The sequence below is a fragment of the Chiloscyllium plagiosum genome, unplaced genomic scaffold (assembly GCF_037043375.1).
Source record: "Chiloscyllium plagiosum isolate Xiang-an unplaced genomic scaffold, Cpla_swu_hap1 HiC_scaffold_14, whole genome shotgun sequence".
Lineage (NCBI taxonomy): Eukaryota > Metazoa > Chordata > Chondrichthyes > Orectolobiformes > Hemiscylliidae > Chiloscyllium > Chiloscyllium plagiosum.
Genome location: NW_028270152.1, coordinates 26,281,884 through 27,435,316, shown reverse-complemented (window position 1 = coordinate 27,435,316; position 1,153,433 = coordinate 26,281,884). Strand labels below are relative to the sequence as shown.

The following is a 1,153,433-nucleotide window of genomic DNA, read 5'->3' as shown; positions in this document are numbered from 1 at the left end:
GATCTTGTATTGGCTAATGAGCCTGGTCAGGTGACTGACCTTTCAGTGTTCACAACTCCTTCAGTTTTAAAATAGCTATGAATAAGGATAAGTTAGGAACTTGTGGTAAGGGACTAAATTGGGGGAGGGCAAATTATGTCAGTATTTTGCAGGAACTAGGGACTGTTAATTGGGAGGAGCTGTTATCAGGTAAGTCCACCTTTGACATATGGGAATTGTTTAAAGATCTGTTGATGAGAATTCAGGACCTGCATGTTCCAGTAAGGAGAAAGGACAAGGATGGCAAGGTAAGGGACCCTTGGATAACGAAGGAGGTTTGGAATTTAGTCAAAACGAAAAAAGAAACATATGTAAGGTTTAGGAAGCTAAATTCAGACAGGGCCCGTGAGAAATATAAAGAAAGTAGGAAAGAACAGGGAATTAGGAGAGCAAGGAGGGGCCATGAAATGACCTTGGCAAGTAGAATTAAAGAGCATTCTATACATACATTAAAAACTGGAGAAGAATATGGATGATTGTGAGATTTGTGTGGAGCTAATATGCCATGGCATTTTGAGACCAAGAAAGAAATGGTGTTAGGTCTCTTAAAGAGTATTAAGGTGGATAAGTCTTCAGGGCCCGATGGTATCTAGCCCAAGTTATTGAGAGAGGCAAGAGAGGAGATTGCTGGGGCCTTGACCAAGATCCTTTTACCCTCATTAGCCACTGGAGAGGTTCTGGAGGACTGGCGAGTAGCTAAGTTATTCCTCTGTTTAAAATAGGGACAATTCAGGAATATAGACTGGTGAGCCTATAGATGGTTGGGAACCTAGTGGAGAGAATTCTTCGATAGGATTTATGTGCATTTGGAAAAACATGACCTAATTAGGGACAATCAGCATGGCTTTGTGCAGGTCATGTTTTACTAATTATTTTGAATTTTTCGAGGTGATGGTGATCAATAAGGGCAGAACAGTGGATGTTGTCAACATGGATTTTAGTAAAGCTTTCGACAAGGTCCCTCATGGTAGGCTCATCCAAAAGATTAAGATGCATTGGAACCATGATAACGTGACCATGTGGATTTGGAACTGGCTTGCCCATAGAAGGCAGAGGGTAATGGTGGAAGGGTATTTTTCAGGCTGGAAGTCTGTGATTAATGGTGTCCTGTATGGATCCGTACTGGGACCTCTGTTGTTTGTGATATATACAAATGACTTGGAAGAAAATGTAGTTGGTTGGGTTAGTAAGTTTGCAGATGATATAAATAGGGAGTTATGGATGGTGTAGAAGGTTGTCAAAGGACACAGCAGGATATAAATCAGTTGCAGATATGGACGGAGAAATGGGAGATGGAGTTTAATCCATCTAAGTTAGAGGTGCTGCGGTTTGGGAGATCAAATGTTAAGGAAAAGTATACAGGACCCTGAACAGCAATGATGTACAGCGGAATCTTGGGGTTCAAGTCCACAGCTCCCTGAAAGTGCCCATGCAAGTAGATAGAATGGTAACGAAGGCATGCTTGCCTTTATTGGTTAAGGAACTGAGTACCAGAGTCAGGATTTCATGTTGCAACTTTATCAGACTTTGGTTAGTCCACATTTAGAATATAGTGTTCAATTCTGGTTGCCACATTACAGGAAGGAATTAGAAGCTTTGAAGAGGGTGCAGAAGAGGTTTACCAGGCTGCTGCCTGGATTGGAGGGTTTGAGCTATAAGGAGAGACTAGAAAAACTCGGGTTGTTTTCTCTAGAGCAGTGAATGCTGAAGGCAGACTTGATAGAAGTCTACAAGATTATGAGATGCATAGATAGGGTTGACAGTCAGAATCTTTCTCCCAGAGTTGAAATATCTAAGACTAGGGGCCATGCATTTAAGGTGAGAGGGAGAAAGTTCAAAGGAGATGTGAGGACAAGTTTTTTACATAGAGAGTAATAGAAGTCTGGAAGGCACTTCCAGGGTGGTGGTAGAGGCAGATACGATAGGGGTGTTTAAGAGACTTTTAGGTAAGCACATGAATATGAAAGAAATACAGGGATATGGACCAAGGGCAGGCAGAAAGGATTAATTTAATTTGGAATTATGTTCAGCCCAACATCGTTGGCTGAAGGGCCTGTTATTGCGCTGGACTGTTCTATGTTCTTGGTACTCAATAAAATACACGTTAAACTGAGCTACACGCTCAAGTAAAGTTTCTCTTACTGTAATTTCTGATTTGTGTTGGGAAAGAGGTCAAGAATCAATAATTCAATAATTCTTTGAAATACTATGTCCAATCATTTTCCGTTACTAAAATATAAACCTGAGCAACTCAGAGCTTGTACAGCTGAGAATTCGGCAATGTCATCTGGTTTGTATATGATTGGCCTCAATACTCAAATGTTTGGAACGGTTGAGGGAATGTACTCCAGAGCTACATTGTCCATTGAAAAATATTGTTTCTTTCACAATATTTTAAGATCATTTCTGTGTTTTTGAAAACATTCTAAACACTGTGATGTTTGTAAAACAGATATACAGCAATAATATATCCAAATTGTAATTGTTAATTCATGGTGCATTACAGTTTAACATCCAATAATTAATTACCCCAAAAGTGTAAACCAATGGATCATTGGGTAGCGGAGCTGAATATTCAATAATCACATAATTTGTGCAGAATTGAGTCTCTTTTTTTTAAAAAGAGGCAAGTATTTCTGTTTCAACAAATGTGCAATAATCAACAAAATAATGAGGATGTGGTTTAATTTTGGAAGCCTTCTACTTACATGCTATATTTAATACCACTGTTGTAGCAAAAAACTAAATTTAATGCAAAATAGTATTGAGGTTTTGTAATTATGTCCATACTCTGTAATATGGCAATTCAATTCTCCCAAGCACTAAATGAAACCTACATTATAAAAGCTTATCAATAGCAACCTTTAAAGACATTTCTTCATGTAATGAATAGAGTAAGTTTCTGTTTAAAAATGACCTGTGCCTTCAAATTGTAATGCCTATAGTCCAAGGCAATGCAGTACTCCAGAACATACACTTACAGCAATCTTCTTAATGAAGTCAAATTAGATTCCACTATCTTCAAAGAAGAATCAGTGAATTTCATATTCAAACCAGACCCTACTTCACAAGAAAATAAGTTTTGGATTTACGCACATGTAACTCCAATGTGCAAAAATGCCATCAGGTTCATGTAATTCTTCAAATCTCCAAAAGGATTACTTTCCTTAAAAAAGGAAATTTACAGCACAATAATCCCTACAGCATGGAGGCAAGCCACTGACCCTCCAAAGAACAAGCCTCCCAAATCCATTCCCCTATCTTATCCATGTAACCCTGCATTTCCCATGGCTAACCCATCTAGCCTACACATCTTTGGGTTGTGGGAGGAAACCCACACAGACACAGGGAGAATGTGCAAACTCCACACAGACAGTCATCAGAGGCTGGAATTGAACCTGGATTGCTTGTGCTGTGAGGCAGTGATGTTAATCACTGAGCCACTGTGCCGCCCTTTGTTATCTTTGTTATGGACATGGACATGGGCTGTGGAATCAATTTGTCATCCAGCTATTTCAGCACAAAAAAAAATTATAATTGTCCTCTTCGTATGATCTACTCCAGGACTTGAGCATATGATTTAAGACTGAAACTTTAGCATCGTAATGAGAAACTCAGAGCTGGGAGGAACTAGGAAATTAAACTAGTGAGTCGTGAGGAAGGGAAAGGGAAAACGAAAGGATGTATGATGGTAAATAAAAAGGTGAGCAGCAAGTTAGCATGTGTGCAGGTTTTAAGTTCAAGACAGACTATGAAGGGAGTAAAAAGGAAGAATAACTCAGGAGATATTATTAGAGATGTTGGAAATCATGAGGGTAAGAAAGCTAGCATAAAGGCACTTTACCTGAATGCTCGTAGCATTCGTAACAAGGTCGATGAGTTAATGGCACAAATCATCGTGAATGAATATGATTTAGTAGCCATTACAGAGACATAGTTACAGGATGGTCACGATTGGGAGTCAAATATCCAGGGGTATCAGACTATTCGGAAAGACAGGTAGGAGGGTAAGAAAGGTAGTGTAGCTCTGATAATCAAGGACAATATCAGGGCGGTGCTGAGAGATGATCTAGGTTCCATGGAGAATAAGGTTGAATCCATTTGTGTGGAAATTAGAAATTCTAAGAAGAAAATGTTACTGATAGGCATAGTTTATAGGCTACCAAATAATAACCGCATTAAGGTGGGCAATAAACAAAGAAATAACTAATGCCTGTGAAAATGGTACGGCAATTATCATAGGGGATTTTAATCTATATGTAGATTGGTCGAACCAGCTCGGTCGGGGTACCCTTGAGGAGGAGTTTGCTGAGTGTATCCGCGAAAGTTTTCTTGAACAGTATGTAATGGAAGCGACAAGGGAGCAAACTATCCAAGATCTGGTCCTGTGTAATGAGACAGGAATAATATGACCTCATAGTCAGGGATCCTCTTGGATGGAGTGATCACAGTATGGTGTGAATTTAAAATACAGACGCAGAGTGTGAAGATAAAATCCGATACCGGAGTCCTGTGTCTAAACAAGGGAGACAATGATAGAATGAAGGAGGACTTGGCTAATGTAGACTGGAAACAAAGATTTTATGGTTGACAGTTGATGAGCAGTGGAGGACATTCAAAGCAATTTTTCAAAGTGCTCAGCAAAAGTATATTCTAGTGAAAAGGAAGGACTGTAAAAAAAGGGGTAATCTGCTATGGGTGTCTTAGGAAATAAGGGAGGATATCAAATTGAAAGAGAAGGCATGCAAAGTGGCCAAAAACAGCATGAAACTAGAAGATTGGGAAAACTTTAAAGATCAACAGAAAGCCATAAAAAGAGCGAGAAAGAAAAATAAGATAGAACATGAGAAAAAAAACTAGCACAGAATACAAAGACAGATAGCAAAAGTTTCTATAAATATATAAAACGAAAAAGAGTGGCTAAAGATAACATTGGCCCTTTAGAGGATGAGAAGGGCATTTAGTTGTGGGATATGATGAAATGGCTGAGGGCACTGAACAGGTATTTTGTATCAATCTTCACAGTGGAGGACACAAATAACATGCCAGTAATTGACAAAGAGACAAAGGTAGGTGAGGACCTGGGAACAATTATTATTACAGAAGAGGTAGTGGTGGGCAAGATAATAGAGCTAAGGACAGCTAAGTCTCCTGGCCCTGATGGAATGCATCCCAGGGTACTAAAAGAGATGGCAGGAGAAATAGCAAGTGCACCAGCGTTCATTTTCCAAACTTCGCTGGACTCTGGGGCAGTCCCACCAGATTGGAAAACAGCAAATGTTGACGCCACTGTTTCAAAACGGAGGTAGACAAAGGATGGGAAATTATAGATTTAGCTTTATCTCTGTAGTGGGGAAGATGCTTGAATGTATTATCAAGGAATAAATGGCAGGGCATCTTGATAGAAATTGTCCCATTGTACAGACGCAGCATGGTTTCATGAAGGGCAGGTAATGCTTAATAAATCTTTTGGAATTCTATGAAGACATTACGAGCAAAGCAGACAATGGGGACCCAGTGGATGTGGTGTACCTAGATTTCCAAAAGGCCTTCGACAAGTTGCTGCACAAGAGACTTTTGCATAAGATAAGGATGCATGGTGTTATGGGTAAAGTATTAGCATGGACAGAGGATTGGTTGACTAACAGGAAGCAAAGAGTGGGGATAAATGACTGCTATTCCGGCTGGCAATCGGTGACTAGTGATGTGCCTCAGGAATCAGTGTTGCCACTGCAATTATTTACAATTTCTACAGATGATTTGGAGTTGGGAACCATGTGTAGAGCGTTGAAGTTTGCACATGACATTAAGATGAGTGGCAGAGCAAAGTGTGCAGAGGACTGTGAAACTTTGCAGAGGAACATGGATGCTTTGAGTGAGTGGGCAAAGGTCTGGCAGATGGAATACAAGGAAAACAATGTTAATAAATGTGAAGTCATCCATTTTGGTAGGAGTAACAGTAAAAAGGATTATTGCTTGAATGGTAAAAAGTTGCAGTGTGCTGATATGCAGAGGGACCAAGTGTCCTTGTGCATGAATCACATAAGGTTGGTCTACAGATACAAGAAGTAATTAGGAAAGCAAATGCAATTTTGTCCTTCATTGCTAAACGGATTGACTTTAAAAGCAGAGACTAGATTAGAGTGGTGCTAGAAAAGCAGAGCAGGTCAGGCAGCATCCGAGAAGCAGGAAAATTGATGTTTCGGGCAAAAGCCCTTCATCAGGAATGAAGGCAGGGAGCCTCCTGGGTGGAGAGATAAATGGGAGGGGGGTGGGACTGGGGAGAAGGCAGCAAAGCAGAGAGCTTATGTTATAACTGTACAAGGTGCTGGTGAGGCTACACCTGGAGTAGTGTGTGCAGTTTGGTCTCCTTACTTGAAAAAGAATGTACTGCACTGGAGGGGGTGCAGAGGAGGTTCATTGGATTAATTCTAGAGTTGAGGGGGTTGGCTTATGAGGAGAGACTGAGTAGACTGGGTTTATATTCATTGGAATTCAGAAGAATGAGGGGGGATCTTATAAAAACATATATAATTATAAAAGGAATAGATAAGATAGAAGTAGAGAGGATGTTTCCACTGGCAGGTGAAGCCAGGACAAGAGGGCATAGCCTCAAGATTAGAGGGAGCAGATTTAGGACTGAATTAAGAAGGAACTTCTTCACCCAAATGGTTGTTAATTTACGGAATTCTTTCTGATTCCTTCCTCATTCCTGAAGAAGGGCTTATGCCTGAAACGTCGATTCTCCTGCTCCTTGGATGATGCCTGACCTGCTGCGTTTTTCCAGCAACACATTTTTCAGCTCTGATCTCCAGCATCTGCAGTCCTCACTTTCTCCTATGGAATTCTTTGCCCAGTGAACAATAAAGGAATTAAGGGAAATGGTGAGAGTGCAGGGAAGTGGATGAGTCTTTTGATGTAAATGGTAGCATGATTTTAGTCTATCTACCCAGAACCAATATCCTGTATCTAATTAAATACAGGGATTAAAAGTATGATGGTAGAGTATTAGGAAGTTTGAGTTTGACTTTAACTAGTTAATTTGAAGTACACAACGTAATTAATGCTGATAAAAAGACATCTATTGTCAAAGCTACTCACCTTGCATGTATCAGGACAATTCCAAAAATACCAATTTAGATATTGTCATGGACAATGCACCAGTTAGTGATAATTGACAGTTAACTGTCAGACTTGTTTAAATTTTAAACCAGGCGCATTGTTTTGATTGGTCAGAGTATGGCTCTGAGAATTAAACATGTGGCTGTTACCTTTTTGTTTGAATTGAAATAAACATACTGTATTCTTTCTGTCTGCAAACAACAAGGCCCTGCATCTACATGCAAGTGCAGCACACGACAAAGTTGTCAGACAATCCTAAGTTCAGTGCCAACATAAATCTTTGACACTTGGGATTATCCAGCAAATGTTATCCAATTACTGAGTCACATCTAATGATGTTGTGTTTTCATTTTGTGAGTACTGGCTGGTTGAGGTACAGTTAGTAAGCTGGTTGATATTAACAGCCAAAGGGATATGATCTATCAGTCATTTGGACACACAGCCTTTATCTGGCATCATATCAGTGCTCAAATTCATGAATCATATTCCTTATATGTGTGGTAGGCAAAACATCTTTTGGACTGGCTGACAACATCCTGTTAGAGGCAAACACCACTTCTGTTACAACTGTATTGGTAAATTGGTATTCTTGAAAATTTTCCTGATGAGTCCAAGATGACAAACTTTGACAAAACGTCATTTTCAGCTATTTTAAAGTTGACATTAACATCATATAGGAATAAGATAAAATGAAATAGATTTAATTAAGTAGAAAAGAATTCTGAGTTTTGATGAATAATCTTTGATTGAAATGTTAACTCTTTTGATCTCTTTAAAAATGTTGCCTGATGTATTGAGTATTTCTATAATTTCCTATTTTTTCCACTATATACAGTATTTTGCTTTAGTAAATGAGGGTCAGATGTGATGTAATCATCTTTTAACAAGTACACTTTTTGTTCACAAGCTAAGCTAAAACACACGATTTGCAGTTAAAGTTGGAAAATACAGATCTCACAATCGCATGGTATATTGTCTGCCTGATGCCAAGGTGCAGGACATGTCTGGCCAGCTTGAAAGGATATTGGAGAGGGAGGGGGAGGATCCAGTTGTTGTGGTCCACATTGGGATAAACAACATAGACAAGGCTTGAAAAGAGGACCTGTTTAGTGATTATCAGGAACTAAGAATTAAGTTAAAGAATCGGTCCTCAAGGGTTATAATCTCTGGATTACTGCCCGAGCCATGTGCAAATTAGCATAGGGATGTGAGAAAAAGGGAAGTAAAAGAGTGGTGTGGGAAAGAGGGATTAGTTTTCATGGGGCACTGGCACCAGTATTGGAACATGAGGGATCTGTACCATTGGGACGGTCTCAACCTGAACTGAACTGGGACCAGTGTTCGAGCAAAGAAGGTAAATAGGGTGTTCAACAGAACTTTAAACTAGGAAGCTAGGGGAAGGGAAGGGTAAAACTCCAAGAAGCAGGATGACCAATTGGAAGCAACTAGGGATGGATTCAACTGCATGGAAAAATATGAAAAAAAATGAAAGAAAGGAGAACTCAGGAGAAGTTATTAAAGTCTCCAGCACACAAAATAGGACAGTGCTGGGAATCAAACTACAAACACACTGGTAAACAAGTGACAATGAGAACAGGGACAGTCAATATAGGACTGAAGGTGTTGTTTCTGAATGCGCGCAGTATACAAAATAAGGCAAACGAGATTGTGGTGCAGATCGAAATTGGCAGATATGATGTGGTGGACATCATGGAGGCATGGCTGCAAGGGAGTCAAGACCGGAAGCTAAATATCCAAGGATATATACATCCTAGCAAAAAGACAGGCAGGTGGGCAGAGCGGGTGGGGGGTTGCCTTGTTAGTAAGAAATGAAATTAAATCAAAAGCAATAAACAAAATAGACCCAGGTGATGCTGAATCTGTGTTGGTAGAGTTGAAGAACCTCAAAAGGTAAAAAAAATGGGAGTTATTTACAGGCCTCCAAACAGTAGTCAGAATTTGCATCACAAGATACACAGAAATAGAAAAGGCATGTAAAGAAAGGCAAGGTTCCAGTGATAATGAGGGATTTCAACATGGAGGTGGACTGGGAAAATCAGGTTGGAGAAAGGGAAGTCTGCAGATGCTGGAGATCAGAGTCGAAAGTGTGTTGCTGGAAAAGCACAGCAGATCAGACAGCGTCCGAGGAGCAGGAGAGTCGACATTTCAGGCCGGAGCCCTTCATCAGGAATCAGGTTGACAAGAAAAAGAAAAAGAAATGTCTACAAGATGGCTTTTTGGAGCAGGTTGTGGTGGAGCCCACTAGGGAACAGGCTATTCTGGATTTAGTGTTGTGCAATGAGGCAGACTTGGTAAGGGAGCTTAAAGTGAAGGAACCTTTAGGAGGCAGTGACCATAATATGATAGAATTTACTCTGCAAAATGAGAGGCAGAAAGTGGAATCAGACGTAACAGTATTACAGTTGAATAAAGGCAACTCCAGAGACGTGAGGGAAGAGCTGACCAGAACTGAGTGGGAGAGCAGCCTAACAGGAAAGACAGTCAAACAGCAATGGCAGGAGTTTCTAAGCGTAATTTTTGAGACACAGCAAAAATTCATCCTGAAGAAAAAGAAGCATGGTACAGGTAGGATGATCAGGAAAGTCCAGGAGAGCAAAAAAGCAAAAAAGAAAGCCTATAATGTTGTGAAAGGCAGTGGGAAACCGAGGATTTGGAAGCCTATGAAGGCCAACAGAGGACAACAAAGAAAGAACTAAGGAAGGAGAAGATTAAATATAAGGTTAAACTAGCCAATAATATTAAAGAAGATTGCAAGAGTTTTAGATATATAAAGGGCAAAAGCGAGGCAAAAGTGAACATTGGGTTGCTGGAAAATGACGCTGGAGAAGTAGTAATGGGGAACAAAGAAATGGCTGAGGAATTGAACAAGTACTAAACAAGTAGAAAACATGAGTAATATCTCAAAACTTCAAGAGAGTCGGGGTGGGTGGTGACAGAATGGAGTATGGTGGCCATCACTAAGGAAAACGGGCTAGAAAAACTGAAAGGGGATTAATCACCTGGATGAGATGATTTCTGAACTAGGATAGCTGAAGAGATAGTGGACACTTTAGGAGTGACCTTTCAGGAATACTGGAGTCAGTCAGGATTCCAGAGGACAGGAAAAGTAGAAGGGAGTAAGGAAAAAGACGGGAAATTATAGGCTGATTAGCCAGTCTGTAGTGAAGGAAGAGATCCCTGAATACTTGGAAATGTATGGCAAAAAAGAACAAAGTCACGTGATTTCATCTGTTAGAATTCTTTGAGGAAGTAACCCTATCCAGGTTAGACCATAGAGAGCCAATGGATGTTACCTATCAGGACTTTCAGAAGGCCTTTGATAAGGTGCCGCACAAGAGGCTACTGAGAAAGATAAGGGCCCATGGTATTAGAGGCAAGGTACTAGCATGGATAGAAGACTAGCTGTCTGGTAGAAGACAGAGGGTGGGGATCAAAGGGTCCATCTCCGGATGGAAGTCGGTGACTAGTGGTGTTCCACATGGGTTAGTGTTGGGACCACAACTTTTCATTTCATACACTAATGATCTGGATGAAGGAACTGAGTGCATTCTGGCTCAGTTTGCAGATGATACAAAGATAGGTGGAGGGTCAGATAGTATTGAGGATGTGCGGATACTGCAGGAAGACCTAGACAGGTTAGGAGAGTGAGCAAAGATATTTTCTTAGACTAGATTACTTAGATTACTTACAGTGTGGAAACAGGCCCTTTGGCCCAACAAGTCCACACCGACCCACCGAAGCGCAACCCACCCAGACCCATTCCCCTACAGTTACCCCTTTACCTAACACTACGGGCAATTTAGCATGGCCAACTCACCTAACCTGCACATTTTTGGACTGTGGGAGGAAACCGGAGCACCCGGAGGAAACCCACACAGACAAGGGGAAACGTGCAAACTCCACACAGTCAGTCACTTGAGATGGGAATTGAACCCGGGTCTCTGACGCTGCGAGGCAGCAGTGCTAACCACTGTGCCATCGTGCCACCCATATGGGAGATGAAATATAACATTGCAAAATGTTAGGTCGTGCACTTTGGGTAGGAATAATAGAGGCATGGACTATTTTCTAAATGGGGAGAAAATTCTTAAATCTGAAGTGCAAAAGGAGTCATAGTCCAGGTTTCTCTGAAGGTAAACTTTCAGGTTGAGTCAGTAGTTAGGAAGGAAAATACAATGCTGTTGTTCATCTCAAGAGGACTAGAATATAAAAAGCAGGGATGGACTTCTGAGGCTTTACAAATCTCTGTCGGACCACACTTAAGAGTATTGTGAGCAATTTTGGACTCTATACCTCAGGAAGGAAGTATTGGCCCTGGAGAGGAGGTTCACAAGAATAATCCCAGGAATAAAAGGCTTAACATATGAGGACTCTGGGATTATACTCGATGGAGGTTAGCAGGATTCTGACTGAAACTTACAGAGTACCGAACTGCCTGGGCAGAGTGGACATTGGGAAGATGTTTCCATTGGCAGGAGAAAGGAGGACCCGAGGGCACAGTCTTAGTCAAGGGAAGACCCTTTAGCACGGAGATGAGGAGAAACTGCTTTAGCCAGAGTGTGGTGAATTTGTAGAATTCATTTCCACAGAAGGCTGTGGAGGCCAGATCATTGAGTATATTTAAAACAGAGCTAGATGAGTTCTTGATTGCCAAGGGGATCAAAGATTACAGGGAGAAAGAGGGAAAATGGGATTGAAAAATCTACCAACCATGGTTGAATGGCAGAGCAAACTCAATGAGCCAAATGGCCTAATTTCTGCTCCTATGTCTTAAGGTCAAGTGGTTGTCAAATATCCCACATTTGGCCTTACTGAGCTCAACTGTTAGTAATAGTAACAGCTCAACTCAGTTTAGTATTAGTCAGCTACTATAAACTTTTGTTTGATCTCGATGCAATTCAATTTTTTCACTTTGGCCTCACACAAGTTGTTTCTTTAGATGTGGACATTCTAAATGAGGTTTTCTCAATGTTTTGATCTGAAATTGGGCAGAACAATACAATGGTGAGGCTCGCAGTTGTGAATACTTGTGCTCTACACTATTTAAAGTCATAATTTGGCCACGGGGAACAATTATCATCACCGTAAAATAATCACAAATAAATCCTCTAAGGAATTCAAAATAAAATTCTGTGCCTGAGAATGGTAAGAATATGGAACTTGCAAACAACTAATTACTTGAAATGCATAGTATAGATACATTTAAAGGCAAACTGGACAAACATATGAGGGAGAATGGAGTAGATGGTTATGTTGAAAGGATTAGATGAGAAAAAACGGTAAGTGACTTCAGTAGACCATAAATACCAGCGGGAACATTTTTAGGCTGAATGGCTGATTTCTGTCAGACACCCTATCCTCCATTTTAATGTGTCAGTCATTTGTGACAAGGAACACCTCATTATTCATGCGATAAGGCAGCCCACTTGATCCTACTTAAGGAAATCTTTGGGTGACTCTGTTGCACTCAAGATTTCTCTGTGGGGCCATGGCTGATGATAGATGTTTTCCAGAACGTTAGCTCAATAATCCTTTACCAAGATCCATTTTACCTTCAAAGCACAGTTGTAATATTAAAGGCTGCTTCAATTGTCCAAAATTGCATGGGGGTGGTAGTGGGTGGACTGGGGTGAGGATGGTTTGTTAGAGAATAGTACTCCACAATATTATCTCAGGCATCATGGTATCATCTTGCAGTTAGTTATATGTGGGCAGTGAAGGAGTGTGTGGGAGCTGTCTGATGAGTAACAACATCCTGAAACAACATCTGAAAGACAACCTGCTGCCAATGTCAATCTGATACAGGAAACCTTCTCTTGACTACCCTATTTGACCACTCATTAAGTCTTGTCTACATCTTTTCTTCCACCACAAAAATGTCTTCACATACAGACACTTTTCTGTGTGCAGCAGCTCACAATGTTCTCATTGATGCCATCTCATCAAAGACACATCCAAAACTTGCCAAACATAATGTCTGCATACACACCATTGCAAGCCATAAATTTAACGAAAACCCATTTAGCATTTGGGTCTAATGCCTCCTTCCACTGTGTTTACACTGAAATGTGTTAGAAATCAACTGAATTTTATGTCATACTTCATTAAGATACTGAGTAGTAGATGTGCATACAGTGGCTCTTCATATTCAAGATGAGCCCAATGCAATTGAGATGATAATTGTTTTATGGCTGTGTTGTGTTCAACCTTCTACAAGACCACAGGTCGTGTGCTGATTTATGAACAGCTTCAACCAGTCTCCTTTCTGTCATGCCTGGAAACCTCTGATTGCATTGTTTCCATGAACTGACTTTGTGTTGACACTGATTTCGAGGAAAGCCATTATAACAATCTGATCAGTCAAAGCTTAGAAGATATTCATCCAAGGTATCTTGAGGCAATTGTGCACATTAGACATATTGCATCAAATATAAGTTGCTAACTGCATTGCAGCCGCAGTCAGTTGGCTTGAAATAATGGAAAGTGCTGAGCGATCTCTGCGACCTGTTGTGCTTGTGCCGGCTCTTTAAAACAGCAATCCAATTAGACTCATTTCTCCCAACCCCCATAGCCCGACATCACTTTCTTTGCAGTCAATTTAAATTAAAATTACTATTGAATCTGATTCCATCCATCTTTCTGGCAGCAAATTGCAAATCATAACATGAGGGTGTATAGAAATGTCCTCTATTCACTGGGCAATTACTAAATGTGTTCTGAGTGGAACCTTAACTACTTCTTATGAAATCTCACAATTTTGAACATGTCTGCGTAACCCCTCCTTACTCTTCTCTGCTGTAAAGGACACAAACCTAGTGTTTCTGAATTTGCTGATAAATAATGCAGAATGCAGGAGCATGAGAATGGAGAAACCGGAAGTCAATGAATCTGATATTAGTATCTACTCTCCTGTTGATTGTTTCCGCAGTAGCCCCAGAAACCCCTTTAAGTCGACCATGAGAAGATTGATTTGTGGAGTGTATCATTCATGGCCAATCTGTTTCTTGTGTTATGGGCAGTATTGTTCTTTATGTAAGATGTAAGAAGTGAAAATACCTTCGAATGCCATGAGATGGAGTCCAACCTAGGTTTCACCAAGAACATCATGATACTGGAGATGACAAATGCATGAACCGAGCAATTACATGCCAGTTAAGGTTTTCAATGAAGGAATCTTAAAAATGTATGCTATGGAAGTAAAAGGCCCACATTCATTCTGAATATTAATTGTAAATATTTGATACATTTTAACACAATGAAAGATATTTTCAAGATGCAGACTTGCTTGCTGCAATGAATTCTTGTAAAACATTGTTCGCTCTTGAGAGTTTTGAAAAGATTTGTAGTTCAGGTTGAGGTTCTGGATGTAGGTTTGCTCACTGAGCTGGAAGGCTCATTTTCAGATGTTTCATCACCATATTAGGTAACATCTTCAGTGAGCCTCGGAATGAAGGACTGGTGGTGTAGCCCACTTTCTATTTATATGCTTGAGTTTCCTTGGGTTGGCGATGTCATTTCCTGTGGTGACATCATTTCCTATGGTGATGTCATTTCCTGTTCTTTTTCTCAGGGGGTGGTAAGTGAGATCCAAGTCAATGTGTTTGTTGATAGAGTTCCAGTTGGAATGCTGTGCTTCTCGGAATTCTCGCGTGTTTCTCTCTTTGGCTTGTCCAAGGATGGATGTGTTATCCCAGTCAAAATGGAGCCCTTCCTCGTCCGTATGTAAGGATACTAGAGAAAGTGGGTCGTGTCATTTTGTGGCTAGTTGATGTTCATGTATCCTGGTGGCTAGTTTTCTGCCTGTTTGTCCAATGTAGTGTTTGTTACAGTTCTTGCAAGGTATTTTCTGGATAACGTTAGTTTTGCTTGTTGTCTGTATAGCGTCTTTAAAACAACAGCTAATGAACTTGAGTGTGTTGGTGGGTTTGTGGGCAACCATGATGCCAAGGGTATCTACAGGGAAACAACACGTACAGACCAAATATTGAACTAGAGAAGCAATTATCCCAACAACCACAAACGAAGCTGCATGAGAACATTATTTCAACAAGCCACCACACACTGCAGCACAGAGGAACTATGCAGAGCAGAGGAAAATCGCCTATACAGTGTATTCAAAAAGAATGGGTACCCAATGAACACAGTCTGCCGATTTCTGAGCAACAAACCACGTCCTGAAACCCTAGCCACTCTATCCTACATCAAAGACATCTCAGAAATGACTGCCAGACTACTCAGACCCCTTGGCATCATGGTCAGCCACAAACCCACCAACACACTAAATCAGCAGCTAATGAACTTGAAAGACCCTACACAGACAACAAGCAACACTAATGTCATCTACAAAATACCGTGCAAGGACTGTAACAAACACTACATTGGACAAACAGGCAGAAAACTAGCCATCAGGATACATGAACATCAACTAGTCACAAAACGACATGACCAACTCTCACTAGTATCCTTACATACTGATGAGGAAGGACACCACTTTGATTGGGACAACACATCCATTCTAGGACAAGCCAACCAGAGATGCGCATGAGAATTCCGAGAAGCATGGCATTCCAACCGGAACTCTACCAACAAACACATTGACTTGGATCCCATTTACCACCTCCTGAGAAAAAGAACTGGAAATGATGTCACCACAGGAAATGACATCAGCAACCCAAGGACACTCAAACTATAAATAGAAAGTGGGCTACACCTCCAGTGCTTCATTCAGAGATTCACTGAACATGCTACCTAGTATGGTGACGAAACATCTGTAAACAAATCTTCCAGCTCAGCAAGCAAACCTACATCCAGGTTGTTAGTTCTAGTTATTTTGCATTATCTGCTAAAATCATCAAAATTTTAACAAATTTATTTGCATTTTCACTCGTATTGAACTCTCCTGACTTTTTACTTCCACTGGATCTGCATACATTTTTGTCTTGGGCCTTCTTTCTATGCTTTATTGGTCCCAAAATACCGTAGTGTTGTCTTTGAAATCTCTGTACCCTGCAGCATAACTGTACGATTAACTTAAAATTTACTTTAAAAAGAAACTTGTATATTTGGAGCTCTTTCTGGGGAAGATGGGACCTCTACAAACAGGATGCTCTTCACCTGCAGCAGGGGAATGGGAACCTGAATTGTAGTTCCACTGTACAGAAGGTTCAGGGGAGTAAAGTCAGGGATAAGTTTACAAGGTCGCAGGAGGGTACTGGCAATCAAGATGTTGGTTTGAAATGGGTTTGAAAGCTTCAATGCCAGGAGCATCCAGAATAAGGTGAACTTGCAGCATGGGTTGATACCTAGGATTTCGATGTTGTGGCCATTTCAAAGACATGGCTGGAGGGGGGGACAGGAATGGTTGTTGTAGATTCCCGGATTTAGATGTTTCAGCAAGAACAGAGAAGATGGTAAAAGAGGCCGGAGTGTGGCATTGTTAATCAAGGGTAGTATTACATCAGTTGAGATAACGTTTGAGGACTCATCCACTGAGGTAATTTGGGCTGAGGTGAGAAACAGGAAAGGTGAGGTCATCCTCTTGGGAGTTTTCTGTAGGTCTCCGAATTATTCCAGGGATGTAGAGGAAAGAATAGCAAAGATCATTCTCGATAGGAGCGAAAGTGACAGGGATAGTTGTTATGGGGGAACTTTAACCTCCCCAATATTGACTGGGAATACCATAGTTCAACTAGTTTAGATGGGTCAGTTTTTGTTCAATGTGTGCAGGAGGGTTTTCTGACACAGTATGTAGACAGGCCAACAAGTGGCGATGCCATATTGGATTTGGTATTGGTGAATGAACGTGGCCAGGTGTTAGATTCACCTAGCTGGAGGTAGGTGAACACTTTGGCAGTAGTGGCCAAATTCAGTTATGTTTACAATATCAATGGGCAGGAATAGGTATTTCCCGCAAGGAAAGATGTATAACTGGGGGAGAGACAATTATGATGCGTTTAGGCAACATTTAGGATGCATAAGATGGGGAAGGAAACTGCAGGGGATGTACACTCTTGAAATGTGGAGCTTATTCAGGGAACAGCTACTGCAGGTCCTTGATAAGTATATACCTATTAGGCAGGGAGGTAGTTCCCGAGAGAGGGAGCCATGGTTTACTAAAGAAGTTGAAGCCCTTGACAAGAGGAAGAGAAAGGATTATGTTAGGATGAGGCGTGAAGGCACAGTTATGGGGCTTGAGAGTTATAAGTTAGCCAGAAAAGATCTAAAGAGAGAGCTAAGACGACCCTGGAGGGGCATGAGAAGTTGTTGCGGATAGGATCAAGGTAAACCCTAAGCCTTCTATAGGTATATCAGGAATAAAAGAATGACTACAGTATGATTAGGGCCAATCAATGATAGTAGTTAAAAGTTGTGTGTAGAATCTGAGGACATAGGGGAAGCGTTTAATGGAAAAGGGTAATGTTAGTGAGAATATGGAGATTCAGGCTACAAGATTAGATGGGATTGAGGTTAACAAAGAGAAGGCTTTAGCAATTTTTGAAGATCTGAAAATAGATAAGACCCCAGGGCCAGATAGGATTTATCCTTGGATTCTCTGGTAAGCCAGGGAGGAAATTACAGAGCCTTTGGCTTTGATCTTTATGTTAATATTGTCAACAGGGGTAGTGCTAGAAGACTGGAGGATAGCAAATGTTGTTCCCTTGTTTAAGAAGGGGAGTCAGGACAACCCTGGTAATTATAGGCCAGTGAGCCTTACTTCAGTTGTGAGGAAGGTGTTGGAAAAGGTTATAAGAGATAGGATTTATAATCATCTGAAAAGGAATAACTTAATTACGGATAGTCAACATGGTTTTGTGAAAGGTAGGTCGTACCTCACAAACCTTATTGAGTTCTTTGAGAAGGTGACCAAACAGGTGGACCAAGTTAAGGCGGTTGATGTGGTGTACATGGACTTCAGTAAGGTGTTTGATAAGGTTCCACACGATAGGCTATTGCACAAAGTAAGGTGTTTTGGGATTGAAGGTGATTTTGCAGTTTGGATCAGACATTGACTAGCTGAAAGAAGACAGAGAGTGGTGGTTGATGGAAAACGTTCATCCTGGAGCTCGGTTACCAGTGGTGTGCCTCAAGGATCTGTTTTGGGATCACTGCTGTTTGTCATTTTTAGAAATGATCTGGAGGTGAGCGTAGAAGAATAGGTTAATAAATTTGCAGATGACACTAAGGAAAGCAGAGTTGTGGATAGTGCCGAACGATGTTGTGGGTTACAGAGGGACACAGATAAGTTGCAGAGCTGGGCTGAGAAGTGGCAAATGGAGTTTAATATGGAAAAGTGTGAGGTAGTTCACTTCGGAAGAAGTAACAGGAATGCAGAATACTGGGCTAATGGTAAAATTCTTGACAGTGTAGATGAACAGGTGCATAAATCCCTGAAAGTTGCCACCCAAGTTGATAGGGTTGTCAAGAAGGCACAAGGTGTGTTGGCGTTTATTGGTTGGGGGGGGATTAAGTTTCAGACCCACGAGGCATGCTTCAGCTGTACAAGACACTGGTAAGGCCGCACCTAGAGTATTGCATGCAATTATGGTCACCGCATTATAGGAAGGATGTGGAAGTTTTGATTAGATTAGATTACTTAGAGTGTGGAAACAGGCCCAACACGTCCACATTATTACCCTCCGAAGAGCAACCCACCCAGACCCATTCCCCTACATTTACCCCTTCACCTAACACGATAGGCAATTTAGCATAGCCAATTCACCTTACCTGCACATTCTTGGACTGTGGGAGGAAACCGCAGCACCCGGAGGAAACTCACGCAGACACAGGGAGAATGTGCAAACTCCACACAGACAGTTGCCTGACTGGAATTGAACCCAGGTCTCTGGTGTTGTGAGGCAGCAGTGCTAACCACTGTGCCACCGTACCGCCACCAAGAAGGCACAAGGTGTGTTGCTGTTTATTGTTTGGGGGTGGGGGGGGGAGATTGAGATTGGAAAGGGTTCAGAGGAGATTTATGAGGATGTTGCCTCGTATGGAAGGAAGGCCTTACGAGGAAAGGCGGAGGGAACTGAGGCTGTTTTCGTTGGAGAGAAGAAGGTTGAGAGGTGACTTAATCCGATAATCAGAAGGTTAGATAGGGTGGACAGTGAGAGGAATTTTTCCTCGGATGGTGAAGGCTAACACAAGGGAACATAGCTTTAAACTGAGGGATGATAGATTTAGGCCAGATATTAAGGGTAGTTTCTTCACTCAGTCTGTAGTAGGGGAGTGGAACAGCCTGCCCACAACAGTAGTAGCCTTGTCAACTTTAAGGGCATTTAAATGGGCATTGGACATATATATGAATAATAATGGAATGATGTAGGTTAGATCAAATTAATTTCGCAGGTCGGCGCAACATTGAGGGCCGAAGGACTTGTACTGCACAGTAACGTTCTATGTTAAACATTTGAGGTCCCCTAGGTGCTTAGCTGTTGAAATACTGTTAAATAGTGTAATAACCCACCATTTTCCACTCCAAAATGGACAAAGATCCAGATCTTCAAAACACCTAAAACATATTAAATAGGCTGACAATAGAATCCTCACTGGGTTAGCAGTAATGCAGCTCAACAGACAGGAGTTCTGTACATCACATTTCTGTAAGCAATTACATTAGAGAAAAATCAGGTTTTGTGAGAAGACAATTTACTGTTGTACTACATACAGCTTAAGTAATAATAATCTATTAAGTCCTGCAACTAAAATTCTATTGTTCTAATTTATCTTTTATCTGAAAAGAATGGGGAATCAATGTGAAAGTAGTCCTAAAAAAACTGTAGATCAATAATAATCCATTACAGATGGCTTTTTAAAGAACTATTCATATCAAAACCATTTAGCACATTCAAAGGTAGGCCAGGTACAGAGTCATTATATTTTACTGGAGCTATTTTCTTAATCTTAAAGTGCCTTTTACATTTACTGGCTAATCTGGATTTCTTGCTTTTGTTATGAAGGTAAAATTCAGTTTGGTGACAAAGAAGCAGATTTTCTTGGTGGGGATCTAGAGCTGGGAAGGACATGGAGAAGAGGTGTGGTGAAATCAGCCAGAGTTCTCAGTCCATGTGACTATTCAACAATACTGTCAGAAAGTATACTTGTCGAGAGCTTGTTGAGAACAGTTTAAGGCTCATTTCCAGAGTCTTGAACAGAAAGAATTTTGCAAAACTCCTGTGGTTATGGTATTTTTGTACTTATACTTTTATTAAGACTAGTCACAAAAGATTATTGGGAGAAGGCACAAAGTTCTGCTACTAAAGTTTCACAGTTAATTGTCTTCAACCCACGTTAGAACCCATGAGATCACCTCTGTCATTTAAAAAAGCCAAATTATTCGTTGTTATTTGAGCAAAGGCTTGCTGGAAATTTTAAGCTTGGGATAATGTGGTCGTATTTCTCACATCACATCATTAATAACAGCAAATGCTCTTTCTTACAACTACTATTACAAGTTTATAATTCAAGAGGAAACTGTTATATGTCATCCTCTTTTCCAAACCCAAACATTCACACTATTTGTTGGTTTCTGCCGAAGGAGCAAGCGTAGAAGTATGTTTACGTCTAAAGATGCAGGAAGTCATGGAAGGAAACAGAGTATGGTCTGAAAGACAGCAAATGTAATATGTTTATAGTGCACAAACTTCTGAAAACTATCCAAATTACTCATTATTTCTTTTTTGACACAGATTATTAATAGAGGAATGAAATGTACAGACATACCATCCAGTAATCACTTTTTTCTTTTCACTTGTTACAATGTATTTTGCTAATCAAGATGATTTTAACTGTGGGAGTTGAATCTCTTGTATGAAAATTGGAACAATACTGTCTGATTTCATCACAGCTGTGCTCTTGAGCATAAAAGCAATTGTATATCAGGACAATTACAGCTTTATATACCCTGTTAACTTGCAGTTACTTGAAACTGACAGCTCTTGTATCTGAATCATCAAATAGAGGACCAACAAAAATGACAAAATAACAAAAAAATTACTGAGGCATTTGTTGCAATCTTTGGAATCAAAAAGCAGAAGAATTCAGTTTTGTAAACATTTACATAATATTGAATTTTAACCCTGAATCTGACTGACCTAAGAATTTAAATGATTGATATACAGTCCATCACCTGAATTAAGTGATAGTTCATACGATATTAGCACTGTTTACAGCAGCAGTACACATTTGCTTGACAATCCACCAAAGCAAATATTTTGCAATTTTTTCAGCCATCACACAATTTGCCATAAAGAGTTAAATTGTAAGGCATGTGGTTTTTATGTGTTGAGTAAAATGCTACATGTGCACACCAAAATATTAATTTATCATTTAATGTGGAATTCTGTAAACAAAGAACAGTGATGAGAAAATAAACCATAACTAGCATGGCTTTTCAGACTTGCATCCAAATTTCACTTTCACTAAATTTGATTCACCAGGTATTTCCTGAAAGCATTTTCTTCAGATTCTCTTCTCCACTGCATACAGTGGAGGACTGAAAATGCTCTTAGGTGCAATTTACTCCTAAAAGTACCAATAAATCATGCAGTGCCTTTACTGTCTGGTCTAACATAGCAATTCCACAGCAAAATTGAATTTACATTCAGTGCCTTGTTTCATAAACTTATGAAATGCTTCATTTTGCTGATTTGTAACAATTACTTAGTATGGTACATTAGACACTGATCAGCAGTTGCACAGTTTTTGATTTTGACTTTTCACTGTCATGGATTGCTTTTCAATATAATAGTGATACTTTGCAAAATATTTACAAAATGTAACAAGAAATATTAGCTTTTGTTGGCATCATCACTAGATGATAAACAAATTGACACACCGGATTGCATTTTTTCTACAAACATTTTACAACAATTCGGTAACACTATGTGGTTGTAAAGACTCCCAGCCTGATTTTAAAATAAAATAATCAATGATATTTGTAAGATGAAATCACTGATTGATATTGTAACAAGAGATCAAGCTTTACTTTTTTTATCCTAAGATTCATGGTCCACAATTATTGTCTTTACTAAGTGATCCTCATTGGATATTATCTATATGGTAGCCAATCCCCTGTATAGAAATGTCCAAGATTTAATTCAGTGGATGTGTGAAGTAGATTGTAACACATTGGATATACAGTGAAGAGTTTTCATATCAAGTGAAGTTTTATTCCTCCACTTTTATATCTTCTAATGCTACATGAATAGGGTCACTAGCTTCCAGACTACACAAGTTAAAATTAATTCTAATATCATGTCTTGTGTCTCTTTTTTATAAAGCAGATTTGGTGGTATAAAAGTAGATGATACTGCATAATTAAAATAAAAAATCAGTAGCTTTATTATTTGATGTTTCTCTGCATGTCCTTTTATATCCTGACCATTTTTGAAAACACAGCTCGATGGTCGGCAAAATATACCAAGTCAGAGGTAGGTGTAGCAGTGAGGAGATATAATTTTAGAACCTTAAAATTGATGTTTGATGGAAATTTCCTGGACTTCATTTTGTAAATGCATTAATGCAGCACTTTTTTTTGAAAATACATAAATGACTGCAGCATTTGAACCTCCTTTGTAGAGGTTCTTACAGTACATTTTTACCATTGCAATTTAAATCTTTCCCAAGGAGTTATATATGTTGTGTCTGTGGTTTGCAGTAAATTTCAAATAAAAATTGTTTTCCTTCTTCTGATTAATTATCAAATTTCTCATAGATGAGCAGTGTAGGAGAAAAAGTTTCACACATGAAATATACATTTAACATCTTGGAATTCAGCCAAGATATATTACGCCAACAAAACTAGAACACATACAGGCACCCCAACATCATGTGGTGATAGAAATAGGATAAAGTCCCAGCATATGTTTACAGAATTACTTGTAGTATTTAGAAGTTTAGATCACCTATCCTTTTATCTCTTTCTTTCTTTCTTAAGATCCTAAATACTACCAACTGGACTAACAATTTGCTAATACTTCTTTCAATTTAGTATTCAGTATTTACCACAACTGATGCAGTCTCCTTTTCACTGGGATCCCTTTTGAGAAGCACCTCCATTCGACTTGCAAGCATGATGCCAAGCTTCCAATCACCTGTCATTTTAATTTTCGCACCATTCCCACTTTGAACTTCTATACTTTCCAACAAACCTTAAAGTAAACTTGGGGAACTGCACTTCATTTTTTAATTAGGCACTTAATAGTCTTTTGGACTCAACATTAGATTTTAGATGATAAGCTCTTCCCCTCCATTTTACCTTGAGGCTTTCTTTTGGAAGACAGCGGTTTGCAATGGTTAATTTCTATTAATAGCTCCTCAAAGCACATAACAAAACAAAGCATTGCAGATGTTAGAAATCAGAAACAAAAACAGAAGTTTCTGAAAAGCTCAGCAGGCCTGACAGCAATTATGGAGAGAAAGCACAGTTAATGTTTCAGGTCCAGTGACCCTTCTTCAGAACACATGTGAACTCAGCTTTCTTTCCATAAATGCTGCTAGACTTGCTGAGTTTTTCCAGCTGTTTATATTGTTGTTCCTCAAGGCACATCTTTTGTTTATTTATCCCTTTATCACCTCATTTTGCCTTACAAGCCCATTAATGTTTTTTCATTTAATTTTCCTTCTATCCTATCATAGCCCATTTTCTTGTGCCTTCCCTCTCTATATTTGTGCCTTTGTATTTGCTTTAAAACCCTCACACTCAACCTATTGCAGTTCTGGAAAATGGTGATTGATCTGAAACACCAGGCTAGATTTTCCTGCAAGCCGTGCCACTCAGGCAGTTGAGGTACTGTGAGGATGCCTCAACATGGAGTTGCCCTTGGAGACATTCACAAAAATTAGATGATTTTGTTAAGTGTGTACAAGAAAATGTTCTGATTCAGTATGTGGATGTACCTACTGCAAAACTTGGCCTACTCTTGGGAAATAAGGCAGGGCAAGTGACTGAGAATTCAGCGATCATAATTCTATTAGTTTTAAAATAGTGATGGAAAAGGATTAAATGGATCTATAGGTTGAAGTTCTAAATTGGAGGAAAGCTAACTTTGACAGTATTAGGCAGGAACTTTCAAAAGCTTGATTGGGAGCAGATGTTCACAGGTAAAGGGACGATTGGAAAATGGGAAGCCTTCAGAAATGAGATAACGGAAGTCTCGAGACAGTATATTCCTGTTAGGGTGAAAGGAAAGGTTGGTAGGTGTAGTGAAAGCTGGATGACGAGAAAATTTGAGGTTTTGGTTAAGAAAAAGAAGGAAGCATATGTCAGGTATAGACAGGATGGATATTTAGAAGAGTATAAAGGCAGCAGGATTAGACTTAAGAGGGAAATTAGGAGGGCAAAAAGGGGACATGAGATAGCTTTGGCAGCGGCATGGTGGCACAGTGGTTAGCACTGCTGCCTCACAGCGCCAGAGACCCGGGTTCAATTCCCGCCTCGGGCGACTGTCTGTATGGAGTTTGCACGTTCTCCCCGTGTCTGCGTGGGTTTCCTCTGGATGCTCCGGTTTCCTCCCACAATCCAAAGATGTGCAGGTAAGGTGAATTGGCCATGCTAAATTGCCTGTAGTGTTAGGTAAGGGGTAAATGTAGGGGTATGGGTGGGTTGCGCTTCGGAGGGTCGGTGTGGACTTGTTGGGCCGAAGGGCCTGTTTCCACACTGTAATCTAATCTAAAAAAAAATAGGGTTATGGAAAATCCAAAGGGATTTTATAAATACATTAGGGACAAAAGGGTGACTAGGGAGAGAATAGGACCAGTCAAAGATCAGGCAAGGCGGCCTTTGTGTGGAACCACAGGAGATGGGGGAAGATACTAAACGAGTATTTTACAACAGTATTTTGCATCAGTGTTAATACTGGAGCAAGACATGGAAGATATAGAATGTGATGAAATAGATGGTAACATCTTGAAAAATGTCCATATTACACATGGTACTGGATGTCTTGAAATGCATAAAAATGGATAAATCCCCAGGACCTGATCAGGAGTACACAAAAACTGTGTGAGAAGCTCGGGAAGTGATTGTTGGACCCGTTGCTGAGATATTTGCATCATCGATAGTCACAGGTGAGGTACCCTAGAACTCTGTGGGGAGCTAGGGAAGTGATTGTTGGGCCTCTTGCTGAGATATTTGTATCATCAATAGTCACAAGTGAGCTGCCAGAAGACTGATGGTTGGCTAATGTGCCACAATTTCAGAAAGGTGGTAAGGACAAGCCAGGGAACTATAGACTGGTGAGCCTGAGATCGGCAGTGGGCAAGTTGTTGGTGGGAATACTGAGGGACAGGATTTACATGTATTTGGAAAGGCAAGGACTAATTAGGGATAGTCAACATGGCTTTGTGCATAGGAAATCATGTCTCACGAACCCGATTTGAGTTTTCTGAAGAAGTAACAAAAAGGAATGATGAGTGGTAGACGTGATCTATATGGACTTCAGTAAGGCGTTCGACAAGGTTCCTCATGGGAAACTGGTGAGCAAGGTTAGGTCTCATGGAATCTAGGGAGAACTAGCCATTTGGATACAGAACTGGCTCAAAAGGTAGAAGAGAGAGGGTGATGGTGGAGGGTTGCATTTCAGACTGAAGGCTTGTGACCAGTGGAGTGCCACAAGAATCAGTGCTGGGTCCACTGTTTTTAGTTATTAATATAAATGATTTAGAGGTGACCATAAGAGGTACAGTTAGTAAGTTTGCAGATGACACTAAAATTGGATGTGTAGTGGACAGCGAAGGAGGTTACATCAGAGTACAATTGGATCTTGATCAGATGGGCCAATGGGCTGCAGAGTGGCAGATGGAGTATAATTTAGATAAATATGAAGTGCTGAGTTTGGAAAAATCAGAGCAGGACTTATACACTTAATGGTAAGGTCCTGGGGACTGTTGCTGAACAAAGAGAGCTTGCAGTGCAGGTTCATAGTCCCTTGAAAGTGGAGTCGCAGGTCGATAGGATATTGAAGAAGGCGTTTGGTATGCTTTGCTTTATTGGTCAGAGCATTGAGTACAGGAGTTAGGAGGTCATGTTGCGGCTGTACAGGACATTGGTTAGGCCACTGTTGGAATATTGCATGCAATTCTGGTCTCCTTCCTATTGGAAGGATGTTATGAAATGTGAAAGGGTTCGGAAAAGATTTACTAGAATGTTGCCAGGGTTGAAGGATTTGAGCTATAGGGAGAGGCTGAATAGGCTAGGGCTGTTTTCCCTGGAGCGTCGGAGGCTGAGGGGTGACCTTATAGAGGTTTATAATATCATGAAGGGCATTGGATAGTTCTTTTCCCTGGAATGGGGGAGTCCAGAACTAGAGGGCACAGGTTTAGGGTGAGGGCAAAGATATGAAAAGGGACCTAAGGGCTAACTTTTTCACACAAAAGGTGGTGCATGTATGGAATGAACTGCCAGAGGAGGAGGTGGAGGCTGGTACTATTACAGCATTTTAAAGCATCATCTGGATTGGTACATGAATAACAAGGGTTTAGAGGGACATGGGCCAAATCCTGGCAAATGGCTCTAGATTAAGTTGGGATATCTGGTCAGCATGGACGAGTTTGACTGAAGGGTCCGTTTCCATGCTGTACATCTCTATGACTCTATAAATTAGCAAGGGCTGAGGCACTGAGAAATCCCTCCAAAAGAAATATTTGGACTGCCAGGTAGGCCCTTTCTAGTTAGTGGTCCTGTTTTTGGGGAATGAAACCTCTGCTTCTGATGGCCAAATAGCCTGATGCCAGGAGGCTGCCTCCATTTGGTTGGTGATGGTAGAGTGGTGCTCTGACAACAAAAACAAGTGCTGGAAAACGTGCAGAAATCTTCCCGAATTAGGACCTTAACCACCTTAAATGGCCATCTGCTGTGATATAATGGACAGCCAAACCATTCCTAACCTGTTCCAAGGAAAATGGTTAGTGGCTACAAGAATGCTTTGAGCGGCATCCTGAGTATTTTCCTGGTCTCTCCACCTGTAATGCAAACAGGAAAATAATCTAGTCCATTAACTTACTCCACAGATGCTGCCACACCTGAGTAATTCCAGCATTTTGTTTTTATACAGAAGTTATATCTGCTTTTCTTTCTGCTTATAAATCCCCAGTAGCATTCATTGATCCTAGTGTATACAAGCTAACAGAAAAATATCCTAACGCATTGGGATATTATTATTGGAAGCTCTTGGAATCAGGATTTCACCTTTAAATGAGGAAACACCGAAGGCAATCCATTAGCTGCCTGGTTCCCATAGATTCCAGCTGAAAATGTGTTGCTGGAAAAGCGCAGCAGGACAGGCAGCATCCAAGGAGCAGGAGAATCGACGTTTCGGGCATGAGCCCTTCTTCAGGAAACGTCGGGCTCATGCCCGAAACGTCGATTCTCCTGCTCCTTGGATGCTGCCTGACCTGCTGCGCTTTTCCAGCAACGCATTTTCAGCTCTGATCTCCAGCATCTGCAGTCCTCACTTTCTCCTGCCATAGATTCCAGTTGGGGAATGCTCAAAATGACTGATGCTGATGCATTGCCTGGCTTTCTGGTCAGTAGTTAGGACCATTGCTCCCCCTACAAAGTTCAGCCCTTTATTTTCAACCATTGTAAACAATTAAACCACATCTGATGCAATTGACACATTTTAGTTACAAACTTCAATATCATAATTTTATTTCAATGTATAAAATATTAATACATATGGGTCTATTTCTGTATGAAATAAAACAATTTATTGCATTGGAGATACTCTCTCACAGAGGGCATGAGTACATAAAAAGTACAAAAACAATAGCATACACATCACTGCTGAAACAGTCAGGGCAGATATACTCAAGCAACATTAACGCAAGGAGGACCAACTAGTTAACAATGCTTTGATTTGTGACTTGTGTGAATTAATGCCTATTAAGCATATCTGTCAAAAAAGATGATTAATCTTTCAATTCCACTGGTGTTTCACTCCTGTTTTCAAACATTAGATCTTACTGTAATCATGACGTCTGTTGCTTGTCAAGATATTCCCGCAGCTTGTCTTCTGTTAATGTAAGTCGCTGTTCAAGAATCGTCACTGTCTGAAGAGTAAAATTAAAAAGTGCTGTTCATTGGAAATAAAGGGGAGTGCAACCTTTTTCACGTGACAGCATTAGGGCTTGTGATACTGGTTTTGTCATACATAAGCAGTGAGTTGAACAGCCCCAGACAAAAATGAAACAAAAGAACTTCCAGGACAAGAGAAATCACAAATAAAATTATACATGAATCTTATGGCCTCAGATAAGCATATCATCTTTCTTGTCACAATATGATTGATGTTGCATCAGTAACAGAATTTGTATGTTTAGCTTTTGTTCATACCATCCATACACAAGAAAGAAAGATGAAAAACTTCTCTGTACGTCCCACTTTCTTTTTGCTGTCGCCTCCAATATAACCATTGGCTAGGCTGACAATAGTTTTGCTGCTCTTTTACTGCTTGCAATTCAGATACACAACTCTAAACTTTAAAATCTGACATCTGTTATAGTGAGGTTCTACTAAATGGATCACAGTAAAGCAGTTTCCTTGATATTCCCTTGGGGTTGGGGCCCATATAGGACAAAAACATTCAGATCACAGTATATAACAGGCTTCAATTACCTCAAAACAATGTTGTAACCACGATTTCACACCACTAACTACAATAATATTCCAAGGATCAATTAATTTGCAAAAAACAAAGTCTTTGGAATTTTCATATTACAAATGTCATAAAATAAATGCTTCCATTGTTTAACTGATACATAATTAATTTAAATGATTAATTGAAGAAAAGTATAACGTTGGACCATTAATATCTAAACTAAAAGTGGTTCCACCTGAATCATACATCACAATGGTTTAAAATCCCTGCTTGGAAAAAGCAGGAACTTAAAGCAGAAGGAGACAAGGTGTTCAAAAGCCTTTGAAGAATACGATATGAACCTTTCAATGAGGTACAAAGGAAATTAAATTGAATAGAATCTCACACACCCAAATTCACTAATAAACATTTAAAATAACCCATTTCTTCAACTGAGCATTTAATTTTTCTCCCTTACTTTCTTTTTAGCAGAACAAGACAGAATGGAAGGTATACCAGTTGGCAATAGTTAGGTGGTCATCAGTAATTAATTTAAGGGCGGCACGGTGGCACAGTGGTTAGCACTGCTGCCTCACAGTGCCTGAGATCCGGGTTCAATTCCCGCCTCAGGCGACTGACTGTGTGGAGTTTGCACGTTCTCCCCGTGTCTGCGTGGGTTTCCTCCGGGTGCTCCGGTTTCCTCCCACAATCCAAAAGATGTGCAGGGTCAGGTGAATTGGCCATGCTAAATTGCCCGTAGTGTTAGGTAAGGGGTAAATGTAGGGGTATGGGTGGGTTTCGCTTCGGCGGGTCGGTATGGACTTATTGGGCCGAAGGGCCTGTTTCCACACTGTAATGTAATCTAATCTAATATTGGTTGAACAAGTAAATGCATTTTTGATCTGAAATTGCTGCAATGGATTTGATGTAAACAATGTTGGTTTGATCTTTATGCTCATCATTCACATTGCACAATATTTGTGCTGCAAATTACACTTGCCAAAAACATGTTATAGCACTGATATGCAAAAATAAAATTTCACACTTGGGGCAGACAAGATTATATTTAGAAAAGCCTCTGAGGAAGAGTCACTGGGCCTGAAACATAAACTTTGCTTTCTCTCCACAGATGCTGCCAGACTTGCTGAGTTTCTCCAGCAATTTCTTTTTGTTTAAGATTATATTGAACTGATAAATGCACAGCAATATATAAACTCTGAACAGCTAAGAGATTTTCAAAACTATGCTGGAAGATGATGGGAAGCAGATGAACTCTTATGAGTACATCCACTTGTTAGAATACCTTGTAGTTACATTGTTTGCAAAGCAATTAATGTACTTCTACTTTTAAGTCTATTACTAATTCATTCTCTGAGCAGAAACTAAACAGAAATCAGGACATCGTTTAAAACACTCTTCACAGGGAATATTAGCAGCTCCGATTTCAGAAACACAGCAATAAAATAAATGGAAGGAGTTACCGGCTTCTGAGCATCCAATACTTAAACATAAGACATTGTTTCTGCAGTTATGTTCAGAGGTAATGGCAGCTCAACAGAAATATTATTGCAAAGGATTCTGCTGTTGGAGGCACTGAGTCATTTTAATTATGTTGAGAGCCTAAGAACATAAGAAAGCAGGAAATGAAATAGGCCATCTAACATAGTGAGCAGGCTTCCACCTCAGCTCCATTTACTGGCCTTAACACCATATGCCGAAATTTTCTGAGTGTGCAAAAATAGTAACCAATCTATGCTTCAGTGCAGCACTGAAGAAGTACCATGTTTCCAGCAAACTATTTCATAAATGCAACATTAAACAAAGGCAAATACTGCACGGTATTATTTGAAGAATATTGCATTGATGATTTCAGAATCAGGAAAACAAGTAGTAATTATATTGTTGATAGCTTTCCATACACAAATTGGTCACCAAATTTCAGTGTGTAACAGAAGGGGACAGGGGTATAGCGGTAATATAACTGAACTTGTAACCTGGAGCCTCATGCTAACCTGCTGGGAACATGTGTTCAAACCTCACTGTTGCAAAAGAACACAGAACATAAAAAAGTACAGCACAATATAGGCCCTTTGGCCCATGATATTGTGCCGAGGGTTAATCCTATTCTAAAATAAAATAGCCTAACCTACACTCCCCTCCATGTGCATGTCCAGCAGTCGCTTAGATGCCCCTAGTGACTCTGCTTCCACTACTGCTGGCAACGCACTCACAACACTCACAACTTCCATGCACTCACAACTCTCTGTGTAAAGAACTTACCTCTGACATCTCCTCTATACCTTCCTCCCAACACCTTAAAACCAGTCAATCCTGCCCTGGGGAAAAGGATCTGACTATCGACTCTATCCATGCCTCTCATTACCTTGTACACCTTGATCAGATCACCTCTCTTCCTCCTTCTCTCCAGAGAGAAAAGTCTGAGCTCAGTCAACCTCTCCTCGTAAGACAAGTCCTCGTAAGACAAGCCCTCCAGTCCTGGCAGCAGCCTGGTAAACTTCCTCTGCACCCTCTCCAAAGCCTCGACATCTTTCCTAGAATAGAGCGACCAGAACGGCACACAGTATTCCAGGTGTGGTCTCACAAGGGACTTATAAAGTTGCAGCAAAGCCTCACAGCTCTTAAACTCGATCCCCCTGTTAATGAAAGCCAAAACACCATATGCTTTCTTAACAAACCTATCCACTTGGGTGGTGGCTTTGAGGGATCTATGCACTTGAACACCAAGATCTCGCTGCTCCTCCACATTGCCAAGAATCCTGTTTTTAATCCTATATTCAGTATTCAAGTTCAACCTTCCAAAATGCATCACTTTGCATTTATCCAGGTTGAACTCCATCTGCCATTTCTCAGCCCAGCTCTGCATACTGTCAATGTCGCGCTGCAGCCTGCAATTGCCCTTGAAATTAACAACAGCACCTTTGTTTGTTTCATTGGCAAACATACTAACCCATCCCTCAACCTCCTCATCCAAGTCATTTATAAAAACTACAAAAAGCAGAGGCCCAAGAACAGAGCCCTGCAGGATGCCACTCACCACTTTCCATCTACAACTACTCTCTGCCTTCGGTCAGCCAACCAATTCTGAATCCACACAGCCAAATCTCCCTGCATCCCATATCTCCTGGCTTCATGAATGGGCCTACCATGGGAAACCTTATCAAATGCCTTGCTGAAGTCTATGTACCCCACATCCACTGCTCAACCTTTGTCAAACTATCTCATCACCTCCTCAAAGAATGCAATAAGACTTGTGAGGCATGACCTGCCCCTCACAAAGCCATGCTGACTGCCTTTCATCACACTTTGCTTTTCTAAATAGTCATAACTCCTATCCCTCAGAATTCTTTCCAAAACCTTGCTGACCACAGGCATAAGACTGACTTGTCTGTAATTACCAGGGATTTCCCCATTCCCCTTCTTGAAAAGGGGAACAACATTAGCTTTCCTGTGATCCTCCGGTGTGACTCCCATGGAGAGTGAAAAAGCAAAGATCTTCGCCTGTGGCTTAGCAACCTCCTTTCTCTCTTCCCAGTGCAACCTAGGGTAAATCTGGTCTGGCCCTGGGGCCTTATCAATCTTAATATTTGCCAAAATTTCCAGTACATCAACTTCATCAAACTTGATGTGTTCAAGCTTGTTTCCCCATTCCTCAGTGTTCTCATTCACAACAAGGTCCCTTTCCTTAGTGAAAACCGAAGCAAAAAACTCAATTAATGCTTCCCCTATCTGCTCAGACTCCACACACAAGTTCCCTATGTTATCCCTGATCAGCCCGACCTTCTCCCTGATTATTCTCTTACTCCTCACGTACGAGTAAAATGCCTTTGGGTTCTCCCTAATCTTTCCTGGCAAACCCTTTTTGTGCCCTCTCCTGAGTCCATTTTTGAGCTCCTTCCTAGCAAGCCTGTAATCCCATAAAGCTGTGCTAGACCCTTGTTCCCTCTTCCTTTTGACGAGAAACTCCTTTATTCTCGTCATCCAAGGCTCTTAACTGTCTCAGAAGAACAAAGTTTTACATAATTTGCAACAACTGCTCCTTAAACTGTCTCCACATGTCTGCTGTGCCCTTTCTATGAAACAATTGCTCCCAATCTGTACATCCCAAATTCTTTTTCCCAATTAAATATTTTCCCATGGTAACTGCTCCTTTCCCTCTCCATGGCTACAATAAATGTGAGGCAGTTGTGGTCACTATCACCAAAGTGTTCTTCCACCGCGAGATCTGACACTTGTCCTGGCTCATTGCCGTACACCAAATCCAAAATGGCCTCTCCCCTTGTCGGCCTGTCTACACACGGAGTACGAAAATCCTCCTGAACACACCTGACAAAAATGGCTCCATCGAAACCAGCTGCACTAAGGAGGTTCTAATCAATATTGGGAAAGTTGAAGTCATCCATCGCAACAACCCTGCTACGTCTGCACTTTTCCAAAATCTGCTGGCCCATGAGTTCTTCGATCTCCCTACTGTATTAGAGGTTCTGTAGAAGACCCCCAGTGAGGTGACTGCTCTCTTGCTGTTCCTAACTTTCACCCTTAATGACTCAGTAGACAAACCTTCCTCGACAACCTTAATTTCTGTAGCTGTGATGCACTATCTGATTAGCAATGCTACACCCCCTCCTCTTTTCCCCCCTCCCTGTTCTTTTTAAATGTTGCAAACCCTGGAACATTTAGCAACCATTCCTGCCCTTGTGAAACCCACAACATCATAGTCCCAAGTACTGATCCATGCTCTAAGATTGTCACTCTTATTTCTGACACTCCTTGTGTTAAAGCAGACACAGTTTAACTAATCCCTTTGTTCTATTACACGATAAACCTTCCCGATAGATTCACTACATCCAATCTCTGCCTCATCTTCAACCAACCACCCACCACCACCTCCCCCCACTCCTCCATCAGATGTGTAGCTCTAGGTTCCCACCCCCCTGCCAAACCTCCTGAACCACTCAAGCAAATCTTGAGGACATTTGTACCCCTCCAGTTCTGGTGCAACCCATCCTTCATGTACAGGTCCCACCTTCCCCAGAAAGCATACCAATGGTCTAAATATCTGAAACCTTCCTTCCTGTACCAGCCGCATAGCCACATGTTCAGCTGCAGTCCCTGACTATTCCTCACTTCACTGTCTCATGGCACCGGTAGCAAACCTGAGATCACTACTCTACTCGTTCTGCTCTTCAGCTTCCATCCTAGCTCTCTGTAGTCATTTTTCAGATCTTCAATCCCTTTCCTGGCTATGTCGTTGGTGCCAATATGTACCAAAATTTCTGGCTGTTCACCCTTCCCCTTCAAAATATTGTAAACCTTGACACCTGGGAGGCAACATACCTTCTGGGAGTCCCATTCCTAACCACAAAATTAAGATCGCACCCACTTAAAAAACAATCACTTACCTTCCCAGCAGGCTCCACTTCTTCCACTCTCTGCCCCCATCGCCCAAAGGAATTGAAAAGCTGGCCTAATGGCATCCATGCAACCACTGTAAATTGTTCTAAAAGATTCTGTTTCATTAATGCCGATTAGGGAAGGAGATCCAGCATTCCTTCCTCATCTGGCCTAGATATGACTCCGAACCAATATGCCTTTGGGCAATAAAATGCTGACCTCAGCGGTGATAGCCCGATCCCATGAATGAATTTTAAAACAAAAATAAGCAATTTAGTTTTAAAAGTAATTATTTGTTAGAAACTGCTTTGGAAGGCTTGAAATAAGCTAATTCATTTTCTTTTATACACAGCAAAATAAATAGTTTAATGTTAGCTCCACTGTTAAAAGCCAACAGAACAGTTTTACACTCACTTTCCTATATGCATACTACTAGCCACTGGCAATTAGAAACAAAACTACCAATAACTTAAAGATTACCCTGGTTTTGCAGACATAGTTGTTTTAACTCAATTTAAGCAGAATTGTCTCCACATCACCAGGACTGTGAGGAACTATTATAAATAGTATTAACTGCACTGAAATAACTTGATAGAATTTAAGACTAATGTAATCTTAATTAAGGTATCTAAGTGAAAGATTGCAGACAGAATATTAAATATTATTTAGAGCATAGCCATTAAAGTAATTCCAGAGATGTATTTTCTGTACATACTGCACATAAAACTATATGCAAAAATTTAAATTGTTTTTAAAGTTCAAGATATTCTCCTGAACCCAATATATTCATCTTTTTAAAGTATTACCAATCAAGAAACCTTATATATCTGATCCAACCAGCTATGCCTTTTGGCTTATGGTCTTGCTGTTAATCACGAATGACCCAGATTAACCAGGGGAACTACTTTACAAATCTTTGAAAGTGTGACAGAAACCCAAGAGAACCAGACTGCTAGGTCAGAGGGCAATAGTCTAAAGCAAATGGTTGAGAGTATGGAATGTCAATAAATTGTCTAATATGCCTGGAAGCCCTCTTTTCTGTTAGACTTGCGCTATTTACCATATGCCACGAGAGAAACACGGCAGTTTACAAACCTACTTCCTCCAGCAATATAAACCATATGTCTTCTCTCTCAGGTAGACAAAATGGTAGCTTTCAAGTCAAATATTAGAAACACATGGCATTAAATGAATTCCTCAGAGTTTACAAAACATTTTGAAAAAGGATATGGATATTTGATTTCAGAAAGATTTTTCTTGTTTCAATCAGGAGAACAGCGTCTGAAAACAGATTCTGTATCAGGCAGGAGCACATTACTGCAGATGCTGGAATCTGTACTGAAAACAAATGCTGGCAATCACAATGGGTCAGGCAGCATCCATGGAGAAAGCAAGCTAATGTTCCGAGTATAGATGACTCTTCATCTGATGGACAGTCTCTAGAATCAAAACGTTAGCTTCCTCTCTCTCCATGGATGCTGTCTGACCTGGTATGACCTCCAGCATTTGTTGTTTTCTGTATCCAGACATCCTGTTTGACAGATACCTTTAAAGAGCTATAGATAACATTACGTGCTTTTTGAAAATATCACAAAAATATTTAAAGATTATAATATACAGATCGTTCTGCAATAACACATGTTCTGTTAACACAAATTCACTGTAACACAATTGATGAAATGGAGACATTTTCTAAAGCGCAAACTTTTAAAACATGTGTTCACTGTAATGCAATTGCAGTGCCAACACTTTAAGCACTTTGTAAAATGCAATTTTTCGACACTGTGGGATTGCACAAGATTGCAACCATTGCATTATAGAATAACTACCTGTACAATGAGAATAATCCCCTTCCATCCATGCATAAACGAATCATTCCCCTCCGTCCACACATCAACTAGTCACCCCCCCCGCCCACGCATCAATGAAGCCTTAACTTCACCCCACCTCCGACCACGCATCAACGAATTCAATACACATTGTGACGTTGAACATTTCTTCTGCTACCTCCGCCTCTGAGCTTACTTTTTGCATCAAGACTCCCGCCCACCCTCAGAGGACCCTTTCGCCCACCTTCAACACACCCCATCCACCTGGACACTAGGTGCCAGTCTATTACCTGCCCTTGACCTCTTTATTTCCAACTAGCACGGAGACACTGACCGCCTCAACCTGTCCACCTCCTCCCCCATTCCAACCCCTCTCCCTCGCAATATGCAGCCCTCGACTCCTGCCGCTCCAACCCCGACATCACCAACTCATTCTGCCCCGGCCTTAAATTCACTTGGACTATATCTGACACCTCCCTCCCCTTCCTGAACCTCTCCATCAACGATGACTGACTCAACATTGACATTTTTAACGAACCCACTGACTCCCACAGCTACCTTCTGCAAAAGCGCTATCTCATATTCCTAATTCCTTCACCTTCACCGTATCTGCACCCAGGAGGACCAGTTCCACCACAGAACACACCAGATGGCCTCCTTCTTTAAAGACCGTAATTTCCCCTCCCACATGGTTGAAGATGCCCTCCGATGCATCTCATCCACATCCTGCCCCTCCGCCCTCGAACCCCACCCCTAACGTAACAAACGTAACAAGGACAGACCCCCCCTGGTCCTCACATTCCATCCCACCAACCTCCACATAAATCGCATCATCTGCCGACGTTTCCACCACCTACAAATACCCCACCAGGGATATATTTCCCTCCCCGTCCTATCCATTTTCTACAAAGACCAGCCCCTCCGCGACTACTTGGTTAAGTCTACACCCCCCCAACAATTGCAAAACCTGCACCCACACCTCCCCCCTCACCTCTGTCCAAGGCCCCAAAAGGGTCTTCCATATCCATCACAGTTTCACCTGCACTTCCACACGTCATTTATTGTATCCGTTGCTCCCGATGCAGTCCCCTCTATACTGGGGACACCAGATGCCTACTTGCAGAGCACTTCAGAGAACATCTCCAGAACACCTGCACCAATCAACCCCGTCACCCCGCGGCCGAACATTTCAAATCCCCCTACAACTCTGCCGAGGACATGCAGGTAATGGGCCTCCTCCACCGCCACTCCCTTACCACCCTACACCTGGAGGAAGAATGCCTTATCTTCCGCCTAGGAACCCTTCAACCCCATGGCATCTACGTGGACTTCACCAGTTTCATTTCTCCTACCCCCACCTTACCCCAGTTCCAACCTTCCAGCTCAGCACCATCCCCATGACCTGTCCCACCTATCCGCTCCACCCTCCTCTCCAACCTATCACCTTTATTCCCTCCATCCACCTACTGCACTCTCAATTACCTTCTCCCCAGTCCCAGTCCCAACCCCTCCCATTCATCTCTCCACCCCCGAGGCTCCCAGCCTCATTCCTGAAATGTAGACATTCCTGCTCCTCAGATGCTGCCTGCCCTGCTGTTCTTTTACAGCACAATTCTAATCTTACCTGTACAATGGCCTAGATTTTCAAGATTGGACAAAAAAAAAGACACTTGCATCTACAGGAATCCTTTCTGCTTGCAGGCCAGCAGCCTTCTTACCCAAAGCACATCAAACTAATCCAGGAAGACAGGAGCAGAGAGGGTCAAGTGTGGAAACTACATGTTTTTTTCGAGTAATAAAGGCCACATTCTGTGATTTAAAGGTCCTGTCACCACTTTGAAAGCTATCGAGAGAGTAAGTGTGCAGTGCAGTGTAGGGATAGGGTGGCAGGTAGGACAAATCCAATTGGGATGGGTGGTGGAAGTTCTAACTTGAAGCAGGGGATGTTTGCGGAACATTCTAGACTCCTAAGGAAATTTCAACTTCTGGGCAATTCCTGCAGAGTCAGCTGCATTTGGTCTTCTGGAAAGGTCTGACATGCAACTTCCATCTGCACAGCTGCTCTGACTATCTTTCTATTAGAAACTTTTGGCCAATAGATTTTTGAAACTTTTGAGCTGAGTCAGAAATAATAAATTTTGACATGAATCATCAATCTCAGTAAGAGAATAAGACATTGGGATATTATACGTTACAGCAAAGTGTTTCTTTAAACTTCTGAATTGTATATATTCAGTAATTAGACTTAATTTAAAGCCAGTTCATTTATCAACTGTCTCTTTTTTTTCTAAAAAATAATAAGAGCAATTTAAATTATGGAAACCTGTGTAAAATCCTGAAATTCAGTACACTACTAGTGTGATTTTAAGTTTTAAAACATCCTGAACTGAGGACATTGCTGCTTAATTTGCAGTTGACACCAAGATAGATTGAGGGATAGGTAGTGTTGAAGAGCGAGGGAAGCTGCAGGAGAACTTGGACAAACTAGGATTGTGGGCAAAGAAGTGGAAGATGGAATACAATGTGGGAAAGTGCAAGGTTTTGCATTTTGATAGCAAGAATAGAGGCGTAGACTATTTTCTAAATGGGGAAAAGCTTCGTAAGTCTGACATACAAAGGGACTTAGGAGACCAAGTTCAGGATTTTCTTAAGGTTAGCATGCAGGTTTAGTTGGCAGTCGGGAGGATTAGAGCAGGGACGCATTGCTGAAGATGTAGAAGGTTTTGGGTCAGACTGTATTTGGAATAACGTGTGATTTTGGGCCCCCTACCTAAAGATGGATGTGCTGGCCTTGGAGGAGTTCAACAGGAGGCTTAAAACAATGATCCCGGGATGAAGGGACTATCATATGAGGAGCAGTTGAGGACTCTTGGTCTGTACTCGAAGGAGTTTATAAAGTTGAAGGGGGATCTAATTGTAACTTACTGAATACTGAGAAGGACTGCCTCAGAATGAAGGGTGACCCTTTCGAACTGAGGAGAAATTTCTTCAGCCAGAGAATGGTGAATCTGTGGAATTAATTGCTGCCGAAGACTGTGGAAGCCAAGTCATTGACTGTATTTAAGACACAGAAAAACTAAATTCTTGATTAGTAAGGGGTTCAAGGTTACCAGAAGGCAGGAGAGTGGGGTTGAGAAACATATCAGCCACAATTGAATGGTGGAGCAGACCCAATGGACCGAATGGCCTAAATCTGCTTCTATGTCTTATGGTCATTCATTGAAAATCAGGCAAAATTAATTCGTAACTACATAGCGAAATTTGTGGACATGTCCTTCACAACACACTTACTGTTTATTGTTAATGGAAAGAAGTTAGAGTCTAATATAAAGGATGAAATAGCAGAGCATTTAGAAATATCTAATATGATCAAGCAGAATCAGAAGTGGCTTCAAGAAAGGGAAATCATGCCTGACTAATTTATTAGAATGAGCTGCCAGAAAAGTGGTAGAGATTGGTACAATTACAACATTTAAAAGGCCTCTGGATGAGTTGATGAATACCAAATGTTTAAGAGGGATATGGGCAAAATGCTGGCAAACGTGACTAAATTAATTTAGGATATCTGGTGGGGATGGACGAGTTGGACCAAAAAGTCTGTTTCCCTGCTGTACCTCTCTATGACTCTAAGACAGAAACAGAAGAAAGGACTGCAGATGCTGGAGATCTGAAACAAAAACAGAAATCGAAGGCAAAATTCTGCAGGTCTGGCAGCATCTGTTCTGATGAAGAGTCACCAGACTCAAACTGTTAACTCTGCTTTCTTCCTACAGCTGTTAACAGACCTGCTGAGTTTCATGAACAATTTCTATTTCTGGAATAGACGAGACTTGTGATAAGGAGGACATGTTCAGATGGCAACCTGAACCTGGTGGTGTGCCAGTGTTGGAACCACAATTATTTACAATATATAATCGTGATGTGTATGAGGGAAGCGAATGTACTATTTCCAAGTTTGCAGACACAAAACTAAGATGGGAAGGCAAGTGGTGAAGAAGACACAGATAATCTGTCTATATCCGCATGCAGACTAAGTGAGAGCTGAAAAATGTGTTGCTGGAAAAGCGCGGCAGGTCAGGCAGCATCCAAGGAGCAGGAGAATCGATGTTTCGGGCATAAGTCCTTCTTCAGGAATGAGGAGGGTATGCCAAGCAGGCTAAGATAAAAGGTAGGGAGGAGGGACTTGGTGGAGGGGCATTGGGAATGCGATAGGTGGAAGGAGATTAAGGTGAGGGTGATAGGCCGGAAAGGGGGTGGGGGCAGAGAGGTCAGGAAGATGATTGCAGGTCAAGAAGGCTGTGCTGAGTCCGAGGGTTGGGACTGAGATAAGGTGGGGGGAGGGGAAATGAGGAAGCTGGAGAAATCTGCATTCATCCCTTGTGGTTGGAGGGCTCCTAGGTGGAAGATGAGGTGCTCTTCCTCCAGGCATCGTGTTGCCATGGTCTAGCCATGGAGGCAGCCAAGGACCTGCATGTCCTTGTCAGAGTGGGAGGGGGAGTTAAAGTGTTCAGCCACAGGACGGTTGGGTTGGTTGGTGCGGGTGTCCCAGAGGTGTTCTCTGAAACGTTCCGCAAGTAGGCGGCCTGTCTCCCCAATGTAGAGGAGGCAGTAAACGATGTGTGTGGAGGTGCAGGTGTGTGACGGATATGGAAGGATCCCTTGGGGCCTTGGAGGGAAGTGAGGGGGGAGGTATGGGCGCAAGTTTTGCATTTCTTGCGGTTGCAGGGGAAGGTGCCGGGAGTGGAGGTTGGGTTGGTGGGGGGTGTGAACCTGACGAGGGAGTCGCTGAGGGAGTGGTCTTTCTGGAACGCTGATAGGGGAGGGGAGGGAAATATATCCTTGGTGGTGGGGTCTGTTTGGAAGTGGTGGAAATGACGAAGGATGATACGATGTATCTAGAGGTTGGTGGGGTGGTAGGTGAGGATCAGTGGGGTTCTATCCTGGTGGTGATTGGAGGGGCGGGGTTCAAGGGCGGAGGAGCGGGAAGTGGAGGAGATGCGGTGGAGAGCATCGTCAACCACGTCTGAGGGGAAATTGCGGTCTTTGAAGAAGGAGGCCATCTTGGTTGTTCGGTATTGGAATTGGTCCTCCTGGGAGCAGATGCGGCGGAGGCGAAGGAATTGGGAATATGGGATGGCGTTTTTACAGAGGGCAGGGTGGGAGGAGGTGTAATCTAGGTAGCTGTGGGAGTTGGTCGGTTTATAGTAAATGTCTGTGTCGAGTCAGTTGCCCGAGATAGAAATGGAGAGGTCTAGGAAGGGGAGGGAGGAGTCTGAGACGGTCCAGGTAAATAGGTAACATCGAGTTCAGCAGGTAATAAGGAAAGCAAATGGAATGTTGACTTTTATTTCAAAGGGAATGGAATATAAAAGTAGGTGGTTTCACAAAAGCTACACAAGGCTCTAATTAATGTTTGGAATTCTTTGTTGCGAGAACTGTTATAATTGGGTTGTTAAGCATATTCAAGGCTGTCTCCAATTAAGTTCCTGTAAAACTCCTTGAAGAGCTTGTTAATGAACTGGGGAGATTAAGCAGGCAATTTTCAATCTGTAAATTTCCAAATGTGATCAACTAATTTAAAATACTTAGCTCAACTGGTAATGTCATATCTCCATCCAGAAGACCATCAGCTGTCATTTCCACCCTTCGCCACCACAAGACATATCTTCCCTTCCCTCCCTTGTCCACCTTCTGCAGGGACTGTTCTCTCCAGGACACCCTAGTCCACTCTTCCTTCACTCTCAACACTTCCCCACGGCACTTCCTCTGCAACCACCACAAGTGTAACACTTACCCATTTACGTCCTCCTTCCTCAATGTCCAAGGGCCCAAACATAGGTTCCAAGTTGAAGCAACATTTCTCACAATATAGTCTATTGCATTTACTGCTCACAGTATTATCTCTCTTACATTGAGAAAATGGTGGCTAGTGGTTAGCATTGCTGCCTTCCAGAACCATGGACCCAGATTCAATTCCAGCCTCGAGTGACTGTGTGGAGTTTGCATATTCTCCCAGTGTCTGCATGGGTTTCCTCCTAGTGCTCCGGTTTCCTCCGTCAATCCAAAGATGTGCAGGTCAGGTAAATTGGCCATGCTAAATTACCCATAGTGTTCAGGGATGTGGTGAGGTGCATTAGGTAGGGGTAAATGTAGGGTAATAGGATAGGGGAATGGGTTTGGGTGGATTACTCTTTGGAAGATCAGTGTGAACTTGTTGGGCCAAAGGGCCTGTTTCCACACTGTAGGGATCTTATGATTCTTTGAACTGAAGCATAGACTGGGTGACTGTTTTGCAGAATATCTATGTTCTGCCTGCAATAAAGGTCCTGAGCTTCCAGTTGCCTGCCACTTTAACACACAACACTGTTCCCTTACTTCAGTGCTCCAGTGAAGCTGGCAGGACAATACCTCACTTTGCAGTGGCGGTCCCTGCAGCCCTCCGGATTCAATATCCAGTTCAATCATTTTAAGCCTTGTTATCACACAGTCTGTCACTACACACTATCTACCCACTAACAGTGTTCACTAATAGCTATTCATCCTCCCAGCCATGACGTAATCGACTCCTTTGTCTGTCCAACTGTTCTTTTCTCTCTTTGGTCTACATCCCTACCTGTCACTTACTCCTTACCCCTTCCCCTGACCCTGTCTTCTGCATATAAAATGCCATTTTCCTAGCTACCATCAGTTCTGAGGAAGGGTCACCAGACCAGAAACGCTAACTTTGATTTCTCTTCACATGCTGCCAGACCTGCTGAGCTTTTCCAGCAACTTCTATTTCAGACCCCTATTGCTTTCTGCATGGCAACATCTCAGCTAATTAGAGCCAATTTGTCATCCACTCAGCATCCTTTCCTCCCACCGTATAAATTGTCCTAATTGGTTGAAATTCAGCATTCTTGCACGTTTTGCTGCTAAGAGCAAGACAAAGGCTTCTTCAACATGTCTTTCTTTGTTCTACTAAGCCAACATTTAACTTAACACTGCTCCTCCTTACCCCATTCAGTCTTTTCCACCTTCTGGTTATCAGTCGAAGTATACAATGGATTTTCCCTTCTCAAGTCTGTCCGAGAAGCCCTGGCAAAAAATTGTCTTTTCTTCCAGGTTTTAACCAGAACTGGTCAGAAGACCAACTCTCAATTCCAAGAGTTTTATGAGAAATCCAGGAGGGCTGAAAATCCAAGGAGAGGGAAAAACCCATTTGATGCTGGTGCACAGGATAGTTCCCTTGGTATAACCCAATTCTGAAGAGTGTATGCATATGTGCATTAATTTAAAATTTTGTTCTCATTAAGCTAGTTAATATTATTACTTGCATTAAAGTGGTAAAACAATTGCACCCTGAACTGAAGAGTAGCTGGTGCACTGCAATCCACAAACAATATAAGTGATCAATTAAATCAAATAAGTGATCTGACATTGCCTAAGTATTCTGAGTAATCAGAAAAGGATAGTAAGCTTGCCTGAGAATTTATTGGAACCGCCACTAATTTTATAAACCTGGTTAAAAGCATTGCATGTGAAATATGGTCCGTTAAAGAAAAAGAAACCATAGGATCAATTAATTGGAAAGCTCATAAAACTACTAAATGAAAAGTCAACCTTATTTTACTGACACTGAAAAGGATTTCAAGAATTGACTGACAAAAATAACTTAATCTTGCTAGGCTATAACACAGGAACTGCTCAAGTTTCAAATTTAATTCTCTATGGGGGAGGTCTGCTAACAGGGTAATGTGTTGATGAGTGTAACTTCGCATGCAATGGATTTCTATGTGTCAATGCTCTAAAGCTTATTCAAAAACATTATTGAACACATTCCTCAAAAAGAGTTTTGTTCGCCCAAATCAAACGTGGTAATTTAAATCAGCACTATTGAGCTATTAATTTGCATCAATAATTCTGTAAAAAGGGGGTATTGTTTGGTTTTCTATTTAGTTTTAGCTTATTTCTGCACACTTGCTTCAAGCGCACTGGCTTGGTTATCATTATGCAAATACATCTGCTGCTAAAATCAATGAAATCATGTTTCAGTGCATGACGTTACACTTACATTATATTGGAAAATGCTAAACTGATTTCATTATCAAATTGAAAACTAATGTACACTGAAGGCAAAAAATATAAATCATTGTGGAAGGCTAATTCATCTATTCCTAACCAAAGTCAAACTGTTGTCTGGATCAAGGAGCACGACTTTTGTACTAACTTTTGCAGTTCCAGATACAGTACATAACAAAACCAAAAAAAAGCTGAATTGTAGAGGTTTTTAGGTTTTCAATTGGATTGCTTGGAATCTCCCCCAACCAATCCATTTAATTTCCTGAGGAAAGCTTCTGCAATGTATTACAGTATCTGTAGGTAGTTTTCACTTGTGGGTGAACAGATATTTATATTATATGTGGCATTGACTAGCTAAGGAAGAGCTGGCAAACTAAGATCCAGCACAACCAAATATCAATTTAGAAAATGATCTGGTAATGAAAGACCTGGACTTATGTGGGAAGCATCAATATTGAAGCAACTAGGATGAAAACTGCTAAGAAAAGAACTTTGTATGGAAGGTTGTCCTTGGGTTAAAAAACCCAAATCTATATTATACTAAGCAGTATATATAAAGAATAAGCCCAGTTAAACATTGGTATGATCAAAATCATTTCAGCAGGCACCTTGTATCCTTACTCCTGATTCCATTTCTTTACCTGAGCACACTAATGCAAAATAAAGCTATTCATAAACAACCTGTCCCAATTAATTGAGCTGGATTTCAAACCATACATGAGATCTTTTACAAAGTTCACTTGATCACATTGCTTGAATGGCTCTTTAGTTGATTTAGGTAGCTCTATTCCCAAAAATAGCCCCAGTCTAAATCTTTACCTCGGCGCCACACCAGATAAGATCTCATTTTTCTTGAGATTTGTTTGTTTCTTTTGTTGAGGCTTTGTGACCTGCAGGCTGCAGTTTTCCAATGTCATCTTGATCAGCTTCCCAAATTCGACTGCAGAAGTTCCATCTGATTCAGACCAGTGGAACCCACCATCCCCCACGCCACCAAATCTCAGTCTAAGTTTGATTTCTAAGGCATGTCAGTCCGCAAATATTTCCATTACTCTAAAGGACACTTGGTTCTTTTTATCACTTATCTCTACCTCTGTAATTTCCTCCAGCAGGTGTATCAGAATTCTTCTGCATCAAAGTTGGTTATATCACTCCTCCATTGTATTAAAACAGAGGAACCTTGATTATCTGAACATCGGATTATCTGGCAAGATCGCAAGGTCCTGATGCTTGGCTAAACTATATTATCCAGCATTTGATTATCTGGAATTCAATTAACCAACCGAAATACTCCCCGCCTATGTCCTTTGAATAATCGAGGCTCATCCGTAATACACCATTAACCCTGGAATGATTCTTAAGTCTTAACTCTGGAATTCTCTTCCTATAGTGTTCTGCCTTGTTTCATGATCAGCACCTTCAGAAAGCCTTCTCAAAGTGAACCTTTGCCACTAAGTCTTTGGGTACTTCCCTTATTCTGTTTGGTGCCTGTTACTTACATATTTTCAAAACAACTTGGGATATTTAATTGTGTTGGAAACACAATAAATTAATACATTGCTGTTGTTATAGATGGGAATCATTGCTAAATATTTTAAAACTAAAGCGGTTTGCTGCAATGCATATTGTTATAATTTAAACATTTACAGTATTTACTCCTCCTGTAAACTATAAATACAATACTGTGGCACTACAGTTAAAGAGGTGCTAATACTGGATATCTCAGGTCTTAGACTTGCTTACTTTGATGACTGTTTTTTCAATGATCTTTATCAATTCCATCTTAATTTCGTAAATCTGTTTAAGAATTATGCACGAGTAGTTCTTGTGAATTGGCATAAATTCTATATCTTTAACACAGAAGATTTTCTGGGATACGAGCCCAAATGTACGGGATCATCTGGATACAGTGAACATTTGGAGGGTTGAAATGTACAGACATACACACACAGGAACATGCATACACACACAGGAACACTGCTTCAACTTGATCCAGATGGGAAATATTTCTCAATATTTCATTTGTGACAAAGTGCTGCTGCTGATGTTACTTACCTGAGTGAGAACATCCAGCTGTCCTACAATGTGCTCCAGAGTACTTGCAAGAGCTGAGGGGATACCATTCCCTTCTTGCTGATGAAACTGGCTTAAGTGAGGAATGGGTTTTTCATCTGATGCCAAAACGTTACTTGAATCGTTCTTTCGTTGATTTAGGTTAGTTGACCCAGTGTCAGAAACATTTGTCTCCAAAACAGTCTAAAACACAAACAGAAGATAGTTTAAAACTAGCATGTCGGTCAAGGGTAACTTTTGTCATAATGATTTTTTGCAGAATCGTCCAAGGTCATTAATAGTGACATATTGAGTTCCTACAATATTTCAATTTCTTTAGTAAGTTGTATGTTCACATAAGCGAGCAGCTGTATAATAAACTCTGCAGTTTATGATTAATACTCTGTTTGTTCCATACAAATATTAAATTAAAACTTCTCCATTTCGGAGATTACTACATATGTCTCCCACTAACAGTGTTTTCCTTTCTTGTACTGTTGCATGGAGATCTAAAAGGCTGGTTTTTACATGGAATAATTCTCAAAATATGAAATACTTGTTTTATTGGGCTAAGCAAGACTTCAGATAGGCCACACTGTTCAGTTCTAGCTTTGCAAGACAGACTCTCAAACCAATACTTCAAAAATTTCCTTCATACATTTCATCTGACATAGACTTGGATATTCTACTATACAGGGGGTTACGCTGAGGGGCCAATTTATTAGTATGGCAGCAAATAAAGACTTGTTTATTTAAAGTGGGAATGCTAGTTGGAAATTTTAATTGTAAAAACTCAATACATATTACTCATATTATAGTCCTGTGTGTGCTGTCTATCTTGTACTCAAACCGATTAGCATTAACATAAAACATACAAAGTAGTGTCCTGTATATCTGTATAATAAACTTCGCCATTTGGAATGTCTAGCCTTTTATTGTAACATTATATATTGGGCATTAATAATTTTTCATTTCATTCCTTCCAGTGTCTAATTATCCCAAACATTTCATTCAAAACTGTTAGAATTTATTTCAATTGATACATTTGTGTCAACTGATTTTTAAAATCAATCACGAAATTTGCTGCTCAACTTTCTTTCCTGAATGAATAATTCTTGAAGAACTGAGCTATTTTCAAAGTTTTGCCTAAAAATGAAAAGTGTGGCTCTTTTTCAGTGTCTGAACATATCCTTATAAACTCTTGGTGATGGTAAGTCATGCACTATGTGACACAAGGTGGGTAGTTTACATATTTTAAGATCATTTATTTCAGAGTTTGGATTTTAAACTACTGGCATATGAGTTTTGATTTGTGTGAATGGAGTGGGATGGAGAAGTTTAATGGTTATTGTGTCAGTATTTGCGGAGCCACAATTTTAAAAAAAACTACTATAATAAGACTTCATGAGGTTGATGATAGGAATTTGTTTGCATTGGGAGAGTTTAAGATCAGTAAGAGTAAATATCGAGGTGCTTTGCGTTTAGAAATAGCAGAATTGCTCTTTTCATTTCACGTGGAACATACAAACGTAGAAAATAAGAACAGAAGGCCATTCAGCGATTGAGCCTGCTTTGCCGTTCAATATGATCATGGTTGCTCAATCAACTCATTACTCTTACCTGCTTGCTCCCATACGCTTTGATCACTTTAGCCTTAAGAACGACATCTAACTCCTTTGTGGAAAACATTACATGTTCTGGCCTCAATCGCTTTCTATGGCAAATAATTTCACAGGCTCACCACTCTTCAGGGTGAAGAAATTTCACATCTCAGTCCTAAGTGGCCTTCCCCATCTGTGTCTTAAAAATGTTCAATGATTCGGCTTCCACTACCCACTGAGGTAGAGTTCCAAAGAGAAAATTCTTTGCATCTCTGCCCTGAAAGGGCAACTCTGATTTTAAAACAATGCCCCATTTTAACCCATAGGAGGAAACATCCTGTTCACGTCCACCTTGAACATTCAGAATCATATATTTTTAAATTGTGTCACTCATCACATTCTTCTGAACTCGAGTGGGAATAAACTGAGTCTCTCCAACTTATCCAGCTTATTCATTCCCAGTGTCAATTTAGTAAACCTTCTCTGAACTGCCTCCTATGCATTTACATCCTTCTTAAAATAAGGAGACCCACAATTGCACACAATATTTGAGATGTCATCTCACCAATGCCCTGTATAACTTAAGCATAGCTCTTATTTTATGTTTAGTTCCTCTCGTTATGAAGGATCAAATCCTATTAGCCTCTTGATTACATACTGTGCCTGTATGCTTGCATTTTGAGACTTACGGACATCCGTTCACATCTTGTGATTCTGCAGTCATTCTCTGCTTAAATAATACACTGTGTTTTAATTCTTCTTTTCCAAAATGAACAACTTCACATTTTCCTATGTTATACTTCATCTGTTAGATAATTTTCTCAACCTATTTGTATCTGTCTGCAATTTCCTTCTATGTTCTTAATACTTTCCTACCTATCTTCAGATTATCTGCAAATTTAACTGTCATTCCTTCATCCCCCACATTTATATCTCTGATGGAAATTCTAAATATTTGAGCTCATATCCCTGCAAGACTTCATTCATCACATTCTATTAAATTAGGCAGATAGTTTAACACACAGTTTTCTGTCAGCCAGCCAATATCCATGTCAAAATTTTAGCCATTACACCATGAGCTTTCAATATTCACAATTACCTTTTCAATTACCAAAATTCACCCTCTTTAGAAATCCAAATGTAGTATGTCTACAGGCTCTCCTTTATCCATAGTGTGAGCTACTTGTTCAACCTTCTCAAATGAATTGTTGAAATGCAATTTTCCTCTGTCAAAACCATCACGATTCTTCCTTGAAACATTGAGATTGTCTAACTAAGTTGCTTTAATCTCTTCTAAATTAAATGATTCAAGTGTATAAGATCTTATGGATTGATTAAAATTCTGAAATTTAGCAACTTGCCCCAACTAATGATATTTTTTTTCAATACCCTGCCAATTCACTTCTGTCTTTGGAAACAGACATTGAAACTGTCAACTTATATTCTCAACAAATGACTGTCAAACCAGTGTACTGTTTTGTCTAGATATTATTAAAATTGAATTTTATTTCCCTCCACAAAAAGTGAAATGCTGAACCTGAGTCCTAAGTATTGCTAATGATAAGAGATATCGGAGAAATCGATTTTGAAGTGCACCTTTGAAGCCTGTAAAAATCATTCCAAAAATGGGCATCGACGTATAAAATGTGAATCATCTGTATGAAATGTGGTTGGCTGCCATTTTGATATAGCAAATAAAGCATAACACAGGTAATTCACACTAAATTAACATAGCATGTTTTACTCAATTAATGGGGCAATTTAGCCATTTAAAGCCAAGTATCTCAATTTGTTTCTGCTAAGGAAAACCCTACAAACTATATCTCAATTTTAACAATGATTCCAATGAGAGTTAATATTTTCACTGAAAGTTTTTTCATATAAGTGGCAATTTGCAAGAATGCAACCCTGATTTTAATTAAGGACGCACGTTACATAATTTAATATTACAACTTGACTGCATCATCTGATAGCTGGAAAAGCACAGCTGGGAAGGTAGCATGCAAGGAGCAGGAGAGTCGACATTTTGAGCATAAGCTTTTCATCAGGAAGAATGTCGACTCCCGCTTCTCGGATGCTGCCTGACCTGCTGTGCTTTTTCAGTGCCACATTTTTGACTCTGATCTCCAGCATCTGCAGTCCTCGCTTCCTCCTGCATCACCTGATACAAGGGACGGAGCGAATGAAAAAGTAGCCCCTTAAAACCATGGAGCAGTCTCCCAAAATCAAAAAGCAGTCGTCAAGATGAGCCCTCAAAAAAGAAACCATTTTGTGCCCTAGTGTGGGTATGTCTTAAACTCCTGTGCATTTTTGTAGCACAGTCTGTATCACCAACTTGATCCATTGTGCCCAGTTGTAAGATCAGTAAAACATACCATTATGGGATAGAAAATTGGGGCTGACTACTATTGTGATTATGGAATGTCATGGCTGAAAACAGAGATTCACTTATTTGTTGGATATATGCAAAAGCATATGTCACAATCTGCAGATATACTCTAATTCCTTCTTTTCCAACAATTCTTTTCAGCAGCCAACAAACCACATAACCAACATCAAGGACAACTCAACTTTAAAATTTATTTAGATTAAACTACAAGACCATCACAAACCCTACTGCTTTCAATGATGTAAATTCCTGCTATTTCAAAGAGTGTCTGAAAAATATGGAAAGTAGACTAATTGGATATATATTTTAATCAATGAAACATTTATATATCAGAGGCACAAACATAATTATAATAAATTAATGCCACTGAAAGCTCTGAAGTGTGTTTTACAAGAAAAACACAAATATACGGATGACAGATCACAGTACACAATTCTATCGCAGGTTAGTCAGTTGTCATCAAGGATTTGCAGTACAAAATTCCTACCATTGCTGTATTGCCATATAGAAAGAAATTACCTATTTGGACACAGTTTAAAAAAATGAGTTTCTTTTCATTTGAGAATGCATGTGATAAACTGCAAAACTAAAATTCCCCATGAGACTATTCCCCCACCTTAATTAAAACTGCTAGTTGTTCTGCTCATTCTAAGTAAATGATCTTCACATCTGTTGACCAGCTGAGAGCTTAAGCACACGCAAGCAAGTCACATTCCAAGATGGAAATAATCAATATTTACAGAAAGCAGCAATACTGATATTTGTTTCAAATTTGAAACATTTAGTCACATTTTGGTTGATTCAGATATCTTGGTTGATTCAGGACATCTGAATCACCAATCATAGCCCATTCAAAAATCATTTCATTGCATTTCATATCATTCAATTTCTTCTTGTAGATCCTATATTAGTAAAAATCGCAGGATGACAGAGTTCAGTCAGGGCTTCAAATCAGTTTTCTAGCTTCAAACTAACCGTGTGCTTTTCACTGGATTGACCTCTGGTCTTTCCTGTCATGGTCTGTTCTGTTTGAAGATGCATTTTCTCCCCTGCCTTCACAAAAATATCTGGCATGTTAAACTATTTCAAAGCCTATGGAAAGGTAACAGGAAATAGTGTACATCTGCAACCTATAAATTATTCCATAGTGAATAAACCTATCTAATGGGTACCTGGAAGTTATCAAACAAACAAATATAAAACATGTGTTTATGCTAAGTTTCTGATATCAACTCAGAATGCCTTTTTAATGTATTGTGTCATTCGCAAATTCTGCCAGTACTTGGTTCGACAAAAATAACATTTGTATTTGTTAAAGTAAACTGAAATAAGTACTAAGAAACCAAATACAATTCATTTTTTAAAATTTCTTTGCTGCTGACAGCCCAACACACTATAAACTACAGACTGAATTTTACAAGGAGAGATCCTAGAAACGTCAGCACTGCACCAGCCAATGTTCAACAAGGTGGCGCTGGAGAGCGTTGAGGATGCATCAGACTTGTGCCTATTAATGGGAATAAGTTCTGCCCTCTTGTTAAGTCGCAGCTCTAGAAAGAGCTGTAACTGAGTAATGGACAATGTGAGCACAACAAAGAGCCTCTGGAAAGAAGACATTCATCAGGCTTGGACAAAGATAATTCTGGGATGTTGGACGAGGATGGATCGGGGAGCCTGGTGGGAGGGCTTTATGGCCAGGTGGACAACAACAAATGAAGATGGCCCAATATTTTGGGGGTAGTACCATCTTGCCATAACATACAGCACCTCCCCCTTACCTTTTACAAAGTAGTTAAAAAGACTTCTGCCTGATTAGCGAGTTTTGATTGCCCATGCCAACTACATAATAGTCAGGTTAGCATTTTATTTGCACCAGCATACTGTTGGCTTGCTAATAAACTCAACTGCTCATGATTACTTTTTAAAATGGCAGATGAATTTCCACTTTTGATACTCTCCCACGTACCATTGTATGAGGTCTGAATCAAGAATGGGTAGGAAAGAACTGGGTCCACCCTGACTGAAAATATGCCCAGCTTCTATGTCAGACCAAATTTAATGCTTCTTTTATTAAATCTGATATGTTGCTTCTGCATTTTCAATGAAACAATTTAAGAAGTTAATGAACGCAATAAGAGAGTTTTTCTGGAAGACATTGTTGTACAAAACACGTTTTTTCAAAATGCTTTTCAACTTATTAGTCTGTGATTCATTTGTCACAACTTAATTATGTATAATCAGATCAACGGTGTTGAATTTTGTTTTATATAAATAAAGTCAACATGCAATGTGTACGACACACATGTCTATTGTACGAAAATAAGGCAGTCAAAAAATAATACTGTTCTTAAATTGTGCGTTTATCAAGTCGAATGACCATGTTGTGGACTGGAACAGCATCTCCAAATTTGATAGCCAACGCCTATTGGCAGATACAAACTCATGTTCCTCCTACTTTGCAATATGTCTCACAAAAAACCTTAGATCTCTAAACATATTAATGTGAAGCTTTTCACTCTCCTCATGACATCAATAGCTTGCATTTATATATCATCTTTAAGACAGGATCTTAATTAGTCCACAAATTGATAAGGGAAAGGCAAAGCTACAATGTTTGATAGCTAAGTGCTTCATCAAGGTGAGAAAGATAAAAATGCATTTTGTCTCAAGGCGTAGCTTAAGTTGTTTCAAATACAATTACAGGAAGCAAAAACAATTCCCTAAAAAAGTAATTTCCACATTTATTTCTTGCTCCAAACCAACCCAGATAAATATTATTAACCACATAAATAGTGATATTTGAACCCATTTCTAAAACTATGTACTTTGTGTCCTGAAATAAAAAAGGTTTAGAGATGTCTTTCGACAAGTGAAATTCTTGATTATGTCATAGGTTAAGAAATTACTGTAAATAATAAATCACATAAAGGAACCAGACCAGTGTGACAATAATGTAGCTTTCAAGAGGTTATTTCATCCCAGTTTATTTTTGAAGAAAGGTGGTAAGGCAGAGATGACAAGCCACTTGCTGAGGACGATTTGAGTAAACAGCTTGACAGGCCGTTGCATTGTTCTTTTATAAAAAAGTTGGAACAATAGAAGCAGCCTGGGTGTGGCCAGCTCTGACAGACCAGCCTTTATAGTTTTTTTCCCCCCAGTTTTCAGGTTTAGCTTTAAGCAGAAGCTATTGGGGTCTCAAAAGAGTTGGAAGCTTCAGTGAATGTCTCCAGGCTGCTACTCTCTCTGAATTTTCGCTTGATGTTTTGTCCTCTTGGATTGGAGAACTGCATATGAAAATCTGTGTCTGACTTTTCCCTTTTGCCAAAGGGTGTTTTTATGGGATGTTAATATATTGGAACAGTTAATTAATGATAATTACTGTATCTATTATTCTGTTAAGTTTCCAATAGAGTTAAGTTATTCTAAATTCCTCTTTCTTCAGTTATATTTTAACCAGTGTTTAAATAAATTGTGTTTTGCTTAATGTCGAACAGTTTGACCAGTCGCATCGCATAGGGAACAGACACATTTGCCTTTAAAATTAAAAAAAAACTTAGGGTCTAGGCTACCTTCTTACAATACCTTGAGAAGTTCTGGTCTGATCCATAACACCAGGTTGACTGATTGAGCTACCCAAACATTAATCAGGCCACAAGGGCACTATTCTAGGTATTAGCAGGTCTGAAGATTAGGAGGCAAACTGCCCAATAACATTCTATGCAATATTTCCTTGTTATTATTCATCACGTCATGGCTGAGTAACAGATATCTCTCTGCAGACTTGAAGAACTAGAGCTCTTATTTTTGAAGTTTTTAAATTTGGCAGGATGTCCAAATTCTAAGGCTGAACTGGAATTTATATTGTGCCCATAGATTATAAGAGGCAGAATTTAATGTCACAAGTGGTGGGCCTGTCCACCAAATTGAGTCACAATGGTAACTCTATCCAAGGAGCAATTTTGGGATTAAAGTCCCAAGCTTCAGGAGGGAGACAATGGTTCACATTTTGACCAATGATGTCGGTAGAAAGGAGGATGAGGTCTCACAGCAGCAAAAATTTAGGGAAGGAGGCAAATTAAAAAGCAGAAGATTAAAAGTTTTCATCTCTGGATTACTCAATTACCCAAATATTAAATGGGATAGACAAACTGTAAAAGGCTTAGAGGGGGTGGAATTCTTCAACTGCGTCCAGAAGAGCTTTTTAAGTCAGCACATATAAAGTCCAACAAGGGTGGACCTAGGTTCAGGGAACAAAGTCAGACAACTTGTAGATAAGGCAGTAGGGGAACATTTTTGTGGTAGTGACAATAATTCAATAAGATTTCAGGCAATTCTGGATAAGGTCAAAAATGGACTGGAAATAATAAGTTCTGAATTCAGGGAAGATTGTTTTGATAAGAATGCAGTCAAAGTGAACTGGGAGCAGGTACTTGCAAGAAAATCCACATCAAAGCAGTGGGAGCAGTGAGAGTGCAAGGCTGACGTGTTCCAGTGAAGGTGAAGGATAGGCTAAACACATCCAGAGAACCTTGGACATCAATGGATGTACAAGATTGGATAAGGTAAGAAAAAGGAACTTAAGGCACACACTGAAGAATCAAAATAGTGGATGCCCTTGAGGAATACAGAAAGTATAAGAAGTTACTTATAAAAGAAATTAGGGGAGTAAAGAGCAGACCTTAACAGTGGCAAATGGAATTTAAGCCTGAAAGTGAGAGGTGATGCATTTTGGGAGAACAAACAAGGCAGGGAAATATATGCTAAATGTTTAGACCCTAAGTAAATAAAGAGGATCAGAGAGACCTTAGTGTGCATGTCCATGGATCCTGGATAAGGTAGCAAAACGATCTTCAATATCAATAAATGTGGGGTAACACAATGTGATAGAAAGAACAAGACCACATATTATATTAAAAAATAGAGGGAGATGTTCAAACCCCAAAATAGGTGAACTAGGCTGAATGGAATGTCAACATTTAAAAAATCTTAAACCTTATCCAAATCTGCCCACTATATGTGTTTTAACTGAGGTGGAATGGAAGAAGCAAGAGAGACAGACAACCAGCTTGCTCCCAGGAGCTGAGTAGATGATTTAAAGATGATCATGAGGGTGCGTGCCTCAAATTTAATCTCCATTTTAGAGTTAATATTGGCAAACAGGTCTTTTGAAGCCTCAGAACACTAAACCACAGTACAGGCCCTTTGGCTTCGATGTTGCGCCGACCTGTAAAACCAACCTAAAGCCAACCTAACCTACATTATTCCATTATCGTCCATATGTTTATCCAATCACCATTTAAATGCCCTTACTGCTGGCAAGTCCACTACTGTTGCAGGCAGGGCATTCTGTGCCCTTGCTCCTCTCCGAGTAAAGAAACTACCCCTGACAGCTGCCCTATATCCATCACCCCTCAATTTAAAGCTATGTCCCCTTATGCTAGCCATCACCATCCGAGGAAAAAGGCTATCACTGTCCACCCTATCTAAACCTCTAATCATCTTGTATGTCTCATTAAAGTCACCTCTTAACCTTCTTCTCGCTAACGAAAACAGTATCACGTCCCTAAGACTTTGCTCATAAGACATTCCCTCCATACCAGGCAACATCCTGGTAAATCTCCTTTGCACCCTTTCCAATGCTTCCACATCCTTCCTATAATGTGGTGACCAGAACTGTACGCAATATTCCAAGTGCGGCCACACCAGAGTTTTGTACAGCTGCAACAAGAACTCGGCTCCAACACTCTACCAATAAAAGCTAACACATCGTACGTCTTCTTTACAACCCTATCAATCTGGGTGGCAACTTTCAGGGATCTATGCACATGGACACAGAGATATCTTTGTTCGACCACACAACCAGGAATTTTACCATTAGCCCAGTACTCTGCATTCCTGTTACTCCTTCCAAAGTGAATCACCTCACACTTCCGCATTAAACTCCATTTGCTACCTCTTAGCCCAGCTCTGCAGCTTATCTATGTCCTTCTGTAAACTGCAACATCCTTCGGCACTGTCCACAACTCCACCGACTTTCGTGTCATCCACAAATTCTACACCCTCATCCATGTCACTTATAAAAATGACAAACAGCAGTGGCCCCAAAACAAATGCTTGCGGTACACCACCAGTAACTAAAGTCTATTCAGGTTTTTACTTCTCATATCTATTTTCACACTTTACAGAACAGCTAACACATCCTCCATATGAACCTCAATCCCATCTAGTCTAATAGCCTGTATCTCAGTATTCTCCTTGACAACATTGTCTTTTTCCTGTGTAAATACTGACGAAAAATATTCATTTGACACCTCTCATCTCCTCGGACTCCACGCACAACTTCCCACTACTGTCTTTGACTGGCCTGATTTTCCCCTCAGCATTCTTTTATTCTTGACATACCTGTAGAAAGCTTTACAGTATTCCTTGATCCTACCTGCTAAAGACTTCTCATGTCCCTTCCTGGCTCTTCTTAGCTCTCTTAAGGTCCTTCCTGGCTAACTTGTAACTCTCAAGCACCCTAACTAAACCCTTCACGTCTCATCTTTACACAAGCCTTCTTCTTCCTCTTGACAAGAGATCCAGCTTCTTTAGTAAACCATGGTGCCCTCGCTCGACCACTTCCTCCCTGCCTGACAGGTAAATACTTATCAAGGATACGCAATAGCTATTCCTTGAACAAGCTCCACATTTCAATTGTCCCCATCCCCTGCAGTTTCCTTCCCCATCCTATGTATCTAAAATCTCGCCTAATCACATCATAATTGCTTTTCCCCCAGCTATAACTCCTGCCCTGCGATATATACCTATCCCTTTCCACTGTTAAAGTAAACGTAACCAAACTCTGGTCACTATCACCCAAGTGCTCACCTATCCCCAAATCTAACACCTGGCCTGGTTCATTACCCAGTACCAAATCCAATGTGGCTTCGCCTCTTGTTGGCCTGTCTACATGCTGTGTCAGAAAATCCTCCTGCACATATTGGCCAAAAATTGACCCATGTAAAGTACACCAACTATAGCATTTCCAGTCAATTCTATCCAGAATCATCTTTGTAGTCCTTTCCTCTATATCTCTGAAACTTTTCGGAGGCCTATAGCAAACTCCCAATAGGGTGACTTCTCCTTTCCTGTTTCTGACTTCAGCCCTTACTACTTCAGTAAATGAGTCCTCATCAAACGTCCTTTCTGCCACCATAATACTGTCCTTGACTAACGATGCCACACCTCCGCCTCTTCTACCACCTTCCTTGATCTTACACTGAAAAATCTAAATCCCGGAACCTACAACATCAGTCCTGACCCTGCTCTATCAATGTCTCCAAAGTGGCCAAAACATCAAAGTCCAACTCATGCTGAAAGTTCAACCACCTTATTCTGGATGCTTCTGGCGCTGAAGTAGACACACTTCAAATCACCTGTCTGCTTGCTGGTACACTCCTGCAAACTTAAAACCTTATTCATGACCTCACTACTCTCAATCTCCTGTACACTGGAGCTACAATTCATGTTCCCATTGCCCTGCTGAATTAGTTTAAACCCTCCCGAAGAGGGACAGGTAACAAACCAGAGATAACAACTCTTTGTTCTATCTCTAAGCTTCCACCCTAGCTCCCTGAATTTCTGCCTTACATCCCCATTGCTTTACCTACCTATGTCAATGGTGTCTATATGGACCACGACTTGGGGTTGCTCCCTCCTGCCTTAAGAATCCCAAAAACATGATCCGAGACATCACAGACCCTGGCACCTGGGAGGTAACACACCAACCGTGAGTCTCTTTCGTTCCTCCTATATGTCCCCATAACTATGGAGTTCCCAATGACAAATGCTCTACTCCTCTCCCCCCTTCCCTTCTGAGCATCAGGGACAGACTTTGTGCCATAGATCTGTACGCAAGGCTTAACCCTTGGTGTGTCGTACCCCCCACAAACAGTATCCAAAATGGTATACTTGTTGTACAAGGGAATGGCCACAGGGGATCCTTGCACTGACTGCTTCTTATCCCTTTTAACAGTCACCCAAGTATCTTAATTTCTAGGAGTAACTACCTCCCTGTAACTTTTATCTATAACTGTCTCTGCCTCCCGAATGATCCTGACTTCATCCAGTTCCAGTTCCCTATTGGGTGCAATTCCTGTAGGTGTTCTCAGCTGGGACACGAATGGTGTCCCTCATCTCAAATATCCCACAGGAGGAACATTGCACTGCCATCCCTGCTAACTTCCTTTACGAAGAAACGAAAGAGAAAAAAAAAAAGCTTACCTGTTTTCCCTCTCATGGTGTAAGGTTAGAGGAGGTCCTACAGGTGTAGGGTCTTGGCTGTAGCAAACACTCAACTTATATACCTGTCGGGGAAAGAAGTCCCAGAAGCCTCTGCACGTTGGTAAGTTTTTAAATGGAGAATTTACCTTCCCAGAGAGACAGTTAACAGAAGGCAAGGACTGCTGTATTAGCTGGCTCATTTCCACTTGCTTGTCAGAACCAATTCTCTGGTTGACCTCTCCAACACCACCACCCCAATTCCAAGATGCAGTTTAACTCCCTAGTGATTACATTAATTTTCTATCTTTGCTCTCCTTCCTTCAAAGTTTATGATCTCCACAGCCCCATAGCTTTCATCCCTGCCACATCTCCCCAATGATTCCAATCACTACTCTGGTTGGCTACGGTTAGAAAATGAGGACGAATACTTGTGATCAGTTTCTCCTGTCAAATTCAGCAGGACCTGAGGGACGTTGATGTTTCTGAGTTTCCAGACCACAGAACACCTGCACCTTTATCCCTGAATCCTCTCCACTTCCAAACTGATATGAGAGCATACATTTAAGGAGGTAATTCATGACTCTCAGCAAAAATCCCAGTAAGAAGGAAAAATTCTGAGAGAGATAAACCAAACATGACTAACTAAGGAAGTTAAGGAGAGTATGAAGTTGAAAGATAGAGGTCATAAGGAGACAAAAATCAGTAACAACTGTACATCTCTATAACAGCCCCAAACACTGGGATAAATTCAGAATCCAGCAAAGGAGGACAAGAAAGATAATAAAGAGAGAGAAAATAAACTATGAGGGCAAACTCGCAAGGACTATAAAAATAGACAAGTGCTTCTTCAAATATATAAAAAAAAAGAAGAGGGGTCAAAGTGAACACCAGGTCCTTAGAAAATGAATCTGGGGAGACAGTTAAGGGGAACAAGGAAAAGGCAGAGGATTTAAAACACATATTTTACATCAATCTTTACAGTGGAAAATGCTGTGAACATCCAATTAATACTAAAGAAAAACGGGGGAGGAATTAAGTATCATCAGCATCATTAGAGAAATAGTATTAGAAAAATTAATGGGCTGAAGGCAGATACATCTTCGGGCACTGATGGCTTTCATCCCAGGATCCTAAAAAAGATAGCTTTAGAGATAGGGATGTAATGTTTGTACTTTTCCAAAATCTTGTATTCTGGAGAAGTACGAAAAGATTGGAAAACTACCAATGTGACTCCTCTGTTCAAAAAGGTAGGGGGGCAGAAAGTGGGCAATTATAGGTGAATTGGCCTAACATTCATTGTTGGAAATGTACTGGAATCAATTAAGGAAGCAATAGCAGAACATTTGGAAAATCATAATCTAATCACACAGAGTCAGCATGGCTTCTGGAAAGGGAAATCATGTCTGATTAATTTATTAGAGTTTTTTGAGGAAGTCTCAACCAGATGGGATAGAGCAGAACCAAAATTGCTCTCAGTACTCCAGATGTGGTCTCACCAGCACCTTGCACAGTTGAAGAAGATTTCGCCACTGAAGTCTTCCAGAAAGGGTTCTTCAAAGTACCACACAAAAGGTTAAATTGTAAGGTAAGGCAAGAGCACACAGTGCTCGACGTAGAATATTAGCATGGATACAGAAGTGGCTAATGGGCAGGAAACAGCGAGTGGAAATAAAGTTTTTTTTTTCAGTTTAGCAACCTATGACCAATGGGGTTCCACAGGGACTAGTGCTGGCAATGCAATCGTTTACAATATATATTAATGACCTGGAGGAAGGAAGCGAACGTACTGTAGCCAAATTTGCAAATGATAATAATAGTGGAAAGGCACATCGTGGGAGATAAACAAACAGTTGACAGAGATATTGTCATTGAGTCTTTGTGCATTTTTAAGGCTGAGATAGATAGAACCTTGATCAGTAGGAAAATTAAGGGTTATAGGAAAGAGCAGGAAAGTGGACATGAGGAATGTCAGATTAGTCACAATCCTACTGAGTGGTAGAGATGTCTGGAGGGGCAGAGCCGTCTGGAGGTGCTGGGACAGTCTGCTTCTGTTCCTACTTCTTATGTCGAAATGAGGATGAAGAGCAGAGGGAATTCTGAAGTCATATTGTACTTGAAGTGTTAACTCTATTTTGTTCTTTATAAATGTTGCCAGACCTGCTAAGTTTCTCCAGCATATTGCATTTTTATTTCAAATCTCTAACATCTGCAGTAATTTTCTTTTATAAAAGAACAGAACAATCTAGGGTTACAAATACACCAAGTAACAAGACATGTTAACAAAGTCCTTAGAATACAGCAGTTCATTTCTCGAGGCATAAAACTGAAAAGCAAGAAGTTACATTGAACCTGTATAGAATTTTGGTTAGACCTTAAAGTAGAGGCACCTTTAGACAACATAAAAAATAACATTTCAGGGATCAAGGGCAATAGCTCCACAGGACAAAGAGGAAGATCCTCCAGACAGTCTTTCCTGCCTGTGTCCTCTCACTGGGCCAGAGAGTCTCTGCCTTAGATTGCCCCAGACTGCAGCAGGAAGCTGATGCCTCCCCAAGGAATACGGGCCATTCTGCCATTGGCAAAATGCCAGCAACTCATAAATGGCTCCAAATTGGGTCTTAATTTTGCAAATTAGCAGCCTAACTTCTACCTACCACTGCAAAACCTCTTCATTGGGACAAAGATGGAGAGTCATCCTGACCCTGTTGCCATTCTTGCCAACCAGAGACCATAAAATCCATCACTCCATCATTGGGGTATCAATCTGACTTACGTGCTTAAATTGTAGATTGGGGCTTGAAGCCACAATCTTTATCTTCACAGATTACCAAGGAATATTTCATAGGAACTGAAAATGTGAATTGCATATATGATATGTAGTTCACTATAGAAAATGAAGTGATCCGAGAATTAGGACATATTACAAGGTGTTGTGCTAATTGCATGAACAGGATCCCAAACATGTGATTGGATCCTCTGACTTGGAGTTAAGTTTTGTAGGATTTGCTTCATTAGAATGGAACCATCTATTCCAGCAATTCAATTATAAACACCATGAATTACTTACAACAATACTTTAACACATGTCAAACTATATCTGCATAAAATTATTTGCTGGCACTTTCCAACAGTATATCATATGAATGTTATGTATCACTTGGCAGTATAAATGCTGCATCATTAATGCAGAACTTGGTCAAACAACACATTGATTTTAAAAATTCTCATCTTTGTTTTCAAATTTCTCGTGGCTTTAATCGGTCTATTGTTGTAAATTATTTCAAGCCAACAATCTTTGAGATGTTTGTATTATTTTGGCCTTTTCAGCATCCCCCAGTTTCATCCCAAATCACTCCAGCACTGCTAGTTGTACTTCAGCTGTGTGAGTGCTAAGATCTGGAACTCCTTCCATCAACTTATTTGTCTAGCTCTCTTTCAAGAAACCCCTACATACCTAGCTTATTGATAAAGCCTTTTGGTCATCTATCCTAAGATCTCTACATTTAGCTCTCCATGCCAAATTTTGTGTTAAAATACTCAAGTGCAGTGCCTTGGTGATTTCATTAATTAAAGGCATGACAAACATACAAGTTATTATGAGTGAAGGGGCAGACTTCAAAAATCATCAGATAAATTCCCAAACCTGAGCATTATAGTGAAATATTTGAAAATGGTTTTGTCAAACTTTTGTCATGCTTCCCTTAAGAGATCTTGTAAGATAACCTGGGGGTGCAGTTATTGGTCTCCAACAGCAAGATAAACTCTCCTGAGGGAAGCAATTTCAACCACAAACTTTATGCTCCTTGACACTAGTTTTGCTTGGGCTCCTTGATGACAGTCACTCAAAGGCTGCCTCAATGCCAAGCAGCATTATGTTCATCTTATCTCTAGCATTTACCTGAAATGAAATGAATAGTTTCCGCAAAAACATTTCAAACAAAAACTGAAAAATATATACTTTTTCTCTGATGTCCATGTGAAGTTGCGAAATGACTTCCATAAGCAAAATTGTTTATATGTTTGTAGCTTTTCTGTTCACAACAAGTTCAGCAATTCACAGGGACTCTAGAATCTAGGACAATTCAGCAAACCTACTATGTATCTTCTAGTTGATATAATTTAGCAAGTGTTATAGACCAGATCAGATCCCTCCACGCCCCCACCCCAAATTATATTTTAAAGATAGCCGAGACACTAACTTTTATATTTTGTAAAGACAAGTGTAAGGTAAGGCACTGTGTTCCAAATATGATTTGATTGGTCCACTATCAAGTTTTAATCAAAACAATTATTCTTTGAACACAGTTAAAATACAACAAGAGGAAGAATTGGCATAAAGTTACACCTTGAAAATACTTAACAAGATAATGAACTATTTAACTCCTAATCATCAACTGCGTCGACATAGGAGGCATCCCATAAAGACCCTTGGCAAAAGCAATTCAGCAACTACCCCACCACCCTGTGGCTGACACATCAAACCACCCCACTGTCCTGTGGCCGACGACATCAACTCCCACTCCTGGGGGAGCTGCAAGTCCTGGGCCTCCTCCACTGCCAAATCCAAGCCACCCGACAACTGGAGGAAGAATGCCTCATCTTCCACCTTGGCACCCTTCAACCACACAACATCAAAATCGACTTCACGAGTTTCCAAACCATTCCTCCCCCCACCTCATCCCAGATTCAACCCTCTAACTTGGCACTGCCCTCTTGATCTGTCCTACTTCCCACCTATCCACTCCACCCTACCCATCGACCTTTCACAATCACCCCCTAACTATCGCTTTCCAAGCTACCTTCCCCACAGTCCCATCTCCACCCCCAATTTATCTCAGCCCCCTTTCCCCCAACATTCCTGATGAAGGGTTTATGCCCGAAATATTGACTCTCCTGCTCCTCAGATGCTGCCTGACCTGCTGTGCTTTTCCAGCACCAGACTTTTCAACAAAGGCAATTCAGCAACACAGTTATAAATTAGTATTCTCAAGTGATGCCTCTCTCCACTCCAGAAGAATAAAGTTGCCTCTTTTGATCTTAGAGGAAGCACCGCTGTGTAAGACTTCACTCTAGCAGCAGAGAACTCAAGCTGGTTCCAGAAGCCAGCAAAAACTTTCCCAATCAACTGAAAGCAAAACTTAAAGCTTTCCTGGGTCTGTGTGAGCCTTGTCCCTGCCTTGAAGGCAGAAACTCTGGGTTCAAGTCCTTCTCCATGTCTTCATGCATGGAACACACATTCATAAAGTGGCCAAAGAGGTTGGTAATTGATCTGCTATCCTTCCAAAACACCCATGGCATGTAGTAAGGTTGTCAGAGTAAGTACTGACAACCAACCCTGCCAGTACTTCAGTGTACAACATAAACCCCTCTTGGAAAAACAAGTACGAAGACGGCAACATACGGCACAAAATGGTCACAGCAAAGAAACAGCAGCCTGGCACTGGGAAGATTCAACAGGTTTACAAAGAAACACAACTACTGTGCAATTTGTGCCTAAATAGAGGTAATGAAGACAAAAGTAGAAACAGGAACACTAATTCATCTATTTCAGGACATAATGCTCCAAATAAAACTTTCTTGATGCAATAATTAATGACATAGCACTACAAATAAAAAAAAAGAAAAGAGTATAAGTTATATATATAGTTTAAGATAAAGTACTAATATATCAGATAACTTTTGTGTCCCGTTAACTGTAATTTAAATGCCCAGCTTTTGCAAGCTACAACTTTCAAATCTTCTAAAACTTTATCTAAAGAGGATTTTTTGAAGGAAAATAACTTACTACGAAACATAATGAACTACCACAACTGATTTAGTATGGCATGGTGATGCAATACAATAATAGGCAACATCAAATGAATACTTTATTACAGCCAAAGCAAAATTGATTCCACAAGGCTAAAATTATAATAAAAAATTGCCTTTGCCAAATTGACATGAAGGTGGTTCCACTGCAATTTAATGAGTTTAATCATGTTATTAAAAAAACAACAGATCAGTTTTTTAAAAAATCTTTTGTTGTCATGTGCTATTTGTTGTTTCAGATTTGTATCTGGGGATACTAAAATGAAAACAGGATATTGTCAGTCATGAAGAAGCTTTCATTATGACACTGTCAAAAATTAATTCTGGGAAAGCATTATCAGTAACACTAAATTACTCACAACCGGATATTCATTCTTAACCAAACAAGCACATTGAAGAGCTAATCCTTCCATTTGAAACATAACAGATGGTTCAAGCACTTGCAGAGTGTGTTCCTATCACAAATCGAATGTAATAAAGCAACCTACTTTTACTATAGGAGATTGCCTTCAACAAAAAGACTGTGGGAGGGAGATAGCCTATTCAAGCCTGAGATAAGCTTTGTGATTGTGAAGTCAAATTCTATTGATAAACTTCTCCCTTTTCCTATTCCCACTTAAAATCCAATTAGTTTCAGATTACTTGATTTTGCATAAAGTACAGAAATTGTACTTCCTGAAAGCTAAATTTCCCACATCAATTCAAAACAAACATAAAACCTCCTAATGTATATGATCACAAATTCAGCATAGGAAGCTTCAACATTATTTTACAGAAGTTGTTCACAGAATTAAAATCCAAGAATGTACATCATTACAAAGCTAAACCTGCAAATGGTACAAGCTGAATTTTCCTAGTTTTTAGCAATAATTTCTTGAGGCACCCAGACTGCCATGGCCCATGGTGACTTTTCTCATGCAATTTTCCACTTTTGATCTCATTCAGCACCCATCTCATGGAATTACACGACAGAAGGAGTGGAAGTGCTTGCCACTGTCGGGACTTGGCGATGTTCATACTGATGTCACCATGCTTAATTCCCAGCTGTGCATCAACTCAGATGCTGTAAATCAGGAAATGCACTTCACACAGTGATATGGCAATGTTATCTCAAAGGAAATGACCCAGAAAAGCAGGTTAGATCACTGGTCTGCCAACTGGGGCCTCGAGTTGTCAGAGGACACGGTGGTGTAAAGAAGGACAGTGTCCTTTTCTGCTAACTGGCAAAAAAGACCACACCACCTAACTTACAGCAGTCTGGCTCAGTGCAGTACTCAGTGTAAAATCCCAGGTGAAAAGCAATGCACAGAACAGGAAAAAGGTTAATGAGCTTCTGTACTCCACAAGGGTGATGATCACCACCACCTTTGTGCGACCTTGCACTCACAGGGTCATCACTCACACTAACACTGCTATGGTACACATCTCACTAAGTCTCATGGACTACAAACTCATTATTGCAGGCACCATATCGTCCATTCAACTAGCTTCATCCACCCCATCCTTTCAAACTACTAACCCTGCCTGCCTCTTATGCTTCCTACTCATTCTATGAGGAAACCTCACCACATTGCTTCTGCATCATCACTCCTAGCTCTCCCACTTACTTCCATCATATTCAATCCCTCCTTTTGCCCCACTGCAGGAGAAAATGACTCACAACCCAGCTAAGAGAGCAGAGTCCAGCAAGAGTTGGTGGACATAAAGCTCCTTTTGCCAGGAAAAGGTTTTGGATTTGGCCAGAGATGAATGCCACTGCTCATGTGAAGAAATGAAGAACCCCATGGGCAACTAATCCAGTAACCTTCATTGTGCTGTGCTGCGCTGCTCTCTCATTATGACCAACGCTAACTTATTGTTAACCTGCATAAGTTTTTATCCCTCTTACATAGCTAATTTGCTCTGTTCTTTTATGCAGGGACAAGTGGCACCCAGTAAACCTTCACCCAAAAGTTGGCATCAGAGATCCTTGGCTCCACCTCCACAAAGGAAACAAGTCAACCTTCAGAGGTGCACCAGCAAGGCTTTCTGCTGCACCTTCCACCACCTTAATGACTTTCACTGGAGTAGACACACTTTCTCGACTAAATTTGGGAATACAATCTGGTGAACACATTACTGACAAGTCTCCACAGCTGGCCAAGGAAGAAATGCCTCAGATCTATGATACTCAGAGGACTGGCAGAGACCAGGCACCTGCTCAGTCCAAGTCAGCAGATGATCCTTTGGTCTTCGCCATTAATGGTTCTGTCAAAGTACACAGGCAGACACAGGAACAGCAGGCAGGTTTGTCAGAGGTAGCTTACCAACATTAACAGTACTTTGCTGGCTTTGGTGTGTATTCATCTAGCTTCCTTCATGGAGACCTATATGCAGCATATTCATTAACCTGCTAGCTAGTTATATGGATTGGCAAACCATCTCTGTGGCCATACATGATGAACATCAATTATAAGGGGAGAGGAAGGGTATGAGGGACCTTGACACTACATGAGTGCCCCCTTCTCTCAGGGAGACACAGTAGTTTCAGCATTTACCCATAGGGAGTAGGACACTCAGAAGTTTCTTCACAGGATACCCCAGATACGCCTGGACCCTTCACCTGCCCTCTGCCTATGATGTCAGAGTCTGTCAAAGTCCAAGTCAAACAGCCTGCATCTGAGCATGACCCTCTTAAGGAAAAGTGATAGACTAGTGGTATTATCGCTAGACTATTAATCCAATGACACAGGTAATGTTCTGGGGCCCTGGATTTGAATCCTGTTGTGGCATATGAGATGCTTTTCAGAGGGTCAGTGTGGACTCAATGGGCTGAATGGTCTGTTTCCACACTGTAGGAAGTCTATGGATTTCACGATTCTCTCTGGAGACATGGGCCTTCTAGGTCCAAATGGCCATAGAAACGGTAAATCTTCCAGGTCAACAGTCAACTACAAAGCAAGTTTCATCCACTCCAGCTGAAGATATTAGGACTCTATTTAAATGTAAGGCGGGAAAGGAAGAAAGAAACACTTACTGCGGGCTGTCAGGTAGCATGGGTGATTTGTCATAGTAAAATTTCTTCTACTTTACAACTATATATACATTTGCATTCTCAAAACATCTGCTCTAATATCTTTGTTGGATCTCGTAATGTCACATCCACTTGAGATATGAACAGCTACTTCAGACATTTGAAGGATGAAAGAAGTTATAATGGCCAAGTATTGCTCACTTCTCAAAATCTACTGACTCTTTGACAGTAAATAATATCAATTCTTGAACAGTGATGCTGATTAATGCACTTTAATGTGGAAATCACTGAGGTCATATGCAATGTTCAGGACTGAGGTCAGACCTGGCCTGCACACATTATCCACAATTAATCACAACGTGGGGAGGGGATGAGTATGAGTGCACAGAATCAGTGATCAATAGAGGCAAAGATTCATTCTATCCATCATCTGCTCAATGGGATGCACTGGCATTCAAGGTTGGAAGGTATCCAATGGGCAGATTAATTACTCACTCTCACTCATAACACAATAGTCTGCCAAGAGAAGCTGCACAAAGCATGAGCCCACCTCAGGTTAAATGCTGTCCCACAAGATGGTCAAGCATTTTAGGGCAATGTAACAGCCTATGTGAACTCTGAAACACAAAGCTAACTGATGACGGAAAAGCGAGAAAAAGGTGTCTCAGGATTCCTCCCAACCTGCTGCCTATCACAAGAGATTTCAAAACACAACATTTGGATATCACATGCTAACTGAAGCATTAAAAACTACTTAACATCAGTATGCAATGTCAATGCTCTGACTGCTACTTTCGACCTACAAGTAAGTAGGACCTGAGAAAGGGTATTACTTGAAAGTGGGATCACCTGAAGTTGCCAAAAATACTAATATTTGGCTGAGGAAACATAGATGCAGCTAATTTGTAGCATGATGAATGGCATCTATCGAATCAGTCACCAAATAGTTCAAAGAGTGCAAAAATAACAAGGATCACATGTACCTTGCACTAACCAGTGGCTGCTTGCCACATAACTGACAAAATTATACAATCGAAGGAAGTAAAACCCAGCTCACTCATCCTGGAAGTAGGTTTCAATTAGGTTCTCTGGTTTCTGTAGCTTGATGGTGCATTGTTCTTTCATTTTCTCGGATACCAAACTGCTCCCCCGGATGTTTCCTGGCACGGGATATTTCAGCTATGAAGCTGAATAAGTTTGGGATGTTTTCTTTGGAGGACAGAAGGACCTGATCGATTTGTAAAAGGTTCTGACACGCATGACAGGGTAAATAGAAATTAGTTATGCCCCTTAGTTGAAGGGTCAGTAGCAAGAGGGGATAAAAAGTGAAAGGCAGGAGGTTTAGAGGGGACAAAAATAAACTGATGGACAACTCTGAGGAAGGGCCCTTGATCTGAAAGGTTAACTCTGATTTTTCTCCACAGGTGCTGCCAGACCCACTGAGCTTTTCCACCAGTTTCTGTTTTTGTTCCTGACTTCCACCATCCATAGTTCTTTCAGTTTTTCTTTACGGTTAAACAGGATTTGATTCATAGAATCATAGTAACCCTACAGTGTGGAAACAGGCCCTTCGGCCCAACAAGTCCACACCAACCCTCCGAAATTTACACCACCCAGACCCATTCCCCTACTACTCTACATTTACCCCAGACTAATGCACCTACCCTTCAGATCCCTGAACACTGGGCAATTTAACATGGCCAATTCACCTACCCTGCATATCTTTGGATTGTGGAAGGAAACTGGAGCACCCGGAGGAAACTCACTCAGACACAGAGAAAATATGCAAACTCTCCACAGACAAGTGCCCAACGCAGGAATCAAACCTGAGTTCTTGGTGCTGTGAGGCAACAGTGCTAACCACTGAGCCTTAGGGTGGCTGGGGTCTGGAATGCACTCTCTGGGAGGGTAGTTGAGTTGGGAAACCTTACAACTTTTTAAAAGTACTCAAATGAACACTGAAGTGTCGTAACATTCAAAGATATGGTCCTAGTGCAGGAACTAGACAGTAGTACAAACTTAATAGACCAAAGGGCATTTTCTGTACTGTATGATTCTATCAATGTCAAAAGGAGCTCAAACAGTTCAAAGAAAAAAAGTTTCAATCAGTCTAGCAATATCATAGCGACTGATCTAAACTCTTAGCTATGCCACTCAAACAACTTAAAGACTAGAAAACTGAAAAGGAACAATTACAAATGACTTCTGAAATTCCTTTCCAGAGATAGCCAACATCTTCATTCAAAAGTGATAAATCAGTGGAGAAAAACGTTTCTTTTATATGAAAATATCCAGAGCTTCAAGATCACAGGAAACACTTCATTGAGAAAATGATACTGCGACAATTAATGAGTGATGGCCTTTTGTGTGCAAAAGAAACTCCAAAAAGGGAGAAAGAAAAAAAAGAGCTATTTTAAACTTACAAAAGAGAATCATGGAGAAGCAGGCCTTTGTTAATGATGGAGATCACCAGGAGAAGGAGGATGATCTTTCCAAGAGCAAGGTTAGAATGACATGACAAAGTAAACTAATTTGCCAACCAGCCTGCAGCACGGCAGAAAAACTTCTTTTGGATTTTGATCCAGAAGTCAATTTTCTTGTCAACAATAATGCAATTGTACTTTCTGATGGAGCTTTGGAACTGTTCTTGTTTGCAGTCAAGCTGCCATCCCACTATATATCTGCACTCACCTTCCTAGAAGGTAACATAGCACACATATCATCCAATAGAGCTGAGAACTCTACTGGAGATTCATGGCTCAAGTGAAACAGGCTTGTTGGGAGGGTCAGGTGGGGGAGGGAGGGAGAACAGAGTGGTCAAAGTTTGGAATTAAAATATTCATGGTTATATGATTTAAAGATTGATTTAGGGGATGCGTGAAATAAAGGATTTACTGTTCATTCAACCCCTCAATGTCCTACTCAGTCACTCATTTTACCCACCCCCTCACCCCAGTTATTCGTTTTTTTTTTTAAATTTAAGCCTTCCTTCTCCTTCGCCCTCTCCCCTACCTGGGGCTCTCTACCTTGCATGATATAAGAGAGCTTGAGTACAGAGAGGTGGCTGTTATGGTCCAAACCCCAAATTCCACCCTTAAAAGCATCGAGTTCTACTTTGTTGTTGTGCCTGCAGCTAGTGAAATGATAACTCTGGGAAAACACAAATCCATGTTCTACATTACTCAAAGGACATACCCACCCCACAACACATCCATTTCCCCAATAGAAAATATACCTGTACACAATTAAAATGCAGAATTACTTTATCAGCGCAAGTTTGAGCACTCAATTCACAAAACATACTTCCATTATGCTATTTTTAAGTTCAACTTCAAAATAGTGACCAAAAGAGTTTAACTATATTCACAATGATTTGGTTGACAGTATCTTATCCCTGAATGGAATTGATGCCTGAGTCTGTCAGGTCCCAAAAGATGTCCTCCATTAAAATCCTTTGCATTTAGTAATGTTTAATAAAGCCTTCTAATGTTTACTTACAAGACAATGTCAGTCTTATTTTACTGTAATGGCAACTAATGATGATGTTGGAATAGGGAGATAGGATTGCAAACATTATAGTCACATAATGTTAGTAGAATTCTACCCTAGTTACAAATCAATGAATCACCGCATCATGTAATTGTGTAATTAGAAGATCCACATACACTAACTTTATCTGTAAACATTAATTTCTGTCAAAATTAAGTAAACTGTTTAAGCCACCAGTAATCCTCTTTTATAGCAGTCAATTCAAATGTTACATCATTCCGCTTCGCTATGGTTACTCAATTGTATTGCCGGAAAAGTTTCTGCAGATGTGCAGACACTAGTCTACTACGTATACTTTCACAAAGGAAGCCAAAGACTGATTACAGGAAGACTCAGTTAAGATTTTAAGCAACCAAAGTTAGGCATGAGCACAGGAAATATGGACAATTCACATCCATGCTCTTTTTGTTTTTGAATACTGCAAAAGATTTCTTCCTTTAAAAGATCAGAAATAAGATGCTAAAGGTAAAGGTTATTTAAATGACATGATACTGTTCACAGATAGTGACTCTTCATATATTGAGATCTAAATTAAAATAAGCAAATTTGAGAGAAAAAAGTTGATGTTGTGCTCACACTGCTGGTTCAGAAGGGAGCCATCTTGTGGAATTCCTAAAAATGCTCTTGTGCTGCACCAGAGGTTGAGAGATTTTTATTGAAATGTGAGGGCAAATTAGTCAAATTTGTCATAATTCTTCTCTGAACGTCTCAAAAGTGGTTTTCAGATTACAACTGATATCTTACAGTTTATTCTTAAGGATTGCTGATCAAGAGACTGTTGTTCTGAAATTCCAGAGGTTCCACCAATCTTAGCAGTAGGATCACAGAACTGTTATGTGCAGAAGTCAGCCATTTCACCAATTGTTCCCCCACCAGCCCACTAAGCAAGCATTTAATCTAGTGCCAACATTCTATTGCTTCCCATACCGTTCCATATTATTTTATTCAAATAATCTCATGCCTTCTTGAATGTCTCAACTGAACCTGTCTCCATCACACTATTAAGCAGTGCATTCCATACACTAACTATTCACTCTGCGAAAAGCTTTTTCTTCTCACTTCATCCATGCCTCCTGTGCGTAACATTTAAAATCTATGCCCTCTAGTTCCTTTTAAGAATGGGGACAATTTCTATTCTATCTCCTCTATCCAGCACAATTATGATTTGCAAAACGACTTTCAGGTCTCCTCTCACCCTTCCTCTCTCCAAGGAGAACAGTTCCAACTTCTTCAATCTATTCTCTTAGCTGAAGTTCTTCATCCCTGGATCCATTCTTGCAAACTGTTTTGGCACTCTCTTCAATGCAAACACTCTTCTGTACAAAAAAGGTCCCAGAAAGAAAATACTGATGGTTTCCAATTCCTGTTATCTGATGACAAAGGGCATGAATTTCCCAAGCAGGAATGAAATTAAATCAAGTAACATGTATGATAACGGCAGAGACAGTACAAAGTATGTGGCATCCGTAATGAGAAATGAAGGGCTCCCTTAGCAGTGCCATGCTTGAACTGAAATTTTAAAACACTGCATAGCAACAAATTAGAGCAATTAGTTGGGTAAGAAAAGTGCTTGGGTGAACACCAAATTGTACTTGCATCCATAGGGGACACAGAGATGAAGTGCCCCCTTGCCAAGCCTCTTCAAATACCAGCATAGTCAGTTTAAGGGGTTAATGATGTGCAGTTTTAGGGTAATTGTTGGTACAATATTTGTCTAAACAGATCAGTATAATAGGTCTAATGTGAGTGATTAGAGTTAACATGGTTCCAGTTTTGTATTAATCTAATTCTCATTTTCAACCTACATACCTCTCCTTTTTGTGTTGTTTCTAGCTAGCTAACTGCTCAAGCCTCTCCTGTTAATACATAAACTCTCCAACAACAAGTTGCCTGCAGCACCTCCACATGAATTTACATGAAAATTGGATCTCTCATGGCTCCAGGCTAAGACTTGTCAGGAAATTGAAGGAGGTTTGGTTTTCAAACGTGCAGACCAGCAGTGTATGAATATACCCAGCACTCATGAAACAGAGTCCCAGCTGTGGGTGACTAACTCCACTGCCTTGTAGAAGAGTTATCGGTTGAAGATGGCAAAATACTCTGGAGTGGAGTCCAAAGGCAGTTTGATAACTAAATATGTCAACTCACCAGTAACTTCTTCAAGCTGGTGCCAAACATAGTGCTCCATATATCCTTCGAACACCCACCTAGGGAAGTCAAGCAACAGACTGACGTTTGGGCAGCCCGAGGTCTCTAGGCTTGTGTCCTGGAGAAGGCACTCTAGTTTCGACGAAGACTGTTAATATATTGTAGGAGACAGGAGTCACAACTGGTAAGCCCAACTTGATTGTCATAAGTAATATGTACTATGAATTGTGTGTAGTGGGAGGGATCATTGCATCACACTAATCAGCTCTCGCCAACCTTCAATTGGACAGTCGAGTACAAGATGCTGACCTACCATGGTCCAGCTGCTTTGACGGATGCTTGGAGCTGAGAATCTCTCAACAAGTGGACCAAATACATTGCACCAGGCAAACAACAGAAAAAGATGTTAACTCTTCAACAGGTAACCTGGAATGTCAGGACCATGTGCATTAGACTGGCAAATAAATTGTAGTTGGTCAGGAACATGCAGAAGACAGTTGTGATTGATATTGTTGACAATGCTGAAAAAGAGACAGGCCTGCCAAGAGAGGATCATTGAAAGAAGAACATTATTCAATAACTTGGCAGAAGAGGAGTTAACAGGACATGCACGAACCAATTGTAAGCACACTACCAGGAACTTGCTGCTCTTGATGATAGAATACCCACATCACTACCCGCACCCCCCCCCCCCCCCCAAAACAAATGGTTAAAAATGCTTTCTCTCTATTCAGCTCTCAACTAGTAATGCTAGTTAACCTCACAAAAAAAAATGTATGCTCCAATGCTGTGCTCGACGACAGAGAGAAAAGACCGGTTTCTACAAGGTATTTAATTAAGAGTTCCTAAGGCACAACATGTTTACCTACAGGGGGATCTCAATGCAAGAGGGTGCAGACCACGATTCAGAACAATGCTGCCTCACGCATCATGGAAAAATGAATGAAAATACTAGATAGGTTACTGATCTTTGCTGCTACCATAAACCATGTGTACATAATACTGTTTTAGAACAAATCATGCCATAAACTAATCTGTTCAGTAATATTATTATCCGCCTCTAGACCAGGTGGGTCTTAACCCTGGTACTCTTAGTCCAGAGGTAGGGTCACTACTACTGAGCTGCCAGAGCCCCCTGCCCCAAGGACATTCAAGATCACAATATTGGTAACAGCTGGGCTTGATCATCACCAGATGTGACTCCTCAATAGCACTCTCAACACACGCAAGTACCATAGCACTGACTGTATTGCAGACTATGCCCTGATGTGCATCATTGGTAGGATGCAAACTTTAAATTTTTTTTCATTCAAAACAGAAATGTCTTTCTAGTCATACCACCTATCCGGATGAGAATCAACAGCTCCTCAATTCAATTGAATTAAACTGATTCTCTCCAGTATTAGATTAGATTAGATTAGATTACTTACAGTGTGGAAACAGGCCCTTCGGCCCAACAAGTCCACACCGACCCGCCGAAGCGCAACCCACCCATACCCCTACCTTTACCCCTTTAACCTAACACTACGGGCAATTTAGCATGGCCAATTCACCTGACCCGCACATCTTTGGACTGTGGGAGGAAACCGGAGCACCCGGAGGAAACCCACGCAGACACGGGGAGAATGTGCAAACTCCACACAGTCAGTCGCCTGAGGCGGGAATTGAACCCGGGTCTACAGGCGCTGTGAGGCAGCAGTGCTAACCACTGGGCCACCATGCCGCCCACAGTATTCTCGAGTGCAGAAGAAAAAAACTTTGAGATACCATTTACAATACTGCACTCTCATGGGAACCAAAATTGGAAAAACACTGACTGCAATACATGACCACTGCTATATTAGAACTTGTCATTGAAGTCAAGTGATCTGTCCTCATTAACTACAGTGGAGTTCTGGACAAGACGACACTGAATGCATGAAGAGTTGCTCAAAGTAAAGTCCAACAGGCATATCGCCAATGACTACTGGCTCTAACTTTCCCAGAATATCCAGATGTTTTTCTATATATGGAACACTTGAAGTACATATGATGAAATCAAAAAAGACAACAACAAAGAAAACAACTCAACTGAAAACAAAGACAGAGGAGTGGGTCACTGACTGCAATAAACAGTTGGAACGATGGATGAAACACTAACTTTAGTTGTATTCCAGGGAGAACATGATCATAGGGACCATCATGGAAAAGTAGGATGTCAAAGCCCTGGTGTTCAAGCTTAACAAAGCGTCTGACTTGTTTGCCAACAACAAAGTTCCAGTTGATGGTGTTATACTAACTAAATTTATTGAACAATGGCAAACAGGTACACCTGCTGCATCCACACAAAGCTCTGACTCTGCTGCAGAGAGAGGGCAATGCCTAAAAATGTTTGTGAGGCAAAGGATGCGATCCTGTACAAGTGAACAAGTGCACATACACTGATTCTAACAAATATTGAAGAATCTTCCTGCTGAACTTGTGCAAAAGTATACTTAACCCTGTTCCCCTTGTCAGACAGCAAACCTTAGCTGAACACACCTATTACAAATCTCAAAGTGGTTCGAGAACTGGATGTTGGACAATAGTCATGATCTCAACATTGTGACATGGCACAAGAAATGCCATGAACATGGAAAATTACTATCTTGTGTCTTCAGTAACTTCAGCAAGGTATTCAACAATATGAAAAGTGCCAGTTTATTGAAGAAGAAGAAGATAACTGGCAACCCACCAAGTTGCTCAGACTGATCTCTTTTCTCACACAATACGTAAGATTAGCTATCACATGGTAACAAGGCATCCCTATGAAATTTGCAGTGGGGTTAAAGAGGGTTCTGTTCTAGCACTGACATTTCTTGTACAAGATAATGATTCGAAAACAGTTAAAATTGCATTAGCTTAACCCAACCTAATGATGTCTATGGTCTTTGGGAGAAAAAGTTAGTTTTGTGTGGCATCGCGATGGAGACAGATGCAATGTTCTTGGCTCCTGAAAATTGTAATAATGCCTAAGTAGTAAATATTAATTGCGGCTATAGACATCACACAATGAATTATACCTTGTTATGTAAGACAAGTGTCTTAGATTTCTAATGGTCTATTCTCGACTACTGATAATCAGACAGGATCTTACACAAAGTATAGAAAGGAGGATTGGGTCTTGTCATGCAGTGGTAATGTCCCTTTCCCCAGACAAGGAAGTCCAGGTTCAAGTTCAACCCAGGCAACAGTCACTGATGGTTGTGACCTCGGTAGACCGAATGTTTGAATAGTCACTGGAAGAGGCAAGCAAAAATGAAAAGCTCATTGGATGCGAAGAAAGCCAGGGGAGAAAAAAAAAAATCAGAGGTCAGCAAATCTTGTATCCTATCAGCTCAATGCCTTCATTTGCAGGAGAATTTACTGGTCTGAGTGGGACCCCTGAACCATGTTTAACAGTGATTACAATGCACAAAACATTGTTGAATAAAATGAAGGGTTTCAAAGCAACATAAGATGCAATCATAAAGTGAGAAATTTCTGGGCCATGTTATTATTTGCTACTACGTGCTGAATTCAATTTCTTACATTCAACAATCTCAAAATGAACCACATCTACTGTACTGAGTAGTTCTGGTGGAGCTCACCTCCAGAAAGCATGCTATTTGCCTGGAAGCCAGCATGCTTTTTGTCTGGAGTCAAGCTGAGTGGTAGGCAAGGAGACTGTATAATCAAGAAGCATTAACCCTAGATGGTGGGACTATCCTGAAGTAAGGTAGGGGTCATGCAAGCACTTGAAGCCTGGCTTACAAATAAACCTCTGAAGGCTGGGAAACCCAGCTGTCAACAGTTAAACCTGAGAAATAGGGTTAACCGAAGTCTTCAAAACTTATTATAATATTTAAAATGCCAATAAGCCTTCTGGGAGCAGGTTGGCTGCCTGTCACTTGTCTCACCTCACTAAAACCCAGTAAGTTAGTGGGCCACCACTGGTGTCTCAACACAAGTGGAATTTAAACTCATTTAACTACCCAACCTCCTGCACATGATAAAATAGTCCCCTCGATCTCATTGATTCAATAAACCTAGAAGTCATACCAGGTTTCCCAAAAGATTGCAGACGATGAAGTTGTGTCTTATAAAAGCTGACCTGACGTTGTTTGCTTGTCCAAACTTAAAAGTGAATGAATGGGCACCCATAAAGACGACAAACTATATACAATTTGTAATGAATAAGACACACTAAGTAAAACTCCATATTCTAACTGAATGATAAGTATTGAAAGCATTAAAGCAAAGAACAGTAATGATGTACAGATGAAAGCATTTAAACCAGTTCCAATAAAACAAAGAAATGTGACATGAACACAAAAAAATCTTCACATGCTGGTAACCCAAAATTCAAACAAAACTGCGCGAAAGTAATATAGCTACTTTTCTATTCCTCTTTTTGTATCTAAAATTCGTACGTAGTACTTTGTATCTAAAATGGTGCTTTAAGAGGCGACATCGTAAAACTTTTCACAGTACTCCTGTGCCTGACTATACATGATAATAAAGGATATTTTAATTAGAATAATAGAATCATACAGATATACAGCATGGACACAGATCCTTCGGTCCAACCTGTCCATGCCAACCAGATATCCAAACCCAATAGAGTCCCCCCCAACCAGCGCCCTGTCCATATCCCTCCAAACCCTTCCTATTCATATACCCATCCAGATGCCTTTTAAATGTTGCAATTGTACTAGCCTCCAACACTTCCTCTGGCAGCCCATTCCACACACACACCACCCTCTGAGTGTAACAGTTGTCCCTGAGGTCTCTTTTATATCTTTTCCCTTTCATGCTAAACCTATGTCCTCTAGTTCTGGACTCCCCAACTCCAGGGAAAAGACCTTGGCTATTTACCCTATCCATGCTCCTCATGATTTTATAAACCTCTATAAGGTCACCCCTCAGCCTCCGAAACTCCAGGGAAAACAGCCCTAGCCTGTTCAGCCTCTCCCTATAGCTCAAATCCTCTAACGTTGGCAACATCCTTATAAATCCTTTCTGAATCCTTTCAAGTTTCACAACACCTTTCCGATAGGAAGGAGACCAGGAATGCATGGCATATTCCAACAGTGGCCTGAGCAATGACCTGCACAGGTGCAACATGACCTCCCAACTCCTGTACTCAATACTCTGACCAATAAAGGAAAACATACCAAACGCCTTCTTCACTATCCTATCTACCTGCGACTCCATTTTCAAGGAGCTATGAACCTGCACTCCAAGTTCTCTTTGTTCAGCAACACTCCCTAGGACCTTACCATTAAGTGTATAGGTCCTGCTAAGATTTGCTTTCCCAAAATGCAGCACCTCGCATTTATCTAAATTAAACTCCATCTGCCCATTGGTCCATCTGATCAAGATCCCGTTGTAATCTAAGGTAACCTTCTTCACTGTTCACCACACCTCCAATTCTGGTGTCATCTGCAAACGTACTAACTATATCTCTTACGTTCATATCCAAATCAGTTATATAAATGATGAAAAGTACTGGACCCAGCACCAATCCTTGTGGCACTACACTGGTCACAGGCCTCCAGTCTGAGAAACACCCCTCCACCACCACCCTCTGACTTCTACCTTTTGAGCCAGTTCTGTATCCAAATGGCTAGTTCTCCCTGTATTTCATTAGATCCCCCATGGGGAACTTTGTTGAATGCCTTACTGAAGTCCATATAGATCACATCTACCTCTCTGCCCTCATCAATCTTCTTCATTACTCCTTCAAAAAACTTAATCAAGTTTGTAAGGCATGATTTCCCACGCACAAAGCCATGTTGACTATCCCCAATCAGTTCTTGTCTTTCCAAATACATGTACATCCGGTCCCTCAGGATTTCCTCCAACAACTTGCCTACCACCAACGTCAAGCTCACTGGTCTATAGTTCCCTGGCGTTTCCTTCCCATCCTTCTTAAAGTGTGGTACCACGTTAGCCAACCTCCAGTCTTCCGCCACCTCACCTGTGACCACCCATGATACAAATATCTCAGCAAAAGGCCCACCAATCACTTCCCTCGCTTCCCAAAGAGTTCCAGGGTACACCTGATCAGATCATGGGGATTTGTCCACTTTTATGCATTTCAAGAAATCTAGCACTTCCTTCTCTGTGATATGGACATTTTTCAAGATGTCACCATCTATTTCCCTACATTCCATATCTTCCATGTCCTTTTCCACTCTAGAAATACTCAGGGAATCAGGGAGAAAAACATCTTAAAACTGTGACAAAATTGCCAAATACCTCATGTTAAAATGGAGGAATGGTTATTGAAGATCACAAGAGCATTGCTGGGAATTCCTGCAGTAATGTTCTAAGCTGGAATTGTTGGTCTCTGACATCCAAAATCACATGTGAATCCAGGACTTTTCTTTCTTTTCTTCTCCTTGACATGAATAATGGCGATGCAATAATGCAAGATGCCACACTGGGACTTTCAGGAGCTTCCATGTTGTGTTGCAGTGAAGTACTCACCTTGCAATTCCTACCATACAGCCAGGGCAACCCCAAAGTGAATTTGTTGGATTTGCACCAAGTTTCTTAGTGCCTCGCTTTAGCACATTTTGCAAACTTGCTTTAGAATTGCTGCCAGATTACAAGATGGTGGTAGCAAGTGGTCCCTGTACCTCACTAAAGCCAACAAGTTAGACATAGTTCTTAAAACTAAAGGGATCAATGGACCTGTGTTGGGTGATCCGTCATGATCATGCTAAATGATGGAGCAGGTTCAAGGGGCTGAATAAATGACTCCTGCTCCTATTTTCTATGTTTCAATGTTTCATGTCAGTATATTTTCAAGTCAACGTTTGCATCTAAAATTAATACCTGTTTAGCTCAAAAGAATAGAAAAGCAAGCTTTTCAATAGTCAAATTTTTACATGGTGTTTTGTTAGGAAGGTATGAAGTACCATAAGAACAGTATCTACCTCTACAGCATGTGATTTTGTAGTATCATCTGGTAACCAAGAAGGACCATCACAATTCTTCAGCCTACAATTAACAGTCATTGGTTGGGATTGATTTTTCAACATTTCCCCATAATCTGCAGCATCAAAATTAGTCTTCCATACCATAACCTGAAACACATATTGAAGAAGTTGAGTAGTATGTTGTCACATACATAAAAATCAAGGACATAATTTTACATATTTAGTTATTACGAAAAACATTAATGCACAAGTTCATAAATGAAGCAGTTCCATTTAAAGCAAGTATATTTACTTTTCCAGTGAGCCAATAGGATTCAAAACTGAATGAGAAAGAAAGGAGCTTGTATTTATATTAAATTTTCATTGTATCAGGAAATTTCAATCTGCTTTCCAGTCAATGATATATATCTGAAGCAATGACACTCTTAGGCTCAGACTTACATTGAACTGCAGGAGGGCATTTGACTCATCATGCCCACATCAGTCAACAAAATCTGACTACAAGAATCCTGTTTTTCAGTTTTTGTCCACATCTCTGGAGGCTATAACAATTCACAAAAACATCTTAATATTGCTGAAATGTTATGAGAGCTTCTGACTCGACCAACCTTTCAGGTAGCGAGCTCCAGATTCCCATCCCTCAGTGAAAACATTTCTCCTTGCTCTCCTAACAGTCTACCTTTCACCTTCAACCTCTGGCCCCTGATATTGGTCTCTTTACGAATGGAAAATGTGCCTTCCGATCCATCTCATGTCCCTCATAATCGTATATACTTTGATCATGTCCATTCTCAACCTTCACTGCTCCAAGGAAAACAACACTAATCTATCTAATCCTTTCTCATAGTTCACACCCTCCACCCCAGGCAGCATTCTGACAAATTTCCTCTGTACCATCTCTTGTGAAATCACATCCTTCCCACAATATGGTGACCACACAGCATTCAGAACTCCAGTGGTGACTTAACCAACATTTTATACAGTTCCAGCACAGTCACCTTGCTCTTTTGTTCTATGCCTCAACTAATAAAAGCAAGTGTTCCCTATGCCTTCTAACCACATTATCTAGTTGCCTTTCTATTTTCATGGACCTGTAAATGTGCACACTAGAGGTCCCTCTGATCTTCAGTACTTTTCAGGATCCGACCATTCATCGTGTAATTCTTTCTCTTTTTAGCCCTCCCCAATGCATTCTCTCATTTTTCCAAGTTGAATTCCATTTGCTACTGCGCCACCCAGCTGACTTGTTTGCTAATATCCTCCTGCAGTTTATAACTATGTTCCTCAGTATTTACCACCCTACCAATTTTCATGCTGTATACCTTTTGGTCATGCCTCTTACATGTAAGTCCAAATCATTAATGGATATCACAAACAGTGAAGGTCCGTGCAGCTGTGATGATGTTGTCACTTTAAGAGATTATTTTGTCCTTTTTTTTAAAAGAATGTTGTAAGGCAGAGGTTCTGGACTAAGAAAGTAAACAATTTGTGAGGCCTTGGTTTTTTTTAAGTTGGAACAATGGAAGTAGTCTGGGTGTGGGCCACCTCTCATAGGCCAGGCTTTTTAGTTTTGATTTAGATTTTAGGTTTAGTTTTAAGCAGAAGCTACTGGGGTCTCAAAAGAATTGGAAGCTTTACTGAATGTCTTCTAGCTGCTACACTCTGAGTCTTCTCTATGTTTGTTCCTCCTGGATTGGAGAAGCGCATGAAAACTTGTGTCTGAACTTGCCTTTTTGCCAAGGGGTGTATTTTTGGGATATTACTACATTGGAACAGTTAATTAATAATAGTTACTGTATCTAGTATTTGGTTTTGTTTTTCAGCAGTTATTTTTGTTTACATTTTAACTATAGCGTTTAAATAAATTGTGGTTTGCTTAACTTTGAATAGTTTGATCAGCTGCATCACATCTGGAATACAGCACTTCATGTATACCTTTACAATAAGAAAGAGTTAGAGTCTCGGCTACCTTCTGAAAATATTTTGAGGTGGTCTGCTCTGGTCCATAACACACCGAGCACTACAGAATCCTACTGACTTGATTTCTAGTCACAAGAACACTCCCTTACCATAACTCTCTGCTTTCTGCCTTTTAGCCAATTTTGAATCCAATGTATCACCTTGCCTTGGACCCCACAAGCTCCTACCTTCTTGACCAGTCTGTCATTATAGACCTTATCAAAAGCCATGCTAAAGTCAATGTAAACTACATGAAATGCATTATCTTCATCAACACACCTGGTTACTTCCCCAAAAATTTGATCACATTTCACAGACAATGATTTTCCTTTAACAAATCAATGCTATCACTAATTACTCCATATCTCCAAGTGCAGATACATCTGTTCCTCAAATAATTTTTAATAACTTCCCCACCACTGAGGTTAGACTTACTAACCTACACTTTCTTGGTCCACCCGTTGCTCCATTTTTTAAAAATAAGGGGAACGTTAGCAGTTCTCCAGCGGCTCAACTGTGGCCAGGAGGGGCCTTGAACATGATTGCCAGGGAATTACTCTTGAAAAGTAGCAATCATTAAGGGTAGTATAGCAGAGCAATAACAAAGAACTAAACATACTAGGAAGGTGGGAACTAAAACAAACATCCTGACTTTGCCCAATCCATGCCCAACTGTTATGGAACTTGATTCCCCCAATCAGGTTTCTGCCATGTCACAGTACTGAAATAGCTTTTATAAAAGGTCACAAATATCATCTTACATTACTGTGACAAGAGTAAATTGTCCTGCCCTGTCATTTTCATTTTGTTTATAGCCTTTGACATGATTAACCTGCCATCATTTTCTTGCAAAGCCACATTACTCTAACCCAGCTGGGTGAGACGGGACTCACCTGATTCTATTATTATCCATCTAATTAAAGCCAGAGAGTCTGCAATAGTTTCTAACTACTGGCAAGAATAAGACTCCTTAGTCAAGTTAGAACTGCTACAATATTATCCCTGGTGTCCTTTAAGAATTCATCCTTGCTGCCATTCTATTTTTCACCTTTATGATATCCCCTCAATCAGATCATCTTGCCCTTCAAGGTAGCCTCTCTCAATAGGAACACTCTTTCCTCTAAATCGGAATATCTTTGATACAAGATGCTCACCAGATACTGAGGTAGATAATCTCACCCATCCTAAGAGAACTTTACATTCAGCTGTTATTTTTCAAGCAAGATGTTAAAATAAGGCCTTAACCTCCTTCGCCCCAATGCAACGATACTATAGCATTAAGAGATGCATTTTGTCCTAGTGTTTTTTTGAAGGGAGGTTCCAAGCTGTCTATTGATAGCCCCTAGAATAAACAGTTTGTGAGGAATTGGTGTTTTTTAAATATAAAACATTGGAACAATAGAAGCTGTCTGAACTTTGTTTGGGTGGGGGTGGGGGGGGGGGGGAATGGGTTGGTGGCAGTGGCGGTGGCGACAAGCTCCCACAGAAATAAGATGCTGGAGATCAGAGTCGAGAGTATGGTGCTGGAAAGGTACAGGTCAGGCCTGCTCCTCGGATGCTGCCTGACTTGCTGTGCTTTTCCAGCACCACACTCTCGACTGCTGAATACTGATCAAATTATTCACCATTTCAAAATCCACTTAAGTTGAAGACTGCACTTTGTCTTGTCTCACCTCACCATGGAAGACTGACCTTTCACCAAATAATTTTGCCAAAGTCTTGGAATTGTGAATGAGTCACACAATCTTAAAAGGATAGAATTCCACATTACAAAACTCTTTAAAATGAAGAAACTTACATTTATTAATAACAACACAAATTTTAAATGTGACACAGAATGTATGTTATGTTCAACTGCTAAACTCAAAATTCTTTCAGGGTGGGCTTTTTGAGCCGAAGCAAGCTTATTTACTGGAATACTGCTGCTTATTCACTGGAATACTGCTGCTTATTCATATTGGGCCAGTATACATGCAGTAAAAACAGCTGAGTAATTTCCAAAGAATGTTGGAATTATGGCTGAAAGAACATGATAAATAACTCGTTTTAGCAACAGATTGATTCTGGACCAAAAACTAATTGGTTGTAAATGTCAAATATTCCAGCTCACTTTTCCAGAAAAAAAACTTAATCTATTTTGAGTGCAATGTTATTCTAATCTTTCCTAAAGTTACTAACTTAGCATCTTTTCCACACTGGTAAAACTCCAATGAAAGAGAAAATGTATGATTTGTGAAAACATCAGTCTTTATAGGTTAGAATATGAGGTGTTAGAGAATTGTTTATGCATTTCAAAGAGAAAAATATTCAATAAGAGTTAAGCTACAAAATTCAAAACCAGGCTTGTGATAGTTCAGTGGATCTACATATAACATTATTGGAGATTGAGCACCATAGGCCAATAGCTAGATTATATGGAAATAAAATTAGGTTTACTATGCATGTATGTGAAAATCACAAATGTTACAGAGTAGGAGGAGACCATTTAGTACATCACATCTACACAAGCTCTCCAAATGAGCATTAGGGCTTACTGCTATTCTCCTGTCAGTAAGAGATTCAAGGGTTAAGCAGAAAAGACATAGAAAGTAGATGTAAGGAATGTCGGATTAGCCATTATCCTATTGAATGGCAGAGCAGGCTTGAATGATTACTCCTGTTTCTATTTTTTTCTGGTGTTACAATCTTTTCCTTGTTACCTTCATTCTATTCAAATAATATTCAATCACCCAATACCTTCTTAAATGCCTCCAGTACACTTCCAAGGAGTGGAACTTGTTGTAGGAAAAACCACCACATCATTGCTTCTGCATTTGCAAATCACTTCAAATCTGTGCTCTCTTACACCTCAATTATTTTTTTAAGTGGACATAGTCCTCATGCCTGGCCCATTTCTGTTAACCTCTTTGGCACTCTCTTCAATACATTCACATCTTTCTTATAGTGTGGCACTGAGAACTGCACACAATAATTCAGCTGACGTCTAATATGTGCCTTGTTCAGTACAACCTGTTTGCTCTCAGACTTTATGTCCCTATTAATAAAGCTTCAGACACTATGATTTATTAACTGCTCTCTCAACTGGTCCTGTCATCTTCAATGACCTATGCACATATGCACTCAGGTCGCCCTCCTCCTACCCCCATTTAAGAACTTAATTTTCTATTGGCTCTTCGTGTTCTTCCTACCATAATGCATCACTTCATTTTTTAAAATTCATTTACTGGATGTGGGTGCATCCTTAATTACCCATAGAGCAATTAGGACTCCAATTACCAGACCAAGTAAGGATGGCAGTTTTGTTCCCTAAAGGGCATTTAGATGACAACTATTTCATAGTCATCATTGGATCCTTAATTCCAGATCTTTTTACTGAATTCAAATTCCACCATGTGCCATAGTGGGATTCAAATCTGGGTCCCCAGAATATTCCCTGGGTGTCTGGATTAACAATCCAGTGATAATACCACTAGGCTATCATCTTAAACTTCATCTAATGTCTTTTTGGCACTGTAACATTTGTCTATCTTCTTTTGGAGTCCTACATTGTCCTCCTCACAGTTTACAATACTTTCAAGTTTACAATACTTTCATTTGCAACTTTGAAATTTCCCCCTGACACCAATGATCTAGATCATTAATGTATCAGCATGATTATCCAGAACACAATATGGCCCTTACACTTGCACAGCCAGCCAAAATGGCCCATGCTCAGATGCAAACTAATACAGGTTGCAGAAGCATATGCACATGTGCCACTAATGTTACTGTATATTGAACACAGTAACATCAGTGTTGCATACATGGGGTGGGTAAAGCGGGGGGCAAGGCAGAAGTGGATCACATCTATGTCACTGCACCACCTGAGAGGGGTGCTGCTCTGAACTTGGAGCCTGGATGATCAAGGAGGCCCAGGGAAAATTGCCTCCCAGTTTTCTTCGAGGGGTGAGGAAGGGCTGGGTTCTTGGTGGAGCACCAAACTGTCAGTACCACATGTTCCATATTAATATTCATATCAGGACACATATGGTAGGAGAATAGCACTTTGTGTTGGAATGTATATTCTGGCAATTTTAGCTCCTGGTGTGATGCAGCATAAATACCAGGGTGATTGCCTAGTGTTTCCATGTCTTGGACAACACGCAACCTTTGGTCAAAACACTTTTTATTCAGAATTTATAACACCACCACTTTGCAACTAGTTGATGCTTTTGGTTGCTTAAGAATGACAGAGTACCTCTTTGCTGAAAATGTGTTGCTGGAAAAGCGCAACAGGTCAGGCAGCATCCAAGGAACAGGAGAATCGACGTTTCGGGCATAAGCCCTTCTTCAGGCTTATGCCTGAAACGTCGATTCTCCTGTTCCTTGGATGCTGCCTGACCTGCTGCGCTTTTCCAGCAATACATTTTCAGCTCTGATCTCCAGCATCTGCAGCCCTCACTTTCTCTCAAAGAGTATCTCTTTGCATGTGCATGTTCTTTGTACCACATGGTGGTGGTATTTGAAGCATATGTAGCCTTCATATATATCAGGAAAAGCCTGGCTCCCAAAACCAATCCCTAGGGAACTTAATTAAAAACTTTCCACCAGCCTGGAAAACACACATTAACCTTTAATCGGTTTCTTATTACTCAGTCAATTTTGTACCCCTGTTGCCACTGTCTTTTCTACTCTATTACCTATAACTTTTCTCAAGTTTGTTGTGTGGCATCGAATCAAAGACTTTTGAAAGTCCAGGTTCACCACATTAACAGCATCATCTTAATCAACAATTTCAGTTACCTCTTCAAAAGATTTCCAGCAAGACAGTAAACACCACTTCCCCTTTCAAAAGTCATATAGGCTCTTTGAAAACTGGGGTTTTTCACCTAACTACTAATTCTATCCCACAGAAATATTTCTCGAAGCTTCCCTACCTCGGAGTTAAACTGATTAATCTGTAATGGCTGAGCTTATCCTTACAACCCTAACTGAACAAGGTCATAATTCTTACAATTCCTCAATACTTTGGTACCTCCTCCGAAGACTGAAAGATTATGATCAGTGCCCCTGCAATTTGCACTACCGGTTTTTCAACATTCTTGGATACATCTCAGCCAATCCTAACATCTTGTCAGTTTTTAAATTTAACAGTCTAAGCAACACTTACTTAATAAATTTTCAATGCCTCGAGTGACAGTTAATTTTTCTGTCAGAATGGTAAGCATCGCACAGAGGGATGCAAACTACTAATTTAGTACCTCAGCCAAACTTGCCACACCCCTAGTCAAACTGTTCCCATACAGCTGCAACACTGGCACCTTCCTGGTGATATAGACAATTGGAAAGAAAGAAAACAATGAAGTTAGCAATGACAATTCTGGGTGTATGCTAATAGGTCACCAACTAATGGGAAAGAAATAAGAAAAATAAGTCCATGAAGAAAGTTACAGAGGGGGTGCAAGAATGATAGAATAGTTAAAATGGGTGACTTAATAATCCTATCATTGACGAGAAAAGGAACAGGGTAACAAAGTGAGTATTCCTGATGAAATGTCGATTCTCTTGCTCATCAGATGCTGCCTGACCTGTTGTGCTTTTCCAGCACCACATTTTTCAACACTTAACAAAGTGAGCAGAATTCTGAGAGTGGGTTCAAGACAATATTCTACAACAGTGTTTCCAGTCCAACAAGGAGGCTTTAAAAAGGTCCAAGTTCTAGTTAGACAGAGTTTTGGTCCACAGAGAGTCAAAGCTAGCAAGGGGAGGGAAGCAAAGACCACAATTAGGTCAGTCAGGGTTCTTACTGAAAAATGTGGTAGGCTCAACCAGCCAAATGTGTCTACTTGCTCCAGCTTTCTGTATCATGGTGGAACTAGCATAGGTAAAATGGAATTCAAGAATGGCAGACAAAACTGCCCTAACTTTAAAATTTACATTTCCATGAAGAGCAAAGTAGGATATCAAGTCCAGAGCTCCCGAGATGATGAATGTGATCATAAGGTGATGCATTTAAAGGTTACACGAGAGATGACAGATTGATAAAACAAACGAAAATCAGACTGAATACAGAAAGCCCAGATTGGAAGTAAAAACATAAAATAAGAGCAGCAACGATAGGAGAAAAGGTGTTGGCAACCAACACAAAGGCTTATTATGGACCAAAATGGGAATTTATGCATAGAAAACAAAGGTCACGTTAAGGAACTAAAGCAATGTTTTGCATCTGTCTTTACCAAAGAATATGATATAGATCAGGTTATAGTGAAGCACCAGATAGCTGAGTCTCTGAATTGGCTAAAAGTTGATGAAAATAATGTATTAGAAATTTTGGCTGTAGTTAAAATTGCTAAGTTACCAGTACAGGGTCAAATGTATTCAAGGGTACTGACGGAAGAGTGGAAAGTGCAAAGCCACTGACCATAATCTTCCAACTCTCCCTATATCCAGAGTATAGAGAATTGCAACACTTATCAGGAAGATATAAGGGTAAACCAATAAATATAAGCTGCTCTGTTTCGCCTCCCTAATGGAAACGTTTTTAGAAATAATACACCAAGACAAAACTAACAATCAGTTGGACAAACATAGATTAATAAAGGGAAACAAGTATGGAATTCCCAGTTGTGAAGGGGGGGCACTAGACCTGAAATGTTAACTCTGTTTTTCTCTCTATAGGTGGTGTCAGACCTGCCTTGTTTCCCCAGCACATTCTGTTTCTAATTCAGATGTCCAGCATCTTTGTTTTTTAATTTTATTATATTAAATTGATTAAGCTTCTCAATGAAGCATCTGGACTGTAATTAAGGGTCATGCAGTTGGTGCACTTGGACTTCCAGAGGTGTTTGAAGAGTCACATAATAGGCTTGTCAGTATAGTTGAGGTCTGTGGGACCATGACTCTAAAGTTGGCTGAGGGGGTTCCTACAGTACAGTTGTAGTGCCCTAACCACTGAGCTAGAAGGCTTGCTCAGTCCCACCTGCTCTGGAGGGGTGTAATGACATCCCTTATCAGGTTGATTTGAAAACATCTAAAAAGTTGGCTGAGTGAAGTAAACAGTAGTGGTGAACAGTTTTTAAACTGGATGAAGGCACACTGCAGAGTTCCCCAAGAGTTGCTATTAAGATCATTACTTTTCTTAATCTATATTCATGATCTAGACTTGAATATGCAGGACACAATTTCAAAATCTGCACATGGCTCAAAACTTGGAAGCATTGGAAACTGAGAGGTGGACAGTGACAGACTTCAAGGAAACATGGAGTAGCTGATGGAATGTGCATGTGACAGATGGAATATAATGTAGAGAAATGAGACATTACACATTTTAATAGCTAGAACAAAGAAAGGCAACAGAAAATCAAGAAAAATCAATCCTAAAAACTGTGCAGATGAGGAGGAACTTGGGAGCCTAGATGAACAATCGATCAATGAAATGAGCACAGTAGTTGGGAAAATATTTAATAAAGCAGTATAGGATCCTGAGCTTTATAAGTAGAGTACAGATTAGGTGAACCATTATAAAATATTAGTTCTATCTCAATGGGAGTGTTCTGTAAAATCCTGGGCATTACACTTCAGGAAGAATCAAAAGGCATTGGAGAGGTGTCGCATTCATAGCAAGACATACAAATCATTTAAAGACATAAGGTACAGGAGCATGATTTAAGTGTCTTTACAGAAACATGGTTGCATGGTGAATAGGATTGGGAACTAAATATTCAAGGATATTTGATGTTTAGGAAGGACATAAAGGAAGGTGAAGTTGTCCTGATAATAAGTGATATGATCAGAACATCAGTAAAAGAAGATCTCAGATTAGAAGAACATTGTGTGGAATCTGTTTGGGCAAAACTAAGAAACAGTAAGGTGGCAGCAAACATTGATTGCAGTCATTTATAGACCACAAAGAGCTGTGGCAGTGAAGGACGTGGTATTTATTAAGAGATCAGAGATGCATATAATGCAGTCAACAGTTACCAAAGATGATTCAATCTGCATTTGGAATAGATAAACCAATTGAGCACTGAAGGCATGAAAGTTGAGTTTATTGAATGTGTTTGGGATGGCTTTTTATGTTGAGGTGCCAACTAGGCATCGCGATGTTAGATCTAGCATGAGACAACGAAAAAGACAAATTAACAATCTTTTTGTTTAAAAAAAACCTTCAGGGAGGAATGACCGCAACACAATCAAATTTTACATTATGCTGAAAGCAAGGTAGTTCATTTTGAAGCAAGAATTTTAAATTTAAATAATGGAAACTATGAAGGCATGACACGTAATTTGGCTGAAGTGATTGGGACAATGTATTCAACAATATTATGGTACAAAGGCAATTGATGATTTTGTGAGAACCGTTGTATGACTTATATCCTTCACAACATTCCTTCATTAGACAAAAACTGAAAAAAAAGGGTAATCAATTGTGGCTAACAAATGAAGTTCGAGATTGTTTTAGATTAAAAGTAAAGGCCTTTAAAGTTGCTAGAAACAGCAATAATTCTGAGGATTGAGAGGTTTATAGAATACAGTAAAGGAGGAGAAAACAATTGATACGGAAGAATAGAATATGAACACAATCTAGGAAAAGCTTCTAAAGGTACATAAAGGAAATGTTTGGTTAAAACAAACGGGATCCATTACAGACAGAATAAAGACAATTTGTAATAGAGAATACAGAATGGATTGGAAGGCGGTAGCAAAAATCACACATTATTTAAGCACGGAGTGAAAGAGAAAACAAAAAGCTACAGACCAATTAGTGTTGCATCAATTGTTGGGAAAACACAAAAGTCTATTATTAAAGATGGGACAAATAAGACACTTTGTTGATAACGAATGTCTTATTTGCCAATTCCTGAAGAAGGGCCTGTGCCCGAAACGTCGAACCTCCTGTTCCCTGGATGCTGCCTGACCTACTGTGCTGTTCCAGCAATAAAGTTTCAACTTTGATCTCCAGCATCTGCAGACCTCACTTTCTCCTTGATAACGAATGGCCAATAATAAGCAGGAAATAGTGCTTGACGAACCTTGGAGTTTTTTTTAAGATGTTACTGGCAAAGTTGATAAAGGAGGTAAACTGATTTTAAGTATACTTTTGATAAAGTCCCCCACGAGCCTGTTTAGAAAAGTTAAAGCACATGGGTTAGGAGGTAATGTACTGGCATGGATCAATGATTAGCTTACAGACAGAAAACAGTAGGAATAATTGTACCATTCTCTTGTTGATAAACGGTGACCAGAGGGACACCACAAAGGTCAGTCCTTGGACCCAGCTGTTCACAATATTTATCAATGATTTGGAATTTGTGATGAAATGTAAGGTTACCAAATTTGTGGATGATGCAAAGCTATGTGGGAATGTATATTGACAGAAATATGTAAAGCAGCTTCAGAAGGATCTGAACAGGCTTAGTGATTGGGCTAGATATGGCAGTTGGAATGGAAAAATGGAAAACATGAAGTTATCCATTTTGGTATGAGAAACAAAAGTGCAGAGTATTTTTTTAAAAATGGTAAGAGGTAGATGTACAAAGGGAGCTAGGTCAATAAGTCACTGAAGGTTAACATGCAGACGCAGCAAAGTATCAAAAGGCTGATGAAATGTTTGCCATTATTGTAAAAGAGAACAGGAATAGTGAAGCCTTTCTTAACTTGTCTAGGAATTTGGTTGGACCGCATCTGGACTGTGTTCAGTTCCAGTCTCCTTATCTCAGGAAAAATATTACGGCCAAGAGAGAGTGCAATGCTGTGGGATGTTGCAACTGTCCAAAGAGTTAAAAAGAGATTCCGTGAACTGGTGCAGTATTGTCTGGAGTTTTGAAGAAGGGGACGTAACCTCATTGAAACTTACAAAATACTCAAAGAGATAGACAGGGCAAATGTAAGTAAGATGTTTTAACAATGAGGATGACACAGAGGTCTAAGCTGAGGAGAATTTTCTTTTATTCAAGAAGGTTGTGAACCTTTTTTAAGGGCTGTTGAAGCTTAGTCTTTGAGCATATTCAAGGTAGAGACTGACAAATTTCTGATTACTAATGGCACATAGCACAATAGGAACACTACCACTATACCACAAGAGCTCTCTGTACATAAATTACAAAGAAATGTAAAGAATACCCACCTGTTCATCTGAGCCACCCGAAGCAAAGAAGTCTCCAGCACCAGAGAAAACCACACATGAAGCTGGACCCTATAAACAGAAGGCAAGAAACTAAACATGAGTTTTTTTTTTAAATTCATACTGCATTATGGAAAAATATATTTGACCAATGTGTTTATTTGGTAAACATTTAACACTGAAATAGCTTACATAATGCCCAACCTTGCTCCTAAACAGAATTAGAAACACGACTGTCACTCAAATGTATAATTTAGGTGCCCAAATTCAACTACAGGCAAACAGGGTGTTGTAATGAGAGTGTAAAATTCATCGACAGAAAATTTTGTACACAGTTTCCAGTTGCACAGGTGCGGTTATGAGATAAACTAGTTCTGTAAAAATTGGGTGCTAATGCTTTGCAATCTGCTGTTTTGGTGCTATCTTAAGGGAAAGGATGATATTAATGCTTAGAATAAGAAGTGGTTTTGCACTTATCTTTTACATAGAGATGGAGTTTAAATTCAGCACTTTACCAGTCTACCCAACTCTTTGAAATCTGGCTTATGGGAGATAAATGATAAATAACTACAATTTCTTGACTACTTTTGGACAAATTCATCTGGCCCTCTTCTGAGTCAAAAATAAAGCAAAATTTCTCTTCATCCGCCCATGCAACTACTTAATGCAAACATGTATTGGACAAATAGTTTCGGACGTAAACTTGTGTCCTCCTCCAATGACTTCACATTCATTCTCAACTTTCCTGTCCACCAAGAATGCCCAATACCACAACATTGCCAGTCTAAGAACTCCCCCCTAGATTCCTGAAGAAGGGCTTATGCCCGAAACGCCAATTCTCCTGCTCCTCGGATGCTGCCTGGCCTGCTGTGTTTTTCCAGGACCACATTTTTCACCTCTGGTCTCCAGCATCTGCAGTCCTCACTTTCTCCTAGTTGATCTCCCCCCTAGATAATCAATTAAGGAACTAATACTCCTGCATCATCCTAGCAAGAGCAAGTAACAGACAAACACATTAGCAAGGCATGTTGCCTTCATGTAAAGTGGTCATCATTTTTGCTTGGGTGAGGTTCGGATTTCAAGGCATCTGGACCAAGGTTACAGGTCAGTGCCATTCAGCCTCCCAAGACAATCTGGATCAGTGCAGGAATATAAAAAAATTGCTGTGCTCTAGAGTAAGTTGTGACATCTATTCTCTGCCAACTGTCACTCAATTTAAATATGCCAATGCATAGACAAGCTAGTCAGGAGAAACTGAAAGCTGTAATCTCAATTTTCCTGTCACACAGTATATATTGCTCTTGTAGTGTGAGGTATGAGTGAAATAACTCCTAAGTCTTATTAAAATGGCCATGAGGTTAGTTTTTGAATTTATGTTACTAGCACTGCACAACAGGAGATGTGCTCCCAGAACTACTTCATCCATTAAAATTAATGGCTGTAAAATCACTTCCATACATTTGGTTTTCCTGCAATTTTCATGCATGTGAAGCTGGAAGGCAACCCTATAAGTAAGCCTTAAACTTTATGTACACCACTGAAACTTTTCAGTAGACAAAACAGCATGATCTTATATCACAATACTCTGAACAGACCAGGTAAAGTAGGATTACATTGTTAGCATCTGTACAAACAAGGCAGTTATCATGTTGCTGGCAAAATTGAGAACTGCATCAATATTATAAATCATAGTAACTGTACAATAAAGCTTGAATTCATTGTCAAATGTCTTGATCAGTTAAACTTTCACTCGCTTGCTTTGACACCCATTAAGCTTTAGAACAGTTTCAAAATACGTCTGATGTGACAAATAGCAGTTTCTTTGCTCCAAGTGCGCTATATAAAATATTTCGGAATTACTTGACAGTAGCATGTGACAAATGTATCAAACAATTATAGCATTTGCCTTGCAACTATGTAATAACTATACTATGCTAAGGAGATCCATCTGGACAGTTAAATGAAAAAAAACTAAGAAGAGTAATAGAAACTAATAAGACTTAAATTGTAGATCAAAAGTGTGCCTGATTTATAATCAAAAACTTCATACAAGTGTTTTTAAGGACAGAGAACGAATACAAGAAAACAATGTCCCACCATCAAGAAAAACCAAGTGAATAAACAGTCTATCACATTGACGACGAAATTGTAAGAATTGTTTCATTCATCTTTTTTTTCTCTCTGAGGGTGAGTGACTTTGGATCACTGCCTCAGAAAGAGGTGAAAGCAAGGTCATTAAACGTATTTAAGGCAGAATTAGATAGATTATTTTTAGGCAAGGGAGTCAAATGTTATTGGGTGGAAAAGGATGTGGAATTTGAAACACAAACTGATCAGCCATGATCGTACTGAATGGGGGAGAAGGGCCGAATAGCCTACTTCTGCTCCACTTTCATAGTAAAAACAAACCTCTAAACAAATTCATACTTCTGTCAGCTCCTTTATGGATTAGTAATAGGAGCATCCAACTTATATATTAGATTGATAATAATGTTAATGCAGGTCACCAAATAGTTACTGAAATGAAACAAACTATGAACCAATAGTTTGAAGAAAAATTAAAAAGATTAAGTGTTAAATACAGATAAAACCTTAAAGTTTCTCTCACTGAATTAACCCATACAATCTTCATTCAAAAAGTACATATATGGAAAAGCAGCTGTAAAATGTCACCAGTGAGAAATTGAAAAGGTCTCACTTAACACCAAGCTTGGAAAGGAAGGGCAATCTAAGATATAATTATGTATAGGAATGTAAACTTGGCCCTGTTCCTTGGGTAAGCTAGCAATGATCAGCTGGTATCTTACATACCAGGCGCCTGAAACAGAGGTCTTATTACGTCAAAGCATATTTCTGGATCACCATCACTTCCCCTACTAATCTATCACTTCCTCAGTTCCCTCCCAGAATGCTAGCGAGTTGCCAGACAAAAACATATGTCAAATCTGGAACAGGCACATTCACCCACACAAATAAATACAGCTGGAAGATTTCTCAGAACAAGCTGTTCTGTAAGTACATAGAAAACTACTCTGAAACATTTCACGTTTCCCACTTTTGTTGCTGATCATTGTTCTATCCAATATGCTTTTTACTAACGTTTGTTATATCAATAGATATATAATTTTAAAAAAGGATGTAGACGCAGTATGATTATGAACAGCCACCTTTTTAAAGAAAATAAACTCTTATTTTGGACATTAAAATTAGGTTTAAAACTGTAACGTGCCCAAATTTTCTTTTTTCCCATGGGCTCCTTGGTTAACCTTTGTCATCTTCCATGCTGATAACAAATTATTAAAACTGATGTTTATCACTGCTTTAATTTTTAGAAAAGAAGAGTAAGTTCATCAGGTGATATTTCAAAGGATGCTGAAGGGACTTAAAGACTCAACAAAAAAACCCATAAAATATATGAAAAGCTTATATTTTTCTGGATACTATAGAAAAATGAGAAACTACATCTTTTAGGAGAGATTTGGGATGCTGTGCTATTTCTAGCCAAAAAGGTCAAAATATCAATAGAAATATTTATAATTCTCAAGCATTTTATTGGTGAATTAGAAAATACTACTTTGGCTGAAGAGTTAATAAGTAAAGATTGCCAATTTCTGGTTATTATTAACAATGTAAGGACAAGGTTTGAGAGAAATTTCTTTATGTATTGTATCTGAGGCATCCTTGAAGGGAAAAGTGCATAACAATTGTGATGGTGAATGATAAAATATTTTATGTGGAGGTCAAGGTAAGTTTGGATTGCTCTAGCAAACAGACAGCACAGACAGAAGGATTCAAATAGCCTTTTTCTGTGCTGTGAACTTCCTGTGCTGTGAACTTTTATAATTTTAGCTCATATGAAACTCCCTGTATGCGATTAAAAGCTATAAACACTAGGTGCAAGATTAACTCAGATTGTATTAGCACAAAAATGTCAAAGGCAGATGATCACCAAAGAAAGTGTTTAAATGCTATTCCCAGCTGATGGTCGGAAACCTGGGAGGCCAGAATTAAACACGATTTCCTGTGGGGAAGCAGCAGATTAATGACCAATTAAAATGTTAAATACTATTGCCAGCTGGAAACCTGTGGGCAAAGTCTGCTGACTGCAAATACTTTAAACAGCCTTCCAGACTGATGGCAGGAAACCGACATGCCAGGCTGGTTGACAACTAAATAAAATATTGATAATGCTTTATCTTTACAAATGCTAACATAAAAACCACAAGTTGAAAATCAGATAGTAAACCTGGCATGTATAGAAGGACACCTTAAATAATTATACTGATTACTTTAAATATTCAGTTGATACACAACCATGAAGGAATCTAAAATGAGAAACCTTATCCATTAGACCATTAACAGAAGAATGGAATTTCTATCCTTAAACCTAGGAATCTGGAATTAACAACTATAAAAAACAAAATTTATTTTTAAAAATTATTTTCTGCTAATATTCTTCCTTTATCAATAAATATAGATAGAAATGTTTCATAACAAATATAGAAATTACACAAGTCTGGAACAAGATATTAAAACAAATCCATTTGCCAGTATTGTGATAGTCTTCTGAAGGTTCAATACTTTTATTCATTGAGGTCAAAGTCTTAGGCTAGAATTCTGAATCAGGAAACTGCCTGCTCCAGCAGTTCTGGGATCTGACTCTACATTGACCCCAACACAATTTTCAAATGTAAATGAGCCAATAGGAATAAAACAGAAAATGGTTTCAGATTTCCGGCATCTGCAATCACAAAAAGTGCTGGAGAAACTCAGCAGATCTGGCAGCATCTGTCAAGAGAAAACATTCTGTGAAGGATCCAGTAATCCTTCTTGAAAACTAATATTTGAATTGACTTGTTATTGTCACATAAACCGGAGTACAGTGAAAAGCTTTGTTTTGCGAACAGTACAGGCAGATCAGAACATACAGGGACAGACAGTGGGTGATTAAGACAGAGCGAGGCATACAGAGTTATGGCTGCACAGGAAGTGCACAAAAGCAAGGTCACCATTACATTTGAAATTAGAGAGGTCCATTCAGCAGCCTAATAACAGCAGGGAAGAAGCTGTTCTTACACCTGTTGGTATGAGTGTTCAAGCTTCTGTATTTTCTGCCTGATTGAAGAGATTACTAACGAGGTGAGAGGGGTCTTTGATGATGTTGGCAGCCTTCCCGCTACAATGAGAAGTGTAGATGGAGTCCATGGTTGGCTTTTGTGATGGCCTGGGCTGCGTACACAACTTTCTGTAGTTTCTTCTGGTCCGAGGCACAGCCATTGCCGTACCAAGCTTTTATGCACCCAGATAGAATGCCATCTATGGTGCATTTATAAAAGTTGGTGAGGGTCCTTATGGATATGTCAAATTGCCTCAGCCTCCTAAGTTGTTGTTGTGCCTTTGTAACAGTTGCATTTATGCGCAAGGTCCAAGGCAGATTGTTGTTTACTGTCACGAGTAGCGAGGAAAAGGATTTCTGAAGAAGGGTCACTGGACTGGAAATGTCCTGAAATCTGTTTTCTCTCCACCAATCCTGCCAGAGTTTCTCCAGCACTTTCAGTGTTTGTAATAGGCTCTGGATTGAGTTTCATATCCAATCAGTAGCATTGTAAGGCCTCTAACTGTATACAGTAATATATAGTACACAAAAGCTTGGAAGGCCGTGTGCTCTTAGAAATCCCTTATGTTGTCAGACAAGTACCAAGTTGCATCACTGAACACAAAACAAGAAAAAATAGGAGGGTCAGATTACAACAGGATCTGGACCAGATGGGCCAATGGCCTGAGAAGTGGCAGATGGAGTTTAATTCAGATAAATGCGAGGTGCTGCATTTTGAGAAAGCAAATCTTAGCAGGACTTATACACTTAATGGTAAGGTCCGAGGGAGTGTTGCTGAACAAAGAGACCTTGGAGTGCAGGTTCATAGCTCCTTGAAAGTGGAGTCGCAGGTAGATAGGATAGTGTAAAAGGTTTTCCTTTATCGGTCAGAATATTGAGTACAGGATGTAGGAAGTCATGTTGCAGCTGTACAGGACATTGGTCAGGTCACTGTTGGAATATTGCATGCAATTCTGATCTTCCTTTCGGAAAGATGTTGTGAAACTTGAAAGGGTTCAGAAAAGACTTAGAAGGATGTTGTCAGGATTGGAGGATTTGAGCTACAGGGAGAGGCTGAACAGCCTGGGGCTGTTTTCCCTGGAGCGTCGGACGCCTCGGGGTGACCTTATACAGGTTTACAAAATTACGAGGGGCATGGATAGGATAAATAGGCAAAGTCTTTTCCCTGGGGGCGGGGAGTCCAGAACTAGAGGGCATAGGTATCGGGGGAGAGGGGAAAGATATAAAAGAGACCTAAGGGGCAACGTTTTCAAACAGAGGGTGGTATGTGTATGGAATGAGCTGCCAGAGGATGTGGAGGAGGCTGGTACAATTGCAACATTTAAGAGGTATTTGGATGGGTATATGAATAGGAAGGGTTTGGAGGGATATGGGCCGGGTGCTGGCAGGTGGGACTAGATTGGGTTGGGACAGCTGGTCGGCATGGACAGGTTGGACCAAAGGGTCTGTTTCCATGCTGTACATCTCTATAGCTCTATGAATGGGCATTTTGCTTCTTGAGGTTGCTTTGCCATTCAATAAGATCACAGCTGATCTGATTGGGGCGTCAGGTACAGTTTTCTGGCTGCCTCCCCTAAGCCACAACTGTCCTGTAGATTAAAAATCCAACAAACTATTAGTGGGCGGCACGGTGGCACAGTGGTTAGCACTGCTGCCTCACAGCGCCAGAGACCCGGGTTCAATTCCCGACTCAGGCGACTGACTGTGTGGAGTTTGCACATTCTCCCCGTGTCTGCGTGGGTTTCCTCCGGGTGCTCCGGTTTCCTCCCACAGTCCAAAGATGTGCGGGTCAGGTGAATTGGCCATGCTAAATTGCCCATAGTGTTAGGTTAAAGGGGTAAATGTAGGGGTATGGGTGGGTTGCGCTTCGGCGGGTCGGTGTGGACTTGTTGGGCCGAAGGGCCTGTTTCCACACTAAGTAATCTAATCTAATCAAACTCAACCTTGAATGTATCAAATAACACAGCTCCCATTTGTCTCTGGGGTCTAGAATTTCAACTTTGAGGCATTAATCATTATCATTTTAAGGTTGGAAATAATAAAGTGGCACCGTTAAGGAGGACAACAGGATTGAGGATGATGTCATGCTTTGAGAACTGAGAGAGGGCAGCCTACTCATGATTTATTTACTCTGCATTCTGCAGGATATATCTGACAATTTTTGGGAGATGTCATGCATCAGAGGTGGGGTGCCAAGTTTGCACCTACTCTAAACAAGCAAGGAGGTTGCTTTAACATCTGCCATGGCAAGACTAATCAGCCAGGAGAATAGGCTCAGGTGACTGCTCTATTTTCATATGAATGTCATTCAGCAGAGTCCTGCCAAATGTACTCAGTGGTTTGTTAATATGGACCATGTTGACCACTGTCATTTATAAAGTTGATTGTGATGGACCCCCCTGAGTTACCAATTCTCAACAATATCTTCTTCTTGTGTATCCTATGAGGATGGCAGCTGATAAAGTGGAACAGCACAAACATTGCCAAATTCCACAAAACCTGCAAAGTCATACCATACCTCCACACCATCCACCTTGGAGGGGCAAAAATCTAGCTTAGAACAGGGAGCACAAGGTAAGCTGCACATCAGCAGTGAGGAAAAAGCAAATTAAGCTGTGGACAATCACCTTTGGCGGACAGACATAACTGTATTCCACAGATTGAAGATAGTTCAATTGTCATGTAGAAGGACAGTCACGTAGCATCAAAGGCAAACATGATTCTTATTGACAGATTCCAGCTGAATTGCATAACAATAGGCAGTCAATAGAGCTGTGGATTTGATCTAAAACCCTAGCTCAACATACCTGAATATAACTTTAAGCCTATTAACTCAGTTTCTCCTTCCAAAAATGGCATTCAGAATTCCACCATTTTGTTTTTTCTAAATTTCAGATTTTCAACAGCTACAGTATTTTGCTTTTGTTCAGCCTCTTGCTCAACTTTAACATAGTTGTAGTAAAGACAACACAAGCTACTTGTTACAAGAGATTTTGCAGTAATAGAAAAGCACCTCACCCTTTATGAAGTTATGTTTAAACTACAAAAAAGGACAGCTGGTTATTTAAGACAAAATGCAATGGAAAACAACAGAAAATCAGGATTTTTCTATAATTGATAGATTCCACATTACCAAACATTTAGGTACAAATTTAAAAAGATCTTTCTGGAGTAGTTGATTGTAATTTAAGTTAACATTCAATGCTAATTATCACAATCAGGTTTTTTTGATATAGTTAGAAAATTTAGACAACAGTTTAAATATATATGCTCACCAATAATAGTGACAGTAAGCTTGACTCTGGTTCCAAAAAGAAACAAAACTAGGAGTCAAAATTTGGAAACATAAATGATGATCAATATTATGAACTGCAAGTTACCAACAGTGTTAAGATTTAAATACTGTATTTGGAATGGTGCTTGGAATCACACTTTATAACAAATAAGTTACTTAGTCTTCATCCAGACAATAACAACGTGATAGCTGGGGAAAACTGCAAGTCTGTAGATTGAACCCTTTCAACAACACGGGATCCTTGTGATTTAAGAGCAAGAGTAGGCCAATCAGCCAATCTAACCTGATCTGCAATTTAATAAACCTGATTGTGGCCTCAAATCCACATTACCACCTAACACATAACTACAGAGGTGTTTTTAAATAAAAGTACAGCTGATGCTGGACAGATGAAACAACACAGAACGTTGGAGAAGCTCAGCAGGTTGTTAGCATCTGTGAAGAGAGAGAGCATTAATAGTTTGAATCTTGTATGATTACTTCAGAACTCTTCTACAATGAGTTTATTTGTCTGGATACTGTCAGGCTGAACAACTCATCGGTAATCAGTCACATGTACTTATTCACACATCAGCCAGGATGATCAAAGCAGCCATAATCTCATGTGAATGGCAGAGCAGACTTGATGAGCCAAATGGCCTAACTCTGCTCCTATGTTTTGCAGTTTTAATTACCAATATTGTTGGTGAAGGGCCCGGATGCTAACAATGGAAAACCAAATTTCCTATCTAGTCCTAACAGAAGAAAGGAGGCTGGATCCAAGGCTCGGAGATTAATTCTTCTGTTTGTAAGAAGGTGCTCTGCTCTGAAGTGACTTGCTGCAAAGATGTAATTTTCAAAGATATCTTAAGATTAGTAGCCATGCACAACAAAGTGCTCTTTCCTGCATTCCAGCTAAGATTCTTTAATAATCAAAACAAACCAGTGAAATTTTTAATAAATGAATTGTTCACCTCAGTCTTAAAAGCCCTCATTATAAAATGCATATTTTTCACAGGATATGAAAAGCAGCCCAATTTGTAATTGAGTCATTGTGAAAAAAGTCTAAATATTTGTTGTATAGACAGTTACACAATGCCAAACATAAAAAGCCCTCATAGTCAAAATAAAAAGATTCTTACCAAAATAAAAAATCTCATTTCATCAGCTCACCTGATGGCCATGAAGTGTATAGAGTAATTTCCCTTCCAGTAAATCAAGTATCTTCAGTGTTGAATCATTAGAGGCAGTTATGAGATAGTTTCCATTTGGATGGAAAGAGAGGCTGTTTACCACAGCACTGTGCACTGCAAGAAAACAAAAATTTCCTTAGTAATGCTCTTCATTCTTTAAATTAAGTACCCCACAAACCAACATGTTGTCCAAATGGAAAAGCATTTTAGAATAATAACCTCAAATGACACCAAATTCCCCAATTCCTCCCCTAGAGTAAAGGAGAATTTTCTACCCCTTGAAATTTAGAATTTGGCACAATCCTACAAAAATAAAGCAAATGTCCATATACAATTTAAAATAACCTCAAAGAAGTTATGGGATTACAGATGTGAGCTTAATATGTGATTAATGCTTCCATCTCAATTAATGGAACAATTCTACAAGATGGATAATCTTCACTTGTTCAGATGCCATCCTTCACAATCACAAACACTAACAGAGGAGCAAAAACTGAATGAGCTGTGAAGAGCATAAGGTCTGGTGGATAGGGAGACTTTCAAAATAGATAACACCTTTGTAGTAATAATAACACATCACAAAGATATGCAAGTTACTTCAGTGTAATGTACTGCACCGTAAACATGTCTTAAATTAGTTCTAAGATCTTCACTAAACCCAAAGTTTCTGGACAACTAAGAGCTATCTACTTAGAATGCACAACAGCACTTTCACAAATTTTAATTTATATTAACAATCAATGACATTATTCCTTTGAATTGTAAGTTATCAAGAACTACAAGTGAAATCCAGTGCAGGAAAAATATCATTCTCATCCATTCTAATTTATTGTCTCCATAATTCTACCTCTTTCTTTTCAAAACCCCACCTTTCCTAGAAATGGACAACCATTTCTATTAGTAGCATGGAAGCTACTTTTCCAAGGCAGGTTAAAACTAAATTGCACAGTTGAAAAGGTTAAAAGGGAAATGTTAACAATCATGGACAAGTTCACTTATAAACTAATTGGCACTGTATGGGCATAGCACGCCATCTCTCTTGTGCAACAAAATGGCCAGCATGGGAGATGCCCACTGACACTATAGCTTAACAAAAGCTTTTCATTTTCAGAATGTTCACATTTCACATTAAAATGGCACTTCAAAACAAAAATAACCCACAGAACCTATTTTCAAATAACAGACAATAATTTTAATGGCAATTAATTACAATTATATTTAAAATGCATCTTAAAATAACTGCATCAGCCACTTTGATCAACACTTGGCATAAAAATTTCTTTATACAGCAGCTCTCGTATCTGCGCGCATGTGCACACACACAAACAAACAAACTGGGTTTGCACCAAAGACTCAATGCAATGTGCATGAAAACCTTTGACCAGAAGCAACAAAGGAAACAAAAATGTAATTTATTTAAATGATCTATGCAATTTGTAACTGCTTTTATGAATTTGCGAATGTAAGTTTTAGTTGCATCAATTGGAAATTGTTTGATTTTCATGTTCAAGGGTAAGAAGACATACCAGCCCTTGTGATCCGGCAACTCTTGACCTGGAAGCAATACCACCTTGAGGTAAGTTGAATAAGCAATGAGCTAGCAAACACAAACAAGAAATACAGATACAAAGGATAGCTATAAACAGAGAAGCTAGAGGGAGAAGGCAATAGCACAAAGTTGCAAACACAAATAAAAGCAGAAAGAGGAGCTCAGAATTCTCATGAAAACATGCAAATCACTCTCAAGAAGTTATCCATTTCCTTGTTGAACAGAAAAAGACACATGCATTCTTGGAAATACAGTGTGAACTCGCAAAAAAAAAAAAGCCTAAAACCTGGAAAGCTTTGCAAATAGCTCAGATATGCTAAAGAGCTGGATATTTTCAAAATATTGAACAAACCATGAATGGGATGTTACTGTTTGTCATTTGTGAAGGAAATCTGAAAAGACACTATCAAAACTGATATGACAAGTAGGAGTGCAATGATAAGTATGAAACCCAAAGTTGAAAGTAATCACATAGGCCTTCTGACTTAACATATCAAGTAAAAAGCAGCATTTTGTGGATATCTGTAGCTACATAATGTTGAGTAATGAGTGGCGTGAATGCTTGTGATATCAGAATTACATTGATTATCTGAAGTGCAATTTATCTTTTTTTGAAGTATCATTTGCTTATTAATATATGTCATTTGCATTTGTTCCAATTAGTGTATAAAGCTACAAAGTATAGAGTCTTGTCTGTATTCTCTTCATATGACGGTCTTCAGTAAACTTGTTCATTTTGATTTGCCACTCAGTTGTACCATTTTTTCCAAGAATCATTTGTCACAGTTCAATGTTTGATTTTGGACTTTCTCTCATTAGTGTGAAGAAGGTATACAGAGAAACGTCTATGGAAAAACCTCTGTTAGATATTCATAAAAGATAATCTGCAAGTACACAATACAACTATAAAATAACTTTCAACTCACAATTCCTCAGACTAATTAAAATACACAAGAACAGGTATCGAAAAATAATTTAAAGATGCCGTGTCTCATGGTTCAGTTAAATATCATAAACCTACTTAAGGTACTCATTATTTCAATTCCATTTGTCATGCATAACACAGAGAATATTATCTACTTACCTCGATAATGCTGAAGAAGCTTGTTTGTACGTATGTCCCAAAGCTTAACAGTGCTATCTGCTCCTGCTGCTGCAATACATGTTCCATTGGGATGAAAATCTACATAATTCACAAATCTTTTCGGAAGGAAAGAAAACGTATTTAGTCTATTTACTTCTCACATTGTAATCAAAAGGAAAGTGACTGGCTGATAGCAAATTTTATTTTAAGTGTACAGTGGGTAACTTAACAATTGAGCCAAACTGTAAAAACACTCATGGCAGCTGGCAGGAATTTGAGGAATTAGAGTTACATCAGTGTTTCTGTATGGTTTCCAAGCAATGGAGGTGGGTAGCTAATTGAAATAACTAATGCTTGGGGGAGACAGGCCTTCCTCACGTACAGGGGCCTCTCTACTGCAGGGTGGCTTTTTTGTTGCAGAAAAAAAAAAAGATGACTCCACAACCTCCCCATTGAGCCAGGTGAAGGTTATTTCTCCTCTAATCTAAGAAGCCGAACAACTTTGCCCACTCTGTATTTAATTTTATCACTTCGAGAATGCCTCTATTTATCTCACTCAGCAGCACCCAGCCCTCTAATTGGGTGTTCAGTTCCAGATGCTTGCCTGCCATCCTAAAGATGTCAATTTGGAAACTGCCACCACGAATTGCTGTGCTAACCTCTCTCCAGCAGTGTAGACTCATTTAGTACCAAAGTGATCACCCCAAACTCTGAGAAAATCCTGCACAATACGCTTTTACATTTAACACCTAATAATGAGATGATATTTCCTCTTTCCAATGTTTTCCAAATGAAACAAATTTAAGTTACCTTTATCAACATGTCAATAAAAGTTTATAGAACAAAACAATGTTGAATTTCATCACACACAAAGGCAATGAGGATGGTTGCTGGATAAAATTAAAAGAATCGCATAAGTGGAGCAAATAATGGGACAAAATTTAGTGTGAACATAATAAGGCTAACGATGGTCACTTTTTAAAAAAATATGCAAACAAGGCAGCAGCTACAGAGGAGTACCACTGTACAATTAAACACAAAAATCTAGATTCAAAAATCCACTGTCCCAAGGTGCCCTGTCCCTCCTCTGTAAGGAAATGGTTATCATCTCCTCTGTCAAATGCATTGAAAGGTGTGAATTTGCTGGATTTGTATTGTCAGCATGGGGTAAACTTAACAGAGTAGGTTAACTTTTGTCTAAATATCCTTGGGAATATGAATGTGTTGTATCTTAAATACATTCGCAAAATCACAGTCACAGAAGCATTACAGTATATGAGGTGGTCTTTTGGTCCATACTGGCTGCACCATCTCTCCAAATGAGCATTGGAGATTAGTGTCATTCCCCTGCCTTTTCCCCATAACACTGCACATTAAATAAAACAAATCAACAACTGCCCTCTTGAAATGCCTCAACTGAATCCAACTCCACCGCACCTCTAGGAAGTGCTTTTGTCATGACACAAAATTAATTCAGCTGTCTCCAAGTATTTTGCAAACCCTGATATTCTGTCCTGGTTTCCACACCCCTGTTAGTTTAATTTAAAGCTTCCTGAACAGCACTAGCCAAGTGCCCCAAAGGCATTCACTTTGAGTTCTATTTGGATGCAATCAGTCCTGTTTGTACAAACATCATCCCCTCCAAAACCAATCCTAGTGTCTCAGGAATTGAAAATCTTCCCTCTTGCATTCTTTCCAACCACTACTTTTGTACTCAGTTGGAAGTGACACAAGAAGTAATCCAGAGAATACTATTTTTGAGGCCTGACTTGTTAATTTTTTACCAAATTTCCCAAATTCTGACTGTAGGATCACATTCCACTCCATGCCCTTGTTGCTGGTACCAAATGCAGACCAATAGTAGTGAATTTCATAAGCTCACCACTCTCTGGGTGAAAAAATTTCTCCTCAGTCCTGAAAGGTCTATCCTTTATCCTTAAACAATGACCGCTTGTTCTGGGATCCCATGTTAGGGGAGCATCCTTCCTGCATCTACAACTTTGAACATAAAACAGTGCAGCACAGGAATGGGCTCTTCAGCCCATAACGCTGTACCAAACATGATGCCAAATTAAACTAAAAGTCCATTAAATGATCCTATCATACCTGCCTCCAGTACCACCTCTGGCAGTGCATTCCAGACTCCAATCACTCATTCTGTGTAAAAAAAACACTTGCCCCTCATGTTTCCTTTGAACTCCCCTCCTTACCTTAAATGCATATCCCCTAGTATTAGACATTTCAACTCTGGGAAAAAGATTCTGACAGTCAACCCTGCCATCTCAATTTTATAGACTTCTACCAAGTCACCCCCCTCAGCCTCCACAACTCCAGAGAAAACAACCCAAAGTTTTCTATCCCCTCCGTATAGCTCATACTCCCTAATCTAGATAGCATCCTGGTAAACATCTTCTGCACCCTCTCCAGAGCTTCCACACCATTCCTGTAACATGACAACCAGAATTAAACGCAATATTCTAAATGTGACCTAATCAAAGGCTTATAAAGTTGCAACATGTCCTGACTCCTGTACTCAATTCCCCGACTAATAAAGGCAAGTATGCCATATGCTTTTGTTGCCATTCTATCTACTTGAATGACCAATTTGTCTAGTCCTGTTAGAATTTTACAGGATTCTTTGAGATCCTCTCTCATTCTTCTAAACTCCAGTGAATATAATCCTAACCAAATCAATTTCTCCCTGCAAGACAACCCGTCATCCTAGGAATCTCTGCTGCACTCTGTCTATGTAACAAGAACATCCTTTGACTGGGACAATACATACATCCTAGTCAGGCTAAACAAAGACACACACGGGAATTCCTAGAGGCCTGGCATTCAAACCGGAACTCCATCATCAACATCGATTTGGACCCCATTTACCCACCTCTCAGTAAAAGAACCATAAGTGGTATCACCCATCACAACAAACTAAGACACATAAATAGAAAGCAGGACAGAACATCAGCACTTCAACCAAGGCTCAATGATGATGTTGCCTAGCATGGTGACAAATGTCTGAAAACAAATCTTCCAGTACAGCGAGCAAATTTACAACCTGAACATGCTTCTCTTGGATAAGGAGACCAAAACAGCGCACAATATCCCAAGTGTGGCCTCACCAAATGCCCTGTATAAATTCAGCAGGGCATTCTCATTCCTGTACTCAAATCCTCTCACTATGAATGTTAATACACAACTTGCCTTTTTATTGTCTGCTGTACCTACATGTCTATTTTCAGCAACTGGTGCACAATGACATTCAGGTCTCGTTGAACATTCCCCTCTCTCAATTTACAGCCAACCAAATAATAATCTCCCCTCCTATATTTGCTACTAAAGTGGACAACCTCACATTTACCCACAATGTTTTGCAACTGCAATGCATTGCCCACTCAACCTGCCCAAATCACACTGCAACATCTTTGCATCTTCCTCAGCTCATCCTTTAGCTTATAAAGTACACCAATGTATGATAACTTACCAAACACATTCTGAAAATCCAAATATATGGCATCACAACTTTACCCTTTATCTATCCTATGAAAAGTGACTGGATAAACGGGGCCTGTATTCTCTAGAGTCTTGAAGAATGAGGGGTAATGATTGAAACTTACAAAATACTTAAAGGAATAGACAAGGTAGATGCAGGTAAGATGTTTCCCTGGTTGGGGAGGCCAGAATTTTAAAAAACAGGGATGCCATTGAGGTCTGAGATGAGAACTTTTCTTACACATAAGTTGGCGAATATTTGAATTCTCTACTCCAACAGACTAGGGAAGTTCAGTCTTTCAGTATAATTGTCAATGGCATAAAGGATTAAGGGGAAAGCTTGGATAAAACGCATTGAAGTGTTTGATCAACTATTATTGATCAATTATTAATAGCAGTGCAGGTTTGATGGGCTGAATGGCCTATTCCTGTTCCTCCATTTCTCAAAGAAAATCTACATCTAATGTTAGTTTACCAGATATAGCATAAATCATTCTCCTTCAGTTTTATTTAAGACAGTAGTATTGTAAATTATAAATTAGGCAAATTCATTAACAAGGTTAGTAATATCATTAGAATTGGCTTTATTGTCACGTATAGTGACACGAATACAGTAAAAATTTTACAAGTCACCACTTATGGCGCTGTTTAGGTACAAATGTACCTAGGTACAGATTTTCAAGTATAAATTCTCAGGGAAAAGAAAGAAATAAGAAGTCCAGCATTACAGACCTTGTGCCATCTTAAGTACAAAAGTACAAAATCTTTGGAACAAATTAGAAAAATAAAGAAATAAAAAGTTCAGAATAACAGTCTTTCCCACACAGTCCATGCCCGCACCTAGCTTCACCTTGAGGCTCCCTAAGCTGAGAGTCCACTCTGCCAGGAGCCCACACTGTAGCCATAAGTCCATGATGACTTCATTCGAGGCGCAAGGATAGGAGGTAAGAAGAGAGGAGGAGAAAAAGCACGAAAAGAGAACAAAAGTAGAAAGAAAAAGACAGAGCATATGAATTCCAGCTGAGGTAATGAGGTGGAATCATTAATATAAAGGCAAAAACATAACTGTGGTTGAGTAAACATTATCTTTGCAAAATAAAGAAAATAAATATAATCTCCTGTCTAAACTGTGGTCAGCCAAAGGAAATCAAAAGTTAAATACAAATGGCAGTACACCATTAATAAAATTCAGACCTAAATTCACTTATCATCCAATTGCATAATTAATTTTAACAGACCATCTGCTAATTACATAGTAAATTTTAAATGATATCTATCCAAATGCTTTTGTAATGAACACTATCAGCACATACAATCTAAAATGTCACACCTGCTCATTTACCCCTAGCGGTGGTGTACTGAAACCCTCAATCTCTAGACTGGTTTATGTAAATCTTTAACTCCAGAAATTTGCAGCAAATTTGTTAAAATGTACAGAAAGTACCTTCATCCAGGTTATTCCGATCAAAAGAATACCGACAAATGACATCAAGAATTTGGCACACAGGAAAATCATCACTGCAATCTTATGCTATTACTCCACCACATATCTGCATTGCTTGCATCAATGCACTAACAACTATCAAATTATCAATACACTAAAAATTTATTTACAAACACACACAATTAAACACCTTACCCTCCATGTTCATAAAATGAATGAATACATTCTCTAGTAGCTTTATCCCAAATTTTAATCGTTTTATCATCACTGGCAGAAACAATGAGTCGCCCATCTGGTGAAAACCTAGAATTTAAAAACAAAAATTACAGAGAACTTATAAAATGAGGATAAAATTTTGAACTATACACATTATTTTAGATTTTGTTATCAATGCAACTTGTAATGCAAATACCAATAGAAATTCTGTTGGTAAGTCGAAGGATTATGGAATCATAGCAATGTTTCTTCTCTGGTAACTAAGAAAACTGTAATTAAATGTGCAAGATTTCTGTGATGTGAAAAATGTAGTAAATGACTTTTGAGTTAACTTTCAATTCTTCTGTAAGTTATTTTATCAACATGATCAGATTTGTAATCAAATTTACACTGTACAAAAGTATATCTTGTATAATATTTACAGAAGTTCAATTATTCTTTGTCCACATGCATATCTACTGACTTGGAGATCCCATAAAAATAGTCATTTGCAGGATTTAGTCTAATCTATTAATGAACCCAAACAACCCCAACTTAAAAAGAACAACCCAGAAAGAAAGAAAATAAACAATTCTACCAGTCAGAGAAAACAGAAATTCTCAACTGATTTTAAAAGTTATTTCTGATTGCACTTTCTAGTTTTCAGGAAGCTTAATTATGTGCATAAATAAAACAGGTATAGGACTCATCCAATATTACACAAAAGTAACCATACGGAACTGGAAAATAACTGCTTTGGTTTGGCATATTCTAAAAGCTTTCATCTTGCCCCATATTTAGTTTACGGTTACTAGCTAACAACTCCTCAGACAGTCAATGAAAATTCAAATGCCCAAGTAAGGAATGGCAACCAGAACTAATTACAAATGTACCAGTACATAATACGAGCAAGTGTATATATATATAAGCTAGCATACAATACTAACAATAGGATATTCCTAATTTAAATGAGAAAATTCATATCAATCCTCAGTAGCAGCAGACAAAAGCTGTCATTTTAATCAAAATGCTTCAAACACAAGTTTTAACATTATAGTTTCTTATATTCTTTTTAGTCCTAAAAAAGGCCAACTAATGCATCAAAATCTATCCTACTGGAAGGTTCGTGATATTTCACTGTTATTAGGAAACTTGGGTTCTAAAGTGAGTTTTACGAATCCTTTTATATATTTATAGCTTTAAGTTTAATTTGTTTTTCTCTTTTATTTAAGAGGGGAAGACAAAGATTTAGTCTCAATTGAGTTGCAAGAGATGCCAGATGCCTGAAAATTTAAATAAAAGTACTGCAGATGCTGGAGAGCTAAAATAAAAGCAATGTGCTGTTAAAAACTCAACAGGTCTGGCAGCATTGACAGAAGAAGAAAGTTAAAGTTGATTCTTCTTCAGAATTGAAAGGGGCTGGATAAATGATACTGCTATCAAAAGGAGAAGGGAAAGTGGGTGGAAGGTGAAGGTGCCCAGAGCGAACGACAAAGGAGCGCTGATGGAAGTATAGGAAACTTACAGATGCAAAATAAGTAGTAATATTAGAGATATATAGTAGAAATTAGATCAGCTTTGATGAGACGAAACCCATGTACAACATCCACTTGAGGAGCTGGATGTAATCCAAAGCAGGACACTATTCATGCTCTGAAGTTGCTGAAATCTATTAAGAGCCCTGAAGCTGTAAAGTGCCGAAATAGATAAGGAGGTGCTATTTTTTTAGCTTATATTGAGTTTTGCTGGTGGCCCAGGACAGAAATGTTATCAGGAGAGCAAGACGGTGTATTGAAACAGCAAGTAGCTCAAAGGGTGGGATCTTCCTAACGGACCAATCACTAAATAGAATCTACACAAACCCACTTTAAACAATAATGTTTTATAAAGTATGTGTAAATGTTAATAAGAGTATGAACATATCTGGAAAAGTATTTACATGCACTTAAACAAAGTTTTAAAACTTGAGAAAAACAATCCAGTGCCCACGGAAGAGAGAGAAGAAAATTGGGCTGATGTCTCCTACATGGTGTGCTAGGATACTGGGAGACACAGATAGAAACGGAAACAATCCTTTTAGACAGAGTTTAGGGGCAAGCGGTGCGCAGGTCTGTTTCAGTGTGCAGATCTGTTTGAGAGAGTGAAGCAGATCACTCAGAAATGGCTCGTACCAGCAGTGCAGGTTAGTAGTCTCTGGAACAGTTATGCAGAATATAAGTCATCCTGAATAGTTTAATGTCAATAACAGAAAAGCTCCAGTAACAGAAAGCTGTGAAAAATGAATTTAATGAACCTATGTCAAGAAATGAAAGGGGGAAAAAAAAGTTTTCTGACAGTCACAAGTACGTATTTACAGCAAGAAAACATGAACATGTTATGGTGTGATTAGATATTACAATCATGTGTACTCCTCTGGAATGTAAACTGTGGGAACACTGTTGTTTGGAGATATGGGTGAGTGAATGTGTAATCTTTTGATTGGAAACTTGTCATCAGCATAAACAGTGTAAAACCAATTGTTTTAGTAGCAAAGTTTAAGTTGTGTGCCATATTTGATGGGTCCACCTTCCATGCATACATGCATAAAAGTTTAAACAGAGAAACTGGCCTGATTTCATCTGAAAGAGGGATTAAATGGTTAAACCTCCTTTTTATGAAATAAAGTGAGTTCTGTCAGCATTTTGTTTGAGTATCTCTGGAAGAGACATGAGCTAAAGAAACAGAACTGCATGAATGGAGAACAATTAAAGCCCTGTCCACTGACAAGGAACTTTAAAGTGCATACAGGGTGACACTTCACCAAGGTTTGAGTATTTGTTAAGGTTGTTATCGAGGTGAAAAAAATTGAATCTTTGTGATATTTGTAATAGGACCATTTTAAATATTTCTAACATAGTTTATGCCTCTGTATTTCTTTTGATGTTCTTCTTGTGGTTATGTGAAGGAACTCACCATGGTAAATAAACTGCAAAAATAAAACTTACGTCTATCAAGCTTAGTTTCATACTGATGTCTGATTTGACTAATATCATCAGCTGGATTATAACACAGAACCATATAGCGGAATATGAAATTAATCATTTTCTGTTTCCTCGATAAAATATAACAACCACTGTTTAGCGACTTACTTTGCACAGCGAACCCAATTTATATGCTGGGTGAGAGAAAAAAGAAACTTCTGCCGATGAACTGTCCAAACTTTGATGGTTTTGTCATCCGAAGCTGTAACCAATGACTGTCCATCTCTGGAGAACTGAACACTTCGAATGGTTCCTGTGTGAGCCTTTAACACTGTTGATTCACCTTTTCTGTGGATAAATAGGAGAAAAAAAATCCAGTGAGCCCATGAAAACCAACATTATGCATTAAAAACCAAATGCTTCACTGATTAGTTGTTCAGCCATTGATTTGATCCATCTCTTTAAAGGCAGCTTTCCTTCCAACATCAATCAATGATGACTAGAACTTCCTAGTTGGCCCACACCCCCTTTTCCTTCCCACAACACAGACAGGGTCCCCCTTAATCTCACCTATTAACCCAATAGCATCCACATTCCAAGGATCATTCGCTGCCATTTCCACTACCTCCAGTGGGATGCTACCACCAGTGACATAATCCCCTCCACTCCCTTTTCAGCCTTTCACAGAGACCATTCACTCCAGTATACCTTGGTCCATTCGTCATCTACACCTCACATCTTCCCACACACATATGGACAGGGAGAGGAGGGAAGGGAAGGGAAGGGAAGTAAAAGGGAGTTGCATTGCTGGTCAGGGATGATATGACAGCTGTGCTAAAGGAGAACAATATGGAAGGCTTGGGTAATGAGACATTATGGTGGAGCTGAGAAATAAGAAGGGTGCATTACAGGCTGTATTACAGGGGCTGTATTACAGGCCTCCCAACAGTGAGCGTGAGGTAGAAGAACAAATAGGTAAACAGATTATGGAAAGAAGTAGAGGCAATAGAGTAGTGATGATGGGAGATTTTAATTTTCCCAACATTGACTGGGATACACATAGCATCAGAGGTCTGGATGGGGTAGAATTTGTAAGAAGCGTCCAGGAGAGTTTTCCAGAGCAGTATGTCAATAGTCCAACAATGGAAGGGGCCGTATTGGGGAATGTACCAGGACAGGTGGTACAAGTTGCAGTGGGGGATTTCTTTAGGAACAGTGACCACAATTCTGTAAGTTTTAGAATACTCGTAGACAAAGATGAGAGTGGTCCTAAAGGAAGAGTACTAAACTGGGCCAAGGCCAATTATATCAAAATTAGGCAGGAGATGGGAAATGTGGATTGGACACAGCTATTTGAAGGGAAGTCCACATTTGATATGTGGGAGGCTTTCAAAGATAGGTTAAAAATAGTCCAGGATAGGCATGTCCCATTGAAGGCAAAGGATAGGAAAAGCAAGATTCGTGAACCGTGGATGACAGGAGAAATCATTCGGCTAGCCAAGAGGAAAAGGGAAGCGTACATAATGTCCAGGCAGCTAAGAACAGAATGGGCCCTGGTTGAATAGCGGAAGAGCAGGACCAGTCTTAAACGAGGAATGAAGTGTGCTAAAAGGGGTCATGAAATAGTTTTAGCGAGCAGAATTAAGGAGAATCCCAAAGCATTTTGTGCTTATATAAGAAGCAAGTGGTTAACTAGAGAAAGGATTGGTCCTCTAAAGAATAATGAAGGAAGGTTGTGTGCCAAACCTGAGAGAATGAGTGAGATCCTGAGTGATTATTTAGCATCAGTGCTCACTGAGGAGAGGAACATGATGAATGTTGAGATTAGGGATAGAAGTTTGATTAGTCTGGATCACGTTGACATAAGTAGGGAAGACGTGTTGGGTACGCTAGAGGTTATTAAGGTGGACACATCCCCAGGACCAGATGGAATCTATTCCAGGTTGCTGGGGGAGGCGAGAGAGGAAATAGCTGGGGCCCTGACAGATATTTTTGTGGCATCCTTAAACACAAGTCGGGATAGTCAACATGGCTTTGTGCATGGGAAATCATGTCTCACAAACTTGATTGAGATTTTTGATGAAGTAACAAAAAGGATTGATGAGGGCAGAGCAGTAGATGTAATCTATATGGACTTCAGTAAGGCGTTCGACAAGGTTAGACTGATGGGAGACTGATTAGCAAGGTTAGATCTCATGGAATACAGGGAGAACTAGCCATTTGGATACAGAACCAGCTCAAAGGTAGAAGACAGAGGTTGGTGGTGGAGGGTTATTTTTCAGACTGGAGGCCTGTGACCAATGGAGTGCCACAAGGATCGGTGCTGGGTCCTCTACCTTTTGGTCATTTACATAAATGATTTGGATGCGAGCATAAGAGGTACAGTTAGCAAGTTTGCAGATGACACCAAAATTGGAGGTGTAATGGACAGCGAAGAGGGTTACCTCAGATTACAACAGGATCTGGACCAGATGGGCCAATGGCCTGAGAAGTGGCAGATGGAGTTTATTTCAGATAAATGCGAGGTGCTGCATTTTGGGAAAGCAAATCTTAGCAGGACTTATATACTTAATGGTAAGGTCCTAGGGAGTGTTGCTGAACAAAGAGACCTTGGAGTGCAGGTTCATAGCTCCTTGAAAGTGGAGTCGCAGGTAGATAGGATAGTGAAGGCGGTGTTTGGTATGCTTTCCTTTATTGGTCAGAGTATTGAGTACAGGAGTTGGGAGGTCATGTTGCGGCTGTACAGGACATTGGTTAGGCCACTGTTGGAATATTGTGTGCAATTCTGGTCTCCTTCCTTTGGGAAAGATGTTGTGAAACTTGAAAGGGTTCAGAAAAGATTTATAAGGATGTTGCCAGGATTGGAGGATCTGAGCTACAGGGAGAGGCTGAACAGACTGGGGCTGTTTTCCCTGGAGCGTCGGAGGCTGAGGGGTGACCTTATACAGGTTTACAAAATTATGAGGGGCATGGATAGGATAAATAGACAAAGTCTTTTCCCTGGGATCGGGGAGTCCAGAACTAGAGGGCATAGGTTTAGGGTGAGAGGGGAAAGATATAAAAGAGATCTAAGAGGCAACTTTTTCACGCAGAGGGTGGTACGTGTATGGAATGAGCTGCCAGAGGATGTGGTGGAGGCTGGTACAATTGCAACATTTAAGAGGCATTTGGATGGGCATATGAATAGGAAGGGTTTGGAGGGATATGGGCCGGGTGCTGGCAGGTGGGACCAGATTGGGTTGGGATATCTGGTTGGCATGGACGGGTTGGACCGAAGGGTCTGTTTCCATGCTGTACATCTCTATGACTCTATGACTGCAAGGTTGCTCATGTTGTCCCCCTATACAAGAAGGGTAGTAGGGATATTTTGGATATCTGCAGGCCAGTGAGCCTGACATCAGTGGTGGGAAAGTTGCTGGAGAAGATACGGAGGGATAGGATCTATTTATGTTAAGAAAATAACGGGCTTATCAGTGATAGGCAACATGGTTTTGTGCAGGGGAGATCGTGCCTTATCAACTTAATAGAGTTCTTTGAGGAAGTGACCAAGTTGATAGATGAAGGAAGGGCTGTAGATGTCATATACGTGGACTTTAGTAAGGCGTCTGACAAGGTTCCCTATGGTAAACTAGTAGAGAAAATGAAGTTGCATGGTGTGCAGGGTGTTCTAGCTAGGTGGATAAAGAACTGGTTGAGCAACAGGAGACAGAGAGTAGTAGTTGAAGGGAGTATCTCAAAATGGAGAACGGTGACCAGTGGTGTTCCACAGAGATCGGTGTTGGGGCCAGTGTTGTTTGTAATATACATAAATGATCCGGAAGAGGGCACTTTTGGTATGATCAGCAAGTTTGCAGATGACACTAAGATTGGTGGAGTAGCAGAAAGCATAAGGGACTGTCAAAGAATACAGGAGAATATAGATAGACTGGAGAGTTGGGCGGAAAAGTGGCAGATGGAGTTCAATCCAGACAAATGTGAGGTAATGCATTTAGGTAAATCTAATTCTGGAGTGAATTACACAATGAACGGAAGAGCGTTGGGAAAAGTTGATGAGCAAAGAGATCTAGGAGTGAAGGTCCATTGTACCCTGAAGGTTGCTGCACAGGTGGATTGAGTGGCCAAGAAGGCATATGGTATGCTTTCCTTCATTGGACAGAGTATAAGAGCTGGCACATCATGTTAAAATTGTACAGGACATTGGTTCGGCCGCACCTAGAATACTGTGTACAGTTCTGGTTCCAACATTACCAAAAGGACATGGACGGTTTGGAGAGGGTGCAGAGAAGGCTTACGAGGATGTTGCCTGGTGTGGAAGGTGCTAGCTATTAAGAGAGGTTGAGTAGGTTAGGTTTGTTTTTATTAGAAAAGAGATTAAGGAGGGATTTGATTGAGGTTTACAAAATCATGAAGGGTATAGACAGGGTAGATAGAGATAAGCTTTTTCCCAGGGTGAAGGATTCAATAAAGAGAGGTCACGCTTTCAAGTGAGAGTGGAAAGGTTTAAGGGGGATACACGCGGCAAGTACTTTACACAGAGGTTGGTAGGTGTCTGGAACGCGTTGCCAGCAGAGGTGGTAGAGGCAGGCAAGTTAGATTCATTTAAGATGCATCTGGATAGATGCATGAGTCGGTGGGGAGCAGAGGGATACAGATGCTTAGGAATTGGGCGACAGGTTTAGACAGTAGACTTGGATCGGCTCAGGCTTAGAGGGCTGAAGGGCCTGTTCCTGGACTGTAAAATTTCTTTGTTTTTTGTACATATGACACCTTTCCTGTTTGTTTACATCGTCCATGGTCACGATCCAAGGCCCCAGACATATCTGCCAGGTGATACAGAGATTTACTTGCACTTTACTCAAGCTAGTCTACTGTATTCACTGCTCACAATGTGGCCTCCTCCAACTGGGAAGACACAGGATAGACTGGGTGACCCCTTAGCAGAACACCTATGTTCTGTCCCCAAAAATGACCCTGAGCTTCTGGTTGCCTTCGAGTTCAACACACCACCGTGTTCCCTGGCCAACATCTCAGTCTCAGGCTTGCTACTGTGCTCCAGTGAAACCCAGTGCAAGTTGGAAGAACAGCACCTCATTTTTCACTTGGGAACATGCAATCTTCTGGACTCCATATCGAATTCAATAATTTAGGACCTGAGCACCTTCTCCAATGAAGGGTTAGTAGGCTTAAGTTTACTCCTTGAATCGAGTCTAAGGGATCAAATTTCAATTCAGAAACACTAATTTCACATTATTGGTCACTGAAATAATGGTTTATGCTTCATATTTCAAGTGTTTCATATAGGTTGGCACACTGAATAATTAAATGCCTGTAGTCAGAAAATCAGAATGAATCAGTCACTCAGTCAAAAAAGATACTTTACCACTTAGTTCTATAGTTCTTTAAAATCCCTCTTGTTGAATTATTTTTGTTACGTGCAGTAGATTTCAGCAGTGATTCAGGACATGGTCACCAAACACCTTTGTGGAATTTTAACAAGTGTGACGCAATTGCAAAGTATTTTTTCAGAACATGAAATATTTCTATAGATAACAACCTACATACTATGATTCAACATGATAAAAAGATTCATTATACAACTAAAAATGCAAATTAAATCCCGTAACCCACCGATCCAACCTTTAAACAGTGATGCAATGTATGCACATGCTATTTATATACTTGAAGGCAATACTTTCAATCCTATGGTGATGGATGAAGTAGCATGAAGGCAGACATATTGAAAATGATTTCTGTCAGTTTGTGAACACTTTAGTTTTTCTCACTGTCAACCGATTAGTATTTTTGCAGAGAAGTTTCCCATCACTGGTCAACTGGTTTTAAAACACTTGTTTAGAGGAAATCTCTAGGAAATCCCACAGCCCAGGAGAATTTTTTTTTTTTTACAAGAGTCAGTACTCCATTTCTATTCAACCTGAGCAGCAGACTGCCTCCTGCAACTGTGTGTCACCACAACAATGAACTGCACTCAAACCGCCATCCAATTAGGCTCCCTATCATTGATAGCACACCGCTGCTGCAAACTTGCACATACATAGTGTCACAGCCTGAATCTCAAGTATGCTACTCCCTGAGATGCTGTTAACATGCAGCAAATTAACACTGGGACAACAGTGGCAATCTGGCAATCACCATCTTAAAACACTGGTCACATTAGACTCACCATGGGGTTTGGGTGCACAAAATCCAGGAGCCTGGTTATACACCATTCATGAGCCAAATTCCTACATTTATTGAACTGCCAATTTCAAGTTGCGCCAGCTCACTGAATCTCTTCTGTAACTTGCGGCCACCTCCTCCTTTTGGTTGGAAATAGTACCTCATTCTGATCCTTGAACTGCAGCTATTCCTCGGTAGTTTCCCATGTTCAGCATACATTTCAATGGACCCAGTGTCTGCAGCCAGTTGTTAAATGGGTTCTGGATAGCAAGTTAAACAGGAACATTCTGCACCTTAACAGTGCAGCCAGATGACCTTGATATGATTCCATCAACAGACCAAAAAGCAATACTCTTCCTGTTGGATCTTTTCTGTCAGTGTTTGTATGCCATAAGAACTCAATGCATTTTTCTTTTAAAATATGCTCTCTGGATCTTTTTACTCACTCTTAAATCTGTGTCCTCTGGTTACTGACTACTGTACAACTGGAGGCAATCTCTCCTCATTTATATCATCAGAATGCTTTGTGATTTTGAAACGATTACATTTTCTCTTAATACTTTGTTTTAAGCAGAACAATCCCAATCCCTCCAGCTCTAATAAAAGATCACAAATCTGAAAGCTTTATACTTCCCAGCATTTTCACTTTTTATTTCAGATTTCCAACACCCACAGGTGTATTGATTTTGCTAATTTTTCTAGTCTCTATACATAACTGAAGTCCCTCATGCCTGGCACCACTCTGAAAAATCCCCTCTGCATTCGCTCAAAGCTATGCTCAACAGCCCTGCTATTCAAAATTACACAGGAGTAATGAATAAAGTCCTCTCTTAGAAATATAATGAAGACTATTGCTAACAGATCAGAAATGAGTTTTAATTTTCTGCAAAGGGCTAAGATTTACAGTTATTTGTACTGATCCTTGAATAAGATTCATGCTCAACAATTTATTCCATAATTTATGTTTAATTTTCTGGTTAGATTTCTACATTGACTTGTAACTTGAAGACTTTTTGATAATACTAGTTTCAAGAGAACTCTGACCATGAGTGTGGTGAGTTTACTTTCAAGTAATGCCATAGGAATTTTACCATTCACCTGAGCCACAGGAAATGCCTCAGCTCAATGGCTCTGCCTCAGCTCTGCAAATTAATTGTCATTGTACATTTTGCATCACAGAAAACGAGGTTGATATCTTGATCCATGATCAATGACACAAGCCATCTTTAATCATATGTTATTAAAAACAAATTCTGGGTTACAACAACCCTGCAGTAAAATAGCACAACTTACAACCAGTGAGCAATGCCACAACAAATCTGGTTTTCAATAGATTTCAGATTAATATACATTTAGTAAGAAAGATCTTGAGTACCACTGAAACTCCGAATTTTGTCACAAGTTGTTTATCGCACACTATCAGGATAATGCACAAATACCAATAAAGGGAAAACAATATTTATGAGATAAGAGGAGAGCCCTGATTCTGATTACAAAGGCATTGTTATTTTATGTGATCAACATTGCTGGTTAGTGTAATTCTTCACACACTCAGGATCATTTGGCAAATGTTGTCCAATTGCAGAAAGACATCTAATGGCGTGGAGTGTAGTGTGTTTTGGAAGCACAGGTTGGTTTCATATGGTCAATACCTTGCTTGTTGTGAACAGCCAAAGAGATATATTGTTTGACATAATCTACCAATCTTTTGAGTGTGCAGCCTACATACCTAGCATCATTCCAGCACTGATAAAAAACATCTAAATTACCTAATTGCTAGAAAGGCAAACAGTCTTTTTGGCTTGATGGCTGCACCTTGTTAGTGACAAATACTAGTCATGTTGTCACTATCACCTAATCCGCACTCTCTGCTCAAAAGTATAAATGATGCCTTTCCTTTACATTAGTATTTCTTGAAAATTGTACTGAATGCATAATGAAAGCTTCCACAAAATGTTTTTTTATCAGAACTCAAAAGCTCTATTTATAGTTGAAGAATTAGACAAATTATTCAAGAACACAACTATTTACTGAAATTGCATAGAACCCTAACAGACCTTTAATGCTTTTGTTCCATTTTTATATTCAACTAAGAACTCAGAATACAATGACATATTTTAAATCAGGACACACTTGAAGAATAAATACAAACCCACATTTTAATCAAGGAGCATTACCTCAAGACATGCATGTGAAAACAAACTGCTGCTAAGTCTACTCTGCTAAAAATAGTGACTACATCTCTTTATCACAGGCCATTAATGTTAAGTTTATTTTTGGAACATCAATTTGATTACTCTTATGTTGCCCAGCAACAATCTAGAAGTACTTTCAGACCTTTTATTCATCAGCTCTCACGGTTTTGAATTATTCTATATATGGATTAAGGTGCCTTCACCAGGATACAACACACCAACACCATTATACTACCTTCAGCACCTGCACAATATATCAATATAAACAAAATAGATCTTAAGAACAATTAAACTCTCTAAGCTGAGTGAGTGCGCAGCAAACAAACATCAATTTTTCATTTGCACTAAAGAGTCAAAACTATCAATAAATATTGTTTTGGATCAAAATATTGCTATACTTTTTCACAAACTACATTCACAATCATTTCTGCCAATCAAACAATTACAAAGGCAGATGGCTTCTCAAAATATGGCCTGCGCTCAAAGATATTTTTCAAACAGTCTGCCTGAGTAAGTTTGAAAGTGTGTTCATGTTTCAAATTAGAAAGCAATCCAATTAAAGTTGAATATCACAATTTCAACTATTCGACTCCACCATTATTTTGTACAAAGTTTCTGGTTTATAGTTCAAGACTACGGTTCAACAACACTTTTCCAAACGTACCTCATGAAAAGCAGTTAACATTGGTCTTACCAGTGACACCCACATCACATGAGGAAACATTAAAAATAACATTTCAAACATACAGCTACGAATAGCTTTTTGTCGATAAAGAGTGCAAGCCTGCTGTGCAGAAATGTCACATACCAAGCTAATTGCAAAGCTCCTAATATTGGTGAAGTTTTTCAGACCAAGATAATCTAGTGATGAAAGCTCAAAATCCAATCAACTCTCTGTTATATACCCACTGCGCTAAGAATTGCTCTCAATTCTGCCTGGAGAAATAAACCATCATTGGCAATGTTTTAAATCTATTTTTGGCGCCTTATTTGAAATGCGATCAGCACAAATGTCACACAGGCTTGCATAGCCATGGCAAACTTTCATGATTTAAACTGCATAAAATGGTTTCTCTCATTTCATTGCCTATTGCAATAGGCACAGTATATTGTGGCTTCAATGGAAAAAAAACAGATTCAAAACACCTAAAGTCCCAGAAAATATAATGCCCCTAAACAATTCCATCACAAAATGCTCTTCTCAATACACAGGACACAATTTTCCCCTCCGAGGTGGTGAGAATAATGGCGACTGTGATGACTTAAACCTATATACATGCATTTGTATCTCATTAATTACTCAACTTGCTGGATGGACTTCTCATTCCCAATTAACTTCTTCCCAATCAGGAGACTCAATATTTCAAACCATAATAAAAACTAAGCATGTCCATGTTGAGGTGGGTCCTCCGCCTTCAGTCTGGGCAAGTACCAGTTGCACCAGCCATCTTCCTTCTCTTCGCTTTGGATGAAACCACAACAACTGCCTCTGTCATCATTCCGCACAATGTCACTCTGGACCCTCCAAACGTCGAACTTTACAATGTAAATGCACCAAGCATCATAATATCAGCTTGCACATTTGCAGACGGGCTTTGGTAGCAGTTTTTCTTTCAGAGATAGCAGATAAGCATGTACAGGCAGCTGAAAGCTTTATCACAGAAGGTAAAGTAGACCAGCTTGAGAGAAAGGTTCCCTTTTAGTATAAAAGGAAAAGCAAGCAACGTATGTTTCGCAAACAATAAAGAATAAATGTAGAGATGGAGGTGAGGGATGAGGGGAGAAGGAGGCATGGTGGTACTTCCACATAGTGCTGCCTCAACTTCACAAACGTTGCGCATGCAGCTTACACGATTAACATTTCATCTTGAAGAGAATGGCAAAAGGGAAGTGTTTTTGTTTACAAGGGGTGAGAGGTGACTCCAGTCAGTCAGAAGGGACCACAGTCTTTGAGCAACCTTTGCCTATTCTGGGCTGGGGGCAGTCAGTCAGTCAGGCAACTGATTTCAAAGTCAGGAGATCTGCTCTGAGGCAGTCCAGGGATTTTTTTTTTTTTAAATTCATTTGTGGGAGACAGGTGTCATTGGCTGGCCTGCATTTATTGCTCCTCTTTAGTTGCTCTTGAGAAGGCAGTGGTGAGGTTGCCTTCTTAAACTGCTGCAATCCACGTGCTGTATTGGGCCACGGTCGGTCAAGTCAAACCAATGAGCTTTGCTGGTCATTCAATGGGGTGATTTTGCAAAATCAGTTCAGGGACTAGGCGGACAGCAGTCAGGACTGTCCTGCCAATATACCGAGAGATAGACCATAACCAGTTGAGAATGGGGAAGTGGAGAAAAACGAGGGCTGGGAGATGGCTTCCACATGATCCAAAGAAACTTGGGTAGATGGGGTGGCAAGGTGGCTTTTATAGTCATTCCATGTCAGTATCAAGAATGCAGGCAGTTCACATCTGAGTTTTGGCCTCATTGCATTGGGTGGCTAAGGGAATAGTTGCAGTGATGGGGAGCAATTGTAGACACCAGGATGGGACAGAGGGAGGGGCCGTACAGTCATGAAGGGTGGAGGTCAAGGCAAGGTGTAGTTACTCTGACCTCAATACAGAGGAACCTCAATTATATGACATTCGATTATCCAGCAAGATCACAAGGTCCCGATGCTCGACCAAACTATATTTTTCAGCATTTGATTAACTGAATGAACTACTGCCTGCCTGTGTCCTTCAGATAATCGAGGTTCCTTTGTATGGAGAGAATGCAGAGCAAGAATGGGCATGGGACCTCAAGAGTCAGTGACTCAGGGTAACGCTGGCACATCAGCAGTCACGTGAGGGGACTCAACCAGAACAGGGAAACGTGAAGATCATTAGGATCACAGGAACTGCAGAATGAAAAATGAGGAGCAAATTGTGGCTGCTACGCAAAGCCTGCAATTCAATGATACAAATGCAAACCTGAACCCTCACCATATTGATTCAAAAATCAATTCCATAGTAAGGCTTCAATGTTGATAATACAGCATCCAGTGAGAGAACTAAGTAACTTTTTTTGGAAGGGTGCAGCATTCAGCACTGGAATGTGAGGCCTTCTAAGGGGCTACTGCAGTAAACAGGAGTACAGTTTTGTTACATTGCTACTAAGTAGAATCTCAACATTCCTCACTGTATCCAATTCTGACCTACCATCATGAAAGAATCATTAAAAGTACATTGCGCCTTAATTGCGATCTTGTGGTGTCAGAGGTTAACAAGACTCAACTGGACCAGGACTTACGCATTCAGTATTTTGTCTACCCCGCTAGCCAAGGCACACAGCCTCAAAAAGTGCAAGCCAACATAATATAACATCGTTCTCACACACAAGACAAAACCTACTTGACAAAACAGCCGAATGAAGTACAGAAATTGCTGGAAAATCTCAGTATCTGTGGAGAGAAATCAAAGTTGATATTTGGGTCCAGTGGCCCTTCTTCAGAACAAAGCCTACTTGGACAGGGCTACTGAAATTCGGCTACAGAAGGGTCTTTCAGGTAGTTATTTCATGCTAAGGAAATACAGATACTTCACTGGACTCTTATATGAATTAGAGATGATTGAAGAGCAAAGAAGTGTTGTTGTCAGAGATTAGGAAACTTAGCAAGTGGTTAGCACTGCTGCCTCGCAGTGCCAGAGACCCGGGTTCAATTCCCGCCTCAGGCGACTGACTGTGTGGAGTTTGCACGTTCTCCCCGTGTCTGCGTGGGTTTCCTCCGGGTGCTCCGGTTTCCTCCCACAGTCCAAAGATGTGCAGGTCAGGTGAATTGGCCATGCTAAATTGTCTGTAGTGTTAGGTAAGGGGTAAATGTAGGGGTATGGGTGGTTTGCGCTTCAGCGGGGCGGTGTGGACTTGTTGGGCCGAAGGGTCTGTTTCCACACTGTGAAGTAATCTAATCTAAAAAAAAATGCGTCCAAGCTTTTGGAGGTTCATGACAAGAAGTTCTCCTTTATACGTAAGCAGCAGTGCTCACTTGGTAACAACACATTCTATTGATTTCCTGCATAGGTGAGATGCAACCTTGAAGTTTCATGAGGAAGCACACCAGGGCTGAAGCATCCTTTATCAAGACGGTGTCATTTTTCTTAATGCTCTCACAGATCTGCTGTAACGGTGGTTCAGTGGTTAGCACTGCTGCCTCACAGCACCAAGGTTCCAGGTTCGATTCCAACCTTGGGCGACTCTCTGTGTGGAATTTGCATGTTCTCCCCATGCCTGCGTGGGTTTCCTCCAGGTGCTCCGGTTTTCTCCCACAGGTCAGGTGAATTGGCTATGCTAAATTGCCCGTAGTGTTTGGTGCATTAGTCAGAGGGAAATGCAAACCTGAACCCTCACCATATTGATTCAAAAATCAATTCCATAGTAAGGCTTCAATGTTGATAATACAGCATCCAGTGAGAGAACTAAGTAACTTTTTTTGGAAGGGTGCAGCATTCAGCACTGGAATGTGAGGCCTTCTAAGGGGCTACTGCAGTAAACAGGAGTACAGTTTTGTTACATTGCTACTAAGTAGAATCTCAACATTCCTCACTGTATCCAATTCTGACCTACCATCATGAAAGAATCATTAAAAGTACATTGCGCCTTAATTGCGATCTTGTGATGTCAGAGGTTAACAAGACTCAACTGGACCAGGACTTACGCATTCAGTATTTTGTCTACCCCGCTAGCCAAGGCACACAGCCTCAAAAAGTGCAAGCCAACATAATATAACATCGTTCTCACACACAAGACAAAACCTACTTGACAAAACAGCCGAATGAAGTACAGAAATTGCTGGAAAATCTCAGTATCTGTGGAGAGAAATCAAAGTTGATATTTGGGTCCAGTGGCCCTTCTTCAGAACAAAGCCTACTTGGACAGGGCTACTGAAATTCGGCTACAGAAGGGTCTTTCAGGTAGTTATTTCATGCTAAGGAAATACAGATACTTCACTGGACTCTTATATGAATTAGAGATGATTGAAGAGCAAAGAAGTGTTGTTGTCAGAGATTAGGAAACTTAGCAAGTGGTTAGCACTGCTGCCTCGCAGTGCCAGAGACCCGGGTTCAATTCCCGCCTCAGGCGACTGACTGTGTGGAGTTTGCACGTTCTCCCCGTGTCTGCGTGGGTTTCCTCCGGGTGCTCCGGTTTCCTCCCACAGTCCAAAGATGTGCAGGTCAGGTGAATTGGCCATGCTAAATTGTCTGTAGTGTTAGGTAAGGGGTAAATGTAGGGGTATGGGTGGTTTGCGCTTCAGCGGGGCGGTGTGGACTTGTTGGGCCGAAGGGTCTGTTTCCACACTGTGAAGTAATCTAATCTAAAAAAAAATGCGTCCAAGCTTTTGGAGGTTCATGACAAGAAGTTCTCCTTTATACGTAAGCAGCAGTGCTCACTTGGTAACAACACATTCTATTGATTTCCTGCATAGGTGAGATGCAACCTTGAAGTTTCATGAGGAAGCACACCAGGGCTGAAGCATCCTTTATCAAGACGGTGTCATTTTTCTTAATGCTCTCACAGATCTGCTGTAACGGTGGTTCAGTGGTTAGCACTGCTGCCTCACAGCACCAAGGTTCCAGGTTCGATTCCAACCTTGGGCGACTCTCTGTGTGGAATTTGCATGTTCTCCCCATGCCTGCGTGGGTTTCCTCCAGGTGCTCCGGTTTTCTCCCACAGGTCAGGTGAATTGGCTATGCTAAATTGCCCGTAGTGTTTGGTGCATTAGTCAGAGGGAAATGGGTCTGGGTGGGTTACTCTTCGGAGGGTCGGTGTGGACATGTTGGGCCGAAGGGCCTGTTTCCACACTGTAGCAAATCTAATCTAATCTAAGCTAAAACTGAAAGCACAAAGGAGGACAATACAGCAGTTCTTTAATTTGATTTATTATGGTCTCATATGTCTTGTTACAAAAAGCAGTCAAAGATATTGTATAGTGTCACCACTGTTTGGCGCCATCTTAAAACACAGAAAAACAAACCAAACCAAAATAAAGAAAAACTTCATTTTACAGTCTTCTTGTTACCGCCGTGCCACCAACAGAATGAAAGTCACCACTCTTTGGCACTATCTCACCTCCACCAATGACCTCACCATTGAGTCCTCAGTGGACTTTGCCAATGCAGATGCCACCGGATACTGCACCAATCCTAACTTGACCCCATCGCCATGATTCCGCTTCAGGCCCACCTTACCAACACAGCTGCTGCCAATGGTGACAGGTCACATGCTGGGTTCAAATTTGCCTCCACCACTGCCTCCATGAATCTGTGCTGGACACAAGACGGCAGCAGAAATTGGCTGCAACAGCCACAAGTCGTCACTAGGACCACCTCAATGCAGAAGCCACCAGGAACCCAGACTCACCTCTGACGCCACCACTGGCCGCAATCGATGCCATCACTGCAACCAAGCTCTTCAACAAGTGGTAAGTAAAATAAAAAAGAAAAGAAAAATAAAGAGGAGAGAAAAAAGAAACAAAAAGAAAAGCGGATAGAGCTTTGACCGAAAATACTTCAGTGTTGTGTTGTGATTGCAAAGAAACTGGATAAGACAAAAGGTTCTACAGACCCAAGGTGAGAAACTGTTGCTAGCTGTTGTGCAGGTTCCAGAGGATGAAGCATCAGGACAAGATCCATCATGAAGGAAGAGAATTAAGGTGCAGAACCAAACCTGCAGACAAAGTTGCAGCTGTGTGCAAATATCTGAGACCAGTGCAGAAGATAACAGAATGCCCCATATCATGTAACACCAATGCCAGCTGCCAGATAAGGACTTGCAGTCACAAGGATTGGGTGGCAAATCACATCCTGTTACTCCTAAATGTTACAACTGCTCTTAATGATTTTGGAAATTAGTCACTTAACTAAGGAATTGGGACCTCTGGTGCATTTTATAATCCTCGAATTAGAAGCACATACACGAAGTTACTGATGCTTGCTTCATTGACAACACCTATTCATAGCAATCTTCTTGATATGGCTGTTCAAGCAGGTAGACGCATTCTCCACCACCACCAGCTTCCTATAGTGCAAGACGAATCATTTTCACCCATATAGCTCCGAGAGTACCCTAATCACAAACAGCAGTCTCAAACAACAGAAAAGGATTCCACTCCCTTAAAATTCAAATGGCTTATTTCCATGGCAGTCAGATATTGCAGGTCTGTGCTAAACATCCAGGGACCTGCCACGAGTCTCACATATTGGACACTCACAAATATGAGCAACTTTTAAAGGCCTTGAGTGACAAGAGGTAGCCCCTCTACATCTGGCTCATGACACATCTAAGAAATCCTCAGACCTTCAGAGATATGCAACAGTACCCACAATTCAACCAGGCCCATTGTTCAACAGACCATACAACTCCTGAAGACAATGTCTGGACAGGATAGGTAGTGTCTTGCAGTAAACTCAGATAGACTGTTCCACATCATAGCCTGTGCAATGTCAATTGCCAAAGGGATTAATGTGTTGGCTGAGAAAGAGATGCAGAAGCAAAAGGAAACCTCTGAGGAGGAAGACAAAGGTGAGGAATTCAAGATGGGCCAAAGGATCACAGAGAGGAAGACAGAGTAATGGTCTGCCAAACACATGAGGCCAGAGACAAACAACTAGTTACCCACTTCCAGGATAACTGAGCTGAACTGGCACTTTCAAATTGCAAATAATAATGTATCTGTCCAGCTTGGGGAAAGCCTTCTCTCTGCTGCTGCTGTACTCATTCTTCAGCAAGGAACTTGCTTCACTATTTGATTGATGAATACAATAAGGTGTTCAATTTTGGTTTCGATTATGCCGCTGATATCCTCAGAGCATTCCTAATACCTATCTTTCTTGGATAAAAGCGCTAAAATGGTCCTTGCTCCAGCGACATCAGGGAATCCATTCCCTAATAAAGTTGACTGTTGCCCCTCATCCTGAGAATATGCCTCAAGTGTCTACCCATCACGAATGCTACAGTGTTCCACAGTGCAAGAGGATTTCCTGCACCTGGGTAATGCCTGAGCACCTGCAATAACAACACTTCCACTACAATGGGCTCAATTTACTGCAATTGCTTCCTCTTTAGTGCTGTGCTATAATAGAAACTGAACATGCAAGTTGCCCATTGGCTTACACATTGCAGAATAAGAAAGAGCAACAGGAGTTGGCCATTTGGCTCTTCAAGCTTGCTCGACTTTTCAGTGGAATCATGGGTTCACCAACATTCATGCACCCTTTCCTACCCTTTCCCTTTAACCCTCGATTCCCCTAATAATGAAGAATCTATGTCAGCCTTAGATACACAAAGCCTCCATAGTTTCCTGTAGCTAGGAGTTTCAAAAAGACAACACGGAGAAGAAATTCCTGTTCATCTCAGCTTTAAATTGGTATCTCTTAATTCTGCGACTATGCCTGTGGTCCAAGATTCTCCTATTAGGAGAAACATCCTCTCAGCATTTACCCTGTTCATCCCCATAAGAACCCTATATATTTCAATCAGATCATCTCCATTCTTCTAAACTCCAGCAAGTACCATCCTAATCTGTTTAGCTTTTGCTCATAAGACAATCCCTTCATATGAGGGACCTTTCTAGTGAACCTTCTCTGAATTGCCTCCAATGGAATTATATCTTTTCTTAAACAAGGGGCCTGAAACTGCTCATAGTAGTCTAGATGTGGTCTTGCATCTTGTAAATTTGCAATAGGTGTTATGGACCAGACCAAACCCCCTCAAGATATTTCAAGGAGTTAGCCAAGACCCTAACTTTTCTCTTATGTACAATCAAGTGTAAGCTGATGCACTCCGGATGTGACGCAATTGGTCATACTACTAGCAAAACCCACTTAATTCTTAGACTGCAGTTAAAATATGAATAAAATTAAGAATAATTGGTCTAATTTTAACTCTATTGTAAAACTTACAAGGTTAATATATTAGTTAACTACTAAGCAGCAAATGTTCCAATCTCATAACATCTCACAAACAACTCTTGGTAAAGGCAAATTCAGCAAAATAAATTGTCTCACATGCGATGTTCCTCCAGTCCAGGAGAAAACAACACCAAGAGAAAATTCTAGCAGAGAGGGAATTCCATCTTTTTGTGTGGCCAAGAGAGATGTATGAAAGCTTCCAACACTAATTTCAAAACCCCAACTACTGAAAGCTAAACTAAAATCCTGGTTCTATAGGAGCCTGTCTCCACCCATTCATCTAATTTTAAAAAAAAAGATTAGGGCCTCACAAGCAGTTTGATTTATTGGCTTAGAAGATATAACTCTGCACCTCTGGCTGAAAATCTTCCTTCAACTAAAAACAGGACAAAATACAGCTCTTAAGCCATTGTATCATCACATAGGACTTTCCTACTCTTACACTCCAACACCCTTGAAATAAGGGCCAACATTGCATTAGCCTTCCTGATTACTTGTTGCACCTGTGTGCTAGCTTTCTGTGTTGCCTGCACAAATATTGTAAGAACCCCAGACAGGAGAAAACCTTTGTCTTCTGCAATGTGAAGCCATGACAGACATCACCATCTCTCCCAATAATGAGTGCACAACCCAGGCCTGGATTCTTCCCAAGACCTTATTATTAATCTCAGTGTCCCCATTTGTAGTATCTTGGCTATAATCTCCAATGTAAAGGTGTAAATGCTTCACGTTGAGTTAAGCTATCTGCATTCATTCACTTTATTGATTATGAGATAATACTAAGGTATGGCAATTGCAATGCAGCAACATGTCTTTGTTTAAAGTTATTTCACATCTTTCACATTATTTCACTTTGCTCACTAATACTGGCACACTACGCCTACAGCAGAAGCTATAAGAAAGCATCTGAATATATATTTAGAAAAGTACAAAATGTAATCATTGTTGAGAACCTATACTGATGTGCTGTCAAAATGATTTTTCATTTTTCTCCCTCCCACTATGTCTGGGCGCAGGGCTGACCTCCGTAGTTCAGGTGGAGGGAACCTGCTCTGACTTTGAAAACTTGGGTATGCATCTCAAACCTGCTGAAAGTTTCCTGCACAGGTGTAGACTCATCTCCAACAGCTCAAGGTGAGGATGATGTTGGAGTCACAGGCTAGGGTTGAGGTGAAGGGGCAGGACACCACTTCAGTGGATCAAGAAGTAGCATCCCAGTACCTGTCCACTATCTATCTACAAGACACAAGTCAGAAATCTGATGGAATATTCTCCACTTGCCTGGTTACGTTCAGCTGAAATAACATTCACGAAGCTTAACTCCATCCATGACAATTCAGTCCTCTTGATTTGCACCCCATTCAACAGTCATTCCCTTCATCAATGATGCACAATGACAGCAGTGTGTAATTTTTCCACGATGTATGGCCGCAATTCATTTAGGCTCTTCCTTCCAAATAATAACCTCTACCAAATGGGCAGCTGATGAATGGGAACACCACCGCCTGCAAGCTCCTCTCCAAACCACAAACTACTCTGACTTGGAAGTATATGACTATTCTTTTAATGTCTCTGGGTCAAAATCCTGGATCTCCCTTTCTAACAGCACTGTAGTTCTTCTACCTAAGGGACCAAGTGAGGTGACAATCTCTTTGCTGGTGGAAGGTCCAAGTGAACTGCTCATCAATGCATCCTCTAACATTTCTCAATCTTTATCTTCGGAGGTGGGGCCAACACAGCAGGGCTCAGGCTTGGACTCTTACTTGTAGAGATTGCAGATTACTGCTTGTGCTAGTGGGAGAGAAGAAAGAGTTATTTGCTGAAGATGTCGAGAAGCTCATGTAAATCCATGTGTTTGCACAAATGCTGATGTGAGAAGAGCAAAGTGCAATGTTGCTCACTGAGCTGCTGGCCCATTAGTATCTCACTGTCATCCCAAGAAGCAGAGCTTTTCCAACCAGTTTTTCCTCAAATGGAGTGAGGAACTTGATGTCCACCAGCCTTGGCTCTTGACTCAGTTATGAAATGGCTTTTCTTGCAAGGAGATAAAAATCAATGCAATGGGAATGAATGCAGTAGCAGCTTGCAAGCATGCATAATGTTTGAGATGGTGAACTGTCCCCAGTAAGTGAATAGGACATTCCGGAGGCAGAAAGGGTTGGTCGTTTGAGAGGTAGTGCAAGTACTTGATAGGAAAAGGTACATGTGATACTTAAATTTGCAGGCTATGAGGCACTGAGAGACGGGCTTGCTGTTTGTTCAAGTGGAAAGGTAGCTGAGAGAAGATGGCACTATTTATGTTTGCAGAATGAGGGGGGAGCTATCTGGTTTACATTTGGCACCAGACCCTTTTAAACTGGGAGGTTCTGCCAGTGGTGAGAACTTCCAGCTCACTCACCACACAATTCATCAACAAACTCGCGCGCAATATCTTGTTTGCATAGATTACAAGTTGAGAAAAACATGATCACGTGAGATAACCTATCCTAGGCACTGGTAGATATGATGACACCTGACATACTCGTTACAATACTTTAACTTCAAAAGGGAAGATTTCACTAAGTTGTACTTCCCTTCTAATTAGAAATTAGGGCTTGTAGTGGCCTTGGCTGGGAAACAGATCAAGTCAGAAGCCACATGACACCAGGCAGTAGTCCAACAGGTTTATTTGAAATCACAAGCTTTTGGAGCTGCTCCTTCTTCAGGTGAGGTGAAATTGACTTCACCTGATGAAGCAATGCTCTGAAAGCTTGAGATTTCAAATAAACCTGTTAGACTATAACTTGGTGTCATGTGACTTCTGACTTTGTCCACCCAAGTCCAACACTGGCACCTCAATATCATGGGAAAAAAGATATTCACTAAAGACACAAACAACTTCTACTGAGTACAATACATGTTTATGTTATTACAGCCTAGCAGTTGTTAGATGCAAACCAGATAAGAAATGAATGTCAAAATGACTTAATGAAGCTCTTTCAGCTTGTTGAAATACTTTCATCATACACTCGAAGGGATTGAGATGAAATGTTTTACACAAAGAAGATATACAGAGTAAGTGCCTCTTTGGTTATCATTTTAATATATTACATTGTGTATTATCTGATGAGTATCCTCCTGAGTACTACAGAACTACAAGAACTTTCACAGCCTCAGCAAAATTGTATTCGAAAAGTATCTTCGGTTTTCAAAGAACAATATCAATAGCACCACCTAGTGACCATTTAGAAATATGTCAGAACAGAAAAAGCTTCCTTTTATACAATCAAGCGATCACATTTTCAGTAGTGTCCTATCCTGCTTAACATCTAGGAAACTATTCTAAGATGTAGTGACTGTTTTTAAATATCAATTAAATTCATAATTAGTTAATGTGCTTTAACTAGTTAAATTAGATAAATCAATTTAATCATTTTGGTTGAGGGAAGAATTATGGAAAAGTCCTTGGTCATCTTCAAATAGTGCAATACAACCTATAATGTTCAAGTAAAAAGAAATTTAAATTGTTACTTAAAGAACAAGTTACCCATAAACCTATCCAACTAACAAAAAAAGCTATATACACACCATCACCAATGCATTCTGTTGTGCTCACATTTTAAGAGTGCTTTCCACTAAATTAATTTCAAAATAGATAACCATATTGCAGCTTTGATAAATGAATTACCACACATCCAAGCATATTAGAGATTACTCTTCTGAAATATTCTAACAATATTAGAATTAAAATGGAGTTCAATATCAATATTGAGTTATTTGGCATTAAACAGCCAAAATTAATATCTTAGTAATTTTTGGCTAATCAAATGTGTTCATCTGTTCAAGACAAAGCACTGAATTGTTATTAAGAACTTGCCATTTCAATGATCAGTGACAGTATCATGCCCTTTGTTAGATGCAAACCAGTTGAATGAAGACTGAAGCCCCCAATACTTTGCTCCAATCGTGCACCTTAGAAGACTGCCACCATAGGCATTTTTAAACTTCCCACTCCAACTAACCTGTGGGTTAAGTGAGCTTCTCACGGTACAAATTATATTTTTCCAGACAGTTTTCTGCTGTGGTCCCATGATTACGTGAAACTGGATAATGACTGCCCAATTTTATATAGGCCCAAGAAGGAAGCAGTTTTAATAATAGCAACAGACTTGTGAGGAAATTCTTGGTCATCGTATTAAAGGGACAGTAGCAATGTCGATACAATTTTGCCTGAGTGATAGGAAACAGACAGTAATGGTCGGTAGATATTTTTCAGGCTACAGAAAGGTTTGCAGTGAAATTTAACGATCTCAATCTTTGTGCACAGGGGACAATTTCAAAGTTTGCACATACATCAAACTTGGAAGAATTATAAGAATTGATAGTTTGGAACTCAAAAGGGCCACTTTTGGTGGAGTGTTTGGGTAAGTAGCAGATGACATTTAATGCAGAAAAATATGAGATGATGCACTATGACAGCAAAACATTGAAAGACAACAGACAATAGGGGGAACAATCCTAAAGGGGTGCACATCTGCACAGATCATTGATGATGACAGGACAGCCAGAGAGAGCAGTTAAAGCCTCCACTGTCCTCAGATTTATTAATCGTGGCAAAGAGTGTAAGAGGAAAGAGATGTTGAATTTGTACAAGACACTCACTATACCTCAGCTACAATGTATAGTGAATATATAGTGAGGGCTACATTATAGAAAAAAAATGAGAATGCATTGGATAGAGTGTAGAAACTTATGGTTTACAAGAATGGATCTACAAATGAAGAGTTTTCTTCCTAATTCTCATGGAATTAGTTTTGCAAGGGCTCCTTGATGCCACACTGAAAGGCAGCTTTAATGTCAAAGGCAATTGCACTCATCTCACCTCTGGAATTCAGTTCTTTTGTCCATGCTTGCACCGATTCTGTAATCGTATCAGGATCATAGAGGCCCTGGCAGAACCCAACTGAGTACCATTGTTGTTAACTGTGTGATAGCACTATTGATGACTGCTTCCATCATTTTACTGATAATCAAGAGTAGACAGATGAAGTGATAACTGAAGCAGCAATACTGAATATAGAGGTGGTTGTTCTATAACATGGTGGTTGCATTCTTGTGCAATCCCGCATTATAGAAAAATTACACTTTAGAAACAGCGCTTAAAGTGTTGGTAATGTAATCACATTACAGCCAACACACGTTTTAAAAGTTCACATTTTAGAAACAGTGTCCCCAATTTGCCAAGCACATTACAGCAAATTCGCGTTAACAAAATACGTGCAGAACAACCTGTATTTATGTAACTCTGGGTTGGATTAGATATTGTTTCAGTAGCTTCAATATGTTAGTGTTTGCTGCTACTGGACATTGAAGGTGCCAAGCAATTTTGTAAGTGCTTTGTGGTCTAATCCAAACGTTATGGTGGCTAAACCAATTTTACTCCCAAGGGTACATAACAATAAATCAAACTGTAATTCTGTTTTTGTAGAAGACACTAGTTTAACCTCAACTGGGGTAATTACATCCACTACTGGATGGCACACTTTAGGGGAGGATGTAGAGGCATTGGAGAGAGGGCTGAAGGAGATTAGGAGAATGAAATTCTTCCTTTGGTTCCTGTCATCCTTTTTTAACCATTTCCCTCCTGAACCTCATCAGCTAGCCATATATCACCACTTCATGCATCATTTCAACATAAAATGTTCTCTCTTTCATAAGCAAGATCAACAACATCCACAACCATAAGGTGTATGAATGGATTGGCATGCTAGAGCTGACAGAGATCTGACTTATGGATCAGAATTTTTCTTCATCATTTTGTGCTTTGATCTTTTCATTCCGGTCTCATTGATGTCCATTTACTTCCTCCTCCATTCTCAGAAATCATTTCCTCAACAAACCTTTTGAGTAACTGACTACAGAAATAGAGTACACTCTGCTTCTTTGCCTTTGCACCTTGGAAGACCACTGATACAGTGTGAATGGCTTTATAAAAAGTTTAGGGAGGCAGGCTGAAGTGAGAGTTACAGTATGCTTTGTGCCCTGTCCTGTTCAAAAAGGAGCAGTTAATGAAGGTTATCTTGTAGTTAGTTCATTTGGCCAAAATTAAAGTAAATGACTTTTTGACTGCCCTTAAGATGTCAAGGTCAAGGCTGTGAAGAGAATGTAACGGAGATTCAGTGAAATTTTACCAAGAATGTAAAGTTCAAGTCAAAAGGAAACTTTCAAGAAAATGGTACTATTAGAAGAAAGGTGGCAGCATTTGGTATGCTTTCCTTTATTGAGTTTAGGAGTTGGAAGGGCATGTTGCAGCTGTACAGGATGTTGGATAGGCCAATTTTGGAATATTTCATGCAATTCTGGTGTCCTTCCTATCGGAAGGATGTTGTCAAACTTGAAAGGGTTCAGAAAACATTTCCAAGGATGTTGCCAGGGTTGGATGATTTGAGCTGTAGTGAGAGGCTGAATAGGCTGGGGCTGTTTTTCCTGGAGCGTCAGAGGCTGAGGGGTGACCTATAGAGGCTTATAAAATCATGAGAGGAAAGGATAGACTTTTCCCTGGGGTGGGGGAGTCCAGAACTAAAGGGCATAGGTTTAGGTGAGAGGGGTAAGATATAAAAGGGACCATAGAGGCAACTTTTTCATGCAGAGAGTGGTGAATGTATGGAATGAACTGCCAGAGGAAGTGGTGGAGGCTGATGCAATTGCAATACTTAAGAGCATCTGGATGGGTTTTACGAATAGGAAGGGTTTGAAGGGATATGGGCCAACTGCTGGCAAATGGGACTAGATTAGGTTGGGATATCATGGACGAGTTGGACCAAAGTTTCTGTTTCTGTAGAGTACTCTACATCTTTGTGACTCTATGACTAAGAATCAAAAGACAGATGTTCAAAAAATTTCCACTTAAGAAAAACAAAGGGAGATGCTGTCAGAATCTTTCCTGCTTGATACCAAGAATATAAAAACTGACAGATACAATAAGAAAGGGAGACTAAGACAAATTAAAATCCACGGTTCTACTGCATATCAACATAGTCATGACCCATCTTACATCACAGGTACAAAAAAAAAAGTTCTTACACACTGGGAACCCAGAGGCGGACTGTTTTGTCTCGAGATGCAGAAGCCAGTAAGTGACCAGAAGGAGAGAACTGAACTGACAGGACTGCATCTTTGTGGCCTACAAATCGATATGCTCGCATCTGTGGTTTCAAATTCCAGATCATGACGCAGCAATCCATTGATCCAGTTGCTGTTAGAATAAAACGACATTTTAATGTTTGTTTCAAATTGGGATGCAACCTATAATTTCCACTTTGCCTTACTTACATTAGGGATTAAAAGCTGTTTCACTCAACTCCTATATTTATAAACTGTGTATGTAACTACCAAATTCCATAATCCTCCGTAGATTTAATTTCTATTATGCTGGAAAACTTTGCCTTATCAATCTGTCAATTTTGATCAGTGAAAGAAACAACAGTGAAACAGGAGTTGGTCTTACACCCAGATTTTGGGTCAGGATATCTTCACTCTGTTTAGTAATAGGACTGCCCAAAAGCCCCACAGTTGACAGAACTTGTCACTCTCCAACTTTCTTACCTCCTGAGCTTTCATAATTTTATATCATTGATTCATTTGAGATACTTCAAACATTACGAATGTATAAGCCTTATCAAACACTGTTAGCAAACTGTTTATTTGTGTAAGCATCACAGCCAAACCCAATTCACAAACAGTGACCCAACAAGAACCAAGGGAATCACTGGACACAGACTGGAGCAGGATTTCTTGTTGATTTTGTTCTATTTAATGGTGGAGGCTGAGACCAATTGCGCTTTCATCATAATCCTGACTGAGATTGGAGACCACTTTAGCTTTCCTGCATTATGATGCTCAATCTAGTCAATAGACCAGCTCAACTAGTAGATAAGCCAATGGGAATAACAATTGTTTGACCTTGGCTGAGAGGTCAAACTAAGACTCTGTCTGTCTCCCATAGTACAATTTCAGAGGAAGAGCAGGGAAGAAATTTCTAATATTTCTCCAAAACTATCAGTCAATGTCACCCCTCGTAGAACATCACAAAACCAGATTATCTGGACATTGCTGTTAGTGGGATTTGCTCTGCAAAGTTTGGTTGTGGTGCTATTTACATTATAGCGAATTCTCAACAAAAAAAATACTTCAATGGCTGTAAAACATTTTGGCACACATGGTGTTCAAAGACGCTAGATAAACACAAACAGCAATTGCTATAAAAAAATCTCAGCAGATCCTGGCAGCATCTATGGACAGAAAGCAGAATTAATGTTTCGGGTCCAGTGACCTTTCTTCAGAATTCTGAAGGCAGCATTCTGCAGAAGGGTCACTGGGCCCAAAATGTTAATCATTTCTCTCCATAGATGCTGCCAAACCTAAGTTTCTGATTTCCAGTATCTGCAGCGCTTTGGAATTTTTGCTATATAAACGCCACTCTTGCTTTTGCATTATTAGCATGAAAGAACACATTCAAAGTAGGATCATCCTATGATTTCAAGACACAAATAAACGGCACTGACAAATAGATGAGCAAGGTTTCGTTCTATTTTGCAAATATTTATTTATAAATTGCAATCCAAAGTTTTTTAAAAAATCAGACAAAATTACATTGGTTCCTTGATGGTCAACCTTTGTGCCGTGCAAACTTGAAGGATCTGTATAGAAACAACTCTTTTCAACAATTTTGTATTTAAGGTGCAAGTATTCATCAAAATAGTCAATGTCAAAAACTGCCAAACAACTACAGATGACACCAAAACTGGAGATGTAGTAGACAGCAGAAGGTTACCTCAGAGTACAACAGGATCTTGATCAGGTGGGCCAATGGGCTGAGGAGTGGCAGATGGAGTTCAATTTAGATAAATGCGAGGTGCTGCATTTTGGAAGGGCATATCAAGGACTTATACACTTAATGGTAAGGTCCTGGGGAGTGTTGCTGAACAAAGAGACCTTGGAGTGTAGGTTCATACTTCCTTGAAAGTAGAGACTCAGGTAGATAGGATAGTGAAGAAGGCATTTAGCATGCTTTCTTTTATTGGTCAGAGCATTGAGTATAGGACTTGGAAGGTCATGTTACAGCTGTACAGGACATTAGTTAGGTCACTTTTAGAATATTGCGTGAAATTTTGGTCTCCCTCCGATAGGAAGGATGTTGTGAAAGTTGAAAGGATTCACATTATATTTACAAGGATGTTGCCAGGGCTTCATCTATAAGAGGCTGAATAGGCTGGGGCTGTTTTCCCTGGAACATCGGAGGCTGAGGGCCAAGCTTAGAGGTTTACAGATCATGAGAGGCATGGATAGGGTAAATAGACAAGGTCTTTTCTCTGGGTTGACGGAGTCCAGAACTAGAGGGCATAGGTTTAGGATGAGAGGAGAAAAACTTAAAAGGGAACTAAGAGGCAACCTTTTCACGCAAATGAAATGAGCTGCCAGAGGAATTGGTGGAGGCTGGTACAATTGCAACATTTAAAGGGCATCTGGATGGATACATGAATAGGAAGGGTTTGGAAGGATATGAACCAATTGCTGACAAATGAGACTCAATTAATTTTACAGATTAAATGTTTGTAAAATAGAACTAAAGAACCTTGTTCATCTATTCGTCAGTGCCATTTATTTGTGTTTGAAGATTTCAACACTTTTTATGGGACTAAATATTAATTTAGGATATCTGGTCCTAGGATATCTGGCCCCTGCTGCGCTTTTCCAGCAACACATTTTCAGCAACACATTTTCACCTCCAGCATCTGCAGCCCTCACTTTCTCCCCTAGGATATCTGGTCAGCATGGATGAGTTGGTCCGAAGGGTCTGTTTCCATGCTGTACATCTCCATGACTCTAACTTAAAAGTATATTCCTTTTAATGAACAGAACTGCAATACTGAACTATATTTTCTCCCAACCAATATTGTTCGATTTATAGTCATTAGGAAAGATCATAGGTAAAGATAACTCCAGCGAGAAGGCGGCTAATTTCAGTGACCTCAAAAGTATCTAACCCAGATTGAACTGAAAATGATGACTGAGATTCACTGGAGCACTGCAGCATGTCAAAGACAGACAAGTCGGCATGCAAGCAGGACGTTGTGTTAAAATAACCAGCTACGGGAAGGTCGGGGTCATGGAGGTGTTCGGTATGGAGTCTGCAATGAATACAATACACAATATTGGAGGTGGTACAGGCGAAATGCTGCTTCACCTGGAGAGATTGTTTAGGCACTTTGACGGTGAACAGGCAGGAGGTAAAGAGGCAGGTATCACACCTTCTGCAGTTACATGGGAAGGTGCCATGGTGGGGGGGTGGGGGGGTGGGGGGGGGGGGGGGGGGTGAGGAGAAATGCTGTTAGTGATTGATGAATGGACTAGGATGTCCTAGAGGGGGATTGAAGGGAAGATATGTTTTGAGGTGGCATTCTTCTGGAGTTATCAGAAATGGCTGAGAATGATCCTTTGAATGCAGAGGCTGGTGGAATGAACAATGAGGACAAGGGGAACCCAGTCACCCTGTTGAGTGATGGGGAGGGCAAGGGCAGAAGTCGGATGCGGTTGAGGGCCCTGTCAACCACAGTGGGTGGGAAACCATGTTTATGGAAGAAGCAAGCCATGTCAGCAGCACTGTTTTGGAAGGTGGCATCATCTGATCAGAGGCGACATAGGCAAAGGAACTGGAATGGAATCGTTGCAGGATGGAACATGGGGTAGTGAAGGTAGCTATGGGAGTCTGTGGCTTTTTAGTGGATGGCGGACAGTTTATTCCCAGAATTGGAGGCTGCGAGGTCAAGGAAAGAAAAGCAACTGTTGGAAATGGACGATATGAAAGTTATAGATGGGTGGAAGCTGGAGTCAAAATAAACACATTTTTTCAAGGTCCTGACAGAAGCATGAAGTCGCAGTCGCTGATATACTGATAAGAGAGTTGTGGGAGGTGGCCAGTGTAGGACTGGAATAAGGATTGTTCCACATACCTCCAAAGGAAGCAGGTGTAACTGGGACCCACGAGAGAACAGTTTCAGCCAGACAGAGGAGATTGGTGGTGGGTGGGGAGTGTTCAGGCCTCTGGTTGAGGAAGAAGCCGAGAGCTCGCAGACCATCCTGGTGGGGAACAGAGGGATAGAAGGATTGGTCATCCATGGTGACCAGGGGGAAGTTAGGGACAAGGAATTGGAAATTGTCAATAAGGTGAAGAGGAATCATGGATGTAGGGGGCAAAGTGTGGACAAGTGGAGACAGGATGGAGTCAAGGTAGGAGGTAATGAGGTCAGTGGGGCAGGAACAGGCTGACACAATGTGCCTACTGGGGCAGTCTGGTTTGTGGCTTTTCGAAGGATGTAGAAGCGGGTTGGGAGGCAGTGGGTGGAAGGTCTCCAGAGGTAATGAAGTTAGTGACAGTCCTCGCAACAATGGCTTGATATTCAAAAGTGGTCATGGCCCAGGGGAAGATAGGAAAAAGTGTCCAAGAATTGGCATTGATCCTCTAAGGTAAAGATCAATGCGCCAGGCTACAACAGCACCACCTTTGTCAGCAGGTTAAGTAACAAAGTTAGGGTTGGACCTGAGAAAGTGAAGTGCAGCAAGTTCAGAAGGGGACAGGTTAGAGTAGGTGACATGAGCACAGAAACTGAGACAGGGGTTGGCAGGGTCAGTCATTGATAAATGTCAAGTTCAAAATACAGTAGGGAATCAGTCAGAATGCAGAAAATGCAGAGGAGAATTGAGACAAGAAATGAGGGGAGAAAATAGAGTGAAGAATTAAAACATAGCAAGCAACGTAAAAGGAATAACCACAGCTTTTGTGAACACTTAAAAAATGTTGATGAAAGGAAGGATAGAAACAATTCTGAAGCAAATCGAAATTCATCTTGGAGACAGAATGGCACATTGCAAAGACTGAAGAATAACAGAGGAACCTTGATTATCCAAATATCAATTATCCAAATATCGGATTATCCGAAGGAGATCTCGAGGTCCCGATAGAAACATTACATCAAAGAAGTGTTTCCAACCCTGATCGTGTCTTTTGTTTACAATGATTAAAACAAACTCGGCTTACTGAAATGCTGTCGAGAATAGTCCTGGACATCGATGGGAGCCCAGGCACTGACTCCAAATGACTGACTGCCCGACCTCCCTCTCTCTCCCCACACTTTCCCTGGAGTTCTACACAAGGGTATACCCTAAACCCCGCTTCCCCAGATAATCTCTCCAAAATTGCCCTGTACTGGGCAAAGGTGGAACTTAACAAAACGTTACAGTAAAACATTGTGTGTGTGCGCGTGCACACGCTCTATTTGGAGACCCACACCCCCCTCAAAGGCATCAGCAGTCTTACTGTTGGTATCCAGTCTGACTGCATCCTGGGTGGAGGGGGCAAGACAGGAGGCAGGGTTGGAGGTTGGAGCACACAGTGTGCTGTTGCCCAGTCTTCTGAACAGGGAGCAGACTTTAGCAACTGTCAATCCCATTTAACTGATGGTGGTGATTGGGGGGGTTGGGAAAGAGGCTTGAGCAATCCTGCAGATCCCTTATACAAGAGTGTGTCTGCTCAGAAACAAACCTTGACAGAGAGAGGGAGCGAGGAAAAAGGAAACGTCCGAAAACTCCAAGCCTCAGAAGACAGGCATTGAATCAATTAACCGAATAATCAATTACTAGAACGAAATACATCTCATTCAGTTAATCGAGGTATTTTGAATGTACCTTCACACAGGAAGGCTACGCCGCCATATCAGTACAGGAAGTAGAAACAACAGCAACATATTCTCTCATTCAATGTTACCATGTCCTACTCTCATACATCTGGGGACCTGTGCCAAATCGTAAAAGCTGTCCCCACAGATTAGCCAAGAAACAGCTTGACTTATTTTCCTCACCAAAGCATACATTAAAGCCAATTGCCTCCATCACCATCCCTGTATATGTTCTTGGGGCCACTGTACTTGTATGGCTAGTCCAGTTCAGTTTCTGGTCAATGGAAACCCTCAGAATATTGAGTGGAGAATTCAGCTAGGAGAAAGTGACGACTGCAGATGCCAGAGATCAGTGTTAAGAGTGTGATGCTGGAAAAGCACAGCAGGTCAGACAGCATCCGAGGAGCAGGAGAATTGACATTTCGGGCATAAGTCCTACATCAGAAATGAGGCTTGTGGACCAGGGGGCTGAGAGATAAATGGGAGGGGAGTGGGTTTGGGAGGAAGGTAGCTGAGAATGCAATAAGTAGATGAAGGTGGGGAAGAAGGTAATAGGTTGGAGAGGAGGTTGGAGTGGATAGATGGGAAAAGTGATGGACAGGTCAGGAGGGCAGTTGGACACTTGGGACTGGGATAATGTGGGGGAGGGGAAAATGAGGAAACTGGTGAAATCCAAATTGATCCTGTGTGGTTGCAGGGTCCCAAAGCTGAATATGAGGTGTTCTTCCTCCAGGTCTCAGTTGGTAAGGGTTTGATGATGATGGAGGCCTAAGACCTGAATATCCTTGGCAGAGTGGAAGGGGAAGTTTAAGTGTTAAGCCATGGGGCAGTGGAGTTGGTTGGCGTGGGTGTTCCAGAGATGTTCTGAGATGATCCGCAAGTTGGAGTCCTGTCTCCCCAGTGTAGAGGGGAATTCAGTCATGGTAAGGTTATTCAACATGAAGAAACAATAGTTAGATCCTCTCTTGTTGGAGATCATCGTCTAGAACTTGTGTGATGGAATGACAGTTACTACTTGTCAACCTACACCTGAATATTGTCCAGGTTTTGATGTATTTGGACATACACTGCTTCGGTATGAGGCGTCGTGAACAGTATTGAACTGTGGAGTCATCAGTGAACATCCCCATCTTTGACCTTATGTTGGATGGTACATCATTGATAAAGCAGCTGAAGATTATTTGGCTTACGACTCAACCTTAAAAAACTCTGCACAGGTGTCCTGCAACTGAGATGAACAATGTCCAACACCACAGCTGTCTTCCTTTCTGTCAGCTTTGACTCCAATCAGTCAAATGTTTTCACAATTCCCACTAGGGCTCCTTGATACCACATTCAGTCAAATGTGGCCTTGAACTCAAGGACAGTCACTCATCTAAGTTCATGAATTCAGCTCTTTTATTGAACCAAGACTGTAATTAGATCAGGAGCTGAGTGGAACTGGTGGAAACCATACCAGGCATCAGTGAACAGGTTATTGCTAAGTAAGCGTTGCTGAATGATACTGCTGATGACACCCTCCTGAAGAACAAGCATAGACTGAAGAGCAATGATTGGCTAGTTTTAAGTTGTCCCTTTTCTTTGTGTACAGGGTGTACCTGGGCAATTTTCCACATTGCTGCACTGGAACAGATTGGATTAGGGTGGAGCAAGACCCAGAGCACATGTTGTGGTAATCTGCAGGATATTTCCTTTCCCTTGTTTGATCTGATGCCTTGAGACTTCGTGGGATCCGCAGTTAATGTCAGGACTTCTACAGCAACTCCTTCCCAACTGTATACCGCTGAGCCACCATTTCTGCTGGGCCTGTCCTGCTGGTGAGACTGAACATGCTTGACAATGTCCTGGACAATGTCAGCCTGTATAATTCCACGTGTATGACTCCGACAGAATGTCACTTGACTAATCTGTCAGGCAGCTCTCTCAATTTGGTACTAACCCCCAGTACAGAGGACTTGGCAGAGATAATAAATCTGTACTTTGCTTCTGATGTGTAGCTCAATGTCGGGTAGTCTGTGCGGTTTAATTTTTTTTAAGACTATCTAACAACTGTTACAAGTGATTGCTAGGCCATTTCAACAGGCAAGTTGTTCCACCTCCTCTATATTAAACCAAAGTACTGAGGGCAGCAAAGGCACAGAATGTATTCACAGTGGACTCAGTAAAACTTGTCAGGTGAATGTAATTATTTTCTTGACTTCTTTCCCATCCTCTCAGTTCCTATTTACAACTATTCTGAGACGTTATTTTTATGCTCAATAGTGAAGATTTTGTTTGAACTCAGACCTGGTAAAAAGTATTATGTTATCGGATGCTGAAGTATTTTTCCTACAATGCAATCTGACACTTCAAAAGAATTTCACCAGCCAAGAAACACTTTGGACAGCCTAAGGTGATCAAAGGTACTACAGAATGTAAATCTTTTCTTCAAGGCAGCATGAGCTCTCAAACTACTCAATGCCTTCTCCACGGAGAGACAGTGTCACCTGTTTGGTCCCCTGACATTATGGATCTGCCAAAAGATTATAAATTGATATTTATTCAAGAAATGCAACCTACCTAACTGCTTCATGTTAGTATTGAAGTCAATACTTGTGACAGTGTCACGATGACCTTTAAAGTGCCGTTCTAATGTAGGATCTTCCTAAAAAATAAAAAAAGTGAAACATTAAGTATTTGCATAAACTGTGCCACAAACCTCAACTGCATGAGTCATTAATTCTTGCTATTGTAGTTTTTGAAATGATTATGAATTAAATCTGTGAAAAAGAAAACAGTTCCACACAAAAGAATTATACACAAATAAATTTCCCTACTCTCTCAAGTCTTACCTTTCAGCCAGTTTCGTGTAGATGGAAGGCCAATCAGGAGAACTATATCACTCTGCAGTATGCTCTGAACTTCCAGTCAATACTTTTCAATTTTAGGCAGAAAAAAAAGGCTCCAGAACTGTGCAAGTCTTGAGCAATGCGTACCCATTTTAATTAAGGATGGAACAACAGTAAAAAAAGGATACCTTTCCAGCCAGCATCTTTGCCAGTTTCACCACTGAGAAAAGAAACATCGAAACTCAACATGTGTTAAACACATGTTAATAATGACTCTGACTGACCATTAACTGTGCTATGATGGCTTCACTCATCCAAACTAAGCTGGTTAAATCTCAAGAAGTAAAGCCCCAACTGGGGGTGTACAATAGACGATGCTCGGAAAAAGGACTTTGAACTTGTACAAGTCACATGATGAAGCTATTTTGTTGCCTGCTTCTAAACCAAAAGCAAAAAAAACGTAATTCTGCAATAATGTTCCTTCAGAAAGCCACCAAATTAGCTGCAAATCACCGAAGCATCCAAAGTAATATATAATAACACGTCAAAAGGTGGAGGAGGACTCTCCTCAATCTTTCCAACTTTGAGTTTATCTAAGAACCAACTTCCTGGAAATTTGTCCAGAAGAAGCCATTCAGCCAATTGAAACAAAAAAAACTTTGTTTCCCATCTAAATCGGGCTTATCAAACTGTGGATCCCAAATGGGGAGGTTGTGAACTCGAAAGTGCAGTTGTAGAACTTAAACTGATTCCTGACCAGTCTGTGGCCCCTTTAAAAAGCTTGCTTTATTTCTACTGATAGTTGTAACCTAAACAATTGCTCACCAGGGTCTGACTCCTGCAGTGGCAGAGCCTTTGAAAATGCAGGACTTCATTTTGCCTCTCATTTTATCAAATGACACAGAAGGGAAATGTTAGGACGGGGGTAGGTGAAGGGAGGTGAAGATGGAGGGCATGCGCTTGCGAAGGGAAATGGCGATGGGGAGGGGATGTGTGAAGAGAGCTGGAGATGGGGGAGCAGGATAACTGTGAAAGGAGGTGGATAAGGAGGGGGGATGTGTATGAAGGAGCAAGAGATGGGAGAGGGTGGGGATGTGTATGAAGGAGGTTGAGATGTGTGGGGGGGACGTGCGTGGGGGGGGGACGTGCGTGGGGGGGGGGGACGTGCGTGGGGGGGGGACGTGCGTGGGGGGGGGGACGTGCGTGGGGGGGGGACGTGCGTGGGGGGGGGACGTGCGTGGGGGGGGGACGTGCGTGGGGGGGGGACGTGCGTGGGGGGGGGACGTGCGTGGGGGGGGGACGTGCGTGGGGGGGGGACGTGCGTGGGGGGGGACGTGCGTGGGGGGGGGACGTGCGTGGGGGGGGGACGTGCGTGGGGGGGGACGTGCGTGGGGGGGGACGTGCGTGGGGGGGGGACGTGCGTGGGGGGGGACGTGCGTGGGGGGGGGACGTGCGTGGGGGGGGGATATGTGTGGGGGGGGATATGTGTGGGGGGGGGATATGTGTGGGGGGGGGATATGTGTGGGGGGGGGATATGTGTGGGGGGGGGATATGTGTGGGGGGGGGATATGTGTGGGGGGGGAATATGTGTGGGTGGGGAATATGTGTGGGTGGGGAATATGTGTGGGTGGGGAATGTGTGGGTGGGGGATGTGCGGGGGCGGGGGAGGGATGTGCGGGGGGGGAGGGATGTGCGGGGGGGGAGGGATGTGCGGGGGGGGAGGGATGTGCGGGGGGGGAGGGATGTGCGGGGGGGGAGGGATGTGCGGGGGGGGAGGGATGTGCGGGGGGGGAGGGATGTGCGGGGGGAGGGATGTGCGGGGGGGAGGGATGTGCGGGGGGGAGGGATGTGCGGGGGGGAGGGATGTGCGGGGGGGAGGGATGTGCGGGGGGGAGGGATGTGCGGGGGGGAGGGATGTGCGGGGGGGAGGGATGTGCGGGGGGGAGGGATGTGCGGGGGGGGGGGATGTGCGGGGGGGGGGATGTGCGGGGGGAGGGATGTGCGGGGGGGGGGAGGGATGTGCGGGGGGGGGGGATGTGCGGGGGGGGAGGAGGGATGTGCGGGGGGGGGGAGGGATGTGCGGGGGGGGGAGGGATGTGCGGGGGGGGGGGGAGGGATGTGCGGGGGGGGGAGGGATGTGCGGGGGGGGGGGATGTGCGGGGGGGGGGGATGTGCGGGGGGGGGGATGTGCGGGGGGGGGGAGGGATGTGCGGGGGGGGGGGGGATGTGCGGGGGGGGGGGATGTGCGGGGGGGGGGGAGGGATGTGCGGGGGGGGGGAGGGATGTGCGGGGGGGGGGAGGGATGTGCGGGGGGGGGGGAGGGATGTGCGGGGGGGGGGGAGGGATGTGCGGGGGGGGGGGGGAGGGATGTGCGGGGGGGGGGGGGGAGGGATGTGCGGGGGGGGGGATGTGCAGGGGGGGGGAGGGATGTGCGGGGGGGGGGAGGGATGTGCGGGGGGGGGGGAGGGATGTGCGGGGGGGGGGGGAGGGATGTGCGGGGGGGGGGGGGGAGGGATGTGCGGGGGGGGGGGGAGGGATGTGCGGGGGGGGGGAGGGATGTGCGGGGGGGGGGGAGGGATGTGCGGGGGGGGGGAGGGATGTGCGGGGGGGGGAGGGATGTGCGGGGGGGGAGGGATGTGCGGGGGGGGAGGGATGTGCGGGGGGGAGGGATGTGCGGGGGGGGGAGGGATGTGCGGGGGGGGAGGGATGTGCGGGGGGGGAGGGATGTGCGGGGGGGGAGGGATGTGCGGGGGGGGAGGGATGTGCGGGGGGGGAGGGATGTGCGGGGGGGGAGGGATGTGCGGGGGGGAGGGATGTGCGGGGGGGGGAGGGATGTGCGGGGGGGGAGGGATGTGCGGGGGGGGGAGGGATGTGCGGGGGGAAGGGATGTGCGGGGGGGGGGAGATGTGCGGAGGGGATGGGCGGGGGGGAAAGTGCGGGGGGGAAAGTGCGGGGGGGAAAGTGCGGGGGGGAAAGTGCGGGGGGGAAAGTGCGGGGGGAAAGTGCGGGGGGGGGGGTGTGCGGGGGGGTGTGTGCGGGGGGGGGGATGTGCGGGGGGGGATGTGCGGGGGGGGTTCTGCGTGGGGGGAGATGCGTGGGGGGAGATGCGTGGGGGGAGATGCGTGGGGGGAGATGCGTGGGGGGAGATGCGTGGGGGGAGATGCGTGGGGGGAGATGTGTGGGGGGAGATGTGTGGGGGGAGATGTGTGGGGGGAGATGTGTGAGATGGGAGGTGGAGATAGTGGGGGATGTGTGGGAAGGGAGGTGGAGATAGTGGGGGATATGTGGGAAGGGAGGTGGAGATAGTGGGGGATATGTGGGAAGGGAGGTGGAGATAGTGGGGGATGTGTGGGAAGGGAGGTGGAGATAGCGGGGGATGTGTGGGAAGGGAGGTGGAGATAGTGGGGGATGTGTGGGAAGAGAGGTGGAGATAGTGGGGGATGTGTGGGAAGAGAGGTGGAGATAGTGGGGGATGTGTGGGAAGAGAGGTGGAGATAGTGGGGGATGTGTGGGAAGGGGGATGGGGTGGAATGTGTGTGAAGGGGGATGGGGTGGAATGTGTGTGAAGGGGGATGGGATGGGGTGGAATGCGTGTGAATGGGGATGGGATGGGGTGGAATGCGTGTGAAGGGGGATGGGATGGGGTGGAATGTGTGTGAAGGGGGATGGGATGGGATGGGGTGGAATGTGTGTGAAGGGGGATGGGATGGGGTGGAATGTGTGTGAAGGGTGGAATGTGTGTGAAGGGGGATGGGGTGGGGTGAGGTGGGGTGAGGTGGGGTGAGGTGGAATGTGTGTGAAGGGAGGTGGGATGCCTTTGATAAGGTGCCTCACAGAATGCTGTTGAGTCAGGTGAGGGCCCATGGTATTCGAAGTCAGCTACTTGCACATATTGAGGATTGGCTGCCTGTTTCCATTCGGCAGAGAGAGATTACGACCCGTGGGCACAGCCTTAGAATTAGAGGGGATAATGATAATGAGGTGACATTCCTTCAGCCAGAGAGTGGTGGGCCTGTGGAATTCATCGCCACGGAGTGCAGTGGAAGCTGGGACATTAAATTCCTTCAAGGCAGAGATTGATAAATTCTTGATCTCGCAAGGAATTAAGGGCTACGGGGAGATTGTGAGTAAGTGGAGTTGAAATGCCCATCAGCCATAATTAAATGGCAGAGTGGACTTGATGGGCCAAATGGCCTTCCTTCCACTCCTATACCTTATGGTCTAATGATGCAAAGAACTTGTAGCAGGACAGAAGAAAATGCTTTGATCTTGCCACCTCAAACTGCAGAAAATTGTGGTTCATCCAAAAGTGGATGTCAGATGTGTGGTCTGATAGCAGAGATAAAGGAAGTCATGATGAAGTAGTGCTGAGTATCATCAGTGTACTTGTGAGAACTGGTGTCACTACTTTGAATTATATCACCGAAGGACATCATGTAGATGAAAAACAGAAACGGCTCAAAGATAGAGTCTTCAGAAGTTTCAGACAAAACCATTGAATAAAGTTTCAAGATGACAACTGATTATGCTTAACAGCCTTTTGGACCTGGACAATGGAGAAGATGCCTTGTCAAAGGTGACTTGATCAACTGAGTCAAAGGCTGCAATAGGGAAGAGAAGAATGCATCACTTGTTACTTTGATTAAAGCATTTCCATTGTAAAAACAGTATCATTTTATTATACTTTATTGGTGAATGAAGTGAAATGCAAAAAAGACTGTTTTAGAACCAAGGACAGTGGAAGGAATTGTTGCTACTGGAAAAGCAAGCTACTGAAACACACTGTCTGTCGTCTTTACACGGCTGTTATACTCAATCAATGAGGGAATTCATTGTACACAAAATGGTTCCAAGGATGTAAGATCCAATCAGGTTGCTGATTCATTTGTGGAGTTGCAACCAGTTATGACCAAAGGCGAACAACAATTATCTAAATGCTTCCTCGGTAGCTGAACAGCTTTTGGGTTTAAACATTGGCAAAAGCCTGCAGACTCCTGGACAAGGTCTTTCTCTCTAACAAAAAAAAAGTTAAAAATCGCACAACACCAGATTATAGTCCAACAGGTTTATTTGGAAGTACAACCTTTCGGAGCGCTGCTCCTTCATCAGATAGGTAGTGGGGCAGGATCATAAGACAGAATTTATAGTAAAAGATCAAAGCATCATGTAATTTATGCGATGCATTGAACAAATCTAGATTGCTATTAAATCTTTAATCACTTCGAATGGGTTGCAGGTTTCGATTCATCAATACATAAATCCCAGAATTTCTTTCAAGTCACATTCCTGAGATAGCATATAAAAACAAGTGGCATCTCAGCTCAGACAATGCATTAAAGATGTGAGGTTAGAGTCTTTTTGTATTTCAACCATTGGTCTGAGCTGAGATGTCACTTTTTTTAAAATATAAAACCTTAAATTATCTCAGGAATGTGACTTGAAAGAAGTTATGGGATTTACATATTGATGAATCGAAATCTGCAACCCATTCAAAGTGATTAAAGATTTAACAGCAATCTAGGTTTGTTCAATGTATTGCATCAGTCGTATGACACTTTGATCTTTTACTATAAATTCTGTGTCGTATGATCCTGCCTCGGTAGCTGCCGGATGGAGGAGGAGCGGTCCGAAAGCTTGTACTTCCAAATTAAATTGTTGGACTATAAACCTGGTGCTGTGTGATTTTAACTTTGTCCACCCCAGTTCAACACTGACACCTCTACATTGTAATGAAAGTTTATTTCCCTCACCAGCTGCTGTAAGCTGTGAACTTTTACCAGTAAGAAAGAACTTTGCCTGTGCTTTCTGTGAGGGGGAGAAACTTCAAAAAACAAATAGTCTTTGTCAGCAAAACAATAATCTCAACAAAACCTGTGGACTACAAATATTGAACTGTTTTCCCAGATATTGTTTCTCTTCTATTCATACAACACCAGTGTTTTTTATTGCATGCCTGTATGTGTGTACAGTGGGTTTTAGAAGATGGTTAAAATTCTAACTAGTAAGTTATACTTACTGCAGTTCTTAATGGCTTATCTATGATTAGAACCTATTCACTTGCATAAATTCGTGGAGAATACTTCACTAAATTACAATGTGAAGGTGAGCAGAAGCAAACCAAAAGACTTTGTATTCCTGGCAACTCTGTTTTAGCAGAGGTCCACGTAAAGAATTAAAACCAAGAATGTAAACATCAGAACAGCAAGCACAGCACAGGAAGTCAATCCAACCAGCAACCTGCTCCCCACTGACAGCCACCCCTGCTCTCCAAGCCAACCCACCCCCCCACTCCTCTTTCCTCTCCACACCGCCCCCCATTCCCCGCCAACCAATCTTTCCGCTCCACACCGTCCTCCATCCCTCTTTCCGCTCCACACCGCCCCTCCATTCCCCCCCAACCCGTCTTTCCGCTCCACACCGCCCCTCCATTCCCCCCCAACCCGTCTTTCCGCTCCACACCATCCCCCATTCCCCCCACCCCTCTTTCCGCTCCACACTGCTCCCCCATTCCGCACCCACCCCTCTTTGCTCTCCACACCGCCCCCCCATACCCCCCACCCCTCTTTCCCCCCCACACCGCCCCCCCACCCCTCTTTCCCCCAACCCTCTTTCCTCTCCAAACCTCCCCCTCCCCATTCCCCCACTCCCTTTCCTCGCCACACCGCGCCCCCATTCCCCCCACCCCTCTTTCCTCTCCACCCCACCCCCCTTTCCTCTCCACACCGCGCCCCCATTCCCCACACACCCCTTTCCTCTCCACACGGCCCCCCCATTCCCCCGCACCCCTCTACCCTCCACACTCCCATTACTCCCCTACCTCTCGTCCCTCCACACCCCCATTATCCCCCACCCCTCTTCCCTCCACACCCCCATTACTCCCCTACCCCTCTTCCCTCCACACCCCCATTACTCCCCTACCCCTCTTCCCTCCACACCCCCATTACTCCCCTACCCCTCTTCCCTCCACACCCCCATTACTCCCCTACGCCACTTCCCTCCACACCCCCATTACTCCCCTATGCCACTTCCCTCCACACCTCCATTACTCCCCTACGCCACTTCCCTCCACACACCCATTACTCCCTTACGCCACTTCCCTCCACACCCATTATCCCCCATCCCTCCACACGCCCCACCCCTCTACCCTCCACACACCCCCACCCCTCTACCCTCCACACACACCCCCACCCCTCTACCCTCCACACACACCCCCACCCCTCTACCCTCCACACACACCCCCACCCCTCTACCCTCCACACACACCCCCACCCCTCTACCCTCCACACACACCCCCACCCCTCTACCCTCCACACACACCCCCACCCCTCTACCCTCCACACACCCCCACCCCTCTACCCTCCACACACCCCCACCCCTCTACCCTCCACACACCCCCACCCCTCTACCCTCCACAACCCCCCACACTCCCCCACCCCTCTTCCCTCCACACACTCCCCCGCCCCTCTTCCCTCCACACACTGGCCCGCCCCACTTCCCTCCACACACTCCCCCGCCCCACTTCCCTCCACACACTCCCCCGCCCCACTTCCCTCCACACACTCCCCCGCCCCACTTCCCTCCACACCCCCCCATTATCCCCCGCCCCACTTCCCTCCACACCCCCCCATTATCCCCCGCCCCTCTTCCCTCCACACCCCCCATTATCCCCCGCCCCTCTTCCCTCCACACCCCCCCATTATCCCCCGCCCCTCTTCCCTCCACACCCCCCCATTATCCCCCGCCCCTCTTCCCTCCACACCCCCCCATTATCCCCCGCCCCTCTTCCCTCCACACCCCCCCATTATCCCCCGCCCCTCTTCCCTCCACACCCCCCCATTATCCCCCGCCCCTCTTCCCTCCACACCCCCCCATTATCCCCCGCCCCTCTTCCCTCCACACCCCCCCATTATCCCCCGCCCCTCTTCCCTCCACACCCCCCCATTATCCCCCGCCCCTCTTCCCTCCACACCCCCCCATTATCCCCCGCCCCTCTTCCCTCCACACCCCCCCATTATCCCCCGCCCCTCTTCCCTCCACACCCCCCCATTATCCCCCGCCCCTCTTCCCTCCACACCCCCCCATTATCCCCCGCCCCTCTTCCCTCCACACCCCCCCATTATCCCCCGCCCCTCTTCCCTCCACACCCCCCCATTATCCCCCGCCCCTCTTCCCTCCACACCCCCCCATTATCCCCCGCCCCTCTTCCCTCCACACCCCCCCATTATCCCCCGCCCCTCTTCCCTCCACACCCCCCCATTATCCCCCGCCCCTCTTCCCTCCACACCCCCCCATTATCCCCCGCCCCTCTTCCCTCCACACCCCCCCATTATCCCCCGCCCCTCTTCCCTCCACACCCCCCCATTATCCCCCGCCCCTCTTCCCTCCACACCCCCCCATTATCCCCCGCCCCTCTTCCCTCCACACCCCCCCATTATCCCCCGCCCCTCTTCCCTCCACACCCCCCCATTATCCCCCGCCCCTCTTCCCTCCACACCCCCCCATTATCCCCCGCCCCTCTTCCCTCCACACCCCCCCATTATCCCCCGCCCCTCTTCCCTCCACACCCCCATTACTCCCCTACCCCTCTTCCCTCAACACCCCCATTACTCCCCTACCCCTCTTCCATCCACACCCCCATTACACCCCTACCCCTCTTCCCTCCACACCCCCATTACTCCCTACGCCTCTTCCCTCCACACCCCCATTACTCCCTACGCCTCTTCCCTCCACACCCCCATTACTCCCGACGCCTCTTCCCTCCACACCCCCATTACTCCCCTACCCCTCTTCCCTCCACACCCCCATTACACCCCTCCATTATCCCCCGCCCCTCTTCCCTCCACACCCCCCCATTATCCCCCGCCCCTCTTCCCTCCACACCCCCATTACTCCCCTACCCCTCTTCCCTCAACACCCCCATTACTCCCCTACCCCTCTTCCCTCAACACCCCCATTACTCCCCTACCCCTCTTCCATCCACACCCCCATTACACCCCTACCCCTCTTCCCTCCACACCCCCATTACTCCCTACGCCTCTTCCCTCCACACCCCCATTACTCCCTACGCCTCTTCCCTCCACACCCCCATTACTCCCTACGCCTCTACCCTCCACACCCCCATTACTCCCTACGCCTCTTCCCTCCACACCCCCATTACTCCCCTACCCCTCTTCCCTCCACACCCCCATTACACCCCTCCATTATCCCCCGCCCCTCTTCCCTCCACACCCCCCCATTATCCCCCGCCACTCTTCCCTCCACACCCCCATTACTCCCCTACCCCTCTTCCCTCCACACCCCCATTACTCCCCTACCGCTCTTCCCTCAACACCCCCATTACTCCCCTACACCTCTTCCATCCACACCCCCATTACACCCCTACCCCTCTTCCCTCCACACCCCCATTACTCCCTACGCCTCTTCCTTCCACACCCCCATTACTCCCTACGCCTCTTCCCTCCACACCCCCATTACTCCCTACGCCTCTTCCCTCCACACCCCCATTACTCCCCTACCCCTCTTCCCTCCACACCCCCATTACACCCCTCCATTATCCCCCGCCCCTCTTCCCTCCACACCCCTCCATTATCCCCTGCCCCTCTTCCCTCCACACCCCCATTACTCCCCTACCCCTCTTCCCTCCACACCCCCATTACTCCCCTACCCCTCTTCCCTCCACACCCCCATTACACCCCTCCATTATCCCCCGCCCCTCTTCCCTCCACACCCCTCCATTATCCCCCGCCCCTCTTCCCTCCACACCCCCATTACTCCCCTGCCCCTCTTCCCTCCACACCCCCATTACTCCCCTGCCCCTCTTCCCTCCACACCCCCATTACTCCCCTGCCCCTCTTCCCTCCACACCCCCATTACTCCCCTGCCCCTCTTCCCTCCACACCCCCATTACTCCCCTACCCCTCTTCCCTCCACACCCCCATTACTCCCCTACCCCTCTTCCCTCCACACCCCCATTACTCCCCTACCCCTCTTCCCTCCACACCCCCATTACTCCCCTACCCCTCTTCCCTCCACACCCCCATTACTCCCCTACCCCTCTTCCCTCCACACCCCCATTACTCCCCTACCCCTCTTCCCTCCACACCCCCATTACACCCCTACCCCTCTTCCCTCCACACCCCCATTACTCCCTACGCCTCTTCCTTCCACACCCCCATTACTCCCTACGCCTCTTCCCTCCACACCATTACTCCCTACGCCTCTTCCCTCCACACCCCCATTACTCCCCTACCCCTCTTCCCTCCACACCCCCATTACACCCCTCCATTATCCCCCTCCCCTCTTCCCTCCACACCCCTCCATTATCCCCTGCCCCTCTTCCCTCCACACCCCCATTACTCCCCTACCCCTCTTCCCTCCACACCCCCATTACTCCCCTACCCCTCTTCCCTCCACACCCCCATTACTCCCCTACCCCTCTTACCCTCCACACCCCCATTACACCCCTCCATTATCCCCGCCCCTCTTCCCTCCACACCCCTCCATTATCCCCTGCCCCTCTTCCCTCCACACCCCCATTACTCCCCTACCCCTCTTCCCTCCACACCCCCATTACTCCAATACCCCTCTTCCCTCCACACCCCCATTACTCCCCTACCCCTCTTCCCTCCACACCCCCATTACTCCCCTACCCCTCTTCCCTCCACACCCCCATTACTCCCCTACCCCTCTTCCCTCCACACCCCCATTACTCCCCTACCCCTCTTCCCTCCACACCCCCATTACACCCCTCCATTATCCCCCGCCCCTCTTCCCTCCACACACCCCCATTACACCCCTACCCCTCTTCCCTCCACACCCCCCCATTATCCCCCGCCCCTCTTCCCTCCACACCCCCCCATTATCCCCCGCCCCTCTTCCCTCCACACCCCCCCATTATCCCCCGCCCCTCTTCCCTCCACACCCCCCCATTATCCCCCGCCCCTCTTCCCTCCACACCCCCCCATTATCCCCCGCCCCTCTTCCCTCCACACCCCCCCATTATCCCCCGCCCCTCTTCCCTCCACACCCCCCCATTATCCCCCGCCCCTCTTCCCTCCACACCCCCCCATTATCCCCCGCCCCTCTTCCCTCCACACCCCCCCATTATCCCCCGCCCCTCTTCCCTCCACACCCCCCCATTATCCCCCGCCCCTCTTCCCTCCACACCCCCCCATTATCCCCCGCCCCTCTTCCCTCCACACCCCCCCATTATCCCCCGCCCCTCTTCCCTCCACACCCCCCCATTATCCCCCGCCCCTCTTCCCTCCACACCCCCCCATTATCCCCCGCCCCTCTTCCCTCCACACCCCCCCATTATCCCCCGCCCCTCTTCCCTCCACACCCCCCCATTACTCCCCCGCCCCTCTTCCCTCCACACCCCCCCATTACTCCCCCGCCCCTCTTCCCTCCACACCCCCATTACTCCCTACCCCTCTTCCCTCCACACCCTCATTACACCCCTCCATTATCCCCGCCCCTCTTCCCTCCACACCCTCATTACACCCCCCCATTATCCCCCGCCCCTCTTCCCTCCACACCCCCCCATTATCCCCCGCCCCTCTTCCCTCCACACCCCCCCATTATCCCCCGCCCCTCTTCCCTCCACACCCCCCCATTATCCCCCGCCCCTCTTCCCTCCACACCCCCCCATTATCCCCCGCCCCTCTTCCCTCCACACCCCCCCATTATCCCCCGCCCCTCTTCCCTCCACACCCCCCCATTATCCCCCGCCCCTCTTCCCTCCACACCCCCCCATTATCCCCCGCCCCTCTTCCCTCCACACTCCCCCGCCCCTCTTCCCTCCACACCCCCCCGCCCCTCTTCCCTCCACACCCCCCCGCCCCTCTTCCCTCCACACCCCCCCGCCCCTCTTCCCTCCACACCCCCCCGCCCCTCTTCCCTCCACACCCCCCCGCCCCTCTTCCCTCCACACGCCCCCGCCCCTCTTCCCTCCACACGCCCCCGCCCCTCTTCCCTCCACACGCCCCCGCCCCTCTTCCCTCCACACGCCCCCGCCCCTCTTCCCTCCACACGCCCCCGCCCCTCTTCCCTCCACACGCCCCCGCCCCTCTTCCCTCCACACGCCCCCGCCCCTCTTCCCTCCACACGCCCCCGCCCCTCTTCCCTCCACACGCCCCCGCCCCTCTTCCCTCCACACGCCCCCGCCCCTCTTCCCTCCACACGCCCCCGCCCCTCTTCCCTCCACACGCCCCCGCCCCTCTTCCCTCCACACGCCCCCGCCCCTCTTCCCTCCACACGCCCCCGCCCCTCTTCCCTCCACACGCCCCCGCCCCTCTTCCCTCCACACGCCCCCGCCCCTCTTCCCTCCACACGCCCCCGCCCCTCTTCCCTCCACACGCCCCCGCCCCTCTTCCCTCCACACGCCCCCGCCCCTCTTCCCTCCACACGCCCCCGCCCCTCTTCCCTCCACACGCCCCCGCCCCTCTTCCCTCCACACGCCCCCGCCCCTCTTCCCTCCACACACCCCCTCACCCCTCTCCCTCCACACCCCCCCACCCCTCTTCCCTCCACAACCCTCTTCCCTCCACACCCCCCATTATCCCCCACCCCTCTTCCCTCCACACCCCCCCATTATCCCCCACCCCTCTTCCCTCCACACCCCACCACCCCTCTTCCCTCCACAACCCTCTTCCCTCCACATCCCGCCACCCCTCTTCCCTCCATATCCCGCCACCCCTCCACACACCCCCATTATCCCCCGCCTCTCTTCCCTCCACACTCCCCCTTTATCCCCCGCCCCTCTTCCCTCCACAACCCCCATTATGCCCCGCCCCTCTTCCCTCCACACCCCCCCATTATCCCCCGCCCCTCTTCCCTCCACACCCCCCCATTATCCCTCGCCCCTCTTCCCTCCACACCCCCCCATTATCCCCCGCCCCTCTTCCCTCCACACACTGCTCCGCCCCACTTCCCTCCACACACTCCCCCGCCCCTCTTCCCTCCACACCCCCCCATTATCCCCCGCCCCTCTTCCCTCCACACCCCCCCATTATCCCCCGCCCCTCTTCCCTCCACACCCCCCCATTATCCCCCGCCCCTCTTCCCTCCACACCCCCCCATTATCCCCCGCCCCTCTTCCCTCCACACCCCCCCATTATCCCCCGCCCCTCTTCCCTCCACACCCCCCCATTATCCCCCGCCCCTCTTCCCTCCACACCCCCCCATTATCCCCCGCCCCTCTTCCCTCCACACCCCCCCATTATCCCCCGCCCCTCTTCCCTCCACACCCCCCCATTATCCCCCGCCCCTCTTCTCTCCACACCCCCCCATTATCCCCCGCCCCTCTTCCCTCCACACCCCCCCATTATCCCCCGCCCCTCTTCCCTCCACACCCCCATTACTCCGCTACCCCTCTTCCCACAACACCCCCATTACTCCCCTACCCCTCTTCCCTCCACACCCCCATTACACCCCTACCCCTCTTCCCTCCACACCCCCATTACTCCCTACGCCTCTTCCCTCCACACCCCCATTACTCCCTACGCCTCTTCCCTCCACACCCCCATTACTCCCTACGCCTCTTCCCTCCACACCCCCATTACTCCCTACGCCTCTTCCCTCCACACCCCCATTACTCCCCTACCCCTCTTCCCTCCACACCCCCATTACACCCCTCCATTATCCCCCGCCCCTCTTCCCTCCACACCCCCCCATTATCCCCGCCCCTCTTCCCTCCACACCCCCATTACTCCCCTACCCCTCTTCCCTCCACACCCCCATTACTCCCCTACCCCTCTTCCCTCAACACCCCCATTACTCCCCTACACCTCTTCCATCTACACCCCCATTACACCCCTACCCCTCTTCCCTCCACACCCCCATTACTCCCTACGCCTCTTCCCTCCACACCCCCATTACTCCCTACGCCTCTTCCCTCCACACCCCCATTACTCCCTACGCCTCTTCCCTCCACACCCCCATTACTCCCCTACCCCTCTTCCCTCCACACCCCCATTACACCCCTCCATTATCCCCCGCCCCTCTTCCCTCCACACCCCTCCATTATCCCCTGCCCCTCTTCCCTCCACACCCCCATTACTCCCCTACCCCTCTTCCCTCCACACCCCCATTACTCCCCTACCCCTCTTCCCTCCACACCCCCATTACTCCCCTACCCCTCTTCCCTCCACACCCCCATTACTCCCCTACCCCTCTTCCCTCCACACCCCCATTACTCCCCTACCCCTCTTCCCTCCACACCCCCATTACTCCCCTACCCCTCTTCCCTCCACACCCCCATTACTCCCCTACCCCTCTTCCCTCCACACCCCCATTACTCCCCTACCCCTCTTCCCTCCACACCCCCATTACTCCCCTACCCCTCTTCCCTCCACACCCCCATTACTCCCTACGCCTCTTCCCTCCACACCCCCATTACTCCCTACGCCTCATCCCTCCACACCCACATTACTCCCCTACCCCTCTTCCCTCCACACCCCCATTACACCCCTCCATTATCCCCCGCCCCTCTTCCCTCCACACCCCCCCATTATCCCCCGCCCCTCTTCCCTCCACACACCCCCCATTATCCCCCGACCCTCTTCCCTCCACACCCCCCCATTATCCCCCGCCCCTCTTCCCTCCACACCCCCATTACTCCCCTACCCCTCTTCCCTCAACACCCCCATTACTCCCCTACCCCTCTTCCATCCACACCCCCATTACACCCCTACCCCTCTTCCCTCCAGACCCCCATTACTCCCTACGCCTCTTCCCTCCACACCCCCATTACTCCCTACGCCTCTTCCCTCCACACCCCCATTACTCCCTACGCCTCTTCCCTCCACACCCCCATTACTCCCTACGCCTCTTCCCTCCACACCCCCATTACTCCCCAACCCCTCTTCCCTCCACACCCCCATTACACCCCTCCATTATCCCCCGCCCCTCTTCCCTCCACACCCCCCCATTATCCCCCGCCCTTCTTCCCTCCACACCCCCATTACTCCCCTACACCTCTTCCCTCCACACCCCCATTACTCCCCTACACCTCTTCCCTCCACACCCCCATTACTCCCCTACCCCTCTTCCATCCACACCCCCATTACACCCCTACCCCTCTTCCCTCCACACCCCCATTACTCCCTACGCCTCTTCCCTCCACACCCCCATTACTCCCCTACCCCTCTTCCCTCCACACCCCCATTACACCCCTCCATTACCCCCCGCCCCTCTTCCCTCCACACCCCTCCATTATCCCCCGCCCCTCTTCCCTCCACACCCCCCCATTATCCCCCGCCCCTCTTCCCTCCACACCCCCATTACTCCCCTACCCCTCTTCCCTCCACACCCCCATTACTCCCCTACCCCTCTTCCATCCACACCCCCATTACACCCCTACCCCTCTTCCCTCCACACCCCCATTACTCCCTACGCCTCTTCCCTCCACACCCCCATTACTCCCTACGCCTCTTCCCTCCACACCCCCATTACTCCCCTACCCCTCTTCCCTCCACACCCCCATTACACCCCTCCATTATCCTCCGCCCCTCTTCCCTCCACACCCCCATTACACCCCTCCATTATCCTCCGCCCCTCTTCCCTCCACACCCCCCATTATCCTCCGCCCCTCTTCCCTCCACACCCCCCATTATCCCCCGCCCCTCTTCCCTCCACACCCCCATTACACCCCTCCATTATCCTCCGCCCCTCTTCCCTCCACTCCCTCCACACGCCCCCGCCCCTCTTCCCTCCACACGCCCCCGCCCCTCTTCCCTCCACACACCCCCACCCCTCTTCCCTCCACACACCCCCTCACCCCTCTGCCTCCACACCCCCCCACCCCTCTTCCCTCCACACACTGCCCCGCCCCACTTCCCTCCACACACTCCCCCGCCCCTCTTCCCTCCACACCCCCCCATTATCCCCCACCCCTCTTCCCTCCACACCCCCCCATTATCCCCCACCCCTCTTCCCTCCACACCCCACCACCCCTCTTCCCTCCACAACCTCTTCCCTCCACATCCCGCCACCCCTCTTCCCTCCATATCCCGCCACCCCTCCACACACCCCCATTATCCCCCGCCTCTCTTCCCTCCACACCCCCCATTATCCCCCGCCCCTCTTCCCTCCACAACCCCCATTATGCCCCGCCCCTCTTCCCTCCACACCCCCCCATTATCCCCCGCCCCTCTTCCCTCCACACCCCCCCATTATCCCCTCTTCCCTCAACATCCCTCCACACCCCCCCATTATCCCCCGCCCCTCTTCCCTCCACACACTGCCCCGCCCCACTTCCCTCCACACACTCCCCCGCCCCTCTTCCCTCCACACCCCCCCATTATCCCTCGCCCCTCTTCCCTCCACACACCCCCATTATCCCCCGCCCCTCTTCCCTCCACACCCCTCCATTATCCCCTGCCCCTCTTCCCTCCACACCCCCATTACTCCCCTACCCCTCTTCCCTCCACACCCCCATTACTCCCCTACCCCTCTTCCCTCCACACCCCCTTTACTCCCCTACCCCTCTTCCCTCCACACCCCCATTACTCCCCTACCCCTCTTCCCTCCACACCCCCATTACTCCCCTACCCCTCTTCCCTCCACACCCCCATTACTCCCCTACCCCTCTTCCCTCCACACCCCCATTACTCCCCTACCCCTCTTCCCTCCACACCCCCATTACTCCCTACGCCTCTTCCCTCCACACCCCCATTACTCCCTACGCCTCATCCCTCCACACCCACATTACTCCCCTACCCCTCTTCCCTCCACACCCCCATTACACCCCTCCATTATCCCCCGCCCCTCTTCCCTCCACACCCCCCCATTATCCCCCGCCCCTCTTCCCTCCACACCCCCATTACTCCCCTACCCCTCTTCCCTCAACACCCCCATTACTCCCCTACCCCTCTTCCATCCACACCCCCATTACACCCCTACCCCTCTTCCCTCCAGACCCCCATTACTCCCTACGCCTCTTCCCTCCACACCCCCATTACTCCCTACGCCTCTTCCCTCCACACCCCCATTACTCCCTACGCCTCTTCCCTCCACACCCCCATTACTCCCTACGCCTCTTCCCTCCACACCCCCATTACTCCCCAACCCCTCTTCCCTCCACACCCCCATTACACCCCTCCATTATCCCCCGCCCCTCTTCCCTCCACACCCCCCCATTATCCCCCGCCCTTCTTCCCTCCACACCCCCATTACTCCCCTACACCTCTTCCCTCCACACCCCCATTACTCCCCTACACCTCTTCCCTCCACACCCCCATTACTCCCCTACCCCTCTTCCATCCACACCCCAATTACACCCCTACCCCTCTTCCCTCCACACCCCCATTACTCCCTACGCCTCTTCCCTCCACACCCCCATTACTCCCCTACCCCTCTTCCCTCCACACCCCCATTACACCCCTCCATTACCCCCCGCCCCTCTTCCCTCCACACCCCCCCATTATCCCCCGCCCCTCTTCCCTCCACACCCCCCCATTATCCCCCGCCCCTCTTCCCTCCACACCCCCATTACTCCCCTACCCCTCTTCCCTCCACACCCCCATTACTCCCCTACCCCTCTTCCATCCACACCCCCATTACACCCCTACCCCTCTTCCCTCCACACCCCCATTACTCCCTACGCCTCTTCCCTCCACACCCCCATTACTCCCTACGCCTCTTCCCTCCACACCTCCATTACTCCCCTACCCCTCTTCCCTCCACACCCCCATTACACCCCTCCATTATCCTCCGCCCCTCTTCCCTCCACACCCCCATTACACCCCTCCATTATCCTCCGCCCCTCTTCCCTCCACACCCCCCATTATCCTCCGCCCCTCTTCCCTCCACACCCCCCATTATCCCCCGCCCCTCTTCCCTCCACACCCCCATTACACCCCTCCATTATCCTCCGCCCCTCTTCCCTCCACTCCCTCCACACGCCCCCGCCCCTCTTCCCTCCACACGCCCCCGCCCCTCTTCCCTCCACACGCCCCCGCCCCTCTTCCCTCCACACGCCCCCGCCCCTCTTCCCTCCACACGCCCCCGCCCCTCTTCCCTCCACACACTGCCCCGCCCCACTTCCCTCCACACACTCCCCCGCCCCTCTTCCCTCCACACCCCCCCATTATCCCTCGCCCCTCTTCCCTCCACACACCCCCATTATCCCCCGCCCCTCTTCCCTCCACACCCCTCCATTATCCCCTGCCCCTCTTCCCTCCACACCCCCATTACTCCCCTACCCCTCTTCCCTCCACACCCCCATTACTCCCCTACCCCTCTTCCCTCCACACCCCCATTACTCCCCTACCCCTCTTCCCTCCACACCCCCATTACTCCCCTACCCCTCTTCCCTCCACACCCCCATTACTCCCCTACCCCTCTTCCCTCCACACCCCCATTACTCCCCTACCCCTCTTCCCTCCACACCCCCATTACTCCCCTACCCCTCTTCCCTCCACACCCCCATTACTCCCTACGCCTCTTCCCTCCACACCCCCATTACTCCCTACGCCTCATCCCTCCACACCCACATTACTCCCCTACCCCTCTTCCCTCCACACCCCCATTACACCCCTCCATTATCCCCCGCCCCTCTTCCCTCCACACCCCCCCATTATCCCCCGCCCCTCTTCCCTCCACACCCCCATTACTCCCCTACCCCTCTTCCCTCAACACCCCCATTACTCCCCTACCCCTCTTCCATCCACACCCCCATTACACCCCTACCCCTCTTCCCTCCAGACCCCCATTACTCCCTACGCCTCTTCCCTCCACACCCCCATTACTCCCTACGCCTCTTCCCTCCACACCCCCATTACTCCCTACGCCTCTTCCCTCCACACCCCCATTACTCCCTACGCCTCTTCCCTCCACACCCCCATTACTCCCCAACCCCTCTTCCCTCCACACCCCCATTACACCCCTCCATTATCCCCCGCCCCTCTTCCCTCCACACCCCCCCATTATCCCCCGCCCTTCTTCCCTCCACACCCCCATTACTCCCCTACACCTCTTCCCTCCACACCCCCATTACTCCCCTACACCTCTTCCCTCCACACCCCCATTACTCCCCTACCCCTCTTCCATCCACACCCCAATTACACCCCTACCCCTCTTCCCTCCACACCCCCATTACTCCCTACGCCTCTTCCCTCCACACCCCCATTACTCCCCTACCCCTCTTCCCTCCACACCCCCATTACACCCCTCCATTACCCCCCGCCCCTCTTCCCTCCACACCCCCCCATTATCCCCCGCCCCTCTTCCCTCCACACCCCCCCATTATCCCCCGCCCCTCTTTCCTCCACACCCCCATTACTCCCCTACCCCTCTTCCCTCCACACCCCCATTACTCCCCTACCCCTCTTCCATCCACACCCCCATTACACCCCTACCCCTCTTCCCTCCACACCCCCATTACTCCCTACGCCTCTTCCCTCCACACCCCCATTACTCCCTACGCCTCTTCCCTCCACACCTCCATTACTCCCCTACCCCTCTTCCCTCCACACCCCCATTACACCCCTCCATTATCCTCCGCCCCTCTTCCCTCCACACCCCCATTACACCCCTCCATTATCCTCCGCCCCTCTTCCCTCCACACCCCCCATTATCCTCCGCCCCTCTTCCCTCCACACCCCCCATTATCCCCCGCCCCTCTTCCCTCCACACCCCCATTACACCCCTCCATTATCCTCCGCCCCTCTTCCCTCCACTCCCTCCACACGCCCCCGCCCCTCTTCCCTCCACACGCCCCCGCCCCTCTTCCCTCCACACGCCCCCGCCCCTCTTCCCTCCACACGCCCCCGCCCCTCTTCCCTCCACACGCCCCCGCCCCTCTTCCCTCCACACACTGCCCCGCCCCACTTCCCTCCACACACTCCCCCGCCCCTCTTCCCTCCACACCCCCCCATTATCCCTCGCCCCTCTTCCCTCCACACACCCCCATTATCCCCCGCCCCTCTTCCCTCCACACCCCTCCATTATCCCCTGCCCCTCTTCCCTCCACACCCCCATTACTCCCCTACCCCTCTTCCCTCCACACCCCCATTACTCCCCTACCCCTCTTCCCTCCACACCCCCATTACTCCCCTACCCCTCTTCCCTCCACACCCCCATTACTCCCCTACCCCTCTTCCCTCCACACCCCCATTACTCCCCTACCCCTCTTCCCTCCACACCCCCATTACTCCCCTACCCCTCTTCCCTCCACACCCCCATTACTCCCCTACCCCTCTTCCCTCCACACCCCCATTACTCCCTACGCCTCTTCCCTCCACACCCCCATTACTCCCTACGCCTCATCCCTCCACACCCACATTACTCCCCTACCCCTCTTCCCTCCACACCCCCATTACACCCCTCCATTATCCCCCGCCCCTCTTCCCTCCACACCCCCCCATTATCCCCCGCCCCTCTTCCCTCCACACCCCCATTACTCCCCTACCCCTCTTCCCTCAACACCCCCATTACTCCCCTACCCCTCTTCCATCCACACCCCCATTACACCCCTACCCCTCTTCCCTCCAGACCCCCATTACTCCCTACGCCTCTTCCCTCCACACCCCCATTACTCCCTACGCCTCTTCCCTCCACACCCCCATTACTCCCTACGCCTCTTCCCTCCACACCCCCATTACTCCCTACGCCTCTTCCCTCCACACCCCCATTACTCCCCAACCCCTCTTCCCTCCACACCCCCATTACACCCCTCCATTATCCCCCGCCCCTCTTCCCTCCACACCCCCCCATTATCCCCCGCCCTTCTTCCCTCCACACCCCCATTACTCCCCTACACCTCTTCCCTCCACACCCCCATTACTCCCCTACACCTCTTCCCTCCACACCCCCATTACTCCCCTACCCCTCTTCCATCCACACCCCAATTACACCCCTACCCCTCTTCCCTCCACACCCCCATTACTCCCTACGCCTCTTCCCTCCACACCCCCATTACTCCCCTACCCCTCTTCCCTCCACACCCCCATTACACCCCTCCATTACCCCCCGCCCCTCTTCCCTCCACACCCCCCCATTATCCCCCGCCCCTCTTCCCTCCACACCCCCCCATTATCCCCCGCCCCTCTTCCCTCCACACCCCCATTACTCCCCTACCCCTCTTCCCTCCACACCCCCATTACTCCCCTACCCCTCTTCCATCCACACCCCCATTACACCCCTACCCCTCTTCCCTCCACACCCCCATTACTCCCTACGCCTCTTCCCTCCACACCCCCATTACTCCCTACGCCTCTTCCCTCCACACCTCCATTACTCCCCTACCCCTCTTCCCTCCACACCCCCATTACACCCCTCCATTATCCTCCGCCCCTCTTCCCTCCACACCCCCATTACACCCCTCCATTATCCTCCGCCCCTCTTCCCTCCACACCCCCCATTATCCCCCGCCCCTCTTCCCTCCACACCCCCATTACACCCCTCCATTATCCTCCGCCCCTCTTCCCTCCACTCCCTCCACACGCCCCCGCCCCTCTTCCCTCCACACGCCCCCGCCCCTCTTCCCTCCACACGCCCCCGCCCCTCTTCCCTCCACACGCCCCCGCCCCTCTTCCCTCCACATGCCCCCGCCCCTCTTCCCTCCACACGCCCCCGCCCCTCTTCCCTCCACACGCCCCCGCCCCTCTTCCCTCCACACGCCCCCGCCCCTCTTCCCTCCACACGCCCCCGCCCCTCTTCCCTCCACACGCCCCCGCCCCTCTTCCCTCCACACGCCCCCGCCCCTCTTCCCTCCACACGCCCCCGCCACTCTTCCCTCCACACGCCCCCGCCCCTCTTCCCTCCACACGCCCCCGCCCCTCTTCCCTCCACACGCCCCCGCCCCTCTTCCCTCCACACGCCCCCACCCCTCTTCCCTCCACACACCCCCTCACCCCTCTGCCTCCACACCCCCCCACCCCTCTTCCCTCCACACACTGCCCCGCCCCACTTCCCTCCACACACTCCCCCGCCCCTCTTCCCTCCACACCCCCCCATTATCCCCCACCCCTCTTCCCTCCACACCCCACCACCCCTCTTCCCTCCACAACCTCTTCCCTCCACATCCCGCCACCCCTCTTCCCTCCATATCCCGCCACCCCTCCACACACCCCCATTATCCCCCGCCTCTCTTCCCTCCACACCCCCCCATTATCCCCCGCCCCTCTTCCCTCCACAACCCCCATTATGCCCCGCCCCTCTTCCCTCCACACCCCCCCATTATCCCCCGCCCCTCTTCCCTCCACACCCCCCCATTATCCCCTCTTCCCTCAACATCCCTCCACACCCCCCCATTATCCCCCGCCCCTCTTCCCTCCACACACTGCCCCGCCCCACTTCCCTCCACACACTCCCCCGCCCCTCTTCCCTCCACACCCCCCCATTATCCCTCGCCCCTCTTCCCTCCACACACCCCCATTATCCCCCGCCCCTCTTCCCTCCACACCCCACCACCACTCTTCCCGCCACAACCCTCTAGCCTCCACACCCTCCCACCCCTCTTCCCTCAACATCCCGCCACCCCTCTTCCCTCCACAACCCACTTCCCTCCACATCCCGCCACCCCTCTTCCCTCCACAACCCACTTCCCTCCACATCCCGCCACCCCTCCACACACCCCCATTATCCCCTCTTCCCTCAACATCCCTCCACACCCCCCCATTATCCCCCGCCCCTCTTCCCTCCACACACTGCCCCGCCCCACTTCCCTCCACACACTCCCCCGCCCCTCTTCCCTCCACACCCCCCCATTATCCCCCGCCCCTCTTCCCTCCACACCCCCCCATTATCCCCCGCCCCTCTTCCCTCCACACCCCCCCATTATCCCCCGCCCCTTTCCCCTCCACACCCGTCCATTATCCCCCGCCCCTCTTCCCTCCACACCCCCCCATTATCCCCCGCCCCTCTTCCCTCCACACCCCCCCCATTATCCCCCGCCCCCTTCCCTCCACACCCCCCCAATATCCCCCGCCCCTCTTCCCTCCACACCCCCCCATTATCCCCCGCCCCTCTTCCCTCCACCCCCCCATTATCCCCCGCCCCTCTTCCCTCCACACCCCCCCATTATCACCCGCCCCTCTTCCCTCCACACCCCCCCATTATCCCCCGCCCCTCTTCCCTCCACACCCCCCCATTATCCCCCGCCCCTCTTCCCTCCACACCCCCCCATTATCCCCCGCCCCTCTTCCCTCCACACCCCCCCATTATCGCCCGCCCCTCTTCCCTCCACACCCCCCCATTATCCCCCGCCCCTCTTCCCTCCACACCCCCCATTATCCCCCGCCCCTCTTCACTCCACACCCCCCCATTATCCTCCGCCCCTCTTCCCTCCACACCCCCCCATTATCCCCCGCCCCTCTTCCCTCCACACCCCCCCATTATCCCCCGCCCCTCTTCCCTCCACACACTGCCCCGCCCCACTTCCCTCCACACACTCCCCCGCCCCTCTTCCCTCCACACCCCCCCATTATCCCCCGCCCCTCTTCCCTCCACACCCCCCCCATTATCCCCCGCCCCTCTTACCTCCACACCCCCCCATTATCCCCCGCCCCTCTTCCCTCCACACCCCCATTACTCCCCTACCCCTCTTCCATCCACACCCCCATTACACCCCTACCCCTCTTCCCTCCACACCCCCATTACTCCCTACGCCTCTTCCCTCCACACCCCCATTACTCCCTACGCCTCTTCCCTCCACAACCCCATTACTCCCTACGCCTCTTCCCTCCACACCCCCATTACTCCCTACGCCTCTTCCCTCCACACCCCCATTACTCCTTACGCCTCTTCCCTCCACACCCCCATTACTCCCCTACCCCTCTTCCCTCCACACCCCCATTACACCCCTCCATTATCCCCCGCCCCTCTTCCCTCCACACCCCTCCATTATCCCCTGCCCCTCTTCCCTCCTCACCCCCATTACTCCCCTACCCCTCTTCCCTCCACACCCCCATTACTCCCCTACCCCTCTTCCCTCCACACCCCCATTACTCCCCTACCCCTCTTCCCTCCACACCCCCATTACTCCCCTACCCCTCTTCCCTCCACACCCCCATTACTCCGCTACCCCTCTTCCCTCCACACCCCCATTACTCCCCTACCCCTCTTCCCTCCACACCCCCATTACTCCCTACGCCTCTTCCCTCCACACCCCCATTACTCCCTACGCCTCATCCCTCCACACCCCCATTACTCCCCTACCCCTCTTCCCTCCACACCCCCATTACAGCCCTCCATTATCCCCCGCCCCTCTTCCCTCCACACCCCCCCATTATCACCCGCCCCCTTCCCTCCACACACCCCCCATTATCCCCCGCCCCTCTTCCCTCCACACCCCCCCATTATCCCCCGCCCCTCTTCCCTCCACACCCCCATTACTCCCCTGCCCCTCTTCCCTCCACACCCCCATTACTCCCCTACCCCTCTTCCCTCCACACCCCCATTACTCCCCTACCCCTCTTCCCTCCACACCCCCATTACTCCCTACGCCTCTTCCCTCCACACCCCCATTACTCCCTACGCCTCTTCCCTCCACACCCCCATTACTCCCTACGCCTCATCCCTCCACACCCCCATTACTCCCCTACCCCTCTTCCCTCCACACCCCCATTACACCCCCCCATTATCCCCCACCCCTCTTCCCTCCACACCCCCCCATTATCCCCCGCCCCTCTTCCCTCCACACCCCTCCATTATCCCCCGCCCCTCTTCCCTCCACACCCCCCCATTATCCCCCGCCCCTCTTCCCTCCACACCCCCCCATTATCCCCTGCCCCCTTCCCTCCACACCCCCACATTATCCCCCGCCCCTCTTCCCTCCACACCCCCCCATTATCCCCCGCCCCTCTTCCCTCCACCCCCCCATTATCCCCCGCACCTCTTCCCTCCACACCCCCCCATTATCACCCGCCCCTCTTCCCTCCACACCCCCCCATTATCCCCCGCCCCTCTTCCCTCCACACCCCCCCATTATCCCCCGCCCCTCTTCCCTCCACACCCCCCCATTATCCCCCGCCCATCTTCCCTCCACACCCCCCCATTATCCCCCGCCCCTCTTCCCTCCACACACCCCCATTATCCTCCGCCCCTCTTCCCTCCACACCCCCCCATTATCCCCCGCCCCTCTTCCCTCCACACCCCCATTACTCCCCTACCCCTCTTCCCTCAACACCCCCATTACTCCCCTACCCCTCTTCCAACCACACCCCCATTACACCCCTACCCCTCTTCCCTCCACACCCCCATTACTCCCTACGCCTCTTCCCTCCACACCCCCATTACTCCCTACGCCTCTTCCCTCCACACCCCCATTACTCCCTACGTCTCTTCCCTCCACACCCCCATTACTCCCTACGCCTCTTCGCTCCACACCCCCATTACTCCCCTACCCCTCTTCCCTCCACACCCCCATTACACCCCTCCATTATCCCCCGCCCCTCTTCCCTCCACACCCCTCCATTATCCCCTGCCCCTCTTCCCTCCACACCCCTCCATTATCCCCTGCCCCTCTTCCCTCCACACCCCCATTACTCCCCTACCCCTCTTCCCTCCACACCCCCATTACTCCCCTACCCCTCTTCCCTCCACACCCCCATTACTCCCCTACCCCTCTTCCCTCCACACCCCCATTACTCCCCTACCCCTCTTCCCTCCACACCCCCATTACTCCCCTACCCCTCTTCCCTCCACACCCCCATTACTCCCCTACCCCTCTTCCCTCCACACCCCCATTACTCCCTACGCCTCTTCCCTCCACACCCCCATTACTCCCTACGCCTCTTCCCTCCACACCCCCATTACTCCCTACGCCTCATCCCTCCACACCCCCATTACTCCCCTACCCCTCTTCCCTCCACACCCCCATTACTCCCCTACCCCTCTTCCCTCCACACCCCCATTACTCCCTACGCCTCTTCCCTCCACACCCCCATTACTCCTTACGCCTCTTCCCTCCACACCACCATTACTCCCTACGCATCATCCCTCCACACCCCCATTACTCCCCTACCCCTCTTCCCTCCACACCCCCATTACAGCCCTCCATTATCCCCCGCCCCTCTTCCCTCCACACCCCCCCATTATCCCCCGCCCCTCTTCCCTCCACACCCCCCCCATTATCCCCCGCCCCTCTTCCCTCCACACCCCCCCATTATCCCCCGCCCCTCTTCCCTCCACACCCCCCCATTATCCCCCGCCCCTCTTCCCTCCACACCCCCATTACTCCCCTACCCCTCTTCCCTCCACACCCCCATTACTCCCCTACCCCTCTTCCCTCCACACCCCCATTACTCCCCTACCCCTCTTCCCTCCACACCCCCATTCCTCCCTACGCCTCATCCCTCCACACCCCCATTACTCCCCTACCCCTCTTCCCTCCACACCCCCATTACACCCCCCCATTATCCCCCACCCCTCTTCCCTCCACACCCCCCCATTATCCCCCGCCCCTCTTCCCTCCACACCCCTCCATTATCCCCCGCCCCTCTTCCCTCCACACCCCCCCTTTATCCCCCGCCCCTCTTCCCTCCACACCCCCCCATTATCCCCCGCCCCCTTCCCTCCACACCCCCACATTATCCCCCGCCCCTCTTCCCTCCACACCTCCCCATTATCCCCCGCCCCTCTTCCCTCCACCCCCCCCCATTATCCCCCGCCCCTCTTCCCTCCACACCCCCCCATTATCCCCCGCCCCTCTTCCCTCCACACCCCCCCATTATCCCCCGCCCCTCTTCCCTCCACACCCCCCCATTATCCCCCGCCCCTCTTCCCTCCACACCCCCCCATTATCCCCCGCCCCTCTTCCCTCCACACCCCCCCATTATCGCCCGCCCCTCTTCCCTCCACACCCCCCCATTATCCCCCGCCCCTCTTCCCTCCACACCCCCCCATTATCCTCCGCCCCTCTTCCCTCCACACCCCCCCATTATCCCCCGCCCCTCTTCCCTCCACACCCCCTCATTATCCCCCGCCCCTCTTCCCTCCACACCCCCCCCATTATCCCCCGCCCCTCTTCCCTCCACACCCCCCCATTATCCCCCGCCCCTCTTCCCTCCACACCCCCCCATTATCCCCCGCCCCTCTTCCCTCCACACCCCCCATTATCCCCCGCCCCTCTTCCCTCCACACCCCCCCATTATCCCCCGCCCCTCTTCCCTCCACACCCCCATTACTCCCCTACCCCTCTTCCCTCAACACCCCCATTACTCCCCTACCCCTCTTCCAACCACACCCCCATTACACCCCTACCCCTCTTCCCTCCACACCCCCATTACTCCCTACGCCTCTTCCCTCCACACCCCCATTACTCCCTACGCCTCTTCCCTCCACACGCCCATTACTCCCTACGCCTCTTCCCTCCACACCCCCATTACTCCCTACGCCTCTTCGCTCCACACCCCCATTACTCCCCTACCCCTCTTCCCTCCACACCCCCATTACACCCCTCCATTATCCCCCGCCCCTCTTCCCTCCACACCCCTCCATTATCCCCTGCCCCTCTTCCCTCCACACCCCCATTACTCCCCTACCCCTCTTCCCTCCACACCCCCATTACTCCCTACGCCTCTTCCCTCCACACCCCCATTACTCCCTACGCCTCTTCCCTCCACACCCCCATTACTCCCTACGCCTCTTCCCTCCACACCCCCATTACTCCCTACGCCTCTTCGCTCCACACCCCCATTACTCCCCTACCCCTCTTCCCTCCACACCCCCATTACACCCCTCCATTATCCCCCGCCCCTCTTCCCTCCACACCCCTCCATTATCCCCTGCCCCTCTTCCCTCCACACCCCCATTACTCCCCTACCCCTCTTCCCTCCACACCCCCATTACTCCCCTACCCCTCTTCCCTCCACACCCCCATTCCTCCCTACGCCTCATCCCTCCACACCCCCATTACTCCCCTACCCCTCTTCCCTCCACACCCCCATTACTCCCCTACCCCTCTTCCCTCCACACCCCCATTACTCCCTACGCCTCTTCCCTCCACACCCCCATTACTCCCTACGCCTCTTCCCTCCACACCCCCATTACTCCCTACGCCTCATCCCTCCACACCCCCATTACTCCCCTACCCCTCTTCCCTCCACACCCCCATTACACCCCTCCATTATCCCCCGCCCCTCTTCCCTCCACACCCCCCCATTATCCCCCGCCCCTCTTCCCTCCACACCCCCCCCATTATCCCCCGCCCCTCTTCCCTCCACACCCCCCCCATTATCCCCCGCCCCTCTTCCCTCCACACCCCCCCATTATCCCCCGCCCCTCTTCCCTCCACACCCCCATTACTCCCCTACCCCTCTTCCCTCCACACCTCCATTACTCCTCTACCCCTCTTCCATCCACACCCCCATTACACCCCTACCCCTCTTCCCTCCACACCCCCATTACATCCCTACCCCTCTTCCCTCCAGACCCCCATTACTCCCTACGCCTCTTCTTTCCACAACCCCATTACTCCCTACGCCTCTTCCCTCCACACCCCCATTACTCCCTACGCCTCTTCCCTCCACACCCCCATTACTCCCTACGCCTCTTCCCTCCACACCCCCATTACTCCCCTACCCCTCTTCCCTCCACACCCCCATTACTCCCCTACCCCTCTTCCCTCCACACCCCCATTACTCCCCTACCCCTCTTCCCTCAACACCCCCATTACTCCCCTACACCTCTTCCATCCACACCCCCATTACACCCCTACCCCTCTTCCCTCCACACCCCCATTACTCCCTACGCCTCTTCCCTCCACACCCCCATTACTCCCTACGCCTCTTCCCTCCACACCCCCATTACTCCCTACGCCTCTTCCCTCCACACCCCCATTACTCCCCTACCCCTCTTCCCTCCACACCCCCATTACACCCCTCCATTATCCCCCGCCCCTCTTCCCTCCACACCCCCCCATTATCCCCCACCCCTCTTCCCTCCACACCCCCATTACTCCCCTACCCCTCTTCCCTCCACACCCCCATTACTCCCCTACCCCTCTTCCCTCAACACCCCCATTACTCCCCTACACCTCTTCCATCCACACCCCCATTACACCCCTACCCCTCTTCCCTCCACACCCCCATTACTCCCTACGCCTCTTCCCTCCACACCCCCATTACTCCCTACGCCTCTTCCCTCCACACCCCCATTACTCCCCTACCCCCTTCCCTCCACACCCCCATTACACCCCTCCATTATCCCCCGCCCCTCTTCCCTCCACACCCCCCCATTATCCCCCGCCCCTCTTCCCTTCACACCCCCCCATTATCCCCCGCCCCTCTTCCCTCCACACCCCCCCATTATCCCCCGTCCCTCTTCCCACCACACCCCCATTACTCCCCTACCCCTCTTCCCTCCACACCCCCATTACTCCCCTACCCCTCTTCCATCCACACCCCCATTACACCCCTACCCCTCTTCCCTCCACACCCCCATTACTCCCTACGCCTCTTCCCTCCACACCCCCATTACTCCCTACGCCTCTTCCCTCCACACCCCCATTACTCCCTACCCCTCTTCCCTCCACACCCCCATTACTCCCTACCCCTCTTCCCTCCACACCCCCATTACTCCCCTACCCCTCTTCCCTCCACACCCCCATTACACCCCTCCATTATTCCCCGCCCCTCTTCCCTCCACACCCCCCCATTATCCCCCGCCCCTCTTCCCTCCACACCCCCATTACTCCCCTACCCCTCTTCCCTCCACACCCCCATTACTCCCCTACCCCTCTTCCCTGAACACCCCCATTACTCCCCTACACCTCTTCCATCCACACCCCCATTACACCCCTACCCCTCTTCCCTCCACACCCCCATTACTCCCTACGCCTCTTCCCTCCACACCCCCATTACTCCCTACGCCTCTTCCCTCCACACCCCCATTACTCCCTACCCCTCTTCCCTCCACATCCCCATTACTCCCCTACCCCTCTTCCCTCCACACCCCCATTACACCCCTCCATTATCCCCCGCCCCTCTTCCCTCCACACCCCTCCATTATCCCCTGCCCCTCTTCCCTCCACACCCCCCCATTATCCCCCGCCCCTCTTCCCTCCACACCCCCATTACTCCCCTACCCCTCTTCCCTCAACACCTCCATTACTCCCCTACCCCTCTTCCATCCACACCCCCATTACACCCCTACCCCTCTTCCCTCCACACCCCCATTACTCCCTACGCCTCTTCCCTCCACACCCCCATTACTCCCTACCCCTCTTCCCTCCACACCCCCATTACTCCCCTACCCCTCTTCCCTCCACACCCCCATTACTCCCCTACCCTTCTTCCCTCCACACCCCCATTACACCCCTCCATGATCCCCCGCCCCTCTTCCCTCCACACCCCCCCATTATCCCCCGCCCCTCTTCCCTCCACACCCCCATTACTCCCCTACCCCTCTTCCCTCCACACCCCCATTACTCCCCTACCCTTCTTCCCTCCACACCCCCATTACACCCCTCCATGATCCCCCGCCCTTCTTCCCTCCACACCCCCATTACTCACCTACCCCTCTTCCCTCCACACCCCCATTACTCACCTACCCCTCTTCCCTCCACACCCCCATTACTCACCTACCCCTCTTCCCTCCACACCCCCATTACTCACCTACCCCTCTTCCCTCCACACCCCCATTACTCACCTACCCCTCTTCCCTCCACACCCCCATTACTCACCCGCCCCTCTTCCCTCCACACCCCCATTACTCCCCTACCCCTCTTCCATCCACACCCCCATTACACCCCTACCCCTCTTCCCTCCACACCCCCATTACTCCCTACCCCTCTTCCCTCCACACCCCCATTACTCCCCTACCCCTCTTCCCTCCACACCCCCATTACTCCCCTACCCTTCTTCCCTCCACACCCCCATTACACCCCTCCATGATCCCCCGCCCTTCTTCCCTCCACACCCCCATTACTCACCTACCCCTCTTCCCTCCACACCCCCATTACTCACCTACCCCTCTTCCCTCCACACCCCCATTACTCACCTACCCCTCTTCCCTCCACACCCCCATTACTCACCTACCCCTCTTCCCTCCACACCCCCATTACTCACCTACCCCTCTTCCCTCCACACCCCCATTACTCACCTACCCCTCTTCCCTCCACTCCCCCATTACACCCCCACCCCTCTTCCCTCCACACACCCCCACCCCTCTTCCCTCCACACACCCCCACCCCTCTTCCCTCCACACACCCCCACCCCTCTTCCCTCCACACACCCCCACCCCTCTTCCCTCCACACACCCCCACCCCTCTTCCCTCCACACACCCCCACCCCTCTTCCCTCCACACACCCCCACCCCTCTTCCCTCCACACACCCCCACCCCTCTTCCCTCCACACACCCCCACCCCTCTTCCCTCCACACACCCCCACCCCTCTTCCCTCCACACACCCCCACCCCTCTTCCCTCCACACACCCCCACCCCTCTTCCCTCCACACACCCCCACCCCTCTTCCCTCCACACACCCCCACCCCTCTTCCCTCCACACACCCCCACCCCTCTTCCCTCCACACACCCCCACCCCTCTTCCCTCCACACACCCCCACCCCTCTTCCCTCCACACACCCCCACCCCTCTTCCCTCCACACACCCCCACCCCTCTTCCCTCCACACACCCCCACCCCTCTTCCCTCCACACACCCCCACCCCTCTTCCCTCCACACACCCCCACCCCTCTTCCCTCCACACACCCCCTCACCCCTCTTCCCTCCACACACCCCCACCCCTCTTCCCTCCACACACCCCCACCCCTCTTCCCTCCACACACCCCCTCACCCCTCTTCCCTCCACACACCCCCTCACCCCTCTCCCTCCACACCCCCCACCCCTCTTCCCTCCACAACCCTCTTCCCTCCACACCCCCCATTATCCCCCACCCCTCTTCCCTCCACACCCCCCCATTATCCCCCACCCCTCTTCCCTCCACACCCCACCACCCCTCTTCCCTCCACAACCCGCCACCCCTCTTCCCTCCATATCCCGCCACCCCTCCACACACCCCCATTATCCCCCGCCTCTCTTCCCTCCACACCCCCCCATTATCCCCCGCCCCTCTTCCCTCCACACCCCATTATCCCTCGCCCCTCTTCCCTCCACACCCCCCCATTATCCCCCGCCCCTCTTCCCTCCACACCCCACCACCACTCTTCCCTCCACAACCCTCTAGCCTCCACACCCTCCCACCCCTGTTCCCTCAACATCCCGCCACCCCTCTTCCCTCCACAACCCTCTTCCCTCCACATCCCGCCACCCCTCCACACCCCCCCATTATCCCCCGCCCCTCTTCCCTCCACACCCCCCCATTATCCCCCGCCCCTCTTCCCTCCACACCCCCCCATTATCCCCCGCCCCTCTTCCCTCCACACCCCCCCATTATCCCCCGCCCCTCTTCCCTCCACACCCCCCCATTATCCCCCGCCCCTCTTCCCTCCACAACCCCCCCATTATCCCCCGCCCCTCTTCCCTCCACACCCCCCCATTATCCCCCGCCCCTCTTCCCTCCACACCCCCCCATTATCCACCGCCCCTCTTCCCTCCACACCCCCCCCATTATCCCCCGCCCCTCTTCCCTCCACACCCCCCCATTATCCCTCGCCCCTCTTCCCTCCACACCCCCCCATTATCCCTCGCCCCTCTTCCCTCCACAACCCCATTATCCCCCGCCCCTCTTCCCTCCACACCCCACCACCACTCTTCCCTCCACAACCCTCTAGCCTCCACACCCTCCCACCCCTCTTCCCTCAACATCCCGCCACCCCTCTTCCCTCCACAACCCTCTTCCCTCCACATCCCGCCACCCCTCCACACACCCCCATTATCCCCCGCCCCTCTTCCCTCCACACCCCCCCCATTATCCCCCGCCCCTCTTCCCTCCACACCCCCCGATTATCCCCCGCCCCTCTTCCCTCCACACCCCCCCATTATCCCCCGCCCCTCTTCCCTCCACACCCCCCCATTATCCCTCGCCCCTCTTCCCTCCACACCCCCCCATTATCCCTCGCCCCTCTTCCCTCCACACCCCCCCATTATCCCCCGCCCCTCTTCCCTCCACACCCTCCCACCCCTCTTCCCTCCACAACCCTCGAGCCTCCACACCCTCCCACCCCTCTTCCCTCCACAACCCTCTAGCCTCCACACCCTCCCACCCCTCTTCCCTCCACAACCCTGTAGCCTCCACACCCTCCCACCCCTCTTCCCTCAACATCCCGCCACCCCTCTTCCCTCCACACCCTCCCACCCCTCTTCCCTCAACATCCCGCCACCCCTCTTCCCTCCACAACCCTCTTCCCTCCACAACCCTCTTCCCTCCACATCCCGCCACCCCTCTTCCCTCCACAACCCTCTTCCCTCCACATCCCGCCACCCCTCCACACACCCCCATTATCCCCCGCCCCTCTTCCCTCCACACCCCCCCATTATCCCCCGCCCCTCTTCCCTCCACACCCCCCCATTATCCCCCGCCCCTCTTCCCTCCACACACCCCCATTATCCCTCGCCCCTCTTCCCTCCACACCCCCCCATTATCCCTCGCCCCTCTTCCCTCCACACCCCCCCATTATCCCCCGCCCCTCTTCCCTCCACATCCCCCGCCCCTCTTCCCTCCACACCCCCCCGCCCCTCTTCCCTCCACACCCCCCCGCCCCTCTTCCCTCCACACCCCCCCGCCCCTCTTCCCTCCACACCCCCCCGCCCCTCTTCCCTCCACAACCCTCTAGCCTCCACACCCTCCCGCCCCTCTTCCCTCCACACCCTCCCGCCCCTCTTCCCTCCACACCCCCCCGCCCCTCTTCCCTCCACACCCCCCCGCCCCTCTTCCCTCCACACCCCCCCGCCCCTCTTCCCTCCACACCCCCCCGCCCCTCTTCCCTCCACACCCCCCCGCCCCTCTTCCCTCCACACCCCCCCGCCCCTCTTCCCTCCACACCCCCCCGCCCCTCTTCCCTCCACACCCCCCCGCCCCTCTTCCCTCCACAACCCTCTAGCCTCCACACCCTCCCACCCCTCTTCCCTCCACAACCCTCTAGCCTCCACACCCTCCCACCCCTCTTCCCTCTACATCCCGCCACCCCTCTTCCCTCCACACCCCCCCGCCCCTCTTCCCTCCACACCCCCCCGCCCCTCTTCCCTCCACACCCCCCCGCCCCTCTTCCCTCCACACCCCCCCGCCCCTCTTCCCTCCACACCCCCCCGCCCCTCTTCCCTCCACACCCCCCCGCCCCTCTTCCCTCCACACCCCCCCGCCCCTCTTCCCTCCACACCCCCCCGCCCCTCTTCCCTCCACAACCCTCCCGCCCCTCTTCCCTCCACAACCCTCTAGCCTCCACACCCCCCCGCCCCTCTTCCCTCCACACCCCCCCGCCCCTCTTCCCTCCACAACCCTCCCGCCCCTCTTCCCTCCACAACCCTCTAGCCTCCACACCCTCCCGCCCCTCTTCCCTCCACACCCCCCCGCCCCTCTTCCCTCCACACCCCCCCGCCCCTCTTCCCTCCACACCCCCCGCCCCTCTTCCCTCCACACCCCCCCGCCCCTCTTCCCTCCACACCCCCCCGCCCCTCTTCCCTCCACACCCCCCCGCCCCTCTTCCCTCCACACCCCCCCGCCCCTCTTCCCTCCACACCCCCCCGCCCCTCTTCCCTCCACACCCCCCCGCCCCTCTTCCCTCCACACCCCCCCGCCCCTCTTCCCTCCACACCCCCCCGCCCCTCTTCCCTCCACACCCCCCCGCCCCTCTTCCCTCCACACCCCCCCGCCCCTCTTCCCTCCACACCCCCCCGCCCCTCTTCCCTCCACACACCCCCGCCCCTCTTCCCTCCACACACCCCCGCCCCTCTTCCCTCCACACACCCCCGCCCCTCTTCCCTCCACACACCCCCGCCCCTCTTCCCTCCACACACCCCCGCCCCTCTTCCCTCCACACACCCCCACCCCTCTTCCCCCCCACACCCCCTCACCACTCTTCCCCCCCACACCCCCTCACCACTCTTCCCCCCCACACCCCCTCACCACTCTTCCCCCCACACCCCCTCACCACTCTTCCCCCACACCCCCTCACCACTCTTCCCCCCACACCCCCTCACCACTCTTCCCTCCACACACACCCACCCCTCTTCCCTCGACAACCCTCTTCCCTCCACACCCCCACCCCTCTTCCCTCCACACACCCCCACCCCTCTTCCCTCCACACACCCCCACCCCTCTTCCCTCCACACACCCCCACCCCTCTTCCCTCCACACACCCCCACCCCTCTTCCCTCCACACACCCCCATTATCCCCCACCCCTCTACCCTCCACACCCCCCATTATCCCCCACCCCTCTTCCCTCCACACCCCCCCATTATCCCCCACCCCTCTTCCCTCCACACCCCCCCATTATCCCCCGCCCCTCTTCCCTCCACACCCCCCATTACGCCCCTCCCCTCCACACCCCATTACCCCCCTCCCCTCCCCTCCACGCCCCCCCATTAGCCCCCTCCCCTCCACGCCCCTCCCCACCACGTGCCCCACCATCACGCCCTCCCCTCCACAGCCCCCTATTACCCCCCTCCCGTCCCCTCCACGCCCCACCCCCCGTTACCCCCACCCCTCCCCGCCCCGTTTCCCCTCTCCCCTCCACGCCCCCCCATTACCCCCCTCCCCTCCACGCCCCCCCCATTACCGCCCTCATTACCTCCCTCCCCTACACGCCCCCCCATCCCCTCCCCACCCCGCCACACTTCCCCATCCCCCTCCCCACGCCGCCACGCTCCCCCATCCCCTTCCCCACGCCGCCACGCCCCCCATGCCGCCACGCCCCCATCCCCCTCCCCACCCCGCCACGCTCCCCCATCCTCCTCCCCACCCCGCCACACACCCCCTCCCCCTCCCCAACCCGCCACGCCCCTGCATCCCCCCAACCACCACGCCCCTCCATCCCCCCCAACCACCACGCTACTCCATCCCCCCCCCCACCACCACGCCCCTCCACCCCACCCCCCCACCACCACGCCCCTCCATCCCCCCCCCACCACCACCACGCCCCTCCATCCCCCCCCACCACCACCACGCCCCTCCATCCCCCCCCCACCACCACCACGCCCCCCCATCCCCCCCCCACCACCACCACGCCCCCCCATCCCCCCCCCACCACCACCACGCCCCCGAATCCCCCCCCCACCACCACCACGCCCCCCCATCCCCCCCCCACCACCACGCCCCCCCATCCCCCCCCACCACCACCACGCCCCCGAATCCCCCCCCCACCACCACGCCCCCCCATCCCCCCCCACCACCACCACGCCCCCGAATCCCCCCCCCACCACCACCACGCCCCCCCATCCCCCCCCACCACCACCACGCCCCCCCATCCCCCCCCACCACCACCACGCCCCCCCATCCCCCCCCCACCACCACCACGCCCCCCCATCCCCCCCCCACCACCACCACGCCCCCCCATCCCCCCCCCACCACCACCACGCCCCCCCACCCCCCCCCCCACCACCACCACGCCCCCCCATCCCCACCACCACCACGCCACCCATTCCCCCCCACCCCGCCACGGCCCCCATCCCCCCCCCCCACAACCACCACGCCCCCCCATCCACCCACCCACCACCACCACGCCCTATATTCCCCTCCCCTCCCTATGCCCCTCCCTGCCACGCCCCCATCCCCCACCCCGCCATGCCCCTCCCCGCCACGTCCCCCCATCCCTCCCGCCCCCATCACCCTCCCCGCCACGTACCCCCATCCCCCTCCCCGCCACGCCCCCCCATCCCCCTCCCCGCCACGCCACGCCCCGCCCCACCATCCACAGCCCCACCCCCCCATCCCCGCCACACACCACCACCCCCCACACCGCCACACCCCCGCATTCCCCACCCCGCCACGCCCCCCCAACACCCCCATTCCCCACCCTGCCACCCCCATCCCCTCCCCACCACGCCCCCCCATTCCCCTCCCCTCCCCGCCACGCCCCCCATCCCCACCACCCACCCCCCTCCCCGCCACGCCCCCCACCCCCCCACCGCCACGCCCCCATCCCCCTCCCCGCCACGTCCCCCCATCCCCCTCCCCGCTCCCATCCCCCTCCCCGCCACGTCCCCCCATCCCCCGACCCGCCACGCCACCCCCCCCATCCCCCGCCCCACCCCGCCACGCCCCCCCGTCCCCGCCCCATCCCACCACGCCCCCCCATCCCCGCACCACCCGGCCACGCCCCCATCCCCCGCCACGCCCCCATCCCCCGCCACGCCCCCCCATCCCCCGCCACCCCCCCATCCCCCGCCACCCCCCCATCCCCCGCCACCCCCCCATCCCCCGTCACCCCCATCCCCCTCCCCGCCACACCACACCCCACCATCCCCCGCCCCACTCCGCCATGCCTCACCATCCCCCTCCCCACCCCCCCATCCACCTCCCCGCCCCCCATCCACCACCCCGCTACGCCCCCCCATCCCCCATCCCGCCACGCCCCCTATCCCACCACGCCCCCCCCCACCCCCTCCCTGCCATGCCCCCTTCCCCTCCCCGCCACGCCCGTCCAATCCACCCCCGCACCCCCATGCCCCCCACCACCATGCCCCTCCAACCCCCCACCACCACGTCGCCCCATCCCGCCACACCCCGCCACGTCGCCCCATTCCCCCCCACCCCGCCCCCCATCCCCCCACCACCACAACGCCCGCCCATCCACCCCACCACCACCCCGTCCCCCTCCCCACTGCGCCACACCCCCCGTCCACCCCCCCCACCACGCTGCCCCGTCACCCTCCCCACCCCACCCCACCAGCCTCCCCACCCCACCCCGTCACCCTCCCCACCCCACCCCACCATGCCCCCCGTCCCCCTCCACGCCACGCTCCCCCGTTCCCCCACAAACCGCCACGCCCCCCCGTTCCCCCCCCAAACCGACACGCCCCCCCGTCCCTCTCCCCGGAACGCCCCCCCGTCCCCCTCCCCGCCACGCTCCCCCGCCTCCTCCCCGCCCCGCTCCCCCGTCCCCGTCCCCCTCCCCATCCCGCCACGCCTCCCCCGTCCCGTCCCCACCCGCCACGCTGCCCCATCCCCCTCCCCACCCCGCCACGCCCCCCCGTCCCCCTCCCCGCTCCGTTCCCCCGTCCCCCTCCTGCCACGCCTCCCCGTCCCCGCCACGCTCCCCCGTCCCCCCCCACCCCGCCACGCCCCCCGTCCCCCTCCCCGCTCCCCCTTCCCCCCCGCCCTGCCACGCCCCCATTCCCCCCCCACCCCGCCACGCTCCACCGTCCCCCTCTCCGACCCGCTCCCCCGTCCCCCTCCCTGCCACGCTCCCCCGTCCCCCCACCACGCCACGCCCCCCCGTCCCCCCCACCCCGCCAGGCCACCGTCCCCCACGCCACGCTCCCCTGTCCCCGTCCCCCTCCCCGCTCTCCCGTCCCCCTCCCCGCCACGCCCTCCACACATCCCCCCCACTACCGCCCTCCCCTCCACACATCCCCCCCACTACCGCCCTCCCCTCCACTACCGCCCTCCCCTCCACCCCCCCATCCCCTCCACTACCGCCCTCCCCTCCACCCCCCCATCCCCTCCACTACCGCCCTCCCCTCCACCCCCCCATCCCCTCCACTACCGCCCTCCCCTCCACCCCCCCATCCCCTCCACTACCGCCCTCCCCTCCACCCCCCCATCCCCTCCACTACCGCCCTCCCCTCCACCCCCCCATCCCCTCCACTACCGCCCTCCCCTCCACCCCCCATCCCCTCCACTACCGCCCTCCACTCCACCCCCCCACTACCGCCCTCCCCTCCACCCCCCATCCACTCCACTACCGCCCTCCCCTCCACCCCCCCATCCCCTCCACTACCGCCCTCCCCTCCACCCCCCCATCCCCTCCACTACCGCCCTCCCCTCCACACCCCCATCCCCTCCACTACCGCCCTCCCCTCCACCCCCCCATCCCCTCCACTACCGCCCTCCCCTCCACCCCCCATCCCCTCCACCCCCGCCCTCACCTCCACCCCCACCCCCCCTCCCCTCCAACCCCCCATCCCCTCCACCCCCCCATCCCCTCCACTACCACCCTCCCCTCCACCCCCCCCATCCCCTCCACCCCCCCATCCCCTCCACTACCACCCTCCCCTCCACCCCACCACCACCCTCCCCTCCACCCCCCCATCCCCTCCACTACCACCCTCCCCTCCACCCCCCCATCCCCTCCACCCCCCCATCCCCTCAACCCCCCCATCCACTCCACTACCACCCTCCCCTCCACTCCCCCATCCCCTCCACCACCACCCTCCCCTCCACCACCACCCTCCCCTCCACCACCACCCTCCCCTCCACCACCACCCTCCCCTCCACCACCACCCTCCCCTCCAACCCCCATCCCCTCCACTACCGCCCTCCCCTCCACTACCGCCCTCCCCTCCACCCCCCATCCCCTCCAACCCCCCCATCCCCTCCACTACCACCCTCCCCTCCACCCCCCCATCCCCTCCACTACCGCCCTCCCCTCCACTACTGCCCTCCCCTGCACCCCCCCATCCCCTCCACCCCCCCATCCCCTCCACTACCGCCCTCCCCTCCACCCCCCCATCCCCTCCACTACCGCCCTCCACTCCACCCCACCCATCCCCTCCACTACCGCCCTCCACTCCACCCCCGCCCTCACCTCCACCCCCCCCTCCCCTCCACTTCCAACCTCCCCTCCACCCCCCCATCCCCTCCACTACCACCCTCCCCTCCACCCCCCATCCCCTCCACCACCGCCCTCCCCTCCACCCCCGCCCTCCCCTCCACCCCCCCATCCCCTCCACTACCAACCTCCCCTCCACCCCCCCATCCCCTCCACTACCACCCTCCCCTCCACCCCCCATCCCCTCCACTACCACCCTCCCCTCCACCCCCCCATCCCCTCCACTACCACCCTCCCCTCCACCCCCCATCCCCTCCACTACCACCCTCCCCTCCACCCCCCATCCCCTCCACTACCAACCTCCCCTCCACCCCCCCATCCCCTCCACTACCACCCTCCCCTCCACCCCCCATCCCCTCCACCACCGCCCTCCCCTCCACCACCGCCCTCCCCTCCACCCCCACCCTCCCCTCCACCCCCCATCCCCTCCACTACCACCCTCCCCTCCACCACCACCCTCCCCTCCACCACCACCCTCCCCTCCACCACCACCCTCCCCTCCACCACCACCCTCCCCTCCACCCCCCCATCCCCTCCACCCCCCCATCCCCTCCACCACCACCCTCCCCTCCACCCCCCCATCCCCTCCACCACCACCCTCCCCTCCACCACCACCCTCCCCTCCACCACCACCCCATCCCCTCCACTACCGCCCTCCCCTCCACCACCACCCTCCCCACCACACCCCATCCCCTCCACTACCGCCCTCCCCTCCACCCCCCCCATCCCCTCCACTACCGCCCTCCCCTTCACCCCCAATCCCCTCCACTACCGCCATCCCCTCCACCCCCATTCCCCTCCACTACCGCCCTCCCCTCCACCCCCATCCCCTCCACTACCGCCCTCCCCTCCACCCCCCCATCCCCTCCACCCCCCCATCCCCTCCACTACCGCCCTCCCCTCCACCCCCATCCCCTCCACTACCGCCCTCCCCTCCACCCCCCATCCCCTCCACTACCGCCCTCCCCTCCACTACCGCCCTCCCCTCCACCCCCATTCCACTCCACTACCGCCCTCCCCTCCACCCCCCATCCCCTCCACTACCGCCCTCCCCTCCACCCCCCATCCCCTCCACTACCGCCCTCCCCACCACCCCCCCATCCCCTCCACTACCGCCCTCCCCTCCACCCCCCCATCCCCTCCACTACCGCCCTCCCCTCCACCACCCCATCCCCTCCACTACCGCCCTCCCCTCCACCCCCCCATCCCCTCCACTACCGCCCTCCCCTCCACCCCCCCATCCCCTCCACTACCGCCCTCCCCTCCACCCCCCCATCCCCTCCACTACCGCCCTCCCCTCCACCCCCCCATCCCCTCCACTACCGCCCTCCCCTCCACCCCCCCATCCCCTCTACTACCGCCCTCCCCTCCACCCCCCCATCCCCTCCACTACCGCCCTCCCCTCCACCCCCCCATCCCCTCCACTACCGCCCTCCCCTCCACCCCCCCATCCCCTCCACTACCGCCCTCCCCTCCACCCCCCCATCCCCTCCACTACCGCCCTCCCCACCACCCCCCCATCCCCTCCACTACCGCCCGCCCCTCCACCCCCCATCCCCTCCACTACCGCCCTCCCCTCCACGCCCCCATCCCCTCCACTACCGCCCTCCCTCCACGCCCCCATCCCCTCCACTACCGCCCTCCCCTCCACCACCGCCCTCCCCTCCACCCCCCCATCCCCTCCACTACCGCCCTCCCCTCCACGCCCCCATCCCCTCCACTACCGCCCTCCCCTCCACGCCCCCATCCCCTCCACTACCGCCCTCCCCTCCACCACCGCCCTCCCCTCCACCCCCCCATCCCCTCCACTACCGCCCTCCCCTCTACCCCCCCATCCCCTCCACTACCGCCCTCCCCTCCACCCCCCCATCCCCTCCACTACCGCCCTCCCCTCCACCCCCCCATCCACCCCCCCATCCCCTCCACTACCGCCCTCCCCTCCACCCCCCCATCCCCTCCACTACCGCCCTCCCCTCCACCCCCCATCCCCTCCACTACCGCCCTCCCCTCCACCCCCCATCCCCTCCACTACCGCCCTCCCCTCCACCCCCCCATCCCCTCCACTACCGCCCTCCCCTCCACCCCCCCATCCCCTCCACTACCGCCCTCCCCTCCACCCCCCCATCCCCTCCACCCCCCCATCCCCTCCACTACCGCCCTCCCCTCCACCCCCCCATCCCCTCCACTACCGCTCTCCCCTCCACCCCCCCATCCCCTCCACTACCGCCCTCCCCTCCACTACTGCCCACCCCTCCACCCCCCCATCCCCTCCACTACCGCCCTCCCCTCCACTACTTCCCACACCTCCACCTCCCCATCCCCTCCACTACCGCCCTCCCCTCCACCCCCCCATCCCCTCCACTACCGCCCTCCCCTCCACCCCCCCATCCCCTCCACTACCGCCCTCCCCTCCACCCCCCCATCCCCTCCACTACCGCCCTCCCCTCCACCCCCCCATCCCCTCCACTACCGCCCTCCCCTCCACCCCCCCATCCCCTCCACTACCGCCCTCCCCTCCACCCCCCCATCCCCTCCACTACCGCCCTCCCCTCCACCCCCCCATCCCCTCCACTACCGCCCTCCCCTCCACCCCCCCATCCCCTCCACTACCGCCCTACCCTCCACCCCCCCATCCCCTCCACTACCGCCCTCCCCTCCACCCCCCCATCCCCTCCACTACCGCCCTCCCCTCCACCCCCCATCCCCTCCACTACCGCCCTCCCCTCCACCCCCCCATCCCCTCCACTACCGCCCTCCCCTCCACCCCCCCATCCCCTCCACTACCGCCCTCCCCTCCACCCCCCCATCCCCTCCACTACCGCCCTCCCCTCCACCCCCCCATCCCCTCCACTACCGCCCTCCCCTCCACTACCGCCCTCCCCTACACCCCCGCCATCCCCTCCACCACCACACTCCCCTCCACCACCACACTCCCCTCCACCACCACACTCCCCTCCACCACCACACTCCCCTCCACCACCACACTCCCCTCCACCACCACACTCCCCTCCACCACCACACTCCCCTCCACCACCACACTCCCCTCCACCACCACACTCCCCTCCACCACCACACTCCCCTCCACCACCACACTCCCCTCCACCACCACACTCCCCTCCACCACCACACTCCCTGCACCACCACCCTCCCCTCCACCACCACCCTCCCCTCAACCCCCCCATCCCCTCCACCCCCCCATCCCCTCCACCCCCCATCCCCTCCACTACCAACCTCCCCTCCACCCAACCATCCCCTCCACTACCACCCTCCCCTCCACTACCACCCTCCCCTCCACCACCACCCTCCCCTCCACTACCACCCTCCCCTCCACCCCCCCATCCCCTCCACCACCACCCTCCCCTCCACCCCCCCATCCCCTCCACCACCACCCTCCCCTCCACCACCACCCTCCCCTCCACCACCACCCTCCCCTCCACCACCACCCTCCCCTCCACCACCACCCTCCCCTCCACCACCACCCTCCCCTCCACCACCACCCTCCCCTCCACCCCCCCATCCCCTCCACCACCACCCTCCCCTCCACCACCACCCTCCCCTCCACCACCACCCTCCCCTCCACCACCACCCTCCCCTCCACCACCACCCTCCCCTCCACCACCACCCTCCCCTCCACCACCACCCTCCCCTCCACCACCACCCTCCCCTCCACCACCACCCTCCCCTCCACCACCACCCTCCCCTCCACCCCCCATCCCCTCCACTACCGCCCTCCCCTCCACCCCCCCATCCCCTCCCCTACTGCCCTCCCCTCCACCACCCCATCCCCTCCACCCCCGCCCTCCCCTACACCCCCGCCCTCCCCTACACACCCACATCCCCTCCACCACCACCCTCCCCTCCACCACCACCCTCCCCTCCACCACCACCCTCCCCTCCACCCCCCATCCCCTCCACTACCAACCTCCCCTCCACCCCCCATCCCCTCCACTACCAACCTCCCCTCCACCCCCATCCCCTCCACTACCACCCTCCCCTCCACCCCCCATCCCCTCCACCACCACCCTCCCCTCCACCACCACCCTCCCCTCCACCACCACCCTCCCCTCCACCACCACCCTCCCCTCCACCACCACCCTCCCCTCCACCACCACCCTCCCCTCCACCACCACCCTCCCCTCCACCACCACCCTCCCCTCCACTACCACCCTCCCCTCCACCCCCCCATCCCCTCCACCACCACCCTCCCCTCCACCACCACCCTCCCCTCCACCACCACCCTCCCCTCCACCACCACCCTCCCCTCCACCACCACCCTCCCCTCCACCACCACCCTCCCCTCCACCACCACCCTCCCCTCCACCACCACCCTCCCCTCCACCACCACCCTCCCCTCCACCACCACCCTCCCCTCTACCCCCCAACCCCTCCACCACCACCCTCCCCTCCACCACCACCCTCCTCTCCACCCCCCCATCCCCTCCACCACCACCCTCCCCTCCACCACCACCCTCCCCTCCACCCCCCCATCCCCTCCACCACCGCCCTCCTCTCCACCCCCCCATCCCCTCCACTACCGCCCTCCCCAACACCCCCCCATCCCCTCCACTACCGCCCTCCCCTCCACCCCCCCATCCTATCCACTACCGCTCTCCCCTCCACTACCGCCCTCCCCTCCACTACCGCCCTCCCCTCCACCCCCCCATCCCCTCCACCCCCCATCCCCTCCACTACCGCCCTCCCCTCCACCCCCCATCCCCTCCACTACCGCCCTCCCCGCCAGCCCCCCATCCCCTCCACTACCGCCCTCCCCTCCACCACCGCCCTCCCCTCCACCCCCCCATCCCCTCCACTACCGCCCTCCCCTCCACCCCCCCATCCCCTCCACTACCGCCCTCCCCTCCACCCCCCCATCCCCTCCACTACCGCCCTCCCCTCCACTCCCCCATCCCCTCCACTACCGCCCTCCCCTCCACTACCGCCCTCCCCTCCACCCCCCCATCCCCTCCAAAACCGCCCTCCCCTCCACCCCCCCATCCACTCCACGACCGCCCTCCCCTCCACCCCCCCATCCCCTCCACCACCACCCTCCCCTCCACCACCACCCTCCCCTCCACCACCACCCTCCCCTCCACCACCACCCTCCCCTCCACCACCACCCTCCCCTCCACCACCACCCTCCCCTCCACCACCACCCTCCCCTCCACCCCCCCATCCCCTCCACCACCACACTCCCCTCCACCACCACCCCATCCCCTCCACTACCGCCCTCCCCTCCACCACCACCCTCCCCACCACACCCCATCCCCTCCACTACCGCCCTCCCCTCCACCCCCCCCATCCCCTCCACTACCGCCCTCCCCTTCACCCCCAATCCCCTCCACTACCGCCATCCCCTCCACTACCGCCCTCCCCTCCACCCCCATTCCCCTCCACTACCGCCCTCCCCTCCACCCCCCATCCCCTCCCCTACCGCCCTCCCCTCCACCCCCCCCCTCCCCTCCACCCACGCCCTCCCCTACACCCCCGCCATCCCCTCCACCCCCGCCATCCCCTCCACCACCACACTCCCCTCCACCACCACACTCCCCTCCACCACCACACTCCCCTCCACCACCACACTCCCCTCCACCACCACACTCCCCTCCACCACCACACTCCCCTCCACCACCACACTCCCCTCCACCACCACACTCCCTCCACCACCACCCTCCCCTCCACCACCACCCTCCCCTCAACCCCCCCATCCCCTCCACCCCCCCATCCCCTCCACCACCACCCTCCCCTCCACCCCCCCATCCCCTCCACCACCACCCTCCCCTCCACCCCCCCATCCCCTCCACCACCACCCTCCCCTCCACCACCACCCTCCCCTCCACCACCACCCTCCCCTCCACCACCACCCTCCCCTCCACCACCACCCTCCCCTCCACCACCACCCTCCCCTCCACCACCACCCTCCCCTCCACCACCACCCTCCCCTCCACCACCACCCTCCCCTCCACCCCCCATCCCCTCCACTACCGCCCTCCCCTCCACCCCCCCATCCCCTCCCCTACCGCCCTCCCCTCCACCACCCCATCCCCTCCACCCCCGCCCTCCCCTACACCCCCGCCCTCCCCTACACACCCACATCCCCTCCACCACCACCCTCCCCTCCACCACCACCCTCCCCTCCACCACCACCCTCCCCTCCACCCCTCCATCCCCTCCACCCCCCATCCCCTCCACTACCAACCTCCCCTCCACCCCCCATCCCCTCCACTACCACCCTCCCCTCCACCCCCCATCCCCTCCACCACCACCCTCCCCTCCACCACCACCCTCCCCTCCACCCCCCCATCCCCTCCACTACCACCCTCCCCTCCACCCCCCCATCCCCTCCACTACCACCCTCCCCTCCACCCCCCCATCCCCTCCACCACCACCCTCCCCTCCACCACCACCCTCCCCTCCACCACCACCCTCCCCTCCACCACCACCCTCCCCTCCACCACCACCCTCCCCTCCACCACCACCCTCCCGTCCACCACCACCCTCCCCTCCACCACCACCCTCCCCTCTACCCCCCAACCCCTCCACCACCACCCTCCCCTCCACCACCACCCTCCTCTCCACCCCCCCATCCCCTCCACCACCACCCTCCCCTCCACCACCACCCTCCCCTCCACCCCCGCATCCCCTCCACCACCGCCCTCCTCTCCACCCCCCCATCCCCTCCACTACCGCCCTCCCCAACACCCCCCCATCCCCTCCACTACCGCTCTCCCCTCCACTACCGCCCTCCCCTCCACTACCGCCCTCCCCTCCACCCCCCCATCCCCTCCACCCCCCCATCCCCTCCACTACCGCCCTCCCCTCCACCCCCCATCCCCTCCACTACCGCCCTCCCCGCCAGCCCCCCATCCCCTCCACTACCGCCCTCCCCTCCACCACCGCCCTCCCCTCCACCCCCCATCCCCTCCACTACCGCCCTCCCCTCCACCCCCCCATCCCCTCCACTACCGCCCTCCCCTCCACCCCCGCATCCCCTCCACCACCGCCCTCCTCTCCACCCCCCCATCCCCTCCACCACCGCCCTCCCCTCCACCCCCCCATCCCCTCCACCACCGCCCTCCCCTCCACCCCCCCATCCCCTCCACTACCGCCCTCCGCTCCACCCCCCCATCCCCTCCACTACCGCCCTCCCCTCCACCCCCCCATCCCCTCCACTACCGCCCTCCCCTCCACCCCCCCATCCCCTCCACTACCGCCCTCCGCTCCACCCCCCCATCCCCTCCACTACCGCCCTCCCCTCCACCCCCCCATCCCCTCCACTACCGCCCTCCGCTCCACCCCCCCATCCCCTCCACTACCGCCCTCCCCTCCACCCCCCCATCCCCTCCACCCCCGCCCTCCCCTACACCCCCGCCCTCCCCTACACCCCCGCCCTCCCCTACACCACCACACTCCACCCCCGCCCTCCCCTCCACCCCCCCATTCTCTCCACCACCACCCTCCCCTCAACCCCCCCATCCCCTCAACCCCCCCATCCCCTCCACTACCGCCCTCCCCTCCACCCCCCCATCCCCTCCACTACCGCCCTCCCCTCCACCCCCGCATCCCCTCCCCTACCGCCCTCCCCTCCACCCCCCCATCCCCTCCACTACCGCCCTCCGCTCCACCCCCCCATCCCCTCCACTACCGCCCTCCCCTCCACCCCCCCATCCCCTCCACTACCGCCCTCCCCTCCACCCCCCCATCCCCTCCACTACCGCCCTCCCCTCCACCCCCCCATCCCCTCCACTACCGCCCTCCGCTCCACCCCCCCATCCCCTCCACTACCGCCCTCCCCTCCACCCCCCCATCCCCTCCACTACCGCCCTCCCCTCCACCCCCCCATCCCCTCCACTACCGCCCTCCCCTCCACCCCCCCATCCCCTCCACCCCCGCCCTCCCCTACACCCCCGCCCTCCCCTACACCCCCGCCCTCCCCTACACCACCACACTCCACCCCCGCCCTCCCCTCCACCCCCCCATTCTCTCCACCACCACCCTCCCCTCAACCCCCCCATCCCCTCCACCCCCCCATCCCCTCCACCCCCCCATCCCCTCCACTACCAAACTCCCCTCCACCCCCCCATCCCCTCCACTACCACCCTGCCCTCCACCACCACCCTCCCCTCCACCCCCCCATCCCCTCCACTACCACCCTCCCCTCCACCCCCCATCCCCTCCACCACCACCCTCCCCTCCACCCCCCCATCCCCTCCACCACCACCCTCCCCTCCACCACCACCCTCCCCTCCACCACCACCCTCCCCTCCACCACCACCCTCCCCTCCACCACCACCCTCCCCTCCACCACCACCCTCCCCTCCACCCCCCATCCCCTCCACTACCGCCCTCCCCTCCACCCCCCCATCCCCTCCCCTACCGCCCTCCCCTCCACCACCCCATCCCCTCCACCCCCTCCCTCCCCTACACCCCCGCCCTCCCCTACACACCCACATCCCCTCCACCACCACCCTCCCCTCCACCACCACCCTTCCCTCCACCACCACACCCCCCTCCACCCCCGCCCTCCCCTCCACCCCGCCATTCCCTCCACCACCACCCTCCCCTCCACCACCACCCTCCCCTCCACCCCCCCATCCCCTCCACCCCCCCATCCCCCCATCCCCTCCACTACCACCCTCCCCTCCACCCCCCATCCCCTCCACCACCACCCTCCCCTCCACCACCACCCTCCCCTCCACCACCACCCCATCCCCTCCACCACCACCCTCCCCTCCACCACCACCCTCCCCTCCACCACCACCCTCCCCTCCACCACCACCCTCCCCTCCACCACCACCCTCCCCTCCACCACCACCCTCCCCTCCACCACCACCCTCCCCTCCACCACCGCCCTCCCCTCCACCCCCCCATCCCGTCCACTACCGCCCTCCACTCCACCCCCCCATCCCCTCCACTACCGCCCTCCCCTCCACCCCCCCATCCCCTCCACCCCCCCATCCCCTCCACCACCGCCCTCCCCTCCACCACCGCCCTCCCCTCCACCACCGCCCTCCCCTCCACCACCGCCCTCCCCTCCACCACCGCCCTCCCCTCCACCACCGCCCTCCCCTCCACCACCGCCCTCCCCTCCACCACCGCCCTCCCCTCCACCACCGCCCTCCCCTCCACCACCCCCCATCCCCTCCACCACCACCCTCCCCTCCACTACCACCCTCCCCTCTACCCCCCATCCCCTCCACCACCACCCTCCCCTCCACCACCACCCTCCTCTCCACCCCCCCATCCCCTCCACCACCACCCTCCCCTCCACCACCACCCTCCCCTCCACCCCCCCATCCCCTCCACCACCGCCCTCCTCTCCACCCCCCCATCCCCTCCACTACCGCCCTCCCCAACACCCCCCCATCCCCTCCACTACCGCCCTCCCCTCCACTACCGCCCTCCCCTCCACCCCCCATCCCCTCCACCCCCCATCCCCTCCACTACCGCCCTCCCCTCCACCCCCCATCCCCTCCACTACCGCCCTCCCCGCCACCCCCCCATCCCCTCCACTACCGCCCTCCCCTCCACCACCGCCCTCCCCTCCACCCCCCCATCCCCTCCACTACCGCCCTCCCCTCCACCCCCCCATCCCCTCCACTACCGCCCTCCCCTCCACCCCCCCATCCCCTCCACTACCGCCCTCCCCTCCACCCCCCCATCCCCTCCACTACCGCCCTCCCCTCCACTACCGCCCTCCCCTCCACTACCGCCCTCCCCTCCACTACCGCCCTCCCCTCCACCCCCCCATCCCCTCCAAAACCGCCCTCCCCTCCACCCCCCCATCCCCACCACTACCGCCCTCCCCTCCACCCCCCCATCCCCTCCACCACCGCCCTCCCCTCCACCACCACCCTCCCCTCCACCCCCCCATCCCCTCCACCACCACCCTCCCCTCCACCCCCCCATCCCCCCCACTACCGCCCTCCTCTCCACCCCCCCATCCCCTCCACCACCGCCCTCCTCTCCACCCCCCCATCCCCTCCACCACCGCCCTCCCCTCCACCCCCCCATCCCCTCCACCACCGCCCTCCCCTCCACCCCCCCATCCCCTCCACTACCGCCCTCCCCTCCACCCCCCCATCCCCTCCACTACCGCCCTCCCCTCCACCCCCCCATCCCCTCCACCACCGCCCTCCCCTCCACCCCCCCATCCCCTCCACTACCGCCCTCCCCTCCACCCCCCCATCCCCTCCACTACCGCCCTCCCCTCCACCCCCCCATCCCCTCCACTACCGACCTCCCCTTCACCCCCCCATCCCCTCCACTACCGCCCTCCCCTCCACCCCCGCATCCCCTCCACTACCGCCCTACCCTCCACCCCCATCCCCTCCACTACCGCCCTCCCCTCCACCCCCCCATCCCCTCCACTACCGCCCTCCCCTCCACCCCCCCATCCCCTCCACTACCGCCCTCCGCTCCACCCCCCCATCCCCTTCCACTACCGCCCTCCGCTCCACCCCCCCATCCCCTTCCACTACCGCCCTCCGCTCCACCCCCCCATCCCCTTCCACTACCGCCCTCCCCTCCACCCCCCCATCCCCTCCACTACCGCCCTCCCCTCCACCCCCCATCCCCTCCACTACCGCCCTCCCCTCCACCCCCCCATTCCCTCCACTACCGCCCTCCCCTCCACCACCGCCCTCCCCTCCACCCCCCCATCCCCTCCACTACCGCCCTCCCCTCCACCCCCGCCCTCCCCTCCACCACCACACTCCCCTCCACCACCACACTCCCCTCCACCACCACACTCCCCTCCACCACCACACTCCCCCCCCGCCCTCCCCTCCACCCCCCCATCCCCTCCACCCCCCCATCCCCTCCACCCCCCCATCCCCTCCACTACCAACCTCCCCTCCACCCCCCATCCCCTCCACTACCACCCTGCCCTCCACCACCACCCTCCCCTCCACCCCCCCATCCCCTCCACCACCACCCTCCCCTCCACCCCCCCATCCCCTCCACCACCACCCTCCCCTCCACCCCCCCATCCCCTCCACCACCACCCTCCCCTCCACCCCCCCATCCCCTCCACCACCACCCTCCCCTCCACCCCCCCATCCCCTCCACCCCCCCATCCCCTCCACCACCACCCTCCCCTCCACCCCCCCATCCCCTCCACCACCACCCTCCCCTCCACCACCACCCTCCCCTCCACCCCCCCATCCCCTCCACCCCCCCATCCCCTCCACCACCGCCCTCCCCTCCACCACCGCCCTCCCCTCCACCACCGCCCTCCCCTACACCCCCGCCCTCCCCTACACCCCCGCCCTCCCCTACACCCCCGCCCTCCCCTACACCCCCGCCCTCCCCTACACCCCCGCCCTCCCCTACACCCCCGCCCTCCCCTACACACCCACCTCCCCTCCACCACCACCCTCCCCTCCACCACCACCCCCCCCCTCCACCACCACCCCCCCCCTCCACCACCACCCCCCCCCTCCACCACCACCCCCCCCCTCCACCCCCGCCCTCCACCCCCACCCTCCCCTCCACCACCACCCTCCCCTCCACCACCACCCTCCCCTCCACCCCCCCATCCCCTCCACCCCCCCATCCCCTCCACTACCAACCTCCCCTCCACCCCCCATCCCCTCCACCCCCCATCCCCTCCACTACCAACCTCCCCTCCACCCCCCATCCCCTCCACCACCCCCCATCCCCTCCACCACCCCCCATCCCCTCCACCACCACCCTCCCCTCCACCACCACCCTCCCCTCCACCACCACCCTCCCCTCCACCACCACCCTCCCCTCCACCACCACCCTCCCCTCCACCACCACCCTCCCCTCCACCACCACCCTCCCCTCCACCACCACCCTCCCCTCCACTACCACCCTCCCCTCCACTACCACCCTCCCCTCTACCCCCATCCCCTCCACCACCACCCTCCCCTCCACCACCACCCTCCCCCCCACCCCCCCATCCCCTCCACCACCACCCTCCCCTCCACCACCACCCTCCCCTCCACCACCACCCTCCCCTCCACCACCACCCTCCCCTCCACCCCCCCATCCCCTCCACTACCGCCCTCCCCAACACCCCCCCATCCCCTCCACTACCGCCCTCCCCTCCACCCCCCCATCCTATCCACTACCGCTCTCCCCTCCACTACCGCCCTCCCCTCCACTACCGCCCTCCCCTCCACCCCCCCATCCCCTCCACCCCCCCATCCCCTCCACTACCGCCCTCCCCTCCACCCCCCATCCCCTCCCCTCCACCCCCCCATCCCCTCCACCACCACCCTCCCCTCCACCACCACCCTCCCCTCCACCCCCCCAACCCCCCCATCCCCTCCACCACCCCATCCCCTCCACTACCACCCTCCCCTCCACCCACCCATCCCCTCCACCCACCCATCCCCTCCACTACCGCCCTCCCCTCCACCCCCATTCCCCTCCACTACCGCCCTCCCCTCCACCCCCCATCCCCTCCACTACCGCCCTCCCCTCCACCCCCCATCCCCTCCACTACCGCCCGCCCCTCCACCCCCCATCCCCTCCACTACCGCCCTCCCCTCCACCCCCCATCCCCTCCACTACCGCCCTCCCCTCCACCCCCCATCCCCTCCACTACCGCCCTCCCCTCCACCCCCCCATCCCCTCCACTACCGCCCTCCCCTCCACCCCCCATCCCCTCCACTACCGCCCTCCCCTCCACTACCGCCCTCCCCTCCACTACCGCCCTCCCCTCCACTACCACCCTCCGCTCCACCCCCCATCCCCTCCACTACCGCCCTCCCCTCCACCCCCCCATCCCCTCCACTACCGCCCTCCCCTCCACTACCGCCCTCCCCTCCACTACCGCCCTCCCCTCCACCCCCCCATCCCCTCCACTACCGCCCTCCCCTCCACCCCCCCATCCACTCCACTACCGCCCTCCCCTCCACCCCCCCGTCCCCTCCACTCCCGCCCTCCCCTCCACCCCCCGTCCCCTCCACTACCGCCCTCCCCTCCACCCCCCCGTCCCCTCCACTACCGCCCTCCCCTCCACCCCCCCATCCCCTCCACTACCGCCCTCCCCTCCACTACCGCCCTCCCCTCCACTACCACCCTCCCCTCCACCCCCCATCCCCTCCACTACCGCCCTCCCCTCCACCCCCCCATCCCCTCCACTACCGCCCTCCCCTCCACTACCGCCCTCCCCTCCACTACCGCCCTCCCCTCCACCCCCCCATCCCCTCCACTACCGCCCTCCCCTCCACCCCCCCATCCACTCCACTACCGCCCTCCCCTCCACCCCCCCGTCCCCTCCACTCCCGCCCTCCCCTCCACCCCCCGTCCCCTCCACTACCGCCCTCCCCTCCACCCCCCCGTCCCCTCCACCACCGCCCTCCCCTCCACCCCCCCGTCCCCTCCACTACCACCCTCCCCTCCACCCCCCCATCCCCTCCACCACCACCCTCCCCTCCACCACCACCCTCCCCTCCACCCCCCCATACCCTCCACCACCACCCTCCCCTCCACCCCCCCATCCCCTCCACTCGCCCATCCCCTCCACCCCCCCCATCCCCTCCACCCCCCCATCCCCTCCACCCCCCCCATCCCCTCCACTACCGCCCTCCCCTCCACCCCCCCATCCCCTCCACCCCCCCATCCCCTCCACCCCCCCATTCCCTCCACTACCGCCCTCCCCTCCACCCCCCATCCCCTCCACTACCGCCCTCCCCTCCACTACCGCACTCCCCTCCACCCCCCCATCCCCTCCACTATCGCCCGCCCCTCCACCCCCCCATCCCCTCCACTACCGCCCTCCCCTCCACCCCCCATCCCCTCCACTACCGCCCTCCCCTCCACCCCCCCATCCCCTCCACCACTGCCCTCCCCTCCACCCCCCCATCCCCTCCACTACCGCCCTCCCCTCCACCCCCCCATCCCCTCCACTACCGCCCTCCCCTCCACCACTGCTCTCCCCTCCACCCCCCAACCCCTCCACTACCGCCCTCCCCTCCACTACCGCCCTCCCCTCCACTACCGCCCTCCCCTCCACTACCGCCCTCCCCTCCACCCCCCCATCCCCTCCACTACCGCCCTCCCCTCCACCCCCCCATCCACTCCACTACCGCCCTCCCCTCCACTCCCCCGTCCCCTCCACTACCGCCCTCCCCTCCACCCCCCGTCCCCTCCACGACCGCCCTCCCCTCCACCCCCCCGTCCCCTCCACCACCGCCCTCCCCTCCACCCCCCCGTCCCCTCCACTACCGCCTTCCCCTCCACCCCCCCATCCCCTCCACCCCCCCATCCCCTCCACTGCCGCCCTCCTCTCCACCCCCCCATCCCGTCCACTACCGCCCTCCCCTCCACCCCCCCATCCCCTCCACTACCGCCCTCCCCTCCACCCCCCCATCCCCTCCACTACCGCCCTCCCCTCCACCCCCCCATCCCGTCCACTACCGCCCTCCACTCCACCCCCCCATCCCCTCCACTACCGCCCTCCCCTCCACCCCCCCATCCCGTCCACTACCGCCCTCCACTCCACCCCCCCATCCCCTCCACTACCGCCCTCCCCTCCACCCCCCCATCCCCTCCACCCCCCCATCCCCTCCACTGCCGCCCTCCTCTCCACCCCCCCATCCCGTCCACTACCGCCCTCCCCTCCACCCCCCCATCCCCTCCACTACCGCCCTCCCCTCCACCCCCCCATCCCCTCCACTACCGCCCTCCCCTCCACCCCCCCATCCCGTCCACTACCGCCCTCCACTCCACCCCCCCATCCCCTCCACTACCGCCCTCCCCTCCACCCCCCCATCCCGTCCACTACCGCCCTCCACTCCACCCCCCCATCCCCTCCACTACCGCCCTCCCCTCCACCCCCCCATCCCCTCCACCCCCCCATCCCCTCCACTACCGCCCTCCCCTCCACTACCGCCCTCCCCTCCACCCCCCCATCCCCTCCACCACCGCCCTCCCCTCCACCCCCCATTCCCCTCCACCACCGCCCTCCCCTCCACCCCCCCATCCCCTCCACCACCGCCCTCCCCTCCACCCCCCCATTCCCTCCACTACCGCCCTCCCCTCCACTACCGCCCTCCCCTCCACCCCCCCATCCCCTCCACTACCGCCCTCCCCTCCACCCCCCCATCCCCTCCACTACCGCCCTCCCCTCCACCCCCCCATCCCCTCCACTACCGCCCTCCCCTCCACCCCCCCATCCCCTCCACTACCGCCCTCCCCTCCACCCCCCCATCCCCTCCACTACCGCCCTCCCCTCCACTCCCCCATCCCCTCCACTACCGCCCTCCCCTCCACCCCCCCATCCCCTCCACTATCGCCCTCCCCTCCACCCCCCCATCCCCTCCACCCCCCCATCCCCTCCACTGCCGCCCTCCCCTCCACCCCCCCATCCCCTCCACCCCCCCATCCCCTCCACTGCCGCCCTCCTCTCCACCCCCCCATCCCGTCCACTACCGCCCTCCCCTCCACCCCCCCGTCCCCTCCACTAACGGCCTCCCCTCCACCCCCCCATCCCGTCCACTACCGCCCTCCACTCCACCCCCCCATCCCCTCCACTACCGCCCGCCCCTCCGCCCCCCCATCCCCTCCACCCCCCCATCCCCTCCACTACCGCCCTCCCCTCCACCCCCCCATCCCCTCCACTACCGCCCTCCCCTCCACCACCGCCCTCCCCTCCACCACCGCCCTCCCCTCCACCACCGCCCTCCCCTCCACCCCCCCATCCCCTCCACCACCGCCCTCCCCTCCACCCCCCCATCCCCTCCACCACCGCCCTCCCCTCCACCCCCCCATCCCCTCCACCACCGCCCTCCCCTCCACCCCCCCATCCCCTCCATCACCGCCCTCCCCTCCACCCCCCCATCCCCTCCACTACCGCCCTCCCCTCCACCCCCCATCCCCTCCACTACCGCCCTCCCCTCCACCCCCCCACCCCTCCACTACCGCCCTCCCCTCCACCCCCCCATCCCCTCCACTACCGCCCTCCCCTCCACCCCCCATCCCCTCCACTACCGCCCTCCCCTCCACCCCCCCATCCCCTCCACTACCGCCCTCCCCTCCACCCCCCCATCCCCTCCACTACCGCCCTCCCCTCCACCCCCCCATCCCCTCCACTACCGCCCTCCCCTCCACCCCCCCATCCCCTCCACTACCGCCCTCCCCTCCACCCCCCCATCCCCTCCACTACCGCCCTCCCCTCCACCCCCCCATCCCCTCCACTACCGCCCTCCCCTCCACCCCCCCATCCCCTCCACTACCGCCCTCCCCTCCACCCCCCCATCCCCTCCACTACCGCCCTCCCCTCCACCCCCCCATCCCCTCCACCACCGCCCTCCCCTCCACCCCCGCCGTCCCCTCCACCCCCGCCGTCCCCTCCACCCCCGCCCTCCCCTCCACCCCCCCATCCCCTCCACCACCACCCTCCCCTCCACCCCCCCATCCCCTCCACTACCACCCTCCCCTCCACCCCCCATCCCCTCCACTACCACCCTCCCCTCCACCCCCCATCCCCTCCACCACCACCCTCCCCTCCACCCCCCATCCCCTCCACCAGCACCCTCCCCTCCACCCCCCCATCCCCTCCACTACCACCCTCCCCTCCACCCCCCCATCCCCTCCACTACCACCCTCCCCTCCACCCCCCCATCCCCTCCACCACCACCCTCCCCTCCACCACCACCCTCCCCTCCACCACCACCCTCCCCTCCACCACCACCCTCCCCTCCACCACCACCTTCCCCTCCACCCCCCATCCCCTCCACTACAGCCCTCCCCTCCACCCCCCCATCCCCTCCACTACAGCCCTCCCCTCCACGCCCCCATCCCCTCCACTACCGCCCTCCCCTCCACCCCCCCATCCCCTCCACCCCCCATCCTCTCCACTACCGCCCTCCCCTCCACTACCGCCCTCCCCTCAACTACCGCCCTCCCCTCCACCACCATTCCCCTCCACTACCACCCTCCCCTCCACCCCCCCAACCCCTCCACTACCGCCCTCCCCTCCACTACCGCCCTCGCCTCCACCCCCCCATCCACTCCACCCCCCCATCCCCTCCACCACCACCCTCCCCTCCAACCCCCCATCCCCTCCACCCCCCCATCCCCTCCACCACCACCCTCCCCTCCACCCCCCCATCCCCTCCACCCCCCCATTCCCTCCACCACCACCCTCCCCTCCACCCCCACCTCCCCTCCACCACCACCCTCCCCTCCACCACCCCCATCCCCTCCACACCCCCATCCCCTCCACTACCGCCCTCCCCTCCACCCCCCATCCCCTCCACGCCCCCATCCCCTCCACTACCGCCCTCCCCTCCACCATTCCCCTCCACTACCGCCCTCCCCTCCACCCCCCCATCCCCTCCACTACCGCCCTCCCCTCCACTACCGCCCTCCCCTCCACCCCCCCGTCCCCTCCACTACCGCTCTCCCCTCCACCCCCCGTCCCCTCCACCCCCCCATCCCCTCCACTACCGCCCTCCCCTCCACCCCCCCGTCCACTCCACTACCGCCCTCCCGTCCACCCCCCCGTCCCCTCCACTACCGCCCTCCCCTCCACCCCCCCATCCCCTCCACTACCGCCCTCCCCTCCACTACCGCCCTCCCCTCCACCCCCGCGTCCCCTCCACTACCGCCCTCCCCTCCACCCCCCGTCCCCTCCACTACCGCCCTCCCCTCCACCCCCCCGTCCCCTCCACTACCGCCCTCCCCTCCACCCCCCCGTCCACTCCACTACCGCCCTCCCCTCCACCCCCCCGACCACCCCACTACCGCCCTCCCCTCCACCCCCCCGTCCACTCCACTACCGCCCTCCCCTCCACCCCCCGTCCCCTCCACCCGCCCATCCCCTCCACTACCGCCCTCCCCTCCACCACCATTCCCCTCCACTACCGCCCTCCCCTCCACCCCCCCGTCCCCTCCACTACCGCCCTCCCCTCCACCCCCCCGTCCCCTCCACTACCGCCCTCCTCTCCACCCCCCGTCCCCTCCACTACCGCCCTCCCCTCCACCCCCCCGTCCCCTCCACCACCGCCCTCCCCTCCACCCCCCCGTCCCCTCCACCACCGCCCTCCCCTCCACCCCCCCGTCCCCTCCACCACCGCCCTCCCCTCCACCCCCCCGTCCCCTCCACCACCGCCCTCCCCTCCACCCCCCCGTCCCCTCCACCACCGCCCTCCCCTCCACCCCCCCGTCCACTCCACCACCGCCCTCCCCTCCACCCCCCGTCCACTCCACTACCGCCCTCCCCTCCACCCCCCCCGACCACCCCACTACCGCCCTCCCCTCCACCCCCCCGTCCACTCCACTACCGCCCTCCCCTCCACCCCCCGTCCCCTCCACTACCGCCCTCCCCTCCACTCCCTCCGTCCCCTCCACCACCGCCCTCCCCTCCACCCCCTCCGTCCCCTCCACCACCGCCCTCCCCTCCACCCCCTCCGTCCCCTCCACCACCGCCCTCCCCTCCACCCCCCCGTCCCCTCCACCACCGCCCTCCCCTCCACCCCCCGTCCCCTCCACCACCGCCCTCCCCTCCACCCCCCCGTCCCCTCCACCACCGCCCTCCCCTCCACCCCCCCGTCCCCTCCACCACCGCCCTCCCCTCCACCCCCCCGTCCCCTCCACCACCGCCCTCCCCTCCACCCCCCCCGTCCCCTCCACCACCGCCCTCCCCTCCACCCCCCCGTCCCCTCCACCACCGCCCTCCCCTCCACCCCCCCGTCCCCTCCACCACCGCCCTCCCCTCCACCCCCCCGTCCCCTCCACCACCGCCCTCCCCTCCACCCCCCCGTCCCCTCCACCACCGCCCTCCCCTCCACCCCCCCGTCCCCTCCACCCCCCGTCCCCTCCACCCCCCCATCCCCTCCACCACCGCCCTCCCCTCCACCACCGCCCTCCCCTCCACCACCGCCCTCCCCTCCACCACCGCCCTCCCCTCCACCACCGCCCTCCCCTCCACCACCGCCCTCCCCTCCACCACCCCATCCCCTCCACTACCGCCCTCCCCTCCACCCCCCCATCCCCTCCACTACCGCCCTCCCCTCCACCCCCCCATCCCCTCCACTACCGCCCTCCCCTCCACCCCCCATCCCCTCCACCCCCCATCCCCTCCACCACCGCCCTCCCCTCTACCCCCCCATCCCCTCCACCACCGCCCTCCCCTCCACCCCCCCATTCCCCTCCACTACCGCCCTCCCCTGCACCCCCCCATCCCCTCCACTACCGCCCTCCCCTCCACTACCGCCCTCCCCTCCACCCCCCCGTCCCCTCCACTACCGCCCTCCCCTCCACCCCCCCGTCCCCTCCACCACCGCCCTCCCCTCCACTCCCCCATCCCCTCCACCACCGCCCTCCCGTCTACCCCCCCATCCCCTCCACCACCGCCCTCCCCTCCACCCCCCCATTCCCCTCCACTACCGCCCTCCCCTGCACCCCCCCATCCCCTCCACTACCGCCCTCCCCTCCACTACCGCCCTCCCCTCCACCCCCCGTCCCCTCCACTACCGCCCTCCCCTCCACCCCCCCGTCCCCTCCACCACCGCCCTCCCCTCCACCCCCCCGTCCCCTCCACCACCGCCCTCCCCTCCACCCCCCCGTCCCCTCCACCCCCCCGTCCCCTCCACCACCGCCCTCCCCTCCACCACCGCCCTCCCCTCCACCACCGCCCTCCCCTCCACCACCGCCCTCCCCTCCACCCCCCCATCCCCTCCACTACCGCCCTCCCCTCCACCCCCCATCCCCTCCACCCCCCATCCCCTCCACCACCGCCCTCCCCTCTACCCCCCCATCCCCTCCACCACCGCCCTCCCCTCCACCCCCCCATTCCCCTCCACTACCGCCCTCCCCTGCACCCCCCCATCCCCTCCACTACCGCCCTCCCCTCCACTACCGCCCTCCCCTCCACCCCCCCGTCCCCTCCACTACCGCCCTCCCCTCCACCCCCCCGTCCCCTCCACCACCGCCCTCCCCTCCACCCCCCCGTCCCCTCCACCACCGCCCTCCCCTCCACCCCCCCGTCCCCTCCACCACCGCCCTCCCCTCCACCCCCCCGTCCCCTCCACCACCGCCCTCCCCTCCACCCCCCAGTCCCCTCCACCCCCCCATCCCCTCCACCACCGCCCTCCCCTCCACCACCGCCCTCCCCTCCACCACCGCCCTCCCCTCCACCACCGCCCTCCCCTCCACTACCGCCCTCCCCTCCACTACCGCCCTCCCCTCCACCCCCCCATCCCCTCCACTACCGCCCTCCCCTCCACCCCCCCATCCCCTCCACTACCGCCCTCCCCTCCACCCCCCATCCCCTCCACCCCCCATCCCCTCCACCACCGCCCTCCCCTCTACCCCCCCATCCCCTCCACCACCGCCCTCCCCTCCACCCCCCCATTCCCCTCCACTACCGCCCTCCCCTGCACCCCCCCATCCCCTCCACTACCGCCCTCCCCTCCACTACCGCCCTCCCCTCCACCCCCCCGTCCCCTCCACTACCGCCCTCCCCTCCACCCCCCGTCCCCTCCACCCCCCCATCCCCTCCACTACCGCCCTCCCCTCCACCACCATTCCCCTCCACTACCGCCCTCCCCTCCACCCCCCCATCCCCTCCACTACCGCCCTCCCCTCCACTACCGCCCTCCCCTCCACCCCCCCGTCCCCTCCACTACCGCCCTCCCCTCCACCCCCCGTCCCCTCCACTACCGCCCTCCCCTCCACCCCCCCGTCCACTCCACTACCGCCCTCCCCTCCAACCCCCCGACCACCCCACTACCGCCCTCCCCTCCACCCCCCCGTCCACTCCACTACCGCCCTCCCCTCCACCACCGCCCTCCCCTCCACCACCGCCCTCCCCTCCACCCCCCCATCCCCTCCACTACCGCCCTCCCCTCCACCCCCCCATCCCCTCCACTACCGCCCTCCCCTCCACCCCCCATCCCCTCCACCCCCCATCCCCTCCACCACCGCCCTCCCCTCCACCCCCCCATCCCCTCCACCACCGCCCTCCCCTCCACCCCCCCATTCCCCTTCACTACCGCCCTCCCCTCCACCCCATCCCCTCCACTACCGCCCTCCCCTCCACTACCGCCCTCCCCTCCACCCCCCCGTCCCCTCCACTACCGCCCTCCCCTCCACCCCCCGTCCCCTCCACCCCCCCATCCCCTCCACTACCGCCCTCCCCTCCACCACCATTCCCCTCCACTACCGCCCTCCCCTCCACCCCCCCATCCCCTCCACTACCGCCCTCCCCTCCACTACCGCCCTCCCCTCCACCCCCCCGTCCCCTCCACTACCGCCCTCCCCTCCACCCCCCCGTCCACTCCACTACCGCCCTCCCCTCCACCCCCCCGTCCACTCCACTACCGCCCTCCCCTCCACCCCCCCCGACCACCCCACTACCGCCCTCCCCTCCACCCCCCCGTCCACTCCACTACCGCCCTCCCCTCCACCCCCCCGTCCCCTCCACCACCGCCCTCCCCTCCACCCCCCCGCTCCCCTCCACCCCCCCGTCCCCTCCACCACCGCCCTCCCCTCCACCCCCCGTCCCCTCCACCACCGCCCTCCCCTCCACCCCCCCGTCCCCTCCACCACCGCCCTCCCCTCCACCCCCCCGTCCCCTCCACCACCGCCCTCCCCTCCACCCCCCCGTCCCCTCCACCACCGCCCTCCCCTCCACCCCCCCGTCCCCTCCACCACCGCCCTCCCCTCCACCCCCCCGTCCCCTCCACCACCGCCCTCCCCTCCACCCCCCCGTCCCCTCCACCACCGCCCTCCCCTCCACCCCCCCGTCCCCTCCACCACCGCCCTCCCCTCCACCCCCCCGTCCCCTCCACCACCGCCCTCCCCTCCACCCCCCCGTCCCCTCCACCACCGCCCTCCCCTCCACCCCCCCGTCCCCTCCACCACCGCCCTCCCCTCCACCCCCCCGTCCCCTCCACCACCGCCCTCCCCTCCACCCCCCCGTCCCCTCCACCACCGCCCTCCCCTCCACCCCCCCGTCCCCTCCACCACCGCCCTCCCCTCCACCCCCCCGTCCCCTCCACCACCGCCCTCCCCTCCACCCCCCCGTCCCCTCCACCACCGCCCTCCCCTCCACCCCCCCGTCCCCTCCACCACCGCCCTCCCCTCCACCCCCCCGTCCCCTCCACCACCGCCCTCCCCTCCACCCCCCCGTCCCCTCCACCACCGCCCTCCCCTCCACCCCCCCGTCCCCTCCACCACCGCCCTCCCCTCCACCCCCCCGTCCCCTCCACCCCCCCATCCCCTCCACCACCGCCCTCCCCTCCACCACCGCCCTCCCCTCCACCACCGCCCTCCCCTCCACCACCGCCCTCCCCTCCACCACCGCCCTCCCCTCCACCCCCCCATCCCCTCCACTACCGCCCTCCCCTCCACCCCCCCATCCCCTCCACTACCGCCCTCCCCTCCACCCCCCATCTCCTCCACCCCCCCATCCCCTCCACTACCGCCCTCCCCTCCACCCCCCCATCCCCTCCACTACCGCCCTCCCCTCCACCCCCCATCCCCTCCACCCCCCATCCCCTCCACCACCGCCCTCCCCTCCACCCCCCCATCCCCTCCACCACCGCCCTCCCCTCCACCCCCCCATCCCCTCCACCCCCCCATCCCCTCCACCCCCCCATCCCCTCCACCACCTCCCTCCCCTCCACCACCTCCCTCCCCTCCACCACCTCCCTCCCCTCCACCCCCCCATCCCCTCCACCACCGCCCTCCCCTCCACCACCGCCCTCCCCTCCACCACCGCCCTCCCCTCCACTACCGCCATCCCCTCCACCCCCCCATCCCCTCCACTACCGCCCTCCCCTCCACCCCCCCATCCCCTCCACTACCGCCCTCCCCTCCACCCCCCATCCCCTCCACCCCCCATCCCCTCCACCACCGCCCTCCCCTCCACCCCCCCATCCCCTCCACCACCTCCCTCCCCTCCACCCCCCCATCCCCTCCACCACCGCCCTCCCCTCCACCACCGCCCTCCCCTCCACCACCGCCCTCCCCTCCACCACCGCCCTCCCCTCCACCACCGCCCTCCCCTCCACCACCGCCCTCCCCTCCACCCCCCCATCCCCTCCACTACCGCCCTCCCCTCCACCCCCCCATCCCCTCCACTACCGCCCTCCCCTCCACCCCCCCATCCCCTCCACTACCGCCCTCCCCTCCACCCCCCCATCCCCTCCACTACCGCCCTCCCCTCCACCCCCCATCCCCTCCACCCCCCGTCCCCTCCACCACCGCCCTCCCCTCCACCCCCCGTCCCCTCCACCACCGCCCTCCCCTCCACCCCCCCGTCCACTCCACCACCGCCCTGCCCTCCACCCCCCGTCCCCTCCACCACCGCCCTCCCCTCCACGCCCCCGTCCCCTCCACCACCGCCCTCCCCTCCACCCCCCCGTCCCCTCCACCCCCCCGTCCCCTCCACAACCGCCCTCCCCTCCACAAACGCCCTCCCCTCCACAACCGCCCTCCCCTCCACCCCCCATCCCCTCCACTACCGCCCTCCCCTCCACCCCCCCATCCCCTCCACTACCGCCCTCCCCTCCACCCCCCCATCCCCTCCACTACCGCCCTGCCCTCCACCCCCCCATCCCCTCCACCCCATCCCCTCCACCACCGCCCTCCCCTCCACCCCCCCATCCCCTCCACTACCGCCCTCCCCTCCACCCCCCCATCCCCTCCACCACCGCCCTCCCCTCCACCCCCCATCCCCTCCACCCCCCCATCCCCTCCACCCCCCCATCCCCTCCACCCCCCCATCCCCTCCACCCCCCCATCCCCTCCACCACCCCCCTCCCCTCCACCACCTCCCTCCCCTCCACCACCTCCCTCCCCTCCACCACCTCCCTCCCCTCCACCCCCCATCCCCTCCACCACCGCCCTCCCCTCCACCACCGCCCTCCCCTCCACCACCGCCCTCCCCTCCACCACCGCCCTCCCCTCCACCCCCCCATCCCCTCCACTACCGCCCTCCCCTCCACCCCCCCATCCCCTCCACTACCGCCCTCCCCTCCACCCCCCCATCCCCTCCACTACCGCCCTCCCCTCCACCCCCCATCCCCTCCACCCCCCATCCCCTCCACCACCGCCCTCCCCTCCACCCCCCCCGTCCCCTCCACCACCGCCCTCCCCGCCACCCCCACGTCCCCTCCACCACCGCCCTCCCCTCCACCACCGCCCTCCCCTCCACCACCGCCCTCCCCTCCACCCCCCCGTCCCCTCCACCACCGCCCTCCCCTCCACCCCCCCGTCCCCTCCACCACCGCCCTCCCCTCCACCCCCCGTCCCCTCCACCACCGCCGTCCCCTCCACCCCCCCGTCCCCTCCACCCCCCCATCCCCTCCACCACCGCCCTCCCCTCCACCACCGCCCTCCCCTCCACCCCCCCATCCCCTCCACCCCCTCCACTACCGCCCTCCCCTCCACCCCCCATCCCCTCCACTACCGCCCTCCCCTCCACCCCCCCATCCCCTCCACTACCGCCCTCCCCTCCACCCCCCCATCCCCTCCACTACCGCCCTACCCTCCACCCCCCATCCCCTCCACCCCCCATCCCCTCCACCACCGCCCTCCCCTCCACCCCCCCATCCCCTCCACCACCGCCCTCCCCTCCACCCCCCCATCCCCTCCACCCCCCCATCCCCTCCACCACCTCCCTCCCCTCCACCACCGCCCTCCCCTCCACCACCGCCCTCCCCTCCACCACCGCCCTCCCCTCCACCACCGCCCTCCCCTCCACCACCGCCCTCCCCTCCACCCCCCCATCCCCTCCACACCCCCATCCCCTCCACTACCGCCCTCCCCTCCACTACCGCCCTCCCCTCCACCACCCCCGTCCCCTCCACCACCGCCCTCCCCTCCACCCCCCCGTCCCCTCCACCACCGCCCTCCCCTCCACCCCCCCGTCCCCTCCACCACCGCCCTCCCCTCCACCCCCCCGTCCCCTCCACCACCGCCCTCCCCTCCACCCCCCCGTCCCCTCCACCACCGCCCTCCCCTCCACCCCCCCGTCCCCTCCACCACCGCCCTCCCCTCCACCCCCCCGTCCCCTCCACCACCGCCCTCCCCTCCACCCCCCCGTCCCCTCCACCACCGCCCTCCCGTCCACCCCCCCGTCCCCTCCACCACCGCCCTCCCCTCCACCCCCCCGTCCCCTCCACCACCGCCCTCCCCTCCACCCCCCCGTCCCCTCCACCCCCGCCCTCCCCTCCACCCCCGCCCTCCCCTCCACCCCCCCGTCCCCTCCACCACCGCCCTCCCCTCCACCCCCCCGTCCCCTCCACCACCGCCCTCCCCTCCACCCCCCCGTCCCCTCCACCACCGCCCTCCCCTCCACCCCCCCGTCCCCTCCACCACCGCCCTCCCCTCCACCACCGCCCTCCCCTCCACCACCGCCCTCCCCTCCACCACCGCCCTCCCCTCCACCCCCCATCCCCTCCACTACCGCCCTCCCCTCCACCCCCCCATCCCCACCACCCCCCCATCCCCTCCACTACCGCCCTCCCCTCCACCCCCCCATCCCCTCCACTACCGCCCTCCCCTCCACCCCCCATCCCCTCCACTACCGCCCTCCCCTCCACCCCCCATCCCCTCCACCCCCCATCCCCTCCACCACCGCCCTCCCCTCCACCCCCCCATCCCCTCCACCACCGCCCTCCCCTCCACCCCCCCATCCCCTCCACCACCGCCCTCCCCTCCACCCCCCCATCCCCTCCACCACCTCCCTCCCCTCCACCACCTCCCTCCCCTCCACCACCTCCCTCCCCTCCACCACCTCCCTCCCCTCCACCCCCCCATCCCCTCCACAACCACCCTCCCCTCCACAACCACCCTCCCCTCCACAACCACCCTCCCCTCCACAACCACCCGCCCCTCCACAACCACCCTCCCCTCCACAACCACCCTCCCCTCCACCCCCCCATCCCCTCCACTACCGCCCTCCCCTCCAACCCCCATCCCCTCCACTACCGCCCTCCCCTCCACCCCCCCATCCCCTCCACTACCGCCCTCCCCTCCACCCTCCATCCCCTCCACCCCCCCGTCCCCTCCACCACCGCCCTCCCCTCCACCCCCCCGTCCCCTCCACCACCGCCCTCCCCTCCACCCCCCCGTCCCCTCCACCACCGCCCTCCCCTCCACCCCCCCGTCCCCACCACCACCGCCCTCCCCTCCACCCCCCCGTCTCCTCCACCACCGCCCTCCCCTCCACCCCCCCGTCCCCTCCACCACCGCCCTCCCCTCCACCCCCGCGTCCCCTCCACCACCGCCCTCCCCTCCACCCCCCCGTCCCCTCCACCCCCCCATCCCCTCCACCACCGCCCTCCCCTCCACCACCGCCCTCCCCTCCACCACCGCCCTCCCCTCCACCACCGCCCTCCCCTCCACCCCCCATCCCCTCCACCACCGCCCTCCCCTCCACCCCCCCATCCCCTCCACCACCGCCCTCCCCTCCACCCCCCCATCCCCTCCACCACCTCCCTCCCCTCCACCTCCCTCCCCTCCACCACCTTCCTCCCCTCCACCCCCCCATCCCCTCCACCACCTCCCTCCCCTCCACCACCTTCCTCCCCTCCAGCCCCCCATCCCCTCCACCACCGCCCTCCCCTCCACCACCGCCCTCCCCTCCACCACCGCCCTCCCCTCCACCACCGCCCTCCCCTCCACCACCGCCCTCCCCTCCACCCCCCCGTCCCCTCCACCACCGCCCTCCCCTCCACCCCCCCGTCCCCTCCACCACCGCCCTCCCCTCCACCCCCCCGTCCCCACCACCACCGCCCTCCCCTCCACCCCCCCGTCCCCTCCACCCCACCGTACCCTCCACCACCGCCCTCCCCTCCACCCCCCCGTCCCCTCCACCACCGCCCTCCCCTCCACCACCGCCCTCCCCTCCACCACCGCCCTCCCCTCCACCACCGCCCTCCCCTCCACCCCCCCATCCCCTCCACCACCGCCCTCCCCTCCACCCCCCCATCCCCTCCACCACCTCCCTCCCCTCCACCACCTTCCTCCCCTCCACCCCCCCATCCCCTCCACCACCTCACCCCTCCACCACCGCCCTCCCCTCCACCCCCCCGTCCCCTCCACCCCACCGTACCCTCCACCACCGCCCTCCCCTCCACCCCCCCGTCCCCTCCACCACCGCCCTCCCCTCCACCACCGCCCTCCCCTCCACCACCGCCCTCCCCTCCACCACCGCCCTCCCCTCCACCCCCCCATCCCCTCCACCACCGCCCTCCCCTCCACCCCCCCATCCCCTCCACCACCGCCCTCCCCTCCACCCCCCCATCCCCTCCACCACCTCCCTCCCCTCCACCACCTTCCTCCCCTCCACCCCCCCATCCCCTCCACCACCTCACCCCTCCACCACCTTCCTCCCCTCCACCCCCCCATCCCCTCCACCCCCCCATCCCCTCCACCACCGCCCTCCCCTCCACCACCGCCCTCCCCTCCACCACCGCCCTCCCCTCCACCACCGCCCTCCCCTCCACCACCGCCCTCCCCTCCACCCCCCCATCCCCTCCACTGCCGCCCTCCCCTCCACCCCCCATCCCCTCCACTACCGCCCTCCCCTCCACCCCCCATCCCCTCCACTACCGCCCTCCCCTCCACCCCCCCATCCCCTCCACCCCCCATCCCCTCCTCCACCGCCCTCCCCTCCACCCCCCCATCCCCTCCACCACCTCCCTCCCCTCCACACCCCCATCCCCTCCACCACCTCCCTCCCCTCCACCCCCCCATCCCCTCCACCACCTCCCTCCCCTCCACCACCCCATCCCCTCCACCACCTCCCTCCCCTCCACCACCTCCCTCCCCTCCACCACCCCATCCCCTCCACCACCTCCCTCCCCTCCACCCCCCCATCCCCTCCACCACCACCCTCCCCTCCACCACCACCCTCCCCTCCACCACCACCCTCCCCTCCACCACCACCCTCCCCTCCACCACCACCCTCCCCTCCACCACCACCCTCCCCTCCACCACCACCACCCTCCCCTCCACCACCACCACCCTCCCCTCCACCACCACCACCCTCCCCTCCACCACCACCCTCCCCTCCACCACCACCCTCCCCTCCACCACCACCCTCCCCTCCACCACCACCCTCCCCTCCACCACCACCCTCCCCTCCACCACCACCCTCCCCTCCACCCCCCCGTCCCCTCCACCACCGCCCTCCCCTCCACCCCCCCGTCCCCTCCACCACCGCCCTCCCCTCCACCCCCCCGTCCCCTCCACTACCGCCCTCCCCTCCACCCCCCCGTCCCCTCCACTACCGCCCTCCCCTCCACCCCCCATCCCCTCCACCCCCCATCCCCTCCACCCCCCATCCCCTCCACCACCGCCCTCCCCTCCACCCCCCCGTCCCCTCCACCACCGCCCTCCCCTCCACCACCTCCCTCCCCTCCACCACCTCCCTCCCCTCCACCCCCCATCCCCTCCACCCCCCCATCCCCTCCACCACCGCCCTCCCCTCCACAACCACCCTCCCCTCCACAACCACCCTCCCCTCCACCACCGCCCTCCCCTCCACCCCCCCATCCTCTCCACTACCGCCCTCCCCTCCACCCCCCATCCCCTCCACTACCGCCCTCCCCTCCACCCCCCCATCCCCTCCACTACCGCCCTCCCCTCCACCCCCCATCCCCTCCACCCCCCCGTCCCCTCCACCACCGCCCTCCCCTCCACCCCCCCGTCCCCTCCACCACCGCCCTCCCCTCCACCCCCCCGTCCCCACCACCACCGCCCTCCCCTCCACCCCCCCGTCCCCTCCACCACCGCCCTCCCCTCCACCCCCCCGTCCCCTCCACCACCGCCCTCCCCTCCACCCCCCCCGTCCCCTCCACCCCCCCATCCCCTCCACAACCGCCCTCCCCTCCACAACCGCCCTCCCCTCCACAACCGCCCTCCCCTCCACCCCCCATCCCCTCCACCACCGCCCTCCCCTCCACCCCCCCATCCCCTCCACCACCTCCCTCCCCTCCACCACCTTCCTCCCCTCCACCCCCCCATCCCCTCCACCACCTCCCTCCCCTCCACCCCCCCATCCCCTCCACCACCTCCCTCCCCTCCACCACCTTCCTCCCCTCCACCACCTTCCTCCCCTCCACCCCCCCATCCCCTCCACCCCCCCATCCCCTCCACCACCGCCCTCCCCTCCACCACCGCCCTCCCCTCCACCACCGCCCTCCCCTCCACCCCCCCATCCCCTCCACTACCGCCCTCCCCTCCACCCCCCATCCCCTCCACCCCCCATCCCCTCCACCCCCCATCCCCTCCACCCCCCATCCCCTCCACCACCGCCCTCCCCTCCACCCCCCCGTCCCCTCCACCACCGCCCTCCCCTCCACCACCTCCCTCCCCTCCACCACCTCCCTCCCCTCCACCCCCCATCCCCTCCACCCCCCCATCCCCTCCACCACCGCCCTCCCCTCCACAACCACCCTCCCCTCCACAACCACCCTCCCCTCCACCACCGCCCTCCCCTCCACCCCCCCATCCTCTCCACTACCGCCCTCCCCTCCACCCCCCATCCCCTCCACTACCGCCCTCCCCTCCACCCCCCCATCCCCTCCACTACCGCCCTCCCCTCCACCCCCCATCCCCTCCACCCCCCCGTCCCCTCCACCACCGCCCTCCCCTCCACCCCCCCGTCCCCTCCACCACCGCCCTCCCCTCCACCCCCCCGTCCCCACCACCACCGCCCTCCCCTCCACCCCCCCGTCCCCTCCACCACCGCCCTCCCCTCCACCCCCCCGTCCCCTCCACCACCGCCCTCCCCTCCACCCCCCCGTCCCCTCCACCCCCCCATCCCCTCCACCACCGCCCTCCCCTCCACAACCGCCCTCCCCTCCACAACCGCCCTCCCCTCCACCCCCCATCCCCTCCACCACCGCCCTCCCCTCCACCCCCCCATCCCCTCCACCACCTCCCTCCCCTCCACCACCTTCCTCCCCTCCACCCCCCCATCCCCTCCACCACCTCCCTCCCCTCCACCACCTTCCTCCCCTCCACCCCCCCATCCCCTCCACCCCCCCATCCCCTCCACCACCGCCCTCCCCTCCACCACCGCCCTCCCCTCCACCACCGCCCTCCCCTCCACCACCGCCCTCCCCTCCACCCCCCCATCCCCTCCACTACCGCCCTCCCCTCCACCCCCCATCCCCTTCACCCCCCCGTCCCCTCCACCACCGCCCTCCCCTCCACCCCCCCGTCCCCTCCACCACCGCCCTCCCCTCCACCCCCCCCGTCCCCTCCACCACCGCCCTCCCCTCCACCCCCCCGTCCCCTCCACCACCGCCCTCCCCTCCACCCCCCCGTCCCCTCCACCACCGCCCTCCCCTCCACCCCCCCGTCCCCACCACCACCGCCCTCCCCTCCACCCCCCCGTCCCCTCCACCACCGCCGTCCCCTCCACCACCGCCCGTCCCCTCCACCCCCCCATCCCCTCCACCACCGCCCTCCCCTCCACCACCGCCCTCCCCTCCACAACCGCCCTCCCCTCCACAACCGCCCTCCCCTCCACCCCCCATCCCCTCCACCACCGCCCTCCCCTCCACCCCCCCATCCCCTCCACCACCGCCCTCCCCTCCACCCCCCCATCCCCTCCACCACCTCCCTCCCCTCCACCACCTTCCTCCCCTCCACCCCCCCATCCCCTCCACCCCCCCATCCCCTCCACCACCTCCCTCCCCTCCACCACCTCCCTCCCCTCCACCACCTCCCTCCCCTCCACCACCTTCCTCCCCTCCACCCCCCCATCCCCTCCACCCCCCCATCCCCTCCACCACCGCCCTCCCCTCCACCACCGCCCTCCCCTCCACCCCCCCATCCCCTCCACTACCGCCCTCCCCTCCACCCCCCCATCCCCTCCACTACCGCCCTCCCCTCCACCCCTCCCCTCCACTACCGCCCTCCCCTCCACCCCTCCCCTCCACTACCGCCCTCCCCTCCACCCCCCATCCCCTCCACCCCCCATCCCCTCCTCCACCGCCCTCCCCTCCACCCCCCCATCCCCTCCTCCACCGCCCTCCCCTCCACCACCTCCCTCCCCTCCACCCCCCCATCCCCTCCACCCCCCCATCCCCTCCACCACCTCCCTCCCCTCCACCCCCCATCCCCTCCACCACCTCCCTCCCCTCCACCCCCCCATCCCCTCCACCACCTCCCTCCCCTCCACCCCCCCATCCCCTCCACCACCTCCCTCCCCTCCACCCCCCCATCCCCTCCACCACCCCCCTCCCCTCCACCACCCCCATCCCCTCCACCACCCCCATCCCCTCCACCACCTCCCTCCCCTCCACCACCTCCCTCCCCTCCACCCCCCCATCCCCTCCACCACCTCCCTCCCCTCCACCCCCCCATCCCCTCCACCACCTCCCTCCCCTCCACCACCTCCCTCCCCTCCACCCCCCCCTCCCCTCCACCACCACCACCCTCCCCTCCACCACCACCACCCTCCCCTCCACCACCACCACCCTCCCCTCCACCACCACCACCCTCCCCTCCACCACCACCACCCTCCCCTCCACCACCACCACCCTCCCCTCCACCACCACCACCCTCCCCTCCACCCCCCCCCTCCCCTCCACCCCCCCATCCCCTCCACCCCCCCATCCCCTCCACTACCACCCTCCCCTCCACCACCTCCCTCCCCTCCACCCCCCCATCCCCTCCACTACCACCCTCCCCTCCACCCCCCCATCCCCTCCACTACCACCCTCCCCTCCACCCCCCCATCCCCTCCACTACCACCCTCCCCTCCACCACCTCCCTCCCCTCCACCCCCCCATCCCCTCCACTACCTCCCTCCCCTCCACCCCCCCATCCCCTACACTACCACCCTCCCCTCCACCCCCCCATCCCCTACACTACCACCCTCCCCTCCACCCCCCATCCCCTACACTACCACCCTCTCCTCCACCCCCCCATCCCCTACACTACCACCCTCCCCTCCACCCCCCCATCCCCTCCACTACCACCCTCCCCTCCACCCCCCCATCCCCTCCACTACCTCCCTCCCCTCCACCCCCCCATCCCCTCCACTACCACCCTCCCCTCCACCCCCCCATCCCCTCCACTACCACCCTCCCCTCCACCACCACCCTCCCCTCCACCCCCCCATCCCCTCCACTACCACCCTCCCCATCCCCATTACCCCCTCTTCCCTCCACAACGCCCCCCCACCCACCCCACATGGAAACAGACCCTTCGGTCCAACTCGTCCATGTTGACCAGATATCCCAACCCAGTCTGGTCCCACCTGCCAGCACCCGGCACATATCCCTCCAAACCCTTCCTATTCACAAACCCACCCAGACCCCGTATCCCTCTTCCCTCCACACCCACCTGTCACCTCCAGCCCTCTTCCCTCCATCTCCTTTCACTCCACTGCCCCATCTCTTCCGTCCATCCCTTATCCCTCCACCCCATCCCCCCTTACCCCTCTCCTCCAACCCGCCCCCTGTTCTCAGTTCTTTCCTCCCTCCCCGTTCTTTCTTAGCCCCAAATCCCTTCCTGCTAACCTCCCCCTCCCATCTGATCTGACCTGATCTGATCCTCTCCTCTGGCGACTGGCGACCCCCAGCCCCAGAGTTTGCCCTCGGCCTCCCCGGGCCCGCAACGGGCGATATAAAGGATGAATGTGGGTGGGGGGGAGCACGCGGGTCACCTACCGGTGAGGTGCTCATCCTGCCTGCTGGGCTCGAGCCCGTGCCGTTACCGCCTGGGCCCAGCGCTCCCGCCGTCTCCCTGGTTACCCCGCCGCCGCCGCTAAGCCACGCCCCTTCCTGCCTTAAAGGCACAGGCCACATTGCAGTCTGCCGACGTATATCAGTCATTCAACCTGCTCTTGTGGCACAATGATAGTGTCCCTTCTCCTGCACTGGGCCTCAACACCCACCTGCTCCACTGGAGTGTCATAACATCTCTGAACAGGTTGATTAGAAAATATCTAGAAGGCTTATGGCCAAGTGCTACAGAAAAGATGGATGTTTGATAACCAGTGTGGACATAAGGGGCTGAGGAGTCTGTTTCTGTGCTGGAAATTTTCTCAGCTGAAAGGGCCTCTTGCAGCACAGTATTTCTGTGAGCCAGGTAGTTCAGCTTCAAGTCCTCTCTTCCCTCCACCTCCACATCATCTCTAACCCTCTTCCCTGTATCCCCATCGCCCCTTAACCCTCTTCCCCCCACCATCCCTTTCAACTCTTCCCTCCATGCCCCATCACCCCCTACCCCACTTCCCTCCACTGCCCAACACCCCTACCCCTCTTCCCTCCACCCTATCACACCTACTCCGCTTCCCTCCACCCCATCACCCCCTACTACGCTTCCCTCCACCCCATCACCCCCTACTCCGCTTCCCTCCACCCCTACCCCTCTTCCCTCCACTCCCATCACCCCCACCCCTCTTCCTTCCACTGCCCATCACTCCTACCTCTCTTCTGTCCGCCCCTCTTCCTTCCACCCCATCACCCCCACCCCTCTTCCTTCCACTGCCCATCACTCCTACCCCTCTTCCCTCCACCCCATCAACCCCTACCCCTCTTCCCTCCACCACTCATCATCCCTACTCCATAGTGCATGTCATAACACGTCTGAGCAGCTCGCTACTTTGAAGTTACATTTTCCTCGAAGTTTTCTGACATAACAAGAAAATGTTTCTTGTTAGCATGTTCACAGCCAGAGGATGAAGTGGAACTGGGGAACTGTACTGCTCTGAGCCAGCATGAACAGTGCTGTTTGAGAGAGAGAGATTGAGAGTGTGCATATGGCAACACATGGTACTGAGTGTGGATCTCAGGATGTGGCTCTCTGTGGAACTTTGAACATCACGGATATACTTGTGAGCCTAGGTGTATTCAAAACACAAAGGATGACACTTGAACACTGTAAACGGGTTAGGATCTCAAAGGAGTGAGATCTAACACATGGTCCTTCTCAAAATTTCTGCTACATTGCCAATCATATCAATATACTGTAACCTGTAATTGATTGTTCACATGTAAAAACATGTCAGTAAATTCTTCGAGTTAAACCAGGAAGGAGTTTTGCTTTGCCATCCTAGACAAAGCAGGTCCTGGAGTTTTCTACACTAAAAGAGGATGGCGGCAGCAACCTTCATCATGAACAGCAGCTTAGCTTGTATAAAGAGCTGGCAAACCATACAATGGCTATCAGGCATGCTCTCTTTTTAGTTAATGCAATATGTGACTCGTTATGTCAAGTTTAAAAGAGAGAGAAAAGAAAATATACTTAATAGGAATGTAAATGGACAGGAAGAAAGTGATTTTTGCCAACCGAGAAAACTAGCAAAAGTTAACCAGCAATTTTTTTTTAAAAGCTTGATGAATCAGGGAACGGTCAGTACAAAAAGCTTTAGATAGGTGAAAATAAATCATAAAAGTAAAGGGAAATAGTGCCTGGGTGAGAGAACCCAACCCTTTAGAATGTTCCTCCCGAAATATGTGGGAAATCAGGGACACTGCCAGTATCCATGGTGACAACAGATGTAGGAAGTGTGTTCAGCTACAGCTTCTATTTGACTGCATGAAGCATCTGGTGCTGCAGAAGGACTCACTATGGAGCATCAATGAGGCTGAGAATATCATAGATAGCACATTTAGCAAGCTGGTCACACTAGCAGCAAGAGTACACAGACAGAAAAGAGTTGGGTGACTAGCAGGAAGACAAGACAGGGAGTGTAGGAGTCCCCCAGTGGCCATTCCCCTCTCATACAGATATGTCGTGTTGGATACTGGCGGGTAGGAATGGCCTTTCAGAGGAAAGCAACAGCAGCAGCCAGAGCAGTGCTACCATGACTGGCATTGGTGTAAGGCAGGAAGGGTTGAAGTGTAGACAAATGGTAGTGAGAGAGATTCTAAAGCCAGAGGCACAGAGTTTGTGTGGCCACAAGCGGGACTTCAGGATGGTGTATTGCTGCCCTGGTGCCAGGGTCAATTAGGTCTCTGAGCAGGAACGGGATATTCTGAAAGAGGAGGGTGAGTAGCCGAAGATCGTAGTGCATATTAGTACTCACGATATAGGCAGAAAGATAGGTCCTGCAAAGAGAATTTAGGATCTAAGGTAGGAAGTTTAAAATCAGCACCTCTGGCGATGCAATCATAGGAGTATTCTCTGTGCCACATGTTAGTGAGGCCAGAACTAGGAAGATAATACAGTTGAATGCATGGCTGAAGAGCTGGTGTAGGAGGGAGGGCTTCAGATATCTGGATCATTGGGATGTCTTCCAGGGAAGGAATGACCTGTACACAAAGGACAGGTTGCGCCCAAACTGAAGGGGGCACCAATATCCTTATGGGGAGATTTGCTCGTGCCACTGGGGACAGTTTAAACTAATGGGTGGGAACCAGAGCAGTAGGTCAGCATGTGGAGTGTTTGCAGAAAAGAGAGGGGCAAAATCAAATAAATCTAGGAGGAAGAACAGGCAGGGTCAGGTTAATGACTGCAACAAGACTAGCAGTGTATTTATTTTAATGCAACGAGTATAACAGGTAAGGCAGATGAGCTTAGAACCTGGATTAATACATGGGACAGCGATGTAGCCATTACAGAAACTTAGCTGAGAGAGGGACAGGACTGACAGTTCAGCATTCCAGGGTTTAGATGTTTCAGGTATGACAAAGAGGGATGTAAAAGGGGTGCGGGAGTTGCATTACTGATTGAGGAGAATGTCACAATTGTTCCAGGTGAGGACATCTTGGAGGGCTCATCCAATAAAGCAATATTGGTAAAACTTAGGAATAAGCAAGATGCAATGACCACCATGGAAGTATACTATAGCCCTCCCAATAGCCAGCAGGAAATAGAGGAACAGATATGTAGGTAGATCATAGGAAGATGTAGGGTTGTTGTTGTGGGTAATTTTATTTTTAGAGTCATGAAGTCATACAGCACTGAAACAGACCCTTCAGTCCAACCAGTCTGTGCCAACTATAATCCGAAACTAAACTTGTCCCACCTGCCTGCACTTGGCCCATATCCCTCCAAACATTTCTAATGCATGTACTTATTCATATGCCTACATGCAGCACTTCCTCTGGAAGCTCATTCCACACATGAACTACTCTCTGTGGAAAAAGAATTGTCCCTCATGTCTTTTTCAAATCTTTATCCTCTCACCTTAAAACTATGCCCCCTACTCTTGAAATCCTCCACCCTAGGGAAAAGACACCTGCTATTCACCTTATCTATGTCTCTCATGATCTTATCAACCTCTATAAGGTCATCTCTCAAACTCCAGTGAAAAAAACTCCCAGTGTATCCAGCCTCTCCTTATAACTCATGGAAACATCTTGGTAAATTTCATCTGAACCCTCTCCAGCTTAATAATATTATTCCAGCAAGAAAAATTGATCCTCTGGCTTGATGGTAATGGTAAAGTGGGACGTCGGCCAGGAGTTGAGCCTTGCCAATATTCACTGGGACTTTGTGCCAGGGGCGTGGATGGGGGAGAATTTGTTAGTCGCATTCAGGAGGGATTCTTAAAACAATATGTAGATAGTCCAACTAGAGAAGGGGCAATATTAGACCTAGTATTGTGGAATGAGCCTAACCAGGTTATTGAAGTTTCAGTGGGGGAGCATTTTGGGAATAATGACCATAAGGGAAAGGAAAGGTTCACCCAAGAACAAAGGAGGGAATTAATATGTAGAGCCATAGGAAGTGTGTGAGGTCCTTAATGAGTATCTCACAATGGTATTCACCAAAATTCAAGGCATGGATGATGGTAGATTTGAGAGGAGTTTCATGGTACTCTGAGGCATGTCGATATTAAGAAGGAGGAGGTGTCTTGAAAAACATTAAGGTAGACAAGCCCCTGAACCTGACAAAAGTTATTTTGGAATGCAAGGATGGAGATTGCTGGGGCCTTGACTGAGATCTTTGCATGGTCTTTAGCCATAGACAAGGTTCTACAATCCTGGAGAATGGCCAACATTGTTCCTTTTTTACGACGGATAACAAGAATAATCCAGGAAATTTAGGCCAGTGAGCATCACATTAGTGATAGGGAAATTAATGAAGAAAATTCTTAGGGACAGATTTTACCTGCATTTGGAGAAGAATGAACCTATTAGGAATAATCAGCATGGCTTTATGCAGCAGAGATCTTGTCTCTCAAACTTGATTGAGTTTTTTGAGAAAGTGACAAAAATGATTAATGACAACAAGCCAGTAAATGTTGTCAACTTGGACATTTTTAAAGCATTTGACAAGGTTCCTTTATGGTAGGCTGGTCCAGAAAATTGAATCACATGGAAGCCTTGGTGAGTTGGCACATTGGATGCAAAATTAGCTTGGCCATAGGAGGCAGAGAGTAGTTATAGAATCATAGGGATGTACAGCATGGGAATAGACCTTTCAGTCCAACTCATCTATGCCAACCAGATATCCCAAACTAATCTAGTCCCATTTGCCAACACTTGGCCCATATCCTTCTAAACGCTTCCTATTCATATACCCATCCAGATGCCTTTTAAATGTTGCAATTTCACCAGCTCCATCACTACCTCTGGCACCACCCTCTTCATGAAAAAGTTGCCACTTAGGTCCCTATTATATCTTTCCCCTCTCACCCTAAGCCTATGCCCCCTAGTTCTGGACTCCCCCACTCCATGGAAAACACTTTGTCTATTTATCCTATCCAGGCCCCTGATGATTTTATAAACCTCTATCAGGTAACCGCTGAGCCTCTGATGGTCCAGAGAAAACAGCCTCAGCCTATTCAGCTTCTCTCTATGGCTCAAATCCTCCAACCCTGGCAACATCCTTGTAAATCTTTTCTGAACCCTTTCAAGTTTCACAACATACCTTCCTATAGGAGGGAAATCTTTTCAAAACCCTTTCAAGTTTCACAGCATCCTTCCTATAGGAGGGAAATCTTTTCTGAACCTTTCAAGTTTCACAACATCCTACCTATAGGAGGGAAATCTTTTCAGAACCCTTTCAAGTTTCACAGCATCCTTCCTATAGGAGGGAAATCTTTTCTGAACCTTTCAAGTTTCACAACATCCTTCCTATAGGAGGGAGACCAGAATTGCACGCAATATTCCAAAAGTGGCCTAACCAACGTCCTGTACAGCTGCAACATGACCTCCCAAGTCCTATACTCAATGCTCTGACTAATAAAGGAAAACATACCAAACATCTTCTTCACTATCCTATTTACCTGTGACCCCACTTTCAAGGAGCTATGAATCTGCACTCCAAGGTCTCTTTGTTCAGCTACACACCCTTGGACCTTACCATTAACTGTATAAGTCCTGCGAAGATTTGCTTTCCCAAAATGCAGCACCTCGCATTTATCTAAATTAAACTCCATCTGCCACTCCTCAGCCGATTGGCCCATCAAGGTCCCGTCATAATCTGAGATGTTTTCTGACTGAGATGTGACTGATCAGCTGTGGTCTGAAAGGAACAGTGCTGAAACTTGTGTTGTTTGTAATATATATGAATGATTTGGATGAAAATGTTGGTGATCTGATTAGTAAGTTTGCAGGTGTCACAAACATTTGGAGACATTGTGTATAGTGAGGAGGGATTTCAAAGGATCAAGCAAGATATAGATCAGTTGGAAAGAGATAGACAAAAAAAAATCCATGTTCACTTTCAAATAGTGATTAGAGGAAATCTCTCCTAAGTTATTTGGAGAATCTCAGAAATAGCAATTTGTTGAAACCAGGAATTTCTACGTTTAAATTTGACCGAAATTAACACAACATTAAGCGCAGAAAATGTGTTATTTTCTACCAATAGTATCAAATTATATCCTAGAAACAGTTATTCCTGTTCACATATTGTATTTAATTGCTGCATAGCGAAATCTATGTGGTGAAATGGATGCTCAGGTTTATTTAACCATTCATTATTAATTTATGGAACATTACCCATGCTATCTAAGTCCAAAATCATTAATGCCACATGTACAAGTTATTATCCACTTAGCCACATACACAAGCAGAAAGAAATCAATATATAGTTGCATTCCCCATCCTCAGACAGAAGGTCATTATAGAGCAAAGGATAACTTCTGTTATTCACAGTCTCAAGAGGAAGACAGACACAGAAAAATCAATGCTGTTCTGATATTGCTGTCTCTCAAATCAGTCTCTCATAGGCTTAGGAGCAGTAGGCCATTTGGCCCATTCAGTGAGCCATTCGGTGAGATCACGGGTGATCTGATAATTCACAACTCTTTCAATCTGCCTTTTCCCTCTATTGCTTGATTCCTTTATTGATTAGAAATCTGTCTACCTCAGCCTCAAATATATTGAAATGCATGGCCTCAATAACCTTCTGCAGCAATGAAATCCACAAATTCATGACTCCCTCAGAAAAGGTAATCGTCCTCTGTTCTAACTGGGTGATCCCTTATTCTGAACTTATGCCCTCTGGTTCTAGCCTCTCTGACAATGGAAAACAACCTCTCCGTGTTGTAGGAATTCTGGTTTTCTGACAGTTAACTTCTGACTTAGAGTCATAGAGATGTACAGCATGGAAACAGACCCTTCGGTCCAACCCGTCCATGCCGACCAGACATCCCAACCCAATCTAGTCCCACCTGCCAGCACCCAGCCAATATCCCTCCAAACCCTTCCTATTCATATACCTATCCAAATGCCTCTTAAATGTTGCAATTGTACCAGCCTCCACCACATCCTCTGGCAGCTCATTCCATACACATACCACCCTCTGCATGATAAAGTTGCCCCTTTGGTCGCTTTTATATCTTTCCCCTCTCACCCTAAACCTATGCCCTCTAGTTCTGGACGCCCCGACCCCAGGGAAAAGACTGAGTCTATTTATCGTATCAATGTCCCCTCATAATTTTGTAAATCTCTATAAGGTCACCTCTCAGCCTCCAACGCTCTAAGGAAAACAGCCCCAGGCTGTTCAGCCTCTCCCTGTAGCTCAGATCCTCCAACCCTGGCAACATCCTTGTAAATCTTTTCTGAACCCTTTCAAGTTTCACAACATCTTTCCGATAGGAAGGAGACCAGAAATGCACGCAATATTCCAACAGTGGCCTAACCAATGTCCTGTACAGCCGCAACATGACCTCCCAATTCCTGTACTCAATACTCTGACCAATAAAGGAAAGCGTACCAAACGCCTTCTTCACTATCCTATCTACCTGCAACTCCACTTTCAAGGAGCTATGAACCTGCACTCCAAGGTCTCTTTGCTCATCAACACTCCCTAGGACATTACCATTAAGTGTATAAGTCCTGCTAAGATTTGCTTTCCCAAAATGCAGCACCTCGCATTTATCTGAATTAAACTCCATCTGTCACTTCTCAGCCCATTGGCCCATCTGGTCAAGATCCTGTTGTAATCTGAGGTAACCCTCTTCGCTGTCCAATACACCTCCAATTTTGGTGTAATCTGCAAACTTACTAACTACACCTCTTATGCTCGCATCCAAATCATTTATGATTTGGCCCAGCACCGATCCTTGTGGTACTCCACTGGTCACAGGCCTCCAGTCTGAAAAACAACCCTCCACCACCACCCTCTGTCTTCTACCTTTGAGCCAGTTCTAGAACATAGAACATAGAAGAATACAGCGCAGTACAGGCCCTTTGGCCCTCGATGTTGCGCCAATCCAAACCCACCTAACCTATACTAACCCACTATCCTCCATATACCTATCCAATGCCCGCTTAAATGCCCATAAAGAGGGAGAGTCCACCACTGCTACTGGCAGGGCATTCCATGAACTTACGACTCGCTGAGTGAAGAACCTACCCCTAACTTCAGTCCTATATCTACCCCCCCTTAATTTAAAGCTATGCCCCCTTGTAATACCCGACTCCATACGCGGGAAAAGGTTCACACTGTCAACCCTATCTAACCCCCTAATCATCTTGTACACCTCAATCAAGTCACCCCTAAACCTTCTTTTCTCTAATGAAAACAGCCCCAAGTGTCTCAGTCTTTCCTCATACGATCTTCCTTCCATACCAGGCAACATCCTGGTAAACCTCCTCTGCACCCGTTCCAGTGCCTCCACATCCTTCCTATAGTATGGCGACCAAAACTGCACACAATATTCCAGATGCGGCCGCACCAGAGTCTTATACAACTGCATCATGACCTCAGGACTCCGGAACTCAATTCCTCTACCAATAAAAGCCAGTACGCCATATGCCTTCCTCACCGCACTATTTACCTGGGTGGCAACTTTCAGAGATCTGTGTACATGGACACCAAGATCCCTCTGCTCATCCACACTACCAAGTATCCAACCATTAGCCCAGTACCCCATCTTTTTGTTATTCTTCCCAAAGTGAATCACCTCACACTTAGCTACATTGAATTCCATTTGCCACCTTTCTGCCCAGCTCTGCAGCTTCTCTATATCCTGCTGTAACCTGCCACATCCTTCCTCACTGTCAACAACTCCTCCGACTTTTGTATCATCCGCAAACTTGCTCACCCAACCTTCTAACCCCTCTTCCAGGTCATTTATAAAAATGACAAACAGCAATGGTCCCAAAACAGATCCTTGCGGAACACCGCTAGTGACGGCACTCCATGAAGAAACTTTGCCATCAACTACTACCCTCTGTCTTCTTCCATCCAGCCAATTCCTAATCCAAACCTCCAACTCACCCTCAATGCCATATCTCCGTATTTTCTGTATCCAAATGGCTCGTTCTCCCTGCTTTCCTTGAGATCTAACCTTGCTAATCAGTCTCCCATGGGGAACCTTGTTGAATGCCTTACTGAAGTCCATATAGATCACATCTACTACTCTGCCTTCATCAATCTTCTTTGTTACTTCTTCAAAAAACTCAATCAAGTTTGTGAGACATGATTTCCCACGCATAAAGCCATGTTGACTATCCCGAATCATTCCTTGCCTTTCCAAATACATGTACATCCTGTCCCTCAGGATTCCCTCCAACAACTTGCCCACCACTGAGGTCAGGCTCACTGGTCTATAGTTCCCTGACTTGTCTTTACTGCCCTTCTTAAACAGTGGCACCACGTTTGCCAACCTCCAGTCTTCCGACACCTCACCAGTGACTATCGATTATACAAATATCTCAGCAAGAGCCCCAGCAATCACTTCTCTAGCTTCCCACAGAGTTCTCAGGTACACCTGATCAGGTCCTGGGGATTTATCCACTTTTAACCGTTTCAAGACATCCAGCATTTCCTCCTCTGTAATCTGGACATTTTGCAAGATGTCACCATCTATTTCCCTACTGTCTATAACTTCCATATCCTTTTCCACAGTAAATACTGATGCAAAATATTCATTTAGTATTTTCCCCATTTTCTGTGGCTCCACATAAAGGCCGCCTTGCTGATATTTGGGGGGCCCTATTCTCTCCCTAGTTACCGTTATGTCCTTAATGTATTTGTAAAAACCCTTTGGATTCTCCTTAATTCTATTTGCTAAAGCAATCTCATGTCCCCGTTTTGCCCTTCTGTTTTCCCTCTTAAGTATACTCCTACTTTCTTTATACTCTTCTAAGGATTCACTCGATCTATCTTGTCTATACTTGACATATGCTTCCTTCTTTTTCTTAACCACACCCTCAAGTTCTTTAGTCATCCAGCATTACCTATACCCACCAGCCTTTCCTTTCACCCTAACAGGAATATACTTTCTCTGGATTCTCATTATCTCATTTCTGAAGGTTTCCCATTTTCCAGCCGTCCCTTTACCAGTGAACATCTGCCTCCAATCAGCTTTTGAAAGTTCTTGCCTAATACCGTCAAAATTGGCCTTTCTCCAATTTAGGACTTCAACTTTTAGATCTGGTCTATCCTTTTCCATCACTATTTTAAAACGAATAGAATTATGGTCGCTGGCCCCAAAGTGCTCCCCCACTGACACCTCAGTCACCTGCCCTGCCTTATTTCCCAAGAGTAGGTCAAGTTTTGCACCTTCTCTAGTAGGTACATCCACACACTGAATCAGAAAATTGTTTTGTACACACTTAAGAAATTCCTCTCCATCTAAACCTTTAACACTATGGCAGTCCCAGTCGATGCTTGAAAAGTTAAAATCCCCTACCATAACTACCCTATTATTCTTACAGATAGCTGAGATCTCCTTACAAGTTTGTTTCTCAATTTCCCGCTGACTATTGGGGGGTCTATAATACAATCCCAATAAGGTGATCATCCCTTTCTTATTTCTCAGTTCCACCCAAATAACGTCCCTGGATGTATTACTGGGAATATCCTCCCTCAGCACAGCTGTAATGCTATCCCTTATCAAAAATGCCACTTCCCCTCCTCTCTTGCCTCCCTTTCTATCCTTCCTGTAGCATTTGGATCCTGGAACATTAAGCTGCCTGTCCTGCCCATCCCTGAAGTTTAATTTATTAGTCCTACCTTGTCCCTGCCTGCCTTGACTGTTTGACTCACTTCTGTTCTCAGCTGTACCCGTCTCAGATCAATCTCTTTCCTTACTATCACCCTGGGTCCCACTCCCCCATCTTACTAGTTTAAATCCTCCCAAGCAGTTCTAGCAAATTTCCCTTCCAGTATATTAGTCCCCTTCCAATTTAGGTGCAATCTGTCCTTCTTGTACAGGTCACTTTTACCCCAAAAGAGATTCCAATGATCCAAAAATGTGAATCCTTCTCCCATACACCAGCTCCTCAGCCATGCAGTCATCTGCTCTACCCTCCTATTCCTGCCCTCACTAGCTCGTAGCACTGGGAGTAATCCAGATATTACTACCCTTGAGGATCTCCTTTTTAAATTTCTGCCTAACTCTCTGTAATCTCCCTTCAGAATCTCAACTTTTTCCCTTCCAATGTCATTGGTTCCAATGTGGACAATGACCTCCTGCTGGTCCCTCTCCCCCGTGAGAACATTCTGCACCCTCTCTGAGACATCCTTGATCCTGGCACCAGGGAAACAACACACCATTCTGCTTTTTCTCTGTTGGCCACAGAAACGTCTGTCTGTACCTCTGACTACAGAATCCCCAAACACAATTGAATTCTTGGAAGCTGACGTACCCCTTGTTGCATTAGAGTCAGTCTCAATGCCAGAAATTTGGCTGTTTGTGCTACGTTCCCCTGAGAATCCATCACCTCCTATATTTTCCAAAACAGCAGCCCTAGGTGCCGACCTCTCTCACCCTTCCTGGAGTTAACCCATCTATGTGACTGTATCTGAGACTTTCCCCCCTTCCTTTAACTGCCATCCATCACGACTTCTCAGCAGTTTGAATTGCTCCCAGCCTCTAGTTCTGGACACTGGACTTATTTACCAGGATGCAATAAATGGAAGCAGACAGACGTTTAAGGACAAAATAATCTCTGTTTTTATTGACATGAAAAAAAAGTAACACAGCAATATAAGAAAGGTAACAGAACAATACACTATTATGCAGAAGACCTTATTATTCAGACTTACACTGCACTGATACCACCCACCTCCCACTATTGGCTAAATTGGAACTTTGGGGTCTCGGGTTATGCTCCCCACTCATCGCCGTATCCCGAACATGGTAAGGGACTTCTTGCGGGGTAAGCACTCAGTTGACGCCGATAGGCGCATATTGGATGTATCAGTTGAGTACTTTGGTTTTCTTTAGTTCTGCTGGTTTGTCAAGTTTAGTCTTCACCTCAGTTGTGCCTGAGGACTTGTAGTGTCAGTCGGGTTAGTTGGTACTTCAAAATCTATCGGACTTAGTTTCTCCGTGGGCAGCCGCGATATTTGTCGAGGGTTGCTGTCCGTTTGCAAACACATTTCCTCAGTGTTTCTGTTTTCCGTTTCTGCCTGTTGGACTTTGAAATATGGTTGAATCACATTGTGCAATTGCTACATTCACTGCTGACACATGGTGCCGGTGTGAGAACAACAACATATCATGGTACCGTGCAGCAACATGACCATTTTGTTGACTGAGAACCGCTGACCACCATAACCAGCTGCCTGGCTCTTTGTCTACACTAAAAAGCAAGTCAAGACAGAAATGCTGTGAGTCAAGAGTGTGTTGCTGGAAAAGCACAGCAGGTCAGGCCCGAAAATCGACATTTCGGGCAAAATGAATTCCTGACAAAATGAATTCCTGACAAAATGAATTCCTGACCTGCTGTGCTTTTCCTGCGCCACACTCTCGACTCTCAGCATCTGCAGTCCTCACTTTCGCTTAGAAATACTGTGAGCTCTGCCTGAGGGGGAAAAGTGCAAAAGGCAAAGCAAGGCAGGAATGCTGTGAGCATCTAAGAAGGATACTAAGTTGGTGAGCACTAAGAAAGCAAACAAGCCACTCTGGCATGCAGCCTATACTAATCCTGGAACTCAGTGTCTTTCCCCTGTGGGGATTAAATGTCCTCTTAATGCCATTGCAACGGGAGATTGCAGTGCGTTCCAAAGTGAAGCATTGGAATGCAGAAGTGGAGATGTGTCATGATGGTGCAAAGAGGCTGGCATATGTAGAATGCTAATATCTGTTGATGTGGTCTGCATGCAGCAGCTGGACTGGAGTATGCCCTGTGATGGTGGTGCTGGGTGTCCAAGATGAAGATCCAGAGGAACAAGTGAGCTAGAGTCACCAAGTACTTGCGCTGAATTTTATGTTGGGAATTTTTGGTGCCTTGTTTCAATCCAGTGGATGGTAGGACAGGAACCTTCGTATTAAACAGATGAAATAAGGTCTAGGTAAGGCTGATAATAAGTGAAAATTCCAATTAATAGGCCATTCGCTGCTTACTGTTGAGAATCTCATCACTACATTTGGATATCTCATTGGAAAATGTGGCTTATTGCTCCTGATTTCAAGAAAGACCCTGTTCAACATCTCGCACAACTCTCCCAAATTTCTCGCCATAGCCCAGATCATGCTGGCCTGAGAAGATTCCACCCAACGTCTCCTTTTAACCTGCTAGTTTTTTTTGCCAGTTACCTAAGTTTTGTTTCTCTGGTGATTTGTCTGCCAGTAGAAACAATTTCTTCCAATTTATGCTATCAAGCCAATTCATGATTGTGAGTACATCTATACATTTTTTTCCTTAATGTTTTATATTCTAAGGACAGTGATCACAGTTCCTCAGTTGTCGCTAAAATTCTTCATTCTTGATAGCCATTCTCTTAAGGTACCTCCCCCCATTTCCAAGAATTTGACGTCCTTCCAAAATGTGGTATTTGTAAGTGCACATAATGTTGTAGGTGCAGTGAAACTAGTGATTTATCAAGATTATGGACTTTCTCTTTAACTCAATGCTTCTATTAAAAAAATCTAATAGCTATTTTAACAGGTTTGTTAATTTGTCTTGCAATAAAGGCTTTGTCTGTGAACTCTGCTCCCAAACCCACATTAAAATTATTATTTGTCAAATTATTATAGGGACTACATTTTTATTCTGGATCATAATGTTGCAAACCAGCATAAACAACTTTCAATGATTACAGTAAAATTAATCAAGCATGTTAAATTTATAATTTCAATTCCTTGTCATTTTTCAACTAGAAATGGTCCCTAAAGAAAACAATAGAAGAGTTAAGCGATGAGTCATACTAAATTTGAAAACTTAAGTCTGTTTCTTTGTCCACAGACATTGCCAGATCTGCTGAATTTCTCCAGCATTTCTGTCTGTTTTAGATTTCCAGTATTTAACGTATTTTATTCAGCATATGTGTTTCAATGATAGCTCTATTAGATTATTAGTAACCTCATTATTAATGTCAATTTCAAAGACAAGGTTTTTCAGACCTACTAATATTAAACACTGGAGGAATGGCCACAGAATGACTACAATGCAGAAAGAGGCTATTCAGCCCATCAAGTCTGCAGAGCATCCCATCCCAGGCCCATATCCCTACCCTATTTATGTAACCCCTCCCATTTTCCATGGCTAACCCATGTAAACTTACACATCCCTGGACACAATGGGGCAATTTAGTATGGCAAATCCACCTAACCTGCACACCTTTGGATTGGAGGAGGAAACCGGAGCATCATGAGGAAACTATACAGACATAGGGAGAACATGTAAACTCCTTACAGTCACCTGAGGCTACAATTGAACCCGGAGTCTCTGGCATTGTGAGGCAGCAGTGCTAACCACAGAGCCACCTACTTCCTCAGTCCTCCTCCCCTCACATTTTCCCTGTCCCAAGCCTCCAAATCGGCACCGCCCTTCAGACCTGTCCATCACTGCCCCCTCTGACCTATTACCTTCTCCCTCACCTTTATCCACCTATCGCTTTCCTAGCCCCACTCCCCCTCTCATTTATCTCTCAGCCCCGAGCCACAAGCCTCATTCCTGGTGAAGGGCTTATGCCAGAAACATCGACTGTCCTGCTCCTTGGATGCTACCTGATCGGCTGTGCTTTTCCAGCACAACACTCTTGACTCTGCCACCTGCTTAGGGACTATATGGGGGCATGAGGAATATGAAGAGTCAGGTGAGGGTATAGGGGGTATGATGAGTCATAGAAGGAGCATAGGCATGTGCAGGGCAATGAATCCATGAGGGGGCATGCAGTGGCTAGGGAATGGGTAGCAGACAAGGGGACATGGTGGGTGAGTGGGTTGAGGGAAGAGGGTTAGGAGGCATAAAAACTAATATTGGTGAGTTGCACTGATGCCCCAGTGAACAAGAGGGGCAAACCAACTCACCTCCACACCTGTATTTCTCTGAATTTGCCTCAGGGTTCAGAAAACCTTGCCAGTGTGGGTTTTCAGGAGCAACAGGCTCAGATTTCTGAAGTCAAGAAATGACCTAAACTCACATTCTGCTAGCTTAAAATGAAAATCCAGTCCATTTCCTCGACTGAATGTAAGTTTGCTCACTGAGCTGGAAGGTTCATTTTCAGACGTTTCGTCACCATGCTAGGTAACATCATCAGTGAGCCTCCAGTAAAGCACTGGTGTTATGTTCCACAAATAAACAATGTTTTTAAAATCTTTTTTGAGTCCTTTTGTGTTGTTCTTTCTTGTGTATTGAGTGTGGTTCCTTCCATTTTCCTGCTTAATGTTGGTACAACTGTCTGTCTAATGGTTTGCTGGGTTTCTTCTGTGAGTTTATTGTCTTTCAGTGTTGTTTCTAATGCTGCTAAGAAATCTTTCTTGTCCGCATCGTGGAAGTTGTAATTTAATCTTCTTACTAAGACAGCTTTTTCAGTGTCTGTCAAGGGTCGATCAGATGAGGTTTTTTAATCTATGCTTGTGCGTTGTCTGTCTTGTTATTTTTCGTGAGTTTGTCTAGTTTTTTCTGCAGGTCACACAAGATAAGTAGAGAACTAAATCCCAGCCCTACTCAAAAAACTTCAGAAATCTGGAGAATTAAACAAGACTAACTTCCAAAAATTGAAACCAGATGGATCCAACACACCACACTTCTACAAATTACCCAAAATACACAAACCAGCAGTTTTGCTCAGACCCATAGTCTCATTACCTGAAATAACAACATACAGATTAGCCAAGGAACTACACCAAAGACTAAAACATTTAATAGAAGACTCACACCACTCCATTCACTCTACCCAAGAATTCCTGAACACCATCAAAGATATGAATATAAAAGAGGATGAAATCATGATCTACTTTGACGTAACTTCCCTGTTCACATCTATCAACACCAACCTAGTGAAAGAAACACTGACTACATTATTAGAAGAACTAAAGACACATGCACCAAACACCACCAACTTCATTATCGAGGACAACATCATCAAGCCAGTCGACCTATGCCTTACCACCCAATTCACCTTCAACAACAAAATCTACAAACAAACCAACGGAACACCCATTGGATCTCTGATATCAGGGTTCTTAGCAGAGGCAGTAATGTAGAGACCCAAACAAACAGCTCTGCCAACCATCCAACCTAAACTTTTGGTCCGCTACGTGGATGACACCTTTGTCATCACTAAATGAAACAAATTAGAGGAAACCTTAAAGGCCATCAATAACATCCTTACTGGCATAAAATTCACTAAAGAGGAGGAAAACAACAACAAACTGCCATTCCTGGATGTCACAGTTGAGGGAACAGTCAATAGGGAACTTCAAACCAGCCCTACAGGAAAACAACACATATGGACTAACTACTTAACGACAGGTTCTGGATTAGTGGTGCTGGAAGAGCACAGCAGTTCAGGCAGCATCCAAGGAACTTCGAAATCAACGTTTCAGGCAAAAGCCCTTCATCAGGAATAAAGATTTCGAAGCTCCTTGGATGCTGCCTGAACTGCTGTGCTCTTCCAGCACCACTAATCCAGAATCTGGTTTCCAGCGTCTGCAGTCATTGTTTTTACCTACTTAACTACAGAAACAATCATTCCAACACCCACAAAAGAAGCTGCATTAGAACATTATTTCAATGAGCCACCATACACTGCAGCACAGAGGAACTATGAAGAGCAGAGGAAAATCACATATAGAGTGTATTCAAAAAGAACAGGTCGCCAATGAATGCAGTAGGCTGATTTCTCAGCAACAAACCCAAATAATCAGACAAAACACACCCAGAAATCTCAGCCAGTCTCCCCTACATCAAAGACATCTCAGAAATGACTTCCAGATTATTCTGACCTCTTGGCATCATGGTAGCCCACAAACCCACCAACACACTAAAATAGCAGCTAATGAACTTAAAAGACCCTATACAGACAAGCAAAACAAATGTCATTTACAAAATACCTTGCTCGAACTGTAACAAATACAACATTGGACAAACAGGCAGAAAACTAGCCACCAGGATACATGAACATCAACTAGTCACAAAAATACATTACTAGTATACTTACATACAGATGAGCAAGAACTTTGACTGGGATAACACATCTAACCTATAACAACCAAAGACATGCACGAGAATTCCTAGAAGCTTTGCATTCCATGAGTAACTCTACCAACAAACACATCGACCTGGACCCCATCTACCACCCTCTGAGAAAAAGAACAGGAAATTACATCACCAACTCAGGAAATGACATCACCAACCCAAGGAAACTAAACACATAAATAGACATAATAACAGTGCTTCACCGGAGGCTCACCAATAATGTTACCTAGTATGTTGATGACATGTCTGAAAACGAACCTCCCAGATCAGCGAGCAAACTTACATCCAGAACCTCAACCTGAGCTACAAATCTTCTCAAAATTTTCTATACTAATTAGAAGACAGAGGGTAAGTGTGGAGAGGTGTTTTTCTGACTAGGAGGTCTTTGACCAGTGACGTTTTCCTAGTAATCAGTCTCTACTATGCCAAGAGTGATAAAAATGTGTAAATCATCAATTGAATCTGTTAGATGGTTACTTTGCCATTTGTGTTCAATATATATTTTTGTTTAATCAATCTGTTCATGGATATAATTACAAATCTCTGGAGGAGATAGGACTTGATCCCAGCCATCTGGCTCAGTGATAGGAAGATTACCACTACACCACAAGAGCCCATACCCTGTCAGCATCAGCTAAGATAATGTAAATTCACACCGGGCTTCATCACTAATCAATAAACAAAATTTATTTATTGTTAAAAAATGTGTCCTTTAATGCATGGCAAAATTGATTATTCACTGCAACCATGCTACATGCATTCATTCACCAACAGGACAGATAATACAGACAGTAATGCAGAAATATCCTAGGTGATAAACCGAGACAAAAAGGGGCCAAATTTTGTGGTTCTACAGTTCAAATCACAAGGGTGGAACAAGATGAAATTTTTACAGTTCTTCTGGCTTTTGGTGATGTTATCACATTGTTGTCAACTGCAGGGAGATCCTCAATTTGATAATCCATCATGTAGGCCACAGTCTTTGCTTGAGTTAGAAGTTGTCCTTTGCAGAGTCTTTGAATGCATTTTTCTCACTCAAATGCTGAAGGAGATAGATCTGTCTTCTCTTCCAGGTTTTCTGGAGGTCTAAGTGTAATTGTCCTCATTTTTGTGACAAACATCAAGGCTGTGGCACAGCAGTTTTTTTTAACCCAAAGATATCTGGCTCATCTCACAAATGTATCAAATCCACCTTCTCTAAAAGTTACCTGACCTTGTATAACCAATAAGAGAACATGACTCAATTCCACTGCTGACTTTCAAACTGTATAAAAAAAGCAACTGATTCATTTTCTGCAGCAAAATAGTGTCCAAACTTCAATTTTCTCAACTTATGCTCTCAATAAAATATATGCAATCCTTGTAGGAGCGAGACCATTGATTCTATGTCTATACTAACAAGCTCTGTCATTACCTTAAAAACTTCTATGAGATCATAGCTCGGCCAAACATCTTCAAGAGATAGTAGCCCCGGCCTGTATAATATTTCCTTATATGTATAATCTTGCAACTCTGATATCCCCTTCTGAAGACTTTTGTTTTAACCTTCAGCTGAGCTAGATATACTAATTAGGGCAGTAATCCGACACTGTAAGTTAAATAGTAGCCAGAAAATTTATCCAAATCTACAGAGTTTTGTTTGCAAATGCTGTGAAGAAGCATTCACATAGCTATGTCTTGTTTGCTGGATTTATTAAGAAAAAACTAATTTGGTGTGGCCATCTTAACTTGATTTATTGTGGCTTCTCTTCTTTTGTTTTCAGAATTAGAAGTGGGTTCTCTACATTTCATGACTTTTCGTAAGCATTTTCCAGTATATAAAAAAAATCCTGCTGCGAAATCTTCTTCAAATTCCATGAGGGAAAGAAATTCACTCAAATACAATAAAGTGCATTGAGCAACTTGCTCCTAACCTGAGGCTGTTTCTTATTTGCAGCATCAACATAGGTTCTGTCATGGGCTCAAACTAGTCAGAAAAAAAGTATTTTGGTATTATTGAAATTGGAATCAGCCAGGCATCTGTAAAAAAAAGCAAACAAATTATCCTTCCTCCAAATTTGACCTTGATGACAGCAGGCCATTTTAATTTATAGAGTTGGGAGGTCATGTTGCGGCTGTACAGGACATTGGTTAGGCCACTGTTGGAATATTGCATGCAATTCTGGTCTCCTTCCTTTCGGAAAGATGTCGTGAAACTTGAAAGGGTTCAGAAAAGATTTAGAAGGATGTTGCCAGGGTTGGAGATTTGAGCTATTGGGAGAGGCTGAACAGGCTGGGACTGTTTTCCCTGGAGTGTCGGCGGCTGTGGGGTGACCTTATAGAGGTTTACAAAATTATGAGGGGCATGGATAGGATAAATAGACAAAGTGTTTTCCCTGGGGTGCGGGAGTCCAGAACTAGAGGACATAGGTTTAGGGTGAGAGGGGAAAGATATAAAAGAGACCTAAGGGCAACCTTTTCATACAGAGGATGGTATGTGTATGGAATGAGCTGCCAGAGGAAGTGGTGGAGGCTGGTACAATTGCAACATTTAAAAGGCATTTGGATGGGTATATGAATAGGAAGGGTTTGGAGGGATATGGGCCGGGTGCTGGCAGGTGGGACGAGATTGGGTTGGGATATCTGGTCGGCATAGACGGGTTGGACCAAAGGGTCTGTTTCCATGCTGTACATCCCAATGACTCTACTTCAGTAAATATTTTTTGCAAGGTTGAAAATTAGCCTGAAATGATAAATGTTAAAAGAAGGATCAAGAGACAAAATGTTTGTTTTGTTAAGGCCTGTAATTCTTAGGGTGCATATAGTGGGCAATGATGCAGTACAATATTAAATTATTCAGAGAGACTGAACAGTTAGGGTCAAAGGGTAGAGAAGTGACAGAGTTCCACACAAATGCATGTAAAGCAGTCAGATGGGATAAAAGGAATGAGAATACTGAGTGCATACTAAGTGGTAACATACTTGAGGTGACAAAGCAGGAGGCTTTGTGTTTAAAAGAAGCATGGAAAGTAAATACATCGTTGCAGTGCATGTTTAGGGTATGCGCGTAACTCAAAAGAGCTGCCTTTGAATTTATATCTGACTTAATGAAACTGCATCTTGAATATCCATTTAGGTTTGGTCATCATTGAGGTTAAAGGTGAAATAGCTCTGCAGAGGCCGGTATCCTGTCACCAAGTCACACTTTATTTACACGTGGAGAGTCCTTGACACTGATCCAGCTTCCTCAGAGTCAACTCTCAGAGTGAGCAGAACCTCTGACACTCCTGTTTATATTTCGCAGGCAGGGCTCCCTCATTGGACCAGATTAACAACCCCAATCAGAGAACTCACATTCTGGATGAAGAGCTTATACTCGAAATGTTGACTCTCATGCTGTATGGATACTGCCTGACTAGCTTTGCTTTTCCAGCGCCACACCTTTCGACTCTGATCTCCAACATCTGCAGTCCTCACTTTCTCCTCATATTCTGTGAGGCCAACCTGGCTGACTTTGTTACAATCACCACAAAAGGTCTTGACTTCAAGGCACATTTGTCCCAGTCTCTGCTGTTAAATTTGGACAAAACCAATATTATCCAGCACTGACCCCAAAATAAAACAAAGTCAGATCCTTTCCGATTTCACTGATTGGTCAATATTCCAATGTTTGTGTACCAAGTAATTAGTTCACGGGGGACCATATGTGGAAACATTTTTAAAATCACAGAAATGGCTGAAAATTGAGCAACAATGTCTTGTGATTATATGGTAACATTAACAAGAGTGTGCTGTCCCAACACAGTCCACAGGCAAATTCAACTTGGAGCCCCATAACAAGTTAATAGTACAGGACATGAGGTAGGTTTTCATGATTGACTTAAACATGGAGTTATCAAGAACTGGTTGGCACTACTGAGAGGCATGATCATTGGTAGGGAAGTGAATAAAACTGGGATACCAGAATTGGAGAAGCTCAGAGCTTTTAAATGGCTATTGTGCTCCTGAAGGTGACAGAGAGAGATAGGGTAAGACTGAATAATAGGGAATAATGTGTGACACAGTACGTAACTGTCTAGTATCTATAATAAATGTCTCTCTTAGCTCCAGGATTGCAGACCAGCGCTGTAAGAAGAACTCAACATTTAGCCTTAAAATTAATAGCAGCACAAGTAATCTATTAATTGCTCTGTGGTCAAAAGAGTTGTCAACTCAAGATCTTAAAAATACATTACCATCTACAACTGAACAGCAACAAATGGACTGCAGACCTGCTCTACCTTTCAAGGGGAAATCAATCAATCAATTACACCAGCTCTCTGATGTCACCTGAGAAATATCTTGCAAATGTTGTTCTTTAAATAATTCCCTCAATATTATTACATGGAAAGAAATGATTCACCATGTCTATCAGGCAGCCAGAAGCCCAAAAGAGATCTGACTCCTTTTAGAAGCAGATCATTGAATTCCTGGGAAACATGCTGCTTTATCCATGAGCGATGGCAAGATTAATAAAACAGAGCACATGGTAGGTAAAGGAATACGTGCTTAAATAGTCACCATGGCATCACAGTGAAGCTGCACATAGTCAGGATCTGTCATACATACAGACAATTGGTTTCTTCTATGTAAATTGGCTTAGCTGTGATTGAAGAATTTAGACCATTATTTGTAGAATGCAAACCTTTCTTACCTTCATTGACTATAATGCGATTTCAGCCCCATTAATTTAAGTGGTGGCTATTGCACAATTTTCCTAAAATGCGAGGTGGTACAAGAACAGAACTGTGACATTATATCAGAACCAACTTGTGGGCGGCACGGTGGCACAGTGGTTAGCACTGCTGCCTCGCAGCGCCAGAGACCCGGGTTCAATTCCCGACTCAGGCGACTGACTGTGTGGAGTTTGCACGTTCTCCCCGTGTCTGCGTGGGTTTCCTCCGGGTGCTCCGGTTTCCTCCCACAGTCCAAAGATGTGCAGGTTAGGTGAATTGGCCATACTAAATTACCCGTAGTGTTAGGTAAGGGGTAAATGTAGGGGTATGGGTGGGTTTCGCTTCGGCGGGTCGGTGTGGACTTGTTGGGCCGAAGGGCCTGTTTCCACACTGTAATCTAATCTACCATTATTTTCCTTATGTCCGTGGAATGTTTTCTCAATCATTTTTAGAGTCATAGAGTCACAGAAATATACAGCACAGAAACAGACCCTTCAGTCCAACCTGTCCATGCTGACCAACTATCCCAACCTAATCTAGTCCCATTTGCCAGCACTTGGTGCATATCCTGCTAAAGCCTTCCTATTCATATACCCATCCAGACGCCTTTTAAATATGCAATTGTACCAGCCTCCACCACTTCCTCTGGCAGCTAATTCCATACACGCACCATCCTCTGTGTGAAAAAGTTGCCCCTTAGCTCTCTTTTATATCGTACCCCTTTCACCCTAAACCTGTGCCTTCTAGTTCTAGACTCTCTGACCCCAGGGAAGAGACTTTGTCTATTTATCCTATCCAGGGCCCTCATGATTTTATAAACTTCTGAGGTCACCCCTCAGTCTTCAATGCTCCAGGGAAAACAGCCCCAGCCTTTTCAGCCTCTCCCTATAGCTCAAATCCTCCAACACTGGCAACATCCTTGTAAATCTTTTCTGAAACCTTCCAAGTTTCACAACATCGTTCTGATAGAAAGGAGACCAGAATTGCACGCAATATTCCAAAAGTGGCCTAAACAACATCCTGTACAGCTGCAACATGGCCTCCCAACTCCTGTACTCAATGCTCTGACCAATCAAGGAAAGCATACCAATGCCTTCTTCACTATCCTATCTACCTGTGACTCGACTTTCAAGGAGCTATGAACCTGCAATCCAAGGTCTCTTTGTTCAGCAAACTCCCTAGGACCTTAAGTGAATAAGTCCTGCTAAGATTTGCTTTCCCAAAATGCAGGACCTCACATTCATCTGAATTAATCTCCACCTACCACTGCTCAGCCCATTGTCCCATCTGATCAAGATCCCATTGTAAACTTAGGTAACTTTCTTCGCTGTCCACTACACCTCCAGTGTTGGTGTCATCTGCAAACTTACTAACCATACCTCCCACGTTTATATCCAAATCATTTATATTTTTAGCTTATACAATTCTTTCTCATGGATGCATTTGTAGAGCAAAGCTAAATGGGGGCAGATGATGAAGACGAGGATGATATTGGAAGGAGCAGGAAGAAGAAATGTTCTTGCTGGTACATTACAAAACGACAAAGAGATTTAGGAAGAGGACACTGAGAAGGTTCTGTCCCTTGTTACTCTGTACCAGACATCCCAATGTTGTAGAATTACATTGAACTATAGATTGGCTACTCCAGAATAAATTATCCATCTTCTTTCTCATTTACGCAAATGTATGCAGACTAGATTTTATGGAATCTGCTGGAGCAAGGTGACAAGCAGGCTCAGAGAATCAAGAAGGCCTTCATTAGAAATCCAGCAGCAGGAAATCGGTTCTGATTATGCCTGCAGCAGGATTGTAAGCAAGAAGAAAACTCATTCTTATCAGTGATGACCTTGTAAATATTCAAAATTAACCACTTACAATTTAAATGTAATTTGGCAGAAATTAACACAACCTCCTTAATTAAATGAAATGAGCGCCAACCTCTTGTGCCTTTAAGAACTAATCCACTGAATGCTGAGGGCTTAGGTCTGACATATCTGACTCACTGTGAGGGCTTTATTGACCTGCAGAAGTATGAGTCCTAGTGAGCTGCATTGTCTTTGAAGATTCCTTTCCTATATTTCAAATTGATAAACCTACATGTGAGGAGCAGTGTCTAGGGTCGGAAGTGACTGATGCTGGTTCCAAAAACTAAAAAGTGCATAGCCTGAGGTCAGAGAGGTCCACTCCTTAAAATGCCGGTACATGTCTGAGTCTCCTAGTGCAGAGCATCTAAGAGGCTGGCTTTGAAGAAAAGGGATAAGGTGTTGCACAATGTCTTGTACTCCATCATCCTCGGGAACTGGATTGGATCAGAACTGCAAAGGAGCACCTTGCTGGACAGGATGCAAAGCAGGCAGCTCTGATTAATTTGTTCATATTTTAACTTCTAATGTTTCTCTGTTGTTATCAGATGTCTGAATGGACATATCATACATTGGAGTTGATCTTTCTCTACACCTTCCCTGTAGCTGTAGCGCTATATTTTGCATTCTGTTCTGTTATCCTAATGTCTTACGTGAGGTATGATATGTCTGGTTAGCATGCAAAACAATATTTTTCACTGTGTGAAGGTATATATCCCAATCAATTCAAACCAAATCAAATATCAATTCCATTTCATCTGCTTTATCCTCTGAACTACTTGTCAGGATCCCATCCCCCTGCCAATCTAATTTCAATCTGTCCTAAAACATTAGCAAGCATCCTCGCAAGAATGTTGGTCCTGTTACAGTACCCCATCCAACATGTACAAGTCCAACCTCACCATAAATGCTCCGAAAGCCTGAGGAAGCCAAAGATCACACATTTGTCTGCTATCTCCATCTGTTCTTATACTCATTGCTGTGTGGCCCTGGAAACAGTTCAGCAATGACTAACTTTGAAGCCCTGCTTTACAATTCCCTACCCAACTCCTCAAAATCTGTTTGAAGGGCCTCATTTCTCTTTCTTCTGACATCATTCATCCCAACATGGACCACAATTTCTAGCTGCTTACCATCCCCTCCAGAATATTCTGAATACCATTTTGTTCTTGAATTTCTAAAAGCTCAGGACGGCCTAAGATCACTCAGAGTTGCATTGTGTTGCTAGTTAATATAGACGGGACTTGCAGCTCCATGAGATTAGAGGTTATTGGTGAATGATTTGACTAGGCAGATAGAGAGAAAATATTCCTTCTGGTGGATAAGACCAAGAACAAAGGGGCATAACCTTAAAAATAGAGCTTCACTGTTCGGGGGTGGTGGCAGGAAGCATTTCTTCACACAAAGAACAATAGAAATTTGGAACTCTCTTCCTCCCCAAAACAAAACCTGGCTTGATTGTAAATTCCAAAAAAGATTGTTCGTGGTTTGTTTACCTCCAAGCTGGGTAAATGACGTTGAGATTTACATTACATCTGAGATACGTAATTGTCTCTTGTGGGACATCAATTTAAAAGTACATTTTACTGTTAACTAGTGGACATCATACTAGGATAACTGGTATACTGCATCCATTAGCTTCTCCCAGGATCATTCATTTGCATCCTAATGGGTGGAGCTCATAACATGATATCAATTAATTCTTTCAGCTGCTGCTTTCGACAACCCTTTTTGCAGTGTACACCAGGGTCAGCTTAAAGTAACAGAATCTTCACATTCTGTCAAAATGAACAACAAAAAACTGATACAATGTGATGGGATTTAGACCATTATTTGTATATCACTTTAGTGTGCTTGTGAATCAATGTTTACAATTACTTTTCGTAACTTTCTGATAAAAATCCAAATATTCAGAACCCGAACTAGAGTATGTTTGAATGAAAAGCATGGTGGCTCAGTGGTTAGCGCCACTGCCTCACACCACTAGGGACCTGGGTTTAAATCCAGCCTCGAGGGACTGTATGGAGTTTGCACATTCTACCAGTGACTGCGTGGGTTTCCTCCAGGCGCTCCGGTTTCCTCCCATAATCCAAAGATGTGCAAGTAAGGTGGATTAGCTATGCTGAATTGTCCAGGGATGTAGCGGTTAGGTGAGTTAGCCATGGGAATGCAGGGTTATAGGGTAGGAGCCTAAGTCTGGGTGGGATGGTTTTTTTAGATTAGATTCCCTACAGTGTGGAAACAGGCCCTTCAGCCCAACCAGTCCACATAGACCCTCCGAAGAGTAACCCACCCAGACCCATTTCCCTCTGACTAATGCACCTAACACAATGGGCAATTTAGTATGGCCAATTCACTTGACCTGCACATCTTTGGACTGTGGGAGGAAACCAGAGCACCCGGAGGAAACCCACGCAGACATGGGGAGAATGTGCAGACTCCATACAGACATTCGCCTGAGGCTGGAATCGAATCTGGGACCCTGGTGCTGTGAGACAGCAGTGCTAACCACTGAGCCACCATGGATTTGTCAGGCTGAATGGCCTGTTACCACATTGTAGAGATTCTATGGAAATAAATTGACAGATAAATGTTGACCAAGGCATCAGAAATAACTCCTTTGCTTTGAAATAGTGCCCTGAGATCTTATGCATGCACCTGAGAAGGCAGATGTTGCATTAATTTAACCTGAAAGATAATGTTTCTGACAGTGCGGCACTTCCTCAGGACTACACTGGAGCATCAGCTTGAAGTTTTACATTCAAGTCCTGGAATATAACTTGAACTCTTATCTTCCTGACTTAGAGGCTGGTACAAGCTGGTTCCCACAATATGAATGCTCGTGTATATTGGAAAGAATATAACTTTTTCAGATTTTCATCGTGCTGTGCACAGATAAGTGCATCTGATGGCCCACAGCTGTAATAGTTAATAAGAACAGACCTTTACCTGCCAGAACTGTAGATAATTCCATCAGTTCCAGGCTAGATTCTTCAATTGTATTTCTTGCCTTCAAAATATCACAAAATATAAGACATTTAGAAAAATGTAAATAGCAGAATTAATCCACTGTTTTCAAAACTGGCTCAAATATTTGGGTAGCAGGATTGAATAGATCAATATTCATCTTTGTATTTGGATAGTGAAAAATATTAATCTTCCTCTATATGCTTTTAAGATAGGCTTTATGAATATTTACGTCATTCTTTGCTCTCCCAGAAGATATAAATAATGTATTAGGGAAAACCTATTTTTGAAGATTGCTAAGAGACAGTTACCATAGACATCCTGACTATCACAGCTTCCAAGCATTTCCAGGCAGGTGATTCAGTGTGCATTAAACATGATGTATTGTTTGTGGCATTATTTCTTGAGGGATCCTTCAAGTTATTTCAGATTCTGTTGAAAAACTCTTCTAATCTTACAGGAAAGTATCAGTGTTTTATGGTTTTTAAGATGGTGAACTGGCTATTTAATGGTTTGTTGATGAAGTCACAAACACGTAAATAGTAGTAAACTAGAGTCATATACCAAAGGTTTGGTTTGCAATCCCCCTACATAAGCTTCTAAATTAATGTAGGAAATGGAGAACAGAGGTTAAAGCATTTCCCACAGAGACAAATCGAAAATCAGACAATTGAATGTATCCTTTCCCCCCTTTGTTTCATGTAGGGGAGAATTACCGTAGGCCTGCAAGCAATGATCAGTTTAGTCCAACATATGAGGACCTTAAAGGTGAATTCACAAAGTACAATTGCTAACACATTTGCAGATATCAGCAAAACACCCAAAACAGAACTGGATCTTACTCAGTGATTGGATAGCACTTAGTTTTAATGTAACTTATTTTCTGGCAAATTATCACTTAGCATGCCTGGTCTTGCGACTCATGCCACAATTGTAAATACTTGGGAATGGCTTCATATGAAAACACAAACTAAAACCATTTGCTTTCTAAAGTAGAGGTGAATGAGTTTATTGTTTTTAGTTCTGTGAAGGGTGACTTGTATCTTTTAATGGTGTGCAAACTCATTTTTTTTTATCATTTGGTCAAAACTACATTTCCAAGAAATCGTGCAGCTTAAGCTAATTGAGTAGGTACAGTAATTGATGACATAATTGCTGAAATGGTTACTTTGGTTTATAATCCATGGAATGATGGGTGGAGAGGCCAGAAACCACAAGCAAGTTCAATAGAGAAGAAAAGATTCAGACAAGCTGACATATTGTTCAGCAATGTCAAAGTAGTCTGAGTACCTGGGAAGTGGAATTGAGGATTATCAGGTCAGCTATGATCTCACGGAGTGGTAGAACAGACTCAATGGACTGAATGGCTACTTCTGTTCCTTTTTCTTCTGGTCTTCAAAATTTCCAGTGTAAATTCCTTACAGATAGTCATGAGTTAGCTTGTGTGCGTGTCTCCCAGGGAGTGATATAGCGAATGACATATTAATGTGTAGGAAGTGCTGAGGGGAGATGCTTGTGACCTCATCAATTGAGTAAGAAATTAAAGAGCAAAGATGGGAGTTACATTTCACCTGGGTCAAGAGAACTGAAGGATATTACTAGTTAAAGGATTGAATTTTTAAAAATTTATTAAATATTTTCAAATTTTTAAAAAATAAATATTTTTATTGAAAAAGTTTTTAGGTTTTTTTACAAAATTACAAAACTAATACAAAATAGTGTAATCTCTGTACAGTAGTAACAATATCAGTATAAAAAAAGCTAACTACTAATCTATTCTACTGACTACCAAAATACAAAATAAGATGCAAAAAGAAAAACTCTATATATTAGCAAAAAAATGAAAAACTACAGTATAGTAAATAACTAACAACAAAAAAAGGAGAAAAATAAATAAATAAATAAGCATTCAAAGTAAAATTATGTCAAGTCATAACAAAAATTTGTATTTATGCTGGATTCTTCCTTCTAGGGGCCCACGAACCGACAGACGTCGTCCTCATGGCTAAACAAAGGCATTGGATAGTATGGTCAATACATCTGCATCGGTATAGTTCAGGAAGGGTCACCACGTTCTATAAAACAATTCTGTTTTTTGGTGCATCATATTTGTAAAGCAGTCTAAAGGGATATATTCCATGACTATCCTATGCCAGTTCAAAGGTCCAGGAAGCTTTTTGGATACCCAGCTTGCTAGTATGTTGTTCCTTGCACAAAAGGCAAGGATAGAAAACAATTTCTTCCCATATCTATCTCGAGAGGGAAGATTTGAAGAGCCCGAAAGGAGATACACCGGGTCTAACCCAGTCTCCGTTCCCAATATCTTTGCCAAGGCATTTGCTACACGTCCCAGTATTTACGAATCGTATGACATGTCCATAAACAATGAGTCAGAATACGAAGTCTATTTTACATTTAGGACACATTGGAGATGCTCCTGCCTTAAACTTTGCAAGTCGCTCTGGTGCTATATGGGCCCTATGAAGTATCTTCAGTTGAATGCTTGAGTCCTTTTACAGATGGATCTTCCTAGCATTTTCTCAGATGTCTTCCCACATCTCTAAGGGGATTTTCATCCCTAATTCTTGAGTTCAGGTTTTATATAGCCGTCCTATGTCCTTCGAAATATTATTATCTAGCAAGTGATAGAGAGTACTGACTGAGGGTGCGCCCATTGGCCGAAGCACTCTCCTTTCCATATCTGATTTGTAAGGATTGGTTATCAATGTCTTTTTTTGTATGAAATCTCGTATTTGAAAATATCGAAAGATATCCTTGCTAGATAACCCAAACTTCTGACGTAACTGTTCAAAGGACATCATGACCTCCCCATCAAATAAATCTCCCAAACAGGAGATTCTTCTTGACTCCCAAATTTTAAATCCAGCGTCTACCAGGCCTGGCTGAAATCCCAGCATTCCCACTATAGGAGTATAGGGGGAGGTATTTTGTAAATTACCCTCACCCTGTCGTATCATCCTCCAAGCTTTGATTGTACTTAGGACAATCGGGCTTTTACAATGATCCATGACAGTTCTCATCTTATCCATAAGCAATAGATTGATGACAGGGCATTTTGATGGGAAGTCTTAATATCTAGCCAAATTGATTGTGATTCGCAAGAGACCCAGTCAGCCACATATGATAGCAGAGAGCTCAGTTGGTACTTTCTAAAATCCAGACCTGCCCTTACTTGTGGGAGCTGTAATTTATCTAATTTAATAAGGGGCCGTCTATGATTCCAAACAAAGGAACAAGCCAACCATAAAGCTTGCGCAGCGCCTGTCTCGGCAACATCGGGGAAGCATTCTCTTGGGGTGTAATAAGCGTGGGATGGTATTCATCTAATCCAAAGCTATTCTTCCTAATCAGGATATCGGGAGATCTTCCCAATGCTGGAGGTCCTGCCTTATTTTCTCTAATAAATGAATGTAATTAGCTTTATATATCTGACCGAATACCGGGATAATAAAAATACTAAATAAAGGAAACCTCCCAGTGACCACCGAAAGGGGAAGTGAGATCCATCCACAAAGTTAGATATGCTGGTAAGACCCCCTACCGGCATGGCCTCTGATTTTGTGAAACTAATTTTGTATCCTGAAAACACACCAAATAAATTAACCACTTGAATTAAGCAGGGCACAGATGTCAATGGATCACTTAAGAAGAGAAGAACATCATCTGCATAAAGGTTAATTTTATGCTTACCTCCAGGGCCGTTATACTGGGGTCAGTTTGGATAGCTTCTGCCAGCAGTTTGATCATTAGTATAAATAGAAGTGGCAAAAGAGAGCCAGTCAGCCTTGACGGCAACCTCTGCCAACACTAAAACTGTCCAATTTTATGCCATTAGTAATCACTGCTGCTTTGTATAAAACTGTGACCCATTTAGTAAAAACCTCTCCAATACCAAACCGCTCCATAGTATAAAAAAGGTATGGCCATTCTACCTGATCAAATGCTTTCTCTGCATCCAGGGAGACAACTAATCCCAATATTGTTTTTTTGCTGGCAGACTTGTACCATATTTAACAGTCTTCTGATATTATTAGTAGATCTGCAATCCTTAACAAACCCCTTCTGATCCTCTTTTATAATAAATGGCAAAACCTTCTCCAGTCTTATTGCTAGCACTTTGGAGAGAATTTTAAAATCCACATACAGTAAGGATATAGGCCTGTATGAGGTACAATCATCTGGGACTTTCCCTTTCTTGAGGATGCGAGAGATATTTGCTTCTCTCAGAGAGGGCGGGAGACAACCCTGACCAAATGAGTAGTTGCACATGTCTGTAAGTGGTCTGGCCAACTCGTCTATAAACTCTTTGTAAAACTCAGCCTGAAATCCATCTGGTCCGGGCGCTTTGCCACTCTGGAGCTGCCTCACCGCCTCCTGCACCTCCTGAATTGTCGGGGGGCATTCAAAGAGGACACCTGCTCCGAGGTTATCCCCAAAAGATCCAGATTCTTAAAAAAGGACTCCATTCTCCTTGCTCTATCCGTGCAGCCCTCCAATTGGTACAACTCAAAATAAAACTTCCTAAAAGCTGAGTTGATCTTCTTAGGATCACAAGTCAAAATACCAGCACTACCTCTAATAGATGTAATGGATTGGGGCACTTTCTTCTTTCTGGCAAGGTATGCTAGATACCTGTCCCGCCTATCGCCGTACTCAAATAATCTCTGCTTCGTAAATAGTATCTCCCTCTTTGCTGTTTGAGTAAGAGTAGCATTCAAGGTAGCCCTGAGGGCTGTAATCCACAGTAATTTAATTATGGATGGCCAATCAGCATACACTGAGTCAGCTGCCTTCAGGCGAGGCTCGAGTAGATGCTGTTGTTCTCCCTTTTGTCTTTTCCGGGTCGCGTGCATATACCTTAGCATTCTCCCACATCACCGATGGGTTGCTGGCCGTACCTATGTTAATGTCCCAGAAAGCTTTAAACTCCTGCAAGAAGTATTCTCTGAACTTACTATCCTTCAATAGGCAAGGATCCATACGCCAGTGTCGGGAGTCTATCTTATCACCGCTAATCTTGACCTCCATCCAGACTGCTGCATGATCAGAAATAGCTATATTCCCTATTTTACATGAGAATATCGAATTCAGAAAGGTTGAGAGGACAAAAGAAAATTGATTCTGGTGTGGCACTTGTGGTGGTGAAAGTAAAAAGTAAAATCTCTACCCTCAGGTTGAAGACACCTCCACACATCTATCAGTCCCAGCTCCCTATTCAAATCAACCAGCTGCCTAGATCACAGAGATATGCCCGCAGAGCTCCCTAGGTATCCTGTCCACCTTGGGATCAATAATACAATTAAAATCTTCCCCTATACTTATGTGACGTACCCCAAGAGACATCAGCCTGGAGAATGCATCTGTTACAAATTTAAAAGGATGTGCTGGGGGGGGGGGGGGGCAGTATACATTCAAATCCCATACTCCTCTCCAAAAATTAGAGCTTTAAGTATTATAAACTATCCAGACTCATCTTTTATCTGGCCTAACATTTGGAATGGAAGATTTTTCCGAATAAGAATGACACTCCCTTACTTTTCAAGTTGAAGAATTAAAAGAACACCTGGCCAAATCCTCCCTGCTGTAGCTTCAAGTGCTCCTTATCAGTTAGGTGTGTCTCCTGTAAAAGGGCAACATCAACCTTCGCTTTTTTAAGACTTGATAATATTTTTTTCTTATTTATTGGCGAGTGGCTCCCTTTAAACATTCCAGGTGCACCATTTAAACAAATGATTAGCCATGATCGCTCAAGAAAGTCCGAGACCCCTTGGAGGAAGAACCCCACACAACAGACATTGAGTAAAAACAGAAAACAATTCACGTTAGTTTAAAAAAACTTTACAAAACTACTAAAAATCACTCTCAAAAAATAATAACATAAAACATCGATAAGAGGGGACTTTCCCCCTTGTACACAGGGAGCACTCCTACTGTCCAGTAATCCCACCATAACTGCTTCCAACTGGAGCTATGCCCTTGCCCCAGACATCACAAAATAAAATGAACAAATACCAATGTCTTATAACAAGGAAATTAAAAGTGGACATCCAGCCCATCCCCTCCATATTATTACCCTGGGCATTCTTAACAAAGCAGCATCATGAAAACATACATATAAAATTACAATTCCAAAAAATATTCAAGGAAAACTTGAAAGAAAATTCGAAGACACGCCCCACAGCAACCAGATAAGCCAAGCAAATTATAAATAAAAGTTAAAAGACAAGCCTCCCCAGGAAAAGATAAGAAGAAAAAAGGGGGAAGGAGGAGCCAAAAGAGGGGGGTAAAGAAGAATAATAATTATCCATATAATTCAAGTCCTTCAGTCTATTTAAGAGCGTCCAAAAGTTATTTTGCTTTTTCCAGTGAACCAAAGTTATACACAGACCATTCTTGACTGAGGCAAAGCGTTGCCGGGTATTTCAAGGAGTACTGAATATTTAAATCCTTCAAACGCTTCTTTACCTCGTCAAACACCTTTCTCTTAAGTATCACGACTGGAGAGAAGTCCTGGAACAGCATTATTTTGGATCCTTTATATATCGTAGCTTGGGGAAGGATCCTTCCCCAAAGCTCTGGAGGCCTCCAGCAGCATTTGCTTATCCCTGGACCGGGCGGGGGCGCAGGACTGGGCGGGGGCGCTGGTCCGACGCGGGCCTGTGAATAGCAACCCGGTGAGCCCACTCAACCCGCACCCAGCCCAGTTCCGACTCCAGTTTCAATAGCCTTGGGAGCCATTGCTCCAAAAAATCCACAAGCTGGCCTTCCTCCTCCTGTTTGGGAAGGCCCAGCAACTGAATATTCTTCCGATGATCTCAAAAATTGAGGTCATCAGTCTGTTCCTCCAAGGTCCAGACTCAGTGTTCCAGAGAGGATTCAGCAGCGGTCTCGGAGGCCACAGCCCATTACTCCACCCCTCCAACATGCTGCCCAAGTTTCTCGATCTCCCACCTGGACTGGGTTTCTTCCATTGAAGCATCAATCTTCACTTGAAGCTTGATAAACTCCGAGATCAGGCTCACCTATGCAGGTGAGTCCCCCAGGGAGGTTGTGGACGCATCTGTTGCTGCAGGGGGGAAGGTGGTCCCTGCTTGCTGTGAACTCCATGATCCTTTTCCTTTGGTCATTTAAAAATGTACCAAACTGCTGAAGCTTGGTGAACAATGGCCATAGGAACTGGGAAAAAGCTATTTTAAGTGATTTAAAACGTGAGAGGAGGGTGGGGACCCCACTTTGCCTGGGTCCTAGGCAGAGCTCAGCAAACTCGGACCTACTGGGTTGCCACCATCTTGAATCTCCCCAAATTGTTTTTTATATATTATCAGTATTTATAGCTTTTCTTGTTTTGTAAACTTCTGTTTCGCATATGATCACCAAAGGTAAGAAAACAGGGGGCAGCATAATGGCTCAGTGATTAGCACTGCTGCCTCACAGCGCCAGGAACCTGGGTTCAATTCCAGCAGTGGTTGGCTGTCTATGTGGAGTTTGCACATTCTCCCCGTGTATGTGAGGGTTTCTACCAAGAGCTCTGGTTTCCTCCCATAATCAATAGGTATGCAACTTAAGTGGATTGGTCATGCTAAATTGGCCATGATGCCCAGGGATGTGCATGCTAAGTGGATTAGCTATGAGAAATGCAGGATTATAGAGATGGGGAAGGGGTGAATCTGGGTGGAATGCTCTTTGGAGAATCAGTGTGGATTCAATGGGCTGAATGGCCTGCTTCCACACTATACGAATTCTATTCTAGCTGTCATGGTCTATCAAGGACAGGATCTGACTTGTCCTGTTTCAGCATCAGATAGGACAATAACAATTTCATTTTGTCTGCAATTTCCTTTTGAAAATAATTGTTGAATCTGCCTCCAGGTAGTGCATTCTCAATCACAAATCATTACATAATTGGATCTTTTGCCTGTGATCCTTTTCCATTTGTCTTAAACGTTGAATGTTACACTTTTATGCCAGTGTGTTTGAAGGCAAAAGGCTCACAAAATCTAGCATGGTATACAGTCATGGTGGTAATAGTGGTAGTGGTGGAGTCAGTTGGCCCAGTCATCAATTCAAGCCCTTAGACCGACAATAATGCTCACTATATACCTCATTCAGCCACCATCAGAATTTAATCACCAGTGGAAAAGTCAATGCCAAGTGCACTTCTGGCAGGTTCCCCAATGGCTCCCTGGTGTATATCAAGAATACCCTCTCTGGGCCTTCTGGAGGGCTCCTACCCAGGCCCCTCCCATTTTGGCCTGTCAAACCTCAATCCTGCACCCTGGGTCTGTCAGCTAGGCACAAGGCAAGACCCACAAACATTCATTACATGATTCAATGCAGGTTGGCTCATCAAACCTGAACTGCAGTAGGACCAGTGCAGTACTGGCAGTGACCACCTCAATGCAGTGGTGCTGTTAGTACAGGACAGCTTCTGACCTCTGTTTGCCCAACAGCTTTTCTGAGGCAGGAATTCCTTCACCTGCAAGTTGGCAATCCCACCTCAAATCTATTAATAGCCAATCAATCATTAATTAGCTAGAGAGAAGCTCATCTTTTCCTTGTCAGGCTACTCTCTGATGTAACATCCCAAAACTATGAGGAAAATCAGGGTCTAATGGGCAGGAGAAATTGTCAGAAATTAGTATTAGCATGGAAATAGTATTGAGGAAACAAAGAGGATTAAAGACAGATAAAACTATAAGGCCTAATAACCTTCATCTCCAAATACTTAGGAAGTCGTCCTAGAAATAGCAGATGTGCTAGAGGCCATCTTCCAAAATTCTACTGGAACAATTCCTATGGATTGGAGGGGAGCTAATGTAACCCCATTATTGAAGAAGAGAAACAGAGAAAAATCAGCAAATCATAGATCAGCTCGCCTAACATCATTAGTGAGAAACATTGAGTCCATTATAAAAGTTGTAATAACTGACAGGATCAGACAAAGCCAACATGGATTTACAAAGAAGAAGTTGTATTTGACAAATTTGCTGGAATTTTTTGAGGATGTAACTAATAGATTAGATAAGGGGAAGCCAGTGGATGCAGTTTACTCAAATTTTCAGGAGACTTTTGATAAGGTACAACATAAGAAATTAGTATCCAAAATTAAAGTGCTTGAGACTGGAGGTTATGTCCTGAAATGGAGTGAAAACTGGTTGGCAGATAGGAACAAAGAGAAGAATAAATGGGTCTTTTCCCGAGTCAATAGTAGGGTAGCACAAGGTTCCAGTGTTTGGATCCCGGCTATTCACAATATAAATAATTTTGATGAGGAATTTCATATCTCAAAGTTTGCAGATGACACAAATGTAGATGGGAGGAAGCTGCAGAAAAACTTCAGTATGGTTTGGACAAGTTAAGTGGGCAAACACATGAAAGATGGAAAATAATGTGAATAAATGTGAGTATCCACTTTGATCACAAAACAGGCAAGCGGATTATTATCTGACTGGCGGTAGATTGGGAAAGGGGGAAGTGCATTGAGACCTCGGTGTTGTTGGTACACCAGTCACTGAAAGTAAGCATGCAGGTGCAGAAGACAGTGAAGAATGCAAATAGTAAGTTAATATCTGTAGTGAGAGGATTTGAGTACAGAAGCAGGGATGTATTAATGTAACTGTGCAACTGTTATTGGTGAGACCACAGCTGTAGTATTGATCTGTACCACATTGGAACTAAAAACATAGGCAAGGCTAGAAAGGAGGACCTGTTTGGGGAGTATCAAGCACTGGGAAGGAAATTGAAGAACAGGTCCTTAAGGGCCATAATTTCTGGATTACTGCCCGAGCCGCGTGCTAATTGGCATAGGGATAAGAAAATTATGGAATTAAACATGTGCCGAAGAGATTGGTGTGGGAAAAAGATATTCCATTTCATGGGACATTGGCATCAATTTTGGAACCGGGGCGATCTGTACCAATGGGACGGTCTCCACCTGAACCGATCTGAAACCCGTGTTCTAATGAAAAGGATAAATAGGATGGTCACTAAGACTTTAAAATTGTGAGGCCGGGGGGAGGGAAAGGGAAAGCAACAGGGAGTATGGAGTCAAGTCGAAAGATAAGCAGCAGGTTAGCGTGTGTGCAGGGTTTAAGTTCAAGGCAGACTAGGAATAAAGCAAAAAGAAAGGATAACTTAGGACATATTACTAGAGACATTGGAAATCATGAGAATAAGAAAATTAGCATTAAGGTGCTTTACCTGAATGCTCGTAGTATTCATAACAAAATAGATGATTTAACGGCACAAATCATCGTGAATGATTATGATATGGTATGCATCATAGAGACATGGTTGCAGGGAATTCAGGACTTGCAGTTAAACATCCTAGGATTTACAACTCATCGAAGAAATAGGGAAGTGGGCAGAGGGGTGGGGTTGCCTTGTTAGTTAAGAATGAAATTAAATCTATGGTATCGAATGACATAGGGTCAGATGATGTGGAGTCCGTGTTGGTGGAATTGAGGAACCACAAAGGCAAAAAAACCATAATGGGAATTATATACAGACCTCAGTGGTCAGGACCAGGGATGCAAGATGTACCAGGAAATAGATAAGGCATGTCAGAAAGGCAGGGTCATGGTGATCATGGGAGACTTCAATATGCAAATAGACTGGGTGAATAATGTTGCCGGTGGATCCAAAGAAAGGGAATTCAAAGAATGCTTATAGAATGGCTTTTTGAAACAGCTTGTGATGGAGTCCACAAGGGAGCAGGCTATTCTGGACTTAGTGCTATGTAATGAGCCAGACTTTTTAAAAGATCTTGATGTAAGGTAACACTTAGGAGGCAGTGATCATAATATGGTAGAGTTCAGTCTGCAGCTTGAAAGAGAGTAGGCAAAATCAAATGTAATGGTGTGACAGTAAAATAAAGGTAATTACAGGGGCATGAGAGAACAGCTGACGAAAATCGACTGGAAGCAGAGCCTAGGGGGAAGACAGTAGAGCAACAGTGGCACGAGTTTCTGGGTGTAATTGAGGACACAGTACAGAGGTTCATCCCAAAGAAAAGAAAAATTACCTGGGGGTGGGGGGGAGATTAGACAGCCATGGCTGACAAAAGAAGTCAGGAAATGTGTCAAAGGTAAAGAGAGAGCCTATAAAGTGGCCAAGAGCACTGGGAAATCAGAAGTTTGGGAAGACAAAAAAACAAACAGAGGATAACAAAGAGAGAAATAAGGAAGGAGAGGATCAAATATGAAGGTAAGCCGGCCAGTAATATTAGAAATGATAATAAAAGTTTCTTTCAATACATAAGAAACAAACAAGAGGCAAAAGTAGACATTGGACTGCCCCAAATTGATGCAGGAAGGCTAATGGTGGGAGATAAGGTGAAGAACTTAATAAGTACTTTGCATCAGTCTTCACAGTGGAAGGCATGAGTAATATCCCAATAATTAAGGAGAGTCAGGGGGCAGAGTTGAGTATGGTAGCCATTACCAAAGAGAAAGTGCTGGAAAAGCTAAAAGTTCTAAAAATTGTTAGATCTCCTGGCCCTGATGGGCTACATCCTAGAGTTCTGAGGGAGATGGCTGAGGAAATAACGGTAGCGTTGGTTGTGATCTTTCAAAAATCACTGGAGTCAGGGCAAGTCCCAGATGATTGGAAGATCTATTGTAACCCCCTTGTTCAAGAAAGGATCATGCCAAAAGATGGAAAATTATAGGCTGATTAGCATAACCTCGATTAGAGGTAAAATTCTAGAATCCATCATTAAGGATGAGATTTCTAAGTTCTTAGAAGTACAGGGTCGGAATAGAACAAGTCAGCATGGATTTAGTAAGGGGAGATCGTGCCTGACAAACCTATTAGAATTCTTTGAAGAGGTAACAAGTAGGTGAGACCAGGGAAACTTGGTGGATGTTATGTATCCAGACTTCCAAAAGGCCTTTGAAAAAGTGCCTCACGGGAGGCTGCTGAGTAAGGTGAGGGCCCATGGTGTTCAAGGTGAGTTACTGGCAGGGATTGAGGATTGGCTGTCTGACAGAAGGCAAAGAGTTGGGATAAAAGGTTCCTTCTTGGAATGGCAGCTGGTGACATGTATCCTGCAGGGTTCAGTGTTGGGGCCGCAGCTGTTTTCTTTATATATTAATGATCTGGTAGAAAGGACTGGGGAATTCTGGCGATGTTCGCTGATCATACGAAGTTAGGCAGAAAAGCAGGTAGTACTGAGGAGGTGGGGAGGCTGCAGAAATATTTAGACAATTTAGGAGAGTGGTCCAGGAAATGGCTGATGAAATTCAACGAAATGTGAGGTCTTGCACTTTGGAAAAAAGAATATAGGCATGGATGATTTTCTAAACATGAGAAAATTCATAAAGCCAAAATACCATGGGATCTGGGAGTGCTAGTCCAGGATTCCCTAAAGGTTGACTTGCAGATTGAGTCCATGGTTAAGAAAGCAAATATAATGTTGTCATTTATCTCAAGAGGGTTGGAATATACAAGCAGTGATGTGCTTCTGAGACTTTATAAAGCTCTAGTTAGGCTCCATTTAGAATACTGTGTCCAATTTTGGGTCCCACACCTCAGGAAGGACATACTGGCACTGGAGCGTGTCCAGTGGAGATTCACATGGATGATCCCTGGAATGTTAGGCCTGGGATTGTATTCATTAGAGTTTAGAAGGTTGAGGGGAGATCTAATAGAAACTTACAAGATAATGCATGGCTTAGAAAGGGTGGATACTGGGAATTTGTTTCTGTTAGGCGGGGAGACTAGGACCCATGGGCACAGCCTTAGAATTAGAGGGGGTCAATTTAGAACGGAAATGAGGAGACATTTCCTCAGCCAGAGAGTGGTTGGCCTGTGGAATTCATTGCCATGGAGTGCAGTGGAGGCTGGGACGTTAAATGTCTTCAAGGCAGAGATTGATAAATTCTTGATCTCGCAAGGAATTAAGGGCTACGGGAAGAGAGGAGTTGAAATACCCATCAGCCATGATTAAATGGCGGAGTGGACTCGATGGACCAAATGGCCTTACTTCCACTCCTATGTCTTATGGTCTTATACTTTTGTGTTCAGTTTTGGTCTCCTTATCTGGGAAGGATATTCTGGCTATTGAGGGATTGCAAAGAAGTTTTAGCAGACTGATTCGTGGGATGGTGGAACTGATGTACAGAGAGAGACATTGGATTGGTTAGGGTTATATTCACAGCAGTTTAGAAGGATGAGGGAGTCCTATAGAAATCTATTAAATTCTAACTAGGATGCGAAAGGTAGATGCAAAGAAGATATTCTCACTGAGTGGGCAATCTATAACTAGGGGGTCACAGTGTAACAAAAAGGTGTAGATTTTAAGACAAAGATTAAGAGAAATTTCTTCAGCTGGAGAGTGGTCAGTCGATGGAATTCTCTGGCATGGGAAACCGCTGAGGCCAAAACTTTCAAGAAAGATGTAGATGTTCTTCAGATTAAAGGAATCAAAGAATATGGAAAGAAAGCGGGGATGGAGTACTGTGTTGGATGATCAGTAGGCTCAATGAAGCAGGCCAGAAGGGCCGAATAGGTCATGCTCCTATAATCCATGTTTCCCTGCTTCTAAAGCATTGTTTTACAAAGATTTTGCACAACCGCTTACTTTTGTACTCTCTACCTCTTTTTTTTTAGAAGACAACGATCCTTCCTATCTGTGAAAACAAAATATTGTGGATTCTGGAAAAGTAAAACAAAATAAAGGGAAAAACAGAATTTGTATAAAGTCTAATGATCCCTGTGAATAAGCTGGGAGGCAGAGGGCTCTCCTAATGGGTGGGGTGGGGTGGGGTCAGGGTTCAGGAAGGAAGGTTGAGCAGGAGGGACTGTCACCTTCCACAATTCCCTAGATTAAAACTTGAGTGGGAAGGATCACAGATTGTCTGTCTTCTCCAATGCCAGCGGAGGACTTTAAGTGGCCAATGAAATTTCTATCAGTGGCAGGAGGAGCTCTGCATGTGGGCAAGGTTTTAGCTAGAACTTGCAGCCCTGACTGTGGTCTACAGTTTAGAATTAGTCTCATTCTTGGACACATGCATCTCCATCAAGCACAGGCACCTCAGTACGTCACTCTATCACAAATCCATGGATAACCTCACGATGCAGCACTTCTCGAGCTTCCATACTAAACATATTAAAATAGCCATTCCCTATGGGCAAGCCCTGCACATACACAGGATCCATTCAGGTGAGGCAGAGCACGACGGACACCTGAAGTATGCCCTCATAAGAACAGGATATGATGCTGAACTCATCGATTGCCACTTCCAGTGTGCCACAGCGAGAAACTGTAATGACCTCCTCAGGAGACAAACACAGGCTATGACAGATAGGGTACCCTTCATTGTCCAGGACTTCCCGGGAGCGGAGAAACTACACCATGTTCTTCACAGCCTGCAACAAATTATCGACAAGGATGAGCACCTCACCAAGATCTTCCCAATGCCTCCACTTCTCGCCTTTAAACAGCTGCCAAACCTTAAACAAACCATTGTTTGTAGCAAATTGCCCATCGACCACAACACCATACAATCATGTCTTGATAGCCACTGCAAGATGTGTCCGAATGTCAGTATGGATACTACCCTTACATGTGGGGACACCACACATGATCTACACAATAGGTACTCATGTGACTCAGCCAATGTTGTCTCTCTCATACACTGCAGGCAAGGATGCCCCAAGGCATGCTATATTGGCAAGACCATGCAGACACTACAACAATGGATGAATGAACACTGTGCAACAATCGCCAGACAGGGATTTCCCTCCCAGTTGGGGAACACTTCAACAGTCAAGGACATTTGGACTCGGATCTTCGGGTGACAGTCCTCCAAAGCGGACTTCGAGATACGCAACAACGCAGAGTCGCTGAGCAGAGGCTGATAACTAACTCCAGTACCCATGAGGATAGCTTCAACCGGGAACTTGGGTTATGTCACACTACAGGTGGCCCCACTGCACTATACACACAAAATCTTACTCACGATCACATTCACACAGACCCTCTCTCATACACATGCTCTCTCAGACACTCTCTCACAGGCATACACTCCGTTACACTCACACACTGTCTCCCTCTCTCCCACACACACAGTGTCACTGTCTTTCTCCCTCACACACACGCACTCATGTAAAATTATGGGGTGAATTTGCATTTGTAGATACAATCTATTTTGTTGAAAAAGCACACAATCTGTCGGCAGTCAGTCCATGTGACATTTATGAATTCCTACTTTGGAAATAGAACTAGTCTGACTCAGGGTTGGAATACAGACAGACTCTAACCTCACACCTTTAATGCATTGTCTGAGCTGAGATGTCATCTTTTTTAATAAAACCTTAAGTTTTCTCGGGAATGTGACTTGAAAGAAATTCTGGGATTTACATATTGATGAATAAAAACCTGCATCCCCATTCTAAGTGATTAAAAACTTAACAGCAATCCAGGTTTGTTCAATACATTAGTTGTATGACACTTTGATCTTCTACTATAAATTCTGTGTCCTATGATCCTGCCCCACTAGCTACCTGACAAAGGAGCAGCGCTCCGAAGTACTTCCAAATAAACCTGTTGGACTATAACCTGGTGTTATGTGATTTAAGGAGAACTCACTACTCTTTAAACTAACATAACATCCCTGCACCTCATCTGGGCTTGTCTGACTGGCCCCAGTGAACTTCCCCACCTACCTGTTTTCCAAAACGCCAGGGCAGTTTGTTTTTGTGGAGTACAGGTAGTAGCCACTACTCCTGGTGGCACTGCTAGTCCTGAAAAGCTGCCAGCCTCTGACTGGCCAGTAACTCACAGAGGCAGCCAATCTGCCCTGTGGACCTGGAAACCCTGATCCTGGCCCTGGAGGTATCTGATTGGTTTTTAATTACATTAGGGTTTCTGGAAGATCCATAGTGGGGTTCCCAACAGCTCTTCAATGGAAGGGTCACCTGCCACAACCACTAAATTCATCGTAAAATGCTTCGGGTCTGTAACCTTTTATCACAGATTTGAAACGTTAACTCTGTTTCTATCTCCAAAGATTCTGAGTGTTCCAGCAACTTTCCAAAGTGACCTTTTTAAACCAGCTTCTCAAATTGCCTTGCCATCTTCCTGCATGGCACAGTCACAACCCCTGATTTCCTCCTTAAAAATTATAGTATTCTTTTAGATTTCCTGTTCACATTCTCTGACCAAAATTAATCATTTCACATTTCTTTGCAGTAAACCGAGTTTGCCATTTGTCTCCATTTCTTCAGTTTGCCTTTGTCCTCCTAAACTCTGTTTCCATTAAGTACTGAGTTCTGAGAAGGTCAGTATACCCTACCATGGGCATGAGGCACAACTCCAATGATGTGTGGTCATCTGTTATATGGTAATCAATGGAGAAGCCTTGACACAGGAATGCAAATAGTTTATTAAGCCTCCTCAGTCTCTTCCACCTTCCAATAAGGTTATGGTTGATCTGTAACCTGACACCATTAACCTGCCACCATAAACCTGCCTTTGCCCCATAACCCTTCTTAATTTATAATCCTGTATTTAAACTCAACAATTGTTCCAGCAGCAATTGCTAATTGTCTGTGTTTCAACATCATTTCACTGAAAATTTGGACCCTATTTTCAAACAATGCCTCGTTATCCTAGAGTATTGAATGAGAAGAAATACTTTTCTCAAGGCTTTGATTAAATCATCGCTTAACCCATATTCCCGCCAATACATAGGTTATGTAATCTTTCCTGATAAATTAACTCTAGTTCTCATAAATTATGCTGCAGCTACTTCTATACTTGCTGTGTCGTCCAAACAGGATTTTATAGTATTGGGAATGATCTGACAAATATAAGCAGATGATTTGCAGTGATCTCATGTGAGTTCATCCTGGTTCCTAATGCTGATGGCATTCGGTCCCTTGACCAAATTTCAGGGCTCCAAAGCCGATTTTGACTCTTCCAAAGTCAGTGCAGGTGAGTCTAGTTCTATAATAATGTAAGCTCAGAAATGCGACTGATGTTCAAAACACTGTTAATTATCCAACATAGAAAATCATCAGCATTCAATCTCTTAAGATTTAGAGTTGTAGTAAAATAAACTGAGTGTACTGAATCTGTGCTAAAGCTTCACTGCTCACTCACAGCAGATGCTCAATCAATATTGTGTCACTTCAAGAGACAAAATCAATTTGTAATTGTAAAATTGTTACACGGTGGGGGGGGGGGATGTTTTATAATTGCATGCATTCATGTTTAACATTTATATAATTTTTATAAAGTTACAATTTTAAAGTACAGAAAGCATTTGATTGATTCTGTGAATATTTTCTACCGCATTCTCAGCAACAATACAGAAAGCTATTAATATATAACTTCCCAGTTGGAGTTATTCTCAACTTATTCATTTGTAGAGACAGCGAGGAAAGAAGTGCAATTCATAAAGGGCTTTACATACAGTTATTTCTAAATTTAATAATTTGGTATTTTTATTTAATAGTATATATATTTTGTACCCTTAAAGAAGCATGTTTGTCAAAATATGTTAAAGGGCTTAAAAGCTATTCAGTGAAAACTGAATCTAAGATATTTAAAGAGAAAATATAGAATTTTATTGGCCTTGTAAATTATCAGATTGTCCCAAAGAGCTTTGTGGCATCAAAGCATGGTCACTGTTATTTATGAAGGTAACTAATTTGTACATATCAATGTCCAACAATCCACAATAAGATAAATGAGCAGATAATCTGTTTAGAAGGATAAAAGCTGATCAGAATAGAAAGAGAACTCCTCTGCTGTGCACATGATGCCAAAGAATCTTTATTTTCATTGAGACAACAATGTAGCACTCCCTCATTGTTGCATTGAAGGGTTAATCTAAATGGTAGACCTTGAAATAGGAATTTCAAAACCAGGCCATCTGACTTAGAAGTGAGAGTTCTGCTGCTCCCCAAATGCTTTCCAAAATAACTTCACTACAGTTTGTGTTCCATTTTAATTTTCATATTGGTGCTAAGCTGTTGAAGAAGCAAGCAGCTTGTGGCCTTCTTCATGATATTCAAAGTAATGTTGCTTTCCTGACACATGAGATCAGCATAGCTCTCGAGAGAGCTAACAAAAATCAGTACAAGTATGCTTTAATGGATTGTAGATAACCAATACTTGTTTTGGAACCTGAAAATACATCATCTGTAACATTCATTCTTCATGAACTGCCTAAAATGATGATGGTCAATGCATTTGCTACTATGGTAGAAATAGTCCTGTCTTGTTTGTAACATTGCATAGGTTGCTGTAAGTCTTGTTGGTCTCATGACAGTATCCTGCAAATGACTTCTGCTTGTGTCTTTATTCCTCAAACACAATGCAATTACTCAAGTGGAATAATTTGGTCCTTTTGCAAGCAGAACAAAATTATTGCAATCAAATATGTGAGAATAGTAATACTGTCGTGAACATACAAATTAGGAGCAGATGTAGGACACTCTGCCCTGCCCTGCATGGCTGTTCCACAGTACGAGACTGATTTAATTACCCCATCTTCCCAACCACTCCAGCAGCCTTTCACACTCTTACTTATCAAGAATTTGACTTAAAAAATATTGAAGAACTCTGCCTACACTGCCTTTTGAGGAAACAAATTCCGAAGTTCCTGAGCCTGTTTGAAAACTATGTGCTTCAGTCTTAAATGGATAACCCTTTATTTTTAAACGTAATCCCTAGTTCAAGAATATCCCACAAGAGGAAACACCCTTTCCAATTCTCCTCTCTGAAATCCCGTCAAGAACTTATATCTTTCACTCCAGGTCGTCTCTCCCTCTTCCAAATTCTAGTGGATATAAGCCGAATTTGTTGAACCTTTCCTCATAGGACAACCTACACCTTCTAGTTATTAAAGGTGTTTGCTTAAAGTTAAATATGGAACTATTTTTAAAAATTAAAACCAAAAGTTCATTTTCTTAACAGTAAATTCAGAATATAATAATTTTATTTTTAATTCTGAACAATTTCCATTCTAATTGTCTGTGAAGCTACAGGACCAATTATTTTCAAATAATTACTGACAGAACACTATATGAAGCAAAAGTCAATTTCCTGAATAGGTGAGAAGCTGAGATATATGGAATCCTCAAAATATTACCAGATCAATTCCTTTAGAGATAATATTGAAAAATTGAGGGTGTCTGCATTGCTGTGTTGTGATTGCAGGAGAATGATCAATAATACATACATGAGTTCGTTTAATCACAAATGCATGTCTTTCTACCTAAACTATAAGATCACTGCAACCAGTGGAAGTGAAAATGTTTCTTCCTTTATTGATAGTATGATTGAAAAAAAGATAACAGGTGTGGCCTCAGAACACTTAACCGAAGTTTGCACAGAATCGGAACTTTAAGTCAGTGGCCCATGGAAAATGTTGCTGACTGTCATGTCCCAAACACCACTTTGTCACCTGTAAATGGGCAGTAGCGAGTAGAAAATTGCAAGAAATAAAACATCAACTTATCACAGAAGGCCAAAGCTTTCTGGTTTTAGGCTGGATATCTAATTTAGGCAGCTAACCCTCCTACTAGTGAAAAGGCAAGTCTAATTTTGGTGGGAGTCAGATGATGTAGTTAAGACCTTAATGTGAGTTTCATGTTAATTAGTACAGCCATCATTACTTACTGAATGTGGTCACAAGTCAGGTGGAGGTGATTTCCAATGTTACTTCAAGGGATTATTAATTACAGTAACAGAAAGCTGGAGGAAGGTCCTCCTTCCACAAATTTTCTCTTCGTTGTTTTGGGGGTGTAAGCAGTAAAACTTCCTTAATTCCATTTCCTTGCTGCGGAATATGCATTTCAAGTTTCAACAGCTCTCAAGTAAGGTCTCTCTATTGACCAGCATCTTCCTGGTTCTTTTGAGCCCTCATCCTTAAGGTACACTTTACCAGATTTACCACCCTGCCAACCCGCAAGCAGCAGTTGGTACTGTTAGATCAGCTCTTCAACCATGGAGATGAATGAGCCTCATGTCAACATTGCTGAAAGGAAAAGCAGATGTTTACACTGAAAAAGAAAAATCAATCTACCAAAGTCATGCCTTTTTGAATAGTATCTTTTCAGCTGAAGCTGATCTGATAAGCTTTGGCAATCCCACAATTGAGTTATCAAAAATTGCTACACTGAATTACACCACCTGTGAAAAAGGGTTTTCATTGTTTACTAAAAATGAAGAATTTTAACTTCCAAAGATGAGTGGATTTTAGTCAGATAAAATTGAAAATTTTAAGTATCTCAAACTCAACTTCAGCTTGCCCACTCTCAGTTCTAAAAGGGGCTTAATTTAAGTGAGCACGCAAACTCGGTCTCGGGAAACTTCTTTCATAAAATATGTTAATCAGGCTATATACCTCAATCTATGTTTCAGATTGAAACCAGCATCTAAGAGAAGGCAAGGACAGTTTCATGGTAAAGGCCACTGCCTTTGCAGCACTGCTTGGGGGCCAGTCCATCAAGCCAACCTTCGCCAGCCGTCAGACCCATTCTTCCCAAATCTGACAGATGAGCTGCCCTACAATTTGGTCCAGCCTAAACACAATCTATTTATACCCTCTATGTGATAGCAACTATTTACTTTCTCAAGACCCAGACTCCCAACCCACTTGTTTCTGGTAACCTGGCTGAGGGTTTCCTATCAGCTCTGGATCCTGCAATCTCCTTCAGAATGTCCCCTGCCTGACAGTCTGTCAAGAACGTCAATCTTCCTAGTTTGCCGAAAAATGCTTTTCTATCCTCGCGCAGAATCTCTGTCCCAGCCAATACTCGGGCTAAACATTTTATTGTCAGTTGCCCCAAAACAAAGTAAGTGCTAGTGACTCAGCAGGAAGTCCAAGCTCTCAAAATTCTTCTTATTGTCTGCATTCACTGGTGAAACTCCTGCTATTTAACTGGTTTAAACCTGACAAACGCAGGATTCAAATATGAAGAAATTATAGTATGTCATTATGAAACTGCTTCTTCAACAAAACATATTCTGATATCATCTTAGATCTGAACAAATTTTACCTTCTCAGTATTTTCCATAAGGTACCTTTTATATGGATTCCTTTTATATATAAATGTCAATGGAGCTTCATAGTTTCTGATACTACCAAGCCATCTGAGGCATTTACCAGTAGCACTAGAACAGTTGATTCCCCAGTTAGGTTATTAAAGCCGGTCTTGATACTCACCCCATGCTTGAAGAGAAGACACAAAGCAAGGATGGTGACGTGAAGACATGTATGATTCATGCTGCTCTGTGAATTTATTAATTTTTTTTGTTTGTTTTCACTTGCGCTTCTGCCACGAGATAATCTAACCATTTGACAGTCAGCAGCAAGAGCCAGTTCATGGTTTTCAAACTATAAAATAATTTACATCACATGGTTTACTGACTTTTTAAACCACAAACATTCCAGCAACACATTTGTAAGAATATGAGAATAACAATCAGAAAGCATAACCTTTTTGCATAGTATTAAATGAACAGAGACATTTAGTTCTTTATTTACAATTATTGTCTGGGTAAAAAATTCATAAAAACAGATGGATGAACACATCATTGCCCAGACAGGGCCAATTGCCAAATATACTGCTGCAATTTATTATTACTATTATTTTCACAAAACTCATGCTGATAAATACATTATGTAGAAGCAAGCATATTTGCATTGCAGAATTACTTTAATAAATTTATCCTTTAAATTCCCTCATTTTAGGCTGTCCTGCACTAAACAGATGCCAAAAGAAACAAAAATCTTTGTAGCTCGTGAAGAAATGTGTGACATGTAGTTGTGACTGGTTGGAATCGCATCTAATTTTATTTTAAACAAACGCTACGTCACACATACATGCTCACAGAAGCCCAGATTTATCTTACTTTAAATGTATCTTACTTTATGCGAGTTAATCATATACACAGGATTTACTGGCAAATTCAGAGATGCCTGAACTCAGAACTACAGGCATGTTCCTATTTAGCAGGGCACAGACAGTTCTTAAAAGTTTCATCTTTCCAACTGGACCTTCAACAGGTCACAGAATCAAAATGAAAGTTTAAAAAAAATGTTTCTTCATTGTCCATGATGCAAAGATTGTTTCATGCTCACTGCTTCGTAGGCATTGCCCCAATACCCCAGATAAAAAAAATACATAGGGCTGGCACTGCCTTGAAGCACTTCTGTTTCATTCTTGTGATAAGCTTTTAATGGCTTCCCCTTAGGAAAGCACAGTAACTAGATTTAAAGAATACTGCTGAGATGCTGCAATGTATTAGTAGGTGTCTGCAGGAAGACAAGCTTGATAAAACCACACAAAGCATATCTAAATAGATCACAGAAAGTTCCATTTGTAGTTGGAGAGTGTGGAATATGAAGATTGTTTAAAACAAAAGAGAAACAAAGCAACCCAGATTGTTTTGTCATTTTTCCCCTAAAACGTGACAGCCTTCAAGCTGTGATTTTAAAAAAATCCAATAAGCCACTAAAGGAAAAAAAATCAACACAATATCACAAGATTTCAACACTACTTTGATTTTCTTTTCCCCATATAGACAAAGCCAAATATAACTTATTTTGCAATCAGCTCTAATAAACCCATCACAAGCTTGGATAGTTACAGTTATTTTGAAACATCTTAGTTTAACAAGCAGATGTTTATATATAGCAGACAGCTCAATCAAATTACATTTCAAATTGGCCTTTGCGAGTCTAAGAAAGACCAAAATAAAATTCAAGCATTTATTTAAAAAAGAAAAAAAAAATCCAGAGGACTTTAGTACCTAAAGGTATACTCTAGGAAATAAAGGAAGCCATGCTGCATTTTTGTCCACAATCAATTAACATTAGGATACCACTTAAACAATATTTCCCTGTTATATTTTGGCTTCTTTGTTTCTGCTAGCAATATCTACAATATTGAACAAAAAAGCAGGCAAATTCAGTACACAGTTGTAATGGAACATCTAGAATTTGATATTACAGAAGTACTCAATGAGAAGAGCTCCTTGCACTACATCAGCAGAACTTATACTCTACAAATAAACAAAGTTATCTACAGGTTTTGTAAACAAATTACATTCTCTTCAGGACATAAATAAGGTAAAGTCGTAAGAGCCATTAAGCAGAAACAAGGCAACATGCCAAGAAACAAAGAAGATAAACTTTGTAGGTATTTAATAAATGCTTATAAAGTTCCTCTGTTAAATTGGTGCAATTCTACTGTGCAAGTTGAGCATTGCAACTTCAATTTTTAAAGTTTTTTTGTCTTAATTTAAACTATACAATTAAGTCCATGCCGCACAAGCACTTCAAAAGTCACAGATCAGTGGATTGGATAAATTGCCTCAGATGTACTCAGTTGTGGTCCTTCCAGTGAAATTTGGGAAATGTACATTCATGCAGGATCTCTATCTTGAGGAGGGTCAGCCAAACAAGAAATCATCCTTCCAGCAGTTTCCCTTCTTGCTACAGAGCATAGAAGAGCACAATCAGAACAGTTTATCAGCCAGCAGTTTTTTTTTGTTCTGTTTTTTTTTCACAGAAATGGTCAGCTAGAGTGAAGTTTCCAGGCTATGTAGAGGGCTTCCTGGACTAGAAGAGGTAGCTGATTTACTTGTGTCAGTTGTAAGATTGATTCCACTATCAATAGCATTGTTGTTCTTGTTGGGGGATGAGGGAGGACTGGAGTTTTGCTTAAGGGCAGCATCTTCTTCTATGTCAGTGTCATCGATTAGGGGAATGTGTGGCTGTGAGTCATCTATCCTAAACTCGGGATGAGTCATGAAGTTGTGAATGGAGGATTTCGACTCTGGTTTCTCTAATCCTTCATAGAGAGAGCTACGGAATGCCTTCACGACGCGAATCTGAAATAAAAAAAGAAAGGTCAAAAGTAAAAAGTTGACTCCAGTGATGGCTACAGTACGGGATTTCTAAAAATAATGGAGAGGCAGAATTTGTTTAAGGCAGTGCGGTGAGCTGAAGTCCGCAGTCGCTAGGACTTTATAAGCATACACATGTGACTCAGTTTCGTGCATAGTGGGGTCGGTGAGAACTGCAATAAAACTGGAAGAAAGGCAACTGTAGAACTCATGGAAAGCACTGGTTAAATAAGCAAAGATCCAATGCTGTGTAACCTAATAAAAGCCATGTTATTTTGTTACTTAAAAAATTAATGCAATGTATATCCATGCATGGTGAAAAACGTCTTGCAGTAGGTAAGAAGGAGAAAAAGTGAAAAGTTGATTTATTTAGAACTCATTTTGAAGGTATATACATGTTTATATATTCAATATGATCAACATATAAATACATAGACTATATGGGTACCCAATCAAAGTAACAGCTCATTAGAAGATGAACACTGAACAGAATGAATGGAGCAGACAACAGGAAAATGGGAGGTGAAACCACATTTTGCTGATGTAGATGGTAGCAGCCAGGAAGCATGTCGCTAGACTCACCAGAAGATCATGCCGCGGAACAAGGACACATGTAGGTGGTAAAATCTGGCACATAGAGACAGCCATATTCAAAAGCCTGGTTAAATGTGAAACACTAACAAGCATAATCCATGCACAATGGGGTAAACATTCGAGTATAGGCCCAGTGTTCTATCTCAGATCTCCAGTAGGCCATTTTGGATTTTTGTTCATATTCGTGATGGTTCTTAAAACATTCTTTCTTTATCCCAGTCAATTCCAATACAATAAAGATTCTCTTGTAATGTGTCAATTTAGCAGTCTGGGGAAAAAAAAACCTACCTGACTGCAGAGTTGGATACTTCCAACTGAAGCATCAAAATAACTATAATTCTCTACAGATTTTCATTTAAAAATTCACTCAAATAATGTCCAACTAACATGTCACATGATAAAGGGTTTTTTTTTACTTTGGTGGGACGTGTGTGCGGAGAATTGTATAAATTAATGATTATGAAAGCTTCATGTCGTGTTTCTGTAGCTATTTGAAGTTACCGTGTATTGTGTTGATCAGGTTAATTTTGAATCTACAGTATTATTTAAAATATAAATACTTCCTACATTATTTAGAGAAAAAAATCTGCTTGATGAAAATGTGGCCCATAGTTTGCAACCTAATTTTTCTTGGTTTGTTATAAAACCTCAAGCATATTTAATAGTCTTTACATCAATCAGCTTTTAAAGAGTTATTGATAATATATCACTCATTGATAGGTTGTCAAAATGTCCATGGCATATGGAAGCATCCAATGTGCTTTGGAAGCTTGGGAAACCTACAACAGGTATCTCAAAACTCTGCAGAAGTACCACCATTAGTGTCTTTTCAAAGTCCTTCAAATCCATTTCCAAAAAGGCAGTCCAACAGCAATATCCTTTCTCAAGCTAATCACTCAGAAGCACTACACTGGGCAGGACATGTCATTTGCTTGCCTTACAAAAGACTCCTGAAGCAATTTGCTCTTTTTGGAACACATTGTGGCAGGAGACTCCATGGAGGACAGCAGAAGCATTTCAGGGATATCCTCCAAATATCCCTGCAGAGATCCAACATTCAGAAATTCCTGCTTTGTGACTGACCAAATTGAAGAAGGGCCATTCAGGAAGACAGCAAACACTTTGAGAGGCTACGGGTTGAGCTGTTGGACAGACCGCTCAATCCTCCCTATAAATATCTACCTCACTATCTGATCACCTCCTGCTAAATTGCATGTTGGACTAATCCACCTTCTTAAACCTCAATGAATAAAAACAGAAGCAAGATGTCCTCAATCCTGAGGGAATGTCTAAGAAGGCAATTATTCATCAGAAGCAGACTTACTGAATACAGCAAAAATATTCCCTTCAATCTTTCTCGGCAAATTTCCATTACAGTGTGTTCATTGTTGATCATTCTGTTAGGATTTCTCTTATATAGTCCCACCAGGTCAGCTTTGATCTTCTAAGAGGTCTTTTTGCAATTTACACAATTAACAAGTTTCAACAATGTGGTCAATTCTTTCATTTTAAGGAATACCTTTAATGCACTTAAAAATGTTTATCTTTATTATTTTACACATCTTGTTACTTCTAAAAGTGTGTTCCAATTTCTGTTTCTGCACTTTCTTAAGGATCTAGCATTTACAACCATAGAGAAGTCTACATTGTCAACTAACACTATTATATTTGTCCCTCTCCTTTATGCTGATCTCCATAAATATTGAAGCACTTTCAAGAACATTAAGCTTTACCTTCCCAGTAAGAAGCTCAATACTACTTTCACATCCTTAATATCAATGATCAAATTCGTCAATCTTCCTTTAGATTTCTTCAGTTCTCAATAAATGATGGAGACAACTTTCACCTTACAGCAAAGACATCAAGTTTCCATTTCTTTCCTTCAGCACTCATTTCTTTGGCTACCACAATGATAGCAGAAATGGCAAGGATAATAAATTCATTTGCATATTCCATGGCATCTAGAAGCAGCCTATGTGCTTTGGAGGCTTGGGAAACCTACAAGAGGCATCTCAAACCTTTTAGATCTACCTTTACATCGTCAGGCTCACTACCATTGCTGAATGCATCACCCAATTTCATAGAATCATAGAATCCCAACAGTGTGGAAGCAGAGCATTCAGCCCATTGAGTCCTCACTGACCCTTCAAAGAGCATCCCACCCAGACCCCTACTCTATTCCATAACCCCACATTAACCAAAGCTAATCCACTGACCTACACATCCCTGGACAACATCCCTTAAGAGCTATTCAGCCTGGCCAATCCACCTAACCTGCATATCTTTGGGATGTGGGAGGAAACCAGAGCACCTGGAGAAAACCCATGCAGACATAGAGGGAATGTGCAAACTCCACACAGACAGTCGCCCGAGGCTGGAATCAACCCTTGTGTCGTGAGAGAGCAATGCTAATCACTGTACCACCATGCCACACCAAATTTGGTCCATGATAACTTTAGATAAAATGGTTGGTAAAACACAGTATTTTTAGACTGGTGTCCTCACTTTACCGAATTGTATATTTTTCCTCCATCTTCAAAGAAAGGTTTCTTCCTTCTTTCATATGCTTTAATCATTTGGAATCCCTTTTTTACTTTTACTTGCTCTTAGTTACCACATCTCCTCCAAGTCACCTGATTATCTGGTATAAGACACATCTAAACATCTTTTAGATTTCCCTGGTTTTCAATTAATAGACTTTGTGTAAAGCTTATCCAGATCCTATTTGGACGATGCAGTGGCTTTCCTGCATTTTTCAATCTGGTATCACCTGAAATAACTCTTGCTCACATGCAGAAGAAGAATGATTCTGCAACACCTCTATACTTGAATCAAGACTGATTGTTTCTAGAAAAGAGGTATCTTCCCTGCTTTGAAGACTGAATGAAACAGTAAATCTCCTCCTGCATCCCTCTCATCTTTAAACACTTAAGCATGTGCATAATTGTGGCCTCTAGCTTCGGAATGATACAATTGACGAGAAACATTAGATTGGTTCCAGGATGGCTGAGTTTCCCTATCATTAAAGACTGGGTAAAAAGGGTGTTTACCGATTGGAGTTTGGAACAATGAGAGGTGATGTAGGATTCTGAGATGGTTTGACAGGGTCAGTGTTAGGAAGCTATATCGTGTCTGAAGAGTAGAATCATGGGGACATAGTCTGATGATAATGTAGTTGATAGCTAGGTCTGAGATGAGAAAAGATTTCTTCACTTACATAGGTTTAGGAATCTTAGTAATTCTCTATCCTAGAGGGCTATGGTTCTCATTCATTAAGATGTTCTAAGATGACATTATAGGTTTTTAGACTCTAAAAAAATCAAGGGAAATAATGATCAAGAGTGAAAGTGCAGTTAGGCTCAAAGATCAGCCATATTCATTTCACAGTGAAAAAGACTCGAGGAATCTATAACATACTCCTGTCCATTCTTTTTAATTCATTCTTATAGGGTTCAAGGTAATGACAGTAATTATGATTTGGGGTTTGTTAATTGTTAGAGTCAAAAAATGATTTTGCATTTAACATTTGTTTGAATTATTATGATAAATCATATCTTGGAACTGCTTGATTTTGAATCATATCTTGTAACTGATTTTGAATGCTGGCTTTGAAGATTTTTAAAATTTGCTGTAGAATAATTATAGCTAGTTCAAGATACTGTAGTTTTATTTCTATTGACAGCAACACAAGGTGAATTACAGTGGTACACATCAATATCAATCCAAAGACTGTGCAAATAGAAAAAGAATGGAATTATTTTGAATAAAATATTTACTCTACCTGTTTAGTTTTCAGTGTAATAACATTATCATTAAATAATCTAAATTGTTTTAGCATGTATAACAATTTGCCTGATAAAAATGTATGTGCCATTCATTAAATTAAGCTGAATAACAAATATATTTTCTATTCTAAAATAATGAAGAATTTATCAGATTCAGAATTACTGATGGAAAAAATAATTCACAGGCTGTCAAGAAAAATTCGATCTACTCTTGATAATTTTAAATTTTCACTGATTCCAATTTGACAACTCTATTTTTCCTACACTGGGAACAATAATAACTATTATAGCTAGAATGCAGCTTTGCCTTCTAACAACAACATAGATAGACATTTCCACTTTGGTCCATTTTCATTCTGAGTAATTATTTAGCTTGTGTTTTAGTACTGAGTTTGAACTTGGGATTCCAGACCATGTGTTCAACTTTGCCATCTACTGGCATAGAGATGTTACCAAACTTAACATCTCTTTTGATTAAACAATAAATATATTTATAGATTTTGAAGGAACTCTTGTCCCAGGCTATGAATATGAAACATGCAATACTACATCGCATGCATGCTTTTCTTTATCCCACTGGAACAGCCAAAAATATTTTAAATAAAATAATATTTAAAACTTGAGAATTGGTAATCAACCATTGCCACATAACGCCGAGTTAATCATTTTAAAATATTTCCAATATGTTAAACAATGACTGAAGGGGACCATGTGGAAGCAACTGCCTAGGCAGTCATGGCACATTACAAACTAGGCAATGTCCCTGAACGTAGAATATAAGAAAAAGGACTGACAATGCACAGGCAGGACAAAAAAAATGAGTAAAAAACTTTTTTTGTGGCAGAACAGAAAAACGAACAACAAGAAAATGTACTGTAATTTGACAAAAGACTTTGGGACAAGACTTCATGACATTCTCATGTGGTGGTTTTATTCTTCTCGTCTTCTGCTTCTCAGTACCCAGAAAGGAGGCGAGGTGAGGCTCAGGAATGTCCTTGTCAATGAATACCACATTGGCTTTGTCTAAGATTTCTCAAGGAAGGAAAAATAGTTTAAGTAAATCAAGTTTATCGTCATGCTGTTGGTTTGCCTGGTCTGAGTCGCCACATGAGAGGAGAGAAAAAGCAAGAGGCTGTGTATTGTTCAGATGAAACACTGTAAAATTAAAAAAAAGTGGGTTTTTTTGGCAGTCTGAGGGCTTATACTCGAAAGTTTACACACACTTTTAAAACCTAATGTCTAGACTCATATGCCCAAGCAGTTCACATTCATTGCAGGCTCAGGTCAGACTCACAACGTTCATTTCACTCCCTCCTGCTGGACCCTTTGCCTAGGGCTGTCTAGTCCTCTAGAGAAAACAAACACATTCACTTCAGACACATAACAGGTCGCCAAGGGGTAAATAATACTGAACTCTACAAAAAGACTGACAAGATGATTAGTATCAAATAGTTAAAAAGCAAAGAGGGGGGATGTGAAAGATCATCTTGTGCATTAAGAATACACACTCACGCCCAGCAGAAGCAGCAGAAGCGCTGGTAGGAGAGGAAAGAGCATTGGGAGTAGATAACGATACGTGAGTAGGGCTAGAAATATTGGTTACATCTTGATTTTGGCTGGTAACGGATGACTGCCGTCTTAGAGCCCCCTGAAAGGAAGTGCCACTCTTGAATGTATTCACTACTTCGATCTGTAATGAAGGAGAGAATGAGAAAGTTTGTTCAAGGTGGAGATACAAGATTAATGTGCCTGGGAACCTCTAATGCACAAATAGGACTCAATTAGCAAGAAAAAAACATGCAGGTCCCAATAATTTGGTAATACTGTAGCAAAATAATGGCAAATTTAAACAAATGCAATCTGACTAATCAACAAAACCCAAAATTAGCCAACATGGAAATGTCCTGCACCTTCTGGTTTTTCACCAGAATATAGATTGAATAAATTAACCGATGTGTTTAAAATTAGCCCATGTTCTCTTGTACAGTATTAAAGCAATATATATTTTCGGTTATGACATGAATTACTCAAAAACAGATGAGAATAATCCACATTATCACTTCCAACGCAATAATTCAAATCTAACAATTTAAAATTATTAAATATTATTAAAAGACAAATAATGTGAAAAAACTGTAATTCTCTATGAGCACAATTTGGTTGAATAAATTTCAGTATTGTGTCACTATTTATTCATTGCAGACTATGGAAACCAACAATTTTTCAACAATAACACCTCCTTCATTTTGTTTTTCTCAATAAAATGAAGCTGAAATTTGAATACACAGGGCATAAATAAACTTGTAATTTTATTAAGGCTAAATTTCCAATTTTGTACACTCTCATTTGCTAGCGGAGAAAGCTTTGAACGTGAGCAAATTATTGCAAGTATATATTGTGGAGAGCATGTCTCCTTATGGTTTCACATTTTTCTTAACAATTAATTATCAAAACATCAATTTTAAAATATACAGCAATTGATTCCTTCATTAACTCAGCTGGATCAAACAGTAGCCCAACCCATAAAGGCTTGACAGTGCCTCAGTATGTTTCTTCAAATTAATAAAAATAGACCTCGTTATTGTTGCAAATTCAGTTAACTAACCTCGGTTGGAAGGAATAGAGACTTTAGTATTACTAGATAGGAAGTTGAAGTAATTAATCTTCCCACTTCTGAGTAGAATGCATTATATCCTGCTGACATGAAGAGTTATATTCTCTGGTTTGAACTGCCCAGAGAATCCAGAATGAGTCACCAAATTAGGGAGGAGAGGAAATTGGAAACCATTTTGAAAAATTAGTAACTCTTCCAGAATAATATACACATTAGTTTGAAATTCTATTTTGTTTTGAATACATTAAAAACAGCAAGTAAATTATAACCTTCATGTTGACACACAAATATTACTGCAATCCTCAAAGGATTAAAGACCTTCTTGAACACAAGTGTCCACAACATCAATGGGGGTTCTCCAGTGGAGTTTCAGTGAAGCTTATGGAATAAGATCAGGAGAAACCCCTCAAAACCCACCTACAAGTACTTTTCGAATTTCAGAATAGGCAGTGAATCTGTTACTTTCACTATCTAATCTTCTTTGAAATGCAAACCTTCTACACAAAGTAATATTCTTGTGTTGGAAATTAAAAACTATGCTTCACAAATAGTTGAGCAAGTTTTTTTCTGAATTGGATCACTGCTTCCTATTTAGTGCTACACTGGTAAACTGCTTCTGTAAGGGTTGCAGAAGGGACTGAGGGAATATAGATAAACTGAAAGCTTCAACATGATGTTTAAAAACACTGGAAAGCAACATAATAGGAATTACTTGTGAAGCTTTGGAATAAATATGACAATAAATGAAACGTACTAGGAGAAAGTGAGGACTGCAGATGCTGGATATCAGAGTTGAAGAGTATGGTGCTTGAAAAGCACGGCAGGTCAGGCAGCATCCAAGGAGCAGGAGAATCGACATTTCGGGCATAAGCCCTTCGTCAGGAAAGGGGAGACTACAAACAGTATGAAATTTTTAAAAATCAAATCGAGAACTAAGTAATTAAAATCAAGATTCAGGGCCAAGTAATGTGTTGTAACTGTGCCAGATCAGGACGGGGGAGAGTTACTTGGACGCTGTGTTTCAGGAGGCAGTCACACCCCTTAAAATAACTACCTTGAATTCAGTGGTCAGGGACAGGCGGGTGTGACTACGAGGAAGCCAGGTAGAGGGATCCAAGAGGTAGTGCTGAAGGAGCATCTGCCTTTGAGCTTGTCCAACAGATTTGAGTCTCTTGCTCCCTGTGTGGATGAGGGTGGAGTTTGTAGAGTGGATGAACAAATTGACTATAGCACTGTCGTACAGGGAGCCAATCAAGAGGTGGGAGAAAAGAGAAATGTAATTGTAATCAGAGATTGTTGTATGAAGAACTGATGAAGGGCTCCAGCCTGAAACATCAATTTTCCTGCTCCTCCGATGCCGCCTGACCTGCTGTTCTTTTCCAGCAAGACATTCTCAACTCTGATCTCCAGCATCTGCAGACCTCATTGTCGCCTAGGCAGGGAAATAGAAATTGTTGTCTGTGCTAGGATCGAGAGTCCCAAAGGATGTGTTGCCTGCCTGGCATCAGGGTTCAGACTATCTGATCTGGGCTGCAGAGGAACTTGGAGTGGGAGGGGAAGGATCCAGTTGTCATGGTCCATTATGCAGCAATGATATAGTCACAAAGAAGAAGGAAGTGCAGCTGAGGCACTATAAGCAGTTAAGGGCTAATTTAGAACCAGAAAGGTAATAATCTTAGAATTACTACCTCAGCCATGAGCAAGTTGGCACAGGGTCAACAAAATTAAAGAAATAAATGCATGGTTCAAAGATTGGTGTGGGAGAAACTGGCTCAAATTCATGAGACATTGACATTAATATCAGGGAAGGAGGGAGCTCTTCTGATGGGACGGGCTCCACCTGAATCATGGGGGACTTCAACATGCACGTAGACTAGGAAAAGAAAATCGTGGAATGTCTACGAATTTTTAGCTTCTGGTAGGACCCACGAGGGAACAGTCAATTCCAGATTTGGCAATGAGCAATAAGGTAGACTTGATTAGGGAGCTTGCCGAGAAGAAACCTTAAGAAAGGCAGCAGTGACCATATGGTATGACACAATTTATTCTGCACTTTGAGAGGGAGAAACTGGAATCAAATTCAAAGGTATTACAATTGAGTAAAAATGGTTAATTTGTGGAACTCAATGTCACAGAAGACTGTGGAGGTCAAGACATTGAGGCTATTTAAGAGAGAGATAGGTCTTGATTGGTAAGGGGGTCAAGAGGAAAAGGCAGGAGAATGTGGGTTGAGAAATACATGAGCTATGATTGAATGGCTGAGCAGGCTCAGTGGGGCAAATGGTCTAATTCTGCTCTTACATTTGATATTTTATGGTTCTATGGTTCTGAACTCCTCTGCGAGACAGAGAAGACCTTATCCAGCCTCTGCATAACCCTGAGCACCAAAAACTCAGAGTTCCTGTCCTCAAGGTGAACGCCAATTTTCTTGTTTCTGACAGGTCATGAACCATGCAGAGTCTAGATTAGAGCAGGGCAACTCTGAACTCACAGGGCTTGCTCGGCTCCACAACGGGTTTTCAAAGATGGCCAGGGTATCGGGGTTGCCAATCAGTTCCACGATACCCAGCCAGTGGCAGGTGGTCAAATGGGACTAGAATGAGGCAAGCGGAGTGCCCTAGAGATGGGGTAGGTAGTTAATGGGTGAGTTTGTTAACATACTGCATGACATCTCGCCTGGCTTCACAGTGAGACACTCTCCACGAAATATGAGGCAACTGGCACTCAGCCAAAAAACTGCAAGGTTCAGCTCAAAGACTGAAAAAATATTTTTAGTATTTGTTTTCACAATCTAAGACACTCAAAACATCCTAATGAAATCAGGGGGCAAAAGAGGAAGAGCGTAACTGCCATATCATGCAGCTGCATGCTCTTTGTGCTGCCCAGCTACACCCACCCACCTTTCCCCGCACTGACAGCTGAACACCAAATGTCATCTCACTCAATCCTGCCCTCCCTCTCATGACAGCAGCAAATAGCCCACTATCTGGCTGATGGGGCTGAGTCCAACATTTGGCTCCTCAGCCTCTATGAGGACAGATTCTTAGTCTTTGGTTCTCACTTGGTTGCCAGCATTGTTCATTGTACTGCAATTCTCATATTAACCCCACTGTCAATGTATGTTCACCTGCCAGAAGTTTGAACCCTCAGTCTTGGTGCTTTCCTTCTTTTGTGTTTGGCAGGTACCAATGGGACATCCACCTGTCAAAAGAACCTCCCCACGAGGCATCTCTCCTCCACCTCTGAGGAAGACAGCAGATCCCTTAGACGAGCCACCAGCAAAGGCTGCCTCCTGCACCCTCCACCAACTCACATTCTGATACCTCACTGCCTACATCCTCTCAAAGTTTTTTTTGCTTTTACGTGGACATTGGAGACTTCTGGAACCCAGAATCAATGTATCCACACACCACTCACTGTATGCAGACCCTCCCTGTGGCTGTGCATTAGCTAAGTTTTGAGAGAACTTTGCTCTGTGGTTATTTTCTCGAGATATTTGCATCATCAACAGCCATGCATCAGGTCATAGAGTCATAGAGATGTACAGCAAGGAAACAGACCCTTCGGTCCAAACTATACATGCCGACCAGATATCCCAACCCAATCTAGTCCCACCTGCCAGCACCTGGCCCATATCCCTCCAAACCCTTCCTATTCATATACCCATCCAAATGCCTCTTAAATGTTGCAATTGTACCAGCCTCCACCACATCGTCTGGCAGCTCATTCCATACACGTACCACCCTCTGCGTGAAAAAGTTGCCTCTTAGGTCTCTTTTATATCTTTCCCCTCTCACCCTAAACCTATGCCCTCTAGTTCTGGACTCCCCGATCCCAGGGAAAATACTTTGTCTATTTATCCTATCCATGCCCCTCATAATTTTGTAAACTTCTATAAGGTCACCCCTCAGCCTCTGATGCTCCAGTGAAAACAGCCCCAGCCTGTTCAGCCTCTCCCTATAGCTCAAATCCTCCAACCCTGGCAACATCCTTCTAAATCTTTTCTGAACCCTTTCAAGTTTCACAACATCTTTCCAATAGGAAGGAGACCAGAATTGCATGCAATATTCCAACAGTGGCCTAACCAATGTCCTGTACAGCTGCAACATGACCTCCCAACTCCTGTACTCAACACTCTGACCAATAAAGGAAAGCATACCAAACGCCTTCTTAACTATACTATCTACCTGCAACTCCACTTTCAAGGAGCTATGAACCTGCACTCCAAGGTCTCTTTGTTCAGCAACACTCCCTAGGACCTTACCATTAAGTGTATAAGTCCTGCTAAGATTTGCTTTCCCAAAATGCAGCACCTCGCATTTATCTGAATTAAACTCCATCTGTCACTTCTCAGCCCATTGGCCTATCTGGTCAAGATCCTGTTGTAATCTGAAGTAACCCTCTTCGCTGTCCACAACACCACCAATTTTGGTGTAATCTGCAAACTTACTAAATGTACCTCTTATGCTCACATTCAAATCATTTATGTAAATGACAAAAAGTAGAGGGCCCAGCACCGATCCTTGTGGCACTCCACTGGTCACAGGTCTCCAGTTTGAAAAACAACCCTCCACCACCACCCTCTGTCTTCCATCTTTGAGCCAGTTCTGTATCCAAATGGCTAGTTTGAATTAGATTACCTGAATTTGAATTAGATTACCTACAGTGTGGAAACAGGCCCTTCGGCCCAACAAGTCCACACCGACCCGCCGAAGCGTAACTCCTACATTTACCCCTTACCTAACACTACGGGCAATTTAGCGTGGCCAATTCACCTAACCTGGGAGCACCCGAAGGAAACCCACGCAGTCACGGGGAGAATGTGCAAACTCCACACAGTCGCCTGAGGCGGGAATTGAACCCGGGTCTCTGGCGCTGTGAGGCTGCAGTGCTAACCACTGTGCCACTGTGCCACCGTGCCGCCCACAAAGTTCTGCCTTTATTCCATGAGATCTAACCTTGCTAATCAGTCTCCCATGGGGAACCTTGTTGAATGCCTTACTGAAGTCCATATAGATCACGTCTTCTGCTCTGCCCTCATCAATCTTCTTTGTTACTTCTTCAAAAAACTCAATCAAGTTTGTGAGACATAATTTCCCACGCATAAAGCCATGTTGACTATCCCAAATCAGTCCGTGTCTTTCCAAATACAAGTACATCCTGTCCCTCAGGATTCCCTCCAACAACATGCCCACCACTAAGGTCAGGCTCACCGGTCTATAGTTCCCTGGACCGTCTTTACCGCCCTTCTTAAACTTTGGCACCACGTTTGCCAACCTCCAGTCTTCCAGCATCTCACCTGTGACTATATCTCAGCAAGAGGTCCAGCAATCACTCCTCTAGCTTCCCACAGAGTTCTCGGGTACACCTGATCAGGTGCAGAAGACTGGAAATGTGGTGCCATTACTTAAGAATGGCTGCAAGGAAAAGCAAGGGAACTATAGACTGTTGAATCATAGAATCTCCACAGTATGGGAGTAGGCCATTTGTCCCATTGAGTCCACATTGTCCCTTTAAAGAGCATCCCGTTCAGACCCATCCCCCCACTCTAATTCTGTAACCGTGCATTTCCCATGGCTAATCCACCTAGCCTGCACCCTCCTGGACACTATGGGTACTTTGGCATGGCAAATCCACCTAACCTGCACCTCTTTAGACTGTGGGAGGAAACCTACACAGACACGGGGAGAATGTGCAAACTCCACACAGACAGGTGCCCAAAGCATGAATCGAAGCCAGACCCCTGGCACTGTGACACAGCAGTACCTTTTGTCAGTCGTGAGTAAATTGATGGAGGGGATCCTGAAGGTCTGATTAGGGATTTGTGCATGGGAAATCATATCTCACTGACTTAACTGAATTTTTTGAAGAGGGGACAAAAAGTTTGATGAAGGCAGAGCAGTAAACATTGTCAATGGACTTCAGCAAAGTGTTCAAAAAGGTTCTACATGGTTGACTAGTTAGTAAGATTAGATCACATGACATCCAGGGGAGTTAGCCAATTGGATATAAAATTAGCTTGAAGGTAAGAGGCTGAGGGCAGTGGTAGAGGGTTGCTTTTCAGACTGGAGGCTTGTGACCCAGCAAGATTAATGTTGGGTTGACTGCTTTTCATTGTTTATGTAAATTATTTTTAATGAATATAGGAGGTCTGATTAATAAGTTATTAGATGACACCAAAATAAGTGGTGGAGTGGACAGTGAAGAAAGATGATCTCAGAGCACAATAGGATCTTGATTAGATGGGCCAATCGGTTGAGGAGTAGCAGACGGAGTTTAATTTAGATAAATGTGAGATTGGCATTTTGATAAGGCAAACCAGGGCAGGACTTATACAGTTACTGGTCGGGCCCTGGGGAGTGTTGCCAAACAAAGGGACCTAGGGGTGCAGGAACATAGTTCCTTGAAATTGGAGTTGCAGTAGACAGGGTGGAGAAGAAGGTGTTTGGCGTGCTTGTCTTCATTGTTTAGTGCATAGAGTATAGGAGTTGGGGCCTCATGGTGTGGCTGGAAAGGACATTGGTGAGGCCACTTTTAAAATACTGTGTTCAATGCTGGTCACCCTTCTATAGGAAGGGTATTGTTAAACTTGAAAGAATGCACAAATATTTACCAGGACTGGAAAGTTTTGCGTTATAGGGAGAAGCTGAATAGACTGGGACCTTTTTCCCCTGGAGTGTCAGAAGCTGAGGGGTGACCATACAGAGGTTTATAAAATCATTAAGGGCATGGATATGGAGAATAGCCATGCTCTTTTTCCTCGGGTGGATGAGTCCAAAGTTAGAGGGCACAGTTTAAGGTGAAAGGGAAAAGATTTAAAAAGGCTCTGAGGGAATCTTTTTCAAGCAAAGAGTGGTGCATGTATGGAACTAGCTGCCAGAGAAGGTGGTGGTACAATTCCAACATTTAAAAGGCATCTGAATGGGTATATGAATAGGAAGGGTTTAGAAGGATATGGGCCAAATGCTGACACATGGGACTAGGTCAGATGGGTCTGTTTCCATGCTGTATGTTTCTATGGCTCTAAGGATTATTGGAGTACTTAATACTATAGTGGGGGATTTAGTAAGGGGGATTCAGTGTTATGGGGAGGTATAGTCGGGTAAGGAGATAGTGCTGTGATGGGACCTTCCTGTGGATCTTGCACAATGAGTTATGACGTTCTCCATCAATATGAAAATGTTGCTCAGCTTTACTATAAGATATAAAAGACAAGAATTTGAGCAATATATTCAACCCGTAAGAATCTTCTTGATGCAATTTTCAAATTTCTCTCTGTATTTTAATTCCTTCTGTTGGATCAGGACTTAGAGAGTCATGGAGATGTACAGCATGGAAACAGACCCTTCAGTCCAACCCGACCATGCCGACCAGATATCCCAACCCAATCTAGTCCCACCTGCCAACACCCGGCCCATATCCCTCCAAACCCTTCCTATTCATATACCCATCCAAATGCCACTTAAATGTTGCAATTGTACCAGCCTCCACCACATCCTCTGGCAGGTCATTCCATACACGTACCACCCTCTGCGTGAAAAAGTTGCCCCTTGGGTCTCTTTTATAACTTTCCCCTCTCACCCTAAACCTATGCCCTCTAGTTCTAGATCCCAGGGAAAAGACTTTGTCTATTTATCCTATACATGCCCCTCATAATTTTGTAAACCTCTATAAGGTCACCCCTCAGCCTCGGACGCTCCAGTGAAAACAGCCCCAGCCTGTTCAGCCTTTCCCTGTAGCTCAGATCCTCCAACCCTGGCAACATCCTTCTAAATCTTTTCTGAACCCTTTCAAGTTTCACAACATCTTTCCAGAATTGCACGTAATATTCCAACAATGGCCTAACCAATATCCTGTACAGCCACAACATGACCTCCCAACTCCTGTACTCAACACTCTGACCAATAAAGGAAAGCATTCCAAACGCCTTCTTAACTATACTATCTACCTGCAACTCCACTTTCAAGGAGCTATGAACCTGCACTCCAAGGTCTCTTTGTTCAGCAACACTCCCTAGGACCTTACCATTAAGTGTATAAGTCCTGCTAAGATTTGCTTTCCCAAAATGCAGCACCTCGCATTTATCTGAATTAAACTCCATCTGTCACTTCTCAGCTCATTGGCCCATCTGGTCAAGATCCTGTTGTAATCTGAGGTAACCCTCTTCGCTGTCCACTACACCACCAATTTTGGTGTAATCTGCAAACTTACTAAATGTACCTCTCATGCTCACATCCACATCATTTATGTAAATGACAAAAAGTAGAGGGCCCAGCACCGATCCTTGTGGCACTCCACTGGTCACAGGTCTCCAGTCTGAAAAACAACCCTCCACCACCACCCTCTGTCTTCTACCTTTGAGCCAGTTCTGTATCCAAATGGCTAGTTCTCCCTGTATTCCATGAGATCTAACCTTGCTAATCAGTCTCCCATGGGGAACCTTATTGAACGCCTTACTGAAGTCCAAATAGATCACATCTACTGCTCTGCCCTCATCAATCTTCTTTGTTACCTCATCAGAAAACTCAATCAAGTTTGTGAGACATGAATTCCCACGCACAAACCTATGTTGACTATCCCAAATCAGTGCTTGCCTTTCCAAATACATGTACATCCTGTCCCTCAGGATTCCCTCCAACAACTTGCCCACCACTGAGGTCAGGCTCACTGATCTATAGTTCCTGGCTTGTCCTTACCACCCTTCTTAAAACAGTGGCACCACGTTTGCCAAACTCCAGTCTTCCGGCACCTCACCTGTGACTATCGATGATACAAATATCTCAGCAAGAGTCCCAGCAATCACTTCTCTAGCTTCCCACAGAGTTCTCGGGTACACCTGATCAGGTCCTGGGGATTTATCCACCTTTAACCGTTTCAAGACATCCACCACTTCCTCTTCTGTAATCTGGACTTCAGCCAGTTTTGAATGTTTCCATCAGATGTGTATTCTCTGAATTGGTGGTTATGGATTCCTTATGTTCACAAGCCAGTGAATTAGGTAAAAGTCTATTTTATGTCTTAACAAGTCTTCAAACTGGACAATGGGGTCTATTCTCTGTTAACAACTCACTGAACCAGTTGGTACCAGTTTTAAATGTTAATAAATCACTCAAACAAATGAGCGTCTATTCCATATTTTGCTTTGCAATTAATTGAACGATCTGGTGGTTTATTCTCTACACCTACAAATTATTGATCCCAATTGTCATTGGTTTCAAATGTTTGCAAATGTGAGTCATTGTGCCTTTAGTTATATTTATTTTGAAGTTGGTTTCCAATGAAGCAATGCTCTGTTATTTATTTCTCATGGTCAACTCACAAATCACTCTAAATCCACGTCACTTATCCCTTTGTGATTTACAAATCTTTATTACTTCTTTTGCTTAACCTTAGGGAATCCATGAGAGGGCAGCCAACTGCTTCCCACTGGATAATCACAAGTTGAAACAACCAACCTATTCTTCCTACCTGCTGGAACAGCACTGCACAGACATTTCAAACAAAAACAGAAAGGGGAACATTAATTTGTTTTGTGCAATTCTGCCTCATTTAAAAAAAAAGAAAAAAGCTGCTATTTAACATATAGTAAATAAGATGGCTACTCAGCCCATCATGCCACCTGTCTGATATAACTTCCTATGTGATATATCACAATACCTGTTTATTGTAATATGAGGATGAATACAAGAGTGGATTTCTTTTGTGCTCCTAATAACAATGAGCATACCTGAGTTTGGATCCTGTTCAGACCTCTGAACCAAAGAATCTGCCCACGCCTCAGTTCTCTCTCTGCATGATCAATTTCTTCAGCATCTTCATTAAGTTCCTCTTCTGGGATGTCATCCTTCTGAGTTCCATGGCCTGCTTCCTTCAAAAATTTCAATCGATTGGTTGGAATGGAGGATATTACCTGAGAAAAGAGTGAATGAATATGCATCATTAAAATCTTTTTCTTCGTTGTGCTAGGATGAAAGTATAATGATTTGCACCATGACAAACAATCTAAAGGACTCATCTTTTCCCCCCTTTTTCATTGAGGGGACACCCAGTTCCCAAGTATGAAATGCAGGAAACAAGGGATAAGGCTTGTTAGACTGGGACCCACTCATTTTATCACCTAATTTCCTGATGGAGCAGAGCAGTCAAGCTCAAAGCAACTGAATACAAAAACTGTATGGACTAAAAAAGATTGTCTTCATTTCCTTTGACCACTTTATTACTTATAAATGTGTTACTGATATGGAATCCAGGTTGTTTAACTGGATAGGATTGTTGTAAGCAGTAGGTCTTCTGAGAAAACACTAGGCATATGACCAACCTGTGGTGGCAGCCATAACTCTAAGATCTGAAGAGGTAAGTGGCTTCCTTTTTTAAACTAGGTCCTCACAGAATAATGAGTCTTCAAGCTGCTGTATTTTACCTACCCAAAGAATATGTGTAAGACACATGACTTTGGAGTTGGGCAAAGACTTGATGAGTCTCTCAAAATTTGGCCAATGTCATTTCCTTATAATGTCACCACAATGGTTGCTCATTCTACTGGACAACTGACTCGCGTTTTTTCTAAAACAAACAAACAGAGAGCGCAATATCTGATTCCGTCAGGCAATAGTAAATTCTTATGTAATCAGGTACAGTAATTGAAAAAAGCTGTTGTTTAACATATACAGGTTTGATGTGTAATTCTCCATTGTAGAGATTAACTGGGTCTCAATATCACAAAACAATAATCCTCTGCAACTCTTCATTTATAGAATCAAAAGTTTGCAAAGTGATACAAATTTGAAGTGTTCTTGCCTGTGACCTGCAGTTCAACTAATCATTTTCAAGTGTGATTTGGCAGTAATATGCAAACAATGTGTAATTTAAGGATTCATAACTGTATACACTTCATACACAGGGCTTTGATGGCACATTATGAAAGCTATGTCCTCGAAACATTAGCATCAAGAACCCATCTTTTACAAAAAGGTTTTTTTGAATTCCAAGAAAAAAATGAAAAAAAAATTGCTGGGTTTCCAGTTTTTTGTTTCAAACAGGCATTTGTATATTTATACTAAAACAAACGATTTTTCGATCATTTTACAGCACTGTATCTTTTTACATGACACCACTTGCTCCAAAGTACGACAGAGATGATTAACTTCTGCTTATCGTGTACCAAAATAATTTCAAGGGACTGGCCAAATGCATAGCCCCCACTTTGAATTGATTTGGATGGTATTTAGAATTATGAAGTTGCATAAATGATGGACATGCTTTAAAATTGTCTTTTAAATTCAGAATAAATCATTACCTGTCCCCATAGCAACTCTCCCACTCCCAGCACGATGCACCACAACCACTGGTCTATTTGCAGAGGAATACAACTGAATGGTTTTCCACCAAACTGAATAATTAAAATCTGCAACAATGAAGGAAAAATAGAGAGAAAAATATTCAGAACCTTCCTTTTAAAATAGTATTGTTATAATTTTTGCTATTTGTTCTTATAATACTGTATATGTGAGTTGAATCCTATATGTTGAATCATAGAATATTTCAAGCACAGAGAGGGCTCATTTGGCCCAGCAAGTTTATGCTGTCTCTCTGCAAGAATAAATTTGTTTGTACTACTTCAGTGCCCTTTCCCATAGCCTTGCAAATTCTCCCTTTTCAGGTCTTTTCCCAGGACAGCCATGATCAAATCTCCTCCAGCACACTCTCAAGATATACAAAGCAAATCCCAACTACTTATTTCATAATCATGGCACCTTTGGTTCTTTTTAACTTAAACATTGTCCTTAAGTTCTCAAACTTTCTACCACAAGAACAGTTCCTCTCTCTTTCTCTCCACTGTAGCTATGCCACATGACTGAGTATCATTACCAGATCTCCTCTCAACCTACACTTCTCTAAGGAAAACAACACCAGCTTCTCCGCTGTCAGCCCAGAACTGCACTTATGTTTCATGGAATTTGGCCTGGACATAGCGGATTATGGGAAATTGGCACCTCACTTTGTGGATAGGACCTGGATGTCCTATTAGATGGGGTGGTGTAGAGGAGGTCTGTCCTCTCCCATCAGAACCGGCAGAAAAGGTCAGGTCCCTAGATCCTGCCTGCCTGCTCCAAGGTTGCCACTTGTATCAGTGAGGTGTCAGTTGTCCAGAGGGGTGTGTAGCAAAGCTGCAGGAAGATCAATAACAATCTCCAGTCTATTAGGATAAGTGCCACCATGTTCCTCAGTTACCTTACACTCCAGTATATCTCTTCCATTGCACCTACCTCCCAATTTCACTACCAAATGCAACATTTTCCCCCACTTTCACCCACTCATTTCCACATGACTAACACTGCATGACCTGTAACAAATGCATTTAGTATTTCTTTATTAATCTAAACTGTCTGATTGACCGCAGAAATAAAAACAAAAATTGCTGGGAAAACTCAATAGGTCAGGCAGCATCTGTGGAGAGGAAATAGAGTTAATGTTTTAGGTTCAGTGACCCATGTTAACTAAGATCTGTTGCATTTTTCCAGTAATTTCCATTTTTGTTTCTGATTTCCAGCATTCACAGTTCTTTGGGTTTTTTTGTCTGTCTGACTGTTTCTTTTGCCCTAGATTAACATTTCTAAAAACTCTCTCATTCCATCAAGTGAATTATCAACTTTAAGTATAATCAGCCTTCCTAATTCCTCTTCTTTATCAAATTGGAGCCTATTGAGTATCTCAATCGTCTGATCTTTTGCTATCACTCTGCTAGACTTTCTTTGGTAAAGACAAATACAATATATTCAATCTGTCAGCTTTGCCTTCTGCATCCTTGCATTGAAATTCTTTCAGATCCCAACTGTAACCCCTTCCCCACACCCCCCTCCCCACTTTCCTCCGTCATCCTTTTATTATTTATTAGAAGACTTTTTGCATTACATTTTATCTTAGCTGCCAGTCTCTTCTCATACACTCGCTTTTCATTTCTTTCCTTTTTTACATTCCCTCATAATATTCAATCTGCTTCTTGCTTTATCATGAACTTGGCATCTGTTCTACATATCTTGGACAAGAGGTTGATGACTCTTCCCAACCCATTCATGGGATGAAAAGCTAAAGAATCATAATTTCCCCATTATGAGAGATGTACCTTGGTTGGCATGTACACACACCCACTGCAGTTTTCCTAATGGTACAGGAAGCATTGAATGGTTTACTCACCTGTGCGCCTTCTAAGGCCCTTAAATGCCCAAACACCACATTCAAGAATATGGCACTTCTCAACAAAATAATGAAGTAAAACAATATTTGTGACTAATCTTGATTTATACCACTCAAAAGCATCACTATTAATAGGACTTAAGAATGGGAAGCTGGTGATTTATCACAACATTATTTTCTCTGATAAGTGGCAAATTTTGAGGTGGAATGTCAGCCAATACCCTGGCACGATGCTTTAATCCAAAATCTGTTAACTCAGAAATGAGAAGACCTAGTAATTCAGCATAACACATGTGATAAAGTCACTGGCATAATTGAAGAGCAGGATGATATAATTTTCGACAGGCTACAGGACAGAGGTTTACAGCATCTGCAGTCATTGTTTTTACCTACAGGACAGATCTGACAGGTAATCCACCTTCCTTATGGAAGAAATGTTTAAGCTACAACTTTCTGAATTTGTGGTATCAAATTTGAGGAGTAAAGCATGTCTCAGTGAAACACTAGAAGCAGAATGGTCTTTGTGACTAATCTTTTATCTGTGTATTTCTAAAGCATAAGCAATAATAGAACAAATGAAAGAAAAGCCCTAATTTATCAGAATATTCTTTTCCACAATACCTGAATTCCAAAAGTGCCGAATACAATACTGCAGAAGATGGGATTTCTGAAAATGCCATCAAACACATTTTTCTCCCCATGTATCTTGCGAGCATTGATTTCATTGAAGAGTTGCATCAACACAAAAGTGTTAAAGATGATAGTGTAGTGTTCAGACGGTGGGGCATGCAGTGGTGCATTTCTGCCACTGTCGATGTTAAAAATGGTCTCCCCTGAAAACAAACAGTAAATAGCATAATAGTCATGATACAACTTCCTGCTTTATATAAGTAAACGTGCATGATGCAGTGTTTTTAACGACTTCCACTAACATGTTCAGCATTCAATTTTGATTGATTGTGCTCCTGAGGAATGCTTTGGGAAATATTTAAAAGTTTGAGGCGCTACGTGAATAGAAGTTAGTGTTGCTGTTGTATACTAATCAGAGGTTGATGGCTCACATATTTCATATACTTCCCACCGTCTCAAGAATTAGCAGTCTTTTGCCATCCTGAAGACAAGTAAACCTTGCACAAAGTCTCCTGACGTCAAACTGTGCATTCTGAATGCACTATAAATGAATTTGTTTCTACACACTCCAGATGCTACCCAATCACATTTCTTCAGATAACTCTATAATGGATATATTTGGAATAAATCTTCCACAATGATGACTACTGCTAAAAGAAAACTATTTATACTGGAGAAAAAAATAGCAATCCTTTTCTTGGAATGAAAAGAAATCTCTCCATTCATTGTGATGGCTGATGTCCAAATTTAATAAGCTGGCTGGTCTTTGTTGGATTTTCAACAATAGTTTAAATAGTTAGATTTTCAATAATAGTGCACCCATCACCTTTCTCTACAAATCACGAAATACAGCACTATATTTTCAGAGTAATAGATGTAAATATTTTCACTTATTTACTTCATATTACTGACTAACAATGTCATTTTTATTTTCTCGGGATGAAATTAATGGTGTATAAAATAAAATAAATATAACACAAACATAGATTTATATTTTGTTTATATTGGCATAGGAAAACAAAAAGAAATGGGCACCTCCTGAGCAGATTTATGACATCAAAGTCAACTCCTTATTGCTTCACCTCAACAACAAATTTAGTTTACATTCTACCTTAATTCTTTAAAGCTTCCCGAGATGTTCCCAGAAATCATATCAAGCAAAATTTATCACTGATCCAGGCAACGTGAAATTGGGGGGATAGTCAAAGCTTGGAGCATCTTAAATGAGGGAAATTAAGTAGAGAGATAGAAAACAGGGAGGGAACTCCAGACCATAGCATTAAGGTACCTGAAGTCATGGAACCAATGTTGCAGTAACTAAATTCGAAGAGGCTCAAGAGGCCAGAATTAGTTGAGTCAAGCCACCACCAATGTTGTGGGATTGGAAGATATTGCATAGTTTGGGAGAGGACAAGTCTTGGGAGGATTTGCAAATAAGGATAAGAATTTTAACACTAATGAATGATGACAAGGCTAACTATACTGTGAGAACAGGCATTGAAAGGAGCGGTAAACCACACAACAACTTCTGACATTTGCAATGGGCAGTTAAGCATAGTGATGCAGTAGTTGCTGTCAGAGTTCCCTTGCTCCTTCACAGGATTGGTTCCTTGTTAATAGGTCAGACCACATTTACAGTATTGTGCGCAGTTTTGGGCCCCATATCTCAGGAAGGAGGCCCTGGTCCTGGAATGGGTTCAGAGGAGTTTCGCAAGAATGGTCACAGGAATGAAAAGCTTAACATATGAGGAATGTTCGAGGACTCTGGTTTTTACATAATTGGAGGGTCATTGAGCACAACAGGATGGGAAACAAGACTTGTTGAAATTAAAGACAATGACAGCGATATTTTGGATAATTTCAAGTTTACAATGGTTAGATTTTTCATACTTGCAGAAATTTCTCTTCCACTCTCAAGATAATTGAAAGCTACACTAATATACAATTACATTTGGGCATCCAGTACTAAAAACAGGAAGCAAAAAGAGGAGGAAATATAAATTAGATTTAAAATGTTAACATACTGCAAAATAAAGATTGGAAAATACAAAGGTGGGGAATGGGAGAGAGGAAAAGGCAGAAGAACTAAAAATAAAGTGTGTTTGAAAAAGTCTCAAAGCCACTTATCATCTGAGAGAATGGGATTCAACATAGCAACATTACTTTTTTCTGTTCTAGCTAGGTTCCTCCACAGTAATGATCACTTTTCATGCTATTAAAATCTCATTTATTCCTGAAAGTAAGAGCCCTAATGTTTTCAGCCAACTTTATTGGCAAACTACTAGCCAAGTCCCACAAATTCAGGAATTTCAGTGCCACACCTATAAGACTACAAGACACAGGATCAGAAATTAGGCCATTCAATCATGGTCAATAATTTTCTCAACCCCATTGTCCTGCTTTCTCCCTGTAACCCTTGATCCCCTTGACAATCAAGAACCTATCTATCTCCATCTTAAAAATACTCAATGACCTGGTCTCCCCAGCCTTCTGTAATAGTGAGTTCCATAGATTCCCCACTTTCTGGCTGAAGAAGTTTCTCCTTATCTCTGTTCTAAAAGGTCTTCCCTTTACACTAAGGCTGTGCCCTCGGGTCCTAGTCTCTCCTACCAATAGAAACATCTTCCCAACATCCACTCTGTCCAAGCCATTCAGTACGTTTCTATAAGATCCCTCTCATCCTTCTAAACTTCATTGAGTGTAGTCCCAGAATCCTCAAACATGCCTCATATGTTAAGCCTTTCACTCCTGGGACTATTTTTGTGAACCTCCTCTGAACACGTTCCAGGGCCAGTACATCCTTCCTGAGATATGGGGCCCAAAACTGTGCACAATACTGTAAATGTGGTCTGACCTATTAACAAGAAGCCAATCTTGTGAAGGAGCAAGGGAACTCTGACAGCAACTATATCACTATGCTTAACTGCCCATTACAAATGTCAGAAGTTGTTGTGTGATTTACCACTCCTCTCCCCGCCTGTTCCGACTGTGCAGTTAGTCTTAACATCATTCATTTTGCAAAATATAGCTTATTAAGTAGTGCTTGACCAATTAATAAGAAAGTTCACTCTGCTCAGTGGAAGAAATATTAAACTCAGCAAACGTATGTCATGGAAGTTTAGTGTGCAGTAGTAGCATCCGTACTTCTGAATCAGAACTTCCAGGTTCATATCACACTTCAGACCATGATGACCGAGGACAGCGTATTCATTGCATTGACAAACAGGTTGGACATCAACTTGTAATTCCTTCCAACATATGCCAATGCCAGATAGTAAGAGCAGGAGTGATTTCTGACCAGCCATGTACCATGCAATAGAATGACATTAGAGCCTCCACCACACTATCCATAGCTCATATGACATGGCTGTAAAATAATCTGTCCCCCAGCAACTCAGATTCATTGAGAGGCAGTTAGTCCAGTCAGCTGAACAGCCAATGTTGATCAGATTGGTGTTGACAGCATGGGGTTTCCTCCCCATTCCAGTTAGAGCGGTTTCGGGACCTGGCTGCTTGCCCAACACATGGTGAGTATTGCAATGCTCTGTGTCAGACTTGCTTCCGGACTGGGAAATAAAGAAACATGCATATTTGTCAGTGTGCACTGTTTCATCTGTGCACAATGGGCCATAATTTGCTGTTGTATGTAACATTGTCTCCTTTTAGATAATTTTGCATGTTTATGTATTTGTATTTTACAGGTAGCAATTTGCTGAAGGTGTCAGCTGATAATATCACAGTGAAAGCAACAGGGCATCTCCTTATATGAGATTGAAGATTGTAAAATTAGTAGCACAGGGACTGAGAAGGAATTGTAAATTACATTATGTGGATTCAATATCAAATCAGGGACAGAAAGTAAAATAAAACAAGGGTAAGATAGTATTGAGAGATAGAAAAGTAAGAGGCAGAATGGACTTTGCTCTAATTTTACATTGTTAAAATATTCAATAACAGTTAAAATCTGTGATGTGAAGATGCCCGTGTTAGACAAATTCAGAAGTCACATGAGACCAGGCTTCAGGAGCAGCACTCCAAATGCTTGTGCTTTAAAGTAAACCTGTTGAACTACAACGTGGTGCTGTGTGAGTTAAAATCTGATGGAATGAGATTCCATCTTGAGTCAGACAGTGCCAGATCATAGAGATTGCTTAGCAGGAATATTCAGTTAAAAGAGTGCTTAGGCTGAAATGGAAAAGTCTCAGCTTTCAGTGTCTAGTTTAGTTCATATCGACTCAGCAAATACAACAATTTCACACTCTTCAAAGCAGTAAGATTTCTTTTGCTAAAGAACTTGAACAGCTGCTTTTTGATTTTTGATTTTAACTGCACATCTGCCTCATCTGGAAATTTTAGTGCCATTCTAAAACAATTAAACAGTAAGCACCATTAATGGCTTCTCCATTATTTTAACAGAAAATCTAATAGCTATTCATTCCAAAAGAGTTTGTACATGGTATATCGAGTTAATCTTTCCTCAATGTGACAAACATGAATCAGGTCTCTTTTCCACTGAAAAAGGAATCTGCCAAATATCTTTTCTAATAAGTTAATATGTTCGGTTTCTTTCTTTAAAAGGTCCAATAATTTTCCAGCATAAGTATTATCACAGTCACCTGAAATGCAAATCGTGCTATTTTGACCGAGCAGAATGCAAGAAACATTTATAATAGAATGACACAAACATGACGAGAAACAGCTATTTTCAAATCCTGAATCTTTAAGGTATGTTGCCTCACAAATAGAGTCAGCAATTATTAACATCTCGCAAGCTTTGAACACTGCATTCCAGTTTGTGTTTTTTAAGTAATATATTTACACAAAATCATCCATAAAAGGAAAATGATATAAATGCATGAACAAGCGAATATTTCATGAGAACTCTGATAGACTGCATCAGGAAGATGTGCATTTGAGCAGAACTAATCAATTTTTCCAGAAAAATGAAAATAGGATTTTTAAAAAAATTTACTCGCTAGAAGCATAACATACCAGCAAAGAGTAAAGTGAAGATGACAGTAAGCTGGTAAATCCCATGACCCAGAATATTTTTCATCATGGTTCGTGAGATGAGGGGTTTGTCCCTGCCATATGGCTTCCTCATCAGAAGTGCTTCAGTAGGTGGCTCTGTGGCGAGGGCCAAAGAGGCAAAAGTATCCATAATGAGGTTCACCCACAACATCTGTACAGCCTTCAGAGGAGAATCCTGTAAAAAACATTGATCAAATTGCATTATAAATTCATTGCATTGCTCTCAAGACTGAAGTGGTAACATGAAATAACTATAAAATTATGACTTATATAATATGCCTTGAGGGAGGAAGTGAGGACTGCAGGTGCTGGAGATCAGAGCTGAAAATGTGTTGCTGGAAAAGCGCAGCAGGTCAGGCAGCATCCAAAAAGCAGGAGAATCGACGTTTCGGGCACGAGCCCTTCTTCAGGAATGGTAAATCCCATGCCTTGAAGCCTTGAATATGCCTTGAAGCAACATAACACTTCACAGAATGACACACAATCAAATACTACAACATAGTACAGTATATAATTATCTTAAAGTTCGTATGGAATTGGTGTGCACTCTGTATAGATTTGATTTTTGGGAGCTTGAAATATGTCTGGACAGAATTGGAGGCGATCGTATTATGGAAGAATTTAGATTCATCAAGCTCACTTCATGACCTTAGAACATCCTCAAGTGTTGCACAACCAATGAAGTAACTTTGAGTGCAATTATTGTTGTGAAATGGGGACACGTAACAACTCATTTCCACACAAATGGTACTGCGAAATGAGCAAAATGACTGAAAGATCTGCTTAAATGATATTCATGAGGAATAAAAGCTTGTCTGGTCACAAGGATGTACAGCCATACCTTCTTTAAGCAGTACCATGGGACCTTAGCATCCAGCGGACAGATGATGCCTTATTTTTACGAAAGAAATTTGTATCTCTTGTTAAGCAGAAGAAGGAGGCTTACGTGACATTGAAATGAGATGGTTCAGATGAGGTGATAGAGAAATACAGATTAGCTAGGAAGGATTTAAAGAGAGAGTTAAGAAGAACAAGGAGGAAACATGAGCAGTCTTTAGCAGGTAGAATAAAGGAGAACCCTAAAGCTTTCTATAGGGTATGTGAGGAATAAAAGGATGACTAGGGTAGGAATAGGGCCAGTCAAAGACAGAAGTTGAAGTTGTGTGTGAACCCTGTGGAGATTGGATAGGTGCTAAATGAATATTTTTCATCTGTTTTCACTCAGGAAAAGGGAATATTGTAGAATAGAAGACGGAGATGTGGACTATTAGACTAGAAAGGATTGATGTTAGTAAGGAGGAGATGTTATCAATTCTAGGAGGTGTGAAAACAGATAAGTCCCCTGGGCTGGATGGGATTTATCCGAGGATCCTCTGGGAAGCTAGGGATGAGATGGCAGAGCCTTTGGCCTTGATCTTTGAGTCGTCATGGTCTACAGGTTTCGTACCAGAGGACTGCAGGATTGCAAATGTGCCCTTGTTCAAAAATGGCAGTGGAGATGACCCAGGTAATTATAGACCAGTGAGCCTTACTTTGTTGTAGGAAAAGTTTTGGAAAGGCTTATATGAGGTAGGATTTATAATCATCTAGCAAGCAACAAACTTTATTGGAGATAGTCAACATGGTGTTGTCAAGGCCAGGTCGTGTCTCACAAAACTCATTGAGTTTTTTGAGAAGGTGACCAAGCATTTGGATGAGGGTAGGGCAGTTGACGTGATGTATGTGGTCTTTAGTAAAGCCTTTGATAAGGTTCCACATAGTAGGCTTTTGGAGAAAATGTGGAGGCATGGGATTGAAGGTGATTTAGCAGTTTTGAATAGAAACTGGCTTTCTGTAAGAAGGTAGCGAGTGGTAGTTGATGGAAAAAATTCAGTTCGAGTCCAGTTACTTGTGGTATGTCACAAGGATCTGTTTTGAGACCACTGCTGTTTGTCATTTTTATAAATGACTTGGACGCAGGCAAAGGTGGATGGGTTAGCAAGTTTGCAATTGACATTAAAGTTCTTGGAGTGATGGACAGTGTGGAAAAATGTTGCAGGTTGAAGGGGGACTTGGATAAACTGCAGAATTGGGCTGCGAGGTGGCAAATGGAGTTCCATGAAGATAAATGTGAAGTGATTCACTTTGGGAAGAATAATAGGAAGGCAGAATATTAGGTCAATGGAAAGATTCTTGGTGGTGTGGATGTGCAGAGGGATCTTGGTGTCCAGGTACATAGATCCTGAAAGTTGCCACCCAGGTTGGTAGTGCTGTTAAGTAGGCAGACGGTGTGCCACCTTTTATTGGTGGAGGGATTGAGTTGTGGAGCCGTGACGTCATGCTGCAATGTACAAAATGCTAGTGCGGCCATACTTGGAATATTGTGTACAGTTCTGGTCGCCCCATTGCAGGAAGGATGTGGAAGCACTGGAAAAGGTGCAGAGGAGATTTACCATGATGTTGCTGGTCTTATGAGGAAAGACTGAGAGACTTGGGTCTGTTCTCACTGGGGAGAAGAAGGCTAAGAGGGAATTTAATAGAGATGATCAGAGGATTAATTAGGGTGGACAGTGAGAATCTTTTTCCTAGGATGATGACGTCAGTTTGTATGAGGGGGGCATAGCTGCAAATTGAGGGGTGATAGAACTAAGACAGATGTCAGAGGCAGGATCTTTACTCAGAGAGTGGTAAGGGCGTGGAATGCCCTGCCAATTTAGTTAATCAGCCACATTAGCAGCATTTAAACAGTCCTTGGACGATGATGGACTTAGATTAGTTCACAGGTCGGCGCAACATCGAGGGCTGCAGGGCCTGTTATGCACTGTATTGTTCTATGTCCGATTTTAACATGACTTCTAAAACGTGTCAGCCTAAATTACATGGGTAAATTTCTGGAATGGGGCTTGAACCCATAGCCTTCTAATTGAAGAGGTGAGGCTGCTATCAGTGAACGAAAGCTGACAATAAGTGTCTCTAATAATGATGTCCCCCTTATGCGTTATAATGATAGCTTATGAAGCAAAAGTTCCTGTATCAACAAGACAAAGATTCTTTGCTAATCAACTTGACTCATGTACAAATCATAATGGTTATCATTACACTGTCATAATTAAATCAACACCTGCCATTTTGCACAGTAAAATAACTTTGGAAACAGATCATTTTAAATGTATACTGTGTTGCAAATATCTGTTGTATGATCTGTTTATGCTTTTTCATTGCTTTCTATTAGAAACACCTTTCAAAACATAATGGGGTTAGGTTTCAGGGACTGGAATTTATACTTTGTACATTTGATACAGTCTGGATTTGTAAGAAACACACATGGGTCCTGTGGGGGCACTGGTTGCTATGAGACTATTTCTCCCCCACTAAAAAAAGCTCTTCATTTTATTCAACAGACTTCCAAACATGTCTCTTTCATATGTTTTACTTAAATTTTTAGTAAGACTAATATGACTCTGCCTTCACTTTTTAAGATTTATTCTAACCTTGCTCACAATGTTAAATCTGTGATCTCTAGTAACTAACTCATCAGCAACTGGAAGCAGGTTTTCCTGATCATTCCTCTTTATCGGTGTGAAGCCCTGTATCAGATTTTCTCAAATCTCTTTGCTCTAATAAGCAGATTTCTTTGGTATTTCCTCTCTCATCTCTTGTAAGATCCTCATGAATATATTTTATACTTGCTCCATGGTTGATATTCTGTTTAAGGAAGCTTTCCAAGTCTAAACATAAGTTTAACAGTCGTCTAACCAATGATTTACATAATCTTAGTCTTTACCTTTCTACTTGGTGCACAATTTATACAACTTATGACTTTATATACAGTTTTACACCTTTGTAACTAATTTGTCCTCCCCTTTTTAAGATTCATCCATCTAAACACCTAAGGCTTTTTTTGTTTCCGGACATCTTTTGAAAGCTTTACCATTTAGTAATTATCTTCTATCCTTCCACTTCCTCCTAAAATATATCACCTCATATTTCTCTACATTAAGTTTCATCTGATATCTAAGGAATAAGGAAGCATCTAATTTCAGCAGAGCTTCTGAAATCATTTTATTGAATGGAGAGTCAAGTTATAAGATTCCTATCTTTTTAACAAATTCAGTAAAAATCATACCAGGCATTCTGCATAGTTCTTGGTTTTGTGCAAGATCATTATACTTCAAACAAAGTAATATCTGGCTCATAAAATATTCAACAGTGTCAGGAACTATGTTGAACAGTGGCAGAGATGTGCCATCAACTTAATTCTCAGTAACAGTCTATAAATGGTGGAAAGTCAATGCCGTTCCAGGAAGGGCTCTCTAAATATTCTGATTTCTAATTGGCAATCTTTAATTTTAGCTCCTGTGAATCATCTCCATGGTAAATTGATTGTCTTTACTCAGAAATCTTCTCTAATAATGAAACATTATCGGGTATACTTCAGTCTTCTTGCATTACTGTGATTGGAATGTTACTGTTTTTCAGAGGATGTATGGTGTCGAAGGAAGGCATATAGCCCAACCTTGCTGGCAGCTATGCTTGACTCAAGCCTCCTCCTGTAGCACCTACATTTAACCATCTATTCCTTGATTCCTCAAATGCTTGCCAATTTCCCCCAAACTGTGACTATATTATTCACTTCAACTGCCTGCTGGTTCAACAATATTAAACACAATTTAATTTCAATAGCCTGCTGAAGTGGAATTTTAATTGAAACCAGATAGCATTCTGGAGAACTATTAACTGCAGAGGAAAGTAAATCATTTCAGAAAGTTAGTACTTCCTTATCCCTCCACTCTAGTCTGATGACTTCAATAGGACATCAGTTGCAGTTTACATCAGAATTCAAACATTTTTGTGCCGTCAATTTTGTGTGGGGGAAGAGTAAAACTTGCAGTAATATCAAAGCTAATGGTATTGGTTTTTTTTAATAAGTATATGAACAGAAGTAGTAGCCATGGAGAATATGGCCCCAGATATCTGCCAGACTCCAGTAGATAATAAGGTGATTCCAATTTGTTAATTGTAACCAAGTTCAAGTAAATGGAGAGGACAAAATGCCACTGTACAAGGAACTTAATAATCAGTCAAGGATCCTCGTGATTTTAATAAGTACTAATGGTATTTGAGGTAATAATAGGACTTAAGATTGGGTGATCAACAGGACCTAACAGCTTCAATCCTCAACCATTCAAAGAAACAAGTTATCAAACCATCAGGTGAATTGTCATAACTTTCCAAGGTTTGTTGACTTTAAGACCATAAGACATGGGAGTGGAAGCAAGACTAGTCGGCCCATCAAGTTCACTCCGCCATTTAATCATGGCTGATGGGCATTTCAATTCCACTTACCCACAACTGAAATGCCCATCAGCCATGATTAAACGGCGGAGTGGACTCAATAGGTCAAATGGCCTTGCTTCCACTCCTATGTCTTATGGTCTTAAAAACAACAAGCATTGGAAAGTTATGACAAATGCACCTGAAGCTTTGGTAATTTGTTTCTTTTAATGGTTGAGGATGGAAGTTGTTAGGTCCTGTTGATCACCCAATCTTAAGTCCATTATTTTCTCAAATATCGTTAGTACTTATTAAAATCACTAGGATCCTTGACTGATTTTGTCAAATGATGACAAGTTGTAAATGTCTCTTCAATACTTGTGATGGTATGGACAGCAGGGGTGTTGAATGGAGGAAGGAGAAGCACATTAACTAAAGGCCTGTCAGGTATGGGAAAGTTACCAGAATCTACCATCAGGAACAGAGGTCCCGGTCTTAGCTTGGGGGTACAATATTTTGGCCAGGAAACCTCAAACATTAGGTTTCTTTCAAGGGTTTGTTGAATTTAATGGTCGAACTTCCTTACCATTTTATGACAACATATGCTGGTGGTGGCCTGAGCAGTTACCTACAAGGTAGGTTTCAAAGTCAGCCCGCAGGAGGAAACAAGACGAGGGAGGGATCCGAGAGGCTTATGGAGGTTGAGAAATAGAGCTAAAGATCAAAAGTTAAGGGCAGGTTGGAGTTTGGGGGAGATCAAGCTTTTGAATAGTTGGAGGCGAAATTAGAAGAATTGAGGATGGCGGTTTGGAGAAATTAATCTAATATGTAAGTGGAATAGCATCACTGATCCAGCAACTGTCACACCTCCCTTTCACTGTTCAGTCCCTCAGGCCCAGAAAATCTATCCAGCCTAGGATAGGATTAAATTGCTGCTTAAATCTGAGGTAAGCAATATCATTTTAATACATAAATGACCAACCTACTGCCGATGAACGGGTTGTTTGTTAACAGTCACTGGCCTGCCTTCATTAAAACTGAAAATCAGTTAGTTGGAATCAGATTCAGATTCTTAACTTTTTTTTAAGTGCCATTTGATTTAAATCTAGTTGTTTTGGAGAAGCAGGAGAAGGGGGAAAACACTCCCTCAGCAGCGATTAAGCAATTGAATGAGTAAGAGTTGATCAGAGAAACAGTTGGCCTGGATCATGAAGAATAGGGGTATCTGATGAACACAGGTGAATGTTTCGAAGCGGTCAAACAGCCATAACTTTGAGAAGAACTTGACAGTGACTGAAACAGTCCATATAAGACCCAGACAGCATAATAAGTGGCAAGTAACATGTGTGCCACACAAATGCCAGACAATGACTATCTCCAACAAGAGAGAATCTAGCCATCTCCCCTTGACATTTAATGGTATTGTCATTACTGAATCCCCAACTATCAACATCGTTGGAGTTATCTTTAACCAGAAACTGAACTAGACCAGCCATATATATTGTGGCTACAAACCAGGTCAGACACTAGGAATTCTGCAGTGAGTAGCTCACCTCCTTACACTCCAAAGACTAACCACAAACTCGGCACAAATTAATGGAATACTCACCCCCTTGCCTGGATGATTACAACTTCTATGACTCTCAAGATGCTTAATACCAATCAATTCAAAAGCAGCCCAATTCATTGTCATCTCATCCACTACCTTTCATATTCTCTCCCTCAACCACCAATACATGTGGCTGCAGCAATGTGTAACATATACAAGATGCACTGCAATGACTCAATAAGGATCATTCAATAATACGTTCCAACCTCTCAACCTTGACCATGTGGAAGGACAAGTGCATAGATGTATAGAAGCACCACCACTTGCTCGTTCTCCTCCAGACCACACAATATCCTGACTCGGAATTATATCATCGTTCCTTCACTGTCACTGGGTGAAAACCACGGAACATACTCCTTAACTTTAGGTATCTCAAACGCCAAGGACAGCAACGCCTCAAGAAGACAGTTCATCACCGCCATCCCATGAACACTCAGGGATGGATAATCAGTACATGCCTAGCCAGTGATGCTAACATCCCATGGACAAGTGAAATTAAAAGCATAAGAAAATTAGCAAAAATGGGAGACCATGAATTTAGAGACAACATATCCATGTTTATTGTCACATTTCATTAGTTTGGTTAATAAAATTCCACCCTCTTTCACTCAAGGTACATGGGAATTGGCTGACCCTCATGTTTGATCTGGTTAGCTAAGTGTGATGCTACATGCCAAAACAGAAAAACACAGATAGTTGATGTGACTGACAGAGGGGGAATAAAAAGAGGGGAACCATAATGCCCCCTCTCCTGGTTTGAACAAGATTTTATATATATACATATAAAAGATGTGTATAGAATTTGACACATCCTCTTGAGCTTAGCAGGTTGAGACTTTTACTGAAAGTTCCTGGGGTAATTTCAAAATAATGAAAAATTAATGAAAGTTTAAATTAAAAGTCTTATAACTGAAATTGAGCTTTTTCTAGCTACCTCACAGGCCAACTTAAAGCGCTGAATTGAGAAAAATCATCAGATTCTATCTAGAGACAAAGATATATATGCCATTAGCATCTTCTCCCAAAATACATTTAATTATTATTCCTATCTATTTTTGTATTAAATTAGAAAAAGAGATTGGCTGCTGTATTACTTGGTTTAACTTGACGACTGAGATCCAATGAAGCAGGTAACAATAGTGCTCACATTTCCAGATTGATGTATGCCATCTCCCAAATGGGACAACATCAAAACACAAAACCTTTTACTCAGGCAAAATTGGCCCCAAAGCCTTTGGAATGCCACCCATCCCACCCGGTTTAATTTACAGTTGGGCAAACCCAAACAACAGAGTGGCCAATTTATCAAATGTGGAATTGCAAGGAACAACATCACATTAAGGAACTGACTGCCATCACTCCACTTCTAACCACTTGCAATTTCCCAGGTCCTGGTTCGGACCCTTAATTCTCTCAAGCCTTCGCCATAGCTTGACAACCCTCTTCTAACTCTCCACTTGGCCTTTCTTATTTGTAAGCTTTGTACTTTTTTTCGGCTTCCTGCCTAAGTATACAATCATCCCTCCTCCCTACCTTTTATCTTAGCCTGCTGGACACACTTTCCTCATTCCTGAAGAAGGGCTCATGCCCGAAACGTCGATTCTCCTGTTCCTTGGACGCTGCCTGACCTGCTGCGCTTTTCCAGCAACACATTTTCAGCTCTGATCTCCAGCATCTGCAGTCCTCACTTTCTCCTCTAAGTATACAATCGTGTTTACTTCTTTCATTGCTCTACTCAAGTTCCACTTTTACAATCTAGAATAAAACGTAAGATCAAAAGAAACAGGAGCAGGGGTTGATACTTTCAGCTCTTGACCATTTAATAGGGCCGTGACTAATCTGATTATGACATTAACTATGGGTGGCACGGTGACTCAGTGGTTAGCACTGCTGTCTTACAGCACCTAGTTCGATTCAAGCTTTGGGCTTTGCATGTTCTCTCCACATCTGCATGGGTTTCTTCTGGGTGCTCTGGTTTTCTCCCACAGTCTAAAGACATGCAGGTTAGATGGATTGGCCAAGCTAAATTACCTATTGGGTTACCCAGGGGTCCAGGGGTGTGCAGGCTAGGTGGAGTAGCAATGGGAAATGCAGGAATACAGGGATGGGATGGGTCCTGGAGGGACCCTCTTCAGAGAACTGGTGTGGACTCAATGGGCTGAATGGCCTGCTTCCACACTGTAGAGATTCCACCTGTCCCCATATCCCTCGACTTGCTTATGGATCAAAACCTTATCCAACCTCAGCCTTGAATATATTCAGTGATCCAGCCTGCACTACTGTCTGGGAAAGGGATGGGGGTGTGGGATGTAATCCATATTTTTATGACCCTCTAAGAAAAGCAAATCCTCTTCATCTCCATCATGAATCCGGAGGATAGCTCTGAATTGGTCTTAACACCACTCATAATTCATTTCTTTACTCAGTTAACACCAGGGGTAGGGGGAATGTTTCGATTTTTCATCAATATTTCTGGATTTCTGATCACTCTTCCATAAAACATGATGTGTCAAAATACTTTTGTACAGGCATTAAAAATTTAAATATTGACACTGATGCAAAGTATTTGAACAAAGGCCTGGCTATTGGTGACAGGAAAACACATGGCCAAAAAGACTTGACAATATTCTGTGACTCAATAATTTAGGATGCATATAACAGACAGTAAACCCTCACCTGGGTGATACATGCTCCAGTAAATGCAACTATGACAGCAACTACATTCACTGTCAGCTGGAATTGTAGAAACTTGGAGATGCTGTCATAAACATTACGGCCCCACATGACAGCTTTCACGATGCTGCTGAAATTATCATCAGTCAAGATAATGTCGGAGGCTTCTTTTGCTACATCAGTGCCAGCAATGCCCTAAAATACAACAAAACACAGTTATCCAACTCCACTGGCATCAGGAAATCTCTGCATTTAACAGATTTGGGAGAGGAAAACAAAAACACGTACAATGAATACATTGAAATTATTGTTTAAAAACACTCAATTAAATTAACCAGAGTTATTATAATTAATAGTCATGAGTTGTTAAGTAAGTTATAATAACCAGTGCTGATTAGAACCATTAATTAGTTTATATTTATTAATAAGATCATCAATATTTAGGAATGGAACTCTTTTTCTCAGTAATCAGGTCAGAGAGATCAGATGTTAAAACGGTTTTGATGGGCACCTTGATTGCAAGAACAATGCGTCTTAATTCAAATATCAGGAAAAATATTTCCAACTGTGCTGGAATGATACTGAACATCCTGTATCAGGCAATCTTGTGACAGCACTGAATTGTAAAAATAAACAGGATCACAATGTGACAAATTACACCTATTTTAATGCTGTGCAGCCGAGAGGGATTTGGCTGAAGAATTTCTGGCTTACTAACTAGAACTTTGCATTTACAAAACATTGGTATTAAAAGTTAGCTATGATTGCGACAAATAAATTAAAGTTTAAAAGTGCTATTTGTACTTGAAGACTCAGTTTGCGGGGGGGGGGGGGCATCTTTAAATGAATATATTCCACTGTCTTTGCACAAAACGATTTCCATGGCAACAGTCTCATTATAAAGCTAAAATGAAGCATTCAAAACTCCATCTCCTTAAAACACATTATAGATAACACTTTTTTCCCATTGGTTAACAACTTAAGATATAAATATCACAACATGTCTGGTGCTGTAATGTAGCCAATATAAACTGGTGATATATGAACACAAACTGCTGTACATGAGAGAGATGCTAAATAATCCCAAACATTTAATGGTCGTGAACAACATAATTTACAGCTAAGCCACTGAAGATTCTGGTGGCATTTGGTTATAAAGCTAAATTAAAGCAATTCTTTAGATTTGTTCAGAGAAATCTGGGAGCATAAAATGCAGCGCACACACTTTTAACAAGTTCCCTGCAGGGTCAGAAATGGCGTCAACACCATAAGCATTTATGCACTATCACATCTGTTAGTTGTGTTAAACAGATTAACTTTTGCCCTTTTGATATCACACATTAGATTGGTACCAACTTGCATCTTCCTTAATTTCTCTCACATCAAATTAACTACTGCTGAGAATCTTCTCTCTTATACAAGTCTGAATTCCTATCTAATCAACCAGCAAATAACTGTCAAGTTTCTTCAACATGAAGCATTATTTCCTGCTCAGAATACAGGTTTTCTCTCAGATAGAACTCTACAGTGAAAAGAATCTGTACCATCCAAAAAAGGCTTTTCTCTCATCCTCATTTATAGTTCTACTGCATTAGAAAGAAAATACTCATCCAACAAACTCAATGCAATTAATGAGCTTAAATGCCAAAGATCTGACATAAGTATCAATGTGTGCACGGGCCCAATACAAAACTGTCAACAGAACCAAAATAGCTCTTACTGAAGTTAAAATTTGTGCACTCATTGTGCACTATTTCTATTCATTCTTCATAATCTGCCTGCAACCTTTGACATTGCTGAACATACCAGAATCCATTGTTGCCTCTCCTCTGCTGTTGAGCTGAGAGCAACTAGCATTACCTGATTTCATTGTTGTTTGTTCACTCATAGCCAGTCAAGATCCTACAATGGCTTTTCTTCACATTTGCTCACTATAATCTTCGGAGTTTGAGCGAGATTCTGTGCTTTCCCATTTTTAACTTTTACTGACAGATTGCTTCTTGATAACATCATAGAAAAACACTTAAGATTTCACGTATGGACAGCACTCTGGTCTACCTTAACGCCATCTTTCCTGAAATCTCCATTGTCTTTAATTTGTACCAAAGTTTGTCCCACACCCAGGAGTGAGTGGGCAGAAATTTCTGGAGTTAAAATATTGGTAAAACCAAAGCCATTCTTCTTGGCCTTTGCTACAAACTCCATTTTCTAGCTACTGATTCCATCACTCACCATGATCTGAGCTGAAATAGTTTGTTCACATCCTCGCATCCTTTCTAACAAGGAATTGAACCTCCTCTTCCAATATTATCTTCATGGCAACAGAACCTACTTTTACCTCCAAAGCTTCAACTCTCCCCATTACATTTACCTTAATCCAAATGGTGAAGTCAGTCCATAGACACCCTTTCCTTGATAGTGTGCTAATTTGCATTATGCTTCCTGGCCTTATACATATGATATTACCCAAAGTCTTAGCAGTTCCTATTAATTCTATTTTGAGTAAATCAAAAGAAAAGAACATTATTAAGAATTGATAGCCCTTTGAAGGAACACTATAACTAAGTCAAAAACTTCACTGAGAACATATCAAATTAAAATAAAATGTAATTCCCGGGGCTGCTAATTCAGCCTAGTCCTTCTGGCACTCTGGTTAATGAAGGCCTCAAGATATAGATATCAGACTGTATTTAATTCAGCATCAGAAACAAGATGGCCAAGTTTCTTAACTAATAACGACTAGCTCATTCCAACCAAAATTTACTGAAGCAAAGATTATTAACAATTTCTATGATGCAAATATAGAAATACCCTTTTTGAAAACTCACACGTAGATAAACATATATACACACACAGCTCCCAAGTCTGATAAAAACTACAACTCCACAGACTGCTATCTTAAGAGTACTTTGACAAATGACAGTTAAATCAGGAGAAATTGATTAACCATGAACTGATTGAAATTTTGATCTGTAGCCAAAATCAATTTGTACACAGAAGCTGATGGCACATAGGGTGTCTTTCAGGATCAGTTGTGGCGAACTGAATTGTTTTCTCTGAAGAGGTGAGGTAGATTCCAAAATGTTCTTCAGGGACTCTGCGTGAGTAATGGGGAGGCCACTTAGTGGGCTTTCAATTCATTGGAGGAGTTTTAGAGAAAGCGAGAGAGATAGCAAAGGGCTGTTGCTCCTTTGTTGCACATTTTTAGCCATGAGTTTGTGCAGATATTCATATTCTGATGACAAATTAGACAAAAGCTTCACTGTATAGTTCACAAATCCAACAAATCATTGCACTGCTTTCATATCTGTTGGTCACTGCATCTCTGTTACAGCTCTGTTACAGATGAAGGCTATCATAACATGATCTATGTACTTGGCCTTAAGCATCTTCAATTTTACACTTTTCTTATAATGCCTTTTCATCTGCTACTTTGTGATAGTTATCAGTTTGGCTTTCATTTGCTTATCATAGGAAATAGGGAAAAGAGAGGACTGCAGATGCTAGAGGGTCAAAGACAAAAAGCTTGGTGTTGGAAAAGCACAGCCAGTCAGGCAGCATCTGAGAAGCAGGAAAGTCGACATTTCAAGCATTAGCCCTTCATCAGCAATGTGGAGGAGAAAGGGGGTCAGGAGATAAATAGGAATCGGAACATGCTTATTTTTAATCTTTCTTTTCTTTACCCAATACCTCTTGGGTTGGTGGGGGCACCAGCTCCTCTATCATGACTTTCAGATTGAGCTTAAGCACAGCTAGAATTCTTCTCATACCCGTTTGGCAGTCAATGGCCTAGGGATCTACAAAATACTACAAATCTCTTCAGGCATGTGTACAGTTACCAATCCAAGCTTTAGATTTGTTTCACTTGAAATGAGTGGAATTTGCTTTCTGTCCAATATGTGGAACTCCAGATCTTCTTTTCTCTCACTGTATCAGGCCCTCACATTCATGACCTCTTGGGATGAGTATTGTTCCATCATACCTTCAATCTTACCTTTGATGCCTTCAGTTTGGCTCACCACCTTGTGCTACTTTGCACAGGTCTGTGAAGTTCATGATGTTACAAGAAGTATCAATATCTACCAGACATTTCACATTCACTTAATGGTCTCCTTCTGTAGCAATCATTCTAACAGTGACAAGCCTGCAGACCAGACAATGCCAGCTTTTGTATGGTGTAGAGTGATTCATCAGGTCATCAGCTGCCATTTTTCTTGCAGTGAATGTTATAGGCTTCCTTCACTTCTTTCCAGCTAAGCACTCGCATGCAAAGTGACTCAGCTACCTACAGTTAGCGTGGTGATTTCCCAACAATGGATGTGCTTTCTTTCCTTTATGTGTGATGTCCTTTGCAATATTTACATCCTGTGTTCCGGCTTTGACTTTTCCATTGGTGCTTCTGCAAATATATCTTCTTCATTTCCACTATGATGTTCTCTTCCAGCTCAGAATGCCTCCTAACACAGTGAGAGTGTTTTTTTTATTAATCTCTGATTGATAAGCTCTAGTTGTAGATTGACAACCTCAGAGTTAAAGAGACACAGAGCCCCTGACCAAGAAAACCCTAACTGGAAGCCTGATCACAACTAATCACCTGAACCGATATTGGAGGCCATACCATTAACTTACTGTCCTGAGACCCATTGACTGATAGTATGTACATGGTCTTCAGTGAGGACTATTCTCCAAAGCCTTTGAGATATGGCTGCTTGCTGACCGCATCTGCAGTGTGTTTGTTAAGTAGGGTATTGGCATAAGGTGTAGGTGTGAAATTAACATAGCACACTGCTGTACAGCAGGAGGTCTTGCCCCATTGACTGACAAGTGCTGACCAGCATGCAAACTGCCTGGTCATGTCACTGCGACAATCAGCATAGTACGGAAGAAAATGCAAGGCATGATTGTGAATGTACAGGTAGGCACTAAGTGAGCAAGTGCTGAGAGAGACAACGAGCCACTCTGAGATACAATCTAGTTCAATGCCTGAGCCAGGTCCTCATCTGTGTACACAAAGTATCCCTTCTTCAGTCCTTCAATGCTAGTTGCGGTGTGCCCTCCAATACAAGTCATGCTTTGGGAGCAGCCTACGAGTGCACTGGAAAGGTGCCGCGATGGTTGTGAGGAATTGAAAAATGCTGGATGCCAATATCTGTGTACATGGGGTGCCTACAGCTGGTGCCCGTTGATCATACTCTTAGATGTTGTTTGGTCATACGCCACAAGGGCGTCCTTTGGAGCAAGCAGTGAAGCGAGCTGGAATTGCATGGTACCTGCTCTGGTTTCTATGTTGAGATTTCACAAGGTTTAGCTTTTTCGGCATATTTTGTATGATCAAAAGCTGAATATTATTGAGGTGAGTTGGGCTGTTAACAAGATGTTTAATGAACAATGGTTCCTCTAGTTGGCAACTTATTGCTGCTCAGAATAGAAGTTGCCTTGCTGTTTGTCAAAGCATAAAAGGTGGAGCAAGGTGCTCCTGCTGCCAAGATACACCTCACCAGATTTCTCATTTGATTCTTCCACAAATCTCCTCATAGCCCGTGTTGCTCAGAACCTTATAAGGTTCTGTCCCTACTCTAACTTCTGGATAACTATCTATCCCGTCACCCATTTGGCACATTACTCCCCTTTGTTTTGTAACTTAATTTAAAACAATGCTCCTGTAAAGTGCCTTGGAACAGTTTACTGTGTTGAAGGTGCTATATAAATTAAAGCCACTTTCTTTTGTCATATGCAAAATTAAACTATTGTTATTGATTGTTATGAATAGGAGGCTTTAAAAATGTTATGTTCAAGTCATCTCCTTTAATTCAAAGTAAAGTGAATTGGATGAGAGGAACAAAGACTTCCGAGTGCAATCTGGGTTCCATGATGACTGGTCAAGGGCATATTGAAAGACAGGTACCAAGTGTAACACCTGGACACAAAGATAAAGGCAGCTGGTATTCCTGTTGCCAGACTTTGAGACTTTGACTATTGGAGGACGGAGAGAAATGAAGAGAGGCTGTATGTATACAGCAGGAAAACATTCAGCTGTGACACGGCATGCCTGTCAGAGTTGGTTTCCTATTCCTAAAATGTTGTGGAATATTCAACAACATGGCAGAAACTATCCAGGAGGGAACTGCATTTGAGCATACAAGCTACATTTCTCCTGTGAGCATGATGGAATGTGTATACGTTGGTATTTACAATTGTGTTAAGAAGTTATTAAAGAATACCTTCTGTAATGTTTATGCATTAGCTGCCTACAGATGTTCATTTTAGTGTTTGTTACAGTAACATCTTAAAATGGGAAATCTTGTCATGTGATCCTTTAAGTTGGTCACTAGGTACTCAAAATTCTGCTTTACAAGTTATCAATCTCTATCAGGTTTTTGGCATAGTTCAAAAGGGATATTCTTTAAAGACTAAAGGTAAGGTATATTGATGATGAGGTTCTCTAGAAACTTTACCTCATTGGCCTCGTACATTAGATGAAAGAGTAGCAAATGGAAAATGTCCTGCATTAGTATCACTTGATGGTCTGAATACAAAACAGGAAGCTTGAGTACAGTATTGTATAGAAGAGTTCCATTATGACTACACTGCAATCACTAGAGAGTGCTCAAATCTTATCAAGTGTTTGGCAGAGGAAGGTTGGAAGATTGCTCTTTTTGCAGTCACATGGTGACATTGCGCACAAATATTTTTTTTAAATGCCATCCTACTGGGGAGGATGTGAAGAGGAGTAATTATACTCAGTTAGAAATAGACAAAAACAGAAATTGCTGGAGAAACTCAACAGGGCTGGCAGTATCTTTGCAAGGAAAGCAAAGTTAATTGACGAGGAGTCACTGGACTCTGTTTTCTCCCCACATATGCTGACCTGCTGAGTTTCTCCAGCAATTTGTTTTTGTTTCGGATCTCCAGATCCACAGCTCTTTTTTTGATTTTGGAATTGAAAGTTGACTATGAATAGCTATAATAATAACTAATGAGGCCTTCTGCATCTTTTTCAACAGTGATATGTCTCAAGGCTATAACCAGCATGCCTTTCCTTAGAACATTCCAAATGATCACAGAATTTTTGAAATTCCATTGAACAATATATTATTGAAAAAGTGATGATGGACAGTTTGCCATGAATCTTGCTGACTGCACAGTTTATACCAAGCTTTTTTTCCCCCTTGCTTCAACTGATTGAAGAAGCTTTTCTGATGATGACAATAGTTTTGGAGAAATGATGTGCAAAGCAAAACTTTGAATACTGACATTAATTATTAAAGTTATATATAAAAAATGCGTATCTTAAGTCTTGTTGAGTGAAGTAATTTTAAATACAACAGCATTTTCACGACCATTTCTTAAGTCATAGAATCCCTACAGTGTGGAAGCAGGCCATTCAGCCCATCGAGTCCACACCAACCTGCCAACTTGGAGCATCTCACCCAATCCCATCCATACAACCTTGTACTTCTCCAGACACTGTGGCAATTTAGTATGGCTAATCCACCTAACCTGTACATCTTTGGACTGTAGGTGGAAACTGGAACACCTGGAGGGTGCTCATATAGACACTGGGAGAATGTCTATGTGGAGTTTGCACAGTTACCTGAGGCTGGAATTGAACCCAGGTCCCTGGCACTGTGAGGCAGCAGCGCTTTCCACTGAGCCACTATGCCACCCCTCCACTGAGCCACTGTGTCGCCCGTGTTACATGTCCTATGGATGTAACCAAGCCTTTAGGCCAATGCTGACAGAGTGCCTGTAATGTTCTCATTGCTTCAAATAAGAGGTAAAACCAATGCTGGAGAATAACTTTATTGGAGCAATATCCAGGCTTGGGTGTCAAATTGGCAAGTAGGGTTCATGCCACACAAATAACAGGCTACAACCATCTCCAATAAGAGACAATCCAACCACTGCCCTTTGATGTTCAATGGTGTTACAATTACCAAATCCCCCATTATCAACATCCTGAGGTTATCATTGACCGAAAACCCAACTGGACTTCCCGTATGAACACAATGCCTGCAAGAGCAGATCAGAGGTTAGAAATATTACAGCGAGTAACTCACTTCCTGACGCTCTAAAGACTGCCTCCCCAGTTGCCTGGATTAGTGCAGCTCCAACAACTCTCAAGAAACCTGACACCATCCAGGTCAAAGCAGCCTACTTGATTGGCACCACATTCAAAAACATCCACACCTTCCACCACTGATGCTCAGTAGAAGCAGTGCGTACTATTTACGAGATGCACTACGGAAATTCATTGAAAAACCTCTGAAGCACCTTCCAGACCTACGACCACTTCCATCTGGAAGGATAAGGCCAGCAGATATATGGGAATTCCTTAATTTGCAAATTCCCCTCCAAGCCACTCACCATCATGACTTGGAAGTATATCGTCATTCCTTCAGTGTTGCCAACTTATCAGAATGGTTTCTGCACACAGCCAACACTGAATGTATGGCTTATTTTCTGTAGGTCCAAAATTGTAACTTCCTCTCACCACTTAAAATTAGGCAAAAGTGAGGATTCAGATGCTGGAAACCAGAGTTTATATCAGAGTGGTGGTGGAATTGCACAGCAGATCAGGCAACATCCGAGGAGTAGGAAAATTGACATCTCGGGCAAAAGCCTGATTTTCCTGCTCCTCGGATGCTGCCTGACCTGCTGTGCTTTTCCACCACCACTCTGATCTAAACACTTAAAATTAGTGTGCACTGCTTAACGGAGATTACAAACAAAAACTGGCTGCAGGTCAGGCAGCATCTGTGGATAGAGAAGCAGAGCTAACTTTTCAGGTCTATGACATTGCATCAGGTTCTTTTAAACTATCGCTTGATTTCACAACCGCTGCTACCTGTTCAAATACGAATAGTGCACTTATCTTAAAGATGGATTAGAGGCAGGATTTGCACATTTCGAGCCATTGTGTATGAGTGTGCTGCAGCCTGCACAGGAGACAAGGCTAGTACAGATATCAACTTGCAATGGCTGCAGTCGTCACAGCTGAAACCTTAATGGGGCAGTCTAGAGAAGCACTCTGATTGGTACGGACAATGACATGTTTGTTGCATTGTATAAACTACCAGAAAACCTATGGTTGATGTTAAACAGTACAAAGCAGCCCAGCAGTAACTTGATACATGTCTTTTGCACTGAGCTTAGAGCCAATCCATGCCAGCCTGTGGGTGGTTACCAACCTGATTCACACATTTGAGCATAACCATGATGTAGCATCTGATGCCCAATGTTTCTGGGCAGCAAAACACATCACAGAATGACAGAATTGTGACAGACCAGAAGGAGGCCGTTCATCCCATCATGCCTGCACAGGTTCTATTAGCTGGTATCAATCTCCTTCCTTTTCCCCAGATCCCTATGTACCATTTCTACCCAATAATCATCCAACACCCCCTTGAATAACTCATTGAACCTGTCTCCAGCACATTTCCTTCGCTATTCGCTGTCACATCACCTTTACTTTGAGGGTACATCACTTTAAATCTATGCCATCTCATTCCTTACTAAATATAATTCTTTGAACAGGAACAGCTTCTCCCTAACTACTCTGCCCAACCCACTCATGATTTCGAAAGCCATCATCAAGTTTCCTCTGAGCCATCTTCTCTGTAAGGAGAACAGCCCCATGGCAGATGGTGAGGCTGAATTTTTTTAACAATTAAAGTCAAATGATTGTAAGGAAAATCTCATTAGTTTCACTAATGTCCTTTCGAGAAGGAAACTGCCATCCTCACTGGCTCTTGCCTATACATGACTCCAAACCACAGCAGTGTGGTTGACTCTCAACTGCCCTCTCGGTAAGTAAGGATGGGCAATAAGTGCCAGCCTCAACAATAAAACCTACATCCCATGAACAAATTGAAAAAGAATTGTACATAGTACTCCAGGTGAGCTCTCACAAATGTCTAATACAAGTTCAACATCATCTCCTTGCATAGCAATGAGGAGCTGCAATGCACGCTCACACTGAGGTCATACAAGGTCAGCTTGCTGCCTTCAAAGCTCAGCCTGCTGTCATCATAGCTGGAGATTATAGTGCTCAAAAAAAGCCTCACAGGGTCTCACAGCACAACGGCAATCTGTCCTCCAGTAGATTAGTACAATCACTGACAGGCTGGCCCAAGTTAACAGCAAGAACTCTGTGGGATCTGCTCTCCTCTGTCAGGATGACAGCACTCTGCCTCCCTGCTGTCACACTCTGCCGCTGCTCTCGCTATTGCCTGTCAGCCAGCCACGCTGCTGCTGCCAATGTTGAACGTCAGTCGGGTCTTCGAAGCCTTGAGCTATCTGCTTGTCCTTTGAAGACGGACTGCAGTGTCCTCCAGTGAAAGTCACCAGTCTTCTACCTGCCGTGCTGCAGCCATTGCAATAAAACTACACAGGAACACCAGGATTGGCAAAGGCACACAAAAAATTAACCTGACAGTATAAGGCAATGCTTATACCCTTAAGTTGTTTTGCTGCAAATTCATTTGCACGATCATACAATAAGATATGGTATTATTTTAAAATTTAGTTTAGTGTGTTAATTTTTTAGTCATTTCCATTTTTGCATTGTGCCCTCTGTGATGGTTAGTAGGAATGTGAACAGGAGGGATGGAAGACCTAGAAGAAGACTGGAACTTTCAATGACCAGGAAATTGGTTGTGGTTACATGGAATTGCAATCCAGTTAGTTCTTCATGGACAGGTCATGCAGAAAGTGGCTGTCTAGCTTACTTCATGTCTTCCCCTTCTTCTTTATCCTCGTCCTCATGCTCCTCAGCTTACCCTATATTTCAGGTAGTAAGGACTCTCCCCCCAGATGGTGAGGTTTGTGTGACGCAGACAGAAGACTATCACAAATGATGAAAAACAGCTTCAAACTGAAGGGCTCTTTCAAAGCAAAAATATTATTTCAAATGATGAATGCTACTGATTTTGTGTAGTGGGTGAGTCATGGGTTACACACCATCAATAGATAGCCCTCACCTTCCAGGAGCTATAGTTTGCTTTACCATACAATGCAGTGGGCTCAGTAAACTACCACAGAATGGAGACATCATTATTGTTGCCAGGATATTGTGAACTGACCTGCAAGATGCACTGCCTGTGGCCACACATCACGTGGACCTTGGAAAGTGGAATCCCTTCAGTTCCAGTACGTGACATGCAGCATCCACAAAGTGTTGGACATGCAGTCAATTACACTCTGCACTATGGGAAAGCCTGAAATGCAAAACTGTGTGTCTCTAGAACCAGGAAAAAATGAAAATTGGTGAGTTCTCTTTGAATACAGAGTCTCAGTTACCTCCCTTTGTCAGAACTGAAATAATGAAAAATGTCTCCAACTCCATTATGGAAGAATTCAACTAAAGTAAAGTTTAATGCCATGCTCAACTTCACAAACATTGACAATATAAGTGTTCCTTCTCCAGCTTTGCACTTGTGGTTCCTGCAAGTGGCAGACTTCAAACAAGACATTTTTACTGAGACCCTGACATCTCAAGTATTGCTGTTTACACTCCTAGCACAGACACAGCTTCCTACTGAGAATCCTTCTCCCAGTCCTCCTGCTACCTCTTTGAACAGGTCACCCTGCTCTGCATGGTCTCTGTTAATTCTCACAAATGTTTTATTCCAAGGGGATGTCTGTTAATGCATCTATAACTGGAGGCAACAGTTTGTGAAGAAGTCTTGAACATAGAACATAGAGCAGTACAGCACAGTTACAGGCCCTTCAGCCTACCATGTCTGCACTGACCATGATGCCACTCCAAACTAACCCCATCTGCCTGCACATGGTCTGTATCCCTTTATACCATGCTTGCCATATGTCTGTCTAAATAGCCTCTTTAACATTGTTTCAGCACCTACTCCACCCTCCATGTAAACTGTTAAATAACCATAGCAAACATCAAAAAAGAAATCAAACTGCAAGCAACCTGTTATTTAACGGATGGATACCTTTAAATATTGCCATGTCTGTGTGTCTTTGGGGCATCTGCCCTAATTCTTCATCCATGTTCAGCTGTGAAAGGCTAAGCAGGGCAATAGCTAGAGCAAAATGGCACTACTGGTGCCAAATCCGTGTGGTATGCTAATTGCCTGTGCAAATTTTGCATCATCCTTCTGGTGGACATTAGCTGTGCGTGCCATATCAATCTTAGCAAAATGGTGGCCAGTGCAATTCATGGCATAGCAGGTATAACAAGATATTATTTTGGTTTCTGAACAGCATCTGTAGCACCCATGCACCTGCCACGATCAATGCTGACTATTTGCAAAAAGCATGGGCTAGAAGAAGGGTCTTTACAGCCAAGCCTCATTCCATCACTCTAACATTGAAACATTCAAACATTTCCACTGGAACTCATTGGCTGATCTTCCTCCCCCTAGCCAAACCACATTTGTGGATTGTTAATGCCATTCCAGCTGAGATCAGTTACATGAGGAAAAGTCAGAAAGATTTGCAGGTTTGCACTTATCCAAAAAAGCAATGTTTTAATCTTAAATAATTTAAAATCTGCAATACATTTATAACACTGCCGACAAAAGTCCAAAATCATAGGAAGATATCAAATAGGAATGGTGCATTCAATCAACTAGTTTATTCGTGCACAATAAGTAGGAGTAATTAAGCTACCACAGTGATTTATCACTATTGTTTTACGCTTTTATAAATGAATCTTTAGTTTCTTTAAAACTTAACTTCTTCCTTTTCTTAAAGAGATCGACCCTTTGCAGGGACAGGAGTCCCCTGGGCATCAAGTAGCCCTCAAACACATTTCTCACAGGAGTCACTAAAAGTGGTTCAATTTTTCCTCAGGCCAATTTTTACGTTTAAACCAGTTGGGCCAGCTGTAGTCACTCTGCCATGGGCATAGCTCAGATCACTCTAGCTCAGCCTACAGACTGGAGACCAAGCTTGTGACTTCCAGGTCAACATGCTTCATCACGGTGAACTGATTGAACTGGGACAATGTAATGTATTCACATGCTAGTTTTCAGCTTCTACCACAGGAAAAACTGGTAACTTTCAAATGTAAAAGAGTAATCAACACAATATCCAGGAGCAAAATAAAAATCCGTTAACAATCAGTTTTCATTTTATAATATATTCTACAAAGAACATTACACTTCAAAAACATTTTTTTTTATATGGCAGATTAGTTACAGTGAGTATTTTTAAAATGGTTCGGCCAAATTGTTACACCTCTAATGTAATTCTAATAATCTCGTCATCTTCCAGATCAGATGGGACGAAAAGTTAGGATATTAAGACAGTTATCTCGTTAATATTTTGTAATAGGTCTCACGGATGCAGTATGTTCACCCACATGTAAAAGTCCACCTCTGGCAGAGTAACTGTGCTGCATTGCTGAAAACTATCACTTTAACAAACTAACAGCTCAGTAATGTACATATGCATCAAGCAAATCATGATATTAGAGATTCCACTTTGAGCAGCTGATGCAGGAATAATGCTGAACTAACAAAAGTTGTTGATTTAAATCTTAGGCAAAGTTCTAATTTAACATATTTGTCAATGCTTTGTCGCCTACCATGGCAAAACCAACATCCGCTTTCTTCAGCGCTGGCCCATCATTGGTTCCATCACCAGTTACTGCTACAACTTGTCTCCGTTCTCCATGCAGGCTGTCAATTATACCTGCAACAAACAAAGCCATCCCACTGGAGCTCATTAGGAAGAATAGGTTTGATGAAACGATGAGCTTCCCACACTTGTCATTAATAGGTATACTCCCTCCACCTTTCCAGCTCCAATTATAAAAGTCAGTTAAATTATGCTGGAAGTAAAAATTCAACAGAAAATAATGGCTTTTTTAAATCAATCAGCTATGTCCCTGAATACCTTCAAGCAACGACAACATTTCTTTTAAACAGCAAAACCAGTCTAATGACCAAAAAAACCTATGAAACAATAAGGGGAGGCAAAGGCAATTAAATATTAAATTAGGTGTCTGACCCTTTGGCAAAATAGTCTCAGAACTAATCATTGCTAAAAATGTGACATAATTAGTAAAAAAAAGTAAATAATTTGGCTCTCAGTAGAATAACTATGCTGTTACTGGCTAAGAACATAAATAATGTAACCATTAATAGTTTTGCATTACTCTGTAAACATCACGTTTGTTTTCCATATTATATTAAAATTCATTGTAATCCTCAGGGCACATTCCAAAACAATTAATGTTAAATATATGAAGAAACTCACATGGAAAATAATAAACTGGATTGCATTCAATCCGATTACGGTTAATGGCCTCCATACAGTTCAAATTTTGTCAAACAGAAACTTCCATTATATTCTTCCAATCAAATTTCAAACCTTTTGTGGATTAGTAGGAACCAAATTATCAAAGTGCAGACTTTAAATGATTTTCAAAACAATTGAAAATTACTTTTTGCAACACATGGTACACTGCACTTTATCCTGACAGAGAAGCCTTGCCTAACCCCAAATTTACTTTAGTGGTTATTTTCTGGTCATTGTGATGGACAAATACAATAATTCTCAAGTGATGAGGAGGTTATAATACTAGGAAAGATAAATAAAACATCAGGGAGTTAAACTGGCTGACCAACATTTCAATCACTGTTTAATCATATACATTATTTAGTTGAACTAGGCTGAACATATCTTAGCAAACCAGAAATATACACTGCAATTATTTTAATAATTAATCTCTGTTCCTTTTTCCAAATATTTTTGTACCTATTAATATTAAAGATGGTGACTGGATTGTCACATTTTATCTTGAGGTGATCTGGAAACCGAGTTTGAAAATCCGTATTCACTTTCACTTGTTATTCTGTTTGCAACTGATAGATAATTGTCACTTACAGGACAAATGCATATCGCAGTCATTTAAGAACATATGAGGAGTTAACACTGAATCTCTGCACAGACAAGCTGAAATTTAGATCATGATAGTTGGTGGTTTTAAGAACCCACATTTTGCCATAAGATTTCTGGGGAACTGTATTGTTGAATGCAGAAGTCTGATCTACAGGCCAAGTTCAATCGATTCCTCGCCAAAGCTTTAATTGTTTTGATTTCAATTCCACCCTTAAAATGCCAGCACATTGCTCCTTGTGACCAGAAAGCAATTTCCTACCACAAATTCCATCAGAACAAAAAGTGTTATCATTTTTCTGGTTAGCAAATGCTAATTAATCTTCCTGAAGTGATCAAATCCACCAAACAGAGAAACAGCATTTGGTTTCTGCCATGACAATGACAGTGGCTGACTAAGAAAAGGGTTCAGCATTGTTACACCTTCTTTTTGTCACCAATTAATGTCCTGAACCAATGCCAGCCCCTTTGCCTTCAAATTTTCAAAGGTGAGAGTGGAGCCTGTCTCCCATCTACCCACATGACCACCCTCTCGGCCACTCCCATTTAAGCAACTAAATAGGTCTGTGGGAATGTAGACAAAAAAAAAGCTCATCTGTCACACATAACAAATAAGTTGAGCCTGAGGGAAGTAATCCACTACTTAGCTTTACAGCCTTCAATACTGAGCATATAATTGGAGCCTGGGGAAATGAACACTCAATCATCGAACAGAGTTTGCTGCCTCCTGCCTTTCTCACTTAACCATCCACACCCTTCCTTCTGGTTCTCCCTGGACTGATCTTATTTTTATTGTCATTCTATCTCTCCGCCCCATTATCATTCCCATTCCTTGCAATGTTGATCACTTTTTTTTGCTCATCCTCCTCTCATCTTACTTCCTACCCTTTTGTCTTTCCACAGCAAAATGGCAGCAGCCTGCAGCCCAGTGAACTTGTTTCACCATTCAACTAGACATCTCAGATCTGTTCATTCCTAATAAATTGCCACCTGGATGAGGTACCAGAAGGGTACTCAGTATCTGTGCAAGAAAGCACCAGAAAAAAAATCAACACCTTGGGAAAGGGAAGAGAGAGTGACGAAGAAGTTGGAAGGTCAATAGTGTGATACTGCAAAGGTTACAGGATACTAACAATCAGTTGCTCCATTTTATTTCAATGTTGATGCTCCATTTGTGCACCAAGAGGCAAATAAGACTTTTATCAAGTTGAAAACATAGCTGAAGTATTACAATTAGATTTCACGTCTTTCTGTGGAATAAGTTACTGCCAAAGTCATTGTGGAGATAGTTGAGCCACTGGATGCACTCATACTTGATTAAGTGGAGTTTTAGAAAAGCAGGTTGCAGTTAAAGTTGGTAAGTCACCCAAGAACAGATGATATGCACCTGAGGATACTGATGGAAGAAAGTCTGGAAATTGCAGAAACACTGGCCAAAACCTTCCAGTGCTCCTTAGATACAGGGACAGTTCTAAAAGGCTACGGGGTTGAAAACATAACAATCCTTTTCAAAAAAAGAATAAACCCAACAGTTCAGTTTAAATTCACCCCCGGGAGGGGGGGGGGGGGGGGGGGGGAAGGGGAATACAACCAGAGATGCTAACCTGCTAACTCAGTTAGTTAAGATTTGTATTTGCTATTCCTTTTGAAATTTAAGGTTCATGTTTACTTTGCTCTTAACATATGTTGGCTTTGACTCTCCTTTAAGTAAAAGCTGAAAAATGTGTTGCTGGAAAAGCACAGTAGACCACGACGCCTGGAGGAAGAGCACCTCATCTTCCGCCTAGGAACCCTCCAACCACAAGGGATGAATGCAGATTTCTCCAGCTTCCTCATTTCCCCTCCCCCCCACCTTATCTCAGTCCCAACCCTCGGACTCAGGACCGCCTTCTTGACCTGCAATCTTCTTCCCGACCTCTCCACCCCCACCTCCTCTCCGGCCTATTACCCTCACCTTAACCTCCTTCCACATATCGCATTCCCAACGCCCCTCCCCCAAGTCCCTCCTCCCTACCTTTTATCTTAGCCTGCTTGGCACACCCTCCTCATTCCTGAAGAAGGGCTTATGCCTGAAACGTCGATTCTCCTGCTCCTTGGATGCTACCTGACCTGCTGCACTTTTCCAGCAACACATTTTTCAGCTCTGATCTCCAGCATCTGCAGTCCTCACTTTCTCCTTCAAGTAAAAGTCATGAAACCCTGTCTGGTCATTTCTTCACTTGAAGATCAGTGGGCAAGTTTGATTAGTTTGGTCCACAGATCCCCTCAGCAGACATAACACAATATATGTTAATTACCTAGACTTGGGTGTACAGTACATAATTTCAAAATCTTGGAAGTATTGTAAATTGTGAGAAAGATAATTAAGAGGACATGGAGAAGATAGTGGAGTGGGCAGACTTAATGCAGAGAGGTGTGAAGTGAAGCCATTTGGTTTGAAGAACAAGAAGATGCAATATAAAGGGTACAATTCTAAACAGGTCCAGGCACTGACGGACTTGAGAGTATAACTGTAAACATTGTTGAGAATGGGAGGGCAGGTTGAGTTGTTAACTGACAAGCACCCTGGTTCATGGACCAGTGTGCACAGAGACAGAGAGTATAAATCTCAGCAAGTTATAATGAACCATTATACATCATTGGATTGGTATCACTGAGAGTACTGTGTGCAATTTTGGGCAAAGCACATTAGGACAGATGTGCAAGTTTTAGAAAGGATGCAGAAAAGACTTACAAGAATGGTTCAAGATATGATGGCTTTCATTTAAATGGATGGACTGATGAAACCAGGGTTGGTCTTGAGAAACAGTTGAGAGGATTGTTAAAAGTCATGACTATTTGAGTTCCAGTTAGCAAAAAGGTTGGGAACCAGGGAACACTGATTTAGGTGAATAAGATTAGAATTAATGGCAATATAGGTGGCTGCTGCTGAGGGACCAGGGAGATGGAGAGTGCTACATAATGTTGCAGTGTTTTCAAAGGGGTAGGAAAGATTGTTCTTAATATGCCTTGGCCAGGTTAGCAGTTCAGATGATAGGAATGGCATTAGATCCTTGGGAGCCCAGAAATTATGTCCAATTGCTCCTCCTGCTGGATAGTCACTACAATGGTTTCACCACACGATAACCGAATGTTTTAATATCAATAAACCACTGGCCAGGGTAAATACCTTGCTGTCAATTGCCATGTTATAGAGTTAAATAGACACCTGTCTCGCTGCTGCCATTCCCACTCCTGCGGCAGTGGAAAGATGTCAGGTTTCCCTCCCCTTCTCTTCCACTGCCATGTACGCACCACCCTTTCTCTCAACCCATCCGCAAAGGGTGGTGATATATCATGCTGTGGTGCTATTACAAGTCTGAGTGCAATGTAACTCTGAAATTCAGGGCAAACCTATCACAGACAAAAAGCAAAATACTGCAGATGCCAGAGATCTGAAAGAGAAACTGAAAGTGCTGGAAAAGCTCAGCAGGTCTGTCAGCATCTGTGGAAAGGGAAACAGAGTTACTGTCTTGAGTCTGATATGACTCTTCTTTCGAACCCAGGGTTCAGAAAAAAAGCTAGGAGTTGATAAGTAGATTTATAGAAGACTCGAAACATTAACTCTGATTCTCTCTACATAGGTGTGGCCAGATCTGCTGAGTTTCTCCGGCACTTTCTGATTTTATTTATGGACAAGGATAATCCTGCTGATAGAAATGGAGGACACCATTAAATACTCCCTTTGTATATGAGCAGCATTGGGTACTGTGCAAAAGAATCTCAAAAAAACAAGTGGGTAACTTCTCCTTGCAAGCAAACCAAAGGACAGGCTAAAAGGTGCAAAATCCACTGGCTCCTGACTTCAGTGTTGGTATTTGCTGCAGCCACTGTTTATGCAGTGCTTGTTTCCATGACCCTGCAGATAAAGCAGGTCAATATGCTTTCCTGTAACAACGTGAGTCTATCTCCTAAGCTCTGCATTTCTGAACTTATACTTTAAAAAAAAAACTAACTCATAACATTCCCCCACAGAATTAATCTTGAAGGCAAACAGTAATATAGGAATCTTCAAATCATACTTAGTTGTTAATTATGATAGTCCAGAAAAAAACTGTTATAAAACAAGAGTTCGCCTGGAAATGCAATGAGATTAGCACCATCCCTTTGGGAAATACTAATTCTCTGAAAGGTTTTGGCAATCAATTTCCTGGCATTATAACAGCTTTGATCTTTGTTAACATTTATATAATGTTGCACACTTTCTGACCTTCATTCTATTCTGAAATATAAGGCGTTATTCATGTCATTTGGCCCCTTGATCTCTTATCTGCTGACAGTGCAATAAATAATCCTGTGTGCTTTTTATTGAAATGTTCCACATCAGATTAATCTGATAGGGGAATTGGAGGGAAGGCTGATTTTTCTTTAAGTGCGCATCTGCTCTTGATTTTCAAAGTGATCTTTCAGGGATAATGGTGATATCTTTCCTATCATTCATAATGCATATTGTTCATTATTTACCTGTTGACAATCTAGTCTAGAACAAGACATCTGTTGCTCACCAAATATGGATCTGAAAGGAAATACTATCTATCTGATACGAAGAATTGAGGATTACATTCAAAATGTGACCATTTACAGAACTCTTCAGTTTAATTACAATCACTAAAACTGTGATTGAATATAAATCACTCTTCAATTTACCTATGAGCATATGAAACAGGGGCAGAAGTAGAGCATTTGGCCTAAGTTTAAGTAATATTCTGCTTTTTCATTCTTCCTGCCAAAGTTAAAACCTTAACCTTTTACCAGATTATATCCTATCTGTCAGATTTTTGACAATTTACTCAACCTACCTATGCTTCCGCAAACTTCTAATGTTTCCTTCACAAAATAATTTCCTATTTATCTTTGTGTCATCTGCGATTTTAACTACCATGTCTTTGCTTCCATCAGCTATTACTGTAAATTACAAAAGGATGAGACTCCTGCCCAGACCCCTGTGGGATTCCATGTGTCACATCCTGCCAATCAGTCAAAGATCAATTTATGAACACTCTGTTTTCTGGTAGCCAGCCAGATTTTCTATTCATGCCCAGTGTGTTATCCATCACACCATAAGCTTCTATTTTCCATAATAACTTTTTATGTGGCACCTTACCAAATTCGTTCTGGAAATCCAAGTACAGTTATGTTCACTGACTCCCCATTTGCATGTGTTAGTTATTCAAAGAAAGCTAATAAATTGGTTAAACATGATTTCCACTTCAGGAAACTCTGCTTGCCCTTCCTGATTAGCTTGAGATTTTCTATGTGTTGAGCTGTAACTTCTTTATTGATTCATTCTAATACCATCCCCACAACAGACAACAAACAAATGAATATAAAGTTTCCTGTTTTCTGCATTCACCCCTTCTTGACTAGAGGAGTTACATTTTCTATTTTCCAGTCTGATAAAACCTGCCAGAGAATTTTGGAGAATTAACAGCAACACAATTACTATCTTATTCACCATTTCTATTAAGATTCTAAGGTGAAGTCCATCTACACCCAGAGACTTATCAGCCAAAAGTTTAGCACAACTTCCCTCATGATTGTTATTTCACTCAGCTCCTTACTCCCTTCCACTTCCTGATATACAGTTATGACTGGAATGTTTGTTATGTTTTATAAAGTGAAGACTGAAACAAAATACTTGTTCATTTCATCAACCACTTTGTCATTATTAACTCCACATTGTCACTATCTAAAGGATGAATAGTCACTTTACTTACTCTTTTTCATGTACCTGTAGAGACACTTGCTATTCATTTTTACATTCCTAGCTAGCTTCCTTTCATACTCTGATTTCTTCCTCCTGATTAATATTTTAGTCATCTTCTGCTGTTAATTATATTCTGACCAATTATCTGACCTGAACTCATGTTTGAGCAGTTGTATGCCTTTTTCTTAAGTTTGATGTTTTCTCTAACTCCTTCAGTTAACTGCAGATGATGAGTCCTTCTGCCAAAACTTTTCTTCAAAGGAGAAATATACTTATTTTGAGTGATCTGAAATATTCCCTTAAACATCTGCCACTGTGTCTCTATTGATCTAACCCCTTTTCCGGTTTGTCAGTTCACTTCAGCTAGCTCAGCTTTCAGGCCCACATAGTTGCCCTTATTTAAATTTAAAGTACTAGTCTTAGACCCAGTCCTTTCAAACTGGATGTAAAATTCAATGAAATGGTCACTGCTAGGTGTCACATTACACAATATCAAATCTAATATAACCTACACTCTGGTCAGTTCTAGAATGTGCTACTCTAACAAACCATTTTAAAAGCATTCTGTGTTTGCCCTTTTGAGGCTACCGTTGCCAATCTAATTTTTCAAGATTACACATAGATTCCATTGTAAGAATCTTAAATTAAAGTGCTGCAAGCAGGCAACCATCAATATAATGAATGGAACTCATTGAAAAAAAATGTTACAGATCTATTTGGACTTTGAACCATCAGGTTACTTTTTGACATATTCTGATATCAGTATCTTTATTGAAATTCATAGTGAATGTCTGACGGTTGAGGTGCATAAATTAGGAGTTAATTGATATACTTTGAGTGATTCCAATGATTAACAACAAATTCTTGTATTTATCCAACGCTATGGAAGATTACTTATAAAGCAAATAAATTGTTCGTGCTATTTTAACATTTCAAATTTGAAAATGGCTGTCAAAATGCCCTAATAGTCGCAAAAACTCATCTAGAATTTTGCTGTCTATACCCTCACACCAGATTTACAATTTAATAGATTTCCAGGATATCAGCTTTCGATGGTCAGGTAGCCATAAAATCGAGCGAAAACATACAGACCCATCACCTTACTAAGAGCCAGATCTATTTAAAATTTGCATAGTTGTCTTTGGATCCCTTAGTAGTTTCTCCTCTGTATCTCTGTAACCTCAGCTGACTTTTTAAATAGCTCTTTTGTAAAATCTCCAGCCACCTCTATCATTCAGTTAGCTGCTCTGCCCTCAGCAATCTCGACTCTATTTTCTGGAATTCCTTCTCCATGTGTCAACATCCTTCTCCTCTGTTAAGACCTTCCATGAACCTCGATTTCTGACTTTAGTCCTTCTTCCTAATGGCACCTTTTCAGGTTCAGTTACCATTTTTGTTTGATTGCAGTACTTATAAGTGAATTGGAACTTTCTTTAACAGTAAATATATTAATAATGCTTGGTAGTACAGAATTTAAACATTTGCTAAAAGGAGACAGACATGAAGTCGGAACTTTGAACCTTGCACTCAGCAGGACTGAATCACAAGAAAACCAATTTTAGAAAGGGAACAACAATCTATGTAACATGAGAAAGAGGTCCTGATTAATTTGACCACAGATAGCATGGTAAGTGTGAACTGTCTTTGTTAACTGATTAAATTCAAACAAGGCAGTTAACTCTGATTGGTTTGGATATTGCCATGGTGATGTAGCAGGGGTTGGATATCTCATTATTCCTTTATTCTTGACCAATCAGTACCCTTTTCTCATGCTGTACAAATTGTATTGATTGGTCACTGAGTGAAGGGAAACAATAGTGCAAGATGAAAAACTGCGATTTCATTTCTCTTTTTAGCAATAATTAAATATGTGTAGACATTTAATTTGTCTTTCTTAAAGTGCAAATCATTGTTCAAACCAGGGATCCAAACATGATCTCACTGCTTTAAAGAAAACTTTGCATGATGGACTTATGGCGGAACCATATGAAAATTGAATAAATGTGGAGTGCAAAGTCAAAACAAAGAGACTGGGAAATTACAGTCAAGGGAGTGAGAAAAATCTAAACCAAGAAAATTAGGAAAATATAATTCCCAGCACCCTTTTGTATTCTTTCCTATAATTTGTTGGCCATTTTCCTGCATATAACAACTTTGGATAAAACTAGCTACATTGATTAATTGTTTCCATCTTTTCCTCTGAATCATGTGCAATCAACATCCCAAACCGTAAGGAAATGCATGAAAATAATAGTTGTGCAAAATCTGCCTGAAATCACTACACTCCAAATTAGGTGCAGTGCAAATTAAGTCTGTCTGAACTTGCTCTAGTTTAAAAAGTGATGGATTTAATGTTGTGACTAATTTTATTTTTATGATAAAGCTATATTTATTAGCAATACTAAAATTATAATCAGACTCCCACTCTTAAACCAAAGGTGAGTTAGAGACATTTACAGCGCAAAAGGTTATTCAACCCATCAAGTTCATACTGGCCCTGGGAGAAGCTGTTCAATTAGTTCCACTTCCCTGTTCAATCTCCATAACCCATACATTCTTTTCTTTCAAGTGCACAATTCCCTTTTGAAATTATTGATTGTTTCCACTTCTACAACTTCTAAGCAGTGAGTTCTACAATTAATTTTTAAGGAAGAATTCGCAGCAAAACAATTCCTTGATTTACGTATTTGTGGTAGCCTAGGGGAGATTTACTAATATAGCTAAAAGCTGTTTACCATAAAAACGATTTCAATGGAACAATTCATCTACCGCTGTTTCAACGAGAGTAAAACATTGCTGAAAATTGAGCAAACATTTCATTTTAGAGAGCCCTTTCAATTTTGCACCCAAAAGGAAGCATTCCTGGCTTTATAAACTTCCAATACATTAACATAATATTATTTAAAGTATGACACAAATAAAACAAATAGAACATAACTTAAGAACTAAGAGCAGGAGTAGGTAATTCAGCCCCTCAACCCTGCTCCGCCATTCAATATAATCATCGCTGATCTCATCTCAGCCTCAACTCCATTTTTCTGCCTGCTCTCCATAACCTTCAATCCATTACTAATTAAAAATCTGTCTATCTCCTCCTTACATTTATTCAATGTCCCGACATCCACCATATTCTGTGGTAGTGAATTCTACAGACTCACGATCGTTTGAGAGAAGTCGTTTCTCCTCACCTCTGTTTTAAATCTGTTACTCCTTATTCAAAAACTATGTCTTCTCATTCTGTATTACCCCACCTGATTAAACATTCTCGCTATGTCTGCTTTGTCAATCTCCTTTAGCACCTTCTTTCCTAATTAGTGGCCATAAGACCAGTTTATATTTAACACACAATGCAATGGGTAGAAAATAAAATTTGGGAGTTCAGTATCGGCAAAGGTCTCATAACATCTCCGTTTTCAGTATCAAAATGAATTGTATACCTTTCACTAAGGTGTGTTTGTCAGTTGGAGATGATCGAGCAAGCACCCGGAGTTTTGGCCAGATCTTGTCGATACGTTCTTGTTCAACCTTAAAATTAAATAAACAATTATTTTAACAATTTTCCTCAAATGAGTCATTCAAACAATGTCTATGCAAATGTTATGAGGTTTTACCATAATCCGAAAGAAATTGTTACAAATTATAAAGGCTGTAAGTACCTTTGCTGTCCTTATGAAGAAAACAAATGTATAAAGGATGATACATACACACCAAACAATCCACTTCAGATAGGAGGTCTCTACATGGCATATATTTGCTGATGGCTGAAGAGACCAATCCTTGAGAAGCAATTTCTTCTTCAAGAGACACACGAAGCTTCCAAGTATGACTGCAGCTTGTTGTTTTCAGCATTGTTTTCAGCATTGGCGACTGTTGCCAAATATGCTGTATCCCCCAATCATTGTGATAGTACATGCCATTTTCCATTGTCATCTGGCAGTGACCACCCAGCAGCGATAGTCAATGTTTAGGAACTCCATTTCAAACCTGTGAACATCCTCAAAGCTGAGTTTTGCATATCCCACTGGTAGCCTGACTGCAGTACCACTTCATACAATCCCTTGAATACATGAGCATCACTCTGAGGATACGCTGAACTCATTTCTAGTAAAGTCCAGCTAGGAGGTCAAACGTAACTAAGGGGCAGGTGATGGTTATTTGTTAATTCAGGTTGTGTATATGGGGTGAGGGGGGTGTATGAAATCAGTGATCTTGGAGACTGAGGAGTGAAAGTGCAACTAAGCTAAGGCTGAACAGTACATATCTTGACCCCGTCGATCTAGCATTTCCTCTCTATATCTAGAAGAGGGTATTGAAATTTCAAGATTATTGCAACTGAAGAGTGATTTGGAGAAAACTTCAATCAGGTGGTTGAATCTAAATATAAAGTATTGTGGTATAATTACCTGCCCTTGTTTTCTGAATGCAAACCTATGAAGAATGAGGTAATTGTGTTGTTCCTTTACCAAAGAAGAAACAAGGAAATTATGAGAAAACACAGTTAATTAACATTTTTTGAATATTTCAGACATTTTCATTCAAAGATTTAAAGGGCAGGAATTTAAAATCTTTGACTGGTCCATTTTACAGTTTCTTTTGGCATGTCCTCTTGACAGGTGCTTGTGCTAATTTTGACATTTCCAATGAGCTTGCCAGTAATGGGTTCTTGGTACTTTCACAACCACACAAAAACAAGGTAAGTCACAAGGCTTTTTTTAAAATCAGAATTGGAGATTTCAAAATTTAGACTTAGAATGGTCAGATTACTCCCTTTCCTGAATACAATTTATCTGATTTTACCAGAGCGGCGAGGAGAGAATGAGTGGTGAAGCGAGGGCTGCCAGGAAGGGTGAGCTTTCCTGCATTAAAAGGGGCTTACATTGGGAGTTGGGCCTCCATTTGCCGAGAGGTGTGAGGGAGGAGCGAAGGACTTCTGGGAAGGCATATATTTGTGTGATTGTGTTACCCGAAACACTACTCGGGTAGTGTCTCCCACCCATCCTCCTCCTCTAACCAAAAAAAGGTTCTGTGCGCCAGATTGGTAAGGTAACGAGTTTATTTTTTATTCCTTATTTTTTCAACAGTCTCTTTGGGAATTTAGAATGGTGAGAATGGAGGTTAGGGCAGTTGAATGTTCCTCCTGCAGAATGTGGGAGGTAAGGGTCACCATTAGTGTCCCTGCTGACTACATCTGCGGGAAATGCACCCAACTACAGCTCCTCGAAAACCACATTAGGGAACTGGAGCTGGAGCTGGATGAAGTTCGGATCATTCGGGAGACAGAGGGAGTTATTGAGAGGAGTTACAGGGAAGTAGTCACTCCTAAGGTACAAGAAAAAGGCAGATGGGTTACAGTCAGGAGATGGAAAGGGAACTGGCTGGCAGTGCAAGGATCCCCTGTGGCCATTCACCTCAACAATAAGTATATCATTTTGGATACTGTTGGGGGGGATGACTTACCAGGGGAAAGCAATGAGGCACAGGGCTCTGGCACAGAGTCTGTCCCTGCTGCTCAGAAGGGAAGGGGGAAGAGGAGCAGAGCAGTAGTCACTGGGGACTCCATAGTTAGGAGGGCAGATAGGAGGTTCTGTGGGGACGAGAGAATCTCGTGGTTGTTGTGTTGCCTCCCAGGTGCCAGGGTTCATGATGTCTCTGATCGTGTTTTTGGGATCCTTAAGGGGGAAGGGGAGCAGCCCCAAGTCGTAGTCTACATAGGTACCAATGACATAGGTAGGAAGAGAGATGGGGACTTACGGCAGAAATTCAGAGAGCTAGAATGGAAGCTTTGAGCTAGGACGAACAGAGTTGTTGTCTCTGGTTTGTTGCCCGTGCCACGTGCAAGTGAGGCAAGGAATAGGGAGAGAGAGGAGTTGAACATGTGGCTACAGAGATGGTGCAGGAGGGAGTGTTTTGAATTCTTGGATAATTGGGGCTCTTTCTGGGATAGGTGGGACCTCTACAAGCAGGATGGTCTTCATCTGAACCAGAGGGGTACCAATATTTTGGGGGGGAAATTCGCGAAGGCTATTGGGGTGGGTTTAAACTAATCCAGCAGGGGGATGGGAACCAAAATTGTAGTTCAAGTACAGAAAAGGTTGAGAGTAGGGAGGTCCAAAATCAAGTTTCAGGGACGCAAGATGGCACCGGCAAGCAAGAGGTTGGTTTGAAGTGTGTCTACTTCAACGCCAGGACCATCCAGAATAAGGTGGGTGAACTTGCAGCTTGGGTTGGTACCTGGAACTTCGATGTTGTGGCCATTTCGGAGACATGGATAGAGCTGGGACAGGAACGGTTGTTGCAGCTTCCAGGATTTAGATGTTTCAGTAAGAACAGAGAAGATGGTAAAACAGAGTGGGGGTGGGGGGGGGATGGGTGGCATTGTTGGTCAAGGACAGTATTACAGTTGCAAAAAGGATGTTTGGGGACTCGTCAACTGAGGTAGTATGGGCTGAGGTTAGAAACAGGAAAGGAGAGGTCACCCTGTTGGGAGTTTTCTATAGGCCTCCGAACAGTTCCAGAGATGTAGAGGAAAAGATAGCAAAGATGATTCTCGATAGGAGTGAGAGAGACAGGGTAGTTGTCATGGGGGACTCCAACTTTCCAAATGTTGACTGGGAACTCTATAGTACGAGTACTATAGATGGGTCAGTTTTTGTCCAGTGTGTACAGGAGGGCTTCCTGACACAGTATGTAGACAGGCCAACAAGGGGTGAAGCCACATTAGATTTGGTACTGGGTAGTGAGCCCAGCCAGATGTTAGACTTGGAAGTAGGTGAGCACTTTGGTGATAGTGATCGCAATTCTGTTATGTTTACTTTAGTGATAGAAAGGGATAGGTGTATACCACTGGGCAAGAGTTACAGCTGGGGGAAAGGCAATTACGATGCGATTAGGCAAGATTTAGGAAGCATAGAATGGGGAAGGAAACTGCAGGGGTTGGGCACATTAGAAATGTGGAGCTTATTCAAGGAAAAGCTCCTGTATGTCCTAGATAAGTATGTACCTGTCAGGCAGTGAGGAAGCTGTAGAGCGCAGGAGCCGTGGTTTACGAAGGAAGTGGAATCTCTGGTCAAGAGGAAGAAGAAGGCTTATGTTAGGATGAGATGTGAAGGCTCAGTTAGGGTGCTTGAGGGTTACAAGGTAGCCAGGAAAGACCTAAAGAGAGAGCTCAGAAGAGCTAGGAGAGACATGAGAAGTTGTTGGCGGATAGGATCAGGGTAAACCCTAAGGCTTTCTATAGGTATTTAAGGAATAAAAGAATGACGAGAGTAAGATTAGGGCCAATCAAGGATAGTAGTGGGAAGTTGTGTGTGGAGTCAGAGGAGATAGGGGAAGCACTTAATGAATATTTTTCGACAGTATTCACTCTAGAAAATGACAATGTTGTCGAGGAGAATACTGAGATACAGGCTACTAGACTAGGTGGGATTGAGGTTCACAAGGAAGACGCATTAGGAATCCTGCAGAGTGTGAAAACAGATAAGTCCCCTGGGCCGGATGGGATTTATCCTAGGATCCTCTGGGAAGCCAGGGAGGAGATTGCCGAGCCTTTGGCATTGATCTTTAAATCGTCATTGCCTACAGGAATAATGCCAGAAGATTGGAGGATAGCAAATCTGGTTCCCCTGTTCAAGAAGGGGAATCGAGACAACCCTGGTAATTATAGACCAGTGAGCATTACTTCAGTTGTTGGTAAAGTTTTGGAAAAGGTTATAAGAGATAGGATTTATAGCCATCTAGAAAAGAATAATTTGATTAGGGATAGTCAGCACGGTTTTGTGAAGGGTAGGTCGTGCCTCACAAACCTTATTGAGCTCTTTGAGAAGGTGACCAAACAGGGAGATGAGAGTAAACTGGTTGATGTGGTGTATATGGATTTAAGCAAGGCGTTTGATAAGGTTCCCCACAGTAGGCTATTGTACAAAATGCAGAAAATGGGATTGTGGGAGATATAGCAGTTTGGATCAGTAATTGGCTTGCTGAAAGAAGACAGAGGGTGGTTGTTGATGGGAAATGTTCATCCTGGAGTCCAGTTACCAGTGGTGTACCACAAGGGTCAGTGCTGGGTCCACTGCTGTTCATCATTTTTATAAATGACCTGGATGAGGGTGTAGAAGGGTGGGTTAGTAAATTTGCAAACGACACTAAGGTCGGTGGAGTTGTGGATAGTGACAAAGGATGTTGTAGGTTAGAGAGAGACATAGATAAGCTGCAGAGCTGGGCTGAGAGGTGGCAAATGGAGTTTAATGCAGACAAGTGTGAGATGATTCACTTTGGTCAGAGTAACCGGAATGCAAAGTACTGGGCTAATGGTAAGATTCTTGGTAGCGTAGATGAGCAGAGAGATCTCGGTGTCCAGGTTCACAGATCCTTGAAAGTTGCCGCCCAGGTTGACAGGGTTGTTAAGAAGGCATACAGTGTTTTAGTTTTTATTAATAGAGGGATCGAGTTCTGGAACCATGAGGTTATGCTACAGCTGTACAAAACTCTAATGCGGCCGCACTTGGAGTATTGTGTACAGTTCTGGTCATCGCATTACAAGAAGGATGTGGAAGCTTTGGAAAGGGTGTAGAAGGGTGGGTTAGTAAATTTGCAGACGACACTAAGGTCGGTGGAGCTGTGGATAGTGACAAAGGATGTTGTAGGTTAGAGAGAGACATAGATAAGCTGCAGAGCTGGGCTGAGAGGTGGCAAATGGAGTTTAATGCAGACAAGTGTGAGATGATTCACTTTGGTCAGAGTAACCGGAATGCAAAGTACTGGGCTAATGGGAAATGTTCATCCTGGAGTCCAGTTACCAGTGGTGTACCACAAGGGTCAGTGCTGGGTCCACTGCTGTTCATCATTTTTATAAATGACCTGGATGAGGGTGTAGAAGGGTGGGTTAGTAAATTTGCAGACGACACTAAGGTCGGTGGAGCTGTGGATAGTGACAAAGGATGTTGTAGGTTAGAGAGAGACATAGATAAGCTGCAGAGCTGGGCTGCAGCTAGGAGATTTACTAGGATGTTGCCTGGTATGGAGGGAAGGTCTTACGAGGAAAGGCTGAGGGACTTGAGGCTGTTTTTGTTAGAGAGAAGAAGGTTGAGAGGTGACTTAATAGAGACATATAAGATAATCAGAGGGTTAGATAGGGTGGACAGGGAGAGCCTTTTTCCAAGTATGGTGACGGCAAGCATGAGGGGGCATAGCTTTAAATTGAGGGGTGATAGATATAGGACAGATGTCAGAGGTAGTTTCTTCACTCAGAGTAGTAAGGGTCTGGAATGCTTTGGCTGCAACGGTAGTAGATTCGCCAACTTTAAGTACATTTAAGTCATCATTGGACAAGCATATGGACGTACATGGAATAGCGTAGGTTAGATGGGCTTCAGATTGGTATGACAGGTCGGCGCAACATCAAGGGCGAAAAGGCCTGTACTGCGCTGTAATGTTCTATGTTCTAAAACAATGATTTAACAACTCTTTATAAGATGGAGTCAGATTTTGACAAATTCTGAAGGAGTGGAGGTAGTTCCACAAAGATTATATATGATGTGGAGGTGCCGGTGTTGGATTGGGATGGACAAAGTTAAAAATCACACAACACCAGGTTATAGTCTAACAGGTTTATTTGGAAGCACTAGCTTTCAAAGTGCTGCTCCTTCATCAGGTGGTTGTGATTATATAATGGAACTCAGCAAAAAGATAAGGTAAAGTCGTCATAGTCTTACCAAACCATAGGGCTGCACTCTCATTAGAGAGAGATGGCTGGTAGCAGTTTAACATGAGGATCACAATGCTCAGACAAAGGGAGATGTTGAGAAGGAGACTCCTTCAGAGAAACCTCAGCTGGTGCAGGAATTGAACCCACACTGTTGGTATCACTCTGCATTATAAATCAGCTGGAATATGTGTGCAAACTTACATATGACAGTTATGAAAAGATGGGACTTATGATGTCAAAGCCAAGCTCGTGTCATAAAGTTTTGGAAGAGGTTTAAGGTGAGAGGCGAAAGATTTAAAAGGGACCTGAGTAGCAACTTTTTCACGGAGAGGATGGAATGAGCTGCTACAGGAAATGGTGGAGGCTGGTACAATTCCACCATTTAAAAGGCTTCTGGCTGGGTACATTAAGAGGAAGGGATTAGAGGGATATGGGCCAAATGCTGGAAAAAATGGGACGAGATCAGTTTAAGATACCTGGGGTTGGCACAGATGAGTGTGTCTCTGTGCTCTATAACTATGACTATAAAAACTGGGATGCCAAGATATAAGAGGAGAGGGAACATTGTCTGACCAGTCCACAATTAATTATTTGTCTGTGTGTCTAATCGAAGATCTGTGATTTTTTTAAAGAAGTAGAGCTGAGTGCAGTGTTTGTTTCCATCATTGGTTTTGCTTCTCTTTCCTGCTGTTTGTTCCATTTTCTGCTGCTGTTTCCCTTATTTTTCATTGCTGTTGTTCCTTTTCTGGCTGCCTTCCATTTAAGAGTGTTGTTATGATAGCAAGTGTGATTATGAGATTGAAAGCCCTGACAATCAAGATTAAAGGTTATAATTACAGCTTTCAGCCACTAGATGGCGGTCATGCTGAATAAGGAATGACAAAACACAAAGATTCTACTTCGGCCGTCAAATTAGAAACAGAAAATGGTGGAACTAACCAACTTTTGCATAAGTACAGTCTTCAAAGCATGCAAAACCCTTTTAAAGTATATTTCCAGCTGTATTTTATTTTAGAAAAGCTTTATAGATGTAGGGAGCATCAAACTACATTTTTGAAAGAAAATTTAAACTACAAGCACTTGGTTCTTAGCTAAAGAGAGAAAAGGATCAAAGGAGATAGTGTTCACTTTCTCAGCACAAGACTGTAACCTTCAGCCTTGCTTGTACTTGCAACTTTGCTGTAAGCATCTTTTTATTGGAAAAGTTAGATTTCAATCAGAAAGAAATTAGATGTCTTCTGTACACATAAACCGAATACTGAATATCTGAATTCCTTGATGACCAGGTCTGCTGTCCAGCTGATCTTCAATTAGGTTTCCAAAATATCTGCCAACATGATTTTGGAATATTCTTTATAAGTGGATAATACGGTTAACCATGATGTATTTATCACCTGCAACTGGTTATATTTACCTGAAACATCAATGCTTATGCTGTTTTATATCACTGATTTTTTTGACTAAGTGCAAGTTGTATCAAGTCTTTTTGAAGGGATTTTGCAGCAAGGCCTAGTAAATTCTCTGTATATATCTTACTAAACTCACCTCATTAATTACCTATCCCATCCTTATGGTGTCCTTTTCATCTAATTCCATCTTCACCTTACCATGCACTATTTCTGAAGCAACTTACTATTCAACAGATATCCACAGAATGATCAGCATTACTTGTACCCACCATCTTTGCACTTGATCAAGTATTGGAAATCTGGAGTTCTGATGAAGTGTCATTAGACTTATTTTATTTACTCGTGGGACATGGGCATTGCTGGCTGGCCAGCATTAACTTGAAACATTAACTCGAAACATTAACACTGCTTTCTCTCCACAGATGCTGCCAGATCTGCTGAGTTTCTCCAGCAATTTCTCTTTTTGTTCCAGACCTCTAGCGCCTTCAGTTCTTTGTTTTATTTATTATTTTGGAAATCTAGATTTGCCCCCTCCCTGGTAACATAATGGCACACTAATCCATGCTGGTTACAGCACATTGTTGGCATAGTTGACATTCCCTCACATTTTCAACCCCTAGTCTCACCACAGTCCCTGTTTAACCAACCACTGAATGTAGCCATCCTTAACTACACACTGTCTAAAGAGAGTGGGAAGGGAGAGCAATCAGAAATTTGAAAGAAGACTGGAAAGGCTAGTGGAGATCAGACAAGTCTGTAGAAGATCAAGGCTCCAGTCTGGTAGCACAACTGAGAATGAGGGAGGCATCAGAAAAATCAGGTTGAGGACAAGTTGGGGATGGAAGTCATGCCTTGAACAAATATTGAGGTTTAGGTTAGGAGGAGATTTGCTCTTGGTAGAGGGTCTAAGTACAAGATTGGGATCTGATCATAGGGGTTGGTTAGGGGTGAGCAGCAGTAATGGTAAATCATAGGGGATAGAGGCAGAGTCACCCCGATGGAAAAGCCAGGAAAAAAAAAATTGCCAAAACTGTTACAAACAATATAGCGGGGCAAGCCAATCAGCTCCTGAAACCTGCTTTGCCTTTCTAGATGATAGCTGTTCACTAACATCAATGCCACCTTCCTGCACAATCCCCATATTCTTTGATGCCATGAGCATCTTGAAATTTATCAATCTCCATCTTAAACTTATTCACCAATGAAGCTTCCCAGCCTTCTGGGGTAGTCAACACAAAAGAATCACCAACCTCAGGTGAAGAAATTCTACTGTATCCCATTCCTAAAAGGCTTGCTCCTTATTCCAAATCCCCGGGTCCTAGACCCACCTCCCACTCACCAAGGACAAACTTCAACTTCTGTCTTGTCCAACTCTAAGAAGTTTGCAAGTTTCAATGAAATCACCTTCCGTTCTCCTGAACTCTAGGGAATGCAGGCCTATTCTCCTTAGTCTCGGTTACAGGGCAGTCCTGCTATTCCAGGAATTAGTCTGATGAACATCTGTTGCACTCCTTCTCTGGCAAATATATATTTTCTTTGATAAGTGGAAAGTTATACTTGCCATAAAGATAATTGAAAAGTCAAAATCCATGGTGAAGTAGAACAATTAAAAGGTTTAAATTACATTCAAGGGAAAAATAATCCAATTTCAGAAAGATTAGTGATTGTATTTTCCTCAGTATATTTGTCAATAGGTGATGTAATGCTATAGTCTGCTTTTTTTATTCATAATTTAAACCAGTTTGTTAAAACATGGTTGATTTTGCCATGACTGAAGACATCACAAAGATATATAAACATGACTAATGATACAAGACCAATTGCCTGACAAATCCTATCACTATCATTGCTGATCAGCACTTCTGCAAGTACTGAATACAATGAGTTAAGGGATTCAATTGCAAAGTTAAATGGAGTTATACAGTGTTGCGATTGTGCTTATTATGATTTATGTTTTCTATTATAAAAATTTTAAACACAGTAAGTTAAAAATTATTAACTTGAAAGCAAATTTCTACAGTTGCTGGAAATCGGAAACATACACAGAGAATGCTGGAGCAACTTAATAGGTCTGGCAGAATCTGTGGAGTGTGAAGCAGAGCTAATGTTTCAATTCCAATGTGACTCCTCTTTATAATTATGGAATTAGTTCAAAACTTCAGCATTATTAATATGAATGATTACAAAATGCTCGTTAGATTTGTTTTGTACATTAAAAACAAGAAAATCAAATTCTATGTATAATTTACTACAGACTAATAGTTTACATTATGTCCCTTTAATCGTTCAGTTGCCTAAAACAAAAAAATCTTCAAACTGCACAGGTCACAAAGATCTCAGGCTCATTGCTTCGTGGAGTCAGTTGATTTCAGCTGGTTAGAAATTGACCTGCACAGGGACTACTGGTTTTATCAGGGGGAAATCAGCCAGTGTTCTTGCTGTTTTTTACGTATTGTGTCATTATCAAATAAGTAAGGGGACAACAAGTGTTATGACGATTTTCAAAGGTGGCAACACTTGAGGTCTGAATTTCTCAAGTTGTTTTCCTGCTCATTTGTCATTGCCTGATGACAAATCAGTAAAAATTATTTGAAAAAAAAAACTGCTCTACACAGCACATTAATCTGACTGTAAGCATTAGGCCTTTCAAATGTACGTTCAAATTCGATAACAGTATCATCAGCAGCAATGTTACCTGATTGATTACATCAGCAGTAAGTGATGGAAATTGTAGTTGACTGATTTAATAAAGTTTATGATAAGATAGTCAAAATGATGGATGAGGGGAGAGCAGATGCTTCTGCAACATGTGAAAATTTGCCAGTATATCTCGGCTCAGCAAAGTTGTTGCCCAGTATTTTGAAGTAGAAGTAGCAGCATGTGAAGAAAATTAGCAAAATAGTAAACAGAGATCAGGATTTTCAGGGGCATCAGCAGCATAGCCCACTGGCCAGAAAGGCAGAATCAATCTTGACTTCCATGGCCCTGGAGCAACAGGTATATTTTAGGTACAGAAGACAGTGATTTACTTGGAGTCTTGACTTCATCTCTGAGCTAAAATGTCTGCCTCCAGGCGCTGTCAGCCAATCAGACAGGTTGACTACCCTTCGTTTCCAGCAGTACCATCCACAGTACTATCGCCAATCCAGAGGACAGATTGATGGGGTCAGTTCTCACCCAGGCTAATCAGTCAGACCTGACTGAGATGTGGAGGTGGTGGAGAATCTGAAGGCAGGATGGGGGTCTTCCCAAGGATTGGAGTGGCCTTGTCTATTCAACATGGATCACATGGTGTCCAATGAGGGGAGTTCTGCAGTCTCTCCATGTGACAAGATGCCTGCTTATAAAATACCAAGGTGGGGAGAAGAGCCCATTATTTAGCCCTTTATTTGGCCTAAGGGTTGGCTGACTCTACTGCAGTAAATGTAATAAGATCAGTTGACTAATAGAATATGAGTTCTCTGATTGGGGCTGTTAATCTCATCAAATCAGGGAGCCCTGGCTGACAAATAAAAATAATGTGTCAGAGATTTGGCACTCTGAGAGCTGACTCTTAAGAGGCAGTATGAGAGACAAGGACTCTTCACGTGACTAGATGATGGGATGCAGGCCTATGTGGAGTTTTTTTGCCTACTGCTGGTAAAATCTGCACTTTCCCATTAACCCACCCACTCTTAAACCACATGCTATCTATTCACCCAGTGCCATGAAAGGACACAGACTCCTAGGCAGAGAGTGTGATGGGTACTTTTGTTTCAGATTGAAGGAACCCCAGGGTTCAGTACCACTGCTTTTGATTTATAATAGGATTAAAGGGCACAATTTTTAAATTTGCAGATGAAGAAAAACTAAGAAATGTAGTAAACAGTGAGGATGATAGTGATGGATTTCAAGGGGACACAGGCTGGTGAAATGGACTGACGCATAAAGTCACTCAATACAGGAAACGGAGATGTGATGTGTTTTGGTGGGAAAGGGAATGTAGCTAAACATTGTAATTTTGAAGATAAAAAAAGATTTTATTATTTGTAAGTGGCAGGACAGGTTAATAGGGCAGCTAAGTAAAACAAATGAAAAATGAAATGAAGTGGAGGTTAAAAAGGTCAGGCAGTTATCCTAAGCCTCTACATTAAGTACAATTTTGGCCCCAGTTGGTGTTCAATTCTGGCCAACAACATTGGGAACGAAATGAGGAGAATGTACCAAAGAGACTTAATAAAATATTTCCAGGGCTGATGGATTACATATTCATCAATGGACTGGAAAAGCTGAGGAATTATTCTTCTAGAAGTAGAGAGGGCTTCGAGGAGATTTGATTGACATTTTCAAAATCATGAAGAATTTAGATGGAGCAAATAAGGAGAAATGTTTTTGAGTGGCTGAAGGATTGGTAACTAGAAGACAAATTTAAAATAAAGAGACAAGTACTGTAGATGTTGCTGATCAGAAATAAGAACAGAAAGTGCTGGAAATATTCCACAAATCTGGCAATATTTGTACAGAGAATATTAATGTTAACATTTGCTCAGTATTGCCACTGTTTTTGTTCCAGACTTGAGGCAATTGGTTTAAAATCCAGAAGGAATAGCTGAAAAAGATTGCTTTTAAGTGTAATGAGTGGTTAAATTTTTGAATGTATTGTCCAATTGGATACAGGATACAGATGCAGTCGTTATCGTTAAAAGGGAATTGGGTGAATGTCTGAAAGAGAAAAGCTTGCAAGGATGATGGAGAAGTAGAACTAATTGCAATGTTCTTAACATTGGGCTGGACGATCTGCTTTGATGCTGTACTTTCCTATGATTCTTTCACAATATACAAAAGAACAAAGAACAAAGAAAATTTACAGCCCAGGAATAGGGCCTTTGGCCCTCCAAGCCTGAGCCGACACAGTACAGTTTGTTTCAGTCCCTAATACCTCTCCCAATATATCCTAGTATTCCACCATACAGAGGTTATGAGAGAGGGTCTTGTGACACAGTGGGTAGTGTTCTTGTCTTTGAGACTAAAGCTTCAAATTCGAGTCCCACTCCAAGATATTTTGGCCATGGAAGATGTCGCCAAAACATGATCTAATGGGTTGATTCCAGTTTACAGAAATCACTGGCAGGTGGTAACAGAAGGAGTTTCCCTTGGTGATGCAAAGGGGCCTCCCTATAGCCACAGTCTCTGGTGAAAAGTGAGCAACCTGGTCCAGGGAAAATTGGCCACAGAAAGAGATGGAAGCATGAGATCTATCTTCCTTGTGTCATTAGATGCTGCAAAGGATGTTTGAAAATAAAGAATTATACGAATTCCATCGAGGAAGTGAATTTTTCATTTCAGCAGGCGTGCTAAACATATAGGGGTTTGGAAACCCAAAATATAGATTGACAACCACCAGTGCACATAGTCAGTGAAGAGGTTATCTGATTGCTGAGTTATTACAAGGGACTACCTATTCCTGCCCCAGAGTATTCATGGAGCATGCTTGGTAAAATGCAGCAGTCAGGCTCAGGGCTTTGTTCATGAGTGCAAAACCTGGAGACTAATGAAGACAAAGATGGCATTTCTGAAAGCTAGTGCCACTATTAACTTTTTTTTAATGCAGGGACGTGGCACCAGGAAGCAGGGCATTAGCTTTTAACCACAAACATATTTGGCCAATGCTTTACAGAAGCCAGTAGAATGAGTGGTAGATTCTACTACCTTCCCTTTATATGTTACAAAGGCCACAGGAGGTTGCAAAGCAGCTGAGGCCTGTTTAGTATCTGTTTAAGGTCTTCTGAAAAACTATAAACCTTCACTACACAGTAATCATAATCTAACACTATGTTTTGAGATTTTATCAGCACAATAGGATTGCACATGCAATGTTCAGAGATTCTACCAAGAATGCACAGTGTTAACCCAAAATTTACTCCACACTTCTCATGGGAATTCTAATGACTTAATCTGAACAATATGTTGACTTCTAATGCACAGTTCACGTTCTCATAATACAAAGATATTAATACCAATTTCTGTATTGTGAATCTACTCTTCTTATTACTTACAAACATGCAAGGAGCAGGAGTGGTCCTTACAGTCCCTTGAACCTGCTCTGCTACTTCATATAATCACGGCTGATCTGATTGTAACCTTAAGTTTACCGTCCCATCTACCCCAAATCACCTGTCAATCTTTGTTTAACAAGAATCTAATCATATCTTGCCTCAGAAACAGTCAGACTCTCTTTCCAGTGCCTTTTCAGGAGTAAAGTTCCAGATTTCTGACCCTCTTCAAGAAAAGAAAAATGCTTCATCTCTGTTTTCAATTTTTAAATAATGTTCTGGATTCTCCCATATGATTCAATTAAGTCTCTTCCTCTTTGACAACTCCACCAAATAGCCTAACCTATCTAACCTTGACACGTACACAACCCACTAAACCGCGGCATTAGTCTGGTAAGCCTTAACTGAACTTCCTCTACTGAAGTTACACCTTTCTTTTAATAAGGCGACCAATACTGAGCGCAGTACTCAAAATGTGCTCTAACCAGTTCCCAATATACCAAAGGATAATTGCCCACTTCTGTATGAAATTCCTCTCACAATGTTTCGTAACATTCTATATGTTCTCCTAGCTACTTGCTATACCTATTTTCCGGCCTTTTGTAATTTATGTGCTAGGACACCCAGATCCCCCTACAGCTCAGTACCCTCCAATGTCTCACCATACAGTTAATACAGTTTTTTCATTCTTCCTAGCAAAATGAACAATTCCATGTTTTCCCACATCATATTCCATTTGACAGATCATTTGACAGAAGTTATAAGTCATTTGGAACTTCTTGTAACCTCCTTAAGCCCTTGTCATATCACTCATTATCCTACAAATGGTGATACCAAAGCACATGTGCATAATATGATTGAACTGCAATGATTTTCTTCAATATATTAGATTCATCAAAAGGTCTCACCTCTCCTTTTTCATTCCGGATTCTTCTGTTGAAGTCTTTGCCCTCCAAGCAGATGAAGTCCTCACCCGGATTAATGATGCCACATTTGATGGCAATGGCACGAGCTGTATTGATGTTGTCTCCTGTAACCATACGTACAGTAATACCAGCTCGTTGGCACTTTCTAATGGCTTCTGGAACCTGCACAACAAAAAGAAAATCAGGGAGCCTGACTATTTAATAATTTTGTCTATTGTACAAGTAAGCAATGTATTATTTCAAATATAAATACACAATATGGTAAAATGAAATAACTTTGGAACAATAATGAAATTGCTCACATAGATCAAATGAAGGTGTTCTAGAACTTTTGCCTGATGATTGCTACCTTTTTATTACATATTTTTAGGTATTTTAATATAAAAGCAAAATGCTATGAATGTTAGAAATCTTAAATAAGAACAGAAAATACCAGAAACAGTCAGTAAGATCTGTGGAGAGAGGAATAATATTAAAGTTTCAGGTTGCTGACTTTTTATTGCATGTTTTAATTTATAGGAACAACTAAAGGTTCCTATCTCCCTTATCTCACTCCAGATAGTTGGGTAACAACTTTACTATTCAAGCAGGTTTACTGCTCAGCAAACTAAATGGTATGCAACTGCTGATTATATTCTTTTCTCTACACCTCATAATAATGAGGTATATCTGTGTAACCTTACATTGTTATCACATTAATGTCTTCAGTAACTTTGTGGAATTAAACTATAATATCTTACAGTTCTATGTTTTTTGTTATAATGTAGAATAAACATGTTCATAAAATGTTATACTTGTTAACAAAATACAAAATTAGCAAGCTATGTTTCATTGATAATACTGTGATCTATTTAATGTTGTAAATTCACATTTTGTCTCAAGAATGTATTATGCTGGATTATACGTTGAAGGCAGACTTATTCTCTGCACACAGTGTAACAGGTGAAACTACCTGTGGTTCCATGTTATGGGTGACTGCCCCAGTCTGAGATCTGAGTTTGTAATGGTGTCAAGAGAGGTGCCAGCCACCTGGAGCACAGGAAGTTCATCACACTTGCACGGCTAAGCAGGAGAGGTGACCACTCCCCTTAGAAGTCCAAGAAGGTAGCATTCACTTCTCCATTGTATCCCTGTTAACATGGCCAACCTCTTTTGTTCTCGTACTGTATGTATTGTTCTCACACCTTTTGAAATTAGCCTCTGAGTCAGAGATTGTGGGCTTAAGTACCACTTTAGAATATACTCAAGTCTGACATTTCACTGGAGTACTGAAGGACTGATGCACTGTCAGAGTGATTGTCTTTCAGATAAGGAAATTAAATCAAGGGCCCTACCTGCCTTTTCAGTTGAATACAAAAGATCCGATGGCATTGTTCAAGAAGAGCAGAGCTTTTCTCAGCGTTCTGGCCAATTTTTTGTTATTGCTCCACCAATACCTAAAACAGACAATCTGGTCAGCTTTCATAGATGGACTTGGATCCACTGGAGCTCAGAAGAGTGAGAGGGAACATGATTCAGGGAGATAAGATTCTGAGTGGATTTGACAAAAGTGGAGAAGGAATTGGTTCTTCCTCTTGTTGCTTAATCCAGAACTATGGGGCACTGTTTAAAACTTTGAAATTGCTCTTTGTCCAATAGCTATGGGGAGATTTTATTTCGCACGATGGTTGGACGATGGTGCCTTAGAGGAGGTGTGGTGCAGTCATTGGATGTTTTCAAGGCTGTGGTGATATATTTTCATTAGACAATAGAATCAAAGGTTTATCGGGGATGTGAATTTGAAACACAGGCAGGTTAGTCATGGTTTTATTGAATGGCACAACAGGTCCCAGGGGCTGAATGGCCTACTCCTACTCCTAATTCAGATATTTGTATGTTTACAGGAGCTTGCTGTTGGGTATTGACAGTTATGTACCTATTGGAGGCTTCATTGTTTATAACGTGATTCGAGATATTCTGAAGTGGTGATAGGTGCTACAGAATGCAAATCTTCTTTTCTCCTTTGTATAATTATCTCATTCCTAAATATTGTGCTCTTGACCTCCCCGCCATTGCAAATTTCCATTTTATCCCTGAATTGTGCTGAACATTAATACTCAATTAACAATTCACACACCTCCACCCAACTCTCACTTCCCTCCAATACAGTTAATAATTCGTATATGGTATAGAGGCCTATATTTACTGACTGTGGCATCAAGAAGTTCTAGTAAAATGGAAGCTAGTGGGAATCAGGCAGAAAATTCTTCATTGCATGGAGTTGTACATAACACAAAGCAAGATAGTTATGGTTGTTGGAGGCCCATCATCTCAGCCCAGGGGACATCAATGCAGGAGTTTGTCAGCGTCTTAGACCCAACTGCCTTCAGCTCTTTCATCAATGATCTTCCTGTCATCCAAAACTCTGAAGTAGACAAGTTCACAATGATTGCACAATGTCCAAGTTCTTTGATAATGAAACATTCCATTCCCACTGCCACATGCTGGATAAAGGTTAGATTTGCACCAACTGTCAAGTGACATTCACACATACAAGTGACAACAGTGACTGTCTCTTAAAAGAGAGAATGTAGCCATCTTCACTTGACATTTTATAGCATTATCATTGCTGAATCCCCTACCATCAATATCTTAGGGTAAGCACTGACCAGAACTGAACTGGATAAACCACATAAATATTGCAGCTACAAAATCAGATCTGAGGCTGAGATTCTATGATGGGTGATTTGTCTCCTGAAACCACAAAGCCTTTTCCAAGACATACAAAGCAAAAACCAGGAATACGATGGAATTCTATTCACTTCAGTCCCAACAATACTCAAGAAGCTAGACACCATCCAGTAATCCATCCACCATTTTGGTTGCAAAGTGTACTGCCGACAAGATTCAATTCAAAAGCTCAACAATACTTTCCATACCTGAAACATTGAGCACAGGGGTAGCAGATGCAATGGGAACACTTCCATGTCTGCTCCAAGTCACGAATCACCCAAAATTGAAAACAAATTACCATTCACTATTCTTCAGTCAAAATCCTAGAACTCTCTTATTTACTGGCACTGTACATGAACTGCAACTGGTTAAGAAATAGCTCACCGCTATCTTTTTCAAGGGAAATAAGGATGGGAAATAAATGCTGTCCTTAGCAGCAACATTCATGCCATAAATAAATGAATTAAACCCAAGTACTCAGATAAGGACTTTTGACATGTACATAGCTGCAATCTGTCCCCCTTTATCCAGACTTCTATCACCAAGACCATTGACCAGTTCATTTGCTTCTTTCTTCTTTCTTTCATAATTCATGTCCTTATCCCTGCTGTCTTGTAGTTTCTGTCCAATAGTTCCCAATTAATTTGAGTCATCCTTCAAGCAATGATGTGTTAGCATGTAATATAAAAGGGACATCAAATTATTTTAAAGTATATAAAAGGTAAAAGTAAAGATAAAAGGAATAGCAAATCTAATTAGGCACTAAAATGGAAATCTTGTGAAGACAGGTACATGCTGCATGGATACTTTGTGTCTGACTGTCTTCACAGGAGAAGTGGATGATATTATGTTATAATTAATGTTGATATCATAAAGAGAAAAAGGCTTGGATTTTTGGTGTGTAGCAATGATGCCAGACCCACTTAAAAATGTCAACCAGAATCTGAGTGTGGGATTTCTGCTCCCATTTCCAGCACCTCTAGTTTTCAATGGGATACAATAAGAATGCAGGAAGAGAGCCTTCACCTTACAGTCCAGACCATTGCTGGGGGAGACGTCTCTGAGACATTCACAATTTTTGTTGAGTCAAATCAGCTTCTCCACGACTCTTCTCCAAGTGAGCCATCATCAAAATCCACATGATCACTTTCACAGTCCTCCAGTGTCTCTTAATTTACCATCTTACTGAACAATGTACTTTTACCATGTGTCTCAGCCAGGACCATGCATCTTTCATATCATCCTAGCCATTGAGTGTCAAAAGTTCAATAACAATGCCTTTGCATTCAAGAATTCTCTGAGAAAACCATTTCGCTTCACTGTTTCTACTGCTTTGAGCCCTTTAAGCACTTCTCTTTAGTTATGTCTTTGGTCTTCAGTCTACATTTACCAGCTTTTGGCTCTTTGTCTCCTAGCTTTTTGAGAAGGGATTGCATTACAAGGAGAAGTTATGTAAACTAGATACGCTTCGCTGGAAAAGAAAAGATTGGGTAGTGAAATAATTGCTGTCCTTTGGATTCTAAACGGATTATGTCATGCAGACAGATTTTGGTCACTTTGGTTAGAACATAGAACTACAATTGGGATATATTCAAACTACTTTAGTTAAACTCCAATCATAGATTGAACAGCGTTCAACATATTTAGAGGAAGCAATGGCTGTGTGGTCTTATTGCTAGATTATTAATCTAGAGAATCAGGTAATGGTCTGGGGCCTTGGATTCGAATCAAACCATGGCACATGGACTTCAATAAAAATCTCGAGTACTGATGATGATAATGATGAAACCATTGTTAGAAAAACCCTCTGGAAACTGCCATCCTCACCTGGTCTGAACTACACATGACTGGAGCAATAAATACTTAACTAGCCAGTGAAGTCTACAAACTAGTGACATCTTTGTTTATATATCTGTAACGTACTAGGGATATAGAGTCATAGAGTCATGCAGCACGGAAACAGACCTGTTGGTCCAAACAATCTTTGCCGACCAAGTTCCCAAATTTAAATAGTCCCACCTGCCTCTCAGCCCATATCCCTCCAAACCTTTCCTATTCATGTACTCATCCAAATGTTTTTTACAAGCTGTAACTGTACCATCATCCACCACTTCCCCTGGCAGTTTAATGCACACACTAACCACTTGCTGCATCAAAACGTTGCTCTTGATGTCCTTTTTAAATCTTTCTCCTCTTGCCTTCCCCCACCTTAGGGAAAAGATCTTTGCTATTCACTTTATTTTTGCTCCTCATGATTTTATAAACTTCTGTAAGGTCACCCCTCAACCTCCTTCAAGGAAAAAAAGTCCCAGCCTATTTTTATAACTGAAACCTTCCTTTCCTGGTAACATTCTGGTAAATCTTTTCTGAACCCTCTCCAGTTTAATATCCTTCCTATAACAGGGGGTCATCAGAACTAAAGACAGCACTCTAGAAGAGGGCCTCACTAATGTCCAATACAACTGCAACATGACTTCCCAACACCTAGACTCAAAGAACTGAGCAGTCAAGGCAAGCGTGCTAAACATCTTCTTAACCATCTTGTCTACATGTGATGGAAATTTCAAACAATTATGTACTTGAACCCCTAGGTCTTTGCTCAGGGCCATACCATTAATTGTATAAGTCCTGCCATTGCTTGTTTTCCCAAAATGCAACACCTCGTATTTATCCAAATTAATTTCCATCTGCTACTCCCTAGCCCATTGACCCAATTGATCAAGATCTCTTTATATTCTTAGATAACCTTCTTCACTGTCCACTATACCATCAGTTCTGGTGTGATCCACAAACGTACTAACTATGCCTCCTATATTCTCATCCAAATCATTTATATAAATTATGATTAACAGTGGACCCAGTATGGATCCCTGTAGAACACTGCTGGTCACTGGCCTCCAGTCTGAAAAACAATCCTCCACCATCCTCTATCTCCTACGGCAAATCTCTTCAGAGTACAACATTTTGAAAAAAAAATCAAATATTTGATAAAAATTATTCAGATCCTGAAATATGCTCCAGAAGTCAGAATAATTCATGGAATGACATATTCAGGGCATGCCAGCCATGATGTGGGAATCTGCAGTACACATAGTCTGTGCTGAACTTGTTCATGTATTGGCACAGCCATAACTTTAAGCCATCCTCTGGTAAACCTTATGATGTCAAAAATGCAGCAGCAGAATCACAAGGGTTTTATATAGGCTTAGCTCCCAGCAGAATGCTATTACATATGATTGAGTCTGACAGCCTTACCTAATTTGATTCTCATTTGGCAGGCAGAATCCTAATGGTTAGATTTACTGATGTGATGATGATGATGGCTACAAATACAAAGTAAAGAGAAGTGTAAGATTGAAATGCAACTGGAACAAGATTGTGTCAAGGTCTGCTCAAGTGAATGTCATGAATAATTAATTAAGACAACATTGCTATGTGATTTTTGTTTTGATGGAGCAGCCATTTACTGCACGGACTCACATACAGCTGCAAATTAAAGTTTGCTTAAATCAAAAGTTATCCTTGCAAACATTTGACGTGCCTCAAGTTATGTAGCTTTAAGCTTCTAACTTGTTTTAGAGTTGGAGATTACGCTTCCAATGTACTTCATTATCTATAAAACCCTTTGGGTTAGAGCCATAGAGATGTACAGCATGGAAACAGATCCTTCAGTCCATTCTGTCCATGCTGACCAGATATCCCAACCCAATCTAGTCCATCCTTGTAAATCTTTTCTGAACCCTTTCAAGTTTAATGACATCTTTCCGATAGGAAGGAGATCAGAATGGCACACAATATTCCAACAGTGGCCTAACCAATGTCCTTACAGCCGCAACATGACCTCCCAACTCCTGTACTCAATACTCTGACCAATAAAGGTCATTGAAGTCTACAGCACAGAAAAAAGGAGAAAGCGAGGACTGCAGATGCTGGAGATTAGAGGGTCGAAAAGTGTGGCGCTGGAAAAGCATAGCAGGTCAGGCAACATCCGAGGAACAGGGGAGTCAACATTCATCAGGAATTCCTGATGAAGGGCTAATGCCTGAAACATCGACTCTCCTGCTCCTCGGATGCTGCTGCGCCTTCCAGCACCACACTTTTCACCTCGAGCACAGAAGAAGGCTCGTTGTATTTGCACTCATCAAAACCAGCCACTTGTCTATTCTAATCCCACTTTCCAGCATTTGGCTCATGGACATGTATGCCTTGGCATCGCAAGTGTACATATAAACGGTTTAGAAATGTTGAGGGTTTCTGTCTCTATCACCTGCACAATGAGTTCCACAGATTGACCACCCTCTGGCTCAAGAAATTCCCCCTCAACTCAGTTCTTCTCTGTCCACTCTATCCAGGCCTCTCAGAATTCCGTAAGTTTCAATCAGGTCCCTCTCATCCTTCTAAACTCAATTGAATACACATTCAGAGTCCTCAACCATTCCTCAATTGACAAGCCCTTCATCCCTGGCATCCTTCTTGTAAACCTTCTCTGGATCGTCTCCAATGCCAACACATCCTTCCTTAGATATCGGCCCCAAACTGCTGATAATATTCCAAATGCAGTCTGACCGGAACCTTACACAGCCTCAGCAGTATATCACAGCAGGTCAGGCAGTATCCGTGGAGAGAGTGCAAGCTAACTATTTGAGTCTAGATGACCCTTTATCAGCTGTCTATGGATGCTGCCTGACCCGCTGTGATCTCCAGCAACTGTTGTTTTCAGTTCAGATTCCAGCATCTGCAGTAATTTGCCCCTACTCAGCAGTACATTTCTGCTCTTTAGTCAAGCCCTCTTGAAATGAATGCTAAGGCTGTTTTTACCTTTCTCACTTCCAACTGAACCTGCATGTTAACTTTAGCAGAATCCTGAAATTGGACTCCCAAGTCCCTTTGTGCTTCAGATTTCCAAACCCTTCTCCCATTATATAATAGTCTATGCCTCTATTCTTCATTCCAAAGTGCATAATCTCACACTTTCCCACGTTGTATTCCATCTGCCACTTCTTTGCCCATTCTCCGAGCCTGTCCAAGTCCTTCTGCTTCCACAACACTAGCTTTCCATCCAACTGTAAACTTAGCAACAATGCCATCAGTTCCAGTGTTGTCAGTAACTCTCTAGAGCTTCTGTTATTTTCAGCCCTCAGTATCTGGTCTCACATCCTGAGATCATGAAAGGTATAATTTTAAATGCAAATCTTTTTCCCATGTTCACTTTTGGCAATGATGAAGAAACTAATGATTAATGCTTGAAGTTGATTTGGTGGTCCTTGGCTCTGCAGCTCTACTACCTGATCAGATTAATAGGTACTATATGATACATTTCATTGACTATCAAAGCTTATTAAGTGATTTATCTGAAAAATGGACAAGACATATTTTATATTTTCTAATCATCCTGGAGCAGGTAGGACCTGAACCCGTACCTTTTAGCTCAGAGATAGGGACACACAAGAGCTCCCACAAGTTATGAAACATAGAACATCGAACACAGGAATGGGCCCTTTGGCCCACAATGTTCTGTTGAACATGACGCCAAGTTAAACTAATCCCTGCCCTTGGTCCGTATCCCTCCATCCCTAGCATATTCCTGCCCTTATCCACAAGTCCCTTAAAATCCCCTGTCATATCTGCCTCCACCATCATCCCAGGCTCCTACCACACTCTCTGTAAAAAACCTGCCTCTCACAATTTCTTAGAAATTTCCCTCCTCTCACTTTAAATGCCCCCTTGTATTTGATATTTCAACTCTGGGAAAAAAGATTTTCACCATCAACCCAAACTATACACCTCATAATTTTATAGATTTCTATCAAGTCTCTCCTCAGTCTCAAACGCTCCAGAGAAAACAACCTAAGGTTTTCTAGCCTCTTCCAATAGCTCCTGCCCTCTAACCCAGGCAGCATCCTGGTAATTTTTTTTTAAGTTTAAACAATTATTCTAATCAAAGGGCTTTTGCCCGAAACGTCGATTTCGCTGCTCCTTGGATGCTGCCTGAACTGCTGTGCTCTTCCAGCACCACTAATCCAGAATCTGTTCAGAGATGTTCTTAAACACCTCTGGAGCAGGTGGGACTTGAATCCAGGCCTCCTTGTTCAAGGGTATGGACATTACCATAAAGAGGGCCCTCTATTTTGTTTTTCAAAATTATTTTTATTCGACCCTTTATTCTGATCAACCTGTTCAGAGATGTTATTCCACACCTCTGGAGCAGGTGGGTTTTGAACTCAGACACCTGGGTCCAGGGGTAGGGATGTTATCACTGTGTCATAAGAGTGCCACCTATTTTTAATGAAGCAGCCTTTAGCAGCTTTACCTGGTTTTAAACTAGAGTTGTGAAGTGGGTTACTGGATTGGACATGCAGATGGAGAAACTCAACAGATTTGGCTGGACCTACGGCAAGAGAAACAGAGTATGATTCTTTTTGAGAACTTTACAAAGAGTAATAACGACCTGAAAACATTCACTCTGTTTCTCTCTCCACAAAAGCTGCGTGACCTGCTGAATTTCTCCAGCATTCTTTTGTTTGGTTCAGATGTGCAGCCTCTCCAGTATTTTGCTTTTATTCAACTAGAAAGAGAAGCAGATCTGGTAAGATTCAGTGGGGTCAGCTCATCGATAGAACTTGACTATGTTTATTGAGTGCCCCTGTAGTGTCAGCAATCAGAAACAAAAACAATGAAATCTAGAAAAGACATTGTTTTGAAGAGCACTGAAGTATAATCATTGCATCAGCTAAAGTGTTCACAAACCCGACCTGTGGATTCAATAATTTGAATGTTTCATTATTTACACATCCTTACGTCACTTCTTTGAAGTTACTATTGACATGTGCAGGATGCAGTTAGTGGGTAGAGACAAGAGCTGGGCAATAGTTTTAAAATTCACTTATAAATATATCATGTCTTTTAGTCCTTTACGCAGCTTCAAAAGCTGACAGATGTAATATGATGGAACCCATGAGAGATAGATAAAAGAGAGACAGTTGAATAATGCAACACTGAAACTGATTCTTCACCCACCTCTGCATATCCTCCACAGATTTATAAAGAATTTGCTTCTTTTTTCCCCTGTCTGCACATTTACCCAAAAGGCACGAGTCAGCAATTTGATGAAACACTTTCATTCTCCTAGATTGATGTAACTACAGCAGCATCCAGAGGTTCAGTACCACTCGGAGAGAAGCTGCCCCTTTCATTGACATCCCTTCCACTCATTAACAGCATCTTTACTATCACTGGAATACTGTTCCTGCCGGTGTTCTATAAGATCAGGCACCTTGCAGCAATTCACCAGGATTTCTTTTGGTAGCATCTCCCAGATTTACAACTGCCACTACCCAGGAGGTCAAGGGCATCACTGGAGCACTTTCAACTCACCATCTCGATTTTGACACGAATCGGTGTTCCCTCGTTATGACTTCGCCAAATTTTCAGACTCTGATCTGACAACGCTCTGGGAATACCTTCACCTTAATGGACTGAAGGGGATTGAACACAATCTTCTCAAGGGTAATTTGACCAGCGATACCCAGATCCCAAAAATGAAAATTTGAAAACAGCAAGTATCCTATCAAGATTGAACTACTTAACTTAAAACCAAATGCTGGCCTTGCAAATTCTATCTGATTTGTCTAAAATGTTTTTCTCTTTAACACATTCAATTTTTGTTCTGACTTTTAAATGACATAGGTTTTAAAGGGGCACTCACTCATTCTTGAAAAAATGATTTTTATTTTCTGAGGGGGATCGGGTAAAGTCATATGTTCATGTATCGTGTTCAGTGCCATGCATGATAGCATCCATAAATATGACCAGGATAATTTATAATGGAGCCTCAGTCATTTCTTGCCCAGTTCTATTAAGTTGGCAGAAGAATTTAAAATTCTGTGGTTAATAATTCACACAGGGAATGGTTGGAGGATGTTGCCTTGTATGTTCTCTGCTTCAAACCGTGAGGCCAGAAATATTGACATTTCATACAAAGATGAGGAAACAGTTTTCCCCTCATAGGGCTTTGGGATTCCCCTTCTCAAAAGACAATGGATGCAGAAGTATAAATATTTTGAAGACATGGCAAATAGGTTCTGGATGATCAATGGGATGAAAGATATTCAGGGGTATGGATGAATACAGAGTTGAGGTTGAAAGTAGATCAGCCATGATCTTATTGAATTGCTGAGCAGGCTCAAATGGCCAAGTGGCTGACTGTTTTTCCTTGTTTATATGTTCAACATGGGATTTTACTTTCACTGCCAGGGTGAATCTCTAGAATTGTGCAGCAACTGCACGAGCTGGATTGTACAGCAGGCAGCAGCCAAAGCTACTCAAGTAGCAGGGATAGGCTAAAAGTCCAATTGTCTTGCAACTTGCTATTTTGCTGTCAGAGTTTGGAGGAGCTCACTCAGGCTGCACGGATAGTTGGGATCACACCTATGGAAGCATTGTGCCATCCATAAAGGGTTGCTCACATTCAGGCAGATGGAATCATCTACAGATGCAGCGTAGGCAGAGACCTGAAGATCATGTGGTTGAACGACTGGTCAGGCCACCCCTGGTTTAATGAGACGCCACTTCAGGTCCTCCTCAAAGTTTCTGTGGTTAAAGAGGAAAGTCCTTCCTCCACTGGAATGGTAAAACGATACCTACCCAACAATTGAAGCAATTGCCTGAATGAAGATCACTGGGAGAAGGCGAGCAGCTAGCAGCCTTCAAACCTGGTTTCTCTGCTACAACGTGGCTAAATGGCTCATACAATATGTCTAGATGACAGCATCACAAATTGCATGCCCAAACAACCTCACATGGGACTAGGCATGGGTTTGAGATCACTGAAAAGGGCAGAGCAATTCTGTCACTGGCAATAGCTAGAAACGTGGCAGCATCTGTGTGAAGGGTCCTGGGCTAACAGAATTGACTCCGGCACTGCTACATGCAAGAAATATTCCTGTGGTACTACCATAGACAGTTCAGCTGCCTCCAGGATAGGTATTGTGCTTGGATGGGTAACTAGTCATGAACAATCAGAGGCCTGACAGAAAGGGTTACACAAGCCAAAGGAAAGGGAAGAGAGCAGTGATGGCCTCTTTCCTAGTGATATGGAACCAATGGAGATTAAGATTCTGTTGGCCTTATTCTGGGCCTGTAGTAAACTGGATAAAGCAGCATACTCTATTGGTTTACAATTTGCCACCTTAAGCACTCATTCTCTCCTTCGCTGATGCACAGTAGCAGCATGTACCATTATAAAATGTACTGTGGTATGTTGCCAAGACTTCTATGACTATACTTTCCAAACCCCTGACCTGTACTGCCTAGAAGATCAAATGTAGCAGATACAAGTTTCACTCAAAGTCACACACCTGACTTTGGAACTATATCACTGTTTATTCACTGTCTCTGGATCCTGGAACTCCTTCCTTAACAGTGCTGTGTATATACCAAACCATATGTACTGTTATTACATTTACATTACATTACAGTGTGGAAACAGGCCCTTCGGCCCAACAAGTCCACACCGACCCGCTGAAGCGCAACCCACCCATGCCCTACATTTACCCCTTACCTAACACTGCGGGCAATTTAGCATGGCCAATTCACCTGACCTGCACATCTTTGGACTGTGGGAGGAAACCGGAGCACCCGGAGGAAACCCACGCCGACTTGGGGAGAACGTGCAAACTCCACACAGTCAGTCGCCTGAGGCGGGAATTGAACCCAGGTCTCAGGCGCTGTGAGGCAGCAGTGCTAACCACTGTGCCACCGTGCCGCCCACAAAAAGACCACCTTCTGAATGATAAATTGGCATAACTATCAAATTGGGTATTGTCATTGATGCTCCCATTCCAAGAATGATTTTTTTTATTTAAATCTCAGTCAGTGCTAAACTATGGGTATATTTGTCCTGTACATTCACATTTTTAAGGAAATATATTCAAACCATAGAAACTAAAACTTAGGAGGTTGTTTAGCAACCACTATGGACAGCAAAGATTTGCAAATGAAGTAAGTTTGAGTTGTAGAGTCATAGAGTCATACAGCACAGACACAGACTCTTCAGTCCAATTAATCTATGCCAAACATAATCCAAAACTAACTGGTTCCACCTGCCTGCTCCTGACCCATATCCCTCCAAACCTTTCCTATTCATGTACTTATCCAAATGTCTTTTAAACATTGTAATTGTACTCACATCCACCACATCCTCAGAAAGTTCATTCCACACGTGACCCACCCTCTGTGTAAAAACTTTGCCCCTCAGGTCTTTTTTTAAATCTTCCACCTGTCACCTTAAAAATGTACCCCCTGGTCTTGAAATCCCCCATCCTAGGGAAAAGAAAATTACAATCTACTCTATCTATCCCCCTCATTATTTTATAAACTTCGATAAACTTGCCTCTCAACCTCCTATGATCAAGTGAAAAAAGTTCCAACCTATCCAGCCTTTCTCTGTAACTCAAACCCGCCATACCCAGCAACATCCTAGTAAATCTCTTCTGAACTGTCTCCAGTTTACCAATTTCACCTATAACTGAGTGACCAGAACTGGACACAGTATTCTAGAAGAAGCCTCACCAATGTCCTGTGCAAACTCAACAACATTTCCAAACTCCTATACTCAAAGGTCTGAACATTGAAGGCGTGCCTTAACAACGTCTACAAGTCACGCAAACTTCAAAGAATTATGTAGCTGCACCCCTAGGTTCTTCTGTTCAAAGGCATTACCCGACATTCCTTCCATCTTCCTTGCTCTAAATAAAGAAATGCAGTTTATGTATTTTTCAACACTTTCTGGAGCCATCGCATCTTACTTTTGTGCATATTCTTTATTTCATAAATGTTTGCACCCAGTAATGGTTACTTTACCTGCTAAGACAACTGGCTGCCTACATTTTGTTCACACAGAATGATGCTTCCTGTAAAAGGAGCTGATTCAATTACAGGTCATTCTGCCATAGTGCAAGTTTCATTAACGTGAATTCACTATAATGTGACTGACAAATTAGGGACATTTTCTAAAGCGTGAATATTTCAAACATGTGTTGGCTGTTAAGCACTATTTCTAAAATGTGACTTTCCTATAATGCGGAGTTACACAAGAATGCAACCATTGTGTTACAGAAGAATGGTCTGTATAATACTGGGCTAATCTTTCTTTATATTGAAGGTAAATTTCCTCCCCACGTCTCGAACTCATTCACCATCTGATAGAAAGGACCTGACTTTTTTATTTGTTCTTGAAGAAGCACCTGGCTTGAGAATACAGTATTATTGGTGACTTAAACAATTTGTAGCACTTCCGTGGACACAATTTTTAACAATCACTTCTTTTGGTCACATGTCATTTTGCAAAGCTCAAGTGAATGGGCTCCAATCATCTTATTATTCTTACCTGGACAATTGCTTTGATCAGCAAGCTCTGCACTCCAAACAATTGGATGGAGTTAACTGGAAGTAAAGTTTCTACCACCACATTTAATCTACTTTTTTATATCCCTGAGTATAATATAACACTTGCACCCTATAATTAATAAATGGTAAGCAATGTGACACTTTATAATAATTTTCAATGAGTGTGCTACACAAGCATAAATCTAACTCAAGAAAGTGAGAATAGGTTTGTTTTCATGTTAATCCTTCATAAAACATTTCATATTTAATGGATTATCAGTTAAACGTTCTTCACTAAATATGAACCTCTTGAAACTAAAGAAGTACCATGTATGGACTATGTTTGTACACTCAAAATTTGTAGGAATACTTGCTGATCTGTTTTGAATAGCTGTAACAACTTTGACCCCAGAGCATTGATTGGTTAAAATGAAGATTTCCTTCATGTTTATTGAGGGAAAATTGAAAGATGAACTTAATTTGATACCAAACAGTTGAATGACAATGAGTTTGAAATTGTGTTGTTTGAATATCTCTCTCAGAAGAATTTCCTTGCTTGAAATAGTTCACTTGCCTGAAGGACTACCTAAAGTTTGAAAGATGTCATCTTCTATAACTGATGATACAAGCTTAATTAGAATCGACCACAACTTACTAAGTGTACCTTTCTGACTTGTGGCTCTACTAATTATGCCTGTTCTTTCCATGTAGGGAATGACTAGCCTGAAGTAACAATTGTGCTCTGATTTATAAATGTGTTCTGATGTTCAAAAAAAAAGCTTTAGACCAGAAAATGCCTTCTATGGAGAGAAATAAAAATCACATTTGGGATCAAATTGTAAGTTTTTTCTTCTGGTAATTCATGAATTTAACTGGCTCCCACAGAGTGAAATTCTAAGAATGCAATGACTCAATCATGAATTGCTGTTATTATTACATCGATGCAGTGTTAATGGTTTACCAATGGAAGTCTTTCACTGGCATTGTAAAGGTAAAGATTCCAAAGAAGGTTTTAAGATGACAATCTTTTGCTGATGTATAACTTATTAAATGTGTTATGCTATCCTGAAAGTTAGCATGAGTGCTTTGGCTAAATGATTATAGTTCTCTTTAGCTTCCAGGGAGGCCAGACTGAGTGGGGTTGATCATGTCAGTTGATATCAGCTCTAAATTCCCCCAACAATCCACCATTCATCAGTCAGCTTTCCATTGATACTTGTCAAAGCAATTATTCCTGGTCAGAATACCATGATAATGTTTACTTCCCTCAATCATAACGCAGGCATTTGCTAAATGGATAGCAACAGCTTTGAAACTAGTAGGTAAATAGCTAGCCACTGTGACATCTGAAGTAACAGCAGGCCATATGTTTTATTCTCATCTAAACACTTCCTTTTAATTTAAAATCACCTTCCAGCCTCAGGAAATGTGTTTGATGATAAATTAATGAGAGAATAAAAAAGACTATTCCAATATAGTTGGCTTAATACGTATCACCAAAAGGATTATAAACAAGACAGGTGTGTTGAATGTAATTCAATCAGTTTTTCCTGATAGTTACTTAATAATGGCAATTTAACACAATTATTGGTGTTTAAAAGAAAGCAATTACTTAATTTACTGTCCTTTTCCTATCCAATTTGACATTAATGCTCTCTATTTTCTTCCCTCTCATTTGGTCTATTTCTTCATCTTATTTCAGAATGCCAAATGTCATGAAAGTATGTGACTAGTCTTAAAGGTACAGGCCTATCTGATTTGGAATCTATGCTATGAAACAAAACCTTCTTCTCCCTTTAAAGGGTGGGAATCCCGTACTGATAACATTGCCAGGATACATATAGATATGCATATGTGGGTGATATGCCATCTGTTTCTTTGAATGTGGTATCATTTCACAAACCTGTGTATTTGTGTGAAATTCTCAAACCTGTACACATTGTCCTGTTTGATGTTGAGATAACCATCTGCGTGCTCATTGATTACGTTCCTGTTCAATTTTCTCCCTTATTTTTAACAATGCATGTGCAGTGAGACTGTGGGAGCAACAACTGTGTGGATCTGTCTCCAAACTTGGAGAGCTGCCATTGCTTATGGAGATTTACATAACTATCTAAAATATTTGGTAAGTTGCTTTACATTTAATGATCATAAATTTTATAGCACAAACAGTATGAGAACATTCAATTGAGGATAGTGCGCAGAATAGCTAATGTGTTGAATACTCCATTTCCTGCACATCTTGAAAGGTTCACAAATATATACCACAGACCACTGTCAGATGCAATTTACCATGGAGATTAATATGCCAAAAACCATGACACTAATTTGTCGCGCAAAAGGGAATTTAGTGAAATAGTCACCAGAATGTCATCATGTATTCAGACTGGAGGCCTGTGACCAGTGGAGTGCCACAAGGATCAGTGCTGGGTCCTCTACTTTTTGTCATTTACATAAATGATTTGGATGCGAGCATAAGAGGTACAGTTAGTAAGTTTGCAGATGACACCAAAATTGGAGGTGTAGTGGACAGCAAAGAGGGTTACCTCAGATCACAACAGGATCTGGACCAGATGGACCAATGGGCTGAGAAGTGGCAGATGAAGTTTAATTCAGATAAATGCGAGGTGCTGCATTTTGGGAAAGCAAATATTAGCAGGACTTATACACTTAATGGTAATGTCCTAAGGAGTGCTGCTGATCAAAGAGATCTTGGAGTGCAGGTTCATAGCTCCTTGAAAGTAGAGTTGCAGATAGATAGGATAGTGAGGAAGGCATTTGGTATGCTTTCCTATATTGGTTAGGAGTTGGGAGTTCAAGTTGTGGCTGTACAGGACATTGGTTAGGCCACTGTTGGAATATTGCAAGCAATTCTGGTCTCCTTCCTATCGGAAAGATGTTGTGAAACTTGAAAGGGTTCAGAAAAGATTTACAAGGATGTTGCCAGAGTTGGAGGATTTGAGCTATAGGGAGGGGCTGAACAGGCTGGGGTAGTTTTCCCTGGAGCGTCGGAGGCTGAGGGGTGAACTTATAGAAGTTTACAAAGTTATGAGGGGCATGGATAGGATAAATAGGCAAAGCATTTTCCATGGGGTCGGGGAGTCCAGAACTAGAGGGCATAGGTTTAGGATGAGAGGGGAAAGATATAAAAGAGACCTAAGAGGCAACTTTTTCACGCAGAGGGTGGTACGTGTATGGAATGAGCTGCCAGAGGAAGTGGTGGAGGCTGGTATAATTGCAACATTTAAGAGGCATTTGGATGGGTATATGAATAGGAAGGATTTGGAGGGATATGGGCCAGATGCTGGCAGGTGGGACTAGATTGGGTTGGGATATCTGGTCAGCATGGACGGGTTGGACTGAAGGGTCTGTTTCCATGCTGTACATCTCTATGACTCTATGAGTCTATGTCTGAGAACATAGAAATACCAGAGGCAATCTTGCACCATGACTTGAAAGGAATGTTCTTTGGATGGAAAGGTTCTTTTGGTTGTTCAGGTCTATGGAATGGACACATTTCTCACAATGCATTTAGTTCAGTGATGTCTTATCATAAGTGCCAAGTCAATGTATGGATTCTTAGTTTTATTCTGCACCCATGTGATCTATATATAATGTCATCTAGCATGTCTTGATACAGAACTCGTGGAATTACAACTTGTTTGTTTTGGATGATTCCATTCTTGGCGATTCTTTGTTCATCTGTGAAAGGCTGAAAAGAAAGTACTAGGTTGGATGGGTTCAGGCCACCCATTGATGATGAACGTTTTGAGCTGTTGCAGGTGGTTATTCTCTGAATCAGCTCTGCCTGATTATGATGAAAATGTTTGAGATTGATGATGCAGTCTGGAATCTTTGATGTTGCAGCTGACAGATTTTCCACCTCATGGATCATAGTCTAACTGTGCCTGCTGTTGGACCAATGATTTGTGGGAGGGGGAATCCATCTCTTCCTATGAAGTAAAAGATTTCAGATGTCCATTGTGAGGTGCTGTACTGATATTGGTAATAATTGTGAGTAAAGTCAAAAATCTTATAAAAAGTACTTGAATGAGCACTTGAAATGTCATAACTTTCAAGGCTATGGGTCATGTGCCAGGAAGTGGGACCAGTGTTAATTTTGAATAGTTTTTGGTGATGCAGATGCGATGGGCTAAAGGGCCTCTCGTGTATTGTATGATTCCGTGAATGGCAATGCATAGGATGTCAGAGCCAAAGTAAGCAATTAGCTTATCTTGTGGGGACTGCATCCCATTGCATCACTTTCCTGATTACATTTCTATAAGATGCATTTAGGGATGATAATTGCATTGTCACTGGTATTGATTTTGGTATATACATATTCCTTTTGGAGATATCGTTTCAAGGTAGATAAACTCTTCAGCTTTTCTCATGATGAATAAAGTGTACATATGTACTTTCTGACTGGGCTCTTCAAGCTGTAACATTGCAGATTCTTGTTAGACTTTGTCTACATGACATGGACAGAAGTTTGAAAACTTCTTTGGCATTGTGCCTTGGTTGACTCTTCCTCATGTACTGCTGTGGAGCATTGTGTTTCTCAGGGTGACTGCATTACTTACATATTTGAGCCTAATGACCTTTTCTGGAACCCAACTTATGCGTGTCACAAAGTGCTGGCCACCACCTTGGTGGGGGAGACAAGTTACATCTTGTACAAGATTTAGATGTTCCATAGAACCTGTTGACAGCTGGAATGGTTGTTTCAGAGACAAAACACCTTCAGATGCTGCTGTAATTGCAATGGACTTGCATTCTTCTTCCAGAACAGTGTCAATAGGACCTTCTTTGGGTTTGTCCAGAAGTGCTTTTCTGAAGGATATGATGGGTGCAGAGCAATGGCCAGCATCCTATTAAATTAATTTCAATTGACTCACATTCTATGCCTTTGTATCAACACTTGCCTGTGAATTTCTCAATCATTTCACCTGGCTATTGTCAGAATGGCAAGAACTCAAGCCGGATTGAACTGAAATTGACTCAAAATTTATAGATGTGGTTGAATATAATTCTGCTCCTGCTGATGGCCCACAGAGTCTCATAGGTGTCCAGCTTTGAGTTGCCATCTCTGTTCGAAGTCCTAGCGTGGTGATAGTGCCACACACTACAATGAAGAATATGCACAAGAGTTGTGCGGTGGTCAACTCTAATGGGACGGTAATGGCATCTGTGACAAGTAGATTGATGAGCTTTCCTTGTTGTTGGTTCTCTCATCACTTACTGTAGACTCAATTCAGTAGAAATGCCCTTCACTCAACAAGCTCAGTCAGTAGTAATGATACCAAGCCACAATCTCTATCTAGGGCACATTCTGTTCCCTTTCCACACTTAGTGTTTCATCTATATGGTGCTCAACGTGAAGGAGTCTTCAACCAAAGGGTAGGTCAGTGGTACAAAGCAAGAGATTTCCATACTCATATTTGACTTGATACCATGAGACTTCATGGGGTCTACAGTCAATATTGAGGACTCCCAAGGGAACAATGCCACCACCTCTACTGGGTCTGTCCAGATGGTGGCAGAAGGCAGATGCAGGGACTTTATCTGTAAAGTATGATTCTGTGAGAATGAATATGTCAGGCTTTTGCTTGACTAATCTTGCAATTTTCACACAAGCTCCCCGATATTGTTTAGCATCGTCACCTGGAGTGTGTTTGCTGTTGTTATTTCTAGTGCAATTTCAAGGTCAATACTGGGTGGTCTGTTTGGTTTCATTCCTTTGTTTAGACTTTTTCATTTTTTGACTTGCACGGACATTTTACAGAATAGTGAAGAGTCAGCCACATTGCAGTGGATCTAGAGTCACACACAGGCCAGACCAGATAAGGACAGCTGATTTCCTTCCCGAAAGGACATTGTTGAACTAGGTGGGTATTTACAGCAATCAACATAGGTTGCAATGGTCATTAAGCTATATTTTATTTCAGATATTTACTGAATTCAATTTTCACCACCTGCCATTGTCAGATTGAAACCCATTTCACCAGAACATTACCAATGGATTCTAGATTACTAGTCTAGCAACATCACCGGTATACAGGTAAGGCATTTTGGCATCAAAGACATTTTTTTCTGTTTATTTTACTTAGTTTTTTCTAGGATCACTTTTTTAGGTTGTGACTTCAGTACTTTTAAACTGTCTGTTCATTTAAGAATGACAGAGCACTCACTGTGCTTCAGCATGTTTGTAGCCTTTAGATTTACTCGTCATAACTGGAGTCACTTCAGTAAAGTTACAACTTTAGTTGTGGTCTGGGCTGCATTTATAACTTCAGCCCTGATCTCAGAATGTTGATGATGACTTTTTGGACAAAGACATTTCACAAAATGCCACTTTGCTAGCATCTTTTGAGTCTTCACATTCCACTTAATTCCAATGTCTAGTTGTCACAGCCAGCTTTTAGTGACACAGGCACTGTGATGTGTTTTATGGTTTTCTATATCTTAGCACATGTAAGGTATACCACAGAATTGGGTTCCTGTTGAGACAGATGTCTTGAAATTTATTAATAACACTAACTACTTTTATAGCTACCATATCACAGGTTAACACTTATAGTCTGGGAACTGTGCTTACTGATGTTATTGTACATTAGATGCACATAGCTCACTGACTGAACACACTACACTGACTCCTGACATCAAGAGAATGACTGAAGGCAAGCTAGATATCTTTATAGTGGAATGTCACATGTTATGATTTCATGTAACTGTCTGAAAGATACAGTCTTGTCTTGTCTAAAATCTATGCCATGATACAACAGCTTCCACCTGATATTTCTTGTTGAAATATGTGTACATTCCACTTCCAGTTATGTAGAATAAAGCTACATCTTATTGTTGCTTTTTCATAACCATTAATTAACTTTACATGTTGAAAGACAGCATATAAAAGTTCAAAGACTTTTGCTTTTTAGATATCCTTAACATTGTTAGATTTCAATTTCGCCATTAATTGACTTCAGCATAGAATTGCCTCAAATTATTAGCAACAAGTGAGATCATTGCACATCTTTCTCATGAATATCAACTGGCCAAGAAATAATGAAAGCCAAATCAAAGGTTAAGTTCTGTCACTTTACTTGTATAACTTATTCCCTATTTAAATAACAAAATGGACAGTCAAGCTATATTAATCATTACAAGGCTCAAAATCATAGATGCACTTGTGAGTAATTACTACAGGAAGATCCCTTGGGTTAGTCTAATGAAACGTAGAATAGCACAAAAGTATTTACTGAGAAAATATCTGAAATAATGAACAAAAAAATGACCTTAAACAATTATTTGATTTGGTTCTTTCCTGGATGAATCTTAATCAAGTGGTTTTATTAAGACCCTTTGGGTGTCATTTGATTGCCGATAGAGAATTTGAGGATTCCGTTTCACAGCCATAAGCTAACCTGTACCTCATGTTTTTATATAAACTGACCCAGAATTTGCATTGCAAATAACACTTACAGAGGAAGAAGTCTGATAGCAGCTTCTGGAGGAGACACAAACAGTTAAGGACAAAAATCCAGACGTCACTGTTAGAGATGACCTATTCCTCTGCAGTGTGTGAGAGGTGGTTGTCTTCAATAATAGATTTGAAATTGAACTGACTGTCACATATGAGAACTTGGAGTACTGTTCAACACTAGAAAAAAGGCTAAAAAGGTTAGGACTGATGCATTCAGCAAGAACTGATGTTTGATTTTTTTTGGCAAGTGTCTATTAGTACTGAACAGCCTCTATGACCCTGTAAAATTGAATTAACAAGCTCATTCCTTCAGAAGTATATCTGTGTTGGAGACTGACAAAAAAAAACAAAATGAAATTTCTTTTAACTTTTCCTCCCTATCCTTTAATTCAGTATGTATTTCTCAAGCTATTGTTTGCTTTCAGTGCAATATTTAAGACCAGCTTCTCGTTTAGTCATTGGAGGCTTCAATAATGGGAATTGCATTTCACACTGCTCCACAGCTGTGGCTTAGATGATCTGAGCAATCCCACTGACTTTTGGTGGCTGCACAGAGGCCTTAATTAATTGGAAATAGTTTAAAAAGAACCATTGTCACTGGGAGATCAAAGCTAGGAGTTTAGGGAGATGGGGGACAGGGAAGGGTGCAATATTCCTTAGGACTGCAAATCTGAGTAGATGGGTTAGTCAAAGAGCATCTGTGATTATACATATCATTGAGCTGATTGCATATTGGTCTGATTGATATCATACTAGGATGCAGTGTTTAGCACACAAATACATGATGGGAAGAGAGACCTGTTGGCCTGTCATCCCGATGAGCTACCAACCAGCTTAATGAGGATGTTTATGTGGATTTTATTCTTTTCCCTGCAATACTATTTAACTGTATTAATATTTTGATATGATTTTCTAACAGTCATAAAAGCACTATGTTCTTCACAATAATGTTACAGAATTATATTCTACATAGTTATCATTTTTTTAAAAAGACAGAGAAAACTAGTTTGATCTATTCTGCAGCAAAATTAAAAATGTTGCAGATGCTCAAAATCTGAAATAAAAGAAAAATCTGGAAATGCGCAGCAATTATAGGTCAAGAGTCCTCCTCGTTTTTGACTGGAAATATTAACTCAGTTCTTCTCCATAGGTGCTGTCAGACCTGTTGAGAATTTCCAACATTTTCTGGATCTATTATGTATTCATTCAAAAGGAAAAGAGTCTATGCAACAAATTCAGAAGACTGGAACTTCCATCTCAACACTGTCAAATCTGCTAAATAATCAAACTATTTCTGAGTTCCTGATGTCTTAAATTATATACAAACTGAATGACAGTTCTTCATTTGAATCTAACAGGAAAATGTCTTTCATTTACTGTAGACCTAATGAAAAAATAACAATTCAAATAACATTTCAGAACCCATTGCTTGGTACTGTGGAATTAATTAATTTTGTGCTCTGGCAAGAGATCAGCAACCTGAAACTTTAAATCTCTTTCTCTCCTCATGATGCTACTTGGCCCACTAAGTATTTACAACATTTTTGAGTTTTATTTTACCATGCTAGCATTGGCAACATTGTACTTTCTCATTTTCTGTTATTTTCTGTTGACTGCTTCTAAGGTGTAAATTGTAGGATATCAGGACACAAAAACTAGGCATTCATTCATGACGTACTTACCTCTGGTCTCACTGGGTCCTCAATGCCAACTACACCTATACAGGTCAAGTCCATTAAAATATCATTTTCGTTCTCCCAGTCAGGTTCTGGACTACCTGGAAAATCACGGAAGGCAATACAAATGGTCCTCAATCCATCACAAGCCATGGGTTCAATTACTTTCTTTACCATCTCGTCACGATCTCGAGGCCTGAAGACTCGTGCCTCTCCTGCAGCATTGAGGATGTTTGAGCATCTATAATAGAAAATAAAAGTGTTTCTGTGTTAATTATGCACAGCCATTTGAAAATACCAGAATTCTAAACAAGTCAATTTGAAGGAAATAGTCCCTGCTGGTAATTGAAACATACTACTCAAGAGGAGCGCAGTCAAGTTGTATTGGTGGACTTTGACCTCAATGCATTGAAAATAGAATCTCGATCGATCTGTGGCAGAATTTTAACACATGCTGACATGATGAAAGGACCTAGCTCTGAAAGCTTGTGCTAACAACCAATTATTGTATTTTTCTTTTACCGACATATTTGATCACAAAACAATCCAATTCTAATCTATTTTTAAATAATTTGCTATGGTACATTATAGAAACTGATTGTATTTACAGTACAGTTTTAGTATTAATGTAAAGCACCTTATCGAGTTGCATATTGCTGAAAACTGGCATTTTTTTTTCAATGATTTTTGTCTTGTATTCTTTAGAACAAATCACAAGTATACTAATTCAAGGGGAGAAACAACATTTATATTGCATAACAGGAAAAGAACTGAATGGCAATGCCTTTTCTAATCACAGTCCACTTGTCAACCAATCAGTACTCTTTTCCCATGCAGAATAAATGATTGTTTATTCTCCCCTTGAATTGGAGAATTGGCCTGATGAATTCTATATGAAAAGCTTCAGCAAAGTGTTCTTTACAACAATACTCATGTTCTGTACCACTAAATTACTATTTATAGAACTGTAGTATCAGGGCAGCCTTAATTATGACATTATACACAAAATATAATTTAAAACATGTATTTCATATTAAAGTGTACGTATTTGTATTATTTCAATATATTTACTTTTTCAAGACAATTTCTGAGGCTCCTTTGCTATACATCCGAAAGCTTCCATCTTGCATTTTGATCACAGTACTCATGGACTTTCTCTCAGAGTTGAAAGTATAGACTTTGTACAGCTTCTCTTCTGGAGTCTGATCTCGAACAGTTTGGTAATCTCGCTTCAAGTCCAAGACGAGTCCCAACAGTCCACACTCGGTCTTGTTCCCAACTTGACGGGGTAGAGCAACTTCCTTCTCTGGAGGCTGCAAGAGAGAAAGATTTATAAACTAACCATTAAATGTCAATAAACAGAAGTAGTACCTGGTTGAAGGAACAGTGTTTAACTTTTACTTCAGACAATTCAGGGCTGAATAGTGAGTTCAACATCTTGGACCACAATCACAACACTCAATTTGTCAGACAACTTCTAATGATCACAGTTCTCTTGCTGTAATTTATAACTCTGCATCTACCTTTTCTTTGTTTACTTGTCCCATTATCTTCCAAATGCGTCTTGCACCATTCTTCCTCTTATCCTTTAGACTCTCCTGCAACCCCTCCTCCCACCCTATCGCAGAGCTTCCCTTTCGTTTTCACCCGTACCTCTTTATTTCCTGAAAATCTCTTCAATTTCTAACTTGTGCCAATTCTAACAAAAGTTCATGATCTGAAAACGTTATGAGAGATCCAGTAGGGTAAAGAAAAGTCAGTGCACCAGTAATCCAGAGGCCCAGGTTAATGTTCCGAGTATATGGATTCAACTTACACTGTGGCAATTGGTGAAATTTGAATTCAAGTAATAAAGTCTGGAATATAAAGCTAGTCTCAGATATAGAGACCATGAAACAATCACTAATTTTCACAAGAGTCCATCTGCTTCACTGATATCCTTTAGGAAAGGAAATCTGCTATCTTTATCCAATCTGGCCTATATGTAGCTCCAGATCTATATCAATATCATTGACACCTAATTTCCCTCTAAATGAACTAGCAAGCCAATCCATTCAAGGGCAATTAAAGAGGTCTACATCCTGTGAAAGTACATGTTCTACAAACATGTTAATTCTGTTCTTGGCTTCACAGGTGCTGCCTGACTAGCTGAGTATTATCAGATTTTCTGGTTTCATTTCAGGTTTCCTGCACCTGTAGTATTTTGCTTTCATATTAATATTCAGTGTCACTCTCTTGACAATTTAAACAAGCAACTTGAAATTCAGCATTGTTATACATTATACATTAGAACAGCATCTGTATGCTGGGTAGCATAATTAAATTAATTGCACGAAATCTGACAGGAATGTCTCATTTCCAATACAATGCCATTGGCATTTCATTAATTCTTTTTGCATGTAATTGTGCATATCCAGAAAAGGCATATTCGGGAAGCAAAAGAACGTAATGTCTGGCTTTTTGTAACAATGTTGGAATAACTATAGCTGATAAGACTTCAAATGTATTACCCTAATTAATACTGCAAGTGAATAACTGAGTCCTAGACTTTTCTCCATGTACCATACCTTCGTGCTTTTTCTGTAATTATCACTTACAGGACGTCTGGCAGCATGCTGCCAGATTATAGACTGAACACTTAACACCTGGCCTTCCTGTGTGGTTGCACTTTCACCCACTTGTCTGTCTTCCATGGGGTGACATGGTGGCCCAGTGGTTAGCACTGCTGCCTCACAGCGCCAGAGACCTGAGTTCAATTCCAACCTCGGGTGACTGTGTGTGTGGAGTTTGCACATTCTCCCTGTGTTTGCGTGGGTTTCCTCCGGGAGCTTCGATTTCCTCCCACAGTCCAAAGATGTGCAGGTTAGGTGAATATGCCATGCTAAATTGCCCACAGTATTCAGGGATGTGTAGGTTAGGTGCATTGGTCGCGTTTAAATATCAGGTTGGGGAATGGGTTTGGGTGGGTTACTCTTTGGAGGATCGGTGTGGACTTGTTGGGCCTTAGGACCTGTTCCACACTGTAGGGATTCTGTGATAATCACAAAGGAATGTGGGCAGGTGAATGTGTCCCATGAAGTAGCTGATAGGGCTGTCCAATTACCTCCTGGATAATGTACAGACGTTTCATGCCCAATTCCGAGGTAAGGCTCACTCTTAACCCATTCTTGCTTGTGTGTTGTATAAGGAGATAATATCTGTTGAGCTACATCATTCTTAAATAACAGCTGACTCTCCTTCGCACCACTGTTCCTCCTCCTTTTCCCCTTTGACTGTACAAGGAAGTACCCATAGCGAGGGCCATCCTTCCTTTTGACTGAACTTCACAGTGCACACAGGAAAAGGAGGCTGGGGTGAGCCAATGGTCTAGCTCTTTTAATTGACAGGATGACGAAACATTTTCTTTAAAAAATAAAGACAACCAAAGACATTACCCCTAATAAACTCCAGGCTCAGGTGTTTCTGATTTCTGCAAAGCTGACAGACTGCACATAACTATCTAGAGATCACCAGGAGTATGACACAAGGAAGCCAGGAGCTGCTGCAACATTTGCTCTCCTTATAACAAGTGGAATCGATTGGGACTTGGAGGCCAGTCATATGAATTTGCATAAGGAAGAGCAAAGACACTTCCAAAGAAACATAATGCTAGAAATGGCATAAGCCTGACTTTCTTGAACACATGAGGCGCCACTAATCCACTGAAGTGGCAAGGACATTTATCCCATAGATTAAAGCTCTGGACATACTTTTAAATGAAATTTATTTGAGCTAGCATTCATAATATCAGCACTCAAAGTTTCAAAATGTCACTCTTGTACAAAGGCAATGCTGGATTGTCTGTGGTGTCATCCTTTCAAATTAAATGTTAAACCAATGTCCCATTTCTCTGAGCAGATGGATATTAAAGATTCCACAGCACAATTCAGAAAAGTGCAAATTGTTCTGGGCAATAATCCACTATTAACCAGGAACACAAAAACATAGAGATGAATATGACCCTATTGGTGATTATCAGATATTCTGCATGCATTCTGCTATCTTTTATGCAGCCACAGCACTCCAAATGCAATTCAGCATGTGAAAAACATTGTCATACCAAAGAATTCTTTGAAAAAGTGTTATATAAATGCAGGCATCTTTTTTCTTGAAAGCATTAGTAATCCCATACTAAATTCTATATTGGAGGTCAGGTCAATCTGCCGAGTGCCTGTTTAATGACATGGTTTCCCACAAGTTATGTTGTAATTTCTTTGCATCTTTAGTCTCTTTATTTCATAGTCCATTACCAACTGTGAGCGTAGGCAGGTAACCTGCTCTGGGCAACAATTCGTTGTAACTAGCTGTTGGAACAAGAACAAAAGTAGCCTCATGTGGTGAAGAGTGGAGGCAAGAGAGGGCATTCAAACTAACTGCCTTCAGACCAAGAGTCCCTGTGGGCTACCTATATAATTACTAAATTAGAAATGTCCTGCAAGGTTCCATTGACATGTCCAATGCAACCTTACTCTTGTGGAACCTTTAGGTAATGCTGGTCCATGACTTTTTAATGTTATGTGACAGTTCATGACACTTTCCATAAGACCATAAGATAAAGGGCCATTCAGCCCATCGAGTCTGCTGTGCCATTAGATCATGGCTTATATATTTCTCAACTTATTCTCCTGCATTCTCCCTGTAGCCCTTGATCACCTTACTAATAAATAACCTATCTGTCTCTTTCATAAATACACTCAATGACTATCTACGTCAATGAGTTCCTCAGATTAACCACTTTCTGGCTGAAGAAATTCCTCCTCATGTCAGTTCTAAAGGGTTGTCCCTTCACTTGGTGGCTGTGGTCTTGCGTCCTAGTCTCTCCTGCTAGTTAAAGCATCTCTGTGTATCTGTCCTATCCAAACCTCTCAGTATTCTATAAATTTCGATGAGATCGTCCCTCATCCTTCTAAACGCCATTGGTTATGGAAGTAGAGTCCTTAACCGCTCCTCATATGACAAGCCCTTCATCCCTGGGATTACTCTTGTAAATCCCTTCTGGATCCCTCCAACACCAGCACATCCTTCCTTAGATACTGGACCCAAAACCGCTCATAATATTCCAAATGCATTCTGACCAGAGCATTGTACAGCCTCAGCAGTATATCCCTGCTCTTGTATTCCAGTTCTTTTGAAATTAATTCTAATATTGCATATGCCTTCCTAACAGCCAACTGAACCTGCATGTTAACCTTAAGAAAATCCTGAATTAAGACTCTTTGCTTTTCACCATTTTGAAAATAGTCTTATGCCTATATTCTTCCTGTCAAAGTGCAATACCCCACACTTTCCGACATTGTATTTTATCTGCCACTTCTTTGCCTACTCGCCTACCCTGTCCAAGTCCTTCTGTAACCTCCCTGCTTCCTCAACCTTACCTGTCCCTCCACCTGTGTCATCTGCAAACGTAGCAACGTGCCCTCAGTTCCTTTTCCAGATCACTAATGCATATCATGAATAGTTGAGGTCCCAACACTGATCCATACAGTACTCCACTCATTATCATCCACAATCCCGAAAAAGACCCCTTTATCCCTACTCTTTGCTTTCTGCCAGTCAGCCAATCCTCTATCTGTGCCAATACGTTGCTCCTAACACCATGGACTCTTATCTTACTTGCAACTGCCTGTATGACACCTTGTCAAAGGCCTTCTGGAAATCCAATCAGATTATTTCCACTGGCTCTTCTTTGTATAACTTGCTTGTTACCTCCTCAAAGAATTCAAACATATTTGTCAGACATGACCTCCCCTTGATGAAGCCGTGCTGACTCAGCCCTATTTTAACACGTTCTTCCAAATATTCGGGAATCTCATCCTTAATAATGGACTCTAAAATCTTACCAATGATCAAGGTCAGGCTAACCGACCTACAGTTTTCTGACTCCTGCCTCCCTCTTTCCTGAAACAGGGGTGTTTCATTAGCCATTTTCCAGCCCCCTGGGACCCTCCCTGATTCCAGTGAATCCTCAAAGATCACCATTAATACCTCCACAATTTCCTCAGCTATCTCCTTCAGAATTCTGGGTTATTGTCCATATGGTCCAGGTGATTTATCAATCTTCAGACCTTTCGGCTACACCAGCACCTTCTCTTTAGACTACACTTACCTCTGCCCCTGACTCTCAAAGTTCTGGTACGCTGCTGCTGTCTTCCACCATGTAGACTGACAAAGTACCTATTCAGGTCCTCTGCCATTTCTTTGGTTCCCATTACTACTTCTTATTTCCTAGCAGTCGAACATTCACTCTTGCTTTCCATATAGATTTTTGTTATTTTAAAAAAAACTTGGAATCTTCTTTATACTACTGGTTAGCTTATCCTCATATTTCATCTTCTTCCCCTTTCTTGCTTTTTCAATTAACCACTGCTGGTTTAAAGGCTTTCTAGGCTTACCACTGTATGCTTTTTCTTTTGTTTATATGCTGTCCCTGACTTCCCTATCTTCCACTGAGTATGTTTCTTCTTCCTTGGGATGAATTTCCTCTCTGCCTCCCAAATTACCCCATGAAACTCTGGCTATTTTCCCTGCTAGGTTTCCCTTCCAATCAACTCTGGCCAACTCCTCCTTCATGTCTCTGTAGTTACCTTCATTCAATTATAATATCGTTATATCTGATTTCAGCATCTCCCACTCAAACTGCAGGGTGAAATCTATCATGTTATCGTCACCGCCCTCTATGAATTCCTTCAGCTTCCAGATCAAGTCGACCTCATTACATATCACCAAATCCAGGATTGCCTGTTCCCTCATGGGTTCTACCACAAGCTGCTCAAAAATCCATCTCGTAGACATTCCACAAATTCCTTTTCTTGGGATCTGCTACAAACTTAATTTTCCCAGTCCACCTGCATATTGAAATCCCCATGATTATTGTAATAGTGCCTTTCTTATATGCCTTTGCTATTTCCAGATTTATATTCTGCCCCATATCCTGATTACTCCCATCAGAGTCTTATGCAGTTCCTCAACTATACCCACACAGATTCTACATCTTACAACACTATAGCACTTAGATTCCCTACAATGTGGGAACCAGAGCACACCCACCCTCCGAAGAGTAACCCATCTCTCATGCACCTAGCACTATGGGCAATTTAGCATGGCCAATTCAACTGACCTGCACATCTTTGGACTGTGGGAGGAAACCCATGCAAACACACGGAGAACATGCAAACTCCACACAGACAGTGTCCCAAGGCTGGAATTGAACCTGGGACCCTGGTACTGTGAGGCAGCAGTGCTAAACCACTGAGCCACTGTGCCACCTATCCCCTCCTTCCCAATTCCCAGTTTAATCTGGAACTTGCTAGCTCCTGTTATACTTTCATCCTATGGCCACCTGGTGGCTCTGTGGAGCAGATTTTGCCTCATGTCCTCTTTATCAATATGTCCTGGTTGACAGGTCAGTATAGGCTTGAGGTTTTGAATTGAATAATTGAATTTCCTCCCCCAGCAAACTTTCCCTACTATTTGACAACCCTAGTTTGCCCCATACATTTTCCCCATAGCTTCCCCTTACTTTGCTTCTGCTATTTCCAAGGCACACACTCCTCAGTTTCAGGCTTTCATTCTTTATAATACTGACTCTGGCTTGCATTAAGTCCCACTTGACTTTTGCCATTTTCTCCCTTGGCTTATTTTATTTTTCCCATTTGCAAGGCCAGATCTGAACTTTTTAAAAGAATGATTAATTCTTGCGTATGGGCATCGCCAAGGAGGTCAGCACTTATTGCCCATCCCTATGTGCCCTTGAGTAGGTGGTGGTGAGCTGTCTTCTTGAACCATTCAGTCAATTGAGTGCAGTTGCATCCCCAGTGCTGTTAATAAGGGATTCAAAGGATTTTGAACCAGGGATACTGAAGGAACAGGAGTATAGCTCCAAGTCAGGATAGTGTGCTGCTTGGAGGAAAACCAGCAGGTAGTGATCTGCCCATATAATTTTTGCCATTGTCCTTCAAGATGGTGCAATTCATGAATTGAGAATTCCTCTGCTGCTTCTGCAGTTTTCCTGTCCTGTTCCTTTTAATCTTCAGGCCCGTTATTCCTGCCATGTCTTCATTCTGCTGCATCATCTTCTGGAGTGTTACTATTCTGGTCCAGTCACTGGTGGCTCCACTTCATGTTGTAAGGCTGTCTCACTGATATCCTACTTTAGCTGGTTAATATTCTTCAGTGCCAATGATTTCTTCAGCTGCTTCCCTCTCATTCAGATCCATCTTCTCCAATATGGAAGATTCAGAATTTTTTTTGGACTATTTCATTCCTACCATCATATTACAGTCATTACCCCCCTGCATCAACTGCACTGGTCTCACCTTTTTCCTGCTCACCCTTAATCTCCTCTTATTTCTTGCTGCCCCCGTTCCCATGTTTCCTATGGCACGTGAGACTGTTCCTTTTTGCATGTATTCCAAACGAAATAGTAAAAAGAACATTCTCATTTCTATATTGACAGTTAGGATTATAGCACACAGTCCATGGGCCTGGGGGTTTTAGTATCTTGTGGAAATAGTTTCTCTTACTTTGTTCTTGTAATTTTTCAGAAACGTGTTTAACTTTTGAAGGAACTTTAACTGAGATTGTTTTCCATTAATTCACCTGAACTTCTATATATTTACAATGGTCCTGCTTCTACTAACCAGGCATGGAATGATTAGATTAGAATAGATTAGATTACAGTGTGGAAACAGGATCTTCGGCCCAACAAGTCCACACCGACCCACCGAAGCGCAACCCACCCATACCCCTACATTTACCCCTATACCTAACACTTTAGCAATTTAGCATGGCCAATTCACCTAACCTGCACATCTTTTGGACAGTAGGAGGAAACCGGAGCACCCGGAGGAAACCCACGCAGACACGGGGAGAACGTGCAAACTCCACACAGTCAGTCACCTGAGGCGGGAACTGAACCCGGGTCTCAGGCGCTGTGAGGCAGCAGTGCCACCGTGCCACCGTGCCGCCCACTAATGCTTGCCATGGACAATAAGACCATTAGACGCAGAAGCAGAAGTAGGCCATTCGGGGTCTATCGAATCCACTTTGCCATTCAATGAGATCAAGGCCGAGTTGATCATCCTTAACTCCACCTTTCCACTTTATCCTCATAACCCTTGCTACCCTTACTGATGAAAAATCTAGGTCTTGAATATACTTAACAATGCAGCATCGACAACTCTTTGTGGTAAAGAATTTCTCAGATTCACTACCCTTGGAAAACAAAAAATAAAAATCTTAAGTGTTTCACTAAGGTTTTTCTTCATTCTTCTAAACTGCACTGATTCCAAGACCAACCTATTCAACCATTCTTCATAGGAGAATTTCTCTATACCGAGATCAAACTCATGAACCCTCTCTAGATGCTTCCAATGTCAGTATATCTTTCCTTAGATCAAGGGCCCAAAACCATTCACAGTGTTCTAGCTGTGGTCTGACTCACACCTTATACAGTTTTAGCAAAATTTTCCTTCTTTATTAATACCCCATTCTCTTTGTGATAAATGCCAGTATTTCACTTGCATTGTCTATTACCGTTGGAACCTGCATACCAATGTTTGTGATACCTACATGAGGGCATTCAAATCTCTCTGTGATGCAGCTTTCTGCAGTTTTCCCTCATTTAAATAATATTGGTTTATTACAATCTATAATAAGATTTCATGAATAATATCAGAGTATTTTCATAATGAAAGAAGTATAACTCCAAAGAAAGTTCAAAGTTGAAATTTAAATCGAAGGTTTATAAACCTGTTCATGTTTAAGTGTCTCAGTCAAATATTGCCATTTAAATTGTAAAACATGCTAAATAATAGAGAGGAAATACCAAATCACTACAGTACTGTAGAAGACTTAAGTGAAATCATCTTTATTTTTTTATACAAATTACATTGGATTACTTTGAGCTTTGAAGCACAGTGAGATTTCAAGCCAGCTGCGTCATTTATATTCTGAATATTCTGTCTGATGGGTTATGTGCAGTGGCCTACAGACTGAGAACCGCTTTAATCATTAATACATGGCATGATGTGGATCCCAAGGGGAGGTGGACTTTTGAAATTTAATCACTTACAAATGCTGTGTTCGTTTAATGCGTATCTTTGGCAAAGCTTTTGGATCATGGCTGATGACTAAAATTTCACAAACTTCAATCAGTTCTTCGATAAGGAGTCCATCACATACGCCAAAAGAACAGACGAAGCTGTGTGAGGTAATGAGGGTGGGGAGGATTATTCCCCTCTCCTTTCACTATCTCACCATCCCAAAATAGGACAGTGGCAAGCGGGTAACCCAATGAGTCAACTGTCCCATTCCCACCAGCATTGAGCTCACTGTCACTTTCTGCATGGAATGGGTGGACCACGGTCAGCAACAACTAGGAGCTTCATCAATCCATTTCACTTATATTTATATAGTGCCACCTGGAACCTGCTGTAACTTTGAAGTACCAGGAGGGATGCCATATGCTTTGTGTGCTTTACCAGTTGGTATTTGATGTAAAATGGCCACTTTAGTCAATCAAAATAAGGTTAGGGGAAAAAAAAACAACGCCAAGAGGAAAATTAAAACCCTGGTGAAAACGCTCACATCAATATCTAAAGCTTTACATACCCCCTGCTCATTTCACTGACCCTAATTGGCTGGATTCTGCAATTGAAGGAGTACATTTCTTACACCTCCCCCCCCCCCACCCCCCCAACTTCAAGTGTTGAACTCCTCCAAGCTACACATTGCTAAGGTGATGTGTGAATGAAGTCCGGTCATGAGAATGGGTTCGAACTCTGAAAGTTTTCATCCTTCTTGGGGGGTGGTTCAACACAGTCTGAGGTGAATTTTCCTCACAATTACAGAAGACCATTTAAGCCTCACATTCCCTGTTACCAGACCGAAATGGTAGTTTGACACCAAACTGCTGACTGTGGGCAATTTTCAATGCGGCTGGATTGGCAGAAAGGTGGCATTAACACAACCTGCCCACCAGCAATGGTTAACCAATTAGGTCAATTAAACTACCCATTGAGGGCACTTTTCAGAAGCTATAGGACAGGTGAGGCTGCCACTACACACAAAGGCCAGCGATGAACTGAGGTTGGTGTCTTAATAGTAGGTCCTGATTTTAAACACCGTGTCCCAAATTTCTCTAACATCCAGGAGGACCACAGCTGCCGGCCGGCAGTCTGTGATCACTTTTTATTTTTCATCTTTCAGAGGTCAGCTCAAGATGGAGGTGCCCTCTCGTTCACTTTTTGACATTGATAGCTCGTTTCGCTGAGAGAAAATCTGCCAATCATGCTGTGCTAGAGAGTTTCAGAGTGGCTGTCTAGCATTGGGCAATTGTCTTCGATCCTTCATTGGGTTGCACTGGCAGATGCAACCAATTTATTGATCGTCTTATCCATAAACCTAGGGTTGGCACTTGTGGCTGCTTAATCCATATTTTGTCTAGTTGGCAGGATGGGGATTTAGCCATTTCTGTCCCTACCAGTGGAAGCAGTCACTGAAAATGGATTCCATGGTGTTTTTCATATGAATGGTTCCACTTATCAAAAGTTTGGTCGGGGTGGGAATATGGAAGAGAAAGGGTGGATTACTGTAGCTGGTGTAGTTTTGCAATGTTGTTGTATTCTGTTCCATGAAAAAAATAACCTTCGGAAAAATGTATGAAATTGACAATATGCCTTAAACATGTTGCAATACGTAACTACCTAAATGGCCTGGGGTGAAATTTCCAAGTAATTTCAAAGCAAGTAAAAATAGCAGTGAGATGAGGAAACAAGTTTGAACCATCATACTGTGAACCTCAGTAGAAAGCAAATTGGATGCAGTGAAACATCAGGAGAACTGTTAATACACACATGTACATCCTGGACACTTCATTTATGAACTGATGACAAATAATTCAAAATCTATTGCATTCAAATGATCTAAAATAACAACTTTAATTACTTTTCTGAAATGAGTGGATAATGAGTTTATCATTCCAGTACAAAATGAAGCTGTTACACACAGTCAAATAAATCCATTTCCTTCATCTGGGCGGCACAGTGACTCAGTGGTTAGCCCTGCTGCCTCACAGCGCTGGGGACCCAGGTTCAATTCCAGCCTCGGGCGACTGTCTGTGTGGAGTTTGCACACTCTCCCCGTGTCTACGTGGGTTTGCTCCGGTTTCCTCCCACAGCCCAAAGACGTGCAGGTTAGGTGAATTGGCCATGCTAAATTGCCCGTAGTGTTAGGTGCAGGGGTAAATGTAGGGGAATGGGTCTGGGTGGGTTGCTCTTCGGATGGTCAGTGTGGACTTGTTGGGCCGAAGGGCCTGTTTCCACACTGTAGAGAATCTAATCTAATTAGTTTCATTTTTATTCATTCGCCATATTCCTACTCCCTTACAATTTCACTTCTCCTGTAAATGATCTGGTAAAACAAAACCATCTCCAAGTCACTGCATTTCATAACTACTAATGTCTTAGCCTTTGGTCCTCAATAGTTAACAATCCCTTACTCACATTTACTACTAGCCTCAGCTAAACCTTTACAGTGCCACAATTTGGAGTCCTGAGAACATCTTTTGGTGCAGTGGGTAGTGTCCCTGCATTTGAGTTCTACTCCCGGACATGATAGTAATGGAAGATTTGCTCATAACACAGCCAAAGAACTAAATCCTTTCAGTATTGCAATGGCAGACAAAAGAGTAGGAGAATCCATGTTTAATGTGGAGTGGTGTCCTTAATTCGTAGACTCTGGAGACAGACTGGTGATCTGTGCCAGGAAGAAACTAGCTACAGAAATCCAAAACACATGCTTTATTGGCTTCATGTGTCACTAGTTACAGGAAGCTGTTAAGTTATTCAGTTTGCATCGCTCCCTTCTCCATCTACACATCCAAGGTGATCCCCATCTTTATTCCCTTAAGTCTAGGCTATGGAGTGGTTATCCAGCATATCTGGTATACAACTATTTTACAAGGCAGCTGTTGCCCCTCATCTGAATTATTAATTAATGCTTGACTGTATTAAAAAAATACATTTTTGCGTAACATGCCTCTGTTAAATTTTGCGAGACAAATGCAAGTAAACCACAGCACTTGATTAGGCTTTGATAATCAGTAGGATTCAGTCGAAAAGACTTCAATTTCAATATGAAGCTGAACAGATCACATTAACAAGATGTTGCGAGAAGGAATTGAGCAAATCATCTCAAATTTATGGTGTTAGAATATTGACACTAACCAGAGCTAGTTCTATTAATTTCCTCTGGGGAAATCTGATAGTTAATTTACAAACACCAAGTTATATAACACCTTCCAACCTGATGTATACACATTGTTACACAGGTGAAAAATGGCATCTGGTTACAACCTGTTTGCAGGTTGAACAATTTCAGTTATGGCTATGCACTCTTGTGGAAAATAATCACATGTCACAGAAATACTGGCAAATGACTGGTATAAGTAAGTATGAATGTTACAATCAAAAAGGAAAGGCAATTTATTTCAGTACACCAGTTAAAATGATATTCATTGAAGCCTACACCAGGACTTCTTCAACTAATGATTTTATTTTTTAATGGAATGTGTGCATCTGTCTGTCCATAATTGCTTTTGAGATGGTGATGATGAGCCACCTTCTTGAACTGCTGCAGTCAATATGTCCATATGTGCTATTGTGAAGGGAGTTTCAGGATTTTTACCCATCAACACTGAAGGAAAGGCGAGAAAGTTCAAACTGAGTGTGATGTACGATTTGGAGGGAAGCTTACAGGTTGTGGTGTTCCCATGCATCCGCTGTCCTTGTAGTGGTAGTGGTTGTGAGTTTAAAAGATACTGACAAAAGAACTTGAGTGAGTTGCTACAGGACATATTGTTAAATGTACACATGTCTGACATTGTGTCAGGGATGGAAGCGTAGTGAGGCAAATAGGCTGCTTTGATGTGGGTAGTGCTCAGCTTCTTCCCTGTTTTTGAAACTGCAATGTGCCAGCCAAATGGACCATACTCCTTCTCACTCCTGACTTGTGCCTTATTGGTGGTGAATGGACTTTATGAAGTCAGGAGGCGAACTAATAACTGCAGAACTTGGAGCTTCTGGCTTATTTTTCTATTGATTTAGATAGTTCAGTTCAGTTTCTGGTCAATGCTAACCACAGGATGTTGATAGTGGGGGATTAGGTGACGGTAATGCCACTAACTTTGAAAGGGAGATGGTTAGATTCTCTCTTGGTTGTTGCCCAGTATTTATGTGACATTAATGTTACTTGTCAATTGTCACCCTAAGCCTGGATGTTATTGAGGTCTTGCTGTCTATGGACACAGGCTACTCTTAGAATTATAGAACATCAAGAGTGCTGAAAAAGGCTGGTCAGACCATCAAGTCAGTACTGACCCTTCAAAGAACATCCCACCCAAAACCAGCCCCTTACCATCTCCCTGCAAGCCTGGCCAGCACATCCTTGGACTATGGACAATTTCATATGGCCAATCCACCTAACCTGCACACCTTTAGATGATGGAAGGAAACCAGAACATCTGGTGGAAACCCACACAGACATGGTAAGAATGTGCAAACTCCATACAGTCAGTCACCTGAGGGTGGAATCAAACCCAGGTCCCTGGCACTGTGAGGCAGCAGGGCTAACCACTGAGCCACTGTTTCACTCTCATACATGGGGCTGGGAGGACAAGTCTCAGTACTCATGCAGCACTTAATCTTCTACTGTCGCTTTGCTACATAACTGCTGCTGCATTCATCGAAACAAGGTCCAACATCAAGGTTGCATGTAGAGGCCTTCCTGTTATATCGTAGAATTTGCAAAACTGTAATTTGCAAGTGGTGTAAATAATAACTGCCCAAATGACGAAGAACCTGTTCTGTTCTTAATTTCCCCCTGCATGTTCATTGTAATCATGATTTATGAATCCAGTGATGGCAGGAGTTATCATCACTGTTACTGTGATGAAACAAAAGTGCAGAGAAATTGAGGAGGAACAGAAGTCCTAGCAAGTACAGGATTAGCGGCAACCTCCAGCAGTTGTTTCACAGCCTTTGCACAAGGACGTTGTAATTGAAGGTCCCCTCAGAGTGTGGAAGAGATGCAGTAAGGTGTGATTTCATCATCTTGAGAGTCTGCTACTTCTTCCAGGTGAGTGAGACGCACCTGGAGGATGTCCCAGGACTCTATTATAAAACTACACAAGTGTGTTGAAGTGATACCCATGACATGAAGGAGTGAGTGGCCATCAAGGTGATAGCTACATTGAACTTTGATATGACTGGTTCCTTCCAAAGGGAATCTTTATGGGATCTCTCGGTCCTCAGCCCACAAATTTCTCAATTTTCTTATCGATGCAGTTTGTGCCGTTTCCCCATCAAAAGGTCAATAGCTCGGGCAGTTAACTTTATAAAGCAGCTGGCTTCTCCAGGTGAAGGGCACAATGGACTTCACAGAGGTTGAATTGGGAGGGCTATATCGTAATATGGCTGAGTTCATTAATAGAAATGGATTCCCAACAGGGCGTAATTTTTCCGGGTACCCTGGGAGCTGTCAAGATGGTCATATCTTCGAGAATTCTCATTTTTCTGTTGTGTTTTAAGTGTCAGATGCCTTACAAGGATGGTTATAAGGAGACAAGGTCTACCCTCTGCAACCACAGCTGATGACTCCATTTTGCAACCCACTCACTGAGGTGTCATGTAGATACAATGCATTTCTTGCTTCACTCAGGACCACAGTGGAGCAGACAGCCGCTTGCTAAAATTGAGATTCCTATACTTGGATCAGTCTGGGTGCAACTCACTGTTATTGTACAAATGGAACAGCCAAAGAGAGAATGTGATGAATGCTATGGGCAGCACGGTGGCTCAGTGGTTAGCACTACTGCCTCACAGCAACAAGGTCCCAGGTTCGATTCCAGCCTCGGGTGACTGTCTCAGTGTCTCAATAAAATGTGTGGAGTTTGCACCATCTCCCTGTGTCTGCGTGGGTTTCCTCTGGGTGCTCTGATTTCCTCCCACAGTCCAAAGATGTGCAGGTCAGGTGAATTGGCCATGCTAAATGGTCCATAGAGTTAGGTGCATTAGTCAGAGGGAAATGGGTCTGGGTGGGTTACTCTTCAGAGGGTCGGTGTGGACTTGTTGGGCCGAAGGGCCTGTTTCCACACTGTAGGTAATCTAATCTATAGAGCTGAGAGCACTGGAACAGAATTCTGAGGAGGAAGCTGAGAATATCAGGAGGAACATCACCATTTGCGTGATACCGCATTGCAGTGTCAGGCACTCTAAGCCAAACAGGACTCAGTTGACACCTGCTTCTAATAGACGTGAGCTGCGACCATTGACTGTGAATTTGTTGGTGCTTGAAAGACAGATTCTGTCTTATTTTTTGTTCATTTTTGCCGGTACTGAATAAAAGTGAATGGTCTGAAGCTTTTGAAAGCTTTCGTGTATGTGATGGAATTATAAGAAGTTTTGCTCTACTGGACATTGGAGGAAGGGAAACCTGACTTAGGATTGCAAAATGCGATGTGATGAAGGATGGGTAAGCTGCATGGCTTGGTTTTTAAATAATATGTATGAATGTGCCCTTGCATGCACAATGAAGAGTCATCTGTGTCACTTCTATGCCCTGAGGAACATTGGATTAAGGTTGCTTCCCCACTGCATAGTGAAGGGCAACTTCACCATGCCAATGCTTGACTGGATGCATTGGTGGACTTCAAAGATAGCACTGGTGACACGAATCCTGCGATTTGCTGACAATGGCAAGTACTTCCACCTACAAGTGGGAGAATAGAGTGAATGGGATGCATAGTTAATGAGACAAGCTTGAGAAGATAGCATGAGAAAGCTAGTTAGGTCTTTTGGAGAGATTCCCATTGCAAAACTTGGCAAAAATGACATTTAGCTGATGTTGATAGGATTCAGCCCCTGGTCCCTCAGTGTCTCAAAAAAATAGCACCCGTAAATACAATAAATTGGAGAAACATCCACTCACCAAGAACTCAAAGTTATCTCCAATTTTTTTCACTGCTGAGGTACCATCATTAAGTAAACAACTGGGGTCTCACGTTAGAATTTAACACCTCAAGGACTCGAAAGAACATTTGTTTTAAATTACCCATTTTTGATCTTTCTTTTCTGTACTAGACACTCTCCCCTTTTTAATATTTTATACTTGTGTATGTTTGATGTCACATTACTGTTATTTTCTTGTGATGAATCACTGAATAAAATTGTTCTTTGCTTCACCCAAAGAAACCATGAATTTACCAATGCAAACAATTTGATTCTAATCAACTTGTAGACTATTTTCAATCGGGGTGTGATATAGCAATGTGCTAAATAAAATCAAAACTGTTCATTGTGGCTGACTGAGAGGGTGAAAGTGAATCGAGCAGATTCACCCCTCCTTGCCTGATTGTATCAGTAGGTAATTGTAAGGTTTGGTGGTGATAGGTCATTGATAGTGTAGTGTGTAAATGTACAATAGTAATTGGTATTAAGCCAAACAAGGAAGATTCTAGATTCAAACCGTAGCCTGACCAGTGTTAGTAAATCTCAACCACAATAGAATTAAAGGCCCCCAGAGTCAACTTCAGTGAATAAGATCAGATTGCTTTCAGCAGTAATCTTTCTTCAAGTTAAATTGCCTTTCAACGTCCACCATCTGGGATCACATTTGGGCTAGGTACTCAAGGCTCACTAAACCTACAACATCGTTCAACATTTTCAGGAAAATATGGGAGAAACTAAAATCAACAACAAATTGCACCAAAATTTCAGTTTCTCTAATTAAATATTTCATTTTCAACCGCAGTACTTTCAACTGTAAGGCCTGTCAGGGCTTTTATTTTAATTTCACTGTTGATCTACCTACAATTACGATTACAAAGTGATTGTCCCAGGAATACAATTGTTAATTTAAAATTTGAAACCATTTACAGCATTGATTCGAATGGTTTCCAGATAGGGTCACCACACAGGTTAAACATCAAATTGCTTACTTTTGCTGGTTTTATTAGGTTTCAGATATTTACATTTATTAGATTGGGTCTTCCTGCCTTGGCAATTGGATGGCTTTTACTCATTATGCTTGGTAGTGGATGTTGACTAATCCCCACATTAAGCTACACAATCAAAGTAGCAATTAACCTTTTTTGTTCATTCATGGGATGTTGGCATCACTGATTGGACCAGCATTTATTGCCCATCCTTAGTTGCCATTGAGAAGGTGAAGACTCAGGGAAGTATCCATGGGCACCAACCCACCAACAGCCCTTGTCCACAGTCACTGGCAACTCTGAGATCCCTCAGGGCACATCTCCAACCCACTTCAATGCTGAACCCCAGGCTGCAACAGAAACTATCTTTGTAAAGATGCAGACGCGATACCATTTTTTGGAGAATCCCTCCAAACAACATGCTGCAACTTGCAGTTAGCCAAAAAAGTATGACTTAAAAAGAGTCAGATGACTGTTTTTAATTTTCTCTTAACAGGAATCTGTGAGGGTCAGTCAGATACAAGAGAGACTGCAGTCTGATACTGACATATATATACCTTTATATCGTGACAGTTCGGCTGAGGGACTATCGCTCCAAAGTCAAATTACTCTACAATATGATAGCATCATATATTTTAATATTTTTTCTATATGAAGAATAGTGAAAGTACAAAAATCTCATTATGAAATCTGCATTGTGTTAATTCCTGCATTTTATGTAAATGAAATCAGTTTGTTTAAGAAAAAAAGTCAACAATCACACCTTAATTTGCTATTCATTTTTAGTGTACATGGCAAGATCATACCATCCAATACAAGATATATTATGATCACTTAGTAATGAGGTGTTTACCTGATTATTGGTCATGAAGAGTGGACTCCAAATCATAAGACACACCAAGGAGTGTGAGAGAAATCTCATGCAAACATAGGAAATTGCTAAACCCATGACTAGAATGACAATTTTTATTCCCAATCGCAACCATTTCTCAAACTATCAACATTCATGTAGCATCTATGTTGTGAATGTTTAAACAAGTTGCTGAAAATACAGAGATATGTTTTGGATCTCATCAAATATCAAAGTATAACTAACTAATTACACTAACAAAGCATTTGTAAAATAGGAGTCACAATACCCATCTTTTTGTTCATGAGCTGCAATTGTACTGGGGGGGGGGGTAGAAAACAAATTGTGTCTGCTACATGTAGTAAGTAGCAATCTATCATACTCAGTCAGGCAAGGCTCACCATATTTTCAATGGTTATGCAACATCTCAAGCGATCAATTTTTCTTTTCTGACAGAAATTACTGAAGTTTCACATCTGTAATGTCAGTGAAAAGTGAACTCACAAAATGTAACATATTTCGAAGCTTGAAATGAATTTTCTTGCACTATTGACCCTGTGGAGATTTTCAGCTGCCGTTCCAACAACTCTGGCAGACGTACTTAATCAATTTTCAGTCATTGCATATGTAATCCCTAAATTCTTCAACCCTGTAGTCCATGTAGCAGTGAGAGTTATCAAAGAGACGAGGTACGATGTACTTATTTTGAGAATAATTCTGTAACTCAGTTAAAGAAAGCATGCCAAACGATCAAATTAAATTCAGATGAATAGTCACCATTCCTCCTGCTTCCTCCCAGCCATAATTCTGCGTTTGGAGATTGGGAGGGCAGGTTCCTGGACTGCTCCCAAATATTTTGCCAGTGTATGATCAATAAAAGTTGAACCTAAAGAACTGCGAATGCTGGAAATTTAAAACAAAAACAGAAATTGCCGGAGGAACTCAGCGGGTCTGACAGCAGCTGTGGAGAGAAAGCAGAGTTAACATTTCCGCTCCAATGACCAGAGGCTGCCAGACCCGCTGAGTTTCTCCAGCAATTTCACAAACTGTACCTGCATATGTGAATGAAGCATTACACATAGATGATTAGCAATCACACTGAGCTTTTCGGAGGAGTGCGACAAAGATTACTACCACCAGTGATACTGGTCAGACATCCCTGCCCTCCAACAGAATTGCAAAGGATCACATGTTATCTTCAGAGGGTCGGAATCCGAACAGCGTTGTCAATGGCTTGCGTGGCTGTCCCTATTATGAAAATGATTCCAACTTCAGATTACGGCCAGGGCAGATGTTTACTTGGTAGTCTGCCATGCCAAATTTGTGGGATTAAAGAAAGCACTTGAACATATCTAAGCTATTTCACATTCATGGGCTTGCAGAGTTTCACACACAAGTTTAATGTCAAAATGGCTAAAATTATATAAATATATTTTTATGACTTCAAAGTACATAAGTAGACTGGCATGTCTATTGTAGGTACATTGACAATGAACCCAGTTTTGATCCCTGAACTATGTTTGGTGTGGAATTAGAAAAAGCACTTTGAACAAATTAGCCACTTTTGAGCTCCTGCTCAAGACTTTGTGAGTCCAAGTAATGTACAACTCAACGCAATAAATAAGAAACCCCCAGCTCTACACGAAATTTGTTGACCTCAGGTCGGAATGTCAGGGCCTTGCTGATGACAGGGAAGATAAATATGTAATAGTTCAGATGGGGCCCACTATATTTTATTGGACAATGGCATTAAGTCCTTAATTGGGTATCAGGTTCAATGCAGGCTCCATCTGCAGCAGGTAGCATGAACAAAATCAAATTGGCTCACTCTGTAATGTTATTACTTGATTCAGTCAAGGTTTCGTAAACCCCACCATACTTCTGCTACAAGTGGGGTTTGAGGCACTGCAAGTGTCCTCTATTATCCCCAAGTGGAAAATTAGTCAGCATTCCCATTTGCTCATTATCCATCATCTTCTACTGGAATTTCATCTGTGGGAATGTCAATGAAGAGGGGATTACACAGGAGGGGCAAAGCCAATGAGTGTCAAACAGCCTTGTGACACCTAGAGTTGAGGTGTCCATTGTTAAGACAAGAATGACACTTGAGTCAGATTTCAGGGAACATACTGTTTCCTGGAACCTTAGATTAGATTAGATTACTAACAGTGTGGAAACAGGTCCTTCGGCCCAACAAATCCACACCGACCTGCCAAAGCACAACCCACCCATACCCCTACACCTAACACTACGGGCAATTTACCATGGCCAATTCACCTGACTTGCACATCTTTGGACTGTGGGAGGAAACCGGAGTACCCAGAGAAAACCCACGCAGACACGGGGAGAATGTGCAAACTCCACACAGTCAGTCGCCTGAGGCGGGAATTGAACCCGGGTCTCTGGCGCTGAGAGGCAGCAGTGCCACCGCCACTGTGCCACCGTGCCGCCCACATACTTCAGAATCAGCTGAAAAGGGGGAAAATAATGGAGAAGTTAAAAGTAATTTAACATTAGAACACAATTAGAGTGCTTGTAAGAACCTAATCTCAAACCACAAGTGATGTTGAACCTTAAATTCATTTTGCTTCACATCTGCAATCCATTGTGTGAAATTTTGAATTTTGTCCACTAATCATCTGGCAAATTCAATTGTGGAAGTTACAAGAGGTACATTGTGTGGCCAGCTGCACCTTTATAATCATATGTTTAGAATTGACAGTAATTTGAATAAAAAGCCTCACAAATATTCCACAAATATTATTATTTGCGCAGAGTTGCACATAACTAACAAGGGTTGCAACTGTTCACTTTAACTACAGCTTTTCTGCTGAGGTTTAGTAGATCATGCATCATTTTGTTCAGCCCAAAATCCTCTAAAATTAAGAAATATGAAGAAAATACTAAAAGGAACTAAGATAATTTGTTGGTATAACAATTAATTAAAACTCAAATGATGAATTAAATCAGATACCACCTAGAATGCCTACAGAGTGAAAGGAAGCGATTTGGCCCATTGAATCCACGTCGCTCCTCTGAACAGCATCCCATCCAGACCCAGTCCACCAATTATTTCTGTAACCCTGTATTTCCCATGACTAATCCACCTAACCTACACATCCCTGGACACGATGGGCAATTTAGCATGGCCAATCTGCACATCTGTGGACTGTGGGAGGAAACCAGAGCACCCAGAGGAAACTCATGCAGGCACAGGGAGAATGTGCAAATTCCAGACAAACAATTATCCAAGGCTGGAATAGAACCCCAGCAATACTAACCATGTTGGCACCTTGCTACCTATGGTGGCACAGGTTGATCTCATTGTAATTCTCACTAAAGCCTCCCTTTCTAGGTAGGCTTTCCATCATCTTGCCCATCCAAATATTACATAAATGGCAGGGTGATGCCCATCGCTAAGTTGTACCTTGACCTCTCCCTCTACTCTAAGATACTTTCTCCTCCTTTGATCACTTTATCTTTAAATCCTTGTTAAGTACTGCTTTAGGCAGATTCCAAACCAGGTTTCCCATCAAAATATTCCCATTATTTTCCTACCTTGTCCTCTGCATAAAAAGTGATTTTTCATCCTCAGTAATTTAATCGCGCCCTCTCTGACTTCTAATTCACTCTTTTTCATTGACTATCCTTGTGATATAAATTTCCAAAACCCAAACTGAAGACAGTTTTCTTAACCTTGCCAGAACAGTCCCTTAAGCCTTAAGGATGAGATTTAAACATTTATGACACTTAAGTGATCACCATATCTGGATTGACAGAATCAAATCCTATCATTCCTCTTGTCCTTTGTCAGAACTGCTCATGATTCCAGGTTTGTGTTTGATGCATAAATAATCCCCAGGTTATTCTTCTTCTCTCCTTCTATCAAACATTTCCTCAAATACACCCTCATCTCCAAGAACTAAAGTGAGGACTTTGTGGATTTCTTTGTTACTAAGCTTGGGGATTATCTGCTCAGCTTTATCAGCCTCCTTTTCCTGTGTCCGCCAATCCTTGCTTCTTCCAAGTGAGGCCCTGCAATTTCTTTCCTTGGTTTTTCACATATCTCTCCTCATGTCCTCCCTGAGCTCGTTTTATTCAGGACCAACCTCCTCCTCCTCTCAATCCTATTTTAAACTACTGACCTTCCAATCCTGACTCCACACTAGCTGATTTTATAAACAGTTTTCTCTCATTTATAAGTATTTTTTCTTTCAAATTGGCTGCTGATATGAAAACCATTTCAATGAATGTAAACAACACGAGTTCCATTGTGAGAGGAAAAGCAATTGAATCAATGCAATAGAAAGACACTGGAATGTGTGGATAGGTGAATGTCAATAGGTAAAGACATAGAAAAGGCAAATAGTATTTGGGGTTTATAAATAACCAGAGGTGAAGTAGTTGGAAAAACTTCCATTTTTGGTTAAATCACTGTAAAATCATTGCGTGTAGTTCAGGCTTCCCATTACAAAAAAAATTATTAAGACCATCAACAGCATACAGGACAGATTCCAATGATAAAAGGCTAGAGTTTAGAGGTCAGGCTTTAAATACCAGAACCATTTCTGAGAAGCTTCAGAAGAGATATTAATAGGAACATTTTGGGGTAGGGGATTTATCGTAGGGTGAACAGGGAAAGATTGTTCTATGGGTTGGGGAGTCAGTAACAAAGATCTTCAATTTAAAATTATTATTAAGGGAGAGGTTATGAGACAACTTTATAGAAAGAAGGTTGTTGGAGCATTGCCAACTTTGCCACTGGGAATGGTTGAGGCGAAGACTGTTGCTTCTGTAAAAATTGGATACATATTTGATGTGGAGGAAATAAATACAGCTTTGGGGAGAGAGCAATGTAGCAAAGCAAGTACTGAATTACTCTACTGAGGAGGGCTGAAAGATCATCTGTGCTGTAAATTTCAATGGCATTGTGGTTCTATGAAATCTGCTTCAAGTGGATTGCTTTGGGCAAGGATTCAATTATTTCTTGCTGGATTCCACTGGGCTACTAGGATATCTGAAGTCTATTGGAGCAGTACTCAAATAACAAGTTCTGTCAGTGTAATGCATTAAACAGATAAACAAATTAGTACAAATTCACATTAGTCCAGATTTTATGGTTGTAATGATGATGAAGCTATAAGCATTTACTGTCATTACCATGTTAAACTGACAGAAACGTATGCTGTGTGCACATGAACAGTGATGTGTGTAAATCCAGGAGTTGCTAATAATGATTCCCCGTTTCTCTCCTTCCCTTTTGAAATCACTGAACCAATGAGAACTTCACCCTTTGCACTGCAGCATTGATGCTAAAACCTGCAATGTACCATGATAATGAGGCATCAGTGAGGTTTTAACAGTGCACAAAGTCATAACTTGATGAATAACTTTTAGTTCTGGAAAACTATTTTATATCTATGCAATTTGTTTTATTATATTGAAAATTCAAATCTAATTATTCCTTAAAAAGTTGTTGATGAGAGTGAGTTGTATATCCTGATCTTACTTTCTGGAGAATTTATAAAAAGTGAATGATAATTTTTTTTACGCTTGATTTCCTGGTTTGTGAGAATTCTCCAATGCTGCTCACCCTTTTGCTGACATCATTGTTAGCAGACACCTTGAGATGTCCAGACATGGTAGTGAATTTAAATTAGAGTCGGCAAAGGTGAAATTCACACCACAGAGACTTGGAGATCTTTGTGAATAATTTTCTTTGAGGACAGTGATAACTGTAACTTTTTTTCACCTTGGGCCATAAAGTCCCAGTCAATACCTCCAACTGCATTGATTTGGATGAAATAAATAAATTGTTGAAGTTTAAAATAATTGTTTTGTAAATATAATGGAACAGCGTATGTCAGGCAGTTGGGACATATCATAAGGGAAGGAATCATTAGAACATGCGAAACAAATCATCTATATTTTACCAGCACTCTGGACACTGTGCGGGTGACAAGAAGCCTTGTAAAATGGCAGCACTTCTACCCTCAGCAGAAATTCTGTCCACTAGTGGGCAAATTAAAACAATTAAGTGACTGATTGTGGACTACTTCTTGCTCTTTCTGGCATTTTACTGGCATTGGGAGGACTCACCACCCATGTGGGTTTCAATCATCTATCAAATTGGGTTTAAACGGATTGCTTCAGGAAAAGGTCCAGTTATGTCTAGTTGGATTTCACTAGGCTAGACACCTGCTTATCTAACAGGAAGTTTCTTCAATAGAATATAAAGCACAGAACAAAATTACACAGGACAAAAACAGTGACTAAATAATTCATTTTGGTCTGGATCTTGTTGTCCCTGTGGGTTCCCTGCTTTCCAGTCACTCTATGGCACATGGAGTGATCTTCTCATGGTAACTGCGTTCCCCCATAAACTTCTAGTGAGTGAGAATTTAGACAGAAAGATTGAACAATAAATCAAATTTTCTTTGTGTATTTATGAACACAAAAGAAACATTCCTTTCCGTAACTCAGATTTAACAACTCTCACTTTGATAAAATTATTGCTAAAATAAATTAAGAAATATATCTGAGTTCTAACTTAGATCCATGTCTATCACTTGCACACCCTGTCTGAAACAAGTCTAAGACCACAATAGTGCTGGTTGTGAATATTTATGGCTGGACCAATAACTGCTCATACATCTTGTAATACAATATGTCAGAGCCTGTCTTTTCTCTACAGGTACATTGTGGACATGATCCACAGGGAGTATCACAGTCAGTTATATAATTACAAAGTCTCAGCAATATACCAATGAATTTTAAGTAGACTTTGAGCTCATTATTAAAATAACAGCAATGCAATTACTCAGACTTGGACCTCAACCCATGGACTATATGTAGATACTTTCCAACATTTAAGAGAAATGTCCCCAATACATTCCTAATTCATAGTTCCTGTAATCACAACGTTTCTGAGGAGTTTCAAATATATCACATAGATTTCATCTTCAATACTGTTCAAAACAATTTGGTAGCTTGAAAATACAATTAAATTATTTTGGATTGTCATTTTAATATTCTCAAATTAACTCCAAGATTGTTGGTGTGAGTGACTGTCCTAGAAGAGATTATTGCAAGGCAATATATGGCAATTATAGCAGTTACTTCTGTAGAGTATTGAAAAAACTGAATTATTGAAATATATAATCCCCACAAGATTGCTATATTCATAATGTCCTTGGAAACTATTGAAATGATATGAAGAAACTCATATTTCTAGTGTATTGGAAAACGTTGAAATGTTTTTTTTCTGTGGAAATGAACAAACCATTAAGTAGCTTGTTGAAAATAAAAAAACACAATTTCAAAGCTTTTTATCTTGCCGTTATTGGGACTGGGACACAAGAAATCCAACTTTGTAAGGGAACTTATTTTTTAACAGCACGAGATGTGTGTGCTGATTGGTTGGACCTTTGTTTGCATGGAGATTCAGCAGGATCTGCTGTCACTTTAAACTGAAGGATTGACCTTAGACCAGACTGGTAGATCCTGATTGGTCAGGATATTGCCAAAGGGAATGCAGCATGGATTTGGACTCTCCATAACCCTTTCTTAATGAAAAAAAGTGCATAAAGTCCTTTTGGCTACATAAAACAGAAACCTGTCGGTGGACATGTGTAAATTCCAGCATCTGGCAAGTGACACACACTGTAAGCCCAACTGATCACTTTAACCTGGTTCCTGGTGTAATGCATTCTTATGGCTTATTTTATTGCACATGTATGGGCTACCAAGACACACAAACCAGATATAGCGTAAGTCCCTCATTCAAAAGCTTTCAAGGGGAGAGCTGTATCCCTGTCCTTGGTACCAAACTACTTCCTCTCCTTGACCACCTTAGTCTACTCCCATTGTTACTCACTTGTCACCAGTGATGATTCTTAGCCTCAGGGTTTATTTGCAGCTGAAGTCACCTGTCACTTGGAATGGCCTTTCAAAGTAGTCTGACTTTTCTGACCTCTGATTGACTGGCGGCTTTATGGTGGTGCAAGGAGTGGTCGGAAGAAAGGGAGACAGCTGCCACCAAGGCCCTTGGATTCAGGCAATGACTGGCACTGTCAAGTTATGTGCTTGTGTGTCACTTCATTCGGCCAGCCTTTCTTCAAGGGGCCACACTGGTGTCCTGCCAGCTCTCCAGCTGATGGGCCGGCCCCAAATCACCTCAATCAAATCAAACCAAGCCTGTACCCTCCAACATTATTGTTCAAGTGCGATTCTGAAACAAGCAGACAATTTAGTTTGGTACTGATTTGGACTCAAATCGATGCAGTGTAGGACTACAGTGTGGAAGCTGAACAAGACTTTGCTCCTGAGCTCTGGTGGTGCCCAGAGTCCAGATGTCCACCGATCAATAAGTATAATATTGCTGTATAAGCATCAATATGAAGCTCATGTCACTTTGTACCCAAACTGAATTTGCAGTGTAAATACACCCAAGATTAAGGGAAGTCTGGACAATTTTCAGGGTGAAAACTGCCAGCCTTGGGCAGGTTCCATTATTTCGTGTGAGGGGAGGCAATGGCCTAGTGGTAATGTCGCTGGACTGTTAATCCAGAGACCCAGATAATATTCTGGCAATAAATGTTGCCGAACCAGTGATACCGCCTCCCATGAATGAATAAGAAAAACAAGAAATGACCCAATCAGGGGAGCCATTATCTTGCAGGATGGCAACACCTTTAATAGTCAGATTGCACTTGCCAACTACTCAGCTCTCTCCTCTCATAGAAGATAAACCTTGTTTTCCCTTTACTTCAGAAATTTTTGCAAGTTGCCCTGATGAGAAGAAAATGATGTTTTGACAAAATGTGTATCTTTTCAGCTATACTCAAGTTTTGTGCTACCAAATGTCTACTGGTATTCATTTGTTTTAGTAATTTCCTACACTTTGAAAGCATCTTATCACGATACTTCATGAGCAGCAAAGATAATGCATTTACAATGTTTTTAAATTTCCCCTTCTGGGTTGCCGGTTAGCACACGAGACCACAAGAAATGCACTTTGCAATCTCGACCAGAAAAGCAAACTGCTTTTCCTAGCCTTGTTGCATATGGATCAAAGTTTTCCAGCTTCTACTGGAATTACCACTTGCCTAATGGTAGGCTGCAGTGCTGTAATTGCAGATTTATACTTTACAGTTTGGGAGTTCATTATCTGTTCCATGTGAAGCTCTTAAGTACAGCTGACAATCTTACATTTCAACAGGATAGCAGTAAGGATTGGAGCAAAATGGCTTGGTCAAGGGAAGTTCCAACTAACCATCATTGTGTTAACTAGTGTCAAGCTGCCCTGCTTAAAATTTAAGCAAAGCTTGGCAGTTAACTGTCAGTTGTCATTAACCTATGCATTCTCCCTGGCAATGCCTCCAGCAATCAGGGTCCACTTGCCATCCACTCAACACTCACTTCTCCAACAGTATTAATGTTATTTTTCCTTTTGTTTAGCATTTCTTGCAAATTGCCCTGATGAGTGCAAGATGAAAAGCTTTGACAAAATGTGGGGTTTCTTTTCAGAAATACTGAAGAATTGAACTGTTCTGCTATTTTCTCATAGCCCTGTATCTTTTTACGCATCATATATTTATCTGCATTTCCCTAAAAGATATAATGTCTGTACCTTAACTATACCCAATGACAAAAGCATCTCCTGCTGTGACAACCACCTCTGAATAAAAATTATTTCTAACTTTTATCATCACAATTTAAATATAGCACCAACTCCCTGACCAGAGGGGACCATCTTTAACAAGGAGAACTTCACACATCTCCTTTTGTTCCACTAATCCAGTTAAATAAATGTTGTATTTTTGTCACTTTTTTGAATATCAATTAATTATACGGGGGTTGCTCAAAGTAACGTAATAATCTTTTCTCACTGCTAACAGTGTACCATTTTCTGCACCTGTCTGATTTTCCACTAAAATCAGTAAATTCCATAGTGTTTGTTGCCCTCCATCTGGCTATACTTTGCAAACATATTGATGATGCTGTCAAAGGGTTAATGCTTCATTTTGGTAAGACTTTAATTTATTCAGTTCATTCTACTGTTTTATGGCTCCTTCTAAAATACAAGCCAATACATTTATACATTATAATAAGCCAACATTTGAAACAGCAGCTACAATACTGAATCCTGACCATGAAATCTTCACTCACCCCACTTTCATGGAGACCTGCACTAGAATGAAGAATAGAAGAATAAAGCATAAGGCTTAATTGGCTTGATAGTGACAACTAGCATTTATAAAAGTGTACTCAATGCTGTAAAATGTCCCCAGGCACTTTATGGAAATGTCACCAAAATTTGACTTCCATCCACATAAGAGTTGAAAAGTGTGGTGCTGGAAGAGCACAGCAGGTCAGACAGCTTTCGAGGAGCAGGACAGTCGATATTCCGGGCATACTCCTGATGAAGGGCTTATGCCTGAAATGTCGATTCTCCTGCTCCTTGGATGCTGTCTGACCTGCTGTGCTTTACCAGCACCACCCTTTTTGACTCTGATCTCCAGTCTTCACTTCCTCCTTCCATCCACATTAACACCAGTTAGGGCAGATAACCACAAATTTTGTCAAAGACATAGATTTTAAGGAGTGTCTTAAAGGAAGAAGCATAGGCAAACCAGCTTAGGGAGGGATTTACCAAGCTTGAAGCCTAGGCAGCTGAAAGCATAGCAGCCAATGATGGAGTGCATCCTTTAATCATTCATGGGATGTGGACATCACCCATAAGGCCAGAATCTGTTGTTCATCCCTCATTACTCTTGAGCTAAGTAGCTTGCTGGACTAGTTCTGTGGACGGTTCAGAGCTTAACCACATTGCAGTGGGTCTGACCATGTAAGGATGAGCAGATTCCCTTTCCTAAATGACATTAGTGAACCAGATGGGTTTTTACAAACAATGAATGATAGACTTGCTATCAATTACAGCTTCTATTAATTGAATTCAAAATCCATCAAATACTTTGGTGTGATTTGAAACCATATTCTTAAAGCATTTGCATTGGCCTCTGGGTCATTATTCTAGTCACATTACCACTACACTACAATCAACCCTCCTTGTAGATAAACGCATTAATTTTGAAAGGCTGTCAGGGTGATGAATGCAGTAGTTGAGATATTGAGATCTATACATTTTGTTGAAAACTTTTTATTTTCTTTCGAATGGCCAGCAAGAGCCTTTAAAAAGTGGCTGCCTATAGCTATCTGACTTCTTTCGTGGATTCAACTGCATCTAGTCAGATAGAGGAAGCTCACTGTATTTATCTGAAAAACAATCACAAAAGGCATTGAAAATCCGTAAGCTTCAGAACTGAAGCTACAAAAGCTATAAAAACACAATTGCTAGTGAGATGACAGGAAACAGGATGGGACTTTAAAAGAACTTCAATATAATGAACATGTTTGTCTTTTTGGAGCAATGAGTCATTTAAATTAACATTTCAGCCATTCTGAGTTTTGAATTTATAACGCCTGGAATAGGAGCAGCTATTTTGTGCAGAGATCTCAGGAGATGCTGTGAAGGCAGCTCCATATCACTGTTCTCAGCTGAACTCACCATGAACAGCATGTGAGAGGTCGGTTTTCTCACTGTCACCTGGAGGTACAGAGGAACTCCTCCCTGCCCAGAACTCCTTCCTTTTTGTTGTAAGGAATCCCAGCAGTTGACAAGTGTCATGCAAGCAGAACAAGTAGGAAAAAGGACATTCACTCACTCCCTGCTCCACCTATTGTGTCCACCGACAAAGGCCAATTTTGACTTTTGACTACATCAGCCCTTACAGCTAATAAACACTGGTCTTCAACTTTTATTCATCACTCCTGACAGCAAACACTTCAACTGCAAGCTAGGAACTGTAATTAAATCCTAAAGAAGGATTAAGTTTCTTTTATTCTTAGCTGTATTTTATCCTTGTATTTAATTAATAACTTTATTACTTTTACTTAAGTCAGTGATAGTTGTGTTTAGTAATAATCTAACCTGTATTTCTTTTAATAAAGTTTTGCTGCTAGTTATTTGTGATTTAAATCACTTGCTGGAGTGAGGATTAAGGTTTGTTTTACTTTAAAGTTTCAAGAGTTTCACAGTTTGTAGAAATTTTAAACTATATTAAATACAACCAAACACGATGTTGAATAAAATAATTAAGTCCAACACATTAAAGATGGTAGGACAGGTCACTATTACAGCACATGGGAGCTCCTGTTTATCAGGTTGATCCAGAGCAAAAATATCTGCAGCAAATATGAAAGGTTCAAGCAGCTTGGACTCAGACTTTGAGAACTGGAGGGTGAACTTCACACACCATGATGCATCAGGTAGGGGTAAGCTACCAGTAGGCAGTCTCACCTCTTAAAGTTGGATCATCTGATTGGTCAGTTTTGGGGGCAGGAAAGCATTAGTGAGGTGCGTAATGGGACTCAGATGGAAGCAGCACAGGAGCCTCAGCCTTTGTAATTGTTCAACAGGTCTGAGGTTCTCTCAGCTTGTCTGGATCAGAATGAAACCTGCTCGAGAGGATGCGATAACTGACCTGTACATTGCAATATGGGAAGTTTATCAATAGGGGCAGTAAGAAGGAATGTACTGGTCATAGGGGACCTCTGAAGGTGTGGAGTCACTGAATGTTCTTAAAGCAAAGAATATTTTCCTGTTAAACAAGAAGTCAGAAGTTTGTGGAATTTAAAACAGAAACAAATCAGACAGGGCCTTATTGAATGGTAGGATAAGCGTGAGTAGCTAAATGGCCTATTTCTGTTTCCAGTTCATATGTTCATAATCCATTTGACAAAGTTGAAACCTATTAATCCTCAGTATACCACAGAAAATCTTTAGAACTGCAGAATTACGGCATTATTTTCAGTAGCAGAAATACGCATGTCAATGCATCGCAAAGCCAGATGGTAAAGTAGGAAACCAGGTGTTATCTGATACCAGGTTTATTGACAGAATACAAAAGTGTATATTGTCCATTATACTGGCAAAGTATTGATGATCAATTTTCAACTTTCATCATTTGATTTTAATACCTGGAACTTGCACAGGCTAAACTAGTTTCAAAGAGGAAATATCATCGATGTAAAAATGATCACTGTGATTACTTGATGACAGGTTGAGCAAAGCTTCACAAAGTTATCACTAAAGAAGTACCAGCCTCAACTGAAATTAACAAGTTTTCAAAGAAACCGAAACTAGTCAGTCCGATCATTACCTCCAGTGTAATTGACACCTTTACAGAAAATTCATGTGTTGGAGATTTTAAAAATTTGCCCATATTTAAGGAGCTTGAATACAAGGAACACAGATATTGAACTCATTTCTGGGAGTGTTTTTTTGGCAGATGGATTTGTAACCAGAACTGGTTTTCTTCAAGTTTTGTCAGACTAAGCATTTGATGATAAAATAAACTGAAGAAAATGTCTAATCACCGACAAATCGAATGTATCTGCAGTATTCATGGCTGCTATTGATCCATGACTCCACTAACCAACCATAGCCTCACATTAAACATAAATAGTCGAAAACACCTTAAGGACTTCAAGGTACATTTCTTGTCCTTTTTATACAGGTCACTACTTTCTTTTAAACGTTATACTTCTGAGTCCCTGTATGTTTGACATCACATCTTAATTATTCCTCTTGGGTGAGTATGGAATAAAATTGCTGCTCCTTTCACTCTAGAAAATCTTGTAATTGGCTCCTTAATTATTGCTGGAGAATAGTCAACAATCTTTTTTTATGGAAATGATGTAAAGCTGTGTGCTTAAAACATCTTTAATATTTTATTGTGATCAATTGAACAGATTGAAAATAGGGGAAGCAATTGACCCCTTCTCACCTAGTCACAATATTTCTGCCTCCTCCCTAACCAACACACAGAGGTCTCTCTTTATATGAGCTGAAGGTTCAATCAATGCCCTTTATCTTGTACCCTCAATCTTTAGATTGCAATTATCCTACCATTAACAATGCAAATTTTAAAATGTGGATTAATAACAAGAGGCCACATATGGTGCAATGGCAACTGACACACATTTTGGCATACACCTTCTGTTCCAAACTGAGGGGCTGTTTTTTGAAGCACTGTGATGTCAGTCATTCTTTTAATTAGTGACAGTGTCCAATTTCTGTGGGACTGAACTCAAAATACTCCTTTTATTTTCTGCTTGTATGATAACATAATCATACACAGAATAGCAGTAACATCTTATTACCTAAGTGGAACACAGGTCTCTTTTGCAGGTGGTCATTTTGAGTCTTTTAAGCTATAGAGTCAGAAAGTCATGGAGTCATACAGCACAGAAACACCCCCTTTAGTCCATAGAGTCATACAGCACGGAAACACACCTTTAGTCCATAGAGTCATACAACAAGGAAACATACCCTTTGGTCCATACAGCCATTCAGCCAGGAAACAGACCCTTTGATCCGTAGAGGCATACAGCACGAAACACACTCTTTAGTCCAGAGAGTCATACAGCACAGATACACACCCTTTGGTGCAGAGGGTCATACAGCACAGAAACACACCCTTTGGTGCAGAGGGTCACACAGCACAGAAACACACCCTTTGGTCCAGAGGGTCATACAGCACAGAAACACATCCTTTGGTGCAGAGGGTCATACAGCACAGAAACACATCCTTTGGTGCAGAGGGTCATACAGCACAGAAACACACCGTTTGCTCCTGAGGGTCACACAGCATGGAAACACATCCTTTGCTCCTGAGGGTCATACAGCACAGAAACACACCCTGTGGTCCTGAGGGTCATACTGCACAGAAACACACCCTTTGGTCCTGAGGGTCATACTGCACAGAAACACATCCTTTGGTGCAGAGGGTCATACAGCACAGAAACACATCCTTTGGTGCAGAGGGTCATACTGCACAGAAACACATCCTTTGGTGCAGAGGGTCATATAGCACAGAAATACACCCTTTGGTCCTGAGGGTCATACAGCACACAAACACATGCTTTGGTGCAGAGGGTCATACAGCACAGAAACACATGCTTTGGTGCAGAGGGTCATACAGCATCCTTTGCTCCTGAGGGTCATACAGCACAGAAACACATGCTTTGGTGCAGAGGGTCATACAGCATAGAAACACACCCTTTGGTGCAGAGGGTCATACAGCACAGAAACACATCCTTTTGGTCCAGAGGGTCATACAGCACAGAAACACACTTTGGACCAAAGAGTCCGGTTCTATGTTGTATGACCCTCTGCACCAAAGGGTGTGTTTCTGTGCTGTATGACCCTCTGCACCAAAGGATGTGTTTCTGTGCTGTATGACCCTCTGCACCAAAGGGTGTGTTTCCGTGCTGTATGACCCTCAGGACCAAAGGGTGTGTTTCTGTGCTGTGTGACCCTCTGCACCAAGGGGTGTGTTTCTGCGCTGTGTGACCCTCTGCACCAAAGGATGTGTTTGTGTGCTGTATGACCCTCAGGAGCAAAGGATGTGTTTCTGTGCTGTATGACCCTCTGCACCAAAGGATGTGTTTCTGTGCTGTATGATCCTCTGCACCAAAGGGTGTGTTTCTGTGCTGTATGACCCTCTGCACGAAAGGATATGTTTCTGTGCTGTATGACCCTCTGCATCAAAGGATGTGTTTCTGTGCTGTATGACCCTCTGCGCCAAAGGATGTGTTTCTGTGCTGTGTGACCCTCTGCACCAAAGGGTGTGTTTCTGTGCTGTATGACTCTCAGGAGCAAAGGGTGTGTTTCTGTGCTGTATGACCCCCTGCACCAAAGGGTGTGTTTCTGTGCTGTATGACCCCCTGCACCAAAGGGTGTGTTTCTGTGCTGTGTGACCCTCTGCACCAAAGGGTGTGTTTCTGTGCTGTATGACCCCCTGCACCAAAGGGTGTGTTTCTGTGCTGTGTGACCCTCTGCACCAAAGGGTGTGTTTCTGTGCTGTATGACCCCCTGCACCAAAGGGTGTGTTTCTGTGCTGTATGACCCTCTGCACCAAAGGGTGTGTTTCTGTGCTGTGTGACCCTCTGCACCAAAGGGTGTGTTTCTGTGCTGTGTGACCCTCTGCACCAAAGGGTGTGTTTCTGTGCTGTGTGACCCTCAGGAGCAAAGGGTGTGTTTCTGTGCTGTATGACCCCCTGCCCCAAAGGGTGTGTTTCTGTGCTGTATGACCCCCTGCACCAAAGGGTGTGTTTCTGTGCTGTATGACCCCCTGCACAAAAGGGTGTGTTTCTGTGCTGTATGACCCTCTGCACCAAAGGGTGTGTTTCTGTGCTGTGTGACCCTCTGCACCAAAGGGTGTGTTTCTGTGCTGTATGACCCTCTGCACCAAAGGGTGTGTTTCTGTGCTGTGTGACCCTCTGCACCAAAGGGTGTGTTTCTGTGCTGTATGATCCTCTGCACCAAAGGGTGTGTTTCTGTGCTGTGTGACCCTCTGCACCAAAGGGTGTGTTTCTGTGCTGTGTGACCCTCTGCACCAAAGGGTGTGTTTCTGTGCTGTGTGACCCTCAGGAGCAAAGGGTGTGTTTCTGTGCTGTGTGACCCTCTGCACCAAAGGGTGTGTTTCTGTGCTGTGTGACCCTCTGCACCAAAGGGTGTGTTTCTGTGCTGTGTGACCCTCAGGAGCAAAGGGTGTGTTTCTGTGCTGTATGACCCTCAGGACCAAAGGGTGTGTTTCCATGCTGTGTGACCCTCTGCACCAAAGGGTGTGTTTCCGTGCTGTGTGACCCTCAGCAGCAAACGGTGTGTTTCCATGCTGTGTGACCCTCAGGAGCAAAGGGTGTGTTTCTGTGCTGTGTGACCCTCAGGAGCAAAGGGTGTGTTTCTGTGCTGTGTGACCCTCAGGAGCAAAGGGTGTGTTTCTGTGCTGTGTGACCCTCAGGAGCAAAGGGTGTGTTTCTGTGCTGTATGACCCTCAGGAGCAAAGGGTGTGTTTCTGTGCTGAATGACCCTCTGCACCAAAGGATGTGTTTCTCTGCTGAATGACCCTCAGGAGCAAAGGGTGTGTTTCCGTGCTGTGTGACCCTCTGGATCAAAGGGTCTGTTTCTATGTTGTATGACTCTCTGGTCCAGAGGTTCATACAGCACGGAAACACGCCCTTTGATCCAAACTACGCACGCCGACCATAACCGGGAGTTTTAAACTGTAGCATAGGAGTTTGAGAGCTGCTTTGAAAGAAGTTTATAAAATAATGAAAGGTATCGATAGAGTTAATAGTAGTTATCTTTTCCCTAGGTTGCGGGATTTGAAGACTGGATGGGGGCACTTTCTTAAGGTGAGAGGAGATTTAAAAAAGATGTAGAAAGCAAATGCTTTACAGAGGATGATTTGTGTGTGTAATGAACTTCTTGAGAAAGCAGTGGATGTGGGTACAATTGCAGCATTTAAAGACATTTGGACAGATAAAGGAATAGGAAAGGTTTGGAGGGATATGAGCGACGAGCAGGCAGGTGGGACTAGTTTAATTTGGGATTTTGTTCAGCGTGGACTGGTTGGAACAAAGGGTCAGTTTCCATGCTTTACGACTCTATGATGCCATGACCCAAACCCAAACTAAACTAGATCTACATGCCTGTGTTTGCCACATATCCCTCTAAACATTTCTTATTCACGTACTTATCCAAATGCCTTTTAAACATTGTAACTGTACCTGCATCCACCACTTCCTCTGGAAGTTCATTCCACACATGAACCGCTCTGTGTAAAGAAAATCACCCCCATGCCTTTTTAAAATCTTTCTCCTCTCACCTTAAAAATACCCCTCTAGTCTTGAAATCCCACACCTCACGGGAAAAAAAAACCTTCTCATTCACTTTATCTGTGCCACTTTTGATTTTTCACATCTCTATGGTCACCCCTCAACCTCCTACACTCCAGTGAAAAGCCTATCCAGCCTTTCCTTATAACTCAAATCCTCCATTCCCGGCAACATCCTGGTAAATGTTTGCTGGACCCTTTCCAGCTTAATAATATCTTCCTATAACAGGACGAGCAGAACTGAACACAGTACTGGGGTCAGGGGTGAATGTAGGGGAATGGGTCTGAGTGGATTACTCTTCGGAGGGTTGGTGTGGCCTTGTTGGGCCTGTTTCCACACTGTAGGGAAAAGGTGCATAGGTGCATACACCAGAAGAGGCTTCATTAATGTCCAGTAAAATCTCAACATGACCTCACAACTCCTATATTCAATGATCCAAGCAACAAAGACAAGCAAGAACTGGCTCAAAGGTAGAAGACAGAGGGTGGTTTTTCAGACTGGAGGCCTGTGACCAGTGGAGTGCCACAAGGATCAGTGCTGGGTCCTCTACTTTTTGTCATTTACATAAATGATTTGGATGCGAGCATAAGAGTCACAGTTAGTAAGTTTGCAGATGACATCAAAATTGGAGGCATAGTGGACAGCGAAGAAGGTTACATCAGATTACAACATGATCTTGATCAGATGGGCCAATGGTCTGAGAAGTGGCAGATGGAGTTTAATTCAGATAAATGCGAGGTGCTGCATTTTGGGAAAGCAAATCTTAGCAGGACTTACACACTTAATGGTAAGGTCCTAGGGAGTGTTGCTGAACAAAGAGACCTTGATGTGCAGGTTGGTAGCTCCTTGAAAGTGGAGTCACAGGTAGATAGGATAGTGAAGAAGGCGTTTGGTATGCTTTCCTTTATTGGTCAGAGTATTGAGTACAGGAGTTGGGAGGTCATGTTGCAGCTGTACAGGTTATTGGTTAGGCCACTGTTGGAAAATTGCATGCAATTCTGGTCTCCTTCCTATCGGAAAGATGTTGTGAAATTTGAAAGGGTTCAGAAAAGATTTACAAGGATGTTGCCACGGTTGGAGGATTTGAGCTGAAAGGAGCGGCTGAACAGGCTAGGGTTGTTTTCCCTGGAGTGTCAGAGGCTGAGGGGTGACCTTATAGAAGTTTACAAAATTAAGAGGGGCATGGACAGGATAAATAGACAAAATCTTTTCTCTTGGGTCGGGGAGTCCAGAGCTAGAGGGCATAGGTTTAGGGTGAGAGGGGAAAGACATAAAAGAGACCTGAGGGGCAACTTTTTCACACAAATGGTGCATGAATGAAATGAGCTGCCAGAGGAAGTGGAGGAGGCTGGTACAATTGCAATATTTAAGAGGCATTTGGATGGGTATATGAATAGGAAGGGTTTGGTGGGATATGGGCCAGGTGCTGGCAGGTGGGACTAGATTGGGTTGGGATATCTGGTTGGCATGGACGGGTTGGACCGAAGGGTCTATTACCACCTCTATGACTCCAAGCTAAATGCTTTCTTAAACACCCTGTCTACATGTGAAGCAAACTTCAAAGAATTATGTATTTAGTAGTATCATTGTTCAAAGCAAGCTGCCCCCTTCAGGACAACATCAATCACAACACCACACAACCCTGCCACTGCAACCTCTGCAGGACATGTCAGATCATCGACATGGATACTACTATCACATGTGGGAACAGCACCCACCACAAAGCTGCAGGTACTCATGTGACTCAGCCAATGTTGTCTACCTCATACGCTGCAGGCAAGGATACCCCAAGGCATGCTACATTGGCAAGACCATGCAGATGCTATGACAACTGATGAATGGTCACCGCACAACAGTTGCCAGACAGGAATGTTCCCTCCCAGTTGGGGAACACTTCAGTGGTCAAGGATACACAGCCTCCGATCTTCAGGTAAGCATCCTCCAAGATGGCCTTTGAGATATACAACAATGTAGAATCAGCAAACAGGATCTGAGAGCTAAGTTCCATACCCATGAAGACGGCCTCAAACGTGATTTTGAATTCATGTTGTGTTACATGTGACCTCACGATACTGTTCTGTAAAATCTTTCTTACTGTCCTATATTGACATGATCACCTTGATAATTTATTATGATCTCTCTACCTCAATTAGTTTGTAGAGTTTTGGATTACTTATTACTTTGGTTAGACCCTCAGCACGCGATTCTTTTATTAGCATTTTATTCCAGTCATTTGGTTTGTCTCCATCACTACTTTATCTTTAACTTTTTGCAATTATCTCTCTGCTTCGATTAATCAGATTATAGATCATCCATTGTTATTGTTATTCAGCTGTTGACACTGCCACTCTTGATCACCTGCACAGACCTATTATTTGGCCTCTACTCACACCATTTCTATGATCTTTTGGTTCCTTTGATTATAAAGTCTGTGCCTGGGTACTCTCTTCACTTCCCCTGAGAAAAGGGCAACGCTTTGAAAAATTGCGATTTCAAATATACTTATTGGTGCCATGTGACTTTTGATCAATACTATAACTTCACTTAGCCACATCCCCGGGCACTCTGACTTCACAAAGTTCTCACAAGCATCTGATCCAGCATTGACAGGTTTTTTGGGGGGCAAGAGCCACAGATTTTCACAGGCTAGCTTGGCAACATCTAAATGTAAATGAACAGACCTGTCAGAACAATGAATGTGAATGAATACTGGAATATTAAACTGTCTTCCACTGTCACATCAAGCTCATTTGATTAATATCCACATCTGAATCATACTTTTCAACTTGCTCTCTTGCAAATTTAACCTCATGTTAATCCAGTTGAAACATATTTAGTACGCATTACAACAAGAATCTCTGTAGCCATACCAGTGACGTCCATGGAATCTACACTCCCCCAATAATGACATTAACACAAATTCCAAACATGACATCTCCGATCAACAAGGATTGATCCACCCATTGTACTTTCAAATAAGTGCATCTCAAGTTCACATAAAATTGGCCTTAAGTTTCAATGCTTCCATTTGCAAGGCTATAATCAATAATGTCTTCCTGGGATCGTCAAAGCAAACACTTTAAATTAGCATCACGGTAAAAGGCTTCTAGATAGAGAGTTCTCCTGGAAGCTAACCCGGGGGAATTCTCCAGCGTGGATCTATAAGGGTCAGCTTGATTCATTTGAGGTTCTCTTGGCTTTTTATTAGCAGGTCATGAATCAACTCTCAGTCTGTGGTCTGACGGGGAAACTCCAAGAATGCTTTGAAATAAACAATGACATCACCAAGTAGATGCGTAAATATTTGATGGAACTATCAAGCAAACTGCATTTCAGAGAAAAAGGATATTGTTGAATAAATAGACCAACACTATTGTCTTTTTTGTATATTTGCAGAGTTTCCCCAGCACAAATCTGAAGCTCAAACTGCACTGTTGCCTAAGAATGTTATTTGTATTTTCCTTCCCCCAAGGCCTTATTAAGTTTAGCACATTGAGAATTACATCAGCACCTTGGTGCAATCCCACTGTAAAATCATCCAGTAAACATGGTTATGTAGCAGGCCTCAACACTAAACCATAGATTTCACCTTTCTTTAACGTGGCACTGTGATTTGCACTGGCCATCATATACTCAGCCCCAAGACTTTAGGACACAGGAACATGCTTATAACTGGCTATTCTTTGTGACTTGGTAATGATTGTGACAGGCTACACAATAATGGGAGCATCCCCGTCAAGGTTTATCAATCAATTATTTGGGTTTTTATTAACAACAATCTAGCATCTTTGTACTGCCAACCAATTTGAATGATATTTAAATATATGATTACTGATTTTCTCATCCAATACCATAACTGTTACCCAACCAAGTCCTGTGCAAGTCAGCCATACATTCATTAGCTTCACTTTTTGCAATGCTGCGAGGGTGTCCTTGAGCATGAATCGCAGAAGGTTGGTCTTCAGATACAACAATTAATTATGAAGGCAAATGGAATTTTGGCCTTCATTGCTAAAGGGATTGACTTGAAGAGCAGGAAGGTAATGTTACAGCTGTACAAGGTGCTGTTTAGGCCACACCTGGAGTACTGTGTGCAGCTTTGATCTCTTACTCAAGAAAGGATGTACTGGCACTGGAGGGGGTGCAGAGGGCGTTCTTACTAGTTGATTCCAGAGTTGAGGGATTTGGCTTATGAGGAGAGGCTGAGTAGACTGAGATTATATTCATTGGAATTCAGAAGAATAAGGGGGGATCTTATAGAAACATATAAAATTATGAAGGGAATCGATAAAATAGAAATAGGTAGGATGTTTCCACTGGTAGGTGAGACTAGGACAAGGAGGCATGGCCTCAAGATTAGTGAAAGGGCTGGGCGGCCTACTCCTGCTCAAGTTCTTGCGTTCTTATGTCAGATCACTGCAGTTTCAAGCACTGTTCATTAAAATTTAACATGATACCGATTTTTTTTTGGCAAATGTTCATGGCACAATTGCACCCAATTTGTCAAATCTCACAGTCACAGAACAGCAATTAGTATGGAACATATCAATCAATAATACAGAGCAAGAAAGTCAACAAGCAACAAATCAAAAGTGAGTAGCAAGTAATACTGTCCCTATAAACACATAAAAAGATGATAAATCCAACAGATTGATAGTAGTATTTTGGAAAAATCGGTTTGTCTTTATCTTGTAATCTTAGTAGCTGGAAATAAGGCTTGGAACACAATTAAGATGTAAATCACTCCAAAATTATTAAATTTCATGGGATATCCTTTTTTGCTTTTCAAATCCTTTTGTTCGGAAATCTGTGCTTCTCCAAGAAGCCATGGCATTGAGAAAATGGTCTTTCCAAACTCAGTTCATGAGATTTAATGACGACAAATCCTAGCAAGCTAACCTGCGCCAACAACTCTCAGCACGCATCAGTCTAAGTCCTTATAAGTATTGTGAAAAATGCATCAGTGTAGTTCACTGTAATCAATGTAGCACTCAAAGCAAAGGGAAAGACTGGTTAAAACAATAATTATGAGCTTGTTTTTCCTAAATACTCCAAAACAGGATAAAGCATGAACTTTCGAACTTTTGTATTTTGACAAGAATATATTTCTGTTGTTATCTTAATAGACTGCAATACTAGAGAGAGAAAGAGAATCACAGAAAGACAGACTGACAGCATGCGTGACAGAAGGAGACTCTGTGTGGCAGAGAACACGAGATGCTGAGTGAGGAGAAAGGTTAAGTAAAGCTTGCATTTGTTTACGGTGACAGCTAGCCCTAAAGTTAGCAAGTGTTCAAACCGCTGACTCTCTTTAGAGTTAGAGTTTGAATTAAATTGTCAGTGAACAGAGCACAAGGCAAATGTACAAGTAGTAGTTACAGTCATGACATTGCTCTCGCTTTATCATTTGGAAATGAGACTAAAAGCAGAGAGAGAGGGAGGAATAGAACAGAAGAAGGGCAGGGAGATCATCTATCAGGTAGACCTCCAACTGAGCTCTGTACTCTGATTAACTTTCCAGGCAGCACTATGCAGGAAAAATGATAAATACTTATGCATCTAACCTCCTAGTATTGAATGATGTCAAACTGCTTTACAAAAAGAAATGAAACATGAAAATGAGATTGACTGTGGAATTAGACTTAAAAATACATTAATATTTACAGTGCACAGAAGCAGCTGGTGCCAGTAAAATTAAAACCAGAAAAAGCTAGTTAAACTCCAGCAAGCAATGTAACAGCGTTCCATTGCTAAAGGTAATAGACAGTAATATAGATTCCTGGCAAAACATATTATTAGGGTTTTAGATTGAGTTGAACTAAAAACAGATGCACCAGGGGAACTGAGATATTGGGAGAAGATTCACAGAAGGGCAAATTTACAAAGCTAAAGAGAATAGGAGATGAGACATATCAGTGTAACTTCTGGAGAGGAAGAATAAAAAGAGTGTGAGAAAAAGAGCAAAGCATCTAAATTGGGCCAATTACAGACTAAAATGGGGAAGATAGGCATGATTCTTATTAAAAAGTTTGTGCTTTTGTTTACACACAAAAAAAGTGTTGGAATTAAAGAGATTGGCCATTAGAGGAATAAATCGTGCCAACTCATGCCCATCTACCATCCCCTCATGCTCCATCATAACCTCCATGATAACATACGCAACATTCCCCATGCCATGGCCTCTAATATGCTGCACACCAAAATGATGTCCCTCTATCCTCCCCTCTTGCTCTTTATAGCCCCCATGCCAACAGTGTCACCTTATGTTCATCCATGCCCGATCCACAATGGTTTGTCCTTACACCCACCATATTAATTAAGCTAGTATCCACCATGGGCAAACCTCAGGACCCACACAGAGCAGGGATGAAATGAAATTCTAAATAATTTTTAAGTCTTAATAAAAAGCTGCAGACTATACGATCATAAAAAAGCTCATTCATAAAAACCCATATACTTTATTTGCATTTCTTAAAATAAATAAACCCTTATAATAGACATTTAATTCAAGCGCACTATCCCTGATAACAAGCACTGGAGCTCATAATTCCACATCAAAGTGTCCATACCTGCTTATCACTGTCAAACAAACTGTGAAATGGCAATCACCCTGCTTTGATAATAGATAATTGTGAAATCAGTCATGTAGATCGAGTCAAATCATGAAAACCCTGAGTTTATGTCAACAGATTCAGTAAAATGGCAAACAATTTTGTTTTAAGACTCCAGAGACCTTTTTTTTGCAAATAGATCTGGACTTTTAAATGCTGTAACAGTTTGACAGCTCCTTTCACAGGTCCTCAACACTTTTGACAAGTCAACTTGAAGGTTCCCTTTAGCAGGTCATCTTGATACTTTTGCCAGGTCAATTTGACAGAATCTTGGTATGTTTACATTGATTCCAAAGATAGATCCCTTTGACAGGGTTTTTTGATACATAATCAGAAAATGAGAGATGATTTCAATGAAGTGTACAGGATTGTGAAAGGGTTTGGCAGGGAAGCTGCTGAAGGAAGTTCCTCCTGTCTAGAGAGTCAGAACTAAGCTTAAGGTTTAAGGTTAAGGAATGAACATTCCAGCTTGAAAGAAGGTGAATTTTCTTTGCTCGGAGAGTTGTAAATCTTTGGAATTCTCTACTCCATAGGGCTATGATTGTTAAATACATTGAAGGCTGACATATAGACATTTGGACTCAAAGTATCAAGTGATATGGGAATGAAACAGGAAAGTGGAGCAGAACTCAAAGATAAGATCATGTTAAATTTCCAATGCATGGTAAGGAAGCCTGTCATAAATAAGGAGGTAATTCTATTGCTAACTCAGCACTATATAACAAGTGGATGGAAAAGTTGAGGGGTGTACCAAAGGTAACAGGAGACAACACTCAAGAGATGAATGCTTCAATACTCAAAAAGCTTGATACCATTCAGGACATAGCAACACGCCTGATTGGCACCACATCTACAAACATCCACTCCCTCCTCCCTCGACACTTAATAGTAGCATCCACAAGAAGCCCTGCAGAAATTCAAAGACCCTTCGACAGTACCTTCCAAAACCACCCTATCATCTCAACTGTCAAGGGCACCAGATTTATGGGAACATTACCACCTGTAAGTTACCGTCCGAGCCACTCACCATCCTGATTTGAACACATATCACTGATCCTTCAATGTTATTGGGTCAAAACCCTGGAAATCTCTCCCTAATAGCATTGATCTCAAGGGTAATTAGGGACAGGGAATAAATGCAGTTCTGAAGAAAGGTCACTGGACCTGAAATGTTAAATTTGCTTTCTCTCCACAGATGCTGCCAGACTTGCTGAGTTTTCCCAGCAATTTTTGTTTATGTTTCCATCTTCTAGCATCCACAGTTTTTTGGATTTTTTTGTAAGTTATGAAGAGTTATCACTGCATCTAAAGATCTACTGTTCCCTTTGAAGCAGCATTCAGCTAGATGAAGAAAATCTATTGGACATCTGGGTCTTTCCCCTATTACCATTAACCCCTGGCAGAGAGACCACTAGCAGTCCAAGCAGGGACAGGTGGTTTAGAGGAAGGGGACTGTGCAGCGAAGAGATAATTTTCATTGGATGGCAGAGGAAACTCCCAGTCCTTCTGAATCTTATTTCTGCTGGAAAGATATACATGAAACATTAGTAAATCTGGGAGCTCTTCCTCAAGCTGATCTTTCAAAAGTTGGTCCTTCCCCAGTCTAACACTCACTTCAAGAAAGTCAAAAATAGTCATTTTATTCAGATGTGTTTTTTTTTGGACTCAGCATCACTCAATTACCTTCCTCTTGCTGATAAACCAATACATAAATCAATAACCAATGACAATTGTATTGTATAAATAACACATATCAGTCCAGCCACCCTGTGTAGATTAATGATACATCTATATAGTTGCTGTGGAAATTCAGCCTATTCTTAATCTGTCAATCAGAGACAAAAGTGGCCCCAAGAGTCTTATTAGATTCAATGTTCAATCTGTTCAACTAATGCACAGTAAAAATCAATAAAGCAACTTGTGAACCCAGCTGTATATAGTTATAAAGTATACATATCAATTCAGAGAAAGTCATGAGAAAACTGCACATTACCTGGATCAAAACACACTTAGTATCGTTTTGCTTACCTGAAGCTCTGGAGAAATGCTTAAACCCTGAGGATTAGTGAGAACAGAACAGGACTGATAACCGCTGTTGAAGTTTAAGTCCTCACAAAAGATGGCAAAAACTTGGGCATTTCCTTCTAGAAAGGATGCAACTGTAATAATGAATATTATTGAGGGAAATAAAACTATCAGCAATATTTGTTCACTTCTTGAATGGGATGTGGACATAATAGGCAACAAACACAGGTCTCGCCAGCAAAGTAAGTGATTTCAGAGAGAAGATCAGAGTAAATTACATTGTCGTGGAATCCGGAGTCATGTGCGGGCCAGGCTCGGTAAGGCCATCACATGAGTTTTGAATGGCAGATGTTTTTTGACTGAATTAACTATCCACCATGGTGGGATTCGATCTCCTGTCTCCAAAACATTATCCCATGGGCTCTGGATTACTAGTCCAGTGATATTAGTACTACATGACCACTTACTCCAACATGAAGTAGGTTATCCTGGAAAAAGACTTCATGCAGGAAAGTGGAACCAGCGAAAACTAATAAAAATCTGATTTTGAAGTAATATATGGAAGATATTTTTCTTTTCATGCAGTTAAGGCAGAAATCAGACTTTGAAATTGGGCAAAGGCTCTGGAGGCAGAAAAAAAAACTCGGTTTGCAGGGAGAGGGGTGGGGGGAGCCATCACTCCCTGAATGGATGATCTAAGATGGACCCGACTGCCTTTCTCATCGATAAACATCTTACCAGCTTGGGAACACAGTGATGCACTTGTGCTTTGATAAATAAAAGCTGCTCTCTGACAAAAAAAATTTTTGCAATATGTGGTATAACTGTTAACAGTTGGAGCAGTTTACTGTTTTGCTTTTCAGTGTTTAATAGTATGCTGGCTTGTGAAGAACTGTAAAGTGTGACTACATTTTGTTTTACCAATGTTAACTTTCACTGTTCAATGTATGTTCCTCAGCTATTTGAGTCATTTTTTTCAGTTAGTCTCATTATTGCCAATCATAATAGTATGATTTGATTCACTATACTAATTGCCATTCTAGAGCTGATGTTCATTTCATAGCATTTAATTTAATGAGCCAAATATCTCTTTACAGTCCAATTAGACATTACCCTTAATCCATTGATTCAGGAAAATAAATTTAGACCAAAACGTAAGGCCAACAGCCTGGTTTGAATCAATGTATTGTTTCTCTATACTTGGCAGATCATGCTCAAACAGGGAATGTACAGAAACAGGAGGTTGCGCCACACTATTTAAAATTTGGCATAAAGTTCACAGGAGAGCCAATGGGTCTAAATCAAACATTGCAGTAATGTAGAAGAAACAACAAAATGACTCAACCTGACAACTGTACATGGCAATTCTGTTGATTAAACATTATTGACTACCTCTAGCCATTTCCATCTATAGTGATTGGCAAGCACCACTTGAACAGTACATTACATACTCTTTTCCAAAATTCACTCAACTGGTTCTGGAGGAGAAAGTGAGGACTGCAGATGCTGGAGATCAAAGTTGAGAGTGTGGTGCTGGAAAGGCACAGCAGGTCAGGCAGCATCCGAGAAGCAGGAGAATTGATGTTTCGGGCATTGATGACAGGCTTTTGCCCGAAATGTTGATTCTTCTGCTCCTTGGATCCTGCCTGACCTGCTGTGTTTTTCCAACACCACACTCCCGACCCCCATATCGTAGTTATAGTCTAGTACGTTAGTTATAGCTACGTTTACCATAGTAACATGGAAAAGTACCAAATAAAACTCTCCATTAGAACACTGTAAACTTGTAAAACTGGTCGTGTTATTTGAATTTTTATTTTCCTCATTTGTAGGAATTTAACAACATTTTCTGGTTCATCACCTCATTTAACCAAATGTACTTATTACAGCATGAAGAATGTAATGAGTTCTTTATGAGTCATGTAATGAGTCTATTTCATGAAGTGTTGTCTTTCATAAATATGTTTCAAATAAAATCACCTGTACAGCTAAAGACATAAAAACCCATGTTAAAGAATCGTGGCCTGCAAAAAATTGCAAGTATATCAAACCATTACTTCCACAGCCCAAATACAGAAAAAGATTAAATTGATTAAAAACAGTATTTTTTGACATTTTTCCTCTGATTTTCATTCATTTAGTATTTGTACTGTTAAAAATGTATTATTCCAATAAGATCCTAGTAGACCTACCATTGTATGGTCAATGGGATACTGTTCAAGCAGTGCTGTGAAGCAATTCATGCGTGACCCTGTTGCTGAAGTAGACCTGACATGTTTTAAGGTTAAAATGTCCAACTATTGTCAAAAATTGAATTTTTAAAGTGATTACTCATATGAGATATTGCAAAGTTAAATAAGAAATAAAGATTTGGGGTAGCCTAGAATCCCTCTGTCCAAGACATGTCCAGAGTGAGGCTTCACAATTGCCTCACTCAAATAGTGTTCATCAAGCTCAGTTAGCCTGGTGAGGGCGGTCCACTTTCATTGGAATAACGTGTAATTTATATGCTCCACTTGCCGCATTTTCCAATGATAAAGCCAGTTGTAGTGCCTATTTGAAATTCAGCATCGATTAGTGGGCGCTTTTGCATGGTTACACAGTTAATCCCATCTACCAAACAATCTCTCAGCATCTCATTAAAGGCTAAACCAAAGTTACATGCCTCTGCCAGTCATCTTAACCTAGTCAAAAATCCCAAAACTGATTCTCCTGGTTCTCAATTGCCGAGTAAAACCAGTAGTATCTCAGAATTACAGGAGGCTGGAGGTTGTAATATTCCTTAACTAAATCCGTCAACTCTTGAAAGGTTTTAGTATTTGCTGCCTCAGGGAAAGTTATGCTCCTAATACCTGAAAAAGCTGCAAGCCCACCAGCTGTCAGGAGAATTACTCGTTGCTTTTCATCAGCCCCAATGTCATTTGCCTGGAAAAAAAAAACACATTTTTTTGACATCCTGGGCTCAGTCTTCAAGGGCAGGACTGAATGAGTCAAGCTTCCCAAATTGCAGCATTATGTCAGAAAGTTTTAGTCCAACTCAAAGATGATTGTTGCACTCAAATCTCTTGTTGCCAATGAAATATCTTTAGAGGCTGACATCCCGTCACCAAGTCTTCCTTTATTCACATTCCTGGACACTGATCTAGCTCCCTCAGAGCCAGTTCTCAGAGTGAAAAGGATCTTTTCTTTTTATTTTTTTTTCTTCCTTTTTTATCCCCACACTACCGCCTAACTGCAGTAGTGCTTATGTTTTCCCCAGCACCCATGTTGTGTGTGTGCAGGTGTGAGACACAGTGAAAGACACAAGGTGCACAAATCTTTATTCAATTTCCACCACCAGGAAGAAAGGAAACACCCAAGTGGCCAGTGACAAGCAGTGCCCTTCACATCAAAGGGCAATGCTGTGTGACACTCCTGTTCTTATCTGTCAGCCAGGGCTCCCTGATTGGACCAGGTTAACAGCCCCAACCAGGGTACTCATATTTTATGATATCCACCTGGCTGACCTCATTACAATCACTCCATCTACCTTTCTCAGCAATAATCCTCCATCTAAGATCCAAGCAGTGCCAAGTTCTCGAGATACTGACCTCTGATTGGCTGGCAGCTTCAGATAGCTACAAGACTGTAATTCCAACAAAACCCCCATCAGCAACTAGTTAGCTAACAATTGGAAGATCTGTAGACTTCATGGCCAAGGTAGGCTGGGCGTTTCTCTCCAGAAAGTTCTCCAACTTCTGGATTTAGTGTGAAAACAGTAAATCCTGGTCTAAACTTGACCAGATTATGGCTCATTTTCTGATTGGTGGAATTCAAACAAGGGGTGTTCCTTTAAGATAAGTACTCAGGCTTTCATTGTATGTTAATGACTTGGTTGAAAGTTGTCTATTCAAGCTTATAGAACACACTAAGTGAAAGATATATTGTACGAATGGGAAGAAAAAAATTAACAGAGAGCAATAAATAAGTTGAAGAGAAAGGTGACAGACCTTGTTCAATGTGAGGAGATGTGAGATCATCCATTTTGGACATGAGAAAGACCAATCAAATATTCTTTTCTAAATGTTGAAAGAAATGAAGTTATGGAGCAATGAAGAAACTTAGTTCCCATGTATAAAGATCATGATTTAGGCATTGGCTGAGATATATAATCAAAAAGGCCAATGGAATATTAATCTATACCTCAGTGGGGTATGGAAACCAAAATTGGGGAAGTATTTCTTCAGTTGTATTTAGTTCAGCCCTAAATCAATTGAGTGATGAAACAGGCTTGAAGGGACTAAGTGGTTTACTCCTATTTGTATGTTAATTCATCCAAATTTCTCAAATATTATTAAGCTTCTTCATCTTTTCTTTTCATATCATTGCTTGTAAACATGCAATTTTTTGGGGCACTAAAATCTTTCTATTTTGTCTGCAGTTCTCTGGCCTTCCAATCACACTGGCCACAGTGTACCCCCAGGCTCCTGCTGATCTGAGTCATATTACAGGAATTATGAAGATACTGTGTGTGCCAACATTAATTGACCTTCATTTACTATTTCCCGGCTATGTGTCATCCCAAGGTAGTTAATCTAAGTTTGAGAATTCTTCTGTGGTAATAGTGTGAAAATGTAATTATGTAATGACCCTACCATATAGTGCTACCAGAATGCCATTAATTGAGCTTCCATTGAGGAATGTGAATGTATCATCTTAAGCCAAGGCTGTCGTGTAATATAAATTTGATTGGTCTTGTGATTTGTCCCATGGTTTGAATAGAAAATCAACATGTTTCTTAGCTGTAATTTAAAAAAACCCATTTGCAACAGTGCAATTCAATATTGGTGAATCTTATTTCTCAGACAGCATGTCAGGCTGCTACCACCCAGACAAGGGGCTGTTACTGAACATATTGCAACACAATCATGACAACGAACCTGAATTATTTTTAGACTGACAGCAAGAATATTTTGTGGAGCCAACATATTTCCAACCATATGAAAGCAATCAGCAATATATCAAAGGACTCATCTATATGTATAATGTGTTGATATCTGTGCTGGATCAATGCACAAACATTCAAGACCTTGACCCAAGCATGAGGCAAGGTAAAAATAAAACTTTCATCACTACATTTAATTCAATTATGTAATCAAGATTGACTAATTTGCTCACATATGCAGAAACGTCACACCAATATTTTCCTCAAAAAGGCTGAATACAAAGATTCAGGTGATGTTAAAAAAACAATTATATTCCGATTGTCCTTGTCATTAAATTATAAAATAAAAATTTAACAACATCCATTAACTGATGAGGACACAACAGCTCAATTATTTTAAGATAAACTGTCAGTTCCAATTATATAATGTGGCTTTCTGACATTTTTATCAACACAGATAAGTAGAAAACTCGCAATGATGCAGTTCATTTAATTTAACTCATGCCAACTTCAGCCCACATAATGGAAAAGAAAATGAAAATGATATGGAAATCAGGACTGTTCTCTGAGCCCCTGGAGAGTGATTACGACAGTAGGTGCAGCCAAGCATGAAGAGCAGACTTGGTACTCAGAGGTGATGGACTGATTATAAGTTCTTCAGTTTACTGTAGTACTTATTAAGTACAATGCAAACTAGTCAACATTGCTCAAATAAATATTGAACTGCAAATGTTGTTTTACCCCAAATTTTAACAAGACCATTATAAAGAAATAGTGCAGACATATTTTTGAAAATAAACATTTTATTACTCCCCAGAAATACAAAAATAGTCTCAAATATAGCAATTACCAGTGTAATTAACAATCTAGTAAGCCCTAGCAAATGGTACAATAAGTATTACTTTAGCCAAAACAGTGTATTCTATATTATTGCAAACACTGGCTTATCTGCAGATGGTTATATGAAGTTTTGTGTGCACCTGGCAGTGATTACTAGGCCCTCATGACACAGCCAATATAAATCATAATGGCATATTTCCTGACATGTTATATATGACAAAACTGTAAAGCTGTTCTTTCTGAACAGATTTATAATTTAGTCATTCAGAATATAGAAAGGCAATATCACCCCTTACAAGAATGAATTTTAGTCATCATAGGATATCCTCTAACACCAAATTAGCATATCATTTCATGCTTTTAAAATTCTTTTTTAGTTGAAGTCACTAATGATAAAGAATGAATGATCAGTAACAGTGACAGACTGTGTTTTACAACAATGCCTATCTTAGCCATCTCCTAAAATAAAAAGTAACGAATAGTCACCACAATTACATAAACTGTAAAATCAATCATAGTCTGACATGGTGGCTGTGGTATTTGCCACCAAAGGCCAGTATGCAGTACTGGGCGAGAGGTGGTTAAGATCGTCCACTGCCACCAATCCTCCTTTGTTTATACTGTATCCAGGACCATCTAATCTATGGCAAAGGATAGATCACTGGGGAATCTAAACAGAAAAGACACTTGTCTCATGTAACCAGATGTTTTATTTCATGATAACAATAACAAAAATAACTAATCAGACATAATTTCTCGGACTCTTGGGAAAATACCTCTCTCTGAAGGCTATCAAGGAAGGCAAGTGCCTCCATTCAAAGATTCTGTGACATCTCCAGGTTGAGTGCAGCCAATGAAACTTCAACATGAACTTTTTGGGGTACCGTTACCTTATTATTCAGTGAATGATTACACTGTCTTTTATGACAAGATATAACCTCTGGCACATCCTTCACTCCAACATTATCATCAAGTGAGGGATCAAACTCTGTAGAGTGAGGTATGTAAAACAGCATGTCAGGAGCAACGCTAGGCATACAAAAATGTGAGATGTCATCTTGGTGAAATTGCAACACAGGACTATATTCATGTTAAAGAAAAGAATCAGCATGGCTTAACAGAACTAAGGAATACTATAATCTTATGAAACTGTATTTGTACAGACTAGGTGGCTACATGGATTTGTGAGTCTCAAATCTACAACGGGAGTGTTATTCATACTCTGAGTTTCAATATCGGTGAGCACCAGGTTCTTGTTCCTTAAATGATTTCGTCAGATTAAAATTCTGCAGTCCTGCTACATCCACTTTTGAACGATGATGGAAAATTAAATATAGAAGAAGGGTTTCCAAAAACACCACTATCTTAGAGATAGGGCAGAGCATAGTACATCAGTACAAAAGGCACAGGATTAAGCCATTAACCTTATAAAGCCTGCCTCACCATTTTAGATCCCAGCGGATCAATACTACTTTCCTGCATTATCTCCATATCCCTTCATGTTATTCCTCTCTATTTCTGTCTTGGACCTGCTCAATTATTTAAATTCCACAGTCCTCTGGGGTACAGAATTCCATCAATTCATCTTCCTCTCACTGAAGAAATTATGTTCACTAGTTCTGAAGTTCAGGCCAAGGGAGGTTTACTATCTTTACCCACCCAGTCACGCCCTGTAAGAAATTTGCAGGTTTCAATAAGATCACCTGTCATTCTTCGAAACTCTGAGGATTACAGATCCAGTCTCCTCAATCTCTCCCTGTCGGACAATTCCACCATTCCAAGAATTAATCTAATGAATCTCCATTGCATTCCCTCCAAAGAAAGCATATCCTTTCTTAAATAAGTCTGTATACAATACTCCAAATGATATCTCACCAAGGTTCTACACAAGACAACTGTGACTATCGATGATACAAATATCTCAGCAAGAGGCCCAGTAATCACTTCTCTAGCTTCCCACAGAGCTCTCGGGTACACCTGATCAGGTCCTGGGGATTTATCCACTTTTAATCGTTTCAAGACATCCAGCACTTCCCCCTCTGTAATCTGGACATTTTGCAAGATGTCACCATCTATTTCCCTACAGTCTATATCTTCCATATCCTTTTCCACAGTAAATACTGATGCAAAATATTCATTTAGTATCTCCCCCATTTTCTGTGGCTGATCTTTGAGGGGCCCTATTCTCTCCCTAGTTACCCTTTTGTCCTTAATATATTTGTAAAACCCCTTTGGATTCTCCTTAATTCTATTTGTCAAAGCTATCTCATGTCCCCGTTTTGCCCTCCTGATTTCCCTCTTAAGTATACTCCTACTTTCTTTATACTCTTCTAAGGATTCACTCGATCTATCTTGTCTGTACCTGACATATGCTTCCTTCTTTTTCTTAACCAAACCCTCAATTTCTTTAGTCATCCAGCATTCCCTATAGTTACCATCCTTTCCTTTCACCCTGACAGGAATATACTTTCTCTGGATTCTTGTTATCTCATTTCTGAAGGCGTCCCATTTTCCAGCCATCCCTTTACCTGCGAACATCTGCCTCCAATCACCTTTTGAAAGTTCTTGCCTAATACCGTCAAAATTGGCCTTTCTCTAATTTAGAACTTCAACTTTTAGATCTGGTCAATCCTTTTCCATCACTATTTTAAAACAAATAGAATTATGGTCGCTGGCCCCAAAGTGCTCCCCCACTGACACCTCAGTCACCTGCCCTGCCTTATTTCCCAAGAGTAGGTCAAGTTTTGCACCTTCTCTAGTAGGTACATCCACATTCTGAATCAGAAATTGTCTTGTACACACTTAAGAAATTCCTCTACATCTAAACCTTTAACACTCTTGACTTGTTTACTTAAATCCCCTTTGAAATGAATGCCATCATTCAATTTACCTCTCTAATTGCTTGCTGCACCTACATGTTAGCTGACTGACATAAAAGGACACCCAGTTCCCTCTCTCAACCTCTCAATCTCTCACCACTTCAGAAATATTCTGCCTTTCTGTTTCTCCCACAGAAGTGAAGAACTTCACATTATAGTCCATCCAAGTCCTTTTGAAGCCTCCTTGTACTGTCTTCCTAATTTAGGTTCCACCCAATTTGGTCTCATCAGCAAATTTGGAAATATTACAATTGATCTCCACATAGATTATGAACAGTCATTGACCAAGCACTGACACTTACTATACTCCACTACTAACTGCCTGCTATCCAGATAATGATATGCTTATTTCTACTCTTTGCTTTCTGTCTATTAAAGAATTTTCAATCCAAACTCCTATATTACTACAATCCCATACACTCCAATTTTATTTACAAACCTCCTTATGAAAAGCCTTCAGAAAATCTGAATACACCACAGCCATTGATACTACTTGTCTATGCTCCACATAACATCCCCAAAAAGCTCTAACAAGTTTGCCATGCATCAGTTTCCTTTCATAAATCCACGGTGACTCTGCCCAATTTTGCAATTATTTTCTAAATGTACAGTTATCATGTTGTTTTGATAATAGATTCTAAAATATTCCTTACTGCAGACATCTGTCTGACAGGTTTATAGTTCTCCACTCTCTCTCTCTTGCTCCTTTCTTAAAGGAAGAGATCACATTTGTTATCCTTCAGGCAGCAGAAACTTTCCAGAATCTGTAAAATTATGAAAGGTAACCACCAATGCATCCACTATCTCTATTGCTGATCTTTTCAATCTGGACCAGAAAACTTTGCTTTCTTCCCACAGGTGCTGCCGGACTGACTGAGTTTCACCAGCAATTTCCGTTTCAGTTTTAGATCTCCAGCGTCTGCAGTTCTTTTTTTTAATCGAACAGGTCCCAACTGCCTCAGAATTGGTCCCAAAGCCTTCCAAGTCTCTTGAATTCCTTTCTGTACCAATTTTCCAGTCATGTGTTCAATCTGCATGGGTACTTCTGTATTTATACTCTTTATAACTAGAGTGCAGGAACTAGATAAAACTGGTTTACCGAATTAATTAATCAGTTACTCTCCGTTAGGCCTTGTTTATCCTGTCCAAGGATGAAGAAACTTACTTTACTTTCTTACTTTACTTTTAACTCTTAGCCCAGTTAAAATAAGATATTGACACTTAATAACTCAACACTCAAGCTGAAATCTCCATTCCATTTGTGTGTATACCCACTGCAGTGACAGTGCAAGCATTCTAGACAAGACCAAAGCATTCAAAACCTTCTTCAGTCAGAAGTGCTGAGTGGACAGATTGTCTTGATCTCTTTCTGATGCCCCCCAAATTACAGATACAAGTTTTCAGATAATTTGATTCACCCCATGTAACAACTGAAGGTACCTGCTACAACAAATGTGCTGACAATATCCTGCCTGGAGTAGGGAAAACACATTCTACAGATCAAGTTGCTCCCTCAGCCAGCTCATCTTGTACAGCTGCAACTCTTGACTTGACAGAGTGGAAGATTGATTAGGTATACTTTGTTCATAAAGAGTGAGACAACTTTGAATTTGGTCTACAACGTATCCTCAATCGTCAGTAAAATGATTTAGACGATTGTCAATAATGGGAAACCTTCAGAAATGAGATAACGAAAATCCAGAGAAAGTATATTCCTGTTAGGGTGAAAGGAAAGGCTGGTAGGTATAGGGAATGCTGGATGACTGAAGAAATTAAGGGTTTGGTTAAGAAAAAGAAGGAAGCATATGTAAGGTATAGACAGGATAGATCGAGTGAATCCTTAGAAGAGTATAAAGGCAGTAGGAGTATACTTAAAAGGGAAATCAGAGTGCAAAAAGGGGACATGAGAGGTAGCCTATTTGGCGTAAAGATGCCATAGTAAAATTGAAGTCAATGAGTACTTGCCACTGATTGAAGCCATAACTGACACAGAGGAAGATGGTTAGATAGTTAGAAGTCAATTATCTCAGCCCCAGGACGTTGTTGAGAAGTTCCCCTTCAATTGGCCCAACCATCTCCAGCTGCTTCATTAATGATATCTCCTTTAAACTAAGGTCAGAAGTGTGCATATTCACTGATGATCGCATAATGTGCAATACCGTACACAATCCCTCAGATACTGAAGCCTTCTATGCCCACACATGCAGAAAGACCTAGATATCTTTCAGGCTTGGCTCATATTTTTGAGTTTGTATCACCCAGTGGCAAACAATAATCTAACCATCTTCCCTTGATATTCGATGGCAACATTATTATGAAATCAACCATTATCAACATCATGGGGATTATCATTGACCAAAAGCCGAACTAGACCAGTCGCATTAAATCTGTAGCTGCAAGAGCAGATCAGAGATTTGGAATGCTGCAGATAAAAATTGCTCCTCCCAACTTCCAAAACTTTGTCTATCATCTATAAAGCATAAATTAGGACCCTCCACTTGTTTAGGCACGCACAGTCCCAACAACACAAGAAGCGCAACACCGTCCAGGGCAAACCAGCTTGCTTGACCACCAGCAAAACACCCTAGGCTGCAAATGTGCCATCGAAAGATACATTATAACAACTTTTCAAGACTCCTTCAACAGCACCTTTCAAAGCCATGACCTCCATCACTTAGAATGACAATGGCAGAAGACATGTGTGAAAAACATCACTTGTTAATCATCCTGATAACGCCATTACGTCACTGTTGTAGGGGCAAAGTCTTGGAAACCCTTCTCTAACAGTTCTATGGGAGTATACAGAACAATCTCGATTATCCGAACATCAATTATCCAAATTTTGGATTATCCAAACAAGATCTCAACATCCAAACAAAACACTCCCCACCCATCTCGTTTGGATAATCAAGGTCATTCTGTATATGCAATACATTCAGCAAATGGACTAGATCAGGTTGCATCTTCACTCACTTGTCATTCTGAGCCTTTTTGGAAAAGCTCTCCAAAAAACTCTATACAAGACAGATTTGGCCAAAAAAAAATTCAACCCAATGTTTCCAATTAACTCGCGAAAACTAACCAACAGGGTGTTTTTTTTACTGTGAGTGAAGATAGCATTTAATCTTTTGTGCATCATGAATAATATCAATTTACAAAACAATCTCAGGAGCCTTGAGATACAGGTCAATGATCATTTATTGAGCCAATGTTGGGAGAGTCAACTCCAGAAGAAAAGATTCTGATGTTACACTTTAACTTAACAAAGATTCAAAAGATATTTATACGTTGCAAGTCAAGTAGCCAGTGTGTTACTCAAATTCCGAAATGGTCCATTTTAGACAAATACCTTGATTTGCATATATTCCAAAAATGGGAAGATGCCTGTAACCCCCGGTCTCTCCTGCCCTGGTCTCTCCACTCCTTATCCTCCCAGTTACGACTCTATCTCCTTTCCAAAGCCTGTGCATCGGTCCCATCCTTAACTAAACTCTTATGCTTCATCTTTCTCAGTGTGGTATGGGGTTATCCTCATATTTCATTTCCAAATAAAGCCTCAGGGTTAATACTGGTTCAGCCACAGTGCATTTACACAGAAACTGCTTCATCAGTGTTTGTAGAGCATAAATCATTTTCTTTTTAACCTGACTACTTTCTTGAATAAGAATAAATGGAAAATGGATCTTAAACAATTAATCCCAGCAAGAAACTCATTGTGGATTTACAGGTTTAACTCATGCCATACCCAAATTTCCCCCTCACACGTCTCGCCCACCATCAGTGAGACTGTTGATTCAAGAAGCAGATTCTTAATTGGTAACATCTTGGAAAATTGAACTTTAAACTTAATGCAAAACTAAAATCTTTAATGGTTTTCTACATGTTAGTCTACAGAATGTAAACTACGGTGACCTCCTCTTGAGACAGTTGTCTTGAAGTTTATTAACAATCATTTATATAACCACAATATTTGCAGACATGCATTAGTCTGGGTTTTGATCTTTCTGATGTTTCAATACATTGCACAAACATAGCTAACTGGCTGATGACACTACATTGACTCTAACATCGAGTGGAAGTGACTGAAGATGAGGTGGGTCTCTTTAGAACCAAAAATGTAATATATTGTGATGTCATTTAACTGTCTTAAAGGTATGGGCCTGTCTGGTATGGAATCTCTGCTACAATACAACATAGTTCATTTTTCCTTCAGTGTAAAAGAATGCATATTGTCTATATATTGAGATAACACTTTGGTGTTCACAACTAGATACCATTCTACACAGTTTTTATGACCAGGTTGTATAGCTTCCTCCTTCAATATGCTGTCTGCAATTGTGGATGGATCGTCATTTACAGCAGAAACTGCACTCTGTGAGACAGTTGGGCTGAAAGTAGGGAAGATGAGTCGATATGTTGAACACCCCATTTCCTGCACATTTCTTGGGTGCTTGCACTAGTGTAGTGGGGACCATTGTTAGACACAATACGTCAAAGTACACCAGTCTTAGTTAATATGACAGTCATTGTGTCAGCAACTGTCACATTAGTTTTACCCTTGCCTCGTCACACAGAAGGGAATTAGTTGACATGTTCAGTCAACAGCACGTAATCATGCCCACAGACTTAGAAAATATCAGTCATAATCATGAACCACACCTCAAAAGGATTGTGTGTGAAGGAGTGGTTCTTTTGAAATTGATATATCTCACATTACTTGGTTAGTTGATTGATCTCCTTATTTTTCTGGGCCAAAATATGGATTCATGAGCCAATCTCTTTTTTTTCCCACACCCATGAGACCAAACATATTTGGTCTAGAATGTCTTGATGTCGAAACTGCAGAATTATAACTTGTTTGCCCTTGAGGATAATATTCGAGTATTCTGGTTCATCTCTGAAATGCCAAAGTGTATGTATGAACTCAGAGACCTGTTGGATATGTTCAGGCCACCTGCTAATGATGATCTTCTTGAGTTGAGTCATCATTTGACACAGTTTGCTTTGCTTGGTGAAACTGTGCAAGATTGAAATTGAGACTATCTTGCAGTTCAGATTCAATTTAATTCGCTTCTAAGTCTAAGAAGCTTTGCTCCGAGTGGGGTTTGGAAGCAGGCCAAGAGCCATTTTCTAAAAATTAGTGTCCTGGACGTCTGGTCAACAGCTTTTTTTTTAAAAGAATAGAGTGATTGGTATAGTACTCACTGTACTTCAGTACAGATTTGTAGCTTTTAGTTTTTGGTATTTTGGTCTTGGTTGTAGTTGAAACTTTTCAGTTCTGGACTCCAACAGATTGATGGATGACTGTTAGAAACAAAAAGGCTTCTGACAACCGTCACATTGCTGTCTCCTTGTCAGCCTTTAGTTCGCACTTACTATCACTAGCTAGCTGTCAACCCACAAAAGACTTCCCTTTCTCTAATTGTAGACTTTTAAAACACAGCCATAACATTAAATAAGCAGAACCTACTAAATTATTGCCTGTTTTCTTATGCTCTTTTCGACCTTGGAGCCTCTTCTAGATCTCTTGAGAAAAGGTACAAGGCTCAGACAGCTAACTGATGAATTATGTTTGGCGCAGTCTAAGCTCAGCATTATCAATCAGTCAGCGGAAAATGCAATCAAACTTTGAATTTCAGAGATGGCATCTCTAGAAAAGTTGGTTTCTCATTGTTGAAGGGAATAATTTTTAAAGCAAATGGAAACCTTTTATTTTTCAGATAAATATATTCAGCAGCCACTGGCATCGTGATGCTGATAATCAAATACAGCAGTGCCTCAGTAAAATATTAGGATCCTGGAAATCTGACATAATACCAGAAAGGTCTGGATGTTGCCATGGGTTGGAGGGTTTGAGCTATAGGGAGAGGCTGAACAGGCAGGGGCTGTTTTCCTGAGAGCTTCAGAGGCTGAGGGTGACCTTATAATGGTTTATAAAATCATGAGGAGCATAAAATAGGGTAAATAGACAAAGTATTTTCTCTTGAGTGGGGGAGTCCAGAACTAGAAGGCATAGGCTTTTTTGAGAGGGGAAAGATTTAAAAGGAACCTAAGGGGCAACTTTTTCATGCAGAGGATGGTGTGCTGCCATAGGAAGTGGTGGAGGCTGGTACAAATGCAACATTTAAAAGGCATCTGGATAGGTACATGAATAGGAAGGGTTTGGAGGGATATGGGCCAGGTGCTGGCAAATGGGACTAACTAGATTGGGATAGTTGGTCAGCATGGACAAGTTGGACTGAAGGGTCTGTTTCCATCTGTATATCTCCATGACTATGACTCTACTCAGCAGGTCAGGCAGCACTTGTTTCATATTTTTCATATTTTTCTTCCTTGACAAAATGAGAGATATTTTCATTTGTGAGGCAGACTTTAGATCATTTCCAAAATACATAGTTTGTAACACTTCATTAAACCTGAAAATACATTTGGAATTATTCGACCACCTTTGCTTTGGCCTTCATTCTAATCTTAGTTCAAAGTATCTGTGTGTTCAATTGTGCAGCAGTGCTTGGTATCATAAAAATATGAAGGAAATTCACAAAATCTTTTGTTGCTTTCTAGTCCATTAATAATAATGCATCCAGAAGAGGAAACTGAAGCCTACATGCTTTAAGCTTGATCTAACCTGGCCTTCTAAAATAGTTGAAAGTGACACAGTCTATTTGTAGCGCCAGAGCTAGAGTCCTTGTTCAAATATCTCATTGGCAGTTTCTGTGGAACATTTCCGTGTTAATTTATGATGAAGCATTTTTTAAAAACTCTCCAATCAAATATTGTCAAACCAACTAACTGCTACAGCTTTGTGTTCCTACCTCCACTGTTACTTTAAAGTTACAACATTGTGTTTATACAAACACAATTTACAATATACACAATATGGTCAAAATCACAAATCAAAACAAAGGCATTTAACACTCCCATAGGCAAACATGCTTTCTAGTTGTTTTCAATAACAACAAATGATCTCATAAAGGTGCCACTTTCCTGACACCATTAAGGTTTATAGACTGGTCATTTGCCAAAACTACCCATACTGCCCATTACAGAACTGTTATCTGGAATCTAATGCTTTCTCTTGTGGTGTGTTAGGTGCCAGCAGGATATTTAATCAGATGTGAGGATGACGGTAGGTGCCCCATCAATTCCCTGAATCTGCTGCATTTCCACTGCAATCAAGAGGCAATTGCTCAGCAATAACCTGCTCACTGATCAAGCACACAGAAAGAACTGCCGATGCTGGAAATCAGAAACAAAAACAGAAATTGCTGGCAACATCTCTGGAAAGAGAAAGGAGAGCTCATGTTTCAGGTCTAGTGACCCTTCTTCAGAACCGGTGCATTGATGCTCAATTGGATCCTGCCGGGGCCACTCAACTCCTAACCTCATTACAACCTTTGCCCAAGCACGGGAAAAGAGCTGAACTCAAGAGATGTGGTGAGAGCAACTTCCCTTGAAATCAAGATAGCATTTGACTGAATGTGGCAACAAGCAGTCCTTGCAAAACTGGATTCAATAGGAATTGGGAGAAAACTCTCCAATGTTTGAGTCATACCCAGCACAAAGGATGATGATTGTGATTGTTGGAGATCAATTACCTGAGTCCCAGCTCATCTCTGCAGGAGTTCCTCAGGTTAGTGTCCTCGGCCCAACCATCTTTAGCTGCTTCATCAATCATCTTCCTTCAAGCATAAGGTCAGAATTGGGGATGTTATTTAACTATTACACGATGATCAGCATCATTCACAACTCTTCCGATACTGCAGCAGTCCATGTCCACATGCAGAAAGAGCTGGGTAACATCCAGGCTTGAGCTGATATGTTGAAAGTAACTTGCAGTGCACAAATTCCAGGAAATGATTATCTCCAACAAGACAGAATCTAATCACCACCCCTTGATATTCAGTGACTTTACTTTCGCTGATACCATCAATATTCTGGGGGTTACCATTAACTGGAGCCTTAACTGGACTATGACTACAAAAACAGATCAGAGATTAGCAGGTTTGGCAGAGAACAAGTTCCTGGTTCCTTAAAAGCTGTCCAGCATCTTCAAAGCGCAAGAAATTGCCAGGATGAGGGCAGCTCCAACAATATCCTTAAAACCATCCAGGACAAAGCTGCACATTGATGAGCAGGAGAAAGTGAGGTCTGCAGATGCTGGAGATCAAAGTTGAAACTTTATTGCTGGAACAGCACAGCAGGTCAGGCAGCATCCAGGGAACAGGAGATTCGACGTTTCGGGCACAGGCCCTTCTTCAGGAATTGATGAGCAACCTATCTGCCACCTTCAACATTCAGCCCCTCCACAACTGATGTACAGTAGTCACAGTGTGTATCAAATATATGACGGCTTCCAGTAATCCATCATGGCTCCTTTGACAGTACATTCCAAAGTCAAAGAGTCCCTATAGTGTGGAAGTAAGCCATTCAGCCCATTGAGTCCACACCAACCTTCCAAAGAGCATCCCACCCTGTCCCATGTCCATACCTTATGCAGATAACCCTGCATTTCCCATGGCTAATCCACCTAATCTGAATATCCCAAGACACTATGGGTAATTTAGCATGGCCAATCCATCCAATCTGCACATCTTTGGGTTGTGGGAGGAAACCAGAGCTCCCGGAGGAAACCCGGGGGAGAATATGCAAACTCCACACAGACAGTCGTCTTAGGGTGGAATTGAACACGGGTCCCTGGCGCTGTGAGGCAGCAGTGCTAACTACTGAGCTACCATGCTGTCCCGTAATGACCTCTGAAAGGACAAGGGTAGTAGATGCATAGGAACATCATGTAATCCCTTTCCAAGTCACACACCACTCTGAGGTTAAAATCCTAGAGCTCACCTTTTGAACTTATTGATGGTAACTTCCCCCACCATTTCAAGCTTAATTAGGAATGGGCAAAAAATTCTGGCTTAGCCAGCAATGTATATTCCACAAATGAATAATTTATAAAAGACAATTAATATTTATTGAAATTTTACAGAGTAACTTTGCACACACAAAGTCCCAACTGTATATATATTGCCAATGCAGAAAATATTCATAAATAAAACATGGTAAAACAATTTCAATATTCAAATGCTGAAACAAAAACAGAAAAAGGAATTTTTTTTAAAAAGCTCTGATAGAAATGAGGCAACCAGGAATCACTATAATAACAGTCTCAAATAAAGTAAGGGGATTAGCACTGCCCTAACTTACCAATTCAGATTCACCTGAAAATGATAGCTACAGGAGATCACTTATGCACCCAAAGCAAAAGTTCATAAAAGCAAATTTAACACATGTTGAATTTATTAAGGATCTTGGCAACTGGATTGAAGTGAAAAAGAGAATAGAAGCAATGAAAATGGAGACATCACCTCAACTCCCAGCTGACCTAGTTAAGAGAAAGCCTGGAGTGGTTTGATACTAAGGAAAGGATTACATGAGAAGAATTCTTCAAGCTTGACAGTACAATTGTTGCATACATGCATCATTTTTCAGATATCCTGAGTGATTTTGGGAGGTTTGGTACATTAAGCACTTTGTGAATTTGTACAGAGAGAAAACTAATTTCTTTCTAAGGAGCATAGCAAGACAGTAAATTAAACTGTCCTGCGTCTACCCCAACTCCCATCCTAAACCCACTGATGCTAGACAATGAAGTGCACAGTCATGTTCTTGGTCAGAGATATGACACAGGGGAATGTCAGTACAAGACTTTATTCTGGCTGGGTTTTCTCGAGGCAAAAGTCAATGAAAATGAGATTGGAGATCAGGAATTCTTACTTCAGTTCTACTTCACCGAATCCAGTTCAAATTAGCCTGTGTCCACTAGGAAAGTCCCAGAAATCCCAGGCAACCTAATAAAGGCACATGCATGGTTCACCAAACCTTTGCCCTCTGTTCCTGACTCTTGTCACCTGAGTTTCAGTTAGGTGGATTTTCTGTGATGGCATAATCATGAAGTTATACCCGAAACTCCATCTATTCATGCACTAGTTGAACAACAGCCGATTCACACACACCTTTCCTACCACAAGACCATATGACCATAAGATGCCAGAGCAGAAGCAGGCCATTTAGCCCATCAATGAGATCATAGCTGATTTGATAACCCTCAACTCCCCTTGGCTGCCTTTTCCCCATAAGCCTTCATTCCCTTGCCTTGCTCAATAAAATTCTGTCTGCCAATCTGACTAACATAAAAATGAGCATGCAACAGGAGGATAAAAAAAATCAGTGGAAGCAATCATAGGCACAGGAACAGAAAAGTACATAGCTTTTAAGTGCAACCTTGCTGTAAATCTGCAATAATGAGTAGAGTGGCTTCTTTCTTGATTATGTTTTATTGAGATCTATCTCTTGATTACATATTTTTAAAATATAAGCTAGAAATATTAAGTTATAAATATTAAGTTAGCCTGGAGCAGTGTTTTTTTAGAGCAATAAGATTGTGCTATTTTCTGGGTCTGTAGATCGTGAAAGAGCAACGATGGCCTTCAGTAGACTGACATGCTCTTCTTGTTGGATGTGGGAGTTTAGGAGGAGTTTCCATGTTATTAATGATTATGTCTGCAGGAAGTATCTTTGGTTGTGAATCCTATCAGTTGGAATGGCAGTTAGGGGCAATAAGGAATTTACAGGAGCTGGGGGTGTGATGGATGGCAGTTATAGAAAGGGAGAAAAGTTGCAGATACAATCACATAGATGGATTAACTCCGGGAAAGTTAGGAGGGGTACGTTGGTAGTGCAGGAGTCTCCTGTGGCTATCCCCATCTCAAACAAGTGTGCTGTTTTGGAAAATGTAGGGGGTGATGGACTCTCAGAGGAATGTAGCATGAACAGACAAGTTTCTGGTACCGAGAATGGCTCTGATGTAATGAGGGGTATGTCAGGGTCCAAGTGATTGATTGTGATAGGGGACTCTCTAGTCAGAGGCACGGACAGACATTTCTGCAGCGGGCAGCGAGAAATCAGAATGGTGCGTTGCCTTCCTGGTGCCAGGATCAAGGATATCTCGGAGAGGGTGCAGAATGTTCTCAAGGGGGAGAGGAACCAGCAGAGGTAGTCATACACATTGGAACTAATGACATAGGGAGGGAAAAGGATGAGATTCTGAAGGGAGAATATAGATAGTTAGGCAGGAATTTAAAAAGGAGGTCCTTGAGGGTAGTAATATCTCGATTACTCATGGTGCTACAAGCTAGTGGGAGTAGGAATAGGAAGATTGAGCAGCTGAATGTGCGGCTGAAGAGCTGGTGCAGGGGAGAAGGGTTCACATTTTTGGATCATTGGAACCTCTTCTGGGGTAGACGCGACCTGTACAAGAAGGATGTATTGCACCTGAATTGGAAGGGGACCAATATACTGGCAGGGAGATTTGCTAGAGCTGCTCGGGAAGATTTAAACTACTCAGGTGGGGGAGTGGGACCCAGAGAAATAGTGAGGAAAGAGATCAATCTGAGACTGATACAGTTGGGAAAAGGAGTAAGTTAAACCGTTAGGGCAGGTACGAACAAAGCAGAGAATAAGGTAGGACTGTCAAATTTAACTGCATTTATTTCAAAAGGCCTAACAGGGAAGGCAGATGAATACATGGTTAGGAACATGAGACTGGGATTTCATAGCAATTGCAGAGACATGGCTCAGGGATGCCCAGGCCTGGCAGCTTAATGTTCCAGGATATAAATGCTACAGGAAGGACAAAAAAGGAGGCAAGAGAGGAGGGTGAGTGGCATTTTTGATAAGGTTAGTATTATGGCTATACTTAGGAAGGATATTCCTGGGAATACCTCCAGGGAAGATATTTGGGTGGAACTGAGAAATAAGAGCAGGATGATCACTTTATCGGGATTGTATTATAGACTCCCTAATCATCAGTGGAAAATTGAGAAACAAATTTGTCAGGAGATTTCAGTTATGTATAAGAATAAAAGGGTGGTTATGGTCGGGCATTTTAACTTTCCAAACATGGACTGGGACTGCCATTGTGTAAAAGGATTAGATGGAGAAGAACTTGTTAAGTGTGTACAAGAAAATTTTCTGATTCAGTCAGATGTACCTACTAGAGAAGCTGCAAAACTTGACCTACTCTTGGGAAATAAGGCAGGGCAGGTGACTGAGGTGTTAGTTGGGGAGCACTTTGGGGCCAGCGACCATAATTCTATTAGTTTCAAAATAGTGATGGAAAAGGTTAGACCAGATCTAAAAGTTGAAGTTCTAAATTGGGGAAAGGCCAATTTTGACTGTAAACAGCAAGAACTTTCAAAAGTCGATTGGGGGCAGATATTCGCAAGTAAAGGGACAGCTGGAAAACGGGAAGCCTTCAAAAATGAGATAACAGGAGTCCAGAGACAATATGTTCCTGTTAGGATGAAAGGCAAGGTTGGTAGTTGTAGGGAATGCTGGATGACTAGAGGTTTTGGTTACGAATTGAGCTACTGGATATGAAAAAGGAAGCATATGTCAGGTAGAGACAGGATAGATCAAGCGATTCCTTAAAAGTGTTTAAAGGGACCAGGAGTATACTTAAGAAGGAAATCAGGGGGGCAAAAAGGGGACACAAGATAGCTTTTACAAATAGAGTTAAGGAGAGTCCAAAGGGATTTTATAAATATGTTAAGGACAAAAGATCAGCAAGGCACTCTATGTGTGGAACCACAGGAGATTGGGGAGGTACTAAATGAATACTTTGCATCAGTGTTAACTGTGGAGAAGGATATGGAAGATACAGAATGTAGGGAAATAGATGGTGACATCTTGAAAAATGTCCATATTATAGGGGAGGAAGTGCTTAAAATGGATAAATCCCCAGGACCTGATCAGGAGTACGCTAGAACTCTGTGGGAAGCCAGGGAAGTGATTGCCGGACCCGCTGCTGAGATCATCGATAATTACAGGTGAGGTGCCAGAAGACTGGAGGTTGGCTAACGTGGAGACACTATTTCAGAAAAGTGGTAAGGAAAAGCTAGGGAACTATAAACAAATGAGCCTGACATTGTTAGTGAGCAAGTTGTTGAAGGGAATCCTGAAGGACAACATTTAAGAGGCATTTGGATGGGTACATGAATAGGAAGGATTTGGAGGGATATGGGCTGGGTGCTGGCAGGTGGGACTAGATTGGGTTGGGATATTTGGTCGGCATGGATGGGTTGGACCAAAGGATCTGTTTCCATGCTGTACATCTCTATGACTCTGTGACAGGATTTACATGCACTTGGAAAGGTAAGGGCTGATTAGGGAGAGTCAACATGGCTTTGTGCATGGGAAATCATGTCTCACAAACTTGATTGAGTTTTTTGAAGAAGTAACAAAGAGGATTGATGAGGGCAGAGTGATGGACATGTTCGATACGGCCCTCAGTAAGCCATTTGATAAAGTTCCTCATGGGAAACTGATTAGCAAGATCAGATCTCATGGAATACAGGGAGAACTAGCCATTTGGATACAGAACTGGCTCAAAAGCTAGAAGACAGATGGTGGTGGTGGACGGTTGCTTTTCAGACTGGAGGCCTGCAACCAGTGGTGTGCCACAAGGATTGGTGCTGGGTCCTTTCTTTTCATTATTTATATAAATGATTTGGATGTGAACATAATAGGTATAGTTAGTAAGTTTCCAGATGACACCAAAATTGGAGGTGTAGTGGACAGATTGCGTTTAATTTAGATAAATGCAAGGTGCTGCATTTTGGAAAAGCAAATCAGAGGAGGACTTATACATTTAATGGTAAGGTCCTAAGGAGTGTTGCTGAACAAAGAGACCTTGGAGTGCAGACACATAGTTCCTTGAAAGTGGAGTCACAGGTAGATAGGATAGTGAAGCATTTGGTGTGCTTTCCTTTATTGGTCAGAGTATCGAGTACAGGAGTTAGGATGTCACGTTGCGGCTGTGCAGGATATTAGTTAGGCCGCTTTTGGAATATTGTGTGCAATTTTGGTCTCCCTTCTATCAGAAGGATGTTGTGAAACTTGAAAGGGTTCAGAAAAAATTTACAAGGATGTTGCCAGGATTGGAGGATTTGAGCTATAGGGAGAGGCTGAATAGGCTGAGGCTGTTTTCCCTGGAGCGTCGAAGGCTGAGTGGTGACCTTATAGAGGTTTATAAAATCATGACGGGCATGAATAGGATAAATAGATAAAGTCTCTTCCCTGAGGTGGGGGAGTCCAGAACTAGAGGGCATAGGTTTAGGGTGAGTAGGGAAAAATTTAAAAGGGACCTAAGGGGCAACTTTTTCACGCAGAGGGTGGTACATGTATGGAAAGAGCTTCCAGAGGAAGTGGTGGAGGCTTGTACACTTACAACATTTAAAAGGATCTAGATGGGTATATGAGTAGGAAGGGTCTGGAGGGATAAGTGTTGTCAAATGTGACTAGATTATGTTAGGGTATCTGGTCAGCATGGATGAGTTGGACTGAAGGGTCTGTTTCCGTGCTGTACATCTCTATGACTCTAAATCAGGTCCAAAGGAATATGCTCATAAATGTGACAGTAAATACAATAATTTTCATAGCAAAACAAGGAATAATGTTTCAAAACCACCTAATTAATGTTCATACACATTAGACACAGCAAATGCAGACATGATAGAACCTGGCATAGGGTAAATCATAAAAGTTTCGGAAGCCTGTCAATTTTTACCGCAACATATTGAAACTGTAAAATTACATTCAATGAAATAATATCAGCAAGGAGAGTGACAATTACAATTTTGTTTTCTGCTACACATCAAGTTCTAAGTTTAACTTTACATCAATTTTGAAGGAAATTATTGGTTCTTTCACTTGGAACAAAACCATTAAAATAATCAGAAACAAAAACAAAAGTTGCTGGAAAAGCTCAGCAGATCTGGCAGCAACTGTGTTCAGAAATCAAAGCTAATGTTTCGGGTCTGGTGCCCCTTCCTCAGAACTGATGGTAGCTCAGAAAGTGGTTGGTTTATATGTACGAAGATGGTTGGGGAGGGGGGTAAGGAGGAAACAATAAGTAGGGGTAGAGCCCAAACAGGGAGAAGAACAGTAGGACAGACAAAGGAGTTGATAACAATCTGGCTGGGAGAGTGAATAGCTGTTAATGGGGACGGTCAGTATATAACAATAGGTACTGTATAATGGTAGATTAGGTGAAATCAAGGCCTGGTGTGTGGCGGGGAGCTAGGACATGGGGGAATTTAGGCCCTAAAACTATTAAACTCGATAGCCAAGGCCCGAGGGCTGCAGGGTCTCCAAGCAGAAAATGAGGTGTTGTTCTTTTAGCTTATGCTGAGCTTTGCTGGAGATATAATGTGATTATAATGAAGCAATATAATTGCAGGATTTGTTATCAAGACTTCATTCCTACTGGTAATGAACTGGCATCGAGTGTCGAATATGCTGAACAATGTTCTTTACATCGCAGAAGATATACATCTGCATGGTATTCATACCTGAAACAAGCCTTATGACCTTTGCATATGCAATATAGGTTGACAAAGATATCACTAAAAAGAATCTGTTTATTTGCACATACTTCACACCGAGTTGAAATTAAGTAAAGATGTGTTCACTATCACTTCTCTTTTTCTATGCTTTTTCTTCTCCAATTCACTTCCTTTCTCCACAACACAAACCCACCCCACCCACCACAAGAGGCTAACTGAGGCTGAATAAAGCCACATGTTAACCAACCAGGCCTCTTGTGTTTCATTTAAGTGCTTTTCATTGTGGGTGAGGTCAGTAATGAAGATTGATAACGGGAATGCACTATCACCCTTCAGCCAGGTTCTCTGATGTCTAACAGGACCCTCAGAATAGCAAGCAGGTTCAGAAGCCTGACTTTATTTCTTGCCTTATGTCCTCTAACCCAGGAGCAATGAGGAAGATTAGTCAGAATTAGGGTGCTTGTTTCTGCATCATCAATAAACAAACAAATTCTTTCCCTTCAGAATATTTAAATAGACATTCCATGAAGATGTAAGTCATAATACAAGGAAGGGATAAGATTCAAAAATAAATATTACAGAATAAATAGATTACTTCCATGAAGAGATGAAACTAATCCATTAAATATCCACTTCAGCTGAAATGGTTAATGAGATTGTTTGAAGAACTACAATACAAGAAGTAGATTCACAATTGCCTATTAACATCAACAGGTAACAATTTGCAGGAAGTGTTAACCCTGGGTGATATAATAGCCAATGATAGAAATATAGAAAATAGGTGCAGGAGTATGCCATTCGGCCCTTTGAACCTTCACCACCATTCAATTGGATCATGGTTGATCATTCAGTTTCAGTATCCCATTTCTACTTTTGCTCCATATCCCTTAATCCCTTCAGCTGCAATGGTCATGACCAGCTCCCTCTTGAACATATCTAATAAACTGGCCCCAACTGCTTTCTGTGGTAAAGAATTCCACAGGTTCACATCTCTCTGAGTGAAGAAATTCTTCCTCAACTCAGTCCTGAACGATTATCTCTTATTCTTACACTGTGACTCCTAGTTCTGGACTTACTCAACATTGGAAACATTCTTCCCCCATCGAGCCTGTCCAGTCCCATTAGGATTTTCTATGTTTTTATGAGGTTTCCACTCATTCTTCTAAATTCTAGTGGGTACATGCCCAGTCAATGAAGTCTTTCTTCATATGTCAGCTCTGCCATCCTGGGAATCAGTCTGGTAAATATTGATACAATGTAATACCTTGCCAGAAATCACCTCTGTGTGAATTGTGGGAAGTTTCAATGGAGGGTTTGTCTCTGCGAGGCTTATTGAGTTTTCTCATGTTATCTTCCCAAACCAATGTCACTACCCATGTTCTACGTTCCTATGGAGCCTTGCTTGTTCTTATCTCCCACTCGCTATCATTGAAATTATCACTACACCCAGGATTCCTGGCAATAATGCCATTTTTAAATCCAAGCCATGTACCCAGTCATAACTGGACTTACTGTTCACTATCTAGGAAGTAGGGGGACAACGCCAAACAAGTGCTTGTCCAGTCACATGGGTGGCCTGACTGACACTTCATTGAGAAAGTGAGGACTGCAGATGCTGGAGATCAGAGCTGAAAATGTGTTGCTGGAAAAGCGCAGCAGGTCAGGCAGCATCCAAGGAACAGGAGAATCGACGTTTCGGGCATAAGCCCTTTGAAGGGCTTCATTGCCCATGCATTATGACTTACATCTTCATGGAATGTCTATTTAAATATTCTGAAGGGAAAGAACTTGTTCGTTTATTGATGGTGACACTTCATTGCCCATGCAAGTGCACAGTTGTACATCTGTTGCTATTTGAGAAGCCAGCAACATAGCTCCTTAGCCTTAGCACATCTTATAACCTTCTCTGAGCATTACTCATTCCCCAGATCTTCTCATCACTCAATGTGAGACCTTCAAATTATTCAAAACAGTTAACTTTTATTTAACAATACCAAAAAGAAATTTAAAAACAGATGCAAATTACATTTTCCTCTGAGAACAGACAAGGACTCTTGCATTTCAAGCACCAATAGATTTAACATCAACGATCAATGCACCCATTTCACAACTACCGAAACTGTGTGCTAATTAAGTCCTGCCTGACTTGCTGCACCCAATGCTGCAGTGCCCTAGTCCAGAAGGTAATGTACCTCCTGCTCCACGTCCTCATCCTCCTCCTCAGAAGACTGCTGCTGCTTTTTCAGCTTCTCGGAGTCGATCACATCTCATTTTGTCTGATCCAGTTGTGCGGAGAACAGCCTGGTAGGATTATGTGGCACACTTCATCTGGAATGGACTGCAAGACCATCCCTTACTGGCCCCAGCATTGAAACCTCACCTTCAGCAGGTTTATCAATTTGCTCAATGATGGCACTGGATGAAGAATGGGTTGCACTGTATCAATATCTGCCTCAGTCAGTGGTTTGTATAACTGAATCAACAGCTGTGGTTACACACAATGTTTTCCTTGTTTTCCAGAAACCATGGTTTTAAGGCATTCAGTCTTTTGCACAATCCAGGAATGTGAGTTTCAAGGGTAGAGGCAATGTGGCAGTTTACAGGTGCAGCCACAGAATTCTAAGATATGGTACTGACGATCACAGGAATGACTTGCACAATGAAGAAATGGATACCTTTTCTACTGATGAAGTCAACTACATTGTGGAATGTATGGCCCTCTCAATGCAATGTTTGTACCCTGCACCTGGGGGGAGCCAGCTACATTTCCAAAGCCTATTGGCCAGGCTGCCGCATTGACCCTATCACAGGGAAATGAGATGAAATGATGTGATTTGGCACAAATTGCAGCAGTAAAAGTCTTGATACATTTGTGGGTCAGGGTTTGGCAGATCCCACACAGGTCCCTAGTGGCTCACTGGAAGCATCCATTTGCATAAAATAATAATTACCCTGCATAAAGTTTGGGACATGTCTATTTAATTGATGCATGCACAGTGTTTCCCATTTGTGCTGCTAGTACATGGTGCAGTTTTGACACTAGCAAAGCATGATGCATATAACATGTCCACCCCCTTGACTGATTACTGCTGACAACCATAATGTGCTGCCTGGCTTTGTGTCTGCACTAAAAGGCAAGACAAAGCTAGGGTTTTACAAGCATTGAAGTAGTCACTAAGTGGGTGAATACAGAGGGTAAGCACGGATCCCAACGATGCACCTTGGTCAAAGATGAATTGCGTGCAAAGTGTCCTTGTAGCAGCATGCTAATGAAAAATGCTGGTCTACTCGAAATTGCAGGAATAAGGTGCAGAACTGCATTGTAAGTGAATCAGAAATGTGTCATGAGGTTGTGGTAAGGCTGGTATACGTAGATACTAAGTCTCAAGAACAGGGGACTGCATGCAGTCACCGAACATGTGCCCTGAGATATTTGTGGCTCGCATCCAATGTGGACGTCCAGAGGGAGAAGAGGTGAGCTAGAGTCACCAGATACTCACTCTGACTTTCATGTAAAATGTTGTTTCTATCTGGGGGGGTGGGAGAATGGGAGACACTGACCCACTAGCTTTGTTTGGCTAATTTAGAAAACCTGGATACACAACAGAGCAGTGCAACATCTGTTGCAATTAAATCCTGAGAAGTGAGGGGTGAAGAATTTTGGTAAGTCTAATAAGGGAAGGATAGAAATGATGAATTTAAGTTCTGAGGAATAAAGGGATTTTGATATCCAGAGTTCCCTGAAGGTGTCAACACAGGCAGACAGGGTGTTAAAGAAGGTATACAGGTTCTTGCCTTCTCTAGATAGGGCACAGAATATAGCAAAAAGGAAGTCTTGTTACAAAACATTGAGCAGGCCACAGAAGTGCAGTTCTGTTTGCCAGACTCTTGGAAGGATGTGATAGCATTGGAGAGGGTGCAGAGAAGATTCACTAGCATGCTGCCTGGAATGAAAAGACACAGTTATGGGGAGACACTGGATAGGCTGGGCTTGGTTTCCTTGGCTCAGGGGAGGCTGAGGAGGGATCCAATTCAGATTTACAAAATTATAAAAGAGGAACAGACAGGGTAGATCATGAGAATCTTTTCCATTTGACAGATGTGTTTAAGAGCAGAGGGCATAAGTTTAAGGTGAGGAGAAAGTGATTTACAGGAGATCTGAGAAAAAATGTTTTTACCTAAAGGATAGTAGATATAAGGAACATGATGTCTGAGAGGGTGGTGAAGGCAGGTAGTCCCGCAACATTTAAGAAAAATATAGATGAGCACTCAAAATGCCAAGACATCGTAGACTATGGACTATGTACAGGTAAATAGGATCAATGTAGTTTGGGGTTCATTTGTTGATATAGACATGGTAGGCTGAAAGGGCCTGTTTCTACACTGTATGATTCCATGACAATTAGCACTCTGCACATCTGCAAAACATTCCATCAGTTCAGTAAGCTTTTTTCGTACATTTGTCATACATTAAAAGCTGTAGGAATTAAGGAGATTTCACCGAATGTTCCAACCACCAAATCAGGGAGCCTCCACATATACTTGTATTATAGTCAAAGCTTATAGGCAAAAAGTAGGAGGTTGATTCTAGATGAGTCACACCTTGGAGGAATGGAAGTTCATGCCAACTCTTGGTAATTAACATTAATTACGGTGTCTCAATGGTTGCTAACCATGGTTCTGAATTCAGCTGGGAACTGCTGTTCCAGACTTTCAATTCCAGATGGCTTAAAAGATTTTTAAAATTGTGAAAATTACTACTTGCCTGTTCCTGATAACACTGCTCCCAAAACAAACACCATATAAAAATAAAATTGTGCCAAAATTCTGTAGTTTTGTGCTGGATCAACTGTTACTTGATTATATAAAGTACCTCTCCTAAGTCCACTCCATGTTGGTAATTTGTCTGAGTTTTGCAAAAATGACAGGGAGCCCAGAAAATTAGCCCCCATCTGGTGTAACCGGATGGCTATTTTTCTCACTCAACCCACCTCCTACTGCCAATTCAAAAATCCATCACCCAAACTAGTCAGGTTAACTAACTGCTAAATAACATTGAACAGAAGTGAGAGTTTGAAAAGCCTGCAGATATATCTGGGTTGCAATATTTCAGTTAACAAGTAGAATGTCTTCACCACCAAATAATCCTTTAACAATTTGTTTCAGCATTTTTACAAGCTGGGGATTGGGACCTCGATGAAGAGCTTTTATGTGATTCGGTGAACCAATACCTTCAGCCTGTGATATTCCTGTATAGCAAGAAGCATCAAAGAATACATGACTGGTTTAGAGCCTTTCTGCTCTTTGAATGTCATGGTGATACAAATGCAACAATTTTGAATTAGTCAATTAAGAAAGAACTCAACAAAATCATATTATGCAACATTGTCAAATGGTCAATATGGATAATAACTTGCCTTTTGCAAACAGGTATTTTCCCTGCAGGTCTCAAAGCCCCCATGCTGATTGACAAACATGGGTCAGAACCCATAGGAACGATCACCCAGTTGTGATTTCCTTGAACTGGTCAATAGGTGGCTCTCTGACACTGAAGTAAAAGCATATTATCTTTTCAACTAAACAATGGAGAATATACCTCAAGATGGAGGCTCAAGTCTCCTCAGTTTTGTTGAACTTTAATATGAAAAACTCTCCACAGCATGGTGGCCTGCAGCTGCAGTTGAAAGACATTAAGCCTGCTTGGAGCCTTGCTTCTCCATCCTCCCCAAGCCTGGTTGCCACCTGAAGCTGTCAGGGACACTCAGCAAACTGGAAAGCTCATGGTGACCTCTCCCAACAGGCCTTCATCAAGATGAATCGATTCCTGCCACTTGTCAGCAGGTAGTTCTGGCAATGCTCCCTGTGGCCAAATAGCCAAGGGTGGGACAGAGCCAGTGAAACAGCACAGCAAATCAGCATTGAGAATTTACTGGGCTGCCTACCTTCATTCCTATTGCCATCATGACCTAAGGTTTCAGCATGTGACTGTGATCAAAATTAGTTATTTCTATCATGTCTTATTTCTATCATGTCAATGTCATTGACAACTATAACTAAGCTACTTGGGAAAATATATCTATGGATAAGTTTGGTTTCAGAACCTCCTTCAAAAGAATATGACAGGAGAAATTGTTAAATGTGTTACAATATCAGCAAGTTACAAGTTCCGAGCAAATTATACAATGATATGAATTTTTACACTCAGAAATATGACATATTTCCAAGCACTCTTACAGCTACCGTCTGTCGAGTGCCAAGTGTAGCTTCTTCTGGAATGGAAGGTTTAAATACTGAAGGAAGTTTTAATTCTGAAGAACAGTCACTGTACCCATATGTTAACTCTATTTCTTTCTCCAGATGCTGCCAGACCTGCTGAGTTTCTCAAGCAAACTGAGTTTCAGTTCAAATACAGATTGACTAGGTTCCTTATCAAACATCTACAGAGAATGGCCACATCAGCAAACCTTCTCAATCACATTCTGATCTTTTCATTTACACTCAAGTGCACTGCACTAATCAAACTCAGTGCTTACTCCAAGAACATTTCCTCTTACTTTTTGAAGCTCGAGCCTTCCAGCAATTGCAGTCTTTAGCTGTCCTCTTCCATTGTCTTGGCAGGTATTTCCATTGACTCTGTTCACCGCTAGTTTAATGTTGTTTTACTCTCTCTTTCCAATGTCTTTTTGTAGCTTCACCCCAGTGATCTTTATTTAATATCTAACACTTTTAAATGTACTGACTGCCTCTTTGTACTGGTTAAGTTATTTGACTGGCTCATATACTTTACCTGCTGTTTTTTCTTCCATCTAGTTTTGCTCAGACCTATAAAGTAGTTGCACTATTGTTCTCCATCAATTCTAAACTGTAAACCTAGACTCTCCCTTCCCAGAGAGCAGTGTACCTACTGTGCTCCGACATGTTTTGTATTTTGTTAACATGCAGTTGATGTAGTCAAAACAGCTGGAACACTTCCAGTTTTAATTGTACGCAATAAATCCGGTAAAAAGACTGGCAATAACATTCAGCTTTCAGATTGGTAGATTACAGAGGTACATCCTGTATTGGATATACAACATGACCCTCAGTTGTATTGTATTGTATTGTATCAGTATAATAACTTCCTTTGGATTATTTTGGTCAACCTTAGATCAATTGCTCATTGTTACAGTCTTAGTTCTGAAACATGAACTTCAGCCTGTATTCATTTCATAAAACTGCAAGACAATCCCACTCCAATGGGACTTCAATGAGAAGTCAGCACTCGAAGAAATATTCCAGAATGTTGAGCAAGCTAAAATTTAAATTACTCTCCTTGAGTGTAATTCAGCCTCTCATGAATATTAACCTGAAGAAGCCAGATGTCTTCTTCAAACAGTTTAATGTCTCATATCAAACTTATCCTACCTGCAGCAGACTTATTTGATATCATGAGAATTAAATTAGATGATGCATTTCTTAGTATTCTCAGGCAGGCTGACAGCTATTTAAATAGAATTGTAAGATTGTGCTCTGCACAGAACTTCTCTACCATCTATGAGGTGTTTGACAGAATACTCTTCACTCACCTGAACGGCTCCATTTTTGACAACAATAAAGAAGTTGATATCATCCAAGACAGAGCACATGACTTGATCAACTTTCCACGTCAGTTCGCTAATTGCAACTGCAGTGTATACCATATACAAGATACCTTGCGACAGCTCACCAAGCCATCTTAAATTGCACCTCCCAAGTCCCCAATCTTTGTCATCTAGAAGGATAAGGCAACAAATACCTGTAGCATCAACACTCAAAGTTATGCACTTTCCCAACTTGGAAATTTATTGCAGTCATTGGGTCAAAGTTCTTGAACTCACTATCAAACAGCACATGAACAGCAACTGTTCAAAAAGGAAACAGCACCATCTTCTCAAAGGCAATTGTGGATAGGTAATAAATCATAGGAGAGCATAGAATCCCAACAGTGCAGATAGAGGCCATTCAGTTCATCAAGTCTGCAACATCCTACCCTATCCACATAATCCCAAAGTTAACCCATCTAGCCTGCACACTACAGGCATTTAGCATGGCAAATCCACCTAACTTGTATATCTTTGGACTGAAGTAGGAAACTGGAGCATCTGGTGGAAACCCATGCAGACACAGAGAGAATGTGCAAACTCCACTCAGTAGCCCTAGGCTATAATCAAGCGCAGGTTCCTGGCACTGTGAAGCAGCAGTGTTAGTCACTGTGCCACCGTGCCACCCAATGAGAGGCTTTGCACTCACATCCTGAGAATTAAAAAGCATTCTCGTAGACTGTTAACTGAACTAAAAAATTCTAAAGTTTTAACAGTACCAGTTATTCCGCAGAATTCTGCATAGTGTCTGGCCATACAGCAAGGTAACATACATTCCATTTTAAGCTGGTGAGAGATAGTTCCAAGAAGCTTTTACTTGCTGATAACATGAGTTATCAATAGACAGTCTAACAGGTTTATCCTCTGGCACCACCAGTCAGAATATGTTATAGGGAACTGACATACCCATCAGCAATATGTCATTGAAATCTTGATATTAAGCTCCCACTTGGCCCAGGACCAGAGGGAGGATTTTCCCATCAGCCCCCAACTTCCTAGAGGTGGTAAACCTGCCTGAAGTAGGTTCCTAGTGGTAAACCTGGGGCCTGGATCTCCAGGCAAACTCAGGGGCCTTCCTTCCTGCTGGATGCTGCAGTAGCCACAAGCCACCAGTTGAAGCATTACAGCGCCTCCCAATCTCCTGTTCCTTTTTATTATTTATTTAGTGGGATGTGGCATCGCTGGGGGCTGGCCAGCATTTATTGCCCATCCTTAGTTCCCCATGAGAAGGCGGTGGTGAGTGCCTACTTGAACTGCTGCAGTTCATCTGCTGTGACTTGACCTACAATGCCCTTAGGGAGGGAATTCCAGGAATCTGACCCAACGACAATGAAAGAATGGTGATACATTTCCAAGTCAGGTGAGTGGCTTGGAATGGAACTTGCAGATGGTGGTGTTCCCATATATCTGGTGCCCTTATCCTTCTAGACAGAAGTGATCATGGGTTTGGAAGATGCTGTCTGAGGATCTTTGGTGAATTTCTGCAGTGCATCTTGTAGATAGTACACACTGCTGCTACCGAGTATCAATGGTGGAGGGAGTGGATGTTTGTGGATGTGGTGCCAGTCAAGTGGGTTGCTTTGTCCTGGATGGTGTCAAGCTTCCTGAATGTTGTTGGAGATGCACCCTTCTAGGCAAGTGGGGAGTATTCCATCACACTCCTGACTTATGTCTTGTAGATGATAGACAGGCTTTGGGAAGTCAGGAATGGAGTTGTTCTCTGCAGTATTTCTAGCCTCTGACCTGCTCTTGTAGCCACTGGGATTATATGACAAATCCAGTTGAGTTTCTGATCAATGGTAATCCCCAGGATATTGATAGTGGGTGATTCAATGATGGGATGTTCTGACAATCGACAATGGTTTCATGGTTAACAGTATATTCTTAAAGATTTTTTAAATTTGAAATCAAATTCCATCATCTGCCATGGTAGAATTAAAAGTCTAGAGTTAATACCACTAGACCGTCGCCTCCCCATATCAGGCAATGGCAGTGGCCGGACCGCAAAATCCATTTTTAAAAATTCAACTCATAAAAAATGAGAAAGAAGGAACCTTCATTTTGAAGTGCTTTCTCCCACAGCCTTGATCCTTAAAAATAGATTTCTGGTTGTCCCTCCATTTTCACCCACTGTCCTAAACTGTGATAGTTCTCTGCTCCCAACTGGAGCCTGATAGCTGGGTTCAGAAACTTGGAATGAAAATCCTGTCCATAGTTTTCTGTTTTACAAGATGAACCCACTGAATTGATCACCTCCCAGTTAATTCACAGCAAAGCCCATTTCCCATTAACACAAACGGATTCCATCTTTGAGAGGATTGGGTAGGGTGACAGAAGGTAGAGGTTAATAATTAGAGGTGATTACATTATTGCTGACATCTCACATTTCTGCAACAGGCTCAAATGATGCGAGGTGTAGTGTTTAAACTTTCAGGGTTTGATTATGATAGTCTAAGAACTGATTGTGCTTGATTGGTTAAGCTTAGGTATTGACTCAGAAATAAGTCAACAGACACCACAGAAGCTACAACTGAGATAAGCACAGTGTAGATGTTTGGTGATCTTTGATGCAGAGATGTTTTAAAACATTGTAATTAAAACCTGTCGCACACAGAAACTAGAATGATCACCGCACAGTTCTGAGATAACATGTCTGCAACACAGGGATATTCCAGGGTCAGTTTCTGTTGTGTTATTCCTTGGAGAAGGGCATGTTCATGGTGCCATCACCACATCATGGCATATGCCCTTATGTTGTAAAACTCTTAGTCTCAATCCTACTGAGTCCTCTTGCAGCACAACATTTGAGGACCATACTGCAGTTGATCAAGTTTGCTCAGTTTGAGCAAGACAAGCAAGTGACTGTGATTGTAGCGGACATTCAGATATACCAGAAGCTGATATGAAAGTTCATGGATTGCTTCAATACTGTGTGACCCATGTCTCATCCTCATGTTATGAGAGTTAACCTAAATACTAATGTGACAGTTGCAGTTTATCAGATAATTCTATACTGTCATGTCAGTTTGTGTGGTGGAGAGAGGAAGCGCTTCAGCGATACCCTCAAGGCCTCAGTGTGGCATTCCCACTGACACCTGGGAATCACTGGCCCAAGACTGTTCAAAGTGGAGGAGGGTATCCAGGAAGGTGTCCTGCACTTGCCATCGGGAAAAAGTGGAAGCAGGGTGAAAACATTGAAAGGAGTGCACTGCCGCACCAACGCCTCAGCCACCCCCTTCCCATGACCACCTTCCGCCTCAAGTGTAACAGTGCCTGCAGGAGCCACATCGGTCTGTACAGCTACCTACAGACTCACCCTGAGAGTAGAAGAGAGTCATTCTCATCTGCAAGGCACCACCACTGATGATGATTTAGGAAGCCTCAGAAAAAAACACTCTTCCCCACTTTTCTGAGATAAGTGATTTAAACCAAAGAAAAATTTACAATTACATTGTCGCTTATGAGTTCAGGATGACCCAAGTGACTTAAAGCCAAATAAGCCCTTTTGAAGTGTGGCCACTGTTGCAATAAGAGTCAATTTTTGCACAGCAAGCTTCCACAGGTAACAAAGGAAAATAAATGAGAAGATTGTCAGTTTTAGGAGATGGCTGAAGGATTACTGTTGTCCACGGTCCCAGGAGAATATCTCTGCTCTTCTTTTAAATCATGAGATCTTTTCAGACCAGCCGAGAGACGGATCCTTGGTTTAAAAACTCATTCAAAGGTTAGCACACACAACAGTGCAACATCATCACAGTGCTGCAGTGCAGTGAGACTTGAGCATATATTTTTCAAACTCAGAAGTAATAATGCTTCTTATTGAGTAATGACTGAGAATTCCAGGTTGCTGACAATGAAAATGTCAAATGCAGCAAGTTTCAGTTCTTTCGAAAGGCACACACTCAGCAATGGAGAGAGGCTGAAAAGGAAGGGGCTATTTTCCCTGGAACGTCAGAGGCTGAAAGGGAAATGTACAGAGATTTGTAAAATCATGAGGGGCATAGACAGTGTAACTGATCTTTTTCAGAGGGTTGGGAAGTCCGAAATGAGAGGGCATAGGTTTAAGATGCCAGGGGAAAGATTTAAAAGGGACCTATGGGCCACCTTTTTCATGCAGTGGATGTTGCATGTACAAAATGAGCTGCCAGAGGAAGTGGTGGAGGCTAGGACAATTACAGCATTTAAAAGGCACCTGGATGGGTATATAAAAAGTTTTGAGGACTATGGGCCAAATGCTGGCAAATGGAAATAGCTTAAGTTAGGATATCTGGTCAGCATGAACAAGTTAGAAGGATCTGTTTCCGTGCTATACTTCTCTATGAAAATGACTCTATAGTAGCCAATTTAAATGCATGTCACTTTAAAAAAATTTAATTAGACTTTTGACCCAATGTAACAATATACTTCAGATGTTAATCCTGTTAATCATAAGACTAAAAGAGAAATTGAGTCAATTGTTTCTAGAATGTGTATGCTGACCTTGGGAAACATCAAAGCATTTATAAGTATTAAATCTACAATAATGTGCCAGCAATTATGCTGTAATTGATAGCATATTTGCCTATTTCTGTACTGAAATATTGTAAACTCAGAGACATGTCTAGTCACATAGACTTCCACACTGGCAGAATTCACTGTTCATCCCACAGTACAGAGTTTGTGCACTGGGAGATGTGCAATTATAACTGAATGTGTTTTAAATCTGGCTCTGTGTATTTGTTCCTAAAACTCACACTATTATTCTCCTTAAAGTCAATGCTCTCCCCTCATGCCCCTACTTGGTTGGAAGTGCACTATTAATTGAAAGCAGTACCTGTTCCTACCATCGATAATGTTGTATTGGGTCCTGCCAAAGTTAAATGGGTCAAATGCCACATTGTATTACACAAAATAACTTATTTTATTATTTTTGAATCTTTTAATTTTTTATTAAATTGTTTAAAAACAGATTTGCTCAAAGCTACTCATCTTACACTCATCAGGACAATTTACAAGAACACAAAGTCAAGGGGAAACCATCATTTAATCTGTGTAAGAATAGAATGCTGATATATCAAGTGGACTCGGATTGGTAAAGGCATTGCCTTGGAGAATGCAAGCACCAATTTTGATTGACAATTTGACCAGGCTTTGTTTAAATTTTAGATCATGCAGGTTGACTCTGATTGGCCAGTGCATTGCCCTGGGAAATGAACCAGCCACCGAGTTTGTTGAGTTGAAACAAGCCCAGTGTCTGCATATGTTCTTCTTGCCTGCTAAATCAGGGTCCTGTGTACTAACTTATGTAACTTCCTCTACTTGCAAATACACCACCCTGTGAGTTCAACTGCCAATTCTAAATCAGTTGTCAGTATAATTGTTCACGTATTCACCAGCAAATGTTGTACACTTCACTCTCCCTGAGTTGAAGAAATGACAAAAAACAAAGAGCACTCTGACACTCATTCCTCAGACATTCACTCCTCTGAAAACACTCATGCCTTTGCTCAAACTCATACCAACTCATGCATTCACTCACACCATTGTTTCCTCATACCTTCCATGCCAAGCAATGCACCCCACCTGCTCTCTTTGATTCTCATGCCTTCCATGCCAATCGCTGCACCTTTACTCACACCTATACTACTTTATAGGCACTGTTATCTTCATGCCTACTCGTGCCAACATACATCCCTCACCCATCGCCCTTTGCCTTGACACTATGCATTTTCAGTATCCACTACTGGTAGATCTCCGAACTCATGCCACAATTAAATACATTGCTTAAGTGTCTACTCGTTATTTCATTATTTAAAATAACAATTCAATTTGTTTTAAAAATCATTTCATTTGATGTCTTTTATCACTATCATCAACCTGAGCTACAAATCTTCTCAAAAATCATTAATGTCTTTTAATGTATTCATAAAACAAAATATTGTGATCATACCATTCAAAGAGCTTAACCTCACTTGGATTTGTCAAATAAATTGGAAAATGACTGGCACTCCATTGTGATAATGAAAGGTTGTGAAATTAATCATGCAGCAAAAGTCTATCGTGACAACCCTCAAGCTTAAATCAACAGATAGAGTGAAAATATGCACTGATTCTTTTTAACATTGCAACTCATTTCAAATATCTAAAGGACAGGGATTTAACTACCTTCACACTTGCCAGTTCTCTTGACAGTTCCAAAGTGTTTTTGCACATTCATTGTTCTTTTCTCTCAAAGGGCACCTTAACTCTCCCAGAGGTCCAAAAGCTACCTCACCTCTCTAAAAATATATCTTATCTTTCCAAAATCGATACTCTACTTCTCTGAAGACGTTTGGTAAATTCAGACCTTCTCCTACTCAGAGCAGAGTGTATAAGACATGTTGTAGCCATTTCAATACTGAAATCAAATTTGACTGAGGCAGCTGCACATTAGACATGCATTGCTTCCATGAATGTGCAAATTAGAACTCAGCCCCATGCCATCCCACTCTCCCCAGCACCCCACAAGAACCATAGCAATCAATGGAAATAAATCTGCAGAAGATGATTGGGTCTAATACATTTGCTTCAGTAATGTAAGTAGCAATATCCTAGGGCAGAGATGATTGCCTCCAATAACCATAACCTTTGTGCCAGGCATGATTCTAACCAGTGGAGCTATACCCCTGATTTCCCTAAACTCAAGCTTTGCCAGGGTTTGGTGATGCCAGACATGGCCAAATGATGCTATGGTGTCAAGGGCCATCCTAATTAAAAAATAATTCTAATAAAATTCAATTCGCTTTCTTAATTAATTAACAAAATTACATGCTAAAAATGCAAGCTTAAACTTTTGATTTTGACTTTTTGTACTTTCAAGTGACATCATCAGTATATTCCTGTCAGGGTGAAAGGGAAGGCTGGTAGGTATAGGAAATGCTGGATGATTAAAGAAATTGAGGGTTTGGTTAAGAAAAAGAAGAAAGCCGATGTTAGGTATAGACAGGATATATCAGGTGACTCCTTAGAAAAGTATTAAGGCAGTAGGAGTATACTTAAAAGGGAAATCAGGAGGGCAAAAAGGGGTCATGAGATAGCTCTGGCAAATAGGGTTATGGAGAATCCAGAGGGTTTTTACAAATGCATTAAGGATAAAAGGGTAACTAGGGAGAGAATAGGACCCCTCAAAGATCAGCAAGGCAGCCTTTGTGTGGAGCCACAGGAGATGGGGCAGATACTAAACGAGCATATTGCACCAGTGTTTACTATGGGAAAGGACATGGAAGATATAGAGTGTAGGGAAATAGATGGTGACATCTTGCCCATATTACAGAGGAGGAAGTGCTGGATGTCTTGAAACACATAAAAAATGGATAAGGTGTACCCTAGAACTCTGTGGGAAGCTAGGGAAGTGATTGCTGGGCCACTTGCTGAGATATTTGTATCTCAGCAAGAGAGGTACTGGAAGACTGGAGGTTGGCTAACATGGTGCCACTATTTAGCACAAAGTGATAAGGACAAGCCAGGGAACTATAGACCAGTGAGCCTAATTTCTGTGGTGGCTAAGTTGTTGGAGGGATTCCTGAGGGACAGGACAGACATGTATTTGGAAAGGCAAGAACTGATTAGGGATAGTCAACATGGCTTTGTGTGTGGGAAATCATGTCTCACAAATTTGATTGAGGTTTTTGAAGAAGTCACAAAGAGGGTTGATGAGGGCAGAGCGGTAGACATGATCTATATGGGCTTTAGTAAGGCATTTGACAAGGTTCCCCATGGGAGACAGGTTAACAAGGTTAGATCTCATGGGGTATAGGGAGAACTAGCTATATGGAGACAGAACTGGCTCAAGAGGCTGGTGGTGGAGGGTTGTTTTTCAGACTGGAGGCCTGTGACCAGTGGAGTGCCACAAGGATCAGTGCTGGGTCCACCACCTTTAGTCATTTATATAAATAATTTGGATGTGACCATAAGAGGTATAGTTAGCAAGTTTGCAGATGACACCAAAATTGGAGATGTAGTGGACAGTGAAGAAGGTTACCTCAGATTACTACAGGATCTTGACCAGATGGGCCAATGGGCTGAAAAGTGGCAGGTAGAGTTTAATTTAGATAAATGCAAGGTGTTGCATTTTGGGAAAGCAAATCTTAGCAGGACTTATACACTTAATGGCAAGGTCTTCGGGAGTATTACTGAACAAAAACGTTGGAGTGCAGGTTCACAGCTCCTTAAAAGTAGAGTCGCAAGTAGGTAGGCTGGTGAAGAAGGCGTTTGGTATGCTTTCCTTTTGTTGGGCAGAGTATTGAGTACAGGAGTTGGGAGATCATGTTGCGGTTGTACAGGACATTGGTTCAGCCACTTTTGGAATATTGCGTGCAACTCTGGTCTCCTTCCTATCGGAAAGATGTTGTGAAACTTGAAAGGGTTCAGAAAAGATTTACAAGGATGTTGCCAGGGTTGGAGGATTTGAGGTATAGGGAAGAGGTTGAAAAGGGTGGCGCTGTTTCCCCTAGAACATCAAAGGCTGAGGGGTGACCTTATAGAGGTTTATAAAAGCATGAGGAGCATGGATAGGATAAATAGACAAAGTCTCTTCCCTGAGGTGGGGGAGTCCAGAACTAGAAGGCATAGGTTTAGGGTGAGACGGGAAAGATATAAAAGAGACCGAAGGGGCAATGTTTTCATGCAGAGGGTGGTTTGTGTATGGAATGAGCTGCCAGAGGAAGCGGTGGAGCCTAGTACAATTGCAACATTTAAAACACAGCTGGATGGTTAAATGAATAGAAAGAGTTTACACGGAATTGAGCTGGGTGTTGGCAGGTGGGACTAGATTGGATTGGGATATCTAGTCGGCATGGACGAGTTGGACCGAAGGGTCTGTTTCTGTGCTGTACATCTCTATGACTCACTGACTCTACTGCTCCAAAATATTTATACATCAAGTGGAAGTAAACAGTAATCTTGTCAGAACTCAACGATTTGGCCATCAGGAGAAACAAAAACCATTCCAAAATAGCATATGGTGCACCACAATCCTTCATAGCCAACACATGCTCAGCCTTCATTTCATTTCTGCACAGGTCACAGCTACATCATCAGGGCCAGCACAGCTTGACTAAAACATTTTGTAGACGATCATATGCTGCTCAATACAACTGTACAGTTGAACAGCATCTACATCAACCACAAGCAAAATCACTTTGAAATAAAAATGAGAAATGAAGCAGCTACACAAAGTGTTTTGAAAACACTTTCCTTTGGTGATCCTAATGAGAAAGGTGTTAAATTGCAATTCTGGCACTAACACTGTTTTGGTCCCCTGGCTTTTCACTTCCTTCTGTTCACTACACTGTGAGATGTCCTTTTAGTTCTATGATTTATTCAAGTTCAAACTGTCAATTTGCTAAGTATGACCGTGTCTTAAGAACAATAGCCTAGTTTCTTTATCAAATATTTTGTGTAAGATAAAGCTTACAGATGGTGGCTCGGTGCAGGGAAACTGGCACATTAGCATGGTTTGTGAAGTGCTATTTCAGCCAGGAAGACAGATCTCATTGTTTGTCCTTGAAAGATATCACAAAGGACTGCATTAATGATATCTGGGTTCCAGCAGAGTAATTCCCTTTCCTAATTTGCCAGCCAGATGGAATAAAATGGTTTCTACCTAGCTCTGGCATTTGTGCTTTTGCAGGCTGTTTTTGTTCTACCCTTCAATTGTGTCCTGTAAATGCAGGCCAGCTCTCATGATTGCACTGGAAGAGTGCATTCTGATTAACTTACAGTCACAGAGGGGCATGATGTTCAAGCTGATGGGTGGCTGCACCTAATCGGAACATTTAGATAATAGCATTACGGCAAGTCTGTGCTCAAGTGTTCCTGAATTTAATGTGACCCGGTTTAATTTATCATTTATACTCATGCAAAATTTTATACTATGGCCATCAATTGATAGAATATTAAAATATGTAATTTATTACTGATGTTAATTGAACTAAAAGGCTTTCTATTCTGTAGATAACTATGCAATAAATATTCAATCTAAACAACACGTGACTACCATGAAATGTAAGTCAATGGGAATACAGTGCAGTGTATCATTAAACAGGCTGCTGATTAGATAGAAGCTTTGTGTTACTGACATTGATCAATTTCATCCTGACCCACTCATAAATCAACAGAATTTTATTTCTGGTTTTGCTGATTCTTCTTGCTAATCCTACTTTCTAATCCTCCCACATTGGAAGAGAATGTGGACTGTTTCCTGCAAAGACTGGAGTCCTGTGGTGAGATTGCTTTTATATGTTTAATATATGTCGGTAGGGTGTGGTTATTGTTACATCAAGATATGAAAAAACAGTATCTTTTTTGTAGTCACCAATCAAATAATGTTTAGTCAATATTGCTTGTACTTTGCTTGTTGCAGTAAAAATCTTAAAACCTTACATTTTCTTGTATGGTTCCTTTACATTGGACACCAAGAATTTGAATGTATTTTTGAAAATTAGTAGTTCTTTGGGGACCATCACAAAATCAATATCAACCATCCACTCATACAGTTCCATCTGAAGTATTTGATCTAAAATTATGCTGCTCAGAGAAGAAGCCACAGTTTTGAATGTAAGGAAATTGTTTCAATATTTTACATCTATTTCTCTCATTAAATGTGACACTGAATATCAGCCTTTCGCACACTGTAACATATAAGTTCTACTTCAATCCTAATTCAGAATTGTCTTCTGCAATAAAACTTTAGAGCTCATTGTTCCAAGTTTATCCCGAGTATTTAGATTCATGCACTCAAATGACTATTGGCATTTCAAGCATGAAAATCTCATATCACGTTTATATTGTAGAACTCCGAGTGCAATAGTACTCCAATACAAAGGAGGTCGTCTTATCTAAGACAACAGAAAATCTAGTCAGGTGGAGTGTAAACCATTGGTTAACACAATCCTCTGTTTCATACGAAGTGATTTAAAGATTGCCTGTTACATAAACAGGATCATACATACCCTATTCTGCAAGGTAGTTGGAACAATTTCCACAAAAACCTTTTTATAATTATCATGCCATTGCTATTGCCCACAGGGAAGATCTAGACAGGCAGTTGTCCTGTCAGCTGCCATCTTCCTTTGTCAGCTACACCTTTGATGCTTTCTCACTTGCATTTGCACTGGAGGCATATTTTGCCATGTTATTTGAGGTGAGATGGATTTGATGCTGCAGAACATTTATAATGGCAACAAACCTCCTTCTGTTACATTTCTGTCAAAAATCACTGGCCTATTCCTGACAGATATGAGCCTCTGTTGGCGTCAGTGTAATCAGTTCCTTCAATTTGTTTTCCAACCAGTTGATAATGATTGGTGGAGAAGAGTCATAAATGACCAACTTGAATCCATTCTAATTTGAGTATTCAAGCTTTTAATTTGCACGATTAGAAAAACAGACGAACTTTAACGAGGGTGCATTTGATTTGCCCCTTTCATCTAAAATATACAGCATTTATCATTCAGCACATTATAAATAAAAGATAAATCCATGGTAGCATTGTAAGAGACTGAACTCTTCATTACGGTAGTGATACCAAGGTTGAGGCTTGGAATGGCCCTTGATATTACATCACTCAGTGTTTCCCTAGAGTACAATATAAGAAACATTTCTCAAATACAACTTAACCCTTCATCTTAAAAAATATCACATTAAATGGGAAAATATTTGTGAGGAAGTTGGACATAATACATCCAGCAATAAAGGAGGTGATAGTGTTGGCTGAGGAGAAAATAAATGGGAAAAGAGCAGAAGAGTATTCAGAAAGAATAACAGAAATTGCAGGAGTTATAGAGAAAGAGAGAGAGAGTGAGTATAAATATGGAAAGTGTAATACAATCCATTGTGGATAATGTCCTCAGTGATGGAAATGTGTTGCTGGAAAAGCGCAGCAGGTCAGGCAGCATCTAGGGAACAGGAGAATCGACGTTTCGGGCATTAGCCCTTCTTCAGGAATGCCCGAAACGTCGATTCTCCTGTTCCCTAGATGCTGCCTGACCTGCTGAGCTTTTCCAGCAACACATTTCCATCTCTGATCTCCAGCATCTGCAGACCTCACTTTCTCCTCGATAATGTCCTCAGTATCTTAGTAAGAAAACAGTGCTTTAGAATCCTAGGCTTATGAAGAAATTGACAACAGGTCCAAGAATGGATTGGTGCTTAGGGGAATAGAATTGCCTGCTGTGAGCTCAGATGGCATGGTATATGCATGTATACTTCATGTAGGGAAAGGGAGATAAAGATGAGGACAAGTAGGGAAAAGAAAAAAGACAACAGGAAGCTTTTCTTCACATAGCGATTTGTACAACAAACTTTATTTTCAGATTAGAGATTGTGCCAAATACAATGGGGACATTCAAAATTAGATTGCATAGATCAATGAAGGAAAAGGGGTTGAATAGATATGGGGATAGAGTAGTTAAATCTTAGGTATTTTCTTTCATCTGGATCGGCACAATATGGACCATTTAGGCAGAATAGCCCACTTCTATGATTTAATTTCTATGTATTTTGATGGCACACACAGCTGAATTGATTAATCTAATCTGAACAAATCTTCTTGACCTCGTCTGGGTTTGAAGAGTTCATTTGATCATATTACCATTACAGAATAAGAAAATACGCAGTTTCTTGATCTTGCTAATAACAATGGAAGCTACCAAAATGACACTGCGATGTGAAAAGATTATCCACTACCTATGAGTTATCTACATACAGTGTAACTTTATGACAAAAATTTTAGAAAGTATGATAGTTCTTGATATAACCTCTTGCACAATGTAGAATGCTATAAGCTCAAAAGGGTGACTGTGAGACCTGTAGTTCTGGCCAATTATTACTGGATGGTTTAGCCAGAAAGAACTTAGGAATATTACCTACTAAAGGACAAGTCTAATCATGAAACCCTGAACACAAAGGAAAAGGAACACAATCATGAACAAAATCCCAATGGGCCACAAAACATGGATCCCTTGAAAATCTCAATGAAAATGATTCTGATACAGAAATATGTGATACGACCAATTTTATTTGTCAGGAATAACATCAAGCAAAGATTAATTTACATTAACAAACAGCATTCAAATGTTACTGAGAATAGAACTAATGAGCCATTTGCTTGAAAGCTGTTGGAAAAACGCAGTCCAGAAGAGACTACCGCAGCCCTTCTGGTAAATACAAAAATTCACAAAATGCCAATCAGCACCTCTTATGCTCATCAATAATTTCCTCTGCAAAATCTTCAACCCTCTTGAATCTGCTGACATTACCTGCCCCATTAAGCCATTGTGTTCAATAATCAAATGGCAACCTGGAAACAACTTTGCTCCTGAAAAAACAAGTCACTCAAGAACAGCATTCAAGACACTAATAAGAAAGAAAAACTTACCAGTATTTTGGAAGTGTAAGCACTGTTGAGAGATATTGCATTAACAAGCATGTCCAGTGTTTTTGATGGAAGGGCATCAGGATCTGGGACTTCTTTATAATGGACATCACCAACATACGCCTGCACAACAGTCATTCGATTTGTTGTCAAAGTGCCTGTTTTGTCAGAGCAGATTGCTGTAGCATTACCCATGGTCTCACAGGCATCCAAATGTCTCACTAGATTGTTGTCCTTCATCATTTTCTAGTCAAAAGGAGGCACAATACAATAACAAGTAATTACAGATCAATATTCTGAAGAGATCTTTTATAACACAGAAATGCTAATGACTTTCAAGACTGAACAATTTCAATTTATATATTTTGTTTCAGTTTGCTTCCTTGATAAATCCCCTGAATCCTTGGCCAAGAGAATGAGCAGGGACATCTCAAAAACCTTCATAAAACCACACTCTGTTGCTGAGAGAAAGTGGAGACTAAAGCATAGCCTCGGAGAAATCTGTGACCTTCCCTTCCTCCTCTTAGCTTGACATCTTGATTTCTCATTACTTCGGCTGATAACCTATGCAGAATAAATCATATCCTTTCTGATGGAATTCAGAGTATAAATATGGACCAAATCAGAGATTTGAATCAAACTCTTGCAATAGAAGGGTCCATCAATTTTAACAGTGTTATGAGTTTTAATCATTTGATATTCTTCATATTCTTCTCAATGTGAAGTTAATACCCTCAAAACTTATCACAAAGTTTGGGGACAAATTTATTTAACCTATCAGTGAGTGAGAAGAGTGACACTGCTTTAGGCACATGCACTTATTTTGGTTAGAAAATTTTCATATACACTCAACGATACAGATAAATGTGTACTTATTTGCCCAATGTTGACTGTCATTTTGTAATTAAGGAAACACAGCACTCACAACAATCAAGCCCATTGTTCTTTTCTGGAACAATCACCAAGTGCAGAGCCTACTTACCCGTTCAGCTTTACATTATCACAAGTCAAACCTTTCCAAATTTAGAATTTGACTTATTTAAAAAGTTTATAACATGCCTCAAATCGTTCTCAGGATCTTTGATTCAATCATAGTATTTATGTATCTCAATGTAGACAACATAAAGGAAGCCTCATGTGCACATCCTGAAGCTAATCCAATCAAGGCTGTCTAATACTACAAGTACTTCATTGATAATATAAATTACATAGTTGAAGCATAACACTTGGGTAGGCTTTGTTTATTATTCATTCACTGCCTCAATGGGATCATTGATATCAGCTTGCTTCTTCTCCAGTTCACTTCAAGCATCCTTCAGTCTATATTTCAACTACTGGACTTACAAAATCTCTATTATGCAACTTGATGCCAACAGAAATGATTACATCTTTGAAAACGTATTATGGAGGAAAGTAGTCTGTGAAGTTTATCTCTGAAATTAATAGTATAGTGTAAGTGAGCATATCCATACCTTCACAGAATAGGCAAGTGAGATGGTGACTGCAAGTGGAAGACCCTCTGGGACAGCCACAACAAGTACAGTGACACCAATAATAAAGAATTTAACGAAGAATTGGATGTAGACCGGTGTGCATTCAGGCAGCCACTGTAGTTTTTGAATCACAAAAGTATCGATGGCAAAGTACAACACAAGAATAATAACCGTGATTGCCGACATCACCAACCCTAGAAAAATTCAATGAGAATATACTCAGTCACAGTGTTATAGCAGCCATTTGCTTCATGTTTAACATTTCAGCTGAGAAGTTTAGATACACAATGTAGGAGATTTACCAAATAGTGAGAAGGACTGCAAATGACTTCAGGAAGACAGACAGGTTCACAGAATGTGCAGGCAGGTGGTAAATGCTATTAATGTAGGTAAGTGTGAGGTAATATATTCTGTGACAGTAAAAACAAGGCTTGGCAGTTATTCACTTTCTGTAAAGTTATTCACTTAATGTAAAGACCTTGAACAATGTGAGAACAGACTACTCATGGGTTAAATAAACAATTCCCCAAAGGTGTCAATACAATAATAACAAACCCAAGAGAACTTTAGCTTTTATAAATGTTGGAGTACGGCACATGATGAATTTAAACAGAATATTGGTTAGGACACAAGTTAATGAAATGTATAATTTTGGCAGAGCAGAAACCTTGGACATGTTGTGTCAATCCCGTTTACACTGTTTGTCAAGAAGTTGCTATTGAACTTCTGTCGAAGTTACAACTTGTAATCGGGGCATACCTATGGAAACACTTAATTGCTATCGTTTTTGCTTCTGATTGAATTCAAATAGTTACATTTCAAATGCACCAAAGTAGATAACAGTCATTCACTGGTTTATTTCTGAAGGCAATGACCCGCCAATGAGAATCAACCTGCTTTGTTTAAAATGTAAACAATGTTTGACGGGTGACAGTCAATCATTATTAACTATGTATTCTCTATGACAACACCTCTACTGATCAAATTCCTTTTGCCAACGAAACATATAAATGTTGCTTTCCCTTCACTTTGGCATTATTGAGAACTGTCCTGATCATAGAATCTCTACAGTGTGAAAGCAGGCATTCAGCCCATTGAGTCCGCACTGACCCTCCAAAGAGCATCCCACCCAGACCAACCTCCCTACCATATCTCTGCACTCACCATGGCTAACCCAACTATCCTGCACATTTCCAGACATTATGGACAATTTAGTGCAACCAATACACCTAACCTGCACATCTTTGGACTATGGGAGGAAACTGAAGCAGTGGAGAAAATCCATGCAGACACGGGGAGAATATGTAAACTCCACACAGACAGCCGCCCAAGGATGGGATTGAACCTGGGTCCTTGGTGCTGTGAGGTAGCAGTGCTAATCACGGAGCCTATATTAGAGTGGTGCCAGAAAAGCACAGCAGGTCTGGCAGCATCTGAGGAGCGGGAAAACCGATGTTTCAGGCAAAAGCCCTTCATCAGGAATAGAGGCAGGGTGCCTGCAGAGTGGAGAGATAAATGAGAGTGGAGTGGGGGTGGGGAGAAAGTAGCATAGAGTACAATAGGAGAATGGGGGTGGGGATGAAGATGATAGGTCAGAGAGGAGGGTGAGGGAAGGTAGCAAAGAGTACAATGGGTGAATGGCGGTGGGGATGGAGGTGATAAGTCAGCATGCTCCTGCCCCACCGAACTCATCTCCACCTACCTTGACACTGTCCTATCCCCCCTAGTTCAGGAATTCCCCACATACGTTCGAGACACCACCCACACCCTCCACCTCCTCCAAGACTTCCGTTTCCCCGGCCCCTAACACCTCATTTTCACCATGGATATCCAATCCCTCTACACCTCCATCCGCCATGACCAGGGCCTCCACGCCCTCCGTTTCTTCCTCTCCCGACGTCCCCAACAGTACCCTTCCACCGACACTCTTATTCATTTGGCTGAACTGGTCCTCACCCTTAACAATTTCTCCTTCGAATCCGCCCACTTCCTCCGGACCAAAGGGGTAGCCATCGGCACCCGTATGGGCCCCAGCTATGCCTGTCTCTTTGTTGGCTACGTAGAGCAGTCCATCTTCCATAGTTACACCGGCATCACTCCCCACCTCTTCCTCCATGACATTGATGACTGCATTGGCACCACCTCATGCTCCCGAGAGGAGGTTGAGCAATTCATCAACTTCACCAACACATTCCACCCCGGCCTTAAATTCACCTGGACCATCTCTGACACCTCCCTCCCCTTCCTGGACCTCTCCATCTCCATTAATGATGACAAACTTGACACTGACATTTTTTACAAACCCACCGATTCCCACAGCTACATGGATTACACCTCTTCCCACCCTACCTCCTGCAAAAATGCCATCCCCTATTCCCAATTCCTCCGCCTCCGCCGTATCTGCACCCAGGAGGACCAGTTCCACCACAGAACACACCAGATGGCCTCCTTCTTTAGAGACCGCAATTTCCCTTCCCACGTAGTTGAAGATACCCTCCAACATATTTCGTCTATATCCCACGCCCCGGCCCACAAACCCCACCCCTCCAACTGTAACAAGGACAGAACCCCCCTGGTGCTCACCTTCCACCCTACCAACCTTCGCATAAACCACATCATCAGAAGACATTTTCGCCACCTCCAAACGGACCCCACCACCAGGGATATATTTTCCTCTCCACCCCTTTCCGCCTTCCGCAAAGACCGTTCCCTCCGTGACTACCTGGTCAGGTCCATGCCCCCAACAACCCATCCTCCCTTCCTGGCACCCTCCCCTGCCACCACAGGAATTGCAAAACCTGCACCCACACCTCCTCCATCCAAGGCCCCAAAGGAGCCTTCCACATCCATCAAAGTTTTACCTGCACATCCACCAATATCATTTATTGTATCCGTTGCTCCCGATGCGGTCTCCTCTACATTGGGGAGACTGGACGCCTCCTAGCATAGCGCTTTAGGGAACATCTCTGGGACACCCGCACCAATCAACCCCACCGCCCTGTGGCCCAACATTTCAACTCCCCCTCCCACTCTGCTGAGGACATGCAGGTCCTGGGCCTCCTCTACCACCGCTCCCTCACCACCCGACGCCTGGAGGAAGTACGCCTCATCTTCTGCCTCGGAACACTTCAACCCAAGTGCATCAATGTGGACTTCACCAGTTTTCTCATTTCCCCTTCCCCCACCTCACACCAGCACCAACCTTCCAGCTCAGCACTGTCCCCATGACCTGTCCTACCTGTCTATCTTCTTTTCCAATTATCCACTCCACCCTCCCCTCTGACCTATCATCTCCATCCCCACCCCCATTCACCCATTGTACTCTTAGCTACCTTCCCCTACCCTCCTCTCTGACCTATCACCTCCATCCCCACCCCCATTCACCTATTGTACTCTATGCTACTTTCTCCTCACCCCCACCCCCTCTCATTTATCTCTCCACTCTGCAGGCACCCTGCCTCTATTCCTGATTAAGGGCTTTTGCCTGAAACATCGATTTTCGTGCTCCTCGGAATCTGCCTGACCTGCTGTGCTTTTCCAGCACCACTCTCATCTAGACTCTGGTTTCCAGCATCTGCAGTCCTTGTTTTTACCTAACCACTGAGCCACCATGCCATCCCTGATGAACGCAAGACAAACAGTTTTGAAAAAAATTGTGCCTTTTGTCTTAGTACTACTCACATTTTATACTAACAAACAAATTATTTGAGGCGTGGTTTTAAGAGTTCATATGAAGTTCGATGATATGATTGCTAATGGTTCATATATGATTGTAAGCATTTTTATAAAATTATCGCTCTCACAATGTAGCTTCGCAAAAATTTGAACACAGCACTTCATACAGCCTATATGATTGTGCCAGCAGCAGGGTGAATTTCTTTAGTACTTAACACAGTTTTTGAGATCTATTTTAAACTGCAAATGCTGGAAATAATCAGCAGATCTGAGAATGTTTGTGGAGCTAGCAACAAAGTGAGTATTTCCATTTGATGGTATTACCATTAATGGTTTAGCAGAATGCTTACCCATTTGAAATGTCAATTCTGTCTCTTGATGCACAGATGCTACCAGATTTCTGATGACATCTAGCATTTTATGTTTTGCTTCAAATTTCTAGCATCTGCAGCATTTTGACTTTAATTTAGAAATGTTGATTTGACGAAGTCTGAAGATTTTCTGAAGAATCACTTTAGTAGCGACTGAAGCCTGTTCACAACACATTTTTGTTCACAATTATTAGTTCACTGAATTAGAAACCAGCTCACCTGCTTTCCCTATCTGCACTGCCAGTTTGGTCAGTTTGCCCTGCAGGACGGACTTTTCTTTCTTTGGTGCACCTCCCTTCCTCTTCTCCTTGTCTTCTCCATCACCGCCTTCTGCACTCTTGAGAGGTTGCATTTCCATGGCAGCTGCGCCATCTTGTTTCTTGGCTAATGCAAACAATTAAAGAAAGCCAGTCAAAAATACCTTGAACACAAGGATCTAGTATGTTTTCATAATCACCTGCTGTAAATCTACAAAAGCTTCCATCATTGATTTATTTTTAATGCAAAACACGATTTTTCTCCAGCAGTTACTTTTGGAAATATAACTGCGGACTCGTGCAGAGCTACAATACACCTTACAGTGCAATATTTGCTCAACTAATGAGGTAAAAACATTAATTATTAGATGACTGATCTACGGAGTGACTGGCAAAACAGCAGATCCTGTTGACAGAGGCCTGGTCTGCTTTGAGGAATGAATGAGTCTCCTTAGCAAGCTGCAAGTGAGCTTCAACCATTGAATAGGTGTCCGTTCTGGAGATAAGGTCCTCAGTTGGGACAGGTGATGGGCTGAAAGGGAAAGTGGTGGCAGCAGGCCACTTAATTGTTCTGGCTCCGAGAAAAACAACAATTTAAATCCTGGCTTTACAACAATGATCTTAAGCTTCCAGTAGTGATTGTAATGAGGTCAACTCACAGAATATGAGTTCCCTGATTGGAACTGTTTATCTTTTCCAATCAGGGAGCCCAGGCTGACAGATATAAACAGGAGCGTCAAAGGTTCTGTTCACTCTGTGAGCTGGCTCTGAGGAAGTCAGACCAGTGTCAAGTAAATATGTAGCGTCAAATACATGTATAAGTAAAAGGTGACTTGGTGACAGTCTCTGTGGGGTTATTTCACTTAAAATTTTGGGTTCCTCTTTTTAATCTCTGTGCAGCATAGGTGCCATCCAATAAACTATTAAGACTGACTCAGGATCCTATATATGTCATTTCCTCTGACTTCCATAGATTAATGAGGCCATCTAAACTGGTTGGGCAGCTTCTGTTATCCTATAGAAGTTGGCAGGAGAAACGGAGTGGAATCCGAGCAGAGCAGTAAGTTGTCCATATCTATTGCTGCAACCTTTTACTTTTATTTCCTTTCTGATTTCCTTCATCAGTGCTTAAAAGGAGAAGGCATGCTGCTGTCAAATCTGGAGTTGTATCCTAAATTAAACTGGTGGTTTACTTCTATTTTACAGGGCACTGTTAACACCTTAAACATGTAGAAAATAGCAACAAATTATTCTATGCAGTCTCGCACTTAACATGCTCATTTAAGTCACATTGCTAACTAAAGCAAAGGCTTTACCAAACAGCATGAGTTTACAGTGCACTTAATATCCAACACCATTTGGCACAGTTTTTTCAACAAGCTTTGGCCTTCAGCTATATTCAACAAAAACCCAGGTGAAGCCTTTCTTACATAAATATATCGATGTTTTTTCTTGCAAAATGTATTTACAGATTTCTGTCTTTCTTCCCTCTTGCACTTGCACCCTCTTCCCAAGGGGACAGGTAAAGAGCCTACGTTGTCCTTTGTTTATTGTATGAGTCATGAGTAAGAGGAAGCAGGAGGAGGGCGGGGGTTGACTCACTCTTCTTATTTCTAATCTCGCTCTCTCTCTGTGGGATGCACTTGACCTCCACTCTGCATTTCATTCTGACAAGATCAGCAATCATCATTTGCAAAGTAGCCGACAGATATAAACACATTTCATAATGAAACCCAGGGCAGTTAAGATTCATTGACAATTAGCATTATTAGATTTGATTTTTATACTCTCCTTTCACATATTTTAGACCACTATTCTAATATTGACAATATTGATAATTGCAAATCATTAAAGGATGATTAAGCATGTGCCGTGCTGTTTGTTAACATTACTGTATCATATAGCGTTCCTCCTTCATTAATTAAGCAAACAGCATTGTTCCATACTAATACACAATGCTAAAAATGCTTCAAAGCAAAACGCTTGATTAGTTTTCAGAAAATTTAAAAAATATTACAACATTAAAACATCTGTCAAAACAGGGAGGCTGGACACAAATTAAATAATAGGCAGTAGAACGAGAAAGCATTTTAGAATTTTAAATAGCTAGAAAATCCTCTACAGAGCCCTCAGAGATGTGTGAAACTGCATTACCATATTTATTTTCGACATCGATGAAAAAGACTCCTGTATGAAAAGAATCGGAAGGAGTTAGTAAATGCTCGGTCAGCACTTCAGAAAACTAGGGAAAAGGAACATCTTAATTGAAATGGCATCAATGTTAGTATAAAACAGTGAAAGAATGATTGACTGTCGAGAAGAATGGTTACCTTTATTCTGGCTGTTCTCCATATTCCCATCCTGCATTTTGCCTATGATGAGAGAAGTGCAACAAACAGAACAGAAACAAGCAGTGAACAGTCACAACAGAGACAAGACAGAGTTACATTGCAGACAAAAACAAAACAAAACTGGTGGACACAATAGACAAATTTTAAACAGTTTAACCAAAAATCTACAATTGATTGACGAGCAGGCTACTTAGCTACACACTGATTCACAAGTTCAAAGGTCATATTTGCAAAAATATCCATCAGCTTTTTCTCAGGAGTGATTGGTTACAATATACCTTAAAGTTGATATAATGAAAACGTAGTTCAAGTGTTTAATTACCATTTCATGCACACAGGTGAAAAGGTTCATTACTTATTAAAGAAAGGTGGTTGTCAGTAAATAGAACTGCTCTTTCTCTACAAATAAAGTGATAATGTTGAGATTGTATGGTATAGTCACTGAAACAAATATTTGGAGTATTATTCTGACATTTTGTGAAGAAGAATTGTTAAATAAAATGAAAAGTGGTGATTATCATCCTGAAAGGAAATTATATTTTTTCTTGTGCAGAGTATATTCTTGTTAACCAGTTTCATTCATTCAGTTTTACTTTAGTCTTATTTTACTCTGATGTAATTTGAAAACTTCACCCATCAGAGTCACATGCTCCAACAACTTAACTCCGGTATCTTCATAATCTGTTCAGAACCATCCTGGAAATGACTGAGAATAAATCGCTTCTTCCTAATTTTAAAAATTTGGTCAGTTGTAAATAATCTCAAGGTTAACTGCAGCTATTGCTGTCAGGAAGATGCAATTTTTTTCATCTATATTACTAAAATGAACTTCAAATGTTTTGACCTCAATTTCATTACTGGGTGGAAAAGCAATTCTAAGCTTGAATTGAACCTGTGTCTACAAGAGCCACCATTCCTTTGTCTGCTATTTTAAACCAACTACACTCGTTACATCCTTGTTTTATTTTCCAAGATATAGTCCATTTCTATAACCTCCACGAAACAATACCATTTTGCACTAACCTGGTATCTAATACAGATTATAGGAAATATGTTTCAAGAACTACTAATTAAAATATTAATGTAGAGTGTATGAAAAGGCATTTTATTATAATTATGTATGTGGTGTCAATGCCTGTGTTTGCAGGGAAACATATCAGAGGAGAATATATTGCTGGCCTGGTGGCAAATTGTCATTTTTCTTCTTTGCATGATCGCCCTCTTATTAGAAAGCAATTAAGTTTTTTAAAAAAACTCATTGATTGTATCAATGCATTACAAAAAGCAAAGTGAGGACTTAAAAATGGCACTGAGCTGATAACAGTTGGATGAACAAACAGTCAATAGGAAATCATACACATCCTTTGTATGAAATGCTCAGCTTATGCTACCTTCAGTAGCAGGTATCAAGAGAGTAATTTTAATTTAGTTTCACATCTGTCATTTGCATTTCATTGAATTACCTAAACCCAGTATACAACATTCAGTGTATATTCTGAAAATGAATTCTGCAGGCAAGTAGTTATGATCAATGGCTTTTTAGTTTTCTACATGAACGTGGGAATAATGTGCAACATGGTTATGTACCATTCCTGACACACATCCGTAATGCACTAATGACGTCAATGCTGAGTCATTGTCCTCCTACTCTATCATTAAAATGCTTGCACTTTTTAATGTCCATGTATGCACCGATGTACATCAGATTTCAAATACACTCAGACATGTACAACTCAATAGATCTATGTCATAATGAATACTAAGAACTACTTATCCTGTTACTATAACTGCAGATTATATTTCCTTCCAAAAAAACTCTGAAATTTCAGTTATATAAAGAAAATCATTTGAAGTAAGTCTGCTACATTTTAAAAAGGAAACTGTGTTATTTGTGAAACTTTTAATAATCTGAACAGTAATGGTGCAGATCTCAACATTATCTCAGCTGATACATCACACTATCAGATAAAAGAAACACATGAAACAGAAATATCATGTAAGATGCATGCACTCTACAAGACAAACATGCTACACAACAGAAATCTAACCCAACAATAAACAAGCTTAAATAAAACTGTCAGATGTTTTGCAATGATGGATTTTACACGTTAAATCTAAATTTTCAGATGGATTCAAAATATCCGGAATAAAACAAAGCACGCAGACAAATTGTGTGCACATTCATGTGTGATTAGTGTTATGACTGGACAGTCTCTATAAAAATAAAGTTTACAGATTAGCATTATTGTCATGCACATCCACAATAAACCCACAGAAACAGTCTCCCATAATTTCTCAGTTTTCAGTTAAATAACTCTACCATTTGTTTTGTTGTAAATAGGATAGCTTTCATTTCAGAGGATCTGAATTGAAGTTAATGGAGTTAAACAAATAAATCAGTCAATGGAGATCCTGTTGGAAGCAAATGTATTGACAGTACAACGCAGCAGCCATGAGATCCAGGATCTATTGACCCTCCTGTAAAAAAACCTTTTGAAAATACTTCATCACTTTAGTAACATATAGAATTCCACCTTGCCCCAAGTGTAGCTGAATCAATGTCATTGTGCTACATCATAAAATGTTGATGGAAAAACATATTACAGTAAAACATTGTTGATGAAGCCACAGAACCAGATTACCCAATCAATCGATCTACTTCAGAGGAGTAGCAAGAATCATGAGTGTACAAAGATGTCTCTAGTGCATTATCTTATGCTTTGAAAGAGAAGCTTTGAATAAGTGAATGACTTTAATAACTATACTAGCATTTGATCTGATTATGTACATCTCTTTTGGGAAAGGGGCCGAGTATAGTTAATTATTAACTTCATGGGAGTCTATTAACGAATAGTTAACTTCATTAAAGACACAGAAGTAGAGAGGCAATGGCTAATAAATAAGGAGTGATTGCACGCATTGCAACAATTATATATTCCTTATCAGTGAAAGAACACAACAGGAAAAGTGACCATGCCATTGCTAGCAAATTAATTTATTTTATTACAGTTTTTGTTATTTTGTTATTTTTGGTATAGCATTTGATGCAAAGGTGAGTCATATAGATTTTTGAGGAAAGAAATAACAAGCCTGCAACCTGGAAGCAATTTAGAATTCAGCAAAAGAAGAACAAAAATTTAATTAAGAGATAGAGTATGAGAGTAAAATTGCAAGCAACTTAATAATGGACTATAAGAGCTTCTGTAAATATTTTTAAAAATCAGTAAACACAAATACAGGACCCCTTAAAGGCTGAAACGGGAGAACTAGGAAATGGCAGGGTAATTATCCAACTAATTTATTTCTGCCTTCAAAGACGAAGAAACAAATAATTTCCCAGAATTGAATGAGATTAGTATCAGTGAACAAAACAGAGTTGAAGAAATGAATGTTACTGAAAGCAACTAAATCCCCAGGAGTTGATCATTTGCATCTCAGAGTGGTAAAAGAGGGTGGCCATGGAGATAGTATATGAGTTGGTTATCATCTTCCAAAATCCTTCTGGAAAAGTCCTGTCAGTTTGGCGAGGAGCAAATGTAACCCAGTTATTTAAAAATGAAGGGAAGGAGGAAATGGACAGTTATAGACCAGTTAGCCTAACATCAGCAGGAGGGAAACTGCTGAGTCTTTTAAAAAAGATGTGCTAATGGGGCATTTGGAAAATATTGAAGGAATTATACAAAGTCAGCATGGATTTATGAAAGGGAAATCTTGTTTGACAACCCTACTGGATTTTATTTTGAGGGCATAACATGTAGAACAGATGACGGAGAGCTAGTGAAAGTGATGCATTTGGATTTTCAGAAAGCTTTTGATAAAGTTCCACATAAAACATTAGTGAGCAAACTCAAAGCACAAGGGATTGGTGTTAGCACACCAGCATAGATTGAGAACTGGTTAGCAGACAGGAAACAAAGAGTAGGAATAAATTGATTTTTTTTTGTGTGAGAGGCATTGACAAGTGGTATACTGCAGGGATCTGTGCTCGGGATGCAGATATTAAAAATATACATCAACGATTAGGATGAGGGTATCAAATGTAATAGTTTCAACCCAATACAAAACTAGGTAGGATTGTGATTGGTGAGGAAGACGTAAGGAGCCTTCAAAGTGATTCAGATAAGCTAAATGTGTGTGCAAATGCATGGCAAAAGCAACATAATATCTGTAAGTGTGAAGCTGTCCACTTTGGCCGGAAAAACAACGGCAGAGTATTATTTAAGTAAAAACAGGAAATGTTGATGTACAAAGAGATATGGATGTCCTTGGATCCTGGTCAAGGAAGGCAAGTGTACAGGTGCAGCAAGCAGTTCGGAAGACAAATCGTAAGTGGGCTTTCATTGCAAGAGGATCTGAGTACCACAGCAAGGTCCTAGTACTGGGCATTGGTGAGATCTCAACTGGATGATTATGTGCAGTTTTGATTTTCTTACCCAGGGAAAGATATACTTGTCAAAGAGGGAGTGCAGAGAAATCTCACTAGACTGATTCTGAGGGTAAATGGTGTATCATGTGAGGGAAGATTAGGTTGACTTGGCTGTATTCACTGGAATTTAGAATAAGGTATGATCTCAGTGAAATATATACAATTCTGGCAGGACTGGACAGATTAGATGGAGAGATGATGCTTCCTTGGCCAGGGGCACACAACAAGGGATCACAGTCTACTGTTGCATTTTAGGCCATTCAGACTGAGATGAAGAGAAGTGTTTCCATACTGAGCGTGGCAAACTTATTGAAATCTCTAACACTATGTTGGCCAAGTTACTGAACAAGTTACTCTAGATGCTAAAGGAGTTGAGGGGTATGGGGAGACAGCAGAAGTATTTTGTTGAGTACACGATCAGCGATGATAGTGTTAGTCAGTAAGATCAGTGAAGATGGTAAAAGAGGGAGAGGTGCGACATTGTTAGAAACAAGAGAGAGGTCACCCTGTTGGGAGCCTTCTATTGGCCTCCAAAATGTTCCAGAGATGTAGAGGAAAGGATTGCAAAGATGATTCTGGATAGGAGTGATAGCAAATGGGTAATTGCTTTGGGAGACTTTAACTTTCCAAATATTGACTGGAAATGCTATAGTTTGAGTACTTTAGATGGTTCAGTTTTTGTCCAATGTGTGCAGGAGGGTTTCCTGACACAGTATGTAGATAGGCCAATAAGAGGCAAGGCCACATTGGATTTGGCACTGGGTAATGAACCAGGCCAGGTGTTAGATTTGGAGGTAGGTGAGCACTTTGGTGATAGTGACCACAATTCAGTTACATTTACTTTAGGGATGGAGTGGGATAGGTATGTACCACAGAGGAAGAGTTACAGCTGGGGGGGGGAAAGCAATTAGGCAAGATTTAGGATACATAGGGTGGGGAAGGAGACTGCAGGGGATGGGCACAATTGAAATGTGGAGCTTGTTCAAGGAACAGCTACTGCATGTCCTTGATAAGTATATACCTGTCAGGCAGGGAGGAAGTGGTCGAGCAAGGGAACCGTGATATACTGTGGAAGTTGAATCTTTTGTCAAGAGGAAGAAGGAAGTTTATCTAAAGATGAGACGAGAAGGCTCAGTTGGGGTGCTTGAGAATTACAAGTTAGCCAGGAAGGACCTTGAGAGAGCTACGAAGAGCCAGGAAGGGACATGAGAAGTCTTTGGCAGGAAGGAACAAAGAAAACTCTGAAGCTTTCTATAGGAATGTCAGGAATTGGAAGGAGGCGAATGCTGTTCCTCTTTTCAAGAAGGGGAATAGGGAAATCCCTGGCAATTACAGACCAGTCAGTCTTACGTCTGTGGTCAGCAAGGTTTTGGAAAGAATTCTGAGGGATAGGATCTATGACTATTTGGCAAAGCATAGGGTGATTAAAGCAGTCAGCATGGCTTTGTGAGGCCTCACAAATCTTATTGAGTTCTTCGAGGAGGTGACAAGACAGGTCGACGAAGGTCAAGCAGTAGATGTGGTGTATATGGACTTCAGCAAGGCATTTAATAAGGTTCCCCAGAATAGGCTCATTCATAAAGTCAGAAAGTATAGAATACAGGGTGATTCGGCTATCTGGATTCAGAGTTGGTTGGCTGACAGAAGGCAGAGAGTGGTTGTAGATGGAAAGTATTCTGTCTGGAAGTCAGTGTTGAGTGGGATACCGCAGGGCTCCGTTCTGGGAACACTGCTCTTTGTAGTTTTTATAACTGACTTCAACGAGGAGGTTGGGGGGTTGGTTAGTAAATTTGCAGATGACATAAAGGTTGGAGGTGCCATCGATAGTATTGAGGGCTATTGCAGGCTGCAGCGCAACACAGACAGGATGCAGAGCTGGGCTGAGAAATGGCAGATGGAATTCAACCTGGATAAATGTGAAGTGATGTATTTTGGAAGGTCGAACTCGAATGTTGAATATAGGATTAAAGACAGGATTCTTGGCAGTGTGGAGGAACAGAGGGATCTGGGTGTGCAAGTACATAGATCCCTCAAAGTTGCCACCCAAGTGGATATGGTTGTTAAGAAAGCAAATGGTGTTTTGGCTTTCATTAACAGGGGGATCAAGTTTAAGAGCCACAAGGTTTTGTTACAGCTCTACAAGTCCCTGGTGAGACCACACTTGGAATATTGTGTCCAATTGTGGTCGTCCTACTATAGGAAAGATACAGAGGCTTTGGAGAGGGTGCAAAGAAGGTTTACCAGGATGCTGCCTGGACTGGAGGGCTTGCCTAATGAAGTTAAAAATCACACAACACCAGGTTATAGTCCAACAGGTTTAATTGGAAGCACTAGCTTTTGGAGCGACGCTCCTTCATCAGGTGAAGGAGCGTCGCTCCGAAAGCTAGTGTGCTTCCAATTAAACCTGTTGGACTATAACCTGGTGTTGTGTGATTTTTAACTTTGTACACCCCAGTCCAACACCGGCATCTCCAAATCTTGCCTAATGAAGGTTGAATAAGCTTGGACTTTTCTCTCTGGAAAGAAGGAGGACGAGAGGAGACCTGATCGAGGTGTATAAAATAATGAGTGGTATGGATAGAGTCAATAGCCTGAGACTTTTTCCCAGGGCAGGATTGATGGGTACGAGGGGTCATAGTTTTAAGATATTAGGGGAAAGATGTAGAGGAGACGTCAGAGGTAGGTTCTTTATGCAGAAGGTTGTGTAGAGAGTTACATGGAATGCGTTGCCAGCGGTGGTGGTGGAAGCAGAGTCATTAGGGGCATTTAAGCGACTGCTGGAGAGGCACATGGAGAGCAGTGAGTTGAGGGGTGCGTAGGTTAAGTTATTATTTTTTACATTAGGATTAAACCTCGGCACAACATCATGGGCCAAAGGGCCTGTTCTGTGCTGTATCTTTCTATTTTCTGTGAATAAAAGAATGACTAGGGTACAATTAGGGCCAATCAAGGACAATAGTGGGAAGCTGTGCATGGAGTCTGAAGACGTATGAGAGGTGCTAAATGAATATTTTTCATCCCTGTTCATGCAGGAAAAAGACAATGTTGTTGAGGAGAATACTGAGATACATGCTATTAGATTCAACAGGATTTAGGTTCATAAGGAGGTGTTCGCAATTCTGGCAAGTGTTAAAATAGGTAAGTCCCCTGGGCTGATGGGATTTATCCTAAGATTCTCTGGCAAGCTGGAAAGGAGATTGCAGAGCCTTTGGCTTTGATCTTTATGTAGTCATCGTCTTTAGGAATACTGCCAGAAGACTAGAAGATAGCAAATATTGTCCCCTTGTTCAAGAAGGGGAGTAGGAACAACTCCAGTAATTATGGACCAGTGAGCCTTACTTATGTTGTGGGCAAAGTTTGAGGAAGGATTATAAGTGATAGGATTTTTAATCATCTAAAAAGGAATAAGTTGATTAGGGATGATCAACATGGTTTTGTGAAGGATAGGTCATGCCTCACAAACCTTATTTAGTTCTTTGAGAAGGTGACCAAACAGGTGGATGACAGTAAAGCAGTTGATGTGGTGGATATGGATTTCAGTAAAGTGTTTGGTAAGATTCCCCTCGGTAGGCTATTGTACAAAATACAGAGGCATGGGATTGATCAGAAATTGGTTTGGATCAGAAATTGGCTCACTGTAAGAAGACAGAGGATGGTGGTTGATGGGAAATGTTCATCCTGGAGTTCAGTTACTAGTGGTATACCACAAGGATGTGTTTTGGTCCCATCGTTGTTTGTCATTTTTATAAATGACCTGGTTGAAGGATGAGTTCATAAATTTGTGGATGATACTAAGATTGGTGGTGTTGTGGATAGTGCTGAAGGACATTGCAAGTTACAGAGGGAGATAGATAAGCTGCAGAGCTGGACTGAGAGGTGGAAAATGGAGTTAATGCGCAAAAGTGTGAGGTGATTCATTTTGGAAGGAGTAACAGGAATACAGAGTACTGGGCCAACGGTAAGATTCTTAGTAGTATGGATGAGCAGAGAGATCTCGGTGTCCATTTGGCATAGATCCCTGAAAGTTGCCACCCAGGTTGAGAGCATTGTTAAGAAAGCGTACGATGTGTTAGCTTTTAACGGTAGAGGGATTCGTTTTGGAGCCATGAGGTCATGTTGCAGCTGTATAAAACTCTAGTGCGGCCACACTTCAAGTATTGCGTACAGTTCTAGTCGCCACTTTTAGGAAGGATGTGGAAGCATTGAAAAGGGTTCAGAGGAGATTTACCAGGATGTTGCCTTGTATGGGGGAAAAGCCTTATCAGAAAAGGCTGAGAGACTTGAGACTGTTTTCGTCAGAGAGAAGAAGGTTAAGAGGTGACTTAATTGAGACACATAAGATAATCAGAGGGTTAGAACAGGTGGACAATGAGAGCCTTTTTACTCAGATAGCTGGCATGAGGGGACATAGCTTTAAATTGAGGGGTGATAGATATAGGTCAGATGTCAGAGGTAGGTTCTTTACTCAGAGAGTAGTAGGGGTGTGGAACGCACTGCCTGCAACAGTAGTGGACTCACCAACTTTAAGGGCATTTAAATGGTCATTGGATAAACATATGGATGATAATGGAACAGTGTAGGTTAGATGGGCTTCAGATTGGTTTCACAGGTCGGCGCAACATCGAGGGTCGAAGTGCCTGCACTGTGCAGTAATGTTCTATGCTCTAAGTTGAATGGCAAAGTGGATTCCATGTGTTGAATAGCCTATTCCTACTTCTGTTTTCTGTGCCTATTATTGATTTCAGCTCGCACTGGTCACGGTTAAACTTCCTTCACAACAATGAGTTTTGCAGAAATGCTTTGAAAAGCTATCCTTGTGGCATTTTATCACAACACACTGCGACATGGAATGACACCATAGCAAGATGGGACACAAGTTTCCACTTTTGTTCCCCACAGTGCTGAGGGATGTAAAGAAGTGCTTCACTTATTCTTCAGGATTTTTGCAGCAGGGGCCTCTGATTCCATACCTGAGAACCGCACATTGCAGTAAAAATGAGAAAATATTGGACAAAGTGCTAATCTCATCTTTAAATTGCAATTTTGTACATGACTGTTTATAATTCCCTTCAAATATTTTTGTGTGAGATTATGAATCCAGGGTACTCAAAAGAATCTCATAGCCCATGGACAAAAAGATTTGCAACAATATAAGCACTCGACCATTTTAAAACTGAGTGTCAAAATGCATCACTCCTTTTTGGTGATTACTGCATTATGTGAGAAGGATAATCATCAATGACCTGCTGCAAGTCTACGATACTTTCTTCAGATTTTGTACATTATGAGGGTGATTTTCTCTAGATGCTGCAGGCAAGATTCCCTGCTAATTACACACATTTGTAAAATTCACCTTCATGCATTAATAGAAAAACCTGTGTGGGGTGATTGCTTAGCAATCAAAAAGAAATGGAGAGAGGCTGATCAAATGTATGACCTTTTGAAACTCTTTTATTGTCACTAAAACATGCTATCCCTGGGGATCACTTAGTGTGAATGAGCAGATGAAATTACTTCAGCAGTGTTTCAGAGCTGCTGTGTCAAATGAAACTCCTCAAAAGGAGCCAGTCACTGACAATACAATAATCCTTCAAGCCTTGGAGAAGCACTTTTCAACCCTTCTGGGACAATCACAAGGAGAGCTGTTGATCCAAATCTTTGGCCTTGTCCATTGCTTTTATCCAACAGACTTACTACAAGCTGCGCCCTCAACTTTACATGGCATTCCATTCTGAAATACTGAAAAATGCCTGGAGTACTGTTGTTGATAATTGGATTATCGTGGCAATCTCATTGGTTAATACGTTTCCCCAAAATATACACCAATCACATGCATATAAAAACATCTGTGCAGTTTGCTGAGAAGGCTTAGGACAGGTGGAACATGAGAAATTCATAAAAACAAACAAGAAAAAGCCAGGTTTTCTTAACGTACCATTGACTAAGCTGGCATTTGTACTATCAGTGGCATTTGCACCTGCTTCACCTTCTGTACCTGAAGTAGACAAGGGCTGGGAGGGAACAGCATGGGAAGGAGGCTGGGGAGCTTCTACGTGGTAGCAATGGATCAAAGGAAAAACAAACAGATTTAATGGGGAAAGAAAAATGAAATGGATTAATATGACTTTTGCTCAAAACACATCATTTAACTTTGTAAAAGCAAAGCAAAAACACAATAAGCATCAAAATCCCCCATAATACATGAAAAGCAAACAATTTCACAGGCGAATTGTTCCGGTACAAAGGATAGATTTAAAGAAATTTCTCTCTCAAATGGATTAAAGAAATAACATGAAATATGCAGAATTAACTTGTTAGTCAACGTGGTTATCATCACAAAACACACAAAGGTGTGATGGCATAGCAAGACCAGACATTGCGTTATCATCAGAATTTTGTCTGTAAGCGCAAAACAGCAGGGCCTAAGCTCAGTTTGAAGAAAAAGTTTTGAAATGAGTGTGCGATAGCCAGAGTTGAGCTAGTTAGACGGGGAGACAGGAAGCCAAAGCCCCTTGCGGCAGCCCTATTGTAATGGATTCAAAATCAGTGCAAGCTACTGCCACTTCTTCATTTCTACAGCTACTTAATATGCACAGTACCTGGTAAGTGGCGTTCATCTTCTTTTGTTTTACCTGTATTGTAATTTGCAAATGGTAAGCAAGTGGAAAGGTAAGCCCTAAACGTGCACTCAAAATAAAGGTACAGTCGCTTAAATGTAAAAATTATTCAGATAAATCTCTTTTAACTTCTAAAATCATTATAACAGTAAAAGGTTGTGTTAGATTGAACAAAACAGCAGCACTTCACAGAATATAATGGAACTCATTTAGCTCCACCTCCTCTCCCTTCCCAGTCCTTCACTCCCTCCCACCTCAATGGTTCATCAGAGGGAAGCCACTTGAGTCACCCATTTTGGAAACCCCAGATTCTGAGAGTGGCTGAGGAAATAAACATTTGACATGTGAATACTGGAACACCTAGGACCATTGCTGCTGAGATACCAGCTGGTAAGTTTCTATTTGTGAACAAAGGACTTGATAATATGGGAAGGCCTCATGACCAACATTCATCCCTACATAATGAATGGTCAATTGAGCTAGAACATGTTAAGTTGTGATGTAGCTTACAATGCCTGCTTGGCAAAATGTAGCAGGAAATAAATGGAACACCTTCAGACCTTCCAAAGTTTTCACGGGTTTCTATTAGCCCTTACTTGAGGAAAAGACTTTTAACTTTAGTTGTGTGATTATTTGAGAAAGAATAATGTTTAGTAATGTTTAACTTTACCCAGGGGTAAGGTTACATAATACAAAATCTCCATCAAGTGGTTGGCTCAGTAATCTAGATTTTAAGAGCCTAAGAAAAGGCAGTGTATTGTGGAAGGTGTTCAGAGGAAATCACTGCAAAGAACTGAATCAGTCAGGAAAGAAGAAACACAACGGCAACTCAGCAAAGTACTACCCTAGAAATAGGTTCAGAAGAACTACACAGGAAAACTAAAGATTGCAATATAGCAACTATACTGGCACCTAAATAAAAATGTGTGTAAATTTAGACTAACATTGTAAATTTCAACAGGAACTGTATGACTGCAATCTGTTACAGTACTATGTATATTGCAAATGTTAAAGCTGTGATATTTCAGTTCTGGATATTTCAAGTTAAACTGAGATCGAGCTATGAAGTTTTAATTCTAGAATCAAGTTCAACATTTTATGATTACATTGCTAATTGTATTTTTTTTCTGTGCTACAGTGACAGATTAGAAGGAACATAATATAATGGTTAGGAACAAGCTCAGTTGCCAAAGAGTTAAAGGATACTTCAACTCCTCATGATAGTCCAACATTATTAGATTTTTTTATTTTGAGCTGGTCTATGCAAGATGGTTCAGAGCCAAATTAAGCACAAACATAAATCTCAATACATTTCTGACATACCCTCACTCCCATTTTTCAGAATAGGCATAATTTGGCCTTTCAAATTTCTCAATGAGATATCTGCACTCCAAAATCTCTGGCTCACTACCTCCTTCACACATGAAGGACATGTGATACAAGTAATTCACATTATCCTTGTTTATCTTCAGGGGAGAAGGCTTTGTGTGGGGACAAGGAATGTTCATGAAGGAGGAAAAATTATCTATATTTTCTAAACTCAGGATTATTGCAGAAGTATATTTTATCAAATCAAATGTAACTACTTTTTCAGTCGATCCTTCCTGCATTTTAATTAAATTTATTTCTGGAATTTAATTTAACTCAAGTGTTCACCGTTCATATGCCTGGAAAGTGTAGGGTTAACATGGTGATAGCAAAAACTAAAAGTTGTTACAGATGAGTGAAAGTGTTCTGTTAAAACAGTTGCTTAAGACTATTCAGGAATGCTAATTTATATCATTTATCATGCAATAATACAGTTTACCACCAATATTGGCTATTGAATAAGAACCATCAAACAACAGAAGTCACACAAATAGTAATGATTGTGTTCAGCCATTACCCAAGTTGTACACCCTAAGATATAATGGGAGATCCATTGTATAGCCACCAATGTGCTGAACCTGCCAACAATGGAATACCTACATCAAGATTACAGGAGGAGAAAGTGAGGTCTGCAGATGCTGGAGATCAGAGATGGAAATGTGTTGCTGGAAAAGCGCAGCAGGTCAGGCAGCATCCAGGGAACAGGAGAATCGACGTTTCGGGCATTAGCCCTTCTTCAGGAGCCCAAGTGAAAATAGTTGATCTCAGTTATGCTACTAGAGAGAAGTGGAAGCTAGGTATATTCTCATCAAGAGAGGAAACAAGAATGTGCGAGCAAATAAGCTTGGATCCATTCTACTCCAACAGGTGACCAATGAGGCAGCATTGCTAGATCAGAGTTATGAAACAAAAGGCAGGTTATCCGCCTGTCTTCAAAGCTTGCTGTTGCTGTATGATCTAGGCAAAATCAGGAGGAAAATGAAACTGTTTACTTAAAACTAATCATTCTTTCAGCAATATCAGAATGTAATTCAATTAAAGTTTCACCCTGCCTGATGCAAGTAAACAGTTTATATCATTGAAAAGTAATGAAAAAAGTAACCTTTGTATAGGTGAAAATTGAGCAACACAATGCAGCATTTTATACTAACCAAAGAACAGTAATGTAAATACACAGTGCCTACCTGCTGAACAATGAACAGGACAAGTTCACTACAAATAGGCTAGGAGATTTAAGTTCATACAATGCCATGTACTTAATGGATAAACACAAATGGAATAGATAATATAATTTTCTTGGCTTAACCTGCCATCAAATACATCTTTCTTCTGAAGTTACTAAGATGTTTCATACTGCCTCTGAAAAAAAAGGTTTTTTTAAATTAATTAATTAATTTGGAAAGGCAGGCAATAGTTGCTGTCTGCATTGTGTTTCCATCCTCTTCCAGCAGACGTATTTGCAACACTGTCAATATTCTCAGCATTTTAAGAAAACCACAATTCTGCACTGTTCTCAACATATCTCTTGCCATTTGAAAGGCTGTGAAAAATATCAAAACAGGATGTCTTAGTCAAGAAAAATGTGTTTTAGTTGTCTAGTCTTGGCTTTCAAAAGTAATTGAGAGATGGTGTAGGAGGGAGGGATTCAGATTTGTTGGACATTGGGACTGGTTCTAGGGAAGGCGGGACTATTAGAAATGGACAGTCCATATCTGAACCAGACAGAACCAATGTCCTTGGGGAGTTTTTGCTACCGCTATTGGGGAGGTTTAAAACTAATGTGGCAGGGGACTGGGAACCAGAAGAGAAAACAAGTAGGCAGCGAGGTGGAGACTAGAGACTGTAAGAATTATGAAGATAACATTAATAAAGGGAAGAATAGGCAGACAGCAAGTGAGCGCAAAAGAACTGATGGCCTGAATTGCATCTACTTTAATGCAAGGAGTATAGGCATAAAATGTGTAAGGAAGATGAACTTAGGGCTTGGATTATGACATTATTGCCATCACAGAGACTTGGTTGAAGGAAGGGCATGATGATTGGCAACTAAATGTTCCAGGATATAGACACTTCAGACAGGACAGGGAGGGAAGTAAAAGAGGGGGTGGAGTTGCATTGCTGGTCAGGGACGATATCACGGCTGTGCTAAAGGAGGACACTATGGCGGCCTTGGGTAGTGAGACATGATGGGCGGAGCTGAGAAATAAGAAGGGTGCAGTTACATTGTTGGGGCTGTATTACAGACCTCCCAACAGTGAGCGTGAGGTAGAAGAACAAATAAGTAAACAGATTATGAATAGATGTAGAGGCAATAGGGTAGTGGTGATTTTAATTTTCCCAACATTGACTGGGATACACGTAGCGTCAGAGGTCTGGATGGAATAGAATTTGTACGAAGCGTCCAGGAGAGTTTTCTAGAGCAGTATGTCAATACACCGACGAGGGAAGGAGCTGTATGGGACCTGGTACTGGGGAACAAGTCAGGACAAGTGGTAAAAGTTGCGGTGGGGGGATTTCTTTGGGAACAGTGACCACAATTCTGTAAGTTTTAGAATACTCGTAGATAAAGAAGAGAGTGGTCCTAAAGGAAGAGTACTAAACTGGGCCAAAGCCAATTATATCACAATTAGGCAGGAGCTGGGAAATGTGGATTGGACACAGCCATTTGAAGGGAAGTCCACATTTGGTATGTGGGAGGTTTTCAAAGACAGGTTAACGGCAGTGCAGGATAGGCATATCCCGTTGAAGACAAAGGATAGGAAAGGCAAAGATTCGTGAACCGCGGATGACAGGAGAAATTTACGACTAGTCAAGAGGAAAAGGAAATGTACATAAGGTCTAGGCAGCTAAGAACAGAACGGGCCCTGGAGGAATACTGGAAGAGTAGGACAAGTTTTAAACGAGGAATCAAGCGGGCTAAAAGGGGTCATGAAATAGCTTTAGTGAGCAGAACTAAGGAAAATCACAAAGCATTTTATTCTTATATAAGAAGCAAGCAGGTAACTGGAGAGAAAGGATTGGTCCACTAAAAGATAAGGAAGGAAGGCTGTCTGCCGAACTGAGAGAATGGGTGAGATTCTGAATGATTACTTTGTATCAGTGTTCACTGAGGAGAGGAACATGATGAATCCTGAGATTAGAGAAAGAAGTTTGATTAGTCTGGATCACTTTGGCATAAGTAGGGAAGATGTGTTGGGTATGCTAGAGGTTATTAAGGTGGACAAATCCCCAGGACCGGATGGAATCTATCCCACGTTGCTAAGGGAGGCGAGAGAGGAAATAGCTGGGGCCCTGACAGATATCTTTGTGGCATCCTTAAACACAGGTGAGGTGCCGGAGGACTGGAAGGTTGCTCATATTGTCCCCCTTTACAAGAAGGGTAGTAGGGATATTCCGGGTAACTACAGACCAGTGAGCCTGATGTCGGTGGTGGGAAAGTTGCTGGAGAGGGTAATGAGAGATTGAATCTATTTATATTTAGAAAAGAATGAGCTTATCAGTGAAAGGCAACATGGGTTTGTGTGGGGGAGATCGTGCCTTACCAACTTAATAGAGTTCTTCGAGGAAGTGACTAAGTTGTTAGATGAAGAAAGGGCTGTTGATGTCATATATATGGACTTTAGTAAGACGTTTGATAAGGCTCCCCATTGTAGACTAATAGAGGTGAAGTCACATGGTGTGCAGGGTGTTCTAGCTAGGTGGATAAAGAAGTGGTTGAGCAACAGGAGACAGAGGGTAGTAGTTGAAGGGAGTTTCTCGAAATGGAGAAAGGTGACCAGTGGTGTTCCACAGAGGTCAGTGTTAGGGCCACTGTTGTTTGTAATTTACGTAAATGATCTGGAAGAAGGCACTATTGATATGATCAGCAAGTTTGCAGATGACACAAAGATTGGTGGAGTAGCAGAAAGCATAAGGGGCTGTCAGAGAATACAGGAGGATATACATAGACTGGAGAGTTGGGCGGAAAAGTGGCAGATGGAGTTCAATCCAGACAAATGTGAGGTGATGCATTTAGGCAAGTCTAATTCTAGAGCGAATTATACAATGAATGGAAGAGCCTTGGAAAAGTTGATGGGCAGAGAGATCTGGGAGTGCAGGTCCATTCTTCCCTGAAGGTTGCTGCACAGGAGGATAGAGAGTAGTCAAGAAGGCATATAGTATGCTTGCCTTCATTGGACAGGGTATTGACTATAAGAGCTGGCAAGTCATGTTAAAATTGTACAAGACATTGGTTCGGCCGCATTTAGAATACTGTGTACAGTTCTGGTTGCCACATTACCAAAGGGATGTGGATGCTTTGGAGGGGGTGCAGAGACGCTTTACGAGAATGTTGCCTGGTATGGAAGGTGCTAGCTATGAAGAGAGTTTGAGTAGGTTAGGTTTATTTTCACTAGAAAAAAGGAGATTGAGGGGGGACCTGATTGAAGTTTACAAAATCATGAAGGGTATAGACAGGGTGGATAGAGACAAGCTTTTTCCCAGGTTGAAGGATTCAATAATGAGAGGTCATGCTTTCAAGGTGAGAGTTGGAAAGTTTAAGGGGGATACATGCAGCAAGTACTTCACACAGAGGGTGGTGGGCATTTGGAACGCGTTGCCAGCAGAGGCGATAGAGGCAGGCATGGTAGATTCATTTAAGATGAGTCTGGACAGATGCATGAGTAGGTGGGGAGCAGAGGGATACAGATACTTAGGAATTGACCGACAGGTTTAGACAGTACATTTGGATTGACTCAGGCTTGGAGGGCCGAAGGGCCTGTTCCTGGGCTGTAAATTTTCTTTCTTCTTTGTTTGTTCTTTTAAGTATGTGGGTCTATTTTACTCAAAGTTCAAGGTTAGGGTAACCAAATATAATCCTTATTGAACAGATCTTCCTTTTTGTCTTTCTCCACTACTGAGAAATCAAACATCAGTGCGTGTACTGGCCTACCATAATCATGGTGATTGATCAATCGACATTGGAATAAGGCACCTTCTTAACAAGTAAATAAAGAAGGAAATAAAAGAACACAGTTCACAACCAACAATCAACTCTGTCATCATGCTCGTTTAATCAAATTTGCACTGACCTTACCCATAATAAAGGAACCCTGCAGAAAGAAATCTTTTGCAGCAGCATATCTTGAACATAAGATGAAAATGCATTTACTACAGCTGAACAGTGCTGTTGACAAATCTAAACCACTGAGTAAGTTATGTACTGAAGTGAAGTGAGATCTGTTACCACAAAAACATTTTTTATCAAAAACATTAAATAGATCAGATAATGTAAAAATATTAATTAAAGATAAATCACAACCAATGTGAAAATATTTAGAAGAATTTATTGTAAAGGATAGTATTTTCTTCATCTTACAACTTGTGCAATCAGATTGAAACATGTTGTGCTAATATGAAGAATGTTCCCATAATACTGTGCACAACTGCTTGCTTGAAGATACCATATGGCAATCTATTTCTAATAGATTAAAATTCAGAATGGCTTGAGACAGTGCACATTTTGAAATATAAAAACCTAACTAATAAATAATTTGAAATGGATTGACTTCATCAAAATGGTTGGCTGGTCTTTTACAGTTACCATCTCCTTCGATATATATTACTTTGCTAAAAATGCCACATTAATCTTGGACTGTCAAAATGATATGTCCTATGATTCATATGTGCCTTGAAGCCAGATCAATCCAGTCCCACAAGCGCAGACAATACAGTTTGATGTACACCAGTCTTTACCCCACTCTTTTTGCAATTCATAGGTTTCATGTTGAGGAAACAGTTGGTGTTAATGCTCAGCTTTACTGAGTTTTTTTATTCATTTGTGGGATGTAGGTGTCGCCGACCTCTAGTCTTCAATAGTGTTCTAGAACTTTGAAATAGCAATTTGTATATAGTGTTCAGGTGTAGCTGCTGTACAGAACAACAGCATTAGATGAAATAAGAAGAACCAGAAGAAAATGTGTATTCGGAATTGTCTATAAGACTCAAGAGCCTCGAGCTCAACCAAGAACTTTCACTGACAATAAGGATGATGTAAACTCGGATGGATGAATCCTTTCTGCAGTAAAAATCCAATTTTAAGTTGCTAATTAAGGCAGAATTTCAAGCTGCTGAGAAAAACTGTCAGGCTGTGATCAGTGCATACAAGATGGCCAGATTTACAAGCAGGAAAGCTTTTACAGAGTACTTTCATCACTGCTGCTAACAATAGTATTTTCTATGCCTAATTTACCCCTCTTTTGAAGTGCATCTGAAGCCGGCTTTTATAAATCTATGCCGACAGAAGTGGATCTGACAATTTGAAGGAACGAAGACAGATTTTGCCATTACAGAGGAAAACAGAAAATGCCTTACTTTTCCACTGCACTGGTGAAGAATTAGATGGCACTTCTGAAACACTTTTACCTGAGGAAGATAACTGAGTTATCTACAAAGGCATTGACAACTTATTTCAGGCTGAAGCAAAATACAATAGACGAGACAAACATTTTCAGATGCAAGAAGTAACAACCAATGTGCTGATGATCCAGTACTGCACAGAATTGAAATTGTTGGCAGACAAATGTAACTTTGGAGAAATAGATAAAAAGAAACTGTTCGCTCTTGTAAAAGGATCGAGAGTGAGCGGGCGCAGGTTTAAACTACTGGCAAAGGAAACAAAAGCAATACAAGAAAAACGGTTTTCATGCGGTGGATTGCTAAAGTCTAAAATGTACTGCCAGAGATTGTAGTAGAGGCAGTTTCAATAAAGGTACTCAAAATGGAATTAATTAATTTTCACAGATATTGTGAGAAAACAGAAGAATGACATTAAATGAAATGCTTACGTGCAGAGCTGGTGCAAATGTGAGAGGCCGAATAGCTTCTGCACTGTGAGAATTCTGTGACTGTTGTAAAGTTGGAAAGGTATACAGAAAATAAGAACACTGACCACCTCAGGATGGGTCTCCAGCCAACTATGCCAGGCAGCCCTGGAGAAATCTAAAATGTGATTAGAGCGAGTGAGCTTTGCAAGGTAATGATCACTGTCTGAATCCACAGCTATTAAAGTTAAGGCTATGTGAAACTACATGCCAAGTTCAATACCTATTAATGATGTTCATAGCTCATCTGACAGGAAATCAAAGCAACGGTGGTCACACTGAGTCCAAAGAATGTTCCACCATGGCATTGCTTATCCACAGTGGACACATGCCTAACCAGTAAGCAGGGAAAAATCCACAAAAAAAATGAATTGCATTAAGCATATTTATCACTCATCAGCACAACTGACTACCAAGGGCACACATATGCATATCACTAAAAAAGGGAAAGGGAATGCAACCAAGATAGAGGCAAATGACCTGAACATATTTTGGTGCTCTCTTTCAACCACAGAAAGCAGCACTGTGTGACAGTGATCATTGGCTGTTCCGATGTAAATACTCCCATTGCTACTGCACCATGATTAGTCATGGAAGACAAGAAACTTCAGGAGTCTCCGTTCATTGTAAACCAAGGAGTGAGAACATTTTCTTTAAACACTGACAAAACACTGAAAGTATTCAGAACTTTTGAAAATTTAATCCCATTCAAAGACACCAGGTGAAGGCAATATTTAACATTGTATGTAGAGATTGAGAGATATCCTGCAATTTTCACACAGCAACAGATGTATACGTGATTACCATCACAAACACCATTCTGATGCAAACAACATTCTTAAATGGTATGCTGACCACTTCATTGGCATTGAAGATGTTTCATGTAAACAGCACATTGATCCCAATTTGCTTCCGGTTATGATTAAAAAAAAAGTGAATAACATTTCAGTGTCAGGAAACAGATTTAGATGGAACTTTAGTTCTCACTTGATCCTGAATTCAAAGAAAATGTTGGGGTGAGTCTGGCTGATGGGTGACATCCATTTAAAACATCAAGAACCCCAATAAGTAAGAACCAGATTAGAATCTGCACTGGCATGCACTTACAAAATGGTGTGATACAACAATACAGTCACTTGGCTCTGGCAACTGATTGTGCCATGCAGAAAGTGCAATAATTAAACATTTTGTTAAGCCTGACTCCACTGTAGGATACCAAAAAATCAAGTTTGACGAAGAATGAGAGTATCTTATTATCTCATGTTGGACTTTTTTCACAGAACAGGCTCAACTTTGCCAATAGTTTAGCAGCTGAGGCATTTTAACACTCGATTCAGTCTGTACTGCAAGAACTTCAAGGCAAAACTTCAATGATGACATTCTCATCTACTGTCACACTGACAGTGAACTGGAGAGACAACTGTACGCATGCCTACATATCTCAGAGGATGCAACCTGATGTTGATCAATGACAAGTGCTTGTGCAGTAAAAGTGGAATCAAATTCTTTGGTTGTGTATTCAATAGTGAAGAAGAATCACCAAACTGATGGAAATTTGAAGCAATTGCAAATGCCATGCAGGAAGTCTGGAATCAGCCTGCACTCACCATGTACTGTGGTTACTTCATTCCTGATCTCACTCTGCTATTTGTCCCCATATGTAACCTGACAAAAGGAATATCAAATGGGAAGGGAATACATCACACATAAGATATAGGAGCAGAATTAGGCCATTCAGTTCATCAAGTCTGCTTGGCCTTTCGATCCCAGCTGATTGGGTTTGAGAAACCTTTCTCCTCCTTTCTCCCCATAACTATTGATCACTTCATTAATCAAGAACCTATCTGTCTCTGTCTTAAATACACTCAATGACTTGGCCTCCACAGCCTACTAGGGCAATGAGTTGCACAGATTAACCATCCTCTAAGTGAAAAAAAACTCTTCCTCATCTCAGTTCTAAATGGTCATCTCTTCACTCTGAAGCTTTGCCCTCGAGTCCCAGTCTCTCCTATTAGTAGAAACATCTTCTCCACATCCACTCTGTCCAGGCTTCTCAATATTTCATAAATTTCAATGAGATACACTCTCGTCCTTCTAAATTCCAGAGTGCTCAATCACTCCTCATGTGACAAGCCCTTCATCCCCGAGATCATTCTTGTAAACCTCCTCTGGACCCCCTTCAAAGCTAATATATCCATCCTTAGAAACGGGGCCCAAAACTGCTCAGAATATTCCAAATGTGAACTGACCAGAGCCTTATGTAGCTTCAGCAGTAAGTCTCTACACTTGTATCCTAGCCCTCTGTAAATGAATGCTAATACCACATTCGCCTTCCTAACTTCTAACTGAACCTGCATTTTAACCTTAAGAAAATCCTGAAGTAGCAGTCCCAAGTAAAGCATGCACATTGTCAAGTCTTTATGACCCCCTCAAGATGTCTGGTCCAGGATTACAGACTGATGTTAATGTAGACTTTGCAGATTTATATACTGGTAAGTACTAACTTGCTACCACTGATGACTGCAGCACATTTCCAGTCGTGAAAATACCTCCATGAAAACAGTTAGCCTAAAGTTTGACCACATTTTTCATGGAATACTTCAAACAGTAAGATGTGACAATGGGCTCTCATTTAACAGTGGTGAAATCAGTAAATTTGCAAACTATCTAGATTTAACTCATTCAATGATCACGTCCCATTGGCCCAGAGGTATAAGGGAAATCAAGAGATTTCTGCAAACCTTGGAAAGAATGTCAAATACATGACAATGACAGATGCTACAGATGAGAGCAAGTCATGGAAGCAAAAGCTGTACTGGTTTATTCGCAATCACAGAGCAACTCAACATTTGACTGTTGGAAAGCTTCCAGCTACACTCATCCCTTAATATTTACCATAGCCTTGGAGAGGGAAAGGAGCAGTTACCAAGGGAAGATATTTAATTGGGGAAAAGGAAATTATGATGCTATCAGACAAGGGTTGGGAAGTACAGACTGGGAGCAATTGTTCCACAGAAAGGGCACATCAGACATGTGGATACCGTTTAAGGAGCAGTTGTTGCGAGTGATGCATGAATCTGTTTCTCTGAGACAGGTAAGAAGGGGTAAGATTAAGGAACCTTGGATGACGAGAACAGAGGAGCTTCTCGTCAAAAGGAAGCAGGCAGCTTACATAAGGTGGAGGAAGCAAGGATCTAGCACAGCTTTACAGGATTACAGGCTTGCTAGAAAGGAGCTCAGAAATGGACTGAGGAGAGCCAGGAGGGAGCACAAAAAAGGCTTGGCAGGAAGGATTAGGGAGAACCCAAAGGCATTTTACTAATACGTAAGGAATAAGAGAATGATCGGAGAGAAGGTAGGGCCGAGCAGGGATAGTGTAGGGAACTTGTGCGTGGAGTCTGAGCACTTAGGGGAAGCCCTAAATGAGTTTTTTGCTTTGGTTTTCACTAAGGAAAGGGGCCTTGTTGTGAATGAGAACTTTGAGGAGCTGGGATACAGGCTTGAACAGATTAAAATTGAAGACGTTGGTGTGCTGGAAATTTTGGCAACATTAAGATTGATAAGTCCCCAGGGCCAGACCAGATTTATCCTAGACTGCTCTGGGAAGCGAGAAAGTAGGTTGCTAAGCCGCTGGTGAAGATCTTTGCTTCCTCACTCTCCATTGGATTCGTACCGGAGGATTGGAAGGAGGCGGATTTTGTTCCTCTTTTCAAGAAATGGAATAGGGCAATTACAGATCGGGCAGTCTTACGTCTGTGGTTAGCAAGGTTTTGGAAAGCATTCTGAGGGATAGGATTTATGACTATTTGGAAAAACCAGTCAGCATGGTTTTGTGAGGGGCAGGTCATGCCTCACAAATCTTATTGAGTTCTTTGAGAAGGTGACAAGACACGTCGATGAAAGTCAAGCAGTGGATGTGGTGTATATGGACTTCAGCAAGGCATTTTATAAGGTTCCCCATGGTAGGCTCATTCATAAAGTTAAGAAGTATGGAATACAGTGAGATTTAGCTATCTGGATTCAGAATTGGTTGGCTGACAGAAGGCAGAGAGTGGTTGCAGATGGAAAGTATTCTGCCTGGAAGTCAGTGTTGAGTGGGGTCCCGCAGGGCTCTGTTCTTGGGCCTCTGCTCTTTGTAGTTTTTATAAATGACTTGGATGAGGAGGTTGAGGGGTGGGTTAGTAAATTTGCAGATGACACAAAGGTTGGAGGTGATATTGATAGTATCGAGGGCTATTGCAGGCTGCAGCACAACAGAGATAGGATGCAGAGCTGGGCTGAGAAATGGCAGATGGAATTCAACCTGGATAAATGTGAAGTGATGCATTTTGGAGGGTCAAACTTGAATGCTGAATAAAGGATTAAGGACAGGATTCTTAACATCCACCATACACAAATGACAATGTGACAAAGTGAACTGTTTTTAATTGTTCAACAAATCTCTCATCCCATTGTAAATAAGTGAAGGGAAATTTAAAACATATAATAATTTGAATGGTCAAGTCATACCTTACTTTACTACTTAAGCTTTGGAGACAAATCACTGAAACATGCGATCTCTCTAATTTAACAAAGAGAGGAATGCAGGATTGGATGATTTTGAAACAGTAATTAATAGATGGTGTTTACTTGTAGTTGCCGTACAGAACAACACCAATTGATGGAGCTGTCAGAAGCAGCAGGAGAAAACAAGGTGGATGCTGTGTAATAGGAGATATTATTGTATTCTGGTTTGTTGGAGCTGTTTCTAAGTCTCAAGTACCTCACATTATTTCAAGAACCTTGACGCTGTTTGGTAAATCCTAATCAAAATACCACGATGTGTTCACTTACACTTAAGATATATAGAAATTAATGGAATATAGATTTAATGTTTGGATACAGATTACCCTGAAAGATCCAATGAATTTAAAAATTGGACATAATGTTGAATCCAGACATCTTAACATCAGCAAAATGAAGAGCAGAGCCACGGGACATTGAAGAGGACACTGTCTCAACTTCAAAACATTAAATACATTGCAAAGGGCATCCTGTGGTAGTTTCAAGCACATGTTTCATTATTATTGCAAAATTCCTGTTGTGCAAGCATCATGCTGGACTAACAAATATGCAATTAATAAATTCCATTCAAACAATGACAAAATATACTAATTTATTCACTCTCTGATGGTCTGACCTTCCATGATTATCATTCAAACGCAGTTAGTGCATTTTAATTTTGGTGTAAAGTGCAGGCACTGAGCTGGCTTAATTCCTGTTCAGTGACAGCAGCTTTTTTCCCCTAAAGAGGAAAGGTAAGAACAAACTGAATTTCCATTGGACATCATCACAAACTAGATGCCTGTTTTCGGTTTCCCCAGGTGATCTTCAATCGGTTGACAGGATGATGCTTATATGTCAGTGAATAGGCCCACAACTGAGCATTTGCTGAAGGGTAGTTCATTGATGAAATAGCTGAAGTTGTTGAGCAGGAGACACGACTTTGAGGGGCTCCTGCAGTGATGTCCTGGTTTGAGATGATGGCTATCCAACAACCAATACTTTTTATTAGGGATCATGCCATCCTTTTGAAGAGATTTTCCCCAATTCCCACTGACTGCCATCTTCCCAAGCTCTTAATCCATTCTTGCTTTGATGTCAAAGGCAGTCAGTCATTCCCGTCTCAACATCTAGAATTCAGCTCTCTTGTCCATGTTTGGACTCAAAATGGCCCTGATAGAAACCAAACTGCAAGTCTCTGAATAGGTTATTGGTGAGGAATTGGTCTTTAATAGCACCTTCTATCATTTTGCTGATGATTGAAAGCTGACTTAGGGAAACTGCTCATCAAACTTAATAAATGGCAAATAACTATGTCACCAGAGGAATGACACCCTGTGGCTTGCAGTTTTTACAGGTTTAAATGTCCAGCCCTGAAAGTTTAAAAATATGGTTGTGTTTGCTGTACTAACCTGCAGCATAAACTGGACTTAGCACAAGATCACAAAGTTTGAACATTTGAAATGGTGGCTTGTGCTGACTGCTCATGTAGTCTCACTGCCTTATCAGGGTGGCTTGTGAGGAAAACAACATTTGAAAAAAGGAAGGCTGAGAAATGATTTGAACACTTAATTTGAAATGAAATATAACAAAACACTTTACAAACATGAGAAGTGACATGTTTTGCAAACATTCTGTGAAAATTTAAACTGCAAGGGAACAGATGTTCTTTCCCAAACATTCTGAAAACACTAATGCTAATGGTTGTCTTGGCCATTGTTTGCAATTGAATGTTTAAGTGCGTAAGCAATTCAATAAGAACTGAACTAGTAAGCAGCGTCTTTAGCCTATATTTGATTATAAAGACAGTTGTGCTCTTCTCAATCTACTGTATATTTCCCTCAATGGAATTTCTTTTTGTGATTTAGATTGAACTTGTTATGAAAGGTGTAGTACATTTCAAGATCCGAGCTCTGTTGGGAAGGTGTAAATAACAGCATTCCGGTGCTTGGTCAAATCAGTGGGTAGGGTGGAATATGATGGTAAATCTAATTACTTGCTGTTGATAGCAAAGGGAAAGATGTGTCCCTGTTGAGAAGAAATTGGTTGAGGAAGATATAGTTAAACTGAATTGAATGATTTACAGTTGGGACTAATGAGAATACATCTGACATTGCAGAAGTGCTAAGACAAAGTGATCTTTGAGTATGGAGAACCAAATAATAAAAGTAGACATCACAAGCCTGAATTAAGATAAATAGCAATGCAGAGCTTACAGTCTGCAATGCTAAATGAGTGTCTTATGTTCCGTGAGGAGCAGTAAATGAAAAGCTGAATAGGTTACTGAGTGAAGGAACAATTAAGGAAGTGAAGAGCATTGAGAGGGCCATACCTATTTTGGTTGTTCACGAAACAGATCGAGTCATTCAGATTTGTGGAGATTATGAGCAAATAATAAGTAAGATGATCAAGAAGGACACTTATCCAATGCCTGTCAACAGCAAGTAATTAGATTTAACACACCTGTATCACCAAATGGATGATGAAGGTATCCACTCAATCCAGGAGAAGATTGAGAGGATTTTATAAACAACAAGATCTGAGAACAACGAAGAATTTGAAAGATTCATTGAAATTGTTGGTGTTTTGTTCTACATTCATTCACAAATTGGCTAATACATTCATTCCAAGGTATCAACTGCTCAAAATTGGAATAGATTTGCAGTTGTTTCTGGAGTGTTAGAAAGCACTTCAGTGATGAAGAAAATGCTAACTAATGATCCTGAACTGTGATCTCAAGAAAAGATTGGTTTTAGCATGCATTGCAAGGTTGGATGTGGTGTTATCTCAGATAATGGAAGATGTTATGGAAAGGTTTGGAGCAAGTGCTTCACGTACTTGAACAAAATCAAAGCAAAGATATTCCCAAGTTGAGAAAAGGATATTTACGATCATTTAAATATATGAACTAAGAGCAGAAGTATGGACAGCCACAATCCTTTTAAACAATCAGGTCTGTTCTGATTGTGGCCTCAATTCCACTTTCCTGCCTATCCTGAGACCATTTGACTCTCTTGTTCGTCAAAGATCTAGCTATGTCTTCCTTAAAAATATTATACTCTCCATCCACTCCGCTCTAGGGAAGAGAATTCCTCAGACTCTCAACTCTTGGAGAGAAAACACTTCTCCTCATCTCTGTCTTAAATGGCAGAATCTTAATTTTTAAACAGTCCACTAGCTCTTGTCTCTCTCCCAAGAAGAAACATCCTTTCAGTCTCCCCACTGGCAAGCCCCCTCAGGATCTTGCCTGTTTTATGAAGATCACCTCTCATTCTTCTAAACCTTAATGGATATGGACTAAATTGTCCAACCATTTCTGATAGGATGAAATCCTCTCCACCCCAATAAGTCATATCTGAACTGCTATGCCTGAAATAAGGAGGCCAAAACTACACGCACAACTCGGGATGCAGACTCTCCACTAACTTATATAACTATTTTTAAAAAAACTTTAATCTCCCATACTCTTGTAATAAACAACATTTCATTTGTATTTCTAAACATTTGCAATACCTGCAAACTAGATTTTTGTGATTCATATACCAGGCCACCTAAGTCCTTTTGTATCTCAATGTTCTACAATCTCTCTAAATATCAATAATATGCTACTCTTTTATTTTTCCTGCCAGTGTTGTCATATATATAGTTGGAAGTTCCACAAATTCTTATAGGGTAGGAAGCTTACTTTTTGAACTGACCACACTCTTATGATCAGATTTGGTTCAAGTAAGAGAATACCATTCCCCATAGCTTCAGACGAAGACTGGAGGTTGGCAAACGTAGTGCCATTGTTTAAGAAGGGCGGTAAAGACAAGCCAGGGAACTATAGACCAGTGAGCCTGACCTCAGTGGTGGGCAAGTTGTTGGAGGGAATCCTGAGGGACAGGATGTACATGTATTTGGGTACAGGAGTTGGGAGGTCATGTTGCGGCTGTGTAGGACATTGGTTAGGCCACTGTTGGAATATTGCATGCAATTCTGGTCTCCTTCCTATCGGAAAGATGTTGTGAAACTTGAAAGGGTTCAGAAAAGATTTACAAAGATGTTGCCAGGGTTGGAGGATTTGAACTATAGGGAGAGGCTGAACAGGCTGGGGCTGTTTTCCCTGGAGCGTCGGAGGCTGAGGGGCGACCTTATAGAGGTTTACAAAATTATGACTGGCATGGATAGGATAAATAAACAAAGTCTTTTCTCTGGGATTGGGGAGTCCAGAGCTAGAGGGCATAGGTTTAGGCTAAGAGGGGAAAGATATAAAAGAGACCTAAGGGGCAACTTTTTCACGCAGAGGGTGGTACATGTATGGAATGAGCTGCCAGAGGATGTGGTGGAGGCTGGTACAATTGCAACATTTAAGAGGCATTTGGATGGGTATATGAATAGGAAGGGTTTGGAGGGATATGGGCCGGGTGCTGGCAGGTGGGACTAGATTGGGTTGGGATAGCTGGTCGGCATGGACAGGTTGGACCAAAGGGTCTGTTTCCATGCTGTACATCTCTATGACTCTATGAGATGGGCATTGATTTGATTTTGATGGCCTATTAGGTCTATTGTCTCAAGATTTCCTCTGATGACAGGTTCATTTCTCACCACTGAGTTCCCTGTGAATTTATTTAAATGTACAAATGGCACAGCAAGGCCTACTAGGGAATTAGTGAAGAAACTTCAAAGCAAATGGTGCTTGGTAAGGTGCTCAATCATGGCATGAACATCTGGCCTGGGAAATACAATGATGAAAAATTGCAGGAGTATTTGTTGAAATTAACTGAGTGCATATTAAGGTTGTCTCCAATGTGGTTTCAGAATTATTATCCTGCCAAGACATCGAATGAGACTCTCAGAGGAACTTCATCAATAGCATATAGGGATGGTCCATATGAAAGTAGTAGCAAGAAGCTATGTTTGGTATACAAAGGTAGATGGAGATAGAAATGTAGAAGATAGAAGCAGGAGTAGGCAATTTGACTCCTCGATCTTGCTCCACCATTCAATATAACCATGGCTGATCAAGTTCAATACCTTAATCATGCTCTCCCCCATATCCCTTGTTCTCTTTAGCCACAGAAGCTATATCTATCTACTTCCTGCAAATCCATAAAGTATTTACCTAAACAACCACTGGTAGTGAATAGATGCTGAAGAGTTGCTGAAAGCTGGTGTGTCCTTCAGAATGAGAAATGGTTGAACCATGGTTCTTTTCAATCCATGGCAACTACAAGAATTAGGGTGTAGGTTTGCTCGTTGAGCTGTAGGTTTGATATCCAGACGTTTCATTACCTGGCTAGGTAACATCATCAGTGGCGACCTCCAAGTGAAGCGAAGCTGTTGTCTCCTGCTTTTTATTTATATGTTTGTCCTGGATGGGGTTCCTGGGGTTTGTGGTGATGTCATTTCCTGTTTGTTTTCTGAGGGGTTGATAGATGGTATCTAGATTTATATCCCAGGATAGATGTGTAGTTCTAGTCGGAATGGTGGGTTTTTTTTTTTCATCTCTGTGTAGGGCTACAAGGGAGAGAGGGTTGTGTCTTTTTGTGGCTAGCTGGTGTTTGTGTATCCTGGTGGCTAACTTTCTTCCTGTTTGTCCTATGTGGCAGTCCTTGCATGGAATTTTGTAGATGATGTTGGTTTTGTCCATGGATGGTACTGGGTCTTTTAAGTTTGTTAGCTTTTGTTTGAGAGTGTTGGTGGGTTTGTGTGCTACTAGGATTCCGAGGGGTCTTAGTAGTCTGGCTGTCATTTCTGAGACTTCTAAGACAGGCTAAGTAAAGACATGCCAGAGAATTCTTAGAGGCCTGGCACTCCAACCACAACGCCATAAACAAACACGTAGATCTAGATACCATCTATCAACTCCTACAGTCTGGATATCAAACCTACAGCTCAGCGAGCAAACCTACACCCTAAACCTCAACCTGAGCTACAAACCTTCACAAACCTTGAACTTTGAAGTGGATCGGAAAAGTATCTTGTTTTGGTGAACAGCTATAGACTGTAGATAAAATGTTGAGTCTATTGCCAATACAATTAATGTTAAAGCTCTCAGAAATCTTTGGAACCTCGAGACATGTTCAGTTATTGACTGTGCAGAAAGTACAAAGCCTGTAGACGCAGGAATTCAAACACATGATTCTCTGAAAGTGCAATTGCAAGTAGATAAAGGCATAAAAAGGCCAACAGCTTGGTGTGTTTTTTAATATTATAGTAAAAGTTTATCAAGTAGAGAAGACAAAATGCACTGGAAATAGTTAAATGACAGTGTTAATACTGTGGGCAATTTTGAGCACTTCAGTATAGGAATGATAATAAAGCCCAGGATAGTATGGAACATAAGCTCACTAGGATGATGAGTAGAATGGAAACGTTACAATTCTGAGAAGTGATCTAAGACATGGAGACAGTTTCCACAGAGGTTCAAAGGACCCAAAACAACCTTGTGTAATTACAGAGGACTCTTTCTACCTCACCCTCCACTCCACAACCCTTCACTTCCTTGGTAATTAGACATCTAGGTACATTGTGCACTAGGCGGTTTTAATTGATCAGGATCAGTTTAAGATTCGAGTATCAGCCTCTTCCCCTTCAGAGCAGTCATGAACAAAGGAACTGTGGGAAGACAACAGCTTGTGAATTTGATTTTGGATCACGTTCTGAAAGAGATAGTATTGAAATGATTGATCAAATGCCCTTCTTTAGAGCTGTAAATTCCAATGAATCATCTATGGGAATTCTGCAACAGATTCAGCTAGGACTCAGCTGCTGTGAGACAAGAACAGTTTCAACTCCAAAAGGCTGCCACTAACACACAGAAGGCAACCACTCCTTGTGTACTCGCTACTAAAGTCTTATCTGAATGAAGAACTAGATTGGTGTCAAATGGATACATAATAATGACTCCTAACTCTGGATTACTTACAACATTACTTATGATTACAACATGTGTCTTTTATAAATGGACATACAGCCAAAAGGTGAACTACAGATGTAAATTCAGTGGTTGACTGTTAAAGTTGTGTGTGAACCCATGGAATGTCACACCTGTAGAGGGCCATGGGCAATTTAAACAGAGATTTGACATAATGGCATTGAACTAATAATTCAATACTCCAGATTAATATTCTTGCGATATACATTTGAATTCCATCGTGGCAGATAGTGAACTTTGAATTCAATAATCATATGAAGTCTGGGATTTTAAAAAAAACTAGTCTATTTGTGACCATATGGCATTTTTATGATGCTGCCAGACCTGCTGAGTTTTTCCAGCATTCTCTGTGTTTGTTTCTAGATCACTAATATCCTTGAAGAAAGGAAACCTGCTGTCTTTACTTGCTCTGGTTGATATGTGACTCCAGGCCCCCAGCAATGTGATTGATTTTTCAAACAGTCTTCTGAAATGGCTGAGCAAGTCATTCGGTTCAAGGATAATTAAATTTGGACAAGAAATAGCTAGCCTTATCAATGACAATTACATCCCATGGGAGAATTTTAAAAAAGTTTGAAAAGGAAGAGATAATGAGGGGCTAATGCCCCTCTCTGCAGAAAGCCATCTGACTGCAGACATGACTTTCCTTCCAGAAATATGCAACAACAGAAAAAAGTGAGTTAAAAAGCAACTGCAGCCCCTAGTCTGTGTGTGTATTATTGGGCCAACGTGCTAGTTCGGTTTAGTGTGCTGTGAAGGGCACACAGCTTGAGAAAAACTTTTAAACAATTCTGTGCTGCAGATAAAAGGACTCTCTCTTTCTCTCTCTCTCTCTCTCACCCTGAATGCAAACCAGGAAGGTCACCTTTGAGAAGGAAACAGAACCAAGGTCTAACAGATAACTGCAGAGCTAAGAATCTTGAAAGCAACTGCTTCACCACCAATGCCTGTGTTACCAGCATCACCCAACATAACACCTGCAACACTCTGCCATTTCATCTTCAAATGTCTTTTTAAGCTGTTAACTTTTTACTCAACTTAAGATTTTAAATTGTGAGCATCTATGTCACATTTAATTTTGCACATTTAGTTTAACCCAAGAAAACCTGGCTTGATTTAATGTTTAGGTGCATTTGGATTGGGAATAGATATCCTCAAGGGAAGGGATCCTTTCTAAACTAAACTTGTGTGACCAAACAAGAGAGAGGTTGACTTGAGAAGGAAAGCCAGTTCCTCCGTCCTCACTTAAGACCATGACTATTTGTGAAATCTTGTCCAGTATCATAATGAATTGGGAACCATTGCTTTGGAACTGGCCATAACAGCTATCATCATGGAGCAACATTGTTGCAGGATATCATGGGTGCACAAATGTAGTCTATACAGGCACACATAGAAACAGTGCAAAAATATGATTGAATTCAATAAGTTTTTCTCTGTGGGGGTTTGGGTCCTGGTTTAATCTGTAGTAGCAAGCTAAGATTTCCCAATTCATGCTGATAAGGGAAGATACTTCAACTCAATGCGTAAGCTTAGAGAGCATGGGGAAGATCTAGAACTGATGTTTTGCATATTTTCAGCATGGATGTAAATCTCTGTGTTCACAGCTGGATTCATTTATCAAGCTAATGACAAAGCTGTTGACATTGAATGGGTCTTCAACTCTTCCCCAGGTTCTTCTTGCTGTTCCTGGGCCTCTTTACTTTCTGCAGCAAAGTTGTACAGCAAGCAGTAGTAAGAAGCTGAGAATCTAGCCGGACTGCACTGGAGGCTAACTGATTCAGACTCCTGCAGCACTGCATGCCATATTATAGAGTGTTTGACAACTCCTATACAGTTCATTTGATCTATTTTCAGCTGGTGGTTTAGGAAACTACAGATATGGACAAAAGGATAACTCTGATGACCAGGGAGTTTGCATGTGACTTGGTTTACAAGGTCAAATATTAGTAGGAACATGGACTGCTTTAAAATGATGGTTTGATGACAACTGTGGGAAATACAGCACCAAGTTACAGACAAGCCACACAATGAGATTACAATGCTTCACAATTTATAGTAGGAGCAGCATAACTGTAATGGACAATGTTGGGCTATTTTTAATAACATCCCACTGCACGAACAGGAATCCAACTACTTTGTAGTTCTCTCCTACTGCTCTTTGTTATCCATTGTAAACAGAATGAACTTGATGCCCTGTCAAAAAATTAGTCTGCTCCTTATTTCAGAGATCTGTGCACATATGATCGACTAATGTTTATCTGGTAGAAGCTTGAAAAGGAGAAATTTGTAGGGCTATAGGGAAAGCAGACAGTGCTGGGGCAATTAGGATTTCAGAGCAAACATAGCTATGATGGGTTAAATTGAATTGTCCTGTGCTGTATGATTCTGTACAAAGACTGAATTGGATAAAATTTGAGGGCAATTGTGACTTTAGCAATTCATCAGCAGTGATTTGTAACAGGTCTGACTGCATTTTCACAGGCATGGCTTCTCAGTGAAGGTACATACAGCTTGGCCTATTTCTCCTGCAATAGCAGTACATCTGAGGGTGCAGTCTCATTTACCCAGCCTTCCCTGTTCCTTTTATCCTCCAAAAGGTGAAGGTATTCAGGAGCTCTCAGAGAGAAAACCATTACATGGCAGCAGGAGCAGATAAAAATATAGCAACAGGCCCTTCAAAAACTCAACTGAAAACAAAGGGAAAAGTACAAATTATGAGCTAACAGTTTTTTTTAAAAGCTCTGTGTCGTTCCGATAAACCAATTCATGAGGGTAATTTTAAATCATCATACACTCATTTGTTTATGTCTGCCTACAAAGCTATATGTGTTTTCTGCATCCCTTCAAAACTTTATTGGGATAATGACAAAAAGACAAAACTTTCGGAGATGCAATATTTCAAATCTCTGCACAATTCTGAATCAGGAATGTTTTGAAAAGCACTTGAGCAGTGACTTTGTCAATAGTACATTTTTACACGCGTCAGAATCAAACCACAGCTTGAGGTTTAGCGATTTCAAATCCAGTCGTACGTTACAGATCAACTTGAAGGATTTGATCAATATCTAAGTATTTTCAGCTGCGATGAAATTACCTTTCTTGTCTTTCTTTTCCTCTTCCTCACCACCTGCACCCAGCAATGTGAATATGATGCCAGTCTGTGAGTTGACGCCCACGGCTGTGACAAGCATTTTGCCCGAACCCTCCATGACATGGGTACCTGTTGAAAGAAAAAGCAGGCAATGAAGATCGTAACTTCCATTCACCAAAAGCCAAATGGAATGTCATTGCCATATTACTAGATTTAAGAAAGTACAGGTTAATAGTGAGACAAATTACATTATCAATCACAATTTATAATTAATGCACATTGCATTGGTTGAAGGAAATATCTTATCAAAGTGGATAACTCCACAGCTGTGATTTAACACTAAGGTTTTGATCAGAAAAGGACCTGGTTAAACTTAAATTGAAAAATTACTGACCAGGATGCTACTAAGTCCATTCCTGAATTAGTACAGGCACTATTTTTAACTCTAACAGCTTTACTGGCATGCAGTTAGACACATATTATTATCCTTTATGATGACATGGATTCATTTTCTTCATAAAACAATACTGCCAGCTTGATTATGGAACCAGAATGGAGTCATAGAGTCAGAGGGATTTACAGCATGGAAATAGACCCTTCAGTCCAACTCGTCCATGCCGACCAGATCTCCTAACTTGATTTAGTCTCATTTGCCAGCACTTGGCCCATATCCATCATAACCTTTCCTATTCATGTACCCACACAGATGCCTTTTAAATGTTGTAATTGTACCAGCCTCCACCATTTTCTTCAGCAGCTCATTCCATACACGCACCACTCTCTGAGTAAAAAGGTACCCCTTAAGTCTTTTAAGTCTTTCCCCTCTCACCCTAAACCTGTGCCCTCTAGTTCTGGACTTCCCCACCCCAGGGAAAAGACCTTGTCTGTTTACCCTATCCAGGCCCCTCATGATTTTATAAACCTCTATAAGGTCACCCCTCAGCCTCCGACGCTGCAGGGAAAACAGGCCCAGCCTATTCAGCCTCTTCCTATAGTTAAACCCTCCAAATCTGGCAATATCTTTTCTGAACATACCCACCTGCTAATACACAATGAAATCTCTCCTGAACATCAATTTTACACCCCTCTCATCACATAATAGTAACCTGCTATTAGAGAGAGATGAATGAATTTAATTATTGAGCTCTTAAGGAACATATGTTGCTAGTTTAGATGAGTGTATGTATGTCTAACCATGTTTGTTGAACAAGAATGCTTGGATAAAGGGAAAATTACTGACATGAGACATTCCCATTAAAAGGTAATCAAAGTAAAACATGATTTGGAGATGCCGATGTTGGACTGGGATGTACAAAGTTAAAAATCATACAACACCAGGTTATAGTCCAACAGGTTTAATTTGAAGCACTAGCTTTCAGAGCGCTGCTCCTTCATCAGGTGGTTGTGTTGTACTCCACAACCACCTGATGAAGGAGCAGCGCTCCGATAGCTAGTGCTTCCAATTAAACCTGTTGGACTATAACCTGGTGTTGTGTGATTTTTAATAGTAAAACATGTTCTTCCCAACTTCTTTTGGCTAATTCTAACAACAATCAACCATTTAACAACTAAGTTAGAAATTAGATGATACACAAATCCCAATTTTTGGCTTTCTGGTCCTGCTAATACACAGATGAGTTTGATTTGTGTACAAAATGGGAGCCTTACCACCATGAATATCTGTTCAACATGAACATGTTAATTTTTATTATTTATTTGTGCAACATGAGCATCACTGGCTGGCCAGCATTTGTTGCCCATAGCCTTATTGCCTATGAAAAGATGGTGGTAAGCTCCCTTTTTACTTTTTAAAGACAGCAAGACTGAACATCTTGCTGTGTCACTACCCTGATCTTTGGATACTGAAGCAATGGAAATTGGCAGTCCACAAAAGAATTTAACTGTTTCTTCATTTAAGAACATATTTTTGAAAAGAAAAGTACTTTTGCAAACCAGATACTTTAATTACTGAGCTGAGACAAGAAACTGGTTAAAGAAATTATTTAATTATTCTTACAATTAGTAGGTTAATTCTCAGCATGATAACTATTGTTAGCAGATTCAACATGACTGGCAGGCCTCATTAACATGTCTTAAATATTGAAAGCTGACATTTTCAAATATATTTGAATAACATGAATCAAAGTACTAGGTCACATGGCACACAACCTTCCAATTAGTTTCATGAAAGGAGTTACCCTCATGACTACATCTTGCAAAAAACAGCCAAACCGTTCAAACCAAGTAGTCTTGGTGTATGAATAATTCCTACACAACTGCCTCTATAGCAGTTTTGGGGCTTTGCTTGACATTTCCTTTGGACTAATTTGTGTATTTGACCCAAATATCTCTTTACATTGCACAATTCAAGAAGTGTCTGTTTTATTTTACACAAAACAATGGTATTTGAGATGAACACAAGTATAATTACTTTTTGAGTGGTGATCCTTTTCCAGAAGACATACCTTCACACCCACCTCTCATGTGGAGGACAATATAATGGCTTCTTTATAGGTCCTGTTTATATTTAGAGAATGTGGAACATTAATACTTAGCTAATAATTAAAATGTGCAATGAAGCTGCTTGCATTTCTAATTCCCTAACAAAGACAGGATATGCAGAGTGTAATTGCTTAGGTAAGAACTATGTGCTGAAATGTAAGTACATTGAGCAATATCTCTTTTAAATCAGAAGAAACTAATAGTTTGACATGCAAACTGATGCATTCAGTTTTCCTGATCATATATTATCAGAGAAATTTGCTCAATAGGTTAGAGATCACAAAACACAGTTCGAAGTGAAATTGACAAACAGTTTATTATTAAGGTGATATCGCGGACGAGGAACTGACTAAGCTGAAACAGTACAGACAGACTGCCCAGGCAGTCAAGGATTCTCTTTCCAGGGCTGAGGATAAGACCAGTTTTTACAATAATGCTGCACAATAAGGCTGATTAAGAAATGGGGAAAATACAATGTATCTGGAAATGGAGTAATCTAGTTGCAAGGATGCTAACTGGAAAACAGTAATCGGATGAATGTCCTGTTCAATCACACAGTGCAACATCCTGACAGTAACGATGGTTCCATTCCTCTTCACAGGTAGGTGTTAATGTCTCCTCTGAAGTGGTGAGGTGTTTCCATTGTCCTGTTCCTGGAGCATGTTCCTGTCTGACCTGCTCTTTGTGTGGGTTGTGAAACTGCCCTTGGGGCTTTGAGATATCTGTGGTGTTCAGTCATTGTTAGTGAGCTTGAAGTGTATTCCCTTGTCTGCGTGGGCTGTCTGATTTGACTTATGAGCCTGCTTGGGAATTCTGGGTGTTTTTGGTACAAATTGGCCAAATTTTGCTTTTGTGTGCCTATTGTGGGTTGGCAGGGTGGCAGATCTTTTCCCACATATATGTATACAAATTAGGAGCAAAAGTAGGCCATTTGGCCCTTCAAGCCTGCTCCACCATTCAATAAGATCATGGCTGACCTGTTTGTGTTTGAAATTTCACATTCCTATCGACACCAAATAACCATGTGTAACAGGAATCTAACTACCACCATTTTAATATATTCAAGGTCTCTGCCTCCACCATATTCTGATGCAGACAATTCCAAAGATACACAATCCTCTGAGAGAGAAAAAAATCCATGGTCTCTGTCCTAGAAGAGTGAACCCTAATTTTAAAACAGTGATCACAAGTTCTGATCTGATTCACAAAAGGGAACACCTTTTCCACTTTAATCCCATGAAGACCATTCAAGATCTTACAAACTTCAATCAAATCACCTTCCCTCTTCTAAACAAGCCCTTCTTGTCCAATCTTTCCTCATAAGACAACCTGCTCAGTCCAAATATTAATTTACTGAACCTGCTCCAAACTACCTGTAACATGCTTCTTTATACCCTTGCTTAAATAAGACGACCAAAACTGCACATAACATTCAACATGTGATCCCCTAATGTCTTGCATAACTGAAATATAAACTTATTTTATATACACTTCATCCTAGAATAAAGGATAGCAATTGAATTAGCTTTCTTAATTACTCAATGGCACCTCCCGGCACCTTCCCTTGCAACCGCAGGAGGTGCAACACTTGCGCCCACACCTCCCCCCTCACTTCTCTCCAAGGCCCCAAGGGAAACTTCCATATCCGCCACAGATTCACCTGCACCTCCACCCACATCATCTACTGCATCCGCTGCAGCCGGTGTGGCCTCCTCTATATTGGGGAGACAGGCCGCCTACTTGCGGAGCGATTCAGAGAGCACCTCTGGGCCACCCGGACGAACCAACCCAACCAACCTGTGGCACAGCATTTCAACTCCCCCTCCCACTCCACCGAGGATATGCAGGTCATTGGACTCATCCACCGCCAAACCACAACAACCCGACGGTCGGAGGAGGAGCGTCTTATCTTCCGACTGGGAACCCTCCAACCGCAGGGGATGAACTTGGACTTCACCAGTTTCTTCATCCCCCCTCCCCCCACCTTGTCTCAGCCGGATCCCTCCAGCCCGGCACCGCCTTCCTGACCTGCAGTCTTCTTCTTGACCTCTCCGCCTCCATCCTACTCCGACCTATCACCCTCACCTTGACCTCTTTCCACCTATCACATTTCCAACTCCCCTCCTCCAAGTCCCTCCTCCCTACCTTTTATCTTCTCCTGCTGAACACTCTCTGCTCATTCCTGAAGAAGGGCCTGTGCCCGAAACGTCGAATCTCCTGTTCCCTGGATGCTGCCTGACCTGCTGTGCTGTTCCAGCAATAAAGTTTCAACTTTGATCTCCAGCATCTGCAGACCTCACTTTCTCCTCTAATTACTCAATGGACCTACATACCAGCTTTTTGTGATTCATGCACTAGAATGCCAACCCCTCTGCATCTCAAAAGTAAGCAATAACTATTCCATGTAAATAATATTCTGCTCTTTTCTTATTTTTCCAATTAAAGTGCACAACTTCACATTTCCCATGTTATATTCCATCTATCAGATTTTTGCCCACTCACTTAACCCATCCATATCAATTTTTTTATGTTGTGTTCACAATGGACTTCTATGTGCCTTTGCATCACATGCAAATTTAACTACCATGATTTTGTTGCCCTCATGCAAGTCATTAATAATAAAGTGTAACATTTTGAGTGTCTGACACAGACTTTTGCTGAATCCCAATCATCAAATCCGGCCAATCTTTTATTGATTCTCTGCTTTCTGCCAACCAGCTAATCTTCGTTTCATGCTTGTATGTTATCCCTAAAACCATGAGCTCTTACTTTTGTGCAATAATTCTGTACATGGTCTTTGTCAAATTTACTCTAAAAACTGTACTACAGTAAATCAACTATCTCCTTTTTATCCACAGTGCATGTTATTTCTTCAAGAAATTCTTATAAATTGGTCGAACACCCTTTCACTAAACCATGCTGGCTCTTCTCGATGAACTTAAATTTTTCCTACCGAGTGTACAGTTATATCCCCCATAATTATCAATTCAAACACTTTTGCCATGACAGACACCAAGCTAGCTAGCATAGAGCTTCCTGTTTACTGCCTCCCTCCTTTCTTGAGCAGAGGGATTATATTTATTACTTTCGAATCCTATGCACATAAAATAAATCAACCCTCCATTTGGTAAACCCAGAGGCAACTTTTGAAAGTGTGATCTTCTTGCAGTGATACCCACAGCAATATTCATCTCAAAGATGCAAAAGAGAAAATATTAAAAATATTCAGCAGATCAGATAGTTTTGGTGGAAGGAGAAACAGAGGTAAAGAAGAATTAATTGTTGTTTTCTGCACAGTTCTAAACTGATCTGCTAAATATTTTCATCAAATTGTCTTTTTATTTCAGATTTCCAGCATTTGCAGCAGCTTGCATTTGTTTTAGCATTCTGGAGTCACAGAGAGTCATACAGTATAGAACAGGCCCTTCAGCCCTCCATTCTATGCTGACTAAGACACACCAAAGTATACTAATCCCATTTACCGGAGTCACAGAAGTCCTGCCTTCCACATTGAATTTTTCCTGGGGACGCCAGGAGACACACAATGTGAAAAGGTGCACTTGGTCATAGCATAAGGGGGTCACCTCCAGTTAGTACATCTGGCAACTCTGGCTACTCAGCAATGACATCAGGAGAGGTCAGTGCTGTGCAAGCAGGTTAGGGGCCTCAGGGCACTCTCAAAATAGAGGTAATCTTATAGAGGGAGGAACAAGTTAAAAACCAAGATGGCTGAGTGGGAAGGAGTGCCAATCAAAGGACAAACCTCTTCAGGTTGAATTATTGAGGCTGTGGAGATTGTTGCTCCAACAGGAGTATCCCCTGTGTCACAAAGCTGGTCCTTGTTTTCCAAAAGCTGTTCCTTTTTCTCAAGGATACTGTGGCCTTGGCATTTCTCAGAGGGGTCATAAACAGCCCCCGGTTCCGATTACACTGGTTTGGTACGGAGATTAAAGGCTATTGAGAGGCCTTTTTGTTTATATGTAAACTGATGAAACTTCACATTTTAGAAGTGACCTGTAGAATGAAAGGGGAGCAGTCAGCTCTCTAGCTGAGCAGTACAATCCAGAACTAGTTAGGAGTTCAACAGTGAGCTGTGTGGAAGCAGGCTCTCTCTCTCTCCTTCTGCTCTTCTAACTTCAACCTGTAAGCATTTGTTCCATTTTTACTGTTTTTTAAGGGTGTTTGCTAACTGGGACTGTTGTGTATATTCGGAACAGCATAATGAAGTCCAGTTTGGATAGACTGAGTTCTGTAGGGGTTCTTTATTCTGTTATTTGTGTTTCGTTGTGTAATTTTGTGAATAAATTTTTGTCTGTTTTAAAACCTAGCTAACTTACTCCGGGTAATTTTCACTGTACATTTACTGAAACAAATTACAAAGTTATCGTCTGGGCTACCTGCTAAAGAATGTTTTGAGTGGTCTGGCCTCGTCTATAACATCTGTCAGGAACACAGTATCTGGTTCCAAAGGCCATATCACCCTCCCTGAACCAGTGATAACCAAAGTGAGGTTTTATCCTAATAGCTGGCAGTCTCCTTAAATTATCCATAATTGTCCTTTCAATGTTGCAAATTGATTGCCCAACTCTTTGGAGCTTGCCTGGTGGTAGGACAATGACAGAGAGCAGTCAGGGCTCTCTGCTTTATTACTTGTAACTTCCCTCCTCCCCTTCTTTAAGGAGATTGTAAAATTTGGAATTCAGTTGAGGAAAACCACAGTAACACAAGGTTTAAAAATTTCAAAACTTTGAGAATAATGAGGTGGCAAAGCATGTAATGTAGATTGCTTCTTACTGCATGACCTTGTGATTTCAGTTGTTGAGCATAGCCAATTCTTCTCACAGGGCAGAGAAAGACAATTGGAAGCAAATCATGTCCTGTTTCAGTGGCCAACTTTGGCATGACATTGGTATACATTAGAGTAACATTGTTAATCAAACGGAACTATTATTTCATTTTTAAAAAATAATTGTAAAATTATCGTACAATAATCTTTTGGCAAAAGGTCCATTTTGGTGTTTGATTGTAATTTTAACAGAGGCATTTTACAGACTGCCTGCCAGCCCAGATTAATTCCGCAACAAGGTGGGTTTCTCCCTTTGGAACAATACAATGATGCCATGCAAATAAATGCAATATAAGATGTTTACTCTTCAAAAAGGTGAGTAAGAACTGTTACCAAATTTAGGAGCTTAAACTCTCAATACAGATTAATTTGAGAATGCATGGAGGTTGAATTTTAAATTCCCATTTTTACATGTTTAGCAGACAGATTTCAGGCTTATTAAGAATTGTTCGTCTCTGTAATTAGCACAGCTGCTAGGAAGAATACATTTTATAATTAGCTGTAAATCTACAATTTTGTTTGTGACAAATGCAGATTTTTAAATCTGCATCCAAGGCTTCTAGTCAAAACCTTGACATATTTCAAAATGTTCAGTATGTTTCACACACACACTGCAGTGACACATTTCTGCAGCATGTGCTGTCTTTCATTATCCTTGACACAGTAAATTAGTCCTTGTACAGTGGAAGTCATTAAAGAACACATCTCCTGACAGAACTAAAAATAGAATTGTAGAATGTTTATTGAAGGTAAAGATGTCAAGAACCAGTTTTATAGATTGGTTAGTATTTTTGAATACTCATTTTCCCCTCTGCTAGTATTTAAAGCCTAACAGTGAACACTCATCAGCAGGTGATTGCCATGAATGTTTGTGACAATCCCTTTCAAAACTAAAAGCAGTTAATATTAACCCACATTGAGAATACGTCAGCTTTTCCATTTTCCATTTCCCCAATTACTTTGTGTCTGGATGTTTCCTATTTCTGATTCCCAATTTGTTTTTTGGGTGATGTACCATTATGAGAAAATGTAATATTCATTTGCTTTCACCCATGCAGCCAAGAATTCAAATCAATCTTCGAAAGAGCAAAATCCATACTTACTGATGGCACTGAGCTGAATTTTCCCAGTCCCACACACATGGATTTGGAGGCGTGACAGGAAACAAAATCCGTGAATCTTGTGTCAGGGTCTTCCCCTCACTGTATGGACTAGGAGAAAGTGAGGACTGCAGATGCTGGAGATCAGAGCTGAAAAATGTGTTGCTGGAAAAGCGCAGCAGGTCAGGCAGCATCCAAAGAGCAGGAGAATCGACATTTCAGGCATCAGCCTGAAGAAGGGCTTATGCCCGAAACGTCGATTCTCCTGCTCCTTGGATGATGCCTGACCTGCTGCGCTTTTCCAGCAACACATTTTTCAGCTTACTGTATGGACGCTTACCTCAGCTGAGGCTGAAGCCCAGATATTGCCTAGAGGTGGCCTTCCAACAAGGTCTAACACATTCTATAACCACAGGGATCAGTAGATTGCAGCTATCACCCCAGTTGCATTGTACACATTAAGGAGATCTCCTTGTCAAGGAATAATCATGTATAAAAATTGAGTTTTGAATTGGAAAGCCCTAACTGAATTGCTTCTAAAAGACTATGCCAAATTCCAGAGTCGAAATGTCAAAATCAGAGATGAATGTACATCAGCATCACTATTCTAGCTACATTCCAACACCATTGAAATGGGGATCACCTATCTGCAAAGTCACACCAAGAATGGCAGCATGTTGGCTGAGTGGTTAGCACCGCTGCCTCACAGCTCCAAGCACCCGGAATTGGTTCTGGCCTTGGTGTCTGTGTGGAGTTGCACATTCTCCCAGAGTCTGCATGGGTTTCCTCCGGGTGCTCCAGATTCCTCCCACAGTCCAACGGTGTGCTGGTTAAGTGGATTGGCCATGCTAAATTTTCCTGTGATGTGCAGATTAGACGCATCAGCCATGGGAAATGTGGGATTACAAGGATAGGGTAGGGGGAGGGAGGGTCTGGGTGGGATGCTCTTTGGAGGGTCAGTGCTGAATGGACTGCTTCCATACTGTAGAGATTCTATGGTTCTAAGTACAATTTCCTTGGAGGAGTATCAATAAAGACCATTTGTTTGGAAATGACAAATCTTTCCTGTTCACGTATGACAGAACCCATGGGCTATATGCAAGCACATTTAAAAATCTTGTATTCATCAATTGAGAACTTCTTTTGGATCTTTAAATGTAAAACTAAATTTTAAAATTTTATTGCAGCTTCCTCTCACACCTTGCGAATATTTCAGAGCACACTACTGTGCATTTTTTACTGAAAGATATGATTAAACAAATAACCATTTTATCATTTACAGTCATGTTATTATCATGAACAAAACTAAATCTGTACTGAACAAAAGATACAGAAATCCAAAAATAAAGTTGCAGCTGTGGAACAATTCTAAACACCTAAAGCTCCAAATCTATAATTTATTAAAACAAGTGACCACACGAAAATAAAGAAATAGAATTCGAATTTTTCAACAATTGCGACTTCGCTCTAATGCTCTATGCTGCAGTAATAAAAATTAAGATCAAAATGCTTTTTGACAATTTATCAATGCTTCCCATACTTTTAAATATTTATGCATGTAAAACCCCTAGGGGTGTCAGCTCCGCTATTCCAATGAAGTTTATTATTTAGTATATGTGTCCTTTCATCATTATTCTCCCAAATTGTTTCAATTCAGACTTTCCTACAATGATTTTTTGACGTCTATCTCCCAATCCATTAATCTGTCCATGCCCTCCTTACATAACTTACAGTGCTCTTCATTATCAATTATGAAACTATAGTCCATGTCATTTTCCTTTATTAACAACAATAGCCCTTGTCTGGACATTAAGGCTACATCATTGTCCATATTAATTCAAATAAAATATAACCATTTATCATAGCTCCAGTTTCTGCCCTTCAATCAGTTTCCTATCCATGTTGTCACCCGTCTTTAATACAATGACTTGGTTTGGATTTCCAAAAGGCATTTAATAAGCTAAAGCACATCAGGCTACTTAATAAGATAGGAGCCCGTAGTGCTGAGGATGGTATATTAGCATAGAGGATAGACAATTGGCTAACTGATAAATGACAGAGGATTGGCATAAAGGCAACATTTTTAGGATGGCAACCTGTAAATAGTGGAGTATCACAGGGATCAGTGCTATGGTCACAATTGTTCAAAATATATATTATTATTTAGATGAAGAAAGTGAATGTGCAATCACCAAGTTTGCAGTTTACATAAAAATAGATCGGAAAGCAAGTGGTGGGGATGACATAAGGATATGATAGTGCGATATTGCCCAGTTAAGTGAGTGGTGATGATAGAAGGATGTTATAGTGGGATATTGCCCAGTTAAGTGAGTGGGGATGATATAAGGATGTTATAGTGGGATATTGCCCAGTTAAGTGAGTGGTGATAATATAAGGATGTTATAGTGTGATATTGCCCAGTTAAGTGAGTGGTGATGATATAAGGATGTTATAGTGGGATATTGCCCAGTTAAGTGAGTGGGGATGATATAAGGATGTTATAGTGGGATATTGCCCAGTTAAGTGAGTGGTGATGATATAAGGATGTTATAGTGGGATATTGTCCAGTTAAGTGAGTGGGGATATATAAGGATGTAATAGTGTGATATTGCCCAGTTAAGTGAATGGTGATGATATAAGGATGTTATAGTGGGATATTGCCCAGTTAAGTGAGTGGTGATGATATAAGGATATTATAGTGCAATATTGCCCTGTAAAGTGAGTGGTGATGATATAAGGATATTATAGTGGCATATTGCCCAGTTAAGTGAGTGGGGATGATATAAGGATGTTATAGTGGGATATTGCCCAGTTAAGTGAGTGGGGATGAGATAAGGATATTATAGTGCGATATTGCCCAGTTAAGTGAGTGGAGATGATATAAGGATGTTATAGTGGGATATTGCCCAGTTAAGTGAGTGGTGATGATATAAGGATGTTATAGTGCGATATTGCCCAGTTAAGTGAGTGGGGATGATATAAGAATATTATAGTGGGATATTGACCGGTTAGGTAAGTGGAGATGATAGAAGGATATTATAGTAGGATGTTGACCAGTTAAGTGAGTGAGTGTGATATAAGGATATTATAGTGGGATATTGACCGGTTAAGTGAGTGGAGATGATATGAGGATGTTATAGTGGTATATTGACCAGGTAAGTGAGTAGGGGTGATAGAAGAACGTTATAGTGGGATATTGACCGGTTAAGTAAGTGGGCAAAATCTTGGCAAATGTGATTTAATGTGGCAAAATATGAGGTGAAACACTTTGGCAAGAAAAATAGAAGAGCTGAATACTATTTAAATGGAGAAAGATTGTAGAAAGCTGCAGCACCGAAGGATTTGAGAATCCTATTGCATGAATCACAAAATGCTAGCATCCAAGGTTTCAGGTAATAGAGAAAGTAAATGGAATGTTGGCCTTTATTTGAAAATGAATAGAGGATACAAATGGGGAGGCCTTGCTAAAACTCTGCAGGACATGAGCCAGACCACATTGTGAGCAGTTTTGATCTGCTTATCTAAGGAAAGATTTCCTGGCATTGAAGACAATACAGAAAGGGCTCACCAGGTTGACTCTGAGTATGGAGAGCTTTTCCAATTGGGAGACATGGAGTAGGTTGGATCTGTACTCATTTGCATTTAGCCGAATGACTGGAGACCTAATTGAAACATATAAGGTTCTTAGGGAGTACAACAGGGTAGATGAGGAAAGGTTGTTTCACTTTATGGTAGAGTCTAGAACCAGAGGGCATAACCTCAGAATAAAGAGTTGCCTATTTAAGACAGAAATGAGAGCATGTTTTTCCTCTCACAGGGTAGTGAATCTATGGAGTTCTTTACCACAGAGGGCTGTCGAGGTTGGATCATAATGTTTATTCAAGCTGAGATAGACAGATTTTTAATCAATAGAAGAATCATGGGTGATAGGGAAAGAGCTGGAGAGCGGAGTTGAGGATCATCAGATCAACCATGATCTCACCCAATGGTGGAGCAGACTCCATGGGCAGAATAGCTACTTCTGCTCGTGCATCTTGTGGTCTTATGGACTTAATGTTTTTTAAAATCTCAAGTGAAAATATATAAATAAAGGGGTGCTATAGTAATGAGGAGTTGAAGAGCCTGACCTAATGATACACTGCCTCAGGAACAGCGTTATGTGCAGACTACCACATCCCAGAGATACACCAGACCAGTATTTCAATGTAGAAGGAGCAGCATTGATCTAGAGCACAAGATAAAGCAATGATGACAGCTACAGAGAATAAAAAACACCAGAGCTTGGATCTCAACTTAAATCAGAATCGAAAGGACACAGCTGAAATGGGAAAGCTCCCAAGTTGAGACCCCGGAAAACTTTAAGAAAAAGCTGGAAAAAAAAGAAGACTCGAGAAGAAGAATTTGGAGACATCCAATTGCAGGGCTATGGAGACTCTGACAGGAGGGAAACAGACTTCCGACTTCAAAGCCAAGCCATGAACCAATAATTCGCAGGAGGAGAGAAACAGAATCAGAAACGTCAACAGTAAGAAGGAATAACGTAAGTACCCATCTCGGTCAGTCAGGCTCAATAGCCCATAAGGATGGCAGCTTTGGCGGAGACTTTGCCATTATCTCAGCCAACTGAATTCAGGAAAGACTTAGGAAGTCAAGAGCAGGAGCTTTGGAAGTGGCAGCTTAAGCACTGTCGGAAGCCAATATGTTTTTATATGCTATTGGACCAATAGTAGGTGATATACTGGAAAGGCAAAGCATGGAGAAAAGTACCACAGAATATGACGAACTGATTGAAGCATTTGATGTGCACTTTAACCTCAAATTAGAAATAATGGCTGAGATTTAATCAGTGATCTCTCATCCTGAGAATCAATAGTAAGCTTTTTAAAGAATTTATATTATCAAGCAAGATGTGGTAAGAAAGGCACTTTGAAGGAATTATAAATCAGAGTCCAAAGATGTTCAGATTGACCATGTTAAATTGCCCTGTAGTGTCCAGGGATGCATAAGGTACGCGGAGTAGCCATGGGAAATGCAGGGATATGGGGCTAAGGTGGGTGGAGTTTGGATGGTCTGTGCAGACTTGATGGGCTAAATGTCCTTTATGTGCTTTGCGTGGATTCTATGATTCTAAATTGTAGTTGTTGTGAGGCATAAGAAATTATCCGATTCCGTCAATCCAAGGAGGATTTAATGCTAGAACAGAGAATCCGATTCGCTATGGAGGCAGAAACTGGTCAGCACTGCAAGCAAATCTACGCAATTACTTTGACACATTTTGATGGTGAGACTCCAAGATGTTGTTGTTACACTCCAGGATGCTACTAAAATACCATCAGCCACATCAAATTGTTCAAGATGTGGTTCCAACTGAATCAAGATCACAATGAATGTCCAGCAGGGGGAGCTAAGTACTGTAAATAACTTCATTTGGGACATACCTAAAAAGGGTAAATTCATTCCTCTCATCACCTAAAAAAATACAAAAGGAAAAATTCCAGGGATATGGTATATTTACAACAAGGAAGAAGTTCAAGTTGAAAGAAGCAGAGCAAAAGGTAACGCCAACATGTCTCGGAGAGATCAAAGAGAGTCAAAACTTCTCAACCAACAAGTTGAAGGTACAAGGCTTTATAACAAAATTTAAATATAATATTGGCAGAAAGCTTGCCTTAATTGAAGGTTGTGAGGGTCAGATCAGCTAACCTAAAACTCCAAGGTCCAAGAAGCGTGGGTTTTTAAGTGTATATGAAAATTACCATGAAGTTTAGTTACGAAGGATGAAATGTCTGTGAGACCTTGTACATAAGCGCACTGTTGAGCAGTAATGCAGGTATTCCTCTAGGTCTCTCAAAGAGAGAGTGCTACTGTTGTTCAGGATGAAGGTAGCAGAGAATTTCAGCAGGAATTTCTGAAGTTATTGAAATTTTTAAGACAACGTATTATCACATTACTCTGCCAGAAAATGTAAAACCCATCTATTTCTCATCTTCTAATGAGTAAAGTGAAACCTGAGTTAGACAGCATCAAAGTGGGGTATATCACCAGTGACAGAATTGGCACAATGGTACTCTAGTCCAAAACCTGTTCCCAGGATAAATGGAGAACTAAGATTGTCTTTAGATCTCACCCAATTAAACAAAGGTGTTCAGAGGGAAATCCACCCTGTTTTAATGATAACTTGGCAACAAGCAAGCTTTCATAAATCTGGATATTGTTAAACCAAGGGGCAAGATTGTTGATGTTAATTATTACATCATTTGGGCCATATATAAATATAAAAATGCTTAAATTCTTCTGTCCAAAATTCCTGGTGGGGAAACAAGAGACTATTTGTCATTTGGATGATATCCTAGTGCATGGAAGAAGGACCATGACCAGAGACTCAGGGATCTGTTAAGGACATTACAGAATACAGGTCTTATACTAAATGAAAAATCCATTGCTGCAGAATGACAATTATGTTATGCAGGATGCATTGTCCAAGAACACAGCACAATAGTGGATCCAAGACAGACAAAAGGCATCAGTGAAATTCTGGCAAATAAGTGCATAAAAGATATACAACACCTTTCTTAGGCATGTTAAATCAAGTGGAAAAAGTTGGCCCCACTTAGTCAGTCTTTTAAACCCATAAGAAAGATTTTGCAATAAGGCACTATGGTATTGGAATAAAGAACAGACTGCGGCTTTTGAAAACGTTAGAGAGAAGTTACAATCTGCAGATGTTTTAGCACATCAAAAATTCACTATAGTAGCTGTAGATGCATTGTACAGAGGACTAGCAGCATTTCATATTCAATGCAAACTGACAGAACACAAAAGTTAGTCCAATCCATGTTAAGAGTTCTGACAGAGACTGAACAGAGCTGCACCAGGAAGAAAAGGTTATCAGGTACATGTGAAAGAGGGAAGTTGATTTCATGGAACTGAAATTCCAGGATGAGATACCCACAAGCTTTTTGTAACAGTGTTGGATTGAAAAGAAATCTCAAGAATGCCTCTAATATTACAAAGATTCAGGTTCAGGCTGATGACAATGGTATAGTCCATATGCCAGGCAAGTAATGGCAGATAGAGTCTCAAAAGCAGCAGTGGATGAAGAAGGTTTTTTTTTATAAAAGAAGTGGAGTCTTATTCTATGGCAACTGAAGGCAAACTCAGACAAATCAGTGCAGTACAAAAGTCACAGAAGAAGGACACAAAGATGAGACAACTCTCTACAAAGGCAGTCGAAAATAGTCAGCGGACCAAGTGCTGAAAAGATAAAATGAGCAGAAACAGCACAGAACAGCAGTAAAACATTTATTGGTTTACGGTCATAGAATGGTTATGCTACAGTCAATGAGAAGAGAAATGCTCCAGAAACTTTAGGCAGGATCTCCAGGTACCAGGAAGAATAGAAGAACAGCAGAAGAATCAGAGTGGTGGTTAGGCATTCCAAAAGTCAGACAGGACTACCGTTCATCATGCCTAACAGTGCTATACACAACCTACAGAGCCAATCCTTTCTGTAAGCTTTCTGAAAAGACGATGGGAAAGGCTAGTAACTGATTTATTTGATTTTAGAAGGAAAATGAATTTGGGCCTAATAAATAAGTACTCAAGATGGATTAACTTCATTCAACCACAGCAGACTCAGTGATGACAGACAACATTGACAAAGATCTTTCTAATACATTTTTCTGAAAGAATTAGGGTCAGACCATGGATCTCAGTTCATGAATGAAGATTTCAGGATGTTCATTTCAGAGGCAGGCATCATGCTGGTGACAAGTCCTCAGTCAAGTGGAGAGGCGGAAACAACAGTCAGGGCCATGAAGTCACTGATGCATAAGAACCCAGTCTGAGCTCTACTCAGTTACAGAGCCATTGAATAATTGATACTTGCCAGCAGAATTGTGAATGGGGAAGAAGTTAAAAGGGCACACCATTATTGAAACACAATTTCAGGCCAAATGTAACCTCTTATGACCAGGCGAAGATAAAACAACCAGAGAAAAACCACAGCAAAAAGCAGCAGAACTAGTACAACTCTGGAAACGTGGTAAAAATGCTGACAACTTTAAAGTCCATGCAGAAAGTCTGCTTCAGGAACAGGAAGGCAGAAGCCACTATACAGATAAAGGGACAGCCAAACCTATACTGAATCAGATCAGTTATATCGCAACAATTCCAGAATTATGATTCGGATTGTGACATTTAGTGGTCTAGATCATCTCAAGTGGAGAGCTTTGTGGATTGGGGCATGGTAGAACAAGGTGGTGAGAATGGTGACCGTAATGATAACGGCAATAATGATTATAATGATTCCAAACACTCTGAAAGGAAGTTAAAGTAAACTACAGGAATATTGTCGACCAAGCCTCTCGACTTTAGTGAGGGACGGAGTGGAGGCGGGGGGTGGGGTGGAAACGTGGTGTAAAAAGATTAGTGTAAATCATGATGATGTAGCTGCTCATATGCTTGTCATCAGTAAAAAATAACACACCAGTCCTAGACTGAGCATTTTAATACTGACGTCTTAGACATTACACTTGAGAGCTGTGTTTGATAACCTTTGTACAGCTTATAAATAACGGAGTGTTATAGTGCATAACGAGTTGAAGAATCTTACTTTGAAATAAAGAGTAACCAGCCTCAGGGGCAGTGCATGTTCCAACATCCACAACCCAGAGATACTCTGGAACAGTATCTCAATGTGCAGGTAGAAGTATTGGCTTAAAGCACAGAATAAAACAAGGGGATTTAATGCTATTCCAGGATTTTTCTTTACATAACGATTGCTCATCACTTTTTATGTAACTCATTCCTTGCTATTCATTGTACTTTGTAATAACATTTACAGTCTACTCACCAGAAAGTAGCATGGGGTCCTTGTCAGCCGACTTACGGACATGATCAGATTCTCCAGTTAAAGAACTTTCATCAATTTTAAGGTCATTTCCCTGAATTAATATTCCATCTGCAGGGAGCAGATCACCTGATAATTAAAGACAAAATAAAGGGGTTAGTAACACACTGCCAAGTGATTTATTATGCATTCCAACTGCAGACAATTATGGAACAATTAGACTTGGTCATTACAAAAGCGATAAATGTAAAACAAACCACATGGTTATATAATAGAACAACAAAGCTTTGATCTCCACAAAAAGGATCTGCATCCAGCTCAGAATAGTGGATTAAAAGTTTTACAATTCTACAGGCTGCCAGACCTTCTTCAAAATAATTTTGAATTGACATTTTCCCAGTTGCTACCACGTAAAAGGATAAGTATGAGCCAATGTTTCTGATCCATTCCTTATATTTTACGTAATGAAGAAGCTCCAAATTTCTGATAGGAGATTCTGATGAGGGCTCCTTCAGGAATGTGGAGCTGTACTGCTATTCTGACAGGTAGTCAGCAGCACATTCTGAAATTAGAGAGTATGGATAAGTTCACCAGGCTCCCATAGGGTAGGCTGGGCTTCGAAGCTGGGTAAAAAAGTACCAGGTCAGGCGCAGGGTCAAAGAAAGATCGGGTTTGATGATGATGTAAAGAGGGGTGGGGTCCGGCAGTGGGGCAAAATAGGGTCAGGTCCGTTGCAGGGGAACAATGGGAGGGGTTTTGGTCTGGAAGAAGGGTGGCGAGAGTCACACAGAAGAGTAATGGGGAGTGAGGTTAGGCAGTGAGGCAAACGGGGCTGGGTCAGGTGGGGGTAACAGAAGGATCACTCCTGCAATGAGGCAAGAGTGGGTCAGGTCCAGCAGTGGGCCAAGAGGAGGGACAGGGCCAGAATTGAGGTAAGAAGGCATCAGGTCCTGCAGTGGGGCAAGAAAACGGACAGGTCCAGCAGTGAGGCAAGAGGGGGTCAAGTCCAGCAGTGGGGCAAGAGGAGGGTCAGGTCCAGCAGTGGAGCAAGAAGAGGGTCAGCTCCTGCAGTGGGGCAAGAAGAGGGGCAGGGCCTGCGGTGAGGCAAGAGGGGTTCAGGTCCAGCAGTGGGGCAAGAGAAGGGCCAGGTCCAGCAGTGGAGCAAGAGGGGGTCAGGTCCAGCAGTGGGGCAAGAGGAGGGTCAGGTACAGCAGTGGGGCAAGAGGAGGGTCAGGTCCTGCAGTGGGACAAGAGGGGGCCAGGTCCAGCAGTGGGGCAAGATGAGGTTCAGGTCCAGCAGTGGGACAAGATGAGGGTCAGGTCCAGCAGTGGGACAAGAGGGGATCAGGTCCAACAGTGGGGCAAGAGGACGGTCAGGTACAGCAGTGGGTCAAGAGGAGGGTCAGGTCCAGCAGTGGAGCAAGAGGGGATCAGGTCCAATAGTAGGGCAAGAGGAGGGTCAGGTACAGCAGTGGGACCAGAGGGGGCTAGGTCCAGCAGTGGGGCAAGATGAGGGTCAGGTACAGCAGTGGGGCAAGAGGGGATCAGGTCCAACAGTGGGGCAAGAGGAGGGTCAAGTACAGCAGTGGGACAAGAGGGGGCCAGGCCCAGCAGTGGGGCAAGATGAGGGTCAGGTCCAGCAGTGGGGCAAGAGGAGGGTCAGGTCTTGCAGTGGGGCAAGAGGAGGGTCAGGTCCAGCAGTGGGGCAAGAGGGGGTCAGGTCCAGCAGTGGGGCAAGAGGAGGGTCAGGTCCAGCAGTGGGGCAAGAGGAGGGTCAGGTCCTGCAGTGGGACAAGAGGGGGTCAGGTCCAGCAGTGGGGCAAGAGGAGGGTCAGGACCAGCAGTGGGACAAGAGAAGGGTCAGGTCCAGCAGTGGGGCAAGAGGGGGTCAGGTCCAGCAGTGGAGCAAGAGGAGGGTCAGGACCAGCAGTGGGACAAGAGGAGGGTTAGCTCCTGCAGTGAGACAAAGATTGGATCGGGTCTGGCAGTGAAGCAAGAGGAGTGGGAGTTGGCACTGAGGTAACGAGAGTTGGCTGGATCCAGTAGTGGAGCAAGACCTGGCGGTGGAGAATGATGAGGGGAAGGTCTTGTGGTGGGATAGCAGGGGGATTCTGCTATATGGACAGATCCAGAGGTGGGGCAAGGGTTGTCAAGTCCTCTGATAGGGAAAGTGGAGTGTCACTTATGGCAGTGGGGTAAAGGGAGGTATCAAATCTGAACAGGGGCTAAGAGGCAATCAGGTCTGTTGGTAGGGTACGGGATGGAGGGAGTGTTATTTCTGATAGTGGGTCATGGATTGGGAATGGCGTTGGGTCTGTGTTGGGGCACTGGGTGGGGAGGTCAGAATGATGGTGGAGTAAGGGGTGTTCGGTCTGGTGGTGCAATAATAGGTGCAATGCTGATGGTTTCAGACCCAACAAGGAGGTGGTGAGGTCCTGTGGTGGGGCAAGTGGGCTGGGGTCTGTAGAAGCCACAGTTGGATCTCATTGCAGTTGGCCCTGGGGAAGTTGGACCTGGGGAAGTCCTGGCTGTTAGGACTTGAGGCTGTTTTTGTTGGAGACAAGAAGGTTGAGAAGGTTAAGATAATAAGAGGGTTAGATAGGATGACAGTGAGAGCCTTTTTCCTCGGATGGTGATGGCTAGCATGAGGAGACATAGCTTTAAATTGAGGGGTGATAGACATAGGACAGATGTCAGAGGTAGTTACTTTACTCAGAGAGTAGTAGGGCCATGGAATGCCCTGCTTGCAACAGTAGTAGACTCACCGACTTTAAGGGCATTTAAATGGTCATTGGATAAACATATGGTCAAAAGTGGAATTATGCAGGTTAGAAGGGCTTCAGCTTGGTTTCGCAGGTCGGCAAAACATCGAGTGCTGAAGGGCCTGTACTGCGCTGTAATGTTCTATGTTCTTAGTCCTTGGCTGGGCATATTGAGATGTAGTTGGGAGTGTGTGAGCTAAGTTGGTGTGGGGGGGTGGGGGTAGAGGGGCAAATCAGTTGAATAGTCATTCAATTAGATTACTTACAGTGTGGAAGCAGGCCCTTCGGCCCAACAAGTCCACACCGACCCGCCAAAGCGCAACCCACCCAGACCCATTCCCCTACATTTACCCCTTCACCTAACACTACGGGCAATTTAACTTGGCCAATTCACCTAACCTGCACATTTTTGGACTGTGGGAGGAAACTGGAGCACCTGGAGGAAACCCACGCAGACAAGGGGAGATTGTGCAAACTCCACATATTCAGTCGCCTGAGGTGGAGAATTGAACCCGGGTGTCTGGCACTGTGAGGCAGCAGTGCTAACCACTGTGCCACCATGCCGACCATAATTCAATACTTTAACTTTCCCAATGTAACAAATTGTTTCATTCTATCAGAACCCCCTGAATTCTCAGATTTAAATGCATACTTTCAGAGGATTCCAAGTAATCTTCAATTCTTTGATTTCCTAGACATTTCCTTCAGAATCTGTTATGATACGTAGTCACCGGGGTTCCCACATGCAACTCCCACCTCTGTTGGAAAAACGTTTAACTGACTGTCAGAACATTCGGCCCTCACCTATAAATCTTCTGCTTTAAACAATAGGTCAGAGGTTGGGAAAGCTGTGGAGATTTCACTCACTTCCCAGCAGCAGTCCACACCGTAGACAAGATGAACTGCAGCAACACACTAAGCCCTCCTTGACCAGTACATTTCAAACTTCCAAAAGGGACATCATAGCACCAGTTCCCCTGTAACTTCCCATTTGCACAATATCCTGGAATGGGGAAGATCACTGTTCCTTCACTGTCATAGAATCCCTATAGTGTGGAAGCAGGCCATTCAGCCCATCAAGTCCACACCAACCCTCCGAAGAGCATCCCACCAGACCTTTCCCCTACCCTATCCCTGCATTTCCCATGGCCAATACAACTAACTGCACATATTTAGACTGTGGGGGGAAACTGGAGCACCCGGAGGAAAGCCATGCAGACACGGGGAAAATGTGTAAACTCCAGGATGGAATTCGAACCTGGGTCCCTGGAACTGTGCGGCAACACAGCATGGAACCCATTTCCCAAGCAGCCGGACTGTGGCAGTTCAAGAAAGTGCCTCAACACCAACCTCAAGGGTAATTAGAGAAGGGTAACAATGGTTGACCTTGCCAGCAAACTCACTTACCATGAACAAATTGTTAAAAATAACAATTGGAATTGACAGCACCACATGCGTGGCTGTTGTGGTTTGTTAATTGTAAGCACTGTTGTGGTAATTAATGATGTTTGAAATCTGATCTATATTTTTCTGTCAGGACAGAGCAGAAGGAGCTTCACTCTGTGCCTAGCCAGTACATTCTTAAGGGAATAGTCAATGATGGCACTAGATGTCAAAAAATTGAAAAATGGTTCATTCTCTACTACTGACAGATGCGAATATGAAATCCCTTGAAAAAGTGGTAAATGTCTCAAAACAAACAATGGAAGCTGTTAATCAAAGGAACTAACTAATAAGATATTAAGAACACTAATGAAATCATACAGAGCTGTTTTATCCTATTTATGAGCAATCAAAACTAAATGCGGTGGTAATTCTACACTGGGGTTTCAACTGAGAAAGACAAGAATTCACACATATTGAGTTTTTAACTTCATTCGTCCCATCTGCAAAAGCAGAGCTGCTACCAGCAGAAAAGAAAAATTGTAATTGGACAAACAGTAAGGATGCAGACACAGTTAAACCCAAACACTGATTTTTAAAGAGGCACGCACAAAGTAATTATGAAAAATTAAACAAAAAATTGACAGGGTGAGGGAGACAACAGGGGACAAATTCAAACAAGGCGATTCTTGTGTGCTCCCTGTTCAGACAATCATGAAACACCATCGATGTTCACCGATAGGTTGCCTGTCCATTGGCTCTTTCAGCTGAGAAGCAAAGACCGAAAGAAACAAAGTGAATTAAATATTAGTTTCCCGTCCAAATTTCTCTGACTGATGATCAGAATTCTCCTTGGCAACCATCAAAGGTATTTACAAGCTGTGTTAGCTGCTTCTTAGCTGAGCAGAGAGGATAGGATTTGATATCCAAAGGTCGATCAGGGCCAAAATGCACGAAGGGAGGGAGTGTGGGTGGGATGTGGGGGGAGGGGGTACAGTCTGTGACACTTACAGTAGGCTCTGAAACACAGTGGTAAAACAAAACAAGAGAATTCAAAATATAAGGGTTTTTTTTTCCAATAAACCAGTCACTCAAATAAAATGAAACAAGCTCCATGAATGTCTTTATGAGGACATGAAAAATTTAAAAAAACTTAATTCCAAAACATTTGGAATCCTGATTCAAAACGGAGGGAGTCAAAAGAAAAACAATGAACCATAGGCCAGTTAGCTTAACATCTGTTATGTTAATTTATTAAGAAGAATATAATCACAGTGTATTTAGAAATATATGATATAATCAAGAAGAGTCAGCTTATTGAAGGGGAAATCATACCTGACAAATTTATTAGAATTCTTTGAGGAGATAGCAAGCAGGCTAGGTAAAGGGAAACCAGTAGATGTAATATACTTGGATTTACAAAAGGTGTTTGGTAAGATACCACACATAAGACTTCTTAATAAGCTAACAGCCCTGAGTACTGGGGCAATGTATTAGTATAGATCAAAGATTGGCTAACTAATAGAAGACAGAGAGTTGAGATAAAGGGGGCATTTTCAAGATGCCAACTTCCAACAAGTGGGGTACTACAGAGATCAGTAGCAACCTGGATGAAGAAAGTAAATGTACACACAGTCTTTTATAGTTATAAAATGTATTTCTTTTGATTAGAATCAATAGAAACTATTTCTCAAGCTTACCATATTTAACTTGTGCAATGTCACCAGTAACAATTTCTGACACTGGGATCTGGACAACTTGGCCTCCTCTGACAACAGCGAACTTCTGTTCTTGTTCAATTCGACTTTGCAAACCTCGAAACTGCTTTTCTTTGCTCCAGTCATTAAAGGCAGTTACAAAAACCACACAGATAACGGAGAGTAGGATAGCGGCTCCTTCAATCCACCCTGCTTCAGCTTCACCCTCATCTTCCACACCACCTGCAGCATTACCACACACTGTGGAGACAGCAGATACAGAATTAATTCAAATACAAGTTACACTAAAATGTGAGCCTGACTGTCTATTTCCAACTGCCTTCTCAACTGTTTACTGAATTCCATCATACATTAATGATATTGAAAGCAAGTGCATCATTTTTGCATTTTTTTCACCCAGTTCATACTTATCTGTCCAAAACTTGATTCTTCAGAACTTAACCATAATTTAATACAGCAATATTTTTTATAAAATTAAAGTGTTATCAAGTATCATAAGCATTTGGTAGAATAAATAGTGGTGGCTCAGTGGTTAGCACTGCTGCCTCACAGCGCCAGGAACCCAGGTTTGATTCCAGCCTCGGGTGACTGTCTGTGTGGAATTTGTACATTCTCCCCGTGTCTGCGTGAGTTTCCTCCGGGTGCTTCGGTTTCCTTCCACAATCCCAAGATGTGCAGGTTAAGTGAATTGGCCATGTTAAATTGCCCATAGAGTTCAGGGAAGTGTAGGTTAGGTGCATTAGTCAGGGGTAAATGTAGAGAAATGGGGAATGAGTTTGAGTGGGATACTCTTCGGAGGGTCAGTGTGAATTTTTTGGGCCAAAGGGCCTGTTTCTACACTGTAGGGATTCTGTTTTATTCTATCCTATAATCAATTGAATCTATTGCTTAAGTTGAGAATACCACAGGTAATTATTTCTAACACAACATTCTAGATGACTTGACCTTCTGTGACAACAAGGGAGATTGTTGAGACATTGGTATTAATTTTCCAGAATCCCCTAGATTCAGGGAAGGCTCCATTGGCTTAGCAGATAGCGAATGTACATGAGATATAAAGCAGAAAACCACAGGTCAGTTAGCTTAAAACATGTCACAGAGAAAATGTTACAAGCTATTAACTAAGAAGTTATAGCAGGAAACCAAGAAAAATTCAAGGGAATCAACAGAGTCAGCACAGATTTGTGTAAGGAAAATCATGTTTAACCAGTTTGGAATTTGTAGAAGTAACATGTGCTGTAGTTAAAAGGGAAACAGTGGATGTAGATTTTCAGAAGGCATTTAATAATATCCCACATCGAAGGATATTATGGAAAATAAAAGCACATTGTATAAAGGGTGATGTGTTGGCATAAATACAAGATTGGTTAGCAGGAAACAGAGAACAGGCAAAAATGGGTTATTTTCTGTTTGGCAAGATATGTTGAGTAGTATGCCATAGGGATCAGTGCTGATGCCTCAACTAATTCACACAAATGACAGGAATGAAGGAACTTTAGGGATGGTTGCTAAATTTGCAGATGGCTTCAAAAATAGATATGAAAGTTAAGTTCTGAAGAGGATGTAAGGAGGTTACAAAATGGATATAGATAGGTTGTGAGTTAGAAAAGATCTAGTAAATGGAGAATAATGTGGGAAAAAAGATAAATCTTTCATTTGGGCAGAATGAATAAAATAATTTTATTTTTAATTCCAGGCATTTGGAAAACTACTAATGTAACATCCTTATTCAAAAGGGAGGGAGACAAAAGAAAAACAATGAACTATAGGCCAGTTAGCTTAACATCTGACATGTTCGTCTATTATAAAGGATATAATCACAGCATATTTAGAAATATATGAAATAATCAAGAACAGTCAGCTTAATGAAGGGGAAATCATACCTGACAAATTAGGGGCAATATATTAGCATAGATAGAAAATTGGCTTACTCATAGAAGACAGAGTTGAGATAAAGGGGACATTTTCAAGAATGGTGACCTGTAACTAGTGCAGTACTACACACATCAGTGGTCACAATTACTTACAGGTTATTCTACTGACCTGGATGAGGAAGGTAAATGTACAATAGTCAAGTTTGCAGATGACACATACATTATGGAAAAGCAAGTGGTGAGGATGACACAGAAAGGTTACAGAGGGACAGTCAGGTTAAGTGAATGGGCAAAAATTCAGCAGATGGAATGTAATGCGAACCTATGCACTTTGGCAAGAAGAATAGAATTGTTGAATATTATTTAAATGGAGAAAGACTGCAGAAAGCAAAGAGGGATTTGATGGTCCTCATAAATGAATCACAAAAGGTTAGCATTCAAGTTCAGCGAATAATTGGAAGGCAAATAGCACGTTGGCCTTCATTTCAAAGGGAATGGAGTATAAAAGAAGGAAGGTCTTGCTAACAAAGCATACAGTAAGCAGACAATACCTAGAATACTGTGAAAGGTTTTGATCCATTTATCCAAGGGAAAATGAGCTGTCATTGGGAGGAATGATGTAAATGCATTGGAAACAGTTCCAAAAGAATTTACAAGACTAATTCGCGAAACGAGCGGTTTCTTTTATGAGATATCATTGGATAGCCTGAGGTTTTATTCATTGGAGTTTAGAAGATTAAAACGCAGCTTCATTGAAACATATAAGAGCAGTTTTGACAGGATGTATGTGGAAAGGATACTTCCTCTCACGGAAGAATCTAGAACTGGTGGTCACTTTCAAATTAAGTGTTGCCTACTAAGTGTGGGTGGCACGGTGGCACAGTGGTTAGCACTGCTGCCTCACAGTGCCAGAGACCCGGGTTCAATTCCCGCCTCAGGCGACTGTCTGTGTGGAGTTTGCACACTCTCCCCGTGTCTGCGTGGGTTTCCTCTGGGTGCTCCGGTTTCCTCCCACAGTCCAAAAAATGTGCAGGTCAGGTGAATTGGCCATGCTAAATTGCCCATAGTGTTAGGTAAGGGGTAAATGTAGGGGTATGGGTGGGTTGCGCTTCGGCGGGTCGGTGTGGACTTGTTGGGCCGAAGGGCCTGTTTCCACACCGTAAGTAATCTAATCTAATCTATTTAAAACAGAGATTGGGAGATTTTTGTTTTCACATGAATCTTTGAAACTCTCTTCCTCAAAAGTTGATAAAAATAAAGTCTTTGAATATTTTTAAGGCAGAAGTGGATACATTATTGATAAACAGAGAAGTGAAGTATTTTAGCATAGGCAAGAAAGTGGAGTCATGATGTCAGCTATGGTTTTATTGATGGTGATATTAATCCTCAGATTACTGTTTGTAGATCAGCATTCAATTAAGGGAAAATTGAAAGAGTTAATTTTCAAGAAAGTGCATGCAGGTACTAGATGAACATCAGATGTCAAGCAGATCATTGTCAATATGTCATCCCCTGTTGTGTGCTTTAAGGATTAACGCCTGAGGCAACTTTATTTAAGTCAGGAAACAGTGATAATTGCCAACTAGCAATTTTCCACAAATTGCATAAGTATGTTTCAATATTTTTGTGCAAATTAGTAAATTTTAGCTAAAGTCAAGGTCCATGGTATTTCAAAGCTCAAGAGAATGAAGCAGTCAATAAGTCAGGAACTGATGGTTCAATAACCCAAAACCTGGCAATACTCATTTAAGATCTTATTCAAGCAACTTGGGTAAAGCTTTGGCGAGGTTCCATTGGATGTTTCAGTTCAATTCACCTCAAATCATCTAAATTTTAAGCATAAAAGAACAAAACCATTCAAACACAAGTTACATCCAGCACCAATTGCACTAGATTAGAAATACATTTCTGGAAGTCAGTCTGAGAAAACTGGCCCGCATCTCAGACTGAATTAATCAGCATTGCAAGTTCCTTTTAACTGTGTCCATTTGTCCATTTGAGAAGGCACTGAAAATTACTGGGTGCATTTAAAAGCACAAAGATAGTGGTGGCACCAGGGAAGAAAATATTTAAGCAATAGGCAAACCAAAACTGGTAAATCACTGTATAAGTTACTTTAAAGTTATTTTCAGTTATGAATAGGAGATGGACTAGATCAGTAGTTCTTGGTGTGGTTCACAGACCTGAGTCTGAAATATAAGCCACCGATGTACAATGGAATATTCAAAGCCTCACCACTTGAATAAAGGCACACGACCTGACTGGATCTCTCCTGTGTCTGTGGCACTCACCATCATAAGAATGAGCAATGACAATGCAGTTTTCTAAACAATATTTATTTTGCACTTACAACTTGGTTTTGTGAAGGGCAGGTCGTGCCTCACAAACCTTATTGAATTCTTTGAGAAGGTGACTAAGGAGGTAGACGAGGGTAAAGCGGTAGATGTAGTGTATATGGATTTTAGTAAGGCGTTTGATAAGGTTCCCCATGGTAGGCTACTGCAAAAAATACGGAGATATGGCATTGAGGGTGAGTTGGAGGTTTGGATTAGGAATTGGCTGGCTGGAAGAAGACAGAGGGTAGTAGTTGATGGTAAAAGTTCATCTTGGAGTGCAGTTACTAGCGGTGTTCCGCAAGGATCTGTTTTGGGACCATTGCTGTTTGTCATTTTTATAAATGACCTGGAGGAGGGGCTAGAAGGTTGGGTGAGCAAGTTTGCGGATGATATGAAAGTCGGTGGAGTTGTTAACAGTGAGGAAGGATGTGTCAGGTTACAGCGGGATATAGATAAGTTGCAGAGCTGGGCAGAAAGGTGGCAAATGGAGTTCAAGGTAGGTAAGTGTGAGGTGATTCACTTTGGTAAGAGTAACAAAAAGACAGGGTACTGGGCTAATGGTCGGATACTTGGTAGTGTAGATGAGCAGAGGGATCTTGGTGTCCATGTACACAGATCTCAGAAAGTTGCCACCCAGGTAAATAGTGTGGTGAAGAAGGCATATGACGTACTGGCTTTTATTGGTAGAGGAATTGAGTTCGGGAGGTCATGTTGCAGTTGTATAAGACTCTGGTGCAGCCGTATCTGGAGTATTGTGTGCAGTTTTGGTCGCCATACTATAGGAAGGATGTGGAGGCACTGGAACGGGTGCAGAGGAGGTTTACCAGGATGTTGCCTGGTATGGTAGGAAGATCGTATGAGGAAAGGCTGAGGCACATGGGGCTGTTTTCATTGGAGAAAAGAAGGTTTAGGGGTGACTTGATAGAGGTGTACAAGATGATTCGGAGTTTAGATAGGGTTAACTATGAGAACCTTTTTCCACGTATGGAGTCAGCTATTACGAGGGGGCATAGCTTTAAATTAAGGGGTGGTAGGTATAGGACAGATGTTAGGGGTAGATTCTTTACTCAGCGAGTCGTGAGTTCATGGAATGCCCTGCCAGTAGCAGTGGTGGACTCTCCCTCTTTACGGGCATTTAAATGGGCATTGGATAGGCATATGGAGGATAGTGGGCTAGTGTAGGTTAGGTGGGCTTGGATCGGCGCAACATCGAGGGCCAAAGGGCCTGTACTGCGCTGTATTTTTCTATTTTCTATGTTCTAACACACAACTGTAAGCTCAGAGCTTCAAAATTGTGGAGTGATAACAAAAAGAAAAAGCAAAGACTCACATTTATACTGGATAGCACTTTTCATGACCAGCACTTTGCCACCAATAAAGTACTTTTTCAAAAACAGCTACCAATGCGGCAGCTGATTTGAGGTCAGCAAATTCCCACAAACAGCGATCAGATAATCTATTCTATTTTTGTGAGGCTATTTGAAGGGGAAATACACTGGGGTTAACTTCATTGCTCTTCCCAAAGAGTGCTTTGGCATTTTTTTTTGTACCCTAGAAGAGGAACTGGTCCAATGTAGAGCCTGCTATGGGGCCAACACTCCCTCCCTCGGAGCCAGGTATCACCTCAATGGTGTCGCGCTAAAGCAGCATTCTTCCCATTCATTTTAATGAGTGGTGCCAACTGAAAATGCATGAAGGAAGCAGGTGGTCCACTGGGTCTTTTGCCCCACCTACATGGTTCACAGCCAAACATGTTTGAGAATCACTGGAATTGACACTTAGAATCATTGAATCCCCATAATGTGGAAGCAGGCCATTTGGTCCATCAAATCCACACTGGCCCTCCACAGGACATCCCACCCAGATATACCTACATACCTTGTAACCCTGCATATCCCATGATTAATCCACCCAACCTACACATCGCTGGACAATTTACAATGGCCGATTCTTCTAGCCTGCATATTGTTGGACTGAGGGAGGAGAAGCATCCAGACAAACTCCATGCAGACACAGGGAGAATGTGCAAACCAGGGTAAATTGAACCCGGGACCCCGGCGCTGTGAGGCAGCAGTGCTAACCACTGAGCTACCATGCCGTCCCTTACTAAAATAAAGTTTGTTTTGGTGACAAATTCATTTGATTTAATAAAACTTCACCATGTTCAGTTTCAAATGTATCAAAGAATGATTCTTAATGCAAAGGAATGAAACAATAATGTTCCAAAAACAGTGAGAACACTAAATTTTATATTTAAAATTGTATATTGTATATACTGGTCAATATCTTATTGATTGAACTATATTAACCAAATAAGCTGTTGCTTTGTGTATTATCCACTACGAATTAAAACTGTATAATTTGTATCTATTCCTCTTTTTTTGTGGTGTTTTCATAATCTGTCTTCAAAAAGAAAAATAATGAAGAAAGACATGTTTAAAGCACAAATATGTATTTTCCATTCACAAGAACAAAAAATACTGAAACACAATACCTCAGTTTAAAAGTCTGAAAATGTCTCCATTACTCATGATCAGTCAACAATTACTGAAGATACTAAGAGATTTTAACTGGTATAGTGATGCCAGAAAGTGAACAGTGTATTCACCAGCTCACCTGCTACACATTTAGCATTACTTATAGCTCTTCCATATTTATGTATGCCCCTATTATAGCAAAGCACAAATCCAATCTCAAGTTCTGAAACGGTGACATCTGGAACAGGTTCCACAATGAAAAATCTTTATTATCTAATTGCACATTCAGCACATATACACAATAGCAATGCAGAAATGGAGATTTTAGTATGTGTCAGCATACTGTCCTCCAAACTTCAGAATTACCAAAATATCTTTAGATTTTTAGAAACAAAAAAAAACTGGAATTATTGTTTCTTATCTTTATCTTCAGCTAATTCAGACGTACATCAGTGCAGAGTTGGGTTCCTACATTGTCATTCCTTTTGGATGAGGTACCAGTAGTTACCTTTGGTATGCCATGAGACTGCTAAGAACTTCAGCTGACTTGCATGACAATCACTGTGCTCTCTCTGCACAGTGATCTATGAGAATCAATCTTGTTTATGAGCTGGGCATCTAAAATGTCTCTGCGCACCTCTTCCTCATAGTCAACTGTAACTGTTATCCAAACAGGTTAAACATTTGAAGTATGACCCTAAAACCGCAGCAACACACATGCTCTTTCATCAATGGAGTGAATAACTGAGATTTCCATCACCCACAAGGGATTCCCTTTATCCTCATTAAGCAATTGACAAAGTTCTCCGTGGTCCTGTCGGCAAAACGGGCAGCAGACCCTTGCACACTTTCTAACTGAATTTGTGGATGTTTCATTTCCCATAATGCTTAAAGAGCCCACTAAGTGTTTGAGCAATTTATTTTCAGATAGAGTATTTAGCCATTCTTGGGTTCCGATTAACAGAATCAAGGTACACCACATCATATGCAACAACCAGACACTGTTGTTAATGGATGAGTAGAAAGAGCATATGGCCCTTTTACCAAATTACTGACTTTGCTTTTCTCAAGGTTAGGCATTTGGATTTTGTGGGAGGCCTGGGGTAGATGTATAATATGAGGGAGCATGCATTTAAAGTGAGGAGGAAAGTTCAAAAGAGATGTGAGGGGCAAGTCTTTTTCACAGAGAGCGGTAAGAGTCTGGAACACACTGCTGCCAGGGGTGGTGGTGGGGGCAGATATGATAGGGGCTTTCAAGAGACTTTTAGATAAGCACATGAATATTCAAGGAATGGAGGGATATGGACCAAGGGTTTAATTTGGTGTCATGTTCGTCAAAACATTGTGGGCCGAAGGGCCAGTTCCTGTGCTGTACTCCTCTATGTTTCTATGTTCTATGTACTCTGACACTGAGAGCAGGCAGTGATTTATTTTGAATTGGCCAATTAGTGGCACACCATCAAATTCAGGTCAACTTGTAAGCCGATATGTCACTGTTTAGCTCATGAAGCTTGATGTTTCATGAGACACCTCCAAAAAGTCTTTGTTAAAACATGATCCAAACTGCTGAGTCATCTTCACAAAGGGTAATCCATGGATCAGGGTGACCTGTGACTACAGTTGTGTTCAGGCAGATGGCCACAAGTCCTGCCTGGAGTAGTCACATATAATACAGCTGCCTATCACCATTCTTGTCACTATGCTGGGGGAAATTTCTCCCCATTAATCCAATCAGTGCTAAAGCTTTGGAAAAATTCATAGACCACATAATAGGATAAGAAAGTAGATAATAATGCACAGTACTAAAGAATGAGTCAGTCTTCGGTAAATCTGTTCTATACTTAAGTAATGAAATGCAGCAAATCAGATAATTGAATTTAACTGTACAAGGAAATTTCAATGAGCTGACCTATATGAAATTAATGAACTTGAGCCATCCTTTGTAACAATAACATTTGCTGGAATTATTTCAACCTAAGCTATTGAAAGCAAATTTAAGCTGCTGGTAACTAGTCAGTTTTTGGAGTGTAAACTTCAGAAGCTGAAGGCACAGCATGGATTTTATCGATTTCACTTTGTCCACAATATTAAATGGAAAGAGGTGAAGTTAATCATATCAATATATTCACACAAATGAAAACCTATAAATATCCAATGAGAAGGAGAACAATTAGTTTAGGATACTGCCAGAGAAATAAGAATTAAGGTTGTTACAATTTCTAGGACTCTGTGGTTGATTTCTTTAATGGGATTTAATGTAAAAATATATTCTTTTTGTTTAACAAACTTTTACTTCTGTTCAGATTGGTTCAATGCAGTGAACTGATTGATATCATTGATGTTCTTTAATAAAATGGAAAACAAAAATTCACTGAATAACTTTATTGATAAAATAATGTGCACCTTGATATCCTGCAGTATTTTTAAGATATACCCTCTCTTATCTGTTTCCTTTTAATGCTCCAATGTTTACTTTTCTGAATCATTGCATTGTTGTTCCCACCCCATGGTAAGTATAACTCCAATTTGCACCTATCTCACCGCACACTATTCCCAGAGCAATCCACCACACACCGGAGATCCTCGAATGGCAAAGCCTCCCAGCTTTATATCTGCACTGATTGGTAAGGCAAGACAGAGGTTGGTATCTGTGGCTGAGAGGCCAAAGTAAGAAAAAAGGCAAGGCAAGGCAGAGATGCCATAAGCACCCATTGGGCTCACAGTGAGTCAGCGCTGTTGACCGGGAGTGAAGAACCTAGCGATGCAGCCTGATCCAGGCCATGAGCTGACTGGACATCTTTGAGCACAGTGTCCTTGCAGTAGCATTCAATGATGGTTGTTGCTGCAGCCTGAGGTGCAGTTTTGAAGTGCAGAAGTGACAGGTAAGTGGACCAGAGATGTGTGGTGCTGTTCTTAAGAGGATAGCATTATAGAATCATAGAACACGACAGGGTGGATGCAGGTCATTCTGCCCATCAGGTCCACATGGATTCTCCAAAGAGCATCCTGCCCAGATCCACATCATCTACTCCACCCTGTAACCCTGCATTTCCCATAGCTAATCCACTTAACTTGCACTGTAAGGTGCTGGTGTTCAGTGTGTAATATGGAGATCTTTTGCAGCAAGCAATGAATTGAAGATTCTGAGAATCCACTCTGGTTTCCATGTCAATTTTTCCAAATGACTAGCTTATTTGGTAAGTTTGTTAAGGTCACTACTGGAATATGAACACTATGAATTGTGTTGTTAACAAGGCATTTAACAAGCAATAATAATGAGTTAATTGAGGACTCATTGCTGTCTGGGGAGCATCCCACCATGCTGCTGAAGAAAAGTGAACAAGATGAGATAAGATGATATTGATGTCAAGTTAGGGCTCTCTGAACATGTTGTCTGATTCTACCACACATCTTGCATAGCCCATGTTGCTCATAAAATTCCATCCACATTCTTAAAAAGAAATATGGTTCCTGGGGATTAATTGTGTTGTGTATAAATTTTGTGAAGAAAATGTTTATTTGTATGACTTATTCAATGTTCAATTTAGTTGCATTTTTCCAATAAACATTTGAAATCTACAAATAGAATCAGTGTTTCTTTTGGCTTCAGAACTAGTTTTTTCATGATTACACACATCATACTGATCCACAATTTCTTTAGGTTGCTTTTCCTGATTCCCCTTTAAATAAGATGTTTTCAGATAGTACAATTAGAACTAAACAACCAGTGACAACTATTATTTGACTAGGAAAACTGGAATCGGCTATTTTGAATTAGCCCAATGGTCGGTCATTCTGGTTAAACTGTTATTTTCCTTCTGGGAAGGAGCAGGAAGAAGCAGGAAGGGCATTTGAACACATAGTCTTAATCATAAGAAGGATTTAGCATTCATTTATCCCCTTTAATAATTTCAAGACATCCAAAAGTGTTTATAACCAATGAACTCCAAAATTTCCTCTTAACCCTGGAAGGTGGAGCCAAATTGTCAATAACTTGTGGTAGACAAACATGGTTGAGAAATAATGTCAGTTCTCCCAGATTATCATAGAATCATAGAGCCATACAGCACGGAAACAGACCCTTCAGACCAACCTGTTCACGCCGACCATAATCCCAAACTAGTCACACCTTTCTTATGAAGATGTGGGTGTACTCTACCTTTAAGAGAATAAAAGCCAGCAGTGACAGCACCAAGTGTTCTTAATAAGACACAATGTAACTGGTGCTCCAGCTACTGGGGTAGCTGGTTGGCTGGAAATTAAGCAGAAGGGTTTACCCCATGTTGTAACACCTGCCTGTGCCTGGCTCATATCCTTCCAACCCTTGCCTATTCATATACTTACTTAAACATCTTTTAAACATTGTAACTGGACCTGCATCCACCATTTTCTCTGGAACTTCAGTCCACACATAAACCAATCTCAGTGTAAAAAAGTTGCCCCTCATGTCCTTTTGAAATCTTTCTCCTCTCACCTTAAAAATGTGCCCTCTAGTCTTGAAATCCTCCATCCAAGGGAAAAGATCTCCTATTCACTTTATATGTACCCCTCATGATTTTATAAAACCCTCTATAAGGTCACTCCTTATAAAATTATTTTATACTGGAATGATTTTGACAATGAGAATAAGACCTGAAGGTAGTTGATGGAGGATCTGATCATGGATGAGTAAAGCAGCTGTATATCAGTTGCACGTATCTGTTAACCATGAAGAAACAAAGATGGACCACTATACCATTGGGAGTGACTCGGAAGATTCAATATAAAAGAAGGTGTAAGGGGATCAAATACAGAAGCAAAGGAGTGGTTGAGCGAATTACAGAAATATTGTGGCAAAAAGAGTCCAGGCAGTTGTGAATTGACATTCAGTCATGATGGAGCACAAAGGGAACAAGCAGAGTTTCTTTTCTTCACTGTCACAATCTTCTCAATCCAGACCACCTCATACCAATTTTAAACCTATTCAAAATTGAGTTCAGAGACTCCTCACGAGACTAATAGCCTGGAATGGATGTGTTATCTTATGGGGAAAAGTTATATAAGCTGGAATTTAGAAAACTAAGAGGCAACTTGTTTGAAAAACATAAGATCTGGAACAGCCTTGATAAGTTGGGGATGGTTACAGAGTCATAGCATGGAAATAGACCTTTTGGTCCAACTCGTCCATGCCAACCAGGTTTCCCAAACTAAACTAGCCCCATTTGCCCTCATATCATTTCAACCCTTTTCTATTCATGTACCTGTCCAACTGTCTTTTAAATATTGTGATTGTGCCTGCATCTACCATTTCCTCTGGCAATTCATTCCACATACCAATCACTCCCTGCGTGAAAAAAGTTGCCCTTCAGGTCCCTTTTAAACCTTTCTTTACCTCAGCTTAAAATTATGCCTTCTAATTTTGAACTCCCCTACCCAAAGGAAAAGACCTTTGCTACTCATATTATCTATGTCCCTCATGATTTTCTCAGCCTCTACAAGGTCACCCCTCCACTGCCTACACTCCCAGCCTATCCAGCCTCTTTATACAACTCAAACTCTCCAGCCCCGGTTACATCCTTGTAAATTGTTTCTGCACCCTCTCCAACTTAATAACATCCTTCCTGTATCAGGGCAACCAGAACTGTACATAGTACTCCAAATGTGGCCTCACCAACATCTTGTACAAACTTAACATGATGTCCCAACTCCTAAACCCAACAGTCTAAGCAGTGAAGACAAGCATTCCAAATGCCCTTCTTAACCACTCTGTCTAACATTAGCATTGGGTCCAGTGATCCTTCCTCAGAACAGATTTCTCTGCACAGATGTTGCCAGACCTGCTGAGCTTTTTCAGCAATTTCTGTTTTTGTTTCTGGTCTTCAGCATCCATAGTTCTTTTGGTTTTTATTTGCTACAAAAAAACGAGAACCGGCCCATGTCCTCGGATTCAGAGAGTGTTATAGTGATTGTAATGAGGGCAGCCAAGTCAACCTCACAGCAAATGAGAACATTCCTGGTGAATGGCTTATGCCTAAAATGTCAACTCTCCTGGTCCTCAGATGCTGCCTGACCTGCTGTGCTTTTCCAGAGCCACACTTTTGTCTCTGACCTCCAGCATCTGCAGTCCTCACTTTTTCCCCACAGAATGCAAGTTCCCTGAATGGGGCCATTAATCAGGTCCAATCAGGAAGCCCTGGCTGACAGATATAAACAGGAGTGTTTGAGATTCAGTTCACTCTGAGAGGATCAGTGCCCAAAGACTCTCCACATGTAAATAAAGGTGACTTGGTGATGGGATACCAGCCCCTATAGAATTATTTCATAGGGGTTTTGACTACTCTCAACTCAGGCTCTTGGTACGCATAAGTAGGGAAAGGTTGTCAGGGGTAGGCGGGACTGTGGAGTTGTGGTGACAATCACATCAACTGTGATCATATTAAGTGCTGGAGCAGACTCAAAGGGGCGACTGACTTGCTCCTGCTCTTAATTCATACATTTGCAAAATTCTTTCCATAGCAGTTTGTCAAATATTTATTTAAACATGTATTTTAATGATTCCGAGTTTTGTTATGTGTTTTGTTTAACCATTTTGTTTTAGCTTGTATTTTAAATGGTTTGAGTGATTCAGGGCAATCTTTGCTCTTTTTATTGATGCTTCATAAGTGCACTGGGAGCCAGTTGCAGGGTGATAATTAGTCGTCCACTCCTGACGCCCCATTAGGCAGCACTATTACACTGTGAAAAATCTACTCCTTTTGCTTCAGCTAGCAGGTTAAAAATAGTCTCCCCATGGATACAGAAAGTGAAATGGAATGTAATAATACCTTGTCCTCAGCAAAAAAAAATCAATGCTTTTGCTTTTCGAGTATACTGTACAGCTTGAAACTGCTGAAACAACAATAAAAAGCTCTACAATCCAGGGGTTAAGTGCAACTATATTGGTTGAAATGAGCAAGCCCCATAGCCCTGACTTTTACCTTAATTTTTGGTAATGCATACAGGTGCATTCTTTGTGGAATGTCTACCGACTTGACACTGACATTTTCTACAAACCCACCGACTCCCACAGCTACCTGGATTACACCTCTTCCCACCCTACCTCTTGCAAAAATGCCATCCCGTATTCCCAATTCCTCCGCCTCCGCCGTATCTGCTCCCAGGAGGAGCAGTTCCACCATAGAACACACCAGATGGCCTCCTTCTTTAGAGACTGCAATTTCCCTTCCCACGTGGTTAAAGATGCCCTCCAACGCATCTCATCCACATCCCGCACCTCCGCCCTCAGACCCAACCCCTCCAACCGCAACAAGGACAGAACGCTCCTGGTGCTCACCTTCCACCCTACCAACCTTCGCATAAACCAAATCATCCGCCGACATTTCCGCCACCTCCAAACAGACCCCACCACCAGGGATATATTTCCCTCCCACCCCTCTCCGCCTTCCGCAAAGACCATTCCCTCCGTGACTACCTGGTCGGGTCCACGCCCCCCTACGACCCACCCTCCCATCCTGGCACTTTCCCCTGCCACCGCAGGAACTGTTAAACCTGTGCCCACACCTCCTCCCTCACCTCCATCCAAGGCCCTAAAGGAGCCTACCACATCCATCAAAGTTTTACCTGCACATCCACTAATATCATCTATTGTATCCGTTGCTCCCGATGCAGTCTCCTCTACATTGGGGAGACTGGGCGCCTCCTAGCAGAGCGCTTTAGGGAACATCTCCGAGACACCCGCACCAATCAACCAAATTGCCCCGTGGCTCAACATTTCAACTCCCCCTCCCACTCAGCCGAGGATATGGAGGTGCTGGGCCTCCTCCACCGCCGCTCCCTCACCACCAGACGCCTGGAGGAAGAACGCCTCATCTTCCGCCTCGGAACACTTCAACCCCAGGGCATCAATGTGGATTTCAACAGCTTCCTCATTTCCCCTTCCCCCACCTCATCCTAGTTTCTAACCTCCAGCAACTCGATCCCCTGACTTGTCCGGACTTGTCCGACCTGCCCAGCTCCTTTTCCACCTATCCACTCCACCCTCTCCTCCCTGACCTATCACTTTCATCTCCTTCCCCACTGACCTATTGTACTCTATGCTACTCTCTCCCCACCCCCACCCTCCTCTAGCTTATCTCTCCACGCTTCAGGCTCTCTGCCTTTATTCCTGATGAAGGGCTTTTGCCCGAAACGTCGATTTTGCCTGTCCTCGGATGCTGCCTGAATTGCTGTTCTCTTCCAGAACCACTGATCCAGTATCAACATAATGTGCTTACTTGACTCATTTATGGGATGAGGGGCTTATGAGGAGCGGTTGGACAGGTTTGGTGAACTTACTGAAACATATAAGAGGACTCGGCAGGGTGGATACTGAAAAGATGATTCCCCTCATGGGAGAAACTAGAACTAAAAGTCATAGTTTTAAGAAAGGGGTTCAAGACTAAGATGATGAGTTTTTTTTTCTTTCTTGCAGGATTATGAGTCTTCCGCAGAAGGAGCCATGGGCTACTGAATATTTTTAATGAAGAGATAAATTCTTTACTAATGAGGGCCTCAAAGGACATTAAAGGTTGGCAAGAAAGTGGAATCAAGGCCATGATCTTATTAAATGGTGGAGGAGGATTGAGGGGCCAAATGGCTTACTCTTGCTCCTAATTCACCAGTTAATGTGCGTTACTCAGTGAGTCAGATGCACAAATGACTTAGGAGAGGAATTATAGTGAACAAGGCATTTAGCCAAACAAACGAAATTTATTTGCACAGATTATTTAAGATTCTCCCCTATAAGCTGCAACAAACAGAGACCATCGCCATAACTGCAGCAACCTCTCCCAACAAAAGCAGAGGGAATTCACCAGCGAAATATAGTGAGCAGTGGATGGTTCTCACAACACTTAAAAATCAATCCTAGTCGCCTGGAGCAGTACAATAATAATGCTGGAATTATCCAAATCAAGTCTATTTTGGCCAGGAATAAAGCTGCCACTATGTACCCCTGTTGATGCTTTCATTATAAAGGAGGTATTTTTGTAACAACAGCACAGTTTGTACAACATATCTCAGACTCCTGCTAATAGTTTGATACTCTCAGTCAGAATTTCTCGCAGGAATCAATGCTTACATGTCTTTGTACTACTCAGCAAAATGTGTTCTTTGTGTTTTCTAAATTGAACAGACCACTCAATCACATTTTAAACATCAGTGCTGATACTTGCTAAGATGTGAAACAAAAGTGCCAATGCTAAAAAAAATAAATGGAGATTTTCACATGATTCAAACCCATGTTACTTTTAGCAATATTGTATGAACTTGCATAGATTGTGTGTGTGTGTGTGTGTTTGGGGGGGGGGAAGGAGGTAACAGGGTGGATAGATGGTAGAGGGGAGCACAGGGTTGTCACTATGGTGTAATGCTCTTACATTTCAGAGACTAACATAAAGCTTTGGAGGTCAAGGCTGAAACGATTGCACAGAAATATAGAAGATAGGACCAGGAAAACGCCATTCACCCCAACTCAATCACCTGTTCCTGCTTTTGCCCCATACCCTTTGATCCCTTTAGCCCCGAGAACTATATTGAACTCCTTGAAAACATTCAATGTTTTGGCCTCAACGGCTTTCTGTAGCAGGGAATTCCACAGGCACACCACTTCTGAGGTGAAGAAATCTCTCCTTGTCTCAATCCTAAATGGCCTACCCCACATCCTTCAACTGTGATCCTTCGTTCTGGGCTCCCCCATCATTAGGAAGATCCTTCCTGCATTTACCCTTTCTAGTTCTGTTAGAATTTTATAGATGTCTAAGAAATCATCCCTTTCATTCTTCTAAACTCCAGTGAATATAGTCCTAACTGATTCGGTCTCTTGTTTTTTTGTCAGTCCTCCCATCCCAGGAATTAATTTGGTAAACCAATCTTTAAAAACACTAAGTAAATTCAGAAGTAGTAAATAAGTGATCTCAAAAAATTTTTTTTAAAAAACAGAAAATTATAAGATGAAGCCTTTTTTTAAAGAAAGGTGTGGAGCATGACAAAAACTGAAATTTTGACCCATGCATACCTGAAGAGCTCAAGATTAGAGTGGTGCTGCGAAAAGCACAGCAGGTCAGGCAGCACCCGAGGAGCAGGAAATTCGACGTTTCGGGAAAAAGCCGTACATCATTCTTGAGGAAGGGCTTTTGCCCGAAACGTCGATTTTCCTGCTTTTCGGATGCTGCCTGCCCTGCTGTGCTTTTCCAGAAACCACTCTAATCTCGACTCTGATCTCTCCGCAGTACTCACTTTGGCCTATATCTTACCATCACCCATCTCATCACACAGAGATGAGAGAGATGAGAGAGGCCAAACAGAATAGAAACTTCAGGCAAGAAAAGATTTGGTAACGGAATGAAACAGGACTCACTCCTCAACTGTTCGTGCCCTTGATATCTACTGTTATCCATTCAAACTGGGTTTTGCCTCGAGCTCATGATGCAGCTATATGGAGGGCAGCATCCGAGCAGGTGCTTTGTGGGAATGAAACACATGATGGTGCATCTTTTGGAAGCATTTTCCTATCAAAGTGTGTTCTTCTGTTGTTCCAGGTGCTCTAAACGACTCGGGAAGAAGAACATGAGATAGAGTAAGATGGCATTGAGAGGCCATAAATTAACACAATAGCCCTCAGGATGCCACATGCAGTGGTGAAGCTCATTGCATATTTTTGGATGACATTAAAGTAGTTCACAATTACGATAGGCTCAGTGCGTACACCAAAATGTTGATTCTCCTGCTCCTTGGATGCTGCCTGACTTACTGTGCTTTTCCAGCACAACACTCTTCATTCAGTGCATACAATGTGCATGCTGAAAGTTGGAGAAGCAAAATGGGATCAGGATGAATGTACTGACTGGCTCCTGGAATAAGATATATGGAACTAGGAGGTACTGGTGACTGAACAATGGGTGCAAGACTGACTTGGTGTGGCAAAGAGAGGAATAAAGGTGAGTGTGTTTAGAAACAGAAAGGGATGTTGCAATACACCATTGCAAACATATGTTAAATGACGTGGAAGAGGACAAGGGAAGTCATGATATTAGGCTTTGTAGAGAGCTGCACCATTCTTTCTGCTCCGTTGATGTCAGTGAATCTCTTCCCACATTATAGCCTGGTCCTCAGGATGACAGTGAGAGGACTGATCCTCTGGATGACAGTGAGAGGACTGATCCTCTGTATCTAGGCCTGCTATAGTGGCACTCTGTGGATGTGCCTGAGGATGCTGCAGAACAGCAGCTCCCTCCTTACCCTGACTGTCTCCACAAAGACCTCCAGTGAAACATCAGTGAAACATTGGGGCAACTAATTTCTTCCCAGACTCTACTCCTTGCAGAGATCTGGGTATGAAATCTGGCTTCAAGGGACATAACATGCTATATAATAGGTTAAAAAGACATCAGGAAGATTGTGAGTAATTGCACAGAGAAAATGGACAGACTGCCGCTTTCTGCTTAAAATGCCCACTGCTGCAAATCGAATAATGCAAGTAAACCGTCTATTTGCATTCAAAGTTGCTTTGGGATTTTCATTTCCAATAATTGCATTAACCTTTCAGCTTCCAGAAAATAAAAATGCAAAACATACATGCCAGTGAAATGGAATCTTATGTATCTGTAAAGTAGGTAGCAGGCTGCCTGTTAAGGTCATGAGCTGAGACAAGGCTGGGATCTCAAACACTAACCACAGGGGTTGCAAGGAAATGTCTTCACCACTACACGACTTCCACAACTTCAAAGGATCACCAAGGCAGTTATGGAAATGTTTCAGTCAGAAAATATAACTGCTATCCATGGTGAGCATATCGAAGAGACACTGAGAAATGAAGGGTTTCCTTTAACAGGTCACTTATAAAAGATATTTTGCAAATTCTCAACACAAAGGGACTTCAAAGAAGAAAAACTGCAGTTTCCCAGGGCATGCTGGACAAATGAATGGTGTGTTAGACAGTTAAATAGGACCTTGAGTTTTGTATAGGCCTCCCTTGAAAATCATGTACTCAAATCTTGTAAATTCGATGCATACTTCACAACCTTCCGTATTCCAAAAAATGCATCAAATAAATCTGTGCTAAGTTTGAATGTAATAGCAAATGCTTAGCTAAAATTATTTGTTCACTGTCTGCTCCTTTTACGCTCACTCATTGGAAAGAATGCCAACATATTGAATGGTGGAGTTGGTTCAAAGGGCCAAAGATCCTACTCCCTACCCAAGTCCTACTCCTGCTTTCCTATGAATGTTGTACAGAAATTAATACAGTCATGTAAAGTGACAAACAGGTGTTTGGAATGGTAAAACTTACCAGGTAAAACTTAAATCATTCTGCTGGGCCTGTATCAGTATGGTAGAAATGACAAATACTCTTCTCTATTCTCCTTGTACAGAAGTATCCCTGTAACCAAATGGCTACACCTATCACCCTGATTCTGCTTCAACCCCCACTGCCGCCACTTTCTCTGGGGATTAGATAAGTTGATCAAGAGTCTGTCTGAAGCACACAGGATCCAGACATTTCTTTTAAGTATAATCCTGGAGCAGAGGTCTGACCACTCCTCTACCACCACCCATCCTTCTCCGCCTGACTGAACATGTCCTCTCATTGCACAATGTTTCTCCTTAACACATCTCACTGCCGCTAAATAGAATGTTGCCAAGGACACCACATGGATCCTTGTTCAGCCTTTTTGTGAGGTACGTGAAACATTCCTTGTTCCAGTCTGGCTCAGGCTTGCCATCCCCAACTCCATTTTTCAATATTTTAACGCTACTAACAATGAGACTTTCTGCTGCCAACTGAACTGAAACATATCATCAACATAACATCTAATTCCCATCCTTCTCTCACATTCACAGGGTCTTACACTCTTACATTTTCCTTTCCACCATAACTTGCCTTGTTCTGAGGGATTGTCTACTAATACTCATTACAAGGTCACTGACTCCTACAACTACCTTGACAACACTTCATCTCATGTCCTGTAAGGACCCCACCCCATTCTCTCAGTTTCTCTGTGCCCAATGCATCTACTCAATTGATGCAACCATAAACAATGGCACAATGTTTGATGACGAGCAAGGACATCAAGGGCTGAAGGTCCTCTTTTTGGGATGTAAAAACTATGACTCTCCATGACAAATCTATTTATCTTCCTTTTGCTTCTGCCTCCCTATCACCACCGGCTCATACCTCTGTGGTCGATCCTTAACTACATCTGACAAGGCACTGAATACAAACACAAGGATACTATAATGGATTGGTGTATAAAGTCATTAGGCCACTACTGGGGTACTGCATGCAGTTCTGATCACCACATTGTGATTGCACTACAAACAGTGCAGAGAAGATTATCAGGTCTTGCTACAAATGGACATGAATTGCTTCTGTATTTGGGGATTGCAAATGGTTCTGAAAATTGTGCAATCATCAATGAACATCCCTTTCTGACCTTATATCAGAGGGAAGATCATTGAATAAGCTACTGAAGGGATAGACCATTCCATAATTTTTCTGTGCTAGTTGCTCCTACTCCATTTATAGAGTCATAGAGTCATACAGCATGGAAACAGAATCTTCGGCCCATGCCAACCATACATCCCAATCTGAAGTAGTCCCATTTGCCAGCATTTTGGCCTATATCCCTCTAAATCCTTCCTATTCACACAACATCCAGTTTCCCTTGAGAGCTTGCAGCTAAACGTTTGACTAATCCTAATAAAGTTTTATTAGGGTCCTTTTGCATTTTCGTTGCTTGGTTGGAAGAGTTTCAACTATTTATTGTTTTTCTTCTTGAGTTCTACACCCAAAAGCAGGTCCAACCGGCACCACTGGGTAATCTTCAAATGTCAGCCAAGGAGGTAGGCCCCAAATCCACTGTTGGGAGGGGGATTGATCCCTGAGCCAGTATAGCAATCTGATCAATGAGAACAGTGCAGCCAATTGGGCAAAATTGTCGCCTCCCAAAGGATGTCAAGATCCTATGAAAACCCGCACTTTCTTCCCACTTGTGTTGCAGCATGAAAATTGAAGGTGCAATCTCTAATTCTCTTCCATCACATGACCTGACCAGGAATCTCTCCCATTATTGGTACACGTTTAAAGAATTTACCAGTTGATATTCAATCTATTTTGGCCAGGCTCTGAACATACCTTCTTTGACCACCCAGTCCTGCAGTGAGATTTGAACCAGGAGCTTCTGCCCCAGAGTCAGGGATGCTATTCACGACACTACAGGACCTGCTCAACTGCCTATGTGCCTCCCACTGGCATATTGAATTTTCAACTTAAAAGGGACCATAAAGGGTAAACGTGTAAAATGTGCCCTCTGACTTTCCTCTTTAATTTTCCAGTGACATCTGGAATATGAAGTAAGGTGTAAAATTTTCAGATAAGGTTTCTCGAGTTAATCTTTTCCACATATTCATTCAAAGTTGAATGTATTTTCTCTTTTCTATGTGAATCAGAGATATGCAGCTGAATCATTACCAATGGCACCAAAGGGAAACCAATGTTACAGATACCATTAGGAGAAGACGTTATTTGCCCTGGATTTAGTTGGAACCCCCACTTACTTAGGTGCACCATCTGCTGCAAAGATAGATTAAAGACATGACTGTGCTGCAACTGAGTTTCTAGCTTCACATCCCTCTGGTCTAGCATATCTGCCACAGATTTAAGAAATACACAATGCCTCCATTAACACAGGCTGCTGTCATCTCATTCCTTATCAACTAATGCAGTATTGCTACTGAATGACATCACATTGCTGTTTCCCTAGGTTGTAAACATCTTGATGGCGAATTAATAGATTCTTTCCCGTTGTTTCTTTCATGTTGTGGGCTTCACCCTATGGTGTCTCCTCGAGCATGCATGCTGCATTTTGTGGGGTAACTATGCACAGACAGTAGAGAGTGACTCTGTGTCCTATGAAGTGTTCGCTACTCCTGGTTCCCTGGCAAAGCTAACACTCCGGGTCGAATTGGGCTGGAAAGCTTGTCGCTATTTTGTAAATTCTGTGCAAATCTGGGTAAACTTAGCAAAGCATTCATACTAAATGGTCCTACTCCATGGGACAAGGCTATAGATTTACCAGAATATGGGCAACTTTATCCAAAATTGTCATCCTCTAAATGAGTCCTTTCTTTGATTGGTGCCAACTTGTCATACCAGAGCGGATCTGGTCTGTTTAGTTAGTAGGTGCACTCTGCCTCTGAGTGGTCACGGGATTAGAATCACTGTGTATTCTAGCCTACAACCTGGATTATCACTCCAGTGAAGTTGGAGTCATAAGCTTCATTCTATTACGAAAGAAGTTTTTTTTTCTCAAAATCCTGCCTCCACTAAATGCTCATTAAAATATAGTACAGGTGTCTCCCAACATATAACTGGCCAATGAGACAGCAGGGCTGCTAACTGGGAGGGAGTAACAGGCTGCAACATGAAAGAGTCATTGAGAGGCACTGGAGTAACAATGGACTGCTGAAAGAGTTGCTTCGACTGGGCAGCTGACAGCATCGGTCTTGGATCAGCAGCTAGGTTGAGCTGCCTCCTCATCCACCATGAAGTTTTTGTTGCAGCACGATGTCATCAGGGTGACACTTTCCTGTATTAAACTGACCTCTGCCTTTCTTTCATGGGGGTCTTGGCCATGATTTACTTCTTGCACTTTGATATTTAAGAAGACAGAAATAATATATTGGGTTTTTCAACAATGCGTACAACAAACCGAACGTAGCTTTGTTGTTGCATACAAATTTTGATCAATTACAAATGTCACATTCCAACAATCGTCCTCAACAAGATAAATCACAGGAACTGAAGAAAAAAAATCACATTTATCAAATGCAAGAATCCCAGCTGTTTCCTCTACTTATTTTCTGACGTTTTAGATAATCTAGGAATCGCTTTGGGTTGGTGGTGGCCTGGATTTTGCTCTGATAATAATGGTGCAATCATTAGCATTAACATGATGATCAGCATTCCCCTGACAACTAACAGAGTCTAAAAGTGTGGTCATGGAAAAGCACAGCAGGTCAGGAGCGGGAGAGTCGATGTTTCGAGTATAAGCCCTTCATCAGGAGTGTGGGGTTGGGAGATATGGGAAAGGGTGTTGAGAGATAAATAGATGTCTGGGAGTGGGGTTGGAGGGAAGATAGGTGGGAAGGCAATAGGTGGATGCAGGTGAGGGGTAATAATAGTGATAGGTCGGTGGGGAGGGTGGAACGGATAGGTCGGAAAGAAGATGCATAGGTAGGACAGGTCAAGAAGGTGGTGCCAAGTTGGAGGGTTGGATCTGGGATGTGGTGGGGGGAAGGGAGGTTTGGAAACTGGTGAAGGCAATGTTGATGCCGTGTGGTTGGTGGGTCCTGAGGTGGAAGATGAGGCCTTCTTCCTCCAGTTGGCGGCTGGATTTGGTTTGGCGGTGGAGGAGGGCCAGAATTTCCATGTCCTTGGGGGGTGCGAGAGGGAGTTGAAGTAGTTGGCCACAGGGTGTTGGGGTTGTTTGGTGCATTTGTCCCAGAGATGTTCCTTGAACTGCCCGTGAGTTAGTGTTCTATCTCCCTGACGTAGAGGAGACCACATCGAGAGCAACGGACACAGTAGATAAGGTTGTTAGATGTGCAGGAAAATCTCTGTTGGATTTGAAATGATCCTTTAGAGCCTTGAACGGAGGTGGGGAAGGGGGGGGTAGGTGCGGGCACAGGTTTTACACCTCGTGCAATGACAATGACAGGGAAGGTGCCAGGTGTAGAGAGTAGGTTGGTGGGGGGGGGCATGGCGTGTGGACCTAACAAGGGAGTTGCGGAGGGAATGGTCTCAGCAGAACACAGATAGGGGTGAGGAGGGAAATATATGCTTGGTAAATGGCAGAAATGGCAGAGGATAATGCACTGTATCTGGAGATTCATGGGGTGGAAGATGATGACCGGAAGGGGAGGGGATTTCTACCCTTGTTGCGGTTGGAGAGGTGGGGTTCGATAGCAGAGGTGTGGGAAATGGAGGAGATGCGCGGGAGGGCATTGCTGGTCACATGGGAGGGGAAATTGCAGTCCTTGAAATATGAGGACATCTGGGATGTCCTGGAGTAGAACTACTCCTCCTGGGAGCAGATATGGCGGAGGCGGAAGAAGGGATTGCGTTTTTAAATGGAGGTGGGGGGTGGGGGGTATAAAGTGGAGTCAAGGTAGCCAACTGTAGAGTCCAGACATGCATTTAATAGGGCAGAAATGGAAAACTTGCTGTTAAGGAGTCCATGATCTTCTACAATGTATAGATTCTCAGAGACTACAAGCTTCATTGCAATCAAGAATTGACAAGAACTTCCGCTCTGACACTTTTAGACTGACACCTCTGAGCCAGGAGGCATGTGCTTAAGTTTCCTCTACACCAGAGATGTGTCATAACATCCCTAAATAAATTGATTAAAAATATCTACAAACACCCTGGTAAAAGTTACAGCTTGTTGATTGAGATGTTAAATGGGCTTTTATTAGCCTACCAAATTTACAATTTTGGCTAAACATCCTTATCAGGTCTGAAACCTAAATTTTCAAATGTGTGAAATAGTAGATTTCTCATTACCATATTTCAAAAAAATGTTTGTATTAAGTTTGTTAATCTTCATTTTAACTACTATTGGAACAGATTCATAAATTTATTTTAGTGTCTGATAATTTAAACTATAGTTAAACGACTTTAATGTCATGGATTGTTTTGCTTGTGAATGGTGAATGATTGTCTACCTGGACGCTGATATCATTGTTGCTGAACACCAAAATGCCTCCCTAATCTGGCACTGGATTTAAAACTGCCATCAACAAAGGGAACTTCGCCACCAAACAGAACACTGCATCTTTGTGGACAGCTTCCTTCAAGCTCAGCAGTGAACTTCCTTACTTCACAACTGACTGTAAAATTCAGGCCAACAAGTAGAGGAACCAATCTGCAGAACCTATCATCAGCAGCAATTAACTTTTAATTGATCATTTCCCCACAAGGAGTGGGACCTAAAAGGGACAGGCCAGATTAACAGAAACATTAGAACAGCTTCAATTCCCAAAACACCGATAAGATGCACTATGGGAAATCAATTAGCATTCTAATAATGCCACATACAAAACCAAACAATACAAACTGTAGTACACAATAAAATGTATTGTTAGTGTATCAACGATGGGTGTAGTGATTTATATGCAATGCTAATTAGAACCAGAAACTTCATGCAACAATTTAAAAGTAAAATAAATGAATTTAACGAAGGAAACAAGTTTCTATTTTATGATATTCCCACTGTCAAGAGGACATAATTCTCAAATTTGAGTTCATCATTCAGGGGCAATATCAAAAAGCACTTCTTAACAAAAGGCATAACGTAAATCTAGCACTCTATCCCCAAAAAGCTGTTGAGGTTGAGTAAATCAAAAATTAACAAACAGGGACTGACAGATTTTTGTTTGGCAAAATGTATTAAGTATAATAGAAGACAGAAGGTGCAATGAAATTAAAATATTCCTATTGAATAAAGAAGCAAGCTTGAGGGGTTAAAAGCTGAATTCAGGTTACTCCACAATGACGTCATGAGTTGATCCCAATTTATATTATATACACAAGTGATTAAAAAGGGTTCTCATAGCATAATAGTGTCAACAGATGTAAATTGCTATTTAAAAATCAGAAAACTATTCCAAAGATGTAAAACGCCGTCAAATCCAAAAAGCTTTTTCAAAGGGATTTCTAAAGTGAGCAATTCATTGCCTGACTCCCCAAAACCTGTCGACTATCTATAAAGCATGTCTAGAGTGGGACAGAATACTCTCACAGAAGGCATTTGGTATGCTTGCTTTTATTGACCAGTGCACTGTGCATTGGAGTTGGGAGGTCATGTTGCAGCTGTATAGGACATTGGTTAGGTTGCTATTGGATACTGTGTGCAATTCTGGTCTCCCTGTTGTAGTAAGGATGTTGTGAAATTTGTAAGGGTTCAGAAATGATTTACAAGGATGTTGCCAGGGTTGGAGGTTGAATAGACTGAAGCTATTTTCTCTGGAGCATCAGAGGCTGAGAAATTTATAAAATCATGTGGGCTGAAAATGTGTTGCTGGAAAAGTGTAGCAGGTCAGGCAGCATCCAAGGAGCAGGAGAATCGACATTTTGGGCATGATCCCTTCTTCAGGAATGAGGAAAGTGTGTCCAGCAGGCTAAGATAAAAGGTAGGGCGGAGGGACTTGGGACCTCTCCGCCCCCACCCCCACTCCGGCCTATCACCCTCACCTTGAACTCCTTCCGCCTATCGCATTTCCAACGCCCCTCCCCCAAGTCCCTCTTCCCAGCCTTTTATCTTAGCCTGCTGGACACACTTTCCTCATTCCTGAAGAAGGGCTCATGCCCGAAACGTCGAGTCTCCTGTTCCTTGGATGCTGCCTGACCTGCTGTGCTTTTCCAGCAACACATTTTCAGCTCTGATCTCCAACATCTGCAGTCCTCACTTTCTCCTCTAAAATCATGTGGGGCTTGGATAGGATAAATAGATGAGGTCCTTTTCCCGGGTTAGGGAGAATCCAAACCTAGAGGGCATAGGTTTAAGGTGAGACGGGAAAGACTTAAAAGGGACCTAAGAGGCGACCTTTTCACATAGAGGGTGGTATGTGTATGGAACGAGCTGCCAGAGGAAGTGGTGGAGGTTGGTACAAATACAACATTTAAAAGTCATGATTTGCAGGTGCTGGTGTTGGACTGGGGTATGCAAAGTTAAAAATCACACAATACCAGGTTATAGTCCAACAGGTTTATTTGGAAGCACTAGCTTTCAGAGTACTGCTCCTTCATCAAGTGGTTGTGGAGTATAAAACTAAGACATAGCATTTATAGCAAAAGTTTACAGTGTAATGCAACTGAAATTATATATTGAAAAAGACCTGGATTGCTTGTTAAGTCTCTCATCTTTGAGAATGACCATGTTGGTTTCAGTTTATTAATATGTAAATCCCAGAACTTTCCTAAAGTTACTTTCTCAAGTGAACTTCAACAAAGTTGCCACGTAGGCCCAGATAACGCATTGAAGGTGTGAGGTGCCCTGTGTGAGGCTGTCTGTGCCCCAGTGTTCAGGCTGATTCTAATCTAAAAAAGGGATTTACAGAATCTCACACGGAGTCGTGCAGATTTTGAGCAAAATAAAATGTAATTCTACAAGTACAAATTCACCCCACAAACTTATATGTGGGTGTGTGCGAGCGCGTGCATGTGGATGGGTGTGTGTATTGGGAGGGCATGAGTGTCTGTGAGAGAGGGTGTGTGTGTAAAGGGGTATAGGTCTGTGAGAGTGTGCGTGTGTAAGTGTGGGAGTATATGTGTGAGGGTATGAGAGAGAGCTTGTGTATGACAGAAAGTCTGCATGAGTGTATGGGTGTGTAGGAGTGAGTGTGTGCGTGTGGTTGTGTGCGTCTATAGGAATGTGTGTGTGCGTGTGCGTGTCTAGTGCAGTGGGGTCCCCTGTAGTGTGACATGAACACAAGATCCCAGTTGAGGCCATCCCCATGGGTACCGAAATTGGCTATCAGCCTCTGCTCGGTCACTTTTCATTGTTGCCTGTCCCAAAGTCCACCTTGGGGGATGGTCACCCAAAGGTCCGAGGTCGAACGTCCCAGACTGCTGAAGTGTTCTCTGTTTGTTGATTGTTGTGCGGTGTCTATTCATCCGTTGCCGTAGCCTCTGCTCTGTCTTGCCAACGTACCACAGACACACACACACACACTCCTACAGACACACAACCACACACACACTCCAACAGACACACAACCACACACACACTCCAACAGACACAATCACACACACACACCAATAGATACACCCAACCTTACACACTCCTACAGACACACACTCCAACAGATACACCCAACCACACACACACTCCAGCAGATACACCCAACCACACACACACTCCTACAGAGACACACACTCCAGCAGGTACACCCAGCCACACACACACTCCTACAGAGACACACACTCCAGCAGATACACCCAACCACACACACACTCCTACAGAGAGACACACTCCAGCAGATATACCCAATCACACACACATTCCTACAGAGATACACACTCCAACAGATACACCCAACTACATACACTCCTACAGACACACACACACCTACAGACACACCCAATTACACACACTCCAACAGACACACACCCCAACAGATACATACAACCACACACACACACACTCATGCAGACCGTCTCTCATACACAAGCTCTCTCACATATGCAAACACATATGCTCCCACACTCACACACAGCCTCTCACAGACCAATACACCTTTACACTCATACACATACACTCTTACAGACACTCATAGCCTCCCCCACCACCCCCCCCCCCAACACACACACATATAAGTTTGTGGAGTGAATTTGTACTTGCAGAATTACATTTTATTTTGCTCAAAAACTGCATGAATCCATTAAGATACTGTAAATCCCTTTTAGTCTAATCAGTCTAAACATTGGGGCACAGACAGCATGACACAGGGCACCTCACACCTTCAATGCGTTATCTGGGTCTACATAGCACCTATTGTTAAAGTTCACTTGAGAAGGTAACTTTAGGAAAGTTCTGGGATTTACATATGAAATAACTGAAACCAACATGGTCATTTTAAAAGATGAGAGATTTAACAAACAATCCAGGTCTTTTTCAATATATAATTTGTTACATCACACTGTAAACTTTTGCTATAAATTCTATATCTTACAGTCTTATACTCCACAACCACCTGATGAAGGAGGAGTGCTCTGAAAGCTAGTGCTTCCAAATAAATCTGTTGGACTATAACCTGGTATTGTGTGATGTTTAAATTTAAAAGGCATCTGGATGGGTATATGCATAGGAAAGGCTTGGAGTGATATGGGCCAAATACTGGCAAATGGGACTAGATTTATTTAGAATATCTGGTCGGCATGGATGAGTTGGTCCGAAGGGTCTATTTCTGTGCTGTATATATCTATGACTCTGGAAATGGTGGCAAAAGATCTGTGGTGTATTTGACTAATCATCTGGAGGAAATTCCATCAAAAGGAATGCCTGAGAAAAATTGCCCATAGAATGTGATGCAATGTGGACCAATGGTCATTCGACAAAGAGAGTCACAGAGAAATGACTGAGAATTGACCCTACTTGGATGAAGGGACTGTTGGAAGGAAAGGGATTTATAAAATAGTTTGATACAAATCACCAACCATCAGATTGCTTGACAAAGAGAAATGAGTAGATTTCCTTGAAAAGGAACATTTTGCATAATAATTGTAAACATTAACTTTTAGTTTGGATTGTTTCATAATTTACAGTATTTTTTTCTTTAAAGGATGGATGACGAATATGAAAAGTTGGCTGTATTACAATACAAACCACAAAAAATAATTGTTTCTTTTGCTCTTCATTAGTTATTTAAGGATTGTTTGAAGAAAAGTGAATCTGTTAAAGTAGCAAATAATTAAAGCTCGAAGGGAAACTCGCTGTTCATTAATTAATTGATGTCTAGGTCTATAGGAAGAGTAACAGCGAGGACTGGGTGAGAGAACTATTAAACTGGGATAGTCAATAAACTCTGCACAAACAAACTCAATGGCTCCTTGTTTAACTAGCCCATTACACTCTATCAACATTGGACAGGACAGATTTCCATTGCACATGACACCCACATGACAGCTCCAAAATAAGGACTAGCTTGTGCACCAGATTGTAAAGAATCATAGGTTTGTTATTATGCAGGAGGAGGCCATTCAACACAGTGTGTCAACACTGGCTTTCTAAGAAGTAAACAAAACAAAAAACAGAACAACTTTAAAAATCAATCACAGTTTGAGACAACTTCACACTAACAAGCAAAAGTTTTATTCTTATCACATCACTTTTAACTTTTATCGTATTCACCTTGTTCATTCCAAGCAAGGTAGTGACACGGGAAAAGACTGACCCTGATTTAATTAGGCCAATAACACTTGTATTGTATTTGATGCAGAATGGCTCGACTGCGATCCAGTTCTCAGCTATTTACTTAATGTGAGCAATTAACAGGAAATGCAAACTAGCTTTAGTTATTGAAATACTAGTGCGTAAAATCCCAAGTGCATTTTCACTGGACAATGTACCATATTCAAATACTGCTCAACTCTCCCACTTTGTTGAAACAAACCACGTTGTTAAATCCTTCTGATATTTAACTGCCCAAATGCCCAGACAATACTGTTGACTAAGTAATGAGGCATAGTTTCTCAGCTTCCAGAGCAGAGGAGAACCTGCTGGGTTGGACACCAAATTGGCACATTGCCAGTAATGGGCCCATAGCAGAAAAGAGGCACTTCCAGCTCACGCCTCTTTGGGAATTGCTTGAAAATTTTGAAATGCCAAATGCAGGATGACAAGACTTCTCCAGTGCAAATGGAAGCCATTTGGCCACCATGTCTACACCAACACTCTGGCACAAAGTGAATTACTCGAGCCTTCCCTCTGAACATTGATCCTTTTTTAGATGACTGTCTTTTGAGTGCTTCAATTTCTTTTCTTTACTATTTCTTGGGATGTGGATATCAGTGGAAGACTCCTTCAGAGTGTAATTAAGAGTCAATAAAACTATCTTGGGCCTGGAGTTACACATGGGCGAGATGAGGTAAGCATGGCATCTATCCTTCTCTAAAGGATATTGCTGAACCAGATGTTTTTTTTTCATGTCAAATGTCATAATTTTTAATGCCACCATTACTTAGATTAGCTTTAAAATTCCAATTTGTCTGATTAATTGAATTCAAACTAATTAAGATAATGCTTCTGCTTTATTCCAGCGATATTACCACTACACAACCTCTCCACTGAATCTGCCTCCATCACTCTCAGGCAGGGAATTCTAAACTTTAATCCTTGAAGTCTATAGCAACTTGGTTAACTAGAACTATCCCTTAACAAATCAGCACTAGCTTTCTTTAATAAACTTACATTTGTCCACATCACCATACATTTTGTGCTGATTTACTGTTTGTAGAAGTCTCTCCATCACTGAAGTTAAACAGACTCAACAACAGAGAAGGAATGATAAGATCGGTCGAAGTCAGGATTGGGTGTGGCTTTGATGGGAATCTGTAAGTGGTGGTGTTCCCATGCATCTGCTGCCTTTTTCCTTCGAAATGATGGAAGCTCCAAGTTTAGAAGGTGTTGTGAGTGAAGCTTCAGTATGTTAAACTAAATCAAATATTTAATAAGAAAACTAAAATTAAGAAATTAATTGAAAAAATAACCTTTGTTTAATTAATAAATAAATATTAAATAAGACTGGCAGTGACTAGTATTCCTCTCTCTGAGACAGAACTCCAGGTTGAGTTCCGTTCCTGGACTTGATGGGCAAGGAAGGCGCATTTATCCATCTGCCACACAGGCGGAGTAACCACTTGCACGTCTTTTCAACACACACCAATGGGAGGCAGCGAGAGCAGGAAACAGTCCTGGTCAGCCATTTGCTGGAAAGGAATCCGAGCCTCTATTGTCCATCACTGGTCACAGTTCCATGCTCCAGCATATCTAAAAGTATATTAGCACATGAACTGCTTTGGGGAGCTGGTTAGCTCTGCTGGCTGGACAACTGATGTGGAGCAGATTGGTATTGAAAGTATAGGGTTCGATCCCTCTTCTGGCTGAGGTGGGTTCTGGAACAGGCCCCTTTCCCTATCCATCATGAAAGTCATGGTGCTCCAGGTCAGATCTGTCTTTGAGCACAGAACTTAAGAAGGGTGGCATTGCAGCTGCTGCAGGTGCGATATTGTGGAGAGCATCTCCTTTTTCATCTCAGAAAACTATGGCCGGCAGTAAGTTTGCATCGTAAAGTACTTCAGTTCAGCAATGAGCTGGGGACTGAGGTACAGGCATTGCAGGGTATGGGGAAAATTACTTGCAACCTTTGTTCCAGGAGACAGATATATCCATTATATTAGGATGCGGTACTGGGCTTGTTCTTAGTCAGAGACGAGAGTACCAATGCAAAGCAAGCAGGCAAAGGCAGCCAAGATGTAGTGTTAGAACAGCATTGGCTTTTTTCCCTAATCAGCGAGTTCGAGGTTCTTCTGCCTGCATGGATGAGGGCAACATTTACAGATTAAATGAGCAAAGTGATCATGGCACCTCAGCACAGGAGGCCATTCAAGTTGAGAGAGAGCAAAGGAATATGGTAGTGATGGAGAATAGTATAGCCAGATCCACAGCCACTGTTTCCTGTAGTTACAGGAATTCTGTCACCTGCCTCTTGTCAAGGTCAAGGACAGCTCCTTGTGGCTGCAGAGTAACCTTGAGTGAGAGTCCGTGGATCCAACTGTTACCTTGGGGTGACATTGGGATTCGTAGTTGCTTGGAAGTGGAATCCAGGATAGTGAAGGAGGTGTTTGGTAACTTGTCTTTCTTGGTTGTGCTTTGAGTATAGGAGAAAGTGAGGTCTGCAGATGCTGGAGATCAGAGCTGGAAATGTGTTGCTGGAAAAGCGCAGCAGGTCAGGCAGCATCCAGGGAACAGGAGAATCGACGTTTCGGGCATAAGCCTGAAGGAGGGCTTATGCCCGAAACGTCGATTCTCCTGTTCCCTGGATGCTGCCTGACCTGCTGCGCTTTGAGTATAGGAGTTGAGATGTCACCTTGAGGCTGTGCAGGATATTGGTTAGGCCACTTTTGGAACACTGCATTCAATTCAGGTCTCCCTACTATAGGAAAGATGTTGTTAAACTTAGAACATAGAATATAGAACAAAGGACATTACAGCACAGTACAGGCCCTTCGGCCCTCGATGTTGTGCCGCCCTGTCATATTAATCTGAAGTGAAAATGTGTTGCTGGAAAAGCGCAGCAAGGTAGGCAGCATCCAGGGAACAGGAGAATCGACGTTTCAGGCATAAGCCCTTCTTCAGGAATGAGGAAAGTTTGTCCAGCAGGCTAAGATAAAAGGTAGGGAGGAGGGACTTGGAGGAGGGGTGTCGGAAAAGTGATAAGTGGAAAGAGGTCAAGGTGAGGATGATAGGTCAGACTGGGGTGGGGGCGGAGAGGTCAGGAAGAAGATTGCAGGTTAGGAAGGCGGTGCTGAATTCGATGGATTTGACTGAGACAAGGTGGGGGGAGGGGAAATGAGGAAACTGGTGAAATCCGAGTTCATCCCTTGTGGTTGGAGGGTTCCTAGGCGGAAGATGAGGCGCTCTTCCTCCAACCGTCGTGTTGTTGTGGTCTGGCGATGGAGGAGTCCAAAGACCTGCATATCCTTGGTGGAGTGGGAGGGGGAGTTGAAGTGTTGAGCCACAGGGTGGTTGGGTTGGTTAGTCTGGGTGTCCCAGAGGTGTTCTCTGAAACGCTCCGCAAGTAGCCGGCCTGTCTCCCCAATATAGAGAAGGCCACATCGGGTGCAGAGGATGCAATAGATGATGTGTGTGGAGGTGCAGGTGAATCTGTGGCGGATATGGAAGTTTCCTTTGGGGCCTTGGAGAGAGGTGAGGGGGGAGGTGTGGGCGCAAGTCTTGCACCTCCTGCGGTTGCAGGGGAAGGTGCCGGGAGTGGAGGTTGGGTTGGTGGGGGGTGTGGATCTGACGAGGGAGTCACGGAGGGAGTGGTCTTTACGGAATGCTGATAGGGGAGGGGAGGGAAATATATCCTTGGTGGTGGGGTCCGTTTGGAGGTGGCGGAAATTACGGCGGATGATGCGCTGTACATGGAGATTGGTGGGGTGGTAGGTGAGGACCAGTGGGGTTCTGTCCTGGTGGCGGTTGGAGGGGCGGGGCTCAAGGGCGGAGGAGCAGGAAGTGGAAGAGATGCGGTGGAAGGAATCGTCGACCACGTCGGTGGGGAAATTGCGGTCCTTGAAGAAGGAGGCCATCTGGGTTGTACGTTTTTGGAACTGGTCCTCCTGGGAGCAGATGCGGCGGAGGCGAAGGAATTTGGAGAATGGGATGGCGTTTTTACAGGGGGCAGGGTGGGAGGAGGTGTAGTCCACCTGCAGACCTCACTTTCTCCTCATATTAATCTGAAGCCCATCCCACTTACACTATTCCATGTACGTCCATACATCTGTCCAATGACGACTTAAATACACTTAAATTTGGCGAATCTACTACCATTGCAGGCAAAGCATTCCATACCATTACTACTCTCTGAGTAAAGAAACTACCTCTGACGTCTGTCTTATACCTATCTTCGCTCACTTTAAAGTTGTGTCCCCTTGTGTTTGCCGTCCCCATACTTAGAAAAAGGCTCTCCTTGTCCACCCTATCTAACCCTCTGATTATCTTGTTGAAAGGGTTCAGAAAAGAGTTACAAGAATGTTGCTGAGGTTGGGTGGTTTGAGCTAAAGGTAGAGGCTGAGTAGGCTGGGGCTATTTTTCCTGGAGCGTCCAAGGTCGAGAGATGACCTTATTAGGGTTTATAAAATCATGAGGGTCATGGTATGATGAATAGACAAGGTCTTTTTTCCAGGGTAGGGGAGTCCAAAACTAGAGGCCATAGGTTTAAGGTGAGAGAGTAAAGATTTAAAAGGAACCTGAGGGACAATATTTTCACGCAGAAGGTAGCATGTATGAAATGAGCTGGCAGAGGAAGTGGTGGAGGTTCGTACAATGACAACATTTGAAATGCACCTGGATGGGCTCGTGACTAGGAAAGTTCTAGAGGGATACGGGCCAAATGCTGGCAAATGGGACTGGGTTAATTTAGGATATCTGGTCGGCACGGCACGAGTTGGACTGAAAGGCCTCTTCCTGCGCTGTTCATCTCTATGATTCTATAATCCACGTAAGAACCAATACCATAGGGAGAACTACAAACAAGATACCATTGAAAGGTTTTGAGAAGGTAGGATCAAAAATCAAAACAGAACCGCACAAATAGAAATACTGGATTGTCAACTTGAGTTTCATGAAAAATTGCATCCATTAGTTTAGAGGTTGTAATGCCTGACTCTAAGAGTGTTATGTGGAAAACGGTACATGAGCCTTTGGCATCAGTACTGATATTCCATGGAATCGGGCTGAACTTGAACCAGGTTGGGTCCGGTAACTAGAGAATCAAGTAACTTGAGAAGATAAAGGCTCCACTAAACAAATCAAGGCTGGTGGGAGGCTGCAGGGAAACGTAGCAATTTCTGTAAAAATAAACAGGGTGGATCAGGAAGAAAACTTAACAAAGGAAAGAGGCATTAGTGACTAAGGTGATAACAGAAAAAAAGTAGAAAACTGTTAAATACTCTTTCTATAAACTGCATGAAGCATTTACAGTAATTTTTGAATTAGTCACAGTTGAAAACAAATTGGTTTTTATTCCCTAACTGTTACAGAGACATGGTTGCGGGAAGTGAACAGTGCAGGTTTTATGACTCGTACCCAAAATGGTACCCAAGGTGAAGAGCTAGACCCAATAATAAAGCGTGGGAAAAGCCAGTGGTAAGAAATGTATTAGCGCACAATACACGGATGAAGAATTGATGTAGGTTAAACTAAGGAATAACAAGGGCTGGAAGTGGTTTATAAACCAATTGATGGTACAATAGTGTCAAGCAAATTATGACATTTTTTATTAACTCATCTGATGTCGGTATCTCTGGCTGGCCAGCATTTATTGCCTGTCACCAGTTGCCCTTGAGAAGGTGGTGGTAGGCTGCCTTTTTGAGCTGCTGCAGTCCATGTGCTGCAATGTCATTTGGAAAGGAATTCCAGGATTTTGACCCAGCAACAGTAATAGTCAGTGGCTAGAAGGGGAACTTGCAGGTGGTGGTATTCCCCATGTTTCTGCTACCCTTGCCCTTCTAAATGGAAGTGCTTATGAGTTTGGAAGGTGCTGTCCAAGGATCTTTGGTGATTTTCTGCAGTGCATCTTGTAGATAGTACACACTGTTGTTACTGAGCATCAGGGAATGGATGTTTGTAGATGTGGTGCCAATCAAATAGGCTGCTTTGCACTGGAGGTGTCAAGCTTCTTGTGTCTTGTTGAGGCCGTACTCATTCAGGCAAGTGGGGGGTATTCCATCACACTCCTGACATGTGCTTGTAGATGGTGGACAGTCAGGAGGTGAGATACTCACCACAGTATTCCTTGCCTCCGACTTGCTCTTGTAGGCACTGTGTTTGTGGCTAATCCAGTTGAGTTTCTGGTCAATAGTAACCTCCAGGATATTGATAATGGGGGATTCAGTGATGATAACATCATTGAGTGTCAAGGGGTGGTGGTTAGATTATCTCTTATTAGTTTTGGTCATTATGTGACAGTGGCGTGGTGCAAACAATTACTTGCCACTTGTCATCTCAAGCCTGAATATTGTCCAGATCTTGTTGCATTTAAACACGAACTGCTTCAGTATCTGAGCAGTGGTGAATTGTGCAATCAATAGGAAACATCCCCACTTCAGATCTTTTTTTCATCATAGAATCCCTACAATATGGAAACAGGCCATTTGGCCCAAAAGGTCCACACCAACCATCCAAAGAGAGTCCCACCTAGACCAATTCCCCGACCCTATTACTTTACATTTCCTGATTAATGCACTTACACATCCCTGAATACTATTGGGAATTTAGCATGGCCAATTCACTTAACGTGCACATCTTTGGACTGTAGGAGGAAACCGGAGCACCCGGAGGAAACCCATGCGGACAGAGGGAGATTGTGCAAACTCCACACAGACAGTCACCCAAGGCTGGGTTTGAGCCTGGGTCACTGGCACTGTGAGGCAGCAGTGCTAACCACTGAGCCACTGTACCACTTATGATGGAAGGAATGTTATTGATGAAGCAGTTGATGATGGTTGGGCCTAGGAATTCCTGCAGAGATGTCCTGAAGCTGAGATGACTGACCTCCAACAACCATCTTCCTTTGCACCAGGTATAACTCCAACCATCAGAGAGTTTTCCCTTGATACCCATTGATTCCAGTTTTACCAAAGAATTAAATGCACTTGTAACAAAGGTGGTACAGATATTATAAGGAACTGTTTTTTATATAGATATTATTGAGAGGAATATTAGGGTAGGTAGGACCTCTACAAACAGGATGCTGTACACCTGAACCAGAGGGGTACCAAGAATCCTAGGGAGATATTTGCTAATGCTCTTTGGGAGGGTTTAAACCAATCCAGCATGGGGATGGGAACCTGAATTGTACCTCCAGTGTACAGGAGGTTGAGAGTAGAGGGATCATAAACAAGATTTCAAGGTCGCAAAAATGTACCGGCAGGCAGGAAAGTGGTTTGAAGTGTGTCTCCTTCAAAGCCAGAAGCATCTGGAATAAGGTGGGTGAACTTGCAGCATGGGTTGGTACCTGGAACTTTGATGTTGTGGCCATTTTGGAAACATGGATAGAGCAGGGACAGGGATGGTTGTTGCAGGTTCCGGGATTTAGATGTTTCAGTAAAAATAGGAAAGGTGGTAAAAGAGAGGGAGGTGTGGCATTGTTAGTCAAGGACAGTATTACAGTGGCAGAAAGGACGATTGATAAGGACTTGTTTACTGAGGTTCGAAAGAGGAAAGGAGAGGTCACCCTGTTGGGAGTTTGCTATAGGACTCCGAAAAGTTCCAGAGATGTAGAGGAAAGGATTGCAAAAATGATTCTAGATAGGAGCAATAGCAACAGGGTAGTTGTTATGGGGTCTTTAACTTTCCAAATATTGACTGGAAATGCCATAGTTTGAGTACTTTAGACAGGTCAGTTTTTGTCCAGTGTGCAGGAGGGTTTTCTGATACAGTAGACAGGCCAACAAGAGGTGAGGTCACATTGGATTGGGTATTGGGTAATAAATCAGGCCAGGTGTTAGATTTCAAGTAGATGAGCACTTTGGTGATAGTGACCACAATTTGGTTATGTTTACTTTACCAATGGAAAGGGATAGGTATATACCGCAGGACAGGTGTTATAGTTGGAGGAAAGGAAATTATGATGTGATTAGACAAGATTTGGGATGCATAGGATGAGGAAGGAGACCGCAGGGGATGGGCACAATTGAAACTACTGTGGGTCCTTGATAAGTATGTACCTGTCAGGCAAGGAAGAAGTGGTCAAGTGAGCGAATCGTGTTTTACTAAGGAAGTCAAATCTCTTGTCAAGGGAAAGAAGGAGGCTTATGTAATGATGAGACATGAAGGCTCAGTTAGGGCGCTTCAGAGTTACAAGTTAGTCAGGAAGGACCTAAAGAGAGACCTAAGACTAGCCAGGAAGCTTTCTATAGGTATGTCAGGAATAAAAGAATGACTAGAGTTAGATTAGGGCCAGTCAAGGATAGTAGTGGGAAGTTGTGCATGGAATCTAAGGAGAGAGGAGAGGCGCTAAATGAATATCTTTTGTCAGTATTCACACTGGAAAAGGACAATGTGGTTGAGGAGAACACTGAGATACAGGCTACTAGACTAGATGGGATTAAAGTTCATAAGGAGGAGGTGTTAGCAATTCTGGAAAGTGTGAAAATAGATAAATCCCCTGGGCTGGATGGGATTTATCCTAGGATTCTCTGGGAAGCAAGGGAGGAGATTGCAGACCTTTTGGTTTTGATCTTTATGTTGTCATTGTCTACAGTAATAGTGCCAAAAGACTGGAGCAAATATTGTCCCCTTGTTCAAGAAGGGGAGTAGAGACTAACCTGATAACTATAGATCAGTGAGCCTTACTTTGGTTGTGGGTAAAGTGTTGGAAAGGATTATAAGAGATAGGATTTGGAACAGTAACAGGAATACAGAGTACTGGGCTAATGTTAAGATTATTGGTAATGTCGAGCACAGAGATCACGGTGTCTATGTGCATAGACCCTTGAAAGTTGCCACCAACGTTGATAGGGTTGTTAAGAAGGCATACAGTGTGTTAGTTCTTATGGTAGAGGGATAGAATTTAGGTTGCATGAGTTCATGCTGCAGCTGTACAAAACTCTGGTGTGGCTGTACTTGGAGTATTGCATACAGTTCAGGTTGCTGCATCATAGGGTGGATGTGGAAGCATTGGAAAGGGTGCAGAGGAGATTTACCAGCAGAAAACATAACCTCTGAGGAATGAATTATTGTAGATCAAGAAAATACATTTAAAGGAATGATGGAAGATAATTACAACATGTATGGAAATAATTAATCATTCGTTTTAATTAAATATACATTTTCTGAAGCAAAATAAACCCTATGCAAAAGAACCCTGACTAACAGGTGAAAATAAAAACAAAATTAGATAATAGGCAGAGATTGATAACGACATCAAAAATAGTAAACCTGAGGACTGGGAGCATATTAGAATTCAGTGAAAGAAGATGAAGAAATTGATAGAGACAGATAGAATCTGTGAGCAAACTAGCAAGAGACATAAATCAGATTTTAAACACTTCTACAGTGATGTAAAATGCAGTCATTAGTGAAAATAAGTATTAGTTTCTGACTTAGAAAGACGGGAGAAATTATACCAAGGAATAAAGGGGTGCCAAAGGTATAAAACATACACATTATCGGTGTTCATGCACAAATGAAACAAATTTGAAACAGTGACTAGTGAGAATGAGTAACATAGAGAAATTAATAAGTAAATTAAGAAAAATTAATGCAACAAAAAAACAACAAATCAACTAGACCTGATAACCTACTTTGGAGTCTTTTAAAATAAGTGACTTCAAAGATAATATTGCATTGCTTTTGATCTTCCAGAATTCCTGAATTTTTGAATGGTCCCTGCAGACTGGAACATGGTAAAGGTAAGCTTACCGTTTGAACAGAAGCAGGGAGGAAGGGAGAACAGAGAAATATAGACCAGTTTGCTTTCCGTCGGTAGTAGGAAAATGCTCAAATCTTTATTTAAAAAAATCAGAAGATGTTTAAGCAGCAATGGGAAACTATGTTTGAAAAATCTATTAGTTTTTGAGGTTGCAAATCAGGGTAACCAGTGGATATTTTGATTTGCAAAAGGCATTTGGCACGACATAAAGTCAAGACTTGTGAGCTTGAGTGTATTGCATTAGCTTGGATTGAGAATTGCTTGAAGGATAACCTGTTCCTCATTAGACATCCTACCCATTCCAAGTATTAGTCTAGCAAACATTCTCGTAATTACATCCAAATCATTTCCATCCTTTTTTAAATAAAGTAACTAATACCGTGTGCAGTACTCTAGATGTGGCCACACTGGGTCCCTGTACAATTGAAAAATTACCTGCCTCCCTCCTTTTGTATACAATTCCCTACATACTAAATGATCACATTCTATTCACTTTCCTAATTACTTGTTGTACCTGCATTCTAACCTTTTACGATTCATGGACAAGACACCCAGATACCCCTGCATCTTCGAACTCTGCAATCCCTCACTGTTTAGATGGTGCTTTGTAAATTTCCTGCCAAATGTTCAATTTCATATTTTTCCCCACATTATATTCCATTTGTCACATATTTGTTCACTCACTTAATCAATACTTTTTTGTAATCTCTCTGTATCCTCTTCACAATTTTCTTTCTTATCTGATATTTGTCTCACCAGTTCATTCAACTTCCAGATCTTTCAACCCTTCATCCAAGTCATTTGGATGAATAATGAACAGTTGAGCTCCCAACATTGATCCCATAGCATACCATTCATTACATCTTGCCAACCTGACAAAGATTCATTTACACGTATTCTATACTTCCTGATAGCCAGCCAACCTTTTCTTTCTATGCTAATATGCCAGCCCATACACCATAAGCTGTTATTTTCCATTATAACCTTGAATATGGCAACTTATCAAATGCCATCGGAAATTCTCAGTACAATACATCTACTTATTCATCTTTATCCACAGCACGTTACATCCTCAAATAACTCCAACAGATTGGTCAAACACAATTCCCTTTCACAAAACCATGTTGACCTTGCCTGATTACATTGGCTTGTTATAAATTCTTTAATAATAGATTCCAACATGTTCTCTGTGATGTTAATCGAAATGGCTTGCTTTCTGTCTCCCTCCCTTTCTGAACAAAGTAACATTTTCTATCTTGCAATCTCATACGAGCATTCCAAAATCAAGGAATCTTTGGAAAAGTGAAATCAGTACATCAACTATCCTCATTAATCATTTTTTAAAGGCCCTAGGAAGAATTCCATTAAGACCTGGGAATTGCTAATCCACAGCTCCAATACAATTTACTCAGTACCACTTCTCTATTGATTGTGATTTTCCTGAGTTCCTTCCTCCATTCCATTTGCAGATTTATTGTTGCTCCTGAGATGTTATTTGTACCGTCTCTGATGCAAAAGGCATTTTCAATTTATTAATAGCTCAGTCTTGAAGCTCTGTTCACAAACCAGTCCTTATGTTCCTCCTTTATATCAATGCAGAGAACTCATTAACCAATTAACACCAATTGCCAACATAACTGCTTTCTTCATTAACCAGGTGTCTAAAGGATATGCTGGACGTGAATTCACACATGCTCTTAGATACGATGCCTCTGAAGAGGCTGGAAAATTGGGAAAGAAGGAATCAATCCAGGCGTTTTGTAATTTATCTGTTAATGGAGAAACCCAGATGTGGTAGTACAGAGATTGTCATTGGTTTGAGAGATAGTCACTGTGGGCCACAGGAGTCTGTTTAAAGATGTCTTTTGGTCAATATTTGCCTAGATGATCACTGATTCGGAGATGCATGCACAACGATGAAATTTGCCAATCATACTATGCTAATGAAGGTGGCTGGCTCCAAAGTCAAATCAGAAAAGCTCCAGACAGAGAACATAGAACATTACAGCACAGTACAGACCCTTTGACCCTCGATCTTGCGCCGATCTGTGAAACCAACCTGAAGCCCATCCAACCTACACGATTCTATTCTTGTCCATATGCCTATCCAATGACCATTTAATGCCCTTAAAGTTGGCAAGTCCACTACTGTTGCAGGCAGTGCGTTCCACACCCCTACTACTCTCTGAGAAAAGGAACTACCTCTGACCTCTGCCCTACATCTATCACAACTCAATTTAAAACTATGTCCCCTTGTACTAGCCATCGCTATCAGAGGAAAAAGGCTTTCACTTTCCAAGCTATCTAACCCTTTGATTATCTTATATGTCTCAATTAAATCACCTCTTAGCCTTCTTCTCTTTAACGAAAACAGCCTCAAGTTCCTCAGCCTTTCCTCCTAAGACCTTGCCTCCATCCCAGGCAACATCCTAGTAAATTTCCTCTGAACCCTTTCCAAAACATCCACATCCTTCCTATAAAGCAGTGACCAGAACTGTATGCAATACCTAAATGTGGCTGCACCAGAGTTTTGTAGAGCTGCAGTATGACCTCATAGTTCCAAAACTCAATCCCTCTACCAATAAAATCATACACACCATATGCCTTCTTAACAACCCTATCAACTTGAGTGGCAACTTTTCAGGGATCTCTCTGCTCATCTACACTATCCAGCATCTTACCATTAGTCCAGTACTCTGCTTTCCTGTTACTCCTTCCAAAGTGAATCACCTCACACTTTTCCACATTAAACTCCATTTGCCTCATCTCAGCCCAGTTCTGCAGCTTATCTATGTCCCTCTGTACCAAAAACATCCTTCGTCACTATCCACAACTCCAACCAACTTAGTGTCATCCACAAATTTACTAACCAATCCTTCTATGCCTTCATCCAGGTTGTTTATAAAAATTATAAATAGCAGTGGATCCAAAACAGATCCTTGCAATACACCACGAGTAACTGAACTCCAGGATGAACACTTTCCATCAACCACCACCCTCTGTCTTCTTTCAGCTAGCCAATGTCTGGTCTAAACTGCTAAATCACCCCAATCCCATGTCTCCGTATTTTATGCAATAGCCTACCGAGGGGAGCCTTATCAAACTTCTTAAAGAACTCAATAAGGTTTATGAGGCATGACCTACCCTTTACAAAACCACGTTGACTATCCTTAATCAACTTATTCCTTTCTAGATGATTATAAATCCTATCTGTTATCATCCTTTTCAACACTTTACCCACAACTGAAGTAAGGCTGACAGCTCTATAACTTCCAGGGTTGTCTCTACTACCCTTCTTGAAGAAGGGAGCAACATTTGCTAACCTCCAGTTTTCTGGCACTATTCCTGTAGACAATGACGACATAAAGATCGAAGCCAAAGGCTCAGCAATCTCCTCCCAGACAATCCTAGGATAAATCCCATCCAACCCAAGGGACACATCTATTTTTATACTTTCCAGAATTGCTAACACCTCTTCCTTATGAACCTCAATCCCATCTAGTCTGGTAGCCTGTATCTCAGTATTCTCCTCAACCACATTGTCTTTTAATAGTGTGAATACTGATGAAAATTATTCATTTAGCACTTCCCCTATTTCCTCTGACTCTCCGTACAACTTCCCACTACTATCCTTGATTGGCCCTCAACTTACTCTAGTCATTCTTTTATTCCTGATATACCTATAGAAAGCTTTAGGGTTTTCCTTGATTCTATCCGCCAACAACTTCTCATGTCCCCTCCTGGGTCTTCTTAGCTTTCACTTTTGGTCTTTCCTGGCTAACTTTTAACTCTTATGCGCCCTAAATGAGCCTTCACACCTCATCCTAACATAAGCTGCCTTTTTCCTCCTGACAAGAGATTCAACTTCCTTAGTAAATCACAGTTACCACACTCAACAGCTTCCTCCTTGCCAGACTGGTACATACTTATCAAGGACATGCAGCAGCTGGTCCATGAATAAACTCCACATTTCAATGGTGCCCACTCACTGCAGTTTCCTTCCCCATCCTATGTGTCCTAAATTTTGCCTCACATCGCCAGACCACAACAAAACGACAGTTGGAGGAAGAGCGCCTCATCTTCCGCCTAGGAACCCTCCAACCACAAGGGATGAACTCGGATTTCACCAGTTTCCTCATTTCCCCTCCCCCCACCTTGTCTCAGTCAAATCCATCGAATTCAGCACCGCCTTCCTAACCTGCAATCTTCTTCCCGACCTCTCCGCCCCCACCCCAGTCTGACCTATCACCCTCACCTTGACCTCTTTCCACCTATCACATTTCCGACGCCCCTCCCCCAAGTCCCTCCTCCCTACCTTTTATCTTAGCCTGCTGGACAAACTTTCCTCATTCCTGAAGAAGGGCTTATGCCCGAAACGTCGATTCTCCTGTTCCCTGGATGCTGCCTGACCTGCTGCGCTTTTCCAGCAACAAATTTTCAGCTCTGATCTCCAGCATCTGCAGACCTCACTTTCTCCATGCAGAATTTTTGCCAATCAATTACTGAATTTACAACTATAGTCTGTTTGTCTCTGTAGTAGTCCTCTCATGTTAAAAAAAATGAATTTGGAATTTAGAGCAAAAAACACCCACCGTATTTTGGGGTTCAAATATACATTACCATAACATTATTGAAAATAGAGATATAGGGTCCTGAAGCAATCACACCAACGGTCAGTTGTATTTAGTCAAATGAGTTAGGTGTTGGAACTTAATGAAAGCTCGGTACTTAGTAGAAATGGCATCTGCAATAAGTAGTCTCTGCAAATTTCTGGTCATCACAGTATCAAAAGGATATTACTAGTATTAAACAGAGGCTGGCAATTAGGTTATGATGACCATTTTGCATAAATTAAGTAAGTTTTTATTTAAAAAGAAAGACAAAAGGGACAATACGTTTGCAATTTCTGGGGTTCTAAAGTAAACTGGCTAATGGGCTGTGCCAAGCCTTTGCACGGTCCAGAACAGTAAAACTGCGTACAGTCCATGCCTTTATAACAAGGTTAATTCAAAGCAAATCTGTGGAACCACATTCCAGTGAGTGTATGGTAAATATATGATACAGGCTCCCTCAGGACTTGGTTAAAAGTATTTATTCATTCAAATGCAAATGAAACAGATTTCTTTTACGCAAATAATATTTTTGGGATACAGTATGAATAATTTGAGACATGGCATATGGTAAGTGGAGCATACTTGGGAAAACAACCATCTTTGTATCCCAAAGCAATCCACCACTGGGGGTTTTCCTTGTTTCATCTCAGAGTCTGTTGTAGACTAATGGAGAGAAACTGATTGCTATGAACAGTAAACAATTTCACTATTGTTATACCAAGTCAGTACAATGTTAAGATGCTGGAGGCAGAACTAGATCTACCCATGATTTTTATTTTGCCTTGTAATTCCTATACAGGTCCAAATAATAGCTATCAGCATTTGATTTTCATGTTTCTAACGTCATTCCTGTCTCATTTACTGTTGGTGCCTACCTTATCTCATCTAAACTTAAGGTACAAAAGCTTTGTATCCAACACTTCTGACATGTTTTAAGAGCATCCAAAGCACATCATAGATAACTCATTAGTATGAAGTGCAGTTAGCTTTAGGGAGGCAAACACTGCTACCTATTACCACGCTGCAATGGAATGAATGAGGTTTTTGTTGATCGTCTTGATTGAGGGATTGAAATTTGTTGAAACACTTCCGTCACTGTTCTTCAAATAGATCCTTGATGTCTACCTTAACTAGAAAAGTAATCCGAAAGGCAGCCTCTCCGTTCAGCCTGATTCACTATTCAAGAAGTCCATGGCCAATCTGGTTATGACCTCAACTCCATTTTCCGGCCTGCCTCACCTAACTGAGATGAGGACGAATTTTGTCAGCCAGAGAGTGGTGATTCTGTGGAATTCATTGCTGCAGAAACTAAGTCATTGAATATATTTGAGATAGAGATAGATATCTACTTGATTGGCAAGTGGGTCAAAGGTAGATAAAGAACTCTCTCTCTCTCTCTCTCAGCCTTGAATGATTTCAGTAACCCATTCCCCAGTGCTGTTTGGGGTAAAGAATTCCAAAGATTAATGAGTCTGTTAGAGAAGAAATTCACTCCTAAGCTCTATTCATTTCTACCTCATTCAAATTGAGGTTTACTGGTCAGGGTAAAATAAGACACAAATTTGACATTAAGTATGAGTAACTGTGGCCCAGCAACAACTTATTGTGCTAGTACTTAGTTACATTTAAACCCCAAATCTGGGATGAGGTGAAAGAATCAAGCAAGATTACATGGAGTAATCTTAATCCTGCTCAATGGGCAAAAATTCAATGAGCAGTTAAAATCAACAGGGTGACTCAGACACTAATGTCTTATCTGAATCAAGCATCTGTGTGAACTTGCTCTTCCACAGAATTATTTAGAGTATGCAACATAGAACCGGAACATCCAATTCAAGTGACCAAGGAGAAGACTATATGGTGGCCTGACCAAGATCTTCAAGATCATGATTGTTTTTGATATGGTAAACATAGAGAAGGTAGTTCCACTTAAAAACGAATACAAAAACCGAAGTCATAAATATAAGTGTTAATAAATTCACAATTAGGATTTCTGACAAATAGCAGAATCACTGCATTTAAGGGGTCATTAGCAACAGCACGAGGTGGAAGGTTAGAAAGGAATTTTACAGGAAGATTAAAGGAAGGAGGTTTGTGTGGAGTGTAAACACTGACCTAGACACATTCAGCTGGATGGCCTGTTTCTGTCTGGTGAATGCTTTGTGTAGAAAGTGAGGTCTGCAGATGCTGGAGATCAGAGCTGGAAATGTGTTGCTTCCGACCAACATGAATGCTTTGTGTCCATACTTCATGCCACCCTGTCAATGTTGGAACAATGTTACAGTTCCTGTCTCTACACTGCTGCTGCCTCCCTTGCTGAACATTTCCAGGATGATCTTTTTTTTTTAATCCAAACATATTATCTTTTTGAGGAGGCATAAAGATGATTGCCTTGATAATGTGCTGTAAATTCACCTCCATATAGAAATAATAAACAGGCTACAATATTGATTAAATTAATATCAAGTAAAGGAATTACACCATGTGCCTGGCTGAAAGGTCTGAAGCTGGATACATCACCAGATGGACTACACCCCAGGAAGGAGATAGCTGAGGAGACTGTGGAGGTGTTGGTGGTGATTTGTTTGCAATCACTGGAATCAGGGAAGGTCCCAGAGGACTGGAAAATAGCTAATGCACTGCCCTGTTTAAGAAGGGAGGAAGGCAGAATATAGGAAATATTTGGCCGCTGGAGGATTTTAGAGTGCATTATTCAGGAGGAGATTGCGGAATACTTGGAAATACATGGCAAGAAAAGGTTGAGTCAGCACAGCTTTGTCAAGAGAAGGTCATACCTGACATTTCTGTTTGAATTGTTTTTGGAGTTAATGAGCAACTTACACAAAGGAGAGCCCATGGACCTGACTGATTTGGATTTCTGAAAGACCTTTGACAAAGTGCTGCACAGGAGGCTAGGTGTCAGTGGTAAGATACTAGCATGGATAGAGGATTGGCTGACTGGCAGAAGGTAAAGAGTGGGGATAAAGGGGTCTTCTTCAGGATGGTAGAGTGTTGAGTAGAGTTCTGTACCCATCAGCGTTGGGACCACAACTATTCATGATACACATTAGTGATCTGCAATAGGAACTGAGGGCATTGTTGCTACACTTGCAGATGACACAAAGATACATGGTGTAACAGGTAGTGCTGAGGAAGTGGGGAGGCTGCAAAAGGATTTGGACAACAAAGGAGAGTGGGCAAAGAAGTGGCAGATGGAATACAATGTGGGAAACTGTGAGGTTTTGCACTTTGGTAGGAAGAATGGAGGCATAGACTATTTTCTAAATGAGGAAAGGCTTCGGAAATCTGAAGCACAAAGGGACTTAGATGTCCTGGTTCAGGATTCTCTTAAGGTTAACATGAAGATTCAGTTCATAGTTTGCAAGACAAATGCAGTGTTAGCGTTCATTTTGAGACAGCTAGAATACAACAGTGGAGATGTACAGCTGAGACTGTATAAGGCTCTGGTCAGACTGTATTATGAATATTATAAGAAGTTTTGGTTCCCTATTTCAGGAAGGATGTGCTAGCATTGATGGAGTCCAGAGGAGTTTCACAATTATGATCCTGGGAATGAAGTGCTTGTCATTTGAGAAGTGGTTGAGGACTCCGGGTCTGTACTCAATGGAGGTTAGAAGGATAAGGAGGACGCTTACAGAATATCAAAGAGACTTGTATAGAGTGGATGTGAGAAGATGTTTCCACTAGTAAGAGAGACTAAGACTAAGGGCACAGCCTCAGCGTGAGGGGATGACCTTTTAGAGCTGAGATGAACAGGAATTTCTTCAGACATAGGTTGGTGAATCTGTGGAACTCATTGCTGAGAAGTCTGTGGAGGCCATGTTGTTGAGTGTCTTTTAGACAGAGATAGATAGGCTCTTGATTAGTAAGGTGATCAAGGGTTACGGGGAGAAGGCATGAGAATGGAGTTAAGAAACATATCAGCGATGATCAAATGGCAAAGCAGACTCAAAGGGCCAAATGGCCTAATTATGCTCCTATATCTTATGGTCTTCTGGTTCTCTATCAATGATATGCTAACAAACTTATTGTATTTTCACACAGTAGAATCTCTTTGTGAAGTTGGTGGCAATATGGGGAGAGCCACATTGTCCCGATTGCTGTATCAACAATGTCTTGGAATCCAGCTAGACAGTAAAATTGCAGGGCTTGTTCATATTGTTGGCTGGTTCCCATGGAACACTGAATGAAATCTGTGGCCCAGCCAAGCAATGCATCTGTTATCTGCATTAGCCCTGTGGTTTGTGAGATTTGGCAAATACCTCCTGCTGTTGCTTGGAAGGGACCACTGATTATAGTCTCTGTCCTTGAAATTGCTTCAAGGTCTTGCTGCACAAGTCTGTCATGCTTTCATTTACAGTTTTCATGCAGCAATGATCACCTTGACCTGCTTAGAGTCAATGCACTGGTCCATGTTCAAGAATACAGGCCAAACTAAATGAGTATGCCACTGCCATCACAGACTTCATTAGGATGTAGATGTCTGCATACTGAAGAAGTTAATCCGAATGTTCCCCAACCAGAAACCAGAGATGAACTGGGAGATTCATTCTCTACTGCATCTGGGTCTGAGGCAGTTCATGTTGGGCAACCCTGATCAATACAGGAAATCCAGGTATGACCTTCACAAGGCCATCAGACACCAAGAGCTAATATCAAACTAAGCTTGAAACCCAGTCCATTCACATGTACATCCGTAGTTTGTGGAAAGGGTTGCACAACACAACAGGCTTCAAAGCGAAGTTAAATCAAATCGTGATCGACAGTACATCCCTACCTTATAAGCTCAATGCATTTTATGCTCTCTTTGAACAAAAGGTCAGTGAAACGACATCATCTATCCCAACAGCCTCAGATGTACCTGCATATGTACCTGCACCCACATATGTTAGATCATCTTCTTCAGGGTGAATCTGCAGAAAGTGGCCAGCCTGGATGCAGTCCGTCCCCATACACTCAGCTAGCAGGAGTATTCACAAATATCTTCAACTTCTCCTTACTATGATCTGAAGTCCCCATCTACTTTAGGAAAACCACCATCATCCCAGTATTGAAGGAAAATCATGCAGCATGCCTCAATGACTACCACTCAGAGGCTCTGATCGCCCATAATGTGAAGAGAGGATCGTCATGGTTCACATCAACTCCAGCCTCCCAGATTGCCTCGATACCTTGCAATTTACCTACCAGCACAACAGCTCGATGGCAGACACTATCTCCCTGGCCCTACATCTCCCTCATCCAACATTTGGACAACAAGGATACCTACATCAGGCTCCTACCTATTGACTGCACCTTCATCTTCAACACCTTAATTCCAAAGAAACTCATTTCAGAACTCCTGGTCCTAGGTTTCTGCTCTAGCCTCTGTAACTGAATACGGAATTCCTGACCAACAGTCAGTAAGAACAGGCAACAACACCTCCCCCATGATAATCCGTTACTCTGGCCCCTTGTAAGACTATGTACTCAGCCCCCTACTATACTCCTTACTCCTAACTCCATTTACAAGCTTGCTGACAACACCATTGTTGTAGGCTGGATCGTAAACAACAACAAGATTTCAGAAAAGAGATTGCGTGCTTAGCAGCATGATATAAAGACAACAATCTCTCCATCAATGTCAGCAAAATGAAGGAGCTGGTCATTGAATTCAGGAAGCAGAGTAGAGGGCATGTCCCTACCTGCATCAATGCTGCTGAGGTGGAGATGATCAAGAGCGTCAAGTTTCTTGGAGTGACAATCACCAACAGTCTGTCTTTCACCGCCAAATCATAGCCACCCAACGCCTGGAGGAAGAACGCCTCATTTTCCATCTTGGAACCCTCCAACCATGTGACATCAATCTCAATTTCACCAACTCATCCCAGATCCAACCCTCCAACTCAGCATGGCCCTCTTGAACTGTCCCACCTGTCCATCTTCTTTCCCACCTATCCACTCCAACCTCTACTTCAACCTGTCACCATCACCTCCCATCTGCACCTATATATCACCTAATCAGCTACCTTCCCCCCAGCCCCATCACCCCCTCCCATTTATCTCTCAGCCCCCTTCCCCTACCCACACCCTCTCCCTGCCAACATTCCTGATGAAGGCCTTATGCCCAAAACATCGATTCTTTTGCTCATTGGATGCTGCCTGACATGCTATGCTTTTCCAAAGCCACACTTTTCAACTCTGACCTCCAGCATCTGCAGTCCTCACTTTCTCCAAGTTCTGTTCCTGGTTCACCCATGATGACTCTAGATCAAGAAAGCACAATGACGCTTTTACTTCCTCAGATGGCTAGGGAAATTCAGCATGTCCACAAAAACTGTTAAAAATCTTTATAAATACACCATATAGAGCATTCTATCTGATGCGTTACAGCATGGTTATGGCAACTGCTCTTCCCAAAACCAAAATAAACTACAGAGAGTTATGAACACAATCTAGTCCATCACGCAAACCAGTCTTCCATCATTGACACAATCAATACTTTCCTCTGCCTCAGGAAAGCAACCAACATAATCAATGACTCTTCCAATCCTGGTTATTCTCTCTTCCACCCTCTTCCATCAGGTCGAAGATATAAACGTTTGAAGACGCACACAATGAGATGCAAGAACAGCTTTTTCTTTGCTGTTGTCAGACTTTGAATGGATCTCTTAAATGTTAAGGTTGATCTCTGTCTGTGCCTTCTCAGCAGCTATAACATTGCATCCTGTACTCTGCTCTGTTACCTTGATGCATTGTATACTACGATCTGCCTATAAAGCACGCAAGACAATTTTTATTGTATCTTGGTACATGTGACAGTAATAAATCAAATCAATTCATATGTAAGTGATGGTATAAATATGACTCCTTCCCGGGCACTTTAGATGTAAGCACACTTGCCTTACATGTCTCCACAGTTGCATTTAATCCCAAATGAACCAGCAGATAGAATGACCAGTAGGATGCCAATAGATGGTACTGAGGCTGCAGGCAATTTGAATTCCCTTAGCAAAAACTCCCAAGATGGAAATAGCTTTAAAAGAAATCAGTGGTATGGACACAATTAAACAGGAAATAAACATTGAAGGGCATGGCACAGTAAAAATTCAAAGGACCACTAAGAGAAAAATGCTTCTATTTATAAAGTGCCTTTCACAACATTAAGGAAGTATTTCTGAAGTGCACTGGCTGTAATGTGGAAAACATGTCATCTAATTGAACATAAACTCCCACAAACAGCAAAGTGATGATGACCTGTTAACCTATTTTAGTTATGTTGATTCAGGAATAAGTACTGGAGGGCATCGTGGAGAACTCTTAACAGTATTGTGATGAGTTCTTTTATGTCCATCTAAGACAGGGTTTTGGCTACAACGTTTCATCCAAAACAAACCATCTCTAATAATACTGCACTGGATCATCAGCCTAGATGTTGTGCTTAAGTCACTGGAATGGCTTTTAAATCACAAGCTTTCCACTGAGGGGTAATCGTGCTACCAACTGAGTCATACAGTTTAGCTGCCACCTGCAATTTTTCCAGTAAGGGCAATGAAGGAATGAATTGTTGTTCAAGTGCTCAGCATTATTGACAATAAAAGCTCAAAAACATCAAAAACTAAAATTACTAACAGAAATCCAACAATTAAAAACACATCGTAAACTGGAAATAAATACATAAACATCAGACAAGCTCCCCATGGATTCCTGGAGCTGTGAAAGGGGACTGGAGATCTGATGTGATGGATCACTGCCCATTTCCCTTTTCACAGAACGTGTTACTCAAGAGCAACTTAAAGGAAACATTTCCCTCTTTTTAAGGAAACTACATCATTGGATCAAAAGAGCCCAGTAATTGTTGTCAGAAGATTCGTTTGGGTAGTCAGAAATACATGACAATGGGAGCTGTAATAACGATTTAAAATGTAGGTTTAAATTTTAATAAACAATAGAAATCATTTGCTGTAGATTAATACAGATATATACCATGACAAAAAAATTACTGTTCAAATTCCTCAACTTCTGAGAAAGTTTTCCAATTTTATTCAATTTGATATATTTCCCTTGTAACACAGCTCAACAATTTAAAAAGTGCCAAATTTAATAAAAATTTGCCTAACAGACTGACCAATTAATATTTTGTAATGTCTTGCAAATCATGTTTTTGATGTCTTATACCCATTCATTGTGCTCAAAGTAAATAAACTCAATTTGTCTTCTGGAACATCTTATTGTAAAAAAAACCCATCAAATTGCATCACAAACAAATCTCCATTTTGATGGAGCATAGATGCTACTACAGAGAATGATGAAATACCTGTGGGGAAACTGCAAATGACAGCTTCCAAAGATGAGATTTAAAGTTTCAGACTTTATGCCATATTGTCAAATTACAGCCCAGTCTAGATTGTGCTTTACTGGCTGGAGATCTGCCACAAAATATAACAACAATCATTTTACAAAGCAAAGTGCTGGTCCTTAATCATCGTCACCAGGCATGTACGCTGTACTGGAGGGCAATATCAGGTGGATCCCTCTTATTGTTCAAAATGTGGGCGGCACGGTGGCACAGTGGTTAGCACTGCTGCCTCGCAGCGCCAGAGATCCGGGTTCAATTCCCGCCTCAGGCGACTGACTGTGTGGAGTTTGCACATTCTCCCCGTGTCTGCATGGGTTTCCTCCGGGTGCTCCGGTTTCCTCCCACAGGCCAAAGATGTGCAGGTCAGGTGAATTGGCCATGCTAAATTGACCATTGCGTTAGGTAAGGGGTAAATGTATGGGTGGTTTGCGCTTCGGCGGGGCGGTGTGGACTTGTTGGGCCGAAGGGCCTGTTTCCACACTGTAAAGTAATCTAATCTAAAAAAATATGGAGTTAGATCTTATATTCATCTGTTTATAGGCTATGAGCTGCAAAAATGTGGATATTATTTTGGAAAGGGATAAAAACAGGTTTAAATGGGTGCTGTACCTTAAAAACATTTAAAAGTCTGGCTTCAATCCACAAAAAGGGGTTAAACTGTGATTTAAACACACCTAGATATACTAAAATGGATACCTAGAGGTTTAGAATTGAAGCACTGAATAAGGTACAAATTTTCATGAAACAATATCTAATCTTTGCTGACTCTTCCAATGAAGGTATGGAATGTGCTGGTTGACATAATGGGAAATTTTAGGGTGGTTAAGGGACACAGTACACAGATTTGAGGATGCAGCTGTGGAGGTCACACAACAACGGACCTCCATGTCTACAATCACAAGCATACACACGAGATGAGGGTCTCATGGGTCAGTAGCAATGTACCTACCCCTGGGCCAAGTTCAATGTACCTACCTTGGAGGTGTGACATAACACATCTGAACAGATTGACTGATCAAAAATAACTCCACATGAGTTGAGTGGCTTGAGGACATATTGTCCTCCTGAACAATCAATGCACAATTAGATTAGATTCCCTACAGTGTGGAAACAGGCCCTTTGACCCAAACAGTCTACACCGACCCTCCGAAGAGCAACCCACCCAGACCCATTTCCCTCTGACTAATCCACCTAGCATGATGGGCAATTTAGCATGGCCAATTCACCTGACCTGTACATCTTTGGACTGTGGGAGGAAACCGGAGCACCCAGAGGAAACCCACGCAGATATGGGGAGAATGTGCAAACTCCACACAGTCAACCGAGGCTAGAATCGAACCTGGGACCCTGGTGCTGTGAGGCAGCAACGTAACCACTGAGCCACCGTGCCACCCTAGGAGCATTGCTGATCTACCTAAACCAAAGAAGAAGGAGTCAGCACTGTTGTTAGTTGTGTTAATGCAGATGGATGTAATAAGGGAACTGCCTCTGTGATTTATTAGCAACCTTCCTTCAACAGAAACATTAGGTCATTAGCCACTTGGCTTCCAGGATGAGGAGTCCTTCGGGGAAATGTGGCTGAATCAGAGCAGCTCAAGCATCCCTTCCATTCCATTGATGTTTCGTGACTTCAACCAGTCCTTTGGAGATTCTTGCAAGCCTGGATTACTCTGCTGCACTACTTCTTCCTCCTCCTCCAAGGATGTGCTCCATTTTTTCACTCATGTCTACAGTTGTCTTATTGACCATGTGGAGAGCACACTAGTTCACTACAATCCAACTTGACAAATGTACAGGAGGCACCCTTTCACATGTCATAGAATTGGAAGTACCTCTTGAAATGTGCAATGATCTACTTGATGGTGTGTTTTTACTGGAATAGAGACGATTGCTGGACAACTCTGCCTTTGTTGAGAGATGACACATTTCAAAGGGTCCTGTTTATCCCAGATGATTTTGTCATGACATGAAGCACCTACAACTGCTTAAGGATGAAAGAGTCATGAAACTGTCCAGATACTATGCACAGTTTCTATCAGGAAATGCTTGTACTGGTCACCCATCAATTGAGTGCTGAGTGTGTGAAATTCCTTCTTGCTCATGAATGCAGCTAGCCACTCTAGCAGTGCCTTGTTGGGCACTTGGATGCAGTCAGTCAACAAGCTGCTGCACATGAGGGATGCCCAGCCCTGGAGGCAAATTCTGCTGCTCTCAGTTCTTGTGTGGCCCTGTCAGATGTAAACTCAATGTAATCAAAGTCTTCTCAAATAGAGTATCCATCCCTTATGCTGCAATGGGAAGTCACCAGAGATGTCAGCTCAAATCCCTTGGAACACTTGCAGGACAAAAAGAAGATCTATGCCATGGTCACTTTGGCAGCTGCTGGCAGAAGCTGCCAACATGTCCGATGGTCATGGAGGTTTCCCTTACCTGAGAAACTGCACTGCCCCCTGAAAGATGGATCCTTCTGCAACACAGGCATTCAGTTTGACTCAAACTGCTAAGTTTCTGTTGGTATCTGCTGTGTGGACAGTGCTGCCTTAATTCGCTCCTAGCTCTGTGTCTAGCATCTTTGCATGGCTGGACCAATGGCGTGTACTTGCTTGCAAAGTGACAGCTGCTCATCACTGTTCGACTAGCTGAGCTTCATTTAGCCTTCCATCTCCTGGAGTGATTGCGTGGCTACCTGGGCGGCCCCACCCACCACTGCTTTGGATGCTTGGGTGACTCTTGCCTAAGTGCTCCTGTGTCCATGGAGCTACCTCTGTGTGACATCTGCAGAGCCAACAGCAATTGTGTGCCACTGACTGAGCAGCTGTGTCAGCCACCCCCTTTACCACACCAAAATTAAATGGACTTGTGACTACCTCCTGCCATGATATGTCCTCCTACTCAAAGATATAGTTATCAGCATTTGTTCTCCCAGTGTCTGCAAATACAAATCACCTTCTTCCTTTAACAAGCTCTTAAATGTCTTGTTTCCATCCTGAATTGTTGAACATTGAGTTCCCAATGACTCAATAACACAACTCATGTCATTCACGTACTGATTATGTCCAGATTTCCTCCAGCAGACATTGAAAATTGTGTCTAGGGGATGCATTAAGACTTAAGATTTTTACTATTGACATATGTCTTACACGTGTTTGTACATATCCACAGGGTTGCTGCCCTTCAGTTGAGTTGTAACCAGACAACGTGCCCCTGTAAACTCCACCAACTGAGAGTCACATCATCGCTTGGGAGCGACAACAAATCCATGCACTCACGCTGCACCCCACACCTTGACACATTTATGATGAAAAATAAGCTCCAGGAGGGAGCAGTAACATGTGATAATCACCGAACAGCCCCACCTTGCGTCTGTCTGCTGCAGACATATGGCAGAAGCTACAACCTGACAAAAGCAGCAGTAATGTTCAATTTTCCGCTTGTCATCATTCTGAATATTCACCTTCAGAATAACAGAATACAGGTCTGGAATCAACAAAACTTTGAAAAACCCCAGGATAATTTGCATAATATCATTTTTGCAAAATTAATGCACACATAATTGTCAGAATAACCTCTTGAAATAAAAAAAAATTCATCCTATACCATCCACGCATGATTTAGGCTGTAATACAAAACCCGTTGTATGTTTTAACATCTTTCTTAATTGAATATATCTACTATAATGAAAATAATAAATTAATTATATTTATATACATCTGTATATTTCTACCACATATGCATATACATTTATAGCCAGCATGCAAGAGCAGAAAGTAAAATGTTGCACTTACTTTCACTTCTCTCTCCTGGTGGTTGATAAAATGAGAGACCCAAGGATATAATGGCTGCAAGTTCTAGGATGATAAGAGTCACATCTTGTAGTGCTTCCCAGATTAATTGTAAGAAAGTTTTTGGCTTTTTTGGAGGTATAAAGTTTCTACCAAAAATTTGTCTTCTGTTTTCAAGATCTGCAGGATTGCCAGCTAAACCTGGAGAAGAAAAAATGTAATTTAGCAGGAGTGAAAATATTGATGAACAATTAGAGCTTATAGTGTCAGAATTATGAGGTTAACAGTAAGGTTTGCTTAACTTTCCACTTGTGAACAATACCACTGGGGCTAAATGAACAGATTGAGGAATCAATTTTTCACACAGTTGACCAAGGTTTTGAGGCAATTTTAACCCCAATTGTCTGTTGAAACTCAGCAGATGGGCAATTAAATTAGTCCAAATGAGCTATTCTGCCGAGGGCCACTAAGAGCTGGCAGATTCGTACTTTAACCTGCTCTCCATCCATTTCAATACAGACATATCAGGACCTGATACCATCGCTGAAACTTGGCTACGAAGTTTACTCTGTTACTTAATCACTAGCCATGACTTTGCGGTCAGTATGATTCTGAGGGAATGAGGATGAAAACCAATAAAAGATGCAAGAGGTCAAATTAATCATTATTATTAAACTTCCCTTATGGGCACAGGAGCAGGGGTGGGTGGGGTCACCCAGGTAGATATAAATAGAAAGCAGGAGACAATAGCTTTGCTTCACTTGGAGGTCGCCACTGGTGATGTTACCTAGCCAGGTAATGAAACGTCTGGATATCAAACCTACAGCTCAGCGAGCAAACCTATACCCCTAGTATTGCTTCTCCATGGCTATTAGAAAAGATTGGAGTTTTCTTGCTCTTAGCTTGCTCTTTGACCTTCATCAATTGCTAAATCACTGCAGGATGACCAGGCAGCTGACCTCACCACTTATCGACAATCAGCAAGTGGTCTCTAGTCCATATCACTGTCCTCCTCTTCCAGAGACTTCCCACCTGGAATGGTTGAGAAATCAGTAGGTGGGGTTTAAATGAAGCCAATGCCATTTGAATTGGCCGGCTCGCAATTTGCCATGAGCAAAGAGTAAATAAACCTGTGGTTTGGTAACTCTCAGAAATTCATTACCAGTTAATATTTTTCTCTTGGTAACTTAGGTGCTACTACCTATTTAATGTGCACTTAAGCTAGGTAATCTTGACTTTTTGAATATAAGAATACAGGAAATAAAGCTGGAATTGACAAGACAGCCCACTTGAGCCATTCAGCACAATCATGGCTGGTCTTCTGCCTCAACTCCACTTTTTCACCCCAGAAGACCGTAAGACATAGGAGCAGAATTGGTCCATTTAGCCAATGGAGTCTGCCCTGTCATTCAATCATGGCTGACATGTTTTCAACCCAATTCTCCTGCCTACTCACCATAACATTTGATCCCTTTCTAATCAAGAATTGATATTTCTGTCTCAAAGACACTCAATGACTTGGTTCCACAGCTATCTGCGGTAATGAGTTCCACAGATTAACCACCTCCTGGCTGGAGAAGTTCCTCCTCATCTCAGTTCTAAAGGGTCAACCCTTCCCTGGAGCATACCTGTAGCAATGATTTGATTAATCACTGTGGGTTTGCCAACCAATCAGCATGCTTTTGTAAAGCAGGACAAATTGTTGCAGTCTTTGAAATTTGGTATTCTTGTCAGTATCCTGGTAAATGCAAAATGAAAAGCTTTAACAATGTGTCTCGTAATTTCAGCAATATTGAAACCTATTCATAAAAGAACAAGAAAAAAATGTCAGCTAAATGGTCTTGTAACAGTGTATATTAGGTTGAACTTCCCTGATCCATGACTGTTGGGCATGGAGGTAATGGAGATCAGAAAAACAATGAAGAGCAGCAACAAGATGGCTCACCAATCTATTCTTGTTACTGGCAACATTCCTAGTGTGGAGTTGGCAAGCAAGAAATGGAATGATAGTTATGGCCCAGTTAGAGACACTTTTGAGGCATCAATGATATTTTTTCATATAGTGGGAGACCATCATATCCAAATGCTCCAGGTACAAAGAGGAAACCATGTTCATGGAAGTCTACAACTTTGGTGGAAACCAATTGAGATGTGCAAGGTGTGATTGATAAATATTTTATGATCATTCATTTTTGATTTTTAGAGTTTTATCGAGTGGTATGACATGTGATCTATGTTTATACAGGATTTTATTGATTAGTGACTTTTAAGAAGATTTTTAGCTCAGGTTGAGGTTCTGGATGTAAGTTTACTCGCTGAGCTGGAAAGTTTGTTTTCAGACGTTTCATCACCATACTAGGTAACATCATCAGTGAGCCTCTGGTGAAGTACTGGTGATATGGCCCACTTTTTAGTTATGTGTTTAGGTTTCCTTGGGTTAGTGATGTCATATCATGTGGTGATGCCGCCATTTCCTGAGGGGATATCATTTCCTGTTCTTTTTCTCAGGGGGTGGTAAATGGGATCCAAGTCAATGTGATTTTTGATAGAGTTCCGGTTGGAATGCCATGCTTCTAGGAATTGTCATGCGTGTTTCTGTTTGACTTATCCTAGGATGGATGTGTTGTCCCAATCGAAGTGGTGTCCTTCCTCATCTGTATGTAAGGATAGTAGTGAGAGTGGATCATTTGTTTTTGTGGCTAGTTGATGTTCACATATCCTAGTGGATATTTTCTTCCTGTTTGTCCAATGTAATGTTTATTACAGTTCTTGCAAGGTATTTCATAAGTGACATTAATTTTGCTTGTTGTCTGTATAGGGTCTTTTAAGTTCATTAGTTGCTGTTTTAGTGTGTTGGTGTGTTTGTGGGCTAGCATGATGCCAAAGGGTCTGAGTAGTCTGGCAGTCATTTCCGAGATGTCTTTGATGTCGGGGGAGAGTGGCTAGGGTTTCTAGACACATTTTGTCTGCTTGTTTGGATCCGTTGCTGAGAAACTGTCGGACTGTGTTCATTGGGTACCCATTCTTTTTGGCAAAAGCTTCTCAGGCATCAGTTTAGGCAATCTTGTCTGAAGCTGGCTATGTAAAACAGCTGCTCCTGAGAAAGAGAGATAGCCTCAGAACTATTGAGAAAAATGTTATTTTGATGTAAGGAGCTTTGCTTCCCTGACTTGCCACAACAGCACCTGCCTTTCCCAGTAGTTTAGCTGGGCCTCCAGAACTATCATGTCTCAGATAAGATGAGCTTCGGTGTGACTAATCTAAAGATAATTGCTTCACCAGCCTCACTTCCAGCAAAGGTCGCCTTGGATCTCCATTCAATCCCATTGTTGAGATCTTAAAGCCTGTGGTAAAATCCAGAAGGCTAGGCAACAATAAAATAAGATAACCCTCAATGATTTAAGAAGGGAATGGCTGACACACAAATTCAGCAAGCCACAAGAATGAATTGAATACAGTTTAATTCTAAAAAAAAATTTACCAACGCACTTTCAAGACAAAGGAACGAAAGAGTATCTCAGTGGAAAATGTTTAGCTCAGAGACCGCGAGCACTGAAAACAAAGTTGGCAGCAAATAATACATTCCAGATTTTCCTCATTCTCCCAAGGTATCGCAGTTTCAATTATAAAGAACTCAAAGAGCTGCGGCTGTTGCAGTCAGTCTCTCAGGCTGAAATTTTCTATGCTTTATTCCTTCTTTTGAAATCACTCATTAAAAAGCAGACTCTAGCAGTATGTTGAAAATATTCTTCCAGACCTTTTTGTTCGCAGACTCTTCTTCATTAATAGGTGTATGTACAATAAATTTAGTTGCAGGGGGTGAGAAATAATGCTTTAGTTCACGATTAAAAATAGCCAGCTGATATATGAATCAAAGGTCAGCCTGCCATCACGCAGTATTTGAGGTGTTTAAATGAATCATTTTGCCCACACTCCTATTGAAATTGGCTCAAATATTATTGGTCCTAACATGATAATGAACATATTCTGAGTTTTCCATAAGGATTTCCTTTCATTGTAGAATTTACAGTCCTCCATAAAACTCAATAGGACAGGAAAAATCTTCAGCTGGAAATTGGATCTAATTTAATTCACACCGCATTAAGACCTGATGAATCTCAAGTAAAGTACACTCTATTTTCTGGTCTGCTAATTTATATAATTATCCATAATTTCAAATGAGGACCAGGCTGACACCATTTGGATGGGAAATTTCTTTGGAAGTCAATTTAATAGGAGCAATTAAAAGGGAACAGTCGTGATACAAAATTTTCAGAAAGCTTTTGTAAGCCATAAAAGGCATCTTAAGGCAAAATAGTAATATTGGCAAACTCAAGAGTTAAGGCTAAAGACTCACAGAAGCAACTGTCCTGGTATTAAACAAAACCGAAAATTTACAAAAAGTGCCTTCAATAGCACAAAGCACTAAATCAGTGGAGATTACCAATGCCCTCCTGTCTCTAGGTCCACTGGAGATGACCCCATTAAATGAGCTGTAAAAATGATATGCCACCTTTTCCCAACCCTTTTTCAATATGTACCAGAAGAACTCTGCACGCCAGCTAAATAATTTCCATAATCCAGAAATGTCGTTAAGTTGAAATCATGCTACATTCCCATTATTCTCATTTTTTAAAAATAATGTACTTGCACATTAATTGTCCTCATTCTACAGAGAGGCAGCCAGGTAACCTACTGCAAATGTACAATCAATACCGGTGTGCAAACTATCACCAGGTATAAAAGCAAATTACTGCAGATGCTGGAATCTGAAACCAAAAGAGAAAATGCTGGAAAATCTCAGCAGGTCTGGCAGCATCTGTAAGGAGAGAAAAGAGCTGACATTTCTAGTCTAACTGACCCTTTGTCAAAGCTTTGACAAAGGGTCAGTTAGACTCGAAACGTCAACTCTTTTCTCTCCTTACAGATGCTGCCAGACCTGCTGAGATTTTTCAGCATTTTCTCTTTTGGTATCACCAGGTATGAATTACTCCTCCAAGTAGTGCCTTGCATGCATTTCAGTTGCTGTGCCGAAGTATGGGATAATAAACACAACCTTGAAAGCAATTCTTTTCAAACTTAAACTAGTTCAGTATTCTTCCTTCCCATGGGCATCAAGATCTGTGAAACACAGTTTGTAAAAGGTGCCTCTCACTGCTGCTCTTTAATCTTCCATTCATGCTAATCACAGATACTGAATCATTGAGGTCATCAGCAACCTCTGTATCACACAGATTGATTCTAAGAGGACATTTTCAATTTTCTTTTCAAATGTGGATACATTTAGGGAGATTATGTTTTCACTGGGTTCCTCAGGCCATACTTGCACATTGGAAAAATGGGACACTGCAGCCTCAAGGGCTCTCAGCTGGATTCATCTTTTCTCTGACTGCAATGCAGCAACTCTCTGAACACAGGTAGCACATACATAATAACTCAATGTCCTTTGCAATTTCCCATTAATCATGTAAAAGGCTCAGGCTTGTGGGATTCATACTTTATTGAAGGCTGGTCTCATTAATGTGGAGCTTAAAACAGGTCACTACTGCACCAAAAATAACATACACAGTGGAACTTAGCCTTCAGTTAAAGATAAAACAAGATCTTACAAGTATCTTTCGAGATGAATAGTAAATATACTTGGATTGAATTTTGTTGAGGTAACAAGAATCAGGTTATCATGACCGAGAGTGAGAGGTGATCCCACTCCAAAGGCCAGTGAAAAGTCACTTAAGTCCCAGAGGACCAAAGGTTGCTCTCTCTTCTTTGAGAGAGAGAGACAAATGGCAGTGAGTTTAACCTGAGTATCACCCCAACTGGTTTGGAGATCAATTATCCTCATCGCTTGGACACTGGTGCAGGAGTTCCTCAGGATAGTGCCCTAAATTCTTAGAATCAGAAAATCATAGAATCCCTACAATGTGGAAACAGGCCAATTAAAGCATCTTCAGATTCAACAACCTTCTGTCAAAAACAAGCAACTTCAGAAGTAAATGACCTGTTAGTTTAGGGAATGTTAATGGTTTGCAATAGGTCAGAAATAGGGTTTCTATTGATAGACGATTGTTTCAAGCTACTCAGTTATAGTAGCATGGCATCCCCACATACAACAAGATCTGTACAACACTCAGATGAGGAGTGGCAAATAGCAGCCATACTATAAAAGTGAGATAAAAGCCACCTTCAACAAGAGAGAATCTAATCATTTCCCCTTGATATTTAAAAGTATTACCATCAGGATCCCCTATTAACAATAATCCTGGGGGCTACCATTAAGAAACTTAACTGGACCAGCTTTATAAATACTGTGGCTATGAGAAAACCAGTGACTGGGAATACGACAATTAATAATAGGTTCCCTCCGGTCTCCCAAACCTGCCCCATTATCTATAAGAGACAAGCCAAGAGTATAATGGAATACTTTATGCTCAGCCTAAAAGCTGTCATAGACCTAATGACCACAGAACTACTCTCTCTAATTAGACAGGGATGACTGCTGGTGATTTAACCTGATGGTCACCACATCTCAAGCAATGGAAGAGATTGAGGAGAATCCGTCGTAGTAACCTCAGCCAATGTGGAAATAGACACCATTGTCTTACTCTGCATTGCAAATCACTGTCCAGCCAACTGAACTAACTGACACCCCCTCAGCCCACTAACAGTCAAAAACGCAATAATATCTTAATAAAGAAGCATGCCGAATTGCTATCTCATCCACCACTGAAACACAGTGACAGCAGCGCACACTGTCTACAAAATAATTTGAAACAACTTCGCAGGGCTTTTTCAACAGCACCACATATGCACTTTAAAGCCTAGGAGGAGAAGGACAGCTGACACACAGGAAGATCATCATCTGCAGGTTTACATCCAAGCCACAAACTATACTGATTTGAAATTGCATCACTAGTCCTTCACTGTCACTGGGCTAAAATTGTGGAATTCACTCTATGAAAGCACTTTGGGGGTACCTACACCACATGGACTACAGCGGTTTGAGAAAACACCTACTCAAGGGCAATTAGGGATGCACAGCAAATACTGGCCTTGCAGCAATGCTCAATAGCAATGACAAAATAAAAGCAATTATAAAGCCCTCATTAAAGTTTCACTGATTAAACAAAAGTCTATTACTCATTCTAACCATTACATTCATGCTCTTTTGAATAACTTATAGAATTTAGCTCACTCAGAATTATAACTGATTATTTCATTTAAGCAAAATAATGCCGCACAAAACTGAATGTGAATTAAAAAAGACATTGTCTTTATTCATTATCTAGGGTTACAAATTATTTCCAGAATGTCTTGTTAAAGTAGCATGTTAGCACTGGTATAATAACAATGACATGTGGTTATCATTGTCTCGTAATTAGACTTGATGTATTGTGCCTCAAGTATCGCCAGCTTCTGTTTCATTATCAGTAACTACCATTAGAACACAGGGTTACAAACCATTAACATTCCCTAAACTAAAAGGTCATTTACTTCTCAAGTTGCTTGTTGGGTATTGTAGAAAGGAAGATTATTTACTTACATTAAAACGGTGATCATTCTTTGAATAGGTTCAATCTTACAGATCACATGGCCTTGTGAACATTTGGACATACAACTTCAGATTATTCGAAGACTTTTGTTTTATTCTATGTGGGTCTATTTCCAAACCTGTATGAAACCTAATCCACAAAGCCATAAACCATTACAGCGCAGTACAGGCCCTTTGGCCCTCAATGTTGCGCCAACCTGTGGAACCAATCTGAAGCCCATCTATCCTACACTATTCCATTTTCATCCATATGTTTATCCAACGGCCATTTAAATGCCCTTAAAGTTGGCGAGTCCACTACTGTTGCTGGAAATGCATTCCACATCCCTACTACTCTCTGAGTAAAGAAACTACCTCTGACATCTGTCCTATATCTATCACCCCCTCAATTTAAAGCTATGTCCCCTCATGCTAGCCATCACCATCAGAGAAAAAGGCTCTCCCTCTCCACCTTATCTAACCCTCTTATTATCTTATATGTCTCAATTAAGTCACCTCTCAACTTTCTTCTCTCTAACGAAAACAGCCTCAAGTCATAGAGTCAGACAAAGAGATGTACAGCACAGAAACAGACCTTTCGGTCCAACCTGTCCATGCCGACTAGATATCCCAACCCAATCTAGTCCCACCTGCCAGCACCCGGCCCATATCTCTCCAAACCCTACCTATTCATATACCCATCCAAATGCCTTTTAAAATGTTGTAATCGTACTAGCTTCCACCACTTCCTCTGGCAGCTCATTCCATATACAAACCATCCTCTGAGTGAAAAATCTGCCCCTTAGATCTCTTTTATATCTTTTCCCTCTCACCCTAAACCTATTCCCTTTAGCTCTGGACTCCCCAACCCCAGGGAAAAGACTTTGCCTATTTATCCTAGCCAAGCCCCTCATAATTTTGTAAACCTCTATAAAGGTCACCTCTCAGTCTCCGACGCTCCAGGGCAAACAGCCCCAACCTGTTCTCCCTATAGCTCAAATCCTCCAACCCTGGCAACATCCTTGTCAATCTTTTCTGAACCCTTTCAAGTTTCACAACATCTTTCCGATAGGAAGGAGACCAGAATTGCACACAATATTCCAACAGTGGCCTGTACAGCCGCAACATGACCTCCCAACTCCTGTACTCAATATTCTGACCAATAAAGGAAAGCATACCAAACATCATCTTCACTATCCTATCTACCCGCAACTACACTTTTAAGGAGCTATGAACACTCCAAGGTCTCTGTTCAGCAATATTCCCTAGGACCTTACCATTAAGTGTATAAATCCTGCTAAGATTTGCTTTCCCAAAATGCAACACCTCGCATTTATCTGAATTAAGCTCCATCTGCCATTTCTCAGCCCACTGGCCCATCTGACCTGATCCGCTGTCCACTATACCTCCAATTTTGGTGTCATCTGCAAACTTACAAACTATACTTCTTATGCTCACATCCAAATCATTCATATAAAATTGACAAAAAGTAGTGGACCCGACATCAATCCTTGTGGCACTCCACTGGTCACAGGCCTCCTCAGCTTTTCCTCATAAGACCTTCCCTCCATACTAGGCAACATCCTAGTAAATCTCCTCTGAACCTTTCCAAAGCTTCCACATCCTTCCTATGACACGGTGACTAGAACTGTACGCAATACTCCAAGTGTGGCCACACCAAAGTTTTGTACAGCTGCAGCATGACCTTGTGGCTCCAAAATTCAATCCCAAACCAATAAAATCTAACACACCTTTGCCTTCTCAACAACCCTGTCAACCTGGGTGGCAATTGTCAGGGACCTATGTACGTGGACACCGAGATCTTTCTGCTCATTCACACTACCAAAAATCTTACCATTAGCCTAGTACTCTTTATTCCAATTGCTCGTTCTGAAGTGAATCACCTCACACTTTTCCACATTCAACTCCATTTGCCACCACTCAGCCCAGCTCTGCAGCTTTTCTATGTCCCTCTGTAACCTACAACATCCTTCAGCACTATCCACAACTCCGCTGACTTGAGTGTCATCCGCAAATTTACTAACCCATCTTTCTACACCCTCATCTAGGTCATTTATAAAAATGACAAACCACAGTGGCCTCGTTAATGATTTCAAAAAGTGGGAAACTAAATCTGCTAATACCAAAAATCATAGTAATATTTGTCTTCTAATAATATTCCAAAAAAATGACAAGATCATCTCTGGTGCACACATTCAAGGTGCACACTTTCTCATTGTGCTTCTAGCAAAAGGCAAACATTTTTACTAGCTGATTATAAGATTCCTTTATGACCAACTTGATTTTAATTATTTTTTTCTATAAATCATTGCTTTCAGTTTTTCCAATATAATAGAGACGTGCCAACTCAAAGTTAAATATGCAGCAGGATTTGTATTAATCAGATTTTCAGAGCCATCATCTCAAGATTTTGCGACCTGATTTTCTGCTTTGCATTTGTCAGTGTTGGAAGGAGTTGATCACTGAGTACTGTCTACCATTTCTGGATGCTGTATATGTGATCATCCAATGCACAACCAACTTGGTAGGATGCAATAATGTCCAACTCAACCAAACCATTATATCTTTCCTCTTAATGATGACTCACCACATCCTTTCTTTTCTTTTGCATTAGTGTCAGATGGTATAAGTTTTCTACTTACTAGACCAGCATGCCTTGAGCAATCATTACCTTTCAAATGTAGCCACTTCAGTGATGCTTCTGTCAATTTGATTCCAAATGACAAAAGTATGAAATTGCCTGTGTTTTTTTGGAATAGTGGGTATTACTTGCCACGGTCTGAACCACAGTTCTACTGTAAGATATCACAGCCATAGATCAAGGCAATAATAACTTGCATTTTGAATGAAGTATTCGCAAGAGCACTGTAAACCATGAATTCTTAGCTTCATTCAGAAAACATTTGCAAGTCAAAAGCAATGTCAGGGATCCGTTATGCTGCAATGTCATTAGATAAAGAGCAAGTTTTAAAGGCGATGAGAACACAACTACAATCAGTAGATTTAATGACAAACACTGTCACTCATTTTTGCCATTCCTGTCAATATTCTTATATCGTACACAAAACGCTGATTAAGATGAGTGCCTAAAGGCCAACTGACTTTCTTTCATTTATTGAAAGTGCATCCCATCACTTCAAAGGGACCAAAAGGAATATTCCAGTCTGCAATTGATCAATTCTCTGAAACAAATCTGAAAGGGTATTATCATCAGGTTATATTCATCATTCAAGAACAAAGGAATCAACTGACTCAAAACACTCAAGGGGGTAACACAACAGGATACCGGAATCAACATAAACACCATGTTTTTAATGAGAAAGGGTCACTGAAGTTGTAAAAAAATAACAGGACGATGAAGCTATGTTGTGGTCTGCTTTCAAACTTCAAATAAATCTAACAACTCAAAATTGGCCATCAGTGCAGCTCTGTGGGCCAACAGCAGCAACAGGAGTGTATTCAATAACAATCTGTAACATCCTTGTCCAGCATATCTCCCACTCCACCATTACCATCACACTAGCATAGCAAATAGTGAAGCCAGCATGCAACAGACAGACAGAGTTAAGTATTCTCATTAGAACTATCAGCAGGACACAGATGATTTGAACAAGTTGAGCGTGTGTGGTGCTGGAAAAGCACAGCCGGTCAGGCAGCATCCAAGGAGCAGGACAGTCGATATTTTGAGCATAAGCTCTTGATCAGGAATGTGTGTCTGTCCCAGAGATGTTCTCTGAAACATTCTGCAAGTTGGCATCTGGTCTCCCCAATGTAGAGGAGACTACATCGAGCGCAATGGACACAGTAGATGATGTGTGGAGGTGCAAGAAAATCTCTGTCAGATGTGAAATGATCCTTTGAGGCCTTGGATGGAGGTGAGGGGGAAGACATGGGCACAGATTTTGCACTTCTTGCAATGGCACGGGAAGGTGGCGTGAGTGGAGATTGGTTGGTGGGGGACTTGGACCCAACAAGGGAGTTGCAGAGGGAATAGTCTGGGCTCTGGTGGTGGGCTCTGTTTGTAGGTGGTGTAAATGACGGAGGATGATGCATTTATTGAGAGGTTGGTGGGGTGCAAGGTGAGGACCAGGGTGGCTCTATCCTTGTTGCAATTGGAGGGGTGGAGTTCAAGGGTGAAGGTGCAGAAAATGGAGGAGATGCGCTGGAATGGAGATGAAGAGGTCCAGAAAGGGGAGGGAGGTGCCTGAGATGGTCCAGGTGAACTTGAGGTCAGGGTGGAAGGTGTTTGGGGAGTTGGTGAACTGTTCAAGGATCACAATTTCCCCTCCCATGTGGTCAATGATGCCCTCCAGTGCATCTCCTCCATTGGAATTTAGAAGAATGAGAGGGAATCTCATAAAAAATAATAAGATTCTACCAGGACTAGACAGGGTAAAAGCAGGAAATGTTCCAAAACAATGGTGAGCCAGTAGAATTCTCTGACACAGAAAGCGATCAAGGCCAAAACATTGAATGTTTTCAAGGAGGAGTTTGGTATAGTTCTTAGCAGTAAAAGGATCAAAGGATATGGGGGAAAAGCAAGAGCAGAATATTGAGTTGGATGATCATATTAAATGATGGAGCAGGTGCGAAGGACCAAATGGTCTACACCAGCTTCTATTTTCTAGGTAATTTCCACAGGCTTGCCACACTCATTAATGAATCAACTATTAACAGGAGGTGAATGCTTGACAAATATCCCCATTTTGAACAAGGCAAATAAGTGAAAATAGCAAAGAGTTTACATCCATCTTCAGCTAGACGTGCTGACTGAATGGTGCATTTCAGTCTCCTCCTGAGGTCTCTAGCATCACAGATGACAATCTCCAGACAGTTCTGTTCATTCACCTAATTGCGAAAAATGGCTGAAGGCATTGGAATAAGAAAAGTCAATGGCCTAACATCAGCCCAGTGGGAGAACACTTGTTCTCCAAAGCTAATGGCGTCCCTAGCCAAGCTGTTCCACCACAGCTATGACATTGGGTTCCAACGCATAGCTTGGTGGTGCTGGCAGTGGGTGGAATAAATGCATCCAGTTTCCAACTAACCAGAGATCAGAAGATCTGAGTTAGCAGTTCCAGCAGAGCGAAGGGATGGTTACCAGATGGCAGCAGAGATACAATAGTCTGTTTCAACATCAGAATTTGCATTATCCTCTGCTGCTGTCCTTCCAATTTCAGGTTGTGCTCTGAAGGATAATTCCATCTAGTATAACGAATAATGAATAATAGCACCAAAGTTACCTTTGTAATAAACTAAATTCCTTTTGCAGTGTTTCGAGCGAACAGAAAATCACTTTTTTAAAAAAAATAAGTTAATTGAGCTTGAAGACCAATGAGCACATGTAATAGAGCTGCAAATCTCACATGCAGTAGGCAGCTTCACACAATGTCCTTGGTCTGCCCTTGAGTATATTGAATAGAATGGTGACTAGCACTGCCACAACATTTATTTTACTGTCAGAAAATTAAATTGACTGACACACCATTAAAACCTTGCTCCAGGGACAGCGGGAAGGTCCTAGACCTCCTACCACTGAACAGCACTGAATGACAGAAACCTGAAAATGTCCTGCTTTGTTGCAACAGATTTAAACATGTATTCACAATCTGCAGGTTACTTTTGTTGAGATTTCAATTCTTATGCAGTATCCTAATAAGAGTTCTCAACCATGTATTTAACTTGTAATGAGATACCTAGATGTTAATAATTTCTCTGCTCATATAAATTATAAACCAATGGGTTGAAATGATGATATAAATGTGGATGAAGCTTACATGCCTATTATTTGAAAAGAGGTTTTAACCTACAAGGTGCAAATATTTCTTAAATACATTTAAAATCACAGGCAAAATGTATTAACAAGTTCATTAGTAACAAAGCACAAATAGCACTCAGCCTGAAAATATTAATGTATTAACTGTTGGCACATGGGGTTATTAAGGGCCACAGGGATGATTGATAGCATGGCTTGACCACAGGGAGAATAAGTGCTGAAGGAGCTGGGTGTAGGGTGATATAAGCACTATAAAGTCCAGCATGGTGGCACTGCTGAATCACAGTGCCAGAGACCAAGTTTGATTCCACCCTTAGGAAACTGTTTGTGTGGAGTTTGCACATTCCCACGAATGGGTGCTCCAGTTTCCTCCCACAATCCAAAGCTGTGCAGGTTAGATGGATTGGCCATGCTAAGTAGCGCATAGTGTTCAGGGATATGCAGATTAAGTGAATTATCATGGGAAATACAGGGTTTCATGGGTAGAGTAGTTAGGGATGCTCTTTGGAGGGTCAATGTGGACTCAATGAGCCGAATGGCCTACTTCCACACTGTGGGGATTCTATGCTTCTATAAAGATGCATATGTGATGGATGATTGACACAGGGTGGCACAGCTGAGATGACTGGCCAGAGGCTGGGTACAGGGTTACAGGATGGCTTGGACTGGGACCATAGGAAAAGTATGGGGTTGAGGAATAATGAGCAGAAGGGATATTTTAGTTTTTTTTAATTACTTTTAAACTTTTACCACAGTGCAAGAGCCCTGAGGCCAGGCTTTTCTGCCCAGTGCATGTTAGGAACTGTCAGCCTCCTCTCAGGTCAGCAGCCTAATTCCCAATCCATCCCACTCCACCTCCGCAGACCATAATAGGAAGTGTGGGTGGCCATTTTGACAGGTCAGTTATGTGGAACTGAGATTTATCCAACTTCTGAGCACTTAACCTAGGAGTGAAAATTGTAGCCTGGACATGATCTCTGAAAACACATAAGGACTTTACTGGTGATACTGGTCTTACGAAAATGTTATTCTCGTGAAAATTATTTTATAAAACGAGAATACAGGTGATTGTGATCTTTAAAAGGCAAATACCGCAAATAGTGGAAATCTGAAATCTAAACAGAAAATGCTGGAAAAACTCAGCAAGACAGGTACCACCTACAGAAGCAAAAACATCAACAGTTCAGGTCTGTGAAGTTTTGTTTTAAATTGGAACAAAGAAAAGTTAGAGATGTAATCGGTTTTGAAAAAGGGGTGGGTGGGACAAGGCAAAGGGAAGGTCTGCAATGGGATGAATGACAGGACAGACTGAATGACAGAAGAATTGCCGCTAGATTGTTGGTTCGCAACCACCCAGGGACGCAGTGTTCACTGTTCTCACTCCAACTACTCTTAAGGGCAGCATGGTGGCTCAGTGGTTAGCACTGCTGCCTCACAGCACTAGGGTCCCAGGTTCAATTCCAGCCTCGGGCGACTGTCTGTGTGGAGTTTGCATGTTCTCCCAGTGTCTGGGTGGGTTTCCTCCAGATGCTCCAGTTTCCTCCCACGGTCCAGGTCAGGTGAATTGGCCATGCTAAATTGCCCATAATGTTAGGTACATTAGTCAGAGGGAAATGGGTCTGGGTGGGTTACTCTTTGGAGGGTCGGTGTGGACTTGTTGGGCCAAAGGGCCTGTTTCCATACTGTAGGGAATCTAATCTAATCTAATTAGTTTTACAAGGACTAAATAGAGCAGGAACAGAAATCGAGGACCAAAGATGTTTCTGGAGCCAGTGTTTTTCCAAATAAAAAGCAAAAATAAGAGAAAAGCAAAATACAAAAAGAAAAGGAATGAAAAAATTATGATTTTGTGTTTTCCTTTGATCTCTTAACTCTCACATTTATACGACTGGTAAAACTGGGCCAGGATCTAAGCTTTCAATGGAGCCACACTTCACCCAATCACAAGGAAGCTTAGAATAGTATGCCAGTGGAAAATCAGCTTTTATCACATTGAACATTCATTCAGCAATTTTCCACGGGGAGAATTTTGACTCAATTCCACAAGCCATTGAATACAAGTGTGAGTACAAATGTTTAACTTCGGAACGCCAAGTTTCAACACCACACCCCTCTTTAACCCGTCACATGATGTGGAAATGCAGGGGTAAGCCAAAGAACTGTATTATTTTTGTACATGGATTATTATAATCTCTTAAACTAAAAAAAATTTAAAGAACTAGAGATGCTCGAAATCTGAAACAGAATCAGAAATTGCTGGAGAAACTCAACAGGTCTGGCAGCATTTGAAGAGAGAAAGCAGAGTTAAGAATTAGAATCCCTACAGTGTGCAAACAGGTCATTTGGCCCATCAACTCCACACCGACCCTCTGAAGAGTATCCCATCCTGAACCATTCCCTTGTACCTCTTCCTCTACTTTTTCCCTAATGCACCTAACCTAAACATCCCTGAACACTATAGGCAAATTCAGCATGACCAATTCACCTAACCTGCACATCTTTGGATTGTGAAAGGAAATTGGAGTACATGCTGACACGGGAAGAAGGTGCAAACTCCACATAGACAGTCACCCGAGGCTGGAATTGAACCCGGGTCCCTGATGCTATAAGGCAGCAATGCTAACCACTGAACCACCATAACGATTCAGCTGCAGTGACCTTTCTTCAGAATTATTACAATCATGAATGGTTCAGATTGAACCAGTAAGTAGTTTTCACTAGCTGATGTGCTACAACATTTGAAGTGTTTGGCAAAAGAGCCATAGGTACTTTTATCCACACCGAGGATTTAGAATGTATTTTTCAATAGTTTAGAAACTGAGTCAATACTAATTTAAATACTTTTCAAAAGAGCCAGCATAGACTCCGTTGCTTGAATAGACTTCTTCTGTGCTGTGCTATTCTCTGATTCTATTTCTTCAATCCATATTGTTCTTATAGGCAGGAATGCTGACATTCAATCTATATCCATCATCATTAATATAATACTTTTAAACTCAAAAACATGTTGTAATTTTCAGAGCCATTGTTATTGAAAACTATAAGGTGTTACAGCTATGCCCCACTGCTTCCCACTAATGCAAATGCTAATCTGTCAATTGTTTGACTTTCTGATAAGGTCAAAGAATTCAAAGTAACAAATTATCCCATATTTTAAAATATAAATACGAAACATAATATTCCCAAAATAAATTGCTTGTTGTACAGTAAATAATTTTCTATTGATCTGCAACAGAGTGAACCCTCAAAGAATGATAAAGCATAGAAAATTAGTTCCATGCTTCACGGGAGATTACTGTACTCACGAGGTCTAATTAAAGGGCATAAATGGATCATATATCAACAAAGTAAAGGAGCTATATTATTAATTCCCTTCAATGCACTTTAATGTACCTTGATTCCTCAGTTAAGAAAATTAAAGAGTTGATCCTTTAACCTACCTTATCCAGGTCTTTCTCCCACTTAGATAATGACAGATATGACAGTGAACCAATGCTCCCCAGCTAAGTGTGTGGCTAGGTAATGGGAAAATGCACAACAAAAAATTGGTTCATGTTTTCCAGGTTGAAAAGTTGTGGAGAGAACAGGAGAGCTGTTCTGCTTTGACATTTGTCATGATTCTCATAAAGATGGATACCATCTGAAAAATGATACCTGGTGGCTTAGTTACTGGAAGGATAACACAGGATTTCAAGATTTAAGGTCCTATAACAATCTAAAAGCAATCTTGACTAAATACTACTATGGGAGTCCATTTATACTTTAAACGACAAAACGGTTTCCCCAATTGCCTTTTAAAACAATCCAAAGTCCTTTGTTATGGCCATATTTTATCTTAAATGACAAAAAGCTATACTCAGTTTCTAACTTTCAGTATGGCTTTATTTAAGAGTAATGCAAGAATATTTTAGAAAACCTGTCAGCTGATCCCACAATGGCTTGTTATGGAGTCTTCCTCACTTAAAACCCATCTCACAGCAATGTGAATCACAAAGATCTTGTATCCAGGTAGAAATGCCAATCAGCTACCCTTTTGACTTCTAACTCCATTACATCCTGAAATGAATACACAGTTTGAAATATAATTGTTCATAAAGCGAATTATTTTGAACACCATTCTGTGATGACTTTGAGACAAAAATGTTACCCAGTATCAGCACAGCTCCTCTCATTATTGTTTATAGCTGAGTATATCTCACACCTTCTTCCCTGGAATGACCTGGACCCATTTTAGTCTTTACCATACAAGGTAGCAATTGCTTGAGCACCAATGTAAACTGCTGGAGATCATGCATTGCTTGGAGCTATGAAACATTTGGCGTTAACCCTTACTCTGCTGTTGACAGGACTGTGGTTAGTCTTTTTCATTTGCACTATGGTTGATATGAAGAATACTCCAGCATAATCAGAGATTATGCCTCCATCAGATGATAAAACAGCTGTTTTCAGCTGTTGCTACTAGCGACTCAATTGTTGTTGGCAAATTATTATAGAATGCAAAGTCTGCATCATATTCAGTATAGTCTTCTACACTCTTGTCATGCCAGGAGAAGGCCTCAAGCACAGACCGTCTGCCCTATTCTGGTCTTTTGTAGAGCAGCAATATTATCAACAAACCTGTATAATTCACAATGAAATCAGTATTATCTTGTATATGGGTGTTGTAGACCATAGGTCATTCTTTCTATCAATGCACAAAATCCTCATCTTCCCCATGGAAAATCTCTCCTTTGCATTTGTTGGAGACTCATTTTCCATCTGCTTATAGAGATAAAAATTTCTCATCTTTCAAGTCCGGAGGGAAAGATGGATGCTGATGGGCCAGTACCTTATTGCCAGAAAGCTGCCACATGTGAGGTAGCAGTGACCGAACAACAAGATGTGATGATCTATCCTACTGTCAGAGACAATACATGCTGCTCTTGCTCTATGCAAGTTGAGCTGGATGTAAAATTTGTAGCTGGCACCTCCACTGTTTATTTCCTTGCTGATAAGAGTATGAGTGACCTCTCTGTTTGTTTGATGCATAACTTAAGTTTGGTTTTAGGAGTTACAGGCCTGCCTACCATCTGAAAGCCCCTCTTGATATCCTAAGCTAATATCCACAGATCTGGAGCCCGAGGGATTGGTAGGTGGTACTTGCTTGAAGATATGGAAATGTGTTGCTGGAAAAGCGCAGCAGGTCAGGCAGCATCTAGGGAACAGGAGAATCGACGTTTCGGGCATTAGCCCTTCTTCAGGAATGAGGAAAGTTGGTCCAGCAGGCTAAGATAAAAGATAGGGAGGAGGGACTTGGGGGAGGAGCGTCGGAAATGTGATAGGTGGAAAGAGGTCGAGGTGAGGGTGATAGGTCAGACTGGGGTGGGGGCGGAGAGGTCAGGAAGAAGATTGCAGGTTTCCAGCAACACATTTCCATCTCTGATCTCCAGCATCTGCAGACCTCACTTTCTCCCCTTGCTTGAAGATACCACCAAGTGTAGAATGAGATTGTACTTCAACCTTCCTGTTGTGTTTACACCTTTAAAATGTAACTCTCTTGATGATCCTGTTAAAAGATGAGTCCAGCAGGGCCTTGGCCACTGTCCTGTTGTTCTTCAGGTTTAGCTGCCTCTTGAAGAAGGTAGTGTTGAAGGCCTGTTGCCCAGATGGGTTGGCAATCGCTCGTCCCTCCTTCCCATTCAACATTAAACCCCACCCCAGTAAGATCCCTATCTCAGCATTCAACTAAATTAACTTGTAATTCAAGCACTCTCTGCACTCTTACAACTCCCCTTCCTTCTCCCAGCTCTCACATTACTGCTCACCCTGAACTCACATCAGTCTCCCCTCTCTCTGCCACCAACTACCAAACTTGAATGCCTTCACTGCGAAAGAAACTCACTTTAGCACAGCTCCCTGGACATGCACACATCCCACGTTCCATCTGAATTTCCCCTGACAAACAATATCTGGAGCTTGCTGCCACATATGCAACTGGTGTCTGATGCTTCAGGTTTCTGACTCAGATTTCCTGTGCTCTAGTCCCCAGTCCAGGATGCTCACCAGGCACTGCTGCTCCACTGCTACTTACCCTCATTACTCCGCTGCTCTCTGCCTACTCCACTTCACCCTAAATCCCACTGCTCCATCAGAAATATTGCCATTTCTGCCAAATGTTACCTATTAATCAATTGAAAATGCACAATATCTTTAATTAAAGCATCAGGTTCCTCGAGATGTTGAAATCTGACAACACCATGTAATAATCTCTGGTCATTTTCCTGTTTATGATGAATTGGTTTTAAAATTTTGAACATAAGCTGGCTATTAAAATTGGAAATCATGCAACCATTGCCCTTCTGAGCTCCAGACAATCCTGAGACTCAAGAAAATAACTAATTCACAGTCATCTGGAAATTTACACATCCCTTTAAAGGATGGACTCTCAAAAGAAATAAAGCTTTTCAGCTGGCCCATCCTTTTTGCTTTGCCCACAAAAAAATCAAAACTCAAAGTGTGTTAGATGAACATGTGAACAGGAATACGAATGGTTCCTCATTCGCCTTCCATTTCATCATGAGCACACTTCATCCAAACTAAAACAAAAGTAATATGCTGTAGATGCTGGTGATATGAAATACAAATGTTGGAGAAATTCAGTAAATCTAGAAGTATCTATCGAGTGAAAAACAGGGCTAATATTTCAAGTTCAATGTGACTCCCCTTAGTAATTGGAAGATGACTTGAAACATCAACTCTGTTTTTCTCTCTCCATAGATGTTGCCAGACTTGCCGCACTTCTCTAGCATTTTCTGTATTTTTGATCCAAATTAAATGAATTTTCAAGTGTTAAGCAACAACACAGGATGTGTTTCAATACACCATCTTTTTTTGGAAGAAGGAATTTAAACATTTACAAGTCACGTCGTGAGGAAGCTATTTCAATGCATATTTTAAAACTGCTGTTTGCAAGCAACGTTCCATCATTGAATTGGGGACATTTCAAACAAGCAGCCATGGTCATAGACACCAATATCTTTTGGGTGTAAAAAAAGGTCCTCCTCAACCTACTCAAACTCCAAGTTCACCTGAGAATAAAGCCCCTTAAACATAAACTACAAGATCACAGCTTAGTGGGAAACTTTTGCTAAACGAGATCTTAACTTTAACTAAGGCATTGACTTATCTAAGAAACCACAAGCCTGCCATGAAAGAGTTCTTGAACCACAGCAGCAGCAAGCTACTTCAAAGCCAGGATGGTGCATGGTTTGGAGGGGAACGTTTCAGGTACATTTCTTGCCCTGTCCTTTTTAATAGTAGAGGATGTGGGATTCAAGTGTGCTGTCAAAGGAGGCTTGAGAACTTCCTGAAGATGGTACATGCTGCTGCAACTGTGCACCAAGACAGAGTAAATGTTTATGGTGGTAAATGGCATGATGATAGAGCCACCTATTTTATAGGGTAATGGTCCTGAAGGAGTTCATGCTTATTTTACATAGTGGTCTGTCCAATCTGTTGATGTAACATGTAGTCTATGTATGGAGACAGGAAGTGCTACACTAACCTCTTTTAGGAGCAGACATATTCTGTACAACTGCCAAGTGTAATTCTATCTGACTAGTTATGTAGTAGTACTTATTGGTATCATACAGTAAACCAACTAAAATCAAAAACAAAATATTGTGGATGCTGGAAATCTAAAATCTGAACTGCCTTGTTATCTAAAATTATTCTGTAAAGACCTTCCAGTAATAAATCCTCTCTAATTGATCATTAGACAGGTGCAGAAAGAAGAATAGAAAATGGAAGATTGTTGGCATGGAAGATTATTTGAACAACCTCAAATAACCCTTATTCTATACCACCTCTGTCAAAGATGGCAAATATCACAAAGTGTTTAGTAGTGTGGCATTGGGGAATGCCACACCTGCTCATCCTTCTTGACTTGTTTCTTTGTAGTTAGTGGACAGACTTTGAGGAGTCAGAATTTGATCTGCTTTTTTGTTGCCACATTATAAAGGTGGTCCAGTTCAGTTTCTCATCAATGGTATTCTCTAGGATGTTGATGGTGGGGTTTCAGCAATGGCAATGCCATTGAATATTAAAGAGAAATGTATAGGTTCTTTCCAGTTGGAAATGATCATTGCCTGCAACTTGCTTGACATAAATGGTACAGCTACTTGTCAGTCTAAGCTTGAACATTGATTAGGTCTTGCTGCACATAGATACTGGCTTCTTTTAGTATCTGAGGAGTTATAAATGACACTGAGTGCCATACAATCAGTGAATGTCCCCGCTTCAGACTTTATGATGGAACAAAGGCCATTGTTGAAGCAATCAATCATTAGGCTTCAATTCTGAAAATCAGTCAGAAAATTCAGCACTAGCTTATTTTCCAAACGAGCATAAATCCTTTCTTCATGTACTCAACTACTGCTTTGGATAAGAGCCTATATTATTCCTGGTCTGCATTAATGTTGTTCTTTTCATTGATCAGTGTTACTCAAATTGTTCCAAATAATTGAAATTCAGAATGTTTTCTCATCCAACTGACTCCTTCAGCTTTCTAAGTCTTATATGGAGGTGTAAGTGAATCATAAAAGTAAGATAGATTGACAGGTTTATTGTTGAACAATTCCAGGAACCCAGCAAATTAATTTATTTCTATAACATCCAGCAGTTTATAACAGCCTTGCTTTCTGTTGTAATCGACTGTGTAAAGAATACATCTCTATGTTTCAGACAAGTAGTATTTTCTGCAAAAATTATAATGCTATTTATCAGAATGTCATGAAAATATGAAGCATGACAAAAATTAAATATCAGAATTAAATGAAATAAAGAAGTTTCAATTTGCCGTACTTTACTAAAATCCAGATAAACTAAATAAAGAGTTCTTCCCTTATCCACACACTTGATCACATTTTTGAAAAATTCTAACAACTCCCTCGAACAAAGCCATGCTTTCTATCCCTGATTAACCCATGCCTTTCCACGTGAATACTCATTCTCTCCTTCAGAAGTTTTTCTAAAAGTTTCCTGCCACTGATGTGAGACTCACCAGTCTGTAATTTCCTGGTTCATCTCTACCACCCTTCTTGAAAAGTGGAACTACATTAGCCATCCTCCAGTCCTTTGGCACTTACCCCATGGTCAGAGAGCAAGTAAAGATTTGTTTCAGCTCCTGCAATTTCCTGCCTCACCTTCAAGCAACCTGGAACATAATTCATTCAGCGTATTTATCCATTTTTAATCCTGACAGAGCCCCCACTACCTCCTCATTTCCTTGACGAGATGGATCAGAAACTAGCTTGGTAATAAAGACACAAAGGGTATTGGATTGTTGGAGGGACTGGAGGCTGGTGTCCTGCAGTAGACCAGAAGGATCACTTCTGGGACCCTTATTAGTTTGCTCTATGTATGAATGATATAAATGAAAACGTGGGGGGAAGTTTACAGATGACAACAAGGGTGGTTAATAATGAAGGAAATGGTTGTAGGCAGCAGAAAGATAAAGGTGGGTTGGTCAGATGGGCAAACAAGTGGCAGATAGCATTCAACCCTGCTTAGTGCAAGGTAATGCACTTTGGAAGAAGCAACAAAGATGAGGGAACATTTAATGAATGGCAGGGCTTTGGTAGCTTAGAGGAACAGAGGGATCTTAAAGGTAATTATTCACAGATCCCTGAAGTCAGCAGAACACAGGAATAACCTAGTTCAGAAGGTATACGGGACACTTATTTTCATCAGTCATGGCATGGAGTCCAAGAGCAAGTAGGTAATGCTGGAGCATTGGTTAGGCCACAACTGGAGTAGTGTGTGCGGCTCTAGTCACCTCACTACAGGAAGAATGTGATAGCACGGGACGGGGTACAGAGAAGATTCACTAAGATGTTGCCTGGGATGGATACATTGAGCGATAACGAGAGACTAGATAGGCTTGGATTGTTTTCTTTAGAACAGAAAAAGTGAGGGGTGACATGATTAAGGTGCATAAGATTATTGACAGGGTGAATACAGAGCAACAGTTGCCCTCTGTTGAGGGATCAATTATGAGGGGGCATAGTTTTAGGGTAAGAGGCAGGAGATTGACAGGGGATTTGAGAAAAAATGTTTTCACTCAGGGGGTGGTGGGTATCTGGAATGCATTGCGTAGAAAGGTAGTGGAGGCCAGAAACCTTGAAAAAAATATTTTGCTGAGCACTTCAAATATGGGACAAGTGCACTTTTAGTGGTACTTATGTCAGTGTTGGCTTTATGGGCCCAAGGGCCTTTTCTGCGCTATATGTCTCTATATTGTTATGTTAAGCTTGCTCACAATACAGAAAAATAAGGTCACAGATTGCAAAATGATTTTAATTCTTTCATGTAGTGTTGATGTCATTGGCTAGGCCAGTATTTGTTATCCATCCCGAATCTCAGTTGAGACAGTAGTGGCGAAGTGTGTTGTTGAGCTGCAGTACTGTTAGGAAGGGAGTTCCAGCATTTTGATATTGAAGAAAGGGCATAGTTCATGGCTTTTCTCCTTCCAGGCAGTGAAAGTCATGAATTTGAAAGGTTCTGCCGAAGGTGAATCATGGAAGAACCTGCTGAATATCGTACACACTGTTATCATTGTGACATAGAGGGTGTAAATGCTGAAGGTGCTGGATGTGGACCCAATCAGGTGGCTGCCTTTTCTTGGATAGTGTCAAGTTCCTTGAACATTGTTGGAGCTCTGGGGAGTATCCAAACAAGTGGGGAGTATTCAATCATACTTTTGACTTGTGACTTGTGGATGGTGGCAAAAGTGAGGACTGCAGATGCTGAAAACCAGAGTTTAGATCAGAGTGGTGCTGGAAAAGCACAGCAGGTCAGGCAGCATCCGAGGAACAGGATTCCTGATGAAGGGCTTTTGCCCGAAATGTCGATTTTCCTGCTCCTCGGATGCTGCCTGACCTGCTGTGCCTTTCCAGCACCACTCTTATCTAAACACTTGTAGATGGTGGACAGGCTTTGAGAAGACAGGAGATTAATTTCTTACTGCAGAAATCCCAGCCTCTGATAAGTTCTTGCAGCCACAATGTTTATATGACTCATTCCATTCAGTTTCTGGTCAATGGTAACCCTCTGGATGTTGATAGCAGGGGATTCAGAGATGGCAGTTCCATTGAATGTGAAAATAGTTAGATTCTCACTTTTTGGAAATGGTCATTGTTTGATACTTGTATGGCACAAATGATGATTCCCACCCAACAATTTCTGCCTGAAATGTTGTCCATGTCTTGCATCATGGACAAATGGTAAAGAACATTATTGCACAATCTGCAAACATCCCTACTTCTGATCTTCTGAAGGGAAGAGTATGGTTGGATCTAGTTCATAACCCTGAGGAACTCCTGCAGTGATGTTCCAGAGCTGAGAAAACTGGCCACAACAACCACAAACATCTTCTATTTATGGCTCCAACCAACAGAGAGATCTTTCTCCTGATTTCCATTGATTCCAGTTTTGCTTGGACCGTTTTATGCTATATTCAGTCAAACGTAGCCTTGAAGTCAAGGGCTATCACTCTCACCTCACCTCTGACATTCAACTTTTTTGTCTATGTTTGAACCTCAGGTGTAATGAGCTCAGGAGTGGAGTAGGTCAGATGGAACCCAAATTGTGCATCAGTGAGCAGGTTATTGCTGAGCAGGTGCTCCTTGATAGCATTGTTTATGACACCTTACTGAGAATAGACTGATGAGATGGTAATTGGCTGGGTTGGATTTGTCCTGTTTATTGTGTACAGGGAATATCTGGGTCATTTTTCACATTGCCAGGTAGACACTAGTGTTATAGCTGCACTGCACTAACTTGGCTAGGGGTGTGGTAAGTTCTGCAGCACAAGACTTTAGCACTATTGCCTGAATATTGTAATGTTGTAAAGCTGTAATGAGTTCAGGAGCTGAGAGGCCCTGGCAGAATCCATGCTAATGTCAGTCTCATGTTATAGCTGATTAAATCATCTCATTCCAAGGACATCATTACAGTGATGTCCTAGGCCCAAGCATCTTCAGCTGCTTCATCAATGACCTCCCACATGCATTACAGAATTTCAAGAAGACAGTTCAGCATCACTTTCTCAAGGTACGTGCAATAAATGCTAGCCTAGCCAGTAATGCAAACATCCCATGAATAAATATCAACTGTTCAGCAATAGGAAATTTTCTCTTTATTTACTCTGTGCAAGCCCTTAATTTTAAGGATTTTAAGGACCACTATTAAATTTCTTCCTAGCTTCTATTCTAAGGAGCACAACACCAATTGTCCAGTTTATCCACATAAATGAATTTCTTCAATTCCCCAATCATACACTTAAATAGATCTCTTTGTGCCTCCTCTCCAAATCTTTCATGTCCTTCCTGAAGTATGGTGTTCAGAATTGGATGCCACAGTCCATCTAAAATTGGGTTTGTGTGGTTTTATGTAGATTTAACACCACGTCCTCACTTCAGTATTCCATGCATCTATTGAAAAAGCCCTAGGTCACATATTTGTAAACTGCCTTGTTTATCTGTCCTGCCACCAAAGATTTATGAACATATAGCCCCAGGTCTGCCTGTTCTTACACTCTATTTGAAATGGTTCAATTTAGATTGTATTGTCTCTTCCTTGTTCAAGCTCATATATGCATCAATAATAGTAATTAACTGCATAACTAGAGTTAAGCCAGTTCAGAGAGCTGAAGGTGCATAATCGCATCTTCCTGCAATGAAAAACTGGTGCCCAAAGATATCAAGGAAAGAAGCGATTTGACACTTTGCATTCTCCTGAATGACCATGGAACTGTCAGAGGAAGTTTCTTCTCTTCACTTTTTGCAGCAAGTTTATATTCTTCGATGCAATCACAAAGGGCTGAAACTTACATTTATTTGGCTAAGTCTATTATTTGGCTAAGTCCATTATTTGACTAAGAACAATCTGCTTTCTGAGATGCTTATTCAGTCCCTTGGGTACACCTCAGGAACAGCTGTGTTACTGTAATCTCAATCATTCCCTACCTTTAACATGTCACAGGAGAAGACAGCAGAAAGAGCCCATAGGGGTGAAGAAGTACATGATATCCTTATTCTCGCCTGTTAAAAGGAGAGAATCCTGGCCTGTGCAGGAGAAGTCCAGGACAAACATAGAAACAAGGAGTTGGAGTGAGCTATTTTCCCCCTTGAGCCTGCTACACTATTAAATATGTTCATGGCTGAGCCTCTATTTCAATGTCATCTTCCCACTTTCTCTTTACATTCCTTGATACATTTAAAACCTAAAAATGTATCTCTGTCTTTCTTGAATATATTCAGCGACTTGGTAGCCAGAGTCTTCTGTGGTAGAGAATTCCACAGGTTCATTACCCTTTGAGTGAAGGAAGCTTTCCCATTTCAGTTGCTAATGGTCTACCCCGTATCCTATGACTATGACCTTTGGTTCCAGTCTCTCCAATCAGGGAGAACATCCTTCCTACATGTATGGCCATCCAGTCTTATTAAAGTTTAATATGTTTCAATTAGATTCCCTCTCACCCTCCTAAACTCAAGTGAAACTAGGCCCAACTTTGTACAAACACTTTGTGGGGATGAAGAAATATCCATGTCTAGCCAAATGAATAAGTACATTTCTTCATTCCATTGTCACTCTCACATGAACTTTGCGGTCACTCTCAATCATTAGCTAACACATCTCATGACTGGCCATATCGCTGTTTCTTTTTTTGGTCTTGCAGGTTCCTCCAAACCGCCTCTGACTTCTGCTGAGAAACGTCCAGCCTCACCAACCTCAAGCTCTGAGGACAAAGTACGGAGGCCTCAGAGGAACATCAGCAAGGCTGATTTCTCTACCGCCCAGCAGCCAAGCTGCAGACACCTCAGTGAAAACCATAGACAAAGGCAAGTGTGGTAAAACAATCTGATAAGCACCTCGCTGTGGCAGCTCTGCAGCCGGTCGAGGAAGAAACTGGCACTCGAGGGACTGCTGGAGACTGGGCACCAGCATTTCCCCAGACAGGAAAGGACCCTGTGATACTGGAAATCAGACATTTCATTCCCATGCACATGCAGAAGCAGCAGACAGGTATGTGGGGCACAATGGCCCTCACTTCCTAGATGCTGCAATAGTTCAGCAAGTCCAAGGACTGTCTGGCTGCCTCAATGGACTGGTGGACAGCTGCTCTGGAGAGCCAGGTCCAGCACTCTCCAGGCTGCTGGAGATATGCACATACCAGCATTCCCATGCCCCAGCCGTTGGTCTCCACAACCGTAGGCATGACAACAGAGGCATGAGCATCTTGACCCCAGTTCAGGTGATCACTACCACTCCCCCTCAAGGAGGCAGTGCAGTGCCGGGAGGATCCATGCAGAGATCCCGCTGTACTTTCCACTCAGGAGACCAGAGAGGTAACTGGCCCCTCCACCTCCACTCTGTCTGCCCCATTCTGAACCTTAAAAGTTCATGCCAAGGCGAGTCCACTGGTAAGAAGATCCTCAGCATACCTGGGCCATCTAGACATTAGCTGGATGTCAGTCCTTGTACACAGTGTGGTGTAGCTACTGCAGCTTTCTCAATGCTTGTGGCTAGTTCACCTACAATGCAAACTTGCATTCCATGTGGCCTGCAAGTGTATCAGATCGGTGCCATGATGGTCACAATGAGGTGGCAGATGGTGAATGCCAATGTCCGTAAGATGAAATGTAAGAATGGCTGGTCCCTGTGGATTGTGTTCGGCGATGTTGTTGTTCAGTGTCCAGTGTGGAGGTCATTCGGAGCAAATGATGAGCTGAATTTACCAATTCCCCAATCTGTTTTCCTTGTCAAGTTGCTGAGCTTGTCTGAAGAGTTTGGTAAGATGGAGTTGGAATGATAATGAGGCAAGTTGTGGCATTAAGAAGCATTAATCCCCATCAACTGGCATCTTGCCACTGCCGAGCAAGTCTCATCACTCCATTAGTACAAAGCCAAACAGATGGAGCAAGATGAAGTCAACATTGAAATGGGTCTTGCCAGTTTATTGTCCAATTCTGCCACACATCTCACCATTGCCCACGTTCTCAGTGGCTACAAGATCTCATCCATAGAAAAATATCTCCAGATGATTAAGGTAATGATAAGCCTCAATACGGATTTTAAAGTTTTTTCATACATTTGCTGTGGGAATGAAAGAAATTGGTTCATAAAATAAAACAAAGCAATCACCTTTAAACAACAAAATCGTTTTGTTAGTATTATATTTTAATTTCCCAACCTGGTTAAATAGAATCCTAAATGGTTGTCAGGCAACGTTAGGTATAAGTCATAGAGATGTACAGCATGGAAACAGATACTTCGATCCAACCCGTCCATGCCGACAAGATATCCCAACCCAATCTAGTCCCACCTGCCAGAACCCGGCCCATATCCCTCCAAACCCTTCCTATTCATATACCCATTTAAATGCCTCTTACCTGTTGCAATTGTACCAGCCTCCACCACATCCTCTGGCAAATCATTCCATATACGTACCACCATCTGCATGAAAACGTTGCCTCTTAGGTCTCTTTTATATCTTTCCCCTCTCACCCTAAACCTATGCCCTCTAGTTCTGTACTCCCCGACACCAAGGAAAAGACTTTGTCTATTTATCCTATCCATGCCCCTCATAATTTTGTAACCCTCTATAAGGACACCCCTCAGCCTCCGACGCTCCAGGGAAAACAGTCCCAGCCTGATCAACCTCTCCCTGTAGCTCAGATCCTCCAACCTTGGCAACATCCTTGTAAATCTTTTGCTTTAAAATGACTTGTTTAATATCTTTAAATACTACAATATGCAAATTAATAAGTAGTAAGCAGTGAATTTCATAATTGTGAACTTAACCATGGATGCTTCATAACCATTTTATGAAGCTTCTCTGAACCTTGGAATTATAGCCTCGTAACAACTTCTAGAAGCTCTGCAGTCACAACACAAAAGGATTCACCTGACCCATAATACATGTGCTGGCTCAAATACAATAGAGTGACCATTCTGCATGTGAGGAGAAAGTGAGGTCTGCAGATGCTGGAGATCAGAGCTGGAAATGTGTTGCTGGAAAAGCGCAGCAGGTCAGGCAGCATCCAGGGAACAGGAGAATCGACGTTTCGGGCATAAGCCCTTCTTCAGGAATGAGGAAAGTTTGTCCAGCAGGCTAAGATAAAAGGTAGGGAGGAGGGACTTGGGGGAGGGGCGTCGGAAATGTGATAGGTGGAAAGAGGTCAAGGTGAGGGTGATAGGTCAGACTGGGGTGGGGGCGGAGAGGTCAGGAAGAAGATTGCAGGTTAGGAAGGCGGTGCTGAATTTGATGGATTTGACTGAGACAGGGTGGGGGGAGGGGAAATGAGGAAACTGGTGAAATCCGAGTTCATCCCTTGTGGTTGGAGCGTTCCTAGTCGGAAGATGAGGCGTTCTTCCTCCAACCGTCGTTTTGTTGTGGTCTGACGATGGAGGAGTCCAAAGACCTGCATATCCTTGGTGGAGTGGGAGGGGGAATTGAAATGTTGAGCTACAGGGTGGTTGGGTTGGTTGGTCCGGGAGTCCCAAAGGTGTTCTCTGAAACGCTCCGCAAGTGAGCCAAGAAAGTGCTCCTCCACTGATTACGTGATTTTAGGAGGACTGGTCATACAGAATCCTCTCCTCGTCCAACTATCTTTTGTTCACACAGGCATTGCTGGGTGAAACAACCTTTCTCCCAAATAAAATAGAAATGTTGGTGGCAACTGCAACACCCCTACATCCACTGTCACTCAAATACATTAACTCACGATGAATTAAAGATTAAAACAAGACCTCACTGAAAGTTCAGTTACTCATGAGATATATGAGTGAGGAATCCTCACCTCCACTTTAAGGTATCATCGCTATCATTTCTTTCTTTGGTCTACGAATACAGGTTGCCTAGAGATCATTTTCAAACTCAGTTTCTGTTCTTACACTAAACTTAGATCTGAACTTCCCCTCAGCACTACAACAAAGCCTGAAACTGTAGCTGAAGTGGGCACATGTAAAATGTACCGCACACCAATTTTACAGTGTATCAGTGCTCCAGTGTGCTCTAACATCAAAGCCCACTGTATCGTAATTAACAAATATCAAATGTATTGTTTACTTTGGATATTATGGAAATCAGAATGACAGTCACATCCAAAACTCCTGGGTCAAGCAAGCCCCATGGACTATCTTTCTATTTGTTTTAGTAAATACTTCTGACTGACTAGTTGCTTTATCTCATTTTAATAATTTTACTGTTTTTGGCCTATTCTAAAAGAATATTCTTAAATTTTAAAATTTTCTGATCTGGCTTAAAAGTGAAAAATGATAAATGTCTTGAAAATTGATCAGATCCAAGTAAAGATTATGACATCTGCCTAAAACTAGAGATCACATAATTGGTGGAAACTCGAAATGTATGTGAGGGCATAACTAAATATTGGGAATACCAAATTAATTATAAAGCCTACCACTTTGATGGTAGGCTTTATCTTCCCAAGTTGCTTTTGGTGTACCTTTGCACTAAATATAGTTTGGTGATGGTCCTGCAAACTGTCTCAGGGGTTTTTTTTAAAACAAAGATGATATAAAAATGCAAATAACTTTAGTGGTTGTTATATTGTCTGGGTGAAATTAGGTAACATAGCAGCAGGATCATGTGGAGCATAGACAAATCTCACAGTAGTATCTTTCTCTGGTTTCTGTTCCATCTTCAAGTTCACTCCGATCTCAATTTTCAATAAGACCCAGCTCCTCGTCCACTGATCCTATTAAATTTCTAACCGCCCAGTTTCCCATCATGATCCATATGTCAGCTAACACTGTGAATGCTTCCCTCTTTTCACTTATTTTCCCTCTCCTTTAAACCTATTGTAATTGCCCCCTCTACAAAACAAACCTTTAATCCTACCACCTTTAACCTTCCCATTCACTCCAAAATCCCTGAATGCATCTTTTCCATAACTAATGGTTTGGATCTCTCTGATCAGGTCTCCTTGACACATTACTGTCACTACTCTGTCAAAGTGACAAATGATTTGGACTCCACTACCACCTGATGAAGGAGCGACGCTCCGAAAGCTAGTGTGCTTCCAATTAAACCTGTTGGACTATAACCTGGTGTTGTGTGATTTTTAAAAGTGACAAATGACATTGTGAGTGACTGTGACAAAGATAAGCTATTCCTTCTCAATTTGTCTGCAATCTTTCACAATCCTGAACATTATCACCCTCCTACAAAGCTATTACCTTAATACTGCACTTGATTGATTCCATTCTTCTCAGACTTGTCATAACCAGAGTTTCAATTGTAATATATTTTCTGACCATTCCTAGAATCTTCCTTGTTGCCTCCCATTTCTAATTCACATCATCTTTCAGTGGCCTCACCCAAAAGCAATGTACTATAGTTTTTAGTATAATTAAGACCATAGGCATGACGATAGAGGCATGGGGCACCTTGACCCCAGTTCAGGTAATCACTACCACTCCTTCACAAGGAGGCAGTGCAGTGGCAGGAGGATCCATACAGAGACCCTGCTGCACTTTCCACTCAGGAGACCACAGAGGTAACTTGGCTTTCCACCTCCACTCAGCTCTCTCTCATCACCTGGTCTCTTGGTTCCTCCATTGTTGCTAAATTACCAGACTGCTGGTCTAAGATCCAATACTGTTTCAGTAGAAATTGACTTCAATTAAATATGACAAAGACTAAAACCAATGTCTTTAATCAATGTCATAAATGCCATTGCCTAGCTGTAACCACCTGGAGGATTTGAGTTATAAAGGAAAGGCTGGAGAAGCTGGGACTTTTTTAATTAGAACGTAGGAGGTTGAGGGGTGACATTACAAATATTTATGAAATCATGAAGGGCACAGATAGGGTATATAGCAAAGATCTTTTCCGTAGAGTTGGGGAGTTCAAAACTAGAGGCCATAATTTTAAGGTGAGAGGAAAGAGTTAAAAGGGGCAACTTTTTCACACAGAGGGTGCTTTGTACGTGGAATGAACTGTTTGAGTTCTCAGAGTAAAGAGGCTGTTTGCAACACTGGTGTCACAGTTATCCAAGATGATATTTCAACCTCATGTCTGCACCATCGCTCAGATCACATATTCCCACCTTAGTGACATCGCCTGACTCTCTCCCTGCCTCAGCTCATTTTCTGTTGAAGCCCTCATTAGTGCTTTTGTTACCTCAGATTTGTTGATTCCAAGACAGTCCAACCTGGCCATCCATATCTTACCCTTCATAAACTTCAGTCCAAATTGCTGCTTTGCTAAGCTACTTCTATCAAGTCCCATTCATCCATTATCCCTGGGCTTACTGATCTATATCAGCTCCCAGTCAAGCAATGCCTCAATTTTCAAACAGTCATAAACAAGAACAGAAATCACTGGCGAAACTCAGCAGGTCTGGCAAGCATTTGTGGAAAGAAAGCAGAGTTATCATTTCAGGTCAGGTGACCCATCTTCACTGGACTCGAAATGCTATTTCTGCTTTCTCTACACAGATGTTGCCAGCAACTTCGGTTTTTGTGTGAGATTTCCAGCATCTGAAGTTCTTTGTTTTTTCCCGCCAAAAAAGTCATCCTTTTGTTCAGCTCCCCCCATAGCTTCACCCATCCCCATCTCTGTAATTGCCTCCAGCAATTGCTCCAATAACTTGTGATATCAGCATTCATCTTATTTTGGCTCTTTGTGCAGCTCCAATTTTAACTGGCACACCATAGGTGGCCATGTATGCACACTCTGCTGTATACACTCTAAGCTCTGAAACACTATCCCCACACATCTCAACCTCCTCCTTCTTCCTGCCCCTCTGAGACACTGCTTCAAACCCAACATTTGGACCAGGCTTTTAGCCAGCTTTCCTGATTTTGCCTAAGTGGCTTTGTAGCCAATTTGCTTCATAACTCCCCTGTGAAACGTCTCGAGAGATGCCTTATTCATCAAAAGGCACTATATAAATGCAGGTTGTTCCAGGTGACTTGTTGGGCTCCTCCTATCCTGCAATCTCTCTGTAGATCACTCAAAGTAAACATTTAAATTTTTCAAGTGCTTGTGTAAACCCCAGCCACCTTTTCTCGTGAATATATGGAGATAGCCAATTTGAAAAATAAGGTGGACTTTAATTCTTTTTGTGGCTATCAATGCCACCACACAGAACTCCTTTACACAGACAGCTGATCTAAACAGGTGGAAACTATAGATCACTGACCAAACACATCAGTGTCATGTTACTACCAGTGCTCAAATTTATCATGACCAACTGAATCCTCCACATTACATAAACATACCTCACAGCAAACGTGGTCTGGTTACCTTGATTCAAAACTATTCAACAGGTGAATGACCAGAGCTTTTTTGCCGCATTTAATTCATGCCTCTTAGCTGCATTTTTAACCATTGACTAGAATTCACTTGTCTTTTAACAGCAAGCTTCAAATCATTCATGTCAAACGGAACAGCAGAGACTTCCTGTGTCTGACCTAATTTTAGTTGTAGTTAGTTTGTGTAATAGAAACATGTATTATTAATTGCCTCTCTAAACCTCCTTTTCGTGGGATGTTAACATTTAACTATGCGGGTTAAAACAAAATCCAAGCGCTGTATTTCTAACTTACACATATATATAATGCCCTTTTAAAATTGAATAAAGTATCCATAATCTCTGACATTTCTGCATGGTTTGACAGTGCAAAAAGGTACTTTGTATTTGGAAAGGATGACTTTTAGTTTTCTGAAATATTTGCTTTTTTAAATTGGATTCTGTGATATCTCAGTAAGTGGTATGTATATGTGAGCAATAACATTGAAAGAAGATCATTGAAGATGATGGTACAATTAAGTTGGGCTTCTTTGATGTAAAGTGTCATTGTTGATTCCTGAAAATTACCTTTGAGTTTGTAAAGATAATTTGTTTGCTGTCGTATTGTATGGAGGGTTAGAAAGTACTGGCCAAACTGAAAGTAGCACTTAAATATTTGGACAACTTCATGTTTAATTCAAGTTTCCAATGGACAATTACCTTATTGACATTTCAGGTGCAGTACACTTGCCAGATTGTTTGCCAAAACTACAGAATAATCCACTTCCTGAATGTTTCTTTTTTTATTGCAGCATAAAGACACAAGAAATCAGCACAATTCCACAGAAAGATTTGTTGGCAAGATAAACTGAGAATTAGCTCAGCATGTAATAGCTTTTGGATTTCATTATAAAAGGTACTGAGCACTTGGCAGTGGAAAAAAGCATCGTCTGCTCAGGCCTGTGTGAACCGGGAAGACCAATCAAATGACACATCACGCAGTCATCTGTCAATATCTTACGTTGTCAAGGAGCCATTGGAAAGTGGTAGAGCTGACATCAGTTGCAGACAATGAGATGAAAGCTGTATCATGTGGTGAACAGGAAGTTATACATTAATGCATGAGATGAACCTTTGTTAGAGGATATGTGAAACAAGCTTACAGATGTCTGCAAAAGAATGCAATGTATACCTCCTTAGCCTGTTCAATTGTTCTCCATAATTAAGGTTAGAGATTTGTCTTGGAGCAGTATTCTACAACAAATTCCATTATTGTTATAACATGGGTGCTTTTGTTTACCAGAAGTAAACATTTTAAAATATTTACTTTTTCTTTCCTTCAATATAATTTGAGACTGAGTCATTCAGGATAGAAACTTGAGTATCACTGTAGTGCTCATCTTGAGGACTTCACTTTCTCATTATAGCTATAGCATTACAGAGGCACCAAACTGGCAAGTCAACCCTGTGCTCACATTTCATTTGTATTCTTTTAAAATGCAGAATTAAACAAGCTGGATCTTTGGAAAATAAAAAAAAATCTACTTATATCAATGCTATTTTGCTCGCAACACCGGAGCACGTTTTAGCAATCGGTGTTGCAGTCGGCATGGAGTTAGAATTAAGACCCTAAAAAGGGACTTGCTGAACTCTGCAGTTGAGAGTAAGGGGAACAGTGATGGAGAGGGCGGAGAATGGCGATGGGAGCTGGGGAGGAGACGGTGATGGAAATAAGGGGGAATGGGTGATGGGATCCAGGGGAAACAATGTTGGGAGGAAAGGGAACAGTGATGGGAATAGAGGAGATCGTGGTGGGAACTGGGGGGGGAGAGACAGTGATCAGACAGTGGGGATGAATTGTGTTGGGAGCTGAGGGGGAATGGTGAGGGGAACATGGGGGAAACGGTGACGGGAGCCAGAGGGAACAGTGACTGGAGCAAGAGGAATACTGTTGGGAATGGGGGGATGGTGATGGGAGCAGGGGAGTGAATAAAAATGGGTGTAGGGGAGGAGAATGAGGATGGGAGCTGGGGGGGTGGACTGGGGATAGGAGCTAGGGAGAACAGTGATGGGAGCTGGTGGAATAGTGATAGGGAGAATGGGGATAGGGAAAAGGGGGTGAATGGGATTGGAGGCAGGGGAGCAGTGAGGGAGGAGGAATGGTGATGGAGTAGGGAGTGAATGATAAAAGAGGAAGGTGGGAATGAGAAAGGGGTCAAGCAAGCAGAAAGTAAGCAGAATAGTGTTTTGCCTTTGCTGTCTTCATTCGATGTTTCCCATCTTTAATACAGGCAGGTGCCTGGGATCTCACAATCAGTGTCATCCCAGGTTTTGGCACAGCATTTGCATATATACAGAGAGTGCTCCCCCTACTGGTGCAGCACCAATAAATGCAACCAAAGAAAAACAGCCTTGTGTCTAATCGTATTCAGATAATAATTCATAACTTTAGGCCAAGTTAAAAATCACACAACACTAGGTTATAGTTCAACAGGTTTAATTGGAAGCACTAGCTTTAGGAGCGACGTTCCTTCATCATGAAGGAGCAGCAGTCCGAAAGCTAGTGCTTCCAGTTAAACCTGTTGGACTATAACCTGGTGTTGTGTGATTTTTAGCTTTGTACACCTCAGTCCAACACCAGCATCACCAAATCATAACTTCAGGCATATTCGCTGTTGGCCCTTGGGATGATACCACTAGGAAGAAAAGAATATTACGAGAGAATAACTAAAGAGAGGGAACAACTAAATAGAGAGCACAAAGTGTGAAGAAATATTAAGAATGTTTCTGAACAGCTGAAAGCATTGTCAAAGCTAAGAGCACATTGTATATAAGCAATAGCAAGCCAACATGAGGAAAAGAGATTCCAAGAAGAATTGGATCTGAAATGTTACCTCAGTAGCTCTTTCTACAGATTCTACCAGATCTACTGAGTTTCTCCAGCACTTTCTACTTTTATTTCATACTCTTAGCATGTGTAATACTTTGCTTTTATTTGAGTGGAAGAGGCATTTCCATTTACACATGAGCCGAGCCTCCTCATGATTGCAACAATCGTCATAGAAACAGAAAATAGGAATAGGCCATTCATCCTTCTCTGCCATTCAAAATGATCATGGCTGATCATCCAAATCAGTAACCTGTTCCCGCTTTCCAATTCCTTTGAGGCTTTTAGTCTGAAGTCCTATCTACATCTTTCTTGAAACTCTGATGATATGGCCTCAACTGCTTCCTGTGCCTGAGAATTCCACAGGTTAGTATTCCCTGAGTAAAGAAATTTCTCCACATCTTTGTTCTAAAATGCCTTCACCTTATCCTGAACTCCTGATAACCCCTAGCTTCCTAGTAATCAAGATTGCCCTTCCTGCATTTACCCTGCCTAATCTGTTAGAATTTTCTAGGCTTCTATGAGATCAGGTGGGATCTCAGAAGACGACATTGTTCTAAACCGCTGTGGATACAGTCCTAACTAATCCAGTCTCTCAGCCCACTTGCTTATTAAAATCTCAATGAAGCATTTCTGTATCCTCCCAACAGCATACCCTCCCACTCAGCTTTGTGTCATCTGCAAACTTAGATATATATGTAGTTTCTAAATAATTAATATATATTGTAAATAGCTGGGGTCCAAGCATTGATCCCTGCAGTACCCTGCTAGTAACTGCCTGCCACTTGGAAAAAGTCCCATTTATTCCTACTCTTTCACACAAATAAACTTAGTCATCATAGAGAGAAAGCTTTTATCATACCAATCTGCATCATGTTTAAGAAGATGTAAAGAAATTATACTAACCCAATGCACCACTGCAGTCCCAAGCCCTCATTTATTAATTTTGGTGCATTCAATACTTAAATATTGTATTACTTTGCAATACAAACATTTCCTTCCATTGCACTTCTTCACTCAAGATTTAAAAGGTAGTTCCATTATAATGAATTATTTGTGTTAGGTTAGTTGAGAAGGCTTTTAAGAGCACACCAGATCCTTGGTTTTATAAATAGAAACATGGTATACCAAGCAAGGAAGTTAGGCTCAGCCTATCTTCGTGTTTGGCCCCAGCTAGAATACTCCAGTCAATTCTGGGCACTGCACTTTAGGAAGAATGTCAAGGCTCTTTGAGATAGTGCCAAGATTTGTTGGACTAAGGATATAGATTTATGTAATTGGCAAAAGAAGCAAAGACACACAAGGAGAATCAAATTATGCAGGTTGTTATGGTCTTGTTTGCACTGCTTGAAAGGGTGACTGAAGCAGATTCAGTCATAACTTTCAATAGAGAATTTGATAAATACCTGATCAGAAAATATCAGGGTGGCTGTGGGGAAACAGCATGGGAGTGGGACAAATTGGAAAGTACATTCAAATATCTAGTACAGGCACAGGTACAGTAAGCCAAATGTTCACATTCTGTGTTGCCTGATACTATGATTGGAACTTTATTCATTTACTCTCTGCTGTCATGGTGGGCTTTTGTCAGGAATATTTTTCTCATGGGTGAGCTTTTCCAAGGTTCCTTCCCAGAGTACCTGCATTAACATTCCATCTCTGGAATCCAGCCAATTATGGAGACGGAATCAGATGTGACATTCATTCTGTTAAAAGGAGGATTTCAGAGGACAGATAGCATAGATCTCGAAGCTCCTCGGATGCTGTCTGAATTGCTGTGCTCTTCCAGCACCACTGATCCAGAATCTGGTTTCCAGCATCTGCAGTCATTGTTTTTACCTAGAATGAGTTAGAACAACTCACCAAAAGCTGTGCTCTTAAGGTTATAGCAACCATAGGAATGAAAAGGGAGCCTGGGACAGTTGCCCTCTGGAACTCATTCACAACTGAAGGTCCTCCTGAGAGGATCTGAGAGGCTCCAGTGAACTGTGTTGTCCCAAGAAAGGGAAGAATTGAGCAATCTGTCTATTCCAGCAGGTGTAGATGATAGTGGCTAAGGAAGTCAGTTGCAATGGTATAGTTCCTCCAGAACTTCCAGAGAACATGGCAGCTGGGTGTCCCGGGTGCTTCCAGATGCCAAGTCCCACAGTGTGGCACTTGGCATTCTCAGGTGTGTACATCGTTCACACCTCTCTCTCTCACATACAACAAGCTCCTCAGGTCCCCTCTCAATAGTCATCCTTCACAGTCAATCCAAGCCTATTACAACCATGTCTCACACTTATCCTTCATACATTGAAGTTCTACTCTCCTATCCATTGGAGCCAATATGAACAATCACGTCTCTGTTCTCCCCCCCCGCTTACAGAAGGAGAAAGCATTCAACTTTGCAAGCTGCAATGACTGAGAAGCTGTGGGAAGGGAGGGGAATGGGGCCTAGATTGTCCAGTAACAAGAGCCTAATCAGTAATTGGCACTGCATGCCCACTAGGAGATAGGTCTTGTTGCAGATAGCAATGGTGATCATGAGAATCAGAGCTTCCTGTGGTAAAAGCCATGCGGACTCCCTGCATTAGGGATCTCACGTCTTTCCGGCTTTATCCATCCTTTCAGACCAGAAGAGTTACAGTTGGCTGAGAGAAAAGTCAGCTGCTTCTGCAGCTGGGTCCATCCACAGCTGCTCAAGCTGTTGATGATAGTACAGCTTTCATTCTTGCCCCTCAGAGAATCATTAGCTGCTCCCGTGCCATGTTGAAGGTTGGTAACGGCAATGTGCAGATCATGTGAATGAAGTCTCCGTCAGATGAAGTGCCTTCCAAGGAATCGGAAATCACCTGTCAAGCAGTCACAGCACTCAACAGGAGGAAGTGCTGTACACAGGACTTTCTCAGTGCCCTGTCTGGAGCTCTTCGCGTTCCATGATCACAGCTTTCCCAGCAGCTCAGTTTCACTGAAGAAGCTCTTCTTGCTGTGTACTCACTCATTCCAAAACATAGACATAGTGTGGGCATGTGCACAGAATGAGAACAAATGTTCTCTCAAACAGGGCAGTACAGTGGCTCAGTGGTTAGCACTGTTGCCTCTCAGTGCCAGGGACCCAGGTTCAATCTACCTTCATGCAACTGTCCATGTGAAGCTTGCATGTTCTCCCAGTCTCTGTGCAGGTTTCCTCCAGCTATTCTGGTTTCGTCCCACAGTCCAAACATCTATAGGTTAGGTGCTGACCTATCACCTCCATCCCCACCCCCATTCACCCATTGTACCCCTTGCTACCTTCCCCCACCCTCCTCTCTGACCTATCACCTCCAAGCCCACCCCCATTCATCTATTGTACTCTATGCTACTTTCTCCTCACCCCCACCCTCCTCTCATTTATCCACGCTGCAGGCACCCTGCCTCTATTCCTGATGAAGGGCTTTTGCCCGAAATGTTGATTTTCCTGCTCCTCGGATGCTGCCTGAACTGCTGTGCTTTTCCAGCACCACTCTAATCCAGAATCTGGTTTCCAGCGTCTGCAGTCATTGTTTTTACCATGCTAAATTGTACCATAATATCCAGGGATATATAGGCTAGATGGATTACCGGTGGTGGGGGGGGGGGTGATGAGTCTGGGTGGGATGCTCTTCAAAGGGCCCGTGTGAACTCCATGGGCTTCCATACTGCAGGAATTCTCTGATTCTATGATAAGAAATGAATCCATGACTAAAGAGGCTCGTAATTGCCTTTTATTCAGATCAATTTGTCTCCCACCAGTTCCCACTCACCTCAGAAAGAAAGCAAAGACCATGATACCATCAGAATCCCAATCTGTGTTAATTTCTGGGGAGTTAATTTGCTGCGTGCACCAAAATCACTTGTCTGATAAATTGTCTCCAAAGTCTCTATTGTCCTGTTGGTTTATTGTTATTATTGTGTTCAGAACTATAGTCATTATACTCATTTCACCGTTCATGAATTGTTTTGACAATTTTTTGGCTGATCAGGTTAGAAGCCAGCTAAAAGACAATCTCCCAAAAATTCAGTACAGAACATAACAGTGCATATTTCTGTGTCCTTCCATTTATTTACCTAGCATTCAGACTGCAGCAACAATATTCATGAGAATAGAAGAGGTCATTAAAGGTGGCAGCTCAAAATTACAGTAATTACATTATGAATTGGATGCAGGACCAGGCTGCCTATAGCCACCACAGCAGTTGCAGACATGAATTTGTCTCTCGGGAGAAGGTAAATGCTGCTTCATTCTCCAGGATTTTGTTTAGTAAACTTATGTATGGCATGTAATGATGTTCATTATCCTAGACTGCAAAGGTTATATTTTTCCCGCAGTACCTGATATAATCTTTCGATGAAAAGCTCCACTGAATTTCAGATCTATTTCTGTCTGCTACTCATTCTGATCAACACCAGTGTTTTCACGTACTTCTGCCGGATTTTTCAGCAGCGACCTTCAAGCAACCTTCATCTCTTACTGAGTGGTACTAACAGAGACATACTTAGTTTATTCACATACTTCACACTCCGTACAATGAGGAGGAAATGCAAGCACATATTTCTCAATAGATTCCTCCACAACTTAAAAATTAACATTACAAATGAAAGAACACAATAAAGATGAATTCACACCTTTTCTCAATAGAATTATCCCAAAAAATAGTTATTTTGCTTTTGTTTTAAAATCAATGGCACAGTTATAACAATAGTACTTAGTTTGGTTAATCTTTTATTTTAAATATCCAAATTATTTAACTGGTCCTTTATCTCTCAATACTGGGACTTCTTCGGCCATTTCAAGACCAACTTCACTTTGGAAGGAACAAGCTACATTCACCACTATCCTCTCAAAGAACATACCATCTGCCTGTTAAGCCTTAATTGTGGCATATTTCTTTCTTCCTGCATTTCATTAACACCCTACATAACATAAAAGTTACAAGTACTTACTGTGCTGCAAGATGCTTTATCTAGATTTGGTCATCCAAAAATGATTTGAGCTGAAGGAATATCGCAGGTGGATAGAGTAGTGAAGAAGAGTTAGTTATGTTTTCCTTTATTGGTCAGAGTATGGAGTACAGGTGTTCGGAGGTCACGTTGCGGCTGTACAGGACAACGGTTAGGCCACTGTTGAATATTGTGTGCAAATCTGATCTCCTTCCTATCGGAAGGATATTGTAAAACTTGAAAGGGTTCAGAAAACACTTACAAGAATGTTGCCAGGGTTGGAGGATTTCAGCTTTAGAGAGAGGCTGAATAGAGTCATTGAGTCATAGAGATGGACAGCATGGAAACAGATCCTTCAGTCCAACCTGTCCATGCCGACCAAATATCCCAACCCAATCTAGTCCCACCTGCCAGCGCCCAGCCCATATCCGTACAAACCTTTCCTATTCATATGCCCATCCAAATGCCTCTTAAATGTTGCAATTGTACCAGCCTCCACCACATCCTCTGGCAGCTCATTCCATACACGTACCACCCTCTGCGTGAAAAAGTTGCCCCTTAGGTCTCTTTTATATCTTTCCCCTCTCCCCCTAAACCTATGCCCTCTAGTTCTGGACTCCCTGACCCCAGGGAAAAGACTTTGTCTATTTATCCTATCCATGCCCCTCATAATTTTGTAAACTTCTATAAGGTCACCCCTCAGCCTCCGACGCTCCAGGGAAAACAGCCCCAGCCTGTTCAGCCTCTCCCTGTAGCTCAGATCCTCCAACCCTGGCAACATCCTTGTAAATCTTTTCTGAACCCTTTCAAGTTTCACAACGTCTTTCCGATAGGATGGAGACCAGAATTGCACACAATATTCCAACAGTGGCCTAACCAATGTCCTGTACAGCAGCAACATGACCTCCCAACTCCTGTACTCAATACTCTAACCAATAAAGGAAAGCATACCAAACGCCTTCTTCACTATCCTATCTACCTGCGACTCCACTTTCAAGGAGCTATGAACCTGCACCACAAGGTCTCTTTGTTCAGTAACACTCCCTCGGACCTTACCATTAAGTGTATAAGTCCTGCAAAGATTTGCTTTCCCAAAATGCAGCACCTCACATTTATCTGAATTAAACTCCATCTGTCACTTCTCAGCCCATTGGCCCATCTGGTCCAGATCATGTTGTAATCTGAGGTAACCCTCTTCGCTGTCCACTACACCTCCAGTTTTGGTGTCACCTGCAAACTTACTAACTGTACCTCTTATGCTCGCATCCAAATCATTTATGTAAATGACAAAAAGTAGAGGGCCCAGCACCGATCCTTGTGGCACTCCACTGGTCACAGGCCTCCAGTCTGAAAAACAGCCCTCTACCACCACCCTCTGTCTTCTACCTTTGAGCCAGTTCTGTATCCAAATGGCTAGTTCTCCCTGTATTCCATGAGATCTAACCTTGCTAATCAGTCTCCCATGGGGAACCTTGTCGAACGCCTTACTGAAGTCCATATAGATCACATCTACTGCTCTGCCCTCATCAATCTTCTTTGTTATTTCTTCAAAAAACTCAATCAAGTTTGTGAGACATGATTTCCCCCACACAAAGCCATGTTGACTATCCCAAATCAGTCCTTGCCTTTCCAAATACATGTACATCCTGTCCCTCAGGATTCCTTCCAACAACTTGCCCACCACCGAGGTCAGGCTCACCGGTCTATAGTTCCCTGGCTTGTCTTTACCGCCCTTCTTAAACAGTGGCACCACGTTTGCCAACCTCCAGTCTTCCGGCACCTCACCTGTGACTATCGATGATACAAATATCTCAGCAAGAGGCCCAGCAATCACTTCTCTAGCGTCCCACAGAGCTCTCAGGTACACCTGATCAGGTCCTGGGGAGTTATCCACTTTTAACCGTTTCAAGACATCCAGCACTTCCTCCTCTGTAATATGGACATTTTGCAAGATGTCACCATCTATTTCCCTACAGTCTATATCTTCCATATCCTTTTCCACAGTAAATACTGATGCAAAATATTCATTTAGTATCTCCCCCATTTTCTGTGGCTTCACACAAAGGCCGCCTTGCTGATCTTTGAGGGGCCCTATTCCCTCCCTAGTTACCCTTTTGTCCTTAATATATTTGTAAAAACCCTTTGGATTCTCCTTAATTCTATTTACCAAAGCTATCTCATGTCCCCGTTTGCCCTCCTGATTTCCCTCTTAAGTACACTCCTACTTTCTTTATACTCTTCTAAGGATTCACTCGATCTATCCTGTCCGTACCTGACATATGCTTCCTTCTTTTTCTTAACCAAACCCTCAATTTCTTTAGTGATCCAGCATTCCTTATACCTATCATCCTTCCATTTCACCGTGACAGGAATATACTTTCTTTGGATTCTTATCTCATTTCTGAAGGCCTCCCATTTTCCAGCCGTCCCTTTATCTGCGAACATCTGCCTCCAATCAGCTTTCGAAAGTTCTTGCCTAATACCGTCAAAATTGGCCTTTCTCCAATTTAAGACTTCAACTTTTAGATCTGGTCTATCCTTTTCCATCACTATTTTAAAACGGATAGAATTATGGTCGCTGGCCCCAAATTGCTCCTCCACTGACACCTCAGTCACCTGCCCTGCCTTATTTCCCCAAGAGTAGGTCAAGTTTTGCACCTTCTCTAGTAGGTACATCCACATACTGAATCAGAAAATTGTCTTGTACACACTTAAGAAATTCCTCTCCATCAAAACCTTTAACATTATGGCAGTCCCAGTCGATGTTTGGAAAGTTAAAATCCCCTAGCATAACTACCCTATTATTCTTACAGATAGCTGAGATCTCCTAACAAGTTTGTTTTTCAATTTCGCTCTGACTATTGGGGGATCTATAATACAATCCCAATAAGGTGATCATCCTTTCTTATTTCTCAGTTCCACCCAAATAACTTCCCTGGATGTATTTCTGGGAATATCCTCCCTCAGCACAGCTGTAATGCTATCCCTTATCAAAAATGCCACTCCCCCTCCTCTTTCGCCTCCCTTTCTATCCTTCCTGTAACATTTGTATCCTGGAACATTAAGCTGCCAGTCCTGCCCATCCCTGAGCCATGTTTCCATAATTGCTATGATATCCCAGTCCCATGTTCCTAACCATGCCCTGAGTTCATCTGCCTTCCCTAATAGGCCCCTTGCATTGAAATAAATGCAGTTTAATTTATTAGTCCTACCTTGTCCCTGCCTGCCCTGACTATTTGACTCATTTCTGTTCTCAGCTGTACCCATCTCAGATCGATCTCTTTCCTCACTATCTCCCTGGGTTCCCCCCACCCCAACCTTATTAGTTTAAATCCTCCCAAGCAGTTCTAGCAAATCTCCCTGCCAGTATATTAGTCCCCTTCCAATTTAGGTGCAATCCGTCCTTCTTGTACAGGTCACTTCTACCCCAAAAGAGATTCCAATGATCCAAAAATGTGAATCCTTCTCGTATGTGGGCAGCACGGTGGCTCAGTGGTTAGCACTGCTGCCTCACAGCGCCAGAGATCCGGGTTCAATTCCCACCTCAGGCGACTGACTGTGTGGAGTTTGCACGTTCTCCCCGTGTCTGCGTGGGTTTCCTCCGGGTGCTCCAGTTGCCTCCCACAGTCCAAAGACGTGCACGTCAGGTGAATTGGCCATGCTAAATTGCCCATAGTGTTAGGTAAAGGGGTAAATGTACGGGAATGGGTGGGTTACGCTTCGGCGGGTCGGTGTTGACTTGTTGGGCCGAAGGGCCTGTTTCCAAACTGTATGTAACCTAATCTAATCTAATCTAATCTACACCAACTCCTCAGCCATGCATTCATCTGCTCTACCCTCCTATTCCTGCCCTCACTAGCTCGTAGCACTGGGAGTAATCCAGATATTACTACCCTTGAGGACCTCCTTTTTAAATTTCTGCCTAACTCTCTGTAATCTCCCTTCAGAGTCTCAACCTTTTCCCTTCCAATGTCATTGGTTCCAATGTGGACAATGACCTCCTGCTGGCCCCTCTCCCCCGTGAGAACATTCTGCACCCTCTCTGAGACATCCTTGATCCTGGCACCAGGGAAACAACACACCATTCTGCTTTTTCTCTGCTGGCCACAGAAACATCTGTCTGTACCTCTGACTACAGAATCCCCGAACACAATTGATCTCTTGGAAGGTGACGTACCCCTCGTTGCATTAGAGCCAGTCTCAATACCAGAAACTTGGCTGTTTGTGCTACATTCCCCTGAGAATCCATCACCCCCTACATTTTCCAAAACAGCACACCGGTTTGAAATGGGTATATCCACAAAAGACTCCTGCCCCCGAGGTGCCGACCTCTCTCACCCTTACTGGAGTTAACCCATCTATGTGACTGTATCTGAGACTTTTCCCCCTTCCTATAACTGCCATCCATCACATGCTGTTGCAAATTCCTCATCGCTTCTATCTGTCTCTCCAACCGATCCACTTGATCGGATGAGATTCACATCCAACAGCATTTATGGTAGATATAATCCACAGTAACCCTTAAACTCTCTTTAAACTCCCACATCTGACAAGAAGTACATATCACTGCAAAGGCCATTTTTGCTCCTTCACAATCTACAGACCCAGAAAATAACACCGACTTATTCCTCTACAAAATACTGCACCAGGTTAAATTAATAGCTATGGCTTATATTTTAAGTTTAATCAAAAATCTAGGCTAAGACTGTTTTCCCTGGAGCTTCGGCGGCTGTGTGGTGATCTTTTATAAAATCATGAGGGGCATGGATAGGGTAATGAAGTTTACCGACGACACGAAAGTTGGTGGAGTTCTGAATGGTGTGGAGGGCTGTTGTCGGTTGAAATGGGACATTGACAGGATGCAGATCTGGGCTGGTAAGTAGCAGATGGAGCTCAGCCTAGAAAAGTGTGAAGTCATTCACTTTGGAAGGTCGAATTTGAATGCAGAATACAGGTTAAAGACAGGATTCTTGGCAGTGTGAAGGAACAGAGGGATCTTAAGGTCCATGTCCATAGATCCCTCAAAGCTGCCACCCAAGTTGATAGGGTTGTTAAGAAGGTGTACAGTGTGTTGGCTTTCATTAGAAGAGGGAGATTGAGTTTAAGAGTCGTGAGGTTATGCTGTAGCTCTACACAGCACTAGTTGGGCCACGCTTGGAATATTGTGTTCAGTGCTGGTCGTCTCATTGTAGGAAGGATGTGGAAGCTTTAGAGAGGATGCAGAGGAGATTTACCAAGATGCTGCCTGGACTGGAGGCCATGTCTAATGAAGAAAGGTTGAGGGAGCTAGGGTTTTTCTCATCAGAGCAAAGAAGAATGAGAGGTGACTTGATAGAGGTGTACAAGATGTTGACAGGAATAGAGTGGATAGCCAGAGACTTTTTCTCATGGTGGAAATGTCTATCATGAGGGGGCATAATTTTAAAGTAATTGGAGGAAGGTTTAGGGGAGATTAGATCAGATTAGATTTATTAGATTAAATTACTTACAGTGTGGAAACAGACCCTTCAGCCCAACAAGTCCACACCGACCCTCCAAAGGGCAACCCACCCAGACCCATTCCTCTACATTTACCCCCTCACCTAACACTACCGGCAATTTAGCATGGCCAATTCACCTAACCTGCACATTTTTGGCCTGTGGGAGGAAACCAGAGCACCCGGAGGAAACCCACGCAGACATGGGGAGAATGTGCAAACTCCACAGAGGCGGGAATTGAACCCGGGTCTCTGGCGCTGTGAGGCAGCAGTGCTAACCACTGTGCCTCCCATGTCAGAGGTCAGTTCTTTACTCAGAGAGTAGTGGTGCATGGAATGCACTGCCAGCAGTGGTATTAGAGTCAGATACATGAGGGATCTTTAAGCGGCTCTTTGATAGGCACATGGAAGATAGTACAATAAAGAGTATGTAGGTTAGTCTGATCTTAGAGTAGGATAAAAGGCCAGCACAACATTGAGGGCTGAAGGGTCTGTACATGCTGTACTGTTCTTATGTTTTAAATAGACAAAGTCTTCTCTCTGGGGTGGGGGAGTCCAGAACTAGTGAGCATAAGTTTAGGGTGAGAGGGGAAAAATGTAAAAGGGGCAACTTTTTCACGCAGAGGGTGGTGCATGTATGGACTGAGCTGCCAGAGGGAGTGGTGGATACTGGTACAATTACAACATTTAAAAGACATCTGGATGGGTATATGAATAGGAAGGGTCTAGAAGGATATGGGCCAAGTGCTGCCAAATGGGACTGCATTAGGTTAGGATATCTGGTCAGCATGGACGAGTTAGACCGAAGGGTCTATTACCATGCTGAACATCTCTATGACTCTATGTTTTCAAGTTCAAATCTAGTTGTCTTGTTGTTTATTAAAAAATGGACATTATTGTACAAATGTACTAGGCCTATAAATATCACACTGTTACTCAAGCATTGCAGGCATCTATTATCCTACAATATTTCCACACTACTGTTTATTCAATGTGACATACAGGGATCTTTACTTCACAATTATGTAAGGCATTATTACCTTCAATAAATACTCTTGTTGGTTACTGAATGCTACCATTCAAAGGTCATTTGGACTGAAGGATAAAACACTATTTACTGCCATCTAACCGGGCATAATTTCAGATTAAAGAGTCATGCACTTAATACAGACATAAGGAGAAACTTCTTCTCTCAGAGGGTAGTGAATCTGTGGAATTCTTTACCACAGAGAGATGTCAAAGTTGGATCATTAAGTATGTTCAAGGTTGAGATAGATTTTTAATCAGGAAAGGAATCAATGGGAATGCTGTAAATCAGAAACCAAAACAGATATTCCTGGAAAAGCACAACAGATCTGGCAGCATCTGTGGAGAGAAATCAGAGTTAACATTTCTGGTCGCTTGATCTTTCCTCAGGACCAGTTTCTCTCCACAGATGTTGTCAGACCTGCTGCAGTTTTCCAGCATATTCTGTTTTTGTGCTCTTAATCATCCCAGTTCCTAAAATATACCATGAAGATAATTATTTGGTACTGAGATATCACTGACATGGAGAGCTATGTGAACTTTCCGACTCAATCTTCTATTGTGTCCAAATACTCCTCCATTTTAATCCATGCCATCATACCAATGTTTAAGAGGTACTGTTAACTGAAAAATTTTGCAATTTTTTTCTCCTTTCTTCCCCAGACTTGTAATGAATCCATTGATCCCTCATTATTTAAAACAACAAGACTGATACACACTTCTAGCAAAACTGTGCATGTGTCTTAAGTTCCTTCTCCCATGTGGACCATGGAAATACACCCTCACGTAAGTTATTCCCTGAGATGAATCGAAAAGAACAATGGAACAAAGGTTAAAACAAAAACATAAGCAACTATTGCAATTAAATGATTTTTCAGACTGTTTATGTTGATTGCATTTTTATAGAGAGGCTTGTGATGTAAGATAATGATGGCACACTGCTAGGCCATCCTATTTGTATTGTTATTTTAATTGACAGGAAAGAAAAATAGCTGGAAATGTGTTGCTGGAAAAGCGCAGCAGGTCAGGCAGAATCCAGGGAACAGGAGAATCGACGTTTCGGGCATAAGCCCTTCTTCAGGAAACGTCTTATGCCCGAAACGTCGATTCTCCCCGTCCCTGGATGCTGCCTGACCTGCTGCGCCTTTCCAGCAACACATTTCCAGCTCTGATCTCCAGCATCTGCAGACCTCACTTTCTCCAGGAAAGAAAAATAAACAACCAGCATTTTTCAGAGGCACCAGCAACTCTTAATTATGGTACAGTGATAAATAGAGTGGCTGGCACTTCAACAGAGCATCATTTTATTTTCTATCAATGAACAAATCAATTGTCCTTTGAAAGTAGCACCGGTCAGCCACTTTCAATTATTTACCAAAATTACTATGAAATATTAACAGAGTCAGGGAGTTTTGCAGCAGGAAAGAAACCCCTTTCGCCCATTGTTTCTGTGCTGGTCATCAAACATCCATCTACGCTAATCTCATTTTCTAACACTTGGCCTTTAGCCTTGCTACAGCGTTCTGAGTGTCCATCTGGATAGTTCTTAAAGGTTTTGAGGATTCACACCTCCACCACCCTTTTAGTCAGCAACTTTCAGATACCCACAACCTTCTGAGTGAAAAACCTTTCCTCAAATCTCTTCTAAACCTCCTGTTGTTACTTTAAAAAAGTCGCCCCTGTTTATTGACTCCTCCACTAAGAAAAATGTTTATCCTGTTCTACTCTCGGAAATTTGTACACCTCAATCAGATCCCCTGCAGACTGTTCTATGGAAAGCAACCCCAGCTTATCTAGTCTTCCTCCATAGCTAAATCAGTCCAGCCCATACAACATCCTCTTGAATAGTTTCTGTACCTCTTCTTCACCCTCTCTAGTGCAATCAAATCCTTCCTATAGTGTGGCAAACAGAACTATACACTGTACTCCAACTATGTCTTATAAAGCTCTGACAGTCTTCTTGCTCTTGTATTCAATACCTTGGCTCATAAAGACGAGTAACTCATGTGCCTTCTTAAACATCTTATCCGCCTTGTCTACTGCCCTCAAGGATATTTGGATATGTCCACCAAGATCCCTCTGATCCTTTGTACTTCCTAGGGTCCCATAATTCACCATGTATTCCCTTGGTAGTCCTCCCAAAATGCATGACTTCATGTTTTTCAGGATTAAATTCCATTTGCCACTGTTCAGCCACCATGTAGTCTAAGATTTTTCTCCTCACTATTTGCCACATCACTACCTCTGTTAACTACAAACTTACTGATAATACCTCCTGCATTCATGGCTAAATCATTTATATACACAACAAACAGCAAGGGAGCCAGCATCGAACCCTGGGTACGCCACTGGAGAGAGGCTTCCAACTTCCTATCACTAATTCAAATTTGGATATAATTTGACAGGATCTTAGCTTCTTAATGAATCTACCATACAAAACCTTGTCAAAAGCCTTTATTAAGGCCATATAGACTACATCAACTGCACTAGCCTCATTTGCACATCTAGTTATGTCCTTAAAAAGTTCAGTCAGATTTATTAGACATGATCTCCAAGTGGAGAGTAATTCTGTCTCTCAACAGTTTTCTAATAGTTTCTCTACCATAGATGTTAGACTCTCTGGTCTATAGTTTCCTAATTTATCCTTATTATTCTTCTTGAATAACAGTACCATATTAGCTTCTTGTTAGCTGCATTCCTCCTGTGATCAAAGACTATTTGAAAATTGACAATATCAGAAATGTCCTCTCTTGCCTCCCGAAGCAGCCTGTTTTATGTTCTATCCATTTGAGGAACCTTCTACGATATTATTTCTCCTTATTGCAACAATCGATTCCATATTGCAATACCATCTTTTTTTCACCAGCCTTCCCGTTACATCTAAAGATTCTATCTCCTGGAATACTGAGCTGCCACTCCTGTGCCTCCTTCAATGTGGTCTTAATGATAACAGTGATATCACATCCTCTTGCATTAATTAATACTCTCAACTCATCTGCCTTATTCATAAGACTCCTTCCATTAAACATAAATGCTGTCCAAGCATGCGGTGCTTCTTTGTGCCTTGATTATATTGTACTGCCTGCTAGACTGATTTGAATCTTCTTCTAACTAGTCTGTGCATCATCCCCTACTATTCCTCCACCATGATTCCAAACCCCTGCCAAATTAGCTTAAATGTGCATGAACTGCACTAATAAACTTCCCCACAAGGGGGTCTGTCCTATTCCTATTCAGGTACAACCCATTGCTATTCAGGTCCCACCTTTTCCAGATGTGAATCACTTAAAATAGAAAGTCATCAGCAGGCAACAAAAAGATTGCTGCATTACTTGCATCTGACCTGGTTGTGACCAAACCAATACATGCTTAACCTGCCAATTAAAGTAACCCACTGTTGTGATCAAAGGACATGAACAGAAATCTCAAAAAAACTGTTCCATATTTCCATGTTTAACGCCTGTGTTTTTAGTATAAAAAGAACAATGTTGCTTGACTCAAAATGGCCGAGGTAGGTCACATGATTACATCTCCAGAAGCTGCTAAACCCCTCCCCCCACCCCCAAGAAATATAGACCTTTGAACTAAAGCTGACACAAAGAACTTGGAGATGGGCCATCTGCCTGCAGCCAGCTCTGAACAAAAGAAACAATCAAACCCCATTGTGTTAAAATGGGCATTAATGCTTTGGGCATATGCTCTTTACCTTCCTCATCCAAGTCCTTTTAAAGGTGAAGTGACACTGTTAGCTTAACAACCTTCCAATTTACTGACTAAAATGGGCCCTCAGTGGCGGAATGCCATTTTTGCCATATGACTGAAAGTTGAGCTTGTTGAATTGCTTCAACAGCCAATGCTGGCAGTGGTTTCTTCTGATACAATGGCAGTAACCCTACTTCAAACGCCAGGTTCAAGATCCATCAGAGTGGGAAATGTTTCTCAACATGCCTGAACAGGTTGATTCAAAACACTTACACTTCTAGGATACTAAGTTAGTTGCTTTCGACCTCCAAAGGGGGAGCAGGACTCCAAGCTGAGTTGTCTCAGACTTTCTATCTCTGTTTCCAAGTTGCTGGATGGAAAGAGGTCAACACTTTTAATGCATTAAGGAAAAATACTGGACGCAGCTCACCAAAGGAACTATGGGACATTAATCTCCAGAAAGCTATAATTCATGCAAACTGATATATAATATTTCTGGATTTACCAAAAGATGTAGTTTATAACATATCCCTTCTGCTGCCCGCCCTGCCTTTATTTCCTAAGTGCTTGTGTCTTTACAGAATAGTGAAGTAGCTCTCATGTATTGAGTGTTTTGTTAATAAATCTTATCTTTGATTTCAGTCTATGGCTCTCCTTCAAAAATCTGAATCCAAAAACCAGTGTTTGAGGATCATCCTTCGGCCTACCTCATTAAAAGACAGCAGTAAAAAGGGAAAGGATTAAGTCAAACAATATCTTACCATTTCAGACTTAAGAGAGGAAAAGCAATCATAATTTAAATTCACTCCATTACCCCTTTGTCCATGACACCACTTAGAACCAATTCTCTCTGATTTAGTAAATCAGAGTCCAAATTATTGAATATTAACTGTAATGAAACAAGTTTGTAACAGCAGTTCTCATTACAATTTGAAACAAAATGTTCTTAAATTTGATAACTCTGCTTACAAAAAAAAAACACAATTTGTAACCATGATACATAGTGTCAAACTGGGATTCCATTAAGTATTCCACTAAGTATTATCCGGCTCATTTGAAATGACCACAGAGTGACAACAGGGCCTGTGTTTGTAATACTACTCAGTCTGATTAGATATAAAAGAACATTATATGTAAGTAGACTTCCATCACAGAAACCCTATTAGACCCCTCAATAATTAAACACTTCCTTTCCTTCTAGTATGTACTTCAGGGTCAAATTTAGAAGAGATCTGATGGCAGCTACTTCTGTTCCCAAAATAATTGTGTTGTTTTTACTTTCAAGTGAATGCAGGAAAAGACACCAGACTTTCTTCAACTTTTCTGCATGTAAGTTTTCTGGGGGACGTAGGTCAGAGTAATACTCAAGTCAAATATATTGCAGATGATATCTTTAAACCTAACAAGGGAAAACAAAACTTCAGTTATACATTCAAAAGCTGCTTGTTAAAGAATTGGCATAACTTTAGTACATTATGTCCTTCCTCAGTATCGGAACATATTTCATGTAATGTGTGTGCCAGCTTTAAAGGAATTATTGCAATCCAGGCCATGATTATTGCATTTATCATTGTAAATTCCTACCCAAAATAAATTACTACAAAATCACATAAACTGTTGCTATTATCTCTAATCTTATCTAAAAGCAGGGCTCATTTATTCTTTGGTTATCAAATATTTATTTTATACTACATGCAGATTTCAGCTGCATGGAGAGATGGGAAATTGTTTTCTTTAAAGCTAAGAAGTTAAAGGGTGGTTTAAAAGAGGAGTTCTGAGTCATGTCATGTTTAAACAGAATAAATAATGGGAATTGAAGATTCAATTCCCAGATGACATAGATTTAAAATAATTTGTTAAAAAAAAACAAGGGATGAAATTGTGAAAAATATTTTTATGCAATGAGATTTGAAATGCACTTGTCAAAAAAAGATAGAAATCATATAACGCAGATTATAGTCCAACAGGTTTATGTGGAAGTACTAGTTTTCGGAGCGCTGCTCCTTCATCAGGTAGCTCCATATAAACCTGTTGGACTATAACCTGGTGTTGTGTGATTTTTAACTTTGTCCAACCCTGTCCAACACCAGCACCTCCACATCATCAAAAAAAGTACTGGAAGCAGATTCAATAATATCTTGCAAAAGGGAATCAGTTAAATACTGGAAAGATCATGGGGAAAGACAGGGAAGATAGACCTCGTTAATGTAAAAGCAAAATACTGCAGATTCTGGAAATCTGACTTAAAAACAATAAGTGCTGGAGAAACTCAGCAGGTTTAGCAGTATCTGTGGAGACAGCAACAGAGTTAACATTTCGAATAGGTCTCATTCTGGACTCAAAATGTTAACTTGGTTTCTCTCTCTGCAGACACTGCCAGATCTGCTGAGTTTCTCCAGCACTTTTTTTTGGACTTAGTTAATAATCCTTTCAAATCGTTAATACAGGCTCAACTGATTAAATGGCTGGTACAGTGGCTCAGTGGTTAGCACTGCTGCCTCACAGCACCAGGGACTCGGGTTCAATTCCCGCCTCAGGCGAATATTTGAGAGTTTGCAAGCTTTCCCAATGTCTGTGTGGGTTTCCTCTGAGTTCTCCAGTTTCCTCCCACAGTCCAAAGATGTGCAGGCCAGGCGGTTAGCCACAGTTAAAAACTCAATGCAGGATTATGGGAATGGGATGAGTCAGGGTGGGATGCCCTTTGGAGGGTCAGTACAGACTCGATGGGCTGAATAGTGCTTCCAGGGATTCTATGCCTTATTGAGTGCCATATCATTCCATGATTTTGCAAAATACTTACCACGTTAATAGAAATAAATTTGATCCAATTAAGTTGTTATCAAGTGAAGCTATTTCCTGGTAGCAAATATAAGAGTATTGAGTCTGACCTATTAAATTACTGTATACAGTGCAATCCCTACTCTTACTTATTACTCTCGGAGGAAAGGTCAATTACCTTTCTTCAATACATTATAACATGCTCTTTGTTTAGTTTTCTTCCACTGAAATACTGGCGGAATTTATTTTCAATTCTCAAATAATTGTTGACAACTTTGGCTTAGTCATAGCTCTCTTGCCACTGAATCAAAAGCTTATGCATCGAAGGCCCACTTTCAAAGCTGATACTTTAGTGCAGTAGTAAAGACATTCTGCACCATCATGTCTGATGCTAAACCAGGACTTGCATATTCTTTCAGATGATACTGAAAAATAGAATTGTTACTTTAGTCAATAAGTATCCCCTCAAAAGATGACCAGTAATAGATGACCTGGTCATTTATTCTACATTTATTTTATTCTACTGTCTATTAGATCTTGTTCTTCTCAAGTTGGCAGCAGTGGTGACTACAATACAGTGATACTTCCAAAGTACTTCATTAGGCTGTGAATCACTTTTGAGATACCTTGAGGTCATGAAAGTGACCAAACGAATGCAAGATCTTACCCTTTCTGATTTGCCACATGCAAAAAATTTCAGTTATATAATTGTTTTGTCAAACAAAATTCTCTGAAAAGTAAATGAAGCATCATAATTTGGGTATCATGTAAAATATGACGAATCCACTGTTAGAACTTCATGCTCAATGACCTGTGCAGGGAACAGGTCAAAACATGTGAGCAACCTGACTCTAAGGAAGTAATATAATAAAATAGGCTTAAAAAGAGAGAGATTATTATAACCAAAGACAGGAAGAGATGTTCTCTTTCAGGTTTTTCAGTCTACAAACAGGACTATACGTCCACTAGGACATCAAGTCACTTTTATAGCGTCATAGAGAACACAAACAGACCCTTCGATCCAACCCGTCCATGTCAACCAGGTTTCCCAAACTAAACTAGTCACACTTGACTGTGTTCGATCTATATCGCTCTAAAATTTATCTATTCATGTATCTATCCAAATAGTCTTTGAAATGCTGTAACTGTACCTACACCTACCACTTCCTCTGGCAGTTCATTCCATACACGCACCACCCTCTGCGTGAAAAAGTTATCCCTCAGATCCTTATTAAATCTTTCCACTTCACCTTAAAACTGTGCCTTCTCGTTTTCAACTCCCCTATCCTAGGGGAAAGACCTTTGCCATTCACCTGCTTTCAGGTCAACCCTCAACCTCTTATGCTCCAGAGAAAAAAGTCTCAGCCTACCTTGCCTCTCCGTACAACTCAAACCCTCCAGTCATGGTAACATCCTGATAAATCTCTTCTGCACCCTCTCCAATTTAACGATATCCTTCCTATAACGGGGCGACCAGACCTGTATGCAGTTTTCCAAAAGTGGCCTCACCAAAGTCCTGTACAACTACAGCAGGACTATATTTACTCAGTGCTCTGACCAATGAAGGCAAGCATGCCAAATGCCTTCTTCACCACACTGTCTACCTGTTTTGCCATTTTCAAGGAACTGAGCACCTGAACCCTGAGGTCTCGCTGTTCGACAACACTCCCCAAAGCACTACCATTAATTGTGTAAGTCCTGCTCTGGTTTGACTTACAGAATGCAACACCTCACATTTATCTGAATTAACCTCCATCTGCCATTCCTTGGTCCACTCCATCAAGATCCCATTGTACTCTCAGATGACTTTCTTACCTGTCCACTATCCCACCAATTTTGGTGTCACCCCCAAACTTACTAACCATGCTTCCTACACACACACACAAACAAACAACAGTGGACCTAGAACCGATCCTTGCAGCACATCCCTAGTCACAAGCCTCCAGTCTGAACAAATCTCTCCCACCAGCCTCCGCCTTCTACCATCAAGCCAATTTTGAATCTAATTGGCCAGCTTTCTTTGGATCCAATGTGATCTAACTTCACTAACCAGTCTACCATACAGAAGCTTGTTGAAGGCCTTAAAAATGTCCATGTAGACAACATCTACCGCTCTACCCTCATCTATCTCCTTGGTCATGTCCTCAAATAACTCAATCATGTTTGTGAAACATGACTTCCCATGCAGAAAGCCATGCTGATTATCCCTTATTAATCCTTGCCTCTTAGAAAGCCCTTGATAAGCTATCCATCACTGACCTCAGGCTCACCAGTTCCCTTGGCTTTTCTTAAATAAGGGCATAACATTAGCCACCCTCCAGTTTTCCAGCACCTCAATTTTGGCTGTAGATGACAACAATATCTCTGCTAGGGGCCCCAAAATTTCAGCCCTAGCTTCCTGCAATATCCTAGGATTTTTTTGGAGCTTGGGTTAAGAATCTAATTGAGCATTGAAACTGCACACTAATATTAGTGGATTATTATATTTTAAACAGTTAGAGATTCTGCTAATCTTTTCCCCACATTTTCATCAGCTTTCAAAGTGAAAACTTTGAGGGATGCCAAAAAAATCATGTGCAGAATAAAAAAAATCCTCAGTTAGCAAGCTGTTCCTCTCAGGAGAGAAGCAATTTGTTCGGTGTTCCAACAGCAGTATGGAACAAGCTGCCAGAGGAAGTGGTGAAGGCTGGTACAATTACAACTTTTAAAATGCATTTGGATGGGTGTATGAATGGGAAGGGTTTAAAGGGATATGGACCAAATGAGACTAGGTTAATTTAGGATACCTGGTTGGCATGGATGAATTGGACTGAAGGGTTAATTTCCATGCTCTACATCTCTATGACTTAGTCAAGTCACATTAAACAACTAACTTCTGATAGCAGATCAATTGGCATTCACATACAGCAGCTATACGAAACTAGAATTGTGCGGGTTCAAAATTAATGTTTTTTTCACCCAATTTTTCCTAAATTCACTCAAAAGGAATATATATATATAAAATTTAATCCCTTGATTCTATTTTTGAAATATCGTACAGACTTTCTTCGGTGTTGACCTCCTCCAGCCTTACAACCACTCACCCCTACTCTCAAGGTCTCTTTGCACTTCCAATTCTGCCTGTTGTCTATTCATAATTTTCATCATTATATTAGTGGCTGTGCCTTCAGCTCCCTAGGACGTAAGCTTTAGAATTTCGTCTTTGCCTCTTTTTCTTCCCATAAAGTTCTTTGCATTCTATTTTGGCCAACCTTTTGGTCATCTGAACTGATATTTCCTTACATGACATGACAAAATTGACGTGAAGCATGCTAGGATGTTTAACTAAATTAAAAGGTGCTTTACAATTGCAATTCGTTCTTAGAAACAGTATATGATTTCTAGCATCCATTGTATTTTGCATTAATTTTTTTTCTTGTTCTGAAGAGTCACCAATGGGTGTAGCTCTATATAGCTACACCTACTGAAGACCTCCTGTACACAGCATCTTTTCATGGGAGCACTCTTCACTGCTGATAACAACATTTGCCCTCTCCAAATCCATGCTGTGTAAATGGAAAAATTATGCCAGGTCTACAGTATCTTTTACTAAAGAGAGTTAGAGAGAATGTCAATGAATGAGAGTGAGCCCCACCATGTATTTTTGTTCTAATGTTCTGAATCTTAGTTTATTTTGCTTATCAATGCTTTATTCCTAATGTTCTTAAACCCTGCTTTATGAAAAATTACTTGATTAATTCACTGGCTGTACACAACTAATGGGCTTTTTGAAAAGAAAATGTCAAAATGTGCATTCAAATGATGTATTCATGTGATAGGTGACTACACGTGGACATTACTGGATGTCTACACTGCAAGACCATTAAATGAAGCTTACCCATCTGCAAGATCCTACCAAACACAATAACCTACAGGCAGTGCAAAAGCAAAATCATAACTCCTATCCACTTTACAGGCCATCCATGCTCAAATGGATAAAGAATATTCACATCAGACAAAGGACTCTTGCTCAGAGAGGAAATCCTCAGCCATAAACTCATTAATTCATAGCTGGAACTTTGGTCTCCGAGTAGCTGGAGATACAGGGACACATCAGCTAATCCTGTTTATTGAAGTATCTGTTTTCTCTGCAGGTCAGGACAAGCGCATACGACAACGAAAAAATAAGAACCTTCTACAGGTTTCTGTATCTCTCCAGCCAACTTGCAAATTTCAAAACCTGTCTGATATTTATTGACTCTCCATATACTGCAGACATTTTGAAACTAATTCACTCCAGCAGCTGCTATCTTCAAAAGAACAGATAAATCATTCATCTACATCTTTGAACTGCCTTGCTGCATACCTCAGGAGGACCATCGACATCAACCTTATATCAGCCAAGTCACCACTTTCAAAGGCATTACACCCTTTTATTTTATTGGACTTTAAGTTGCTCCACCCATCCTCTCACTCTGTAATTTTCTGTGTGTCGAACTTTTAAGCATGTGCTACCCTTTGGAACATTTGTACTATTTTCTTAGGCTGCATTAAGTACAATAAATAATCAGAGAATCCTTACAGTGTAGATCCAGGTCATTTGGCCCAACAAGTCCACACCAACTCTCCGGAGAGCATCCTACCCAGACATATTCCTGGTGCAGCAGGCTCATAGGGCTGAATCGCTGAGTCCTACTCCTATCATCTATGTTTGTATGTGAGCAGTCAAACATTCCCTGAATTGCCAAGCCCATCTTTTTCAAACAAAACTATTGTGATTAAACTAGGAACAGAAAAGAGGGAGGTCATTTGACTATTCCTCACTCAATCAAAACTTTCATATTTTGGCACAACCAACAGAGATGAATGAACAGCTTCAGAACTCTGGTTGCAATGAAGAGTCAAATTAGACTTTTCTCTCTCCACAAATGCTGCCAGGCTGGTTAAGTTTCTCCAACACGTTGTGCTACTGTCTTTAAAAAAAATTCTACATGGAATTTTTCTCAATGAATAATAAACCTTATCCAAGTCAGGCAGAGTTTATTGGAACAAGGCCCTTTGTCTTCCTGAGAAACAACCAGGAATTCAGTGATCTAAATTTGGACCAACCACTAGGGCCAGCTGAAAATCATAAAAGATTTTCAGCATTTTAATCTCTCATACTTTTAGAGGTGCACATCAGGCTAGAAGATAGATTATTAGTCAGCTGCGTGAAGGATTATGTACCAAAGAAATCAATCTGGATGTTCTCCAATTGGAAACCTTGGATGACACAGGAAAGCTACTCCATACTGAAGACCAGACGGGCAGCATTCAAGTTGGATGACCCAGACCTATACAGAAAATCTAGATAGAATCTCTGCAAAGCCATCAGGGAAGCCAAGAGGCAGTACCAGACCAAGTTGAGGCCCAAACCAATCATACAGCCTCTAACCGCCTGTAGCAAGGCCTAACCAACCTTACAGGACACAAAATGAAGCACAGCAAGATAGCAGACAAATACACATTCCTCCCTGATGTGCTCAATGCTTTCTATGTTTGGCTCAAGCAGAATGCCAGCAGCATGGTGATAGCCCAGGACATACCTGTTCCCTCGGTTACCACTGCAGACATCAGATTGATCTTTTGGGAGTCAACCCAAGGAAAAGGATTGACCCAAATCCCTGGCTGTGCACTTTGATCCTCTGAGGACCAACTGGTGGAGGTATTCACTGACAGCTTCAACCTCTCCCTCCTACAAACCCTAGTCCCCATCTGCTTCAAGAAGACCATCATCATCCCAGTACCTAAGAAAGCACATGCAATGTGTCTTAGTAATTACTGCCCTGTGGCTCTGACCTCTATAATCATGAAGTCATGAAGTGCTTCGAGAGGCTGGTCATGACCCACATCAATTCTCAACCTCTAACCCTACCTCTATCCCCTATAATTTACCTACCAATGTAAAACGCCCGCAACAGACACTATATCCCTAGCCCTGCACTCATCCCTGAAACATCTGGACAACAAGGACACCTATATCAGATTCCTGCTCATTGATAACAGCTCTACCTTCAACACCATTATCCTCTCCAGACTGATTTCAAAATTCCTTGGTCTTGGCTCGCCCTCTACAATTGCTAAGAGCAGCAAGGAGGGGTCATGAAAGGTCCTTAGTTGGTAGGATTAGGGAAAATCCTAAGGCTTTCTATAGGTATGTCAGGAATAAAAGAATGACTAGGGTAGGAATAGGTCCAGTCAAGGATAGTAGTGGGAAGTTGCGTGTGGAGGCTGAAGAGATTGAGGAGACACTGAATGAATACTTTTTGTCAGTATTCAATCAGGAACAGGACATTGTTGTCAATGTGAGTACTGAGTCACAATTAAGTAGAATGGATGGCTTTGAGGTATGTAGAGAAGAGGTGTTGGAAATTCTGGAAAGGGTGAAAATAGATAAGTCTCCTGGGCCTGATGGCATTTATCCTAGGATTCTCTGGGAAGCAAGGGAGGAGATTGCAGAGCCATTGGCCTTGATTTTTATGTCCTCGTTGTCTACAGGAGTAGTGCCAGAAGATTGGAGGCTAGCAAATGTGGTTCCCTTGTTCAAGAAGGGGAGTAGGGATAACTCTAGTAACTATAGGCCGGTGAGTCTCACTTCTGTTGTGGGCAAAATCTTAGAGAGAATTGTAAGGGATAGGATTTATGAACATCTGGATAGGAATAATGTGATCAAGGATAGTCAGCATGGTTTTGTGAAGGGCAGGTCGTGCCTCACAAACCTTATTGAATTCTTTGAGAAGGTGACTAAGGAGGTGGACGAGGGGAAAGCAGTAGATGTGGTGTATATGGATTTTAGTAAGGCGTTTGATAAGGTTCCCCATGGTAGACTACTGCAAAAAATACGGAGGTATGGCATTGAGGGTGAGTTGGAGGTTTGGATTAGGAGTTGGCTGGCTGGAAGAAGACAGAGGGTAGTAGTTGATGGCAAAGGTTCATCTTGGAGTGCCATCACTAGCGGTGTTCTGCAAGGAGCTGTTTTGGGACCATTGTTGTTTGTCATTTTTATAAATGACCTGGAGGAGGGGTTAGAAGGTTGGGTGAGTAAGTTTGCGGATGATACAAAAGTCGGAGGAGTTGTAGACAGTGAGGAAGGATGTGGCAGGTTACAGCGGGATATAGATAAGCTGCAGAACTGGGCAGAAAGGTGGCAAATGGAGTTCAATGTAGCTAAGTGTGAGGTGATTCACTTTGGTAAGAGTAATAAAAAGATGGGGTACTGGGCTAACGGTCAGATACTTGGTAGTGTGGATGAGCAGAGGGATCTTGGTGTCCATGTACACAAATCTTTGAAAGTTGCCACCCAGGTAAATAGTGCGGTGAAGAAGGCATATGGCGTACTGGCTTTTATTGGTAGAGGAATTGAGTTCCGGAGTACTGAGGTCATGTTGCAGTTGTATAAGACTCTGGTGCGGCCACATCTGGAGTATTGTGTGCAGTTTTGGTCGCCATACTATAGGAAGGATGTGGAGGCACTGGAACGGGTGCAGAGGAGGTTTACCAGGATGTTGCCTGGTATGGTAGAAAGATCGTATGAGGAAAGGCTGAGGCACTTGGGGTTGTTTTCATTGGAGAAAAGAAGGTTTAGGGGTGACTTGATAGAGGTGTATAAGATGATTAGGGGTTTAGATAGGGTCGACAGTGAGAATCCTTTTCCACGTATGGAGTCAGCTATTACAAGGGGGCATAGCTTTAAATTAAGGGGGGGTAGGTATAGGACAGATGTTAGGGGTAGGTTCTTTACTCAGCGAGTCGTGAGTTCATGGAATGTCCTGCCAGTAGCAGTGGTGGACTCTCCCTCATTATGGGCATTTAAGCGGGCATTGGATAGGCATATGGAGGATAGTGGGCTAGTGTAGGTTAGGTGGGCTTGGATCGGCGCAACATCGAGGGCCGAAGGGCCTGTACTGCGCTGTATTCTTCTATGTTCTATGTTCTATGTTCTAATTGGATTCTCAGCTTCCTGACCCACGGACCACAACAGCACCTCCTCCACAACAGCACTCAACACTAGAGCCCCCCAAGGGTGTGTTCGCAGCCCACTACTTTTTTCCCTGTTCACCCAAGACTGCATTGCCAAATTCTGAACAAACGCCATCTGCAAGTTTGCTGATGACATCACTGTGGTAGGACGGATATCAAACAGCAACGAGTCACAATACAGAAAGGCTTGGTGATGTGGTGCAATGAGATCACCTTCTCTCTCAATGTTGGCAAAACTAAAGAACTGGTCATTGACTTCAGAAATAAGGAGGAGTACACTCCCCCATCTACAAAAAACGGAGCTGAGGCAGAGAAGGTGGAAAGCATCAAATTCCTAGGAGTGACAATAACCGACCACCTGTCCTGGACCTCCCACGGAGATGTGATAGTCAAGAAGGCACATCAACGCCTCTTCTCCCTCAGGCAGCCCAGGAAATTTGGCATGTCCTCAGGTCCCTCACCAATTTTTACAGATGCACCATTGAAAGCATACTGTCTGGGTGTATAATGGACTGGTATGGCAACTGCTCATGCCCAGGACCATAAGAAACTACAGAAGGTGGTGTGTACAGCCCAGACTATCACAGAAGCCAACCTCTCAATTATGCACTTCACCTACATGGCTCCTTGCTGCAGATAGGCTGCTAACATCATCACAAATCCATTCCACCCCAGTAATGCTTTCCTACAACCTCTTCCATCCAGCAGAAGATACAGGAGCTTCAACACATGCATCAGCAGGTTCAAGAATAGCTTCTTCCCTGCCTTTATTGGACTGTCTAACTTCAAAAAATGCTGATGTTGATCTTGTGTAGTGCATTGTGCGATGTAACTTGTATCCCTTACTCTGTCCAAGTTCTTTTTCTCCACCCTATGATCTGTACGTCCTTACTTTTTAAATGTTTTTTAAATCTACCTGTACTCTCATAAAGTACTTAGATACACATGATAATAAATCAAATCAAAGGTATTTTTTCATACCTCAGGTAGACATCAATGCTAAAGTAAATATTTTTGAAATCTTCAATTCCAATCATTTGTTTTTAAGAAAAAGATCACTTGGGACATCTTTTGCATAACTTCAATACTTGCTCTTAGATCAATCAAATATAAATCGCAGCTTTCACTTTCTGATCAAAGTGAATTTAATTTAAACCATACTTGTGCAATTGTTTTTGATTTTAAGAGTCAAAATACCTTTTAAAGGTATAATATGAAAGGATACGTCAATGCAGAAGGCACGTTTTTAATGGTTAGTGCATTGACTGTTCAAAACTACCTTAAGCTTGTTGCTTAGTTCTTAACAACCACTTCAAATGCTCATCACAGAGCATACATTTTAACATCAACTTCCTCTTTTATATACTTCAGAAAAAAAATTCTAATGCAATTATAACACATAAATATTGGCTAATGATCTCCGATGTAGATGTATATTGATTTGGTACTTTCACTGATGTCTTCATCAACTCAGTTTGTCATCTTCAAAATCAATCCGTAACCATGTAGCAGTGAACAAATAAACACAAACTAAAGTTCCACAAAATATAGAACAAAATATAACTTAGCCCATAAACCCAGGTCCAACCCATCAACTTGATAGAAGCAGTTGGTGGTAAACTTGAAAAAAATGGATAAACTTGGAACAGATGGAACATTAGCATTTCCCCTAACTCTTCAGAAAATCAGCTAAGTTCTGAGGAAGGGTCACTAGAGCCAAAACTTTAACTCTGATTTCTCTCCACGGATGCTGCCAGATCTGCTGAGCTTTTCCAGCAATTTCTGTTTTTGATTCTGATTTTCAACATCCACAGTTCTTTTGGTTTTTAAATCAGCCATACATTTGGATAGCTATCTAATTTTACATAGAATTGAATCATATATTGGCCATAGGATAGAAAGTAGCCATTCGGCTTATTGGTTTCAGCCCGCTCTCTGAAAAAGCAATCCATTCTACCCTACTCCTCAGCCTTTTATCCATGTACCAAGTGAAATGTCTAAGAACATTTCCTCTCCTTATCGCAATATGCTTTGCAGCTTGAATCAACCTATTTGGACATGTTCTGACATTTCGGTGTAAAAGTTGGGACTTGAACCTGAATCTCCTTTTTGAGAGGTAGGCCACTACCACTGCACCACAAAGTACTTGTAATGCCATCTGGGCACTATAATTTTACATTACTCATTGGAACAGGACTAGACCATTCAATCTGTTAACGTGCTTCCACCATTCAATGAGATCATGGCCGGTCTGAGCCCTAACTCCATATTCTTATCTTGGGCCTAAACCTTTACCACCTTTGCTTAGCGACAATTTTTCTCTCTCAGATTTAAAACTAATAACTGACTCTGTATCCACTGATATTTGTGGAAGAGAATTTCAAACATCCACCACCCTTTGTGTGGGTCCTAATTCTCAGGCAATGCCCTCTAGGTCAAGAATCCCCAATCTGTGGAAATAGTTTGTCTTTATCTTGTCTTTTCATGTTAATATCTTGAAGACTTCAATCAGATCATCCCTTACCCTTCAACATTTTAGAGAATCCAGCCTAATTTGAATAATATCTCCTCTTAACTCCTGAGGTCCAAATATCATGCTTATAAACGGACATTGTACTCTCTCAAAGGTCAGCACATCCTTCCAAATGTGTGGTGTCCAGGTCTTGTCACAGTACACCTACACAGTACAGTGGACTCTAACTAGGATTTTGCATAGCTGCATCGTTATATCCAGTCCATTTGATATAAGGACCAGCATTCCATTAAACTTGTTGATTATTTTCTGTACCTGTTTGTCACATTTTAAAGATCTATGCACTTGATCACACAAGGTTGAGAAACAGATCAGCCATGACCAAATGGTGGAGCGTGGGCCACATGGCCTCATTCTGCTCCTATGCCTTTTGGTCTTATGATCTCTTTGGACGTCCACTGCATTTAACTTCATACTATCTAGAAAGCACCCGGATCTATCCTTTTTCAGTCCAAAAGGGGTTACCTCTTACTTGCTTACATTGAACTCCATTCGCCACAATTTTGCCAATTCACCTAATCTACTGACCTCGAATTTCAACTGAGTTAACATCACAAGGGAAGGTAGTGGCAGAGTGGTAAAGTCTCTGGATTAGTAATCCAGAGACATTGATTAATGCTCTGGAATTGAAATTCAAAGCCCACCATGGAAGCTGGTCAAATTAATAAATCTGGAATATTGGAAACTAGTGGTTGCCAAAATATCATTGATCACCATTAAAAACACATCCGGCTCACTAATGCCCTTTAGGTAAAGAAATGTACAGTCCTAGCTGACATGTGTCTCCGCTGCAATAAGGAGGATTCTTAGCTGCTGTTTGAAATGGCCTAGCGAGCTATTCAGTTCAAAAGGGAATAAAACAGATGCAAACAGATATAGACAAATAAGCGGGCAGTAAAATATGCAGTAGAATGTATGGAGGCTATTTACTTTGTGAGCAAGAATAAAATAAAAAGTTTTTAAAATGTAAACCTTGTAAATCTTGGTGTTCAGGGGGACTTGGTAGTACTCAGACAAGGACTACAAAGTTAGTAGGTGCTGAAAGCAAACTTCATATTGTTGCAAGGGTTCTGAATTCTAAAGTATGCAGTTTTGCTTTCTATATTCAAGGAAGAGTATACTTGCTCAGGAAATGGAGGAACAAATTACTACAGTTGTTGGAATCTGTACTGAAAACAAAATATGTTGCAAGTCACAGTGGGTCAGGCAGCATCCATGGAAAGAAAACACACTAACATTTCAAGCTCAAACTCAAAACGTTAGCTTGCTTTCTCTCCATGGATGCTGCCTGACCTGCTGTGAGCTCCTGCATGTTTTTGTTTTCAGTACAAGAAAGGGTATTGTCTTTTGATGACTGCCTGGGACAATCAGACCTACACTCTCCAGAATTTAGAAGAATGAGCGTGAAAGGAAGGAATGTACTTGAGTGGCACTTTGGTGTCGCTAAGAAACCAACCACTTAGGCTAAAACATTTAGGATTGATGGGAGGAGAAATTTCTTCACTCAGAGTTTCGCAAATGTTTGGAAATCTCTATCTAATCACTGAAATTACTCAAGGCTCCTTTTTCCATTTCTCAGGGTATCAAGGAATATGGGGAGGAGGGGAAAGTGGGAAAGTGAATTTGAGACAGCATGTCACTCCTGATCATTTTGAAAGGTGAAGCAGATTCAAAGATCACTTCTCATGTTATGGTAAATGCACACATTTGCGGGTATCATATATCTGACGTTTGTTGTTCTTCATCCATTTCGAATAGAGGCTGCAGGAATTCATAAAATGGAACTTCTGTTCAAACAGGAGGCTGGAAGAACACGGCAAGCCAGGCAGCATCAGGAGATGGGGAAGTCAACGTTTCGAGTGTAACCGTTCTTCAGTCCTGTGGTTTTCCAGCCTCCTGCTTGTCTACCTTGGATTCCAGCATCTGTAGTTCTTTTGTCTCTAACTATTTTTGCTCAAATGTCTTTAAGCAAAAAAAAAAATTAAATTGAATAATCCAACAGAATTAAACTGAAACATTGTAAAATGTTGAAACTGAATTCATTATGTTTGGAGAACAAAATTAAAATACTTTCATAATGAATAAATATGGCCTTTCATTTTAAAGAGGTGAGTGTTAAGTCTCTGATAAACATCTGTCTATGCTATTAAATAATCACAAGCTCAAAAAAAGAGAATGCCCCAATTCAACCATTTAATCAGATTTTAGGAATACAACATATTAAAAAGATGCTTAGCACTTCAGTTAATGAGCAAAATGGCAGGTTTGCTTAGGATTATTACAGCAATTTTGAAAATCGTTTTTTTAAAGGAAGTTTAATCTCAATATCTGTATCACTTTACTCTACGTCATTTTATTGAATATATTTCTAGGAAACATGTCAAACATTGGCCATGTCAAGTACTGGAAACGTTACAATTATTGGATTATAAAACAAAGCATAATCTCCTATAGTTTTCTCATAAAAAGGAGTAAGTGAAAATGACCAACAAAGCTTTTTTGATATATAATGGCAATTACAACTTGTCTAAATAATTCAGTTGGTCTGATACTCTATTTTTTAAAAGGGAGATCTTGTTTTGTATAACTTATATCAGATGGTTGGCTATTTGTGAGAAATAGTATTGTTGTAAAGAAAAATGAACTACAGACCTGAAATCAATGGCAGCTATTTACATAGACAATGTTGTAGGCCAAGAAGACATCAGAATTGGAACAATTTTTGTATTGTTGGTTGTGCATTTTTAATGCAGTGTTCAATCATTCACCAAGACTGAGCAGTAACTGCACAGCAAAGTTAGTGTCATTAGTGCAGTATTAAACAAAAAAATATTTTTCCTCATTTGATGTTTCTTTCCCTCTCTGTCTATTACTGCCCAGTCACAGAATATTCTTGGAGAAGAAACATGAGCAACTTTCCGTACTATGTACAACAATTGTGAATTTCAAATATGGAACTAAATGAGGAAACTGAAACTCATAAAAAATCACTGCAGGAATTAGCCAATCTTTATAGCGAACAGTCCACTGAAGAAACCACAAGAGCAGATCGGGATCATTCATAAATGCTTCTGTTCGTCCCATACAAAAATAAAAGAAAACTTAGCTAAAGCATTTTCAAAGAGGCATCCAGTTATTCAATGAGAAATTGTGGATGGGAGGTTCTGCATTGTACTTCAATGGACAGCTCTTGTGTATGATGTAAAACCTCCCATTGGAACAGTTCAGGACCAAATGCCCTTAATGAAGAACAAACCTTTGAATCAGCAGAAATGGATGCTGTCATTTTTGAATCAGGCTTGATAGTAATTTGGATTACTGTAGAATTGCAGACCACCTTCCAGGAATGGCTCTCAGAATGAGTTACACTTAAACTTTATTATTCAATAAAATTTAGTTCTCGGAGGTGTAAGTTCCCTTCATTGAAGAGTTGGATAATGTGCTTTAAAAGTGGCAAAGATAAGATCATCATAACTGGAGTATTCATAGTTGCTTGAACACTCAAAGCTTTTCTCCACATTATCCTCAATATCCCTTTAGCCATTGAAAATCAGAAATCTATCAATTTCTACTCTAAACATACTCAAAGACTGAACTTTCAGGGCCCACTGGGGTAGAAAATTCTAAAGATTCTCAACCCTCTGAGTAAAGCAACATTTTCTCCTGATCTCAATCATAAACGGCATCTCCGTTATTTTTAAATTGGTGACTCGGCTCCAGTTCTCAACTCCCTCATCTAGAGGAACCACCTTCCCTGCACATACCCTGCTTACCATTTTAAGTATTTTCTAAGTTTCAATGGGATCACCTTTCTGCGATCCCAGGAGCCTTTAATGCATTCCCACTATGCTTAGAAACATATTTTTGCAAAGGGGCTTCTCCCAGAACAATATACGTTTATGTAATTTTTTTAAGGTGATAAACATAGAACATAGAACAATACAGCACAGAACAGGCCCTTCGGCCCACGATGTTGTGCCGAACATTTGTCCTAGATTAAGCACCCATCCATGTACCTATCCAATTGCCGCTTAAAGGTCACCAATGATTCTGACTCTGCCACTCCCACAGGCAACGCATTCCATGCCCCCACTACTCTCTGGGTAAAGAACCTACCCCTGACACCCCCCTATACCTTCCATCCTTCACCTTAAATTTATGTCCCCATGTAACACTCTGTTGTACCCGGGGAAAACAGCTCTAGATGCTTAACAAGAACAATACCTACCAAGACGTGTTTGGTACTAGGCTTCAGCAGAAAGTACAAGAACAAATAACCTAAAGCCTGAGCAAACATGTAGATTTTAAGGAGCATCTTAAAAGAGGACAGATAGTCAGAGAGGCATTGAATTCAGGAAAGCTAGAGGCTAGAATGGAAGTGCACAGGGATCCCAAAGCCTTGTAGAGTTGGAGGTGGCTGTCACAGCTACATATAAATAGCTAGGCGGTGTAGGATAGAACTGGAGCCTAGTCTTTACGTACTTTGAAGTGATTATTTTTAGAGACACACTTTATACAGTACACCTTCAAACCATAACCAAAACTTCTGCCTGTTTCTAACTATGTGAGTCCAGGTGAATTCCCAGTTAATGGCCATCACCTGAATGTAATCAAACATAAATTCACATGGAACAATGAGGGCATAAAGGGATTCGAAGACAAATTGAAACATCTTCACTGGCTCCAGAAGTGACAGTCATCGAGCAACACATGAGGTTGAATGAAATATGGAATATGATATAAACTTGGGATATATACAGGTTTACATAGAGTAGAAGATGGAAGACCAGCCAGGAGGAGTTTCACATAGTCAAATCTAGAAGTAACAAAGGCATGTGTGAGAGTTTTAGAATCAGTAGACTCAAAGCAGGCTTGGAGTCAAATAATGTTACTCAGGTGACAAAGTGCACATTTGATCCAGAAACTCATCTCAGGATCAAAGGCAACACCAAGTTTGCAAATGACTTTTCCCAGCAAAAGACAGTAGCCTGGGATGTTCTGGGAATGCAGTTTGTGGCAGTGAGTGAAAACAGTTATCCCAAGACTTAGTTGAAATAAATACTGCTTTTTCAATATTTATTTATTTGTTGTTGTTACATGTACCCAAGTACAGTAAAAAGTGTTGTTTTGCAAGTGTTGTTATACAAGCAGATTGTATCATGCATGGTGCATCAGGTGAAGAGAGCAAAATGCAAAATGCAGCTGCAGAGAAGCAGCTGAGAGAGGTCAGAATTAACATTTGAGAGTTCCGTTCAAAAGTCTGATAAAAGCGGGTAAGAAGTTGTTCTGGAATCTATCTGTACATGTATTGAAAATTTAATATCTTCTGCCTACTGGAAGAGGGTGGAAGACAGTATAACTGGGATGGGAAGGGTCTTTGATTACGTTGGTTGTTTTCCCAAAGTAGCAGGAAGTATAAATGGAATCAGTGGATAGAAGGCTGGTTTGTATGATGCACTGGGCTGTGTTCACAACTCTCTGGTCTTGGGAACAGCAGTGGCCATACCATGCTGTGACACACACAGGTAGGATGCTTTGTATAGTTCATCTAAGAAAATTGGTAAAAGCCTTTGTGGACACGCCAAATTTCCTTCGCCTCCCTGAGGAAAAAGAGGTGATGTTACGTCACGTCTACATGGGTGGACTAGGACCGAATGTTGGTGATCATGACTACCAGGAACTTGACGCTTTCAACCATCTCTACCTCAATTCCATTCTGCTTCCTGGAGTCAATGACCAGCTCCTTCTTTTTGTTGACCTTGATGGTGACATTGTTGTCTTTATGCCACGCTGCTAGGCATTCTATATTCTGTTGTTTGAGATCTGACCTACAATGATAGTCATAGAGTCATAGAGATATACAGCATGGAAAAAGACCCTTCAGTCCAACTTGTCATGCCAACCAGATATCCCAACCTAGTCTAATTCCATTTTCCAGCAGTTGGCCAATATCCCTCTAAACCCTTCCTATTCATATACCCATCTAAATGCCTTTTAAATGCTGCAATTGTACCAGCCTCCACCACTTCCTCTGGCAGTTCATTCCATACAAGCACCACCCTCTGCGTGAAAATGTTACCCCTTAGGTCCCTTTAATATTTTTCCTGTCTCACCCTAAATATATGCCGTCTAGTTCTGGTCTCCCTCACCACAAGGAAAATACTATCCATCCCCCTCATGATTTTATAAACCTCCAAAAGGTCACCCCTCAGCTTCCGATGCTCCAGGGAAAACAGCCCCAGCCTGTTCAGCCTCTCCCTATAGCTCAACTCCTCCAACCCTAGCAACATCCTTGTAAATCTCTTCTGAACCCTTTCAAGTTTCACAACATCCTTGCAATAGGAAAGAGACCAGAATTGCATGCAATATTCCAAAAGTGGCCTAACCAACGTCCTGTACAGCTGCAACATGACCTCCCAACTCCGATACTCGATGCCCTGAGGTCATCAACAAACTTGTAAATGGAGCTGAGGTGGGAATTTGGCCACACATAAGTGTATAACGGGTATAGTAGTGGACTGAGTGCACAGCCTTGTGGAGCACTGGTGTTAAGCATTATCATGGAGGAGGTTGTCAACTGATCTGACTGATTGCAGTCTATGGGTTAAGAAGTTGAAGATCCATGTTACAGAGGAGGGGGGCTAAGACCGAAGTCTCAGAGTTTAGAGATGAGCTTGTTTAGAATTATGGTGGTGATGAAGGCGGAACTGTAGTCAGTAAGTAGGAGTCGGATGTAGGCAACCCTGTTATCCAGATATCCAGGGATAAGTGCAGGGCCAGGTGTCTGCCGTAGACCTGTTGTGCTGGTAGGCAAATTGCAGAAGACCAAGACAATTTGGTAGGCTGGAGCTAATGTGAGCCATTACTAACTTCTCAAACACTTCATAATTACAGAGGTCAGAGCCACCGGGTGGTAGTCATTGAGGCACGATACTTGGTTTTTCTTTGGCACCGGGATAATGGGGGTCTTCTTGAAGCAGGGGAGCATCTATTGGACAATATTGGATGTTGAACAAGCAACATGACAAATCAAACAGAGTGGAGAGGTCCAAAGAGGTACTGAGAGATTGAGCTGAGAGTCATTAGCATACAAATGGAACACAAAGTTGTGTTTTGGGGTGACATGGCCAAGACAGTGATAAAAATGGAAGCAAACTGAGGCAGCTCCCTCCAGCTAGACAACAAAGCAAAGCCATTGGAGGAATATAGTGTAGTCTGCTACAAAGTCTACAGAGAGGTCAAGAGAGATAAGGAGAGAACGTCTCCATGTTTCAGTCAAAAAGGTGATGAATTTTGACTTTGGGAAAGGTCATTTCAATACTGTTGCCGGGTTGGAGACCTTACTAGATATCACATTGCAAGAAAAACAGACATGGATTTGGGAGGCAACACCACTTTTACAGACATTAGAGGAAATTTAAGTTGGAAATGGAGAGATATTTTGCAATGACAATCTAGTCAAAGATTAATGTTTTTGAGGAGAAGACTGAGGAAAGCCAATTTGAAGTGGAGAGTGAAGAAAAGACATCATTAATAGCAGCATAGGCCTAGAAAGGGAACTTGAATGGTGAAAGGTTTTGTTGGGCTTGAATCAAGGGAGCAAAATGTGGGGTTCATGACCGAAATAAGATTGGAGAAGGCATCGAGAATGGAGGATGGACACTATCTAAAACAATTCAGAACATTAAATAATGTTCACAACTAGGTCAGTGAGGAACGTTTGGATAAGTTTATTCTGGTGAGATTAGGGGAAGGAAGACAAAATAGCAGAAGCTGTGAAGTGAATGGTCTCAATCATTGTGAAAGGAAGTCTCATGAGCTTATCGCATTCATTCTGGGATCTAAGGATGAAGTTGGCAGGGGAGGTGGTTGAAAAATGTGATAGAGAAACAGCGTTAACTCTTTGAGTGTGGAATGCCTCTTTTTCAGAAGTTATAATATCATTCCTGGATGATCTGTAAATTGTAACTGAGAACATAACCAGATAACAGTTTATGTAGTACTGCCAAATCAGCTCTAGAACAACTAAGGACAGGGAACAAATGCTGGCCTCATCAAATTTTTAAAGGATATTAAAATCTGAATTCCTTCGACTTAAGGGTGCAGGACTGGCATATAATTAGGGTGAAAGACCAATGAACAATTTTAATGCGGACACGAGATTATCAGTGGTTTAGATAATGTGATTCAGTAGTTACAGGAATGCCATGATGAAGGATAAGCCAAAGCCAAGGTAGTTGAAAATTTCTGAAGTGAAGTGGCAAGGAACTTCAGAGTTTGTTTTCCAGGGATGAGCACAGGATGAAATGTCATTGGGAGGGGAAATGAGAATATAGATAGAGTGCAATAGAAAGAAATGATGACAGACTTCCTTTTCGGTAATAACAATGGCAGAAGCAAGGGCACCTGAGATGACAAGGTTGAGAGGAAAGTTTATATGGAGGAAGAGATTTACAGAGAAAAGGATGGCAATCTCAGGAGGGAATGCTGCAAGAGTTGAAACAGAGATTGAAATCGTCAAGATGAGACAGCATTCAATGCAAAACCATGAAAAGTAGAAAAGAATTGGGAGCGATACTTGCGTTGGCAAATGGAATATGACATTAAATATAAGATTTGAATAGTGGAAGAAGGTGCGATACTAAAAGTAGGAGTTTTGGAAGTAATACAAATGTAGGCCAAGAGATAAGGGATACACCACCATCATAATGGTGTGAGCAGGGTTAAATATGGAAAGTATAACTTCACAGGAAAGTTTTTCTAATGAGAAAAAAGTGTTAGTAAACCCTCAGCCAAGTTTTCAACAAGCCAGTGATGTCAATGAGATCATTTACAATAATGCCACGAATGGCAAGGGCTTTATTCTGACATGAAGGTACGACCTGGAAGGAAATGTACAGTGAAATTGTAATAGTCATCTGAGCCCACAGGAGTCAGGGCTGGGATGGTAACGAGGCTGCACGACATCGGGCAGACAATGCAGCCATTAGTACTCATTATTTTTTGCAAAGAACAGTGTCAATTCCCCGCACTGTGCCATTTTCAATCACTGTATTCCTTGTTGGTTCTCCAACTTGAAGGCTGGTGCCATGTTCAGTTTGTTCATCCACCCTACAGTCACTGCTGTCATTCAAACAGGCCATGAGATCACTTGAACAATTACAGAGGCTGTACTCCTTCCTGTGGGTCCCGCTATCTGTCTCACTCACAGTCATACACTTGTACCCTGACCATATAAGAAGCTCTTATTATGGTGTGGCTGTCTCCTTGTGCAAAGAATGCATGGAAACTTCCCCCTCCAACGTATTGCAATGTCTGTAGATCAGCCTCCAGTTCTTGTCAGGGTTGGAGGGTTTGAGCTGTAGGGGGAGGTTGAATAGGCTAGAGCTGTTTTCCCTGGAGCGTCAGAGACTGAGGGGTGATCTTATAGAGGTTTATAAAATCATGAGAGGCATGGATAGGATAAATAAACAAAGTCTTTTTCCTGGGTTGGGGGAATCCAGAACTAGAGGGCATAGGTTTAGGGTGAGAGGGGAAAGATATAAAAGAGACCTAAGGGGCAACATTTTCACATACAGGGTGGTGCGTGTGTGGAATGAGCTGCCAGAGGAAGCGATGGAGGCTGGTACTATTGCAACATTTGAAGGGCAACTGGATAGGTAGACAAATGGGAAAGGTTTGGAGCGATATGTGCCGGGTTCTGGCAGGTGGGACTAGGTTGGGTTGGGATATCTGGTCGGCATGGACAAGTTGGACCGAAGGGTCTGTTTCCATGCTGTACATCTCTATGACTCTATTTTGGGGTGTAAGTGTGTCGATAAAATAAGATGAGGCAATTGGGATTGTTATTGCCACAGTAGATTTTTCAGAGGATACCAAGAGTGGAACAAAGAGAAGTTCAAGGATCATTTAAAAGAGAGTTGTGTTTGGATTGTTGCATGAAAGTAGGAATAAACATTATGATGAAATGAGGCTTGTGAAGATAAAGTACCTAATGAGGAGAACATATGTAATAAGAGAAAGGATAAGGTAGAGAAGAGAATAAAAAGAGGTAATAGACTCGAATCCAGAATGGCAACCAATTGTCCATCTGACTGGGTACAGAGAAACTGAGTCATATCAAGAACATATTAAATTGCCCAAACCATTCCAAGTGAGATAATAGGAGCACTTTAGTCCTTCTTTTGATGCATCCAGAAACATCATGCTGGGGTCTCCCTTGTAATCAGACCAGTCAAAAGCAGGAACACACAGAGAATATCAGGAAGTTTAGGTGGTGAGACCTATCATTGATGGATCATGGTGAAGTATACAAGGAGGAACATTCTATAATCATGTTCATCCAATGAGAACTGTAATTTATATTCCCCTTCAGGTCACACTCCTGGACAGCAAAGGTAACCTCTTAATCAGAAAGGGCTGGGATTTACTTGTGTGACAGATCATAGGCAATGAATCCAAGAAAGATAACTGTCAACCTGGATTTGTAACAAAGACATATACAAGCAGGTGCTATGTTACTAACTTCACAGTTTTTAAATGTCACAGAATCAGAGGATCATATGGTGCTTCCAGTACAGAAGGCAGCCAGTCAGTGCAGTTTCAGAGGGACATGAATGTATTGGAAAGAGTAGAGAAGATTTACAAAAGTAGTTCAAGGAATGAGGGACTTCAGTTACTTAGATAGTTTGCAGAAATTGGAATTATTTGAGAGGAGCTTAGAAAGAAGTGTTCAAAATCATGACAGATCTGGACAGATCAGGAAAAATTGTTCCCATTGGTGGAAAGGGCATGAACCTGGGAAACTGATTGAATTTATATGACAAATGAACTAAAGGTGAGATGAAGAAAAGCTTCTGTTTATGTTACAAGTATATAAGATCTGGAATTCAGTGCCTGGGAGGATGGTGGAGGTCATTTCAATCATGGCTTTCAAAAGAGCACTATCCAAAGAGAAAATGTTTGAAAAGCTCTCAGGAAAGAGTGGGGAAATGGGACTACCTAATTTGTTCTTGCACAGCACTGGCATAGACAAAAGGAATCAAATTTTAGTGCTTTAATTATTACTTATTGATGAATGAAATGACATCAACTTGCTGGAAGAAATCACTTTGACTATAATGAAAAAAATCTGCAAAAGCAATAATACAAACAGACACCAAGTCTGATGTTTAATCTATTTTCCTCTAAACCTATCCTCAACCTCATTTAAATAAACTTCCTGTTGGAGTCAGGAGGTCTAACAATCACTAAAAGTAGAAATTACTTAAATGTGTAATTTTTAATATTTAAAAGTTAGAGCATCACACGTTAAATTGAGTACATATGATACTCACTGATGTTATATGGCACTGTAAATGGAATCAATTTAGGTAAAGGGGCAGTACAGAGAGATCTGGATGTTCTTGTACACCAGTCAATGAAGGGAAGCATGCAGGTACAGCAGGTAGTGAAGAAGGCTAATAGCATACTGGCCTTCATAACAAGAGGGATTGAGTATAGAAGCAAAGAGGTTCTTCTGCAGCTGTATAGGGCCCTGGTGAAACCACACCTGGAGTACTGTGTGCAGTTCTGGTCTCCAAATTTGAGGAAAGACATTCTGGCTATTGAGGGAGTGCAGCGTAGGTTCACGAGGTCAATTCCTGGAATGGCGGGATTACCTTACACTGAAAGACTGGAGTGACTAGGCTTGTATACCCTTGAGTTTAGAAGACTGAGAGGGGATCTGATTGAGGCATATAAGATTATTAAAGGATTGGACACTCTGGAGGCAGGAAACATGTTTCCGCTGATGGGTGAGTGCTGAACCAAAGGACATAGCTTAAAAATATGGGGTAGACCATTTAGGACAGAGATGAGGAGAAACTTCTTCACCCAGAGAGTGGTGGCTGTGTGGAATGCTCTGCCCCAGAGGGCAGTGGAGGCCCAGTCTCTGGATTCATTTAAGAAAGAGTTGGATAGAGCTCTCAAGGATTGTGGAATCAAGGGTTATGGAGATAAGGCAGGAACAGGATACTGATCATATTGAATGGTGGTGCAGGCTCGAAGGGCAGAATGGCCTACTCCTGCACCTATTGTCTATTGTCTAATATCAGCTTTAATATATTGCATGTTTATATTCAAACCTTATCTTCAATTAATTTAGGTCTAAATCCTGCAAAAGTTAGAGGTTAGTTTTCATTGGAAGAAAAAACTTTCTCTGCACTTTCACAGATGAGTATGAAATTGTCAATAAGAAATTGATAAATGTAATATTGACATGTGATGCTAGTTCTCACTCATCCAATTTATAGATACTTCATCCAATTCCCTAAACGGTGACAGTGTTATTCAACAATATTTCTTCATGAAAATATTCTTCATGAAAAAGAAGAGAAAGCATATTCTGTTATTTCAGATGAGTGGGTGGAGAATCTGTTGTTTATTTCTGGTAGGAATCACTGTTAGATGTACTTTTTAACATTTTCACTTCACGCTCTCAATTCTCAGGCTTTCAGTTACTTCCTGACTATCAAAGACTTCACACCACCCATTAGAAAGAAGGAGTGCATTACAGACTACCATTATCCCACTGATCATTAAAAAGAGGATGGAATTTCATTGGTGCTGTTTTAAATAGAGGTTTATTTTCCAGCCCAATCTGAGCTGTCTCCCATGATGACTCTATTATAACAACGAGATTGTTACAGGACAATGTGTGCACCCAGTTCAATGCAGTGTGGAGACAAGAGTGTGCCAGAAGCGGCTACATGAGTGAAGCAGCAATTTATTGAAGCCACAACACAGGGTTACCAGCATGCTGATCACATAAGTCAGGAGGCAATACAGCGGAGGCCAATAACCAGTAGACTAAAGCAAAGCTGTGTAGCAGCATCGCATTCAGTTGACAATGTAGTTGACAAGAGGGCAGTTCAGGGAAGAAGGTGGTTTATAAATAAGCCCATCCTTAGCTGTGGAGCAGCCACACGAAAGCATAAAAAGCAAGGGTGGAATGTCAGAAGTTAACAAGGGGAAAATCCTGTTCAGCCTTTGCTAAGGTGCTCATTATCATCAAAGTTTGCTCAACCAACAGAGTCACAGAGCCATAGAGCTTTATGGTCAGAAGTCAGATGACACCAGGTTACAGTCCAACAGGTTTATTTGAAATCACAAGCTTTCAGAGTGTTGCTGCTTCATCACCTGATGAAGGGGCAATGCTCTGAAAGCTTGTGATTTCAAATAAACCTGTTGGACTATAACCTGGCGTTGTGTGACTTCTGACCTTGTCCATCTTAGCCCAACACCAGCAACTCCATATTATAGAGTTTTACAGCACAGAAAGAGACTTTTTGGCTCATCATGTCTGATCAAGCACCTAACTACTCTAGTCCCATTTAACGACATTTGGTCTACATCTTGCTTGGGACTTCAAGAGATCATCTAAATATTTCTTCAATGTTGTGATGATTCCTACCTCTACCACCCCATCAGGCAGTGAGCAACCACCCTCTGGGTGAAAAAAATTCTTCCTTAAATTTCTGCATAATTTGACATCCCAGCCTCTCTGCTCCATGGGAAATGACTCCAGGCTATCTAGTCTCTCTTCATTGCTGAATTTCTGCACCCTAGGCATTATTCTGGTGAATCTCTTCTGCAACCTCTCTAATGCAATCACATCATTCCTTTGGTGTTGTGACCAAAGCTGCACACAATACTCCAGCTGGAGCCGAACTAATGCCGAACTCACCATAACCCTCCTGCTCTTGTATTCACCGTCTTCACTCATAAAGGCATATATTCCACATGCCTTCTTAACCATCAAATCCACTTGTCCTGCTTGCCTTCAAGGATCTGTGAACATGCGCATCAAGATCGTTTTGGTGCTCTTCCTTGGGTCCTACCATGCACTGTGTACGTCCTTGCCTTGGCACCACCCCAAAATATTTTGGGATTAAATTCCATTTATCATTGTTTTGCCCATCTGCCCAGCCTTTTTATATCATCCTGTGGTCTAAGGCTTTCTGCCTTACTATTTACACTCTACTAATTTTTGTTCACTTGAGAACTTCCCAATCAACTTTCTCTCACATACATGTCTAGATCATTCATTTACACCTAAAAAGCCAGAGGAGACCCAGCAGTGAACATTGCAGCATGCCACTGAATACAGGCTTCCAGTCAAAAAATAACCTGAAATCATCATCCTCTGTCTCTAGCCACTCAGCCAGTTTTGAATTCCATATGTCAAATGACCCTGGATCTCATGGGCTCTTACCTTCTTGAGCAAGGTCCTAAACAGGACCTTGTCAAAAGTCTATGTAATCTGCATCCACTGTCCTACATTATCCAAGTCCATGTAATCTGCATCCATTGTACTGCACACATCTCGTCACTTCCTTGAAAATCTCAAACAAATCTGTCAGGTACGATTTCCCTTTGACAAAGTCATTGAGATGATCCTTGACTAATTCTTGCCTCTCCAAATGGAAATTAATTATGTCTTTCAATTCTTATCCCTAATAGTTTCTGTACAATTGATGTTAGACTCAATGGCCTGTAATTTCTTGATTTGTTCATGTCTTCCTTATTTAATAATGGTATCACAAACTTGGTTCACTTAATGTGGCATTAAGAAGTGAACCAAGTAAAAATGTAGAGAGAATGAGGGCCTTTAATTCACCTGGAAAATCAAAAACCAGCAGAAAGTAAGTCAAATAGTCAAACTGATGTGGTTAGCTCTCTCACTGGGGTAAAACAAAAACTACCCTGAAGACAATGGGCCCTGTCACAAAGAAAGAAGCTTGTGATTAACAGATCCCATCATCAGAGCCCAAGATATTGTCTGTACTCCTCAGAGCAACTTTCTCAGCATCATCATTGGCCGCTTAGTCAATGAACGGCCCTTCATAAAATCGATAGTTTGCTTCTGTGTTGTCAATTCTACAATACTTGGCCTCGTTCACAACTCGTCAGTTAATTCAGCAGTTCATGTTGGCCTGCAGTATAAACATATGAAATAGGGTAGAAAGGGAGCACTCCACCACTTGATCCTACTCCATCATTTCAGAAGACTCTGGCTGATCAATTTGTGTTTCAAATTCAACATATCCCTCTCGTCCCAATAACCTTTGATTCCCTTTCCGAATAAGAATTTATTTAATTCTGCTTTAACAATATTTAAGTCAGAGCTGGACAATATTCAGAACAAAACTGAGGAAGCGAATTTAACATCTATGCTCTATTACAGCTTGAATAACCAATATTTCCAATGGGAGGAATCCCTACAATTGCTTGGTGATCTTCACATGCAGCATTGTTACCTTTCTTCAACATCATTGGGGTTATCAGAAATGAGAAGCTTAACCAGGACCATACTACTCAATGGGGTGCCTACAGGTGTAGGATAGAAATATTTTCTAACATGCACAAGACCAAAATCATGAATAAAATGCAATACCTAACATTTACCTGGACCCATGTGGCTTTGAATTTTAACATTATCCAAGAGAGCGCAATCAGTTACTATGTGATCATTAACCCTATATTGGACTCAATGGCCTTCTCCTCTATCACCAATGTACTTTAGTTGGAATATGTATAATCTGCAAACTAGGCTAATTCATGACTAAACAAAAATCCCAAAGGTATTGAATATATCTATTTAAATACATACAGCAGAGTGTTGATGGAATGTCACAGCTCCACCATGTATTACAGATGGTGATTAGGCAACTTTGCTTTGTTGACAGCAAGTGACCATACAGAGTAAAAGCTGTAATCAAATCTGATCTTGATTTGACTATCTGCAGAACTCTTTTCCATCTTCCCTAGTGAAAAGGCTTTCTGGCAGTAGTTATGGAATATAATGCTGTTAAAAATGTACTTACATTGGAACAGAAAAGCCCTAGCTTTTTTCTGGTGAGTTTAGTGTGCTCGGGTGCACAAGTACAACGGCTTCACACCATTTAAAGTATTTCAATGCAGAGATTTCTTGGCTTGATACAGTCAGTGTACAGTTTCTGGAGAAGAGGGCAATCTCTGTCAGAAACTTGGCGATTTCCACATGCATGTATGATCAGCAGAATTTAATGTGCGATTGACATAATTCAGCACTGAGAATGTCAACATTGTTTACAATGCAATACTGATCAACACTCACAGAATGACTATCACAATGCAGTCTAGTCAAACTTGAATTCAGTGACCATCTAAAATAATAGAACATTACTTGAAACGTGAAAGAATTTAATAGGGTTGGTTGTCCAATGTTTTGAAAAAAAAAATCGAACAAAAATTCTCAGCAAGGAAGTATGGTGAAAATTAAACTACCTCTGAAATGAAATGGATCCATTGTTGTGCTAGATGGACCAGGCAGTAATGAAGAACTACAATTCATTTCAATACCCACAGAGCTATTGGTAGAAGAGGGAAGGAGGATGGGGGAAGGACTACTTTTTAAATATCTGTCAGCTACCTTGTTCTTGATGGCTATCAAACAATTGCTGTTACAAAACATATAGTCAAGTAATGAGTCCATCAAACTTGAGAATGTTGCTCCACAGTTGAATAAACAATCAATGTTAGGACTCATAAAATGTGCTCAGACAAGGGATTGCACTTGTAAGAGAGAGGAACATGGAATTCTATGATCCACTGAGCTCATCAACTGTGAAATTCCCTTCAGCTACTGGCGTACATCTTTATGGGTAAGCAGTGTAGCATCACAAGTTAGGCTAACAAATTAATTAAGCATAAAAATACTTGCATGTTTTAAGAATGTTTAAATAGTTCAATTTTGTTAAACATGATAAAGAATTTCAACAATGTTCAAAAAAAAGGAATGCACAATTGTGACCAGAAACCTGGTCAAAGAGAGAAATCTTAAAGATGTTTTCAAAGTAGCAGGGACTTATATTTAGAAAGATCTTGACAGGATAGACACTGAGAGGTTGTATCCCTTGCCTCGGGTATCTAGAACATGCTGACACAGGCTCAGGAAAAGGGCCAATCATTTAGTATTAAGATGAAGAGAAGTGTCTTCATTCAAAGGGTTGGGAATCTTTTGGAATTCACTAACTTAGAGGATTGTGGAATGTTCATAAATGAATATTTAAGGTTGAAACAGGCAGGCGTTCCGATGCTCAGGGAATTAAGGGATATGAGGAATGAGCATAAAAGTTACATTTTAGCTGATGACCAGCCATGATCTTATTGAATAGCCAAAGGTTTAATGGGCCTCCTGCTCCTGTTTCTTATGTCCTTAGGTCGAGAAACAGAGGAGTAAAGGAATTCTTGAGAGTTAGACCAGATAACTAAAAGCTCGGCTGTAATGCTAGGGCAAAAGGATAGGGGTGAATGGTCAAATTCAAGGGAATGTAGAATACAGGAGAAAAGTTAATAATAAGGGCGAAAAAGATCACAGAGGGGGCAAGGACATAGAGATGTTTAAATACGTGAATCAAAATTTTAACAAGGAGATTTTGTGACAGTAATAGACAATTTACATGGTCAGTAAGAATAGGTGTTACAAGTGACCATGACTTGGGTTATAAACTGAGGACAGTTTTTGGAGGAGAGAACTTTACACACTGAGGATGGAGAGTAGAGCTCAAGCACAAACACAATCAAAACTGGGAGCTTTTGATCCTTCTTTCGCTTGTGACCACATCCAATGTAAAGAAATCTGTACTTTTTCAAACTCCTGCTTTTGATACATCCAGTTCAATATTTATGCCATTTTGCCTCATTTGTTGTTGGCCGTCAAATCCACCTGCTAAGATTCTTGAAAGAAAAAGGAAAGCAAATTTCATGCAATGGACTTTCATTAATATGCCAATGAACAACAACTCCTGTTATACTTTAAGAGAATATCTGATATCAATTAATATGTTGAAGTACTTCAAAACTTGTAGTTATAAACCAGTGCCTAAGTACTAATGTGATGGTATTAGATAATGTTTTATTCATAGAATGGTGCAAATAAATCCCCTTTGTATAGATAAAACTGTTCATAGGTTAGGATTTCAAATATTATACACATTCACAAAATAAACTTTCTCTTGAGCTACACATAACCCAAGTTCAAAGTTTTGTCTGACCTGGTTTGCATATATATTTCAGAATATATTCATTTATTGTAAAAATATATAATTGTTGTGGTAATGATCTGTGACTATGCACTGTACAAGAGCAGTTCAAGACAGAGAATGAAAAATTCATGTAAATAATTAAACTGGCTGATTCTGCTGAACGATAAAGAGCTGTTAATTGTATTTTGATGTATGCATGCTGTGCATATATTTATATAATTTACATTATTACTGAGCAATGCAGAGATCACAACTAAATATATTACCGGCCAAAATAGGCACAACACATTTTCATGTGCTATATTGACCAAATCCTGCAAAGAAATTACCTGCCACAACGAGCTATTGTTCTCAAGGTTAATGTGACATTGCGCAGATACAAGTCACTGAACACAAAAGCAATGTATTAACAAGTCAAAATAATCAACGTTTTTATTAAAGTTGAGGATTGGCTATTTTAGTGTCAGCGTACATTTATGCTTTTCACTATAAAATAACCTTACCTTCTGTTGGTGAAGTTTTCAAACGTCTACAGAATCCATTCACATCACCATAGGTATCTTGTATCTTTTGCACTGCCTCTGATCCACGTAGCTCCATAAGAGAGCGGAGTTCATTGAGAGAACACCCAAATTCACCTGCATGATTAGACTCGCCTCTTTGGTTCTTTGGATAGAAATCCACCGCACTATTTGTCATGTCTCCCATTGTTTCCACAGTATTGCTTACAGCTTTATGAAGATATTTATGGCAGGGGTAAGATCAGTGCAGACTGTAATTACGTTTCTGTTCAATCAGGATGATCAAAATATCCACTATTTTTATTTTGCTTTTGTACTGCAGGTTGCTAATGTATATTCGCTGCACTTTAGTCTCATCAAGGACAGGAATCAAGAACCAGTTAATAGTCAAATGGATTGCTGCAGGCAAGGCTGAAGTCCAGCACCACTCCATATAGAGTTTCCCATCGTGATTGTCTCAGGTTCTCAGATTCTACATGGTCAGTTGGTTGAACAAACCTTTAGGAGGAGAAAAAGCAGAAGAAAGCATTAGCAAACGTCCTTCACTACAGGTATCCAGGGGCTGAATAGCCCTGCCCCTGCAAAATTAGAGAGTAACAGCTCAATCCTGTAAAAGGGCTAAAAGTGCTTCAGTACAATACAGTTTGTTGCTTGAGCAGCCTTGACTGGTTATGACACTGATGACTGTCACAGGCACAGAGCTTTCCTGCAGCGGCATTCTTCACTTTGATCAGTACCGAGTGCACCAGCCAAATTAGATGGCTCATGAATATTAAACAGTAAGCCTTTATGCCAGGATCTCAGATGTGTCTCCAGTATGTGCTGTTTGTTCAAGTGGTATTGTAAATCTTTATCGAAAGAGAAATGGTAAAAAAAAGAAATTTCTAGAGCAGAAAAATGAAATGAATGCTATTACCTATCCCTCAATCTGTAACTGAGATAATTTCTCATAGATAGAAATACATGTACAATTAACTTTTCACCAAATAACTACCCATCTTGGGTGTATGAAATTTTCAAAGCCTGACAACATTCTCACCTCTGTTCCCTGCTGCTCTTTGGCGTTCAAACCTCTTCTTATTCCATTGACTATTACACAGTGTAAGATGGCAGGGGTTGCTTTCTTTAATTATGCATGCTGCCCTGATGGCTGAAACTGTCAAAGGCTATTCTTGGAAAGAAGTTCTCCTTGAGGATATGAATTTGAACCCCAGAGTCAGGCAGCAGGATCTGCACCAATGAATTAAAATAAATTAATCCTTCTTGTTGTTCTCAGAAATGCCAACCAGTCATGCCAAATGAATAATTTGTCACACTCCATGAAGGGACAATTTTACTTTAAGAATTTATTTTCCTATTGAAATTCACACATGCACACACAATTACAATTGACATTAATTATTTCAGGAATATAACTAATGAGGATATTATTTCACCAGGAGTATTTTCTCAAGCTCTAATTGATTCCAAATGCATTAGTATCAGTACTGATAGGTTTTACTAAATGGAGCAATTCACTCAGCTTGTTAATTTAATTTCCATCAGGGTGACTCAATAAACACCCTCTAATTGAAATATAACATTGTGCTTACAGAAAGAGTCATCAAGGAAGGGGCAGCTTTGATTCAATTCTCCGTTTAAATAGCCTTTCAGATATACCACTATTAAGGAAATATAATACATTACTGTAATATTTTATCTTTGTCATATCATGTGATACACACTTCCGTGATTAGGATATTATTATAGCTTAAAGAAAAACATGCCATTGTATGAGAATTTAGTGATGGTGAAAGAGTTGCATTATATACTTTTTAAGTCAGCACCAGTGTTTGAGAAGGTCATTTAAAGGAAGTAGAAACAGTCGGGTGCCCAGCTTCCCACTCCTCGCAGGAGCAGCAGATGGTACCACAGGGATCAGATTTTCCTCACACTTTAAATGTAAGTTCCATCCTTTGAAAAGCAATATCCACATTCTAATCACCAATTTGGCATCAACTACTAAACATTCTGTCTGCTCCAGGTGAGGTCATTTAGCAAAGGCTTCTGCAAGCTGCTCCACAGCCCTCCCACAGATCTCCAGCGTCATGAAGCGCTTTGGTAAATGGCAAGTGTTATACAAAACATCCATTCATACAATCCGCTTATTTTGATTTAAATGCTTTGTTTCACGTTTTGAAACGTGTTCTTGTCCAAGCAACAATTTTGAGATGCAATATGAAGCACTGCAGAGCACAGAGGCATTACTGACAGCTTGGAGCATCAGTCAAAAGACACCTGACCCAGATGGCAAGACTCCTTTAAAAGACACATATAAATATCCCAATATAGATTGCACACAATTACTTCCTCCATCGATTTTTCTGTGACTCAGTCAACTATTTTGTGTCCTTCTTTATGTATTCTCTGCCTGTCCAACTTAATTATTTGGCCAGACTTTGATCTGTGCTCCAGGTTCTATTTTTGTTTGTGTGCAGTCTCCTCTCTGCTTTGTTTATGTCCCTCCTTATACTTCTCCTTCATTGTACTTTCATACTGTATATAGAAAAGATGTATCTAGTGCATAAGGTTGCACGAATGTCTAGTGCCTGAAAAGGGCAACTGTTCATAATTTTTACTTTGGTTTCAGCTGCATGAAACACAAATGAACTGAACATCCCCTGACTATTTAAATCTGGCAGTAATTGTGCTGAAGCAGTTTGACCAGTTATTAGAAAAAGACAGAGGACTTACCACAGATTGGACAAGCTGGTATTTGTTCCTCTCTAGTATATTATGGGTGGTATCAAGCTAGCCTTTGTAAGGCTTTTCGATTTATAATCAACGTATCAAAACTTACTGACAATATCAAATTATGAAGGATGGCAAACTGAGAATGCATACAGTGGGTTGCATATGGACACAGATTAGCTATGGGTATGCAGCAAATGTAGATCATTGCAGATAAATCTGCAGTAGTCAGTCCTGGCAAAAATAACAAACTAGAAATCTGTTCTGTTCAGTAAAAGCCTCACATGAACCAAGGAATGAATGATTGAGGGATTCAGCTGGATAAACTTTTAAAAGCAAGAGAGGGAACATTCAACTGGAAAATGGGTTCCTGAATTTTTTTTTATTTCTTCATGGGATGAGGGCACCGCTGGCTAGGTAGCATTTATTGCCTATCCCTAATTGCCCAGAGGGCAGTTAAGAGTCAACCACATTGTTGTGGGTCTGTAGTCACATGTAGACCAGACCAGGGAAGAATGACTGTTTCTTTTCCTGAAGGACATTAGTGAACCAGATGGGTTTTTCCGATATTCCACAATGGATTCATGGTCATCCTTAGACTCTTAATTCCAGATAAAATCAGGTAGATTTTTTTTCCTTCACCCTGCAAACAATCCTACACATCTCCTGGAAGGAGTTACAGGAATGCAGAACACTGGGCGAATGGTAAAATCCTTGGTAGTGTAAATGAGCAGAGGGATTTCAGTGTCCATGTACATAGATCCCTCAAAGTTGCCACCCAGATTGATAGGGCTGTTAATAAAGCAAACAGTGTGTTAGGTTTTATTGGTAGAGGGATTGAGTTTTGGAGCCATGATGTCATGCTGCAGCTGTACAAAGCTCTGGTGTGGCCGCACTTGGATACTCCATGCAATTCTAGTCACCGCATTATAGGAAGGAAGAGAAAGCTTTGGAAGGGGTTCAGAGGAGATTTACTAGGATGTTGCCTGGTTTGGAGGGAAGGTTTTATGAGGAAAGGTTGAGGGACTTGAGGCTGTTTTCATTAGAGTGAAGAGAGTTGAGAGGTGACTTGAGACATATAAGATAATCAGAAGTTAGATTGGGTGGACAGTGAAAGTCTTCTTCCAAGGATGGGGATGGCTAGTGCAAGGGGCATAGCTTCAAATTGAGGGGTGATAAATATAGGACAGATGTCAGGGGTAGTTTCTTTACTCAGAGTAGTGGGGGTGTGGAACACACTGCCTGCAATAGTTGTAGATTCGCCAACTTTAATGGCATTTAAATGGTCATTGGTTAGACACATGGATGAGAATGGAATAGGTTAGATGGGCTTCAGATTGATTTCACGGGGGGCACTACGTCAAGGGCTGAAGGGCCTGTACTGCGCTATGTCTATGTACCATTGGCCCAAAGATAACGTCTCCGTCAGTTTATCCTTAATGTTCTACTCTTGAACTTGCCTCTGAAATAGGACAACTGTGCATTGATGATCCTTGTTGACTCTAATCTAACTATTCTAAATTTCAGCACAGGACTCAGACTTCAACTTCAGCTGCAATTTGATTGTTGTTCATTCCCTGGTAATCACCAGGAGAGTTGAGATTTATTTATGTTTAATCATGTGGTTGTTTTGGTTGTCTTGGTTGTCTTAATGAATCTGGCCCTACTGTTCCTATTTCCATTTTTTTCTAGTCCTTTTCATTTTACTTCTTTTCTCAATACCTTTCCTAAGCCTCTGTCCTGTCATTATGCCTCTTATGCTTCCATCTTTCTCACATGCTGGAGCCTCCCAAAGACCTACCCCAATCTTACAACACTCATTGATCTTCTGACTCCCCTAACGTTTCAGGCTTGAGTCCTTTCAATGTACACTACAGCTTCCCACTATATCTTTCTTGGCATCTTCAATAGGGCCTGTTGTTGCGTCTATATGAGCTCCAAATCTAATCCTATCTCTCTCTGACTACATGTCTGCATTGGGTGTTAATCTTGGGTTAATCTCCTCTCCATTCACTCACTGTTCCCATTGATAACTTTGCCAGTGAATCAAATATCACCTAGGAGAAAGCGAGGACTGCAGATGCTGGAAATCAGAATCGAAGAGTGTGGTGTTGGAAAAGCTCAGCAGGTCAGACAGCATCCTAGAAGCAGGAGAGTCAATGTATCAGGCATAAGCCCTTCATCAGGGTTGATGAAGAGCTTACGCCTGAAACATCGACCTTCCTGCTCCTCGGATGCTGTCTGACCTGCTGAGCTTTTCCAGCACCACACTCTTCGACTCTGATCAGATATCACCATCAACGTACATCTCCTTCATTCTCATTTGTGGATCAGACTGTTGCCTTCCGTGAGCTACTTGTGGATGACTACATCAACTTCTTCACCTTGATGAGAATCTGAGTGAGGGGCAAAGGCATCTCTCCCTAAATGAAACTGTCCATATGGCGACACAAAAGCAAGAACAAGAACTTATATTGGTATCGTACCTTCAAAGTAATAATCGTCCCCAACACTTCATAGGACAGTTTAAACAAATGATGACATGAGCACAAAAACAGATATTTGGTCAGATGACTAGAAGCTTGGACAGAGTGGTAGGTTTTAAGGAGTGTCTTAACAGACAGTGCACTTCTTCAACCTCAATCATAACAAATCATCCTTATTAAAAAAACTTCAATAAACAACCAACTTTCCCAGGTGATGAATGGTTGCCAGCTTCCAATCTACCTTCATTGAAATGAGGAGTGGATTGATGTAAGGTAAATTTGGCCAGGTCTGAGATATATAACACCTTAACATCCCAACCTTGATTTATGGCTAACGTTATGGCCATAATTAAGAATTAATCTAGTTCTAATGCACACTCAGTTTAATCAAAGAGGTCTTAATGTCAAGAGACTGAGTTGTGGGAAAAGACCAGAAAAACTGCCAGCATTTGGTATTGAATTAAGAAGGTTCAATTCATCAGGATCCTGAGATTGGTAGATATTTAGTACCAGAAGAAACATTACACAAGAGGTGGAGAGATTTAGGAAGTAAAATGTTAAAGCTGAAGCCCTAAGAATATGGCTCAAGCAATTCAAATTAGGGGTTAATCAGAAGGGCAGAATTAGACGAGCGGACATTATCAAAGAGTGTGGTAAGGCTGGAGGAAGTTTCAATGACAGAGGTTGGAAAGGTCATAGAAGGATTTGAAAACAAGGGCAGAATTTTCAAATCACTTTTTCTTGAATGGGAGCTGACATAGATCAGCAAGAATGGATGTGTTGGGTCAGTTAGGCTGAGAGCGAGTTAAGACAGGGAACAGCAGAGTTTTGGATGACCTTGGATACATGGAGGGAAGAATGCAGAAGACCAGCCTGAAGCGCTTTAAAGGATAAAAGTTTAGAAGTAAAATGTCATAAATGAAGAGTTTAACAGCAGATGGGCTGACACAGAAATGAAGTTGGTCAATGTTATGAAGGTGAAAAAGACAGTCTTTGTCCTTAGGTGACCTTATTGAGTTGCCACCAGTAAAGGTCTTTTAATGGTCAATTGGCAACCATTAAGGGCCTCAATTCACCACCAGCATGATTACCTGTCTTCCCTACAGAGAGGGTACCTGCTGCCTAGTGACCCTCAGATTAAAACATCACATGACATCTCTCTCTGATAAAAGAGCTGCCCAATGTCTGGTCGGACTATGGCGACTTTGTTTTTTACATGCCAGCTTAGGTTAGAAGGGGTCTATTTTCCCTAATGTTGGGACAACTAGGGGCATGAATGGGGACTAGGAGTGGTTACTGATAGATAAAACCCTGTCCTGATCTTTGAACTCTTTGAACACCCTCTTTACATCATCCTCACCCTCCCAATATCCCTCTTATTGCTCTTTCAACCTTTCAAGACATCACAAATGGGCGGCACAGTGGTTAGCACTGCTGCCTCACAGCATCAGGGTCCTGGATTCGATTCCCGACTGTCTGTGTGGAGTTTGCACATTCTCCTTGTGTCTGCATGGGTTTTCTCCGGGGGCTCCGGTTTCCTCCCACAATCCAAAGATGTGCAGGTCAGGTGAATTGGCCATGCTAAATTGCCCACAGTGTTAGGTGCGTTAGTCAGTGGTAAATATAGGGTAGGGAGGTGGGTTTCTCTTCTGAGGTGCGGTATGGACTTGTTGGGCCGAAGGGCCTGTTTCCACACTGTAGAGAGAGAGTCTAATCTAGTCAATGAACTTGTCAACAACTGAGTCTTTCTTGCTGGGAGAGACAGGCAGTCAGTCATTCCCGATATCTGCCTAATGCACAGAGAACTACATCTCTCCTTTTTGGAGTCCACAGGAAAACTGCTGCTTGAGCTTTGATCCACTTCCCTGCTAAGTTGGCCCAACTGGCAACCTGATGCCTTTGATCCTGATGACATTAGTGAAATCAAACAAGCCTGAAAGATGGACCCAACCTGCATTAGGAAATGATTTGGAGACACCAGTCTCGCGCACACACACACACAGATAGCGATGATGTTTCCCTCAGGTTTTGCAGCAGGCCGGGTTGCTATGCCCCCACTGGATGCTGAGTAAACTGACTGGCTCTACGGAGAGTGCTTTCCAGCTAGGATCCACGCTTGGAGCGGAAGGGATGGGCTGTGGCGATAGCCATGCTGACACCATCGAGCCCAAATATTAAGAGAGCTGAAAGAGGGAAACCGAATCAACATGGCTGACCAACACCGACACAGGGGCTCCTCTGCTGGGCATTGCCAACAGCTGCAGCAGCCTCATTAGCGAGCCCGGTGCTCGAGAGAAAGGCTCAGAGCATGTGTATTCCAATCCAGCATAGCCTATTCCTGATTAGCTTCATGACATATTGCCCTAGGAAACTTTCCCTACCACACTCTATGAACATTCAGTCCATCTATTGCTGAGCTCAGTGGCAGCAGCATACCTTTTGCAAGATGTACTGCAGCAACTCACCCAGGCTGCTTTGACAGTGTCTCCCAGAATTCTCAACCTGTATCACCCAGACCAGCAAGAAGATCAGCTGCTAGGGAACATCAGCACCACCTGATGAAGGAGCAGCACTCCGAAAGCTAGTGCTTCCAAATAAACCTGTTGGACTATAACTTGGTATTGTGTGATTTTTTAACTGCATTAGGAAACGTGCTTAACAATTATTCAATTGAACATCTTAAAGTCAGGAGCCATGTCCAGCCTAGGCAAGTAACTCGGATGGTTTGAAGTGTCTAGTTGCCTAGCTTTCAACCAGAACATAAGGTTAGTTATGCTGATTAGGTTGTAATTGGGCCACAATTTGAGCATTGGGTGCAGTTTTAGGCAACCACACACAAATATATAAATGGAGCCATAGAAAATGAGCAATGTAGATCCCAAAGAATAAAAAAGGAATCGGAAGATACAATCACAATACTTTGAAAATTAAGGCTTTGTTGAATGAAATAAAGCAATTAAGAAAACTTCCAACAGAAGTGTTCAAACTCTTGACATGGTAATGTTGATCATGCAAACTGGTCAGTGAAATAGGAACTAGGAGGTAATTTAGGATCAGAGCAAGAAACAGAAAGGGCCAGAATACTAGGTAATTGTTTTCATGCAAATGGTTAGGAGAGTATAAAATGAATTATTACAAAGGTCTATGATACTTGAGTCAATTAGGACATTCAGAGACAGCTAGAAGGAAATGGCCAGATAAATTAGATTAGAATAGAAAAGTCCAAGAGTGATTGAATATGACCACAAGCCATATGGAATGAGTGATCTTCTTCAGTAATCATCTGATTATAATATTTACAATGGAACTTTTAAAATTTTAAGATGAACGTAAGGTTTGATGATCACTATAACAAGCAGAAAGAACCACTATTCAACAATTCCAGCAAGTTGCCTAGACTTATACCCGCCAAAACATTCTCTGCAGGCCATTACTACTGAATTACCAGAAACAATACTGGAGAAAGCCATTTGTGTGAGGTGAACATTTCAAACGCAGAACGTATCAAATGTTTTCCATCATTTATGATGCTGCCTTTTACTCACTCCTTCACATATCAAAGAAATGCCTAGCTAACACTTCAGAGTTATGGGGGACAGCAGCTAAGAAGAATTGATGTTTTAAGTTCACACATATGAGGGCTCTCCCACATCTGATAGCATTAGTCAGAGCAGTCTATATGTGATGGAATGGTCAACATTCTTTCAAAATTGGTTGTTAATGAGAATAAATATCAATTGCTCCATGAGACAATAAAAATAAGGAAAGTGAAATCCCAGTTGGAGAAAATTGGAATAGACAACGGCCTAAGTTTTTCTTTGTTCTTTAATTATGTCTATGATTTCTGACTTCCTAAACACAATGGTTGGTCATTCCAAGTTAGCATGATGAAAGTCTGGTTATACTAGACACTCAAGACAGATTTCCAATGAAATTGACTAACTAATCAATGCAAATTTAGAGAGATATCTTAAATTTCTGGCCCAAGAGAAATTGAATGGGATGGAAAAGAGGTAAGTAAAATGGAATAGTATATTTACTCAGAGTACATCAGCATTAAAACGGGGCTCATCCGATTGAACTGAGTACATTTACGCACTAGGACTCCTTGTGTGATCAGACCGAGTACAACTTTATGTTGTGGGTGAGAAGTGTGATATTCCAAAGCCTAATTTTTACTTATTCATTTGTGGGACTCGTGACTAGGCCAGCGTTTATTGCCTTGAAAAAGTAGTGGTGAGCTGCCTTCTTGAACCACTATAGTCTGCAGGCTGTAGGTTGACCCACATTGCCTTTGGGGAGGGAATTCCAGAATTCTGACACAGTGACAGTGAAGAAATGGTGACCTATTTCCAAGTCAGGATGGTGAGTGTCTTGGAAAGGAACTTGCAGTTGGTGGTGTTCTCATGCACCTGCTGCCCTTGTCCTTCAAGATGGAAGTGGTCATAGGGTTTGGATCTTCAGAGGATCTTTGGTGAATTTCCATAGTGCATCCAAAATGGATTCCATCTTTAAAAAATGCAGATGGCCATTTGATTATATCACTAAAATGGGTCCCATTTTAATGCTGGTGTTAAGAAAGAAAGCTGCTCCAGCCTGCTTGAGGGCAATCAGCAGAAGTAGACAACCTTCCAGTAAAGTATTTACTTTTGTTAATTTAGGAGTTCTCTTGCAGGCCTTACAAGAGTTCCACGCCCTTCACTCCATCAGCCTCCATATTTAACAGATTACCCTCGACCATTTCTGCTACCTCCAGCTGAATGTTATTGCCAAGCTTATTCACTCAACTTGTCAGCCTGCTGAAGGGAACATTCTTCCATGACACTATGCCCACTCTCAGCACCTGCCCAACACCACACAAGTGCAGGAGATAAAACACGTCCCTGTATAATTCCTCTTGTCACAGTCCAAAGCCTTGAACTCTCCTTCCAGAGGAAATGGTGTTATACTTGTACTTTTTTTTCAAATTCTTATTTCATAAATGCTGCTCACCATGCAATCTTATCTACTTTAAGAAGATCCACAGGGATTGAGTGTCATAGTGTTATAGAGTCATAGAGATGTACAGCATGGAAACAAACCCATCGGCCCAACTCGTCCATGTCTACCAGATATCCTAAATTAATCTAATACCGTTTACCAGCATTTGGCCCATATCCGTCTAAACCCTTCCTATTCAGATACCCATCCAGATGCTTTTTAAATGTTGTATTTGTACCAGCCTCCACCACTTCCTCTGGCAGCTCATTACATACATGCACCACCCTCTGCGTGAAAAAGTTGCCCCTCAGGTCTCTTTTAAATCGTTCCCCTCTCACCCTAAACCTATGCCCTCTAGTTTTGGACACTCCCACCCCTGGGAAAAGACCTTTTCTATTTACCCTATCTGTGCCCCTCATGATTTTATAAACCTCTATAAGGTAACTCCTCAGCTTCCAATGCTCCAGGGAAAACAGCCCCAGCCTATTTTCCCTTCAGCTCAAACCTTCCAACCCTGGCAACATCCTTGTAAATCTTTTCTGAACCCTTTTAAGTTTCACAACATCCTTCCCACAGTAGAGAGACCAGAATTGCACACAATATTCCAAAAGTGGCTTAACCAATGTCCTGTACAGCAACATGACCTCCCAACTTCTATGCTCAATGCACTGATCAATAAAGGCAAGCATTCTAAATGCCTTCCTCACTATCCTAGTGCTTGCTTTGGGGAACATCTTAAAACATTTGAACGACATGTTAAGCAAGCGGTTTGTGGTGTTGCCATGCAGTGGCTATTTTCCACAAACAAGATGCTGCTATCAGTCCAAACGGACATTCTACCTAATACACAATTGAACAATAATGTGCAGGAGTTTCAGTATCGTGCAATGGCAAGTCTTGCACGTTTCAACAACTGACTGATCAAATCAAACAGGATGTTCTTTCAAATAAAAGTAAATTACTGCAGATGCTGGAATCTGAAACCAAAAGAGAAAATGCTGGAAAATCTCAGCAGGTCTGGCAGCATCTGTAAGGAGAGAAAAGAGCTGACGTTTCAAGTCTAACTGACCCTTTGTCAAAACTGGTCAATTAGGGTCAGTTAGACTCAAAATGTCAGCTCTTTTCTCTCCTTACAGATGCTGCCAGACTTGCTGAGATTTTCCAGCATTTTCTTTTTTGGGAGCATGTTCTTTCAATTGTTCATAACATGTCGAGTGCAGACCATATTGAACTGGTTTATGTTTGCAGAGCCCCAAATAAAACCTCTGCTATTGGATACAATTCTATGATTTGGAACTGCTACACAATCCTGTTGTTCTAATAGCTATACTAATAAACAATTTAAGATGATCAGTTGAGTTCAGAATTTGGTTCATTATTGCTTGCAAGAAGTCACATACAGAGGAATCCATTGTTTGTGAATAAAAAGAATATACTCCAGCCTTTTAATTAATTACCAGAGGTTTCATTGATCCTATATAGTTTCCATTGTTTTCTCCATTAAAATTCCTTGGTCAACTGGAATCATCTTGCCAACCAATCAACACCTTTTCACCTGTAGTATACATTGATGTGATCTTGTGAAATTTGGCATTCTTGCACTTGTCCTAATGACTAGAAGGTGAAAAGATTTAGTCACATGTCTGTCTTTTCAACAAGGTTTCAGAATTATTTTTTAAGAAAGTAGTTACTGGTCTCCACTAAAAATACATCTCTGCATGCAGTAGCATTTATCGAAGATCATCTCATCATGTCTCTCCAAATCCCTTTCTCAAAAGATATTACATTTATCGCTGTAGCAAGAAACTGGTGTGCTTCATTAGATACTTGATTAGGTCAGTCAATTGTTTGCCCATTATTCTTGGTGCTATGGAATCCAACCACAACATAAACAGGTCAGGCTCCATAGAACTCGAACCTTAAGATATTTGCAGACTGAAGTTCTATAAATCGAAAAATGTAAGTGTTTCAAGATTGTTATAAACAATAATATGGAGTTTGCCTGACTTCACATGAGGCTGTAAAATCCTATCATAAGAGTGAGATTCTGAAATTTTATTCCAATTATTCATTCATGGGAACATAGAAACAGGAGCAAGCCATTCAGCCCCTCAAGCCTGTTCTGTCATTCAATAGATCATGGCTAATATGTGGCCTGATTCTATATCCCAGTCTTTGGCCCATATCCACATTGGTGTCACTGGATGGTCCAGCATTTATTGCCATTCTTAAGTACCATGGGCAAGGTGGTGATTTGCCTTCTTGAACTGCTGAAGTCTTCGAGATGTAGGACACCAGCAGTGGTGTTAGAAAGAGAGCTCCAGGCGTACACCACAGTGGAAATGAAGGAGTGACAATATAGTTCCAAGTCAAGATGATGTGTGGCTTCGAGGGAAATCAGTAGGTGGTCATGTCCCCATGTATGCACTGCCCTTGTCCTTCTAGATGGTAGAAGCCACAGGTTTAGAAACTGTTGTCAGAGGAGCCTTCGTGCATTACTGCATTGCATTTTGCAGATAGTGCAGCATGGTGCCATTGTGTATTGATGATGAAGATAGTAAATGTTGAAAGTGGTGAATGGAGTGCCAATCAAGTGGAACGTTTTGTCCTGGATTGTGTCAAGCATCTTGAGTGTCGATTGAACTGCATCCATCCTGGGTTTGGCAAGTGTATTCCATCACATTCCTGACTGGTGCCTTGTAAAATCGTGGACAGGCTTTGGGGAAATGAAAGCTGAATCACTTGCTAGAGAGCTCATAGCCTCTGTTCTGTTCTTGTCATCGAAGTAATCTGTTCCCATCTACCAGCTATGTCCTTTAGGGCTTGGCCAGCTTAGTCAGTAGTGGTGCTGCCAAACTGCTTTTGGTGATGGGTATTGAAATCCCCCATCCAGAGAATATTTTGTACCCTTGCCACCCTCAGTACATCTTCCAAGTGATGTTCAACATGGGAGGGGACTTATTCATTAGCCAAGGTGGGGGAGGGGAGGTAGGTGGAAGGTGGTAATCAGCAGGAGGTTCCATTGCCAATGCTTGACCTGAAGTCATAAGAATCTTCATGGTCTCAATGTTAAGCCCTTCCAGAGGAACTTCCTCTGAATATGTACCATTGTGTCATCACCTTTGGTGGGTCTGTTCTTCTGGTGGGACAGGTCATAGCCAGGCATGGTGATGGTGTTGTTGGGGACATTGTAAGCTTCGATTTGGTGAGTATGACTATGTCAGGCAGTTGCTTTATTGTTTTTACAGGACAGTTCCCTTAATTTTGGCACAAGCCCTCCGATATTGGTAAGGAAGACTTGACAGGATTGACAGTGCTGGGTGTGCCAGTGCTTAGGTTGATGCTGCTTTGTCCGCTAGTTACATCCCTTTGTTCAGGATTTGTATCATTTTGATACAACTTAGTGGTTCACTGAGTCAATTCAGAGTAGTTAAGAATCAATCATATTGCTTTAGGTCTTCAGCGCACAAATGCCACAGCAGTAAGAACAGCAGATTTTCAAAAGTGAACCTGATGGGCTTTTGCAACAATCCACAATGGAGAGCCAGACTTGGATTTTCAATTGTATTTAATCCTAATCCATTATAACCTGTCCATCTGAGGATATGACAGGGGACACAATAACAAACAAACAAACAAACAATCAGGCATAAATTATAGACATACCAATAATGTCTTGCAATTGGCTATCACTAATGACCTGTAGAAAATACTTCTCATTCTAATAAGCTGTCATTTTCTGAGTATTCAAAATCAGTCACTTTCACAGTACAGTTTAGAGGTACCTGCTGCAAGTTTAGGAGACTACAAATTTAATTGATGTTTAAGGATTCTGAGATTTATTTTCAGTTGAGTAGGTTTTAGAGTACTGTTCCTGCCCCTGAACTACAAGTTTAACAGCAACTCCAAGCCTAGATGGCCAAGGAAGAACTATGCCTGGAACACAGCCAAACAACCTACAAATCTTCCCAACACACAACAGTGCAACACAATAAGAGCAGGAAAGGTTCTTGATTGGCCTTGTGATGGAAAGAAATTGGAGCCTCTCATATCCGTCCACAGCTCCAGGCTCCAACATGTACACAAAAGTACACATCGCCCAGTAACTCTGACTCCTTCCAAGGTTGTTGACTAGATGATTTGCTGGCCACTGCAGTGGCAACAACACAGGGTCAATCCCAGTTCTGGCTGCAGTGGTTTGGGGCCTGCCTTCTTGCCAGTGAGGTGCTGTAGATTGGAACTGCCTTTGGGCAGAGGACACAGTTTTAACCACAGAGCATATTTAATTTAATTTTCATCTTCCTCATTGTGCTGAGTAATGAATTCTCTATAAGTGCATGCTCCACTTTGCATACTTCTAACTGTTGTCTCCTGGTCATTCTGCCCAGTTTTGTGTCTCTTTAGCACAGAAACAGAGCATTTGGTCCAACCAATCCATATTGAACATAATCCCAAACTGAACTAGTCCTAATCAGTCTGCTTCTGGCTCATATCCCTCCAACCTGTTTTTATACATTTACATATCCAAATGTCTTTTAAATGTTGTAATTGTGCCCACTTCCACCACTTCCTCATGAAGTTCATTCCACACATGAACCACCCTCTGTGTAAAAATGTGCCCCTCATGTCTTTTTTTAAACCTCTCTCCTCTCACCTTAAATATGTGCTCCATGGTCATGAAATCCCCCATCCTAGGAAAATGACACTTACAATGAACCTTATCAATACCCTTCCTGATTTTACAATCTTCCATGAGTCACCTCTCAAAAAACGCACCAGTGAAAAATGTCCCAGCCTATTCAGCCTTTTAGTATAACTCAAACCTTTCATACCCACCAACATCCTGGCGAATCTCTTCTGAACCCCCTCCAGCTTAATAATATCCTTCCTATAACTGGGTGACCAGAACTTTACATAGTACTCCAGAATAGACCTCACCAATTCCTATACAACCTCAACATGACATTCCAACTCAAAGGAATAAGCAATGAAGGCAAGCATGCTAAACGCCTTTTCCAACCACCCTGTCTACATGTGAAGCAAACTTCAAAGAATTATGTACCTGATCCACGAGGTCCCTCTGTTCTACACCACTACTCAAGGCCCTACATTCATTGTTTGTTGTCCCAATATGCAATACTTTGCATTTATCCAGATTGAACTCCATCTATCCCATTACAAAGTTTTTGTCCAACCAATAACTCATCCAGACTTCAATAAAAATCCTGGGAATTAATTATGAGACATGAATTACATTTATTCCATATCTTACCAAGATGGAATAAGTGACCATGCACAAATCTTTCCCCTTCCTTGTGCGGTGGAGCAATGGGGAGAAAAGTGCAAAAATATGGAGAGAATGAAAACATCAGATTCCTGACTTCAAGGAAAGATTTCAACAATTTTACCCTCACACCTTATATGATGGCTTCTTAAATCTTGTCAGTGAGTAGTGACTACCTTATTTCCATGTATTTGCATCTCATGAAAGCCCAAACTCATCTTATTTACATGACACTTCCCTGAGAAACTAGATAGTGCAAATACACAGCATGTAAATCAAAGCAGGTACTTGGCAGCTCCAGCTTACTGAATGCTTACCCCAGCCATCATCCAACTGTTTCCTTTCAGCAATGTCCCTGTATGCTCCAAGGCTGCCATCCCTGTCGACCTCCCATCCACACAAGTTGGCATCAGCAAACCATCAGCCTCACCACACCATCATGCTTGCTCTCAAACCAACTCAGAAACCACTTCAACTCTTCAACACTTCACCTTGGAGCTCAGGAATACCAATGGTGTGCATGTCACTTTGTGTGTCGGGACCCTTAGAAATCTCATGCATCTCATAAGAGATATCTCATGGCTTTTACTCTCCTTTACCGGAGGCTGCAAGCTTCTGTCTACTTCATATTGCTTTCTTAGTATTCTCCAACTAACTTCAGCATTGACTTACTGGCTGCCAATCTCAGTGTGGGTGACTGTGTTTTCTTAGCACACAAGGTGTTACATGATCAGTTATAGGCTGCCAGCCTCTGTGACTTGCATTGTTTTTTAGCTGAGATGGAGAGGCACACAGCTTGTCATGGAGCCCTGGACAGTCAAGGAGGTGGACATGTCATTACTTGGCCCCATGCCATGTCAATGTCAGACCTGTACCGTGTGCCAGCAGCTGATGCATGTGTGCTTCAAGAAAATGGTCACATCTGAGAGTCAAAGGGGAGCAGTCCTTAGTGGGGCGAAGGGAGAATTCCTGTCAGTCAGGATATACTACCACAGTGAGTCAAGGGATTCGTCCTAGTCCAGCCTAGGGATGACCAGGTTCAGCACTGAAGGCCATGTGCAATCATCTGGGGATTAGAGTTGGGTGCTGTGGAGACACCAGTCCATTTCCTTTGTAAAGAGACAAAGTTGTGTATGTTAGAATGTGGATAGGAGAGCAATTGATGGTATCACAGGGACAGGAGAAGTGTAATGTGTCCCCAGTAACTGACTTGAAAGCACAGAAGAATTAGTACTGTGAAGGATGAGGTAAGAGCCTTGCAAATGGACATGATGCATGCAATACTGAGAGTTGGTGACTTTCTGAGTGTTGACGAGAGTTGTCTGCAGTGGCAGAGTACGAGTGACCAATGACTCAATGAATGTGAGGCAGCAGAGAAAATGATGGTACTTATGTGAAGTACAGGAGATCACTGATCTTCTTTCTGCACTGCTTGACATTTCACTTCAAGGGAACACGGTACTCACCCAAGTTGAGTCCAGACTGATTTGGTCTGGTAGTGTTGTTTCCTGTGGTGAATGGCAGGAAAAGGAAGTGCCCTCCTCACCATTACTCCATCCAAGGGCCATTTCTGCAAAGCAGGGAGTAAGCGTTTCTTTCCTCTAGCAAGATAATGGTCAAGCATGACAGAATGAAGGCCAGTTTCTAGCTTGCACCATCTGAAGTTGTATATAACTGGGCATTAAATGGGGAGCCATGAACATCATAAGGACCCAGCAGTTGCAGGCATTCCATATCTCTAAATGCCTGGGTCTGCCAAAAAAGATGCCCCACAGTCGGTCCATAAATAATGAAATTTACTTCTTGGAGAATGCCTGAGAAAAGTCACATGGAGGCATGGTAGACTGGATTCTATGAAGCTCACTCAACTAAACTGAAAATGGGAAAATATTGCTCAATATTTTTCCTTTTGCATTACTGATTCTGCATTTACACAACACCTCAAAATGAGGAGAACTCCTGGCACAATTGACATACTAATTATTTTCTTTGTAAAGTTGGCCGAGTTACATTTCCTGATATTACCATCTCCTCCCAGCCTGTGTTATACATTCAATCTACTTTTAAATTCTAAGACAAAGTAATGCAGTTCAGAGTTGCAGTTAGATCTTACAATACATTGTGCTACCTAAAAATTCATATGACAAAATATAATAATCATTTGGTGGTACATAATTTAAGAAATATTGAAAAAGACAGTTGTGGAAGCTTTTTGACTTGCACTCATCAGGACTATTTGCAAGAAAACCAATTCAATGGGAAGACAGAGCTGAAAATGTGTTGCTGGAAAAGTGCAGCAGGTCAGGTAGCATCCAGGGAACAGGAGAATTGACGTTTTGGGCATAAGCCCTTCTTCAGGAATCCTGAAGATTCCTGAAGAAGGGCTTATGCCCGAAGCGTCAATTCTCCTGTTCCCTGGATGCTGCCTGACCTGCTGCGCTTTTCCAGCAACACATTTTCAGCTCTGATCTCCAGCATCTGCAGTCCTCACTTTCTCCTCAATGGGAAGACAACATATATACTGTACGAGGCGAGAGTACTAATTGATTGGCAAGTGGACTCTGATTCATAGAGACATTGTCAAGAGGAATGCTTATCAACAGTTAACTGGCGGGTACTCCTTTCTCATGCAGTATAAATGTTGGTTCTTTTGAACTGATATTCTTGCATATAGTCTTGAGTGCAAGGTAAAATGTTTCAACCAATTATCTTTTATTCAAAACACATATTATAGAAAATCCTCAAATTTGAAAGAGATTGGAAATTTGCATCTGTCACAGTCATCTGAACACTAAAAGGAAATCTATCACAAGGAACCTGCCTCAATCACAAGAGATGAAACCACAAGTGTTGTAATGTGAAATCAGATGGATTAACAAATTATCATTTACTTTTACATAATTCAAGCTGTGGTCAATAAGTGATCAATGAGGTCTAGCAATGTATTTTTATTATTAGTTACATACCTTATCTGCTGTTTTGTCCTATAGAAATAGACAGACCGAGAAATGTGTACTTGGTCCTGCTGCCCTATCAGTATCGTTGAATGCTACAACTTTGCACGGAGATCTTTAAGGATGTAAAGTTTTTGATGTACAAAAATTAAATGGAACATGACTGTAATGTTTTGTGCGCATGACACAGCATTTTAGTAGGAGGGCAAAAAGACAATGTTCAACGCCCCTGGCCCCTGTCATTATGAACTTCCACCCAGATTTTAAGGTAATGACAGCAAAACTTTTAGCCTTTCCTATTACTATTCTTTTGAATTTTCTTTCATTATGAGAGAAATTTACACATTTTCAAATGATTTTTAATTTATGGTATTTCAACTTCTAATTTGATCCCACCTGTACATCCCGATCATTTGACTTACTAATGTTAAGGAATTCAATGATCTTTACTTCCTGGTTTGTGGTCTGTGGGCATAAATACTCTGATGTGATTGGCTGTTTATTGTGCTTGATGACATCACTGTTTAGAGAGGCTTTATTTGAACTGCTGCTTCATTGCTTACCTGGCCAAACCTTAATCCAGCCCTTCAAAATTTAGTGACACTTTGGGCTGCCTATCTTTTTGGATTTATGAAAAATGAGGTCCATCATTAAACCTGACACTTCATACCTAATGGATGTTACTTAGTGTTTTTATAAGTCACTTCCATAATATTTTATACTCGAAATAATGCACAAAATCAATATCATCATGTCTGTCTGGACTATCTGTTAAGAGATCAAGAGCATGGGGACGATGCATTTTGTACTAACCTTGAAGGTAGAAACAAATAGAATGTAACAGAGGTCACAAACTGATTCACATTTTCAGAAAATGTAAATCCTCGCTCATGCATGCTTACAGATAAATTTGTCTATTGCGTAATCACAGCTGCAATATTTTCTGCTTTTCTCAAGTGAAACTTAAGCAGAGCCTGCTACGGCTTGAGACAACAGAAAATAAATGTTGAGAGCTTGGATCTTCTTAGTAAACACTGGTATGAGCAGGTGCAAAGGCCATGGAATGTAATGTACTAGAGAGCGATATATAGAAAGCAACATCCTATAGACTCAAGTTTATAAGCTGGAGCTGAAAGCCAAAGTTGAGCTCAGTGACCATAACATATAATGTTCTACAGGTGGGGAGTGTCCGCAAAAATGTTTTTTTTCCCCATAAGAAACTCCCAAGCATTTGATTCATGTCCCTAGATTTGAATTTTTGAAATAGAAAAGGACTGTTGTCTCTTTGACCTTTCATGACAAATATTACCTAATTAGTCAGCTTTCAAATCATCACCTACTGTAGAATCATAGAGACATAGAGATGGACAGCACGGAAACAGACCCTTCGGTCCAACTCATCCATGCCGACCAGATATCCCATGCCAATCTAATTCCACTTGCTAGCACCGAGCCCATATCCCTCCAAACCCTTTCTACTCATATGCCCATCCAGATGCCGTTTAAATGTTGCAATTGTACCAGCCTCCACCAGGTCCTCTGGCAGCTCATTCCATACACGTACCACTCTCTGAGTGAAAAAGGTGCCCCTTAGGTCTCATTTATATCTTTCCCCTCTCACCCAAAATCTATGCCCTCTGACTAAACCTATGACTTCCCCACCCCAGGGAAAAGACTTTGTCTATTTATCCTATCCAAGCCCCTCATGATTTTATGAATCTCTATAAGGCCACCACACAGTCTCCAACGCTCTGGAGAAAACAGCTCTTGCCTATTCAACCTCTCCCTATATCTCAAATCCTGCAACCCTGGCAACATCCTTGTAAATCTTTTCTGAACCCTTTCAAGTTTCACAATATCTTTCCGATAGGAAGGAGACCAGAATTGCATGCAATATTCCAACAGTGGCTTAACCAAGGACCTGTATAGCTGCAACACAACCTCCCAACTCCTGTACTCAATACTCTGACCAATAAAGGAAAACATACCAAACGTCTTCTTCATTATCCTATCTACCTGTGACTCCACTTTCAAGGAGCTATGAACCTGCACTCCAAGGTCTCTTTGTTCAGCAACACTCCCTCGGACCTTACCATTCAGTGTATAAGTCCTGCTAAGATTTGCATTCCCAACATGCAGCACCTCACATTTATCTAAATTAAACTCCATCTGCCACTTCTCAACTCATTGGCCCATCTGATCAAGTAATCTTGTAATCTGAGGAAACATTCTTCGCTGTCCACTACACCTCCAATTTTGGTGTCATCTACAAACTTACTAACCATACCTCTTATGCTCACATCCAAATCATTTATATAAATGATGAAAAGTAGTGGACCCAGCACCAATCCTGTGGCACTCCATTGGTCACAGACTTCCAGTCTGAAAAACAACCCTCCACTACCACCCTCTGTCTTCTACTGTCTTGAGCCAGTTCTGTATCCAAATGGCAAGTTTCCCTGTATTCTATGAGATCTAACCTTGCTTACCAGTCTTCCATGGGGAACCTTATCGAACGCCTTACTGAAGTCCATGTAGATCACATCTACCACTCATCCTTCATCTCTTTGTTACTTCTTCAAAAAACTCAATCAAGTTTGTGAGACATGATTTCTCATGCATAAAGCCATGTTGACTACTCCGAATCAGTCCTTGCCTTTCCAAATACATGTACATCCTGTCTCTTAGGATTCCCTCCAACAACTTGCCCACCACCGATGTCAGGTTCACTGGTCTATAGTTTTCTGGCTTGTCCTTACCACCTTTCTTAAACAGTGACACCACGTTAGCCAACTTCCAGTCTTCCGGCACCTCACCTGTGACTATCGATGATACAAATATCTCAGTAAGAGGCCCAGCAATCACTTCCCTAGCTTCCCACAGAGTTCTAGGGTACACCTGATCAGATCTTGGGCATTTATCCATGACATGTGTTTCAATACATCCAGCACTTCCTCCTCTGTAATATGGACATTTTGCAAGATGTTGCCATCTATTTCCCTACATTCTATATTTTCCACAGTAAATACTGATGCAAAATACTCGTTTCGTATCTGTCCCATCTCCTGCGGCTCAAAACAAAGGCCACCTTGCTGATCTTTGAGGAGCCCTATTCTCTCCCTAGTTATCCTTTTTTCCTTAATATATTTGTAAAACCCTTTGGATTCTCCTTCATTCTATTATCTCTATTTGCTGAAGTTCGCTCATGTCCCTGTTTTGCCATCCAGACTCCTCTCTTAAGTATACTCCTACTGCCTTTATACTCTTCTAAGGATTCACTTGATCTATCCTGTCTGTACCTGACATATGCTTCCTTCTTTTTCTTAACCAAACCCTATACCTACCAGCCTTTCCTTTCACCCTAACAGGAATATACTTTCTCTGGATTCTCGTTATCTCATTTCTGAAGGCTTCCCATTTTCCAGCCGTCCCTTTCCCTGAGAACATCTGCATCCAAGCTGCTTTTGAAAGTTCTTGCTTAATACCATCAAAACTGGCCTTCCTCCGATTTAGAACTTCAACTTTCAGACCTGGTCTATCCTTTTCCAAAACAATTTTAAAACTAATAGAATTATGGTCGCTGGCCCCAAAATGCTCCCCCATTCACAATTCAGTCAACCTGCCTTGCCTAATTTTCCAAGAGTAGGTCAAGTTTTGCACTTTCTCTTGTAGGTATGGATTAGATTAAGTTTAAAACACACAATCCACAAGATAAAAAGACTTTCTTCAAGCCATGTGTACGTACCAGTCATAAAAAAAGGCTTTATAATGCAGAATTCTACATTTTCGTAACAGAGAAATCATGGTCCATCTCATTAGATGATAATTTTGTTTGTAAACAATTTTGGTTATGATTAATAATTTATGGGGATTTTTACAAATTAACTTAGGAATTTACTGATATGTTGGTAATGGCAAACCCAACAGCATAGAAATAGGATCCCATGTTATACAATTATTGTGAAAACTCTTCAAAGCCACATATCAGATTGCACCTCCAATTTGGAACCTATTAACATCCTCCATGGTTAAAAGGAAAACACAAATCAAAGAAATAATCATTTTTTTAAAATTGCCCTAAACACCGAATAGGGAGCAAATAACTTTAGACTATAAGACCAAACTTGAAATGGACTATAAATTGAAAAAAATTTGAAACTTTGAATGAAACCTCAAGCTGATCCAATGGTTCAGTATGAAACCTGAGATTTACTTTTGATTTAAATCTGCTGCACTCATCCTCAATTGCACCAAGTTTCATTCACTTATATCCCTGTGCTTGATGACATCATTCCCAGTCCACCAATGCTTCCAATTTGCTCAAGTCACTAACCACTGTGACCTCAAGTCCGACAAACCTTACTCATGCTCCTCCAGTTTGGCTCCTTTGCAAGTGTCTTCCAACTTGCTTTGCATCCCCCCACAGCCGTACTTCGATTTGTTTGGGCTTCAGGATCTAGAACTCCTTCCCTAAACCTCATGGCCACTCTATCCTCTTTTTAACATGCTCATTATGACCTCGTTTCTGGTGACATGTTTGACTACTCCTCCTTTGCCTTATGTCAACTCTAGTCTGGATACTTCAATGTGAAGTACCTTGGCACCCTTTGTTCTGGTAAAGGTGAGATATAGGTGCACATTGTTGTTATTGATCTCGAATCAGTGCAAAATTAGCAGATCTGAGTTGGAATAAAGAAATGGTTCTGAAATTTGTCTCTGGGGCCCTGAGTTAGGTAGGGCTTAAATCAGCCTGCTTTGTCGTTAAGACAACAATCTGGCTGGAGACTCTGCAATCTTGACATTTGTTAATGACAGCATCAGGCTCCAAAGTGTGATGGCCTGTTTTATTGAATAGTTCGCAAGGCATATCAAGACCCAACAATAAAACAACCACTTGTTAGCACCCGAGCTCTGTAAGCCAACAGAAATACACTGAAGTACTATTTAAAGGCTAATTTAAAATAGTAAAATTTAAAAATGTTTACAACATATAAACCATTAATTTTAATGTTCAAAAATAATACTGTGGATAATAATTTCAGCGATTTAATACATCAGTGAGTAATGAGCTTTGGAAAATCCTCTGCAGGTTTTATCCACGCAGTCACCCTCATGATGAAGTGGCATCATCAGATTAAATGCCATTGTATGATGTCATGATAATTCCCTGAAAGAAGCCTTCAGCTGATTCCACTATAGGCTGAAGGACACTATCCCAGAATGGGAAAGATGAGGGCAGTTGGAACCTCACAATCTGCATATGACATTAATCGGTTAGGATTTGGAATGAATTGCCTCATAGGGTAGTGATGCATTTTTAAGTGAAGCCTTCAAAGAAGAACTGAATACACAGTCGATGGAGAAAAATAACTGCAGCAATAGTAAGAAATGTCAGGGCATAACTAGACTGTTCTGTGAAAGCACTGCTGCTAGATAGATCAGATGGACCCATTCCATTCTGTACCCTTTCAAGATTCAGATGGAAATCAGGTTCCCCAACATTAAAGAATATTTTACAGTGCGCTAGGTGCACAGCCGGACGCAGTATTCTTGTGTACAGCACAAAGCTGGACCAAAGTGCTCTCTTCTTCCCGTTCTGAGAACATAGTGGAGGAAATAAAGAGCTAACACATTTGAATTGTATTTGTATTTGGAATGAATTGCCTCACAGGGTGGTGGATACATTTTCTCCTGATCCATGTGAATCTGTTGTTGGTATCAAACGTAAGAGACTGCCTTTTCATCAAGCATTCTAGGTTCTGTTTTCCAAATAGATGTTTCCACAGGGTAGCTAGGAAGACTGGGATTCACACATTCCAATCGTCTCTTTAAATACTTAGTGATTTCAGAATTTCCCAGAATCATTTCTCCGTTCTCTTTTGAATCTCCAAGAATATTTATTTTGAATGAGAGACTGAGTAAATGAGTCACACAGCTGCATCTAGTCTAAATCGGGTGGCTCTGATGAATCAGATAGTTCTTTCTCATCCTTTCGATGTTTTAGATTTTAAAAAAATGTCCCTCTGAGGTTGAAAGTATAATTAAGTATACAAGATTCTAAACAATCTTGTTGCCGAATCCTAATTGCCCTTGCATACTATAGCTTGCCAGGCTGTTTCAGAGGGCATTGAAGAGTCACCCACGTTGCTGTGGGACTGGCCAGATCGAAGTAAAAAACTTTTGAAAGTTTTTGCCTAATACCGTCAAAATTGGCCTTCCTCCAATTTAGAAGTTCAACTGCTAGATCTTGTCTATCCTTTTGGTCAATTTGCACATAATATTAAACCAGGCAAGAAAAGGGAATCAACCAAAGCAATCAGGAAATTACACTGGTACCCTGACCTTGTTTACATGTGGGAAGAACGATAATGAAGGAGATTCATCTCAGACAATTGCAAAGACAAATGTTGGAACAGAAGAGATCGAGTGAGAGAGTACAGCAGCAAAGACCAAGTATTTCTGTTTTGTGAATTTTTCACTGCATTCTTTATTGTGATTACAGCATACAGAGGATGGAAATTAAGATGAGCTTCTGATCTCACATTCGTGTTGCTCTAACACTGCCTTTTTCCCTTTACTCACTCAAATTTGCCCACCTCTGCTTGGCTACCACTGAAACCCTCATTCATGCAGTTATTATTGCTGGACCTTACTATTCCTATTGGTCTCCGTTCCCCCATTGTCCCTGTGCCAACTGACCTACATTGGCTAATGGTCAAGCAAGGTCTTTTTTTTTTAATTCTCATCCTTTCCATGAAATCCAAAATGGCCTCAATCCTCCTTATTTCTGTCATCTCCACCATCCTTCTGAAAACCCTAAACTATCTGCATTCCTGTAATTCAGGCCTCTTGTGCATTCCCAATCAAATAATTGCCCTACCATTGATGGTGATGTCTTCAGTTACTTGCATATGAGCTCTGAAATTCCCTCGCTGCCTCTCTACCCTCCTTCCTTTAAGACACTTCATAAATCAACCTGACTTAACTTCTTCTTGGTGGCTTATGAGTAATCTGAAACAAAAGTTTGATACTGTGATATGCAATGGAATGTTTCATTTTAATAAAAGTGCAATACAAATATAGGTTGTTGTTGCTTCAGTGTATGTTGCAAGAAATGTTCTCCAGTCATGTATCCAATGAATAAAACTTAGAAATTGAACACTGTACCTCTGGTTATAAAAATGTTTAATTTCCACAATACTGCCCTGAATAGGTTCTTGAATGCTGGACATATGTTCAATTTCCTTTGATCAAGTGGTTGGAACAGATCGTTGACTTTCCCAAGGGTCAGATAAGGAAGGGGAGCCAGGGGTAGAGGGGAATAGTTAAGCAGCTGTATCATTTCCCAGTGTTTGTTTACCAGACATTATTTGGCAGCTATATCTGAGTGAAAGTTGCAAATCCAGTCAACATCTGAATTCATGAGAACCATCTGATGTCATATCTGTTCTTTCATAATTTCTTTATACAAAATTAGAACAGAGAGTGTGTGAGAGGGTATGAGCTTGCATCCATGCCTAGGGATGGGAGTTTCGGATGGAGGTGAGGAAAAGGATAATTGGATAGAACTGAAGATGATCCAGGTGAATTTACTCAGAGTTTATTTTTAATTAAACTGTTTAATATCTCATGAATTACAGTGTTGGATGGATGAGGAGTCTAAATGTGGCTCAGTGGGTGGCACGGTGACTCAGTGGTTAGCACCGCTGCCTCACAGTGCCAATGACCCAGGTTTGATTCCAGCCTCAGGCAACTGTACGGAATATGCACATTCTCGTCATGTCTGCATGTGTTTCCTTCAGGTGCTCCTGTTTCCTCCCACAGTCCAAAGATTTGCAGGTTAGGTGGATTGGCCATGTTAAATTGACCATACAGACTAAGGGCTGCAAGCTAAATCGATTAGCCATGGGAAATGCAGGGTTACAGGGATAGGGTGGGTCTGGGTGGGATTCTCTTTGGAAGGTTGGTGTGGACTCGATGGGCTGAATGGCCTCCTTCCACACTGTGAGGATTCTATGACCTGATACTAATATAACAACTGGAGTTACAAAGTTGGAGATAACCTTCGCACAGTCAGTCAGTCATAGGAACCTGTCAGTAACCCTCGAGTAAACTATCTTGGGAATCTAAGCCGCTTTACCGACCCTTTCTATGCAATCTTCCAGTTGACTAATCATATAGGAGTCTGTGCAGATCACTGCATTAATCTTTCAGTAGTCAATGCAGAGCCTCACTCAGTCACCTACGTAATGGGAAGCTCCAGCTACTGCTGCCTGGTTTTATCAGTTGGTGCTCCAGCATGTACTGCAATTGATCTCCTGGACTAGTCCCCTTCTTATGGCGGTATGGTGGCTTTATAATGTTCTCATGACACAGCCTTTGTTTCTTCCCCTTATCCAGGGTCTCAAACAAATAATTCCCTTCCACATGCTCCTTTGCCAGTGAACTGAGCCTGTAAGGGTTCACCCGATATTCATATGAGCAGCCGATATTCCTTCCTGAAAGTTTCAGGCTCTGACTTGTTTGTCTGCTTTTTGTTTCATCGATGTTTGGAACATTTTCACACACTCTTGGGCTACTTCACAGGCTCCTAAGAGTCACACTCAAAACAGTGCTATGTAGACTAGCATGGAAACTTCCTTCTTAACATTTAAAAAGCTCTCCTTAGTAGTGAGTAGTTATAGAGGCACTTGGTGCCCATAAATTAATTCAAATGGAGCAAAATCAATGGACTCTGTGTGTGAGCTCTTGGTGTTGAACAGAAGAAAATCTGGTCCTTCAGCCCAGTCATTGGTGTACTCATGGGAGTATGCCCTGATCATTGTTTTTAGGTTTTGGGGGTACTAGTATATCATTCCTTGTGACTGTGAGTCTTGAATTGCAGACTCCCCAATCACACCCATGTTATCCATAACTTTTGGACTATTTTGGACATGAAATTTGAACCTTGATCTAATTGGATCTCAATGGGCAGACCATACTGGGTGAAGAATTCAGTCAATTCCCTTACCCCTGTCTTGGCAGATGTGGTTCTGAGGAACAACCTCTGGGAAATGGGTAACCGTGTGTGTGATGGTAACGATACACTGGTAGCCCCCTTTTGTTTGAGAGCAGGGGGTCCAACAGTTTAGTAAAAACTTGAATGATTCCCCAAAAGCCTGCATGGGAATTGGAGGTACGGACTTAATTGCAGAATTGGGGTTTCCCGTTAACTTGGCAACTGTGGCAAGTTCTACAGAATTTACTATACACCGTAGTGGGGCTGTGGTCATTAAGAACGTTGACTGATGTGAGTTTGGTTTACATCTCAGCATCAACCTTTTTATCCTGAAGACTCAAAGCATTTCTGTAGGTGTTCCTAAGATTTCCCGTCAATTTCTCCACCTCTATTTTTTTCCAGTTGGCTGGGGAAATGGTGGATTTTGACAAGGCAAAGATTTCTCCTTGAAAAGGGGACTGTGGATCAGCTCATAATCATGAGTCGGTATGCCAGCCCGCCTGGACACAGTCAACGTCTGATCTTGGAGGTGTATTCGTATTCAGAAGGGTCATTTACTAATGTTTTCATAAATTGCATCTGGTCAAAAATAAGTTGCTTAAGCCTTTCAAAATCCAGGTATGTCTGGTTATGCTAATTCCTGAGAGTATGGAAGTTTTGACAGCTTGCCTCTGGTATTAACTGATGCATATGTAAGATAGCCTTTTTTTTTAAACTTTCTCATACTGAGCGGCACTTTCCTCAGGCAAAAAGGACTAACTGTATGCTTTCCTGAGAGTTCATACTGCAATATAAACACCAAAGATGGACTGGCCACTTTAAATGCTGTGCGACCCACCTGAAAAAGATAAAGCTTCGATATCTGCCTTCTCAAATGTCAGAATTAAATGAAAAAAGTAAGTTGATGCCACCTTTAAGTCTGAGCCAGGAGTATCTTCATAGGACTCCGTAGTTACTATCTCCTCAACTTGAGCTGTCTTCGTTCAAAATCTTTCTTATGCTGTTTTTCCTGAAGTTCCCTCTTCTCCCTCCTTGTTCCCTCTCCTTTCCTTTTTTCTTGAAATTCTCATTTCCATTGCTCCAATTTTAATCAGTCTATCGCACCATCCTTAGTTTCCATCTGTAAATCCAAGGCCACCCTTTATAAAATTTCAGGTTTTCTGGCTTTTGGTGAAACTGTAATCCCAAGGCCCTCAGTAAATACTCTGGCTGTTCAAAGGACAGAACTTCAAAAAGCTCAAAAAGTGATTTCCCCTAATTCTGCTCAGAATGTACTGGCATTGATTGCAGATATCTTTATACCATAGCAATGTAAACTCAAGAAAGCTTTTTGTGGTTTTAACTTTTAAAAATTGATTTTAAAATGACAACTTACCCATTCCAATTTCTTGATTTCTCCTGTGAATTAAAATACCAGATAAACACCTAATATTGTTGTGACTAGACCCTGGGTAAGGTTCCTCATGTGTTACAGTTCCAAATTGGAAATGGCTAAACTCTCGAGTAAGGAGAGATGGATCATCTCACTTTCTTAATTAAACCACCCCTTCTATTAGTCGCAACAATTTAAAAGGGATCCCTTCCTTGTGGATATCTTTCTCCCAGACTCAAATGAGTGCTTTACAACAAACAATTTAACCAGGTTTTCTTCAATTCATTAAAGGAGTTTATTAATTTCTGAAAGTGAGAAGAAATAGTAATGCAACATGCGTATAGAGATGAGTTCAAAAGGATAAAAGAAAAATAAAGGGATACAGATCAGTCTCTAAAATGCTCATGAAGAGCAGGTAAGATGATAATGCAACAATTATTGCATAACTCTGGCAGCACTGACTTTGACAATTAAACAACAGGCTTTGAGATTCTTGATTTTGCAAATTTGCAGAAGTTCTGTTGTTCTGACCCCAATAAGATAGTTGCTAAATTCCAACGTTCAGACTGAAAGAGAGACTTTCCCTTTGTTTAACTTGGCTGTTCACAAAATTGCAGCCTTCTCTGCACTCTAGTGACATCCAACCCAACAGCATATCCAGACTAATGTTCCAGTTGGGGTTAAACCCTGGTTTTGTGTATTCCTGGAGGGCAAAAGAGACATGACTTTAACTGGTGGTTTTCTACTAAGGAATGAGATTGTGTGTGTGTTGAGGGAGAAATATAATCAACCCCCTTCTTATTTCTTTTTGTTAAGTCTCACCCTGTTTGCACATTTCCTGACCTTTTATAGACATGACATTCAATGGGTTTCACACAGGTCTTTGCCAGATAGTCATTGATTGAAAATCTGTAAATATTTTTCTCCCCATAGCATCCTTTTTACTTTTAATTTTAAAAATGTGTGCTTTTTTTAAAAAAAAAGAAATGTCGATAAATATTTCAGGGTTCTGATCCATCACTATAATAGATACCTCCATGGGAGATGTGGTCAGAGGCAGTAACCCGCCGACATTGAAAAATGTTAGTCCAACACCTTTCTGTAACCAATGGGTGCAGTGTAGTCTAAATTTCTACATACATTGCTAGGTATTTTTGGCACAGAAGAAATTGAGGAGTATATCAAAGTTTACATCATTTCCATCTAATACTATAATTAATGCAGCAAAGGTTTCAATTCTACAGCACCAATGGTTGAACACAAATTTAAATAAGAACCTAAAGGATTCACAAAGCCATTTTCTTTTTGACTCATTTATAGTGCATCGAATTCATCTTCACTATGGTTTTTTTCCCAGATGGCTAGTTTTATTACAATTTTAGTATTGACATCACACAATATACCATGACTCTTCATGGGGGTGAAAACAATTCTTGGTCAAACAAGAGAAAGTACACACTTGTTATTCTTTTATCACAAAAAGATGGAGTGGATATACATTACTGATTTTACTAATAGTAAGACACACTAATAGTTTGCAGTATAGCTGTCACAGTTCAATATTTAACCTGATAGTATCGCATTAAGGAACATGCACAATGTTCTGGAAGTCCTATGCATACAATAGTCTCTAAAATTTCAGTCTACCTACTACCTTCACCGTACAAGAAAGAAAGAAATGACTGATTAGTCACCAATGTAACTGATTTACTGTGATTGAAGAACACTGGAGTTCGCTGTTTGAAATAATGTTTGTTCTTGTACACAACATTCAGATTTAGGGTTTACCACGAGGAACAGAAAATCCTTCATCTTTTAAAATACCACATATTAATCAGAGCACTGTAGAGAATAGAACATAGAACATAGAACATTACAACACAGTACAGGCCCTTCGGCCCTCGATGTTGCGCTGACCTGTCATACCAATCTGAAGAGGTATGACAACCACCCTGTAGCACAGCATTTCAACTCCCCCTCCCACTCCACCGAGGATATGCAGGTCATTGGACTCATCCACCGCCAAACCACAACAACGCGACGGTCGGAGGAGGAGCGTCTTATCTTCCGACTGGGAACCCTCCAACCACAGGGGATGAACTTGGACTTCACCAGTTTTTTCATCCCCCCTCCCCCCACCTTGTCTCAGCCGAATCCCTCCAGCCCGGCACCGCCTTCCTGACCTGCAGTCTTCTTCTTGACCTCTCCGCCTCCATCCTACTCCGATCTATCACCCTCACCTTGACCTCTTTCCACCTATCACATTTCCAACGCCCCTCCTCCAAGTCCCTCCTCCCTACCTTTTATCTTCTCCTGCTGAACACTCTCTGCTCATTCCTGAAGAAGGGCCTGTGCCCGAAACGTCGAATCTCCTGTTCCCTGGATGCTGCCTGACCTGCTGTGCTGTACCAGCAATAAAGTTTCAACAATACCAATCTGAAGACCTCAATTTCTCTTCATACCAATCTGAAGCCCATCTAACCTACACTATTCTATGTGCGTCCATATGCTTGTCCAATGACGACTTAAATATACTTTATGTTGGCAAATCTACTATATGCAAGGTAAATTAAACCATAATACAGAAACCTCTGGAAACACATCGGCACGGTCAGTATCTGACTCAAGGGCAGGTATATTAATACTTTGGCAAAGACTTTTCTAGAAATTAGAAAAGGGAAGTAGGCTTTAGAATAGCTACTGACATGACATTTCATTGCACAACTTGCAAGATACAGAAACAGGAATAGGCCATTAAAGTCCTCAAATCCTATACATTATTCAATCAGATCAGGCTGCACTGTAGCCCATCTTCATTTACTCATCTTTATCCTGTATACCTGTCACTATTACAAATAAAGGTCAAACCAGCATCAGTCTGGAACATTTTAACTAACTCAGTATCCACAGACTTCTGGAATTTTGAATATTTTATTGTCCTTTAAGAGAATATATGATAGTTTATTTATTCCTGACTGGCATAGCTCTAATTTAAAGACTATGAATCCTTATGATTTTAAAATTACAATCACCTTGGTATGTCCAATGTTAAATCTCCCATATCCAACAGAATACAAGCTATGCTTATACAATTTATCCTCACTTGAAACCCTGGCATCATTCTGGTAATATGTACCTACTTCCAAGATCAAAGTATCCAGATCAAAATATCCTTCCTGTGGTACCCAGAATAGGAGCAGCATGGTGGCTATGCTAAAATTGTCCATAGTGTCCAGAGATGTGCAAACTAGGTGGAATAGTCACAGGAAATGCAGGCTTGCAGGGATAGGGTAAGGAGGTGGGTCGGAATGGGATGCTCTTCAGAGGGTTGGTACAGACACAGTGGGCTGAATGGCCTCTTCCTGCACTGTAGGATTTCTATGATTCTAAATAAATCAAAGAGAGTAAAGTGGAATGAGAATATAAAACACAAAATAAATCAGCCAAATTCACTGGTGCGGATCAGTCAGTAATAAAAAAAATTACATTTGAAGTAATTATCAGAAGAAAGAATTGGTGTTATTATTTTCATCTAACTACACACTAAGATACAGAACATACTCCAACAGGGATGAAAGCTGAACTCAGGACAATTCTTTTGAAAAAGCAAACATTTGAAAACTTAAAATTTGAAAGGTTCAGGGCAATGTTTTCACCTTCTTTCTCTTTCAGAGAGTTCACACAGAGTCTCTGCAAAATGTTCGGATTCTGAATGTATCTAACCTGCATTCTAAAAAAAAAGACAACATATTCTCCCTTTTTAAAAATCACATAACACCAGGTTACAGTCCAACAGGTTTATTTGGAAGCACTAGCTTTCAGAGTGCTGCTCCTTCGTCAGGTGGTCATCTTCTCTCTTGTTTAGTTCAGATGAAGGTTTTCTACAGAAAACAATGGCCGTTTAGTCTGGTTTAAGATGCTGACAGAGTTGCTGTGTGTTTTCACAAATGTATTTCAGGTTTCGAGCTCTTATTTCTGAATTTTAAGGAACAATACAGGATTAAACTACAAAACCTCTCAAATCTGTCAATCAATAAATTCACAACTAATCATTGAACTCAACTCTCATCTTCAATCCTGATTTTTCTTGATTTCATCAGAGTACAAAAATGTGACGATCTGAGTCTTCAATTTACTCAATGACTGAGCATCTACAGCTCTCTGTGTAGTGAGTTCCAAAGATTCACAATTAAGTGCTTATCCTTATCGCCTTCATATGGTAATTTGAAGATTGCTACAAATTAAATATTTCTGTGAGCAACACAGTTTTCTGTCAGCTGTCTTATCTTAATGCAAACAATATAATCTAATTTATTTACTGAAGTTAGCATCATTAGTTTTTCTCTCAAGTCAATGAAAACATGACAATGTTTTACAGATGGGTCCTAAAATTATGTTGTACAAACATTAGTCAGAAATATGTAATGCATTAGTAATAGGTTTTTTGTCTGATATTTTTAAAAAGGCCATTACAATTGTTAAATTACATGATTTGGTTTTCTTGTTGGCTGTTAAACAAGTCTTTAGAAGTGTTTCTTTCAGGGTGCCCTAACCTTTAAAAAAAGAATTGTTCCAACTTCAAAAATGAATGGTTTGAGCAGAGGGCTAGGGAATGAAGCCAAAAGGGAAGTCAAAGTGTTTTACGTTTTATCTTTTTGATCTTAAATTGTGCTTTGGGTATTTCATTTGGAGTGATGGATTATTCCAGTAACAAAATGCTTCCTGTTGTACTCATTGCATTATTAGAATGTGTAAGATGAAACCATTTGGCGCACAGAGATAGGAGATTCCCTGAACCTGTCAGTAGCCTCAGGATTAAATTACACACTGTTGTCTAAGGTATTCCCTGAGCTGATTCAGTGCTGTTAAAGGACAGGTGGATGACTGCAGCAGCACTTAATAAAATAAACACTGACTAATTGTTTGGCCAGAAGGATAAAATAGTTATCTTGCATCCAATAATGTCTCCAGCTTTAAGCTTTGCACAGCACAGCATGCATGTAATCCATTGTGTCCCTTCAGAACATTCAGCATCCGCCCTGCTGCCTCCCTCAACAGCAGGTACTCTACATAATAACAAACAAAAGCACAGCTCATCATGTACCCAACAAATGCACAATAACTACTGCAAAGCAGTCAATGCCAATTTTTCAGGATTCATACATTGACTTGTTAAACCAGTTTTCAATCATAGACTAATGCAATAATAAATTGGGTAAATTTTAGATCCTTGTGAGACATTTACAAATAATATTAGACTCTGATCTGAGACTTTGATAGCTTATTTATTATGTACATGCAAAATGTAACATTTATCCTTGTTCTGGTTATTCTGATTAAGAAGTAAAATAGCAAACAAGTAGAGAGCTTATCAGTAAGTAGGCAGATCTTAGCCAAGAAAACCAAGATGCACAATCAATATGGATGCAGCTACCAAATAACAAAAGCCTGAGGTAATTTATAGGCCACCTAATAATAATCATAATGTTTAACAGAGTATAAATAAGAAAAGTAGAGGTCCACAAAGAAAAGGCAATACAATAACCATGGGAAGCTTTCTAAACTTGGCGAACAAAATTGGCAAAAGCAGTTTGAAGATCAAGTTTGCGGCAGACATGTGAGACGGTTTCCCAGAAAGATGTGTTAAGAAACCAGTAAGGATACAGACCATTTTAGAACTAGTATTTGTAGTGAGATGGGATTAATTAACAACCTCAAAGAAATCAATTTTCTAGGGAAGAGTATTATATTATGAAGGAATTTCATATCAAGTTTGAGCATGATATGCTGAACTATGTAATTAGGATTGTGAATTCAGTCAAGCCAATCAATGAGGGATGAGTTGATTGAGGTACATAGTGAAGATAGATTTGTTAGAATTTAGAGAAATGCGGAGTGATCACATTAAAGCACACATGGTTCTGAATGGTCAGTGTAGTTGTTGAGAAGATATTTCACCGCTGCAGGAATATCAAACTAGGGTCTTGGTTACAGAATAAGGGGTCACTCACTTAAAATGGCAATACAAAGTAATTTGGCCTCCCGGGTGATAGTGAACATTGGAAATTCTTCACCCAAGAAAGTTAGGGAGGGTCGATCGCTGAAAGTATTGTAAAAGATAGATAGATTTTTGAAATGACAGGGAATTGAGGGCTACGATGAGCTTAGAGAAAAGCAGAGTTGAGGCTTCTGGAAGATAAGCCATGATCATACTGAATGGCAGGGAAATCTTGAGGGGCCGATTGACGTACTCCTGCTCCAATCCTTATGCTCTAATGTAAATTCACTAGAATACTAATATGATCATTGCTAAACTAGCAAAAGTAATGATAGCATTATATTAAAAGAAGAGGTTTACAGTGTCACCAACACAGAAGTTTTCAAAATTCAGTTAAAACAATCAAAAATTATATGCATGGGATAAAATAGCATGGGAGTAGACTAACAAAAAGTTTAGAAAAAATCATAAAAACCTTTAAGCATATAAAATAAAATAGATTAGCAAAAGCAAATATGAATCCCTTAGAGGCTGAGAAATGCTTGGAAATAAGGAAATAACACAGACATTCAATAAATATTTTGAATGTGTCTTGACAGTAGAAGATACAATAAGAATGAGAATCAGGAGGAACCAAGAGAGAGTTATGGATTTAAACAAGTTAATGTTAGTACAAAAAAGAGGTACTGGAGAAATTGACTGGGGCTAAAATCTGAGTAATCCACTAGAAGTGACATTTTATGTCATAGAGTTTCAAAAGAGGTGGCTGCAGAGATAATGGATGCATTTATTTTTGAACCGCCACAATTTCTTGGATCCTGAAATGGGTTCCATGTAGCCTTGGTGTTCAGGAAAAAAAAATCAAGGAGCAGTTTTTAGTTGGTATTAAGTTTATAGAGAGTAGTGGAAAGGCGGGTGGAGACAGGATTATGCTGGAATAGTTAACGCTGAAGATAAGAAAGACATGGGAAGGGTTCCAACAGCAAATAAACTGAGGCAGATATGGAGATGAGCATATTGGCTTTCAATTTTTAAACTTACATCATCTGATTACTCCATATAAGACTTTTCATGAATTAAAATGGTTTTGGAAAGAAAAAGACTTGGATCTAATGGCTGCTGTAGTCACCTGACCACAGATTGAGGCAAGCTTCTTGAGACTTGGGGAATAAACAAAACCATCTGCACTGAAATTACCATTTTATCTAAAGACATTGAAACCAGGTATCTGAATCAGCAACAATAAATTAGTAACTCCTGCTTCTATTTACAATCATTTAATAAATTCATAATAATCAACAACAGAATATTCATTTTGAAGAATACAAGACAACCTGGACCAGTCTGTCTCATTCACTGAGAATGAGTCAATAACAGCTGATTTGGAACATCCTCACAATTCCTTCATTATCACCTGAAACTACCTTCCTAACAGCAATTTTCACACCCAAGGCGGAAAGGGTTTGAAGAAGACAGCCCACCAATTTGCCCAGACAAGTCGGCCTCAGCAATAAATGCTGGCTTAGCTCATTGCTCCTATGTCTCAGGAACATTTTTTTAATGGAAAGAATGGAGAAAAACACAGGTGGATAATAAATTAACGAGAAATAAAATATTTTCACTTACGATTTTTATATCTATTGTTGAGCAGTTATATTCGACTTGTTTTCAAATGTGTAGCTAACACGTAACATTAACTACCAGATTTTCACACTTGCTTTTTTCTTTGAACTTCTAATCAATAAGCATTACATAAAATACACAAGTTATTTAAAGTGCAAGTTTTATTTTTAAATCAATATGCCCTCAAATTATTTATTTCAAATGGAACTGCCTACAAACCCTAGAACAAAATGTGCTCAGTCACTATAAACCTGAATGTTCACCATCAGAAAGTCTGAACAACTAGCAGCTTCATAATATCTTGGTATCTGGAGTGTAAAATCACATAGCATAAGGTACTGGAAGTGTTCCTGCAGAGCCATGCGCTTGAGGAAGGTGATGAGAAAGGGAATAAGTGCAGCTGAAATTAACCAAAAATAATGGTGATGTCTTCTTTCTGTTCCTACTGCAACACTATGTTGCTTCTGGTTTTAGAAATCTTTCACTTCTGTCATGTGGAATACTCTTATTTGCTCAAACATAGCAGAGAAAATTATCAGACAGCTAAAAGCTTTCAAACACTTGATTCTCTGTCATAAACACCAGCAAGAAAATCAATGAGAGTCAATGTGTCACTTATACTACAAGGCAGGAACACAAATGAAAGGAAACTGTATTGCTGTTAGATCAGTTAAAAGGTTAATGGGAAACAGGATTGTGGACAATTGAGTCAGCAATGAGAAAAGCTCTCTTTGCTATGTCACACCACCAAAGACTACTTCTTCGAAAGATTTTCCAAAGACGGATTAGAAAAAAACTCTTGGGGTATGGCAAAGATATTTTTAAAATCTTTGCCTGCACCTTTATACAATTCACAACAGCAGCAGCTAACCATGCTTTTAAAATAATAATTTGTAAAAAGATCATGGAAGAGAAGGCACAGATTTATAATAATTTGTAAAAAAAAACCAAACATCATGTGGGAAAAACTTATTCACACAGCAAGTAGTTGGGTTTGGAATGCACTGCATGGACATGTGGTGGAGGTTCAACGGAATTATTTGAGAAGCCACTGGGTGATTATTTGAACAGAAAAAATATGTAGCGTATGAAGATGGGTCATTGTGAGCACAACAGGCTGAATGGCTTCCTTCTGCACGATGCCAATTCATAATTAATTTTCAGCGAAAATGGTGCCTTAGACCGAATAAGAAACCTTAAAGTAAATTTGCGTGGCAAGCCCAAATAGCATCTACCTAAGGATTCTTAAAAAAATGGAATAGATATGATGCACAGTTCTTGTCCTCATCTTTGATGACTGGCTAGAATTGAGAACTGTTTTTAGAATCATAGAATCCTTACAGTGTGGAAACAGGCCCTTCAGCCCAACAAGTCCACACCAACCCTCCAAACGGCAACCCACCCAGACCCATTCCCCCTATCCTATATCTACCCCTGGCTAATGCACCTAACCTACACATCCCTGACACTATGGGCAATTTAGCATGGCCAACTCACCTAACCTATGCATCTTTGGATTCTGGGAGGAAACTGGAGCACCTGGAAGAAACCCATGCACACACGTGGGAAATGTGCAAACTTCACACAGACATTCACCTGAGGCTGGAATCAGACACAGGTCCCTGTCGCAGTGACACAACAGTGCTAGCCACTGAGCCACTGTGACACCCAGACTGGAAGGAGGTGAATTTGATTTCAGTTGTTAAATAATGTGAGAGGAGATAGGGACAGTAACTGGACCAGAAATAGGTAAGATGTAAATTTGTGCCAGAAGGCTGCATGTCTCTAATGTAACTGAAATGTTCAAACTTAACTGTGACTATATAATTAACATGGCATTCAGTTCAGAAACTACTAAGTTTGAAATAGACATGGAAATATATAAACAGCATTGAGTTAACAGAATTATAAATACCAACTGATGAGAAAGCAATGAATGATTTGATCTCAATAGAATGTCAATAGCATGCTCAGTCTCTAGCCATATAAAATAGCCAATTTAATTGACCAATTTTTTCAAAAACTGAAAGAGTAATAAATACAAACAGAGGTTGCTGAAGAAATGCAGCAGGTCTGGCAGCAACTGTGAGAGAAAGCAGAGTTATCATTTCAGGTCCAGTGACCTTTCTTCAGAACGGATTGTTCGGAAGAGGTTGGTATATATATTAGACTTTGCCATCATATGATCATCTCAAAAGAAGACTGCTTTCTCATGGGAGCTGCATCCCACCAGACGTAAATAGTACAGTGTGGACGGGCTCAGTTAGGTAGATAGTCATTTCAAGATAAAAACAATGTTGAGAATAATATTAACAATATAATTGTAATATTGAAGCCTGGTATATCTCAGATTACATTGTTTAAGAGCATTTAGTATTATTATGGAAAAAAAAACTGAGTTCTAAAGCTATTTTATATGGCTAAAATGTGGCATCAGTTCCTAATTTCTCCTGCTCCTTGATCTGTGTTCTTGAAGCCAACTGTTAGATGTGTGGATAAAACCACACGACACAAAGAGCAAATTCACCATATAACAAAGCACCAATGTTCAAGAGCAGGGAAATCAAAGCTTTGAGCTCTGATATATATTGTGATAACCAATTTCAATTTGGCAAGCAAAGGCCAAGTCTCTTTGTTGTAGTCATAGAGGTTGGGAGGGTCTGTAAGTCATGGAATCCCTGCCCAAATGATAACTAAAAATTATCATTGGGTTGCTCTTGTTGCTAAGTGGACAGCCGGTAGTTATGTCCATGTGTCAGAGAGTCTCTGCATGAGGTGACCCAAAATAAAAACAGTATCTGACACTCAGGCTATTTTTTGTCTCATTTTGATGAGATGCATACACAAGATTGTAAACTATTTACTGGATATTGGATCAATTGCTTATTTTAAATATGAAATATTTAAATTAAAGATAGATACATTTTTTGTAAAGCAAGAGTATTAAGTGACATGGGTTAAAGGCAGGTAAATAGAATTAGGCCACAGATCAGCCAGGATCTCACTGAATCCAGAATAAGCTCGAGGGGCTGAATGGCCTATTTCTGACCTATATTTCTATACAGGATTGCAATTTTTCAGTTGACACAATTAAAAGCCGCATTAAACATCAAACAAATGGTAGCTGCATCCCATTTTTAAAATATGATGTTCCAGGAATTTTTACCATTTGTTGCCCTTTCACGCCCCACAATGGTATTCTGCTTTTTATTTAAAACGTAAGACCTTAAATATGATTATGATTCTCAAATACTGATTTTGTCAGTAAATATGTTTGTAACTATTTCATAGTACATAAAATTGTTGGTCATTAAATGTGTGAAGCTATAAACCAGGCCTACATTGTTGTCTTGCAATTGACAGGGCTAAACATCCGACATGAAAGGATCAGATCGAAGCTTTGCAGCCTTGCCACATCCATAAATGGTGCTGGGCAATTAAACAGCCAACAGGAAGAGACTCTAAATACTTCCAGCCTCAATGATAGGGGAGCCCAGCACATTAGTGTCAAAGAGAGCTGAAGAAATTGAATTCATCTTCAGCCAGAAATAACAAGTGGGATGATCCATCTTAGATATCAGCTACCTCCAGAGGTCCTGAGAATCACAGATGCAAGTCTTCAACTAATTTGATTAAGTCCATGTGATATCAAGAAATACTGAAGGTGTTGGAAGCTGCGAAGGCTATGGGCCTTGACAACAGTAGTGCTGAAGACTTGTACTCCAGAACTAGCTGTGTCTTGAACCAGATTGTTCCAGTACAGCTGCAAAACTCACATTTACCCAACAATATGGGGAATGGCTCAGATTTATCCTGTATATGCAAAGCAGAACAAATCCAACATAACACGTTCACTGTCACTTATGTCATTTATGCCAAAGCCACTCAGCTCCTGACCTCATTATAGCCTTGCTCCAAACATGCATAAAATTGCTGAATTCCAGAGGTGAAATGAGAGTTGCGTGTGCCATCAATGCAGCATATAACTCAGTGTGACATTGCTGTATCAGTTCTTCAGGGTAGTGTGCTCAGCCCAAACATCTTCAGTTGTTAAATCAATGACCTTCCTGGCAATGTAAGGTCAGAAGTATGGATATTTGCTGATGATTGCACAAATGTTCGCTTCATTCATAACTCCTCAGGTACAAAAACAGGAAGTGACCACCTGCATCAAGACCTGGACAAGATTCAGGCTTGGGCTGACAAGTAGGCAAAAGTGAGGAGTGCAGATGCTGGAGATTAGAGTCAATATTAGAGTGGTGCTGGAAATGCACAGCAGGTCAGGCAGCATCCGAGGAACAGGAAAATCGACGTTTTGGGCAGGTGCCCTTCATCAGGAATGAGGCCTCATTCCTGATGAAGGGCTCCTGCCCGAAACGTGAATTTTCCTGTTCCTCGGATGCTGCCTGACCTGCTGTGCATTTCCAGTACCACTCTAATTTGGGCTGAGAAGTGACAAGTAACGTTTTTACCTCACAGGGCCAGGCTGTGACCATCTCGAACAGAAAAATCTGACCATTACACTTTGACATCCAATGGCATCACCATCACTGGAACATCCCTAACAACATCTCAGGGTTAACATTAATCAGAATACAAACTGGACCAGCTGTAGAAGTACATTGCTACAGGAGAAGGACAGATACTAGGAATTCCTCAAAAGAAATTCACCTCCTGTGACCCCAGTGCCAGTTGTACACTATCCATCAGGCACAAGTCAGAAGTTTGCTTGGATGGATGCAACTCCAACAGTTATGAATCTTTACAGCATTCAGGACAAACCAACGCACTTTATTGGCACCCTATCCACCACCTTCACCACCAATGTATAATGATGGAAGTGTGTACTATCTTCAAGATGCATTGCAACAACTAAGATTCTTTTGATAGCACCTTCCAAACCCACAACCTCTACCAGCTATAAGGACAAAGGCAGAAGGTGGAAGAGAACATCATCATTTGCAAGTTCGCCTCCAAGCAAATTCTGGAAAGTGTAAAAATAGATAGTCCGGGCCGGATGCGGTTTATCCTCGGATTCTCTAGGAAACTAGGGAGGGGATTACAGAGGCTTTGGATTTGATCTTCATGTCATCATTGTCTACAAGAATAGTGCCAGAAGATTGGAGGATAGCAAATATTGTCCTCTTGTTCAAAAAGGGGAATAGAGACAACCCTGGTAATTATAGACCAGTGAGACTTACTTCTGTTATGGGAAAGTGAGGACTGCAGATGCCTGAAATCAGAGTCAAAGAGTGTGGTGCTGGAAAAGCACAGCCAGTCATGCAGCATCTGTGGAGCAGGAGAGTCAATGTTTAGAGCGTAAGCTCTTCATCAGGAATGGGGGGTGTTGGCCCATGGGGGCTGACAGATAAATGGGAGAGTTGTGGGGCTGGTGTAAGGTAGATGAAGGTGGGGATGAAGGTGATGGGTCGGACAGGTGGGTGGTGAAGATAGATGGGAAGGAAAATGGACAGGTAGGACAGTTCAAGAGATAGGTGCCGAGTTGGAAGGTTGGATCTGGGATAAGGTGGGGAAGGAAAATGAGGAAATTGGTGAAATCCACATTGATCCCATGTGGCTTACTTCTTTTGTGGGCAAAATTTTGTAAAGGATTATAAGAGGTAGGATTTATAATCATCCAGTATGGAACAATTTGATTATGGATAGTCAACACAGTTTTGTGAAGGGTAGGTCGTGCTTCACAAACCTTATCGAGTTCTTTGAGAAGGTGACCAAACAGGTGGATGAGGGTAAAGTAGTTGATATGGTGTATATGGAATTCACTAAAACATTTAATAAGGTTCCTCATGATAGGCTATTGCAGAAAATACGGAGACATGGGATTGAGGCTGATTTAGTGGTTTGGATCAGAAATTGGCTAGATGAAGAAGACAGAGGGTGGTGGTTGATGAGAAATATTCATCCTGGAGTTCAGTTACGAGTGGTGTACCGCAAGGATCTGTTTTGGGTCCACTGCTGTTTGATATTTTCCAAAATGACCTGGATGAGGACGTAGAAGGATGGGTTATTAAATTTCCAGATGATACTGAGTTGTTGGAGTTCTGGACAGTGCCGAAGGATGTTGTAGGTTGCAAAGGGACATAGATAAGCTGCAGAGCTGGGCTGATAGATGGCAAATGGAGTTTAATGCAAAAAAGTGATTCACTTTGGAAGGAGCAACAGGAATAAAGAGTTCTGGACTAATGGCAAGATTCTTGGTCATGTGGACGAGCAGAGAAATCTCGGTATCCATGTGCATAGATCCCTGCAAGTTGCCACCCAGGTTGATAGGGTTGTTAAGAACGTGTCCAGTGTGTTAGCTTTTATTGGTAGAGGGATTGAGTTTTGGAGCCATGAGGTCATGTTGCAGCTGTACAAAACTCTGGTGCAGCCTCACTTGGAGTATTGCGTACAGTTCTGGTTGCCGCATTATAGGAAGACTGTGGAAACATTGAAAAGGATTCGGAAGAGATTTACAAAAATGTTGCCTTGTATGGAGGGAAGGTCTTATGAGGAAAGACTGAGGGACTTGAGGTTGTTTTCATTAGAGAGAAGAAGGTTAAGAGGTGACTTCATAGAGGCATACAAGGTGATCGGGGGACAGTGAGAGTTTTTCTCCTTGGATGGTGATGGCTAGCATGAAGGGACATAGTTTTAAACTGAGGGGTGATAGACATAGGACAGATGTCAGAGGTAGGTTCTTTACTCAGAGAGTACTCAGAGAGTAGTAAGGGCGTGGAATGCCCTGCCTGCAACAGTCGTGAACTCACCAACATTAAGGGCATTTAAATGGTCACTGGATAAACATGTGGATGATAACAGAATAGTATAGGTTAGTTGGGCTTTAGATTGGTTTCATAGGTCGGTACATCATCAAGGGCTGAAGACCCTGTACATGTTCTGTGTTCTATGTTCTAAGCCGCACACCATTCTGATTTGGAAATATATCCTCTCCTCATTTGTCACTTCTTCAAAATCCTAAAACTCCCTTCCAAACAGCACAATGGGTGTCCCTAAACCACAAGGACTACAATGGTTTAAGAAGCCAACTTGTAACTATCTTTTCCAGGGTCAGTAAGAAATTTTGGTCCAGCCAGTAGTGCTCTCACCCCATGAATAAATATCTTTTAAAAACAAAATTACCAAAGGCATATGTTGTTCCCATTAGGAATATGTAATTCCTGGCATTCATTATGTTGATGCTCACTAACAATTGGTACTTTGTAAAACAAAACAGAATGTAATTTCAGTCACAATAATAATTTTTTTTAAGTAGTGCTCTTAGCATAGATAAATCTCCCTAACTGCCTGATAGATGTACAATCACACAAATACTGATCCTGAGCTAAAATTGTTCAGATGGTGACTAAAAGTCTGGTCAAAGAGGCAGTTTATTTTAGGGATGGGGTTAAAAAGAGTGTGAACAGTAAGATTTATAAAGGGAACCCAAGAATATGTCTTAGAATGAAACTCTAGTCCTATTGAATACAGAGCACATGTAATTTAAAAATTGTTCATACTTGACCTCTTAAACACTTTATGAACTTATTATTGACAAAGCAGACACTCACCCAAAAAAACAAGATAATTGTTTGAAATTCTGTCCCAGCAAGTGCAGCGATTTGCACCACATGGTATAATAGCAGCTTTTCACACTAAGTGTTTGTACTCAGTCCAATACTACATATAATTGCAGCCTTAATATGCCCATTGAAAGAAAATGGACAGGGGGAATTGAGTTTAAGAGTCATGAGATCTTGTTGCAGCTCTATAAAACTTTGGTTAGACTGCACTTGGAATACTGCATCCAGTTCTGGTCGCCCTATTGTAGGAAAGATGTGGATGCTTTGGAGAGAGTTCAGAGGAGGTTTACCAGGATGCTGCTTGGACTGGAGGGCTTATCTTACGAAGAGAGGTTGACTGAGCTCGGACTTTTTTCATTGGAGAAAAGGAGGAGGAGAGGGGACCTAATTGAGGTACACAAGATAGTGAGAGGCATAGATAGAATCGATAGCCAGAGCCTATTTCCCAGGGCAGAAATGACTAACACAAGGGGTCATAGTTTTAAGCTGGTTAGAGGAAAGTATAGAGGGGATGTCAGAGGCGGGTTCTTTACACAGAGGTTGAGAGTATGGAATGCATTGCCAGCAGCAGTTGTGGAAGCAAGGTCATTGGGGACATTTAAAAGTCTACTGGACATGCATATGGTCACAGAAATTTGAGGGTGCATACATGAGGATCAGTGGTCAGCACAACATCTTGGGCTGAAGGGCCTGTTCTGTGCTGTACTGTTCTATGTTCTATGTTCTATGTTCTATGTCTCTCTCACTAAAGAATAGAGACAAGTTTTTGTAAAGAAGTAGACCATGTTCAAAAAAATCAGTGCCACATACCAACATACAACAAACTTAGGCCTTTGATGTAATGATTAAATATTTTTGAAAATACAGAGCTAATTTATATATCACTTCAATGAACACTTTTTTTTCTGTTTTCTCACTATTAGAGCCATAGAGTCATAGAAATGTACAGCACGGAAACAGACCCTTTGGTTCAACTCATCCATGTCAACCAGATATCCCAACCCAATCTAGTCCCACCTGTCAGCACACGGCCCCTATCCCTCTGAACCCTTCCTATTTATATGCCTATCCAGATGCCTTTTAAATGTTGCAATTGTACTAGCCTCCACCACTTCCTCTGGCAGCCCATTCCATACATGCACCATCCTCTGCATGAAAAAGTTGCCCCATAGGTCTCTTTTATATCTTTCCTGTCTCACCCTAAACCTATGTCCTCTAGTTCTGGACTCTCCCACCCCAGAGAAAAGACTTTGTCTATTTATCCTATCTGTACCGCTCATGATTTTATAAACCTCAAAAAGGACAACTGTCAGTGTCTCATGCTGTAGCTTGTTGCTAATATAAAGGTTACAAGATTATGATTTAAAACATTCTTTAGTTCAAGAGAAAATGTTATAGTGAAGAGAATCAGGTGATTGTTTATGAGTTCTGCTCCACAACAATTGTAGATAGCTTAGTTGCCACAGGGACAGGGATGTTTAAGTTGGAGGAAAGGACAAAATGTTCACATCTGAAAACCTGTGCTGAATATGGATGGACTTCCATATTTTCATTCTCCAAGTTTCTCCACAGGAAAGGAAAGAAGAAAAGGTCTCAGAGGGAGATGAAAGCTGAAGGTGGTCTAGTGAGCAGAAAGAATAAGGTCGCAAGTTCTCTAAAAGATAACAGGGAGAAAGATGATCTCCGATCTAAGAGATACATCATACAGTAACCGAGTGAATCCAAAAGATTCATCCTAGTGTAGCGAAGGTGGAAAGCAGTGGTTAGCACTGCTGCCTCACAGCGCCAGAGACCTGGGTTCAATTCTCGCCTCAGGTGACTGACTGTGTGGAGTTTGCACATTCTCCCCGTGTCTGCGTGGGTTTCCTCCGGGTGCTCCGGTTTCCTCCCACAGTCCAAAAATGTGCAGGTTAGGTGAATTGGCCACGCTAAATTGCCTGTAGTGTTAGGTGCAGGGGTAAATGTAGGGGAATGGGTCTGGGTGGGTGCGCTTCGGCGGGTCGGTGTGGACTTGTTGGGCCGAAGGGCCTGTTTCCACACTGTAAGTAATCTAATCTAATCTAATCTAATCTAATTTAACAGAGTAAGCTTTGCAATTGATATTCTGATGGAACTTTTCTGGAAATGGAGGCAGACATCTTTTGATGGTCACTCAATGATGTAATGAAACAAGAAAAGGCGTAGCCAGAGGAAACTAGGAGCAAATCTAGACCAATTCTTGTAAAAATTAATTCTCTGTGGAGAACATAAATAATAATGATGGAATGGAGGTTTTGGTCAGATTGAAATGTTAAAGAGGGGATATGTTTTATGCGATATAGCGTAATAGGTACTGACTGAATAATGTTTAGTTGATGCTGTTTTTTTAGCTGTTACAGTAAAAGTTTAAAACATAAAGGAATTATATGACAGATGTTCAGGTTGGTCATTGGAAATTCAAATACTTTGCTTAAGGTTATCAGGCTTCTCAGCTTAGATAAAAACAGTTATGTTAGTAATGTCAATGTGTCCATATTAGCATTATACTTCAAATAGGAATGTATTGCTAACTTCTTTTTTATTTCAACTATCTGTTTGAAGCATTTTCAGGATGGCAGCCTGGAACTAGTGAAGTGCCACAGCATCAGTGTGGGGGCCACTGTTACTTGCATTATATATTAAAGACTTAGAAGATGGAAGTGAACTTACTATTGCCAAGTTTGCAGATGACATAAAATGGGTGGAAATTAAAATAGCGAGAATGATACAAAAGGCTTGCAGAGAGATATAGACAGGCTAAGTGAGTGGGCAAACATTGCTGAAATGTACTTGTTAATATAAGGTGAAAAAACATGAAGGTTTGCAATTTGGCAGGAGACGAGAAGATCTTTTTTTTCTTAAATGGGGAAAGACTGCAGAAAGCTGCAATTTTAAAGGTTTTGGGGGTGATCATGCAAGTTAAGCAGGTAGAAAACGCAAATGGAATTTTGATCTTTATTTCAAAGGAAATGGAGTATAAAAATAGCAGGATCTTGTTAAAACCATGTGAGGCATTAATCAGTCCATGGAGAAAGTGAGGACTGCAGAGTCTGGAGATCAGAGTTGAATATGGGGTGTAGAAAAGCACAGCAGATCAGACAGCACCTGAAGAACAGGACAGTTGACATTTTGGCCATAAGCCCTTCATCAGGAATATGTCAATGCCTGGAATACTGCAAACTGTTTTGGACTGCTTACCTATGGAAAGATATACAGACATGCAAAGCAGCCCAGAGAAGGTTCACTCGGTTAATCCCAGGTGTAGAGGGATTCTGATATGAGGAGAGGTTGAGCAGGTTTGGCATATACTCACTAAAAGGATGACAGAAAATCAGAGAAACATACAGTACAGATGAGCCTTCAGCCCAATGAGTTTGTACTGCCAAAGCTACTCTAAATCTAGACTAGTCAACCTTCCAGCAATAGTTCCACACAACACGATGGAGGTTATACTCAATGTGAAGGTAAGACTTCGACTCTGCAAGGACTGTGCAGTGATCACTCTTACCAATACTGTCATGGACAGATGCATCTGCAGCTAGCAGATTGGTAAGGGTGAGGTCAAATATGTTTTTCCCTCGTGTTGGCTACCTTACCATCTGCTGAAGATACAATCTAACAGCTGTGTCCTTTAGGATCCGACCAATTCGATCAGTAATACTACTGCTGAGCCATTCTTGTCAGTGGACATTGAAATCTCCCACCCAGAGCACATTTTGTGCCCTTGCTATCCTCAGTGCTTCCTCCAAATGCTGTTCAACATGAAGATGTATCAATAATTCAGTTGAGAGAGGACAGTATGTGGCAGTAGATTTCCTTGTCCATGTTTAACCTAAAGCCATGAAATTTCCTGGGGTCCAAAATCAATGTTGAGGTCTCCCAGGGTAACTCCCTCGTAACTATCTGCCACTGTGCTGCCATTTCTGCTGGGTCTGTCCTGCCAGTGGATGCTGGTGGTGGTGTCTAGGACATTGTCTATCAGGTATGATTTTTCAGCATGACGATAGCAGGCTGTTGCTTGACTAGTCTGTCAGACAGCTCTCCCAATTTTGGCACTAACCCCCAGATGTTAGTGAGGAGGATTTTGCAGGGCTGTTTCTGCCATTGCCTTTTCTGGTACTTAGGTCAATGCCAGGTGATCTGGTTTCATTTGTAGTGATTGGTAAAACTGAATGGCTCGCTAGACCATTTCAGAGGGTAATTGAGAGTCAATCACAGTGCTGTGGGTCTGGAGTCATATGTAGGCCAGACTAGGTGAGGATGACATATTTCCATCCCTGAAGGACATTAATGAGCTAGTGTCCTACCAATCACTGAGTACTACCTTGTCTTGCTATGAGGGAAGTGAGTGTTCTCCAGCCAAGTTTATGGATAACACAAAAATAGGCATAAAGGCAAGAGGTGAGGATGACACGGTGTCTCCACTGGGAATCTGAAATAAGTTCTGACAGGATGGACCCAATGAGAAATGTTCACCTTTTTTAAACTTTCCAGATGCTTGTGTCTATCTACAACATTTTCTACCTTAATTTGAATGAGTAGCTGGATAATTTGGACTACTCATATTTGGCCTCAGGTCTCACATGTCACAAATGATAAACTGCATGCTAAGATTCGGTACCCTCCATCAGATTTTGATATTCATAAATAAACTGAACTCAAATCAATCATTCTGTGTACCATTGAAAAAGTATTTTAAGAATATATATTGAAACGAACAATTCCATATTTGTGGATGTAACTATTTAGAATTATTTATTTCATTGAGCAAATTTCAATTCTGAAATGATAAAAAGTGTTAAACAATGCTAATGATATTAACACAGTTTAATGTTAAACCGTCAATGCACATCCTTGGTTAGAAACACCAGCTCAATGGTATCCAAGTCAGTTTCAATCAGCTAATTTACAGCAATTGGTCCAATTTTTGCAGCGACCACACATCTGTGGATTTCTGACCTTTTAAATCCAACCATGAAGGATTGAGTTGCACCAGAACTAAACTAATGTGCAGTTGCCATGCTGCCTAGAGGCACAAAGTGTAAATCAACAACTATCTCATATTTGCCACTTTTACTTCACACCAAGACTGATGACACGTTGTAATGGAGGCTATAGCTAGAACTCCGTTTCTGTTATGCCAGCACTGTGATAAAATAGTCTGCTCTACAAAGTCCAAGCCAGCATCAAAGCAGCATGAGAGCTACAACATAAACAGGACTGTATTTCATGTAGTCGTCTATTTCTACATCAACCTGATAATGACCGTATGTCAACCTCAGCAGGACAATTTCATTCATGAGCTCTTAAAACTAAACACTGCCAAATTAGAAGACAAATTGCTGTTCTTTTGAAATTCCAGCATCAAGTTGCCATGGTACCACTGACTATTTGGAAACATCAGTTAGTCCAACATCACTTCCTAATGGTTTTCAGTCACAGTGTTAAGTGCTGTACACAGAGTGATCATTAATCGATGTACCATTTGACTCATGTCACTCCAATGCAATGGTGTGCTGTTCTTTCCTTAAAGTTGTCTATGAAAGTTTTTGTTCAAAATATATATTACCCCTCTCCTCTCAATGAGATTACAAAGTAATGAAGCTGCCTTAACAGCATGGCTGCTGTAAATCTGCTTCCTCAAGGTCTTGGCCACAACAACAAAGATGCTCACTCCCTGCCAGATTGGACTCAGCTTTGGTTACACTGAACAGAGCCAAAGATGTCAATACTGCATATGTGAGTGTAATGAAATGACAAGTTTAAAGGTACTGGGTGCCAATCTGGATTAAATTCACACATAAATTGAGTCAAAATTTAAGTTTGACAATGGTGCATCAAAATGACATTTAAAATTAAATTAAACAGAAAACAGACTATCGCTGACATCCAAAATTGTTTGCAATGTCATGTACTAACTGACAAAATACAGACTACATTGAACTTTATGCTTTGAACAATAAACTGCCATCCTTGTTTGTAAATATAACGCTTTGTCCTTGTACAATGCCTCAGCATTTTTGAATAGAAATTTTCAATTTTATTTGGACTAGTTAAGGAAATATACTCAAGAATGAATCTTGCTCTGTGAAGGATGCAGAGTTCTAAGGAGAATTAAAGGCCTAATTTTAACCTGCACCAGGAATTGAGAAGGTGGCAGGGATAGCAGGTGAGAAATCAATGTAACTGTATAAGAAATCAGTTATAGAAGAAATTGGAGCCCGATATTGCCACAAGTGGTGGATATGAATCTGTAAATTAATACTGAACCGGTTTGGGCACAAACTGAATGAATGTTCCTTGGTGATCAAGCCCTAACTGGTAGAGGACAGGAATAACTGCAGGTCCTTATCCCTATGAATGTGTGGATTCTCACCATCACTGAAACCATGGCCAGCAGCAGGACCAAAACAACTAAGCACAAGAGTTAAGAAATGGGAGGAGGCCATTTTGTCCCTCAGACTTGCGCTACTATTCAATATGATCACCATGGCTTATTTAACTTGATTTTAACATTCCTGCTTGCACCTACCCATCCCCTACCCCCATCTCATTCTGCACCTTCCCCAGCTTATAACATTTAACTCTCTTATATCAAATGTATACCTAACTTGGCTTTTGATACATTAAATTACCTAGTGTTTGGTGTTCTGTGAAGCAATGAATTCCAAAGACTTACAATTCTCTGAAAGAATACAATCCTTATTTTGAAGCTATGCATCCTAGTTCTACACATTCCCTGGCCTCTCTCACACTGCGGAGAGATATCCTCTCAGTGTCTATCCTGTCAAATGTTCTCAGAATCTTTCATGTTTCAGTAAGGTTACTGTTATTCTTCTAAACTTGAATGAGTATAGTCCAAATCCATTTGACATTACCCAAAAGGTAGCCCCTTCATCCCAGGAAGCAACCCAACATATCTTCTCTGAAATAAAACAAAGAATTGCAGTTGCTGAGAATCTGAAACAAAAACAGAAAGGCTTGGAGAAACTCAGCCCATCTGGTAGCATCTGCAGAGACATAGACAGAGGTAACATTTTAAGTCTGGTAAACTTTCATTAAAATAGACAAAGGGTCATTGGACTTCTTCTCCAGATGTTTCCAGATCTTCTGACTTCCTGCAATGTTGGGCTTAAAAATTATGTCTTCAAACGAGATCATTAAGGGTCAATCATTAACTGTTAATTGCTCATGGCAACTGGTAATTAACTCCATTACTATACTTATGGACCTAGCAGTCATGCATCAACCAATGACTACACTCAGTTTTCTATTGCAGCACACACAGGAAGCACCCAATTTTCTGTCTGAACATGCCCGGGTTGTCACCATTATTGGCTGGGACAGTGTTTATTGTACATTCCCAGTTGCTCTGAAGAAGGTGGTAAGGAATTATCTTCTTGAACTGCTGCATCTTTTGTGATGTCGAGACGCTCACAATGCTCTTAGAGGGGGAGATCTAGGATTTTGACTCAACAACACTGAAGGAATGGCAATATCTTTTATGTAAGGATGGTGAGGAGTTTGAAAGAGAACTCGCAGGTGGTGATGCTTTGATGCATCGTGATCTTCCAGGTCAGTGGTCTCCAACTATTTTATGCACAAAATCACTCTTTGAATTATACACATGCCATGATCTACTGCCAAGAGAATATAGAATAAACAGGTTATTTTTATAGCTTTATCAATTTAAGATAGAGTGCATATAATTACTCATTTTGTTCCGTATCCACCAAGGATCAGTTTGATGCCCATAACTGCACATTATCTAACACTGCATTGACATGTGGGTTGTAGTTTAAGGCAGCTAGTTGAATACAGTCTACAAAGACTCTAAGATAGGTGCAATACGTGGACTTGATTATCTTCATTTGAGAGAATGCTGTCTTATAGAGGGATGAAGTAAGTTTTCACTTTAAAAGCAGAGGATGACAGGACTTCTACAGTTAATGGTAGGACCCTGGGTAGTGTTGTCAAACCCTGAAACCTAGGAATTCAGGTACATAGTTCTTTGAAAGTTGCATGACGGATAGATAGGGTGGTTAAAAAGGCATTTAGCTTGCTTGCTTTTATTGCTCAGACCATAAAGTATAAGAGTTAGGATGTCATAATGAAGTTGTGCAGGACATCGGTGAGGCCACTTTTAGTGTACTGTGGACAGTTCTGATCGCTCTGCTGTAGGAAGGATATTATTAAATTAGAGAGGGCTCATAAAAGATTTACCAGAATGTTGCCAGGACTGAAGAGATTAAATTATAAAATTGGTCACATAGGCTGGGACTTTTTTCACTGGAGGGTCGGAGGCTGAGGGATGACCTTATAGACGTTTATAAAATCATGAGTGACATAGAAAAGGTGAATAGCAAGGTCTTTTCTGGAGGGTGGGTAAGTTCAAAACTGGGGGGGGGGGGGGGGACATATTTTTAAGGTGAGAAGAGAAAGATCTAAAAGGAGCAACATTTTCACACAGAGGCTGGTTCGTATGCAGAATGAACTATCAGAAGATATGCTGGATGCAGATACAATTACAATATTTAAAAGACATTTGGATAGGTACATGAATAGGAAATGTTTAGATAAGTATGGACCAAACCCAGGCAAGTGGGATTAGTTTAGTTTGGGAAAGTTGGTCAGCATGGATGTGTTGGACCAAAAGATCTGTTTCCATAAAAACCAAGAGTCATGGATGCTGCAAATCAGAGACAAAAACAGAGGTTGCTGGAAAAGTTCAGCAGGTCTGGCAGCATCTCTGAGGAGAAATCAAAGTTAACGTTTTGGGTCTAGTGACCCTTCCTCAGAACCTTTCTTTGATTTCTCTTCACAAATACTGTCAGGTTTGCTGTGCTTTTCCAGCAAGCTCTGTTTTATGGTCTGTTTCCATGTTGTATGATTCTTTAACCCTATGACAGAGGGTTTTTTTTTGCTGATTGAGTCCTCAACAAATCGCTGCCTCTTGACAACTTTCGGCGAAGTGCATTTTACATCAGAATTATTTCCACATCAACTCCACTGCTTTGTGAATCAAACACATGAGTTTCAGTGACTTCTCTTATACAGGCATGGATGACAGACTGTGAAATACTGTAGCTGTTGCCTGTTTGACCTTGGAAGAAGTCCAGCACCAATAAGTTCAAGGCCATATTCAGTAATGTAGCCTTTGGCAAGGCCACTCTTAACCTACTCTAAGAGTCCACAGGTCTGCATGCAGTGGTGGCTGAGTTCAATGAGTATCTCCTTCATGAAATGGAGAACTTCTTTCTGAAAAAACTCAGCTTGACATACTTTCCTGCTGGTAGCCCTTAGTTCCTCCATCTTTGAGAAGCTTTTCCTCCTCTCAGTCACCTTGCTCATTCTCCCTGTCACGCAATGGACCAAGGGGGATAGAAGCAATGGCACATCTAACTGGGAGCAAGTGGTGTGAGCAGAATTCAAAACAAGTGACAAGGCCTTCATTACATGTCACACCATCGCCTGCAGAGTTCAATTTTAAGCATCAGTACAATCACAGCAGCCAGCTGAAACTGATCAGAAATAAACCTGAAAATGGTTGACAATCCCTTTAAATAGTACTGGTGGGAGTCCTTCCTGCTGCTGCACACACACATTCAGATGACTGAGCTAAAAAACAGCATTAGCTGGAGGACAAAATTAGGAAAAGTAGAATCCAATCAGAGTTACACACTGCCATCACAGTCTGCCGATGCAGCTTAGTTCCAGTGTGCTCCTGCACAAACGTATATCCAAAATGGCATCTCACAGTCAGCACAAGCAGTTTGTGTGTGCAGTACAAACATTAGTTTAGACATAAATAAGTACCAACAGTTACTAAAGTACAGGCGCTTCACAAACTTTTGACTGCACTTTTTAAATGGTATAGACATCTGAGAAATTGTCTGCAATAATGAGCAGTTTTCACTCAGCTACCCTGATTGTAGCTGGACTTTAAAAAACAAAGCAATGCATCGTGATTTCTTTTAAAAATTGGAAGTAAATTAATAATCTTGAGCCTCCCATTCACATTCTCTTATGCATCTGGTTATTTAAGGAGTCACTGGAGAGGATATTTGTGACTAGCTAAACTGGACACGAACAATGATCACTGCACCCAAGGAGATAGGCCAGAGGATGGTCATTCTTATGCTTTCAACACATAGTTCATTGTGAAGCAGGGCCCTGTGATATGTGGCTGGAAGGCCAGTAGGAGCCCTCCTGTAACTGTTAAACCTCAGAGTCAGGTGGTGAAAGACAGGTGAGCCTTTCCATGCCTTACAAGGTTCTATTTACAGATTTATTTTCATATCTCTAACCCCTCTTTCAACCTCTCTATATATTTTTATCAATCTGTTTAGACACATCATGACACACTTCCATGGACTTAATATCTTGAGGTGGGACCTTCTTAAACTGGACCTTGTGGCCCAGAGATCAGACATTCACTTTCACATTACCACTGCACTGTTAAGACCCTCTTGCCCCTATACATTTATCGGCACAGCTTAGTCCCCATCACCTGAAGAAAATGCTCTTGTGGCACAGTGTTTGTGTCCCTATCTTTGAATCAGGATGCCTGGCTTCAAATCCCACATGCTCCAGAGGCGTGTAATAATGTTGGCGAGAAAGTATTAGAAAAACAACTCTTACAGTATCAACGGCAGTTTGTTGACCTCTGGGCCAGAAGGCCTGGATTCAAGCTCCACTTGCTCTAGAGGTACATTAACAACTCTAAATAGATTCATTTGAAAATACTGATGCAAATAACAGTAGGACTCTAGTGGCACAGCAGTCTATCTCTGTGCGAGGGGGTCTCGGTTCAAGTCCCACATGGTCCAGAGTAGACTGCTTGTACTTTTCTGATCTGTCCATTTTGCCAAAGGTGCAAGCACATCACTGTCAATTTCCTACTGATTAATCATGAACTTATGAACCAGGCAAGATGAGTCATAAGTTTTCACCTTTTTTTTTTCAGAATTAACTGTTCTGGCTCACTAAAATGAATCTTCTTTTCTCATTCTGACTTCATAAATTATGAAGAATCTCCATTAAATCTTAATATATCCATGCCAATCAGTTGTGTTTCCATGTTTTCCTTCATTAACATTTATCATTTTTGCAGCAATTCCTGAATAAATTTCAGTGCATTGCATTTTAACTAAAAGCAACACTGTAGAAAATCAGATAAGAGTTATTATACCCAAAATGTATTGAGGTTTAAGCTGATTAATATTTCATAACATCATATTAAAGGGTCCCCGATGATAACTGCACTGACAGATTTGGTAAATTATAATGGGAAAAATCACCACACAAACAGCAAAAGTGAAGTGGAGAATTGCCAACTCTCAGTTAAACTAATCAATGCAAATTATCAATAATCCTAGCTAATAGCAAGCAACAAAACAATGAGTTTTCATCAGGAGTCACTTTTTTTTATCAAATGTGTATATTCCAGTTGTGTCCTTTAAGCTATAGTCCCGTCTGAACAAAAATGTTAGTCACAACTATAAGCAATGAATCATATTCTTTCAGGTTTGAATTTGTAATTTCAGCATTTGAGTGCCTTTCCCCATGCTCCCACCACCTTGTTATCTTCCTCCAAACACAATTAACAGCTTAGTCAGAGTGAAAGCACAGTTACAAGCTTCATCAAGATGGTTTACAGGATTGAACATGCCTGAAAGGATTATAGCTTTAATAATCATGTGGATGGATAAGGCTAATTAGAGCATCTTCAATAGGTAACATAATTTACCTCACAAAGGCCTGACACTGCCCGATGGACTTTTATATTTATTCTTACGAAACATCTAGCAAACATAAGGGTCTAAACTCTTTTGACATGAGGTACATGACCCATTTGAGAAATTAATATTTTCTGCAAGTCATTGCGACTGCCAACTAAAACCACTTCCCACAGACAGAACTGAATAATAAACACAAGGAGTAGATTTGTTAACAGAAGAGAGGCAACAAAAATATCTGCACACGGATTTTTTTTTTAAAAGTAACCACCATTAACTGAAACATATTTTGTAAATTGGAAACAAGCTGTGCTCAAAGACCTGTATTAAGGCCTACATTAAAAATGGAAAGAGAAGTCAATCCCCTTCATCAATTCTCTTCCTAACGATAGAGCCTTTGACCAACATCAAACAAAAACAATACCAAATGGTCATCTGAATATCTTAATTTGGAAGTTATTGCCATAGGTGCAAAATATATCAGGCAGTAAATTAGAGTATTTGCAGTCAACATTATTCCCATTAACACTCTTTGAGAGCAAATTTGATTCCAGTTCATAAATATCCAAGACACACTGTCTCTCCACAATGAGCTTACTTAGTATATTGCAAGCATTGGAAATGCTTCTTCTGAACATTTATTAGATGCCAATTTTTGCCTTCTACTTTATAGAGCACTTTCTGATTCTTAATTTTAAAAAAATGTTGGAAATAATAAGCAAATTAACCAACATATGCAGAAAGAAAACATGGGTTAATATTTTGGAGCCTTCTTCAATTTTCAGAATCTAATCCCATATTATTAACATGTCCTTTTGATTTCTGGATGCTACGTGCATCCAGACTTTCAATTTTGAACTTAGATGCAAATACTGGAAATCTGTTTTAAAGGCAACCATGTAATGTTACCACACACACCACTGAAAACATGAATTCCTGATCTCAACTGTGTTTTATTTCAGGACGCCTGGTGATAGAAATATTTAAAGTTAATTACAATTCTATGAGCATTATTCATGAAGATACACGTTACAAGCAAGTACCTCAACAACCAATCATCAGGTTCCTTCTGTTTAGGGTATAACTGAATCCCAGCAAATGTCCAGCCCCTACATTCAATGGAACCTACAACTAAAAAACAATATTGTCTGGGAGAAGTATTGAGTGAAATCTATGCAGGTTTCCATGGGGAAAAAAATAGGACTGGTGATTGAATCACTGAGTCATTTTTTCATTAGCTGGGAACAAGCCAACAGCTGCACCCTAAAGTCTCAGAATGACAAAAAAAAGACTGAAGCAAATTACAAGAAAATTAGTGAGAAACAATATATGACCAACTGAAGAGCTGAAAGCCAAAAGTACATTAGGAAAGACATAGTGCAAGTAGAATGGGGTAGTTAGATTTCTGTTCAACTTGCCCATTTTTATACTATATTTACCATAGCAACTGACAAGTTCAAGGAAGCCAATTTTAGATTAATGTGAGGCTGGAGAAGCTAATTTGTATTAACAATGTGCATTAAGCAAACTATTGAGTTGACTGGTGGCTAATCATGAATAGATGGTTGTGAAAATAATGAACCTTAATTCAGTTATAACCAACACATTTATGTAATCAATAAGTAAATCAGAAGGATAGGGTTGTCATTTAAGTATTGGTTAGGGTATACATTTTAAGTTTCACTCTCTCATGTAAAAGTGTTATCTCAGTTGAAAAATATGAACGAAATTGTGGAATAAGACAGCACTCAATGGTCTTATAAGACACTAGAGATTGATTGATTGTTGTCACATGTATCAAGAATCGTGAAAAGTGTTATTTGCTTGTTACACAGGCAGACTGTACCATACAAAGTCCATCAGGGTAGCAGAACAGAGTGCAGAATACAGTGTTACAGTTGCACAGAAGGTCCAGAGAGAAAGATCAGAATTACCATTTGTGACATCCATTCAAAAGTCTGAGAACAGTATAACAGAAGAAGCTGTTCTCAAATCTATTCATACATGTGTTCAAACTTTTCTACCTTCTGCCCAATGAAAGAGGGTAAAAGAGAGTATAGCCAGGTCGGAGGGGTCATTGATGATGTTGGTTGCTTTCCCGCAGCAGCTGGAAGTATAGATGGAGTCAATGGATAGAAAGCTGGTTTGTGTGATGCATTGGGCTCCCTTCACAACACTCTGTAATTTTTTGTGATCTTGGGTCAGCGGTTACCACACCACACAGTAATGCATTCATCTTTGGCACATCTATAAAAATTGGTAAGAGTCCTTGTGGATATGCTAAATTTCCTTAGGCATGTGAGCCATGAATAATCTCTCGAAGCACTTCATAATTATGGAGGTCAGACCAACCAGGCAGTAATCTTTAAAACAGCTGCATAACTTATTTGGCACCTGGATGATGGTGGTCTGTCTTAATGAATGAAGAGTTGTTTAAATTCAGATTAAGAAGAAGTGATGATTAACCTTCCTTGTATAATGTCAGAAGTTGACATATTTGTTATTTTTTGGAATATTCCTGCTAGCCTGGATGAATGCAGCTTCAACACTCTTAAGATGCTCAACATCATCCAGGACAAAGCAACTCACTTGACTGACACCCCATCTGCCACTCACATACAATAGCAACTGTATATACCATCTACAAGATGCACTGCAGTTACTCACTCAGGATACTCTGACAGCAACTTCCAAACTTGCATCCTCTATCACTTGGAAGAAAAAGAGCAGCAGTCCCATATCATTCTAACTTGGAACTACATCACCATTATTTCATTGTTGCTATGTCAAACTCCTTGAACTCCCTTCCTAACCGCACTCTCTGGGTACCTATATAGCAAGGACTACAGCATATTCATAGAGATGTACGATATGAAAACAGACCCTTCAGTCCAACTCATCCATGCTGACTAGATATCCTAACCTAGTCTACTCCCATTTGCCAGCACTTGGCCCATATCCCTCCAAACCCATCCTATTCATATACCCATCCAGATGCCTTTAAAATGTTGTAATTGTATCAGCCTCCACCACTTCCTCTGGCAGCTTATTCTCTATACACACCACCCTCTCTGTGAAAAAATAGCCTTGGGTCCCTTTTATATCTTTCCCCTCTCACCCTAAACCTCTGCCCTCTAGTTCTGGATTCCCCCACCGTAGGGAAAATATGTTGTCTATTTATCCTATCCATGCCCCTCATCATTTTATAAACCTCTATAAGGTCACCCCTCAGCCTCGATGCTCCAGAGACAACAGTCCCAGCCTATTCAGCCTCTCCCTATAGCTCAAATTCTCCAACCCTGGCACCATCCTTGGCATTCAAGAAAGTGGCTCACTACTACATTCTTTAGCAATGGGCAATATATGCTTGTCCAGCCAGTGATGTTTGCAACCCGTGAATGAATGTAAAACAATAATCTTATCGTATTTCTGTGAAAGATACAGAGGCCAGATTAACTCAGGATGGAAGATTAAGTGAAAGCCAACAAAGTTTCCTGAGCTACAGCTATAGCCAATCATTAAATCAATAATAGGCTGGCTCTAGGATGGTGCAATGTTTGCACAGGGCAGTGCATTATAAGGTTTCATTGCTATCCTTAATAGTTCAAATCATCTATGTCAATCTCAACAAGTCGGTTTGAGATCAGACCAGCGACTTGAGAGAGTGCATCCTGTTACCTGCGTCCTGTTGAAGCTGTATACATCACTGTCCTAAGTTGTTATTTACCCCATGTCTTTAAAGGATTTTCTCCAATTTACTGTCCAAGCTGTCCTGTTTTGCTTTAATTGATTAAGCCCCAACCAAATAAATGTCGATTTATTGAGACACATATAATTATTGACAATATACCAACTTCTTCCAGAAGCTTTAAGTAAACTTCAATGTTCAACTTTAAGTGGAAAAATAGGTGTTCAATCTTCCAGACTTGCACTGATTTTTTTTTTTCAGAGTGATAGTGTGTGTTATATTAATTTATATTAATATTTTTCATTTCAAGGTCACATTCTAAAAGGTTATTTCAACTGGTAATTAATTTTGGCTGGAGATCAAATGTATTTCAAGTGACAACCCAATATTGGGTCATCCTTTTAAATGCCTATTAATGTGTTTAATACAGTTTCACAACAAAATCAATGGAATTAAACCAGAGATGAACATTTTATCTGTACAACTGTGACCCATTCTCCTATGAGAAGTCTATAATTCATTTCTGTGAATGCTGTTGGTCCTGTTAATTTGGGCACAGGAACCTGACCTTGGCAACATTTCTGCTATCTCCAACTTCTAATTCTGACCAGCTACTTCTCAAGTTTCTAAATTCACTTTTACATTTAAAGTCATATATTTGATGGTCCACAATACTGCTTTTAATCTGACCCTCATAGATATGCTGATGTTCCATTGTGACAGAGCCTAGTATCTTGGAGGTACATCAGACATTGGCCAGTCACTTTGCTAGCTGTGGCACATTCTAATTATCTTTTTCCAGCAAATTGTGGGGTGAGTTCACTACTGGGAGATTGCCACGTGTACATTTGTTGAACGCATTTGTCATCTGGATCATGAATGCTGCAAGTTCTGGACCATTATGTTCAATTCTTCATCTGGACAAGAGGTTTGGCTGAGATACAAATAGTGTTTCAACAACATAGGCTAACTCCACTCAGAGTCAGACTGTGAGTTACTAAAGGCATTTCTGACTCTCTGGAATTGTAGTTCGTAAATTGGGGTCTTTTATGCTACTCCATGTGAAGGATATTGACTTGGAGCATTAGATTATTCTGTTGAAGGAAGGATATCCATCATTTGCATTTGTCTACTGGTTGCCATCTGTCCTGGCGGTGCACATTTTGTACATCTTCTTGATTCCCACCTAATAACTGCATGTGTGCCTTCTTGTGGGTGTTCAGCTTGGGGTCATCATTAATGACTGCCCCTCAAGATTCATTAAATACAGAGTCTAGAATACCTTGTTTTACTTGGAACAGTGCTCTCTGTAAAGATTCCTATCCCCTGTAACTACAATCCATCTCTTCCTTTAACTACTCTTACATACATTCACCTTTTTCTGGGGTCTTGAGATTGCAATCTGACAAACTACATTAAAATGGGGAGAAAGTGAGGTCTGCAGATGCTGGAGATCAGAGATGGAAATGTGTTGCTGGAAAAGCGCAGCAGGTCAGGCAGCATCTAGGGAACAGGAGAATCGACGTTTCGGGCATTAGCCTGAAGAAGGGCTAATGCCCGAAACGTCGATTCTCCTGTTCCCTAGATGCTGCCTGACCTGCTGCGCTTTTCCAGCAACACATTTCCATCAAACTACATTAAAATGCCCATTGGTGCATTTTTCGCAATGAGGCCAAAACCAATGTGGTAGGGCACCGGATCATTCATGGAAGAGGCAGTTTAGCAGCACATTTCACCAATCTGAGATAAAACTGCAATGCACTGCAAACTCCAAAAACATGAATTACCATGCTGCTGATTCGGACTGTCTGACTGTGACATTTGCAAGTCAGACCAGCAAGTGAATTGTAGAGCAGCTAAAAAACAGAAACTCAGCAAAGGTTTATTAAGATGCACAAGTGGAAAAAAATCTACTACACAAATATCTTAGTTGAAAATAAATGTTGCACCATTTGTACAGTGTACGTTCACCAAAAATGGTGAGGATACTCATTGCATTGTGTAAAATACAGTGTCATGGAACCAATAGAATGCATTCCATACAAAGTCACTACATGGAGAATACAAGGAAATCTAAACATCCCCAAGTCAGACTCAGCAAGAGAAGGAATTTCTACATGTACACACTCATTTTAGTTAAAATAAAGCATATCTTAAGAGACATCCTTCATAAGCTGTGATTTCCTACAGCTACCATATCTACACTAAATAGAAATCTATGCCAGTCTGATGACCAAATTAAGACTTTTTGTCAAAGCTGTTAGAAATAAGCAGCTGTTAGAAATAAGCAGCTCTAACACTGGAATCAATAGGAATGAGGAGATTGCCCAAGGATGGAGCGATGAGCAATATGCAAACTAACAATATGTTCCAGTACCAATAATCCCTGAACATACTCATAATATGCAGATGACATAAACAGTAATTGACAGCTGTGGCGAGATATACACATATATGTGTGTGTATATATGTATAAAATGGGATCTATTTGATGCATGATTCTAAAAAAAAACTGACCTCCATAGCTGGATGGCTTTCAAAATGATGGAGCCAAAACCTGATTAAGATGAGATAAGTATCAAAAAAGCTGCTTCTTTTTGATTTCTAGGAAAATATTAATGAAAATGTTCATCTGTCCTAGTTTTCTCTTTACTAAGCTGACATATCTGGAATTTGCAACTTACGTAGCAAATTTAATGTCCATTTTTTTGCTCTCTGATTTAATTCAGAGTAGAATATATGTGAGTGCTGCACATTGACCATCTGGCCAGCAGTAACTAGGTTTATAAACAACTGCTCTGCCAAATTAGATTTTCTTTCCTCTTTTGGAGATGAAAATGAGAGATTATGAAGCTCACCCTATGAGATAATTACATTGAAACCAAGGAATTTTTCCAGGACGGCTTTTCACAGAAATGATGGCCAAAGCAGTGGGGTTATTCAGGTCTCATGTTAAAATCTTTCTCATGTGGGTAAGCAAATTAGGATCTCGTGTGAATGTTACACAAATGCACCACTTCATGCTCCATTACCCTTACCATTAAGGGTTTTTTTTAGGCATGTTGTCAAGCCAGTTCATTCCAGAGAAATCAAATATTTTCTAATTCTTTCAACAATGATATTGCAGAACACCTTGATATCTAGTACAGTCTGGCTTCATTGGAGGGGATGAGGGTTTGAAATGTATACACCACAGCAACTCTCACTGCCTCAGGAAACATTTAAACTATTGGAATTCATGTTTCAATGTTCTACTAGCATAGTTTATCCATCCTGGCATCAAGACATTCATTGTTAATTGACTGTAGCCACATTTCTGTAGCACAGTTGTTCACATTTGGTGTGTCTCCACTCTAAAGCCTGTAAGTCCCTGTACTTTCTTTTCTCTCTTCTCCAACAACACAGATTCTTTTCAGTGCTGTACCTTCACACCAGCTTAATATTCATTATCTTTCCTACTCTCCTTCCGGATTTAATTGCCTCTTTCTTTATCTGACAGCATCCTTATATCATCACAGTCTCATGACAAACAGGAATGTGAATTGCTGTAATTCCCCCTTCATATCTTCCAGGGACTAATCTTATCAGCTTCCTTGCCATCCAGCTCCTAGCACTGAATGCAGACAGAGCACAAAAGCAGAAGGAAAACATCTGGAAGCTCATACGCATTACGTGATGCTTAATTTTCTGCTTCTAACATTGACCTTCTGAAATCAGTTCCCAGCAGCCCACCTCACTACATCTCTCTCTGGGATGTATGCTCACTTATAAACTCGGGCCTTTGCCATTCGCGAGCTCAATCTGGTTGACCACATTGACATCATTGTTTAATGGAAATATGGATTGGCAGGTAATGACACTGTTCCCTTTAACGAAACATTCCTGTCTATTTATACTTCCTGCATTTTCCATACTATTGTGGCTGTGTTGCAACCCTTGTCTTGAAGTAATTTCTTAGACTGCCCGTTTACTCCTCTAATTACTTTTCCCCCTTTGTGCATCTCACTTTGCTCTACACCAAATTGTTGTGTTTTAAATCCTTGCTCTGAGCCACCCACAAAACTATGACACCTTGTTTCTCACTGAGATATCTTTTCTGTGTTTCTCTCTCTGCTCCTGGACCAAGCAACCTCCATTACAATGTTTGTTGCTGTCTCTCCTGAGGTGAAAGCCGCCTTTTCTTCCCAAATCTCTCAGCCGTACAGAGTCATAGAGGTCTATCGCACACCTTTAGTCCAATGAGTCCGTGCCAGTCAAAAACAAGCACAAAACTAATTGAATACCATATACAGCACTTGGTCCATAGTCTTGTATGCCTTGGCCTCACAAGTGCATATCTAAATACTTCTTAAATGTTATGAGGGTTTCTGCCTTTAACAGTTTCACAGGCAGTGATTTCCAGATTCCTACTACCACCAGAGTGAAAACCTATTTCCTCACATTCCCTCTAACCTCTTACCATAATCTATGTTTTCTGATCCATCCACAAAGGCAAACATTTCTTCCAGTCTACCCTGTGTATGCCCCTCATAATTTTATACATCTCAATTATGTCCTTCCTCAGTCTCCTCTGCTCCAAGGAGAACAATCCCTGCCTGTCCAAACTCTACTCATAATTAAAACTGTCCAACGCAGGCCAGATCCTGGTAAATCTCCTCTGCACCCTCTCCAGGGCAATCTCATCCCTCCTATAATGTGGATTCCAGAACTGCACCCAATACTCCAGCTGTGGCCTAACCAATGTTTTATACAGTTCCAGCATAACCGCCCTGGTTTTAAACTCTATGCCTCGGCTGATAAAGGCTTCTATTACATCTGCCTTCTTAGGCCCATCTGACCAGCCCTCTATATCGTCCTGTACTCTAAAGCTGCCATCCTCACCTCACCCTCTCCTTCCACTCTCCTATTCATATTCATAGACACATTCTGCCCAATAAGACACATTCTTTCAACTATTATTGATGCGCTTATTGCCATTGAAACATGACACTTTCTAAACCCACCCTCATCATTCCTTTAGTATTGCCCAGCTTTGGTTACTTACGTCTAAGAAATGTAGATTTGAACACCTTCAGCATGCACCTTGTCAAACAATTCATTCCCAGATCTGGCAGCATGACATTATGCATTATTGGGTCCTGTTTTCCATCAAAGAAAGGCAACTATAACACGCAGCTGTTCTTCTCCACCACAACCTGCTTTGTTAAATCACACATTAAAACATGACATAAGGAACTCATGGACATATTGTTACAAATATCAAGATCGTTATTCAGATCCTCTGCTGCTTCCGTCCTTTTCTTTTAGATTATTCTTGGCACAGGGCTAGGCCAACATTAATTGGGTGTCCCTAATTACCACCAAGAAGGTTCTTCCTGAACGAATGCAGTCCCTGCAGTAAAGGGCCACCCTTTTAGGAGGGGCACCCTTTTAGTACTTTTAGGAGGGGCATTCTGGGATTTTGACTCAGTGGTAGTGAAGGAATGAAAGTAGTTCCTTCTCAGAATGGTGTGCGATCTGGGTAAGCATCTGTTGTGCTTGTCCTTCTAGATGATAGAGGTCCCAGGTTTGGAAGGGGATGTCAAAGAGGCTTTGGTGAGGTATTGCACTGCATACTGCAGATGGAGTACATTGCTGCCGCTGTGCATTGGCGGTGATGGAACTGAATGTTCAAATGCCAAAGTTGGGGTGCCAATTGAACAGGCTGCTTTATTCTGGATAGTATCAAAAGTGCTATTGGAGCTGCAGTCATTGAGGTAGGTAGGGAGTATTCCAATCTGACTTGTGTCTTGCAGGTGGTGGACAAGAATTGAGGACACAGGAGCTGAGTTACTTGGACAGAAATCCAACCTCTTACCCCACTTGCAGCCACAATATTCATGTGGCCTGTTGAGTTTCTGGTCAAAGGTAATCCCCAGCATGTTAACAACGGGGTGTTCAGAGATGCAATGCCATTGAATATTCAGGGGCTGATGGTTATATTCTCTCATGTTATTGGTACTTACAAATGTTACTTGCCACTTCTTAGACCAAGCCTCGACATTATCTAGATCTTTCTGCAAATGGACACAGATTGCTTTAGAAACTGAGGAGTTGTGAATAGTGTTGAACATTGTACTCAGTCTAAGCTCATTGAAGATAAACTTTCCCATACATTTACTTCTGCTCTAACTCTTTCTCAAGTTTCTTCCCTATCTCCCTTCATGCCCTCTTTGAGCTCAGCTTGTTAACAAGAGCTATCTTTCACTTTCTAGACCTTTTTCCTATTACACAGTTATACAGCCAAGTTCTCTTTGTGGCCCTCAAGTTAGCTGACATGATTAACAGCTTCCTCATCTATTCCCTTCTCCTTCAAATCTTTCATCATCACCATTACCTTAAAAAAAAATCCCTAACCCATCTGCCTTTGCAAACTACCATCACATCTCTAATCTCTCTTGTTTTACCAATGTCATTAAACTTGCTGCCTTCCAAATCTGTCTCTCATAACTTTACATTTGAAATTCTCCTATTATGTTTCTGTCTTGCAATAAGTGTTAAAATGGCACATGCCAAAGTCACAGCTGACATTAATTGACTGTGGCCATGCTTCTTTTTCTTGACCAGTCTGAAACCTTTGATGCAGTTAATCACAAAATTATGCTCCATGGTCAATCAACAAGGTAGGTCTGCACCTCCCCGCCACCATTATTAACTACCCAGTCACAGCCAGGAAATCATAGCCAACCTCCCATTTATAGAATCCATCTACCAGGCCCGCTGCCAAGGAAAGGCTGCCAGTATTCTTAAAGATTCATCCCACCCTGGCAAAGTTTTTCTACAACTCTACCATTGGGGAGAAGGTACAGAAGTCTGAACACACGCACTAGCTGGCTTCACAATTGGTTCTATCCTACCGTTGTTAGAATACTGAATGGACACACAAACTTAATATTTGCCTGTACCTGCGTTTTGTTTTTGCCACTGTTTACCTATTATTTACTATCTATGCTACTTAAATATATGATCTGCCTGTATTGCTCGCAAGACAAAGCTTTTCACTGTGCCTTCATACACATCTATTGCAAATATCTAGTTCAGAATCCATAGATTTTAAACTGTAACTTTTGACCTCAGTAATTAAGGCTTTAACTCGTGGAAAAATGGGAGCAACTGATTAAGACACTGATAAGCAAACCTGAAATAAATGAAATTTAAACAAACTTGGAGTTAATTATAATTAAAAGCTAACTTAGAATCATAGAATCTCCAGAGTGTGGAAAGAGGCCATTCAGCCCATCAAGGCTGTACAGCATTCCGCCCACACCCAGCAAACCTTCCCCAAACAGCCCCCACCCCCTTCTCACACTATCCTTGTAACCCTGCATTAACCATGGCTAACCCGCCTAGCCAGCACATTCCTGGATACTATGAGGTATTATCATTGAATTCCACCTAACCTGCACATCTTTGGGCTGTGGGAAGAAACCTGAGCACCGGATGACACCCACACAGACAGAGAGAGACTTCACACAGACAATCATCTAAGTTTGGAATTGAACCCAGGTCCCTGGCACTGTGAGGCCTTTAATTTTGTTTCAGTAATCTGTGTGTATATTTTGAAAGAAGCAGGCAATTCAGCTTGCATTTCATCAGGGAGTGTAACTGGAAGGTTTGTTCTCATTTGCAGCTATTGAAAGAAATCTAGAGCGGTCCTCCCAGAGCCTTGTGTCTGAAAGAATTCAGCTTGACTAGAAAGTTAAATTAGAAAAAGCTATTCTCTGCAAGCGCACTGGGAATAAAAAAAGAGGTCCTTATATTTCATAAGATACAGGAAATCTCAGGGAGTGATGACCTAAAAACTAAAACTGAGTTTGTAACAGAAGTATTTGGAAAATGTGTAATTAGATTAGTAGCAATTTATTTTATTTTTATATATAACATTAATTTTGTTTTTACTTAAAGGTGTGAAATTCTGTGGCACAATTCAGTAGTCTGATTACTCAGTGTTGAATTTCTTCTTTAAATATCCCAAACAAGATCATAACACATAACCCAAAGATTTACTCTTGGCCCTCACTTCTATTTCTCATCTACACGCTGGCCCTCAGTGACATCATGTGAAAGCACAGCATCAGTCACATGTATGTCAATGATGCCCACTCCACCCCGCCTCCACTACCTTTTGAATCCCCTTTGCCTCCAAACTGTCACATGGCTTGTTTATCAGCGCATCTTGCATGAGGAGAAAATTCCTCAAACTCAGAATTGGGAAACCAGAAGTCATTGGCGTTTGTATTTTTCACAAGAGTTTGTTCCATTGTCACGATCTCTATTCCTTTCCCTGGCAACTTTAGGAGTCTGAATCAAATTTATTGTTATATTTAACACCGATCTGAGCTCTCTACACATATCTCCATTATTATTAAGGTTGCTTGTTTCCACCGCTGCAACATGACTTGACTCCATTCAAGGTTCAGTTGCTGAAAACCACATTTCATTTGTTACGTTCAGACTGAACTATTCTTACTTATTCCTGATCTGGAGGCACCAGTGTTGGACTGGGGTGGACAAAGTTTAAAAAATGATGCAACAAGTTTATTTGGACGTACAAGCTTTCAGAGCACTGCTCCTTCGTCAGCGAGCGACATGATGAAGGAGCAGTGCTCCAACGGCTTGTACTACCCAACAAACCTGGAGCAGGAAAATGCTTTCCTGATGAAGGGCTTTTGCCTGAAACGTCAATTCTCTTGCTCCTTGGATGCTGCCTGATCTGTTGTGCTATCCTAGCACCACCCTAATCTAGACTCTGGTTTCCAGCATCTGCAGTGCTCACTTTTACCTTCCCAATAAACCTGTTGGATTATAACCTGGTGTTGTGAGATTTTCTACTTATTCCTGGCCAGCCTATCACATCCACAAACTAGCAGTTATTCAAAACTGCTACCACTACATAGTCCTGCTTCCTTAAGGTTGTTGATCTGCATTGGCTGCTAGTTAAGCAACGCCTTGATTTTAAAGTCCTCATCCTGGTTTGGAAATCTCTCCATAGTTTCACCCCATCACTATGATTTCATTCAACATAACAGTAATTGGTCATCCAGTCACAGCCAAGAATCAACTACAATGTATCTTTTTCCCACCTGAAATCTATGAACTTTGCTGATTCCAATCTCCTGAATATTCCTGATTGTTATTATTCCACTATGAATAGTCCACGTCTTTGTCTGACCCAGTCCCATGGAACTCTCTCCTAATATAACTACCCCCTTTTTCATCTATAAGATGCTCCTTAAAACCATAGCTTTACAATTAAGCTTTCGTCTAGCCTAATCTCTCTTTATATGGTTCACTGACTTTTTTTTCTGTTGATAACACTTGTAACAACATCTATAGTTACATAATGTATTGCGAGCAATACAGGCAGATCATATATTTAAGTAGCATAGATAGTAAATAATAGGTAAACAGTGGCAAAAACAAAACGCAGGTACAGGCAAATATTAAGTTTGTGTGTCCATTCAGTATTCTAACAACGGTAGGATAGAACCAATTATTATATTAAATGCATTATGTAACTATAGATGTTGTTAATCAGAAATGTAGTTGCCTGGCAAAATTTCTCTCTTTCACCAGGATGACGTTTACTCTCCACACCAGCCATGGTAACCTCCTTGAGTGACACTAGCAATTTTACATCGAAATGAAGACAATTTTGTGTTTGCTGAAAGCTTCTCAACATCATTTTATGTAAGTGACGTAGTACATAAAGAAAGCCTATTTTCAACTCACCAGTCAGTTCTGTATTCTATCCCAGATACCACAGGAAGGACAGTGTGATAAACCATTGAATGATGTAATTGTAGAATTTCAAATTAAAGTGCATGGGGTTGGAGATTGTGCACTGAAATAGATTGACAACTGGTTGGCAGACAGGAAACAAAAAGTAGGAATTACATGGATTTTTAGCCCCCATATGGCAGATAGTGGCTAGTAGGAAACTGCAGGAATCAGTGCTTGGACCCCAGTTATTCACAATATATAATAATGATTTTAATGAGGAAGCTACATATCATATCTTCTGGTGTGAAAATGACAGAGCTGAGTGGGAGAGTATGCTGTGAGGAAGATGCAAAGAAACTTCAATGCAATTTGATAAGTTAGATAAGTGGACAAATAAATGGCAGATGCAGAATAACATGGCTAAATGTGAGATTATTCATTTTGGTAGTAAAAACAGGCAAGCAAATTATTACATGAACGGCAATAAAACAGGGAAGGAGGTGTTACAATGAGACCTCAGTGTCCTCATGCACCAGTCACTGAAAGTCAGCAGTCAGGTGCAGCAAGAGGTGAAGAGGCAAATGCTATATCGACCTTCATAACGAGCGAACTCTAGCACAGGAGCAGAGATGTCTCACTGCGATTATACAGGGCCTTGGTGAGACCACACCTGGAGTATTGCGTGCAGATTTTGGTCTCCTTATCTGAGGAAGGATGTGCTGGCTATTGACTGAGTATAAAAATTTACCAGACTGATTCCTGGGATGGAAGGACTGACATATGGAGGGGGACAGGACTGGTTTGGACTATATTATGAAATTTAATGTAACCGATAGCTGGATTAGACAGGTTAGATATAGGGAGGATGTTCTCAATAACTGGAGAGTCCAGAAGCAGGGGTCACAGTTAGAGGGGGATAGGCCTTTAAGGACTGAGATAAGGAGAAATTTATTCAGCCAGAGAGTGGTAAACTGTGGAATTCTCTGGCACAGGAAACTGTTGAGGCTAAAACATTGAAGATTTTCCTATATCCTATGTGGTTAGGCATGGCTGTCTGGATTAAATATGAGCCAAATTACTGAAATGAGATAAGAGTCAAGATTGTGACTCAAAAAAAAGCATCCCATATTACAACTAGACATTTTCCAGTCTCCCAATCTCAAAACAAAGTTTACCAACTTTTGATCGTTACGTTGCTCCCAACAGCTAAACCTCAAACTGTTTCCAGTTAGCTAAAAGGCCTGACCTAAAATGTTAACATTGTTTTGCTCTCTGCACGGATGCTGTATGGCCTGTTGAATGTTCCCAGCACTAGTTTTAGTAAGTTTTATAATTCAGATGATGTTCACAGGTTATAAGACAACTTATCCTCATGCAGTCTGTCTGTGTTGTTAATGTAAACCGATAACAACAGAAATATAGATCATTTTCAAGGCTACTGATCTTGTCTGGTAATAAATACCTGTTTCCTTATTGATCAGGCTGGCCTTTTGCATTCTCAGATATAAATTCCTCTGCTTTGACAAGCACACAGGCTTGCACTACTAATTCACCAGAGCACACAAACAACATAACTGCACAGGGCAGTCGGCACTTCAGACACAAATGAATTATCAATGGCTCAGTTGTTAACACTTCTCTGTCTCTGAGACTAGACTTGAGCACAAAATCCAAGTTGACACACCCACTGCAATAGTGAGAAATGCTGCATTGCTTCAGATGTCGTTCGCTGGATGAGACATTAAACCGAGACCCCGTGTGCTCTCTCAGATGGATGTAAAAGATTCTGAGGCATGCTTTTGATGTCCTTGCCAATATTTATCCTTCAATCAACACAACTAAATAAACAGATACTCTAATTATTATCCTGCTGTTTGTGGGAGACAACTGTGCACAAATTAGCTGCAAAGGGCAATGGGATCTCCTGAAAGATGCGACAAATATGTTGGTCTTTCATTCAACTGCCATTCGTCCTGCAATAATTTGCATGTAGATCGCAGCCACTGTCACCACACCTTTCCTCTCCTGTCCCTCTGGCAATTTGGTTCTGAAGGTATGGCGTTATGATTTACACAGTACATTGTTGATTACAATAATGCCCTCTGTCTCTCTATCAGATTTACTGTACTGGTTGCTATTAATAATACATTACTAGATTTGCTTTTACATGTGCATATGCCACACAATTCTGAGCATCCAACAGTGAGGCAACAGACCAAAACACAGATTTACCAACAGGTTTCTGTGGAATAAAATATGACAGATAGGGCTGACAAACACTTGCAAGTTTCAATATTTTTCAAACTGACTTGCTCGTCATTCATCTGCTGATTTGTTTATGTTTTACTTTGTTTGTTCGACCTTAAAATTTCAGCCCCCATATGCTCTATGGTGTAGGTGACAATTGTACTGAATAGGTAATCAAGACAAAGACAAGTAAACAAATAAATCAAGTCAAGAACAAAACAAACTATTGTATTCATTTCACAATGGAATAAAAAGGACATTCATATGTAGCTTTGATGTAGATTGATACTCCACCTTCTGTCCCCTGTAAGGATTGAAACACACTTTATCGATAATCTGTCAAAATATATTGGCTGTCTGTACTGAAATGTAAATGAATGTTCATAATACTTAATTCAAGGCTAACCTTTTTATTGCAGTTGCTGTTGGAAAGCACAGCATAGAGTTTTCTGTGCCTACCATAATTCTTGCAACCTGAGTATCACGACAGAGAGAAAGCTACGTAAATAATCACCAAGGTACCATACACATGATACTGACCTTAACAGGAACATCTCTGGGGAGTCTAACTGAAGGAAATATTCTGCAGCTTTCACTTCTGTATTGAAGGAGCATTCCTGAAATTTTTGTCGTGTGCAGTCAGTTAATAACTCTTGTAGATAAATCAAATGATACGGTATATAGTCCAGGCCTTGAACAACAGCTGAAATGAGGCTTACTGCTTCTTACAAATATTTCATGAAGGTAACGTGCTACTGCTCACCACAGGTAATTGAGCCCATCAGAAAGTAGAACACAGTTCGCCAAATTCTAACTAGGGACATAAGGTAATTACAGGATTTAGTGAAAGCATGAGGAAATTTTCTACAAAAATAAATGCACAGCTCGTCCTTTTCAAATTAAACTGCTCCTAAACATGCCTCCGTCCCTATTAGTGTACAGTGCTGCATACTGTCCTGCACTGCTGGGTTATAAACAAGAAATGCTGGAAATGCTAGTCAGGCAGAAACTGCAGGCAGAAGAACAGAGGGACTCTTTCATGTTTGAGTATTTTCAGAATTTTCTGTTCAGATTTCAGATTTCCTAAACCTCAGTACTTTGCCTTTATACTTGAGTTATGGGAATAACCCTGCAGTTGCAGATTGTGATGCTGAGCAAGGTGTTGCAGTGAGTGCAGTGATGATCTCTAGAGGAGGTTCTATCCAAGCTCTGCGCTTCAAAGGAACAGATTCAATGGGAGACCAAACAGATTGTAGTTCTGTAACGGCATTGTGCAGAACTTTACAATGTCAGTTTTCGTGAATTTTGCCATCTCGAATTCAATGAAGCTGTCACTGCAGGCTGGTGGCTTTCGGGTGTGTTGAAATCTTCTACTTCCTTGGCAATGAGTTCATGCTGCTGTACCATGGTTTGGATGGCAGCAGCAGCCTCGGTGCCAAGCAGTAAGGTGAAAACAAGTGTGGGCATGAAGAATGATGGTTCAGGAATAACAACAGCTGCCAATTTGTCAGGCTACTCTTTCTCGATTCCAGATGCTAAGTATAAAGAATGAATGGTATTCTGCAATCAATACGGAAACTGGAAAGCCACCTTTATTGTCAAAAATAAAGCCCTTTTTTGGGAGTACCAATCTTCCCCACATGAAAGATAGCACTGAAGTTTAACCCAACAACAGTAAAACTGTATGTGACTGGCTTCACAAACTGACTGAAAGCACGATTTAAAAGTGCACTTTGCTGCATGCACTAGAGTTGCAAGTACTGTTGCAAGTAGTGCATTTCCAAAGGATTTCTGAGCTTGGAGACTGCTCATTTCTGATGTTATTTGCTTTACTCCTCCTGTGTAAGCACTCACTGTTTGTAACGGCTGCCATTTTTGCTTGTTTGCTTTGCACGGAAGAACAGTTGGAGGAAAAGCAGCAGCAGCCAAGTCGAGAACAGGCGTGAACAGCAGTGTGCCTAGTGCAACACAGCGTGTGAGGGGGCTTCTCGTAGGAGGCCTCACACAGCCTACAGGCTGTGATTTTCTGCCTATTCATTTCACCAGGCAGACTGTTGCTGATATGTACTGCCTGGAGATGGCCCCACTCTTCAAGGCAGAGTGCTGGAGCTCTGGGAGATGACAGCACACAGGCAGGTAGCATGGTGTTGCAATTCATTGTCAAGCCTTCTGACATCCAGCATAGCTACTTGCTTGAGGCAAGCACGTTACTTTCCTTTAATATCTGTTTAATACCTCTTACACACATTCTCATTGGTGGAAGGACTCTCCATTTGGGGAGCTATTTCCTCAGTTGTCCTTGGCCCCACCACCTGCTCCTTAGTGCTGGATACATTATAAAGCCCTGGAACTTAGCAGCAGCACAGGTCTCTGTGTTGGGAACAAGAGAGTGCCTCCATTAAATGAAGTACCCCAGGCGATTTGCTTTGTGGAATGGTGGGTGGGAGGTGGCAGTGGTCGTAGTGAAGGAATTGAAGGAAACAGGAAAAGGGACAATATTGACTGTGCCCCTGGCAGTTGCAGATGGCATGAATCACATTACAGCTAGCTGCAGAGAAGCTGACAGAATGTGTCTTTTCTCCCAGCTTTTTGAAGTAATAAATACTCTGTTCAGATTCAGATATTATCCTGAGTCTCAAAATCCCAAGTGCTCTTGGCTCTTGATTTTTAAAACTACCTGCTGCAGCACTGATATATCCAAAAGGTTGATTAGTCCTCAACGAATCGTACTCCTCTCCTTGGTGTCATTAACTGTTTCCTCCTACACAGAGACAGGGTCAGAGATAATGAGGGTTTCCTACTAAAGTGAGTGTACGTGGTTGGGCCTTCTTCTTGCATTGCTCAAGCTGAGACAGAATTGATGATGAAGGATACAGGCAGTCAAGGGGAGGTGCTGAATAGATAGCAAGCAGCTGGTGTGGTGAGGAAACAGTAATGAGAGAAGTTGCTGCATTGACAAAGGTTTCCGTGTGAGAACAGACTGTAATGAGTGAATCCTGCAAAAGAAACGAGGAAGCAGTGAGGATGTGCCTGGAAATGAGAATGGCAGAGTAAGGATTTATGATGAATGGTGGACAACAAAATGGAGGAACGGATCAGAGTGCTGAAATACATAGCACAGGAGTAACTGCTACAAAAACAGAAATTGTTGGAGAAACAGTGGAGAGAAAGCAGAGTTAACATTGCAACCCCAGTGATGCTTGTTCGGATCTTCAGCACCTGCCATTCTTTGTTTTATTTTAGAGAACTAACTGCCGTAGTTTGAGAGAAGGTTTACCTACTTTTTCTAGTCATATGGAGCACTGGATACAGATTCCTGGAGTTAATGGCCTCTGTCATCACTCTCCATTCCTACTGCAATCCAAAACAGAAGAGAATACATCTTGCACTCTCTCTGAGTCACAAGGTTAAGAGTTGAAACGCCATTTTGAGTGTACCAATCTTAGTTGACATTTCAGTGCAGTACTGAGGGAGTACTTCATCATCAGGTGCCATCTTTGGGATGATATGTGAAATCAAGGCCCATCCACTCTCTCAGCTTAATATAAAGGATCCAATGGCATTTCTTCGAATAAGCAAGGGAGTGAACTCCAGTAATCAATACTTGTCCCTCAATCAACATCTCAAAAAGATGATTATCTGGTCATCTTCATGTTTATGTTTCCCAATGTTTGTTCTGAAGAAATTTATTCAACATTTGAAAGGCGCTACATTAGCTATACAGTGCTTTGGGATCGTGAAATACTTTATATAATACTGGTCTTTGACGTTCTTTGTTTCTTTAAGATATACATGCCCACTTTTATAGTGAATGCTTTGAAAAATTGCACTCTTAGGAGGCAGCTTTCTCATTTCGCCATATGGTAGATCAGAAGCCCACTTATCAGACTTCAATAAAACCCAGGAGTTAAAATACTTTGGCTTCAACTTTCTAAGAGCACTTTTCACATTCATTCTCATCCCTACCCCTTCCTCCCACCATCCAAATGCCAGACCAAAGCATGCCTCAGGCTAAATTTAATCATTTCATATCAATTTTTATGCTGTTCCACTAAAAATTGAAGAATTCAGTGATTATATTCACAATCCTACATCTACCAGCATACAGAAGTTACAAACTCTTCAGTATGGCAGGAAATTATGATTCAGTTTCTTAATTAATAACCATCAAATACAAATGTCTAATAAATAGCAATGGTGAACTTGAAAAATTCTAATCTGTTTTAATACTTTACAAATACTGACTGGCCTATTGTCTGCTTCAAACAACAGGGTGCTTTCTCAGATTTCCTGCAATTGCTGGTTTTCTTCAGTAAATACTGTTAAGCTTGAATAAAGATGAAGCTGAAAACTTTTCCTAATAAAGAAAATGGTTTCATTGAAATAACAATGCATCATTTTGTTAAATTTCAGTGAAATGAATATACCTTCAAACCCACATGGCAGGACATATTGGCTACAAGACTGGGCAGTGTCTAAAAACAGGTGAGGGGTTTGCAATGTGGTATTGCCAGCACACAGTGTCTTCAAATGAAGGTATGTTCAAGCCTGATGCTGCCTGAAAACTTAAATGATTTCGATACATGGCCTGCACTAAGACAGTTATAGAGCAACTACATGCCCAAGCACAAGAGGCAAAATTATAACAGACTAGGAGGTAATGTTGGTCTGCACTACTTAGAGCCAGAATAGAGCTCAGAAAAAGTCCAGAGGCAGTTCTGGCTTGGTGAAGCTCACTGTTTTTTAAAAGCTGGAGTCATGCTTTTGAGTAAGTGCAGTGTATAAGAAACCTCACATAAGTGGTTAAGTTCAATGAATGTATCATCAAATATCATATTCTATTAACTGCAAAACAAGCCTCACAAACTACTCCATGCTCCAGATGATCACTCCTTCATCCTAAACATTTCTCATTCAGAACTCACAGATAACATTCTCATGTCTTATCACTCACTCACACATTTGATAGTGTTGCAAGCCATACATACAATTTCCACTCAATACCAGTTATTTACCTGTGATCGCCCACATCACATCAACATAGTGCATCATACTCACCGGTATTGCAGAACAAAGTGACAAAACTACAGGCAACTGCAACTCGCCAGTGGGGGCAAGCATCACTGCACATCTTGTCCCAAGCTTGGAGAGAAGTACCCATCCTTTTACAGGTCTCACTCCTACAGAAGAATCCATGCGTATGAGCTTGCACTCTGCAGAGCTGGCTCCTGCATCATCCTTGTGCCCTCCCATGATTACAGGCCTGGTGTCTCATCATGTACAGATTCCACCTCAAAGTTATCCTCTAAAGCACACACAGCTTCAGTGCCTGAGTTGTGGCTGGGGGTGTGAGGGAGTGATGATGCTTTTCTTTTTTCCATTGTCTACCCTCTCTTTTAGTCAATGATCAAAGGACCTATCTGATGAACCAGCAATCTGTCCTCCAATACATGGCCAGAACTGTTGAAGTGCCACCCCAAAGAAGTGGCCCTGGCTCTGTGAATCTAGAGTCCTCTCTCAGGATGACAGCATTCATTCTCCTAAGGCTGCCTCTCTCCAACACCCTTTACTGCAGCTTCCGCTGAGATGATGTAGTTTGAAGACTAGATACAGAGGTGTTTGAAGTCATCTTACAAAACCACATTAGTCTCCTGTGCTGATACACAGGAGCCTGCAGCCAGTCGAGCTGCAGCACTGTGTAGGAACACCAGGACAGAAAACAAGCATTCAGGGAATACACAAGAACGATCAGTCGACATTAGTTGGTAATATGACTTGCTTTGACTTCTTAATTTCATTATTTTCTGATGGCTTTTAGTTTGTACTGTGACCAAGCAAACATTGGGATGGTCAGCAACAAAGAGAGGGAAGGCATGGAACTGTGGGTGAATGTGGAATTTGTGTTACCGTTAAATGAGTCCATCATGGACTACCAATGCAGAAAGGTGTTTCTCTTCTTTCCGCTCTGGTCATTATATAACTGATGGTTGAGGTCATGCCCTCATGATGGTAAAGTTCTGAAGCATGTAACAAACCACTACGAATCTTGAAACATACTCTCCCACATACTGCAGGCCTCCTCAAAATGGACTTTGCAGTAGAATCATTGCTTAAAAACCCAACAGTCCTTTCCATTACAAGTCATGTGGCAGCAGATCAAGTGTACATAGATTGCTAGTTAGAATCATAAGCTATATCCTCAGTGAATGCACCTTGTCACTCAGTAGCGATCCCCTGGTTTGTCATGGTGGCTCATGTAGATGGAATATTGAAATGACAGAAATCAAAGCTACATGACTGTTGCCAGGATACCGAGCAGTGACCTGCATGTTACATTGTATTTGGGTATGCAGAGAATGGATTTTGTTTGATTGACATCTGGTGCCCACAAAGTGGTGGGCTTGTAGCCAACAATGTTCTCATCATAGGCAAGCCTGGAATCCACAAAAGGTCACTTGCAATCTCTGTCTGCTTTTCTCTGACAAGAAATAATGAAATGTATTCAGCTGAAAATACAGAGCTTCAGTGACCACCTTCATGCAACAGTGGACAGCAAAGTTTTTGCTGATAACAAATCTGAAGGGCCAAGATGTATATGAGGTTCCTGGGCATATTTCAGCTGCAAAGTCAATGCTATGCCTCTCCATCCTATAAGGCAGCAGCCATGATGGATTTCAGTAAGGAGACCCTTAGTAAGGACATTTAATATATTGTTTCTTGCTGAAATTCAGGTAGTGGAATTGCACTGTAAACACACTGAACAGTTACGGCTTCCCACTGAGACCCCTCCTCCAATTTCTAGTCCTGCTACATATCCCACCCATAGAAACATAGAAGTATAGAAATTTGGAGCAGAAGTGGGCCATTTAGCCCCTTGAGCCTGCTGTACCATTCAAGTGATCATATTCTGTCCTGTCCCCATATCCCTTTAGCCACAAGAGCTACACCTAACACCTTCTTGAAGTGGGGGTCGCATGGTGGCTCAGTGGTTAGCACTGCTGCCTCACAGTGCCAGGGACCTGGGTTCAATTCCAGTCTTGGGTGACTGTTTATGTAGAGTTTGCACATTCTCCCTGTGTCTGCATGAGTTTCCTCCCACAGTCCAAAGATATTCAGGTCAGGTGAATTGGCAATGCTGAATTGCCTATAGTGTTAGGTATATTAATCAGAGGGAAATGGGATTAGATTAGATTAGATTCCCTACAGTGTGGAAACAGGCCTTTTGGCCCAACGAGTCCACACTGACCCTCTGAAGAGTAACCCACCCAGACTCATTCATCTACATTTACCCCTTCACCTAACACTACAGGCAATTAATCACGGCCAATTCACCTATACTGCACGTCTTTAGATTGTGGGAGGAAACCGGAGCACCCGGAGGAAATCCACGCAGACACGGGGAGAATGTGCAAACTCTACACAGACAGTTGCCTGAGGCGGGAATTGAACCCAGGTCTCTGGCGCTGTGAGGCAAAACCACTGTGCTAACCACCGTGCCACCCACATTGTGAAAACACAATGTTTTGGCCTCAACCACACTCTGGCAGTGATGCCGTAGTTCATGGGGAATATAAAGAGCTGCATCCAAGTCTGAGACCAAGGGTTGATGCAGAACCTTTGAAACCAGGATAAGCTTCCTCAGTATGCATCATGCCTTTTCTTGCCTACATGATCAACGTTAAGCAATTCTAGAAACTATCAAACCCTTTTGCCATCACAGCAATTGTCAATAGAACCTGAAGCTTGTAAACGGTCCCTTTTGTTAGTGTCAGTGCCCTTGCCAATGATGAATGAATTCACAAGCTTTTCAGATTAGCTGGAATGGTAAGCTCCAAAATAACAGCACTAATGTAAAATCAGATTGCAACATAACCAACTGCCTATACTGTGTATTATCAGATGTTGTTCCCTGCACACATACTAAGGCCCTCAGTAAAACTGCTTCTGGCACATCACCACCTAAATATGCACAGTTGCACCACACACAACATTTTGGAAACAAAATGTCAGACTTAGTGCCGACAAATGGGTACTACCTGCACCATCAGTATATTCCAATTTCATTTCTTTAACTTTGATCTCTGTTCTTTCTTTTCAAATTATTTTGTCTTGTCTCAATTTTCAGCAGGAAGTAAGGCAGCCTGGTACCCATGAGTGGAAGGAATAAGTGAGGTTAACAAGTGAGCAACAAAGATTCATTAAGTACCCATGAAAATGGTTAAAAATCTTTTTTCTCCAGACCCTAAATGTGCAAAACCGAATTGAGTAGTCTCATTAGTTTGACCATGATAAGCATTGAGCAGCACTTTCTGCATCACTTCTTCCGATACGTTAATAAAGTGATGGCTTGTAATCCAACTACTGCTACATCAAAGCTTCTCTTGCCTTTTTCTAGTTCTCTGTCCTACCACCCAGCCAGAAAAGTAACTTTCACCAAAAAATGCAGGTGTTTGATTTACTATCTGCAGGCAGAATGCTGTCAGCTTATCTGTTGCCTGTGGCCATTCCATCTGGTGATCATTGCACAGACAGCTGTCTTGTTTCTTACCAAGCTCAGTGTACCTTCAGAAGCTGCCTCATGCAAATCATCCATTTGATCATAATGAACTAGAAACCTGGAAAGTCTGAACGTCATCAAGCTATTCAGCCAAGTACGTTGTGAGCAACAGCTGAGCTTATTGGCATAACCTTGCTAATATTTCACTGGGGGCAAAGAAATAGCAGTCACATTCTGATTGCTCACAAGCTTACACACCATCAGCTTACCTGAATAAAGTTACAGGATAGTATTTGACTGGCCATCTGTTCTTACTGCTGAGGACTTAGTTATTGTGTATTGTCATCAGCACAGCTATAAAAATACTTATTTATTCCAAATTATGGATACAAAATTACAAAATATTTATCTTTTTCTTAAAATGTCTGATTTGATGGATTTATTGTCATATGTACCGAAGTACAGCGAAAAGCTTTGTTTATGAGCAATACAGGCAGATCATAGTAAGCAAGGGCATACAGATCATAGGGAGAAAACAAAAATAGACAGAGACATCACACAGGGCATGTGCTAGGCAAGATTAACATTAGCAAGACCAGCATTATTTGAAGTGAGAGAGTCCATTCATCAGTCTAATAACGGCCGGGAAGAAGCTGGTGCATATGCTCAAGCTTCTATATTTTCTGCCTGATGGAAGAGATTGTAGGAGAGTATTACAGCGGTTGGATGGGACTTTGATGATGTTGGCAGCCTTTCCGCGGCAACAGGCCATGTACAGGGAATCCATGGATGGAAGGTTGGCTTCTGTGATGGTCTGGGCTGTGCCCACAACCTTCTGTATTTTTTTACAATCCTGGGCAAAGCAATTGCTATACGAGTTGAGAGGGTGTTGCTGGAAAAGCACAGCAGGTCAGGCAGCAACCGAGGAGCAGGAAAATCAATGTTTCAGGCCGGAGCCCGTTATACACCCAGACAGTATGCTGTCAATTGCGCATCTGTAAATGTCGGTGAGGGACCTTGTGGACATGCCAAATTTCCTGAGTCCCGATGAAGAAGAGGAGGTATTAGTGTGCCTCCTTGACTCGGACATCTATGTGGCAAGTCCAGGACAGGTTGTCAGTTATCATCACTCCTAGGAATTCCACCCTTTCAACCTCCACTCCGTTGATGTAGATGGGGGCATGTTCTTTTCCCTTTTTGAACTCAACAATTAGTTATTTAGTTTTGTTGACATTGAGAGAGAGGTTGTTTTCCATGTGCCACATGAAGAAATGGTGACTTCATATAACAGTGGCTCAGTGGTTAGCACTGCTGCCTCACAGCACCAGGGTTCCAGGTTCGGGCGACTGTCTGTGTGAAGTTTGCACATTCTCTCCGTGTCTGCGTGGGTTTCCTCCGGGTGCTCCAGTTTCCTCCGGAGTTCAAAGATGTGCAGGTTAGGTGAATTGGCCATGCTAAATTGCCCATTGTGTTAGGTGCATGAGAGATGGGTCTGGGAGGGTTACTCTTCAGAGGGTCGGCGTGGACTGGTTGGACCAACGGGCCTATTTCCACATTGTAGGGAATCTAATCTAATCATATTTCATTCTGTTGTAACAATGGATATTTATATTGTACACCACAGGTATTTCAAGGAATTGCAGGGAGCTACTGTGAACAGCAATGTTTTTCTGAATATTGGACAAACTGGGATCTGTACAACATCCTGAAAGGACTGGAGCATGTGAAGGTCCATGCTTTCTTGACAATTTTATTTGCAAAGGCTTTTCCTGTTTGATCCATTTTTCAGAAACACAAGTTCAATATACATCAGTATATCATATCAACTGCTTATTGCAATTGAAGTTTTTTGATCAGTTTGACTCTTCTCATTCTGAACACGTAGCCAAATATTTGTGACCACATTACAGTAAATAAACCCTGTTTATAGTTGTAATACAAAACACCACGCAGCTCTCATTCCAACACAGAATCCATTTCTTTCCAATTGTCACTGCTTTTGACTTGGACAGCTCGATATGATTTCTATTGATATCGGAGATGAATGCAACCTTGGAAACTCTACATCTTGCTCATTAAGCTGATTGCTGCAATGCTGCCTTAGGATAATGTACAGTAAAAAGTAGGCAACAGATTGAAGTAAATAGTGAGCACTGGAACTGCCCAAAGGACTAGACTAATGTTTATGTCAAACTTGCTTGGGGTGACTATAATGTTTTGCTGTATGACATTCAAGTGTGTGAAACTAACCCTTTGGCTTCAGATAAAATGCAATTTGCAGCCAAACTCTCCAAGTTGGCTGATGATGTCAATGTTCTTTAGCACTAGCACTGAATGAAAAATTTACTTCAGTACAGTAATTTTGCTCTCTATACCCAAAATAGATTCAAGTCTGAGATAGAATGTTATTGACAAGATATGCAGTAGCAAATCTCTTTGTTAGTTCATTTACCAGAAGTGATTTATTATTCTGGGAATTATTTCAATTAATGTTTTTCTATAAAGTCATTGTTTTGTTAGCACTATACATGTTTTAACAGGAATACTACAAGAATAGGGTTGAACTGATTTTCTTGAGAAAATTTGGATTTGATCAGTTTCGTGTTGGCACACATGAATTTCCTTGATCATTGATACCACTTCAGAAGTGCATCTGTCAACATTCACTGCTGCTCACTTCACGTCAATATACACTGCTGCTCTATCCCTCAGGCAAATGTCCTGGCATTGGTGTATTGCTATCAGAATAGATCTAGGTCACCTGATACCAGTGTAATAAATTTCTGGAGACCCACAGCCATTTCTGTAAAACTTTCTTCTCATGACTTTGGTCTACATTTCTTATTCTTTTGTCAAGTTTGGGTGTCAGTGAAAAGGCCATCATCTATTGCCAATTCCTAATTGCCCTCAAGCTGAATGGCTTCCTCGGTCATTTCAGAATGCAGTTGAGAGACAACCATGTTGAAAGCCAGCGATGTCAGCCACATCAGGTACTGACATAGATTTCCTTCCTAAGGGACAATAGTGAACCAAACCAGTTTTCACAATATTTAATGATAGTTCTCACAGCCAACATTACTGAAACTAGCTTTCAATTCCAGATTTATTAATGGAATTTAAATTCCACTCAATATCATTTGGAATCATGTCTGCAGAGCATTAGCCTCTTGAGGTTACTAGTCCAACAAATTACCTCATTACCACAACAATGACGCCATCTCCACCATCATAACGGAAGTGTTTTCAGGCACAGATAATTCTTTGGTTCATATACCCTCAAGTATGTTCAGAATCCTCAGAGGCTGGAATGGTCTGCTCACTTCTTCCGCACAACAGAGGTGCGGAGGAGGAAAACCTTCAAGAATGAAGCATTGTGGCAAAAGAACCAAAATGCTGAAATCACGAGCACAACAAAACTAAATGACCACCCCTCCTCAATGAGGAATACTTTACTGGGGCTGTAGGCTAAACTCCATTAACACACAAGTAGAGCTTCCACTAGACCAATGCTAATGAATTTCACAACCACTAACATTCAAATGTTTCAAGAATGGGGTTGGACTGATTTTCTTGAGAAAATTTGCACTTGATCAGTTTCATATTGGCACACATGAATGTGTACCTGCAATTAGTAGTGATATTAACCTCATACTGGAATTCTAAATAAGGCAGACTTCAACATGGTAACAAATGGCCTTTTGAGGCTAATATTGGATGCAGCCTAAATTGGCATCATGTTGAAAGCATGCATGTGATGCATCTTATTGTTGTTACTAGACAGAATAATGTTTTCTTCTGTTACACATAGAAATGGAAGGCTGAATTACAAATACTTTCTTCTCCAGTGACCAGTGGTAAAGTATAAGAGATCTATGTGGGATAACTGAGAGGTCAAAGCAGATAGTACAGAAATTCACACAACAGTCCCTTATTATACATATTCAGCTGCTTCTTGCCAGACCACTAAATGAAGGAGTATTCCTGCTGTGAAATGAAATAATGTGGTTGTCTGGTTTGCACTCCACACATTCAAGTTTCTTGATTTTATAAAAACACGTCACTAAACAGCAATAGGGAAACATGCTGTTGCCATTTCAAAAGAACCCCCACCTCATCTATAATTTCAGCATAATGTACAATAATTGGTGGTGTTGTCAGTGTTATGTTTTGATATAGTCTCCATGGGAAATTTTGGTGAAGTTTCCAACAGCAAGGTTGGCAACAGACACTGGCATAAATTTTGACATAATTTCTGTTTATCTATGATCTGAGAAATTCAGCTCCAAGTAATGCTTTAGCAGTACCTGGCTTCCTCTAATCTTTCAGCTGTACGATAAAGCTGCAGGCACATCATGGACACTGTGAAGCACTTATAAAAAGCATAATAGCATTTGTCTTGTTGTATTTCATAATGAAATCCACTTCCATAAATGTTATGACCCTTATGGAAGGCTCTTTTTGTTGATGCTGTTTTGTGATAGAAACTTGCATGCAGACCTATTCCTGAAAGCAAAACTGAAAGGACATTTGATTTGTCGGCTCATCTTATACACATCTTAAGTTTCAATCTGATTCTGAAAGCTTAAGGAATTCTTTTGTTAATTGTTCGTCCTCAGACAAGATTTGTTGGAGCTGTATTTGTAGACAATGGTATAGCTTGTACCTGTTACGATAGATGTAGGACAATTGAATATATTTGCAATCCATCCTGATTATAATAACTACATATTTTTAACATTTCAGCTGGTTCTGCTCAAATCTAATTTTGATGTTCAATCCAGCCAAATTTGAGCATATGATGCAGAGCAATAATGACAATCTATTCTGTACAAATTAATTTTACTGATAAATAGGCTTCCCATATTTGATAATACATTTAGAAAATGGGCAGACTAGAATCCCATTGTGGATGATCGCAAATTTGGAATTAAATTCAGGATAGAGTCTCCAAACATTCACCAAAAAGGTGTAAGAAGGACTGCATGATCTGTTGATGCTGTCTATTATGGAAAATATAACTGAATAGAGATGGTTATTCCAATAAGGACAGTCATTAGTATTAGTATAGCCTATTAGTTACATTCTGCTGGTCTCCCATTTATAGCTATATTTTTATATCAGGAGTTACCTGCAATGAATTCTGAGGGTTGTAATCAATCAGAACAGCAGCTATAATTATAGGCAATTAAAATGACAACTTGTGTAACAGTGGGTGAAATCTTTTGAAGATATCGGGGTTTCCACCCCTGGTTGAAGAGCTATAGAAATCTGTACTACCATTTCTAGAGATGGCCCACTGAACCATACACGAATCAGGCAGTGGCAAGGCTACCCATCGGCCTTGCCATGGTATCATCATCCCTGGGGATGGAAGTCCCACACAGCAAGTGCTGCTGACCAATCAAAAGCTTGCATTCTCTTGCATTCAGCCATACCACCGAAGTGGCTATGGCTGCTGTAAGAAGAGTTACCCTGCAGCCCCAGGATTGTAGAGGACCCAAGATGAAAACAAGCAACATGGTGAGAGGGAGGCAAGGTTGGGAGTTGTAAGGAGAGAGCAGTAGAATGATCAGAAACAAGGGCAAGGGGGAATTGCCCACAGCCAACCAAAGTGTAGTCCCTTAGTCATGCACAGATTTGCATTGATTGAGCAACCTCACTTCACCAAGGTCACAAGCAGCCCAAAAGTTGACCTTCTGGATGTGCCACATGGTGACAGACCCACTTGCTACTGGGTTAATCCTGATAGTGGCAGGATGAGGCCTTTAGTCATCGTTAACTGGCCACTTTAAGAGCCTCAGTTTGCAATGGGGTGAGAAGGTTGGACATGGGCCTTTCCACCCAGAACTTAATTCCAGTGGAGGCAAGAAGAGTGGGATTGGTCATGGCACCATGCTGCATCTAATCTCACTACCTCTGGAAGCTGAAAATTCCACTAGGGATTCATCCAATAGCAATATAAGCATTTTCTCTGCAGCTTTAGCAGATTATTTTATTTATTAATTCACAGAATGTGGGTTTCACTGGCTCAGCAAGCATATATTGCACATCCTTAACTGCAAAGGTGGTGCTGAACTACTTACTTGAACCATGATTTGGAGATGCGTGTTGGACTGGGATGTACAAAGTTAAAAATCACACAACACCAGGTTATAGTCCAACACATTTATTTGTACTATCTACAAAATAAATGTTTTTGACTATAATCTGGTGTTGTGCGATTTTTAAACTTGAACCATTCCAGTCTTGCACCCTCATTGCTGTTAGGAAGGCAGTTCCAAGACTTTGACAGAAACCATGAAGGAATGGCAAAATAGGATCATATATGGTTGGGGTGGAGGAAGCTTGCAGGTGGTGGTGTTCCATGCATCTGCTTCCAATATCCTTTTAGATGGTAGAAGTCACAAGATGGAAGGTGCTGTCAAACGAGCTGTGCTGAGTTTTTGCAGCGCATCTTGCAGATGGTGCACACTGTTGCCATTATGCAATGGTTGTGAAGGGATTGAATGTTGTAGTTGCTGGGTGGAGGTTAAGTCGAATCATCTGCTTTTTCCTGGATAGTGTGGAGCCTTTTGAGTGTTGTTAGTATTGTACCCACCCTGGCAACTGGGGAGAATTCCATTACACCCCTGATCTGTGCCTTGTTTTGAACATATTATTAGCAAGTGCTTAATATATTCCATTACAATATCTATTTTGTACCATTTCTTTCAAGTATTGTGTGGAAATATCTTCCAAAGATAAGCAGTGACATTCAAACTGTAACATATAGAATAAGTATAGAAAATGCCAAAGATATTGGTTTTGGTAGAGTCTGAAGAGGCAGTATCACAATCACTGACAAAGCCACCAAATTTCTGTCACAATCTAATTAGGGACCAGAAACTTGTTTGGTAAAAGTAAAGACAGTTTGCAATTTCAGGTATTTACAAAGAAAGTAAAGGCACAAGATTCCACAGTTTTGAACAAACAAAATAAAGTTTATGGCACAGGATGAGAAAACTACAACAACTAATAATATACATACAAGTTATATTCTAGCATCTAGAATTAGCATGAGGTAAATATAAGTCAATGGATAAATTATGGATAAACATGTCTCTGTGTACATCAAATACCAAATGCAGTCAAGGACAAACACAAACATAAGAACATGTAAATTAAGAATAGGATAAGCCATTCAACTCTTAAACTTGCTCCATCATTTAATAAGTTCTTTGCTGATTTAATATGGCCTCAACTCCACCTTCCTACTCACCCCAATAACCTTTGAATCCCTCATTAATAAAGTATCAATCTATCTCTGCCTTGAAACTATTCAATGCTTTGCATCCATCGCTATCTCTGGAATAGAGTTCCAAAGAGTCATGACCCTCTGAGATAAAAAAAACCTCCTCATTTCTGTTTTAAATGGGAAACTCCTCATTTTTAAACAACGTCCCTGAGTTCTAATCTGTCCCACAATTGGAAAACATTTTCAGTATCTGTTCCGTATCCACAAGGACTTACTAGCAACCCACTCAAAATAAGTGACATCAAAATTTTGCCTCCTTCACAAAGGACACTGAAACTTCACTTTCAAAGATCTGGCCTCTGAACTTCCTCAAATGGCGTAATGCCTTGAACTGCCTCAAAGGCTGCTCACCCCCAAATGGTTCAAACTGTTTTCTTGGAACTGGGCTCCCCTGGATTCTCGAAGCTGAGCTCCAGCATCTACTTACAACGCAATTCCACCTTTGTCATGAAGCCATAGCTGGCTTCACTCAGCTGGCACCACCTATGGGTTTCTCTGAACTTCAGTCTCCCAAGCTACACTACGGCAAGTGACTCTCTTAGCTTCCAAGAGCAACAAATCTCAGCCAACAAATAGCTTCTGGGACTTCAATGAGCCCTTGATTCCTCTGAGCAAACAGCAGCACTTCTGCAATGTGGAATCACCTTCTTAGGCATTCCTTTCTGACCAGCTGCCTGTTCTCTAGCAGACAGCTACCATTCAACTCCACTGGGCTGTTAAGTATCGCCAAGGCCTCCTTGAGCTCCAATAACCCAGCAGCACAGAGCTATCAATTTGCAGGGTATTCCCTGAGCAGCTAACAGCACAAGTTTAGCTAGACTGGGTGTCTTCCACTGTTCCTATATACCTGACTGATCAGCAGACTAAAGGAAGGAGCTTCCTGCTGCAGCTGCCTTTGACAAACTGATTGGGTCATTTGGGGCACTTTTATTCCCCCTTCTCTGATTCTCTGGTCTCCTTTCCATGCCAATCTCTGCAACACAGGTACACTATTGTTTGAATAAGTTAGAATGGCAAAGCCCTTCCCAATCTCTGTAACTACAATGCAGTAAACTCTGATAGAACAGATGCAGCCTATTATGAGCCACGAGTCTCAGGGAATACCAGCAATTGGAGCTCTCGGTCTCCATGGCAATACCATGTGGCATCCGATGGAGATATCCCAGAATCAAAAGTTAGAATTTCTTCATGAGAAGAAAAGTTCATCTTTTTCAGGTCTTTTAACTTTACAACCCTGAACTTAGTGTCCTGTTATATGAAACATACATGTTTGAAACAGGCATTATACTTTTTGCTGTTTAGAAAATTTGGTATTGAGTTTTGCTTCAACTCATCTATTAAAGGATTCTTCTCTAGACTGGTGCCCTGTAGCAGAGACACAAGGACTATAATGAAAAAGGCTTCAGTCCAAACACTAACATGCCTTCAGCTGTTTCTATAGATCTCGAAATATTCTGGTAATCTGGAGAAACCTGGAGAAACATTGAAGAGGGTTTCTAGATCTGCACCACTGTGATGAGCAAATTTACCAAAAACCTTTCTTGGTCAGATAACCATGGCCCCTCGCTGTATTTTGTCAGCAGGATCACCAGGTGATTTTGCAGCAGACACTATGCAGGTTGCATGCAACCATGAGCATTGTCCATGTTGTCTTTTGCAATACGCTTTTGTAACACATAAATGCTGTATCTGGGAAAGTCTGCCTCATATCTCTTTATCAATGAATGAAAAGGGTCCTACACATTTGAGGTAGACATAGAGACCTACTGCAAAGACTGAAATGGCAGCCTTTTCCATATCTTGGGAAGAGACACTATATTCCCTCCACCATGACCTTTCTTCTGTGACCACAAATGAAAACACTGCCTCACTGGCAGTTCCCAGTAATCATCGCGGATTTTCAATGCCTTCCTGAGTGGAACTCTATGATGATAACTTTGCTTGACAGGAATTATGGTTCAATCTGTGTGCGTGCCCTCTTTGCTATGAGTAGCTAGTTTTTCTGTACAGATAACCAGCTCAGATGTGATATACCAAATTGCTTCCTTCTGAGCTGCAGAATTCAATGATTCCATGTTACTGTGGCAACAGCTGCTACATGCCATTAAGCAGAGATATGGACAAGTTGTTATAGTTAAGTTGGGGATTTATTGTATGTAGAACTGATAATTTATCACAAATCTATTTTTGCATAATTTATACTCATGCACATTGTTTTAACAACTAACCTTACAGTACTGGAGGATTGCGTGGGAGGAAAGGCTGTACATGAATTTTACAGATATTTGGAATACTGGGGCACATATTCCTATCTTGGATATATTTTCAAATAGTTTTTCCAATTAGTCTATTCAGCTCAGTTCTTTCGCTGCTGCACCACAAGGACAACATCGTGTTCCTCTTATCTTGCTTCACTCATTTAACGAGCCATTTTAGTTCCTGATTCCATGCCCATGAATTTGTCCAATTCAATCAAAATCAGACAAAAGTAGTACAAAACTTGAATACTGCTGAAAGTAAAGTCATGCTGTCAAAGGTTTCAGCTTGAATTCATCAGGAACAGCGCAAGAATGCCAAATTTCAAATGATCACATTAATTTACATGACAGGAAAAAAGGATGCTGAATTAGTCAATGCTGATTGGTCACAACATTGCTAAAGAGAAGGCCATGGGAAACTATAGGCTGTTCAAGCTCCTGAGTAATTCAAGAATGTTGCAAGGCTTGGACATATTCTTTTTGTTTGCAGAGAACGGTTCCCTGAGTAAGAATGTATATGACTTCGAGCAAGTATAAATGAGACATGTTTTGAGCACAACTGATTAATAAATAGCCAATTTAAAATAATAATTTGGGCTTGTAACATGGTTCATTTACGTTTATAGTCAAGAAGCGTGGTGCTGAAAAGCACAACAGGTCAGGCAGCATTCGAGGAGTAGAAGAGTTGACATTTCAGGCATAAGCCCTTGATGATGAAGGCTTGTGTCCAAAACATCGATTCTCCTGCTCCTCGAATGCTACCTGATCTGCTGTGCTTTTCCAGTGCCACATTTTTTGATTGACTCCAGCATCTGCAGTCCTCACTTTCTCCTGAGTTAAATTTATAATAAGGGATATACATCATATTTTCACCCATGTCATCATCCATTCTCTCAGTACTATAGGAGGGAAATGTGACCTTAGCAATTAAGTGGTAAGGTGTCAGCCAGGCTCAGTGAATCAGCTATCACCTCTCAATCAACAGGTCATAGGTTTGTGACACATTGAAAAAATTTGAACGCAATACTAGTTTGGCATTGCTGTTACATCGAGGGACATCCTGAGATCATAAAAGAAATCATACATTAATGCAAGTCATTTATCTTTCTATCATCTACCATTGCTTATTCCATGTGACTTCTACTTGGGAAAATCAGAAGAGATTTGCGTTTTTTTTTAAAGAATACAGAAAATGTGAAATTTTGATATACTGCAACTTTAGAAAGAACAATATATCCAGAGGTAATTGAGGATTCTGTGTATCCAGGGGTTGGTGTTAGAGCCCATGTCCCTCCTGATCTATGTTAGTGATGTAAATCTTGGTGTACACAACACAATTTCAAAATTTATGGATGATACAAAACGTAATGCGAACTGTGAGGAGGGTAGTGTGGAACTTGAAAAGGACATGGTGAAAATGGAGTGGATGCAAAAATGACAAAGAAAATTCAATGCCGAGATGTATAAAGACAATTATTTTGATTGGAAGAACATGGAGAAACAGGGCAAAAGAAAAACAATTCTAAATACTGCATGAACAGGAGGACCTGGGTAAATAAATTACAGAAAGTGACAAGGTAGGTTGAGAGAGCAGTTCATAAAGTATACTGTATCCTAGGCCTAACTAATACAGGCATCAATTAAAAGCGCAATGAGGTTATGTTGAATTTGTGGAACAAGTTGAGTCTTGTTTCCAGTTCTGGGCAGCACATTCCAGAAAAGATGTGGAGGCAACGGGGAGAGTGCAGCAAAGAATGGTTTCAGTTATGGACAATCTTGTGGAGCTCTTCAAAATCAAGTGAGGTTTACATTTGGGAGATTGGGAGAAACTGCTCTTTCTTTTTTCAAATGTATTCATTTTGTGGGATCTGGACATCATTGGCTGGACCAGCATTTATTGCCCTTGAGAAGGTGGTGGTGAGCTGCCATCTTGAACCACTGCAGTCTACCTGCTGTGGATTGACCCACAATGCCATTAGGGAGGGAATTCCAGGATTTTGACCCAGCAACAATGACGGAACGGCAATATATTTCCAAGTCAGGATGGTAAATGGCTTGGAGGGGAACTTGAAGATGGTGGTGCTCCCATATATCTGTTGCCCTTCTCCTTCGAGATGAAAGTGCTTATGTTACGAGTTAGAAAGGTGCTGTCTGAAGATCTTTGACAAATTTCTGCAATGCATCTTGTAGATAGTACACATTACTGCTACTGAGCATCGGTGGTGGAAGGAGTGGATGCTTGTAGATGCAGTGCCAATCAAGTAGGCTGCTTTGTCCTGAATATTGTCAAGCTTCTTAAGTGTTTTTGGGACTGCAATCATCTAGACAAGTGGGAAGTATTCCATCACACTCCTGACTTGTGCCTTGTAATGGTGGACAGACATTTGGGAATCTGGAGGTGAATTATTAACCACAGTACTCTTAGTGTCTGATCTGCTCTTCTAGCCACTGAATTTATGTGGTGGATCCAGTTGAGTTTCTGATCAATGATAACTCTCAGGATGTTGATAGTGAGGGATTCATTACTGGTAGCACCACTGAATGTCAAGGGGCAGTGGTTAGATTGTCTCTTTTTGGTAATGGTCATAGTCTGGCATTTGTGTGGCGTGAATGTTACTTGCTGCTTGGTAGCCCAAATCTGGATATTGTCCAGATCTTGTTGCATTTGGACACAGACCGCTTCAGTCTCTGAGGAGTCACGAATGATGCTGAACATTGTTCAATCATCGGTGAACATCCCCATTACTGACCTTATGATAGAAAGAAGGTCATTGATGAAGCAGCTGAAGGTGGCTGGGCCTAGGACACTCCTCTGAGGAACTCCTGCAGAGATGTCCTGGAGCTGAGATGACTGACCTCCAACAACCACAACCATCTTCCTATGTATCAGACATGACTCTAACCATCTGAGAGTTTGCCCCTGATATCCATTGATTCCAGTTTTGCTAGGGCTCCTTGATGCCACACTTGGTCAAATGCAGCCTTGATGTTAAGGGCTGTCACTCATCCTCACCTCTGGAATTCAGCTCTTTCATCCATGTTTGAATGAAGGCTATAATGAGGTCAGGAGCTGAGTGGCCCTGGCAGAACCCAAACTGGGTGTCAATAAGCTGGTTATTGTTGAGCAGGTGTTGCTTTACAGCACTGTTGATGACACCTTCCATCACTTTACTGATGATAGACAATAGGCTGATGGGCCTTAATTGGCCAGGTTGGATCTGTCGTGCTTTTTAATGTACAGGACATACTTGGGCAATTTTCTACATTGTCGATTAGATGCCAGTGTTGTAACTGTACTGGAACAGCTTGACTAGGGTAGCAGTAAGTTCTGGTGAACAAGTCTTCAGGACTGTTGCCGGAATGTTATCAGGGGCCATTGCCTTTGCAGTATCCAGTGCCTCCAACCTTCCTTGATATCACGTGAAGTGAATCGAATCGGCTGAAGACTGGTATCTGTAATTCTTGGGACCATTGGAGGAGATAGGGATGGTTCATCCACTCAGCACTACAGGCTGAAGATTGCTGCAAAAGCTTCAGCCTTATCTTTTGCACTAATATGCTGGGCTCTTCCATCATTTGTGAGGAGATTTGTGGAACCTTCTCCTCCAATGAGTTGTTTAATCATCCATCACCACTCTCAAATGGATGTGGCAGGACTGCAGAACTTACATCTGATCTGTTGGTTGTGGGATTGGTTAGCTCTATCACTTGCTGCTTATACTGTTTGGCATTCAAGTCATCCTTTTTTATGGCTTCACCAGGTTGACCTGTCATCTTCAGGTCTGTCTGGTGCTTCTCCTAGTATGCCCTCCTGCATTATCCATTGAACCAGACATGATCCCCTGGCTTGATAGTAATGACTGAATGGGGGATATATCAGGCCATGAGGTTACAGATTTTGCTGCTGTTGATGGCCCACAACGTCTCTTGGATGCCCCATCTTAAATGACTAGATCTGTTTGAAGTCTGCCCCATTTAGAATAGTGATACTGCCACACAACACAATGGAGGTTATTCTCAATGTGAAGGTGAGACTTTGTCCCACAAGGACAGTGTGGTGATCACTCTCACCAATACTGTCATGGACAGATGCATCGGCAGCTGGCAGATTGGTAAGGATGAGGTCAAGTATATTTTTCCCCACTGTTTATTCCCTCATCACCTTCCGCAGACGCAATCTAGAAGCTATGTCCTTTAGGACCTAGCCAGCTCGATCAGTAATACTGCTGCCAAGCCACTCTTGGTGGTGGACATTGAAATCCCTTACCCAAAATACATGTTGTGCCATGCCATTGTCAGTGCTTCCTCTTAGTTTTATTCAACATGGAGGAGTACTGATTCATCAACCAAGGGAGGACGGTAAGTGGTGATCAGCAGGAGATTTCCTTGCTCGTGCTTAACCTGAAGTCGTGAGACATCATGGGATGCAGAGTCAATATTGAGGTCTCCTGGGGCAACTCCCTCCCGACTATATACCACAGCGCCATCACCTCTGCTGAATTTGTCCTGCCGGTGAATCAGGGTTGCTGAGGGTGCTGCCTGGGACATTGCCTGTAAGGTATGATACTGTGAGTATGATTATGTCAGGCTGTTGGTTGATTAGTCTGTGAGATAGCTCTCCCAAGTTTGGCACTAACCCCCAGATGTTAGTGAGGAGGACTTGGCAGGATCAACAGGGCTGTATCTGCTGTTGTCTTATGCAGTGCCTAGATAAACGTCGGGTAATCCATCTGGTTTCAGCTGAATGGTTTGCAAGGCCATTTCAGAGGGTAATCGAGAGTCAACCACATTGTTGTGGGTCTGTAGTCATATGTAGGCCAGACCAGGTGAGGATGGCAGATTTCCTTCCCTGAAGGACATTAGTGAACCAGATGGATTTTTCCAACAATCAACAATGATTTCATGGTCATCTGCAGATTCTTAATTCCAGAGTTTTTCTTAATTAAATTCAAATGTCACCATCTGCCATGGTGGGATTTGAATCTGCGTCCTCAAAACATTATCTGGGTCTGGGTCTCTGGATTAATAGTTTAGTGATAATATCACTCGGCCATCACCTTCCCATAAAAGGATTGAGAACCAGACAGAAAAAAGAATGAAGGTAATTGGCAGAATAAGGGACAATGGAGTCAGGAGGAGAATGTTTCTCATGCAGTGAGTGGTTAAGATCTGGAGTGGACTGTCTTAGGGTGGTGAACTAGATTAAAACCAGGCATTTGACAGGAAATGTAATTATAATCAGAAAGACAAGAATGTGCAGGGTTACGAGGAGTAGAGAGAGAAGTGACATTCAGTGAATTGCTTCTTTGGAGAGCCAGCACAGACATATAGGATGAGCAGCCTCTTGTGCTCCAACAATTCTGTGATTCTCTTGTAGGTGGAATCACACCATGCAAAAGCCAGGCAATAGCCATCTCCAATAAGAGACAGTCTAACCATCGCACCTTGACATTCAATGACATTACCATTACCGAACCGTTCACTACCAATATTCTGAGGGTTACCATTGACCAGAAGCATAAACACAGTGGCTACATGGCAGGTCAGAGGCTGGGAATACTGCAGTGAGGAACACCTTCTAACTCCACAAACCCTGTCCAGCACCTGCAAGGAATGACGGGACTGTGAAGAATTTTGTCCACTTGCCTGGATGAATGCAGCTCCAACAACACTCAAGAGGCTTGACACTGTCTAGGACATTGCAACCCACTTGACTGGCACTGCATCCTCAAGCATCCACTCCGTCCTCCACAGATGCTCAGTGGCAGCAGTATGTACTATCTACAAAAAGCACTGCAGAAAATCACCAAAGGTCCTTAGACAGCACCTTCCAAACCCACAATCACTTTCATCAAGAAGGAAAAGGCAGCAGATACACATGAAAACCACCACTTGCAAGTTCACCATGGCTTTGTGCATGGGAAATCATGTCTCACAAACTTGATTGAGTTTTTTGAGGAAGTAGCAAAGAGCATTGATAAGGGAAGAGCGGTAGGTGTGATCTATATGGACTTCAGTAAGGCGTTCGACAAGGTTCCCCATGGGAGACTGATTAGCAAGGTTAGATCTCATGGAATAAAGGGAGAACTAGCCATTTGGATACAGAACTGGCTCAAAGGTAGAAGACAGAGGGTGGTTGTGGAGGGTTGTTTTTCAGACTGGAGGCCTGTGACCAGTGGAGTGCCACAAGGATCGGTGCTGGTCCTCTACCTTTTGTCATTTACATAAATGATTTGGATGCAAGCATAAGGGGTACAGTTAGTAAGTTCGCAGATGACACCAAAATTGGAGGTGTAGTGGACAGCGAAGAGGATTATCTCAGATTTCAACAGGATCTGGACCAGATGGGCCAATGGGCTGAGATGTTTAATTCAGATAAACATGAGGTGCTGCATTTTGGAAAAGCAAATCTTAGCAGGACTTATACACTTAATGGTAAGGTGCTAGGGAGTGTTGCTGAACAAAGAGACCTTGTAGTGCAGGTTCATAGCTCCTTGAAAGTGGGGTCACAGATAGATAGGATAGTGAAGAAGGCGTTTGGTATGCTTTCCTTTATTGGTCAGAGCATTGAGTACAGGAATTGGGAGGTCATGTTGTGATTGGTTATGCCACTGTTGGAATATTACATGCAATTCTGGTCTCCTTGCTATCGGAAAGATATTGTGAAACTTGAAAGGGTTCAGAAAAGATTTACAAGGATGTTGCCAGAGTTGAAGAATTTGAGCTATAGGGAGAGGCTGAACAGGCTGAACAGGCTGGGGCTGTTTTCCCTGGAGTGTCAGAGGCTGAGGGGTGACCTTATAGAGTTTTATAAAATCATGAGGGGCATGGATAGGATAAATAGACAGTCTTTTCCCTGGGGTCAGGGAGTCCAGAACTAGAGGGCATAGGTTTAGGGTGAGAGGGGAAAGATATAAAAGAGACCTAAGGGGTAGCGTTTTCACGCAGAGGGTGGTACGTGTATGGAATGAGCTGCCAGAGGAAGTGGTGGAGGCTGGTACAATTGCAACATTTAAGAGGCATTTGGATGGGTATATGAATAGGAAGGGTTTGGAGGCATATGGGCCAGGTCCTGGCAGGTGGGACTAGATTGTTCATTCACTGTCACTGGGTCAAAATCCTGGAATTCCATCCCTAATGGCATTGTGGTTCTGCCTACAACACATGGACAGTACCAGGTCAATAAGGCAGCTCATCACCTCCTTCTCAAGGGCAACTAGGGATGGGCAATAAACACTGGCCTAAGCCATAAATACTAATCAACAACGCCCATGTCGTATGACTGAATAAAGAAAAATCCTGTGATTTGTACCATAAACAATGAACGGAGTCCCTTATATTTTGGTTAGCTCGAGACCAGTTTTATAGTGCGATGGCAGGAGAATCATTCCCACTTACCTTGCCCACCAACCCAAACAGTACAAGTACAACTAACAAAAAACAAAAGTAATCAATTATTCAGCCTTATTAATGTAATCTTCCTAAGGAATCACATCATGTTACATTTGAAATATTTTTCGTAATGCAGTCGTTGACAATTATTCCAGTAGCAGAGCAAACACAAAAAATGCAAATATTACAATTCCATTACATACAAACTGGTGCCTTCACAGCTGCCTGGTACAGTTCCTCACATTGTAATTTTGTTTTCCACGGTCTCTAAAGGGTGAGAGAACATTTGATTTGTCCCCATCTCAAACCTTACTCAAATTTGTCTTCCTCAGCCAGACAACGCAGCCCATTACTGATGCAGAACCCCTTCTATCATACTTACAGCAAATAGCACTGATTGAAGCAGAATATATTCAAAGATACATGAAAGAAAGGTATAAAATACACAAGCTATCTGAAAATCAGAAAATATTGAAGTAAGGTCACTATCATATTCTACAAAATTGTAATCAGCTCTGCATTATATTTGGCAAACAAATATACTATTTTAGTTGAGCAAAATAAGAAGCAATCAACCCGGTCACAGCAGCTTCTAATCACTGCAAAATTATACCACTTAGTCACAGGTCCAAAAATCCAACAAGATACAAAATTAACATTCTCTCAACCAGCAAGTAATATCGATCTATCTGATCATTTTAATGAAAATGTCAAAACTCCAATGCCAGTGAAGGAAGGGGGAGAACAACTTTCTGAAGCTGCATTATCACTGCATCTGATTCACACAAGCACAAACTCAAATACTGGCACCAATGTACTTTCATTAGCTTGGTCTGCACATTGTTAAGATCTCTGCAGAGACAGACAACTTTAAAAGTGACAAAGTTGTGAGCTGAAAGAATGAATGGACAAATGGCATCGAGTAAAAGAGCAAGGAGATATATGTTGAGCTTGTATCAATCACTAGCTATACCTCAGCTGGAACATTGTGTACTGTTCTGGGTGCTACACTTCACAAGAGATGCGAATGCATTGGAGAGAGTGCAGGCAATGCTTACAAGAATGGTTTCAGGATAAGAAATTTTACTTCTGAAGATAGACAGGAAAAAGCTAAGAGGAGATTTGATAGAAGCTTTCAAAATCATGAAGGGTAGATGCAGAGAAATCATTCCCACTCGAGAACAGAAAAGCACACATTTAAAATAATTTGTAAAAGAAGCAAATATGACCTGAGAAAAAAACATTCTCACACAGTGCGAGGTTACAATCTGCAATGCACTGCCTGGAAGTGTGGTGGTTGCAGCTTCTTCCTGTCTATCCACCCTGCTCATGATTTCAAACGCCTCCATCAGATCTCCTCTCAGCCTAATCTCTCCAAGGACAGCAATCATCGTAACTGGAACCGTTCTTGTAAATTGCTTCTGCACTCTCTCCAAAGCATTCACATCTTTCCTATAATATTGAGCTAAAATGTGACATGAAGCATATTATCCTTGTATCGAGCAAAACATTCTGACCAGCTATTCTTGACCTCAACATTTTTACCTTGTAGGTAAAGATCTTATTTATCTTATAGGTACAGTTTAAAGCACAACTGATTACAACCTGACATTCTCAAAACTTTTCTAGTACTTTCGAAACATAGTGTTAACACCCAGGATTCCTTCATTGTCTCCGAGTAAAATCATCTAAGCCTTCCTTTGATCTCCAGCAATCAACTTGACCGAGTAAATTTCAGAAGATGTAATATGAGCCTAGCCCCTACATTTTACTTTCAGCTTAAACACAAAAATCCCAAAACACAATAATTCTATAAATCCGAATTGTAACAATATGGTACCTCACAAAGTGGAAATACGCAGGAGCTTGGGCAAGGGTATAGAACATTACAGGCCCCAGCTTGCTGGTGAGTGAGTCTACACTCAAGATTTGCTCTTAAGAAATCAGATGCCAGACTTTGAGAGCTGAAAAAGGCTCATGGGCACTATACCAGGTAATGCAACTTACACTGGGAAGACTGCCAGCACTTTGCATGCCATGAAACACCGCATTTGCAGATTCCTTAAGGAATCTATGCCATGGACACCCAGAAAACTCATTGTGGCCCTGGAAGCCAGTACTGACAAAAGGTTCCAAACTGTTACAGCGGTCCAGTACTCTGTTCATAATGAGCTGCAGGATTGCTGAGGCTCTGTCCCAGTAGAGCCATCTTCACTTCGTAAAGCGAATGCTGTCCCCTCACAATGATGGCATTCCTGCTTCTCCATCAAACACTCTGCCAACAACTTGGCAAGTCCCACACAATGCCACACAACTCTAGCTTGAGACCATCCAGAAGTACGCAATCTACTTGATCAACCATCCATTGACCACCTTAAATATTCACTCCCTCTACCAGCAGCTATCCAGCAATTCACAAAGGTTTTTTCACCAGCACCTCCCAAGTACTTGACCTATACCATCTAATGGAGTCATAGAGATGTACAGCATGGAAACAGACCCTTCGGTACAACCTATCCACACCGACCAGATAGCCCAACCCAATCTAGTCCCACCTACCAGCACTGGCCCATAAACCTCCAAACCCTTCCTATTCATATACCCATCCAAATGCCTCTTAAATGTTGCAATTGTACCAGCCTCCACTACTTCCTCTGGCAACTTATTCCATATACTCTGTGTGAAAAAGTTGCCCCTTAGGTCTCTTTTATATCTTTATCCTCTCACCTTAAACCTTTGCCCTCTAGTTCTGGATTCCCCGACCCCAGGGAAAAGATTTTGCCTATTTACCCTATCCGTGCTCCTCATAATTTTGTAAACCTCTATAAGGTCACCCCTCAGCCTCCAACACTCCAGGGAAAACAGCCCCAGCCTGTTCAGCCTCTCCCTATAGCTTAAACCCTCCAACCCTGGCAACATCCTTGTAAATTTTTTCTGAACCCTTTCAAGTTTCACAACATCTTTCCGATAAAAAAGATACTAGAATTGCAGCAACATTCTAACAGTGGCTTAACCAAAGTCCTGTACAGCCGCAACATGACCTCTCAACTCCTGTACTCACTACACTGATCAATAAAAGAAAGCATATACTACGAAGACAAAAGCATTTGATATGAGAACACCACACACCACCTTGGAATGGAAATATATCACCACACGTCTCTCATCATTTGCTAAAACTCTTAGAACTCCATACCTATACCACTGAGGGTATACTTACACAAATGACTACAGCGTTCAAGGAAGTGGTTCATCCTAACCCTTGCCAATGATTTCCATGTGGTGTGAATGAATTAGAAAGCAATCAGACACACCAGGCTGTTCTGGCAAACAGCAGTACAGTGAAGTCTGCAATTGGAGCCAGAAACTGCCCAAAATTATTCTCCATGGCAACATAAAGAATCCTGACAGCAGTTCAGCTTTCAATCCCCAACCTGCAGCCACCAGAGAAACATAGGAGAGTTAGACGAGGGAAAAGAGCACATAAGAACTAACATGAGGACGTTCTTAATTATTCCTGCCAATTATCAGATAAAGATGTGTTTGCTTTGATGAATTGTGTTTGCCCCAAATTTTAGTTAATCCCTGTAATGACAAAATTCATCAAGTTGTATTGGAAAAAAACAACTTGATGGAGATGAATAACTGGCAGTAAGGGCAGTCTGTTTGTTGGCATTTGGGGAAGACTGGATTGTGTAGCATTCCTTGATGAACTCATGACTCTGAGTTTTGGTCCCAAAGGCAGCGGTCATAGTCGGCTCTCCTCTTCCTGCTCCAGCTTCTTGCCCGTGCATTTGTTGCTGGTCAGGTTAGACCTCAGAAAAGGCTGGACCTTCATGATGGCAGGAGGAGCAGGCAAAGACAAATTCTGATAGCCTCTCAAAAGGTGCTCAAAAGTTCTGAGGGATGGTCCAGAAGAGAATGCTCCGCGATTCTGAGTGCGGTGGCCAGGCACTCATTATTGACCACCTCAGCCAATAGGCATGGGGTACTGATGTCATTCATAACTCATGTGCAGGGGCAATAACCTGAGTCGGGCAATAACCTGAGTCAGCCAATAACCTGTATGCCAGCCTGGATGGTATAAAGGTGCCACTGATGTAGGGTGACAGCAAGCACAGACCTGCAGCCTGTAAACCAGCAGGACACTGATGGAATAGAATCCTTCACTTTTAGTAAAAATGCAATTTTGGTATATATTGATGAAAACTACTCTTCTATGACTTTGAGACATGGCTTGCTGCACATGCAATGTATTTGCTGCAGATGCTGTTGGCTCATGGTGCTAGTGTGAGATTGATGTAGCACACTGCTTTACAGCAAGATGTACAGCACTTGAATGACAGACTGACCATATCCCACCCACCTTGAATGACCTAACTGGACAGCCCGAGACAAAAAATACCCAGACCCCTGACCAACAGCTGTACACTCCCACTGACCACATTACCCCTAGCCGCCTGGACTGCCTGCTTTGGAACCACAGGCCTGACTGTGACCAATTCCCTGAGCAGAATGCAAATGGATTGGACAAGTGTCATGATGGTTGTGAGGTGTTGGCAAATGCCAGATGCCAATGTCTGTGGATGTGAAGTGCATCGCATGGCACCTGTGGATTATGCCCTGAGATGCAGTTTGATCCTGAGTCACATGACAATCTTTTAGAGCAGGATGAAGTTGGCAGGCACTCTGATAGTCATAGAGGTTTTGAGCTTGTTTGACACGATTGGTAAAAAAGAAAGTTGAATGTTAATGAGATGCGTTCAGCTTTAATAAAGGTTTTTAACAAGCTACAATCTCTCTTAATTTGGCAACTTGTTGCTGACTAATGAGAAACCTGCCTCACTGCTCAGCAAAAGCACAAATAATGGACTAAGATGCTCCTGGCAATGAGATGGGTCTCATGGATTCTGCTCCACATCTGCCATGAATCTCACCATAGCCTACAGCACTCAGACCCTATGTGATTCTGCCCCATGCTAACTGTTTACTCAGGTACCAAGGCATTTAAACCCCTCCCACTGTAACACCAACCAACTGAGATGACATTTAGAAAAGGTAATTATGCAACAACATAGAAAAGCACTGAAAAGTGAAACAAAACAGGAAAGGATGCAAGGGCTTTCCTCATTAGATTCAAATGCACAGCAAACAATCATTGAGAACATTCGTGGGAGCAGATGCATTGACGAGACATTCATCAGCAAAATTGACGTCAGCTGCTGTGTAAACTACAAACACCTCTGTAAGGCCAGAGGTTTAATATGATGAAAGTCCAAATCTTCTATACAATGGCTACCTAGACCCATGGCTAAATCCTGAAGAAGGGCTTATGCCAGAACCGTTGATTCTCCTACTCCTTGGATGCTGCCTGACCTGCTGCGCTTTTCCAGCAACACATTTTTCAGCCATGGCTAAATCTGACAGACATACTGATGGCAGACTTCCTCATTCAGTTTAGATTATTAAATTGCCCAAGAGAAAAGCTGGCTGTTAGCCACCTGAAAATTAGAATATTAGCTTGTCAATATTAAATTTCTACCCTCAGCAAGAATAAAAACTGCTGAAAACCAAAATGAAACAATTCGTCCTGCTGTCCTTGTGACCACGCTCCTGTCTACACAACAGAAGGCGAGTGTTTAGAACATGAGCAGTATGGCACCAAGGGTCCACCAGGAAGACATACGAAAAATAAATTTTAAGATGCGCTCATCCCAACACTTTGCCATGGTAATCTGCAAAGATCAGGAGGTTTCAGAGATAGGTTCCCCAAAATGGCATAGACAGCAGCACCTACACACTTCAGTATTGAATGTTGTCAGGACCAACTATACCCCTTTTCCCAGCATCAATTCAATGTGAGCCTGACTATTTTATCTCCTTGACCTCATTTGAATAGTCCAATAAAGACCTTCTATCCAAAGATGTGAGAATAAAGGCAGGCTGGAGAGCTGAAGCAGAAATGGTGCAGGTGACCTGACAGCATCATGGACCTGAAGGAACAGTTCTTGGAATGAAGTCAGGGCTTGTGGCAATAGATTTCCTAGTGTTTGTGGGACTAGAAGAAATGAAGATGTCCATGAACTCTTTTTGAAATCCAGGGAGTTTCTCTTGTTCATTGAAGCCTGTAAGAAACTTGAGAACAAATAACTTCAGTCTTGACTTTGTTTTTTTCAATAAAATGTGTGAGTTATTGTGTTTGGACCAGTGTAGCCATCCCCATTTCAGCAGTTAACATTTCATCACCACAGTGATGACATCGTAAGGCTGCACTTTCTGTGAAATATGACATTGCCTGCCTAGCGCAGGCAACTCTGGATGCAGGTTTGTTCGCTGAGCTGGAAGGTTCATTTTCAGATGTTTCCTCACCATACTAGGTAACATCTTCACTGAGCCTCCAGACAAAGCACTGCTGATGATTCCTGCTTTCTATTTATATGTTTGGGCTTCTTTGGGTTGGTGATGTCATTTCCTATGGTGATGTCATTTCCTGTTCTTTTGCTCAGTTCCAACTCAATGTTTGTCAACAGAATTCTGGTTGGAGTGCCATGCTTCAAGGAATTCTTGTGTGTGTCTGTTTGGCTTATCCTAGGATGGATGTGTTGTCCCAGTCAAAGTGGTGTCCTTCCTCATCTGTATGTAAGGATACTAGTGAGAGAGGGTCATGTCATTTTGTGGCTAGTTGATGTTCATGTATCCTGGTAACTAGTTTTCTGCCTGTTTGTCTGATCTAGTATTTGTTACAGTTCTAGCATGGTATTTTGTAAATGACATTTGTTTTGCTTGTTCTCTGTTTAGGGTCTTTCAAGTTCTGTTCGTGTTTTGAGACAGGCTGTGACAATTGGGAACAGAGTGTAAACTCCCCTCTTCCAACACTGGAACTGCTGAATTAGCAATCATATTTGGAAAAACTACAGGGCAACTCACAAGAGAAATGAAAAAGAAATGCTACAGTGATCAAGTTGGAGGTGATCCTCCATGTTATCACAGCAACTTTCCTCTGCAAATATGCTATGCTAAACTTGAGCTGGGAATGCTTGATAATCGCATTAATGTCATCAGCCCACACCATGATTAGCAAGAAAGAAATTTATCCATTTAATTTTTGTTTTTAAAATTCATTCTAATAGTTTATTACATAAACCTTTGCAATCTTTGCCATGATTTCAACAATGGCCACCTGTTTGGGTAACCTAGTGAGATCATGTTACTGCTCTACACGGCTGTGCAGAGTGAAAAGAGATGGAATCTGTTTGATGAAGATGCATTAAGACGTTTTTGAGCTCATGACAACTGTAAGATTATTTACTATGTGTGTATTGTATCTAAACATGAAGTACAATCAGCTTGGAGGTTAACCTTGCCATTTCTAATGCATGTCTATCCGATACATGCAATGATTCTAAACAGATATTAAATTACTCTGATTAAGCCTCACAAAACAGGTATCAGAAAGGACTGATCTCATTGACAACATTGTTGGTGGAAAGGCACAGGATAGCATTTTTCATGTCATATCTGAATGTCTAACTTTTCCTAACCTTCTCAAAACATTTACCCATTCCTTCCTTATATGGCTCTAATATAGATGCACAAAAAACGGGGGAGACAGATAACATTAGAGTAAGAAATTGTAAGGTATCAGTTTGGATTAGACCAAGAAGGAACACCATAAGACTTAAATTACGTTTACAGAGCAGTTGTATATAAAATGACTGAACCATGGTAAATAAGATTGGAGAACAGCAGGCACAAATGGCTGCTTGGAAAGCTAAAACTTACAAACCAGGAGCAGGAGTAGGCCATTTTGTTCCTTAAGGACTAATTCATCATTTGGCAAGATCATTACTGATCTAATTGTGGTCTCTACTTTCCTGTCTACTATCGAAACCCTTGGACTCCCCTGTAAGTCAGAAATCTCTCACATTCACTGTAAACATCTTTCCTGATCCAGCCTCTAATGCCCTCTGAGGGAGAGAATTTCACAACAATCCTTTGAGAGAAAGAAAATCTCCTTGCCACCATCTTAAATGGGAGGGGCCAATTTTTCAATGTGGCCCCTTGTTTTTTTCTACATGATAAAATATCCTTTCACCATTCACCCTGTCAAGTCTCCTCAGGATGTTATGTTTCAATAAAATCAGCTCTTGGTTTTCTAAACTCCAAAACAATGAGACACAGCTTGCCCTAACTTTCCTTATTGAAATTCCTTCATCTCAAGAATTCATAAAAACTAAGCTTTCTATCTGATGCAAAATGAACCATCTTTTCTCAAGTTCTAATTCACTTTTTTTTCTTGATTATGGCAGGATTTCATTCCTACTTTCCTGTCTCTAAGAAAATGGTGTTGCCAGCAATAGGTAGAAAGATGTGTGTAAGACAAATAAAACAACAGCCTTGGGAAAAAACCTAACTATTCCGATGCACAATGCCAATAAATTCTAAACTGCTGGGAATGGAGATTGGATGGGAAGAAGAGAGGGTACAGTTAAAAGAGTCACACAAGTGCATGCGTTAGGGGATAACATACTGACATGAATTGAGGATTGGTTTATAGAAAGAAAACAATTGGAATTAATGGGCTACTCTCATGTGACTGTTTTGGTACTGGAAAGGTAAGTGTTTGAGATATAGCTGTTCACAAGCTTCATCAATGGGTTGGATATGGAGACCAAATGTAATATTTCCAAATTTACATTTGACACGAAATTAGGTGAGAATGTGAGTTGTAAGGAGAATGCAAAACAGCTTCAAGAGAATTTTTAAAAGCTGAGTGAGAGAGCCAGAATATGGCAAATGCAATATCATGTAGATGAGTGTGAGGTTATCTATTTTGAACTTGTGTTCCTCCAACCTGAGTATTTCTTAAAGAGTGAGAGATTGGAACTGTTGCTATTGAAAGGGATCTTGATATCCTTTTTCTTAGTCACTGAAAGTTAACATAGAGATTCAAAATACAATGTTATGTTGATTTTTACTGCAAGATGATTTGAGTACATAGGTAAAATGTCTTGCTTCAATTGTCTAGAACCTATGTGAGACTGCACCTCAAGAAATGTACACAGTTTTGATCTTTTTATCTAGGGAAGGATGTACTTGCCAGAGAGACACTGCAGCGGAGGTTCACCAGATTAATTCCTGGGACAACAGGATTAGTATAAGAAGAAAAATTGAGGTGACTTGGTCTTCCTTCTTTGGAGTTGGGAAGAATGAGAGATAAACCCATTGATGTTGACAATATTCATACAGGGTGGATGCAAGAGGATGTTTCCTGTGGCTGGAGTGAATTGATCAGTATAAACAGTCTCAGAATAAAGAGCAAGCCATTTAGGACTGAGTAAAGAAAATTCTTGACTCAGAGTCGTACATCTTTGGAATTCTCTATTCCCCAGGGGAACATACTCATCACTCATCATTGAGTATCTTCAAAACAGAGGTGAGTAGACTCCTAGATACCAATGGCATCAAGGAGTGTGGGTCATGTGGAAAAGTGGCATTATAGTAGATGATTAGGCGTGAATCAAGAAAGACAGAACAGTTTCAAGGAGCTGTATGGCCTCATCTTGCTGTTAAGTTCCCAAAGACAATGCAATGTTTTCAGAACATGTATTTCAATCACATCAAATTTCACTGACTTAGTCTTCATTCCCCTTTTTGCAGAATGCATCTATTTTTGTACAATTCAGGGAGCTGTGCTCCACCTATCAACTGTATTTTAAATTTTGTATGTGGCTGCACCTTTTACTGAAAGCTCATTAGAAGTACTTACAAGGTTGGTATTCCTGGAGGAGGCACTGTAATGGGTCTTGTTAATGTAACAAAATGTCACACCGTGTGACACATGACAGTTACCACTTAGTAGGTAGAATGTGTCACACCTTGATTGCTCAATTATGGCCCAAGGTTCCTGTAAACTATTCAGAATGCTTTCTGGCATTATTTTTTTTCAAACAGTCATTATTTTCTTAGTAAGTGCAATTTCTAATGCCCAAAATAAGGGCTTGACCATATTTTAAGATTGTATATTCACCATTATCCCTGTTTTCCACCCTCTAGCCTTCTGTTTATTATGAAATTTTGCAGCAGCTGATTTGCTCAATCCTGGTCTCACGTCTCCACTTGATGCCATCATCTCCATGAAAATGAAGACTTTTTTCACCCTGTTCATTGTCCACACCCTTATCTCCACTCACTGAAATCTAAGGGATGCAGACTTGAATGGAAATTGCAGACAACTGATTGCACTGCTGGATGGTCAGATCACATGAAGCAATATCAGGGCTTGCCTTTATCTGCATAACCATTTATTATTTCAGGATCATTCTAGAATGCAAAGTTTACCACTGCTTTTTACTCTCTATTACAAAATATCTTCTATGTGTGAAGAGCTTATAGAGTCTAGAGTCATAGAGATGTACAGCATGGAAACAAACCCTTCGGTCCAACTCATCCATGATGACCAGATATCCCAACCCAATCTAGTCCCACTTGCCAGTACCCAGTCCATATCCCTCCAAACCCTTCCTATTCATATACCCATCCAAATGCCTCTTAAATGTTACAATTGTACCAGCCTCCACCACATCCTCTTGCAGCTCATTCCATACACGTACCACCCTCTGTGTGGAAAAAGTTGCCTCTTAGGTCTCTTTTATATCTTTCCCCTCTCACCCTAAACCTATGCCCTCTAGTTCTGGACTCTCCGACTCCAGGGGACTTTGTCTATTTATCCTATCCATTCCCCTCATGATTTTCTAAACCTCTATAAGGTCACCCCTCAGCCTCTGACACTCCAGGGAAAACAGCCCCAGCCTGTTCAGCCTCTCCCTATAGCTCAATTCCTCCAACCCTGGCAACATCCTTGTAAATCTTTTCTGAACCCTTTCAAGTTTCACAACATCTTTCCGATAGGAAGGAGACCAGAATTGCATGCAATATTCCAATATTCCAGAATTGCATGCAATAGTGGCCTAACCAATGTCCTATACAGCCACAACATGACCTCCCAACTCCTGTACTCAATACTCTGACCAATAAAGGAAAGCATACCAAATGCTTTCTTCACTCTCCTATCTATCTGCGACTCCACTTTCAAGGAGCTATGAACCTGCACTCCAAGGTCTCTTTGTTCAGCAACACTCCCTAGGACCTTACCATTAAGTATATAAGTCCTGCTAAGATTTGCTTTCCCAAAATGCAGAATCTCGCATTTATCTGAATTAAACTCCATCTGCCACTTCTCAGCCCATTGGCCCATCTGATCAAGATCCCATTGTATTCGGAGGTAACCTTCTTCATTGTCCACTACATCTCCAATTTTGGTGTCATCTGCAAACTTACTAACTATACTTCTATGCTCACATCCAAATCATTTGTATAAACGATGAAAAGTAGTGGACCCAGCACCGATCCTTGTGGCACTCCATTGGTCACAGGCCTCCAGTCTTAAAAACATCCCTCCACCACCATCCTCTGTCTTCTACCTTTAGCCAGTTCTCAGTAAGATTGAAATCATCTGCCGTCATCATTTCTTCCCTCCCTTCCCGTACCCCTACTGGCTAAACTTCCTCTTGGGCTCCTCCATGCCCAAGTTCTGAACTCACATTGTTCTCTAGTTTCACTCTTATTATTCCTCATGCCTCCTCCAAACTTATCTTCAGTTACATGGATAGATTGGATAAATTGGTGTTTAGACTAGATTACTTACATTACGGAAACAGACCCTTCAGCCCAGCAATCTACACCAACCCTCCACCCAGATCCATTTTCCTGCCCTATATCTACTCCTGACTAATGCACCAATCACTATGGGCAATTTAGCATGGCCAATTCACCTGGCCTGTGTGAGGAAACCCACTCATATACTGGGAGAATGTGCAAACTCCACACAAGACGGGAATCGAACCTGGATCCCTGGTGCTGTGAGGCAGCAGTGCTAATCACTGACCCACCATGCAGCCCTGTTCTTCTTACAAAAGGAAACGTCACAAGGAGATCTGCTGTGGAAGGGCCGGTGTTGGAGAGGGGTGGACAAAATTAAAAATCACACGACACCAGCTTATAGTCCAACAGGTTTATTTGAAAGTACAAAACACTAGCTACCTGACGAAGGAGCAGTACTCTGAAAGTTTCTACTTTCAAATAAATCTGTTGGACTACAACCTGGTGTCATGTGATTTTTAACAAGGAGATTTGATTGAGGTGTTCAAAATCATGTGTCGATTGAACCGAGTAGCTAAAGACATTGATGGAGAGATCATGAACTGAGTGATAACAATTTAAGGTATTTTAACTAAAGCAATCAGAGGTGAGATGTTTTTAGGTAGCAAGTGAGTAGGATGCAGAATAGACTGCCAGAGAGTGTAGAGGAGACAGACTCAAACAGGGCTTTCAAAAAGGGAATCATATAATTATCATGAGATAAAGAACTTACAAAGCTACAGGAGATGGGCAGGGGATTGGGACTCACTGACTGACACCTGCAGTGGGCTACCATGGACATGAAGGGCCTGATGGCATCCTTCTGTGCTTTAATCATTCTATTCTAAGTATGTGAGAGGCATCTGCGGTCGGAGAAACAGTAAAAAATCAACTCAAAAAGAGTTCAAGAATGAGACACAATTACAGGAAGAATGGCACACAATTTCAGTCTATCAATAATAAACAGTAGATCAAGGAATAAATATTTTTGATTAAATGCATTGATTATTGCTAACAAAATGTCAGTGAGCAGAAAAGAAATGGTTGCTAAGTTACGTCTCTATAATCTGTGCTTTAGCTTCAGTGAATAATCAATTGATCCAGCAGTGAAAATATTGCCCAGGACAATGAAATGAAATATTGCCTTTGAATAAAACACTGATACATCATCCATGATTTGAGCAAACAATTCAAAGGAACCCTAATTATTTTTTTCAAAACTCAGGTTAGAAGATTCAATTTGTGAATTGCCTTCTTATTTTGACCTTTTAAAATTTCTTACTGCTTTACCATCATCATAAATGTTTGAAAATGATTAATTTCTGGAAATGCACCAAAAGTTGGTAATATTGCAATGAGATCAGTAAAGACCTCAGGTAAAAGGCATCATCGGAACAAGTGAATCAGCATTTGTCCACAATGTTATTATGTCAGTGTGAACACATTTATCCTGATTTTGCGGTTAATTCAAGTAATCGACTGGGATGGTTGAATATTGATTATAATGCAATGTACTGGCTAGAATAAATGGGCCAGAATTCTATTGGCAGTAACCTAATTTTGAGAGGACAATGAAGAGAGAGTAATATGGTCACAAGGACGGACTTGCCATGATTTACTTACTTTTCCAGGCAGTGAGGGCACAGAGGGATTTTCTACTTCCTCAGAATGAGAGGGGGTGACCAGCTCACCAAACCAAACCAGTCTGAATGGAGGTAACAAAAGATGTCAGCAACCATGGGATTGTCCCCCATAATATGGTGACACTGAAAGAAGATTAATGACTTGTTTTGACAAAGGTAAGGGCAGAACACAATATTCAGCTTGTGAGATCTGAAATGTGACAGCTGATTAATTTGAGATTGGAAATAGGCATGCTCAGCCAGCTGGTGGAAATGCTCTAAACCCTGCCACCCACCCCCACCCCCACTCCAAACATAATAAAGGCAGGGTCTCCTTTGTCTTCACTTTCCACCCCACTAGTCTCCATATCCAACACATCCTCAAACATTTCCAACAACTCCAATTAGACCCCAGCATCCAGAACATCTTCCCCTCCCTACCCCTCTCTGCCTTCCGCAAGGACCCGTTCCCTTCATTACTCCTTGGTTCATGCTACTCTCCTCACCAACCCGCCCCCACCCCCCTAGCCAAAGCAGTCCTTCCAGGTGAAAGAGGTTCACCTGCCTCTCTTCCAACCTAGTTTACTGCATTCAGTACTCCTGATGTGGTCCTCTCGATGTGAGACCAAATGTAAACGAAGGGCAAGTTTCACTGAACATTTCAGCCAGGCTTGAAAGGGCCAGCATGATGTCCCATTTCGATCCTTCCTCCCATTCCCTCTCCAGCATGTCCATCCTTGGCCTCCTCCATTGCGGCAGTGAATCAGACTGCAAATTAGGGAACAACACCTCATCTTCCGCCTGTGAAGCCTACAGCCCAGAGGACTCATCATTGAGTTCTCTGATTTCAAATGACTTTTCCATCCATCCCCTGACTACTTTTCCAGCCCGGCCTCCTCCCTTCCATTTCATCTTCTGACCCTTCCTTCCAGCCATCAACTGGATTCATTCCTCCCCTCGACCAGCCTAGTAGTACCCACCATTTGTGTTCATCTATCACCACCTCACCATTCTGTCCCTCTCCCTTCCAAAAACACTCCCCATTTCTTTATCTGCAGCCACCCCTCCCCCCCCCCCCCCCTGAAGAAGGGCTAGACCGAAACATTCACTTCTTCACCTCCTGATGCTGCCTGGCTTGATGTGTTCTTCCAGCCTCCTGCTTGTCTGCAGTGAAAATGCTTAGGCATCAGTGCTGGCTATGAAATGTATGTTAGTCCATTTGAGCAGGTTAGCAGTCAGGCAGAGATGAACTGTGACTACAACTTTCTCCGTCTCCGATGTTCTTTTCACTGGAGGTATGAAAGCTTCCAAGAATGAGGCCCATGGCAGATCGGTGCATTCAGTTCTCTGGGGTATCCTCCTGACCCTGCTCATGCAAGTGAAAGTCAGTAATGACACTCGACTAGGCAGCTTCTGCTCGGCAAGTTTGCTCCCAATTCTTAAATGTTTACTTATTTTCAATCACCTGACCAAACCACGCAACCTTTTACAATGGCAACCAAAGCTGACTTTCATCTTCATTATAGCTGATGAGGGTCTCATGCTCTGTTATTCCCATGTCACTCCTGTAAACCAGATCTATAAAATAGTGAAATTGCAATTGTCCCCTTCCTACCAAGTTGACTTTCTCACAATCTCAACACAGCAGGATTTGTTCCAATGCCCGATTCTGCCATTTAAAGAGACATAAAGAGTCAAGAAAACAGACCCTTCAGTGCAACTTGTCTATGTCAACCAAGATTGCCAGGTTCAACTAGTCCCACTTGCCTGCATTTGGCCCAGATCCCTGTAAGTCTTTCCTATTCATATACCTATCCAGATATAAGTATACCTGCATCTACCACCTTCTTTGGTAGTTCATTCCAGAAATGAGCCATCCTTTGCGTGAAAAAGTTGCTCCTCAGGTCCCTTTTAAATATTTCTCTTCTCACCTTAAAAATATGCCACCTCGATTTGCCACTCACCTTATCTGTTCCTCTCATGATTTTATAAACCTCTACAAGGTCAGCCTTCTATCAGCAATGCACCAGTGATAAAAGTCCCAGTCTATCCAGCCTATCCTTATAACTTGAACCCTCCATTCCCAGCAGCATCCTACCATTAACAATATAAGTTAATGGCACTTGTTTATTTTACATTGCAGTTATCCAAATTAAACCCTGTCTGTCACTCCTCAGTTCACAGGCCCAATTGATCAAGATCCCTTGGTAATCTTAGATAACCTTCTTCACGGTCGGGTATACCAATTTTAATGTTATCTGCAAGCTTACTAACCATGCCTGCAAAACAAAAAAAAATCCCAGCCACTATCTTCAAAGAATCAAATATTCGAAGATCTATGATGTATTTATGCAATTGGTAATATATCTTTCCCTGCGGCCATGTCTAAATGTTGTGCGCAGTGGAGGAGAGAAAGAACAGAAATTGTCAATTCTTTTCCCTTCTGTCCATATTCAGTGTGGTTTATTTTGAAACGTTTATGGTAATTTTAAACAGGGACTATTGCAAGTCAATTTTAATATCCGAGACTCCCATGACTAAAATGACATCAAATAAAGATAAATACTCACCTCAAATGGCTCTTGCAATCAATTAACCACATTGGCGAAGAATCGTGAAACAAGGGCTAGTTTAAATTGAAATTAACCTCATTAGAAAAGGTGGTGAAACTGAGTTCTCTGTCTCATGGTTGATTCACACCTTTCTAGAAGATACACATTCTGATGAAAGATGCCTGTGGACCTTCCGGTTTGAACAAACAATGATGCCAGACAGAGGAATCTACAAATGAACAATATTTTAGGCAACACCTTTGGAGCAGCATGCAGAAATTTTAAAAAATGAATCGATACAAGAAGCTGGAAGCCTCTTTCTCTGTGTCTCAACCTTGAAGTCAGAGGCCAGTGAAAAATCAACTTGGCAAAATAACCATTTATTGAGAGCTCAGGATTACCTGCAAACTTTACCAGCTGAAGAAATAAGTTAACAGCTAAACATGAGGTCTGTACAGATTGTAGTTTTAAAATTTTGATTATGGAACTGAAATGGGAAAGAAATGGTTTTAAAAATCAAGGGTTGTGGAAGGGATTGAAGAACTTTTTAAAAGCAAGTAATCAGCACTTATTGGAAGTGCTATTTGTACTCTTGTTTGGTCAACCAATGGAGAAAGCGTAATTGCAGATGTACTGGTACCAGAAGGTGTAAACAAAGGAGTTTCTATCAGCAGCAAGTAATTGATTTGTCTGTGGAGTTGTCACCAGTTGTTAATAGCTGAAAATTCTGTTGCTGGAAAAGCGCAGCAGGTCAGGCAGCATCCAAGGAGCAGAAGAATTGACGTTTCGGGCATAAGCCCTTCTTCAGGAATGAGGAGGGTGTGCCAAGCAGGCTAAGATAAAAGGTAGGGAGGAGGGACTTGGGGGAGGGGCGTTGGGAATGCGATAGGTGGAAGGAGGTTGAGGTGAGGGTGATAGGCCGGAGATGGAGTGGGGGCGGAGAGGTCGGGAAGAAGATTGCAGGTCAAGAAGGCGGTGCTGAGTTCGAGAGTTGGGACTGAGATAAAGTGGGGGGAGGGGAAATGAGAAAGCTGGAGAAATCTGCATTCATCCCTTGTGGTTGGAGGGTTCCTAGGCAGAAGATGAGGCGCTCTTCCTCCAGGCGTCGTGTTGCCATGGTCTGGCAATAGAGGAGGCCAAGGACCTGCGTGTCCTTGGCGGAGCGGGAGGGGGGAGTTAAAGTGTTCAGCCATAGGGCGGTTGGGTTGGTTGGCGCGGGTATCCCAGAGGTGTTCTCTGAAACATTTCGCAAGTAAGCAACCTGTCTCCCCAATGTAGAGGAGGCCACATCGGGTGCAGCGGATGCAATTGCTAATAACAAAGACCTTCTGTCTACCAACAACAATGCAATTGGCTCTCAGGCAGCTGAAAAGCTTATGGGTGTGAATGATATAGTCAGAAGCCTTTGGACTTCCAGAAGGGGAGGTGGTGTCCTTTTTTCTAGAATAAAAAGCACCTAAACCCTGAGAAAAGCCAGTTTATTTTTCCTTTCCAGTGACTATAAGCTGTTGTTTTTAATCAATATATTATAAACTTTAATAATTGTGAATGAGTTGCATGGTGCCTCCTTCAAACAAGTGAAATTACCTGAAGAGGTATAGAGAGGGAGAATAATGAACAGCAAGTCTTGATAAGCAAAAGGATGACCAAACGTCGTGACCAAGAACTATTGAAATGTCTTCCCAGTTTTTTCCTGCACCCATAACACCAATGTATTTTTGGCTATCTGTATCTGTCACTATTTATGTGTGTACAGGCATTTACAAAACAATTAGAGTTATATGTCAACAGTCCATTGTTGTTCAACTGGAGCTAGGACCCATTATTGCTAAGCATAGAAACCTAGAATGTGCCTTTCTCTACAGCTGTTGTCTTGTCAGTGTTATTTTGCAAACTGGTCTCAGGTTTTCTGAGTTCTGGCCCAAATCAGTTTCAGGATCCCAGAACCCATTTCAATCATATGAATAAGAGCCACTGAAACACAATAGGCTGTAGGGAAACAGATGGTGACATCTTGCAAAATGTCCATATTACAGAGGAGGAAGTGCTGGATGTCTTGAAACGGTTAAAGGTGGATAAATCCCCAGGACCTGATCAGGTGTACCCGAGAACTCTGTGGGAAGCTAGAGAAGTGATTGCTGGGCCTCTTGCTGAGATATTTGTATCATCGAAAGTCACCGGTTCATTTTCAGAGAACCAGTTTCAGTCACATAGTCAAGTGCATGTGATAGTCAATTGCAAGTAAACAATTGTCTTTCACACTTGTGGATGACTGCATTCATCAGCATTCCTTTGGTGCATTGCAAACCTGGAGACACAGGATCTGGCAGTCCATTGACTGTGTGTTTTGGAGTAAGTTTTGAACTATGGTTCACAAATGCAGCAAAGCTTGAAGTTGAGGCAAGTCCATTCAAGGGAAGATCCCCACACATTAAGATTCAACTTGGAACATTCCCGTGTCCTGATAATCTGTGCTGAAGTTACAAAGGACAACTGTTCTCTTAGATTCCATCTTAATAGTAACCAGAATTCATTTCAAAAAATTTCTAAAATCTGTAATATCTTTATTCATGTATTTCCAATTGTTAAACTATAGAATTTTAAAATTAGTCAAGAAACTTCACCCTGGAAATGTGGTTTAAACAGTTTACTTAGAGCCATCTGCAAATCAGTTGCCTCTTCAGTTATGATCTCATAAATTGTAATCAGCTATATAGGCAACCACTCAAACGTTTTTATTTGTTTTTTTCTGGGAGCGTAGCTTCATCCATTTTTATAGGATCTGTGTTTGTGGGAAAGGTCAATGAGATCAAGTAATGACACACAGTGCACGCTGTCTAAGAGTGTCTCTCAGTGACAGTATTGCACTTATACAGCTGATAAAAAACAAAAGCAGCAAGTGCCAGCAAATAGACACAATGAAAATGAACTGAAGTGTTGACTCTCAAAACTACTTTGGCATCTACTGTTTTTCTTTGGAGAGTAGGAATGATCTAATACAGTCTATATGGTCTATTGCCAAACTCCACAGCTAACATTTGAAATGGCCTTCACATCTTCAACCGAAAGAACTGTGGATGCTATAAATCAGGAACAAAAATCAAAATTGCTGGAAAAGCTCAGCAAGTCTGGCAGCATCAGTTGAGAGAGATCAAAGTTAACATTTTGGGTCCAGTGACCCTTCCTCAGAACTGTTCTGAGGAAGGGTCACCGGACCTGAAACGTTAACTTTGATTTCTCTTCATAGATGCTGCCAGACCTGCTGAGCTTTTCCAGCAACTTCCATTTTGGTTTCACATCTTCAACAACGTCTTTAATACTGAAACAAAAACAAATGCAGGTTTATCAACAAGCAAGTCCTTCCAATTACAGAACAACATTTATGAAGATATACGGTCATGAATGGTTATATAAGTCATAGGACTTGTAGGTTTTGTCTTTCCTCTCCAAGCATCTACCATTTTCAAAGCCAAAATTCCATCAAATTTCAAAAAGGGAAAAAAACACACACAGAGCAAAATCTTAGAGGGTTTTGAATGACATTGCTACAGTGAGGTCTGTGGCAGAATCGGATGAGAAGTCTTGCAAGGCCTATTTAGCTCTGTGACTTTGTTGCTGCTGTGCCATGATACTGGCGGTCAGGGACAATGCCAGACGGCCAACATTGGCCTGGGTGCACTGCAGCCTTTCAAAGATGGCATGAGTGCAAGGGATACTGATCTTTCAGCAGCTATCTAGTGAGTGATGAACTGTTCAGGGAACGGCATGTGCTGAGGCAGTGCTAGAATTAGATATGAAGGGTGCCATAGGGAGGTCATTAATGCGATGAACTTGTTAAGATACAGCAAGAAGACTGACTCAGCCTCACAGTAGAAATCCCTGCAAAAAACATGATGTAGCTCAGACTTAGCCAAAAAAAAGTCCTTTAGTGTCACACATTTCTCACCCAGAGCCCAGAAATTCATAAGTACCAGGAAACCGTGGATTACCCATCCCAAACCACAAATGAAAACTCATGCATCTCAGGCTGTGTTCACTTACAGTAATTAGTCTTTGTGGCTTTAAAGACAGGTCAGTTTAAACACTGACATCAGAATAACACATTGTGAGCAACATGGTGCTTCTGTCATTGTAAAGTAATGTATCATCCCTGCTCAGAGGGTGGGCTATACTGCCATGTGTTGCAGTGCCACAGGAAATCGACTACTAAAATATACAAGAGCATCTGTCACGTTTCAAAATGTCAGTAGTGCTTTAAAGAGACACAGTAGCTTCATCCAGGGTCAGCTGGAGGTAATGCCGATGCTGAGGAGGGAAATGCAGATTGACTTGGGGTCAGAGAAATCAAAGGCAATGGGAATAAGGTGGAAAAATGATGCAGTAGATATTCAGCAACAATATTACTGAACAGTGAGAGAGGCTACTAGGGTATCTGACCAGCTCCTGCACATCTTTCTCTCATTCCTTTGAGCCAGAAACGTACAAGCAGCTGGCAATCTGCAAAATAAACCTGACTAAGGTCAGGTTTATAATTTTTCTTCCTGTAATTAAGTGGTGTAGTTGTAAACATTTAATGAGAGAGAAGTGGTGTCTAAACAGGACACACCCAGGTAAGTTTCAACAGAATATCATCTATATAACTATGTATCCACCTTGGATCTTGTAGATCAATCAACAGTTTCCTTTCTCTTCACCAGTTGCCTGCCTTTGAACGTCTCTGTTATGCCCCACTGCATCAGCTCTAAATGAAACTCTCTCGACATATTTTCACCTCTGTGCAATTGTTAGCATCTCCTTGCACGTCATTACAACATGTCATTCCTTTAACTTGTGATAATTATCTTATTGCTAAGCCAGAATAGTTTGGCCACTTTGTTCATAATATCGTTTAGAAAACGCCTTCCACAATTCTTCAGTTTTGAAGGCATGCAGCAGTTAGAAGTCACACTTTGATTTCTCAACCCTTCAGTCTCCTTGGAGAAAATCAAATCCCTCCAATGCACTGTGTGTTTCTCCAATCAAGGAAGATTAATGGCATAACTAGGAATTTGTCAGCAATTTTTGTTATCCTAATTGCATTCTTTAATCTGATATTGAATTGTGCATGATTCAACAATGTTGTTAACCCAATGAAAATTGGCTGATCATCAATAGTGAGTCTGAGTTGAAACTTTATTGCTGGAACAGCACAGCAGGTCAGGCAGCATCCAGGGAACAGGAGATTCGACATTTCGGGCACAGGCCCTTCTTCAGGAATGAGCAGAGAGTGTTCAGCAGGAGAAGATAAAAGGTAGGGAGGAGGGACTTGGAGGAGGGGCGTTGGAAATGTGATAGGTCACATTTCCAACGTGATAGGTCACCTATCACATTTCCAACGCCCCTCCTCCAAGTACCTATCACATTTCCAACGCCCCTCCTCCAAGTCCCTCCTCCCTACCTTTTATCTTCTCCTGCTGAACACTCTCTGCTCATTCCTGAAGAAGGGCCTGTGCCCGAAACGTCGAATCTCCTGTTCCCTGGATGCTGCCTGACCTGCTGTGCTGTTCCAGCAATAAAGTTTCAACTTTGATCTCCAGCATCTGCAGACCTCACTTTCTCCTCAATAGTGAGTCTGACTATTGTCAGTGCACAGGGTGGCTGGCATACAAAATAAGCAAATTGATTAAAGATTTGAAATGATTTTACAAAGTCCTGAAATATTGCTCATGATTTGGAGATGCGGTGTTGGACTGGGGTGTACAAAGTTAAAAATCACACAACACCAGGTTATAGTCCAACAGGTTTAATTGGAAGCACACTAGCTTTCGGAGCGACGCTCCTTCATCAGGTGATTGTGGAGGGCTCGATCGTAGCACACAATTTAGAGCAAAAATTTGCAGTGTGATGTAACTGAAATTATACATTGAAAAATTGATTGTTAAGCCTTTCATCTGTTAGAATACAGTGATAGTTTCACTTCTTTCATGTGTAAATCACAAAACCTTTTTATCTTAAAGTTGCATTCTTGGGTTAGCTGTTAACAATGGTGATAGCTAGACAATATGTTGAAGGTGTTAGCCCCTGTGTTCTCTGTCTATGACCTGATGTATAGATAACTCTAGATTGATTCTCATCTAAAAAGTGAGATAACATCAGGTCATACACAGAGAACACAGGGGGCTAACACCTTCAACATATTGTCTAGCTATCACCATTGTTAACAGCTAACCCGAGAATGCAACTTTTAAAAAAAGGGTTTTGTGATTTACACATGAAAGAAGTGAAACTATCACTGTATTCTAACAGATGAAAGGCTTAACAGACAATCAATTCTTCAATGTATAATTTCAGTTACATCACACTGCAAATTTTTGCTATAAATTCTGTGTTACGATCGAGTCCTCCACAATCACCTGATGAAGGAGCGTCGCTCCGAAAGCTAGTGTGCTTCCAATTAAACCTGTTGGACTATAACCTGGTGTTGTGTGATTTTTAAGTCTGAAATATTGCCTAAGTATAAACATTATGAAAAAGTTTGAATTGTAATCTGTTGTAAAGAAGATGTTTTTCCTTTCCAATACCAAACACAAAACTCTGCTTATATGTCTGGTTATAGCTTATAGAATCACAGAATCCCTACAGTGCAGAGAGAGGCCATTTAGCTCATCGAGTCTGCACCAACCTCCAAAGAAGGTTCCAGCCAGACCCATCATCCCAACCCTATCCCCATAACCCAGCATTTACCATGACTAATCCGCCTAACTTGCACATGGCGAAAAGCAGAGCATCCATCAGGAACTTACACAGACGGGGGAGAACAGGCAAACTCCACAGAGACAGTCGCCCAAAACTGGACTAGAACCCATTCTTCTAAACTCCAGTAAATATAGTCCTAAGAGATCCAGGCTCTCTCAATACATCAGTCCCACCATCCCCAGAATCAGTCTTGCAGTGCTCTGTCAGAGCTATCAAACATTTGTTATCTCAAAACTATTTCAGAATACCACATACCAGCATATAGAATTGATTTTGTGTTGTACGCTATTCAATAGCAACGTGAGATCAAATTTGTGCATTTTCACTACCGTCATATCGCCAAGTAAGAGGACTCATTTCGTGAACCAGATCTCATTTTGAATGAACATGATATGACTTCATTCAGTTCCTCAGAATAGTCATTGATGACATTGGTATAATGTTCAGGGGCCATTCATTGTAAATTTGACCAGGTGTCCATACTCTACAGAGAGGCTCAGTGCTGGTCTCTAGAGTTTTCAAACCTGTGTCATTCAACTTACACAGTTCTATACAGTAATGTACATTTTATCTGGGATAGGATTTCCATCTCTAATATAGATTTTATCCTTCTAAAAATGTTAGAAAAATAGGAACATCAGCTGTTCACACAGTTACTTAATAAAATGACCTGCAACCGACCTGCAAAATATATGTAAGATCTCTCTGTCATAAACTGACTGACTTCAAAAATAGTCAGGCAGCCTTATTAAGGCAGATGAGCAGGTTCAGCAGCAAGCACTGGCTGCTGCTGGGATGAGGAGTGAATGCCTGGGTCAAAGTATCATGGATGCCACACTAAATAAAGTTGGGACAAGGAGAGATTGGAGTTTGGAAGCTGGGGCCATGGTCACAAAATAAGAGACCTTGATAGGGGTGGGGTACTGCCAATGTACACATGGGACATTCCAAAGAGAAAGTATCCTCCTACCTTCCCACCCTTTTCACCTCACATGGTGAATACATGGGCTATCCACAATATTGTACCTGCCATTGCCCAATTGGGAAAGTTGAATTAAGCTCTTAATTGGTCAGTTGAGGGGTTCAACAAGCCTCATAGTGGGTGGGCTAACAGAAGTCTTGCTCTCCACCATGTTATTGGGGGGTGGGGAGGAGACAGCTCAGGGATCGGTGGGAAAGCATTTCTACCAGCCACACAAAACTTTATTTTCAACACTTGTTGTCAGCAGAAAAAGTAATTTGTGACTTGCTTCTAACTTGATTTGATAATCCTATGAAACCCATGGGAAATCACTAAATAATCTCCCTGTGGAGCTTGTTGAATATGAATTCCCTTGGTAACAGGCAATGCCCCGGCCAGCTGGAATTCGTCACCTGAGCCCTTTATCCCAGAGAGTCAAGTTTTAGAACTCTTCATTAATATAGTGGTTAGTATCCCTGCCTGTCACCCAGGAGACCAGAGTTCAATTCCTTGACCTGGCATCTCTGAGGTTGACTGTGCACAAGTTGGGCCACATTTTTAGTGGATGTTTGCATTGTCTGTTTAGGGGCTAACATCACTACCTGAGTGCCAAGAGACCTGGGTCCAAGTCTCACCTTCTCCAGAGGTGTATAACAATAATTCTAAACAAGTTGATTTAAACAAAACCCAGATCCATTGCACAGGTGATTACTGGTGTGGTTAAGAATTAAAAACAACAAAAAGTGTCACAGTGATTTGCTGGTGAGAAAGTCGTTCTGATAACACTTACGGATATATAAAAGTTATTGGAAGACCTCAATGTTGGTCTGTTCCTGAGCCTGGCCAGGCTGGCTATTAACAGGTCCAGGCAGTGGGTTGTGGAGGGAGCCAACTGTCTGCATCTCTTCTGAAGTTATGTTTGTGCCGTGCCCCAGTGCCCTTGAAGAGGGTGCACACAGTGTGCACCAATACTCTCATTGTCTTTAGAGAGATGGGAACCCCAAGGGATAGTGTTTTATTTACACCCCCAGCTCCATTTTGATTTAGTCTCCTCCCACTCTCCCTACTCATCCCTCATTTTGTCAGTTTACATTACGCGTAAGGGCATGGCATGCAAATTTCAAATTGGCGACACAGGTGATTTACTAGTGGCGGTTAATAGACTTTGAAAAAGTCACAGTGATTTGGTGGTGGGAAAGCTGTTCGGCTGTGTGTGATAATACTTCCAGATACAAGGCGGCCAAAAGCAACATGAGTAGTAGATCTATTTTGTGTTCAGCAATAAATGATGTTCCTTTCCAGTTGGACTTACCGAGTTATTACAATTTACCGACTGAAATCAGGGTGGGCTTGTCAGGATTTCTTTTGAATTGCTGCAAATTTTCTTTGGAAACAAACTAATGTTATATATTTTGCAGCTGTTGAGTATGGTTCGGAAAGTGTAATGCATGTAATGGTGTTGCTTTCAGAAGATGAAAATATTTATGAAGATGTCTAGTTTGGCTACCCAATCAATGGCTTCCTTAGATAACAAGTGTATAAATGGAGTACCTCCTCCAACAGATCTTAGTGGACAGGTTGATGTGATATGTTCCTTAGGCTGGGACCAATGGCTTCAATCACATTTGCATTGTCCCTCTTGTGTGCCACCATACCTTACCTTTTGTGGATTCAACTGAACATGTTTCAACTGTTCCCAAGGAAGAACTAAGCCAGGGATCTCTGCTGTTGAGTCAGTAATGAGGGGTTGGTTCTGTACGCTACAAGAGATACCAATGGAATGAATAGTAATTGCCATGCCCCAAAATGGTCCTACTGCAACCTGGCTGCACTCATCAGCAACAGTATTGTCAGTTAGAAGAGAAATGCAACATAAGAAGCTTATACATTATCCTTAATGATGGCTGCAGTGAAAATAATGGCCCTTATATCGATGACAAGAAAAGGATAAACTAAGAATAAAAGTTAAGTATGTTCATTAGAAGTTCTGCAGGCAACGAGTGCAAGATGTCTGTACTCATTTGATCCTGGCCTTTTGAGTACCCCTGATTTTATTCAGTCATCCAATGGTAGTTGCACCCTCACCTGCCCAGGATGCAAGTGCTAGAATTCCCTCGCTACACCCATCCCCTTACTTCTCTCTTCTAAGAAACATTTTTGCCTGAGCCTTTGGTCATCTCACTTGATTCTTTCTTATGTGGGTCAGTGTCCTATTTTGATGCACAAAGATTCTGAGAAGTGCTTTGGGATAGTCCTATTTAAAGTTGCTATTTAATATAAAGTTGTTGTTATATTCAGCTTATGAACATAAAAGGTGTCATCTCCAGATTCAAGTCGAAGAAAGAAAGATAAATGAACAAATCTTATTTCTGTAAAAAAACTACAAAATTGCCCAAGTTTTATTTGTTGCTTCATCAAAGCATACAAAAGGTCAAAATGCTGTAAAATGTGATTAAATATATATTTTTCATGATGGCCTTTAATAACAGCCATAACTTACATTTCATTGCAAGGTTTTTAGTGATGCTGTGCTTAGGAGGAAGTGGTTCTTAAAAAACTAAATCTTTACAATTCTGGATAGGATACCCCAAACTTTTACACTTAGGGTGAGAAAGGATGACGTGACTCCCCTTATTTATTCAGCCAGCCCCTCGTTTGGTTGCAACAAGGTTAATTTATAAAGGATCCCTTACTTTGAGAATACCCTTCTCCCAGATCCGAATGAATGAATGTTTTATATGGAATCAATTTAACCAGGGCTTCTTGAATTAACAAAACAAAATGAGTTTAACTGTTAAAAGTTAGTGGAATTAGTAATGCAACATACATACCTCTTATTTCTAAACTGTGTGTAAGTTCAAAGTTATAAAACATTTTCTAAAAATCTACACAGATTGGTCTCTAAATTGTTTGTGGACTGGATAATTGACTTTGCGGCCCTGATAGTGTTGATGTTCATAGTTAACAGTCTTTTTTTTTGAGATTCTTGTATTGTAGGCTGATTGTGGTTCTCGAATTCAAGGTTAGAGAGAGAGTCTTTTTGTGTCATGTTTCCTTTTTAACTGGGATGCTGCACTCAGAAGTAGAGGGAGTCTTTGCCTGAAACTCAAGGGCTATGTCTTTGACTGTAAGTTTCACAGTACACTGCAACACAGGACGATGTTCAGTCCCACTAGTCCACTTTAGTAGGGTTGGGACTGGCTTTTTAACCCATCACTGTGTATTCATCAAAGCGAATAACACCACAACATGTTTATGGAGTTTGGGACCTGATCTACAGGGAGATAGCTTACTGCTGAACAAAGGGTTGTGAGACCCTCAGTACCTTTTTGTCACAAGAGATTACAACGCAGTATATTTGAGGTTTTTGACATTTTAGATGTTACCATCAGTCAGCAGTCTCTCTCTCTCTCTCTTTCTCTCTCTTTCTCTTGAGAGAGAGAGAGAGAGATCTTAATTTACATCTGCAGACATTTTTCACTATATCAGCCCTTCTTGTAAAGCATCTTTCAGAATTAAGGGCTAAAAATATAGTATTTCAGAGGTTCAAGCCATCATTTTAACATTTCTACACATATAATGTGGTTGAATGTTTTATTAAGCTAATATCTAAAGTCGACATCCCTCTCCCAGCCACATCAATGCAGTGCAAATATTCTGCACGATTCTGTTTGGTGTGTTTTGACTTTTGGCTTGTATGCACCCAACCAGTTACGGCATGCTTTATGTCATGATTATCAATGAAATGTAATTGAGTCATAGATATTTTTCACTTTCTTTCATTGTTAATACTTCAGGATAGTCCAATCTTATTAGTCAGAGGTTTTCTGAAAGGATAAAAGACTGGAGAAGAATTGGTGCTCCCCAACAGAATAAATTCTGCTGATATGTATATAGTGGGAAACAACCAACCTACATTTAATGATTCAAGGAATTTTAGTTCTCACGAAGCCAAACATCGTGTTGCGTATTTCACTGAGAAAAACATTCCCTGTGGATATACAGCAGTCAGCCTTTATTGAATAACCATTATTTACACTTGCCCATAACAGAAAAATAATTTTATAAAAAACTTTGCAATGTACTACACTCCTTCCCTACTTAAAAAGAAGCAACTTATGCAATAAAATGTAAAATGGTAGACATGCATAAATTCCCAGAATAAAATATGACTGAACTACAAAATAATAGCTGACACAGTGACAGGTTGAGTTGCATACTTATTTTTATTGTAATCATAACTAAAACAAGTAGTAATGAACAAAGAATTATCTTTAACTATCAATATAATGATAGGTACTGTGAATAAAAAAACTCACTCAATGTCAAAGACCCTGACCCACATTGCTGTACCTGTGGATTCACCAAGACTGACACACTTTCAGTTTCTTTTTGACTTCCACTTTCTTTCTGTCATCCATCATGGGAAATAGTTGCAATTCACGTTGAATTCTCCTCTACTCCTTTCATCAGATTTAATTTTTCAGTCAAGTGGCCTACATGACGCAGCTGAAATCTTTATCTTTACATCTTCAGGCTTCACCACTTCAGTGTTTTTTTCCACTATGGGCTTCAGACCAGCACTGAATTTTGTAAGTTTCATGGTTCATGTTCGTTTTGTCTTGCTTTTCTATTGCATTGCTGTATATATCAGACTTAAACAAATTAAGCCTTGTCCTAGGAGTGTGAGAGCAACTTGTTGCAGATTATGTGGACATCCTGTTTAAGAACAAATATTTGTCAAACATTTGTTCAATGAGAAACTGAAAATGACTGCCTAGCTTGTCCCCTGGCAAATACTTCTTCAAAAATCTTTTCATAATCTCTCAATTGTTTTCCACAACACCACTTGATACTGACTGATATAATGTAATTATACTGCATTTGACTCCAATCACAACTAGAAATATTTCAAACTCTTGTAATATAAACTGTAGACCATTATCTGACACTAACAATGTTGGTAACCTATAAATTGCTAACCAATGCCACAAAGCCTCAATAGTTTTGGCGCTTGTGGTTTTGAAAATAGACTCAACATTTGTCCACATTCTAAAGCTATCGATCAAAATAAGGTACACTTTCACTTCCACTTAAAAGAAATTGACACACTCTTGTTTCTTGTGTTTGTCCATGAAATGCAAGTTTTACTAATGCTTCATATCACTAATATTCAAAACCAAAAGTATCTCCTTACTGTTACTTTCAGGTGTACAAGTCTGTGCACTCTTCATAAAAATCACCTCACAATGTTTCTCTAAACTTAACGGAGTAATGACTGAAACCCCAGAGAGAACAGTCTTTTTCTGCATTCAATTCATTTCTATATATGAAATACTCCTTCAATTTCTTATTATGTCACTCTTTAGGTCATCCATTCTTGACATAATTGAGCACCTCACAAAGCATCAAATCCTTGCAAGCTTCTTTTCTAGTTTCTCTGATAGACACTGACATGTCATTTGTGCATCTAAAGCAATTCCCAGGTAACTCAGAGGCTAGAAATGAATTGACATTCATGTGAAATCTTGAAGGAACATCCACATTTGGATAATTTGCTGATTTACAATATTTTAAATTGTACCGATGAGTCATTTTTCATTTGGTCTTCCTTGCTGAAAGAAAACGGTACTCTTAGAGATCATTGTTGTAAATAACTTAGGCCAGCATAACCGTATTTTCTTATGTTTATTCATTCTCACTCTGGAGGCTTTACTTCATCAAGCCATTATCAATGACAAGTAAAAGGATTTATCATCATATTCCATCCTAACACTGGAATATTGTTATTGAAAAAAAACTATTCAATTTCCCTCCAGTTTTATATAAGAATCCTAACCTCAAGATTTCTTGTATTCACTTTTCATGACAACAGAAATGGTTATATCGAGGGTTGAAGTTAGTTATGAACCTCTAACTTCCTTACCACCTTGGCTGCTGGAATGTTCACTTTTTAAACCTCATGTTCCATGAGTTGATTTTCTGACTGTACTACTCTTGATCTACCTGCACAACAACAAATACATTGGCTTCCATACTTTTCACATGCGCATTCAAAGACTTCCAGATTCTGAACCAGCTTTAGATCTGCCACAATATCAGCCTGATGCATAGCTACAACCTAGTGCTTTCCTACCCCTGATCCTCTACCTCTGCATGCCATCTGGATATGACCAGTTTGCCTACCTGCATAGCACTTTGACTAGACATCAGGGCAATTGTGGCTTCCATAGCAAGTGACATCAACATTTCTGACTCTAAGACTGTGAATGGGGCTGCTGTGGCCTGGATCCCATTGAAATCTAGTGGACTTAACCTGCCAGTTTATGAAAAAGAACTCCCCTGCAATTTGCAACTGTGTGTTTCTGACATTTCTATTGTGATGACCTCATTGCAGGCCTCCTTTTATATCTGTTTATTGTATTTTACTCAAAATTTTGGCCTAGATTTTATTGTTCTTCAATCATCCTACAAACATGTCTCTAAGATTGATTTCTAAGTTTGCATAATACCCACAGTGACAAAACAACTCCTTTAATGTGAGGATGAAATCAGCAATTGTCTCACTTAGCAACTGCTTCTTTTGATGGAATGCATTCTCAACGCAATTTGGCTCTTTGTCATGCCATAATGTAAGCCCGAAATTTGATTATTTTCAGTATAATCTATACTGTGGGAGTCGCACGGACAATGCTGGTTAGCCACCACATCAAAAGCAATTGGTTCCATCATGGTGAGAAGAACATTTGTTCTATCCTTTTATTTACTCTCAGCCAAATATGCAACCTTGGTTCAGTAAAATGCATCCACTGTCTCCCAATATGTCTGATGTGTTATTTTTTGTGACTACCTGCTGTGTATGACTCACTGCATACCGACACATTATATACACACAGAGCAATCTTTCTCATTGCTCAATCTTCCTTAACTTTAGAATTTCAAATGATTGTATCAGCAACATTCTCCAGTCCATAATTTCAGAAACGAAATGTAAAAAAATACTATCCTAGCCTTATTGCCATTCTTCCATTATGTATTACATTGAGAAAAGTTCACAAGAAGATTTACAGCAAGCAACTGATATTGTACCATTTTATTTACACCTTCCGACAGAGAGGGCAGTAAAGAGAGCAATATATCAAAGTGCTCCAACCTTGCAATATGCTGCAAAATGTGCGAATGGCCAATACTCTAAATAAAATTTGTCCCAGATGTTATCATACTACAGAGATACAGACAAAGTTCAAGCTTCAAACAATAACAAAGCATATTTTCCAAGATTTAATTTTTTACAAGCATCTACCCATGCAGAAGTAAGGGTTATGTAAATATTTAACTTCAAGTTGCTTTTACTAGTACTATCCACAGTCAGAGCATTTTTACAGATTTTGCTCTAACTTTGGAGAATGACAGCAAAGAAAGTGGGAGGTGAAGAGAATGAAAGTTGTTATTAAGTTCAAATTACTAATTTCGTGAAACGTCCTTGGTGATACATTCCAAATTAATGAAGGTCTAAAAGTAGGTCATCATCACTCAGTAATATATTTGATAACCAATCAATCATTGTGGAGTGATCTCAGGTTGTCTTTGCCGACTTAAATCGCTTTCTATTCTCATAACTCAGGACTGAAAGACGCAGGAGCTGGCCATTCAGCACATCGCATCTGCTCTGCAATGAGATCATGACTACTCCAATAATCCTCAACTCCACTTTCCTGCCTTTTCCCCTAAAACCTTTGATTCAATTCCTGATTAAAAACCTCTCTCAGCCTTGAAGATACTTATTTGATTAAATGTATGCAGCCTTCTGTAGCAAAGAATTCCCCAGGTTCACTACCATTTGAGAGAAGAAATTCTTCCTTATCTTTGTCTTAAATAAGCAACCCCTTACTCTGAGATTATATCCTCTGATCCTATACTCTCCCAATAAGGGAAAAAGCCTCTCTGCATCTACCTTGTCAAGCCCTGAAGGATCTTATATGTTTCAATAAGGTCGCCTCTCATCCTTCTAAACTACAATGAGTACAGGCCCAACCTACTAACCTCTCCTTATAAGACAGTCCCTCCACACCCAGAATCAACCTAGTGAACCTTCTTCAGACCGCCTCCAATACCAGTATATCTCTCTCTAGAAAAAGGGACCAAAACTGTTCACAGGATTCCAAAATTTGGCCTAACTAGTGACTTTACAGTCTTCCCAAAACCTCTCTAATTTTAAACTCCATTCCTTTGAAATAAATGTCAATATTCGATTTGTTTTCCCTATTCCCATTGGTTGCCAGCTTTTTCTGATTCATGCACGAGTACTTCTAAATCCCTTTGTGCTGCTGCTTTCTGCAATCTTTCTCTATTTAAATAAAACTCACCTCTTTTATTCTTCTACCAAATTGCATAATCTTATATTTTCCCATAATATATTCCAGGTAACAAGTTTTTGCCATTCACTTAATCTTTCTGTAGCCCTCTATAGACTCTTTATCACCTGACTATTTCCAACTATTTGTGTATTATCCACAAACTTGACTATAATACATTCACTTCCCTATACAAGGCATTGATACATATTGTAAGTAATTGTGGCCCCACCTTAGGTCTCAGTGGTACACTGAAAAATGCACCCTCATCCCAACTCTGTTAGTCAGCCAATCCTCTATCCATATTTGTATGCATTCTAATACTGGGGGTTCTTGTTTTATTAAGTAGCCTTACATGTCTTTCTTTATTGAACACCCCTTGCAAATCCAAATACATTACACCCATTGTTTTTATCAATGCATCCATATAACTATAGCCTTAATGTCCCAGGATTCATCTGTTCAGGTCCAGGGACTTCCTAAGGGGCAACTTTTTCACGCAGAGTATGATGCGTGCTTGGAATGAGCTGCCAGAGGAAGTGGTGGAGGGTTGTACAATTACAACATTTAAAAGACATCTGGATGAATATATGAATAGGAAGGATTTAGAGGGATATGGGCCAAGTGCTGGCAAATGAAACTAGATTAGATAAGTCTGGTTTGCATGGACAAGTTGAACTGAAGGGTCTGTTTCCATGCTGTACATCTCTATGACTTCTTGACATTAATCTCTATTAGTTTCAAGAGTACTTTATACCTATTAATAGTTATTGTATTTATTTCCCATCCTCCCTTTATTATTTAGTATTAGGGGATGCTATTAATGTCTTCGACTGTGAAGAGTGATGTAAAGTATTTATATGACTCCTCTATCATTTCCTACTTACTCATTATTATTTCTCAACCTTCATTCTCTAAGAAGCTCATGTTCACTTTAGCCTCTCTCTTCCATTTTACATCTTTAAAAAATTTCTTGTCCATTTTGATATTATTTGCAAGTTTACCCTGAAATTTCATTTTGTCCGACTAATTTTTTTTTGGTCATCTTCTGTTTGTTTTTAAAAATCTGAGCCAATCCTCTGGCGTATCAGTAATCTTTACCACATTTTATGTTTTCTCTTCTTTCAATTTGATGCTACTATAACTTTCCCGGAATACCATGATTGGCTCATCGCTCCCCCAAATTTCAAAAAGGCTGATGAAAATGATGTCAGCACAATGCAAAGTGCTGATTGATAGAAATTGGTTCTTGCTCTACTCAAGGGAAGAGGAGCTACTTTGTTTGGTGAATGTCTGTCAATTGGTTACAAACAATTCTATTCTCAAGTTCTAACATCGATGTGTATGCTATGTTAAAGTTAAAATAATACGTTAAAAGCAAGATAAATAAGTGAAAAAGATGACTAAATAATTAAGTAGAAAGCTCATTAAGAATGGTGGTGTGTCAAAACTGCAGTATGTGGGAGTTTAAGGACACCATTGTGATTTGGGGCAAACATATCTGCAGTAAATGTTTGAAGTTCCAAGTAGCTTTGGCTCAGAGTTTATGAGCTGAAAGCTAAACTACTGCCACTGTGATGCATCAGGGAGGGGAATGTTATCTGGATTCTTTGTGCCAGGAGACAGACAGACCTCTTCAGAAATGGTCAATCGTCGGGGACAGGAGATGTGACTGCACATGAGAGATGTAAGGAGATCGAGAGGAGAGAAATGCAGGAGGATCAGCCTCTGCAGTTGGCTGACCGGTTTGAAAATACTCTCAGCTTGCTTGGAGGAGAGTGTGGGCTGTGGGATGGATGAGCTAAATCACCACAGCACCATGATACAAGCAGCCATCCAAGCAGGAGGAGCCAAAAGGGATGTCGTGCCAGTAGCAGCACCATAGTCAGAGGGATTGACTCTGTTCTCTGCAGAAAAGAGCACAAGTCCAGATGGCCAGGATGTCTGTCCACTGCCAAGGTTCAAGATATCTGCTCTGGGCTGTTGAAGAATTTGCAATGGAAAGGGAGGATCCAGTTGTTGTGGCCATGTAGGTATTGATGCCAAAGGTCGAAATGGGGAAAAGGTTCTGCATAGCTAGTATGAAGAGCTAGGCACCAAACTAAGGAGAACATCAAAGTTAGTAATAAAATGAAGAACTGTGGATGCTGGAGAAATGAAACAAAAACAGAAATTGCAGGAGAAACTTCACAGGTCTAGGAGCATCTGTGGGAAGAAAGCAGAATTAACATTTTGAGTCCAGTGACTCTTCATGAGTACACATCTTCAACAGAGTTCTGATGAAGAGTCCTGATAAATAATCTCTGGGGTTATTACCTGAGCCACGTGCAAATTAGCTGAGGATAAACAAGGTCAGAGAGATGTACGCACGGCTAAAAGTCTGGTATGGGAGAACTGCATACCGGTTGTGGGCCATTGACACCAATACTGAGAAAATGGGATCTGTACTGTTGGGATGGTCTGTACTGATGTTCTTGCAAACTGCATAGGGAAGTAGAGAAGCCTTTAAACTAAACAGTGGGGAAAAGGACACAAATTGTGAAGTTGTTATGAACTAAAGTGGGCAGCACAGTGGTTAGCACTGCTGCCTCACAGCGCCAGAGACCCGAGTTCAATTCCTGCCTCAGGCAACTGACTGTGTGGAGTTTGCACATTCTCCCCGTGTCTGCATAGGTTTCCTCCGGGTGCTCCAGTTTCCTCCCACAGTCCAAAAATGTGCAGGTTAGGTGAATTGGCCATGCTAAATTGTCCGTAGTGTTAGTAGAAGGGGTAAATGTAGGGGAATGGGTCTGGGTGGGTTGCGCTTCAGCGGGTCGTGTGGACTTGTTGGACCGAAGGGCCTGTTTCCACACTAAGTAATCTAATCTAAAGATTGGGGAAAAAGCAATAGAGTGTGTGGAATTAATTAAGAAATTAATGTGAGAAACGATAAACAGACAATGACAGGAAGGGACATTGAGGCCACCTCAGTAGTGTTTTAGAAGAGCTGGATTAGTTCTTATTACAGCAGTGAAGATTAGGGGGAGATTTGAAAGAAATGTTCAAAATTATGAGAAATTTTGATAGAGTAAATACTAAGAAACTGCTTCCATTCCATTGGTAACCATACAATATAGGATTTAAGATAATTAGCAAAAGGATCTGATGCATGATTAGCAGAAATGTTCGTGTATTCCCTTATAATGAGCTACAATGCTCTGCCTGAAAAGATAAAGAATGTACATTCAAAAGTGATTTTGAAAAATGGTAATTGATAAATACTTGAAGTGGTAATGAATTGCAGGACTTCATGGCAAAAGCAGGGAGTGGGACAAATTGGATAACTCTTGCAAAAAGGTAATGTGGCACAATGTATGGAATAGCTCCCTTCAGTTTTATATAGTTTTATGATTCCTGTGAATTCAAAGCAAACAATCATATCTGCTGCAGCTCACACAGAGAGTCCACAGTAGGGCTTCTGGTAGCTCCACCCAGCAAAACTTACATTTTCAGTCATAGAGCAGGCGCATTTTCCACATGATGTTTGTGCATATTAGATGTATCTTTGCTGGCTTATGTACACAATTCCTGCAAACAAGGAATTTTCATGCTTGACTTATGGGAGGTAAATATTTCAGTCATTTCCAAATCTGTGCTGCCCATTTACAAATGGATGGGCAATCAGGAACAGAAATGTGATAAAAACAGAGGCTACTGAAGGGAAGCCATACAATTACATTAATCAATTAATAATTATTTCATGATCCGCACAGTGTACAAGTGAGAACTTTATCACAATACTCACACAATTGGCATTCAATGATTTCTTTTGTGTTAACCAAAATGCAGTTGTCAGTACTCTTGCAAACAAGCAACAAGTTTCTATACTCAAATCCCACTCCGTATGACCGTGAGACATTAAGACATAGGCCATTTAGCCGATTGAGTCGGCTCCACAATTTAGTGACATCATGGTTGATCAGACAATCCTCAATTTCACTTTTTTGCTTTTTCCTTCTTATTGATTACTGAATAATCATCTGTTCATGTCTGTATTAAATATTCTTAATAACCCAGCCTTTACAGCCCTGTGCAAAGAATTCCACAAATTCATCACCTCCCGATAGAAGAGAATCCTTCTAATCTCTCTCTAAATGAGTGATGCCTTACTCTGAGATCCTCTTAGCCTCTCATCTAAGACTCCCTCTCAGCATATACCTTGTCAATTCCCCCATGAGTCTTACATGTTTCATTAAGGTCAGCTCTCATACTTCTGAATTACAATGATTACAGGCCCAACCGACTCAACCTCTCTTTATAAAAAGAGTCCCTCCACATCCAGAATCAACCTAGTAAATATTTTCGGACTGCCTCCAAAATCAGTACATCTTTCCTTATATAAGTGGACAAAAACTGTTCACGGTATCCAAGATAGGACACAATAACCAGTGTCCTATGTAATTTTAGCAAGACTTTCCTATTCTTATGCTCCATTCCCTTTGAAGCAAAGGTCACTGTTCCATTTGTCTTCTGTTTACTTAGGAGAAAGTGAGGACTGCAGATGCAGGAGTTGATTCTCCTGATCCCAGATGCTGCCTGACCTGCTGTGCTTTTTTACAGTGCCATACTTTTCGACTTCTGTGTTACCTGCTGAGTTTGGATGTTTGCTTTTTTGTGATTCCTGCAGGAGGACACACAAATTCCTCTGAACTGCAGCTTTCTGCAGTCTTTCTCAATTTAAATATTATTCACTTTCTCTATTCTTCCTGTCAACATTAACGTTGTTCCTCTTTCCTGTATTGTGTTTCACATGACAAGTTTTTACCCATTCATTTAACCTGTTTATAACTCTCTGCAGACTTTTTGTGTCACCTCCAGCACTTGACATCCCAGCTATGTTTATTTCATCTGTAAACTTGGTGACAATTTGCATTAATACATTTTGTTAATAATTAGGGCCACAGTTCTGATCACATTGGAACTCCACCAGTTACAGTTTGCCATTCTGAAATCCCTCTTTTCTCAACACTGTCTTTTATTTAACCAATCGTCTCTCCATACCTATATACAACCCATTATACCATGAATTTTTATTTAATTAAGTAGAGTAATATGTGACATATTATCAAATGTCTTTTGGAAATCCAATCTATTACTTTTGCTAGTTCCCCTTTATGTATCCTGCTTGTTAGATTAGATTAGATTAGATTAGATTACAGTGTGGAAACAGGCCCTTCGGCCCAACAAGTCCACACCGACCTGCCGAAGCGCAACCCACCCATACCCCTACATTTACCCCTTACCTAACACTACGGGGAATTTAACATGGCCAATTCACCTGACCTGCACATCTTTGGACTGTGGGAGGAAACCGGAGCACCCGGAGGAAACCCACACAGACACGGGGAGAACGTGCAAACTCCACACAGTCAGTCGCCTGAGGCGGGAATTGAACCCGGGTCTCTGTCGCTGTGAGGCAGCAGTGCTAACCACTGTGCCACCGTGCCGCCCACCGTTACATCTTCAAAAGAATTCAAATCATTTTGTCGAGCATGATTTCCCCTTTATTAACTCTGCTTAAGTTATATATTTCAAAATGTTCCAAATCTAATATTCTAAATATTTCTATTACATTCTTTATAATAGAATTTAACATTTTTCCCAATATGGATGTTCAGCTAACTGGCCTATAGTTGCCTGTCTTTTTTCTTCTTCCATTTTTGAATAAGGTGTTACATTTTCACTTGTCCAATCTTCTGAGACTGATCTTGAATCAAGGATTCTCGGAAGATTACTATCACTATCTCTGTAGCTATTTCTCTTAATATACTGGGACACACCCCCATCAGCACCTGGGGACTTATCAGCCTTTAATTCCCTTAGTTTACTGAGTAATTTTTCTCTAGTGGTAGTTATTTTCTGCCGGTTTGTGAACCCTGATTCTTTAGTATTTTGGAATGCTATTAATGTCTTCTACTGTGCAAACTGATGCAAAGTATTTATCTAACCACTATTATTATTTCTTCAGTCTGATCTCAGGGCCTATGTTCACTGTGGTCTCTCTCTTCCTTTGTATATATTTGAAGGAGCTCTTAACGTCCCTTTTAAAAACATAAAGGAAGAAGAGCAGGCCTTAGGCCATTCAGTTCCTCAAGCCTACTCACCATTCCATTAGATCGTGGCTGATCCACCCAAGGGCCTCTACTCTTTTGTGCCAGCTCATTGAGGCCCTTCAAAACCTCCATGTTTCAAAAGTCCATCTCCCTCCACTTCAATGATTTGGCCATTACAACTCTCTGGGGCAGAGAGTTCTCGACATTCATTAATCTCTGGGAGGAGAAATTCCTTCACATCTCAGCTTGAAATAGGTTTCCCCTTTTGCTGTAACTATGTCCCCTAGTTTGAGAATGCCCCACGAATGGAAATATCTTCTCAATAACTAATCTGTCAAGTCTACTCAGAATTCTGCATATTTCAAATCCGATTATCCCTCCTTCTTCTCAAAGCTAATGAATAAATGCCTAAGCCGTTTAGCTGTTCTTGATAAATCAACCTCTTCATCCCAGGAATCAACCTAATTAATCTTTTTTGAACCATCTCCAAGACCAGTTTAATTGTTTCTTAAATAAAGGGACCAAACTGTACATCATATTCCAAGTTAAGTTTCACCAACAGCCTGAACAGTGGGAACAAGGCTTCCCTACATAAAATCCACACACTACCACCTACTACCTCCCCCTTCCCCAATCCAAGATATAAAGGTCAAACTTCTATCTGGCATCTGAATTACTTACTGTATCTGCATGCTCCTTTTTTGTCCTTCACGCATAGTTGCACTCAAATCCCTATGCGCTGTAATTGTTGAAGCCTTTCTCAATTCAAGTAATTGTCCGCCTTTTCATTCTTCATAGTAGAGTACATGAGCTCACTTTTCCTAAGTTAAATTTCAATTGTCATGGTTTTGCCCACTCACTCAATCTCTCTAAAACTCATTACAGTATCCTGGCGTCCTCATCACAACATGACCTTCCACCTATTTTTACATCATCAGCAAATAGGAAATGCATTATTTCAAGTTAATAATATTCATAATAAATAATTGACAGTCTAGAACTCGCTGTGTCACTCCATTAGTTATATGACTTTCCAACCTGAAGAAGACCAATTATTCTGACTCTCTGTCTTCCATGTATTAACCAATGCTCAATCCCCAATACATACCCCCACCTTGTCCTATCTTATGCAATAACCTTTCATGTGACACCTTACCAAATGCCTTCTAGAAATCCAAATGCACTAAATCTACAGGTTCCCCTTTGTCAACTTTGCTTGTTATATCTCCAAAGAACTGTAGGAAATTTATCAGACATGATTTCCTTTTCACAAAACTGATAGGATATGAAGAAGGCATTTGTATGTTTGCCTTTATTGCTCAGTGCAATGAGTATAGGAGTTGGGAGGTCATATTGCAGCTATACAGGAGATTGGTTAGGCCACAATTGGAATACTGCATCCCTGAAGTGTTGGAAGCTGAGGGATGACCTTATAGAGGTTTACAAAATCATAAGGTGCATGGTTAGGGTAAAAAGACAAGGTCTTTTCTCCAGGGTGGGGGAGTCCAAACCTACATGGCATAGGTTGAAGGTGAGAGGAGAAAAAATTAAAAGGGACCTATGGGGCAACGTTTTTGTGCAGACGGTGGTGCATGCATGGAATGAGCTGTCAGAAGAAATAGTGGAGGTTGGTACAATGACAATATTTAAAAGGCATTTGGAGTGGTACATGAATAGGAAGGGTTTGGAAGGTTATGGGCCAAATGCTGGCAAATGGGACTAGATCAATTTCGGATATTTTGTCAGCATAGACAAGTTGGACCAAAGGGTCTGTTTCCGTGCTGTATATCTCTATGACTCTATTTTTTCCTTAATAATGGATTCTAGCATTTTCCCAAAGACTTGCTAGCTTATCCTCACCCCAAGGCTTGAGTAGATAAATCAAGGCTGAGGGAGTGTTGCACTGTTGGAAGTAGTGTCTTTTAGAAGAGGTTTTTTTAAAACTGAGGTACCATGTACCCAGCCAAGTGAATGTCAAAATCCCCAAGCACTATTTTGAAAAAGAGCCAAGGTGTTATCATGAGTGTCTTGCTCAATGTTTAGCCTTTTATTAATATCACAAAACCAGATTGGCCCTAATATTCTGATGGCTGCATAGTCACTGGAGCAGCACAGAACGAGTTGGGACCATGCAGAATCCTGACATAGTTAACTCACAGCATTGTCTAGGAAACTGAATTTTATGATGGACAATTCCACTGCGTCTATGACCTCTGAAAAAGTTCATTGTTAGAAAATTCCAAACTAAGCTTAAGTTTGACAAATATCCAAAAAAAATTAGAGAACAACCAAGTCTAACTCCTGACTAAATATTAAACTGAGCCCTACAACTCCCCAATCACAACACCCCCTCACTGCTCACATCCATCCCTCTCCTGGTGGGATCTGATCCTACTGGACCCAACAATGCAGCTCTGGCTCAACCTGATCACCTCCCCTCTCCTCCGAACCTACTCTAAGTGTTTATCCACCTACCCGGCACTCTGCTTACCTGGCACCCAACTCCCGTCCCCTACATTACCCAAGTGTCACCCTACCCCCTCACTTACCTTACACACTTACCTTTCCTCAGTCACTGTCATAGTGCCTTTGTAAGGTTTCTTTAATAGGGCACCAAATATTATTTGAAGATAAGTGTGTGACTCAACATTCATTGCTGCTCTTGTGCTGAGGGAATTTCTTCCAGATTATCTCCGAAGGATGCATTTGTGACAATACAGATTTGGAATCTTAGCCAGAAGAATCACCGATAGTAAATAAGTAGTTTTGAACAGATTTACCATCAGCCAAATCAGTTCAAAAGGTAATTGGAATTTCTAGGCCAATGGTCATTATCACATTTCTGGATTGTGATAATGACACGTGAGTGCATTTATTCATTAACTCCTAATTTATCCATCAATTAACAGGCAACACATCAATTTATGGTAGTTCAGAGTGCACAGGGATGAAAAGCTTCACATTTACAGTTGAAAGCCTGTGTGAAGTAAGAAAAATTCAATACTGACTTTAATTGGCAAGTGGTTTGGTCAGCTCTTAGTTACCTTTGTTAGTGTTAGATTTGCATTATGGGTTTAACACATTTTTTTATGCCTAGCCAAAAAATATTAGAAGAGAAATTAGTCCTCCTCCCAGCTCCTGGCTCAGGCAGGGCTTGCTTTTTCTTCAAGACTTCAGCTTTCCTTTTTTGAAAAAAACTACTGACAAGTCACATGTTAAACACCTCAATTACTTTGTAGGAAAGTGGAATTCAAAATACTATAAAGAGTTAGATAATAAAAGCCTTTTACAGTAATGAAAACTGGTGTTGATATAACTGTTCAAGCACTAGCTCACCCACCCAAACACCCACACTGTATTCTATTACCAGCCTGGCTTCTGTACAGACATACTGTTGACAATAAATTCTTGTAGTGTCACCTACTGCAAATCTCTCTTGCATTGCAAAACAAGTGCTTTGCTTCCACACCGCAGAGACCTTTCCAGTTATATCACGTGTACGATTGGACTTAGCTACCGAAATGTTTTGAATAGTGGGTAAATATGCATAATTATCCCCCTCGCCAAACAGCATTCAAGAAACTGCTGAGAATCCATGCTTTCATTTAATGATTTGTGCAGGCTGATAAATCATTCTCAAAACATAATATTGTTTTGTGACTACTGTACTTCCTAACTTTTATTTGCTTAGTCCCTCTTTCAGAGGTTCTGATCTGATGGCACTGCAATCCACAAAGTACTATTTTGGGGCAATATTTTTATTCCCTTAATACATTCCTTGCACTTTGTATTTATTCCTTACTTTATGTTTGATTTTCAGTTAGGATACACTCCCAGAACACGACATCTCAAAGACCTCAAGGTGACAAATTATTTGTGCCATTAATCAAGAGAATTTGTATCAATAAAAAAAGCCCATCCCTAAACTGAATATTAATTGTGATGGTATACTTAAGAATAAATAATAAAATCCTTCATGATATGCTGAGAGTAAGACTTATAATTGCACAAGTATACCTCTTAATTTAAAGGAGATATTGTATTTGAATGTATGGATTGGAAATGTATAACCTCAAAGGCCAGTAAGAACAATACATTCTCACAAACCTACAGGCTTTCTCCTTGGTGTCTTCACTCCCTGAAGAGCCTTGACACTTTTAAAATAAATGTATCTATATATTTAGCACTGCACCTTTATGTAGGTGATCTACTAACCTCTGTAGTCAACCATTTTGGGTAGAGGGACTGACATGGTAATAAGCCCTGAGAGATCAAAATTGAATGATGCACTGCTACAGAGAAATGAGGCCAGGCTGTGGAAAGGAAGAAATGTGTGCCTAAAGCCTTCACTGCAGGTTCAGTTTTAAAGTGAAAAAAATCCTATGTAGGACAGAAGCATAATCACCTAATTTGGTTGTATAACAGGCTTGGAGGAAGCCTGCAAAGGAAGACAACAGTTTGCTTATAAAAACTGGTCCAGATATTGCTGGAGTTAGGCATCTCACAGAGTGCTCTATCAGTTGTTTTTCTCCACTTGCACGTCAACTCAAAAAAAAGTATTTGCCCTATCTGTTGCTGAAAGTGTGGATTAATATTGGCATGGTAAGGGCAACAGGGCCTCCAGTATAAATGGGACCAATGGTAACTAAATGAGATTTAAGGATTGAGAGGAAGAATTGGAAAGGAATTTGAGAAAAGGAAATGCAATGAAATAAGTGTCAAAAATATGTAGAAAGAGAAGTAACGAAAAAACTGATTAAGAGAAAGGAGAGATAGAAGAAAAGTGTGAAAGCAAAATGCACAATATAAAACTTTCTGGAATCTAATTTTAGAAACTAATAATAATGTATAACCTCAAATATTACAATCCATTATTTTAATTGCTTTCCTTTCTAGGCCAGAAAAGTTGATTGACATTCCAAAAGCATAAAGCTAATGATTAAAAAGGTATTTATATAGTTAAATAGTCATCTTAACTTTCTGCTGCCAGGTTAATTGGCAATGAATGTAAAAACTCAGCAATTTTACTGAGGACAGGCTGTAAAAGCAGAATGGAAGAGGGTTTTTGTAAAGGGCTGTCATGGCACAGTGGTAATGTTTCTACCCCTGGGCTGAGTGGTCTGGGTTCAAGTCCCACTTGCTTTAAACATATATAATAACATCTCTGAACAGGTTGATTAGAAAAAAGGGTTAAATTAAGAGAAAAGGGCTTTTGTGGCACAGAGGTAGTGTCCTTACCTCTGAGCTAGGGGCTCAGGTTGTACCTATTCCAGAGGTGTGTAACATCTCTGAACAGGTTGATGAGAAAATAAAAGGTAAGTCACACAAATCAGCCTGCATCATGTGCGGCTCTCAACTCATGAGATGTTGCTGCATGGTTTACACATTAACAACAATTTGCACATCAAACGAATCATAATTTTGGCAACAAAATCTTGCTTTGTTTCATGCTGATCCTGACTGCAGCTCGAGAAGCAAGAAGAAATATTTTTTCACAAACTTCATTTTCCCCAGCAGTTCAGACACATCAGTGGAGCCATGACCCTCAGAATAATCATCGACCTGAAACATTAACACCATTCCTCTTCATGGACGCTGCCTGATAAGCTCAATATTTCCAACATTTTCCATTTTTCTTTTAGATTTTCAATATTCACAATACATCAGTTTTGTTCTTCCCTATTGCACAATACCTTCAAGATTAATTTCTGTTCTTAAAAGAAACTCTTGAGATCTGTTTGTGTAAAATGTGAAATGTTATACTTAAGCACAATATCTAGTTTTGACAGTAATGTCAATACTGTACGAGTGGCACAGGAGATGTTTATGTGCTCACTTGCAGATTGCAATCAAGAATTAGATATAGTGGACATTTTTAATAGTTTGGTATTTGAAATCAGAAATAAAATACATAGCACTGCCTTTAGGCTCCACAAAACACTGCATTATAAATAGGTTCATTATAGCCTGTGTTCTCCATTAATAGAGAAGCCACAAGCCATTTTGGTATAATTGCAGTCAATCAACTGGATTTGAAAAGAGGTCATTGCTCTGTATGAAGCCAACGAGCCTTAATATAGCTTTGCCCAAATATATTTCAAGGCTGCATTTTTCCTACATTGTTTAAGTTAGTTCACAAATAATTATACATTCCTCCACACATGGTTGACCTTTTATTCATGTGTCCCCACAATGGATCATGAAGCAAGCTTTGGCATGTGCCATACATAGAACGTTACCACACGACTGATGCTTTGAACATTGTTAACGCTGGGGGAAACAGTTACCCTACAGTGAAAAATATTAATGTTTAATAAAACATATATAAAATGGTGAAAAATGCATGTTTTACAACAAAATGGTAGATGTGTCCCACAATTATATTGTAGAACATAAAATCCAGTTAAACAGAACTGTATCAGTGGGTGAACTTAAGGCGTGGATTGGTACTTGGGACTACGATGTTGTGGCCATCACGGAAACGTGGATAGAAGAGGGACAGGAATGGTTGTTGGAGGTTCTGGTTACAGATGTTTCAGTAAGATTAGGGGGGTGGTAAAAAAGGAGGGGGGCTGGCATTGCTAATTAGAAATGGTATAACGGCTGCAGAAAAGCAGTTCGAGGGGGATCTGCCTTTGGAGGTAGTATGGGCTGAAGTCAGAAATAGGAAAGGAGCAGTCACCTTGTTGGGTGTTTACAATAGGCCCCCCAATAGCAGCAGAGATGTGGAGAAACAGATTGGGAAACAGATTTTGGAAAGGTGCAGAAGCCACAGGGTAGTAGTCATGGGCGATTTCAACTTCCCAAATATTGATTGGAAGCTCTTTGGATCAAGTAGATTGGACAGGGCGGTGTTTGTGCAGTGTGTCCAGGAAGCTTTTCTAACTCAGTATGTAGATTGTCCGACCAGAGGGGAGGCCATATTGGATTTGGTACTTGGTAACGAACCAGGACAAGTGATGGGCTTGTTAGTGGGTGAGCATTTTGGTGATGGTGACCACAATTCTGTGATTTTCACCTTGGTTATGGAGAGAGATAGGTGCGTGCAACAGGGCAGGTTTTACAATTGGGGGAAGGGTAAATACGATGCTGCAAGACAGGATCTGAGGAGCATAAATTGGGATCACAGGCTGTCAGGGAAGGATGTCGTTGAAATGTGGAACTTTTTCAAGGAACAGATACAACTTGTCCTTGATATGTATGTACCTGTCAGGCAGGAAAGAGATGGTCGTGTGATGGAACCTTGGTTGACGAGGGAGGTTGAATGTCTTGTAAGGAGGAAGAAGGAGGCTTACATAAGGTTGAGGAAACAGGGTTCAGACAGAGCGTTGGAGGGATACAGGACAGCCAGGAGGGAGTTGAAGAAAGGGATTAGGAGAGCTAAGAGAGGGCATGAAAAATCTTTGGCAGGTAGGATCAAGGATAACCCCAAAGCCTTTTACGCGTATGTGAGAAACATGAGAATGATGAGAACGAGGGTAGGTCCGATCAAGGACAGTAGTGGGAGTCTGTGTATTGAGCCAGAAGAGATAGGAGCGGTCTTGAATGAGTACTTTTCTTCAGTATTTACAAATGAGAGGGATCGTATTGTTGAAGACGAGAGTATGAAACGGACTGGTAAGGTAGAGGAGATACTTGTTAGCAAGGAAGATATGTTGGGCATTTTTGAAAAACTTGAGGATAGACGGGTCCCCCGGGCCTGACAGGATACATCCTAAGATTATGTGGGAAGCAAGAGAGGAAATTGCAGAACCGTTGGCAATGAACTTTTCGTCTTCACTGTCAATGGGGGTGGTGCCAGGGGACTGGAGAGTGGCGAATGTTGTGCCCCTGTTCAAAAAAGGGAATAGGGATAACCCCGGGAATTACAGGCCAGTTAGTCTTACTTCGGTGGTAGGCAAAGTAATGGAAAGGGTACTGAGGGATAGGATTTATGAGTATCTGGAAAGACACTGCTTGATTAGGGACAGCCAGCACGGATTTGTGAGGAGTAGGTCTTGCCTTACAAGTCTTATTGAATTCTTTGAGGAGGTGACCAAGCATGTGAATGAGGGTAGAGCAGTGGATGTAGTGTACATGGATTTTAGTAAGGCATTTGATAAGGTTCCCCATGGTAGGCTTATGCGGAAAGTCAGGAGGCATGGGATCGTGGGAAATTTGGCCAGTTGGATAGAGAACTGGCTAACCGGTCAAAGTCAGAGAGTGGTGGTAGATGGTAAATATTCAGCCTGGAGCCCAGTTACAAGTGGAGTTCTGCATGGATCAGTTCTGGGTCTTCTGCTGTTTGTAATTTTTATTAATGACTTGGAAGAGGGAGTCGAAGGGTGGGTCAGTAAATTTGCAGATGATACGAAGATTGTTGGAGTTGTGGATAGTGAGGAGGGCTATTGTCAGCTGCAAAGGGACTTAGATATGATGCAGACCTGGGCTGAGGAGTGGCAGATGGAGTTCAACCCTGTCAAGTGTGAGGTTGTCCATTTTGGAAGGACAAATAAGAATGCGGAATACAGGGTTAACAGTAGGGTTCTTAGTAAGGTGGAGGAGCAGAGGGATCTTGGGGTCTATGTTCATAGATCTTTGAAAGTTGCCACTCAGATGGATAGAGCTTGTAAGAAGGCCTATGGTGTATTAGCTTTCATTAACAGAGGGATTGAATTCAAGAGTCGTGAGGTGATGTTGCAGCTGTATAGGACCTTGGTAAGGCCACATTTGGAGTACTGTGTGCAGTTCTGGTCGCCTCATTTTAGGAAAGATGTGGAAGCTTTGGAGAGGGTGCAGAGGAGATTTACCAGGATGTTGCCTGGAATGGAGAATAGGTCGTACGAGGATAGGTTGACAGTGCTAGGCCTTTTCTCATTGGAACGACGAAGGATGAGGGGTGACTTGATAGAGGTTTATAAGATGATCAGGGGAATAGATAGAGTAGACGGTCAGAGACTTTTTCCCCGGGTACAACAGAGTGTTACAAGGGGACATAAATTTAAGGTGAAGGGTGGAAGGTGTAGGGGGGATGTCAGGGGTAGGTTCTTTACCCAGAGAGTGGTGGGGGCATGGAATGCGCTGCCTGTGGGAGTGGCAGAGTCAGAATCATTGGTGACCTTTAAGCGGCAATTGGATAGGTACATGGATAGGCCTGTTCTGTGCTGTATTGTTCTATGTTCTATGTAACAGGTCACCATCAAGCTGCTTTGAATGCTATATCATGGAAAATCCTTTATACGTGTATGAAACTTCAAAACACAAAAGAAACCAAGATTGACAAAAAAGTTAACCAGACTTGCATGTTGCAGGGATTGCAAAACAAAACTGCACTTATTAATAATTACACGTTTGTTAAATTTGAAAAGTACATCTTAAAATGCTAAAGAAATATAATTTGATTAATGTTTTAAAATTACTGCTCTTAAGCAAATCTGCTTCCCATTAAAATGTATTGCATTTTCCTTTCACCTCCAGAGACCTTTTCGCAGTTCTGACATGTGGCCTGATTGCATCATCATGCAGTAGATTGTAAGAGACAAACCAACCATGACACGACCTTTCCATTTTTCACAAAGTGTTACAATTTCAGCTGATGACACAACAGAGGAACAGACTGGGCAACAGTTCTTCTAACTTGAAGATAAAATTCCAATAAGAAACATTTCCCACTCGATTCGCTTGACCAGTGCAAATAACAGAATACCATCAACTTGGGCCAAAGCATGCAGACATGGAAAAATCGGATTGCTTTCAAAGTTAGTGAGCACAAAAAAGTATCATGAAAGTCTGGAAAGTTGTATTGCTTTTAAAAATTTAAATGCCATTTTTTTTAAAATCCAGATTACATGACCTGGCTCCCTTCACTTTATCATCTGGCTTTTGCACATGTGGAAATCTTGGTCAAGATTTCAATTTTTCTGGACAACTAGTCAATCTCACTCAGAACATCTGCCACGGATCATTCATTCAGTGTTTAATATATGTGGTACTGAAGCACAGAATGGTCATAAATCACTGATCGGTACAGAGTGGATGTTTTCACCTACAGAATAGAGGCTTATAGGTAATTTAGATTGATTATCATCCACTTTCAGTTTCAGGACAATCACTCAAACTTGGGTGCAATTTGCCTACAGAATGATGGTTAACTGTGTCTTCTCATACATAAAAGTACACTTCCTTTAGAATTTTATCCTATAGTCATCATAGTTCTGAAATTATGAATTTAAAAATCATACTAAATACCTAAAGAGCCTTGAGTTAAACGAGAAGAATTATATGGATCTATAGTAGTTTTGCTTCACAAATCTTTTCTTCAGTCAGCTTTTCTTTTTCATTTCATAATTTTCAATGACCTTCAAAGGTGGGGCGCCCATGGTGGGGAGAGGGCATGACAGTGATATTAAGCCACATGACATACAGCATTAAGGCATAATCATAGTCATAGACTTCTCAATAGCCAAGTTTGAAATCTTAGCTAAATTATGGGAATCAAACATTAAAGAAGTTAATTTCCTAAGTGCTCGTAATAAGTCCCAATGAAGGAAAACGTTGGCTCAGAGCACAGCAGTCCTTATTAGAACTGGTAAGCTCAAGGGGGAAGAATAATCTTCCAATGGCATGCCAATGTACTTTCCAGCAGTGTTTTCTTGTCAAGTTTACCTTTGTGTTGTTAATATTAAAACTTAATTTCAGCAATCAAGATCTGGAACCATGGAAAATATACATTTGTGTTCATTTCAATATTAAAAAGTTATTTTGTTTGTCATAGAGATGCTTTAAAACACTCAAACATTTGTAATGTTAACACAATCTTTTATTGTATTTGATATTAGACAGTAAAGTTTTCCTTATGGCGCCCAAAGGGTTAATGCCAGCCCGTAGCAAATCCTGCCCAAGCTGGAATAACATTTGGAAGGTGCTGCCAAGCACTTCCCCACAGATAGAGTGGGGGGAACAAAGGCAAGTGAGCTAGCTTGTGCCACTCTTGTGCATCTCCTAGTGGTCAGTACAGGAATGGCACAATCAGAGGTGTGGAACCAGCTTACCTGCTCATTCTCTGCCAGAAAATAATGTGTTCGTGTGTGCGTGTGGAGGAGGCATGGGCTGGGGGTGGGGGGAACTTAGTAAGAACCGACTATTGCTTTGATAAGATATTATGGATCTGTTTGTTTTCAATGCACTGCTGAAAAATGTGACATTAATCAACATTAAACTTAGTTATAATGCAAGTCTGCCCACAATGTCACACTTCAGGCAAATGCCAAATAAATGCAAGGTTTAACAACAACTGCAATCTATCCGTAAAAGAAAACTGCATCTAAAAGTTTCCCACACTAGAATTAAAACAAATTTCAAGTGAATCAAAGCAGATAGGAGAAATGTAATTCCCTAAATATTAAGCTGTTTAACTTTTTGGAATGATACAACAGAAACAATTGATCTCTCTTTCAACTGATAATGTAAAATTTGTTGCACATGTACAACAGTATAAAGCATTGAACTCAGTGTAATACAGCTCCAGGCTATTTACCTTTATATCAATGTGCAAAAAATATGCTACTGCCTTGTACTGCAGGGCAAGCATAGGGTTCATCCCCTGCAGGTGGCAATTTATACACTGCAGTTACAAAAATGAGTGGATGCCAAAAAATCAAAGCATAAGCATTAAGAGGCAAAAAAAGGGCAGCACTGAATGTTCCTTAAATACTGACTACGAGCAGGTAAGAAAAAAAATGCAAACTCTTGACACATACCAATTATTTTCAGCTACGCTGTCATCCACCAGCTCCCACCCCAAGATAATGTGATATTAGTGCATACAGGAAAACTGCCTAATGTTATAGAAATACAAATAAAACATGCTTATTTGCTTTGTTGCCTACCTTTTGGATAAAAGCAACAGGTCAGATAAATCTGTCTGATAACTCCATGTTTCCAGTAAATATTAAAACATCTTATAAACTAGAGCTGGGTAAAGCCACTGGTTGTTTGGCTTGTGCAGAACCACTTAGCTGCCACTGAAGCAGGAGTCCAAGGACAGACGATAAACTGAACTACTGCAGACTACAAATTGACAGCTTTCCTGCCAGCCTCTCTCAATGCCTGGAGAATTCACACTGCCCATAAGCATTCATGTACTGAAGATGCTAAACCAGGAATCAAATCATTCCATCTAAATAAAAAATGAATAAATAGATCACTTACAGTTTTGCTGTCTACAAACAGACAGAGTTACTTATACCACATTACAGACCCAAAGTGAGGACTGGATATTTCAGTGTGAATAACTATACCTGGAGATTATATTGAAGCCGCATTTACAACAGTTCTTTCTACGAATTGGCTCTGAATTAAATTATTTAAAACACAACCATGTTGTAAAGACAAAAAACACAAGTAAACGATGGCAAAATCATAGATAATAACCACGTACTGACAAGATGCAAAAACTAAAAGAAAATTATTCCTGCCAACAGAATGCAAAAGGGACAGCTTCCACAATAAGATTTGCTCTTTGGTATTCCAGAAATAATATTTCTGTAATGAAATTACCTTCTAGGAACACATGCAGTCGGAAACATAATGCATCACTCTCCCTCAGCAATAGTATCCACACCATTTTCTCCATAACCAGAATCTCTGAGAAAAGCAAAATCCTAACAAGTCACAATCAAATCTGCCAATTAAAAAGCCTCAGATATTTATGCAGATTCTACGGTTACTTACTTGGCTATGTTATAATCACAAATCCAAAATGATTTCAATTATACAGCAGACTAATCACAGTTCAGCATCTGTATGGGGTTGATAAGTAGGACTACATTACACAAGTCCCACTGCAGACTGCACCATCTCAACAGAAGAGCAGGGGAACCTGAATTTCTCGGATAATATGTTATTAATAAACTGACTGAACAAATCATGCATGGCTCCTGAGTCTCACATCGTCTGAACTGGACTAAATCAAGAAGCAGCAGATACTGCAGCAAGCAAGGATGAACCAGAAATATTTTAAAAGTGCACAGTACAGCATCCTTTGGCAATTTTCAGTTTATCCCTGTGGGGCAATGACAAATATGGAAGATGACACACCACCAGGAACATGCCACTTAATCAGAATAGGGAGAAACCTTCAAGGACACAGACCATCAACCTTCATCAGCAACACTGCATGATAATATACCTCTGTCCTCACCTACTTTCTTTCCAAATTGAACATCTACAGAATTTTTGGCAAACTGTAGCTAAAACCTCTCTCTTTTTAATCATTGATACTTCACAGCTTTTTCTATACTTGTAAACGTTTGCCAAGATTTGCTTGTCTCTTATTTCTTACTTTCTTACAAAGCAATAGATTAATTACAGAATGCAAAATAGAGATACAAAACGTGTTTTAAAATGTTAATCTGGCCTCAACACCATTTAAATTACAGTGCATGTACGACAGAAATAACATTGTCCCAAGAGTTTTTGAATGAAAAATAGTAAATGATGGTTAAATTAATTATGTTGGATAGGTAAATAAGCAGATCCTCAGATTCCACAATAATCCATCAGCAGAGGGATCCCAGTGGAATCCCAGTCAATCACCAACACGCCTGTGGTACGAGATTACTTGGAATCTTCTCAATCCCTTCCATGAGGCAATACTTTCATCTGCCGCTTAAAAGGCAAATACCTGGCAGAGGAAGAGTCAGAAACAAAGACTCCCTGTATTCTGAAATGTCCCTTCTGAAATTCAGTTGAGTTACAGTTTGATAATGATGGTCCGTGGGTGGTCAGAGGAGGGGTGGCCAACCATGCTGGGTTTGTGATTAAAGGAAGTTTGGGGTATAATTTGAAGCAGAAATAGAGGGCACCATTTCTAAGACATTACAGTTGAAATGTGATGTGAGGTCAGACGTTAACTCTGTTTCTCTCTTCACAGATGCTTAGCCTTTTCCAGCATTTTCTATTTTTATTAGAACTGTGATGCCTTTGTAAACCTAAGTCATTTTAATACATTGTGCTGGTAACTGCCATGCTCCTATATAACTTGGTTTTCTATTTTGTTTCTGAAATTATACAGCATTTGTGAACGTCTTTCTGCTTACGATGACCTCACACCTTTTCTTTTCTATTAACCTGGGGATATCTTCTTGAAGTGCAATCTTTCCAAGAGCATTTTGAGGTATCAATCATCCTTGAATTGAGATGGCACACTCTTTGAATACAATGTGGCATTTATTTCACATGCCAGCTCAAGCAATTACTTGCATTTTATGCAGCATTTGAAAACCTTATATAGCAAAGGTGACAGAAACAAAAGCACAAACAAAATGCAGTTCAATGCAGATCCATTGTTATTTAACAAAGAGATCAGCTTGATGCAAGTTATTAGCTGAGGAAAATTCTGAAGGTTACGGTAGCTATTGCCTTGCTTATTGATATGTGCAACATAATTTTCATGCAGTAATTACACTCACTTGCATTATTACATGACAGGGAATGCCTGTACAGGAATCAGAAAAATAACATTGGTTAGTCACAATGTTGCTTTAAACAAAGTAGACAATACCAGGTCAGCTCACTGCCGTAGACAGTTAACAAAAAGTAGCTCTGTTGATGCTATCTCACCACTCGCTCCTCTGAATACCAATATAACTGTTTGAACAACACGCAACAGCACACTAAAATGAGGCAAAGATATGACCTTGCAGGCTTGTTCCCTCTTACCACACTGTCTCATAAGAGCTTTAGCAAAATGTAGGGCACAGCAGAGAAAAGAAAAGATAATTTTAATACATAAAGCAATGCAGCTGATTATTTCATATTATATGTGATATGAAGCAATAAAAAAGCAATTAAACTTAAATACTTGATCAACAGTGGCTCAGAAACCCAGCAGCATGAGTATAATTAGTGCAGTTAGTTTATACACATCTAACACACACAGGACAAGAAAAGGGCAGTACTTTCAGTGACATATTAAAATTAATAACCAAAAAATCATAGGAATGTGCTCCGAAGCTCCAATTCTGACCCAAGGTTCATATTTTCCTTTTGAATTTCAGCGTGAAATTGAGGACTTCGTTCAAGACTGATACAATCTTTTCTCCCCTGGTCACAAACAACACCAATATACATGGTGGACCAAAGGGCCTGTATCTATGCTGTATGACTCAGTAAGTGACTTTGAAATAAAATTCAACATATGTGCGATATTGATGACCTGTCTGGTACTCTGAACTGCTCTGAAACAAAAACAGCATGGAAATGGGAACTGATTACCCAGATATAATGTCACTTTCCCTTTTCCTTCTTGGAATTGCCACACCTTAACCTGCCCTAATCTTCATTCTTCTACCCGCTATGCCTATTCTTCACAGATCCCTTCTGCATAGCTCACAAGAGGTTAGAAAATGTTCTGCCAAGGAATATTGCTCAATTCTATGTCTCTTGCCATAGGTAAACTAATTCACTTTGTTTACATTTTATCGTGGGATGTAGGTTTCACTGGCTGTCCAGAGTTTATTGCTCATCCCTAATTGCCCTGGAGAAGGAGGCGGTGAGCTGCCTTCTTGAATTATGGCAGTTTAGTCCTGTAGTGAATCCCAGCAACAGTGAATGAACAGCAATATATTTCCAAGTCAGGCTTGTTTGTGGCTTGGAGGAGCACTCGCAGGTGGTGGTGTTCCCAAGTATCTGCTGCCTTTGTCATTCTAGATGGAATTGGCTGTGGATTTGGAAGGGTGCGAAGGATCACATATGACTTTCTGCTCTGCATCTTCTAAATAGTAAACAATGCTGCTATTGAATGTCAGTGATGGAGGTAGTGGATGTGGTGCCAATCAGGTGGGCTGTTTTGACCTTATGGTGGCAAGTTTCTTCAGTGTGTTGGAGTTGCATCCATCCAGGCAAGTGGGGAGTATACCATCACACTCCTGGCCTGTGCCTTGTTAGATGATGGACAGCATTTGGTGAGTCTGGAAGTGTGTTATTCACTGCAGGATTCATAGCTTTTGACCTGCTCTTGTAGCCATTATATTTATATAGTGAGTCCAATTGAGTTTCTGATCAATTGTAACAACCAAGATATTGATAGTGGGGGTGGGGGGCTTCAGTGATGATAACACCATTGAATGTCCTGGGGCAGTGGTTTAAATTGCCTCTTATTGGAGGTAGTCATTGCCTGGCATTTGTGTGGCATGAATGTTACTTGGCATTTGTGAGCCCAACCCTGGATATTGTCCAGGTCTTGCTGCATTTGAACATGGGCTGCTTCAGTTTCTGAGGATGCAACTTTGTCAGCACGTGTTCTAAAATGCTGAAAGAAAGCAATGACTCTTATGGTAAGAGCATAAATCTCATAGCAATATCTAATACCACTATTTTTTGAGTCCAAAACAACTCAAAATACATTGCTTCTATTGAGCCCCTCTTATGATACTGATTGGGTAAATATCTTTCCTGTGAGCTGGCTGTCACATTTGTATACATTATTTTAATGTGCAGTTGTATTTCAGCTGCAGGTGTCACCAATTTGTTTGCTTCTGCACTAGAACTTTAAAAGGCAGAAATCTACACAGAAAAAGTTTTGAAAATCTATGCCAACCTCTGTATGCCTAATATTTCACATTGATGGCCTTTTAAATCACAATAATTTCCATCTATATAGTGCCTTTAATCGAATAAAATGTCCCAAGGCACCTCAAGAAGCTCTATCGAACAAAACTTGACACTGAGCCACGTAAGGTTTTTTTTATTCATTCATGGAATGCAATGGTAAAATTTATTGCAGGTTTCTAAATGCTGTCAAGAAACTGGTGATGAGCTGGTTTCTTGAATACAACTGAGTAGCCTGCTGGGCCATTTCAGAGGGTAATTAAGAGTCAATGACATTGTTCTGCGTCTGAGGTGACAAGTGGGCGAGGGCTGGTAAGAATAGATTTCTTGACTTGAAGGAGATTGCTGAACTAGATTTTTTTTAGATGATCAGTAGAGTTTCATAGTCACTATTAGTGATTCTAATTTCTAATTCCAGATTTATTTAATAAACTGAATTTAAATTCCCATGCTGTCACAGTGAGATTTGAACTCATGATCATAAATCCAGGCCACTGGATTTTTAATTCTGTAAGATGAGCACTACACACCTGCTGTAGCTCCCACTAGCACAAGCGACCAAAAGTACAGCCAACAAAATAGAATTTAAGGATTGTCTTAAGGAAGGAATGCAAGATGAAGGTGCAAAGAGGTGTGCAGAAGGAGTTCCATAATTGAGGGCCGAGAGAAGTGAACGTATGGATCGGTAAAGTGAAGAAAACTGGGAATACTCAAGAATCCAGAATTGAGACATGCAGAATCTCCAAGGTTACAGAGGTAGTGGCAGCGATAACAAGTTATTTTTGGTACTACGCTCCATTAATAGTGCATTAAAATTGTCAAAATGATGACCTGTATTATTCAGAACTTCAAAAAGGTTTAACAGACCAGAAAAAAATAATAAAAAAGGAAATATTCTTGATTTGAAAATGATACAATGCCAAGCTTCACTATTTAAATGCAAAAAACATGGAACTACGGTTGCTCAATTGCTTGTACCAATTACCTGCATTCTACATTGCTGCATGAAAGACACTTATCGTAGATACATGAATAGTGTGGTGACTCAGTGGTTAACACTGCTGCCTCACAGCACCGGGAACCCATGTTCAATTCAAGCCTCGGGTGATTGTCTGTTGCACATTTTCCCTTTGTCTGTGTGGGTTTCTTCTGGGTGCTCCAAAAATGTGCAGGTTAGGTGGATTGGCCATGGGAAAATGCAGGATTATTGGGAAAGGGTGGGGATTTGGTCTGTATGGGATGCTCTTCAGATGTTTGGTGTGGACTCAGTGGACTGGATGGCGTGCTTCCACACTGTAGGAACTCTATAATCATATTAACCATGTTTTACGCAAGTTCAACTTGAACTTACTCACAATCCTGAATGTGAACTCCACATTTAAGCATACAGATATTTTAAAACTTTGCAACGGTAACAACATTTGTTTATTATTGTTGGAGGAACCTATTCACTAAGTATTTGAATTCCAAGATGTAAACTTCAGCTGCTCATAGTCCTAAATCAGGGTTAGTAAATAAATAAGGAAATTTTAATATTTTACCCAGTCGTTTTTTTACTACCATTATGGCCTTATCCTCATAAATATGATTCATGCTTTTAACATCAACAGCAAAATTAAGATGTTGGGGCAATATTGACTGTTTTGTTTATCTCACACAAAAATAGAAATTGCTGGAAAAATTCAGCAGATCTAGCAGCATCTGTGGAGAAAGGACAGAGTTAACATTTTGGGTCCAGTGACCCTTCTTCTAGTATCTGCAGTTCTTTTGGTGTTTGTGTCACATCTCACTTTCCGTAAACCTTTAAGATACATGCCAATAATATCATTGCTGCACAAGAACACGTTAATGTGTTAACATAAAAGTCTCAAACTCCATCTTAGCACGGATCACTCAAAGCATGACATGCTACTGGAATGATTACGGCACTTCCCAAATCCCACATTGCTCCCACTCTCCCTCCAAACCACCGGAACTCTAATTGGAAAACTGACTGCTGTGGTTCCAAATCAGAAGCCTAGCACAATTTTCAGGTGAATCAATAAAATGGTCAAAGAACATTCTTTTTACAAAACAAACAAGTGAATCTGTTTGTGCAAATCAGGGCCACATTAGGATGGCTCACAGTGTTCTCAAAATTTCTCTTTCAAAGCATCCAGGTATTCCATATCATCATCAAAATGAAAATGACTGAATAGCTTGATAGCTCCATCCCCATCAGCATAGCAGACTTCACATTCTCTTGTTTTACTGAATTGCCGCTCGCAATTAGGAAAGGCTGATGGGCAGCTACACTTGTTCCATCTCTTTTTATTGTTTTTGAAAAGTTCTGATGCTATTTGGTGGTGTTTGGAGCCGTAGTTGGTTGGAAGTGTGAGCAGGTGGTAACATTGAGAGCAAGTGTTGAGATGCACAGAGAGACAGAGAGAAAGAGAGAGAGAGGGAGAGGGAGAGGGAGCTGAACCTGGGCATGAGTAGATTTGCACCAAGATGAGTTTGTGTTGACTTGCATCCGGCCAGATGTCAGGTATGAGAAACAAAGCATTGGTCTTCAAACCTTAAAAGAAAAATCCAACCCTCTTCCTGGGACATCAAACAGAACACAAATGCAAACTCAAAAGGCAAAAACAGAAACTTATACTATAGAAAACAAAAGTCTTACTAAATCAAAATATTATTGTCCAGGTCGATGATGCTTTCCAGTGCCCGCTGTGCCCATCGGTCACGCAAGGCCTTGACCGTGCTGGTGAGCATCGTGTGCTACTGCTCCAGGGTCTTCCAAGCAGAGAAGTAACCGCAAAAGATGGACAGACAACTACGAATGACGAGCCCCTCCTCGGCCCGCTGCCTGGACCTGTTAATGGCCAGACACAGGAGCAAAGCCACCGGAAGGTTCATAGACTTGTCTGCCCCTTCGCGCGCTGGGTGTCCGTAGATCAGGAGTGTGGAGCTGTTATTCAACTAAAATTTAAGCAGCAGCCCCTTCAAAAAATTAAAAAGGGCTGCAAATGAATACATTCAACACTGAAGTGGAAGACCATCTCCTTCAGGTCACAAAATGTCACCATGCTGAGTTGCCAGTTTTACACAACTACCACATGTGGCTCTCTCCACCCTATCCCTGATGTAAGAGGGCAGGACCACTTACTAAAGGGCCCTCCACTTGGGATCTCCACCACTGGAGGACAAAATATCACGGTGAGACGTGACCTGTGAACATGTAGAGGTGAAATCCATACAGATAGCACTACCGTGCCATTCAAAATGCAGCCTGAGGTTATCCCTGAGACGGCTCAAAGTTTGGGGCACCACGTCACAAGGGAGGGTCTGCGGCATGGGGCCATGTCAAGTTCCAGACGGACAGGGGTCAGTTTGGCTAGAAGCCCATCACCTGCCTGAGCCACCTTGAGTGCAGGCAAGGTGTCAGGGCTGAGTGCCTTGTCAAAGAACAAAGAACAAAGAACAAAGAAAAAAGAAAAATTATAGCCCAGGAACAGGCCCTTCAGCCCTCCAAGCCTGAGCTGATCCAAATGTACTGTCTAATCCTGAAGCAGGGCTTATGCCCGAAACGTCGATTCTCCTGTCCCTTTGATGCTGCCTGACCTGCTGCGTTTTTCCAGCAACACATTTTTAAGCTCTGATCTTCAGCATCTGCAGTCCTCACTTTCTCCTAAGTGTCTAAACCTGTCAGTCAATCCCTCTGCTCCCCACCTACTCATGCATCTGTCCAGACGCATCTTAAATGAATCTACCATGCCTGCCTCTACCACCTCTGCTGGCAACACGTTCCAATGCCCACCAGCCTCTGTGTGAAGTACTTACCGCGTGTATCCGCCTTAAACTTTCCAATTCTCACCTTGAAAGCGTGACCTCTCGTTATTAAATCCTTCACCCTGGGAAAAAGCTTGTCTCTATCCACCCTGTCTATACCCTTCATGATTTTGTAAACCTCAATCAGGTCCCCCCTCAATCTCCTTTTTTCTAGTGAAAATAAACCTAACCTACTCCACTTCTCCATAGCTAGCACCTTCCATACCAGGCAACATCCTGGTAAACCTTCTCTGCACCCTCTCCAAAGCATCCACATCCCTTTGGTAATGTGGCGCCCAGAACTGTACACAGTATGCTAAATATGGCCGAACCAATGTCTTGTACAATTTTAACATGACTTGCCAGCTTTTATACTCAACACCCCATCCAATGAAGGCAAGCATACTATATGCCTTCTTGACCACTCTATCCACCTGTGCAGCAACCTTCAGGGTACAATAGACCTGCACTCCCAGATCTCTCTGCCCATCAACTTTTCCCAAGGCTCTTCCATTCATTGTATAATTCGCCCGAGAATTAGACTTGCCTAAATGCATCACCTCACATTTGTCTGGATTGAAAGCCACCTGCCACTTTTCCGCCCAACTCTCCAGTCTATGTATATCCTCCTGTATTCTCTGACAGTCCCTTATGCTTTCTGCTACTCCACAATCTTTGTGTCATCTGCAAACTTGCTGATCATACCAATAGTGCCCTCTTCTAGATCATTTTTGTATATTACAAACAACTGTGGCCCCAACACTGACCCCTGTGGAACACCACTGGTCACCTTTCTCCATTTCGAGAAACTCCCTTCAACTACTACTCTCTGTCTCCTACTGCTCAACCAGTTCTTTATCCACCTAGCCAGAACACCCTGCACACCATGTGACTTCACTTTCTCCATTAGCTTACCATGGGGTACCCTTTCAACTCCATCAGGCTCAGGATGTCTCAAGTCCCAAATCAAATGTGGGTCAGTGTCCTTTCGGTCAACTGTGCCGGTAGCAGCCAGCCTGCTCCTTTGTCATCCAGTCATCCCCGACTCTGGTCAGTCCTGCATCCTAAACTCTCTCCTCCCTCAGCCAGCATGAACCATGCTCGAGGAGGTATCTGTTCCTGAGCAGCTCCAGTGCAAGCCGCCTGTCTCCCAGACTGCAGTCAGGTCCATACAGAAGACGTGCAATTCCTGAAAGAAGACCCAAGACTGGGACCACTCCACGACCAGAAACTACATTCCGTGACAGAAGAAATACATCATCAGGGCATAACACTTGGAGGGGGCATGATGTAAAGGTATCACTGCAGGGTCTAAAGGCAGAAAGTCACTACCTGGGTGCAAGGGTACACCAGCACCTGACTGCCCTGCCCGAGCACGAGACTCTGAACTACAGCAGCAATCCGACGATACCTGTTTTCCGAGAAAATCCCGATGAGCTTTTCCTGAAAGGTCCTCACAAAACCAGGGGGAGGGACCAAAGTACCAGCCACTACCACAATATGGCAGCCAGTAGCTGATTTCTGAGCAGCACACACTTCCTGTAGGACAACACTTGGAGTAGTCCTGTCCAGTGTGCTACGTGACCACTCACCTAGGTTTCCAACACTTGCCAATTCGTTGGCCATGATTCGGCACCACGGCAAAGATGGGATCCCAGGTAGCGGAGGTGGGTAGTACTCCACGTAATGCACATAGAGCTCCTTCGGCACAATGTCTATCTGCCACACATTGACCAGAAGTCCCAAACGCTTGCACCAGTTGATTCTCATGAAGGATGCCGCACTGTAGACCTCCAAGCGATCCTCTGCAGGTCAGCTGGGTCTGTAAATATGGGGAGCAAGTCGTAGGTATACACCAAAAGAACCACCTCCAGCTCCGGCCCACTCAGAGCCATACACAAAAGCCGCTTACACAGGAGGCACAGGGACAGCTCCAACAGAGAGAGAATAAAGCTGGCCAGACAAGGGGCAACCTGATGCACTCCTCTCCCAAAGCACAGGGGTGCCATCAGAGACCCATCAACCTTCACTACACACTCTGCTGCATGTCCAGGCAACAACATGAATCCCAAACCAGAAAGCTTGCACAGTCCCAAGCAGTTACTCATGATCCACTCTGTTTAACCCTTTTTTTCTGATCAAGGGAGAGATAGGCACTCAACAGGCCAGCCCTCGCGAATAATCGATCACATTCTGAATCAGATGGATGTTGCCATGAATGTTTTGTCCCGGGATGGTGTAGTCCAGCTCAGTGCCGAGGTGAGTCATTCTCTGGCTTGCTTCAGATCACCAAGTCAAACCGCCTCTCAGAGACCCCCAACAAACCAAGACTGTAATTATAGAGTACAAACACACTAACTCACTGTCCTCCTATAAAATGGACTGCAGCAGTCAAGCAGTAGATTGTGGGAGGTGACAAGTTGACCAGTTAGGTCAAAAGAAGGTGTGAAACTCAAACTGGCTTCGACCATTTAGTATCTGCTTTAGGAGGAGACTGAGTAAGGGCTCTGCCCCTCTGTTCTCCTCCCAACCTTGGCCTGACTCAAAAATCCCAGCCTCCATCCCTGGGCTGCCATCTACGTAATGTAGGAAAAGAATCGTCGGTACCCCACTTCTAAAGGTGCATCTTGTCAAACATTGCTATAAAATTTGTTGCAGTTTCTATTTATTGAAAATTATAAACTTATTGAAAAAGCTGTCACTGCTGTGGTCCGTTCAGAAAGAAATTGAGCTTAGTGGTAGATATATTAAGCTATGCAGTGAGTCATGCAGGCAACTGCAGATAAGAAATCATAAAATACAGATTGCTAAGCTACCAAAATTTCTTCAATGGACCTTATAAGACACTCTCTGACATGAACCAATCATCAAGCTATTAACCTCGCTGCTCGTCTCATCCGGCATCAGTCCATTCCACCTACACTTCGATTGCTATCTGCAATGCTGCTTTTACCTCATCGTAATGCTCTGAGTCACCTCACTGTCACCTGGTGACACAAACCAGTTGACAACACACAGCAAAATCCCATCACATTGTGCCCTGCTCAATAACAAGCTGCCAATCCAAAAAGCACGCATGTTTATGAGAATCAGTTTGTGGCACCTGGCTTTCTGTTTTCATGCAAAGCTTTAAACTTATTTCTGAGTGGTTACATTTACATTTGTTTATACAACTGTAACATACTGTTAGATCAAGATTCAACACATTTTCTCAAATGTTCTGTGCAATTTAGTTTATACAAGTACATAACGATTGCATTGAATCACTCACATAGGCCATTCAGCCCCTCAAGTATGTTCATGGCGGATCTGTGGCCTAGTGATATTATCACTAGACAATTAATCCAGACGCCCTGGTAATGTTTTGGATACCGGGCTCTGAATTGCATCACAGCAGATGGTGAAATTCAAATTCAATAAAAATGTGGAATTAATAAACTAATGATGACCGTGAATCCATTGTTGATTGTTGGAAAAACCCATCAGGTTCACTAACGTCCTTGAGAAAAGAAAATTGTCTGATTTGGCCTACATGTGACTCCAGACCCACAGCTCATGTGGTTGACTGTTAACTGCCCTCTGGGTCAGGCAATAAATGCTGACCTCACCAGTGACGCCCTCATCCGTGAATGAATAAAAGAAATCACTCACATAGGAATAGGACTAAGTCATTCAGCCCTCAAGTCTGTTCATGGCTGATCTGTGGCCTGGTGGTATTATCACTCCTCTGTTAATCCAGAGTCCCTGGTAATGTTCTGAGTATCTGGGTTTGAATCCTGCCACAGCAGGAATATTCCAATAAATATCTGGAATTAGTAGTCTAATGACCATGAAACCATCGTGGATTATCAGGACTAATATCCTTAAAGAAAGGAAACTTCCATCCTTAACTGGTCTGGCCTACATGTGACTCCAGATCCATAGCAACGTAGTTAACTCTTAAATGCCCTCTGGGCAAATCAGGGATAGGTAATAAGACTGGCCAATGGCAATCATATGCCATGAATGAAGAAAACAAACTGCATAAGCCTGCCTTTGAACCCTACCCCTTAAAAACTTGTGCTCAACAAATATTTACCTATCTAAGATGTAAAAATAACAAATTATCTCGCATAAACTGCCCTTTGTGGAAGAGATTTCTGAACCTTAATTACCTTCACCAATGACACATTTAAATCATTATTTGGTGATATTTTTCTAAGCATTGGTCATTGTAAACTAGCATCATCATGACTCCATTATAGTGCTTTTACAACTGAATCAAACAGTTGTGAGTTCAAGACTCACTCTAGGACTTGCACATAGGAAAACTAATGTACCCCAGGATTAGCTCCTGAGCATGTGCAAAAGGAGCTCTATCATTGTGTGGTCAAATCGCATGAAACTGGAGCCTAAGTCCACAGGGCTTCAGCAGGATATCCTCTCATATCACACCTTGTTAATAGTTTATGGGTAATAAAGCTGGTTAAGTTCATCACTATTAATGTAGATCTCACACTATCTTATGGTTGATGTGATGACCGGACAACAGAACTGGAAGCAAGGGGCAGTAAGAGCTCAAAGTGACATTTGGAATCAAAACCTGAAGAAGTACAGTGAGAAGACTGCAACAGAGCATGTAGCAAATAAGAAAAGGTCAAGGAAATACAACGAGTGTTAAATTCCTGTAGATCAGGAATTTTTACAGAAAGAAAAGCTTACAAGAGAGGATGTAAAGAAGTAGAGACTGCAGAAATTTTAAATAAACACAGAAAAGGATAAAAGCACTTCAGTCATCATAATGCACATAAGATATATTTGAAGGTAGAAAAGGCATTACCTTTTACCAGATTCTTTAGAAAATGCAGAAAGCTTCAACCAGGTAGCGTATTGGGTACAACAACATGACAGTTTACCACATACAGTGCTGCTTCAGGTCTCAATGCAAAGCCAGATAATGACTAGGCCAGTGTATTGTTGCTCATGATCTTTAAAAGTACCAGCCTCAGTTTTGTCAGACAATGCATTGCAGAAGAAACTATAACTTTGTAAGAGATCATTAAAGCCTTTGACACCATTTTCCATCTAAAATGAAACTCCATTATAGACTCCATTATAAACAAAGCTTAACTGGCACAGCCAGTTGCCAGTCCAATTAATCAGCCCCTTAAGAAAGGAGTGATATTAGTTCGCAGATCATTAATATGGAAACTTGAAAGAAGAGCTCATAAAAGATCACATAACATTGGGGCTCTAGGATGAAGTCTTTGTAGAGTTTTTACAGACTAAAGAAGACCATACACTATCCCAAACAGGCAGACTGAACTTTGGAGGCAAAATAGACCTCTTATATATAATGAATTATCCTCGCTTAACCCACTAACCAGCTCAATCCATCTGAGGACATCTGAGGATATCTAATGAGTTGTGAATACAACAGTCATAAAGAGAAGGTACAGTTCCCAACATTATTTCTTGTCAGATTGTGATGGGAAAGCTCCACACTGGCTCCAAGCCAGCCCAGCCATCAATGCTGAAAATCACACCTGCCAGTGACTTACATCATTTTCAGGCTGTTTGTCAGAGTAGCAAAAGACACATTCAATCCACAGGACAGAAATTTCAAAATAGACCATCTTAATCTGCCAATGCCCAAGATGCAAATTCAGTCAGGGCCAAGAAACACTCCACTTAGCTGAAGTGGAAATTCAACAAGTTCCTAGGAAAAAGCTATCCAGAAGAAAGGATGCGTTTAAATCCAGATTTGGTCATTCCCACATTCAACATTCCAATACTGCTAATCTACAAAAAAAAAACAAAATCTGTAGCTAAAACCCACAGCATTCTGGACAAAACTAGCTCTCAGCAAAGAGGAATAGCACTAAATTTAGAGCTTCTAAACACTTGGCTCCAAATGATTAATGCATTGGCAAATATTTAGAGTGAGCATCAATAAAACAGCGAGAACAGATCAAAGTTAAACAAGACTCAGAGCAGTCTATCTCAAAGAGACTGCTGACCCTAAAACTCCAATAATTAATAATTGCACAGTGCAATCAACCCGTGGAAACTGAAAAAGAGAAGACTACTACAGATTTCCAGAAATTCTCAACACAGAAAACCAAGCTTCTCACACAGTTGACACAACAGAGATCCAGTAAGCAAGTGAAAGTCTCTCTTTCATAGAAATTACCAGAGTCTCAAAGTTGCTGTGAACCATTAGCTGATGAGAATATCCTGCTGCAATTATGATTTGGAGATGCCGGTGTTGGACTGGGTGTACAAAGTTCAAAATTGCACAACACCAGGTTATCATCCAACAGGTTTATTTGGAAGCACTAGCTTTCGGAGCTGCTCCGAAACCTAATACTTCCAAATAAACCTGTTGGATTATAACGTGGCGCAATTATTGAGCATTAACCTTATTTTAAAATTAAGACATTCTTAAAAGAAAGTACAAAAATTGTCCTTTAAGGTTGCAATGATGATCTCAAAGAAGCAAGCCCTAGTTACAGATAGAGATCAGTTGCAGAATTGATTTGAAAGAAAAATGCTAAGTGATTCATGATGAAGCAGATCAAATTTCTGTCTGCGCAAGACCTTCAACTAGAGACTGATGCAGAAGTTGATTCTCTCAAAAATGATGCACCTCTGCTTCCTGAGGGAGTTCCTGAAATGTTCTTGACTGCAGGAAAGTTGTCACCCCATTCCATCCAAGCATCCCATACATTCTCCAAAAAAAACTAAGAATGTTGTTGGTGTTTAATGCATCAAGACAGAGAGACTTATAGATTATGGAAGGGTCGGGGGCTATGGTGGATATACAGAGTCAAATATTTTGTGCTGAAATGTGACTGGCTAAATGGGGTACCTTAAGAGAACTTGTGCAGAGTAAAGAGTTAATGATACCTTTAATGCACATAGCTACTGAGCATGTGTGAAAATAATTGGTCATAGCAACAACAGATCAGATGGGGCTTCAGCAGAACGTCTTCTCTTGCTATGCCTATGATTAATAAATCTTCACTCATACGAGTGCAGACCTCCCACTTCTCCAACCAGGTAGTAATTCTTAGGCTGTGTTGATCAAGAATTGTTCAAGTTAGCATCCTCCAGGTGACATGTTCAGATGAGATCCAATTTAAGACCTGTTCAAGTAAATGCTTCAAAATTTCCTGCCAAATTAATGGACAGAATTCTTAAGGCCTCTTGCTAAAACGTACTACTCAACAAAAACAAAAACAAATTAATCTCTCATTTGGTAAAATCTCTGCTCAGTTCACACAACAAGGGAGCAAAATGCTAGTAAAGTGCTTGAGAGCATTCTGAGTGATAAGATTAAGTGCCCATTAAAATTACATTTTAACCCATAATATCTAAACATAATTCAGAGATTATGTTGAGAGGATTTGCCATTGTTTATGTATCAGTAGTATACCTTAAGTTGATGTACATTTCATGAAAATTTCTTCCACAATAAATTATTCTGTTCACATTTTCAATGTAAACTTGTCACACTGTAATTATACAGTCCCAGCAGCAAAGCTGCTGGAGCAACTTGACTTGTGTGAGGGTTTAATTACAATATGATGAGTTTATTCAGGTAGTTTCTATTATTTTAAATATGTCCATGCTTAGAATGCATGACTACAACATGAAGATTGATCAACATGTGCATACCCTTATTCATTAACTTGCACCTTCTAAGCCTGCTTCACCTGCAGAGTATACTTGGGCCTTATTCCTTAATCTTCACTTCCTGCATAATATGAACTGGCCTTTCATAAAATCTTAGCCAGTTGATAAGGAATATTGGGTGGAATCTTTTATGGTTCCATGACATGGATGATGATGTGATTTGTGACAGAACTGCATAAGGCTCATCTTGATGCTGAGATGAACTCTCTGCCTTCATAACATACTTAACAACCAGCAAGGTAAGTTTCTCACTAGGCAGTAGCAAGTTGCCAATTAAGAGGAATTAGAGCCTTATTAATTCCAAAACTTGCTTCATTAATATTCAGCTTCCTACCTTGCGCTGAACAATCCAAATGTTGAAAATCCTCAACATGGAATTCAGAGTAGGGATCTGGAGAATTTAGCACACACTGGCTGCCAACAACCGCCATGTTGCTCAGCATGAAACAGTATCTGATGGTATATCCACCCCTCATCCAGTCAACATTTCCCAATCTCTTCCAACCATCACGACACCTCTCCGATCCACTTGCTTCCTGGGAAGCACAGATCTGCATTGCAACTGGCATTGAAAGGCTGCTGCAAGGACACTTGTGTATATCAGCATCCCACACATTGGACCACGTTGTATCTCAGTGCTGCTTGCTTGCTTAGTGCAAAGTCTTTTAGTGCCAACCTGTGCACACACAGCATCCATGTCTAGCCTTGCTGTGTCAATTAGCACAGTCACATGAACAGGTGGCTTGCCTTGTCAGCAATAGTCCCCAATCAAGGGGGTGTACATTTTGCTGTGCAGCAATGTGCTACATCAATCTCAAACATGCATTGTATGCCATCAGTTTACCTGGCAAACACACTGCATGTGCAGCAGGCACACAGCCATGCCTCAGAGCCTTAGGGGATTGGTCTTCAATAAAGTCCATGAAGGCACTCATCAGTCAGGGGGACTTGGCATAGTAAGTCAGGACAGCCTCTAATACCAGTCCAGGGGATTGGCCGTAGTCAGGTGACTGGTCAAGGGGCCTGTGTCTCTACAGTTCAGGGAGTGAGTCAAACTGTGGCTCCACTGTTTACAGTCTGTGAGAGGGGGGATAGTGCTAACACAGTCAGGAAATATACAGGCACCAGTCAGAAGTCAAGGTGCTTCTTACCCAGTTAGGACTCAGTGGGCCAAAGTCAGTCCATTAGATCCATCCACGGAAGCTAAGGGGAAAAGGGCATGGAAAGGACAGGTTGGCATGGAAAGGACAGGTTGGCATGGAAAGGAGAGTTAGCGACTGTACCTTCTGGACTGGTGGCAGGGGGCATCTGTACTTGTGAGGGAAAGTACAGCAAAGCGTGGATACGAAGGGGATCATGTGGGAGGGGACTTTGTCCGTGCACAGGAACACCCGGAATTCAAGGGGCAGAACTTGTATGACCACACCTAACATCATCACTTCACATTAGGGGTAGGGTGGAAAAGATGGCCAGCTGCAGGCTCATGTTGGGTTGGGTGAGATCCTAGGGAGGTGTAGTCTATGAAATTCATGGGAAGAGCTATTAGGAAGGGGATATAGATATCTGACACGGAGAGGCGAAAACTGGAATTCACTGGCTGAAATATGCTCACTGGTACCTTTCACCACGCTGTAAATTGAAATGGGAAGGGAAATGGCTGTGGCCACACCCAGAGTGGGTGGGGTAAGTGTTTTGACCTTTGAAGGAGGAGGCTGTTCGACCCAGCAATGTGTGGCCCTTGAAGCAACATTACATGCCTATTCACAGTGCAGGATCCAGAACTCCAAGGCCATCCGAATGCACTGACTCTTTGTTGACTGTACACTTCCCAGTTCCAGGCATCACTGACTGCCCTGATTTCCAGCAACACTTTAGGAGACAGAGGCCGGTGAAAGAAGATACATGTTTTAGAATGAGGAACAAAGGTGTCAGCGGGACCCATTGTCCTTTATATACCTTGTTCATCAAGCTTCCACAGTTACATTTGGGGCTGGACAGGCACCCAAACAAACCAAAGTGATACAAAATCCATCAAATTCATACAAACGTGAAACTTTGTGTATATTAGAATGTCATGTGTCACCAAACTACCCTCGATAGGTTTTGATTTTTCTCTCCCCATCACTACATCTCACTGTAGCCCCTGGTCCAGCAGCTGGATGCAGGGAGCCTGGGCATTTGATTGTGCAACTCCAGGGCCACTTATGTCTGGACAGCCCAGACAAGCAAAGGAGCTTCTTACCAGAGGGAGCTGGACCATCCTTGGCCAGAACATCCAAGAGTTGGAGGGGGGCAGGCAGAATGGAGGTCACCTCTGAAGAGCCCTGACAGGAGAATTCTAAGGGGCCTGTGAGTGACTCATCCTCTATCTGGATGCCTCTTGCCACTGCCCTGTCTCTTTATGGGGAAAAGGAAGCTGGAGTATGCACTTGGATTCCCATTCCCAATGTCAATACACCTTCAGTCCTGAGGACCAGTGGCTGTGGCAATGGAGTGCCGTGCAGCACCCAGAGGGTGCCGGATCTGGTTCTCCCTGGCAGCTCCCAACCCGAGCATGGAGGCAGCCAGATGGTCGCACAAGCAGCTGAATTCCTGCAGCTTTTCTGGGCAATGAGGACAATTGCATCCCATATATCAGCTCCTGTTCCTTCCCGTGCAAGTGGATGAAGTTCCTGATTGGTGACTGCAGATGAGCTAAGTATCAGTTGTTCCTGGTGTTTTCCCTTCAGTGGAGCGGTCACGGTGAGGTGCGGCACCAGACAATGCTCCCCTGTTCTCTCATGGTAACTTTCCCATGGCGCTGTCAGTATCTGAGCTGGTGGGGACTGCAGGAGGCAGCTTTGCCAATGCTTACTCTGAGACCTCCATCCTCCCATCCTCAGCAGTCAAGGAGGTGGCCATTTCTCCACAGAGATCCCAGACATCCCATTGGTACCTGCAAGACAGAAATGGTTAGGCGTGGTGTACAATTATTGGGACTGACAACAGGCCTAATGTGATAGCTGTAGTGGAATGAAGAATAGTACCTACTCCATTGGTAGAACACCGATGATACAGCATACCCACAGGAGCAGTCACGGTCTTCTCCAGTCTGTATTCTCTCAGCGTAGGGGCTGAGGAGTCAAATAATGGGCATCCGTCCATTTGTTCGGACTCTTTCTGCCTTCTTGAAGGAGGGATTGACTGAGCTGGCATAAGTGTTACCACTGATGCAGCACACAGGCCATGCAGGGTTATTATGGTGTGAAGTTTGGAATGAAACGAGATCAAATGAGGGAAGATGTTGCAGGTCAATAGTGAGAGTGGCAGAGCATGAACCTTAGTGGGCAGTGTGTGCAGTAGCAGAGGTCAAGTGAATACCAAGTAGCAGAGAGAAGAGTATGGCACCTTACCCTGGGCAGTGGAGAAGCCATATTGTTGCTCGTTTTCCTGAACTGAGAGATAGCACTGACCCACGTGGTGACCTCAGACCAGGTTGCCAAGGTCTAGTATAGTGGCCTCCTCTGCACTACCCTAGGATCTCCAGCTCCCTGTTCGAGGATCATGGTGCCATCTTCCCTGCTTGACATTTTCATAACCTGCCTGCCACAGGGCAACTTTGGAATGCCAGTGCTCATTTGTTTGCAGCATTTTAATGTGGCAGACACCAGTGATGCTGTCCTTTCAGCATTTTACTGGTGAGTAAAGAGTTGGTGCAGAAACGACAAATGGTAAGTTGGAGCTAGAATTGGATGGGAGAGATGCCATTGGGATTGGGTAGGTAGTTAGGAATTTGTAAGATACGGTGAGAGATCTCACCATGCTCATGGTGAGAAACCCCAAAAAAATGCAATACAACTCACATTTACCCAAAAAAATGCTTTAAACCTTTGTTACCATTTTGCTAAACATTGCACATCTAAGAATTCTAAGCAGAATCATTTCACAAGCCATTTAATACATGTATCACATGAACAGTACTAATTCCACATTGAGGCATTCCAAAGATAAGTTTTAATTCATAATTAATTTGAAACAATGCCTTTGATATGTCAAAAACATTTGCATATTGTTAAGGTATGAATTCTGCAGATGCAGGTTTACAGAAATTGATTGATATTATATGATGTATCTATTCATAATACTCAACAAGAGTGAAACAAGTCACATGGTTTTGTTAGTTTATGAAAATCCACAGGATTTTACAAAGCCATCCATTTCACAGTCACACCCCTTTTCCCTTTCAGAGTACATAAATATTATGATTAAGTGTAACTTGGGGCACAATTTCCAAGCTGTTGTTTCAGTGTAGGGCGAAAGAACACTGTATTGTCAAAGATGTCATCTTTCAGATGAGATATTAAATCAAGGCCCTCATTTGTTCTCTCAGATGGATATAAAAGATTCAACAGCACTGTTTCAAACTAATCGGCGAGTGGGCATTCTGGCCAACACATATCACAATATCAAATCCCCTCATGGTAGAAGTTCACAGCACTCCCTTGGACATTAAGGTGATCCTCTCAACCACAAAAGAGTAACTTATTTATATTTTGAGGCTTTCTTCTGGTACAAATAGGAAAAGCATTGAGTATGAACATAGTAATAGGGTACCATGCACATAATAGCATTGTTTTCTTTTTGCCTATTTTTAAATCTCAGAACAGTGCAGAGATGCCACCCTCCAGTTTGTACACAAGTATGAAATGTATTTACAAGAATTTTAAAATATTCCTGCATTTGTAAAATGACTATTTTGACAGCATTGGCTTCCAGCTCTTTAAACACATTGGTTAGGTCTGGTTTCTCTGATTTTCAGAGAAAAGTCAATAATCAAATACAGGTAAAAACAATGACTGCAGATGCTGGAAACCTCGATAATGGATTAGTGGTGCTGGAAAAGCACAGCAGTTCAGGCAGCATTTTACTGTTCCTCGGATGTTGCCTGAACTGCTGTGCTTTTCCAGCACCACTAAAGATCCATTAACAATCAAATACAGTGAGCATCAATAGCAAACAGGCTCACAAAATCAAAAACAGAATAAATGAATTTGACAACTTTCATACTATAATGATACTGTGGCCTTCCCTGGACCACCTAGTGAAAGGCCCCAGGTAATATTGCAGTGATTTTAACTCATCTGTTACCTCAAATCCAACTGACAGGCTAAGAAACAATTTGCCCAGCTGTTGCAGTACTTTAGATGTTGCTTGCACATGTTACTGTCGCGTCATGTTAATAATCAATCTCAATTGACAACTTCATCTGTCCTCCATGAAGACTGACCCAGTCCTTGGCATTTGTTGAATGGAGAACCCCAAATACTGAATTCAATTCATGCGAAGGGGCAGAAAATAATATTTTGCCAATCATAAAATAAATCATTTCAGCAAAGCTTGCCTCTAGACATTCAACATTTACAGCATTAAAAATCTCATTTGCTTATCTAAAAGAGGAAACAGGCAACATGAAGCTTTTAAAAGACAAGATACTGGAGCCTGATACATAATAAGCAATGATCAATATCCTGCAGTTACCATTCACCAGAAACCTAACTGGACTAGCCATAGTGTGGTGAGAAGAGCTGCTTAGAGCCTGGGAGTTTCATGCTGAGGAAGTCAGTTCCTGATTCCTAAAAGCCTGCCCACAGTCAGGAATGTGATGCAAGATCCCCACTTCCTTTGATGATTTCAGCTCCAACACAAAACACTCCATACCATCCAGGATAAAGCAGCCCACTTAATCAACACCTCAACCTTCACCATCTTCACCAGTCGCACATTTACTGTGTACTATCTGCAGGATGCACTGAAGAAATTCATTGCCAATGCCTACCAAACTCAAACTCTACTTCCCAGAAGGACAAGGGTGCATGAAAATATTACCTCTTATAAGTTCACCTCCAAGTCACACTCCATCCTGAATTGGAATAATATCATTTGGCTGTATCTTGTCAGTGTCTGAGTAATGTGGGCTACGGCAAGATTTGTAGCAGAATTGTGCAAGAGGCTTGGTGTGGCCTATCTTGGAGTCCGAGCATCTTGTGCCATTTTATATGCTTTTGATGAGCAACAAAGTGAGTTTCCTGCTAGGTAGCTAGAAGTTGCCAATTGAAGGGGAATATAGCTTGTTAAATACCCTATTAGTGCCCAACTCACCTCATTAATATTTAGTTTTCTATGTTACAAATGCACCAAACCAGCTAGAGATCTCAAAATCTCAACATGGAACTAAGGGTGGGTACCTGGACCCTTCAACTCACAGCTCGCTCCAAAGGTCTTTCATGTTGGACACCAGACACTAGTGTCTCAGGACATGCTCTACTGGTGTCAGTCACACATGCCCATGTTCATGGACATTGGCAACCAACATGTACCAGCCTCAAAGAACCTTCATGGCACAATTACAATCCACTTACAGTGCATTTTTGTTGTTCAAATGCCAAAATTTAAGGTGGATGCTGTGATAGCACATCGATGAATGCTTCTGTAATACTCTAAGTGTCAAGAGAATGTCTGTTCACAGACTAAACTACATATTACACATTGTGGTTGACCTGTATATACAATGACTCTCATTTTTGGGTGACAAGATGTAAGTTTAGGTTTACGTATGACATAGACATTGATTCCCATTTCTCAGCTCAAAGTCACATATTTAGTCCTACACTTGCATTAGAAATCAGCCTCAAGTTTTCAGTTCAGGGATGTTCTGAGTAATACTCATCTTATAAGTCACCATAAGGGATGCAGGCAATGTATGCTGCGTTGATGCAAAGATATGCACACAGGCATACTGCACATGGTCACGGAGAAACAGAAAACTTCTCACATTTCAAAAATAGTGACCATCTGAACCAGCAGTTCATATTTTATATTGAGCACATGGCATAGTGATAATGTCACTGATCTAATAATCTAGAACCCAGGCTAATGCTCTAGGTAGGTCCTTGCAGTGTTATGGCAGTGTCCCTCCCCACTTCTGTGCCAGGAAGTCTGGGTTCAAGTCCCACCTGCTCCAGAGGTGCATAATAACATTTCTTGACAGATTAATAAGAAAATAAGTTGACCCCTGATTTTTGTAGCGTTCTTTCATGTTTTGAAGGTCAACTTCTGCACCACAAGCAGATTGTTATTCATTTACTGTAGCTGTTTCATTCTTGCAAAGCTTAAAGTAGAAATCCTTTGCCTATTTACTCACAACTAATTAAAAATGTGTCAATACACCTAAAGAACTTAATCAAATATAAGTAGAAGAAAACTGCAGTAAGAAGAACAGTTCTATAAACATTAGAGTAAAACAGGCATAAAGCATCAGGAACGTGAGCTGCAATGTAACATTTCTTCATTTATTTTGGAACTTCATGACAACTCAATCATATCTTAAATTACAGTAATGAATGCAATTTTAAATCTCATCAGTGCAGTTCTTTGTAACATTACACCATTTCACAAAACCAGCATTATCACAGTCGAGGTCAGGCCATTGTGCTGTCCAATGAATGTGATTCGTCCAAACACATTAATTACAAACTAAATAACTCACTGTTGTCTTCAAAAGAGACTATACAATTTACAATTCGGAAGAAAAATGAAGATTATAATCTAATTTTGTCATCCTCTTGACCTGAACCACTTTGACCTTAGCTCAATCTGAGGTGTTCATAATCTCTCAAATATGTTACTAATATACTACCATCACAGACAAAGTGTAAAGGGGGAGATATTGTCATGTGTTGCATCTTTCTATCGGGCTTAAAACAGATGTAATATAATGTTCTCAGCACAATGTCGTGCCTCTAATCTATCCTGCCAGCATGGTCATTGCCATATTGCTTTTTTCTATTATGAAGCAAACTTTGCATTCAGCAGAAAACAACATTAGCACAATATTAATATGCAAGAAAGTGGGCTGCCTCTGTTTCAGGATCTTGTATTACATGTTTCTGAAAAGCAAAGTGCAGCATTTTCATTAATAATCTTACAGTTGTACTTCTCCAGCGTCCTAACAAGCAATCAATTGGAAGCCATAGATAAGACCAGTAACTTTTATTGAGCTTGCAGTTCTATGGAATGAGCAGGGAGCAGGATGGCTCATCCAACTCTAATTCATACTTTTGGCATTTGCCGGCCCTCATTATTCGGCTCGTTCATCTCTCACGCACCGAACAAGCTGCCCAAATTTGGCCCATCCTTATTAAGGAGTGAGCTGAGGCCAATTCTCGAAGATCCTCAAGCTAACCTCTTGGGATTATATTGCATAATCTTTTTAAATGCATTTCTTCTAGTGAGTTACTTACTGTTTTCCCTATTCCCATTGTAAAATAGTGAATTAAATAAGTTATTCTCCTCAGGTCAGGATTTCATAAACACATCAATTAAAATGTTTCAAATTTAACATATTTATAATTGACTGGAATTTAAAATATTTTAAAATATCTCAATGCAGCTGAATGTTTTTAATACTTTGAAGGGATGTGGCACCCATGCTAACTGCATTTAAGCTGAGTGGCTTACCAGACCATTTCAGAGGACAGTTTTTAGAGTTAGTCACGTTGCTGTGGATCTGGAGTCAAAGATCTACATAGGCCAGACTTACTACAGTAGATTGTTTTCCCAAAAGGACAGAATCGGACAAATTTTTTTAACAACATTCAATGATAGTTTTATAGCTTTCAATTCCAGATTTCATATTAATTTAAATTCCACCTGATTTCAGAGTAAGATTTGAACCCATATCCCCAGAGTATAGCCTTCATCTCTTGATTTTTAGACCAGCAAATTGCCTTAACATTACTACCTCCCTATTAAGTAATTTATTAAATTACACCATTTATAAGACATTGTCCAAAAGAGAGCAACTCCTTCAGTGCAGCAATGCCTCAATACTGAACCGAAATGTCCAGCGGGATATGAAAAACAGATCTCTAGAGTCAGACTCAAAACCACAATGTTCCGAATCAGATTCAAATGCTACCAAAACTGAGTCAGTCTTGGCACCTTACAATTGTTCTGAAGAAGGGTCACTGGACTTGAAACATTAACTTTGCTTTCTCTCTATAGATGCTGCCAGACCTGCTGAGTTTCTCCAGCACTTTCTGTTTCTGTTTCAATTTCCAGCATCCACAGTTCTTTGTTTTATATTACCTTGCAACCAGAAATGTTTTTCATTTTCAGTACTTCAGTTCAGGTCTTAAACAACAATTTTGAATACAACTACTTGCCATTTCAATGTCCTTTCCCATTCCACCAATTCAAATCACAAAGTAATATTTTATCTTGGATCATAAACAGAAATATGCAAGTTCTTAAAATCAATGTTTCTTGGCTCAACAATTTATGATTGTGTAATGCAATCTATTTTCAATGTACAAAAGACTTAACAAAATGTCAAGGCAGGTAAAATGATCATCATAGGCTCGGGGGTGGGTGTGGGGCGGCGGTGGCTTATAAAACAATCAAATCCTGAATTAAGATAAAATATTTTGGTCCTTGATCAGAATTATGTTAAACAAATATAGATACAATAACTGTGTACTCTTCAACAACTGTATACAACTTTAATAACTTTGCTCTTTGTCTTCAACTAAGGTAGACATAAATTTGACTATAAATGTTAGATTACAAGATTGATTTTCAATCACAATGCATATCAGACCACCTGCCCAATTGGATAGCCAGGAAACCTCATTTGAATTTAAGAAATAACAATCTTCATTTGAGTTTGCCCCACAAGCTGCCAGCAAACCTAACTGTATATGTAGACAATGGGAAATCTGACACAGCAGTAAGTGGGAGTTGGAGTAAAATCCATTTGTCTCAATTTAAATCTTAGTAGAAATCCTGCAAATTGAAGTATTTCCAATTTTGTGTAGCAGGATGGAAACTAGCAGTAACATTGTAATCTTCAAACAGGTTACCACTACCATTTCATTCTTCTAGACAATTAAACACAAACTATTATTTTCTTTCATTTTTTTTTCATTTTCTTAATAATGAGCCTGTTGCAATTTGGACATTACTTATGTTGTTGCTTTCAATCAACTACAGCATAATTGAATTCTATTAATTCACAAACAACATGCATTTGAAGCAAAAATTGGATTTGTAACAAGCATGGTTCTGGAACATGCTAAAGCAGTTCAAAGTTTAAACTCAAACTAAAACTAGAAACTTAAAAATAAAACTTCTTTGGGTTGCAAACATTATTACAAAGCATTCCCCAAATATCTTAATGCCTGATTCCTCATCCACACATCCAGGATTTGAATTAAGTGGCCACATCTAAATTTAAAAAAAACTATAGTGGATATAGAAGAAGTTAATTATATTTTAAAAGAATTTTGAAGTAACTTGTGTTTTTCTTCTCTTTTTCTTTAATTCTTCAAGTGAAAATTTCAATGATCAGAGCCCAGTATTGTCCACCAAGCATGAGGATGTTCTGATAAATGTAGTTGGCTTACAAATAGTGTAGAACCCAAGTATTCAATGATTCTATGCCAAGCCCATGACTGCAGGGAATCAGCTCTGGTACTCCTCATGGCCATTTCAGCTTAGATCAAATAACAACATCGGCCAGAAATTGATCTGTGACCTTCCTGATACACTTTAGTAACATTAACCATGAAGCATCAGGAAAGCTGTAGGAAATTAATCTGAAAATCAAATGTAAAAGCAAGTCACTTCAGATGTGGGATATCTGAAACGAAAACTGAAAGTACTGGAAATACTCAGCTGGTCCGGCAGCACCTGTGCAGAGAAAAACACAGTTAACAATTTCAGTCCACTATGACTCTTTTTCAGAATTGAAGAAAGCTTGATTTGAATAGTTAACTATCGTGCCTTTAACATGCAATAAGTCCAAAGCACATGATACGACCATTAACTGTGGCATGCAGCCATCTAAGGACAAAGTAACCCACTTGATTGGCACAGCAGCCACAAATATTCACTCCCACCATCACCGAAGCTCAGTAACAAGAGTGAATACCATTTACAACATGCACTGCAGAAAATCATCAAGGCTCCTTTGGCAGCACCTTCCATGCCTATGATCACTACCATTTGGAAGGACAAGTGCAGCTGAAACATTGGAGCAACACCATCTGCAAGTTCCTCTCCAAGTCTTTGAAATGCAATGCCATTTCTTCACTTGTTCCTCCTTCAAAATCCTGGAATCCACTCTAAAAACATTGCAAGTCTGCTTCAAATGGACTTTAGCAGTTGAAGATGACAGCTCACTACCACCTTCTCAAGGGCAACTAGGGGCATGCAAGAAAAGTCAGCGTTGCCCACATCCCATGAGTGAACTAAACACACCAAAACAGCTATTAGGGCTAATAATTAAAAAGTGGTTAAAGAGGTAGATTTTAGGGAGGGCCTTTAAAGGTGAAAGAAAAGGAGATGGTGAGATGAAATATTAGCATTTGTAGCCTTGTCAGCCAAAGGCACAGGCAACAGGGTAGTCCACAATGAAATGATAACTAGGATGAGTCAGAAGAAATTAGAAGAGAGCTATTTGAAACCTGAAGTAGTTGACGCTTCAATCATCATTAATGCAAAAATAAATTTCCAATATTCATTTTAAAATGAAAAGGTCATAAATAGTGAAACAGTCATAAAGAATACCCAATTTCAAAATCAAAAAGTGGATTATATTCACAAATATTCCCCTACATAAAAGTTGCTGCAAGGGAAAATAGGAAATCAATGAAAACGTAATTAAACTGTGATGAAAAAAATAGACTTAAATATCAAAGGCGTTGATTGGAAACAAAGTACGCAAGATACAGAAGACATGTATATATTAACTTGCTAAAATGCATTGGAAAACACAATCAATTAGACATCTTTTGCTTCTGAAACTTTTTTTTACAAATTCCAATGCATTGAACTTTACAATTTGGAAACAGGTCTATCCTTGTGTTTATTCTCGTCATGAATTTCTTCCTTGCTTCATCTCACCCTTTCTCCCATCTCCAGCTTCCATTTAAATGACTATTCAGCTCAACAACTCCTGTTGCACTATAACCTGGTGTTGTGTGTTTTTTAACTTTGTCCATGTGACAGTGAATTCCACACTCTCTTCATTTTCTGCAAATTTGGAATGAAAATGTCCTTTGCTGGTGATATGTGTACAACATCTGGACAATCTTAATCCATCTTTTTGTGGGTACATTCTGACAGCAGACACATTTCCCGAAACAGACACAAGGTTACAGGAAGGTTTTTAAAATAAATCTTCAATTTGTTGAAGGTGAGAATGACATAGGAGAGTAAGAACGGTTTCCTTTGACAATAGACAATAGGTGTAGGAGTAGTCCATTCTGCCCTTCAAGCCTGCACCATCATTCATTATGATCATGCCTGATCATTCTCAATCAGCATCCTGTTCCTGCCTTATCTCCATAACCCTTGATTCCACTATCCTTGAGAGCTCTATCCAACTCTTTCTTAAACGAATCCAGAGACTGGCCCTCCACTGCCTTCTGGGGCAGAGCATCCACACACCCACCACTCTCTTGGTGAAGAAGTTTCTCCTCATCTCTGTTCTGTTTAAGTGGAGTTGAAATGCCCATCAGCCATGATTAAATGGCGGAGTGGACTCGATGAGCCGAATGGCCTTACTTCCACTCCTATGTCTTATGGTCTTATGGTCCTAAATGGCCTATCCCTTATTTTTAAGCTGTGTCCTCTGGTTTGGGACTCACCCATCAGCGGAAACATGTTTCCTGCCTCCAGAGTGTCTAATCCTTTGATAATCTTATATGTCTCAATCAGATCCCTCTCAGTCTTCTAAACTCAAGGGTATACAAGCCCAGTCACTCCAATCTTTCAACATAGGATAGTCCCGCCATTCCAGGAATTGACCGCGTGAACTATCGCTGCACTCTCTCAATAGCCAGAATGTCTTTCCTCAAATTTGGAAACCAGAACTGCACACAATATTCCAGGTGTGGTTTCACCAGAGCCCTGTGCAGCTGCAGGAGAACCTCTTTGCTTCTATACTCAATCCTTCTTGTTATGAAGGCCAGCATGCTATGAGCTTTCTTCACTACCTGCTGTACCTGCATGCTTGCCTTCATTGACTGGTGTACAAGAACACCCAGATCTCTTTGTACTGCCCCTTTACCTAACTTGACTCCATTTAGGTAGTAATCTGCCTTCCTGTTCTTGCCACCAAAGTGGATAACCATACATTTATCCACATTAAACTGCCATGCATCTGTCCACTCACCTAACCTGTCCAGGTCACCCTGTAATCTCCTAACATCCTCCTCACATTTCACCCTACAACCCAGCTTTGTATCATCAGCAAATTTGCTAATGTTACTATTAATACCATCTTCTATATCATTAATATATATTGTAAAAAGCTGCGGTCCCAGCACTGATCCCTGCGGTATCCCACTGGTCATTGCCTGCTATTCCGAAAGGTAGCCGTTTATCAGTACTCTCTGTTTCCTGTCAGCCAACCAATTTTCAATCCAAGTCAGTACTTTGCCCCCAATACCATGCGCCCTAATTTTTCTCACTAACCTCCTATGTGGGACTTTATCAAAGGCTTTCTGAAAGTCCAGGTACACTACATCCACTGGATCTCCCTTGTCCATCTTCAGAGTTACATCCTCAAAAAATTCCAGAAAATTAGTCAAGCATGATTTCCCCTTCATAAATCCATGCTGACTCTGACCTATCATGTTACTGCTATCCAGATGTGTCGTAATTTCATCCTTTATAATTGACTCCAGCATCTTTCCCACCACTGAGATCAGACTAATTGGTCTATAATTTCCTTTGAATCCTGAGAACATGAAAGGCTGTATATAAACATGAGCGGCTGTATATAAACATGAGCTGTTCCTTTCTTGCATTGCTGATCTGAAATTGCTAGGAATTCTGCTGTGAGTAATTCATCCCCTGACTCGGCAAAGCCTGTCCACCATCTACAAGGCAGAAGTCATTAATGTGATGGAACATGCTACTTGCCTGGATGGGTGCAGCTCCAAAATTCTCAAGAAACTTGACAGTGTCCAGTTCAAAGTAGCCCACTTGACTAGCAAACAGTTGAACTCTTTCTACATTTATTCCGCCACGAATGCACAGTGGCAGCAACACGTACCATTCATAAAATGCTCTGTAACCACTCACTAAGTTTCCTCAGATGGCATCTTTATGAATGAATTTTAAAAAAACATGAATGGCAAAGCTCTTCTCTATACAGTACAGTCAGCAATATAGAAATGGTAGTAAATGAGCTTTTTTATGCTTTGTGCACGGACACTTGTGGGTTTATAATTCATTCTCAGGAGATAGGCATCACTGTCTGGGCCACTATTTATTGCCCATCCCAATATACCCTTGAGGAGTTCATAAAATCATGAGGGGCATGGATAGGGAAAACTAACAAGGTCTTTTCCCTGGGGTGGGGGAGTCCAGAACGAGAGGGTATAGGTTTAAGGTGAAAGGGGAAAATTTTAAAAGGGACCTAAGGGGCAATTATTTCACGCAGAGGATGGTGTGCGTATGGAATGAGCTGCCAGAGGAAGTGATGGAGGCTGATACAATTACAACATTTTAAAGGCATCGGGTGTGGATAGGAAGGGTTTAGTGTGATATGGGCCAAGTGCTGGCAAATGGGATTGGATTAGTTAAGGATATCTGGTCGGCATGGACGAGTTGGACTGAAGGATTCTGTTTCCATGCTGTACATCTCTACAGCTCGATATCACTGCTCCTTCAGTGTAGCTGGGTAAAAATCCTGAAATTTTCTCCCTAATGGCATTACAAACTACCTACAGCACATAAACTGTAGCATCACCATCAGCATCTTTTCAAAACATTACTGGAGGGCTACTCAAGGGTAACTGATCCAGTCAACAATGCCCACGTCACATGGGCAAATAAAAAATAAACAAACACTACTGCCCATGTTCATCAATAGTGGAAGAAGGTAACCTTGAAGGTCGTAGATATGTTTTGATCAATGGGCCACTTGTCCTGGATGGTGTTGAGCATCTTAAATTTTGGAGCTGCATTCATCCAGCGTATTTAATAAGCTGACATTGTACATGAACAGAGAATGGATAATGGAAATGGGGAATGGATAAAAATAAACACTAATTTGGCGTAGGGGAATGAGGGACCATGAGAGATTATCTGGGGCATTAACTTATACGAACTGGCATGGGCTGACATGAAAAGTGAGAGGGGTGAGTGCTGGAGGAATGTTTTATATTTCTGCCTTTTGGAATAGTAAGGCACCCCAACAGATTTGAACCTGTGGGGCTACTGGTGGTATCAAGGTGTCCTTTAGGAGAGACGAGGCATCCTCTGGGAATGGGAAAAAAATTACATAAACTCGTTAGGACTTGCGAAGTTGTCAAGAAACTGTCCAAAGAAGGTGTGAACTTAAATAAAATAAAAACACTGCAAGGACATTTGAAAGTGCTTTATAATGTAATTACAGCACTTGTACTGTATGCTTGATTTCCCAAACAACCATTTTTACAACTGGATGTCAGTGCCGGACAGCTCCAACTGCTTATTGAATGGAAATGTTCATTAACTTACGGTTTATAAGAACTTATGGGAGTTGTTTACTGAATCGGCATAGGAGATAATAAAGGGCCACGGGAATGATTAGATGCATAAAAGGTAAGAGATGCACATAGGTTGGCATAGGGTTATGAAGTCTGGGTATTGGGTAGATTGTTGCAGGATGACACAGCAGGTATGAGTGGACCATGGGGGTGTGTGCTGAAGAATAGATTGGCATCAGAGTAGAGAAACGATGAGTGAGGGTAGATGGGTATAGTGTGACAATGGAGCCAGGGGTGTGGCTGCAGGAGCATGGGTTTGTATAGATAGAGTATAGAGAATGAGGAGGTGAGAGCGGAACGAGTTTTTCTATCTTAATCTTTATTTTTAATGTCTGCAGATAGTGATGCATTCGTTTTACCCAGCACATCTCAGGAACTGGGCAGCTTCTCAGGTTACCTGACCTGACTCCTAATCCAGTCCACACCCCAAGACCAAACTTCTAAGTATTGCTGTCCAATTTTAAAAGATCGGGATTGTAGATTCAGGATATCCCCTGTCTTTGAACCCCAATCCAGGTGACAAAACTTGGGTTTTAAAGGAGAGCTTTAAAATGAGCAGGAATTCATTTCTAAACATTAACATCTCTCACTGAGAATGGCATAGTATTCACCAAAATATCTCTTTAAAATTGCACTGAAAAGTATTCAAACAATGCTTCAATGAATTGATAGTTGAGAATATTGACATATAAAGTGCTGGACAGGGTGAATGGGATTCTTCAAAGGGATGCAGGATTCACATGGAAAAGGAGTGGGAGAGGTGAGAGGTGGGATCCAGCAGTATTTGGAATTCACAGAGATGGCCAAGAAATCATCTGATTTCAGGCTTGGTTTCTCTGTTCTGACTGCTCTTCCATCCAATGTCTCGCCCAGCAATTTAAATACACATGCTGCTGCAGCCAGGAGATTGGGTGTTATGGGATGCTATGCTCATCTGTCTTGTGCCATCTTCATAGATCCATTGTAGCTCATCTACAACCATTCTGCAACATCACCATCCAACTATGTCGAGGTTGGCTCCTATTTCTGCTGCCTCCCCTTTGCCCTCGAGGAGATATTGCTATAGCTTTGAAGCCCTGACAATTTATTTTCTTGACATCAGTTTTTAAGAGTTCTTTTGGTCTTACAATTTCAAGTACCTCTTCATTCATTTTATAATCTATATATGGAATTTTAACATCCATCTTAACATCCACATTTCAAAAGGCTTCTACTTTCTTCCATAGATCTTTACACATTGTTCATGTTCACAATTACAAATTTTTCATGTTTCTTACTCATCCCCTGACTGTGTTCAGGATAAAGTGGCAAAAACAATTGTTCATAAGTTACCACTGCACCAGTATTAAACTTTTCTTAAAAGTCCTCGACTAAATATTAAGTGAGTGCACTAAATTCACCACAAAAATAATAGCTTCAATCTGAGGGCTAAAGCAATTTGAGTCTGAAGTTAATTACTTTAGTTTTACAGAGAAATTAGGTTGAGGGCATTACTTAGGATGCCACATTTCTCACTTAACTGCATCTATCTAGAGAGAAGGAATTGCCACAAATGGCCAGTTTTCAACATCACTTTTGTGGCCGTTCTAACCAATATGGCATGTAATGTTTTGAAAAAACTTAAACATATCTCAGTTTCAAAACGATGATGTTCCTTGCAAATTGACAAGCTTTTAACACAGCTCTAACTGAAGTATGTACTGATTGCGCCATTATGGTGATTTCTATCACTATTCAGTTAAACAACCAGCTTCGAGGAGAATTATGATATAACTGCAATATTAAAAAATAAATTATTTGTTTGTGTCCTCATCAGGGCTTCTGAACTTGTGGCACAGTCTGTGCATCATAGAAAAGCCAAAGTCTTTGTGACTTTGGCAGTGCATTGCTGAAGAAGCATAGTAAAAGAGAACATAAAAGGGAAATAAAGGAAAGGGATGCTCCTAAAAGACTAATTTCTTTTCACGCACAAATTCCTATACCAGAATGTCAGTGACAGAAATAAATTAATACATAAAGAATGATCGTAGAACTGAAATGTATTTTAAAATAGAAAACAAAAATCAGTCTCTCTCAGTCACTAGAGAATTTCTCCAAACTTTAATTACGCTGGATATACGATGTGCTAAAGCTGTTTAAATTCCTCTTACATTGTACATCCACACATTTGCCAATTACATTATACTACCTGCAATAATTGAGGCTCCGGGAATTCTTTCAAGGTGCCGGCAGTGATCCCACTGAGCCCACTAATGAACTAGAACAGTCATCAGAGGGATCTGTAGAGGAGCGACGAAAGAAGGTGTCAACATGGACCACACCGGAGGGCCGCTGCCCTGGGCTTGACATGTATGCTCAAACTGTCAGGAAATATATAAGTGCCAGATTCATCAGCTGTACCCACAAGTACAGCAAAACATCACCCGTTCACAACGCAATGCCATCCAGGCTCTCAAAACCAATGACAACATTGTCATCAAACCAGCAGATAAAGGAGGAGCCATTGTCATTCAGAATAGAACAGATTACTGCAAGGAAGTGTACCGACAACTGAACAACCAGGAACACTACAAGCAACTACCAGCTGATCCGACCAAAGGACACACCCGAGAATTAAACACACTGATCAGAACTTTGGATCCAGTCTTTCAGAGTTCCCTATGCGCCCTCATCCCACGTACTTCTCGTGTAGGCGACTTCTACCGCCTTCCAAAGGTACACAAAGCCAACACACCGGGACGTCCCATCGTGTCAGGCAATGGGACCCTATGTGAGAATCTCTCCGGCTATGTCGAAGGCATCTTGAAACCTATTGTACAGGGGATCTCCAGCTTCTGTCGCGACACTAAGGATTTCTTACAGAAACCTAGCACCAACGGACCAGTCGAACCAGGAACATTCCTCGTCACAATGGACGTTTCCGCACTCTACACCAGCATCCCCCACAAGGATGGCATTGCAGCAACAGCCTCAGTAATCAACACCAACAACTGCCAGTCTCCAAACACCATCCTACAACTCATCCGGTTTATCCTCGATCATAACGTCTTCACCTTTGACAACCAATTCTTCATCCAGACACACAGAACAGCCATGGGGACCAAATTTGCACTCCAATATGCCAACATTTCTATGCACAGGTTCGAACAAGATTTCTTCTCTATGCAGGATCTCCAACCAACATTGTACACCAGGTACATTGATGACATTTTCTTCCTCTGGACCCATGGCGAGGAGTCACTGATAAAACTACACAGTGACATCAAGAAGTTTCATCCCACAATCAAACTCACCATGGACTACTCGACTGTCTGTCTCATTCTTGGACACATGCATCTCCATCAAGGACGGACACCTCAGCACCACACTCTACCGCAAACCCACAGACAACCTCACAATGCTACACTTCTCCAGCTTCCACCCAAAACATATTAAAACAGCCATTCCCTATGGACAAGCCCTACGCATACACTGGATCTGCTCAGATGAGGAGGAACGTGACGGACACCTGGAAGTACTCAAGGATGCCCTCACAAGAACGGGGTATGATGCTCAACTCATCGACCGCCAGTCCCGACATGCCACAGCAAGGAACCGTAATGACCTCCTCAGGAGACAGGCACGTGCTGCAACTGACAGGGTACCCTTCGTTGTTCAGTACTTCCCAGGGGCTGAAAAATTACGCCATGTTCTTCGTGACCTGCAACACATTATCAATGAGGATGAGCGCCTCACCAAGACCTTCCCCACACTCCACTACTTGCCTTTAAACAACCACCAAACCTCAAACAGATCATTGTTCGTAGCAAACTGCCCGGCTCTCAGGACAACTCCATACAACCTTGTCATGGTGGATGCTGCAAGACGTGTCAGATTGCGGACATAGATACCACTACTACGCGTGGGAACACCTCCCACCTTGTACATGGCAGGTACTCATGTGACTCAGCCAACGTTGTCTATCTTATACGTTGCAGGCAAGGATGACCGGAGGCATGGTACATTGGTGAAACTGAGCAAAGGCTACGACAACGGATGAATGGGCACCGCACAACAATCAACAGACAGGAGGGATCCCTGCCAGTTGGGGAACACTTCAGTGGTCCAGGACATTCAGCCTCGGACCTTCGGGTGACAATCCTCCAAGGTGGACTTCGGGACGGGCAGCAGAGGAAAGTGGCTGAGCAGAGGCTGATAGCTAAGTTCAGTACCCATAGGGAGGGCCTCAATCGGGACCTAGGGTTCATGTCACATTACAGGTGATCACCATTGCACTACACACACACACAGATATTCCTACACACACACACTCTCTCACATACACAAGGACACAGGTACACACAGACGCGCACACAGACACCCACACACACCCTTATAGACACACACACTCCCACACTCACACAGACGTAAGACACTCTGCACACACTACACACACACACACTTTCTCACACTCACAACCCCCTCCCCAGACAGACACACACACACAGACTGACAAAGACCCACATGCACACATGTATTTTGTGGGGTGAATTTGTACTTGCAGAGTTACATTGCACTTTGCTCAAAAACTGCATACATTCATGTAGAACTCTGAGCTCAAAAACTGCATGAATTTATGTAAAACTCTGTTATCTCACTTTTTAGATTAGAATCAATCTAAACATCAGGTCATAGACAGAGAACACAGGGGGCTAACAGCTTCAACGTATTGTCTAGCTATCACCATTGTTAACAGCTAACCCGAGAATGCAACTTTAAAAAAAAGGTTTTGTGATTTACATATGAAAGAAGTGAAACTATCACTGTATTCTAACAGATGAAAGGCTTAACAATCAATTTTTCAATGTATAATTTCAGTTACATCACACTGCAAATTTTTGCTCTAAATTGTGTGCTAGGATCGAGCCCTCCACAATCACCTGATGAAGGAGCGTCGCTCTGAAAGCTAGTGTGCTTCCAATTAAACCTGTTGGACTATAACCTGGTTTGTGTGATTTTTAACGTTGTACACCCCAGTCCAACACCAGCATCTCCAAATCATGCAATAATTGGAGCATTTTTAACTTTGTCAAGGGAATTTGAGGTGTAAAGGCAACACAATCAAATTCACCAAAACAATGCATAATTACTTTGAGTTGCTAATCTTTGGTTGTGCCCTGGATGCTCACTATAACCCAGCAAAATCAAAAGTAAACATGATCTTTCCGCCTACATTAAAATTTAACAAAGTTGATGCGAGAAGTTCTACAAATGCCTATAAACCCAAATATACAAACCTCCATTATCCTGTTCCAGACAGCAACACACAATCATCAATATATGCTAATCTTGTGTAATGGGTTGCAGTCACAAATTAGTGCGTGCAATATAAGGACACCCTTAAATGGTTTAGAGGTTCCTGAAATAGCACTTGTATTAATTTGCAGATAAGCTAAAATTAGTAACATTGCGCAGTATCATTCAATTTATTAATCATACCCTTCAGTGAGTTAACAATCCCTTTCAAAGATTTGGTGATATCTTTAATTGAATTTGTTCTCTCACACAGTTATATTGCAACTCGAAGTTGCCGATGGCTTCTGAATTATTCTTTGTAAGCGGGTATAATTCAATTTATTATTACTGTTAATAATCTCCCACAAAGATTCAATAATATCTTTGTTTGAACTTTTATCTGCACTGAGCATGCAAGACTCAACATTGTTGCCTTTGGCTCCAGCAATACATTTTTCTTAATTATATTGGCAATTTTTTAGCTTAAGAAATGAAATCTGAGTCTAGTTCATTTACTTGTATATTATTTGCTTTAGAGTGTTGTTAGGTTATGAACCAAATTTTATTAAAGATCACTGTTGTCTTTTGAGCTCTGTATTGACATGCCAGATATTGTTCAAAGTTGTCTAAGAAGATAAAGAAACTTAGCTTCAGCAATAGCAAACTTCGCTCGTGCTTAATTACTTTTAAACTTCTTACTTACCTGTATTGTACACCTGTTAGAACTTTCTATTTTGGTTACTAAATTTCATTCCTTGTTAAATTTGTGAAATTTGTTTTAAGATATACAGGCAGATTCGCAGACTTAATTTATCCAGTGACATGTTGATACTTAGATTATTAAAAGTAATTTTCTCAAGTTGAGTATTAATTGGTTTATATTAATTATGATTTCTATAAGAACATCCAACTCCAACCTGAATACACTGAAAGACTGAAGATCCAAATAAGTTAAGAGGTGGAAAATTGAAAGACTCTGTGGTTCAGTTTCCATTAGTGTCATATTTGCTTAGTCCATTTTAAATTATTGATATTCTCAACCACCACTGTTGAAACTTTGACGTCATTGGAAATTGCATGTTCTAAACAACAGGAATTTGCAACACTTGACATTTTTTCTTCCCAACAATATCATGACCTGGTGCTAAAGTACTTGCTACAGAATGATTACTGTCTATATTCATAGCTAAATACTGATAAAATATCAAGTTTTTGAAATTAAGTACCAAACAAATGACCACAAAAGTTTCCAGATGTTCACAGAAAATCAATTGATTCACTGATGCTCTTCGGGGAATTGAACATGCCATCACTATCCAATCTGGCCTTCATATGACTCCAGTCCTATATTACGTGGTTGACTCTTAAAGTAATCTGAAATAACCTGGTAAGCCATCAGTCATAAACAAATTACTATGAAGTTTAGCAATACGATGCTAAATGGACCTATTGACAATAATCAAAGCAGGAGTTGAAAATTAGACTAGAGCAATCTCCGCCCGTCAATGTACAAAATCCAGTTCATAAACATCTCAAAATTGATGTGCAACTTGGGACAGCTTGCCACAGACCAATAAAGCAGCACTGTAGTAGTCACATAAAACATACTTATTGATAAACATTCGTAGACACTTGCAGCACCACCCCAAAATTGATTCCTGATTCCATAATGTCTCATGCCTTCGATTTGAACAAGGACATGTAAATTTCCTGCTGATCACAACCCTCACTGACCCCATTTTCAAAATTGTCAATAAACAAAGCTGGAGTATTTTACATTGAACATCAACTTAAGGCAAGTCTGATTTTAACCTGGCCATAAGATGTATTCTGGGCAGAACACTTCAAAGTCTACCACCAAGAGTGGCTTGACAGAATCACTGTTGACAAAGCTAGCTGAAATCTGAAGGGCTTCATGCCAGACTGGTGAGGCATCAGGTGCGAAGGAATCAACATGAGGAAGCAACCTGCATTTCTTTTGTCTTCACAAAATACCTGTCACTAATACATCTGCACAAATAGCATTCATAATATTCAAAACCATACTAACTCGATAAAGATTAATCTGTGTCCTCATGATAACACAATCTCCATGATGTATTGTGTGGCACTACCAATGTGCTAAGTTAAAATCACACAACACCAGTTAGAGTCCAACAGATTTATTTGAAAGTACTTTGTCCACCCCAGTCCAACACGGTCTTCTCCACATATTGTGCTAAGAACTAAAGTGTGCTAAGTAGTACCACCAAAACAAATATGGCACCTTTAATGTACTAAGACACTCCAAATGATTTCACAGGAGCATTACCAGGAGTCTGAACTACATTGGGAGATTATGCACAGGTAGCCAAAATTCTACAATGTAGAGCCTAGGTCACTGAAGGAATGGCAATTGATGGTGGAATGATCAAAGTGCTCAATCCCCACAAGTGGTTTTGGTAGCTTTTTCCTTTTGCTTACCAGACCCTTGCTGGGGAGGCATCATCTACTGTTCTTTTCTGTTTGTAGATTATGATGACTGCACAATTGGAGATTTGAGAATTCTGGAGGATAATAGTTTTAACTTTTGACCTTTGAAATTATGCTACGGCAAGTTTCTATAATTGCAGATAACTTGCAAGAATCAGGTGACTGGTAGCTACAAGTTTAGTGCAGCAAAGCTCATTTTAAAACGACAACAAATATTCAGTTTAAAAATTATTTATGGTCTCTTTCAGGTGTCATGAACCTGGCACCCTTCTGTACCATCATAGAACAGTGCAGAGATCTTCAAGGCTGGTCAGGCTGGAAGAAGTATAAAGATAGAGCAGAGTGAGGCTATTGCGCAATTTGAAGACAACAATGAAAATTTTTAATCAATACAGACATGATCAGTAAACATGAACAACCAAAAACTGAACATCCATGAGGCATGTGAAACTTCAAAATTAATCTGCAATCTCATGGCCTTGCAGCTTCTTAAATTCTTCATTTGATCAGTAACAAGCTTACCAAATGAGGAGACAAATCTTCATTTCATGCATTCATTCATTCATTCACTCATTCAATGTTTTCAAGGGATATGGGTGTCACCAACAATCCATTGCCCATCCCTGAGTGCCCTTGAAATGAATAAACATGAGACCATTTCAGGAGCAGTTAAAAGTCAAATCACATTCCTGGGAATCTGGAGTCACATGTAGGCCAGACCAAGTTAAGATGGCAGATTTCCTTCCCTGAAAGACATTTCAGGGAAGTGGAATGGGTTTTATTTCGAAGTGGAACTGTACTGGTTTTACAATAATTGATGATAGCTTCATGGTCATCGTTACTTAGTTTAATGATGGTACAGAAGGGCGCCAGGTTCATGAGAGCTGAAAGAGACCATAAATAATTTTAAAAATGATTCTTTGTTGTCATTTTAAAATTAACTTTGCGAACTAAACATGTAGCTACAATTATAGAAACTTGTTGTATCATAATTTCAAAGGTCAACAGTTAAAACTATTATCCTCCAGAATTCTCACATCTTCAATGTGCAGTCATTGTAATCTATAAGCAGAAAAGAACAGTAGGTGATGACTCCCCAGCAAGGGTCTGGTAAACAAAAGGAAAAAGCTATCAAAACCAATTTGGCCAGAAGTGGGGTCAACACACTTATCTCATACACAGACAATAGTTTTCATTAGGAATGTAGAGTAAAAACAGCTCATACAGGAACTGTTGCATGGCTATGACACGAGAGAAGGTAATGATAATCTCTGAAACCCATTCTGGATCAGTGGTGCTGGAAGAGCACAGCAATTCAGGCAGCATCCGAGGATGCTGCCTGAACTGCTGTGCTCTTCCAGCACCACTGATCCAGAATCTGGTTTCCAGCATCTGCAGTCATTGTTTTTACCTCTCTGAAACCCATTATGTCAGTCAGTTAAAAAATCAAATCAATTCTAACATCTCAATCTGATAAGACTCAAGTTTGCTGCCAATAATCAGTCTGCATTTTCACTTGAATTTTCCTGCAAAATACTTTACAAGAAACCAGCCTAAATTAAGCTTGCCTCAAGTCCAATATCTTCTCGAAGCCCAGTTCAATAAAAGATTCCCATTATCACTGGAAAGGTAGATCATACCTGTACACCAACATCATCTTGATCAAACTTTGTCCAATTTCAAAGGACTTCTGCCACTTCAGTCAACAGCATGGGCGGCACAGTGGCACAGTGGTGAGCACTGCTGCCTCACAGCGCCAGAGACCCGGGTTCAATTCCCGCCTCAGGCGACTGACTGTGTGGAGTTTGCACATTCTCCCCGTGTCTGCGTGGGTTTCCTCCGGGTGCTCCGGTTTCCTCCCACAGTCCAAAGATGTGCAGGTCAGGTGAATTGGCCATGCTAAATTGCCCGTAGTGTAAGGTAAAGGGTAAATGTAGGGGTATGAGTGGGTTGCGCTTCAGCGGGGCGGTGTGGACTTGTTGGGCTGAAGGGCCTGTTTCCACGCTGTAAGTAATCTAATCTAATGTTGTGTGAAGCACCCACTAGAATCCAAACACCTGCAGAAATGAACCTCCACAGGATACTTTCTGGACTCAGAACATTTCACAAGAATTAACATATATGTTTTTCAGTTTGGCAGGAGACTGCTGTTAGGACTTTCTTACCTTTACCTTGTACACTACTATACATATATGTGTGCATTTGTTGGTTCAGCTATCCTTTAGGTTTCAGTACATTAATAAACCATATTTCTGATATAATCTTTAAGAGTTTGCAATGGGTTGTTTTTTCAAATGGACTCACCAAACAGAGGGTTCAAGAGTGGAGGGTCTTTATACCACAGCTTATTTCAAAAATGGGAGGGAAAAAAGCATCTTTATTTGCCGACAGAAGGGGAGTAAACTCCAGAATTCAACATTGCACTTTAAAGGTGAGAGGAGAGAGATTTTAAAAAGACATGATGGCAACTTTTATTATGCAGAGAATGGTCCATGTAGGGAATGAATTTCCAGAGGAAGTAGTAGATGCAGGTACAGTTACAACTATTAAAGTTTTTTTGGATAAGTCCATGAATAAGAGATGTTTGGAGGGATATGGGCCAAGCACAAGCAGGTGGGACTAGTTTAGTTTGGGATTATGATCAGCCTGGACTAGTTGGACCGAAGGGTCTGTTTCCGTGCTGGATGACTGTTTGATTCTACGATTCCATGACCTCTCTACCCTATCCACAACAAGAACATAACACAACTGGCACTGAGCATTCCATACAATGGAGCACTAAATTACTGAAGTGAGAGAACACACGCACATCCCCTAGACAAGAGCTAGTTCCCCAGTCAATGAATCAAAACAAGGCACTATAGTCCTGTCATTTGCAGTCAAGGATGATTGTGTACAGCAAGTCAATTAATGGTGAAGGAGGCTCCATGAACTCTTGCATCCTCCCCCACGCTGCAGCCCAGTTTATGAGTGCAAGGGGCAAGGCTGAAGTATCAGAAAATTGAATGGCTCTGTTATAATTCATCCAAGTCAGGTCACTTCAATTGTCACTAATAGATAAATGAGTGTACTAGAGTGTAAAAGCTGTGAAACCTGACAATATCTCAGCTGTAATGCCAACAGCAGAGCAGGTAAATCCTGTAATCAAGGATAAGAGGGGAACCGAAAGGTACAGAGAAAGAGACGGAGAGGGCAACAATATTTGAAGTCTGTGACCTTTATCCGATGAAGGAAGCTTTTCTGAAGAAAGCTGATAAACCTAAAACATTAGCTCTACTCCATTCTCTACAGATGCTCCAAACAAGCTGAGTATTTCTTTATTTCAGATTTGCAATATCTACAGCATTTTCCTATTGTATTCCAAAAGAGTAGGCACTGTTAGCTACCTGGCATGACTTTATAGGCCCAGCGACAAAAAACAGAATGCATTTTTTCTATATCCTGACCAAACAATAACTATCAGTGTCATCACAACTATTGGTAAAGCTGAACAAAGGGCCATCAATACCTTCATCAAAAACATCCACTCAGCTCAGAGTCCAACAGAATTGGCCCCTGATCACACTAATCTGAAGAGGGAATGAAAACCAAATTTCAGACAAAGAGTGAGTCAATGCCCTCAATACCAAATCAGGTTTTGATGCAGTACAGCATCAAGGAACATCAGTAAAACCTCATACTGCAGTCTTCACTGATGTAAAGGAAAACAGTTGTGTTTGTTCAAGACCAGTCATTACAATGCTTTGATATTATTGTTACTATGTCTCAGAGAAGAATTCTAAGCCTAAATAATGTTGGAAGTGTGGTTACTCACTGTGATGCCACACATTGTTAAGCTATACTGGAGATTTGTAGAAACATGAGGTGAAACCTTTCAGGGCCCTGAGTGATATAGGCCACGGCAAGATCTCTGGCTGAACCGGACCTGATGTCTGGCAAAGCCCTTCATGACATCGACAACAACTCACAGCATCTTTTCAACAACTGTCAGGCATTGAGGCAGCAGCAAATTGCCCACTAAGAAGGTTTATGAACAACCTCATTAACAGTGCACTTCACCTCTTTGGTATACAGCTCTCTATCTTATCGAACGTACTGAACAAACTAGGCACTGAGAATTCTCAACATAGAAGTCAGTGTTGCTATTTGGTGACTTCAACTCATCCCTGCCTCCAAGGGATGCTCAGCATGAAACATCACCTCAGGGCATGATCCACAGGCACAGGCTGTATGGAACTATCACCCATGGATAGCAGCATCCAAGATTTGGCAATTGCTTATGATCTTCATGGAACCTCTCAGGACCATTTGCTGGATGGCTAGAGCTTCATTGCTATGTGTACCAGCAGCTAGCATCGATGGATGCTTAGCTTGCAGGTACAGACACTGAGCTCACACTGGGGCTGTTTCCCGGCTCTCTTGGTGTCCATCTGCATTCTCACAGTATTTATGCCTGGCCATGTCACTTCAGCCTGAGCCTAAGGGCTTTCAGTACTGTGGTATGTACCTGCTGTTTTGCACAGAAATTATCAGGCTGAAGGGAATATGTCTGAATACATTCCAGACAATGGGTGATAGTCAGGCCTGAGGAACCATCAAGGGAATTGTGCATCATCAGTCAGGGAGCTGCAAAGACAGCAGTCAGGTGTTGATCAGTCATGACTGGAGGCTACTCATCGATGTCAGTCAGAGTTCTAAGCCAAATACAGTCCTGGCGGTCTGTGCATTGATCAATGAGGAGGGGGCAAAATGGGAGGGGGTGTGGGGAGAGCAAGGAGGCACCATTGTTGAAAGAGATGGGACGGTGAGGTCTGGGGATGGAGAGCAAGTGTATGCTGAGGTGGAGACAAGGTTGATCTCAAGGTGTACAAGGACTAAATGATAGGCTGCTGGAGCGGAGTTAATTGACAGTGATCCCTGTGGCCTCTGTACAGTGGAGACTAAAGCAGCAGTGTGGGTATTATTAGGCATTATGATGTCAGGGATAAAGAGGGGAATTGGAGGAAAATATCATAGGGTCTCCACCATGGGAAAATAGTGGAAATGGGCTGTCGGGCAGTGTGAGATAAAAGGAGACAGAGGTCTTGAAGACCCTTCAAAGCATTGCTAACTATCGTCTCTTTAAATGTACTCGGTGCCTCAGCATCCGCCACACTCTGGGGTAGTGAATTCCACAGATTCATGATCCTATGAGAGAAGTAATTCCTCCTCATCTGTTTTAAATCTACTGTGCCTTAGCCTAAAGCTATCACCTCCTGCTCTAGATTGCCCCACAAGCAGAAACATTAGCTCTCTAAGTCTATTCTCTCAGTCCCTTTTACTGTGTTATATACCTCAATTAGATCACTTCTCATTCCAAAACAGCTCAAATCTCTCTTCATAAGACAAATGACCCATCTCTAATGAACCTCTGCTGAACTGCCTCCAATGCAATAATATCCCTCCTCAAGTAATGGGAGACAAATTGTATACAACATTCCAGGGTACCGTTTCACTGATGTCATATCCAGTTTCTGCCGCAATTCCCTACTTTTACTCTATTCTTTTAACATAAATGCCATAATATCATTTGCCAGCATTATGTCAGCATCTTGGCTACAAGGATTAAGCAGAGGTTGGCTACTCCAGCCTGGATTTTTGAAACAACACAGAAACTATCTGTTGTTACAAAAATAAGTGAGGCAAGCCGGAAATCCAGAAGTCCCCGTCTCAAGGATGTACTGAGCATTTTCCCATGCAAACTTTGCAGAAGCAGCCTCTCATATAAATGAGGAGCTGCAGTCATGTGCAGTAAATGTGACGTGTACAGACTGGATCTGATAGGAGTAGGTCTGGGCATTACCAATAACCAGCATACCCTTTTGGAAAAGGTACTGCTTCGAATAAAGTCTTGGGACACCTTGCAAGGAGGTCAGGTGACCTTTTGTAGAGGTCAGATCCCACTTTGGGATTGTAAAACATAAACATGGTCATGTATGAAAAGTACATAAGTTCATTGGAACAACCAAGAGTAATGGGCAAATATATTCAGAGAAATTATCAAGAAGATCTATCAAGAGCATCCACCAAGCTGTCAAGGCAATGAGAAGTCCTGCCTTTCAAAGAAAGAAGAAATTATTGTGCTAAATATTTTTTTTACTCTGTTCACATAAGCATGAGGTTACTGTTATTGAATCAGTTCTGCATGAACTATTACATAACCCTCCATGATCACAGTGGGGTGCTATTTCACAATTTGTTTGACAGCTTGAAATAGTTATAGATTCTTTGAAGTCAGCCTGTGTATTTCAATGTTTTTTTTCCCAATGAGAGAGTATGCATTTGAATGTAGTATTTCAGGTCTATGATAAAAGTTGAAGTAGGTGAAAGGTATTAAATGTAGTGAATGTTTTTTTTACAAGTGTGTTCATTTACAAAGATCTGAAATAAATGTTTAGAACACCATATCATTTCAGCATTACCCAGAGGTGTGGATACTGATTGAGGTAGTATGGTAGGCAAAGACCAAAGTGTGGTGGGTGAAGATAATGACTTTGCATGAGTTGACATGCGGACAATAAAGGACCATAGAAGGTGTGTGAAGGGCCATAACTTGGCATGAAGGATATGCAGGATTATGGGTATGGATAGGTTCAGAAAGTGCCCTAGGTAGGAATGGATGAGATGTAGGGAGTATGTGTGGGGGCTAAGGGGGTGTGAGGGGTGAGGACTGTTCATCATTTTAATGTGTGTTAAATTTGATGCAATGCCCAGCGCATCTCAATACCTAGCAGCCTCCTGAGTTGCCCAGGCTGATTCCCAGGGAATTCCAACATCACAGTACACAATTCCAAATTTTGAGTCATCTTTTTCTGGGTTAGATCTGCAGAGCCAGAAAGGATTTCTTCAGTGACAAGTAGGACGCCTCCTTGCACCTTAAAAGTCCATTCACCACCCACTCATGCTAATAACAGAATTAAATATTGGCCACTTGTCCAGAATAACAGCTGGAACAATGTTCAAAATGATCAACACAATGGGACCAAATCACAAGCCATCCTGACTTTGTCATTACTTTCCTGGATTTTTTTTTTCTCTAACACCATTATCAGGGGTCAAAGCCACACTGGTTGCTGCACTTCAAGAGGAAGACCTCAAAACCATCTTCTCATATCCATTACTATTGGACAAAAAAATGCAGCCTTCCACTGTCTCCACATTCAAGGGATGAAAGAGAAAGAACAAGTTAACCAAGTGGATTTAAGAATGAAATGTACTATCAATAAAGGTCATTCAGTCGACTAATCCTACTTCCTCAGCACAAATTTCGAAGAAAAGTTGAGCATCACAAGCAATCCATCAAAGATAAACTTTTCTGAAAGTTGTTCCTGACTTTGTGATCCAAGCACATGTTATTACTGGACAATACAAGTCTCAGTCAGGTATCCAGCATGACAGATCATATTTTATTTTGTGTTCTTCTTAATGAAATCTCCTCTCATTGAAGTGTAAGTATACAAGTCTGCAGAATATGCCCTAAAATAAAACTGAAGTTTATTCTACAAGAAACAGATAAAAATAGAATAACCCAAACTATCCACTTATCATACAAATTCAAAAGATTTTTTAACACATAGTGAAGGTAACTCCCATTAATTCTAAAACACTCTTTAATAAATTGAAAAGAAACCAAACAGCTTTTGTATAATACCCTAAACACTCCTGATGCTGTTCTCAAAACATTACTGTTGGTACAGCACTAAGAACACTGTCTGTACCATACTCGTACCAGTGTTGCTGTATCTAACATCTGCAAAGGTTTAAGTCACTTTGAACTTTAACTTTTAAACTGGACCTGCAATAGCTTCTTCATGGAACTCCCATAAACTGATTGCAGTGAAACTTGAGTGGAAGTAAACCACTTCCAGGTTTTTCCTCATCTGGAACAAAGATTAACTCTTTTCACTTTAAATGATCTAACTCACTATGTCCTTCTCTTCTCAGCAGCATTGCTCTACACAGCAATCCTGGTCCAAGGTCTTCTCAACACTAACACTACCCAAAGTTAAATGTGAAACTGTAAATCTCTCTGTCTCCACCAAGAACCCCTCCCCAAAGCTTAAAACAAAGTTTCAAAAAGTCTCTCACAAACTTTTGAAGTACCAATGTTTACCATGCTGCAAATAATCTAAAGTAGATAAAAGTCCATTAGTGCAAGAAGCCATTCACCTTACAGCCAGGCTTCCATAACTGTTTTTTAAAGAAATCACCAGAAATATATGCAAATTAATTCGTAATTCAGACGCATACAAAAAAACCAATTACTAGCTCAACCCCAAAAATCCAAGCTTGCAGCATCTAACATTAAACATTATACATATAAATCACGCAGTTTACATCAGGTTTTCAAAGACCTTCCACTGATTACTTATCCATGGGTTCAACAGTATCATGATCATTACCTGTCTATATTGTAGTTTTAATCTGGATTATAAATGGACATACATTCAGCTCTTCTCTAAAAGAACATAATTGGCCTTTTAACTGCTGCTGTTTTGGTATTGGTCCCCTATGTCCTTTCCTTTGTAGGGAAGCAGATTCTTTTAAGCTGTAGTCAATATTGAAGATCAGTAATGTGTTCCTGGTTCTATGGAATCAGTCCCAAATAGCCTTAATAATAATACCTTCGAGGTGGTTGAATATTGTCAGTGAACGTTTAGCATTACACCAGTTTTGTGCTTTGCCCTGGATCACCTACCAGTCATCCTTGGAGGGTGTCTGGTATCTGGAAACATTTAAGTTAGTTTGCAAAAATGATTCACCCAGATAGTTTCAGCTTCAGATCTTAAGGACTTTATTGGTAACGTGCAGAAACCAGCTTTTAACACCCACTCATGGTTACATGTTCATTTATTCCGTTGCAAGAGAGATGCCTTAAAGCTTTAAAGAAGTTTAACACAATGCTAAGAATTTTCACACAAGCCATCATCACAATACTCACCAGCAATTACCGTTTGATTCAATGCGCTTTTCCATAAAAGGTAATTTATTGAATACAACAATACTGACATCTAGAACACATTTAATGTGATAAAGTTTCCTAAGGCATGTTACACAAGCACTATAAAAACAAAACTTGACACTAAGCAACTTGAGGAAATATCAGAGTTTATGACCAAAAGTCTGGTCAAAGAGGTAGGTTTTTAAAAAGGGGATGCTTAAGGTCAGTTCCAGAGCTAAGGCCTCAACAGCTGAACAATTAAAATTGGGATGTTCAAGAATTGAAAATTCAAATCGAGGAGCACAAATATCTCAGAGGACTGTGAGACTGGAAGAGATTACAAAAATAGAGAAGGGTAAGGCCATGGAGGATTTGAAAACAAGGATATTGCTTCAACAGCACTGAGTCAATGTAGGTCGACAAGCACAAAAGCGATCAGTGGATTTGGTCCAACTTTGGGCAAGGACTGAAGTATTGGATGATCTCAATTACTATATTTGCCTTGAAAACCAATTAGCCATTAATCTATAATGTAACAGAATAACACTTTAAAAAGGATTATTAAAGATTGTCGAATATTCTCTGATACTAAAATTAAGAACTAAATAAGTATGTTGGACAGAGAATAAAGATGATTGCTACAAGAGCTGATAACAAGCCAGATAATTTCTGTGTTATGCACAGAATAACATCGGCATGTAATATCCACATGATTCACCTCTCATCATTGAATACTAGAAGTTGAAAAAGATCAATGAATGAAACTTTCTCAAAGGAAAAGTATTTTGAAGGAAGACTGGATCAATGAGTAAAACATGTTCTCATCTGTTACAGCAAATGTTCCATCCAAATTTACAGATGAAAACTAGATATAAACAAGCATCTGTACAATTTAAATTGACAGTAGGATGTAAGATTGATGCTTCAGAAAGATATTCAGAGGTACTAAGAATTTGAGTAAGACCTGCTGACACAAAGAAGTTAATATGTATGTTTCCTGGCACAGGGCAAGGCTGAAATACTTAATGAGTACTTTGCATTATAGATTAATGGCTAATTGGTTTTCAAGGCAGATGTAGTACTTGAGATCATCCAAAGTTTCAGCCCTTGGCCAAACTTGGACCAAATCCACTGAAAGCTTGCTGATCTACATTGACTTGATCCTGTTTACTGAAGTGTTTATGAAGGAATTGATCCGAACAAAATATTGGTAGAAGCAGAGATGGAGGAGGTAATTGATGGTGAGAAAATATATGGGTGTGCTGCATTGGAATGGTCAAATTGCCTGGTCTGGATGGCTAAGGGAAGTTAGGATAGAGACAAGGGCTTGCAATTTCCTGAAAGTCACCATGGTTGCCAGAGGAGCTGAAAATGACAAACATAAAACTAGTTCAAGAGTGTAAAGCCCTTACTACTACCTAAAATTTAACATGTCGGAAAGTTAATGAAGGGAAATATTTAAGCAGCACTTTCAGAGTTTTTTAGTTAATTAAGGAGAGCTGGTGCAAATTTGTAAAAAGATTGTTCTCAAGGAGAAGAATGTTGAAGCAAATCTAATGAATATTATGAACGTACAAATTAGGAGCAGGAACTGGCACCCAGCCCCTTGGCTTGCTCAGCCATTCAGTATAATCATGGTTAGTCTAAATACTTACATTGTGCCCGACTTCTGGTAATCATTCAGCCCCTTGCTTTATCCACTTAGATTAGATTAGATTCCCTACAGCGTGGAAACAGGCCCTTCGGCCCAACAAGTCCAAACCGACCCTCTGAAGAGTAACCCACCCAGACCCATTTCTCTCTGACTAATGCAATAAGCAATTTAACATGGCCAATTCATCTAACCTGCATACCTTTGGACTGTGGGAGGAAACCAGAGCACACCCACGCAGACACGGGGAGAATGTGCAAACTCCACACAGGCAGTCACCCGAGGCTAGAATCGAACCTGGGACCCTGGTGCTGTGAGGCAGCAGTGTAACCACTGAGCCACTGTGCTGCCCACGTTCAGTCTTACGTCTTTCAAAGTCTCATCTTTCGTTGAGAAAAGGAGTTCTAAAAATTCATGACCCTCTGGGAGAAAAAAAAAAGTCCTATCCTCTGTCTGAAATAGATTACCTCCTATTTTAAACAGTGACTTAGTTCCAGATTCTCTCAAAAGAATAAACAACCACTCCCACATTCACCTACCAAGATCCCTCAAGATCTGTGCTTCTATGAAGTTGCTTCTTAATCTAAGCTACAACAGCTACAAACCGAGCCTATACAAGTTTCCCTTATCAGACAATCCACCCATTCAGGATATTAGTTTTATAAACCTCCTCTGACTCACTTCCAACACATTGACATCATCCCTTTTAAAAAGCAGAGCAATATAATTTACAATACTCTAAGTCAGGCCTCACCATTGCCCAGCATAACTGAAGCTTAGCCTCTAACCTATATAAATACAGAGACTGCTGGAGAAACATTTCTGATGACAGGTCACTGGACTCAAAATGTTTTCTCTCCACAGATGCTGCAAGACCTAATGTGTTTCTCGTACAATCTGTTTTTGTTTCCAATATCCAGCATCTGTAATTCTTTGTGTTTATCACAACCCCTAGTTTTGTGTTCAATGCTCCTTGGAACAAACAATAACATTCTATTATTTTCTAATTACATGTTCTCGCTGCATGCAAATCTTTTGCACTTCATGCACTTTGACACCCAGATCTTTCTGCATCTCAGAGCTCAACAATCTCTCACCTTTAGATATGATGTTTCTTCTTTATTTTTCTGTCTGTTAGGTAGCCAATCTTGTTTCCGTGCCAATCTAAGTAGAGTACTTTCAGTGATTAGCTTAAGGACAGAAATGCATGTTGTGTTAAATGAGTGTTTTTCCCAACTGCAGAATAGTGCCAGGATCATTGCTTTATTTGGCGTTTATAACCAATTTGATTATTGGATCTCAGAGAGAAATTCACATTTTGCCAGTGACACCAAACCTGAAGCTATAGCAAACAGTGAGGATCAGACCAATCGACTTCAAGAAGACAAAGATGGGCAAACAGAATGGACACATAAGAAGCAAACAAAATCAACTTCCAGGGATGACAGAACTGACATTATAATTCATTTGGAGGAACTGGAGTTGTTCGCAATGGAGCAGGAAACCTAATGGTAGAAAATTCTGACCATTTTGAATAAAGTAGACAAGTTAAAGATGCTCTCACAGTTGATGCATCAAGGGCTATGGGACACAGATTTAAACATTTGGCAAGAGGTACAGTGGGGATTACAGTGAGTGATAATGAAAATAACGCCTGGTGCCTACAAATAAAAGGTTGATTTCAAAAAGAATTACTCTAGACAACTAACGGAAATAAGTTTGCCAGGCTACAGGCTAGAAGGAGTGGGAGTGATTAAGTCGCTTACAGTGTGCTAGGATGAACTTGATGGTCTGTACAGCCATTTTCTACATTGTAACTCTCATATTTATCATTCCTCACATTGTCACTACATCAGAAGACACTGACTGGACAGCATGCCATTGTACAGCATTGTGAAATGTCAATGGCTTTCAAAGGCCACCGTATATTACTTGTCCATAATTGAGAGGCTTGCTCAGCCAATTCAGAGCGTAGTTAAGGATGACTTGTAAGGAGTCAGATTTGGACAGACAGAGTATGAAGGGCAGATTTCATTCCCTAAAAGGCTATTTAGGAATGAAATAGATTTTTACAACAATCCAATAGTTACATGAACATCGCTGCTGCTAATAGCTTTTTTATTTCCAGATTTATTAATAGATTACCAGACTTTTTAATTCAGTTATGGACAACGATGAGATTTGAACTCAGTCATTCATCAGAACTGAAATTCTGGAAAACTGAAGAAGTGAGTTCTGATGATTAATTGCAGATCTGAAACATTCACTGTTTCTCCATTGATTCTTCAACATGGCTTAGTACATGAGCTCGTGGCCAATTAATTAATTAAATAAATCTGTTACAGCTCGTCAACTCTGAACCAGTGCAATAATGGGCTGTGCAGTCAGCATCAAATTGGGTATTGGGGATGAGGGGGGGAAGATAGTGAGAGGGTGAGAAGGAGAAGTCATGGTCATGGAATGGGATAAATCCCAGACAGCTGCAGATCACATTATTCTTACGCAGTCCTCAGGAGCTCAAAATTAATTTTAAACTTGCTGTTTCTTGTCCGCTGCAGCTGACCCACCAACTAGAACTGATAGGAGAACACACAACCTACACAGCTGTCTCTTAAAATTGAAGTCAAGGCCCTACTTATATCTTATGACCCCAGATATGTATTTTACTCCCATCTAAAATAATTCGTTGATTAGGGCAGCCTGTAAAGCACACTATCAAAGTAATCTTGGCCATGAACAGTGTAGTAACTGCTATATTGCAGTTTTTTTTGGCATTGCTTCTCCATTACTGTCAAACAACATTATCTTCTACGTTCACTCAGGAAAATACTTGAGCCCTGTGCTTGAAGCATTCATGCCAATACAAAGTTACCTGGTCAGAGATAAGAAAGGCATTTCTTGACTTGAGTATTCATTGCAGAATTCACGCAGAAACTGCTCTATTCCTAGTCATTCTGTCAATTAAACTTTCTCTCTCTGCTTTTTGTTGCTACCAAGAAAAGTATCTTCTGAAAGATCTATATACAGGGCAGATTACACTTGCCGCATGTACTTGTCATTGTCTTGAATGGTTTTCACTCCAGTGCATCAATTGAACAATCGGTTACCCACTATCTGAGTACTCCAAAGGATAGATAAATCCTTAATGTTAGTAATAATTGCTTTTATTACATGATTTTCCAAGAAGCTTGTACAAGTCCTCTGAGTTAGACGTATTGATAAAGCACTGGGAAAGCTACATAAAGCAACTGCTCTTAAAACTGTATTCTTTTGGATAAAAGCTTGAACTAATTCTGAAACTGTTGAAACTTTATTGCTGGAACAGCACAGCAGGTCAGGCAGCATCCAGGGAACAGGAGATTCGACGTTTCGGGCACAGGCCCTTCTTCAGGAATGGCCTGTGCCCGAAACGTCGAATCTCCTGTTCCCTGGATGCTGCCTGACCTGCTGTGCTGTTCCAGCAATAAAGTTTCAACTTTGATCTCCAGCATCTGCAGACCTCACTTTCTCCTCTAATTCTGAAACTGTCATTCAAGAGTATTTTTAAATCTATGTGGGGGATATAAAATAAGACTGCAATCTCCTAGTACGTAATTTGCAGATGGCCTGGGTACAAAAGATAGAAATTTCAATGGTTAATATTTATTTCTGAAAACTTACATTATAGCCTTGTAACTGTTAATCTTTCCATTGTAAACTGATGAATCCTCGAGTAAAATTAGTGTAGGTGCTAATAGGTACAAATATCAGACTATTTTACCATACTGAAGCCGTAGGCAGTTGGAAATATTCTTAGTCAGAAGTCACACGACGCCAGGTTATAGCCCAACAGGTTTATTTGAAATCAAAGGCTTTTAGAGCGCTGCTCCTTCATCAGACGAAGTCTTCACCTGACAAAGGAGCAGCAATTCAAAAGCTTGTGATTTCAAATAAACCTGTTGGGCTATAACCTGGTGTCATGTGACTTCTGACATTATCCACCCAGTCCAATCCTTGCACCTCCACATCATGGAAATATCCATGTGCAACATCTGTATTCTTGCTGTTCTCCACATGTATACATATATCCATAATTGAAATATATGACTTCAAATAATTCCTTGATTTAAAATAGTATTTACTACACTTTCCTGGTGTTTTAGTTAATTATTTGAACACCGTCAATTATTCCAGTGTGACTGAGATACTTCTCTTATTTTAAAATTCCATGCAATACATTAAGTATGAATGAGTGGCCAAATTTGGAAGACAAAGTTAATGAATCAAAAGGGAGCTGAACCAAAAAATAGGTCACCTAAATATAAGTTACATTATGAGAAAAAAAATGGTTAAGAGACACTGTTCTAGATATTCTTACTGGTTCCTAATTTTTTTTTTTCAAATCTATATGTGAAGGGAACAGTTCAACCTAACACAAGGTTAATTTTTCTGAAATTGGATTCAAAGGCATCCTTGCTTTAATTCAAGATGAACAAAAATGGAAAAGGAATTTCAAAGTTTCAAATCAGCAAAGTTCATATACAAAGATTGAACATGCTCAATCTACATTAGCACCTACGCTAATTTTACTCAAGATTTATCAGTTTACAATGGAAAGATTAACAGTTACATGGCTCTCATATAAGTGTTCAGAAATAAGTATTTACCATTGAAATTTCTATCTTTTTGTTATGAATAAACCCAGGCTTAATTATCCACTAAATGTTCTTAAAAGTTATAGTTTTGTTCATGCTTTAAAAGACACCTATATTTGAGGTGAGCATCAGTCTGCCAGGGAAGTAAGGACCACAGTGTGTCGGAAAGGAGACCACACTGCTCAAGTGTGAGCCTGATTTTAAAAACAATTGTTATGGCTTCCATTTTAGCGCTTTCACTTCAAATTGGAATAGCAGAGAAACTTTGAATCTGAGAATGTCTCAGAGAGTCAGATGCTTGGAATCTGTGACAGGGCAGCTGCTCCCTTTGTAGTTGTCAATCTGGAGTGGAAGAGGGAGAGGAGGAAGGTCCAGTCCTGAAAAGGTATCAGAAGGCAGTCACCAACGAGGCAAGGATAGAAAAGCTGACACAGCAAGGAGCAGTGTGGTGCACAAACATTGTATTCATTGTCAGAAGACCCAGTAACCTCTGAGAAGCTGAATGCAACCCCCAATCCTCAGAGCACGCCACTGGAAATCAGCAACATTGTAGACACTTCAGCTAAGTCTGCAGAGATACCTGCACTCCAAGGCTGGTTCTTATTGTCTGTTCCCTCACTGGTGGAGTGTCAGCAGAGCTCAGAGGGAGCACCATCACTTTTTAGAAGTTTAACCTCCACCAGCACAGATACAGTCATCTTGGTCTCACATGCAGTTAGATTGGGTAACACCAGGTGAGCAGCACTGAACTAGAGTGCAGGAAAAGTGTCCAAGGCAGAGGCAGTTGTAAGCAGTCTCTCAAGGGAGGCAGGAGAGAGACACACTGATTCAGTTGTGCACAGATGCAAGGTCTTGGGACTCAGTGGAAAGAAGACTATGTTCAGATCTTTGGTATTTAGAAGTTTTTGCCTTTGCATGACAAAGGCAGGGCTAAAGAGACCATAGACAAGCAACCCATCGTATCACACCGGTTTTTACTTGCCATTGCAAAACAAACTCATCACAATTAATGGCAAGAATTACTTTTTTTCTGAGACACAATGAGGTGATATCCAACTACAAGGTCGGGAGTTTAAGTCTCATGCTATGCTATACAATTGAAACCAATGAACCATATGAACTCTTTATGCTGAATATGTTGGAAAATTTAAAAGAAAAGTTTCACAACATGATTCTCTGGGAGGAGCAGTCAAAGCATCCAAAGTGCATAAAAATGTACAATTGTTGAAGCACAGTCAAAGAGCAAAATATAGACTAAACAGTTTAACATTGCCACTTGAAAGTGCCATTGAGCATGCTCAGATGTGCTGCCTGTGCCATGGTCAGACCACATAAGAGAACAGGTATCATTCTTCGCTCGATGACACCACATGGTTCAATCATACAGATTGCAGCATATAGCGAAACAGACTCAAAGGGCTGTAAGATCAACTCTTGCTTCTATTCCTTATGTTCATATGTCTGCAATTGAATATTATTCAGCTCTGGCAAATCAGACATCAGTGACCTGCAAGATGCAGAGGAGTGCAGTCACTTGTGAGATGTCACCAAGGTTCATAGATGATTCTTAGCAGAATCCAAAATAACATTGACTTGGACTGATAATGCCTGAGCATAGTGAGCAGTGCTGCCAGAATGAGACACTTGGAGATAAGGGCGTAGATCCCTGTGGTCATCTTCCTGCAGCATTGGTTCTTGATTATCTACTTTTACACCAGTACGTCCTCTACTGAGGAGATGTTCTCTATTGCCTTCCCGCCTCTTGTCCCTCACCCTGCCCTCCTGACGCTTAGGCTTTTGCCCTGCCTGCAAATGGTGTTGTTCCTCAATGCCACTGGGCCCAAAATTTGAGTCTAGCTTCCATTGCCAGCAGCAGCCTTCCTTGAGGTCAGCCCACCCCCCAGTTGTCTTTAGCATCCTACCCTCTAATGGCACTGTGATGCCAGGATTGTGACAACTCCCTACTCTGCTCAAACATTTACTGCCTTGTCTGAGCCAAAGATATTTGTATCCCAATGCTCAAACCCTCTCTACAATATTCACCTTTTCATGAGACACAACTAACTCCCTGGGACAGTTATGACTAACTCATCAGCTACATACATTGAGCTCAATTAAACAGGTTTGTCCCAGACAGCACAGGCAGCCCACAAACTCTGAAATAAATCACAATATATTCCTTAACATACTCTTAATGCACTCCTTAACCACGTTAATTGGCCTTTGTAATGGATCAAGTGGTATTACATGTCCTTCTCACCAGTGCAGTGCTGGAGAATGATGGTATTGTGAAACCAACCCATCAGCTGGTACCAGTATTTTCATCTCCCACCCACTTCCTTATTCAACTTACAGGAGACCTGATCCATTGTGCTTCCCCCTATAAATGCTCTGCAGGTGCTATTGTATAGATGCAAATAGGTTATTTGAATAGGACACAATTAAGACTTATTGAATAACTTGCATTTCTACTTAGTAAAGGTAAAACTGTATATTTCACTGCGTAGAAAAATTTATTGCCATTTTCCTATAACACAGTGGCCAGGATGACCCATTTTTACGATCGAAGTATCTACTGGTGCAGTGGCTAAAGTTTCCTCCCCGACATTGTGAAAGTGATATGAAGGTAACCTAATTTTTAGTTAAAAATAGGCTGTGGACTGGGAGCAACTACAGCACTGCAAAATGTAGGACATGACTTTGCAACTGTATTCCCCCACAATACTGTGTTAATCATCTGCATCACGCCACCATCAGGAACATTCAAGTGTAGCTCAACATTTCCGAACTGGTGGTATGTTACCAGAGTCTTCCATGTGTGTCTAAGTTGTCAACTGAGCAGAACAATGTAGATTTGAGTATAGTTGGAATAGTTCTGTCATAGATGGAATAGTTCTGTCATAGTTGGTACATGGCATAGATAAAAGCAGCTAACAATGTAGCCCAATGAATTCCACTGAATATGATGGTGAATAGGTTCAACATTTTCCAGGCATAAAAAGGATACAATGTTAACCTATCTAATAGGGTAGACACACTAGCACTTAAGTTTTTGCCAAATTTGATAAGTCCTCGGTTCAGAAACTGAGTGCTTTTACTGTTTTGGTAAATGAATTGCTGACTGATGCTGACCCGCCCTCACTCCCTGCTGATGATCTCCTCTCCTCTCCCATCCCTAACTTACCTATAGACTTTAGCATTGATTGAAAATTGTTAGGCCTCAACTGGTGAGCTGCATTAAGATGCCTAATTGGCATTCACAGTTTGCCCAGGACTGACACTATGCTTTCAGGCGATGTCACAGAGGCAGCAGACAGATGAGAAATAGGAGGGCACTGAGGATAGATCCTTGTACGACTCTTGAGGCAATGATGCTGGAGCAGGAAAAGTCGTGATCTCAAATATTAGTCTGGCTACGATTAGATTAGATTACATTACAGTGTGGAAACAGGCCATTCGGCCCAACAAGTCCACACCGACCCGCCGAAGCGTAACCCACCCAAACCCCTACATTTATCCCTTACCTAACACTATGGGCAATTTAGCATGGCCAATTCACCTAACCTGTACATCTTTGGATTGTGGGAGGAAACCCACGCAGACACGGGGAGAATGTGCAAACTCCACACAGTCAGTCGCCTGAGGCAGGAATTGAACCTGGGTCTCTGGCGCTGTGAGGCAGCAGTGCTAACCACTATGCCACCGATTAAGGTAGATAATACATAGAACCAGATGAGTACACTGTGTCCCACACAGCTGGAAAAAAATTAAGTTTCACTGAGTTGATATTCTTTTCTGAATAATTATAATAGTTCCAAAAGTTGGAAACACGATCTCTCAGGAACAATTTTAATCGGATCAACGGGAGTAGTAAACAAATAGCATCAGGTCTGTTTTATATGTTTTCAAATTTGCTTTCCATTAAATATCCCTCACAGTCAGTTTCCTCTCCAGTATATTAGGTTAAAAGTGCCATCCAAGAACGTTCAAATAATAATATGGAAAGACTATTTAGGTCAACAAATCCTTCCATGTCCCTCAAACCCAAATTTTAAAATCCCTGTTATCACTTGTATGTTGCAGTTGTCAATTTTGATAATTTTCTCCAAAAATGTTTTATTTGGTGTACATAAAACATTGTCTCCTGACTTATCGTGGGTGGCACGGTGGCACAGTGGTTAGCACTGCTGCCTCACAGCACCAATGGTTCAATTCCCACCTCAGGCGACTGACTGAGGTTTCCTCCGGGTGCTCCGGTTTTCTCCCACAGTCCAAAAATGTGCAGGTTAGGTGAATTGGCCATGCTAAATTGCCCGTAGTGTTAGGGGCAGGGGTAAATGTAGGGGATTGGGTCTGGGTGGGTTGTGCTTTGGAGGGCTTGTTGGGCCAAAGGGCCCGTTTCCGCACTGTAAGTAATCTAATCAACTTAATTCTGTCTTCCTTTGTGATATTCGATGGGCCATGTTTAGTTCTTTTCCAAAAGGGAATCATTTTATTAAAAATAGCCCATATAAAATCTAATTGCTGGATCCAAAATTAAAATTGCATAGAAAGGAATATCTGATGAATGTGTCAATAACTGCTCAGCCAATATCACAACGGTAATTTCGAGGTGACTGTTCTTATTGCCAAGAGAAAACAATGCATTCTGTGATGTTGGATAGACCATTTTAATAGAAAGGTAGTTTGAAACAGATGAATTTGTTGTTTGTACAAATGTATAAGTAATGATGGATTTCATGTCTTGTTTGATATATGACACTGTCTTGTGATAAAGCAACAACAGTTCAGAGGATCGTTTCAGGCTAGAAGCTCAGAAACTGGGGCATATTTTAATGGAACCTAAAATGGCAGACATATTTGTTTCAAAAGATTTTCATCCCTAAGCTAGTTGATTTGCTTTGAAGGATTTACTTTTGGAGAACTCTATGCATGACATCGGGTGCCCAGGGTTTGCTAAGTTTCAGGATTGATTTTCTATACAAAATTTAACTTTGTGAAAAATGTACAGCCTTGCAGTAACCTATTTCTTAGTTTTCACCTTTCCTTATTCATCTGCAGATTTGTTGAGCTATGTATTAACACAGACAAGGCTAATTTTTCAATTTCACAGTCTAGATTGTAACCTGAGGGAATCTTGAATGAGAATCAGGCAATCATCTACGGCAGCAATCAGCTACCACGGCATGCAGCTGAAAATAGCCTCTACTACCCCAACCAACCAACCCCTACCTTGCTCCTGCCCTTCCCATCTAACCCCAACCTCTAATAACCTCAACATTACTGAATGGAGGGGTGCCGAGGATGTTTCAGAGGAGATGATGCCCAGAAAATAAACATTTTACTTTTGGTGACTGGATTATAAAGCAACACATTTTCTACAGCACAGGTTCCCCATTACAATGCTCAAGTGGAGAGAAAATAATTCTTGTGTACATATATGTCCATCTATGGTCTGAAATCCTAAGGGCAGGCAGATGAATTTAAAGTTTCTCCCCCTAATCTATTTCAGGTTTTCAAAAGTGCTAACATAATGGATAGGCACTTCCAGCAGTTAGTTTGCAAATAATGTTTATATGTAGCTGAGGCCATAGCAATCATTAGTCAATGTAAAATGTACACTGTCAGACAACCAGGCAAGCAATAACACATTATTGTGGTTCAAAAGGATGTTGAACAACCTACAAAAAAGCTGGAAAACATTTGGTAAAAGCAATAGTACTTGTGTTAGCAAAGTGAATAAAATTAAAATGTTGCATTTTTCAGTGTAATTACTGAGTTAAAAATAACAATTGCATCAAAATATAAGTCATTTTACGGAGGCAAGAATGACCCAGTGTGTGTCTTACTTTGCTCACGATGGAATGCTGTCTCATCGCTGCAGATGCCATTTCAATCATACTAAATCCTATTGTCCTACTCTGCACGAAATATGACCTATTTTACCAACAACATCTCCATCATACACTGTTGCACATGAATTCAATAATTGCAGCAATAGCAAGCTCACATTAGCTATAGCCGCAACAGTCACCACTGCTACTGTTACATCTGTATAAAATTAAAAATACACAAGCAAAATTTTTATGTAATAGATTATTACAATTTTTAGAGCTCTCACATGCTGTTAAATTGCAGGAAATCTTGAGCTTTTCTCCCACAGAAAGGATTTGAAACAGAGTTACATTTAAATGTTGGGTTTATCATGTAAAGTGTAGGAACAAAGTTTCTAAATCAAAGACATTGATGGATAGGTTGCTTAAATGCTGAAGTGCTAGGTTTTGAAATTGTTTTGTCACTGATAAATAATAAGCCACTCTTTAGCTTATCTCAGTAAGCAATAAGAATTCACCGCTATTTATCAAAAGGTTTTCGACCACTGAACAAAAAAAGTAACAAAAAAATAGGGAAGTTGAGAATCAGACTTTTCAAACCAAAAGCTATATGGGCAACCTTTTGTAGTCTGTTTAAACTAAATACAATGATGCACTGATCTGAAACAACACAAAAAGTTTAATATTGTGTGTTATTCAATAAAATATTATCTTGCTCAGGCCATCATTAACACACATTGATGTTACACTTAACAAAATTAGGCTGGTTCCCAGTAATGCAATCTTGGTAGCTATGAAAACTGTGACAAACTGGCAAACGAAGTACTTATGCTTACATTAATTTAAATATATAGGATGCATTTGTGTCCTAGTGAAGGTATTATCTAGTCATCAGTAAAGAGTTCTAGAAATAGTTATTTTGTGCTTTGCAGTGAGGAGCAGACTGCCAAAGCTCAGGGACTGCAGGTGGCCCACAGGACAATGCCACGATTATGGTAATTAATTTTCATGGTTTGATTTAATTTGTACTTTCACACAGAAAATAACAGTTAGCAGTAAGTCTGCAAGCACATGTTGAGAGGGGTCAGCAATAAATCTGCACACCAACAAACTTGTCAGCTGGTAAACCCCAACATGCACTAACACCTCTGTTTTGTTTAAGTAAGTAATTTTGTGAAAAGGTGGACTCCTGCCTGTATAAATCAAAATAAAATGACGGAAGAAAACTCTTGCCCCCAAAAAAGGGAAGTGAACTAAAATTTTAAATTTTGGGAGGGATTCTGATTCCCCCTGCCGTTCTTCTCAGTGATTCAATAAAATGGTTGCCAACATAGCAAATCTTCATTCTCTGAGTTTGAATTAATGCAGTTGTGCAATCAAATAGAAACAGGCACTTCTACCACCAAAGTTTAAGGTCCTGCACACCAATGCCTAATTCTATGGGCTGAATTTCGACCTCAGTGGTTGGAGCCAGGACTGATTCTGCAAACCAAGACCACCCTCCTGGGGAACAACAAAACACTGACCTGAAGGTTTGCTTGCAGTGCCTATTTAATTGACATGAAAGTTTCCTGTCCAATTAAGGGCAGTGGCTGGGCCCTTGAAGCAGGATGGCCAATCAGAAGTCCTCCAGTTTCTGAAAAGTGAGGGGGGGGGGGGGGGGGCGGGGATGCTCTGAACTTGAACCAGCCAGATGTTGGGAATGGTATCCCTGACTTCACTGGAGGGAGGGGACCTTAAAATCCAGCCCTGTGCCTGTGTTAAACATGTGGAAAATCAGGCATAAAATGAATTTAATCGGTGGAATTGAGATTACTGGAAATAAAGCAGAAATATCCCACACAAAGCTGAACTCACAACAGAACTTACATTAAACTGTCTTTAAAAAGTGTTGTAATCTGTTATTAAACTTATATTTGTAAAACTTCACCCCCTCGTGTGTTGTGGAGAAATCCCTTTTAATCCAGACTCTTTCATTGGACCACAAATTTTAGTTGCAGCATTTGGTTTAATAAAAAAAAGTTTTCAATTCAGTGAAACTGTTGCAAAATGTCATGGAACATGGCTAAAAGGTCACAGTTGGAGTACATTTGCTGTGGGAGTCAGTTCCTTTCAACTGAATGAAGTGCATCGGAATGATTTAAGCAACATATCATATGTTCAATTTATGAGCTAACCCCTTACACTTGATTTTCCATTAAAGATCAATCCCTACCTTCAGCTTTTTCCACTTTACAATACATTATTGGGACTTAAAATGGCATCCGAGAAATCTGGTAGATATTTGGATTGCTACCAAAGTGTCTTTGCTTGTGTGAACTAATTTTACCCCCTTTGAGGCTAGACGTTGTGAATAAGCAAACTTTCTGCTTGTAATATTATCAAAGTGGATTTTAACTTTTCAGTTTGTTTATTCCTGTCATGTGCATATGAGATTATTAATATTACCCTGGGTCATGGATAACTCTTAAAGTAAATGGGTAAAAGTCTTTGCAAAATACAACTCTTGACCACTTAGTGTGCCTAAATTTTGAAAAGTAGGTAAATAATCATAGGTATGTAAAAATCAACACATTCTGCTATACAACTTTATATTTATACCTTATTATTAGAGTGATTCCTTAATTACCTATTTCAACTAACTTGCAAAATCACACAGATGCAAGATCGCTATGCCATGTGAACTATCCCAAAATAGCAGAGTTTCCCCTCCCACGCCTCTCCATTTTTATGTTCCAGGTAACACTTGCTGAGATCTTTAATGAAGCTTTGGCTTATTTGTTTTCCAAATCTTATTCAAAAAAACAAACATGAACCAAACAAAAATGAAACAACAGTTTAGGTATTTTGTGACTACAAACCTCATCTCCAACTCAGCATTCCTTTTTGTCATGGGTAGTTTCCCTCCAATCGGATCCAAGATAATTTCTACCCTTGTTACTCACTGTCAGAGATCATAAAGAACTCAAGCTTACAGAGTTCCAAAGGTGTGTAATATCTCTGAACAGGTTGATTAGAAAACATCGACAAGGTTTACTATCAAGATGATTGTCCAAAAACGGCTTGCACCCGAATCGTTGATTTCTCCTCCTCCTGATGCTGCCTGACTTGCCGTGTTCTTCCAGCCTCCTGCCTGTCTACTTTGGATTCCAGCATCTGCAGCCTTTTTTGTCCCATTGGTAGAACTAGCTGAAGAATTCTAAATAGCATCAACCCTCAGCCTCTCTAGCCAAAACTGGTAAAATAGAGGATACAAATTGGTTGTCTCTCAGTCTTCAGTGTACAACTCTCCATAGTTTCTGCTTGCTTCTTCCAGTCTTGTAAGATTCATTTTGCTTTCTCTGAGGAGAACCATTCATCCTCCAAAACCTTCTCAGCAGCTTTGCATCACCCAACTGCTACCTAATCATCCAACAAGACCAAACTGTGTTGTTGTAATTCATTGCACCTCTGGGACAGGCAAGTCAGAAGTTGAATATAAATACATATGTAGCAAATCCCAACAGAACTTTGTGTCATGGGGCAAAAGAGAAAGAAGCAAGAGACAGTGCTGTTTTAGATGGTGATGTGCATCACTGTCCACACTGAGTAGGAAACACACTCTGTTCTACACACATACTGACTTTAGAGTTTTGTCCAGTAAAGCTTGAAGATAGTACTGATCTGATCATGTACATCTCCAATACGATAGAATGTTACAAACCCAAAATGTTATCTGTTTCTATCTCTGTTGGTGGTCAGTCAACAGAACTTCAAGAGTTGCAGACAAGCAAGCAGAAAGTTGTCTTCTTGTAGGAATCAAAGAAGGTAAATGAAATCGTATTTTTATTTGGAATATAAAGACTGCCTTCTCTATGCTCAAACTGTTTAAACACTCCAGTGTCTAATGTGGACACAGATATTCTTCTCCATTTAGACAAGTGACAAACACAAAGCTCAAATTCCTCTTAAAATAAGCAATGAAGTTTAGCACCTTTTGAAATGACAATTTGTCAATCAATGTCATATTTAAAATGTGTGCGTATATAAAGATAAAATAAGTTACTAAGAGTAGAAGGAACAGCACATCTCCATTAAAGGGCTATGACTAGTTTTGGTTATTTGAATCTAATTTTCAATTCCCATTCAATGAGCTGTGTCCACTGCAACTACACTCAACTGGAACTGAAACTAATTATTTTATTATTTATTTTATAGAAAGTTAAGCCTGATGGGGGCATTTAACCTCGTGATTTTCATGTTCTTGATTGATATGATTGGAAGGATGTGTAAATTGCACCAAAGTGTAACAAAGATGGATCTTATATCCATATCATCAAAGGTAACCACTGGATACTCTTTGTGGAGAGGAAGTCCTGTCTTCACATTGGGGGTACCTTCCATCATGTTGTCTGGTACTATCAAACTCTGGCAGTTCCAGAGATAGAAACTAAACCATTGACAGGATTTGTGACAAATTACCCAAAAATGTTTCCTGTTAGGAGAAAGGAGCTAGATTTGGTTTTGTCAAACCTGAGAACTAAATTTAGAACTTTGTCATTCAAAGCAATATTCGACTCAATTGGACAGAATTATTGAAAATAATAAGTAGCCGCCTGGTCTTAAACCATGACTGGCTGTGATCCTTGCCCTTTTAGTGGGTTCATATCCATTTGTGCCCACCAGTACTAACCACACTTGGGAATGTGAGGACATGCTGAGAATATCCATCTTGTATAGGAATGGAGTTGTCTGTGTGTCTAGATGTGCATATGTGCCTTTCCTCAAAGGTTAGAAGGTCTTCCATGAGTTTACTGCTTCACAAGAGGTGACAAGTCCACAGGGCTACCTGCCACAAAAAAAATCTTTCAGATTGCCAAATATCCCCTCTCCCCTAAAGCATCTTGCAATTAAGATGAAATTCAACTTGGCTTGTAACAATCCTCAGCATTCTTCAGGGATATAGATTTGGACCCCTTCCCCACCAGATTGGGCCAACTGACCCTTCAGGAGGCTGCTGACGGTTTTCAACACACCAACCTTGCCAATAATCAGGAGCCTATTAACTGAAATTACAAGCTTATGTCTTTCCCAGGATGAGATGCCTAATCTATTCTGTGCTCACTACCCAGTAGTGGAACAGAAGAATTCAAACTGCTGCCACCTTTTGTCCATGAATTTACTAACAATTTGGCAGGATCAATCCACTTAAGCCATATTTTGTTATTAAGTATGGAGACATGGTTGTTTTGCATAAGCAGGCATAATTGAACTCTGTGGGCTAGATTTTTGCTATCAAGGCAGGTAGCCCGGCTCAATATATTTCCTGGCTCAGCAGATCTGCCTTGATATAAAGGGTCCCATTAGACCCAACTTACACTTTGGAGAGGCAGTGGTGGAACAGAGTTAAACCTGTCAACCATGGAAGCAGTTCATTGGCTGCTAAAGAGGCACGTTACCTTCTTTCTCTGGAGAACTGCCAAGACTCTGGGACATATATATCTGGGAATATGTCCCAGTTGTTTTAGAAGTTCTAGGCCCCCAAATCCTGACCCTTTACAACCTCACACTTCCATGCCTGTCTCCCACGGTAGATCCATGTCAATAAATGACCTACAGCCATTCCCATACTTCCTGCTATTCTCCCATACAAACTCTATGGCCACTCACTTTGTAGCTACAATGTGCAGACCTAAGGAGGCATGCAAAGATGAAAAAAAAATAAACTTGTAACAACCCAAAATAGTTCTTATCCATACACACGCGACAGTGAATAACTCCCTTTCATAAAACAGATTCAAAGCCTTCAAACAGACCTCTATTCACTAGCCACAAAGATGCTTACTCTCTTAACAGCTGCCAGTCATAACCCATACTTCCTGCTGAGATACCTGTAACTCTTCCATCTCAGCCAAACATTTATAACATGATAAAATAATAGCATGGGAAGTGTCAAGAAAAAACTCCATTAAAACTGCAAATAGAACTTGTTTTCTTTCACCTGCACCAGGTCCAGCAGTCAATTTGTTAAACCCTCATTGACAGCTGCAGCCTAATTTTCTTTTTAAGTTTAAAGAGCAGGGGATTTGAAATGTTTGCATCATGACACACAAATGTATTATTTGTCTTTTACATCTACTCTATCAATCTGTGACTCACACATTATGGTTTAAGGTGCTTGGAACAGCTAAAGAGACCCTGTTTGAACTCGATACTAAATTCAAATGGCTGTACCACACTTGGATGTAAATCTGCCCAGTCTCCAAATTCCTGCCTGCCAAAACCAAAAGTATCAGAAATGGGGATGAGACTTCAATATCCAGATCCCATGTGCCATTTTTAAAGGTCTGAATTGTTCTTCCTAACTCCCCAAATATCCAGCTTGCTCTCTCACACAGTGATCACAGTGATAGGAAAGCTCCTCCGAGACAGGATTTGGAGATGCCAGTGTTGGACTGGATGTACAAAGTTAAAAATCAAACAACACCAAGTTATAGTCCAACAGGTTTAATTGGAAGCACTAGCTTTTGGAGCGCTGCTCTGCTCCTGATGAAGCAGGTTTTTGATGGATTCTAATTCACATTTTTTCATCAAAACTGGAAAGCTACGTATTAAACATATTAACAGAATCATAGAGAGTAACAGTCCAGAATACTTTCTCAACTGTATTGTGGTGATGGTGGTGGTGGTGGTATGGGAGGGAGATAGCTTGGAAATTATGAAAAGACTTTAACCAAGAATGCTCGAAAACAGAAACAAAAATTGCTCGCTAAACTCAGCAGGTCTGGCAGCATTTAGGGGAAAAAAAACAAAATTAACGTTACAAGTCCAGTGACTCTTCATCAGTCTGGTTCTGATGAAAAGTCACTGGTCTTGAAACGTTAACTCTGCCTTTTTCCCCCCCACGGATGCTATCAGACCTGCTGAGTTTTGCGAGCAATTTCGGTTTTGGTTTCAGATCACCAGTATTACAATTCTTTGGTTTATCTTAATGCTCAAAAACAGTTACAATTAACTATAAGACAGGCTTCTTGGCAAGCAACACAGGAAAAATGAGTTACTGAAACCTCTACATGACTTCTTCACTCTATCGTCTAGTAGGCAAGGATAGATTTATTTGATTATATTGAATAGCACGTAGAAGGTTACTCCCAGGACTTCAATCGTCTATTTCAGGTCACTAACCTAAAGAGTATTTGTAGATGAGGAGACTGAAAAAATGCCAGCAGATGTCATTTTTGTGTCTTTTTATTTTCTATCCTTATGTGTTTCCTGTAGTCACAGTCTCAAAGACATCTGGGACAGCCCTTTTTATAGATTCATTCTCAGAATTGCATTTCTAGTGAAGCCAGAATTTACTCCCCATCTCTACTTGCTCACTTTAGACAGCAGTTAAGACTTAACCATGTTGATCATTCATATCTCGACCAATCAAATAAGAATAGCAGGGCTTATCCCAAAAAGGTACAACTAAACCCAGGTGAGCTTTTAAAGAACAATTCAACAGAATTCATTCAAAAAGCAAAATATAATGGATGCTGGAAATTCAAAATCAAAATTGAAAATGCTCGGAAAAATAAATCATGCTAGACAGCATCTGTGAAGCAAGCAACAGAATTAACATCTCACTGTTACCAGCCATGAATCGGTCAGTAACCTAAATGTTAGGTCTGTTTCTCTTTCCATTGACACTGACTAACAGTTTCCATGGTTGCTTCTGGAAATACCCGTCATTTTTACATCCAATTCTTTTTCAAACAAACCTCAATTCAAATTCTGAAGTAGAATGAGATTTGAATGCACTCACTAGACTGTTAGTCTTTGGGATGCTGGTCTGGTTGTATAGCAAATCCTTTAGTGTATTACATCCATAGGTTTATCATCAACTCAGGAGATTGAGTGAGTCAGTGCCACTGTCTTTAAATGACCTTATTGAAGGTGAGCTGTGGGAAAGTAGAGAATGGAGAAGTCAGAGCTTGAAGGGCTTTTGCCTGAAACACCTGCTGTCTGACCTGCTGTTCTTTTCCAGCACCACTCTAATCTTTCCTAATCACCCACTTACAATGATGAGTCAGAATATAATATTAGGATAGAGTCCTTGGTGTCATGGTGCAATGATAAGAAAATCTCTCTCAATATTGGCAGAACTAAAGCGCTGATCATTGACTTCAGGAAGAAAGGAGGAGGACACACCCCTATCTATATCAATGGAGCTGAGGTGGAGAGAGTTGACAGCATAAAGTTCCTAGGAATGGCAATATCCAACAATCTGTCCTGGACCTCACAGGTAGATGCAAAAGTCAAGAAGGCACAACACTTCTTCATCTTCAGGTGGCTTAGGATATTGGGCATGTCCATAAGAACCCTTGCCAACGTTTTCATTCTATCTGTGTGCATAAATGGTCTAGAATGGCAACTGCTTTGCCCAGGACCATAAGAAACTACAGAATGTTGTGTGCACAGCCCAGACCATCAATGGAAGCCAATCTCCCATTAATGGGCTACATTTACACTTCACATTGCTACAGGAAGACCTTTCCCACCCCTGTAATGCTCTCTTCCAACCTCTTCTGTCAGGTAGAAATTACAGAAGGTTGAATACACACACCAGCAGTTCCAAGAACACCTTCTTCTTCCTTGTTATTAGACTGCTAAATGGACCTCTCTAACTTGAAGAAATGTTGATCTTGCTTTGTGCATTTCCTGTAACCTTGTATGCTTTGTTCTGTCTAACCAGCCCATGATCTGTATGTCCTTGTTTGCTATGATCTGCCTGTACTGCTTGCAAAACAAAGCTTTTCACTGTTATTAGGTACATGTGATGACAATAAAATCAAATCAAACCAAAAACTTAGGAATTAGAACACGGGAAACAAGAGGGCTACATTCCCACAGATCATCTGAAAATCCAGGGAGGAGAATCAAATGGAAGGAATCTACCAGTTTTCCATACAGTCAATTAAGTATCATTTGCTAAAATAATCATCAAGGTATAATTCATTAACAGAAACCAAGCAGCTCATTACACGGCTCTAAGAATACTCAGTTTGTATCTGTGTGATTGTAGCATTTCAGTTTTTCTGGTTGTATAGGCAATTATTTATACCCAACGAAAATCAATTTTCACCATTTTCAAACCAAAGTCTCATACATACGAATGCACTGCACCTGGCTTCTAGAAAGTAGCAAGTAGTTGAAAGTAGATCCAGACAGGGCTTTACTTCAACTATAGGCAGTTCAACTCAAGATAATAATCTCTGCCATGTTCACATTATAATTTATTGCTTTATGAGTAACTTGTTGAATGATGTGTTAAAACTATTGCCCTGATGAGAATTTAGGATATGGAACATAAAGAGTGCAGCAACCATTCTCTTGTTTGCAGAAAGCAGGAGCAACTGCATAATTCAAAATGATGCTAGTGTTGAGAAAGGATGTAGAACTTGATGGTTATCAACTATTTGGGGGGAATACCTTTCAATTTTGAAGAAGCTGCAATGTTGACAATACTCAGATCAGCTACCAGTTATATATGTGGTACAATTTCTCTCTGCACTGCTGGAGTGACTTCGCCAAGATCCTGGAGATGATGGTGTTGTTGCCAGGAGTTATGTCATTACCTTTGGTCCATTTGACGGTAAAGGTCAAAGAGCTGGAAGATGCGCTCAAGCTAAGCTTTGAGATTGTATCCAATAGACAATGCATAATTTAGAAACAATGCACCATTGTTAGAAAAGGTCGACATTGAGTACAAAAGTCATTCAGCAATAACCCTTTGCTACTGTTACTGTTGAGCTTATTTTGATGTTGCTGCAGTGTTTGCTCAGGTACTGTTGCTGCAGCTTTTGCTCAGGTACTGTTGTTGCAGTGTTTGCTCAGGTACTGTTGTTGCAGTGTTTGCTCAGGTACTGTTGTTGCAGTGTTTGCTCAGGTACTGTTGCTGCAGAGTTTGCTCAGGTACTGTTGTTGCAGTGTTTGCTCAGGTACTGTTGCTGCAGAGTTTGCTCAGGTACTGTTGTTGCAGTGTTTGCTCAGGTACTGTTGTTGCAGTGTTTGCTCAGATACTGTTGCTGCAGTGTTTGCTCAGGTACTGTTGTTGCAGTGTTTGATCAGGTACTGTTGCTGCAGTGTTTGCTCAGGTACTGTTGTTGCAGTGTTTGCTCAGGTACTGTTGCTGCAGTGTTTGCTCAGGTACTGTTGTTGCAGTGTTTGCTCAGGTACTGTTGTTGCAGTGTTTGATCAGGTACTGTTGTTGCAGTGTTTGCTCAGGTACTGTTGCTGCAGTGTTTGCTCAGGTACTGTTGTTGCAGTGTTTGATCAGGTACTGTTGTTGCAGTGTTTGCTCAGGTACTGTTGTTGCAGTGTTTGCTCAGGTACTGTTGCTGCAGCGTTTGCTCAGGTACTGTTGTTGCAGTGTTTGCTCAGGTACTGTTGTTGCAGTGTTTGCTCAGGTACTGTTGTTGCAGTGTTTGCTCAGGTACTGTTGCTGCAGTGTTTGCTCAGGTACCGTTGTTGCAGTGTTTGCTCAGGTACTGTTGTTGCAGTGTTTGCTCAGGTACTGTTGTTGCAGTGTTTGCTCAGGTACTGTTGTTGCAGTGTTTGCTCAGGTACTGTTGCTGCAGTGTTTGATCAGGTACCGTTGTTGCAGCGTTTGCTCAGGTACTGTTGTTGCAGTGTTTGCTCAGGTACCGTTGCTGCAGTGTTTGCTCAGGTACTGTTGTTGCAGTGTTTGCTCAGGTACTGTTGTTGCAGTGTTTGATCAGGTACTGTTGTTGCAGTGTTTGCTCAGGTACTGTTGTTGCAGTGTTTGCTCAGGTACCGTTGTTGCAGTGTTTGCTCAGGTACTGTTGTTGCAGTGTTTGCTCAGGTACTGTTGTTGCAGTGTTTGCTCAGGTACTGTTGTTGCAGTGTTTGCTCAGGTACTGTTGTTGCAGTGTTTGCTCAGGTACTGTTGTTGCAGTGTTTGCTCAGGTACTGTTGCTGCAGTGTTTGCTCAGGTACTGTTGTTGCAGTGTTTGCTCAGGTACTGTTGCTGCAGTGTTTGCTCAGGTACTGTTGTTGCAGCGTTTGCTCAGGTACTGTTGTTGCAGCGTTTGCTCAGGTACTGTTGTTGCAGTGTTTGCTCAGGTACTGTTGTTGCAGTGTTTGCTCAGGTACTGTTGCTGCAGTGTTTGCTCAGGTACTGTTGTTGCAGTGTTTGCTCAGGTACTGTTGTTGCAGTGTTTGCTCAGGTACTGTTGCTGCAGTGTTTGCTCAGGTACTGTTGTTGCAGTGTTTGCTCAGGTACTGTTGTTGCAGTGTTTGCTCAGGTACTGTTGTTGCAGTGTTTGCTCAGGTACTGTTGTTGCAGTGTTTGCTCAGGTACTGTTGCTGCAGTGTTTGCTCAGGTACTGTTGTTGCAGTGTTTGCTCAGGTACTGTTGTTGCAGTGTTTGCTCAGGTACTGTTGTTGCAGTGTTTGCTCAGGTACTGTTGCTGCAGTGTTTGATCAGGTACTGTTGTTGCAGCGTTTGCTCAGATACTGTTGCTGCAGTGTTTGATCAGGTACTGTTGTTGCAGTGTTTGCTCAGGTACTGTTGTTGCAGCGTTTGCTCAGATACTGTTGCTGCAGTGTTTGATCAGGTACTGTTGTTGCAGTGTTTGCTCAGGTACTGTTGTTGCAGTGTTTGCTCAGGTACTATTGCTGCAGTGTTTGCTCAGGTACTGTTGTTGCAGTGTTTGCTCAGGTACTGTTGTTGCAGTGTTTGCTCAGGTACTGTTGCTGCAGTGTTTGCTCAGGTACTGTTGCTGCAGTGTTTGCTCAGGTACTGTTGTTGCAGCGTTTGCTCAGGTACCGTTGCTGCAGTGTTTGCTCAGGTACTGTTGTTGCAGCGTTTGCTCAGGTACTGTTGCTGCAGTGTTTGCTCAGGTACTGTTGTTGCAGTGTTTGCTCAGGTACCGTTGTTGCAGTGTTTGCTCAGGTACCGTTGTTGCAGTGTTTGCTCAGGTACTGTTGTTGCAGTGTTTGCTCAGGTACCGTTGTTGCAGTGTTTGCTCAGGTACTGTTGTTGCAGTGTTTGCTCAGGTACTGTTGTTGCAGTGTTTGCTCAGGTACTGTTGTTGCAGTGTTTGCTCAGGTACTGTTGTTGCAGCGTTTGCTCAGGTACTGTTGCTGCAGTGTTTGATCAGGTACTGTTGCTGCAGTGTTTGCTCAGGTACCGTTGTTGCAGTGTTTGCTCAGGTACCGTTGTTGCAGTGTTTGCTCAGGTACTGTTGTTGCAGTGTTTGCTCAGGTACTGTTGCTGCAGTGTTTGCTCAGGTACTGTTGCTGCAGAGTTTGCTCAGGTACTGTTGTTGCAGTGTTTGCTCAGGTACTGTTGCTGCAGTGTTTGCTCAGGTACTGTTGTTGCAGTGTTTGCTCAGGTACTGTTGCTGCAGTGTTTGCTCAGGTACTGTTGTTGCAGTGTTTGCTCAGGTACTGTTGCTGCAGTGTTTGCTCAGGTACTGTTGCTGCAGTGTTTGCTCAGGTACTGTTGTTGCAGTGTTTGCTCAGGTACTGTTGTTGCAGTGTTTGCTCAGGTACTGTTGCTGCAGTGTTTGCTCAGGTACTGTTGTTGCAGTGTTTGATCAGGTACTGTTGTTGCAGTGTTTGCTCAGGTACTGTTGTTGCAGTGTTTGCTCAGGTACTGTTGTTGCAGTGTTTGCTCAGGTACTGTTGTTGCAGTGTTTGCTCAGGTACTGTTGCTGCAGTGTTTGCTCAGGTACTGTTGTTGCAGTGTTTGATCAGGTACTGTTGTTGCAGTGTTTGCTCAGGTACTGTTGTTGCAGTGTTTGCTCAGGTACTGTTGCTGCAGTGTTTGCTCAGGTACTGTTGTTGCAGTGTTTGCTCAGGTACTGTTGTTGCAGTGTTTGCTCAGGTACTGTTGCTGCAGTGTTTGCTCAGGTACTGTTGTTGCAGCGTTTGCTCAGGTACTGTTGTTGCAGTGTTTGCTCAGGTACTGTTGTTGCAGTGTTTGCTCAGGTACTGTTGTTGCAGTGTTTGCTCAGGTACTGTTGCTGCAGTGTTTGCTCAGTTACTGTTGTTGCAGTGTTTGCTCAGGTACTGTTGCTGCAGTGTTTGATCAGGTACTGTTGCTGCAGTGTTTGCTCAGGTACTGTTGTTGCAGTGTTTGCTCAGGTACTGTTGCTGCAGTGTTTGCTCAGGTACTGTTGTTGCAGTGTTTGCTCAGGTACTGTTGTTGCAGTGTTTGCTCAGGTACTGTTGTTGCAGTGTTTGCTCAGGTACTGTTGTTGCAGTGTTTGCTCAGGTACTGTTGTTGCAGTGTTTGCTCAGGTACTGTTGCTGCAGTGTTTGCTCAGGTACTGTTGTTGCAGTGTTTGCTCAGGTACTGTTGTTGCAGTGTTTGCTCAGGTACTGTTGCTGCAGTGTTTGCTCAGGTACTGTTGCTGCAGTGTTTGCTCAGGTACTATTGCTGCAGTGTTTGCTCAGGTACTGTTGCTGCAGTGTTTGCTCAGGTACTGTTGTTGCAGTGTTTGCTCAGGTACTGTTGCTGCAGTGTTTGCTCAGGTACTGTTGTTGCAGCGTTTGCTCAGGTACTGTTGTTGCAGTGTTTGCTCAGGTACTGTTGCTGCAGTGTTTGCTCAGGTACTGTTGCTGCAGCGTTTGCTCAGGTACTGTTGCTGCAGTGTTTGCTCAGGTACTGTTGTTGCAGTGTTTGCTCAGGTACTGTTGCTGCAGCTTTTGCTCAGGTACTGTTGCTGCAGTGTTTGCTCAGGTACTGTTGTTGCAGTGTTTGCTCAGGTACTGTTGTTGCAGTGTTTGCTCAGGTACTGTTGCTGCAGTGTTTGCTCAGGTACTGTTGCTGCAGTGTTTGCTCAGGTACTGTTGTTGCAGCGTTTGCTCAGGTACTGTTGTTGCAGCGTTTGCTCAGGTACTGTTGTTGCAGCGTTTGCTCAGGTACTGTTGTTGCAGTGTTTGCTCAGGTACTGTTGCTGCAGTGTTTGCTCAGGTACTGTTGCTGCAGTGTTTGCTCAGGTACTGTTGTTGCAGCGTTTGCTCAGGTACTGTTGCTGCAGTGTTTGCTCAGGTACTGTTGCTGCAGTGTTTGCTCAGGTACTGTTGTTGCAGTGTTTGCTCAGGTACTGTTGCTGCAGCTTTTGCTCAGGTACTGTTGCTGCAGTGTTTGCTCAGGTACTGTTGTTGCAGCGTTTGCTCAGGTACTGTTGTTGCAGTGTTTGCTCAGGTACTGTTGTTGCAGCGTTTGCTCAGGTACTGTTGTTGCAGTGTTTGCTCAGGTACTGTTGTTGCAGTGTTTGCTCAGGTACTGTTGCTGCAGTGTTTGATCAGGTACTGTTGTTGCAGTGTTTGCTCAGGTACTGTTGTTGCAGTGTTTGCTCAGGTACTGTTGCTGCAGTGTTTGATCAGGTACTGTTGTTGCAGTGTTTGCTCAGGTACTGTTGCTGCAGCGTTTGCTCAGGTACTGTTGTTGCAGCGTTTGCTCAGGTACTGTTGTTGCAGCGTTTGCTCAGGTACTGTTGTTGCAGCGTTTGCTCAGGTACTGTTGCTGCAGTGTTTGCTCAGGTACTGTTGTTGCAGTGTTTGCTCAGGTACTGTTGTTGCAGTGTTTGCTCAGGTACTGTTGCTGCAGTGTTTGATCAGGTACTGTTGTTGCAGTGTTTGCTCAGGTACTGTTGTTGCAGTGTTTGCTCAGGTACTGTTGCTGGAGTGTTTGATCAGGTACTGTTGTTGCAGTGTTTGCTCAGGTACTGTTGCTGCAGCTTTTGCTCAGGTACTGTTGCTGCAGTGTTTGCTCAGGTACTGTTGTTGCAGTGTTTGCTCAGGTACTGTTGCTGCAGTGTTTGCTCAGGTACTGTTGCTGCAGCGTTTGCTCAGGTACTGTTGCTGCAGTGTTTGATCAGGTACTGTTGCTGCAGTGTTTGCTCAGGTACTGTTGCTGCAGCGTTTGCTCAGGTATTGTTGTTGCAGCGTTTGCTCAGGTACTGTTGCTGCAGCGTTTGCTCAGGTACTATTGCTGCAGTGTTTGCTCAGGTACTGTTGCTGCAGTGTTTGCTCAGGTACTATTGCTGCAGTGTTTGCTCAGGTACTGTTGCTGCAGCGTTTGCTCAGGTACTGTTGCTGCAGCGTTTGCTCAGGTATTGTTGTTGCAGCGTTTGCTCAGGTACTGTTGCTGCAGCGTTTGCTCAGGTACTATTGCTGCAGTGTTTGCTCAGGTACTGTTGCTGCAGTGTTTGCTCAGGTACTATTGCTGCAGTGTTTGCTCAGGTACTATTGCTGCAGTGTTTGCTCAGGTACTGTTGCTGCAGTGTTTGCTCAGGTACTGTTGCTGCAGCGTTTGCTCAGGTATTGTTGTTGCAGCGTTTGCTCAGGTACTGTTGCTGCAGCGTTTGCTCAGGTACTATTGCTGCAGTGTTTGCTCAGGTACTGTTGCTGCAGTGTTTGCTCAGGTACTGTTGCTGCAGCGTTTGCTCAGGTATTGTTGTTGCAGCGTTTGCTCAGGTACTGTTGTTGCAGCGTTTGCTCAGGTACTGTTGCTGCAGCGTTTGCTCAGGTACTGTTGCTGCAGTGTTTGCTCAGGTACTATTGCTGCAGTGTTTGCTCAGGTACTGTTGCTGCAGTGTTTGCTCAGGTACTGTTGCTGCAGCGTTTGCTCAGGTACTGTTGCTGCAGCATTTGCAGGTGAGTTGGTGGGCACACTGTTCATTAAAAGCTTATTGTTGAGTGCAGAGGTTTTGTGAAGTCAACATGTGAGCCACTCATCACAGTACCCAACATCTGACCTACTCTTGATATAACTTTAGGTATAGAAAGCTTTACCTAAAAGCTTTACCAATATTAAGCTTTTCAATTACATACCACAGTTTAAATTATGCAATAATATTTCAGATTTAGACTAAGAGCAACTCTAATTATACAGAAGTACATTGAAAAGGCTGATGGTGGCATTTTAAATTAATACTCTGAAAAAGCTAGAGTGCAAATATTCTGCAACTGCATCAAAGTGCCTGGTTGATACTTGATTGAAGGAAAACATCAGACCCTCTCTTCACTGAACATTGCTTTCAGGTTGATTTACAATGACTTCTCATTCAAGTTTATTGACCTGGTCACCTGAGGGCTTTGATATCTGTATTTCTTGCAGATCTTTTGTGCTTAATATAAAACGGTCAGGCTGATATTAAAACATGATGAAACAGGCCATTAGGCCCAACAAGTCCACACCAACCCTTCGAAAAGAAACCCATCCCCCTACCCTACATTTACTCCTGACAACCACACCTAACCTACACATCCCTGGACACTATAGGCAATTTGGCGTGGCTAATTCATCCGAATCTGCACATCTTTGGATTGTGGGAGGAAACTGAAGCACCTAGAGGAAACCCACACAGACTCTGGGAGAATGTGCAAACTCGACGCAGACAAAGTTGCCCGAGACTGGAATTGAACCCAGGTCCCTGACATTGTGAGGCAGCAGTGCTAATCACTGAGCCACCATGCCGATGAAGCGCTTATGCCCGAAACGTCGATTCTCCTGCTCCTCCAATACTGTCTGACCTGCTGTGCTTTTCCAGCACCACACTCTCAGCTCTGATCTCCAGCATCTGCAGTCCTCACTTTCTTCTGATATTTAAACATATCAAGAGAAGAGGAAGTATAACAGACTAGTCAGAAAAGCACTCCAGACAACTCAGGTGATGAAAAATGGGCAGGCAATTCTGCTGTTTGCAAACGCCATTGTGTACTGCAACATTAAGCAGAACAGACTGGGTCTAAAACTGAAAATAGACCTTAGACCATATGTGCCTGAAAGATTACTAATCATTTATCAAGAGAATTCAAAGAGTGGAATTTGATTATTACACAAAGACTGCACATTCCACCAATAAATTCAATGACTCAGTAGAAGGAAGGGTATTGGTTATATAAACTCTTGTCATGTACATCAACCTTCAAAACCATCAAAATAACTTCTACTGGCTAAAGCCTACTGATGCATTGCACTTGATTAAAAGTATGATTATTATTATCATAACTCACTAGGGTAATGTGCTGGAAATCAAGCCCTGCTATTTCTAGAGTCATCATAAAAGTTCAAGATTTTAAGAGAAACACCAAAATTCCCAAACTTCCTGATTCTCAGACACAGGTTGATATAAGCATAGACCAAGTTTATGTACTTAATAAGAAATCACTGTTTATTACAGATAATAAACAATCAAACTAAATTACATAAACTCTAAACCTCTTACATACATGTAGACAGACAAACATAAACAGGAAAAAGAACCCATTGGCAGAGAGAAAGCTGGGAAAACTGTTCTGTAATTTTTGTTCATGAGACCTGTTTGGTTTATTCTTGCTCATCTGAAAGTTTCTCCTTGACTTTCCTTTTTCTTAATGCTTCCAACATTTTGCAAAAAGTGCAGGGTGATTGTTTCACTTATAAGATGTCTCTATCCTATTCAAAGTCCCAACTTGCTAAAGAATAAGCCAGTTTTCTTCCTGTTTAAAGTGGCTTATTGCAGAGAATGGAGAGACAGAGTTTTTAGGCTGCTGCAGACCTGCTGGTTTGTTTTCTAGTCTGAAGTAGCTTCTCACTATCTTGCTCAAAACCCACGCTGTTCAACTACCTAACAGCCGATCACTGAGTTGTTGCCAGGCAGAGGGATTTTGTCATTGATAATTGGCCGCTAGTTCACAAACCAATCAAGTTTCCTTTCCCTTGGCGCCAGTTTATCTGCACAAATAGGCCTCAATAGGTTTCAATTTCTGTGCTTTCAAAAGATACAGCCATCCTAGTAAATCTCTAGATTTCAAAACAGTTCTTACTTATTTCAGTCCACAGTTTTAAAGAGCACAAAAGTAAAAATTCACGGTCTTTACGTTATTCGTTGGCATTCATTGCCAAATAGATAAAATTATTCCTACTAGCCTAAAACAATAAAAGGCTGAAGAGACTTCAAACCAATAAGAACCTATGAGGTATAAAATGGTCAGGTTTGGTAACAGATGTCATTGTCAATACAACAGATATCATTTTAACCATTGACATACCCATTTAAAACCCATTTTCAGGTAATTCAATAAAATAGTGCAGAACAGAAATTACAAATTGAATTTTTTTCCCCAGCAGATCTGAGGTGGAAGAAGTTGAGTCTTAATTTGGTCCATCTTTGAAAATACGAGTGGGGTTGAGGGGGGAGGCAGCAAGTAACCAAGCAGTTGAAAGAGTCATAGAGACGTACAGCAGGCAAACAGACCCTTCGGTCCAACTCGTCCATGTCGACCAGATATCCCAACCTAATCTAGTCCCATTTGCAAGCACTTGGCCCATATCCCTCTAAACCCTTCCTATTCACATACCCTTTTAAATGTAATTGTACTAGCCTCCACCACTTTCTCCATTAGCTCATTCCATACATGCACCATCTCTGCTTGAAAAAGTTGCTTTTTAGGTCACTTTTAAATTTTTCCCTTCTCACCCTAAAGCTATGCCCTGTAGTTCTGGACTCCCCTACCTCAGGGAAAAGACCATGTCCATTTACCCTATCCATGCCCCTCATGATTTTAAAAACGTCTATAAGGTCACCCTTCAGCCTCTGACACTCTAGACAAAACAGCCCCAGCCTATTCAGCCTTTCCCTTTGTTCAAGTCCTCCAATCCTGGTAAAACCCTTGTAAATCTTTTCTGAACTCTTTCAAATTTCTTCCAATAGGAGGGAGACCAGAATTGCACACGTTATTTCAGAAGTGGCCTAACTGATGGACTGTACAGCCACAACATGACCTCCCAACTCCTATACTCAACGCTCTGTCCAATAAAGGAAAGCATATCAAAAGCCTTCTTCACTAACCTATTTACCTGCGACTCCGCTTTCAATGAACTATGAATCTTTGGTTCAACCAGTCCATACTGACCACAATCCCAAACTAAACTATGCCCACCTGCCTGCGCTTGGCCCATATTCCTCCAAACCTTTCTTACCTGTCTTTTAAACATTGCAACTATACCCACACATCCACCAATTCTTCTGGAAGTACATTCCACACATCAACAAATCTATATGCACCTCATGTCCTTTTTAAATCTTTCTTTCCTCACCTTAAGAGTATGCCCCCTAGTCTTTAAACCCCCAACTGTAGGGAAACAACACCTGCCATTTATCTTATATGTACTTCCCATGATTTTAAATGCCCACTTAAAGAGGCCAACTGCAAAAACGGCAAGTGGGATTTTTTCATTCGATGTCTGGGTTCTACAGGGGACAGGGGCTGCCTGTAGACAACTTTGAGACCATCCTTGCTTCCCTATATTTTCAGGACCAGTCACAGGCCACTTCTTTCTTCTCTCCCCCACAGTAGTGGCTGCAGAAGCCAACTTTTAATTTAGATTTGAAAGGAAAATAGAGAGAAGGCTCTTCCACCTTGAAATAACCTCACTCTTACTTTCACAATCCGTGATAGCCAGCTGATCCTACTAAGAATGGAATGTTGCTGATTGGCCCTTCAGGTCGAGAGATTGGACATGTTCACTAGACGACAGATTTGTCACCAGGTCATTTAATGGCTAAATCACAATGAGAGACAACTTCCCCCTCTATGTGTGTTCAGAACTCAGAGAAAGTCCAACCTCTGTTTCCAGCCTTCCCAGAGAAATATCCAGCCCTATATTTTTGATAGATGAATCTGAAATAGCAGAATAAGACAATAGGGAGCCCATACTGGCATGAAAAGCTAATATATAAAGCAATACATTACATTTAATACTTAATATCCCAGGATATTTGTCAAGTAGTTATAATAAAATTAGTCATAGTTGTAATAATTTATAATTTAAGTATTTATAATTCTTCAACGTTTTCTACAAAATGTGATCACAGTGGGCGGCACAGTAGCTCAGTGGTTAGCACTGCTGCCTCACAGCACCAGGGTTCAATTCCAGCCTCAGGCAACTGTCTGTGTGGAGTTTGCACATTCTCCCTGTGTCTGCGTGGGCTTCCTCCGGTTTCCTCCCACAGTCCAAAGATATGCAGGTTAGGTGAATTGACCATGCTAAATTGCCCATAGTGCTAGGTGGATTAGTCAGAGGAAAATGGATCTGGGTGGGTTACTCTTCAAAGGGTCAGTGTGGACTGGTTGAGCCGAAGGGCCTGTTTCACACTGTAGGGGATCTAATCTAATTATTTGTAAGAATGAATGGAAGAGTATCTAATCTGTTACATACTGCTGTCAAAAACTGAGGGGATAAACTGTGAGAAGGTCAGTATTTTGCTTTGCAAAGAACAACTGAAAAATATTTTGTGTGAAGAGGAAAACAGCTATGAATGACGAAGTATTGAAACGTTGCAGTCATGAATGACTTAAGTCATTGCTACTAGTTATGAAATGCATTCTGTACTCTACACATAATCATATTTGGGGTTTTGTTCAGAAGACAGTCATCCACTGCTTAGGCAACTGTGCACCAATGCTAACTGTATTCTACAACTACATCATTCAACATTATATTTTAGTATGAATATGAAATGAAGGCAATTCAAGGTTTTGATCATAAAAGGTTGAAAGGTGAGGTTAAGTGATTGTTTAAGAAGTTCTGACTCTTACTCAGTACACAAAATGTGAGTCATGAGAATATCTCAGCAGATTTGTGTTATTCCATTCAGTGCAAAGTTTGGATTGGCATAGCTGGGCAAGATAAAATGGAGCTATTTGTCGACTGTATGAAAATTACCTCATGTAATACATTAAAATCAAGATCATTTCCTCCACTGATCAGATTGTGATCATTGCTAAAATATTAGCCTATTTGACAGTATTAAATCCACTGCAGACACAAGAGCCCACTCCAGGATTAAACACATACTCTAAACTGATACCACAAATTATTTGAGGTGCTGTCTTTCATATGAGCTATTAAACCAAGGTGTGATCTGTCTTCTATCTGTTCTAATGAGCACTAAAATGTATTATGGCATCATGTGAAAGTGCAAAAAGTTCTCCTGTCATGAGCTCTGACGAAGAGTTGTCCAGCCTTTAAATGTTAGCTTGTTTTCTCTCCATGGATGCTGCCTGACCTGCTGCGATCTCCAGCACTTTTTGTTTTCAGTTCAGATTTCTGCATGTGCAGTAATTTGCTCCTAAATTCTCCTGGCATATTGGCTTCCACTTTTCCCTTAATCACAGGTAAATGAATTAGCCTTCATTCTCATTGTTGTTTATGAACTTTGTGTTCAGATTTGTTGAGTTCTTCCTCAGAAAGCACTTGAGTGATGCTGTCCGAGAAGGGCGTGAAGGTGAACATCAAACAGTGTTATCTGACTGACCACACCCTTCAAGCCATTATATTTGCAGCGAGACAAAAAAACTGCAGATGCTGGAATCCAAGGTAGACAGGCAGGAGGCTGGAAGAACACAGCAAGCCAGGCAGCATCAGGAGGTGGAGAAGTCAATATTTCAGGTGTAACCTGAAGAAGGGTTACACCTGAAATGTTGAATTTTCCACCTCCTGATGCTGCTTGGCTTGCTGTGATCTTCCAGCCTCCTGCCTGTCTACATTGTATTTGCTACAACAGCCATGAGGAATCAAAGGAAGCGACCATCCAGAATAAGTGTGGCACAATCACTGACAAGAATAGTCAGCTACGGAATCAATTGTATATCCACCATTCCGCGCACAGAGCAAAAGACATAGACGTGCAATAGAGAAGTGGATTGTAGATTCTTAACTCCAGTAAACTTTCATTGTCTGCCATGGGAGGATTTGAACCTGGGTCCCGAGAACATTACCCTGGGTTTCTGCTTTAATTGTCTGGCAGTAATAGCACAAGGCCATTGCCTTCTTGACTGACGCGCACATGTAGACATGAAAATCCACCTGAATCAATCCAACATCAAAGTATAAAGTCTTAAGCCAGGCTCTATGTGAAGTATAATCTTATGTGTAGCCCTTAATGTTTTAAATTCCAGGGAATACAATCTAGCTTGTGTAAATTCACTTCATATTTTAGAAGTCTAGGTGACATTCCAGCAAAGCTACACTCGTTCCCTCTCAAGTCAATATATTCTTCTGAAGCTGCGCTGCCCAGAACTTTTCACAGTACTCTGGCACTGAGCAAAAGTTATGTAAAACTGAAGCATGATTTTTAACCTCTTATATTCTAGTCTTTTACATAAAAAGACCAGCATTCCATTAACTGGCTAATTTAATGATCTGTTCATAGTATTTTATTAAACACCACCAATGTCACAGATTTTATCAACAAGTATGTGGAGGACTGCATACCAACGAAGTCAATCTGGGTGTTCCCCAACAGGAAACCCTGAATGAATCAGGTCATACAGAACCTGCTAAAAACCAGGCACGAGGCCTTCAGATCAGGAGACCTACTCAAATGTAAGGAATCCAAGTATAACCTTCACAGAGCCATTAAGACAGCCAAGGACCAATACTGATCCAAACTAGAGACCCAGACAGACACCCGGCGACTATGGCAAGGACTGAATGACATCACAGGTTCTAAAAAGAGACAGTGCAAGATAGCAGACAATGACATATCCCTCCCAGATCGTCTCAACACCTATTCCAACAAGTTCTGATGAACCTGACCCAACATTTGCCAAGAGGTGCGAGGGAGCAGCGGAGGTGAGTATAACAGATTAAAATACTTACCTCAGGTGTTGGGGCCTCCATTTGTCAAGAGGTGAGAGGGAGGAGTGGAGGACTGCTGGGAAGGTGAGTAAAAAAACACTTTTTGAACAAAGCGGTGGGGAGAGAGAGGGCGGAGAGAAACGAGGGCTGCCAGGAGGTTTTTAAGTGGGTGAGATCTAAACCAGAGAGCCTATACCGTAGAGCCTCCCTCCCATCCACCTCCTCTAACCTTACTAAGAGTCTGTAAATTCGGTAAGTTTTCAGGTTTTCTCATTGTTTTTCTTTTCTTCTCTTCCTTTGTTTAGTCATGTGTGGGCTTTCAGAGTAGAGGGATACGGATGTTAGGGCAGTTGCATGTTCCTCCTGCAGAATCTGGCAGGTGAGAGACGCTTCACATGTCTCTGCCGACCACATCTGCAGGAAGTACATCCAACTCTAGCTCCTTGAAAACCGAGTTAGGGAACTGGAGCTGGAGCTGGATGAACTACGGATCATCCAGGAGGCTGAGAGAGAAATTGAGAGGATGTACAAGGAGGTGGTCACTCCCCAGGCCCAGGATAAGGACAGCTGGGTTACTGTCGGGGGGGGGGAAGGGAACCAATGGTCAGAGTAAGGATCCCCTGTGGCTGTTCCCCTCAGCAATAAGCACACCATTTTGGATACAGTTGGTGGGGACAGCCTACTAGGGGAAAGCCATAGTAGTCAGGTCTCTGGCACTGAGGCTCAGAAGGGAAGTGGGGAGAATAGAAAAGTGCTAGTGGTAGGGGACTCAATAGTTAGACAGATTGACAGGAGACTTTGTGGTCAGGAATGGGACTCCCATAAAGTACCAGGGTCAGGGATGTCACCGATCGGGTTTACAGGATTCTGAAGGGGGAGGGTGAGCAGCCAGAAATTGTGGTACATATTGGCACAAATGATATAGCCAGAAAGGGACTGAGGATCTGAAAAGTGACTACAGAGAGCTAGGTTGGAAGCTGAAGAGCAGGACGAGTAGAGTAGTGATCTCGGGTTTGCTACCAGTGCCATGAGATAGTGAGGTGAGGAACAGTCAGCTGAACACATGGCTGCGAGGCTGATGCAGGAGGGAGGGCTTCAGATACCTAGACCATTGGGATATCTTCTGGGGAAGGTGGAACCTGTACATGAAGGATGGGTTGCACCTGAACTGGAGGGGCACAAATGTCCTGGATGGGAAATTTGCTCGTGTGGTTTGGAAGGGTTTAAACTAGATTAGCCGGGGGTGGGAATAAGAACTACATATCTGAGAGGGGGACAGTTGCAGCTGGGGCAGTGACAGAATGTAGTGAATCTGTCGAGAAGGTTTCTCACGCGATGAAACAAAGGGATCGGTTAAAGTGTGTCTGCTTTAACGCATTGAGTGTCAGAAATAAGAGGGACAAACTTAGAGCATGGATCAGTACTTGGGGCTATGATGTTGTGGCCATAAAGGAGATTTGGGTTTCACTGGGGCAAGAATGGTTGCTTGATTTTCCAGGGTTTAGAACGTTTAAAAAGAACAGAGAGGGTTGAAAAAGAGGAGGGGGTGTAGCATTACTAATCACAGCTACAGAAACAAAGGTTGTTAAAGAAGGTTTGTCTACTGAGTCAGTATGGGTGGAAATTAGGAACAGCAAGGGAACAGCCACTTCACTGGGGCTTTTCTACAGACCCCCTAATAGCAGTAGAGAGACTAAAGAACTCGTAGGCCGGCAGATTTTGGAAAAATTCAGATGTTGCAGGGTTGTTGTTGTAAGTGATTTCAACTTTCACCAATCTCCTTAGTGCAGATGGTTTGGATGGAGCCGTTTTTGTCAGGTGTGTTCAGGATGGTTTCCTTACTCAGTATGTAGACAGACCGACGAGGGGAGAGGCCGTTTTGGATTTGATGCTTGGCAATGAGTCAGGACAGGTGTCAGATCTCGCGGTGGGAGAAAACTTTGGTGACGGTGATCACAACTGCCTCACATTTACCATAGCCTCAGAGAGGGAAGATATTTAATTAGGGAAAATAAATTATGATGCTATCAGACAGGAGTTGGGAAGTACAGACTAGGAGCAATTGGTCCACAGAAAGGGCACAGCAGACATGTGGATACCATTTAAGGAGCAGTTATTGTGAGTGATGCATGAATCTGTTCCTCTGAGACAGGTAAGAAGGGGTAAGATTAAGGAACATTGGATGACGAGAACAGAGGAGCTTCTCGTCAAAAGGAAGCAGGCAGCTTACGTAAGATGGTGGAAGCAAGGATCTAGCACAGCTTTACAGGATTACAGGCTTGCTAGAAAGGAGCTCAGAAATGGACTGAGGAGAGCCAGGAGGGAGCATAAAAAAGGCTTGGCAGGAAAGATTAGGGAGAACCCAAAGGCATTTTACTTATACGTAAGGAATAAGAGAATGATCAGAGAGAAGGTAGGGTCGAGCAGGGATAGTGTAGGGAACTTGTGCGTGGAGTCTGAGCACTTAGGGGAAGCCCTAAATGAGCTTTTTGCTTCGGTTTTCACTAAGGAAAGGGACCTTGTTGTGAATGAGAACTTTGAGGAGTTGGGATACAGGCTTGAACAGATCAAGATTGAAGACGTTGATGTGCTGGAAATTTTGGTAAACATTAAGATTGATAAGTCCCCAGGGCCAAATCAGATTTATCCGAGGCTGCTCCAGGAAACATGAAAGGAGGTTGCTAAGCCGCTGGCGAAAATATTTGCCTTCTCACTCTCCATGAGAGTCGTACCGGAGGATTGGAAGGAGGTGAATGTTGTTCCTCTTTTCAAGAAGGGTAATACGGAAATTCCTGGCAATTACAGACCAGTCAGTCTTCCATCTGTGGTCAGCAAAGTTTTGGAAAGAATTCTGAGGTATAGGATTTATAGCAATTTGGAAAAGCATAGCGTGATGAAAGGCAGTCAGCATGGCTTTGTGAGGGGCAGGTCATGCCTCACAAATCTTACTGGGTTCTTTGAGGAGGTGACAAGACAGCTCGCTGAAGGTCAAGCAGTGGATGTGGTGTATATGGACTTCAGCAAGGCATTTGATAAGGTTCCCCATGGTAGGCTCATTCATAAAGTCAGTAAGTATGGGATACAGGGAGATTTAGCTATCTGGATTCAGAATTGGTTAGTTGACAGAAGACAGAGACTGGTTGTAGATGGAAAGTATTCTGCCTGGAGGTCAGTGTTGAGTGGGGTCCCACAGGGCTCTGTTCTTGGGTCTCTGCTCTTTGTAGTTTTTATAAATGACTTGGATGAGGAGGTTGAGGGGTAGGTTAGTAAATTTGCAGATGACACGAAGGTGAGAGGTGCTGTTGATAGTATCGAGGGCTATTGAAGGCTGCAGCGCGACATAGACAGGATGCAGAGCTGGGCTGAGAAACGGCAGATGGAGTTCAACCTGGATAAATGCGAAGTGATGTATTTTGGAAGGTCAAACTCGAATGCTGAATTTAGGATTAAAGACAGGATTCTTGGCAGTGTGGTGGAACAGAGGGATCCTTGTGTACAAGTGCATAGATCCCTCAAAGTTGCCACCCAACTGGATGGGGTTGTTAAGAAAGCATATGGTGTTTTGACTTTCATTAACGGGGGGATCGAATTTAAGAGCCGCAAGGTTTTGCTACAGCTCTACAAGTCCCTGGTGAGACCACACTTGGAATACTGTGTGCAGTTCTGGTCACTCTACTATAGGGAAGATACAGAGGCTTTGGAGAGGGTGCAAAGAAAGTTTACCAGGATGCTGCCTGGACTGGAGGGCTTGCCTTATGAAGAAAGGTTGAATAGGCTCAGACTTTTCTCTCTGGAGAGGAGGAGGAAAAGAGGTGACCTGATCGAGGTGTACAAGATAATGAGAGGCATGGATAGAATCAATAGCCAGAGACTTTTCCCCAGGGCAGGATTGACTGGCACGAGGAGTCAAAATTTTAAGATATTAGCAGAAAGGTATAGAGGGGACGTCAGAGGAAGGTTCTTTATGCAGAGAGTTGTGAATGCATGGAATGCGTTGCCAGCTGTGGTGGTGGAAGCAGAGTCATTAGGGTCGTTTAAGCGACTGCTGGACATGCACATGGATAGCAGTGAATTGAGGGGAACGTAGGTTAAGTTATTTTAATTTACATTAGAATTAATCCTCGGCACAACATTGTGGGCCAAAGGGCCTGTTCTGTGCTGTACTTTTCTATGTTCTATGTTAACAGTCACTGCATCAGAGGTCAGATCAGTTTTCCTTCATGTGAATCCAAGGAAAGCAATGGGACCAGACGGAGTACCAGGCCATGTACTCAGAGCACGCACTGATCAACTGGCAGAGGTCTTCTCAGACATCTTCAACCTCTCCCCGCAGCAGGCCACTGTCCCTGCCTGTCTCAAGAGGGCCAACATCATCCCTGTGCCTAAGGCTCATGCAGCATGTCTCAATGACTACCGCCCAGTGGCTCTAACTTCAGTGGTCATGAAGTGCTTTGAAAGGCTGGTCATGACATTAATCAACTCCTGCCTCCCCACTACTCTTGACCCACTCCAATTTGCCCATCGGACCAAAGATCCACGTCAGATGCCATATCACTTGCCCTTTATTCCTCCCGAGAACATCTTGACACCAAGATCAGCTACGTAAGAATCCTACTGATGGACTACAGTTTAGCCTTCAACAATATTATCCCCTCGAGACTGATTACTAAACTTAGTTATCTCAGACTAAGCCTCACTCTCTGTAACTGGATCCTCAGTTTCCTGACCCACTGGCCACAATCAGTGAAGATTGGAGACAATATTTCATTGTCACTAACACTCAACACTGGAGCCCCGCAGGGGGCATACTCAACCCCCTACTGTACTCACTGTATACCCATGACTGCGTCGCCAAATACCAGATTAATGCCATTTACAAGTTCACTGAAGACACCACCATAGTCGGTCAAATCTCAGATGGCGACGAAACAGGCTACAGACAGGAGGTGGAAGACTTGGAAAAATGATGCACTGAGAACAACCTAGCTCTCAATGCCGGCAAAACCAAGGAACTCATTATTGACTTTTGGCAGGATTTTAGTCATGCCCCCCTGACACATTAACAGCACAGAGGTGGAATGAGTGGAGAGTGTCAAGCTCCTGGGAGTGGTCATCCACAACAAGCTTTCTTGAAATTTTCATGTGGATGCACTGGTTACAAAGGCCCAACAAAGTTTCTTCTTCCTCAGGGAGCTGAAGAAATTTGCCATGACGGCGAATATCCTTGCCAACTTTTCAGGTGTGCCATCGAGAGCATTCTGTTTGGATGTATCACTACCTGGTATGGCAACTGTACCATTCAAGATCAGAGACGGTTACAGAGAGTGGTTAACTCTGCCCAGACAATCACTAAGGCCAACCTCCCATCTATAAAATCCATCTACCAGGCCCACTGTCAAGGAAAAGACCCCAGCATCCTCAAAGATCCATCCCACCCTGACAGTGTTTTTCTACAACCTCTACCATCGGGGAGAAAGTATAGAAGCCTGAACACACACACCAGCCGGTTTCTACCCACCTGTTTTTAGAATACTGTTTGGACTCACAAATGCTAAACATTCACCTGTACCTGTGTTGTTTTGGTTTTGTCGCTGTTTACCTGTTATTTACTTATCTATGCTGCTTAACTCTGTGATCTGTCTGTACTGCTCGCAAGACAAAGCTTTTCACTATGCCTCGGTACACGTGACAATAAATTCAATTCAATTCAATTAATTCAACAATTGATCTAAATCTCCAAGGTCTTTTTGAAGTTTTCACTATTTAGCAAGTATCTAGTTCTCGCCTTTTTAGGTCCTAAGTGAACAACTTCACATTTGTTTACATTTACATCCATTTTCCACAGTCCTTACCATTAACTTTATCTATTAACATTTCACTGCAACTTTATGTTTCCATCTACATTGCTTACAATAAGCTATCAACCGTTGTGACACCAGCACATTTGGATATGTGGTTCTCTATCACTTCATCTAAGTTATAAATAAATACAATTAATAGTTTAGGCCTCGAAAAAGATCACTGAAAGTCTCCACTAGTCATACCCCACCATTTCAGGCATCTGTCCTTTATACTTTTTGAACACTGCATGTGAGGCAGCAGAGGGTTGCTGGTGGACATAAAATTCAAACCCACCCCCCACATTTTGACAAAGTGAAAGCAGACGGAGGAAAGCAAGTCACTGGTAACAATTTGTTATTACATCTTTCCAGAAGGCAGTGGAAATTGTTTACAGTGAGCTCTGATTTAGTGATGTTCTGTTTATAGTGAAAAATTCCAATGTCGCAAAGTCACTGTTTAGATGAAACAACACATTATAATGAAGTGACTGCACTACCTGTTTCTGGTGCCAGTATAAATCTTGGTTCCCCATTGTTTAGTCCATAAAAGCTGTTAAGTAACTAGTTCAATGAAGAGTGCAGGAAGGCATGCCAAGAGATACACCAGATGTACCGAAAAATGAGGTGTCAACGTGAGGAAGTGACTACACCATTGGACTACATGGATGCCAAACAGCAGAATCAACTTGGGATAGACAAGGCTAAGCAATCCCACAATCAACAGATCAGATCAAAACTCTGCAGATGTGCCACATCGAGTCATGAATGTTGGCAGAAAATTAAACTATTGACTGGAAGTGGAAACTCCACAAGTATCCTTGTCCTCAATGATGGGGTAGCCCAGAAAAAGTCAGAGGCTGGGAGTTCTGTGGCAAGTAACTTACCTTTTGTCTCACAATGTCTGACTGGCTCTACAATGCACGAACCAGAAGTATGGTGAAATACCCTCAACTTGCCTCCAACAATATTCAAAAAACTGGAAACCATCCAGAACAAAACAGCTCCCTCAACTGGCCACCCATCCAATATTAACTCCCTTCACCATCATTACACGGTACAGCATATTATTCAGGGGATACGCTGCACTAACACACAAAGGCTTCTTCAAAAGCACCTTCCAAACTTATGGCCTCTACCACCTCGAAGTGCGAAGGCAGCAGATGCATGGGACCAACATCATCTTCAGGTTCCACTTCAAATCAAGCACCATACTCACTTGGAACGATTTCACTATTTCTATAATGATATTGGGTTAAAATTCTGAAACTACTTTCCTAACAACTCTGAGTTTTCCTACACCTCAAGGAGAGCAGTGTTTCAAAAAGACAGCTCACACTCCCCAGAGCTATTTGGGATAGGCAATAAATGCTGATCTAGTCAGTAGTGCCAACACCTCATGAATGAACAAAAACAAATTCGCTGAGTTCAATACCTCCAATCACTATCTGCTTTATATCTAATAGCACTGTCTTTTTTTAAATGCTAACATTAAAATGTCTTTTGATTAAGGCATTTCACATACAATGAAATTTCAATATCTCAGGATTGAATAGAAAGTTTAGAATTTGAACAAGCAAGACCAAACTTTTTAACATTTGGGACTCTGGATCAGCACTTCATAAAAAAGTTAAATCAATTTGGAAGCTGAGAAGGTAGAGATTTTGGAACTTTTTTTTAGCTGAAACAAACCTCACAAGTGGTTTGTACCTGTCAGTGACTTGCACATTCCAAAGTTATCTTGAAATAATAAGTAGTAATGGAAATACTCAGCAGGTCAGCAGCATATGTGGAAAGAAAAACACAGTTAACATTTCAAACTTAATTTGACTGAAAAAGAGAACACTTTCTCCTGGATCTTCTGAGTATTTCTAGCACTTCATGTTTTTATTTGAAATTACCATGGTTCAAAAGTATTTTGCATTTATTCCTTGGTTACTATAGTGAAGCAGTTACTTTCACTAAGTTTTTAAATGATTTGCAATTCTTTGAAATCTTGGTTCTAATCTTCATTAACATGGTCCAGCAGAGAAGCAAAATTTACCTGTTTTCAATGTTAAGTCATTCCCACTCACGTGCAATTAACCACAGCAAATTAAAATGTATGAATTGAAGTAAATTTACAACATTATTGCTCATAACATAGCGTGCTTTTTAAAAGATTTGCATAAAATATAATTTGCTGCTGCATGGTTTATAATAAGCATTGCATTAGTGGTTAATTTCTTACGCAGTTCCATGGTTACAAATGGAAGTTGTTAATGGCGTTATTTACTCAGGCTGGTCTCTAAAGCGGAACGCACACCATATATTTTACTGCTGTTATATATAACATCTATTCACAAAGGTAAGCATTTGTAATATGAACATCAAATTATACATAATTATCAAGACATTCTCAATTGATATCAATGTCTGCATATATAGCAAGTTAAGGTTACATAATATGCAAATCAGATGTCCTTCCACATTAGAATTCTTCATATCAAGCGAATCTCCTTAGAAGTGATTGGCCTATTAATTTCAAAAATGCTGTGTTTACCCCTGCAATTTTCAAAAAAAAGCCTACAAAAATTAGGAAAATAGTTGTTTTTGCCCCTTCAGCTCTTGCTTTTATCTTGAGTATTAGTTACCATATGCTGCCAAATCACTCTGTGTGAACAGTTCTGTCACTGTACTATGTGTAGAAGATTTGTGCTTCTGGTTTGGAAGATTAAGAACAGTAAAAGAAGACGAACCAGAGTTCTCGTTAGGGGCATGTGTGAAGATCTACAAGAGGAAATCACTGTTGCAATTTCCGTGACCATAAAGCAGATTCTAAAAAGTGAAAACACGATCTCCAATTTATATCAAGGTATAGTGTGGGTGTGAAAAGGTAGAAAATGACCTATTCAGAAGTACGATAATTGGAGCAAATTATATTTCCTCTAACAGTAGTTACACTGTGGCACAGAGCATACTGGGAAAAATAAAATGGGCGTATAAGAAGGGTCACATTATTTGATGGGTGACTTAATCTACATGGCAATTGGGCAAATCAAATTGGCAGAGGTACCTTTTAAATGAGTTAATAGAGGTATCTGGGACAATTTCTTAGAGCATCTACCTACTTAATTTTAAAGATTGCCTTTTTCTCCAGCAAATTGCAAACCAGCAAGGTCAATCTGTGATCTTAACAAACCAAAAGAACTGTGGATGCCAGAAATCAGAAGCAAAAACAGAAATTGTTGGAAAATCTCAGCAGGTCTGGCAGCATCTGTGGTGAAAAATCAAAGTTAGTGTTTCTGGTCCAGTGACCCTTCGTCAAACAGTAATCTTTACTCACTCGCACATTTTATACATTGTACAACACCCGGCAAGGAACACTTCTCCACATAGCCTTCAATGGGTATGTTATTTTCAGTTCAGATCCTTGTTTCCAATATGCAATAAACAGAATCCCACAGCCACTGCTTCCACAAGCGTCAATGTTTCTGCAGCCAGAGTACATTTAACAACCCTTGCTTTTATGTTTTCTTAGCTTCCTCTGGCAGAAAGACAAAATTTCCATTTTTGCTCATGAGAAATGTTGTAAGATCAGATGGACCAGAATATGAAATCAGAAAGATTAGCATGTAAAGCATTACTAAAAATGAATTGCATCATGTTCTTTGTCTCACTCAAAGATGGGAACTGAAACACATGTATATTCATTTGTAACTTTTATAATGTTTTGTTTACATTTAAACTGGCATCTCATCAGAGTACTTAATTCCAACACATCAAAACTTGCATCTGGTCTAGCCTGATGCAGAACCAGTTCAGAAAAAACTGAAGAAGGGCTTATGCCCGAAACGTTGATTCTCCTGTTCCCTGGATGCTGCCTGACCTGCTGCGCTTTTCCAGCAACACATTTTCAGCTCTGATCTCCAGCATCTGCAGTCCTCACTTTCTCCGCAGAACCAGTTCAACAAACTAGTCAAACTTTGCAATTATACTCTCTATTTTTATGTTAAAACAATATCTCCATAATGACCTCACATGATTAAACAGGATGTGAGTAACACACTCCAAATGGGATTATTAATTTACAATTATTCCAGATTTATTTTGCTTGATCTCTGAACAAATAGAATAGAAGTTCCATCAGCTGGACTCCTAATTTTATTAAAATATCTTCTACATTCCACAGTAACCCAATAAGAAAGTATTGGTTTATATCCTAAAGATGCCAATTAAATATTGCATCATCGCATTTTAGTGAGGAACAGTAGCTCAGGGGGTTGGGTTCGAATCCAGCCTTGAGCAAATCTGTATGTGGAGTTTGCACATTATCCCCATGTCTGCGTGAGTTTCCTTGGGTGCTCCAGTTTCTTTCTACAGCCCAAAGATGTGTAGGTTAGGTGGACTGGCTATGCTAAATTGCCCATAGTGTACAGGGAGGTGCAGGCTAGATGGAATAGCCAGGGGGAAACACAGGGTTACAGGGAAGCGTAGAGGGCAGGATGCTTTTCTGAGAGTTGGTGTGGACTCAATGGACTGAATGGCTTGCTTCCATAAAGTAGGAATTCTAGGAGTTGAACTCAGTGTATTTTCAGGAAAATAGGTTTCACCAAAAAATACCACACTTTGAAGGCATCATTCAGATAATGTCTGTTTAATTTCCAGTTCTATTTTTACATGTCTTTTTGGCAAGTTTCAGAAATACTTCTCTGTGAAACATGTCACATTGCAGAAATGTCACTTTTCTTTCACTTGATGGATATGTAGCCAAAACAGCTAAAAAGATTTGTCAGCTTACTTTTTCACCTGTGGGAGAATACATTCTAACGTCTCTATGACCCAACAGTTCTTCAAAACCCCTAGCATCCAACTTCACCTTAGTCTTATAAATCAGATCTGCATGACTTTGTCAGAACAAAGCCGCCTGGGTTAGACAGAAGATTAATTCTTATCTGGTATATCAAAATAAATTCCAAACTCTCTCCAGTTATCCGCCACCATTTGTTTTGCCCCTTTTAACAGCTTGTCTTCCACTTTAAAGGCAGCCACCAAAACCTAGTAATCATAATGTGTTTCCAGCTCTACTCCAAGACTGTTCTGCGAATTCTATTTCATTTTCTAGGTACAGCCTTGACTTGCACTTCCATGTCTGTAACGTCAAAAGCTGTGAGATCACCCTCTTGTACTACTGGAGATTCGTTCTTGAGTTTGTAATCATTTTCAGATATAATTGACATCTCTGTTCTCTTTGTTATGGAGTAACAAATGTTAATAAAAGATTATTATGGAAATGAACACAAACAACTATAGACATTTAGAAGACAATCAGGTCCCAAATATCCCAAAAAAACAGCAAAACATGGTGACTGAAGAAAAGCAACTGAAAAACTTAACATTTTCAAATGTGTGAAGACTTTTCAATATTTGATGCATGTGGTGCTTCAATATTGAACAATGACAGGATGTTATGTTCCACTGGACTGGAGGGAAACAACAGCACTTGCTTCAACACGGCACTAACATGGACTCGTGCAAAGAACAGGTTGCCTCTTATTTTTGTAGTTTCAGTTACACTGACAGTCAATCAGTCGATTATTTAAAATTGCAATACAATTACAAACGTAAGCTTCTACAAGTGTTTCCCAAGCCACTAAATGCCCTCAGAAGCTTTTTTTTCCCCATTTCCCTCTCACTACATGTACTATGAAGAGACTGTAGAGCTTCGATCTGATCCATCGGTTGTGGGATCATTTTGCTCTGTCTGTCACTTGCTGCTTATGACACCTCATTTTTAGGTGTGCCTGGTGTTTCTCCTGGCATGTCCTCCTGCACTCTTCATTGAACTAGGGTCAATCCCCTGGCTTGATGGTAATGGTTGGATAGGGAAATGCTGGGCCATGTAGTTGAGATTATGCTAGAGTACAATTCTGTGGCTGTTGATGGCCCACAGCACCTCACGGATGTCCAGTCTTGAGTTGCTAGATCTGTTTGAAGTCTGTCCCATTTAGCTCAGTGATAGTGCCACATAACACAATGGTGGCTATTCACAACGTGAAGGTGGGACCTTGTCTCCACAAGGACCATGTGGTGGTCACTCTTGCTGATACTATCATGGACAGATGCATCTGCAGCTGGCAGACTGACGATGATGAGGTCAAGTATGTTTCTCCCTTTTGTTGGTTACCTCACCAACTGGCACAGATCCCGTCCAGCAGTTATGTCCTTTAGGATCTGACCACCTCGATCAGTAGTACTGCTGCTGAGCCACACTTGGTGATAGACATTGAAATCCCCCACCCAGAGTGCATTCTACACCTTGCCACACTCGGTGCTTCCTCCAAGTGTTGTTCAACATGGAGGAGTACTAATTCATCAGCGGAGGAAGGACAATTCGTGGTAACCAGCAGACTGTTTCCTTGCTCATGTTTAATCTATGCCATGAGACTTCACAGGGTCCAGAGTCACTTCCAGGTCAACTCCCTCTGACTGTGTACCACTGTGCCACCTCCTTTGCCAGGAGCATCCTATTTGGTAGAGGGGGGGGTTTGCCGAAAGGACATATCCAGGGATGGTAATGGTGGTATCTGTGATTCCAAGAGTACGACTCTGTCAGGCTGTTATGTGAGTCATTTGTACAACAGCTCTCCCAATTTTGGCACTTGCCCCTAGACGTTAAGTAAGGAGGATGTTACAGGGTTCACAAGGCTGTTTTGAGGTTGCTATTTCCCATATCTGGATCGATGCCAGGTTGTCCATCTGGTTCGATTTCTGTGTTGAGACTTCGTACCAATTGATATGAGAGACTATTTCAAAGGGCAGTTGAGAGCCAACCACAATGCTGCGGGTCTGGAGTCACATGTAGACCAGACCAGGTGAAGGTGGCAGATTTACTGCCCTGAAGGGCATTAGTGAGTCAGATGGGTTTTCACAACAATCAATGATGGTTTCAGAGTCATCAGTAGATTATAATTCCAAATATTTTCATTGAATTACAACTTCCACCATCTGGCAGAACTCGAACCTGGGTCTCCAGAATACCAGCTGAGTTTCTAGACTAATAACCTAATGATAATCCATGGTTCAGCTCAGCTTTAATTATAATGGTGATGGCGTCACAATGGCATGATTGCAGCACCATTGAGGCATGGTATATACCACAATGATGTTCGCAATGGAGAATTGCACAATTTAACTCACAAAGGGAAATCATCCATGGAACACCTGAAAGTGATGAGTTTTGGTAAAATTCAGTCCCATTAGTTTCTTTCTCTCTCCACAGGTGTTCCTGGACATGCTGAGTTTCTCTAGCATTGTATTTTTATTCCAGATCTCTGGCATTCACAGCACTTTGTTTTCACTATTTATGAAGTGGTTGATGCCTTGGATTTCACATGGAATTACAACTCTTTGCAGCCTTAATGTGCTCTTTGCATCATAGCAAAGGCAAGAAACAGACTAATCCATTAATTGTGAGATTAAAACTCCTTGTAAAGTTTGTTCCAACTTGTCATTGTCTTCACCCTCTTCCTCAAAGTTCTCTTGGCCATGTGTCATTTCAATAGTCCTGCTTGTTCATTTTGGGCAGTTCAAAACAAAATGGTACTTTGAGTCACGGCTAAACATTTATTAACTGTTCATTGCACACTCACAGTATTCATTCACCTGATGATTTTATTCCACTTTGTATTTGATTGTGACCTTTGAAAGAAATCATCATATTATCTGTCTTTATACTTCTATAAGATTGATCTGATAGCTAGACTATTTCAAAATCTGGTAACCACTCAGTCTTCATTGTGTCATCATGGAAATAATTCATTCCTTTGGGGCGGCTCTCTCACAGCACCAGTGACCCGCATATGATTCTAGCCTCGGGCAGCAGTCTGTATGGAGTTTGTACCTTATCCCCATGTTTGCGTGGGTTTTCTTCCAGGTGTTTTGGTTTCCTCCCACAGACTAAAGATGTGCAGGTTAGATGGATTGGTCATGCTAAATTGCCCATAGTGTCCAGGGATGTGCAGGCTATGTGAATGTGGGAAAAATGCAGGTTTACAAGGACGGGGAAGTAGTTCTGGATGAGATGCTCTTCGGAGGGCTGGTCTGGCTTCGATGGGCTAGATGGCCTGCTTCCACATGATAGTCATTCTATAAGATGATGAATTCGCCAGAAATTCTATTATGGCAGCAGACATCTGATCCAACATCTGATCCAACATCTCTTCTCTGAGAACCAAGCATGAGCTGACTCTGTTCTTAGACATCTTAACACAATTCAATAATTTTACCACTGATCCAGGGAATACTGATTACTCCAGGCAGCAATTTAAGTGTGGATTAAAGATCTGCAAGTTGAATTTTGTCTATCTTTGATACAATATGTAAAGATCTTTGATACATTTCTCCTAGGGATTACCATCAGCTTTCTAAAACCTATCAAATTCTGATAATGTCTTGAGGCATTCAGCCGACTATTTCCCCCTACATCTCTAATGGAAATTTGAAAACTTCAACACTATCCAACTGACACGAATCTATCTCACAAAATGCTTTCCATCTTATTTCACTTCTTGTATGATGAAACAATGCCAAGGAAAGAGTTTAATTGCTTTTTGATGGGGATGTAACCTGTGTGTATTTCGGACTGGAGACTGTCACAGGGAGGAGAGTCTCGGACTGGAGACTGTCACAGGGAGGAGAGTCTCGGACTGGAGACTGTCACAGGTAGGAGAGTTCCAGACTGGAGACTGTCACAGGGAGGTGAGTCTCGGACTGGAGACTGTCACAGGGAGGTGAGTTCCAGACTGGAGACTGTCACAGGGAGGTGAGACTCGGACTGGAGACTGTCACAGGGAGGGGAGTTCCAGACTGGAGACTGTCACAGGGAGGTGAGTTCCAGACTGGGGACTGTCACAGGGAGGAGAGTTCGAGACTGGAGACTATCACAGGGAGGAGAGTCTCGGACTGGAGACTGTCACAGGGAGGAGAGTTCCAGACTGGAGACTGTCACAGGGAGGAGAGTCTCGGACTGGAGACTGTCACAGGGAGGAGAGTCTCAGACTGGAGACTGTCACAGGGAGGAGAGTTCCAGACTGGAGACTGTCACAGGGAGGAGAGTCTCAGACTGGAGACTGTCACAGGGAGGTGAGTTCCAGACTGGAGACTGACACAGGGAGGAGAGTTCCAGACTGAAGACTGTCACAGGGAGGAGAGTCTCGGACTGGAGACTGTCACAGGGAGGAGAGTTCCAGACTGGAGACTGTCACAGGGAGGAGAGTCTCGGACTGGAGACTGTCACAGGGAGGTGAGTTCCAGACTGGAGACTGTCACAGGGAGGTGAGTTCCAGACTGCAGACTGTCACAGGGAGGAGAGTCTCGGACTGGAGACTGTCACAGGGAGGAGAGTCTCGGACTGGAGACTGTCACAGAGAGGAGAGTTCCAGACTGGAGACTGTCACAGGGAGGTGAGTTCCAGACTGGAGACTGTCACAGGGAGGAGCGTCTCGGACTGGAGACTGTCACAGGGAGGGGAGTTCCAGACTGGAGACTGTCACAGGGAGGAGAGTCTCGGACTGGAGACTGTCACAGGGAGGTGAGTTCCAGACTGGAGACTGTCACAGGGAGGTGAGTTCCAGACTGCAGACTGTCACAGGGAGGAGAGTCTCGGACTGGAGACTGTCACAGGGAGGAGAGTCTCGGACTGGAGACTGTCACAGAGAGGAGAGTTCCAGACTGGAGACTGTCACAGGGAGGTGAGTTCCAGACTGGAGACTGTCACAGGGAGGTGAGTTCCAGACTGGAGACTGTCACAGGGAGGAGAGTCTCGGACTGGAGACTGTCACAGGGAGGAGAGTCTCGGACTGGAGACTGTCACAGGGAGGAGAGTTCCAGACTGGAGACTGTCACAGGGAGGTGAGTTCCAGACTGGAGACTGTCACAGGGAGGTGAGTTCCAGACTGGAGACTGTCACAGGGAGGTGAGTTCCAGACTGGAGACTGTCACAGGGAGGAGAGTCTCGGACTGGAGACTGTCACAGGGAGGAGAGTCTCGGACTGGAGACTGTCACAGGGAGGAGAGTCTTGGACTGGAGACTGTCACAGGGAGGAGAGTCTCGGACTGGAGACTGTCACAGGGAGGTGAGTTCCAGACTGGAGACTGTCACAGGGAGGTGAGTTCCAGACTGGGGACTGTCACAGGGAGGAGAGTCTCAGACTGGAGACTGTCACAGGGAGGTGAGTTCCAGACTGGAGACTGTCACAGGGAGGAGAGTCTCGGACTGGAGACTGTCACAGGGAGGTGAGTTCCAGACTGGAGACTGTCACAGGGAGGAGAGTTCCAGACTGGAGACTGTCAGAGGGAGGAGAGTCTCGGACTGGAGACTGTCACAGGGAGGAGAGTTTCGGACTGGAGACTGTCACAGGGAGGTGAGTTAAAGACTGGAGACTGTCACAGGGAGGTGAGTTCCAGACTGGAGACTGTTACAGGGAGGTGAGTTCCAGACTGGAGACTGTCACAGGGAGGAGAGTTCCAGACTGGAGACTGTCAGAGGGAGGAGAGTCTCGGACTGGAGACTGTCACAGGGAGGAGAGTCTCGGACTAGAGACTGTCACAGGGAGGAGAGTTCCAGACTGGAGACTGTCAGAGGGAGGAGAGTCGCGGACTGGAGACTGTCACAGGGAGGTGAGTTAAAGACTGGAGACTGTCACAGGGAGGTGAGTTCCAGACTGGAGACTGTTACAGGGAGGTGAGTTCCAGACTGGAGACTGTCACAGGGAGGAGAGTTCCAGACTGGAGACTGTCAGAGGGAGGAGAGTCTCGGACTAGAGACTGTCACAGGGAGGAGAGTCTCGGACTGGAGACTGTCACAGGGAGGTGATTTCCGGACTGGAGATTGTCGCAGGGAGGAGAGTTCCAGACTGGAGACTGTCACAGGGAGGAGAGTCTCGGACTGCAGACTGTCACAGTGAGGAGAGTTCCAGACTGGAGACTGTCACAGGGAGGAGAGTTCCAGACTGGAGACTGTCAGAGGGAGGAGAGTCTCGGACTAGAGACTGTCACAGGGAGGAGAGTCTCGGACTGGAGACTGTCACAGGGAGGTGAGTTCCAGACTGGAGACTGTCACAGGGAGGAGAGTTCCAGACTGGAGACTGTCAGAGGGAGGAGAGTCTCGGACTAGAGACTGTCACAGGGAGGAGAGTCTCGGACTGGAGACTGTCACAGGGAGGTGATTTCCGGACTGGAGATTGTCGCAGGGAGGAGAGTTCCAGACTGGAGACTGTCACAGGGAGGAGAGTCTCGGACTGCAGACTGTCACAGGGAGGAGAGTTCCAGACTGGAGACTGTCACAGGGAGGAGAGTCTCGGACTGCAGACTGTCACAGGGAGGAGAGTTCCAGACTGGAGACTGTCACAGGGAGGAGAGTCTCGGACTGGAGACTGTCACAGGGAGGTGAGTTCCGGACTGGAGACTGTCACAGGGAGGAGAGTCTCGGACTGGAGACTGTCACAGGGAGGTGAGTTCCAGACTGGAGACTGTCACAGGGAGGAGGGTCTCGGACTGGAGACTGTCACAGGGAGGAGAGTCTCGGACTGAAGACTGTCGCAGGGAGGAGAGTCTCGGACTGGAGACTGTCACAGGGAGGTGAGTTCCGGACTGGAGACTGTCACAGGGAGGAGAGTCTCGGACTGGAGACTGTCACAGGGAGGTGAGTTCCAGACTGGAGACTGTCACAGGGAGGAGAGTCTCGGACTGGAGACTGTCACAGGGAGGTGAGTTCCAGACTGGAGACTGTCACAGGGAGGAGAGTCTCGGACTGGAGACTGTCACAGGGAGGTGAGTTCCGGACTGGAGACTGTCACAGGGAGGAGGGTCTCGGACTGGAGACTGTCACAGGGAGGAGGGTCTCGGACTGCAGACTGTCGCAGGGAGGAGAGTTCCAGACTGGAGACTGTCACAGGGAGGAGGGTCTCGGACTGGAGACTGTCACAGGGAGGAGAGTTCCGGACTGGAGACTGTCACAGGGAGGTGAGTTCCAGACTGGAGACTGTCACAGGGAGGAGGGTCTCGGACTGCAGACTGTCGCAGGGAGGAGAGTTCCAGACTGGAGACTGTCACAGGGAGGTGAGTTCCAGACTGGAGACTGTCACAGGGAGGAGAGTTCCAGACTGCAGACTGTCACAGGGAGGAGAGTCTCGGACTGGAGACTGTCACAGGGAGGTGAGTTCCAGACTGGAGACTGTCACAGGGAGGAGAGTCTCGGACTGGAGACTGTTACAGGGAGGTGAGTTCCAGACTGGAGACTGTCACAGGGAGGAGAGTCTCGGACTGGAGACTGTCACAGGGAGGTGAGTTCCAGACTGGAGACTGTCACAGGGAGGTGAGTTCCAGACTGGAGACTGTCACAGGGAGGGGAGTTCCAGACTGGGGACTGTCACAGGGAGGAGTGTCTCGGACTGGAGACTGTCACAGGGAGGTGAGTTCCAGACTGGGGACTGTCACAGGGAGGAGAGTCTCAGACTGGAGACTGTCACAGGGAGGAGAGTCTCGGACTGGAGACTGTCACAGGGAGGTGAGTTCCAGACTGGAGACTGTCACAGGGAGGGGAGTTCCAGACTGGAGACTGTCACAGGGACGAGAGTCTCGAACTGGAGACTGTCACAGGGAGGAGAGTTCTAGACTGGAGACTGTCACAGGGAGGAGAGTCTCGGACTAGAGACTGTCACAGGGAGGAGAGGTCCAGACTGGAGACTGTCACAGGGAGGAGAGTCTCGGACTGGAGACTGTCACAGGGAGGTGAGTCTCGGACTGGAGACTGTCACAGGGAGGTGAGTTCCAGACTGGAGACTGTCACAGGGAGGTGAGACTCGGACTGGAGACTGTCACAGGGAGGTGAGTTCCAGACTGGAGACTGTCACAGGGAGGTGAGACTCGGACTGGAGACTGTCACAGGGAGGGGAGTTCCAGACTGGAGACTGTCACAGGGAGGTGAGTTCCAGACTGGGGACTGTCACAGGGAGGAGAGTTCGAGACTGGAGACTATCACAGGGAGGAGAGTCTCGGACTGGAGACTGTCACAGGGAGGAGAGTTCCAGACTGGAGACTGTCACAGGGAGGTGAGTTCCAGATTGGAGACTGTCACAGGGAGGAGAGTCTCGGACTGGAGACTGTCACAGGGAGGAGAGTCTCAGACTGGAGACTGTCACAGGGAGGAGAGTCTCAGACTGGAGACTGTCACAGGGAGGAGAGTTCCAGCCTGGAGACTGTCACAGGGAGGAGAGTTCCAGACTGGAGACTGTCACAGGGAGGAGAGTCTCGGACTGGAGACTGTCACAGGGAGGAGAGTTCCAGACTGGAGACTGTCACAGGGAGGAGAGTCTCGGACTGGAGACTGTCACAGGGAGGAGAGTTCCAGACTGGAGACTGTCACAGGGAGGAGAGTCTCGGACTGGAGACTGTCACAGGGAGGTGAGTTCCAGACTGGGGACTGTCACAGGGAGGAGAGTCTCGGACTGGAGACTGTCACAGGGAGGAGAGTCTCGGACTGGAGACTGTCACAGGGAGGAGAGTTCCAGACTGGAGACTGTCACAGGGAGGAGAGTCTCGGACTGGAGACTGTCACAGGGAGGAGAGTCTCAGACTGGAGACTGTCACAGGGAGGTGAGTTCCAGACTGGAGACTGTCACAGGGAGGAGAGTCTCGGACTGGAGACTGTCACAGGGAGGAGAGTCTCGGACTGGAGACTGTCACAGGGAGGAGAGTCTCAGACTGGAGACTGTCACAGGGAGGAGAGTCTCGGACTGGAGACTGTCACAGGGAGGTGAGTTCCAGACTGGAGACTGTCACAGGGAGGAGAGTCTCGGACTGGAGACTGTCACAGGGAGGAGAGTTCTAGACTGGAGACTGTCACAGGGAGGAGAGTCTCGGACTAGAGACTGTCACAGGGAGGAGAGTTCCAGACTGGAGACTGTCACAGGGAGGAGAGTCTCGGACTGGAGACTGTCACAGGGAGGTGAGTTCTAGACTGGAGACTGTCACAGGGAGGAGAGTCTCGGACTGGAGACTGTCACAGGGAGGAGAGTCTCGGACTGGAGACTGTCACAGGGAGGAGAGTCTCGGACTGGAGACTGTCACAGGGAGGAGAGTCTCGGACTGGAGACTGTCACAGGGAGGAGAGTCTCGGACTGGAGACTGTCACAGGGAGGAGAGTCTCGGACTGGTGACTGTCACAGGGAGGAGAGTCTCGGACTGGAGACTGTCACAGGGAGGTGAGTTCCAGACTGGAGACTGTCACAGGGAGGTGAGTTCCAGACTGGAGACTGTCACAGGGAGGTGAGTTCCAGACTGGAGACTGTCACAGGGAGGAGAGTCTCGGACTGGAGACTGTCACAGGGAGGAGAGTCTCAGACTGGAGACTGTCACAGGGAGGGGAGTTCCAGACTGGAGACTGTCACAGGGAGGAGAGTCTCGGACTGGAGACTGTCACAGGGAGGAGAGTCTCGGACTGGAGACTGTCACAGGGAGGAGAGTCTCAGACTGGAGACTGTCACAGGGAGGTGAGTTCCAGACTGGAGACTGTCACAGGGAGGAGAGTCTCGGACTGGAGACTGTCACAGGGAGGAGAGTTCTAGACTGGAGACTGTCACAGGGAGGAGAGTCTCGGACTGGAGACTGTCACAGGGAGGAGAGTCTCGGACTGGAGACTGTCACAGGGAGGAGAGTCTCGGACTGGAGACTGTCACAGGGAGGAGAGTCTCGGACTGGAGACTGTCACAGGGAGGAGAGTCTCGGACTGGAGACTGTCACAGGGAGGAGAGTCTCGGACTGGAGACTGTCACAGGGAGGAGAGTCTCGGACTGGAGACTGTCACAGGGAGGAGAGTTCTAGACTGGAGACTGTCACAGGGAGGAGAGTCTCGGACTGGAGACTGTCACAGGGAGGAGAGTCTCGGACTGGAGACTGTCACAGGGAGGAGAGTCTCGGACTGGAGACTGTCACAGGGAGGAGAGTCTCGGACTGGAGACTGTCACAGGGAGGTGAGTTCCAGACTGGAGACTGTCACAGGGAGGTGAGACTCGGACTGGAGACTGTCACAGGGAGGTGAGTTCCAGACTGGAGACTGTCACAGGGAGGTGAGTTCCAGACTGGAGACTGTCACAGGGAGGTGAGACTCGGACTGGAGACTGTCACAGGGAGGTGAGTTCCAGACTGGAGACTGTCACAGGGAGGAGAGTCTCGGACTAGAGACTGTCACAGGGAGGAGAGTCTCGGACTGGAGACTGTCACAGGGAGGAGAGTCTCGGACTGGAGACTGTCACAGGGAGGAGAGTCTCGGACTGGAGACTGTCACAGGGAGGAGAGTCTCGGACTGGAGACTGTCACAGGGAGGAGAGTCTCAGACTGGAGACTGTCACAGGGAGGTGAGTTCCAGACTGGAGACTGTCACAGGGAGGTGAGACTCGGACTGGAGACTGTCACAGGGAGGTGAGTTCCAGACTGGAGACTGTCACAGGGAGGTGAGTTCCAGACTGGAGACTGTCACAGGGAGGTGAGACTCGGACTGGAGACTGTCACAGGGAGGTGAGTTCCAGACTGGAGACTGTCACAGGGAGGTGAGTTCCAGACTGGAGACTGTCACAGGGAGGTGAGTTCCAGACTGGAGACTGTCACAGGGAGGAGAGTCTCGGACTGGAGACTGTCACAGGGAGGAGAGTCTCGGACTGGAGACTGTCACAGGGAGGAGAGTCTCGGACTGGAGACTGTCACAGGGAGGAGAGTCTCGGACTGGAGACTGTCACAGGGAGGTGAGACTCGGACTGGAGACTGTCACAGGGAGGAGAGTCTCGGGCTGGAGACTGTCACAGGGAGGTGAGTTCCAGACTGGAGACTGTCACAGGGAGGTGAGTTCCAGACTGGAGACTTTCACAGGGAGGAGAGTCTCGGACTGGAGACTGTCACAGGGAGGAGAGTCTCAGACTGGAGACTGTCACAGGGAGGAGAGTCTCGGACTGGAATCTGTCACAGGGAGGAGAGTCTCGGACTGGAGACTGTTACAGGGAGGAGAGTTCCAGACTGGAGACTGTCACAGGGAGGTGAGACTCGGACTGGAGACTGTCACAGGGAGGTGAGTTCAAGACTGGAGACTGTCACAGGGAGGTGAGTTCCAGACTGGAGACTGTCACAGGGAGGAGAGTTCCAGACTGGGGACTGTCACAGGGAGGAGAGTCTCGGACTGGAGACTGTCACAGGGAGGAGAGTCTCGGACTGGAGACTGTCACAGGGAGGAGAGTCTCGGACTGGAGACTGTCACAGGGAGGTGAGACTCGGACTGGAGACTGTCACAGGGAGGTGAGTTCCAGACTGGAGACTGTCACAGGGAGGTGAGTTCCAGACTGGAGACTGTCACAGGGAGGAGAGTCTCGGACTGGAGACTGTCACAGGGAGGAGAGTCTCAGACTGGAGACTGTCACAGGGAGGAGAGTCTCGGACTGGAGACTGTCACAGGGAGGAGAGTTCCAGACTGGAGACTGTCACAGGGAGGTGAGACTCGGACTGGAGACTGTCACAGGGAGGTGAGTTCCAGACTGGAGACTGTCACAGGGAGGTGAGTTCCAGACTGGAGACTGTCACCGGGAGGAGAGTCCCGGACTGGAGACTGTCACAGGGAGGTGAGTTCCAGACTGGAGACTGTCACAGGGAGGAGAGTTCCAGACTGGAGACTGTCACAGGGAGGTGAGTTCCAGACTGGAGACTGTCACAGGGAGGAGAGTTCCAGACTGGAGACTGTCACAGGGAGGTGAGTTCCAGACTGGAGACTGTCACAGGGAGGAGAGTCTCGGACTGGAGACTGTCACAGGGAGGAGAGTCTCGCACTGGAGACTGTCACAGGGAGGAGAGTCTCGGACTGGAGACTGTCACAGGGAGGTGAGTTCCGGACTGGAGACTGTCACGGAGAGGCGTGTCTCGGACTAGAGACTGTCACAGGGAGGTGAGTTCCGGACTGGAGACTGTCACAGAGAGGAGAGTTCCAGACTGGAGACCATCATGGGATGGGGTGCAGGTGGGAGGTGAGTCTCAGATTGGATTCCATCTCAGGGAGGTGAGTCTTGAACTGGAGGCCGTCATGGCGAGACAAGGCTCAGAGGGGTCCTTAACTGAAGGCTATTGCAGAGAGATAAGGAGGTTGTGGACTTGAGGCAAGGCCTCAGGTTTTGAAGTCCACTATGGCCTGGAGAGTTTGCCGAGTGCAGTGTGGAGGCTCGGTAATGGCATGGACTGGGGTGAAATGACTGTAAATTGAGAACGTTTTCTCCTTTTTATTGTTATGCTGGACTTTTATTTATTATTCTTTCAATTTGGTACCAAATACTTAAGTTTCTTTGCCTAGGTATCTTGTATCTAAGATACTGCTGTAAGTGGTGACATTGCAAACTTTTCACTGCACTCATTCAAATGCCCATGACAATACAGCTAATTCAATGCAAATCAATTCAGAACTGGGGCCAATTTTTTTCATGCTTTTATAAGCACTTATTTATCATGTTGCATATTCAAACATACATATTACTAATATTAATTCCTTCATTTATATTGGTCTAATAACTTATAATTTAATGCCATTTGTAAAATACAATGTAGTTAAACTCTCAGGTGGCAAGACAACAAAAAAGCTCTAATAATATTTTCATTTGTCAAATTTCATGACTTAATAGTGGTAGTATAAGTGTTATAACAATTTACATTTGTCTAAACTTGGAAAATATTTTAAACGTCTTTGCAATGTATTTTCAGTTTCTAATAAATCTCGAAAAAGGTGCACCGTCATGTGCATGACCAACCCTCTTGATGATCACACAGTTGGAGCCTAGAGATATTCAGTGAGTTTCTGAGTGAAAGGTGATCATCAGTAGACAAGGTAACGAGGATGCAAAATCAGCTATCAGAGAATAGTTGGTAACACAAGTAAGCCATACAATTCCTTGAGACTATACTGCCATTCAATTTGATTATGGCTCCTCAGTATCTTAACACCATCTACTCCGTTCCTTTTTCCAAAAGCTTCATAATTTCAATTCCTAAATAAAATTGATAATGATGAAAAGAAATTCAAGTTCTAGTGTTTTGCCTTTCAGGAATAAGTTCAAGGCTTTAATTAATGTAGTCTCCACTTTTATCCTCACAGGTTGCAAGAGTGTGCAACCAGCTCTCTCCTGACTAAGGTTATACAAATAGTGGAATGAATGTGTTCTGCCTGCCTACCGAATGCTGTTATATCAGCAGTCTCTCTCTGTCTGTTTCTTTCTCTACCCACCCCCTCCAAAATTAGACATTAGCCACTACAGTCACAGCATGGAAACAGACCCTTTGGTCCAACTTGTCCATGCTGACCTGATATCCTAAATTAATTTAATCCCATTTGCCAGTATTTGGCCCATATCCCTCCAAACCCTTCCTAATCATGTACCCATCCTGATCTCTCTCAAATGTTGTAATTGTATCAGCCTCCTCCACTTCCTCTGGCAGCTTGTTCCATACACGCATCACCCTCTGCGTGAAAACGTTCCTTTTAAAACTTTTCCCTTTCACCTTAAGCCTAAGTTTTGGATTTCCCTATCCTGGGGAAAATACCTTGGCTATTCACCCATCCATACCCCTCATGACTTTGTAAAACTTCTATAAGGTCACCCCTCAGTCTCAGATGTTCCAGGGAAAATAACCCCAGCCTATTCAGCCTCTCCCTAACACCGGGGAGAAACTGCAGACTGCAGATGCTGGAGTTCAGAGCCGAGAGTGTAGTGCTGGAAAAGCTCAGCAGGTCAGGCAGCATCCAAGGTGCAGGAGAATCAAAATTTTGGGCATAAGCCCTTCATCAGGAATGTCAAAACGTTGATTCTTCTGCGACTTGGATGCTGCCTAACTGGCTGTGCTTTTCCAGCACCACACTCTCGACTCTCCCTAACAGCTTAAATCCTCCAATCTTGGCAACATCCTTGTGAATCTTTTCCGAACCCTTTCAACTTTCACGACATCTTTCCTGTAGCAGGGAGACAGCAATTCACCTCCCTACATCAGGAGTTCATATTTGAAAAAAAAAATTGGGTTTTATTTTCAGCTTGTCACCATGACTAAAAACAAGTTGTGAGGATCCACTGCAGATTACAAAGAATGTTCCATTTCCATTGGAAATAAAATTTAGTTGTCCCCTATAAAAGAATCCAATTTGCAATGCCAGTTTGATATCTAGGAGACAAGTTCAAAATCTACCCCATTGAGTTCAATCCTTTTGCAAGATAATTATTGCATTTCACAACTGGATGAAAGAACTAAACTCGAATATTGCTGAGATGACATATATATATTGACCCTTACCCAGTGTGCTCACGATCTCCAAATATGTTAAAATAACAGTCTGCCATGTCATGCACCTTACCTTTATCATGGTACCTGAACTGAATGGGCAGTTTCCCACCCCAAAAAGACACCAAACACAGATAATGTGTATCTTATCTCAAATTTTTGCAAAATCCTGCTTATCTAAAGAAAATATCAATGTTGCAGGTATAATGTCACTCTTGCAATGACAAAATGCCCAGTGCCATTTCAAAACTATCTAATAAACACAATTACTGCCAATTCGTCAAGCATGTATTTTTACAAATTATTTTACCTCTGAGAATGAACACCTAGGCAGAAAAAGATTAAAAATAAAAGAGGTTCAGCCACAAATGTTTAAAATAAATCCTCACCTCAAGTATATTTTGTTACAGTGAAGTGAAATGACCATATGTAACTTGGATATGTAACAACTAAAGCCAAAGATATTATTACCAATTGGTCTTATTACCAATCGATTATGGATTGGTTAAAAGGCATTGAAATCATATATTCATTTTCATTTTCTGCTCCAGATTTGTGAGCAACGGTTATTGCATAATTCATTACTGACGTAGTCTGTTTGTCAAGTGCTAAAATACACATCTGTCATAGTCATTAATCCTGCACTTCATACAGCCACATAATCACATATGCTGTAAGTCTTTCTCAACCTCTACATGCTTGGTACTCAAAATTTGACAATCAATGCAGATTAATTCTTTAAAACCAGTGAAATACTACTTAAATAATATAAGTGCCACACTGCTGTCATTAATGCAGATAGTTCTGATTCCTAGTCTGGGGAAGTGAACAACATAACTCTATTTTCTTGGATGATTGTACTGTCAATCTGGATTCCATTGCTAGTGTCGCAGCATCCTTATTGACAGTTTCACAGTTCACAAAAGACCCATTTCTATTTAAGGAAATAAAGCACAATATGTTTGCCACACAGTGCATGGCTTATTTTCTTTTCTTTATGACATTAGTTTTGCTAAATTCTTTCCTCCTCATAGTAATGCTGTTATGTTCTGTTAAGTTACCCTCAGGGGTAGAAAGGTGAATGATATACAATTCATTCTGAACCCTGCAGTGTTGGACTTCCATCTATCAGATAATGAACACTCTTTATTTCAGCCTGCTTGAATAACCACTCTTTCTCATAGTTTGACCACAAAAGTTAAAAAAATAAATTTTGTGATCTGGAAAAATATACAGCAGCTACAGCTGAGGATAAACAATAGATTGCACAGACAATAAAATCCTTAGCAAAACTAACAAACTCTCATTTAGAAATTGCATTTATGGCAGATAGGATGATCTTGGCATTTAACCTGAAAATGTTTATGTTTATTTACACCATGAAAATCATACTCTGAGTGTAAATGGGACTGGGTGACCTTTAAGTCTCCTTTTCCTTCATCAACTTGCAACCTGACACGTTGTTCAGGCCTAAATAAGAAGAATATTAATTATTCACTGAAGAGCTCCCAACATGGATCTTCCACTTCAGGAGATGGCAGCTGGTTGGGGATAAAGATGGAGGAAAGTCGTAGAGTCATAGAGTCACATAGCATGGAAAGAGACCCTTTGGTCCAATTCATCCACGTGGACCAGATATCTCAATCTGAACTAGTCCCATTTTCCAGCATTTGGCCCATATCCCTCTAAACCCTTCCTATTCATATACCCATTCAGATGCCTTTGAAATGTTGTAATTATAGTAGTCTGCACCACCTCCTCTGGCAGCTCGTTCCATACACGCACCACCCTCTTGCTTGAAAATGTTTCCCCTCAGATGCTTTTTTAATTCCTTTCCCTCTCACCTTAAACCTATGTTCTCCAGTTTTGCACTCTTCCACCCCAGGGAAAAAGACCTTGGCTACTCACCCTATCCATGCCCCTCATGATTTTATAAAACTCTACAAGGTCACTCCTCAGCCTCCGACACTCCAAGGAAAACTGCCCCAGCATATTCAGTCTCCTCTTATAACTCAAACACTCCAGTCCTGGCAATAAACCTTTTCTGCACCACCTCAAATTCAACTACATCCTTCCTATAGAAGGGCGACCAGAATTGGTCACAGTATTTCAAACTTGGCCTCACCAATGTCCTGTACAGCTACATGACATCCCAACTCTTGTATTCAATGAAATCTGACTAATGAAGGCAAGCGTGCCAAATACATTTTTCACCTACCTGTCTATCTGCTTTCAAAGAACTATGCATCTGCACCTCTAGGTCTCTGCATGCTACAACACTATCCAGACAACAACCATTAATTGCATAAATCCTGAGCTGGTTTGCCTTACCAAAAGATTGAAGGATTTTTAAAACTCTGTTTTTACTAAACGAATATTGATGCATCATTTGGGCATATTTATAACCAACTACCATTCATTTAATTGACTTCATTTTCAATTGATGCCCTCACAAGAACAGCAGTGGCAATCGTCCCAATACCGCTATGACTAGGACTAATAGTGTTGCACACAAGAAAAAGAACAAAAATGTTCTTCCTCAATAAACAAGATAGTCTACTTAAATAAAAATAAAACTATTGCAAGTGCTGGAAATCTGAAAAAAACCTGGAAAGTGCTGGAGAAACTCAGCATTTGTGGATAGAGTTCTTCAGAGTTAACATTTTGGGTCCAGTATGATTCTTCTTCAAATCTGGCTCTCATGCTAAAACGTCTATCTTGAGCCTACTACAATGTTCCAGCAAAGCACAATACAAGCTGGAGGAACAATATCTTATTTTACGCTTTGGGACTTTACAGTCTCTAGGTCTCAATACTGAAATCAATAACTTCAGAAGCAGAGAGCACAAAGTCTATTCTCCATTTTTATTACATTCCCTCTCTGTCTGTAAAAACCTCAGCTCCCCCAAACCCCTTCTCTTGTTTGTGATTTGTTTACTTTGCTCTCAGTAGAGAGGAACTACTCTCTCTCTCTCATACCTTAACTCATCAAAGAATCATTCTGGACTTGAAAAACATTAGCTCTGCTTTTCTCGCCACAAACGCTGCCAGACCTGTTGAGTTTCACCAGCATTCTCTGTTTGTAACTGGATGTTGCAATTTGTCTGGGATCTATATTTCAACTCCATCAGGAAAAATATTCTTGCTTCCCAGAGATTCGTAGGTCATTGAGGCAACTTTACACCAGCTCTTCATGGGTAGATGTCCACAATGGACAATTGTCCTTGGTCAGCATCAAATTTATAGTTTCACTTAGAAATATGGGAAACAGAAAACTTCACAGATGCGTTTTTGTCAGAATTTGGAACTGAAGCTTGTTGACAGAGACATGTACCCAAGAAGGAATAGAAAAAAAATGAATTCAGCAGTCAACCTGTGAACATGAATCGCAGAAAAAAACATTGTCAGAAAAATATGCCATTCCCCATAACTTTCCACAGTTCCTTTTCCACATTGTGATAAGCACTTTAAAAAAAAAATAAATGTAAAAAAAGTACTTGTTTTATCAAAGTTTTAAGTCATATCTCTGAACAAATTATATCTTCTTTGGTATTCTAAACTAATATTTTAAAGGGACTCCTGAATAAATAATTTGAACTTCCATCTCCATTTCATAGTCTAAGTTCAACCATTTAAAAATACAAATCAATATATTTGAACTAAATAATAAAAGTGTAGCTGTGTAAATGATTTAAATCTTACTAAAACTTGAAAACTAATCTTAGCAAAACTCTTGTAGCAATGATCATAAATTATATGTTGCAATTAAATAATATCAAATTGATAGATACCAATGTTGTGACATGCTTTAATTGAGATGAAATTTAATTTCTTAAATACACTTAGTCGACTATGAAAAGTATTCCAAATGAAGAGTCATCAGTCTGGAACATTAAGCTCAAGTTTATGAGCCCTACAGCAGGATGGTTGTGGATACATTAGAAGAAGGTATTGAGAAGGGAACCCAATATTTTCATGCTGCAATGGCTTATAAGCAGTGGCAGGAATTTCAACACAAGGATACCAAACAGACAACCATTACAGGCATTTAGAATCACAAGAAAGGACCATTTCCTGCCAATGCCAGCATTTTGCCTGTGTCAGGGGAGAGCTCACCAACACGAGAGACCAACCAGAAAACCCTGGAGCCCTCCCAGCAGGTTCATAAAAACCTAAGAACAAAAGAAATAGGAGCAGGTGTAGGCCATCTGGCCTGTCAAGCCTGCTCCACCGTTCAATAAGATTGTAGCTGATCTTTTCTTGGACTCAGTTCCACTTAACCACTTGCTCACCATAAACCTTAATTCATTTACCGTTCAAAAATTTATGTTTGCCTTAAAAATATTCAGCAAGGAAGCCTCAACTGCTTCACTGGGCAGGACATTCCACAGATTCCCAACCCTTTCATAAATCTGCTCCCCCTTATTTTGAGGCTATGTCCCCTAGTTCCAGTTTACCTGCCAGTGGAAACATCTCCCTGCTTCTATCTTATTTATTGCCTTCATAATTTTATGTGTTTCTATAAGATCCAGCCTCCCGCACTCCCCACCAATTCTTCGAAATTCCAATGAGTACAGTCCCAGTGTACTCAATGTCTCCTCATAAACTAACCCTCTCAACTCTGGAATCAACCTAGTGAACCTCGTCCGCACCCCTTCCAGTGCCAGAACATTCTTTCTCAAGTAAAGAGACCAAAACTGTCCTCAGTTCTGATGAGGCCTTCCTTTTGGCCCTCTATGGAATGCACAGGGTCATCCCTGGTGAAAATGGCTACCTCTATTGTTTGGGGTGCCTCACTGGAATAGATCCCTCATCCTCCTTTAATTGCTTGGCCTGTCTACCAGGCTTGTCTGGCTTGTCTGGCACCTGGCTTGTCTGGCCAAGTTTCCCTCAGCTTTGAAGACGCTTGGTATTGAGGTACTGTTTTCTTCATCCCATAACCTCTTCAGTGGCCACATGTAAAAGTGGTCCTGTCTCTTGATCATTAGGCGCTAATATAATACCAGTACAGGGTCCCACTGCCTGGGCACATGGTGGTCAGTTCCTGCTCATGGTCCCAGGCTTCGGAATTTCTTTGATGCTGACAAAGCTCAGCCTGTTAGCTCTATTTGCCTCTACATAGCTGTTATCTGACCTGCTAAGTGTTTCCAGTATTCTCTGGTCATTTTTCAGATTTATCACATGAGCAATACTTTGCCTTTGCGCAGAGGAAAACAAATTCGATTTGAGTCGATATATTACTTTGAAAAATGTTGTCATTTGAAGGTACAGTTATTACCAATAGAATCACAAATATTCTGCCTATATGAACAGCCCTGTGGCAACGTCAACTATAAGGTTTGCAATGCTTGAAAAAAATTAGTTTGCTGAACTTTTCAAAAATGTAGTAGGGCATTACGTGGTACTCAAAAATACTTGGAGGGGGGTCACCTACTAGTCTGCTACGAGACAGCATCATTTTATGTTCTCAGCAACTTTCTAGGTCAAGTCTGCATTCATTTGTTCTCATTACAATTGCCTGTGGCTAAATTCTTTTGGCACATGGCCAGGATGTAATAAAAAAGCTTACATATCTTGAGAATTTAACGGTTGACATTAGTAGCTGAATTTGTCATTACAAGCACACATGGCAAATAAACAAAACCCTTGCACATTTCAAAAGAGCACAAGTTCAAGGTTGTGTTTGTATTGAACTGAAATGCTGTTTACAGGACTTTAAAAAGTTTGTGCTTTTTCTTGATAAAAGAAACATGTGATCATTGCCACTGATGAACTAAGGCACTTCTAAAACCAAAGTGGTTATCAAGTCAAATCAAGAATTGCTTCCAGGGTCAGTAGCAATTCTAAACCACAAGGTGGCATATTTGGCAGGTAAACATTTTCAACGTTCTGCAGGCAGAGAAATGCACATTCTTAATTATGAGGAGTTTCACTTTGAACTCTAAATCTCTAACATCCAAAGCTTGTGATTATGCTATTGTTTATTACAGTAATATCACAATGTAAATTTTCAAGTGCAGCAGTGCAGAACTTGGAGCACTGTTGAAAACAAGCACATTTTTGTTGCCTTGCACTCATCAGGACATTGTGCAAGAAATATCACAGTAAATGCAAAACAACTTTTATACTATATTGTGGGCAAGTGCTTTCTGATTATTAGAAACATTACCGTGGAGAATACAGCAATTAAAGGATGACTGATGTGTGTGTACATGTATCCTTTTAGCTGTTTGTGACAAGCAGGATGCTAACAACTGGTCAGTGCCTACAAAACTCAAACCTCAATGTTCAACATTAGTTGTAATTAAACATTTGGAGTGCATTTGTTAAACATTCCTGAGTGTGCAAAGAATTACAGTAACAACCAATTTAAAATTGTCAGTTGAGCTCAGAGTGTGGTGTGTTTGTGTATATTGGAAGCCATACATTAATACACAATACTCCATTCTTTACTGACAGAGGGACGTGGACCCATGGACCTAGCTTAAAAGTTAAATAATGTCTGGCAGCTGTCTATCAATCATTATAACAGTTGCATTCTTCATTCCAATATTTTTAACAGAGTCCACTTGAAAACCAATCAGCACTCTCCTTTCCGACAACATAAATGTTGTTTTTCTTTTACGTTGGCAATTCTTGCAAATTGTCTTGATGTATACAAGACAAAAAACTTTGACAAGTTGTTTAGAAACTGATAAATAATATAACAATCGCAATTAACCAAAGCACGAATTTCAGAATCATCGTGATAGTATGTGGTAAGGCAGGGCTCTCAATTTCAGGCAGACAATTAACTACAATGTTTAAAACTACAGAGATTTAGCAACTTGTTGCTATACTTACTGCCTTTTGTCCACAATAGGTCGAAATTTGATAAAACAGAACACATCCTCAAAATTAGGCGACATTTGTTAGTTTTAGACAATAGACAATAGGTGCAGGAGTAGGCCATTCTGCCCTTCGAGCCAGCACCACCATTCATTTAAGGAGGATTGAATGCTTAATCAGATGCTTGGATTCAAATTTTCCTCTGATACCAGGAAAACCAGTCCATCTAGAACACATCTATGCTTTATGTATACTCCATCCGATAGTAGATTCGCCAAGTTTAAGTGAATTTAAGTCGTCATTGGACAGGCAAATGGACGTACATGGAATAGTGTAGGTGGGATGGACTTCAGAATAGTATGACAGAGCGGTGCAACATCAAGGGCCGAAGGGCCTGTACTGCGCTGAAATGTTCTGCGTTCCATTCCCCCTGATATCACCCACACCATCCCAATGCTCTTGTGTCCGGCATACATGGTTGATCAGCCTTGCCTCCAATGATTCTCTTTAGCCACTCAGCCAGTACACGTTATATACAGTCATCAGATTCAATGTAACATTGATGGGAAACATTTTGCAATTCGTGGAGGTAAAATAAATCCCTAAACGTCTCAGAAATCTCTGTATAATTAATATAACAAAAATGCATTCTGCCATGTAAACAAAACATGTAACATGTGTAGTCCTGTGAGTTTTTGTCAATAAAACAGAAGCTTTATCAATGGCACGATCTGTTATTATAACTTCGTCACTGTCACTTATTCTCAGAGGAGCAGAACACATATTGTGCTGAAACCTACTAGCACTTGAAACTCAGTCAAACATTCATTTTGGCAAGCTGTACAACAACTGACTCCCCTCTGGGAAGGAAAGAACAGCAGGTATTCATTTTAATTTTAAAGCAAAATTCCTAGCAATCGACACAAGAGAGGTGTTGGTGACATTTTTTCAAGTTGAAAATACTTTTAAATCAGTATGCACTATTTAAATCCCATTAGGAAGGATGATAGCACAGTCTGACAGCATTTTTGGGTTTTTTTGTCCCCCACTGGTTTCTCCCTTGGAATAGTATGGTAATGCATGCAAGGAAATACACATAGCTGGTCGCAATGATCAACTCACCCTTGCAGAACAGATCAGTATGCTATGTCTTGAAATGATATTATGAATTGCTGCCAAAACATTTGCCATTCAGATGCTCCAGTTTTTTAACAGGCTTGCCATTTTCTTCATGAACTCTCAACCTGTTATTTTTTTTAATGACATTCCAAACCATCAAATAGAAATTGTGTACAGGAAGAGATCCAATGATCAACCCCCATGTTAGATTAGATTAAATTTTATTGTCACAAGTACCCAAGTACAAGAATACAGGAGCATATAGAAAAGCATACAAAGGCACCACTCTCCAGCACCATCTTAGAATATAATAGTTAGAATTAAAAACGAGAGCCGAAATTAAAGAAACGAAAACAAAAGGAAAAGAAAATATCCCGATCACCCTTGCCACAACCACTGCCATGAGCTGGCCCCCTCAATGCCACCCGAGCTGGACCCACCAATGCCACAGTGCCACAATCACTGCAGAACACACTTTGCCACCGCCAGTAATGCCATCTTGAGTCCTGCACCTTCCCATCGCCTGTGTTGGACCCACCAAGAACAGAGTCCTCCTGCTCCCATGCCATCACTCATAGCTGGGCCCACCTCACCAATGGTGCCATCGTAGAACCATTTCATTAGAACTCAGTGTGTGTCCTTGCCTTTGTTGTTAAAGCTGTTAACCTTTTGCTAATTTTAATACAATGTTCAAGTTTCTTGCACAGGTTTGAGGTAGCTTCTGGTATTATGTTTTGCTCACTTATAAAACGGAAAACATGACCTGAACGTGGGGAGAATTTTGTACATTAGCTACTACCAATCAGTAATAGGCCCGAGGGAAATGGCACATTGTCAAGAATGTGGACAAAAATAGGATTTCCTCCAAAGAAACATTAAGTGCGGTCATTCTCGCCAACGAAGACACATTGGTGAAGATTTAGCCCACGTACGCAAGTGAAAATGAATAAGAGGGGAAAACTGCTGAAAACTCATAGGGCTAACAAACTAAACAAAAAGCTTTGAACATTTTGAACCACCTGCTTGCTGAAAAATACAGATTTAGTTAAGTAAATACAAGAGCAAAAATGTCTTTGTGACCAATGGCACTAAAAGGACAGCTGGAATATTCTCAGCGAAGTTGCTGAAAAATAATCAGACATTGTTCCAAATGTAAGCAACTGAATGTTAATGGGAGTAAATTGTGAAGCAATTAATTAGGCATTTGTGGCCTTCTAAAAATGTATTCCTCAGAACGGTCCCCAGAGTCTGTGGACCTTAGTGCAAGCTTAGCACAGTGCAATTAGCCCAGTTAGAAATGAAATGAAAGATAAGTCAGCTAGATCTTTCAAAGCAGAGGTTAGAAACTGCTGGCTATCTAATCACCTGAGAATGCTTGCTGTGAAATTCAATAAACTCCATGCTGAACAGATGAATTGCCCCACTTGTACTTAAAGGAAATATAAACTGAGGAAGGTGAAGAGTGTTTTGCCATTGATTACACTGGTACATAAATAGGGGCAGAATCGCTCAGCTTAAATGATCAGAAACACAACTCTCTCTTCATTGTAAGTTTATTTCGGAGTCAAAGAATGTTTACAGCATGGAAAAAGGTCCTTTGGCCCATTGTGTCTGTACCACTCATCAAAGATCCATCTGTTCTAATCCCATTTACTCACACTTCACCCATAGCCTGAGATGCTGTGGCATTTCAAGTGAGCATCCAAATACTTCTTAAATGTCTTGTGTGTTCCTGCCTCAATCACCCTTTTAGGCAGTAAGTTCCAGATACCCACAATCACCTGGGTGAAAAAAAAATCCTCAAATCCCTCTAAACCACCTGCCCTTTACCTTAAATCTGTGACCCACAATTATTGATCCACTCTATGAAGGGGAAGAAGGATTTCCCTTTCCACCTTGTCTATGCCTCTCAGAACTTTGTACACCTCAAATCGGATCCCTCCTTAGACTTCTCTGCTCTCAGAAAAACAACACCAGTGTATCTAGTCTTGCTTCATATTGGAATTGCTCCAGTTCAGGCAACATCCTGATGAATCCCCTCTGCACCTTCTCCAGTCTGACCACATTCTTGCTACAGTGTAGTGACCAGAATAGCACACAGTGCTCCAGCTGTAGCCTAACCAATGTTACATAAAATTCCATGTTAACCTCCTTGCTCTTGTATTCAATAACTTGACTAATGAAGGCAAGTATCCCAAATGCCTTCTTAACCTACCTGTCCTGCTAGCTTCAAGGTCCATGGACATGCACACCAACGTCCCTCCAATCTTCTGGACATTCCAGGGCCTTACCATTCAATGTGTACTTCCTTGACTCATTAGTCCTCCCAAAATACACTTACACTTTCAAGATTAACTTCCATTTGCTAATGATCAGCCCATCTGACCAGCCCTCTATATTTCCCTGCAGTCAAAGGCTTTCCTCCTTGCTACTTACCACACTACAAATTTTCTGTGAACCTACTGATCATACCTCCTACATTCCTGTTTAGATCATTAACCTATACAACAAAGAGCAAAAGACCCAATACCAAAACAAAGGTTTCTTAACAAAAGAACTGAGGGCACTGTTGCTAAGTTTGCAGATGATACAAAAAGTAGGTGGAATAGGTAGTGTTGAGGAAGCTGGAAGGCTGCAGAAGGACTTGTGAGAATAGGCAAAGGGGGAGTGCAATGTGGGAAAGTGTGAGGTTATGTCCTTTGGTAGGAAGAATACGGGTGTACTGTATTTTCTAACTGGGAAAAGGCTTTTACAAATATGAAACACAGAGACTGAGGAGTCCTAATTCAGGATTCTTTTCAGGTTAACATGCAGGTTCAGTTGGCAATTAGGAAGGTAAATGCAACATTAGCATTCATTACAAAAGGGCTAGATTAAAAGAGCACAGATGTATTGCTGAGGCTGTATAAGGCTCTGATCAGACTGAATTTCGAATATTGTGAGCAGTTTAGGGCCCTGTATCGAAGGAAGGATGTGTTGATGTTGGAGGGTGTCCAGAGGAGATTTACAAGAATAATCCCAGTGATGAAGGGCTTATCATATGAGTGGTTGAGGATCTTTGATTGTACTGAAAAGAAAAGGAAGGATCTCATTGAAACTTACAGAATACTGAGAGGCCTGGATAGACTGAACATGCAGAAGATGTTTCCACTAGTAGGAGAGACTTGGACCCGAGGGCACAGCGTCAGAGTGAAGGGTCAACCCTTTAGAACTGGGATAAGGAGGAATTTCTTCAGCCAGAGGGTGGTTAACCTGTGGAACGCATTACCACAGAAGACTGTAAAGGCTAGATTATTGAGCGTACTGAAGACAGAGATAGATAGACTCTTGATTGGTAAATCAATCAAGGATTATGGGGAGAAGATAAGACAATGGGCTTGAGAAACATATCTGCCATGATTGAATGGTGGAGCAGACTTGAATGACCACTCTTCCAGTCTGTGAAGACAATACCTTCTGTTTCCTGCCATTCAGCCAATTTTGGATCCAGTTTATCAAATTGCTATGGCTACAATAGGCTTTTACTTGCACTTTGGACCCAAATGGGCACTACTCTTTCCCTGATCATTCTCTTGCCTCTAAAGTACTTATAAAATGCCTTCGAATCTTCTTTCATGTTACCTGTCAGTCTGCCATTCAAAACCTTGTCATATGGCCTTACTGAAGTCCATGTAGACCATAGCAATTCCATTAGCCTCACTTACACATCTCATTTTCTCCTCGAAAATTTCAATCAAATTAGTTAGACATGACCTCGCCCTACAAAGCCATGCTGTCTGTGATTAATCCTTACCTCTCCAACTCTAGGTTAATTCCACCCCTCAGAAATTTTTTCCAACAAGTTTTCCAACCACAGATTCAATGGCCTGTAGTTTCCTGGTTTATTCCTCCCACCCTCCTTGATAATTGTACCATGTTAAGCTGTCCTCCTATCCTCTGCCCTCTCTTCTGTCGCCAAAGAGGACTGGAAAATTAATGTCAGAGCCCCTGCCATCTTCTGCCTTGCATTCCACCACAGTTTGGGATACATCTCATCTGTGCCTGAGGATTTACCCTCTTTGAAGCCTGCTAAAACCGTTAATACCTTCTCTGTCTCAATGCTAATTTGTTCAAATATACCACAGTCTTCCTTTCTGATTTCATCCAAATCATCCTTCTCTACAGTGAATACAGGTGCAAAATACTAATTTTAAACTCCAGCTATGTCTTCTAGCTCCACACACACAGTTCCACTTTGGAACCTAATGGGCACCACTCTTTCCCCTAAATTACTTATAAAATGCATTTGAACCTTCTTTCATGTCACCTGCCAGTATTTTCATGTCCCCTTTTCATTCTCCTAATTACTTTTTAAGTGTCCCTCTGCATGTTCTATACTCCAAAAGGGTACTCCCTGTTGAGAGCCTTTACTATTTCCCATAAGCTTCCTTTTTTTTTCCTTATCCAATCTTGTACATTCCTGGCGTCCGATGTTCTCTGAACTTGTTGGTTCCGCCTTCACCCTTATGGGAATTTAATCGCCCTGCACTCTCACTTTTATCCTTTGGAATGTTTCCCACTGCTTTGACTTGGGTCTCCCTGCATATATCTGCTCTAAGTCCACTTTGGCCAGATCCTATATAACTAACAATAGCCTTCACTCAATTCAGAATATTTATTATCCAGTCCAACTTCTCTGTGCCCATCATTAAATCTTTCGTCAATTGATTCGGCAGGTTCATAAAACGTTTCATTCAGTGGACTTTTTATTTGCTAAATAGTTTCTCTTTTTCATAAAGCCGTTCCCACTTGGTGAAGGTTTCAGCAGCCAGAGGCACAAATTTAGATATTTGGCAAAGGAAAACGCTAGGGGGAAAGGAGAAGGAGAAATGTCTTTACGCAGCGAAAATCCAATCATAGCAACTGTTTAAAGGGAAGTGGATACAAACTCAAAAAGGAAAAATTTGGATGCAATAGGGAAAGAGGATCGAGGCTGCAAAATCTTTTTCAAACAGCTGGTCGAGGTTCAGTAGCGTGAATGACTTCCTGCTGTGTTTTATGGTGCCATGAATCTATAATGTGGATTAGCAAATATAGAAAGAAATCACAAGTATGAAATTGTTTCAATCATTGAAGGAGCAAATACTCTTGATGTGTTAAAATCTTTGATTGAGTGGAGTGGACATGTTTGGGAGACAAAGTTCAGATATTTGGCACAAGCTTGTCAATTCCAATTCATTACAACATACCCTTTGGTGAATTGCTACCACTAGTGAACAAGTGAATTGCTCTCAATTACCTCTGCTTGTTTGCACTTTGACGCCACTTTGTTTGGGAGTCATGCTGATACCGAAGGGAAAATAATCTAATGCTTAAATCTCAAAACTATTTGATGATGAACATTGTCCAGTGTAAGTCTGTATTTAATTGAATAGGAAGATTAAAAGTAATGCTGATAGTTAAGGAGCAGAGGGAGGAAAAGAGTGCTGTGCAAATCCAAAATATTTGGCTAGATCTGGAGTTCGCATCTTTCTTGGTTCCCATGTTAATTGATACTGTAGAGGTCCACTTCCCTTAGGTACTGCTGCCCTTCAATTCAATTTTATAATAATTATTTCCCTCTTTGGAAAATCCATTCTTGAATCTAAACTATCTCAGCTGCAATCTCCCTTTTTCTTCTCCAAAGTTCTTGAATGTGCTAACACCTCCCCACCTAATACCCACGTTTCCTGCAACTTCATGTCTCAGTTTTTTTTCCAATCAGGTCACCAACCCTGCCATAGTTCTAGATCAACACTAATTCATTTGTCCATAGTGTCCAGGGATGGATAGGCTAGGTGGAATAGTCATGGCACATGCTAGGTTACAGGGCAAGGGTAAGGGGCTGGGGTTGAGTGGAATGCTCTTCAGAAGGTCAGTGCAGACTCGTTGGGCAGAATGGCCCCTTTCCACACTGCAGGGATTCTAAGATTCTATGAATGCTAAATGACTGTAAGAGTTGTCCACTATCCTGCCTCACCTCTTCCAATTCCTCTGCAGTTTTTAATGAGTTTGACCATACCATGCTCCTCTAACAGTTACCTGTTGTCCAGTTGCATGCAACTGCCTTTGCCTGACTCTATTCTTTCCCAAAACTGTCATAGCGGGAGTATCTCACCGATAGCTTCTCTTCCTGCCCTGCATGGTTACACTTCATGCCTTCCGTGGAACTAACTTTAGTTCTCTCCTGTTTTTCATTTACATGTCAGGCAACATTATCCAAGAACCCATGTTTGCTGACAACATTGAACTCAATTTTACCATCATAACCCTCAACAACTTCATCTGAAATCCATTCCTCGGTGAGAGCAATTCCTTCCAGTCAAACATTGTGAAGACCAAAGCTTTATCTTCCAGCATTGACATCAATGCCATCCCCATCCATGAACCAGACTGTTTGCAACATTGGCATCAAATTTAGAATGTGATGGCCCATGGCAATATTCACCCCCCACCGCCCCTTAATCGCATGGATACTGGGCAACCCTAAAGTTTCTGTGCAAGCCATACACAAATCATCCCTTTTAAATTCCTGCATGCATGTGACAGCACAAAAACAATGTTTAGGACCTATCCTCTACAAAAGAAGTAGACTGTATACCGGTCCAAAATTCAAATCCGCCCCCCCCCCCCCCCCCCTTAAATATTTAAAGGCAGTTTCCCAGAGAATCAGAAATGAGAGCTTCTGGTATCAGATGAGGCACGACATTGTGGTAACATCACTGCAATAATAATCCAGAACCGAGACTAGTGATCTAGAGATGTGGGGTTTGGATCCCACCATTGCAGATGTTGAAGTTTGAAGCTAATAACAACTTGGCTTAAAAACCTTGTCTCAAGATAACCATGTTAATTGAACCAAGTGGGCCAAGTGTCTTCCTGAAGGAGGGTAATCTGCCATCCTTTGCTGTTTTGACCGATATGTGACTTCAGAACCATAGCTATGCGGTTGACTCTTAACTGCGCCCTAGGCAATTGGGGATCAGTGTAAAGGCTGGCCCAACATTATTTCCAGTAGGCAGACTATTTATACTTTTCTGATTTAAAGCCAGAACAAATATTCCTCAGACAAAAAAAATTATGATGGATCACACTTAAATCATTACAACTTTCATAATAACACAAAATAATGAAAACACACACTGCTTCTCCAAGTCAGTAGGCTAAAAGACTTGATTCACACACCATAGCCTGAACTACCCTCCCGCATCCTTAACCTCTGAATCTCAGTGAAATCCTGCCATGCCTAGCTTTTTTATTTTAAAAAAATCTATCAGTCTGCTTTTCTGTCTTTTAAAAAAAGAAATGTCCTTCTGTTTGGAGCCAGATAACCTTGGCTGCAACACCCAGGACCAGGAACTTTCCAACACAATGGATCTGATGTGTTTATCAATTCCTATGGCAGGCTAACAAATCATTTATTGTTTTCAGTCTTTGGGGAAATATATTTAATGCCAAGCTTATTAACATTTTAGTCACACTTCATCTCTTGATTTAAACTTATATGAATGTATTTGGCTGCAAAGTCTCAAAATATCAGGACAGGTCACTTCTCCATATATTAAACTGACATGTCAGACCAATCCACTGGCTTTATTTATTTCTATCTTGACTCTTACTAATTCTCCCCTGTCCAGTCTCTTCCCACCTGCATTCACACTTCTTCTAACAGACTATGGCATTTCAATAACTTCCTGGTCCTATCGACCTACTCTTCGCCAGGGACGTCCAATCTGTCTTCATCTTCACCTCTAACCAGGACAGTATCTGCTTCCCCTTGATAGAAGCCCGAACAATCCCCATCCACACCACCTTCTTCTACCTAGCCTAGCTTCTGCTCTCATTGAACAATTTTCCCTTGAACTTGTTACACTTGCTTTATATAAAAGGTGTAGCCATGGACACCTGAATGGCACAGGTCCTCATGTGGAGTTTGTGGAACATTCTATGTTCCAGTCCTCCTTGTGGGAACCCCTCCCCCAACTCTTATTCTGATACATCAATGACTCTATTAGTCCTACTTCCTGCTCTTATCTGAAACCAGAAAAAAGTTGTTAATTTTGCATCCAATTTCCACCTTGTTTCACCTTCACATGATCCACGTCTGACTCTAGCCTCAACTTGTCTTCTGCCACTTCTGGGAGACAGTGTCAACTAATATTCATTACAAACCTACTGACTCCCACGGTACCTGACTCCACTTCCTCATGCTATGTTTCCTGCAAATACTCCATTCTATTCTCCCGGTTTCCTTGTCCCAACTGTATTTGTTCTGATGAAACTACCTTCCAGAACAGTGCTTTTGACATGTCTTTGTTTCCCTCAATTGTGTACTCTCCAGTATATTAATCAGCAGGACCCTCAACCCATTCTCAGTTCTTCTGCTCCCTCCCTCTTCCCAGAATCCAGACCTCATTTTCTAATATGCCTGTCCCCATATTCAAAGCATTATTATCCACCATTTTTTATACTACCACCAAACACATCTTGCTCCCGATCCCCCTTCCCTCCCCTTCCTCATCCACATTCTGAAGAAACCACTGCCTCTGTGACACTCTGGTCTCTATCACCCCCTAAACCTCTTCTCCTCCCAAAGCATTTTCACATCCGATCATAACACTTTATGCTTTACCTATCTCCACTCACTGTCCAAAGCCCCGAACATATTTTCTAGGGGAACCAGTGGTTTACTTGTATTTCCTTCAAACTAGCCTTCTCTGTTCATTGTTCGCAATGCAGTCTCCTGTACATTGGCAAGACCATATTCAAACTTGGAAACCACTTTGTGAAACACCACAGCACAATCCACGACCTTCCAGTTGCTTGGCATCTCAATACACCATCTTCCTCTCATGTTCACACTTCTGTTTTGGATCTTCTGTGGTATTCCACTGAAGCCCAGTGCAAGCTGGAAGAATAGCACTTCATTTTCCACTTCGACACTTTACAGTCTTCATGATTCAACATTGAATTCAACAACTTCAGATCAGGAAATCTGTCTGCCACTGTGTTTGCTCCAGGCATAGTACCATCCTCCTGAACCGAACCTCCCCCAACTTCTGGTGTCTGGTTTTCTTGGTAATGCTCTGAGCAGAGCTGACCTGTATTCTACTATTAACATCTAACCCTCCTCTCTACAACAACCTTTGCCTTTTGGTCTGTAACACCTGTGATCTCTCATCTTCCTCCCCTGACCTTCTTTCTGTTCCCTGTGAGTCCCTACAGCCTTTTCTATAGTAGAAAAGCGATCACTTTAGTATCTCAGTTCCAGAGAAGAGTCATACTGGACTCACAACACTGATTCTGTATCTTTCTCCATAGATGCCTCCAGGCCTGCTTAGATCCTCCAGCATTTCCTGTTTTCATTTCAGATTTCCAGTATCTGGTGTACTTTGAGGATATCAAAAGATCAGGATCATTCTTTTCTGATTTCTTAGAGGGAAAAGGTGACCAAATACAATCTGAACCATGATACTGGTCACTGCAGACTATGGCAGAAATAGGGAGCTCTTTTTTTGACCCTCCACCTCTCCAAAAGTCTCTGGGGTACAGCGGAAGAGGGGTGGTGGACTAGTGGTGATATCATTTGTCGAGCAATCCAGACCAAAGTTCTGAGGAAGTGTGTTCGAAACCCACCACAGCAAAATTTAAATTTGACTAATTTAAAAACCACCTCAATCTGTCTAGCCCTCCCCCCCCCCCCCACTCCAACCTCTCACCCTCTCAACACGCAGCCCTCTACGCCCTCTGCTCCAATCCCAACCTCACCATCAAAGCAGCGGATAAAGGGGGTGCAGTGGTAGTTTGGCGCACTGACCTCGACACCACTGAAGCCAGACACCAACTCGAAGACACCTCCTCCTACCACCCCCTTGACCATGACCCCACCCCTCATCACCAAACCATCATCTCCCAGACCATACAGAACCTCATCACCTCAGAAGATCTCCCACCCACAGATTCCAACCTCATTGTTTGGGAACCCTGCACCGCCCAGTTCTACCTCCTTCCCAAGATCCACAAGCCTGACCATCCCAGTTGACCCATTGTCTCAGCCTGCTCTTGACCACCGAACTCATCTCCACCTACCTCGATACGTCCTATATTCGTCTAGTCCAGGAACTCCCCACATACGTTCGAGAAACCACCCATGCCCTCCACCTCCTCCAAGACTTCCGTTTCCCTGGCCCCCAATGCCTCATCTTCACCATGGATATCCAATCCCTCTACACCTCCATCCCTAACGACCGGGGCCTCCAAGCTCTCCGTTTCTTCCTCTCCCAATGCCCCCAACAGTACCCTTCCACTGACAAACTCATTTGTTTGGCTGAACTGGTCCTCACCTTTAACAATTTCTCCTTCGAATCCTCCCACTTCCTCTAGATCAAAGGGGTAGCCATGGGAACCCGCATGGGCACCAGCTATGCCCGTCTCTTTGTTGGCTACGTAGAACAGTCCACCTTCCGTAGTTACACCGGCACCACTCACCATCTCTTCCTCCACTACATTGATGACTGCATCGGCGCCACCTCGTGCTCCCATGAGGATGTTGAGCATTTCATCAACTTCACCAACACATTCCACCCCGACCTTAAATTCACCTGGACCATCACTGACACCTCCCTCCCCTTCCTGGACCTTTCCATTTCCATCAATGATGACCAACTTAACACTGACTTTTTTTTTTACAAATCCACCAACTCCAACAGCTGCCTGGATTACACCTCTTCCCACCCTACTACCTGCAAAAATGCTATCCCCATATTCCCAATTCCTCCATCTCTGCCGTATCTGCTCCCAGGAGGACCCGTTCCACCACAGAACACACCAGATGGCCTCCTTCTTTAAAGACCATAATTTCCCCGCCCACGTGGTTGAAGATGCCACCCAATACATCTCATCCATATCCTGCACCTCTGCCCTCAAACCCCAACCCTCCAACCGCACAAGGACAGAACCCCCCCCAGTTCTCACCTTACACCCTACCAACCTTCGCATAAATCACATCATCCACTGACATTTCCACCACCTCCAAATGGACCCCACCACCAGGGATATATTTTCCACCCACCCCTATCCACTTTCCGCAAAGACCATTCCCTCTATGACGACCTGGTCAGGTCTACAACCCCCAACAATCCACCCTCCCCTCTTGGCACCTACCCCTGCCACCGCAGGAATTGCAAAACCTGCGCCCACACCTCCCCCCTCACCTCCATCCAAGGCCCCAAAGGAGCCTTCCAAATCCATCAAAGCTTCACCTGCACATCCACCAGTATCATTTATTGTATCCGTTGCTCCCGATGCGGTTTCTTCTACATTGGGGAGACTGGATGCCTTCTCGCAGAGCGCTTTAAGGAACATCTCCGGGCCACCTGCACCAATCAACCCCATCGCCCTGTGGCCCAACATTTCAACTCCCCCTCCCACTCTGCCGAGGACATGCAGGTCCTGGGCCTCCTCAACTGCCGCTCCCTCACCACCCGACGCCTGGAGGAAGAACGCCTCATCTCCGCCTTGGAACACTTCAACCCCAGGGCATCAATGTGGACTTCACCAGTTTCCTCATTTCCCCTCCCCCCCACTTCTAATCTGCCAGCTCAGCACCTTCCTCATGACCTGTCCTGCCTACCAATCTTCCTTCCCACCTATCCGCTCCACCCTCCTCTCTGACCTATCACCTTCATCCCCAACTCCATCCACCTATTGCACTCTTAGCTACCTTCTCCCCAGCCCCACCCACTCCCATTCATCCCTCCACCCCGGAGTCTCCCTGTCTCATTCCTGATGAAGGGTTTTTGCCCAAAACGTCGATTGTCCTGCTCCTCGAATGCTGCCTGACCGGCTGTGCTTTTCCAGCATCACTCTAATCTTGACAATGATCTCCAGCATCTGCAGTCTTCACTTTTGCCTAATTTGAAAACAATGTCATGCCTACATCCCATGAGTGAATAAAACAATTCCAAGGCTGATGATATATGTACTTTGGCACCCTGACCATTATTTTTATACATACAAAAGCAATGACGATGAGTGCTGACAGGAAATATCCTAACCAAAGCCCAGTCACATCCTTACATATACAGCATGGGTTGCTAAATGATGTCTAGATTGAGAATTCAGCATACCTTCCATTCAAAGGTTTTTTATTATGTAGGATAAATGGCAGAAAATAAGGGCAAAACAGCTCATGCTTGAGTTTATGCTCTACCTAAATTTCCTCCAACATTTGTTCATCTAAATTTATCATAATCCTTATTCTCCTTTGTTGATTTTGTTTTAAGTCAATCCATTCAGATGTGTTATGGCAGACCTCTGGAGCAGATCAGACCTTAATCTGAGACCTTCTGGTCCAGAACTAAAGCCATTACCACGGTGCCACACTTCACCTTCATGTATTTGTCTATCTTCCCTTTAAATACGATACTATTCACTTCAACCTTAACATGCTTCACATTCTCACCATTCTTTGAGTAAAGAGGTCTTTCTGAATTCCATATTAGATTTCTTGGTTGCTACCTGAGATTAACGACTTCTAGTTACACATTTCCCCATGTGAGGAAACATAGGGCACCATGGTCAAGAAATTGGCTAGAGATTCATCCAGGGGAGAAAGTGAGGTCTGCAGATGCTGGAGATCAAAGCTGAAAATGTGTTGCTGGAAAAGCGCAGCAGGTCAGGCAGCATCCAGGGAATAGGAGAATCGACGTTTCTCCTGTTCCCTGGATGCTGCCTGACCTGCTGTGCTTTTCCAGCAACACATTTTCAGCTAGAGATTCATCCAACCAAATGCAATTTTAGAATTGAATCTAGGATCTTCTTTATATGTATGAGGGTGCTATTCACTAGGAAATCAAAATCACTGAAAAATCAGTGAACAATAGCAGGCAATAATCACAATTTTCTGTTCTTCCATCCAAAATAGGTTCCAATTTAATGACAAATGAAACTAATGAGTAGAAAACTGTCAGCTAACTAGTATATAATGACAAAAATCTGGTCAATATTTTCAACATGGTATGTAACACTTAATATATTTTCAGCTTAAAATTACATTTTGACATGTTAGTAGCAAGTATGTTAACACACTGCTATGAAATTTATCCGCACATGAATTTGATTAAAATGTCAGCCTATTTAAAATTAAAGCTAGTGTCACCATAGCAGAAAATGAAATTCCAGTCAATGTAACTTTTATTTTCAGAGGCATTTGTGTTTAGATCAAAAGTACAGAGATACTGAACTATCATACATACTTAAAAACATGTTAACATTTTGGTAAATCCATTATGACTAAATAATTAGATGACACTATATATAATTTAAATTTGAATCCCTGTAGTGTAGAAATAGGCCATTTGATCCAACAAGTCCACACCGACTCTCTGAAGAGCATCTCACCCAGACACCCCCTACCCTATTCCTGTAACTTTGCATTTCCCATGGTTAATCCACCTAACCTACACATCCCTGGACACTGAGAAATTTAGCATGGCCAATCCATCTAACCTGCACATCTTTGGACTGTGAGAAGAAACTGAGAGCTCCCAAAAGAAACCCACACAGACATGGGGAAAAATGTACAAACATCACACAGATAGTCCCCCGAAATTGGAATTGAACCCGGGTCCCTGGCACTGTGAGGTAGCAGTGCTATATAATTTTGCAAATCAAACTAGAATCTATATATTCCATGGTTCGTTTATTTTCAAACATATTAAGGATCAGAGGACCTTGAATCTCCAATCTGTCTCCATCTTAAAAGTTTGCATCTGTTTGATCAGTACATTGTCTGATCTGCTTTTACCTTCTATTTAATTCTGCATTAGCTGAGCTGTCCCTCTCTTTATGCTGCCTACAGGCTCTATGCATACTACAGCTGTCAAGAAGGATTACACAGTCGATTGAGCAAACACCCGAGAATGTGTTTTATTTTTCTTTCTTATTACTAAAGCAACATAGGTCCAGGACATATTGAGACAGTACAAGTTGTAATCATTGTGGCCATGAAAAATAGTAAGAACATTTTGCCAAGAGTGCGTTTCTAAGACCTTGTGATAATCAACTCCAAAGGCTATTCTCAAATGCCCCTCATCTGGCTAAGAATGATCAATTTAAAATTTATCTTTCAACACGTTTGCATGTTTAAATCAGCTCGTATACAAAAACTGCACTGCAGCTCACACAAGCAGCTTAAACAACAATGGAGCATATGATTAAACACCAGCAGGTGAAGCAGTGTGATGCATGCTAACAAGCTCTGAATGGTGTATTACAGATTTGCTATCAGCCTACCCATGCACCGTGCCATGCATTTTATCAGTTCTCTGCAGTGTGATAGCCAGAGCTCACGGTCATACCAAGGGCACAGAAGTGTAGTCAGTCTGCTGCTGTACCAGAAATAAATCAGTAGCAAAAGAAAACCATATAATACTGAGGAAATAAATTGCATTGAATTTTCTGTGAATGCACAATTAGCTGTAGGCATTAAAGTCATTAACAGATGTTATTTCAATGTTCGAATGCAGTGTTATACAACAACTACATTTTCTTTCTGTTCCATTCATTCCCAGTAGGTCATAATTTAAAGACTCCTTTAGTCAGACTGGACTATTGTACAAACTGCAAATTCTGGGGATGCTCTCTAAGTCATCAGCTTGCAACAATAACATTGGCTCTCTAAAAATACAGTCTCTCCAGACGTTCTTTTTATTGCACATTTATTGCCGAAGCAGCATTTTGTTCTTACAACTCTATATGGCTGCTCATGAGTCTGTATACTATGGTACTGCATCAGCAGAACGAAATTTCATCTTTGTATTACTATAACTTCAGGGACATCTTCGAGAACTGTACCATTGACAAGCCAATTGAAACAGCGAGCTGCAAACACTGTCTGACCAGAGAAAATGAAGCTTTCAGTATCTGCAAAACAAATTCTGTTTTCTTCAGAACAATTGCAAAGTGCAATAAAACTGAAGCCATCTGTGGCTGAACTTATCAAACCAGGGAAAACAAAATCAGCTGTTGGAAATTTGAATTCTAATCAGGAATTGTTGGTAACACTCAGGACATTAGGGGCATTTCAAGGAAAGGAAAACAGGGTTAATATTTCAGGTCAATGTACTTTTATCAGCACAGATAACCTAGTCTACATGCTCATATAGCATTTATCTAAATTAGAATGAGTCAACTTCACAGCTAAGTTACATTATACAGTTCAGAATACAGCAAAACTACAGTAAATGTAGAACAATTCTTTATTAGTCCAAAGTCATACCACTTCTGTTTTTCTTTCTGTCACTGCTTCGTGCAAATATCCACTTGTTAGGCAGGTACTAGCAAAGTGGATCAGCACATCCAACATATTATGTGGGAGAGCACAAGTACTGATTTGTAATTAAGATCACTCACAGCTACTGCTCTCAGCCATATTGTTGTGAAGAAGCAAGAAATGGATATAACGGAATTTCTCCTCGAAAATCTAGAGGAAAAACAAAGTCAACGTAGGATTTCTTGCTATCATCTTAAATTACTCTGAAAGGTGTCTACCAGAAGTGCAACCAGCTATCGTCTCAACCGTGAAAGAGGCAGAATTTGAAATGAAACTGAATGAGGATCCAAATGATATGGAACAGATTTTAATTCTAACACACATTTTAATTCTAAATCCTTCAAATTACAAAGAATATACATCCAAACCAGTAACATCTTTGCCTTTTTAACAGCCCTGGCTAGCCTGCTGACTGTTTCCAATATTTTTCATTTTATTTAAGCAATTATACATATTCGCTTCTTTCAGTGTATTCTTATACATTATTCCAAAATATAATAGTTACCTCTTTGTTTCCCCCAATTTCAGATTATAATTTTACACTCAAAAAATATTGAAGCTCAGGGATGAGTAAGAGAAGACCTGAAACCCATAATTCCAAGGTGAATAAAATGATAGAATGAAAGACCTTTTTAGTTATTTTTATTTGTTCTGTAGTGGCACTGGCTAGGCCAGCATTTATGCCCACCCCTAACTTCCCAGAGAGCAATTGAAAGTCTACCACATTGTCATGGATCTGGAGTCACATGCCAGCCAGACTGGGTAGGGATGGTAATTTCTTTTCCTGCAGGATATTAGTGAACCAAATGGATTTTTGCAAGAATCGACAATGGTTACATAGTCACAATTGGGTCAGCTCTCGATTCCAGGTTTGATTGAATTCAGATTTCACCAGAACTGAAGAAGGGTCATTGGTCTTGAAACATTAACTCTGCTTTCTCTCCACAGATGCTGCCAGGCCAGCTGAGAACTTTTTTTTATTTTTATTCATTCACGAGACGAGGCAGCATTTATTGTCAATCCCTAAGTGCCCAGAGAGCAGTTAAGAGTCAACCACATTGCTGTGGATCGGGAGTCACATGTAGGCCAGACCTGGTAAGGATGGCAGTTTCCTTCCCTAAAGGACATTCGTGAACCAGGTGTCCAAGTGGGAATGAATGGAACAGAAAGAAATGTAGTGGTTGTGTTACACTGCATTCGAACATTGAAATAACATCTGCTAATGACTTTAATGCCGACCGCTAATTGTACATTCACAGAAAATTCAATGCAATTTATTTCCTCAGTATTATATGTTCTTTTTCACGCTATTGGTTTATTTCTGGTACAGCAGCAGGTGGATTACACTTCTGTCCAACATTCAACACTGGATTCAGGGTCATCATTGGATCCTTAATTCCAGACTTTTATTGAATTCCAATTCCACCATCTGCCATGGCAGAATTCAAAACCAGGTCCCCAGAACGTTATCTGGATGTCTGAATTAACAGTCCAGCGATAGTACCACTCGGCCATCAACTCCCCACAATTTCTGATCTTGTTTCCTTCCCATTTCCAGCATCCATAATTTTTTGGTTTATTCCTCTTCAAAGCTAGCTGGCAGTAAAGGTTAGCTTGTAAGCTTTAAAAGGGGTGGTGCATTGTAATTTGAGCACATATTGGAAAGGACTGCAGAAGACAATGTAAGCAATTTACAGCACAACATGGATCATAGAATCATAGAATCTCTACACTGCAGAAGAGGCCATTCAGCCCATCAAGTCTGCACCAACAGTCCAAAGATCATCCCACCCAGTCCCACCTCCCCATCCTATCCCTATAACACTACATTTACCATGGCTATTCCACCTAACATGCACATCCCTGGAAACCACAGGGCAATTTAGCATGGCCAATCCACCTAACCCAGACTGTGGGAGGAAACCCCAAAGCACGCTATGGAAACTCATGCAGACACGGGGAGAAATGTGCAAACTCTACACAGACAGACAGTCACCCAAGGCTAGAATCAAACCTGAGCCCTCAACACTTTGAGGCAGCAGTGCTAACTACTGTGCCACCATGCTGCCATAGTAGTGGTTATGATTCGTGGTCTTTAAGGATGTGGAAAAAGCCTTGAGGGTGGTGAACAGGAGAGAAAAGGTATTCCAGACGAATTGTGCAAAGTCAATGATAGTGACAGCGTTTGATATCACATTAGACAGTATGGTATCAAGAAGCTCTAGCAAGACCGAAGTTAATGAGAAGCCGGGGAAAATTCTCGACTGGAAGGAGTCATACGTTGCACAAAGGAAGAGAGTTGTGGCTGTTTGAGGTCAGTCATCATAATTCCAGAACATCTCCGTAGCAGTTCCTCAGCTTCAACTGCTCATCAATGATGCTCCCTCTATCATAAGGTTAGAACTGGGGATATTCACTAATGATTGGACAATGTTTTACACCATTTGCGACCCCTTAGAAGCTGAAACAATTCATGTCTAAATGCAGCAAGACCTGGACAATATCCAGGCTTGGAGTTAGATTTTTTGAATTAGATTTTGAATTAGATTACCTACAGTGTGGAAACAGGCCCTTCGGCCCAACAAGTCCACACCGACCCGCCGAAGCGTAAACCACCCAGACCCATTCTCCTACATTTACCCCTTACCTAAGACTACGGGCAATTTAGCGTGGCCAATTCACCTAACCTGCACATTTTTGGATTGTGGGAGGAAACCGGAGCACCCGGAGTGACAAGTGTCAAGTTACAATTGCAGCATGCAAATGCTAGGTAATGACCATTGCCAATAAAATAGTATCTAACTATTGTCTCTTGACATTCAGTGATGTTACCATCACTGAATCCCCTACTATTGACACCCTGGGGGTTAGCCTTGATCAGAAACAGAATTGGACTAGCTACGTACAAACTGTGGCCAGAAGAGGCTGGGGCTCATGCAGCAATTAACTCATTTCCTGATTCCCGAAAGCCTATCCACCATCTCCAAGATGCAAGTCAGGAGAATGATGGAATACTCTCCACTTATTTATATGAATCCAGCTCCAACAACATTCAAGAACTAGGCACACTCCAGGACAAAGAGCCCGCTTGAGTTGCGCCACATCGGAAATATTCAATCCATCTCTCACTAATGATCAAGAGTAGCAATCTGCACAACCTATGAGATGCGTAGCAGAAATGCACTAAGGCACCTTAGACAGCACATTCTAAAGCCATGACCACTCCCATCTGGAAGGTCAAAGGGCAGATATATTGGAACACCACCAATTTTCTCTCCAAGCCACACACCATCCTGACTTGGAATAACATTGCTATTCCTTTACTATCATTGGGTTAAAATCCTGGAGCTCCCCAACAGTATTGTGAATGTACCTACATCAAATAGGCTGCAGAGACTCAAGAAGGCAGCTCACCACCAATTTCACAAGGGTAATTAGGAATGAGCAATAAATGTGGTCTCAGCCCGCAAAGCCCACATCCCCTGAATGTATAAAAACCTTCTTTCTAGGGTCTCCTCACCCAAATATATCCTGTCTTTGTCACCTTTCTTGTCACTTCCAGGAAGGGAAGATACCTCCATTAGGCCCTACATTGACATAAAGTGGCTAAGTATCTTGCAGGAGTGCAATAACATATTAATTCTTACAATGAAAATAATTTGTCTCTAATGCAATCAAGTCTTCTCCAGCATTCACAATATCTTGGCAATCCTTGTGCAAAAACAGTAACCTGACTACATTGAAAATCGTCATTCCAAGTTCATATATTGGCTTTTAGTATCAAACAAACAATTTGTTCAACTTGGGAAGAAGGAAGTGCCTAATAAAACATGGTTGACATTTTCATCAATGGGTCAACATAGAAAATTGGAGTTGGGCTACAAGATTAGCTACTGATATTTATGGATACAAAAATCACACCAAAGCCCTTAAGTGGGATGTGATAAGACACACTGATCATCTGCCGCTATTGTGCTGTGATGCTTACATTAGTTTGCATAACATAAGGATGAGATGTGGATCACACAGTGCTGAAGGATGCAATGAATTCAAGGGTAAGATTGCTGGGAACATAAAAGTCTTTGTAAGTATATGAAGAGAAAACAATTGGTGAAGACAAAGGTGTTAGAAACAGCGGAATTTATAATGGAGGACAAAGGAATGGCTGACCAACTAAATAAATACTCTGGTTCTGTGTTCACAAAGAACATACACAAATATGATAGCAGAAACGTTGGGGAATTAGGGTTTAGTGAAAACGATGTACTGAAGGAAATCAGTATTAGTAAGGAAATGGTGTTAGGAAATTGTGGGATTGAAGGTCATTAAATCCCCAGAGCCTAATAATCTACATCCCAGTGTACTTAAGCAAGTAGCCCTAGAAACAGCAGATACTTTGGTGGACATCTTCCAAGATGCCAAAGACACTGGAACAGTTTCTACAGATTGGAGGGCAGCAAATGTAACCCCTCTATTTAAGAAGGGAAGCCAAGAGAAAATTGGGAATTACAGACCTGTCAGCCTGATGTCAATACTGGGGATGCTGATAGAGTCCATTATAAAAGAATTAATAGCTGAGCTGCTGAGATTTCGGAAACAGAGGCAGGATTAGTCAAAGTCAACTTGGGAAGTAATGCTTGATAAATCTACTGGAATTCTTTGAGGATGTAACTCATAGAATTGACGAGGGGGAGTCAGTGGATGTCGCTTACTCAGACTTGCAGAAGGCTTTCCACAAAGTTCCTCACAAGAGATTAGCATGAAATTAAAATGCAAGGGAGTCACAGTAGTGTATTGAGGAGGACAGACAGGAAATACAGAGTAGGAATAAACAGTTATTTTTCCAAATGGCAGGCAGTGGTTAATGGATACTGCAGAGATCAGTGTGAAGACCCCAGCTATTCACACTATATATGCATTGCTTGGATCAGGGAACCAAATATAATCTCCTGGAATTTGCCAAAGCTGGGTGGGAGGGTGAGCACGGATGCTTCAGTGTGATTTGGACATACTGAGTGAATATGCAAAAGCATGGAAGATGCAGTATAATGTGAACAAATGTGAGGTTATCCGCTTTGGTAGTGACAACAGGCAGGCTAGATTATTATCTAAACGGGGTTAGATTAGTAAAGGGGAAGTGCAAAGAGTCTCCTTGTACCCCAGTCACTGGGGACAAACATGCAGGTGCAGCAGTCATTAAAGAAGGTAAGTGGTATTCAACATAAAACAGTATGTTGGCCTTTATAGCAAAGATGGACATTAACGTTGACCTTCATAGATGCCTTGCTGCAAATAAACAGGGCCTTGGTGAAACCATACTGTGTGCAGTTTTGGTCTCCTTATCCAAAAAGGAAGGATACTCTTGCTATAGAGGGAATGCAATGAAGGTTTACCAGACTGATTGCTGAGATGGTAGCACTGATGTATGAGGAGAGGTTGATTCAGTTCTGTTTATATTCTGATTATATTCACTGGCATTCAGAAGAATGATGGGGGAACCCCATAGAAACCTATAAAATCTAACAGGACTAGGCAGGGCATTTGCAGGAAGGATGTACTTGATGATAAGGGAATGCAGAGTTGGGGGTCACAGACTAAGAATTCGGGGTAAATCATCTAGATCAGAGATGAAGAGAAATGTCATCACCAGGAAGTGGCGAGTCTGTGAGATTTGCGACCATGGAAAGCAATCAAGGCCAAAGCATTATATTATTTCAGAAAGGAGTTGGATAAATCACTTGGGGCTAAAGAGGTCAAAGGATTTGAGGGAAAAGCAGGAACAGGCTTAGAGGTAGATGATCATAGTGAATGTCTGAGCAGGAATGAGGGGCCAAATGGCCTACTCCACTTCTATTTTCTATGTTTCTGTGCTGTAGATATAATGTGGTGTTAATCAGCAATAATGTCGACGTAAGTGATCACTCATGACAACCATGACAAGTGCATGACTTTGTGTCTGCACTAAAAGGCAAGGAAAGACAGAAGGACTGTGAGCCTTTAAAGGAGATAGCAAAGTACAAAAAGGTAAAGGAAGGCAGAGATGTGAACATCCAAGTAAGTGCCAAGTGAGTATAGACAACAGGCAAAATGAGGAACCCTGAAATGCACATTGGACCATGCATGAGATGGGTGCCTGTCTCTGTGCACAATATCTTCTCAATAGCAGGTAGTGGTGTGTTTATGTTTGGCATTGAAATAGTGAACTGCATTCAAAGTGAGTCATACATCTACAATGATGGTATGGTGAAACTGATGAGTGCTCGATGCCAACATTTGTGGACTGGGGCACAGGATATGAGATGGCTGAGAGGTTAAGGCAATGGGTTGCTAATGTGTTGGGGCAGCATAGTGGCTCAGTGGTTAGCACTGCTGAGACACAGCTCCAAGATCCCAGGTTCAATTCCAGCCTTGGGCAACTGTCTGTGTGGAGTTTGCACATTCTCCCCGCATCTGCATGGGTTTCCTCTGGATTACTCCCACAGTCAAATGATGTGCAGGTTAAGTGGATTGGCCACAATAAATTGCCCATAGTGTCCAGGGAGGTGCAGGCTGGATGCATTAGCCATGGAAAATGCAGGATTATAGGGATATGGTATGGGTTTGGTTGCAATGCTCTTCAGAGGTGGGTGTGGGCCCGAGGGGCTGAATGGGATTCTATGAAGTCTGTGAAGGAGGTCACTGCCCATAGAGTGTAGCCTAGATTGTTGGGAACCGCTGGCCAAGATGGATGCCCGGAGGAGCAAGCAGCAACCGGGATCCACCAGGCACCTGCTCTAACATCCTACATAATGGTCACCATCTAGTTTCTGTCTGGCCCTTGGGAGAATCAGAAACTGCATATCATGAGGGGAGATTAGGTACTAATGAAATGTAAACATACACAAGTCAGCCTCTCACTGCACACTAGTTAGATTCTTGTCTCACCATTCAAAATTTGGTTACAGAATTGGACTTGTTTTCCAAAGTCAAGAATCTAATTTTTCTAAACGCTCTGTGTTTTTTCAACTGACTCACCAATGCTTACATTGTTCAGTGGCTGGGAAAATTCAGCCCCCGAGTTTCTATTGGATTCAGCAGCATTACAAAAATACATACAATCTCTGATTGCCGGATCTAGGCATATCTGAGATCAAAGAATATTGTTGCAGTCTCAGAACAGGCATCGTTAAGCATGGCTCTACATTAGAGGATGATAATGCACTGCGCGCATGCCATTGTCATACTCCTGTCACTATATATAGTGGATTTCTGATCTATCTGAGCAATGCCGGTGGGAATTCAATTGTCATTGCAGGTTTTATAATTAACACAGATTGTACAAACAGTAAGTTTGGAATGCATACAGAGTGCAGATTCAATTCCTGGAGCAAACTGTTTGATAAAAGCTTAACTGGCCATAAATCTGTACAACAGAAAAGCTGCAGTTGTGCATTGTCCACATCTGGATTTCAGTTTTTCACAAGCAAATACAGAAATAGTAACAGGAGATACAACTGGTACAGACAACATTCTCTAAAGAGAAAAAGAGTATTGCAAATTCTTTTATTCAAAAAAAGTAATGTTTTTCTTTTTCCTCAGAGTGCTTTGAACTCTTTTAATAAGGAAATTATATTTGGCATTTGCCTCAGCATTTTAAAAAGAATAATACATCACTGTGAGCTTTCACATATATGTTATCTGGGAGAGAAACCATAATGTGTTGAGGGGTAGAAAGCTGCAGGGTATCTCAACCGAACTGCTTTGCATGTCTCTCTAACATCCAAAATAGAATGACAGCACAGGAATGCCATGGCCCCATGGGAGCAGGTCACTTACCTTGCATTTTGGTTGAGTGATCAGAGGAGCAGAGTATGCGTAGGAATTATATTGCACCACACTATCCACGTAAAATAAAAAGAATTAAATAAAATAAAATGATAAATGCAACAATCAGTGCAACCAAACATAAAATAGAAGCTGCATATTACTCCTAATATAAATATAATTTGGTAAGAATCTATATTGCCAGACATACATTATTCTATATTTCTGTCTTTAATTCAAATAACTCGTGTCATCATGGTGTCGCACTTAATGAATTTCTGAAACTAAAAATATCACTGCAGTGTTGAACTTTGGTAGTCAATATATTAGCCGATTATTTTAAAAAGAAAGTGTAGCATTTATAGCATAGATACACGTTAGCGTTTTAATCAGAGAAGTTAATATGTGGTGGAATTATGAAAAGTAAATTAATATAATTAAGCTTTAAAACATTTGGCTCATCAAATCTGAGAAAAATTACTGATGTTATATATGTGTGATCTATCAGTAATCAAAGTCCAATTAAAGCATTGGCATGAGGTTGTGCAATCTGTCAGTGTTAGAAATGCACATCTCTTTAAGAGTCAACCAGAACAGCTCCAGAGGTTATTGAAAGCTGATGCTGCTCACTGAGCTTTGTACAAGTTGCACCTGCTCCAGAGATGAATCATAACATTCATGGACAGGTTGGTTAAAATATCAACCACTGGCTTTTGAGAGCTTTTGTGGTAGTACCCCTACCTCTGAGACAGGAGGCCTGCATTCAAGTGTCATCTGCTCCAGAATAGTTATTTTTAAAAATGCATTCTTCTCCAGTGAGTGCTGGCAAATAAAATTCAATCCAGGTCTGTGCAAGGTGCTGCACTTACGCAGGACAAACAAGGTAAGGGATCACATCATGAACAGGAAGAACCCAGGAAGGTCCGAGAATCAGAGGGAACTTCTTGTGCATTCCCAACAGTCCCTTAAGGTAGTGGGGCAGGTAAGTAACATAGTTAACAAGGCATATCGGATACTTGCTTTTACTAGCAAAAGCAGAATTTAGGAGCAGGGAGGTTACACTGGAACAGTATAAAAAGTTGCTAAGGCCACAGCTGGACTACTTTGTGTTGTTCCGGAATCCATATTTTGGGAATGTTGTGACTGCATTGGAGAGGGTACACGGGAGATTTACCAGGATGTTGCCTGGGCTGGAGAGTTCTAGTTATCAAGAGATTGGATAAACTGGGGTTTCTTTCCTTGGAGCAGAGGATACTGAGCGTGACATGATTGAGATGCATAAAATGATGAGGGGCATAGACAGGGTAGACAGAAATGAACTTTCCCCTCAGTAAAAAGATCAATTTAAGGGACAGGAGGTTTAGAGAGGATATGAGGAAAAGGTTTTTCATCCAGAGGGTGATGGGGAATCTGAAACTCACTGCCCCATAATATTTGAGTATTTAGGTGTGCACTTGTATTCTCAAGAGAATGGGCCAAGTGCTGGAAAATGGGATTAGAATAATTAAGTGCTTATTTTTGTCTGACACAGACTTGATGGGTCGGAGGGACTTTTTCCTGTGCTGTTACACCTCTATGACTCGAAGGAAAATGGAACTACTAACTTCTAAAAGTTAGTGTTCTGAATGGTAGTTAAAAAAGGGAATAAACAAAGGACCAAACAAGCCTGATAAGTATGGAGAATTTTGCTTTAAAGTCTAATACTGGCAGGTCAAATGCAACAAACGTTGAAAAATAATGATGCTTTGTGTACCCGAATGAAGACATCAAAGAAAACACAAACTCATTATGAAAACTGCAGATATAGAGGCGACCTGTCTAAAAGCAGATCGCTGGACCTAACAAGGAAGCTTTCTGAAGCAGGGACAAATCTGCTTCTGATAACATCTCTGGTTTAAAGGTTAAATGACTGCCAGTCTGGAAATTGGACAACATTATCTATGCATTGCTGAGTATCATCATTTATACATAAATGATTTGGAGGGTGCAGGTTGCCTTATTAGTAAGTTTGCAGGTGACACTAAGATTGGTGGAGTAGCAGATGATGAAGGGGACTGTCAGAGAATACTGCAGAATATAGATAGTTTGGAGAGTTGGGCAGAAAAATGGCAAATGGAGATCAATCCGGACAAACAGGAGATTATGTATTTTGGAAGATGCAATTCCAGAGCGAATCATACAGTAAATGGAATAGTCCTGGGGAAAATTGATGGACAGAGAGATCTGGGTGTTCAGGTCCATTGTTCTCTGAAGGTGGCAACGCAGGTCAGTAGAGTAATCAAGAAGGCATATGGTATGCTTTCCTTCATTGGATGGGATATTGAGTACAAGAGTTGGCATGTCATGTTACAATTGTATAAGACTTTGGTTCGGCCACATTTGGAATACCGCACACGGTTCTGGTTGCCAAATTACAAGAAGGATGTGGATGCTTTGGAGAGGGAGCAGAGGAGCTTCACCAGGATGTTGCTGGATATGGAGGATGCCAGCTAAGCAGAGAGTTTGAGTAGATAGGATTAGTTGCATTGGAAAGAAGTAGGTTGAGGGGGGGGGCCTGACTGAGTCCTACAAAATCATAGACAGGGTGGATTGCAAGAAACTTTTTCCCAGCATGAATGACCCAATTACTAGGGGTCACAAGTTCAAAGTGAGAGGGGAAAGGTTGAGGGGAGATATACATGGCAAGTTCTTCATGCAGAGAATGGTGGGTGCCTGGAATGCTTTGCCAGTGGAGGTGGTAGGGGCGGGGACGATAGCATCACTTAAGATGTATCTGGACAGATACATGAATGGACAGGGAGCAAAGGGATACAGATCCTTAGAAAATAGGTGGCAAGTTTAGATAGAGGATCTGGATCGGCACAGGCTTGGAGGGCCAAAGGGCCTGTTCCTGTGTGCTGTAATGTTCTTTGTTCTTAAAATTAAGAACTGTTACCTGGAACGTACATTATATTAGTAACATATTAAGATCTGATTTGATTTGATTTATTACTGTCACGTGTACCAGGGTACAGAGAAAAGTGTTGGCTTACATGCTTTACAGACAGCTCGTACTATGCAAGTGCATCAGGGTAACAGAACAGTTGCCGAGAAAGTGCAGAGAGAAATCAACATTAACATGGAAGAGGTCTGTTCAAATGGGAAGTGCAGAATTCTCAAAGTATTTCATCTTGCACTCTTTCGGAAAGATATAAAAATATCAAATTTCAAAGGAAAGAACAATTTATACTACAGCAGGAAAAAAGATGTTGTTTGACTGATAAGTAAATTGGTGTTGAGGTGCAGCCCCCAAACATTTGCTCAAATTCAAATAATACATGTTCCTGATTAGTTAAGGTGTATGCACTAGGGAATGGTTGTCCTTCATGCTTCTGTTTTTATTGAAAAAGGCATAAAGCAGAGAACATAGCTCTCCATTTGAATAAATGCAGCACCCAGCAGAAATGAGTCACAATGCCATTCTGACTGATAAACTTAAATTGGTTGTTAGTGTAACTGTTAGGATGGACAGTAGCACTCAGTAAGTGTTGTCCAATTTTCAAATCGTATCAAATATTGGACAATATATTTGGAGTTTCACAATCCAGACTGATTGAGTATGGTCAGTAATCTTGCGTGTTGTGAACAGGTGAAGGAACACACTAGTTGATATCAGTTTTGTGGGCAATGTTCCGTTAATGGAGAGGAACCTGTCTGTTGCTGTGAAACAGTATAAACATAGAATTACTAGCTTCATCTCTTGGTCACTTCTTCTGATTAATTGTAAATGCAATATAACATGTGTACTTTAGACTGATTTCTGAAGTAGTTATGTCTTTCACACTTGGGAAAAAGTACTGTTTATTTCAGATTGTGAGTACAATTTCACTTTCATAGAAAGTGTTGTTTAAGGGATGGCATTCTAATGCATACTCTGCACTAATGCACAGTGTCGAGATTGTTTCTGGATTCATAATCCTTTGCATCACTGAACATTCCAACCTCGAGGTTGTGTGCCAGAAAAGGAAAAAGTTGGCACAAAAATCAATATTGGCTACTTTTCATATACCTCCCAGGAGACACTTGCATTAATTAGGGTTGAAATCCATCAATCATCACAGTTGCATTCGTTATATGACATATGGTTTGAAATAACTGAAAACCTTCAAAAAGAAAATGTTTACACTAACTTAAACTTTTTTATTCATTTAGGAAACACTGGCATTATGAACGAGCATTTATAATCTAATTGCCTTTGAGAAGGTGATGGTGAACTGTCTCCTTGTACCAATACAGCAGTTAGGGTATAGGTACATCCATAATGTTATGGAGGGAGTTCCAGGATTTTAATCTGGTTAACAGTGAAGGAATGGTGATAGAGTTCCAAGTTAGAATGGTATGTGGCCTGGAGGAAGATCTTGTGTAAGATGGTGCAGAGTAGGACCCTTCAGCTGGAGCTCGTCCGCTCCGTCTGCTCTTCTTCCTCTTTTCTTCTGTCTCTTCTCTTTTTCTCCCTCCTAGTGCATTTTTTCTTCTTCTTCTCCTTCTTCTCCTGGCCTTCAACGACGACTCCTAGCCTCTGACGAGCGATGATTCCCAGCCTCTGGTAAGCGATGATTTCCGGCCTCCCGTGACAGCTCTCAGCTGGCACAGCAGCTTCCCAGTGTGGTGTGACAACCTTCCAGACTCCCGGCATTGGTTTGGCAACCTCCCAGTATGGCATGGCAGCCTCCTCCTATAGGGGCCTCCAGATGGGGCACAGCAGCCTCCCATATTGGCATGGTGACCTCCTGGTGACCTTTAGGCCTTGTGCTGCATCCTCCCGTAGTAGCCTCCCAACCTGGTGTGGTGACCTTCTAGCCTCCTGCATCAGCCTCTTGTCATTGCGTGTTGCCAGTGCAGTGTGGAGCCAAGGTCCAATTTGAACTGGAAGCTGAGTGCCGTACTGAACGCTTTTCTGTAATGCTGGACATTTTATTCCCCTATTGTCTAACATCTTATAATGGAAGCAGCTGTCCCTAGGTACAGCTGTAATTGGCGATATATAAACTTTTCACTATTGAGTAGATGTGACAATAAACGCTAGGTTACTCTATGCCTACGCATCTGCTGCACTTGTCCTTCTAGTTGGTAAAGATTGCAACTTTAGAACCAGCAGTCGAAGGAGCTTTAGTGAGCTGCAGCAGTCACTCTTGTACACAATACCCACTGTTGTCGCACTCGTGTAATGTTGATGACTGTAAACAGGACGCCAAACAAGCAGGCTGCCTTGTCCAGCATTATTGCCCATCCCTAATTCTCATGAACCTTTGATTGATGTCACAAAGTATTAGAATTAAAATGCCATCTTGAAAGATAATAACATAAAATTTACGATAAATGCTGACTTGCACACTTCTAGGCTTAAGTGCTTGATCACATGATTTTGTGCAAATTTAAAAATAGAATTTCTAGGACGTTTGGAACTGACAGACTAGATTAATAATAAATTGGAAAACTATGCTTTTAAATTTCAACTATCTGGCTCGTGTCAGATAAAACTGGCACCTAATGGACAACTACCCAGTTCTGTAGGCTGAATTTGATACTCAGCTATTTTGCCAAGTGAAAAACTGCAGCCCTAATCCACACAGAGTTCAAAATTTGATGATATTTAAAGTGGGCAGCCCCAACAAATTCAGCATTTATGCCTTTTCCTAACTGCCCTTGAGCAAGCATTATTGAGCTGCTTTCTTGAATGCAACTGAATGGCCATTTCAGAGGGTAGTTAAGATATGATTATTTAGTTGTGGGTCTAGAATTGCATATAGATGCAGCCCAGCTAAGAACAGCAGGTCTCATTCCTTATAGAACATTAGTGAAACAACTGGGATTTTACAGCAACGTTCCAGGTCACACATCTATTCCAGATTTATTTTGGCAGATTTAGTTATCTACTTAGTGTTGGTAACAAATTTTCAAAGAAAACTGGAAATTATGAAAAAAAACTTTTGATTATTGCTGTTATTGATTGAATAGACAAAGGGAGCAAGAATGTGTATTTAGTGAAAGTTACTTGAACAACAGAGCTAATGCAGTAATAATTAAAATGCTGACAGTAGAACCTTAATAACAGGATTCTGTTGTCTCCTAAAATTTGATATTTGTTCAAGCATCAAAGGAAATAGGACAGTCCTAACTTACTCCACATTCTCCATTAAATCCATTAATTGGATTCTTTTGAACGAGATAGAGCACTAAGTGTAAACCTGTCTGTTCAGTAATAGTATAAGTCCATTGCAATAACCCAATCCCAGAATTTGCAGATTGGACACTCAAAAATGAAAATATTAAAAAATGAATTGACACAAAATTGAGTTTATATACTTGTGTAATTTCAGCATCAGCAAATAATATATTGTCCTGTTTAATTAATCAGTTTTTTTTTACATTAAACAAGATCAAACAGGGAGTATGCCAAAATAATTATTATCTAGAGCTTTTCAGGGCATAATTCCTAATTGTACTGGATTTTTAAATAAATAAAGATGGTTCAGAATTTAGGTTAAACTATAATACAGCAACATAATAGGCATCTGTTGTAACATGTTTAAAAATTATAACATTCAATTAAGATGAATTAAAATGATCATGGAAGACTGATTTCTCACATTTACTGAGCTGCTGTCACTTCAAAAAGTCTAAATGATTTTAGAGAATCAGGGAAACAGGCCCTTTGGCCCATCATGTCTATGCTGACCAACAAACACCAAATGACATTAATCCAATTTACCTGGACTTGGTCCATAGGCATTGTAAGTACTTATTCAGATGCTCCTTAAATGTTGTGAGAGTACTTGCTTCCATCACTCTCTCAGGCAGCATGTTCCACACATCTACGACCCTCTGGGTGAAAAACAAAATCTCTCAGATCTCCTCTAAATCACTTGCTCCTCACATTAAACCCCTGCTTTCTGATCTTAGACAGTCTCCATGGGGGGGATTCTCACCATCTACCCTGTCTATACCTTTCATAATTTGGTATACCTCAATCAGATCACCCCTCAGCCTCCTCTATTCCAAGGAAAACAAACCTATCCAGTCTCTCCTCATAGCTGAGATTTTTCATCGTAGGCAACATACACTCCTCTGCACCATCTTCAAGGCAATCAGGTCTTTCCAATAGTGTCACAACCCGAACTGCACACAATATTCCACCTCTGGCCTCACCAATATTTTACAAAATTATTACAAGACTTCTTTACTCCTATAGTCTATGCCCTGGCTAATGAAGGCAAGCATCCCACATGGCTTCTTCACCATTCTGTTGACCTGTGTCGACACATTCATGGACATGTACACAAGGTCCCTTTGTTCCTCAGTAAAATGCATCAACTCATACTTATCAGAATTAAATTTCATATGCCATTGCTCTGCCCAATTTAGATTAGATTAGATTAGATTAGTTACAATGTGGAAACAGGCCCTTCGGCCCAACAAGTCCACACCGACCCGCCGAAGCGCAACCCACCCATTCCCCTACATTTGCCCCTTTACCTAACACTACGGGCAATTTAGCATGGCCAATTCACCTGACCTGCACATTTTTGGACTGTGGGAGGAAACCGGAGAACTCGGAGGAAACCCACGCAGACACGGGGAGAATATGCAAACTCCACACAGTCAGTCGCCTGAGTCGGGAATTGAAACCGGGTCTCTGGCGCTGTGAGGCAGCAGTGCTAACCACTGTGCCACCGTGCCGCCCTCTCAGACTGTAAGCCTGAGACCATCCTCCTCACACTCAATAAAACCACCAATTTTTATATCATCTGTAAACTTAATAATTATACCTTCTGCATTCACATCCACTGTACATAATGCTAATGTACATAATAAACTGCAAGGTTCCCAGCACCAATCCCAAGAGCACACCACTGGTCACAGATGTCCAATCATAACCCTCCATCATCACCCTTTCCATATTGTTTTGTAAGTTAATTTTGGATCCGGTTTGCCAATTTGTCTTGAATCCTTTTTGGACCATTTTTGACCAGCCTTCTGTGTGGGACCTTGTCAAAAGCCTTACTGAGGTCGACATAAACCGTATCAACTGCACTACCCTCGTCAATTTATTCTGTCATTTTTCAAAAAAAATCTCAATTAAATTAGTCAGATAGGATCTCCCTCCAACAAATACATGCTAACTATCTCTGATTTTTACACTCTCATGACCCTACTGCAGAAGTTGAACCGGTGAGATCATTCTATTTCATGTGAAGTTTGTTTTTCTCTTCTAGTCTCTATGGCTTAGTAGGGAAAGTTTGTACAAATGCTAATGACACCAGAAATATGAACATCCAATGGAGTAGTTGTGCTAAGACTGTGATAAACAGAGTGAAATATAAAGAAAAGCGAGCAGAATTCCGTTCAAACTAATACAAAGAACAGAATTAAGAGGGGTACTGTTATTTGTATTGAAACAGAAACCTAGTTTAAATGTATTATCTTGTCAGGATTTTAATAAAGCTAGATCTATGATAATTTACATAAGGAATCTATAGTCTTTGAACAGGTCAGGACAAGGGTTGTTATTTGACTAATTTAATGAGGTACTCAGGAACAGTATACAGTCAAATTATGAAAATTGCCACAATCTAAGTGCCCAAAGTAGAGTTCAGGCAAAAATCACAAACATACAAATTGAAGAGCACATTTCTATTTATAAAACACAAGTGCACTCTTAAGAGTGGAATAATTTTTCATAATTCTACTATTTTGACATGATTGCCAGGCTGACAAACAATATTTCTGCACTTGTAACGTGGACAGAAGTAAAAGAAAGAACGAGTTTTATTTATATATTTTGTGCTAAATGGTAAATCTGAATACTTCATTCTGGTTATTTACAGCAGAGGTGAGTCACTGAACTGAAAATTCTTACTGCTTCCATGACTCACTCCTAATTTGACTACTGTTTAGAGTTTAAGACAGCTCAATTTGTCAATGTTAATCAATTTTCTCGACAAATGCTCTCTCCAAACACTTTCACATGAAAAGCAGCAATTAAAACATGGATTGCAACTGCTTTTTCATGCCAAGTGGTCATTGAGTTCTAATGGACATTCCATCCATCAGGACCATTCCAGTAATGTTTTATCTAGTTTTATTTCATATGCAGTCGATTACACTTCTACCAAGAGGTGGTTGGAAGGTCTTGTGGCACAGCAGGTAATGTCCCACACCTGGATTTGATAGCAATGGAATGTGTGTACCTAATGCAGTCAAAGCAGATTGACAATCAACAGCAAAAGCCTTCCAATATGCCTATGTCAGGGAGTAAGCACAGAAACATCTCCTGGTCAGCCATGGTTGATGTCAAGTGGCACCTCTCAAGCTTTAGCCCTGGAAATAGGCTAATCCAGAAAAACCAGCCCTGAAACGAAACATAAACGTGTCTGTGTCTGCCTCATGTCACTCGACAAGGGAACATCTCCCAAGTCTAACACGCAACCAGTTAATAATCAAGAGACAGTAATGTGAACTTCATTCCAAGTGTTATAAAGTCCACTTGGGTACACTAATGGATAGTGTACTCCTCAGATGCAATAAAATTAAAAGCCCAGCATCACCACCATTCAAATCATAAAAGGTGATAGCATTCCAGATGAAAACAGATGATCAACATAAATTGCCAGCTATTGCTATTCACCATGTCAGCCAGAACCAGTCCAAAAGCATCCCACCAACATAATAAACCATGCCCTCCGCTTGCACCTATTTAGAAACTTAACGGTATTGCACCTCACACCATATTCATAAGGCACCACCACAAAGAATTTCACAGCACAAAAACATCTTGATCAGTTCAAATGTCCCACCACTTAAAAGAAAATATTTCACTTTATCTCTTTATAAGAATTTTCCATTCATTAAAATGCAGCCAATTTAGCAGCTGGCAACCACCACAAAAACAAAGTAAACTGCTCAGTAGCTGTCTTGCTCCGACAATGCAGTCCATTAAACATCCCTGAAGTTGAAAGCTATTCTGTAGTAAATACAAAATTAATGAATGTATAAAAGTATAATGGTTCTGAAAATAATTAGGCTTATCCTGATACTTGGCTCCACATTCTTAAATAATGCCACTAATAACTGTTACACACAACGGTCGTTCCCTTTCATTGTGGCCTCAGATTGGCTTTTGCAACATTTTTCAAATAAATAAAAATATTTAATCAGATTGTATTCCTGAAAAATATATTGCATTCATTGACATTGTTGTTGGGTAACCTTTAATGTAATGAAAAATTAAATGTAAAAACCTCTGTACTGTCTCTCTCACTGTTTCAGTTTGAAATTCACATGTGGAATTCAGCAAACTTTAAACTGAAAGGAATTACTATTCAGAAACATTTTTTACACTTGCTGGAAGAAACAGGTTTACATTTACCTTCAGTTTTGAAGACTCTTTTCAATTGTTGAGAGAAATAAATTATCATTCTTAATTGTTAAGAGATAGACAAGGATAATTTCCCAAATTTCACCGAAGGTTTACACATAAGATTGCTACCTCTCTCAGCTTCCACTTGAGTCTCTAAAATTTAGACTCTTCTCTAGGACATGATAAGTAACTCAAGAACAAAAAAAAAACATGTTTTTTAAAGATTCTTTTAACAGTATTTATTTTTAAAATATCAGACAGTTGAAGAGTTTGTTGACTGGGAATGATGAGTTATCGAACTGATTAAATAAGAATTGCTGACATTCTCATTACTTTAAGGAGGAGGCAGTCGAAGATGGATATGTCAGACAACCGATAGTGGGAGTATACAAACAATCCTTTTCTCCATTGGAAAATGAAAAGGGAGGTAATGAGCAGTAATTTCTCCAATCTTTCCAAAGCTGGGTATCTGGTAAGCAGCGGTTGACTATAGTTCACCTTAAAAGGGATATCAGCAAGTAGTTATGGTCCTTTAGCTGATCAGAGGATGAAAAGGTTACTGAGTAATGGCAATCCTGGCATTATGTAAATGCATTCTCTATTACTGAGCACACCATCTGACTCATCATGAGCAATATGAGAGTACATTGATGGAGTACTATGTAAAGTATTATGTTGAAGCTGGTTCAAGGATGTAACATGTTTTGCATTTAGAAAATGTTGACAAACCACTCATTATTTCTGACATCATTTTAATATAACTTAGTATAACTGTCTTTAACATATCCCAGCCCAAGTGTTATTGTACTCACATATTTTACGTAGGAAGGGAACGTACACCCATGGATAACCTCAAGGTTAATAAGCACACTTTTACAAAAGTACTGTATTAGGGAATACATCAGCTGAACAAAATACTTTTTATTGGTTAAAGTGAACAAGTTGAAATTACTAATTTCAATCTGTTGCCTCAAGTCCATCAAGTTAAGTATCCACAGAACAATCTGTATATGCCAAATTAAATAAATTACTAAACGATGTAAGAAGCAGTTTAGTATGTAAGGGGTTAAAGTACCATTGCCCTTACTACATATTGGGATACGTCAGGTCTTTTAAGAACAAAGTAGTGGCAACAAATCTGATAACCATTTTGCAAGAAGCAGTTCAGTCCTGTTGTTGCATAGCTACTTATGTGTATAAGCTAAATCTGGACTTGCTTTGTTTCACATACAACAGCATTTGTTGATACTTATACTGAAAGTACAAGAAATACAGCTGTGGCTGTCTAAGATCATCATGGAAAAAGGCTGCTGGGCATATTTCCAGAACAGTATTATACAAATTTCATGGGCAGATACACCATACCCATTGAATTGCAGTAACCGTATGCGCCCTTATTTGGGTAGGAACTGAGAACTATTAGTTTACAAAGGAGATAACTAATCAAGACAGAGATATTAAAACATGAGTGGAAAAAAGTACCATTGAAGTGTAGGGCCTGAGATTGGAATCTTGAAGTGGAATGTGAACAATACTTCTGTTAGCGAAGTCCCTAAAATGAGAAGAAAGAATAAATTAAAAGCGTTGACATACACACCAGTAGAAGAGGTAATATCAACAATATTAATGAAGCATCCAATTTACTTGCAACTGACTGTAATGAAATGTTAACAGCTGTAGAATTAAAAAGGTACTCACTGAGGAGCAGCCTTAAGATTCAACAATTCTGAACGTAAATATCTAAATTGCTTATTTAGGAAAACATTAATTTGAACAATGCACGAGATGGGTTCAGAATTCCTTCTTAAGTACAATTTTTATTAATTCTGTGCCTCATCAGGTTTGACTGCTGCTGTTGAGTTTGTAAAACATACTGAAACACTGGCTTAGATTTTTCTTGGGCATTGCTAGTTGGTTACCTCCCAGTACCTGTCTCAGTCTGTGGTCCCTTAAATTCTCCTCTTTAGCCACTGACAACTATAGACGAATTTCACTACATGGTAGGTGATTTTACATGTGGAACAGTTTGGCCCATCACTGCTCCTATTCAGGAAGGATGAAACAGTTTGTAATTCTGCCATCCTACTTTGAACTTTTATTCATAGAATCCCTACAGTGTGGAAACAGGCCATTTGACCTAAGTTCACACCAACCCTTTGAACAGTAACCCCCCCTGACCCATTCCCCTACCCTAATACTCTACATTTACCCTTGATTAATGCACCTAACCTCACATCCCTGAACACAATGGGCAACTTAGCATCACCAATTCACCTAATCTGCACATCTTTGGATTGTGGGAGGAAACTATACCCGGAGAACATCCATGCAGACAAGGGGAGAATGTGCAAAGTCCATACAGACAGTCACCCAAGGCTGGAATCAAACCCCAGTCACTGGTGCTGTGAGGCAGCAGTTTTAACCACTGAGCCACTGTGCTGCCTCAGTAGTCATTGTAATCAGTTCAAGTGCAAGACAGTAACACAATTACCCACCAACTTGCCCCTTTAATCTTTCATAGTGAAAAGACAATTATGTCTGATTATGCTGCATGTTATTACATTGTACACATGATGCTAAAACAAGTCTGTAATTCTGCAGGTTTTCACCATGACATAAAGGTCATAGAGTCATAGGGATGTAAGCATGGAAACAGATCCTTCGGTCCAACCTGTCCATGCTGACCAGATATCCCAACCCAATCTAGTTGAGGCAGGAATCAAACCCAGCACCCGGCCCATATCCCTCCAAACCCTTCCTATTCATACACCGATCCAAATGCCTCTTGAATGTTGCAATTGTACCAGCCTCCACCACTTCCTCTGGCAGCTCATTCCATACACTGTGTGAAGACGTTGCCCCTTATGTCTCTTTTATATCTTTCCCCTCTCATCCTAAATCTATGCCCTCTTGTTCTGGACTCCCCAACCCCAGGGAAAAGACTTTGTCTATTTACCCTATCATCGCCCCTCATAATTTTGTAAACCTCTATAAGGTCACTCCTCAGCCTCCGACGCTCCAGGGAAAACAGCCCAGCCTGTTCAGCCTCTCCCTATAGCTCAAATCCTCCAACCCTGGCAACATTCTTGTAAATCTTTTCTGAACCCTTTCAAGTTTCACAACATCTTTCCGATAGGAAGGAGACCAGAATTGCATGCAATAATCCAACAGTGGCCTAACCAATGTCCTGTACAGCCGCAATATGACCTCCCAACTCCTGTACTCAATACTCTGACCAATAAAGGAAAGCATACCAAACGCCTTCTTCATTATCCTATCTACCTGCGACTCCACTTTCAAGGAGCTATGAACCTGCACTCCAAGACCTCTTTGTTCAGCAACACTCCCGAGGACCTTATCATTAAGTGTATAAGTCCTGCTAAGATTTGCTTTCCCAAAATGCAACACCTCGCACTTATCTCAATTAAACTCCATCTGCTACTCCTCAGCTCATTGGCCCATCTGATGAACATCCCATTGTAATCTAAGGTAACCTTCTTCACTGTCCACTAAACTTCAAATTTTGTTGTCATCTGCAAATTTACTAACTATACCTCTTATGCTCACATCCAAATCATTTATGTAATGATGAAAAGTAGTGGACTCAGCACTGAACCTTGTGGCACTCCACTGGTCACAGGCCTCCAGGCTGAAATACAACCCTCCACCACCACCCTCTGTCTTCTACCTTTGAGCCAGTTCTGTATCCAATTGGCTAGTTCTTCCTATATTCCATGAGATCTAATCTTGTTAACCAGTCTCACATGGGAAACCTTGTCAAACGCCTTACTGAAGTCCAAATTGATCACATCTACCGCTCTGCCCTCATCAATCCTCTTTGTTACTTCTTCAAAAAACTCAATCAAGTTCATGAGACATGATCTCCCATGCACAAAGCCATGTTGACTATCCCTAATCAGTCCTTGCCTTTCCAAATATGTGTAAATCCTGTCCCTCAAGATTCCCTCCAACAACTTGCCCACCACCAATATCAGGCCCAATGGTCTATAGTTACCTGGCTTGACCTTACCATCTTTCTGAAATAGTGGCACCACGTTAGCCAACCTCCAGTCTTCCGGCACCTCACCTGTGACTATCGATGATATAAGTATCTCAGCAAAGGGTCCAGCGATCATTACCCTTGCTTCCCACAGAGTTCTAGGTACACCTGAATAGATCCTGGGATTTATCCACCTTTATGCATTTCAACACATCCAGCACTCCCTCCTCTGTAATACAGACATTTTTCAAGATGTCACCATCTATTTCCCTACATTCTATATCTTCCATGTCCTTCTCCACAGTAAACACTGATGCAAGATACTCATTTAGTATCTCCCGATCTCCTGCACCTATTCACTCCCTAGTTACCCTTTTGTGTGTTCAAATATTCATTCAAACATGTAAGCATTCTCTCACTGCTTCATGAAAAATTCATTTCAGGCCCATGCTGTTATATAAATATTCAGTCATCGAGCACCAGAGAAATAACATAGGGGAGATCATCAAAGTTTAAAGCAATAAAAACAAGAAGCTGTCATAGTAGGAAAGTGAAAACAGGGTATTAAAAATAACAACATCTAAATAGAAAATATTTTCTGCTTTTCTTATTGTTTCTACTCTAGGGCTCTGATGCAATTAAAGAAAAGACTGATTTCTATATCTGAATTCATTGTACACAGTCACTTACCCCTACTCTCAGATTCACAAATACCTCCCTCAAGTACTTTCTGTTTTTGAGAAAGGTCATAAGTACAACTTAGTCTGAACTGCTGAGGTTTCATAAATAAACCAAAAATAATCCAAGTTCAGGTCACAATCAAGTTCAACACACATTCTAACTCGATTCTGAGCATTAATTTGTACTATACTACCCAATCTTTGATAATTACAATGCACATTGACAGGCAAGTGAAATTTTAGAATTTTTTTTAATGACTTCATAATCTTTTTACGATTACACTATATCTTTCAAAGTAAAGCAAGACTGAACTAAGATTAAAGTAAAGATCCAAATCATTAGGGTTTGATGAGCTATTGTACCCTTAATAAATTTGCCAAACAAGGACATCAAATGAAACTTTTGATGCCCAATCACATTTACATTTTTCTTAATAATAATTTTATTAGCTGAATCAAATATAGGGAAAGTAACATTGGCTTGGATTTTCCAATTTTAGGCATAGTGCCATTTTAGAACATAGAAGAATACAGCGCAGTACAGGCCCTTCGGCCCTCGATGTTGCGCCGATTTTTGGGGAATTTCACCAGGTGCCCCATCATGGTGACTTTTTTTATGCTCCACTCCACACCTCATCAGTTATGCAGCCAGCTGCTTTGCAGTCCTTCTCATGCAGGAGGGGCAAAATTCCCAGTGCTGCTGGAACCGCTGGTGCCATATTTAAAGCCCAGCTGCACACTTCTTCACATGCTGGTAACCAGGAACTATTTCACATACCACCCTCTTAGGAAATAGAAATGGCCCCAAAAAGGAAGTAAGCCCCGTGCTTTCAGATAGGCACCTAGAGGGTCTGAGGGACAAGGCGATTGAGAAAAAAGATCATCCAATTCCCAGAGGACCACTAGGGGAGGCCATGGCACCAAATACAGCCAGATTCCTGGGCCAGTGGCATCTCCAGGGTCAGATGGAATCTTCTATGTTCCACAAGTGACACTACCTTCACTGTGCTACCTCTCACTCAATCTAACTCGACACTATATGTAAATGTCACCAATGCTCATGGACTATTCCCTTCACTCATTATTGCATACAGCATTTCCACCCAATGGTTCTCACCCATCTCATCTTCCACAAATGCTACACATTCATGGCCTCTGGCCAAAGGTTACATAATCTGCAGAGGCTGACAACCTCCAAGTAAACACCAAATGATTGGGCATTAACAAGTAAAGCTAAGATCCATGAGCTTCATCCTGTGTGCATTCATGAGATGGCAAAGCATCAAATCAGACATCCCTGGGCTCCAAAGTGAAGTCTGAGCTTACCCAATATCAGCCATGATCATTTGGGGAGGCTGGTGCTTTGTTGATCCTGAGAGGTAGAGGAGAACCATGTCCAAGCAGCATTTCAAGGACATGGTTCTCCTCTACCTCTCAGGTGTTGGGACATTAAAATAGAGGCCCAGAGAGGCAACTGCAAAGCTACTGCTGCCAGTTATCTTGACTTTCAAGTCAGGCACTGTCTGGCTTCCTGGGAAAGAGGGGAGAATTGCAACTGCATAGAAATGAGGTGACTTAGGTATTAACAAGATGGAAATAGATGGTAATAAGGCAGTGACCAATTATTAGTAAGGTTCTGGTCTTGCTGTTGAAACCTTAAGGGCAATATTAGATTCTTTATCACGACGAGAATTTAGTAAAAACAAACAGCTAGGTTCTTCCTCCTCTAACTGAACTTTAAGACTCTCCCTGTTTCCCTAACCTTCCCTTTTGTTATTGCTGCACTGCTGCTGGTGGGTAGTGCTTCTTAATTGCTCCTTTAATTTGAAAACTGGTGATTTGGTGGCAATTTAATTTTTGAAAAGCTAGTATTAAACCAGAAGATCCAGGTTCAAATCCCACCTGCCTCAGAGAAGGTTGATTTAAATAAAGAGATGGGTTCTTCCACGTTTGGGGATTGGCTTCTGGACAGGGAATGGGTCCAGAAGAGAATGGTTGCAAAATGCTAAACTATACATTGACAATAAAACTCCTGTAAATCTCTGAAAGCCTTTTGCTGTCCAATTCTAAATATAAATAGCAATCTAACAAACAATAACAACCCAGAGAGTAACTGGGTTCCTGCTAATGAAAGCATTCATTGAATTAAAAGATTCAATCAGATACAAATTAATTATCTACATATTGAATGGTGTATGATTTAAAGAATGTTTCCCTTATGACAAAGCTGTTCACATTAAATGCATTCAACTTTTTCAAGATTATGGCTATAATGCAGGCACTGAAGTACAGAAAGCCCATTATGAAATATAAAGTGCATTTTCATAAACCATTACCAACTTAGGATTTTTATGAGAGGATTCATAAATAAGCTTGGCATTATAGCTGTGTCACCAAATATAAAAAAGGGTCAGCAGGAGATTAACAAATCAAACTCTTTAGATTACAGTATAGTAATGGATGACTTCCACAGATATCTGATGTAGCTGGACTCAACAATTAAAAAAGATAAATAGCAATGCACTTTCTATAAAACTGAACATTTCTTTTAAGCAGAGAGCAAACGTAATGCCCACCCTCACCATAATTCTAAAATACCGCCAAAAAAGGGATTGAAAATTAAACATTTTCCAGGCTGTGGGAATACCCTTTTGAAAATAAACCCTGTGCTTTCTACACTAATAATCCCCTTCAGACCTTCAGACAATGTTTTGCTTGCTCCCATGCATATGAAAGTATGCTGGGTATGCAATTAAGTTAGAAGACTGCATCCCACTATACTTTCAGTGTAATTACTGTTTTCACATGTCATAAAGTTGTATTAAGAGCATTTTTGAGTGGTCTGCTTTACAGAGCTGTGTCAGCCTTTTTATTTTTCTAATTTGGCATTTATAGCCTGATTTATACTTGCAAAAATGTTAGTCTTGATACAAGGAATACTGTTGCAGCATTTTTCTACGTAGATAATGTAGAGTTTGTTTCTTTTACTTAATCTTTGATAAGATACTCTTCCCACTCTTCAAACTCACTGATATTTTCGGAAACCAAAGAGGCATAACTTGGGAAAATCATAAGTAATTCCTCTTCCAAAGCATTGCTTTCCCACACACATCATACTTCCATAGCCAAAAGAAGAGCTTTAAATACAAGTTTAAAGATAGCTTTAAACACAAGTTCTCATAAAATCTGATGAACAGCCACTGTCAATTTTTTTCTCAAGTGCACATAAGGAATGGGGCTGTCTTCCAGATGCCGATGCTATAGATATGCGTACATTTACCAAAATCTGTTATATCCATGATTCTGCATTCAGCCTAAGCAACATAGCAACTTTAAGCCTCAAAAAATTCCCATTAAATTGAAGCAGCTACATAAGTATGATTTGAGTAATTCAACCATTATTGACATCTCCAAGCAGATGTTTAATACATTGCCTTTATCACCATCAAAATCGTGCACCAAGTTGGTTATATACTGCACAGACTTTGATCTTCATACCCATTCAAATTTACACTAAATTTATTAATTTTAGCAATTTGATGGATACTCTATTCCATTTAACCAACTCAGTTGGAGTACCCATTAAACAATCTCTCAGATAATTTAGCGACCTGGTGTAATGGTCAACTTTTAATTGCCCAATTAAGTGTTAAACTGGTGTTGATCAGATCACTGATAATTATAACAAAGTTTTTGATGCATCTACTCATGCCAAGACTAGTCTAATATGAACTCAGTCAATATTTTAGTGTCTCCAATTTTATATATTCCATAGTTAGCTTCCAAAGGCTGAATTCTGCATATCCAAAGATATTACATGTTGTTTTAAAGATATTGCAGAATAAAAAGCACATCTTCAAAAATACCCTCATGAACATTACAACAGAAATTCTGTGCATTGCCATTATAGAATACTCCAGAATTGTGCTTGAGAATATCTGACTTGTTGCACTAGCAGAAACTCAATGGAACTAGGGAATTGTTGGCTACCAGTCAAAAAAGAAGCAAGCCCTGTCCAAGTCCTCAAGGTTACATCATTTGCACCCTTGCGCAAGATAGCCTGTACTTGTAAGGATGCATTGTTGATACTTTTTCCCATCAATTAGCACCAAGGTAAGGTTACAACATACTGCTCTGACATTGTCCAACATCATGAGCATAATTTTCCCCTCCGTCGTGGTGTGGGCAAAGAGGAGAAAGTTAGAAAAATACAGGAAGAAAAATAATCAGAATCTGACATCAAGAAACCATTTCCCTATTTTCCCATTAAGCTTTAAATAATGGCTTTTGCAATTTGCCTGATTTTGCCTGAATTGCCACAAGCAATTCTCCTTTTCCAAGTAAATAGATGATGCAAATTCCCAAGATGTGAATCAGACAAGGACCTAACAATTCCAACTTGTAACTGGCATGGGTAAATCACCAGTCTCGATACCCTGCTCTCAAACCAACTCATACACCATCTTAGCCATCCAAGACTTTATTCAGGAGCTCTGGGAGGCCTAGACCTTGCACAGTTTTACCAGGTCACTCTATGTACAGGGACACACCTGTATCTCGCGTATATGAAAAATTATGGTTCTTGGCTTGATTTCTTGTGCTTACTCACTTGGTGCTTACTTGGATGCTGCCAGTTTCTGTGGTTTTCATTGTTTTTAAGCCCAACGAAAGAATCTGTGGTTGTCACAGAGGGGAACACTGAATACACAAGGGAGTGGACATGATGTTATATGGTACAGTGCTACATGACTGGTTTTGCAGCAAACACATTGTATGTGTTTCAAGCATGTGGCCATGCGTGAAAGTCAAAGGGCAGCAGTCTTCCATGGAGTCAAAGTGGACTGCAGTCAGTCAGGAGGTTGGTCTGCCATTTGGTGCTACCAGATTCATGTCCTTGCAGTTCAAGGATTGGGCCACAATTCGTACTGTAGGTTAAGTGCTACCTGTCTAGAGATCACAGTTAAATCAGTAAAGGTGCAATGGAGATCTCTCTGGGGAGTGAGACATTTGTTCCTGCAACAGGGCAATGGGAGAGAGTGAATACGTTGGAAGTGAATGGAAGAGCAGTTCAAAATGATGCTCAAGCAAGAGAGGTGGTGAAGTGTCCCCAGTGACTGAGTAGGAAATACAAACAGCGGGAAGGTTAGTAGTCTGGGAAGACAGGTGGGTGAGAGCCATTGAGAGGATATCATGCATGCAATAGTCAGAATTGTTGTCTAACAGTCTAGGTGAGAAACATGTGCAATGGCAGAGTTTGAGTCATTCTGACCCTCTAAGGTCACACAGTGCAAAAGAGCATTGACCTGTGATAAAGCACCAACCTGCACCACTGTGTATCCAAGCTGGCTATGAGAGGTGACATGCTCTCCTTTGCCACTAGCACCTACAGGTCCCTGTCCAGATAGCAGAGAGCCAATGTTGCATTCTGAGCCATATCCTGAGTGACAGTTCTTGGCTTGCAGAGTTTGAAATGGTGGGCAGTTGAGTATTAAATATGGTGCTGATAGGCCTTGACAATGGCAAGCAGTTCCACTTCTCTAGTGACAATTCCACAAGATGGATGCCAAAAAATCTGGTTGCATAACTAATGAGGTGAAGAACAGAAAATTGTGAGTAAAGTGTTGTTACAAACCCTGCAGAACCAGGATCAGACTTGAGAAAGACACTTTAACTGAAAATGGAATATTTCAGCTCCCCACAATGAAAATAAAGCATAAAGTTACTAAAATCGTAAGTAACCCAACTGAAATCAGATAACACAGTTTATTTAATGTTGGGTTTTGTCGGAATTTACTGAGCAGATTTAATGCAGTAATTCAGTGAATAAAAAGGGGAGGAAAAACAAACCACTAACACCACTTTTGGAAAGTAGTACATAGCACACAAATAACCTCCATTATTATCTGATATATTTAAAATTATGTACTTGGCACATGCAGATACCAAATTCCTGGCATCACAATTGGTTCAAGGGAAAACTATTTTAAAATGCCTCATAACAAGCAGCCACAAACTGATGAGCAGATCTAATTAGCAAAGTTTCTACAATGAGAAATTCAATTCTGAATGATCCAAACTTCTATTTATTTAAGAATTAAATTTTGTGTCCTAACAAGGGTACTTTAGCAGATTAACGAATAGACCAACGTATTTTTTTTTAGTGATTATTTCCCATTTCTTAAGTGGAAAATTAGCAACAGGTAAGATCCGTAATCTTAGATTTTCAAGCAGCTTGCATAACTTTGTATTTCCAGTGGAATGTTGGATATTTATGGTCATAACTGTATTAAAGTGTTTAAATTAATTTTCAATGGCATCAATTAGATGTCCAAGCAATTTTCTATTGGACATTAACACCAAGTCTAAGCCTACCCTAACATATAAAAGGAGAATCCAAGTTGTTGAGCTTTGAGCTGTAGAGTATTTTATATAAAAATCTTAAATGAAGAATATGTTTCAACTTTGGACCTTTTTTTCTTGCTATTGTAACTTGTATGGTAACTAGAACGATAGGTCAGATATATAATTATTTGGAATAATTTCACCCTGCTAAGTCTGAAGCCTCCACATAGGCTAAAAGCATACTAACATGCTTATCTCTGAAATACTACTCAATTCTGCTCATTACTGAATGTGTGAGCAATCAAAAATAGAAACAATACCAATAACTGAAAATCCTGAGAATCTAATCACAAGAACATCTTTGAAAATCAAATAAAAGAATCATTTTTTTTTTGTCTCCTGCCATCTTATTAAATTCATTTGTTATTAGATTCCCTACAGTGTGGAAACAGGCCCTTTGGTCCAACAAGTCCACACCGACCCTCTGAAGAGCAACCCACCCAAACCCCTTTTCCCTCTGACTAATGCACCTAGTTGACAATTTAAGCATGGGCAATTCACCTAACCTGCAAATCTTTGGACTGCAGGAGGAAACCCACACAGACACAGGGAGAATGTGCAAACTCCACACAGACAGTCACCCAAGGTTGGAATTGAACCTGGGACTCTGGTGCTGTGAGGCAACAGTGCTAACCACTGAGCCACTATACAAATACTTATGGCACTGCCAAAAGTATTGGCTTGAAGGTGAAATTAAGGCTATGTAAGGAAGCTGAAGTAATATATTTTTTCTTATTTTAATTTATTCACTTTTGGGATGTGGGTGTCACTGGCTGGCTAGCATTTATTGCTCATCCTTGGTTGCTCTCGAGAAGGTGGTGATGAGCTGCCTTCTTGAACCGCTGCAGTCCACCATCTGTAGGTTGACCCTCAATGCCATTAAGGAGGGAATTCCAGTATTTTGACCCAGCGACAGTCAAGGAATGGTGGCGTATTTCCACGTCAGAATGGTAAGTGGCTTGGAAAGGAACTTGAAGGTGGTGGTGGTGTTCCCATGTACCTCCTGCCCACTTCCTTCTCAATGGAGTTGGTCATAGGTTTAGAAGATGCTGTCTGAGGATCTTTGTAGATAGCACACAATGCTGCTACTGAGCTTCAGTGGTGGAGAGAGTGGATGCTTGAAATAGTCATAAACCCAAAGATCACACAGCATCAATTGTGCTCATCAATGCAGTTTTTTTAACACTATCATTACAAACAAGTAACCCCATTGACATTATCAGCAATCTCCATTTTAAGTACCATATTCAGAAATAACTCAAAAACTCAATGAAATAGGCAGTGAAATGTTTATGTTTGTGACTGATTTTATAGGTTGATGGGAAGATTCCTTAATGGCAAAATTTATCAGAGTCACCAATCAACGATATAAATTAAATGCCTTTTTTTGCTGAAAGGTCATTTTCAGAAATCCCTTCGTAAATCTAATTCTGCAATCTACTATAAAAAAGGACCATTTGCAACAGGCAAGACCCAGCAAGGAGTCAACTACATAAAGTGTTGTGTGACCAATGGCTGTAATTTTGCCAGATAGCTGTCAAAATATTCAATACTGTTGCTCCAGGTCAAACGTACATGATGCTATTCAGAAATAGATGTCTGATAATATTACTGTCCCAACAAAGACAGCAGCTCAACAACTAAAGCAAATTTGTGTGAGCTGGAATATGAAGAGACGTCAAAACAAACAATTATTGTACCTAATGCTACAAAACATGATTTTATTTGCATGTTATTATTTGTCTCAGTTATAAAAGTTAATTAATCTCCCCTATCACTTGTGCAATCTAGTTGCTAAAGCAGAGTCACAAATTGGCATTCTAAGTATTTAAATCCTTGTATAAAGGCATACTCTCAAGTAAATACAATTACTACTAAATTCTATAATTACAAACTCAGTCCAAGAAAGGGGCTCTTATGATCAAATACAGCCTCTTCAGATTCCAGCCCTTGTCCTGATCTAATCGAGCAACAATCACATCCAGTTAAAACACTTGTTCTAATGAGATTTCAATGGATTGCTGCACTCATAAATAGGTTAATGTCATGCTAGATTACATTTGAGTCCAAAAGTGCATGTTATTCTGTTGTTTGAGGTTCTTCCATTCCTAACAAAAAATAATTCCAGTCGAACTCACTAGTCTCAGATTTCAGATATGCAATAACCTCCTACAGTTCTAATGGGGCAAAGAATTTACAAGCCTTCTATTGAAGGGGACTTTAAATAGGAAAATTCTTGCCAAATTAATTACAAATGTTTGCTAGCTCTCAAATGAAGCTGAAAATCTGGATCTTTCAAATACTAAATACTCAAATAACATAACTCAGGACTCTTTTTGTACTTGTTCTTCTCCTGTTGCAATTCAATCTGAACATTTTAAAGGGTCATCACTTTTCCAGAACATCTGCAGCATACAAGATGGGTACTGCTCCTCGGATGCTGCCTGAACTGCTGTGCTCTTCCAGCACCACTAATCCAGAATACAGTACTGAGAAGTCTACAACTCCCTCAAACAACATCCATTGCTACTAGATATCAGAATTTGGAAGCTTTACGTGCACGCATTATAATATGAACTGAATTAATCTCTAAAGTAGAAGAAATACTGAATTATCCGTGCAACATGTCAGGCATATGTGTTTTATTAGATCCATCTAAAAAGTTTGAATATTCCTCGGAAGTGTCTCTGGTAAATTAACTTTCTGTGTGCCACTAATCTAACTCGTGAGCAGAGTGCCCACAAATTGCAAACAAGACCAGAAACTAATAGATATACAAATAATTATTATTATGGTAAACCTTGTAGAAAATATGGGCATTGTGCACTGTCAAAGAGAAGTGATCTCTACGCTTTCGGTGGAATCAAACTCAGGGAATGCCTTTATGTAGATTTCAACAGAAAAAAATTCTTCAATCTTCTTATAATAGAATAACAAAGGTGGCCTTTTCCATTGCCAAAAAGGCAAACGATCCTTTTAAAAGAGTTGGAAATGAGAAATGCCCCGACAAATTCAAGTAAATTTACAATCTTCTGCTGTCTTCTATAAGCATTGTTATTTTATAAACGTAGAAGATCAGAGCAGGAGTAGACCATTCTCCCCTCTCAGCTTGCTCCACCTTTCAGTATGATTATGGCTGATCCTTCCACTCCGCTTTCTCATGATAGCCTTCGATGCTGTTAGCCATAAGAACTGTATTCACCTTGAAAACATTCAATGTTGTGGCCTCATTTCTGCGACAGAGAATTCCACAGGTTCACTGCTCACTTGATTAAGACATACCTGATTTTTAAAAAGTCTTTAAAGCAAGTATTGAACACAAAACAAGTGTTAGTTTGTCCAATCTATTAATTGTTTTTGAACAATGAATAAAGTATTTATGTATGATAACATTGCTGGAGTTGAAGTTTCTTTATTTCACTGCTGTACAGATTGATTTAGGCCAGATTTGCTTTGTTATTAGACAGATGTCACAGCGTTGCTGAGATTATTGGCATGCCTTCGCAGTCAGTATTATTGAAAACACAATCCTGAAGTCCAAATTCAATTGGCAACATAGCTATCAGTCCATGTTCCCATAAACACTGGTACATTCACTGTATTTGAACACTTAGCCAGCAAAGAGGAATTAGCACTATTAAAGAAACCTTATTAAACAGACTTATCTGCAAGACAAAGGTGATCTCAATGCAGCATGAATCCCAACAGGAGTTTGTAGTTCAGCAGTCTTCGGAATAGCTACAGCCACAGTTTTTTATGGTCATATAGAACTCATGCCAATCAAGAAGATGGCTCATCACCACATCCTCGACAGCAATTAAGAATGCACAATAAATTCCAGCTTAACCAACATCATCCACATCCCATGAAAGAATAAAACAAAAAGCAGTAAATTAAGCCTCCGAGTACCGAGCATGCTCAGGGAACCCTCTAATAGTGTGACAATGTAGTCCAAATTCCTGGATAGCAAATATACTTGTCACAAGGAAAATAAGGCCCAGAACTAGATTGGGTTGGGATATCTGGTTGGACGGGTTGGACCGAGGGGTCTGTTTCCATGCTGTACATCTCTACGACTCTCTATAACAATGACTGCAGATGCTGGAAACCAGATTCTGAATTAGTGGTGCTGGAAGAGCACAGCAGTTCAGGCAGCATCCAAGGAGCAGCGAAATCGATGTTTCAAGCAAAAGCCCTTCATCAGGAATAAAGGCAGAGAGCCTGACAATAGGTGAGTGGGGGAGGGGATGAAGGTGATAGGTCAGGGAGGAGAGGGTGGAGTGGATAGGTGGAAAAGGAGATAGGCAGGTAGGACAAGTCCGGACAAGTCATGGGGATAGTGCTGAGCTGGAAGTTTGGAACTAGGGTGAGGTGGGGGAAGGGGAAATGAGGAAACTGTTGAAGTCCACATTGATGCCCTGAGGTTGAAGTGTTCTGAGGCGGAAAATGAGGTGTTCTTCCTCCAGGCATCTGGTGGAGAGGGAGCGGATTATGGAATGGCATTTTTGCAAAAGGTAGACCAGTTCCACCACAGAAAAATGCCATTCCATATTCCCAATTCCTCCGCCTCCGCCGTATCTGCTCCCAGGAAGACCAGTTCCACCACAGAACACACCAGATGGCCTCCTGCTTTAGAGACCGCAATTTCCCTTCCCACGTGGTTAAAGATGCCCTCCAACGCATCTCGTCCACATCCCGCACCTCTGCCCTCAGACCCCACCCCTCCAACCGTAACAAGGACAGAACGCCCCTGGTGCTCACCTTCCACCCTACCAACCTTTGCATACACCAAATCATCCACCAACATTTCCGCCACCTCCAAACACCTGACCCCACCACCAGGGATATATTTCCCTCCCCACCCCTTTCTGCCTTCCGCAAAGACCGTTCCCTACATGACTACCTGGTCAGGTCCACGCCCCCCTACAACCCACCCTCCCATCCTGGCACCTTCCCCTGCCACCGCAGGAACTGTAAAACCTGCGCCCACACCTCCTCCCTTACCTCTATCCAAGTCCCTAAAGGAGCCTTCCACATCCATCAAAGGTTTACCTGCACATCCACTAATATCATCTATTGTATCCGTTGCTCCCGATGCGGTCTCCTCTACATTGGGGAGACTGGGCGCCTCCTAGCAGAGCGCTTTAGGGAACATCTCCGGGACACCCACACCAATCAACCACATGACCCCGTGGCCCAACATTTCAACTCCCCCTCCCACTCTGCCGAGGACATGGAGGTCCTGGGCCTCCTTCACCGCCGCTCCCTCACCACCAGACGCCTGGAGGAAGAATGCCTCATCTTCCGCCTCGGAACACTTCAACCCCAGGGCATCAATGTGGACTTCAACAGTTTCCTCATTTCCCCTTCCCCCATCTCACCCTAGTTCCAAACTTCCAGCTCAGCACTATCCCCATGACTTGTCCGGACTTGTCCTACCTGCCTATCTCCTTTTCCACCTATCCACTCCACCCTCTCCTCCCTGACCTATCACCTTCATCCCCTTCCCTACTCACCTATTGTACTCTATGCTACTTTCTCCCCACCCCCACCCTCCTCTAGCTTATCTCTCCACACTTCAGGCTCTCTGCCTTTATTCCTGATGAAAGGCTTTTGCCCGAAACGTCGATTTCGCTGCTCCTTGGATGCTGCCTGAATGTTAGCATAGTGTGCTTCTAGAAGAGTAAGAACAACTGCAAGATGTCTCCCAACAGAAACATTTCAAAACCACTGTGAAGCTGCTTGCTATTTTCTAATATTTATTGATCACTTTTAGCTTAAAAACCTTTTTTTAAAAAGCTGCCCTTGATTCAAAATAACCAATTAAATTAATTAATTCCATTACATTATTTTGTTTTCATTGTTAAACGTGCAAGGAATAAACAATAAACTGCATCTTTGATAATAAATCCAATTGTGCGATTGGGCATTGAGATAGAAAAAAATTTAAGAAAGATAAGAAGAGGTGACTTTAATCCTTGGTCAAAATATGAGCTATGAACAGTTTTTTAAAAAAATATGAATGTGAAATGGTTAGACGACTGAATGGAAGGAGTTCCATACGGAAATGGTGGATGGAATAGAACATTCCAGAACAACTGAGCAAGAGGATAATGACATGGACAAAGAATTTAGAGAGAACAGGAATATGAGGGTGTTAAAAGCCTTTGAACAGGCAGTATTTATAGCATTCTTTTTCTAAACCTTTATCCTGGTTACTCAGTACTCAAATTCTAATAAGATGCACTCAATATTTACTTTTTTTAAAATAACATTTGGATTTAGGGCGGACTTCTTTTAGACAGGTTTTCTTCGATTCATAATGAATAAATATACATGTTTTACTGCATGCTGGGAAAATGCTGCAGATTCTATAGGATGATGAGGAAAATACACAAACCATCTCTCAAAGCAAAGCACTACATGGTATCTTGTAACCTTGACATTTAGTCATTCATTAAAAAATATGGCACCATTGTCCAAACCCATTAATTAGGAGTAAATATATGTTCAGTCAAAATTAAACATAGCTATAACTGAGTTATAAAACAAAAAGCACCATAACATCCCATCTGGAATATTGCACCTCAGTCTACTGCTCTCACATTTGGGACTCGGAGTTGGGGGCTTCGGAGATGATGTGGGATCTGGAAGTGAGTTTCTAGTCAAGAGTCAGAGGAAAGTAGGTGCCGGATGGCATAGGATTGGTGCAACAACAGGTTCCTACTTCCCACCAATCTTGCCAGAATCAGGGAGCAAGTGGTGCGGGCTGCTCATCTAGCAGTACCAGTAGCTAGCTAACCAACCTGTACCTATAAATGTCTTACTCTGCCCTCCCTTTGAGGCCAATACCCAAACAGCGACTGGATGTAATTTTCATGCTGCTGGCCAGAGAGTATACATGGCATCCTACACCTTTACCCAACCAAAGGAGCAGGCCACAGCTTAACCTGTAGAGGGCTCTCTCTTTCACAGTGGTGGCCTGGTAGTTGTGCCACAGTTCTGGTAAACAAATTAGAGACCTTTCGGAAAAAGCCTCAATATGCGATCTTATTGAATGGTGGAGCAGGCCTGAGGGGCTCAATGGCCGCCTCCTCCTCCTAATTCAGAACGTTGTAGGTTTGGAAACTTCAGGAACCATCTGTCGTTAATTGGCCAACTCTTGGGAAATTGTACTGGCTTACACATTGCCAGGTTCAGGATGAGAACCAGGAAACAATCTCAAAAGGTATTTCTTTCTAAAAGTGTCAAGACTCTAACTGTAGAGGTTTTAGAAAAGTTTCAGAAGAATCCTGCCAGATTAACTCTTCGAACTCTGGATTTCACAGTAGGCTTTAGTGCACCGCTCGCTTTACTCAACAGAAGTCTGAACTCTAGGGAGAGTTAATTCAAATAGTTAAAGTAATGAAGGGGGTAGATAGTGTACATGTGGACTGTTTATTAAATAAATAATGTTTAAATTACACTTTGAGCTAGGTTAGATCACAGGAGTTTTCATTTCATTAAGATCACTGTCACTTAAAACAGGTTGTTGACTTATTCTGTTGGTGCAGACTCACTACAAACATTCAAAACTGATGAGTTCTGAAGAGGCTGATTTCTCTGTGGACAAATGGTAGATTGGATATTAGACAATAATGTCGCTGGTTACTCTTATCCTTTAGAATGCCTTTCTGATTGTTTGAGGCTCAGAGAGGGATAGTTGTGAATACATTTTCTTCTTATGAATTTGCCTAGAGTTTTAATTGCCCATCCCAAAAAACCGCTTAGTTGCTGCTGTGTGGGCAGATGGAACATGGGGACTATACAACAGATCAGTTCAGGCGTCTCTCGGTGCGTTTCAGTAACTTGAAAGAACCATGATTCACTTAGATAATGCCCAAGCACCTAAATCAAAAATGAGTGATGACTGATGTTGAATCAAACAATTATAACATTTACTCGTGATTCTGATGTGTTTAAAATAGTACGTTTAAACTATGTTTTGTTACAATAATATCACGAACATGGTAGTTCAAAATCACCACTACAGTGGCCAGCTTAAATTGCAAGTGGCCTTTGAATGGAGATGTTACTTCTAACTTCAAATGGCAGGAAATTAGTAATGATGTTTCGAGATCAGATTCTGAATATAACTTACAAGCATAATACATCAAAGTAACCTGAAAAACAACACAGACGACAAGTAAACCTATCTTCTTGTTTTGTTTAAAGTCATATGCAGTTTGATATTTTCTGATAATGAATTGTTATACTTTTGACTTATAGATAATTAGTGTGGAATATGTTAAATCAGAATCAGATTGACTTAAGTGTTCTTTTTGCAACAATACATTAACTTAGGTGGAACATACATTAACTGCTGGGATTCTACTAGTTGACCGCTTTAGATTCAGTGCCACTGCAAGCTGAATTGTTATTTTTTGCTTCTTTCTGCAAAACTATTAATTGCCCTTAAAAGAGGTAGTTGAAAAACAGCCATATAATCCAGCACTGGAGCAGTTTTAAATAGGACCAACCAACTGGGGTGATTTCTTTCAATCTTTACCACTATGCTTGTGCATATTTTCATTTCTTAAATTGACCATATTGTGTTCGCCAAATAGCTAGACGCTCGTCATAAAAAGAAAAAAAAGTCAAACAGAAATCATTCAGAAGAAATCTTATAACTACCAACTGTAATCATATTTTGTTAAATGTTGGCATATAAGTGATACATGAGTTTTCGTGCAAGTCTTCATCACAATCTACTGAAGGTAAATGTTTAACATTGCTAAATATTAAATCCTTCTGAAGGTTAATTTATCCAGGAAATGTTCAAGTTTGTTCTTTAATATTTATCACCAAATTTAAGTTGCAGTCCTTAATTTCAGTTGATAACAAATCACTGTCTCTCTACAATGTTTCCTGTGTAGCCTGTTCAATTTATAGCATGTATTTCAACAGTTGATATGAAATAATCAGAGCAGTAATTATATAACACTGATAGAGTCAAACAGCTTTACAACACGGAAAGAGGATCTTCGGTCTAACCGTGAGGTCAGCAAGCACCTAGCTACTCCAGTTCATTCTCCATGCACTTGACCCATAGCCTTTTATGGAGAAAGTGAGGGCTGCAGATGCTGGATTCCTGAAGAAGGGCTTATGCCCGAAACGTCGATTCTCCTGTTCCTAGGATGCTCCCTGACCAGCTGCGCTTTTCCAGCAACACATTTTCAGCCCATAGCCTTATATGCTATGGCTTATATTGTGTGATCATTCCTGCCTTTACCACTCTTTCAGGTAGTGAGTTCCAGATATGCACCACACTCTTGGTGAAGAAGTGTTACATTAAATCTCCTCTAAACCTCCTGTCCCTGAGCTTAGGTCTATGCCCACTATTTATTGACCTCATGAGGAAGGGGAAAAGTTTCTTCCGATTGCCCAATTTATGCTCCTCAGAATTTTGTACACCTCATCATGTACCCTCAGCCTTCCCTGCTCTAGGGAAAACAACCCAGCTAACTAGTGTCTCTTCATAGCTGGATCAAATTTATTTTTTTTAGTAGCAATGAAATAACAGATTTATACTGCTTGTCAAAGTTGTTTGTTCATCCAAGAGTTTGATTAAAATGATCCTCATCAACCAGTAAGTCACTGTCTGCACAGAAAGTTATTTACTACAGCAGCTTTATAATTAGGCCTGTTATGTGGCAAAGTGGATACATACTTCATTGTAATTCAGTGTTCAAAATATTTCCTCACAGTCTAGGGCCAGCATAATAACAAATGTTAAAATGTAATAATAGTGTGAAATATTATCGAAACATGAATTAAATAGTTTTTCCCACAAAACATATAGGACCTGCTCCAGTCGCAATCCCCGAGAGCTGCAGGTTAGCTTTCAGCAGTGCAGGTTAGCTTGAAGTGGTGCTAGCCACTAATGATATTGGACACCTGCTAAAGAGTGCAGACAATGAACAGCACAATTAGCCTTGGCTGGGCACTGAACTCATTGAAATGAGCAGGCAGCATAGCTGGGGTGGTGCCTATGTTATAATTGATCTATCATCCCAGGTCAATTCTAGATCAAAATTAAATCCCATACCTTGTTTTCACCGCCTCTCAAATTTAGTTAGCTATGTTTTTATTGCAATGTTAGGAAAAATTTCATGGTCATTGTAGTTGGGTGTATTTAGGATTTGGGGTACCATGCAATTCCAATTTTCTCTGAGTCACTTCCAACAGTGAATAGCTTTCATTTGTCAACACAATACAGCACCATTTCAATAGTTTAAGAATAAGAGAAAAATTTTTTTTAAAAAGCTTAAAGAGAAGCCCATCTACATTCAAGCACTGAGCCGGCTCAGACCACCACATCTCACTGCCATCTAAGAGAAGGATGAGCCATAAAATATTTTTAAGATAAATTCCTGACTAAGAAGGGAGTTAAAGATCATAGAGAGCAGACAGGAAAGTAATGGACACGATCAGATCAGTCAAAAATTTATCAAAAAATGCAGCAGGCTTAAGTGACTGGGGGGCCTCCTCCTACTCCAAGTTCTTGTGTTCAAAATAACATTTTCAAACACAGATGCTAAAAATGGCACCACATGATCCAAATGTGATATTGGCTATCAACTAAGACATGTTCAACAAGTCTTCATTTTGTACTTTCTTGCAGAATTACGTCTCTGAACCCAAAAAGATGAACTTTCTGGTTTGACACACTTAAACTATGAAATGCCATGCGAACTTGAAAAAAAAATACTCTCCCGAATGTCATTATATTGATCTTATGATCAAAAGGCTTTGTAAAAATTCAAACTTAGACTATTTATTTCATCTTATTTTAATAGAATAAAATGTCACCATAATTACAATTTGAATTTCATACTTATAATACAAATATCTGTCATTGAGAAAATGTTTTAACCTCTTATAAAGGATGCAATTTAGAAATAGATGATATAATCAAGCAGAGGTGGCATGGATTCATGAAGGAGGAACCATGCCTGACAAACCTTTTAGAATCCTTTGAAAAAGTAACAAGCAGGATGATAAAGGGAAACCAGTAGATGCAATATATTTAGATTTCTGCAAGGTATTAAGTAAGGTACCACATGTAAGACTATTCAATAACATAAGAGCCTAGTGTTGAAGGTAGTATATTAGCATGTATAGAAGATTGGACAACTAATAGGAGACAAAGAGTCAAGATAAAGATGGCAAACTATAACTAATGGAATGGCACAGAGAGTAGTCGGGTCACAATTATTTACAATCTGTATGAATCATTTGAGTGATGGAAGTGAATACACAATTGTCAAGTTTATTGTTTATACAAAAATAGATGTGAAAGCAAATGGTGAGGATAACAAGGAGTCCAGAGTGATATGGACAGGCTAATTCATTGGGCAAAAGACAAAATAGGCAGATGGAACATAATGGGGGAAAATGTGACATTATGCACTTTAATAGGAGGATAGCTGAATATAAATGAGGCAGGTTGGGCCATCAACAAGGAATTCAACAATATTTAATCACCTTCAATTGGCAACTCACCACAGTCTAGTGAGAATCATTTCACACTTATGGAACGTAAAAAATATGGAATGAGATCGGCCTCACCAGACCTCTGGTCCATTTCTGCTACAAATGCTATTATTGCCCACATCACTCAGAGACTTATATGATTCCATCCCAAAACTGTTTTCTCTTAAAGTCAAACATTTTCCATATTACTAATTTCCCCTCTTTCATTTTCAGCATCTTGCCAGCCCTATGCTTTCCTAACTTAAAAACTGATCTGCAACCTGCAGCAATATCTAAATGGGACGAGTAAATTGCATTTCCTTCTCTTGTTTGGCATTTGGATAAACAACTTACAGTTGGCAGAATAAAGCTCATGTAGAATTCATGTTCAGATGTGGTCAGAAGTCTGCCTACTTAACCTATGGCATTAACCCCTGTAGGTATTTCTAGGGTTAGCCTAATTAGCATAAGACAAAAGTGAGGACTGCAGATGCTGGAGATCAGAGTCTAGATTAGAGTGGTGCTGGAAAAGCACAGCAGGACAGGCAGCATCCGAGGAGCAGGAAAATCAATGTTTCAGGCAAGAACCTTTCATCAGGAATTTCTGATGATGGACTCCTGCCCGAAACGTCGATTTTTCTGCTCTGCAGATGCTAATTAGCATAAGATAAGTGAGGTGAGATATTAACCTACACAAAAGATGATAAGGAGCCTGCAATACAGAGGCCCAACTTGCATTCTACCCCAGTTGATCCAGGAGACCTGTACCATACAATTATTTTCTCAGTAATGCTCGTTTTTGGGCCCATCCCACACTGTGCACTGGACATGGGGACTTGAGTGGAGGGTCCAACTTAGCTATGAGCAACTTCTTTGAAGAAATAAAATAATATTATACATGTGTTGGAAATTGTTGTTCACAGACTCCTGATATTGCTTTTATACCTGCAACTTCATAATTATAGATATAAATTAATAAAGATTCCATTATATCCCAGTTTTATAGCACAATTTACATTAGTTTGTCTCTTAAGGTCAAATCAGACCATGCATAATTTCCCACAAACAACCTTGGTCGATCGATCCATTGCCATTGTACTATATATATGCACAGGACATCCACCAAAATTTGATCCAATGTAATCCATACATCTCATACAACATTCAAGTTAACATCACAGAACCTACACCTAATATAACATTGACAAATGTATTTCCTTATTACAACCAGCACATTCCCAACATCTTCTGCTGACAGTTGTTGTTTGAGTCTCAATATGTTACAAGACATAAAGGTAGTGATTGTAACGAGGTCAGCCAGGTGGATCTCATAGAATAGGAGTTTCCTGAATGAGACTGATAGCCTGGTCCAATCAGAGAGCCCTGGCTGACAGATAAGAACAGAAGTGTGTGGAGTGGAGTGCATTATTTCTCCCTCCAACTCTATTATGATTTAGTCCCTACCCTCCCCTTCACTGTTTTGATCACACAGCACTGCCCTTTGATGTGAAGGGCAGTGTTTGTCACTGGCCACCCGGGTGTTTTCCTATCTACCTGGTGGTGGAAATTGAATAAATATTCGTGCACTTTGTGTCTTTCACTGTGTCTCACACCTGCACACACACACCATGTGTGCTGGGGAAAAAATAAGTACTACCGCACTTAGGTGGTAGTGTGGGGGTTAAATTAAAAATAAATAAATAAACCAGGAAAAACAAGAAGAAAAAAAAATAAAACCAGAAGATCTCCCCTTCACGAAAAAAAAATAAACAGCAGTGTTTTCCTGGTGGTGGAATTTGAATAAAGATTCGTGCACTTTGTGTCTTTCACTGTGTCTCACACCTGCACATACACACCATGGGTGCTGGGGAAAAAATAAGCACTACCGCACTTAGGTGGTAGTGTGGGGGTAAAGAAAAATATAAAGGACGGAAAAAAAACAGGAGATTTGGGTGCCAGGAAAAAAATAAGCACTACCGCAGTCAGGCGGTAGTGTAGATTTTTAAAAAAATTAAAAAAAAATAAACAGGAGTGTTTATATTGGGTGCGGGCGTTTGCACTCCCTTTTTGAGTGCAAAAGAAAAAAAGAACAGAAGTGTGTGGAGTGGAGTGCATTATTTCTCCCTCCAACTCTGTTATGATTTAGTCCCTACCCTCCCCTTCACTGTTTTGATCACACAGCACTGCCCTTTGATGTGAAGGGCAGTGTTTGTCACTGGCCACCCAGGTGTTTTCCTATCTTCCTGGTGGTGGAAATTGAATAAATATTCGTGCACTTTGTGTCTCACACCTGCACATACACACCATGGGTGCTGGGGAAAAAATAAGCACTACCGCACTTAGGTGGTAGTATGGGGGTTAATTTAAAAAAAACAGGAATATTGGGGATCTGGGGTGGAGAAGAAGAGAAAAAAAAGAACAGAAGTGTGTTTGTTACAGTTCTTGCAAGGTATTTTGTAAGTGACATTAGTTTTGCTTGTTGTCTGTACGGGGTCTTTCGGATTCATGAGCTGTTGTTTTACTGTGTTGGTGGGTATGTGGGGTCCCATGATGCCAAGAGGTCTAAAAAAAAAGAACAGAAGTGTACTGTACTTCCCGCAGAAGTGTGCCCCACAACCTGAGCCGCCTCCAGAATTTTCATTTTGTCCCTTTTAAGGATCTAAAAAGGTGGGCCTTATATAGACTGCTGCTGCATACCGTCCACCTCTTCTTCCTCATCCACCGTCCGGACACACCTTGGCGTACCCATTTACCACCGGACGATGGGGATCCCCAGTGGAGGGCTCTCTATGCGGGAGTCCTGCCCCTTTCTCTCGGGGATCTGGGGTGGAGGGTGCTGCACGCAGCGATCCCCTGCAACCGCAGATTGTGGTGGTTCACGGACTCCCAGCCCAACTGCTTGTTCTGTGGCGCTGTGGAGTCCGTGGACCATGTGTATATTGGGTGTGGGCGTTTGCACTCCCTTTTTGATTTTCTTAAAAACCCCCTCCTCTGCTTTTGGTTGCACTTCAGCCCCACGCTCCTGATCTTTGGGCACCCAGTACGGAGGAGGGAGGGCAGGTCTGAAGACCTCCTCGTGGGTCTGCTCTTGGGCCTGGCCAAACTGGCCATAAACAGGTCCAGGCAGCGGGCCGTGGAGGAGGATCGCTCGGGCCAACTGCCTACCCCTCTTCCGCGGTTACGATAGAGCCCGGGTGCCCTTGGACAAGGAGCACGCAGTCTCCACAGACACCTGGAGTTGTTCAGGGAGAGGTAGGCGCCGCAGGGAGTGGAGTGCATTATTTCCCCCTCCAATTCTATTTTGATTTAATCCCTGCCCTCCCCTTCACTGTTTGATCACACAGTATTGCCCTTTGATGTGAAGGGCAGTGCTTGTCACAGGCCACTTAGTTGTTTCCTTTCTTCCTGGTGGTGGAAACTGAATAAAGATTCGTGCACCTTGTGTCTCTCACTGTGCCTCACACCTGTACACGCAAAGAGAAAAAAATGAACAGGGGATTTAGAATCTCCTCAGTCTAGAGGAAAAAAAAGCCAAAAAAAATAACAGAAGTGTCAGCATTGCCGTTTGATGTGAAGGGCACTGCTTTTCACTGGTCACTTGGGTGTTTCTTTTCTTCCTGGTGGTGGAAATTGAATAAAGATTTGTACACAATGTGTCTTTCACTGTTTCTCATGGCTGCACACACACGACTTGGGTGCTGGGGAAAAATAAGCACTACTGCAGTTAGACAAGAAAAAAACAGAAAAAAATGAGAAAAAAAGAGGGGGTTCACAAGAAAAAACACAAAAAAAACAGGAGTGTCAGACATCCTGTTCACTCAGAGTGCTGGCTGTGAGGAAGCTGGATCAGTGTCAAGGGCTCGCCACATGTAAATAATGGGTGACTTGGTGATGGGATATCGGCCTCTCTGGAGTTATTTCAGTAAATACTAACTCTCTTCCAACCTCAGCATTGGTTGCTGCTGCTTTCCTTATGTAATTAGGAGTATAGGTCTGGACTGAAATCAGGAGGACTAGTAATATCCAAAAATCTTAAAACTGGAGAATGGAAAAACAGGCATTGGGAAAATATGGAGGTGATCTGCTTTCTTTCTCAATTTATCTTCCCTTTCACTTCCTTGCTTTAAAAGAAACTATTATTGTTGGCTAAAGAATGGCTGGATGGTCTCATGAAGAGGAGATTTTGATACCATTTTGTGGTCGGGTATCACTGTGTACTCTTGAGCAACTTGCTCATGTTTTTAACTCTGAGAAGGTTGTCACTGCAATTTTCTCTTTAACATTGACAGTGCTGTCAAAAGGTTCAACACCGAATCTTAATATGTTTTCAGTAAATCTACCTGCCTCCTGTGCTTAATGAGCTGATTATTTCACAAATACAACGAAAATCTCACAACGAACAGATTCAAATGGAAAATAGTATTGTTTTTGCGATACAGTATTGACAATTATGATTAGTTAAATCAGAAGATTTGAACAAATTTAACAGGACAAATTAAAAAAGTGAACACAAGCATAAAAGAACAAGAACAGTGGGGCGATGTTAATGGAATTTGGAGGAGGGAATGCACATCTGTCTCATCACTCACTAGTAAAGAATTTTTGGATAGAAATCAGGTAGAAAATTAGCTCATCAGCAGAAATCTGGAACTATCTTGTTACTATTCTAAAGGGACATTGTTACTGGAATACGCAATTATCTTAATGGAGGCCCTGAATAAATATATGTTTAAATGGCAAGGCGATGCTTTCTGCTCAAGCAGCATTGATTTTCAATGTACTGTTGTTCTATATTGACCAATTATATTTCAATCAGTTTATCAGCCCAATTTGGAAGGTTTGACAGGTTTTGCAAACTCGTTATATGAGTGCAGAATTATAAACAACAATATTGTTGGCAGAATTCCTTTCCAAATTATGGGGTCTTAGAAAGATAGTTTATATGTGTTTCATGTGTTTCAAAAAGCTAAGGAAATGGCTGGTAAAGGCAAAGTACATTCAACAAATAAAATCAAAATGTTGCTTTATTAATATTGAGTTAATGATAGGTTAGGTAAATTAATATTCATCACTGGGAAAAAAAAGTCCTGGAGCACACTTATTAACAATCTAATTTACATAATTCTTTCCTAAGTTTGAAAACACTACCAGAATATTAGTTTAGAATCACCTTACATAGCAATAATGTGGTGGAGAATATGATTTATTTCAAAACAATTCACAGCCACGTGGTTGTCCGTCTACTGGCTTAGAATCTAGAGTGGCAAGAGTGGGTGGATGTATTTGAAGCTTTATGTCGAGGTTATATTTCATACTGAACATCGTGGTTATTGAAATTATTGGGAGGTTGGAAGAGGCAACAGTGGAGGCTGCAAATGAGGTAATGGAGTGCGCTTCAGCATGGTTGAAGGAAAAGAAGGCTGAAGTGATGTGGTGCATTGGACACTTGCCAACATAGTACGACAGCATCAGTATCTGTTGTTTGCGGACAAACTGCCTAAGGATGTTCAGAGTCTAATGAGTTGAAACTCTAGTGGTACTTGGCATCCAGCTGGACCCTCCATTAGGAGAATAAGTGCTGTGTTGACAATAATGAGGAATTTTCATGATACTTTAACTTTATGACATCAGAGTTTGTCATGTGATACTGCATTACATTGTGTGTCAAATTACAATGTTTGAGGCCGGTTTTCATTTTGTGCCTTCATATACATCTAATTGAAAGGAACAAACCTAGGGCTTCTTTCAATACTGAAATAACAAAGTTAATTAAAAACAAATATTACTTTCATTAAACATTTGAGATAAAGGCTATAATACAATTAAACAATATTAAACAAGTCTTTATTATTCTATTCCACTTTTGGTTTTTTACAGCTTCAAGATAATGTGTTCCACAACTTAAGAGGAACCACACTCAGTAGTTGAGGACTTGCATGCGAAAGAATTGAGACTATCAGGAACAGAAACATTCTCTCTTTACTCCTTCCACCAGATCTCCAGAGCAAACACCTGTCCAAAGTCCTCTCTACACTCAGTTACTTGGATATTATCCATAAACTCACTGCAGCTAAAGCACAAACGGCTGGTCCATAAATAGTAGCACTGAAAGACTGCTGTTTCAAGTCTTTCATAATTCACACAACGTCATTTACCCATATGATATTGATTTGTACATTCAGTGTACTACTTTAATTACCTGTTGAAACATTTCTATGATTGTACTGGTGGAAATTTTCACCAGCCCCAAACTAAACCTTTGCTTATAAAACACTAACCCTTCGCATGAATTGCAAAATTAGTCAAAGAAATTATGCAAATAACTGGCACAATCATAAGTGAAATCTAATAGAGATTATATTAAATACACAAGGAAAAACTGCTGATAAATATTACAAAAACATCATGTAGACAAAGTGGAAGTTTCAAAATATTTAAATTTCATTTTATAGTTATTGAGCTACAGTGAACATCGTACAAACCAATGAAAGTTCATGTCTTGAATTGTCAATACTTTGTCAACTTGTTGAACTCACTCCCTACTTATATTTCTGTTTTAGCATTCCTACGAAATACAAAGAAGCCAAAATGCAATGGGGCAACAAGTTGTGACAAGGCACTGGGATTGGATGAGATACATCTAGGGATATTGAAGGAAATGAGAATGTAAATTGCAGGGGGACTGGCCATCATCTTTCACTCTTGCCTGAAATCAGAGAGTTGCCAGAAGATTTGAGATTTGCAAACATTACATATTTATTCTAAAGATTTTATCAGGACTTATTTTAAAGATTTTGTCAGGATATGCCTAAAACTGATTAAATAGTCAGCTGAATAGGTGGCACGGTGCTCAGTGGTGGGCACTGCTGCCTCACAGCACCAGGGTCCCAGGTTCGATTCCAGCCTCGGGCAACTGTCTGTCTGGAGTTTGCACATTCTCCCCGTCTGCGTGGGTTTCCTCCGGGTGCTCCGGTTTCCTCCCACAGTCCAAAGATGTGCAGGTCAGGTGAATTGGCCATGCTAAATTGCCCATAGTGTTAGGTACATTAGTCAGAGGGAAATGGGTCTGGGTGGGTTACTCTTCGGAGGGTCTGTGTGGACTTGTTGGGCCGAAGGGCCTGTTTCCACATTGTAAGGGACCAAATCCAATTTGAGGAAGCTCCCAGAAACCATTTTTCAGGATGAAACTAGCAATCGCCTGGAAAAAAACGTTTGACTAGGTGACTGGAATTTCTTTGAAGACATAACAGAAAGGGGCACTGAGGCAATGAGGTTGATGTGGTTTACATAGACTTCCAAAAGGCCCCACAACAGACTAGTGAGAAAAGTTATACCTCATGGAATAAAAGGGCCAGTAGTAAAATGGATACTAAATTGACTGAGAGGTAGGAAACAGAATAATAGTCAATGGCTATTTTGTGGGCTGGAGGAGATTTGTAGTGGAGCTCCCCAGGGATCAGTCTTAGAACCCTTGTTTTTCCTAATATATCAAGGTCAAAAAGAGTGGTGCTGGAAAAGCACAGCCAGACAGGCAGCATCAGTGGGGCAGGAGAGTCAATGTTTAGAGCATAAGCTCTTCAACAGGAATTCCTGATGAAGAGCTAATGCTCGAAACGTTGACTCTCCTGATCCTTGGATGCTGCCTGACTCGCTGTGCTTTTCCAGCAGCACAATGTTTGACACTGATTTGCAGCATTTGCAGTCCTCACTTTCTCCAACTTTTCCTGATATATTCAATGATCTAGGTCGTGTTGTGCAGGGGACACTTTCAAAGTTTGTGGATGATACAAAACTTGGAAGCTTTGCAAACTATGAGGTCAGTGTAGAACCATTATCCTTGGAAAGAAGAAAGCTAAGAGGAAATCTGTCAGAAATTTTCAAAATTATGTGAAGTCTGGATACAGTAGATAAGGAGAAACTCTTTGTGAACATAAAAGGATCAAGAATGAGAGGACACTGATTTACAGTGATTGGCAAATGTAGCAAATGGGAGGAAAAAAATCTAATTGGACAATGAGTGGTTCAGTTGTGCAATGCACTACCTGGATGTGAATGCATTCAATTGAGGAATTCAAGAGGAGATTAGCTGCTTATTTGAATAAAAATAATGTGCAAATGTATGGGGAAAAGACAGGTGAATGAAACAATGTCATAATGCCTTTTGGAAAGCTGAAACAATGGATTTAAATGGCCTCCTCCTACACTGTAATAATTCAGTGATTTTCTAAATCTGTTAATAATCTTTGCCAATTTGCTGCAGTAATCATTTCATGAGGCAGCTATCTGATGCAAGATTTTCAAGCATAGTTTTCCAAAGTTTCTGAAACCACATTCAGGCTCCACCTCGTTTCATCAACACAGAAGGATAAGCAATCAACAGCCTCAGGTGATGTAGCTGCTAATTCTGCTAGCCCAAAATCAAACGGTGTTGCATTCAATTTAAACACTGTTGGAAAAGTTTGAATTTCTATAGCACAGATTTGAAACTTGCAGAAGCCCAGGGCTCATTCACACTGTCGGGTAAGGGAAGCCTAAGCCTTTGTCAAGGCTAAAGAGGAGTGGTCTTTCTTCTTCTGGTCCATGAGGAAACTTAAAATTCTTATTTTCTTTAAATTGCTCCTATCTGAGCATCTCAAATCTTTCCAGGCAGGTTTGGCCTGACAGGGATGCGCCATCATTACTGTCCCACTTAAACCTCAATCTAATATGGTAGTCAAGTCAGAGTCTCATTATTTGAAGAATGATCTCATGTTCTTTCTACAAGTGTCTTGGTCATAAATATAGGAGAACAGAAGGAAGGTGGAGTCAGAAGAAATATGGAATCTTCATTCTCCTTTCAAATAACCTGCCCTCACCTGGATGCCCTGATTTTGGTTAGAGGGGCTAGGAGTTTGTGGTGACCAGGGAGTTTTTTCCTTGCCCCTGGAAGTTTCTCTGGTTTGAAGCAACGTTAACTTTAAAATAAAAGTTTTAAAACACTCCTCTTGGGTGCAACTGGTTCCTCAGATGAAGAACGTCACAAACATATATGTATCTCACTGTTACCATGACAATTTTGCACTGGTTTGACAACAAAAAATATTCACGCTGTGGAGATTTCTCTAATCTCTTTTGCATGGATCCTGGAAAACAACTGTTATGTTTTTAATTACCTATAAAAGACTTAAAATGAAAACTGCTGAGAATATTGTACTGTTTGAATATTATTTTGGAAAGATTTTAAAGCTCTTTGGATATGATCAAATCATCTATGCCAAGAAAATATAAAATAAGACTACAAATGACAGACAATATTAATTAATTAATGCAACCTATTGTAATGTCATCTTTTCTGCAAACCCTTCTTTTTCCCCAAAACAAAAAGGAAACTAGTTTGTACGATCAGTACAATAGGAAACAGTTATTCAGTAACAGATGGCTTCCATTTTAACAAACATAGGTAATTTAGAATTATTAATCCTTATGCCTTCAAGTAAGTAATTTGTGTCAATCTTACTTGGGTATGTGTAACTCAGAGAATGGTGTGGGAGAAAAACTTTAGATTTATTAAAATCACAACTTGGAGTACTCGCTAGGGATGACACAGCTTTAATCTTAAGATTCAGAGACATGACCTTGGATGAGTTCAATGAGCAGATGAATGGATTCCATCTCTTTAAATCCAGGAAAACAAGGTAACTTCAAAAGTAAATTTAGGGTGTGAAACCAATGTTGTTAACAATTAAATATTTTAAACATGGACATACTTAGCGATCACTGAAGTCTAAGCACCTCAACAGCCCATCACTCTAGCTCATGCAACTCACACCCAATAGGTATGGAAGCAGGCCATTCAACCCATTGAGTCCACACCAAACTTCCATGGAGCATCTCTCCCAGACCCACACCCCTACCCTATCACTCTGCATTTCCCATGACTAACCCAGCTAGTCTGTACATCACCGTACACTGTGGGCAATTTAGTATGGCCAATCCACCTAAACTGCACATTTTTGGACTGTGGGAGGTAACCCACGTAGTTTAGGGGAGAATGCGCAAACTCCACACAGTCACCTGAGGGTGGAATCAAACCCAGGTCCCTGGCACTGTGAGACAGCAGGGCTAGCCACTGTACCACTCCATCAGAAAGCACCAGAACATTCGAGATTGGGAAGGACATTTCCTCCAGGAGCAGGAACAGAGTTTCTGGAATAGGTTTTTTTGTTAAGTTAAAGGCGGTGCCAAGTGGCTTTCACAGAGTCAACTGCACCACTTAGTCTGGGGAAGAGTTATCTTGTAACAATCACCTACTTTCCAACTCATTCATTACGCAAGCAAGACGCTGGGCATATCACTCAGCAAATCAGGTGGCAGAGGCTCTGGGTGCTGCCAGAATTTACCAGTTCCTGAGGCTTTGCCAGCAGCTGCATGCCAAGGACTACCACGCTGGTTTCACACCTCTAAATTCTCAAAACATGGTGCAAAAGAAAACTAAGCTTGTTTCTGCTTTTTGGAGGAAGATCTTGAGGCACTGGCAGATGGGACAATGGAGAGAGTTCCATGCCATCAGACTCAGGCAGCCTGGGAAGAGCTAGCAGCACAAGCCTCCATCAAGAAAAGGTGCAAAAAGAAGGTCAGCAATCTCTTCTGTTTAACAAGGGTAAGTGGCAACATCTTTTCTCTGCTACTGCACACTCAGGGGGCCAGCACTCATTATAACTCTGCCATTGGATTAAAGAGGGTGATAGTCTACAGCACTACAGCATCACATGCATTACGCTCACTCAGGAACGCACACCTATCTCACCTTTTACAGCTACTAACCATTTTGGCCCTCAGATCTTTCTACTCACTCATGGAAGCACCTCACCACCCCTCCTCCTCCTCCTCCTCCTCATGCGTGATCACTAACTGCTCTTGCATCCATTTCCATCACACTCCAACCCTCCCTTTTCCATATTTCAGGAAATAAACTAGCCCACAATGTAGCCAAGAGGACCTAGACAGTTGTGGGGTGGTGGGTGGATTGCGGTTTTGGGATGGGGTGGCTGGGAAAGACTCACGCCATTCATTTGCTGCTGGAGACACAGCAAGGGACAATGAGCCCAATATGCTCCACTGTGCTGTACTCCTCTGATCACCAACAGAACTAACTCATTTCTCTTCTGCACAAGCTTTAACCTATCTGTTCTCAAAAAAAAATCACTCTCACATCCAGCACACTCCAAAAACTCCCTGCCTCTCCAAACTCCCGATCTCTGATCCTGAAGCCTACAGCAATACAAGCCTGTCTCAATGCAGGAGACTCTCAACAGGCCTAGGATTTTTTTAGGCTGAAGGGTATCGGAGACAAGTGCCAATTCTTCTAAACCAACAGGGTCGATCACCAAGCAGACTCTCTCCACCCTGCTGCAGACAGACATTGGGCTGCACCTAAATATGGGGAGATGAAAAGGAAGAGGCAGAGTCAAAATGACCTGCTTGAACCTCCCCACGCCCTACCTGAAGAGCTCCCAGTCTCCTTCCATTCATTGTGAGGTCCCATTTTTCTATATGCAATCAACTCCGATCACTGCAACCATTCTTTCAATGACCCATTGTAATAAAGCCCACCCCCCAGAATAATTCTACCACTTTCCCATCCCACTGTGGAATACTCCATGATAGCCCCCAACAATTAGAACTGAAACACTGATGTCTGACAATAACCGAGCCCTGGACTAACTTGACAGGATAGCCCTGAGTAATTCCCAAACTGTGGGACTCAAAACTGACTGTGACCCAATCCCCACTCTATAAGAACATGGATGCCCAGACCTGTGTAAGACTAACTGCCTGGCTCAAGAATGGCTTACCCTTTAGTCTGCAAATAGATCAGCAGCACCTTGGATGATGGTGGTGGTATCGCCTCAATGACAGGAAGCCACCCTAACCCCATTAAGCACATGTCCTGCTTTGAATTTCACACATAGCCAGTTTTCTTCATGCATGAGCAGTGCATTTGCTACATTAGCTGCTGCAGCTCCAAGGTTGAAGCAACACAGTCGGGCACAGGGACATGTTGACCCATCTCTGACTGATGCATTCATTATTCAATGCTCCCCACTGCTAAAAGCTGCCTGAAAAGGGTAAAACCCAGAGGATAGCTAGCTCCATGTCAGAGCTAAACATCCCGTGGAGATACAGGAAATAGCTGGTTTTCACTCAGTACAAGGTGAGCTGCCACAAGCGGGAAAGTCCTGGCTGTACCTCAATTCTAATACACATACATGAAGGCCTGGCATGAAGACTGTGTTGGGCCAAGACTAAGTTTCATGATGACGTTGTGTGGCTGGGGTTTTGTTGATGCCAATTTGCCTCAATGAAGGGGTCAGAAAGACTGTGGCCATTGACCTTGTGCAGAAGCAGCATTTCCAAGCTAAAAGAAGCAAGATGGTTGACACACTGCAGCAGGACAGTCACCAGGTACCTGTTCTGAGAAACCCATTGACTTTTTGAACTTTTGAGTTTCCAGATCATGCTGAGGCAAATTGAAGGTGAGGTGGCCTCTTAATGAGTTGCAAATGCATGAAAATGAGCTTCTGAACATGAAAAGATTCTGAACTTGCCACCTAAGGCCTGAGGACTTTGGACAAATTTTTCTCAACACCAGGTATGATTTCCCTGGATCTCATATTTGCAATACACCAGGAATGGGACGATTCCACCCAGGGACCACAGGTCTCCACAAATCACCAGGGGAAACATTTACTCATTTTAGTTTTTACTGTGACATCCTTCTCAATCAATCAATCTGGAGCAGGTTTGCTGTGCAATTAAAAGAATCTGGGCTGCAAAAGTACCATTGGTTCCCTCCCCATATGCTCATTTCTCCCAATTCTTCCCCCACTGACCATCTCATCATCTTTTCATAGCAAGATCCAAATAGAGATAGGAAATTTCCACTACCTGTTTCATTGCCCACACTAATTAAATCTACCAATTGATCCCACCTCTTCCTTTGTTCCTGGTAGCACCAAATCCCACCTGACACATTGCCAGGCATTTCATATATTTTTCATATCACCCGATACACACACTCCAACACGCATCAGCTACTTTTAAAATAATAATAGAACAGCACACTAATAGATGCCCAAAGTTACAAATGTGAAATTCAGGTTTTGGGCTCAGTGCGGGGTTCAGGGGCTTTGCCTGCAGAGTTCAATTCTTGCAGCTGAAAGGGGAGTCCTGAGCAATATTTGAATTGAATTATTAAGCTAGCAGTGAATGAGCACTGAAGATCATGTGGCAGTGCACCTTATGGTGGTAACTGTTAGCCAATGGTGGTGGTGGGGGGGGGGGGGTGGTGGAGGAGCAGGGTTGTGTGTGGGGCTGATCAGTGTTATTTTAACTCCTGCTCCTACAGGACTCACATTCAGGGCAGTGTAGTGGCCTTCCTGCAGTTTATTGCAATGCCATGCCGTGTAAATCCATCACGTAATAACTGACAAACTGGAGCATTCAAACATCAAAAGCAAGTCATGCAAGAAACCCAAGACTCTAATTCAGGTCTAATTATTCTTCCCTTTATAATGTCACTTCATTTCACTGGTACAACCTCCTTTGACAACTTCTTCTGGAGAGAAGCATATATACTTGCTGTTATTTCGGAGGGTCAGGTAGCTGGTTATCCCTGGCAAAAGTGGGTACTAAATTTATAGACATACAAGTTCAGAAAACAAGGCAATTTCACTTCCCTTGAATTCAGCTGTATTCCCATGTATGATTTTTAATTGATTATTTTTCCTTAATCAATTATTCATTGGGTGAGCAATGCCAGTGCTGGAAGATAAATATTTCTCTTTATTTCATGCCAACACTGAGCCTGACCAGACTAGACACAGCGCAATTCAGTTCAACAGTTAAACGCCAATATGTTCATGTCATTAAAAGTTCCACTTTGCACAGTAGCCGACCTTATGGCCTCTGTGAGGGAGGCTGTCTACTAAGTATCCATTAGTGCTCAATGAACACTCTATGCACTTGGACCCACTTTGAGGCAAGCAAAGTCCACTTCAATTAAAATGACAATTTTCTGGGCAAGGTCTGACCTTAGACCATGTTACTGAAAACGAGATAGGGGCAGAATTTCCCCATTGTTATTTAAAGTATGTTGTCAATTCATGGCACCCAATCTGCCAGTCCCAGAGGTAGGGAACATCACATGATCCCCCGAAAGCCTATTAACCTCATCTTTTCACCATCCTAGACCAGTATTTTCAGGTATGGATGGGTGTGAGTGGCTGAAACAATGCAATCCAGGTTTGTAGTCACCAGGGTGGCTCAGTGATTAGCACTACTGCCTCACAGCATCAGGGACCCAGGTACAATTCCACCCTTGGGTGACAGTGTATGAGGAGTTTGCATGTTCTCCCTGTGTCTGCATGAGTTTCCTCCCACAGTCCAAGGATATGCAGGTTAGGTGGATTGGCCAAGGGAGATGCATTAGTTACAGGAATCGGGTAAGGGGGATGGGTCTGGATAGGTTACTCTTGACGGAGGGGACTCAGTGTGGACTCGATAGGCTGATTGGCCTACTTCCACACTTGAGGTGTTCTTAGAGTGACTTTTCTCCTGCAATCTTCTATTCTTCAACTCATTACTTTTGCAGTTGAACTCTTAGGCATCTTCTCCTGGAAATCACTCAGCCAGAGAGGTGGAAGTAATAGCAATTGCTGGATGTTTCCAGCGTACACAGCTCCAGCACAATATTTAAATCCCAGCCGTACACCATTTCAGATTCTGCAAACCAGGTACGAAACCCCACATTGCGTTGCTCAAGCCTCCACATTTAGGATATGACCAGAGGAACCAAGAGCTCACTCCCTGTATCACAGATAGGGACCTGAAGGGGTTTGAGGATAGGGTGATGGAGAGAAGGGCAGTTATCTTCCCCACTGACTGCCACATGAGCCCACAACACCAGACACTGCGGCTGGGACACAGACTGCTGCCTAGGTCAGGCCTGTGCCCTGGCTGGGATGCCCAGTACAGCAGGAAGAAGGTCCATGATCTTTTGCAGTCCCATGACAGTAAGAGTTTGCCCACCTGTGATCACACACTCACAGGGCCAGCACTCACTCTGATCTGCCACTGCATACATGTCTCATGAAAGGTGCATGGACCATAATTCTCAATTTTGTGTCCATCATGTCCACTCAGCAATCTGCATCCATCTCAACCTTCCAAACTGTGAGTCCTTCCTGTGCTTCCTACTCACTCACGAAGGACACCTCCCTCACCAACACAAGCTGTGTTTTCATCTATTTCCATCATCCTCCCTTTGAATCTTCATAAGAAATGGTCCACAATCAGATTGAGGAATGCTAAGATTGGTAGATATCTCACTCCTCGCTGCCTAAGAGACACTGCTGGATTTGGCTAGAGCATAAATTGTTTGCATGAGGGTTGAAAGACTTAATAGCCAACCAACAAAGTAAGCTACGCTATGCTGTGCTGCTCTCTCACTATCATCAGTGCTAACCCATTCATAATCTGCATAAGCTTTGATCCCAGTTCGAATGATAATCCCCCTCTTCACTTCTGTAGCACCCAGCAAACCTCCACAAAGAAGCCAGCACTAGAGATCCTCAGTCCCACCTCTACCATTGAAAAAGAAGCTACTGAACCCTCAGAGAATGCACCACCAGGCTTTTATCTTCACCCTCCAAAAGTTCAGAGACTTACAGATATTACTGTATTCTAGATTAGATTTAGGAGCACAATCTGATGAGTGCATCACTAACATGTCTCTACAACTGGTTGAGGAAGAAACATCTCAGCTCTTTGGCACTCAGATGAATTCCAGGGACCAGGTACTTACTCAGCTTCAAGACAATCCCTTAGTGTCAGCCCGATACATCATCAAAATGTACATGTTGACAGAACAAGGGTAAAGCAAATGATAGAGGAGTCCACCAGCATTATCAATGTTGTGCTGGCTCCAGCATGAAGGTATCTGGCTGGTTCTGTGGACTGGTTTGTAAATACCATAGAGATCCCAGTCCAGCATACTCAACATCTGCCAGATACACTCACGGACCTGCATTCCATTGGTCCAACCATAAATGCGAGCATGAATGGCAAGGCAAGATGGGAATGAGTGACTCTAGAATGATGTGAGGAGACACAACACACAGGACCCCCAGGAAATACTTCTCATGGCACTCCGCTTTGGCCACTTTGATGCCACAGCATACAAATGTTCAAGCTAAGGAGGATATGCCTACATTTGGGCAGGAGATCAAAGAGTGCCTCTGCCCTCTAGGTCCAAAGGCTCCTTGGTACAACTACTCAAGTTCCTTGGTACAACTACTCAAGTTCCAAGGTAATAGGGCCAAACAGAGCAAGCTCTGTCCACCCCAGTTGTGGACATTAGGACAGCATCTATATGTAGAGGAACAGAGAGGAAGAAAACTTACTGAGGTCACACAGGCAGTGAGGATGAAACCTCGCTGTCAAGAATCTTTCCCTTTTGTAAACTGTCACACCTCACTGGGGTAGCATGATGGATATCAAGGCCCACCATTCCCAGAGTCATCCCTAAAGCTAAAGTTTTTAATCAAAGTACATAAAATTCCCTAATTTACCTGACCTTTTACACCAATGTTAGGACAAATACAGACCAAGTTTCTGTACTTAACAAGAATTACAGTTTATTAAAAATAAATCGTTCGAGTTTCAGGTAAAATGGCCATGAACTGGTCTCGTGTAACACTATTCATTAAAACTCTAACCCCATTTTAAAAATTCCCTGCATCCACAAACAGATATGTACAGACAGACAGAAAAAATTAATGTTATGGATGGAGGGAGAAACTGAGAAGGCAATTGAAGGATATTTGTTTGCTGAGATGACCCTTTAGACTCCTCAAACTCTTATCTCCAAGTACTTTCACGAGGCATAAGATGATTGCTAGGCAAAAGTGAGGACTGCAGATGCTGGAAACCAGAGTCTAGATTAGAGTGGTGCTGGAAAAGCACAACAGGTCAGGCAGCATCCGAGGAATAGGAAAATCGACATTTCGGGCAAAAGCCCTTCATCAGGAATGTTGATGATTGCTTTACAACTTATAAGATTTCTGACTTATTGGTCAAAAGGAATAGCTTACAGCTAACACGGAGGGAAATAAAATTTTATTTTTTGATTTTAGGTAGTTTGTACTGCAGAGAAAGATGCCACCACCCCTTCCAGAGGCTTCAGGTTATATTGTTTCCAGCCAATGCTGTTCAGCTACCTGGGAGCCAATCACATATTGTTGGCAGGCAGAAGACCTTTGTCACCAACAACTAGTCACAACTCCATGAACCAATCGGCTACTTGTTGCCAAGCTAAACTCACTTTAAGCAAACTTTCTTGTGTCAGTTCGTCTACAAATAAATCTTCCGACTGGTTGAACAAAGATTGTAAACAGCGTCAACAATAAATTTTAGTAACTTCCTTTTAAAAAGTATAGCAATCCTTTCTACCATCTTTGTTTTTTCTAAATAATCCTTTTTTTCCAGTTCAATCCACAAATGAAAAGTACAGAAGAAAAGAAAGATGTGATATTTACAAAATATAATGTTCATTTGCAGTCTTAATGTTATATTACATTACTTATAGTATGGAAACAGGCCCTTCGGCCCAACAAGTCCACACCGACCCACCAAAGCGCAACCCACCCGGACCCATTCCCCTACATTTACCCCCTAACCTAACACTACAGGCAATTTAGCATGGCCAATTCACCTAACCTGCACATTTTTGTGGGAGGAAACCGGAGCACCCGGAGGAAACCCACGCAAACACAGGGAGAATGTGTAAACTCAACACAGTCACCTGAGGCAGGAATTGAACCCAGGTCTCTGGCGCTGTGAGGCAGCAGTGCTAACCACTGTGCCACCGTGCCACTCACATGTCTACTCTAGTGTCGGACCAATCACACCCACATTACCAGTTAACCTCAGATCTACTGGCTCTAGCTTTATGCCAAGTCTTCACACAAATTAGAAAGACTGGATAGTAGATTCAGTACAATACAGAAATTCCATCCACTAAACTTTGCAAAGACCTCATGATGCATGCCAGTTACGGCCTGTTTAGTGACTCTGTGAAGTCTTGCGAAGGTTGCAAACCTTAATTAGAATAGAATACTTAATCCTTTCAGATATGGAGGGACTGGTTCAGGTTGTGGTAGCTACCAACAATGTATCTTTGCAAGTAGTGGAGATTTATTGCAGTATGTAAGTGACCCCTTTGCAGAGCGGTTTGGAATGAGATCACAAGCCTTTGGTAAAGCCTGCACCAAGACTGACTGCAGGCACTTTCAGGTCACACGGTACGAAAGGAAAATACTTTGAATCCTTAACTCCCTTTGGAAAATAAGCTGAATATCTTGTCTAAAAGATTGGGACCGAAGTAGTGGGAAGAGGATGAATCTGTTATCTCCCCCAGGTGTACGGTTCTGATTTTGAGAGGTTTCCCCTGCCCCCCACACTCTCTTTTATTACCAATAACTTACATTTGAGTAGCACCTTCAGAACAGCAAAATTATACCAACTCCACAATAGCATAAACAAATGCTGACACAGAAACAGAATAAGGTAGATCAAAGATCCTAAGCTCTGGAATTCCCTCCCTAAAAATCTCTTCACCTCTCCATCTGTCCTCCCAAGACACTGTTTAAAACCGATGTCTTTGATCAGACTTTTGATGACCGAACTTTTACTGTCCAAACCCACTCACCACTACCTTTAACTGCAAAACAATGTTAAAACCAAGGTGCCATTTAACCAGGAAGCAATATAAGACTGTAAGCCCAGGGGTGATTGGTGAACAAGGTTTGGGAGCAAGTAAGGACATTAGCAGTACAATTTTTGATGGCTTCAAGTTTATGGAAGATAGATATAATGTCAGGAGGTCAGCTGAATGTGCTGGAAGAGTCAAAAATTTTATAACCAAGACTTTGAAAACCAAGATTTAATCTGCAGCGGCAATCTCAGCATTGATAGATTGAAAATTATTTTCCTGGGTTTGAGGTACCTTTTACATTGCCAATGGGAACTTTCTCTTTTTTTCTACTTTTGATGATAATAAAAATTAACAGCACAAACTTTTTAAATGTACAGAAAATTTCACTTGCCATCATTGCCACATGCCTGCTCTAATGACTAGAAAATATACTTCCATTGGTAAAATGTAGATCTGCATAATTTCAGCTCCATTACCCCTGCACCAGTCTTGTACTGCAATGTGCCTTCCTAAATAAGGTAATGGTGATTTGACTAAGTTACACTGGATTCAGCTAATTAACAGAAATATTCTAAAGATACAAAAGTTGCCTACAAAAATCCTTTTTTATAACACCACTCAGGTAAAACTGCTAAGTTAAATAACACAAATCATTTTTAAAATGTATGCAGGTCAATTTGCTTATTAATTTAATGCAAACTGATGCCAAATCAATAACATTAATGCAAGTTTATAAATCCTGGAAATGCATCTCAGTTTTAGTAAAACTAAATCAATAGATACCACAATATTCAATCAGCAGTAAACACCACTTATTAATACACACATCATTTATTAGTAAGAATGTAAGTTATTCCCTAGAAAATGTGAAGTTACTTTCAAATTCCAAAATTCTGACAATGTGAAATGGATCTATGCTAAATGTAACATGATACATTGATGACAAATTATTGCTCTGCCCCTCTGGTAAAATGGTCTAGTTTAAATTTATGGAATCACTAAGTGGCTAAAAAGTCATAAATAAAGCTAGATGAAATGGTAACTCATTTTAATTTGTGAATTTTAATGGGTTCCAATCTTCCTTGCTTAATTGTCTTTGTTGTGATGTTTGTCCTTTTCATTTCATGAGCTTTCCTTCCTTTTTCCTTGGTATCAAGCTTATTTTTCCTTCAGTCAAGAAAATAAATCATTATTACTTCTGACTTGTATCACGAAACACTCGCTGCATAGTCAGCCCTTCAATCAACATTAGCGATTTCTTCACAGCTACTGCTGATGAATAGTTTATGCCAGGAGAATGTTCAGTGAGCTGGGACAGCATGGGCTGCAGCCAGAACACAGATCAGGAAACCAGCAGGAGAACCAAAATGGAAATCAAACAGTTAGTAAAATGATTAGGGCATGAAAACAAAGAATCTCAAGATGGAACTTTAAGAATGGAACTGGCAAAATCAGAACAGAATTGCAGCATTAGAGAGTGTACCTAAGTTAGAATGCAATGAGTTGAATCAGATTTAAAGGACTAACTGGAAATGTATTCCTCATTTGGTGTTACGTGCCAAATATTTATACTTATCAATGCCCTACAGTTGTCACCATTTGTCTGTGTAAGTTTTAAATGCATCAAATTGTTGTGAACATATAAAGTGAACATACAAACTAAAGAAATTCAACTTCAGGAATTCCATTCACCAGAGCATTCCTGACTGTATAAAATAAAAACTCTTTGTGTGTTTCAATTTGAACTTCAAATTCTGTACTTCCTTCTCTAAGTTCATAATAATCAGGGTGAAGAATAAATCATTCAAATAATGCATTGTTTGGAGTTATTTTGCTTACTCCAGTTTTTCACCCCAGTCTCTAGCACGTCCATTCACCACAAACGAATCAAGTTTAGTGCTTTCTATTTCTTTGTCTATGTTACTTTTAAAACTGTATACTAATTAGGATGGCAAGAAATAAACATGACATTGGTTGTCTCTGAACATCGATTATGTCACAGTACTTAGTCCGTTGAATCACTGAATCAAGCTGAGAAGCGCTGTTGTCGAAATAAGTTTATTTATATTCAAAATTGTTTAAGTTGATAGAAAACAAGTAATCTAATCTACTCAAAAAAAAACCATTGTGGGCAAATTACGATATGTTGTGATAAGTCATGAACCAAAGTGATTTTATGCTCTTCTGCCCAACTAACTATTTAGAATTAAAACGAGCAGAAAAATTGAGTGACAATGTATTCCTAGTCAAAATTATAATCTGGCTACTTAATACAAATTGTTGAATACAATTCTGTTAAGTTTTGTCATGACATTATTTCTTTCCCCATTTTTCCCAGATCTCTAGTTTACTTATCGCAAAGTTTACCCAAATACATTGACAAGTTGACTCAGGTTTTTCATAAATTTAATATCTTTGATTGGAAGAAAATCTTATGGCAAAGTTTGTTGACCGTTTCCAAAGCAGCAGTCTGTTAAGGACATTTGAATCAGCAATATCCTGACATTAAACTCAAACAATACACACGTAGATGGCAAAGTTCATGAAAATAGTCTAAGACCCTCAATGTTATGCGAGTAATCACAACCCTAAAATTAACAGTCCACGAACAATAAAATCAAACAGAATAAAAATTCAATAAAACCAGTGCCAACTTAAACCAAAAACAGACAAGGTTCAATTAAAATTGAGGATAATGTGTCTGTTATATTCAGAAAAAGTCATGAGGCAGGAATATATCAAAAATAACCTCAATGATGATGTTTGGGTGACAAAACGTACACATTCAGATTTTTAAAAGATGTGTTATTGCGAATATCAACAAAAGAAGCTATGCAGTATGAAGAGATCATGGAGAAATAATATCTTAGAAGTCTGCTTTGGTTTGATAGCATTTTTAGACGGCATTAGTGTTTCATAATTTATTTAGCAATATAAAGAAACTGCCCCTCTTTATGATCTAGCTGCCTTCATAGATTTGGATTACAATAAACTCTGTCACCTTTACATGTTTGAAAATATGCAAATAAAATTGTTAGCATTCCATAAAGTGATGTTACATTTACTTCTGATGCAGACTAAAAATAGATATATCTAATGCAATACTAAGTACAGACTCTGAATGGAATGAGAAATATAATATTTGATACAGTTTTTATTGTTTTGCAGAACTGATACCATTGTGCTTGTACTGTTACAATGCTTTTCAGGCTCCTGTATACACAATGCTGATTTCTTCCCTCCGTCTCCCAATGTTCTCCTGAAGGCTGTGACTCATACAAGGGTATGGTTCAGTGAGCTCCAGCGACCCTCTGGTATCTTGCACAAGTGGTCATCCTTCACCTGTCACTATAACTGACAAAATGCTCCTCTGCCGGGAGTGGGAGGGAGGGGGAATATCAATGTCAAATTCAATTCAATTACCATTTTTCAGACTTCCAACACGCACAGTAATTTGCTTCTGTTCCTATATGATAGCTGCACATGCATTTCCTCGCACAGGTCACTGGATAGTAATCAGGAGCTAGTGCCCAAACTGATTTGTAGCCCAGGGTACTTTCTGTAGCCCAGGGTACTTGAAGCCAAATATAACACAAATTGTCATTTTACAAAAACATCCCCTTTTCCAGAACTTTTTCCACTTTTATAAGTTTTCTTAAATAATCAAGGCAGGTGTTTGATTTTATGTTGTTCAAGCTGAAGTTTTCTTCAACTTTCAGCCTTCCCTTTTGCACCACTTACAACAGACCCCACCAGCAGGAATATATTACCCTCCCCACACCTATCTGCGTTTCACAGAGATCATTCCCTCCACGACTCCCTTGTTAGGTCCACGCCCCACACCAACCCACCCTCCACTCCTGGCACCTTCCCCTGCCACCTCAAGAAGTGCAAAACCTGCACCCACACTTCCCCCTCACCTCTGTCCAAGGCCCCAAAGGATCCTTCCACATCCAACAGAGATTTACCTCTACTTCCACACACATTATCTATCGTGTCCGTTGCTCTCAAATGTGGTCTCCCCTACATTAGGGAGACAGGATGCCAACTTGCAGAACGTTTCAGAGAACATCACTGGGACACCCACACTAAACAACCCCACTGCCCTGCGGCCAAACACTTTAACTCCCCTTCCCACTCCGCCAAAAACATGCAAGGCCTAGGCCTCCTCCACTGCCAAACTCTAGCCACCTGACACTGGAGGAAAAATGCCTCATCTTCCGCCTTTGGACCCTCCAACCACATGGGATCAATGTGGATTTCACCAGTTTCCTCATTTCCCCTCCCCCAACTTGACCCCATATTCAACCTTCCAACTCCGCACCTCCCTTTTGTACTGTCCTACTTGTCCATCTTCCTTCCCACCTATCTGCTCTACCCTCCTCTCTGACCTATCACCTTCCACACCTTCATCTACCAATTACATTCCCATCGACCTTCCCCCCAGCCCCACCCCTCTCTCATTTATCTCTCAGCCCCCTACAGCCACCCCCTCATCCTGAAGAAGAGCTTATGCTTGAAACATCAACTCTCTTGCTCCTCGGATGCTGCCTGACCAGCTGTGTTTTTCCAGCACTACAATCTTAGACTACAATTATTAACACACAAGCAGACACTGCAACAGCACAAATATTACAGCTCCTATTCCAACTTGAATTCACATATTTAATTGCCAGAACTGTCAGTCACCTCAGCCTGCCTGAGCTCAACAGGAACACGTTCCGAAATCTTCTGGGCAAAGAACTTGTGAAGTGATTCATAACAGAAAGGACATTTTCACTCAGAGGACAAAAAAGTGTCAATCATTGGTTGCCCCATGACTGTAATGGCTACTTCTCAGAAGACACCATTGGTTTCAATGAGCTGAATTTGTGTCATATTGATCAGTGGTTCTATGCAATTATTTAGATCTTATTTGCAAACCAAAACTCAAACCAAAAACTCTTTATACTGGTTTATAGCAAATCAGTAGTAATGGTTCATACTAACTGGAGGGTAAAGTTGACGCTCTTAGTTGGGACATAGTTTGTGGCTTCTGTCATTGAAAAGGTGCAGACAACTAAAAATCTGGGAGAGAACTGCAGAAAAAGACAATTACAAACACATTTCACAAATACATTTCCAAGCATTCTACAATTACAAAAAAAATAAACTGAAGGTTCATTCAAATTTGATATATCACGTTAGACAGGAAAGTATGAAGCAGTTCCGATCCCATAGTTCAAGTTTAGGGAGTCAATATCACCTGTCATTGGTGTCATTAATGTTTTGCAAAGAAAAAGTGTGTTAATAATCTCAAAACTATTTTGGGTAACTTTTGTTATTCTAAGAGAACAAAATGGAAAAGTTCTCAATTTTATTTGTCATTAATGAAGGAATTATGAGATCACATGATTGGGACACATGAACAATTTTGTGCAAACGACTGTGGGAGTGGAATCCAAAAGAACGTCAATTATATATGTCTGCAACGATTCTTAACATTTTGCAATTCACAAGCAGCCTGCTTAGAAGCAACGTCATTTAACAAGATGTGGAGGTTAGACAGCTTATACAAACAACTTGACCCAAAATTAGAAAACACAATCAGAGAGGCTACTTATCTTAACAAAGTGCATTAATCTATTACATCAACCAATCATAACATTTTCTTTAATGGCATTTCTTGCTCGGCACTCATTAAACAAAGCGTTACCAAATATTTGCTTTAAATGTATTTGCATTTAAGTCCTCAGAATACAATTTATTTTGCTTTCGTTTGGAATTATTAGGAGTTCATTTAATTCATCTGCTCACTGATGCTCAGTTTGGGTCCTACCAGAGTCAGAGTCACTCACTCCCTGACCTCATTACACCCTTAGTCCAAACTGGCAAAAGAGCAGAATGTCAGAGGTGGGGTAAGAGTGACTTCCCTTGACATCAAGAAATCATATGACAAAGAATGGAATCAAAAAGCCCTAGCAAAGATGAAGTCAATGGGAATTAGGTGGAAAATCCACTGCCAGATGGACTTATATCTAGTACAAAGAGATAATTTTGCAGTTGTCAGGAAATCTGTCATCTCAGTCCAAGGACAGCATTGCAAGAGTTCTGCAGGATAGCGACCTAAGCCCGCCCATCTTCAGCTTCTTCACCAATATCCTTTCCTCCACAATAAGGTTAGAAATGGAGACGTTGACCAATGATTGCATAATGCCCAGCACCATTCATGACTCCTCAGATACTGAAGCAGTCCTGGTCAGATAACATCTAACAATGAATCTGCCATCATCAACTGCCTGGGGTTACTATCTGTTATGTTTGAAATGAACTGCTATGTATCTAATTTCTCCAATAGTATAGAGAGAGTTCTAAATTCAGTAGGTAATTTATCTGAATTAAACATCTTAGAACTTCATGGAACTTTCAATGTTGTCAAAGCTGGGAGCAGAATGTCTAATCTCAATCTTGAATTTTCAGTCAGGGTCACCAGGTTTGATGTCAGTGCAAATCAATGAAGCATTGGACCTGAATCTGCAAATCAGACACAACACCACTGACCAAAAACTGAACTAGACCAGCCAAACAAGGCCAGTGGCTACAAAAGCAAGTCAGAGGTTTGGAAGATTGCAGTGAGTAACTCACATGATGACTCTCTGAAGCCTGTCCATCATTTACAAAGCACAAGTCAGGAATGTGATGGAATAATCCCCACTTGCCTGGATAAGTCCAGCTCCAACAACATTCAAGAAGCTTGACACCATCTAGGTCAAACCAGTCCACCCGATTGGCACCTCACCTACCACCATAAACATTCACTCCCGCCACTAGTGACACACAGTGGTACCATTTTGTGATGTCTGTACCACACTGTAATAGTGTGTAGAAGGTGCACTTTAGAAACACATGAAGCCCCCTTCAGTAGCACCTTCCAAACTCATGGTCTTGATCATCTGACAGGATATGGGCAGCGAATTCAAGGGACCACCACCACCTGCAGTTCTGTGACAGTTTTATTTTTGTTTCCTAATTATTGCATTTTTAAATATTATTCAGGTTTTATTTTACAGTTATAATTACAATATTTAGCATTTGCCACCTACAGATGAAGCCTAAGACTTCATTATACATATAGTGCAAGTTTGTGCATATTTTCTTTACTATAAATTTCCTAATTATCCTGTATTTGCTCCGGAAAAAGCCAACCATTAGTGTACAGTTGTGTTGGCCTCTTCATCTAGACTTCTCCACAAAATAATGTACCATTTGCACACTTTATTATATCACTTTTATTTCATTTCTCCCTACCTTCCTTCCAAAACCTACAGCACCAAGTGGAAAACAGGACAGTTAACATGAGGATCTGGGTGACAGAAACACAGAATAGTGCTGTCCCAAACTTGGACCAAATAAGAAAATTTTGCAGATCAAAAGCATAGGGTGGATATCAATATAAGTGGTTGAGGTGACAATAGACAAGGAGATAAACAACAAAAAAAATTCTGACAAAAAAAACACAGCCTGCAAAAAGGGCCCAGAAATAAACAGAGGATTACAACGTGTTAAAGGAAGCAGCCAAAAGTCTAGCCAGCTATAATTATATAATTGAAATTTGATGAGCATAACTCATTGCCAACCATTTAAAACTGATGATGCTTCACAATTATACACCAACAAATGGTGCATAGCAGGACAGTAAAGGATTTTTTTTAGCCAAGTGCAAGTCACATGGAGTCCGGTGGAGTGGTTCTTGCTGTGAGGTCAATCAAATTTTCACACCGTTATCTTACCAAACACACCACATTAGTATTTGAGCCCTTACAGTGAACATTTCCAGTTTCCACCACATGCCATTCCCAGAGTTATTCACCGGAGATCTCAAAATTGGCCAAAATCCCTGGGGCCAGCACTATATTTAAAAGGTCATTGTGCATCCAGACAAGCTCTGTCAGTCCAGAGCTGCCCCTGCACAGTTCTTGACATTTGACGTGGACAAGGTGGATGGGGGAAATCAGTACCCAGCTTTGGGGCACGGACCTAGAAGTTCTTTTGTATGGAGGTGGTCCACAGGTGGGACATCCTTCTCCCCCAGGATCAGCTGTTGAGGCGATGACCTGGTTTAAGGTTGCCACCTGGGTTAGTGGTCTCAGCCTTCTAGTGGAATACTCACAAAATGTAGGAAAAAGGTGAATGACCTTTTCCATTCTATCAGAGTAAGTGCCACCATCTCCTTTCTAGTACCTAATACTCATTGGCTACTACTGTACCCAGCTCCCACCAAAGCTCATGCTCTACCAACTGTTGCTGGTTGCAACATTTTCCTTCACTCACTTTACTGTCCTGCTATGCACCATTTGTTGGTGTATAATTGTGAAGCATCATCAGTTTTGAGACAGAACTGCGGCTCAGTGGTCAGCACTGCTGCCTCATAGCGCAGGGATCCGGGTTCGATTCTGGCCTCAGGTGATTGTCTGTGTGGAGTTTGCATATTCTCCTTGTATTTGCATGGGTTTCCTCTAGGTGCTCCAGTTTCCTCCCACAATCCAAAGATGTACAAGTTAGGTAAATTGGCCAAGCTAAATTGCACATAGTGCTCAGGAATGAGTAGGTTAGGTGCATCAGTCAGGGGTAAATGTAGGGTAGCGGAATGGGTCTGGCTCGGTTACTCTTCGGAAAGGTGTTGTGGACTTGTTGGGTCAAAGGACCTGTTTCCACACTGTAGGGATTCTATGAAGAAAGTTCCCGAGAACAAATTTCTTAAAATGTTTTTTAAAAGGATATTTCCAACATTCCAAATATTACAAGCTGGAGGAAGTGCCTCCCAGCTGAACACCAAGCTATCATAACCTATAGATACTCAGAATGCAAATTAAAGATAGATTACAGAGGATCATGTAACGTGTTATAGTGGAATGGGAGTACAAAACATTTCACAGTAATTAACTTTAATGCAACTGTTATTGCTGGCATCATTTAGGCAATTTCTTCATGTGTAAGAGCCAGTACAGATTACAAAAATAAAATACTTTTGTGGACAACAGCAGCAGTAATAGGAACCTGAGCAGTGCCTCAAATGTAGCAAAATATCCCCAAGCACTTGTGAAAAAGGGGTGGAGAAACATACACCAACTAGGTGTTAGCACATCTACCAACTTGTTCAAATTTATTGCTTAAGATGCAACTTTTAAATATAATTAGCTCTCACAGAATCTCGAGTCTCAATACTCAGGATCCTTTTTTTTAAATCCATGAAGCATTCAGCCCCCACCTGTCTAGCCTCGAGAAATAAATGAGAATAGGCTGCTAGGCATCTTCCTTCTTGTTGTACCATCCCATCATCTCCAAACTCAAAAGAGATCGAAAACATTCAGAGCTGTTCAAGATTAAATACATCAGCAATGAAGTGTAGATATTAACTTTCAATCCACGTTGACCTGATTTGAAGAAAATGCAACTCTTTATTAAACAATTGAATTGCTTGAATTGAGATTTTGATTCTTCATTTATGAGATGTTGAGGTTAAGGTTGAGACTATTCTATGAGTTAACGGAAGTGGGCAAGGCATGATATGAGATTATTTCTGAGGAGCGTTTCCCAAGCTGAGGTGTATTAGTAGTAGGATTTGGAAACAGGAATCCTGAACACTACTTTGATAGTTAAAAGAATCTACTATTAATGAAAGGAGGGAACACACACAGTTGGAATCTGATGTGCAGGAGGTAGAAGCAGAAATGTAGAGTTGGAGGAGCTCACAGATTGTATGCAACATACCCCATTATATTGTGTAAATGAGAATGGAGTATTTTTGAACTTTAGCAGTGTTAGCAAAGACTACAAATGTCTTGCACTTTGTGGTCCATTCCTAGTCAATTCCCACCAAAAACAAGAGTTGCTTCGTAAAGGAGGGAGCTTACATTGTGAAAGGGGATGACAGAATAGTCACAAAGGATCAAATTGGCTTTTCTCATACCTACACTGCCAACTACATTAGAACAAGAATAAGGATATCGCCCAGCAGTAACAGAATTGGTGTTGGACTTGACCCAGAAAATCGGGACTGGAATTCTATGAGCAAATCAGACGTGCTAAGTAGTGCTGTTATCATGAGGGCTTCATTAATTAAGAGGATTAAAGTAGAGGAGCCAAGTGCTGAAGGAGGTGAGTCAGTTATTTGCTGACTCTCTTTCAATTGATTCTTTACACAACAATGTTGGAAAGCATACCACAGAGAACCATTTATTAGATTTATCACTTAGGAGAAAACATGAATTAGATCTTTTATGTTGCTTAGTCCCTGCCATTTTCAGGTAAGGAGGTGACTGATTTTCGTGCCTAGTTGTTGCTGTATCCTCGAATCCTTGTGATTCCTCTGGACGTTTGCACCATAAGGCCGGGCTGGATAACATGCCCATTCAAAGGAAGGATTTCCAAATAAAGTGATTATACCATGGCTTACAATTAAGGGCTCACTAGCCCTTGGATTCTTGAGACTACAGTAATCACAGGAACAGAAAGGAGCCGTAGGAAGGTTACCTCCCCATTGTCTCTCACAGTTATCCAGCAATAAGTTGCAGGATTGGATGGGCTGCAGTGAAATGAGCTCAATCAAGGATGGGAGAGGCCCATCTATCTAACCGGTGGTGTGTGTTTGGAAGGCATGCAGGAAGCTGGCAGCTCATCAGAAATAACTAGAATCATGAGAGAGAATGAGTAGTGGGTGACAGCATAACACTTTTGGGTGCCAAACATCATACTTCGATCTCCACACAACACTCCTCAGGTCAAGACTCTGAAGCTCTTCCCAGGCACCTCACATTCCTATTTGAAAAGCCAATACTCACACTCACCCTCTGCCTAGTGTTAACTTGCAACTGTTCCTAACAGTCACCTCCCACCTTCCATAAATAATGTCCTTCCCTCCGTCCCACACAAACCACTAGGAATATCCACACCTGCGGAAAAAAGTACAGAACGTAGCAAAAGACAGAGACTTGAGGGCGGGCTAGTTCAGGGTAGCTGGTAGTTGACCATCCAGGTACAAGTACCTTGACAACTGTTGCCCAAACTAAATCTGCCCACTCCAAAAGATGGCCTGATCACACCAGGCCACAGATGTGTGTAGTGACCAGCTATGGAATCCTGAACCTGCTGAGGCAATGGATCATGTTGAGAGCTGATCCACTGCTTGAGGACCTGGTCTTAGAAATCTCGCTTCTTTCTAGCTAGATCTCAGTTAGAATCCATCTGTCCTGTGGAAGGGCACGTGGCTGAGGAGAAAGCAGCAGCTGCTGGAGCTGTTGACTGTAGTGTGGCCTTCCTTCTTGTATCTCAATAGAGGTGGCTGATAGAGCTGAATGCCTGCTTCTATGCCATGTTGAAGATGGCGATAGAGAGTTGCTGCTGAAGGTGACTGAAGTACTAGATGTCTTGCCTTAAACATTTCATAGATCATTCAATTGTATTACATATTCCAATATTGTCTAGCACCTGTTTCTCTTCATTCCAATTTAACATTTAAACAGACCTGAGGCAACTTTTTCATGAAGAGGATGGTGAGTGTATGGAGCTGCCAGAGGAAGCGGAGGAGGTTGGCACCTGTAACATTTGAAAGGCATCTGGATGGGTACATTAATAAGAAGGGTTTAGACGGATATGGGCCAAATGCTGGCAAATGGGACTAGATTAATTTAGGATGTCTGGTCAGCACAGATGAGTTGGACTGAAGGGACTGTTTCCATGTTGTATGACTCTATGACTCTGCAACCAAGATTCACCATGACTGTAACAAAACATTAAGCATTTTGCACACTTACAGGAGGTTTTCCAACTCCCATAACACCAAAATTTCCAAAGTGATAAAACCGCAGTACAAGAAATATCCCAGGGAAACAAATAGCTAGAAAAGTTCTAATTCCAGTCAAATATCTTTTTGGCAAAATAAAATCAAATTTCCTGCACAGTCAATGCAGGTATTCATATTGTTTTCAGGCAGAAGGGGAATTTCAAAAATCTTCATTTTCAAACAAACACAGGACTCTTTCTTCTCAAATTTAGGGTACTTATTATTGTGATACCATTTTAAAGGAACATGCAAATTGTCATGTGCCTTTGCAGAACTGGGATGTAAAGCTGCAGGTAACCAGCAGGCTGCGTTGCTGTTGGTGTTGGTTATTGTGTGTTGAATCCCTAAAGTATACCTGTTTGGTGAGCTCTCCTACAACATGTATATCTAGTATTCGAATAAATAGAACTTATTTAAAGATAGATTAAGTAGCCTGTGAGGGATTGGTGAGATAATTAATAAAACTGGAAAAAAAAGTAATTAAACCCAGAATGACTGTTGTTAACTATAAGGTTATTAGTGGAATATTGAATGTATCATTTATCAAATGGTTGCACTGTAAAATCCTGGGTTTCCATTATAGGCAGGCATTTTATTTTAAATGAAGCTTTCTTTGTGCTGCTGCTATTTTCACCTGAGCTAATGAAATACTATATGTTAAAACAAATTAAATAAACAATCAACTCACTTTCAAAGTTCACTATTAGAAAATACATCCCCTCTCCACCTCCCCAACCCTTGTCCCAGTTGCTATGTCATAGTACATTTGCCATACTCTGATAGAGAATGGGCTGTCATATATGTGGGTCAGATGTGGGTCTGAGGCACAGATTGTTGCATAGGAGAAAGTGAGGACTACAGATGCTGGAGTTCAGAGTCTGCAGTGTATGCTGGAAAAGCACAGCAGGTCAGACAGCATCCGAGGAGCAGGAGAATCAACGTTTCGGGCATAAGCCCTTCATCAGGAAGGGCTGCTCCTTGGATGCTGCCTGAGCTGCTATGCTTTTCCAGCACTACACTCTTGACAGACTGTTACATTCCATGGAATTGCAGGTGCTGCATTCACAGCCATCATAACATGTATTACCCAAACAACAAGTAGCCCATATACAACTATCCTGCCAAATAACAAAAGATGCCTTGCTTTTCCTTTAAGACCATTACTATATTTACTTTAAGGTTCCCACAATAGTCCCTTGAGGAAGGAAATTAATCTATAATAAAGTATGGCACCAATATAGCAAAACTCATGTATGCATTACAGTGAAATGAATGAGAACTTATAACAGAAAATACATGACAATTCTGAGAACTGTATCTACATTTGATGTTTGATGGGAAGATGGAAGTAACGTCAACAATTCAGAAGTAAGTTTCTCTCGACAGATTACATTGTGTTCTGCCTTTAACACTAAAGGCACTAATAATACCAATTCAGGCAAGTAACATTATTGCAGCTTTTTAGACACTTCATCTTCACCAAGAAAGTATATTTTTCTAAACACATTTTCATCAATATTGCTTTAATGTCCATCATTTGAAGCATGAAATGATAATACTTGTTAAGTATTCACAAACCATTAATTTTAATATATTTATGGCCATCATACAAATAATTATATAGTAGGATATTGGTCACATAAAAGCATAATTTATGTCATCCACCACCTAACTTGACTCAAGCTTCATTATCAATTTTCATTTACATAGAGTCTCAAAGATGAATTTTTGGTCTGAGAGTGGGAAAGAGGAACCATCCTGAATTCACCCTGTATCAGGGCAGGAGGGAACACTCATTCTTTGGGATTTGCATGGGCTGTCCCCTTAGCTCACATGGAAACGGGGTTCCTGCACAATCAAAGACTACAGGCTGGCTCTCAAACCTGGAGGGCCAAAGGATTCATCAGAAAGGTGACCTATTACAATGACTGATCAATTTCATAGAATTGCTCTCGCGGTAACATTTTTAAACATTTATTTATCAATCAGACCGCCTGTCTGGAGTGAGAGGAAATCGCTTCACAAGATAGCTGTTAACTGTATCCCCTTACAATGTCCCACACTCATGTTTCCCATTTACATTGGCCCTTTGACCAAATGGCCACCAATCTGAGAGTTCCTTCTCTCAGATTTTTCAATGAACCTCATATCCACGGTGTCCCAGTACCTCTATATTTTGGACTAAATATCCATTCTCTAAGGCATATCATTGATGGTAGAGTCTTCAGCCATCTCTTATGTCAGTAACAACCTGTAAATTCGCACTGTTTAGTATCACTCAAAAATAAATGAACTCTGCCTTCATACAAAAGAAAAACTGGCAAGGAGGTTTAGTTCTTCGGGGGTGTTGATGGTGTGGTGATTATTCAGAGACCTGTCTAAATCAGATCACTTTTTTTATTGTTTCAGATTCAAGAAACTACTTCTTTGTGTTGTAATGTCAGGAAAGCAGGAATTTTACTCAGAATTCCTACCAAAGGTGACAGTCAGACTTGATGTTTATGCCACTGGCACTTTCAAACCCCTGCTAATGCACTGCAGTCAGTGCCTTGATTTTGCAGTGTAAAGTGGGTCAGCTCATTTTTTTTCTCTTTCACAATCTGTCAAATACTATTGAAGACAAGAGGTGTTTTTTTTTAAAAAACAGCCAAGATTTACTCATCGTCCTGGAAGCCACACACTGCAGCAAATGTTCTTCCTTCACGGACAGTGCATTGTGCTTTCTCATGACCATACCTTCAGACAGGTTTGTGAATTTCCAAACCTTTTGTCAGCTTTCATTATTGTGCCTCAGCAGATTGGTCAGCACCAGAGAACGAGCAGAAGTCTGGCCGGTGTAAAAAGGTTATAAGTAAAAACAGAAAATGCAAGGGGGACTCAACAAATCTGACAGCATGAGTGGAGAAAGAAACAGAGTTAACATTTTGAGTTCAAAATGACACTTTATTTTTAAAAATGGAGTTCTGAACCAAGCTCAAAACATCAGTTTTTCACTCCATAGGTGCTGCCAGAGCTGCTAAGTTTCGCCAGCATTTTGTGGTTTCATATCAGTTTTCCTGAATGTGCAACATTTTGTTTGGGTTTTATTTGTATTTGGTCCTTGATTTAAAAAGATACCTTCCCTGGTTAGATTTTCCAACAGCATGCAGCATTGGCCACTATTTTAATTCCTGACATATTCACATTTCTTTTTTTTAAAATGGAGAAGAATTTCTGGATATCAATCCTAATATCAGCAGTTTTATGGACGGAAATCAGAAGTGTCACTCGATAAAATGGTCAACCGAGAACAACCTAGCTCTCAATGCCGGCAAAACCAAGTACCTCATTATCGACTTTCGGAGGGATGTTACTGGTAATGTAGGGGGCATAACAGCACAGAGGTGGAATAATTGGAGAGTTGAAAATGTGTTGCTGGAAAAGCGCAGCAGGTCAGGCAGCATCCAAGGAACAGGAGAATCGACGTTTCGGGCATAAGCCCTTCTTCAGGAATGAGGAAAGTGTGTCCAGCAGGCTAAGATAAAAGGTAGGGAAGAGGGACATGGGGGAGGGGCTTTGGAAATCCGATAGGTGGAGGGAAGTCAAGGTGAGGGTGATAGGCCGGAGTGGGGTGGGGGTGGAGAGGTCAGGAAGAAGATTGCAGGTTAGGAAGGTGGTGCTGAGTTCAAGGGATTTGACTGAGACAAGTTGGGGGGAGGGGAAATGAGGAAATGTTTCCTCATTTCCCCTCCCCCCACCTTGTCTCAGTCAAATCCCTTGAACTCAGCACCGCCTTCTTAACCTGCAATCATCTTCCTGACCTCTCCACCCCACCCCACTCCGGCCTATCACCCTCACCTTGACCTCCCTCCACCTATCGCATTTCCAAAGCCCCTCCCCCAAGTCCCTCCTCCCTACCTTTTATCTTAGCCTGCTGGACACACTTTCCTCATTCCTGAAGAAGGGCTTATGCCCGAAACATCGATTCTCCTGTTCCTTGGATGCTGCCTGACCTCCTGCACTCTTCCAGCAACACATTTTCAGCTCTGATCTCCAGCATCTGCAGCCCTCACTTTCTCTCAATAATTGGAGAGTGTCAAGCTCCTGGGAGTTGTCATCCACAACAAGCTTTCTTGGACTCTTCATGTGGACGCACTAGTTATAAAGGCCCCACATCTCTTCTTCCTTAGGCAGCTGTTAGCATGACGGCGAATACCCTTGCCAATTTTTATAGGTGCGCCATCGAGAGCATTCTGTCTAGATGTATCACTACCTGATATGGCAACTATACCATTCAAGATCGGAGACGGTTACATAGAATGGTGAACTCGGCCCAGACAATCACAAAGGCCAACCTCCCATTTATAGTATCCATCTACCAGGCCCGCTGTCAAGGAAAGGCCGCCAGCATTTTTAAAGATCCATGCCACCCTGACAATGTTCTTCGACAACCTCTACCGTCGGGGAGAAAGCACAGAAGCCTCAGCACACGCAGGAGCTGGTTTCCTAACAGACTCTACTCTACTGTTGTTAGAATACTGAATGGACTCTCAAACTCTTAACATTCGCCTGTACCTGTGTTTTTTTTTTGTTTTTGCTGCTGTTTACTTGCTGTTATTTACTAATCTATGCTACTTAACCATTGATCTGTCTGTATTGCCCGCAAGACAAAGCTTTTCACTGTACCTCGGTACATGTGACAATAAATTCAATTCAATTCAATTCATAGATGCTGCCAAACCTGCTCAGCTTTTCCAGCAACAACTATTTTAGTTTCTGATTTACAGCATCCTCAGTTCCTTCGGTTTTAATCGGCAGTTTTTAGTTTGAGTATGTCTTTAAGTTTCAAGTGAAGTAATGTTCTGGGTTGTGTTTTTTTTTAATATTCTTAGCATTCCTACATGTGCCTCCTTAAAATCATAGCACCAATATTAACTCATCCTGTCTGGCACAAACCAGGCAATAGATATTTAAAATGCTTATTGATACCATTATCTATCTGCAAGTCCTGATGATAACCTGCTCTTCTCAACTACCTACCAGGACAGTCATTAGAAAGGAACTAAATATCAAATCCAATCTCACTGGCATCATTGAGATCTGTCTGCAATACCAGTTGGAGGTCTGTGCAGAAAAGCATTGACACCTTCTCTATCAGGTCAGACTTACGGAAAGGTGGCTTGTGAATCAGAAGAGGTTTAGGAAGATAATTTTTAAAATATAATTTTGGGTTTCCTTGTGGGGTAGGAGGAGCAGGGGCACTCTTGTTGCACACCCCTCCCCAAGGCAGCCCTTGAACTCCTTGCTCCAGGTTGGTGCCAGGACAATCTCCAACGGCTCCCTCCCTCCACAGGTCCCAAATAGGTAAGACCTCATTCTTGCTTCCAGTATGGGAAGAAATGTTTTGTTTGTCCTTATCTAACACAGCGAGAGGCACACTCCCAGATGCCAGCGAAGCATGAGTCCTGCCTGCTTGCCAATTTGGTCAACCTACATGCTTCATGGTAGCTGAAAAACAAGTGCTATACAGCACAATTTAATGGTTTGCATGTTTGATCAGGACTTTTTCTGATCGTTTCATAATGAACATCAACATCCTATTGGCTTCCCTTTTGCTACTCTACACAGGTTTCACGTTTAACACTAAATCCACGAAGACTCCTTACTTCATTTTAATCACTTGCTCCATTATTTCAACATCGTTCATGAAGTGTCATCCAGTTTTCTTCCTTTACAGTTGTGTCACTTTACAGTTCCCTTTCATTTTCAGCCCACTCACATTCTCTGCCATTCTGAGCTGCCTCCTCTCTACTGTCTTTCCTAGTTTGGCATCAGAATCAAGTTTGGCTCTTCCCCTTAAGTTTTTGAATCCAGGTCATTACTCAAAACTAAAAATGGTAGTGGCCCAAGTACTGACACTGAGATACCACATGGAGTACATCTCTCTTTGAGGGAGGCCTTGTTATTACCCATCTTTTAGGCAGTTCTATAATCACTTGCTATGCATTACCCTGAATCCCCATTGCTTTGAGTTTAATTAATTGCTTTCCTCATGGGACTTTATTAAGTGCCTCCAAAGTCTCTAGGAAGGATGCCTAGGCCAATGAGATGGTTAAAAAAAACTTAACAAACATCACAATCAAAATGTGAGACTAGGAGCCCTCTTCACTGGAACAGAAAGATAAGTTTAAAAGAAAACAGACTGGATTTACAATACATATTGATTGGCTTGCATTGTGTCATACTGGGAATTAATTGTGCTATTTAATTGTTTTAATTGTACTTTTGATATGAAAACTAATTGAAGAGAAGGTTAAAAATAAGCAGAAAATATTCAGAATTCTGGAAAGGGAAAACCCTGTGTTGATTCGTATACAAGTTTGTGTAATATAAAGCTCATGGTCAATGATTCCAGTTCAGTGAAAATAATTTATCTTTCATTTTTAACATACAGACCATGATATATTATTTTGTTTTTCACTGCACATACTTCCATTAAGTCACTGAATGCAGAATAGGAAAGACAGTACAAATTATTGATGATTATACATGAACTATGAGATTGCTAGGTTGTTAGTATGTTTATTAACATTAAACTTTCTAAAATACCCTTCTCTGCAGCACTCAGTCTAAAAACTTAGAACTAGGCCATAAGGTAGGAGGATTACGGGAAATGTCATACTTTTCATACAGAAATGTTATACATAAAAAGCTTACTGCATTGGAAACACAAAGTTCTTGAAATCAGTGAAAGCTGCGAGGCTACATGGGAAAGACAAAAATGAAAACTATACGCCCCTGTAAAAGAGACCACGACATGTTGAAGTCTTGAGATACAATGGAGAATACAAAGGGCAGTGTGTAAATATTTAAGGTTACCAAGACCTTCATGGACTATTCCTGGTTAGTCAAGAAAAGCACACGCAGGGGATGAGTCCCACGGGGTTGAAGGTGACTGCAAGTGGGAGCAGTTAATTGAGTAAGAGCCAAAATAAAAGTGATCCTTCCAAGCAAGGCAGCTCCTGGGTGGAAATTGGACAAAAATGAAGGCAAGACATAGAGATAGAGAGAAGCTTGAAGCTGTAAGAAGAGAAGCCATCATGCACTCTCTGCTCGGAGCAGAAAGGGGGAAATATAGCCCATGATAAATTTGTTCCGGTTTTATCTCATTAAAGTAGTTGTGTGACAATTTTGTTGCCAGCCCATTCTCACAAAAGGAGCAGAAAACCCCCAATGCCTATGCAACATTCTTGTCAGTGTCATAACAACTTGTAACTGAACCTATACTGTCATTCCAATGCTCCCATAACAGACGCACCATTCCAGGGACCCTCCATATCTGGGAAATTCTAGAATCTCTACCAGTCAATTACCTTTAAATTCTCTTTCCCTATCTGGGAGACTTCATTGGATTTTTTTTCCCCAAAACTCAACATCACAGAATCCTGGAGAAGAGGCTTGAAACCTTGCAATCTGAACTTCCCAATAGAGACAGAAGGGTGAAGTGAGTCAAGGCATATTGCTTTCTCTTAGATTATGTACAGTCGCAGGCTCAAGACCAGCATTGGCAAAAGTATGGCATTCCCAATTTGTCATGTTGAATGATGCATAATGAAACAAATATATATAAAAATGTAAACAATATGTTGCCTCAGTTTACTTAAATTTCATATTATTTGTACTTTTGATGGCGTGTTGAAATAAGCAATTCAGTATTTACCAAACAGGACCACAATCCTGAGAAGACACCACTAACTTCTGTGCTCTGTTTAAAAGTTTTGAACAGAAGGCTAGATTTGGGAATAAGAAAACAACCAAAACAGATCCCATGTGCACAGCTGGAGCACAGGCATAGTAGCTGCCAGAAAGTCCACTCAAATACAAAAATGTTGTGCACATCAAGAGTTGAATAAGGGGCATAGTCAGTGTGAGGAGACTTCAGCAGAGTGAGACGAAGATCAAGTGGATTGTGGCTATATTGTGACAAATTTGGTTCATAATGGAAATTTGGTGCAAAAGAGGACAGAGATGCTTTAACTAGGTTTACTGCAAGATGTAAACTCTCCAGAGCAAGAGTGGGAGAGGATTAAAGGTATGGAACAAGAAGCCAAGTTGCAGTGAGATGGCAGCAAAGTGATATTACAAAACATAATGTAACCCGAAGGCAGGGAAAGAAGCTGATTAGTGAGTAACAGCAGTGAATATTTCTAGTCTTTAAAGTAAAAGTAAAGTCTTCAGTATGTATTTAGCTCTCCAGTATTTCCACGCTTTTCTTGCAAAATAACAGCTGAAGTATCAGATTGACATTGGGAATTCTTTTCTTTTTAGTTTAAAAAAATGAAATGTCATTGCAGTAAAATGTAAACAGCAGGGAACCTCTCAAGTAATTAATTTTTAAATTATATCATGTGTAACAGTGATGGCAGGATGGGTGATGTGTAGCTGGTGCCACAGCATGTGGAAGCTGTTGAACACTGATGAAATCCAGAATGAACACATTTGCACTCAATGGTTGCAGTTTGAGGAACTTTGGATCAGAGTTGAGGAGAAAGAGTCCAAGCTGCAGACACTGCTCCATATCAGAGCAGGGGAAAGTTATGTGGACACTTGTTACAGAGGGTAGTCACACCCCTCAGGCTAGGTAGTACAAAACTGGGCTGTATTTAGGTGCGACAGCAGGTATAGGATCTAGCGGATCTCGGTCCCTGCAGCTGTCTCAACAGTTAGAAGGTTCTTGCAAGCTGTTTGGACAAGAGTAGGGACTGAAGGGAGAATGAACAAACTGACCATAGCACCTTGATACAGGGAGCCATTCAAGTGAAAGGAGGAAACAGTAATGTAGAAGTAGTGGGATATAGTATAATTTGGAGGATAGATGCTGTTCTTTGTAGCCATGAGAAGAAGTCAAAAACGGTTATGCCTGCCTAGTACTGGGGTTAAAGATATCTCCCCAGGGCTGGAGAAGCACTAGGAGTGGGAGGAGATGGATCTCTTATCTGCGTTGATATTAATGACATTGATAGGACTAAAGAAATTGAATAGCAGCACTTCCAATGTAATAATCTCAGGTTTGCTACCTGAGCCAGGAATAAACTGCGTAAATAAAGTGGAGGAATTAAAACGCATGGCTCACAGATTGTCTTGAGTGTAACGGGTTTCAGTTCATGGAGCACAGGAGAAGAAGGGGGCTGTTCTGGTGGAATAGGTTTCACTTGAACTGTTCTGGGACCAGTGTCCTGGTGAATTGAATAACTAGGACTGTAGAGAGGGTCTTAAACTAATTATAGGATTGGAGGCTTTGGGAAATGTAGGCTTGCGAAGAAAGAGGACATGGCAGCATCATAGAGTAGATATTTGGATAATAATACCCAGTGTGGAACAGGAAGTAAGACACTATGCAAACATAGAAAAACAACAGTAAATACAGTCAAAGGGGAAAACAATGGTAAAACCGTAAAACTGCAAAGTTGGTAGCTCCTTACTTGAATGTGTGTAATATTCATAACAAAATAAATTAAATAATGGCACATAGTTGTAAGGAGATCAAAGCTGAGAACTAAACATCCAGGGGAATGTAACTTGCATAAGGACAGGCAGGAAAAAAAGGATTGAGGGATAGAATTGTTGGTATGAGATAGAATTAAGTACAATAGCAAGAAATCTAGGATCGGAAGACATAGAATTTATGTGGGTGAAGGTAAGAAATAAAAAGGGGAAGATAACACTGCTAAGAGTCGTCAATGAAACCCCTAACAGTAATCATATGGTGGCACAGAGAATAAATCAGGAGATGAGGAGGAAACGTAATAAAGGCAGTCCATTAATTGTGGGTGACTTGAATCTTCATATAGACTGGGATAGTCAAATTAAGAGCTAACCATGAGGAAAAATTCAAAGTATGGATTTGGAACAATTTCCTAAAACAACATACTGAGGAGTCAACCAGGGATCTGGCTATTTTGGATGAGCGAGTGGACTGAGAAAGGAGGTTAGTAGCAGAGATGGTTAACGGACAGTGGAAGACATTTCAGAAATTAGTTCTTGGCTCATAGCAAAGATATATCCCAGTGAGGAAGAAGGTTTCTAGGAAGATGGTAATCCAACCATGGCTAACCAGGGAAGTGAAGGACAGCATCAAATTGAAAGAAAAAACAGAGTGTGACAAAGATTGGGGGACTGGGAAAGTTTTAAAAAACTAAACAAAATGTAAGAGAAGATAGAATAGTACTGAGAAGGACAGAAAGCAATTCTTTAAATATACAAACAAGGGAAGAGAGAGTGGTCAAGGTGAACCCTAAACTGAAAAATAGAGTTCAGATTAGTAAAGATCTCACCAAATGGCAGAATAGATGTGATGGGGTGATTAGCCTAATTATGCTCTTGTGTCTTATAGTCTTAGGTGTGATTTTGGCCATTCCAGTCTCCTGTGCTAGACTGCCAGAGTTTCTCATTATCAGAAGTCTGGGAATTGGGACTATCTGCTGGGCTTTTAGTTTGGCAAACTAAACTTTGCGCATCAGGTGAAAGTTGAGTCATGGAAAATAAGAGATGATGAAACAAGAATTCACAGATCATTGGTTGCATTGTTTTGAGCGGTACCCAATAGCATTCACATTTGCATGAGGCATGCTTGGGAGTGCATTAGTGAAGAGTCCACCTGTGACAAGCATTAATAAAGATTCCTCTCCTTTGTATAATCACCTCCAGTTTTTCCTTTAATTATTGTTAATTAATCTCACAACATTAGCGTGTCAGTACTGGGTGGCCTTTTTCAAAGTCTAAACAACATTTTGCTTTCTCTACACAAATGTAATGTTCCCAAAATAATTAGTGATGGCAGTGACATAAAGCAACAAACTACATTCTAAAATAGCTATTATCCTCTTACTATTCATGAACTAAAACTTAAAATGCTTTCCTGTTTTTTTCACTGTTTGAGTTTATCAGATTTGGATCCTTTTACTATCTGACAAAGTCATTAAACTAGATCTACATTAGCTGAGAGCCAAGCATGACAACTTCACACTTTAAAGCTTAATTTTATACTGCCATGAACTCAACAAAAATGATTCCAAGAAAGCCTGTAATTAAATTCCACTTAATGTCACTAAAATGTAACTTTTAATGTCAAAGAAAATTGTCTTATATGCAGTATAATTGCTGGAAGACAGTTATTTCTGATAAGACTTTTATAGAAAAATGCTGAAAAACACTTCAAATCGTGGCGTGGGTTGTAACATGTTCACCAAATTGTAAGTGTCCATTTTTTTAAAAAGAAATTGGATTTCATGTCAATTAAGCCTTTATTTTGATTGTTTCCTCTATGTGATTCAATTTGGTAGTGTCATTCTAACAGATTGCAAATTTAAATTTGACCCAATGCATGGAATTCTTAAAAGGATTTTGCACTATTCATACCACAATAGATTACTGAAACTGTTAACTTCAGGTCATCATATATGCCAAACTGAAAATGAACACCTTCACAAATGTATACCAATCTCCTCAGTTAACAACACCTGCTTACAAAAGATAACAGTGGAAGTATGCAAGTTTTTCTATATAACAGATTGGGAAGAGTAGGTCTCACCTGCACTTAGTATATTAAAGAAATCTTCTCTATATCTGCAAAGAAATTTCCGCCTTGTGAACTCACCATTTCCACGTTCAAAGGATAGGCAGGAATGCTGCACCCAGCTATTCTGTAACCAGCCAATGACAAATGCAGGAGCAACACGTGGGGCTCTCTAAATGTAGACGTCAAGCTAGAGTGCAAGTCTTAAAATAATGCATTTCCTTCTAAGCCCAAAGTTTCAAAAGCAATCGGCTGTCAACCAAGAATATTTGGGAGACCAAGAAGCCTGAAAGAAACAAATGCCACAATTTCTGGGAATTCCTCTACCACAATTTGTGGGTAATCATTTTTTTTTTAATTCATTCCCAAACGATCTGGCCCTGAGTTTTAGACTTGTGTCCCAGTCCTGGGCAACCAACTAGCAGAAATAATTTCTCTCAGTCTATGAACACACAAATTAGGAACTGAAGTAGGCCATTTGGCCCCTTGCATCTGCTCTGTCATTCAACAGGATCATTACTGATTTGATTGTGGCTTCTACTCTATATTTAATCTACCCCATAGATTCTTGATTAACAGGAAAGTCAGAGGCTATCTGCATAAACTGCCTTATTTATTCCCCTCAAAATCTTCAATCAAATCAACCCTTAACCTTATAAAGTTTGAGGGAATACAATCCCATTTTGTATCATTGATCTCTGCATGTTGTTTAACCTTTGGAGTCCAGATGGTCCTTCTGCACTGAAGTCCCTCAAAGATCATTAAATCAAAGATCATAAGGAATGCCCTCAGAATTACTCACAATATTCCGGTATAATTTAACTGCAATTTTGTAGAACTTTGTAATAAAAAGAAATTCTAGAAATACTCAGCAGTTCAGTAAAAAGGTCATCAACCTGTAACATCAACTCTTTCTCTGCATGAACACTGCCTAACATGCTAAGTATTTCCAGCATTTTCCATTTTTATTTAAGATTTATTTCAACAGTATTTATACAACAATGTATTTTTGACTCTATCTTGTTGTACTCTTTTTCTCCATAGAGGAAAGGGCAGCACTCACTAAACTATCTTGATTATTTTCTGTCACCATTCATGGCATTTTAAAACCTATGCACATGGACTATTCCTCGCCTACCAAATCTTTTTTGACCCCACTGCTTTTCATTCAGTAGAAAGTATTTTGGTTGATCGTCATTATGTCCAAAGTGGATGAACAACTTTGGAATTCACCTACCACAGTCTTACCCATTCACTTAACCTATTAACATCTGATTTCATGCTCTTGTCTACTCTGCTTACAAGGCGAAAGTGAGGACTGCAGATGCTGGAGATTAGAGTCAAGAGTGTGGTGCTAGAAAACGCACAGCAGGTCAGGAAGGGCTTTTGCCCAAAACGTCGACTCTTCTGCTCCTTGCATGCTGCCTGACCTGCTGTGTTTTTCCAGCACCATACTCTCCACTCCGCTTACAATTCTATCTATCTTTGCAACATTGGCAAGCTTGGATATCTAGCTTTCTATCTCACCATCTAAGTTCCAACATTACAATAATGACTAGACTTCAAAAATACTTCATAGGGTGTGCTTATCAGTGCATTACAGTCAGCGATAATGAATGGAGTAATTGAAGTTTCTCTTTCCTTTCTCTTTAATAAATATCATGTGTCATTGAAGTTTCTACAGAAATCTTTGCAAAACACTATTAGGTGCATAGAATACTTACTAGCCAACTATCCCAAATCACTTTCTCCTGCCATTCAACCAATTTCTTAACAAGGGCAATAATTTACTCTCTGCACCCAAGTTTCAAATTGACCAGACAGTATCTTCAGAGGAACTTTCCCAAATGTCTTCCAGACATCGATAAAAATAAATCCTCAGATATTTCCTTTCGACTGCATTATAAGCTCCTTCCAAAACTTCAGTCAGGTTCACTAAAAATAATCTGACTTTTACATGCCAGTATCATGGACAGGCTGGACACTGCTTTCTGCATTTGTGAAAGACCCAAGATTAACTTGTACTGGTGCCCAGTCATGTTTTCCATAAATCCACTGTCATCTAAATTATTTCCTCTCAAGTCAAGTCTGAAACTTGCTTGGTCCAACTCCATTAAATGCAAAATGTAAGAATAGTATTAAATACATTTTGAGAAAATGTTATTCATTAGCACTCTGGCAATACTTCAAAGTATACAGGGAGCAGAGCCAATGAACCTTATTTCGAGCTGTAAAAAGTATCAGCACAAGTAAATGCTATTGAGTATTATACATACATACATATATATATTATAAAACTAAGCTTGCCAATGAAATATTGACAATGTAGTGTCACTTCAAGAAGAATACATAATGGGTTAGATTACATGTTCAGTCATCAAACACGTTAAGGGCGGCATAGTGACTCAGTGGTTAGCACTGCTGCCTCAGCACCAGGGACCTGGGTTCAATTCCAGCCTCAGGTGAAATTTGCACAATCTCCCCATGTCTGCGCACATTTCCTCTGGGTGCTCTGGTTTCGTCCCATGATCCAAAGATGTGCAGCTTAGGTGAATTGTCCATGCTAAACTGCCCACAGTGTTGCGGGATGTTTAGGTGCATTATTCAGGGATAAATGTAAGGGAATGGGTTTGGGTAGGATACTCCGAGGGTCGGTGTGACTTGTTGGGCCAAATGGCCTGTTTCCACACTGGAGGATTCTAAGACATATTTAACCAATCCTGAAATTCATAAACATTTTCCTACATTCTACCAACTGCACCAGATACTGTGAGGCCACTTTTGGAGTACAGTATACAGTTCTGTTTGCTCTGTTATAGGAAAGATATTATTAAATTAGAAAGGGTTCAGAAACAATTTAACAGGATGTTGCCAGGGCTGGAGGGTTCGAGTTATAAGGATAGGTTGGGTGGGCTGGAGCACAGGAGGTTGAGGGGTGACCTTATAAAGGCTTATAAAATCATGAGGGGCATAGATAAGGTGAATAGCAAAGTTCTTTTCCCCAGGGTGTTCAAAACTAGGGGGCATATTTTTAAGGTCAGAGGAGAAAGATTTGAAAGGGACCTGAGGGGCAACTCTTTCACACAGTGGGTGCGTGGTTGGTGTGTGAAATGAGTTGACAGAGGAAGTGGTAGATGCAGGTACAAGTACAACATTTAAAAGACATTTCGATAGATACATGAATTGGATAGAGGGATAGAATCCAAACGTAGGAAAGTGGGACAAGTGTTGTTCAGGATTATGTTCAGCATGGATGAGGTGAATCGAATAGTTAAGGTTGATAGTCAGAATCTTCTTCTCAGAGTTGAAATGTCTAAAACTAGGAGGCATGCACTTAAAGTGAGAGAGGGAAAGTTCAAAGGAGATGTGAGGGGCAATTTTTTTTTAACACAGGGAGTAGGAGTCTGGAACACACTGCCGGGGTGGTGGTGGAGGCATATTCCATAGGGGTGTTTAAGAGACTTAGAGATAAGCACATGAAGATGCAAGAAATGGAGGGATGTGGACTAAGGGGATGCAGAAGGGATTTGCTAAATCTGGCATCATGTTCAGCACAATGTCGTAGGCCAAAGGGCCTACTCCTACGCTGTACTGTTCTATGTTCAATGAAGGGTCCTTTTCCATGCTGCATGACTCTTTCATTACCATCGCAGGGTGTCATTTTCTAAACAAAAATGTCACCGATGCAGTACGGTACCTTCTCTATTAGTTTAAACAATTGTTTGAATGGCATGAATGATAGCTGAAAAATGGAATTATATTAAACAATAATGTGTCATCAAGAATTTGGTTGTGCAATGAATTTACTGTCTGTCTTACCTTCAAATTCAATGACTGCTTCTATATTTACTATAACCAACGTTGAAAACTAATGTAATGCATCAACAGTCCACCAAAGTATATAGCCAGAAGTCACATGACACTAAGTTATAGTCCAAAAGGTTTATGTGAAATCACAAGCTTTCCACCTGACAAAGGAGCAGCGCTCCCAAAGTTTATGCCCGAAACGTCGATTCTCCTTCTCCTTTGATGCTGCCTGACCTGCTGCGCTTTTCCAGCAACACATTTTTAAGCTCTGATCCCCAGCATCTGCAGTCCTCACTTTCTCCTATAACCTGGTGTCATGTGACTTCTGACTATATACTTTGGTGGACTGTTGATGCATTATATTAGCTTTCAGTTTGGAATTCTAACTATAGAAGCAGTCATTGAAACCAGTTACAGTCAAAGTGATTGCTAAGATAGCAAGCAAATTGGTCAGAGATGCAGCCTGGTCCAGTCCATGGGCTGGGTGTGGGGTCCTGAGTGTAAAATGTCATTGCTGTAGAAAACAATGATAGTTGCTGTTACACCATGAGGTGTAGCATTGAAGTGCAAAAGTGTACTGAATGGATAGGAGGTGAGCCTTGAAGGTTCTTAGAGGTTGACATACGTCAAATGCCCACATCATGGCCATGGAGGTGGGCACATGGTCAATGCCCACGGAACATTCCCAGGATGTTGATACCAGAGTCCAACATAGAAATCCTTTGAAGTAAGTTGCAAGCTGAAGTTGCCAGGTATGAGGTTTGACTTCCATACTGAGAAAGCTCAGTGTCTTGTTTGCTTGCAGCAGGTGGTAAGAAATGAAGTTGTCTATTAATAAGGCAAGACTTAAGCTAATAAGGTATTTCATAAGCAAAACTCCTTACCAGGGAAGTTGTTGATGCGTAGCGAAATACTTACCTCAATGCCTGAAACCAGTTAAAAGATGCAGTGAGTTGTTCCCAATATCAAGATAGATCTCCGATGACATCTCGCACAATTCTGCCACATTTCTTGCCATAACCCTGGGCATTCAAGGCCCTACAAGATTCTGCCTGTAGTCACTGTCATAATATAGTAAATTAAGACCCAATTTGCATGTCCCACAAACAACAGATAGCAGCAAAATAGTTGGTTCTTTGATGTTGGTTGAGGGATAAACATTGGACACTGATACATTATGTCTATAATGTATACACAAGAATTGCAGTTCACATTGTACCAAGTTTAAGCTGGTTCAAAACAGCTGGAAGTGATTTTGATTGGGTTGAGGTTGTCCAACAATATGAATTAGATCCTAGTAAAACATTACTTATGTGTCATATGTTTCAATGCAGGTGTTCTTCTGCAGTACAAATCTATAAGCCTGAACTACATATACACCCTGAAAAATGTCCAAGTGGCCCTCAAGTAAACAGAGCTAAATCTTGAAGATTACACGTATTCAGGAAGTCAGTATGGACAGTTGGAACTCTCAAGGATTATGGGCAAATATCTTCTTAGTGTTTTGAAACTGAAAGGGATATTTCACATTTAGCTTTGTCTTAAGCTTCTTAATTAACTGACATTTTAAGAATCAAGATCCTAGCGAGGGAATCAAATCTTCAGCTGTTAAAATATTATGAAAACACCAGAATGTTTCATTTTTATTCATTCATGGGATGTGGATCTCACTGGCTGAACCAGCATTCATTATCTATCCCTAGCTGCTGTTGAGAAGATGTTTATGAGCTGCTTTCTTGAATGGTCACAGTCGATTTGGTCAGGTAGACCCACAGTGTCTTTAGCAAAAGGTTCCAGGATTTTAACACAGTGACATTGAAGTAACAGTAATATATTTCAGGATGGTGAGTGGCTTGGTGTTTCCATGTAAATGCTGCGCTTATCCTTTTAGGTAGCGACAGTCACACTCTTGGAAGATGCTGTGCATTCCTGAATTTCTGAGGGAACCTTATAAATAGTACACATTACTGGTACTGTGCAGCAGTGATGGAGGGAATGGATGTTTATGGATGTGATGCCATTCAAACAGGCTACTTTGTCTTGGATGATGTCAGGCTTAAGTTGTTGAAACTGTACTCATCCAGGTAAATGGGCAGTGTTCCATTTTATTCCTGACTTTTGCCTTATATATGGTGCACAGGCTAATGAGAAGACAGGGGGCAAGTTTATTACAGCAGGATTCCTAGCCTCTGATCTGCTCTTGGAGCTACCATATGCATATGGTTAGTCCAGTTCAGATCCCAGTCAATGGTAACCACAGGATGTTGGTAGTGAGGATACAGCAATAATAATGCCATTGAATGTTGAGGGGCAATGTTGGGGATGGTCATTGCTTGGCACTTGTGTCGCGCCAAAGTTACTTGCTTCTTGTCAGATCAAACATAGATGTTGTCCAAGTCTTGCCAAGATGTTGGCCACGAGCTTCAGTAACTGAGTCATACATTATGCTGAATATTATGCAATCATTAGTGATCATCCTCATATCTGACCTTTTGATGGAGGGTCAATGATGAAGCAACTGAAGATGGTTGAGCCTAAGACACCTCCCTGGAGGAACTCCTGCAAAGATTTTCTGGAGCTGAAATGACTGACCTCCAACAAATCTTCCTATGTGCCAGGTGTGACTTCAATCAGTTTTCCCATAATTCCTATTGATGCCACACTCAGTCAAATGCGGTCTTGATATCAAGGGTCAGTCACTCTCCCAAATACTCTGGAATTAATCAGTTTGGAATTCAGCCCTGCAAATTTAAAACTGGTGTCACTGAGCAAGTGCTGCTTGATAGCACTGTTAGTGACACCTTTCATCACGCTACTAATGGTCAAGAGTTGATTTGATAAGGTAACAATTGGCAGGTTTGGATCTATCCTGCTTTGAGTACAGGACATACATGAGTAATTTTTCACATTGTCGGGTAGACGTCAGCTTTGTAGCTGTACTGGAGCAGCTTGGCTAGAGGTGTGGCAAATTCTGAAGTTGGTGCACAGATTGACATTTACTCATTACAAATAGTGTGCATCTAATTTAATGTAGATGACCAAATCAGTCAAAGACATTTCAATCATTGCCTTGGTAAGGATGCTCAATTTAATCAAACAAATTCAACTGCTCTCTCAGCATACAACAGCAGCTCAATTTGTCCACAACTATGAGTGTGTCGGGTTACCTTTTTCATACAGGTCATTTGAATTACATGGTGGAGAAACAGATATTTACAGAGGTATTTATAAAGATAAGCCCAGGGGTGGGGAACCTGCAGCCTTCTAGGCCATTGTGTGCGGCCTTTTGAATGAATCCAAATTTTGCAGAACAAATCTTTTATTTTTTATTAATATGGTTTTTTCGTCCTTTATTATTTTTATTTTAATCTTAAAATGAATGTATTTAAAATATCAGAGAGTAAAAGAAAATTCAACGAAATAATCCTCATAGACTGACCGCCACAATTAAAAAATTGGTAAGTCATAAGGGCTATTTCGACACCTGCTATGCTCATGATTTAGTTATAATGCGACTCTAGAATGTACGCTATCTTCCCCACCTGACTGGCGCCACTACTGCCCGAGGCTGGTTGGCGAGACCCTGTGGGTATCCAGTACGCCAGTGTTTATCAACTTATGACAACAGTGCACGTGGCTTTCCATTTGAAGTGAAATTTGAGAATAGTTACACAGTCTAACCGTATCAACATTTATATAATTGAAGTTTCTTGGATGCAGCCTTATTAGATTACAACTAACATAATGCAGCCTTCCAACATGAAAAGGTTCCCCACGTCTGGATAGGCCTATTCCTCCAAGAAGTAAATTTAAGTCACCTTTCCAAGATGCTTCGCAGAATAAATGTAACTGTTTGCCAGGATAATATCTGATGATGTCGCCTTCCTGACAGATGAAATTCTTTACAGTTTACAGAGAAATGTTTTTTAAGCGTTGTTTTTTATCACGTTGCTTTTTTCCTCAAACCTTTGAACTTGATTCTTCATAATTAGAAAGCCGCACTTGTAGCAACTAAAACCAAATCTGAACGCTCAAAACAAGCCTTAGGAAGTTTTTACATTTCTCATCATGAAATCACAATTGTTAGCATTACCAGTGACTGTATATTGACCTACTGGTAATCCCTCCAAAACGCAAGAGCCAAGGTTAAGACAAGAGTGAATCTCATATGAAAACTGGCTGGTACCACATCAAACAACAGAGCCATCACACTCCTTCTTTCATCCTGCTCTTCCCAGTTAACTGTACAGCCTTGCTATTCAACCTGGTTCAAAAAATGATAGATAGATACGTGAGAAGTCATGAGAATTATTTTTGGGACATTAACACTGACACAACTCAAGTGGCTTCTTGTGCTAGCACATATTGAAGGTCCTGATGTCTGCTAGGAAAACAGTCTCTTCAAAGAACATCAATGGGTGGCTGCTAACTAAGCACTTCTGTTGACATGGGGCCACAAACATATGCACTCATAAGAAATCCTACAGCCCTTAGTGGAACACACTTCATAAGCTACAAAGTGACAACAGTCCCTTTTCTCAATAGTGCACCTCCTGATCCAATGCAAACAGCACAAACCATTTCCTGGTAATTGAACCAAGTGAAGTCCCAGGTTTCAACTTCCCAAAGAAAATCTGGACAACCCTCAAACACTTGAGGCCAGGCCGGGGAAGGTGTGATCACTTGCTCACAAGTGGAACATGAAGAGCACCTCAAATTGTGACTGTGGCCATCCAATCTGCCCTGAGAGATCCATTCCAGCTCAAACAACCATTCACACTGTCCCATCTGAAGCTGTTGACTGGGTTGTTAGTGCCACCATGAAACTACAATTGCATATCCATTCACACATCTAAAATAAATGATCGTGCAATCTTCAGGATGTAACATTAACATCCATGTCAAACTTCAGCAGTGCATTCAAGTCTTAATTTGCACAAATAAATCAAGTCGACTAAAATAAAAGCAGAAAGTGTTGGAAATACTTTGCAGGTCTGGCAACAACGATAAAGAGAGAAACAAATGCAAGTTTCAAATCTGAAAAGGACTGTTCTTTGGAACTGAAGGAAGTGAGAAATGCGATGGATTTAATCAATGGGGGGGGTGGGAAGGGCAAAGAGGGATGATTGGCATAGGAGACAGGAGAGGTTAAATAGCAAAAGCATTATAAAATAAACAAGGTTAAATCATTGTAGTAAGGAAATAAATGTGGAGATGATGTGATGCAGTGTGTAGTGTCCCTGCATCTGATCTAGGAGCTCTGAGTTTAGGTACCACTCCAGAACATGATGGCCAAAGGAAGATAGTAATAACAACATGTAAGCCCTGCCAACACATACCAATGGCGGGTGGCAAGAATGGATGACACTTCTGGTCAGGCAATGTGGTGGAAAGAAATTGGATACTGAACAATTCCTATTCTTAGCTGCAGGGTCCCTGCCTGTAGAAGTGTACCCTGCCACAAGAACTTGGATTTCTTGAGGGAGAGTTGGCTGGATAGTTGGGATGGATCAGATGGGTGTCAACAGAATGGTTTTCAACCCCATTCTGACTAGGATGATTTGGACCAACCTCCTTGCCCTGTTGTGGAGAATGCAGTGCTACGGGTTAAACCTGTCTTCAGGCACAGAACTGAAGAAGGAGGAAACAAACCTTTGGTGCCATGAGAGTCTGAATGGCAGAATAGTGAACAGCTTTACTCAAAAGCAAAAACAAGATTCAGGTGGGCACATGGCAAAAAAAACTCAAAATGAGAGATCAAAACATTTTGAAATTGGTGAACCCAATATGGAATCCAGAACATTATAAAGCACCTCAGAGGTAGTCTTCCGGACGCTGGCAATGAATAAGCTCTGTAAAGGTGGGATGACCAAGAGCTTATTATTGAAACAAAAGCAGGTATTGTTGGAGAAACTCAGCTGGCCTGGCAGCATCTGTGGAGGAAAAGCCAGAATTAACGTTTCATGGCCAGTGACCCTTCTTCAGTTTGGTATCGATGCAGTTTCATGTGAGTCGATATGTCCTTCACATGGACTAATCATAAAAAAATTTATAAGCAATTTCACTTAGTGCAATAAGTATAACTGAAGTAATTTGTTTTTATTAATTCATGGGATGTGAACATGACTGGCTGGATAAGCATTCGTTGCCCACCCTTGAGAATGGTGGTGGTGAGCTGCCTGCTTGAAATGCTGCAGCCCTTCTGGCGTAGGTAGACAACGCTACTGGGGAGGAAGTTCCACTCAATGCAGTGATGCAGAATAAAGAACACATTTTCACAAATGATGTGTCATCTTACTCGAATAAAGGAAGATGTCTTCTAACTGTCTGCCAGCATTAGTAAACTCTTTGCTTCAGTAAAGGCACTTTCAGCTTTTCCTTTTAATGAAAGCTGACACCCCCTTGTAGCTGTCTATTTAAATATCTGAGTCTGAGTTATCCGCCTTAGGACAGAACATGAAAACTCCCCCCAGCCAGGAGTGAAATCCACAAGCTTGGACCAGTCCCTGTTACATTCAAATGAATAAACATGTTCTGTCTAAATGCTAAACTACATCTCCCAGCACCTGTTTCCTGTAAATTTAACCCTTTGAGAAATAGGTTTAGACCAACAAGTCATTTATAACATATAGTGCACTAAAATCCAGTCACTGGAACATACCCTAAAATATCTCCAGAGAGACACAAATAAAATCAAAAGAGGAGGCATATTTCTGAAGTTTTAGCAATAAATTTCAGCAGAAGTTAAATCTTGCCTGCAAATATCTTTATTTTTCCAATGCATTGATACATAATCATTGGTATGGTGGTGAACTTACAGGGAGGAGTATAATAAACCATCTGCTTTATTCCATACAATGTCACAAATAAACTTTTAATCACAGTAGCACGCTTGCATTTTCACTACCCATGTTGATTCCATTACAGAATAATAGGTATCTGCATCAGATTGCTCACCAATCTTCTCATTGGTTAAGTTCACAACACTCAAAGAGAACATAAAGAATGGAACAGAATTAGGCTCTCAAATAACTCCACCGTTCAATAAGATCATGGCTAATCTTGGAGCTCAATTCTACTTTCCACATTGGATCACCATTTCCTTTGTTGTCTAGGAATCCAATTGCCAATCAATCTCAGTCTAGTCTATGTTCAACAACTGTGCATCCATTGCTCTGATGTAGAGAATATCAAATGTTCACATATCACTTTGAAACATTTCTTCCCGTTCTCAATCCTGAGTGCCCAACACCTTCTCCTAAAACCATGACCCTCAGTCTGGAAGTCAGGGAAAACATCTTCTCAGCTTCCACTTTGTTAAGTCTTCTTTGAATCAATGAGATCACCCTTTGTTCTTCAAAGCTCCAGATAGCATAGGCCCATTCTATTCAATCTTCCCTTCCACCATGCAAATCATTTGGTCCTGTTACCAAGTTTAGTATCCAACCTATCTACCATGGATTTACTATGGCTTTGGCATGGACTATTTACTGACATCAACTCATTGGGTTTACTTGTGCTTCACTTCCCAGGGTGAAACAGGGTGCAGACAGGGAAGAACAGGTGTAGCAATGTTGGGAGAAGACCAAAGTTTTTAATCACACTATATACTGAACATACACTGCTCCTCTTTCAATGTTAAGTTAAATTTCTGCAATTTTCTGCTTAAATTCGTCATGGGAGTAACTGCAGCACTCCCAGAGAGGGTCAACAAACATGACCTAAAAACCACACAGAAGTAGCATCCTGTGATTATTTTTTCTGAATTTTAAATCAGGTTAGCCTTATAATGTTCCACCTGAGCTTTGCTTGGGCTTCTGATTACAGGTGTACATGGTTACTACACAGGGAGGGACCTATTAATAAATTATTCTTTTCTGTCACAAGTATTCAATCACTTCCAAATAAATGATGCACTTTGGACTTGCTTGAACAAATCCTGTAGGATCACTAACCAATACATTGTGACTGACCGATAGCTGTTACCAAAAGCATGTTGTCAGAAAGAACAGTTTGCCATTGTGATTGATATTGATTCATTCATTACCAAAATATACTTTGAGAAGAGGAATATAGAGTTGTCAATGTTGCAAAACCAGGACTGGTTTACTTCTAGATGTAAATCACCAAGAAGGTTGTCTTGCAACATAAAAAGATCCTGGAGGGGATATTGATATTCAGGAAACTATTAAACATAGTTATCTTTCGACAGCAATAAAATAGCTGGATTAGGCAATTGATTATGCAATACTGCAATATACAATTTCTAGCAGGCAATTCTGTCTCAGACACTGGCCCTCATATATTTATTTCGTAATGGCAATTTCCATCACAAATGCAACTTTCATTGCCTTTCAATTTCATTCTCCAGCTGTGTATCTTTACCTGATGCAGCAAAGCTTATGTTATCCCTCATCAGTGAAGAAACTGAGACGTGGGTAACGTAGTATTGAAAGATCCAACAGATGCTTAGTACCGCTGACTAATATATACACAAATGTTACATTTCCAGAACATTAAAAGGTATTTGATTAAAAAGAGCAGCATGTTTCCATCAATGTGTCCTGCTTCCAATGGCCCAGATTAACATGTAATCTAAGTTCTTTATGCCCTCAGGTAAGATTATGATGATATCATGAGCATATCTCTTAAATGTATGCTGACATATTGACTGTGAAAATCATCGCACAACAATTTCCACTACAAACGCAACATGCACAAATTTTCAATCTCATCCACTGATATTTTACCAGCAAGTATGTTAGAAGCAGGACACAAAGCAGTAACAGAATTGTGGAATGATGTTCCAAATCTTACTGTACACAGGGTCAATTCTCAACTCACTGTCTGAATCAATAAAAGAGAACCTGTCAGGATCATACATCATCATTTATGTACTTATTTACTCAAACAACAAGCAGTCTGGCTCCTGAGATGAGTGGGGTTAGGGTGGGCTTAAAGCCAATGGTTATTTGTGCAACACCTGTCCAACACCAACGCTGAATGCGACAGCAAAACTGTGAATTCAATACTGCTCCCTTTGCTGCCAGTGAAAATCACAGAATAAGATAGAATGCCACTGCTTCTCATTAATTTCCAGTTAGCAACAAATGAGAGTATTTGTTTCAAAGGAATGCATTTCATTTGATTATAAATTTCTCCAGGAATATTGTTGAAATTGGATTACCGCAATAAAGCAAGTCATGACATATTTTTCCCTATTCATTCACCACAAAAACCTTGGCCAAATTCTCTTCAGGTTCCAGATATAAATCAAACGAACTTCGTGCATTCCAAGTAAACTATATAGAAACATCCCCCATCAATTCTGTCCTGGCTGACTTAAACTGGCTTCTTGTTAGGCAACTCCTCAATGCTGAAATTCTTATCATTGTTTTCAATTCCCTCCATGACAAGCCCTCTCTGTCTCTGTAATCTCATCCAGCCCGACAACACTCTGAAATCTCTGCAATTCCCTCTAATTCTGGCTGCTGAGCATCCCCAATTTTTTTGCTGACTGTTGGTAATCACGCCTTCAATTGCTGAGTTTGTAAATGCTGGAATTTCCTCCCTAAAATAGACAAGTACCCTGGGCCGGATGGGATCTATCCTAGGATCCTCTGGGAAACAAGGGAAGAGATTGCCAAGCCTTTGGCATTGATCTTCAAATGATCATTTTCTACAGGAATAGTGCCTGAGGACTGGAGGACAGCAAATGTGGTTCCCTTGTTCAAAAAGGGTAGTAGAGACAACCCTGGTATTACAGACCAGTGAGTCTCACTTCAGTTGTTGATAAAGTGTTGGAAAAGGTTATAAGAGATAGGATTTATAACCATCTAGGAATGAATAATCTGATCAGAGACAGTCAGCACGGTTTTGTGAAGGGTAGGTCGTGCCTAACGAATCTTATTGAATTTTTTGACAAAGTGACCAAACAGGTAGATGAGAGTAAACCAGTTGATGTGGTGTATATGGATTTCAGCAAGGCGTTCGATAAGGTTCCCCACAGTAGACTATTATACAAAATGCAGAGGAGTGGAATTGTGGGAGACATTGCAGTTTGGATCAGTAATTGGCTTGCTGAAAGAAAACAGAGGGTTGTAGTTGATGGAACATGTTCATCTTGGTGTCTAGTTACTAGCGGCGTACTGCAAGGGTCGGTGTTGGGTCCACTGCTGTTCGTCATTTTTACAAATGACCTGAAGGAGGGCTTAGAAGGGTGGGTTAGTAAATTTGCGGACGACACTAAAGTCGGTGGAGTTGTGGATAGTGACTAAGGATGTAGTAGGTTGCAGAGAGACATAGATAGGATGCAGAGCTGGGCTGAGAGGTGGCAAATAGAGTTTAATGTGGACAAGTGTGAGGTGATACACTTTGGATGGAGTAACTGGAATGCAAAGTACTGGTCTAATGGTAAGATTCTTGGGAATGCAGATGAGCAGAGAGATCTCGGTGTCCATGTACACAGATTCCTGAAAGTTGCCACCCAGATTGTCAGGGTTGTTAAGAAGGCATACAGTGTTTTGGCCTTTATTAATAGAGGGATTCAGTTCTGGAACCAGGAGGTTTTGCTGCAGCTGTACAAAGCTCTGGTATGGCCACACTTGGAGTATTGTGTACAGTTCTGGTCACCGCATTATAAGAAGGATGTGGAAGCTTTGGAAAGGGTGCAGAGGAGATTTACTAGGATGTTGCCTGGTATGGAAGAAATGTCTTACGAGGAAAGGCTGAGGGCGTTGAGGCTGTTCTCATTAGAGAGAAGAAGGTTGAGAGTTGACTTAATAGAGACATACAAGAGAGGGTTAGACAGGGGGGACAGGGAGAGCCTTTTTCCAAGTGTGGGCACTGTAAAAACGAGGGGACACAACTTTAAAGTGAGGGGAGGTAGGTATAAGACAGATGTCAGAGGTGGTTTCTTTACTCAGAGAGTAGTAAGGGTATGGAATGCTTTGCCTGCAATGGTAGTTGATTCACCAAGTTTAAGTGCATTTAAGTAGTCATTGGACTGGCATATGGATGTACATGGAATAGTGTAGTGATAAACAGCTCCCGTTCAGAATGGCAGGCGGTGACCAATGGGGTACCGCAGGGATCAGTGCTGGGACCGCAACTTTTTACTATATATATTAATGATATAGAAGATGGTATTAATAGTAACATTAGCAAATTTGCTGATGATACAAAGCTGGGTGGCAGGGTGACATGTGAGAAGGATGTTAGGAGATTACAGGGTGACCTGGACAGGTTAGGTGAGTGGACAGATGCATGGCAGATGCAGTTTAATGTGGATAAATGTATAGTTATCCACTTTGGTGGCAAGAACAGGAAGGCAGATTACGACTAAATGGAGTCAAGTTAGGTAAAGGGGCAGTACAAAGAGATCTGGTGCTCTTGTACACCAATCAATGAAGGCAAGCATGCAGGTCCAGCAGGTAGTGAAGAAAGCTAATAGCATGCTGGCCTTCATAACAAGAGGGATTGAGTATAAAAGCAAAGAGATTCTTCTGCAGCTGTACAGGGCCCTGGTGAGACCGCACCTGGAATATTGTGTGCAGTTCTGGTCTCCAAATTTGAGGAAAGACATTCTGGCTATTGAGGGAGTGCAGCGTAGGTTCACGAGGTCAATTCCTGGAATGGCGGGACTATCTTATGTTGAAAGATTGGAGCGACTGGGCTTGTATACCCTTGAGTTTAGAAAACTGAAAGGGGATCTGATTGAGACATATAAGATTATCAAAGGATTGGACACTCTGGAAGCAGGAAACATAAGGGGTAGGCCATTTAGGACAAAGATGAGGAGAAACGTCTTCACCCAGAGAGTGGAATGCTCTGCCCCAGAAGGCAGTGGAGGCCCAGTCTCTGGATTCGTTTAAGAAAGAGTTGGATAGAGCTCTCAAGGATAGTGGAATCAAGGGTTATGGAGGAGGGCTGAAGAAGGGCTTGTGCCCGAAACGTCGATTCTCCTTCTCCTTGGATGTTGCCTGACCTGCTGCGCTTTTCCAGCAACACATTTTTAAGCTTAGGTTATGGAGATAAGGCAGGAACAGGATACTGATTGAGGATGATCAGCCATGATCATAATAAATGGTGGTGCAGGCTCAAAGGGCAGAATGGCCTACTCCTGCACCTATTGTCTATTGTTTGGGGGGGGTGGGCTTCAGATTGGTATGACAGGGCGGCGCAACATCGAGGGCCTGTACTGCGCTGTAATGTTCTATGTAAACCACTCCATCACATTACCTCTCATTCCCCCTTTGCTCACACATTCTACTATCTGTCCTTATATTGCCTTATATGGTTTCATGTCAAAATATGCTTTAGGGCATTTCTGGAAAGTACTGTGGGCAGTTTTCTTCCATTAAATGTGCAATCTAAATACAAATTGTATTTGTTGCTGAAAAAGATACACTATACATGACCAAAAAACCAAAATTAGACCAAATATGTTTATTAGACATAGCAGTAGGAAATGCAATACTCACAAAGTAACTACGTGAAACACGTACACGTGATGATATTCGTAGTGAATTCTCATAAAAGCCCATCATTGTCTAACATAGAACATTACTGCACAGTACAGGCCCTTCGGCCCTCGATGTTGCGCTGACCTGTGGAACCAATCTGAAGCCCATGTAACCTACACTATTCCATTCCTGAAGAAGGGCTCATGCCCGAAACGTCAATTCTCCTGCTCCTTGGATGCTGCCTGACCTGCTGCGCTTTTCCAGTAACACATTTTCAGCTCTGATCTCCAGCATCTGCAGTCCTTACTTTCTCCTACACTATTCCATTCTCATACATATGCCTATTCAATGACCATTTAAATGCCCTTAAAGTTGGCGAGTCTACTACTGTTGCAGGCAGTGCGTTCCACACCCCTCTACTGAGTAAAGAAACTACCTTTGACATCTACCTATATCTATCACCCCTCAATTCCTGGGATGGAAGGGCGGACATAATGAAGGAAAATTGGATTGACTGGGCTTGTACTCCTGGAATTAAGAAAAATGAGGGGGAGATATTGTAGGAACACAAAATCCTGTTAGGACTGGAAAGGCTAGATGTGGGAAGAATCTTCTGATGTTGGGGAAGTCCAGAACTAGCGATCACAGTCAAAGAATAAGGAGTATGCCATTCAGGACTGAGATGAGGAAGAATTTCTTCACTCAGAGTTGTGAACCTGTGGAATTCTCCCACAGAAAACTGTTGGGGCCAGGTTGTTCGATATATTCAAGAAAGAGCTGGGCACTGCCTTTGCAGGTAAAGGGATCAAGGCGTATGGAGAGAAAGCGGTAATGGGATACTGAGATTGCATGATCAGCCATTGTCATATTGAATCGTGGTGCAGGCTCAAAGGGCCATATGTTTCAAAGAATACTTATCTTTACCAAGAAAAAGGATGCTGCACAGGATATGGTTGAAGTGGAGGTGCAGTGGCTTGAAGGGGAACTTGCAAGTGGTGGTAAAGGAATAGAATAATGTGTCAAGTCAGATGAAGCAAGATGAGAAAAGACTTGCATAAAGCATAAATATTGCTGTAAACCAATGGACAGAATGGCTCACTGTTGTTCAGTAAATTCTACACAATTCTACGTAAGACTTACCCTGATCTTGGAGTCTTTCTGTCCTAGAGGTTTCTTGCTATTCTCCATAATTATGTTGGCAATGACCTTGTTTAATGGCACCAGCAGTAAGCCTACCACAAGGCTTCCTAGGAAGGTCACACCAACCCGCTGGTACAGAAGGTAAAGTAGAGAGTGATACCAAACTGAAAGGGTAAGCTCCACACCTCGTGCAAGATAGGAAAGAAATTCACAATCCAGTCTGTGTCAGTGCTCATGAAGGTGACAATCTCACCCATGGAGAATGTGGACAGAGTCATCGTGTTGACCCACACAGATTTGCGGTAGACTGCAGATATTAGAGCTGAACGGACCATCAGGCTGATGGTCATGACTCGGTAATTGAACTGGTTGAGGAGAACAGCACCCACAAAAATGCTGAGAAACAGTCCCAGTGCATACCAGATGCCCTTGATCATTTGTTGCGTGTCCGACTCCATAAAAGTAAGTGGGTGTAGATGTTTGTAGTTCAGATTGAGTGATCGGAATGTGAGAATCGCAGAACAATCGTGTGTCTCCTGCCAGACTTGGAAGGACAGTAAGTGGGATGGGGGAGGACATGATAACAAACTGAAATGAAGAACTGTTCACAGTTTAAAGCTGTTGAGCTCAAGCTTGCTCTCTCTCCATCGACATTATCTGATCTGCTTTTGTTGTTTTTGGCACAGATTCCAGCATCTGCAGTAATTTGTTCCTACATTATGTTATGCCGATTGGCCTTATATAATTCTCTATTCAGATACCCTTATTGCCCGTATAATGCTTATTTGTGCACATTTTATTGTTGGAGCTCTATTTCCCCTACCCTAAAGGAATTCAGGTGAGTCGGTGATGTTTTGCTTATAATTTAAACTCAGTTAATAAATCTGGAATATAGAATTAGTCCCAGTAAGGGTGACTATAACAACTGCCAACAACTGTTGTAATAACCCATGAAGGGTGCTGATGCTGCCCAAAACACCTCACCTGCTCCTCTGATGTTGCTTGACCTGCTGGACCTTTTCCAGCTCCACAATGGGCAAAATGCTGGCAATTGAGAATAGATTAATTTAAGATATCTGGTCAGTATGGATGGGTAGGACTAAAGGTCTGTTTCCATACTGTACATCTCTATGACTGTATGATTCTGACTGCATCTGCAGTCCTCACTATCTCCAAGTAAAAGCCCATCTGGTTTGCTAATGTCCTTTAGGGAAGAAAATCTACCTTTGTTACCTGGTCTGGCCAGCTTATGGCTCCTGATCCAGAGCAATGTAAATAATTTAGTTCTAATGATGTGGCCTAGTAAGGAATTAAAAGGCCAAGAAATGCTCGCCTTGACAACAATATCCCACTCAAGAATAAAAAAAGTTGTACATTTAATATTATAAAAATAGTCACAAGAGTAGATTTGCATACGTCTGTACTGAATTTGCACCCAAGTCTCGGTGAAGAATCAGTTCTGATCCATGTTATGTTAGTCATACTTAGTTTTGGAACTAAACAAAACCAGTTTAGCAATTTTGTTAAGTTACAATATAGTGTATAGTTTTGGACTTGCTCCTTTTAAAGAAGTTTTTGTAACAACCAATTTATTTTGAAGTTGCAGTTTATTTAAAGAGGACAGGATTGGTACACTTGCACATTGTGCTAATTACCTCAAATGAAGAGTTTGCACATTAAATGGGTCAATTATAATGTCATGAATTTAGTACAGTCAAAAGCTTCCATCTTACATTATCCATGTTGTTGTTTTATAATGTAAATCCTATCATTATCACATAGGAGGCCACATTTGTTGTTAATGATTCAGGTATTTTCTATTGCAATCACATTCTTTCATCCTTGAAATGTGCAAAGCAGTGACCTCTTAACTGTATATTCTTCATTTGGAAAAACTTTCTTCAGAACATTAACAAAACAATTTATTAAGGATAAACCTGAGAGAAGGGTATATGCTATGGGTGGAATTTTAAATCCTGGTGCAAACTCTACTCAAATATCGGTCATACTTCCTGTTCAAAAGTCACCTCAAAACCATAGTTTGTCATATTACAGTGGTAGCAGATTCTCGAGTTCACATTTTGAGATAAATCAGTTTATTATAGCTCAGATTAATGGTAACCTGAACTTGAACCTGAAAGGTCTGTGATCTCAATACTTGGCCAATCCAGTGTCTCATTGACCAGGTGGTTGAATGGAAATTGCAGATTCAAGCAAATAACAGAGAAACGTTACTAGTCAAATGCAGTACACGTGCCACCTAAAAACAAACAGAATTGACTTTTTAAAAGTGCCAGTAATGATGTTTAAGAAATGTTTTAAATGTTACCAGACTGTTGTTGAATTTTCTTTTCTCTTTAACTAACATAGGGAATCAGTTTTATGTTTTTTTTTTAACTGGGTCTTGACAGGGTGCATGTGGAAAGGTTGTATCTTCTTGTTAGAGAACCTTGAACTAGGGAGGATTGCTTCAAATGGGATTCCCATTTAAAACAGATAAGCAAAATAATTTCCTCAGAGTGTCTTTGGAATTCTCTTCCTCAAAAGACAGTGAAAGCAAAATTCTTAATTAATAAATGTGACAAGAATTAATGGTTCAACACGCATAGGCACAAATTAGAAATGAGGAGAGTCCAAAAAGACAAAAATAAAAACAAAACAGAAGTCTCTGAATTGTTCGCAAAGAGTAGATAAATGTTTTGGTTGCTGTAGTGGTGTTTTCTGGTAGCCCTGCCATTGATAGTTGAACAGTTGATTTCAAGACCTTTAGTTTTGCAGATCGTTTATGTTTCTGTACTTCTGATTGCTTTTCATCTAGCTGCTGTCTAACTAACTTCTAGCACTCAATGTGAGAGAGTGCCCTTACCTACAATAAATGTATCTGGAGACAGTTCTTCAACGGAGACTGTCACAGCACAATAATCGCTGAACCCAGTCTAGAACATAAAACAACATTCAGGCCTTCACTCCAGCAAAGTTGAAATTGGATTCTTAAGCCATGCCCTTGTGCATTCTTCAAAGAGAAAAATACAAACTATATCTGCAGCTTGAGACAGAATTTGCAGAGAGTGACTTGCTGCTAAACAGAGAGATGTCAGCCCTTCATTATCTTTGTATCACAAGAGATCACTGTCTAGTCTCTTTCAACTTGTTTTTCACCCCTTTGAGAGGCTATTGTTTGCATCTGTAAATACAGCATTCCCAGGGTCTCTCTTTCGCTCTCCAACGAAGGACACTGCCACTAGGCTGTCAGACCCCCAGCATTAACCATCCACTGAAAGTTTCCCAGGCACAAAAAGGTCATCATTGAGCCTTGTCACCTGAGGCTTAATTGGTAGAGAAAGGGAGGTAATGAGGTTTTCACCCTGCACCAATCCATCAAATCAAAACATTTCTCTCACTCCAAACTCACCTCTCACAGCTTGCATTAAATTCCACCCATGGACTGAATTTTCCCAAACACCGGTATGGATATTGTTGAGGAAATTGGGAGATTCAAAAGCGATCAACAATAAGATGATTCCCAACACGATCAGCAAAAAGCCCTATTTTCCAACCAAGAATCTCACTGGTGAGGAGTGAGAGATCTATTTGCATGCTTTGTCCTGCAATAATATCCTCATCATATGTCATCCCATCTCACTTATGTTCAGTTTCTCACTGGGTGTAAACTGGACATCAACAATTCCTGAAATGAAAGCAGAAGTGGTTACCTAGTGACTCATGTTCACACTTGTTTTTTTCCATCTTGGACATTACTTACCAATGGCTGTGGATGTGTTCAGTGGGCAGTGAACTTACACACTCCCATCCACCAGCTACCCATCAGCAAAGGAGGCTTCTAATTTCCCTTTGTCTGTTGGGTCTAGGGCGGTTGACAAAACCCGCAGGGCAGCTGCAGACTGCCAGCTTAAAGAAGTGCACGACTTTCCCCTGTGGTGAGTGGGAGAATGCAACAAGTCGGGTGCCACAGGGGTGTGTGGGTGTTGAACATATATACTGAGGTGAGTTTGGGAAGATAGCATCAGGAAACTCACAAAGCATCACGGAGAGAACCCTCAATGTAATTCAACAAAATTGACAGTTTCCCAATTTAGGATAAAATTCAGTTCCAAATCTCTGCAATAGCAATCACATCTGAACAATTTGTGCTATTGGTTCATCTATTTCATTGTGAATGTTTTGCACATTTAGGTAAAAAGTTTTTAGTTTTCTTGCTTTTACTACAATTACAATTAGATTGCACCATTAGTAAGGTTGCAATCTTGAAAGTCACAACATTAAGTGAAACATTATTTTCCACTGGAATCGATGCTAAACCTATAAGTTTGGTTCTGTACAGTTTTCTTTGTCAGAAAAAAACAAAACACTATAGCCTATTAGATGAGATATTTTACATTGTTAAATTTCTATTTTGCTAAATGAAATTATTTGTCAAATAAGACATTTCTTATTTTTAAATATAACTATTTACAGTGTATCCTGCTTGCTGACAATTGTGGTTAGTGAACCTCCTGATCCCTATTTATTGCAAATTCTTCCCCTACCTGATCCTCCATCTTCCACTTTCATGGGTATGATGGGAGCAGCTAAACAGAGAGAGTTTTCAGCCCTTCATTATCTTTGTATCACAAGAGATCACTGTCTAGTCTCTTTCGACTTGTTTTTCACCCCTGCCCTGCCAATCAGAAGGGGGTTGATGGTGAAGAAAAGCCAAGACCTCAGCCAGCAGAAACTAGAGGCAGTGATGGCTGGAAAGAAGGGACACCACAGCCTCTTGATACAAGTTTCAGAAAGATGTTAGCTCCCACGTGGCCTAGAGCAATTTGCAACTTCAGCAGCTCCCCACATGGCCGAGAGTAATTGGCAACTTCAGCAGCTCCCCACATGGCCTAGAACAATTGGCAACTTCAGCAGCTCCCCACATGACCTAGACCAATTGGCAGCTTCAGTATGCCATATGAATTCTGGGAAGTAGAGACTCCCTGGGCAGAAACGCCTCAGGGTCCACTCTCCTCATGTGAGAGGCCTCGGGTGGGGGGGGTTGAGGTCAGGGAGAGGCCACACATCTGAAAGCTGGGCACAAGGAGAGGCTTCAAGTTAAAAAGAGTTAAAAAGTTGTTCCATATAGAAAATGATATTAAAATAAGGGGAGGTGATAGCCTAGCGGCGTTATCACTGGACTGTTAATCCAGAAACTCAGCTAATGAACTGTGGACTTGGGTTCAAATCTCACCATGGTAGAATTTAAATTCAATAAAAGAATCTGGGATTAAGACTCTAATGGTGACCATCAAATCATTCTTGACTGTTCTTTATGAATTCATAAATCTTCTTTAGGGAAAGAAATTGCCATCCTTACCTAGTCTAGCTTACACGTAACTCCAGACCCACAGCAATGTGGTTGACTCTTAACTGTCCTCTGTGCAATTAATGCCGGTCTAGCCAGCAACATCCTCATCCCATGAATAACTTAAAAAATAAAATGCATCTCATGACATTAAATGAGATTAAGGGCCCATTAAATTTACTGACATTAAAGTTAAAACAGCCTTAAAGGGGTGTAATTACATGAGGACTTCTTGTAATTGCATGGATCTTTTTTGCTGAGGCACTATTACTTCTCAGCTCTTTTTCCCTTTTTGTCGAACATTGCTACCTTAACCAAAATTGCCATAAGGATCACTACTGTCCCCACTTCTGTCCCTAAATGTCTAAATCTCCCTTCACCTGAATCTTTCACACTCTTATTTTAAAGCCACAAATCACCAGAACACTAACACCTGGTTCAAGTGGAGCACATTCTAACAACAGCTGCCAGATACTGGTGCAGGTGCCTCATAAATCCAAATTCCCTCTACCCACACTTCGTCAGCCAGTCATTTAAAATCACTAATCTGTTTAACCTTACGACAAAAACATCCTTTGAGATATTTGAGAGTGGCAACTTGGTAGTGTTTAATTAATGCACTTTTATCACACAAAAAAATGTATTTTAAATCACAAATCAATCTCCAATCTGTCAGGGGCCTGCCTTCAAATTACTGAAATAGACTTTTTAAAAGAAAAAAAATTAATAATTAAGAGAATTAACAAAACAAAAGATACATTTCAGAAAATAAGACATTGCAGTCCAGGCTTGTCCAGCACTCAAATTAAATTGGTGCATTTTGTATAGTTATGATTGTAAGTTGAGGCGAGAAAAATAGATGCTGTGAACCATGACAGGACATTCACCATGAAATATATCAGGACAAGGGTAAAAGCCAGCCCACAAGGGCAGTGAAACCCTTGGAAGAGAGAAGGGTTCTCAAAGTGAGATCCAACCAAAAGGAGAGAAATATTTATTTCCTTCAATGGTAAAACAAAATTCAAAAGTAAACACTGAAATGAAATTACAAATGGATTTTCTTCAGAAGGCCTTTGCTCTGTTAATGCATTATGAGCATTAGAAGTCTAGACAACAAGTAAATTTAGTTTAAAGCACATTTAATAGTTCATTTCTTTAGAAACAACATCAGTAGTAGAGGGCAGATTTTCAGTTAATAAACAGGGCTGATATAGACTGTGTTATTTTTCTGTGCTGTGTATTCACTCATGGTTCACAGTGTCTTACTCTATCTTCCGCTGCTCACCTCATTTATTATACAGCTGCCCTCTTTGGTCACCATCTCATGCAATCACATGGCTGCAGAAGCATAAGTGCTCGTCTCTACTGGGACCTTGTGCTGTTTACACTGTTTGGCAGCACAGTTCAACCTCAGCTGCAGACCACTTCAAACTCTGGAAGGCAGGAACTGACCTTCACAATGTGGTGCTGGAATGTTAACAGAAAATATAAGCCCCAGAAAGCGAAGCTGGCAACCACTTTCCAGACATGTGCCAGGACCTGCTGGTGAAAGGCATGGCCAATAGGAGGGCCTTCCTCTGCCTCGCAAGCTACCAGAGGAAGCCATGATACAGCTGGCTTGGAAACAGACAGCTGCCCAGGTCAATTTGTCTCCAGGGCGAGTCAGATGCATCATAGTGTAAGAAAAAGATCAATGATCTTCTATGGTCCACAAGGCTAAGACTCTTTGCTACCTCACTCACTCAAATTCTATCAGTGCAGGCAAATCTCATCAATGCTGATGGACTACCAACCTCAATACTGCATGTAACATCTCCACACAGTGGCTCTCACCCACCTCATCTTTCACAAATACCAATCCTTCATGGCCTCTGCTAAAAGATATACATTCTATAGAGGCTGACAATCTCTAAATAAGCACCAATTGAGTAAGTGCTGAGAAATGAATCTAAGAGCCATGCGGTGTATCCTGTGATAATGAACCTCTGTGGGCAAAGCAACCTGGCAGAAGCATACAAATCAAAGATGTCCCCGAGTTCCAAATTGACATTCTGAAGGGTTGATTCTGAGTTGACCCGAGATCAGCTGTGATCATGTGGGGAAACTGGTGGTGTGTGGGTACTGAAGGGCAGAGGACAATTATATCTGTGCAGGATTCAAGGACGTGTTGGTGATGGGACATTAAAATAAAGGCCCAGAGAAGAAAGCAGCAAGCTGCTCCTGCCAGCTACCTTGACTTTCAAATCAGGAATTGTCATTGTCTAGTTTCTTGGGAAGGAGGGGAGAATTGTGAGCTGCATAGAAATAAGACAAGAGGAGCCATTAATGAGATCCAAATGCAATCACCATTTACCAACAAAATTCTTACGGAGAAAATCAAAATATTTTTCCGATCATTGAGAATCATTTTTCCATTCTCTCTATTGTCCACACCACTGAAGGACTGGGGAAATGTCACTCAGTGTCCACCCAATTTGTTTTTGGCAAATAAAAGGGTCAAAAATTTGAAAAGAAATGCATGTGTGTGAACAGATGGTGCTTAGAATGTACCATCATTGACTATAAACTGAGGCACAGAAAGGCAGGAAAATTATTAGTTGTGTTTAGAAATGTGTGAAAAGACTTTCTCAATACAAAAAGTGTTAAAAATCTATAAATATTTTGTGGTGGAAGAGTAAGTGTAACATTCGTGCATCCAGTAACAGTGGGGCTTAAAATGAATAAGCAGGTTTGTACAATCTGTTCCTTGTGAAATAGTTAATATGGAGGCTAACTGTTTGGGAGTAGATAGAGTTAATTGATTATGTCAGAACTGAATTTCAACAATCTTCTAAATGTTGTAGATAGCTTGAGCTTCATGATCAGATAATTTTAGAATTTAGAATTGAGACAAAGCACTGAATAAACTTCATGTGAAACTGCCATACCCTGTTACAATCTGATTGTGGCTATGCTTGAATGACAGGTCAATGAGCTAGTCTATCTGAGCATCAGAAGATTCCTCTCATGAAATCCTGCAGTAGCATCTGTATCTCACAACTGCAGTCTTGTAAATTATAATAATGCTCTATAAATATTACATATCAATATTAATGTTCTATTAGAATCAAAGGGAGGAATCTTAGAGGGACATGAGCACTGTGGTTTTTAAGGAAATTTGTAGCAGAATCAAAGGAGAAGTTGAGTGAAGCCCCTCTAAACAATAGGGGCCTCTCATACCACCTTTTACAGTTTCACAAGGAGCATGATGAGTTTCTCACTAGGCAGCAGTGAGTTCCCAGTTGAGGGGGATCATTGTTTGTTAAATGCCTTGTCAACAGCCCAACTCACTTCATTGATATTCAACTTTCTATTTTACCAAATGTACCAGAGAAGCTGAGCATTGAGAAACTATGCAAACCAGATGGGGTACTGACCAATTCAGCTCACTGCTGTCTCTGAAGGATCAATCAAATACCATCTCAGAGCATGACTTATGGGCACTAGCCACAAGCACTCTTTCCCACCCGACAGCATTTGCCAACTGCTTGCAACCATTGTGACATCTCTCTGATATACTTACAAGGGCAGCACAGTGGCTCAGTGGTTAACACTGCTGCCTCACAGCACCAGAGACCTGGGCTCCAACCTCACACAACTGTCTGTGTAGAGTTTGCACATTCTCCTAGTATCTGTATGGGTTTCGTCCGGGTGCTCTGATTTCTTTCTACAGTCCAAGGGTGGGCATGTTGGGTGGATTGGCCATGCTAAATTGTCCATAATGTCAAGTGATTTGCAGGCCATGTATATTAGCCAGGGGAAATGCAGGGTTACAGGAATAGGGCAGGGGGATGGGATGCTCTTCAGACAGTTGGTGTGGACTCAATGGGCCGAATGGCCTGCTTCCACACTGTGGGGATTCTACGATAAGCTGCTTTGGAAGCAAAGACTTGCAGTGTGGAGTACATCAACAACTGATGCTGAAGGGCTGCTGAAAGGACACAGTAAGATGTGACCAGGCTGCATCTCAGGACTAAACAAAACCAGAAGATGCTGGAAAAGCTCAATGGCTCTGGCAGCATCTGTGAAGAGAAATCAGAGTTAATGGTTCAGGACCGATGACCCTTCATAAGAATTGCATCTCAGGGCTGCTCACCTGCTCATTTAGCATTGACCTCAATGCTTGTTGCTTCCTGTTGTGCCATGCCATGCCAGTTAGCACGTTGGCACTTCAGCTGGACACCAAAGGTATCAATCCCACTGTACTGAGGTGCTCTTTAAGACAGACATACAAACAGGCTGCTTATCACGTGTGTCAGTAGGAATCTCTCTGGGGTTTACATCGTGCTGTATGGCCTAACAAAACCTCAACCTAATACCTACAGTGTTTGCCTGTTGCCTGCTTTCTAAACACATTGCATGCTTTTCAATCAAATGGCCATGGTGGAGGGTGGTAGGGGTTAGTCGTCAGTCTAGTCAAGTCTGAGAGTAGGCCTTAGTACAATCAGTCTTGGGCACAATCCACTATTTTGAACAGTGAGTAACAGGCGACCTGTGTGGGATCCCTTAGTCATGTACCCACAAATACATCAAGACATTGCCCAATACACTGGTCACATTGGAGAACTAAAAAGAACCAATGACAAGGTCAGTGCTGCAGCCCAGGCAATAGGATGTGGAAACATACCGGACTTCCACAGGTGCAGGGTGCCACTGACTGCACATGTGGAACTGAAGGTCCACATCATAATGCTGCAGGATTTCAGCAAAAGGATGTGGTTCCTGGCATTTAATGTCTAAGTCATTCATAATTACTGTTCCTGAAAGTGGCAACTACACTGACAGCTTCCAAAACTACTACATCCTGGAACCCTCTTGTGTTTGAGGATCCAGATGCCTTACAAGACTGGTTATGGGGAGGGCCGATTTCATATTATACATGCCTTGACAAAGGCAGTGGTACAGCAGAATATTGGGCTGCGCTTAGACTGATCTGGTGTAGACATTTAGAGCAGGTGATTAGGCAATGTATCAGATACTGAGGAACTGTGGGAATGAGATCAGCCTTCGAAGGAGGATGAAGGTCTCCTTCTCTATTACAGGGCTGAGCTGTGTCAGGTGCCACAAGACAAACAGAACCTCATTGACAACTGGTTCCAGTAGATGAGAGCTAGGAGTAGCACACTATGATGGATTGTAAAGGAACTGTTCGATATCATGCCATAACATGGTTTGCATTGTCAGAGTGAACTTCAGCTTGTATTGGTTATGCTAGTATTCCCTTTGCTATAAATAAAAACTCATGTTTGTACTTGTCTGATTGCTGCTGCCTTTGATGTTCTCCTACTGGACAATGACGAGCTGCAGGTCGTCAGAAGGGACAAGGTAGCACTGAACTACAGGATGTAGTTAAGTACAGATAAACTGTGCGTCTGCAGATTAAATAAAAACTAGGGTGACAGAATGGGGTTGTATGTAAGACTGAGCGTCAACCATGTTAGCTAGGAGCTGTGAGCAGTGTAGCTTTGTGTCTGCTGCATCACTCCATTGCCAGTGAGGGGCAACACCAGATTGCTAATCAAAAGAGAAAATGCTGGAAAATCTCAGCAGGTCTGGCAGCATCTGTAAGGAGAGAAAAGAGCTGACATTTTGAGTCTAACTGACCCTTTGTCAAAGCTAAAAAAAAGGGAGGAATAGGGAGGTATTTATACTCGGCTGAGAGAAGGTGAGTCATGGCTCCAGAAGCAAAGGTAGCAATAAAGAGGTGATAATGACAGTGCGTAGAGAGATTATAGGGAGATTAGGAGCTGTGAATGACCAAGGTTGAAGCCAGTGCTATGTAACAAAATATGTGGGGGATGGGGGGGGAATGGGTGAAGCAGAGGCAAAATGGAAAACAGGGGAAAAGGGTAGCAAAGGGAGAAGAGGAGAGGAAAAGGGTGATGAGAGAGTAGGGAGCAAGAGAAAGAGAGACAATCAAGAAATAAGAGGTAAAGAGGTGAACCTTCTCTCAGCCTAGTATAAATACCTCCCTATTCCTCCCTTTTTTTAGCTTTGACAAAGGATCAGTTAGACTCGAAACATCAGCTCGTTTCTCTCCTTACAGATGCTGCCAGACCTGCTGAGATTTTCCAGCACTTTCTCTTTTGGTTTCAGATTCTAGCATCCGCAATAATTTACTTTTAACCAGATTGTCTGGAGGCACAGATGCCTTTCAAACATGGGTGGGCCCAAGGGATGTCAGTCTTCTGGCAGATATCTGCTGAGTGGCAAGTTATTGAAGGCAGGCATGTAACAAGATGGGGTTGGAATTGCAAGTGATGGATGCCATCTTTCTCTCACTCAGCCTCTAAATGTGATGACATCGGGTGTAGTGTGTCGGTCAGACAGGTTACGTATATGTCACGTAACCATAATAGTATACACAGTCCGTGTGTAAGTCTGTAATATTATGGCAGGGTAAATAACGTTGTTAATATGCTTTAAGATATTTACCTTAACAAGATGCTAGTCTTTGTATGCTGTGAGAGCTAACATTCAGGGAGGCACTCCAACCTTATCAGTCTGTCAGTGATGTTTCACCCAAGAAACCAAAACTAACTGAAGTCTATTAACCCAAGAGAAGTCTTGAAAGAAACGAATATATTATAAATGGCCTGAAGTATCTGTCTCTTACAATGCATTGGACTGGTTAACCATCTGAATTTTCATGAATGAAGCTGTTTTCCTGAGTTCTTGTGGCACAGAAAGGAAATGCAAAAGCTTAACATCAATTGCCAGCTAGGAATTTAAGAAAAAATTAAGTAGTTGAATGCTATTTGAACACATGGGCTGAAATGCATGCCCACTGAGGAAAAGGGATGTGACCATTTTAATTAATACCTTTGGTCTTTTATTGGGAAGGAGAACTATTGCTCTCAAAAATGAAAAAAACAGAGCATTTGCATCAATTGTTCGCTTTCAAAAGTGTGCAGATTAATAAGAAAATACTGCCTGTGAAACTGCAATGTAAGGCAATAAATATTTCACTCATTTTTTATAATTCTGTGCAACAAAACAAGATACTGCGAAAATGCTTTAATAAATGGACCACAGCATTCTGTTGGCAACATATATGTAATCTATTTTATTGTCATTTCCGAGTCGTTGACCACCTCGGAGTCAGGTACAGAAATAGTGGAGATAAATCTAAACCTGGGCGACTAACATCTTGTTTGCTATTAGTTTGCTATTTTGTGTCCTTTTTAAAAATTTACAAGTAAATTTCTTTTTATTTACTGTGCAGTAACTCAGCCACAAAGCATGAAATTGTTTCAAAAAATTCAATTTCTGTTGTTGAACATTTATGATGCTCTGATTTAATTCAACGGGCTGAATCGTAATTTTTGTTTTTTGGCCAAGTCTAAATTGCGCTGAGTTTTTGAGGTTTTTTTTTGCAATGAGTCCTAGTATGTTTTCTCGCCACATCTTACCAAACTTGCCTTATTAAGATTAACTAATTTCTCCATCTGTATGCTTCATTTATGAAAATTCAGATGGTTAACCAGTCCAATGCACTGCAAGAGAAAGATACTTCAGACCATTTATAATATATTCATTTCTTTTAAGACTTCTTCTTGGGTTAATACACTTCAGTTAGTTTCGGTTTCTTGGGTGAAACATCACTGACAGACTGATAAGGTTGGAGTGCCTCCCTGAACGTTAGTTCCCACGGCATACAAAAACTAGTATCTTGTTCAGGTAAATATCTTAAAGTATATTAACAATGTTATTTACCCTGCCATAATATTACAGACTTACACATAGACTGTCTCTGTGTTTACTATAATGGTTACATGACATATACATAACCTGGTAAAAACAATGACTGCAGATGCTGGAAACCAGATTCTGGAATAGTAGTGTTGGAAGAGCACAGCAGTTCAGGCAGCATCCGAGGAGCAGTAAAATCGACGTTTTGGGCAAAAGCCCTTCATCAGGAATTAACGCAGAGAGCCTGACGCGAAACGTCGATTTTACTGCTCCTCAGATGCTGCCTGAACTGCTGTGCTCTTCCAGCACCACAAATCCAGAATATACATAACCTGCCTGACTGAACACACTACACCTGACTTCATCACATTGAGAGGCTGACTGAGGGAGTGGTGGAAACCTTTAAGAAAGTTAAGAACAGGAATAGGCCATGATGGATTATTTGAGGTATAATGCCATATGTCTGCCTTTGGCCCATATCGGTTAATACAATTACCTAACACAAATTTATCCATCTTAGATTTAAACATTAAGAACTGATTCAGTGTCAACCGCCATTTGTGAAAAAGTCAGTTCCAAACATCTACCACGCTTTGTGTGTGGGAAGTGCTTCTTAACATTTCTCCAGAATGTTATGGCCCTGATTCTCAGACAAGGGCATCGAAGGCCAAAGGGCCTGTACTGCGCTGTATTCTTCTATCTAAGACAATGCCCCTGAGTTCTAGCATCCCAACCAGTGGAAATAGCTTATTTTTAACTACCCTGACCTTTCTGTTAATAGCTTGATGACTTAGATAGATCGCCCTTTAACCTTCTAAATTCTAGATTAAAGAAGCCTAATTTATATGTTCTCTCCTCATAACTTAAACCCTGAAGTCCAGGTATCATTTGTGTAAACAATACATTCTTCCTGAGGTGTGGTGACCAGATCTGCTCTCCAAGTGGGGTCAAACTCAGGTTTCATTTGCTGCAGCATAACTTCTGGATCTTTGCACTCCAGTTCCCAAGACATAAAGACCAGCATTCCATTAGCTTTCTTGATTATTTTCTGCATTTATCCTTGGCATTTTAAAGACCTATGTACCAGAAACCCCAAGTCCCTGTGGACATCCAGAACGTCGCAAGTTGTAATGTCATGCAACTGTCTTAAACATACAATGCCCATGCGGTCTGGAATTAATAACATAACAGACCATAAGTGTATTTTAGTGCTCACATATCTTGCCCAGATAATTCCAGATTTTCCTCAGATAAATGGATTATACTGGCATCGATCAGAGCAACTATAATTTCAGTACTTAAGGTGATAATAAAGTGGGATAATTAGTGTAACTGCTCTATCATTATACTAACTTGCCCTTTTAGTTACTGTAATAATGTTAATGTTGTTTGTATCTCATCTAATTTACATTACAGTTTAGTTTTACTTACACTGAAGTGACAGGCTTGACAGTAAATTCAATAATTCTAAGGTTTATTCTATCTAATGATTTGGCTCAGTCTTTTGTCTTGGCAGCAGGGTCACTGCTTGTTTATTGAGTTTTATTTCTTTATTTAACCCTGCAGTTACATGTTCTGCCAAATGAAACAGTTTGCCCACTGGCATTAGTATCAGTTTAACAGGTCACCATACCAAGGGAATGACAAAGGGTAATCAAGTCATGGCAATGGAATAACGCACCTCAATATTTCACAAATCATCAAATCTGCCAGCCATTACTAATGGAATAAAATGGTAAGAAAGAAGACACTGCAATCGCATTCTAAGAGGTTCTACAGTTTTAGATGAATTCTGCACTATACAAGGGTAAAATGGCAATGAAGGCCATTGAGCACACATACTCTCTATTATAGATTTCCTGCTCAGGTTCAGTTACTTCCATCGATGATTTTAAAGTCCAAATCCATAAGCAGCACACCATATGGAAACTCAAATATGTTAAGTCATTCATAGTTGGAAATGTCTTCCTTACCAAGTGTATTATTCACCTTCAGCATGGTGCAAATACCACGCACAAGGCTTGCCGCCAGTAAGGTAAGAAAACGTGGAGGGCAAATCAATGTAAGCTTGTCATAACAAGAGAAGAACAGTAGCACTGGAGAAAACCTGCAAATAGTTAGTTACCGAGGGAGGAAGGAAAATGAGGCACGAGTTCATTTTGACCCAGTTTCTAATTATGACCCTTTTTCAAAAACAAGTTTTAAAAATTGGTCCTATTGCAAAGAATCGAAGAACATTCCATGTGCACTGAAGGAATTCATGGTTCTTTGCAGGCAGAAAGAACATGTACTTAACAAAATAAGTAACAGCCATTTGCTGGTTCATTTCTCATGGTTCATGTCCTGACCAATCAGACACATTCTGGCTGGTTTAAAATTTAAATAATGCCTGGCAATAAACCATGAATCTTCATTAATTGAGGCCTTTCCCGACGCAATTCCTCAAACACAGTCCAGTTACCATAACCAGCATTCTGTTCTCACACTGTATAAATGATGGTTATGCTTTAGAGTTTGAAATGCAGAACCTCAACAAAGTGTGTTTTTTTGTCAGTATTACTAATTGTAATATTACTGCTTGACTGCTTCCACAACCTATTATTACAGTTGGAGGCAGGTCCACAGTTTAATTTATACTGCTAAGAACTCAGTGAGTACCTGTATTTAAAGTGAGACTATGCATACAAATGTTTGCTTTTATAGGGACTAAAGGACTTGAAGGGTTTTAAGTAGATTGATCAAGGAGAGTTAACAATGGGGGAATAAGGAGCCAATGGAATTAGCAGAGTGGCATAGTTGGCATAGAAAGTATGAGGGACTACAGAGAATGGATAGAAGGGCATAGGTTGTCATGGATGTATGAGGAGTCTCAGTGGTTAGTACTGCTGCCTCACAGAACCAGGATCCCAGGTTCGATTCTAGCCTCGGGTGACTGTCTATGTGGAGTTTGCATATTCTCCCCGTGTCTGCGTGGGTTTTCTCCGGTGCTCCGGTTTCCTCCCACAGTCTAAAAAATGTGCAGGTCAAGTCAATTGGCCATGCTAAATTGCCCATCGTGTTAGATGCAGAGGGAAATGGGACTGGGTGGGTTACTCTTCAGAGGGTCAGTGTGGACTTGTTTGGCTAAGGGCCTGTTTCCACACTGTAGGGAATCTAAAGGGTGGCATGGTGGCTCAGTGGTTAGCACTGCTGCCTCACAGCGCCAGGGACCTGGGTTCAATTCCCATCTCAGATGTTTTGTGGAGTTTGCACATTCTTCCTGTGTCTGAGTGGGTTTCCTCCGGGTGCTTCAGTTTCCTCACACAATCCAAAGAAGATGTGCAGGTCAGGTGAATTGGCCATGCTAATTTGTCAGTAGTGTTAGGTGCATTAGTCAGGGGTAAATGTAGGGTAGAGGAATGGGTCGGGGTGGGTTACTCTTTGGAGGTTTGGTGTGGAATTGTTGGGCGGAAGGGCCTGTTTCCACACTGCAGGGCATCTTATCTTAAAAGAAAGGGTATGGGAGGGATAGGGGCACAGGGGGTGTAATGGGCAATGTAGGATAGGTAGTGGGGCATAGGTTGTCATGGAGGCTATGAGCAGCCAGAAGGGAGTAGGCAGGGTCAAGGTTTGGCACTGGTGATAAGCAGTAGGGGATAATCAACTTGACCCTTCTATATCACAACTAGGATGAAGTCCCCCAGTACAAAAGGTTGGCCTTTAAAGCAGCTCCCTTTGGGGCTTAGCAGCCCCTGATACTGTCTCTGAACTTTTTACATGCACGACGGGCCTGGCTCCATCCGGAAACCCCCAAAATTCCAGGGTTTCTCCCAAGGTGGATGGCAAAGCTAGGAATTTCCTGACTCTGTGCACCCGCCTAGGGGGCAATACCAGGTTCTGCTCTTTCTTCTGATGCTGAAATTATTTGCAATTTATGAAGATATCAAGGTTAAATTCAATTTTGCTGTTCTTTATTTGCTCATTTAAAACGAGTCAATTTTCTCCCTCTTCCAACAGTGCTGTGATAAGATGCAATGGACACTAATGACTTTCTGATCCTTTACCCAAGTGATCATTATTCATGTGTGACAGCCAACATTAGCAGTCTATTGAAGTATAGGGGAAGGAGAAAAAAAAGGAGTATCAGATCCTGATAACAATCCACAGCAACAGCCCTTCTTATTATTTCCTTTCTGCTTTAAATATTTAAATCAATGGATTCACGCTCTGCTGCATTTTTTCATGAATGTCAACTATTCAAAAGTAATAAATGGCTAGCCACAGGAGAACGTGCCTTCATAATTTTACACCTTATCAAAGAAATATTGAAAATAAAATCAATATTTCATAGTCCTTCTGCCGCACAAGTAAAATATTGTGAACCAATGAGCAACAGCAATGCATACACCTAACAAATCTATTTCTGTAACTGAACACACGAGAGTAGAAGTAGGCCAACTGGCCCACTGAGTCTGCTCTGCCATTCAATGAGATTGTGGCTGATCTGGCAATCCTCAATTCTATTCTCCTTCCTTTACCCCATAACTTTACACCATACCCCATTTGCTGTCTGATTAAAAATCTGTTCAATCTTGGCCTTTAGTACACTTAATGGCTGAGCCTCAAAAGCTCTCTGCAGTAAAAAGAAGAAATTCCTCCCCACCTTTGTCTTAAATGTGTGGCCCCTTACTCTGGGATTATGCCCTCAGATTCTGAGCTCTGTCGCAGAGCTCTGCATCTATCTGTCAGGCCCCATAAGAAACTAAAGTTAAAAATCACAACACCAGGTTATAGTCCAACAGGTTTAATTGGAAGCACTAGCTTTCGGAGCGACGCTCCTTCATCAGGTGGTTGATGAAGGAGCGGCGCTCTGAAAGCTATTGTGCTTCCAATTAAACCTGTTGGACTATAACCTGGTGTTTGTGTGATTTTTAACTTTGTACACCCCAGTCCAACACCGGCATCTCCAAATCATTTTTCAATAAGTTATCCTCTCGTTTTTTTAAAACTCCAATGAGTACGGATCCAAACTACCCAACCTCTCTTCATAAAAAAGAAAATCCCTCTGTACCTTGTATCAACTGAGTGAACCTTCCCTGGGCTATCTTCCCTTAGATAACGGGACCAAAATTGCTCACAGTGCTCTAGACCAGCTCTGACAAGTCCCTTGTATAGTTTTTAAAAAGAAAATCTCCCTCTACCAATTGAAATAAAAGCCAACATTCAATTTGCTTTCCCTATTACTTGCTGAGTTTATATGCTAGATTTTTGTGATTCATGCACATGGACATGCAAATCAGTAAGATTGGCATAGTCAATGAGGAGAGTTCACATCCAGAGTGAGACACAACTCAGGTGAGTATAAAGTTCAAGGAATTTGGAGGCAGTGTGGGAATTTGGAGCAGCAGGAAAGAGGTGCTGTGTGCTTGCTTTTTTTGGCTCATAGCCAAAGGTTATTTTTAAGGCTTTTCTTTTAAACAAGATAAATTAAAGCCTTAGCTTAGCCAGATTAGGGGCCAGCACAAAATAGTGATATCACCAGGTAAACCATAAGTTAATCGGTTAGTGAGAGCTATTAATTTACTAACTATTTTAGGTTCCTTTCAAATTGAAGGTAAATAGGGGAAATCTTTCCAGGCTACAAACAAAAAGGCCAGTTTGAACGTTGTAAAAATCAAAATAGGAACTAAGTAAACACAATATAATGTGTTCTACTGCAGGTTGTGGGAGCTGGAGGACCCTATTATGGTTCAAAGTGATTACATCTGTAGCAAGTGATGGTTGCTGGATGAACTCCGGGTCAGGGTTGATGAGCTGGAGTCTGAGCTTTGAACACTGCAACAGATCGAACAGGGATAGGGTTACCTGGATGCTGTGTTTCAGTAGGCAGTCACAACCCTTAGATTAACTACCTCAATTTCAGTCGTTAGTCAGGGACAGGAGGGTGTGACTAAGAGCAAGACAGGTAGAGGGATCCAGGAGGTAGCACTGAAGGAGCCTCAGACCTTGAGCTTGTCTAACAGATTTGAGATTCTTGCTCCCTGTGTGAATGAGAGTTGGGGCTGAGGGGATGATGAGGAAACTGACCATAATGCTAAGGTAGAGGGAGCCAATAAAGAGGGAGAGAAAAGAGAAATATAATTATAATCAGAAATATTCTAGTCAGGGGAATAGAAACTGCTCTCTGTGGCCAGGATTGAGAGTCCCAAATAATGTGTTTCCTGCCTGGGTGTCCAGTTACAGGATACCCCAACTGGGCTGCACAGCAAAACATGGAATGGGAGGTAAAAGATCCATTTGTCGTGGTCCACATACGTACCAATGATATGTCACAGAGGAAGGAGGTACAGCTGAGGGAATATGAACAGTTAGGGGAAAAATTGAAAAGCAGAACCAGGAAGATGATATTCTCTTGATTGTGACCTGAGCCACAAGCAAATTGGCACAGGGTCAGCAAGGTTAAGGAGATAAATGCATGGCTCAAAGATTGGGGTGGGAGAAACAGGTTTGAATTCATGGGACATTGGCACCAGTAGCAGGGAAGGAGGGAGGTATGCCCATGGGACAAGCTCCATCTGAATCATGCTGCAACCAGAGTCTTTGCAAATCACACAACTAGGGCTAGGGATAGGACTTCTCATTAAACAGTGGGAGTATGGGAATCAGTTGCATGGAAAAAGTTAAAGACAGGGGGGTCTCAGCAACGCTTAATAAAGTTTCCAGAACAAATAATAGGACAGGTAGTATGGAAACGGTCAGGAATCTAACTTCAGGCACAGCCGATAAGGTGGAAGGTCAAGCAGGACTGCGAGTGTTATATTGAAATGCACGCAGTTTACAAAACAGGGTAAAATGAACTTGTGGTGCAGATTGAAATTGGCAGGTACAATGTCGTGGGTATCACAGATGTGGCTGCAAGGGAATCAGGGCTGGGAACTAAATACTGTTTAGATCAGAGTGGTGCTGGAGAAGTACAGCAGGTCAGGCAGCATCCGAGGAGCAGGAAAATCGACATTTCGGGTAAAAGCCCTTAGTGAGCTCTTCATCATCTATTCCTGATGAAGGGCTTTTGCCCGAAATGTCGATTTTCCTGCTCCTCGGATGCTGCCTGACCTGCTGTGCTTTTCCAGCACCACTCTGATCTAAACTCTAGTTCCCAGCATCTGTAGTCCTCACTTTTGCCCTGGGAACTAAATATGCAAGGATACATTCCTTTCAAAAGAACAGGCAGATGGGCAGAGGGGAGGCTTACTTTATCAGTAAAACATGAAATTAAATCAATAGCAAGAAGTGGTATACAGTCAGAAGTTGTAGAATCAATGTGGGTACAGTTGATGAAGCACAAAGGAAAAGAGACCCTGAAGATATTGTGAACAGGCCGGCTACGGGAAGTCAGGGGAAGAAAATAAATCAGAAAGGTAGATAGGGCATGTAAGAAAGGCACTATTAGAATAAACAAGGGGGACTTCCATGTGCAGGTGGACTGGGAAAAGCAGATTGGTAGCAGTCCTCACGAAAACGAATTTATGGAATGTCTATGAGATAGTTTCTTGGAGCAGCTCGTGGTAGAGTCCACAATGGAACAGGTAATTCTGAATTTGGAGATGTATAAAATGAGCTCATTCCCGAAGAAGGGCTTATGCCCGAAACATCGATTCTCCTGCTCCTCGGATGCTGCCTGGCCTGCTGTGTTTTTCCAGCACCACATTTTTCAACTCTTTTATTAGGTTGCCAATCTTCTATCTATGTGCATAGACTGCATCCAACACCATAGGATTCCCGGTTGAACACCTTTAGAAATTTAAGAAATCTTTGGGTTCCCCATTATCTATCCTGCTTGTTACCTCCTCAAATAATCTGAAAGTATTGTCAGCATGTAGCCATAGAGGCTCTGCTTTATTTTACTGGGGAAAAATGAGATGAGGTCTAATTGATATATACAAGATTTTGGATGTGAGTTTGCTCACTGAGCTGCAAGATTCATTTCCAGACGTTTCGTTACCTTACTAGGTAACATCTTCAGTGGGCCTCAGGCGAAGCAATGCTGAAGTAACATCACCACAGGAAATGACATCACCAACCCAAAGAAACCCAAACATATAAATAGAAAGCAAGAATTTTCAACTTGGCTTTGCCTGACGCCCATTGAAGATGTTACCTGGTATGGTGACGAAACATCAGGAAATGAACCTTGCAACTCAGTGAGCAAACCTACATCCAAAACTTCAACCTGAGCTACAAATCTTCTCAAAACCCGCTAATATATACAAGATGCTAATGGGGTTGATAAATAGAGATAGAGCGGATGGTTCCTCTGTATGGTAATGTAGAATGAGAGGTCATGGTTTACGCTAAGGGGTGACAAATTTAGGACTGAGATAAAGAGGAATTATTTGTCCCAAAGGTTAGTGAATCTGTGGAATTCACTACCCCAGAGTACAATGAACTCTGACACATTGCATAACATTTTTAATTAGTAGTGGGTTAAAGGGCTGTGAGGAGCATGCAGAAAAGTGGAGTTGAAGCCAAGAAGAGGTCAGCCTTTCCCATATTAAAATGATGAAGCAAGTTCAAGGGCCTAAATTGCCAAATTCTGCTCCTAGTTCATGCAGTCTCATAATAGATGCAAACATTTTCTCATTGACAGATTTTCATAGTTATCTGATTTATTTTGCCTCACTAATTTTTCAGGAATCTCAGACTTTGACAGAATCTAAGGATTTTTGGAAGATAATTACCAGTGCATCCACTTTCTTTAATATCCAGGGATGCAATCCATCAGGTCCAGAGGACTGAGTCATAAAGCTGCACAGCACAGACTTTTCGGTCCAACTCGTCCATTCCGATCAGATATCCAAAATTAATCTACTCCCATTTGCTGGCGTTACACCCATAATCCCTCTAAACCGTTCCTATTCATAAACGCATCCAGATGCCTTTTAAATGAGTGACTTATCAGCCTTTAGCCCCACTAGTTTCCCAGTACTTTTTCTGTAGTGATAGTTTTTTTTAAACCCTCCACCACCTTTGCCCCCTGAATCTGCAGGTATTTTTGGAATGATATTCACATTTCTCCTGTGAAGACTGATACAATGGGTTTATTCAATTTCTTTGCCATTTCCAATTATTTTCCCAGTCTCATTCTCTAAAGGGGCCTGTGTTAACTTTGGCTTCTCTTCTCCCTTTTATATATTTTTAAAAAAGCTTTTACAGTCTATTTTTATTTTACTTTCTTGCACTTTGTTAATTTTTAGCCATCTTTTGTTGTTTTTTAAAACTCTCTCAATATTCTGGCTTACCACTAATCTTTGCTCCATTGTTTGTTTTCTTTTTCCTTTCAATTTGATTCTATCTTTAATTTCTTGGCGCTTTATCCCCTTCCTAAAATCCTTTTTTCTCACTGGGATATGTATTTGTTGAGAGTCATGAACTATTTTCTTAAGTATCTATCATTGTATATTGTTCATTTATCTTTACTGCTAAACTCTTGTCTCAATTCACTCCAACCAACTCTTCCTCCACTCATTTGTAATTATCTTTATTTAAGTATAGCACAGTAAATTCCAACCTGAGTTTCTCACTCTCAAATTGAATGCTAAATGCTATATTATAGTCACTGTTTCCTAGGGATTTTTTTTCTCTTGGAGATCATTTATTAAAACTGCCTCCTCATTACACAACACCACACCTAATAGAGTCTGGTGCCTGGCTGAATCCACAACATATTATTTAAGGAAACTGACACAAACACACTACTAATTCTTCTTCACATTCAACTCTGCCAATTTAGTTTTCCCAATTTACATGTGGATTAAAGTCATCCGCATTTAATGTACTGCCTTTATTTACATGCCTTCATTATCTTCAGATTTATTCTCTGTCCTACAGCACAGCTATTATTGTGAGGCCAATTGACTACTCTAACCAATTTCTTACCTACATACAGGTTTTACGCCTTCATATCCTGGGTCATTTCTTACTATCATACTTATTCCATCTCATATCAACAAAACCAGTTCATTTATGTTTATTCTACCGAAAGTGATCTGAAAACTACAGGGAGCAAGTAGAAGTAGATAATACCCAGTGGGGAAACAAATAGTCTTTCCAAGGACATACTAAAACTGCAAAATAATCATATTATGTAAGCTTCACTATTTATTCTCATAACCTCACAACATGGCACAGCTCTTAGTCGAGTGAAGAGACACTTACGGAGAATGAAATCTTGCACTTTGTCTTAAAGCAAATTTAAAGAAAACTAATCATCAGGGCAATGTCCCTAACTGTTATTTGGTTCTTTTTAATTAAACAAATGATAGCCTGTTGAGAGTCATACAATGAATATACAATGACACAGAACAAAGAAAACAGAACTGGGGGAATAAAAGTTTAAACTTGTATTCATTAGAGTACCTGATCACATTGCTGGAATGTCTGAAAGCAATGCACAGAATATTATGTTTGGAGTACAATCATTGTTGTTATGTAAAAATCTGCAAGTAAGCGGATAAAATAAATGTCACATTCACTATTATCCGTTTATAATCTGAGTCATAAGGATAAACTATAGCCCTAACCAGCTTAAGCAGCTGGAACTATTTCCCAAAATGCTCTTTAAAAGAAAAAAAAACAGTGCTTGATCTGCAAACCACAAATTCCCCATAAACTGTTCATGCTTTCTTTTAACTGTTTGAAAAATAAATGGAGCATCATCTATCTGTTTAATGGTAACTTCACAACAAAGATGTTAAAAATTTATCTAATAGTATCTAATAAATCGATACCAAGAGACTGATGATTTATTGTCAGTTAGAGTGCTGTTTAATGGGGTGCTGGATTTCCCATTGCTCTCCTCCCGTGTCCAACTAAAAACTTAAGTGTGGAATATTAAATCCAGCACAAGGTTTCTCTGCATTGTAACAGTATTCTGACCAAAGTGTCAGAAACCATTAATGGGAAATCTGATTATTTTTAATCACAATACTGCTGGCAATATTGTGAATTAGTGTTGTGAAGTGCTCAAGTTTTCAATGCAACAATTCAATAAAGCCATGTAAAAAGATAACGGAGCGAAAAGCACAAAATCAGGAGAAGCCTTTGGGAGATATTCAACTCCAAATGTTTTCTTGAGTGCACTGAGCACTTGTCCAATAAAGGAACTTCAAATATTGCCTACAGGCTAGCAGCTTTATTTTGTGGTTTCTTTTTCTGAAATGTACATAATGAAAAAAATGATGTGGCTGCTTCATAAATCGCAGAATTGTTTAATTATATAAAAATGTTCAACAACTACTTTTCCCTACCCTAAATAATGTAACCAAAAAGCGAAGCAGAAGTTGAAATAATTTTCAATTACAAGTGATTATTAATTTATAACTTACATCTCCATTATTTAACAACACATATCATAACGTTCCTTTTATTTCATGTTGATTAGATGTACACATGGTGAAAATTAGGTAAAGGACCAAAATTCCTCATTCTATTCGCCAAAGTAAAGAATACAATGCAAACAAATGACTGAACCAAATGAGACTCTTCTGGGAAATATTATTAGAAATATAAATTTTCCACATTTAATGTCAAAAGATTTTATAATATATTTGTACTTGGAGCATGACACACACTTCAAATATTTGAAATCATCCTAATTTTACAATGCAGAAAACTTCACAAAGCAAACAATATGCAGAGACATTGACAGGGCTTATTGCATAAATAGTCCACCTCAAGGCTCCACTTAGATTTTGCAATGCAAAATGTTCATTGATCTAAAACAAGAAGTGTACAATACACCAATTTCCACCAACATCCATCTGAACAGGTTGCTGGCAAGTTATACAAGAGCAACCTGGCCCTCTGCTAGCTTTTCCTTCCACTTTGTGGCCTTTCCCCACAGTTAAGCAGCTTTCAACAGAGTGAAAAGACAAATCTGTGCTTCATTATTCAGTTGAGTACCCTCATGTGACAAACTTCTGGCGGCAAACTAATCCCACCTAGCGTTATATCAGATAGTGTGTTGCTATGAATAAAACAATTTATAATGGGTAAATTAAACTGAGCGTTGGTATGGGTAATCTAGACAACTGTGACAACAGTTGGGAGATCTCTTCACATTTCCTCTGAAAAGTAGCAATGAGCAGATGGGGTGTTCATGATACGACTGACGTATGCTGTTTCCAGAAATGACAGGCTGAATTCACTAGAGACCCAACTGCAAGCAATGGAACAGTCAGTCAGTCAATCATTGAGCATTGCAGAAAGAAAAGGAATATTTATTCTCAGGATGAACATCCAATTTAGTCAATACAGTATTCCTTTCAACCACTGGGAGGATATAATGGAGATATTTGACGTTATTCAAATTTATTAATATAGCATGCGCTGAATCTATTAAAATCAAGATGCATAAACCTTACAATGATGTCTACATTCAGCTATATGATATGAATACATACTGATACTTGAATAATCCATAGTAACTGATTAATATGCTTTACTGACAACAGAAAAGCCCTCTGAGCTTTCAAGGCTTTTCCAAACAAAATTGGAAGCATGCCTACAGAATATCCCTTTGACATTCCAATCAACAAAATGATAACTGTCAATCAATATTTACACTCACTTTTAGATGACACTAATTTAGTGCTTGTGTGTCTTTTCTTTAAAAAAATATAAGTTGGCACATTTTTTAAAAGTGAAAAAACCCTGGATGCCGTAAATCAGAAACCAAAACAGAAATTGTTGGAAAAATTCAGCAGATCTGGCAGCGCCTATGGAGAGAAATCAGAGGAAGGGGGACTCAACCTGAAATGTTAACGTTGATATCGCTCCACAGATGCTGCCAGACTTGCTGCTTTTCCAGCAATTTCTGTTTGGGTTTCTGGCACATTATTACTTCTACACTTGTACATCCCCTCATTCCTGAAGAAGGGCTTATGCCCAAAACGTCGATTTTCCTCATTCCTGAAGAAGGGCTTATGCCCAAAACGTCGATTCTCCTGTTCCTTGGATGCTGCCTGACCTGCTGCACTTTTCCAGCAACACATTTTCAGATCCCAACTTACATGCCAACTGCAGTAGGCAAGATTCACTTTTAGGTGACCACCAAACCAATATAAAGGGTAAAGAAATTTCATTCTGCAAAGTTTGACTCTTTTCTGTCAGATGCTTAATATCTTGAAAAATGCAAAGTTTTAAAAATAGGCTTTGGAGTTGGGTCCTCATCATTTTCTAATCAACTTGTTCAAAAGTGTTAAAAATCAAAAGGACTGCGGATGGTGTAAATCAAAAACAAAAACAGAAATTACTGGAAAAGCTCATCAGGTTTGGCAGCATCTGTGCAGAGAAATCAGAGTTAATGTTTCAGGTCTAGTTCTGAGGAACGGTCACTATAGCTGAAACATTAACTCTGATTTCTTTGTACAGCTGCTGCCAGACCCTTTGAGCTTTTCCAGCAATTGTTGTTTTTGTTCAGATGTGTTTTTGCACACATATGGAGCAAATGGGACCTCAAATTCGACCTCATGGCTCAGAGGTAAACAGACTACCACTGCAGTACAACAGCGCTTACTTTATGTGCTTAGTCCCCAACAAAAGTCTCAAATGTGTACCATTGTTTTGACCAATATACCCTCCAAATGGGAATGCAATTGTAGATTACTAAAAAGGCAACAAAATTTGGTTTAAATAGATTTCACCAATGACTTAAGTTTTTCTAATGTTCAGTCTGGAACGATGATTTGTTACAGTTGACAGAAATAGCAATGACAAAACAAGAAATTAATATAATAACAAACTAAAACTACAATTAGACAGAAATAGAGAAGATGACCTGTCCAGTCTCACAACAAAAGACTTACGTTCTCAGTTTGAGAAAGATCACAATGACTAATACACAAGTGCTTATTCAAAAGAACATTATTATTGAATATATGTACATCAAGCCATTCGTCATTTCACATTTGCTTTTTGAGCACTGCGCTTTGCAGGAGCTATTGTGAAATATTTACTATGTATACTTGTATCTATAGTGAATATTTAACCTATGACCAATAATGGGAGTACATCCAGTAAATGATTGGATAAAGACATTATATTATCAGATATATTATGATATATCTAGTGTTTTCCTCAGTTAAAAATGCTTGGAAGTGGTACATTGCTGCTGCCAATTTTACAAACCTAGGGAGGAGATTGTAATTTTTCTTCCTGCTCCTGCTCCCTAACTTCCAACTATTGTTCCCAGAAAACATGTATGCAAGAGCTTCAGTTAAGGAAGAAAGTCACAAAACCTAGAACGATTCAATGATTGAAAATCTCAGATTTGAAGCAAATAATGAAAATGTCTACTTTAGGGTATGATACATCATTGTACATCTATGATTGAACCATTTGTGTTGTCACAAAGTTTAGAAAATTATATCAAATGGCATTAGAGAGAGCGGTCAGATACTTATTTGAGCTTTCAGTTCTCCACATGACTAGCTCCTGACTTTGAGTAAACTCTTGTGGAATGCAGGAAAATGCACAAGAAGTAAACAGCAAGAATTGTGCACAATTCCTAATAAGAAACACAAAACAACAGCAAGAAAAATGCCTGACATTTAGCAAATTGTGCAAGGGCAAAACAAAAACAGCAGCTTTGGTATGAAGTGGCAAACAAGGGTTCTATGTTTGCAAGTTTTTCTCCTGGTAAGTTTATGTGGATGTTCACTGGGTCTTAACCTGAGAATTAATTTTCTAAGTGTGGAAGTAAATATCAGTTGAACAATTTCTTAAAGATATTCCTCTCAAAAGCCAAGTCTCTGTTTCAACTTGATAAGCTGCTGATGTATATTTTGCTAACTTTTTGAGAATATTTTTGGCTAGTGTTTCACTAAACTGAACTCAGACAGTGATTTTCGGGAGATAAAACGTGGCCTACTTCACACAGCTATAGTATAGGTAGTTTCAATCAGATTTTGGAGTTGAAACAAAAGTAAGGAAGGCAGTACAGGGTCACACAGACAGCAAGGAGAAGGAAGGGTGAATGGGGTAACAAGGCCATGAAAACAAAAAGACTATGACAAGTATGATAGTGACATAGGCACAGTGTCATCTGTTTTGCCACAGGAAACCAATGCTACTTTAATGGAACTGAATGTCAGGATTCAAACTGAAGGGGTGACAAGGCACTTTTAAACCTCTTGCTTCCTTCAAACTGTGCAAGTAAATGAGTTGCTGCAACTCAAAGCAAAGTTGGAAACAATCCAACTTTCCATCTAAGATATCAGAGTTGGCAGCTTGCAGCACTGAGAATCTTAATGCAGCAATCAGAGAATATGTGTTCAGGGTTAACTGGAAAGCCTGAATATGTGATATTTTTCATTCATTCATTCATTGGATGGGGCATCACTGGCAAGGCCAATGTCGAGTGCCTTCAACAAAAAGACAGTGAGTCATCTTCTTGAAATACTGCAATCCATATCATATTGTGGAAGAACATGTCCAGTATTTTAGGAAGGCAGTTTCAGGACTTCAATTCAGCAACAAAGAAGGGTCAGCAATTACATTCCAAGTCAGAATGATGTGGTGGTGCTGCCACAAGTCTGCTGCCTTTGTCCTTCTGGTCACAGAAGTGTTGGGAAGTGTTATCAAAGAAACCTTGCCAAGTCGCACCTTGTAGATGATAGAGATTGTTGTCACTTCTGGAGAGTGTCATTATTTAAGGTGATGAAAAAAGCACAAAAAAAGCAGGCTAGTTTGTCCTGGATGGTGTTGGGTTTCCTGAGTGTTGTTGGAGCTCCAATCATTTGATGCTTCCACATCTGGCAGAGATTTTCCTACACCTCCACACACCTTATTTACTGTGTCTGTTACTCTCGATGTGGTCCCTTCTATATTGGGGAGGCAGGACACCAACTTGCAGAACATTTCAGAGAACATCTCCACAACACACACACACACACACCAAATAACCCCATTGCCCTGTGGCCAACCACTTCAACTCCATCGCCTACTCCACCAAGGACATACAAGTCCTGGACACCCTCCACCGCCAAATCCTAGCTATCTGACACCTAGAGGAAGAATGCCTCATCTTCTGCCTTGGGACCCTCCAACCACATGAGATCAATGTCGATTTCACCAGTTTCCTCATCTATCCTCCCCCCACCTCATCCCAGATCCAACCCTCCAACTTGGCACCACCCTCTTGAACTGTTCTGCCTGCCCATCTTCCTTCCCACCTATCCGTTCCACCCTCCACTCCGACCTAGCACCATCACCCCACCTATCGCCTTCCAAGCTACTTCCCCTCCAGCCCCACCCTCCACCTATTATCCCTCAGCCCTCTTGGGCCCCCCACCTTCCTGATGAAGGGCTTATGCCTGAAACGTCAATTCTCCAGCTCCTTGGATGTTGCCTGATCAACTGAGCTTTTCTAACACCATACTTTTTGACTCGGATCTCCAGCTCTCTTTCTCACAACTAACACCTCCTACTAGCCTCCTCCACCAGTACCCTCAAAACCAAATGCAAAAAATTAATTCTTGCTGTATCTCTTCTATCAAATCAAAACAAAGTTTATAGCATACACATAGCACCTTGCTTTAGTAAGGAAAGACTGCTTTAGTCTTTCATCAGTAGTACGATTCCGTGTTCCTCCAATTAGCCCAAGTGTTAATAAAAAGTGCAGAGAGTGTTGTCAAGCTAAACAGAGAAGGCTGTTCACTAAAAAGTCATACTTTTGTTTTATTCATTCATGTGATGAAGGCATCACTGGGTAGACCAACATTTATTTCCCATCCCTAATTGCCTTTGAGAAGGTGATAGTGAGCTCCTTTCTTGAACTGCTGAAATTCATATATTACAGGGATACCATAGCACTGTTACAAGGGAATTTCCAGGATTTGGTCCAGTGACAATGAAGGAATGATGATTTAAATCCAAGTCAGGATGGTGTGAGACTTGGAGGGGTACCTGCAGGTGATGGTGCTTCCATGCGTTTGCTGCTCTTACTTTTCTATGTAGTAACAGATCTGGAAGGTGCTGTCAAAAGAGGCTTTGAAATTGTTACAGTTCATCTTATGGATGATGCACACTGTTGTCGCTACGCATTGACGGTGGAGGCAATGAATGTTGAAGGTGATTGATGTGGTGCTAGTCAAGTGGGTTGCATTGTCCTGGGTGGTATTGACTTTCTTGATGGCTGTTGGAATGTCACTACTGTGGTCAAGTGAAGAGTCTTGCAGCAGATTCCAGACCAGTGTGTCATTTATAGTAGAAAAGCTCTAGGGACTCAGGTGGTGAGGACTCCTACTCTCCTTCCTGCTCAGTTAGCAACTGTATTTATATGGCCCAAATGAGAGTCATAAATATGCTAAACCAAGTCAGGATTGCAGATTTACTTCCCTAAAGGACATTAGTGGTCAAGATTAATATTTAGGGTAATTGACAATGGTTTCATGATCACCCTCATAGACTATCCTTCAATTTCAAATTTCATAATGAATTTAAATTCCACCTTCTACTGCAATTTGAAGCCATGTCCCCAAAGCAGTAGTAGGGGTGGAGGGGGGAAAAAATAGGTAAGGAGATTGTGGAGACATTAGCGGTGATATTTCAGAAATCATTAGAGTCAGAAAGATTCCAAGACAACTGGAAATTGGCGAATGCAGCACCCCCGTTTAAGGAGGTCAGGGGGCAGAAGATGGAAAAAATTATAGGTCGGTTAGCATGGCTTCAGTATTTGGTAAGATTTCAGAGTCCATTATTAAGGATGAGATTGCAAAACACTTGGAAATGCATTGCCAAATAATGCTGAGTCAGCACAGCTTCAACATGTGGCGGTCATACCTGACAAATGCATTCGAAATTTTTGGAAAGGTAATGAGCAAGTTAGACAAAAGACAGCCAGTGATGTGATTTAATTGGATTTCTAAAAGGCCTTTGACAGGGTGCCTCAAAGGATGCTGCTAAATAAGAAATATACAATGGGCTCTTAGGGGCAAGGTACTGGCAATTGATCGAGGATTGGCAGAAGGTAGAGAATGGGGATAAAAGGGTCTTTTTCCAGAACAGCAGCCAGTGACTCGTCGAGTTCTACAGGAATAAGTTTGGTACCACAACTATTCACGTTATAATAAAAATGTGAACAAAGGAACAGAGGTCATTGTTGGTAAGTTTGGGGAGCTCATGGCCTCCCCAACCTTCTCTGGCAAAGTTGGTGAGTGTATTTAAGACGGAGATAGATAGGTTCTTATTTGGTAAGGGAATCAAAGGTTATAGGAAGAAGGCAGGAGAATAGGGTTGAGAAACATATTAGCCATGATTGAATGGCAGAGAAGACTCGATGGGCCAAATGGCATAATCCTGCTTCTATATTCAATGGTCTATACAGTGAGCATACTTGGGGGCTTGAATAGTAAGAGAACAGTGCTGACATAGACAAGAACATGGAAGCAGGTTGCCTGCAGACACAGATCTCTGGCAGCAGTTCAATGAAGTGTACCTCAGCTGTATCATGTCTGCTGCACTGCATTAGGTCTTATCTAAAATCTCTCCCAGTCATTCCAATCTCAATTAAATGGCATCTGTCTAAAAGATCAACACTGTTATTCATGTCATTAATGCCAAGATGTCACCAGCTACAAGAACACTCTGAACACAAGGTATTAAAATATTATTATAATGGTCATGGTTGAAAGAAATTCTTTGTGGTAATTATCTCCCCAGGAAATCCAGTTTCTCTTACCTCTCACAGTTATTCACCAGCAGCTATTGCATGGGGAGGGTTGTAATGGCTCAATCAAGTGTTCCTGAAGTGCCAACAAACAATAACTCCTGACTACCTGAGAAAGCAGACTTAATGAGACTTATGGGTTGCTATGACATCTGGCCCAGCCAGCTTTCTGGCATCAGCATTGGCCTTGGTTAAGAAGATGGCAATGGTGCAGAAGTGCTGGCAACCTGAGAGATGCCAATGATTTTTATTTTCATTCCATGGCCCCCTGTCATATAGAAATACACATTAGCACTACCATTCATCTGTGCAGAGAGGTTTTATGAAATGCAGCAAAGACCCCTAACCAGGTTTCTCCAAAGTGGAATCAGATGGTGGAGCCCAAAGCCAGCTTGACTCAGTATGAGCAACTTGGAGAAATGTCGTTGCTGGCACAAGGGACTTCAATGGATGTTATGTTAGGACCCTCCAAGCAGAAGTCATCATGTTTTATTGATAGCTGCAGAGTATTAATAAACAGGTACAACAGCAGGTAGGCAGTACATTGTTTCAGATTTTGTGACATGCTGTAAAAAAATGCATTGGCATTAGACAGAAAGCATCTCTCTTTTAAAAGATGCTTCTATGTTCTCTTCTGCACAGCTAAGAAGCTTTCCCTCCGCTGAACTGTTTTCTAAAGTGCCCTTTCCACCTACACATGCTCCTGCTCATTTGCATTTATTTTAGTCACGCAGTCAGACCCGCCCACTATCTATAGCCTGTGAGATGGTGATTCCATGTTAGCAGTTGGAAGCTTAGGTATGAATGGGAACACACCTTTGGTACAGCAAACTTCCCTGTGCATGTCTGACAGAGTCTCCCCTGTGCATGTCTGACAAGAGTCTCCCCTGTGCATGTCTGACAAGAGTCTCCCCTTAGCCTTTGACTCTCCAAGGCAAGCAGTTCCAATTTCTCTAAGCATTCTCAAACTCTTCTGCATCTGAAATCCATTCACATTCCTCCTGAAGTGTTGGTGCCTAGAACTGTAAAGAATAAACTAATGTTGCACAACAGCCCTATGTAGGTTCAACATAACCCCCCCGCCCCCCCCCCCCCCCCCCCCCCCACCCCCAAACAAGTCGTCCTCTGCCGCACAGATGCACCTCAGTGACACTAGGTATGGCCTGAGTTCTGAAATTCAGAGCTCAAGCTTGTGCATTAGGTGATAATTCCAGCACATGGGCTCATCCAGGTCATAGGGACTGTCCTTGACTCCCTACAAGCCAAAGGACACTTGGTTGAGCTGCCAAAACAATCTTTAACTTGCCCTTTGAAGTTACTTTAATTGCTATAGCTTTATCTGCCTTACTCTTGCACTGTTAACTGAAAAATGGAGATTACTGGAGAGTAGAAACTCTTTGCCCTTACTCACAAGTCATCTTCCTCTTCTGTATCTATAAATTCTTACTTTCACTGTGTTAGTAGAAACATTTACATTTTTCAACATTACTGGAGCTGAAGCACAGTCCCTGTTAGCAGCTGCACAACAAGCAATAACTATTAATTCTATCTTCCTGCAATGATATCCTTTGTTTTCTCCTCTCCTTGTGTCATTTTATCTGGTGTCCACTCTCTCCCACTTGCTGTTTTAAGTGCCAATGACTGCCTCCAGATCCTCTTCTCTCTCAGAGGCAAGAGTACTCCCAATGGAGCCACAGCAGGTTGGAGATGAGTCATGTACAATGGTCTCTATCATCCCCTTTGGGCCGATTACATAGTCGTGGATCGGGATGCTATGCTCAGGTGTCAGAGTGGCAAAAGAAAAGCAGTCAAGAGAAACATAGAAAGAAAATACAGAAACTTAAGTTAGAACAAAACTCTCCAAGAAAGATTTATGAAAACATTGCAAGACATCACTTATATTTGATTCCTACTCCACAGTACAAATAGTGAAATGCTAAGCATGACTTGGTTGGTAGCAATCTTTTCTCCCAAACATACAGTTCTGAATTCAAATTCCACAAAAGGAGAAGGGCATAACAAATCAAAACTAATTCTCAAGATTCGCCATTTCTAACAACACTTCAGGTTTACAAGGCTACAATATAACTCAAATCAGCTCAAAAACTATTTCACTTGGCGATCTATTAACATTTAAATCTTCATTTGGTTACACTGCTGGTTTCACATCTTTCTCCACCAAAGGAAAACAGAGATGCTGACACACACGTGTAAGTGTTATTTCAGTTTGACTTCTCGACACCACACTTTAGAGATGTCCTCAAATATTTGGACAGAGCTCAGAAGAGGTTTAGTGGAACAGCTTTCCAAGAATTTATGACTGCCGCCTTGCGAAGGGATTGGAAAAACTTGGGCTCATTCTCTTTAGAGCGCCAATGGTCACAGAACAACACAATAGAGATGGTAGAAATCCTAAAAAGGTTTTGATAGGGTAAATAAGCAGAAACATTTCCAGTGGCAGACTGGTCAAAACCAGAGAACACAGGTATAAACTGTTGGCAAAAGAACCAGAGATGACATGGGGAAGCTTTTTATTTAAAATAGGAGTTATTGCCATTTAGAATTGGACATTCTGTAAAAGGCAGGAAAGCAGATTGAATAATGACTTTGAGAAGGGAATTGGATATATATTTCAAGGGAAAAGAATTACCAGGCTGTAGAGAAACAGAGGAATAATGGGGTCAATTGAATAGCTCTATCAGAAAGCCAACAGTGGTAAGCTGGGTTGAATATGCTCCTGTCGTGTTGTATCATCCTACATTTGTGCAACATCGCAGAAGTTGACATTCCTGTGCAGTACCAAGGCAGAGCTGCATTGTCAGAAGTACTGTCTTTCAGAAGTGTTCTTTAGGAGAAAGTGAAGACTGCAGATGCTGGAGATCAGAGCTGAAAAATATGTTGCTGGAAAAGTGCAGCAGGTCAGGCAGCATCAAAGGAGCAGGAGAATTGACATTTCGGGCATAAGCCCTTCTTCAGGAGTGTTGTTTAACCAATATCGTGCATGCCCCCTCAGATGGATATAAAAGATCTGATGGCACAGTTTCAAAACTATCCCAGTGATCTGGCTAATATTCAGTCCATAATCAACAGCACACAAAAAAAATGAGCATACTGTGCATTGACTGTCCCATTTTGTGTATCACCACACAGTGATTACGGTTCAAAATTATTTTGTTAGCTATAAAGTGCTCTGAGGAGTCCAGTGGTCATAAAAAGCATCATAAAAATGTAGTCTTTCTTTCAAACAAAGCCATGACACCTTTTAATAAGGAAAATCCATTTGAACTGATTTGATTGATTTCTTTAGGAAAAGTTCAGGCACACACCCTAGTATCTTACTTACAGTTTATAAATGGCGGTATCACAAATCAAATTGAGTGACATGTTAGATCAATAAAACACAAAGACTTCATAGATTCTGATCTTAAGAATAATTAAAATTCAATGTTAGAATATTTTTTGATATGGTTATTCTATTGTAGCAAATCGTACAAAAGACATAATTATAATACTTCCTTTGTAAAACAATTCACACAATCAGAATTGTGAAAATCAAAAGCCTAAAGATAAGCCTCAAGTTAACTGAATGACAAAACAGGCTCAATGAGCTGAATGAGCCACTCCTGACCAAATTTCTCAGTTTATTTATTCCAGTTCCTATGTTCCTTCCTAACAAACAACCAACAGTGGACTTCCATGACTCAGCTAGGACATAATTGGAGGTCCAGAACTCAAGATAGATAGTGAGCATTTTCACGCTGTTGTATCAGTAAGTGCAAGTGAATCCACTCAAAGGAAGAAAAGGCAAATATTAACATCTTCTCCCATATTCCATACAATTTCATTGATATTAATGATAATTGGTATCTTACTTATATTTTTGTTTCTTGATAGTAACTATTCAGGCAGCAGTTTAATGTTTCCTGGCTTTAGAACAAGTGTTCTATTGTCTGCATTAACTAGCTATTTTCATGTTGGAAATCATTCTAAGAAGTGAAATTTTGAACTCTAGGCCAGTCAAAGGCATCTCCACATACTTCCTGAAGGTTGGCAGCAAATTGGAACAATGTCTTTAAGCAGTGGACGAGAGCAAGTCTTCCGCCAGCTCCCTCTGCTAAGGAGTCATGTACAGTACACGAGAAACCATGTCTGCATGAGGGAATGGGAGAGGGAAGAGATGCAATGAGATGCCACAATCTTTACACTTTTACCAGAGATATTTGCTCGGCTCCCCTGCAATTCACTGGTCATCCAAGTAGCTGTGGGCACGTCCCAGCATTATAACAGCACCATTTCTAACTCCTGAATTAGACAGACAGAAGGTGACATGAAGCACTGATTCCTAGATACCCACAACCTTAGACTATCAACCAGTTTGTGCATAAAAGATACGTCAATGAGCAGCACACAATTTTCACAGCATGAGTAAACAAAGTGCCTTTGATCCTCACTTATGAATAATAAAATTGCAAATTCCTATTTAAATATGTGCAGTTCCTGTCTCATGGGGCCTCCTGAAGGGTCCCCCTTCTGCCTTTTATAGCTTTATCTCAGCTCATTCCTTGACCGAGCTGACAGATTTCCCAACCATATTTCAACAAGATGCTCACCAGCACTTAACGAACACTCAGCGGCAGACCAAGCCAATGCAAATGAATCCAAACTCAACCATGGTTCAGCTCCACACTGCTGCTATTAGGCACTCATTGCTCTGTCCACTATCAACCCAATGAAGACAGGTGTTGGAAGTGCCACACACTCTATACATTAATTAACATTTCAAGTACTCAATACAAGCCTAAATGTGGCTTGCCATGAGCAAAGTAAATCACTGAATTATCATGAAGGTTAGAAAAAGGTCCAGCTTGGGCAACCAGGCAGCATCCAAGTTGTCATAATGGAGTTTTTTCTTAAGGAAAGTAGGGAAAGAGATTGCTGGCTTTTAATAAGGTGATTCTACTTCCTTACACTTTAGATAACTACATACTCATTATCCTAGACATGATCAAACGCTTTCAAATATCCAAATTCTTTTAATATTTCAGAGGAAACTTCAAATACAGTTCAACAGATTATATTCCAAATGGTAAGAGTTTTAGTCTCAATTTCTCACAGCTACAATCTAAGCACAATAAACAAGGAGATCCCATACAAGGGGTGTAGATGATATGAATAGCCCTGCAGCTCTGAAATGGTGGTGTTTGTTGTGTAGGGACTAATCATGTTGGACAGTTGTTCTGAATGTGTGAATAGCCACTGAAGTATGTAGATCAAGCAGATCATGATACCAATTGCATCCTACATTGAAGTGAAGACAGTATTCCAAACTACTGCCATCTCTTAATCTCACACAATTGAACATGCATTCCACAGCAGGAAGAAATCCCACCATATTTAAAAAAGGATCATCAACTGCTTACAGGTTAGATCCAAGTTGTTTTTTTTCTTTTTGGGCTGATAGTTCCTTTTGAAACTTTTTATCATTCTTTCCTCCTTTGCAAAAGTCTAAAAGGAAGTAATGGGATAGGTGCTTTAAAGGGTTTTGGCTGACCTCCAAGCTTCTACACAAACTAATTGCTACAGAATTTAGGTACAACAGTAGGCATTCCTTTCAGACTACAGCATGATGGGAGATTGAACAGAACGCAACAAACCAGTGGAGAGAGGGGGGGGGGAGAAGGTTTCTTGGCAGAAGACTACAATTGCACAGGGTTTCCACTGGACTCTTGGCAAGGAGCAATGCATGCAAACTCTCCCCTGCTGGTAGGATATCCCCACAGAAGTCTGCCATCCTCAAAGACTGCATTACTTGTAGTTTTGTAGATATCCATTGCAAAGCATTTTTATGCACCTGCTCCTCCCTGGTAAAAATTAGCACTCTAAACCAGTTTTGTAAGTAAACATTTTCAATATTGCAGTCAAAGAATAACTAGTGACCAGTGTCCATTCCCTGTGGGTCTTTGTCCTTGTATTTTTACAGCTTGGTGATTTGTCTGAAACATCAAGATTGGCTTGACGAGAATGACCAGAAGACCCAGGAACAATTAAATCACATTGCAAGGTGTTCTTGAACTGTGCATGAAGGTAAGAAAGCAGATGTACAGACAAATTAAGGATAAGGGCCAAAGAAAATCCATGACCTCAAGAACAAATAGTGGGCAGAGAGCAGCAGCTAATTTTATAAACTGCCTTCTTTGCCCTCATAAAAGACTTTGACTCTGAAAAATGGTAGAGATTACGGAGTACCCTCCTCAAATCTGGTTGCGTGCAGAAATTCACCATCCTTGACCTGCTGCACCATTTCATGCAAGTTCCTCATCAATGGACCCACTACAGATTTAGTATTTTTACTGACCAAGGTCAAACAACGTTGAGTCATTGCACCAATCCTCTTTGCTGCAACATTCCTTCGCTCAGCTACAAAGCTTCCCAATATCCAATCCCAATTCCAATTGCTAATCACCACTTTGGAGTTTAAATCTCAACTGCAATACAATCCTTTTTGTGGTCTGGGTTGAGGTAGGGAAGGAGGACTGGGTAGGAAAGAGACAAATGCTTATTTCATTACTGCCCTCTTTATAAACTAATACTCCCCCCTTACAATGTTACCCGAAAGCACATATTGCTATTGTAGTGTGGCATTTCAAAGCTTTGAACTATTTCAATTTAAATGCTTTATGACCTGACTAACAAATGACTGTTTTTATAATTATATCAGTTTTATGTATTTTATGAAGTGAAAAATACATGCTGGGAAATAATAATATTTGAGTCACACTAGTTAAACACACTTCCTTCCTTACTGCTTCTAAATTGTTAATAACATAAATTAATAGTTGTGCTCTTTAGCTGCACAATTATTTTCATATACAATACACTGCGAGTTGTTATACAGCAAAAATATTTTCAACAAATGGAATCAAGTAAGTTATTGTGCTATCGTGCTTTGATATTCTGAATTCTAATCATTGGCAGTGAATTGAAGGTACCATTTCTAAGGCCTGACCGCTAATGTAATTAATATTTAGAAATGTAATTAATATTTACAAATATCTAATTCAAAAATTAAATCTGCATTCACTGTGCACATTATTTTGGACTTGCTGATTTACTATTAAAATATGGCTCAATCTCAAACATTTGCCAGTTCAGATTAAATAATAATTATTCAGTTCACTGAACATTATTCTTATCAGAGTTTGGCACAGTCCCAGGACTTCTAGTGGAATCTCTGAAATAAATTATAAGTTATCGATCTGTATGGAGACCTATATCCAAGACTGAATTGTGCAGAGACAACAAGGTCATAGATACCCAGAAAAAGTCAATATGGTGATGGTGTTATACTCCATGGCAATATTACTGCATTAAAAATGGTTCCTTTACACATTAAAGATTCTACAGCTTCCCTTTACCTAGTGTGGTTGTCCCTAGCTATTTCAGGAAAATTTTACTTTCTATACAAGGATAACAACAAAATAATCATTTTCCTCATTCGTAAATCTCCTTGAAAAATCTCCAAAAACAGCTTCATCAGGTGTGCCTATGCTTCACCAACATTGTCAACAGGATATAACCAGACTATTATATGGAAATGCTTCATAGGATTATCATGAAATTCTCATAGAAAGCATATAAATAACGAATTATCTAAGGTTTATACCAAGAATGGATGAAAAATAAATTTCAAGCTGCAAGCGAGGAAATACATTTTTCAACTTAAAGTGCATCAACCCAGAGATTAATTTGAGGCCTACATCGATCATGAATATTTGTTGAGGACAACGAGTATATGTTAAACACGAAAAAGGGACATGAACAACATTCCTGATACTGAACCAACTCAGCAATGAAGCTAAGGTAATCTAAATGGATTTCAATGTAATTAAATGTATCATTTCAGCATACAATAGAACACATTAGAACAACAATTAGTCTGCATAATGAAAGTGTGCAATTAACATTGATGGCAAATGTTTTGATTTCAAAGGTTGATCTTTGAGTGTAAATTTCCAGTCAAGTTATTAAAGTTGACAAAATACTTATACATGTGATCATAAATCTGTTCAGACACTGGTTTAACTACATTTTGGATAGGAATGTAAGATCAGGAGTCTAGCCTTCTCCAGAACCCAGTTAAATCATGGCACTATAATGTCAAGGCACCATAATGCCACTTTCCTGCAATATGCTGAACAAAGAGACCTTGGAGTGCAGGTTCATAGTTCCTTGAAAGTGGAGTCGCAGATAGATAGGATAGTGAAGAAGGAGTTTGGTATGCTTTCCTTTATTGGTCAGAGCATTGAGTACAGGAGTTGGGAGGTCATATTGCAGCTGTACAGGACATTGGTTAGGCCACTGTTGGAATATTGCGTGCAATTCTGGTCTCCTTCCTATCAGAAAGATGTTGTGAAACTTGAAAGGGTTCAGAAAAGATTTACAAGGATTTTGCCAGGGTTGGAAGATTTGAGCTATAGGGAGAGGCTGAACAGGCTGGGGCTGTTTTCCCTGGAGCGTCGGAAGCTGAGGGGTGACCTTATACAGGTTTACAAAATTATGAGGGGCATGGATAGGATTAGTAGACAATGTCTTTTCCCTGGGGTTGGGGAGTCCAGAACTAGAGGGCATAGGTTTAGGGTGAGAGGGAAAAGATATAAAAGAGACCTAAGGGGCAACTTTTTCATACAGAGGGAGGTACATTATGGAGTGAGCTGCCAGAGGAAGTGGTGGAGGCTGGTATAATTGCAACATTTAAAAAGGCATTTGGATGGGTATATGAATTGGAAGGGTTTGAAGGGATATGGGCCGGGGGTTGGTAGGTGGGACTAGATTGGGTTGGGATATCTGGTCGGCATGGGCGGGTTGGACCGAAGGGTCTGTTTCCATGCTGTACATTTCTATGACTCTATCTCCACAACGCCTGATGTCATTAGGGTCCAAAAGTCTTCCAGTTTCTGCCTTGAACGTGCTCAATGATTAAGCTTCCTTAGCCCTCTGAGAAAGAGAATCTAACTGAAGAAATCTCTCTTCATCTCAGTGGTCTACCGATTATTCAGAGACAATGTCCTATTGCTCTAGATCCAGAAGCCAGGGGTGCATCCCAGCTACATCCACACTGTCGGTCTCGGTCAGAATTTTGTAATTTTCAATGACATCATTTTTCATTTGTCAAAACTCTGTGGAATACAGGCCAAGTTTCTTCAATCTCTGTTCATCAGAAAATGTCATAATTCCACTGAAATCCATTAGATTGCCTTAGCTTCATTGCTGAGTTGGTTCAGTTTCTGGACTGTTTTTTATGTACCTTGTGGGATCATGTTCAATAGCGACTGAGATCAGTGAGTGGCAAAAATAGCCTCTTTATTGAGCATCCGTAGTGGCACAGTTTGAGGTGGCGATGGGATCCAAAGTATAGTTTTACAGTAGCCTCTTTTATACACAGTTTTTACATACATTAACATTTTTTATCACTATGTGTCACATAGTTGTACCTATTGTACACAGGGTTTGTGTAACATCTGTCCTGGGGAAGCAGGAGGTAGTTTAAGCACTTTCTAAATGCTGGTTGTTACTCCTGATGCAATTAGAATGTCTTTCCGGTCTGAGTTTGTATAATTAAGAGGTGCTAGTCATTTTATCCTTAAAGTTAGCAATGTTAGTAGAAATACTAGACCTATATGATCTAAATAAGTGAGAAATTATATGTCTACTAAATAAAAATATAGAGGATATTAAACTGATCTGGGTTGTGAGATTTCATCTATTATTGCCTGTTTTTGACAGTTTCTACACATTCATTCATTTTGATAATAAGTTCCTTAAGGGGGTAGTGGCCCTATTTAACATATATTTAAAAAGTATAAACCCGCATGTTAGTACAAGATGGTGGTCCTAAAAAACGTTAGAAATAGACAGTGCAGTGTTATTCGAAATAAGTAGTGTATAAGGACATTTCAAAGAGATAAAAAGCAGTAGACGGCAGGGACATCCTGGTGAAGGAAACTGTTTGATGTCCTGCAGCCTATTCAGGTCCTGAGAGATGGTCACGAAGGACTAGTCAATATTATAACCTTTCCATAGTTTCAAATGAGTTATGGAGACACAATGGCGGGGATAGCATTGTTCTGAGTAAGTTTCAGTGTTAACACTTATTCAGAGGTAGCCTTTGATACAGAAACAGATCTAAATGCTGCTTACAGCATGGGACCAATAACAATTGAAAGGTGTAAAAAAACAGTAATGGGTTGGCAGCCTAGGAAGGGATGTTTAATTTAGTTTACCTTGTAAAAGTAAAATGTACTAGAAAAACACCATTTTAGGAATGAATGGATGGAAACATAGTATAGTAAATATAGAGGGCTAATGAGCGAGTTAGTAAAGAGAATCATAATACAATATCACACAACCTTTTTCATGTTTATCACCTGGCCATGCTAGTTGGTGTCCTCAACAAACATTTATGATCGAAGTAGGCCTTAAATTAATCTCCAGGTTGATGCAATTTCAACTTTGAAAGATGCATTTCTTTCCTTCCAACCTGCAATTTATTTTTCATCTACTCTTTTTATAAACCTTAGCTAATTCTTTATTTATGTACTTTCTCTGAAAGTTATGATAATTCAGTAAAGCATTTCCATATTGTCGTCTGTTTAGATATATCCTGTCGACAAATGTTGGTGATTGATTGAAGCTGTTTTTTTGGAGATTTTCTGGAAGATTAACAAAAGATAAAAATGTAACATTTTGTTATTCTTCTTGTTTAAAAAGTGAAATCATTGCAGGGGAAAATTTGATGAACCTCTGTTGCATTCCCTCTACGACAAATATATCATTCCTTAGATAAGGAGGCCAAAACAGCACACAGTGCACCAGCTCTGTTCTCGCCAAAACACTATACAATTGCAACATGACGTCTTTACTCCTGTACTTATATTCCCTTGTCATGAGGTTTATATACCATTTGCCTTCATTACTTATTGTTGTACCTGCATGTCAGCTTCTAAAAGCTCATGAACAAGAATATCCAGGCCCCTTTGGACAGCAACTCATCGCAACCTCTCACCATTTAAAGAAATATTCTGTTTTGTTCTACCATAGTAGACAACTTCAAACTTATTCCCATTATATTACAACTGTCCTGTTCTTGCGCATTCATTTGACCTATCTGTAGGCTTCTTGAATCCTCCTCAGCTTGTATTCCCATCTAGTTTTGTGTCATCAGCAAATTTGGAAATATTACTATTGGTCCCCACATTTCAAAATTATGTGATATCTGTGGCCCTAACATTCACACTTGTAGCACCACAGTAGTAACAGCCTACATTCTGTGAATGACCCATTAATTCCTATTCTCCAACTTTCAATTGTTAATAATTCTCAATGAATACTAGCATATTCCCACATCCCATATACTTTGCTTTTGTTTACTAAACACCCAAATGGAACATTCTGAAAACCTAAATACAAAATATTCTCCAGATGCTATGGATAACATCCTCAAAAAATTCCAACAGATCTGCCAAACAAGATTTCCCTTTCACAAAGTTAAGCTGGCGCTATGAAATTCTATTATTATTTTCTAAGGGTCCAATTATCATGCCTTTTATAATAGATTCTAACATAACAATCTAGTCATGGTTGATTCATCTTCCCTTTGGGTTTTTGTGCCGAGCATGCATTTTTTGCATACTTGTGTAGACCACGTAATGCTTCTTTTAGATACTAGTCATTGGCTGTCCAACATTGCTCAGTTACATTATTTTCTCAATCTACCATAGTCAACTTGACCTTCATAGTGTCATACTTTTGCTCAGATTTAAAGTCTAGCTTCAGAGTGAACTATATCACAGTCAAAATTGACGTGAAATTCCATCATCTTATGGTCACCATTTCCCCAAAGGCTCCTTTACATCAAGGTTAACAATTAGCTCTTTCTCATTGCAAAATAAATCTAACGTAGTTTGATCCTTCATTGGTTTCTCAATGTACTGCTCCAGAAATCCATCTTGTGCACACTCCAGGGATTCAATCTCGACAACATTAGTACTGACTAGGTTTATGTAATGGTAAGTTGTCCTTGATTACTCAGTTACTTTCTTAACATGTACTTCAATTTCCAAATTTATACCACACCCTACATCAACATTACTGTTTGGTGGCCAAGAAATAACTCCCACAAATATATACTGCCCCTTGACATTTCTTCGCTCCACACAAACTGATTCTACATCTTGATTTTCAATCTATGTTTCTCTTCCAGTCCTCATTATGAGCATTGCCCACCTCATTTTTCCCCTTTTGCATATACTTCCTAAATGATGAGCATCTTCAAATTTTCAGTTCCCAATCTTTGTCACCCTGTGGCCAGTTTTCTACAATGGTAATTAAATTATACCATTTTACTTATTGACTTCACATTGTGCCTGAAAACCAAATTTGTTGTTATGATCTGTAATTTTGTACATTGACTTTCAAAAAGAAACTAATGCACATGGATGGTTTGAAACATATCAACAATGCATTGTCTGCATACTTAGCATTCTCAGTCAGACCCTCACAGGGTTTAAGGGGTTCTGTAAAATAAATCTTTAAAACATTAAGGAGGTATTAATAGTAAATAGCTCATTTGACTTTAGGTGCAAAACCAGAACCCAAGGTTGGACATCTAATACTAAGCTGATTGCAAATGTGACTGCGGTACATTATTTTGTTTGTCTTTCAATCCTTCTGCAACCTTTGACATGTTCAACCTCAGTCCTAAGTTCAGAAATTCCTGCTCTAACCTCGCAACTTCTCCACCTTTCCTTCTTCGGTGGACACCTTAAAACCTATTTATTAGGAAAGGTCATCAAAAGCTAATTCAAATATCTTCTTAAATAACTGTTTCAAGCTGTGTTTTATAATGCTCCTGTGAAACACTGAGGCATACTACTACATTAAAGGCACGATGAAAATGAAAGTTGCTTCATTGAGGTATATTTACATTGAGTTGTGTGTGAGGCAGCATCTAATTTGATTTGCATGACAAATTGCCTCGTCATCTTCTAGCGCAAGACTTCACACCATCAATCCACAACTTCCCAATGAGAAAGGAACTGCATGGCATCTATTTGCCCCTTTAACTGGGGCATCATTTAACACATTCAAGATGGTTAATAAGGAGTATGTTTCCTCAGAGGGTTGCACGTCTGTGGAATTCTCTTCCTTTGAGAGCGGTCCAGGTTGGGTCATTGAATAGAACTAATGCATAGCTAGAGTCCTGACTAACAAAGCAATCAAGAGATATCAGGAGTAGTCATGAAGATGGAGTTAAGGCCATAATTAGATCAGTCATGATCTTATCAAATGACAACAGTCTTGAGGGGTTGAATGACCTACTTCTGCTAATAATTCACTTGCTCATATGCTTTCCCTTTGACGTTTTAATTTTGGATAAAAATTGGTATTCTGGATATCTTCCTGCAGGGTAATAAATCTAGCACTAAGTTTGAGATAGCAGGAGACAAACCACTCTTGATATCTTCTCAAGTTAATTGGATAACAGTTTTTTAAAAAGCACACCATGGGTGTGACAAATCAATGAAAACATTCTATTCATTCAAAAACAGCTGTATTCAGGTAAACTACAAAGACATAGGCCCAGATTTTTCAGTCACCAGATGGCTGGAGACTAGGTGCACACCCTCAGATATACTAGAGTCTCTCAGACGTCCTAAGACCAGGACTCTGAGAATTGACCCATAAATTTGATCTTGCAACTCCTCTACTTGTAGAGACCCTCCAAAAATAAAGTATTTTCGACTTCTTTACCTCAATGCTTTCTCAGGAAACATTAAACAGAAAAATCCAAGTTTAACTTCCGTGTAATAAGCCACAGTAGCCCCCAGCCCCCCACCATACCACCTCCTCCACACCACTCCCATGCATCCACCATACACTCACACCTCTATTCTTTGTGGGTCATGAAAAAAACACAAAAATAATTTGGGTTATGAGTATCAGTGATTGTGTCTGCATGTGTGTGTGTGTGTGTGTGTGTGTCTGTCTGTCTGTCTGTGTCTTGGGGTGGGGGTGGTGGGCAGAGGGCATCACTTTGCAACTATTTATTGTCCCTCAAGAAAGTGGTGGTGACCAAGCTCTAGTATTGGTTATACCAATCACACAACCTCAAATGAAACCCCACCTGACTCTCCAATTTGCTCCTTCCCTGACACAGCAACAGTGATCGAACAACACCCTTTGACCCAATTACCACCAATCCACCTGCTACCCAACAGCTATCTGCCCACCTCCCCTGGTGCTACCCATCAGTCTGTCACCTTATCTAACTACTCTGTCACAAACCCCTTTACACACATACTTGCACTTCATGGTTTTTTCAATGAAACTTTGGGATTTTACACTTTTCTTTTTAAAACTTTAAAAAGTGACGTGTCTTCTCTTCACTGTCCCCTCCAAGGTTTGCTGCACTGAGTCAGTTCAGAAGGATCTTCCATCAGAAGATCACTCAGAGAAATCAGTTGATGGATATGTTTTTTTTTGTCTGATCAGGATCAGACATAGGGTTATTGATCCAGATCAGAAGATATCACTTAATATATTTGCTATGAGACTTCATTCTATTTTCTCACTCACCATATCTACAGTTATATTCATTTTCAGTGGTAGGTAATAGAATAAAACATTGGAATCATTCCACCTGATCAACAACACACCCAGATCAAAGTTAAAGTTAATTAATTTACAGCTTTCATTAAATAGCTCTGTGTGTCTTATTTCTCTGGTTTTCCATTTCGCTCACCTATTACATTGTAAATTAGTCATGTTCCCTCATTTGGGTCAATTTGAATATATAGTTACCAGTGCAACTCCATAAATCACCCCACAGGTTCTGTACCTTTTGTCTGTAGAAGACAAAGCATTGTTACGATGCATCATTCTTTCCAACAGCATGTCCTGAAAGTGGCAAAGACCTGCTTAATGACAAAAAGCAATCTTCATTGACAGTGAAAGTGTGGAACTGAAGCTCCCGACACCCGATTCCTATATCGCAGCACTTCAGTTACTGGACTCGTGGAGTTTACTGTATTTATGCTTGTCTCACTCACTAATCAAGATTAACTTTGCAGTTTGCTTTTTTTTCTAATATTATGTATGCTAAATGTTAACTGTAGAATGCATACATTGAACAAATTGCTTCAGAACACTAAGAACAACATGGATTGAGATGCTTTTGGACTTTAGCATATTCTGTATGGGACAAAGTCAAAAACAGTTCAAAACACTACCATGTTTATTGACAGTTATCAAGGTTAACAATTAAACAAAAAGGAAGAAAAGGTGGAATATTCTTGTCTTTGCAAAAGTGGTAGAAAAAAAAGTTAAAAAAAAAACAACCTTGACATCAAGAAAGATTTTTGCCATTTTTCCTTCAAGCCTTAAATGGCAACTTTAGAAGCCTGCCATTGAGCAATCACTAGGAGAATGATGCTGGAGATCAGAATTGAGAGTGTGGCACTGGGTTCCTTTTGAAGGGCTAATGCCCAAAACGCCGATTCTCCTGCTCCTCGGATGCTGCCTGACCTGCTGTGCTTTTCCAGCACCACACTCTTGACATTGAGCAGTAACTACCTTATTTCCATGTAACTGCAGCTTAGTAAAACCCAACTCACCCCAAAATGCATGTTAAAATTACCTTGTCCTCCACCAAGAAACTTGACATTGCAAATCCTGACATGCAAATCAGAGTGGATATGTGGGGTGTGTGAAACGACATCAGGAATACCAAGGTTGGCCACAAGTTTCCTACAAGTGAGAGAGAATACTTTGCTTCAGGGAATGCAGTTTGGTGCCAGAACCATAGAAATGACCCTTCACGGGGGCAAGGCGAGGTCAGGCCACGTGACATACAAAGTTCGGGTAGGAGAGGCAGTCTTGAATAAACATGTGGTTCACCTGAAAGCTTTTACTTCACAAATGGGGTGGCAGCAAAACACACCTGACCCCTCAGAACAGCCAAAAGGCCTGTCAGAAACTGTGGGGTCTCGAGGAAATCTCAGAGTCCAAGATGGATGCAGCCTCCATACCGTTACCAGCTGAAGAGGAGGAAACTCTCCCAAGACATTCAGATGCAAAAGATGGGCTACATACCAGTACACACCACCTGTATCAGAAGAACTGGACCTGGGCAAAAACATCACAAAAGGAAGCGACCTACATCCCCAGATATTTGGGGTGGGGGTGAAATCTGGTGATTGGAATCAGATGGTTTTTATTATCTATGTGATCCTGGGTGGGGTTAGAATCCCAATCAAATCAGGGAGCTCTGGCTCTCTGATTATTAACAGGGGATTCAGAATCTCCTCACTTCAGGGACTGACTCTGAGCTGGCTGGCCACAGCCAGAGTACTGCCTACATGTAAATAAAGGGTGACTTGGTGATGGGATACTGGCCTCTGTGCAGTTATTACAAAGAGTATAAAGGAAGTAGATAGAAGATGCAAGAGCAGGAGCTGGGGAGATGTATTGAATAAGTGGGACGGGCAGAGGATATGAATTGTTAGTAGTTTGGGTGGATGAAGTGGGTGATAGTCTTTGAATGGGCATGATACATGAAGGAGTGGATGTTCAGGTCCAGAAATCTTAGTGAGAGATATGCGCAGTGGCAGAATTCAAGTGAGTGGTGGCCCTGAAATGAGTGACAACACTTACTCTTTCAGAGCACTGAAGATCATTGACCTGCTTCCCACACTGATCATACTTCATCTGGACTTTATGGGCTGCAATTTGGGCCCATGTTGATTGATCTGCTGGTCAACTAGAAAGGGAATCTGCTCTCTTCTCCACTAACACCTTTAGGTCCCTGTCTGCATAATGGAGTATAGAAATGGTTTGGGGCAGTTGTGATCAGCAGGGATGAATGGTGGAGGAAACCCCAACATCCAAAAACTCTTGCCATTAATGTTGCTTCTTCATTGAACTAGTACAACAATATTTTTTGATTAATGAAGAAGTCAAACATCAAAAGAACAATACAGCACAGGAACAGACCCCTTGGCCCACCAGGATTCTGTCACAAAGCTAGTTTCTTTTCTCTAAAAGATGTTCCTTTTCTCAAGGATACTATGTCCTCTTTTTTTCAGAAGAGTAATGAACCAGTCTTGGTTCCGATTAATCTGGTTTGGTACAGAGGTTAAAAGGTATTGAGAGGTCTTTTTGTTTATATGTGAACAGATGTGTCTTGAGGCCAAAGTGGTCATGTTTTAGAAGTGACCTGTAGAATGAAAGGGGAGTGGTCAGCTCTCTAGCTGAGCAGTTTAATTCAGTCCAGAACTGGTTGGGAGTTCAACAATTAGCTGTGTGAAAACTCTCTCTTCTGCCCTTCTAACTTCAACCTGTAAGCATCTGACCCTTTTTTGAACTGTGTTTTAAAGTGGGGGTTTGCTTATTGGACCGTTGTGTATACTTGGAACAGCATACTTAAGTCTAGTTAGGATAGACTGAGTTCTATAGAGGTTCATTATTCTATTCTTAGTGTTTCATTGTGTAATTTTGAGAATAAAGTTTTTGTCTGTTTTAAACCTGGTAGTCAACCTCGCTAACTTGATCCGGGTAATTTTCACTGTATACTTACCAAAACAAATTGCAAAGTTATAGTCTGGGCTGCCTGCTTCAAGTGGTCTGACCTAGTCCATAACAACTGCACTGACACGTCTTTCCAAACTAAAAATCTTTTGCTTCTACGCCCTCTGTATTCCTTATTCCCAGCCTATTCATATATTCGTTAAGAATCAACTTGAAATTGCTATTGGATCTGCTCCACCACTTCCTCTGGCAGCACATATCAGGCGCTTGCCACCCTCTGTTAAAAAAAACTTGCCTCGCACATCTCCTTTCAATTTACCCCCTTTTCCCTTAAGCCTATGTCTCCCAGTAATTGACTTTTCTACCCTTGGGTAAAAGGCTCTGGCTATCCCTCCTATCTATTGTATCCATACCCCTCAATTTTGTAAACTTCTATCATGTCGTCTCTCATCCTTCAATGTTCAAGTAAAGTCAAATGAAGTTTGCCCTATTTCTTCTCCTAGCGAATACCCTCCAAACCAAGCAACATCCTGGTAAACCATTTCCATACCCTCTTCATGTCATGGACTGTTTAAAAAAAGTCCATTCACACATGAAGTTGTCATATTGATCACTGACTCAATCTTTATGGGAGGAGGTAGACTCTGTACTATATTACCTAACTAATGGCAGGACAACAAATGTGAGCGATGTCCATGCCAATTTTTAAAAAACGTTGACTGCATCAAAAGGAGTGGAAAATGGCAATGATCCTAGGGAATAGTGCCAATGCCCAGGAAAGCACCTTACAGATATCATTCTGAGGTTGTAAAGCTGATTGAACCTACAAGGCACTGGTATTCCGTAACATTGTTTCTGACTAGAGGAAACATCATTCTAGTGAACTAACACATATCCAGGAACATTAAAAGTAAAAAGACTTGCATTTATTTAGTGCCTTTTATGACTTTGTGATATCCCAAGATAATTTGCAGTCAAGGATGCATTTTTGAAATGTCAACGTTGTAATGGGAGTAATATTGTAGCCATTTTGGACAAAGTAAGATCCCAATGGTATTGAGCACCATCTTTCTTTTTAGGTGTAGACAGGGAAATAAATATTGGCTCCCATTCCATGAAGGACTCCTGAGAGATCTCCATTGCTCTTATTCAAATAAAAATCATGGAATCCAACCAAGGGGCCAGACGATGGATCTTGGATCTCAGATCTCAACTAAAAGACAACACCATAAAGTCAGAGTCAGAGTCATACAGCACAGAAGCAGACCCTTCAGTTCAACTAGTCCATGCCAAACATAATCCCAAACTAAACTAGTCTCATCTGCCTGCTCCTGGTCAACATCCATCCAAACCTTCCCTTTTCACTGACAGTACATACATAAAAAGAGTGTGTTAGGCTCTGAAATGGTTAATGCAGTGGAATGAATGAAATATTGCAAAATATGATGATATTGGTGGGAGAACAGCTCTGGATTTCAAAATAATTGGACTTACCATTTGTCATCACGTTAGTACCAATGTCAATCACATCAGTGTAACTTATTTATTTTTATTATAGAATCCCTGCAGTATGGAAACAGGCTATTTGACCCAACAAGTCCACACCGATCCTCCAAACAGTAACCCACTCAGACCCTATTACTCTATATTTACCTCTAATTAATGCATCTAACCTATACATCCCTAGACACTATGGGCAATTTAACGTAGCCAATTCATCTAACTTACACAGCTTTGGAGAGTGAAAGGAAACCGGAGCACACGGAGGAAACCCACACAGACACAGAGAGATTGTAAAAACTTCACACAGACAGTCGCCCGAGGCTGGAGTCAAACTCAGGTCCCTGGCGCTGTGAGGCAGCAGTGCTAATCACTGAGCCACTGTGCTGCTTGAATATAGTTACAATCATGCAATTAGTTACATTTCATTTAAGACAAGAACAGCTTCTCTTAAAACTACCAACACTCCCTCTGTTATACTTAACCAGTCAAAACCTCTAGAACATGGGGGCATCAAATCTACCTGTTATAACTTTTACCAAGTGTCAGTATCATCCACCTGTGCTGCATTCGAGTACCAGCCTTATGCTGTTTTATACTCAAGTGTGACTTCTACTCACAATCTTCTATCTCAGAGCATTGTGCTGACATCTAGAATATTGTACCCACGAGGTGGTTTTTGGAGTTGTCACAAGATTCATGTTAAATAATCTGGAAATCTGTGAAGCAATCAGAAAGGAACAGACTAGAATTTGAAGTTACGAGCAATGTATTAGATATGCTGTTCCTGTATTCGAACACTATTGAGATTTGTAATTCTTGAGAAAAATCTTTGCTAAGATTAATTTGCAAAATGCATTTGACATATTGATTCATGCAGACCTCGTGAAAGAGCTCGAAGGTATTCTCTCGCCCATTTTGAAAATTTTATTCATAACAGATCCCCAGGTTACATGTCAATGAAAGAGCAGAATCAAGATTCTCTACATCACCTCGGTGCCATTCTCCAACTATGCAGGAGAACAGTATTGTTATCTGCTATGACCATTCCTATTCAATGCTTTCACTCATGATATGTTGGATAGCACTGAGAGAATTGAATTTGCTAGATACTGCCCTTAGTCTAGCTTTAGAACTTCATATTAATAGAGGCAAAGTGTACATCGGCTTAGAACTTGGGTTGTTACTCATTAAGGAATGGCTCAATATTCACCTCATGCATTGTTATCCACAGAAATTTAGGGTGGACCTTTACAGGCCCTCTCTGTCCTGGGAGAGGTGAGAGTGTATGTGGGAGAGGGATTAGATCACTTACAGCATGGAAACTGGCCCAACAAGTCCACACCAACCCTCCGAACAGCAACCAACCCAGATCCATTCTCCTACATTTACCCCTTCACCTAACACTGCGGCCAGTTTAGCATGGCCAATTCACCTAACCTGCACATGTTTGGACTGTGGGAGGAAACCGGAGCACCCGGAGGAAACCCACGCAGACACAGGGAGAATGTACAAACACCACACAGACAGTTGCCTGAGGCAGGAACTGAACCCAGGTCTATGGCGCTATGGTGCTAACCACTAAGCCACTGTGCCACCCCTTGTGAAAGAGAGTGTGAGAGAGAGAATGTGAAGACTTGAGCTGCCCTCCTCTAAGCACACTGAGGCTCTTAAGGGCCAACTAATGGTCCAGACCATGTGGTAATGCTGGCAGTGTTGTTGGAGCTTGAAAGGAATCGCTCCTGTTCAGGCATGTTGTGTTCAACGGAGTTTCCCAGAAGTCATCGCCATCATGTCTGTTCTGCTTCACCATATCCTGTCAAACTTTGCCAACCCCCCTCCCCCAACCACTGCAACCCTCCCTCCACTGGGTAATGTCAGCTTGGCCCCAGAGGAACCACATTTACCTGGTCTGTAGCTCTATGTCTCCTCTTTGTTGGGAATGCCTGTAATTCCAGCAGTGATCACATTTCCCAGTGGTGCTGCTGGGATAGAAGAACTGCCAGCCATATGATTAGGCGGCAAGTCTTGGAGATCAGACATATCCCCTCAGACAGGGTTTGAGTCGTCGTTCTATGGCAAGTAACAGCCTCTCAGTCATTGAATCTCAATCTAGTATGGTGTCCTGGAAAGGAGGAATCACCCAGACTTCTCAACTAGTGGGCCAGGGTCACTGTGTCAGTATTTATACATGGCATAGTTGCATAGTAGCTATCACAGCTGCCTCACAGCATCAGGAACCCTGATTCAATTCCAGCCTTCTGTGATTGCATGGAGTTTGCATGATCTCCCCATATTTACATGGTTTCCTCTGGGCTATGCTAATTTGCAAATAATGTCTGGAGATGTATAAGATTGCTGGATTAACCATGGGAATGTGGGGTTACGGAGTGGGGGGGGTGGGGAACTTGGATTTGGGTGGTATGCTTTGAGAGTCAGTGTAGACTTGAGGGGCTGATTGGCCTCTTTCTGCACTGCAGAGATTCTATGATTATGATTTCAATTTTTGTGAACTTGGGAATGGAAAATTCAGATGTTTGACATCAGTTTCAGTGCCATACTGTCCAAAGAGATCTGTAGCAAGTGAACAAGGCAAGTAACGATGAAGTTCTTCAGTAAGACTGAAGAATCTTCACTGGAGCATGCAGAATCTAAACCAGGAAGTAAACAGGAAACAGAAATCACATCATATAAGAAAGCAAAACAGAAAAGATTTTAAAGTACAAATGAGATTAAAAGGAAATTATACAGGCAAACAGATTTTCTTTTTTTTGAATATGCAGGTTTTCTGATAAAGGAACAAGTCTCCATATCTGTAACATTAGTTTTTTTTTTCAGAGCCAAAGAGCTTGTTCAGAAGTAGCCATCGCATATTATGCCATTAAAAATTCACTCCTAAATGCACTATTAAAATTTGCAATGCAGAAATTGTGGCCACATAATCCAAGTTCACACTATTATAGTGATTTCAGTATATCATCCAAGATTGCAACAGTGCTAAGGGTCTTGGTCAGCAACCTTTCGACTTTTATGTTTAACCTTGTACACAGAGGTGCCTGAAGTTAGTGTTTGATTTTCCCTGTAATAAATGGAGAACACTAAAACATTGATGTCACCTATAGCAAAAAAAAGGCCATTGTTTTAATCAATGACAGCAAAGATTCAATGCAGATTAGCATAATAATGTGAGGTGGCTGTTTAATCCCTCCAGCCATTTCCATTTGGAACATTATGTTTGTCATTTAAGTGTCCTTTTGTGTGATTCAAAATTCAACATGCAACAGCAAGGCATTCTGTATCCCATGTTCAAGATGCAGAGTCATGCTGCGAACTGGATGTGTGCCAAAGGATTTTCAGGTAGGGCAGCACTTAGCTGACAGTTATCCAAAAACAACTGAATTTGCATTTTTATTTATCAACATAAGGTGACCCGAGCAGCTGTCCACTTTATATTCTGAAATATCAATCATATGTTAGTATAGGTGAGTTTGGTATATAAAGTGTTCGACTGTCCCTCAACCCAAGCTGCATAATTTCACTGGTAAATTTGCATTTCCAATCTCCCTAAAATTGCACAGAAAATAATTAGGCAAGTCAGATCCAATCAGGATCACTCTGATCCTGAACTTGTGGAAGCCTCGGTCAAAACATGGACAAAAGAACTGAATCCCAGAAGAGAGGTGAGAGTGACTACTTAGTATTAATAGTAACATTAGCAAATTTGCTGATGATACAAAGCTGGGTGGCAGGGTGAAACGTGAGGAGGATGTTAGGAGATTACAGGGTGACCTGGACAGGTTAGGTGAGTGGACAGATGCATGGCAGATTCAGTTTAATGTGGATAAATGTATGGTTATCCACTTTGGTGGCAAGAACAGGAAGGCAGATTACTACCTAAATGGAGTCAAGTTAGGTAAAGGGGCAGTACAAAGAGATCTGGGTGTTCTTGTACACCAATCAATGAAGGCAAGCATGCAGGTCCAGCAGGTAGTGACGAAAGCTAATAGCATGCTGGCCTTCATAACAAGAGGGATTGAGTATAGCAGCTGTACAGGGCCCTGGTGAGACCGCACCTGGAAAATTGTGTGCAGTTCTGGTCTCCAAATTTGAGGAAAGACATTCTGGCTATTGAGGGAGTGCAGCGTAGGTTCACGAGGTCAATTCCTGGAATGGCGGGACTATCTTATGTTGAAAGATTGGAGGGACTGGGCTTGTATACCCTTGAGTTTAGAAGACTGAGAGGGGATCTGATTATTAAAGGATTGGAGACTCTGTAGGCAGGAAACATGTTTCCGCTGATGGGGGAGTCCCGAACCAGAGGACACAGCTTAAAAATACGGGGTAGGCGATTTAGGACAGAGATGAGGAGAAACTTCTTCACCCAGAGAGTGGTGGCTGTGTGGAATGCTCTGCCCCAGAAGGCAGTGGAGGCCCAGTCTCTGGATTTGTTTAAGAAAGAGTTGGATAGAGCTCTCAAGGATAGTGGAATCAAGGGTTATGGAAATAAGGCAGGAACAGGATGCTGATTGAGGATGATCAGCCATGATCATAATGAATGGTGGTGCAGGCTCGAAGGGCAGAATGGCCTACTCCTGCACCTATTGTCTATTGAATATCAGAACAACTCAGAACCACCTTTGCAAGGACAATGAAGGATAGAAAAAAATGCTGAATTTGCAAATGATGCACAAATCCCAGGAATGAATGAAGAAAAGTCAAAAGGCAGCATTTAAACAAGTATGGCAAAGAACTCTACTAAACCCAGTGTCAACTGAAATCAGGGAGAAATCCTTTCAGTCATTCTTAATATGGAGGATGATGGCTATGATTACTAAAAGACCAATCATTTCATTCCCAAATTTCACTGCAGAAATTCTTCAGATTATGGTCTGACAATCCAGTATATCCCATCCATTTTCAACTCCTTCATCAATGATCCTCCCCATATCTTATAGTTCAAATGTGACCATGTTTACTGATAATCACAGTGTTCACTTCCATTTCTAAGTTTCAGATAATGATGCCTTTTGTAAGCACATACAACAAGATCTACATCGCATTCAGGCTGAGCTTGAAAAGTAGCAAGTAGCATTCAATAGGATTTTTAAAAACTGTCAGGCAATGACCACTTCTAAGAATTTACCTCCTCTCATTTGACAGCCTTATCATTCCTGAATCCTCCACCATCAACATCCTGCATATCACTACCCACTAGAAACTTAACAGACATGCCACTATAAAATTTGGGATAGTGTAGGGGGACGAGCTGAGAATAATTCACAGGTCGGCACAACATCGAGGACCGAAGGGCCTGTTCTGCGCTGTGTTGTTCTATGTTCTATGTTCTAAATCTGTGGTGATAAGAAGGTCAAAAATTGGTACTTCACCCTTTGACTGCACAAAGGCTTTCCAATACCTGCAGTTTGCCAAGAGTATGATACAATATTTTCTACTTGCCTGGATGTGTGCAGTTCCAACAGCACTCAACTCAATGTCAGTCAGAACAAAGCTGTCCACTTGATTGGCATCCCATTCACCACCTTAAACATTCACTCACTACACCACATGCACGTATAAAGAAGACGTAGGTGGAATCTACAAAGTGCTTTGCAGCAACCGGACAAGAATTCTTGGACAGTATTTTTCAAACCTGGAGTTCAAAAGGAAAAAGGCAAAAAGCACTTGGAAATATCAGACCTCACAAAAATGCATCATACTTATCAGGATTAAATTCCATCTGCCATTGCACTGCCCATTAATAAGGCTGAAGCAATGATTTTCATGTCATCTGCAAAACTTACTAATTATACCTTCTACATTCACATCTAACTTGTTAATGTATGTAACAAACAGCAAGGTTCCCAGCACTAATCCCTGTGATACATGCTGGTCCCAGGCTTCCAACCACAAAAACAACCCTCCAACATCACCCTTTACTTTCTGTCTGTTAACATTCAAAGTACACACCAAGTCCCAACGTGAACATCAACACTGAAAAGGTTCATGTCTTTTAGCACAAGCTCTGCTTTTCTATTTCTGAATAGCCTCAAAATTGGGTACATTACGGTCCACCTGCCATCTTGTTGTTGTTGATTCACTTAAACTGTCTACAAAGATTGCTGGGGAAACTCAGCAAGCCTGGCAGCATCTGTGAGAAGAAAGCAGAATTAATATTTTGGGCCCAGTGACTCTTCATCTGATGAATTTCTAAAGAAGAGTCACTGGACCTGAAACATTAACTCTGTTTTCTTCCATAGATGCTGCCAGGCCTGCTGAGTTTCTCAATTTCTGTTTCAAATTTCCAGCACTACAGTTCTTCGCTTGATTTACTTTGTTTGATTCTGTCGATATTTCTTTGCAAAACTTTTGTCCCTTGCCCACAGCTTGCATTCGTACCACCGGCAATCTTTGACACACTACTCTTTCTCTTTGTGTAACTCATTCATGTAGATTGTAAATAGCTGAGGTCATGGCATTGATTTTTTTTTCAGCATTCGAGTAGTTGCTTGGACTGAAATGCAATCAAGTACAAACGTCCTTCGCGGTCTGCCAAAATCATGTGCCTTCCACCAGGAAGCACACACACTGTAAGCAGCCATTTTATGGGCATTTCAAAAGAGACTTCACTTTGACCAGATAGCTCTCTGTTGTGATCAGAATACTAGTCACATTGGTTCAAGAAGGCAATTTATCATCTCTTTCTCAAGGCCAATATGCAACGAGTGATAAATGCAGGCATTGCCAGCAACAACCTTATCCCATGAATGAATACATAAAAAGTTAAATGAATTAAATTTTGCTTCAAAAATAAGGAACCTTACAATGGAGAGACTGGCAACATTTCAAAACCACTGAGACCATCCAAACTCATTTCAAATTTTAATGCTACACTGTCAACAACAAGAAAGTGATTTAACCTAACTCAATGGCTAAGAGCTCTTGTAGCACTGTGCTAGTGTCCCTACCTCTGAGCCAGAGGCCTGGATTCAAGTCTCACTTGCTCCAGAGGTGTATCATAACATGTCTGAACAGACTGATTAAAAATATCTATATCTACAAGGGTAAACATTTTTTAAAAACCCTTCTGATGCTAGAAATAAGTACAAAAACACAAATTGCCTTAAAATTCAACGCATCTTGTAGCATCTGTGGAGAGAAAGCACAGTTAACGTTTTGGGTCCAGTGACCCTCCTTCAGAACTGATTATAGCTCAGAGAAGGTTAGTATATATGCTGAAGATTAGAAGGGCATATGGGAGTACATGATAAGTGAAGATGGGAGTCGAGAGAGAGAGTTGGATGTATAAAGGCCAGCCTAGGAAAATCAATAGCTGCTACTAATTACTGTTGATGGCTGACAATGCGTTCTTTGTTGTAGTAACCCATGTGATGAAATGGTCTGGTGTATGGAGGTTGGGGTAAGGGTGTGGGAGATGGTGTTCAGGCCTGAAATTATTGAACTCAATATTGAGTTCTGAAGGCTGCAGGGACCCCAAGTGGAAAATGAGATGCTTCACTGGAGCACTGCAGCAATCCTGAGACAAAGATGTTGGGCCAGGGAGCATACAGTGGAGTGTTAAAGTGACAGGCAACAGGAAGCTCGGGGTCATTTTTGGAGACAAGCCGTGGGTGTTCTGCAGTCACCAAGTCTGTGTTTTATGTCCTCAATGTCTCCTGACATAGAACAATGGGGCAGCACGGTAGCTCAGTGGTTAGCACTGCTGCCTCACAGCAACAGGGACCCGGGTTCAATTCCCACCTCTGGCAACTGGCTGTGTGGCGTTTGCACGTGTCTGCATGGGTTTCCTCTGGGTGCTCCAGTTTCCTCCCACAGTCCAAAGATGTGCAGGTTAGATGAACTGGCATGCTAAATTGCCTGTAGTGTTAAGTGCACTAGTCAAGGGTAAATGTAGGGGAATGGGTCTGGGTTGGCTGCTCTTCGGAGGGTCGGTGTGGACTTGTTGGGCTGAAGGGCCTGTTTCCACACTGTAGGGAATCTAATCATGAGAATAAAGTTCCATGCCTATATAAAGATTCTCTCTTGTTAAGGGAAGGTTGCATTTTACATTGAGATGGAGTTGCAATCTAAGTTAGGTCTTGGTACATTTTGCACTATTAGCTAATTTTGCTGTCACTCGTGCTCTCATGTGTATTGTGAAATTGGTAGTGCATTGGGGAGCTGCAGGGTGGGGAAAAAATACTTTCCAAAAACCAAACCAAAAGCTGGGCTGCTTCAACAAACTTTGTTTAGTTTGAATTAAAGTTTCATTGTGAGGGCAAACCAACTAAATTTGCTCATTCATTTTAATTGCTGGAATATTCCGTTATTTTACTTTATATCGTGAAAACACTCAGGAATATTTTGAATTGTGGAAAATTTCAAAAATTGGAACATACAAACAAAAAGAGAGGGCTTTGACAGATTATAGAATGGTTACTGCATGGAAGGATGGTTGATCTGTCAGATCCATGACAGTTTTCTGCAAGAGCTATTCAGCTAGTCCCTTTCCTGCATCCTTTCCTTGTGTTCATGCAACTGTCTTCAGCTGTTTTCCCAACTCACTTTTGATAGCCAGAACTGATCCTGCATCCACCATACTCTTGGGCACTGCATTTCAGATTCTAATGGCACACTGTGAGAAAGACAATTCTCATGTGACCTTTGATTCTTTTATTAATCACCTGAAACATATCCCCTCTGGTTCTGAATCCCATTCATCATCATATAACACAGCTATTGTCCAAACGTATTAAAACTAACTCTTTCCTCCACTCGTTTTTTCGGTTAGTGCTCAGTTTCTAATCCCTTGCATTTCTTTACAAGAATAATTGCTGGTGTGGTGGAGGAAGGGAGAGAATGAGGGTTGTTGGACAGAGGGAGGTAAGGAAAAGGCATAATAAGGAAGGGAAATCTCCTTTAGTAAAAGGAAAACAAGACCTTCAGGGGATTGCAGATACTCAATCAAATCTTACAAACAAAGCAGAAGTAGGGATGTCAGCGAACTGACCACTTCCTGGGGTCAGGAGATATTTCCTAGGACTATCTTGATAGAGATGCCGGAGTGTGTTCTCCTTGTTTCCTGGTAAAAGTACAAGTATCCATTGGTGAACTCAGCATCATCTGTAACATTTTAATGTTAATTGTGCTTTTCTTTTTACTATAGCATCCAATGAAGATAACATATTTAACATCTTTTCTCGAGAGCACTGGGAATGGATAGTGACGACAGTGTTAACTCAGCACAATTGCAAACTTTTTCGCAAGTCTTATGTTTGAGATTATTCAAACAAATCTTTGGTAAAGAGAGAAATTATATATGTCTGAACTCTTCACGAAACAATAGTCATTGGGAGGTGGATATGTTGAATTGACAAAGACAGATGAAGAACATATGGGCATTCACCTAGAATAAAAATGACTCACCTCACCTTTCATGCCAGCCAAATTGTCAATAAAATCTGTTTGTTTTAGTATCTTCATTTTTCTTTTGATTTTTCCCATGTTACATAAAAATCAGCATAACATTGGTTGATCACCTTAATCTCAACCATCATTTGGTTTTGAATTTGCCAGATTGTGAAACAATCATATGCCCTTTCCACCATGAACCTTCCTCAGGCTGGCAACTAACAAGAATACATACAACTCACCTATGTACATACCAGTGGCTGAGTCATTATAAAGCCAGCAAGTCTTGGAGTGGCACTTAACCCTTCTGGTTCAGAGACAGAAGAGCGACCCACTATACCACTGCAGCTCCCTATCACATCAATGAGAAAAACATTTGGGAACATACAAATATGCTACTCATAAGAGGAAGCCTTCTATATGTGTTCCATTATAAAAAAAATGAAAAATCAAGGTTTATATTAAAACAAGCACTACTCTTCGTATAAATTATAGTGTAAAACAGATCTGTTATTGTAAAATATCCCAGAATAGCTTAATGAGAAAATACCTGTTTTCAGGCAATACATGTTTCTGACATGGAAGAATCCTGCTATCACTTGGTGTCAGTAAAATTAGTTCTGACGATAAATTCCATTGATAATTCAGGTCCTAGGCTTCAGTGCCAATCATCAGTTGTTAAATGTCAATTTTGCAACAGAAGGTAGGAATATGTAAGGTGTACCCTTGGTGTGACTTTATATGCAAGGTTGTAGACTTAATGTGATTATGTAAGACTGCCACATTTTAAGACAATCCAAAAAGGCCATGAATTCTGCACCAGTTTGCTTCCATGATCTCTGACTACTTCGTTTAACATGTACAAATATTGAGAATACTGTATTCCATGTGTTCCATCACTTTTCTTTCAACTTATTGGTGAGGTCAATAAGTTGACATCTACAATGTCAACAGAAAATGACAACCAACATAAAGAAGTCCATGGTATGTTATAGTAAAAGTCTTTGGTTGGAGGAATTATTCAGTTTTAATAACAGTATAGTTAATTGATAAATACAAAATTTAACTGCAAGTTAAATCTACTTCTGTTTTATATTATTTTAAAACTGAGTCTGAATAACCGAGGTCATACAGTTCCAAAAGGAGAACATTCAGTTCAATCAAATCCAAATGTCACTTGCATTTCTTTAAGTAATTATGTTACCATTTAACAGTAAACAGGCAAAAATTAAGTCTCAAGTGGTCCAAGCGTGATACTGACAACAATGCAGTAAATGCAGAAATCTACATTTTAGCAATGATCTGCGCACAATCTCATAAAAAGAGAACTAGAATGTTTCATGGTATTATTTAAAGTAGCAAACGTCAATACATTAATTTCTTTGCAATCCAAACTGACATTCCTCTTGACCACATATCTGAAGGATGTTGAAATCCATTCTCCTTATCAGGTCAAGGTATTCTCATACTTGCATTAAAATTGCTTTTCCTTCAGAAATGCAAATAAGATGAAATGTTATTTGAACAGCAAGAGCTAGGTTTGGATCATTTGCAGATAGAACTAATCTCCAGTATGCTGCTATCAGCAGTCATTTGTAAAAAGTAAACACATTTGTGTAAAGAAAATGGATCACAGGATAAAAATTGTAACTTATTTGCTTTTACCATGGGCATAATGCAAAAAATTGTGGTTTGCATCTTTTATCACAGTAAAATTCCTAAATATTGTCTATCACAGAGTATAGGTCTTTTCATTTGACAAATCACGTCTTAAATATTTGAAGACCTTTTCTTTATGGGACATAAATTAATCTAATAAAGACTCTTGACAAAGCAAAAGGCATGCCACCTCCCCCCCTCCCCACCCCTCACCCCATCCCCACACTGTCCGCAAACATCATTAGCATTCAAACACACAGTTATTTTAATCTGCCCAATCCCAATGATTTAATGACATTTGACATATTTAACCTTGCATTGCTCAATGTCTTTCTGTTGAGGATATCAGAAAGATTTTTTTGTTTAAGCAACAGCTAGAAAATAGTTGCTGGGAATGAAGTTGTTTCGTTATTTCACATGATCAACTGTTTGCCAAGTATAACTGTGACTGAATGGTTGTGTCCAAGAAAAATCAAACCGCACAATGAAATATTGAATACACATTTATGTAGTTATGACTTTTCAATTGAGCCAAGGCTTACGTGAATATTCTGAGACACACACAAGCAATAACTGAAAAATAACAGTAACACATCAGACGGCATTCATACTGTGCCTATTAGGAAACAAATATTTCCAAATCACCAATTTGGAGGTAAATGTAGGAAAAAAATTCAAGTCATTTAAGTATTCTTGAACAAAATAGTGTTATAATAACTAAATAAAATCAGAGCAGAAAATTGCTTCTTGTTGAAAGGGGTGAAGCTAAAAAAAAGTTTGTTATTCTTCCTATTGCAAGTTGATAGGAAATTGTGATGATTACTCATCTAAGTCTCAAATACCTTCATCAATGTTCAACTGAGATTAAAACAACACAAACCTTTAATACTTCTCTTGAAAAGGTTCAGACTGCAAGAAGATGTTACAAACCCATTGCAAACCCATTCAGATCATAATTTATAACATTATCTAAAAAGGGGGTAGGCAAAGGTATAGACAAACTTTGTATTGTATATACTACCTCTTTTTCTTGTCTTCCACACAAACAAAAAGAAAGGTTTTTCTCGAATGAAAAATATTACTGTTCTCTAATTAGAGATAAGTTAAACAATGTGGAAATATTGACTGCATATAAGTGACAGATGGAAGGTTTGTGTCTGTGTGCATTGCAGATTACTTATAAATTCTATTACTAATTGTGACTAATAGAATACCTTGTTTTTTATCTTGCATTATAAAAGAAACAGCACCTTCAGATACCATTAAAACTTCAATTATCTACACGAGTTTAAGGTCTAGTGTAAAGTACATAAATATTTAGGCACACATTCAAATTTCAGAAAGCAGCATCTACATTATGGTTGAGCACTGGGAGAGCAACTGAAATAACTTATAGGCAGCTTATACAGGATCTATGATTAACAAGTAACAAATGGATATTTAAAACATAATGACATATAAACCATTCCCCACCGTTGATGCACAGAATGATCAATCAGCTGCAGTATTCAACAGCAAAACAAAAGATTTTGGAATAAAATGATTTATATGGCAGTGCAATTCATTAGCATGTTTTCTTTGCTGCAAACTGGACCCGCTCACTCTTCCCAGCTCACTCAAATCGGTACATGTTGAAATAGAACAGCGTTGCGTTAGATGCTGCTGTAATACACCATCACCTCAAGGTCAGACAACGAATAAAATAAGGTTGCGAAGAAAGAAATATACCAGCAGCGGTGTTTCCACGAAATAATAATATGCGTTCAAAAATGAAGTACCTGCAGAAAGAATAACGTTCTTGCTCCTACCTGTTCAGTGTATATTATGACGGTGCCGGCTGGTTCCGTGTGTGTGTGTGTGGGTGGGTATGTGTGTGTGACTGAGTGCTGCTGTCACCACAGCTCCCCAGCACTGACTGAAAAATGCACCAAAAGAAACCCATTTAAAAACGCTTTCACTCACAATGGCGCTTCAACTAACCACCCATTTCAGCAGGAATATGTACATATCTAAGGATTATGTTCAGAGAGAAGAAAAACACGCGGGTGGCAACCAAACAACAGGAGCACATCAGTGATCTCACTGTGATCAAAGCAGAAAGGGGATCTGGAACGAGGTATCATTTATTTGTAACGATTGGGGAGGTTTAATTACAATTTGCAAATAATGGTTCAGAGATGTTCCTCAATCGCCACATTCTGCGGCACGTGATGCGCCAGCGGAGCCCCGATTGGTCGGGTTCCCCTCACCAGGAGGAACAGCAACGTGAGAAAGTTGAATTCTGGAGATTAATTCCTGAGACTGCGGCAGTCCCCTGTTCGAGACCCCGCACACCCACCATCCGAGCAAGGCAGAGCTTCCCTTAGCAATGCAAATAAAAGCTTACCTTTGAAAGGGTCATCGCTCTACAAAGTAAAACAAGAAGGTCCTGGATAACGCACTCCTTTACAAATGGATATCTTTTCAAATTAAAAATTTAAAAACCTTTTTTGTCTCCTGAAAATACGTTAATACATCCTCCTCATTTGATCCTTGTTTCTGGTTTTGAATATAATGCGTTTTCTGCGTATGATTCGATCAATGTGAAAACTTGTCTCATGTTCAGCCTTTCACTTTTTTTGGTTTAAAGTGCGGAAAGCCTCAGAGGCTGTTAAACAAGTTAATCAAAAAGTGGTCTGCAGGAGAGATTCAAGTTGCTCTGAAAGTGACTGAGATTTTTCCATTACGTACCTTTAGAGGCTGGGGTTTAGAAACAATCTGGTTTTCATTCCCGGAGCAGTGCTGCCTAACTTCAGTTTAGTCGGAAAACGGGTTGAACTTGCATTGTAAACTGTGCGCTAACAAGTTCTATTGTGGTCAAAATGAGCGGATATAAGCAGAGCAGATACAACTATAACGTTAGGCAATGGTCATTCCTTGAAAGTTTCCATACATGTAAATATTCCTAATTCATTCATCGGTTACTCCTTTTTACTTGAGTTTCTCCAGAGATCATTACTTCTGTTTGGGCTGTGGAGAAATCTTACTAATCTGCAATTAACAAGAATGACTCAAAGAATATCGGTTTTTTTCCAGAATAGATGCTTGGTTAACCAAGTCATTGTGCAAGGATAACTTTTGTATGATTCGTGGAAAACTTTATAATTGTGGATTAAACAAGGAGTTGATTTCTAGTTTGATAGAACTGATAAAGGACTATAGCTTTTTCCCTTCCATTACTGTCAATGTAACCACATCTGGAAGACTAAAATACTGCTCCTGATTTCAGCATCGAGTTTTCTCTCATTCTTCTAAATAGGGTACAGGAAAATAATTACCATGTGCTAAATAATCAATAATATCAGCATTCGCTGTCAATGCCTTCTCTTTCAAAATTAACATTACAATGATCATGGGTTCCTTTCAACATTCATTTCTTGACAGTGCTTAGCTCTACATGACTAGACCCACACACTGTTCCTCCTGCTACGCTCTGTAAGTGGAAGTTAAACTCATTGCAATGTCTCCTGGTGCTTCCATAGGTCTAGGTTCCATCACATGCAAACATTTTCCGTCAAAATCTACAAGCTTTGTAACTGCAAGCTTGATAAAATACCTCACTATTACTTCTTCAGAAGTGGTCTTCAATTGGGGTCCTCTTTCTCTGCATATGTGTATATTGCAGTAAATGGAGCCATCTACTTGGTAAACGTTTCTGATGTTCCGTCAGGTTTCAAAATAAAAGTGCATACGAAAAAGATCTTTATCTGGATGAAGTGATGTTACCTAATTCTTCATCTTGAACGCAAAATGCAAAACAAAAGAAGTCAATTATTACTACATAGAATACACTGTGTCCTGATATCTGATACCTGGCACAGGCTTCTTTCTTAAAGTGTTTGTGAACTTATCTTTGACGTTAGGAATCCACAAATAGACAATAAAATGAATTATAGTTGATTATTCCATTAATGTTACCACTTAAGTCAGAAGAGTGCAACAATAATAGAGATCCGCTATTCTACAAACCATCTCAATATATAAATAGACAATTAACCCAAGATGATTAAATTTGTCAGATTGTCTGCTATTTAGGGACAAAGCAATTCATACCAGGTTTCATCACGAACTGGAAAATAACAAATTCCTGGAATCCCCTCCCCAAAAGCATTGTGGATATACCTACAGCACATGGTTTGCAAAGGTTCAAGATGGAAGCCAATCACCACCTTTTCAAGAATAAGTAGGGTCAGATAATGAATATGAGACAGCCAATTATATCCACATCCCAGGAGAGATTTAAAACTATTTATCGTAACTACTCTTATTCTTTAAAAAGAGTAGAGAAAAATAAATGATCACTATTCTACTACAATATGACTTAAACCATATCCCTAAGCACACACATTTATTCTCAAACATAACAGACAAGAGACAGTTTGATACAAACATTATGGATGGAAAAAAACTTTCAGAAAACAAATTATGAAAATCAAAAGCCAAGGCCACTCAGTGGAGAGTGACTTCTCACATTCTCTTGATTTTAGCAAAGTTAATATTGTTATCTGTAGAGTAATTCTCTGATTTGATCAGGTTGACCTAGTTCTTTTCATGTATGAGTATTCCTTCTTCTAAGTTTCTTGATTTTTCTTTGTCTTTTCATTCACTCAGAGATAATGGAAGGAAATGTTTTCCAATTCCCACTTCTGGATGTTTCTGGCTGCACTACCTTCAAGTCTGCAGCAAACCGCAGCTAGACCAAACCAAGGCTGTCATCAAGCAGAGTTCCTTAACTCAAACTCCTGGTGCCGTTCTGTCTCAATAATATACCAACCTCACTGCTCCAAAAGCAACATAGTCTTGTAAAGATAAAACTGTGCATTACCTCATATTTAAATTGCAAAACTCTCCAAGTATAGCAGTGTCTGACTTCTCATGTTTCTTCCAAAAAGGAAAAAAGTTAGTCCCTTCCATTATAGTTTGAAAAATGATCTATACAGTCCTTTATGCCTTTCAATCCCTTTTTTGCTGCATTTTAACTTAACTATTTTAACTTTCCATAAAGTACAACAGTCAGTGTTATCATACCCATTCTTATCAGAAATTAGTTTTCAACATAGGATTCTCATTATTAAGATAATCATTGCATCATGTTTTTCCTCCCAAGAGCAAAATATCCTTGTTTTATAATAAAGTCACAATAAAAACAAATTTAAAAGAAATAGCCTAAATAGCAACAAAATAATCTTAAAATGTAGTTTTCAAACTTTGTTCTTTTACTTCATATGTAGAAAATAATTATGTACCAATTTCAATTACATTGATTTTTATTAATGCACATATTTGTTTGAATATCTATTACTTTACTCTGCAGAGGATTACCAACTCTAGCAAAAGAACTCACCATTGCATCTCAGCAACACTGCAGCAAAAGATCAGCAAATTCAATTTGCACAGTTTTCATTCAGGACCTGACTGAAAAGGAGCCAATACATATTTTAACCAAATGAAGATCCAGTAACAAGTTTCAATTTTCTGAACCATGAATACAATTTTGCTAATAAGGAAAAACCATTGGGTGCATCAAATCTTTCCTGACCATTTCATAACGGCAATCACCGAAGTTTCCAGTCAGCCTGCACACAAAGAAATTAAACCCACTTGCCATCTGGACAATTCTTTTTCTATATAATAGCTAATTTTACATCTCCCTAGACATTCACACACAAAAAATGTTAAGGCTGTCTTGAAGGAAACCAGAGAGACTGCTCAGACGAGATCAGATTAACTAAACTGTCACAATGCCTTGGCGTTTGGGGATTTAACTTGAACCCATCACCTCAACACTGTTTCCAAATATTTAAAGAATCAGATAATCACTGTGTTATCAACTCTGAAATGATCTTGTAGATCTGAATCTTGTCACCTCTTAAAATGTGGCGTCTATAACATTGAGGGGAGATAATGGCCTTGTGGCATTATTGCTGAACTGTTAATCCAGTTCCGGAGACCTGGGTTTGAATCCCGCCATGGCAGATGGTGGAATGTAAATTCAATTAAAAAATCAGGAATTAAGAGTCTGGTGGCGATTATTGTTGGAAAAACCCATCTGGTCCTTTAAGAAAAGCAATAAACCCAGCAATGTGGTGGATTCTTAACTGCCCTCTGGGCAATTAAGGATGGACAATAAATGCTGGCCAAGCCAGAAATGCCAACATCCCATGAATGAATATAAAAAGTATAAGATAAATCTAAAAGTAAGTTTTATTATATATTAAGAATCAAAATCACCCACGTTGCTTTCTGTGTACAATTTTAAAAGAATTGGTCATTTTTAACCATGTTTAATTCTATGAATTGAACCTCCACAAAATGAAAGGATGTACTCTAAAAAGACATTTTAGGGTCCAATATACAGTTGGTGTAACTTCTTGACTTTGTTCAAGAACATGAGAAAGATGGAATGGAATAAGGTTCTTTTCATATATACATTATAAACCATTTATCCTGTTGTGGCACCAATATGCCTATTGCAAATGAAACAATCTGCACAAGTGATCGCCAATCCTTGGTAGTGGAATCATTAAGATTCATAGCACCAAGGGAGGACTTTTGGTCCATTGCATCTCAGCCATTTCTCTGAAAAAGCAATCCAAAACCAATCCCTTTATTTGCTTTCCTATAACCCTTTATCTTCTTTTGTTTCAAATATGTATCCAATTTTATCTTAAAAGATATGGCAAATGCTGTCCATTCTAAGAACCCTAGCCTGCATTAAGATAACCATGCAGAGCTGCAGAATATAGTTTAAGTATTAATTTGTGGTACCTCATTAGAATAATCTCAGGCAAGTTCTCGGTATCTTCTCTGAGAAAAGTAGTTCATTCCAGTTGTTTCTCTGTTGGTACAATGCTCTGTTCATCTTTCCTAGATTCCTTTCTCAATTCCATCATTCTTACATGTTAATTCTGAATGCAAAATCTAACTATTTCATGATTACTGAACCAAAGTAGTTCTCTCCATTATGAGTTAAATATCAATGCTTGGGTCATTGCTAAATAATGGATACTGTGCCTGCCTCACATCTTTTGCCGAAAAAATTGTTTTTAGTTGTCTCAATTAATTGATTTGAGTCTGAAATGTAGCTCATTTGTTAGCACACTTGCCCTTAACCTTCATTAATACACTTCTATAGCACTTAAAGCAAAATAAAGTTAAAAATCATGTAACACCAGGTTATAGCCCAACATATTTTCCAACAGGACTATAACCTGGTCATAGAGTTATAGAGATGTACAGCATGGAAACTGACCCTTTCGTCCAACCCGTCCATGCCGACCAGATATCCCAACCCAATCTAGTCCCACCTGCCAGCACCCGGCCAATATCCCTTCAAACCCTTCCTATCCATATACCCATCCAAATTATTTTTAAATATCGCAATTGTTCTAGCCTCCACCACATCCTCTGACACCTCATTCCATACACGTACCATCCTCTGTGTGAAAAAGTTGCCCCTTAGGTCTCTTTTATATCTTTCCCCTCTCACCCTAAACCTATGCCGTCTAGTCCTGGACTCCCCAACCCCAGTGAAAAGACTTTGTCTATTTATCCTATCCATGCCCCTCGTAATTTTGTAAACCTGTATAAGGTCACCCCTCAAGCTCTGACACTCCAGGGAAAACAGCCCCAGCCTGTTCAGCCTCTCCCTATAGCTCAAATCCTGGCAACATTCTTGTAAATCTTTTCTGAACCCTTTCAAGTTTCACAACATCTTTCCGATAGGAAGGAGACTTGAATTGCATGCAATATTCCAAAAATGGCCCAACCAACGTCCTGTACAGCCGCAGCATGACCTCCCAACTCCTGTATTCAATACTCTGACCAATAAAGGAAAGCATACCAAACGCCTTCTTCACTATCCTATCTACCTGCAACTCCACTTTCAAGGAGTTATGAACCTGCACTCCAAGTGTTGTGTGATTTTTTACTTTGTCAAGCTGAGTCCAACACCAGTTCCTCCAAATTAAAACAAGATAAAAATGGTTCTGAAAAAGACTCACTGAACTTGAAACGTTGACTCTGCTTTCTTACCAAGGACATGACCAGACCTGCTGAGTTTCTCCAGTAATATCTGTGGGGAAATTTGAAATGTATTAAACTCTTTGGACACTTTCTAGGATATTAAAAAAAAGTGTTGATTTTCCTTAATTGATGGAACACCTTGACCTTGGAAGAAAATAAGGATCTTGATTTCGATGTTTGCATAGAGATCAAATTCAGCCAGGGTTGCTGTGTCAAACTCAGATATCAGAGGGAAACAAATAAAAAGGAAAAGCAGCATTAATGTGGCAGGGTCTCTCATTTATTTCCTACTTATCCTGGTTTAAAATGTGGGAACCCGATAGAATCAACATCTTGGTATTTTGACTACTTTGCAAACCCTGTAAAAGGAAGACTGCACCATTAAGCAAAGATTTCAAACTGAAGGTTTGTTTAAAAGATCTTCCATCAGCATGCAGCTGTGAGCAATTTGGTTTTGTCAACAAGGAGCTCTGGGGGTTCTGGTGGGACAGTGATAACATACTTACCTTTGAAAAGGGAGGCCCTGGTTCAAATCCCACCAACTTTGGAGATTTTTAAGGACATCTTCATTTGAAAAAAAGAATAAAAGCTCAGTAGACTGTGAGAATTAATCAAGTTGTTCTGAGTTTTACAGACAATAAAGGTGTTTTCCCCTTTTGTTCATTATAAAACACAATCTCTGCAGAGTTATTGTTGTCCTGGATATCACAGAATCACAGGAGTGTAACTGCAAAGAAGGAGATTGTTTAACCTAGCGTCTGCAGTGGCTGTTTAAACGAAAATCATTGCCAATTTCCTAATTTTTCCTCATATCCTTGCAAATTATTTCTATCCAGAAAAAGTCATTCAATAGCATTGAATGCCTCAATTAAACCTGCTTCCACCAGACTTTCAGGCAGTGCATTCTACACACAGCTTCTCACTGTGTTTAAAGCGTTTTCTTGATCACATTTGCTCCTTTGTATGTAACTATAAAATATGTGTCCTTTGGTTCTTAAACCTTTTATAAGCAGAAAGTTTCTCTACCAAACCACTCAATTTTGAAAACTTCTGTTTGATCTCCTCTGGCTATCTTCTCTCCAAAGAGAACAGTCCCAACTTCTTCAATCTATCCTCATAACTGAATTTTTTCATCCCTGGAACCATTCTTGTAAATTTATTTGGTATTCTCCCCAATGCATGTATATCTATCATATATTGTGTCACTCAGAACTGTACACTGTACTCCAGCTGAGGCGTAACAAGTATTGTATGCATCTTCAACATGACCTCTTTGCTCTTGTACTCTATGCCCCTCTTAATAAAGCCAAGGATACTGTATACTTCATAAGTTGCTTCTCCACCTATCCTGCCAACTTCTATGATCTGTGCACACGTACACCCAAGTCACCTGCTCCTTTAGATTTGTGCCCCAATTTTGTATTGCATTTTGGTGAGAAGAACCTTGAATGGCATCACCTCACACTTCTCTACATTGAGCCACCTTTCCTTCGACTCCACCAACTTGCCTATATATGGGATGGGTCTCTTTGACACAGACTATATTTCCTCTACATTCTGTCTGGTAGCTTACAGAGAATATGTGGCCTTCCCCTTTCTGCTGACTACATCAGCTCAATCATTTGTTGCTAAGAGAACACGCTGTCTCTTTCTGCCTCAATAAACGTTTTGAGACAGAAAGTCCGTCCACAGTTAGCTCAGCTGCTCTTGCCTCTAGTTTCATATGTGAATATTTCAAACTTTGTTTTCGCTCTTAATCTGAGCACCACCCCCTTTCCCATGGTAACCAAGCCACACAGGCTAGTTGTTGGGCAGAACAGACCTCTTAGCAGATTGCATGACACTCTTCACTAATCCAAATAGCCTTGAATTAAAGTGACAGTCCCAAAAACATTGGGATTGTATTCTTGGCAAGTGGAAATAACTTATCACGTCCTGACCAACTGAACTGGCAGAGTGCTGTGGGTCATCCGTGACTACATTCCCATTTCTCACAACAACATTCTTTTTATCTTCCTAAGTAAAAACCACAATAAACTTAATTTATGTAGAAACTTTAACATAGTAAAACATCCCAAGGAGTTCCATGAGGAGAATTGTTAACATACATTGACACCAAGTCATGGAAAGCAATAATAGCGCAGATGACTGAGAGATTGATTGAAAAAGGTAGGCCACCTGCTGTTAAGAAAGAGAGAGGGAGTGTGAGAGAGAGAGAGAGATGGAGAGTTTAAATGATGGAATTTCAGAGCTTAGAACCTAGAAGACATAGTCATCAACACCGACACAATGAAAAACAGGGATGTGCAAATGGCCACTCTAGGAGAAACACAGATCTAGGAGTTTTGTGGGACCGTGGGAGGTTACAGAGATTGAAAGTGGTAAGTTCATAGAATTTGAAGTATTTCCAGATCAGCCTCTCTTAATTTTTAATCTGCAACATTTTCATGCGATATCTCACAAATTGATTCTGCCAAAATGTCTATGAATGATACGTGTCCCTTAAGGCAACATCATTTTTTTGTATCTTAAACCAGTGATTCTCAACCATTTTTTAGGTCACGGTTCCCCTCGGAGCTCTTCTCAGGTTCGAGGGCCACCCTTTCAAACAGGGATACAACACGAATAGATAGACAGAAAATCACTTATTATTGAACACCACGAAAACATGACATACTGGACAAAACTTATAAAAAGACTATGAAATTAAACAACTATCAATCTTAATGTGACCCTTGAGCTTGCTGCTTTTTTGCAGGTTTCATGATATTGCGCTCCAAATTAGATTAGTCATCGGTTCAGTTAACAGGCCCCCCATAAACCCTTGGGGCTCCCCTTCTTTCAATCTGTAGCCCCCTTCAAATGTGCCAGGACCCTGAAGGGGGCCATATAGTGCCCATTGAGAATGGCTGTCTTAGACAACCTGTCCTTTCTGAATATTTCCACTTTCCAAAATGTAAATGAGAAAGCAAAAACTTTCTGAAATAGAAAACAAAAGTGTGTCACTTTTTGGGTCTGCACTAGAAAGAACTAAAGAGCAGAATTATTATTAGATTACTTACAGTGTGGAAACAGGCCCTTCGACCCAACAAGTCCACACCGACCCACCGAAGCGCAACCCACCCAGACCCATTCCCCTACATTTACCCTGTCACCTAACACTATGGGCAATTTAGCATGGCCAATTCACCTAACCTGCACATTTTTGGACTATGGGAGGAAACCGGAGTACCCGGAGGAAACCCACGCAGACACGGGGAGAATATGCAAACTCCACACAGTCAGTCGCCTGAGGCAGGAATTGAACCCGGGTCTCTGGCGCTGTGAGGCAGCAGGGGTAACCACTGTGCCACCGTGCCGCCTTGGTTTAGTATAAAATCATATATTTTTAAAATGATATCGTGAATCAAAGCTTTGACTTTAAAAAGTATCTACAAAACCATAATAGAAAGACACATTGTAATACAGAGTTAAATGTAGCCTCAAGGAATAGCATTTTGTGAATAGTTTACTTCCAATTGAAACATGCTGGTGTTTAAATTGAGGTAATCAAAACATGGTCAGATTATTTTTTATTGAATGATTTACTTGTCATGTCTGTGCACTTCCTGGTAAACCACCAAAGATATAAAAATGATGGAAAGGAAAAAGACCAGCTGTTCCAAACAGTCTTTCCCATACAGTCAGTTATTTGACAATTAAGTGTCATGATCCCAGATCTCCCATTCAATACTAATTTTGTAATCTGCTCCGACAAGCAAAAAAAACTGCAGATTTAAAAACTCCTAAGCCAAACCCCAAGAACTAATGTATTCAGCATAATTTCTTTCCAATTGCCCTACCTCCAAAAATGAAGTGAATAAAGCAGATGAATGTATGTCTGGAGGGATGGTGCAGGATGGAAGGCTTTAAATTTCTGAGACATGCTACTGCTTCACTGGACAAGGTATAGTTCATCAGAGCTGGGGCCAAGGTCATTCTGGAATGTTTTTTTTAAATTAAGTTGGTGGGGATATGGGAATCAGCACATAACAGTGCAGAGGAAAAACATGGCAGATCAAAAATTGCAAACCGCTGATAGCAATAAAGTAAGAAATAATAAGTTATTTGATGTGGTCAGAGAAAGAGAGAACATTCTGATTTTAAAAACAAATTAGCTCTCGAATGAAATGATGTCCTAAAAGGCACAAGGACAGAACTGTTTTGATTAGAGCTCAGAAAAACTCAAGGTGATGCTATGCTGTTGGATATACTCTTTAGGCCACCAACCAGTGCAGAGAATTTAGGGGAACAAATTTGAAAAGGAATTATGGAGAATTTCGAAAACAATTGATAAGGAATGGGGCTGATTAAGGAGCAAAAAGAGATAATGGCGTCTTTGTTATTATCTTAGTCTATATTGGGATAACTAGTGTCAAGTCAGAAAGTTTCTGGAATGCGTTCAGGAGAATTTTCCAGATCAGTTTGTTTCTGGGCCGACATGGAATAAAGCTTTGCTGAATCTGGTTCTAGAACTGAGGTGTGTCAAGTGGCTCAAATGTAATTTGGGGATTGTTTAGGGAACAGTGATCATCGTATCATAAGATTTAGGTTGGCAGTGAAATAGGACAAGGAGCAATTCAGACGGGAACGATATAATTGGATGAGGGTCAATTTCAAAGGGGTGAGCCAGGGAAATTGGTGTTATGTAAAACTGTAACAGAACAACAGAATAACTTTGAAGTAGAGATGCTTGAAATACAGTCAGAATACACTTGCAGGAGAGGGAAAGTAGGACGAACAAAGCCATGGTACCTTGGATTTGAAAGAGTCGGATAAAACAGAAAAACATTGTCTGGTAAAGATTTCACATTGAACCAGGCTGAATATAGAAATGGAAAACAAAAATAAGAGTGAATATGAAAAGGGATGGTCCGCTAAAATAAGAGGGAAACCTGAAATCAGATGCAGTAAAAGAACAACTGGGGCTGATTACGGAGTAAAAAGAGAATTTATATGTGGAGGTGTATGTATTTAGTAATAAATTGCCAAGGTAGACTACACAGCTAAGCCATCGTGAAAAAACAAATATTTGAGAAACTGCATTCACTAAGACAATTGAAAAATGATTAGAAAGGCTGTACGTATTTAAATTTGCTGTGTAATTGAAACAGAATCAGATGAATCTATGGCAACTGAGGAAATAGAGGCTTATTCCTCTCACTGGTTCCTTCTCACCAGACTCTGCTTTAAACCCAGACTTCCCTTCAGCCTGACCTCCATCAATTTCTCTGCTCTGAGGACAAGCTGTAGTCCCAGCATGGGCACCACTCAAACCTGACACTGCTTGAACATTAGTAATGCTGAAGTTGAAGAGCTTCAGGGCTGAGGAAATGACCTGGGAGTTGCAGTGGGAGAGAGACTCCCTGAGATTCTTGTAGAGAGAGGAGGAAAACTTCTTCAAGGCAGGCATCCTTGCAAGAGGATTCGCAGTAGGGTTAAAATCAACGAGGTAAAAACAATGACTGCAGATGCTGGAAACCAGATTCTGGATCAGTGGTGCTGGAAGAGCACAGCAATTCAGGCAGCATCCGAGGACAGGCAAAATCGACGTTTCGGGCAAAAGCCCTTCATCAGGAATAAAGGCAGAGAGCCTGAAGCGTGGAGAGATAAGCTAGAGGAGGGTGGGGGTGGGGATAGAGTAGCATAGTTGAAGAGCTTCAGGGCTGAGGAAATGACCTGGGAGTTGCAGTGGGAGAGAGACTCCCTGAGATTCTTGTAGAGAGAGGAGGAAAACGTCTTCAAGGCAGGCATCCTTGCAAGAGGATTCGCAGTAGGGTTAAAATCAACGAGGTAAAAACAATGACTGCAGATGCTGGAAACCAGATTCTGGATCAGTGGTGCTGGATTGACCAGTGAGCCTGACCTCGGTGGTGGGCAAGTTATTGGAGGGAATCCTGATGGACAGGATTAACACGTATTTGCAAAGGCAAGGACTGATTAGGGATAATCAACATGACTTTGTGCGTGGAAAATCATGTCTCATGAACTTGATTGTATTTTTGAAGAAGTAACTAAGAGGATTGATGAGGGCAGAGTGGTGGACGTGATCTATACGGACGTTCGACATAGGCGTTCGACAAAGTTCCCCATGGGAGACTGGTGAGCAAGGTTAGATCTCGTGGAATACAGGGAGAACTAGCAATTTGGATACAGAACTGGCTCAAAGGTAGAAGACAGGATGGTGGTGGAGGGTTGTTTTTTAGACTGGAGGCCTGTGACCAGTGAAGTGCCACAAGGATCGGTGCGGGGTCCACTACTTTTCATCATTTATTTAAATGATTTGAATATGAACATAGGAGGTATAGTTAGTAAGTTTGCAGATGACACCAAAATTGGAGGTGTAGTGAACAGCAAAGAAGGTTACCTCAGATTATAACAGGATCTTGACCAGGTGGGTCAATGGGCTGAGGAGTGGCAGATGGAGTTCAATTTAGATAAATGTGAGGTGCTGCATTTTGGGAAAGCAAATCTTAGCAGGACTTATACACTTAATGGTAAGGTCCTAAGGAATGTTGCTGAACAAAGAGACCTTGGAGTGCAGATTCATAGCTCCTTGAAAGTGGAGTCTCAGGTAGATAGGATAGTGAAGAAGGCGTTTGGTATGCTCTCCTTTATTGGTCAGAGTATTGAGTACAGGAGTTGGGAGGTCATATTGCAGCTGTATAGGGCATTGGTTGGGCCACTGTTGGCATATTGCATGCAATTCTGGTCTCCTTCCTATTGGAAAGGTGTTGTGAAACTTGAAAGGGTTTAGGAAAGATTTCAAAGGATGTTGCCAGGGTGGGAGGATTTGAGCTATGGGGAGAGGCTGAACAGGCTGGGGCTGTTTTCCCTGGAATGTCAAAGGCCGAGGGCTGCCCTCAGAGAGGTTTATAATATCATGAGGGGTATGGATAGGGGATGGGGGAGTCCAGAACTAGACGGCATAGATTTAGGGTAAGAGGGGAAAGATATAAAAGAGACCTAAGGGGCAAGTTTCTCATGCAGAGGGTGGTGCGTGTATGAAATGAGCTGCCAGAGGAAGTGGTGGAGGCTGGTACAATTGCAGGAGACAGTGAGGTCTGCAGATGCTGAAGATCAGAGTTGAGACTGTGTTGCTGGAAAAGCACAGCAGGTCAGGCAGCATCCGAGGAGCAGGAGAATCGATGTTTCAGGCCAGAGCCCTTCTTCAGGAATGAGGCTGGGAGCCTTGGGGTGGAGAGATAAATGGGAGAGGGGTGGGGCTGGGGAGCAGGTAGCTGAAAGTGCAATAGGTGAATGGAGGTGGGTAAAGGTGATAGGTTGGAGAGGAGGGCGGAGCGGATAGGTGGGAAGGAAGATTGACAGTGGGACAAGTCATGAGGATGGCGCTGAGCTGGAAGGTTGGAACTGGGGTAAGGTGGAGGGAGGGGAAAAGAGGAAATTGGTGAAGTCCACATGCCCTTGAGGTTGAAGGGTTCCAAGGCGAAGGTAAGGCATTCTTCCTCCAGGTGTCAGGTGGTGAGAGAGTGGCGATGGAAGAGGCACAGGACCTGCATATCCTTGGCAGAGTGGGGGGGGGGGGAGTTGAAATGTTCAGCCACAGGGCGGTGGAGTTGGTGTCCCAGAGATGTTCTCTAAAGCGCTCTGTGCATCAATGTGGACTTCACCAATCTTCCTTCCCTACCCCAACAGCAGCCTGACCTGCTGTGCTTTTCCAGTAACACACTCTCAACTCTTGTACAATTGCAACATTTAAAAGGCATCTGAATGGGTATTTGAATAGGAAGGGTTTAGAGGGATTTGGACCAAGTGCTGGCAACTGGGATTAGCTTAGGTTAGGATATCTGGTCGGCATGGACGTGTTGGACTGAAGGGTCTGTTTCTGTATTATACATCTCTATGACTCTATGACTCTAATGATTCCAGGAGTAAGAAATTTTAGTTACAATGGTAGATTTGAGAAGCTGTGGCTGTTTTGCTTCAAGAAGATTAAGGGACAATGAAGAGAAGATTTTAAAAATTATGAGGGATTTGCACAGGGAAGGCAAGAAACTCTTCTCATTACCAGAAGGGTCAAGGACTAGCGGACATCATTTTAAAACCAATCACTGATTTGGAATGCATTGTCTAATCCTGTGGTGAAAACAGATTCAACTAGTTTTCAACAGGGAATCAAAGAATTACTTGAAGAGAAAAGATTTGCATAAATATGAGGAAGAGGTAAAGAGGACTATATGGGTGGCAGAGTGGTTAGCACTGCTACCTCACGGAGCCTGGGTTCGATTCTACCCTCGGGTGACTGTCTTTGTGGAGTTTGCACATTCTCCCTGTGTCTGTGTAGGTACCCTCTGGATGCTCTGATTTCCACCCACAGTCCAAAGTTGGTAGACTGGCTATGCTAAATTGCCTGTAGTGTCCAGGGATGTATAGGCTAGGTGGACTAGCCATGGGAAATACAAGGGTGAGCTTGGGTTAGAGGGGTAGTATGGGCTGAATGGCCTGTTTCCACACTGTAGTGGTTCTCTAACCACTTATTTCAAAATGGAAATAAGTATCTGATGACAACTGCCATTTTGGGCAGCACATTGGCGCAGTGGTTAGCACTGCTGCCTCATAGGGACAGGGCCTGAGTTCGATTCCTGCCTCAGGTAACTGTCTGTGTATAGTTTGCATGTTCTCCCCGTGTCTGCGTGGGTTTCCTCTGGGTGCCCCGGTTTCCTCCCACTGTCCAAAGATGTGCAGGTCAGGTGATTTGGCCTTACTAAATTGCCCATAGTGTTAAGTGCATTAGTCAGGGGTATATATGGGGGGGGGGGGGGGGGGGAAATGGGTCTGGATGGGTTACTTTTCGGAGGGTTGGTGTGGACTTGTTGGGCCGAAGGGCCTGTTTCCATACTGAAGGGAATTTAATCTAAAACCACAGATACAGAAGCAGAATTAGGCCATTCGACCCATTGAGTATGCTCTGTCATTCGATATGTTTCTCAACTTCATTCTCCTCTGCATTCTCCCTATAACCTTTGATCCCCTACTAAATCATGAACCTTGCTCTCTCTCAGTCTGAAATACACTCGAGTACCTAGTCTCCACAGCCGTCTGTGACAGTGAATTCCACACAGATTCCTTCTCATCTCACTTCGAAAGGATCATCCCTTCACTGAGGCTGCACCCTCAGATCCTCGTCTCTCCTACTAGTGGAAACATCTTCTCTACATCTACTCCATCCAGGCCTCTCAGTATTCTGAAGAAGGGCTTATGCCCGAAACGTCGATTCTCCTGTTCCTTGGATGCTGCCTGACCTACTGCGCTTTTCCAGCAACACATTTTCAGCTCTCAGTATTCAGCAAGATCTTCTCTCATCCTTCTAAACTCAATTCAGTACGGACCCAGAATGCTCAACTACTCCTCATATGACAAGCATTTCACTCCCAGGATTATTCTTATAAATCTCCTTTGGATCCCCCTCCCCCCTCCAAGGCTGACACATCCTTCCTTAGACATGGGTCCCAAAACTGCTCACAATATTCTAAACGTGGTCTGACCAGAGCCTTATACAGCCTCAGCAGTACATCTCTGCCCTAATATTCTAGCCCTCTTGAAATGAATGATAACCTTCCTAACTGTCAATTGAATCTGCATGTTAACCTTCATAGAATCCTAAACCAAAACTCCCAGCTCTCGAAAGCTTTTCCCTATGTAGAAAGTAGTGTATATTTCTATTCGACCTACCAAAGTGCATTACCTCAGTTTTCCACATTGCACTCCACCTGCCACTTCTTTGTCCATTCTCCTGACCTGTCTAAGTTCTTCTGCAGCATCCCCACCTCCTCAACATGACCTGTCTCTCCATTTACCTTTGTGTCATCTGCAAACTTAGCAACAATGGCCTCAGTTCCTTTGTCCAGATCATTAATGTAGAATGTGAATAGTTGTGATTGCAACATGGACCCCTGCAGAACTCCACTGGTCACCAGCTGCCATCCTGAAAAAGACCCCTTTATCACACTCTCCACCTTTTACCAATCAGCAAATCCTCTACCCATGCCAGTCCACTGTTCCTAACACTATGAGCTTATTTAGCAGGCTTGTCAAAGATCTTCTGGAAATCCAAACAGATCATGTCCACTGGTTCTCCTTTGTCTAACTTACTCGTTACCTCTTCAAAGAATTCCAACAAATTTGTCAGACATGACCTCCCCTTGAACTACCTGTGCTAACTCAGTCCTATTTCATGCGACGCTCTGCAAATTCATGTTTAATAATGGACTCTAAAATCTTGCCAAAAACTAAGCTCAGGCTAACTGGCCTATAGTTTCCTGTCTTCTGTCTCCCTCCCTTCTAAAACAGGGGTGTTGCATTAACCATTTTTTGCAACCCTCCTTGGTTGCAGTGATTCTTGAAAGATCACCACCGATGCCTCTACAATCTCATCAGCTATCTCCTTCAGAACTCTGGGATGTAATCCATCTGGTTCTGGTGATTTATCCAGCTTTCAGCTTCGCCAGTGCATTCTCCTGAGTGATGGTCACCGACTCACCTCTTCTCCCTCACTCTCTTGAGTGACTGGACAGATTGCTCTTCACAAGTTCAGTCTCAGATGGAAGTGACCTCTTTCTGTGTTGTCTTCACTCTGAGATTCTATAAAATATTTTTTCAAAGTTAGTGAGAAATAAGACATGTATTAAGAATACAAACTCTTCCATAAATAATTTAATTTCCACACCGACGATAACATGTCTTCCGCAGTAAAGAAAACCTTAAAGTGTTACTCTTCTGTTGAAATTAACATAAATCTTGATGTAAGTGTGTTGATTGTACATATTTGTAAATTATTTTCATCGTTATACAGCTTAGAAACAGGCCCTTCAGCCCATCATATCTATGCCAAGCAACAAACACACATTACACTATTCCCATTTACCTGCATTTGCTCCATTCCTTACTGTGTCCTGAAATTTTAAAGTGCTCATCCAGATGCTTCTTAAATGTTGAGAGAGTACTTGCCTCCACATCCTCTCAGGCAGCACATTCTATACTTTTACCACCCTCTGGGTGACAAAGAATTCTCAGATCTCCTCTAAATCACTTACTGCTCACCATAAACATGTGCCCCATTGTCTCAGTAATGTCTGTCATAGGGAAGAGATTCTCAGGATCTACTATCTATGCCTCTCAGTTTTGTATCCCTCACACCCACATCCCACAACCCTTGATATACGAAAGTTTTGTATATCTTGATCAGATCTCTCATCATCCTCCTCTGCTTCAAGGAAACCAAACCCAGCCTATCCAGTGTCACCTCATAACTGAGACTTTTCATCCCAGGAAACATTCTGGTGAATCTCCTCTGCACCATCTCCAGTGCAATCACATCCTTCTGATAGTGTGCCAACCAGAACTGTACACAGTTTGCCATCTGTGGGCTAACCAGTACTTTGTAAAATTTTAACAAGACTTCCTTGCTACCACATTCTACACTCTGACTAATGAAGGCAAGCATCTGTAAGCCTTCTTCACCACCTTGTCTATGTGTGCTGACACCTTCAGGGATCTATGGACTTGGTCCCTTTACTCCAGTACTCCCCTCCCCATTACCATTCATTGAGGATATCATTCCCTTATTTGACCTCCCAAAATGCATCACCTCACACTTAGAATGAAATTCCATTTGCCATTGCACTACTCATTAATTAGGTTGTAGTCTGAGACCATCCTCCTAACAACACCACCACCAATTTTCATGTCTTCTGCAAACTTACCAGTTATACCATATACATTCACATCCAAGTCATTAATGTACGTAGCTAACACCAAGGCTCCCAGCACTTATCCCTGAGGCACATTGCTAGTCACAGACTTCTAATTATAAAAACAACCCTCCTCCTTCATCCTTTGCCTCTTATTTGCAAGTCAATTTTGGATCCAATTTTCCAATTTGCCTTGGATCCCATGGGCTCTTAGCTCTTGGACCAGCCTTCCATGCAGGGTCTTGTCAAAGGCCTTCTGAAATCTACGTAAACCACATCAACTGCACTACCCTCCAATGTATTTGGTCACCTTTTCAAGAAGTCAAATTAAATGAGCTAGAAAAAGGATCTTCCTCTACCAAATTTGTGCAGACTATACATGATTATTCGCTGCCTTTTCAGGTATTGGTTAATCATGCCCTTCAAAATTGTTTTCAATAATTCCCTACTGCTGACATCAGACCGACTTGTCTGTAATTACCTGGTCATCTGGCACTTTACCTGTAGCCAACAAAGATTTAAATATCTTTGCCAGGGGCCTAGGAATTGCCTCCTTTGCCTCCCAGAGCAGCCTGGAATACATCTCATCAGACCCTGAAAATTTCTATAACTGTATATCTGCTAAAGCATCTATTACTTCTCCTTATTAATCTTAAAAGGTGTTCTTGAACCATCCCATATAATATGACTGGCTACAATATCTTTCTCCTCTGTGAATACAGATGAGAAGTATTCATTTAAGATCTCACCCACATCCACTGGCTCCATGCACAGGTTGCGCCTTTGGTCTCTAATAGGCTCCACTCTTTCCCCAGTAATCCTCTTACTCTTAATATATTGATCCCATCTGCTAAAGATATTTTGTGGCCTCCTCTAATTTCCTTTTTAAGCAACCACCTATTCATAGAATCCCTACAGTGTGGAAACAGATCCTTCATCTCAACAAGTCCACACCAACCCTCTGAGGAGTAACCCACCCAGACCCATTCCCCTCCCCATTACTCTACATTTACCCCTGACTAATGAACCTACTTACACATCCCTGAACACTATATGCAATTTAGCATGGCCAATTCACCCTAACCTGCACATTTTTGGACTGTGAGAGGAAACCGGAGCACCTGAAGGAAACCCATGCAAACACGGGACGAATGTACAAACTCCTCACAGACAGTTACCCCAGGCTGGAATCAAACCTGGGTCCATGGTGCTGTAAGGCAGCAGCGCTAACCACTGAGCCACTATGGGGAATCAATGACTGTGACCTACACCATCCCTACTTTTGAAGGGCCTCCCGCTTTATACTGCACTGTACCTGACATATGCTTCCTTCTTTTTCTTTATCAAACCCCCAATATCCCATGACATTCAGGATTCCCTGGACTTGCTGCCTTGTCCTTCGCTCTTAGAAGAACACACTGACCCTTAATTCTCATTATAATCCTTTTTTGATAAGACTCCTACTTTCCAAATGTAGACTTACCTGCAAGTAGCTGTTCCCAGTAAATGTTTGCCAGATCCTGTCTAATAGTATTGAAATTGGCCTTTCCTCAGTTTAGGCATTTAACTTCTCCTCTACCTTATCTCTTTCCATAATCGCTTTGAATCATACAGATGGCCACCATGCTCAAAATTCTCACCCACTGAAACTGCAACCACTAGTCGGGCTTCATTCATTAAAATACAAAGTATTGAATGATAATACTTTAACATATATACTTTCCAAACACAAGATCACTGAACATGGGATTTCAAAATGGAACACCACGATGTCTACATTTGAGAAAAAGCAGAAATCTATTTTACCACATTCCCAACTGTTCAGCACACCATCCAATTTTTCAGCTGAATTTTATAATTGCACCAAAGCACCTGCCAAAATACAGTTCACAAATTTTAAAATTAGACCTCAATACTGCTGTTTACATATCCATATCATTTCCCAACATTTACACTAGGATAACACGTAATAATTGATCCAAATGTAAAATGAAATTGTACAGTTATTGAGGTGTGCAGTTTATTTTTCTTTATTTTCTATGTGATGTGGACATCATTGATAAGGCCAGCATTTGTTGCCCATTTCTGATTTCCCTTCAAATGCGTGGCATGCTGGGCCATTTCAAACAATCAATCACATTGTAGTAGGCCTACAACTGTTTGTAGGACACAACATTAGTGAACCAGATGGATTTTTGTAACTGTAATGATTGGAACAAGGGCCAGGTGGATCTCAGTGACTACAAGATCCTTGATTAGGGCTGTTAACTTGGGGCCAATCAGGGAGCCCTAGCTGACAGATATAAACAGGAGAACGTTAGAGCCCGGGTGTCCTTGGAGAAGGAGCACGCGGTGTCCACCAACACCCTGGCGTTGTTCAGGGAGAGGTGGGTGCCGCAGGGAGTGGAGTGCATCATTTCTCCCTCCAACTCTATTTTGATTTAGTCCCTACCCTCCCCTTCACTGTTTTGATCACACAGCACTGCCCTCTGATGTGAAGGGCAGTGTTTGTCACTGGCCATCCGGGTGTTTTCCTATCTTCCTGGTGGTGGAAATTGAATAAAGATTCGTGCACTTTGTGTCTTTCACTGTGTCTCACACCTGCGCACACACACCATGGGTGCTGGGGATAAAATAAGCACTACCGCACTTAGGTGGTAGTAAAAAGAAAAAAAAATAAAATAAAATAAAATAATTCTCTCACTGCCCGTTGATGTGAAGGGCAGTGTTTGTCACTGGCCACCCGGGTGTTTTCCTATCTTCCTGGTGGTGGAAATTGAATAAAGATTGGTGCACTTTGTGTCTTTCACAAAAAAGAAAAAAGAAAAAAAAATAAAAGATGCAGGCATCCGCGGTTACGTTAGAGCCCGGGTGTCCTTGGAGAAGGAGCACGCGGTGTCGACCAACACCCTGGAGTTGTTCAGGGAGAGGTGGGCGCCGCAGGGAGTGGAGTGCATCATTTCTCCCTCCAACTCTATTTTGATTTAGTCCCTACCCTCCCCTACAATGTTTTGATCACACAGCACTGCCCTCTGATGTGAAGGGCAGTGTTTGTCACTGGCCACCCGGGTGTTTTCCTATCTTCCTGGTGGTGGAAATTGAATAAAGATTCGTGCACTTTGTGTCTTCCACTGTGTCTCACACCTGCGCACACACACCATGGGTACTAGGGATAAAATAAACACTACCGCACTTAGGTGGTAGTGTGGGGGTTAAAATAAAAAAAAAACAGGAGGTTCCTTGGAGAAGGAGCACGCGGTGTCCACCAACACCCTGGCGTTGTTCAGGGAGAGGTGGGCTACGCAGGGAGTGGAGTGCATCATTTCTCCCTCCAACTCTATTTTGATTTAGTCCCTACCCTCCCCTTCACTGTTTTGATCACACAGCACTGCCCTTTGATGTGAAGGGTAGTGTTTGTCACTGGCCACCCGGGTATTTTCCTATCTTCCTGGTGGTGGAGTTTGAATAAAGATTGGTGCACTTTGTGTCTTTCACTGTGTCTCACACCTGCACACACACACCATGGGTGCTGGGGAAAAAATAAGCACTACCGCACTTAGGTGGTAGTGTGGGGGTTAATATAAAAAAAAAGAAGAGAAAAAAAATAAATAAAAAAAATAAAAAGGGGAGTTTGTAAGGGCAGTGTTTGTCACTGGCCACCCGGGTGTTTTCCTATCTTCCAAGAAAAAAAAAGAAAAAAATAAATAAATAAACAGGAGATTCCACAAATCGTGTACTACATCTTTGTAAATCTCAAAGTATTAAAATGATCTACATTTGCAAAAAAAATAAACAAGAGATTAATTCTAGCATCGTGCTGTTATTTGGGAAGTTTGACTCATTCGATCCTGCCATCAAAGACTGGTCCCAGTATGTGGAAAGACTCCATTATTTTTTCTGGGCAAATGATGTTGGGGCAGATGAAAAGTAATGAGTAATTCTCCTGACGGCTTGTGGACCGGCAGCTTTTTTGGTATTAGGAGCCAAACTTTGAGATGCTATCGGTTTTCACGAAGCAATTCAAGGAACAGGGAAACCATATCAGGCTTTTTGACAAAAAGAAAAAAAAAGCAGGAGATTCATCTTGTGTCTTTCACTGTGTCTCACACCTGCACATGCACAACATGAATGCTGGGGAAAAAATAAGCACTACCGCAGTTAGGTGGTAGTGTGGGGGTAAAAAAATAAAAAAAAAGAACAGGAGTGTCAGGCATCCTAAAAAAAAATTTAAAATATCAAAAAAAATCAGGAGTGTCAGAGATTCTGTTCTGTCTGAGAGCTGGCTCTGAGGGAGCTGGATCAGCTACTATTCCCCACGAGTAATAAAGGGAGACTTGGTGGCAGGATACCAGCCTCTGTGGAGTTATTTCGCTTTGGAACCTCAACTGCCAAAAAAAAACAGGAGAATCATCTTGTGTCTTTCACTGTGTCTCACACCTGTTCACACAACATGGGTGCTGGGGAAAAGTAAGGATTACGACAGTTAGGCAGTACTGTGGGGTAACAAAATAGAAAAAAAAAGAAAAACAAAGAGAGAAAAAAAGAAAAAAAAACAGGAGATTCATCTTGTGTCTTTCACTGTGTCTCACACCTGCTCACACAACATGGGTGCTGGGGAAAACTAAGCACTATGACAGGCGGTAGTGTGGGGTTTTTTTTAAAGTAAAAAAAGGTGTCAGAGGTGCTGTTCACTCTGAGAGCTGGCTCTGAGGGAGCTGGAATCAGTGTGTGGAGTGAAGGGCTCTGTTCTTTAAAGAAGACAAAAAATTAAACGGGAGATTTGAAGGTCTCCTCAGTCTGGGGACTATTTCTGAACAGGCTGGTCAGAGCCCATGTAAACAAAGGGTGATGGGATACTGGCCTCTACTGTAGCTATTTTATTAACAATTGACATTGGATTTAAGATCACCATTCCTAAGACCAGCTTTCAATTTTAGATCTTATTATTTGAATTTCATCAACTCCTCTGGTGGGATTCGAACCTTGGATTACTTGTCCATTGACATTACCACAACTCTACCAACTCCCCCAAGGAATGACATGGAAAGACCTCACAATAGATTTGATTTACATTTTGGAACATCATTGCAGGAGCTTTTCAGTGCCTAAGAAAAAACTAGTTATAGCTTAAAGTCCTTTCCTCCATCGTAAAGTCGTAAGGATATTTGCTGATGATTACAGAATGTTCAATTCTCGTCACAACTCTCAGATAATGAAGCAGTTAGCAGTATCTGGACATCTTGAGGCTTTGGCTAATAAGTTGTCACATGTATGTCAGGCAATTACCATCTCTCCAAGGGGAGAATTGAGCTATCTCCCAATGACGTTAACTGTCAATCTATCATTGACAGCCTGGGGTGTTACCATTCATGACTACCTAAGCTGAACCAGCCACATTGATGCGGTGTCTACAAGAGTAGGTCAGAAGTTGATTATTCTGTGATGAATGATTTCCATCCTGATTGACCCAAGGTACGTGAGTGCAGTTCCAATTATACTCAACAAGTTCAAAATCATCCAAAGACAATTAAATTTAACTTGATCAACACTCAATTTGCCACATTTTATGTCATACCCTCCTCTATAATACATTGTAGCATCAATGCGTGCCATTGACAAGATGCACTATAGCAGACTCCTTTGACAGTGTTTTCAGATCATTGTCCTCATTTCTGTGTGTGTTGGATCAAATCAAATTTTATCTTACTCTATAAGTAATTTGGATATAGGTTGGAGTAAGATTTTCTTATTTACAGCTACGTAAAATCAAAATTTCATAACAGGTAACATGACTTCTCTATTCTATCTGACTGTCCCACTCAGGCTCTGTGATTCCACCTTCATCTACGCATATTAACAAAAACTGAATCCATTCCTCTAGACATGATACCTTCCAAACTGCACAATTACCATCTCAATGGACAAGGGCAGCATGTTAATAGGAACATCCCCACGTCCAATTCGCATGCTATCTCTGACTTGGACACACGATGAAATATGAGAAATAGGAGCCCGAAGCTCATCCACCTTGTATGCCATTCAAAATAAGGGCAGCAGATTTCTGTATCGACATTTCCCACCCATTCCCCATCTCCCTGAGACACCAAAATTTTGATTATCACAACCTCAGGTATATTCAGCAATGGAGCAAGTACTGTGTTAGAGAATGCCAAATATTCACATAACCCTTCTCATTTCAGACCAAGCTGATCAATGCCTTTTCTTAACTGTTTTTATTCATTCACAGGATGCAGCTATCCTTGGCTAGGCCAGCATTTATTGTCCATCCCTAGTTGCCCAGTGGGAAGTTGTGAGTTAACCATATTTCAGTGGGTCTGGAGTCACATACAGGCCAAACCAGGTGAGGATGGTAGCTTCCTTCCCTAAAGAGATAGGTTTTCCCTCAATAATCAACCAAGATTCACGATTATCATTAGACTCATAATTCCAGATTTTTATTGAATTCATATTCCACCAACTGTCATGGCAGGATTTGAACACTAACTGGGTCTCTGGATTAACAGTCCAGCAATAATAGCACTAAGCCATTGCCTTCCCCAATTTACCTTATCTATGCCTCTATGTTCTAGATTTCCCAGCCAAGGGACTCAATCAATAATGGAGTCATAATCATCATTAGATTCTTAATTTCAGATTTTTATTGAATTCAAATTCCACCATCTACAATGGTGGGATTTGAACCCAGGTCCGCAGAAATTACCTAGGTTTCCTGATTAATTATCTCGTGATTATACCACTAGCTATTGCCTCTCATCGCATGCAATCCTCACTTAATAATAATAATGCTATCATTCCAGCTGACATTAATACTGGGCAAGTCCGATCCCAGACTTGATAGATTATATTTGGTTTTGTTTCAAATGAGGCAGTTTTACACTGAAACAGAAGCACTCAATCAGGCTGAGAAGCTGAAAGTTATTGGTCAATTGCAGAGACTGACACATCTGCATTCCTGTCCTCTTGATTCGCAGTCACACCTTCTTTACTGACTTAGAGGAGCTTGCTACCCAATGGTTCAGAATAGCAGCAACATGATCATCAAGCTGCACCTTGTTTCAGGTCCCAATGCCTTAATGAAGAGGTAGAGTGTAGGAGAAATGGAAAATAAGCAAATCCTGCACTCTGGATCCCACAACCTCATGAGCATTCTGACCCATGTATGGTCATCTGTGGCTCAGGAATCTGCGTGTTTAAGTCTGAGGATAGAAACTTACAACTCTGAGCAGACTTCACCTCACCAGCTCCCCCCGCCCACCGCCCCATAATCAAAGACTAGCCATTACTGCCACCGCCAACAATCCACATCTATAGGTGAAAGTGAGGAGTGCAGATGCTGGAGATTAGAGTCAAGAGAGTGGTGCTGGAAAATCACAGCAAGTCAGGCAGCATCCGAGGAACAGGAAAATCGACGTTTTGGGCAAAAGCTCTTCATCAGGCAGGTTTTTGCCTGAAACGTCGATTTTCCTGCTCCTTGGATGCTGCCTGAACTGCTGTGCTTTTCTAGCACCACATTCTTGAAACCACATCTGTGGACACCCCACCTGGCAATGACCAAATGGATCTCGTCAGAGAAACACTGGAGTAACATATGGCTAGATACAGAGTTGTAATGTCTACTGTGATATTTTCTGAAAGGACAGCTGTTGTTAACATGCACAAGTGACTGGTTTTGTCAGTTGTTGTTGAGCTGTCCTCTCTCAACACTTCCTTTGTCCCCTTTCAGTTACACTCCACTACAATTGCATTAGATTGCCCAGCAAGTCCACTATGCTGTATCATCTCACCAAAATAAGCTGTTTTGTGCAACCATATCTATCATGAAGTCAGCAGTTGAGTTCAGCTAGATATATTACTATTAAAGAATCTTCATATGACGTGGACATTATCATGGTTAGCATTGCTCCTTCACGGTGCCAGTGACCTGGGTTCAATGCTAATCTTGATCGACTGTCTGTGTGGCGTTTGTATATTTTGCTGTGTCTGCATGGGTTTTCACTGGGTGATCCAGTTTCCTTCCACAGTCTAAAGATGTGCAGGTTAGGAGAAGTGGCCATGGTAAATTGCCCATAAAGTCCAGGGGTGTGTCTGGGTGGGGTGCTTTTTGGAGGGTTGGTGCATACTTAATGGGCTACATGGTCTCTCAGCACTGTAAAGATTTTATGAACTACATATCAAAAATAACAGAAGCCTTCGCAAGTCCAGTTTATGGCTTTGGATGTCTCTCTGGTCATGTATCTTTGGCCGATTTCATTCCTTTCAAATTGTGCATTAGCCACAGATGTGACAAAATAAAGACGGCATTTTAATTAATTTAGTTCTACATAGGCAAAGAAGAACTACTAAGAATTATGAATTGCTGCTAATATAACAAAAGGAGAATTGCTGCAATAAATTATATTAGAGGTCTGTAAACTTTAGTGTAATATGTCCCTATATGTTTATGAAGCTGGTCCTGGCATTGGTAATTGCCTTAACTGAAACACAGCCAAATGAACCTATTCTCTAACCTCTTGGTCCAATATTACCTTATCTTGTGCAGGTGTAAGTAGTCCTCTATCTCACAATCATTTGCAAGTAAATCATTGTCTTAAAAGCAAGGTGAAATAGCAGACAACATTGATTCTACAAATAGACTGAACAATATTGTTAAGGCACCAGAATTTTAGAACACATTAATACTACAAGTTAAAGTGAAAAGTTAGGTGGTGAATGAAATGTCATCAAGTTTAGCTTTTTTCTTACTATGAGAACTACCTGTAATTCTAGAAGAAAAAGACTATATTAATTCTCTGTTGATTCATGTACTGATTCTTCATCACCATATTTTACATTCACAAAGAATTGGACTGCTTTTATAAGAACTGGACTAGTTTTCATTGCAAAGAATCATGATCCATGTCTTTAAAATGTTGTAAAGTATGAATAATACAACCATATTTCAGCCTAAAAAGAACAATGAATACATCTGGTTTCTAACTGATAGCCCCTTCTTGCTTTTCCAACCCATCCCAGGAAAAGAAGAGAGAACCCAACTCCACAGCTACCATTTTTGAAATCCTTAAATTCCTTCTGAATAAAACAGGATTCTTAAAGGTTACAAACTTCGAAGGAAATAAAACTTTATTCACCTAGTTAATAATTTATGGTTCTAAGTTATCCTGGTTTTATACTTTTATGATCACAATAAACATGTTCTGATCAAAGGTATAATATTGCCACAGAAATTAATAATATTTACCAATTAGCATTTTGGCAAAAAGTAAGAAAGAAAATCGAGTGTAGGAGTTGGGGATTTCATGTTGCGACTGTACAGTACAATAGTGAGGCCACTTCTAGAATACCGCATACTATTCCAGTTGCCCTTGTATAGGAAGGATCTTGTTAAACTTGAGACAGTGCAGAAAAGATTTACAGGGATGTAACCAAGCCTGGAGGGTTTGAGTCATAAGGAAAAGCTGTATTGGCTGGGGCTTTTCTCCCCCTGGATCGTCAGAGGCTGAGCGGTGACCTTTTAGAAGTTTCTAAAATCCTGAGGGGCATAGATAAGGTGAATCGCCAAGGTCTTTTTCCCAAGGTAGGAACGTCCAAAAGTAAACAGCATAGGTTTAAGGTTAGAGGAGAAAAATTTAAAAAGGGGTAACTTTGTCACGCAGAGGATGGTGTATGGAACGAAGTGTCAGGTAGTGGTGGAGGAAGGAACAATTGCAGCATTTAAAAGTCTTCTGAATCGGTATATGAAGAGAAGGGCTCAGAGGGATATGGGCCAAATCCTGACAAATGGGACTAGATCAGATTGGGATTTCTGGTTGGCATGGACAAGTTAGACCGAAGGGTCTGTTTCCGTGCTGTATGACTCTAAGTTCATTTCTCACCAAAATATAATTCCTAGCAAAATTTCTTCAGCCATTTTCAACAATGATGATCAGTCCATGTGATTTGAACATTTACAGCATCATGGCGAGAAAAATGTAACTGACTTATTTCAATCATAGGGTGAGCACAAAATAAATTCCAAACTATTCAAAACCAGTTAATTGGCTCAGAAAAGATGAGCAGATTAAACACCCAGACAACATGAGATAAACTGTACAGATTTACAAATTTGTTTGGCTTGCTATTTCTAATCAATGGATGTCTCACCTGTTTTGCAATTCTTAATGATAAGTCCATGAAATTTAACAAACTATATAATTCTAGGGACATAAATACCATCTGCATCAATATTAATCTGTGAGGGTGATTCAAAGTTCAATGGAAAGGAGACAGCAGAGTTCAAGAAGCACTATTACCTCCCACTTACTGTGAACTTTGATTATTACAAAACGGCCAATTGATGAATCGGATTTCACAAGACTATCTTTCCTGCTCGAATTAGCTTTGGAAAGATTTAGCATTATGGATAGAATACAATTTTTTGAAAGATGTGATAATTCATGTCATGCAATTAATATGAAACACCCCAAGTTTCCATTACCATTAAATCCTAGGTGTTATCTTGGACCAGCTTAAATAAAAAGGCAAATAAACTCCATAGTCCCTGGAACAGGCCAGAGAATGGCTCACCTGACTCCATAAGCCTCTTCAATACCCACAAGGCACAGGGCAGAAGTGTGACAAAATACTCTCCTGTTTCCTGGATTGGAGCAGTTGCAACAACATCCAAGAAGCTTGACATTATCCAAGCCAAGGCAAAGCAATCTGCTCAGTTAGCATTCCTTCTCTCATCTTAAACACCTCCCTCCATCACCAGTGCATTGAAACTGCAGAATACATCATCTAGAATTAATTTACCAAAGCCTTGTGGAAAACATTTCCCAACCCAACATCTATCACCCAGAAGGACAAAAGAAGCAGGCATATGGAAGATTATCATCCCTAAATTCTCAAGCAAATCACACCTCATCCTGCCTTAAGCATATATAAACTGTGTTTTGATCATTAAAGAGGTGAATTTTTTGAGATGGAGTTCCATAATAACTACATTTTGTTATGGAAACTAAAACTAGTGGCATTTGGTTTAAATTAGGGGTATGCATAAAATATTAATTGCTTCCCTTTTTCTTAAACTCAGGATATGGAATGTAATGCAGAGCAGATGCTGTGGGTTGTAGGTAGGTGATATTTAATAGCAATGGAAGCTGTGGGGCTGTGTATGGTGGAATGTGACAATAATTATTCTGGATTTTGCCATAATGTGGGGAAGTATTGCTGGGAGGATTGGAGTGTTGAGAAGAACCAGGAGGGGATCATAGTAGGAGGCAGCACTGGTCTGGACAACGGATGTATTTAGGAACACAGCAGAGGGATTATTATGCTCTGGGAGGCGTAAGGAAAGATATTGGTACATTAACTATGATATAGTCCTGAGGTTTGCGAGAGCACCAGAGGAGGGATAAGGCAGGGGAAGAATAAGGGACAATTATTAGTGCAGAGATATGAAAACACTAACAAACTTAAGATTTATTGGGGCGGTTTGGCAGCTGGGGACAGCATGGGTGCATGAGTACAGCCTGTAGTTGAGGAGGAATTCAAAGAACTGTGGACAGGCTGAAATGGGGTAATGGGGAAGTATGCATAGGGGAATGGGTATCCAAAATTTGGCAAAGCAAGAGAGGGTTCAAACTTATTAGAATTTCTCTAAAGAATTTCCTCAATGAAACATGATGACTACTTTAGATTACTCACCGAGAAGTGAATATCGGGATCGTCAATATTAGGGGAAATTATATTTTTAAAAAATTAGAGATGAGTAAAATAAGTAGAATAATGTTGATCACATGGTTAAAACCTAACAGCAAATTGTAAGTTGATGCATATAAAATGACTAAAAAGTCACACACCATTCCAACTTGGAACTATATTGCCTTTCCTTCAACAACACTGGATCAAAATCTTGGAACACCCTTCTTAACAATGCTGTGGTTGTTTCTACACTCCAAGGACTGCCTAAGTCTAAGAAGGTGGCTGACTCGCGTCTTCTCCAGGGCAATTAGGGATGGGCAATAAATGCTGACTCAGCTCGCAACACCCATATTTCACTGAACAAACAAAAATAAGCACAGCAGGAATACTGTGTATTTATATGTATAATCCATTTGATTATCAGTATGACAATGGTGCTTATTCAAATACTCATGAGTGATGTCTATTGGGGCAGAAAGTGCTTTTAATGCCATATTTATCCCAAGAGTGAATAGACCAAATTACACAGATGGTAAGTTGCAAGAATATTTATTCTGTTTGTACGAAAGATATTGGTATAAATGACACCCTTATGTTTTTTTTTGTTTACACTCTAACAGCTGGTGGCTCTATAAAAAAAAGTCACCGAGGAGACTGAACTGAGTAATAGTTCAGCTTCAGGGATACTTGAGGCTTTGGTTTTCAAAGAATGATCCAAAAGAGTCTTCTGTAATCATTGATTGTCGCTGTGTGCAAGAAGCATATAACTGTGTCTCAAAGCAGTCATTGGAATTTATGCCAATAATTTGAGGTATTCTTACAGCAGGAGGGCCCATATGCCACTAACATTATGCCTACTCATTCACATGGCTTGTTTTTACATTCCCAAGCGAGGTTAAATCGAGTGTGGCATTATTTTTTCCAATGCAATTGAGTAAAATTTCATTAATGAATAGATTTAGTAATCGACATGGCCACTCAAAACATCTGGAGGTTTAATAACTTCCATTTCTTTTGGTAAATGTGGCACAAGAGACTAACTTTAAAGAAACCCTATGTCTTTGCTGACTGCGAAAAAGGAACACATCTTCAGTACTTAATTTCCTCACTAATATTGAAATAATTCCCTAGAAAGTAGTCTGTAAATATTACTTAGCTCAGGACCAAATTTGTGCAGAATAAACAGACATTCTGCATGTTATTCTATTCTTAACAAATCAGTTGAGCACAAAATTGAAAAGGCAATTTTGTAAAATGTAGAATTGCGTTTAAAAATGATATTGCAGCTCAGTGATATTCCTAAATATAATTGTGCTGCGGGGAAAGAAAGTGTGGTGTTAATGCATGGATCCTGACCTCTGAAAATGATTTTTTTATCTGCCAGGAAGTTATAGTAAGTTTTATATGTGCGATGGATCATAACTTGTTAGCAAGTTAGAACTGAATCATGAAATACTGGGCACTTCATGGCCAATCATGAATCACAGCTGAACTTAAAACTGAGTATGACAGCAAAAATGATGCATGCATGAGTTAAAATGTGTTTTTGGGTACATCATTAGAGGGTAAAGAGTAGAATTTTCTTCCAGTATAATGGAAATGCTGTTACAAAATAGCAATTGTAGTCTGCTGACTGCTTTGTAAAATGTATATATTCTGTGGATTCATCAGTTTATTACATTGACAAGCTATTGACTCAACAATCTTACATTTAATTAAACAACAGTAAAGTTAGTGATTTGACACAGAAAACTAAAGTCAAAATTATGTACATGCAGCTATGCAAACTTGTAATTCAGTGAGTGACCAGTTAACTACTGGTGGACAATAGCCATGTTCCAGTGAAAAATGGGCATATAAATATTAACAGTACACAAATACAATTTTTCGTACTTCCTACAATTACTGTGAATCCGAGATTCTTCAGTATCTTGTCAACCAAAATATCTGGATAATTGAGAATGAAAATAAAGCTGAACAAATTGTTCATCTTGGAACAAACATCAGCCAGAATTGTTTGAGGTCACCTTTGTACATTAAACCTTTCAGAAACTCACGGAGAAAGTTGGGAAGTTTGAGGCATTTCATGCCAATTTTGATTTGATTGCGAGAGATGAGACAGCAAGTTCCCAGCTAGCATCTGCTGCAATCACGCTTGGTAATTCACCTCTCTGATATGTAAATCTACGCCTACAGTACTGTGCTTGGCTCTTAGCCACTTTTATTCAAGGTGGCTCACCATTGTGCTCTCATAGGATGGCCAGTAAATGCCATTAATACTCATAAGGCATGAAGGAATAAAATAAAGCGTTGGCAGGTTATGTGTTGGTTCACATGCTGGACCCTCCACAGTGAGTATCCCATTACAGTCATAAGACAGATCTTCCTTGTTGATTGTCTCATTTTTCTTCAACTGATAGGGATTAGATTTTTAACACAAAAGCTATCTATAGAAGTCATTTAATAGGTTACATCCTGAGAACCATATTTATTATTATTTAAGCAAAACCTAATAATTTTGTAATATTAGTTCTGAGGGGTCTTGATTATTCTCTGTGGTAATTGTGTTGCTATGATTATTTTGGAGTGGAAATGAATGAATCAAAATACACAAATGAGGGTGTAATTTCATATTGTATTACAACTAATGACAAATACGTTTGCCTTTTTATCAAAATGCAAGAAACAGTATATAATAATTGAATGAATTAAAAAATGACTTTAGAACAATATGATCTTCATAAAGCTTAAGAGTTGCCGAAGGCGAAGAGTACTGCACCATTTAAGCACAGCTTGTAAAGTTGATGATCCTTTCTACAATTTGGCTCACTGACTCTGCATTTCAAAAGCTTTAATGACACGCCTGATGCTGTGAAGAATATTTTCTGTTAATTTGTGGAAATATTGTAATGGGATTTGCAGCTACTTCAAGGAATTACTGTAAAGATTTACAGCAAAAGGAAATTTTGAAACCAGACTTGGATTCATTTGTATTGGCTCCTCTGAATTAATTATTAGCCTTAAATGAGCTTCTTTCAGATACAAAAGAACTAACTATACCAGAAAAAAAATGCCATTTTCTCTGACAAGAATAAGGATTATTTTGAAAATTACGGAAATGTTTTAACTCCTTCACGACAAAGGTTGTGACACCAGTTGGCCACAAAAGCATATATCGTGTAACTAGAGGAATGAGAATGAATATAAAAAGATTTTTAACAATTCAATATTGGCATGTGCATTTTATCCAGATATAGCAATAGCAATCACTATGGAGATCATAGAATCAGAGTGCAGAGCTTTAGGATGCCATTCACTTTATTAACCTGTACTGTCAGTTTGAAAGAGCTGTATGAATAATTCTATTCCTATCCTTTGTCACCTTCGCCCTGCAATGTTGAACTTTTCAAATAATTATAAAATTCTTGCAAGGTATTATTGCTTCATCCATTTTAATTTATACATCAGAAAAAAAGTTTGTTTTATTAATAAATTAGTCATATTTTCTAAACCTGTTTATCTGAAGTCAAAGATAAATTGACTGTCATAAATACTTAAAAATATGATATGATGCTCCCCCAACACAAACATACATTAATTGTCTCCTTAAATGTACAATGCAAAAAATCTCTCTCTACCGGAGGAGAGTGAGAGAAAGTAAAAACAGAAAATGTGCTAAGAGAAACAGAATTAACAGGCAGAACAGAAAAGTGTGGCACTGGAAAAGCACTAGTAGCCAGGCAGCATCCAAGGAACAGGAGAATCGACGTTTCGGACATAAACCCTTCATCAGGATTGTGGAGGAGGAAGGGGGCTGAGAGATAAATATGAAGATGGGGGTGGAGCTGAGGATAAAGTAGCCAGGAAGGAGTTTGGTGGATGCAGTTGGGGGAGTGGGATTGTGACAGGTTAGTGGGGTGAGTGGAGTGGATAGATAGTAAGGAAGATGGACAGGTAGGACAGGTCAAGAGGGCGCTGCCGAGTTGGAAGCTTGGATCTGGGATGAGATGGGGGGGTAGGGGAGATTTAGAAACTGGTGAAGTTGACGTTGATGCTGTGTGATTAGAGGGTCTCAAAGTGGAAGATGAGGCATCCAGACAGAATGTCCTACTGTTTTGAACAGTTTAGGCAGTGGCAAGGAAGTTGCGAAGATACAGGGAAAATGAAAAAAAATCTCAATGCTGAGGAGAAAACCCTCAAATTATCATCTTAAATTTTCAACAGCAAGTTCAGGTACTCAACAATGCGTTGTGACTATTATATTTCTACGTAAGTTGTGTCTTATTCGTTGAAAAAAAATGTAAACATCACTTACAGCAAGAGCTGGTAGCTTGCTTTTTTGAAAGCACTGCAATCTCTTCCATGGACCTTTTAGTTTAAAATAATTCCTTTCCCATTTCATGTACAATCAATAATACGGAAAATACACTGCAGATGATCATGCCTGAAGGTCAAAGGAGACCAGTCGTAGTGGGTTCAAGAAGGTCTATGGTCAGTCATAGGGTACAGCTCATCAAGGGTGCCATCTGATTATACTTCAAGAGTTTGGGCATTAATAATCGGGGGATTTTAGCAGGCAATTCTTGGAATCTTGGGGAAAATGAAAAGCTCAAGTCTCGGGTTGGGTTTTTGGACATGGTTGCTGGACAAAGGCTTTCAAGATAAGAGAGCAGGATCTCACAACATATAAGGGGACAGGGTGCTTCTGGAGGGAAGATTTTCATGAGAGACATTCAATCAATCAATCTGTACTAAACATGAGGAGATCGATGACCACCAAAAGCATGGCAATTCCCAAAGCCATGGGCTACAGGGGCAAATGGAGGCATTAACAGTCTTACAAAGAGAATGAAAGGAAATGGGGAAGAGAGTGAAAGTTCTTCGGGGGGGGGTAGAAGGACAACAATGCAAAAGGAAACATGAAAGATAAGGGGAACATTCTGTATTTCAGGCAGAGCCTTCAAGTCACTCATGAAGACCAAGTCTGAACTGTGCCATCTTTGATCCAAAGTCAACTGCACAAGAATGAGAAAAAATGGCGGTCACAGCATATAGAGTGGGTGATGTATGTTATTCTTTTCTTTTTGGGGCGGAGTATAATTCTTTGAATTTGAGGCACTGCTAGGAGCAGCTAAATTAATCTGGCATCTGATTACCAGTCATTGGCAGGCTCTTGTTTTTGTAAGAATACTCAATTGAAAATGATGACATCAAGCACCACCATGACAATCACACTAATTGCCTCCATGTCATGTCAGATAAATAAATCTATTCAGACATTTCCTGGGTTTACACTTTCTGAATCATATTTCCTATCAGATAAAGACAGATAACACTTGGTGCTGCAATATCTGCACATTGAACTGTAATACACACAAAACCATGGGCTGTGATGTTCAAGGTTGGGCTTATTGGAAGAGGAAGTTATGACAATGGATTAATGACAGAATTTCATTCCCCCATGTTGCATGAGAACTTGATTTCAGCAACACACAGCTGCATAAGGTTACAAGGTAGGAACCCCTTATCATTGCATGACATTGGATTCTTTGTGAAATTAGCCCCTTTCTCCTTAAGTATGGTGAATGACTCTAATGGTGCTTGTGGCTAAATTGTGCCAGATATTGTATTCGCGATAACATTAACATCCCCTGGTGAGTGTTCAGCACTGTGAAGTCAGGACATGATGCTTCATTGTTTTGATGAGAGAGCTATTGATATAATGTCAGCAACAGGAATAAACAGCAGTGGGTCCCAACACCGAACTGTGTGGGACACCACTTCAAACATCTTTCCATTCACAAAGGCAGCCATTGATCAGTATCCTTTGTTTGCTGTTACTTTGGACCCAATTTGACACATTATCCTGTACCCAATGGGCTTTTACGTTTTTAATCAACCTGCCACTTGGGACCTTGTCTACATGGATTACAGTAAAGCATTTGACAACCACTACTGCACTACCCTCATTGATTCTCCTTGTTACTTCCTCAAATAATTCAATCAGATTTGTAAAGTATGACTTTCCCTCAACAAAGTTATGCTGACTATCCCTGACTAATCCATGCCTTTCTAAGTGACTGCTTATCTGATCTCGGAGGATTGATTTGAACAATTTGATCACTAAAGTCCGACTAACTGGCCTATAATTGTTTGGCATTTCCTTTATACCCTCTTTAAACTATGGAACCATATTTGCATTCCTCCAGTACTTCATCTATGTCTAGCAAAGATTGAAAAATAATCCACAGAGCATCTGCTCTGTCCTTCCTGTCCACCTCCAACATCCTGGGGAGCAATCCATCTTACCCTGGTGACTTATCCACTTTCAAGGATTCCAACTCCTCTAACACTTCCTCTCTCATTGTAATTATTTTGACTAATATTTCACATTGCTCCGGTTGTATTACCATGTCCACATCATCCCTCTTGTTTGTGAATACAGAAACAAAATATTCATTTCAAATTCTTCCCGTATACTCTGAAGTTCCCTTCTTCATCTTTGATAGGGCTCATTTTCTCCTTAAGTATCCTTTTGCTCTTTATACACTGACAAAACATCCTTGGGTTTTCTTTACCTTGTTTGCTGATATATTTTCATGTCTTTTCTTTGAATTCCTTTCTTTTAAACCTGATTCCTGTACTTTTTATACTGTTGTAGAGTGTTTTTTGTGACTATCATTAAGCTCTCTTTTTCTGTTTAATCTTCTCCTTTATTTTTCTTGACAATGGGAGCTTCAGCAAAGTCCTGAACATAACCTGAACAGCTACCTGATTGAAATAATAATCTGGTTCAGTCATATTTTTGGAAGGAACATGTCTGCTTTCTGCCCCAAGGATCTCACTTTTTAGTGTCTTCTACTGGTTTACTACAGATTTATCCTTTAGTAGTCCTGTCCAGTCCGGCCAGTCACTTCTTTAGTTTTGTAAAACTTGCCTTCCTCCAATTAAAAACTTTTACTCCTGATATATCTCTGTCCTTTTCCATACTATTTTTTTTTGTAAATATATTTATTAGCAAATTTTTTTAACTTTACAAACATATAAAATTATTGAAAAAAAACAATCAATAACAAATATCAGTATAATAAAAATAAAACACAAATTACAACACAACTACTATCTACTAACTACTAACCTACCCTATAATACAAAGCAAACCCTAACACTGTGTAAAGCAACACCAAAAAAAAGAAAGAAAAGCAAAAGAAAACAAAAAAAAACACAAAATACAGAACAGCTATGCTGGGCGCAAAGCGCCCAAACAAAGGAACGGGAGCATTGTATACATGCCCGTATTAACTCGGGAGACCCCTTCCAGGGCCCAGCGCTTGACAAATCTAATCATCCTGGTTAAACAAACGTCCTAGTAAAGATAACTGACAAATCTATATCCAAATAACTCAAGTAGGGCTGCCATGTCTTATACAAATTGTGTGTGGTGTACCATGTTTGTGAAAAAGTCCAAGGGAATGTGCTCCATAATTAATTTCTGCCATCCCAGCAAGCCGGGTGGGTTCTCAGACACCCAATTCATCGGAATATTCTTCCGTGCACAGTATGCAAGAATATTAAATAGTTTCTTCTCACGCCCATCTAAAGACAATAAATTCGGTAGACCTAAGAGGAGAGATATTGGGTCTATTTTGACTTCAGTCCTCAATACTCTCCCTATCTTTCCCACCACAGCACTCCAATAAACACAGAGCCTATGGCATGTCCAGAAGCAAAGGGTAAGAGTACCTACACTTATTTTACATTTGGGGCACACTGAAGATGGCCCTTTTTTAAACTTCGCCAGACGGTCTGGTGCCAGATGAGCCCTGTGCCGAACTGCTAACTGCATAGCGCATGTTCTATTACAGACTGAGATCTTTTGAGTATTCTCCCATATGTTCTCCCATGTTTCAGAAGAGATCTCCACTCCCAGCTCTTGCTCCCAAAACCTACATAACCGGTTAATATCCTGCCAGGCCCTGCCACCCAGCAGGCGATAGAGGGCACTAACCAAAAGGGTGCTTGTGGACCGTAGCAACATCCTCTCTGTATCAGGCTTATAGGGCTCAGTGAGAAGCGTAGTCTTCTTCTGGATGAAATCTCTAACCTGAAAAAAATGAAAAAGATCTCTGCTGGGCAACCCATATTTGTGGCTCAGTTGCTCAAAAGACATCATAACGTCCCCCTCAAACAAGTCTTCCAAACTAGAAACACCTCTCGCTGCCCATAGTTTGAACCCTGAGTCCATCATTCTTGGTCGGAACCCTGGCATGCCAACTATAGGTGTAAGTGGTGAAGTCTTGGATAAATAACCCTCACTCTAATATATTTCCCTCCGTGCCTTGACTGTACTAATGACAATGGGATTCCGGCAGTGGTCCATAACTGTCCTCATCTTATCCATGAACAATAGGTTAATAAGAGGGCACATTACCTGGGAGGCCTCAATATCCAGCTATATTGAGTTTGGATCGTTACCTACCCAATCGCAGACAAAGGACAGCAGGGAACTCAATTGATACCTTCTGATGTCTGGGAAATCAACTCCTCCCCCTGCTTGAGGCAACTGCAATTTAGTAAGTTTGATGAAAGGCCGCCCACGATGCCAGACAAAGGAACCAAACCACCCCATAAGCTTCCGCAGCGTTGACCTGGGAAACATTATAGGGAGCATACGCATGGGATAAAGCAAACGAGGAAGAACATTCATCTTAATGAGAGATATTCGGCCCAGCCATGAAATTGGAAGAGCCTCCCATCTCTGGAGATCTCGCCTAATATTGTTGAGCAAGTGAGCAAAGTTAGTCCGAAATAACAGATCAAACTTGGGGGTAATAAAAATGCCTAGGTATTGGAACCCTGCCCGTGACTACTTAAAAGGAAACTTTGGGCCACCTTTTGTACATCCTTAAGGTTCCCAGAGGCATAGCCTCCAATTTTGCAAAGTTAATCTTATATCTTGAAATAGCCCTAAATGAATTGATACATTGTATCAAATGGGGTACGGAGGTCATCGGGTTCGATAAAAACAGAAGGACATCATCCGCGTACAGTGTAATCTTATGTGCCCTCGATCCCACTTCCAGAGCAGTTATGTGGTTGTTCTGACTAATGGCTTCTGCCAGCGGCACTGTCACCAACGTAAACAGCAGCGGTGAGAGGGGGCAGCCTTGCCGACTACCCCTACCAATCCTAAAATTCCCAGACTTCACCCTGTTTGTGATGACCACGGCCAGCGGGTGGCGATATAAAACTCTACCCAACTCCACCCAACCCAAACTGTTCTAAGACATAAAAAAGATATGGCCATTCCACCCAGTCAAATGCTTTCTCTGCATCTAAGGAAATCACCAACCCCTGAAGCAATCGTTGCTGACAAGCTTGGACCACATTCAGCAACCTTCTAATACTATTAGAGGACCTACGGCCCCTTATAAAGCCTGTCTGGTCCTCTTTAATAATATGGGGCAACACCCTTTCCAATCTCAGCACCAGGATGTTGGACAGAATCTTGAAGTCTGAATTTAATAGAGAGATGGGCCTGTATGAGGCACGATCCTCAGGAACCTTCCCCTTCTTAAGAATTAGGGGAATATTAGCTTCTCTCAAAGATGGTGGTAGGCATTCATGCATATAGGAGTGATTGTACATCTCCAACATCGGCCCTGACAGAATCCCTATAAACTCTTTATAAAACTCCCCGGAAGACCATCAGGGCCAGGCGCTTTCCCACTCTGAAGTTGCCTAGCTGCCTCCTGTATTTCCTGAACTGTCAAGGGGGCATTAAGGAGAGAGTTCTGTTCCAAGGTTACCCCTGGGAGGTCCAGGTTCTTAAAAAAGGTCTCCATTTTAGCCCTCCTGTCTTCACAACCTTCAGACTGATACAATTCAGAGTAAAAGCTCCGAAAAGCCTCATTAATCTTTTCAGCATTGTATGTAAGGACCCCGGCGCTGTCTCTGATTGCAGTAATGGATTGGGGAGCAAGCTTTTTCCTAGTCAGGTACGCTAAATACTTCCCTGGCCTATGCCCATATTCGAACAGCCTTTGTCTAGCAAAAGCAAGTTCTTTCTTTGTGTTTTGTGTCAGCATTGAATTCAAGGCAGTCCGAAGGGCCGAGATCCGCTGTAGCTTAGTCACCGAAGGCCGCGCAAAATGTGCTGCCTCGGCGACTTTCAACCACGTCTCAAGTAGACACTGTTGCTCCGCCTTCTGTCGTTTCCAGCTAGCCAAATAGGAAATAGCTAGTCCCCTAGCAAAGGCCTTAGCAGTCTTCCATAGCATAGATGGACTGCTAGCCGTGCCTGAGTTGATAGTCAAGAATTCCTGAACTCCTTAAAAAAGTATTCTACAAATTTGGAATCCTTCAGGAGAAAAGGGTCCAAACGCCAGTGCCGCAAACCCAGCCCTTCACTCTTGGCCTTACCCTCCAAATATACTGCTGTGGATCAGAGATAGCTATATTCCGAATTTTACAACCCATAATCGAATCCAGAAGGGCCGAGGGAGCAAGAAAGAGGTCAATCCTCATGTGACATTTATGTGGGTTTGAAAAAAAGGTGAAGTCCCTGCTGGTAGGGTGTTCACCAGCCCTAACCCCTCGCATAAGTCAACCACTTGCTTGGCCTGTGAAGAAATAGTTGGAATCCTGTCCACTGTCGGATCCAAAAGACAATTAAAATCCACCCCCCTATAAGAATGTGCCGCGTTCCAAAAGCACTCAACTTAGAGGAAGTACTAATCAAAAATTTGAGGGGATGCGCCGGAGGATAGTAGACATTTAAAATGCCATATTCCTTCCCATGTATCAGGGCTTTAAGTATCACAAACCATCCCTGCTCATCTTTCAGCTGCTCTAATAATGTGAACAGAAGATTTTTCTGGATGAGTACCGCCACTCCCCTACTTTTAGTAGTAAAGGATGAAAAGATTACCAAGTCATAACCCCCCTGTTGTAATTTCAGGTGTTCCCCATCATCAAGATGGGTTTCCTGCAACAAAGCAATATCACCCCTTTCCCTCTTAAGGCTAGAAAGCACTTTTTTCCTGTTAACAGGTGAATGACTTCCCTTAACGTTCCGGGTGCACCATTTAATAAGACACTTAGCCATATCCTCTTTCAGAGACCCTTGAACCCCTGGGAGGGAGAACCCTGCTTCCAAAGCACCGAGCATAAGTAAATAAAGACTTATAGAGTCGAAGAACTATATATACAAAAACTACTCTATCATAATTAGAAACAACTATTACTACCAAAAAGCTAAAAAAAACTATAAAACCTTGAATAGAAGACTCTTCCCCCTGCCCCTAGGGGACACTCACCCTACCCATCCTCTCCTTTAAATCCAGACTGTGCCCCAGCCTTAGGCCAGAAAAAAAAACAAGCAGATGATCCTTAAAACAACAGAAAAAAGATCAAGTCAGGATAAGCACTCCACCCATCCCTGGTTTCATGTCACCCCTACTTGTGACTAAAAGAGAAATAGAAGAATCAAAAAAAAGGGGAGAGACAACAAATAACATCCACAAAAGTTTCCATCAGAAAATCCAGTTATTGAAAAAAGGGAACAACTTATTCCAAGGTCTTTTTCCTCCTTTCCAAAAAGGAAATTATTAGGGAGAAAGAAAGGAATTTTTAAAAAAAGGGAAAACATGGGGAAAGATAGAAAATAGAACAAACATTAACTGTATTCTTCAGACCAATCCATCTATTTTAAAGTGTCTACAAAGTTTTTAGCTTTATCCGCTGAGTCAAGTGCATAAACTGAGTCCTCGTGGCTGAAATGGAGCACTGCGGGGTATCTCATGGAGTACTGGATGCCCGGATCCCTCAGCCTCTTTTTAACTTCATCAAAGGACTTCCTCTTTTGAATTACAGCTGCAGAGAAATCCTGGAAAAACATGATTTTTGACCCCTTGGACAGCAGTGCTTGCGGATCTTTTCCCAGGGATCTTGAAGCTTCTATGACTTTTTGCTTCTCCTTATATGAGTGGAAGCGCACTAGGACCGAGCAGGGGCGCTGCACTGGGCCTGATCTGTGCACTGTAACCCGATAAGCCCTTTCAATTTGTAGCCTGCTGGACTCGATGTGAAGGTCCAAAAACTTCGGGAGTTAGTTTTCAAAGAACCTCATTGGCTGCTCACCTTCCTTGCCTTCAGGGAGCCCAACAATTCAGAGATTTATCCTCCGACCTCGATTTTCGAGGTCGTCAATATGGTCTCACAAGGCCTGTACCTCTCGCTCCAGCACCTGGATCCGATTGGATGAGGACTCCATAGCAGCTTCCGATGCCTTAGTTCGACCCTCCACCTCCTCTAGCCTCTCCCCGAGGCCCTGGATCTCCTGCTCATGCTTCTGCAGCATGGATGCGATAGGTTGGACCTGGGCACGAATCTCCCCACTCAATTGCAGCCCCAAGTTTCAAGGTAAGTCTCACCATCGCCGCAGCCAATTCCTGAGAGTCTGTCAGGTCCCCGGGGTGGGGGTTCAGGAGAGGCTGCTGCTGCAGTCTCTGGTGTTGTAGGTGTTGCAGGGGAGTGTCCTCCCTGCTGCTGTTTGCTTGTTCCTTTTCCCTTTTGCATCCTTCCCACTCCCAAATATTAACAAATATGTGTTCTGTAAGACTTTAAACTTATAATTCCACCACATACGTTGGCCAGGGATGGCAAAAAATCACCAGTATGCCTTGGCTGTTAGGCAGAGCTGTCCACAGCAGTTCAACAGAATCGCCGCCATCTTGCCAAGTCCCTTCCATCCTATTAAATTTAACTGAATTGTGCTCACTATTCCAGACATGGTCATCCACTGCCACTTCACCCGCTTGCCCATCTGCATTTCCAAAAACTAAATCCAGATTTCCATCTCTTATTGTGCTTGTCACATCTTATTTAAGAGAATTTTTTGCACACAATACATGAAATCTTCACCCTCAAAGCCCCTTATATTGTTTGAAACCTGTTGATATTGGAATAATTTAAGTCTCCTGCTATTATTGCTCTATTATATGTCCAGGCAGAAATTTGTCTGTATATATGTTCTTCTATCCCCCTCCCACTATTTGGAGAGTCTGTTGTATACTCCTAGTAGTGTAGCTGCTCCTTTTGTATCAAGCTCAACCCATATACCCTCATTTGTTTCTCATTTAGTATCACATCCCTTCTCACAACTGTAATTGATTCTTTAACCAATGCAGCCACCCCCTCCTTTTTTTATCACCCACTCTAACTTGCCTAAAATCTGTGCATCGAGGGATACTGAGCTGCCAATTCAGCCTCTCCTTTCTAAGTTAAAGTAGTTGATAACCAGTTCATTCCTTTTCCTCTTGTCTAATGAATGACATCAGAGGACTTGAGAGGGGTAACAACTTCTTGATAATTCCAGGTATTCAGACTTTTGCTTATTTATCTGAATTGAATTGAATTTATTGTCACATGTACTGAAGCACAGTGAAAAGCTTTGTCTTGTTAGCAATACAGGCAGATCATAGTTAAGTAGCATAGTTAAATAAATAATTGGTAAACAGCAGCAAAAAAAAACAGGTACAGGCGACTGTTAAGGGTTTGTTAGTCCAATCAGTATTCTAACAACTGTAGAGTAGAAACTGTTTCGAAACTGGCTGGTGCGTGTGTTCAGGCATCTGTACCTTCTCTCCAATGGTAGAGATTGGAGAAAAACATTGCCAGGGTGGGATGGATCTTTTGAGAATGCTGGCAGCCTTTCTCTGACAGTGGGCCCGGTAGTTGGATTCTATGGATGGAAGGTTGGCCTTTGTGATTGTCCAGGCAGAGCTCACCACTCTCTGTAATCATCTCTGATCTTAAATGGTACAGTTTCCATACCAGGTAGTATCCTGAAGAAGGGCCTGTGCCCGAAACGTCGAATCTCCTGTTCCCTGGATGCTGCCTGACCTGCTGTGCTGTTCCAGCAATAAAGTTTCAACAGTGATATATTCAGACAGAATGCTCTCTATGGCGCACCAATAAAAGTTGGCAAGGATATTCGCCATCATGCCAAATTTCCTCAGCTGCTTGAGGAAGAAGAGACATTGTTGGGCCTTTGTAACCAGTGCATCCACATGAAGACTCCAAGAAAGCTTGTTGTGGATGACCACTCCCAGGAGCTTGACACGCTCCACTTGTTCCATCTCTGTGCTGTTAATGTGTAGGGATACATGTGTAACAGCCTGCCAAAAATCAATGAGTTCCTGGGTTCTGGAATAATGAAAGGGCTTAAATTAACCTATCTAGGTCAACATGCTAGGCATTACCTTTTTCATGAGAGAATATGGCTATGAATGGATATAAATCTAAATAGATGTAACAAGATTTGAAGTACTGTTATATTATTATTCTGATTGATTTGGGGATATATTCTGTTGCTGATGCTGAGAAATTCTATCAACATTCTTAGTAATAATGGAGTGCTGGATATTTTGTCCAGTCTATTTGTTTCATTAATGATACAAAGACACATGATTAGTCTGACCTACTCAACTAAAAATGCTGCAGGAAAGTTTTGGTATTGAGTAGTCAGGATGTGAATTTTCAACTGAAGACACCTGGGTTGAACTCTTTTGGGAAGATGTCAGATTGCCTTCTTTGTGCCATCAATTATAAAATGAAGTTAAAACTTTAGGTAAGATTTCATGTGTAGCTGCATATGCTCTATCAAGTGATATGACTTCTCGTAAGTAGGCCAAGTTAAGGTTATTTTGTTCAGTGGTTAAAAATACATCTACTCTTGTCATAAGGCTTTAAATGATAATAGTGTCTCCACTTTAAGGTAGGTGGACCTAATTTTAATCCATTTATTGCAAGGTTTTCAAATATTCACTGTTGCTTGCACTCTCAAAGCGGTTTGAAAACCAAGGACATTTCTCTGCCATTTCAGTGTGTTGGACTTGCTTGAGCTACTTTTAACATATTCATTGTTGTGGATTATTTAATTACTGACTTCTAGGTCCATGGTCATCATTAGTTTCATCTGGAAATTGACTTTTTTTTTGATTGCGTAAAAACTCCAACTATACAAAATATATAAACATTTTCAGTCCAGTTATTGCTATGGTACAAGTACCATGGAAACTTCAGCAAAATCCTGAACAAAACCTGATCAGCTGCATGATTGAAATAATCATCTGGTTACGTCATAATATTTCAAACAATCGTGCACAATCAACCACAATATTTCAGGAAAGATTGCACAGAAATACAAAAAATTTGTAATATTGCAAATGTAGTTTAAAAATTAATAGTTATTGCAAATTGAAGTAGCAGAATAAAATTAGCTTGGAACTAACATATAGAAAAATGGGGGACAACAAATATCAAATTTTATTGGGATAATCTAAGACAGAAATTCTATAGATGGTTTAAAAGGGTTCAAGCAAATAATGTGAATAGGACCCCCATTGATGTAATCACATTCATTGGTGGTCACTATTCTGCTTTCCTTCATTCCCTTAAGCAGTACAGCCTAGACTAGAACATCAAATGAAGGTATATCATTGTGAGGTCTGGGAGATTGGTGAGAACCTGGAAATTTACAAATGGGCCGGCACCAGCGTGAGGTTGTTCTGGAAACAGGCACCGAACCGGGTGAGCAGGAACAGGACTACTGAAAATCCGGAACAGAGAGACAAGAAGCTATAGTGTCATTGCCATTCCTCCAGGCTTGACCTTGAGTGTCCAGAAATTGGACATCAACCTCTGTGACACTGCTTGTGTTCAATCCAGAGGAAAACAAAAAAAAAATCACAGGGAAATTAAAACAAGTTTTTTTTGTAAATTTTAATAAAAGATGTAAAAAATGTTTAAAATGGGTAAAAATGGTTGCTCACTTGACTATCAAGCATCATACAATTGAGTAATCAGTCTTTTTGTCTCAGGTTGGTGTTGGAAGGATGGACATGATTGACCATTTGCTGGAGCATGGGCAAATCATGTGACAAAATGTCCAGGAAGAGATTTCAACACCAATTGCAAAGAAACAGGCATAGGTTTTCACGGCTGGAGCCTAGGGAGAGCTAGAAAGAACTACCACATCCAACTTGTTCTTAAGTGTGGAATTATAATCAAACCTAATTGTTTTGACTGACTATGGTAGCTGGGTGTGTTTGGACAAAGTCTAAATTATGCTCCAGTTCCTGGGAATGTCCCAACACCAGGAGTGATATGAATCAATGTGTCAAGATTTTCCTGCATGGTCAGGTTTCTGCATAGCAAAAGCTGAGGGATAAAAAGGAAACATCATGCAATAACCTGCATCTAAGCGAATGGATAGTGAGGGATTATATATTAAATAGTGCTAGTATTCTGAACAGAAACCATGAAACCAATGCCACATGCTAAAGAGCATAGCATATGATGTAGTGAAATATTTTACAGGAATTTTTGTTGAACCTGGAAGATAACCTTTCAGCTGAAGGCAAGGTAAAAGTTTTCTACATCACTAATCACATCAATGTTCAATATATCAGAGAATTTGAATTGGATTTCATGCAACTCCCTTTAACATAGAAGCCAATGATGAAGTTTTCATTCAGAAAAGTAAATTCACACAGAGTTTATGTTATGGGGTTTGGTAATTTATCATCCATTTGAAATGAGTTCCTATACCAAAATACTTGCAGACCACTGCTGCAGCAGGAGAATTAATAATCCTACTTATTGTTGAAAACTAAGCCAGTTAATGTACAACTTGTTCACATTGTTACTATATGCTTCTTGCTCCATGGCAATCTGACAATTGCAGAACAGTAGAATTCTGATTTGATGACTTATTGAAAGAATAAAATTTGCAAACTTTATAGCAATGATAATAGGGGTTATTTTGAACCTCACAAAATTGCACAGGCATTATTTGCACTAAGTGTTAACATTATTTAAAGGAGACTGGACCATTCAGTCTCCACGTTCATGCAGCACAGCACACTGAATATGAGGTAAAAACAATGACTGCAGATGCTGGAAACCAGATTCTGGATTAGTGGTGCTGGAAGAGCACAGCAGTTCAGACAGCATCCAAGGAACTTCGAAATCGACGTTTCAGGCAAAAGCCCTTCATCAGGAATAAAAGCTTTGATTACAGAGTTCTAAACTATCTAGAACTTTTTTTTTTGGTGAATAAATATGCAAAAAAAAGATTGTTGTGTTTTGGAACAGTGTTTTAATTTCGAAGAAAATGAAGAGGATCATGTGACATGTTCTTCCATCTACTCAACATGTGATCTGGTTTTGAGAGCGTTTCAGATTATGGGGAGACCTGTGTTGTTTGCAGGAAGAAAGGCAAAAGGTTTTCACACTTGGAGGCAATGTCAGCACTCTGTTTGCAGTGGATACTGGAGAGAAGGAGAAGGTAGAGGCTGAAGCCTTCAATGGTCCAATGCACAGGAATGCAGTTGGGAGCTTGCCTTCAGATTGGAAAGATTAACTTAACGAGAATTTGAGATAAGACTGGAAAATTCGCCTAGCTTGCACTAGAGAGAGAATCACCATGAAAATCTCACACGATGAAATAAAATTCTGGGGTTGCCAATTACCAGGCTGGGAAAGGATAAATGTGGAAGCAAACTCTCAGGAGCTATGAATTACTCTAAACTGGTTCGAGGACAACTGGAATGCCAGTTTCAGTCATATTTAAATAAATGATTTAAAATTAAGAATCAATAGTTCAAAACACAGATTGTCTAAACCCTAAATAATGGTTGTTATTATTGTTCCTGGCTTGCTTATTATAGTAAGTCTCAAAAATGAAAAATTCTTGCATCTTTCTTGCTATTAGCTGGATGTTCATACTTTCTTTTTTTGAAACATGAGACCTCCATGGGGATCATAAACTTAAATTACTGTGCAAAGTTTAAAACTAATATTAGGAATATTGCAATTTATTTGAAAATAACCATCGCCGGAGTCCTCCCATGGATTTATTCTCTTCCCCACCCCATCTCCAAAATTGATTTATGTGCTGTAGCTGAAGTAATAAAATTGTAACTTACTCCATCAAACTGCATGTAGTGTCAGCCATTTTATGCAACAATTATGCAGTTAACTTTTGATCCAATATGGCAACATTCCAAATTAATTACAGCTGCAGCTTCCACCTGCAACATACAAACTTCCACCCATCCTTCATGTTCTCTTTTGTGTTGTTGTCCCTGTGACCTTTTCAATTATCACCATCTCTTCTTCTCCATAAACCCTTATATAACTATCAATACTCCCAATTTACCAGCATCTATGTATTAAGAAATTCATATACCTTTGTTGGCTCAACACTCTCCCCATGTAGAAGCCGATATCTGTGCAAAGCTCTAAATTCTGGAATTCACAGTCCTCACCCATTCACAATTGACAACAGCTAACTGCTGGATTTATGATTCCACAGCACCCCAACTGACCTAGCTACAATCCTCAGACTGGTTGTGGCTCAAAGACATGGAGCTGCAGACTCTGGTTGGATCAAGTGCCTGAATAACCATGGCTAACCCCGATAGTATAATCAGATGATCTGTTTGACTGGTTATGGAGGTAGCCCCTGAAAGTCTGTAGTGCTTCTTGGTGCACACTAGTGATTGCTCCTTTTTGACTTGCACGCACAGCCATTTGCTCAAAGACAATGCAGTGGTTTGCTGTGTAGACTGCTAAAATATTGGTGTTGGTATCACATTGAAAATAGCGTGGTCCATGTCTGCCACTTGGATTTTCAGTGCTCCCCACTTTGACAAGATTTACTGGGCGGCACGGTGGCACAGTGGTTAGCACTGCTGCCTCACAGCGCCAGAGACCCGGGTTCAATACCCGCCTCAGGCGACTGACTGTGTGGAGTTTGCACGTTCTCCCCGTGTCTGCGTGGGTTTCCTCCGGGTGCTCCGGTTTCCTCCCACAGTCCAAAGATGTGCAGGTCAGGTAAATTGGCCATGCTAAATTGCCCGTAGTGTTAGGTAAGGGGTAAATGTAGGGGTATGGGTGGGTTGCGCTTCGGCAGGGCGGTGTGGACTTGTTGGGCCGAAGGGCCTGTTTCCACATTGTAAGTAATCTAATCTGATTCCTCTGCACTAAAAGGCAATGCAAGCTTGAGGCTTGAAGCTTCCAATTAAACCTGTTGGACTACAACCTGGTGTTGTGTGATTTTTAACCCTGTTGAATAAGGAAGCAACAGAGACTGAGGCTTGCACATTCTCAGTAAACACAAAGTGAGTGATTGCTAAGAAAGCAGAAATGATTTAACTACAACTAATGAAAATGTTGATTTATCATTTGATTATTGAATGTAAACAGGTTAATGAATTTAAGGATGTTATAAATTCTCTACTTTTGGTTGCAAAGATTTCTTTCCTTCTATACTAATAATTACATTGGGTATGTGAGATAAACACAGGACATTGGCACAACTAGCCAACATTTATATTTCACTGGAATGTCCTTTCATCCTTCCTCAACTAAATTTATCATAACTCTCCACTTCCTTCTGCATCATATGATTGTCAAGCACATGCTGAAATGGATATATACTATTTGATCCAATCACTTATTACTGGGGCAAATTCCACTTTCTTACGACTGTGGGTAAAGAAGTTTCTTCTGAATTCCTTATTGTATTTATTGGTAACTACCTTAATTTGATAATTTCTAATTTGTCTTCCTGGAGAGTGGAAGCATTTTCTCTGTATCTTGTAGCTCCCGAATCACGTTTTGTTTGACTGATTGTTATTGATGTTTCTGACACATCAAGTTACACTGCTGATTTCAGTTGCTCTGCAATATTTGTTTCAGCTGTCCAACCCACTAAATAAATCAGATCATCAACCAATAAATAAATGGCAAATGGCACTTAACTATAGCTGGAACAAGACAGAAAAAAAATCTTAAAACTGAAACCCGAGGTTTAACATTTGGAAAAAAAAAATCAAATCTTCTATCAGTAGTAGACAAACAAAATATCACCTTTGATTTTCACTTCAATGTAACAAGCTAGGATAATCCTCAGCACTTCCAAAAATTGATATACACTTTTCTTGAACCTTCCAAAGTTACCATTTAGTATATATCGTCTCTTTCTCTCTCCTTTTTACAAAAGGTTTTTTTTTGCATTGAATTTTCTCTGCCATGTGATAATCCATTTCATCAGCCTGTATATGTCCCACATTTGAGTTTGTTAGTCCTTCAGTGTTGACTATACTTCCGAGTTTCATGTTGGCAAATTTTCAAATTGCACCCTGTAACCTAAAGTTCATGTCATTAACACATATCCAAAACAAAACAGGAGTGGTTCCAGTGAACTTTGGGGAAATCCAAACTTTGGGGACTGCCTTCCACCAGTCTGAAAACAGCCATTCACCACAAATCTGTTTGCTATCCCTTAGCCAATTTTGTATCAAAACGGCCACTGCCATTTTTATCCCATGGGCTTCAATTTTGCCAATAAGCCTAATATATGGTATGTTATCAACACTTTGTTAAAGCTGAGATACATATGCAATGCACTGTTAACACTGATCCTTTGGTATTTCTCTGAAGAACTCAATCAAGTTAGGTAAATATGACGTATTTTTTAAAAATCCCTGCTGGTTTTCCATTATTAATTCATGACAGTCTACCAAGTGGCGCTTAATTTTATCCCAGGATTATCCTTTCTAGATGTTTCTTGCATCCAGACAACTGACATTAAACTGGTTTACCTGTAATCATACATTTGCAATTCTTCTTTCTTCTAAACAAGGGTGTAACATTTGCAATTCTCCAGTTATTTGGCAACACCCCTGTTTCCAAGGACATTTTGAAGACTGTGACCAGCAGTTCTGCAATT

General features: G+C 42.4%; 2 protein-coding genes and 1 long non-coding RNA gene across 25 annotated transcripts; 1 reads left to right on the top strand and 2 right to left on the bottom strand.

The window, feature by feature from the left end:
• Positions 1–27,808: 27,808 nt before the first annotated feature.
• LOC122558936 (POC1 centriolar protein homolog A-like) lies at positions 27,809–217,328 on the bottom strand. Of its 5 annotated transcripts, none has more exons than XM_087994244.1 (12): positions 217,274–217,327; positions 144,773–144,857; positions 136,563–136,734; positions 112,371–112,550; positions 109,243–109,350; positions 108,444–108,521; positions 104,112–104,227; positions 101,459–101,592; positions 91,899–91,967; positions 79,832–79,981; positions 46,118–46,318; positions 27,809–28,233 (listed from the first exon to the last, which is right to left on the bottom strand). In XM_087994244.1, exons 1-12 carry the CDS (start codon positions 217,286–217,288, stop codon positions 28,153–28,155), a joined length of 1,389 nt encoding a protein of 462 aa, XP_087850370.1. In that variant the 5' UTR covers positions 217,289–217,327; the 3' UTR covers positions 27,809–28,152. The 5 variants fall into 5 exon arrangements, with proteins under 5 accessions (XP_087850370.1, XP_087850372.1, XP_087850373.1 ...); XM_087994243.1 differs by lacking the exon at positions 27,809–28,233 and adding an exon at positions 43,041–43,172 and having other exon boundaries at positions 217,274–217,328; XM_087994246.1 differs by lacking the exon at positions 108,444–108,521 and having other exon boundaries at positions 217,274–217,326.
• Positions 94,836–112,236, top strand: LOC122558938 (uncharacterized). 3 transcript variants are annotated; one of them, XR_015759372.1, is made up of 4 exons: positions 94,836–94,906; positions 99,156–99,289; positions 102,990–103,054; positions 110,475–112,236. It is a non-coding gene; the product is annotated as an uncharacterized LOC122558938 (long non-coding RNA). The 3 variants fall into 3 exon arrangements; XR_015759374.1 differs by lacking the exon at positions 99,156–99,289 and adding an exon at positions 100,971–101,101 and having other exon boundaries at positions 94,853–94,906; XR_015759373.1 differs by lacking the exon at positions 99,156–99,289 and having other exon boundaries at positions 94,847–94,906.
• Positions 217,329–265,167: 47,839 nt separating the features above from the next.
• atp2b2 (ATPase plasma membrane Ca2+ transporting 2) lies at positions 265,168–1,103,582 on the bottom strand. 17 transcript variants are annotated; one of them, XM_087994229.1, is made up of 26 exons: positions 1,102,922–1,103,553; positions 958,523–958,592; positions 953,393–953,505; positions 660,305–660,820; positions 576,770–576,967; positions 520,572–520,829; positions 514,730–514,855; positions 497,431–497,556; positions 474,627–474,659; positions 473,963–474,076; positions 463,581–463,622; positions 461,213–461,377; positions 456,927–457,141; positions 455,458–455,700; positions 366,202–366,443; positions 365,137–365,371; positions 341,857–342,036; positions 327,242–327,329; positions 316,743–316,849; positions 303,191–303,382; positions 293,614–293,827; positions 288,613–288,824; positions 286,094–286,201; positions 284,525–284,707; positions 273,787–273,873; positions 265,168–267,789 (listed from the first exon to the last, which is right to left on the bottom strand). In XM_087994229.1, exons 4-26 carry the CDS (start codon positions 660,507–660,509, stop codon positions 267,478–267,480), a joined length of 3,885 nt encoding a protein of 1,294 aa, XP_087850355.1. In that variant the 5' UTR covers positions 660,510–660,820; positions 953,393–953,505; positions 958,523–958,592; positions 1,102,922–1,103,553; the 3' UTR covers positions 265,168–267,477. The 17 variants fall into 17 exon arrangements, with proteins under 17 accessions (XP_087850355.1, XP_043563833.1, XP_087850354.1 ...); XM_043707898.2 differs by lacking the exon at positions 953,393–953,505 and adding an exon at positions 661,362–661,552; XM_087994239.1 differs by lacking the exon at positions 953,393–953,505 and adding an exon at positions 273,478–273,531 and having other exon boundaries at positions 267,651–267,789; positions 1,102,922–1,103,554.
• Positions 1,103,583–1,153,433: the final 49,851 nt, after the last annotated feature.

Excerpts from the sequence above, each read along its gene's own strand:
- LOC122558936 (XM_087994243.1), bottom strand. Across the intron at positions 108,522-109,242 it reads TCATTTTATGAACATGGAGG|TCATCATGGACTTATGGCTA; the intron begins GTAAGGTGTTTA and ends CCTCGAATGAAG. Across the intron at positions 43,173-46,117 it reads AGCTGGATGTTCTCACTCAG|CCCTCCTGGATTTCTCATAA; the intron begins GTAAGTAACATC and ends TTGGATTTTCAG.
- atp2b2 (XM_087994228.1), bottom strand. The coding sequence starts at position 660,509 with ATGGGAGACATGACAAATAGTGCGGTGGATTTCTATCCAAAGAACCAA. Across the intron at positions 273,874-284,524 it reads TGAACAGGATCCAAACTCAG|ATCGAAGTAGTGAATACATT; the intron begins GTATGCTCATTG and ends CCTTCATTACAG. Across the intron at positions 267,790-273,786 it reads TTACCAGCCAAAATCAAGAT|ATTCGCGTCGTGAAGGCATT; the intron begins GTAACCAATATT and ends TTTTTATTTCAG.